Raw genomic sequence first — 1,135,594 nt, forward strand, 5'->3', positions numbered from 1 at the left:
ATCACAAATGCTCCAATATCATCTGCGGTTTGCCCCCCCCCTCCAAAACACGGTCGCAGCTAGGAATTAAAACTGGGGGTGGGGGTTTAGGTGCAACTAATACCAGGGTACTTTGGGGTATGGAATACCCACCAGGATAAGCGGTTGGTGCGAGATTAATAAATTGCGAAATTTTTTATGATAAACGGTTCAAAATGGTGAGTTTTACGGCTTCCTCAGGGATATTTTCTTAATCCTTACACTATTCTATTAGTAATATCAATCCAATTAAGTAAAATGGATTAAACGTAAAAATTTCTCTGAGCTCTCGGGGTAGGGGGGTTAAACCCCCAAAACCCCACCCCACGCTGAGCAACTGCTCCGAAATACAAAAAACAAGGTTACTTTCCTTCATAAAATAAAATATTGAAAAAACATAATTGTACAAACTATTTCTTTGACAAATTAAGTTTTTTTTCGATTGTGAAAAGTGTTGAAATTAGTTCAAAGCCTCTACTTGGTGCCCTGTTTCTTTTTTAATTTCTCCCCCTGGTGTAGGACCCCCCCCCCCCCGCAACGGAATTCCTGGTTACGCCACTGCATGTGACTACTGCAAGCGTTCAACCCACCTGGTGCTAACCCTTAAACAGTGACGTGAAATTCTCATTACACTACCCGTGACGTGCGGTCTAGTAGGCCGCGATAAAACAAAAGTTCATAAAACGTTGCAAAGTTTGTATTGCTTAGTTAAATCGCTACCTCGGTTTGACAAGGTTCTAACTGACCATCAGCTAGTTTTGAGAAAAACCTTGTCAAAGTTTTAAACTGCTCTATTTCTATTATTAATAGGAATTTATTTTTGATTTTTGGCACATACACTAGTGATCCACTAGATACACTAGTAATTATTACTTTAAGAAAATATGTTATTTTGTTTATTTTTTTACATGTTTATATGAGTAATAAAATAAGTAAAATGCAGTTAGAACCCTGTCACACCAAATATTAGTTTTTTCTCCTTGCAGTCGGAACTTTGTCACTGTTCTAAATCTGTGATTATTTTACACAGAGGAATAAAAACCGGTGCAACACATAGAGAAACATAAACTTAGTTATCGTGAGTGAAAACACCAAATTTTGTAAAAAAATATCAGTTAGAACCTTGTCAAACCAAGGTAGCGAAATGTTTCTTTGACTTCTCAACTATTATTAAAGTTGTATTTAATATTAATCATTCCCAATGCGAACCAACTTTTTCAGTAAAAATAGTCATTTGAAACAGGATGAAAAAACTGACATCGAAAACACTTAAGTTTTTTTTATTATTGTACTTTTTTGAACTAAGGAATAAATTATCCACGTAATTCAACTTAAAATGCTTCCTAAAAATTATCAATTACTATTATTCTTGAAAAAATCACCAGTAATTGTTTTTAACAACTTTTTATTATTAATTAATATTACCAATTATTATTATGAATTATTTCCACCAACATTACGTTTATTGGTTTTTCTAATTTCGTGACCTGAGGTCTCGCAGACCGCCGCTAAAATTCAGTTGCATTTCCAGGAGTTGCAATTTTCAGGAATAAATAACAATATAACGTTAACTTTTAAGAGTGCCACGTCCTTATCATGCAAAATTATGACGCTTACGTGGATTGTAGATACAGTGGAACTTGGTTGTAACGGCATCGGCTGTAACGTCAACTCGGGTTTAACGTCACATTTTATTTTTATTTTTTTTATATTTATTTTATTCTTAAACCACTGGATACAGCTTTTATTGGCCATTTTTACACCGGGGTGTTCAACAAATGTAACAAGTAAACGTACACAAACGACCATGCCCTGGACCGGTGAAACCTACCCAGGCGGGACTCGAACCCTCGACCTCTTGGTTGGCAGGCGAGAACGATACCCCGCCGCCACCGAGGCCGGCGCCAGACCAGCCAAAATTCAACATTTAATGTTGTACGAAAACCCGTTTATATCGTCGACAAATATTGCGACGCTCGGGTATAGCGTCAAAACTTTTGCAAATCTTAGGTTGCAAAAGTGGTAGTATGATTTTATTATGTCCCAAAGTTCATAGAAAACATGTGTAGATACATCAAAAGCAAAAACAGGCCACAAGCTGGACGTTGAGCTGGTGACGGGATGCAACTCTTTGGTTTAAAGAAGATCACAGATTTTTTTCGACAGTAAAGTAAGTTTTTTAAAAGGCTATAAAATATTTAATTGTGAATATCATTTTTTATTAACGTTTTTTATCATACATATTCCAATGCACGAGTATATTTCAATAAACAGTGTTGTATATAGCAGAACGTTTTTACTTTGTCCTTCCATTCAGATTTAAGGCTGCTTTTTTTATAGCGTCACTCGGATATAACGTTAAAAATCTTCTGGTCCCTTTGATGACGTTATAACCAAGTTCCGCTGTATTTTGAAGTAACGATTTTGAAAATATTCATAATTTCAGAAACGCAACGGTCTCTCAAGGTCTGTTTACACGGTACATTGACACATGCGGGTTAATGTCTAAATGCACGAACACGAAAATGCGCCCTGTAACCACCCAACTAGTGCGAATGCATGAACGGATCACAGAACCTGTTCTAATTTGGTTCATGCATTCGTTCATGTTCCGTTCCGGTCCACCAAAATCATTCACGCAAACGTACATTAACTCGTACGCGTTAATGTATCGTGTAACCAGGCCTTTAGACCGTACGTTACAACTTAAGGGTAAACCCTTAACTTCTGACGCGGGGTTATGGTGGATACCTGTACTGGTAAATTTGTTGTTAACTTCCAGGGTGATCTGGCAATATCGCATAGCTACTTTATGTGAAAATTCTTTGGAGGAAAGAACCGTTCGTTGAGGGTGCAGTGACCCTTTTTGTCATCCAGGATTTTGAATGATTTGCTTGGAATAATGCTTTTGTATGATTTCCATGGTTTAAATAGTTATAAAGTGAGCGTAATAAGAAATATTATGTATTTAATGGCGGTACGTCATTTGTTGCAACTTTTTTAATTTTCAAAATCAGTAGGTTTTCATTATTGAAATATATATTGAAAAGTTAGCAATAAATGTTATTCAACTCATTCGTAAAGAAGAGCAGAGTCCATTTTTATTGAAGTAAACATCGATATAAATATATTTTTGATGCTAATGTTTTTTTTTTTAAATTGCGAATCTAGTAGAAATGGCTGGATTTTTCAAAAGGGGCTTTGACATTAGCAGCCGGAACTCAAAGTGTTTACATCAAGATTAGTAAAGAAAACAGTCGAAAAGGATGGGTATCCAAGAAAATAGTTTCCATGGTAACAGCAAAGTGCATGTAACAAATTGTTTGCGAGGTCATTGATCAGTAATTAAGGACTTGCGACCATATGTTTATAGACAACAAATGCTTGACCCATAACTACTGTCGCGAGGTAATGGTAGATCCCAAGGCTGGTGAATTTGTTGTTAACTTCCAGGGTGATTTGCAACATCGCTTAGCTACTTAGTAGATTCAAGTCTATTCCCACCCTCCCACAACATTTTCGTCAGTCTCCCCCTTGTGAAGTTCTTGGGCCTTGGATCGGGACTTCGTCACTTCAGTATATTTTAATATCTTCATTTTGATCATATGGCGACAAGTATTTCATCAATTTTAACTGTAGCAAACATAGGCATGAGCGAATTTAAAAAAAATCATTTCATTCACTCATTTTTCACGAATAAAATAAAATTCAAAATCGAGTGAATAAACGTAGTAAAACGATAACGGTTTCGATTGAGTTTTTAAAAATGTCCGTTTAAATTCCAGTTTTAAAAAGATTGCAACAACAATGATGAAACAACTTGTGATGAAATGTGGCAACAATACGAAATAAATCATTTATAATTCATGAATACAATAAATGTCAAAATCGAAATGGTTCAATGAAGTAAAATGATTATTGCCTCATATGTGCGTTTTAAAAATGCCCTTAAAAATTTCCTTTTTCATTTACAATGGCCTTATTTTGGAAAATTGGTTGAATGGAATGGAATTTGCATGCGATGAAAAGTGGCATCAAATGTGAAATAAATCAACTACTATTCTTCAATACAATTAATGCAACACCAAACTTGTTCAATTTGGTGAAATGATAAATGCTTCATATGCAGGTTTAAAAAATGTTATTAAAAATTCCAGGTTTGTTTTACAATGAGTTAATTTTGAAATTCGCTTATGATGAAATGTGGCAACAATGATAAATAAATTATCTACTATTCTTCAATACAATTAGTGCAAAATCAAAATGGTTCAATGTGATAAAATGATAATTTTTTCATACGTAAGTACAAAAAACGTTAGTTACAATTCCAGGTTTGTTTTACAATGAGTTAATTTAGGAATTCGCTTTTGATGAAACTTGGCCACAATACGAAATAAACCATCTACTATTCTATAATACAATTAATGTAAAAACCAAAATCGTTCAATTTCATAAAATCATAATTGTTTCATGTGTAAGTTTAAAAAATCTTAGTCAAATTCCAAGTTGGTATTACGAGGAGTTCGTTTTGGAATTTCCTCGTGATGAAATGTGGCAACAATGTGAAACAAATCATCTACTATTCTTCAATACAATTACTGCAAAACCAAAATTGTTCATTTTGATAAAATGCTAATTGTTTCAGTTCTAAAATTCTTAGTGAAAATTCCAGGTTGGTATCACGATGAGTTCGTTTTGTAATTCGCTCGTGATGAAATGTGGCAACAATGTGAAACAAATCATTTACTAATCATGAATACAAAAATAATCGAAATATTGTTATGTATCGTTTAAATAATATTCATAACTTCTCCCAATACATCTTTAGACATTTCACGTAAGGCTCTCTGGCAAGCAGTTTGTCGTAATACACCTCCCAGAATATATAACCATCGATCTGTAAAGAGAAGAAGAAGGCATGCAGTGTATAGGGTAGAGGGGGAAGAACATATCCATCCTCGTACGGGACGTTGCCAAAACCAGGAGAGAGAGAGGTTTTCCCCCACCACCACCAGGGCGGGGCTGCCATCGCGCAGGCTCAAACGCAAGTCTGCCTCCTCTCTGTTACCCTCTCCTCGAAGAAAAGTCTCTGCTCCCCTCCCTCACCCTCCACCCCGGTGGAAGCCTTCAAAAATCATTTTTCAGCCCCCGTACCCCCCTACACGTCCCCCCCCCTCTCCCCCACGAAAGGAATATTACAACATGCTCGCGACAGTTAGCGATCGATAAATTCCGCGGGAGATTTTAGCGCCGCCCGCGGCCGTTACCTGAACTTTTTACGGGACACGTGTGTCTCTTTTATTTCCATTGGAAAAGGAGAACACGATGCAATACATAAATGGATTCATCTATTTCTATGAGCACATGTGAAACATATTCTAGGGTTTATATCATGTTCCATCGTAACTATAAGAAATTTTTGTCAAATTCGTGACGTAAATTTTCCCTTCAAAATAATTTGTTATAGCAATAATCAAGACAAAACTAAATATCTATAAATATGTTCCGAGAACACTCAATAACATAAGAAGGTATTCTCAATTAATAGACAACATACAGCTTTGGAAAACTCACAGCGCCTCCCGAGGTCATCTACCTGAACTTTTTACGGGACGCGTGCCTTTTTTTTCTAGGAACACACGATAAAATACATAAAGGGATTCATCTATTCCTATGAGCATGCATGAAACATAATCTAGGGTTTACATTGTGTTCCATCATAACTATTAGAACCTTCTGTGCCAATTCGTGAGGTAAAATGTCCCTTCATAGAAATATAATACAGCAGCACTCAATATCCATAAACATTTTCTGACAACACTCAATAACCATAGATATTCTCAATTAATAAACAACCTACAACAACATGGAACACTAACAGCGCCGCTCGTGGCCGCTACCTGAACTTTTTACGGGACACGTGTCTTCTTATTTCTATTGGAAAAGGAACAAATGATACAACACATAATTGGATTCAATTGTTTCTACGAACATACATGAAACATATTCTAAGCTATATATTGTGTTCCGTCATAACTATTCAAACTTTCTGTAACAATTCGTGACGTAAATTTTCCCTTCAAAATGATTTGTTACAGCAATAATCATGACAAAACTCAATATCAATACATATTTTCCTTGAACACTCAATAACCATAGATATTCTCAATAAATAAACAACCTACAACAATGATTCACGACAGCGCCTCTAGCGGTCATCTACCTGAACTTTTTACGGGACACGTGACCTTTTATTTCCATTGGAAAAGGAGACTACGATACAATACATATAGGGATTCATCTATTTCTATGAGCATATATGAAACATATTCTATGATTAAGTTTGTGTTCCATCATAACTATTAGAAATTTTTGTTCTAATTCGTGAGGTAAAATTTCTCATCATAACAATATATTATAGCAACACTCAAATCCATAAAAATTTTCTGATAACACTCAATAATCACAGATACTCTCTATGAATAGACAACCCACCACAATGGAACACGACAGCGCCTCTCGCGGTCATTTACCTGAACTTATTACGAGAACTTTTTACTTACCTGAACTTTTTACTTTTTATTTCTATTGGAAAAGGAGCACACGATTAAATACATAAATGGATTCATATATGTCTACGAGCATACGTGAAACGTGTAGGCGCGCTGATGAGTGCAATGCGATCCTCTTTTTTTTCAAAATTACGCAATAAAATGTTTGCAATTACAAGGAATAGCGTTGAAAAGTAATGAACTGTATGGATCACATCATCATGTGCATAAATTTACGTTAGCATACCTAATAGGGTGGTTTACCATTATTTTTTTTGCCTAAATCGAAATATCATTACTCCTGGAGTATTTATTTCACGCTTTTAGATTTTTAAATGACGATATCTATTTTTCGCGATTAAATGATAAGTGAAAAATTCCATGCGCGCGAAAACGCGAAGGCTAATTATGAATGCTGGGAGAAGCCTGTGTGGCATCATTCTGGTTCCAGCTGTCTCCGTGTGAGGCCACCTTGGTGCGAGGCTATGAGGGCCGCTACCATGCAGGCTGCTAGCAGGTAGAAGAGTACCCTGCTAGCTGGTAGCGCTTGGCTTAAATAAAGATTAATAATACCTTATCAAACGAAGGAAAATTTCCGACATTAGGCAGTTTTAATAGGTGATTATTAAGGAATGTTTCCCTGAGCTTTGTGCCTCATGCATGCATTGGTAACCTCAGACGATGTAAAACTCCTATCTACACGTATAGAAAATAGGTCCCTGTGACGTCACGTGGAGTGACATCGCATGGGCGCCAACCTGGCCTTTTTCAAATGCGTTTAAAATTGACCATTGCCATTCGTCTAAACTGGGAATTTTAAAAACAAATAATTTGTATATTATGAATACACTAATGGTGGGTAAGGAATCGCAATCAATGCCTTCCGTTTTCTTTGATGAAGGAAACTACCCTATTGCTCCTGCACAACAACTGTGTAATCCTTGTTGGATCACGTATATGTACATATTTTCAAATTTAACAGAGATAAAGTCGTTTCGACCGAAAAGCAGTAGTGTGTTTCTGAGTCTCCGAATAGACAGCACACGTATATCAAATGTAAAATGCTGCGGTATAACACTAGCATTTTTGTAAACAAAATGGCGTTATGTATCCAAGGACTTAGGTAGGGTAAATTAAACATTCAGAATTTGTATCTAAAACGGTATCAGTCAAAAATTGTTTGATATACGTAATAATTTTATTGGGAATCTTCCCATTAAAAAAATATTTATGTTGAACGTAAAATCGTTCAATAATATGTTTAAAATACGAAAAATTCTTATTAAAGGGCGCCAATCTGGACTTGCTAAGACAAATTAATTTGTATATTATGAATGCACTAACGGTGGGCAACGAATCGCAATCAATGCCTTTTGTTTTCTTTGATGAAGGAAAATAACCTATTTTATCTTACTTCATCGTGAAACTCGCATCAATTTGTCCGTCAACGATGCGGGTGGCGACTTTAGTAAACACATTTTAATGCGCGGTGTTTGTTGACAACACATTTATTTAGAGGCTACCTGGAGGATCCACTTTTTGTACCCTTCGTGCTTGCAACAATAAATATACATGAACATCTTTCTCAACTAGCCAACCGACATCGTAGGAATCTCTACTTAACACCCCTGGCGGACGTTAATTGAACCTTTCATGTGACGTATCCATGCATGCATTCTCACATTCCATTCCACACTGTTTTTAGGACGTCCTCCTTACGCCGAGTTAGGTATGCAAACTGGCGTAATATACAGCATAAAAAAAAACAAATGCCTCATCATCAACGTCATCACTGGTCAACGCTACCAAGCTACAAAATAGCCAACCTAGAAAAATGGAACCTCAATACAGTGACACCTCCGGCCTTTTCCTGAATATCTTGATAAAACATCTTTTATGATATAGATTTGATTTTTTTAATTGCCAACCGCAAGATCAGTAGAATAGCGCAGGCGAAGAGGGCTTTCTACGTGAATATGAATCTTCTTACAAATGATAATACAAGCATATAAGTAAGGAAACAATTCATCAGATGCCACATATGGAGTATGTTTCTCTATGGAAGCGAGGCTTGGACGTTGACAGCAGCAGAGAAGTCAAGAGTGGAAGCATTCGAAATGTGGTGCTACCGAAGAATGATGAAGATAAAATGGATTGACCGTGTGAGTAACCAGGAAGTGCTAAGGAGAGTAGGAGAAAAGAGAAGCCTCCTAAAAACATTAAGCAGAAGAAGGGACAACTTAGTTGGCCACATTTTGAGGCACGATGGTCCGATGAAGACAATCGTTGAAGGACAAGTGGAAGGGAAAAAGGGCAAGGGACGGCCCCGAATGAGTTATATAGGACAGGTTATAAAGGATGTAAAAGAGAATAAATATGTAGCTATGAAGAGATTAGCGGATAGGAGAGAGAAATGGAGAGCTGCGTCAAACCAATCTTAGGATTGTTGACTAATTATGATAATGAGCTTCAAGAAATTCTTGTGATAATTTATCAGGTGGGTTTCCACATCATATCCACATTTGGCTTTGGTTGGTTTGAAATATTAACGGTGCACATTCTTAAAATCGAGCAAATACTCCATTGATTAAAATTAAACTGTTAACTAATTTACTTAGCAACGTGAAAAAATTGGCATTCCCGTTTGAGTCCCGTTCTTGATTATCCGAGCCCTGCTCTCAATTATCCGCTTAAATAATTAACGCATTTATCCGTTGCTCGATTAACCGATTAACCGTTCACGGGAAACTTTGCAAGGAGACCGCTCTCGTCGTTAACAAGTTACGTAAGACGAGATTAAATCGATCGGAGTTGCGTTCTAAGGGAACAATTTATTTATTTATTTCAACACCAAAAACGGCTGAAAGGCATTTTAATTGGCTGTTCCTTAAATAAATAATACCTAAAAGATAACAAACATTAGCACAATAAATAAAAACTAACAAAAACAATTTTTTAACATAAGAAGGGGAACTATTGATTAGACAATGGTGAATTCAACTCACCCACCATGTCCAACACTTCGTCGTTCCTCCAAACATTCTACCTTCTATAACACTGTTTTCAACATCCCCTCCCCGCCAAGTAGTCGCTCCATCCATGCCTTCTGTCTCCTCCGCATCTCATCTAAAATCTGCCTCTCCTCACCCACCATGTCCAGCACTTCGTCGTTCATCCTAACATTCTTCCCTCTGTATCACTGTTTTCAACATCCCCTCCCCGCTAAGTACTCCCTCCATCCATACCTTCTGTCTCCTCCGCATCTCATCTGAAAGCTGCCACTCCTCACCCACCATGTCCAGCACTTCGTCGTTCCTCCTAACATTCTACCTTTCATAACACTACTTTCAACATCCCCTCCCCGCTAAGTAGTCGCTCCATCCATGCCTTCTGTCTCCTCCGTATGTCATATAGAATTTGCATCTCCCCACCCACCATGTCCAGCACTTCGTCGTTCCTCCTAACATTCTACCTTCTATAACACTGATTTCAACATCCCTTCCCAACTATGTACTCGCTCCATCCATACCTTCTGTCTCCTCCGTATCTCATTCTAGAAGCTGCCTCTCCTCACCCACCATTTCCAGCACTTCGTTGTTCCTCTTAACATTCTACCTTTCATAACACTACTTTCAACATCCCCTCCCCGCTAAGTAGTCGCTCCATCCATGCCTTCTGTCTCCTCCGTCTGTCATATAGAATTTGCATCTCCCCACCCACCATGTCCAGCACTTCGTCGTTCCTCCTAACATTCTACCTTCTATAACACTGATTTCAACATCCCTTCCCAACTATGTACTCGCTCCATCCATACCTTCTGTCTCCTCCGTATCTCATTTTAGAAGCTGCCTCTCCTCACCCACCATTTCCAGCACTTCGTTGTTCCTCTTAACATTCTACCTTTCATAACACTACTTTCAACATCCCCTCCCCGCTAAGTAGTCGCTCCATCCATGCCTTCTGTCTCCTCCGTATGTCATATAGAATTTGCATCTCCCCACCCACCATGTCCAGCACTTCGTCGTTCCTCCTAACATTCTACCTTCTATAACACTGATTTTAACATCCCTTCCCAACTATGTACTCGCTCCATCCATACCTTCTGTCTCCTCCGTATCTCATTTTAGAAGCTGCCTCTCCTCACCCACCATTTCCAGCACTTCGTTGTTCCTCTTAACATTCTACCTTTCATAACACTACTTTCAACATCCCCTCCCCGCTAAGTAGTCGCTCCATCCATGCCTTCTGTCTCCTCCGTATGTCATATAGAATTTGCATCTCCCCACCCACCATGTCCAGCACTTCGTCGTTCCTCCTAACATTCTACCTTCTATAACACTGATTTCAACATCCCTTCCCAACTATGTACTCGCTCCATCCATACCTTCTGTCTCCTCCGTATCTCATTTTAGAAGCTGCCTCTCCTCACCCACCATTTCCAGCACTTCGTTGTTCCTCTTAACATTCTACCTTTTATAACACTACTTTCAACATCCCCTCCCCGCTAAGTACTCGCTCCATCCATACCTTCAGTCTCTTCCGTATCTCATTCTAAAAGCTGCCTCTCCTCACCCACCATGTCCAGCACTTCGTCGTTCCTCCCCCTCTCCGTCCACTTCAAATCAGTGAAGCCATGGAGTTAAACAATGAGGGGATTCGGTAGAACAGAGAGCGTAGAGGGATGGAGAGACGGAATCGCGGAAATTGAAGCAGAGAGTTATTACGTAAGGGGACAGGAGGAACATGAAAACGAAAAAAGAGGGAGAATTTCGTTTGTCCGAAGAGAAACGCTGAAGATTCTATGCAGAAACATGAGATCGGATAAGACACGGCGGCTTAGCAATGTGATAAAACAAACAAATTATGAAGAATTAATTGCTTCAAACATTAGGAAAGTGTTTCAGGCAACGTTTGATGCATTACGGCCGTTTTACACGGGGCACGGAATTGCGCAGGTAATAGCACCATTAATGTCTTAAAATGGCGTGGAATTGCGCGAATGCATGAACGAATTTAGAACGGGGGATATTTTTCCGTCTCGCATCCACGCATTCTCGCATGTGTTCTTGCAATTCACCGCTTTAAAACGATGCAATTTTGATGGCGCCTTCGCACGTACGTCAGATTGCGCAATTCCGTGTACCGTGTAAAACGGCCCATATAGAATCGTTGCGAGGAATATGGCATCAGGAATAACCACAGGACGACCAAAGTTGTGCGATTTTGTTAAGTATCGCGAGCCCCGAATGTGAAACTTAAGATAAAAGTAGATTGGGAAATAGCAGGTATAGCAGTTAAACTGTTTGAGCCAGTGGCTCAGGGAGGGGGGTGGGGGTTTGGGGGGACAAACTCGGTGAATCTAAGCAAAATTATTTGAAAACTTTTAACAATGCTCCGTATAGTGCTTAAAATACTGATTTCATTAAATTCAATAATTTAGCCGTTGATTTGTACAAGATAAAAATTTCCACCCTAAATCTTAATTTGAGAGAGAAAAAGTTGACATTTTCACGTAAATGGCAAACTCATATATTCTGCAGAAAATATACTTAATGGTCTTCATCCACCCAAAACCCTTCACTATATTCGTAGCGTACTGTAAAATATCATTAAAAATACATTTCAAAACATGTTTGCCCATCACATCGGATGTCACGGAGACACGTCAGAGAAATTATTTTCAAAATTCTGTTCAAAATGGCTCCCGTTCAGTTTTTCTAGAGTTAAGTCGACGAAGATATTAATAACATCGTGATCATATGCATACATTACTCATGAAAGGTTTTAACAAGACTCCCATCCAATATATATTCCCCGGAAATTACGACGTTCATAAAATATTCAATAAGACTCGAAGGTACTGAAATAAAAAACTATCAACACACACGACGATAGAGAGGAAATAATAATAAACGAATTACACGAGTATATTTTTTTTCACGAACGCACTCAGCTCTTCTCCTGTTTCTGTTCGTTCCGCGGGAACGAAAAAAAAAACAAAAGAATGAATAAATGAGAAAAAGAGAAGAAGGACGAATATCTCCCTTCTCTCTCAAAAAAATCCCTCTTTCAACTTTTTCAAGAGAGATATATAGAGAGAGAGGGGGGGGAGAAGGAGGAAAAAATACAATGAAGTGAAGAACGAAATTCGTACCTCAGTTTTTATTTTCGCGGAGAGGAAGAGGGAGGAGTGGTTGGTTTGGGTGGAGTTGGGGAGGGAAGAAAAAACTGAAGAACGAATTTCGTTTCCTCCCCCCTCCCCAACCTCCCGCCTTTTTAGATGGGAAACAAGCGAAGGGGAGGGAAAGAAGAGAAAAAAATCGAAAGAAGGAGAAGGAATAAAAAAAGAAGCACGAATTTCGTTCTCTTCCCATCACTTACCATACATATATTTTTCCCCCCTTCGTAAGCAACGAGAGAGTTGAGGAAAAAAAACTGAAGAACGAATTTCGTTCCAACGGGAACGAAATAATAACGAAAAAAAGTAGAATAACGAATTTCGCCTCCTCCCCTCTCCTATCAGAGAACTACTCCCTCCATCCGAGTCCTCCCCTCTTCATCCCTCCCCTGGTGAGGAGAAGAGGAACTAAAAAATACGCCAATAGAGTGGAATTTTTTTCCTTCTTCTCCGCAGCTGAACCAAACTCGCGAAATATAAAAAATAGTTTCTAAAAAAACCAATCCAGTTCAATTTTTTTACCCATAAGCCAACGCACACAACGATCAGTTTTTTATTTTATTTTTTATCCTCCCGCATTTTTTCATAAATGTATTTTTGGGACCATTTTTCATTCTAGGAGATGAATTTGAGTTAAGGATTACTTTTGGAACGGAGTTATAGTAGGAAGGAAAAGAAATATAGGCCTCGGAATAGATTCGTTGAAAAGTTGGAATATTCAGAAGCTGAAAAAATACGACTTTTTAAACGCATTACACTCGTTCTAAAAAGAAGCGAAACTAGTTCAGAAATGCAAGAAAATGGATGCATAAATTTATAAGATTAAAAGAGGGGATTACAGCGGGAAATCCAAGCAATAATCAACCATGTATAGATATAAACCCGCAAGCAGCCTCAATAGGTTTGTGGCAAGGGGTGCAGGGACTCAAGCCTTTGACAAATAAACAGGTAATGTTCAAACGAAGTTACGACTGTAATTCTTTTCGTGACTGTGCAAGGTAACTCAATCACCCCAAATTATATCAATGCTGTACTACATTTTTATTTTTTATTTTGTCCTTTTGATGTTTTTTTTCATCTCAACCACTTTGTTGTCATTTAGGGGACGAACGATTTTTTTACGCTCAAATTGTTTTTTTTTAACTTCATTTTTTTATTGGTGAAGTAACTTAGTTACACCGCACAGCTATTGGCGGGAAGAAGTTTAAAAAAAACCGTTTCTGTTATATGAATACAGGGATATAAGTTGATTTCTTAAAACTTTATCTCACTTAAACTTTTATCACATTATGACTTCAAAAACGCCAATTTTCTACATGTTGGCACATCTTGTACCAGCTTTTTCATAGCACGTCAGTCAACGTACAATAACGAAAGCAAAATATGAAAGATTCCTACCATTTCACACGTAATCAATGTGAAAACCTAAATTCAGCCTAATATGCATTTATAAATAGTACAAAACAAGATATTACATCATTAGAACAAGATCCATGGTGTTGCATTACTGGAAAGACTACAATACAACGCATAATTTATGCAATATAAATGTGATACATGAGATACCTCACACAATTCTTAGCGTAAGTTTTCTAGGCACATCCACGGAAGGGGAAAGGAAATTAAGTTCTTCCCATGCTCCATAAACAATTATTAGTAACATTATTAACGTAAACAATGATCTAATTAATCTTATGATTACCTATACACGTAGATGTTTCTTTGACTGATGGTTTTTACCGAAACAAAATAGGATTCAAAACTACTTCGGGTCGAAACTAAAGTAAAACTCTGGGACGAAACGAAACGGAGATAATGTTTCGCCCAGGATGGACCACGTGATTCACCTTCGAACCAAATAGTTTCGACCCTAAAAATTAAACGCTATATATCCTTCTGGGTTTATGATTAGTTTTTTTGAAGAAGGGAGCACATGAAATAAAAATAATATCCATTAAAAATATTCTCACAATTTTGACAGATTTTCATATAAATCTTAACGCAGTCTGACATGACAATAGGGTATTTTACTTCATCAAAGAAAACGAAAGGCATTGATGGCGATTCGTTATCCACCATTAGTGTATTCATAATATGCAAACTATTTGGTTTTAGAAATCCCAGTTTAGACGAATGTTAATGGTCAATTATAACCTCATTTGAAAAAGGCCAGATTGGCGCCCATGCGATGCCACTCCACGTGACGTCACAGGGACCTAGTTTCTATACGAGTAGATAGGAGTTTTACATGGTCTGAGATTACCAATGCATGTATGAGGCACAGAGCTCAGGGAAACATGTCTTAATAATCACCCATTAAAATTGTCTATGGTCTGAAAGTTTCCTTCGTTTGATAAGGTATTAATAATCCTTATTTAGGCCAAGCGCTACCTGCTAGCAGGGTAATCTGCTACCTGCTAGCAGCCTGCATCGTAGCGGCGTTCATAGCTTCGCACCAGGTAGCCTCAAACAGCAGCTTCCAGACGTCACACGGAGTTTTCCCAGCATTCTCACTTTGCCGTCGCGTTTTCGCGCGCTTGAAAATTTTCACTTTTCATTTAATCGCGAAAAACAGATATCGTCATTTAATAAATCTAAGAGCGTGAAATACGTACTCCAGGAGTAATAATCACTCGATATAGGCAATTAAAAAAATAATAGCTAACCACCCTAATGTGCAGTTGAAATTTTATTTGAGCCATACCCGCTGCTGTATTCTCAGCCCAACTGTTCGTACAGAAGATTCCTCGCGCCGATTGTTTACTCTAGCGTCTCCCGTGGCAACGGAGCGAGAGGCCAGCTGATCAATTGATTCGACTCCTCAATCGTTTCTTTCATCGTCTTGGGAGTCAAGAGAAAAAAAAAATAATGAAGAAATATTGAGGAATTTATATATCTCCTCCGAAATCATCTTTAATTTTTCTTCTTTTATTCAAGAAGGAACTGAACTGGTTGTGTACGGAAGAGATATATATCAGTGATTAAGTTTATTCACCGCGAGGTCGAAAATATCGATATATCGATGTGGCAAAAAGTGATATATCGATGCATGATATATCGATACTGTTCACGGAAAGATCGCAAATGATCTGCAGTTTGCTTTGCACGTCGAAACAGACTTCTACGGTATCGGCAGAAAAAAACGATATATCGTAACTATTATTAAAAAAAGTACTCAAAAGGTTTACAATATCAAATATTTAAAAATGCAATTTCATTTTCTCGCAGATAAAGCATAAAAATATTTTCTTTAATGATCGAAATGAGTATTTCGCTACAGCCATTTCCATTGTTTCTTCCACTGATATTACGCAGCATATTGAAAATCTTTGAGCACTCCTGTTTTGATAATCTGGGCCACTATTATATCAGTCAACTCCGATACTTATGCCGACTATGATTGGTTGGAAAGGGAGCAACAATAAGTATTACTCTCTGTTTTTAACCTTGCTAACATCGATATAATCGCGAAGTCATGCATAACATCGAAATTCGATACTTCCATGACGATAATAGCATCGGGATATCGCATTTGGGTCACTACGACATCAAGTCAACTTCGATATTTTACTCGTGATAGGTAGGAAAAAGTGTAGGAACATTTATTAATCTATTATTATCACTAAGTAATTATACTATATTCTTAACTACTAAGCACTACGCATATAAACTACGCTACAATAATACAAAGATATTATTCTCATCGTGAATATTTTATCAACATTCTTTATTTTCAATTGCTAAAATCTTCATTTAACTTATTTATTAGTTTTAAAAAATTGAATACAGAGCTTAATGAAAACAATTGACGACGGAAACTAAACTCGCTTGCTGTTGCGTCTTCCATCTTGTTTTACGAAAGCAAAACAAAACACGTGCGACGTGTAAGTGGCAGAATCGCGTACTACAAGGGACAAAGAAGTGGAGGGTATAAAACGATAATAATTCACAATTGAAGGATTATAAAAATAAAAGCAACGCAGTAATACCAGTAACAAAAGAGCATTCATTAATAAAATGAGATGGAGTACACATGATTGAAGACGAATCAAAAATATTCCGATACTTGGTTCGGAAAAAAATAAATATACGATTCGGAAACATGGTTCTGGGTTTCCATTACGTACTTAGCTGCGATGATAGTGGAATATCAACAGATACATGCATCGTTTGTGTCGTTACCCTAAAACACTGTTTTCAACATCCCCTCCCCGCTAAGTACTAGCTCCATCAATACCATCTGTCTCCTCCGTACCTCATCTAGAAGCTGCCTTTCATCACCCACCATGTCCGGCACTTCGTCGTTCCTCCTAACATTCTACCCTATATAACACTCTTTTCAAAATCTCCTCCCCGCTAAGTACTCGCTCCATCCATACCTTCTGTATCCTCCGTATCTCATCTAAAAGCTGCCTCTCCTCACCCACCATGTCCAGCACTTCGTCTTTCCTCCTAACATTCAACCTTCTATAACACTGTTTTCAACATCCCTTCCCCGCTAAGTACTCGCTCCATCCATACCTTCTGTCTCCTCCGTATCTCATCTAAAAGCTAAATATCCTCACCCTCCATATCCAGCACTTCGTCGTTCCTCCAAATATTCTACCCTCTATAGCACCGTTTTCAACATCCCTTCCCCGCTAAGTACTCGCTCCATCCATACCTTCTATCTCTTTCCGTATCTCATCTAGAAGCTGTCTCTCCTCACCCACCATGTCCAGCACTTCGTCGTTCCTCCTACCATTCTACCCTCTAACACTGTTTCCATCATCCCCTCCCCGCGAAGTACTCGCTCCATCTGTCTCCTCCGTATCTGATTCTAAAATCTGCCTCTCCTCACCCACCATGTCCCGCACTTCGTAGTTCCTCCTTACATTCTACCTCCTATGACACCGTTTTCAACATCCCCTCCCCGCTAAGTACTCGCTCCATCCATGCCTTCTGTCTCCTCCGTATCTCATATATAAGCTGCCTATTCCTCACCCACCATGTCCAGCACTTCGTTGTTCCTTCCTGTGGTACTCTGCGTATGTGACACGTACTACAAAGTACAAAGAAACACAGCTTAGGTTTTAAACGACAACGATTCACACTCGAATGGTTATAATGCAATAAACGCGGAGGTGTTTGTACCTAGAATCCGAAGGGGATATCTATTTTTAATCTTCCTCGAATCGAAATAACATCGATAAGTTTTATATATACATCGATCAAACCCGAAATACGCGTTCGCGGAGGGGGAAGTGGCTTCCGAATCATTCAAAAAGCAACCCCGATTGAGAATAATTATTTTTAAATTGAAAATAAGGCTATGTGGGACATTTCAATAGAACTCAACGATCTGGTGGAGTTCTGAATGCGACGACGAAGGGAGAGAACTCGTTATATTCTAGAACGCGGTTTGGGGTCGTTGAACCCAGCATATATGCTTAGGGAAGCAGTCTACACACTCACACACACACATATGTATGCACATATATACGTATTTATACATATATACGTACATAAAAAAGCCGGTCGTTCCGTAAAAACACATTATGTATACTGCCGACCCGAAAAACAAATGACATATGTGCGCACTCGCGTAAGAATGGGGTGTGGGGGAAGGAGGAGAAAGAACCAGCGCCATCAATACACGTCAGTCGTAACTAACCAATCGAGTTTCATATCTTTCCTAACTTTTCTCGCAAGAACCCATGGCATCAATGGAATGCATTGAGCAAATATATATCACGCGTTGATAAAAATTTATTCCCATGACTATGATAATTTTTTGAAAATTCCTTATTTAAACCTCTATTTTTTTTATTTCATAGAAATACTAAAACCATATCGGGTAAAAACGGTTGAATTTATTAAGAAATATATGCTTGAACTGTACGAAAAACAATCATAGCATCGAAAATATAATTGGCATTTTGAGACATAATTTTATTTTAATTAGTACCATTTGTTTTTATTGGAAAAAGTAAAAAAAATAAAGTTAAAATTAATTTCTAATTGTAATTGAGCCCGGCTTCACGTTTTCAATAGGGTAGTTTCCTTCATCAAAGAAAACGAAAGGCATTGATTGCGATTCCTTACCCACCATTAGTGTATTCATAATATACAAATTATTTGGTTTTAGAAATACCAGTTTAGAGGAATGGCAATGGTCAATTTTTTCCTCATTTGAAAAAGGCCAGATTGGCGCCCATGCGATGCCACCCCACGTGACGTCACTGGGACCTAGTTTCTATACGAGAAGATAGGAGTTATACGTCGCCTGAGATTACCAATGCACGCATGAGGCACAGAGCTCAGGGAAACGTCTCTAAATGATCATCTATTAAAATTGTCTAAGGTCGGAAAGTTTCCTTTATTTGATAGGGTATTAATAATCCTTATTTAAGCCAAGCGCTACCTCCTAGCAGCCTGCATCGTAGCGGCGTTCATAGCCTCGCACCCAGGTGGCCTCACACAGCAGCGGCCTGATGTCACACTGGCTTATCCCAGCATTCATACTTAGCCGCCGCGTGTTCGCGTGCTTGAAAATTTTCACTTTTCATTTTATCGCGAAAAATAGATATCGTATTTAAAAGTCTAAGAGCGTGAAATCCATACTCCAGGAGTAATTATGTTTCGATTTAGGCAATAAAAAGTAATAGAAAACCATCCCATTGTTTCATGATTCCCATTACTGCATGTACCACGCAACAGACAATGTTAAAAGTCGATGCTTGTCGCGTGAGTTCCGGAATGTTGGCAGGAATGCTGAGTCACGCGGTCCGCATCACGTATTAGTCCGACGTGCTCTAGGGCGAGAAGTGACCGTGAATCCGAAAAGCATGCACGACCATCCGCGCGCCACGGATAGCCATCTAAAACAATTGAAGGCTACGAAACTTATCGCGCGCCATCTTCAAGAGTGGTGTCACTCTCATTTCCATTCGAGACTCAATATAGAGACTTTTAGTCTCCAGTAAACAAATGACTAACCACTTAACCCCTACCGCTGTAATGACGACTGCAGCTCGTAATGTACTTTCGATGCATTAATGTTAGCTCTATTTATAGGAACAATATGATTATTTTGAAAACTTAGCATTGTTAAAACATTCCCAGTATACATAAAATCATTCGTCAACTGTTTTGCGGTAACTAAGGCGACAATTATTACGCACGTAGGTTGTAATCATCTTTATTTTCGGAATAAAAACGTTGAATTTTTAAAATAACTTTTAAAGCCCCTCTTTCACTTAAATTTAATTTATTTATAAATAATAATGTTTATTTGTAATAATTGTCACCTTAATTACCACAGAATGGTTGACGAATGATTTCTCAAATCTATTATTTGGCTATTTCTAAATATTTATAAATATCCAAGTGATACTTATAACATATAATAGTTACATATAGCCTAATGACATATTCGAGAAATCATTCGTCAGTTGTTTTATGGTAAATAAGGCGACAATTATTACGCACGTAGGATGTAATAATCTTTATTTTCGGAATAAAAACGTTGAATTTTTAAAATAACTTTAAAGACCCGTCTTTAACTTAAATTTAATTTATTTCAATGTTTATTAACTAGCCAAATGAAAAATTTAGGAAATTATTCGTCAACTGTGATTTGCTAACCAAGTGGACAATCATTGCGCACGTATAATGAATGCGGCTTGGATGAAATAAGTCTTTTTGCATTGCGTTTAATCCAGAGGAAAGATGTGTTCAGAGGATTAGGAAATGATATTTCCTCGCTAAGCAGGCGTGTTACGCATAATTCATATTTCATGAAACATGATGCATTGTAAGGACAAAAAATATTTTATTCTAGTAGCGATAGCTGCGTTCTCAGAATATTCAGAAAATTAATCGAAGTATTAAAACAAAACATACAGTATAACTTCATAACTTTCGATCTTACAACAGTATAACAGTATAACTTCATAAAAACTTTCGACCATTTCGTTATTTACGATCGGAGCACCTCGTGTTTTACATCGTTCTTCTTGGCTTTTTTTAGTACTTTACAAATATGCTATTTAGATTGAGATATATTAAGAGAAAGTAAAAGAATAGTCAATGATTCTATTAGAAGTGCTAGTTGGCTTCGTCTGGGGGAGGATAAAGGGACGGACCCGCCATCTACCAGTGTCTATCGGTCCAATAAAGTTTTTTTGTCGGTCCTTTCCTCCCCCCCCCCCTTTGGTCGCGGCTCAGGTACTTCGAGGGCCCGAGAGCCAACTTACGGTACGCACACTATAGTGTTAATCAATACTAATAACGAGGCTAGTTCGATAAGTAATCAAACACACTTTTTTTCAGAAATAAGGGGGCTTGTTTTATGAAGCATTCAAATACAACACGTCACTCTCCGATATTTTCATTCAACGTTATATCCGTTCAATTAATTTTCGCCCAAATTTCAGCATGCAATGAATTCCATCTTTTGTGTAACTAGCTTAGCCGAAAATTACATTTTACAAGAGTAAAGTATCCATTCCCCTGCACACGCCATTGCTATCCTTCTATTTATTGCTTCCTGTTATTTATGATATGAAACACGAAGTGCTCCTATCATAAATAAAGAAATGGTCGACAGTTAAAACATACGGTATATGACGGCTAAAAAATAACTTTCGACCATTTCGTTTTTTTTATGATCGGAGCACCTCGTATTTTATATCGTCTCTTCTTTTTTTAGTACTTTACAAATATGCTATTTAGATTGAGATATATTATGAGAAAGTGAAAGAAAAGTTAATAATTCTATTAGAGGTGCTAGTTGCCTTCGTTGCGGGGGTCGGGCGAACGGACCCGCCAGCTACCTGTGTCGGTCCCATACAGTTTTTTTGTCCGTCCTTTCCTCACCATCTAGAATACATCTACATCTACATAATACCCCGCGAGCCGCCTAAAAGGCGTGTGGCAGGGGGTGTTAGGACACCAGCCGTTTACAACTAAATAAAAATGAAGTGCTCTAACGAGGTTGGGACTAGCGTTTATTAAAGTCCTTTATGGTGAGGAGTAAAAACGAATTCGCATATCTATCCGTTCGGCAAAACATCTCTCTTAATTTATCGCTTCTATCGGACCTGGAAATATAGTGTGGCTCTAATATTATGTTCTCTGTGTAACTCTTAAATATATCCATTCTCAATTGTTCAAGCAATCTAAGCTTAGCGCGCAGCCTCCGAGTCTCCAACGGCTCCCAGCCTAATTCGCTTTAACATCTGGGTAACACTGTCTGTACGCCCGTAGCAGTTTTTGAAGAAACGCGCAGCCTTCCTTTACAGGGTGTCCCATTTATCTAGACCACCCGAAATAACTTTATGTCCAGATGCAAATTCAAAAATGTGTCAAGCAAATGTCCATTAGCCATCAGGGGGACATTAATCAGCATGATTGCCTTCCTTGTAGCTTTGTTATCTACAAAGATATGAACAGCGGTATGTCTTTTTTAAATGGCACCCTGTATTTTTTATTCGGCAATTCATTTCCTCTCCTAAAGACCTGAGACTTTTGGACGACCTGTGAAAGACTTACTGTGGACGAGTTTCTTATGACTGGTGTGCGTTTTACTATGTTTTCCCTTGTTCACCGTCAACGTCAGCAAGTGGAGTAGTTCCAATACCCGCGTACCTGCACTAAGCGCTGTAGAGTCAGTCATTTTTCATAACACTGTGTTTATCCACTTGTCTACATTTTTGAATAAATCTTTAAGAGATAAAATGAAATGCCGAATAAAAAATATAGGGTGCCATTTGAAGAAGACGTACTGCTGTTCACATCTTTGTGAATAACAAAGCTACAAGGAAGACAATCATGCTGATTAATGTCCCCCTGATGGCTAATGGACATTTGCTTGACACATTTTTGAATTTGCATCTGGACAAAAAGTTATTTCGGGTGGTCTAGATAAATGGAGCACCCTGCATTTAAATAACCTATTAAAAACTAAGCCTAAAAAAACTACAATGACTACAATATCAGATGCTAACTTCATCTATTATCCCGCCCATCGCACAAATTCTTTCCAGAAGTCATTGCAGGTGGTAGCATCCTATCTCTGGAATGATCTACCAGATGATGTTAAAAATACTCTGTTTTTGAAACCATTCAAGGAAAAAGTTTAAAGCTTACTAGCTGACCCGGCGAACTTCGTGCAGCCTAACAATCAATGAACTTACAGTTTAGTTACACCATTTATAAATCAAGAGCGGCTGTATCGTTTTTAATCATGTTTAATTTATTATAATAAAATAAGGATACAAATTCAATAAAACTACGTAAATGAGTACCAAAATTGCTTGTCAGAAAGACATTTTCTTTATTGAATCTAAATAGGGTGGATCGGAGCACGTTTACGCGGATTTTTTTCAATGAATATTCTTACGTTTTAGCTTAAGAAATTTTGGGAATTGTGGTTTTATAAAGCAGTTAATGCAATAAAAATTATACGGATTCAGTTGTTGGCTATTTGTGTTATTAACCGCAAAAAAAACGTTTTTAGGTCCAAGTCCGTTGCGTAAACTTGGCCCGTTAACGGGGCTGGTTAACACAACGCCAGACCGACGCTTGACTGATGCTCAAAATCGTGTAAGAAAAGCCCCTATGAAGCAGCATTCGTATCAAATGACTTTAGGCGCGCCAGATATAGTATCTATATTTGGAAAAAAATGCACTGCGTAAAGAATGCTTATTACTTACTGCCCCATAATAACTTCCTGGTTAATTGAATAAAAATGTGTATCTCTTATATTTCTTTGTTTGCGTGTTCTTTTCATCATGGTAATTATTGCTATTCCTAAAACTTATTCCTCATTGATTCTGTGATTTTTCGCTGGAACATTGTGTATCATATGGTTTCCCTTGTGTAATGTTGTTGTTGTAGTGCAGTGATGATATGGCTTCTTTGTAAAATGGAACTCTCTTGTTATATTTTTCTGTTATTTTATCGCTCATAATGATTAAGTTGAGTTGATTTCATGATTTTATGCTTAATTAATTCTAAGCTTTTACACTAGAACCGCGGACGTGACTTTTTTGTCCCATCGCCCTTTGCAAATGTTTGCCATTAATGTTCTAGCGGTTTGATCCCTTTGAAATTTACTGCCTTTAACTCATTTTTTATGCTCTTTCGAATGGTTACATTGAAAATATTGTACGATGTTTGGTTCGCGAGAAAAACGACGATTTACCTAGAACCGCGGGATGGGACTTTTTTTGTCCCATATGGGGAAAACATACAATTTCAGTTTTTTTGTACACTTATTTTGTATTTAGCATAATAACAGTTTATTACGAAGGGGATTGATGCACAAATACCTTTATTCTGCCAGTTAGAAGCGCAGAAGGGAATAATCTGTGCACTGCGCCGGCCGCCTACTCACGCATCGCCGTCCGCGTCACCTCTGCCCGGCGCGTCTGCAGGTCTGAGCTTGCAACCAACACGCTTCAAGATTACTATATTCCTAGTTATACTTAATAAAACGTTTTAAACATTACCTAAACACGTGTTTTGTTTACAAAAACCACAAAAAACCGTTAATTATACTTAAACATGACAGGATCAATGTATTTTGTCAATGGGACAAAAAAGTCCCATGCCGCGGTTTAGGTGGGGTTGGAAAGTTCAGCGGTTCTGGTGTTTTTCTACTCTATGAATTTGTACGAGTAAATTGTATTTGTTCTTCGAGGACGAGGCATACACACTATAATGGATACTTAAATCCTCAAATCGAGTTGGAAGACATTAAAATATTTTTGCTCAAACCAACCACCAGGAAACTTTATAATAATAATAATAATTATAATAATAAAATGCCTTTATTCGGGCGAGGTTGAGACTAAGAAGTCCCCTCTTCCACCTAACCCCTCGATAACGTCAATGCAAGCATATTAAAAAATGGTAGACAAACGTTTACAATACAAAGAATATACAATATACACTGTTTGTGAAATGTCAAAAAATATAAACAACTATATGTGAAAATTTTGTGTAAAAAAGATGTAAGTTTGTGGGAAAAACATGAGGATAAGGGTGTAATATCCTTCAGCGAAAAAAAAACCCACTGCAGGAAAACGCCCACACAAGAAGGGGGGGGGGGCATGAAAAACTTGCGAAAACCTACTGAGTGAAAGCTACTGTCATGTTACATGCAAGATACAACATAGTTCATGAGATACATAAGATACACAAATATTACACATGCAACTACTTTATAAGGGAGATTAGTACATATTTTGTCACGGCATAAAAAAGGGGTTGATTATAAAAGACTTCTCCAATCGTAAGGAACGAGTTAAGTTTCCTTAAGAAGGAATCGGAAAGATCCTTGCGAGGAAAAATCAGCACACGGTTTTTTTCTTTCGCTTCACAAACACAAACGAGGCAGTCATGTTCCATATACTAGCTGTTTGCCAAACCATTTACGTAACACGCCTGCTTAGCAAGGAAATATCTTTTCCTAATCCTCTTGAACACATCTTGCTCCTGGATTAAACGCAATGCAAAAAGACTTATTTCATACAAGGCGCATTCATTATACGTGCGCAATGATTGTCGACTTGGTTAGCAAATCACAGTTGACGAGTAATTTCTTACATCTTTCATTTGACTAGTTTATAAACATTGGAATAAATTAAATTTAAGTCGAAGGGGGGTTTTAAAAGTTACTTTAAAAATTCAACGTTTTTCTTCCTAAAATAAAGATGATTACACCCTAAGTGCGTAATAATTGTCGCCTTAGTTTCCACATAACGGTTGACGAATAATTTCTCGAATATGTCATTTGGCTATTTTTAAATATTATACGTTATAACTATCACTTGGATATTTATAAATATTTAGAAATAGCCAAATAATAGATTTGAGAAATCGTTCTTCAACCATTCTGTGCTAATCAAGGCGACAATTATTATAAATAAACATGATTATTTATAAATAAATTAAATTTAAGCAGAGGTGGGTTTTAAAAGCTATTTTAAAAATTCAACGTTCGTATTCCGAATATATAGATGGTGACTACATCGTAAGTGAGTAAAAATTGTCGCCTTAGTTGACTCAGAACGGTTGACGAATAATTTACGAAATATCTCGTTTGCCTTGTTTATAAATATAACAATTTATGCAAGATAATTTAAGGTGGATTATAATAGTTACTTAAAAAAACCACGTCTTCGTTCAAAAATAAAGAATGTTACTTACGTCCAAAGTGCGATATAATCGCCATGCTGTTCACCACTCGGCGTTTGACGGAATATTTCTCAAATCTATCGTTTGGCTATTTATAAATATTGCTATAAATTAAATTTAAGTTAAAGAGGATTTTACAAGTTAATTTAAAAACTCAACGGATGTGTTTCGAAAATATAGATGATTACATCCTAAGTGCGAAATAACTGTCGCCTTAGTTACGACTAAACATTTGACGAATAATTCAGAAATTTCTCGTTTTGCTTGTTTATAAATATTGCTAATTTCTTTACTTAAACCCTGTATAGAAGAAAGAATTCACTTGTACCCCTAGGCTTCCAACCCTTTCACATGCCATCAAATTTCGGTAGTTGATCTAGCTTGTTTTCTCAACCATATTTATGTACCCAACTCTGTGTATCGTAAATATACACTCGTTCACGTTAGCTTCTCACCCGCTCATATAGTAATATTTGGAATTAGGGATGATAGTACTCACAAATCAATTTCCCAATAGATGGCTCAATCTCTGTCGTCTGATGTACAAGAAATAACATCAAGGGAGTTCTTACCTGCAAAAAATGGAAATAAGATGAAATTAGTGACATTCGTAAAAGAACGAGGTCAAGGCAATTGAAAACATAAAAATTATTAAAACTTATTTCAGCCGCGTTAAATTTCGATAAAAATTTGAATGCCGACCAACAAAAAATATTGGGGGGGGGGGCCAAAACCAGGGATCTCGCCTGGGAAATTTTATAAGTAGCGAGTTTTAAGTCTTAAAAGCATTTTAGAAGAGTCTTAAGATAAACATTAGAACCCTGTTAACTCGAATCAATCTCGATATCTGGACACTCCGGGGAAAATCGACAAGCCTGACACTTTTTTCCTCACACCCATAACGAATTTTTGGGGGGGGCTCGGGCCCCCAACAGGCTCCATGGAGGCGGTGCCACACCAACGTGACGTCACCTACGTTACTCGGAGAGTTAGGACTAAGCTACCGTCCAGAACCCTGAGCTCTGCGCCTGATGCATGCATTGGTAATCTCAGACGATGTAAAACTCCTGTCTACTCGTATAAAAACTAGGTCCCTGTGACGTCACGTTGAGTGGCATCGCATGGGCGCCAATGTGGCCTTTTTCAAATGCGGTTAAAATTGATCATTAACATTCGTCTAAACTGGGAATTCTAAAACCAAATAATTAGAATATTATAAATACACTAATGGTGGGTAACGAATGGCAATCAATGCCTTTCGTTTTCTTTTATGAAGGAAACTACCCTATTGCGCGCCTCCTTAGGCAAAATGGGCCTCGCATGTATCACTTGCGAAACGCCTGGATTTTTACCCGCCAGGAGGAGTTGCTGTTGCTCGCTTGTATGACTAGTCGTTTAGCAACGGGAAATCGTTCGCTCAACAAACAGGAGGAAGAAGCCAGGAGGATAAATTTGACACCTTGGCGATAATTATAGTCTTCAGAACCCATGAATCTCCTCTAAGGTGTTTTATATGCATTCCAGGCTCCTTCCATAATAAGAATGGATGGAAAAAATAACACCACGGTGAAATTTGAAAATAATATTTATAAACAAATATTTGACAGTACGTTACAACAAGGACACCTTGGGATTTCAAAGAAATATTTTCATGCAGTACGACAATGCAAAGAAATAATTCTACTCAAGGACATTTCATTCACATTCATTCTTTTCAATAGATCCAGGTGAAGAGAGCATTCCACCAAAAGAGAGACCTGCTTACAGCGGGAAACTTAAATATGGAAGTAAAGAAACAATTTATAAGAACCTACATCTGGAGTATGCTCCTATACGGAAGTGAGGCATGGACAATGACAGCAGCGGAGAAAGCAAGGATGGAGGCCTTCGAAATGTGGTGCTATACATAAGAATGATGCAGATCAAAAGGATTCAGTAATTAGGTAATTCTAAGAAGAGTAGTAGAGAAGAGAAGCCTCATGAAAACATTGATTGGAAGACGGAGCAACCTTGTAGGCAATATATCTTGAGACATGATGTCCTGATGGAGATAATTGTCTAGGGACAAGTGGACGGCAATAATAGAAAAGGATGATCTCGAACGAAATATATGGAATAGGTAAATATGGTTGTGAAAGAGAAGTAGTAAGTAGATGTGAAAAGATTAGCTGATAGGAGAATAAAGTGGAGAGCTGCTTCAAGCCAATTTTAAGCCTAGATCAAACCATCATTTTTTCCATTCCTTCCTTAATTTATTTGGGATTTAGTGAAATAATAACGAATTATATGTGTGCCGACTTAAAATAATTCGATTCTGCTAGATTAAATTAATTAGGAGTTCATATTTTGCAATGAGGTCTGCTGAACGTCACATCGTTTTTCGTTTCGTCTGCTGTAAGACCACGTTAAGACCTTTCTACTTCCTCGTTCTCCCGGTAGAGGGAAATATATATTCGTCGACGGTCAACTCGGGTTACAAAATATAATGATATTGAATGCTTTAAACGTATAATAATTAAAAGAATGTTTGGCGGATCATCGAGTTTTCCTGACATAATCATGGAAGGACCAAATGAATATTCCAAGGAAGTAACGAGGAAGTCTTAAGAAGAGTAGGCGAGAAGAGAAGTCTCATGAAAACATTGATTGGAAGACGGAACAATCTTGTAGGCAATATATCTTGAGACATGATGGCCTGATGATGACAATCGTCGAAGGACAAGTGGAAGGCAAGAATGGAAAAGGAAGACCTCGAACAAAATACATGGAACAAGTAAAGAGAGATGTGAAAGAGAAGAAATACGTAGGTGTGAAAAGATTAGCTGATAGGAGAACTGAGTGGAGAGCTGCGTCAAACCAATCGTAGGATTGTTATGGACCAGTGATGTTGTTTATGACAATCATTAATTGATTGAAACTTTAAATAAAAAGGAAATATAAAAAGGAATACCTTTTTGGGCTATGACGCCGAGTCAACAATTGGGCGGCCCCAACGTTTCCCGACCGATGCTGCTTTAAAAAGGCCAGATTGGCGGCCATGCGATGCCACTCCACGTGACGTCACAGGGACCTAGTTTCTATACGAGTTGATAGGAGTTTTACATCGTCTGAGATTACCAATGCATGCATGAGGCACAGAGCTCAGGGAAACATCTCTTAATAATCACCCATTAAAATTACCTAAGGTCGAAAAGTTTTCTTCGTTTGATAAGGTAGTAATAATCCTTATCTAAGCCAAGCGCTACCCGCTAGCGGGGTACTCTGCTACCTGCTAGCATCCTGCATCGTAGCGGCGCTCATAGCCACGCACAAAGGTGGCCTCACACGGCGGAAGCCGGAACCAGAATGACGTCACACGGGCTTTTCCCAGCATTCATACTTAGCCGTCGCGTTTACGCGCGCTAGAAAATTTTCACGTTTCACTTAATCGCGAAAAATAAATATCGTCGTTGAAAAATCTAAAAGCGTGAAATACGTACTCCAGGAGTAATAATCTTTCGATTTAGGCAATAAAAAAATAATGGGAAACCATCCTATTGGTCGAAGTGTACCACGAAAACGTATGGATGTTAAAAACGTTCATAAGTGGCGGCGGCGCAGCGCGGGTTTGGGGGATAAACGCTGGGAACGCCCATGACGTGGACGGAAGCTGGTATTACGACGGGATTCAAAGTTATCATGGCTTGAAGTGACCACATCGAAAAATAGCTGAAGTCATGACCTTTCCAACGATGTATCCAACAATGTAAAAAATGCCATATGTAATAACAAAAAAATCGAAAACCTTACTTTTAAACTTACCCTCGTAAAAAAAATTTCTCCTATCATAACACGCCTATTTAAACGGCTTTAGGGGTGGCATGCAGATGAAAAATTGTAATTTGCAGAGCACATGAGAACCACGCTACAAGTCCGAGTGCAACGATAAATTAAGATATAATTTTCCGAACATATCGGTACAGGAAACATTTCTTCCCGCGAACAATAATGGTGAATGAAAGTAGTAAATTGACGCGATGTAAAACCCGAGAAAAACGTCATTAACAGTACACGCCAACTTGACAAAATCGGCACAGTGTAAAACGCGAGAAAAACTTCATCACCAGTACAAACCAGGAAAGAAGAAAATTGTCACAACAGACGCGATGTAAAACCCGAGAAAAACATCATTAATAGTATATATATTTTGTTATATCACGAGATGTGGGTGATAAAAATTATATAGGCCAAACATGTCAATATTTAAAAAATAGGATCTCACAACATAAAGCATCAATTAAGACCAAAATTCAAATTTGTGCATTAGCAGATCATGCAATTACAAACAGTCACTCATTTCGTTTCGAAGAGCCCAAAACTTTAGATACAGAACCAGTTTTATCAAAAAGATTATTCAAAGAAATGTACCACATATCCAGAAATAAAAAAAGCTGCAATAAAAGAACAGACATTACTTACCTTAGCAAAATTTATCATAATTTAATAAATGACATAACCAACAAAGAAAGAAATCCAAGCAACCAAATTGTAAATAAATAAAAACAACATCAGACTTAAAGGTAAATTCTGAATATGTATTTCCATGTATTTTAATGTATAACAACTGTAAAATTGCCTGTATTTAACTAATTTTGTATCATACATTATCATTTTTATAGCCCTGAGGATGGACAAATATAATGTCCGAAACGTAGGCAAAGTTTGAAAAAATAAATAATATTTACATTTGACCCACATCTCGTGATATAAAAAAATATATATATATAATAAGGGGTCGTGAAGTATAAAGTTTGAATCATTAATAGTATACATCAGAAGGTAGAAAATTGACAAAATCGGCACTGTGTAAAATCCGAGAAAAACTTCATTTATACTATAAACAGGAACGGAAAAAAAACTGTCACAACTGACACGATGTAAAACGCGAGAAAAACTTCGTTAATATGTTTACACTAGCAGAGTAGAAAATTGACACAATCGACAATGTATTAAACACGAGAAACTCTTCATTAATATTTATACACCAGGCAAGTAGAAAATTGACTATAAATAACACGGTGTATAACCCGAGAAAAAATCGTTAATAGTTAACACCAGGAAGGTAGAAAATTGGCAAAATGAACACAGTGTAAAATGCAGTGTAAAACACAGTGTAATGTTTAAGCAAGAATAGTGTAAAATTAACGTAACAAAAACGCGATGTATTAAAACCCGAAAAAAACATGATCAATATGTCTACACAAGAAAAGTAGAAAATTTACACAACTGACGTAACGTAAAACCCGAAAAAAAACATGATCAATATGTCTACACAAGAAAAGTAGAAAATTGACACAACTGACGTAACGTAAAACCCGAAAAAAACATGATCAATATGTCTACACAAGAAAAGTAGAAAATTGACACAACTGACGTAACGTAAAACCCGAAAAAAACATGATCAATACGTCTACACAAGAAAAGTAGAAAATTGACACAACTGACGTAACGTAAAACCCGAAAAAAACATGATCAATATGTCTACACAAGAAAAGTAGAAAATTGACACAACTGACGTAACGTAAAACCCGAAAAAAACATGATCAATACGTCTACACAAGAAAAGTAGAAAATTGACACAACTGACGTGACGTAAAACCCGAAAAAAACATGATCAATATGTCTACACAAGAAAAGTAGAAAATTGACACAACTGACGTAACGTAAAACCCGAAAAAAACATGATCAATACGTCTACACAAGAAAAGTAGAAAATTGACACAACTGACGTGACGTAAAACCCGAAAAAAACATGATCAATACGTCTACACAAGAAAAGTAGAAAATTGACACAACTGACGTGACGTAAAACCCGAAAAAACATGATCAATATGTCTACACAAGAAAAGTAGAAAATTGACACAACTGACGTAACGTAAAACCCGAAAAAAACATGATCAATACGTCTACACAAGAAAAGTAGAAAATTGACACAACTGACGTGACGTAAAACCCGAAAAAACATGATCAATACGTCTACACAAGAAAAGTAGAAAATTGACACAACTGACGTGACGTAAAACCCGAAAAAAACATGATCAATATGTCTACACAAGAAAAGTAGAAAATTGACGTAACGGACGCGATGTAAAACCAGAGAAAACGTTATACATAGTGCACAACAAATGGATACAGTGTTTAAACACGAGAAAAACTTCATCAACAGCATAAACCAGGAAGGCAGAAAATTTTATAATACGCGTGATTTTTAGTTCTCCAGCCCGCCACTAGTCAGCGCTGACGCTCGGTCTGTTCGGAGTGTATAATGTCTGCCTCTCTTTCTATGTCTTACCTCAATTCTCACTTCCGCCTATTGCATTTCACATAGCCTACTTTCTAAAGCAACTCCTAAACCCCCCACCCCCTCCCACAGCAGCGAACGCACTAAGAAATCTTTTTCCTTTGCGCGAGTTTTTTTTCTTCTGGATTCTTTGTGGTGCAAAGGGAGGAATAGCTGGAATAGAATCGCCTCGACACAAGAATTTCTTCAATTACTACCTTTAAATAACCTACTTTTAACCATTTTTCAACAAATGGAAGGGTTGTGCAGCTTCGTTAAGACCATATTTCTGCACATTTGCCGATAGATTCCATGGCTCTACCTGTTTCTTCTATTGTAAGCTTTTTTTTAAAGTATCGTGGAAAAAATGATCGTGAGATTCAGGCTTAATTAAACTAATGACGTTATATGGCGTTTTGGACGATATTTTTTTTTATTAAATGCGTATATTTTTTAAATATTAGCAACAAAAAAGACGGATTGACGTAAAACATGGCTTTTTAATACGTCAATCTAGTTCCTTAATCAAAATAAACAAAGGACAATAATATATGGGGAATTTATGAAGCTCCAAGGAAGCCAGACATTTTTTGTATAATTATTGACTATTTAAAATGTATCCGAAAACGTCACTATGGTTACGTATTGTGATGACATCAAATACAAACTGTCGGTGAATTTATGAAGCTTAAAGGAAGTCGGACATTATTTGTATTCTTATTAGCAATTTTAAATCTATTCGAAAACGTTATGGAAACGAAATGTGATGACAACAATTACCAGCTGTATCCATCACGTGAAGTTGATGAAATAATGCAAGAAAGAATTTTCATTGGATAAAATGGGTTGGAAACGACGAGGAAAAGGTGAATAAAACCATGTTCGAAATATTTATAGTTTATAATTGGAGTTACGTCATGTTTCTGCTGTATCCAAAAGATGAAGAAGATGAAAGAACCTAAGGAAGGATTCTGAACGGGTGAAACGGGTTAGAAACAACAACATGACGTTAACAATGACAGAAGAACGAACAAAAGGATAAAATCAGTACTATGAAGTCTTTCTGAATAAAAAACTGGATTATAACCGTATCTCAAGAAAACAAAGGACAAGAGGGTATGCGAAAGAACAAGAAAAAAATAAATACGTAATAGATTCATAAGAGTTATCAATTTCAGCAAAAAAAAAGATATTTATATCACAAGTAAACACATAAAAAATCTCCGTAATAAATAAATAAATCTCCATTTCATACTAAAAATTAACGTTCGCATGAATCCATTGTATATTTCTTGTATATTTTTTTCTATTCTCCCGCAGTGCTATTGTCTTTTGTTTTCGTCAAGGGGACTGCGTAGAGGAGGCCAAATTCCATCCTACAGAAGGTTCATTTCTGTTGCCACTTCGATCGATTTTTAATCAGTTTTCAAAAACGTCCGCGGCGCGGTGATGAGTGATTTGCGATCCTCTTTTTTCCAATGTCTTGCAATTATCATGTTTGTAATTGCGACGAAAAGCATTGAGATCATATGAATTTGATAAATAACATCATCGTGTATATAAGTTCGGTTAACACACCTAATTTTACCATATTTTCCACGAGAAAAACTCGGATCAATTTGTCCGTCAGCGTCGCGAGTGGCGACTTTTGTAAACACATATAAATGCGCGGTGGACGACAACATATTAAGATGGCCGCTCCTTACAAATGGATATCCCGCGTGGGTATCAATTTCACACATACATTTACACAAACTGACTATAATTCAAAGCAAGGCTCTAACAATAAGAAACATCACGGGCGCCCCCCGATTCGTCCGAAACAATTACATACATCAGGATATAAAAATCAAAACAATATGGAGGTTTCCTAATATTTTTTTATTGCCTAAATCGAAATATTATTACTCCTGGAGAACGTATTTCACGCTTTTAGATTTTTAAATGACGACATCTATTCTTCGCGATTAAATGAAAAGTAAAAATTTTCAAGCGATCGAAAACGCGACGGCTAAGTAGGAATGCTGTGAAATCCCCGTGTGACGTATTTATGGTTCCCGCTGTCGCCGTGTGAGGTAACCATGATGCGAGGCTTAGAGCGCTGATACGACGCAGGATGCTAGCAGGTAGCAGAGTACCCTGCTAGCAGATAGCGCTTGGCTTAAATGAGGATTATTAATACCTTATCAAACGAAGGAAACTTTCCGAACTTAGAAATTTTTAATGTGTTATTATTAAGAGCGAAATCGCAACGGCTAAGTATGAATGCCGGGAAAACCCCGTGTGATGTCATTCTGGTTTCCGCTGCCGCAAAGTGAGTTGACCTTGTGGCGAGGCTTTGAGCGCTGATACGACGCAGGATGCTAGCAGGTAGCTGAGTACCCAGCTAGTAGGTAGCACCTGGCTTAAATAAGGATTATTAATACATTAACAAACGAAGGAGTCTTTCCGACCTTAGGCAGTTTTAATAGGTGATTATTAAGAGATGTTTCCCTGAGCTCTGTGCCTCATGAATGCATTGGTAATCTCAGACGACGTATTACTCCTATCTCCTCGTATAGAAACTAGGTCCCTGTGACGTCACGTGGAGTGGCATCGCATGGGCGCATATCTGGCCTTTTTCAAATGCGGTTCAAATTGACCATTGCCATTCGTCTAAACTGGGATTTCTAAAACCAAATAATTTGTATATTATGAATTCACTAATGGTGGGTAAAGAATCTTAATCAATGTCTTTCGTTTTCTTTGATGAAGGGCACTACCCTATTACAACACAGTACCTACACGACATTGCAAAATCTTTCGAACACTCTCTAGACAGGACACACAACACGCAGTTATAACCACCATGGATGGAACTACGAAGAAAACACACAATTTAAATACAGCCGACCAAAACAAGAGCAATTACACACCCAGAACACTGAAACACAATTAACCACATAACACAATAACGACATAGCATTAAAAAAAACGCCAAAGCGTTGATTACCAACAAAGCTGAACATCGAGACATCAACTGTTTACACCAGCGACATACACAGAGCAACGTAGCATAACATAACAACAGAGGCAGAATTTAGGATCCTCTATTGTAATATTCGTGGGTCGTGTATAGTCCATTTCATTATCGATAGATATCGATTGTTTATTCGTGTTACCTAGGTGTATGCTTTCCCATTCCGTTAAAAATTAAACGAGCTTTTGAGCGGTTGAATTAAAACAACCCTGACAGATGGGGTGGTAATTTGAACAAGATATTTGATATAAATTCCGACAAACACCCTTAGTTATACCGTATTTCCCCGTGGAACTAGTTCCTCGTTCGGATTACGATTGTTCCAGCAATCGTTGGAACTATCGTGAATTAAACACAACGATGGTTAAAACCTGTGCTGCCCTCTAGTGCTGAAATCTTAAGTTAACGAGAAATTGACGGTTAACAAAGCTGTTGAGGTATGCAGGGTCAAGATATTACTGTTTTCGATGTGTATTATTTAACGAATAATTTTTCTTACGCCCATATTCTTCCTTGTTTGGACAAATCCATGAAAAATATAGAGCGAAGATAGCTTTACGAACATTTCGTCTTTCTCTTGTCGCTTCCTTTTTCCGGTCTCCCAGCGCCAAACCATCGTAAAGTGGCAACGTTCGGAACTACGTGAACTATTGTCAGGACATGCATTCACACCGCTAGTTCGGACAACTATCGTAAGGACGGTCGCTCGGACAAACGTAATGTGAACGAGGCTTAGGATCAATATGTCCGTCAGCGACGCGAGTGGCGACTTTTGTAAACACATTTAAATGCGCGGTGGTTGACAACACATTTAGAGGCAGAGTTGAGGATCTCATTTTTGTAATATTCGTGGTTTTCTTTTTTTTTTCGAGAACTCCGCCATTTTAATACTATTGCAACGTTCCATTTCCCATTTATTATTTGCTTAATTATCAACTATTTCATGAATCTGTAAAACTCTTGGGAACAATCATATTCCTTCATTACGTGGTATTACTCTTTTCTTTCAACATTTTTCAATTTATTTCAAAACCAGCGGCCGTAATGCAATTCAGTTCTTCGGGACCTCATTTGAAATTTTAATTACTTACCAGTAAGAGAGAGAGAGGGGGGAAGATGGCAGCATCATTTCGAATATAAAATTTGCCGTAATTTCTCAGATTTCCAGAGAAACTTTCTCGTCTCGGGGAAAGAAAATGATATGAATAATCTTTGCGACTCTCATCCCGAGATATATAAGCTGCGTCTTCTATCAACTAAAAATCCATTTCCTAAAATTTCACAACTAACGCCATCTATCGAGTAATTTTGAAAACAAACTAAATTTACAATAAAAAAATTAATTATTATAATACTCAGGCACGCCTATACTATTTTTTTCCCCTCACCAATTCGCACAATTTGAGACCACGAACGCTAAAGACGGATCATTTTAAAAAAATAACCGCCGGCTTAATGCATCATGGTCTAGAAAGCTCAATGACTTATCGATGCTTATATCTCAGACAGATTTATGAACATAGAATGAGTTATGGGTATCCAAAAAGATAACCTTTGGAGTAAACAGAAATGGCGTGAGAAACAATTTTTTTTTTTAACGTTACGAGGTTGACATAAGTGATTTTCGAGATGAAATGAAAAAATTAAAACCTACTAAGATACCGTACAACCATCATAATCTTATACAATATCACCCAGTCTTTATAGAAAAGAAATACGATTATATACGTAATCATTCACTAGGTGAAGAGTAATTGTCTTCTATGAAATCAAAATTTCTAAACTTTTTTGCAACTAACATGAAAAGAAAAACTTTCTTTTACAAAGACATGGAAGCTGCGTCTTCCGTTAACTTAAGAATTATTTTTTTTTTATTACAACTAACGCTATCTATCGAGAAACATTTAAACCAAACTAAATTTGAAATCTAATTTGCAATCAAAGTAAATTACACTTTTATTAATTTTGATGCCTCAAAATATATATTATATATATTGCCAAAACGAATTCATAACCGAAAAAAATATTTCTGATAAAATGTAAATAATCTCGTACTAAAAAAAACTCAGAGAGAGTAAAGTTTCACTTGTAAAAAAAATAAGGAAAGTGCTTATTTGTGCGAGTTTAAAAACAATAATTTACACTTGAAGGATTATAATAATAAAAAAGTGAAGGTATTCGTGTGTGTACCTTGGCTCCGAAGAGGATATATGTGGCAATGCAATAAAAAGGTGCAAAATTAATAATAAGGAATGAGTTAGGCGTTAGAACAGTGTTGCCATGGTGCCGGAAGGCGTTAGCATGTTTCTGAACTAATTTACAACACAAATAATAGTGAAATAACACTTTTATCAATGTTGATGCCTCAAAATTTATGATATACATAACCAAACCGAGTTCATAACCAAAACATATTATTTTTTGGTAAAATATAAATAATAGCTCGTAATAAAAAATACTCACAAAGTTTCACTCGTAAACAAAAGTTAAGGAAAGTGCTTAAGTTAATAAGTGCAGGTTTAGGTGACAATAATTTACCCTCTAAGGCTTATAATAATACTAACGACTAGTAATAACACTTTTATCAATTTTGATGCCTCAAAATTTATAATATATATTACCAAAATAAACCAGGAAATACCATATCATATATTACCAAACCGAATTCATAACCGAAAAAAAAAATATTTCTGATAAAACGTTAATAATAACTTGTAATAAAAAGAACTCAGACAGAGTAAAATTTCACTTGTGAAAAAAAGTTAACGAAAATGCTTATTAGTGCGACCTTCAATGACAATAATATACACATGAAGGATTAAGTAATAGATAATAATATTAACGACGAGGTTCAGATGTTTTTCTGTAGGTTGGGTCTGAAGAGGATAAGGAAAACTAAATAAATTGATCGATACTTAACGTTCCATCATTACGAAAAAGAAAATTACAGCATTTAAAAGTAACCCTTTTAAATATTGTATGATTTCGGTTACGTAATTCAGTTGGGTACGTACAACAAGGAAAGAAGTTTAGAAAGTTTCAACGGGAGTAATATTGCAATTACGAAGTCGTCCGACCAACTTTCACTTCGCGAAGTGAGATATATCTCTCTCGCCCTAAGAGAACTAGTTCCATTTTAAGAATAGCCGACGAATGAGGTTAAGATTATGAGAGGACGAAAATCAATGCTAAAAAGCATTCCAAAATGTATGAAGATAAGTAACGCTTGAATAAAATATGTAATAGGGTAGTTTCCTTCATCAAAGAAAACGAAAGGCATTGATTGCGATTCGTTACCCACCATTAGTGTATTCATAATATACAAATTATTTGGTTTTAGTAATCCCAGTTTATACGAATGGCAATGGTCAATTTTAACCTCATTTGAAAAAGGCCAGATTGGCGCCCATGCGATGCCACTCCACGTGACGTCACAGGGACCTAGTTTCTATACGAGTAGATAGGAGTTTTACAACGTCTGAGATTACCAATGCATGCATGAGGCGCAGAGCTCAGGGAAACATTCCTTAATAATCACTTATTAAAACTGGCTAAGGTCGGAAAGTTTTCTTCGTTTGATAAGGTATTAATAATCCTTATTTAAGCCAAGCGCTACCTGTTAGTAGGGTACTCTGCTACCTGCTAGCATCCTGCGTCGTATCAGCGCTCAAATCCTCGCCCCAAGGTCACCTCACTTGCGACAGCGGGAACCAGAACGACGTCACACGGATTTTTCCCGGCATTCATACTTAGCCGTCGCTTTTCGCGCGCTTGAAAATTTTCACTTTTAATTTAATCGCGAAAAATATATATCGTTATTCGAAAATCTAAAAGCGTGAAATGCGTACTCCAGGAGTAATAATATTTCGATTTAGGCAATAAAAATATAATAGGAAACCAACCTATGGTCTGATGAATACAATCGTTGAGGGACATGATTTTGGCAAGAGCGGAAGTGGAAGACATCGAACAAAATGTGTGGAATAAGTTAAGAAGGATGTGAAAGAGAAGAAATACGTAGGAGTGAAAAGATTAGCTGATAGGAGAACTGAGTGGAGAGCTGCGTCGAACCAATGCTAGGATGATGATAATATTAATACATAGGATACAAGCCTATAGGCTGTAACGGAACCATGTTCGAACAGAATAAATCGCCACGTGGAAAAAGCAAAGTACCATTTTTACCCTTCAACACCTTTTTTATTTCATTTTTATTCTGTTTAAAATGATATTTCCGATCTACCCCTTCTCCGAGGCTACGTATCGAACGTACTTGAGGGTCGATTAGCGCCTCTTCGATAGTCGTGACCTCGTGCGTTCCCATAATGCAAAAGGTCCAAATTGCCGGGGGAAACAAAAGCTGTGACGTCGACGCGTCGAGGCGAGCAAACATTTGCAATGCCTTATGGGTGCCATTCTGCGTGTTAGCGTCTTCCGTTTCCCAATAGGTGGTGCTCGTTTCCAACTGGGAAGATAGAAATACCTCAGGTAGAGTTTTTTTTTTTAAATCCTCACGAAAAACATCTTCGTGCAGAAAAGTTTTCCGGGTTTTACACCGGTTAATGTTCATCTACATCTACATTATACCCCCCCGCAAGCCGCCTAAAAAGCGTGTGGCAGGGGATGTGTGGACACCAGGCATCAGGACATCATGTATCATTATATATATATATGGCATTTGAGGTTGTTACGTCTTCTTACTAATGTTCTCATGAGGCTTCTCTTCTCTCCTTCTCTTCTTAGAATTTCCTGATTACTGAATTCATTTGACCTTCATCATTCTTCTGTATAGAACCACATTTCAAAGGCCTCTATCCTTGCTTTCTCCGCTGCGGTCATTGTCCATGCCTCACTTCCGTATAGGAGCATACTCCAAGCGTAGGCTTTTATAAATTGTTTCTTTACTTGTGTATATTTGAGTTTCCCTCTGTAAGTAGGTCTCTCTTTTGGTGGAATGCTCTCTTCGCCTGGGCTATTCTGCTGATAATTTCTTTCTTGCTTCTCCCGTCACTAGTTATCTTGCTTCCCAAAATAACCGAATTCATCCACCTCTATCAGTTTTTGCTTCCCTATTTTAGTGTTAGTCTTGACTCAATTCAATCACGTGATCTCAGATTTAGCCATTTGAATGTGCAATTTTAATTCCCAAATCCGCTGAGAAATTCATTCCGTTTATTCCCACATGATCCACTAGTTAACAAAACGAGGCGATTTAACGGATAACGTACCGGATGAGGAAGTTAATCGTGGAATCGAATAAGAATATGAAAGAAAGAGGTATCTCTTGAGTTCTACTGACCTCCTTGACGCGTGGACGGAAACGTTTCTTGAATTTTAAGAAAATACGAAAGAATTTTTTCTGAAAATAAATAAAAGGCGAAAAAATTTCGCACTGGGGAGTAAGCGTTCGCTGGGGAATATTTCGCGTAACCACGGAGACAGTCGACGATCGCACGGCGCACGGGGTGACGTAACAATGGCGAGAGATTTTTCGAGTGGTTTTTTTTCACATAGTGAATGGAGTCGGTGCGGTGGTTATAGCGTTGGCTTCACATCCCGATGGCCCGGGTTCAAATCCAAAGTAAAAAATAAAATACAAAGGATGGCTGCGCGTTTCGTCAAAAACCGCTGAGGGCGTACAGACAGTGTTACTCAGATGTTAAAGCGAATTATGCTGGGAGCCGCTGGAGACTCGGAGGCTGCGCGCTAGGCTTAGATTGCTTGAACAATTGATAATGGATATCTTTAAGAGCGACACAGAGAACATAATAATTATTAGAGCCACACTACATTTCCAGTTCCGACAGAAGCGATAAATTAAGAGAGATGTTTTGCCGAACGGACAGATATGCGAATTCCTTTTCCCCCGAACCATAAAGGACTTCAATAAATGCTAGTCCCAACTTCGTAGAGCATTTCATTTCTTAGCTGTAAACGTCTGGTGTCCTAACACCCCCTGCCACACGCTTTTTGGGCGGCTTGCGGGGTATTATGTAGATGTATATCTAGTGAGAGCAGACAAGTGCCGAAGCAGTAGGCTGATATCGAAAAAAGCTGGCCAGCGCTTAAAAAAATTCTTTTTTTTTACTACGGACTTGAAACTTTACGCAGTAACAGTCAATAAATGTTGGTGCATACATTTACACATATAATTTTCGAAGGATCCTATTTTTACAAAACATATGGCATCACAGAACAAATTTCGCAAAAATTCCCGCTGTTCATCTTCTTCCGAAAATCGGCATATTAAAAATAATGCTTAGTCAAGTTTCGATCCCCGAAGTTGAGTTGAGGGGGAAAAGAGGGATTAGTTTCGACACTTTACGTGTGACATACGGATGACAGAGAGGTTAAAACATTGCGTGTAAAAATCGAATGCGTTCACCGTTCTGCTGTTCGTGGTTAAAATATGCCCCAAAAAAGAGTGACCCATGCATTTAATGGCGGTGGGCCGAACCTCTCCACTTCATTCAACAATACTTCGTACTCGGTTTGTGGCTCGAAACTAAACCGTTCGACAGTGAAGCATGTGGTCCCTCCGGTGCGAAATATTATCTGTGTGTTCGTTTCGTCTCAAGAGTTTTAGTTTAGTTTCGACCCGAAGTTTTGTAGTTTTGACTCCGATTTCGTTCCTACCCCTATAGTTTAGCTCCCCGGGTTTAAATTCATTCCATCCGTGTCTACGTTTCGCTGCAGGGAACGAAACTATTGAAAGTTAACTGGTTTTGACTTTCGTTCAGTTAATCTTGTCATCCCTGCCAGTGGTGCAGCGAGGGGTGGGTTTTGGAAGTTAAACCCCTCCCCCCCTAAGAGCTCAGAGAAATTTTTAAGTTTAATCCATTTTACTTAATTGGATTGATATTACTGTTAGAATAGTGTAATGATTAATAAAATATCCCTCAGAAAGCCGAAAAACTCACCATTTCGAACCGTTTACCTTTAAAATTCCGCAATAGGGTAGTTTCCCTCATCAAAGAAAACGAAAGGCATTGATTGCGATTCGTTACCCACCATTTGTGTATTCATAATATACTAATTATTTCGTTTTAGAAATACCGGTTTAGACGAATGGCAATAGTCAATTTTTATCCTCATTTGAAAAGGGCCAGATTGGCGCCCATGCGATGCCAGTCCACGTGACGTCACAGGGACCTAGTTTCTATACGAGTAGACAGGAGTTATACGTCGTCTAAGGTTACCAATGCATGCATGAGGCACAGAGCTCAGGGAAACATGTCTTAATAATCACCTATTAAAACTGGCTAAGGTCGGAAAGTTTTCTTCGTTTGATAAGGTATTAATAATCCTTATTTAAGCCAAGCGCTACCAGCCAGCAGGGTACTCAGCTACCCGCTAGCAGCCTGCGTCGTATCAGCGCTCAAGCCTCCCTCAAGGTCACCTCACAGGGCGGCAGCGGGAACGAGAAATACGCCACACAGAGAGATTTTCCGGTATTCCTACTTACCCGTCGCGTTTTCGCGCGCTTGAAAATTTTCACTTTTCATTTAATCGCGAAAAATAGATATCGTCATTCGAAAATCTAAAAGCGTAAAATACGTACTCCAGGAGTAATAACCTTTCGATTTAGGCAATAAAAAAATAATAGGAAACCACCCTATGGTCTGATGAATACAATCGTTGAGGGACATGTGGTTGGCAAGAGCGGTTGACATGTGGTTGGCGATTTATTAATCTCGCACCTACCGCTTATCCTGGTGGGTATTCCGTACCCCCACACACCCCGGTATCAGTTGCACCTAAACCCCCACCCCAGCCTTAACTCCTGGCTGCGCCCCTGGTCCCTGCTATATAAGACAGGTCAAAAAACCTGAAGAAATCTGCTGCAACGCCGGCGAAATTGTCGCCAAGGAGATGAATCGACGCGGAGGAAAACCCCGGAAACCAAGCTGCGACACGTATTACAAACCACCGCCCTATAAAACATCGCATCCATGTTACGTAGTTTTTTTTCTCTCTCACCAGAAACTTTCTCCGCTTTACGCAATGAAAGATTTCTTTACGACAACCCAACAGACAGGTGTATTACGTTCCGGAAGAAAGTTTCCTATCATGCAGCGACTATTCGTCGGGACACGATCTATCCAAACCCAAGGGCGTACCCGGGTTCAAAACTGGGGGGGATTAAGCCATGGTTATTCAAGATATTCTAGAATCCAGATAAGGAATACGCCAACTATCGGCTGAATTCGGAAGTAGATCTCCCAGGATACGAAGCAATCACATAAGGACATCACGTTGAAAAAATCATAAGGGATATTAATTATTTTCTGATTTTTCCAATAGGGTGGTTTCCTAATATATTTTATTGCTTAAATCGAAAGATTATTACTCCTGGAGTACGTATTTCACGCTTTTAGATTTTTAAATGACGATATCTATTTTTCACCATTAAATCAAAAGTGAAAATTTTCAAGCGCGCGAAAACGCGACGGGTAAGTATGAATTCTGGGAAAAACTCCGTGTGACGTCGTTCTGGTTCCCGCTGCTGCCGTGTGAGGTGACCTTGGGGCGAGGCTTTGAGCGCTGATACGACGCAGGATGCTAGCAGGTAGCAGAGTACCCTGCTAGCAGGTAGCGCTAGGCTTAAATAAGGATTATTAATACCTTATCAAAAGAAGAAAATTTTCCGACCTTAGCCAGTTTTAATACGTGATTATTAAGATGTCATAGCATAATACTCTGCACTAGAATCATAATAACCAAAGGGATTTAAAACATTGAATACGCACTTTATTGACTTACAGTATACTGAGAAATTAACGTAAAGTTACAAAATTATTGTAAATGTTGTATAAACATAAATTTTGATCGCAGATTATAATTTATACTTTTATTTGAACACGAAAAAAAATTGAATCATCCAAAATAAAATTCGAATTAAACGCGATTTTTAGCATTGCTTGAGTACAAAATGATAGGGAACAAGGTGACTATTCGAATATAGGCATAGTTCGAATTAAATAAGTTAGAATTATCCAGCCTTTTCTGTACCACATTGTTCTCTAAATAGCTATCGATAACTATCGATAGATATTTAATGTCCACCATGAATTAATTGTAGTACATGAAACTGAAAAACCAATGTGATAAACTTAAACTAAAGCTTGTTGGAAATCGAGATAAATATACGTTTAATGTCGATTTTAATCGAAAAGTAAACGCAATTACGTAATGCAGTTGTTGATCTCATAATTCGTTATGCACCACTAGTCTTGTAAATGAAAATGATACTCAACAATTTGGTACCAACTTCATTATATATTCAGTTAAAATTTAACCTGGGCAGTCGATATGTAGTGGAGATCCTTTCGGAGGCATTCTAAATGAATTTAAATGCATGAAATATATTATTCACTACGTTATGATAGCTTATTACTAAATTAAATTATAGGGTAGTTTCCTTCATCAAAGAAAACGAAAGGCATTGGTCGCGATTCGTTACCCACCATTAGTGCATTCATAATAAACAATTTATTTTGTTTCATAAATCCCTTAGAAGAATGGCAATGGTCAATTTTAACCTCATTTGAAAAAGGCCATATTGGCGCCCATGCGATGCCACTCCATGTGTCACAGGGACCTAGTTTCTATACAAGTAGATAGGAGTTTAACATCGTCTATGATTACCAATGCATGCATGAGGCACAGAGCTCAGGGAAACACCTCTCAATAATCGCCTATTAAAACTGCTTATAGTCGGAAAGTTTCCTTCGTCTTATAAGGTATTAATAATCCTTATTTAAGCCAAGTGCTACATGCTAGCAGCCTGCATCGCAGCAAAGCACATATTCTCGCCCCAAGGTCAACTCACACGGCGACAGCGGGAACCAGAACGACGTCACACGGAGATTTCCCAGCATTCATACTTAGCCGTCGCGTTTTCGCGCTCTTGAAATTTTTCACTTTTTATTTAATCGTGAAAAATTGATATCATCATTTAAAAATCTAAAAGTTTGAAATGCGTACTCCAGGAGTAATAATCTTTCGATTTAGGCAATAAAAAAATAATAGGAAACCACCCTATTTTGAATTTGTGATCTTTCCTTCCTATGTAGCAGGGTGAGTTCAGCTTCAGACCTATTTCTTTACAATCTCGCTCATTTGTAAAGGCTTTGTACAACTCGCATAGCCTATTTATGGTTCTTCTCACTTGTGGAAGTCCGACCTAACCTCTCTAGCATAGCTGATAGATGATTCGTACACCTCTCCATTACATAAATCATTCAATTCAAAATGTTCTCTCGACGCTTTTGTCATCGTGGTTCCCAAGGCGACCAATATTTTTGTTTAGACCGTAAGAATGTACTCTCCGTCTATTCCTACCATTCGAAAGACGTTTTGAGTGTCTTTTTAGCAATTTAAACCACTTCTGGACATATTACTCGAAAACACGGGACACAAACACATATCCACCCTCAAATCGAACACGCTCAACGATTTCAAACGCATTTAAAATACTCGCATACCGCGTTGTATCGGAACTAATTGACGATTAAAAGCTAAGTAGTACAAAGCAAAGTTTTTTCATTTTTCCTAACCTGGTGATATTTTATTTAAAACTCCAGTGTTACTAGTTTTTATTAAAGTAGTTGAGGTTAAAATTTCCGAAAAAAACTATACACGGCCTTTAAAAGTTTAGCCACAGTTAACATAATCTAACATTCCATTTTTAATAGTTTTATAATAAAAAAACGTTGCGTTAAAAATCTCCTAATAAAAAGAACATATCGTCTTCCCAAGAATAACTTCAGTTGCCTTTGTTTAAAACGTCAGTTTCACTAGTAACATAATAAAAAAACTCCACTTAATATCTCGGAATAAATAGAATATTTGATCTTTCAGAGTTTACCTCCGTTAACTTTGTTTAAAACTCCTGTGTTACCAGTTTTATAATAATAACCCCTACGTTAAAAATCTCCGAATACAAAGAATAGACGATCTTTCTAAGTATAACCTTAACTTTGTTTAAAACTTCAGTTTCACAAGTATTGTAATAAAAAACTCCACTCTAAATCTTCGAATTAAAAGAATGTGCGATCTTTCTAAGAATGACCTCAGTTAACTAAGTTTAAAAGTTAAGCTTCACAATAAAAAAAAAAATTTTTTAACTCCACTAAAAATCTCAGAATAAAACTTTTATAAGATCTTTCTAAGTATAACCTGAGTTAACTTTGTTTAAAACTTCTATGTTACCAGTTTTATAATAATAACTGCTGCGTTAAAAATCTCTGAATAAAAAAATATACGATATTTCCATATATAACCTCAGTTAAGTTTGATTAAAAATTCAGCTTCACTAGTAACATATATTTTTAAAGTCCACTTAAAATCTCATAATAAAAAGAATTCACGAATTTTCTAAGTATAGTCTCTGTTAACTTTGTTAAAAACTTCAGTTTCACTAGAAATATAACAAAAAAAAACACTTAAAACTTCTAAAGAAAGAACATACGATCTTTAAGAGTATAATTTCAGTTAAAATTGATTAAAACTTCAGTTTCACTGGTAATATCATTTTTTTAAACTCCGTTTAAAATACGGAGTAAAAGGAATATACGACCTTTCTAAGTATAACCCCGGTTAACATTGTTTAAACCTTCAGTTTCATTATTAATATAATAAAAAAACACCGTTTTAAATACCGGAATAAAAATAATATATGATCTTTTTAAGTACAGTCTCAGTTAACTTTGTTTAAACTTTCAGTTTCACTAGTAGTACAATAAGAAAACTCCGTTAAAAATGTCAGAATAAAGAGAATTTGACGTCTTCCAAAGTATAAACCGTTCGCGTGCTTTAGATTTACGGTTCATCATCGCGGCTGGCGCACCGTTTGATTTTACTCTCTTGCTGCGTTCCCGTTCCACGTCTTCTTGTGTGTGAACCCCGTAGCGTAGCTGCCTGGGAGGGAGTGAGTGCATGTGTATATATCCCCCCTCCACCTTCCCCCTCTCTCCCTCCCCCCCCCACCGTCTAGCCTCGCCGCGGGGCTCTTTTCATTCCGCCTGAGGGGGGGTCGACTTATACGGATACCCGGAGGGAGGGAAGAGGCTAGTTTGGGAACCGCGAGAACCCGCCCGCGACCAGGCCCCGCGAGTCGCACCAGACCTCTGGTTTTTCTTCAGAGAGGCTTGTGTTTCGGAGATATACATATAAAAGGCAATATATGTTATCGAGAACATTGGATGGCCGCTTGGCGGCAGCACCGTCTGCGGGAAAGACGATCGGGCGTGCGTGTCAAATGTTAACAACTATTCGCGTCATAATTCTTGTACAAATTCACTCAATTCTTGCAATAAATCGCATTCTTGGACAGATTGATTGATTCTTGTACAAATCGCATTGTTGGACTTATCAATATTCATATCTAATTATGCTTTTATTATAATAGAAATCATTACTTTGTAAAAAAAATTATTTTACCAGCAGCATTATTGATTTGGAAACAGTATCCATTCATCGTAAAGTTTATTTTCCCTCAATTAACCAAATCAAGGATGAAAAACACATATTTTTTGTTTTGATGTCTGCGGGAAAGACGATCGGACATGCGTGTCACGTGTTAACAACTTTTCGTGTCATAATTCTTGCACAAATTCATTCAATTCTTGCAATATTTCGCATTCTTGTACAAATTATGCCATTATTATATTAGTAATCATCACTTTGTTTAAAAATCATTGTATTAGCAGCATTATTGATTTGGCTACACTACACTTCGAACGAGAAGCCAATTTAGGATAAATGATTTATTTTTTGTAATTTTTATTCAATTTAGAAGGACGGATTAGTGTTCTTTACACTAACACAATGTTAGACTGACATGTCTTTGATATTGTTAAATACATCGATGTAGACCGGAAGCCTCTGACTGCAGGCAGAAAACTGTCCCATTCCAATAAAGTAAATTATTGTAATTATTCTACCCATACATGAGACCTAAATTTTTTTTGAAGATCAAACGAAAGTTCTCATACAAATTGCATTCTTGAACACATTGATATTTTTGTACAATTAAAGTTATTGGTGACATTCTTAAGCAATCAATAATTATTTTAAACAAGTAAAAAATAGTTGTACAATAATTGATCTTGATCCAAATTTCTTATATGAAGCAGAAAAAGGACGTAATTATCTTTTAATAATCAGCCACAATATGAGAAAACTCCTAAATTCAGCATAAGAGTAAAGAGTTACAGAACAAAGGTGGAGATAACTTCGGTGTTTTCACCTACCAGTGATCAGAAAAACAGTTGGAGATGAAATCATGTTGTTAGCAACATTATTAATTTGTTAACAGTATACGTTTAACGAAATGCCAATTTTGTTCGGACCTGACAAACATCAAAAACATCAAAATTAATGGTAACCTAGGTTGTGGCAATACCGTAGAAACCAAATATCAATAAATGTATTCAAAGTTTAGAGGTATGTCAAATTTTTTTTGTATAATCCATTCTGTTCATATATATATATGTTTATATATATATATATATTTCTATAAATTATATTGTTTATAAAAAAACCCGATTGCTCCTTTTTTATGTATATATATTGTATATTGCCTAATTCTCTGCATTTTATATTGTTTCACATTTTTTTTCTAACATAGCCCTGAAGATGTTTTTAAAATGAAACGAAACGTTGGCTGCTAAATTTTAATTTATTGACCTAAACTCCAGGAAACATCATTTTATGTATTAAATTTGATAGTAAATAAATATATTACATAAAGAATGTAGTTGTTTGAAACTCGATTTTAAAATACATATAACTCCATTCAAGAGCAAGAACAGATACCTTCCGTTGAAGGGGCCGATTACTAACATATGGTGGCATTGAGTCGTCGTCTGTGAATACACCACGATACAGAAGGAAAATTCCAGGAGTCTTAAATCCAATGATAATGTATTTGATTGCATATTTAACAGATATCTCCTATGAAAACATGTTCTTACGTACATCATGTGCTTGTGACCCTTAGTACAAGAAGTAGCCATTTTGAATTCCGGCTGATTTTTTAAAGTTGGTATTACATCTAAAATACCGAATAAGTAGCTAATACTACTCACCATAATACGTCAATTTAACATGTGCTACAATAACCACTGCTGGCGTGATAGGATTTTTGGTAAAACACTTCGATATGCAACTGAAAATATTTACTTTTCAGAGCGTCAAAAACTTCGAAATAGCGCCTTTTTTATAAATACAACCCAAATGAACTCAAAAGGGTGGTTTCCTCTTATTTTTTTATTGCCTAAATCGAAACATTATTACTTCTGGAGTACGCATTTCACGCTCTTAGATTTATTAATGACGACATCTATTTTTCGCGACTAACGAAAATTGAAAAATTTCAGGCGCGCGAAAACGCGACGGGTAAGTAAGAACGACGGGAAAAGTCCGTGTGACGTATTTCTGGTTCCAGCTGTCGGCGTGTGAGGTGACCTTGGGACGAGGCTTTGAGCACTCATACGACGCAGGATGCTAGCAGGTAGCAGAGTACCCTGCTAGCTGGTAGCACTTGGCTTAAATAAGGATTATTAATACCTTATAAGACGAAGGAAACTTTCCGACTATAAGCAGTTTTAATAGGTGATTATTAAGACATGTTTCCCTGAGCTCTGTGCCTCATGCATGCATTGGTAATCTCAGACGATGTTAACCTCCTATCTACTCGTATAGAATCTGTGACGTCACGTGGAATGGCATCGCATGGGTGCCAATCTGGCCTTTTTCAAATGACGTTAAAATTGACCACTGCTATTCGTCTAAACTGGGATTCCTAAAACCAAATAATTTGTATATTATGAATACACTAATGGTGGGTAACGAATCGCAATCAATACCTTTCGTTTTCTTTGATGAAGGAAACTACCCTATCGACCTATGATACACTCGATAGTGCTACTTTCACGTAATAGATAACATTAAAGCCACTAGGTCGAAGCACTTGCCGACAGTTCCTAGAGTTCCTGGGTATACTATGCCCTAGGTATACCACCCCTCCCCTACGTATAATGAAAATGAGATGATTGAGATTGTGATGATAAAAGAGAATCCAGATGTCACTTTTCAAGCTAATGCTAATACGTTCCACTTCCACCCGTAAACCAAGCTTTTGATTTCCGGTTATGTAGCTCTCCGTTGCCATGGGAACTGAATGTTTTGTCTCCCAAACTTTCCGGACTGGACAGAAGAAGAGCGATTTCGCCGTTGCCTAAGAGAAGGCGCGGTAACAAAAAAAATATGAACAAAACTTTCATTTCCGCTCTTTCGAAAGGAAACGCTTTCTCGATTAATTTAGCGATCATATTTATTTCATGAACTGCGGTGGGAAAAAAACTAAATAAATGGCTTTCTGTCAGAGTTTAGGAGGGAAAGTTGGTGTATTACTCCCTTTGATTGATACGTATTCCATTTAAAAAAACTTACACACAACTTTGAAAACCAATAACTTTATATGAGATTTTGGTAAGACCGGAAGATTAAGACCTGTTTACACGATACATTATCACGTGCAAGTTAATGTCTTTTTGCATGAATGCTTTTTGTGGACCGGAACGGAACTTGTACGCATGCATGAACCAAATTAGAACAGGTTCTATTTTCTGTACATGCATTCCCACAAGTTGGGTGGTTACAGGGTACATTTTCGTGTTCATTTTCGCCTTCATGCATTCAAAATTTAACTCGTATGGGTTAATGTACCGTGTGAACACACCATTAAGACGTGTCGCAATTGGTCAGGCATTAGGGAGCATAAATTTGGGCGGCTAAAAATATTGTAAATATCAGGAAGCCAATTCAGAAGGAGCACGAAGGTTTCGTTGAAAACAAGGGTTTGGATCGTAACTCGTAGCTCATGGCTTTATATCGATCTTTTACGAGTAAAACTCGATATTCGATTTCAGTCAACTATTTCATTAAGAAAGTCAAGTCCTCATACGTACATATTATCGGAAGATCGAATTCGAAAAATCGATTTTGGATCGAAAGTCGAAGATCATTCCTCGCCCTCGATCTTTTACTGGCAAAATTCGATTTTCGATTTCAATCGATTATTCCATCGCGACACTGAATTCCTTCATACGATCAAATTATCGGAAGATCGAATTTGAAAATTATAGGTTGGATCGAAACTGTAAAATCATGGCAGATCAGGTGGCGGCGGGTTAACGTCATCGCCTGGCATACAAGAGGTCGCGGGTTCGAGTCCCGCCTGGGTAGGTTTCCCTGGTCCAGGGCATGGTAGTTAGTGTACGTTTAGAGTTGTTACATTTGTTGAATACCCCGGAATAAAATGGCCAAACATATTTTACGAGTAAAATTCGATTTTACATTTTCAATCGATTATTCCATCACGACACTCATGCTTCGTTCACATTACGATCGTCCTGGCGATAGTTGGCCGAATTGGCCGTGGGAATGCATGTCCTTACAATAATAGTTCACGTAGTTCCGAACGTTGCCACTTTACGATGGTTTGGCGCTGGTAGACCGGAAAAGGAAGTGACAAGAGAAAAACGAAAAGTTCGTGAAGCCCCCTTCGCTATATCATTTCTTCATGGATTGGTCCAATCAAGGAAGAATATGGGAGGAAGAAAAATTATTCGTTAAATACACGTTGAACACAGTAATATCTTGGCCCTGAATACCTCAACAGCTCTGCTACCGGCAATTTCTCGTTCACTTTTAGATCTCAGCACTAGAGGACAGCACAGGTTTTAACAATCGTCGTGTGAATGCGCGATAGTTCTGACAATGGCTGCAACAATCATTTTCTAAACGAGGCATAAATTCCTCATATGATCACACTATCGGTTGATCGAATGTGAAAGATCGATTTTGGATCGAAAGTCGAAGATCATTCCTCACCCTCGATCATTTACCGACAAAATTCGATTTTCGAGTTCAATCGATTATTATTCCATCACGACACTCGAGTCTTAATATGAACATATTATCGGCAGAAATGTCGGGGGCGTGGGAAACCACGCAAGTGTTTGAGTATGGGAGAGAAATTTTTTTTACGCTGGGTAGAACCTCGATGAAAACACCAACCTTCTCCTTTGGCCGGGTTTGAAGAAGTCTTCGAAAAGCATCGTCTTACTTCTCCTGGAAGGGGTGAAGGGTTCCCGAAAGGGGTTGTTCCGAAGAAGCGAAAAAAAACATGCCGTCTTGAATTACGAACCCCCTTCGCCAGCTCCCAACGCATGAGGAATGGTGATTGGTCGTTCGTGATCGATTCGTTCAAAATGATCGAATCGCCGAGTGATTCAAATGACTCATGATTTTTCTTGCTGGTTAATAGATGAAGCGGAATGTCCATCATTGCTAATAGGGTGGTTTCCTATTATTTTTTTATTGCCTAAATCGAAAGATTGTTACTCCTGGAGTACGAATTTCACTCTTTTAGATTTTTAAATGACGATATCTATTTTTCGCGATTAAATGAAAAGTTAAACTTTTAAAGCGCGCGAAAACGCGACGGGTAAGTAGGAATGCCGGGATAACTCCGTGTGACGTCGTCCTGGTTACCGCTGCCGCAATTGAGGTGACCTTGGGGCGAGGCTTTGAGCGCCGCTGCGATGCAGGATGCTAGCAGGTAGCAGAGTACCCTGCTAGCAGGTAGCGTTTGGCATAAATAAGGATTGTTAATACCTTATCAAACGAAAGAAACTTTCCAACCTTAGCCAGTTTTAATAGGTGATTATTAAGAGATGTTTCCCTGAGCTCTGTGCCTCATGCATGCATTGGTAATCTCAGACGATGTAAAATTCCTATCTACTCGTATAGAAAATAGGTGCCTGTGACGTCACGCGGAGTGGCATCGCATGGGCGCCAATCTGGCCTTTTACAAATGAGGATAAAATTGACCATTGCCATTCGTCTGAGCTGGTATTTCTAAAACCAAATAATTTGTATATTATGAATACACTAATGGTGGGGGACGAATCGCAATCAATGCCTTTCGTTTTCTTTGATGAAGGAAACTACCCCATTGAGTAAGTGTTTAAATACGTCTTAATATTCTCCAGACATCCCCGGTGTCTTGGGCGGCTGGTCCTTTTTCTCCCGAAATTTGATCTGAGTGGTCCATGCGGGAGGCTGTGGGGCGAAAGTCAAGAGCATTATTATGGCTTTCCTTGGACCACCAGTCTCTGTGTATTCTACGTGGGCGATAATTTTCAATCTCCTATAACGGGTCGTGATCTTCATATTTTTATACATCCTGCCACCGGTACGAAAACACGAATATTTTATTACTTTCCACAGCAGCTGTAAAAAAAAATGGTGAAAACTTCACTCCCCAAATTGTACCAGCTCTGATTGTTCGACAATTTTCTACGTACAAACATGTTAATTATGATAAAATTTATATGATATACCTTTAATAACTTTTGAGTATATGTTGAGTTAATATGCCAGTTGCTATGATACAATATTTACATTTTTCATAGTTACGTCTATGTTGATATATATCAACCGCTCCAAGCCTAGAATTATGGACATAATTAGTAACATATACCTTTAATAACTCTTGTGTAGTTATTGAGTTTGTTTGTCAGTTGCTAAGATACAAAATTTACAATTCTTATGGTTACATAATTTTTATGCATCGAAATGCCTCACCGTGAAATTATTTTTTCATCATTATCCATCAATTTTTATATATTTTTTCATCATTATCCATCAATTTTTATATATTTTTTCATCGTTATACATCAATTTTTCTACATCGACCACCGCTTGCCGTAAAATTATGAAATGATTGATGTCACACGCCTGTATCAACTTTTATGTGGTCGTTAAGTTTTTTTTATCATTTGCTATGTCACAATATTTACATTTATATAGTTATATCAATTTTGATATATCAACCGCTCCTAGCCGTGAAGGTAAGACATAATTGATGTAATTTTAATTATCACCATTGATGTTTCAACTTATTGCGGAAGTTGAATGCTGTAGACGAAGTAATTTTCCCCAGGGTGAGTTACAAACTTAATGAAGTTGACAAAACGACTAATTTTACGTTGCACGAAGTCATATGTTGCACTGACGTGTCTACATTTTTGAATTTTTAATAAAACAAAAGATATATCAGAATTTAGAATAAAATTTTCTTTGAAATGACGTATAATTCATTATTATAGCATGTACTGAAGCCCAGTTAGTCATAAAGTTAATGAAGTTGACAAAACGGATAATTTTACGTTGCACGGAGTCAGTTTTTGCACTGACGCATCTACATTTTTAAATTTTTAATAAAACAAAAAATAGATCAGAATTTAGAATAAAATTTTCTTTGAAAATACGTATTACTCGTTATTATAGCATTCACTACAGCCCAAATATAAATTTGAAAAGTACAGCGGTGTATAATTTTTACGACCGACATTAGTTTTTTATGTTAAAACATAATCTTCAAGGTACAAAATGGAATCTTAGTTATTCCGAGTTTATCATTGAATCGTTTGATTTTTTAAATTATCACGAAACGGTAAAGGTTCCGTGACGGATCCTTCGCGATTCTCGCCTTCACTTGTTTTAGTGATAAAGATCACGGAGCTTTTGTCTTTTCCCACGTGATTCATTCAGGAGCTCCCCTGGAGCTTCCTGACTTGTCGTGACAACGGTTGCCCCCCCACCGAGGGAGGGTGTTAACAAAAAACGATCTGGATGCGTACCGAAATGAGGAGGCGGAAAAAAAATTTAAAAAAATAAAAGCGATGGACCGCTAGGTGATACTCAACTGTTCTTCTCTCCCGCGAAAAAATGCTACCCAGTTTCTCACCATTTACTTTTTCAGGTTTTTTTTAAAAAAAATTAAATATTTTCGTCTCGGGAATTCGATCTTTTATTCTACACCCTACCTACCGCTTTTAAGAGTGGCGTGTCGAAAAAAAATGTATGCGCTTTTCTCTTGTCATCTGTCTTCCTCTTCGATCGCAGGTGACGTTATAATAAGGCCGGTACACTATGGGAATCTTTTTCCGCTGAAATTATCGTGGTGAGTGGATTTCCTCGGAAGGTGTCTTCGTGATCGTATCGTACTTTTTATGACGAGCGTTAGTTACTCGACACCGTGAGAATGAAGGGAAAATCTACATCTTACAGATTGATGACCCATTTCCATCAATGATTACAGTCCTCACAAAAGAACAAGCAATATTTATTTTGTAATGCAGTGTGCATTTAGTATAATTCAGTATAATTTTGTTGTAGCTTTTTAAAATAGTTGATATTGAAATTAAGGAACTAAGCAAATTAAATTTCCGCCTGTTTATCAAAAACATGTCCTATTGTATCATTTAATAGGTCTGGCCTGCCCAGTGATAATATCAACGGCCGCGGTATATTGACCGTGCAAAGGTAGCATAATCATTAGTGTTTTAATAGTAGGCTGGAATGAAAGGTTTAACGAGAAATTGACTGTCTCAATCTACCGATTTGATCGATAGATTTTTCTTCCTCATAGGAAAATCTACTAGAATTGGTAGAATATTAATAGCGTATGCTTGGTTTCGCTGATGGTAGGACCTGCCCGCCTTGTGACGGTGCAGGATTCCTCGTCCCCTCCCTACTTTCCCCGTCCTTCCCCTGGAGGCGTCGTCGGGCTCTCATCGCGGCGGCGCACAGTGGTCCCAAATCGAAAAAAGCTGGCCAAAATTAATAACGTCGTAATTTTAGCTAAAACAGCAACATAATATTTTTTGCATGCTTGATTTCATTCAGTCATAATCTTGTTTTCAAATATTCCACGACATATTCCTTCTTCTTCGCTTATGAATATTCTTTTCTCTCTGTATTTTTATTGCACACCGCAAGGTGCGAAAAAATTTGCGGCACCCATAATTCAAATTTAACAGAAGTATTTACGGCTGAAAAGATTAATGTGATTTCTAAAAGTTGTCTATTTTTAACCAATAATGAACTGGAAATTATGAGTTGACATTGAATAAAACATATACAATCTTATATAGACTTGCCTCTTAGTTTCCGGCGTATCCTGAAATTTGAATGCCAAACATTGGCAAACCAAGTGCTTTAATTATCTGGACAGTAGAAGTTTCTCGAGTTAGCCGTGTTAACACAGTTCGGAGCACAGCCCTTTTTACTAATAAAATCATAAAGTAAAACTGAGTGGGAAATATTCACCACATCCATGCAATGGCTATGGTGAGGGAGGCCGTCATCCTCATTCCATTATTATTAAAAAATGCACTTGCAAGATTCACGCTCCATTGGTGGGTTTAGACGAATTTTTCCCTCCGAATTCCATCCTGACTACGTCTATTGGCTGTTGAAATGATTCTGTGAACCATTCTTGGCATTAGGGAGCATTTATTTCTCTTAGCGCCAATACCTTATTTCGGAATAACGTGCTGACAACGCTGTACAGCACGCTCTCTTCTATATAAAAATATGAGGAAAGTTTTGCAGAGAAAAGCATCTTGTGGTTGATTTAAGGTTCTTGCATAAGGACATAAGTAGTCGCTTTTGATCACTCATAATGTTTCTCATTAAGAGCATGAAAACCGGCCCTCATTGGTTTCATGAATATTTGAAGGTGAGTGCACAAACGAGAAGTGTGCATACGATTGACGTGGAGCACTTGATGAATGTAATCGTACAGGATGTAGAATTATGCTATGTATACACCATGCAAGTTTGACCACCGGTACAGGAATATTTGAGCGATAATGCCACTGTCTCCCGCCGGCCTCCGGCCAGCCGCCCTCAGCGGAGCGGTGCACCGCTCAACTTAAAACCCTCTAGATGTCGGATAGGCAAGTATAGGCAAGATTTTTTTTCTCCATCTTGTTGCACATACTCTTCCTAAGGATTGAGCATAGGAATCTTCGAGGGGCACGGAGGGGCACACAACTATATCGACACATTTGACTAAAAATAGGCCCAAAAATAGCTAACATTATAAATAATTATATATTGTTATAATAAATTCTGAAACGAACAAAAAATACTATAATATTGTGAAAAAATATGCAAATTTACCATATTAAAATTGACAGATGAATCCCATGAAATTAAAATAGTCATTTATTAAGTTGAATTGCCCTAAAATCGACTATTTCTACGCCTCGGGCGTTTTAGGCTGAACATGCCCATGTTTGACGGGTTACACAGGTCAACATAATAATCACACAGACCTATCAGGCACGAAATATTATAGGCCATATCCTGTAGAATCCGAATACATAATTCAAAACTTCCTCTTAAAAAGTCGAAAAAATGACTTTTGGCCAGCTTTTTTCGATTTGGGACCACTGTGCGGCGCCTCCTTTCCTTGTTCCTTCCCGTCCTTCCCCTTCTGGTGGCAGAGGAGAAAAGCTGATCGCTTACAGTCCCTGCCCCAGGAGTGTATCCCGCGAGCCCGTCCTAATGGTTTCGTTCCACCTGTCTCAATTGCAATCTACCGATTCGATCGATGGATTTTTCTTCCTCATAGGAAAATCCTCTAGGATTGGTAGAATATTAATAGCGTATGCTTTGTTTCGCTGATGGTAGGACCTGCCCGCCTTGTGACGGTGCAGGATTCCTCGTCCCTTCCTTCCTTCCCCGTCCTTCCCCTGGAGGCGTCGTCGAGCTCTCATCGCGGCGGCGCCTCCTTTCCTTGATCCTTCCCGTCCTTCCCCTTCTGGTGGCAGAGGAGAAAAGCTAATCGCTTATAGTCCCTGCCCCAGGAGCGTATCCCGCGAACCCGACCCAAGGGTTTCGTTCCTATTGTCTCAATTGCAATCTAACGATTCGATCGATGGATTTTTCTTCCTCATAGGAAAATACACTAGGATTGGTAGAACATTAATAGCTTACGCTTGGTTTCGCTGTTAGTAGGGCCTCCTTCGCTTCTTTAGCGTTGGGGTGTTTTTTCCCTGTCCCGTTCCTTCCGCTCCTATCCTTTCCCAGAGGCGTCGTCGGGCTCCTATCGCGGCGGTGCCTCTTTCCTTTTCCCTTCCTCTCCAGCCCCTCCCCGGGTGATTGGGCGTATAAGCCACTGGCTTGGGTCCCGGCCCCGGTGCGTTGTAACCTTAAGAGGGTTCACCTAGGACCCTCATAGTCTCTGTCTCAATTGCAATCTTGAATTTATCTTTTGAGTCAAAAGACTTAAATTTAATTGGTGGACGAGAAGACCCTATAGAGCTTGACAATTTTCTTCCTCTATTTATTAAGAAAAATATTATTAATTTATATTAATTACATTGTCTTGTTGGGGTGACAATAAATATATATTTAGCTTTTATCATAATATTTACATTAATTTATGATTTTTGGATCCAAATATTTTGATCATTAGACAAAGTCACCTTAAGGATAACAGCGTAATCTTCCCTCAAGAGTTCATATTTACGGGAAGGGTTGCGACCTCGATGTTGGATTAAGATAAAAATTAGGTGCAATAGCTTAATTAATAGGTCTGTTCGAGATTTAAATTCTTACATGATCTGAGTTCAGACCGGTTTAAGCCAGGTCGGTTTCTATCCCCAATTTAATATACATTGCATCACTAAATAATATTACTTGCAAATGGGCCTCAGGTTCTTCAGTATATTCCGTTCAATGGGTCCACCGGTTACTTGGGGCAGCCGCTTAATTGGGGCAGATCTTGAAGAACAGGACCCAATGGAGGAATAGTCCAGAGTATTCTCCGCTTATTTGGGACAGCATTCCGCTTTATTGGGCCATGAGTCGACGACATACATAGACTCTATACTCGCGACTAAATTATTTTTTTTTTCAGAATACTATTTTTTTATATTTTCCTCCTTTGATTTACTCTCATTTTCCACAAATGTTCCAATTCTTGCCCTATTTTGAAAGCTCTGGTTGTTATACTATCCGCAAGAGGATAGGACTTTTCTTTAATAGGACTTAGTAAAAGACATTCATTCACCGTCGCCCGTGGCTGTGAAAAATATTTTTAACAAAAATGTTATAATTCTTAAAAATGATAATAAATTAACTAAACTCGCTGATTTATAAATCAAATTAATAGTTTAACAAACTTATGTTGCATTAAAATCATTCTTTAGTATTCTATCTATCATTTCAACGTATTATTATGCCCATATACGGGATAAGTCGCCTAATTGGGGCAGCCACTTAATTAGGGCAAAGTGCACAAGCCCCGGAATCTACTGTAAAAGACTTATAAACACAAGGGTGAGTCAATGAATAACCTCTACAGACCCATGAGACTCTGAACTGTCTTACTGATGATCCAGGCTCCTTTCATAATCGCAGGTTTAATGGAAAACAATAATATCACAGTGAAATTCGAAAGAATAGGGTAGTTTCCTTCCTCCAAGAAAACGAAAGGCATTGATTGCGATTCGTTACCCACCATTAGTGCATTCATAACATACAAATCATTTGGTTTTAGAAATGCCAGTTTAGACGAATGTTAATGGTCAATTTTAACCTCATTTGAAAAAGGCCAGATTGGCGCCCATGCGATGCCACTCCACGTGACGTCACGGGGACCCACATTTATACGAGTAGATAGGAGTTTTACATCATCTGAGGTTACCAATGCATGCATGAGGCACAGAGCTCAGGGAAACATTTCTTAATAATCACCAATTAAAACTGCCTATGGTCGCAAAGTTTCCTTCGTTTTGTAAGGTATTAATAATCCTTATTTAAGGCAAGCGCTACCTGCTAGCAGGGTACTCTGCTACCTGCTAGCATACTGCGTCGTATCAGCGCTCAAGGCCTCGCCCCAAGGTCACCTAACACGGCGACAGCTGGAACCAGATTGACGTCAAACGGGGTTTTCACAGATTTCATACTTAGCCGCCGCGTTTTCGCTTTTCATTTAATCGCGAAAAATAAATATCGTCATTTAAAGATCTAAAAGCGTGAAATGCGTACTCCAGGAGTAAGAATCGTTCGATTAAGGCAATAAAAAAATAATAGGAAACCACCCTATAGTATCGTTGTGTGGGTCGAAACTAAACCATTCCGAGGTGAAGCACCTGGTCCCTCGGGTGCGAAATATTACCTGCGTTATTATCCGCTCATCTAGATAGCCCTTATAATGCCATCTTAGATAAACTCGGATGGGAATTTCTGTCGGACCGTAGATTGAAAAATAGGCTAAACCTTTTAGATAAATTCAAGAGCAGTGTCTTTTCTGACGAAGTTAACCATATCTTACGGACGCCAGCATACTACGGAAGATCAGATCATATAAATAAAGTATGAGAAATAGATTGTGGAACAGACAGGTTCAGAATGTCTTTTTTCCACGATCAATAAGAGATCATAACCGCAGCGTTAGAACTCATAAATAGATTGCATGACTTGTAGTGTAGCCTACTAACCTATGTAAAACTTTATGGATGTTTCTTAATTTTATTATTATTTCTAACAGCGTGTGGTAGTATAATTTGTTAGTATAGGTAACGTTTTTGGACCGTGTGGTGTGCATGTGGGAGTCCCATTGCATGCTGGTGATCGATCACCCCCTGCCAAACACCCTAGAGGTGGCTCGCAGGGTATTATGTACATGTATAATACTAGATATGAGCGGATTTGATTCAGTGGGCGATTGTTGAGCGTTTATATAGTGGAGGTATCAATTTGGCTTCGACCTTGAGATTAGCTCCCCGGATTAAAATCCATTTCGTGTCGTTTCTGCATTTCGCTCCAGGGAACCAAACTACAAATTCTAATTGTACTTGTTTTGACTTTCATTTAGTTTCACTAGTCATCCCTACTGTTCAGGAGAACAGTCTGAAGATATAATGGAATATTCAACCATACTTTAAACTGAATCTTAAAAAAGTTTACCTAGAATTTTCAGAGGATTACTACTTCATTATTTTACACTAAATATTTCGCAATTTTTAAAAGTACTACGGAAGTGTACATTGTTGATGTTGGCCTTTTTAGCTCCAAGCCAAGGGCGTACCCAGGATCAAAACTAGGGTGGGGGGGGCAAGCCATAGTTGTTCAATTATAGGTAAGATTTAAGCATGGAAAAAAAGGTGAATCAAACCAATATTTTAAGGAAATTTTAACAGCTCTTTATTAGTTTTAAAATTATTCGCTTGAAACATGTTATTTTCCCTTAGTTCATTACTTTAGTATTATTTCTATTTAGTTTAATTTCGTTTAGTATATATTGCTATCCCTGCTGTTCAGGAAAACAGTCTGATATTATAATGGAAAATTTCACCTAATTTTACACTGAATCTTAAAAACGTTTGCTTAGAATTTTCACATGACTATTACCTCATTACTTTACGCTACATATTTCGCAATATTTAAAAGTGACATGGAGGCGTAAATAGTCGATGTTGGTCCTACTAACACCAAAACAACTATACGTTCTAAAGGTTCTCAAAGAAATGTAAGCGAGTGAGATAGCAATGTAATATGGTAGTTTCCTTTAGCAAGGAAAACGAAAGGCATTGATTGCGATTTGTTACCCACCATTAGTGTATTCATAATAAACATATATTATTTGGGCTAAACAAATCCCAGTTAGACGAATGTCAATGGTCAATTTTATCCTCATTTGAAAAAGGTCAGTTTGGCGCCCATGCGATGCCACTCCACGTGACGTCACAGGGACCTAATTTCTACACGAGAGGATAGGAGTTTTACATCGTCTGAGATTACCAATGCATGCATGAGGCACAGAGCTCAGGGAAACATTTCTCAATAATCACCTGTTAAAACCGCCTAAGGTCGGAAAGTTTCCTTCGTGTGATAGGGTATTAATAATCCTTATTTAAGCCAAGCGCTACCAGCTAGCAGGGTACTCTACGCTACCGCCATTCTCGGCAGCAAGCAGCCTGCATCGTAGCGGCGTTCATAACCTCGCACCCAGGTGGCCTCATACAGCAGCAGCCACACGTCACACGGGCTTTTCCCAGCATTCATATTTAGCCGTCACCTTTTCGGGCACTTGAAAATGCTCACTTTCCATTTAATCGCGAAAAATAGGTATCGTCGTTTAAAAATCTAAAATCGTGAAATGAGTTCTCTGGGAGTAAATAATCTTTCGATTTAGGCAATAAAATAATGATAGGAAACCACCCTATCACCAGTCTTTTCCCAATTTCCACCCTTTAATACTTACAATAATAATTAATCATAGAAAAAATACCCGTCGGAAGTCTAGAAGTTGATTTTCAGCAGGTGGTATGACCGGGGCAATAGCTGGGCAGCGGCGGTTATACAACAATTGTCGCGACCAGTTTCCAATGGAGATATTAGCATGACAACGAAAGAACCCAGCTGCCGGCGGTGGCGAACGATATGGACTTCCTCCGCGTGTGAGAGAAAAGTTATTTTTTTCTCCTCCTTTTTTTCTTTTGTCACTTACGCAGCAATACCGGAAGGATGAGTCAAGTTTTCGGGCCATTTCCACGCGGTGAGTCAAGCAGGTGACTTATGAACGTTCGTGTCGCTATGGGAAAACTGGATGTATAAAGCCCAATTCACGAGACAGTGGAATGTAATGTTGGTTTATCCAAATGGACCGGGTGATAGGAGTCCACCATTACCGTACCACATGTAGCTTCAAAGAGGAGACCCAACAGGGTAGTTTTCTATTATTTTTTCATTGCCTAAATCGAGATATTATTACTCCTGGAGCACGTATTTCACGCTTTTAGATTTACAAATGACGATATCTATTTTTCGCGATTAAATGAAAAGTGAAAATTTTCAAGCGCGCGAAAACGCGACGGCTAACTAGGAATGCTGAGAAAAAGTCCGTGTGACGCATTTCTGGTTCCCCCTCCCGCCTTGTGAGGTGACCTTGTGGCGAGGCTTTGAGCGCTGATACGACGCAGGATGCTAGCAGGTAGCTGAGTACCATGCTAGATGGTAGTGCTTGGCTTAAATAAGGATTATTAATACCTTATCAAACGAAGGAAACTTTCCGACCTTAGCCAGTTTCAATAGGTGATTATTAAGAGGTGTTTCCCTGAGCTCTGTGCCTCATGCATGCATTGGTAATTACATACGATGTAAAACTCCTATCTACTCGTGTAGAAACTAGGTCCCTGTGACGTCACGTGGAGTGGCATCGCATGGGCGCCAATCTGGCCTTTTTCAAATGAGGATAAAATTGACAAATAACATTCGTATAAACTGGGATTTCTAAAACCAAATAATTTGTATAATATGAATACACTAATGGTGGGTAACGAATCGCAATCAATGCCTTTCGTTATTTTTGATGTATTAAACTACCGTATTCCATGCAATAGAAGACTGTTTTAGAACATAGGTGGAGACAACTTCGGTGTTTGGACTTGCCAGTAAGCAGAATACCAGATGATGATGAAATCATGATAATAGTAGCGATATTAATTTGGTAGCAGTACACTTCTATCGAAATACCAATTTTATTCCGACCATTACCAAGTATAGGATTACGTAACTAATATGAGTGGTTTGGAAGCCAAGGGGTACAAGTGATTATTTTCTCAACAGAGCTAGGTAGAGTTAATTGTTAGAATAAATAAACAAAAACCTTGGTTGCCATGGGATACGAGTTGAGTCTCTGTTCTGTGCTGACATCGAGCGGAAAATCAAATGCTTTATACTAAGTATCTAATTGATGTCGTTTGTTTTCTATACCTAATTTCTGTACCTAACTCTGTATAAAAAAAGAAATCACTTGTACCCCTTGGTGAAATCGCTGCGATATCAATTAAAATATCATAAATACGGAACTTATCCACGATTGTTAGCTCCAGAACGGCGAACCACTTATATCCTTTCGCCCAATTGTCCTGAGAGAATCCGGACATATCAGATTTCATTTCTTCATTAATGGTGATGAGCCACAAGTGTTCCTCTTCATATTTTCTGGACAACGAGCCTAATCTCAGTGCCGGACCATTCGCTACCTTGGTTTGACAAGGTTCTAATCGACATTTTTGCAAAATTTGGTGTTTTCACTCAAGATAACTAAGTTTATGTTTCTCTATGTGTTGCACCGGTTTTTATTCCTCTGTGTAAAATAATAACAGATTTAGAACAGTGACAAAGTTCCAACTGCAAGGAGAAAAAACTAATGTTTGGTGTGACAAGGTTCTAACTGCATTCTACTTATTTTATTACTCATATAAACATGTAAAAAAATAAAATAAATAACATACATTTTCTTAAAGTAATAATTTCTAGTGTATCTAGTGGATCACTAGTGTATGTGCCAAAAATAAAAAATAAATTCCTATTAATAATAGAAATAGAGCAGTTTAAAACTTTGACAAGGTTTTTCTCAAAACTAGCTGAAGGTCAGTTAGAACCTTGTCAAACCAAGGTAGCGCATTGTCCTCCAATTTTGTCGTTACGTATTCTTTCATTGGCATTGATTCCTCCAATCCGTATTTTTAGTACCTATTAATTGTTTTTGCACTGAATTTCTACGGTATTTAACATTGAGTTCACTCTAAAGCAATAAAAATCTGAAAATAAGACAATTTTCTTACTTTCAAACGATCCAAGAATTTACTTGGTTTAATGATTTTCTGAAAAGTCGGTAATATTTTATAATGTTACTCTTTTGGTAAAAATAATGTTCAGTTATAAATAAATAATTTTATTACTCCACACAAATACTACGTGACAATTGCGAAATTGAGTAATTTTAGGCAGCCGCGAAGGATAACCTGTTTGAGGCTACCATCCAAAACAATAATACATTATGCTTTACATACAGTGTATCTCATTTTGTGTTACCTTGGTAATATAAGCTAACAAAGCTTAAGTGCGTACATGAAAAAACAGCTATAGTAGTATTTATAATTCATTAATTCGTTTAAATCGATATTTTATAACAATATTTGTTCTACACTTTCTTTAGTGAGAAGCCAAGAATGTGCATTTTGCAAAAACTTTTTTAAAGACTTTGAAATACAGCATGCCTGGGGGAACAAATTATAAACCTTTGGTCCTACGTACAAAAAACATGTTTTAAACAAAGTCAAATTTGGTTGTGGTAAGGGCACACTTATTTTATGCATGGTAAAGGGAGAAGGCAGGGACTGAAATATTTTAGAGTTGCCACTTCTAGTTGCAAAAACATCGTAGGACCTTATAAATATATAGACGCCTCAACGGAAGCAAACGCAAATGAAGAAAAAGTGGGAAGGATCTTCAATTGAATTCCAACATATTGTAGCGGAGGAATCATCCATGACAACGGGGATTATTGATTTTAACGACGGAGAGATTAGAGTAAACAGAGGATTGAAGAATATTGTGTTTTGAGAACGAAGTGAGAGTTAATGTGTACGACTTCTACTGAAATAAATGTGTTAAGTGTTCCGGAAATAGGAATAGTTGTTTTTTTTATTGGAACCCTCGCACGTACAATATAATATATATATATATTACGTGTACAAGTGCATAGGATCACGTGCCTCATATCACATTCTAAACAAACCTTTTTCATGCATTCATATTCATGTGAAATGCCTTTATAGTTACCATTCATCGCCACAATTCATCATTCACTGGGACGCTGGTTTGTTCCTTTAATGCACTAAGGGTAACCGTCGTATTGCACTTTTTAATTTCCAGCCTGCTAAGAATAATGTTTTTTATCGGAGTCACGCCTTTATAGTCATTATGGAACCCTTCGGATAATCTCCATGAGAAAGTGAAGGATATTTCAGCTAAAATGTATTAATTCCTTAATCTTGACTGCTATTTGTCGTATTATTTTCGCAGTTGTAGTGGCTATTACACCTACGTTATCATCACAATATAATCCTCGATGCGTCGGCCATGTTGGGAAATCACGTCATTGCCTTCAGCGCCGCCATCGGTGATTTGAGTCTCGAATCGACTGCTTCATTTTAACCTTATAAGCACATAGTTCAATGTGCTTTGTGCTTTAATCTTCTATATTATTTCCACTGTATAGATACCTTTTTCTCAACTTATACGCAACCAAACTCGACAAATGAGGTACCAAAATGCACAGGATTTATCAGAGAACATGCGACGGCATATCTCACTTCCTAAATATTGCTATTGTTTCCTAAAATTGGTTTTTAAATAATTAAAAAAAGCGGTAAGTATTTCTGACGTTAACGGCGCACAAACTGATATATTTGTTCATTTGCAACAATACCTCGCATTCATTAAATAACTTTTATCAAAATGCGGCTGATTCCACATTCAAGACTCCTGTTGATACGTGAGTATGAGTCATCATGTGCGTTTAACAGAGGATAGTGTAATTACTTCCAATGTTGTGTTTAAAGAGGTCCTCTGACCTCAACTTGTACATGAACATTCCAATTAAATTTTTACATAAGACCCTGCCTTTTTTTTCTACATTTTAAAATAAGAAACGCGCCTATCCCTCTGTGGACCTACATTGAAAAGAGCGGGGGAAGCCCACTGGAAGCGGGCGCAGCACCCTCGTAGTGATTCAATAGTGCAATGTTCTGAGTGCTTCCATAACGCCATGATTTTTGACCCGGACCCCCGTTACCTGGGGGTGTCTTCCCATCCCCCCCGACCCCCCCCCCCCCAAAAGCATATTTCTAGTTACGACACGGTTGTATATGTAATAAGAACTCAAAAGGTACATTCAGGAGCATTGCATATCATACATACACTGTTTCATTTTCACTTTTAACTTTTCAATAGTTCGTTTATAATCTTCCATTTTGTTCGAAGAGGTTGTTTTGTTTGGAGCGTTGCCATAGTTCCCGTGTTGATTGTCCCTCCCGCCGTGGTCCCATGTTCTCATAGCACACTTGGCTCGAATGGATTCCGGAATTTCTTTCGGTACCGTTACACAGTCTTCCTTACGGCCCAACCGCCACTTCAAACCGTTCGTTTCGTCACGGGTTGCGCTTCTCATCATTCCTCTTCTCCTCCTCCTTGTCTTCGCCATAAGTCGGCTATTGCCTAGTCTACACTACAGACTTAAGTGACTTCACTTAAATATAATCTTAAATGTGGTGCGGTAGCTACACTTGAGCTTTAAGTCGACTTAAGCACCGTGATTGTCTATATCGGGAAACAGTTATGTTGACAGATGAAGGTCTAGGAGAGCAATTGGTGATTCTTTGATCCAAAGCGACTGTTATTTGAAATAAACTTCCAAACTCCGTGAATTAACCATTTTGGATTTATAAGGTTAAAAGGAAAGACCGATTTCAGTTCCTGAGGGAACGCTATATGGCGAGAGGTGATGGAGCCAGAGGAATTTACAATTACTAAGCGTGACTTCGTGGAATGACATATTCATAACGTAAACAAAAACACTTATTGCTAGTCAAATTCCACTGCTTTATTAAAACCATTGATGTTAAATTTCAACCATTAATTCCTCCCACGTCCAATGAAATCGCCACATCTTATCTCCCTCGGCATTCCTAGGACTAAAATTGAAGCCCTATGCAATGGTTTCAATAACAGTGTGTGGGATGTTACTGAGTGCATTCGTTTACGTTATTTACGATTATGACACCATGGAAAATTAACTGTTTCACCGGATCCTCTGCCGTCGTCTCATTGTCAGTCTTAAAATTCCTTAAAACGTTTCTAAGTTTTATAAATCGAGTTTCACCTTGAGCAACAGGCATAGCAATTAGTTTTCACGGAAATAAAACCAACAATAAGATGAGAAACACCACAAAATAAATTCTTCGATTTAATAACCCCTACACTAGAAAGTTAACTAACGAAATAGAACGCTCAATCACCACATCATGGAATACAGCACAACTTAGAACATAATCAACGGGATGATTCAGGAGTGAGATGGGTATTATGCGCCATTTACAACACTTGAAGAGCTTCAACCGTGCGGAAACAGTTGCCAACGCAATTTAAGTTGGGTTCTAAGATGACTTAAGTGGAGGTGTACTTAAATGAAGCTGGTGACACCTACACTACCACCTTAAATAGAGAGCTAACTTAAGTAGTCACTTAAGTTACTAGTGTAGACCCGGCATATGTCCTTACAGTAACGACAATGTACAGGATGATAACAAATGAAGATGACAACTTTATTTAGTTTGTTTTTTGTTGGTTGCTACGTAACAGTGTTTATACTATTCATGTTTACATCGATCTTGACACGTTAGATTGCAATATATTATACTTAAACCATCAATGTCCATAGGCGGATTTAAGAAGGGGGCACAGGGCCGTTCATGCATAACAAGAGAATGCGAAATTACGATAAGCATTTATTAAAGTCCTTTATGGTTCGGGGGAAAAATTAATTCGCATATCTATCCGTTCGGCAAAACATCTCTCTTAATTTATCGCTTCTATCGGACCTGGAAATATAGTGTGGCTCTAATATTATGTTCTCTGTGTCGCTCTTAAAGATATCCATTCTCAATTGTTCAATCAATCTATGCCTAGCGCACAGCCTCCGAGTCTCCAACGGCTCTTAGCATAATTCGCTTAACATCTGGGCAACACTGTCTGTACGCCCGTATCTGTTTTTGACAAAACGCGCAGCCTTCCTTTGTATTTTATTCAGTTCGCGGATTAAGTCTTTCTGCATGGGATTCCATACGCTCGCTGCACATTCAAGGTACGGTCGGACGAGAGCAAAATAGCACCTTTCTTTTACTTTCTCATCCGAAAATCTTACCACAATACGCTTGACGAATCCTAATTTCTTCAGGGATATTCCCCCAATATTACTTATATGTGTTCCCTATGAAAGGGTCGAGGATACCGTAACTCAAAGGTTCTTCACTTCGTCTGTTGCCTTCATTTTAATACCATTCACACGGCATTAATATCGCTAAAATCGGTCAATTTTTTGCTTTAGAATTTTTTGCTCAGTTAAGAATGTGACTTATTTGTACAAAATCCGGCTTGGAAAATAGCTCAATTTGCCGTTTTTTTACTATATTTCTTGGATTTGCTACGATGGATTATCATTGAAATTATCCTTATAACGAAATTTTCATTGTAATCATTAATATTGTATTTAATGTAATGTGCAAGCAAAATGTAATTCATTTATGAAATTTAATATTATTTTTGTTCTTACGAAATCCTTCCTGAACAATAAATATTATTCTATCTAATAAAAAATTCAACGAACTCTACAGAAAAGCAGACACATGCATTTGCTCACATTAAGTTCGAGTCCCCACTCTTAGCTCCACGAATAAATAAACTTATACCCGAAGTTTTAAATGCGTTCCAAAATTCCAGACCGGGAATGGCCTTGGAGTTAATATCCCAATCGATGTCTTCAAGCATGAATGATGATATTGGAATTTTTACGCACAGATCCTAAGAGAGTCGTAAATTAATAGATTGTTTCCCGCCCATCCTTGACCCCAATCAATTGAGTTTAAAAAAAAACACAACACGACCTTTTTTATCGACAGTTTCCATTGAATCCGTGAATGTCACAGGTCATGGCCTAATGTTTATTAGAAAAAAAAAATACCAGCGAATCCGGGCAGTTTTTATCTTCACTAACTCTTGCTTAACTTTGTGGCATTCCATTATAAGTATATATTATTATCGAAATCCGCAATTACGTGGACACACAGGAAGAAGTTTTGAAATCAGGAAGAAAGAACATTAAAGTGCTTACAATTATAGCAAAGATGAAAAAAGTAATTTTGCTAAACACTTACGGCCGTATTCATAGATTTCCGCTAAAACACGCTAGTAGGGCGACTAACTTAGTCGGCTACTAAGACCTTTTAGTCGCCTACTAAGATATGGTATTCATGGATTGTATTACGTGTGCTACTAAGAGCTACTAACTTAGTATGCTACTAGCCAGCTCGGCAGCCGATACTCGGTAGCGATTTGGGTTCAACCCGCTAGGCTACGCTTGACAACACTGCATCTGACTCCTCCGCGGCGCGGAAAATTCGTAACACTATCAAACAAAAGAAATTGATTCAGCAAAGTGCATTGAAATTTTTACTTCATAATGGATAATTCCATGTGATATCGCATCTCAGACGTATTTTTAGATTGCTGTACACAAAAATTATGCAATACCTTTGGGAAAGGGTAGATTTATGAGTAATACCGAAGCATTTGCACGTTTGAGATGCAGTTATTGCTTTACAAACGGCCGTATATTTATTGATCATATATATTTATGTATACATTGCATATTGTTTGCACTTCCGATATTTGTTTCCATTAGTGTTTGCGTGATTAGTATGGGAAAACATAGCTAGCAACGTCAGTAATATACATATCTGTATTCGGAAAGCAGAAATACACCTCAATGTCGGAGTAGAAACGAAAACTTTTGTAATGCAGAAATGAAACGTTAAGAAAATAACGTTGAGATAAATGTGTGAATGATACACATTCATTACGTTACAAACACCTACGTGCGAGCAATTAGTAACATATGTTTGCAACTCCTAAAATGTTAGTCAAGGAAACAACAATCTGCTTCGCTACATTTAAATATTTCAAATATTGACAGCGTGCGGAAATATACGGCATATAGTTTACTAGAGGTGGTTAATGTAAAAAACAAATCACAATTAACGTAACTTGTTTCACTTATTTATTGCTGATCATATCACAAATAGCACTACAACACACACAACATTTCACTTCACATTTCACGAGCTGTCTTTATGACACTTATAATCCGTACATTCTGAATCAACTGGTTCAATGAAAAGCTTGACTCACACTTAATTTAAAACACTATAACGTAACTCTAGTAAACAATGATAATCAGTTTTCCAATCACTCTGCACACACCAAAAGAATTTGCACTCGTTGACGTTCGAAAGAATTCTTCACATCTCACTTCCCACTCATCACTAATGATTTAGAATCTGTTGATGTTATTTTACATTAACATTACGTAGACAATGAAATAAATAGGCTGAAACAAATTTTTAAACCAGAAATTGTAACATCAACAAACTTCCAATCTCACTCTCCACTATCACTCGCACCGTAACCAAAACAAAAACAACAGCGCAACGAAATACGCGAAATGTAAACACTGCCGAAAGCTCACGATAAAGTGACTAGAATAAGTAATATAATCAAACACAAATTATAAGCGTACAAACGAATGAAAATTTATATGCGTTTGCTGTATCCCTAAAGAACAACTGCTTCAAATATGAAACATATCCCCTTCGCAACAGGTAGTAGATACCTTTGATCGAAATGGTTAAACCAGTATGAAAGAAATAAATAATTTTGTCGAAGCTCATACACTCACAAATCACTTCACTTGTCGTTTCACTCTTTACTTCATCGTCTATATGCAATCAATTCACTTAGGGGCGCATTGAATGTGCAAATTGTGTTCACTTACACTAGAGGCTCAAGTTCACTGCAAGTCGTAGCATCCTCGCAGCTACGAAAAACTTTCAATTCCTGTCACCAATTACACTACATACGTTGCCTGCCTTACTTGAAGAATGGATTCTCGTCTTCCATTTTGGCACAAATGCATAAAAACTTTATAATAGTATACAAATAAAACCGGAGTTCGATCATCCACAACGGTCCGCCATATTTAGTAGCTCCCTTAGACAAGGCCGGAGGGCGACTAAGAACCGGCTACTAAGATAGTAGCATACTAAGCTTAGTAGCCCTTGCTAACGATCTATGAATACCATTTTGCTAGTATGATACTACTTAGAACGCTACTTGGGCGTTAGTAGCTTACTAAGGAAACTATGAATACGGCCGTTAATATGTAACTGCAATAGGAGCGATTTTAAAATTAATATTTTAAAATTTTGCAATGACCGCCGTGAATTGTATTCTAGGGAGCTTCTAGATATTTTAAAAATCATTTAAAGTCAGAATGGTACTCTTATAAATGAATATCTTTACCCATCCTTTTCCCATATTCTGGCGTCCGTTTTAAAATTCATCTAGTAACTAGGTAACAATAATAAGATAAACAAATAATAATTTGCGCCCGAAGATGATGATAATTCATTGAAATTCGGGTCGCGCTCCGATGAAAAATAAGTAGTATAAGTAATTGTGTGATCTTTAGGAAAACTTAGTTTTTATCTTTGCCCACAGAGAACTAATCCGTAAAGTAAGCTAGAAATATTTCAAAACAATTCTCTCCAAACGCTCCTGAATCCAGTAGCGTAGCGAATCAACGGGGTCCAGACCCCCCTCACAACCCTCCGAAATATAAAAAGACATTTACTTTTCTTCATAAAAGGAAACATGATACCTTTTGTTTAAATCATGAATTCACCATTGATTTCTATGAAAAATGAAGTTTTTTTCCATACTGAGAAGTGTAAAAATTAGTTTCCCCCCCCAGGTTTTGGACCCCTCACCCCCCGTAAAAGAAATTACTGACTTCGCCACTTTCTGGATCTTTCAAATTTAATTTCTTATGTCCTTAACTCCCATATCCACACAGTAAATCACTTCAAAAAACAAGCTCTTCAATAATTTTAATTCCAAGCAAAGGATAACCAATAATGAACTGCTTACGAACATTTTTGTAATCATGATCCTACAGTTCCCACTACATACATCACGCTATCTCATCAAGTGGCATAAATACTACGTCGTCAAGCATTTCCTTTTTATGGCACGTGTCCTAACACCCTCTGCCACCTGCCTTTCAGGCGGCTTGCGGGATAGAATGTAGATTCAGATAAAGTAACAATGAGGACAATGTAGAGGAGATAACATACGAACATGACAATTTTATACAGTTTGTTTTGCTAGTTGCTATGATGCAGTTTTTATATTTTTAACATTTACATCGATCCTGACACATTAGATTACAATATATACTTACTAACACGTCAATCTCTATTCAAAATTATGATTTTTGTACGCTATTATAAACATGGTATTTCCGCTAACACATGAAAAATTATAATTATGCACTGATACACACGGTTCATGCAAAATATATTTTAATCCCATGCATTTTTAATTGCACTGTTTATCGTTTTTTAATAGTTGGACAATCTAGCCAATAATCCCGTTCTAAAGCTAATTTTTTCCTAGTTCATATTATAAATGTAGGCCTAATTTTTCCTAAAAACGTGACTTTATGCAAATTTTTCTTCAACACTTTTTTTTAATATTTCACTAATTATTTCTTTTTAAAAACGGCGTCAGTAGTGGACTATATAATAGGGTGGTTTCCTATTATTTTTTATTGCCTAAATCGAAAGATTATTATTCCTGGTGTACGTATCTCACGCCTTTAGATTTTTAAATGACGATATCTATTTTTCGCGATAAAATGAAAAGTGAAAATTTTCAAGCGCGCGAAAACGCGACGGCTAAGTATGAATGCTGGGAAAAGCCCGTGTGACGCCGTTCTGGTTCCGGCTGTCGCTAGTGAGGTGACCTTGGGGCGATGATATGCTCGACGCTGCCATGAAGGCTACTAGCAGGTAGCAGAGTACCCTGCTAGTAGGTAGCGCTTAGCTTAAATAAGGATTTTTAATACCCTGTCAAACGAAGGAAACTTTCCGACCATGGGCAGTTTTAATAGGTGATTATTGAGAGATGTTTCCCTGAGCTCTGCGCCTCATGCATGCATTGGTATTGTAAAACTCCTATCTACTCGTATAGAAACTAGGTCCCTGTGACGTCACGTGGAGTGGCATCGCATGGGCGCCAATCTGGCCTTTTTCAAATGAGGATAAAAATTGACCATTGCCATTCACTTTAACTGGGAATTCTAAAACCAAATAATTTGTATATTATGAATACACTAATGGTGGGTAACGAATCAAAATCGATACTTTTAGTTGTCTTTGATGAAGGAAATTACCCTATTAGTCAATTTTAAAAAGAAAACAATATTTCGTATCTCGTCAGTACATTCCCTCTTTTCGGTATTATCTTTCTATGTATTTAGTTCCATGTCCTCCCGGAAGAGGAGTTGCAGTCAAGTCGCGATCTCGTTACAGATTCTTCCGATGCGTTCCACTTCGTGACCGTTCGCGGTAAAGGAGGGGTTTGTGGGAAGGTGACGTCACTCAGGAAATCTAGCCTTCCTTGTCCCAGCTAATAGGAATTAAATAGACAAGCGTGTCATGGCCGACTGGCCTTCTTAGGCCCAAATTGGTCGTTGTAAGGAAACCATCCACTCTTGACACGTCGAAGCAGAATTCTACGATAGTGGCTCAAGAACTATTTCTTCACTATCATCTTTTTTATTTTTTTTAGCAAGAAGTCAATAAGGTTACGCAATTATTGCGAAACATGTTTATAATATTATACAGACAATGCGTGATGGAGTGTCCATGTTGAAAGAAAAACTTGCAATTTTACACGATTATAACCTTGTAAACAAACCGCCATGTTGATTGTTTAAATAAATTAATTAAAATCAACAATGGTAGTGAGGAGGCAATAATGGTAGTGAGGGACGCGGAATGAGACACCAAAAGAGTCGTGTATTGGGAGAGCTAAGAGATGGGCGTGTTCTAAAAAGATCGGCAGAAAGAAGAAAAGGAAGCAAAGAAAAAGGAGGTGCCTAAGATAGAGAAAGATCGCGGAGGAGGAGATTCGGCAGAACTCGAGTCAGTCCGTATAAATCTTTCTCCTTTTAACAAAGATTTCCGTGGCGGGAGTTCAGTTGTATGTATATACAATTTTCGATTGTCCCCATGGGAACAGAAAGGGAAATTACGCAATATATTTGTATGATATCAGATTGTAAATCGGGCCCATTTAGTCTTCTTTACGACATTTTGAATATAATTCGTCAAAAATGATTTTGGCGCACGTTATTTCTTAATTAAGTGTATTTCTGTACCCAAGGGTAACGCAAATTAAGAAGTGGTAGGTGAGTACCGTTACAACCTTTTACTCCCGCCCAAGGATTCGTTGTTACTACATCACCTCCAAGGTACAAAATGACGTAATCCAAGCGAAGTCGAACGTTTATGCATTGTTCATATTACGAATGATCGAGCGATATTTGGAACAATCGTGCATTCACACAACGATGGTTAAAACCTGTGCTGCCATCTAGCGCTGAAATTACGATGGTTAAAAATCTGTGCTGCCCTCTAGTGCTGACATCTAAAAGTGAACGAGAAATTGACGGTTAGCAAAGCTGTTGAGGTATGCAGGGTCAAGATAATACTGTGTTCGACGCGTATTTAGCGAATAATTTTTCTTCCTCCCATATTCATCCTTGTTCGGACAAATGTATGAAAAAAATTGAGCGAAGAAAGCTTCACGAACTTTTCGTCTTTCGTCTTTCCTTTTCCGGTCTCCCAGCACCTAAACATCGTAAACTGGCAACGTTCGGAACTACAGTAACTATTATTGTCAGGACATGCATTCACACTGCTAGTTCGGACAACTATCGTTGGGACGATCGCTAGGACATTCGTAGTCTGAAAGGAGCACAACATTTTAGACACATGTTGACGACAAGGACATAACGGTACTTCCCAATTCAAACAACTGGGCCTATGGGTCCAAAAAAGGGTCTTTTATGGCCTTCTGAATAGGCATACGTAACAGCCCAAAAGGAAATATGTATTTTAAGAGTTGTCCAAAGCTAGTGGGAATAGTGTAAAGTCCTGGTTATACGATACATTAACACGTACGAGTTAATGTATGTTTGCGTGAATGATTTTTGTGGACCGGAACGGAACATGTACGAATGCACGAACCAAATTAGAACAGGTTCAATTTTCTGTGCATGCATTCGCCCAAGTTGGGTGGTTACACGGTGCATTTTGGCGTTCATACATTTAGACATTAACCCGTACGTGTTAATGTATCGTGTAATACAGAAATAGTCTCGATAATTTTCGGAAAAAAATTACAGTCAATGATAATCAATAATAAACTTTTCGAGGATTTTTAACATTATGACTTCAATTTTTTCTCAAATTTCAACCGGCGTTAAGCATTGACACAATCATTTCATTTATTTCTATTCATTACCTCGAAAACAGCAATATTTGTGCCTTCTCATCGGGATTGGCGGATTACGACAATAGGGTGGTTTCCTATTAATTTTTTATAGCCTAAATCGAAACATTATTACTCCTGGAGTACATATTTCACGTTCTCAGATTTTTAAATGACGATATCTATTTTTCGCGATTAAATGAAAAGTGAAAAATATCTAGCGCGTGAAAACGCGACGGCTAAGTAGGAATGATGGGAAAAGTCCGTGTGACGTATTTCTGGTTCCAGCTGTCAGCATGTGAGGTGACCTTGGTGCAAGGCTATGAGCGCCGATACGATTCAGGCTGCTAGCAGGTAGTGCTTGGCTTAAATAAGGATTATTAATACCTTACCAAACGAAGGAAACTTTCCGACCATAGGTAATTTTAATGGGTGATTATTAAGAGATGTTTCCCTGAGCTCTGTGCCTCATGCATGCATTGTTAATCTCAGACGATGTAAGACTCCTATCCACTCGTATAGAAACTAGGTCCCTGTTACGTCACGTGGAGTGGCATCGCATGGGCACCAATCTGGCCTTTTTCAAATGAGGATAAAATGGACCATTGCCATTCGTCAAATCAGGTATTTTTTTTTAAACCAAATAATTTGTATATTATGAAAACACTAATGGTGGATAACGAATCGCAATCAATGCCTTTCGTTTTCTTTGATGAGGGAAACTACACCATTGGAAAGTGTCAAAAGGGCTTTGAGAAGAGAGACAATATACATATACGATATATATCCTTCCTCCCAATACACCACACCAGCTCATTGTACGGCGAGAGTTCCACGAGAAAGGAGGGTCAGACAACCTCCAAGTGTGGGGGATGGATGATAATAAAAAAAGGGCCCTCCTATACTACTACTACTACTACCACTAACAATGTAGGTAGGCGGAGGGGGGAAAGAAACAAGAGATGTTCTGTTTCCATGGTGACCGCTGTCATGAGGGGAGGGTGGGGGGAGGGAGGGGGAAGAAGACGACCCTTCCCTTCCCCTCCCTCCGGCTCAACCACCTGTTGTCGTCAAAAGGGTCCTTCCTTCCTTGCGAGAGAGAGAGAGACAGACATAAAGACGCGTAAAAAAAAGAAAATGGAAAAAGGAGAAAAAAAACAAATGAAAGTCTCTTGGACACGCATGGAAAACTTCTTCACGCGCGCACCGTCTTTTATACATATATAGGTGGCAGGGAGAATGAATGCTGGATCTGTTGATAGCGTATCGGCTTATAGACGATCGTAAGAAAAGGAATAACGTAGCATTGAGTATGATTTTACACTCTTCCTGGGAATGATTTGAATGACAATAAGGTAACTGGGAAATATAAATCTTAAAAGAACTCTAATTTCAAGAAGACGACTGGATAATTAATTAGCTATATATATTGAAGGTGGTCGGATCCAGGATTTTTTTCGGATCCGGATTCGGATCGGATCCTTGATATTTTCGGAGCCGGATCTTTAGGATCGGATATTTTCGGATCCGAATGCATTTTCAAATTCCTGACGCTGAGATTCCCCCGATGATTGTTCAATCACTTGGGAAGAGTCACACTGTGTGCCAGTCATATTTTGTTTTTTTTTATTTTCCACGGCTGAAATTCTCATCGCTAACCTCTGCGAGAGCTTTCAAACAAAACGGTTCATAAGTAGGACAAGAATCGCATGCGACGGCGCATTCGAAGAGAGAATCGGAACTCTTTCCACCCTTATTGTTGCATTCACTGAATCTATTATTCAAAATTTCGGATCCAGATCCGATGTCTTCCGCGACTTTGGATCCGATGTATCCGATGAAGGGCAATATTCGCGGATATTTGGATCCGAGGTGTCCGATCCGACCATCCCTAATGTATATCTTGAGACATAAAGTCCTGATAAAGACAATCGTAGAAGGATAGGTTTAACGTAAGAAGGGCGAGGGAGATCGCGAAAAAAATGAATCGGACTAGTTATTCAATATTTAAAACAAAATAAATACGAACTTAAACATGAAAGGCTATTTAGTGGTAAAGCGGATTTTGCGCCATAAAGTTGTCATATAAATTTCGTCGAGCATGTTTGCTGGGTTGGCCACGAGGAGCTCTGCGGTCGATTCTACAATGACTAACAGTAAAACTTAATCATTACTCACCTTCTTACTACAACATAAGAAGTGAGTAATGTATTGTGAGCCTTAAAGCATTGACGTATTAACTTTTAAACAATTCCATAAATATTATCGTCAATTATAACATGTGATTAAGTTTGAATGAGCTATACGAAGAAGTTATCATGGATCTAAAACAGAAGAAACACGTGATTATTAAAAGAATAGCGGACAGAAGACCTGCGTGAAAAAATCCAAACTTCTAATGCTTGTTGCAATATGCATTTCCCAAAGCATGGTTCCTTGGCTGGCCACTAGGGCTCGTAGTTGCCATGCCAACAAATAATAAACAAGTAATAATGGATAGTGATCTTGAAGAAGAACATGATGCATCAATGTTTAAATAATCCCAGAACTAATACCGACGATTATCACACTATTCCATATTGATGAAGATTATTTATTGATTGGTGGGTCAAAAGTAAAAATGTATGCCCTTAATTAATTATCTTTTAAATGTAACACGGCGTCAAATGGAGTTATATGTTCCGATAAATATATTTAACCTATCGAAAACTTGAACACAAAGACCTACGTTCTAACCAGATAAAGAGTAGTAAAGGTAACTCTGTTACCGGTAACTATTAAGTATATGATATTTTTATTTGCACTTGCACTCTTGCAAGAATATCGCTGGCAGTTTCTAAATGGTTTTACGAACACTAACTGTAGTCTCGATAAGTCGTAAATGAAGCTAGTAGTTACCTTTCGTAAATGTAAGAGATAAATTGCAGATAGTTACAAGTTACAAAAAAAACCCTAACTGAGCCCAGTTACTTTTTTGGGCACGTTACCCACCACTATAATATGACGTTTATTGTATTGACTGTGCATTTAAGTAATCGTTACTGTCCCATCCTGACCGCAAGGACAGGCGTACGCTAAAATATTTACGTGAACTAATGCATTTCTAAGCGCTGAATTCTGCCGAAGGTCAGTAATATAAAAACTATGCGTTCAACGTCAATTTTACGGAATCAATCAATGGAATCGTCCTTTATAAATTTCGTAGGCAGCTTTCCTGAGGTTCCACGTAAAGTAAATGTAAAAAAATCCGAGTATCGTTCTTGATTATCCGTTAAATAATTAATTCGGTTAACCGTTTCTTGGTTAACCGCTTCTTGACTACTAGTTAAAAATTGATGTAAGGATGAATGTTCACATGGATAACAGGATATATACACGTGGATGCATTGCACTCATCACAGAGCCGCGGACATTTTTAAAACCGATTAAAATGCGAGCGAAGTGCCAACAGAAATCAGCCTTCTATGGGATGGAATTGGGGCTTCTCAATAAAGGTCCCCGAATAGCACTCTTAGGCCAGGAAATTATGAAAAAACCACGTGTATCATATATGATGAACTGCCCTGGAGATGTTAAAATAGTCATTATTGATCCAGTGAAATATTCTGGTGTTACATCAACTTGTTTACCGCGAACTACCCGTTGCCAAACAGCTAAACTGGGTGGGAACGAGTCCAGAATCTAAAACTGTTCAATTTTTTACGACTGACATTGACTGAAAGGATTAATATTCTACGCAAGCATTTTTTGGGCGAATTAATTTAAATAAACTTTACATTGCCATTTCTTTTAAGAGTAAAAAAGAAAATCCGGGTACCGTTCTTGATTATCAGTTAAATAATTAACTCGGTTAACCGTTCCTTGGTTAACCGTTTCTTGATTACTAGTTAAAAATTGATATTTAAAGGATGAACATTCACGTGGATCACTGGATCTCTGCACGTGGATGCATTGCACTGATTACAGCGCCGCGGACATTTTTGGAAACCGATTAAAATATGACCGCAGTGGCAACAGATATCAGCCTTCTATATGGGATGGATCCGGGCGTCCTACATTCTGTCCTTTTACGCGTGTCTTTGGAAATAGCTTCTCATCCCCCACACCCCATTTATCCTGCTCACATCTCGACCTTATCTGAATTTCAATTCTTCGTAATGACTTCCTGCTAACCCTTCGGTCCTCTCTATCTCACTTCCCCATGTCACGTGACAGAGGGGAATGGATGGATCTACATATATATATTGATGAACTTATAAATGTGCACGTCCTTCTTAAATTCTCATTAATTCTTTTAATTTTTTTTTATTCCCATGCCTGTTCGAGGCCATGTCTGTTCTTGAAGTTTCTAGCCTTGACGTAAGAGCACTTCGTCTATCTTATCTATGCTATGACGTCGTACAACTATATCATTTCCCGGGCTTTCATAAGAGCGGTTTTTCTTCACCTACAGCTACATAATAACCCGCAAGCCGCCTAAAAAGGCGTGTGGCAGAGGGTGTTAGGACACCAGCTGTTTACTCATAAAAAGGAAATGCGATATTACGAATAGCATTTATAAAGGCCTTTATGGTTCGGGGTAAAAACGATTTACCATTTCTATCCGTTCGGCAAAACATCTCTCTTAATTTATCGCTTCTGCCGGCCCTGGAAATATAGTGTGGCTCTAAGATTATGTTCTCTGTGTCGCTCTTAAAGATATCCATTCTCAATTGTTCAAGCAATTGTTGCAAAAGCCTAGCGCGCAGCCTCCGAGACTCCAACGGCTCCCAGCCTAATTCGCTTAACATCTGAGTAACGCTGTCTGTACGCCCGTAGCAGGTTTTGACGAAACGCGCAGCCTTCCTTTGTATTTTATTCAGTTCGCGGATTAAGTCTATCTGATCCGGATCCCAAATGATATCGCTGCATACTCAAGGTGCGGTCGGACGAGAGCGAAATAGCACCTTTCTTTTACTTCCTCATCCGAAAATATTTCCACTCTACGCTTGTGGAATATGGTGGTTACCTATTTTTCTAATTGCCTAAATCGAAAGATTATTACTCCTGGAGTACGTATTTCTCGCATTTACATTTTTAGATGACGATATCCATTTTTCGTGATTAAGAGAAGAGTGAAAAATTTCAAGTGTGCAATAATACGACGTTTAGGTATGCATGCTGGGAAAAGCCCGTTTGATGTCACTATGGTTCCGGCTGCCGCTGTGTGAGGCCTCCTTGGTGCGAGGCTAGAAGCGCCGATACGATGCAGGCTTCTAGCAGGTAGCGCTTGGCTTAAATAAGGATTATTAGTACCTCATCAAACGAAGGAAACTTTCCGATTTTAATAGGTGATTAAGAGATGTTTCCCGGATGTAAAACTCCTGACTACTCGTATAGCATGTTTCCCTGTGACGTATCGCATGGACGCCAATCTGGCCTTTTGTACACCCAAATAATTTGTATGTTATGAATACATACACTAATGGTGGGTAACGAATTGTAATCAATGCCTTTCGTTTTCTTTTAAGAAGGAAACTACCCCATTGGGTCTCATCCATACAGTTACCTTTGGTTACCCTCTCCAAAACAACGTATAGGCCTGGTTACACGGCACATTGACATGTACAAGTTAATGTACGTTTGCGTGAATGATTTTTGTGGACCGGAACGGAACATGTACGAATGTATTAACCAAATTAGAACAGGTTGCATTTTCTGTGCATGCATTCGCACAAGTTGGGTGGTTACACGGTGCATTTGGGCGTTAATTCTAGCATTCATACATTTAGACATCAACTCGTACGTGTTGATGTACCGTGTAAACAGGCCTTAATGCTGGGTCGCACGGGATTGTGTAGGTCTGCGAACATTTCTCGGTTTGAGACAGGTCTAGCTATTTCGGCAGCGTTTAAGGTTATGTAAAGGTTAAAAACAAAGCGCAATAACATTAAAAGAATTAAAACAAAAGCAAATTACAACACTTTGTTTGCAAATGAATGCTTCTCTTTCAATTTTATGAACTTTTGGTTATTAATTAGTGTGAAAGTAACAAATATCATTCGTTTTTTTGCTCTCCAGAAAATCTGTTTTTTTTTTAGATACTTTTGATAGATTTGTTAGATACGTTTGATCCTATGAAGGAAACCACCCTATTAGTCGTGATGCGGACGAGCTTTACTATACCTTCTTCATAGGATGATGCCGCCACGACTTCCAATGATTTTCTCCTTAGCTCTTTAGCTCATCGCCCGTTTGAAAACGATTCCCTCCAAGCCACTCGTTCATTTCAGCGTAAATATGGAAGTCCCCCGGCACTGGGTCCGCATTGCACGGCGGGTGATCGAAAATGCCCCATTGGAATCGCTCAAGAAGCAATAGGGCTGCATTAGCTCTGAGATGAACTCCGTTTTCATGCATCGGAATACTTCCGGAATTCAACATGCCACTTCGTTAGTTTAGAATGGGAATGGGCGTAATTTTTCCCGCTGAGAAGCTGCATTAACATTCAAATAGGGTAGTTTTCTTCGTTAAAGAAAACGAAATGCATTGATTGCGATTCCTTACCCACCATTACTGTAAACATTATATACAAATTATTTGGTTTTAGAAATCCCACTTTAGACGAATGGCAATGGTCAATTTTCACCTCATTTTAAAAAGGCATAGATTGGCGCCCCTGAGATACCACTCCACGTGACGTCACAGGGACCTAGTTCCTATACGAGTAGATTACGAGTTTGACATCGTCTGAGATTACCAATGCATGAATGAGGCACAGAGCTCAAGGAAACACCTCTTAATAATCACACATTAAAATTGCCTATGGTGGGAAAGTTTCCTTCGTTTGATAGGGGAATAACAATCCTTATTTAAGCCAAGCGCTACCTGCTAGCAGGGTACTCAGCCACCTGCTAGCATCCTGCGTCGTATCAGCGCTCAAAGCCTCGCCCCAAGGGCACCCCACACGCCGTCAGCTGGAACCAGAAATACGTCACACGGACTTTTCCCATCATTCCTACTTGGCCGTCGCGTTTTCGCGCGCTTGAAATTTTTCACTTTTCGTTTAATCGCGAAAAATAGATATCGTCATTTAAAAATCTAAAAGTGTGAAATACGTACTCCAGGAGTAAATAATCTTTCGATTTAGGCAATAAAAAAATAATAGGAAACCACCCTATACTATTTTATCAGCATGAAGATCAATGCTGAAGCCATTCGGCGAGTTCTCTGGATGTCGCTTCGCAGTGCCAACGGTGGCGGGAGAAAATAATTGATGCAGTGTAGTAAATGAGATTACTTCAAATTAAAAACTTACGGTCTGAAATGACTTGAGCGTGCGGTGTAGAGGACTTGCAATGGCCCTACCTGCGCAGTAACATCCTATCGCCTGTACGGCGTTTTTGAAGAACTGTCGGAGATTGAAATAAACGGCCCACGTAATAATCGCATTCCTATACATTCATGGCTTGAACAGGGCCGTTTTAAGGTCATCGTAGGCACTTTCAAAGTCGTATGCCCTCCCCGACTTCATTTTTAATATTTTTCAAAAATGCACCCACACTTCTTTGCGATTTATCTATAGGATATCACAAAGAGAATTAAGCACTATAAGCCAATAGTCTCTTCTTCAACGCAATCAATTCTTACCTTCTCATTTAAGTTTTAAAGAATTTCAAAAATTTGGGACATAGACGTTCATTGGACCTTAGCACTAGCATGCCCCACCAATCCTTACGTCTTATTATGCCATACTTAGTGAGTTAATTTGAGCCAATATGACCATGTTTGCATATTGTACTCAAAATACTTAATTCCTTCCCAGTTTATTTATTAATATTGTTTATAAAGCATTTGGGAGGGTAAGAGGAAACGTAATTAGGATAAAAATATTAAAATTGTAGTTTTTCAATAATTTCTATGGTGTTATGAGAAAGTAGCTTCCACAAATTTGTGAATACCTTTCACTTTTACTACGATGAGTTTGGGAGGTACGAAGAATTTCAATGGTATCAGGTAAAAAAAAAAATACGGTAACACTTTGAGAAAAACATCAGTATAAAAGTCGTTTTACACGGTACACGGAATTGCGCAATCTGACGTACGTGCGAAGGCGCAATCAAAATTGCGTCGTTTTAAAGCGGTGAATTGCTAGAACACATGCGAGAATGCGTGGATGCGAGACGGCAAAATAACCCCTGTTCTAATTTCGTTCATGCATTCGCGCAATTCCACGCCATTTTAGAAATTAATGCACCTCTAACCTGAGCAATTCCGTGCCCCGTGTAAAACGGCCTTAAAAACACACCGTCACATTGAATACAAAGGAAGTGTAGAAAGGCTTCAATTGGATTTGATAGTCTGGGTTAAAATGAGCCATCCAGGCATAACTTTTGCACTGTGGCAGACCAAACTAAATAGTTAAAAGTCATGAAATATGAGTCTTAAAATTTTACTTCCTCTCAAAATAATGAACATAAATATTCTCTTTAGGGTCAAATTGACCCAGCCGGGCATTCCAGTGTTAAATGGGTTTTAGGAGCAAATAATAATGGGGTTATGGAATACGGGAGGTGTGAGTGCCCTCCCCAGAAACTTTTTAAGACAAATGTTTAAAATGGTGAGTTTCTCGGCTTTCTGAGCATCATTTTATTAATCCTTACACTAGTCTATAAGTAATATTTACCCAATTACGTGAAATGGATTAAATTTTAAAATTCCTCCGAGTTCTGGGGGGGTTTTATGCCCCAAACCCCCCTCTCACTGCGCCGCTGGGTATTGAGAAATGCGAAGCGTGTATATTTCCCAATTTCCGATTGACAATTTAGAGAAATTCGATATAAATGACTTCGAAACAAGTCAACGTTATTTCACATGATACAAATTGATGCTGATCTAACACCCCCTGCCGCTCGCCTCTTAGGCGGCTTGCGGGGTAATGTGTAGATGTAGACGAAAAAAATGGAAGTTCACGGAAGGAAATAGAGCAACTATGACGATAATAATAATTATCCTACTTGATTAAAGGCGGTTGTATCATTTATGGATCAGTCTTTCTTGCCAACCAAATAAGCTCATTTGTTTCAAAATAATTAGAAAACTTTTTTTGCTGCTTGAAATTATAATAATCTTACCGCTTTCGGGTTTAGAAGACAGTTTTTTTAGACAACCACTTGATAGTTGTACTTAAAATTTAAATCGACAGATAAATTCCTCTCTAACAAAACTAAAAAGTCTAAAATAATATTAAAAATTTAAAAAAAACAGTTTTATGAAAACCGCGTTTTATTACGGAGGCTTCCGCGGTGAGTTGATCGGCGATTGTTTTTCGGTTCATTCCGCGGACAAAAAGTGAAGTTCACAAAAGGAAAAAGAGCAACTATGACAATAATATATTTATTATTCTACTTGATTTGATGTGCTCGTATCATTTATAGATCATTCTTTCCTGCAAACCAAGTAGCCTCTTGTGTTTTAGAAAAGATAAGAAAACTTTTCGAAACGAAAGAGAAAAACAAGAGTGAACGCGGAATGAAGCCGAAAAACAATCACCAAAATCGCGTTTAGTCAAAAAGAAGAAAATAACTACCCCTTAAATTATTGATAATTTCAAATATGATCGATGAGTATGTGAAATAAGTTTTAAGAGTACATTTCGTACATCAAAAAATTAAAAACGAGGTGCGCGTGTAAGATCACATTCGCTGTCGCTAGGAGACGAATCTGATACATGTTGACTAACAATTATTACTAAACGTACACAAGTAGAACATACATGCAAAAAAAATGACGATAACCACAGTCGTATAAAAAAAAAAAAAACATCTGCCGGCGGTGTCCAGGAATTTTCGTAGACGTTACCGTTCGTTAAAAACACTATAAAGCCATCTTATTTATCTATACTAATTTTTGCAACTCATTGTGGAAGATGAATGTCGTAGATATGTAGTAGTTTTCCCTAGGTTGAGTTGCAAAGTTCATGAAGTTGAGAAAACGGCTAATTTTATGGTTCGCGGAGTCACTTATTGGGAAAGGGAAAACTATTACGTCTTCAACTTTCATCTTCCACAACAACTTCCAAACATTAGTGAAGATTAATAAAATGGCTTTTGCGTACTTTTAGAATAGAAATTTATTGTTATAATGAAATAAATAAATAATAATAACGAAAAAGTTTAAACACATACTTGTACTACAGGTTACCCCTAAAGACAAAATAAAATTGATAGAAATACTTCATAATTTATTTACAATTTTTCCATGATCCACAATCTGTAAAAATATTTATAATAACTTTTATTAATGCCATGTTGCCAAACGGGGCAGCGTCGGGCCAGTGCCGTTTAATAGGAAGCAAAGTTTCGCGCAAGACGTGGCAACGCAGCATTCGTTCGCTCCGGCGTATTTTTAAATCTATACTACATAAAAATCATGTATTTTCTGATCATAGAAAAAATTCATGGTGCGCGGAGTCATTTATTGCTCTACCGTGTCTTCACTTTAGAATTTTTCATAAAACAAAAAATAAATTAGAATTGACAATAAAATTTCCTTTAAAATGACGTATTATTAATTATTGTGGCGTGCACTGAAGACTAGAAATAAATTTGCAAAGTACAGCGGCACATCATTTTGACGCCGACAGTAGAGCGATGAGTGTAGAAAATTTTAAAAGGTTCACTCACCTTGTAAAGATACTGGTCGAACATTCTACAGAAATCTACGTCAGTCCCCACAGAGTAGGTGGCCTCCATGCCCCTCGTAGAACCGGCAACACTGCGACCCCGCTGCCACGCGCCAGCCGACGCGACGTTGCCAAATATCCTCCGGTCACACGGAACTCACACGCCGGTTATATCCTACCAACACTTCTTTTTTCCCCGGATTTAAAACTCTCCTTTTACCTGATCTTCTTCCTTCTTCACTTATCCTATCAACTACCCCTACGAATTTGGTAAGATATTAAGAGAGTTCAGAGTTTTGGTGAATCTTCAATCCAATAATATAGTTGCCACGCCTTACTTCAAAGTCCAGTCCGCAGTTCAGAATTTATCTTCACAATTATTAACAACAGGGTTACCACGGCAACAGGAAGAAACAAATTCCAAACAACAGCAACGCCTTCGTATTCGTCTCCGGGGGTGATAAAATAGATTCTTTTGATTATAGTCTTCAGTTCAACGATGCTTCTTTTGTGGAGTGAAAAAACACAGATGATGTTTTAGCCCCAAGCCGCAAATAAAGATGGAATGTGGGTGATTGCAGCTTCTATAGAACCGAACAAAATCCTGAGCGATTCTTCACGGAGCGTCAAATCTCTACGGTGACGAACTGATCCCAACAGACTCCCAAAAAACTGACAGCAACAACAACAATACAGATATATCAGACAACAGATCAGGCTTCTGCGAATGGCCCAGCTTCACTACCGCATTCTAAGTGGTGTTTACTGTTCCACCATACCATAGGCGCCGATAAAGACCAACCCATTGTTACAACAATGCCCGACAACAATAATCCTCCTCGCAACGTCCCGAATCAGCCGTTAGAATACACAACTCCAACTTTGTATCAAGAGTACGTTATTCTGACCAATCATAAGTGATAGAAAAATTCAGAACGTCGACACAAAATCAGTTAAATTGTCCTTTCCAGGAAACACTTTTCAGAAAACCCGTGAGGATTTGAAAAAAAAAAGTGTTCGAATAAGAAGCAACGAGTCTTTTTTTATTGGTTTTTAATCTCCCGACAGATGTTGGGAGGGAATTATTTTTTTCGGCCAAACTCTCTCGCGGGGAGAAAAGAGGAAATTCTCTTTTGAACGCAGAGAATTTGATTAGCTGGCAAGAGTTTGAGAGAAATTTCAGCTAACCTCCCCTCTCTCCTACACCTCCTAGGATGGTGTTGAAATCCACGTACTTGGAACGGAACGGCCTATACCTCCACCACCATTGGTCAAGAGTCTATATGTATTTTTTTTCTCCTTTCCTAAGCACGAAATGAGAGACTTGACGAAAAAAATTGCAGACCTCAGTACGTTCCGTAACAGTTCACGGTGGGAGCCGTTGCGACAGGATTAAGGGATAGTGAAAAAAAGTGACTGTCGAAATAAAATCGCCCACGTAAACGCTGACGTGAATGAAAGAAAAAATTGTTGTTCACTTGCTTATATTTTTTAAAAATTGACAAAACTGTTCATTTATCGCATAGTCCGTGTTTGGTACAAGAACTAGAAAGTTAGATAGGCAAAACTTTACTGTAAAACGTGCCGCTTTTGCTGTGAGCAGTTGAGTCAATTTTATTACGGTCGGGTTTGGGTTGGAATTACGCGCTCGGTGTATTTTAAACACGCAACAATAAGCGGCGATTACAGCTTAAAATTTTCCTTCCCCCGTTGCCCTTCCTCCCCTGGCTCAGACGTTTAAGGTTCATAGACACCTTGAAAGAACCTGTCTTGGAGTTGGAAAAAGATTATACGCTCCCAAGGTCAGTACACTGCCTGGAGCAGTTCGCCCCGAAGCGAGCCGAGGGGATATTTCTAAGCACACCGCCCTTACGTCGCCAAGGCAACGAAAGAATAAACAACCAAACGATAGGACAATCGAAGTTTTGTACACCCCGAAACAGATCCTTCCTCAATCAAACCACAACAACTAACACTCGTCCCGGCAAACAAAAACGCTATATTATTGATCGCACAGAAACCGTCGCGACGACAATGGATGGGTACCTCCGTTGTCGCAACAACAATACGCGACAGATATGGTTCTCAACAATGTCTCGTGGTGAGGGCGGCGTGCAATTCACGTTGTTTGGAGAACGTACACGCCGTCGCTATGGTAACCACTCGGTCCAGAAGTCCACGCGCGAAAATTGACGGACCGCTCGAACGTAAACACACGGTCAAATTAAATTTGCCAGGTTACCACACTTCGATGTTTTCGGACAGGAATTTTATCTTTAGCCGATCGAATAACTGCTTACAATGATAATAATGCGGCAGATGTCATCCAAGCGGAATTGGTGTAAAGTCTTTTCGCGGATGTTTACAGAAACGCACAGAACAGTGTGTGATCGGAAACCAAATGCAAAGTTTCTATATTTCCAGTCAATATATTCTTCTCCAAAACAGAAACAGTCCGGAGTTGGATTGGATATTCTTATATATATACAAGCAGAAACGAAAACAACCTGTCTATCCTTCCAAAACAGACGACGTGGTATATTTACAGCAATTTATCGATACTTCCGGATCGATCGAATCCTTGGTGAAGACCGTTTATTTCTTCTTCTGCCTCCAACAATGGTCACCACACAGCATCCAACACAGCCCCACCTGGTTACGAAACAATATTGCAGATGTTTCCGTGGTGATTCGTTGCGGGCGGCGTCCAGAAATACCTCGCGGAACAGGTGAAATCGAACGACAATATTCTCGCTGTCATTTATTGGTCCACACTGAAAAGAGTCGCGGAAATAGCAAAGCGTTTCCGGGTTGCGAGAGTGGAGCGGGAACACACAAACAAACAAATATCACACGGAAGAAGGCATAAAACGAGATGACAGTCAAATCGAAACGAAATTTATTCTTCTTTCCGAGGAAAAAAACAGATTCAAAACACTGTAGACCACAATCGCACGAATTACAATAGAATCCCGGTCACAAACGGGAGAAAATTTAATTTTAAACAGTGTTACATTTACGAAAGAAAAGTTCGTCCCGATAGTCAAGACAACGTGACCCGTTGATGTATTCTCGCGGTTGCCGAATTTGTGAGAAATGGAAAAGTCACAGAATAAGGTTCGATTCGTGAAGAGTAAAGGTATCTCAACAGGGGCGATCACGCGAATCTCTGCTCGTCGCACAGTCCCCTTCTTTTGTTTCTCGAACAAACACAACGAGCCGAATTCACGGCGGCCGGTCAACAATCAAACAGTTCACTTCGGAAGAGCGTTAAATCCAAATCAAGTACTTCATTTGATTCTTGAAGTTCACTCACAACACACAGATGCAATAATCCAAGGAGCTTGCAAACAATCACGGCGTGCCGTCGCGACAACAATGCGCGCGGCGACTCGATTGTTGTCACGACTATTGTTGTTACTCTTCGTTAACGAGCGGTTTACCTGGCTGGGTCGACACGCGTTTGCTGAGCGACACGTGGCACAACCCGTGCTCGTTTTCAAAGCCAGAAAACTATTGCGAACGTCCGTTTGACAACGATATTACGTTATAAATATACTTTGCGCCGGTGGACTCGCGTTTAAAACACGACGGCGATCAGCTTACTACTGTACGACGAGACGAAATGTGTGTGTTCTCGAAGGGGGGAAGAGAAAATTTTCCCTGCGATAGGTGGTTGGTCGGAGGCGGGAGGGTGGAGGGGGAGGGGAGGGAGAAGAGTAGGGGAAGTGAAACGGGGAGAGGAGGGGTGGGTGCGAGAGATAGAGAGAGGAGCGCGCGAGGGGGGAGGAGAAGTGGCAACACCGCGCTCGCTTGCTCTTGTGTGTGTGAGGATTGGAGTTGTGTGCGTGTAGCATGCATGACGTTGAAATAAGGTCTTTCAAAATGTAGTGGAGGGGGGAGGAGGGGCGGTGGGAGGGGTGTTGGGGAGAAGGGGAGGGGAAAGAGAGGCATTATTGAAGCCTCAGTGGAAGGAATATCCCCCCTCCCATATAAGCTTGTATATACATGGGAAATACGGCGCTGCCAACCTTTACGAGTTGAAAAGAAACTTCTCCCCCCTCCCCTCAACCCCATATACCCTTCCTCCTCCTCTCTCTCTCTCTCTTCAGAGGCAAATGAATTATGGAAGTCTATTCCAGTGGATATATAAGCCGTTCTCCCAGTAATACCAACTTGTTCCTACACAGAAAGGCAGTGGGATGGGGGATATTTCTCGACCTAAAAGGCATTTTCCTCGAAGCTCCACGGAGTGTACGGGACAGGAGATAGGGTTGGTTATAACGAGTAGTTTTTAGGAAAAAAACTGTCCCGTAATTAATCAATGTTAAATAAGAACATCGTTATATTTCGTGCGGAGAACGCAGTGATGACGAGTTATCAAAAAGATTTCTCATTAGCTGTAGAAAAAATTAAAGAATGTTTAGTTAAAGGTATTGTTGCTACTTAAAACAATGGGCAACAGAAAAGTTCAATTTTGTAAAATTCTAGCAAAATTTTAACAATGCTGAGTTCAAGCTATTGTTGTGGCTTAAAGATGTTTCTAAGCAACAGAATATGAATTTTAAATGTTATATTTTACAACAAAAAAAACAAAATTTTAACTATGCTAAGTTAAAGCTATTGTTTAACACTGTTTATAGGCAACAGAATATAGATTAAAATGCTAAATATTGCAAAGCTCAAATTAAACGCTTTTAACAATGCTGAGTTCAAGCCAGTGGCGTAGCCAGGCGGGTTTCGAAGGGGTCCGGACTTTCCTCCCCCGAAATATAAAAGCACAATTATTTTCCTTCATTAAAGGAAACAAAATATTGAAAAATCATGAATTTACAAAAATATTTCTTTAACAAATGAAGTTTTTATGATTTTGAAAAGTGATGAAATTAGTTTAAAACCCATTACTTAGTACTCTCTTTTTAAAAAATATTCCCCCCTGGTTTTGGACCCCCCCGAACGAAATTTCTGCCCATGCAACTGGTTCAAGCTATTGTTCCAACTGAAAGATGTTTCTAAGCAACAGAGTATGCATCAAAAACGTTCAGTTTTTCAACAAAAAACAACGAAATTTTAGCTTTGTTGATGTGAAGCTATTATTGCAACTTTAATATGTTTCAAAGCAACAAAATACGAATTTAAAACCAGCGATATCGTAAAACAGATGGCATAATATGCAATTTAAATGAGGTAATCCAGAGGAAATATACGTATTTTGACGCCATGAGGGAAGTAAGAGTAAATAAGTAAGGATGGAGAGAAACCCGGCGTCGGCATTAGCCTGCTCTTAACGAAAGGCGCCAAGGGGACCACGGCTCAACGTCCCATCCGACGGACGGAGTGTTGCACTTGAAATATTCTCCAAACAATATTCCAGTAGGTATTTATTTCCATCACCTCGGAAACAGCACTATTTGGCATTTATATCGGAGGGATTTCAACAATTAACATTACAAATTACAATTAACAAACAACCATGCCCTAGTTTGGGGTTAACTATCCAGGTGGGATATCGGGCAGTCTCTGAAAATTCTCTACCACCGCCGGGATTTGAATCCGAGTCCACTAAGGTGGGAAGCCAACACTATAGCCACCACACCGACCAGATCCATTCATCGTAAAACTCAAGAAAACTTTTAACAATGTCGAGTTCACGCTATTGTTGCAACTCAAGGCTGTTTCTTAGCAACAGCACGTGAATAAAACACGATAAACTTTGTAAAACTGAGAGAAAATCATAACAATGTTGAGTTCAACTTATTGCCGCAACTAAAACTGTTTCTTATCAACACAAAATGAATAAAATACGTTAAATTTTGTAAAACTCAGACAAAATCATAACAATGTTGAGTTCAAGCTATTGCTGAAACCTAAAGTTGTATCTATGCAACAGAATCTGAATTAAAAACGTTCGTTTATGTAAAGCTAATGTAAAATCTTTTAACAATGCAGAGTTCAAGCCATTGTTGCTACTTAAGGTTGTTTTTAATCAACAGAATATGAAATAAAAACGATCAATTTCGATTTCAATCAATGTTAAATTATAGCTATTGTTGGAGCTTTAATGTGTTCCAAAGCAACAGACTATGAATTTAAAACGTTCGATATCGTAAACCTGGTGTTATGATATGTCAATTGCATGAGGCAATCAAGAACTATTGCTATTGAATTATCTATTGCGCCATGAGGGAAGGGTATGGAAGGAAGGTTGGAGAAAAACCTGGCGTCGGATATAGCCTACTCTCTTAACGAAAGGCGCCAAGGGGACCACGGCTTAACGTCCCATTTTACGGACGAAGTGTTGCGCTTGAAATGTCCGCTAAACAACATTCAAGCAGGAATCGAATTGTCCCTCAAAATTCTCAGCCACCACCGGGATTTGAACCCAAGGCCACTAAGGTGGGAAGCCAACACTCTAGCCACCACACCTAACCCATCAATTCATTGTAAAATTCAAGTAAACTTTTAACAGTGTAGAGCTCAAGCTATTGTTTTCAACTCAAGATTGTTTCTTAGCCACAGCATGTGAATACAATACGTTGGATTTGGTAAAACTGATTGTGAGACAAAATCATAACAATGTTGAGTTCAAGTTATAGCTGAAACCTAAAATAGTTTCTATGCAACAGAATGTGAATTAAAAACATTCATTTATATGAAGCTCAAATGAAAGCTTTTTTACAATGCTGAGTTCAAGCTATTGTTGTTACTTAAAGTTGTTTTTAATCGACAGAATATGAAATAAAAAATACCAATTTCGCAAAAAATAAACTATGTTAAATTAAAGTTATTGTTGGAGCTTTAATGTGTTCCAAAGCAACAGAATATGAATTTAAAACGTTCGTTATTGTAAAAGCCAATACTCTAGCCACCGCACCAACCCATCCATTCATTATAAGATTCAAGTTAACTTTTAACAATGCAGTGCTCAAGCTATTTTTTTCAACTCAAGATTGTTTCTTAGCAACAGCATGTGAATACAATACGTTGGATTTGGTAAAACTGAGACAAAATCATAACAATGTTGAGTTCAAGTTATAGCTGCAACTTAAAATTGTTCCTTGGCAACAGGATAAGAAAAAAATTCGTTCTATTTTGTAAAAATACAGTCAAAAATCATAGCAATGTTGAGTTCAAGTTATTATTCCAACATAAAACTGATTCTAAGCAACAGAATATGAATTAAAAACGTCCAATTTCGTAAAACTCCATGCGCAGGTTTGTGAACTTTGTTGGTGTTTCTAATTGCATGTTTCATGTGTGTCTACATCTACATCTACATAATACCCTGCGAGCCACCTCTAGGGTGTTTGGCAGGGGGGTGATCAATCACCAGCATGCAGCATGCAATTGGACTCCCACATGCACACCACACAGTCCAAAAAACGTCCCGTATAATAACAAACTATACTACTATATGCTGTTAGAAATAGAATATAGAATAGAAATTCAGAAACATGAATTAAGTTTTACATAGGTTAGTAGGCTACACTACAAGTCATGCAATCAATTTACGAGTTCTATTGCTGCCGTTGTAATCTCTTATTGATCGTGGAAAAAATGACATTCGGAATCTGTCTGTTCTACTATCTATCTCTCTTATTTTATTTGTATGATCGGATCTTCCGTAGTACGTTGGCGTCCGCAAGATATGGTTAACTTCGTCAGAAAAGACACTGCTCTTGAATTTATCTAAAAGGTTTAGTCTATTTTTCAATCTACGGTCCGACAGAGATTCCCATCCGAGTTTATCTAAGAGGTCAGTTACACTAACAAGACTATCGTAACGAAACTTTGTCCTTCATGCCTTGTGTGTGTAAACCCTCTTTAATGAGTAATTGGCATTTTTTTTCCTTTGCATTTCATGTGGTAGTAAAATTTGTTATTATGCGTAACGTTTTTTGTACCATTTGGTGTGCATGTGGGAATCCTCTGGCATGCTGGTGATTGATCACCCCCTGCCTAACACCCTTTAAACAGATCGCGGGGTAATATGTAGATGTAGAATACTACTCGAATCTTAGATGTAGATGTAGATGATACCTTTAACAATTTGGAACAGAAAAATACCATCCACGTCATAACATCTCCGTTAAAAATATCTAGAGATTTGTGTCATTAAAAATCATTTTTTGCCAATTTTTCGTGATGTAATGCACTCAGAACTAAGAATTTATCAAATGGGCACATCACTAATTGTTCCTACTTCATTAATTACTTTATTATATGGAGCCTTCACCTTAAATTACAACCATTAGGTCTCGCATGACTACGACAACGAGATTTTTTTACGGAAAGAATTTATGGAAACTCTTCACATTAGTTTTTGCTACAGATCAATTGAACTGAAGATGGCTACTGTAAGATTTTTACGTACTGTTAGAAGAAATTTACAGACTGTTCTCTATTTCGAAGTCATACGAGACCTAATGGTAAGTATTTAAAAAACAAATATTGTCATTACGACGTTATTTTAACAAGTGTATATCACATTTTTTTCAGGTCCTAATCCTCAAGACATTGCGTTTTACTGGATTGAACGTATTTAATTTATTTTCTATTCCTTCGACTCAATATTTAGTTGTATCAACAGCTTGGACTTAAAATTTCTAAAATCTCTTTCTAATCGACGTAAGTCTACATCAAATATAACTCCTATTTTCTGTAGGTCTGCATCAAATGGGAATGTATCATGATATGTTTTTGTTATAAAAACACATTCATAGTCACGTCCACAGTTTATGGTAGTAAAAATATTGATTATATTTACATCGAAATAATACCCTGCGAGCCACCAATAGGGTGTTTGGCAGGGGGTGATCAATAACTTGGACTCCCACATGCACACAACATAGTCCAAAATAACGTCACGCATATTAACAAAGTATACTACCACATTCGTTCAGAGGCACAACTTATCAACTAATCGTTAAGGATTTCAGCCAATAAGGGTAGAACACAAGAAAATATCCACTTAGAAATAATAAGAAAATTCAGAAACAGGCATTAAGATATACAGAAGTTAGCCGGCTACTATAGGGTGGTTTCCTATTATTTTTTTATTGCCTAAATCGAAAGATTATTACTTCTGGAGTACGTATTTCACGCTTTTAGATTTTTAAATGACGATATCTATTTTTCGCGATTAAATTAAAAGTGAAAAATTTCAAGCGCGCGAAAACGCGACGCGTAAGTATGAATGCCGGGAAAACTCCCGTGTGACGCCGTTCTGGTTCCCGCTGCCGCAAGTGAGGTGACCTTAGGGCGGGGCTCTGAGCGCTGATACGACGCAGGATGCTAGCAGGTAGCGCTTGGCTTAAATAAGGATTATTATTACCTTATCAAATGAAGAAAACTTTCCGACCTTAGGAAGTTTTAATAGGTGATTATTAAGAGATGTTTCCCTGAGTTCTGTGCCTCATGCATGTATTGGTAGTCTCAGACGATGTAAAACTCCTGTCCTCTCGTGTAGAATCTAGGTCCCAGTCACGTCACGTGGAGTGGCATCGCATGGGCGCAAATCTGGCCTTTTTCAAATGAGGATAAAATTGACCATTGCCATTCGTCTAAACAGGGATTTCTAAAACCAAATATTTGTATATTATGAATGCAGTAATGGTGGGTAACGAATCGCAATCAATACCTTTCGTTTTCTTTGATGAAGGAAACTACCCTATTGCAAGGCATCTAATCTATTTGTGAGTTCTATCGCTGCCGTTATAATCTCTTATTGATCGTGGAAAAAAGACATTCCGAATCTGTCTGTTCTACAATCTATCTCTCTTATTTTATTTATATGATCTGATCTTCCGTAGTATGTTGGCGTCCGTAAGATACGGCTAACTGCGTTAAAAAAGATGGCACTCTTGAATTTATCTAAAAGGTTTAGTCTATTTATCAATCTACGGTCTGACAGAGATTCCAATCTGAGTTTATCTAAGAGGTCACTTGTACTGCATTCACTTATGGAGTACAAAAGAAATTCCTCCGACTGTTTTAAAGTAATTAAATTTTATCCAGTCGTCTTCGCGTTCACGGTTTTTGGTGGGTGAAATACAGTACTGTAAAAAGTATTCAGGCAATAAAAGCATATGTACTTCGTCTCACTTGAAGAAAAATGCGTTCATAACGTATGTACTAAATTTCAGTACTATGTGATATGAATGTAGTTTTGACCATTTAACATTCTTCTTAACTGGGATTTCTAAAACCAAATAATTTGTATATTATGAATACATTAATGGTGGGTAATGATTCACAATCGATGCCTTTTATTTTCTTTGATGAAGGAAACTACCCTATTAAATGTTTCTCCTAATATCAAGAAAGGTTTTTAGGCACTGTTTTATGGATTACGCAAGCGTTGTATTGAATATGGCATCAGGATTAATCACTGGTAGACATCAGTTTAAGCATCGCAAGCTAGGAATGTGAGAATCAAGATACATTACAAGGGTACAAGGGTATTGGGAAAAAAGATAATATGTTGGAGAATCCATTGTTGAATGCCTGGTCCAGAAATTAACACACTCGAGTCGATTCTTGCGAGTAGTTTTCAAATCGACTGTAGATCAAAAAGTGCTACTTGCACATCCTTAATGAAATAAATCATCATAATTAGTCAACAATCCTAAGAATGGTTTTTTACCCATATCTCCATTCTTCTCTCCTATCCGCTAACCTTTTCATAGCGACGTATTTCTTCTCATTTACATCCTTTATTACTAATTGTCCTATTTGTAACACATTCGTGGCCGTCCCTTGCCATTCTTCCCATCCACCTGTCCTGCTACAATTGTCTTCATCAGGCCATGATGTCTCTATGACTAGAGATGCGTAAAAATCGCAAATGCGATAAATGCGATATAGATGCGATGTGCGCAGATAAATACGACATAGATGCGGTGACTGGACTTTTACGAAATTTTTACGCAACTTTGCCTTTTCGACGGCAAAATTCGTACATTTTGTGCCGAGCGCAGTTTAAATGCTCCGCCGACACTCACCGCTTAAAGTATGTGAGCGACTGGCCAGCTGCTTGCTATAGTTGGCTGGCTGACTCTTACGTGGCCGCGAACTACATGTGGGCGCGGGCAAGCTACACCTCCGCCACTATATGTATTATTCCTAAATTTTTCCGCAACATAGTTATTTAAAACATTCTGTATTTTGCCATATAACTGTGTTTCACTTCTTTTTATCGTCATCTACCTAATTATGAAAATAAAAATATAGACGTGACAAAATGCGATAAACTGTTATTGAAATTGCGATAAAAACAAAAATGAAAGTGCGATTTTCACGTTTCTCTACTCATAATGTGTCCAACTAAGTTGTCCCTTCTTCTGCTTAAGGTTTTTAGGAGGCTTCTCTTTTCTCCCAGTCTTCTTACGATTTCATCTTCATTATCTAACACTTAATCACATAAAATAATCATCTTCACTAGATGTAGATGTTTCATCATATTATTTAAAATAGGATAAAGTTGTATAGCCTTTTCATAACTATGCATTTATTCTCTTTTGCATTCTTTATTACTCATTGTCCTATGTAATTAATTCGTGGCAGTTTATATTAAATTATCGCTACAAATACTCTCATATAGAGCCAAAAGTAGAACCTAATTGTCTTTAAATTACTTCAAAAGCGGTCTGCACAAGATAGTAATAAGTACGGAGCAAATATGAGCATTGACGTGGGAAATTACGTTGCATCATCAAGGTTCGTAATTCGCTTTCACCTTCCGTAGTTAAGTTTATGATGTGGCAAATAGTGGCATAAAAATACGTTTTCTATGGCTATACGTAAACGAAGTATTGGTTTCTTAAAAGTATAACAAGTGCCAAACGTGAAAAACATTATTATATATTCGCAGAAACAAGGTGCATGTATACCGCTATATTGTTCTTATTAATTCAGTTAATTTTATAATTTATTTAACTTGGTGGTATTAAAGTGGTAGTATTATTACATTTCCGCCGTGTTACTGTACATTTTAAAATGGCTTGTGTGAGGTATTCTCCCTTAATATCCATTTGTAACGCAGATTCTTTAATCGAAGTGATCAGCAGACGATATTTGGCCGCCATGTTATTGTAGGGTGTAGGGTTGGTTCGGGTACCCTACATCAAGTAGGGCCCGTTTAGTTCCAAAAACGGCCATATGTAGGGCTTGATGTGGCGTGTGCAGGGCGAGATCGGTTTATTTAGGGGCTGATGACGTATCCAGGGTCGGTTGACCCTACAGGGTCGACTAAGAATTCGGGCCTTAAAATTGATATTAACTTGTATGCCATTTTTCATAAAATTGACTACTCGTAGGAATCCAATAAGAACATATTTATTACTTCTTACCTAGTTTTTCGCTGCGCGAGTATATTTTCTTTTCCCATGTCAGGGAGTAATATTCTAGGAATACGTACACAATTTTTGAATAGATAATGTATTGGAGTATATAGAAGTGTGATAATACCCATCTAAACATTTCGAGTTTTTAAAACCATTGAAATTATGTATTTTAATTAATTTTACAGTTGGTTGGGATATGTGATATCAGGTAGTTAAAGTGAACGGGATATCTTGTATAATCTGAGGCAGTGGCGTGGAGAGGGGAGGGGGGGGGACCGGGGGTCCGGAATCCCCCCCTGAAATGTAAAACCACAATTATCTTATTTCATGGAAGAAAGCTAAATATTTAAAAATCATGAGTTTACAAAAGATTTCTTTGACAAATGAAGTTTTTCCGATTATAGAAAGTGTTGAAATTAGTTTAAAGGCCTTTACTTTTTTCACATACGTGCCTGACATTCGCAATGACAGTCAATAAAGTCTGAAGGACTAAACGATGCATGTTTGCGTCTTAGATTTTGGGTTCACCGTGTATTCTAACATCATCGCTATCTTTGACGATGTTAAATCTATCCCGTAAATATTTATATCGCCACATTTGGCCGACTATACCAGCTTTCTTCTTCCCCCGACCAATCTGAAAAGCAAAAGCCTGAGAGAGAGAGAAGGGAAATTTTTATTTCTCGTAAAACTCTCCTGGATAATCCGAAAACTTTCTCTCGCGGAAACGAAAAATTTTCCCGTACAAAAAAAAATCCCGTGGTAATCGGAAACTAGACGATGTATTTATGAACAGAACAGTTATACACTGTTATGTTTTACCGTAATGCAGCGATTGAATTAATTTTCTTTTCACAACTTACAGTTTGTTCACTTTCTTCATTCTTTCTCTTAATCTTTTGACGCATAAAAACAGGGTGGTTTCCTTCATCAAAGAAAACGAAAGGCATTCATAGCGATTCATTACTCACCATTAGTGTATTCATGATATAAAAAATTATTTGGTTTAAGAAATCCCAGTTTATACGAATGTAAATGGTCAATTTTAACCTCAGTTGAAAAAGGCCAGATTGGCGCCCATGCTAAGCCACTCCACATGACGTCACAGTGACCTAGTTTCTATACGAGAAGATAGGTGTTTTACATCTTCTGAGATTACCAATGCATGCATGAGGCACAGAGCTCAGGGAAACATCTCTTAATAATCACATTAAAAATACCTATGGTCGGAAAGATTTCTTCGTTCGAGAGGGTATTAATAATCCTTATTTTAATCAAGCGCTACCTGCTAGCAGGGTACTCTGCTACCTGCTAGCAGCCTGCATCTCAGAGGTGCTCAAAGCCTCGCCCCAAGGTTACCTCACTCGCCGGCAGCGGGAACCAGAATGACGTCACACGGGCTTTTCCCATCATTCATACTTGGCCGTTGCGTTTTCGCGCGCTTGAAAATTTTCACTTTTCATTTAATCGCGAAAAATAGATATCGTCATTTAAAAATCTAAAAGCGTGAAATGCGTACTTCAGGAGTAGTAATCTTTCAATTTAGGCAATTTAAAAAATAATCTGTCGATTTAGGCAAGCTCGTATCATTTAATAACAGCGTTACAGTCAATCGTCCAACTCAGGGGTTGACTATCAATTTCTACCAAAATTGTTAGTAACAATGAACGGTCTCGTGTAACCGGAATACCGACTGATTGATGGATGGTGACCGATTCGTTCATGCTAATTGAATCATGAGTCTTTGATTCGCACGGAGATTAAATCGTTTTGAACGGATCGATAGTGAACGACCCACCAGCATCTTCACATTGTGAGGAGATGGGCGAATTCGTTCTTTTCAAAGATTCGATCTTTATGATTCAAGTCACTTGGGTGATTCCATCGACTGATTCGATCGTTTCGATCATGTTAATTCATTTTTATCGATGAGATGGAATTGACTGAAATCCCTGATAGGATCATGGGATCGGAAGAATGAAACCGTTGAACCATTCAACGTGGATCGTTATATCGATTGAAGTGAATCGCATGACTCGAGCGAATTAGGATCGAAATATTGCTGAAAAAGATGACTTAGCCGTCGCGTTTTCGCGCGCTTGAAAATTTTCACTTTTCATTTAACCGCGAAAAATAGATATCGTCATTTAAAAATCTAAAAGCGTGAAGTGCGTACTCCAGGAGTAATAATCTTTCGATTTAGGAATTTAAAAAATAATAGGAAACCACCCTCTTATGAAAAATTCCGTGCTCTCTATCTTTCGTCAAAATCTGTCGTAAGCCATTTAATCGCGATGTTTTTTTATCAAGGTCGGCGTAAAGGCTAAGTCCATTAACATCTAAGTTAGCAACTCTCTGTTTATTATCGCTATAATCCTCGCATCCGACATTTGAAATCTAGCATTAAAATTTTCACATAGTTCTTCATTACTTGATTCTATTCTTTTGGATTGCGATTCAATTCGAAAATTTAATATCTTCTTTTAAGTCTGATTTCGTTCCTTTCGATTCGTAATTTAATGTTTCCGGATTGAACCTTCATTTGTTCCGTTAATTTCACAAACATCACGCTTACTTGTTGTCCTACCTCGTTAATTTCGAAGTTCTCATGATCTTCTCCGGTTTCAATGAGATCCTGCCGAAGACGTATTTCCAGATCTCCTTCATTTCCCGTTGACAGAGGTCACCGCTGGGCCAAGCCATGATTCTTTTTTTTTCCTCCGATCGCGAATTCCTTGCGCTAAATCCTGTCACGGTCGCCGATTTATCGTAACGCAGCGATAGAATTAATTTTCTCATCTCTACTTACAGTTTATTTACTTTCTCTATTCTTTCGCTTAATCTTTTGACACACAAAAATTACGAAACCTTCCGTGTTCTCCATCTTTCGCCAAAATCAACAACGTCCCATTGTTGTCCATGACAACGTTTACATTTGAAGTTATTGAGGGCTTTCTATTCCATTTATAACATACGTACTATACGTCAGTTCCTACACTATTATGATCAAAATACACTATGGTAAATGCTTCGTATGGGGTGAGGTGTGTTATATCATCGAAATATGTATTCATTAATAGTGGATGTAAATTAATGCTATGAATGCTTCTAATTAATGTTCATGAAGTTTGCAAAACGGCCATTTTACTGCGGATGGTATTAAAATAAAGGCAACGGACGAATTGAAGTAACTGGGAGTTACGATATAACCTCGAACCTCTCGTGGGGAACACATATAAGGAATATTTGCGGAAAAGCCCTGAAGAAATTATGATTCGTCGTGTGTATTGTGGTAAGATTTTCGGATGAGAAAGTAATAGAAATGTGTTTTTTGAGAAATGTAAAGGTATTTTTAAGAATAGACATCTTCAAGGTGAAGAAATTAGGATTCGTCAAGCGTATTGTGGGTAGATTTTCGGATGAGAAAGTAAAAGAAAGGTGCTATTTCCCTCTCGTCCGACCGCACCTAGAATATGCAGCGAGCGTATGGGATCCGGTGCAGAAAGACTTAATCCGCGAACTGAATAAAATACAAAGGAAGGCTGCGCGGTTCGTCAAAAACTGCTACTGGCATACAGACAGTGTTTCCCAGATGATAAGCGAATTAGGCTGGGAGCCGCTGGAGACTCGGAGGCTGCGCGCTAGGCTTAGATTGCTTGAACAATTGAGAAAGGATATCTTTATGAGTGACGCGGTGAACATAATATTAGAGCCAAACTATATTTCCAGGTCCGATAGAAGCGATAAATTAAGAGAGATGTTTTGCCGAACGGATAGATATGGGAATTCGTTTTTCCCCCAAACCATAAAGGACTACAATAAATGCGAGTCGTAATTTCCTTTCCTTTTTTATGTGTAAACAGCTAGTGACCAAACACCCCCTGCCACGCGCCTTTTTGGCGGCTTATGGGGTAGTACGTAGATATAGATGATCGGCTAATTTTAGGGCGCGCTTAGTTATTTATTATACTGGCGTGTCTACATTTTTGACTTCGTCATAGTGCATGAATATTATTAATATTTATTTACATCATGGACAATAGAGAAATTACAAATAAATTAACAAGCGTTTATATCGATTTAATTTATAAACTATTGGACTAATAATAATAATGGAATAATGCTTAAAGATTTTCGTTAGTTAACAATAAAATATGTTGGATCTAATCCTTCGCCAAAGCCTTCTAATGTGATTCTATTACTTTCCACAAAATATAGCGGAAGGCAAATGATGAAGTCTTTGTATTTTTCCCCAGATGTACTAAGTTCACGAAGTTGACAAAACGCTAATATGGTACTTTCCTTCATCAAAGAAAACGCAAGGCATTGATTGCGATTCGTTACCCACCATTGGCGTATTCATAATATACAAATTATTTGGTTTTTGAAATACCAGCTTAGACAAATTTCAATGGTCGATTTTAACCTCATTTGAAAAAGGCCAGATTGGCGCCCATGCGATGCCACTCCACTTTGATGAAGGAAACTACCCTATTGTCGAAGGACACGTGGATGACAGTAAAGTAAGAAGAAGACTTCGAACAAAACATATGGAACAGGTAAAGAAGGATGTGAAATAGAAGAAATACGTAGGTGTGAAAGGATAAATTGATTACAGAGGCATGGACAATGACCGCAGCGGAGAAAGCAAGGATATAGGCCTTTGAAATGTAATTCTATTCATAAGAATGATGAAGATCAAATGGATCGACCGAGTTAGTAACGTGGAAGTCCTAAGAAGGGTAGGAGAGAAGAGAAGCCTCATGAAAACCATAACAAGAAGACGGAAAAACCTTATAGGCAATATATCTTGAGACATGATGGCTTGATGAAGACAATCGTCGAGGGACAAGTGGAAGGCAAGAATGGAAAAGGAAGACATTACAGATTATTTACCTTAAGGCGGAAAAATTAACCCATAAAACGAAAAATTAATTAGTAGTTAACTACGCCATCACTGGTCAAAAATACGACTTAAGATTGGAGTTTTACGCAGCTCTCTATTACAACTTTCTGTCGCTTAGCCTTGTAATATTTACGTGCTTGCTATCTTTTAAATCTCTCCATGTAACTCATAAGACGTTCATCATGAGTTAACGGAGCTTTAATCGACGTTGATATTTTATCGCGTCGATACATCAACGTTTTCAACAAGAGCTAGTTGAAACATTTATGTTCAATGAATAGTTGAAAAACTATGAGAACGGCGAAACTGTTGTATTCTTCATGTCGTCACGGGTAATATAATTGATTGGTGGATTCGTTGCATTTTTTTGTAGAGATAACGACATTTTCACGTCGCAATTAGTTTTTTCAAAATTTAAATTTTGCCCATCCTTTGACTTTTTTAAATGCCGAATGAGTTCAAATTCATATGTGTAGAAAAGTACATTAATATTGAAGTTAAGTATGCCGTATGGAAAAGAATATTTACAAACTTTTCATGCGAGGAAATTTTGATATTATCCCTCTTACTGCAAATGGACCACAAAGACGAAAATTGCCATTTTGTTAGTATGAATTTCCTCGCGGCGAACCATTGCAATGTTAAAAATCATAGTTTTCTTATCGTTTATTTTCAATTGTTATCTCGCCATAGTCCTTCCCACATTCACCACAATCTTCTTCAAGCTCTTCTCTGTTACCCGTTCAACAAATTATATTCCATCGAAGAAATCGATTCTGTTTTGTCGACACAACTATTTACACCTCCTCCATTTACTTCCAAGGACGAGAACAATAAATAACACAAGTGATTATCGCAACCGCGTCGAATACTCACGCAACAATGGTGATAATCGATGCGTCGTGCGCTTCCCGTTAGCCTTTTGTTCGAAGATCGTGAACAATCGAAGCGTCGTCATGGAGACGATAATAATCCCTCCGTGTTTGCCTCGACAATTATGAGTCGTTATCCTTCGGGCACAGGGAATATGTCTTGCAACGATTGGAAGAAACATCGTGAAATCTATTTCAGGGATTGTTTATTGGTGAAAACTTAATTTCTTTTCAAATTAGGCTTGAATTTGTTGTTTATGTATACACTATAGATTGGTTGAAGCAAGAACCAGCCAACATTGGGATAACTTAGTTGGCCACATTATGAGGGATGATGACGTGATTAAGACTAGGACAATGAGTAATAAAGGATGTAAAAACAGTGGCGGCTTGCCCATAAGGACTCTCGGACACCACCCCTCCCAAATATTTGAAAAAACGAAAAAAATTAAGTACCCATTCAATTATAACTATACATCTATTTAACCAAAGTATTTTTTCAGTCGCTTACACCGAAAATGTAGGGAAAACATGCAAAAATAGAGCGACAAATTCTACTTTGCCACCGCGGGGCGCTGGCCAGAACTTTCCAATCCATCGCCATGCAGTTATATGAAGTGTGGTAGTGTTGGGGGCTGCTGGTGCTATGACGCGTCTAAGCTTGTGCCTTGTGGAAGTCTTGGGACGCCGCCCGAGCATGCGCAGAACGACGTATCTAGTGAGTTGACATTGCCGCGCCGGCCGGCGGCATTATAATCTAGGTGTGTTGCAGAATACCTTGTTTTGGTGACCAGTTGACTTATTATGTGTAATAGGGTAGTTTCCTTCACCAAAGAAAACGAAAGGCATTGATTGCGATTCGTTACCCACCATTAGTTTATTTATAATATACAAATTATTTGGTTTTAGAAATCCCAGTTTAGGCGAATGCCCATGGTCAATTTCATCCTCATTTGAAAAAAGGCCAGATTGGCGCCCATGCGATTCCACTCCAGGTGACGTCACAGGGACCTAGTTTCTACACGAGAGGATAGGAGTTATACATCGTCTGAGTTTACCAATGCATGCAAGAGGCACAGAGCTCAGGGAAACATGTCTTAATAATCACCTATTAAAACTGGCTAAGGTCGGAAAGTTTTCTTCGTTTGATAAGGTATTAATAAACCTTTTTTAAGCCAAGCGCTACCAGCCAGCAAGGTACTCAGCTACCCGCTAGCATCCTGCGTCCTATCAGCGCTCAGAGGCTCGATCAAGGTCACCTCAAAAGGCGGGAGGGGGAACCAGGAATGCGTCGCACGGACTTTTTCCCATCATTCCTACTTACGCGTCGCGTTTTCGCGCGCTTGAAATTTTTCACTTTTCGTTTGATCGCGAAAAATAGATATCGTCATTTAAAAATCTATAAGCGTGAAATACGTACCCCAGGAGTAATAATCTTTCGATTTAGGCAATAAAAAATAATAGGAAACCACCCTATTGTTTTAAAGTAAATAGGCCTAGTTGTAGTTGAGTTAATAGAGTTAGTGGTTGTTTGTGTTTTTGTGTTGGTGATTGGTCTGTGTATTAGTGAGTCATAATGGTCTCTAGATTGCCTTTAAAACTCACTAAAACAGACAAAAATTAAAACATTTTGACCCCCCCGGTGGAGTGTGCCCCCCCCCCCCCCAGCATTTGACTCACGAGCCACCAGTAACGATGAGTAAAAAAGAAGATGGTGTTATTATTAAATAGTATTAATGTACCTATGTATTAATATATAGGTTACGTTCTCCAACCAGGGGCCGTATTCTGTAACTCCAAACCGATCGGTGCGGCACCGATTCGTCGGGTGCGACGTCACCCCCGACTCCCGGTAAGAAGTCGTGCGATTCTGTACGAACCCGGTCGGTGCGGCACCGATGAGAGGACGGGAGATCGTCGGTAGCCTTGCCGACAGCAAAAAGGTGTCGGTACGGCCACCGACTAGTGGGTTTCATCAACTCCCCATTGCGTTGCGCATTGTAGGTCGGTGCGCATTGTACGTTTTATTTTGTTTTTATCTCATCACCGAGTAAATAATGAGGTTTGCTGCAATGTTATCTTTTTCTGCCCCTTCGAATAGGCCACTATAATTCACTGTATCATCATCTATATTGATTACCTTGACATAAATATAAGATATTGGTTAATAAACATGAGGTTTGCCACTATATAATGACTTTCTCTCATTTATGCTACCACTTTCACTCGCTTGTAATAGGATTTCTTTCACTCTATCATCATTTATTTGCTTGCTCATTTGACATAAAAAAGATATTTTTGATTAAATATGAGTTTTGCCGCAATGTTATCACTTTGTCTCACTCTGAATAGGCAACTATTATTTCACTCAATCATCATTTGGCGTTTCTTTCGGCATAGAAATAAGATCTTTTTATTTAAGTATGAAGTTTGCCACAACGGTATCAGTTTCTTTCATTTGTAACAGGCAACTATATTTCATTTTATCGTCAGCCATTGATTCCCTTGACGATAAAAGAAGATATTTGTTTATAAGTATGAGGTTTACCGCAATATTATCATTTTCTCTCACTTGGAATGCGCAACTTAAACATATGTATTTCACCCAATCACAATTTCTTTACTTCCTCGTCATTACACTTCTTTTAATTACACCCAGTTCCATATTTTTATAACAATTTCCTAACTTGTTCCTCTAATATGACATTTACATTTGCTTTTGAATCCTACGTTCACGTTCCATGGTATGTTATTTTCGTCTGCTACGGTGCCAATGGCATAACCTTCCGTTGATAACATTTAGACGGAACTTACTTAATGACAACTATATTACCAAATCATGAATAAATAGCAATATACGGAACCAATATTTAAAAAAAGAAACTACGATCTCAAGGATAGTTTCAATAATTCATTCCAGCAACAACAATCTCCATCATCCAATCTCCAAACTTTATTGTGATGTTGTAATATTGTTTCCTTCGATTCTGTAGGTACAGCATTACTACCACACATTATATAAGCATTGTTAACAACTTATCCAATATCGTTTATCTTAATCTAGCAATAAGTCGTAATTTCCGCAAATAAAAAGATTGAGAATGACGACAACAAACTGTGCCAATGAGTCTTCACTTGTTTTTACCCTTCTTTCATTGGTAGAGACACGTTAGATGACTTCTAACTTCGGATATATTCGGATTTTCCCTGTTTGAGAAGGAGGGGAAACCGTACCGACTGGTTTGATACCGACGACCATACTGAATCGCTGAATTAGCCGTCGTCGGTATGTAAACCGTCGTCGGTACGGAATGATGTGCTGTCGGTGGGCTGGGTAGGGAAACCGACCGGTGCGGTACCGACGAAATACAGAATACGGCCCCAGCTCAGCTCAAAATAAAATTTTACGAGTGCTAACCAGTCATTTACCTGCACTTGTTTTGGTATTGCTTGGGAAGGACAGCTTTGAAAAGAGTTTGAATTTCCTACTATGACCAAAACACTGACAATCCCATAAGGGTCAATGCTTACTATTCGGTGAATTTTATTGGTAATAACTAGTCAATACATTTAAAATAAACTATGTAACGCACAATTTAAACCTTTTTATGTCCTTACTTCATCGGTAGGCTTCGTCAGGGATGCCGAATTACAAAAAAATATTTGGGGGGGGGCAAACCGGGGATCTTGCCCCGAGAAATTTTATAAGTAGCGAGTTTTAAGCATTTTAAGCATTTTAGATGATTCATATGGTCAACTTTAGACCCTGATAACTCGAATCTCGATATCTGGACACCGCGTAGAAAATCGACAAGCCTGACACATTTTTTCCTCACGCCCGTAACGAATTTTTGAGGGGGCTCGGGTCCCCCACAGGCCCCATTGGAGTAGGAGCCACTGGGCTTCGTGAAGTTATTCCTGAATCATCTTGTATTGATAAAATATTGTTATCAATCTCCACGGTTACGTTCTACAACCAGCTTGGCTGAAAATTTAATTGTACGAGACCAAAGTAGTCATTTATCTGCATTTAAACTGGTATCCTCTATATTATTTATACTGTATAGATACCTTTTTCTCAACTTATACGCAACCAAACTCTACAAATGAGGTACCAAAATGCACAGAATTTATCAGAGAACATGCGACGGCATATTTTACTTCCTAAATATTGCTATTGTTCCCAAAAATTGTTTTTTTTAAATAAAAAAAAATAATCGATTCAAAAATAATAATCGATTCCGGTGAGAGTGTCCTCATCCCAAGAATACAGTTAACGCCGTCGGATCCCACCATGCCTTTTAATTTGACTCGCAGACAATTTCCCATTAAGGTTTCCTATGCGATGACTATTAACAAGGCTCAGGGTCACACTTTGCAAAAAGCTGGATTATTCCTGCCTGACCCTGTATTCTCTCATGGCCAACTTTACGCAGCGAGGGGAGGGATTTTGGGGGAAACCCCCCCCCCCCAGAGCTCAGAGAAATTTTTAAGTTTAATCCATTTTACTTAATTTGATTGATATTACTAATAGAATAGTGTAAGGATCAATAAAATATCCCTCAGAAAGCCGTAAAACTCACCATTATGAACCTTTTATCTTTAAAATTCCGAAATATATTAATCTCGCACCTACCGCTTATCCTGGTGGGTATTCCATACCCCCACACACCCCGGTATTAGCCGCACCTAAACCCCCCCGACCCCCAGCCTTAATTTCCAGTTGCGCCCCTGTAACGTCCCATCCGACGGACGGAGTGTTGCGCTTGAAATGTCCTCCACTCAACATTCAAGCAGGGATCGGGCAGTCTCTGAAAAATCTCAACCACTGCCGGGATTTGAACCCGAGCCCACTAAGGTGTGAAGCCAACACTCTAGCCACCACGCCAAACCGATGCCCAGATCAATTTGTATTATTATTATAGTATTCTACCGATTAAGGTAGGTCCCCGTGGAGTACTAAAGAAGTGATCCGGGAGCCTCCATTTTTTTAAGCACTTCCCTCTTCAATTCACAATAAGGCCTACACCCTTTCATTCTATTTAATAATATCATATTCCTTTCCTTCCTGTCCCTCGTTTACCTAACATTCTACCCTCTATAGCACCGTTTTAAACATCCCCTCCCCGGTAAGTACTCGCTCCATCCATACCTTCTGTCTCCTCCGTATCTCATCTAGAAGCTGCCTCTCCTCACCCACCATATCCACCACTTCGTCGTTCCTCCTAACATTCTACCTCTTATTACACTGTTTTCAACATCCCCTCCCCGCTAAGTACTCGCTCCATCCATACCTTCTGTCTCCTCCGTACCTCATTCTAAAATCTGCCTCTCCTCACCCATCATGTCCAGCACTTCGTCGTTCATCTTTACATTCTACCTTCTATAACACTGTTTTCAACATCCCCTCCCCGCTAAGTAATCGCTCCATCCATACCTTCTGTCTCCTCCGTATCTCGTCTATAAGCTTCTTCTCCTCACCCACCATATCCAGCACTTCGTCGTTCCTCCTAACATTCTACCTCTTATTACACTGTTTTCAACATCCCCTCCCCGCTAAGCACTCGCTCCATCCATACCTTCTGTCTCCTCCGTATCTCATCTAAAAGCCTCCTCTCCTCACCCACCATGTCCAGCACTTCGTCGTTCATCTTTACATTCTACCTTCTATAACACTGTTTTCAACATCCCCTCCCCGCTAAGTAATCGCTCCATCCATACCTTCTGTCTCCTCAGTATCTCATCTAGAAGCTGCCTCTCCTCACCCACCATGTCCAGCACTTCGTAGTTCCTCCTCCTCCCTGTTCACGTTCACCTTCTCCCAGTGCTGTAGTTGGGAAAAAAATTTAAGCGGTGCTCACCCGAAATTTGCCAACAGCTTAACAAGTATTATACCGATTTAAAAAGGTAGTTTAACAGGTACGCTTACAGCTACTTTGGATTTTAAGGGGGTACGCCGTATCGGCCTAACTACAGCACTGCCTTCTCCATTATTCGCCACACTCACAGCTAGAATGACTCCAGTCTTTTCTCGTCATCCTTCCTAAGTTTCCAATTTTCCGCAATGTAAAGCACTACACTCCAGATCAGACTCTTCACCAACCTTTTCTTTAAACTCTTACACAACGATCCTCTCAGAAGCTCCTTCCTGTTCACTAACGCCTCCTTCGCTAATGCTATTCTCTTCCCGATGTCCTTACTACTGTATCCGTTTTCCTCCGATATGTTTCCTAAATGGTTGAATTGCTCTACCAGCTCAAGCCTCACCACACCTACTTTTATCATAAGTCTAAGATTAAAATAAAATTCATTTGAATCAATCACTTCGGTCTGTTGATTCTTGGTGTCTTTATCATCCGAGAAAATCGCAGACTAATCAATCGGCTATAACGAGTCACTCTATGATCTATAGGAAATCTAAGATAGTAGATGATATAATAGATGAAATCCGGTGAGTGGAATGCTAGATAACCTATTACTCAAATTAACTATATCACTGCCCTTTCAAAGGAATTAGAAAGTAGATTAAGATAATGAGGTAGTTTCCTTCATCAAAGAAAACGAAAGGCATTGATTGCGATTCGTTACCCACCATTGGTGTATTCACAATATACAAATTATATGCTTTTAGAAATCTCATTTTAGACGAATGTTAATGGTCAATTTTATCCTCATTTGAAAAAGGCCAGATTGGCGCCCATGCGATGCCACTCCAAGTGACGTCACTGAGACCTAGATGTTATACGAGTAGACAGGAGTTTTACGTCGTCTGAGATTACCGTAGGGTATTAAAAATCCTAATTTCAGTCAAGCACTACCTGCCAGCAGGGTACTCTGTTACCTGCAAGCAGCCTGCATCGTAGCGTCGCTTATAGCCTCGCACCTTGGTGGCCTCACACGGGGGCAGCGGGAACCAGAATGACGTCACACGGGCTTTTCCCAGCATTCATACTTAGCCGTTGTGTTTACGCGCGCTTGAGAATTATTACTTTTCATTTAATCGCGAAATATAGATATTGTAATTTAAAAATCTAAAATCGTGAAAAATATACTCCAGGAGTAATAATCTTTCGATTTAGGCAATTTAAGAAAATATAGAATCCATTATATTGCAGATAAAGGAGGAATATGCAATGAATATGCGAGTTCTATTAAAGAAATATTATTCTTTCAGTTATTTATACTTCTCTTGAACAGCGGAAGGTCGATTTCGATGTCGAATGTCGATTTGTAATTTGTAAATGAAGCTCGTTTCATTTAATAACAGCGTTACAGTCAATCGTCTAACAAAGGGGTTGACTATCAATTTCTACCAAAATTGGTGGTAACAATGAACGGTCTCGTGAATCCGGAAGACAGACTGATTTATGGTTGGTGACCGATTCGTTCATGCTTATTGAATCATGAGACTTTGATTCGAACGGAGATTAAATCGTTTTGAACGGATCGATAGTGAACGACCCACCAGCATCTTCACGTTGTGAGGAGATGGGCGAATTCGTTCTTTTCAAAGATTCGATCTTTATGACTCAAGTCACTTGGGTGATTCCATCGACTGATTCAATCGTTTCGATCATTAATTCATTTTTATCGATGAGATGGAATTGACTGAAATCCCTGATAGGATCATGGGATCGGAAGAATGAAATCGTTGAACCATTCAACACGGATCAATGGACGGATGGTGAGATATCGATTGAAATGTATGGCTAAATCGATATACGATCGAAAGATTGCCGAAAATGATGTCAATAAATGCACCATAGAAACGGTAGTCAGGTCCTAAGTTTAAATAAATAATCTCCTGACATTAAGAACATAAAAACGACTTGGTATTTCGAAGATATTCAGAAATATTTTTCAGCAACTGATTCCATCAAATGAACAAATCATTACGATAATTCATTCATTTTGATCGATGGGATGGAATTGACTGAAATCCCTGAATGAATTATCTAATCAGATGAATTAAACTGTAGAACCAATCACCACCGATCGATAGACGGATGTTAAACTATTGATTGAAATATATCGCATGGCTTAATCGAATTATGATCGAAAGATTTCATAAAATGAGTTCAATAAACGCACCATGGTAACTGTAGTCAGTTGCTAAGCTTGAATAAATAATCTTCGGTAATTAAGAGTCAAAAGCGAAGTGGTATTTCGAAGATATTCTGGAACATTTTTCATCAACTGATTCAATCATTTCGGTCTTTCATTCATTTTTATCGATGAGATGGAATTGACTGAAATCCCTGATCGAATCATGTGATCGGAAGAATGAAACCGTTGAACCATTCAACACGGATCTTTATATCTGTATCGCTATATTAATATTGATTTTTATTGTCCATATTTCAAAACAACAGTCAACGAATACAGTTTATAATAAGCAAAACTATCAGCAGGGAAGAAATCTTTATGAAAATTTAAGAATCCTACTGTGAAAATAATGGAGACTTTGAAAATACTCGATACAGCCTTTTTTCCAAAAAGTACAGTACGTCAATGTGCTTAGCTTCCCAACGTCACCTGTAGGTGACACCCAAAATTCTAAGTACCTTATTAGGATTAGGAATGTATTATTTTCAATGCATTTTATTTTAAATAAGAACTTACATGTAACTAGTTAAACACAGCTAAAGTTTTATCCTCAGTTCCGTACCTCCCCGCAGGTCAACAGGCCGCTTCAATAGGGTGGTTTCCTATTATTTTTTTATTGCCTAAATAGAAAGATTATTACTCTTAGAGTACGCATTTCACACTTTCAGATTCTTTTAATGACGATATCTATTTTTCACGATTAAACGAAAAGCGAAAATTTTCAAGCGCGCGAAAACGCGACGCTTAAGTATGAATGCCGGGAAATATCTCCGTACGTCGTATTTCTGGTTCCCCCTCCCGCCCGGTGAGGTGACCTTAAGGCGAGGCTTAGCGCTGATACGTCGCAGGATGCTAGCGGATAGCTGAGTACCTTGCTGGATAGTAGCGCTTGGCTTAAAAAAGGTTTATTAATACCTTATCAAACGAAGAAAACTTTCCGACCTTAGCCAGTTTTAATAGGTGATTATTAAGACATGTTTCCCTGAGCTCTGTGCCTCATGCATGCATTGGTAATCTCAGACGATGTAAAACTCCTATCTACTCGTATAGAAACTAGGTCCCTCTGACGTCACGTGGAGTGGAATCGCATGGGTGCCAATCTGGCCTTTTTCAAATGAGGTTGAAATTGACAATTGCCATTCGTCTAAACTGGGATTTCTAAAACAAAATAATTTGTATATAGATGTATACACTAATGGTGGGTAACGAATCGCAATCAATGCCTTTCGTTTTATTTGATGAAGGTAACTACCCTATTGATAATTTTTCATTAATTTGTAACTTCGCTCACTGTAATACCATAATTATAGATACCAATAATACTCACTCCCAAATTGAAAATGTCGTGTGTGCAAATCGCTGACAATTCATATGTGTTCCAAATGCATTGTTTAATTTAAAGCAGAATATTTTCACGCATTTCATCAGAAGTGACGACGAAAAATAAAAGATTCAACCAAACTTTTGAAAAGTTAATCTTTCAGTTACCGGATTTTCTCAGCATTTTGGAAACGCATCATTATGCAAATCATATCCATGTATGGATGAATATAAATTTTGTTTCGAAAATTCATCTAAATTTTAGGCCATTCTATTAATTCGTATTTACTAGATTATAACGGATGTTGAGAAGAAGAAGAAAATCGTAAATATGGAAAGTATAGCAGTGACTATAGCTGTAGAAGAGTGGAAAGGAAAGATGTGTGAAAAATCTTTGTATTGTTTCATGTAAAATGCACTTCGTTATGTGTGATTGTTGGGTTGGCCGCTAGGATCTCTGTGATCGTTGTTACTATGACAACTAATAATATAGAACAATTAATAGTGGACTTTGAAGTTGAAAACCTTAATGTAACAATGTGTAAAGATTCCCAGAACTGTTATGATTCATATGGAATGGATTATTAAGGATTTACAAGAGAATGAATGAGTAAATATGAGAAGACTCAGACAATTTAAAAAAAAACAATAAAAAATATCGTCTAGTTTTCACGTATAATATCTACATCTGCTTAAATTTAAATTTTAAGCGCCAAAATGATGTAAAATATATATCCACAAATTTTAGAAATATTACAATATTTCTAAAATTTTAGCAGATTTTGCCTGGGGTGAGTGGTCGCCATTCCTAAGGTATATTACTATAGTTACGCCACTGTACTCACGCATGATTACTGTGTAGGTCACTAGGAGCTCTGCCTTCGTTGTTACTATGACAACTTATCATAATAAACAGTTAGTAAAGGAATATAAACTTGAAAGCGTTGGTGAATCAATGAGTGAATAATCCCACAACTGCTTTTGCTTACATGGGACGGATTACTAAGGGAGTAAAACAAAAGAAATACGTAAATATTAAAAAGATTGCAGATAGGAGAATCGAATGGAGAGCTGCGTCAAACAAATCTTAGGATTGTCTGCTGCAATGTGCATTGCCTCGTGCATGATTGCTGGGTTGGCTTATGGGAGAACAATGCTTGCTGTTACCATGACAACTAATAATAAATACTCAATAACAGACCGTGAACTAGAAAGCATTTATCCATCAATATATAAAGAATCCCATAGCCAATCCATTGGCCAGATTATAACGGATGTGAAGGAGAAAAAAATCGTTTATATAAAAGAACAGCAGAATGAAATGGAATGAAGAATAAAGAATAAAAAAAATGCACAATGCACGCATGATTGCTGTATAGGTCACTAGGAGCTCTGAATTCGTTGTTACTATGACTACTACTAATAATAAACAGTTAAAACTGGAATATAAACTTGAAAGCGTTGGTGAATCAATGAGTAAATAATACCAAAGCTGCTATTGCTTACATGGGATAGATTACTAAGGGAGTAAAACAAAAGAAATACGTAAATATTTTTTTTTAAGATGAATGGAGAGCTACATTAAACCATTTTTAATGGTTGATTTATGATGTAAAGGAATAAGGACAAAAATAATTATTTCGCACAATTCTTCCAGGTAATTTTCATTATCAATCTCTTCTTTAATATATAAAATTATCGTGTAACGTTTTTTTGTCTCCAAACTAATTCGAAACGGCTTGACCTATTCCTACGAAATTTGGTGGATATGTTCAGTAGGACTGATAATATGTTGTAAACTATTTTTCGTTCTTCTCCAGGGCCTGTGAGGCCGTGGAATGGGCCCTGAGTCATTTCCATAAGAAATACATGTAAAATTCGTTACTAATGCCTGCAAACCTTTTTTCTTTTGCACATTTAAATTAGTGATAATGATCACATTAAGTTGAGACATATACCATTGGAAAGAAAAAGAAATGTAAATTCTTATTCTTGGAATAGAATTTCGTTTTACACTTGATTTTTGGTGAATTTAGAAAACAAATTCCAAAAAACTGCTGAAATTTTAACGTTTTCGGCTTGCTGTCCCCTTGACGACCGTCAGTATTGTTTATGGTGTTTGACATCTCTTTCCAAGTTTAGCCTTACGAATTTATCGATAGAGTTTGCGATACCAACGAAGCTGTAAATTATCCAGCAGATTTTTTGAACTCATTGGATTTTCCAGACATTTTATCGCACCATTTACAACTGAAATTTTGGATCTCCAGTTACTTTGCTTCGTAATTTGAACCCACCAAGGCTTTGCAATGGCACGCGATTAGTCGTTAAAAATTGATGATAAACAGTGGCGCCGACTCCATGGGGCCTTTAGGGGGCCCGAGCCCCCCCAAAAATTCGTTATGGGTGTGAGGAAAAAATGTGTCAGGCTTGTCGATTTTCCCCGGAGTGTCCAGATATCGAGATTATAGTTATCAGGGTTCAAATGGTGATCGTATGACTATTCTAAAAAACTTAAAAATCACTACTTATAAAATTTCCCATGTTTAGTTCCCCGTTTTGGTCAACCCCCCCAATTTTTTTTGTAAGCCGGCATCCCTGACGATAAACGTTGTCAAATCCAGCGTTTGGAATGGCAGGTTCCAAGGAGAACATATATATCTTCCACCAATCCCTATTATTCCGACAGATTTGCCAATAGTGTGGTTTCCTGTTATTTTTTACTGCCTAAATCGAAAGATTATTACTCCTGGAGCACGTATTTCACGCTTTTAGATTTTTAAATGATGATATCTATTTTTCGCGATTAAATGAAAAGTGAAAAATTTCAAGCGCGCGAAAACGCGACGCGTAAGTATGAATGCTGGGAAAACACCGTGTGACGTCGTTCTGGTTCCCGCTGCCGCAAGTGAGGTGACCTTGGGGCGAGGCTTTGAGCGCTGATACGACGCAGGATGCTAGCGGGTAGCAGAGTACCATGCTAACTGGTAGCGCTTGGCTTAAATAAGGATTATTAATACCCTATTAAATAAAGGAAACTTTCCGACCATAGGCAGTTTTAAGAGATGATTATTAAGAGATGTTTCCCTGAGCTCTGCGCCTCATGCATGCATTGGTAATCTCAGACGATGTATAACTCCTATCCTCTCGTGTAGAAACTAGGTCCCTGTGACGTCACGTGGAGTGGAATCGCATGGGCGCCAATCTGGCCTTTTTCAAATGAGGATAAAATTGACCTTTGCCATTCGTATAAACTGGTATTTCTAAAACCAAATAATTTGTGTATTATGAATACACTAATGGTGGGTAACGAATCGCAGTCAATGCCTTTCATTTTCTTTGGTGAAGGAAACTACACTATTGAATTAAAAAGGGTTGAACTTACAATTATACTGACATTCGTAATGTCAATCAGTGAATCTCATGTCCAAATGGTGTCGCTTTGTGGCTTAGATTTTGGGTACACCGTGTTTTTCACACGAAAAAATTATACGTGGCATGTTCTCGCGTGGGTAAACCATCCAGTTTGATGGTGTTGGCTAAAGATCGACTCACCAAAGATGTAGTGCACTCCATTGCTCCAGCAGACTGATAATGTTTCTTTTTTTATCGCATGATTTGTGACAGATGTGTACTTGAAAATTTATCGATTAAGACATCAAAAGTACAATGAATTTAAAAAAAATAAATGATTGGTGTTTTGTTATTTTTATGGGTCGTCATAATTCACAGAGCGCCATTACACTTAAGGCCGTTTTACACGGGGCACGGAATTGCGCAGGTTAGAGCTGCATTAATTTCTAAAATGGCGTGGAATTGCGCGAATGCATGAACGAAATTAAAAACAGGTGCTATTTTGCCGTCTCGCATCCACGCATTCTCGCATGTGTTCTAGCAATTCACCGCTTTGCACGACGCAATTTTTATTGCGCCTTCGCACGTACGTCAGATTGCGCAATTCCGTGTACCGTGTAAAACGGCCTTTAAGGTCTGTTCAGACGATACATTAACACGTACGAGTTAATGCCTGTTTGCGTGAATGATTTTTGTGGACCGGAACGGAACATGTACGAATGCATTAAACAAATTAGAACAGGTTCTATTTTCTGTGCATGCATTCGCACAAGTTGGGTGGTTACACGGTGCATTTTGGCGTTCATACATTTAGACATTAACCCGTACGTGTTGATGTACCGTGTAAACAGGCCTTTAGAGTCATGTACCATATTCCCACACACTTACGATAAGTTAGTTTTTTTTTACTTTTAATTCCAAAATATTCCCTGTAAATAATTCAAATGCCAGAACAACGTTAGGAGGGTCATCTAGCATTAATATATGTATTCGTTACTCGGTATGCGGTCTTGTATCACTCGTTCATACGGAATAAGTATCTCATATACTATTTCGCATAGTGTTTACACTGCTTTATCAACTCAATACGTTTCCCCTGAGGGCGTTGGTCGGATGAAAAAGCTTCCTTCTTCGGCTGCATTTTCAATTTCTCTGACAACCCTTCCCACAATACCTTGGAAAACCTCTCTCAACCCCCCTTCCCCCACCCCCCTTTCCTCGAAAATCATTTTTCCTCCCTCCCCCCCTCCTTCTTAATATCCCCGCGTGACGTAGGGCGAGTAAATGGAAATGCAGGCTTCCCATTGGTCGATTCCCAGATGGGACGTACACCAACTCCAACGCAACAATGTGCTCACACAACGTCAGCCCCCCCCCACCTCCCAGGGCGGGAGAAACTCAAACCCCCCTCCTTTCGGTCGTCGAGAAAAACCACCAGTGACTCCATCTGGTGGCGCGAGGCAGAACTTAAAAGACCGCGGAGACTATAAAAAGGGCTGTTTTCAGGAGGTAAAAGGTTCTTACGGGTGTTCAAATGACTTAATTAAAATAATAAGAGTCAAATAACACAGCGAATTCGATGCAATGAGCACTATATCGTAATTCCAGCCCGAATGAATGTTTATTTATTTTAAACATGATAACTTCTTGGCAACAATGCGAAACGACCAATATGAAATACAAGCATGAAAAATCTATAGAATTATAAAGTCAAAACGAATAAAACTATACCACATAATAATGAATATGACGCCATTTGAGTATTTCAAGACCCTTTTAACATTTAATGCTGACTTAAATGTTAATATAACAATTAATGAATATAAAAAGAGTTGAATAACTCAGCGGATTCGAAGCAATGAGCACTATAATACCTTTACAGCTCGAATGAATGTTTATTTATTCTAAACATAATAACTTCTTGGCAACAATGCGAAACGACCAATATAAGATACAAGCCAAGGGCGAATCCAGGATCATACCTAGAGGGGCAAGCTAAATAAATAAATAAATAAATTATGAATAAATAATAAATGAATAGTTGAAAAAATAGTTTTGTATTAGTTACATATCTTATACTAATACATATATCATTTTTCGTGGGTTTAAAGAAAATTTGTTGAATACTTTCGTTTCAATTCAGTACTGATTTTGCTTAAAGACTTTTGCAATTTTTGCTTCTAGGGGGGGCAGCTGCCCCCCCCCCTACCCCTCGCTGGGTACGCCCATGATACAAGAAGGATAAAACTATTAAACCATAAAATCAAAACGATTCAAACCGAACCATTCAATAACGAACTGGACTCCATAAGAGTATTTCAAGACCCTTGTAATCAGAGCCGGCCTTAGGGCGGGGCGACCGGGGCGACTGCCCCGGGCCCCGCGTTCGTGAAAAGAAATTAAAATATACGATAGTTTGAAAACGCAATTTCAACTATTACTGTATTGTTAAGTCCGTGCAAGACAAAAAATAATATTATGAAAAAGGAATAATAATGCAGTAATTTAAAGTAAAAAGTGCGCTTTTTATGTTTATTTTACGTTATAATTTTATGAATAAATATAATTATAAATTTAATTTGTATTATACTATTTTGAACTCAACTGCGTGATGGTATCATAACGGCGTAATTACGAAGTCTGAATTTGGGAGGGGAACACATACTTAGCCAGAGAGTGGTAGGGATTCAGAATGCTCGAGTTTGTAGATGGAGTAGGTATAGAGTTTAATATTTTAAGTGAAGGGCCCCGCACTGAAGGTTCGCCCCTAGCCCCGCACCTGCTAGCGCCGTCACTGCTTGTAATACTTAATGTTGACTTATATGTTAACGCAACAATTGATGGAGGAGTAACAATGACCCATGTGATAATGGACGATAATTGTAGTTCACGACGCGCATGAGAGAATGGTATTGTATTGAAATTTTTGGTGGGTGGGGTTAGGTGTCGTGTTTCCCGAGGTTTTTCGCTGGGAGATCTGATAGAAAGTGTTTATAAAGTGTATTAGCCATAATCGTGAAGTACACGAGGAAATTAAAATACTACAGCCAAGTACTTTGGAATGTAGGCTAAACATATGTTACATTTATGACAAATGCACAGTTAAAAAAATTATACATTTAACTTTATATTATAACCGCGCGACAATTCTGAAATACAATAAAAATAAAATCAATGGCTAACTGATATTATTCTGGAATCCACTCAGCAGCCATTATTTCGCAAATTAAGTGGATAAACGTCGATCAATTATCTTTATTTATCTTATAAATTTTTACTCAATTTTTTTACTGAATAATTTTTCACTATAAAATAATAACACATAAAAATGTCCATTAAATATTCGAAATTTCGGAACATATATTTTTAATATAAATGACATAAAACTCTAAGTCGAGTTCGTATACAAATAATAAAGTATTTGATTTATAAATGATGCATTTCAAGAAATTCAATTTTTCAAATTCCAATTCCATTTTTTATTCGATAAATATTAATTCTAGGTCGTCTTCACTTCAGTAATTAATGATCTAAAAAAATTAAATCCATATTCCAAAAAATTTCAAAATCCAGTTAGTGCTCACTACGTGGTTATCCAATCTGCCGTATCAAAGGGCGCCATCATCGCCTTGCGCGACGCCACTGCCACCGGGTGGCCGAGAATGATACTGCCTTAAGCGACGTAGGCGACCCCCAACTTTTGTTTGAACCGCCCACAGTGGTGGTATGAGTAGCGCTATCTTCCGGACCACAGATATCTCTGTTCCGCACTAAAGTCTATTTTCCCCACGTAAAGAGGTATGTATTGATTTTTATGTTGAATGGAATGGTATACTTACAGCTAGATTACCAATTTAAAGTGCACTAATAAACAAGAGTTAAACGAATGAGCCCGTTACAACTTCAAAACAAAACAACAGTGGATTACCATGGCCACAGTCAGGGGCGGATACAGAAAAAACTCAAGGGGGGGGCGCAGCATATCTTGAGTTGTCTTTACTTTTATCGTAATAAAAGATCACAGTCAAGTCACAGCCAAAGTATAAGAAAATTTTATTTAAAATGATTGTAAACATGTAAAAGATAATGCCACCTTATGATATGAAAAAGTTGCAATTGTGGTTTTGCAATGTTCGGCAATACGGGCGGAACCGCAAGGGGGGGGCGCGCGCCCCCTGCGCCCCCCATCTGTATCCGCCACTGGCCAAAGTATCAGTATTTATCAAGTTCTATAGTCAACTAGTTGAACCAATAAATGCTGTTTTGCCGTATGAATTATTTTTAGTGAATATTTTGGCAGTCAAAGAGAAAATAACTGACTTATTTTAAGCGTGTGGGCATATGATACATGTATTAAAGTGGATTGGAGCACTATGAACGATGACGACATGTAGAAATAACAAAACACTAAACATTCATTTGTTTTAGTGCATTGTATATTTATTATCTTAATCCATAAATTTCAAAAGCATCAATTTAACAAATTACGTATATTAAAAAAAACCTTATCAGTCACTCAGTGCAATGGAGTGTACGATGTCTTTATAGTGAGTCCATCTTTAGTTAACACAAACAATCTCGATGTTTTACCCTATGCAAAACATGCCAAGTCCGTGTGAATGACACGGTGTGCCCAAATCATAGCCACAAACGGACATCGTTTTGGCCTTCAGACTTTATTGACTGTCATTGCGAATGCCAATCTAATTGGAAAATTAACCCGTTTGAATTAAATAGGGTGGTTTCCTATAATTTTTTATTGCCTTAATCGAAATATTATTATTTCTGGAGTACGTATTTCACGCTCTTAGATTTATTAAATGACGATATTTATTTTTCGCGATTAAATGAAAAGTGAAAATTTTCAAACGCGCGAAAACGCGACGGCTAAGTATGAATGCTGGGAAAACTCCGTATGACGTCATTCTGGTTCCCGCTTCCACCGTCTGAGGCCACCTTGGGGCGAGGATATTGTGCGCCGCTGCGATGCTGGCTACTAGTAGGTAGCAAAGCACCCTGCTAGCTGGTAGCGCTTGCCTTAAATAAGGATTATTAATATCTTATCAAACGAAGAAAACTTTCCGACCTTAGCCAGTTTTAATAGGTGATTATTAAGACATGTTTCCCTGAGCTCTGTGCCTCATGCATGCATTGGTAATCTCAGACGATGTATAACTCCTATCCTCTCGAATGGAAACTAGGTCCCTGTGACGTCACGTGGAGTGGCATCGCATGGGCGCCAATCTGGCCTTTTTCAAATGCGGTTAAAATTGACCATTAACTACACTGCAAGTCGTCTAATCTATTTGTGAGTCTCATATTGGTCGTGGAAAAATGACATTATCAATTGGTCTGTTCTACCGTCAATCTCTCTTATTTTATTTACGTGATCTGATCTACCGAAGTATGTTGGCATGTGGAGTAGAGAGGTAGAACGAGTGTGGAAGGAAGCTACTCTAATGTTGAAGGAGGACACCAGTAGCATAAGTAGGAATATGATTTGCGAGGGGAATTCGGGGGCTTTGGGGGTGATAAAGGGGGTTTGTGGGGGCTACCCCCCCAGGAAACGGGGTGTTCAGGAAAAATTTTGAGAAATACCATGCCTGAAAATGCATTTTACATCGTTTTGGCACTTAAAATTTCACATTAAGCATACGCATTTATTATACAGTGTGTCCCAAAAACAATGACCCGATTTTAACTCGTAATAATATTGAAACAAATGTCACTAGGCAAGCGAAACAGCGCCATATGTGATCGGCATTGTTTAGAGTTTTAGAAAAATCCGCTGAATGTCGCTACGAGCGCTGATGTGGAGCGTGCGACCCTTTAGACCATTGTTCTAACAATTAGGTCTAACAATAAGGTGCAGCCAGTCTCGCTGAAGACGACGTACAGGATCGCGAGAACAGTCTTTACACTCTTGGCCTCCTAGGTCCCCGGACATAACACCCATGCAATTTTTTCCTTTTGGGAAATGTTAAACAGCGTGTTTACGTTCCTCCCTTACGTCATGACATTGACGAACAAAAAACATGAATATCAGCCGCTGTAGCTTCAGTGACAGAAGACACCTTACGCTCAGTTTGGGATGAATTCAGCTATCGACTAGATGTCGTCCGCGCAGCCAATGGAGGACATGTTGAACATTTATGATAGTTTTTTATAAACTTTTGTCTTTTGTGAGTAATTTAGTATACAATATGTAGATGTTAAACCCTTCCTCCTAATAAATAATCTTATTTAAAATCGGGTCACTCTTTTTGGGACACACTGTATATCAAATCAAGGCAAGATTTTAAAACAATTTTTTGATTTCTCTTGGGCCTTGGTGGAAACATCCCCTAATCCCCCCCCCCCATCGTCACGCCATTGAAGGACACAAAATCAGGACTATTGAAGTGGGAGTTAATGGCATTGGAAATGAATACTAGGTCTGATTGAAGTCGGAGACGGAAGAGACTAGGGCGGGATAATAGCAGGATAGAACTGCATAAACAGTTGCCTCGAAGAGATTCGGGTTTCTAAATTCCACAGTATAAAACACAGTTTCCTTCATAAAAAAAGCGAAAGGTATTGATTGGGATTCGTTACCTACCATTAGTGAATTCATAATATACAAATTATTTGGTTTTAGAAATCCAAGTTTAGACGAATTGCAATGATCAATTTAATCCTCATTTGTAAAAGGCTAGATTGGCGCCCATGCGATGCCACTCCACGTGACGTAAAAGGGTCCTAGTTTCTATACGAGTAGATAGGAGTTTTACATCGTCTGAAATTACCAATGAATGCATGAGGCACAGAGCTCAGGGAAACATCTCTCAATAATCACCTACTTATTAAAATTGACTAATGTCGGAAAGTTTCCTTAGTTTCATAGGGTATTAATAATCCTTATTTAAGCCAAGCGATACCTTCTAGCAGGGTACTCTACGCTACCTGCTAACGGCCTGCGTCGTATCGGCGCTCAGAGCCTCGCCCCAAGGTCACCTCAGACGGCGTCAGCTGGAACCAGAATGACGTCACACGGGCTTTTCCCAGCATTTATTCTTAGCCGTCGCGTTTTCTCGCGCTTGAGAATTTTCACTTTTCATTTAATCGCGAAAAATAGATATCGTCATTTAAAAATCACCCTATATTTTTTATTCGGCATTTCATTTCCTCTCATGAAGACTTATTCAGAAATGTAGCGCAGTGGACCATTAACATAAACATAACGTCATGAAAACATAAGAAGCTCGTCCAATTATTGTAGTTAGCAGTAAAAAAATGACAAGCAAGTCAAAACATAACACAAAAGTCACTTTGAGGCCGGGACCACAACCGCGTCCACATCTAGGGTGCCATTTAAAAAAGACATACCGCTATTCATATCATTGTGAATAACAAAGTTACAGGGAAGGCAATCATACTAATTAAATGTCCCACTGACAGCTAATGGACATTTTCTTGACACATTTTTGAATTTGCATCTGGACAAAAAGTTATTTCGGGTGGTCAAGATAAATGGGACACCCTGTATATACCATCTGATTTAAAAAAAGTGTCTTCGACGCGGAGATAGGAAATACTTCGCACACTAAAGTTCCTCTGTTTTAAATATTTCAAAACATACGGAGAAAAAAATCACTAAGCCCAAATACAAGCCCGTTTTGGCCATAAACAGCGATAAATGTGGAACTCAAGGTTATATTGACGAAATTTAAAGTTTATCTTTAGAATTCTATGGTTTTACGATGTATGAGAAATATCAATAAAAATTTAGCATAGGCAACCCGCGTTTCAACCAAAATGTCTGCCAGGGGTGGCACGCGCTCACTCTAGGGGCCCTATCTCGGGAACCACTAAACACAATTGGAAAATATTTTAGATGCAGCATGTAAAACGTCTATTGTATCCTTAGTTACCATAGAAAATCAGTTGAAAAATACCAGCGCCTTCTAATCGCCATTCATATCTTGAAAACAGTCGAAAATGTCAAAATTTCTCAAATTTGAGTGCGATGCGGCACGTCTTCCCGTCATCCAATTGCAATAATATTTCAAAGGATACGTTTTCAAACTAATTAGCATAAAATGAGGGGGTGTACGGAAAAAAAATGACCTATTCACACACCAAATATAAAATGAACATTTTTAAGCGCGCGAAAAAACGACGGCTAAGTATGAATGCTGGGAAAAACACGTTTGAGGTTATTCCAGCTGTCGCCGTGTGATGTAATATTGGGGCGAGGATGTGTGCGCCGCTACGATGCAGGGTGCTAGCAGGTAGCGCTTGGCTTAAATAAGGATTATTAATACCTTATCAAACAAATATAGGTATATTGTATGTAATTCATATGCGTTTCGAGGGAAAGCGTGTTATGAAAGTGTGTGTGTTAAGAAAAGTTATCCATGTGTAAATTACTGTAAATTCACAATCTAATGCAGTTGTCAAGAAAACAAATCAATCAATTGAACGAAATAAATGTATTTTTATGTATATTAGGTGACCTTGGGGCGAGGCTCTGCTCTGATACGACGAAGGATGCTAGCAGGTAGCTAATTACCATGCTAGCTGGTAGCGCTTGGCTTAAATAAGGATTATTAATACCTTATCAAACGAAGAAAACTTTCCGACCTTAGCCAGTTTTAATGGGTGATTATTAAGAGATGTTTCCCTGAGGTCTGTGCCTCATGTATGCATTGGTAACCTCAGACGATGTATAACTCCTATTCTCTCGTATAGAAACTAGGTCCCTGTGACGTCACGTGGAGTGGCATTGCATGGGCGCCAATCTGGCCTTTTTCAAATGAGGATAAAATTGACCATTAATATTCGTCTAAACTGGGATTTCTAAAACCAAACAATTTGTATATTATGAATGCACTAATTGTGGGTAAGGAATCGCAATCAATGCCTTTTGTTTTCTTTGATGGAGGAAACTACCCTATTGCATTGTTTTACGCGTTTTTTGTGTCTGCAGTCTAGTGATGAATCCATATTTCATTAAAAGATATGTATCGACGCAGAAAATCCTCAGGATGGCGAAGGAAAAACGACGTACGTATCAACCTCGGAGTGTACCACACGATTGCGTTTATTCTCCACCTTTTAGAAATCGCGGGAGCTGTCCTGACGGGATTTTTTCCCACCCAAATTTCCGTGCGAATTCGAAAAAAATGTGCATAGCGATATGCCTGTGGTCTTACCTATATCGCGCACTTAGATTGGTCTATCTCTGACAATCAAATCGCGAATTTTCTCAATCATTTCGGCGTTGGACACTTCACTTCACAGGCATCCGGAAATTTTTGAAATTTTTGACTTTTCATTTAATCGCGAAAGATAGATATCGCCATATAAAAATCTAAAAGCGTGAAATGCGTACTCCAGGAGTCTTTATTATCATTCCAGGAGTCTTTACCCAGGAGATGCCTGGAGGATTACTCCAGGAGTCTTTACCGGTTGATCTCAAAAATCAAGAAAAGGGCCCATATTTGAAATAGAAAATGTTATTACTTCACCAAGACAATTCACGGTTGCACACCTGTTCAGTGCAATCACCAAAATTACGGAACTGGTGATTCAATAGGGTGGTTTCCTATTATTTTTTATTGCCTAAATCGAAAGATTATTACTCCTGGAGTACGTATTTCACGCTTTTAGATTTTTAAACGACGATATCTATTTTTCGCGATTAAATGAAAAGTAAAAATTTTCAAGCGCGCGAAAACGCGACGGCTAAGTATGAATGCCGGGGAAACTCCGTATGACGTCGTTCTGGTTCCCGCTGCCGCAAGTGAGGTGACCTTGGGGCGAGACTTTGAGTGCTGATACGACGCAGGATGCTAGCAGGTAGCAGATTACCCTGCTAGCAGGTAGCGCTTGGCTTAAAGAAGGATTATTAATACCTTATCAAACGAAGGATACTTTCCGACCTTAGCCAGTTTTAATAGGTTATTATTAAGACATGTTTCCCTTAGCTCTGTGCCTCATGCATGCATTGGTAATCTCAGACGATGTAAAACTCCCATCTACTCGTATAGAAACTAGGTCCCTGTGACGTCACGTGGAGTGGCATCGCATGGGCGCCAATCTGGCCTTTTTCAAGTGAGGTTAAAATTGACCATGTCCATTCGTCTAAACCGGTATTTGTTAAAGCAAATAATTTTTATATTACGAGTACAGTAATGGTGGGTAACGAATCGCAATCAATGCCTTTCGTTTTCTCCGATGAAGGAAACTACGCTATTAGCTTTAAAGACGTCCGATAACTAAATTAGTTTGGAAACGGCACCTGCTGACAAGCCACAAATGGTTTATCCGGACCAAACCAACGTGATCCGTATATTATGGTAATATTGTCATGACTTCGCACAAATTGCTGTTCTCTTTGTCATTCTTTCGTTGATATCAAAGAGGATTATCATTATAACTTTTTTTATATTATATATTACATTTGTATGCATTCAAATTTCACATTACAATGACCTTTTTGTAAAAATTTACCTAAAATTGTCATTTGTACCATGAAGAAAATATGTATTATGCATAATATATTAATAAAAATAAATAGTACAATCGTTATTCCTTGCTTATTCTCAACAATTTCCTTTACAGACGTCCGATCACCAAATTAGTTTAAACACGGCACCTTCTGACAAGCCTTAAATGGCTTAGCAGGACCAAACGTTCTTGATCCATTTATCATTGTAACATTGTTATGACTTCGGGTAAATTGTCTTTCTTTTGTTGTTATTAAAAGGTACTATTATCATGTTGCTAAGGGATGCCGACTTAAAAAAAAAATATTGGGGTGTCCCAAAACGGCGATTTTGTCCCGGGAAATTTTGTAAGTAGTGAGTTTTAAGTTTTTCTAAGCATTTTAGAAGAGTCATATGATAAACATTAGAACCCTGATAACTATAATCTCGATATCTGGACACTCTGAGGAAAATCTACATTCCTGACACATTTTTTCCTCACACCCATAACGAATTTTTGAGGGGGCCTGGGCCCCCCGCAGGCCCCATGGAGTTGGTATCACTGATATTGCTCATTAGATGAATCAAATGAGCCAATATTTATGTATAATGTTAAATATCTTTAAAATAAAATATTGTAATGACTTCGCGCAACACGTCTTTCTATTGTTGATATTAAAAGGTGTTTTCATCGTTTAAGTCATTAGATGAGTCAAATGAACTATTATTTATGCATAATAATAAAATATCTTCAATAATAAATATTGATATGACTTCGCGTAAGGTGTCCTTCATTTTTTTATATCAATAATATGTATATCATATTACTCATTAGATGAATAAACTGAAGGAAAATTTATGTATAATGATAAAATATCCTTAATAATAAATATTATAATGGCTTCGCGTAACATGTCTTTCTTTTGTTGATATGAATTGGTATTACCATCAAATTACTCATTAGATGAATCAAATGAATGAATATTCATGTATAATAATAAATTATCTGTAATAATAAATATTGTTATGACATCGCGTACGTTGTCCTTCTTTTGTTGATATTATGCGGTATTATTATCATGTTACTCATTAGATGAAACAAATGAATGAATATTTACGTATAATAATAAAATACCTTCAATACTATATGTTGTCATGACTTCGCATAAATTGTCTTTCTTTTGCCGACATTGAAATGTTTTATCATCACATTACATGAGTAACATTAAATGAATCAAAAGAAGGAATTTTTATGTATATTAATAAAATATCTTTAATAATAAATATTGTAATGACTTCGCGAAAATTGTCCTTCTTTTGTTGATATCAATTGGTATTACCATCATATTACTCATTAGATGTTTCAAATGAACGAATATTTATTTAGAATAATAAAATATCTTTAATAATAAATATTGTTATGAATTCACATAAATTGCCCTTAATTTTTGATATCAATAATATGTATATCATATTACTCATTAGATGAATCAAATGAACCAATATTTATGTATAATGATAAAATGTCTTTAATAATAAATATTGTTATGACTTCGCGTAAGTTGTCCTTCATTTGTTGATATCAATAATATGTATATCATATTACTCATTAGATGGATAAAATGAAGGTATATTTATGTATAATGATAAAATGTCTTTAAAAATAAATATTGTTATGACTACTCGTAAATTGTCTTTCTTTTGTTGATATCAAAAGTCATTATTATCATATTACTCATTAGATGAATCAAATGAACGAATATTTATGTATATTAATAAAATATCTGTTTGAAAAGATAATAAACCTATGTTGGATCTTTCCATGCGTACAGGTCGAATACATCGTGCTATAACTCGCTGTTCTCCGCGGCACGCGACTCCCGCGAAGAAATATGGTGGAATGGGGGCAGGAAATCCATTTCGAAACTTGGAATGGGAAGAGGGTTCAACTTAAATATTGACGTGTTACCTGCGCAGAGAGGACGCGTTTGCGACCCGTCCCGCGCAGGTATGATGGAAGGGGAGGGGAAAAGGGAGTGGGGGACCTACCCCTCCCTCCCAACAATCCCCCCTCCACCTCCTTTTTAAACGGACTCGCGCGGAGAGAAGGAAAAAAATGACATTCGCGGCCCGAAACCCATTGCTTCCATGCATCCACGTAGGCCGTGTGCGTATTCATGGCATGAGAACTAAGCTACCTTTCCAGCTCTACCCCCACCTCTCCTACCTGCAGAAAGGGGAAGGGGATATGTATTATATGAACGTAGTCTCCCCCCTTCTACCACTCTTCCCAGAGTTCTGTTCGCGAAAAGCCTTAAGCCAACTCAATTTTTAAAGGGGAACTGCTATGTCGGTGGCTCAGACTAAAGGCCTCTTACGGCATATATTTGAAAACTAATTCAGGAAAGTAACTGTTACTTTACTTGTAACATTAAATATATTTGTAACTGTAACTGTAGCTATACTTGTAACTGAAGCTAACTCCGTAACTGTAGCTATACTCGTAACTGTAAATATTCTTGTAACAGGAAATATACTTGTATACAGTAAATATAAGTATATGTCCTTTACACTCTCCAGTCTTCAAGGTTGCTAAGTAAATTTGTTTACAATTTAATCTCCCATCAAACTCATCCACAAGAGGTCGCAACCCTCTAGCCGACTTATTCTTCTTTTTTTAATAACTTAGTCATTATTCTCTTCAGTAACTATATTTTTAACTGAAACTAAACTTATAACGTTAACGGGATACTTTTTAAAATTGTAATTGGTACCCATGATTATGATTCAATATATTTATAAGCGTCTTACAGTGGATATGAAAATTATGTTTTAGTATTTCAAGAGACATCTAGCTATAGTTATCTTCAAACATTTGTGAACATTTACGAGTATCAGTTACAATTTCAAAGAGTACTGTGTAGCATTTTAAACTAACTGATTAACTTTTGACGGTGACTTAAACTTTTAAATATACATTGACAATAATGCCTTGTTCAGATTACGATTGTTCCAGCGATTGTCGGAACTATCGTGCATTCACACGACGATTGTTATAACCTGTGCTGCCCTCTAGTGCTGACATCTAAAGTGTACGGAAAATTGACGGTTAGCCAAGCTGTTGAGGGGTGCAGGGACAAGACATTATTGTGTTCAACGTGTATTTACCGATCAAGTTTTCTTCCGCCCATATTCTTCCTTCCTAAGACAAATCCATGAATAAAAAATAGAGTGAATAGAGCTTCTCGAACTTTTCGCCTTTCTCTTGTCGCTTCCATTTCCGGTCTCCCAGCGCCAAACCATCGTAAAGTGGCAATGTTAGGAACTACGTGAACTATTGTCAGGACATGCATTCACACGGCTAGTTCGGCCAACTATCGCTAGGACGATCGCTCGGACAATCGTAATGTGAACGAGGCATTACACTGGAAACGATAATTATGTTTGTAACAGTTTAAAGAAGTATCTAGCTATAGTTAACTTCAAATATTTGTGAACATTTACGAGCATCAATTCAATTACAATTTCAAAAAGTACTGAGTAACATTGTGAATTAACTGACTAAGTTTTAACCGTGACTTAAACTTTTAAATATACATTAGCAATAATAAAACTTTAGTGACGCACCCTATCTACTGTCGGCGTCAAAATGATGTGCCGCTGTACTTTGCAAATTTATATCTGGACTTCAGTGCATGCCATAATAATGAATGATATGTCACTTTAAAGGAAATTTTATTGTCAATTGTAATTAAATTTTTATTTTATGAGAAATGTAGTCTTCTTTATGAAAATCTTGTCTTCAGTAGAATGTCCCCGGAGGCTAAAGACTTAAGTATGCCTCAATCCAAATCAGTTATGAATACGTTCATGGCTCCGTTCAAGACCTTATTAATGTTCTAATGAATTTTTTCAGCGTGATAACATTGTGACGAGCTTTGGTGTAGTTTAATATTTTTTATTTGTGTGTAATTGATATGCATTTAAACCATTTTTTAATGCTTCTGCGTATATTATATATTTCTCACTAATGTAGACACGCGAGTGATATAAATGATTCCGCGCACCATAAAATCAGCCGTTTTGTCAACGTCATGAACTTTGTAACTCAACCTAGGGAAAACTACTTCGTCCACAACATTCATCTCATACAAAATGTTTCAAACATTTATTTAGATTAATAAAGTGGCCTTTGCGTGTTTTTAAAACGCATATTTTGTTGTAAAATAACGAAAATGTTTAAACAATATCTAGTCCTGCAATTTACCCCGAAAGACAAAGAAACACGTCTGACTTTATTTGCAATTTTTCTATGATCCGAAAAAACATGATTTTTATGCAGCATAGATTATGTATGGGCATTAAAAAAATTCGCCGGAGCGAACGAAAGCTGCGTTGCCACGTCTTGCTCGCTAAACTTTACTTCCTGGTACCCAGCACAGGCCTGGCGCGGCCCCGTTTGGCAACATGACATTAATAGAAGTTATCGACATTCACAAATATAAACATTGTTATAGATTATGGATTTTGTCTTCCACGCTTGTCTAATTCATAAAGCAGTGCCTTAAACCCTTATTCGATATTAGGAGAAGCAGATAATTCTTTCCTATTTATGTGATACACACTTTCCTGTCTTCAAGGTTGCTAAGTAAATTTGTTTACAATTGAATCTCCTATCCAACTCATCCACTAGAGGCTGCAGCCCTCTTCCTGGCTTCTTCTTTGTTTTTTATATCTTAATCATTCTTGTCTTCAGTAGAATGTCCCCAGAGGCTAAAGACTTAAATATGCCTCAATCCAAATCAGTGATGAATACGTTCATGGCTCCGTTCAAGACCTTTTTAAAGTTCAAATGAATTTTTTCAGCGTGATAGCATTGTGACGAGCTTTGGCGGAGTTAAATATTTTTTTTGTGTAATTGATATGCATTTAAACCATTTTTGAATGCATTTGCATATATTATGTATTTCTCACTAACGTCTTTTCCATTATCTATCACGTATGTATTTTATATATGTATGCCATAATTTTAATAAATAAAAGACGAGCGTGATGCGCCTGCTCCCATGGGGGCTTCCCCCGCTCTTTTCAATGTAAGTCCACAGAGGAATAGGCGCGTTTCTTATTTTAAAATGTAGAAAAAAAGGCTGGGTCTTATGCACACATTTAATTGGAATGTTCATGTACAAATTGAGGTCAGAGGACCTCTTTAAACGCAACATTGGAAGTAATTACACTACCCTCTGTTAAACGCACATGATGACTCATACTTACGTATCAACAGGAGACTTTAATGTGGAATCAGCCACATTTTGATGATAGTTACTTAAAGAATGCGAGATATTGTTGCAAATGAACAAATATATCAGTTTGTGCGCCGTTAACGTCAGGAATATTTACCGTTTTTTATTTTTTTTTATTTAAAAACCAATTTTAGGAAACAATAGCAATATTTATGAAGTAAGATATGCCGTCGCATGTTCTCTGATAAATTCTGTGCATTTTGGTACCTCATTTGTAGAGTTTGGTTGCGTATAAGTTGAGAAAAAGGTATCTATACAGTAGAAATAATATAAAAGATGCTTGTGCGTATACTGGATCGTAGGTAGCACTTTTCCACAAAATATTTAACTGCATAAAACGCGTTTCGGCTCACTGAGCCATCATCTGGTAAAAGATCTTCCGGTCCAAGTCTTGTACCAGACGATGGATCAGCGAGCCGAAACGCGTTGTACGCAGTAAAAATATTTGTGGAAAAGTGCAACGATCTTTTATTAATTTAAATATGTCTAACATCCACCAATAGGGAACTTGCATACATTTCAGAAACAGTTGTGAGCTCCAAAATCATGTAGAAATACATGTTTGCGTTTCACAGTGAAAAGGTTTTTATTACTTTTTGATGTCGTTAGCGATATTTTATTCATTAAAGTTCAAGAGAATTTTCAAATACGAGTGGGACTCGAAAACGCCCGATGATTGGCTAGCGGCAAATTGACGTCATAGTTCAGTACGAGGAAGCGAAGGAAGCAGCATAGGTATTTGGACACAAGCGACGGCTTGGTTGTGAGGCATTTCCAGTACAGTGAGTCCTCGTTTAACGTCCCTTACCGTTCCTGAAAAATGTGACGATAAACGAAATGACGTTAATCGAAACATATATCCCATAAGAAACAATGTTAAAAGTGAATATCGGCTTCTATACGCGAAAAAAATTTAGCGTATCATATCTGGGGCATTTTTTACGATGGGAATTCGATATGGTGGTCGCCCGGGAAACATCGTCGCAATTAAAGGAACCAACCGATGTGCATCTGAAATGTTTTATAGTTCATAACAAAGTGAGACTTGCGTATAACATTGGCGAAAGCGTATACTCATGTGAAATGTGTATTCTTTTGGCAGTCCGGTAGAGAGCCTTACGGTGAACTTATTTCCACCTCGAAGCTGTCGATGATACTTTCAACTTAAAAATACCTTGCCTGGAGGGCGACAGGAAGCTCTGAGGAAGCCAGACTATTAATATTTCAATTTAGTAGCGATAATATAGACGAACTTCCAACACAATCTACCATCTTGTAACTCAAAACCCCGAAACCACTTCCTATTCTGCAGAAAGAATCGGTCAATCGCATTTTGATTAATATAATAAATACAACGTCTTCAGGTGTTAATAAGTTACTTTTGTAATTAGAAGGCCTTCCTAAAGTAACATTAAAATTTGAATATTTTCCAAACAGAGTCTTTAATACATTTTGGGAGCTTTTCTCACGATATATCTGAAACCTACTCTAAAGGCGAGCTCATCGTCATTGCGATCGGTTGTCACTTAAAAATTCCGTATCGGAAATCCAAGAGGGATGACCTTCGACGATGACCATGATCACCTGCACTCTCACTATCACTGGAACCCGTGGTGAAAATATCATCCCAATCCAATTTCTATTTGGTTTTAACTGGGAAAGAGCAACATAGAACTGCACATTCTTTGGACAATTTTGGGTTTGACTTTCCCTCAAACATCCCATTTCCCCTGTGGTGCACATCAGTCCTATCTTTATACGATAGCCTAACAACCTTTAAATGGATCCTTGGTTTATCCTGACAACCAACTAAATGGAAATTGCTGATCCACACGTCGTCCTCTATCTCCACAGTTTCCAAATCAAGGGCCGCAGAATATTCCTCATTGTGACTCAACTTTTTCTGAAAAGCAAGCCGGCGTAGAATAAAATCAAAGAATGCTGCGATTCATATTTTGTGACCACCTCTGGATTCCATTCTTTTTCCATCTACAACTTCCTTTATCTTTGGGACAAGACGATGTTTAAATATTTTCATTAATTTATAACAAAATATAAGTTCTAAAAATACCCAAAAGCCATTTTATTAATCGGCACTGACGAGTGTAAATTAATGTGGAAGATGAATGCTGTAGACGTAGTAGTTTTCCTTAGGTTGAGTTGCAAAGTTCATGAAGTTGACAAAACGGCTAATTTTTCGGTGCGCGGAGTCATTTATATTGCACTGGCCGTGTCTATATACATTTTTCAATTTTTTTGTAATAAAATAAATCAGAATTTAGGATAAAATTTCCTTTAAAATGACATATAGTTCATTATTATAGCATGCAGTGAAGCCAGGATATAAATTTGCAAAGTACTGCGGCACATCATTTTGACGCCGACAGTAGAAGAAAACGCTGTCTTCTTGGCTGGCACTCGAATGCATGAGGATCAACGTTGCTCTGTATTTTCATATTTCCTCTCTTGATTTTAAACATCATGGAATTTTCTATGTCCTTCCGTAACTGAAATTGAACAAGTGCCATAAATAATTTGAGTCCATCCTAACCATCGAGAAACACCTATCTCGATTTTTGTTGTGAAGTTGAGTTTTTATTCTACGGCGGCCGAATAATCGAAAAATCTCAGTTTCAAGTTATTCAGTCAATGAAATATGGATATATTATTAATATTAAAGTTATCTTCGCTCACATAGCACACGGGTTTATCATTCCGTTTATTATACTCTTATTTTTCCGTAACGCTCATCCCAACAGACGGCATATGCATATGCATCGAGGCTTTTCTTCTAATTTCCTCCGTGGGAATGCAGACGAAAATTTTTTCTGGGGTGTTATTGCACAGAGGGACAATGCACCACTTGTAATTTTTCCTTATTTCAGCCATGTTCTCCTTTAAACGCAACGTGGCTCTTCCAAACCTGCAGTTACTGGGCTTGAATCTTGGACTCGTACTGAACTATGACGTCACGGCCAAAGATTAGTGGGGGCGGTATTTTTTAGCCCGCGAAACTCGGGAGACTTTTGGGAGTCATTTTCTAGGGTAAAAACTGAATTTTAAGCGGAAAAAAGTATATTGCGGTACTAAGTGTTTACTGTAGTATATCAGCATACTGTTTATAAAAAGTATGCAATTTCCCTATTGAAGCCTGAATCTGTTGAACTTATACCGCAATCGTCATAAGATGAAGGACACCTCACATTCAACGTGTTTAATGTCATATAGCAATTTATTTCGTTATTATCATTGTTGTGTATTGCTCATTTTTTCTTGTAAGTATTGCTGCAGTTATATTTCAATATTTGTTATTATAATTATCCCTTTCGTGACTGTATCGGGGTAACTCAGTTACCCCAAGTCATGTTAAAGTTTTATAATTATCTCAATTTTTTATTTTGTCCCTTTGATATTTCTGTGTTCGAGTTCAACCACTTTGTATTTGTTAAGGCGACGAATGATTTCTATTTACATTTAACTTGTTTTTGAAACTTAAATTTTTATAAGTGGGGTGAGGAAGTACATTCTACTGAAGGGAATGATTATTAAGATAATAAAGAAGAAAGAATCAGTTAGCGAGAGGGCTTCAGCCTCTAGTGGATGCGTTGGATGGGAGATTAAATTGTAAACAAATTTACTTAGCAACCTTGACGTGTAGAGGAATGTGTGTATAGCAAATAAATAATAAAGAATTAATTTCTTCTCCTAATATAAAATAAGGTTTTCAGGCACAGGTTTACGTGTTAGAAAATCGATGTTGCGAAAAATATGGCGAACGGATCACTCAAAATATCAAAGTTTTGCGAACTATCGCGTGCTAGGAATGTGACACTCGATGAATGGGTGGTCAACTACGTGATCAGATAGGGAATATAAAGTATTTGGGCAGCACATAAAAGGAAAACGGATACAGCAGTAAGGACATGAGGAAGAGAATCGCGTTAACAAAGGAGGCGTTATTGAACAGGAAGGAGCTTCTGCGAGGCTCATCATGTAAGACTTTGAAAGAAAAGGTTAGTGAAGAGTTTTATCTGGAGTGTAGCGCTGTACGGTGCGGAAACGTGGACACTTAAGAAAGATGACGAGAGAAGATTGGAAGCATTCGAAATGTGGGTATGGAGAAGAATGGAGAAGGTGAAGTGGACGGAAAGGAAAAGGAACGACGAAGTGCTGGATATGGTGGGTGAGGAGAGGCAGCTCTTAGATGAGATACGGAGGAGACAGAAGGTATGGATGGAGCGAGTATTTAGCGGGGAGGGGATTTTGAAAAAGGTGTTATAGAAGGTAGAATGTTAGGGAAACGACGAAGTGCTGGACATGGTGGGTGAGGATAGGTAGCTTTTAGATGAGATGCGGAGGGGACAGAAGGTATGGATGGAGCGAGTATTTAGCGGGGAGGGGATGTTGAAAACAGTGTTATAGAAGGTAAAATGATAGGAGGAACGACGAAGTGCTGGACATGGTGGGTGAGGAGAGGCAGCTTTTAGAATGAGATATAGAGGGGACAGAAGGTATGGATGGAGCGAGTGTTTAGCGAGGAGGGGATGTTGAAAACAGTGTTATAGAAGGTAGAATGTTAGGGACACGAGGGATGGGAAGGATATATAGAATAGGATTTTTAGATAGAATGAAACGGAGTAGGCCTTATTGTGAATTGAAGAGGAAAGTGCTTGATGGAAAGGGGATTTTCCATGAGCTTTTCTTAAGTACTCCATGAAATTTAACCTTAATCGGTAGAATACTTTAATAACAATCGTATAACAATAGCTCTTGCGGGCTGATACGAGTATGGACAAGTATTCTAGCGACTTGAGCGCCACTACTTCTTGCGACCGGCGGGAATCAATGGAGTCACGGGAGTGGAGAGAATAGCAAGGCGCATTGCAGTAAAATTAACTCGATGGTTGCAGCCTTTCATGTCTCTATTAATACACGCTTTTTCTAAATACTACGACTACCATCAGTTATTTCGGTTTAGACACCCCGGGTCGGCTGGATATGTTGGGTTAGGACAGGAGACAGGCTATACAGAGCCATATTAATTATCCGAAAAGAGATTTATCAGAACCCCCACATCAAAAAAAATTAATTTTGTATGATGTAATAATCACATAACAATAGAGACTATTGTGACTCAATTATTATTCTTAATTAAACACGATGTTGTTGTCTCTTTTAACTTATTTCAACTGCACTGGTAACTAGTCAACAACTTTGTCTTACCCTTAACAACCATTTCATTATTTATAAACTTCAACACCTAATGTTGTTGATTTATATTGACATTTCGTTCAAATAATCACTATTTCTAATATTATATTGACATTTCGTTCAAATAATCACTATCAACTTCAACAGAGAGGTAATCAACTACGCCAAAACAAACCTCTATGGTCCCTTTTCTTCAATCCTGCAGTCTTATTCTCAAAACGCGAAGTTGAGTCCGCGACCTCTTATATAAATGAAGAAACTCACTTTCACGACTTTCTTTGAGAAAACTTTTTCAACTCTGAGTAAAATTGAAGTTTAGCGCGACATTTTTCTGACAATCGTTGTCTAAAAGTAATTTGGGCTTTCCAAATGGGTGAGGTTCTTCATTTTCCAAGAAAATTCGCACGTGAATGGTGAAGAGGCTTACTACGTTCATCCCCGGTGGCCGAAGTGCAATTTATCACAGTGATACCGAATTACAAAAAAATATTTGGGGGGCCCAAACCGGGGATCTTGCCCCGGGAATTTTTATAAGTAGTGAGTTTTAAGTTTTTTTTAAGCATTTCTTGTTGTCTAACTGTCTTCCTTTTGTTGATATTAAAAGGTTTTATCATCATATAACTCATTAAATGAATCAAATAAAAGAATATTTATACGTGGCGCCGACTCCATGGGGCTTGGGGGGGGGGGGGGGGAACATTTTTCCCTACACCCATAGCGAATTTTTGAGGGGCCCGAGCCCCTCAAAAATTCGCTATGGGTGTAGGGAAAAATGTTTCTCGCCGAATTTACCTTTAGTGTCCAGATATCGAGATTCGAGTTACAAGGCTTCTAATGTTGATCATATGACTCTTCAAAAATGCTTAAAAATACTTGACACTAACTAATTATAAAATTTCCTCGGGAAATAACCTCGGTATGGACCCACAATATTTTTTGTAAGTCGGCATCCCTGTATTTATGTATTATAATAAAATATCATTAATAATAAATATTGTCATGACTTCACGTGAATAGGGTGGTTTCCTATTATTTTTTTTATTGCTGTAATCGAAAGATTATTACTCCTGGAGTAGGTATTTCACGCTTTTAGATTTTTAAATGACAACATCTATTTTTCGCGATTAAATGAAAAGTGAAAATTTTCAAGCGCGCGAAAACGCGACGCTTAAGTATGAATGCCGGGAAATATCTCCGTACGTCGTATCTCTGGTTCCCCCTCCCGCCCGGTGAGGTGACCTTAAGGCGAGGCTTAGCGCTGATACGTCGCAGGATGCTAGCGGATAGCTGAGTACCTTGCTGGATGGTAGCGGTTGGCTTAAAAAAGGTTTATTAATACCTTATCAAACGAAGAAAACTTTCCGAACTTAGCCAGTTTTAATAGGTGATTATTATGAGATGTTTCCCTGAGCTCTGCGCCTCATGCATGCATTGGTAACCTCAGACGATGTATAACTCCTATCCTCTCGTGTAGAAACTAGGTCCCTGTGACGTCATGCGGAGTGGAATCGCATGGGCGCCTATCTGGCCTTTTTCAAATGAGATTAAAATTGACCATTGCCATTCGTCTAAACCGGTATTTCAAAAACCAAATAATTTGTGTATTATGAATACACTAATGGTGGGTAACGAATCGCAATCAATGCCTTTCGTTTTCTTTTATGAAGGAAACTACCCTATTGTCCTTCTTTTGTTGATATTTAAAGTATTATTATCATATCGCTGACTGGAATGACGGCTTACATTAAATATTGGGGGGGGGGGAAACCAGGGATCTTGCCCCGGGAAATTTTTTAAGTAGAGAGTTAGTTAGTTAGAGAAAAGTTTTTTTAAGCATTTTAGAAGAGTCATATGATCAACATCAGAACCCTGATAACTCGAATCTCGATATCTGGATACTCTATCTAATCTACAAGCCTCACACATTTTTTCCTCACATCTGTAACGAATTTTTGAGGGGGCTCGGGCCCCCTCAGAGCCCATGGAGTCGGCGCAACTGATTTATTTATACAATCATAATATCAACTTACTAATAGTACTATAAGCTACGTTCCAAAGTTTAATTACTTAGGCATGTTATTTACTCTACGACTATATTTTTTTTAAATGAAAATATCGCTGTGGAATTTTTTTTCGATCGTATTCTATTTATATGGGCTGTTAATCTCAAGGTTGAAATAATCCAAACCATGTTTCCTGAAAAAATATTCTGTTATTTTCTGCTGGCAGAAGTCACAGGTGGCCTACGTCAGGTTTAAAATAAAGCTTAATAAGTTTATCATAACTATCTGTATACTTATACAGTATAGCTATCTGTATACTTATACAGATAGCTATGGTTGTGTTTTCCCGGTGGGTGCAATAAATACCTTAAGCCTTATCGGCAGTCGTTCACCATGCATTCGGTTAAGGAAATCGACAAATTGATATCGTCATTTAAAAATCTAAAAGCGTGAAATACGTACTCCAGGAGCAATACTCTTTAGATTTAGGGCATTAAAAAATAATAGGAAACCACCCTATTACGAGTGATATGGGAGTACAATCTTGCACCTCAGCACAATGATAAAGTCAAAAATGATTTTTTTAATGTTGAGAAGTATGTGCATACAGAAGAATGTCTCAATAAAAAACATTAGTGTTCCAAATTATACAAAAATATGTATAAACACCTGCGGGAACAGGGGCGGTCTGAGATGATTTGGGTCCCAATAGGGTAGTTTCCTTCATCAAAGAAAACGAAAGGCATTGATTGCGATTCGTTACCCACCGTTATTGTATTCATAATATACAAATTATTTGGTTTTTGAAATACCGGTTTAGACGAATGACAATGGTCAATTTTATCCTCATTTGAAAAAGGCCAGATTGGCGCCCATGCGATGCCACTCCACGTGACGTCACAGGGACCTAGTTTCTACACGAGAGGATAGGAGTTTTACATCGTCTGAGGTTACCAATGCATGCATGAGGCACAGAGCTCAGTGAAACATCTCTTAATAATCACCCATTAAAACTGGCTAAGGTCGGAAAGTTTTCTTCGTTTGATAAGATATTAATAATCCTTTTTTAAGCCAAGCGCTACCAGCCAGCAAGGTACTCAGCTACCCGCTAGCATCCTGCGTCCTATCAGCGCTCAGAGCCTCGATCAAGGCACCTCACTAGGCGGAAGGGGGAACCAGAAATGCGTCGCACGGACTTTTTCCCATCATTCCTACTTACGCGTCGCGTTTTCGCGCGCTTGAAATTTTTCACTTTTCATTTAATCGTGAAAAATAGATATTGTAATTTAAAAATCTAAAAGCATGAAATACGTACTCCAGGAGTAATAATCTTTCGATTTAGGCAATAAAAAAATAATAGGAAACCACCCTATTATCGGAGGATGCGGGTGTCCTCTTCCGAAAAAATTGGGATATTGGATACCCGGAAATGGATTTTCGACGCTTTTCTGGCTGTTGAACAAATAGATAAAAGTTAATATAAAATAGCAATTTCGCAAGATAATTTCTATGAAAAGTGATAATTTCAGAGCTGATATATTTTAATAATGTATAATGGTCTTCTTTTATTATCAGCGAATTATCTCCTTAAAAATGCAATGAAATCTAAAAAAAACCTACATAAACGTGTGACGTACACGAATATCCCTTTCAAAAAAAAGAATCGGGTTCTCCAATAGTTTCTGACACCTTTATTTTATTTTTTAAATAAATTTTTTACACAGAGTATATTTTAAATGATAAAGCTAATGAAAAATTAGGATTTTTTAATTGCATAAAAACTTCTTCAAGTAGTAATCTGAGAATTTTTTTATTACAGCTTTCATATTTAAGCTTCAAGAAGTTCAGGGAGCCCTGTCGATTACCAAACTGCCGACCAGGCCACACAGCCCTTGAATCGGAATGAATTTGTGATTCAGAAAATTATTGGTGAATGAGCGAATATATATATATTCTAGTACCATACTAGCAGGTAGCGCTTGGCTTAAATAAATATTATTAATACCCTATAAAACGAAGGAAACTTTCCGACCTTAGCCAGTTTTAATAAGTGATTATTAACACATGTTTCCCTGAGCTCTGCGCCTCATGCATGCACTGGTAACCTCAGACGATGTAAAACTCCCATCTACTCGTATAGAAACTAGGTCCCTGTGACGTCACTTGGAGTGGCTTCGCATGGGCGCCAATCTGGCCTTTTTCAAATGAGGATAAAAATTGACCATTGACATTCGTCTAAACTGGGATTTCTAAAACCAAATAATTTGTATATTACGAATACACTAATGTTAAGTAACGAATCGCAATCAATGCCTTTCGTTTTCTTTGATGAAGGAAACTACCCTATTTTCATATTGTTTTTGCTGGAACAATTTTTGCGAACAAAAATAATACGTCAATCCGTCGGCGACTGAATAATTTTAATCGAAAGAAATATTCCATGCCCATCATTAAAACTCAATGTTAAATCAACTGATACATTAATAAACGATTTTATTTTTTCCTGGTGAATACTTCTGACGAATATTTCTCGGGTTTGCATCCAGCTTAAAGCTTTTATAAAAGCCGACGGTAAAAGCTTTAACCTGGATGCAAACCCGAGAAATATTCGTCAGCTGATACATTAGATTCTGGAGGTTTACACAATACATTATTGGACGAATCTGAGTGCTCACTGATCCATAAAAGCAATATACATTCTCACAAGAGAGGAGAATTGATTCCGGAATTAATTAATCTTCATGCTTATAACGACTTCGTGCGGCGAGCAAGGCAACGATCGACGTAGTCTCTAGTTGCACTGAAAGGTGGCAGCAGCATCGGGGCGAATTCGTTATCCCCAGGAAAGAGACCCGTGCGGCAGTGCTCTTTCTAGGGGTGATTCTGAACAAACTGCGTCCAGTCGTGTCATCAGAGGAGTTGTGGCTGTCTGAACGGCGGGAATAGGGTGGTTTCCTATTATTTTTTTATTGCCTAAATCGAAAGATTATTACTCCTGGAGTACGTATTACACGCTTTTAGATTTTTAAATGACGATATCTATTTTTCGCGATTAAATGAAAAGTGAAAAATTTCAAGCGCGCGAAAACGCGACGGGCAAGTATGAATGTCGGGGAATCTCTCCGTGTGACGTATTTCTGGTTCCCGCTGCCGCCTTGTGAGGTGACCTTGAGGCGAGGCTTTGCGCTGATACGACGCAGGCTGCTAGCGAAGGAGCTAAGAAGAATATTCTTTTAAGCTCCTTGCTGCTAGCGGATAGCTGAGTACCCTGCTTGCTGGTAGCGCTTGGCTTAAATAAGGATTATTAATACCTTATCAAACGAAGAAAACTTTCCGACCTTAGGCAGTTATAATAAGTTGGTGATTATTAAGAGATGTTTCCCTGAGCTCTGTGCCTCATGCATGCATTGGTAAACTCAGATGATATAAAACTCCTATCCACTCGAATAGACACTAGGTCCCTGTGACGTCACGTGGAGTGGAATCGCATGGGCGCCAATCTGGCCTTTTTCAAATGAGGATAAAAATGGACCATTGCCATTCGTCATAACCCGGTATTTCTAAAACCAAATAATTAGTGTATTATGAATACACTAATGGTGGGTAACGATTCGTAATCAATGCCTTTCGTTTTCTTTGATGAAGGAAACCACCCTATTGTGTTACCATCGGTGTCCTCAGGAAGGAATTGACGCCGTTCGTAAACTTTGGGTGTAGATATCCACGGAGAAAGAATTTGTATGATAGCATTTGCGGGCGATATAGCAGTCATAGTTGATACAGAGAATGATACGAAGAAGACTTTGACTAATAGAGATGATAGGGGTTGAAGAAATAAAGACGCGAAATATTTCCACATGGTAATAGGGTGGTTTCCTATTATTTTTTTACTGCCTAAATCGAAAGATTATTCCTCCTGGAGTTCGTATTTCACGCTCCCTAAGATTTTTAAATGATGATGCCTATTTTTCGCGATTAAATGAAAAGTGAAAATTTTCAAGCGCGCGAAAACGCGACGGCCAAGTATGAATGCCGGGAAAAGTCCGTGTGACGTCGTTCTGGTTTCCGCTGCCGCAAGTGAGGTGACCTTGGGGCGAGGCTCTGAGTGCTGATAGGACGCAGGATGCTAGCAGGTAGCAGAATACCCTGCTAGCTGGTAGCACTTGGCTTAAATAAGGATTATTAATACCTTATCAAACGAAGAAAACTTTCCAACCTTAGCCAGTTTTAATAGGTGATTGTTAAGACATGTTTCCCTGAGCTCTGTGTCTCATGCATGCATTTGTAATCTCAGACGATGTAAAACTCGTATCTACTCGTATAAAAACTCGGTCCCTGTGACGTCACGTTGAGAGGCATCGCATGGGCGCAAATCTTGCCTTTTTCAAATGAGGATAAAATTGACCATTGCCATTCGTCTAAACTGGGATTTCTAAAACCAAATAATTTTTATATTATGAATGCAGTAATGGTGGGTAACGAATCGCAATCAATGCCTTTCGTTTTCTTTGATGAAGGAAACTACCCTATTAAATGGCCACAGTGTGGCCGAGTTGTGGTTTACCTGTGGCAGTTATGGCTATGGCTAGCCACACCTTGCCATATTATGGCCCGACTTCGGGTGTCAACTGGCAAGCCGTACTTTGGCTTGCCAAACACATATGCAACTATTGCCACACATTGGAAATAAGCCACAGCAGCCACCGGTGATAAGTTTCGTTACGGTTGCTGTGGATACAGGTTTGTTGACGAGTTATCAAAATGAGAGTTGGTTGACTTTATTGATATAAAGAAAGTGTTTTAAAGAAAGAAGAATATGAATTTATTTAAGGAGGAAAGGCATCCACATTATTTATTGATTTAATCTATTTCGGCGTCTTTCCGTGAGTTTACTGTGAGTACTGCGATGTTGAAAAGTGTGCCCAGTAAAAATATCTGGAGGTGGACATTTAACATGTTCCTGTCTCAAATACAAGACAATACTGTAATACTAGCCTATCTGCAATGTTGTTTGTTTTATTATAGTAACTAACCTAGACAATCATTAATAGTTATACTATGTTAAATATGATCCATATATTTCAACAATCAAGTACTTACAAATATATACATTTACGAAGTGGGTACTTTTCTTGGCATTTACCTTTCTGATACTCTATATCGCAAAGTGCTATTTGGGGGTATGGGGTGACAACCATAGGGCATTTCACACCAGATATTATTTAAATTGATTGTAAATAAAAATTTTAAATTTTTTAAAAAATTTATTGCACACATTCAACTTTCCAAAAACTCCTTACTTTATCATTGAATGGTGGCCTTGATAAGCATAGGTATATGGACAGGCATAGGTTTTGCCATAAAAATGGAGCCACCATTTTGCGACATTATACCACATCGATATAAATCAAAACATTTAAAAATAATGGAAAATGTAGATAAAGTACCATATTACTGGCATATAATGTTTTTCACTTCATTAAAATCCTTCCAAAACTCTACGAGCAGCTTAACTTCTAAGGTTTTCGAAGAAAAATGAGATCGGGCGTGTTTTTGGAAATTTGGTCGTGTTTGTTCCCCTGTGTCTTAGCAACGGATCAGATGTATGAAAAATGAGTTTTTGTTTCATGATTATCAATTATTTTTTTGAGCACATACGTCCAGTTTCAAGTCTCTACCTCAAAAAACGCTATTTTAGACTTTTGTCCGGGTTTTTTTCTCCGATTTTGGACCACTCTGCATTGTTGCCAAAATTGTTGTGTCGACAGGGTTTGTATCTAAGGCATCCGGCAACAGTGCAAACTCGCGGCCAATCAGAGATCGCTTTGCTCTAAGTTTCTGCGCTTTAGAATTGGCGTTATTTCGCTAAAAAATTGTCGAGAAATTTGGTTCCAGTATCTTGGGATTAGCCAGGTGGTTGGGCAGAAATTTCGTCGGGGGGGGGGGTCCAAAATCAGGGGGGGAAATTTTAGATAAACAGGGAACTAAGTAGAAGGTTTAAAATTAATTTTAACACTTTTATTAATCGAAAAAAAACTTCATTTGTCATAGAAATTTTTTTGAAGTCATGATTATTCCATATTTTGTTTCCTTTTACGAAGTAAATTAATTTTTTTTAATTTCGGGGGGATCCAGACCCCCAGACCCTCCATTCGCTACGCCACCAGCATCAGCTATCCATTGTTAAAGTTTCGACGCGCAATTTGTCTTCAACATACATATTCCGGTTAGGCTATTCCTAAATCCCTTACGACACTTTCCAATTTATTGGCCAATCCATTGGATGTTGGACTGTAGTCCAACTGACACAAAACAATTTCTATTCCAATATCCTTTTCACAATATTGGACACGATTTCTTGCCCAATTTGGATTTCAGAACAGGTTCTATTTTCTCGCGGCGAATCTCCAATGAGAAGTCAGTCTTGTCGACTACTAGTGGCCAAAACTAGAAGCTCTTCGCAAAACATCCGGTTTGGCTGTAAACCATTGTCGCTTCGCCATAAAATTCGCTTGAAGTTCCCAAAATGAGGACGAAAGAAGTTATTTCTTAATATTGATAGAAGCGTAAAAATCATACGAAGACATATAACACGTAAAATCATCGGAATACAGTGGCGTTCTCTAGCGGGACTTTAGAGCACCATTATACCAATATTGTTGCAAATATTGGTACGTGTCGTACATTACGTAACGCCCAATAATTTAAACAATTTTGCACGCCGAATTATTGGCGTACAAATCGGAAAGTGTCACAGCCATAACGCAGCGCAGATAACCAAAAACCATTTCGTAATTTTAAAAAACTATATTTGCAAACAGTAATTCAGCGATTTAAGTAATTAAATAATTTAAAATTGGGATAAAAAAGAAAATAGAGGAATTAAAAAGCTTTCGTGAAACATTTTCGTTCTTCAGAAATTGAAAGAAGATTGAGGGAATATCGGGAATAGCTGGAGAGAAAGAAGAGGATGATAATGTTGTTGTATGACCCGGTATTCCCTCACGTGTTCATCAAAAAGGCAGCTTTTACTCCAATAAGGGGCATAGCCAGGAATTTCGTTCGGGGAAGGGGGGGGTCCAAATTGAGGGGGAAACATTTTGATAAACAGGGTACTAAGTAATGGATTTTCAACTGATACATTTTTTTGTTTAAAAAAAATTTTTTTAATTCATGATTTTTCAATGTTTTGTTTTCTTTTAAATGAATGTGTGAAAAATAAATGTGTTTTTATTAGGGGTGAGCCGATAATCTTTTTTTTCGATAACCGATACCCGATATTTAGTACCGATACCCGATATTTGGTACCGATACCCGATATTTAGTACCGATACCCGATATTTAGAACCGATAACTTGATCTCGTCCAATATTTCAATCAGAGTATGAATGAAAACTTCCTGATTTTCCTTGATGAGGTTAATACATAGATAACGTTATGGTAGAGGAAAAAATTATCGGATATCGGTGCTCCGATACCGATATGCCGATAGTCCAATATCGGCCAGTATTTATATCGGAATTAATTACCGGCTCACCCCTAGTATTTACCTCATCAAGGAAAATCAGAAAGTATTCATTAATACTCTGGTATCTAGGATTGAAATATTGGACCAGATCAAGTTATCGGATTTAAATATCGCTTATCGGCACTAAATATCGGGTATTGGTTATCGGAAAAAATATTATCGGCTCAACCCCAGTTCTTATATTTCGGGGGGGGGGGTTCGGACCCCCCCTCCTGTCTTCACACCTGACTCTAATCCCGTTACTAATCAGTCTGTATATGGCCATTTCGCATCGGTCATACATCAAAGGTTTCCGAAAAAAATACGCCGTCTTCAAGTTATCACGAAGCTGAAACTGCGATCAGATGCCGATCTCCTGAAAGGATAAGGAGAAAAAGAATTAATGGGCCTTCAATGTGAAATTTTAGGAATGCACAGTTAAAAAAAAAAGCTTGAATTATTATTTTATAAAATGTCTAGAAGAAAATATTAGCGATTGATTTTATCACTAAATATGAGCGCAGATAACCAAAAACCATTTCGTAGTTTATGAGAAAACGACATATTTGCAAACAGTAATTCAGCGATTTAAGTGATTAAATAATTTAAAAGTGGAATAAAAAAAGAAAATAGTGAAATAAAAAAGCTTTCGTGAAACAATGTTGTCCTTAAGAAATTAAAAGAAGAAATTGATACTACTTAGGGCTGTATTATATATTCACTATAGTCGGCGTCAAAATGATGAGCCGCTGAACTCTACAAATTTGTACCTGGACTTCAGTGCATGACATAACAATGAATAACATGTCAATTTAAAAGGAAATTTTATCCTCAACTCTGGTTTATTTCTTAATGAAGAATGGAGAACTTGCATGAATTTTTTTATTTCGTAGGCGGAGAGAAAATTATTTTCAGAATTCAACAAAGAAAACTGCATGTATATCTGAGTTTTCCTTCGCGAGATATTCAATGATAAATATAACGAATTTTAAATCGCGGGAAAAACTCCCTCACCCCCCAAGCCACTGCCGACGAAGCCTCGATGACGTCAAAGGTGCCTAAACATCACACGGAGCAATTGTTGTGATTGTTTGTAATAGTTGCCAGCAGTTGTGAGAACTTCGTTTGTTAGACGTGTTGATTATTTTCTATTTAAACATAAATATCCAACAATTGAGGCTCGGAAGCCCTCATATTTTGTATTATTTATAGTATTAATATCTAATTAAGGGCATTAAATATAAAACTGGAGCAGTTAAACCAAAAATTATATAATACCTAAATAACATCGTTGTCGGAGTCTGAGCCAAGGCCGTTTTTCAACGTGACATCTCCCGTTAAGCTACTGCTAATAATCACAGTGCCAGTGGTTGTAATGCACAAAGTTCGACAAAGGTTAAAAAATATCGGCCAAGAGTTATCAGTGTTCCATCGTGATTGAATTGTAAAAAGTGCTATTACGCTATCGATAAATGTCTAACAGTAAAGTAAAAATTGTCAGTGGCGTGTTCACCTTCGTTGTTCACCGTAGATATTACATTTCACGATCAAGCTATAAAAATCAAAACTGTATGTGAAGTTTGTTATTCTATTATTTCAACACATAGTATGTAGTGATAAAAGTCACCTGTGTCACTTACGTGGGCTAATTTAAGGTTTTAAATCAGTGAATAAATAGTTGTTTTCATCATAATGAGCTCTGTTATTAAAAGTTGAACATGATGAATATAAGAATGTGACAGTGACCACCAGTTTTTGATAAGAGTATTTGCCTATTTCCCACTATATTTTTATGGTATATGCTAGTATATTGTTTATGGATTTACATATATTATTGAAATAGGTTTTAGCTTGTGTGTGTGTGTGTGTGTGTTGGCAGCGGAACCGATTCGCGATCTCACATGTGGATTGTGTGCAAACTGTTTTGCTGTGAATTCGTGCCGTAGGACGGATAGGACTACCTTCTCCACTAATACGGCGTTGCCAAATTCAACAGCAAGGCTCGTAAGATTACGATCGTTACCCTCCAGTATAACAAGTTTCTTTTACATATCGATTTGCCGCCGAAATATAGCAATAATTTGTCTTAACAAATTCCATGAGGGTCGTGGCAACAATTTTTGGTTTCTTAGAAAAGGCTGGTGTCCTAACACCCCCTGCCACACGCTTTTTAGGCATCTTGCGGGGTATTATGTAGATGTGGATGAATTTCAGTTGTACTATTCGAACGAGCGGCAAAGTTATCATCCATTTTCTGATTACTCAAAACATACGAAGTGAAACGCTTGTACTTCATCATCCCGATGTCGCATTATTAATATCCCAAGTAATAATCGTGGCACAACAGCAATAGGAAAACTTGCCCAAGAATAACAGAACAAAATGAAGTGACGATGAGCAGCTAAATAATCCCTCAAAACAAATTTTACACCATGCGCTCAGCGTATTTCCCTACTCCCTACGGTTGTTTAGGCACCTATGATGTCACGCCTGGCCTCGGCAACGCTCGGGTGTCTTCGCGCAGTGGTCGGCTCAGAGAAATTTGTCTCGATTTTAAATGCAATTTTTTTTATTTCTTTTGATGTTGAATGGAGAAACTTAAGGTATATTTGCGAGCTAATATATCTATTTGACTTATTCAAAATAGTTTTTAGATCAAACGACGACCCATGCAAGTTCCCCATTGATGACGTCATGTCGCCCGTTTGCTGCGTCGTCGCAGAAAAATCTGATCGTGTCGGATTTTCTCTGCGTGAAGTCGGCAGTTCGCCGGCGATTTCGAATTGGTGTTTGTTTACGGGAAGCTTATAGGTGTGCAAATATGCAGGAGAAGCTCCAATGGGAGTGACGTTTGTTATTAATTTCATTATTCACCATTATGTTGAAGTTTTAAGCATAGATATTACGTATATTTCCCAAACATAAGACAAATGTTAACCCTAGACTAGATTACAATCACTGAGGAGCATACATTAGCATAACATATACCCGTCAATCGCATCAAAAGCTAAAAACAGCGTGAGAGCTCCTTGTTGGTGACTACAGTCGTTTAAATGCAAATTTATATCTTATAATTGTGCTATATAATAACCTTCTTAGTAGAAGATTTTATTTATATAACATGTCTGGGACACTCTATTTGAACATCAGTTATCATAAATGAATGTTCCTGATAATTTTTCACGTTACTCATGTACACTGAGTGTATGTAATTTGTCATTTTCCATATATTCCGAGATAGGAAATAAAATTTGAAGGTCTTAATAATGCATTGGCAAGGGCCGTCATTACATGCATGATTATCGACATTATGGTCACCACATTAACTTCAAATGATAATTATAGTTAAGAAGAATTTTTAAGATATAAAATTGCGCAAAAATGTAAAAAAACAACATAAACAGGGTGTCCCATTTATCTTGACCACCCTAAATTACTTTTTGTCCAGATGCAATTTCAAAACGTGTCAAGCAAATGTTCATTATCCGTCAGGGGGACATTTAATCAGCATGACTGCCTTCCTTGTAGCTTTGTTAATTACAAAGATGTGAACAGCGGTATGTCTTTTTATATGGCACCCTATATTTTTTATTCGGCAATTCATTTCCTCTCCAAAAGACTTATTCAGGAATGTAGCAAAGTGGACCATTAACATAAATACAACGTTATGAAAACATAAGAAGATCGTCCACTTACTGGAGTTAGCAGTAAACAAATGACAAGCAAGTCAAAACATAACACAAAAGTCACTTCGAGGCCGGGACCACAACCGCGTCCACGTCCAGGGTGCCATTTAAAAAAGACATACCGCTGTTCATATCTTTGTGAATAACAAAGCTACAAGGAAGGCATGCTGATTAATGCTGATGCTGATTAATGTCCCCCTGACGGCTAATGAACATTTCGCTACCTTGGTTTGACAAGGGTCTAACCGACATTTTTGCAAAAGTTGGTGTTTTCAGTCAAAATAACTAAGTTTATGTTTCTCTATGAGTTCACCGGTTTTTATTCCTCTATGTAAAATAATAACAGATTCAGAACAGTGAAAAAGTTCCAACTGCAAGGTGAAAAAACTAATATTTGGTGTGACAAGGTTCTAACTGCATTCTACTTATTTTATTACTCATACAAACATGTAAAAAAATAAGAAAAATAACATATTTTATTAAAGTAATAATTTCTAGTGTATCTAGTGGATCACTAGTGTATTGCCAAAAATCAAAAACAAATTCCTATTAATAATAGAAATAGAGCAGTTTAAAACTTTGACAAGGTTTTTCTCAAAACCAGCTGAAGGTCAGTTAGAACCTTGTCAAACCAAGGTAGCGATTTGCTTGACACATTTTTGAATTTGCATCTGGACAAAAAGTTATTTCGGGTGGTCAAGATAAATGGGACACCATGTATATACAGTGCGATTGTCTCCAAATCATAAGATGATATGCTCTCGGACCGATTAATAGGACCCGACGCTTTTCGCCTTTCATTTTTTTCGCAACGCAGATCTGTGAAGGGCCAAATTTGCTGTGACGCGGCGGGAGCTCTCGTGGCGTCAACGCAACGCCGAACTCTGAAGGCACCCTCAATCTACCTTCTGCCTCGTTCGCATTAAGATTGTCCGAGTGATCGCCGTAACGATAGTTGGCCGAACTAGCCGTGTGAATACATGTCCTGACAATAGTTGACGTAGTTCCGAACGTTGCCACTTTACAATGGTTAGGCGCTGGGAGACCGGAAACGGAAGCGACAAGAGAAAGAGGAAAAGCTCTTGAAACTCAATTTTTTCATGTATTCGTCCTAGGAAGGAAGAATATGGGCGGAAGAAAAATTATTCGTTAAATACACGCTGAGCACAGTAATATCTTGGCCCTGCATACCTCAACAGCTTTGCTAATCGTCAATTTCCCGTGCACTTTAGATATCAGCACTAGAGGGCAGCACAGGTGTTAACAATCGTCGTGTGAAAGCACGATAGTTTCGACAATCGCTGGAACAATCGTAATGTGAATGAGGGATTACCTCTTCAGACTCCTGGTGCAGTTTGGCAACGACGCGGTCCTTGTAATACTCCAGCAACAATGGCAGTTGATCTCTGATCTTGTTCTCCGCCAATATGGAACCATATTCGGCACCCAACCAGGGCACTGACGATATCAGGTAAGCCTCCTTCTCCAACGGCGATTCCAACAGCACCGCGTTCCCCATCGGCAGTTCCAATTCCTCTCCGTTCCGCTGTCTAGCCTCCGCCAGAGCCAAGATGGCGCCGAAGAGCGACTGGTTCGCGAAGTCCCCTTTGACGTACGGACGTCCTCCGTTCTGGAAAGACATTCCGATGGCCAAAAGAGACAGCTTTTGCGCCAACTGCGGAAGCAACCACCTTTCCGAAGCACAGAGGGCACCAAGATACACCACCTGACGGAGAAAAGCATCCACAGTAGGGTAGTTTCCTTCATCAAAGAAAACGAAAGGCATTGATTGCGATTCGTTGCCCACCATTAGTGTATTCATCATATACAAATTATTTGGTTTCATAAATCCCATTTTAGACGAATGTTAATGGTCAATTTTAACCACATTTGAAAAAGGCCAGATTGGCGCCCATGCGATTCCACTCCACGTGACGTCACAGGGACCTAGTTTCTATACGAGTAGATAGGGGTTTTACATCGTCTGAGATTACTAATGCATGCACGAGGCACAGAGCTAGGGGAAACATGTCTTAATAATCACCTATTAAAACTGGCTAAGATCGGAAAGTTTTCTTCGTTTGATAAGGTATTAATATTCCTTATTTAAGCCAAGTGCTACCAGCTAGCAGCCTGCGCCTAGCGGCGCACATGTCCTCGCCACAAGGTCACCTCACTTTGCGGCAGCAGGAACCAGAATGACGCCTCACGGGCTTTTCCCGGCATTCATACTTAGCGATCGCGTTTTCGCGCGCTTGAAATTTTTCACTTTTCATTTAATCGCGAAAAATAGATATCGTCATCTAAAAATCTAAAAGCGTGAAGTGCGTACTCCAGGAGAAATAATCTTTCGATTTAGGCAATAAAAAAATAATAGGAAACCACCCCATCATAATTGAATGGGAGTTCATTTTTTTCATTTTCCAAATATTTGGGAGGGGCGGCGTCCGAGAGGCCTTGTGGTCAAGCCAAGGTTTATGCATGAAAAAATTATAATAATTCTGTTGAAATATCTAGTGTGTTATTCAAAAAGGAGACTGAAATTCTAAGGACAAGCAGAAGATATAGTCCTCCTAACGTCGAAAATAAGAGGCTAGTCAGTATACTTCTTCTGATGGTGTACCTATTATGTACAGAATTTTCAGGGCTGTGTTTGAATCCTTTTTTTCAAAGAATTTCACCATTATTAGTTAATTTTTTTTAGCATTTACACTAAATAAACTGTCAAAGAGCTTAAATAGCTTTCATATGTGTGCACGCTAATCTAAGTTAGCCGTAGATTTAAAAAATTAGAAATCTGAAACTTAAAATTCGAAAACTTTTATTCACCCAAAAATTGATGTATGGGTAGCGGATGACGTCTGCAGAAATATTTATCTTATTTTAAAATTCAATAGTATATATGAATTTCGCCAACATTAAATATGTGTTGTGCGTCGTTCCTAATGTTTGTGTAACGGGTTGCATAAACATCAGGATAATTTATCACACGAGAGTAGATAGCATCGCCGTGATGCCATTAATAAATTGTTTAATAAAAATTCAAATGAATATACAAATCCTTTTTTTGTTTTTTCATCACATTTTCGAAAAATAAGGTGAATGCACACAAAAATTATGATTTAGTAGAAAATGTTAAGATTTTTAGAATGAGAAGTCTCGAAATTTAATTTATTTTTAAACGTTAATTTGATTTGACTTCTCTCTTTAATTTAAATTTAATTTAATTTAATTAGCTCTGGGTTAGAAAGCATGGGCGTACCCAGTGAGGGGGCAGGAAGGAGGGGGGGACAGCTGCCCCCCTCCCCCCTCAGAAGCAATAATCACTTAAGTCTTTAAGCAAAATCAGTACTGAATTGAAACGAAAGCAATCAACAAATTTTCTTTAAACCCACAAAAATGATATCTATCAGTATAAGATATGTAATTAAAATAAAACTATTTTTTCACGGAAATAATCTCATAAACGAATAAAGCACTGTTATAATTTTCTTAAAATGTTGGTTTTATTCTCCTTTTCCATGCTAAAATGTCACAACATGGCTTGCCCCCCCCCCTCCCCCTAGACCGTGGCTTGCCCCCCCACCCCTAGTTATGATCCTGGGTACGCCCTTGTTGGAAAGGTTTAACTATTTTATTACCTTTTCTTGCAAGTCAGCATACGCCATCACCGTGCTGCCATCTCTCTCCGCGCCATTGAAGTAGGTCACGTTGGTCTTCAAATTTCCAATGTCATCCGAATCGAAATCAACCAGAACTTTGACATCGGATTTGAACCTCAGATACTCCAATACCGAAGACACCAACCCACCGCACGAATAGAGCCGCTCGTACATGAAAAACATGCGGTCCGCGTTTCTTTTGTTCGCCGGTATGACGCTGGTCTTCGACATCAGCGCCTCTATGCATTCCTTTCCCGCCTTCTGATCTTCAGCTGTTCGCAGCTCCGGTGCCTTTTTCCTCTGACTGTTCAGAGCTTCAACAATATCCTGTTTGATTCCTTGTCGTAGCAACGGTGCATTGTCGATTTTCGTCAGCACGTCTGCGATCGAATTCTTCAGTGTTGCCAACTCTCCCGAAACATTTCTGACGATTTCGCCTTTGAATTCGTCGATGGACAGTCGGACATCGTCCAGTTCGTCGCGAGTCAAAAGAGACGTTCTTCCGATATTGATGTCAACGACAATGTCTCGGATCTGCAATACAACGAATTGAACACATGAAGAAAAAAATTACATATAAATGGGGAACGTGCATGAAATTTGTTCATCATGCTAGTAAGTCTCGTTGAATAGACAATTTTCTCACGAGTCCAAATATATAAGCCAAAACTCTCCCAGCACTCCACAAGCGTAATAAAAATGCTAACTAAAAGTGCTCGAATATCGCTTGCTGTCACGTGACCTGAAACGCCTTCTAACGTCATCGCACGGTACACCATTCACTTCGCTAATGCCTTGTCTACACTACACACTTAACTTAAGTGACTTCACTTAAATATAATCTTAAATGTGGTGCGGTAGCTACACTTGAGCTTTAAGTCGACTTCAGCACCGTGATTGTCTATATCGGGAAACAGTTATGTTGACAGATGAAGGTCTAGGAGAGCAATTAGTGATTCTTTGATCCAAAGCGACTGTTATTTGAAATAAACTTCCACACTCCGTGAATTAGCCATTTTGGATTTAGAAGGTTAAAAGGAAAGACCGATTTCAGTTCCTGAGGGAACGCTATATGGCGAGAGGTGATGGAGCCAGAGGAATTTAGAATTACTAAGCGTGACTTCGTGGAATGACATATTCATAACGTAAACAAAAACACTTATTGCTAGTCAAATTCCACTGCTTTATTAAAACCATTGATGTTAAATTCAACCATTAATTCCTCCCACGTCCAATGAAATCGCCACATCTTATCTCCCTCGGCATCCCTAGGACTAACATTAAAGCCCTATGCAATAGTTTCAATAACAGTGTGTGGGAAGTTACTGAGTGCATTCGTTTACGTTATTTTCGATTATGACACCATGGAAAATAAACTGTTTTACCGGATCTTCTGCCGTCGTCTCATTGTCAGTCTTAAAATTCCTTAAAACGTTTCTAAGTTTTATAAATCGAGTTTCACCGTGAGCAACAGGCACAGCAATTAGTTTTCACGGAAATAAAACCAACAATAAGATGAGAAACACTACAAAATAAATTCGTCGAATTAATATCCCCAACACTAGAAATTAACTAACGAAATAGAACGCTCAATAACCACATCATACAATACAGCACAACTTAGAACATAATCAACGGGATGATGTGAGATGGGTATTATGTGCCATTTACAACACATGAAGAGCTTCAACCGTGCGGAAACAGTTGCCTACGCAATTTAAGTTGGGTTCTAAGATGACTTAAGTGGAGGTGTACTTAAATGAAGCTGGTGACACCTACACTACCAACTTAAATACAGAGCCAACTTAAGTAGTCACTTAAGTTACTAGTGTAGACCCGGCATAAGAGATTAGAGCGGTAGAGCCTTGAATGTAAATTATCGAAGTAAAACTCATCAACGATCTTTGTAGTAGTTCCTCAAAGGTCAAACTGACTTAAGAGGGATTTAAGAAAGCACAACACGACATTTACTTCCGGCCGACTCCTTCATGGCGGCTGATTTTCTTAAATATAGCGATTGCTTCCAAATCTCGCCAAACAATCCCCTTCATTTGTTTCGATAACGCCTTGGCAACCCAACATATTCACAATCTGCTGTTTGACGTTATAACAGCAATTATTTTCTCCAAATATGCGTTTGAGCCCCTACATTGACAGTTTTTCTATCCACTGTCTCAGTCTGTCATCGGTGGATACCGCGCCGTGACGTCAAGCTCCGATGACTTAGTGCTTTCAAGCAGCCGATGAAGATTAATTTTCAAAGACTCATAACTCAACTAAAAAGCATTATTCATTCGCGAAAATTTCGGCGAGTGTGTTTGAGGTTGGGACCTTTTCTTCTAGTGCTTTGAAAAAATTGTGCATATTCCCTATTGCGCTATTGACCTGTTGTGTTATACAGGGGCGGCCAGGGGTGATTGGAGGCCCTTCGCTGGGGTTCATGATGGGGCCCCAGCTAAGGGACTTGTAGGGGGGTTCGACGGTACCCCCCCCCCCCCCCGGAAAGAAATTGGGAAATTGCAAGCTCGGACATGGATTTTGACGCAATTGTGGATCTTAAACACCAGAATAATTGAATAAAAAAGTAATTACGAAAGAAAACACAGTATGATGAGCGATGATTACACAGATTATACAATTTAATGATGTATTATCGTTCTTTTACCAAGATATTTCGTGAACTTGTGCCTTGAAACTGTGCTGAAATCTAAAAAAACATCATAAATGACCTTTACGAATTAACATTTTAAAAAAGCATACGCTTCTCTTTTTATCTTATAAAACTTTCATTTCTAATATAATATATTTACACTCAGTAGGATGAGGTGTACAGCAACTAATGAACTAAGAATTTTAGAGTAGGGTAGTTACCTTCATCAAAGAAAACAAAAGGCATTGATTGCGGTTCCTTACCCACAATTAGTGTATTCATAATATACTAATTATTTGCTTTTAGAAATCCCAGTTTAGACAAATGACAATGGTCAATTTTAAATTCATTTGAAAAAGGCCAGATTGGCGCCCATGCGATTCCACTCCACGTGACGTCACAGGGACCTAGTTTCTACACGAGAGGATAGGAGTTTTACATCGTCTGAGATTACCAATGCATGCATGAGGCACAGAGGTCAGGGAAACATGTCTTAATAATCACCTATTAAAATTGGCTCAGGTCAGAAAGTTTCCTTCGTTTGATAAGGTATTAATAATCCTTATTTAAGCCAAGCGCTGCCAGCTAGCAGGGTACTCTGCTACCTGATAGCATCCTGCGTCGTATCAGCGCTCAAAGCCTCGCCCATAGGTCACCTCACTTGCGGCAGCGGGAACCAGAACGACGTCACACGGGATTTTCCCGGCATTCACACTTAGCCGTCGCGTTTTCGCGCGATTGAAATTTTTCACTTTTCATTTAATCGCGAAAAATAGATATCGTCATTTAAAGATCTAAATACGTGAAATACGTACTCAAGGAGTAAATATCTTTCGTTTAAGGCAATAAAAAATAATAGGAAACCACCCTATTGGTATCCAAGTGGTAGCCATCGTCTCTATTAAAAGTGCCCGTCCGGTCTATTTCAACTGTTGTCATCAACAAACAACCAGACGCGGTAGCACCGGAAGAATGGAGATTTTGGAATAACTACACAAGCTTGAAGTCACACAAGACCGGGCTTTGAGGACAATGGCGGGCGCCCCCTGGTACGTACGCAACATATATATCCATGAAAACCTTCACATTAACACAATACCACAATTCCTGGACGACACCGCAAAAGCCTTTGAAGACTCCCTACAAAAAAAGGGGCAGTCGTGGGACTGGCCGACAGAAGTGAAAACTGAAATAAATATTATCCATTTATTTTTTACATAGATTTAATATTATAAATAACTAATTTTTCTTACTCATTATAAATATCATTTTTATAAAATAAATATCATATTTTTTCCTACTCATTATAAATATCCTCATCATTATAAATACTCATTTTTCAACAAAAATTGAAATTATTTTTTTTCAGCGAACTGTTCATTATTAAATATATATTAAAAATACGATGTGTATGAATAGAAAGTAACATCATTTATATATTAAAATATAATATGCTTGTATTTATTTTATTTAATATGCTTTAAACCTATAATTGCTCACTATGCACATAAAAGAAACTGCCTTAAATTGTACTGACCTGTATTTTTATAGCGTGTACACTCTTCTGCACGTTCATGCACGAGCTCTTTATATTTAATGAACTTAAACAATATACAATATAGATTTTTAGTTTCAATTTTAATATTTTTAAAACAAAAAGAATTTAACAGTCTATATATTAACAATATATTAACAAAGTGTATATATTAATATCTATTAAAAGTCTACAAAATAATACGCACTGTATAGAAAAAGTACATATGTACAGTATAGAACCAGAAGCAGACAGATGCCAGTATTCAGTATGTAAAAGTATAGCTGTGACGCAACCTATACCATTGTATACACTACACATATGTATATCTCGCTGTAGCGATCGCGGTGTCGGGTCGGTGACGATCACGCGAATTCTATGCTTTTTCCCCATCCCGCAAAAGTGCTTAACGCCGCTAAAGAAGTTTTCACTTCAAAAATCATTTCAAATGAATTATGACACGTTTTCAGCAACGTTGTAACTGTTTTAGTGCGAAAACTAAATTCGCAGAAAAGCTTATCGGGTTTTCCACCGGTTGATGTCGTCCACGTCTCCCTTGACGTTTCGAGCAGCAACTTGCTGATCATCCTCAGGCGATCTACCCGGTGGAAAACCCGAGAAACATTTCTGCGACTGATACGCCGGGAAAACCTAAGATCATGCGTAAAACTAAATTTGTTTTTGTGTAGTCTAGAATTTAATTATCTGTACGCATATTTTGAATGTTACTCTGCTAAGTTTGTAGGCAACAGCAAGTTTTGACTTTAGCAAGGTATAACTTGAATTGATTGCGTCACTTTATTTTTCAACTTATGTTTTGGAATTTAAAATAAAACTCCTACATTAACCCATTATAACCCATTGTTGCTACTAAGCAACATCAAAAAAGTAAAAGTTTTTTATGTATCCAGGAAATATATATAAACTACGCATTATTTTGTGGTGTAAAGTTCATTGACGAAACATTTAACTGCCACAATAATTATGATTGGGTCCAAAATTTTCAAGTTTTGAAAAGTAAAAATCTTGAAATTTGATTTCTGCCAGAAGCAGCTCTTTGTTAGAAAGGATTAAGTCTCTGTTAGCTGAATTTCTTCGGGGGTAAGACTCGTATTTTTCAATAAAAATCGGATACATTCAGCCCATGTTAGTCATAATTCATGGTTTTACGTGTGCATGTTTATGACGTAATGATACAAACATATCTCTAGTATTAAAACCTGCATTTCAGTTGCATTAAAATCGTAGACATGTACTACTCGTTAGAAAAATGATAAAAATATATACCAAAAGTATTCGCATATTTTATTTTCTTCGAAATTTCAATAATGGGTCAATTTTTAGTGCGCTGCAGAATACAGAAATCAGTTTTATCATTCCAAATTTAGTACAGTAGATTCCGTTTAATGGGTCTACCGGTTACTTGGGGCAGCCGCTTAATTGGGGCAGATCTTGAAGAACAGAACCCCATAGAGGAATATCCCAGAGTATTCTCCGCTTAATTGGGACAGTATGCCGCTTTATTGGGACATGAGTCGGTGACATAGACTCTATACTCGCGACGAAAGTAAATTTTTTTGTTTTCAGAATACACCTTTTTTATATTTTCCTCCTTTGATTTACTCTTATTTTTCACAAATGTTCCTATTCTTGCCCTATTTTGAAAGTTCTTGTTATTATAATATCCGCAAGAGGATAGGACTTTTCTTTATTAAGACTTAGAAAAGACGTTAGAGCGTAGGTTTCCGCGGCGATGGTCTGATCTCTGCATTTCTCCAGGGTTTTCTTCCGCGTCAGGTTGTTGGTTGATTGACAACAGTTTCGCTGGCTGTCCTGCCAGCGTCTTCAGGTAAGAGACTTCCTCCCCGGGCCCAAGGATATCATTCCCCAAGAACTGTATGAGGGGGTATACAAGGTGCCCTGCTCCTGCGGAAAATCCTACATAGGGGAAACTTGCCGCTCCATGCATGTGAGGATTAAAGAACATCAGAGGGCGACCAATAACAAGCAGTTTCAGCTCTCTGCCATCGCCGAACATGCATGGTCGGAACCCGGCCATGACATTAAATTTGAGGAGAAGAAACTTTTAGTTAAGGAGTGCCGATACTTCCCTAGACAAATCAGGGAAGCGATAGAAATTCAAAAAACACCTTTGAATTTCAATAGAGAAGATGGATACTTCCTTCACAGCTCATGGAAAAGAGTCATCAAAGAGAGAGCCAATCAGAGAGAAGCACCCACTCAGACAGCCAATCACAGTGCAGCTCCCATCCAGCCTACAGTATATAAGCGAGGCAGAAACCAACAGCCGACACCTTCGACCTGAAGACGCTGGCAGGACAGCCAGCGAAACTGTTGTCAATCAACCAACAACCTGACGCGGAAGAAAACCCTGGAGAAATGCAGAGAACTTAGAAAAGACATTCATTCAGCGTCGCCCGAGGCTGTGAAAAATATTTTTAACTTAATTATTATAATTATTCAAAATGACAATAATTTAACTAAACTCACTGATTCATTAATCAAATTAATAGTTTAATAAACTCATGTTGCATTATAAACACTCTTTAGTCTTCATTCTATCATTTCAACGTTCGTTTAAGCCCGTATACAGGATAGTTCGCCTAATTGGGGCAACCGCTTAATTGGGGCAAAGTGCACAAGCCCCGATATGTCCCAATTAACCGGAAACCGGATAGATATGCGAATTCGTTTTTCCCCCGAACCATAAAGGACTTTAATAAACGCTAGTCCCAACTTCGTATGAGCACTTAATTTTTTTTAGCTGTAAACGGCTGGTGTCCTAACACCCCCTGCCACACGCCTTTTAGGCGGCTTGCGGGGTATTATGTAGATGTATATGTAGATGAATCTACTGTATAATGTAGGAGAAAAAGGAAAAAGCAAACAAAAATGACGGATTACATGCCTATTTTACAGATCGCTTTTTATCATGGACGCAGCTAGGAATTAAGGCTTTGGGGGGGATTTGGGGGGGGTTTAGGTGCAACTAATACCGGGGTGTGTGGGGGTACGGTATACACACCAGGATAAGCGTTAGGTGCGAGATTAATAAATTGCGGAATTTAAGATAAATGGTTCAAAATGTTGTTACCCCATTAATCCCGTTGCGTTAACGCAACATTATTGAATCCTAATTCTCAGAACAAGTTCCTACTATTAGAATAGTTTTATCTTCGATTTACTGACTTTTTTTAAGTATCTCTAGTTCTAATTTTGTCATTTCCGCCAACATTTTCATTCGTATAATTGTATTTTTTGACAAACGTTGACGTTGACAAAGATGGAAAGAAAAATGGCCAGATATCAGCTGAAAATATACAAAAAGAAGACTAAGATATCAGTTTGCAGTAAAAGAGAGGAGGCTAAAACAAACATCAACCTAGGAAAGCATAAGCTTGAAGAGGTGAACGAGTTCTCTTACCTGGGAAGCCGAATTACCAGCGATGGACGGAACAAGAAAGAAATACACAGTAGAATAGCGCAGGCGAAGAGGGCTTTCTACAAAAAGAAGAATCTTCTTACAGCTGAAAATACCAGCATAGAAGTAAGGAAACAATTCATCAGATGCTACATATGGAGTATGTTTCTCTATGGAAGCGAGGCTTGGACGTTGACAGCAGCAGAGAAGTCAAGAGTGGAAGCATTCGAAATGTGGTGCTACCGAAGAATGATGAAGATAAAATGGATTGACCGTGTGAGTAACGAGGAAGTGCTAAGGAGAGTAGGAGAAAAGAGAAGCCTCCTAAAAACATTAAGCAGAAGAAGGGACAACTTAGTTGGCCACATTTTGAGGCACGATGGTCTGATGAAGACAATCGTTGAGGGACTAGTGGAAGGGAAAAGGGGCAAGGGACGGCCCCGAATGAGTTATATAGGACAGGTTATAAAGGATGTAAAAGAGAATAAATATGTAGCTATGAAGAGATTAGCGGATAGGAGAGAGAAATGGAGAGCTGCGTCAAACCAATCTTAGGATTGTTGACTAATGATGATGAATTGTATTTTTATGACTGATGGCGTTTTGCATAAAAATCGATGCTCGCATACGAGACACCCTAGGGAAAGTGACATACCCCAGCATGTCCGTTGAAAGGCAGAATGGGGAATTTCCTCCGAAGGAATACTGATTGACTCCCGGCGAAGATGTCGAGTGTGCAAATCAGGATAAAAAACAAAAGATGTAACCTAAGTTTTAAAAATTACTTTCTTTGTATCTATTTACGGCAGTTTTCCCAGCGTTGCGTATACGCAGCATAGTGAAAATCATATAACGTGATGAAAATATTTTTATTCCAAAAACTCATCTTAATTAGGCCAAATTTAATCAGAAAATGCGAAAAAAAACGAAGTTAAAAGCTCTACATACAGTCTGGGGAATAATGGGTTAATAGTTCAAATGGTTTTACGACTTCCTGAGAGATATTTTATAAATACTTCCACTATTCTATTAGTAATATCAATCCAATTAAGTTGAAATGAATTAAACTTTTAAAAAATTCTGAGCTCTGGGGGGGGGGGGTTCATCCCCCAGAACCCCCCCTCGCTGCGCCACTGCATTCTATGTCAATTACTTCAAAATGAACAAGTTTAAACACAATGCGATGCCGTTCTTTTATCATTTCATCATAATTTCGTCTGCATGTAGAATTTGAGTCTAACCATTCTTTTTTGGCTAAGCATTAAATAATATGTTTGTTTTTTATGGTGATGGGAAAATTATTTAAACAATGTGACTTGGCTAACACGATATCACTGTCACATTTATTATTAAATGCTTGTTAAATTTGTAATTAAAAAATACTCTTTGGAAAAGTAATCAGTTGTATGACTATTTTATTTTCAATTGCGTGTTGGCTGTCACGTGAGTTTAATAGACTAAATCTTTCAGATAAATTCAAGAGCAGTGTCTTTTCTAACGAAGTTAACCATATCTTGCGGACGCCAACGTACTACGGAAGATCAGATCATATAAATAAAATAAGAGAGATAGATTGCAGAACAGACAGATTCCGAATGTCATTTTTTCCACGATCAATAAGAGATTATAACGGCAGCAATAGAACTCGTAAATAGATTGCATGACTTGTAGTGTAGCTTACTAATCTATGTAAAAATTAATGCATGTTTCTTAATTCAATTATTATTTCTAACAGCATATAGTAGTATAGTTTCTTAGTATATGGGACGTTTTTTGACGGTGTGGTGTGCATGGGGGAATGCATGCTGCATGCTGGTGATTGATCACCCCCTGCCAAACACCCTAGAGGTGCCTCGCAGGGTATTATGTAGTTGCAGATGAGTTCTTCTGACGTCAAGCATTTAATAGACGTGATATGATCTTCACTTTTTTTTTTTATTTTTAGTCCCTAATTCAAGCGGGATACTGTCTTATCCGGAAAATAATGTTGTGTCCGATAGATTCCGAAGAAGAGAGTTTTCACTGTACATTTTTCTATTTAGTAACGTACCCACCTTTTTTATTTCTTCATTCAGATATTTCAAATGAGACTTGATTTCTTCCATTTTGTATAGTGAAGATAAGAGAAGGTGAATTTCACGTTACCGATGACACCTTATGTTCAGTGTGGCAGGGTAGACCTACTGTTGCCTATATTTTTCTTTGATTCAGGAAGATATGATAGGTATCCAATATTATGGTTTCCTGCGGAATGGAAGAGAAAAGAAAAGAAACATTACTTACCAGCTCTTAAGACTTGGGCAACAAGGTAGTTTCCATCACCAAAGAAAACGAAAGGCATTGAAATGCGATTCGTTGCCCACCAATAGTGTATTCATTACATACAAACTATTTTGTTTTAGAAATCCCAGTTTAGACGAATGTTAATGGTAATGGAGTCCCCTTGCTCCATTTGCTATATTTTTATTTCATGTATTTGTCCTAGGAAGGAAGAATATGGGCGGAAGAAAAATTATTCGGTAAAAATACACGTTGAACACTGTAATATCTTGTCCCTGCATATCTCAACAGCTTTGCTAACCGTCAATTTCTCGTTCACTTTAGATGTCAGCACTAGAGGGCAGCACAGGTTTTAACAATCGTCGTGTGAATGCACGATAGTTCCAACGATTGCTGGAACACGCGTAATCTGAACGAGGCATAACTAAATTTATTGTAACAATGAGACTTAGCAACCACAAACAAATTACACAACATTGAGCAGCTCTGAGGATGAGCCCATAGTTGGAGATTGAAACGTTAGCTATTATGGCAAAATTAACCCGGAAGGAATCCCGAAAATAGTTAATCCACATTATTCGCCGGGAAAGCATCAAATCATATTTCTACCAGCTCTTTTCATAGCTCATAATGCGGGCAGAATATGAAGGAATTTCCTGAACAGGATAGTTTACTTCATCAAAGAAAACGAAAGGCATTGATTGCGATTCCTTACCCACCATTAGTGTATTCATAATATACTAATTATTTGCTTTTAGAAATCCCAGTTTAGACGAATGGCAATGGTCAATTTTAACCGCATTTGAAAAAGGCCAGATTGGCGCCCATGCGATGCCACTCCACGTGACGTCACAGGGACCTAGTTTCTATACGAGTAGGTAGGAGTTTGACATCGTCTGAGATTACCAATGCATGCATGAGGCACAGAGCTCAGGGAAACATGTCTTAATAATCACTATTAAAATTGCCTATGGTCGGAAAGTTTCCTTCGTTTGATAGGGTATTAATAATCCATATTTAAGCCAAGCGCTACCTGCTAGCAGGGTACTCTATGCTACCGCCATACTCGGCAGCAAGCAGCCTGCATCGTAGCGGCGCTCATAGCCTCGCACCAAGGTGGCCGCACACAGCAGGAAGACAGACGTCAGACGGGCTTTTCCCAGCATTCATACTCAGCCGTCGCGTTTTCGCGCGCTTGAAAACTTTCACTTTTCATTTAATCGCGAAAAATAGTTATTGTCATTGAAAAATCTGTTTGAAGGTTTCGAATGGTTTGAAATTTCGGAAAACGCTCAGGAATTGATCGAGAAATGGAATGCCGCCTTAGTGATGTCGTGTATCAGTTCCTGATTTAGAAGTAGCGGTTATACGATTCTGAATATGTGTGACGTCGATTGTGCTGATCATGAAGGATAGAACGTCTATTGTGGTGACTACAGAATCCTTCGAATTTCGTAATAGGCACTCCCAACGATAAATGTGTTGATAAATGATGGGCCATACTCATATAGATAAATAAGATTTAATATTAAAATTCAAAATTGTCACAGTCCGCAGCGTGAACGAGCATCATAGGTGTGGTAACAAAATGTGTGCATTCAATAATTATAAATACCTGAATTTAAAATAACCTATAGATTTTAAAAGCGCATCCATCACATCTTATATCATATCCCAGATAGCACAAAGTAAGAGAGTTATCCGTTTCTTATTGTTTTCTTACGGAAAAAATTGAGAATCAGCTTATCGTAATTGCTAATGGGCTTACATAAGGCTAGGGTAAGATTTTAGGGAAGAATTGGTAAGGAATGCCGTCAAATATCCTCAGACATAAGTCGCTTTGTTGGAGCGCCTAAGGTGGCTAAACACGGTACTACATATGCTACGCGACTCATCCCGACATGAATTTAAAGTAGGGATGAGTCGATTCCACTTTTTTTCGATTCCGATTCCAATTTCAATTCCTTCAAATCGATTCCCGATTCTCGATTCCGATTCCATCGATTCTTGTTCATTCTAACTGGTGGGATTTTGATTTATCTGTAGCATCGCTGTCATTAAAATTTAAGAATTGAATGGAATAAAATAACTAGGGATGGACGGATCCAGGATTTTTGGAGCGAGATCTTTCGAATCGGATATTATCGAATCCAAATGCATTTTCAAATTCCTGCCATTAAACAAAGTCATTATTCGTTTATTGTGGGTACATACAATCAATGGAATGCTTCTTAGATTTTCATTCACATTCTAATATTTTTATAAATAAAAAATTATTTTATGGGCTTTCAAGTTGTTTTTTAAAAACATCTTTACATACTCAGGGCCTAAACTGTTACGCTTGGGTTTGGAAATTAAAATAGGAAAAATCTTAGGATGAACCACTGACCAGTGGCGTAGCGAGAGGAATATAAATATAAAAAACACAATTACTCTCCTTCATAAAAGGAAACAAAATATTTAAAAATCATGAATTTACAAGAATGAAAAAAATGAATCTTTGAAAAATGAAGTTTTTCTCTTATGAAGGGCGTTAAAATTAGTTTGAAACCCTCTCCTTTGTACCCTGTTGTTTAAAAATTTTCCCCCTGGTTTTGGATCCCCCCTTAACAAAATTCCTGGGTACCCCCCTGCCATCGCCTGAATTCCAATTTTCCTCACGCACGTTTCCCCCGAATTTTACTTTCTCATCACTTACGGACTTGTGTTTCATCCGAAAATGCTTCAGTATGGTGAGGTGGATTTAGCACATCCTCGGGATAACTTACGCCACAGTGCACGCACACTGCATTCATTGGTTCTCCTTATCTCAGTGGAAATGTTTACACGCAAGACATTTTTATCGGCGTATCATTAAATTGAATTGCAACTGTGCAATTAGCAACACAATTAACAGTATTTAAAACGGCATTAACGTCATGTGTGACGAGGTGCTCAACCGCTTAGCATGAGGAAGAAGTGGGCAGCAGAAGCACGTAAAGGAGAGGTGGAGGGGTGGCATAGCCAGGAATTTCGTTCGGGGGGATTCAAAACCAGGGGGGAAATTTTTAAAAAAACCGGGCACTAAATAATGGTTTTTAAACTAATTTTAACACTCTTTATAATCGAAAAACTTAATTTGTTAAAGAAAAATGTTGTAAATTCCTGATTTTTCAATATTTTGTTTTCTTTTGTGAAGGACAATAACTGTGTTTTTATATTTCGGGGGGTGAGGTCCGGACCATCCCCATGGCTACGCCACTGGGAAGGAGCACGCGAAGGAGAGGTGGAGAGGAAGGAGCGCGCTCCCTCCGTATTTCAAACAACAAGGCTACAAATGAGGGAGTCGGACGAAGAAATCAGATCTTACTTCAGTGATGTCGTTGCCTTCAAAGCGAAGCCGGGCACGCTACGTGATATATGTAGTTGGCGTTTCCAATCCGTCTCTAATTGTTTGAGGGGTTAATATTATGATGCTGCGCTTGTTTCTTTGAAAATTATGCTGTTTGGACAATCAGTAAAGTGTAATTGTAGAATTGTAGATAGAAAACTGAGTGGCAATCAATTAGAGCTGAAAAATAAACAGAAATATCGTCAGGAATGCGTCTCGTTTGGTCTAATTCTTTTTAAAATCCCGTGCATATCATCTAATTGTCGAAGCTATCAAGATAACTTCGGGCCCAAAAAGTCACTCTCCTAGCATTTGTCGTCTAGAAACAGAGAATTGAAGCAGGTAGGCCAAAAAAGGTCAGTTGGTGAGGCGAGTTAGGGATGAAACACGCTTCAATTGTTTTCATGTGATTTGATATTTTCCTTAGAAGACAATGATTTTTGGTCCGTGTGATTTCGGATACAAAAAAAACAACAGAGGCACGGGCTGGTGGACGGCCGAGGGTGGTTTTCTGAAATCTGCGACGTAGTTACTTTTGACGTGGTTATTATCCTACGGCGCTGAAATTCCTCCGATGATTGTTCAATCTCTTGGGAAGAGTCACACTATGTGCCAGTCGTATTTTGCCTTTTTTATTTCCTGGCTGAAAATCCTGGCCACGGCTGAAATTCTACTCGCAACCTCTGCGAGAGCTTTCAAACAAAACGGTTCATGAGTAGGACAAGAATCGCATGCGACGGCGCATTCCAAGAGAGTATCGGAACTCTTTCCACCCTGATGGGGCGTTGCATTCACTGAAGCTATTATTTAAAATTTCGGATCCAGATCCGATGTCTTCCGCGACTTTGGATCCGATGTATCCGATGAAGGGCAATATCCGCGGATATTTGGATCCGAGGTATCCGATCCGACCATCCCTAAAAATAACAATAGCCGCGGTGGCTACATTCTCGTTTGGCCGCGGTGGCTAAACAAGAATGTAGCGTTCATGGCGTCGATACATACCAGAGCAGCCTGGCGGGTGCGTGGTGGCGGCCGAACGCGACCTGTCGAGTCCACCCGGAGGCCGCGGCAGCTTATGCCAAGCAAGTATCAACTTCCTCATGGGTTGCATTGATGAAACTGGGCTATACAAACGCGAATGTGTCTAATTTTTTTATTATTGACGCAGACGCGTGTTAGTCTAAAAAAGTTGGGCATATAAAAAAACCCGCTCTCAGCGCGTATTTATAAGAAACTTTTTTCATAGGAAAACTCGCTCTCTGCACGTTTTTATTATCATCAGACTTCAAATATCATTCGAAAATAAAAAAAATATATTTCGATCTATTATACTTTAAAATTGGTGGTTAATAAAAGCGGCTAATAAAAGAACGGAAAACGCATGCATTGCTTCCCGATCCCGAGGTTTCCAATTTTTTTTCTCTTAGAGTTGCTCATGATCACGCGCCATTTCAGGGTTCGTCGGTTTGTCGCTCTTGCCGACATTATCATGTTTCCGAGGCAGCTTAGGTATGTTAGTCGCAGCACCCGCGTGCCGGGCGTATCCTCCGCGCGGGCAAGGCTGACACCGCGGCCGCTTAGATGTGTGGCAGCCTTTTTGCCCCAAACTTATAGTCTATGATCAAAACATTTATCTTCCTGGAATCGATGGAATCGGAATCGACTTTAGGCGATCGATTCTCGATTCCGATTCCGTGCCCGAGAATCGGTGGAATCGAGAATCGACATTTGGAATCGACTCATCCCTAATTTAAAGCCTACCGGTGATATTCGGCGAGTCTTTATAAGAGCTTAACAACTGATAACAGATTTTCCCGTAAATAGAAAAAAAAATGAAAAACTGCAAGCGACCGGCTGGTGACGATACAAAGCATAATAAAAGTACTTTGCGACGAAAGTCGTTTAACCTTGCGGCTGAAAGGAAAAAAGTTAACTACGGGGAAACTCGTATCGTATGACCTACGCATCCATAGCTTTTCACACTGAAGGCCGTATCACACTAGCGACTGCGGCCGACGCTGCGGCTGCGACCGCGACTGCGACTGGCCCGTCGACCAATCAGAGCGAGGCAGTCGCAGCCAATCAGAGAGCTCCATTTCAATCTCGCGCGCTTGCGGCAGACGTGTTTGTTTGTTTTGGTTACCGTAGCGAGGGAAGTTCAAGAAGGTTATAAGATAACGCTGAGATAATTTCGGATTTTTAAAGTGAACATGGAAGCCCAGTATATTGGATATTGCACCCGAGTACACAGGTGAATGAAAATAAAGTACATTTTAACATATATTATAGGAACAATTTCAACAATTTCTGCTCTCTATCTATTCTTTGGGCTTTCGTAAACAAACAAGCCACAAGCAGAAACGTTCATACGTGCGCATGCGCGATCGTGGCGTCGGCCGCAATGTGTGATGGGGTGCAGTCGCAGCCGCAGCCGAAATCGCGGTCGCAGTCGCTAGTGTGATACGGCCTTAACTACTACACCACGGCAACTGATGACCGAGTGTGCCGCAGTCATCACTTCAAAATCCAGTTAAATGCAGAAAAACTTGGCTAGAAGGTGTATGAAAACTGACATTATTCAATGTCCGCACAATCTAACATTTATGCATTATAATGTATGGTCTGATAACCCGATGAATACAGTACGTACATTAGAGCTTCCTTCCGGTTATATTTATATTATACTACTTCGCTATTCGTGCGATATTGTGTGTTTTTCTTACGACCGTCGTTTGATGCATGTTTCTTTATGATCAATATCACTTTTGTACATGTTTAGTTAATTTTCTGTTTTTAAGTTCATTTGTTGTTTGTTTTGTTTATTTGTGAGCACGTTTCTTTTTATTTTGATTTCTTTTATTTATTTGTTTTAGACGATGCTATGGTGATGAGAGATAAATAATTGATTGTTCAGGAGAGAGCCATCTTGAAGTGGATGTAAAAATAAGATTGAGAGTAAAACAGAGAGTCAAGTGATATTAACATTGAATTTAATCGCTGTGATACGTTACGTTTAGCCATAACTTTATAAATTAGAACGATTTTCTAATTATGGCCGTATGACGTTATGTCTAGTCATGTTATAGAAGTGCCAAGAATGGAAAAATTATTCGTACTGTAACGCCACCTTTGCTAATATCACTCTTTTATTTCATATATCTTTTTAACGCCACACAATCTCTTTTTACAGTCAACAACCACTACAACCAACATCCCCGTAGCAACCATTTTATCAATAACATCAAGTAAATAAACACAAATATAGCAACAATTTTATCAATAACATCAAGTAAATAAACACAAATATGACGGCGTTACAGCCTTCTTCCCCCTTAAGAACGAACTTATTTCAAATAAGTTCTGTTTAATTTAATCTGAATGGCAAGTGCCCAAGCCCGACACCGTCTCTACCTCAGTGACGTTTCTCTGAATAGATTTACTTAAGCTATCAGTATTTTGATTTTCTATAACATTGAAACACTGATGGCAATAGTTTGTTTGGAGAAAACTTGTGCTTTTCCAGTCACCTGCCATTTTACCAGCTCTTGTTTTCATTATATTTTTAATGCTGGTGATCGCCCCACATTCATCACACTTTCCGTTATCTATTCTAGCGATTAGGCTTTCTTGATAGGGATGCATAAATTTGTTCATCAGGTCAATAGCATTAAAATTTATTTCACTTTTCTCCTTCAAATTTTCTTGCAGATTGGATAACTGTCCTCGCATTCTCTTCACTTGTTGTTTTAAGGTGATTACTTGTTTCTTAAGCTGGCGCCTCCTTTTTATTTTAGATTTCATTTTACACGTGTCTTTTTCCATGCTTTTCACAGCTTTCACTAGGTGCTTTATTATTTGGGTATCATGATCTTCATCCAGTTTCGCTGCATTAATTCCTTGTTCTGATTTTTTTGTGAGATCAAAGTTTTGGTGGTGCAATTTGTAGTTATGTATATTCTGGGTTGCTCCATCTAAAGATCTTTCTTCCATGCAGCTAACCTCATCAACTAGTGCAAGAATTCTGTTCTTAATATTCTTAACCATTTCACAGTGTTTCAACCTGTAATCTTGCCATGATGTATCTGATTCCCCAGTTCTTTCTGATATCTTCATGCATTCCCTTTTTTCTAGCTTAAGAGCCTCCCTCTCCTCTTCAAGTTCTGATTTTTTCCTACCTATAACAGATGTCATGGATAAGAGTTCTTTCTTTTGTTCCTCAACTTGACTGATTTCAGTGTTAATTTCACTTACTCTTGTTAGTACAGTTGTTTTCAACTCATCGAGATGGATCCTCTCACTCTGAAGGGAAATACGTTCATCGCTTATACATTTTCTTTCTTCTTCCAATCCTTTGAATTGAATGTCCATTTCATATTCTTTTTCTTTTATTTTCTTCCATGCAGTTTCAAGCATCATCATCTTCTCATCATTAGTTGCCTTAATGATTCCCAGAGCCATTTTCTCCTTCTCTAACTGCATCCATTCATCCTGAACCTCATCTTTCTCCCTGGCAATGCACATTCTTTCCCACTCTAAAATAGCTCGATGTGCATCGCATATTTGCCTGGCTTTATACAAATCATGATGTTCAATCATCAACATTTCCCGCTTTTTCTCCAAGTTCCTTTGCTCTTCTATGATTCCTGAGGTGCGTTTTTCGTCTACCTTCTTCTGTATCTCCTCTCCAACTCTTATCTCTTCCTTGAATATTTCTCTTCTGTTTTCCAACTCTTTCCTTTGCATTTCAATACATTTTATCTTTTCTTTTAGCTTTTCTTTGTCCTATTCCATTGAGGCTCTCTCAGTTTTAATTTTTTCTTTTTCAAGAGTTATATGTTTCCACTCCGCCTCAGCAGTGCGCTTCTCATTTTCTATCTTTGTCAAATCTTCTTTATGAAGAATTTCTTTCTGCTCTAGTACCATCTTTGCTTTTGCTATGTTATTTTCGAGCTCATGTAGTTTACATTGGTGCATTTGGATTTTCTTATATGCTTCTTTAATTTCTATCCACTCTTTGCTTATGTTTTCTACTGCCATTTGACAAGATTCTCTAATTTGATGTCCTACCATTTCTCGGTGTTCCATACGGTAATTCATTGATAATCTTTCATTCTCTACTGTTTTTTTCCAACTTTCCATGAATTGTTCAAGCTGACTTAACTTTTCCTCCTGTACCAATATAATTTCATCAGCCTTTGCTTCTGCTAACTGTTGCAATTCCTCATCCAGTTTTTGTGATGGCAGATCATTTTCATCCATGCCTGTGAATTTTTCATAGTTTTGTTTGTAGGATGATATGTCCTCCTTTTCTTCATGTCTTTTCATTGCTCTGGTCTGAACCGCACACACCCACTCTGGCTCTGGCATTCGCTTCCTTGCCTCTTCTACAAGCTTTGCCGTTTGGTTTCCCAGCAAATATATGCCGCGATCCAGCTCGCGTCTTACTACAGCTGCCTTCCCAAACACGCGTCCAAATTTACCTACTAGTTCGACTTCCGCCAGGGGAAGTGTAATAGGGTTCTGGGAAAAAGGAGTCATTACACATATTGTCTCGCCAGTCAGCATTTCCGGGGCTACAAAATCTTGAGATATTATGTCTATTGACGAGCCAGTATCTCGTAAAATCGGCATTTTGTATCCATTTACCAAACCTTCAGATATAAAATCTTTCATTAACTCATCACTTCTGAATGTCATTACGCATCCCACCACCTCTTTCGTTCTCTGCGTGGGGGGCCTTAGCTTAGGGCATTCAGCTTTTAGGTGATCAGTCGACCGACAGATATAACACTTACGAAGAGCTCTTTGTTCAAAAGCATTTTCAATTTCTTTGGAGTATTCTTTGATATTCGGTGGGTTATCTTCTCTATTCCAATTATCTTTCTGTCGGGGAAACCAGCGGTTCTCACTATACTTAAACTTTTCTTTCTGATCTTCTATAATTGTCTTCCTGCTGAATAATTCACGTACGTTAGCATAATCATCCAGCTTCTTTGCCAAAATATCAGCGTCTTTAAACGAAGACCATTCATCAAGGAAATGGTCTCTCACTTCTGCTGGAACCTTCCTTTTATTTGTTCCGTCACCATTAAATCACTAAGTTGCTCGAATGTCTTTATTCCCAAACCAGAAATCCAACCATTCCAATAATTCCTCAACTTATACGTAAATTCCTTCCACGATGTTTCAGCTGTCTTCAAATTGTTGAAAAATAGTTGTCTAAATTTTTCTGAACTTAACTTGAACCTCTCCAGCAACAGTGTTTTTACGTAAGCAAAATTGTTCGCTGCTTCTTCTGGTTCCCTGGCAATTAATTCCGCAATGTCACGCGGCATAAGCCCTATGAGATGCACAACCCAGTCCTCTACGGGAACTTGCGCCCTTTTTGCCTGCCTTTCGAAAGTGACCAAATACAGACTAATGTCATTTTCCTTGGAGTCAAAGCATGGCATGACATCTGATAATTTAAACTTTGGTCTAACTGACATGTTTTGATCTGACACACCATCGCGTAGTCCATTATTTTGAATTTTTAGCCTTTCTAACTCAAACTGCGTCTCCTCCCTTCGTCTTCTTTCTTCAATTTCTTCTTTTCGTAACCGTTCCCGCTCTTCAATTTCTTCTTTTCGTAACCGTTCCCGCTCTTCAATTTCTTCTTTGCGCAATCTTTCTCGAAATTGAAGCCATTCTTTACAGAATTCTTCTTCATAATTGCAGCTATTAGTTATCAATTTTTTTATCGAAAAAATCTTTGCATCTTCGGGAACTGTTTCTCCCAACTCTTCCGCCAGCAACAACAAATCTTTCTTTAAATATCGAGCTAAATAGCTCATCGTAATATTTCAAGATCTGACTAGCACTACGCCCGAAAAAAAATTTTTTTTCGTCACTGAGATAAAACACGCTGCCAACCCAGGCACTTACCTCTGAAATTCTGCGTGGTTACTTCAGTCTTGACTCTTCTTTTTTTATATTTTTTTTAAATCCCTGCAGCCGAAGTACATCTCCTTCCACCGTTCCGGTTTTTCCTTCCCTGCAGCCGAAGTATATCTCCTTCCACCGTTCCGGTTTTCCTTCTCTGCAGCCGAAGTATATCTCCTTCCACCGTTCCGGTTTTTTCTTCAGAAGACTTCTAATGCCGAGTCGCAGAAACACCAGTTACGTCGTATCCCACCGTTAAGCCACCAATTAAAAGTCTGTAACGCCACCTTTGCTAATATCACTCTTTTATTTCATATATCTTTTTAACGCCACACAATCTCTTTTTACAGTCAACAACCACTACAACCAACATCCCCGTAGCAACCATTTTATCAATAACATCAAGTAAATAAACACAAATATAGCAACAATTTTATCAATAACATCAAGTAAATAAACACAAATATGACGGCGTTACAGTACCTATACATAAATCCCTTAGTTAATACTCTAAAACGATGGAATAAAAGCAGCATCTACGGAAGTTCTGAAAGTTAGGCATCCATCCGTGAGAAACACATAACAAGCTTACTTCTAAGCGCATTCCTTATTTCTTCCTTTCACCTCATCTCAATGACTTATAATGTGCTGGCTGGGATGATGAATGCCCTGCGCAGAATACAGAAACGATTTTTAAAATTCAAAATCTAGCGTTTTTAATGAACCAATTAACACTCGTATATCCCAAGCCCATGAGGATCGACAACGAGAATCGTGAACGGTTAATCCCACATGAGAGAAGAATAATGATTCTTCTATGATTGAATAAACTGATTGGATCATTCGAGTGACTCGAACAGGGTCGTTTTATCAATTAGGCACAGTAGGCACTTTGCCTAGGGCCTACGAAAGCCAGAACATAAAGCGAAAACAAGTTCAGCATGCCAGTAAAATTTAATAATCTTTGTATTAAAGTAATAGCCGGGTCAAAATAGACATTGACCCTTGCATAAATTGCCAACAAGCTGAAAATTTGCATAAACCTCAAGGATACCACTCTTATGAAATCCTGAAAAGTCCCCATCGATCCCGTGTGTGCAAAAAATTTTATTCGAGGTCAAAGGTCACAAAAATTAGTTTTTTTGCATTTCTTGGCCAAACGGTTAGTTTTATGATAAACATTGCTCCAATCAAAATTGTAGATCAGGAAATTATCTACAAAATTGTTACCTCTATTTTTTCTCTAAGATTTACCGTTTCTGAGTAAAAGCCTTTCGAAAGTATTCTCCGTAATATGCTTGACTATATTGTTGCGTTCTCCGAACATTATTAACTATTATTTAAAAGGCTTTTACTCAGAAACGGTAAATATTAGAGAAAAAATAGAAATAACAATTTTGTGGATAATTTTCTGTTCTACAATTTTGATTTGAGCAATGTTTATCGTAAAACTAACCGTTTGGCCAAGAAATGCAAAAAACTCATTTTTGTGACCTTTGACCTTAAATAAAATTTTTTGCACACACGGGATCGATGGGGACTTTTCAGGATTTCATTAGAGTGGTATTCTTGAGGTTCATGCAAAGTTTCAGCTTGTTGGCAATTTATGCAAGGGTACCCCTATTTTTTAGGCTAATTTGACCGGGCTATAACTATATATAACCATGTGAGATGAGCACCTGAGCAAGACAAGTTGCAGTGCTGTAGATCTGTAAATAACAGAATGTTAACTTTTCAGATCTTTGTCCTAGCAAAGTCACATATGGCGTCCTAAAATGTCATTTCCCTCATCAAATCCATGACAATTGAAAGTAATGCCATGGAGGATAGTCGTGTTTGTCCCATCGTTGACCGAAGATACGTTTATATCAATTTGAGTTTATAAAAGGAACGTTCCCCTTCAGTAATTGTTCCAAAAATTGAAAGATATATCCGGAAAGCAATATTTACATTTGGAGAACTTGTCCGAAACCTATTCTATATTTGTGCTGTAAGCATTTCAGCCACAGTTTTCTTGTCAGTAGACATCCGTGAGAACAAAAGAAATTCATCAGTAAATTCACCTCTTCGAGATCTGATGGGTGCATCTCAATTAGTTCATATGGGTACAGCTCAATCAGCTCAAGTTCTAGGGAGAACATGTATTACTACAACAAATCCCTATTTTTTCGTCAGATGTGCCAATAGGGTAGTTTCCTTCATTGAAGCAAGCTTAGAAAAGTCATATATGGCGTCCTCAAATGTCATTTCCCTCATCAAATCCTTTTCAATTGAAAGTAATGCCATGGAGGATAGTCGTGTTTGTCCCTTCGTTGACCGAAGATACGTTTTTATCAATTTGAGTTTAGAAAACGAAACTTACTTTAAAACTATTTAAAAAATTAAGAAAAAAGAAGCACACGATTAACGATAAAAAACGAACGCGAAGCGCATGATGTAACACCGGAATTACTACATCATCACTGCATAGAATAATTAACAATGCGGAAAGTGCATTTAGATTTCAGATCGCAAAGAAGTGCGGGTGCATTTTTGAAAAATATTAAAAAATGAAGAAGTCGGGGAGGGCCTACGACTTTGAATGTGCCTACGATGACCTCAAAACGACCCTGTACTCGAATCAAAATGATTGGATCAGAAAAGTGAACGACTCGCCCCATCTCTACTGATGACGAGTCCGTCCGCGAGATGCCGTCATCTTCGAATGCCTTTTATAAAAACTTACCGAGTGATATGCGGTACAAACATGAGCGAAAATTAAGGGAACAAATGTGAACACCGTCACCACACAGAGACGCTCAAATCTCAAATCGACGCTCACAAAACATCGAATAATTTTCAACTCAAAGATGGTTAAAAAATACAATATACGCGCTTGCTTTATAAGGCAGCACTTATGTACAAGTTGATAACGAAAGAACTTCCCACGTACTTACACCAAAATGTGCAATGTAACGCTAGAACTTATGAACGTCCAACATGCCACGTGGAAGAACTTTACATACCATACTATAGAACATCTATTTACGCTAGGTTTTTCGATGTCACCTCTTACGAAGTATGGAATCAGTAGGGTATTTTCCTTCATCGAAGAAAACGAAAGGCATTGATTGCGATTCGTTACCCACCATTAGTGTATTCATATTATACAAATTATTTGGTTTTAGAAATCCCAGTTCAGACGAATGGTAATGGTCAATTTTAACCTCATTTGAAAAAGGTCAGATTGGCGCCCATGCGATGCCACTCCACGTGACGTCACGGGGACCTAGTTTCTATACGAGTAGATAGGAGTTTTACATCATCCGAGATTACCAATACATGCATGAGGCACAGAGCTCAGAGAAATATCTCTTAATAATCACCTAGTAAAACTGGCTAAGGTCGTAAAGTTTCCTTCGTTGGATAAGGTATTAATAATCCTTATTTAAGACAAGCGCTGCCTGCTAGCAGGGTACTTACTCTACGCTTCCGCCATTCTCGGCAGCAAGCAGCCTGTACCATATCGGCGTTCATAGCCTCGCACCCAGGTGGCCTCACAAAGCAGCAGCCAGACGTCACACGGGCTTTTCCCAGCATTAATACTTAGCGGTCGCGTTTTCGCGCGCTTGAAAACTTTCACTTTTCATTTTATCGCGAAAAATAGATATCGTCATTTAAAAATCTAAAAGAGTGAAATACGTACTCCAGGAGTAAACAATCTTTCGATTTAGGCAATAGAAAAACATGAAACAACCATATTATATGCATTCGAAATACGTGTATCATAAAAATTATTATAATTACAATTATTATAATAATTTTAAGTCATTAATTTTTTGTAAAAAGTACCAATCAAATATTTTGCCCGCGACAAAATAAGGAAGACGACTGTTTCGCCATTCTCATAGTTTTCGCGTGTTCTTCTTCGCTCTTTTGACCATAGAAGCTAAATGTTTACGTTTAAACAACTTGTGCCCCCCCCCCCCCCAGAGATAAATTCTGGATCCGCCCCTACCTACGTACATGATACAAATATTTACTTTGGGTTTATATGTGAAATGTAAAATTGAAAAAACTCACCTCTTTGAATTGCCGTGGACGGGTTGTCTACGATGTCCTCTAGGCGTTTCTCCTACGATCTATGCCGTTTGTCTATCAGCAGCGGTCGGGCGATATTTTTGCTCTAGGATCCTATCGAATTGTTTCCGTGTGAGGGTCGAAGTCACCTGTGACAGGACCTACGAGAAGTTCTCCCATTTATATATTCCATTTTTTTAATCTGCGGTCAGCGCATAAAGCGATAACTTTCAAAACACAAAAACGCGGAAAAGCGTCGGAATATCGAACTTTATTTCACGGAAAAAAAACATTCGTGGTTTTCTTTAAGCGATACAATACTTTTTATATTACGAAGAAAAAGAGGTGGATTTATTTATAATCCGTTCTACGAAAATGTAACATTATAAATGTCCGAAACATTTATTCTCAAAATGGATGAGATTTCGCTATCATATTGCTGATACTTGCCCTGACCTCTAGTTTAATCAAGCTTAAAGATTTAATTATTGTTATACACAATTATAACTGCACATTTTCGTCCTTACATACTTACTTAATGTCGAGAGTATTAAATAAAATGTCTTAAAGGCTGGGTACACATGAAATACCCGTTTCCATGGCAACTGCTAACGGCATCCAAAATACGTTTGCGTTGCCATAGGTCCGCGGGAATTGAAAACGAATAGCACCAGTGAAATATTTCAGGGCCCAATCCTGGGCTTCATGAACCCTGGGGAATAATAAAATGAAGTTAACATCCTATTCTCAGACCCACTAAATATCCTCTATATTATTTCTACTGTATAGATACATTTTTCTCAACTTATACGCAACCAAACTCTACAAATGGGGTACCAAAATGCACAGAATTTATCAGAGAACATGCGACGGCATATCTTACTTCCTAAATATTGCTATTGTTTCCTAAAATTGGATACAAAATCGGTTAAGGCAAGATTGTCCTAATCCCAAGAATGCAGTTAACGACGTCGGATCCCACCATGCCTTCTGATTTGACTCGCAGACAATTTCCCATTAAGGTTTCCTATGCGATGACTATTAACAAGGCTCAGGGTCAGACTTTGCAAAGAGCTGGCTTAATTCCTGCCTGACCCTGTATTCTCTCATGGCCAACTTAATGTAGCTTTCTCTAGGGTAAGATCTTTTCAAAATATTTTTGTAAATATTAAGGAAAACGCTAAACAACTATTAACAGTGGATAGTGTAATTACTTCCAATGCTGTGTCTAAAGAGGTCCTCTGACCTCAATTAGTACATGAACATTCCAATTAAATTTGTACATGAGACCCTGCCTTTTTTTCTACATTTTAAAATTAGAAAACGCCCCTATCCCTCTGTGGACCTGCATTGAAAAGAGCGGGGGAAGCCCCCATGGGAGCAGGCGCATTACGCTCGTACACAAAAAATTTCATAGGAATCGATCAAGTCGTTTCGGAAGTTTGGCCACAAAAATCTGTGACACGAGAGTTTTACACTTATTAGAGGAGATTAGACACCATGTTTTTGGAGAAAAAATTCTACACCCCTTACAATATACACAAAAGGCGGAAAAACCTCCAATGTCGAATCGTATTTCACGGTAAAAACATCCGTGGTTTTTGTGAAGCGGTATAATTCTTTTTATATTACGAGGAAAAAGAGGTGCGTTTTTTATAATCAGTTCGACGAAAAAGTAACATTATAACTGTCTGAAACATTTAATCTGAAATGGGTGAGATTTCGCTTTCATATAGCTGATACTCGCCCTAACCTCTCGTTTAATCAAGCTTAAAGATTTAATTATTGCTTCACACAATTATAGCGGCACATTTTCGTCCTTACATAATTACTTAATGTCGAGAGTATTAAATAAAATATCGTAATGGCTGGATGTTACATAAGAAAATGCCCGTTTCCATGGCAACTGCTTAAGGCATCCAAAAATGTTTGCGTTGCCATAGTTCAGTAACTGAGGAGATGAGAAATATCCACATCAAAGGAATATTGTTTTTCATTCCATAAAAATCTAACAAACGCGACACTATCGGCCTAAAAATCATAGATTTTCGTAGATAATGAGATCGCGCGTGTTAAAAAAAATGGTCATGTTTAGGACACTATATCTCATCGTTAGTCATGGGTCGCATTTATATAAAATTCCATAAGAATCCTTAATTGGCCATTGATGAGTATTTACGCTAAGTTTCAATTCTCTATCCAAAAAAAAGCCGTATTGAACTCATGTCCGACTTTTTCGATTTCGGACCATTGCCGTGTGTTGTGAAGATCATATATTAAGAGAAGGTGCGCGAGTTACCGAGAAATCCGTGGAGTTTCAAGTTATTTTATCACGTTTGCTTGGAATTCTTCAGTTTCCATTCATTTATAGGCAGGTACTTTTTCTTAAACTGTTCATAACCTTAGGATGGAATAATATTGATAGCATTTTTGGTTTCACTCGAAGCCTTGGCAACGTATTTATTTATTGAGCAATTCCACGTAAATTTCATACTGACTGGTTAAATAAAAAAAGTGGTTGGAGGCTCTGATATGGATCAAAATTGGTGACATAAAGTTTAGACTTCCGTTATTAAGTGCTGACACTAGCATGAGTCGCGTGCGTCTCTGATAAGAGAAATTTTTTATGTGCTCACCACAGTTTTTAGCCACATACTAAATTTAATGAGTCATCTACGCGCAAAAAAACATCTGTTTCGCTAATTGATTTTTATGGCCACTGTATTAATAAATTTTTTCTATTTTGAGGTTCGTTCATTATTTTGAATGATTTTAAGGGTTTTTGCACAAATTTGTTTTGTTTATTTTAAATTAAAGAAGTTATTTTGTAAAATTTTTTGGCAGTGAATAAATTTATACCAGAAGGGAATCACAAAAGTCAGTCCGTGACATTTCTGATCAGTCCGTGACGATGCTTTTCAAGAGGAATTACTCCTCTGTAAAATCAGTTATTGTAATGGGCTTTGCAGCATTATGAAATTTGCATTTGGTGTTCTGAGATGTATTTTACTGAAACTCTGATCGCTCTTTGTTTCAGAGCAAACCTTAGAGGTTTTACTCTGAGCTGAAAGTTCGTTTCATTTTTGTCAGTCCGTGACAGTGAATTTTAAATCACGTAAGTTCTGTATTTTTCAAGACAAAGTAGTTTATCAACCAAAGTTAAACTTCACACCATTGTGCAGCAATTTGGAAGTTGAAAAAGTTTTGTATGTCAGTCCGTTCGCGTTACGCGCGTTCTTAAAAGTTCAAAAACGCATTGTGACGGTCAGTCCGTGACGTGTGGAATCGCCCATTATCTCCATCGTTCCCGTGTATCGCGAATCGGAGTAAATATGGCCAGGATATCTATCACGGGATACAATATAGGGCATCTAACTATACACTTGCGGTTTTGATAAACGATAGCAGTCTTTTCTCAGGAAAAGGAAAACAGTCCAACCAACATGTGAAACAGGATAGAATGCGACGTTCCGACGCGCTGATTCTGATTACAATAAGCAAACAATTGTAAGGTCGCGAAAGCTTTTTACGTAACGTAGGTGTCCCGTTCGACCATGGTACCACTAAAATTTTAGTAGTACCTTGCTATTATAGACATACCTAATAATACGAAAATGATAGCCAAATCATCGTGTTACCTCAGTTTTTGCACTAATAGCACTGAAAGGAAAAATCTGGATCTTTTCATCAATAAGACACAGAATTCTTTGACTATGCGTAATTGCATTTTTATCCACTTGCTCTAATAGGGTAGTTTCCTTCATAAAAAGAAAACGAAAGACATTGATTGCGATTCGTTACCCACCATTAGTGTATTCATAATATTCAAATTATTTGGCTTTAGAAATCCCAGTTTAGACGAATGGCAACGGTCAATTTTAACCTCATTTGATAAAGGCCAGATTGGCGCCCATGCGATGCCACTCCACGTGACGTCACAGGGACCTAGTTTCTACACGAGAGGATAGGAGTTATACATCGTCTGAGGTTACCAATGCATGCATGAGGCACAGAGCTCAGGGAAACATGTCTTAATAATCACCTATTAAAACTGGCTAAGATCGGAAAGTTTTCTTCGTTTGATAAGTCATTAATAAACCTTATTTAAGCCAAGCGATACCTAATATCAGGTTGCTCTGCTACCTGCTAGCAGCCTGCATCGCAGCGGCGCACATTTTCTCGCCCCAAGGTCACCTCAAACGGCGACAGCGGGAACCAGAACGACGTCAAACGGCGTTTTCCCAGCGTTCATACTTAGTCGTCGCGTTTTCGCGCGCTTGGAAATGTTCACTTTTCATTTAATCACGAAAAATTGAAATCGAAATTTAAAAATCTTAAAGCGTGAAATACGTACTCCAGGAGGAATAATCTTTCGATTTAGGCAATAAAAAACAATAGGAAACCACCCTATTATAAGTTGGTGTCCTTCCCTGGAAAATTTCAAGAAATTACGTTCCCGGAATGAATATTGAGGCTTATCTGACCAGGGGCGCAGCTAGGAATTAAGCCTGGGGGGGGGGGGTTATGCGCAAGTAATACATAGGGGTTTTGGGGTATTGCATACCCACCAGGGTAAGCAGGATTTGCGGGGGCCCTCCTCCAGAAAATTTTAAAGAATAATGGTTCAAAATGGCGAACTTTACGGCTTTCTGAGGGATATTTGATTAATCCTAGCACTATTCTATAAACTCATTTGTTTCAAGCAAAACCTTTTTAAAATCCATTGTAAACAATATAAAGGTATTGCACTTTTTTACACAATTTATTTAAGACGACGGGTTTCGTCGCAGAGGCGACGTCTTCAGGCACAGAAATCGTTATTTTTTAGTTATTTTGTTGTTTATTTGGTTGCTATTGCGCGTTGGTAGGGGACACGGTCTTAGAATATGAGAAGGTCTGGACACTCTCCGTTCAGGCATGGTCATTTAATGAAGCCGTTTCCCGTTGAGGCCGGTAGGGGCGCCACCTATCCTGAAGGGCAAGTTTCCTACGTATCTGTATACGATACTTCAGTAATTATGAACTAATTTATGGAAAAAATGAATATAAACACATCGACAGTGGTTACTAGTTAACAAGTTCATATGCACTTAACATCTTATAACGAAAAATACCTAGAAATCGTTCTCATACGTGAGTATTAATCAAATGGAAGGCGTTGGATTTCAACTTCGTCTGCTTCCATACCTTTGTAAAATCAGTTACAGCCATAACGAAAGATTGTCAGCAGTTAAAACCTTATGTAGTGAGGAAAGGTATTTTTAAGTAAATAATTATTTATAGCTATCTTGTGGTAAACGTTAATATAAGTTGTCATAGAAGCTACGTACGCACCATTGCCTCTGAGCCCATCGGCATATGTTTCCACGGCCTTATAAGAATATAGATGTTATTCCTTGCTTTCAAACACTATTAACAAATATAATATCAGAAACTCAAACGGCTTCTTACCAAGGCCGAAGTGAAATACTTCTCATGAAGTGACGTATGTTAATGTTTTTAATCTCCTGAGTCTCGATCAAGTGATAATAATAATGGCAGGGCACAGCAAACCTAAAAAAATGATTCTATCCTACGGACGTTTTGCGGGTATAGAATAGGCATATTTAATCGTTGAACAGGGTGAATAATTTCCGGAAGTACCATTATTACCGTTAAAGGCTATTTTATAACGATGCTTGCCTGCTCACCAAAGGAATAATTTGAGATTTAAGGAAGTAAAATACCATATGAAAGATAAAAACGAAAGAGATTTTGCAAATAATTTCCGAATAAACTTCCACGAAAACAGTGCAATGGATATAATCCGAGGGATTTGCGGATGTCTGATCACTTTCAGGTGCTGGTAAATCTGAAATATTATCCCTCGCCCAAAAATAAGATGAGTAGTACGACAGAAACCACAGGCTAACACTGCTAATACGCGGTATATGTACTTTTCATGAGAGTTGCACGCACCATCGATAACAGCTGCATTAAAAGAAATCATCGAAAGAGGTATATTAAGAATGAAAACGATTCACATTTTTCCAACTTATATAATGTACACACACATCAAATCTACATTTCCAGAATGATTACACAATGCTATTGAAACTGAGATTATTTATATACAATCAATGCAAGGTAATGTCATGAAAAATAAATTTTAAGTACTCACAATTTAACATTTCTATTAATTCTTTCTATTACTAATTTCTATTTCTAATTACTAATCATTCTAAGAGATTCAATTTAGTAGGAGAGAATGATGAATAGTTCATGAAAGCCGTCGCACATCTTGCATTGTCTCAGTGTTACTTCATTCCTCCACTGTGAATGACATTGACCACTGGAACAGCAGAACCTGTAATTTAAAATATGTATAAATTTTGGAGCTTTAGCACACAAAAAAAAGGAATCGTACAGCTATTTCATCGCTTCTCAGGGTCCTTGGGGACTCTAAAAAGCGAAATCCCCGAAGTCTTGTGGCCATAACCAGTGGTGCAACGCGGTACCACACACGTCCACGGCATTTTCCTTTTTTCAGTAAATCCGCGAAATATATCCACGAAACATTAATGTAGAACAATAAGGAAATAATGCAGAAGACTAACATTCGAAAATAAATGAAAACTAAATCTTAATTAATTTCAAAAATAACTATTTCCACTCACCTGTAGTATGCGCTCAACAATACGGAAATTAACTTACCCGCTAATTCTTGCCCTCCAGAATACGTGGCGCCGCCCCGGCAAACGTGCGGCAGGTTGAGGAAACGACTTCAATAAAAGACCATGGGTTTCCAATTGAGTGGGATAGGAAGTGTCATGGGGCTGGTAGGGGAGCACATCAGGAAAGGAATTTTAGCAAATGAGAATATTTTTGTCAACCATTCCCCCCTCTTGGAAATTCCCCTGATGCTGAGTAACGCTCCAACTCCAACGCAACCTTCCCCTACCAACGCCTAATAGCAACCAGATAAACAACAACAAAATAACTTTTAAAAATAACGATTTCTGTACCTGAAAACGTCGCCTTAAACCCGTCGTCTTAAATGAATTGTTGTGAAAAAGTACCACAACGTGTTATTGTTTACTATTCTACAAGTAATACTGTTCCAATTAAGAGCAATGGATTAAACTTAATAATTTCTCTGAGCGCTGCACAGTGGTCTGAAATCGGAAAAAGCCGGACAAAAGTCCAAAATGGCTTTTTTGAGATAGGGATCTAAAACTTGGCACAAATATGCACAAATGATGGCTAATCATGGATTTGTATGCCATTTTTCATGATTTTGATCCGTTGTTGAGATACAGTAGCTCAAACATGACCATTTTTCAAAAACTCGCGCGAACTCGCTTTTCTCCGAAAATCTTTGAACTTAAGCAGGTGGTGTTGCAGTTGTATCATTTTTATGGAATAAAAAACACAATGCTCCTTTGAGCAGATGCTTTGGCCATATTTTTCATGATTTTTTTAGATTTTGGTTCACATTTACATGGTTTTAAAAATCAAAATGGCGTACCCATTTTTCGCGTGAAATTTTACATAAAGTAGACATTATCTTTCGTTTACGAAATACGGTAATCGGGAAATTTACATCACAGTGTGGAGTAGACATTTCTTAAGAATACTGCGAAGAAATCTTGGAAAAAAGTTTGCGACCACGGAAATGAGAGCGATTTTTCGATCGCGCGTCAAGTCTGAGCTACGCGACGCGGGACTCTGGGGCTCGCCAACTGCGGTCGATTCATCATTCAAGTTTTTTCAGAATTAATTCTTAAAAATCGTCATTTGAAGCATGGCACATCGTCAGTATTGACCTGAAACACTATTACCAGGATCGATCGACTTGACCGTTTAACGCATTACTCTAGTGAAGATGGTAAGGATTAGATTTTTGTCCGAACCATTCTACGTTCACGAAGTATGCTTCAGATATTGAAGTATTGTTAAGAGATTCAGTTGGCATGCGAAAGAAAGAGAGAAGTGAATAGTTCCTGGGAAAGGAAATACCTATACTCTTTGTCCCTACCAGTATCTACCCTCTTTTTTCAATCCTCGCCGAGGAGGGTCGCGCGGATAGTGGCGTTTTATGACGGGACCTTTCGCAAGGGTTTTTTCCTTTCCCCCAGCGCGCTGGGGGGGTTTTATCCCCCCAAAATCCCCCCTTGCTGCGTCACTGGCTCTGATTCTTAAAAACTAGAGAAAAGTTTATTGCAAATTGCTATTTCGTATGAAAAAAAATTATGAGAAGTGAGAAATGAAAATCCAGCATATGTACATTGATCTGGAACTGGAAAAATTCACGGTGAGTCTTTAGGCAATGTCTTAGTTTTTCATCGGCGCTATAGTGGCGATTAAGAATTTGTTAATGCAGTGCGACTTTGGCTCCAACGTAGACTAGTAGAATGGTAGCGTGTAGGCTAACACCCTTCAAGGTGACGCCCAGACGCCGGATTTACCGTAAAGGCAAAATACGCACGCGTCTACTTCCGTCGACAAATTATGTGCTGCTGTACTTCCTGCAAGAAACATACCGTCATGCATTTGCCCAGATTAAGTTCTTAAGATTACATGTTGCATTTTATCTTACGCTCAGTTCAGTTATGATATTATTACGCACAAAATGTTTCTTTTCTCTAATTGTAAGTATTTGAGTATTTTGGTTCGGCGTGTTTTCATTTCCGCAGTTTATGAAATTTGAAGTTATCCTAAACACAGGCTTATTGCCTCACAGGCCTACTTACTTCCTTGAATGGATACAATAACCTGTAAAAATATTTATGCATGGAAGAATAAATTATACTTCATTATTATTATTATATACATTCACAAGCGCTGGCAGCATGTCCACAGTGACCTGGTACTGGAAAAAGTATGGTGAGTCCTTAAGCACTGTCTTAGTTTTTAATCGGCAATACAGGGGCGATGAAGAATTTGTTGATGGAGTACGACTTTGGCTCGTAAATAGACAGTTCTTGTTAAAACAATACACACAGTATAACGGCTAAAAAAATAACGTTCGGCAATTTCGTCATCTACGATCGGAGCACTTCCTGTTTTATATCCACGAATGTTCACTGGTATTTTTAACAATATATTTTGCCGTGTTTACTCGCTACACGTAATGATTTATCAATTAAAATTTAGTTAACTGCAGTTAATTGTATTTCGTAAAGTCGTCATGTTAAGATATTAAGCATGAATTTAGTGCTACAGTGGAATGTGCTCTTAACGTTTTTTGTAATTGAATTGAATAATTCAGGGAATATGTCTGACTCGTAGAGATTTTTTTATTTTTTTTTAAGTCCCTCACAAACACGTTTCTCTTCTATAAAAATGTATCATCATATTGTTACCCAAGGTTCTCAGACCGTAAGGTTGCCACATTCGTAACTGCGCATGCGCTAACAGAAGTCCCGTTACGTCACCGACGACCCTGTATCCTAGCTGATCCTTAGGGCGGATCGGAAAAATCGATTTTTTTCAAATCCATCTGGCCCAATGAAAAAAAAGTTGTGGGACCGATCAAAAATAAGGCCTGAAAAATTTGAGACCTCTAGGTGAACCCCTGACCCTCGCTCAAATGCAATTTAGGGGGGGGAGGGTCGAAATTCGAAAAATATAATATTTAATGGTCATTCCCTATAGATTTTGCCGAGTTACTGCCCTACGGGCCAAAAATTTCGTGCATTTTGACGTATCTGCCACCGTTTAGCCACAAAATGCCTAATTTGAGTCCGCGTCCGCGAAGAAAATATTCCAACGCCCACGCAGCGTCGCGGATACAAGAGCAGCAAGCCGATCCCGTCCCCTCCCCGCTCGCTTCTCCCCCTCCCACGCCTCGAATGCAGCAAAATTCATCCCGCGTGTGCTGCTAGGAGGTCGTTTATCTTTGATAATATAAATCGGAAGATGGTAGAAGGTAATAAAGGAAGCTTAGTGAGACGACTTGTCCCTTATTAGGCGCCTCGTCGGCGTTAAACAAATCGATGTCACCAACTTTTAGAGAAGTGATGAAATATTTTTAGATCCGTGAACGCAGGAAAGGAGCCTACGGTCTATGAAAAGCCATTTCATTGTTTGCACGCTAGAAATTGAGGGTGAAAACGTTCCTGAGACCTAGCGCCGTCTTGTGTTTAACGCGAATCTGAACACATTTCCTGCAATTTCCCTGGAAATCGTCTTTGTAATCCACAACTCATAAGACGAACTTTTTGTGGGTGAAGAGCGCCTTTAATCGTCGGATATGCCAGGCTCACGTTGTACTGTGGCAACGTGCTCCAACAGCTTGTCGAAAACGAAGAAAGCTGGGCGTAATGTCTCATATCACAGGCGAATGCTTAAATTGAAAAATCATTTTATTGTATATATTAACTAATCGAATCATTGACCGTGTCTCGCCCCCCACACGCGTGAAAAGAGTGGTGAAAGTGAATCAGTCAGACAAACTAAGTGGATATGCTAAATATTTGGTAATCAAGAACTTGGATGCCCCTATTGCATTGCAAAATCAGGAATATATTTAGCGGAATAAGGAAACTTAATATTTTGCGAAACTCATTCTTACAGGGACTATTTCGCAAATTCATCGTTTACCTCGTATGCTATGAGTAACATCGCGTGCCAATGGTAAGATATCAGGTACACAAATGTCTAGTACTAAGTCTGTAAATTTGAGTCCTTCTGTATGCCTTTGAGGGCTATTGAGAAATTTTCGAGGCCAAGGTAGCGCAATATTGTTTATTAATTTAGGGAATTAAAGGACAGAAAAGTTTTAGCGTGTATAAAAATTTTTATCAGGAATCAAGTGTTGAATCGTAGTTCACATAAAAAGATACTTACGTTAATTTCAATTATAATATTTTCTCTCGAATCAGTAAATTGGTTAAGAATAGCCTTTATAAACTTATACATGCCGATTTGAGTCAAACAATGTAATATTTTTATTTACTCTTTCGCTTTTATATTTACCTGAAAACTGTAATGAAGTAGACTTTACCCTCGAATTAGGACTAATTCGACAAATTAACAATGTTCCGTGTCTCCAACTTGGAAAAAGCAATTATTAAATGTTACGCCAAGCAGAGGGTCTTCATAAGAATAAAATATATGGACAAAAAAATGTAAGAAGGAAGAGCAACTTCGGTTGTGCCACTGAAAAGATTTAAAAAATTGTTCAGTAAATCCTTTTACATAAATTCTTGAGTTTTATTGTTTATACCGTCTTCAAAATGAACCTTGACGACGGAGCTAAATATTAAGGATGGGGGGGGGGGGTAAGTGCAATTAATACCGGGGTGTGTGGGGCAGTATGTGCGATATTAGCAAATTGCGGAATTTTAAAGATAAATGGTTCAAAACGGTGAGTTTTACGGCTTTCTGAGGGATAATTTATTAGTCCTTAAACTGCGCTACCTCGGATTGACAAGGTTCTAACTGACCATCCGCTAGTTTTGAGAAAAACCTCGTCAAAGTTTTAAACTGCTCTATTTCTATTATTCATAGGAATTTATTTTTGATTTTTGGCACATGCACTAATGATCCATTAGATACACTAGAAATTATTACTTTAAGAAAATATGTTATTTTTTATATTTTTTTACATGTTTATATGAGTAATAAAATAAGTAGAATGCAGTTAGAACCTTGTCACACCAAATATTAGTTTTTTCTCCTTGCAGTTGGAACTTTGTCACTGTTCTAAATCTGTTATTATTTTACATAGAGGAATAAAAACCGGTGCAACACATAGAGAAACATAAACTTAGTTATCTTGAGTGAAAACACCAAATTTTGCAAAAATGTCGGTTAGAACCTTGTCAAACCAAGGTAGCGACTATTCTATTAATAATATCAATCCAATTGAGTAAAATGGATTAAACTTAAATATTTCTCTGAGCTCTTTGGGGGGGATGTATCCCCCAAAACCACACCTCGCTGCGTCACTGAGTTCTTGTATTTTTACTACAAGCTATTTTTCTTTATTAAAGTATACCGGGAGTAGCCACGGTGATAACTTTTTACGGAGTCACCCGCAATGCACAAATAGTGCGAAAAATCCAGAGAGGAAAAATCATTCGCCTTTGAATCATCTATGTTTTCCCTGCGTCAAAATTCAAGCATGAACTTATGCTGTCAGCCATATATATCTTTGTTCCTTTTTTCCGAAACTTACGTCATGCGAGTGGAGCCTTATCATAAAAATCGGGGGAGGGGGGGCACTCAATGAAAAGGTGCCTATAACGTAATTTTGAGTAATTCTTGCCCCGGTCATGCCGTACCATTGAATGGAGGTTAAAGACGGATTTGGTGCTCTTCCGGGGAATGCTGTTGATAAAGTCTTCACGGGGAATCAGCCGGGTGAGGATGAACATTGCTGCCAACGTTTCACTGGCCTTCTCTGCCATCATCTTCAGGGCGAATGGAGATTACGTCGAAAAAAAGTGTTGTATAGCTAAAAAAAAATTGGGGAATAACATGGCGAATTTGAATGCTTAATTACGCTGTAAACAACTTCAATAATACTGCATCGATAACTTCTTCCTCGCTGGAATGGAATGGCGTGCAGGCCTTCCTTTCAACATGACGTTAAGTCATAACATGAAATGGAGATTACGTTGAAAAATAGCGTTGTGTACCTGAAAGATTCGTCTACATAATACCCCGAAATCAGCCTTAAAGGCGTGTGGTAGGGGGTGTTAGTACACCAGCCGTTTAGAGATTTAAAAAAATGAAGTGCTCTCACGAAGTTGGGACTAGCGTTTATTTAAGTCCTTTATGGTTCGGGGGAAAAACGAATTCCCATATCTATCCGTTCGGAAAAACATCTCTCTTAATTTATCGCTTCTATCGGACCTGTAAATATAGTGTGGCTCTAATATTATGTTCTCCGTGTCGCTCTTAAAGATATCCAATCCCAATTGTTCAAGCAATCTAAGCCTAACGCGCAGCATCCGAGTTTCAAGATTTTGGAAAAACATGGTTTATCTCAATGGAGAATAAAACAAATACCTGTCAAAGAAAAAAAACTGTGTTGCATCACTTACTGAAATCTCCTCGTACGATAATCCTCTCCCTTAAAATTGTGTCGATTTGGTTAAATGCGCTGTGGGGTGTATGCACCATCACATGAATCTTTTTCTGCAGCCCGGAAGTTGGAATTCATTATATCCTGAAATTTGGGTGGAAATTGATTGAACGGATATAACGTCCAATTAAAATATTGGGGAATAACGTGTTGTGTTTGAATGCTTCATAAAACAACCCCATGTTTCTGAAAAAAAAATGTGTTGAAATAATACTTGCACTACCCTCGTAATAGGGTAGTTTCCTTCATCTAAGAAAACGAAAGGCATTGATTGCGATTCGTTACTCACCATTAGTGTATTCATAATATACAAATTATTTGGTTTTAGAAATACCGGTTTACACGAATGGCAATGGTCCATTTTTCTCCTCATTTGAAAAGGGCCAGATTGGCGCCCATGCGATGCCACTCCACGTGACGTCACAGGGACCTAGTTTCTATTCGAGTAGATATAGGAGTGTTACATCATCTGAGGTTACCAATGCATGCATGAGGCACAGAGCTCAGGGAAACACCTCTCAATAATCGCCTATTAAAACTGCCTATGGTCGGAAAGTTTACCTTGCTTTGATAAGATATTAATAATCATTATTTAAGCCAGCGCTACCAGCTAGCAGGGTACTCTGCTACCTGCTAGCATCCTGCGTCGTATCAGCGCTCAGAGCCTCGCCCCAAGGTCACCTCACCCGGCGGCAGCGGAAACCAGAACGACGTCACTCGGAGTTTTCCTAGCGTTCATGCTTCCAGCCGCCGCGTTTTCGCGCGCTTCAAATTTTTCACTTTCCATTTAATCACGAAAAATTGAAATCGAAATTTAAAAATCTTAAAGCGTGAAATACGTACTCCAGAAGTAATAATCTTTCGATTTAGGCAATAAAAAAATAATAGGAAATCACCCGATTAATATTGGCTAACACTGAGACCACGTGCTCTGGTCATTAACCTCGAAGGACGGGCATTAGTCAATCAATCCATTAACCTCTTATTCTGTTTTTATTAACCTCTAAATTATTTTCTTTTGTGATTTAACCTCAGAACCAAGGCGCACACAAGTGCATCTCCGTGTTTTTATTATTATAACCCTACGAGTATGAATGGGGAACATGCACAATTTTTTCAAATTACTAGAATAAAACGGTCCCTACCTCAAATGTACTCGCCGAAAATTTCGCGGATGAATGATGTTTTTTAGCTGAGTTATGAGTCTTTAAAAATTAACCTTCATCGGCTGCTTGAAAACACGACGTCATCGGAGCGCGACGTCACGGAACGGTATCCACTGATGACAGACTGAGGAAGTGGATAGAAAATGGTCTGTGCAGCAGCTCATACGCAAATTTAGCGAAAATAATTGCTGTTTTTTACGTGAAACTGCAGATTGTGAATATGTTGGGTTGCCAAGACATTGTTGAAACAAATAAATAGGATTGCTTGGGGAGATTTGGAAATATTAAATGAAAATAAGTTGGTTGCGGATTGTGATCCTCGTTGGTAACCCAAATCATTTGGTTAGTGGAATAAGTGTATTGCAGCATGGATATTCAATAGAAAAACGTGTGAAAACCATATAAATTGTGTATAGTGCCCCGTCGCTTATATACCTCAACTTTCTTGCCGGAGAAGGTTTTTGCTTGTGTCCCAAAGGACAAAAATGAGAAAAGAAAGTAGTTGATGACCTAAGGACTGGAGTGAAACACTTTATCTACATTTTCAACGGGATATTTCTCAACGTACGTACGGTCTTGAATCAGGGTTACCGTAGGGTTTTATCGAATTACTGGTTTTCCTCGGATGGCCACCAAATTTACGGTGAATCACTCATTTCACTTTGTAAACAACCCTTGAAATGTAGCCATTAATCTAACCATTGTAGGATTAAATATAAAGGAAGGCGGCCTTTTACGAGAATTAACACTGATTACCATTTAACCAGGGGGAAAACTAAGGATTATGCGAGGTAAGGATTTTGGAAAGGTAAACTCAATATTCGCTATTTTGACGCTCATTATGTTCGCTGCATATCAACGCAAAAATTAAAATTTCGCCTCGTTTTTTTCAGTTCAAAACAGGAACTCGAGTAAATACAGCGTGAATAGAAGTTGAAACTTATTTCTATGTGTGTCTATCAAATACTTTTTATTGCCTTTTAACGATCAGAACGCCAGGTGATGATGATCCGTAGACAATAGGGTGGTTTCCTATTATTTTTTATTGTTCGAATAATTAGTCATTCTTATGTTTTTTTTATAATAATGGAATAGCGGTAGTAGAAGTGTAGAAATTACGGAGAAATTGTTTGAAGAGAAGGCTGCGTTAATGGACAGAGTCCCGAAATCGGAATCAGAAAAAGTAACGAAAATTAAAATCTATAGTCATAATAAGAATAATACCGAAACCTGATTTAAGGCCGTTTTACACGGTACACGGAATTGCGCAGTCTGACGTACGTGTGAAGGCGCAATCAAAATTGCGTCGTGTAAAGCGGTGAATTGCTAGAACACATGCGAGAATGCGTGGATGCGAGACGGCAAAATAGCCCCTGTTCTAATTTCGTTCATGCATTCGCGCAATTCCACGCCATTTTAGAAATTAATGCAGCTCTAACCTGCGCAATTCCGTGTACCGTGTAAAACGGCCTTTATGTAGGGGAGTGAGGGGCAAGATTCCTTTCCCGAAATATTTCTCTAAATACCTGGATGATGCCACTTGTAGTCAATCAGTTTCATTAACGTGACCTAAGGTTACACAGGGGTGCGTTCAGTGGAAGACAACGAATGGCAGAACGTGAGTTTTTCTAATTTTTTATTTTTACGCAACGTTTATCTAATTTGTAAGACCGAGTAATTTTTATCTGTGGTTTGGGCGTTAATTGAACAACCATTTTTGTCTAACGTTTCTTTATGTTCATTCTTTGCCTCAAAAATTCATGCAGTTAGCTGGTTTGCAGCTCACCATGTGATTGTGTTATGGCGTTATTGGTGTACCAAGTGCCTTTGGGGTGAGAGTCCAGTGGCAAGTTTCCGCATACGACCTCTCGCCCCACGGGCGCTGAGTCCCGCCCCACTTTATAACAATGCTTTTTATGACCTCAGAGTTTCTGCCATAAATAAGTATACTTTGTTGATGATTGCATTGAAAGAAAATGCAGAAATTTTACAGAAAAACTGATTGAAAAGCATTAGAATAACAGGTTTAGGAGGTGGCTACACTGAGAGGTTCTATTGCAGCTGGTCTAGAAATTGATGAATTTTCTCTGCTTAAGTCTTAAGGCGGTATTTTCAATAGAAAAGATATCATTTAATGATTGGAAATTTGAAAAATAATAATTTATTGCAGAATTTTAGACGAGCTTCATTCGTAGATATGCATCATGTCCTCTGTTGTCGTCCAAACCCGTGTTACGTGCGTGAGTGAATATTACCTCAGCCTCCAGCCAGTTTGAAAAATAAGTTTGTAAATGTAAAACCTCCAGGAACTCCATTTCAAACGAGTGATTTGGGATTCATCAATTCAAAAATTTATATTGACTTTTCGAAACGTGTTAAGGAAAAAGCAAAACCCTCTGTTGGTGATCAAGTCTTGCTCATTTTAGACAACCATATCTCCCATCTTAACATATAATATTGTGAGACTCACTTCATCCTTATAATGTTTTAAACTTTCCTACATATCTCACACAATGCTCAGCTAGTAGATAAAACATTCTTTGGCCCTCTGAAATGTTAGAGAAATAAGCAACTGACGGGAATGCAGCTTACTGAACATACTTGATGAATTGTAGAACTGTGAAATATCCAGGTAAACTTATAATGTAATACCACAAAGTTTATCGAGAGTTAGTGAGTTTTTTCAAACGAAGTTTATTCTATTAGCTCCGCTTTAAGTTTCTGTAGTTTTAAATGGTGGGATCTCGAACTAAACATCACGAGTAATTTTTGATCTTACTGGCATAAGTTACAATAGGGGTGGTCGGATCGGATACCTCGGATCCAAATATCCGCAGATATTGCCCTTCATAGGATACATCGGATCCAAAGTCGCGGAAGACATCGGATCTGGATCCGAAATTTTGAATAATAGCTTCAGTGAATGCAATAAGGGTGGAAAGAGTTCCGATTCTATCTTCGAATGCGCCGTCGCATGCGATTCTTGTCCTACTCATGAACCGTTTTGTTTGAAAGCTCTCGCAGAGGTTACGTAGGAGAATTTCAGCCGTGGAAAATAAAAAAAGGCAAAATACGACTGGCACATAGTGTGACTCTTCCCATGAGATTGAACAATCATCGGGGGAATCTCAGCGTCGGGAATTTGAAAATGCATTTGGATCTCAAAATATCCGATCCCAAAGTATCCGGCTACGAAAATATCAAGGATCCGATCCGAATCCGGATCCGAAAAAATCCTGGATCCGTCCATCCCTAATTGCAATCCAACGAATGATTGTTGGATTTTTCTCCTCACAGAAAAATCTGCAAATTTCGTAGGTAAATCAAGATATGGTTTCGATATTAGTGGGCCACGTTGTCCCCATGGCAACGAGGATTTGTCCCTATCCCCTACTTTACACTCCATTCATTTCCCCTGAGACGTCGACGGGATCATATTTTGGGGGCCGGCCCGGGGAGTCAAGAAACCCCCACCAAAAAAAAGCACACGATAACTTTTCTTCGCGAAAGAAAACAAAATATTGAAAATCATAAATTTACACAAGATTTCTTAGACAGTTGAAGTCAGCGAGGGGCTGGGGGTATGCGCCTCTCCCCCCCCCCCTTGCGGGCCCGCCCATATTGCCAAACATTGCAGAATCACAATTATAACTTTTTTACAGCATAAGATGGCGTTATCTTGCAAATTTGGACAATAAATTTAATTTAAAATTTCTGTAACTCTACAAGCTACTTGATTATTTTTTATTAGGATAAAAGTAAAGGTAACTCAAGATATCTTTTGCGCCACCCCCCTCGAGTTTTTTCTTATACGCTACCGATTGAAGTCAAAGACAAATGACAGACGGGCTCCTTATCGCGGCGGCGCCTCCTCCTTTTTTCCTTCCCAAACCACTCCCCTGCCCGTGTCCTTTTAAGTGTTGGGAATAGAACTTTCCTTATCACTTAGCAATTATTATTGGTGTTTATAAACAACTTTTTTAGTTGGTTAATGCCCATGCAAAGTTTCATAAAGATCGGCCGGATAGTTTTGAAACGATTGCGCGTCAAAGTTCCCAAGTCGCTGTACGAGATGGAATTAATTCATGAACAGTACCGCAACATAATTTTCTATAATTTTCGACGAAGTCTCACCCAGCAAAGAATGCATCACTGTACTTTTTTATTGTTTTTAACGAAGAAGCACTATCAAAGGCAATCGTTTATCGCTGCTATGCAGAGTTTCAGCGAGGACGCTCTAGCCTCAGTGACGAACCGCGTGAAGGGCGACCAAAAACCGCCGTCACTCAAGAAAATGTGGATGCGGTACGTAACACGATTACGGAAGATCGTCATGTTGCATACCGTGAGATTCAGGCATCATTGGACATTTCAGGGATCTCAGTTCAAAAGATCTTACTAGAAGAGTTGGGTGTTAAAAAATTGGCTTCTCGCTGGATACAGCACCTCCTCACTGAAGCATCCTGTCGGCAGTTTTCTGAACTAACTGACCTCGACATCTATGCAACCGAAACTACACGTCTCGAAATTAGTAATGCATACATTTGTATCGGATCTGCGTGGTATTATATGCATATTCGCTACGAGTGTCTCCTTGGTGTAACTGACCTCTTAGATAAACTCGGATGGGAATCTCTGTCGGGCCGTAGATTGAAAAATAGACTAAACCTTTTTAGATAAATTCAAGAGCAGTGCCTTTCTAACGAGGTTAGACATATATTACGGACGCCAACATACTACGGAAGATCAGATCATACAAATAAAGTAAGAGAGATAATTGTAGAACAGACAGATTCAGAATGTCATTTTTTCCGCGATCAATGCGAGATTATAACGGCAGCAATAGAACTCGTAAATAGATTAGATGACTTGTAGTGTAGCCTACTAACCTATGTTAAAACAATGCATTTTTCTTAATTTTATTATTATTTCTAACAGCGTGTGGTAGTATATTTCTTAGTATGCGTGACGTTTTTTGGACCGTGTGGTGTGCATGTGGGAGTCCAATTGCATGCTGCATGCTGGTGATTGATCACCCCCTGCCAAACACCCTAGAGGTGGCTCGCAGTGTATTACGTAGATGTAGAATACCACCCGAAACACTCGAGTCGAGTACCAACTAGTCGACTCGAATTTACGAGTACACGCACATCCCTAATTGAATGCAATCAAATTTTCACTCACGGTCTTGACTTTTAATCGTTTCAAAAGCATGACAAAGCTGTCATTATTGTCGCCAGCAAAGGTTGAACACATATTGAATCAAATGATTTATCAGTTTATCTTACAAAAAATGGAGTACAAAGAGGTATTACACCTTTAAAACTGTCACACATAACAGCTCATTAAAACTTCTCAATGTCTTCAACACTTCATACAAAGTTATTCGAACAATATCTTCAACATAATTCAACATCTTGGCACATTAACATCAGGTTGGGAGAATCTACATACGTTCACATAAAAGCAGAGTTGAAGGGAAGCTATTTTACAGCATTCATCTGTATCTTGTAAAACACATAACAAATGTTACCAAACAATCCCTACTACAGCACAGGATTATTCAGATGGTATTATTCAAGAACTCTTGCATATTTTTCCAGAGATTAGTACACAGAATTTGAGGAAACATACAAAACTAGTTATCACATATTAAGGTTGTTAAGCAAGTATAAAACTGAAGCATGGAGTTCTACTCGAGAGATAAGGTTAGTAATCTCCTACTAACAATGGTAAACAACAATGATTACAACAAACAATGGCCATAAAAGGCTAGTACTGAGTACTAGAAGACACAGATTACTTTAGCACTTGACTTAAGTACCAAGTTTAGATAAACAAACACAGCAAAACAAAAGCATTGGTACTATAAACAAGGGTTACTTCAAATGGTTGGGAAACTTGACATTGTTACTAACCCATTTTCAAAAACTTCTTGCCCAAATATAATCACAACAGTCACCTGACGACACAACAAATCATCAACTTTAACAGTTTTTTTAATCCTTGTAAAGGAGTAAAGTGAGTGTATTTGCAAAAATGCATGGCTACAAGTCACAAACGTGAGAAACGTTCGAGTTGTATTTACCGTAGAGAGCGTAGCACTCCCTGCTGTAAAAAATAACCCTTTCTTCCGTGCGTATCACATACTCCTTGGACCTATATCACACCACCTCCCCTCTCCATATTTCACTGCTGAATCCGCCCGTTTCAAATGTCCCCGTTTTACGATATCTTTTTAAAAAAGTTTTCCTGGTCACCGGAAACCCTGCATGGAACTGCTCCGTAATTGTGACGACTACTTAGACGCACAATTTGAGCGCTTAGTTATTTTTCGGAGTAGTTTTTTTTTTGGCCGCAACCATTAGTGTCATGGCGCCGAAACTTAATCAATTTTGGTGCCTCGAAATTCTTAGCATATGCATTCGTACCCAAAACAAACATTTTTGTAATAAAATGTTAATATCCATCCATCATTATCCATCATTTACTCAGTTAAACAAAATAATATCATAAGGTGTGTGACAAGCGATAGTTCAAGGGGAGATAGAGCTTCTGTTGAGCGCCATCTTCGTTTTTTACGTAAGAACTTGATTTTTGACGCATCAACTAATCAATTATCGATTGATCGATATCACTGCAATAGTAAAACAAAATTTGTCTTCTCGCAATATTCGAATAACAGTTATATTTATTATTAAGACGTAAATTAAAACGTAAACGTATTTGAAAAACATTGCAGTGTAGATTCATTTCGTGCTACGCCAACTTCTCAAGGCATTGAGGCTGACAATGCGCTGCGTAGTAATGTTCCCATGATTTACTCAGTTAAACAACAATAAAAATACAGTAATATGTGTATTGAGCGGTAGTAGAAGGGGAGATTGAGTTTTTTTTAGCGCCATCTTAGTTTTTTACGTAAAAAACTTAATTTTTAACGCATCAACTGTTAAATTATCGATAGATCGACATCACTGCAAAAGTAAATCAAAATTTGTCTTTTCGCAATGTTTGAAAAAAAATTATATTTATTATTAAGACGCAAACGTATTTTAAAAAAGCTCCGTAGTACTCAAGTCAACTTCGCTAGAATGGAGGCTGATTATTGGCTGCGTAGTAATGTTTCCACGATTTCCTCAGTTAAACAAAAAATATTATAAAATGTGTGATGAGCGATAGTTTAAGGGGCGATGAGAGTTTGTTTTAGCGCCATCTCAGTTCTTTACGTAAAAATTGAATTTATCATGCATCTACAGATTAATTATCGATAGATCGATATCATCGCGCAAGCAAATCAAAATTATTCTTTTCACAATGTTTGAAAAAATGTTTCATTTATTATTAAAATGAAATTGTTAAAAAAAACTAATTGTTAAAAAAAAACTATCTTCGTAATGTAGATTCGTTTATCGATACCTCCACTGAACAGTCGCTCAACAATCGCCCACCGACCAAATCCGCTCGTCTAGGAGCCCAAAAACACGATTGCGTTTGTCACAATAACATTTTACAAATGTAAAATATCCATTCCCCTGCACGTCTACCGGTAATTAATAAGATTACAGCCAATGGAAATCGTACGATAACGGACCGGTCGCAATAATAGTACGAAAGTATGTTCACGACGACATATTATCACTACGATATGACTATATTGACAGTTAAATATACTCAGTAGTATGACGAAAGATCGGAAAACTCCTACGACAATCAATAAGTAATGGTTACATTTCCATTTCATAAATAAGAGGCGATATAAGGAATGGAATACTTGATTATATACGTACACTGTCCATATAGTCAAATCGTGGTGATAATATATCGTCGTGAACATACTTTCGAACTATTATTGAGACCGGTCCGTTAACGTACGATTTCCATTGGCTGTAATCTTATTAATTACCTGTAGAAGTGCAGGGGAATGGATTTTTACATTTGTAAAATGTTATTTTCAGCTAAGCTAGTTGCACAGCCGAGCCGTGGTGATTGACAACAATTTTTCTTTGGGAAAAGATACTCGACGCGTATTTTCACGAGACTAAGTTCGAAAATTGTCAAACCAATATGGCGGAATTCTGACCACACTTAAAACTAGAAAACAGCGCCACCACATATTCACAACCTCATTGATTGTCGATCTCCTAGATGAGCGGATTTGATTCGTTGGGCGATTGTTGATCGCTTTTGCAGTGGAGGTATCTTTGGATTCAGGGAAATGTGGAGACAAAGCTAAACACATCGTTCAATGGGAGGAATTGGAATCCTTCTGCCTCAGCGAATCCCTGTGATTCGTCTTCATGTGACCCAACATTTCCTCCCGACTACCGAACACTTGCCGACACCACCGGCAACGTATCTCCAACACGCCGGTGTGCTTCGCCTCGTGGTCGCGCAGGTAATGTCGCAGCGTGAACGACTTCTCGCAGTAGCGACACTTGAAAGCCTTCACTCCGGTGTGAACGGACATGTGCGCGCGGAGCTGACACTTCTGCCCGAACGATTTGGAACAGTGGTGGCAGGCGAACGGCTTCTCGTCGCTGTGAACCGTCTCGTGAGTCTTGAGCGCGTTGAGGGTCGGGAAAGACTTGTCGCAAAACCCGCACGAGTGGGGACGGATCTTGAGGTGGACCCCGCTGTGGTGCTTGCGCAGGCAGGATTCCCGCGCGAACCGCATCGGGCACACCGCGCAAGCGAAGGGCCTCTCCCCGCTGTGGATCACCACGTGGGTGCGCAGCGAGGCGATTTTCGCGAACGCCTTGCCGCACTCACCGCACTTGTGCCGGGGCTCTCCGTCGTGGCTCACGAGGTGTCGCGCGAGATTCGACTTGTCGACGAACAGTTTGGGGCAGTGACCGCACTTGAAGCGGGGCTTCCCCGCCACGACCTTACCCCGTCGCCGCTCCCCGCCGCCGCCGCCCTCGTCCTCCGATCCGTTCCCGGGCAACTCCTTCCCCTCGTGATCCGAGACGAGGTGGCGCGAACGTTCCGCATTGCTTCCAAACTCCGCATCGCAGAAATAGCACTGATACTTTCCCTTGTGCTCCTTCAAGTGAATGATAACTTCCCCTTTGGTACAGAACTTGGTACCGCAGAGAGCGCACTGAAATATTCGTTTCCTCTGCGGGTTATACCGCAACTTCAATCCCGTTCCCGCCTTGTGGCTGAGGATCTCGATATAGTTATCTCCCAGGCACAGCTTAGATCGCTCCTGCTTAGAAGCGGAATTGGTCACGGGAGTCTGAATTCTGGCCGTCCTTTCCGGACCCATCTCGGTCGAAACCGACTTCATGGTGTACCTGTACGCGTTCAGAGGATTTCCCCTCCCTCCATCCACGGTCCGAGCCTCTACCACGGCACGTACCCTTTCTTTTCCGTCGCCACCTGGGCCCATAACCTTACCCACGCACAAAACGCGGCTCTGTTCCGCGGGCTTGAAAATAGCTTCTTCAGGTGTCTCCTGTTTTATTGGGACACCGAGCAATTCGCGGGAGGATCCCACGGCGACTTCTCCGAACAAGTTACTCTCAGCTCCCAGTTCCACTGACGTTCGCTGGATATTTTCCGATGGTCCGCTCACAGTTGCGCCACAATCTGTAAAAGAAATTCAAATGATACAAATTAAAAATACATTTTTATACAAAAAACGATGTTTTTATCAAGAACTAGCAAGAACTTATGAAACTCCCCAATTAATTGGCCAATTCATTGGCGCGAAGAAATTAAACAAAAAACTTGCACCGTGCCCGTACGATCCACCCCTTAGTGAAAAAACTGTTTAAAAAGCTGTTGAAATTTTCAACAGTTAAATGGGACCACTATTGAATCCAACAGCAACTGTTGAAACTCAACAGTAACCGTAGAAAATCCAACAGTGACTGATGAAACCCAACAGTAACTGCTTAAGTCCAATAGTCCCTCAGGACCCTCCAAAAGTCCAACAGGACCCTCATGAAAAAGGCTAAATAACAGAGTTAGAACGCGTGCAAAGAAGAGCAGCCAGGTACGTGAAAGGTCGTTACGATAGTCTTGTTAGTGTAACTGACCTCTTAGATAAACTCGGATGGGAATCTCTGTCAGACCGTAGATTGAAAAATAGACTAAACCTTTCAGATAAATTCAAGAGCAGTGTCTTTTCTGACGAAGTTAACCATATCTTACGGACGCCAACATACTACGGAAGATCAGATCATATGAATAAAATAAGAGAGATAGATTGCAGAACAGACAGATTCCGAATGTCATTTTTTCCACGATCAATAAGAGATTATTACGGCAGCAATAGAATTCGTAAATATATTGCATGACTTGTAGTGTAGCCTACTAACCTATGTAAAACTAATAGCATGTTTCTTAATTCAATTATTATTTCTAACAGCATATAGTAGTATAGTTTGTTATTATACGGGACGTTTTTTGGACTGTGTGGTGTGCATGTGGGAGTCCAAATGCATGCTGAATGGTGGTGATTGATCACCCCCTGCCAAACACCCTAGAGGTGGCTCGCACGGTATTATGTAGATGTAGATGAACAGTAATTGTTAAATTCCAACAGCAACTGTAGAAATTACAACCGTAACTGTTATAATCCAACACTAAGTGTTGAAATGCCAGAGTAACTGTAGAAAATCCAACATTTTTTCGCTAAGGGACTGCACTCAACGGAAGGTTAAACCTTAATGTAGCACTGAGGATGTCAATATAAAATGGTTAATTGGAAGCAAAAGAGAAAAAGTTATTTTCATTTTACAAGTAACAAATAGAGAACGAATTTCCAGAATGAACTTCATTGCAACCAAATCTGTCAAGAAAGGTAAACACCATTTATCAATAAATTACCATGTGGAAATAGCAAAGTTGTTCATCCTTCTATTCCTGCGAAAATTTATTCGTTAAATGCACGTCGGACACAGTTATATCTTGTCCCTGCATACCTCAACAGCTTTGCTAACCGTCAATTCCTCGTTCACTTTACATGTCCGCACTAGAGGGCAGCACAGGTTTTAACAATCGTCGTGTAAATGCACGATAGTTCCAACGATTGCTGGAACAATCGTAATCTGAACGAGGAACTAGTTTCACCGGGTAAGAAGATATAATTAAGGGTGTTTGTGGGAACTCATATCAAATATTTTCTTCAAATTACCACTCCATCAGTCAGTGTTGTTTTAACTCAACCGCACAAAAGATCCTTTGATTTTTAACGGAATGGGAAAGCGTACACCTTGGCAACACGAATAAACAAACGACTTTAGATAATGAAATCGACTATACACGACCCACGAACATTACAATAGAGGATCCTAAATCGTTGTGTGAATGCAGTTCCAACGATTGCTGGAACTATCGTAATATGATCCAGGCATTGCTCTTACAAGCGTATTTAATGTTTCAAGTATAGGTGAGAATCCAAGGGGTACAAGTGATTTTTTTTCTAAACAGATATGTACAGCTATATTGTTAAAAGAAATATACAAACACTAGGTTGCCAAGGGATACGAGCGAGTCTCTGTTCCGCACTGACATCGAGTGGATTATAAAATAAACTAATAAATATCAAATTGATCTCCTTTGTCCTCTTTGCCTGATTTATGTTATCTAACTCCGTTTAGAAAACAGAAATCACTTGTGCCTCCACGCTTCACGCATACTCACATGAAAGGTGTAACAAGAAACGAATCGGAGAAAAAGAATAAAATAAATAGTGCAGTTTCCTTCATCAAAGAAAACGAAAGACATTGATTAAAATTCGTTACTCACCATTGATGTATTCATAATATACAAATTATTTCATTTTAGAAATACCGGTTTAGACGAAAGGCAATGGTCCATTTTTATCCTTATTTGAAAAGGGCCATATTGGCGCCCATGCGATGCCACTCCACGTGACGTCAGAGGGACCTACTGTCTGTAAAAAAAAGCAAGATACTCGAGTTTGAGGAGCTCTAGCGTCTAAATGAAGCAATCGATTTCAATGCAATAAAAAGCATACGAAAGAGAATTTAGTTCTACGTTATATCATGTACTTTAAAAATTCTTCGGCTCAATAGTATTTCCTGTGCTTAATTTTTTCTCGAAAAAGTACCCGTTTTTTGCGCGTAAAATCAAGGTGCCCAACTTTGAGCGCTTGGCATTCCCGTAGTTTTCGTTCCTATAACTTGCAATTTTGATATAAGGAAGCCACATCTATTACTAGCAGTTTGCCGAAAACAAATTGTTTATACTACAAAATTTAACGGAGTTGTTGTAAACAACGCAAACCTCTGCTAACTTCGAAACCAGTGAGTCAATTGAAAATTGATTGGTACTGTTGTCTTCCGTAGAATGTTAGTAACGTAAATACGTAGATGATACACGTTAATGGTCAGCAGTATATTCAATATCTTTTTATATTTATTTTTGTTTTTAGCTCTTGTTGTCGCCTTCTCCCTGCCTGACGGGAATGGCTTAAACAAAGCAACAGAAAAGAGAAAGTCTCTCGAAGTCGTGCGCAGTTGCCACATAGCGCATCGTGATTCACAGTACCCTAGCAGTTAATGAATCATTCGCTGGTTGCTTTAAAACGTTTGCCTTTAGGGATGATTCGACTATTGTTAGTGCAGATTCCCTCGGTGAATCAATCGTCCAAGAACGGGTTTTTCGGAGACGGAAGTCCAAATGGTATTGAGTGCAATTTGCTTTTCTCGCTGCGAAGCAGATAAAAGTATGGACAAAAGATACTATGTCTGATTGTCTTCTACATCTACATCTACAAATTACCCTGCGAGCCACCTCTAGGGTGTTTGGCAGGGGGTGATCAATCACCAGCATGCAGCATGCATTTGGACTCCCACATGCACACCACACCGTCCAAGAAACGTCCCGTATAATAACAAACTATACTACTATATGCTGTTAGAAATAGAATATAGAATAGAAATTCAGAAACATGCAGTAAGTTTTACATAGGTTAGTAGGCTACACTACAAGTCATGCAATCTATTTACGCGTTCTATTGCTGCCGTTATAATCTCTTATTGATCGTGGAAAAAATGACATTCGGAATCTGTCTGTTCTGCAATCTATCTCTCTTATTTTATTTATATGATCTGATCTTCCGTAGTACGTTGGCGTCCGCAAGATATGGTTAACTTCGTCAGAAAAGACACTGCTCTTGAATTTATCTAAAAGGTTTAGTCTATTTTTCAATCTACGGTCCGACAGAGATTCCCATCCGAGTTTATCTAAGAGGTCAGTTACACTAACAAGACTATCGTAACGACCTTTCACATACCTGGCAGCTCTTCTTTGCACGCGTTCTAACTCTGTTATTAAGCCTTTTTCATGAGGGTCCCAAACACTGGCAGCGTATTCCAAATGTGGTCTAACGAGGGAAAAGTAGCTAATTTCTCTCACTTTGTCGTCGCACTTTCCTAATATTCTTTTGACAAAACCCATTTTACGATTAGCTTGACCGGTTATTTCTCGAATATGTTTATTCCACGATAGATCATTATTGAGTCTAACCCCTAGATATTTCACAGATTCAACTGCCTTTAACTGCGCGCCCCGAATGACATAGTTACGCTGTAGGGAGTTATTCTTCTTCCAGAAATTCATTACGACGCATTTTTCCAAATTTAATTCTAACTGCCAAGCATCGCACCAAGCTTGGATAGCAGCAAGGTCATTCGTTAGTTCATCTATATCTTTGCTGGAACGAATTTCTCTGTAAACTACAGCGTCGTCTGCAAATAATCGTAACTTACTCTGCACTACTTCGCCAATGTCGTTTATATAAAGAAGGAATAGGAGTGGGCCAATGACACTACCCTGAGGAACGCCAGAAGTCACTCTAACCTCATTGGAGACTGCACCGTCTAATACTACTCTTTGGACGCGGTCGCTCAAAAATTCTCTAATCCAGGAAATGACATCTTCGTCTAGACCATAAGATTTCAGTTTTAATATTAACTTTCCGTGGGGTACTTTATCAAATGCCTTTTTGAAATCAAGAAAAATCGCGTCTACTGGAATGTTGTCTTCCCCGGAGACTAAAATATCGTGGGCGAAAAGCGCTAACTGAGTTTCGCACGATCTGCTTTTCCTGAATCCATGTTGATTTCCCATTAATAAGTTTTGCGCGTCTAGGTGTTTCATTACCGAGCTGACTACGATGTGTTCAATGACTTTGCAAGAGATGGACGTTAAAGATATCGGCCTGTAATTAGATGGCTGTTCCTTGTCTCCACTTTTAAATATAGGCGTTACATTAGCGATTTTCCAGTCATTAGGTACTTCGTGTTGCTTGATGGATTTACTGAATATTAACTGCAAGTAGGGGGCAAGTTCTGAGGCTAGTTCTTTATATACACGAGAAGGGATTTCGTCTGGACCAGGTGATTTATTTGGACTAAGCGATTTCAATATATTTTCTATTCCGAGCGTACTAATGTCAATAGCTGGCATCTTATGAATACAGGGATTGTCATCGGTCCCGGGTGAGTTTTCGGAAGGCTCCGTGAACACGCTCTTAAAGTAGGAATTTAATAAATTGGCTTTATCGTAACTTCTTGTCAACACATCTCCATTGTCGTTTCTCAGCGAACATACGGTAGATCGTTTACCTTGAACTTCCCTAACATATGACCAAAATGCTTTTGGGTTATCCTGTAACTGCTCTACTAGTGTTTTTCTTTTAAAATTCGTGAACGCATTCCTGAACGCTTCCTTCGTGGCGGCTTTAGTCATCCTATATTTTTTAATTATTAGCTCGCGTTCATTAGCGGATAAATCCGTGCTGACTTTTTTCATTTTAGCATGACACGCTCTCTGTCGCCTCAATGATTTTCTCACTTCCGCGTCGTACCATCTCGGTTCGCTGCCTTCTTTTACTATTTTACTGGGGATGTAGCTATTTATTCCCGAAGTTACGAGCGAAAGAAAAGCTTTCCAAGTATTCACTACATTTAACTTTAATACTGATTCTTGAAACTCGGGGAAAGCATTTTTCATATGACTCTTAAACCCATCAAAATTAGCTCTTTTAAAAATGAAAACTTTACGCTCTTTTTTAAAGTTTACAGCGGTATTTAGAGAAAACTTTGCAGTTACTACCCTATGGTCACTTATTCCTTCGACAGTGCCAACGTTTATTACCTGATGTGGTATATTTGTCGCTAATAAATCAAGAATATTTTCTCCTCTGTTCGGTGCGGATGCTATTTGAAACAATGAATTAGATGTGAAGGTGTGTAATAAAGCCTCGCAGATCACTTTATCCCTCCCACCAGGAATGAAGCTATAAGTCTCCCAATCTATAGAAGGTACGTTGAAATCTCCACCCACAATCAAGTTTCTTTCAGGATACTTGGATGCTACGCTGTTTATTTGATTTTGAAAATCCAACATTGACGTTATATCTGAGTTAGGTGGTCTGTAATACGAACATAATAAAATAGTTTTGAATTTTGGACATTTAATTAAACACCACACAGATTCAACGCTGGTCTCAGTTACGGTTATCGCTTGGCTGACGATTGAATTCTTTACAGCTATAAAAACTCCGCCCCCAACTCGATTAATTCTATCTTTCCGATAAACAGTGAACGATTTTGGGAAGATCTCATTGTCTGAATCATCATCTGTTAGCCAACTTTCTGTTCCAAAAATGACGTTACACTTCGTACTATGAATTAAATGGTGGAATTCGGGAATCTTATTTCTTAAACTACGGCAATTAACCACAGCCACGATTAAAACTTCGGAACTAGTATTATTGCGATTCGGGAATAATTCTGATTTGCTTTTGTCGAATAGACTATTCACAGGCTCTATACCGCTGATAAATGGAAATGCATGTCTTATTGACACACTATCAAAATGACTTGAGCCTTGACTGCCTTTGAACGTGTTGCTCGACTGACGCTTCTCGTGCTTAAATGTAATACCTGAAACGCTGATTTTTCTCTCTACTTCTCTATTCTCATTTCTGGAAGAATCGTTGTCTGTGAAAAGTTTTGAACTTACCCCTTTATTTTTCAACCCACTAATATATCTACACTCTGCCCTACTCTCTACTCTAAAAAAGACCTACAGTGCTCAAATATGCTACTCGCTACACGACTAGCCGACTCGGCCGTGTAATGGACTCCCGAACGGTTCAGAGGGATCCTACACGATCGGATTGCCGGCCTAAGGTCCACGAAGGAGGCTCCGATGTCCGTGCAGAAACGACGCAGCCTCTGGTTTATGCCTTCCACTCGGCTCCAAACTAGAGAACCACGATCGATCCTCGGGACAAGACTACAAATCGAAAGCTCAATGCCGACTCCAATGGTCCCACCCACCCGCTTCACTTCGGAATTCAGATCCCGGAGGGAATCTAGAATTTCCTCAGATCCACGGAAGGTGGCATCATTGACGCCGACATGAGCCACGACCCGCAGTCTGGAGCACTTCGTGCCCCGTACCGCCGCACCAACCGCCTGCGTCACCTGAGGAACACCGCCACCAGGGATGCACCATGACGTTACACGGTCGCTTACACCCTCGCGGTCTGCCCTCTCCCGTAACGGGACCATCACACGACGGACATTGCTACTCCCTAACACTATGATCCCCCCCTTCCCACTCTGACGCCCCTTCCTAGGTGCCGGTTTCGGGGTAGGAGTAGGCACGTCAGGCACCTCGGAGTTTCCATCCGACAGCAACTGGTACCTGTTCGAGACGGGGACGGGATTTGCCTCAGCATCCCCCAAACCCCGTCTTAGAGTGACACTACCACCGTCCCTCCGAGACACGACCCTCCAAAACTCAGATTTACGGGGTGACGTGACCCCGTCATCGAGAGATGGACCTCGAGGAAGGCTCTCGATCGACCAGCCGCTATTTGCAATCGGGCGAACCCGTGCAGCCCCTGTGGCACGGCGACCTCTGGAGAATGGTCTTGGCATCAAACTGTGTCTGATTGTCTTGGCATCAGCTTGATATCAGTGAAAAGAGTCGCGGCTAAACAGAAGGATTGTGAAAAGGAGAACACAAGTGGTGAACTTCCTACGGCACAGAAGAGGGTTCGTATTTTGGGAAGGCCGAAGATCTTCATCGACGACTTCACGATTGGAGTAATAAGGAGGACAGTGCACGGTTTCTATTTGAGGAATATGTTTCCTACGTTACGCAGAATGATGGATTACCTGCTAGAGAATGTTCCCGATTGCCCACGTTTCTCTCTCCCAAAGTTAAGATCCATTCTGTTAGACATGGGATTTAGGTACAAAAAGTTTTTACCATCCGATAAAATTTACGCTATTATGGCTTAGAATTTACGTCGTAGAAAAGCATTTTGATGGAAGCTCAGCCCAACCTGACCTTAAGTTTACCTGAAGGGTGCAACAACGATACTTTCATCGTGGGAGTTGGTCATTTAAAGGAAGCGCGCCCTCTGCTGAGTCGGTGGCAACCACGCGCCTCTTTTCGCCTCCCCCTCCCACGACGGAGCTGCCGGTACGCGCATAGAAACATCTAGATAAATAATAAGTGATATTGACGTTATTATTGATATTTAATATACATTTCATATGTGTTTGCATTACTAACATTCTATGGAAGACAACAGTAACAATCAATTTTCCATTGACTCACTGGTTTCGAAGTTAGCAGAGGTTTGCGTTGTTTACAACAACTCCGTTAAATTTTGTAGTATAAACAATTTGTTTTCGGCAAACTGCTAGTAATAGATGTGGCTTCTTTATATCAAAATTGCAAGTTATAGGAACGAAAACTACGGGAATGCCAAGCGCTCAAAGTTGGGCACCTTGATTTTACGCGCAAAAAAGGGGTACTTTTTCGAGAAAAAATTAAGCACAGGAAATACTATTGAGCCGAAGAATTTTTAAAGTACATGATATAACGTAGAACTAAATTCTCTTTCGTATGCTTTTTATTGCATTGAAATCGATTGCTTCATTTAGACGCTAGAGCTCCTCAAACTCGAGTATCTTGCTTTTTTTTACAGACAGTAGTTTCTATACGAGTAGATAGGAGTTTTACATCGTCTGAGATTATCAATGCATGCATGAGGCACAGAGCTCAGGGAAACATGTCTTAATAATCACTTATTAAAACTGGCTAAGGTCGGAAAGTTTCCTTCGTTTGATAAGGTATTAATAATCCTTATTTAAGCCAAGCGCTACCAGCCAGCATGGTACTCAGCTACCCGCTAGCAGCCTGCGTCGTATCAGCGCTAAGCCTCGCCTCAAGGTCGCCTCACAGGGCGGCAGCGGGAAACAGAAAACCGTCACACGGAGAGATTTCCCGGCATTCATACTTACGCCTCGCGTTTTCGCGCGCTTGAAAATTTTCACTTTTCATTCAATAGCGAAAAATAGATATCGTCATTTAAAAATCTAAAAGCGTGAAATACGTACTCCAGGAGTAATAATCTTTCGATTTAGGCAATAAAAAAATAATAGGAAACCACCCTATTGCTCTAGTCTAGGGTCTATAGGGCTTGTTTTGGTGGTTGAGGCTTGTTCGTTGCCTCACATGCATTTGACAACGTTGTATGTCTAGGCGAGGGTCTGAGGTTCGTTTGGGGGACAGCTATTGGCTGCAAACCGTGCCAGTGCAGTGTTCTCTGCCACTCCTTTTGAACTTCCATCGGACAACTCTCGCCGGATTGACTGAATGGGAACATGAATTTGAACAAGTTTCCCACTTCTCGGGGTACTTTCAAGGTCGATCTGGGGTTCATGATTGGGAGATTCTGTAACGGGAGATTATGGCGCACTCCCCCAGACATTTTGACGAAATTTCAGGCTCAGAAATAAATTTTGACGCTAACCTGGCTCTTAAAAACATAATAAAATGATAATGCACAAAATATTACGAACAAAGAGGCTCTTTCATCTTATAAAATTTAATTATGTATAATGATTTTGTTATCTCATCATCACCATCACTGGTCAACAATCCTAGGATTGGTTTGACGCAGCTCTCCACTCAGTACTCCTATCAGCTAATCTTTTCACACCTACGTATTTCTTCTCTTTCGCATCTCTCTTTACTTGTTCCATGGATATATTTTGTTCGAGGATTTTGTTATCTATTTAACAAATTTGTTCCTTGAAATATGACTTGAAATCTAAATAATATTATACAGTGAGTCCTCGTTTAACGTTGTTGATTTGTTCCTGAAAAAGTCGACGTTAAGCGAAACAACGTTAAACGATGCAGCGTTTCCCATTAGAAACAATGTAAAAAATTTAAATTGGTTCCTAGCCATGCTCCTAACAATCCATTTCTTCGTGAAAAATCCAGAATTTCCCGGGCGAGAATCCAAGGAGGCCAATTATCGGAGCCGTAACTTTAAGCAGACTTCGTGACCAATCGGGAGACACCTGAATCAGGCCAAAATGAAAAAATCTGAATCTGACACTCGGAAGCACGAGGATGAAGGGCGAGTCAATTTTCGTGACGATATGAATTCTTTAACGCGGCGGAAATCGCGAGAAACATTCATTACCGATTATTCACTTCAGCATGATAACGATTCATTCGAAATGAAACGAATTTTCATAACGAAAAGGTTGGGAAGAAGGCATTATTAAATGAAATATAAAAACTAAAAAGAAAGTATTTTAATGGCGAAACATCGATATTTTCAGTAACAGAAGAAATTTTTATTGTAAAAACTCGACCTGCAAACCTAAAACTCGACCAATCTCTCCAGCAGTTGCATCTTCTTCAATTCTTTTAATAATACCAAGTTTTTGTCCTAATGTCGCCGTTTTTTCTTCACGTCTGAAGAACCACCAGGATATCCACTCTTCTTCATGGGCATTGTTTTCGGTTGGCATCAGAAAAATATACGAATAATGGGTAAAGGAGGCGATAATTATTCGCTCAGATGCATATTTAACATACGCTACCCACGCCAACCTTTTCTGTCGAACGAAAATTACCAATCGCATTAAAATAGTAATATTTACTATACATCAGATGCGCTTGCGTCCTATTCGCCATTCATTTTTTTCGCCGCGCATAATTTGAACAACGTTATGGCGAAGCAATAGCGACGTTAAATGATCAAGGGTTTCAATTTTTGGGCAACGTTATCGTGAAACAACGTTAAACGGGACGACGTTAAACGAGGACACACTGTAAATTGAAATTTAAAAAATCAACGTTTTTCTCGCCAACTTGAAAGAAGAAAATAAATTTCTCTGTCCATATCCGAGTCTCGATATGAATTGTTACTCATTTGGTGACAATCTTTATCAAATACTTTATGACAATCATTACGACCAAAACGTAAAACTCTGGGCGCACGTAACATTACATTTAGTATTTGCAATAAATGTGAATTTGGATTATTATCCTTTACAGTAGGGTTTTCTATCGTTATGCAACTTAATCCGGCCGCCGAGAGTTGTCATCGGATTTTTAGGTTTCTTTTTGAGCATGTCAGGAAGCGTGCCTACCCTTCAGGATATGGAACTGCGGAAATAGGTAGTTTCCTTCATCAAAGAAAACAAAAGGCATTGATTGCGATTCCTTACCCACCATTAGTGTATTCATAATACACAAATTATTTGGTTTTAGAAATACAAGCTTAGACGAATGGCAATGGTCAATTATAACCTCAATTGAAAAAGGCCATATTGGCGCCCATGCGATGCCACCCTACGTGACGTCAGAGGGACCTAGTTTCTATACGAGTAGATAGGAGTTTTACATCGTCTGAGATTACCAATGCATGCATGAGGCACAGACCTCAGGGAAACATGTCTTAATAATCACCTATTAAAACTGCCTAAGGTCGGAAAGTTTCCTTCGTTTGATAAGGTATTAATAATCCTTATTTAAGCCAAGCGCTACCTGCTAGCAGGGTACTTTACGCTACCGCCATGCTCATTAGGAAGCAGCCTGTATCGTAGCGACGCTCATAGCCTAGCAAGTTGCACAAAGGTGGTCTCACTCAGCAGCAGCCGGACGTGACACGGGATTTTCTCAGCATTCATACTTAGCCGTCGCGTTTTCGCGCGCTTGAAATTTTTCACTTTTCATTCACTCGCGAATCGTCATTTAAAAATCTAAAAGCGTGATATACTTACTCCAGGAGTTATATCTTTCGATTTAGGCTATAAAAATAAAATAGGAAACCACCCTATAGCATTACGCGAAGTAAAAAACTGCACAGATAAGTGGATTTCATAGTACTTCAGCTAAGTATGCATTCTGGGTCTGGAATATTACTACCAGACATTTTCTACTCCTCGCCGCTTCACGTTATTCTTAGCTGTCCTCATTCCAATTATTTTCCCAACTTTCCTAGGTTATTGGATTCCTGAAAATGTATTCATGTTGTCGCGAATGAAGCACATGAGTATTTGGTCCTTGCAATGGGCTTGTGCCTACAAACAAGCGATATTAATGGCAAGTCAGACGAAGTACACGCTTTTCGGAAGAAAATTAACGATTCTTATCCTGCACTTTTGTATAATGTTTGACGTTTTTATAAATCATCTATTAAAATAAATCATTTTAAAAATCGCCAAACAATATTACATCCCCAAATAAGCCATCCGTCCTCAATAGGCTAATATATTTTGGTTTAACGTTGTAAATACTAATCAAACCAGTATCACTTCCCACTGAGAAACCCTCATTGACTTAATAACTGACAACTTCCCTTTATCCTGTTTTGCCTCCGATTCCCTTACGTCAGACTACCTTGCTAATAATGTTAGAATAAAAATTTAAAACTTCATAAACAAGTTCTGTTACTTGCGTACATTAAATATACAGTTGATGCGTAGTTTTCCGCGGCGTTGTCTAGATGATGTCTCCATGTTTCTGGGTTTCACCGCGTGGATTTTCTTTGTGACGACAGTTTCGCCGGTATTCCACATCGACCTGAAGACGCCGGTTGGAATACCGGCGAAACTGTCGTCACAAAGAAAATCCACGCGGTGAAACCCAGGAACATGGAGACATCATTAAATATACAGATTCGTGGTGCTTGAGCATATGTACGCTGGGTTTGGAATACTACTACGCGATAGTTCTTACTCCTAGCCGCTTCATATCATTATCAATTGTCACGATTCTCATTATTTCCCCAACCCTAACTTTCCTGGTTTAATGGATAGCTGAAAATTCATTGATAGTTATTACAAATTTGATCAACCTTCCATCTGTCTGCATCCCCTCCTCTGGCACTCCGATATTTACGCGAACGTCTTTTAATTAGGCATTAAGTAATACATTGACGTTATCATGCCCTTCAGCATCGTAACTAGGAATATGCCTCGGAGGGGGGGGGGGGGATTTCGAGATGGGTTAGTGGGGGCTACCCCCCCAGGAAACAGAGAATACAGGAAAATTTTTGAAAAAAAAACATGCCTGAAAATGTATTTAACATCATCTTGGCTCTTAAAATTAAACTTTAAGCAGGTGCAGTTGTCAAATGTATATAATCCAGACAAGATATTAAAATAATTTTTTTGATTACTCTTAGGCTGTTGTGCTGGTAAAAACGAAATACATGGTGCGCACTTAAGATTATGAAATTAAAACTTGCCGGTAGATATATATATCAGACTTGTCTCCTATTTGAGAAAGCGGATACAACCTTACATGCGCACCTCGTTTTTCGTCTTTGTTATCTGAAATGCCCTTCTTAAACTTATTTTAACTTTCTCATCAATCGCATTTGAAATTTTTCAATAATAGGGTGGTTTCCTATTATTTTTTTATTGCCTAAATCGAAAGATTATTACTCATGGAGTACGAATTTCACACTTTAAGATTTTTAAATGACGACATATATTTTTCGCCATTAAATGAAAAGTGAAAAATTTCAAGCGCGCGAAAACGCGACGGCTAAGTATGAATGCTGGGAAAAACCCCGAGTGACGTCGTTCTGGTTCCCGCTGCCGCAAAGTGAGGTGACCTTGGGGCTAAAATATGTACGCCGCTGCGATGCAGGCTGCTAGCAGGTAACGCTTGGCTTAAATAAGGATTATTAATACCTTATCAAACGATGGAAACTTTCCGACCTTAGCCAGTTTTAATAGGTGATTATTAAGACATGTTTCCCTGAGCTCTGTGCCTCATGCATGCATTGGTAATCTCAGACGATGTAAAACCCCTATCTACTCGTATAGAAACTAGGTCCCTCTGACGTCACGTAGGGTGGCATTGCATGGGCGCCAATCTGGCCTTTTTCAAATGCGGTTAAAATTGACCATTGCCATTCGTCTATACTGGTATTTCTAAAACCAAATAATTTGCATATTATGAATACACTAATGGTGGGTAACGAATCGGAATCAATACCTTTCGTTTTCTTTGATGAAGGAAACTACTCCGTTTCAACCTTTATAATGTATAAGCTTGAGTATGATCTTAAAAACCGCTCTCTCTCTCTTGGACTATAAGACGTTTGTTGAACTAAACAAGGACCCGACAGCTGCTTTGAAAAATCGAGTGAAAAAATAAGTTAAACCACTTTCAAGATTTCATCACGCAGCGGTACACCCGGAATCGGAATGTCGAAGTGAATCTAATCGCTGCGAATACCTTAAAGCCCAAGTCTCTTATGAGTTAATTTTTTCCTCCAACCAAACGGTCCTTCCTTCATGAATAAGCCTCGGACTTTTGTGTTGTACGCTACCACCCTACCATACGGCCCACATTGTAACAATTTGTAAATAATAATAATAATAATTTGCCATCCCTCTCCTGACATACTCCTTTGGTATAATCAAATGGTCACAAACAGATCTAGACGACCTACAAAGAAAAATTCGGTACCAAATGACAGAGAAAAATATGCTCCATAAAAACTCGAATATAAAGAGGAGCAATTTGCCCAGAAAATTTGGTGGAAAGGGTACCGTAGACATCAAGAATCAGCACAACTCACAACTTTCTCAGTTACGGAAATATTTTTTCAGCAAGAAATCTACCTCGGATCTCCTGATAACTATCTGCGAAGCAGACAATAAATACACACCCTTAAACCTATCTGACGAAAGTACGCAAATTAGTGAAACCAATGTTACTATAGACAGTAAAATGCCAATATGGAAAGCTAAATCCCTTCACGGAAGACATCCTCATGCCCTGGAGGCCCCTGTTCTTCGATAAAGATGCATCGCACGCATGGCTCAGGCATGGGCAACTCTTCCCAGAAACAGAAGGATTTATGATCGCAATACAAGACCAGGTGGTGAAAACAAAAAATTATGAAAAACATTTAATTAAAAACCCAAATTTATTGGGTGACAAATGTGATAATGCCTCTGAGACGATACAGCACATCATAAGTGGATGCACTAACTCATCCCAAAAAGACTATCTGCACCGTCACAATCAAATATGCAACATCATCCACCAGAAATTAGCACTGAAGTATAAACTCATAGAAAATGGAGTTCCCTATTATAAGTACAAACCTAAAGCCATCCTTGAAAACGATCACTGCAAGGTTTATTACGACCGTTCAATAGGGTAGTTTCCTTCATCAAAGAAAACGAAAGGCATTGATTGCGATTCGTTACCCACCATTAGTGTATTCATAATATGCTAATTATTTTGTTTCAGAAATCCTAGTTTAGACGAATGTTAATGGTCAATTTTAACCACATTTGAAAAAGGCCAGATTGGCGCCCATGCGATTCCACTCCACGTGACGTCACAGGGACCTAGTTTCTACACGAGAGGATAGGAGTTTTACATCGTCTGAGGTTACCAATGCATGCATGAGGCACAGAGCTCAGGGAATAATGTCTTAATAATCACCAATTAAAACTGGCTTAGGTCGCAAAGTTTTCTTCGTTTGATAAGGTATTAATAAACCTTTTTTAAGCCAAGCGCTACCATCCAGCAAGGTACTCAGCTACCCGCTAGCAGCCTGCGACGTATCAGCGCTAAGCCTCGCCTCAAGGTCACCTCGCCGGGCGGGAGGGGGAACCAGAAATACGACGTACGGAGATATTTCCCGGCATTCATAGTTAAGCGTCGCGTTTTCGCGCGCTTGAAAATTTTCACTTTTCATTTTATCGCGAAAAATAGATGTTGTCATTTAAAAATCTAAAAGCGTGAAATACGTACTCCAGGAGTAATAATCTTTCGATTGAGGCAATAAAAAAATAATAGGAAACCACCCTATTATTACCGATAAAACAGTCCATAGCAATAGACCTGATCTAGTAGTGCAAGATAAAACTCACAATGAAACGTACTTGTTGGACATTGCCGTACCTAATTCGCATAATATCACTACAGCCTACACCAACAAAATGGAAAAATATGAAGAACTTAAAAATGAAATCAAGATATTGTGGAAATCAGATAAAGTACACATAATACCTATCATTATCTCCGCCACAGATGTAGTGCCTCATTCAATCCATCAAGGTCTTCAAACTACATATTGGACTGCCGAAAAACTTGTTTATTACAATGCAAAAAGCAGCAATTTTAAATACTTGCGGGATTGTCAGAAAAAATTTCAACACAGAATAAAAAGACGAGAGTACTTGGTGATACCCGTACCTCGCCTAAAACCAGCAAAAATGCTGTGAAAATATATATTTTTTTTAAATACAGTAGATTCCGTTTAATGGGTCCACCGGTCACTTGGGGCAGCTGCTTAATTGGGGCAGATCTTGAAGAACAGAACCCAATAGAGGAATATCCCAGACTATTCTCCGCTTAATTGGGACAGCATGCCGCTTTATTGGGCCATGAGTCGACGACATAGACTCTATACTCGCGACGAAATTAAAATTTTTTGTTTTCAGAATACAATTTTTTTATATTATCATCCTTTTATTTACTCTTATTTTTCACAAGTGTTCCTATTCTTGCCCTATTTTGAAAGTTCTTGTTATTATAATATCCGCAAGAGGATAGAACTTTTCTTTATTAGGACTTAGTAAAAGACATTCATTCAGCGTCGCCCGAGGCTGTGAAAAATATTTTAACAAAAATGTTATAGTTCTTGAAAAGGATAATATATTAAGTAAACTTGCTGATTTGGTAATCAAATTAATAGTTTAATAAACTTTTGTTGAATTATAAACATTCTTTAGTCTTCTTTATACAGTTAAAAAGTGTGTTTATGCCCATATATAAGAGAGTTCGCTTGATTGGGGCAGCCGTTTAATTGGGGCAAAGTGCACAAGTCCCGATATGTCCCAATTAACCGGAATCCACTGTAATAATAATGATAAAATTTAGAAAACACTGATTGGCCATACATTAAATCATCCCGGGATCCGGTCAAGGCGGATGATTTTTTCACTGTGGATCTTTCGCACGATAAAAATAAAAAAAAAACACTGATTGGACATACCTCAAAGAGTTCACAGATAGTCTCTCTTATTTTTCTGACTCACTGCGTGGTCTTAGAAGTTCGCGGAACACTATAGTCCTTGTGAACAGTGTTCATGTGATTCCAGAGGTCCGCCTTATTGTTGAAGGCGTCCGGACACCACCTGCACTGCATCTCCAAGACCCCGGTGTGCGTCGCCATGTGGTTGCGGAGATAATGCTTCAGTCCGAAAGATTTTGGACAGTATTGACACTGGTACGGTTTGACCCCCGTGTGGACGGACATGTGCGTCTTCAGCTGAAACTTCTGTCCAAACGATTTCGAGCATTGATTGCAGGCGAACGGCTTCTCGCTGCTGTGGGTCGTCTCGTGAGTCCGCACCGCGCCGCGAGTCGCAAACTCCTTCCCGCAGACGGTGCAGGAGTGAGGGCGTTTTCGCAGGTGGACCACCGTGTTGTGCTTCTGTAGACCGCGCTTTTGTTTGAACGACATCGGGCACTTTGCGCACGCGAACGGCTTCTCCTCCCCGTGTATCATCACGTGCGACCTGAGACGCGAAGCGGTCGGGAAAGTTCGCGAACAGATCGTGCACTTGTTCGGCGAGTCGCTCGTGTGGAGCACGAAGTGCGCGTCGAGCATCTCCTTGCGCACGAACCGCTTCGGACAGTGTTTGCACTTGATCTTGACCTTCGGAGGAGCGGGAACTTTCGGAGAACCGTCGCCGGAGCGTCCCTTCCGCGAATCGCTCTCCTCCGAACTGTCATTAGGCAACGGTTCTCCCCGGTGCTCCGCCTCGACATGTCGCGAACGTTCGTCCGAGCTGGGGAACTCCAAATCGCACAGAAAACACTTGAATATTCCCTTGTGCTCCTTAACATGTATCAAGACTGCCATTTTTGTGCGGAATTTCATGCTACACTCTGCACACTGTAATAACCTCTGCCTCTTCTGCTTGTAGCCCGGCTTCGAGCCATTACTGGCCTTCTTTCCCTGAACTTCACCGCAGTCCTCCGACACGCCACCTCCAACAACAGATGATGATTTCCTTGAGTTCCTAGACGATCTTAGACCAGTCGTCCTATTGTTCGTGCTGTCCACTGTACTAACTTTAGCCTTCACCTCAATAGCCCTGCCTCTACCCCTTCTGGGGGTCACAATTTCACTTTCTTTCGGTGACGGGACGGGCGTTTCGGGAGGTTTCCCCGCTCCTATCACGCCGCTCCTAGATCCTCCTCCCATGCCCTCTTCGTCCGACGTGTCCTCACCCTGTACTTTGAGAATCGTTTGCAGTGTCGCCTCAGAGCACCTGAGAAGGGTGATCCCGTCATCTGCAAAGAAATACAATACAGATTCAGGTTATCTCCGTCGACTCAGGCTCAACTCTGCGGAAGTTCATATCAAGGTTAACCCTCTTCGCTGCTTCGTTCAATTGTATTAGGCTCAACTACGTGGAAGTTAATACTCGAAAATGAAAAGGAGACTTCTTTGATTTCCACTGATTTAATTCGTCCGTACGACATGTTTCGAACCATAGAGGTCATTATCAAGTACCTCCTTCCTCCTACCAAGGTACTTGATAATCACCTCTATGGTTCGAAACATGTCGTACGGACGAAATAAATCAGTGGAAGTCAACGAAGTCTTCTTTTCATTTCCTTTCGCTGCTGTTCAATCTCTACGAAAACCTTCTCCTCACATGCGGCGAAAAGGTTAAAATGCATTTCATGGGACCATGGACCAGGTTCTTCAATAATGGGCGAAGTACACACTCCAAAGGGTCGCTAATCATGGACCCTTTCCTCAAAAAGCTCACCCACACAGGACCGTCTCATCGACCCTACCAGCAAGGTTCGAAAAGTGACCGCTCTGACTGCGATCTGAAAATCAGCCAATCAATCCGATCATTAAAAAATGATTGTTTGCATCGCACTCCTGCCAATCTAGCAATCAAGTACGTCTTTGAACCGTGTTTCATTAACCGATTTTGTTAACTTTACTAAAAACGTGGCTGCGGACCACCGGAAAAATGGCCATTTTAGCAAAGTTAAGAAAATGGTTATTTTTCATCGCAGAGACACGGTTCATATGCGTACTTGATTGGCAGGAGTGCGATGCAAACAATCATTTTCTGATGATCGGATTGATAGATAGATTTTCAAATTGCAGTCAGAGCAGTCACTTTTGGGGAGGGAGGCCCCCTAGGCTGGTGGGGTCGATGAGACGGTCCTGCGTGGGTGAGCTCGTCGAGGAAAGGGTCCCGGATTGTAGCGACCCTTTGTAGGGTGTACCACGCCCATCCTGGTAGTACTTTCTCCATGGCCCAACGAAACGCATTTCAACCTTTTCGCCACACGTGAGGAGAAGGTTTTCGGATACTGAACAGCAGTGAGAGGGTTAAATGTATAACGTAAGATAATAGTATGCAGCAGAAGAGAAGAAGTCAGAACTAACATTAAAATAGGGAGGCAAAAATTGATAGAAGTGGATGAATTCGGTTATTTTGGGAAGCAAGATAACTAGTGACTGGAGAAGTAAGAAAGAAATTATCCGCCAAGGGGACAAGGATTAACGTCCCATCTGACGGACGTAGTGTTGCGCTTGATGTGTCTTCCATTCAAAATTATTCTGCCGGGATTTGAACCCAGGCCAACAGGAGGTGAAGCCAGCGCTATAGCCACCACACCAACTTCATCCACTACGTGAAAAAAAAACACTCTTTCGAATAATCTCTCAACGTTGTTGCGTCACGCTGTGCGCCGTGCGATCGCCGACTGTCTCCATAATTACGTGAGATATTCCCCAGCGAATGCTTACTCCCCAGCGCAATTTTTTTTCGCCTTGTTTTTTTTCCGAAATTTTTTTCCGTGTTTTCCTTAAATTCAAGAAAGGTTTCTGTCCATGCGTCAAGGAGGTTAGTTGAACTCAAGAGATACCTCTTTCTTTCATACTCTTGTTCGATTCGTCGATTAACTTCCTCATCCGGTACATTATGCGTTAAACCGCCTCGTTTTGTTAACGAGTGGATCATGTGGGAATAAACGAAATGTATTTCTCAGCGGATATGGGAATTAAAATTGCACATTCAAATGGCTAAATCTGAGATAACGTGACTGAATTGTGTGAATACTTACTTGAAAATAGGGAAGCTAAAATTGATGGAACTGGATGAATTGTGTTATTTGGGAAGCAAGATAACTAGTGACGGGAGAAGCAAGAAAGAAATTATCAGCAGAATAGCCCAGGCGAAGAGAGCATTCCACCAAAAGAGAGACCTGCTTACAGCGGGAAACTTAAGTATGGAAGTAAAGAAACAATTTATAAGATCCTACATCTGGAGTATGGTCCTATACAGAAGTGAGGCATGGACAATGACCGCAGCGGAGAAAGCAAGGATAGAGGCCTTTGAAATGTGGTGCTACAGAAGAATGATGAAAATCAAATGAATCGACCGAGTTAGTAACGAGGAAGTCCTAAGAAGAGTAGGAGAGAAGAGAAGCCTCATGAAAACCTTAATAAGAAGACGGAACAACCTTATAGGCCACATCGTGAGACATGATGGCCTGATGAAGACAATCGTCGAAGGGCAAGTGGAAGGCAAGAATGGAAAAGGAAGACCTCGGACATAATATATGGAACAAGTAAAGAGAGATGTGAAAGAGAAGAAATACGTAGGTGTGAAAAGATTAGCTGATAGGAGAACTGAGTGGAGAGCTGCGTCAAACCAATCCTAGGATTGTCGACCAGTGATGATGAAAAAAAAAATTTCGAGTGACCGAGAACCAGATGTGTCATCGACAGGGGAATGATAATTCACATTTCCCTGCACATCTTAACCCTTTCCCTACTATGACGAAAATATGTGACAGGACGTTTCTCAATTGTTGCTGAATTAAATGCGTTAATATTGACGGTAGAGCTTTGTTCGAAATTTGACAATAGGGTAGTTTCCTTCATCAAAGAAAACGAAAGGCATTGATTGCGATTCGTTAATCACCATTAGTGTATTCATAATATACAAATTATTTGGTTTTATAAATCCCTATTTAGATGAATGGCAATGGTCAATTTGAACCTCATTTGAAATAGGCCAGATTGGCACTCATGCGACGCCAATCCACGTGACGTCACAGGGACCTAGATTCTATACCAGTAGTCAAGAGTTTTACATTACCAATGCATGCATGAGGCACAGAGCTCAGGAACACATCTCTTAATAATCACCCATTAAAATTACCTATGGTCGGAAAGTTTCCTTCGTTTGATAGGCTATTAATAATCCTTATTTAAGCCTAGCACTACCTGCTAGCAGGGTACTCTACGCTACCGCCATGCTCGGCTCCATAGCCTCACACCCAGGTGGCCTCACACAGCAGTAGCCAGACGTCACACAGGCTTTTCCCAGCATTCATACTTAGCCGCCGTGTTTTCGTGTGCTTGAAAATTTTCACTTTTCATTAAATAGCGAAAAAAAGATATCGTCATTTAAAAATCTAAAAGCATGAAATACGTACTCCAGGAGTAATAAATAATCTTTCGATTTTCAAAGCAGTGCGCTTCAGCATCCTCATACTTTCTACCATTAAGTTGGCTCAGCATCATCTCAGTGCTTGCTGCTTCCCAATTACAGCAAAGCTGCAAATGCTCTCAAGATATCTTACAGAATATTGCGCGTAGTTTAATACTTTGTTTAGACTGTGCCCAAAAAGCAAGTTCCTCTACGCCACTCCCCATTCGTAGGCCAACCGCTAAGGCATCAAATTTGAAATTTCGGGCACGCTTCAATTTTTTGAATCGTAGGAATAGAAGGATCAACAACTTTGCTATTTCCACATAGTAATTTTATTGATACCGACCATGGTTTCGTTACAGAGTAACATGTCGGGTGGTGGTTGAGAAAGTGGGAAAGTGGAGGAGGGGGAGCGAGAAGGGAAAAGGTGGTCGTTAACCAGGTTTAACGACCACATTTTCCCTACTTTCCCACCAGGTTTAACGTCCCTGTGGCTTAAAATTTCCAGCTCTTCCAAGGCGTCTAACCTCCGTCCCCTTACTCATCCACCCCTCCACCCACCCCACCCACAGTGACGCCAAACCTGTTCTGTTCTAAATCTCTGTTCTGTTCTGACAGCACGTGGAAAATCAATTGCACTACTAAATATGTAATTGATCTCGTTTGTTATCTATACCCTACAGGGGTGCAGCTAGGAATTAAGGATGGGCAGGGGTTTAGGTGAAACTAATACCTGGGTGTGTGGAGGTATGGAATACCCACCAGGATAAGTAGTACATTCGACATTATTAAATTGCGGAATTTTAAGATAAACGGTTCAAAATGGTGATTTTTACGGCTTTCTGAGGGAGATATTATTAATCCTTACACTATTCTATTAGTAATATCGATCCAATTAAGTAAAATGGATTAAACTTAAATATTGTCCGAGCTCTGGGGGGGGGGTTATCCCCCAAAACCTCCCCCTCACTATACCCCTGCATCCACCCAGCCCACACCCACAGTGACGCCAAACCCAGCTCCAACCCCAACCCCTTCCTCCCCCTGACCAACAGCTCACGAAAATTTCCCTACCCAACCATCTGCTATATATTTACTGTGAACTTACCTGCATTCTTCACCTTGATAATGTTACTCTGTAACGAAACCGTGGTCAGTGTCCATAAATTGCTATGTGGAAATAGCAAAGTTGTTAATCCTTCTATACCTACGATTATGGATTTCCACCAAGTTACGCCTGCTACGATTAATTATAAATTTTTTGAATGTTTGTACTCCTGAAAATTCATTAATCGAACGTTCCTAATAGGAGGACTATATATATATCTCAATGTGTCATGAATCAGTAATAGATAATTTAGGAAAAATTACACTAATGGCATCACAGAAAACATGAACTAAAACCCCATGGCAGGCAATGTGTTACGGGTTGACAGTAGGGAGGAGTTGATTCTCATTGTCGATTCTCGGGCACCTATTTCCCATAGCTCAACCCATCACGGTTCAATTAACCGTCAGAAGTCCTCTGAACAGCACCATTTTGGGTCACGCTATTCGATACTCATTCCGTGAGCTATATGAGTCAGGGGAGCGGGCGGCAAAGAATTAACCTCGAGTGCCAAATCGGCACTCGAGGTTAGTTCTTTGCCTTTTGTCGATTAGCCGATCGACAGATCAGCCTTAAAATCTGTGTGTCTTCATGGCACACAGACCGATAATTGAGCTTCGAATATACGTGCGGAGATAGATGTGTGGACAGTGTCTGCGAGTGACTGACCTTGAAATATGATCGACGCATCGATTTTTCTTTTGATCCGCTAATCATAGATCTACCATCAAGTTTGAGAGGTATTAAGGTTTTGCAAAGAATTTCAGGGCTATATCCAGTCGATTCCGATACCAGAAAAATAAACACAGGAAACTCCCGATTATGAATGAATGAATTTACTAATCCAAACTTAAAAATCACACATTTTTTTAACAACACAAGTAAAAGGAGCTTAAGTTAGCTTCAATGGTAACAAAAAAAAGAGCATGGAAGCTACCATCCTTAAAACTTAAATACGATGAAAGCCAGAAAACAAAGAAAGTATATATAAATTTCTGAAAAATTTATCATTATGAATCCGATACGTGACAAACAAACAGTGTGAAAACAAATCTGAAGGGATAAATGCATGAGCATACAAGATATTTTTAAAATACATGCTCGTTTAAAAAACTTACAATATACAGTAAAACCTCTATGTAGAGGACTTCTTTACATCGTAAACCTCCATTCCTTATAGCTCGCCTGCGGTCCCGTCAGATTTACAGGTAAATATATAGGCAAACCTCTTTGTAGTTCAGGGGTGCAGCTAGGAATTAAGCCGGAAGGGGGGGGGGGGGGTTAGGTGAAACCAATACCGGGGTGTGTGGGGGTATAGCATACCCACCAGGATTAGTGGTACATGCGAGATTAATAAATTGCGGAATTTTAAGATAAATGGCTCAAAACTGTGAGTTTTATGGCTTTCTGAGGGATATTTTATTAATCCTTACACTATCCTATTAGTAATATCAATCCAATTAAGTAAAATGGATTAAACTTAAAAATTTCTCTGAGCTCTGGGGGGGGGGTTATCCTCTAAAATCCTCTCGCTGCGCCACTGATGTAGAGAACCTCTTTATCTCGTAAAACCTCCACTTATCATACCATGGAGATACCCCCAGACAGCCTAACTACCTCTGTAAATCGTACCAAGACAACTAGAGACCATATACAGTTGTGATTACATACGCGGCATGACATTTTCAGCATTAAATGTTTCATGCTTTTTTTTCTTCCACACCTTTAATATAATGTCATTTTCACGTTAATCATTAGTTACGGCCATTTTGTTCCATATGAGAGCATACCTAACAGAAAATAAGAAAAATAGATATCCAACTATCCATAATCATTTTAAGTGACTGTTGAATTGAGATAGACCACATTGTTTCCTCTCGAATCATGGTAAAAATCATGCGATAGCGCTCTCTTCCTGTAATTATTAAATAATAAAAATATCTTCACTAATGCATGCATGTTTGTTTAAACTCAAAAATATAATGGTTTATAAGACAGTAGTGCCTTAAATTTCTGAAGGATATGAAAAAGTGGTGCCTATCACTGAAACCTCTCTATAGTGAACCTCCATACATCGAATTGCCTAAATATTGGTTCCCTCCATTACGATGTAAAGAGATTTTACTGTACAAAGATCAAAGTATATTAGGACAAAATAAATTTCTTTTTCTCCTTTAACAAAAAATATATAAAAAAACTTATCTGGGCTAATGATGTGGAGAGGCGACACCAATGATCGGATAACGTGATTAATCCGAACTTTGACGGTAATTTCATGTAATTTCCATAATTCAGGTAAATCACACAATCTACCATTATTTATGCACATTTTCAGTTATTTAAGATTGCTTCCTGGATTCACTAAGAGCTTTCTTTTCCCGACTGCAATCTTCTTCAGCGGCGATAACGTGATTCTACCAGTGGCGTAGCCAGGGGAGGACCTGTGGGGTCCGGACCCCCCCCCCCCCCCCCAAAATATAAAAACACAATTGTTTTCCTTCGTAAAAGAAAACAAAATATTGAAAATCATGAATTTATGAAAAATTTCTTTAAAAAATTAAGTTTTTTCGATTATGAAATGCGTTAAAATTGGTTAAAAATTCATTACGTAGTACAGGCAGACCCTGACTTTCACACACAATGCGATCCGGAAAACTTGTACGAAAGTCAAACCACTGACTTCCATACTACATAATTAGGGGTTACGTTCCAAAAGAGCGGAATATACATACTAAAACCTTTTATTTCACGGATTTTATTTCAATTCACTAAATTTTAATAATATGTTAATAAAATTCCTCGAATCATCTAATTCCTTTCGAAAATACGCAGAAAATGCAAATAAAAGTTAAAAAAAAACAAGAACTCCGTTGGCTATCGAGTGAAACTTCCTCTTGGCGTTTAAGTTGACGTTCCACTTATTACGTCCACTATAAATAAAAAGACATATCAAGAATCATAACAAAATGTAGTTGTTGAACCCGCACTCTGGATACCTTTTAATTTTTACACCAAAATTCGACATTCGGCAGGTGACATTCGTGATTGCGTATATTTCGCATGTTATTCAAAAAAGACAAAAGACAAACGGAATTCGGGTGATATTTCGTGCAATATCGTTGCTGAAGGTGTACATGAATTAAACAGCACTCAAACGAAAAAAACACAATTAGAAAGAAGATCTTACTAGTTTTATTGAAAGCTATTTGATGATGTCTAGTCAACTTTTTTGAAAAATCTCTCCAATGAAGGCTTTCTTCTTCTCTTGATGAAGGGGGCAGTATAGCAGGCAGTCTCTCTCCTAAATAAATTACCTAGATTGGAGTCAACTACCAACAATTCCCTTCAATGTATACGTTCGTATTGTTCGCATATACTGCCATTTGAAACAATTGAATGTTTGGATGCGCTGTAAACATCGTGGGAATTTAAAAAAATTACAGACCAACGTCCAAAAGTCCGACTTTAGCGTATGGAAGTCAAATAAAAGGTGTCAATTTTGAACGTATGAAAGTGCAAATTGTACGAAAGTCGAGGACCGCCTGTACCTAGATTTTCGAAAATTTTCCCCCTCAGTTTTGGACCCCCCCCCTGAACTAACTAAATTAATTCCTGGCTACGCCACTGGATTCTACCCGTATTCCTACTGCTCCGTAAAATACCTGTTTTCGATAACGACGTACTCGTGGCTCCCAGGTGACAGATTCAAAGAAGTGGTTCGCAAGAATGCTTCAAAACCACCGCACGACGATACGAAACTACAATGTGAGGTACCACGTCGCATCTTGCACAAGTTGTCCTGGATGCAACTGCTACAGGACACGGATCGGTGTGCTTTTGTGTGCATTTTATTTTTTTATAACGATCGGGGAAAATATCAAACGACTCTGAACTCTTGCACCCACAATTTGCAACACAGGCTAACTGCAAACGAACAGTTAACACGTTGCATACCGTGGTTTTTAAATTCCTAGGAACGCCGATTCTGGGTGGAGGTGTTGACATTGGAAATATGTGCCTATTAGGGCGTAATGCCTTTGGTTTAAACATGGTTAAAAAGCTTATATGTTTAGAATATAACTTTACCCAATCAAACATTATGATGCATCAATTCATTATGAATAACGAACAACAACTGAAAACGTACAAACGAATACGTATTGTACGCTTTAAAATTGTTTACGTTGACGCACCTATATGACGAGAATCTTCGTCATCCGTCCGGGATGTTCGGGAAAAAAATGACGAGAATTCTTGCCATCCGTACGCAACGTGTTAAGAGTATGCTATAGTTAATACATTCTTACCTTGATCCATAGGTGACTGGTCTCCTATGCCATGTTCTCTGTTGCCACTTGCTTGCACACGGGCCTAGAAACAACAAAAATTTCTCACATTAATCCAGGAACATTATTTATGACAGAAGGGTAGTTTCCTTCATCAAAGAAAAGGAAAGGCATAGATTGCGATTTGTAACCCACCATTAGTGCATTCTTAGTATACAAATTATTTGGTTTTAGAAATCCCAGTTTTGACGAATGGCAATGGTCATTTTTTATCCTCATTTGAAAAAAGCCAGATTGGCGCCCATGCGATGCCATTCCACGTGATGTCACAGGGACCAAGTTTCTATACGAGTAGATAGGAGTTTTACATCGTCTGAGATTACAAATGCATGCATGAGGCACAGAGCTCAGGGAAACATGTCTTAATAATCACCTATTAAAACTGGCTAATGTCGGAAAGTTTCCTTCGTTTGATAAGTTATTAATAATCCTTATTTAAGCCAAGCGCTACCTGCCAGCGGGGTAATCTTCTACCTGCTAGCAGCCTGCATCACAGCGGCGCACAATATCCTCGCACCAAGGTGGCCTCACATCTCTTAAAAATCACCTATTAAAATTGCCTATGGTCGGAAAGTTAATTAGGTAGTGTTAATTAGGTGTCAGGTGTCAGATCTTCAGATATTTTCGGCTCCAAATGCATTTCTAAATGACTGCTATAAAACAAAGCAATCATTCAAGTTTCTTCTTGGAACATTTGAACAAAGGAATACTATTTAGATTTTCATGCACATTTGAAGATTTTAACTCATTAAAAATCATCTTTACTAGCTCGTAATTTTTTTTATAATTACTCGCAGGGTATAGTATTTGAAGAATGCGACTGGTCGCTGAGTTAACTAGGGAATAAGGTAACTAGCTGAGATAAGGGAATGGTAAGATGGAGAGAAACCCAGCCTCGGCGTCAGCATGCTTTCCGCAAAAAGATTAAGGGGACCACGGCTTCACGTCCCATCTAACAGACTCAGTGTTTAGCTTCACTTGTCCTCCACTCAACACTCAAGCTGGGATCGGGCAATCTCTCAAGATTCTCCGCCACAATGTGAACCTGAGTCCACGCACTACGCACGCAGAGTGTGGAGAGCAGTCACGGCTTTTCACATAGAATATCAGTTGTGTTGGCAGCTTGCCAAGAACATAAAGCTGGCAAGGGCAAAAGGGTGGTTTCCTATTATTTTTTAATTGGCTCTTGGCTTAAATAAGGATTATTAATAACTTATCAAACGAAGGAAACTTTCCGACATTAGCCAGTTTTAATAGGTGATTATTAAGAGACGTTTCCCTGAGCTCTGTGACTCATGCATGCATTGGTAATCTCAGACCATGTAAAACTCCTATCTAATCGTATGGAAACTAGATCCCTGTGACGTCAGGTGGAGTGGCATCGCATGGGCGCCAATCTGGACTTTTTCAAATGAGGTTAAAATTGACCCTTGCCATTCGTCTGAACCGGTATTTCTAAAACCAAATAATTTGTATATTATGAATACACTAATGGTGGGTAACGAATCGCAATCAATGCCTTTTGTTTTCTTTCGTGAAGGAAACTACCCTGTTCAAGCAAATGTTGTACATCAGGTTATAAAAAATGGAAGAAAAATGCCCGTAGAAGAACTTGAACGTAGCGCAATGATTATAACGTAGCGCAATGATTATAACGTACCGCAGTGTATATCCACCTAAATGCGGTTGTTTATTCGTAGGCTTCCATTAACATCAATGGAAACTAATCCCTACACATATCACGGACCATCCGCGTCCTAGTGCAAAGAGACTCACACAGATTCACCACTCTAACTAAAGTATAAAATTCACTGTTTTTTCCAGGTTTTCACGGTCTAAATTGCATCAAATTCACGGTCTGTAAAAATAATAATACATTGTTTGTTTTACGTAAATTATGAACATCAGGATATACCAGGTTTATTATATTCCGTTAGAATCCCCTTCATAAAACGGAAGCGATCACGTGCTAGCTGCATTCACGGGAGCACCGTGTTCTCATTTTCCAAGCCTCGCAGATCGTGACCACGCTTCGTGAACACGGATACATGTCCCACAGCAGTTGCAACCCGGGCAACTGGTGCGAGACGCTACTACGTGGCATGGTGCCTGACAGTGTAGTTTCCGACGTCGAGCAGTGGTTTTGAAGCATTTGTACAAACTACTTTTCTGTAACCATGATTACACAGCCATGGATGTGTGGTTTTCGAAACCAGTCCTTACAAGGAGCATTAATAATACAAGTACAGCCATGTTATCGCCGCTAAACAGACTGCTAACTGGCAAAAAAATCTAAAAATGAGTCCAGGCAGCACTCTAAAATAACAGAATACCTGCATGGATAATAATATGTTGTTTGTTTCAGGTAATTTATGAACATTGCAAGACATTTAAGTGAAAGTTTGGGTTATCCTTGTTTTCCGCTTATTCGTGCTGTCTGTCCCCATCATTAGCCCGGATAATAGGGAGTGTGCTGTATGCAATATCTGTGCATGTAAGAGCAAGAACATAAAGAAGGAGCACAATGTTCCTCCTAAGGAAGAAGCATCCGGAGAGACCAGTGGATGAAACGAATGTGTTAAATGAAACATAACTTTCCTCTTCTCTAAATAAAGGAGCCTATATCAGGCAGTGTTTCTCTAATTCGTTCGTATTTCGTGGATTTTCTTCTTGCATATTTTGGATCTGGATCATCTTGCATAATTTCAGAGCAATGCGAAGAAATGTGACAACGTCACAAAACGGAGTTTCATTTTTGTCAGTCAGTGACGACGGCTTTGAAGTTTAAAATCTCCGGTTCTACTGGGGTCACAGGGTGGTACTACAGCCAGTGTATGCTTTCACTAACTTGTTTTTGGTGGAATCCTCCAGAAAGTTCCTAAATTGATTTATATTAAGTCAAAGGGGAAATATATGGACAAAAACTGGGTGTAACGGTCAGTCAGTGACGCGTAGAAACGCTCTTATGAGGCAGTGTTTCTCTAAAAAAAAAACACCTTTCTTGAAGTTAATACTTCCCTTGATCACATACCTTCACCTTATCAGAATGTTGGGATGAGCTGTAAACATCACGGAAATTTCAAAAAAATTACTTATAGACAAACGTTCAAAATTCCGAATATAGCGTAGTCTAGTCAAGTAAAAGGTTTCAATTTGGAGAGTACGAAAGTGCCGAAATACCGGCCTCCGTGGCGGCGGGGATGAGTTCTCGCCTGCAAAACCGAAGGTCGTGGGTTCGAGTCCCGCCTGGGTAGATAGCCCCTACTCAGGGAATGGTTGTATGTATGTGATAATCCATGTTTCATGTTATATCCCCGATGAAAAAGGCCTTAAATGAGCTGTTTTCGGGGCAATGAAAATAAATAAAAGTGTGAATTGCACGAAAGCCGAGGACTGCCTGCACTGTCAATATGGTAGTTTCCTTCATCAAAGAAAACGAACTGCATTGATTGCGATTCGTTACCCACCATTAGTGTATTCGACAATGGATAATAATAACAATGTAATAATGGATAATCGGGGATGTTCTGTACTTGTATTAAAAATCTTGTCTATTTTTTAAGCATCTGAGGGGGTGCGCACATGCCCTCATACCCCCCCCCCCCCCCAAAATCCACCCATGTGTGTAAGCGTAAACCTCTCTCTGAGGCCAGTACGCTCACGGAAGATTCACGGGACGCAATGGTCATGCGAATGGCTCCTCTGCGTAAGCTTCCGTTAACATCAACGGAACCTAATCCCTTAACACTAGAACCGCTGAACTTTCCAACCCCACCAAAACCTCGGCATGGAACTTTTTTGTCCCATTGACAAAATACGTTGATCCTGTCATGTTTAAGCATAATTGACGTTTTTTTTTGTGGTGTGTGTGAACAAAACAAGTGTTTAGGTAATGTTTTAAACATTTTATGAAGTATAACTAGGAATACAGTAAACTTATTTTGATGTGTTGGTTGCAAGCTCAGACCTGCAGACGAGCCGGGCAGAGGTGACACAGCCTGCGCTGCGTGAGTAGGCGGCCGGCGCAGTGCACAGATTATTCCCTTCTGCGCTTCTGACTGGCAGAATAACGGTATCTGTGCATCGATCCCCTTCGTAATAAACTGTTATTATGCTAAATACAAAATAAGTAAACAAAAAAAAACTGAAATTGTATGTTTTCCCCATATGGAACAAAAAAAGTCCCATCCCGCGGTTCTAGGTAAATCGTCGTTTCTCTCGCAAACCAAACATCGTACAATATTTTCGATAAGACCATTCGAAAGAGCATGAAAAACGAGTAAAGGTTAGTAAATTTCAAAGGGATCAAACCACTAGTACATGAATGGCAAACATTTGAAAAGGGCGATGGGACAATAAAGTCCTGTCCGCGGTTCTAGTGTTAACATATCGCGGACCTTCCACATCCATGTGAAACGAGTCTTAAAGTTTGTTTGACTCACCTGGTAGGATGACGTGCTGTTGACATTCGCCTCACTGTCTTCCGGCATCTCTTCTCTCGAGGGTGAGGACATAAAATGCCTCTTGTACACCTCATCATCCACTTCTCCGTCCTGATTCACAGATAACTCCTGCAAAAGACAACAGTGTGTAAGGAAGGTCTTTCCACTTATACAGTGAGTCCTCGTTCTACGTCACCCCGTTTAACGTCATTTCGCTATAACGTCACGAAAATTTTGAGATCGTCATTCGTTTATCGCACCTTCGCTTCGCGATAACGTCAAGGCCTTTAAATTTCGCGCGAGGAAAAACCGCTAAGCGGCGGGCGTTGCAGGTTGTTCGTTTTGTGGGCAGTAATACGGTCAGTCTAAATGAAGTGTAAAACGGTGTGTTTATTGTTAATTGCGACTACGCTTTTAGCAAATTTTCTGCAAAATGAATTCTTAGGTAGGTGCGGTCATCAAACAACTTTTTTCGAAAGTCAAAGTTCGACATATTACAAAATGTAGCCCGACGTACCAAATGAATAGAGAAAAAATTTTGTTCATGCAGGTTGACATCCTACCGTTGCACCAGGGCCGTTTATGTTGAGCGTAGGCAACCCGCAACACTTGCCCTCTTTTTACGCTACTTCGGCGATAAATGTCGTGATTTTAATGGTTTTTACAGCCGATTCTGCACCAGTCATGTATGAAATAGTCGATGTAAGCAACATAAGTGGTATAATCACGTTTTGTATACAATCACCGGTATTAAAATGCAAAGAAACGTAAAAAACTTTGAAATTTTCTTAATTAATGGTATATATTTTAATTTGGTGTACTCGTATGGGCATGATCGCACTAATATGACCCTACCGTTTATATAGAACAACATTTTTCCCCTCTCCCATCCTAAAGTAAGGATCTCCTCATCTCCCTACTATGAACTGATATAAATACACTGCTCAGGGATGTAAAAGCCCTGATGCCTTCATCTGGGGAATAGGTCTTCCTTGCCGGCACTATCCTTTGGAAGACTACTCTTCGCACTTCGGCCCTTTCATCATTCACCAATGAGGATGTTTTCTGGATGAGCGAAGAACGCTTTGCTCTGGATGAATTTCTCAAGAACTATACTTTTTACGGAATTGTCTTATTCTCTTAAGCACTTCCCAGATATGTTCTGCTTCCATAATCTTCAATTTTTTCTTTATTGTGAACCACATAGGAATATAGAGTTTCATCATAGTCTCGGTTATTGAATTCAAAGCCACTTTTGGTCGTCTTGTTTCTATGTAAACACCGATCACTCTGTTGGCCGTCATTCCCCATCTGCTGTTATTCATTTCCCCATTATCGCGATCAGCCAGCTCTTGTGGGATGTATCCCCTGGAAATACCACGAGCCATGTCCAGAGAATGATTTTGGTATTTGCTGATGAGAGATGAATCTAGTTCAGGATCAGGTAGACCAAGATCAATCGTCTGAAATTTCATTAGAGGTAGCTGCGCACAGGTCTTTAGTTGGCGACCAACTGACCCAATGTAGATATTTGGTCCCATCGTTGACCAATCAAATTTCTCCAATTTAAGTCGAACAATGTTATCCTCGGTTGGTCTCTAAGCTTTTCCATATCCTCTGAAGTCGCAAGCTCTCTGTATTTCTTCCTTTGTCGTGCAATTTTCTTTCAGTCGACAATCATCGATGCATTTTCAAGTGTGACCTGGCCGACGTCTTCAAACGCTGCAGTCACGAGGGTTGCTGCAAACCGCTTCCTACGTTGTGCCTTTTCACCAATTGGCAGGTCACAGGCAGCTTCAGGATGTTGCGCGACGATCTATTTGAGGATGGGCGGGAGGATGGTTGTCATTCATTGTCGAGCACAGGTGGCGAGTCTTCTTGAACTTTAGAGCACTAAGACTTGAGTTTAGAACCATTTCTGGGCAAAGGATGTTGTTTTTCAAATGATTCCTCCGTTTTTATCACTTTTTTTCTTTGGCAGCCTTCTTCCCACTCTTTTGTGGTTTTCCAATCAATGGTCTCAAACACTAGTTCTCCGGTTGATCTTTGGTCTAAAAGGAATGATATTTCTTCATTTTTAATACGTCTTCGGCTTCCGAATACACTATTCTAACTTTGGAAGACACATTGAGCAAAATCAAACAATATTTTAACATCTTCCTTAAATTTTTTCAAGTCTTGATGGACAACAGATGAATTTTTCTTCTTAAATCTCTTCATAATGTTTTTACATTTCGTGTGGTAACTCAAAACTGCCATGAGGATGCCGCGGTTCGACATTACAGGTCCAGACGCGTCATTCTACACTTGGTCCACTCTGTCGGCGACAACATGGGCAATCTCCTGGACCGATTGATCAAATTATCATCTTTCTTGCATCTTTTCCATCTTCACCCACCAGTAATACTTCATAATATCTTCATATGTGGGAAGATATCTCCCAAACATCTGTCGAGGAGCGCCAAAGAGATGACTCTCAACTGAAGAGCGTGTCAATACATTCATTGTTTATTTTAGTTGCTTCTCCATTTAAAAAATCACTTCGGCACGAAATCCTTTCTTCACCAAACCTTGCGAAAGGCCATCCGCATGTACAAGACAATTCACCCTTAGCGTACAGGGAATATATAATATATATATAGTAAGGGAGAATAGAGGGAAAATGGAGAAAGAGGAGAGGATACTGGCAATTGTTACTTTCTTTTAATTTGTATTTACATGGTCTTTACCTCCTTCCAATCTGTTTACTTACCATTTCTCTCCACCAATTTTGGATACAAAAAAGATTGCATCTTAACTGGTACGTCATAAGACTTGAAGGGTGGGTGGGTATGGGAGAAGCTCGAGTTGGAGCCACCTCCACATGATGAGTTCTGGGTCTCCCTGAGAGCCAGAATGGCACCTGTTCTCATGGTGGGCGAAGAAGAACTGCAAAATTTGGAACACGGAGCCATTTTCGTAGACGATGTAGCCTGAGCAGTGCATTGACAATAGTTGGTAGGGAGATAAGGAGATCCTTACTTTAGGATTGGAGAGGGGAAAAATGTTGTTCTATATAAACGGTAGGGTCATATTAGTGCCATCGCCCATACGAGTACACCAAATTAAAATATATATTACGCTCAACATAAACGGCCCTGGTGCACATATGATACGATAAAATTTTTTCACGTAGGAATTGTGAGGTCTAGGAGCCGATATTCACTTTTAACACTGTTTCTTATGGGATATTATGTTTCGATTAGCATCATTTCGTTTATCGTCACATTTTTCAGGAACCGTAAGTGACGTTAAACGAGGACTCACTGTACATACAGGGTCATTCCATTCCAAATCAACCAGGCCCTGACACCCAGCGTCTCGGATTTTCATGAAACTTGCCATGGTCATACATTCTGGTATGATTAGAGATTGTGTTCAATTCTAGCATCTCACAGTCAATTGTTTATGAAATATGAGCAGTTGAAATTTGGGCGTGACCGCTAAAGTGCCGCAACGTGCAATGCATGGTGATTTTCATTTTCATCCATAACTCCATTCCTGTGAGATGAAAAGGCATGATTTTTTCTCTAGAGCTAAGTAGTCCACAAAATTAACAGTACAATCACATGACTACTTGTGTGTTTCCCACTCTCTACTAGCCAGTAGCATACACTATCAGGGTTCTCACTCTTAACTAAATTATTAAATTCACGGTTTTCTCCAGGTTTTCACGGTCTAAATGTCATCAAATTCACAGCTTGAAGATAAGGCATTTTAGGCAGAAATATTGATCACTTAACAATCATCGGCCGCATGTTAACTACAAAAGTAACAAACGCAGCAAATGCCTTGAATGCAAACACAGCAATGAAAGTGCTATCTCTTATGACGTCACCTATCGTTAGAAAAATTCATGTCTGGCTAAAAGGGTGTGAGTGGGAAAATGAACAGAGCAGGGAAGTGAAGAAGTGCCTGATTTTTTGCCTGCGTTAATGTCTTTCAATCGCAGGTTTAAGGACAATGTGCTGTCAAGGCACACACGGACCAATTAATAATTGCGCCTCGAATACACGTCTGCAGATAAATGCGTGGACAGTGCCTGCACGTGACTCCGCCTTGAAACATTATCGAAACATCGATTTTTCTTTTAACCCTTTCACTGCTGTGGACGTACCTAGTACGTTCGCACGGCAGACTGCTGTGGACGTACTTTTTCTTCCTCCCTGCCATGCAGTCAGCACTTTCGCCGAAGCACTTCGAAGGGTCGCTAATCCGCGACCCTATCCTCGACCAGCTAACCCACGCAGGACCGTCTCCTCGACCCAACGAGCAGGCAGCCTACCTCCCGAAAAGTGACCGCTATGACTGCAATTTGAAAATAAATCACTCAATACGATCATCAAAAACTTATTGTTTTCATCGCACTCCTTCCAATCATGCAATCAAGTACGTCTTTGAACCGTGTTTCTGTGATGAAAAATAACGGTTTTGTTAACTTTGCTAAAATGGCCATTTTTCCGGTTGTCCGCAGCCACGTTTCTAGAAACTTTAACAAAATCGTTATTTTTCATCGTAGAAACACGGTTAAATGACATGCTTGATTGCTTGATTGGCAGGATTGCGATGAAAACAATCATTTTTTGATGATTGGAGGATGTGATTGATTTTCAAATTGCAGTCAGAGTGGTCCCTTTTCGGGAGGTAGGCTGCCTGCTCGTTGGGTCGAGGAGACGGTCCTGCGTGGGTTAGCTGGTCGAGGATAGGGTCGCGGATTAGCGACCCTTCGGAGGGTGTACCACACCCATCCTGGAAGTACCTGCTCCATGGGCCCAGGAGACGCATTTTAACATTTTCGCCGCATGTGAGGAGTAGGTTTTCGGAGATTGAACAGCAGCGAAAGGGTTAATCTGTCTATCGTAGTTCTACAATCAAGTTTGAGAGATTTTTAAGGTTTTATGATGAAATTCACGGCCATTTCCAGGTTTTTTCACGGCAGACGAAAATCACGGCTTATTCATGCTTTTAAGGTTTTCACGGTTGAGTGGGAACCCTGACTATAGTGAGATCAAGCACGCTCCAATACAGTTCAATCACATAAGTAAACGCTTATCTCTCCCCTACATCATGTCATTTCTATGTGCCTTGAAAAAGATGCCATTTTTCCCCGTGACCAAGAATAAGTATTTTTTTATGAAAAGGAACGCAGGACTCGTGATTTTTTTTCTCAGGATATTTGCTCATACATTGATGCACAACAATATATTAAATACAGCCATAACGCATGATTTTTTTTCTGGAGCTAAGTAGTACATAATGATACCAAGATTATCATTAAATATTAACTGCATGAAGTAATTCACCCGTAAAAAAAATAAAGTTTACAAAAAAATCTCGTTTGTACCATTTTTCATTGTCAGCATTCAAGGCAGGGTTGATAAAAATCAAGATTTTTTTCAAAAAAATCATTTTTGTTGATTTTTTTAATTTAAATCGGATTTTATTGATTTAAATCGGATTTTATTGATTTAAATGAAATTTTTATGATTCTCCATTCATCAAAAATTCAGTTATTTGCAAAACTAACTATTTGGGCAGCATATTGGAGAATGATCGTTTGCAGAAACAATAAAAGGCAGCATACGCTAAACTTTATACAACATTTAGTCAATCAGGGGAGAGAACTATGGAAATGCCAATGGTATCAAATTAAAAATTACACTAGCATAATATAAAATTGCCATTGGAAGTATCAAATGTACTATGTTACATGCATTCCTACAGTATCATTTCTATTTAAGAGCCACCATTGTGCTGATAACTGTCGATTCATTGTATTAATTAAGAAATAAAAATCAAAATTACGCACTTACAGCTTCCTTTTCTTGACTCTTTAAAAACCAAACATATAGATCACATTATGATTTAAATCACCTGATTTTTAAAAATAAAAATCAAGTGATTTAAATCGTGATTTAAATCAATCAACCCTGATTCAAGGGGAGAGGCCACGCGAGTACAGACTCATTTTAAGTTCATTTCAAAATGCATTGAGCATTAGCAGCCAAAATAACAACTATAACTCATGGTATCACCTAGAAAAATTTGAACGAGATCCGGTAGGTACAAGGATAGTCGGAAATAGAACATTCCTTATCACCTAGCAACTATAAATGGTGTTTATTAACAACTTTTTGAGTTGGTTGATGCCCATGCAAGTTTCATTAAGATCAGCCTGATAGTTATAAAACGGTGACAAAGTTCCCAAGTCGCTGTAAGAGATGGAATTAAGTCATGAACGGTACTGCACCTTAATTTTCAATAGCTTTCGACGAAGCCTCACCCAGCAAGAATGAGTTTCTGAACGTTTTGTTGTTTTTGGCGAAGAAGCACCATCAAAGACAACCGTTTATCGCTGCTATGCAGAGTTTCAGCGAGGATGCTCTAGCCTCAGTGACGAACGGCGTGAAGGGCGACCAAAAACCACCGTCACTCGAGAAAATGTGGATGCCGTGCGTAATATAATTACGGAAGATCGTCCTGTTACATACCGTGAGATTCAGGCATCATTGGACATCTCAGGGACCTCATTGTCAGTTGAAAAGATCTTACACGAAGAGTTAGGCGTTAAAAAATTGGTTTCCCGCTGGATACTGTACCTTCTCACGGAAGCCTCTTATCGGCAGTTTTCTGAACTAACCGGCCTCGACATCTCTGCAACCGAAACTACACGACTCGAAATTAGAAATGCTTACATTTGTATCGGATCTGCGTGATATTATATGCACATTCGCTACGATAGTCTTGTTACTGTAACTGACCTCTTAGATAAACTCGGATTGGAATCTCTGTCAGACCGTAGATTGAAAAATAGCCTAAACCTTTTTAGATAAGTTCAAGAGCAGTGTCTTTCATTCAGTTCAAACGATCTTACACGAAGACTTAGGAGTTAAAAAATTGGTTTCCCGCTGGATACAGCACCTCCTCACAGAAGAACAGAAAGCCAAGTCAAATGGTGACAAAATACTCTACAGCAATTCAACTCATGAGCATCAAAGCACGTTCACAACATCCTCAGTGGTGATGAATCATGGATCCTTAGCTACGAGCCTGAATCAAAATGCCAATCTTCAGTACGGGTCTTTCAAAGTGAGCTCAAAATGACAAAAGTTGTTCGCTCTCGCAGCATTTTCAAGAAAATTGTCGCATCCTTCGTAACCAAATCAGAGCGTGTAGAGACAATTGCTCTTGAAAATCAAAGAACAGTTAATGATCAATAGTACGCGACCATTTGCTTGCCGGAAGTGATCGCGGAGCTTTGGAAAGAATACAAAATCAACGCATTACGCTCCGTCATGACAATGCAAGCTCACATACCGCCCAAGTAAAAAGTCGTTTTTGGAACAGCAAAACGTTGAAATTCTTGATCATCCTCCATAAAGCCCGGACTTAAGCCCCAATGATTTTTTCACATTCCCCAGAATCAAGAATATGCTACGAGGCATAGAGCATCTGGAGAGGGCGTTAGCTGAAAAAAGTGAAGCCAGCAGAAACCTGTTTACCCGATGCGCTTTTGTTCGTCCGCCATATCCCTTTACCTCGCTCGCTCGTTTTCCCATAAAGGTACGTGTTAAGAAAATCACCTAATTTTCAGTATACCGAGGCTGCTGAAGCATTCTGAAGGTATGCTGATATTCTAGAATTCATCTTAATACTGGTATATTATTATCTCCGTTAAAAGTGAGTATTTAACCTTGAAAACGACATATTTATTCAACCTTCGCAGATGGTTTGCTGCGCGGCTTACGGGTGCAGTAATTGCCCCAGTAAAAAGATACCTGGACTCACATTCCACCGGTAAGTTGCAAAATAGTCAATTATTAGTAATATCTATATCATTTGCTTGAAGTGCATGGTCAACCTTGTTAATTGTCTATGTATGTGCCGCGTGCAGCAGGTGGACTCATGTGCGGCAGTGTACTGGTTATTTGTTACTTATCCTTATCAGTGATAAAATTGTATTATACTATGTTGAATTTTGTCATGAGTGATAATGCTTATCGTAATGAAGTAAGATATTTAAAAAAATATCCGTTCTTTTTCGGAACTCTTTTCATCCCTGCGTACCATCGCTGGTGAACATTTTTGTGTATTGACATAATGGTTCAAAAATTTTTGTGCCAATTCGCGGTACAAGTTGTGCGATGTGAGTGAATTTCGTGCTTCATTGAACACTTGGTGTTCAGATATTAGGTCTATTTAGAGCGGAGATACGCATGGCACTCTTAGCCACCGAAATTCGACATTAGTTAAAAATCATAACACATGTACAGGGATTTGTGGTTCTCAACCAAGCATTGGCAAATTAATGTTGTTTTCTACAAATTGTGGAAATTAGATCTAAAATGCAAAATTGTTAAGTTATTATACTGGCCTTACAATTGCGTCTCATGTTTTGAAAGGAATGCTTAGCAATATTTCAATTATCGACCGAAAAGTTATTATGATCATTAGCGATGACCAGTAACAGCACTTACTCGGCAAAAAAGGAACACGAACTTCTTCCTCTGTTGATGGGTTGATATACACCTTAATTGATCTTATTTAGAAATAAAATGCTCAGTCATAAAAATATTGTTGTAAAAAGCATAAGTTGATATGTATTAATGAACCACTTTACATGCCCAGAATGTGTTTTTTCTTGTTTCATAGCCCATTCATGTCACCTAAACTCTTAGAAAGTGGAGGGAACATGTTCTAATTAGTATTTGCTGAGTTACAGCAATATCTGGTTAATGTCATTTTTCATATAGCTCTTGTTCATCTTTTTTTGCTCGTAGGTGTTGTTTATATTTGTTTTTGTGATTACAACTTTGCTGAAGAAACAGCTCCTTTATCTATGCTATGATCAAGTTGGTGCCTCTTTCATTTTTTTTTCAATTTAGTGCCCCTTTCCGTTTCATTGCTTCTTTGTGAATGTGTTCATCATGATCAATCATGTGTTCGTCTGTTTTGCAATTTGAAAAAAATAAGTAATTACCCTGTATAAGGCGATGAAAGTTTGTGGCACATATGGTGGTTTCCTACTAACTACTCGCCCAGAACTCATGATCTGTCAATGAATTTCCCCCTTTGACTCAACATATTTGTCTTTCGTTACAATTGTCACTTCAATTTTAATCAATGTGAATAACACTCATTAAGGTTATTGCTTACGATACAATAAACAATCTATTTTAGGCTATATGTACATTAGGTGCACGCATATGTCGCACCACTACAATACATAGCAAACAAAAGTATGCACCTATTTTGTACCACACATGTGCACCATAATGTCAAGTTACATACTAGCTTGCAAAAATTCAATTTCATTACTTTCATTGTTTTGGCATTAAAGGGTGACAAAAATATTGCCAATTTTAGACAACATTAAATGGAATAGGATTATTTTGTATATGTGTAGTAAATTGTTCCCAATTTAATAAGGACCAACTCTGTTTACTACCAGTGTGGAAGTGCGGTGGCCTAGTGGATAAACCATTGGGCTACTGCTAGAAGCGTGACACCTTTTGACACATCCAACAGAAATTCTTGCATTTTGTGGTGGTCAAAGAAAGTAATCAGCCCTCCTATTCTGAATAGCTTCCATTCAATCACTTGTTTAATTAGCGACGAACTTCAAACGAACTCGAAATTTAAATTTCTCATTCATTGCTCTCCTGATGAAGTAGAAACTTAAGTGATAGCATTTTTCATAAACATCTAGAGGTTTATCTTGATTGGTGATGCTAAGCATTCGATATATCACACAGATTCTGCCCATTGAAATTGTCAAATAATTCCTATTTAGGTGTAATATAGGTAAGGAATTTATACATTTTTAATTGCAGGTTCAGCTAATCCAGTAGCCGATGTAATTAAGGTTGTATGAACGTAAAAAAATTGGAAATGATCCCGGAGGTGTGGCGGCCTTCATCATGTATTCATAATGCTCTTGCCAATCTGAATATATCTTAATAGAATGTTACATCATGTCTGCCTGAGATTTATTGTTAATTTGGTTACTTTGCATTAATTGTATAAATAATCAGTTTCAATAGCATTGTTTAATCATTCTGGAAATCTGAAAATGTAACATTTGATGGGTGTGTACATTATATAAGTTGGAAAATGGGAATTGTTTTCTTTTTTAATACCTCCTTCAACGATTCCATTTAACACAGCTGTTACCCATTGTGCATGTTCGCCTGATTTTGGGGTAGGAAAATAATATCTGAATTGTCAGCACTTGAAATTCATCAGACCCATTCTCAATTTCTTAAGACAGTATTGTTTTCATGGCAGTTTACTCGGAATTGTAAGCGAAATCTCTTTCGAGCTTGTCTCATAGATGATATTTTACTTTCCTAATGCTCAAAATTTTCCTTTGATGAGGAAGCCCTTTTGATTAAATGGCCATGAGGTTATTAACAGTAGTTTCGGAAATGATTTACACTGTGTAACACTTAGATATTGAAGTTACATATCCGAAAAAAAATGTCCGGCGATAAGAATCGAAGCTTGACTTCGCTGTGTTTAAAATTTTCTCATCAATACTTTTTGTAGAGAATTCATAAGTAATGGTAGGTATGATTCCCGATTGTTTTAAGTCTTGCTAAACCATATTATTTTCCTTGAATCACGATTTATGTATATTTTTGACGGATTATTAGCCAAATAAAATCTTGTAGTGCACGCAATAGCAATTAAACGTGATTATTATCGTAGCATTCAGTGTCCTCCCATTCTTCTCTCGTCCATTTATCCTTTTTTATTTACTTTCATAACTGAATTTGGTTTAAAAAGTTCTACTGTGATCATCTCAAGTTATAACTTAGTGGTTTCACATGAATTCATCAGTTATTTTTCACCTTACAGCTGAAAATTAGTTGCTAATGTCGCAAATGACTTGTCGTGCGTCATATTTTTAATTTGCTACACCGTGGTTGAATCGTTTATTTCATCCAAAAGATGCATTTTTTCCGGTTTTACATTCAACAGATAACCTTCCCTCATCGGTGGGAACGGCTTTTTCCGGCTGTCAATAGGTAAAATATTGAGTTTCCTTTGACGAATTCCCCATAAGGAACCATGTATTTCTGCTCCACCCGCGGTAAAGGAATATGGCGGACCGGCTAAAGTGCCACGCCCCCCTGGCTTCACTTTCCTACCGTAGGAGGGGTAGCTAACGCCCTCTCCAGATGCTCTATGCTACGAGGAAAGCGCTTCCAGATTCAGGCATCATTGGACATTTAAGGGACCTCAGTTCAAAAGATCTTACATGAAGAGTTAGATGTTAAAAAATTGGTTTTCTGCTGGATACCACACCTCCTCACTGAAGAACGGAAAGCAGCTCGAGTCAAATGGTGTCGAAATATTCGACAACGATTCAACTCAGGATCATCGAAGCACGAACACAACATGGTAAGTGGTAATGAATCATGCATGAAAGTCGAGGACTGCCTGTATTAGATTTATGTTTTTCTACGTACAGTAAACTTCCGATTACCCTGGCTAATGATGGGGGGATGCGGCACCAATAATCGGAAAACAAGGATAACCCAAACTTTACATTTATTTCCCGTAATATTCATAATTTACAGGCGGTCCCCAACTTTCGCACACAATGCTTCCGGAAAACTTGTACGAAAGTCGAACCATTGACTTCCATACTAATTAGGGGTTACGTTCCAAAAGAGCGGAATATACATACTAGAAACTTTTTTTCATGGATTTTATTTCAGTTCACTAAATTTTAATAATATGTTAATAAAACTCCTCAAATCATCTAATTTCTTTCGAAAATACGCAGAAAATGCAAATAAAAGTTAAAAAAAAAACAAGAACTCCATTGGCTATCGAGTGAAACTTCCTCTTGGCGTTTAAGTTTACATTCCACTGATTACGTCCACTATAAATAAAAGGACATATCAAGAAGCATAACAAAATGTAGTTGTTGAACCCGCACTCTGGATACCTTTTAATTTTTACACCAAAATTCGACATTCGGCAGGTGACATTCGTGATCGCGTATATTTCGCATGTTATTCAAAAAAGACAAAAGACAAACGGAATTCGGGTGATATTTCATGCAATATCGTTGCTGAAGGTGTACATGGATTAAACAGCACTCAAATGAAAAAACACAATTAGAAAGAAGATCTTACTAGTTTTATTGAAAGTTATTTGATGATGTTTAGTGAACTTTTTTGAAAAATCTCTCCAATGAAGTCTTTCTTCTTCTCTTGATATAGCAGGCAGACTCTCTCCCAAATAAATCACCTAGATTAGAGTCAACTACCAACAATTCCCTTCATTGTACGTTCGTGTTGTTCGCATATACCTCCATTTGAAACAATTGAATGTTGGGATGCACAGTACGCAACACGGGAATTTTAAAAAAATTACAGACCAACGTCTGAAAGTCCGAATTTAGCGTACGGAAGTCAAGTAAAAGGTGTCAATTTTGAACGTACGAAAGTGCGAATTGTACGAAAGTCGAGTGTACGAAAGTCGAGGACCGCCTGTATAATGTTTATACAGAAAGGAAAGGGAGAGCACAAATGCTACGATTTTCCGTAGATTACCTCCTCTGCAAATGACGATCCTTCGCAAGAGTTGTCGGCAGTACTCCCGGGCTCTCCTCCCCCTTGTCGAATGAGCTCCTCCCCAGTCGGCACGGCCAAGTACTTCTCCTCACTCAGATCCATGTCGAAAGCATTGTCCTTCACGGTGATCTAGAGAGGGAGAGAATAGGAATAGAATAGAAAATGAAATTTAATATTCCAAGACAAGTGTGGAACATACATGATTATAAATATAATAGAGTCAGAAATATTACAAAAAAATACGTAGATTTACATCAAACATCGATGTCATAAAATGCGACTAAATATATGACAAGAAAGAACAAAAAACACAAATGCGTATATACATATTTATCAGAAAGACAAAAGTATGAACTCATAAATACATCTGATTTTATTAACTTTAACGCAATATTCAATTCACATGCAGCAATATTTCATAGTATTTCTTTGAGAATTGACTTGCATTTTTAGATTTTTTTCAAGAGAGAGGGAGAGAGAGAGAGAGAAAAGACTATGAGTAAGCAAGACCAACATTTGATATACACTAATTCTTACTATTAACCCTTTTGGAATGGTGGAATTCTCTCCTTAGCATGACTGCTGTACTGAGCCCCAAGAGACTCTTCTGTCCTCTCCGTACGGAGCATTTTTGCAGGACATTCGTTAAGAAGGGTGTCACGCATAATCACACACACTCTCAGCACCAACCTTTTTCGACCCTTCCTAGTGGGGAATCCGCATTATCTCTAACTCCTAAGGTAGTTGGGCTTCCTCCATACGGGGTTTATAACCCTACCAACAAAATTGGTTCACGGTCAACTCATGCTTCATTTATTTGAATTAACTATATGGATAATTGTTGCTTGAACGTATATTGCAGACTTTGAATTGAATTCCTCGTTTCATTCTGAGAATAGTCAACTTTTGAACAAAGCTCGGCTGTCAATATTAACAAATTTAATGCAGCAACAATTCCCATTTTGATGTTTATACTGAAATCAAGATAAAAGTTAATACTTATCGTAGAATTTCATTTAAAATTGTAAATGCTGCTTGAAACACAAATAATTCCATTCTTAGTTTATATTTCTTGAGAAAAGAAGAAATATTTATATCGAAACCTGACTGGATAAGTAATTGCATGACCGCGGTCCCTTACCGCTAAAAGGAGTAATATCAGACGAGGGGTCTTAAACCCCTCAGTGTTGGGTCCCGAAATAAAGACATCGCACACCCGCGACCGTCATAAAAGGGGGAGAGGTAGAAAACATATATATTCACGATAACGCATAAACGTACAGTGAGTCCTCGTTTAACGTCACTTACCATTCCTGAAAAATGTGGCGATAAACGAAATGACGTTAATCGAAACATAATATCCCATAAGAAACAATGTTAAAAGTGAATATCGGCTCCTAGACCTCACAATTCCTACACGAAAAAATTTTAGCGAATCATATCTGGGGCATTTTTACGATGGGAATGCCAAACTATGGCATAAATACAGGCGGTCCCCGACTTTCGTACACAATGCGTTCCCGAAAACTTGTACGAAAGTCGAATTGTACGAAAGTCGAACCATTGACTTCCATACTAATTAGGGGTTACGTTACAAAAGAGCGGAATTTACGTACTAAAACCTTTTTTTTCACGGAATTCATTTCAATTGACTTAATTTTAATAAAATATTAATAAAACTCCTCAAATCATATAATTTATTTCGAAAATACGCAGAAAATGCAAATATAAGTTTAAAAAAACAAGAACTCCGTTGACTATCGAGTGAAACTTCCTCTTGGCGTTTAAGTTGACATTCCACTTATTACGTCCACTATAAATAAAAGGACATATCAAGCAGCATAAAAAATGTATTCGTTGAACCCGCACTCTGGATACCTTTTAATTTTTACACCAAAATTCGATGTTTGGCAGGTGACATTCGTGATCGCGTATATTCCGCATGTTATTCAAAAAAGACAAAAGACAAACGGAATTCGGGTGATATGTCGTGCAATATCGTTGCTGAAGGTTTACATGAATTAAACAGCACTCAAACGAAAAAACACAATTAGAAAGAAGGTCTTACTAGTTTTATTGAAAGCTATTCGATGATGTCTAGTCAACTTCTTTTGAAAAATATCTTCAATGAAGGCTTTCCTCTTCTCTTGATAAAGGAGCCTATAGCAGGCAGTCTCTCTCCCAAATAAATCACCTAGATCAGAGTCAATTACCAACAATTCCCTTCATTATGTACGTTCATATTGTTCGCATATACTGCCGATACTGCAATTTGAAACAATTGAATGTTGGGATGCGCAATAAACATAGCGGGAATTTTAAAAAAATTACAGACCAGCGTCCGAAAGTCCGAATTTAGCGTACGAAAGTCGAGTAAAAGGTGTCAATTTTGAACGTACGAAAGTGCGAATTGTACGAAAGTCGAGTGTACGAAAGTCGAGGACCGCCTGTACGAGTTCCTGTCTTCATCGACGACAACAGCAGCAGTGACGTAAATCCTTCTCCATTTTTGTATCTTCCCACATTTGCTTTCCGGCTTCGCTATGGTGGTCGCCCGGGCAAGCGTCGCCTGGGCATCATCATCGCTGAAACATCGTCGCAGTTACAGGAACCAAAATTATTGTGGACACGGCGAAAAAAGTGACAACAAAAGCTCCGAGTTCTACAAGGAAAAATTCCTTGAAATCACTTTTTAGGTTCCTGAAAACCATTATGTCAAGTAAAACCTTGCGCACCTACCTAAAATTTCATTTTGCAGAAAATTTGCAAAAACCATAATCGCAATTAACAATAAACACACCGTTTTACACTTCGTTTATACTGACTGTATATTACCGCTCGCAAAACGAACAACCTGCAACGCCCACCACTTCGCGTTTTTTCTCGAGCGAAATTTAAAAGGCATGACGCTATTGCGAAGCGAAGGTGCGATAAACGAATGACGGTCTCAAAATTTTCGTGACGTTATCGCGAAATGACATTAAACGGGGTGACGTAGAACGAAGACTCACTGTATAACGATTTTTTTCGGCCCCGGCAATGTTTCAATGTAGATCAGTTCGTCGCAATCGTGAGCTAACGCAGTGTTGCATTCTGCAGGATAACGACACTCCTCGATGCCTTGCATTGGTACGAACAAGGTCTCAGAACACATCATCTTAGTAAATCGAGGACTTGAGTGTGGGAGATTGAAGAGAAAAGAAACTTTGAGAAAGTATGTCTTTTTTTTTATGATTTCTAAAAGAAACGTTCATACAAACTTCGTTATTATGAACCTCCAGTTTTTTGGTCACGCGAACTTCGTAATAACGAGATTCTACTGTTTTAACTACTGGACGACCCGGTTAACTTTGTACCACCTTTATCAAGAGATTTCAAACTACAAACATAAACAATATCGACAGTCGTCAAGGGGATAGTAAGCCGAAAACGCTCAAATTTCAGCCTAATTATGAATTTTTATCAATATTCACTGTAAATCACGAGGAAAACAAAAATCAATTGCCAGCCTTAGAATGTGTATTTATTTTTATTTCCAATTGTATGCGCTCCATCTACAGTAAACTCTCGTTTACACAGAAAACCCTATTACGAAGTTACGAAGCAAATCACTGAACCCGATGAAAAAGCTAATGCAATATTGTAAAACTAACGTTACTAGTAAATTTTTAACATTACAAAATTACGATCCTCAGTCCCAGTCCCGGTGGTTACAAAATTAACTTTATTACAAAGTTCCACAAATAAGTAACAGCAATTAGGTGGATATACACTACGCTACATTATAATCATTGTGCTACGTTTAAGTTCTCCTCGTGTACTGCTCCCAAGAACGTCACTTATGGTTCCTTCTTCAGTAGAAGGTACAGTGAGTCCTCGTTTAACGTCACTTACCGTTCCTGAAAAATGTGACGATAAACGAAATGACGTTAATCGAAGCACAATATCTCATAAGAAACAATGTAAAATTTGAATATCGGCTCCTAGACCTCACAATTCCTACGCGAAAAAATTTAAGCGTATCACATTTGGGCCATTTTTTACGATAGGAATGCCAAACTATGGCAGAAATACGAGTCCCTGTCTTCATCGACGGCAATACCAGCAGCGACGTACATCCTTCTCCATTTTTGTATCTTCCCGCATTTGTTTTTTCGGCTTCGCTATGGTGGTCACCCGGTCGAGCGTCGCCTGGGTATCATCATCGCTGAAACATCGTCGCAGTTACAGGAACCAAGATTATTGAGAACACGGCGAAAAAGTGACGACAAATACTCCGAGTTCTACACGGAAAATTCCTAGAAATCACTTTTCAGGTTCCAGAAAACCGTTATGTCAAGTAAAATTTGCTAAAACTTTACTTGACATTTACGCACTTAACATTTGCACACCTACCTAAGAATTCATTTTGCAGAAAATTTGCTATAAACGTAATCGAAATTGACAATAAACACACCGTTTTACACTTCGTTTAGACTGACTGTATAACCGCCCACAAAACGAATAACCTGCAACGCCCGCCGCTTCGCATTTTTTCTCGTACGAAATTTAAAAGACCTGACCAGACCTGACGTTATCGCTAAGCAAAGGTGCGATAAACGAATGACGGTCTCAAAATTTTCGTGACGTTATCGCGAAATGACGTTAAACGGGGTGACGTAGAACGAGGACTCACTGTGCTTCGCTACGCACTCAACAGCATATAATAAGCTTCATTCCTGTGGAATCATGGTGACCCACTCATTACCGCTCGTAAATAGGGTAGTTTCCTACATTAAAGAAAACGCAAGGCATTGATAGCGATTCGTTACGTTGAGAGAAGAAATGTAGAAACATATTGTAGCATTCTATGAAACCTTCCAGAAGTACTTAAAGCGCTGGAGTGAAAATTTTCAAAACTTTAAAACGTTCAAATGGGTTGAGTTAAATTCTGAGCCAGTATGGTCAGATTTTGAAGAAGGCATATCAGTTTTGTGAACAGTATCGCCATGACAAAGAAAGTCATTGACAATAAATAGGGTAATTTCCTTCATGAAAGAAAATGAAAGGCATTGATTGCAATTCCTTACCCACCATTAATGTATTCATAACTTACCAATCATTTGGTTTTAGAAATCTCAGTTTAAATGAATATTAATGGTCAATTTAAACCTCATTTGAAAAAGGCCAGATTGGCGCCCATGCGATGCCTCTCCACATGACGTCACAGGGACCTAGTTTCTTTACGAGTAGTCAGGAGTTTTACATCGTCTGAGATTACCAATGCATGCATGAGGCACAGAGCTCAGGGAAACATCTCATAATAATCACCTATTAAACTGCCTATGGTCGGAAAGTTTCTTTCGTTTGATAAGCTATTAATAATCCTTATTTAAGCCAACCGCTACCTGCTAGCGGGGTACTCTGCTACCTGCTAGCAGCCTATATCGTAGCGGCGCTCATGGTGCCGCACCAAGGTGGCCTCACACGGTGGAAGCCGGAACCAGAATGACGTCACACGGGCTTTTTCCCAGCATTTATACTTAGCCGACGCGTTTTTGCGCGCTTGAAATTTTTCACTATTCATTTAAGTGCGAAAAATAAAAATCGTCAACGAAAAATCCAAAAGTGTGAAATACATACTCCAGGAGTTATAATATTTCGAGTTAGCCAATAAAAAATAATAGGAAACCACCCTATTGTTTGATGAGGTAACAAACCTCTGAGAGCTTGTTACTCCAGAGATGCTAGACAAATGTGAAGAAGAGAAGCCAATTGTGCATCTGAAAAATGGATGAATGGATGGATATTTGAACACTTTCACAAGAATCATGTACCATGCGACGACTTGAACTTGATGGTGCAATTCATCCTGTGCCTTTCAGGGACCAATGCTGCTACTGAAAGAGTGTTTTCAATCGTTAATGACTTATGGATGGAAAAAATCTCAATTAAATGTAGAAGCACTGAAAGATTTGTTCACCAGTAATATGTATCTTGCAAATGCCTCGCGAAATTTTATGAAATGATTATGCAGAGACCACCTTTGTTAACAGCAATACACTTCTCACAAAAGTACAAATGGTTTATGAATAAAAAGTCAATCTTTGTAAAATGTTTTACTTAAGCGCATAAAGTAATATGTGGTGCATTATTAAGTATGGGAACTCTTGTAACAATGAAAATATCTAGTCAATTTACAACTGTTATTGTTAACTAGTAAAACTGTACAGTATTAAACTCATTAATACGTTAATGAGTAAAATATACAGAATATTTAAAAAATTAATAAATAATTATGTCACTAATGGTGATAGTGAGCGTCTTTCTGTCCCTATCCTGATACTGAATCGAAAGAATTTGGAGAGGGAAAAAGTGGTATCCGACATTTACGACGTTAGTGTCAAATCATCAAAGAAAACGAAAGGCATTTATTGCGATTCCTTACCCACCATTAGTGTATTCATAATAAATGAATCATTTGGTTTTAGAAATCCCAGTTTAGACTAATGTTAACGGTCAATTTTAATCTCATTTGAAAAAGGCCAGATTGGCACCAATGCCATGCCACTCCACGTGACGTCACAGGGACCTAGTTTCTATACGAGTAGATAGGAGTTTTACATCGTCTGAGATTACCAATGCATGCATGAGGCACAGAGCTCAGGGAAACATCTCTCAATAATCACTTATTAAAACAGGCTAAGGTCGGAAAGTTTACTTCGTTTGATAAGGCATAAATAATCCTTATTTAAGCCAAGCACTACCTGCTAGCATCCTGCGTCGTATCAGCGCTCAAAGCCTCGCCCCAAGGCCACCTCACATGGCGACAGCGGGAACCAGAATGACGTTACACGGAATTGACCCAGCATTCATACTTAGCCGTCGCGTTTTCGCGTGCTTGAAATTTTTCACTATTCGTTTAATCGCGAAAAATAGATATTGTCATTTAAAAATCTAAAAGCGTGAAATACGTACTCCAGGAGTAATAATCTTTCAATTTAGGCATTAAAAAAATGATAGTAAACCACCCTATTCCCTTTTATGAAGAGGATTTATGGGGCAATAATAAGGCTGGTGTAGTTTTGCATTAAAAGCAAATATACTTGTGCTTTTGGGTCCAATAAATTTTTCTTATTCACATATTTAGGGGAAAACATTGAAGAAGTGTAAAACTCATGCACGGATAAGCTTCAACACGGATAAACTGCAGCCAAATGTAAAGATGATGTAAAGAGGCTCACTACATGGAGGCTTTACTGTATTAAGACCTTCCACCATATCGTGCCCAACATCATACAAGGTGCATAAAGGGCCTAAATGCAGTTCTTTTGAATGTTGAGGCTATCAACGGGCATTATTCTGGGTCACAGTTCTATTTTAACCCCTTACGAGTCTAGCTCGTCATGAACTTTCGATGCCAATCCGCGCAATGACGAGTGTATCTCGCCATAGGGTATTTATAATTTTAGCACTATTTGGAGGAACAATATACATAATTATTTTGGAAGCTTAAGAAATGTTAAAACACTCATAGTATTCATAAATAATTAATATTTCTTGAAACACGATGCATTGGAAGGATTAAAATGATTTCATTCGAGACGTGTTTCTGTGAGCATGGAGCAAGGTCGCACACTGCGAGGCTTGGAAAACATGGACACGGTACTCCCACGAATGCAGCTAGCGCACGATCCCTCCGTTTTATAAAGAGGATTCTAACGGTTGTAATAAGCCCGGTGCATCCTTGCATTAATGCAGTAATTTTGATGTTTTCGTCCGATTTTATTTTTCTTATAAAGACAGCGGAAAAAATTGAGCGAGAGTGAAAATCATGCACGGTCATTCCGCAACACGGAGAAACCGCAGCCGGATAACCTGGAGTCTGCTGTACTTCGTATTTTCTGAATTTGTGATATTCCGCTTCTCGGAATAATAGGGAATCTAAGGCAAAGGCAGCATCACGAATTCTCCGCTAGCTCCCAAAATTTTCCTCTCTCTTATCTCATCCCCTTCCCGTCGGCGAGGTTTCGTAAAGTCTTGGGTATATGACACTGGGCTGAGCGATCAGCACGTGAGAAGGCGAAGTCCTCGGCCAGTCATACATTCTCCTTCTCCCTCACCCCCCCCTCCCCTCGGCCACTCCCTCCTTTCTCTCGGATGCCGAGCGTCGGCCGCGGATGACCAGGGCACGGGCGAGTGCAGGGCGCGTGATGGTCAAAGAGCGCCTAGAATGTTCGAGAGAAACCTTCCCCTCCTTTCCCTTTTCTTCCTTCCCCTATACTGACGACCCCTCTTGGAGGGAGATAAAAGGGAAAGTCTTTTGGGAGAGAGGGGTTGATTTTGCGGCGACTGGGAGGTGGCCTGCAATACTAAGGGTTGGGCCATTGCGAGTGGGACTGTCGGAGGGATTCCACCCCTCTGCGGAAGACAAGTGAACGTCGAGAGCTGTCTAGCGCCCATCTTTCAAAACGTAAGAATAAAAACTTTGTGTTATTCTAGAGGGAATGAGGTCTCTCTTTCCGCTGATTTAACCCCCCTGTACCGAACCCGAGTTCGAGTCGGACACCCTCCTTCAACGGGGGGGGGGGATGGTACGACAAATTCTTACCAAAAGGCAGAGTGGTAAACTCGTCCAATTTTTTTTTTACATTGGAGGTACATGTTATGTGCTCAGATATATTGTGAAATAAAAATGGTGGTGTTTTCACTGCCACTATGAATATTTCAGGTTTTACTTTTGCTCCTGTCTCCGTGAGGGGGATTTTGGATGGCTCTGAACATAGTTAAAAGTTAAATGACTATGTCAGTCATCAGTCAGAAAAGTTAAAAAAATGCATTTGAATATTGTCCCTCCCTTTACTTTTACCATGGGTATTTTTGGAAAAAAGGGGGGACTATAATCAGACATATACGGTATGAGTACAATCACGTTATTGCTGCTAAAAAGATCGCGATCAGGATGAGGTAGCTGTGAATAATTCCGTAAATTAACCTAAAATAATGGACGATTTCATTATGGTATTCTACCGATTAAGGTAGGTTTCCATGGATTACAAAAGACGTGATCTGGGAGCCTCCCTTTCCTTCCATTACCGTCTTCTTCAATTCACTATAAGGCCTACTCTCTTTCAATCTATCTAAAAATCCTATTCTTTTCCTTCCCCTCCCTGGTTTCCCTAACATTCTACCCTCTAACCCCATATTCAACATCCCCTCACCGCTAAGCACTATCTCCATCCATACATTGTTTCCTCCACACCTCATCTAAAAGCTGCCTCTCCTCACCCACCATGTCCAGCACTTCGTCGTTCCTCCTAACATTCTACCCTCTATAACACTGTTTTCAACATCCCCTCTCCGCTAAGTACTCGCTCCATCCATACATTGTCTCCTCCGTACCTCATCCAAAAGCTGCCTCTCCTCGCCAACCATATCCAGCACTTCGTCGTTCCTTTTCCTCTCCGTCCATTTCACCCTCTCCATCCTTCTCCATACCCACATCTCGAATGCCTCCAATCTTCTCTCATCTTTTTTCCTAAGTGTCCACGTTCCCGCACCGTAGAGTGCTACACTCCAGATCAAACTCTTCACAAACCTTTTCTTTAAACTCTTACATAATGATCCTCTCAGAAGCTCCTTCCTGCTCATGAACACCTTTGCTAACACAAATCGCTTCCCAATTACCTTACTACTTAATCCGTTTTCCTCCAATATGCTTCCTACCGAACAAGGTAGGTTTCCATTGAGTACTAAAGGCCCACGCGGGGTGAACTGCATAACATGGAATGACCCACCCCCTAACAGCCGTGACTCACCGACATCCTGTCTGAAATTCCCGCGTTGCAAGCATCAATGGTGTTGGTCTCTGGGCCTCCCAAAGCATTTCCGCCTTCCGTCATTCGTCCCGATGGCACGGCGTCTCCCTCTGGGTCCCTCCCACTGGCCGAGGGCGCGGTGTCACACCCCTGCGCCCTCTCCGTCTCCCTCAGTGCTTTCCTCACCATCTTCAAACCTTTGCCACTCTCTCCTTTAACTGTCTGCACGCATAAGAATAACAATACAGTGAAACCTCTTTAAAACGTAGTAATGGAGGGGACCAAAATTTAGTTGAATTTAGTTTAGTTGAAAGTTAAGTCAAAAACTAATTGACCTCCAAGGTTAATAAATAATAATAATAATAAAGTCTTTATTCATCCTGAGCACAGTTACATTCGATGGATGTAGTCATTTTTACACTGTACCATCAGAAAATTAAAGTTGAAACATATATATAGTTTACATTCTGATATTAAAATCTAAGTGGCATTAATAATAATATTTTAAAAAAATGGATGAAGTCAAAAACACAAGGTGGAAATATCAAGTTCAAAGTATTCCTTAATATCATACAATGGTCTGTCCAGTAGCCACTTTTCCATCACCCCATGAAACTTGTTAAAGGTTGTATAGTGAACAGATTTGGGCAGCATATTAAAAAATTTAATGTCAAGAGTTGCCCTTGGGGTTTTGGCCAGTCTGCATCTAGTTACCTCTATGTTATTTTTATTTCTACTATAATAATTGTGGACATCAGCCCTAGTTTCATACACTTTTAAATTCTTTTTTACATGCAGTAAGCAATAGAAAATATACAAATTGAAGACAGTCATTATTTTCAGCTTCACGAATAAGGGTTTACAATGTACATAAGATAACTGATCTGCATGCAATACAGTAAAACCTCTTTACAAAGCTGGAAGTACTGCATTTTCATTTTGCCAAATAACACAAATTAAAAAGATCAACAAAATTGAAGAAATTCAATTTTGAAAAACAACAATGCCCAAAATTTCTTTAACTAAAACATGAGAAAATTCATTGAAAAAAATCCGCATAAACGTGCTTCGATCCACCCTATGTAGATTCAATAAAGAAAATGTCTTTCTGACAAGCAATTCTGATACTCATTTACGTAGTTTTATTGAATTTGTATCCTCATTTTATTGTAATAAATTTAATGATTAAAAATGACACAGCCGCTCTTGATTTATAAACTAAACTGTAATTTCATTGATTGTTAGGCGGTACGAAGTTTGCCGGGTCAGCTAGGACCCAGCTATGCAAAGAGGAAGCTCTAGTGGAGTGGACAAAAATTTAGTTTAATTTAGTTTAGTTGAAAGTTAAGTCAAAAACTAATTGACCTCCAAGGTTAATACGGAGGTCAAAGGTCATAGAGGTAACAGTCGGGTATATCGCGCTTTAAAATCAAGTCTACAATGGTCGAGTGGCAGCAGGCAGAAGTGCTCATCGAGTCATACAGAGGGCAACAGCTGCTGTGGGTTGCATTTTTGACCTTTCAACCTCACAATGAGGGTACAAACTAAAAATTTGAATTTGCCTTAAGGGGTTTCAATGTTAAAATAATCGAGACAGAGAAATGTCTGAATTTCATTGTCCAAGATGTCAATTCTTAGGTTTTCGGACACGAGGAAACAGAAAATAACACGTTTATTCACGAAAATTCAACCGTTGACCCTGTGAGGTCACAATCAAGGTCATAAGGGTGGCAAAAAGAATAGGTGTCGATCCGTGAGTTTAGAGGGTGTCCAAGTCAATGGTATTATCCTTACACCCGTATTATCCACTAATTGACCTCCAAGGTTAATACGGAGGTCAAAGGTCATAGAGGTAACAGTCGGGTATATCGCGTTTAAAATCAAGTCTACAATGGTCGAGTGGCAGCAGGCAGAAGAGCTCATCGAGTCATACAGAGGGCAACGGCTGCACTGGGATCCCTTAGCAGAAGATTATTAGAACAGAAAGAAAAAGGATGATACGAGGGTGAAAATGGGCCAAGCTTTTAGCTTAGCAACTGAATCTATCACACGTTATTTGTGCATTTTTGACTCTGCTGGACTCCAGTTATAAAACAAATGTTATACAAAACAAATGTTACTTGAGTAACTTTTTCATATACAGTAAAACCTCTTCACATTGTAGCGGAGGGGTCCAAAATTTAGGCAATTTGATGCATGGAGGTTCACAATAGAGAGGTTTTAGTGATATGCACCATTTTTTCATATCCTTTGGAAATGAAAGGCACTGCTGTCTTTTAAATCGTTAAATTTATGCATTTAAACAAACATGCATGCATTAGTGAACATACATTTATTTATTTAACAAACTTTCGCTCATGGAGATTCTGCGTTACATAGATAGTTTAATACAAGCATAGAAATATGGACACGATTCATCAGATGATACATATGGTGCATGTTTCTCTATGGAAGCGAGGCTTGGACGTTGACAGCAGCAGAGAAGTCAAGAGTGGAAGCATTCGAAATGTGGTGCTACCGAAGAATGATGAAGATAAAATGGATTGACCGTGTGAGTAACCAGGAAGTGCTAAGGAGAGTGGGAGAAAAGAGAAGCCTCCTAAAAACATTAAGCAGAAGAAGGGACAACTTAGTTGGCCACATTTTGAGGCACGATGGCCCGATGAAGACAATCGTTGAAGGACAAGTGGAAGGGAAAAAGGGCAAGGGACGGCCCCGAATGAGTTATATCAGACAGGTTATAAAGGATGTAAAAGAGAATAAATATGTAGTTATGAAGAGATTAGCGGATAGGAGAGAGAAATGGAGAGCTGCGTCAAACCAATCTTAGGATTGTTGACTGATGATGATGAACCTCTGCGAGAGCTTTCAAACAAAACGGTTCATGAGTAGGACAAGAATCGCATGCGACGGCACATTCGAAGAGAGAATCGGAATTCTTTCCACCCTCATGGAGCGTTGCATTCACTGAAACTATTATTTAAAATTTCAATGTGGTGCTAGCAAAGAATGATGAAGATAAAATGGATCGACCGTGTAAGTAACGAGGAAGTGCTGAGAAGAGTGGGAGAAAAGAGAAGCCTCCTAAAAACCTTCAGCAGAAGACGGAGCAACTTAGTTGGTAACATATTATGAGGCACGATGGCCTAATGAATTACAATCGTAGAAGGACAGGAGGAAGAGAAGAAGGGCAAGGGACTGCTCTCAATGAGTTACGTAGGACAGGTTATTAGGTGAGTAAAAGAGAAGAAATAAGCCGCTATGGCTGTGACATAATTTTGTGATTTTGGGAAAAAATATAAAATTAAGATTTTTTCCACTGTATTATTGTTTTCAATACATTTCAAAAGGTCTATTCCCACACGGAAAATAGATATCTATAGATATCTATATATTGTCTATTTTCATCTATGAATAGATGTATATCTAATAGATGTCTTTTAGACATCTATTAGATGTGCAGGTGAAAAGGGGCGATTTTGGATACATCTCCGAAAGTGTGTTTTAAAACGCGATTCATGAGCTATGGAAGCGATATAACATTTGATTTAGGGACAATTTTTTTGGTTCCTTACTGGAGTGATGGCGGACTTGAAAAATTTTGCGACGCGTAGAACGATGCCTGGCGACTATGCCAACTGCATCTATATATTGACTATTTTCATCTATGAATAGATGTATGATTCCATTGAATGGGCCTTAGTTTGGCTGTAATTAATTTATTTCCGAGTGGTATTTTTAACAATCGTTATATAATTTCAAAAAAGCTCCATTTCTACAACAGGATCAGTTGGTGTAGTGGTGAGCGCGATTGGCTTTGAAATGGGGAACACAAGTTCAATGCCATGTCGCAGCATTTTTTTTTGTAGTTTTCATTTTGATCATACGGGGAAAATTTTTTCACTGATGTTTATTTTCTGTGTGGGTTAAAATTGTTCTCTAATGTTTTCAACTTGACACCCCATTCTGCCCCGTGTTCCTGTATATCCCTCATCTACGGATACTAACCTTTTTCACCACCCCACTTGCCAGATTCGACCGGGAGAAGTCACTCTGCCGGACGCGATTATTGAAAACGAAGAGAGATTCCAAACATCGACGCTTAAAAAGCCGAAAGTCACTCAGTTTATCCAAACAAGTACGGCAAACCAACCATGGGTAATTTTTCTCCTGGGAAATCTGAAGGAAATAAAAATAAACCTTGATTAAAGTCACAGAATTCGCGCACGGAGCAATAATTACTAGCTACGAATAAATGCTTCAAATGACATGTACACAGAGTTGTCTAATTGTGAAATATAGATAAGCTATAATAAAATGCGAAGAATTGTTAAAAGCATTACTGTATCAAAAAGATGCTTCGAAGATGTTTACTTTAGTCAGTTGACATGTTTGTGTTTACAGAAAAGAAGTTGTCATTAGCAGACGTGATTATTTCATAATGTCAAACGTGAATAGCGTCCAAGGTTTACAAATTTTGATACGAAGTACTCACCTCAACCTGAAGAAGGTCTTCCAATGCATTGCCCACAGTAAATTCAAGATCAGTGGTCTCGCTAAAAATGTCCAACAACTCTCCACTGCTACAAAGGCATAATCGGCACAACTTATACAACGGCAAGCGCGGCATGTCAAAATGTTCGGACCTCCCACCGCGTAACACAAATCTATTTGAAAATAATCAGCAGCAAGCCAAAAATAAGAACACACACAATCACCTTCCCACGAAATACATTCCTCATTAATCCTTCCACATAAAAAAGGAAGATACATCCCTTGTCTATAAAAATACTTGTTACTTACGCTTAATTGAGGAACGTCCCCATTGAAATGATCTGCCTGACTAACTATGTGAATACTTCTCTATCCTGCTTTTACCAAGAATAAATCCAATCCACAAAACTTATCAGAAAACTTACAAAAATCACACAGTATCAGAAAACGGCGCAATCTGGCTACCTGTTTTTAAACGCATAGCGACTGTGTTTTGTCAAAACGAGACCGCAGAGCGCCAAAGTTAAAAGCCTATGTGCAACATTCACAAATAACATCCGTCGCTTTTTAACTTCAGTGACTTTACATATGATTGCGTTCCTGTGCAATAATTATAAATAATCACATCAAAAATATATAATTAGCTTCCAAGCAAAGTTTGAAGTGTAATTGGGCAAGAACGTGGAACTTACTGTTGATGTTAAAAAAAAGGTGTCATATGAGTTCCCCTTTACGACAAAACAAATATATATATATATATGCTAAAATCTGACTCGGAAAATGGCCAGAATACCAGATACGAGTATTCCGCATTTTCGAAATGAACCCTCACCCACTTTGAAATAAATTGAACGATGAGTTTCCATCATTATCATCAGTCAAAAATCCTGCGATTGGTTTGACGCAGCTCTCCATTCCTCTCTCCTACCCACCAGCCTTTTCATGGCCACGTATTTCTTTTCTTTTAAATCCTTAATAACCTGTCCCATGTAATTCATTCGGGGCCGTCCCTTGCCCTTTTTCCCTAAAAATGTGGCCAACCAAGTTGTCTTGTCTTCTGATCAAGGTTTTTAGGAGAGTTCTCTTTTCTCCCACTCTTCTTAGCACTTGCTCATTACTTACACCGTCAAACCATTTTATCTTCATCATTCTTCAGTAGCACCACATTTTATTCAAGCCTAATTGCTTCCATTCAGGAACATACTCCATATATGTAATTAGCATCTGGTGAATAGGGTGGTTTACCTATTATTTTTTTATTGCCTAAATGGAAAGATTGTTTATTAATCGTAGAGTACGTATTTCACGCTCTTAGATATTTAAATGGCGATATCTATATTTAGCGATATTTATTTTTAATTTGAAGTCTGCAATTTACGTTCAAGCAACAATTATCCATATAGCAAATTCAAATAAACGAAGCATGAGTTGGCCGCGAACCAATGCCGCTGGTAGGGTTATAAACCCTGAAAGGAGGGAGCCAAATACCTTTGGAGTCCGAGATAATGCGGAGTCCCTGCTAGGAAGGGTTGAAAAAGGTTGGTGCTGAGAGTATGTGTGATTATCCACGAGACCCTTCTTAACAAATGTCCTGCAAAAATGCTCCATACGGAGAGGACGGAAGGGTCTCTTGGGGCTCAGTACAGCAGTCATACTAAGGCGAGAACTCCACCATCTCGAAAGGGTTAATAGTAAGAATTAGTATGAGAAAGGATTAAACCTTATGTAGTTTACAAAAAGATATATATAGTCTTTCACCATGAACACCGATTACCATTCATACTACACAAGAAACAAGAATTAACTTACATGAAACTCAAAAAGGAGTGGCTCCCGACTACGTGGCGTGGTGCCTGACAGTGTAGTTTCCGACGTCAAGCAGTGGTTTTGAAGCATTCGTGCAAACCACTTTTCTGTATCCGTGATCACACAGCAATGGATGTGTTGTTTTCGAAACCAGGCCTTACATGGAGCGTTAATAATACGAGTACAATCATGTTATCACCACTAATGAGATTGCAAACTGACTAATAAAGCACTCATTGAGTCCAGGAAGCACTCTAAAATAAAGGAATAACTACATTAATAATAATATATTGTTTGTTTAACGTTAATTATGAACATTACATGTCGCGGTGGAAAGGCTTGCGCGTTCCTATGACCCCTAGAGCTGCACTGGCGGGACTAATTCTAAATTATTCCCGGTAGGGCCACCCATGCCAGATAGGTCGAAGGGTAGGAGCCAGACGAATGGTAGTCCACGTGATGGTGTCACGTAAAAAACACTGTTGGAATGGAAGTGGGAAACCCTACCAACTATCTCTTCCCTGAACACATGGAGTACAACCAAATGAGCCTCGGAATCTCATCGCCCGGGACCCGTCCGCAAAGGGCGGTTGTCGGGCACGGCAGCGAGGTCGGCAAGGTCCTCGGGGTCGCCAACATGCGAAATCCTTGCAGAGACTTATCATCATCACCATCAGCAGCAATGAAGAAAGAAGAAAAGAAGACCAAGAAGATGGAGAAGAAGAAGTCGGCTGTAAATGTAGGGACGTGGAATGTGAGGACTATGATGAGGGCGGGGAAATTAGAAAATATCAAAAGGGAAATGGATAAAGGGAGGATAGACATCTTAGGATTATGCGAGGTGAGGTGGAGGGATGGGGGGGACTATTGGAGTGATGGGTATAGGGTTATATATAGTGGAGGGGAAGAAAGCCAGCGGGGGGTAGCTTTAGTACTAAACAGGAAGATGGGTAAGCGTGTGGTAGGTATAGACCAGGTAAGCGATAGGATTCTGGTGGTAGAAATTGAGGCACGGCCCACCAACCTTGTGGTGGTCCAAGTTTACATGCCCACTAGCAATCATAGGGAGGAAGAAGTAGATGAGGTGTATGAACAGCTCGAGGAAATAATTAGAGACACACCGGGTAAGAAAAATCTGGTAGTGATGGGGGACTGGAACGCCTCAGTCGGGGAAGGCAGGGATGGAAACGAAATAGGAGATTTTGGTCTAGGAAAACGGAACGACAGGGGAGAGAAAGCAGCAGAATTTTGTAGGAGAAACAAATTATTCATCACAAACACGCGGTTCAATCATCATAAAGGGCGAAGGTACACGTGGAAAAGTCCAGGGGATGCGGGGAGATATCAAATAGACTACATTATGGTAAGACAGAGGTTTAGGAATAGTGTGAAAAACTCGCGCAGCTTCCCTGCAGCAGATGCGGATTCGGACCACAATCTAGTGCTCATGAAATGCAACGTAAGATTCAAAAGACTTATAAGAGTTAGGAAGACGAAGAAATGGAACGTAGAAGCCCTGAAGGGGAGTATGAGGAGAGAATATCAGGAGCTAGTGGACATTAGTATACGGGAGATTGAAAGTACCAAGACGGTAGAGGAAAGATGGGATAATATAAAAACGGGAATAGTCAAAGCGGCGGAGAAGTCAATTGGTTACGTTGACATTAGAAGGATAAAGAAGCCGTGGATAACGGAGGCAATGGTAAATGAAATGGAGGAGAGGAGGAAGTGGAAGAACGTGGACACAGAACAGGGAAAAAGAATGTATAGGGAATTGAATAATCGATTACCACGTGAAACTAAGAGGGCAAGGGAGGCTTGGTGGAAAACACAATGTGAGGAAATGGAAAAGTTCCAGAAGGATGGAGAAGTAGGCCAAATAGTTGTACGCCAAAGTTAAGTTGCTATCGGGCGGCAAAAGAGGACAAACCATGTCTAAAATTAAGGCTAAGGATGGGAGGATGCTAACCGAGCGAGCAGAGGTACAGAGTAGGTGGAAGGAATACGTGGAGGACCTGTATGACGGAATGAACAGACCAGAGAGATTGACTCTAGAGGAGGAAAGTGCAGTGGAGGAGGACAATCTTGGGCCGGGGATATTAGATTCGGAAATAGAGAGAGCACTTCGTGATATGAAGGCTAGGAAAGCAGTAGGCGTGGACAATATCCCGTGTGAGCTTCTGAAGAATCTAGGGAAGGAAGGTAAGAATAGGTTTTTCGAACTAGTGCGCAGGATCTACGAAGAGGGATGTTGGCCGGAAGATTTCGTGAAGACGGTTTTAATTCCGCTTCCGAAGAAGAAGAAAGCTGTGGAATGCGGAGATTATAGGACTATCAGCCTAATATCGCATGCGGCGAAAGTGGTACTGAGGATATTGAACAGACGAATGGAGGAGAGGGCAAACGAATATTTGGGCGAAGATCAGTTTGGTTTCAGAAAAGGGAAGTCAACTCGTGATGCAGTAGCAATAATGAGGTCCCTCGTGGAGAGGAGGCTAGAATATGACCAGGACGTATATGCGTGTTTCGTGGATTTTGAGAAAGCGTTTGATAGGGTGAACTGGGTGAAGCTAATGGATATTCTCAAGAGAATGGGTGTAGATTGGAGGGATAGACGACTGATTCGTAATCTGTATATGGCCCAGACTGCGCAAGCGAGGATAGCGGACGGAGAATCTGGGTGTGCAAGCATTGGCCGAGGTGTGAGGCAAGGCTGTCCTCTATCGCCGCTGCTCTTTAACGTGTACGCTGAAGAGATGGTAAGGGAAGCGTGGGATGAGTTAGAAGCTGGGATAAAAGTGGGAGGAATGATGTTCAAATCAGTGAGATTCGTGGATGACCAAGCGTTGATCAGCCAGTCAGCGAGGGGGCTTCAGGCTCTAGTGGATGCGTTATACGAACGTTGCGAGGAGTATGGGATGAGGATTAATCACAAGAAAACTAAGGTTATGCGGTTTTGTAAAGCATCACGAGCGAGGAATGTGAGACTCAAGATAAAGGTGGGTGGTGAAAAACTTGAGCAGGTTGAGCAATTCAACTATTTAGGCAGTACGTAAGAGGAAAACGGATACAGTAGTAAGGACATCAGGAAGAGAATAGCATTAGCGAAGGAGGCGTTCATGAACAGGAAGGAGCTTCTGAGAGGATCGTTGTGTAAGAGTTTAAAGAAAAGGCTGGTGAAGAGTTTGATTTGGAGTGTAGCTCTCTACGGTGCGGAAACGTGGACACTGAGGAAAGAAGACGAGAGAAGATTGGAGGCATTCAAGATGTGGGTATGGAGAAGAATGGAGAGGGTGAAATGGACGGAGAGGAAAAGGAACGACGAAGTGCTGGATATGGTTGGCGAGGAGAGGCAGCTTTTAGATAAGATACGCAGGAGACAGAAGGTATGGATGGAGTTAGTGCTTAGTGGTGAGGGGATGCTGAAATGGGTGTTGGAGGGTAGAATGTTAGGTAAACGAGGGAGGGGAAGGAAAAGAATAGGTTTTTTAGATAGATTGAAAGAGAGTAGGCCTTACAGTGAATTAAAGAAGGCAGTGGTGGAAGGAAAGGGAGTCATTGTCATTGTTAAAGTAGAGTTCTTTGTCTAGTGGATTATTTTCTATCATTTGATGAGTTATTTACTAAAAAAAGGAAATTAAATCGAAATAAATATTATTTTATCCTAAATTTAACCCCTAATATATTGAATATTCGAAACGATGCTCTATGAAGGCAAATAAGCATTGTGTTGTGCGGGTAGTCTATACTATAATTTTGTTGTTTATTCATATGCATTGTTTGAGCCACAGATTTTGTCAAACAAACTTCAAATTCCATTTTTGTAGACTATAAACATGTATCCATACTTTAATACTATTAATTATCCCACGTTTGCATGAAATTACTCTTAATAATCATTAGATTCTAAATTCAGCATGATTTTTTGCAAAATATTAAACTTTATATCTCGGGCGGCCGTGGTTAATATCATCCGGTTCGAAAAAAATTTTGTGTGCGAGATCCTGATATCATTTAGCAACTTTCCCGCACAGGGCAAGTTTGATCCGGAAAAAAAACCTTTTTTTCGGCCCACCCTATTATATATCCGGCCGCGATTGAAATGTAGAAATCCCATCTCTTACATTAGTTCCAAGTTTCACCACGAGATAACTCTGAGCAAGTAAATAATCATTTTGGATTTATCTTTCTGAAATCCATCAAATAATTTACTGTAGGGCTATTTTTTACCATTTAAAAAGGTAGTTTAGCCGGTACGCTTACAATGATTTTGGATTTTAGGGTGTATGCCGTACCGGCCGAACTACAGCACTGATTATTATTATTATCATCGCTTTTCTCTTTTCCAGTCAGTAAGTGGTACAAAATGGCCTTAGCTACTGATGCACCCTAAATATTTAATACTACATACTATTACAGGGCCAGAAAGTGAACTAAGAATACAATGCATCGGTACTAATATCATATCATGTTGGACATGCATAAAATTGCAATGTAATTCAAAATAATTCCCATTGAAGTTTTATTTTTTATCTTAAAAAAATATTGCTTTGAATTGTTGTGGTTATAATTCATGCGTCCTTAGTAAACATAACTCTATATAAATACAGTTTCATGATTTATTTCCACAAGTCAAACTGGCACCCTTGAATAAAATGGACGAATAACTAAGTTGTTGTGCTGCAATATGACATGGGCAAAATCCACTTTAAGACATGCACCCCCCGTGAAGAAAGCGTCACCACGCGACCTTCCCCACTCCACCGGAATGCTCTCCTCATGCCACGAACCTTCCCACCCCACCTCCTTCTCATCGAACGCGTCACCTTGTAACCAAGCGGAGCGCCCTCATTGGCCGGAGGGAGGCCAGGATTGGATATAAAAGATGCTGCCCGAGACCGTGGAAGGCAGTCGCGGTTGAGGCGGCCTAAGTGCGCACCCGAGCGAGTATATCCTCAGCGGTTCTACCACAAGGCGCTGACGTCTCATATCCTCACTCTGCCGAATGCCCCGTAAACTGCGGGTGGACCGGCGCCGCACTCGCAACCTCCGCGAGGTGCGCGCACGCAGTCCCAGGGGGTCCTCTCCCTGGACACCGCCGCCGCCGGAGGTCATCACCCGCGGAAGTAGACGGAGTACAGGGCCCACGACCCTGCCATGCCGCCTGGACCAACAGCCGCAGCCAACGCCGGAACCTCCGCCAGAGCTGTCGCGGATCCACGGAGATTCCCAGAGAGGCAGTTCCGGACAGAGCCGGACCCAGCCACGGAAGCAGTAGCGTGCCGCAGACCTCGCCAGCCCTGTAACTTCCTGAAACCAATAAACGCACCCCTCGGGTGTTTTAAAATTCCCATCCCGGCCTTTCTTTAGTCAACGCCATGATTACCCGATCGCAGGTCTCCCTCGCAACCAAGAATGTCGCTGGAGCCACGACAAAGTATACCGTAGGTTGTTTTGTGACCCCCTTTAGGATTTGATTAAAGGACAAAATGAAGAGAACAAAGAATGAAAAAGACTAACTTATACATATTTTTTATTATTTTTATGATTATATCATGATAATATTGCAAAAAAATACTGGAACATAGGTATATTGCCAAAACTTTTGGCATTTTGCACAGCAATTTTTGTTTCGGAAATAAGGCACATCTGATTATTAAGGGAAAGATTAAAAGACTATGTTATCAAAACACAACAATCACAGCCAGATACATTAGTAAAATATCATTAGTTATCACAGTTAGTGCAACGATTCACAATCATTCACATAGGTATTCCTGCCTTAAATTCCAACTCCCACTATAAGCATTGATTATTGCACATATTACGATACCACAACCACCAAATATTCCATGTTGTTAACAATAAAAAAATAATGATAATTAATCTGCTTCAGATTAGTAAAATTTCAAAAAAAACTAACATACATTACACACAATTACCAATTTCTTCAGCATTAAATATAATACTGAACGTAACATTCATTGTAAACACTGTCAAAAACGTAACACACAAGTCTTGAAATTAATCATAAGATACTGTTTCATCATTATAGGAAATGCAGATGAAAAATTCTAAGCTAAGATACCAAAATCATTCATTTATAAAACCTTCTCACTTAGGAGACTAAAATTATTATCAAAACCACCCATGCTCATTGAGGAGGAGCAAATGCTCTTGCAAAATAAACCAGAGTTGTCACGGTTAGTAAATTATTGCCATCGCAAAAAGGAATGTTTGCAGAGGAACATACCATTCATAGAAAAAGGTAGAGATGTGTAGAAATAGCCAAATAAGTCCTGAAACATCAAATACATACCCCCCAATGTTAAGCGAGGGATAACCGAATTTCATCTCACACACAGCTTTGAATGGGTGACTCCTTTTCCTGTAAAATTCAGGGTTACTTTTATTAGGTATTGACTGCACTAAATTGAGGTAACCTAGCTAGTTGAGAAAAAGATAGAGGCATGTAGTAATTGCCAAAAAGTCCTCTAACAGCAAAGACATATTCCCAATGTTAAAGATAAATATCAACTGTTAGTCAAATTTCAGTGAAATGACTCCACAAAAGCATTACAAAACTTATCTGCCCCACTACTAATGATTAAGTTAAAAACAGTGTTGTATCCCACATGGAATTAAGGACTATACACCATATACCAGAGTAAACAATGTTACATTAACACTTTTAGAGCTGTGGGCCAATACTTTTGCCTTTGCTTCTCAGGACGATAAGTGCGGTGGGCCAATATATAGTCTCAGTGAATTTTTTTCAACTTTATGGCTAAGTACATATAATATCAACTCTGTTTTGATAAACTTTTAAATAAAAACATATACTACATGCAGCAAAAGAAAAAAACATCATTAACCCATTTAATCTCATTGATTAAAAAAACTGCATTTAGACCAGTAAAACATAATTTCATATTGCTTATATTTTGTGCTGTTTATAGCTTCGAAAAATGACAGGCCGATACATCAGCTCTTAAAAAAAAAAAAAATATATTCAACTTTGTGACTCTGAATATATCAACTCTGTTTTGATAAATTCATCATGACTTTGAAATAAAAACATTAATATTGCGGTAAGAGCAATAACAAAATCATTACTAAGCAATTTAATCTCACTGTTTTTAAAAGAAACTACATACAGGTATCGGTACATCCGTACTAAAAGCTACTTTCCTTCAGGTAACCAATCAAAAGTCAAATAATCAACTCAGAGAATTATGAATGATATATGAATATGTATATGCGCGAAACCCTTGCAAGTAATTCGTAAATTCCCCAGTGAATTGGAAGCTTTTTTAAAAACTTAAAAAACTATAGATTCATTCAGTCATCACATATCAAATGAGTTTGGGACAGTCACACGTTTCTTAAAAATGGAGTTCAACATCAAAAGTTGTTTGCTTATAAACAAAAGACACTTCCTATTCTTCTGCCTCAACAACCACGCATAAATGCAATTTATTTCATGCCCAACTAAATACTTCCATCACAGGAATAAAATCAGAGAATTATGAACGTTATATGCATATGTTCAGGCAAAAAAACCCTTGAAAGTAATTCATAAATTCCCTAGTGAATTGGAACCTCAAGACTTGAAAAACTATAGAGTCATTCATGACATACCAATCGCGTTTGGGACAATTTTACATGTTTTAAGAAATGGAATTCAATATCAAAAATTGTTTGCTTATAAACACGAGACAATAATTCACTGATATCTGTCGTTTTTACTTCCTACTCCTCCGTCTCAAAACCACAGATAAATGCAATTCATTTAGCACCCAACTAAACACTTTGTATCATAGGAATAAAATTGGTTATCACATGCCAGCTGCAAATACTATCAAAAATTGAGCATCTTTTTTTATGGTCATGAGTATAAAAGTTGTAAAACATTTTTTAGCTATGACCACAAAATATAAAATCATTATATCTTATTTATACTCCAACATTACCATGAGTAAATGATTCTATTTTCAAACTGAAAACATATTAAGTTAATGTTAAACTGATCATCGCTGACTGCAACAAAGATAATAAGTTATGTACACCACAAGATGGCTTTAAAATGTTTCATAAGATAGTTTTACATCTCTCATTACATTGACTAGATTTTAATAACTCTTTACCTTATACTAGTACGAACAAGGTTAAATTAAGTTAACACTAGTTAACATTTAGTGAGTTAGAGTTGTGTTACCCAGTTAATATCACAGGATTGAAGAGATAGGCTGCCACGGGTATTTCATTACATCTTACTGAGAAGACAATTAAGTCTTCTGTATTTATTTGCGTCTATATTTTGGATTGCAATTTGTTCATCTGTTATTTCTTCATATCGTAAGTCATGTGGGCTGATGTTGACAGTGTAATTACCTCATTGGAAAAAAATCAGCCGATTCAACTGAAAATTTCAATTGCACTCCATTGAATTTTCATACATTCAATCGAATTACCTCATATTCAATTGTAAATCTGAATGTTAGGAAACTGAATTGAATTTAAAGAAAATGTTCAATCGAATTTCCAAAAATTGAATTGGAAATCTGAATATTCAATTGAATATCAAGACATTTAATTGAATTTTTAAGAAAATATTCAATTGAATTGAAGGAATTTCAATTTAATTCACCCGCTAAGTCTCCGCCGGAATAGATTATAACGATAATCAAAAACCAACAATGACAGCTAATGAAGTGATAACGCAAATTAAAACTACTATCATGACTTTCCTTTTAATGTTTGTTCAATTAATTGTTGAAAATTCAATTGAATTTTTAAAAAAATTGAAATTTGTTGCTTTTCAATTGAATATTTTTCAATTGATTATATCCAATAGGGTACTTCTGAATTTTGTTTCATTACACAACGTAATCGTGACTGACACAAAGAAAGGTACAATGTGCCATATTTCATATCATAGCAGATAGTCTAACACAATGCGAATTTAACCAGACTATCATTACAAAGGTAGAAAATATCTTGCACTTCATAAAATTAACCACAGGCAGTGGGATCTTAACTAAAAATAGGATATTATATCTTCCATCTTAAGAGTTAAAAGGAAAGAAATAAATACTGATTCAATCACGAAGTGCTAGAGGAAAAACATTCATGTAAAAGATTAATTGAAACAGGAATACAGGGTCAAAATTATCACTGAAAAAAAGTGAATGTAAGAGATTGTGATCAAAACACAACAATCACAGGCTGATGCATTAGTAAAATATCCCAAGTTATCAAAGTTAGTACTTCACTTACGGATTCCTCTCTTAAATTCCACCTCCAACTGATTATTGCACATGTTACAATACCACAACCACCAAAAATTCTTACGTGATTAGTTATAAAAAAATAATGATAATTAATCTGTTTCAGATTAGTAAAATTTCAAAAAAAAACTAACATACATTACACACGATTACCAATTTCTTCAGCATTAAATATAATACTGAACGTAACATTCATTTTTAACACTGTAAACAAACGTAACAAAATACTCTTGTAATTAATCACAAAATACTGTTTCATCATTAAAGGAAATGCAGATGAAAAATTCTAAGCTACGATACCAAAATCATTCATTTATAAAACCTTCTCACTTATAGAGACTAAAATTATTATCAAAACTACCCATGCTCGTTGAGGAGGAGCAAATGCTCTTGCAAAATAAACCAGAGTTGTCACGGTTAGTAAATTATTGTCATCGCAAAAAGGAATGCTTGCAGAGGACCATACCATGCATTCACAAGCTGTAGAGCTTGAAGGGGATGGGCAATTCATAGAAGAAGCTAGAGAAATGTGGTGATTACCAAAGAAGTCCCCTCACACCAAAAACATTCCCAATGTTAAGTGAGGGATAGCCCTATTTCATCTCACACAGATTCGAATGGGTAACTCCTTTTCCTGGAAAACTCAGGGTCACTCTTGTTATTGACCCCATTGAATTGAGGCAACGTTAAATCTGGCACGTCTTGCAACATTTCCAGATATTCAAAAAATAATGCCTCATAATAAGCATACGCATACGACGTGAACAGGTCATTCTCCAGGGCCGTGGGAGGTGGGTATGGTATGGGTGGTACCACTGGCAGGTGACCCAATGCTGGTGAAGTCGGCAGCACCAAAGGCACGTCCACCATTGCTGGAACTTGAGCGGCAGTGGGCTCCAGACTGCCCTCTGTTTCCTTTAAGGTCCCTTTCAAGATCGCCAGCTCAGTCATCTGACGTTTTCTCAGCTCATCGTAATCTGCAAGTAAGCAGAGATAGTAATAATTTAATAATACAGTTATAAGAAAAACTCGCCAATAAGCAGAAGAACTTTGCCGATAGTAGCATTCAAGATGCCTTGTGCAAGTTCGGTGCAAAGGCTTCCGCGGTGCATTGGTAATGTAGGACACAACATCAACTGGGAAGAAACCAAATTCATCGCCAGAGAATTGCGATATTTTCCAAGAATCATCCGAGATGCGATCAAAATGTCTAAACATCCTCGTAATTTCAATCGAGAGGATAGCTACCAACTCCACAGTACGTAGAAGAGACTCTTCGCCCCATACCCCAATGCTATTGGCCGCAAGGCGACCAATCAGGGCGAACCGACACCACTGGGCTGCCTATATAACTGCGGCCAAAACACAGCATAAGCACTTCGACCTGAAGATGGCTGCCGGAATGCAGGAGTAACTGTTGTCCCAAATGCAATCACAACGCGGTGAAACCCAGAAAATGCAGCCAATATTACTTAGGCAAGTTTTTCTGTTTTCAAACTATGCAAGTTTCTACATCAAATGCAGAAAGCTTGGGATTTCTGGTCTTTGGCATGCGGAAAAAGTGGTACACTTTTTTTTGAGAATAAGGTGGTTTCCTTCACCAAAGAAAACGAAGGGCATTGATTGCGATGCATTATGCACCATTAGTGTATTCATAATATACAAATTATTTGGTTTTAGAAATCCCAGTTTAGACGAATGTTAATGGTCAATTTTAACTTCATTTGAAAAAGGCCAGATTGGCGCCCAAGCGATGCCTCTCCACGTGACGTCACAGGGACCTAGTTTCTACACGAGAGGATAGGAGTTATACATCGTCTGAGGTTACCAATGCATGCATGAGGCACAGAGCTCAGGGAAACAAACCTTAATAATCACCCATTAAAATTGCCTAAGGTCGGAAAGTTTTCTTCGTTTGATAAGGCATAAATAATCCTTATTTAAGCCAAGCGCTACCTGCTAGCATCCTGCCTCGTATCAGAAATCCCATGAAACAATAAGCCCGGTGTATCCTAAATTAATGCAGTAATTCTGATGATTTTTCGTCCAATTTTATTTGTTTATAAAGATCGCGGAAAAAATTGAGCTAGAGAGAAAAATCATGCACGGATAATCTGCAAACCCGGATAAACCACAGGGTGATAATCGAAAGTATGCTGTAATTGTAACCTAAGCCTGAATTACGCGATCATTTTCTTTCGTCGTGAAAAGTGATCGCTAGATCGACCGCTTTTCGCGATGGGAATTTAAGTGATCGCTCGAGTGATCATTTTTCTGAATCACATCGTACCTCCCGCCGTCGCCTTTTGCATCACTTTCGATATCACAGATCGTTGCCATAGGACCTGCATAACAAAAATATTTTATGTATTTTACGTATTTTTTTTTATTTCCGGGATGCAGGAGGTCATTTTACGCAAAAATCAGCAGGAATGGTATCAGGGCTCGAGAAAAATTTATTTTTTGCTGTCCGGTGTAACATTAATTTAATATACAGGGTGTCCCATTTATCTTGACCACCCGAAATAACTTTATGTCCAGATGCAAATTCAAAAATGTGTCAAGCAAATGTTCATTAGCCGTCAGGGGGACATTAATCAGCATGATTGCCATCCTTTTAGCTTTGTTATTTTCAAAGATATGAACAGCAGTACGTCTTCTTCAAATGGCACCCTATATTTTTTTATTCGGAAAGTCATTACCTCTCCTAAGGACTTATTCAAAAATGTAGCAAAGTGGATAAACACAGTGTTATGAAAAATGACTGACTCTATAGCGCTTAGCGCAGGTATGTGGGTATTGGAACTACTCCACTTGTTGATGTTGACAGTGAACAAATGACAACATAGTAAAATGCACACCAGTCATTCATAAAAAGTATAGGGTGCCATTTAAAGAAGACATAGCGCTGTTCATCTTTTTGTAAATAACAAAGCTACAAGGAAGGCAATCATGCTGATTAATGTCACAATTTAGGCACAACTAATACAGGGTTCCCACTCCAACTAAATTATAAAATTCACGGTTTTTTCCAAGTTCTCACGGTCTAAATATCGTCAAATTATGCCAGCCTCAGTGGCGGCAGGGTAAAGTCCTCACCTGCCAAACCAAAGGTCCGGGTTCGAGTCCCGCCTGGGTAATTTACCCTTATGGCATGTAGGTTTGTGATTGTTAAATGTTATCAACCCCGATGTAAAGGCCGAACAGTGCTGTTTTCGGTGGTTTGTGAAATAGATAAATAAATAAAATAAAAAATTCACGGTCTGTTGATAAGCCATTTTAGGCAGAAATATTGATGATGTAACAATCACCACCTGTACGTTAACTAAAAATTTATCAACCGCGACAGGCGCCTTGAATTCAAACGTAGCAATGAAAGGTCTATTTCTCATGACGTCACATATCGTTTCCAAAATTCAGCTCCTGTTAAAGGTTGTGAGTGGCAAAATGGAGGGAGCAGTGAGGTAGGGAAGTAAAGAAGAGTCTGATTTTTTGCCAGGGTTAATGAACACTTTGTACGCCGGTCTTCCAATCACAGGCTCAAGATCAAAGTGTCGTCATGGCACAAGGACCAACAATGGGGAACTTGCATGAATTTTTTTTATTTCATAGGCGGACAGAAAATTATTTTCTGATTACAACAAAGAAAACCGCATGTAAATCTGAGTTTTCCTTCGCGAGATATTTAATGATAAATATAACGAATTTTAAAGCGCGGGAAAAACTCCCTCACCCCCCAAGCCACTGCCGACGAAGCCTCGATGACGTCAAAGGTGCCTAAACATCACGCGAAGCTATTGTTGTGATTGTTTTTAATAGTTGCCAGCAGTTGTGAGAGCTTCGTTTGTTAGACGTGTTGATTATTTTATATTTAAAGATAAATATCCGACGATAGAGGCTTGGAAGCCCTCGTTTTTTGCATTATTTATAATATTAATATCTGAGTAAGGGCATAAAATATAAAACTGGAGCAGTTAAACCAAAAATTTGATAATACCTAAATAACATCGTTGTAGGAGTCTGAGCCACGGCCATTGGAAGGGGGATACGTTAATTGTAAGTTGATGTTATCGACGGCATATCATTCATTTAAGTATGTAATTAGAACGATTTTGATGTTTACTAATGTCCGCTTAGCTTTTGTATACAATAAATTCATCCGTTTATTCGTAGGTACCGGAGAATTCGTCGTTTAGGACTGTCTGTGCTTGTATTATGGGGAGAATTCCAGTCAATGCAACTTTTGCTCGCTGATTGGAGACATCTAGGAACATTTTTGTGCCAAAATAGTGTTATTTTCAACGTGACATCTCCCGTTAAGCTACTGCTATTAATCACAGTGCCAGTGGTTGTAATGCACTAAGTTTGACAAGGTTGAAAAATATCGGCCAAGAGTTATCAGTGTTCCATCGTGATTGAATTGTAAAAAGTGCTATTACGCTATCGATAAATGTCTAACAGTAGTGTAAAAATTGTTAGTGGCATGCTAATCTCCGTTGTTCACCGTAGATATGACATTTCACGATCACGCTATTGAAATAAAAACTGTGTGTGAAGTTTGTTATTCCATTATTTCAACGAATAGTAGTGAGAAATGTCACCTGTGTCACTTGTGTGGGCTAATTTAAGGGTTTAAATCAGTGAATAAATAGTTGTATTCATCATAACGAGTTCTGTTATTGTAAGTTGTACGTGATGAATATAAGAATGTGATAGTGACATCCAGTTTTGATAAGAGTATTTGCCTATTTCCCACTATATTTTTATGGTATATGCTAGTATATTGTTTATGGATTTACCTATATTATTGAAATAGGTTGTAGCTTGTGTGTGTGTTGGCAGCGGAACCGATTCGCGATCTCACATGTGGATTGTGTGCAGACTGTTTTGCTGTGAATTCGTACCGTAGGATGGATAGGACTACCTTCTCCGTTAATCCGGCGTTGCCACATTCAACAGCACAGCTTACTCTAATGTCAACAGCACAGCTTACGATCGTTATCCTCCAGTATTACAAGTTTCTTTTACAACTCGATTTGCCGCCGACGTATAGCAATAATTTGTCTTAACAAATTCCATGAGGGTCGTGGCATCAATTTTTGGTGTCCTAAAAAAAGGCTGGTGTCCTAACACCCCATGCCACACGCCTTTTAGGCGGCTTGCGGGGTATTATGTAGACGTAGATGAATTTCAGGTGTACTATTCGAACGAGTGGCAACGTTATCATCCATTTTTCTGATAACCAAAACACACGAAGTGAAACGCTTGTACTTCATCATCCCGATGCCGCATTATTAATATCCCAAGTAATAATCTAGGCACAATAGCAATAGGAAAACTTGCCCAAGAATAACAGAACAAAATAAAGTGACGATGGGCGGCTAAATACTCCCTCAAAACAAATTTTACATCATGCGCTCAGCGTATTTCCCTACTCCCTACGGTTGTTTAGGCACCTATGACGTCACGCCTGGCCTCGGCAACGCTCGGGTGTCTTCGCGTAGTGGTCGGCTCAGAGAAATTTTTCTCGATTTTAAATGCAATTTTTTTCTTTCTTTTGATGCTGAATGGAGAAACTGAAGGTATTTTTGCGAGCTAATGTATCCATTTGACTTATTCAAAATAGTTTTTAGAGCAATCTACGACCCATGCAAGTTCCTCATTGCACTTTGAATATACGTGTGGAGATGAATGTGTCTGTACGTGGCTCGGCCTTGAAACATGATTGAAATATCTTATTTTTCTCATGATCTGTCAACTGTAGTTCTTTTTCTATAAGTTTGAGAGGTTTTTAGGGTTTTACGACGAAATTCACGGCTATTTCCAGGTATTTTCACGGTAGACAAAATTCAAGGCTTATTCACGGTTTTAAAGTTTTCACAGTTGAGTGGGAACCCTGTAATACTTAGGGGTTTGGGGAGTCGCATACCCACCAGGGTATTCGGGAGTTGCGGATGCCCTCCGCCGGAAAAAATTAAGACAAAAAAGATCATAATGGTGATTTTTACGGCCTTCTGAGGGATATCATATTAATCCTCACACTATTCTATAAGCCATATTAATCCAATTAAGTAAAATAGATTCAACTTAAAAATTTCTATGAGCTCTGGGGGGGGTTTAATCCCCCAAAATCCCCCCCTCACTGCGCCACTGTACTCCATGAGTAGAGATGCGTGAAAATCGCACTTTCAATAACAGTCTATCGCATTTTGTAGCGTCTATTTTTTTATTTTCGTAATGAGGTAGATGACGATAAAATGAAGTTAAACACAGTTATATGACAAAATACAGAATATTTAAAATAATTATGTTTTGTAGAACAATAATAAATTAAGGAATAAGACTAATAGTGGCGGTGAATTTTGCCCGCGCCCACTTGTAGTTCGTGGCCGCGTAGATTCAGCCAGCCAACTAACAGCTGGCCAGTCGCTCACATGCTTTAAGCGGTGATTGTTGGCGGAGCATTTAAACTGCGCTCTGCACAAAATGTACGAATTTTGCCGTCGAAAAGGCAAATTTGCGTAAAAATTTCATAAAAGTCCAGTAATTGCATTTATTTGCGCACATCGCATCTATATCGCATTTGCGATTTTCACGCATCTCTGTCCATGAGTAATAATCTTGCGATTTAGGCAATGAAAATAATAATAGGACACCACCTTATAGGCCAAAACGGCCCACGATGATAAATTAATTGTAATTTTAACTTACTGTAATCCTCCTTACCGTTGGGAATGAGTATTTTGTTGAGGGCCTGAACAGCCATCTGCACTTTGATCTCGGCACGCTCCCTTGTGTCTGCGGCCAGCACGGTCACGTGGAGGTCCTCCTTCAAGTGCGCCCACGACGCCCTCTCCCTCAGCACCTCCTCGCGCCGCTTGTCCCTCATCGACCCCCTCCCCCTTATCATCAGCGAGCACCCCGTCTCCTCCGACAGCTGCCTGATGGTCATCCCCCCTGGACCCAGAATGCGGCCCACAAAGTTGTAGTCCGGATGATCCTTCACCGGGATGAAAACCTTCGCGGTCACAGTCACCACGGGCCCCCTGGCGGCCGGTAACTACGTGGGAGGAGATGAATGAATGCAGCAAAACTTGTTTAAATCGTCATTTAACTATAGTGCTGTGCGAGAGTCTCGTCTCGGCGGTCGAGAGGAGAATTTCATTTCTCGGCATTGTCGGGACGAGAGTCTCGACCCGGGAACACACACACACTACCAACACAGCGGCCTTTGACCAATTTTGAACTTCAAATTATATAGTCTCCTCTTCTTTCACGATGGTTAAAAATGATTGAAATTTCGTGACTTTTAATGAATTTTCATCCTCTGACCACACACAAAAAATGTTTATCATCGGCTTGCATATATTTATGTAATAGGGTAGTTTCCTTCATCAAAGAAAATGAAAAGCATTTACTGCAATTCGTAACCCGCCATTGGTGTATTCATTATTGGATTTAATTCTTCTTCTGCTCCATAAATAACTATTAGACACAGTATAAATAATGATCTTATTAATCTCAAATTATACAAGCCGTTGTTGTCTCTTTGACTGATTCGTCTTACCCTGTAACTAATCAACAACTCTTGACAACCCTTCTGCTTATTTCTTTTAATTTAAATTAGCAATTGCTTAATTCATCAACTTCAACATTCATAATATGCAAATTATTTGGTTTTAGAAATCCCAGAAGAAATTTCAACAAGTCACGCCTCAAACCATCAATGGGGTGGATTGTTATTATTTTTTAATTGCCATGCAATGCAATGAGCATTATTCCAGCTTAATATTGAACAAAAGGCAGTTACACCACATAAATCAATCTATTAACATCTTCGTTTCGTTAAAGTGGTCATTACATTGAAATGCGTGATGACTGATGACGCATGCGTTTTGGAACCATGACAACTTATGGGGAGATCGTCATTGACGACATCACAAAGAAAATACTTTTTTTTTAATACGCCAAGGAGCACATTTACTCGAATCAGTCTTATTCAAATGCTCTTTTAAAGGAGTAGAGTTCTTGGTCATGTTATGAGAGCTGAACATACCTCGATGACATCCACAAGCTTGTAAAGACAACTATGCACCCTTAGAATTTCCTCGTCTAGAAGTCGTTCGACGTGCTTTAACGAGAGTGGTAAGGAGGAAATTTGCTTTTTTTCGACCAATAGATCAGCTAAATAATTTGAATCCATCCTGTTACACAGATCTGATCTTTGAGAAACACCACCACCCACTTCCATTGTCAAAGAAAATAGCGCACAAATGCACGATTGCACACAATACAATGATACAATTGCACATAAGGCGCGAAAGAATTTCTTATTTCCCAAGTGATGAGCGATTTGGCCAGAAGAGGCGCTGTTCGCTTTCTTGCAAATCGTCAAGAGATGACGTTAGTGTCGTTGCCGCTAATTTTGAATGGTACTTAATGCTTATTACCCAAGGGGACTGCATAGAGGAGGCCTAATTCCATATTACAGATGGCTGATTTCTGTTGCCACTTCGGTCACATTTTAATTGCCTTTCAAAAATGTCCGTAGCGCGGCGGTAAGGGCAATGCGATCCATTTTTTTTCAATATTTTGCTTTAAAATGTTCGTAATTGCGAGGAATGGCACCGAAAATTTACGCTTTTGATAGATCAATTCATCAGGAATATAAATTTCGGTTAAGAATCTGACTTTTACCTCATTCTCCCGTGAAACTCGGATCATTTCATTTATTTTCCAACGGCAGCAGCCAATTTACAATAGTAATACAATAATTTACGATAAGTAATTCAATAATTTACAATAATATACAGTAATAATACACAATGATAATATACAGTAATAATATAAAGTGGTATATGAAGCATAAGATGGTATAAAGTTTGTAAAATATCAGAGGGGAATGTGACAACGAAGAAGGTTAGACAAAGTAAAGTGAACAAGAGAAACAAGAACAAGAGAACGACATGTCAAAGAACCAGGAGAATGGAGGCCCGTCTGCGGATTTTATGGAGGCTGTCAAAAAAGAGGTCGCATTCGGACGATACTTGATTTCCAAGGCGGGTAAATCTTGCAAGAGGACTGTTGAAGTCGAAATTGGTTGCATGGTATCTGCGGCTCAAAATGTCACGGGATCTTTTAGTAGTTTGGATTCTGAAACCGATTTCAGCTAGGAGATCTGAGCAGTTTACGTAGCCATTAATAACTTTGACTTACAGGCCCCGTTGGGACTTATGCGTTTTTTGAGACAATTGAAGGTGAACCATTTATGTATTTAATTGTTAAGTTGGATTCACCGGCATCTTGTCTAGACTTCAGGGTTGTGCGAAGGAGCTCCAGATGCTTTCTTTCTCGAAGAGTGCGATCATGAGATAGTGATATTCCGTGCATTCTATTAGGAACATCGCTCTCTTTAAAGTTCATAAAAATGTAAATAGCATCCTTAGTAGATGGCATGCAAAGCACAAGAGGTCGGGCTAATCCTCGGGGTTTTTTCCCCAGTCTGTAGTGATGAACTGAGGATGATTGAACTTGCGAATTCAAATGAGACAAAAAGTCATGTACAAAAGCGGCATCCTGGGCTTTTACTTCCTTAGCATTTGAGGTCGTGATTGATTCGGGATTGATCATATTGTCTGCCAGGGACACAAGTGGTGAATTTTGTAAATCCTTTTGAATGCGTGGTCGGTGACAACCCAGTCAACACAAAAATTATGGCCACAATGGGTGCTTTCCGTTCAGCGACACCAGTCGACTTGCGTCGCAGTTTTCATGTTCCATTCAGTGTGTTTCGCCGACTGTTGTGACACAAGTCAACAAACGATTACGTGCAGGAATTGGAGAGTTATAAACAGTTACCGCGAGTCAACACAAGTCGACGTGTGAGTCGCATGAATGGAAAGCACCCAAGTGGCCATACTGTGGCAAGCCATTATGGCCATAGTGGGCTGTCATTATGGCGCCACAATGGTTTCAATGCCCAGCCATACTGTGGCTGCACTGAAATCTAAAAAAAAAACCTATGAAATAAACTTTTCAAATAACCCTTTCAAAAAGCATCAGGTTCTCTTTTATCATGTGACTACTTTATTTCATTTGTTTTTTTATACAATATTTTTACACTGATTATGTTGTAATTAAAGGAAGTAATGAAAAAGTAGAATTTTATAATAGCAAAATAACTTTGGTCCTAGTAATCTGAGTCTTTTCATTACACTTTCACATACACTTCAAGACGTATGTGAACTTTGTGGGGTTCCCCAAAGCTCCAGGGTCCTCAGCGATCGCCGACCAGCCAACCTAGCCCCACACCACACCTGATTATTTTAATGGACTGTCATGGGAAGAGAAGATGCCTGTATAGGTATTTAGATTTCCAGGTAAATTAAATCAAAAATCCAATAGGGTGGTTTCCTATTATTTTTTTATTGCCTAAATCGAAAAGATTATTACTCCTGGAGTACATATTTCACGCTTTTAGATTTTTAAATGATGATATCTATTTTTCGTGATTAAATGAAAAGTGGAAAATTTCAAGCGCGCGAAAACGCAACGGGTAAGTAGGAATGATGGGAAAAAGTCTGTGTGACGTCGTTCTGGTTCCTGCTGCCGCAAGAGAGGTGACCTTGGGGCAAGGCTCTGAGTGCTGAGTGATATGACGCAGGATACTAGCTGGTAGCAGAGTACCCTACTTGCAGTTAGCCACTGGCTTAAATAAGGATTATTATTACCTTATCAAACAAAGAAAACTTTCCAAACTTAGGTATTTTTAATGTGTGATTATTAAGACATGTTTCCCTGAGCTCTGTGCCTCGAGGAAAACTTTCCGACCTTGGCCAGTTTTAATAGGTGATTATGAAGAGATGTTTCCCTGAGATCTGTGCCTCATGCATGCATTGGTAATCTCAGACGATGTAAAACTCCTATCTACTCGTATAGAAATGCTTTCATAAACTAAATTATATCATTATTTGTGGAGATTTCAATGTTAATTTTGATCAGGTAAACAATATGACTACTTGCTTGTGGGACCTTTTCTCAATTTATGATATTAAGCAAACAATATTTGTCCCCACTAGACAAACAGTTCAGTCTGCCTCTATTATAGATAATATATTCTGCAATCTACAATTCTGTATAGGTCAAGCCATTGAGTCCCATCTTTCTGATCATAAGGCCATAGTTACAACCATAGAAGTACCAATATCCTCACTCTCGTCTTCCAAATCATTCTTCTCTAAAAAAAGAATTTTCACCTTGGAAAACATTGAAGATTTCTGCAATAATCTGCAACTTACTACTTGGGATCCTGTATATAGTGCAAAATCAGTGAATGACAAATTTAATAATTTCCTTGATATTTTCCTTACGCTCTTCAATGGTTGCTTTCCTCTTGTAAAAGCTAGTTCAAATAGACCTCAAAATAAAACCTGGGTTACTCCTGAAGTAATACAAAATTCACAAATTCTAAAATCTCTGTGGTCAGCCTACAAAGCTACCAATGACAATGATATTAAGGAACAATATATTGCTTTCAAAAAGTACTACTCAAGTTTAATCACTACTACTAAAAGGACTTGTAATATCAAATCCATCTATTCTTCAGATAATAAATCAAAAACAGCTTGGAATATAATAAATAACACCTCTGGAAAATTGAGAAAGAATAAATCACCCAAAGAAATCTTACACAATGATATTCTTGTTTCAGACACAGACATGATTGCAGTTAATTTCAATACGCATTTTCTCAATCCCTTGAAAACATCATCTATGTTACAAGTCAATACAGATAATTGTCCTCAAAATAACTCTGTTCTAAATAACATGTACCTTTACCCTACTAATGAGAAAGAAATAGAATCAATCATCAATAAAATTAATACAAAACACTCAGCTGGGTGGGATGGGGTTCCCTGCTCCCTCCTAAAGGGTAATTGCATAAGATATCTTCTTACTCCTATCACTCATTTGGTCAATGCCTCTCTCTCCTCGGGTATTTTCCCTGACAAACTAAAAATGGCAGTTGTAACCCCCTACACAAAAAGGGTGATATTCAATCAATTGAAAACTATCGACCCATATCAAAACTTTCAGTTTTTTCTAAAATATTAGAAAGTGTCATTTCAAAAAGAATAATGTCATTCCTGATAAAAAACAACATCTTATCCAAATCTCAGTTTGGTTTCATAGGTGGTCTTTTGGCAGAATTTGCCATTTATAAATTTATTGACTCTGTTCTTGAAGGTCTTGATCATCACCTCAATACCGTTGGTATTTTTTATGATTTGTCTAAGGCTTTTGATTCTGTTGACCATGAGACTCTCTTGAGGAAAATCCATATATATGGTATGAGAGGAATTGCAAACAATCTAATCAGGTCATTTCTTGAAAAAAGAACCCAGGCAGTAACCATTATAACCGATAACATGGTTAAACATACCTCACCTCACCAGGAGATATTGAGGGGTGTTCCTCAAGGCTCCATTCTTGGGCCCCTGCTTTTTTTGTTATATATCAATGATCTACCCTCACAATTAAAAGGAAATGTTTTTATGTATGCTGATGATACAAATCATCTACTGAAACATGATGGAAATATTGTTGTTCCCACTCAAAATGCTGTCATCAAAATGGAAACATGGTGTTCAACTAACAAAGTGGCTATAAATAAATCCAAGTCTTCCTTTATATTTTTCCATCCTACTAAAAAAAAAATTGATTACAGCCCTTATATTAAATTTTCGGATTGTACTGTTAAGCGGGTTACTGATACCAAATTTCTAGGCATCTCCATAAATGAAAATCTAAACTGGGATACCCATATTAATTGTATTTCATCCTCGGTGGCTTCAGGCTGCTACTTAATTAGACGGGTGATTCAGCTCACCAATATAGAAACAGCTAAATCAATTTACTATGCACATATTTATAGTAGATTAAAATATGGTATTTTAGCCTGGGGTCACTCCCCTAAGTCAGTCCGTCTTTTTAAACTACAAAAATGGTCGGTAAGAATATTATGCAAAGCTAAAAAACAAGCTAGCTGCCGTAATCTTTTCAAAAGGTTACAGATCCTTCCCCTTCCTTGTATATATATTTATTATGCTGTGATGTTAATAAGAGAATTTAAACAAAAGTTGTGCCTTTCCTTGAATAACGATATTCATGATTATCATACAAGAAGTAGAAATGAGCTCGCAGTGAGGCAACAAAATCTTTCTCTCTTTAGTAGAGGGCCTATCAATATGAGTATTAAAATTTATAATAAATTACCTAAATCAATCAAAGACGAAATCAGACCTGGCCTTTTCAAAGCAAAATTAAAAAAATATCTTTTAGATCATTGCTACTATTCAATTGATGAATTCTTTGAGGATGCCTCGCAACTAATGTAATATATATATATTGTAATATATTGTGAGTTTCTTTGTATTTTTGATTTGCTTTTTATGTTTTCCTGACGGGTGCTATATATGTATATTCATATCTTTTGTGTGACCAATAAAATATTATTATTATTATTATTATAGAAACTAGGTCCCTGTGACGTCATGTGGAGTGGCATCGCATGGGTGCCAATCTTGCCTTCTTCAAATGAGGTTAAAAATTGACCCTTGCCATTCGTCTAAACCGGTATTTCTAAAACCAAATAATTTGTATATAATGAATACACTAATGGTGGGTAACGAATCGCAATCAATGCCTTTCGTTTTTTGTGATGGAGGAAACTATACCCTATTAAAAAATTTGATTTTCACTTTGCTTTGAAATCATTGCAATAATTCTACCCTTTGGGCAGTGGGGTAGCCAGGAATATTGCTCGGTAGGGGAGGTCCAAAACAAGGGGGAAAATCTTTGAAAAATATGGAACTAATAGTAGAGGATTTAAACTAATTTTAACACTTTTCATGATCAAAGAAAATTTCATCTGTCAAAGAAATCTTTTGTAAATAAATTTTTCAAATATTTTATTATCATTTATAAAGCAAAGAAAAGGTGGTTTTATATTCCGTAGGGGGGGGGGTCATAGAGATCCGGCTAACGGACAAAAACTTCTACAGGGATGGCTGTTATTCCCTCAGCAACATATGGAAACCCGTATGGAATAAAATCCGATTGGCTAATGCCAAAGACCAATCAGAGGGAACCTGACATCCCGGCACGCTATATAAGGCTAACACCTTCCGAGAAATGACACTCAGCCCTGAAGATGGAGTACGACTCGTACCCCAAAACGTCTGGCAGCCATGGAGGAGATTACCCGGTGGAGAACTCGAATAGTCTTCACTACAGGCATAAACCGGGAAAGCATCCGATCTTTTTTCAGTTACAGAACTGATTACTTTTCCAAATAGCATTTTTTAAAGATAATTGATTATAAATTTGACAGTGATATGGTGTTAGCCCAAGTCACATTGTTTCAATACTTATCCCATCACTATCCCAACATATTTTTCACAACTCTAGCCATGTTACCCAAGTACTCAGGGTTTTCCCATTAGTGGACACTCTGCAATTACAACTGAGCATCAAACATGCACTTTCTTTGTATGAACATACACTCCGGCCTTGGTCTTAAAACATTTTTCACAATGTTTGCACTTGAAAGGCCGATCATCTGAATGAACAGCATAGTGTGTACGCAGAATGTGCCTCACAGCAAACCGCCTTTTACAAATGCCACACTCATGTGGTTTAATTTTCAAGTGGAAATTCCTAATGTGGGCTGACAAGTTGGTAGACTGTGCATAGGTCATGGGACACAAATGACATGCAAATCTCTTTTCAGGATCATGAGTTAGCAGGTGATTTCTCAAATCACTACTTGTGAGAAATTCTTTTCCACATTTACCACATTTATGCAGGAGTTGTCCCAATTGGCAAATGCCGACATGGACTCGGTAGTACCTTTTGCTCAGAAACCTCTTTCCACACTTTGTGCAGCAGTATTTCTTTTCCAAAGAGTGGCAGTCTTGATGAAGTCCAAGTTCTGATTGGGATGGAAAACAAAGAAAGCAAGCACTACAGGTACGTGGTTTGTCCATATTATGCACATTTTTCAAGTGCACTACCACTTCGGCTCTAGACGAAAAGTTACCGTAGCATAAACTACAAATATATTTACTCTTGCTGAAATGAATCGCCTCATGAACTTTCAATTCAGGCTCCGTAGGAAAAAATGTGTGACACATTGAACACTTGTGTGATTCTACAGATAGATGACAGAGAACTATATGCTCACGAAGTTTTGACTTTAAGGAATGAGGCTTAGTGCAGTAATCGCAAATTACAACCCTTTCATATTGGTTTAGTTCCGTTGCCGATGTCTCATGGTTGACTACTTCAACACCCTCTTGTGTCCAGTTTTTAACAAAGGCTCCATCTTGTTTACTTAAAGTCCCCACAGAGGAATGAGAACCAACACAACTTGACAGTTTTTCAACAAATTTCCTTTGCTTGACTTTGAAGCTCACATCTGAGAGAAATGACTTCGCACCATTATCACTAATATAATTATTATTTATCGAAACACCATCACTGTTGTCTAAAGACGCACTGGTTACTGGTGATGTGGTTTCGCACAATTTAGAGTTTACATGAAAAGTACTATCTTTGCCCTGGGTGTTCATCAAGGCACTATCTTCAGCCCTTTTGGTTTTCAAACTCTTCAATTGATTGTTTAAATGCACAAAGCTCCTGTGCTCACACTGAAAGTCATATTTCTTCACGTGCCTCACCAATTTCTTTTCACTTTTAAATTCTTTTTGGCACTTACCACAGCACAATCCATTCTTCAACAAACTCACTTCTCCAGACAACAACTTGTACTCCTCACTTGAAAGTATTAAGTCCTTATTTTGTTCAAAGCTATCCCTAGTTTCCGTCTCCGCATGTTTCTTGGTGTGAAGTCTCAGCTCTTCCCGAGAGAGGAATTCTTTGTTGCACTTGTAACACCAACAAAACTCCACCTTCAGCAGTTCTTCTTCCTCCATATCACTTCCAGCTCTCTCTGTTTTAAAGGTCCCAGCTCCACTGCCTCTATCCTATACAAAAAAATTCATGAAGAAATGAATTATTGCATCTCATTTTCTATGTTTAAAAACATCCACTTACTTCCATCCACAAAATAGTACATACATACTAAAGTATGAGAACCATTACGCTGTCATGGAAATTGTAATTTTCACTCCCAGCAAGCTCAAGCTGATACACGCTTTTAACTGTGAATTGCAATACGTCAATTGAGAAATTTACTTAAACTATATTTCTAGGTTCATATTTAACCTTTTCCCTACTGTACACGTATATATACGTGTGGACGTTTCCTGACCCGGGAGACGACGGGCGTATATATACGTGTGAGATTTTCCCGGCAAGGATATCGAAAGCCGTATGTATACGTTTTCTAGCTCCCCCCCCCTTTTAGGACGGTCGTGGGTTTACGACGTCTTTGTCTCGGGACCCAACGCTTCGGGGTTTAGGATTAACCCTCGGAATCCGGGAGCAGGTACCCGGACCCTTCGTCTTTTAGAACCCCTCTCAGCGGTACGGGACAGCAGTCATTCAATTGTTTATGCAGTCAATTTTCGAAATAAATATTTGTTTATTTCTCAAGAAATATACACTAAGAATTGAATTATTTGTGTTTTGAGCAGCGTTTACAATTTTTAAACGAAATTCTACGACAAATATTAACTTATATCTCGAGTTATGCATAAACATCAACATGGAAATTGTTGCTGCGTTAAATGCGTTGATAATGGCCTTAGAACTTCGTTTAAAATTTGACAATGCTCAGAAAAAAATGAGGAATTCAATTCAAAGTCTGTAATTTACATGCAAGCAACAATTATCCATTTGCTAAATACATATAAGCAATACATAAGTTGACCGCGAACCAATGCGGCACATATGGTCGTAAACCCGGAAAGGAGGGAGCACAACTACTCTCGTAGTCCGAGATAATGCAAAGTCCCAGCGTGGAGGGGCCGAAAAAGGTTCAGCGAGACCATTCTTAACGAATGCCCTCCAAAAATGCTCCGTACCACGAGAAAGAAGAGTCTCTTGGGGCTCAGTGCTGCAGTCACGCTAAGACGAAAACTCCGCCGTCTCGAAAGGGTTAACCTTCCGTCGGGCACAATGGATCTGACAGGCATAGCACAAGCATTTTTTTTCATTTATCTGAGCCACTATGCGGCATAGACCCTTGATGTTTATAGCAGCTGTTTGTTTTGACATACTCTACACAGCGTTTTGCTTTTACACTGACAGATCAGTGGCGGATTATTTAGAATAGTTAGCAAATTAACAAAACACTGATCTTATAGAATTCACATACTAAAATACATAACATATAATAATACTTAGTAGCCTTAACCCTTTCACTGCATTCAGGCCGATATATCGGCCATCGCTGGCTGAGCAAAAACTGCCAGGGGCCGATCTATCGGCCGGAATTATTTCACTTTTTTCGTGATTGTGGCCTTTTCAACAGCTGTAATTCATGTAGACCCTCATAATCTATCTATGGTTATAAGATGTAAATATATCTTAAGAATTGGGAAAAATATCTAGACGTATTAAATAAAATTTAATAGTTGAAAAATTTTTAAACCTGAAATGTTGCAAATTCTGGAAAATAGCCTTGGCAGTCTTCGTACATCCCACATAAACTGGGCTGGCGGTATAAGGTTAAGAGCACATTAAATCGCACCTTTTGCTTTTTGCATTCATGCCAACTGATCAGTGGCGGATTATTTAGTGTAGTTTAACAAAATAGATGCACAATTGATTAAAATGAAGCATCATTCGATGAATAAGTTAACAAATTAACAAAACACTGATCTTATAGAATTCATATGATAAAATGCATTACATATAATAATACTTTATAGCCTAAATAGCATGTTAAATCTCGCCTTGCTGGATTGGTCCGCGGCCGTATGCAGATGTTGTAAGGGGTGTATGAATAGAAAATAAGGCATCACTTAAGTGCTCGTTGACACTAACAATGGTGCCTCAAACTTTAAAGGTATACCACTGAGACAAGAGTTACTAGTTAGTTAGAGTGGGTGGGGGATCTATCCCCTCATAGTTACGCCACTGCACTGCACGGAAGTCTGAGAGAGACTGCCCCCTCCTACACACTTCCAACTGCCACTCTCCTGTCATTGGCTAGAAAGGCTGTTTTACACGGTACACGGAATTGCGCAATCTGACGTACGTGCGAAGGTGCAATCAAAATTGCGTCGTGTAAGCAGTGAAATGCTAGAACACATGCGAGAATCGGTGGGTGTTAGATGGCAAAATAGCCCCTGTTCTAATTTCGTTCATGCATTCCCGCAATTCCACGCCATTTTAGAAATTAATGCAGCTCTAACCTGCGCAATTCCGTGCCCCGTGTAAAACGGCCTGGAGAGGTCTCGTGTAAGTTCAAAGTCACGTGCCATCAGTTGGTCATTCATAGTAGGACATTCTTTTAATGGATTGTTATTTGGAGATGATCTTATTAAACAGACATACATTTATGGTTTATATGTTTTGCACATCGGTACTCCGTGATTGAGAAAATTCTGTCATGAATTAAATCATGCGCAGGACCATAATTAAAAGTAATTGTAAATGTAATAGTTATAGAAAGGATTACTATTTCAAAGAGTATTTATTTAATGGCAATTAATTACAAATGTGAAAGTGACATGTTCTTAGCCCAAGTCACATTGTTTCAATACTTATCCCATCACTATCAAAAACATATTTTTAACAACTCTATCAATGTTACCCACGTTTTCAGGGTTTTCCCCATTATTAGATTCTCTGCAATCGCAATTAAACCTTAATATGCAAATTCTTTGTATGCACATACAAAACGGCCTTGGTCTTATAACACTTTCCACAATGTTTGCACTTGAAAGGCCGATCGTCTGAATGGACAGCATAGTGTATACGTAGATAGCGCCTCACAGCAAACCGTTTTTTGCAAATGCCACACTCGTGTGGTCTTAGTTTCATGTGGAAATTCCTTATGTGGAGAGACAAGTCACCAGACATTAAGAACTTCTTGGGACACATAAGACATGCAAAAGTCCTGTCAGGATCATGGGATAGCAAGTGAATTTTCAAATTACCACGTGTCAGACATTCTTTTCCACATTGATCACATTTATGCAAGAGTTGTCCCAATTGGCAAGCACTGACATGGATTCTGTAGTAACTTTTGTTCAGAAATCTCTTTCCACACTTTGGGCAGCAGTATTTCTTACTATCCAAAGAGTGGCAGTGTTGATGAAGCGCAAGTTCTGGTTTGGATGGAAAACAAAGAAAACAAGCACTACAGGCATGTAATTTGTCCATATTATGCACATTCTTCAAATGCATTGACACTTTGGCTCTAGATGAGAAGTTACCATGGCATAAACTACATAAATATTTACTCTTGCTGAAATGAATCGCCTCATGAACTTTCAATTCAGACTCTGTCAGGAAAAATGTGTGACATATTGAACACTTGTGGGAAACTATAGAGAGATGACAAAGAACTATATGCTCACGAAGCTGTGACTTTAAGGAATGTGGCTTAGTGCAGTAATCGCAAATTACAACCCTTTCATATTGGTTTAGTTCCGTTGTCGATGTCTCATGGTTGACTACTTCAGCACCCTCTTGTGCCCAGTTTTTAACAAAGGCTTCATCTTGTCTACTTAAACTGCCCATGGAGGAATGAGAACCAACGCAACTTGACGGTTTTTCACCAAATTTCCTTTGCTTGACTTTGAAGCTCACATTTGATACAAATGACTTCCCACCATTATCACTAATATAATTATTATTTATCAAAACACCATCATTGTTGTCTAAAGACTCACTGGTTAACGGTGATGTGGTTTCACATAATTTAGAGTTTACATGAAAAGTACTGTCTTTGCCCTGGGTGTTCATCAAGGCACTATCTTCAGCCCTATTTGATTTCAAACTCTTCAAGTGATTGTTTAAATTCACAAAGCTCCTATGCTCACACTGAAAATCATATTTCTTCACGTGCCTCACCAATTTCCTCTCACTTGTAAATTCTTTTTGGCACTTACCACAGCACAATCGATTTTTCAACAAACTCACTTCTCCAGACAACAACTTGTACTCCTCACTTGATAGTATTAAGTCATCGTTTTGCTCAAAGCTATCTGGAGTCCCAGTTTCAGCATGTTTCTTGGTGTGAAGTCTCAGCTCCTCCCGAGTGATGAATTCTTCGTTGCACTCGTTACACCAACAAAACTCCACCTTCGGCAGTTCTTCTTTTTCTTCCATTTCGCTTCCAGCTTTCTCTGTTTTAAAGGTCCCAGCTACCTTACCCTTGTCCTGTTCAAAGAGAAACAAAGTTTGCACAACATTCCCAGAGTTCAAAATTAGTCCAAACTACTTTTTTCACAAAACAATATTAGAACTCTAGAAGGAAAATTACCAGAGCATACACTAAAAATATATTTACTCTGACTGAAATGAATCGCCTCATGAACCTTAAATTCACACTCTGTCATGAGAAATGTGTGTCTTTTCTTAGAGAAAAACTAGCTGACCCGGCGAACTTCGTACCGCCTATCAATCAATGAACTTACAGTTTACTTACACCATTTATAAATCAAGAGCGGCTGTATCGTTTTTAATCATGTTTAATTTATTATAATAAAATAAGGATACAAATTCAATAGAACTACGTAAATGAGTACCAAAATTGCTTGTCAGAAAGACATTTTCTTAATTGAATCTACATACGGTGAATCGGAGCACGTTTACGCGGATTTTTTTCAACAAATTTTCTTACGTTTTAGCTTAAGAAATTTTGGGCATTGTGGTTTAATAAAGCAGTTCATGAAATAAAAATGATACGCATTCAGTTGTTGGCTATTTGCGTTATTAGCTGTAAAAATTTTTTTAGGTCCAAGTCTGTTGCATACACTTGGCCCATTCAGGTGGCAGGTTGACACGACCCCAGACCGACGCTTGACTGATGCTCAAAATCGTGCAAGAAAAGCCCCTATGAAGCAGCATTCGCATTAAATGACTTAAGGCGCGCCAGTTTTAGTATCTCTGTTTGGAAAAAATGCACTGCGTAAACGTACTGCATGCGTAAACGCACCACGGTGAGCTCTACACATTCGGGTTTAATGTCTTGCGTCAAGCACCTTCTGAGAAACAACAGTTTTTGTTTTGTTATCAGGCGCAAGATGAGGCGGATGAAGCTAAATAAATATAGCGAAGCAAAGCAGTGACGCAGCGAGGGGAGGTTTTGGGGGATAAACCCCCCCCCCCAAGAGCTTAGAGAATTTTTTTTATGAAAGATTTTGTTATTAATATTTGGGGGACGGATGACTAACAAACAAAACATATTTAACTATTCACACAGCCACAAAACCCACCATTTTGAACCAATTATTTAAAAAAATGTCTGGGGGAAGTGCCCCCACACTTCCCGCTTACCTTAGCGAGTTTTCTATACCCTACAGACCCGTGGTATTAGCTGCGCCCAAAACCCCCTATCCTAGCTACGCACTGGAAGCGAAGGAAGAAATACAGAGGATGGTTTAGCGACTCGTGAACATAGCACGCTAAATTGACCATGAGAAAATCATGGGTTTTCATTAGCACATGAGCACAAACAACACAAAAACTGAAAGAATGACCATGCGATTTTTTAATCGTTATCACGAATGCAACACGAATTGTAAATTTAATACGTTTAAGCTCAAAAGGGCATATGAGTTGAGATCATCGAATCTACGGAATGAGGACTTCCTAACCTTTGAATTTTCCTTTGACTAAAGTTGCGTGAATCACATTCATCACCAATTTTTTTAATGATCAAACACGTTCCGTTGGATAGTTATGGTTGGTTGAGGCTTCGAAAGATCATGAGCACAGAAACTACATTTTTCTGTAAATCGTGCCTTGGTAAGCCAGGTACGTCCAAGGACTTAAAATATTCAGATAGATAGTTGGGGATTTCGTCTTCGTTTGTTACACATTTAAAAGATTCGAATCCATGCAGAGTACGAACTATTTGAATTTACCTCGTTTTAGTCATCCAAATCTTCGTTCTTGCTCGCTAAATCAACCATCTTTGATTCTTTTGGTGATCAATCATATTCTGGAACTCTTTGTTGATGAGCTCACTGAAACTAATTTGCAATCATTCCAAGGAAATGAGTTAAAACTACTCGATTCCTCGACAGGAACACGGACATTACCGTTTGTCAACAATTGCTTGGAGATTTGTTTACAAACACGGTAGTGAAGTGTCAACTCGAGCTGGGCCACGGCTGGGCTTCCAATCAGCTCGAATTAAATTTTTTAAATGTAATTTCAATTTAATTAATATTTTGAATATATTTAGTAATTAAAATGTTATATTGTTACTAAATTCAGTTATTAAAGTGGTAAAAACAAAACAAATTATTTAATTTGTAGTTTTGACCGACTTATCAATTGTTGTGTTACTATAACTCCTAAAAGCATGCCCATAGGAAAGAGATGAATTTTTTTTGTGAAATTATCCTTTTTTTAATGGCCTATATGTTAACCCCGCCTGAGACGAATCCAAAGAACCAAATCTCATTGAAATCGGTGCAGCCGTTCTCGAGTTATAAGTGTTCTAACTAACACGATTTTCGACTTTCTTTTATATATATATATATAGATTTTGACTCAATCAACAATTGGTAGAGGGTATTAAGTGGTGGTACAGCGAACTTTCTCTCGAAAAACAATTTCGTGGGAGAAGCATGAGCAGAAGGAAAAAAATCATGAAAATCGCCCATGAATTGGAGAAAATACATGGTTTCCACAAAGAAAGACCCTCGAGGAAATAAGGCGACTTGTTTGTCCGGAGGATGTCTAAACCGCGTTCACTTAATGTATTCAAAGTAGCCAAAATGCCTTGGGAATCCGATGGTTGTCTTAATAAAATTACTGGAGGGTTCAAACTATCCAAATGCTCACATTCTATAAAGAGTTAACCCTTTCGCTGCCAAGGACGAAAATATGCGGCAGGACGTTTCTCGACCTGGGAGACGAAAGGCTGAAATTTTCGTCTGAGATCTTCCCACGCACGTGAACGAATGCCGAAAATACACGTTTCCTTGCTCTCTTCCTTTTATGACATACGTGGGTTCGCAAAGTCTTAGTTTCGGCACCCAACACAGGCCATAAATGCCGAAATCCAGGAGCATGAACCTACCCCTCATCTTATTGTTTTTTCCAAGGTCTTTGAAAAGCTATTTTACAACCGTATTTTTAGCTACCTAAACAGTTATAACCTTCTACACCCTTCCCAGCATGGCTTCATAAAAGGAAAGTCAACCACAACCGCTGCCTTTCACCTCATCAATAAGATAATCTGGGGACTTTCAAATAAGAAAGAGACTATAGGAATCTTTTTTGACCTGTCAAAAGCTTTCGATTCTATTGACCACACCATACTTTATTCCAAACTCAGGAAAATTGGGATCAATGGCAATGCCTTATCTTGGTTAAAGTCTTATCTCTCAGACCGCAAACAATTAGTGCAGGTAAACCTCAACCTCAATTCAAACGCTCGTACTTTTAGATCTGATGTTGCCTCAACCAATTGTGGTGTACCACAAGGCTCTATATTAGGACCTCTTTTATTCATCATTTTCATAAATGATCTACATAATAACTTTCCAAACAATGAAGTTATATTATATGCGGATGATACATCCACACTGAACATAGGTGACAATTTTCTAGATGCTAGCAGTGCAGCCCGTCAAACCTTAATAACTATGTCCAAATGGTCCCGGTCAAACAACCTACTTCTTAATGAAAACAAAACATGCTTCATTCATTTTCATAATAAAACAAACCCACCAATTCAAAGCCCTCTTCTCAGAACAGACTCAAATATCACTATACTTCACTGTGACACCACTAAATTTCTCGGTTTATATCTCAATATGAACCTTGACTGGCAGCCTCACACAACCAAATTAATCAATAAAATGAATACTGGGATCTATATGATCAGGAAACTTGCCCAAACTACCTCAACTCAGATTCTAAGTCTCATCTACTTCGCCAAAATCCATTCTTTTTTAGTTTATGGAATTGTATTCTGGGGTAATAATAGTGCTGCAATAAAGGCATTTTCAATACAAAAGAGGGCTATCAAGAGTATGCTAAGGGTCTCAATTAGGACCCCAGGAAGACCCCTATTCAAAGAACTTAAAATACTTAATCTCCCCTGTGTTTATATCTTGAATTGCTGTACTTTTGTGAGAAACAATAGGCACCCGTTATAGGCCCAACTCGTCAATCCATAACCAGAGGACACGTGGTAAAGACAATGTCCATCTGAATAATCAGCCTTTAAATGTAAGCAGAAAAGGTCCTCACCACTCAGCCTCTATGGTTTATAATAAAGTTCCAAATCCAATAAAATGTGCAGTGAGTGATAATACTTTTAAAAATAAGCTAAAAGAACTGCTACTTAAGAAATGCTATTATAGCATTGATGAGTATCTTCATGACAAATTAATATAATTATGTATGTATTTAACTGCTAATCATTTATTGTAATTTCTATGTAACTTTTGTATATACTTTTCTTCCTTTTTTGACTAAATCCTATGTTATACTTGTATAGCCAACAGGAAATTAAATATTATTATTATTATTATATTACCCCTCTTTGTGGCAAGGGACCACAGTCATACAATTGTTCATTTAGTTAGTTTGCAAAATAAATATATGGTTCTTTCTCAAAAAATATAAACTAAGAAATGAATTCCTTGTCTTTTGAGCAGCGTTTACAATTTTTAAATGAGATTCTACCATAAATATTAACTTATATCTCGATTTCAGTATCAAATCAACATGGAAATTGTTAATGCATTAAATTAATTAATGCTGGCTGTAGAGCTCATTCAAAATTTTAAAATTCTCAGAATAAATCGAGGAATTCAATTGGAAGACTGCATTTTACGTGCAAACAACAATCATCCATATAGCTAATTCATATAAACAAAGCATGAGTTGACAGCAAACCAATGCCGCTGGTAGGGTTATAAACCACGAAAGGAGGGAGACCAACTACCCTCGAAGCCTAAGATAATGGGAAATCCCCACTAGGAAGGATCAAAAAAGGTTGGTGTTGAGAGTGTGTGATTATCCGCAAGACCCTTAACAAATGCCCAACATAAATGCTCCATACAGAGAAGACCGAAGAGTCTTGGGGCACAGTCCTGAATTCATGCTAAGGAGAGAACTCCACCGTTTTGAAAGGGTTAAGGAAGTTAAAAATGAGCCTTGAGAATATTCATAAGAGTACTTTTTTGATAAAATCAATTATTACATCTGCAAAACATGACAACCTCTAAAGCAGCTGCTGTAAAGTTAATACCTATGCAGATGGCTGAAAAGGCATCAACCAAACTTAGTTATCTAATGATAGAAGACCTAAGCAGATAAATGGGAATTTGAAAGGATCTATGTTTTTGATCCCCAAGAAGTTTCAACTATAGACATGAACCCTGACAAAAAGACAAAAAAATCATGGCCTGGATTCAATGGTGACAGAGAAGTTGATGTTGGAGTAGGGAGAATTACGGAAATTACTACAAAAGCGAAATTCCCGGGGTTCAGTGGATGTAATTAGAGCAATGCAGGAGCTGAATTTGTCTGAGACATTGTTTGCGTCTAAGCGCAATTTAAGCAATTTGGATCCCCTCTGCAAACATGAACTCAGACAGATTTCTTTCCTGCTATAGCAGTGTGTTGACAGATAAGAGAACAAATCTAAAAGATGACAACTTGAGCACAGTAGCAGTATTCCATTTGAAATTACTGACATTTAAAAGTAATTTCTCTATGTAAGCTGGATATATGGATACGCGAAAGATAAAATATGTAAAATAGGTGAATTCAGTCAATGCTACATGTATATCATTGCTTATATTATATTATTCCTGGTCAACAATATCCTAATTTTAGGGCAATGGGTGGGCCACTGGAAGGATGGATATCAATCAACATCAACTATTTTGCCGTTAAAATTACACCGATTTCAGGGCAAAATAACATCGCTTTCGTAAAAAAATAACACCACTTTTGGCTATAAAATAACCCCACCTTTTGCATGTCCCTAGTCATGAGTAAAGGATATACTCATACATGTATACAACAGCAGATTCAGGATTTTTTTCCGGAGGGATCTGACGTGTAAATGACTTAGCATTTTCGAAATTAAAAACAACATATGTACAATAATTATTGAATGAAATATTTTCTTTATGTTAATATCGAAAAATAATTCATTAATATGAAATTAAATGAATGAGGCTGAGTGATACACAAAACTAAATGAATGCAATGACTGCCACATTAAAATTCTGGTGTATTTTTAAGCGTCCAAGGGGGGGGGGGGGACATGTGCCCCCCTGCCTCCCAACTACATCCACCTATGAATATATATCGACTAGGATTGAATACATATACTTTTTCCATTCCTAATCAAGCCATGAAAATATATCTATTGCCAATAGTGAAATAAATTTACATTACTATTATGTATTAAACTCAATTCCGACTTTCTTTCCAAAACTTGAGACCATTTATCCACATGACTGCGCAGAAGAGGCTGGATTAGAACATATTTTATAATATTTAGAGGTTACGGTTTAATTCACACATGTATTGGCTGCTACATATGAGCATATTCTTCAGCATGTTTTATTGCCATTAGGTTCAAAGTTAAAAATCACTGAGAATGAAAAAATCCTCCATCAAAAAAACATTTACCTTCGCCGTAGATCTGAAACCAGATCTTGTGATTTCCGGTCAGCCAGGAGAGAGACAGCAGTCACTCTAGCATACGTCACATGGGTACGTTGTATTATAAAAAGGATGCCCTTAACCTCGAGTTAGACTTTGTTCATTGTTTCTTTGCAGGTGAGCTGCTGTGGCCAAAGCAAGTGGAGATGAGGGGAGGGAAAGTTTCTCGGCACGTGACTTTCCCTTGGCCAATCAGCAAACAGCAAGAGTGGCCTCAGTCAGTTGCTCTCAGACCTCCGTAGAGGGAACATCATGAATCTGCTCGTGGAGCAGAGTGGCCAAACCTCATGCGATCTCCTTGCAAGTGACTAAGTATGCCTTCCACCAACGGTGCCTCATTCAGTGCAGTAGCTGACAATGTCATGGGCTCCTGTGAAAGGATTATCCCTATTGCCTTCCGAATGAGTAGGCATATTCTCTCGTCGCCGGGGCCAAAATACCTGTCCATGACTCAGTGACAAAGTAGGGTAGCTATGTACAATAGGGTGGTTTCATATTTTTTAAATTACCTAACTCAAAGGATTATTACTCCTGAAGTACGAATTTCACGCTTTTAGATTTTTAAATGACAAAATCTATTTTTCACAATTAAATGAAAAGTGAACATTTTCAAGCGCGCGAAAACGCGACGCGTAAGTATGAATGCCGGGAAATCTCTCCGTGTGACGTATTTCTGGTTCCAGCTGTCGCCGTGTGAGGTGACCTTGGGGCGAGGCTTTGAGCGCTGATACGACGCAGGATGCTAGCAGGTAGCAAAGTACCCTGCTAGCTGGTAGCGCTTGGCTTAAATAAGGATTATTAATACCCTATCAAACGAAGGAAACTTTCCGACCATAGGCAGTTTAAATAGGTGATTATTAAGACATGTTTCCCTGAGCCCTGTGCCTCATGCATGCATTGGTAATCTCAGATGATTTAAAACTCCTATCTACTCATATAGAAACTAGGTCCCTGTGACGTCCTGAATTGATGTGATTGACGTGATGTTCTGAATACACTAATGGTGGGTAACAAATTGCAATCAATGCCTTTCGTTTTCTTTGATGAAGGAAACTACCCCATTGACAATGTTTAATTCACTCCTGCATATATCTCTTTCTGTACTAACACCTATCCCATTCACAAAGCCCTCCGAAAGTGTCTCCACTCTCACGAAATCTCACCCACAAACATAAAGTCTACAGATTATAACCTGGAAAAATACTAAGGACAAAATATAGTTTAAAACATTTATCTATTTACCTTACACAAATAGGACTTCTTTCCTGACATGCCTCACAACAACAACAAACAATACCTCAGGCCTTAATGCATTTTTGAGAGTTCATTCACTTAATTTTCACTTGAAAAACAGCAAAATTGATTCCGGTGAGAAATAAGCAGTTTGAAGCAATTAGAATCCCCTTCTTGAAAACGGAAGTGATAGCACGCTAGCTGCATTCACGGGAGCACTGTGTTCCTGTTTTCCAAGCCTCGCAGTGCGTGACCACGCTTCGTGAACACGGATACACGTTCCACAGCAGTTGCAACCCGGGTAACTTGTGCGAGACGCGACTATGTGGCATGGTGCCTGACAGTGTAGTTTCCGACATCGAGCCGTGATTTTAAAGCATTCATGCAAACCACTTTTCTGTATATGCTATTACGCTGCCACTGATACGTGGTTTACGAAACCAGGCCTTACATGGAGCATTAATAATACTAGTAAAACTATGTCATCGCTGCTAAAAAGATCGCCAACTGGCAAAAAAAGCTCTTATTGAGTCTGGGAAGCACTCAAAATAACAGAATATCTGCATAAATAATATGATTTTGTTTGTTTTAGGTTATAACATATATTTATGGTTTATGTTTATGTTTTGCACATTCGTATTCCTTGATTGAGAAAATTCTGTCATGCATTGAATCATGCACAGGACCATAATTAAAAGTAACTGTAAATGTAATAGAAAGGATTACTTTTTCAAAGAGTATTTATTTAAAGGCAATTAATTACAAATGTGAAAGTGACATGTTGTTAGCCCAAGTCACATTGTTTCAATACTTATCCCATCACTATCAAAAACATATTTTTAACAACTCTTATCAATGTTACCCACGTTTTCAGGGTTTTCCCCATTACTAGATGCTCTACAATTGCAACTAAACCTTAATATGCAAATTCTTTGTATGTACATACAAAACGGCCTTGGTCTTATAACACTTTTCACAATGTTTGCACTTGAAAGGCCGATCGTCTGAATGGACAGCATACTGTATACGTAGATACCGCCTCACAGCAAACCGTTTTTTGCAAATGCCACACTCATGCGGTCTTAGTTTCAAGTGGAAACTCCTTATGTGGAGAGACAAGTCACCAGACATTAAGAACTTCCTGGGACACATAAGACATGCCAAAGTCCTGTCAGGATCATGGGATAGCAAGTGAATTTTCATATTACCACGTGTCAGACATTCTTTTCCACATTGATCACATTTATGCAAGAGTTGTCCCAATTGGCAAGCACTGACATGGATTCTGTAGTAACTTTTGTTCAGAAATCTCTTTCCACACTTTGGGCAGCAGTATTTCTTACTATCCAAAGAGTGGCAGTGTTGATGAAGCGCAAGTTCTGGTTTGGATGGAAAACAAAGAAAACAAGCACTACAGGCATGTAATTTGTCCATATTATGCACATTCTTCAAATGCATTGACACTTTGGCTCTAGATGAGAAGTTACCATGGCATAAACTACATAAATATTTACTCTTGCTGAAATGAATCGCCTCATGAACTTTCAATTCAGACTCTGTCAGGAAAAATGTGTGACATATTGAACACCTGTGGGAAACCACAGAGAGATGACAGAGAACTATATGCTCACGAAGTTGTGACTTTAAGGAATGTGGCTTAGTGCAATAATCGCAAATCACAACTCTTTCAGACACATTTAGCTCGGTTTTCAATGTCTCATGGTTGACTGTTTCAGCACCCTCATTTGAAGTGGTTTTTAATAGAGCTTCATCTTGTTTCCAAAACCTAGCACTTGAGGAATTAGAACCAGCATGACGTTGTTTTTTTTCACTAAATTTCCTTTGTTTTGCCTTTAAGTTTACATCTGAAACACTTAACTCTCCACAAGTATCACTAATACATTTATTTTTTATCAAAATAACATTACTATTGTCTAATGAATCTCTGGTTAGTGGTGGTGTGGCTTCACACAATTTAGAGTTAACATGAAAAGTACTATCTCTGCCCTGGGTGTCCATCAAGGCACTATCTTCAGCCCTTTTGGTTTTCAAAATCTTTAACTGATTGTTTAAATTCACAAAGCTCCTGTGCTCACACTGAAAGTCATATTTATTCACATGCCTCACCAATTTCCTCTCACTTGCAAATTCTTTTTGGCACTTACTACAACATAATTTATTCTTCATCAAACTCACTTGTCCTGACAACAACTTGTACTCCTCACTTGAAAGTATTAAGTCATCGTTTTGTTCAAACCTATCTGGAGTTCCAGTCTCGGCATGTTTCCTGGAGTGAAGTCGTAGTTCCTCCCGACAGAGGAATTCTTCGTTGCACTCAGTACACCAGCAAAACTCCACCTTCGGCATTTCTTCTTCTTCAATATCAATTCCAGCTCTCTCTGCTGTAAAGCTCCCCACCAGTCTACCCTTGTCCTATACAACAAAGAAACAAAGTCTGCACCACATTCCCTGAGTTCAAAATTAGACCTAACTACTTTTTTTTCTTAAAAAAATATTATAACTATTATTGAAGGAAAGCTAACTGAGTAAACACTAAAAATATATTTACTCTGACTGAAATGAATCGCCTCATGAACCTTCAATTCACAGTCTGTCATGAGAAATGTTTGTCTTTTCTAGGAGAAAACTTTGGACTCTGCCCACAATTTGTAGAGGGTATTTAGTGGTGATATAGTTATAATAGGTATATAGGTATATTTTATAAAAGTCAGTTGCTAATTAAAAAAATAGATTTGAGATTACTTGGGGAAAGGTCTTAAATAGGAAGAAAGTCAAAGGTGGTTGTTCATTGCAACTGGAAATGAATAGGGGCCATCTGATTGAGTTGTAAGGATTGGTCAAAAATTATGCCACAAACTAAAACCTGAGATATTTCAATTGTGGCAAGTAAATTCAAAAAAGTACTTTGTAGAACATGTGAGTATATCCTTGCCTAATATCAAACTTTTGCATTTAACACATGTTAAACTAGCCGAATAGGGTAATTTCCTTCGTCAAAGAAAACGAAAGGCATTGATTGCGATTCGTTACCCACCTTTACTGTATTCATAATATACAAATTATTTGGTTTTTAGAAATCCCTGTTTAGACGAATGTTAATGGTAACTTTTAACCTCATTTGAAAAAGGCCATCTTGGCGTTGATGCGATGCCACTCCACGTGACGTCACAGGGGCCTAGATTCCATACGAGGAGATCATCTGAGATTACCAATGTATACATGAGGCACAGAGCTCCGGGAAACATCCCTTAACAATCCCTATTAAAATTGCCTTTGGTCAGAGAGTTTCCTTTGTTTCATAGGGTATTAATAATCCTTATTTAAACCAAGCACTACCTGCTAGAAGGGAACTCTACTCTACGGTGAAAGGAGCACCTTACATGGCATAACAGTTTCATGTCTTGGTGTTAACACATTCCGTGCTGACCGTTTTTTGAAGAAAATGCCCTGTGGCTGACTTTTTGGCAAAAATTTGAATTTTTTTATTATTATTTTAACGACGTAATCTTATGATTTGTGATGCCTGCTACATGTTTTCGTACTTTTTTTTTTAAATAACCCTTCATTTGTTAAAAATTTGAAATTTAAATTTTCTAAGTATCCTGTCAAACTTTTGATACCTTCCCACAACACACCTACATGTTTCCCACATTTCTTTGCTATTTGTCAGTACTGTAGCGAAAACCTGTTCAGACTTTATCACTTTCTGGAAAAAACTAATGGAAATAGTAATGCAGAAAACATTATTTTTATAATCTGGAAATGATACATTCAAATACGATTTTAAATGTTTTATTGCTCAAAAGAAAATATTGCAAGTATTACCAACATTTCCAGTAAAATTGTTGCTCCCTATGGTGGAAAAATTATTATGAACGATATGATATCCTCTGGATAAGATTTTATAATGATAAACATTGGTTTATAAATGAAAGGGAAAATTTGTATAAACGAAGAATTGTTGCAATGAAACATGTTGTTTTACAAATAAAAAATTGACCAGCATTTTTATAATAATTTTTCAGTTACTAAATACTTCGCATAAAATAATATATTTTAAAATAAATATTGAAATAGAAAATATAAAAGGTAAACATTAAAAAATAATTTTTTCCCGCTGGGTAAATAATTTTCTGCATCACAAATTCTTGTGATACTTCTGGAAACAGTCATGACACAATCGAGGATCAGATAGGCAGGTGGGGCTATAATATGATGTATCCTGGTGGACATTCTTCTTGAAGCACTGCCTACATCTCTTCTGTTTTCGTCTTTTCTGTCTATCGTGTTTTTCATATAATCGGGGAAATGTCCTAATAAGCCCTTGGTTTTGGTTGAGGCAGGCTAGGATGACTATCTCCTCAAAGGTATCGAAGGTAGAGATATTGTCATAAGAGATTCTATAACTGGAATTAGAAATTAGATGAGAGGAATTTTTCAAAAATTTTCTTTGAATAAAAATTACGTTTCAGCAATAGTGATTTCAGTAGGTGGATTCCCAATTTTTAGTACCATTTGATGAATTTTCTTTCAATGGGAAAGTCAGTCATCATTTGATCCCAATGATCGATGCCACAATTGTAATTGCTGTATTCAACCACCGCCTGTGGCTTTCTTGGTGTGCACCCTCGCCTTTTCGTATATTCGTTCATTTTTTGTACTGAATTCAGCGATGATCATCCGCACTTCCCTCTTATCCGTCCACCTTAGGATACCGATTTTATACTCATGAAAGGCCTCCACCACCTCACCTTTCTTCAATTCGTAGCAGAGCACCAAAAGAGGAATAACTTTCTTGCCTCTCCTCAGTGTCCCCGTCAAGTTAGGTTTCCCATTTGGATGGAATCTAGAACTGGCTACATTGTTATAAAAGTTATCAATATGAAAGGATTAGCCTCAGTCAAAATGATCCTCCATCATTTGTTTACCATCTTCTCCGACTGCCCTTTTCCAGTCACTTCTGAGTTGGAGGACCTGCAGCGCCAAACCCTTTGCTTCCGTCAACATATACAACTTCATTGCGTACCTGTAGCGCTTTCCCCACATATATTCACTATATCCCAGCCGAGCTCTCCATGGAATCATAGACTCTTCCAAACTTAGGTCACGTGAGCGGGTCACTACTTTTTCCATTGTTTCCTTGGATGCGTCTATATGGGGCTAATTTTGAATAATCAGTGGGCCAGAGGAGTGTTAGAGTTAGAGAACGTAGATAGGTTCTTGTTGATTTGAAGGGCTTGGAGAATTGACATGAATTGATCAAGCGACTTCTCTCTCCTGAAGCAATGCAAGTCGTATAAAGATCAAGCTTTTCAATTATTGGAGATACGGGAGATTTGGATAATTCTAGCACGAAAAATAAGGCCAAAAAGTGGGGAAATTCTTCTATGGTTAAATATTTCCATCTATTAAATTTCCTTCAGGACACGTATTGCCCATTTTATATCCTCGGGCCGGATCTGTTTCTCCGAGTTCGGCGGCATGTAACTGGGTTAGAGGAAATTGTTCTCTTAGGCATTTTTTTGTTGGGGAGGATGCCAAATAGAATGCTTGTAAGTATTTCGGATATCATGGAAAAAATCAAGTAATGAGTCTCTAATTCAAATGCTAGTGAACATAAGGATGGGGAAGTCTGGCTATTGTGCATGAAATGTAAATAGTAAAAATAAATCGCAATGTGGAACCAGGACTTTACTGAAGTTATTGTAAAATTTATGCAAATATATTATTTCATGCATAGCAGCAAATAAACATAGGGATAACAACAAATTTTGCCATGATGAAATCATAGCAAATAAAATTCACTCTGAAACTTTAAAAGTATAGGAACGGAAGGATTTATTGTTATCGTAAGGATAAAAATGCACATACCTGGAGTATGCCCGAAATTAGGCAACCAGCTAAGCAATTTACCACGATAGCGTTAATTGACGTTAAAAATGAAAATAACAACAAGGGAAAAATATCTGTATTCCTTCTTGTAAAAACCAATTAAATAAACACAATCTAATCATTGCGTTAAAAGTCATAAAGAAAGATAAAATACCTTGTAATAAAGTAATAACCTATCCACGTCAAATGTAAAAGTATCTTTTTATTATTTCGTTTTGAATATTTGTAAAAGTTTTTTTTAAGGTACACGAACAATTGTGAGAATACACAACTGTTTTCTGCATTATAAAATGAAACTAATACAAAAGTACATTGTAAAAGGCCACCCCCAAAGACGTCCTTGCAGAGCAAAACCGGGTAAAATAGAAAAACAGAAAAAATCGAAAAAAAAATTTTTTCGGAGCTTTCCGCACGGCAAACAGGAGAAGAGTGGTCACTGACCCTCTCCCATACCCTAACAGCGGTGGCTGGCGCTCGGGGTGGAATATAACGCATAAGAGAATCATGACGTAGCGTCTACGTCATCAGTCACTGGGTAGTGGCTGCCATGACGTAGACGCTACGTCATCAGCACGGAACGTGTTAACAGATATGGGACAACTATAGCTCGCTCTGCAATCCACACAATCAAACAGGCTGTGACACTAACAAATTCAGATATAAAGACTGTATGTCTAATACTGTATGTACTCAAAATCTCACCATGAATGACTTCATTGTGTGCTTCCGAAAAACCTGGTGCATTTCTAAAATCACTGCAGTGTGTTTAGAAGTGAATGACATTAGTGTCTCGTTTATGCATCTACATGGTCCATCTAAATGTTCCACATGGCCCAAAGCATGTAGAAGACTTATGTGAAGTGCCATTGAAAAATACACTGTGCAAATTGCAAGTCATTCACCGTTTCCAGCCAGTAGCAGTGGGTGTTTGCATACATTGGATGCCATGGAAGTGAACAAGATTGAACTTGCTTTCACTCAATAGATGTAACCAATCATTCAGATATGAACTTTTCTCTGTTATGAATGCAAAGTGGAATGAAACTTCATTTTTTATCCCCTTGAAGGTATGCAATCTAGGTGTAAAAGAGTCGAAAACATGCCTAACTTTGACATGCCTTAAAACAAAAAGTATAAAAATACTACCTTTTTTATTTTTTTATTTGAAAGCAGGACATTTAAAATACCCAGTGAGAAATTTTAAAGAAAATAAAAGGTGGCCTTTTTTAGTAATAAATTGTTAAATAATGACTAATTTTTATTGTTAAAACAAGTCCTATTTGTTTATTATTGCTTCAAATCACTCGCAAGTTATGCCATAATGTGCATAAATGAATTCTCTTCAAAATGAAACAATAGCCACTGCTTTACAAGCCATGGTTCCTTAGTAATCGGTATTTATGTGATTTTTCATTTTTTACTCTGAGGCCTGACACTGCAATGTCAAATGATAATAACTTTATAACGGTTCGGTTCTGAGCTGAGATAAAGTCATCATTATTCATCATAAGGATACTGCTTTCACATACATAAATTTCAGAGAAATCGGTGATGGTCACCTGACATGATTTTGCGCTATCTGCCTGATTTGAGATGAAATGGCCCTCATATTTCATTAATATTATTGTAATTATGGAATATTGGATGCTTATAGATTCCTTTTCTTATGCATGTGTGCATAGGATTGAATATATTTTACCCACGGAGATCGGGTTGGTGTGTTGACTTCCCACCTTAGTGGGCTCGGGTTCAACTCCCGGCAGTGGCAGAGAATTTTCGGAGACTGCCCGATCCCTGCTTCAATATTGTGTGAAGGAAATTTCAAGTGCAACACATAGTCTGTCAGATGGGAGGTTAAGCCGTGATCCTCTGGGTGCCTTTCGTTAACAGCAGGCTAATTCCAACGTCGGGTTTATCTCCACCATTCCTCACCTACCTATTCCCTAATTGTGCAAATGACTTCAGCTGTCAGTCGCCTCCTCCAAATACCATACCATATCTTTTACCCATCTTCAATTTGGCCACGAAAATGTATTTATTGCCAGTAGAGAAATAAGTTTATCATTATTACTAACAAACTTTCCTACCATCTTTCCACAACTTGAGAAGGGTGGCTGATCTATCTTCTCAAGCACAAGAGGTTGAAATGAATAATCCTTCTCCCTTGAGAACAGGAAGTCAAGAGAATCCTCAGGGATGTCATAGGATGAGATGTCCATCTTTAAAGAACAAAGGAAAATATTTTATGCGTCTTAAAACCATTAGAAATTTTCAGAAATCAATTGAAAGCAACCAATTTTCTTGTTACCACTTACAACCACTTACTAAGTTAAGGCCAGTTTACAGAATGAATTAGAAATAAATAAATATTAGAGCTTCTGAAAAAATTATCATCATACATTTGTCATATTGACATTGAGTTCAGCTGTTTCAAAGCTGTATCGATTTTATTTCTGCAGTTATCTTCCCTATTCATCAGATGCTACATACATATAAAGCATGTTTTTCTATGGAAGTGAGGCTTGGACGTTGACAGTAGCAGAGAAGTAAAGAGTAAAAGCATTCGAAATGTGGATCTACCCATGAATGATGAAGATAGAATGGATTGACCGTGTGAGTAACCAGGAAGTGCTAAGGAGAGTGGGAGAAAAGAGAAGCCTCCTAAAAACATTAAGCAGAAGAAGGGACAGCTTAGTTGGCCACATTTTGAGGCACGATGGTCTGATGAAGACAATCGTTGAAGGACAAGTGGAAGGGAAAAAGGGCAAGGGACGGCCCCGAATGAGTTATATAGGACAGGTTATAAAGGATGTAAAAGAGAATAAATATGTAGCTATGAAGAGATTAGCGGATAGGAGAGAGAAATGGAGAGCTGCGTCAAACCAATCTTAGGATTGTTGACTAATGATGATGATAGTCAACTTCCCCACTTCATATCATGTCCATGTAAGGAACACGAGAAGATCCATTCATATTCTATGAGAATGCTGAAGAGGCACCAACATTGAACTCAATGCCCGCCCCATAACTAACGTTGCATATTGTTTCCCAATTTTTTTTAGTTCAATAACCGTGGTGCCCTGCTCAAATTGCAAAAAGTGGAGGTACACAACACAAGCCATCAAAAATAATTCAATTTTTCATTATTTTTATTCCAAAAATCATAATTAGAACTATCAAAATGCTGTTGAAAACTCCATGAAAAGAATTGAATGCGACATGATGCATTCCAAAGTTTCACATAATAATTATCCCTTCATTTAAAATAGACCAAATGCCACATCATTTTTTGCGACATTTTCAAAAATTAATGAATTATTTTTTTCCTACGAATATTACCGTTGATGCACTGGTATGCACAGGAATCCCTCACTCAAGAGCACCAAATGGATGAATTTTTGCAAGAAACACCGAGTCAACAACAGCCTAAACACCTCACCGGAAGGCCAAGATCAGGACTCGCAAAAAGACTTATTCTCATGATCAGAGGTCAACTGAGGGTGGTAGTAGGCCTACTCAATGGAAACTACCATGAACAGAGATATTTGCATCTCGTGGGAATCACAGACTCAGCAGTCAGATGGAGATGATGTGAGGAAGAGGAGGAAACAAACAACCTCCATCTGCTATGCAAGTGCCCCGCCATTATGAGTACTCGAAACAGGCACTTGGGATCACCATTTGTGGAGCCCATGGAAATCAGAGATTTTCCCGTGTTAGAGCTGATATCTATATATTTGGGCACTATAGGCAATCACCAATTAGTGGATAGCACAATGCAACACCTAGGCCTACGTGCTCATGCAGACATCCGCCCTGTTGAAACATCAATCACGCTAAGTAGTCATGTTCAGGGGCGCAGCTAGGAATAAAGGCTAGGGGGGGTTTCAGGCGCAACTAATACTGGGGGGCCTGGGGGTATGGCATACTCACCAGGGTAAGCGGGAGGTGTGGAGGCCCTCCGCCAGAAAAAAATTAAGATAAATGGTTCAAAATGGTGAGTTTTACGGCATTCTGAGAGATATTTAATTAATTCTTAAACACTATTCTATACGTAATATTAATCAAATTAAGTAAAATAGATTTAGCTCACAAATTTCTCTGAGCTATGGGGGAGGTTTGATCCCCCAAAACCCCCCCTTCGCTGCGCCACTGGTCATGATATAAATGGAATAATATTTCAAATAAGAGTGCTCATAAAGTGAAATGTCATTAAGTGTGAAGTCATACCATTAACTTGTTTGAATATTGCTTTTCACATGATTTAAAGTGATTACAATGTTGTAAATGACAAAATTGTCGTAATTAATTCAGCAATTTGGGACTGACAGGGTTAACAATTTATTACCTCCATGATCTACATTTAATTGTATGATAGTAATGTTGTGTATGTTTTGAGGCTATTACTTGAAAAAATAAATTTTTTATAAAAATACTACAGCAATTAATTTTTCCCTTATATACATGCACTGTTCTGCCTGGATTTATATGCTAACAGAGGATTATATTTCTTGATGGTTCTGGGACACACAGTTTTATTAATTTAAAAGCCTGCCTCAATGCGTCTATTCAGAACCAATTTGATTATCATCACAGACTTCAGGAAGACAAGATACTTAAGTCGTGATTTTATACGTAGTGTCTCTGCCTAGTGCTCGTGTATCATAATCTCGCTTAGTGCCCTAGGGCACTAAGCGAGGACATAAATGTTGGATGTAGGACATAAATGATTTGGATATAATTTTTCCTAGAAAAGCCCTAAAAGCTGGAGCTATGCCGTTGGACAATTTAAACATTCATTAAAACCTAGATCTACTTACCACCTCCTCTGCATGCATCTTCATCAAATAGTCCAGCGTACTCCAAAGATTGTAACTCAAGTTCCCATGCCTCATGATCTGGCGTAGACATTCGGTGCAGATGAATTTGGAGAGGTCATCATCAGGAGATGAAGCCTAAGGAATCAGTAGTCTCAATATAAGCACAATAAAAGTAAACACACTACATATGTACAGCAAGTGACATTGTATGCAGTCATGCCATTACTATATATAAAATTAATTTTTATACATAAAACTCTCAATATATGAGTTGAATATAGCAATGGATACATATAAAGTTTTTTTCCGGCTTAATCTGGAGGAAATCAAAAGTACTATCGAATCACAATTTGCAGGTAATTTCCAAAGATTATAGGTTCCCTTATTTAACCTCAAAACCAGTTTTAGAAAACAAATAATAATAATACATAATGCATTTAAAACTGTCGTGAAGTGATATTAACGCATTTTGGCAATTGCCGGTAATACTTAGTTCAACAGTTTGATTAGAAGAAAACAGTCATCGAACTATCTCTACCGAGAGTGCTATAAATATTATGTCTGATTCCATCAATGATTCTGTGAGGAACTTCACTTACCAGGCGCTTTTGGGGAATTTTAAAAGCACTGATTCTGAGTAAAATTTAGTATGCCATGCGAAAGTTACTCATAAAATTGCACCATGAAATGTATAACGCTTATGACACATTGAATTAACAGAATGATTACACTTGAAGCAATCTTACACAAATCTTGCTTACCCTCCGATATTTCCGGGGCAATAACAACAAGGCCACTTGTGTCCGCATTATAAATAAACATCGCACCAAAATGTTAAAATAATACTCATTAAAGCCCCGGAAGAAAAATTAAACGTTTGGATAAACAATAGTTATATTAATAGAATTTCACCACACTGTCACATATATTTTTATACGAATTATTCAACGCGAAATTAAAAAAAAACAACGGAGACATACCAAATATATTTACATGAAGGTTGATGAGGAAATCAAGTTTACATAAATAATGGTCATACTATCAGAAACAGAACAACACTGATAGGAAGATTGCTACTCACTTCGATACCGTACAATTCGTTGAGTTTCTTCGCCAACGAGCAGCCGTCCCGGTACACCATGGTCGAAAATATATCCACAAAAGATGACTTCTTATCATTGCACAGGCGGCAATATTCAAGAACCGTCGGAAAGCAAGAAGATCCATTCATATTCTACGAGAATCTTGGAGAGGCACCCACACCAAACTCAATGCCCGCCCCATACCTAACGTTGCATATCATTTCGCAATTGTTTATTTTTGTGATTGATAACCTTGGCGCCCTTCTCAAATAACAAAAAGTGGAGGTACGCAATACACGCCATAAAAAAATTATAATTTTCCATTAACTGGTTGATTAATGTCACGCCTTAAGTGTCATTTAAAACCAAGTGATATTGATAATATACTTAAATGCTCCAAAATCAACTCGCGTTGATTTCGGAGCATTGAATCAGCATCATTATGTAAATATTAGTTTTGGTTTAACTTGGATGTTTTTGAGCGCAAAAAAAATCGCGTACAAGTTCAGTTTCATCTCGCTTTCTCACCCATTTCCTTATGCATAAAAAAATATCCTCCCGCTTTACGTTGATATAAATACAACCCAACGGTTCTTTTGGGACCTTATTTATTGCAAATTTGATCCAAAGTACATTTTTACAGATGAAGAACTTTGCTCAAAAACAATATTCAAGTTGGCCCCTTTGTTGCTCAAATTATACATTACAATGTCAAATTTTATTGCTAATGAAATGAATTTATTCGCATACGTATAGTAAAATGGTGCACTATTAATTACTATGTGTGCTTGGATGCCAAAAGTAAATTAATAATTCAAAAGAATCTCATTGATCTCTCATAGATGAAAAAAGGTATAAAATATTTATGTATATCATATTTCATTTTGATAACTGCTCAATTAAGTCTTCGAGACTCCTAGTACATGGGGTGCTGACGGACTAGTCCTTCAGTGATCAGTCGATTGATCACAAGAGGTGGGGGGCTAGGCTCCAGGGCACTTAGAACTAAGGGTCCACCGTGTCAACCACCGATGACTGATCACCCATAGAGGTCTAGAGGTCTATTCTGTATCTTGGGGGCGCTTTATTGCGCCGCCGCTATTTCCCTCTTTCAAATGGCATCGATTTTGATTCAGCAAATAGCATCGCGTTATATTACGCCGATTTTGAGGGCGTAATATATCGCCCTGATGCTATATGTAGTCGGTATGAAAAACATCGTAGAGCAAATGATACAAGCCGTGTGCTTCAGAAAGTTATAAATAAAAACGTAATTATTAGAGAGAATAATAACTATAATTAATTTTTATTTATTAATTTATCATTATAAAGCTGGTATTAACAGCCAATTTTAGATATTATGATATTACCTGTTGATCCAAATCCAAGTTGACAAATGACAATCGAAAACGGTTGTGCGGCAACACAAACGACGATACAAATCGATTAAATTAAAGTCATAAACATAAATATCTAGCGGAAAATTGAAGTTGAGATACATAATGGAAAGGTAAGTCATTATATATTGACTTCGGCATTAATATTATGTGGTATTTATGCTGAACTACGAATGTATTTGCAATAATTAATGATATATGGGAAAAATTATAGCAACAAAGCAAGGGCATTTAAGATGACGCAGAAACAAACTGCGACATTAGCCAACTACATGAACGACCATCGCGAGTTCGCCCTTGGTAAATTTCATGGGCCAACAGGAAGAGCCGACCATCAGAAGCTCTGGGAAGAGCTGGCTGATATTCTCGCGCTGCACGGACCGCCTAAAACACTCGACCAATGGAAGAAGGTACGATCTCTCACGCATTGCTGAATTTAATCATTTAAATGAAATAATATTGATCTTACGTGATATTATTTAGGCATGGAAGGACCTGCGTGGAAAGGCGAGGCAGAAGAATGCCCGTGCATGTGCCGATAGGCTGGCCACGGGAAATAAAGAGGTCAGAATTGTGTATGACTATGAAAAATTAACAATTTAATAACTAACTCAATTATTAACTGTTTGGTATTCCATTATAAGATTTCTTGGTTATTTAACTGTTACTTATGCTACCACTTTGGTTTAGTCCATTATTATTTATGGTTATAATTATACAAATTACGCTGATGATGTAGCAACAGTTATTTAACCAAGAAAAATTAAAATAATAATTCCTCTCCGTTTGTATTTTTATGCTGGTTTATATGTTTTTTTAAGGGTCACACCCCTATATTAAGTGATACTGACAATCTTATTTTGTCAATAATTGGCAAGCAGACATCGACCCCCTTAATGGATATTGGTGCAAACTTGGAAGGTGATGCACCACAAACAGTTAGTACCATATACATGAATTACATATTTTTATTGGTTTTCATTTGACAATCACAAATTTTATCAAAAAATTTTATTCAAATTTTATTTAAAAAAAATCAAAAATGAACTTATGTTTTTCCAACAGATTAATGTTGACATAGACGTCATTGCTGATGATATTGGGGATATGATTAACGAGGTAAGAGCATATTACGTTATATAAATAGTAGATGTTAGCTGTAACCAGCACTATCCACTGCCTTTCTTTCTTAGGTTACTGTGCAAAGTACTTCTGAAAAGCAGCTGCAGCATCAGTTGGAAGAGGCACTGCCTTGTACATCCACATTAAGTTATGAACGTAAGAAAACTATCTTCTTTACTTTTAGAAAATATAATTTATGTAAAATTGCAATCAAAATTTAACTATGGTGATATTTTTTCACAGGCAGTCACCAGAGAGATAAAAAAAAGTTAGGGGATATTGAGGCACATCTTCGCAGTGCCGACTCTTCCCAACTTAAGGTGTTACAGGTAGCTACGCCTTATGTCTAGAAACACTGTGGTTGTTGATACTCCCCAGCCAAATTTTGATAAAAATTATTGCTTAAACTCCTGTGTAGGCCATTTCTGATAGCCTCACCAGTCTCACCCAGGGACAGGCAGCATTGCTTGACCTGGAGAGGCAGCGAATGGAAAAGGATGAAGCGGACAGAGTGCAACGAAGGGAGTTTGAGAAGGAGGTCCTGAGGCTTGAGGGTGAACGCTTACGGAGGCATTCAGAAATAGTATCCGCTCTGAAGGATTTAGTGAGTACTCAAAGCCAGTTAGTGGAAGGCCATGGGAGTGTACAGGTAATGGAGTTTCCCTTGGAGGAAGTCTAGAGTGTATAGCTTAAATGTGTGTACACATATATGTTTATTGCAGAGTTCATTTCATTTTTATGTCAATCGTTCATTGTATCAAAAGTTAATTTCATTGGTTAAACAATTTTTGTTATTCCAGTTAATTTCATATAATGGAGAAAGAGTAGAAGCACATTTTCACAAATATTGTAATTTTTTATAAATAAACTAATAATTTGTTATAAAAATGTGTTTAAATGTTTATTCTAACAACGATAAATCATGAACTCTAAAGGGAAGCAGAAAAAAAGCTCAATGTTGGGAGCCCAAATGTAGAAAATGACTTTGTTGGACTATATAATATGTATAAAAAGGCCACTTGAAAGGTAATGGAATGAAAAATTTCTAATTTAAAATTATATGGTGAAATAACGTTGGATGATATTCATCTGCCTCCTCCTTGCTATGGTGAGTTGATCTCCCCCAAATATATCTCCCCTCTGGCCATTATCTTGTAAATCTTCATAGACTTCATTTTCTGGCAGTGGAATTCTGGAATCCAAAACAGTTATAATTTAACGCCGCATGATGCAATACTACATGTGACTAGAGCATAAATGTGTACATGCTGTAGTAGGCTTTCTAAGTATGCAGCATCAATACTTCAATACCATTTCAATATGTTCATTGAAACTACTTAGAAGAATAGTCATAACTATCATACCGATGGTGCATCATTATGTTGTGCAGTATTGCACAACAAACAATAATCTTGGATGCCTTCTCTGGGGTGTAGTGCAAAGTTCGGTCTTTCAATAGGCATCTCCACCTTGCTTTTAAAATTCCGAACACCCTTTCTATTTTACTCCTTGTATGGCAGTGGGCCATGGTGAATCTGTAAGCCGGAGTTCCCTCCTCAGCTTGGGGCAGTGGAGTGATCAACCATGGCTCCAATGCATACCCAGAATCTCCTGCAGATGGCAAAATATAAAATCATCAGTAATTGGAACTTTACTTAGCTGATTGATTATTATGATAGTTGGGAAAACACGTGTATTTTGATCACTATTAAACCCACCTAGCAAAAAATATCCTCCATCAGTGTTTCTCATTATGTTCTTTAATTGGCAGAAGTTCCATATAAATTGGTCGTGTACGGACCCAGGGTATGTGACCACATTAGTGATTACCATTCTATCATCACACGTCTGGAATTTTTCAAAGAGAATTACTTTAAATTTATATTAATCCAATTACTTAAAATTCCTTCGAAGAGCAATGAAACAGAATGTTTGTTAAGGAAATATAATGAAATCAATCTGAATTTCTCACCATCTGTGTATTAAGAGAGAAGTAGCCTTTCCTGTTCCTATATCCTTCTGCATGAATGGCAGGAGTGACGATGGAGATATGGGTGCAGTCAATTAACCCAACTATTCCGGGAAATCCAGCATTAGCTCTAAATCTGAAAACGAAATAACTGGAGAGTTAATAAAAGTGGAGAGAGTCATTTTTTCAATGCATCATAATGAATGTACCATACCTTTCTTGTACCGCCGCCATTTCATTGTCTGTTTGGGGAAAATTAATCCACTGGTGTAGGCGGTCGCAGATACTGGAAGTCACTTTGGTGACACACCTGCTCACAGTGGGCTGGCTCACTGCCATTAAAAAGTCCTGCCCAACCCCTCTTTGGTACGATCCTTCCGCCAGAAATCGCAAGGCGACTAATACCTACACAAATGAATTTAAAATCTTTGCTGAACATATTGCATGACAATCGAAGTTCACAGTTTGGTTAACCCACATCTAAAAAATTGTTAATATTTTCTAATGAAAATGAACTTATAAATTCTATCTTCTAATAGATTTAAAATCTTTTCATTTACTTGCGTATGTGTTCTTAAGCCACTACGACGTCTTCTTGACAGCTCCGGATGCAATTGCTGACACAAGTAAATCGCAATCTCCTTACTTACGCGGAAATATCGAGTGAAGTCCTCTTCTCTGACCTCAAAGGGATTGGAGTGATCCCTGATCATTCTCCTCTCCAAGCGAAGAAATCGCCTTTCCCTTAAATATATTTCACGAGCGATATGTAACCACACTAATCGACGGGCCATATTTGTATCTTTCACAATCTATCTCGCCCTTCTCTAAAATAAATTTCGCGCGATGTGTGGAACCGACGATCTTCGCACTCAATTGTTTCATTGAAACAATTGAGTGCGACGATCCGCGCTTTAAAAATGCCCTGGTAGGGGGCCGCTATCGGAATAACGCAAGCCAAATGCTGGCGTTATTGTCGATGCTATAAAGCGACCCCAAATTCCGCTTAGGGGCCGCTATTTTCAGATAGTGAATCGGGGGGGCGTAATATTGCGCCAGAAATAGCATCTTCGTCGTGATAGCGGAGCCGCTATCTGTTACAGAATAGGCCTGTATGTTCTCAGTAATAGCCAAGAGGTCCCCAATGGGAAAAAAGATCTTTTGCCTCCCTGGGCTCCACAAAAGGTGAGCCCAAGTGTCTATATCGAGTCCTGATGATTAACCCTTTCGCTGCTGTTCAATCTCCGAAAACCTTCTCCACACATGCGGCGAAAAGGCTAAAATGCATTTCGTTGGGCCATGGAGCAGGTACTTCAATAATAGGTTTGGTACACTCTCCAAAGGGTTGCTAATCGAGGACCCTATCCTCGACGAGCTAACCCACGCAGGACCGTCTCATCGACCCTACCAGCCTCGGGGGGACTCCCTCCCCAAAAGTGACCGCTCTGACTGCAATTTGAAAATCTATCAATCAATCTGATCATCAAAAAATGATTGTTTTCATCGCACTCCTGCCAATCAAGCAAACAAGTATGTTGTTGAACCGTGTTTCTGCGATGAGAAATAATGATTTTGTTAACTTTGCTAAAATAGCCATTCCGGTGGTCCACAGCCATGTTTATAGCAAAGTTAACAAAATCCTTATTTTTCATCGCAGAAACACGGTTCAAAGAAGTACTTGATTGCTTGACTGGCAGGAGTGCGATGCAAACAATCATTTTTTGATGATCGGATTGATACGTTCACAGCAGTGAAAGGGTTAAGGGGCACTCGCATACATATTAGATTGGAAGTCGTTTATTCCCTCATCTCGCACCATATATGTACCCTAATCCAAGTCTATTAATCCCAGTAAGTGCAGATATCCCATTACGTGATAGTGACCAGTAAGCTGGCCTACCGCTGTTCGATGCTGACTTTAATTCATATAAGAAGAAGTCTTTTCCTGAGAGTAGGGCAAGGTTTACAATGAGGAGTTAAGCCTGACGTAACCCCGGTGTTTCTCCACAGATCTTGAAATGTTGCATAGATTTCCATGATCATGTCCATCACCATTGAGGGTGCAACTGACACAAATGGTTCTGGTACAGTTGGATATTGTTTAGTGCTGGCTTTGGCCAGTTCGTGCCAAGTACATACATGGTTTGCAGACGGACTATTCATCTTGTGATCGGTTACTAGTACCAGAAAGCACTGGGCCCGATGCTTTAAGTGACTGCCCGCAACGAGAAGGCCTCAAGCAACCCTCCCCCCTCAATGGCATCCATTCCATTCCTGGTGAGAAGGCCCTGCACTGTCCCAACGAGCGGACTGACCTCAATGATATGACCCATGACAAGGGTGCAGTAACTGCCTCCATGGCTCCTATATCCCCTCATCCCAAATGTTAGTTCAATCCCTTAAAACAGCCCATGATTGGTCATGGCCAGGTTCCCCCTGCAGCAATCAATGTCCCAACAACCTATAGACAACATTGTCGGCATTAACATATGACATCCGTGCAATATCCTAATATGTTAATCCAATTAACGTGTATGAGTATCTGTCAAATATCCTAAGGGCCCACCAAAAACCATTGCAGCAAAGTCCAACAGTGGACCTGGAGGTCCATATTACAACATTTAAAAATAATAATTGTTTACCAAGCTTACTGGTGTTAACCCAATGTACAAAAAAAAGTGTTACATAAATAAGCAAATAGACAAAAGTGTTACATAATTAGGTATCTATAAGAAGCATATAAACATTAATAAGCATTGTTTAACACAGTAAAAGGTAGCAAAAGATAACATGTGATCAACATACGAAATTGAGAGCAATTTTAATTAAAATTATTTTTATCACTAATTAGTATTTCAAGGAGTTTTATTTAATTGTACATATTTAATTATAAATTTGACAGTGTCATTGCAATTGAGAACAATGAGTTTGAGGAAAAATAGGCAGTTCCAGCTAGAATAATCTCATACATTTCAATAAATGAATTTAAAATATACGTATGTGCCTAAAATAACATTTTCATTACTATGTCATGCAACGCAACAAAATATAATAATGGTTTGCAATTCATCAAAAAATATTATGACAGTTATTGCATCATACACAGGAGGTAAAGTACGCAAGTATACATGTATATACAATTTTTGTTACGCCTGCCACAATACCAGAGTATTCAGGGCCTTCCCAAATTTGTAGACACCCGATTATTTCTACTGATGCTTAAGATGTACAAGCACGCCTACAGTGATTATACAGTGCTTTCTTTGTCTTGAAAAATTTTTCGCAACGTTTGCAGCTGAAAGGCCGATGGTCTGAATGAACAGCGTAGTGCTCACGCAGCCTGTGGGCATACCCAAACCGTTTTTTGCAAATGCCACACTCATGTGGTTTAATTTTCATGTGGAAATACCTCATGTGGACCAACAAATCGCCGGGCTGTGAGTAGCTTTTGGGACACAAATGGCACACAACCCTCTTGTCAGGATCATGGGAGAGGAGGTGAGTTTTCAAACCACCAGGAGTAAGAAATTCTTTGTCACATGTACAGCATTTATGCAAGGGTTGTCCTGATTGGCAAACACTTATGTGGATTCTGAAGCGCTCTTTGTCCATATACTTCCTCCCACACTTTGAGCAGCAGTATTTCTTACTATCCAAAGAGTGGCAGTGATGATGGAGTGATAGCTCTACTCTAGATGGAAAACAAAGAAAGCAAGCACTACAGGTAAATGGTTTGTCCATATTGTGGACATTTTTCAAATGCATAACAACTTTGGCTTTTGATGGGAAGTTACAATAGCATACACTACAAATATATTTACTCTTACTGAAATGAATCGCCTCATGAACTTTCAATTCAGACTCTGTCAGGAGAAATGTGTGACATATTGAACACTCATAGGAAACCACAGAGAGATGACAGAGAACTATGTGTTCACGAAGCTGTGACTTTAAGGAATGTGGCTTAGTGCAGTAATCACAAATCAAAACTATTTCAGCACCCTCTGTTGCACAGTGTTTAACAACATTTTCATCTTGTTTGCATAAATTCTCAAGGGATGGTCGAGAACCAACATAATTTGACAATTTTTCCAAAATTTTCCTTTGTTTCACTTTGAAGTTTGCATCAGATACACTCGACTCACCGCTATCATCACAAATGTATTTATTATTCATCAAAACACCATTTTTGTTGTCTAATGAATCTCTGTCAAGTGGTGATGTTGCTTCATAAAATTTAGGATTTACATGAAAAGTACTATCTCTGCCCTGGGTGTCCATCAAGGCACTAACTTCAGCCCTTTTGGTTTTCAAACTCTTCAACTGATTGTTTAAATTCACAAAACTCCTATGCTCACACTGAAAATCATATTTATTCACGTGCCTCACCAATTTCTTCTCACTTGTAAATTCTTTTTGGCACTTACCACAACACAATTTATTCTTCAACAAACTCACTTCACCAGACAACAACTTGTACTCCTCACTTGAAAGTATTAAGTCCTCATTTTGCCCAAAGCCATCTCGAGTTCCAGTTTCCGCATGCTTCTTTGAGTGAAGTCTCAGCTCCTCCCGAGTTATGAATTCTTCGTTGCACTCGCAACACCAAGTAAACTCCACCTTAGGCAGTTCTTCTTCTTCTGAATCACTTCCAGCTTTCTTTGTTGAAAAGGTCCCAGCTCCACTGCCTCTATCCTATACAACAAAATTCGTGAAGAAATAAAATATTGCACCACATTTTCTGTGTTTAGGAAAATTTCAACTTCTTCTGTCCACAAATACCATCATAGCATTTTAAAAATTTTGAAAATCATTTTAATCCACACTCGGGTAATTATGTGAATGTCTTTTTTTGACTGTTTTGTTGTAAATATACTCAGAACAATGTCCTGAATACGAAAAATGTTATTTTTTATGGCCGAAAAGCCGACCAAAATTATAAATTTATTAAGTTATGTTTTGAAAAAAAATATTACAATTTTTTTTTAATATTACCATTGTTAACTCTAGAATGACTGGGGGCGGCCATTTGACCGTTCGCGTTTTTCTTTCGTGCACCATTTCGTTATTTTCTCATCAACAATGCTGAGATTTTTTTTACTTTTAATATTTATGAACCAATAACCTGCAAGTGTAGTTTTTTTTGGGAGAAAAAAATTCATTTCCAGAGAAATATCAGCTTTACATCTCCTGCCAGCATCCTCAGGTGAAGGAGGACGCTGGCAGGAGAGCTGGCTTCCTTCACCTGAGGACGCTGGCAGGAGAGCTGGCGAAACTGTTGTGGTTCTTCGACAACGGACGCGGATGCAGCCCGAAAGAATGCTGAACTCAAGTAATCACCGGGGAAACCTGCGTACGAAGTGTTTGTATTTTATACCGTAATTTAGCCCTCTTTGCCAATCGTTGGTGTCAATTTCATCAAATATCATACCGTTCAGTTTAACACACACGAATACTACTCAAGTTTGTCTCTCATGTCTTTAAAAGTTTTTACATGCGATTTTAGTTTATGTGAAGGAGAGACACATAAGCAAACCCAAGGTATGCTGCATGGTAAAGAGTCGCTCCTAAGACTATCCATTCTATGGGCAGTGGTGAACATTCATTTAGCAGAAATTCATTGTTGCGTTCGTGCGTAGCTGCTGCCATCCAAGCCAGGGGCTGCCACACTCCCGCTTCTTCTGCGTGCATACATAAAGCGATCTCGCCCTACATACGCCACATCAAGCCCTACATATGACCATTTTTGGAACTAAACGGGCCCTACTTGATGTATAGGGTACCCGAACCAGCTCTACACCCTACAAAAACATGGCGGCCAAATTTCGTCTGCTGATCACTTTGATTAAAGAATCCACGTTTCAACGGATATTAAGGGAGACGAGCTCACACGCACCATTATAAAATGTACAGAAACACAGCGGAAAGGTAATAGTACTACCACATTATAGCCACAGAGTTAAATAAATTATAAAATTGATTGAACTAATAAGAACAATATAGCGGTATACATACACCTTGTTTCTACGAATATACAGCAATATTATTCACGTTTGGCACTCGGTACACTTTTGGGAAACCAATACTTCTTTTACGTATAGCCATAGAAAATGAATTTTCATGCCACTATTTGCCACATAATAAACTTAACTACGGAAGGTGAAAGCGAATGACGAACTTTGATGATGCAACATAAGCTATCACGTCAATGCTCAATTTTTCTCCGTACTTATAACTATCTTGTACAGACGGCTTTTAAAGTAATTTAAAGACATTAAAGTTCTAATTTTGCTTGAAGTGACTAAATTGAACATTTTCATTATTATTTTATGCATTGAAATCAGATAATAATTAAAATGCTGGTCTTTACGATAGTACCTCTGAAAGAGAAAACATTGACAGTGATTGCATCTTGCACATGAGGAAAATAAAGACTAATTGAAATCCTAATCCTATCCATTACTTTTTTGAAGAATAATTTCTAATCGTAATGAATTAATTACAAATATGACAGTGGTATTGTGATAGGGGCCGGTAGCATTTCTTAAATAATTCACCCATCACAGTCAAAAACCTATTTTTCATGTTGTTCACTTGATTTTACCAGAGCGTACAGGATTTTTCTCGATTGGTGGACACCCTGTAATTGCAGCTGATTTTTAAAGCTTGTAAATAAAAAGGCAGTTCCAGCTACATCAATCGCATACATTGCTGTAAATATTTATTCATATTTGCCTAAATAAATTTTTATTTATTTATTTTATTTATTTCAAAAGCCCACATACAGCAATTATTGCCAATTTACAGTGGCGCAATAATAAGATAATAAATAATATATAACAAGAAATAAAATACACATAATGTTACGGGAATCACATCAACCTAAAATATGCAAAAAAACACGTACATAGAATATAACGAGAATCAAAACCTCGAAATTAAAGGACACAAGTATATTAAACTAAGGAAAATTGTAGCAATGGTAAGAAATGGGAAGCGTTGTTACTGATGTTCAGAGAGATAAGATAGAGCCAGTTTAGTAAAGACTTTCGGGGATAGGGAAAAGGGATCAATACTCGGAGGAAGGGAATTCAGAAGTGAAGGAAGGCGGTAAAAAAGTGAGCGTTGAATGAGTGATAATCGGGGAACTGGTGTGTGGAGCAGTGAGTGGGTGCGCGTGGGGCGGGAGGGTACTCGGAAATTAAGAAAAGAAAGGAGTTCAGGACAGTCTGTGATTGAGTTTAGGATATTGTAGATAAATTTAAGGTCACTTTTGAGACATACAGAAGGAAGATTGTGAATGGAGAGAGAAGTTAGAATGGTGTTAGTGGGCATATTACGCATGTGAGGTACTCTATATTTTACTATATTTGAGAAAATGTTAGTAAGAGATTTAAAGGCGGAGAGATTTGACGGAGCCGACATCGCCCAAATAGGAGAGCAATGGGCTATAACAGGGAGGACAATTGCCGAAAAGTAGCAACGAAGAGCTTGTGGTTCTTTGATTTCCGAGTATCTGTATAGTAGGCCTAAAAGGGACATGGCCTTAGACTTAACTGTTTCTATGTGCTCGGAGAAATTTAGTTTTGTATCAATTAATACGCCAAGATCCTTCACTGACGACTTGCGATTCACGGGTATTGAGTTTAAAGTGTAATTAAAGTTAAGCGGGAATTTTTTTAGGTTGATGGACATGGTATTGCACTTACGCTCATTGAGTTTTAGTTCCCAGGTAAGACACCAGCGTGAAATGGTATTTAAAGCGTTTTGCAGTTCGTGGCAGTCAGCGGGAGTTTGGATGGTTTTGAAAACTTTGCAGTCGTCGGCGTAAAACAGCATGTGGGCTTGCGAGGCGGGAATAAGGGAGGCTAAGTCGTCAATGTATAAATTAAATAGATATGGTCCTAGAACACTGCCTTGGGGAACTCCTGAAGTTACAGGAGACCAACTAGATGAGACGCCAGAAAGAATGACGCGCTGGTATCTGTTACTGATAAAGCTAGATAAGAGGCTGAAAAAATTACCATGGATATTAAACCTATTACTTAATTTATGAAGGAGGAGACTATGGTTGAGGGAATCAAAAGCCTTTGAGAAGTCAATAAATACTGCATCAAGTTGGGCTTTCTTAGATATTGAGACAACAGCATGGTGCTGAAAAACTGACAAATTAGTTAAACATGATCTCGCAGGGAGAAAGCCGTGTTGGCAGGAAGATAGAAAAGGGGACGTGGAATAATAGAGCCTGTTTAGAATAATTCTCTCGCAAACTGATGAGAGAATTGGAAGTAGAGAAATGGGACGGTAATTGGAGACATTACTTTTCGACCCAGATTTGTGAATTGGAGTGACGTTAGCAAATTTAAATTGCGGTGGAAAAACTCCGAGAGAAAAACAACGGTTAAATATTATGGATAAGGGTAGTGCGAGGGAGGAAGCACAGTTTCTTATGAGAATAGGGCTGAGACCGTCAGGACCAGGGGAACGATGGGGGGAAATCTTGCAAAGATAAGAGTAGACTTCCCGAGGGTCGGTTTGAATTTGGGATAGGCAGTGATTGGTATTTGGAGTAAGTGCATGATTATGGGTTAGAGGGTAACTAGAAGGAGTTTTAAGGCATTCAGAAAAGAATCTAAGAAATAGATTAGATCTCTCTGAATCTACTGCGCTGAGGTCATTGTATGACATGGAATTCGGAATGCGAGGCCGGTTACGACGACGATTGACAAAGGACCAAAATTTCTTAGGATTGGATGCAACGGATGAGCAGTGGGCTTGGGCATATTCTTCATAATCTCGACGGATCAGGGTTTTTGAATAACGGCGTAGGTCAGAAAAGGAACGGCGAGTGTGAGTATTGGGAAAGGACTTAAAAAGGTACCAGGCACGGTTCTTGTTTTTTAAAATGCGGATTGTTTCAGTTTTAAACCAGAATGGGAATTTTTTCGTCTTGGGGCTGGCGATCGGGACAAAGTCTTTAGTGATGCTCTCAAGGATTGCGTAGAGGAAGTCCACTGCTTCTTCAGGGGACAAAGAGGAAACAACACCCCAGGGTATTAAGTCGAGACAGTGATTTATGTCCTTCCAGCAAGCCTTTGCCCAGACTGGGCGGGGGGCGGGGGTCGTGGGTTGAACTCTGCGGAGCTTCTGAGAACTTTTAAAAAGGAAAGTCGCATCCAGGGACTCGTGGTCCGAGTCGAAAATATTTCGCCCGGGGGTAATAGCCTCAGGGGTGACGGTAGAAAGGAGTAGGTCCAACGTTGCCAGGTCACGGGTATTGTGGAGGTTATGTTGCGGTAGGCGAAGAGCATGAATAAAATGTTCCAAGAAAAAGTTATCGTCTGCATTAAGAGAATGGCCGGACATTGAGGACTCCCAGCGAATAGACAAATTAAAATCACCCACCAAGATAATTGGGCCGAGATCAATAGCCCTTAATACAGAGTCGAGACAGTTTTCAAGGACACTAATATCACTCGCGGGGGGACGATAAAAACAACCAACAAAAACTTTTTCTAATTTTCCAAGTTTGTTCGTGGGTAGATGAACTTCACACCACACTATTTCGCACTCTGTCTCGAGGTCTTTGCGGCGTTTTGAGGGGAACTGTGAGTTGATGGCAAGGAGCACACCACCACCTCTGGATAGTCGATCCCGACGGTACACTGAATGGGAATTGGAAAAGGATAACTCACAGTCACTAACGGCAGGATTAAGCCAGGTCTCAGAAAGCGCAATAATGTCTAACTGAGAGAACTCTTGTGAATGGGAATCAACAGTAGAAAGTTTGTTTTTTACACTTCTCACATTTTGATAGTACAAATGCACTTGGGAAACACTGGGAGGGCCAGGGTTAAGGTTTACGTCTCCGGAGAGAATCACTAGCAGCAGCACCACAAATGCACACCGAGGGTAAGAGGGCGTCGAGGCCACAGGAGAGTGGCCTAGGGATCGCCGAGGCTTGGGCGGATGGGCGCCCGAGTGACGGAGGTCAGAGGGAGAGAAACCACTCGCAGCGAAAGATGAAAAGGAAAAACTTCTGTAGCCAAACAACACTATTGGTAATGAATCCGAGAAAGACTGTGATCGGTTAGCACACACAACTGTAGATACACGCACCGCAATATTTACGGAAAGTGCAAAACTCAAGGCACAAATACAAAAAAACACAGGAGCTGAAGTTTTGCGTGCTCTCTTACTGGCGGCCATCTTGGCAGTCAAAACATTTTCATCATTATGTCATTACTAATAAGCAGCATCATAAAATAATAAAAATACTGGTTTGCAATTTGCTTGAGAAAATATTGAGAATGATTGCATCAATCACATGAGCAAAATAAAAAGTAATTATAATTACGAACCAACTGTTTGATTTCCGAAAAACTTTAATTTGTAATAAATTTGACAGCTTTATTGTGATTGAACAGAGTCACATTTTATCAATTCTTTCCCCATAATTGTCAAGAACCTAATTTTCATGAAGCTCGGCCTTTACCACAGTATTCAGGATTATCCCAATCAACGGACACCCAGTTATTGCGTCTGAGGCTTAAAATGCATGTTCCTGGTGTGCCAAGAAACGCGATTCTTGGTCTTGAAATATTTTTCACAATGTTTGCACTTGAAAGGCCGATCGTCTGAATGTACGGCATAGTGCTCACGTAAATAGCGCCTCACAGCAAACCGTTTTTTGCAAATGCCACACTCATGCGGTTTAAGTTTCAAGTGGAAATTCCTTATGTGGAGGGACAAGTCACCAGACTTTAAGAACTTCCTGGGACACATATGACATGCAAAATTCCTGTCAGGATTATGGGAGAGCAAGTGAAGATTCAATTCACTGCGTCTCAGACATTCTTTTCCACATTCACCACATTTAAGCAAGAGTTGTCCCAATTGGCAAACACCGACGTGGATACTGAAGCGGTCTTTGTCCATAAACTTCTTTCCACACTTTGAGCAGCAGTATTTCTTACTATCTGAAGAGTGGCAGTGATGATGAAGTGAGAGTTCTGCTCTGGATGGAAAACAAAGAAAACAAGCACTACAGACAAATATTTTTTCCATATCGTGCACATTTTTCAAATGAATTGACACTTTGGCTCTAGATGGGAAGTTACCACAGCATAAACTACAAATGTATTTACTCTTGCTGAAATGAACCGTCTCATGAACTTTCAATTCAGACTCTGTAGGGAAAAACGTGTGGCATATTGAACACTTGTGGGAAACCACAGATAGGTGACATAAAACGATATGCTCACGAAGTTGTGACTTTAAGGAATAAGGCTTAGAGCAGTAATCACAGACCACAACTCTTTCAGACACATTTACCTCTGTTTTCAATGTCTCAAGGTTTACTATTTCAGCACCCACTTTTGCGCAATTTTCAAAAACAGCTGGATGTTGTTTACTTAAAGTCACCATAGAGGAATGAGAACCTACAGAACTTGACAGTTTTTCATGAATTTTCCTTTGCTTCACTTTGTAGCTCACATCTGGCACACCTGCCTCCCCAGCATTATCACTTATATATTTATTACTCACCAAAACACCATCACCATTGTTTCTGGTTAGGGATGATGTGGTTTCAGACAATTTAGAGTATACATGAAAAGTACTATCTCTGCCCTGGGTGTCCATCAAGGCACTATCTTCAGCCCTTTTGGTTTTCAAACTCTTCAACTGATTGTTTAAATTCACAAAGCTCCTATGCTCACATTGAAAATCATATTTCTTCACATGCCTCACCAATTTCTTCTTACTTGAAAATTCTTTTTGGCACTTACTACAACACAATCGATTCTTCAACAAACTCACTTCACCTGACAACAATTTGTACTCCTCACTTGAAAGTATTATGTCATCATTTTGCTCAAAGCTATCTATAGTTCCAGTGTCAACATGTTTCTCGGTGTGAAGTCGCAGCTCTTCCCGAGAGAAGAATTCTTTGTTGCACTCGTAACACCAGCAAAATTCCACCTTCGACAATTCTTCTTCTTCTGAATCACTTGTAGCTTTCTCTGTCTTTAAGATCCCATCCATGCCTCCTCTATCCTATACAAAGAAAATAATGAAGAAAAAAAAAATTTCACCACATTTTCTGAGTTCAAAATTAGTCCAAACTACTTTTTCTCACAAAACACTATTAGAGCTAAAAAAAATTTAGAGGCTATGGTTTAATCAACGTTTGTATTTGCTGATGCATAAAAGCATATTCTTCAGCTGCCTTTATTGCCATCAGGTTCAAAGTTAAAATCACTGAGAATGAAATTCTACATGAAAAAATCGATTAACTTGGCCGTAGATCTGAAACCAGATATTCTGACTGCTGGTGAGGCAGGATAGAAACAGCATTGTCTCTGGCGTGTGTCACATGGGTGGGCCTGATCATAAAAAAAAGGGTGCCCTTAACCGCAAGTTAGACTCTGCTCATTGTCCCTTTGCGGGTGAGCTGGTGTGGCCAAAGCAAGTGATTTTGAGGGGAGGGAAAGTTTCTAAACATGTCACTTTCCCTTGGCCAATCAGCAAACAGATGGTGTGGCCTCAGTCGGTCACTCTCAGACCTCTGTCGAGTTAACATCGTAAATATTCTCGTGGAGCAGTGTTGCTAAACCTCACGCGTTCTCTTTGTATAAGACTTTCACCAACAGTGCCTCATTCAGCGTGGTAGCTGACATTGTCATGGACTTCTATTATAGGATTATCCCCAATACCTTCCAAATGAGTAGGTATATTACCTCGGTGCCGAGGCCAAAATACCTGTGCCCACCCAGGACTCACACATTCTCTGAGGCAAAGTAGGGTATTATGTACAACAGGGTGGTTTCATATTTTTTAAATTACCTAACTCGAAGGATTATTACTCCTGGAGTACGTATTTTATGCTTTTAGATTTTTAAATGACAATATCTATTTTTCACGTTTAATGAAAAGTGAAAATTTTCAAGCGCTCAATAACATAACGGCTAAGTATGAATGCTGGGAAATGCCTGTGTGACCTCATTCTGGTTCTGGATGCTGCCGTGTGAGGCCACCTTGGTGCAAAGCTACGAGCGCCGCTACGATGCAGGCTGCTAGCAGGTAACAGAGTACCCTGCTATAAGGTAGTGCTTGGCTTAAATAAGGATTATTAATACCTTATCAAACGAAGAAAACTTTCCGACCTTAGGCAGTTTTAATAGGTGATTATTAAGAGATGTTTCCCTGAGCTCTGTGTCTCATGCATGCATTGGTAATTTTAGATGATGTAAAACTCCTATCTACTCATATAGAAACTAGATCCCTGTGCTATCACGTGGAGTGGCATCACATGGCCGCCAATCTGGCCTTTTCTAAATGAGGTTAAAATCGACCATTGACATTTGTCTAACCTGGGATTTCTAAAACCAAATAATTTGTATGTTCTGAATTTTCTAATGGTGGGTAACAAATTTGCAATCAATGCCTTTCGTTTTCTTTGATGAAGGAATTTACCCCATTGACAATGTTTTATTCACTCCTACATGTATCTCTCTCTGCACTACCACCTATCCCATTAACAAAGCCCTCCCAGAGTGACCGCACTCTCATGAAATCTCACCCAGTTCCAGTTCTGCTCTCGAGCTGAAAGGTTGTCTCCTCAGAGCTCCTGCTTTGATTTCGCTATGCCTACCTGTTGTGTGTGTAATCAAGGCTCTCGACGTGGTCAAAAGGGCGTGAACTGTGGCGAGTGCAAGTCATTTTTCCATCCGTCTTGTGTTGCTATGTCCGACGGGGACATCAAGTTATGGATGACCTGCAGAAAACCTGGGTGTGTGATTCCTGTACATCTTGGCAACGTGCTTCTCGCTCTGACTCCACGCCCTTAAAACCTGGCATAGGGAAATCTTCCGAAGAGCCTCTTGCTGACCTGGTTAAGGAGCTACTTGATAGAGTAAAGCAACTTCAAGAGGGTTACTCGGACATAAAATCGTCTCTCTCCGACATCCAAAAGTGCATCACTGATCATGCGGACGCCCTCAAAGGTATTTCGGCTTCTCTCACTAGCCTTAACCAACGCCTTGACAACCTATCTGAAGACAATATCCAAATTTCAAATCGTGTTTCGAGTCTTCAAGTTCAGTTCAATAGGGCTGAGCAAGAAAGATAGTGGCTACGAAATGTTGTTGAATTTCGTGGTGTTCCCTTCGTCGATGGTGAAACCCTTGACTCTATCGTCTGTAACGTAGGGCAAGCGCTTGGTGTGGACATCAGTGTGTCTGACCTTGATTATTGCTATCGCCTTAAACTGCATGGCAAAGGGTCTGATTCACCTAACCCAGTCCGTTTTCTTCGGCATTCACTCGCCTCTAAGGTTGTCGCCGCCCGTAGTGGTAAGAGAAATTTCACTACCAAAGATATAGGCTTCAACCTCTCTCCAGCGGCCCCAGTGTATGTAAATGAATCCCTTACGCCTTTCAATCGTAAACTGTACTCAGTGGCTCGCGACTTGAAGAAAAATGGCAAAATCAAGTATGTTTGGGTGCGTAATGGAAGGATTTACGCTCGCAAAGAAGACGGTTCCGAGCGCCTTACCATTTCTTCGACGGAGGATACTGATAAACTTTCTTCATTGGTGGATTAGCAACCAACTTGTCAACCTAATGGCCGCCATCTGGTTCAAAGAGTTCTTCAATCTAACTGCATTAAGATATGTTGTGTTAATTGCCAATCTTTGTACGCCCATATCGACGAATTCAGACTTTACTTTTCCCAAAGTTCTTTTGATATCATATGCCTCACTGAAACTTGGCTTAAACCCGACATCCCTGATGTCCTAGTGTCTTTGCCCAACTTCAATCTTTTGAGGCATGATCGTCTCGGTAAAGTGGGAGGTGGTGTTGGACTATTTATTCGCCAGGATCTTCAGGTCTCAGTCATTGCCTCTTCTCCCTCAACTTACTGTTCCCGACCGGAGTATCTTTTTGTCGACATCATCAGCCCAAATACTCTAAAGCTATTATTATGTGTTGTTTATCGTCCTCCCAAAATTGGGTTCATGAGTGTTTTCGAAAACGACCTTCTTCGTTTTCTTCCCACCTACAACAACGTTGTGATAACTGGAGATTTTAACTCTGATCTCCTCCAAGTCAAATCTGATAGTCAGTATATTAGGAATTTTACCTTGAGTAACAATCTTCATTTAGTTCCGTTTACTGCAACACATCATACAGCAACCAGTCATACTTTACTCGATCTGTTTATTGTTGATGACCCTGACAAGGTGATCTCATACTCTCAAATGCCTGTCCCCTTTTTGTCAGCTAATGATCTCATTCACATTTCCTATCGATTTAAGCTCTATACTACACCCCCAAAGCCTTTTAAATTCCGTAAACTTAAAAACTTTGATGAATGTATTTTCCAGAATGAACTTGCGGCTTTGGATTGGAGCGATATCTTTAAGTCCGACTGTATTGACCTTAAGGTTGATTGCTTTAATTCTCATTTACTGAAATGTATCAATGCTCTGGCACCTCTAGTGACGTGCTATCCTAAGCGTGTTCACGCACCGTGGTTTAATGAAGAAATCCGTAATCTAATAAGCGAACGTAATCATATTCGTAGATTATATATTCGCACCAGAAAGCCTGCAGACTTCCAATCATTTAAGGATTATCGCAATATGGTCAAAGCCCGCATAACGGAAGTTAAACACCATTACTATACATCAAAACTCTCGAAACTCGGTGACCAAAAGTCCATATGGCGTGAATTGAGGAACCTCGGATTAGTACGTCAGCGTTCCAATGCCCTGCCAGGTCATATTGACATTGATCAAATAAATCAATTTTTTACCTCTCTGTCGAGTAGTACCAGCGACACTGCAACAGATGCACCGACCATTGACGACCTTCATGTTCCGTTTGATGCCAATAATTTCTTTTTTCAACACATCACTCCGGATGTTGCCCTGAAGTACCTTAAGAAGACGAAATCTAATTCCCCAGGTCACGATAATATTTCTATTATGTTTGTTCATAAAGCCACTCAGTTCCTACTTCCATTTATCCTTGAAATCTTTAATTATTCCTTATCCTACGCTCGATTTCCAGCTGCCTGGAAAAAAGGACTTATCACGCCCGTCAGAAAGGTTATCAAGCCCGAAAACCCATCTGATTTCAGGCCCATTTCTATTCTCTGTGCCCTCTCTAAAACACTGGAGAGGATTGTGCACTCTCAAGTCATGAAATTTCTAACATCATCTGGTAAACTAGACCCTTTCCAATCTGGCTTCCGCAAGGGTTTTAGCACACAGACTGCCCTGCTTAAAGTCACTAACGATATTCGTCTCGCCACCGACAAGAAATTGGTAACCATTATGGTTCTATTCGATTTTAGTAAGGCCTTTGATCGAGTTAATCACGTAGTTCTCTTACGCAAATTAAAGTCCCTCGATTTTTCCAGCTCTGCCCTAAACTGGTTTAACTCCTACTTGACGGGCAGAAGTCAAGCTGTCAAGGGCTCAGGTGACGAGATATCCCCATGGCTCCCGATTTCATGCGGCGTACCTCAAGGATCCGTCCTTGGACCTCTCCTCTTTACTTTGTACACCCTGGACCTGGCTAAGTCCATTAGTCACGCCAACTATATGCTCTATGCAGATGATCTGCAAATCTACATTCACTGCTCTCATGACGAACTTCCGTTTTTTATCGAAACAATTAACAGTGATATTAGCTCCATCATCTCTTGGGCCAATATCAACTGCCTACAATTAAACCCCTTAAAAACTCAAGCAATCATTTTCGGAAATTCAAGACTTTTAAATAGCATCCATCATGACAGTCTTCCACCTATTCATGTTCACACCAGCATTGTTAAATTCAAAAAAACTGTTCGATACCTTGGCATCACTCTTTCCACTACTTTAAATTGGGATCAGCATGTATTGGAAATGTGCAATAAGGGAAATAAAATTCTCTATGTATTGAAACTTCAAAAGAAAAATTTACCTGTCCACACGAGAATAGCACTTGTAACCTCTTTGATTTTTCCTATTATGGATTATTGTATACTAGTGTATTGTGATTTAACAAATGTTCTTGAAATACGTGTCCAGCGACTAATTAACAGCTGCATTAGATTTATATTTGACCTTCGCAGAGACGATCACGTTTCTGAGCACTTTGTTGCCTTGAAATGGCTGCCTATTGGCTCCCGAAGGAAGTACTTCCTGGGGTCTCTTCTGTTCTCCCTATTTCGTACTCAAACGCCTGAATACCTGTATAACTTATTCACTTACAGGACTAGTGTCTCCCTCCGAAGAACCCGGTCAGACCTTAACCTTCTCCATATACCCCAAGCCCGTACCAACCTATACCTAAATTCCTTCCAGATCACTGCCTCTAAGTTTTGGAATTCATTACCCCCCTTAATAAAACGCTCCTCCACCCCGGAATCTTTCAAGAGTAAACTGTATGAATATTTAAAACCGTAAATGTATTGTTCTTAGTTGTACAAATCTTTGAGTTGATTAATTTTGTTTATGTTGTGATATTTCATATTTATTGTATTCTTGAGCAGAATGTTTAATTGTATTTAGGTTTTTTGCTCTTATGGGTTTCCCAGAGCATCAATAAAGCATTCATTCATTCACCCACAAACATAAAGTCTACAGATTATACCCTGGAAAAATACTAAGGACAAAATATAGTTAAAAACATTTATCTATCAATAGACCTTACCAGGTCTATATCTAGAATAGATCAATTGACCTTACACAAATAGGACTTCTTTCCTGACATGCCACACAGCAACAACAAACAATACCTCAGGCCTCCATGCATTTTTGAGAGTTCATTCATTTAATTTTCACTTGAAAAACAGCAAAATTGATTCCGGTAAGAAATTAGAAGAAGTACAGCAGACTCCTGTTCATCTGGCTGCAGTTTATCCGTGTCGCGGATTATCCATGCATGATTTTCAATCTCGCTCGACTTTTTCATCTATCTATTTATAAAAAATACAATCGGGCACAAAATCACTGCAATCACTGCATTAATGCTAGGATACACCGGGCATATTATCTCCGTTAGAATCCCCTTCGTAAAACGGAAGCGATCGCACGATAGCTACATTGACAGGAACACCGTGTTCCTGTTTTCCAAGCCTCGCAGTGCGCAACTGCGCTCCGTGATCACGGATACACGTCCGTCAGTAGTTGTAACCCGGGCAACTTGTGCGAGATGGGACTACATGGCGTGGTGCCTAACAGAGTAGTTTACGATGTCGAGCAGTGTTTTGAAGCATTCGTGCAAACCACTTTTCTGCATCCATGATCAGACAGCTGCAGATGTGTGGTTTTCGAAACCAGGCCTTAGATGGAGCCGTAATAATACTAGTACAATCATGTTATTGCCACTAATGAGATCGCAAACTGGCGAAGAAAGCTCTCATTGAGTCTGGGAAGCACTCTAAAATAACAGAATAACCACATAAATCATGATATATTATTTGTTTTACATAAATTATGAACATTGCAAGACATTTAAGTGAAAGTTTGTGTTATCCGTGTTTTCCGATTATTTGTGCCGTCTCTTCCCATCATTACCCTACATAATGGGGAGTGTACTGCAGTGGCGCAGCGATTTAGGGGGATAAAACTCCCCCAAATTATTAAGTTAAATCTATTTTACTTGATTGGATTAATATTGCTTGTAGAATAGTGTGAGGTTTAATAAAATGTCCCTCAGAAGACCATAAAAATCAGCATTTTGAACCATCTACCTTAATTTTTTTCCGGCGGAAGGCCACCGCAACTCCCGTTAACCCTGGAGTGTATGCAATACCCCAAGCACCCCAGTATTAGTTGCCCCTGAAACCTCCCCTAGCCTTAATTCCTAGCTCCGCCCCTCTGGTGTACTGTACTGTGAAATAGTAATTGATTAATATGAACGATAGGAAATTATTTATCAAATTAACAGAGTGGTTTTCCATAGACCTCCTACAACTGAATAAAATTTGAGTTAATTTTATTAAGCAAAGTTTACCGTTGGACTCAGATACTGAAATTTGTCACCAAAATTATTTGTGTGGGCCCACACACACCGTAGCCCACCCCTAGAGCCACTACTTGCTACCAGATACACAACCAAGCCATTTTTTCACATGACCTTTCTCAAGCTGTATTTAGCCAAACAAGGTGCTAATCTCTACGGTCCACACTATGAAATATGACTCAGAGGTCGTACTAATTATGAGCCAATGTCAGAGAAATAACCGTTGGAAAACATTCGTCTCCTGCACTGTAGTGAAGACATAGGACTCAAACATCTTTTTCGGTATAACTCAGTCTGAAATTTGCCAAGGAAGAAGATGGCTGTGGTGTGTAATTGGTAGCATACCTATATCAGCAATTGGGATATCAGTGTTTGCATCCAATTTAAGCCAAATATTTTTTCATGGCAAATTTCATCCTTGATGTACCTATATACTGCTTTATTTTATTCATATTTCATTAATATTATTGTAATTGTGGAATATTGGAAGCTAATAGGCTCCTTTTCTTATGCATGTGTGCATAGGATTGAATTTATTTTACCCATCGAAATCGGGTTGGTGTAATGGCTAGTGTGTTGGCTTGGTATATGAATTATATTAGTATTCTATGCATGTTTTAACATTTTTCAGCTTTCAAAATAATTATATTCTTCCTCTAAATAAATACAGTAAACTCTTGATTTTACGAAGTCAGTGGGACCGGAAAATTGGCACTTCGTAAAATCGAGTTTCGTAAATTCAAACCTTTTTCATAAGTCACGAAAAAATTTTCGCTTTTGTTTCTTCCGCTGTTTTTTGTCTTTAGTGGTCTTATTTAAATGTTTTCGGTGGTTATTCTCTGTATAATTCATAGAAAAGGCTTTTTGCTATCGATTTATGATGTGAAAAATCGTTAAATAATTATATCACCGTAAAATTCCCATTTCTTGTTCATACTTCAACATCAACGATCGCTAAAGAAATTCCCGACCAGTTTAGAAAACGTAATCAAATAATGAATTGCAATGTTTATTAACAAGTTTGCAAGAATTAACAGTTATAAATTTGCGGTTAGGAGCCAATAGCTACTATTAAGTATGCAAACGATAGATATTTGTTTCTGACACCCACGGAATTTTAGCGGCAGCCGGCCTAACCGCCATTTATGTCGCCCTCTATCGCTCAGTGACGAGAAAAAAAAGAAAAACAAGGGTCTTAGCCCGTTTCCAAAATAACCTTCGTAAGTTAATATTTCGAGTTACTTCGTATTTTCAGCAGAATGTGCTCTATTTTCACTGAGATTCAATTACGATCATAAATAACGTAGGATGTGATTATCTTCTGGCGAATATTTGAAGTAAATTCTGTTTGAGTTCTCCGTCCGACTACTGTGTTCCATCATCTTCGCAGACGTTGCCATAAAAGACTTAATTCTTCATCAGGACTGTATTCTTCATACCGGGTGTGAGGTGACCTGTTCATATAGTATGTTTCTCTCATTTTATGCCGACAGGAGCAAGGTTCCAACCGGAAAACGACAGGAGAAACATCTTACAGTATCGGAGAAATATAGATAGAAACGTTATTATCCACATTGATTGTTTTCCTACAAGAGACGTTTTATCATTTCTCAACGTGGTTAAGTATTGGTTCGCTAGCGTGAATTCCCAAAAAATGACACGCAAAAACCTGTACCGTCACCTCATTTAGTTTTCGTGTTCCTTTCTCCGCCATATTGAAAGTTAGGCAAAGGATCATTGACATAGAGAAAAGATTTTCTTAGTTTTAGCGCTAAAAAATTGTCGCGCCATAATCGTAAATAAATATAGTGTGGAAAGAGCAAAGAAATTAATTTCAATTGAAAAGTCAGCAGAGAAGAAGAGAGACAATTATAAGCGCGGCACCATTTTCCCGATAGTGGAAGATACTTCTTCCGCCTCTCTCCGGTTAATAACTTCCCCCCGTTGCAGGTAAAGATGAACCATGCCTTTCTCCACAATCGGGGAACGTTCCCAGTGGGTGGGGTGAATAAGAGTGGGATGGGGATTGCCTGAGGGAAGAAGTGTGGTCAGCACAAGGACTGGTGAAGGGGGCAGGACAAAGAAGGGTGGGGAAATGGCCTTCAGCTCTGCCTCAGTCTACTTTTGGGGGCCGTATTTTTTTGCGACGCACACAAGCTCAGTCTTCTTAGGGAGGGAGTGAATGGGAAATGCTGGGGAAGGAGGGGTTTGGGATGCGTAAGGTGGGTGTCAGCAAGATCAGCCAAAGGCGGCAGGAGGGAAGGGACGGCTTTGGAAAGACAGAACCCCAGCATGGGAGAACGGGGAAGCGCGTGAGAAGAATGTTCATGGTTAGACTTGGAAGTGCGTCTTCATTACGAGAAGCCTGAAATATAAATTGGCGGTAAATAGAGCCCAGTACTTAAGATATTTAAGTTGTTCATTCACAAAGGCCAATATATACACGAAAAGATATTATGGCGCGGATTGCATGTATCAACGTCCATTTCGGGATGTTATTAATTTCTGTTCCCATTTATAAAAGTAGCAAATATATTTGAAAGAATGATAATCATGAATAAAAATATCTAAATCAATATCCAAACGCACATGAGCAAAATAGATGAATGTGTACATACCGATCCATTGCAAGTAATACCGCTCAAGCTTCTTCCGGTATAGGACTTTAAAATCCTGGATAATGCCTTGGTCCAAGGGCTGGGACTTGCTAGTCGAGTTCGGGGGTAAAAAGAGGACTCGAACATTAGCCAATTTTAGACCTTCCACGTATTTATGAACGGTGGCATTATCCATTATTAAAACAATTTTGCTGTTCTCTCCAGAAATTTTTCTGTGTAGACGTATAACAGTTTGCTGGAAAATTTCTCGGGTCATCCAGCTGTTTTTATTTGCATGGTAAAAAACGGGGAGGGCTTCCAATTTTACATGTTTTAAGCACCGTGGCCTTACAAATTTCCCAATGACAACGGGCTTATTTTGTCCGTGCCCGTTTGGTTGACGCACAGCCCCACAGTAACACGCACTTTACTCTTTTTTCCCCCATGGCACCTTTGCCCTTTGAAACCCAGGGTTTCGTCAGGTAAGGCATTAAAAAATAGCCCAGTTTCAGGGGCCAGCGAGGGTGAGCTCGTCGAGGAAAGGGTCCCGGATTAGGGACCCTTCGAAGTGCTTCGGCGAAAAGTAGTCAAGTAGTCTTCGAAGTACGTTCACAGCAGTGCAAAGGGTTAATTAGGGGTGTACGAAATACTCCGCGCGACCTTCCTGACATGTTAAACTACGAATTATTGTCGATGCTATGTTTACGAACAGGCACGTAAATAGGGGCATAATGTCAGCCGCGATATTTTAACTTAACTCCTACTCCCCCTAAATTCCCACAGTGAGGTTTTAGGCGACCCATTTCTCTCCAAAGTTGCATTATCATTTACGATTTCGCACTTTTGATGGACCACAGTTGGAAGCGCTGATTTTTTAGCTACTTACGCCGGCGTAACTAGTTTTGTTGACAAATTTTTCGCCGTAGTTCGTATAAACGAATGCCATTTGCTCCTAGGGACCGAGCCGAGGTTCGTAAATTCAAAAAATTTCGTATAATCGAAACTTCGTATAATCGAATAGCGCCATGTATTTAGCATAGGCTTTTCACCGGGACCGCAATATCACTTCGTATAATCGAAAACTTCGTAAAATCCTGCTTCGTAAAATCAAGAGTTTACTGTAGTGCTAAAATTATGAAAATCATATGACAAGATACACTGGTCATTGCGCAGTTTGGCGTCGAAAGTTCATGACGAGCTAGACTCGTCATAACGGGGTAAGAGCAGGCTAATGCCAACGTTGGATTTCTCTCCACTCCCCATTCCTTACCTACCTATTTCTAAATGGCGCAAATGACCTCGGCTGAGTGTCGTGTCCTCCAAATACCAAACAATACATTTTACCCATCTTCACTTCAGCCACGAAAAAATATTAATTTCCAATGGTGAAATAAATTTATCAATATTATTAATAAACTCAATTCTGACCTTCTTTGAGATTGGTGATCCACACGACTGATCTTGCTTCCCAAGCACAAGAGGTCGAAGAGAAAAATCCATTTCCTTCGAGAACAGGAAGTCCAGAGAGTCCAAAGGGATATCAAAGGATGTGATGTCCATCTTTACAGAACAAAAGAAAATATTTTAAGTGTCTTAAAACCACTAGAAATTTTCTTAAATAAATTGAAAATGACCTTACCAAAGTAAAAGCTTAGCCAAAGTAATTTTCATGAGGATTACTTACATTGTTACGGTCGGTTTACAGAATGAATATACAATTTATACATATGTATTAGGGTTAACCAAAATTTACACCAGGCAGAGAATATGTTCACCTTGCTAATCAGACACTGAATATTAGCAAAAAAAGGTCCTTACCATCCAGCGTGATTGGTATAAAATAAGGTCCCAATTTCAATAAAATGTTTGGCCAGCAAAAATATCTTATACTTGTGTAACCAATAGGGCATTAAATTCATTCAAATGTTCAAGACTTCCTAAATGAATCTTTTGTATCTTAAACTCTTTATCTATTTTTTTACTTTCTTGTATTCTTATGTAATGTTATTATTGTATTATACCTTCTTTTTGTCAATGTATGACTTATCACACATTTTATTCTGGTAAAGTATTAGGACCAATAAATATATTATTATTACACCATCAACTAATAACTATCAAAACGCTGACTTGAAGTCCACGAAAAGATTTGAATGCGGCATTATGCATTCCACAAGTTTACATAAATTTTCTGTTCATTCAAATCAATCATTTTTGGGACATTTTCAACAATTTATGCATTTTTTTGATATTGCCATTGATCAAATGGTACTGGAATTTTACTAGTACTCAACTTGGATGATTTTTTGCCAGACACATCGAGTCTAGGAAAGCCCTAACAACTCGCTGGAGGTCAACTTTGAATGGCAGTAAGCCTACCATATATGTAATGAGATATTTGCATCTCCTGGGATTCACAGACTCCTTCTTATTACAGATAGTCGGAGAAAGAGGAGGAAATAACTTCCCATCTGTTATTCCACCATTATTAGAACTCGAAAAAGGTTCATCATTTTTAGGGTCAACGGAGATCAGGAATTTACCTGTAGACGACCAGATATCCTTCAGCAAGGATATAGAGCTGTGTGGGTAATCACTAATTGTTTGATAGCACAATGCCAGATAGACATCTACCCTGCTGAAACTTCAAATGCTTGAAGTGTTCACTCAATCACACTAAGTGGTCATGATATACATGGAAAAATATTTCTAACAACACAATTATTAATGCTGCAGTTGGGCATTGACAGTGTTAACAATTTATTTCAATTATTTTTGCTCATGATCTATATTAAAGTGTATGTTTGCAAATTGATGTAATATTTGAGGCTATTGCTTGAAAAAATAAATTTTTCATAAAACTACTACAGCAATTAATTATTCCCATATCTACTTGCACTCTTAGGCCTAGATTTATGTACATGCTAACAGTGGATTTTATTTCTTGACAGTTCTGGGACTCACAGTCTTATCAATTTAAAAGCCCGCCTTACTGCGTCTATTCAGAACCAATTTGATTATCATCACAGACTTCAGGAAGGCAAGATACTAAAGACGTGATTTTATACGTAGTGTCTCTGCCTAGCGCTCGTGCATCATAATCTCGCTAAGTGCCCTGCATAAATGATTTGGAGATAATTATTCCTAGAAACAGGCCTAAAAGCTGGAGCTATGCCATTGGACAATTTAAACATTCATTCAAACCTTGATCTACTTACCACCTCCTCTGCATGCATCTTCATCAAATAGTCCAGCGTACTCCAGAGATTGTAAGTCAAGTTCCCATGCCTCATGATCTGACGTAGACATTCGGTGCAGATGAATTTGGAGAGGTCATCGTCAGGAGATGAAGCCTAAGGAATCAATAGAGTCACAATTCAAGCAAATTGTAAGCAAACACACCACTGCAGTCATGAGCCTCGTCTGCACGACCAAAATACATATTAACTCTATACATGCCATTACTATATATAAAATTAATTTTTACACATACAACTCTCAATATATGAGTTGAATAAAGTAAAAGGATATACTATCATAGAATTTTTTTCATACTTAATCTGGAGGAATTAAAAAATACTATCAAATCACAATCTGCAGGCAATTTCCAAAAATAGCTTCTTATATTTCAATTCACAACCACTTTCGGAACACAATTCATCATCATAATAATATTAATAATAAATAATGCATTTAAAACTATCGTGAAATTAAAGGATTAGGGCAATTGCCGTAATATAGTTCAACAGTATATGAATTGAAGAAAACAGTCATCAAACTATCTCTTCCGAGAGTGCTATAAATACTATGTCTGAATCTCTGTTAGGAACTTCACTTACCTGGCGGTGGTTGGGAATTTTAAAAACACTAATTCAGAGAAAAATTCAGTGTACCATGTACCAAAAGTCATGCATAAAATTGCATCATGAAATGTATAGCGCTTAAGACACATTGAATTAATAGAATGATTACACTTGAAGCAATCTTACTCAAATCTTGCCAACCCTCCGATATTTCCGGGGCAATAACAACAAGGCCACTTGTGTCTGCATTATAAATAAACATCGCACCAAAATGTTAAAATAATTCTCATTAAAGCCCCGGAAGTAAAAATTAAACGTTTGGATAAACAAATAAAATAAAATTTCACCACACTGTCACATACATTTTTTATACGAATTCTTCAACGCGAAATTAAAAAAAACAACGGAGCCATACCTAATGCATTTACATGAAGGTTGATGAGGAAATCAAGTTTACATAAATAATGGTCATACTATCAGAAACTGAACAACACTGATAGGAAGATTGCTACTCACTTCGATACCGTACAATTCGTTGAGTTTCTTCGCCAACGAGCAGCCGTCTCGGTACACCATGGTCGAAAATATATCCACAAAAGATGACTTCTTTTCATTGCACAGGCGGCAATATTCAAAAACCGTCGGAAAGCAAGAAGATCCATTCATATTCTACGAGAAGAGGCACCCACAACCAAGAACCCTACATAAGGACGGTAATGTCCTATCTGAAAGATGTTATCAATGGCTGCGCAAGTAATTCAAGTTCCTACTTTGGCCGCTGTGGCGTCGCCAACCGCATTCGAGGCATGTAGCAGACGCTACAATAGGGAAACAATGTTATTTTTCAATTTTGTTTAACCAAATTACGGCGAACAATGATGAGTTTTACCAATTTTTCTGATAGGATGAGTTAGATAATACTCATATCTCTATTGGATGGGATGGAATAAACCCAGATGTCTGTGATAGTACAGCGAAGTGAAATTATATTCGCACCGGTGCCATCCGTAAGAAACTGTTTTAACTGTCTGAAAAGGTCGAAAATCCGCCAATGAATCTCAGGTGCACGATATAATCAAGGAAGGAAATCGATAAATGAATGAATATACAAGAAATTTGCAGCATGCAAGTCTGTTAGCCATCTATCTTGACAGTCTATTTCGAGAAAAGCTCAGGTGATAGTGCAGCCTACCGACACATTTGAAACATGGCGGATCTTTGTTTACAATTTTTCGGTACTAGCTGATGACTTTAAACCATTATCTCGGACGCTATACAGACATGGAAGCGCTCACATTTTAGGTTTGTACAGTAAATGATTGATTTAACCCTCGAAATATAATATTTACGCTGTGGGAGCAGTGATTAACTTTACTAATTGCTAATTTTACACTCACATTACACTACGTCATATGAATGCATTACGAATTTATATTTATTCCTTCATTTCACGATTGAAACAAATTGCTTCGATATCACTCATTAAAAAAGAGGTAAACACGGTCCATAGGTATCCACGATTGAATAAGTAAATGGTTCTGAAATCAAAGTATACTTAAACAACTGCTCCGCTATGCAAGATCGATGCATTAGTGCAATTGTTGTTGACAAATTTTCATGCATTCAGTTCACTTTCTACGTAACTTCAATAATTGCTGTGACCGGCAGAACATAGAATTAAAACGACAAAACCTTAAACTTTCTTACCGTCATTGCACTAAAAATACCTTAGCGGGCATTCTTTCACGTACACAGACAGCATCGCCCATTGAAAATACAACACTCTCGCCCTCACTGATGCCGATATCGTGCGCACGGATTTTGTATCAAGCAATACTATTTCTTTCACCACAGGTACTAACCGAACACCTAAAACGACTTTAAAAGATTTTCTTCATTTTAAGATCACCGAATACGTACCTTGCATTCCAACGGAATAAACGGGCAATAAACAGAATGATTGCTCGAGACAAAAAGAAATTTAATGAATTACTCATCTTGAAACAGCATACATTGCAGTAGAACAAGGCAAAGTCTTCATACTTGCAGCGATATATCACAATTTTACCCTGATCCAGTCTATTCAGTAATTCAGAGTCTTATCCTTGCAAAGGCAGTTGAAGTAACATACGAATAATATCAAAAGGCAAACATTTACACTTCAACAATCGTTTCTTACAACACTGAAATTATAATCAGCAGAGAATTGTATCACACGAACTCACAATCACAACACTCGATCATTTTTTCTCTACGAATTACCTTTTAATCGTCCCACATGTGATTTCAAGCAACAGAAATGTTATCTTACAACATAAAAACTTCTGCGGAAGTCGTAGATTCGTAGCGAACACTAAAGCAATCGATGTAAACAAGTCACGCTAAAAGATACACACCAACACAATAAAATCAATGCTGTCACTACTAACCACAAAATAAAATAATTATACGCCTAAATAATTAATTATGTGATGTCTTCAGGGCGAAAGTGTAGGTCACATATTTAAAAACACATTTGCAAACACGGTAAGTGCTAAAGCGCAATCCTTCCTTGGAATAGCCTTCATCCATTTCTCAAGCTCGGACTCCATCTGCAAAAGTATCGTAATGCCCTTTTAAATTTCGGTATTTATTAAAATAATGAGAATAATGAGACTTAACGCACAAAATTAGGAGCAAAATGACTTCAAATTTTCATGCAACCGCAATGGCGGACGACAATGACTCACGCGTACTTACTTTGTCTTTAAACAACCTCCTGATGCTCCTGATCTTCACACTCTGAAGTTTATTATTCACATTCGCAGATGAATTTCCGCAAAAGAATCCTGGCTACCAAAAATTACGTAAACCCATTTCTTCCTGTGTAATCTTCGATTTTAGAAGAGACGCTCACTTATCTCCCATAAGAGGTAATGGCAAAATGGCTGTGACGCTGCCTCTAATTGTTGGTCGTCGCTGCCATCGGCGGGATTAGGAACCATATTAACTTGCGACACGAATTTTGGACAAATGACGATCGAAGCGCACGAAGACAATCGTCCTTATACAGGGTTCTTGCCCACAACAAACCCAATGCCCGCCCCATAACTAACGTTGCATATCGTTTCGCAATTGTTTATTTTTGCGAATGATAACCGTGGCGCCCTTCTCAAATAACAAAATGTGGAGGTACGCAATACACGCCATAAAAAAATTATAATTTTCCATTAACTAGTTGATTAATGTCACCCCTTAAGTGTCATTTAAAACCAAGTGATATTGATGATACACTTAAATGCTCCAAAATCAACACAAGTGGGGGGCTAAGCGATAATAGCATTTAGACCTAAGGGTCCACTGTGTTAACCACCAATGACTGATCACCCATAGAGGCATATGTCCTCAATAATAGCCAAGAGGTCCCCAATGGAAAGAAAGATCTTTTGCCTCCCTGGGCTCCACAAAAGGGGAGCCCAAGTGTCTATTTCGAGTCCTGGGTTAAAATGCCTTTCGTGCGGCCATGGAGCGGGTACTTCCAGGATGGGCATGGTACACCCTGCAAAGGGTCGCTAATCCGGAACCCTTACCTCGACGAGCTCACCCTCGCTGGGTCGTCTCTTCGACCCTCCGAGCAGGGGACCTCCTATCGATAGGTTCACAGCAGTGAAAGGGTTAAGGGGCACTCGCATATTAGATTGGAAGTCGTTTCTTCCCTCATCTCGCACCATATACGTACCCTAATCCAATTTTATTACTCCCAGTCCCAATTACTCCCTTTATTACTCCCTGCAGATGTCCTATTATGTGATAGTGACAAGTAAGCTGCCCTACCACTGTTTGAAGCTGACTTCTATTCATATAAGAAGAAGTCTTTTCCCGAGTCTAGGGCAAGGATCTCCAATGAGGAGTTAAGCCTGACGTTACCCCGGTGTTTCTCCACAGATCTCGAAATGTTGCATGGATTTCCATAATTTGATCATCCCTGAGCACGAATGTTTCTGGGCCAGTTGGATACTGTTTAGTGCCAGCTTTGGCCAGTTCGTACCAAGTACATACATACATGGTTTGCAGAAGGACTAGTCATCTTGCGATCGATTACTAGTACCAAAAAGCACTGGGCCCGATGCTTCACTTGACTGCCCGCAGCGAGAAGGTCTCAAGCAACCCTCCCCCCTCAACGGCATCCATCACATTCCTGGTAAGAAGGCCCGGATGAGTGGTCAAGGTCAGGTTCCCCCAGCAGCAATCACTCCCTCCAACATATAGACAACATTGTCGGCATTAACATATAACATCCTTGCGATATCCATGTTAATCCTATTAACTTGTATGAGTATCTGCCAAATTTCCAAAGGATCTGCTAATAAACATTGCAGCAATGTCCTAAAGCGAACTTGAAGGTCCATATTACAACATCTCTTGGATATCTTCACTACATCTAATGAGTAGATAACGGATGCGCTTACAATGTTATTTGGTAATCCCCAGACATACAAACAAAACCTTTACACTCTTCATTCCTATATAGGAAATATGGTATCTATTGATACTACTTGGAATAACAATTTTTTTATACCACGGATATTACATCTTGGACATATCTATGCATTGTTATTTTTACAACTTATCGTGGACGTTGTAAATAGATAACTACATAAAGTTTTCAAAATATCTATGTATCATGTAATTACAATGCGTTTTGGATGTATGAATCTCATTTGGATATGCAATGAATATTGTCTGATGCTTGGATTGCTTCTGTTTTAACCTTCCCACTCATTAACGGCACTTCCTCATTCCCGTTTCTCACATTTTTCCTGTGATTGTATAGTGTGCAGGAGCACTTTCTCCATGCTCCACCACTGTAGTCTCTCAAATAATATGGAATCATCGTATTACTTCTCAAGGGGGCAGTTCCTCATCAAATCTGTTCATCAGAGCCTTTGCAGATCACTGTCAAAATAGCGCACAGGTTACATCACAAAGGAGGTTAACACATTCAATGCGGGCCAGATTTTCATGAACGTCGTCAGAATCAGCCGATGAAATAAGAAAGTAAAATAGAGAGAGGTTTCCACGCCATAACTTCCGTTCAAAATACTGCTATTTACAAATGGCGCACACTGTTCGAAAGAGGGAAGGTTGCAAAAGCCCATGAACACAATCGGAAGACTCGGAAGTGGATATTAGTCACGTACGGAGGCGGAGAAAGGGCTCCTGGCCCAACCAGCAGAGCGCATCAATTGACGTGCTCCGTGTCTCGGCTTGGATGGCGTGCTCTGCACTGAATGTGTTAAGGTTGACTGATGTTGGATTGTAGATGGCCAGTCCTTCTCAGAGCAACCACCTTTGACCCTACCAGATACAGGAAAACCTCTATGTAGTGAACCTCTTTACATCATATACCTCCATACATCATACCACCTTACGGTCCCGTCTGATTTACATGTAACTTTATAGGCAAACCTCCATGTAGTGAACCTCTTCATCTCGTAAAACCTCCACTTATCATACCAAGGAGATACCCCCCAAACGGCCTTACTACCTCCACAAATCATACCGAGACAACTAGAGACCATTAATGCAGCCAAGATTACGTACATGGAATGAAATTCTCAGCGATAAATGTTTAACCCTTATTTTTTTCTTATACCCCTTTAATGTGCAGTAATTTTCAGATTATTCATTAGTTGTGGATGTTTGGTTCCAAATGAGAGCATACCTAACTGTAAATAAGAAAAAAGGTATCCAACTATCCTAATCATTTTAAGTGACAGTTCTAGCACTCTCTCCCTCTCTGTAATTATTAAAAAAATATCTTCACTAATGCATGCATGTTTGTATAAACACATAAATATAATGGTTTAAGAGACAGTAGTGCCTTTCATTTCCATAGGATATGAAAAAATGGTGCCCATCACTAAAACCTCTCTACAGTGAACCTCCATACATCAAATTGCCCAAATTTTGGTCCCCTCCATTACGATGTAAAGAGGCTTTACTGTAATTACATTTGAGTAACCGTTACATTTTGGTAATCGTTACATATGTTAATAACAAAAGGTGAGATACTCACGCTAATCAAAAGTCAGTTCAAGCTACATTAACCTCAGCCACAGGGGTTGTTTCTGATAGAATTTTACTTATACATACATGCCTAAGGTGCATTAATTGAATATTTTAATCATTCTTTCATGAGGAAGCATTAAAAATGATTAACTGTAGAAATTTAAGAAAATATTGGTAGGAATGCATTAGGTGCATGAGCACGATTAAGAGTAAGTAGGTAATTGTAATTGTTATTCAACTGACAACTTTCTCAAAGTGTAATTTTTATTTTTTTAATGTTATTGATTACAAATTTGACTGAATTATCGTGAATGACCCCCATTACTTATTTCAAATACTTTGCCCTTCACTGTGAAAAAGCTATTTCTCACCACACTCCATAAATCATCAGAGTATTCAGGGTTTTCCCCAATTCACAGACACCCTGTCATTGCAACTGACGCTCAATATGCATCAGCCTTGTGTGACCATTCACTCCTCTCTTGTTCTTAAAACATTTTTCACAATGTTTGCACTTGAAAGGTCGATGGTCTGAATGGACAGAGTAGTGATCACGTAGATGGTGCATCAAACTAAACCTCTTTTTGCAAATCCCGCATTCGTGCGGTTTCATTTTCAAGTGGCAATGCCTAATATGACGGGACAATTTGCCGGAGTGTATGTATCTCATGGGACACAAATGACACGCAAATCTCTTGTTCGGATCATGGCTTTGCAGGTGAATTTTTAAATTACCTCTAGTCAGAAATTCTTTTCCACATTGATCACATTTATGCAAGAGTTGTCCAGACAGGCAAACACCAACATGGGTTTTGTAGTAATCCTTGCTCATAAACTTCTTTCCACATACTGAGCAGCAGTATTTCTTGTCCAAAGAGTGGCAGCCCTGATGAAGTCCAAGTTCTAATTTGGATGTAAAACAAAGAAAGCAAGCACTACAGGCATATGATTTGTCCATATTATGCATACTCTTCACATGCATTGACACTTTCACTCTAGATGGGAAGTTACCATAGCATGCACTACAAATATATTTACTCTTGCTGAAATGAATCGCCTCATGAACTTTCAATTCAGACTCTGTCGGGAGAAACATGTGACAAATTGAACACTTGTGGGCAACCGCAGATAGATGACATACAACGATATGTTCACGAAGTTTTGACTTTAAGGAATGTGGCTTAGTGCAGTAATCACAAATCACAACTCTTTCAGACATATTTACCTCCGTTTTCAATGTCTCATGGTTGACTGTTTCAGCACCCCCTATTGAAATGGTTTTTAATACAGCTTCATTTTGTTTCCAAAAACTTACACTTGAGGAATTAGAACCAACACAACATGATAGTTTTTCACTAAATTTCGTTTGTTTCACCCTAAAGCTCATATCTGAGACACTTGACTTGCCACAAGTATCACTAATACATTCATTATTTATCAAAATAACATTACTATTGTCTAATGAATCTCTGGTCATGGGTGATGTAGCTTCACACAATTTAGAGTTCAAGTGAAAAGTACTATCTCTGCCTTGGGTGTCCATCAAGGCACTGTCTGCAACCCTTTTGGTTTTCAAACTCTCCAATTGATTGTTTAAATTCACAAAGCTCCTGTGTTCGCACTGAAAATCATATTTCTTAATGTGCCTCACCAATTTTTTCTCACTTGTAAATTCTTTTTGGCACTTACCACAGCACAATCGATTCTTCAACAAACTCACTTCTCCTGACAACAATTTGTACTCCTCACTTGAAAGTATTAAGTCATCATTTTGCTCAAAGCTTTCTAGAGTTCCAGTCTCGGCATGTTTCTTGATGTGAAGTCTCAGCTCTTCCCGAGAGAGGAATTCTTCGTTGCACTCGGTACACCAGCAAAACTCCACCTTGGGCATTTCTTCTTCTCCTGAATCACTTCCAGCTTTATCTCTCTTTAAGATCCCATCCACGCCTCCTCTATCCTATAAAAAAAATCAATGAAGAATTAAAAAAATTAAAATCACATTTACTATGCTCAAAATCACTCCATACAACTTGTGTTCACGAAGTGCTGTTTTAGCATTTTAAAACATTTGGAGGTACTTAATGGTTTAATCTAGGGATGAGTCGATTCCACTTTTTTTCGATTCCGATTCCAATTTCGATTCCGATTCCAATTTCGATTCCTTCAAATCGATTCCCGAACCTCGATTCCGATTCCATCGATTCTTACTCCTTATAGCAGGTGGGATTTTGATTTATCTGTAGTATTGCTGTCATTAAAATTTAAGAATTGAATGGAATAAAATAACTCGGGATGGACGGATCCAGGATATTTGGAGCCAGATCTTTCGAATCGGATATTTTCGAATCCAAATGCATTTTCAAATTCCTGCGATTTCACAAAGTCATTATTCAAGTTTATTGTGGGTACATACAATCAATGGAATGCTTTTTAGATTTTCATACACATTTTAATATTTTTATAAATTAAAAATTATTTTATGGGCTTTCAAGTTGTTTTTTAAAAACATCTTTACATACTCAGGGCCTAAACTGTTACGCTTGGGTTTGGAAATGAAAATAGGAAAAATCTTAAGATGAACCACTGACCAGTGGCGTAGCGAGAGGACCCCCCAAAATATAAAAACACAATTACTTTCCTTCATAAATGGAAACAAAATATTTAAAAATCATGAATTTACAAAAATGAAAAAAAATTGAATCTCTGAAAAATGAAGTTTTTTCTATTATGAAGGGCGTTAAAATTAGTTTGAAACCCTCTCCTTTGTACCCTGTTGTTTAAAAATTTTCCCCCCTGGTTTTGGACCCCTCCTTAACAAAATTCCTGGCTACCCCCCTGCTATCGACTGAATTCAAATTTTCCTCACACGCGTTTCCCCTGAATTTTACTTTCTCATCGCATACGGGCTTGTGTTTCATCCGAAAATGCTTCAGTATGGTGAGGTGAATTTAGCACATCCTCGCAATAATTTACGCCATAGTGCACACACACTGCATTCATTGGTTCTCCTTATGTCAATGGAAATGTTTATGCACAATGAAAGACATTTTTATCGGTGTATCATTAAATTAAATTGCAACTGCGCAATCAGCAACACAATTAAAAGTATTTAAAACGGTATTAACGTCACGTGCGACGAGGTGCTCAACCGCTCAGCATGAGGAAGGAGTGGGCAGCAAAAGCGTGTAAAGGAGAGGTGGAGGGGAAGGAGCAGTGTCGTAGCCAGGAACTTCAATTGGGGGAGGGATCCAAAACCAGGGGGGGAAATTGTTGAAAAAACCGGGCACTAAATAATGGGTTTTAAACTGATTTTAACACTTTCCCAGAAAGTCGCTCTCCTAGCATTTGTCGTCTAGAAACGGAGAATTGAAGCAGGTAGGCCAAAAAGGTCAGTTGGTGAGACGAGGTAAGGATGAAACACGCTTCAATTGTTTTCGTGTGATTTGATATTTTCCTTAGAAGACAATGATTTTTGGTCCGTGTGATTTCGGATGCGAAAAAAAAACAACAGAGGCACGGATGGACGGCCGAGGGTGGTTTTCTGAAATCTGCGACATAGTTACTTTTGACGTGGTTATTATCCTATGGCGCTGAGATTCCTCCGATGATTGTTCAATCTCTTGGGAAGAGTCACACTATGTGCCAGTCGTATTTTGCTTTTTTTATTTTCTGGCTGAAAATCCTGGCCACGGTTGAAATTCTACTTGCAACCTCTGCGAGAGCTTTCAAACAAAACAGTTCATGAGTAGAACAAGAATCGCATGCGACGGCGCATTCGAAGAGAGAATCGGAACTCTTTCCACTCTTATGGGGCGTTGCATTCACTGAAGCTATTATTTAAAATTTCGGATCCAGATCCGATGTCTTCCGCGACTTTGGATCCGATGAAGGGCAATAGGGTATTTGGATGCGAGGTATCCGATCCGACCATCCCTAAAAATAACAATAGCCGCGGTGGCTACATTCTCGTTTGGCCGCGGTGGCTAAACAATAATGTAGCGTTCATGGCGTCGATACATACCAGAGCAGCCTGGCGGGTGCGCGGTGGCGGCCGAACGCAACCTGTCGAGTCCACCCGGAGGCCGCGGCGGCTTATGCCAAGCAAGTATCAACTTCCTCAAGGGTTGCATTGATGAAACTGGGCTATACAAACGCGAATGTGTCTAATTTTTTTATTATTGACGCAGGCGCGTTTTAGTCTAAAAAGTTTCATATATTAAAAAAAACCGCTCTCAGCGCGTATTTATAAGAAACTTTTTTCACAGGAAAACTCGCTCTCTGCACGTTTTTATTATCATCAGACTTCAAATATCATTCGAAAGTAAAAAAATATATTTCGATCTATTATACTTTAAAATTGGTGGTCCAGATGAATTCTCCGAATGTGATTCATAATCGTAACAATTTGATTTGCCGTGACCAGCGGTTAATAAAGGAACGGAAAACGCATGCGTTGCTTCCCGATCCCGTGGTTTCCAATTTTTTTTTTTCTGAGAGTAGCTCATGAACACGCGCCATTTCAGGGTTCATCGGTTTGTCGCTCTTGACGGCATTTTCATGTTTCCGAGGCCGCTTAGGTATGTTTGTCGCAGCACCCGCGTGCGGGGCGTATCCTCCGCGCGGGCAAGGCTGACACCGCGGCCGCTTAGGTGTGTGGCAGCATTTATGCCCCAAACTTATAGTCTATGCTCAAAACATTTATCTTCCTGGAATCGATGGAATCGGAATCGACTTTAGGCGATCGATTCTCGATTCCGATTCCGTGCCCGAGAATCGGTGGAATCGAGAATCGACATTTGGAATCGACTCATCCCTAGTTTAATCCACTTTTTTATTGGCTGCTGCATGTGAGCACATCCTGCAGCTTGCTTAAATTTTAAAGGCAATGCATGGAACGAGTAATTTTGTATGCTCTCATCATCACCAGAGCAGAGTTATATGTACACACCACAGAATAAGTTCACAGTCAAAAAATATTACGTGAAGCCAAGACCCAAACCTTGTCTTCTGATTGCCGCTAAGTTCTGCTGCCAATTCCATCAAGGGTCTTCATCTTCTCAAAAGGGAAATTTCTCGCTGAGTTATACGGAACAAGGTGTTGACTATTCAAGTCTACTCTGTCACACGTACGACACTGAGGTATGCTTATTATAAGCCACTGTCAGAGAAATAACAGTCGGTAAATAACAGTCTCCTTTGTCAGTGTGGATAAGACATGAACACCTTGTGCAGTACAACCCAGTGGTATAAGTATGGGGGGTAAGAGGGGATAGATCCTTTCCAAAAGGCTCAGAGAAATAAAAAATTATTCAAACTATTCTCAAGTTTTGACATATAATAACTGCATCTCCTTAAAGTTCAATTTATATCGCCAAAATGATGTAAAATATATATTTCCAGGCATGCCATTTTACAAAAATTTTACCAGATTCTGCCTGGGGTGGAAGGGGTTGCTACCCTATCCCCCCAATGCATATTCCTAGTTATGCCACTGGTAATAACCCATGCATACATTTTCAAGGCAATTAAAGTCGAAATATTCTTAAATATTTTATAGATGTATGATGAGAGGAACATATGAGCTCATAAATTTCCCTAACAATAATTTGTTTAATTTATATAAAATAAAATTAAGCATTTTTATAATGTAAGGGACATTTTCACCACGAAAAGATATTTGGCTTAGCAGTTATAAAAACCAAGATCTCTCCATTGCCAGTCAATATGGTACCAAGTACCAAGATATTTTCGAATCCAAATGCATTTTCAAATTCCTGCGATTTCACAAAGTCATTATTCAAGTTTATTGTGGGTACATACAATCAATGGAATGCTTTTTAGATTTTCATACACATTTTAATATTTTTATAAATTAAAAATTATTTTATGGGCTTTCAAGTTGTTTTTTAAAAACATCTTTACATACTCAGGGCCTAAACTGTTACGCTTGGGTTTGGAAATGAAAATAGGAAAAATCTTAAGATGAACCACTGACCAGTGGCGTAGCGAGAGGACCCCCCAAAATATAAAAACACAATTACTTTCCTTCATAAATGGAAACAAAATATTTAAAAATCATGAATTTACAAAAATGAAAAAAAATTGAATCTCTGAAAAATGAAGTTTTTTCTATTATGAAGGGCGTTAAAATTAGTTTGAAACCCTCTCCTTTGTACCCTGTTGTTTAAAAATTTTCCCCCCTGGTTTTGGACCCCTCCTTAACAAAATTCCTGGCTACCCCCCTGCTATCGACTGAATTCAAATTTTCCTCACACGCGTTTCCCCTGAATTTTACTTTCTCATCGCATACGGGCTTGTGTTTCATCCGAAAATGCTTCAGTATGGTGAGGTGAATTTAGCACATCCTCGCAATAATTTACGCCATAGTGCACACACACTGCATTCATTGGTTCTCCTTATGTCAATGGAAATGTTTATGCACAATGAAAGACATTTTTATCGGTGTATCATTAAATTAAATTGCAACTGCGCAATCAGCAACACAATTAAAAGTATTTAAAACGGTATTAACGTCACGTGCGACGAGGTGCTCAACCGCTCAGCATGAGGAAGGAGTGGGCAGCAAAAGCGTGTAAAGGAGAGGTGGAGGGGAAGGAGCAGTGTCGTAGCCAGGAACTTCAATTGGGGGAGGGATCCAAAACCAGGGGGGGAAATTGTTGAAAAAACCGGGCACTAAATAATGGGTTTTAAACTGATTTTAACACTTTCCCAGAAAGTCGCTCTCCTAGCATTTGTCGTCTAGAAACGGAGAATTGAAGCAGGTAGGCCAAAAAGGTCAGTTGGTGAGACGAGGTAAGGATGAAACACGCTTCAATTGTTTTCGTGTGATTTGATATTTTCCTTAGAAGACAATGATTTTTGGTCCGTGTGATTTCGGATGCGAAAAAAAAACAACAGAGGCACGGATGGACGGCCGAGGGTGGTTTTCTGAAATCTGCGACATAGTTACTTTTGACGTGGTTATTATCCTATGGCGCTGAGATTCCTCCGATGATTGTTCAATCTCTTGGGAAGAGTCACACTATGTGCCAGTCGTATTTTGCTTTTTTTATTTTCTGGCTGAAAATCCTGGCCACGGTTGAAATTCTACTTGCAACCTCTGCGAGAGCTTTCAAACAAAACAGTTCATGAGTAGAACAAGAATCGCATGCGACGGCGCATTCGAAGAGAGAATCGGAACTCTTTCCACTCTTATGGGGCGTTGCATTCACTGAAGCTATTATTTAAAATTTCGGATCCAGATCCGATGTCTTCCGCGACTTTGGATCCGATGAAGGGCAATAGGGTATTTGGATGCGAGGTATCCGATCCGACCATCCCTAAAAATAACAATAGCCGCGGTGGCTACATTCTCGTTTGGCCGCGGTGGCTAAACAATAATGTAGCGTTCATGGCGTCGATACATACCAGAGCAGCCTGGCGGGTGCGCGGTGGCGGCCGAACGCAACCTGTCGAGTCCACCCGGAGGCCGCGGCGGCTTATGCCAAGCAAGTATCAACTTCCTCAAGGGTTGCATTGATGAAACTGGGCTATACAAACGCGAATGTGTCTAATTTTTTTATTATTGACGCAGGCGCGTTTTAGTCTAAAAAGTTTCATATATTAAAAAAAACCGCTCTCAGCGCGTATTTATAAGAAACTTTTTTCACAGGAAAACTCGCTCTCTGCACGTTTTTATTATCATCAGACTTCAAATATCATTCGAAAGTAAAAAAATATATTTCGATCTATTATACTTTAAAATTGGTGGTCCAGATGAATTCTCCGAATGTGATTCATAATCGTAACAATTTGATTTGCCGTGACCAGCGGTTAATAAAGGAACGGAAAACGCATGCGTTGCTTCCCGATCCCGTGGTTTCCAATTTTTTTTTTTCTGAGAGTAGCTCATGAACACGCGCCATTTCAGGGTTCATCGGTTTGTCGCTCTTGACGGCATTTTCATGTTTCCGAGGCCGCTTAGGTATGTTTGTCGCAGCACCCGCGTGCGGGGCGTATCCTCCGCGCGGGCAAGGCTGACACCGCGGCCGCTTAGGTGTGTGGCAGCATTTATGCCCCAAACTTATAGTCTATGCTCAAAACATTTATCTTCCTGGAATCGATGGAATCGGAATCGACTTTAGGCGATCGATTCTCGATTCCGATTCCGTGCCCGAGAATCGGTGGAATCGAGAATCGACATTTGGAATCGACTCATCCCTAGTTTAATCCACTTTTTTATTGGCTGCTGCATGTGAGCACATCCTGCAGCTTGCTTAAATTTTAAAGGCAATGCATGGAACGAGTAATTTTGTATGCTCTCATCATCACCAGAGCAGAGTTATATGTACACACCACAGAATAAGTTCACAGTCAAAAAATATTACGTGAAGCCAAGACCCAAACCTTGTCTTCTGATTGCCGCTAAGTTCTGCTGCCAATTCCATCAAGGGTCTTCATCTTCTCAAAAGGGAAATTTCTCGCTGAGTTATACGGAACAAGGTGTTGACTATTCAAGTCTACTCTGTCACACGTACGACACTGAGGTATGCTTATTATAAGCCACTGTCAGAGAAATAACAGTCGGTAAATAACAGTCTCCTTTGTCAGTGTGGATAAGACATGAACACCTTGTGCAGTACAACCCAGTGGTATAAGTATGGGGGGTAAGAGGGGATAGATCCTTTCCAAAAGGCTCAGAGAAATAAAAAATTATTCAAACTATTCTCAAGTTTTGACATATAATAACTGCATCTCCTTAAAGTTCAATTTATATCGCCAAAATGATGTAAAATATATATTTCCAGGCATGCCATTTTACAAAAATTTTACCAGATTCTGCCTGGGGTGGAAGGGGTTGCTACCCTATCCCCCCAATGCATATTCCTAGTTATGCCACTGGTAATAACCCATGCATACATTTTCAAGGCAATTAAAGTCGAAATATTCTTAAATATTTTATAGATGTATGATGAGAGGAACATATGAGCTCATAAATTTCCCTAACAATAATTTGTTTAATTTATATAAAATAAAATTAAGCATTTTTATAATGTAAGGGACATTTTCACCACGAAAAGATATTTGGCTTAGCAGTTATAAAAACCAAGATCTCTCCATTGCCAGTCAATATGGTACCAAGTATGTACATACACATCGTCTAGCTTAATCTTAAGCTGAGTTTTAATAAATGTTGACATCTCAGGTCCACACTGAGGCAGAGGAAACAGTGGTGCGCTTATTATAAGCCACTGTCAGAGAAATAACCATTGGAAAACATCTGTCTCCTGTTTTAGAGTGCATTTAGGTATGAACACCTTGAACAGTATAACCCATGCTTACATTTTCATGGCTAAAGTCAAGATAGTATTAAAGATATATGTACTATGCTATACATTCATGTATGCACATATTATGAAACGAACTTATATGAATTCATAATTTTTTATAACCACGATTAGTTTAATTTAAGAGAAATAAAATTAAGCTTTTCATAAACTTAGGGTCATATTCCCAGTGCAAAAACATTTTGCTTAAGAGGGATAAAAACCAATTGCTAAACTAATAAACTGAGGGATAAACTTCCAATGCCGGTCAATACGATACCAATTGTTATTATGTGTTATTTTTTCATGCAGTAGATATTCTGCTGTTTGCATACCGATTGGTGTTTGCTGGGTGCTGTTTCCAGATTCATTTGTTCATTTAAGGATGCGATTTTATTAAGAATAAAAAGTTAACTTTCTGTCTTGCCTGAAAAGGACTCGGTTGATTCTTTCACCGCATCTTCCCTCACACACTGCTAAAGTTAAGTTAAGCTAAAGTTACAGTTAAAAACTAAAGCAATTCTAACACTGTAAGAGGGCGGATGCTGGCTCGTCATGTTCGAAAGCACCTACCTAAGCATCCCACGCTCTCTCCGTTCTTTTCCTCTGCTTGCACCTTACCTGCACATCCCTCTGGTTTCCGGTCGCTCCTTTCCCACCTATAGGTACTGCAACATCAGAGACCTACGAGCCTCACACGCCACGGCGATGGAAACGAATCGGAGAGGTGACTGCCGATCATGTGGGGACGCTTAAGGTTTAATTGGGAGAGTAAGCAGCTTGGCAGCAGGGAGTCGACTGCGGGATGTAGAGAGAGCAACATTTACTTGGGATCAATTAAAGAAAGGTCTTAACCTCACAAAATCTTTCAATTCTGTTCCCTGTACTCCCTCTGACGGACCATTAGCGGTCTTAAATCTTACATTGGTGTCGGAAGTGTCAGATTTTAGTCAGAGGAGGATACATATCAGAAGATAAGACCATGTCTTCTCGAATCAGTTTAGGCGGACGAGAGGTGGAGCTCCAGCAGGCCATGGAGGAACTGTGCGAACGACTCCGCAAGGTCGAAACGGAAAATAAGAGGCTGAAGGATAGCAGCGCGGCAACCGCGATAGGAACTCGACCACAGCTCGCATATTTCACGGCGGTTGGCGAGTTTTCGGGAAAAGTCGAGGAGGATGTATTTAAAATTTAATAAATTTTATTTAATTTTTAAACTAAATAATTTATATTTCTAATTGCCATGGGAATAAAATAACCTGGATAGTGTGTTGGTCTGTGCATTGGCCTGGAAAGCCATAAGTCCGTGGTTCGATTCCAGGTCGAGGGGAATTTTTTCTCATGGCAATTCTTGTATAATTCTAACACTATTTACCCGACTAAGCAGTGGCGTAGCAAGGAGAGAGGTCCGAGGAGTCGGAACTCCCCACCCCCAAAATATAAAAACACAATTACTTTGCCTCATAAGAGATAACAAAATATCGAAAAATCATGGATTTTAAAAATATTTCTTGAACGAATGAAGTTTTTTTGATTATGAAAAGTCTTAAGATTGGTTTAAAACCCTCTACTAAGTACCCTGTTTTTTTTTTAATTACCCCCCTGGTTTTGGACCCCTCCCCCAAACAAGATTCCTGGCTACCCAACTGCTACTAAGACATCTTTTAAAAGTTTAGTCTCAAGCTGAGTTATACCAAATAAGCTTCTGATGTCTAGAGTTCCCATAGTCGCAAGAGGCATGCTAAGACATCAACGGTACTTAAAAATATTTGGTAGCATGTTTATTTTATAATTAAAGTGAGTAAATTAACATTTTAATTATTATTTCATGCAGTGGCAAAAAAATAACGAAAATGCGGGCTTGCAATCTGTTAGAGTTTATTGCCAGTTTGAGAATGTGTTCACGGGGATGCATGATGTGTACAGGTAGTGAGAGTAATTTTAATTGAAATACTTTTACCACTGATTACTATTTCAAAGGGTTTTATTATATTGTATTCAATCAAAAATATGAGTGTCATTGCGATTGAGTACAGTGAGTTTGCTAATAAATATGTAGGCAGCTCCAGCTACATTAATTTCATACATTTCCGTAAATATTTAATAGGGTGGTTTCCTAATATTTTTTTATTGCCTGAATCGAAAGATTATTACTCCTGGAGTACGCATTTCACGCTTTTAGATTTTTTAATGACAATATCTATTTTTCGCGATTAAATGAAAAGTGAAAATTTTCAAGCGCGCGAAAAGGCGACGCTTAAGTATGAATGCCGGGAAATATCACCGTACGTCGTATTTCTGGTTCCCCCTCCCGCCCGGTGAGGTGACCTTGAGGCGAGGCTTAGCATTGATACGTTGCAGGCTGCTAGCGGGTAGCTGACAAGGAAAATTAACGGAGTGTAACGCCCACTTTTGCTTCAAACTTTGCACATTTGTACATTAATGCAAAAAAATGAAATGTGTGAAATTTCCCGTGCCCTCGTGACCTGTGAGTCGAGATATCAGCGATCAAAGATGCCCGATTCGTCAATTCGCCGCCCGTCAGGGAGAAGGCATGCCGGCAATTGGCCCACTCCTCGCCGGGGCCTCGACCCAGCCGGTGAGCGGCCAGCGATGCGATGCGAGCTATATTTCGTCTACGGCGGAGTCTCACGCCCCGGCGAATCGCTCTTTTGTTTTCTGTTAGTCTTTCTGTATTTCCGATTTTACCCGATCCTTACGGAGCATCGGATTGATGGGAAAATTGCTCTGCATTTAGTTATAATATATAGTACCACTTTTAAACGCGGAAACTTCAGAATGATACTATAACCCAGAGTAATTAGCGATAAGAATTTATGCTTCATCTTTCTGCCCGTAAATGCACAAAGGAAACGAGATAGGGGGCATGTTTCTTTCAAACTTTTAAGGGGAAACCCAAAATAAGCAACACATGGAATACGTCAACAGCCTAGTCATTCGTCTAAACCGGTATTTCAAAAACCAAATAATTTGTGTATTATGAATACACTAATGGTGGGTAACAAATCGCAATCAATGCCTTTCATTTTCTTTGACGAAGGAAACTACCCTATTTAAAACACACATACATATTTGCCTAAATTAACATTTTCATTATTATGTATTGCAACGGCATTAAAAGATAATAAAAATGCCGCTGTGTAATTTATGGCAGAAAATATTGGCAGTGATTTCATTTTGTACTCAAGAAATATAAAAAGTAATTGTAATTAGGAACCAACTTATTACTTTTTAAATTGAGTAATTACATAGTTGGTGCGATTTGCAATTGCAATCAAAATAATAAATTTTACATGGCAATTGTGATTGAATACAGTCACATTGCAACAATACTTGTCCCATAATCTTCAAAAACATAGTTTTCACGACGCATGGCATGTTACCCAAGTCTTCAGGACTCTCCCGATAAACAAAGACACAGTTATTGCACTACTGATGCTAAATGTGAACCTTCCTGGTGTGTGAATAAACTCCATCTTTTGTCTTGAAATATTTTTCACAATATTTGCACTTGAAAGGTCGATGGTCAGAATGGACAGCGTAGTGTCTATTTAAATAACGCCTCACTGCAAATCGTCTTTTGCAAATGCCGCACTCGTGGAGTTTAATCTTCATGTGGAAATTCCGAATGTGGAGGGACAATTTGCCAGGCTGTGTGTAGCTTTTGGGACACAAATGACATGCGAACCTCTTTTCAGGATCATGAGTTAGCATGTGAAATTTCAAATCACCACGTGTTAGATATTCCTTTCCACATGTACCACATTTATGCAAGCGTTGTCCGGATTGGCAAACACTTATGTGGATATCATAACGAATTCTGCTCATGAAGCTTTTTCCACACATTGAGCAGCAGTATTTCTTATTTGAAGAGTGGCAGTGATGATGAAGAGATAGTTCTGCTACAGATGGAAAACTAAGGAAGCAAGCACTACAGGTATACGCTTTGTCCACATTATGCACATTTTTCGAATGCACTACCACTTTGGCTTTAGATTGGAAGTTACTGTAGCATAAACTACAAATATATTTACTCTTGCTGAAATGAATCGCCTCATGATCGTTCAATTCAGACTGTGTCGGGAAAAATAAGTGACAAATTGAACACTTGTGGGAAACTGCAGATAGATGGCAGACAACGATATGGTCACGAAGTTTTGATTTTAAAGAATAAGGCTTAGTGCAGTAATGGCAAATCACCATTCTTTCAGACATGTTTATCTCAGTTTTCAAAATCTCATGGTTGACTATTTCAGCAACCTCTGTTGCACAGTTTTTAACAATAGTTTCATCTCGTTTACATACACTCATCATGGAGGGAAGAGAACCCACATAACTCGACAATTTTCCACCAAATTTCCTTTGTCTCACTTGGACCTTTATATCACCAAAAATTGAATCACCACCACTATCACTATTATATTTATTATTTATCAAATTAACATTACTGTTCTCTAATGAATCTCTGCTCACAAGTGATGTGGTTTCACACAATTTAGAGTTCACATGAAAACTACTATCTCTGCCCTGGGTGTCCATCAAGGCACTATCTTCAGCCCATTTGTATTTCAAACTCTTCAAGTGATTGTTTAAATTCACAAAGCTCTTATGCTCACACTGAAAATCATATTTCTTCACATGCCTCACCAATTTTTTCTCACTTGTAAATTCTTTTTGGCACTTACTGCAACATAATTTATTCTTCAACAAACTCACTTCACCTGACAACAACTTGTACTCCTCACTTGAAAGTATCAAGTCCTCATTTTGTTCAAAGCTATCTCTAGTTCTAGTCTCGACATGTTTCTTGGTGTGAAGTCTCAGTTCCTCCCGAGTGATGAATTCTTCGTTGCACTCGTAACACCAGCAAAACTCCACCTTCAGCAGTTCATCTTCCTCCACATCACTTCCAGCTCCCTTTGTCACAGAGGTTCCAGCCACACTATACTTGTCCTACAAGACAAAATTAACAAAGAAACAAAAAATGACATCTTAACTCTTTGTTTTTTAAAATTAGTTAGTACAACTTCAGTCTACAAAATGCTATCATAGTGTTTAAAAGACATCACATTCCCGTTTATCCGGCTGTGAATTCTCCGTGTTTCGAATTATCTGTGCATACGTTTTACACTCTTCTTAAGTTTTCCACGATCTTTATAAAAACGTAAAATTGGATGCAAAAGCAACAAGGTATCTGCATTGTAATTCAACGCTACACTGGGTTTCACACTTCTACTGGAATTCCATTCGTAAAACAGAATGATATTATTTACTTGCAGACAAAAAGTTTTCAATTTTACTTTGGCATCTGCTCCAGCATTGCTGAAGACAATGAGAAGTGGAAAAAAACTCTAGATTAATTTTAAAAGATCCTTCGATGGTTAAAGAACCGTAAATTAAGAAAAATGTTACCTATGATCTTCAAATGTATGTTTCATATGGCAAATGTGCAATCGTTGCCGTGGCCTCGCAAGTGGTCGAATACAGGAAACCAAAGATTAGGTCGCACTAAGGCATGTTTACGCTGTGATTAGTCAAGGCCAAACTGGAGTGGAAGGGAATAGCAGATGTGATGGAATTGGGTGAAGTGGCTGCAGAGGCTAGGAAAGTAGAGATTGCATGAGTCACAGCCAGGCACTTGCCTACGTAGACAGTTTGTCATAAGACATAGTTTCCTAGAACTGATGCACAATAGGGTAGTTTCCTTCATCAAAGACAACGAAAGGCATTGATTGCGATTCGTTACCCACCATTAGTGTATTCATAATACACTAATTATTTGGTTTTAGAAATCCAAGTTTAGACGAATGGCAATGGTCAATTTTATCCTCATTTGAAAAAGGCTTGGATTGGCGCCCTTGCGATGCCACTCCACGTGACGTCACAGGGACCTAGTTGCTATATATGAGTAGATAGGAGATTAACATCGTCTGAGATTACCAATGCATGCATGAGGCACGGAGCTCAGGGAAACATCTCTTAATAATCACCTATTAAAATTGCCTAAGGTCGGAAAGTTTCCTTCATTTGATAGGGCATTAATAATCCTTATTTAAGCCAAGCGCTACCTGCTAGCAGCCTGCATCGCAGCGGCACTCATAGCCACGTACCAAGGTGGCCTCACACGGTGGCAGACGGAACAAGAATGACGTCAGTGGGCTTTTGCCAGCATTCATAATTAGCCGTTGTATTTTCGTGCCCTTGAAAATGTTCACGTTTCATTTAATCAGGAAAAATAGATATTGTCATTTACTAATCTAGAAGCGTGAAATGCGCACTCCAGGAGTAATAATCTTTCGATTCAGGCAATTAAAGAAAAATAGGAAACCACCCTATTGTGTGATTGTACACCAGTTGCCTTCACAGAAGCATCGTGTTCCTGCTTTCCAAGCATCATAGTGCACGAGTGTGCTCATTGATCACGGATCCAACCATAACCGTAACTTAAGTTGCTTAAGCAAGCAACTTAAGCAAGAAGCAACTCCGTGGGATGTTGCCTGACAGTGTAATTTACAACATAGTGCAGCTATTGTAAAGCATTCGTACAAACTACTTCCGTGATTACAAGGCCAAGCACAACACAGCCACGCATGTGTGATCTTCAGTAGTCAGGTCTTATGAGAAACAGTAGGAAAACGAGTATAATCACGTTATGGCTGTTAAAAAGATCTCAATGAGTCCGTGAAGAAATATAAAATCGTAGACTATGTGTTCAGATATAATAACGCATGGTTTGATTTTCGTAAATTATGAACATTACAAGAAATTAAATGAAATTTTGTATAAATGGTTTTTTCTGATTATTCTGATTTTCTGATCATTCATGCTGCCTCACTTTTGCCAATTTTTTGTTATTAATACACTCATAACAATGTCCCGAATCCAAAAATGAGTTATTTGTGGAGAAAAAGCCATTAAATTAACCAAAAAAATGGACAAAGCAAAAAAAATCTCAACAAAACGTTGCATCATGGGCAGGACCAAAAGTAAAAGTAATTGCAGATAATATATAGTAATACCACTAAATACTTTATTAATAAGTAAAGTGAGTAAAAGTGTAAATATAATGGTTTTAGATTTGATTACATTTCAAAAGAGTATTCTTTTAAAGTCAATTTATTATAAATTTGACCGTGATATGGTGTTAGCCCGGTTACAATGTTTCAATACTTTCTCATCACCATCAAAAACATATTTTTCACAACTCTATCCATGTTACCCAAGTGTTCAGACCCTCAAACATGCATTTTCTTTGTATGTCCATATACTCCGGCCTTGGTCTTAAAACATTTTTCACAATGCTGGCACTTGAAAGGGCGATGGTCTGAATGGACAGCATAGTGTACACGCAGGGAGTGCCTGACAGCAAACCGTTTTTTGCAAATGCCGCACTCATGTGGTTTAAGTTTCATGTGGAAATTTTTTATGTGGGAGGACAAGCTACTAGACTGTGTGAATCTCATGGTACACAAATAACATGCATATTTCTTGTAAGGATCATGGGATAGCAGGTGAGTTTTCAACACAAAACGTGTTAGATATTCCTTTCCACATGTAACACATTTATGCAAGGGTTTTCCCAATTGGCAAACACCAGCATGGATTCTGTATTGGCATCTATTCATATACCTCTTTCCACATACTGAGCAGCAGTATTTCTTTTCCAAAGAGTGGCAGAGTTGATGAAGCGCAAGTTCCACTTTGAACGGAAAACAAAGAAAGCAAGCACTACAGGTATGCCCTCTGTCCATATTATGCACATTCTTCAAGTGCATTAACACTTTGGATCTAGATGGGAAGTTACCATAGCATGCACTACAAATATATTTACTCTGGCTGAAATGAATCGCCTCATGAACTTTCAATTCAGACTCTGTCGGGAAAAATGTGTGACATATTGAGCACTTGTAGGAAACCACAGAGAGATGACAGAGAACTATATGCTCACGAAGTTTTGACTTTAAAAAATGAGGCTTAGTGCAGTAATCGCAAATCACAACTCCTTGACATGTATTTACCTCGGTAGTCAATATCTCATGTCCGATTACATCAGCACCATCTTTTGCACAGTTTTTAACAACAGCTGGATCTTGTTCGCACAAACTGACACTTGAGGGAAGAGAACCAACATAACTTGAGAGCTTCCCATCAAATATCTTTTGTTTCACTTTAAAGTCAACACCTGATACTCTTGACTCATCACCATTGTTAATATATTTAGTATTCATCAAAATATCATCACTATTAACTAATGAATCCCCAGTCATGGGTGATTTGGCTTCACACAAATTAGAGTTGAAGTGAAAACTACTATCTTTGCCCTTGGTGTCCATCAAGGCACTATCTTCAGCCCTTTTTGATTTCAAACTCTTCAAGTGATTGTTTAAATTCACAAAGCTTCTGTGTTCGCACTGAAAATCATATTTCTTAATGTGCCTCACCAATTTCTTCTCACTTGTAAATTCTTTTTGGCACTTACTACAACTTAATTTATTCTTCAATAAACTCACTTCACCGCACAATAACTTGTACTCCTCACTTGAAAGTATTAAGTCATCATTTTGTTCAAAGCTATCTGGAGTTTCAGTTTCCGCATGCTTCTTTGAGTGAAGTCTCAGCTCCTCCCGAGAGATGAATTCTTCGTTGCACTCCAAACACCAACAGAACTCCACCTTCGACAATTCTTCTTTTATATAACTTCCAGATTTCTCTGTCATAAATGCACCAGCCATACTGCCTCCATCCTATACAAAAAAATTCATGAAGAAAGAAAATTTTGCACCCCATTTTCAGTGTTCAAAAAAAATTTCACTTCCATCCAAAAAATATTATTATAGCATGAAAACCATTACTAGGGTTCACAATCTTACTAACTTATAAAAGTCACAGTTATATATAGTATATTACATATCAATACGCACATTAAAAATTTAAAAAATAACTTGCTACATATTAACAAAAAAATTAAACACAGGGTCCCCACTCATACTAAATTATGAAATTCGCTGTTTTTTCCAGGTTTTCGCGGTCTAAATGTCGTCAAATTCACGGTCTGTGGATAAGCCATTTTAGGCAGATATTAGAGATGTGCGAATAGTATCCGCCAATACTCGAATACTTCGAATACTAGAAAGTATTCGATATTCGAGGTCTCGAATAGTTATGCGAAAAGTACCACCTCGAATACTTTGAATTTCGCATCGTAAACTGTCGCACGCACGTCGTTGATAGTTGACTTGGAAAAATGTAGAGAACTCTTAGTCTTTTAGTGCATGCAGCGCTGTTTTAGGCAAGTTGACGAACTACATCAAATGCGCGGGTTAAAGCAGTGAAAAGAGTTCGACGTGGGGAACCGAAATTGATCCGGGTGAAAAAATCCGAAAATCCCCAGTTTCCCCCACCAGGAAAACCTCAGTGCCGTGGGATAGTAACTACGTAGCACAATTCCCAAAATCTGCTTCCCCCTCCATCCATCAGCCCTCGGCCCCTCCTCCGACGCTTTCCTCCTCTTCGAAATCAAACAAAAGCCCCCAGCTCGCGCAGGTTTCGTATAAATGAGACGAAGTGTTTATCATGTGTCATTTATGGCTAATAAGCACAGGCACTTAGTTTGAATCTTTTCCAGGAGATGAAACTACCATAGGGAGAAACTCAGTGCCGTGGGATAGTAACATTGGCGCATTTCCCACGATCTGCTACCCCCCTCCATTCAGCACTCGCCTCACCCACCCTGATGCTTTCCTCTTCTCTGAAATCAAACAAAAAAGTCCTCGCTCGCGCAGGGATCGTATTACGAAGACCTTAGTTTCGAAAAAAATATCAAGTTAAACGAGAACTATAAAGACGTGTCTCACGCCCCCCTTTTCTAACCCACTGTCCATTTTATGCATACCTGCTTCGAAGTTCCCCATTTCTGGAGGTCAGCTGCTGACTGAATGAATGAAAATGAAGAAAATAATGATTTTTTGAGGAATAAAACAAGGTGACGATGAAACCTTTTTAAACCCTTCAAAAAAAACCGCCCATCTAATAATAATAATAATAAAAAAACATTAGCGCATTTCCCAAGATCCGGTATCCCTCTCCATTCAGCACTAGCCCCCCCCCCCTCTGAGGCTTTCCTCTTCTTTGGAATAAAAAAAGGACCCAGCTCGCGCAGGGATCATATTACGAAGACCTTAGCTTCGAAAAAATGCGAAGTTACACGAGAACAAAAGAAATGCGTTTCGCACCCCCCCCCCCCTTTTCTCACCCACTGACCTTTTTCAGCCTACCTACTTCTAAATTTCCAGTTTCTGGAGGTCCACCGCTGCATGAATCACCTATTAGCCCAAAAGGTGTCTAACAATGACTTTCGGCAATTGATATTACACCTTTGTTGGATTGAAATATTAGTAACGTGCGCGTAATTTAAAAAAAGAACAAGACCAAAAGCGACGCATTTCTGACTTCATTTAAGCATTTTACGTGAGGAAATAAATGTCAAAATAGGATGGAGACTTGGCATTCTGGCGAGACTCGATATGAGCAGCAGAGCTTCTCGGAAGTTGATGCGGTATTTTTTTTTCCAAAAACATATATCAAGTTACAATTTATGAGTGGTGCTATAAATCTTTATTGTTACAGTCCCAGACGAAGGGATATTTGGTTTCTCCCTGATAGCAATTCCAATTCATCTTCTTATCTCGTGAGAACTCCCAAAGATGGACTGAAAATAATTGAAGAAAAGCCGGTGGAGAAGAGCTTGTATTTTGCAAAATGCCTCAGATTGTCAGCTAGCACTTGGCAGCAGTAGTGGGGGTAAAGCGATGTTAGTTGAATTAATTATATGCCCAATTGTTTCCATAAAATTAAAATATTCCATTAATCAGCTAAATTCCTGTTCGAATCCTTTAAAGGAAATCAAAATTACTCCCCAAAATCTTGTGTTTCCTGCTGCATATGCAACCGAGTCAAACATTCCAGCATTCATCGTTTAGCATTCGAGGTATTCGAATATTCGAGCAATGATTTAATATTTGAATTCAATATTCGAATTCGAGAAATCTGCTATCTAGCAGATATATTGATCACGTAACAATCATTGGCTGCACATTAACCACAAATTGAACAAATGTAACAGAATTTGAATGCAAACGCAGCAATGAAAATATCCACCTGTGATGACGTCACATATCGTTAGCAAAATTCAGGTCCGGCCAAAGGTTGTGAGTTGGAAAATGGAGGGTAGCAGGGTGGCAGGGAAGTGAAGAAGTAGTGCCTGATTTTATGCCAGGGTTAACACTTAGAGTGCTGGCTGCTACTTTTAAAGCCCTGCTGAAAAATCCAGCCATTTATACTAAATTCTGAATTTTTTTTTAAACATTAGCATCAAAAACATATTTATATCGATGTGTATTTCAATAAAAATGGACTTTGCTCTTCTTTATGAATGAGTTGGATAACATTTATGTATTGTTATTTAAAAATAATATAATTTAACAATGAAAACCTACTGTTTTTGAAAAAGTAGTCGCAAAAAATGATGTATCGCCATAAAATGCATAATTTTTTTGTACTAAGCTCAATTTGAACCATTTAAACCGTGGAAATCACACAAAAGCATTGTTCCGAGCAAATCATTCAAAATCCTGGATGACAAAAAGGGTCACTGCACCCTCAACGAACGGTTCTTTCCGCAAAAGAATTTTCACGCAAAGTAGGCTGAGATAAGGGTGCTGGTAGTCACAGAGGGCTTTTCGTCCTCGGGACATTAAAAGAACTCTTTTTCCCTGAGCAATTGATTTTTGAAATAACAGAACCACTAAGCAGTAAACTGGAAATGTACCACGGGCGAAATATTACAGCTTCACGCAAACAAAGTCAATAAAATAGATGGACGTAATATTACGCCCATGGCATGCAAAGTGTTCAGCATTTCATTTATTTCTATTCATTACCTCGAAAACAGCAATATTTGTGCCTTCTCATCGGGGATGGCAGGTTACGACAATTACATTACGCACCACCACATACGTGTCCTAGTGGATATGAAACACCGACCCAGGTGGGACCCGAACTCGTGATCTGCAGGCTGGAAGGCAAGGCCTGTATCCCACCGCCTCTGGGGCCAGCCGTACACAAAATGAGTGTGTTGAAATGTCGATAAAGTAACTTTAGCATTTGCAGTCTTTATCGTTGCTCTATACCAGTGGTTCCCAAAGTGGTCGCTACCGCCCCCTGGCGGGCATTGCTGTAGTCTATGGGGGCGAAAAGTGCGAATGCAAAGACAAATGCGAAGGTTCCGTACCCTTCCTTTTGCCTTCGTTTTCAAGCTTTGCTTCTAAAGTTTACTTTGTTTCCCGCTTATGGAAGTAATTTAAACCCTGTGCTTTCTTACATTTTAAAGTAGGAACGGGTGAAAAATATTTGCAAGCCTTTCTTGCACAAGGGAAACGTTTGAAGGGGTTTAGTTTCATTAGGTCTATCGTTGGTACAACTTCACGACACAGAGAACTTAATTATTTATTAGTCATTTAATTAGTCATTGTTTTCAATTTAATTATTACAACGTTCCTCATTTGGTTAATTAGTATGTGATTCTGATTATTATTTGAAAGATACCGATTTGGGGGGCGTTGAGTATAGGTTTATATGGCGGTGGCTCGAAAACGTTTGGGAAACACTGTTCTATAGACCTGGGAACCCAAACTCAGAAGGATTAGCAGGACGTAATATTGTGCCCATGTGTGTGCACGCAAAGTGTTAAGTGCGTTTTTAAACATATAAATATAATGGTTTACAAGACAGTAGTGCCTTTCATTTCCGAAGGATATGAAAAAATGGTGCCTACGACTGAAACCTCTCCATAGTGAACCTCCACAGTGGTGCAGCGAGGGGGGGTTTTGGTGGATAAAACCCCCCCCAGAGCACAGACATTTTTTTAAGTTTAACCTATTTTATTTATTTGGATTAATATTACTTATGGAATAGTGTAAGGATTAATAAAATATCCCTCAGAAGGCCGTAAAACTCACCAACTTGAACCATTTACCTTCAATTTTTTCTGGCAGAGGGTCCTCACACCTCCCGCTTACCCTGACAGGTATGTCATACCCCCAGACACCCCAGTATTAGTAGTGCCTGAAATAGCAGGGTTCCCACTCTATCTTAATTATGAAATTCACGGTTTTTCCAGGATTTCATGGTCTAAATACCGTCAAATTCACGGTCTGTTGCTAAGCCATTTTAGGCAGAAATATTGATGACCGAACAATCTCCACCCGCACGTTAACTAAAAATTTATCAACGGCGACATGTGCCGTGAATTCAAACGTAGCAATGAAAGTGCTATTTCTCAAGACTAGACCTATCGATATCAAAATTTAAGTGAAGCTTAAGGTTGTGAGTGACAAAATGGAGGGAACAGCTACGTAGGGATGTAAAGAAGTGTCTGATTTTTCGCCATGCTTAATGAACACTTTGGTTACCCGCCTTCCAATCACAGGCTCAAGATCAACGTGTCGTCATGGCACACGGACAAATAATTGCGCTTCCAATATACGCGTGCAGATGAATGCGTGGCCATGTCAGCACGTGACTGACCTTGAAACATGATCGCCATTTTTCTTTTAATCTGTCAATTGTAGTTCTACTTTCAAGTTTGAGATATTTTAAAATGTTTTATGATGAAATTCACGGCTGTTTCAAGGTTTTTTTCATGGTAGATTGAATTCACTGCAATTTGACGGTTCTAGGTTTTCACAGTTGAGTGGTATTATCCTCCCCAGAATATTTTAATTTCAACTCCCAGCAGGCTCAAGTTGACATACCCTTATAACTGTGAATTGATATGATATAATACAATGCTTTTGATACATTACACAGAATACTGTAGAAGCAATATCACTTCCTTTGGAGATCTGATCATTTATATATTGTACAGTGAAATTAACACAAAACAGTGGTGTAACTTTGCATACTGTTCCCGTTGCAAAATAACAATTATCACTTAAGAATTGCTAATATATTGTAACTGGTGAAGAAATTATCTAAATACTCGGCATGAATGTTTGGAGACTTACAAAAAATTCAGCAAGTTTAGAACAACCCTATCTCCTAGTAAACTTAGAAATCCTACAAATATCACTTTCAAGTTCCACCTCTCCTTATGGCAAAAATTGATAGAGATAGCTAGTAGATGAGGCCAGACTTCAAAATGTATAACCTACTCTAAATTGTTCGCCACGAATGAAAATTTTGCATGTGTGCCACCTGAAATATGGAGCCATTTGTTAGGAAAATTACTAACTGAATGGAATTTTGGTAAAGTCTATTGAGAAAAGGTCCGACTTTCAAAAGTGTATCACTTTTGTGTAGTTGAGAATTATCGGTGAGCTGTAGATATTTATTTGATTCATCAAACCGAATATGCGTCATACATATTGCCTCATAATTGGGACAGACATCTCCTCTTGGCTTGTCCAGTACAAATTAGTGCGCAGCAATATATGATACCCCGACAACATTACGATTCCAATTGCATATTTTAAATCTCCCTTACTCTGAGTCAATGTATGGTTATTTATCTCCTCAGTGTAGTTATTTGAGTAGCTCAATATTAATTCAAGTAATTTTCCATCTGAGAAATAAGAGACATAAGAATAGTAAGTATTTCTATTGCTTTTTTTCACTCAGAAATTCCTATGCCCTAATTCCCATGGAAGTATATTCTATTTTTTCACATTTAGATGAACCTGTTTGTTCTCTGCATCTTTTGCCTGGGCGTGTGCGTTAACTGGACGATTTTTCTTTAGATACTGCTTGAGTAAACTGTGATTTGCCTTGAAGCACCTCCTGCAATCATCCATATTTGAAATACTGAGAAGAGGAAATCCCCAATGTAGTTCCAAAGTTAAGAAAATATTATACATCGCCTATCCTGTTAATTTATATTCTTCAATTACCTTCTTGACGCTTCTTCTAAAGTAATCTTCTGAGGCATAGAAATATTGGGTAAAATTTTCTTCTTTTTTTAATCTGAATGAAACCCCTGGATGAATTATTTTGCAAAACGCTGAGCAAAAACTACTGTGGTATTATTGATATAATTACAGGATGAGAGATAAAGATGCATTTCAGAGGAATATTTAACTTCAATGAAGCCAACTGAAGCTAGATTATTAGCCTTACAACACCTAAGCGATAGAAGAAAAGAGAGGTAACTCAGGATTGCACGGAGAAAATTCCAAAGAGCGACTACAGGACAACACTCCACCTTCCATCACAATCCTGCTTCAACGAATACGGTTCTCACCCTCTCATTATGAAACTGAATGCATCTGAAGCTGAATTTGATGTCTATGAAGAAATACTTCCTCTCAACGACATGGGAATGACAATGCCTTGTATCGGTTCCATGTGTGTGCATAACATTTTGACTCTACAAAGTACCACAGTGTTTGATGTAAAATTGGTACAGGTGGCCATCTTGGAATTCAAAATGCTATTCACGTTTTACTCTGTTAACTCACAGCCTGTGAGTGCCAAAAATGCAGCTGAACTGCCTCCAAAAGACTACATTGTCAATGAAAAGCCATACTAAAGAGTTTCTTTATGATTCAAGAAAAGCCCTCTGGTCTACCAGAGAATTCCCATCATTGTGTAAGTGCATCATTATTTAAAACAACCATATTTATACCAGTGACGACGAAAGTTCGTGACATAAATAAACATGATGAATAAAGAAACTTAGAACTAAGAGAAAACATTACCTCCAGTAAGATTACTCAATATATCGTTATTAAAAATCATTAACAGTTTGTAGTCCTTCAACGCTTCGAAATGGGCAAAATTTGAAATGAAATAAAAATTATCATTTTAATGAAAATCTTTGTTATGTATGTCGCCCCGTCTTCGTGATGTAAGTACCAGGATGGAAGCTGTCATTGTGCTTTATGTGCCCAGGAGGCTGGCGTGGGAGCGTCAGAGGGTCACGCTTAGAGTGAAGGGGAGATTTTAAGGTCCAGCTGCCCATTTCTAGGTGGTCTGGTCCACTCGTCAGGCGTCATAATTTTGGAAGACGTCCTCCCAAACCGTGTTGAGGTTTAAATGTTAAAACAGAGATTTTGCTTATTGGGCCACCGGCACACTGGCCGAATATTGCATTTGCTCTCCCTGGGAAACTGTTTCCGTGGGAATCCTTCGCAAAGGACCCTTCTCATGCCACACACTGCAACCTCCTGGTCCAGGGAAGCGTATAAATACCCCAGAATTTTGGTACTCGGGGAACAATCTCCAAGGTGCAGCCGGAGGCTATGCTACGCTCTGGCAAGGGCTAAACAAACATCTTTTAAAGCCAACGCTTGAGTTTCTACTCTTTGGTGCCTATACCCACTCTTCTAGACTTTGGCCTAGCCACTCGGGTCGGAGATCTTTATTGTTTATTCTACGTTACATTCTGTCTTTCGGGACACAACATCTTTACAAAAGTAACTGAATAAGAAGGAAAGGTATTTCAGAAATTCAGAAAACCTGAGAAAAAATTATCCTGAATAAAAGGGTTTTTCTAATAATAATGTTGCGTTTATGCAATGCAATGCAATTAATGGGTTAAAGAGTGTCTACTGCAGAAAAATTATTTAAAACCAATGTCTAGTATAGACGTATAATGACTGAATCTGCTTAAAATTAAAATTTAAGAGCCAAAATGATGTTAATTGTTTTTCCAAGAATGTCATTTCTCAAAAAATTTCCTGGAACCCCCATTACCTGAGGGGGGGGGGGTCACCCTCTTCTGTGCGCATCCATCCCCCCCCCATGATATTCCTAGTCATGCTACTGACAACATTTTTCCATGGGATTAAACACTATGCCAATATATCGGCACCTTGAGCAACAAAGAGAAAAAATATGCTGACGAAATGTTTTAATTAACATTATAAACAAGCTACTGCATAAGTAAAAATTATACAGTCTATTTCATTTGTGTATCTTGAATTATAATAATGTAAAATTGTGAACCTTTAGTTAATTTCCTATCATGTTTTGTTTGAGGCAATCACAAGTTGAGAGTCATTGAAAGATATCTTTGAGGCCTCTATATTAGTACTATATTTGTTCCAGAGCAACTAAATTACCGTGAGGAAAATAAGTGCAAACATTGTACATCATAAACTTGATTATCTTAATTAAACAAAACCACCATCTTTGTGAATCCAATGTCAACCTCTATAATCATTTCCCCCACCGCTGCGACCATATCCATTAGGACCATCATCTATCTTTGTTAACATTTAAACAGTCCCTTAGCCACTGATATTTGATTGTGTAATGCATAATTATTAAGTTGCCCTCTCGTAACTTCAATAACATATTGTATTTAACCGATATCTAAAGCAGTCTATGTCATTTTATCCACTCTAGTGAGTGGATGAATTCATTTAAGAATTAATTGTAAATTATTCTTCTTCTGTCAGCTGCTTACCTTAGTGTACATCTCCATTTACATAAAGTCATCATATTTTTTTCCATCCAATATATTTTTATATCTGATTACATTCTATGTATCATATTGATGTCCCCTATATTTGCCTCAGCAAATAGTGGGGAAAATAAAATTAAATAAAAACAAATGTATGCATAGTATTGTATATATTTCATCTATTTTGACTTTAGCCAGCAAATGTATGTTTCGCCAATGCTGAAGTAAATTTATCATTACTATAACACAGGGTTGATTGATTTAAATCACCTTGATTTAAATCACTTGATTTAAATCACTTGATTTTTATTTTAAAAAATCAGGTGATTTAAATCATAATGTGATCTATATGTTTGATTTTTAAAGAGTCAAGAAAAGGAAGATGTAAGTGTATAATTTTGATTTTTATTTTGTAATTAAAACAATGAATCGACAGTTATCAGTACAATGGTGGCTCTTAAATCGAAATGATACTGTAGGAATGCATGTAACATGAAAATTTAAAAAAATGGCTTTGGTTAGAATACTAGTGTATCCGTTGAAAAAAAATTGTTTTCTGATTTAACTTCTAAGCATAGGCACCATACAAAGTTGCAATTACAAAATTTTTCTAAACTTCATATGCTTAAGATTCGTATAATATCGCACATTTGATACTTCCAATGGCAACTTTATATTATGCTGGTGTAATTTTTAATTTAATACCATTGGCATTTCCATAGTTCTCTCCCCTGATTGACTAAATGTTGTATTCAGTTTAGAGTATGTTGCCTCTTATTGTTTCTGCAAACGATCATTCTCCAATATATGCTGCCCAAATAGTTAGTTTTGCAAATAACTGAATTTTTGATGAATGGAGAATCATAAAAATCTCATTTAAATCAATAAAATCCGATTTAAATCAATAAAATCTGATTTAAATAAAAAAAATCAACAAAAATGATTTTTTTGAAAAAAATCATGATTTTTATCAACCCTGCTATAACACTAAATTCTAACCTTCTTTCTGCAACTTGATATGAGTGATCCACCCGGCTGTTCTTTCTTCTGAAGAACAAGAGGTTGAGTTGAAAAATCCTTTTCCTTTGAGTACAGGAAGTCTAGAGAATCCTCAGGGATGTCATATGCCGCGATGTCCATCTTTACAGAACAAGAGAAAATATTTTAATTGCCTAATAAACCTCTGGATAACAAGATTGGGGTGCAACTATATTCTTCACAAAACCTCTTCAACAACATCTGAAGAGAATTTTCCAAAAAACACTTGAAATTTACCAATTTTTGCCAGGGTTGGTTTGTGTATGCCAGATTACAGAGAATGTTCGTTTCACAGCTTTGCTGTGTTTATACAAAAATTAGCATGGCCTGTTTGCCACGTATCACTCATCTGCAGAACAATAACAGATATATCCATCACAAAAAATATATTGAAATTGAGTTTTTGAGGAAAAGAGCTATTTTTAAGCCTCATTGATTGATTTAATTTCAGCAGTGAACTGCTCAATTTTAAACAATGCTCACATTACGTTTCATTGTTAGGTGTCCACAATTCACTGTTAGAAATATCAAAACACTGTCGCAAAGTCCATGAAAATAATAGAATACGACATTATGCACTCGAAAGTTTCACGTAAATTTTCTGTAAATTCAAATCAATCAGTTTTCATGATTGTTTTCAACACTTTACGCATTATTTTTTATGAATATTGACTCACCCAAGATGCCCCAAATGGATGATTATTTCCTTAAATTTGAGGTGTGACTGGGTGAAATTGCTACATGTTGAATAAAAAACTTTGTAAATATCACGTATGATTTTGGTAATAACCGGTTCCGTTGCTGAGCAACATTGTCAGGTGCAAATACAGGATACAGGGAGAGCATTCTCTATCATAGGGAGCAGTGTTGCAGTGAGGGGGGGTTTTGGGGGATTAAAACCCCCCCAGAGCTCAGAGAAATTTGTGAGTTAAATCTATTTTACTTAATGGATTAGCATTACTTATAGAATAGTGTTAGGATTAATCAGATCCCAAGTAACATTGATCGTTGGGCCTCGGTTGGGGAACCGTAGTCACGGTTGGCTCATTGTGGGTGGATATGCCTACCAAATTCCGCTGTTGGCCCAACGCAGATATTGTTCGTCGGCCCAACGAAACGGTTTATGCTGTTGGCCCAACGGAAATCCCCAACGATGGCCCTACGAAATGGATTATCATTGGGCCACCGTTGGGACATCATACCATTATAGTACGATTGCATACGTTGCAGGATACGGTTCACATGGTTCCCTAGCAACCTAACAACAAAAACTTGTTTGGTTGTTAGGGATTGCTTTTATATGTTAATCATTCACTATGTCTTTGTGATAGCAGTTAAATAAAATAAGTCGAGTGCTTCTAACAAAAATAAGTCATTGACCTCATTTGGTAAGTCTTACAAAACTGGCATTCCTAAAATCATGTTACCTTAAACAGATAGTTTCGTGGAATTTTAAACTTTTCATCATTAATTTAGATAGATCGATATGTATATTTTTTTCAGATTGTGGCATATCTAGTATCAGTGGAAGTTTTAATGAAAACAGTGTTTCAATGGACAAAGTGAGTGATTTAGACCTCTCTGAAGAGAATGAGATTGAATTTATATGAGTAAACCTAAATAACATCTGCACAGTTATTATTTTATGGAAAATACATCAACTATTATACTCAATCAGTGTTTCTGTGAATCCTATTAATATCCCTAAATTTTGCACTTATTGTTAGCCATATTCTACATATCCTTTTCTCCAAAATGGCATCAAATTCCATTTTGCTTTGTTTATTTCTTTCATTATCTATCCAAATCTGCATGTAGAGGTCTCATCTCTCTGGTATCTTAAATAAACATTGCTCATATGCATTTGATTTATCAAATTTTACTTTTCCTTCCCATATAATTTCTTGAAGTACCTATCCCCAGTCGAACTTGAATTTTATTTCATTTGCTTCTTCAACTTTCCAGGTTAAATCATATTCCATATTGCGATTCCTGTATCTTTCATTGTGTAATGATTGCCAAAGTCGTATTCAATTATCAGTCCATCATTCTAGGCTATCGTTGGTTTCATTGATTTTAGTTTCTTTTAGCATGTGAGGATGTTAACCCTATACAGAACCCATGCCCTGAAAGACCTCTATGGTATATCGCCTTGTCTGGCCAGTCAGGTGAACTTTGCAGAGCTTGAGTGTCCTTTTTGATGTACACCAATGATAGACATCTACATTTGGTTCATGGAAAATCATTAGGTTTGCTGTATACCAGATATAGGCATCTACATTTGGATTCAATTAGGTATAAAGCTAACTTTGTACTCTCAGTAGGGATGTAAATCTTATGTAGCTTTTTATAGAAGTTTGCGCAAGTGTTTTAAGCATGTTGATATGATATTTATAATAAATATTTCCATCAGAAAATTTCTTATTAATAACATTTATTAACTGATAGTTGTAAGAAATTTTCTTGTAGAAAAATTTTATAAGAAATTTTCTTATAAGAATTTTCCAATAGGGGGGGGTTTTAGGCGCAAGTAATACTTAGGAGTGTGGGAGTATTGCATACCCGCCAGGGAAAGCAGGAGTTGCGGGGTCGTCCTCCAGGAAAGTTTTAAGAATAATGGTTCAAAATGGCAAGTTTTACGGCTTTCTGGGGGATATTTGATTAATCCTAACACTATGCTATAAGTGATATAGCATTGTGTTAGGATTAATTAATTTATAACTGATCCAATTAAGTAAAATGGACTAAACTTAAAAATTTCGTTACCGAAGACCAGAGAATAGATTGAATCAAATAACTCAGGGGTGTACATCTTGCAGTGTGACAAGGAGGATTTCTTTGAATTACCTCTTAGAAGTGGTACCATTGGTATATTTGTAGTAAAAAAATTAGTACCTGGATGCAAATTGCAGTCCACCCAGATTTTATCTAAGTGTGTTTTGTTGCCCTACAAAGAAGATGGACAGTTTTTGTGTGTGCCATATTGTAATATGGAAAGGTGCTGTTGAAATTTTCCTAATTTTGTCCTAATAAAAATTGTCCTAATTTGTGAAAATAAAAGTTGGGGACCTTCTGAACTGATATTGATTTTTTGTTTTCCACTTTTAACCACTGTAACCTTACTTTGTCCAATAGCATTGTTTATGTATTTAATTTCATTTAGATTTATAGAGAGTTAAAGGTAAAGATTCTATATACCGGTATCGTATCAAGTGAGAAGGTAAATTAATTTAACTTTCATTCTATAAAAATGAGAAATGCCAGTAAAATATAGCTTTTGTTGGGAAACGGATGGCAGAATGTAAAAGGGCCAACGGTATATCGTTGGAGATTTGTTGGCCTTGGGTTGGGAATACGAAGGCCCGACTGTAATGCTCTGTTGGCCCATCGTTGGGGAATCGTTGGTTGGGATACGGTTGGCGAGGTGGCCAAATCATACCATGGGCCAACCGCTGTGTCCCACCATCTGCCAACAGAGGGCCAACCAAAAATGTTACCTGGGATACCTCTCATAAAGTGGTAAAACTAGTCATTTTGAACAGTTAATCTTAAAAATTTCTGGAGGACGGACCCCCACAACTCCTACTTACCCTGGTGGGTATACCCACCAGCCTCTATGGGCAATTACTAATTGGTGGATAGCACAATGCACCACCTAGGTCTACGCGCTCATGCAGACATCTGCCCTGCTGAAACTTCAATCACTCAATCACACAAAGTGGTCATGATACAAATGGAATAATATTTCAAATAGCAGTACTGTATTCAGTAGAGAACTTTCATACAGTGAAATGCCATTAAGTGGGTAGTCATACCATTATATTGTTTAAATACTGCTTTTCAAATGATGCTAAGTGATTGCCATGTAATAAATGACAAAATTGCCGTGATTAATGCAGCAATTTGACATTGACAGAGTTAACAATTTATTTTAATTATTTCTGCTGAGTTCATAATCAAATTAGTGCATGTTTGAAAATTGATGTAATGCATCTATTCAGAACCAATTTGATTAATATCACAGACTTCAGGAAGTGGGGAAGGCAAGATACTAAAGCCGTGATTTTATACGTAGTATCTCTGCCTAGCACTCATGTATCATAATCTCGCTCAGTGCCCTGCATAAATGAATTGGAGATAATTATTCCTAGAAACAGGCCTAAAAGCTGGAGCTATGCCATTGGACAATTGAAACATTCATTAAAACCTAGATCTACTTACCACCTCCTCTGCATGCATCCTCATCAAATAGTCCAGCGTACTCCAGAGATTGTAAGTCAAGTTCCCATGCCTCATGATCTGGCGTAGACACTCGATGCAGATGAACTTGGATAGGTCATCATCAGGTGATGAAGCCTTAGGAATCAGTAGAGTCACAATTTAAGCAAGATGTAAGCAAACGCACTACACACAGCAAGTGACATTGTATGCAGTCATGTGCCTCGTCTGCACAACCAAAATATAATCATAATCATAATCATAATTTATTCAACATTAAACATAATACAATGTAATAGTCTTCGTCAAAGAAAAACTAAATCTAGAATATACAATTTAGAGTATTGCTCTCCAGAAATTCATTGAGTGAATAAAAAGCTTGAGTCACTATCCACAAGTGAAGAACACCTTTAAACTTTCTTAAAGTACAATTTCTTGCCTCTTGAGGTAAGTGGTTGAACATGCAAAGTTTAACATGGTCAAAAGAATTTTTTGTAGTTGACAGCCTACAGTGGGGCTGTAACAGATTATGTTTGAGCCTTGTGTTGTAATGGTGGACATCAGCACCAGTTTTATGGCTGTCAATATTCACTTTCACATTTATTAAACATTTAAATATATATAGACCGTACAATGTCATAATCCCTTGCTGCCTGAATAGTGGTTTGCAGTGTTCCCTTACGTTAGAATTGGTAATAATCCTAATGGCTCTTTTCTGTAGAATGAATAACTCTTTAGATGAGGAAGAATGGCCCCAAACCTCAAACTATATACATGCCATTACTACATATACAATTACTTTTGATTTATGCAACTCTCAATATATGACTTGAATAAAGTAAAAGGATACCTACGTAGAGTTTTTTTCATACTTAATCTGGAGTAATTAAAAAATACTATCAAATCACAATCTGCAGGCAATTTCCAAAAATAGCTTCTTTTATTTCAATTCACAACCACTTTCGGAACACAATTCATCATCATAATAATATTAATAATAAATAATGCATTTCAAACTATCGTGAAATTAAAGGATTAGGGCAATTGCCGTTATATTGTTCAACAGTATGAATTGTAGCAAACAGTCATCAAACTATCTCTTCCGAGAGTGCTATAAATATTATGTCTAAATCTCTGTGAGGAACGACACTTACCTGGCAGTGGTTAGGAATTTTAAAAACAATAATTCAGAGAAAAATTTAGCGTACCATGTACCAAAAGTCATGCATAGAATTGCATCATGAAATTTATAGCGCTTATGACATTGAATACACAGAATGAATAAACTTGAAGCAATCTTACTCAAATCTTGCCTACCCTCCGATATTTACGGGGAATAACAACAAGGCCACTTGTGTCAGCGTTATAAATAAACATCGCACCAAATTGTCAAAATAATCGTAAATAAAGCCCGGAAGAAAAATTAAACGTTTAGTTAACAAATATCAAAGAATATCATCACACGGTCAAATATATATTTTTATATTAATTATTCAACGCGAAATGAAAAACACAATGGAGCAATGCCAAACATGAAGGTTGATGAGGAAATCAAGTTTACATAAATAATGTTCATACTATAGTAGAAACAATACAACACTGAAAGGAAAGTTGCTACTCACTTCGATACCGTACAATTCGTTGAGTTTCTTCGCCAACGAGCAGCCGTCCCGGTACACCATGGTCGAAAATATATCCACAAAAGATGACTTCTTCTCATTGCACAGTCGGCAATATTCAAGAACCGTCGGATAACAAGAAGATCCATTCATATTCTACGAGAATGCTGAAGAGGCACCCACATTGTACTCAATGCCCGCCCGCCCCATAACTAACGTTGCATATCGTTTCGCAGTTTTTTTGAGTTCGATAGCCGTGGCGCCCTTCTCAAATTGCAAAAAGTGGAGGTACTTAAAACATGCCATCAAAAATAATTCGAATTTACCATTAAATAGTTGATTAATGTCACTCCTGCAGTTTAATTTTTAAACCAAGTGATATTGATATTATACTGAAACGCTCCAAAATCAACTCGCGTTGACTATTGGAGCATTGAATCAGCATTATTGTGTTAATACTAGTTTTGGTTTAACTTACAATTAGATATATTTGAGCGCAAAAAAAGCAATCGCGTACAAGTTCAGTTTCATCTCGCCTTCTCACCAATTTCCTTATGCATAAAAAGATATCCCCCCAATTTACGTTGATATAAATACAACCCAAAGGTACTTTTGGGACCTTACTTATTGCAAATTTGATCCAAAGTACATTTTTACAGATGAAGAACTTTACTGAAAAACAATATTCAAGTTGGCCCCTTTGTTGCTCAAATTATACATTACAATGTCAAATGTTATTGCTAATGAAATCAGAGGATTTATGGTTTTAACATATATCATTTAAATGATATGTAAATTTACATATCAATGGATTTCCTTTATGTTTTCATCTGCAGAGAATCAAGAGAAATTAAGTTTTTTCCGTAAGATCAATGTTTATGAGCCATCCTAACACATCAATCACATCATATACCACAGCACTGTGCGACTCTTGCTACTGTGAAAACCAAAATGCACTCCCACACTGGTCGCAACAGCACCCTTTCTATGAGCAAATCGACAGTGACAATCCTGCCAGAAGCCTCAGATAGCTGCAGGGGCTCAAACGCCTCTTTCTCGGAAGGAAAGTAGAGGTGGAAATTGTTCACAACCCACAAGGCATGATCCCAAACGGAAGAGAAGTTTGAGTTGTTTTTATCACAGAGTGTATCACTTTTGACTGTAAAGGCCGTCTTACATGAGACACGAAATTGCAAAGGTGAGAACTGCACTAATTTCTCATGGGGTTTACTTGTGAAAATTAAATAACATCGTTATAAAAGGGGCTATTTTGCCATGAGCCACTACTTTGGACCCTACATACTATAATCTTATGGGTATCAATCATTGGCGTAACTATTGGGGGCAGGATGAGGGGATAGAATCCCCCCACCCCAAGCCCCAGAGAAATAAAATAAAACTTTAAACTATTGTCTAGTTTTGACATATAATAACTGCATATGCTGAAAGTTAAACATCTTTTATTAATATCATGGCAGTAAGTCATTTGCTACATTGAGGTGAGTCATATTTCAAACATTTTTCCGGGTCCCTGTGCCTATGGGGGTCACCTTCCATCCCCTCCCTAAGCACATTCCTAGTTATGCCACTGGTATCAATGGTAACATGGTAAGGCTTAATGTTATTTGCATATGTTTATCAAAATGGCACACTATTACTGTGCATTTGGATGCCATAAAAAATCATTCAAAAGAATCTTGAATTGATCTCTCATAGATGAAAAAGGTTATAAAATTTTTATAAATATCATTCACATTTTGATAACTGCTCAATTAAGTCTCCGAGACTCCTAGTACACGGGTTGAAGACGGACTAGTCCTTTAGTGATCAGTCAATTGATTGATTGATTACAAGAAGTGGGGGGCTAGGCTTCCAGGGCACTTAGGGCCGTATTAATAGTCGACCCCCAGGGGTCCCCTAGCTCTAGGTATCCCCTTACAGTCCCCCACGCACAAATCTGGTATTAATAGTCGTCCCCTAGGCTGTAGGGGCCCCCTTGCAGTCCCCTACAATGGGAGCGGAGTGAGCCTTACCTTGCGACATGTGCATGAAGCGGAGAAAACAGGTACGACTGGAATTGTAAGCAGAAATCTTTAGTTGCTTTCGTATTTTATTGACTTCATGTTGCTGCTTGTTCCAATACGTTCGTTGCTGTTGTGCTATCGTTAAAAAGTTACTCATTTATGCCTTTAATCATCTCCATATTAATTCATACCATACCATTTATTCACCCTGTCATATTGCTCATTCGCCCATTCAAAAATCGTTTCATTTTCACCCATTTTCATTAATTTCACCATATCCCTTTCATCTCAACCTTTTCTTGTGTATCACTTCGCTGAATACACGTTCATATTTTCCCATTTACCCGTGATTTGGGTTATCTTTGACGAGGATGGGCAGCCTGGAGGCCTTTGTTCGTCGTCTCGATAGATTGGCGAACCAACATCTGAGATTTAAGAAGTTTTACGTCCGTGATGCGCAAAATCCATTCGATTTTTTTAGAGAGTTCCTGCAGCGGTACCGGTTTCCTAAGGAAGCCGTGAGAGGGCCTCTGCTTGAGATGGTGCGGCCTCATTTCGTCGGTCCTTAGTGAACCTCAGGTTAGAGAGTGTATACGAGGTTCAATACATCTGTGTGAAATCATGCGTAGGACAAACTAAAAAGGCCATACAATGCTGAATAAAAGAAAATGCTCGAACACTGAAGAATAGACAAGAAGAGAAATCAGAAATTGTTCAACATGTCTTGTCAGAGCCAGGTCATGAAATCAATTTTGATAAAGCAGCAATCTTGGCCAAAGAAATGCAATATATCGTAGTAGAATAATCAGAGAATCGGTATAAATTACCAAAAGACCATAAAATATGAATCGAGAAGACAGTTACACCCTTTCCAGCACTTGGAATTTCCAGCACCACGCTTGTTTCTGGACCCCAGAAGGACCCCCTTGCCCCGTATAGGGACCAATCAGCGACGGGCAAGCGCTCCCTCAGTCTGACGCCACCGTATAAACATCGGGCAACCTGAGGCACTCTCCATTTCAGCCTGGCCTGAGGACACCTACAGCACAGTTGGTGAAACGTCGCCATCAAAATGACAGCGCGGACGGAACCAGGAAATCTATCCAACGGCGAACTAGTTGTATTATTCGATCTTGGGAATGCAATTACTTAAACCTTTAAAACACAAAGGCCACATTATCTGGTTTTTATTCCGCTACATTACCTCCTCAGTCTCAGTTATCAGTGTTTGCGCCACAAAAAATTTGTATCTTGGAGCTTTTGGTCACCAGTGCGAATTAGGTACCTTGACCTACCACTATTCCACTTTGTAGTCTATTATGTTTTTTGGCTGTTGCTAGATACCAAAACTTGTTCCAAATCCATTTCCCTTAATAAGAGGCACCGATTTCCTTATGGTCAGCCATTATCTCATGCTTTCATGATAGGAATTAACGAGTTGAAGGAATAAATTTATATGCAAATCTTAAAATTTCTAAATATATTTTATAAAAATAAAATTTACAAATTAGGGATCACGTTTCCCACAAAACTATTTCAGTTGTGCTTCCGCCAGCTTTCTAGCAGCCACAGCTTGCCTCAGTCTATCTTTTGTTATTTTGTCCTTCTCCAGGGATCTTTCTATCTTCATTTCATACAATCTTCGTAAAAAGTTCCTCTCTTCCATCATTTCCAACCTGGCCCTTAACTTTCTCTCAGCAATGCCCAAGGAAGTGTTAGCTGAAAGCATCCAGGAAGAAATTATAAATTAACAACAATATATCATACATTATTTTGTAGGAAAAAATAAATAAACAGAGCGGAAAGCATGATCATTTTTCAATTTTTTTTAAATCACAGAAAATGTAGCATTGTGACTTAAACGACATATTTTTTTCGAAAACTTTTATATTAAAATATCGTTTAGATGGTTATAAATTTTATCCCACAGCCTCCCAAAGCTTCTATTTAAATAATTTTCGATAGAATTTGCACCGAGTCCAACGGCGAATATCATTTAAGTTAATAATACAATATTACTAGCTATCAAAACACTAGCACTATTTACCCCATCTAATTTTCAAGGCATATTAAGGACTATTATTCATTGTCATTGAAATTATCAAATTCACATCTAATCACACCAAAGAAATTAATGCAGCAATTAGCAAATAATTCAAGAGCAAAAAAAGCACCCGCATTTCAAAAACACCGTTTTTCAGGCTCAATAGGCAAATAAATATGCACCCGTCAGTACGTAAAAACTCATACCGTAATACACTCCACATATTACTCCAACCCACATTACTGGATCCTCTCAGAATGAATGCAAATTTTACTTTCTTTACTTCAAATATTCTGTTGCTAAATAGGTACGCTGGACCTCGGTACCTCCTCTCGTCGCAGCAGCTGGACCTCGGTACCTCCTCTCGTCGCACCAATTTGCATAAGACGAACCCCGGGCGCGCGTGCGCGTCCGCTTATATGCCGCCACCGCCCAATATGGACGACGCAGCATATAAACTTCAGCGCACGGCCTGCGAGGGCTCGTCAGCAAGGTTGGCGGCAGAAGGTACCCAGGTCCAGGTCACGTTATGTGACTGTTCATATTTTATTAATATTTTCATATACATGTCAACTAAATCTGGGTTCATCCTGAATACAATGCCTTGGCCTTTTCTTAGACTGTACATGGCCACAGATGAGTCAACGAACATATTTACAGATACATTAGTTAGAGATAGTGCATTTAGTAAATCAAAAACTTTGTCAAGGCCTACAATGGCCGCATACACCTCCGCCACATTGATTGATTCTGTTGGCGGTATTGCAAAAGATTGACTCAGGTCCCAATGAGGGACTACCACTCCACCTTGGTTAAGTGTCGCATCAGTATAAACTTCAATCGGCTCACACGCTCGTACGTAGGGCACTTTTCGGTTGAAAATTTCTGACACTTGTAACTTCAACCACCATTCGATATTCCTGTGGTATATGTGTGACACTAAAAACATTGGTAAACGCAACACATAGCACACCCAAGCTAGAAACCCGGCGGCTTTTGGTATATCAACAGCACGTAAGCGTGGCACTAGTGGTATCACTGAATACACTCTTTTCCTTGAGCCGGAGGTTAGGGTGATAGTACCCTCATCAGTATTAATAAACACACCTAAATATTTCAAACACTTTACACATGTCATAATGGATTTAGCAGTATTCACTTGTACACCGAATTCATTTAACAAATAATCACATATTGAATACATACAAAACTTTTCTTTAGCATAAAACAGCCAATCGTCTAAATAACAGATAACATGCACATGAAATTTCTTTTCAATAAACAATTTTAAATCGTCCGCCCATCTTTGAAGTATTGCTGGGCTTAAGGCATGCCCCATGGGCAGCCTAGTAAAAGCATAGGTATCTGAACCATATTTAACACCATAAAATTTCCAATGTTTGTAATGGATTGACAATTGATAAAATGCACTTTTCAGGTGCATTTTTGTGAGGTAAGAATTAAGAGGAATTTTACATAAGGCCTGCCCGGGGCCCATTAGCGAAAACTTTGGCGTTTTATAGAATTTAGTCCAAGCTGATAGGTCATAGATCATGCGGAAGCCTTTGTCCGCCTTAGGTATTTTGTGGAAGACGCAAGATGTCGGCGGGAACGTCCGGGGCCATTCTTATTGTGTCTGGCCACCCCATGGTGGAGGCTGCCAGGAGGATTCGCCCCCTGTTGTACAACAGGCGTTTAGGGGCGTCAGGCAACTGCTCCCAGTCGGCCGCCAGGCCGAGCAGGAAGCCGATCTCGTGCAGGTCACGTGGCTTAAGTTTAATGGAATTCTGATGAGTACGTAACAACATGAATAACCTAAGTACCTCGTTATCTTCTGGCAATTCGAGATGTTGGGCAGGCGGTGCTGGGCGCAGCGACTCCCACGTGTCCGGTGCTGGCGCTGCTGGGAGCGGCGCCTGGAGGTTGTTAATCACCTGGGTCAGTTGTTGTATCTGTTGGGACATCTGTTGAATGGTCTGCTCCATGGTGGGTTCGTCTTCTGTTAGCTCCTCAATAGTTGCCTGTATTCTAATTTCTTCTTCCGTTTCCTCCTCGAATAGGCCCTGGGATCTGGGATCTGATCGCAACTTCATATGGCTTAATGTTACACTGCTGCTGGACCTCGGTACCTCCTCTCGTCGCACCAATTTGCATAAGACGAACGAATAAAATCTTTTCTCGGTCTAGCCAACTACATAATAGTAATCTTTACAGGTTCAACTAAACCATAATTTATCGAGTGATTATAACTTCCATCCAAATGTCAATTTATTTTCGTAGCATGAACTGTGGTATCAAGTACTGCAATACATTATTACATTATCTATTATTTACTATCACCGCTTATTATTGCATAAATTTTAGATGAGGAGAAATCTTTGTTTTCATCAAATTATAATTTCAGATAGTATTCCATGATCCTCAGGCTATCTGAGCCCTACTTCATCTTTAAATTTAAGGTAACTTCCTTTCACACGTTTTAATTAATGTTTTATTAGTAATTCTTCAATGGACATCAAGCCATTTTAGAATCACATGCAGGGTGTTATGTTACTCGAGACAAAATCAATCCAACATTCTCAATATCGTTGAATTTGCCACATGTTTCTGAAAGAAAATTCCTTCGCGACCTAGGCATAATACGATAACATGAAATACTTTTGAAAATTCCAAATTTGAAATTGCATAAAGCCTACCTCATTTAATCATAATAAATTTCATCTTACGCCCATTAGGTACCATGTATTTCTCTCCTGCTACCTTCCTTGAGCAGCATCTTGTCTTTCTTTTCTTCTCTAACTACCAAGTGTATTAGTTGAGAGCATACGTGATTCAATCGCATAATTAATGTTCAATTACATCCTGAAAACGGGCGTGTAACTTTAAAAAAAATGATTTGGCAATGAGAACTTGTGGGAACTCTTCTCCACCATTGAATAGGGTAGTTTGCCACATCAAAGAAAACGAAAGGCATTGATTGGGATTCGTTACCCACTATTAGTGTATTCAAAATATACAAATTATTTGGTTATAGAAATCCCAGTTTAGACTAATATCTATGGTCAATTTTAACCTCATTTGAAAAAGGCCAGATTGGCGCCCATGCGATGCCACTCCACGTGACGTCACAGGGACCTAGTTTCTATACGAGTAGATAGGTGTTTTACATCGTCTGAGGTTACCAATGCATGCATGAGGCACAGAGCTCAGGGAATCATCTCTTAATAACCACCTATTAAAATATGCCTATGGTAGGAAAGTTTCCTTCGTTTGATAGGGTATTAATAATCCTTATTTAAGCCAAGTGCTACCATCCAGCAAGGTACTCAGCTATCCGCTAGCATCCTGTGACGTATCAGCGCTAAGCCTCGCCTCAAGGTCACCTCACTGGGCAGGAGGGGGAACCAGAAATACGACGTACGGAGATATTTCCCGGCATTCATACTTAAGCGTCGCGTTTTCGCGCGCTTGAAAATTTTCACTTTTCATTTAATCGCGAAAAATAGATGTTGTCATTTAAAAATCTAAAAGCGTGAAATACGTACTCCAGGAGTAATAATCTTTCGATTAAAGCAATAAAAAATAATAGGAAACCACCCTATTCAAATATATATTGCAAATTATCTCAATGACCTAAGCGTAATTATTAGCTAGCCTATAACAAAAATTACGAGTTTTTCAAACATAAAGAGGTGTTCATCTACACCTACATAATACCCCGCAAGCCGCCTAAGAGGCGTGTGGCAGGGGGGTTAGTGTAGGGATTAGGATCCGTTTACACATAAAAATGAAGTGTTCTAACGAAGTTGGGACTAGCGTTTACTAAATACCATTATGGTTCGGGGGAAACACGAATTCGCACATCTATCCGTTCGGCAAAACATCTCTCTTAATTTATCGTTTCTATCGGACCTGGAAATATAGTGTGGCTCTAATATTATGTTCTCCATGTCGCTCTTAAAAATACCCATTCTCAATTGTTCACGCAATATAAGCCTAGCGCGCAGCCTCCGAGTATCCAGTGGGTCCCAGAACGCTGTCTGTACGCCCGTAGCTGCTTTTGACGAAACACGCAGTATTCCGTTGTATTTTATTCAGTTCACGGATTATGTCTTTCTGCACCGGATCCCATACGCATATTCAAGGTGTGGTCGGACGAGAGCAAAATAGCACCTTTCTTTCACTTTCTCATCCGAAAATCTTCCCACAATACGCTGGACGAATCCTAATTTCTTCATGATTATGCCTCAAATAATCCTTATGTGCGTTCCCCACGAGAGATTCGACGTAACACCCAGGTACTTCACTTCGTCTACTGCCTTAATATTAATACCGTCCACTGCATAAACGTGGCTATAGTTGGACGAATTCCGCTAGAAATGTATCGCCATGCATTTGCTCAGGTGAAATTCGAGTTCCCACTCTTGGATCCACTAATTAACGTTGCTTAAGGCCGATGATAGAATTTCATAGTCAAAGTGATCACTAATTTCGCAATAGATGACAGCGTCGTCAGAAAATAAACGTATTTTATTGCTAATGCGGGAGCAGAGATCATTAATGTATACAATGAACAAAAGGGGGCCGATTACGCTTCCTTATGGAACACATGATGTAACTTTACTACGTCAGAGCTAATTTTGTCAAGAACAACTTTTTGTGTACGGTCACTGAGCAGTGGCGGATACAGAAAAAACTCAAGGGGGGGGCGCAACATATCTTGAGTTGTCTTAACTTTTACGTTAATAAGAGATGATCAAGTCACAGGCAAAGTATATGAAAATTTTATTCAAAGTGATTATAAACATGTAAAAGACAATGCCATCTTATGATATAAAAAAGTTACAATTGCGGTTTTGAAATGTTCGGCAATACAGCCGGACCCGCAAGGGGAAGGCACGCGCCCCATGCGCCCCCATCTGTATCCGCCACTGTCACTGAGAAAGTCGCGCATCCAGTTTACCACTGTTTCGTTTAATCGGCATGACTGTAATTTTTATAAATTTTCTGTGAAGTACCGTGTCGAAAGCTTTCTTAAAATCTAGAAATAGTGTATCAACTTGTCTTTTCTATTAACCAGATTTTAGAACATAGTGAAGAAAGAGCGCGAGCTGTGTTTCGCACAATCTATCTTCTCGGAATCGGTACTGACAGTCATGGAGGAAGTTACCCCTGTCCAAGAAAGTCATGATATTGCTCAAGACGATATGCTCAAGTATCTTGCCTACATTCGAGGTTAATGAAACTGGACGGTAGATGCCTGGGTCGTGTCTGTTTCCCTTTTTGAATACCGGTGTAACGCTTGAAATTTTCCAGTCTAGCGGTAAATTTGTTATGTTATAATGTAGTGGACTAATTCCGATTTATTTAAAACACAGCACCTCACAAGCAGCATCACCATGAAATCCGCTGTACCAACAATGCAAAGGACAACGAGAGTGCATCGCAAGACAACACATTGGACTCTCTTCGTCATCTATTCAGCAACCCTGATGAGGACACTGTGGTCTATTTTGGGGGTTATATCGGCTTCTCTAAAGTTTCGGACGAATACCAGATCACAAGGTATGACGGAAGAAGAGAGTTCCAGATGATTTTGATTTAACTATGTCGGCCGCATGGTCATTAATAAATGTATTAAATAAAAACATATCCAAGTTGGATATTATATAGATGGCATTTGGTGACAACTTCGGATATTATGTGGATATCTAAGCAATATTATTGGATTAAAAGTTGGAAATTGTTCGGATGTTGCAGTTGAATATTATAGATATTGTATGGTTATCAATTGCTACTAGGGAGGTAACCATTCACAGACTGTATTTTTGGGCCATTTACGTATTATGAACTGTTCAATAGGGTGGTTTCCTTCATCAAAGAAAACGAAAGGCATTGATTGCGATTCGTTACCCACCATTAGTGTATTCATAATATACAAATTATTTTGTTTTAGAAATACCGGGTTAGACGAATGGCAATGGTCCATTTTTATCCTCATTTGAAAAGGGACAGATTGGCGCCCATGCGATGCCACTCCACGTGACGTCAGAGGGACCTAGTTTCTATACGAGAAGATAGGAGTTATACGTCGTCTGAGGTTACCATTGCATCCATGAGGCACAGAGCTCAGGGAAACATATCTTAACAATCACTTATTAAAACTGGCTAAGGTCGGAAAGTTTTCCTCGTTTGATAAGTTATTAATAATCCTTATTTAAGCCAAGCGCTACCAGCCAGCAGGGTACTAGGCTAGCCGCTAGCAGCCTGCGTCGTATCAGCGCTAAGCCTCGCCTCAAGGTCACCTCGCAGGGCGGGAGGGGGAACCAGAAATACGTCACGCGGAGAGACTTCCCGACATTCATACTTAAGCGTCGCGTTTTCGCGCGCTTGAAAATTTTCACTTTTCATTTAATCGCGAAAAATAGATATCGTCATTTGAAAATCTAAAAGCGTGAAATACGTACTCCAGGAGTAATAATCTTTCGATTTAGGCAATAAAAAAATAATAGGAAACCACCCTATTAAGTTGTTTATGAGGTATTTTCCAGCTGTTCTTGAGCTGTTTTCCAGCTGCTCATCAAGCATTCTCTAACTGTATGGTAGCATTCACAATAATACCATTGATGATTAACTTCCCGGAGTGTGGGTCTGAGATTGACGTACAAAATTATTTGCCGAAGTTTCGATATATTCTTTATATCTTAGTCAGGGCTATGGTATGATAATGGCTAGATGAAATTTTATCATGTAGAAATGTAAGATTATAACAATGTTTCCTTTGCAATAAAATACTATAAAATATAAAGAGTATTAAGTTTTGAAATACAAAATGTTTGTCTATTTTCCATTTCTGTACAATTTAATTCTTTATTTATTTTCTATTGTAAAATTTTTTGTCATAATCTTTCATGCCACCATGTATTAATTTGATGTAACCATTATCATTCATAGCCCTGTAGAAAATATAAGGAGTACATATATCAAAACTTTGGCAAACAATTTTGCATTTCATTCTGAGACCTATATCATCATTAAAAAATCAAGGTCATGAAAATTTCAATCAAAGGTTGATTTAATAGCACCAATGTTTGATCGGGAAACTGTTGAAGCTCTGTTTACAAACCGTAGTTGGCTGAACGGATATGTTGCACGCCAATGAAACTGCACTGTTCAGCAAGCGCTCTTGAGTCATTTGGAAAGCATTTTCAAGCTTCTTTTGGGATTATTTGCAGTAGTTTTCATTTTTATGCAAGCTTTGGATTGTATTTCGAGGTCCTACATTCCCCACTTCATTTGCTTTGCTCTAATTATTCAGCGTTCAGCTACTGAATCCGCTAGGATACATTGCATGAACGGTTCAGCTACTGGTAGAGTTCAGTATAGATGTTCAGTCCAGCTACCGATATGTTTAAATACAATATGTTTTCGGTTCAGTTGTCAAACCCAGTTAAATAAAGTGTATTTTCGGATCAGCTACCCAATCCAGTTAAATTCAGTATGCATTCGGCTCAGCTACTGAACCCGGTAGCATGTTTCAAAAAGCAGCTTATAAGCTAGAAACATATATAGAAGTTTCGGTAACTATAGTTACCGAAACTTCTATGTTTCAATGTTTGAAGTTTTGAAAATTATAGTAAAAAAATTGATCAAAATGTAAAATGATTGGCATATAGTCACTTATTAGTTTTTGTTTATATCTTTCTGATAAATCATTTATTTAAAAAGATAAACAAATTAGAGACATAAGTCACCCGAATGGACTGCATACTTGGATCTAACGTGATTTACAGGGGGTGTCCCAATTAAGTCACCCCATCATGAGGTGTGACTTGGGACAGTTCTAATTTCTTCATAAATCTGCAAATAATTGACCAATAAAATTTATTTTGTTTGTAATTATTCCTGACAAGAGCTTGCACTAATGATACTGATTTCAAAAATTTTTACTGAAATTGGAGAGAAAATTTGAGTTTTGAATGCAAAAATTGTCCCAAGTCACTCACTTTGATGGTACCGAAACCGGTTGTTAGAATTTTCAGCTGGGCAGCCTTAACGACCTATAGCTGAATGCTTATAAGCATTCAGCTATAAGGATTTTGGATGTGGATTAAATAAATTTAACTCCACAATAGAAATTACATTACCGAAAGAGTCTTTTCCTCAGCATCATATGCTCCCTTATTTTTCAAAATCTCAGCTAAAGCATCTCCCACAACAGCACTTTCAAGACGTTGTTCCCTCAGTGATGGTGCCTCCCTGGTCTACTTCGAAGTGGTAAAGGACATCGGGGAAAGCCCTTGGGATATGGCACCATCCTTCAGTTTTGGCCGTTCAGTAGTTTTCCTGACTTCTCATCGAGGCAGGAGCTTTAATGTACCACATCTTCAGCCAGGCAATACCGGATGAACACCTTAAAATAGAGATAATTCCATTGGTACACAGACAAACAACTGTATTTCAAGTGAAGATTACCTTCGTCCGATAAGGATGTCGTGAAAAAAGGCTTAATGTAAAATGCTAACCCAGTCACGGGTCATGTTTTTCTTCCTTATAAGAAGTCATTCATTCATCCAGAGTGTTCCACATCCTTCCATAATATACTAAGTACCAGAATAATTCATTTAATACCCTCGAAAAATCAAGTTCTTTTTGTAACAACGCCTAATAAAACCAGGATATGCGCCGTGTGCTGCATTAGCGTTGGTGTGCGAGAATTTCAAAAGCATTTAAGTCTGTGCACAGACCATGGTAAGACATTTATTGAGAAATAATTAAAACTATTAATTATTGAAGCAATAACACAAACAGTATTAAAATCAACCTGCAAATACATACCATACATACGATCGCGCGTAGAATTTTTTCAAGAAACCAACACCAATTCGTCCACCGATCGATGCTTACATGAAATCTCTTTGTAATTCACTTTTAATGACGATTGAAATAACCAATTTACTAGAATATCCCTGAATAATCCCAGAGTTCAAAATGAAAGAAAAGGATAGAAACCCACCTAGGAATTTTTGTTGGCTGGAGTTCGTTTCTTGGAATGGCCATGGAAGAATCTTCCAGTGAATGGCAAGTACCATTAAATATCTTCCAGATGCATAGGAATATGTCTATTTTACGAAAGTATTTCTACGGCTTAATCTAAAAAAATACTGTTATTTTCAATACTGAAGGTAATTACTATAAAGATATTCGAAGAAATGATACATACTTTTAAAAACATAATTGTGATGAAAAAGCAGCCATCGAAGGTATCTGAAGAATTTATAATCGTTTAAAGCATTTAAAAAATCAAAAATGATAGAAGACTGTTAACTGTCTCAGCTCCACGATGGTTCTACGTATCTACGTCCTTTGAAAAATAGAAAACGTATCGTCACGTACTACATGGGTGTAGTACGTATATTTTTCACGGAATCTCATAGATTTCGAAAAAAAAACGATTCTCATATGTCACTGGTGGATTAAGTTCAAAATTACGCCGCCAAGGGATAAGGTGGCGTAAGGGGACATAAAAGCGGGCATTTCAAAAGCTCATTTGTTTTCAGTTTACAATGCTGCCACATGGGCGCTATACCCTAATGATAGGCAGAGTCCTCTGGATGGCAGTTCTCTACACTACTTCCTCACAGGATCAACTTTGTAGTGTATTATCAACAATCCAGAGGACTATGATGATAGGTTGCTCGGATTTCATGTTGCCGGGTTGGGTTGGGTTGGGTTGGGTTGGGTTGGGTTGGGTTGGGTTGGGTTGGGTTGGGTTGGGTTGGGTTGGGTTGGGTTGGGTTGGGTTGGGATGGGTTGGGTTGGGTTGGGTTGGGTTGGGTTGGGTTGGGTTGGGTTGGGTTGGGTTGGGTTGGGTTGGGTTGGGTTGGGTTGGGTTGGGTTGGGTTGGGTTGGGTTGGGTTGGGTTGGGTTGGGTTGGGTTGGGTTGGGTTGGGTTGGGTTGGGTTGGGTTGGGTTGGGTTGGGTTGGGTTGGGTTGGGTTGGGTTGGGTTGGGTTGGGTTGGGTTGGGTTGGGTTGGGTTGTAATAAAGAAATTCATGTTTATAGCATATTTTATAATTTCGTGCCTTTCTAAGTCAATTTTCTGTATTTCGGTAGGTTTTTTGGAAAATAGATGGCAGTACTCGTCTGATTATGTTCTCTGTTTTCCCGTCCGATGGCAGCACCGTTAAGATTAAGTTCAGACTTTACCCGTCAGGTGGCATCACTATTTTGATTAATTTCTGCATTCGCCCGTTCGATGCAAGCACGAGAGCAAGCAACAAGCGCGTATCCCAAGAGCCCTGCATATTTATCCCAAGAACCCTACGGATTTTTGATAATTTTCTTTGAATGAGTATCCTTTTAAAGGAAATCCCCACACAGCACACGGACACCTTTCGGACATCCGGTGATTGTCCGCCAAGTGGCCTATGGACATCCTACGGACAGCCGAATTCATACAAAATGATGTCCGCTGCAAGTCCGCATGTCAGTAAAAAAGGTGGCCTATGGACGACCTGAAATTGTCCGCTCTGGACACCTTGAGGACACGTTTAGGTTAGGATTTCATTTTGTTCGATACAAATAAATAATAGGTCCAGACAAGAATTTAAATAAATAAGGCATCAATTCCATGCACAATATTTATTTGGCTTCTTAAAATAATACAATGCAAGAAACTACATACATATTATTAAATTTTCTTCTTCCCCTGCAACCGCTCCTTGGCGTGCCTTAGCCAGTTTTAGATGGCAACCTCCACATCTTTTTCAGCGGTCATGCTCTCCTGCACTGCTCCTGTAATAATGAAGTATATAAACATTTCATTGTAGCAAGAAATTGTATCTTGTACGTAACAAGCAGATTACATAAGACAGGACGCTACAGTCTTATTAGTCACGTGCAGAAAGGTTTCTCGGGTTTTCCACCGGTTGATGTCGTCCATGTCTCCCGACGTTTCGATCTGCGACTTGCTGATCATCCTCAGGGGATCTTCCTGATCTTCATTCGGAAGATCCCCTGAGGATGATCAGCAAGTCGCAGATCGAAACGTCGGGAGACATGGACGACATCAACCGGTGGAAAACCCGAGAAACCTTTCTGCAACTGATACGCCGGGAAAATCTAAGATCATACTTATTAGTCACGTGTTTAACATTCTTAAGGTTTCAAAATTAGGAAACCTGTCCATTACAGGCTGAATACATTTTACAAACTTTTCTTTAACTTTTTCTTGTTCTTAAATAAGAAAAGATTTTGAGTAAAAATATTAATATGTTAGTAATGTATACATTATGATTAAGAACATTTTTCATAGAACAATTGTTGAACTAGATTTTAATCCCAAATATGAGAAGACTGTTTGCCTGTTAGACCCTGGTGCACCATCTAGAAAAAAATTCTTTGATCCATCCTTGCCAGACAGCTAAGTAGAGGTCTCGAAAAAGATATTGGAAAAAGCATTCGAATGGAGGATAATATTTCTGAACAATTGGTCTCTGCTTGAAGATTATGACTACACTAGAGTGAATTGTGTTACATAAGCTGGAGCTAAGGAAGACTAATGCAGAGGAGCTGAATATGATATAGGAGTAAAGGAAACTAGAAAATTTAAAGGAGGAAGTTTAAGTGGACTAGATCTCTTGGGATTAGTGTGAAAACAGCCACACTGATTTGGCACACAAACCACTTAGCTGCATTGGCCGAGATGCAACTTAAAAAAATAGAAACTTTGAAAAACTAGCAAAAACTTGCTGTAGTTAAGGCCATTCCATGATTTAGATCTCCGAATTCTTCCAATCTTAATAATTAAAATAGATCTTCTAATGTAGTCTGGTATCGAGGCAAAAGTGAAAACCTAGCTCACTGGCAATATTCACATTTCGACAGAGACATAACAGGTGAATAGCAGCTAAAGCCTGCTGTGAGCTACTGAAATTTCTATAGCTCCTACAACAACACCTACTTCAAAACATCTTAGTTAGCTAGAGCTACTAGAAAATAGTAGCTTCTGTAGTACTGTGCAACTACCATCCCTGTTGAATAAGTTATCCCATTCTTAAGTTCTACAGGTGTTATACATCGAACTTTTATAGAGCATGAGATCCTTTTCAACCATGTTTTTGGTAATTATACCTCCCATATGCAGAACAAAAATTGTTTTCAAATGTTTGAATTACTTGGTAGTGGAATCTGCATCTGAAAATAATACATAACAATACTATTTTCTCTACCTTTAGCATGGAAGGGTGAACCTTGTATTACAAGATGTTCAATAATTATTTAAATTTACTTTATATGAGCTCCCTTAACAGGAGCAACTTGCAAAAAAAGTATCCAGACCAAAATTATTCCTCCTTGCCCAAACCTATATAATAATCAAACGAATACTTACACCTCTCTCTCATGCCTTGCTTTAGCATGTTCCAGCCAACTCTTCACTGTAACTTCCACACTAGAATTGGTGGCTGTATCGTCCTGGTTCAGAGCAACATCTGTAAAGAATGAAGACAAATAAGTATACAGACAATTATAAGAAGAGAGACATACAAACTTATAAATAGAAATAGGAACTAAATAAAATACAGATAAGGTATTTTTATTCAACTCCACTACATGAAAGCTATAGTCAGTAAATGCCTCCAGGTAAATATATCAGGTTCACGATACTCTACACCAAAATGTGTACCGATGGCTGTACGAAAAGATGCACAAGTTCTATTTTCTGGGTATAAGATTTCATGCAGCAGTTTGAGCAAATAAATGAACCATGTAACATAGCCGTAAGGTTTGTTTACACAATATATCACTTATAATTAGACCTTGTTTAGATTCATCCCAAGTTTCTTACAGTCGTCCTTTAGTTTCCACTAAATTAAATGCATGGATGACTAATAGCACAATTACTTAGTTTGTAGTTAAATTAGTTTATAATTTAGTAGGTTAGCAAAGTTGGGCAGAAAAAATATATTAAACGCTATAAAAGTTACGTCGGCATTGTAATTTTTTAATCCCTAAGCCTTATCTTTACTGACATAATAGATCATTTATTTATTTAGGACCTAAAATCTTTAATTATTAACCTAGTTCCATCAAACAGATAAAGAGTATAAAAACTTTTTGTAAAAAGGCTAAACATTGGTGGTTATCCTATCATAACCTTAATCGCCATATCCTATCATAACCCTTCGACCTGAAGACGCTGGCAGGATAGCCAGCGAAACTGTTGTCAACCAACAATCTGACGCGGAAGAAAACCCTGGAGAAATGCAGAGATCAAACCATCGCCGCGGAAACCTACGCTCTAACATCCTATCATAACATTAATGTTCTTTTTCGATGCGTGCGTGAATATACATATCAAAAGAAATCACACGGTGTACTCCGATTTCAAAGAATTAATAATTTACGTGAAACCTATTAATCATATATGCGTGTTGCAAAATCCCCCGGTTACACGTAAGTACAATTCCTAGTTATATATATATTTTAATATCACGAGATGTGGGTCAATTCCTAGTTATATTTATTGCCAAGAACCCTACTTGATTTGATTTAGGAACGGAACCAAACGGACCGTTCGGACAACAAATTCAGCCGTAGCCTACGTTATCAAAACAACAGGTTCTATTTTATACGCTAGCACTTACATTATTTCCTATACGTTCTCGCGTACAGAGACTATAGTACAAGAACTTCCACTTTAAATTATATCATGTAAACAAGGAACAAAAGCGAAAATTTCACCATGAACAACGGAAAAAGACGCTACCTTTAGTTGCCAAGTAACGGTTTTACCGAGACGGTCATGTTGTTCCAAGCAGAGCCATATTTTTCCTCGAGATGTTACAGGCTGAGTTATAAGAAATATAAGGAGCATGCGGAAACACTATACTGCCGACAGTGAACGCCAAGAAAAAATTATTTGGATGTCACATCAAACTTACTTGGAATACATGTAGCTGCATCTTTGTAACCGCCAAACCACCATGCTGTCTCCGGTGTTCCATTCCGGTTCCTCTGTTGGAAAGGAGGAACGGAGGAATGTGGAGAACCATGGGAAAATCTGTATCGCGGAGTAGCGGTAGATTCAAAATTCGTTCGCCACCAAAAAATCTAGAATTTCAATATAAAGTAAAGGTACGGCAGTACTTACCTTCTATTGCCTATCCTTAAATTGGACAATTACAATGTCTAATCTGGGAATGAGGCCATCGATGCCGTGATAATTTTAGGAGAATTCTTACCATTAAAAATTAAAATGAATTTAAAGCGTTATGTTTCATTAAAATACTTTCCAATCAATCGCCTCTGAGATTTTTTAATCCCTAGAGAGTAAATATTAATTAATCAATAAGTTGAAAGAGTTCATTTAACCTGCAGGAATGGAATGTCCCCGAGACGGCTACGCGACGTCGGCAGGACATTGGTACATAATATAAAATTTCAGTAAAAATCGATAAATTCCATTATTCCTGTTGTTAATTTTTGTAAAAGTTGCTAAATTTAAGTAATTTTTATAATCATGAAAGAGTACGAGTTTATTGTTCATCCAACGCTTCTCAACCGTACAACATGCGGAAATTTTTAATTTTTTGAAAATTGCTAAAATTGTTGCTAAATTTGTTAAAACTTTAAAAATTGTTATAAATAATGTAGAGAGTCATAAGTTCGTTCAATTGTTGTTGTTTAACCCGTAAGGCATGTAGAAATTTTTAACGCTCGTAAATGTTACTTAAATTGTTGCTAACTTTGTTTAAACTTAATTAATTGTTATAAACAATGTGGCGGGCGTTCGAATCGCAGCGCGCCACTGCCGGAAGGCAGCACCGCCTGGAGGGAGACAGGCGGAAGGCCCTTGGCGCCGTCAGGGTAACGGGACCCTGGGGGATTTGGCGCCCTGGCAGGAGAGTAGCGTCCCGACAGCTTGAGGAGAGAGACCTGCCGATCCCGCGACCGTGATTTTTAATCCGCGAGCATCCATGTGAAACATCGCATGTGCGCATGTAATTTTATCCCGAAAATAAACGGGTTAATTCCTAAATTATAGAGGTCTTAGTTATTTCGCCGCCTGCCGAGATAACCCTTAAAGACATCTAAAGTGGTGACCACGCCGACGTGATCGTATTAGGACCACGTGAGTGATAATTCTAGCGATTTTGTAGGGTATTTATGTGATTGTGTTTTATAATATTTGTGTGTCGTGTTCGCGATGGCTGACGGTGATAACCGCGTAGAGCGCATTTCAATGCGCGTGCCTCCGTTTTGGCCCGAAGACCCCGCAGTGTGGTTTGCCCAAGTCGAGGGACAATTTCATCTGAACGGTATCACGCAGGATGCCACGAAATTTTATTACATTATGTCTCAACTGGACCAGAAGTACGCCGCGGAAGTGAGTGACATCATTATTTCACCCCCGGCGGAAGGAAAATACGCGCGGCTGAAGGAGGAGCTGATACGCCGTCTCACGGCGTCACAGGAGCAGCGGATTCGGCAGCTTCTCGAGCACGAGGAGATTGGGGATCGCAAACCCTCTCAATTTTTGCGTCATCTCCGATCCCTCGCCGGCACATCGATTCCCGACACATTTCTCCGGACGCTGTGGCTCAACCGCCTGCCCGCCCATGTCCACACCATCCTAACGGTGCAGCAGGATGCCGACTTGAATACCCTCGCTGCCTTGGCGGACAGGGTACATGACGTCACGCCAACGCCTCAGGTAGCCAGCATTTCCGCCAACGACGCAGTGCTTAAGAGAGTCGAGGATCTCACCCTGCAGGTGGCTACCCTGATGAGCCAGATGGCCCAAATGACCGCCAGCGTGACCGCGCAGATCACCGACCCTTCGGCAAACCGCTCTCGCCGGCGATCCCGAGGCAATTCCCGCAGCCGCTCCCGGGCGAACTCCCGTCCCCCATCTAGCGACGGGCTATGCTGGTACCACGCGAGGTTTGCGGAGAAGGCGCACCGCTGCGAACCCCCATGCAACTTCGCGGAAAACAAGTAGGGCAGTTGGTAAACGCGGCAACCGACTCCCGCCCTGCTGTCAGCCGCCTTTTCATCACGGACACCACCTCTAAATTACAATATCTTATTGACACGGGATCCGACTTGAGCGTTTTTCCCCGGACGTTACTCAAAGGTCCCCGCCCAAAATCTACGTATCAATTATTCGCTGCGAATGACACGGTCATTGCCACTTACGGCTGGCTTGAGCAGCATCTAAATCTTGGCCTTCGCCGGGATTTTGTGTGGAGATTCGTGGTGGCGGACGTGTCGAAGCCGATCATCGGAGCCGATTTCTTAAGGCATTACGGACTCCTGGTGGACATCCGTAATCAACGGCTCATCGACAGCACGACTTCACTGAAGGTAAGCGGCGGCATAGTGCGAAACCCTCTCCCCCACATAAAGGCTGTATGTGGCGGAAATAAGTATCACAGTATCCTGGCGGAGTTCCCTAATGTGATCCATCCTGGTGGTGCACCGAGGCAGACATCACATTCCACTGTGCATCACATACGCACCACACCTGGACCACCTATTTCGTGCAAGGCGAGGCGATTGTCAGCCGACAAACTCCGTTTGGCGAAACGGGAATTTGAGACCATGATACGAGATGGAGTGGCACGCCCCTCGGAGAGCTGTTGGGCGTCTCCCCTCCACCTAGTGCCCAAAAAGGGAGATGACTGGCGTCCCTGCGGCGATTACCGAGCGCTTAACGCACGGACAATCCCCGACCAGTATCCCGTGCCTCACATTGAGGATTTTTCCCATAATCTTCTGGGAAAATCAGTGTTCTCTACTATAGATTTAGTGCGGGCGTATCATCAGATACCTATTACCCCCGAGGATATACCAAAAACCGCCATCAAAACTCCGTTCGGGCTCTTTGAGTTTAATTTCATGACGTTCGGCCTTCGCAACGCTGCTCAGACATTTCAGCGATTCATAGATGAGGTGCTCCGAGGTTTAGACTTTTGTTTCGCCTATGTTGACGACATTTTAATTGCTTCCGCATCCGAGGAAGAACACGAAGAGCACCTCCGCCAACTCCTCACACGCCTCAATGAGTACGGGGTTGTTATTAATCCAGCAAAGTGCGTGTTTGCCGAACCTGTTGTAACATTTTTGGGTTACCGTGTTTCTTGTGACGGTTCGACTCCCTTGCCCGAGAAAGTGAGAGCGATCGCTGAGTACCCACTGCCGCAAACGGTAACAGGCCTGAGGCAATTTTTAGGAACCATTAATTTTTACCGGCGTTTCCTCCCAGGCGCTGCTACTCTCCAGGCTCCCTTGAGTGATTTGTTGGGGGGGAAGGTAAAAGGGAAGGACCCAGTGCAATGGACTCCCGAACAAAGGCAAGCCTTCGACGCTTGCAAACAAAGCCTAGCCCAGGCCACTATGCTTGCCCACCCCAACCCCGACCTACCGCTGGCAGTATTTACCGATGCGTCGGACTTCGCCATCGGCGCTGCCCTTCAGCAGCACACAGCGAACGGTTGGCAACCCCTGAGCTTTTTCTCCAGGAAGCTGACGGCGCCACAAAAGAAATACAGTCCGTATGACCGAGAACTTTTAGCCGTGCACGACGCTATTCGCCATTTCCGCCATATGGTTGAAGGGCGAAATTTCATTGTATTTACAGACCACAAGCCACTAATTTTCGCGTTCCACCAAAAACCGGAAAAGTGCTCCCCGAGACAGTTTCGTTACCTTAACTACATAAGTCAGTTCACCAGCGATATTCGCCATATCGCCGGCAGAGACAATATTGTTGCTGACACACTCTCGCGCGTGGAGGCCGTATCGCCCGCCGTGTCTTTTGAAGACCTTGCCAAGGAGCAAGAGGCAGATGAGGAACTAACCGCGCTCCAGCGAACCGGCTCGTCTTCCCTTGTGTTGAGGAAAGTGTGTGCGCCTGACAGTGATGTGACACTCATGTGCGACGTGTCCACCCCCACTGCCCGCCCCTATGTCCCCGCCCCCCTTCGCAGACGAGTGTTTAACTCCCTCCACAGCCTATCTCACCCGGGAATTAAAGAATCGGCTCGACTCGTCGCTAGTCGGTTTGTTTGGCCCTCAATGAAGAAGGACTGCAAGGAATGGGCCCGGAATTGCGTGCCATGTCAGAAGAATAAGGTGACGAGGCACGTTAACTCCCCGATAGGTGATTTTCCTACCCCCAGCCACAGGTTCGAGCATTTACATATGGACCTGGTGGGCCCCCTGCCATACTCCGGTGGTTTTCAATACTGCCTCACCTTGGTCGACCGATACACCCGTTGGCCGGAAGCTATTCCCATTCCTGATATCTCTGCGGAGACGGTAGCCAAAACATTCTTTCGAGAATGGATTTCGCGTTTTGGCACCCCCCGCCGAATCACCACAGATCAAGGCCGCCAGTTCGAGAGCCTCCTCTTCCGGAAGCTGGCCGACCTCTCAGGAGCAACACATCTGAGGACAACTGCCTACCATCCTGCCGCCGATGGGCTTGTGGAGCGTCTTCACCGCCAACTGAAGGCAGCCATACGCTGCCACGAATCTCAAGGATGGACGGATTTCCTACCAGCGATCCTTTTGGGCCTACGCTCAGCATTTAAAGATGACCTCGGTGCCACCTCCGCGGAGTTGGTGTATGGAGAACCACTGACACTCCCTGGCGAATTTCTATCGCCATCGACTGGCCATACGATGGAGGACCAGTCCGATTACGTGGTGCAGCTGCGGCGGCGCATATCTAAATTGAGCCCCCGGCCCGCATCTCGTCATGGTGAAAGAGCCATTTTCATTTACAAATCCTTGGCTTCCTCCCCTTCTGTCTTTGTCAGAGATGACAGATCCCGCGGCGCCTTACAGCCGCCTTACGAGGGTCCGTTCGAGGTGCTTCAGCGAGGCAGCAAAGGATACGTGCTGCGCATTCGTGGGCGAGAGGTGATGGTCTCCATCGACCGCCTCAAACCCGCTTTCACCGCCACTGAAGACATCCCTTCAACGCCTGCAGCTCCACCCATGACCATTCTTCGGCCACTCCGGGAGGCCGCAACGCCGACGCCGGCCGAGACGACCGAGCAGCCACCATTACCCCAGCCTGACGGGATGGCGCCGGCTGCCGACGGCCGCATCACAAGATCCGGACGCAGGGTCCATTTCCCGGCGCACCTGCGAGATTTTGCCACCTAACTCCCTATGACCACCCAACCTTCAACCCCCTTTCCGTTTCTTTTTTTTTCTTCTCTTTATCATTCCAGATCTCCAGAGCTCTGTCACTGGTGAGGGGGTGGTGTGGCGGGCGTTCGAATCGCAGCGCGCCACTGCCGGAAGGCAGCACCGCCTGGAGGGAGACAGGCGGAAGGCCCTTGGCGCCGTCAGGGTAACGGGACCCTGGGGGATTTGGCGCCCTGGCAGGAGAGTAGCGTCCCGACAGCTTGAGGAGAGAGACCTGCCGATCCCGCGACCGTGATTTTTAATCCGCGAGCATCCATGTGAAACATCGCATGTGCGCATGTAATTTTATCCCGAAAATAAACGGGTTAATTCCTAAATTATAGAGGTCTTAGTTATTTCGCCGCCTGCCGAGATAACCCTTAAAGACATCTAAAAACAATGTAAAACTTAAAAATAGCGTACATTTGTTGTTCTTAAACTATAGAAGCGGTAAAAATGTCAAATTTTTTTTTCGTTAAATAGTTTATAATTTCCTCCCAGAGTCCACACTCCAACAAGAGGATTACACTTGGTTACCTAAAATAATCCTCAAAATAACTCTTCCTCCACGAAAAATTTCCTCTTCCTCGATCGGGAGGAAGTATTCTGGCTTCAGAAACGAGAGAGAGTTTTTTTTCTTTCTCCCTTCTCCTATACTCCCTACTCGGAGGAGGATCTCGAGACTTTCTCTCGGAGTTCCTCCTTGAGGAGGTGAGTGTTTTAAGAGGAAACCAAAACTCCGAAACCCTGCATAATGGGACACTAGCTGGACGTCCGCTGGACATCCAAGATAGGACAGTGTGCGGACGGATGGCCAGGACAGCCGGCGGATGTCCTCTGGCTGTCCTGATAATCCGCGGACACTGAGAGGACGCGACGGACGCGCAGCGGACGTCCTCTGGCAACGATGTGCTGTGTGGGTCATAGTCATGACAATTAATCTGACTGAACTATCCAAACATATGTCAACCAGTTCAATTTCTTCGCAGATTAAATAGCAAGTATTTTATGATCCGTAAACTATTTTGCACATTCAGTCGTTGTGTGGCCTAGTGATAATGACTTGGATTATTATTTTATCGATTGTTTCCTATAATTTCCTTCGGTGAACTTGTATTTTATAAATGGCAAGACGTTCGGTGAACTAAAAAGCCAGCGACTTAGCAATCCAATACCACATAAGTGATTTATTTTGAAGATATAGTCATTTTATTCTTCTTGGAATAGTGTTCTGCCAGCCTCTTGAAAACCTCAACGAATAACAATTTCTTCGTAGGCTTACATATATGTGACCTTACTAGGGTTAAAATCCAAACACGATTGGCATTTGTGTTTCATGGAAAATATAATTATGTGAAAAGATAGTGATTACAAATAGTGATACACTATTTTAATTTAAAGAAATCAGTTTCTGTTAGTTGTATTTTTGATATATAAGTTTGAAAACTTCACCTGTGGGGCGGTTTTTAATGATGGGAATTCATGTTTAATGCCTCTTATATAATGTCGTCGGAGCCTTTCGAAGACAATTTTCTGTGCCATCGCTTCCTGCAACTTGGTATGCACACGATTTGTAGTATGGAGTATGCCTATCCTTTACACTACGCATGTGTCAACCGTGGTCACACCTTTACCTTCCCGTTTACACCGCAATGGTATGATCATAATTTCCAGTTTACACAGCGCGTATACCGGCCGTACCATTGTTTCATAAAACGTCATGCAAAACGCGCAAATCGTCTTTCAGCTGACATTTTTCGTTGGCATGTCTCGCTCGACTGTACTTTGAGGAAGCGATAAATATAATTGATAAACTAATCTAGCATATCAAAAATATTTTGCAGTCATTTAGGGAAGTATTTAGCGGTTGATGGTAGGAGATATAGAAATTTTATTACAAATCTTTTTTCTTCTTGTCAGATGATTGCGGATTTGATGTTTGTAACATATCCACGCAGTGACTAGGGTTTTTGATAACTTTGTTTGAATGACTCTCCTTTTGAAGGACTTCATTGTCATTACAATTCCTCGGACTAAACCATCCAAACATTATTTCAACCAGTTTCATTTCTTTCGTAGTTAAAATAGCAAATAATGCATGATCCTCAAACTGTTCTGCACATTCACTCATCGTGTGGCCTAGTGTTTAGTACCTGCTATGTTATTTTATCTCGTGTTTCCTATAATTTCCTTCTGTTAACATGTATCTTATGAATGGTAAGACTTTCGGTGAACCTTAAGTGGCAGACTTAACAATCCAATACCGCATAAGTGATATTTTTTAAATATACAGTCCATTTATTCTTCTCCGAATAGTTTCCATCCAGCCTCTTGAAATCTCGACGAATATAAACTTCTTCGTAGGCCTTATTAGGGTTAAAAACCAAACACGACCGGCATTTTTGTTTCATGGAAAATATAATTATGTGAAAAAAAAGAGATTTTGTGATACGCTGTTTCAATTTAAAGAAATCAGTTCCTGTGAGTAGTGTTTAATTTTAATGGTGTAAAACCCCACCTGTAGACAGGTTCGAAATGGTGACATTAGCTTTGAACTTAAAATACGATAAAGAATATCAGTTAATTGATGTAGGAGATTATCCCAAGTAGCAAAAGAATATTGAAAAATGATTTTAAAATCAAAATATCAAAAGATGGCTAAATTCATGACTTTTTCAAGATTTTAAAATAATGTATTAGGCATTGCCCTTTTTAAGTCTTGTACCATTTGATCTCATTTTGTTGATAGTATATTCTTGGATATACAGGAAGTATAAATGGCTTATTTTTGCCAAAAATGTTCCTTTTTTTAATTTCACAGAAAAATAATTATGTGAACATTATTTTAAAAGTTTCAAAATTATTTTACACACATTTTAAAATAATTTTGAAATAATTTGATAATTATTTTCTAATCATTTTAACTTAATTTTGAAATAATTAGGTCATTACTTTGAAATCATTTTAAAACGCTCATATACATATTTCCATTGGTACATATAATCTTAGTCATTACGAGTGTGATAAAATAAAAAAGTATAAAAATTCTCATTCCTTGGAGGTGAATGTGGATAACTGTCAAGTAGCTTTACGTAAAACAAGTAATACGGATGATTTTGGAAACTTTTTCTACCAAAAATGAATCCCTTTTTTCAAAAGTGAGTTTGAATTTTGCCGTCTTGAAATCCACAAAATGGTATTTTTTGGCAGTTTTCCATAATATTTCTAGAAATTTAAAATAATGAATTTACAGGAAAAATATCCCAAAATGAGGGCATATCATAAAAAAATGGACGTTGAATGATCTGAGAATGCAATCAAGGAACGCCTGAAAACACTCTCAATATATGTGCTTTATTGCATACTAAAAAGGATAAGGCCTGAGTGTGTGACTATTACAATTAAACACATCAGCTTTCTACTCCAAACACAGACATCTGATTTCGAAAATGTCTATGAGTATATGGTGATGGTGGGCAATCCCTGAAAGCGCGCTGATAAGGAGATTCTGTAATTCTCACGATGCTTATACTACTTCCTTCGAAATATTCACACAAGGATAATTGTTTGATGTGAAAATATTTTTTTACTGTTTCTGGCACAGTTTGTAATTTCTAACGTGTGCGTACTTATATCATATTAACATAACAATTAATCATTTTAAAAAGAGGCTGAATTAGTTACAACATATTTTAAAAACTATATTTTATAGCTCATACAATAGTAGGACATATTTTAAACTTATGTTAAAATCATTTTGAAATGATGAAAAAAATATTTGTAGCGTTGAAACAAAGAAAGCTAATATGTTTTCAAAATTATGTTAAAGTCATTTTAAAATGTTCTCGCAATATATTTTAAAATAATTTTTACATAAGATTTTGCTACTTGGGATTGCAAGAAAGTTGTAAGGTATTAAGTATGCATTTAACGTTGATAGCTACATTTTCCTTTTGCTTCATTGCTCTGACAACGTTACCCTGATAAAAATAAACTCCACCATGGTGGATAAGGGAAGGGTAGTAGCCTTCATGGTGGTTAGTTACCCTTGCGCAACCCATGCCATACCCACCATTAAGGGTAAGGGAAGGGTAGAAAAATCCTTCGTCTACCCTTCCTTGGAACTCCTTCCCTTACCATCCGTCTACCCTTCCTCTACCCACCATTAAGGGTAAGGGAAGGGTAGAAAAATCCTTCCTCTACCCTTCCTTGGAACTCCTTCCCTTACCATCCGTCTACCCTTCCTCTACCCACCATTAAGGGTAAGGGAAGGGTAGAAAAATCCTTCCTCTACCCTTCCTTGGAACTCCTTCCCTTACCATCCGTCTACTCTTCCTCTACCCACCGTTAAGGGTAAGGGAAGGGTAGAAAAATCCTTCCTCTACCCTTCCTTGGAACTCCTTCCCTTACCATCCGTCTACTCTTCCTCTACCCACCATTAAGGGTAAGGGAAGGGTAGAAAAATCCTTCCTCTACCCATCCTTGGAACTCCTTCCCTTACCATCCGTCTACTCTTCCTCTACCCACCGTTAAGGGTAAGGGAAGGGTAGAAAAATCCTTCCTCTACCCATCCTTGGAACTCCTTCCCTTACCATCCGTCTACTCTTCCTCTACCCACCATTAAGGGTAAGGGAAGGGTAGAAAAATCCTTCCTCTACCCATCCTTGGAACTCCTTCCCTTACCATCCGTCTACTCTTCCTCTACCCACTATTAAGGGTAAGGGAAGGGTAGAAAAATCCTTCCTCTACCCTTCCTTGGAACTCCTTCCCTTACCATCCGTCTACCCTTCCTCTACCCACCATTAAGGGTAAGGGAAGGGTAGAAAAATCCTTCCTCTACCCTTCCTTGGAACTCCTTCCCTTACCATCCGTCTACTCTTCCTCTACCCACCGTTAAGGGTAAGGGAAGGGTAGAAAAATCCTTCCTCTACCCTTCCTTGGAACTCCTTCCCTTACCATCCGTCTACTCTTCCTCTACCCACCGTTAAGGGTAAGGAAAGGGTAGAAAAATCCTTCGTCTACCCTTCCTTGGAACTCCTTCCCTTACCATCCGTCTACCCTTCCTCTACCCACCATGGGTGAGTAGAGGAAGGGTAGACGGAAAATATGAGCTTCCATACAGTACAGATATGAATAATATAAAGTTGCAGTCACTGGTTTTGTTGCAAGCAAGATTACTTTTAAAACTACTCAATCTTGTGGAACACTATATACTTTTATGTTGAACTGTGACTGACTGGCCTCTTTTTTTTGGGGGGTTGGAATGTAGCATGCTGATAATTAATTCATTACAATTAGACTCTGTGGAGGGGGAGGCCAGGAGGTCCGGACCCCATGAAATATAAAAACACGATTATTTTCCTTCATAAAAGAAAACAAAATATTAAAAAATCATGAATTCACAAAATATTTTTTTAACTAATGAAGTTTTTTCGATTATGAAAAGTTTTAAAATTAGTTGAGAACCCATTACTTAGTGCCCTATTTTTAAAAAATTTTCCCCCTTGTTTTTGGACCCCCCCAACCCCCTCCCCAAATGAAATTCCTGGCTATGCCACCAGCTAGATTCGAAATTAAAAGATGAAAAGCCTATTAATTGACAGTTAGGGGCTGTTAATATATTATGTGTGGTGGAGCTTCTGGTTTGAAGCACCACCACTATGGTTTAGCTACCTTACTGAGGTAATTTCCCAAGGTCCTCGGAAAGGCTGCCAGGGTACAACAGCGCATAGTGCCAGAAAGGCACTACACTCACATTGACTGCAACAAAAGGACTTCATCCCAAAAAGAGACAACCTTCAAAACCCACAAAGACCAACTCTGACTTGTGAGACTATCTCTCGGCATCAAATAAATTTGATTTGCCTCAACTTGGATTCCTTAACCCTTAGGCTGCGGGAACGTTTTTAAACGTTCTGCATGGTGAGTGCAGGAAAAACGTTTTTCTACGTTTGACCAGATTTTCTTACCACTGGCAGACTTTCCTTAGGATTTTATTGCCACCCTTTCCGCGGTTGCTTGAACTCGGCCCAACCTAGTGGCAGAGAGCACAAAGGCGTCTTTCGAGGACTGGGCACCCTCACCACGGGGAGCGCTACCCAGATTATCCCTTCTTCGAGAGAGAGGTCTCTCTGCTCTCCGTGGCACATTCACGAAGAAAACAATTCCAATGAATCCTTACATTTCCTAGGAATTTTTTAATCTTGTCATTATCCATTAGCCGGGGAAACTTATTTGAAAGCATTGGTTATTCTTTCTTATACTTTCGGTGGTGGGTCTGTCGCACCTGCGTAATTACCAAGGACATTTCTTTCCTTTGAGTATTATAATCTCATTCTGGATTTCCCACCGAATGGGTTTCCCTACGAATATCCTGTCTTTTCCACATGCTCTATTGATCTATGCTCAGTTTTTCCAGAGTTTCGGTGATGTACGTTTGCTCCTAATCAAGTACCTACTCGAGTGACTACATTTTGTGAATCTCTTCATTTATTTTCACTATGGATAGTGAAAATTTGCCATCTCGGCCAAAAAGGAGAAAGGTTTCTCTCGAGGATGAAGTTCTCAATATTTTATTCGACTCTGATTGTAAGAGTGAGGACGGAAATGTTTCCGATGTGTCTGTGTATACCAGGGATACTGAGACGGATGAGGATGATGCAAATGATTCCGGCGATGGTGGTCCATTCAATTTGGCTGAAGAAATTGCATCCGCATCATCTTCTTGGTCCAGGACTGATGATTTTACTCCTCAGATTTTCGAGTTCAACAGCTCCTCATCTGGTGTAATATCAGACCACCTTCATGAGAATGCCTATTATAACCTTTATTATCCATTACCTTTACCTACCGCAGCCAAACATACGTTCCAAATACTCCCCAAAGTTCAAATCGGCTGAAGTATGGTTGAAATGTTGAGGAACATGGTTAAAAATCAATGAATTTTTTTACTGTTTGATATCAAATCGCTCATAAAAATGTCATGCTGGCCAAATTTGAGGAAAAAAATTCATTTACATTCAATTTAGAAAAATTAACGTTCAAATATTTTAATTCCAATTATGATTGTTAGAAAGGGCTCAATTGTATTCATGGTCTGTCGTCACGGGGTAGGGTGGATAGTCCCGGATTATGAGGGTCCACTACCTGCTAGACACACGCCCGGGGTCGACGGAAAAATATCTTCCCCATCTTCCCCGTTCATGTCCCGCACACATTGGCAGAAAAATTTTGACGCTCCCGCAGCTAAAGGGTTAAGCTGAAATGAGGTTAATTGCCATATTTATCCAATCTCATTTTCTAAGACCCTGATCCAATCCCTTCATTATGGAAGCATCCCTTGGGGAGTTAATGTGTCTGCATACTTATGGAAATTCCTATGATCTTTATAGTGAAGAAAAAAATAGAGGTGTAGTTGAACATTCATTGGGCTACGCACATAGTATATTTTTTCTAAACTGTAGGACAGGGGCGCAGCTAGGAATTAAGGCTGGGGGGTGGGGGGGGGGGTGGGTTTAGGCACAACTAATACTGGGGTGTCTGGTGGTGTGGAATACCCACCAGGGTAAGTGGGAGGTGCGTGGGCACTACTTTAGAAAATTTTCAAGATAAAAAGGGCTCAAAATGGTGAGTTTTACGGCTTTCGGAGGGATATTTTATCAAAATTTGCATTATTTTGTAAGTAATATTAATCCAAGTAAGTAAAATGGATTAAACTTTAAAAAATTTCTGAGCTCTAGGGGGGGTTATTTATTGCCCAAAACCCCCCCTCGCTGTGCCACTGCTGTAGGGAATCCCCAGATATAGTATATGTACGTATAGTGAAACAGGTTCTAAAAAAATTCATAAACTAATACTCACTAATCAATTCTACTTAAGAACTTGATATGTAGTTCTCTTTTTCTGACATTCTTGTAAAATTGCTGAAGATTCACTTAAAAAATAGTATAAAAATATTTGGTTTACTTAATGTAAGGCAATCATAAAAATCAACAACTCTATACCTAAGGAACTGGGATGGGGAGAGGTTAGACAAAGGCTTATTTTTGCTCACATAGACGTGTTGGGGAAAGGGACGTTAGAAATGGACAAACATGGGTTTACTAAATAGGTAGCTGAAAGTTTATGCAAGTGTTACCAATAATTTTCTAGTCATTGTAGATGTCTCTCTCCAAGTTTGCAACAAAGGCTAAAATTTAATTAATTTAATCACCTAATTTTATAAAATTGATCGCTTCTGGATCAGTAAAACTTAAAAAAAAACCAGAATACATAGATCTACATTTGGCATTGTTTCTTCTTTAATTGTCTTCTTACTCGTACTCCATGGTTACATTCAAATTAATGGCAATTGATCTCAAACGTGACACAAAACAGATGCATGTCTGATTCACACAGAGCAAATTGAAGAGTACACGTTATAGTTTTCAAACATGATTTAAGCACTTAACACATTCAGTGCGGATGACATATATATATGTCATGATGGCTTTTCCACTCAGGCGGATGACATAAATGTATGTCTTCGGGAGTACGCTTTTCCGCTGGTCACTAGGGTGGTCCGAGCGTGCCTAGCGTTACTTTTTCACCCTCCGGCAGTTCGGGATTGACCTTACACCATTGGAGAAGTGTCCGTTTCTAGTTCTACGTGTTCCTTCATTTTTAGTGTTTTTTTGTTTACTTTAGTGCTATTTTTGGAGCAATTTGGCAGGTTGAGATTGTTCTTTTCATTTCCTTCGTCTCTTTTTCACCATTCGTATCGTAAATATCATAATCATGTCTTAGATACGGATTATTATTTTTTTAATTTGTTTTTTTACCTTCATTTTTAATTTATTCATATTTTATGTGCTATCACAAAAATTATGATTAGACTAACTTTTTTATTAAAGATATTTATCCCCGTTTCATACTCACTACATTATAAAAAAATGATCTTAGTACGGTACTTCAGTTAATGATGTTACATTTGAATTTCTTTTGCTAGGAAAATTTTTTATAAATGCAAATTACGTTTATCCTGGGTGATTTTTTTTGGGTCTTTTTCCTACTTTTACGGCATATTTTCTCATTCGTTTCCCTAGGTCAATCACCAATCCTCTACTCATTTCGATTTTATTTCATTTTCTGAGTTATTCATACGTGTTGGGTTAGTTGCAGATTTTCATCCTTTTCATAAAAAAATAACATATTAATGGCATATGCAACACTGCATTACATTATCTACAGTATTGGTCTGTATTTCTTTACTCGTTTATTTGTTTCCTTAGCTTTGTAAACGAAATTGCAGAAAAAAATAGACTCAGAGGTATTTTAAGCATTACGGCATTTAACCATTGTTTATTCCCTTGAAATTGTATTTTTATCTTATTTTTTAATTTATTCATATCTTATGTACAACCACAAAAATTATTATCAGACTTACTTTTTGTTAATAACGTGTATTCCCATCTCAAAACTTACTATTTTATTCCAAAATGTTTCCATGCGGTCCATAAGGTCGTATTTTATACTTTATTAATAATTTTAAAATAATTATTGCAAATTACGTTTTCTACATAATTTGAGTTTTTTCCTAATTTTACGGCATATTTTCTCAGTCATTGCTCCGCATCAATTACTTGTCCTCTGTTCATTATGGTGTTTTCATTTTGTACGTCATTAATACATTCTAGTGTTAGGTACAGATACAGTCTTACTTTTTATAAAAACTATCACATTAATCACACATGCAACACTCTATTACACAAATTGTAATATTTTGCTGGATAATTTTTAAGGCTCAAGGTTGGAGTCCCTCCCTACCAGCGGCACTCCCAGAGATTATTTCAACTTGCAAATGATATTTTCTTTGAAATGATCCTCTCATAGACGGAGAAAAATGCAGAAAGCATTTTCCTCCGAAATCCTTCACCAAGGGCCTTCACTAAGGGCATAATGGATTGGAAGCTGTTGGACAGGGAGAACTGGAAACTTGGCTGGGCCTTCATCTCCACATGGGCGCAATTAGGGTTAATACGATTTCTAACGATTGGAGGTCAGAATTAGTGTGAGTACTGATATTCGGGAGAAAATGTGCCGTGATAGGTTTTCAGGAATGATGCAGGCTCTTCATTTCTCCGCTGACCGTGAAGGCATCCGTAGGACAGTGACTGCAATTTGCCCAGAATGTGAATGTCAACCAGGGCACTATCTAAGGCCTTGCTTTCAAATATATCATAAACATTTATGAGAATTTTTATTGAAATGTTTCAATTTTGCAATAACTGTGAGGTAACATAGATTTAAAAAAATGTTTATCCCATAAATTTATATTTTTCTTGCCGTTCATTGTGTGTTCTACTTCTGTGACTTGAAAAAATTAAATCTACGGCCGTTGAAACAAAAAAAATACACGTAAAGACTAATTCCAAGATATTTCCGTCATTAACCTAAGGAATCAATGGCAGAAGAAGTATTATAAATGGAAATATGAAAAGTTCACTCCTTCATACAAGGAAAAATTGCATGTGTGTAATGCGGGTTGCGTGAATTCTCAATTACCGGTGACGGGTGGCATACATGTATGTCATTAGGGTTTTTTACAAATTGCTTGAAATAGAAACAAAAAAAATTGAAAATTCTGTTGTATTACTTCCAAGACCACCGTTATGAAGGAAAATCACCCATCCGTCACTGGAGGTTTCGGTGAAAATATCATCCGCATTGAATGTGTTAAGATGCTGATTTTTTTGTAGCTGTCCATTACAATCATGAGGATTTTCCAGTATTTAAAAATTTTGTAACAGGTGTGCATGTTTTTGACCAAACAGAGTTTACATATTTAGGTCAGGCATAATTTATTAGAGAAAGCAAATTTTGGCATTTAAAAAAATTAAGTTGCTTGCCAAATTGAAAGGATCGTGCACATAGTTTGATTTTTGATATCATGAGAGACATATCAAGGCAATAAAAAAAAGAGCAAAAGAAATATTGCACTACCCAGAACATAAAAGAATGCTATATCTTTGATATCAAATTTCATTTATCGTGTTTATTTCACCAACATGATATGATAAACCAAATTCATTTCCATTTCGGCAATTACACAACACTGAAGAGATGTACATATTGATTAAATTAAGCAGCACATAGCCATCAATTTATTCCATTCATAAATCCCTTATTATATAAATGATGGCAACATACAACACAGGAAAGAAGCAGATAAAGGACACTGTTGCTGTCAGACATCTGGCTATAGATCACAGTTCAATGACAGTTTTAACACCACAAAAACTGCTTTTTAAGTCTCTTATGTAGCATCTATGTAAGTGCGACGGGACAGAGTGTTTTCCATTTGGATAATGGAGTACTAGTGGAGAAACAGCTTTAAAATTGGTGATTGCATTATGTCCTTTCATGAAACGAACAATGATTTAGTATGTTACGGAATTTTGAGTTTGTAATGGTATCAACTTTGCCCAGTTGATTATATGAAAAGTACAGTGCTTATGTTGATTCAAGGGGAGTTATTGGGTTTACTACGAAGCACACATATTGTTTAAATCTCTTTCAAGATGACTTGTGCTGACTTTGAAGGGGTTACCATAATCATGTAGTGTGGGATTGTGATTTGCTTAATAGCGTTATATTGGGTGTTGGTTCATTGTGGTGTTGTATTCTTGTCCTGTTGTTTCAACACATTATCCTGTTCTCCTATCCGTGGTGACCAATGTCTTATTTTTTTAAAATGTCCACTACAATTCCATTTTTTTTTGTTGTTTAATTCTATAGATGAATGCATCTTTCTTTTTTTTCTTGTCAATGTTAAGTGGTATAAATCTCTATGTTGTGTGGGAATGCAAGTGGTCGGCTGACAGTTAGAAAAATTTCACTATGTTCAATTTTTCTTTTTGGAGGGGGGAATGGTGTGAGTGTCACGCTGACTTGCATTCCCACCATGGTTAGCTGTAGAGCAAGCAGATACATAATGCCTCCCACCCCTCCCTGCATCCGGTGAGAAGAACGGTGGGAACTGGAAGCTGGCCGATGCACCGGTGGGAAGAAGACACGACGTTGGTTGTTGGTGCCCAGTGAGAAATGGGTGGTGGAATCCACGTGGAGAATTAACGTGGATACCACGTGTTTTTGGTCGTGGAATCAACGTGGAACCCACGTGGAAATTTGGTGGTAAAATTAAAACAGCAGTAGGTGCTGTCCTAAAACCATTAAAACCTCAACCACTCTATATCTAAACCTTCTATATATGTGTCTACGATTTTTCATGTGCTCTCATGGCTGCCTTTCCACGAATTATATAAAAATAGAATGTAAGATACATTTTCACATAACTAGCGTGGTTTCAGGATGATAAATGACGCAATGTCACCAGAGAGTTAAGTTCCACAAATTAGAAATTCTGTTTTACATTTTAATGCTAATCACCACAAATCCACTTGAAATCAACGTGGATTCCACGTGGGTCCAACCACTCAATATCCGCCACCACCAAATATCCACCACTCAACGTGGATTCCACCACCCATTTCTCACTGGGTGGGGAGTCGATCGCGGGATGTGGACAGAGCAACATCTACTCGGGGATCAATAAAAGAATGGTCTTAACCAAACAAAATCTTTCAATTCTGTTCCCTTTACTTCCTCTGACGGACCAGTAGCGGTCGTAAATCTTACACTGTGCCAGTTGGATATTGTTTAGTGCCGGCTTTGGCCAGTTCGTGCCAAGTACATACATGGTTTGCAGACGGACTCGTCATCTTGCGATCGATTACTAGTACCAGAAAGCACTGGGCCAGATGCTTTAAGTGACTGCCCGCAGCGAGAAGGCCTCAAGCAACCCCTCCCGCCTCAAAGGCATCCATCACATTCCATCCCTGGTGAGAAGGCCCTGCACTGTCCCAACGAGTGGACTGACCTCAATGATATGACCCATGACTAGGGTGCAGTAACTGCATGCATTATGGCTCCTATCTCCCGTCATCCCATATGTTAGTTCAGTTCCTTAACGTTTTCCCTACTAAAGAAAAAAATAACGTTTCTTGACCCGGGAGACGAAAGCCATACATTTTCTTCAGTGGTTTTCTTACGCAAATGAACGAATGCCGAATAAATACCTTTCCTGGCTCTACCCCTTTTATGATGGTCGGGGGTGTTAGACGTCTTTGTTTCGGAACACTACACTGTGGGGTTTAGGCTTTGCCCTAGAAATCAGGGAACAGGTACCCGGACTCCTCGTCTTATATTACCCCTCTTAGCGGTAAGGCACCGCAGTCATACAATTGTTTACCTTGTAAAAATTTGACAATGCTCAGAAGAAAAAGAGGAATTCAATTCAAAGTCTGCAATTTACATGCAAGCAACAATTATTCATGTGCCAAATACAAATAAGCAATCCATAAGGTTTGACTGCGAACCAATGCCGCAGGTGAGGTCGTTAACCCAAAAAGGAGTCAGCACAAGTACTCTCGGAGTCCGAGATAATGAGAAGTCCATGCGTGGAGGGGTCGAAAAAGGTTGGAGCTGAGAGCTTGTGATTATCCACGAGACCCTTCTCAAGGAATGTCTCGCAAAAATGCTCCGTACCACGAGAAAGAAGTCTCTTGCGGCTCAGTACAGCAGTCAAGCCAAGACAAAAACTCCACCGTCTCGAAAGGGTTAAAACAACTCATGAGTGGTCTAGGGCAGGTTCCCCCAGAAACAATCAACATACCTTCCAACATATAGACAACATTGTCGGCATTAACATTTAACATCTGTGTGATATCCATGTTAATCCAATAACTTTGTATGGATATATTTTAAATTTCCAAAGGATCCGCTTATAAACATTGCAGCAATTTTCCAACAGTGGACTTGGAGGTCCATATTGCAACATATCTTGGATATCTTCACCACATCTAATGAGTAGAAAACGGATGTGCTCACAATGGTATTTGGTAATCCCCAGACATACAAACAAAAAATTTATGCTCTTCAATCCTATATAGGAAATATGGTATCTATTGATACTACTTGGAATAACAATTTTTTATGGTTACAAAGAGGGAAGCTTGCTGAAGGCCATGAACACAATCAGAAGACTCTTGAAGTGGATATTAGTGACGTACAGAGGCGGAGAAAGGGCTCCTGGCCCAACCAGCAGAGCACGTCGATTGACGTTGTCTGCACTGAATGTGTTAAGGTTGATTGATGTTGGATTGAAGTCTGCTGTACTTACATTTGAGTAATCGTTAAACGTTAGTAATCAAAAGTGAGAATTTGTATTACACTCTGAACGCTAATTGAAAGTCAGTTCAAGCTACATTTACCTCAAACACAGGGGTAATTTCTAATAGAATTGCAATTATACATACTTGCCTAAGGTGCATTAATCTAATGTTTTAATTACTCTTTCATGAGGAACCATTAAAAATAATTAACTGTAGAAATATAAGAAAATATTGGTAGGAATGCATTAGGTACATGAGCATGATTAAGAGTACATAATTGTAATTGTTATTCAACAGACAACTTTCTCAAAGTGTAATTTTTATTTCTTAATATCATTGATTTCAAATATGACAGAATTATTGTGAATGACCCCAGTTACTTATTTGAAATACTTTGCCCATCACTGTGAAAAAGCTATTTCTCATCACACTCCGTAAATCATCAGAGTATTCAGGGTTTTCCTCAATTAACAATCAACCTCTCATTGCAACTGACGCTTAAAATGCATCCGCCTGGTGTGATCATTCACTCCTTTCTTGGTCTTGAAATATTTTTCACAATGTTTGCACTTGAAAGGACGATGGTCTGAATGGACAGCGTAGTGATCACGTAGATTGCTCCTCACACCAAACCGTTTTTTACAAATACCACATTCATGCGGTTTGAGTTTCAAGTGGAAATTCCTAATGTGGAGGGACAAGGTGCAGGACTGCACGTATCTCATGGGACATATACGACAAGCAAATTTCTTGAGAGGACCATGGTATAACAGGTGATCTTTCAAATCACCACGTGTCAGAAATCCTTTCCCACATATACCACATTTATGTAAGCGTTGTCCGGATTGGCAAACACGAACATGGGTTCTGTAGTACCACTTGACCATAAACCTCTTTCCGCACTTTGAGCAGCAGTATTTCCTATCCAAAGTGTGGCAGTGATGATGAAGTGACACTTCTGCTCTAGATGGAAAACTAAGGAAGCAAGCACTACAGGTATATGGTTTGTCCTCATTATGCACATTTTTCAAATGCATAAGCACTTTGGCTCTAGATGGGAAGTTAACATAGCATACACTACAAATATACTTACTCTTGCTGAAATGAATCGCTTTATGAACTTTCAATTCAGGCTCTGTGGAAAAAAACATGTGACAAATTGAACACTTGTGTGATTCTACAGATAGATGACAGAGAACTATATGCTCACGAAGTTTTGACTTTAAGGAATGTGGCTTAGTGCAGTAATCGCAAATTACAACCCTTTCATATTGGTTTACTTTGTTTGTCAATGTCTCATGGTTGACTACTTCAGCACCCTCTAGTGTCCAGTATATAACAAAGGCTTCATCTTGTTTACTTAAAGTCCCCATGGAGGAATGAGAACCAACACAACTTGACAGTTTTCCACCAAATTTCCTTTGCTTGACTTTACATCTCACATCTGACACAAATGACTTCCCACCATTATCACTAATATAATTATTATTTATCAAAACACCATCACTGTTGTTCAAAGTCTCACTGGTTAGCGGTGATGTGGTTTCACACAATTTAGAATTTACATGAAAAGTACTATCTTTGCCCTGGGTGTCCATCAAGGCACTATCTTCAGCCCATTTTGATTTCAAACTCTTCAAGTGATTGTTTAAATTCACAAAGCTCCTTTGTTCACAGTGAAAATCATATTTCTTCACATGCATCACCAATTTCTTCTCACTTGTAAATTCTTTCTGGCACTTACCACAGCACAATCGATTTTTCAACAAACTCACTTCTCCCGACAACAACTTGTACTCCTCACTTGAAAGTACTAAGTCATCGTTTTGCTCAAAGCTATCTCGAGTTCCAGTTTCAGCATGTTTCTTGGTGTGAAGTCGTAGTTCCTCCCGAGAGAGGAATTCTTCGTTGCACTCCAGACACCAACAAAACTCCACCTTGGGCAGCTCTTCTTCCTCCACATAACTTCCACCTCTCTGTGCTGTAAAAATTCCAGCCATTCCTTCTCCACCCTATACAAAGAAAGTAATGAAGAAATAAAAAATTGCACCACATTTACTGTGTTCAAAATTACTCGACACAACTTGCGTTCACAAAATACTGTTATAGCGTTTTCGGATCCAAATGCATTTTCAAATTCCTGCTATCAAACAAAGTAATTATTTAAGTTTTTTTCTTGGTACATACAATCAAAGGAATGCTTTTTAGATTTTCATACACATTTTAATATTTTTATAAATTAAAAATCATTTTAATAGGCTTTCAAGTTTTTTTAAATATCTTTACAAGCTCAGGACCTAAACTGTTACGCTTGGGTTTGGAAATGAAAATAGGAAAAATCTTCGGATAAACCATCCACCAGTGGCGTAGCAAGATGGGAAGTACGGGGCTTCAGACCCCCTAGAAATACGAAAACACAATTACTTTCCTTCATGAAAGAAAACAAAACATTGAAAAATCATGAATTTAAAAAAGGTTTCCTTGATGAATGAAGTTTTTTTGATTATGGAAAGTCTTCAGGTTAGTTTAAAACCCTCTACTAAGTACGCTGTTTTTTTTAAATTACCCCCCTGGTTTTGGACCCCTCCCCCAAACAAGATTCCTGGCTACCCCACTGCTACATCTTCTTACAAGCTTAGTCTCAAGCTGAGTTTTTCTGAATAAGGTACGAGTTGAAAACAAGTGGACACAATATAATCCATCCAACGTCTGTCATTAAGCCTCGTTTCCCTTCCTCCCATCAACCCAATCCATTGACCGCCATCACTGGCATCACAATAACATGGGTACACGTTGTAAACAAGCTGCCATGTTGTTTATTTAAATGCATTAAAATTAACAATAGTAGTGAGGAAGCAATAATGGGAGGCAATAATGGTAGTGAGGGATGCAAAAAGGAAAAAGGGGGAGTCGTGTATGGAGACAAGGAAGAGATAGACGTGTCGTAAAAGATTGGGAGATAAATTAAAGTAGTGGTGTATTGAGAGACCGGAGGAAGAAATACGACAGAATTCAAGATCGGCAGAAAGAAGAAGAGGACGCAGAGAAAAGGCAGGCGCCTACGAGAGAGAGAGACCGGAGGAAAAGGGATACGGCAGAACTCGAGATCCCCACTGGTGCAGTTCATGGCAGTGGTTCAGTGAGTGGTAGTACGGATAGTACAAATGGGATTGTAATAGTCATGGCAGCTTGTTGATGTTGTTTATGCTCACGAGTTTTAAATTGTAAAATTTCTTTATAAAGTGTTATAAAAATCATTTGTTAAATAAGAGAAGTGGAAAATTAAAGAAAACGTTACAACGTGTTAATTGAAGATAGAGCTAGATCCTTACTGTGTATAGGTGGGATGCCCATCACACCCAGTGCAAGTAACACTCGGTTAACCCTTTCGCAACGAAACCTCAAGGAGGGAAATTCTTTCACATTACGAGTCACTTGAAGATTTTTTCCACTCCCCTGTACGAAGCTCTCTGGCATCGACGAAAGGCAACAATTTGTAAGTAATTATGGAGACTTGGGTGTAAAAAATTTCAGATAAATTTTCACGCATCAAATGGGTGCATTTATTAGAGCATGAGAATTGTAATATCATGTGTTGGGAGTAGAAAAACGGATAAGCATGACACATGTAGAAATTTCGATTGGGAAACTGCTCTCAGACGCAAATACAGTCGGTATTGGCCAGTGTACTCAGATTTACTAAGATATAGAGGGTAACCTAACTTTGCATAACTTTTATTTACAAACTTTCATTTAATATCATTCAATAATTGTAAAATAATTCATTTTTCAGTTCTTGATAAATTTGAATTAATCTGTTTTTTGGTTTGCAGAAGTGTTCAACTGCATGAGCACATGTCATCACCAAGTGCACACTGGTCACTTAAGGTGGTGAGAAAATGAGAAAATGACTAAAACTACATTAGAATCCCAATTATCCGCATTGCGCCTTATCCATGCATGAGTTCTACACTTCGTCGATGTTTTCCCCAATCATTACAAAAAAATCAATCGGACGCAAAAGAACCAGGATATTTTGCATTTTAATTAGGGATGGACAGATCCAGGATTTTTTTCGGATTCGGATCGGATCCTTGATATTTTTGGAGCCAGATCTTTCGGATCGGATATTTGCGGATCCAAATGCATTTTAAAATTCCTGACACTGAGATTTTCCCCGATGATTGTTCAATCTCTTGGGAAGAGTCACACTGTGTACCAGTCGTATTTTGCCTTTTTTATTTTCCATGGCTGAAATTCTCCTACGTAACCTCTGCTAGAGCTTTCAAACAAAACGGTTCATGAGTAAGACAAGAATCGCATACGACGGTGCATTCGAAGATAGAATCGGAACTCTTTCCACCCTTATGCATTCACTGAAGCTATTATTTAAAATTTCGGATCCAGATCTGATGTCTTCCGCGAGTTTGGATCTGATGTATCTGATGAAGGGCAATATCCGCAGATATTTGATTCCGAGGTATCCGATCCGACCATACCTAATTTTAATGCTGGGTTACACCAGGTTTATTATTTCCAATAGAATCCTCTTAGTAAAAGGGAATTATTGTATTTACATTTTGGCAAGGAATGTTTCAAGTTTACTTGGACGTCTACTCTAGCATGCACACGACGATCAGCGGCAGGAAAATAAACTCTTGATTAATTTGAGACGATTCTTCAATGGTTAACCAATCGCAAATTGACAGAAATATTGTCTACAATCTATAAATGTATATTTAATATCGCAAATGCCCAATCATTGCCGTGGCCTTGCATTCACTTGAATACGGCCCAAAAGAACTGGAGATTTCGTTGCACTCGGACATATTTATGCCGTGGCTAATCAAGGTGAAACTGGAGAGGAAGGGAATGGTAGAAGTGAAGGCAGCGAGGGAAGCGGATGTAGAGATAGCAAGAGTCATATCCAGGCACTTCGCTACCTTGGTTTGACAAGGTTCTAACCGACATTTTTGCAAAATTTGGTGTTTTCACTCACGATAACTAAGTTTATGTTTCTCTATGTGTTGCACCGGTTTTTATTCCTCTGTGTAAAATAATCAACAGTGACAAAGAACCAAATGCAAGGAGAAAAAACTAATATTTGGTGTGACAAGGTTCTAACTGCATTTTACTTATTTTATTACTCATATAAACATGTAAAAAAATAAAATAAATAACATATTTTCTTAAAGTAATAATTACTAGTGTATCTAGTGGATCACTAGTGTATGTGCCAAAAATAAAAAATAAATTCCTATTAATAATAGAAATTGAGCAGTTTAAAACTTTGACAAGGTTTTTCTCAGAACTAGCTGAAGGTCAGTTAGAACCTTGTCAAACCAAGGTAGCGACTTGCCTGTGTAGACAAATAACTGACAGTCCAGGTTTCGTATAACCGCTGCTGTGGGATGGGTTAATTGTGTGGCCATTACCTTCCCGGAAGCTCCTTGTTCATGTTCCAAACGCGTTCAGTGATCTCAGAATTCCGACATTGCGCAGCAATTTAGAAGCATTCATTCAAACCAATTTTATGAATCCGTGAATCGCAGGCGCGGGTGTGTGGTGTGCCGCACTGGTGTGATTTTCGTTTATTTGTAAAGAAAATCCTCCCCACAAATGCACGGCATTCGGCACGAAAGGGTTGAATGTATGTGTTTGAAATGACAGAGAATTAAACGCCAAGCGTAGAATAGATACAGACCTCCAGATAGAATCTGCAGTAACGTGGAACCAAAGTCAAGTAATCAAACGGTTTTGCTGACCAGTTTCTTAATATGAGCTATTAAAATCTAGTTCGACAAACCCCTTACATGAGTCACCCACTAGTCGAGGAAAGATACGCGAAAAAAGGCCATAATAAAGAAATTTTTGTGTCCTGGACGGGTCGGAATGCGGTTTTTTGCATTTGCTTGCAAAAATTATTTGTAAAAAAGTTACCATATTTTCATTTGGGAGAAACCTTTAGTTGCATTGCTGCAGGCCAAAATGCACTCGGAAAATGCAATTTCTGAGACGCCCTTTGGAAAACGTAATTACTTTGTAGAAAAGAGTCAGAACTGGCCCGGAACGGGTACTCGGGGTTTTTTGAGGTCGCTGATCACGATTATGATGTTCAAATTGACACCCGGACCACCTGGGGCTCAGGAACACCGTCGAACGTCATCTCCGTGGAACTGTCCCAGAGTTCATGCGGGAAAGGAAAAACAAGCGGCATCCGGGGGTTTTTTGGGTCGCTGAATTCAAATATGGCATCGGCGAACCTCCCCCGGACACCTGGTGCACCAGAACCTGGACCTGGACGTCATCCCCAAGAACTTTCTTGACAATATCGACAAAAACAACCCGAAAATTATCGGAGGCGTGTTTTTTGAGGCGCTAAATCACAATTCCACATTGAAAACGACCCTCCGAACACCTGGTGCAACTAAAGGTTTCTCCCAAATGAAAATATGGTAACTTTTTTACAAATAATTTTTGCAAGCGAATGCAAAAAACCGCATTCCAATCCGTCCAGGATGCAAAAATTTCTTTATTTTTGCGTATCTTTCCTTGACTACACTGCTCCCAATAGTACACCTTCACCCTGCGGTCATCCTAGATGCAAGACCTGCCCAATTTTCACCCCTCCTTCTATCCCCAGTCATCTCGTCTCCTACCTACCACCACCTCCTGTGGCCTCCTGTACTTCAAAAAAAGTAGTTTACCTCATTCAATGCATACACTGTCCCTCCTATTATATAGGCAAATCCTCAACTCCCCTTAACCTTAGAATCAATAACCACAGAGCATCTTGCACTTCCTCTCACTTTGCGTCCTTCCCAGTGGCGAAACATGCGGCCACTCATCGGCGTCAATTCAATGATTGTTACAATGTATCAGTTTTAGCCTCCCTTCCCCCCACAGACCACCCGCTCAAACTTAATTCCATTGAGTTAACTTACATATGGCTATTCAAAGCATTTCTTCCTCCCGGCTTAAATATCAACCGATAATCCCTTAATTGCCTCAGCTCACTCTTTCCCCCCCCCCCCTCTTTCGACCCAATCTCCCCTCTATTTCCCCTTCCCTCAGCTATCCTTTACCTACAGTCTCCTACCGAACTCTGAGGAAGGTTGATGTATACCACCAAAAATTTAGTTCTGTGAGTGTTTTTTTCAATCTTTTTGTGTCCTGTGCTTCTGCCCAACCTGGGATATTTTTATGTTCTTCACCTCATCAAGGAACATTTCGAATAACCTATTCACTTAATGTTTGCAGGTGACCTTTCATGAGAGACACGTTATTCTCAGACTTTGCTGATGGGGGAGGGGTAATACCGAGAGAGAGAGAGGAGGGGCGAACATAACATTGCCAAATATACAATATCACCCTACTTTGTCACTGAAAGCGTGTGAGTCATGGGTGGCCACAGGTATTTTGGCCCCAGCGCCAAGACAATATACATACTCATTTGGAAGGCATTGGGGATAAATCCTTCAACAGTAGCACATGACATTGTCAGCTCTGAGTGAGACATCGTTGGTGAAAGGCTTACCTACTTAAACACATACGAGGAGAATGCGTGAGGTTTGGCAACACTGCTCCACAAGCAGATTCACAATGTACCTATATTCGACTCTGAGAGCAACTGACTGAGGCCACACCTGCTTTTTGCTGATTAGCCAAGGGATAATCACGTGAGGAGAAACATTCCCTCCCCTCATCCCCCCCCCACTTGCTTTAGCCACGCCCCCTTACCCACAAAGATAAAATGAACTGAGTATAGATTGTGAATAAGTGACGAATGTCAAGTAAGCAAACATTCTAACAGGAAATTTTTTAATGGACTGTTATTTGGAGATTATCTTCTATAACAGGAGTTTAGATTTCCGGGAAAATTTGAACAAATTTAATTTTTTTTAGTTTACTAAGGGAGCATTGCAATAATTCAAAGCATTCAGAAGGTTTTCCCCAAACCGAACGCAAGATAAAAACCAATGATTTGATGTTAAGGAATAAAAGTAAACAAATTACTATTCAAGATTACATATTCCGTAATTTTTACTTTTAATCTATTCCAAAACTCGTGGGATCATTCATTACATTAAAAAAAAACATATTATAGTAATTATATTTTCATAAAATTGAAAATTTCAAAGCCGTAAGTGGTTCCACCTACACTGACCTCATCCACAGCCAAAAAATTGTAGAAGCATGTTTGTATATTCCTAAAGTGGATAAATTAGCATTTTAATTATCATTTTAAGCAGTGACATAAAAAATTATGAAAATGCTGGTTTGCATTCCATTAGTGTTGATTGTCAGCTCGACAAAATATTGACAGGGATGCATTATGTACAGGTGCTAGTTTAAGCATAGTTTTCATCAAAATATTATTACTACTGAAAACAATTACACAGAGTTTTATTAAATTGTATTTAATTACATATTTGACAGGGTAATTGCGATTGAGCACAATGAGTTTGTCAATAAAAAGGCAGTTCCAACTACATAAATCGCATACATTGCAGTAATTATTTATTCATATCCGCCTAAATTAACATTTTCATCACTATGTCATTGCAAAGCAGCATCGTAAAATAATAAAAATACTGGTTTGTAATTTGTTTGAGAAAATATTGCGAGTGATTGCATCATGCACAAGAGCAAAATAAAAAGTATTTATAATTACGAACCAACTGTTTCATTTCCGAAAAACTTTAATTTGTTATAAATTTGACAGCTTTATTGTGATTGAACAGAGTCACATTTTATCAATTCTTTCCCCATAATTGTCAAGAACCTAATTTTCATGAAGCTCGGCCTTTACCACAGTATTCAGGGTTCTCCCAATCAACGGACACTCAGTTATTACGTCTGAGGCTTAACATGCATGTGCCTGGTGTGTGCAGCAACTGCATTCTTGGTCTTGAAATGTTTTTCACAGTGTTTGCACTTGAAAGGCCGACTGTCTGAATGGACGGCGTAGTGTTCATTCAGATACTTCCTGAGAGGAAACCGTTTTTTGCAAATGTCACACTCGTGGGGTTTAATTTTCATGTGGATATTCCTAATGTGGTACGAAAGGTGAGTGGGCCATATAAACCTCTTGGGACACAAGTGACACGCAAATTTCTTATTTGGATCGTGGGAGAGCAAGTGAAGGTTCAATTCACTGCGTCTCAGACATTCTTTTCCACATTCACCACATTTAAGCAAGAGTTTTCCCAATTGGCAAACACCGACGTGGATACTGAAGCGCCTTTTGTCCATTAACTTCTTTCCACACTTTGAGCAGCAGTATTTCTTACTATCCGAAGAGTGGCACTGTTGATGAAGTGAGAGTTCTGCTCTGGATGGAAAACAAAGAAAGCAAGCACTACAGGCAAATATTTTTTCCATATCATGCACATTTTTCAAATGAATTGACACTTTGGCTCTAGATGGGAAGTTACCACAGCATAAACTACAAATAAATTTACTCTTGCTGAAATGAATCGTCTCATGAACTTTCAATTCAGACTCTGTAGGGAAAAACGTGTGGCATATTGAACACTTGTGGGAAACCGCAGATAGGTGACATAAAACGATATGCTCACGAAGTTGTGACTTTAAGGAATGAGGCTTAGAGCAGTAATCACAAATCACAACTCTTTCAGACACATTTACCTCTGTTTTCAATGTCTCAAGGTTGACTATTTCAGCACCCACTTCTGCGCATTTTTCAAAAACAGCTGGATCTTGTTTATTTAAAGTCACCATAGAGGAATGAGAACCAACACAACTAGACAGTTTTCCACCAAATTTCCTTTGCTTCACTTTGTAGCTCACATCTGACACACCTGCCACCACACTATTATCACAAATATGTTTATTGTTCACCAAAACACCATTACCGTTGTCTAATAAATCTGTGGTTAGTGGTGATATGGCTTCATATAATTTAGAATTTACATGAAAAGTATTATCTTTGCCCTGGGTGTTCATCAAGGCACTATCTTCAGCCCTATTTGATTTCAAACTCTTCAAGTGATTGTTTAAATTCACAAAGCTCCTGTGCTCACACTGAAAATCATATTTCTTCACATGCCTCACCAATTTCTTCTCACTTGTAAATTCTTTTTGGCACTTACTACAACATAATTTATTCTTCAACAAACTCACTTCTCCTGACAACAACTTGTACTCCTCACTTGAAAGTATTAAGTCCTCGTTTTGTTCGAAGCTATCCCTAGTTCCAGTCTCGACATGTTTCTTGGTGTGAAGTCTCAGCTCCTCCCGAGAGAGGAATTCTTCGTTGCACTCGGTACACCAACAAAACTCCACCTTCGGCAGTTCCTCTTCTTTTTCTTCCATATCACTTCCAGCTTTATCTCTCTGTAAGATCCCATCCAGGCCTCCTCCACCCTATACAAAGAAATCAATGAAGAAACAAAAAATTTCACCACAATTATCTTAGTTCAAAATTGGTCCAAACTACTTTTTTTCACAAAACACTATTAAAGCTAAAAAAAATTTAAAGGTTATGGTTTAATCGACGTATGTATTGGCTGATGCATAAAAGCATCTTCTTCAGCTGCCTTTTTTGCCATCCGGTTCAAAGTTAAAATCACTGAGAATGAAATTCTTCATGAATAACTCGTTTAACTTAGCCGTAGATCTGAAACCAGATATTCTGACTGCCGGTCAGGCAGGAGAGAAACAGCAGTGGTTCTGGCGTGTGTCACATGGGTGGGTCGGATCATAAAACGGGTGCCCTTTACCTCGAGTTAGACTTTGTTCATTGTTTCTTTGCGGGTTAGCTGGTGTGGCCAAAGCATGTGATGTTGAGGGGAGGGAAAGTTTCTAAACATGTGACTTTCCCTTGGCCTATCAGCAAACAGCAGGCGTGGCCGTGATGCCACAAGCGGTCAAATTTGTGTGCACAGCACCACAGCTAGAGAGCAAAGCCCGAAATTTGACCACATACAGGCTCTTGACTGATTCAAGTGTGTAGATTTAAGTTTAAAGAATTATGTAGTTGTTTAAAGACGAGATGATAGGAGGAATCAGAGGAGGAAAGCTGTATTAAGCCAATCTCTTGACTGACGGCTGATGATCTGATGAAAGTCAGATGGGTAGAGGTTTGTTATTTTGATTGTTTGATAAATAAATAAAATCCATTACCTTGCTGATGTTTACATGTGGAATATAGTGCACATTCAACTACACCATTGTGCACATAAAATTATTTTCGCACAAGTTATGATTCCATTCTAATATTACCTTAGAAATACTTTCTACATATTTAAGTATACCGGGACTAGCCATGGTGATAACGTTTACGGGAGTCACACGCAATGCAGAGATTGTACGAAAAATCCACAGAGGAAAAATCATTCACCTTGACCAAGATTCAAACCCGGATCCTTCATTTCCAGCCGAGTGCTTTAGCCAATTAAGCTACCAAGGCGTCATTCTTCCCTGTGGAAATATGTGGACTATACCGGACAAGGTGGTATGGACTGCTGAGCATATTGTGCCATTTATACTCCGTTCATTTTATCTCTGCGGGTGAGCTGGTGTGGCCAAAGCAAGTGGAGATGAGGAGAGGGAAAGTTTCTTGACATGTGACTTTGCTTTTGCCAATCAGCAAACAGTAGGCGTGGCCTCAGTGAGTCGCTCTCAGACCTCCACCGAGTGAACATCGTGAATCTGCTCGTGGAGCAGTGTTGCCATTCCTCACGCATTCTCTTTGTATGTGAAGAAGTATGCCTCATTCAGTGCAGTAGCTGACAATGTCATGGGCTTCTGTTATAGGATTATCCCCAATGTCTTCCAAATAAGTTGATATATTGTCTCGGTGCCGGGACCAAAATACCTATGGCCAGCCATGACTCATGCGTTTTCAGTGACAAAGTAGGGTGGTATTGTACATTTGGCAATGTTACGTTCGCTCCTCTCTATCTCTCTTGGTACTACCCCTCCTGTATCAGCGAAGCCATCCGAGAGTGTCCGGGCTCTCACGAAAGCTCACCCGCAGACATAAAGTGAACAAACTATAGCAGTCAAATTTGTGTGCACAGCAACACAGCCGGAGAACAAAGCCCAAACTTTGATCACACAGAGGCGGTCGCTCTTGACTGATTTAAGTATACCGGGACTTGCCTCAGAGATAAGTTTTATGGAGTCACCCGCAAGGCTCCCCAGCTGTGGTGCTGTGCGCATGATTTGGACTGCTTGTGGCATCATATGCTCTGCAGTCCAGCAACACCTTGTCCGGTAGTGTCCAAATATATCCACAGGGAATAATGACGTCTCAGTAACTTAACTGTCTAAAGCACTCGGTCGGAAATCGGGGGATCCGGGTTCGAATCCCGGTCAAGGCGGATGATTTTTTTCTCAGTGGATCTTTCGCACAATTTGTGCATTGCGGGTGACTCCAGTAAAAGTTATCACCACGGCTAATCTCGATACACTTTTAAAAAATATTAATGTAGATTTTATTGGTTTTGAGGGGATATTTAGATAGTTGGTGAAAGGCATACTTGCAGGCCATGCCGACAGATGCATTGAGAAAGCATAAGATTTGGCAAAACTGCTTCACGAGAAAAATCACGATGCTAACTCGACGGAGGTCTGAGAACAACACACTGAGGCTATGCCTACTGCCTGCTGATTGGCAAAGGGAATGTCATATGTCCACAAATATTACCTCCCCTCAATCCAACTTGCTTCAGCCACACCAGGTCACCACCAAAGATAAAATGAACAAAGAATAGTAATATTATAGAAAAAAAAATTCTCAAATGGCCGTATAATTCTCCCTCCGCTCGTCCACCTTGCAAGTCGAAAATGTCACTGTATTGGTGATGCGGGAAGGGGGATACATTACCCGCAGGGACCAAACACCAGCCTCTCAACCAGAAAGCCCAAAACACATTCACTCACACATTCACTCACAACAAACATACACAACAAGATCCTTTGTGGGGGGTGTAGGGTTGAGAGGCTGGTGTTTGGTCCCTGCGGGTAATGTCTCCCCCTTCCTGGACACCAACACGGTAACATTTCTGACTTGCATGGAGCAGGGACAATTACACGGCCGATTGAGAATTTCTTTTCTATAATTTCCGAGGCCGTAGAAGCTCAACCCCCATATTTTGCATAAAGAATAGTAATATTTTATCTCTAGGGAGCACCGACAATAGGCTGACACTTGTATTTCAAATATAGTAAAACCTCTTTACATCGTTTTTTTTTAATCCCGGTCTGGGTGAAAGATTTTTTCCCTGTGGATTTTTCCTAAAATCTGAATGAAACACTGCCAAACCATTGGATTGGTCCTCGAGGAGCTGACGACTTAGCATGTCTCAGCTGGCCTTCGAGGTATCTGGATTTGACCCATCTTCATGTGGGGTTTCATTAAAGACAATGTTTATGTGCCACCACTCTGGCAGAACTTGGAAGAGGTGCAGAAACAGATCCGTACTCCCATAAAATCAGTGATGAAGGACATTCTTGTCCCACAGTATGGGAGGAATAGGGTAGTTTCCGTCATCAAAGAATACAAAAGGCATTGATTGTGATTCGTCACCCACCATTAGTGTATTCATTACATACAAATTCTTTGGTTTTATAAATCCCAGTTTAGACGAATGGCAATGGTCAATTTTATCCTCATTTGAAAAAGGCCAGATTGGCGCCCATGCGATGCCACTCCACGTGACGTCACAGGGACCTAGTTTCTACACGAGTAGGTAGGAGTTTTACATCGTCTGAGATTACGAATGCATGCATGAGGCAGAGAACTCAGGGAAACAAATCTTAATAATCACCTCTTAAAAATGTCTATGGTCAGAAAGTTTGCTTCATTTGATAGGTTATTAATAATCCTTATTTAAGCCAATCACTACCTGCTAGCAGCCTGCGTCGTATCAGCGCTCAAGCCTCGCCCCAAGGTCACCTCACACGCCGACAGCTGGAACCAGAAATACGTCACACAGACTTTTCCCATAATTCCTACTTAACCGTCGCGTTTTCGCGTGCTTGAAATTTTACACTTTTCGTTTAATCGCGAAAAATAGATATCGTCATTCGAAAATCTACGAGCGTGAAATACATACTCCAGGAGTAATAATTTTTCGATATAGGCAATAAAAAAATAATAGGAAACCACCCTATTCAGTGTGGATGTAATACTGCGCGAGTTGCTGATGGCAGTGGCGCAGCGAGGGGGGTTTTTTGAGGGGGATAAACCCCCCCAGAGCTCAGAGAAATTTTAAAGTTTAATCCATTTTACTTAATTGCATTGATATTACTAATAGAATAGCGTAAGGATTAATAAGATATCCCTCAGAAAGCTTTAAAAATCACCATTTTGAACCATTTATCTTAAAATTCCGCAATTTAATATTAATCTCGCACATACTGCTTATCCTGGTGGGTATTCCGTACCCCCACACACCCCGGTATTAGTTGCACCTAAACCCCTCTCCCCCCCAGCCTTAATTCCTGGCTGTGCCCCTGGCTGATGGAAAACATATTGAGCATTTATAACCTAAACTTGAGAGGTTCTTAAATGTGTGTGTAAAGTTTCCTAATTATATGTCTTAAAGTTTAATAAATACATATATGCATTTGAAATACGTACATCCTTTCTGAAACAACCTGTAATTCAGCACTGACAGCCATGATTTTTCCCCAATCATAGATGCAAACTTTGAGTCGTGAGTTACTACATGCGTGTACGAGTGGTTGGGCAATTAAAATTCATAGAATGAAACTTTACCGAACTGTTGGGTTGGTCGTGAAGGAGTTGGGCACTTGGCACATCTCAGCTGGGCTCAACGGTCAACAGATTGATTAATTCATCATTCATTGATCAGTATTCCCCCCCTGCATAACCCTTCTCCCTCCCCCCTGGCTAGAATTTGTGTATTAATTTGATTGTCTGAATAACAAACAGTGTACTTGAGAATGACGCCTCTGCCTTGAAACGCATCGTACCAATAAATAATTTTCCAGTGAAAAGTTACCAGGGTTGTGTATTTTATTTCAACATGGATTTTCACAAAGTAAGAGCCGAATCGATTGAATTCAGCCATTGTCCCTGTTAATATTTGGTGTTCTATGGATTTATGATGCTTCCCTGATCTACATAGGGGTAGTAGTGACTTTATTCGCTTTTTCGAAATTAATTTTATGGTAGGCCTCACTCCAAGCATGCTCTGCAATGGCTGACAAGTTCAGTTGCTTTTGATTGGTTGCTCTTAAATGCTCCTTCATCCTTGTCGCCATTCCTCGGCATGTTTCTCCAACATATGATCTTCCGCAGAAACATGGCACTTCGTACACAACTTCGCATAGTTGCTGCGGGATACGATCTTTTGGCCTGGGTACAATGTTTTGTATCTTGGTCACGCAATTGAACCTTGTGGCTTGTGGAAAACATGATTTTTCGAAATACATCAGACTCCCGATTACCCAGCTACTGTTTATCCGCGTTGCGGATTATCTGTGCATGATTTTCACTCTCGCTCAAATTTCTGCTGGAAATATTTTATCTTGATAAATCAACAGCTAAATTATTGAATTTTATGAAATCAGTATTTGTTCAGAGCCTTATTAAATGTTTTCAAATAATACTTGGATTCACAGAGTTTTGAAGATGTTTGAAATCATTGCATTTAAGAGGTTGGCCAGGCAATAATTCTGTCATGTGTTAATTTATGGCTTATTTAGAAGGTAATTCGATAATTAATTTTGTTTCTGTATATGAACGTCACTTATATAAATGTTTTATTGTTTCTTCATCATGCACTGTTAGAAGTTTGGCAATTTTTTTTAAATTTTACAATTTTATTGAAATATCCTCACATAAAGGATTTCTCTAAAGGTAACTCCGTCACAAATGGAATTTCCCTTTTACTTGCAATTGGTACATTTTTAAGAAAGTAATTTTTACTTCAAATACTGAGATGCTGGCTTACAAAAAGAATTGAGGGGGGGGGTCCAAAACAGGGATCTTGCCCCAGGAAATTTTATAAGTAGTGAGTTTTAAGTTTTTTAATCATTTTAGAAGTCATATGATCAACATTAGAACCCTGATAACTCGAATCTTGATATCTGGACACTCCGGGGAAAATCGACAAGCCTGACACATTTTTTCCTCATACCCATAATGAATTTTTGAGGGGGCTCGGGCCCCCTCAGGCCCCAACAGAGTCGGCGCAACTGTTCTAATATATGAGGGATGTCCAGAAAATAAGTTCCGTTTTGGCGTGTAGATCGCTAGGGGTGCTTTTTGACAAATGTAGCAGCTTTGTGCAAAAGAGGGGAGCCTTCTGAAGAGAATGGGAGGGAGATGGGCTCAGTAGCCTTGAAAACACGGTCTCAGCAAGTCGTTGTAATGGAGCCAGTGGCGGCTTGCCCATAAGGACTCTCGGACGCCGCCCCTCCCAAATATTTGAAAAAGTAAAAAAATAAATATCCATTAATTTATAATTATACATCTAATTAATCAAAGTGTTTTTTCAGTCGCATACATCGAAAATGTTGGAAAAACACGAAAAGAAATAGCGCGATAAGTTCGTATTTGTAGCCGTGGGGCGCTGGCCAGAACGTCCCCAATCCATCCCCATGCAGTTATATGGAGGGTGGTAGTGGTGGGGGCTGCTGGTGCTATGACGCGTCTAACGTTGTGCCTTATGGAAGTTTTGGGACGTCGTCCGAGAATGCGCAGAGCGACGTGTGAGTTGACATCGCTGCGCAGGCCGGCGGGCGTATAATCTGGCGTCTACTTGGTGCTGACACAGAAAAGGGACCTACGGAATCAGAATGGTCACTGTACTGGGTGTAGTTATACGGTTTTAATTACTGGTATGTATTGCTACAGAAAATAAATTATCCCATTATGCTTGCGTTTTTGGGTGTTTGAATTCCGGAACACATAAAATCAAATCAGTTAAAGGCCGTATTGACGTTGGAAAACTATTCTCGAGTATTTGCCACAGTTCTATTATGATTATGAATTTCAAGAACCTTGGGGAAACTAATATTATAATATTGATTGTTTGAGGCGTAACTTGGTGAAAGCGGTTCATAATTAAATAATTTATGTTTTTATAATAATTATAATTAATTTAATATTATAATGTTTAGGCCTGAACAATGTATTCATATCTTCCCAATGTTTAGAAATGCGGTACCTATTTTTCAGATAAATTTATCAAATGACCTGCAGTAATAGGAAATATCAGTTAACATTCCCCACTGATTTATAATTTAAGAAATAGGTGCGTGCGTGATATGGTGAAGGATTAAACATGATTTAACCCGTAAAACGTGACTTTAAATAGAGCCAATCAATGAATGTCAAGAAGTTCCGCGTACAATGCACCTTTTGTTTTTAGGTTCATCATTTTCTAGCCGTCCTTATTGTATTAGTTCATGTTCACCTAATTCCTCAGCAGCAGAGCGGTACCTATCTGACGGAAAACGTCCACTTAGGTCTGATTTGAGTGGCTTCGAAGAGTTCATATCAGTGCGGAGATACTTACACCTCCCATCTGTGGCTCAGAGTCGTCTTTTACGATCTAGAATTTATATTCTATTATATCATGGCAATGATTTCGAAGACATGGTTATTCCAAGTGCGACCCGTTGGTGTTTCGTGTGTTTACCACATATGAATCTTAGACTCAAGGAGATGGTCCGTGACGTCTTTTGTTTGCTTGAATGCCTTTGCTGACCTTAAATTCGTCCCTCAGCTGAATCAGCATTAGTGGACCACGACTTCTATCTCCCTTGAGTCGTTCTTATAGTAACGGCAAGACTCTCGGAAAGAACGGAGTGAAATGAGTTCAGACATCATTTTCGAGGAGTTAACTGTGCTTAATTGCCGATTAAGAAATTTCATAGTGCTGTGTGTACATTCAAGAAGACAATTTTGAATTAATCAACAGTGCTCGTTTTTGTTTTAGGGAAATATAGGGAAAATTTGTCCCCAAATCTGTGTCCAGGCACCTTGTTCTCTTTGGTCGTATTTTTCGTCGGCCCATTTGGTTCATCCCTTGTTTATTAAGTCCCTGGTTTATTTATAGACTAGCGCCCTTGTCATGTGTTCAGTCGGAAAGAAATAGTTGTCCGGCGCTGATTTCAACGAACGTGTAATTGATCACTTTGCTGGATAAAAGGAAAGAAGGATGGACTTCTGCAATATAACTAAAGGCATGTGTGTATTTCAGATTTTGTTAAAAATGTGTGAGAAATGTTTAATTATTGATTTTAAATCATACTGTATTCAAGAAGCAACGTGAACACCGCAATCAAAGTTTACATCTGCAATAGCAAAGCGCGCGCATTCTAGTAGTGTTTGTTACCTAGTGGAAGTCAGTGACACTCCCCTCCCTCCTCAGGTGTTTCAAGTGTCATTGCTACCTAAATCTTTGCAAATGTTGAATAGATTTGACAAATAACGCATTATGATTGCAAAACGAACAACATAAGTGTATTGCAGGCATATCCGCACGAAGACTTTAGGCGCTAAAACCTAAAGTTACGTATTTTCGTTTGTATTTGCAAAATATCGCAGCAAATATATTTTTATTCTTAAAGATCATTGATCATTATAATCGAGAGTCCGGACTAAGACCATCCGTATGACCGAGAGTCTACTGCATTTAGTATTTATTAATCAAGCTTTATTAGGAAAACTAGGTATTTTTGTTGAAAAAAACCGAACATATGGCATCACAAAATTTTATTCCTAGATTGCCGTAAAAACTTAATAAAATACACGAAATATCAAAAAATTATGACCCCCCGGTGGAGTGCGCCCCCCCCGGCATTTGACTCACGAGCCGCCACTGAATGGAGCCCTCGACGTCGTGTCCCACCACCCTGGTGCCTGTTCCATCTCGAGTTGTTCTGTGCTGAGTGATTTAATTTCTTCATGCCCGTTGTAACACTACTCACCTTCAATTTTTTTTTTCGTGTTACCTTAGGGTATAGAAACACACTTAATTAATAAATAACATGCACAAAATCACTTTTACACTTTTGCAGTCAAAACATCATAAAGGAAGACTTTAATTGGGCTCAATTTACAATCGGTCGTTATAACAAATAGCTAGCATAACTTCCCTAATTCTATTCCAATGGGCTTTTAACTCTTCTCCCTTTCCTTGTGTATTTATAATAATCATTTAAGTTCGCCTTATCCGGTTTATTGCTCCACGACTCCACTCAAACACTGCCAGATATCTTCCTACGCAATCCCTCTCTCGAACTCTCTCTCCACCATTTTCATTTACACATCCTTTCCTCAATCGGTTCTCTCTTGTGGGCGCCTTCTTTTCCTTTTCGTCCTCCTCTTCGTTTTTCTACCAGTCTTTTAAAACACGTCTTTTTCGAGGCTCTCCCAACACACGACTCTCTATAGTTTCCTCTCGCGTTCCTCCCTACCATTGTTACCTCCTCACTACGACTGTTAATTTATTTTATGGTAACAAACGACATGGCGGTTTGTTTACAATACCTTCCAAATAAGTAGGCATACTGTCTCAGCACCCAGTAGCGTATACGGAAAAAACTCGAGAAAGAGGGGGGTGCAAAAGAAATCATTTACTCTTGTGGGAATGACAAATAATTAAGTCACATGCAAAGTTTAAGATACATAGTTGTATTTAAACTGATAATACGCTTATACCAGACGATGCCATTGTTGCCTCCTCATTACGATCGTTAATTTATTTTACGGTAACAAACGACATGGCATATTTTTACGCCGAATATTTTTTACAATGAATATAGAGGGGGGCCCAAACCGGGGATCTTGCCCCGGGACATTTTATAAGTAGAGAGTATTAAGTTTTTTAAGAGTTTTAGATGGGTCATATGATCAGCATTAGAACCCTCATAACTCCAATCTTGATATCTGGACACACCGGGGAAAATCGACAAGCCTGACACATTTTTTCCTCACACCCATAACGAATTTTTGAGGGGGCTCGGGCCCCCTAAGGCCCCATGGAGTCGGCACCACTGCGCCCAAACACTAGTCACAACAAGTGGTGAAGCTCGTGAATTTTTGGGCTGCAACAGAATGAAAGGGAATGCTTTCCTCAAGTCCATCGTCACTGTAGATGAAACCTGCGTGTCACACTGTACTCCAGAGAACAAAAGACAATCCATGCCGTGGAAACACACCACCTCCCCAAGTGCGAAAAAATTCAAAGTTGTGAACTCCACCAGGAAGATCATGGCCTCTGTTTTCTACGACCAAAAAGTGATCCTCCAGATTGATTTCTCGCCTCAAGGAGAAACAATTAACGCCTCCCAGAATTTTGAGACCCTGAGGAAGCCTCGTTGGGATATCCAAAACAAGAGAAGAGGCATGCTGACCACTGGTGGGTGCCTTCTCCACGACAACGCACGACCTCACGTCGCTCCATCCACTACAAAACTTTTGGATCAGTTCGGTTGGGATGTTCTGACCCATCCACCTTACAATCCCGACTTGGCCCCTTCAGACCAATGGCGGCTTGCCCATAAGGACTCTTGGACGACACCCCACCCAAAGATTTGAAAAAGGAAAACAAAATAAAATACACATTCAATTGTAATTATACATCTATGTATTAACCACAGTGTTTTTCTTCCAATAACTTGCATTGAAAGTGCAGAAAAAAAACACGCAAAAATAGCGCGAGAAGTATGCATTTGTATGCATTTGCTGGCCAGAACGCCCAAATCCATATTAACATGCAGTTATTTGAAGAGTGGTAGTGGTGTTGGGGGCTGCTGGTGCTATGACGCGTCTAAGCTTGTGCCTTGTGGAAGTCTTGGGACACCACCCGAGCATGCACAGAACGACGTATCTGGTGAGATGACATCGCCGCGCTGGCCGGCGGCATTATATGTAATCTTGGCGCTGCACTGTTGCAGAACACTTTGTTGTTGACCAGTTGACTAATTATAGGTAAATTGTTTTAATGTTAATAGGCCTTTTTGTAGCTGAGTTAATCGAATTAGTGATTGTTATGTATATTAGTGGTCTTTAGATTGCCAGAAAAACTCGCTAAAATACACAAAATATTTAAAAATGTTAACCGGTGGAGTGTGTGTGTGTGTCCCCCACAGCATTTGACTCACGAGCTGCCACTGCTTCAGACTTTCATCTGTTCACCAAAATGAAGGAGGGATTAGCCGGAGAACTTTTCACAAGAGACGAGGAAGGGGAAGAAGTAGTCACCAACTGGACCAGGGTGGTGGCGGGAAGCTTCAATGAGGAGGGGATTTCAAAGCTTAATTCTCGGTACAGTAAAACCTCTAAGTAGTGAACCTCTTTACATCATAAACCTCCATACTGTAACGGTTAGCCACCAACCATTTTATTTTATGTTGTATGCTTGTTTTGAATTCGCGGGCTATCGAATCGGATGATTCGATAGCATGGCTGGTTTTCGCACGCCGCCGTCCCTAGGGACGGCATAAAAAGGTGCGGCGGGTGAGGACGCAGGACAGAAAAGAGTGCAACGATGTTGTAGTGAGTGGTGAGTGAAATAATTGAAACCAGGGAGAGGAAGTTCGACACCGCCGAGCCATACGGACGCAGTAACGTCAAGGACAGAACGTAAAGTATCTGCACTCCATTCCCCCCCCCCCCCCAGTGAAGACCCCCCTCCTCGTATACGGTGAACACTGTTCGTGTGTGGGAAAAGGGATTTTTAAAAATTTATCTTTGGGTTGTTATAACTTGGTCCTTTCATTGTTCAACGATTTTTTTTTGATTTCTCTTTGGTTGTTATAACTTGGTCCTTTCATTGTTCAACAATTCTTTTTTGATGCTATAATAAATTGTTATTTCTGTATTGTAAGGTGGCTAACCGTCATTTCCATCCCAATCATCAGCGTATTTTACTCGTGGGCGAACCCCAACACCCATCTGGAATTTCAAAAATTTTCCAATTTTTTTTAATTTCTTGCAAATAACCACTTCCTTGGGACGTAGGCATCAGGGGAAGGGAGGACCCATTGAACGGGCTGGTTACAAAACATCATATCACCCCTATGATCCCATCAGATTTATACATAAATTTATAGACAAACCTCTTTATCTCGTAACACCTCCACTTATCATACCAAGGAGACACCCTCGAGATGGCCAAACTACCTCTGCAAATCGTACCGAGACCACTAGGGACCATTATTGCAGATGCAATTAGGCACATGGAATGTCATTTTCAGCAATAAATATTTCACCCTATTTTTTTCTTACACACGCTTTAATATGCTGTAATTTTCACAGTGTAATTGTGAAAGGGGCCGGTAGCATTTCTTAAATACTTAACCTATGACGATGAAAAACCTATTTTTCAGGATGTTCACCTGATTTTATTCGGGATATTTCCCAATTAGTGGACACCCTGTAATTGCAACTGATGCTAAACATGTATCTCCTTGGTGTGTCTATACACTCCAGTCTTAGTCTTATAACTTTTTTCACAATGTTGGCACTTGAAAGCTCGATGGTCTGAATGGACAGAGTAGTGGACCCTTAGATTACCCATAAAATTAAATCGTTTCTTACAAATGCCACACTCATACAGTTTAAGTTTCAAGTGAAAATTCCTAATGTGGCTGGACAAGTTGCAGGAATATGAGTACCTTTTGGGACACAAATGACACGCGAATCTCTGTTCAGGATTATGAGAGAGAGAGTGCATTTTCAAATGATTACGATTCATAAATCCTTTCCCACATAAACCACATTCATGCAAGAGTTCTCCAGATTGGCAAACACGAACATGGGCTCTGTAGTACCACTTGACCATAAACCTCTTTCCACACTTTGAGCAGCAGTATTTCTTATCCGAAGAGTGGCAGAGTTGATGAAGTCCAAGTTCTGAATGGGATGGAAAACAAACAAAGCAAGTACTACATGTATGAGGTCTGTCCATATTATGTGCATTTTTCATGTGCATTAACACTTTGGCTTTAAATGAGAAGTTCTTGTAGCATAAACTACAAATATATTTACTCTTACTGAAATGAATCGCCTCATGAACTTTCAATTCAGACTCTGTTGAGAAATGTGTATGACATATTGAACACCAGTGGGTAACTATAGAGAGATGGCAAACAACAATATGCTCACGAAGTTTTGACTTTGAGAAATGTGGCTTAGTGCAGTAATCGCAGACCACAACTCCTTGAAACAAGTTTAACGCTGTTGTTGATGTATCAAGGTTGACTATTTCAGCACCCTCTTTTGAAATGGTTTTTAATTCAACTTCATCTTGATCACATGAACTCACCATCGAGGGAAGAGAACCAACATGACTCGGCAGTTTTTCATGAAATTTCCTTTGCTTCACTTTGTAGCTCACATCTGATACACCTGCCTCCACACCATTATCACTTATATATTTATTATTTACTAAATCACCATTACTGTTGTCTGATAAATCTCTGGTTAGTGGTGATGTGGCTTCACACAATTTATAGTTAACATGAAAAGTACCATCTTTGCCCTGGGTGTTCATCAAGGCACTATCTTCAGCCCTATTTGATTTCAAACTCTTCAAGTGATTGTTTAAATTCACAAAGCTCCTGTGCTCACACTGAAAATCATATTTCTTCACATGCCTCACCAATTTCTTCTCACTTTTAAATTCTTTTTGGCACTTACTACAGCATAATTTATTCTTCAACAAACTCACTTCTCCCGACAACAACTTGTACTCCTCACTTGAAAGTATTAAGTCCTCATTTTGCTCAAAGCCATCTCTAGTTCCAGTCTCGGCATGTTTCTTGGTGTGAAGTCGCAGATCCTCCCGAGTGATGAATTCTTCGTTGCACTCATTACACCAACAAAACTCCACCTTCGGCAGTTTTTCTTTTTCTTCCATTTCACTTCCAGCTTTCTCAGTCATAAATGTCCTAGCCACACTGCCTCTATCCTATAAACAAAATTAATGATGAAAAATTAAAAATTGCACCACATTTTCTAAGTTCAAATCACTCCAAAATACTTATGTCAACAAAATGCTATTGAAGCATTTTAAAAAATTTTGAGAATACTATGATTCGTATTTACCCGTAGAATCCACGTACCTTTTTCCCCAGAAATGCAAGTGATTAAAGAGGGTTGGGCGGCTTACAAATTCTCCAAATTTTAATGTAAGCCATTTTCCGCCAAAATGCTATCGTTTATTTCTCCAGAGTTGAGCATTGGTAAAGAATGTCAAAATTACATTTCTGACATTATTTAACTCTAATAATCATGTCTGCATGCTTCTGGGTTTCACCGCATGTAGTTTTAATTATTTGTCCGCACGCATGCGTAGTTTTCCACGGCGTTGTCTAGATGATGTCTCTATGCTTCTGGGTTTCACCGCGTGGATTTTCTTTGCGACAGCAGTTTCTCCGGCATTCCGACCGGCGTCTTCAGGTCGATCGACAGCAGTTGGAATACCGAAGAAACTGCCGTTGCAAAAATAATCCACGCAGTGAAACCCAGAAGCATGGAGACATCATCTAGACAGCGCCGTGGAAAACTACGAATCAATTTTAATAATCATGGTATCACAATTTAAATCCATCGATTCACCAATGAATCACCAGTTCTTATATTAGACCGCACCCAAAAAGTGCAAAGAAGTTTCTTTCCTCACGAAACAGCCGAAGATATGGGGGTGCGTGGGATAAAGGAGGGTGCGGCTTACATGAATAAACACAAAACTACGGAGGATTCAGCGGATGTTAAACTGATGATTGGTAACCGGTTTAATTCCACGTCAAATTAACCAGTTAAACCAATCATCAATTTATAGAATAAACTTTAATGTACACTTGAGTAATTATATGAATAATTTTTTGTCACTGTTTTGTTGCTAACATAGTCAGAACAATGTCCTGAATCCAAAAATTGTTAATTTTTATGGCTGAGAAGCCAGCCAAAATTATAAATTGATTTAACAATTTGGGTGCTGGGTCGTTTTCACCAGGTCTATCCCTCAGTGTTAGCGTAGCTATCAGTTCTGACGGCTCTCACAATGTATGACTTGCAAGAGTAAAATATGAAGGCATATGCTGCATAGTGCCATTCGAGCAAACTAAAAGATTTCATCTATGAATCCGAGAAATACGAGCAGTGTAATTTGGAGGTGAGAGCCGTTACAATGTGTACAATATCCCCATCGTAATATTATGCCGCTTGCAATTTTCTTTCGACACGACAGTACGAAAACAGTAACAATTAATGCAAATATTTACTAACAAGGGGAGACCACGAAAGTTGCTCCGCCTTTTTCAATGCCGTATTTTTTATGGCCTTCGGAATGGTGAACACATCCCTGAACTAGTAGTGGTTCCGTTGAATGGGCCTTAGTTTGGCTGTAATTAATTAATTTTCATGCGGTACTTTTCACAAGCCACCTATAGTTTCATGATATCGCACTTCTCATCAGGAGGGTCAGGTGGGGTAGTGGTTAGCGTTTACGGCTACCACCCGGGGGACCAGGGTTCAAGGCTCCGTGATGGTTTTATATTTTCTTGTCTCCATTGTGATCACACGGCATTAACTTTTTCATTAATTTTAATTGCGACAAGCGTAGACATGAGACTATTTTTTTATCACCATAATGACGTTTAGGTATTTAAGCAGTGTCATTTCAAACACGGAGATACGACGACTACACTAGCAAGGGTTGGTGTGCGCCAGATTGTTAATTTCTACATTGCTTATACTGATCAACTTCCACATTAAAAATGGAAACCACTCTTGCTAGAGCACATTAGGTATTATAGGCTCGCGGCGACCAACAACATGCGTACAGACATAATTATTAAGAACACAAAACGAATATAAAATGCCATATCTCTCGAACAATTCACTTTACTCCAAAGGGAGTTTACTTACACAGTACCTATGTGCTAAAAGAACCATTCCGAAATATAATATCCATTAATAAATAGGATGAAATAAAAGTTTATGACCCTGGACCGAACATGGTGGCGTATAAAATACGTCAATCTTCGAAAGCCAAGGATTTCAACATCGTACGTACATTCTGGGCTAGAATGGTCTCGTGTATTCCTACATGTACTTTGACTGTCTATATTGCGAGTTTTCAAAGTTCGAGGTATTGTAGCTAATTTTTTTTAGATCAGCAAGAGGAACCCGTCACACTTGGCGCATAAATTACGCCGGGCGACCGGCCGTATACCACCTCTGTACCTTTATATCTGTATCACCTATAAATGTACAAGATTTTACTAATTTCTACAAATAAAAATTAATTTTTAACAAAAATCGAGTATTATCATATATGCACATAGCATGGGAAAAGTACGCCATTCGCCCGGTTGTGAAGAAATAACAGTCGCGCCCGCTAGAGGGTTAAAAGCAACAATTACACCAAATGTGTCTTGTGCTCGCCGCTTCCCAAAATCTTCCGTAGCCCTTCCAATATAATAACAAGATATGCACCAAAAAATGTCATTTCTTCCAAAAAAAAGCCACTGCTTTAGCCCCCCATTAATCTTTCGTTATGTTTTTGAGTAGAAAGTGGAGCCTTCACTTCTCCGCGTTGAAAATGACACTGCTTAAATACCTAAACGCCATTATGGTGATTAAAAAAGTAGTCTAATGTCTATGCTTGTCGCAATTAAAATTAATGAAAAAGTTGACGCAGTGTGATCACAATGGAGACAAGAAAATAAAAAGCCATCACGGAGCCTTGAACCCCAGTCCCCCGGGTGATAGCCGTTAACCCTAACCACTACCCCACCTGACCCTCCTAGCGTAGGGTGTGATATCATGAAACTATACGCGGCTTGTGAAAAGTACCGCATGAAAATTAATTAATTACAGCCAAACTAAGGCCCATTCAACGGAACCACTACTAGTTCAGGGATGTGTTCACCATTCCGAAGGCCATAAAAAATACGGCATTGAAAAAGGCGGAGCAACTTTCGTGGTCTCCCCTTGTAAGAATAGCCCAAATTTTCCCTATTGCATTCATATTTACAATTCATAATTTTATTTAATTATACCTAGACTGACCGCGGAGATAACTTTTACGGAGTCACCCGCAATGCACAGAAAAATCCACAGAGGAAAAATAATCCGCCTTGACCAAGACTCGAACCCGGATCCCTCGATCTCCGGCCGAGTGTTTAGCCAGTTAAGCTACGGAGGCATCATTCTCCCCTTAAGTAATTTGTGGACTATACCGGACAAGGTGGTATAGACTGCTGAGCATATTATGCGATTAGCAGTCCAAGTCGTGCGCATGGCGCCACAGCCGGAGAGGAAAGCCACAACTTTGAACACGAGAGGTGTTCGCTCTAGACTTATTTAAGTATACCGGGACTAGCCACCGTGATAACTTTTAAGGAGTAACCCACAATGCAAAAATTGTGCTAAAAATTGACAGAGAAAATTATAAATTGATAGAATAGAATAGATTTATTTGCCCAAAAGATACAATACATAGGTAGGCCAAAGTAAGTACATACATAGGGTACGTCATGGAAAATATATATATACGTAACTACAATCTAATGTGTAGATGCAAGATTGTCATTTATAGAGTAAAAACATTTATCAAGAAGATAAGAGCTAACTTGTTTTTTGAACACCAAAAATCTTTTTTCCATTTTAATATTTAGTGGTAAATTATTATACAACTTTACACGCATTGCATGGGGCCCTTTCAAAGTTGCGCTTAGGTTTGACATTAAAACATGCACATCATCACAACTTCTTGTCTTATACGAATGATAAAATTTATGTGTTTTAAAACCAGTAAGGTGTTTCCAAATATACAGCACAGCATAATTAATATTGATGCATTAATATTATTAATGCTGTTAATTAATGCACAGCATTAATTATAATAATATTAATGCTGTGCTGTATATTAGGATAAATAACATTATAATTATTAAAAACTTTGTTAAAGAACTCAATTCTAACCTTATTTCCACAACTTGAGACTCGCGATGCATATGGCTGGTTTTTCTTCTCAAGCACAAGAGGTTGGAGTGAACAATCCATTTCCCTTGAAAACAGGAAGTCCAGAGAATCCGCAGGAATGTCAAAGGATGTGACGTCCATCTTTACAGAATAAATAAATTATATAGTTGTATTAGAAACCTCTAGATATAAGTTCTTGCAAGATGCAATTTCTTCTTCACAAAATATCTTCAAAGTCTAAATAGAAATTTTCATAAACCACTAAAAATTTACTTATTTTTCTCAGAGGTAGTTATTTTTGTCCTGATTACAGAAAATATCAGCTTTACAGCTTTGGGGTGTTTATAGAGAAATTAGCGTGGGCTGGGCGCTATGCATCATTTATTTGTACTACATTAAAGGAAACTGCAGCACAAAAAGGTATTCAAATGGAGTTGGGCCGTTTTTCAGCCACATCGATTTCAATTCTGCCAATAACTTCTCAATTTCATATTATGTCCACATATTATTTCATTCCAAGGTGTCTTCTTTCAAAATCCTCATTGAGAAATACCAAAAATCTGTTACAAAGCCCATAAAAATAACAATTTCACAAAAATTTTCTCATAATTCATTAATTCGAAATAGGCCAAATTCCTCAATTTTTTTGTTGATTTTTAAAAAAGTTAGTGCATTAATTTTTTCCATGAATACTTCCATTAATCAGTGTCGCAGCAAGGGGGAAGATGAAGGGGTTCTGGACCCCCCAAAATATAAAAAACACAATCACATTTATTCCTAAAAGAAAAAAAATATTGAAAAATCATGAATTTACAGAAGATGTTTTTTTAAAATATTAAGTTTTTTCGCCAATGAAAAGAGTTAAATTTAGATTTTTACACACTAATTAGTACTTGTGCACGCATCCTGTCCCGTGGTGGACCAATAGATGCGCGTGCAGGGCCTTGTGCCCAAAGTTATGCCAAGTGAAATGAGACGAGGACAACTCTAACAGAGTGCGGAATAACTTGTGAGGAAAGGCAAAACTCTGCATCTGCATGTTCCCGGCTTTCAAGAAACACTGAATGACACCCACGCCTAAGGCAAGGGCCCGGATGGGAAAGGTTACCGACCCTCGAGTAACGGCCAAGGAGCCCTCACCCCAAAAGGGTGCGTGTGAAATCCCCTTGGCGGAGACCACGGGAGGGCGGAAAAGGTCGCACCTGGGAAACCCTGTGCAGGGTGAAACTCGCCAAAGGAGCTGAAAGGGAAGGGGAGTAAGGACTCCACAGTACCGAGGTTTTAAAAAATTTCCCTCTGGTCTTAGGGAAGGCGCGCACAAGTACAACCAAGACCACGACCAGTTTTTAGTTTAGTATTCGTTTGTACGTTTTCAGTAGTTGTTCGTTATTCATAATGAATTGATGCATCATTACGTTTGATTGGGTAAAGTTATGTTCTAAACATTAGCTTTTTAACCATGTTTAAACCAAAGGCATTACGCCCCAATAGACACATAATCCAATCTCAACACCTCCACCCAGAATCGGCATTCCTAGGAATTTAAATACCCCGCTACCCAACGTGTTAATACATATGCTAGAAGTTTAGCATTCTACCTTTTTTGCAGCACTAATAGTTAGTTCTTAGGGCAGGCACGCACTAGCGCGACCACGACCTGTGGCACACGACCAGTTTCATCATTGCAACAAATGGAGCGACGTGCACTTTGGCCAAGTGAGACTCGTTGGTCGGACCCGAGTCGTCCGACCAAAATTTTTAAAATTGGTCGTCCCCGACTCAGCGGTCGTTGAGGCCAGAAATTACAAACATTGTAATGGGGTGCCACGCACTGACTCCGACTTCACTCCAACCATACCGACTGAGCAAGTGGACGGTGAATGTGTTTTGCTATCGAGGGTGTGGTCGTGGTCTGGTCAGAAGCTGTGAGACAGAGGTCTGCCGTGGTCGTGGGTAGTGTGCACCTGGCCTTAGATCACCCCAAACGAAGTACCTGTCTACCCCACAGCCATTGCTCGCTCCTGGAATCTCACCATAAGTGCTCTGCTTGACGAGTCGATGGTCTCTTGATTTCATCAAGCGGGTTTCGGAGGGGGGTGGGAACATATTTGCGTCACGTGTGTTCGAGTATTGGGTCCATAAGTTGCTTAAAAAGTGAAAAGAAAAAAACCACTCATAAATGTCGTTTAAATGGGCGGAATAGACGGACAACACCCATATTTGCCCTCAACAATACCGTATTTCTCCGAATACAGTCCCCCTCTGAATATAGTCCCCCCCCAATTTTGAGGCTTCATTTTTGAGAAAAGTTTAAATAAATGCGTTTGAATATAGTCCCCCCCTTTACTTTTACCATTGGCATTTTCGGAAAAAAAGGGGGGACTATATTCAGACATATACGGTACTTAAGGTCGTCTTAATAACCACGATGATATAAATGTTAGGAGTACATTTTGAACCGAATGTTTACATAATGGAGAGATATTTAAATGTAAGGATGAATGAAATTGTGCCGATTTTCGTATTTTAGCCCTTACCCTAGGATTGTAGCTCGTCCTTTTCTCAATATGAGGATGACATCGATTTTTTGATAGTTATTTTGATACACCGGCTTTAAAGGTGGAGCTGTAGTTGGACAATAGGGTGTTTTCCTATATTTTTTTATTTTATTTTATTCTATTGACGAATATTTAACTATGTAAATATGTTCTGTATGGGTAATGTTTATAATTATTTCCTTAAATGTCTTTTTTTTGTAACTAAACATTGACGTGCCATATATCATGGAACATGTATGTACCAAGATCTCCAGGCAAATAAATATTATTATTATTATTATTATTTACTTACCACCTTCTCTGCATGCATCCTCAACAAATAGTCCAGCGTACTCCAGAGATTGTAAGTCAAGTTCCCGTGCCTCATGACCTGACGTAGACACTCGACACAGATGAATTTGGAGAGATCATCGTCCGGAGATGAGGCCTAAAGAATTAAAAGAGTAACATGTTCAGCAAGAAGTATATTCAAAGCATTGCATACAACCAGTGACTTTGTACGCAGTCAAATACCTTCTCTGCACCACTAAAATGCATTAATAGTATAGGACGAGGAGGACAGTTAAGTAGAAAAGGATGACGTGGGAGCCAGCACATCTTAAGATTTGAATTTGACACTGCAATAAGTGACTTACAGATGAATAAGGCTTTGGGAATAGATGTAATTACAGTAAGTAGAACTTTAAAAAAAGGAGAGAAGGCTTTTACTCAACTGTACCAAACAATCTGCAATATAAACTAAACAGGAGATATACCTAGCCATCATTCCTATTCCTACGTTAATGAAAATTTAGGTTTAAAAAATTAATAAATATCTACACTTTCTGACTGCAAATTAACCTCGTACAAAGGAAAAAGGAAGTGCCCCATAGAATAGTGAAGAACCACTTCAAGGAATTGAAAACAAAACCGTAAGGGACGAGAAAGGAAATATTTTAATTGAAAACGAAACAAAGTGAAGAGATGAAAAGAATAGGAGATGGGCTTGAACGTTGACAGCTGCAGAGAAGTCACGAGTAGAAGCATTCGAAATGTAAAGCTACCCAAGAATGATGAAATTGAAATGGATCGACCCAGTTTGTAACGAGAAAGTTCTTAGAAGAGTGGGAGAAAAGAGAAGCCTCCTAAAATCGTTAGGGAGGAGACAGGACAACTTAATTGGTCACATATTATTATACACGATGGCCTGATGAAAACAATCATGGGAGATCAGGTGCAAGAGCAAGGGACAGCTCCGAATGAATTATTGCATAGAAACTAGCAATTATCCTCTAAAAATTCCAATAACTATCCTCTGTGATGAAACTTATAACGCTTACAACATGATTACAAAGGTTAGTAGACACCTGCCGCAATATTTCCGAAATATTGCAAAATTTCTGGGGTAACGATAATAAAAAGGCGATCCGTATCTCCCTTATATACAAAAACAGCGCCTAAAAGTTAAAATAATTAGTCAAAATCAAGCGTTTCGTTAAACAAATATTATGCGGTACGTCACGACACTTAAAAATATAGTCAACGAAGAATTATTCGAAGAGAAAACAAACGAACGCTTAACCCATGCCTAATTTATTTACGATACGGTTGTTGAGAACATCAATTCACATGAAAAATGGCGAAGTTATTAGTAATAATACAAGATTGTTAGGAAGACGCTACTCACTTCGATACCGTATAATTCGTTGAGTTTCTTCGCCAAAGAGCAGCCGTCCCGGAACACCATGGTCGAAAATATATCCACAAAAGGCGCCTTCTTCTCATTGCAAAACCGACAATATTCAAGAACCGACGGAATACTAGGAAATCCATTCATATTTCACAATAAACCCAGCTGGACCGTAATCACCAAACTGAATGCCCACCTCAATAACATTGCATATCATTACGCAACTGTTTTATTCACGGTAGAAAAAGGTGGCACCTTCCTCAAACGAGGAAAAGTGGGGGTACGCAACGCCAACCAAGAAAAAGAAACCGAAATTTTCAATTAAATAGACGATTAAAGTCAAAACTCTATCTAAAATTAAATGTACAGACTATTAAGTAATATGGATAAAGTGATTGGCGATAAAATTCAAAAGTTTAGCTCATAATCACTTAATTCAAAACAAAGGAAATAACGCTGAATTATGCGGATTAATTAAAATCGTCGTTAAATCAATAATTCAATGATCGATGAAGTTTTTATTTTTTAAAGGTAATAACGCTGAATTGAATCGTAAATGAATCAATACTACTTCCCAGTTTATTTTTTATTCCATTTTAAATTTTATTAACGTAAAAATAAAAGAATCAAGAGCGAATCCGAAGTTAATCTCAACTGCTCACCAACTCATTTTTTTGGTAAAGAAACTATACTGCCTCTATTGTTTGTGTAACACAATCCAGAGGGTATATTCTCCAATACTGTCCAATATAAAAAATACGTCTAATGGAAGCTCTATAGTTAAATTTAGCGCTGAACCTTGTGAAACTATCAAGCTATTGCTAAGTTAGCTCTGGGTTTGTGCGGATTGGAATGGATGGGGAAATTAGCATGGAACTTTGGAATTCCTATAGTATTGCACTATTTTTTTCAAGCGCTTCGCAGCTGTGTTTATTTAGTTCCATCCTTGACTATTGATCAAAAATGCAAATTGAAATGAAAAATAATATTAGAGTATAAAAATAACATTTTTATAAAAAATACATTTTATTATACAGAAGATTAAGGAGAAGAAGAAGTCGGCTATAAATGTAGGGAAGTGAGGACAATGATAAGGGCAGGGAAGTTAGCAAAATATCAAAAGGGAAATGGATAAAGGGATGATATAGATGTCTTAGGATTAAGCGAGGTGAGGTGGAGGGATGGGGGGGACTATTGGAGTGATGGTTATAGGGTTATATATAGTGGTAGGGAGGCAAGCCAGCAAGAGGTAGCTTTATTATCAAACAGGGGATGGGTAAGCGTGTGGTAGGCATAGACCAGGTGACCGATAGGCTTCTGGGGGAAGAAATTGAGGCATCATAGGGAGGAAGAAGTTGATGAGGTGTATGAACAGCTAGAGGAAATAATTAGAGAAACCCTGGGTAAGAAAAAGGCAGTAGTGATGGGGGACTGGAACCCCTCAATCGGGGAAGGGAGGGATGGACACGAAAAAGGAGTCTTTTGGACTAGGAATGCGGAATGACAGGGGAGAGAAAGCAGCAGAATTTTTCATGAGAAACAAATTAGTCATCACAAACACGTGGTTCAGTCATCATAAAGGGTGAAGTTACACGTGGAAAAGTCCAGGGGATGTTGGGAGATATCCAACAGACTGCATTACAGTGAGACAGAGGTTTAGGAATAGCGTGAAAAACTCACGTAGCTTCCCATTAGCGGGTACATTGTAGCTCTCGGTAGAATCATGAGGAGTATACAGTGCAGAGACCACCGCAGTGTTCAGATAAGTAAGCCAGGAGCAAAAGTGACGTAAGTAACTACTTTTATTATTTTTGGCTTGCATTAGCTGCATCACAATAATTAAACTCATCATAATCTCATCTAATTGAACTCTCAAAAGTGATATGATGTAACGGTTAAAAGTAATCGTACATATATCTCTTTTAGGTTACCTCTCGGGTAATTTTTAATTTTACGGATACATTTTTAACCCTTTCGCGCCGGACCTTCGTCGAAGGAAATTCTTCCTCAATACGAGTCTCTTGAAAGTTTTCTTTACTCCTCTGTACGAAGCCTTTCCGCGTCGACTAAAGGCAGTGGGTCCCTCCCGAAACATTTTTGGACCCAACTCGGTGGGGCGCCGATCCTTTTCCTCGGCCTCTGTCCCAGACCCTAGAGGGATTAAAAGCCCCTTCCTAGCACGAGTCCGCGGTCAACTAGCTAAAATATTAACGCAGAATATATGCAAATACTTGTTGTTCGTATCGATTTTTTTAAATTCTAAATGAATTTCGTGTTTTTTTCTGAGTGTGCAGAAATTTTAAACGAAGTTCTAACATTTATATAGACGGATTTAGTATATTTACTAGTTGTTCTATAACTCTGTTGAAATTAACGTTAGAATTTCGTTTGAAATTTCCATGTGGTCAGCAAAAAAAGATGAATTCATTTCTAGCAATAGATATGAAAAGTAAGCAACAAATATTTTTTTGGAAAGCACACTGCAAATAACAGTAGTTGACCGCGTGGAGAGGACAGGAAAGGGTCGATCTGAGCGGCCGAAGAAGGGGCTGGGCTCACGCTAAGGCGGATCACAAGGGGCGACCGCGTCCATGGGTCTATTGTGTCCGCCACGGTCACTTTTTTCGACCTGTGCCGAACAGGCGCGGCATTCGTTGGTTAGGGTAAGAACATTCAGGACTCACTGGTGTGGCATTCGTAGTTGAGGAAAAAAAATCCTCGCTGCACAGGTGCGGAATTCGGCGCGAAAGGGTTAAGAAAGTTATGTTTACTTGCAAAATACTCCAAAATACTCTTCTGAGTAAACATTACACACGAGTGATAGTTACATTGTAGAATGCAGAAGTGAAAATTTTAACTCCAAGGGCAATGATCACAAAGCAGTTCCAACAACATTAACATAATCCACGTACATACATTACTGGGAGAACATTTTTATTTATGATTAAAGTAACTAAATTGAAAATTTTCATTATTATTTTGTACATTGAAATCAGATAATAATTAAAAAGCTGGTTTGCATGATAGTACCTCTGAACATAGGCGGAACCAGGGAGGCAAGGGGGCACGTGCCCCCCCCCAGACCCTCAAAAATAAGCAAGATTTTTAATATGGTCCCATTATCATTGTGTTCGCTTTATATTACGAGATATCCTTGTGCCCCCACAGAACATAATCCTGGATCCGCCCCCGCCTCTGAATGAGAAAAGTAACAGTGATTGCATCTTGCACATGAGGAAAATAAAGACTAATTGAAATCGTAATCCTACCCATTACTTTTTCGAAGAATAATTTCTAATAGTAATGAATTACAAATATGACAGTGTAATTGTGATAGGAGCCGGTAGCATTTCATAAATAATTAACCTTTCACTATGACAAACCTATTTTTCAGGATGTTCACCTGATTTTACCAGTGTTCAGGATTTTTCCCAATTAGAGGACACCCCGTACTTGCAACTGATGCTGAACATGCATGTGCCTGGTGTGATTATACACTCCAGTCTTGGTCTTGAATTGTTTTTCACAGTGTTGGCACTTGAAAGGCCGATGGTCTGAATGGACAGAGTAGTGTACATTTAGATAGCGCTTCACAGCAAATCGTTTTTTGCAAATGCCACACTCATACAGTTTAATTTTCTTGTGGAAATTCCTTATGTGGGCAGACAAATTGCTGGGCTGTCTGTACCTCATGGGACACAAAGGACAGGCAAATCCCTTGCCAGGATCATGACATAGGAGGTGAATCCTCAAATCAGTGCTTGTCAGACACTGTTTCCCACATTTACCACACTTATGCAAGGTTTGTCCAGATTGGCAAACACCAACATGGATTCTGTATTGATTTTTGTTCAAAAACTTCTTCCCACACTTTGAACAGCAGTATTTCTTATCCAAAGAGTGGCAGTCATGATGATGCCCAAGTTCTGATTTGGATGAAAAACAAAGAAAGCAAGCACTACAAGCATATCCATTGTCCCTATTATGCACATTTTTCAAGTGCACTACCACTTGGGCTCTAGATGGGAAGTTACCGTAGCATACACTACAAATATATTTACTCTTGCTGAAATGAATCGCCTCATGAACATTCAATTCAGACTCTGTAGGGAAAAACGTGTGACATATTGAACACTTGTGGGAAACCACAGATAGATGGCAAACAACAATATGCTCACGAAGTTTTGACTTTGAGAAATGTGGTTTAGCGCAGTAATTGCAGATCACATTTCCTTGAAACGGGTTCAACTCGTTTGTTGATGTATCACGGTTGAATGTCCCAGCACCCTCTTTTGCACAGTTTTTAACATCTTCATCTTGCTTGCATAACTTCTCAAGGGCTGGAAGAGAACCAACATGACTTGGCAGTTTTTCATGAAATTTCCTTTGCTTCACTTTGTAGCTCACATCTGATACACCTGCCTCCCCACGATTATCACTTATATATTTATTTTTTACCAAAACACCATTACCGTTGTCTAAAAAATATGTGGTTAGTGGTGATGTGGCTTCACACAATTCAGAGTTTACATGAAGAGTATTATCTTTGCGCTGGGTGTTCATCAAGGCATTATCCTCAGCCCTTTTGGTTTTCAAACTCTTCAACTGATTGTTTAAATTCACAAAGCTCCTATGCTCACACTGAAAGTCATATTTCTTCACATGCCTCACCAATTTCTTCTCACTTGCAAATTCTTTTTGGCACTTACTACAACATAATCGATTCTTCAACAAACTCACTTCACCCGACAACAACTTGTACTCCTCACTTGAAAGTATTAAGTCATCATTTTGTTCAAAGCTATCTCTAGTTCCAGTTTCCGCATGTTTCTTTGAGTGAAGTCTCAGCTCCTCCCGAGTGATGAATTCTTCGTTGCACTCCAAACACCAACAGAACTCCACCTTCGACAATTCTTCTTTTATATAACTTCCAGATTTCTCTGTCATAAATGCCCCAGCCAGACTGCCTCCATCCTATGCAAAAATATTCATGAAGAAATAAATTATTGTACCTCATTTTCTGTATTTATAAATATTTCAACTACTTCCGTATACAAAATAAGAATAGCATTTAAAAAAATAGGTAATACATTTTAATCCATACTTGGGTCATTATATGAATGTCTCTTTGTGACTGTTTAGTTGTTAATAAACTCAGAATGATGTCTTGAATCTGAAAATTATAAATTTTCATGGCCGAAAAGCCAGCTAAATTTTTGAATTAAGTAAAACCTCTATATAGTGAACCTCTTTACATCTTAAACCCCCATACTTCATACCATCCCTACGGTCCTATCCCAGATAGCATGCTAAACTTGCAGCAAGCTTGCTGCAAGCTTGTCACGACAAAGTTGCAAGGTTGCAGCAAGCTTGTCATGACAAGCCTGCAAGCTTGAATCAAACCTCCTAGTTACGCTTTTTCAAACTTGCAGCAAACTTGTCGCAACAAACTTGCAGCAAACCTGTCGGAGCAAACTTGTCGCATCAAACTTGCAGCAAACTTGTCACATCAACCTTGTCGCATCAAACTTGCAGCATCAAACTTGCGGCAAACTTGTCGCAAACTTGTCCCATGAAACTTGCAGCAAACTTGTTGCCTCAAACTTGTCGTATCAAACTTGCAGCATATTGTCACATCAAACTTGTTAATGTTTTGATAAAATTAAAAAAAAACAAGGATGCAAATTGGCTTTGAGGATGTAAAATTAAAAAATCATTTTCTTGAATTCCTGTTTATTTACACATATAATTACATATTTAGAGATTTATTAAATATCTTCATCAGCCTGAACCTCGGCGTGTTTGTTCATCCTGCCAATCCTTGAAGAGAAAATAGTAATTACTCCACGTGAAATGAGGTATAATGTGTCATTTGACAAAAGCAGGGAGGTACTATCATTTGCAAAAGTCTTGCAACAAATCGAGTGGCACCACTTTCGCTCCATTCGTTACATGGTTATCTTATTGGATTTAGACCCTTATGACTCTTTCCACAAGATTGAAGCCAAATCCTAAGATCCGAGTGTCATTTGATATGTCACTCATCTTCCGTATATTCCATGGTAACACAATAAGCTACACAATGCAACCCAATCAGCACAAGATTCTTCCGCACATACACAATGGAACACACTTAGCACTATGACATGCGCTGGTCTAGGGATTTTCAATTTCAGATTATTATTATGTACATGACATACACAAATACAATTCTTCACTATGCACACAGAACAATTTATATGATTTAGATGCATAAATCACTTCCTTCATGTTATCGGATATCGAGAAATATTACTTGACGAAATGGAAAAGGCACACCTCTCAGAAATGAAATTCAACACTGTCATCACAGGGCTATCCAGCAACTGAACTATATTCATGGTGGCTTCGCACTGATCCGAAATTTTCTCCACCTTCAACTATTAATTACGTCATGCCGAACGTCTAAAGACACGAACTCTTCCTGCAGTTAGTACCTACATGACCGCAACTCCCAACTTGTTTATTCTCCAAACAATGAATCAAATACAACCGGTATAGTGATGCATCGTGTTAATCGCGCGTGTGAATGCTAGCAGTTATTCATGATGACATCGTACGGAATCCAGAATAATTCTTCGCTTCGAGAGCATTGTCAAATGTAACATGAAGCGAGGGATATGAGACTAGCCCACTTCGCCAAGGGCATACTCAGGATCATAACTGAGGGGGGTGGGGGTCAAGCCATGGTCTTGAGGGAGGGGGGCAAACCAAGTTGTGACATTAGTTTTTGAGATTATTTCCTCTCAAATTGAATTATTAATTGTCGATTTCTGGCCACCATTAAATTTGAATGACCACTATCTGGGTATAAACCTTAATGGTAGCTCAGAAGGACTCACGAACAGGTCATCGTGACACGGGAGGGAGACGTAGGAAAGTTTGAGATTATTTTTATACTCGTATTTGACTGGATTAGAGAAGTGAAAATATTGAAGAAATTACGTATATGGAACCATAGATTACTACGATAGTTCTCATCCCAAACGTTAATAATGATGAGCAGTTACGGACCTGTAAAGGAAACTTTATAACACTGGGAATCATATTCACCACTGATTCTGATTGGAGTTCCCTCAAGGGAAACGCAATGATTCGTCCTACCGTGCTAACAACGTAGGATTCCCGTCGAACGATCATTTAAATTAGAAATTGTAATTAAAAAATGCTCAAATTCAATATTTGGTATTCTCTTAACACACATGTAAAAAATAAAAAAAACTTTAAAACAAAATACAGCTTTGAGGAGGACAAAAAAATTTGGGAATTGGAGGGAATCAAACGCTCCTCCTCCGATTACAAGCCGAGAACTCTTCCACTGCGCTATTCAGACTTCAATTGTTGAGGATGGTGATTCTGATAATTTATCTTAATAGTAACATGAGCTGCTGTCATATGCTTCCCAATTGAAAGATTTTTGAACAAAATAATCACTTTCTCAGTATTTCAGTCTATCATTTGTTTATGTCTTTATAGCCTGAATACGGAGGCTTTCACATACTTTACGTTTCCGCTGGTTAGTATAGGAATATTATGATGTTGTTGCTCGAGTCGCCTGCGGCTTCGGTATCATGGTATCGTCCTTATAAGTTATTATTATTCGTTATTATGTTTCTAAATCGGTATTTGTAAATCTAATGAACAAGCTTATACATTCATTTCAAACAGAAATTCTGTTAAGATTTGCTTACGTCCTACTTGAAAGGTTTTATGAAATGAGCTGCAGTTCCACCGATTTCAATCCTGCCCTAAACATAAAACGTATTGCCAACAAACACATTTCCTAATACCATATAACCTACTTAATACATGTAGAGAAGTTAATTAATGATGCTAAGTAAGTATCATAATTATCCCTAATTCATCAGAGCATTATTTAAAAGATTGCAGGTTAATGTAATAACTTAATCATCAACGATATAGCAGCTTAGAATTATTATATGCATTCACACTTATTTAGCAGCGCAACATATTATCAAACAATACCTGTTGAAATCCGAAAATCATTGAAAAAGACTTTCAGCAGGAATTAAGCTTTCGTCGTCATATCTTGAATACGTGGAAAGGAGTACCTCTCTACCGGTTGACGGACGTCACTCTCGAGAACTCTGTTATTTATGCACGTCACGGTCGAGAACTCTGTTGTTATTTATGCAACGATTAAAGCCCATTAGCTTCACTAATTTCATATTTTTCGTGTTTGCTCAGATATTTATACGATGAAACATTTGGAATATCAAAGCTTCCTCATATCTTATGTCATAGATGTAGTATTTTAAAAATCAACTCGAGTCAATAAATGTTAACAAAAGTCCGCCATGTTCACAGTGAGCCACTCGTGATTTCCAGCTCTCTGAAAAGAGCTAAGATCACTCAAAAAGAGCCAAGCTACAAACTTATCAAAATCTCTCCGAGGAATTACCCTCGATCTTTTCTCCTGCATAAAATGCTATAATGTGTTTGGGGGAATATCATGAACATTAATTCACTTAAATGGAAGCGATCAAATCTCGAGACTGAAAAGGATTTTAAAAAACCTCACCCACACAATGACCCGTTCTCCATACATTGAACCATGAAGACTAGTGTTGGATTGCTGCACACACCCTAAAACCATACATTTTCCGGGCACAATCTTTGTGGTGCAAAAGTGGCGCCGCTCGCTTTGTTGCAAGACTTTTGCAAATGATAGTACATTGAGAAATTATTAACTGATATTCCAAAATGAATAAGCAATCAAATTTAATATTTAAGATGCCAATTGTACCCCCACATTCTCATAATGGCTGTATATGATTCAACTTCCATGGAACATTATAGATTAGTGTATACCTAACATAAGAGGGAATGGAAAATATGAAGAAAATGTCTGATGATGATCGAATTAATGTGGCAGAGAAATGAGAAGCAACAACTTACTTTCTCATTTTCCTCACTTTAGCCTGGTTCAGCCAATCACTTAAACAACCCTTCAGCGACACATCCGACGCCTCAGGGTAGATCCTTCTGCATACACCTATGAAATAATAAAAAACATACTTAATGTCACTTAATGTAATATGTTAAAAGTTCATTTCAATGATCAATTATTATAATAATCTTAGAATATCTTATTGAATGCACTCACGAAAAATAACAGGACACACAGATGTGCTGTAAAAAGATTTCTTTGCTGAATTCTTCAGCGGTTTGCCCGTTAGAGAGTACAATTCTGCCACATCATCACTTATGAGACGACGCACTATATTTTGAAGCAGTGCTCGTTCATTTTTCCCACCAACTGCTACCAAACATTGCATCTAGAGATAAAAAAGACCAGATCAATGAAGAGTTTACATGTAATACAAGAATAAAAAAATCATGTTCACAGCCAGAAGAAAAATTCATAAAATTGTAGTACGTGTGCATACTGACCGAATTCTTCTGAAGTTTGCCTGTTAGGGAATACAGCTCTGCTACATTGTCATTCTAAGACGACGCAACATATTTTGTAGAATTGCTCATTCATTTCTTCTACCAACTGCTACCAAACATTGCATCTAGAGATAAATAAAGATCAGATCTATTAAGAGTTAACAGCTAATACAAGAATAACAAAAATCATGTTTACAGCCAGAAGAAATATTCACCAAAATAATTAACACAATTGTCATGGTTAGTATGCACATGTAGTATGTGTGCACAAGTGCATATGAAATTACAAAAATCCAATCATACCAAAACTGTTTAATATTTCATTGGATAATAATCCATATGCACTTCAAAATTATGTTGTACTTGACCATTTTTATAGCACTTTGAATTCCAAACACCTACGAATGTCTGGCGAGCTCCAAATTTACATGGATTTTGAAACTTTCTTGCAAAAACTTAATTGTTCTTTCATTAAAAAATCATACATTGTTTGAATCAGGATGGTAGCACACAAATTATCATTATTCACTGACCAACTTTGGCTCAAATGAGGGATCTCCACCTATCCTATGGCAGAGTTTGATGAAATCCTCATCCGCTGTCAAAGGCAATTGGCTGAAATTCATCTCCTCCACAGTAGCATCCTTTCGCTTTGGGTCACAAGCCAATAAAGCATCTACTTTCCTCTCCAAGTGTGAAAACCCAGGTGCCATTTCTCCCATCCACATGAGGAGCTGGCTATTCTGTAGTTTTAATTTTTCTGCAACCTGTAAATATAAAATTGTTATAAATACACTAATACCGATTGATTTGCTTACTACATTAGCAGACTTGGTACTTAATCATCATAAATCCTGCCTACATGGCTATCAAACAGGTGCTAACAATAGATTTTAATATACTACTAATTTTTCTATCAAAAAACACGAGTAATTGATTACATAACAAAAAATTTAAGGATTGTAATCTTATTGCACAGAAATAGCTTAGAAACGTTTTACTTATGCCCTTGAGTGCAACATGTCTGTTAAAAATGTACTGGCAGAAATGTACGATGTATACATGGGCATTTGCAAAAAAATGTACTAAAGCACAAATCAATGGCTAAATTATAATGATAGGAGAGAGTTCAACTGATGGCTATGTTTAGAACAGCTTATTAATTGCTATTATTCTTCGACATATTCCAAATAGTTACTCATTTTCAAGAAAAATCTTTCGTAAGTGAGTTAATTGAGGTTGAGACTAATGTTTTAATGTCATAAAGAACTGTTAACAAAGTGGCTTCTACTGCGAGAACCCTGATATTTCAACTTTAACCGTCTGAATGGATTCTTTTCACTATGCCAGCGAAAGCAAAGACCATGCTAAATTGTAATTACCCTGAGAATAAAATAATGAATAATCTTAAATGATTATTGGATAGTAATTGGCGGTTCATTAATCATACATAAGTATCGAATGGAAAAAAATGTTCCATTTACTTACAATTACATAGAGCACAGCAGAGAATCTCTTCGTGACGCTAAAAGCCACTGTTTCCGGGAATTCAAAAACTTATTCAGGCGTTGATTTGTTGCATGAAACAGCATACTTCCAATCCCTTTTTGCCAGTATTCACTACGAAGCACGGATTATTTTCTTCTTCCATAGCATACTTCAACGTAAATTTGCTTGTAACGTAGCCTACGCTTGTAAGCACCGCTTGTAAGCACCGCAAGCCATGCACAATCACAAAATATCAGTAACCGTTAGGTCACGTGGTACACAAGACGGCCGCCGGGCGTTTTGGCGCGAGTTCAAAATACGATTTTTAATCCAAAATATTAAAATAAGTTCGTAATATAATGGGAAACTTTTTTTAACTTGAGTTTTTTATGAATATGAAGATAATTATATCAAATAACATTATATTGTTATATTACTATAGTTCTCATTAAGTAAATATTATTAAAACCTTACAACCAAGCTTCCAGTTTTATCGTTATAATGGAAGTAATTGTTTTTAGCATAGATTTCAAATGGACCCTTTCGCATACATTTTTGTATGCACACTGTATTCACTTGTGTACATTTTATACCGTGTACACACTGTATAAAGTACTATATAGGCTCTAAAAATATACATAAAATGTGTAAATTGTTCACATCCCGTATAGAAATTGTGTAAAAAACATATTTCGCCATATCACCTGAAAGGCACCCTCAAGGCGCCTTTTGGAGGCAGTTTCTTAAGTGGGATATTAATCCAAGAAAATTTATTTTTAAATCTAAGCAATTCTCATCCCTGCTTGAGGGTGATCTCATGACTGAGTTTTCTGACCAGAAAATATTTCCACCTTGACATGGCAATGGAAAATCAATATGGGTAGCTTGACATAGGCAAGGAAAAGTCAAGCTTGACGTAAGCTTACATGCTATGTGGGTAGTAGCAGGTTTGATATGGCAAGTTTGCTGTAGGTGTGATACGGCAAGTTTGCTGCAAGTTTGATATGGCAAGTTTGCTGCAGGTTTGATATGGCAAGTTTGCTGCAGGTTTGATATGGCAAGTTTGCAGCAAGTTTGATATGGCAAGTCTGCACCAGGAATGATATGACAAATCTGCTATGGGTGCAATATGGCATGTATTCTGCAGGTGTAATGTACTATTCTACAGCTTGTATGTGTTCACATAACTTGTAAGCTTTATTCAAGCTTGTACATAACTTTTTGAATGCTATGTACATAGCTTTCAAGCCAGAATAGGTTTGTCACGGCAAGTTTGCTGCAAACTTGCCACGACAAGGTTTGCCGTGACAAGCCAATGACAAGCCTATGACAAGTTTGCTGCAAGCTTGCATGCTATCTGGGATCTGATTTACATGTAAATTTATAGGCAAATATCTTTGTAGTGAACCTCTTTATATTGTAAAACCTCCCCTTATCATACCAAGGAGACATCCCCAGGACTGCCTAACTACCTCAGCAAATTGTACCAAGACAACTAGAGACCATTTCTGCAGCCGCTATTATGTATGCACATGGAGTGACATTTTCAGCGATAAATGTTTCACCCCTTTTTTTCTTATATTACTTTATTGTGCTGTAATTTTCATATTAATCATTAGTTACGGCCATTTTGTTCCATATGAGAGCATACCTTTCAGTGAATAAGACAAAAGGTATCCAACTATCCTAATGATTTTAAGTGACTGTTGAATTAAGAGAGATCACATCGTTTCTCTTGAATCATGGTAAAAATCACGTGAAAGCGCTCACTTTCTGTTACCATTAAATAATAAATACATGTTCATTAATGCATGCATGTTTATTTGAAGGCATAAATATAATGGCTTAAAAGACATTAGTGCCTTTCATTTCCGAAGGATATGAAAAAATGGTGCCTATCACTAAAACCTCTCTATAGTGAACCTCCATACATCAAAATGCCCAAATTTTTGTCCACCCCATTATTACGATGAAAAGAGGTTTTACTGTAATTAAATTATAAATTAATAAAAAATATTTAAATTCTTTCAATATTATTAACTATTGTAAAAGAACTCAAATCTAACTTTCTTTCCACAACTTGAGACACGCACTCCACACGGCTGATCTTGCTTCTTAAGCACAAGAGGCTGGAGAGAAAAATCCTTTTTCTTTGAGAACAGAAAGTCCAGGGAATCCGCAGGAATATCAAATGATGTGACGTCCATCTTTGCAGAACAAAATAAAATATTTTTAGTGTCTTAGAAAACACTGGATAACACCACTGAATTGCAATTATGTAATTCTTTACAAAATATCTTCAACATCTAAATAGAAATTCTCAGAAACCACTTTAATTTTACTAATTTTAGTCAGTGTTAGTAATCAAAGGCTAGATTACGGAAAATATCAGTTTCGCAGTATCGGGGTTGTTTACAGAAAAATTAGCATGACTGGATCCTATGCATCATATATTGGGGAAACGTTAATGCAAACTGCTGCACAAAAAGTATTCAAATTAAGTTGAGCCTTTTCAGCATAATAAGGTCGTTTCCTTCATCAAAGAAAACGAAAGGCATTGATTGCGATTCGCATCCCACCATTAGTGTATTCATAGTATACAAATTATTTGGTTTTAGAAATACCGGTTTAGTCGAATGGCAAGAGTCAATTTTTAACCTCATTTGAAAAAGGCCAGATTGGCGCCGATGCGATTCCACTCCACGTGACGTCACATGGTTTCTACATGAGAGGATAGGAGTTTTACATCGTCTGAGATTATTAATGCATGTATGAGGCACAGAGCTCAGGGAAACATGTCTTAATAATCACCTATTAAAACTGCCTATGGTCGGAAAGTTTTCTTCGTTTGATAAGGTATTAATAATCCTTATTTAAGCCAAGTGCTACCAGCTAGCAGGGTACTCTGCTACCTGCTAGCATCCTGCGTCGTATCAGCGCTCAAAGCCTCGCTCCAAGGTCACTTTACACGGCAACAGCGGGAGCCGGAATGACGTCACACAGGGTTTTCCCAGCATTTATACTTAGCCGTCGTGTTTTCGCGCGCTTGAAAATTTTCACTTTTCATTAAATCACGAAAAATAGATATCGCCATTTAAAAATGAAAAAGCAAGAAATGCATACTCCAGGAGTAATAATCTTTCGATTTAGGCAATAAAAAAATAATAGGAAACCACCCTATTGACTCAATTTCTGCCATTAACTTCTCAGTGTCATATTATGTCCATGTTATGTTCCACTCCAACAATCTTCTTACACAGTTCAGAGACAGAATTAAGGGCCTTGTTTTTACAAGGAATTTTTTATGAGGTTTGGGGGGGGCGACAAGGGTGTCATAGGCAAACATTCCACTCATAATAGAGATTAATAACAGCACACAGCCATAAATTTTTGAAATTTTCTCTTTACTTAAAATATAATAGCCATATTAAAAATCTTGTCTATTTTATATTATTTATTTTTTCCCACGCCCAGAAATCCTCTAAATCTGCCTGTGATTAACTCTGTCAAAACTCATTTGCAAAGTCCGTAAAAGTAATAATTTCATTGAAATTTTCTGTCCACTTAAATTAGGCCAAATATCCCGACACATTTTGGTGTTAATCTTTTTCTAAAACTACTGCCACTGATGCAAAAGTTAATAGCACTGGATGGATTATTTTTTAGTAATAGGGTGGTTTCCTATTATTTTTTTATTAAGATTATTATTAGTCCTGAAGTACATATTTCACGTTTTCATATTTTTAAATGATGATATCAATTTTTCGTGATTTAAATTAGAAGTGACAATTTCCAAGTGCGCGAAAATGCGAAAGCTAAGTATGAATGCTGGGAAAAACCTGTGTGATGCCTGGCTGCTGCTGTGTGAAGCCACCTGGGTGCGAGGCTATGTATCCCGCTTCCATGCAGGCTGCTTGCTGACGAACATGGCGGTAGCATAGAGTACCCTGCTAGCAGGTAGCGCTTAGCTTAAATAAGGATTATTAATACCCTATAAAACGAGGGATACTTTCCGACCTTAGGCAGTTTTAATAGGTGATCATTAAGAGATGTTTCCCTGAGCTCTGTGCCTCATGCATTCATTAATAATCTCAGACGATGTAAAACTCCTATCTACTCGTACAGAAACTAGGTCCCTGTTACGTCACGTGGAGTGGCATCGCATGGGCGCCAATCTGGCCTTTTTCAAATGAGGTTCAAATTGACCATTGCCATTCGTCTAAACTGGTATTTCTAAAACCAAATAATTTGTATATTTTGAATATACTAATGGTGGGTATCAAATCGCAATCAATGCCTTTCGTTTTCTTCGATCAAGGAAACTACCCTGTTACTCTTCGAAATATAATCTTAATTGTAAGTATGAAATCTAAATTAAAGTATGAAAGTTATTGATATGAAATTAAATGACCGAGGTTCATTAATACACAAAAGAAAACAAACCTAATGATAACCATAGTATAAATCTTGTCTATTTTGTAGGCATATGGGAGGGAAGGGATGCTCCCTTAAATCCGCCTACAGTTAGAGCTATCAAAATACTTTTGCTAAGTCCATAAAAATAAAAAAAATTTCACTAAAATTTTCTGTTGATTCAATAATTCAAAATACGCAAAATTCCATGATATTTTATGTCCCATTTTTTTCACCAGTTGACGCATTAATTAATTTTCTACGAATACTGCCACTAAAACACCGGTTAATGAATCCCTGGTTAATTATCGGGATGGATGATTTATTGTTCATTTCCTCAAATTTTCCCCCTTTAACTATCAAAACGCTCTTGCAAAGTCTATTAAAACAACAGATGTAACATTCAGATATTTCCATGAATACTGCATTTCAAAGTTTCATGAAAAGTTTTGGTTAATTCATTAATTCAAAATAGGCCAAATTCCACCCTTTTTTATGCGATTTCCATCAGTTTCCCCATCAATACCTATTTTCCATGAACACTGCGACTGATGCACGAGTACTTGAATCTCATTTTGATTGATCAGGATGAATTCAAATCGAGATCTACTTACCACCTCCTCTGCATGCATCTTCATCAAATAGTCCAGCGTACTCCAGAGATTGTAAGTCAAGTTTCCATGCCTCATGATCTGACGTAGACACTCGATGCATATGAATTTGGAGAGGTCATCGTCAGGAGATGAAGCCTAAGGAACAAGTAGAGTCACAATTTCAGCATGAAGTAATTTCAAACCACTGCATACAATACAATGATTGACTTTGTATGTAGTCATGTACCTCGTCTGTACCACTAAGATACATTATCACTTTAGATGCTTTTACTATACATACTTCTAATACTTGTAACTACATATCTATATGCTATTTCATTATATGTGCATGCAACTCTTCATATGTACTTATTTCTTCGAATATAGTCCCCCCCCCCCCCTAATTTTGAGGCTTCAGTTTCGGGAAAAGTTAAAAAAAAAATGCATTTGAATATAGTCCCTCCTTTAATTTTATCATGGGCATTTTTGGAAAAAAAAGGGGGACTATATTCAGACATATACATACGGTATATATATTCTTTCAGTAGAGTAAAAGTATAGGTAGAGCTTTTTAGAGCCTAATCTGGAGGAATTCTGAAATACTATCAAATCATAATCATTCAAGCAATTTCCAAAAATAGGTCATTTAGTTAATTTCACCATCAGTTTCAATATGTTTTGTGTAATTTTCAGGTTGTAATAGTAATAATAATGGAACATGCTAAAAAATGCAATGAATCTGGTAGTGAAGTGACTTTTAAGCATAAAAAGACTCCTGAAACAATTAATTTTGAGTCATATGTGAGGTGAGTGTTGATGTGACAATAGGGTAGTTTCCTTCATCAAAGAAAACGAAAGGCATTCATTGCGATTCGTTACCCGCCATTAGTGTATTCATAATATACAAATTATTTGGCTTTTGAAATACCGGTTTTGACGAATGGCAAGGGTCAAATTTTATCCTCATTTGAAAAAGGCCAGATTGGCGCCCATGCGATTCCACTCCGCGTGACGTCACAGGGACCTAGTTTCTACACGAGAGGATAGGAGTTATACATCGTCTGAGGTTACCAATGCATGCATGAGGCACAGAGCTCAGGGAAACATGTCTTAATAATCACCTATTAAAACTGGCTTAGGTCGGAAAGTTTTCTTCGTTTGATAAGGTATTAATAAACCTTTTTTAAGCCAAGCGCTACCAGCCAGCAAGGTACTCAGCTACCCGCTAGCATCCTGCGTCCTATCAGCGCTCAGAGCCTCGATCAAGGTCACCTCACAAGGCGGGAGGGGGAACCAGAATGGCGTCACACGGGAGTTTTCTCGGCATTCATACTTACCCGTCGCGTTTTCGCGCGCTTGAAAATTTTCACTTTTCATTTAATCGCGAAAAATAGATATCGTCATTTAAAAATCTAAAAGCGTGAAATACGTACTCCAGGAGTAATAATCTTTCGATATAGGCAATAAAAAAATAATAGGAAACCACCCTATTGGTGGGAGAGTAACAATGAGGCAAGTGACGGTGGACGGAGATTGTTGTGGATGGCGAAAGAGAGTGTGTTTGTAAAAGTTGTGGCGTGCAGGTGTGTCTTCGCAGCCGAGTTTTGCCGTGGAAGCTTTTAAAAGTGTTTTAATTTTGTGTCAGTGACATTTGTGTTTTAAGTCGTGATAATAAAAACGTTTCACTCCACATATTTATAAAGCTAAATTGTGCAGTTTTGAAACAGTAGTCCCTCAACGATAATGCAAATTGCCTAACGTTAGGTATGCTCATCCACGCTGGCACCAAGATAGCAGACAGCACTACTTAGGATTGACTACTTTGCTAAGGAGTTCCCTAGCTTCGGCGAATGCCATTTTCAACAGCAAAATTTTCCTGCACTCGTGGACTTAGCGGAGGTGGCTACGGTAGCTAATTGATAGCTATGATGTGTTTTGTGCGTATCATGTCCCACATCTACACCTGCAACTTTTTTCTAACGTGCGCAGTGTTATTTGGTTTCTTTGGCAACAGCACGGCATTAACCCAAACTTAGCCTGAATACATCAGCGATGCTCACTTTGCTAGCCAGGATGAACTCACACATTGTCATGTTTTTATTAAACAGTAGACTCCCGATTATACGGCTGCGAATTATCCGTGTTGCTGTTTATCCGTGCATGATTTTCACTCTCGCTCAATTTTTTCCACGATCTTTATAAAAAAATAAAATTGGATGCAAAATCATCGGAATTACTGCATTAACACTAGGATAAACCGGGCTTATTTTTCTCCGTTAGAATCCCCTTCGTAAAATGGAAGCAATGGCGTGCTGGCTGCATTCACGGGAGCACCGTGTTCCTGTTTTACAAGCCTCGCAGCGCACAATCGTGCTCCGTGATCACGGATACACATCCTGCAGCAGTTGCAATCCGCGTAACTTTTGCGAGATGCGACTGTGTGGCGTGGTGCCTGACAGTGTAGTTTCCGACGTCGAGCAGTGGTTTTGAAGCATTCGTGGAAACCACTTTCCTGTATCCATGATCACACAGCCAAGGATGGGTGGTTTTCGAAACCAGGCCTTACATTGAGCGTTAATAATTCGAGTACAACCATGTTATCGCCCCTAAAAAGATCGCGAACTGGCGAAGAAAGCTCTCAACGAGTCTGGGAAGCATTCTAAAATATCAGAATAACTGCATGAATCATGATATATTGTTTGTTTTCAGTAAATTATGAACATAATAAGAGTTTAGAGTGAAAATTTGGGTCATCTGTGTTTTCTGATTATTTGTGCTGTCTCTCCCCCAATCATTAATTAGCCCATTTGGATGATCGGGAGTGTAGTGTATAATTATGTTAACAGTCGCTCAAGGTGTTTTATATTATTATGGGGTTAATCCCACGATCTACAAGTTATTCATTTCTCAAAAGCACATTATACGAATAATTTTTAACGTCAGAAAGCTTACTTCAAGTGGATCTAACTTAATAGAGTATAAAATACTGACATTATTACGGATTCTCCATTAAAACAACTGTATTCTTTGTAAAACAAAATATGAAATTTACAATAAAAAAGTAATTCCATTCATCCACATGTCACTTGAAGGATGAATGTATTTCATATCAATTCTTGTCAGTACAACTCTATCAGAAAGGCCCTGATTATTGCTATATAGTTAAATATATCATCCTCCTCAATTGGTAATAAAAATATTATGTACTAAGATTTATGACTTTAAAAGAGCGCCTAAGATTTTTTTTATCACCGATTAGGTTTAAGCATAGAGTAAGTATATACTTACTCTATGGTTTAAGCTATCACTTATGCCCACTGGATTACAGGAGGTGGGTCAACCTATAATTGCAAGATATAGAGGTTAGCTGTGGTATTAGCGAGTTTACTCGTAGTAGTCATGAAAAAAAGAGATGTCATTCCGAGGTGGCATGGGTCCATCCAGGAGTACGATAGGCCTTCTAAATTATACATTAAACCTGTCAAGATGCCGTGACTTTGCAAGGGTAGGCTGCCAACGCTAGGGCAGTTTCCTTCGTCAAAGAAAACGAAAGGCATTGATTGTGATTCATTACCCACCATTATTGCATTCATAATATACAAATTATTTTGTTTTAGAAATCCCAGTTTAGGCGAATGGCAATGGTCAATTTTATTCTCATTTGAAAAAAGCCAGATTGGCACCCATGCGATGCCACCCCATGTGACATCACGGGGACCTAGTTTCTATACGAGTAGATAGGAGTTTTACATCGTCTGAGATTACCAATGCATGCATGTGACACAGAGCTCAAGAAAACATCTCTTAATGATCACCTATTGAAATTGCCAATGGTCAGAAAATTTCCTTCGTTTGATAAGGAATTAATAATCCTTATTTAAGCCTAGCGCTACCAGCTAGCAGCCTCCATCGCAGCGGCGCACATATCCTCGTGCCAAGGTCACCTCACACGGCGGTAGCGGGAACCAGAATGACACACATGGGCTTTTCCCAGTGTTCATACTTAGCCGTTGCGTATTCGCGCGCTTGAAAATTTTCACTTTTCATTTAATCGCTAAACATAGATGTTGTCATTTAAAAATCTAAAATCGTGAAGTACGTACTCGAGGATTAATAATCTTTCGATTAGGGCATTAAATAAATAATGGGACACCAGCCTATTAAGCCTCCCATCACCCAGGGGAGAGGGCAGCACCTCCTATTCACGTGAGAGGAGGAGGAGACCACGGTGGTCAGTACAGCCAGAGGTGGTGCTGCCAGGTCAGCTGGTCGGCAATAGGGTGGTTTCCTATAATTTTTTTATTGCCTAAATCGAAAGATTATTACTCCTGGAGTACGTATTTCACGCTTTTAGATTTTTAAATGACGATATCTATTTTTCGCGATTAAATGAAAAGTGAAAATTTTCAAGCGCGCGAAAACGCGACGCGTAAGTAGGAATGAAGGGAAAAAGTTGTGCGATGCATTTCTGCTTCCCCCTCCCACCTTGTGAGGTGACCTTGATCGAGGCTCTGAGCGCTGATAGGACGCAGGATGCTAGCGGGCAGCTGAGTACCTTGCTGGCTGGTAGCGCTTGGCTTAAAAAAGGTTTATTAATACCTTATCAAACGAAGAAAACTTTCCGACCTAAGCCAGTTTTAATAGGTGATTATTAAGACATGTTTCCCTTAGCTCTGTGCCTCATGCATGCATTGGTAACCTCAGACGATGTATAACTCCTATCCTCTCGTGTAGAAACTAGGTCCCTGTGACGTCACGTGGAGTGGAATCGCATGGGTGCCAATCTGGCCTTTTTCAAATGAGGATAAATTTTGATCCTTGCCATGCGTCTAAACCGGTATTTCAAAAACCAAATAATTTGTGTATTATGAATACTCTAATGGTGGGTAACGAATCGCAATCAATGCCTTTCGTTTTCTTTGATGAAGGAAACTACCCTATTGCCGAGGGCTCTGAGCTCAGGGGGCCCCCACAACACTGGCGTCCGTCGTGAAACGCACGTGAAAGGTTTAATATGAATGACTTAGATTTCTAGAACCAAATTTTTTTTGCTATTACTCCGCTAATACTCAACGCTCTCATTACTTGCTTAGAGAGTAAAAGATCATACAAGAAATGAAGCTTTCAGAAGAATAAAGAGGACCTGATGTTTTTTTGAAAGGGTTATTTGAAAAGGTTATTTTAGAGGTGTTTCAGATAACAGAGAAGTTTCAACGAACAAATTCACTAAATGAAAAATAGAAACCAAAAATCATTATTAAATTTAATAAGCTGTGAAAGTGTCACTTAGCATTGTATTTATTCTTATGAATTTGCTGTTTTTCATTAACTCACAGAGTTTTTAAGAGCTAGAATAAAATTAAAATCCATTTCCAGCCATCAAATTTCCCAGTCCCAGCCGAAGGCCCTCAATCAAGCCAGACTGCCTGTGTACTAAATTCTCTTATTTTACACCCTTCATTTCCCCATCAAATGAGGCTTTAAGTAAAATTGAAGCATACTGGATGCCTTACGTCTCAAATGTATAATTACAAATCTGTGAATATAAGATGATGCCTGTTTGTCCGTTAAGCATTTCCACGCGGCTGCACCAGTGGTGTAATGGCAAAATTAGCAGTGCTTGAACGCACTTTTCTTTACTTTTTAATGTGTCAGATGAATAATGAGAGCCTAATGCTTTTTGAAAGGGTAATTCGAAAAGGTGTTTTAAAGTTATTTTAGAGGTGCTTCAGATTCCAGAGAATTTTAAAGGAAGAAATTCGCTAAATAAATAATGGAACCCAAAAATCATATTTAAATTTCATAAGCTGTGCAATTCTCACTATTCACAGTATTTTTGCTCACATAATTCCTGTTTTTTATTGACTTACATCTAGTTTTTAAGAGCATTCTATTATTATAATTATTATCATTCTGATATCGATGAATGGAGATGGAAGTTGGATGCAAAAACTAAGGCCTGGCTTTTTTAAAATACAATCTTCTATATTATTTCTACCGTATAGATACCTTTTTCTCAACTTATGCACAACCAAACTCTACAAATGAGGTACCAAAATGCACAGAATTTATCAGAGAACATGCGACGGCATATCTTACTTCCTAAATATTCCCATTGTTTCATAAAATTGGTTTTTAAATAATTAAAAAAAGAACAAAAAATAAAAAATGATAAAACAAAAACCGGTAAATATTCCTGACGTTAACGGCGCACAAACTGATACATTTGTTCATTTGCAACAATATCTCGCATTCTTTAAATAACTTTTATCATAATGCGGCTGATTCCACATTCAAGTCTCCTGTTGATACGTAAGTATGAGTCATCATGTGCGTTTAACAGAGGATAGTGTAATTACTTCCAATGTTGTGTTTAAAGAGGTCCTCTGACCTCAATTTGTACGTGAACATTCGAATTAAATTTGTACAAAAGACCCTGCCTTTTTTTCTACATTTTAAAATTAGAAACGCGCCTATCCCTCTGTGGACATGCGTTGAAAAGAGCGGGGGAAGGGGGGGGGAGCGGGCGCATCACGCTCGTAAGGAACAAGATTGTCACGAGTCCAGGAAAGAGTGGACGATGAACGTACGCCAGGATGTGCAAAAGACCTCGTATGAAGGAAAGTGGATGTGGCCCATAGACAGTGGCGCAGCCAGGATATTCAATATATTATTATTATTATAATAATATTCAATTCTAGGGGTGGCACGTGATGCCCCCCCCCCCCCAACACCCTTAACCCTTCAGCTGCGGGAGGGTCAAAATTTTTCTGCCACTGTGTGCAGGACATGAGTGGGGAAGACTGTCGACCCCGGGTGTGTGTCTAGCTGGTAGTGGACCCTCCTAATCCGGTACTGTCCACTAGGGCGGATCGGAAAAATCAATTTTTTTCAAATCCATCTGGCCCCATGAAAAAAAGTTATGGGACCGATCAAAAATAAGGCCTGAAAAATTTGAGACGACTACGTGAACCCCTGCCCCTCGCTCAGATGCAATTTAGGGGGGGAGGGTCAAAATTCGAAAAATTTAATATTTTATGGTCATTCCCTATCGATTTGGCCGAGTTACCGTCCTATAGGAGACAAAAATTTTGTGAATTTTGACGTAGGTATCTGCCACCGTTTAGCCACAAAATGCCTAATTTGAGTCCGCACCCACGAAGAAAGTATTCCAACGCCCACGCAGCGTCGCGGACACAAGAGCCGAAGGCCGGTCCCTTCCCCTCCACGCTTGCTTCTCCCCCTCCCACGCCTCGAATGCAGCAAAATTCATCCCGCGCATGCTGCTAGGAGGTTGTTTATCTTTGATAATATAAATCGGAAGATGGTAGAAGGTAATAAAGGAAGCGTAGTGAGACGACTTGTCCCTTATTTGGCGCCTCGTCGGCGTTAAACAAATCGATGTTACCAACTTTTAGAGAAGTGATGAAATATTTATAGGTCCGCGAATATAGCAAAGGAGCCTACGGTCTATGAAGACGCCTCTCGAGTGGCTATGGAGGTGTGGTAACATAGGATAGGCGCTTCTATTGCAGTATTGTCCGACAGCTGTGACTAAATGGATTTTGGGTGAAGTCCGCCAGTGTCCCCTCCCTGCTCCCCTCTCAAACGCCCCAGATGCACCAAAATTCACACCAAGTGCGTCTGTCTTCGTTAGTATTACTAATATTTGATGCTTCAGCATCATCCGGTGAGAAACAATCACGAAAGAATTACACAACAGGGTGGTTTCCTATTATTTTTTTATTGCCTAAATCGAAAGATTACTACTCCTGGAGTACGTATTTCACGATTTTAGATTTTTAAATGACGATATCTATTTTTCGCGATTAAATGATAAGTGAAAATTTTTAAGCGCGAAAACGCGACGCGTAAGTATGAATGCCGGGAAATCTCTCCGTATGTCGTATTTCTGGTTCCCCCTCCCGCCCGGTGAGGTGACCTTGAGGCGAGGCTTAGCGCTGATACGACGCAGGCTGCTAGCGGGTAGCTGAGTACCCTGCTGGCTGGTAGCGCTTGGCTTAATTATGGATTATCAATACCTTATCAAATGAAGAAAACTTTCCGACCTTAGCCATTTTTAATACGTGATTATTAAGACATGTTTCCCTGAGCTCTGCGCCTCATGCATGCATTGGTAATCTCAGACGATGTAAAACTCCTATCTACTCGTATAGAAACTAGGTCCCTGTGACGTCACGTGGAGTGGCATCACATGGGCGCCAATCTGGCCTTTTTCAAATGAGGATAAAAATTGACCATTGCCATTCATCTGAACCGGTATTTCTAAAACCAAATAATTTCGTTTTCTTTGATGAAGGAAACTACCCTATTATCTGCTTTCCAGTCTGTATTTCTTATGTCAGTGTCATTCCTCGTTTCTCGCTGCTGTCAATAAATTTTTGTATTACGAGGTATCATTGTGCCCCCCCCCCCCCCAGAAAGAAATCCTGGATCCGCCCCTGGCCAGGAGGGAACTCAAAGGGATCTGGACCCCCCCCCCCCCAAAAAAAAACATAATTACTTTGCTTCAAAAAATATAACAAAATATTGAAAAATCATGAATTCAAAAAATATTTCTTTGAAAAATGAAGTTTTTTCTACTGTGAAATGTGTTAAAATTAGTTCAAAACCCTCTATATACTACCCCGTTTTCAAATCTTTCCCCCCTCCTGGTTTTGGATCCACCAGAATGAAATTCCTGGCTATCCCACTACCCATATAATAGGTTGGTTGCCTAAGTTAAAAGATTATTCCTCCTGGAGGACATTTTTCACGATTTTAGATTTTTAAATTACAATATCCATTTTTTGCAATTTAAGAAAAAGTGACAACTTTCAAGCGTGCGAAAACTCGATGGCTAAGTATGAATGCTGGGAAAACCCCGTGTGACATCATTCTGGTTCTGGCTGCCACTGTGTGAGGCCACCTTGGTGTGAGGCTATGAGCGCCGATACGATGCAGGCTGCTAGCAGGTAGCAGAATACCCTGCTAGCTGGTGGCAGGTAGCGCTTGGCTTAAATGAGGATAATTAATACCCTATCAAACGAAGGAAACTTTCCGACCTTAGGTAGTTTTAATGTGTGATTATTAAGACATGTTTCCCTGAGCTATGTGCCTCATTCATGCATTGCTAATCTCAGAATATGTAAAACTCCTATCTACTCGTATAGAAACTAGGTCCCTGTGACGTCACGTGGAGTGGCATCGCATGGGCGCCAATCTGGCCTTTTTCAAATGAGGATAAAATTTGACCCTTGCCATTCGTCTAAACTGGTATTTCTAAAACCAAATAATTTGTATATTATGAATACACTAATGGTGGTTAACGAATTGCAATCAATGCCTTTCGTTTTCTTTGATGAAGATAACTATCCTATTGTAAGACCACTTAAAGGAGTACAAGATGTAATACGGTAAGTGACAAGAAAGGAAATAATTAGATAGAAAACAAAGACAAAGCGAAGAGATGGAAAGACTACCTATAGAAGAGTTTTATAATGGAAGCAAGCTCTGCTCAAAACTTATCGAGAAGGAAAGTGAAGTAGAAAAGGATGACGTGGGAGCCAGCCTCTTAAGATTTGAATTTGACACTGCAATAAATGACCTACAGATGAATAAGGCTTTGGGAATAGATGTAATTCCAGTAGAACCAGTAATTCCAGTAACCAAGAATCCAGGGGAGAAGGCTTTGACTCAACTGTAATAATAATAATAATTCTTTATTGGTTCCAGGACATGTGGTCAACATGTATTGAACAAGTCAAGTATGTACAACACAAAACAAAACATAAACAATGAAAGTAAAAATTAGAAATTCAAATGCAATGACATTTACTCATCAACAGAATAACAAGAATTGCTCACTAGATACAAGTACAGTTTTTTCTTAAAGGTGCTCATAGAGCATATTTCCTTAACTCTTTCGGCAATGCATTGTAAAAACTCACTCCAGCATAGACAGGGTTTTTACAATACATGTTTAGATTATGGGGGACAATCCTGAAGTTTTTAGATGCTCCCGTGTTGTAATTATGTATATCACCATTTACTCCAATCTCGAACATGCTTTTGTATTGACAGATAAAAACTATAGTTAAAAAATATATATATATATGGTAATGTAAGAATACCCAGAGATTTAAAATGCTCCCGGCAGCTACTTCTACCAGAAATACCTTGAATGATCCTAGAAAGCCATCTGCACAGCTAGGAATTAAGGCTGGGGGGGGGGCTTTCCCACATAGCAGAAATACGTCTCGGATACGTCTCTGAGACGTCTCGAAAATCACATGTTACATCTCAGAGACATTCTGAGAGCTTCAGAGACATCTCTGAGACTTCTCTGAGATGTCACTATGTCCAAAAAAATGGTCTATGAGATGTCTCATGAGACGTCTCAGATAATTGTCTCTGAGATGTCTCATAAGAGTTTGTACTCTGGTATGCTTAAAAATGTAGGCAAAAAATAATTAAATGCAAATTATACAGTTGTGACCTACTTATCTCGATCATTTTTAGCGACGAATTTTGTGATGGATGACCTTTTGAAAATTAGAAACCCTTATTAAATGCCGTGATTTTAATAATCAAAACTGCGCAATTGCACCGAAAAATAATATGGAAGGCATTGATGGCGTTTAAATAAGTTTTTTTTTTTTAATTTCCTGAACGGTTCACGATTACATCTCTGAGACATCTGTGAGACATATGCGATATTCGAGATCATAGTGAGACGTCTCTGAGAGGTTCGTTGCTATGTGGGATTTAAGGCGCAACTAATACCGGGGTGTGTGGGCGTATGGAATACCCACCAGAACAAGCGAGAGGTGCAGGGGCCCTCCCCTAGAAAACTTTTCATATAAGTAAATGGTTTAAAGTGGTGAGTTTTACGGCCTTCTGAGGGATATTTTATTAATATTTACCCTATTCTATAAGTATTCTTGATCCAATTTTAAGAGAAATGGATTAAACTTCAAAATTTCTCTGAGCTCTGGGGGGGGTTTTATCCCCCAAAACCCCCCTTTCACTGTGTCGCTGATTCCAGTAGAGCTTAAAAAAAGCATGAGAGAAGGCTTTAACTCAACTGTACCAAACAATCTTCAATATGAACTAAACAGGAGATATAACTAGTCATCATTCCTAATCCTAACTAAGTAAAAATATACATTTAAAACAATAATAAAAATATAGAATTTCTACCGGCAAAATAACCTCGTACCAAGGAAAGTGGAAGTGGCCCATCCCCAACGAAAATTTTGTATACAATTTCTATACAGGATGTATACAATGTACACATTTTGTATACAATTGTATACAGTTGTATAGAATGTATAAAATGTGTAAATTGTATACAATGTATACAATTTTATACAGAATGTGTACAATGTGCACATTTTGTATGAATTTGTATAAAGCTGTATAAAATGTGTACATTGTATAAATTTTATACATTTTATGAAAATTTATACATAGTTGTGTAGGCTGTATAAAATTTGTACATTTTATACATTTTTATACAATGTAAAGGTATGTGTGCATCAATGTGTATATATCAGGGTTTGGGAGTTAAAGCACCACAACTACGCTCAGATTCTATTCTTTACACCGTAACACATTGTTACTTTTTAAAACGGTGTTAAAATTGTTGCTAATTATTTTTTAACTTAAGAAATTGTTATAAAAATTTAGAGATCCACTAAACCATTCTTTTGTTGTTGGTTAACCTAATTAAATTAAAGAAATTGTAAGATTTTGAAAATGTTTGTAAAATTGTTGCTAACTTTGTTTAAACATTAGTAATCGTTATAAACATAATAGAGTAAGATTTTATCATTCATTCCACGTTTTTCAACCGTATAAAATGTGGGAATTCTTCATTACATAATAATAGTTTTTGTAAAAGTTGCTAAATTTGTTTAAATTTTAGTAATTGTTATAATCAACAAAGAGTAAGGGTATATTGTTCAGCCAACTCTTCTCAACCGTACTACATGCGGAAATTGTTAAGTTTTTAAAAGTTGCTAACTTTGTTTAAACTTTATATTTTTTAAATAAACAATGTAGAGAGTAATAAGTTCATAATTTGTTGTTGTTTAACCCGTACAGTATGTAGAAATCGTTAATGCTCATAAATTTTATTAGCATTGTTGCTAACTTGTTTAAACTTAATTAATTGTTTTAGACAATATAAAACTTCAAAATAGCGTTAATTTGTTGTTCTGAAACTGTAGAAGCGGTAAAAATGTCCAAAATTTTGTTTCGTTGAATAGTTTATAATTTCCTCCCGGAGTCCAAGCTGTATAAAAAACCATTAACTTTCTTTATAACAATGAAACTGGAAGCTTGGTATAAATTAAAGTGTTATTAAGTGGCAATGCTTACTTTGAAATAATTTTAGCTTTAGGAAATTAAAATATCAGCGAGGAAATATGTGAGTATTTAATAATTATTGCATTCAGATTTGCACAATACCAATGCAGATAAACCATATCCATTGATGAAAACTAACTGAATACAAATAGCAACTCTGAATGCAAAAATTATTCGAATTGGCATTCGGAGTTTTTCCTGCAAGTTTTGGTTTTCGCTCATTATTAATATGGGTTTCCTGTCGAATACAAGCACCTATAGTTTGGAATTGGTGATTATAGCATTCACAAATTTCCTCCACAGTGACATTTATTAACTTTTTCGTTGAAACCATTATATTACGTACTTATCTAAAAATACGGATTAAAAATCGTATTTCGAAACTTGCGCCGCTTGCGCCTTAACGACCGGCGGCCATCTTATATAACATGTGACTTACAGCGCCCACAGCCTACGCCACAGCCATCGCAACTAAAGCACGAAAGTTTGGTATTCATTTGTAGGTACTGTATTTTTGACTTTGTGAATTTTGCTGTGCTGTAAATTATTATTTTACAAGCAAATTTACGTTGACGTACGCCATGGAAGAGGAAAATGATCCCTTTTTCGCTGTGGAGACTGGCAAGAAGTGGCTCTTAGGAGTACGAAGGGATTTGAGGAAGATGCCTTTGCCAGCATTGACCCATCCACTATTTACTGACCATTTAAATGTAAGTAAACGGAAAATTTTTCTCTATTCGATAGTAAACCACCGAACTTGTGTGTATTGAGCCTTTCAGGACTAATTTATTTCTCAGTGTAATTAATATTTTGCATGATCTTTGCGTGATAAAAATACGATCCATTCAGACCGATTAAGTTTAAATATCAGTTCTCGCCGTAAAATACATTTTTAACCTGTTCTTTATGGCATTAAAGTATTATTCTCCTTCTCAATGAACTCGTATATGAAGTGTTTTTCTTACAAATGAATAACTATTGAGAATATGTCGAAGAATTATAGTAATTAATGAGCAGTTCAGGACATAGCCATCAATTAACTCTCTCCGATCATTATCATTTAGGTATTGATTTGTGTCTTTAGTAAAATATTCGCTAATGCCTTACAGTTAGAAGAGGATGCAGAAAAATACATCTTCTGGAAAATGACGTGAGGCCCTTCGAGGATAAAAACAACAGTGTGAATGCCGGGATCAGAACATTCCATGAGCATGAAGAGCCCAAGGAGGTGCAAATGTACCATGTAATCCCCGGAAATGGTAACGAGGATGTTGATGAAGATAATTCGTATCTATTGATCCACATTCTTCCTGAAGGCATGTTTACACTGTACAGTAACTCGTAGGAGTCATTGTCTAAATGTATGAATGCATCAATTTACACGAAAATGCACCATGTTATAGGCACCCAACTTGTGTGAATGCATGAGCAGAAATATAATCTCTTCTAATTTGGTTCTTGCATTCGTACACGTTCTCTTCTGGTCCATTCACGCAAACAGACATTCACTTGTACAGGTTAATGTGCTTTGTGAACAGGCCTTAATACAAGTGAGGTTCCCACTTCTGTAGAAAAGGAGGTACAAACTTGAATGAAGTATGGGAGCAAACATGAGCAAAAAATTGGCTTTTCTTGAATAATTGCAACTTCTCCAATCAAAGTGGAAAATAAGTCTTTTGCTTCGCTCTCCCCTGGTAATAATATTGAATGTGACGTTTGTGACGGTACCTCAAGTGAAAACTTGCATGTATCATATGAAAGTATACCGGGACTAGCCACGGTGATAACTTTTTACGGAGTCACCCGCAATGCACAAATAGTGCGAAAAATCCACAGAGGAAAAATCATTCGCCTTGACCGGGATACGAACCCGGATCCCTCGATTTCCGGCCGAGTGCTTTAGCCAGTTAAGCTACCGAGACGTCATTCTCCCCTGTGGAAATTTGTGGACTATACCGGACAAGGTGGTATGGACTGCTGAGCATATGATGCGACTAGCAGTCCAGGTCGTGCGCATGGCGCCACAGCCGGAGAGCAAAGCCCGAACTTTGAACACTAGAGGTGTTCGCTCTGGACTTATGAAAGTATACCGGGACTAGCCACGGTGATAACTTTTTACGGAGTCACCCGCAATGCACAAATAGTGCGAAAAATCCACAGAGGAAAAATCATTCGCCTTGACCGGGATCCCGGTCAAGGCGAATGATTTTTCCTCTGTGGATTTTTCGCACTATTGCATGTATCATTTTGAGAGAGTGCCTGCAGTTATTCCTCAGACTATTCAGAGCATTAGGAAAGAGAAATGTCTGAAATCATTTTCAAACGCGTAATATTGTGCATTGATAGAAATTCTACTCTGTGTTGGAGTATTCCATGTTTACGTTACGTTATTATTTTCTCATTATCTGATCATATTATTATATCTACTCGACATGTAATGATATGCATTAAATTAAATGATTCCCTGCCGGTTCTGGCCCACTAATTTTGACAGTCATTATGCCCCTATTAGTCTTATTTTAAGGTCTGTGTTGCCTCTCATGTAAAAAAGCTTGAGAGATTGAATGTTAAGGGGAATAAACTGCCAGTAATTGTGTTATACTTCTATTGGATATTTATTCATTGTTTTTTGTGATATCTCCAATGAAAATTGTAGAAATAATGTTTATATGTACAAAAATTTGGCTTTACACATTGTGTGTAGGTTGTACTCTTTTTATGCAATATATGAAACAGTGCAAATTGCGTACAATCTACACAAGTTGTTTGATGCCAAATTTTTTGTGCAATGTACACATTATTTATGCAATTTGTACTCAATTGTGTGCGGGAAATCCTGTGTACATTGTGTACAGATCATATGCAAAATTTTCATTGGGGCTATCACATCCGCATGATAGTTAAAATTTAAATTGGCTGTAAAGATAACTCCCTAGTCTAGAATTTTGGTGGTTCTCTCAAGGTATCCATTGTTTATGTTGCAATTAAATGTAATCGGACTTTAAAGTGATGATATGTGACTGGTACACATTTCTTTAAATTAATTCTCATAGAAGTAGGTACTTGAACACCGGCAAAATAGATTATTTCAACTGCTCTGTAAACATAAACAGTCATCTAATTATTTAATCCTGCAATATAATTTTTAATCATCAGCATTTGATAGACCTGCATTTGGTTTTTTCTTCTGCTTAACATCATTAATAAATAAATGTAATAACAATCCAGGTGGGACACTTAAGGAACACAAGATGTCACATTCATTACACTAGAGAGGAAGGATTTAATCTTGACCACCTGGGTTCTACCATTAAGACAGTTAATGATAATTTTAAAAGATTACCATCAATGCCATAACATGTCAACTTACAAAGCAAGTGGTAAGTGATGACAGTATCAAATGTTTTCTGAGAATGAGTATATATTACATCACCTTGATGCCCTTCACTGAAGGTTTTTAGAATGTAGTATTGCATGACCACGAGATTCGTAGTTGAAGAACTTTCTTCATGAAAACCATGGTGCTCTGGTATAGCTATATCTTTGTAGGAGAGGATATTAGGCTTAAGTGCAAGACTCTCTCTCAAGATCTTAACAACAAATGACTGGATTAAAATAGGTCTGTAATTAGTGGTGTGAGTCTTATCACCTGATTTATGGGTTGGGACTATATAAATACTTCTTAGGTTGGATGGTTAGACTGAGTGAGGGAGGATATGCTAAAATCTCTTGACAATATTTAAGCACAAAAGGTGGAATACCACCTGGGCCTGGTCTCTTTGTTATGCATGATGAATTCAGTTTCTAAAGTACTCATGTGATTGTGTGGTGTTGTTGTAAATAAGTGTGTAATATATAGTTAAATATAATTGTTTTATCATTACAGCAAACTGTATCTGGTTTTCATTTCCTTTGTAGACCCTGTAAGACCTGAATCTCACTGATTTTTTCTTTATTAAATTTATTCACTACAAGAGTTCATAAACCCACCGGAGGGTGTTCCCATAGCATTCAATAACTATGCAAAACACATTAGCATGTTACATTACGCACAGGAACACTCTCGATAGCCTAGACAGGGTGTTCTCAAATGTAAGTAAATGCTGCGAAACGATGAAGATGGTAACTCACAGGGCGTTCATGAACGCTTGGAAACATTGACAAACAGTCGTAAACATAGCTAAACGCTATGTAGAGTGTTTGTGAACACTCCAAGGCGTACACATTTCCGCTCGAGGACACACTGGGATAGTGTTCTTTGAGTGTTCTTCGCTGTTCATGATCACCTCCATGGTGCGTTCTTAAACAATCTGAAAAAGGTCACATTTTCGCCAGGGTAATCATTCATCAATGGTTACTAAGCAGACACCCATGAAACTTTTGAATGAAGAATCCTTCCACCTTGATAAGGTTGTCTATCATGTGAAGGAATCATTTTGGTGTATATTCTTGTAACAATATGCAAAAATGGTATTAATATCTGGAAGGGGACGTCCTATGGATATTGGATTTTGGGACTTATGGATATCCGACAGATGTCCGAGGGAAATCGCGGGATTTTCATCGGATATCCTTGGCCCATCCGCAACGTCCGCATTGGATATTCGTCGAACATTGTTGGATGCCCATGTGTTGTTAGGGCTGTATACAAATTTGGCTTTACACAATCGTATAAAAATGTATACAATTATATACAGGATGTCCTGTATAAAACTGTATACAATTGTATACAAAATGTGTAAATTTTATACAAATTTGGCTTTACACAATTGTATAAAAATGTATACAATTGTATACAAGATGTCCTGTATAAAACTGTATACAATTGTATACAAAATGTGTAAATTTTATACAAATTTGGCTTTACACAATTGTATAAAAATGTATACAATTGTATACAGGATTTCCTGTATAAAACTGTATACAATTGTATACAAAATGTGTACATTGTATACAAATTTGGCTTTACACAATTGTATAAAAATGTATACAATTGTATAAAATGTATACAATTGTGTAAAATGTATACAATTGTGTAAAATGTATACAATTGTATACATTTTATACAATTGTACACATTTTTATACAATTGTGTAAAGCCAAATTTGTATACAATTAATACATTTTGTATACAATTGTATACAGTTTTATACAGGAAATCCTGTATAAAATTGTATACAATTGTATACAAAATTTTCATTGGGGATATAATAGTGAAGAACCACTTCAAGGAATCGAAAACACCATGTAATACCATAGGGGATAAGTAAGGAAATATGTATTGTAAACTAAGACAAAGTGAAGAGATGGAAAGAAGAGGAGAGAAGCTTTGACGTTGATAGCAGCAGAGAAGTCACGAGTGGAAGCATTCGAAATGTGGTGCCATAAAGAAACTATCATCTAAAAACTAAAATTATCCTCTGTGGTGAAACTTATAACGCTTACAAAGGTTAGTACGTAAATACCTGCAGCAATCTTTCCGAATTACTACAAAATTTCAGAGGTAACGATAACAAAAAGGCGAAAACAGCGCCTTAGATAAGTTAAAATAATAACGGGTCAAAATTAAGCGGTACGTTAAACAAATATTATGGTATGTCACGACACTGTTATATATTCAACAACGAATTATTAAAATATATTTATAGTATGGTTGTTGAGAACATCAATTTCACGTATATGACGGCCATTTCATCCGAAATAATACAAGACTGTCAGGAAGGTTGCTACTCACTTCTATACCGTATAATTCGTTGAGTTTCTTCGCCAAAGAACAGCCGTCCCGGTACACCATGGTCGAAAATATATCCACTACAGGCGCCTTCTTCTCATTGCACAACCGACAATATTCAAGAACTGAAGGAATACGAGGAACTACATTCATAATCCACGATAAATCCGGCTGGACCGTAATCACCAAACTGAATGCCCACCTCAACAACATTTCATATCATTTCGCAACTGTTTATTTTACGTATGAATAAAGTGGCGCCTTTCTCAAATGAGGAAAAGAGGTGGTACTCAACACCAGCAAAGATAATCAATACAAATTTTCAAAAATAAAGGCGATTACAGTTACCCCTACATCTAAAATTTAAATGATAGATTATTTAATAATAAGAAAAATGTCAGTGGTGATAAAATTCAAAAGTTTCGCGCATAATCATTTAATTCAAAATAAAGGAAGTGGCGCTGATTATAGGTGCATAAATTGTATCTTCCTTGAATCAATATTACTTCGTAGTTTAGTTTTTATACCATTTGAAATTTTATGAATGTAAAAAAAGAATCAAGATTTCGAAATTATCTCACCTGCAAATTAATTCACTTTCTTCTTGGTAAAAAAACATACTCCCTCCGTTGTGATGAGCCACAGGGATCCTAAGCTGCTGCAAACGAAGCTGGAGAGTTCACTACTACTCCTAGAAAAGTGGTTCAACCTTAATAAACTTTCTGTAAATGTTAAGAAAACGAATTACATTCAATTTAAAAAAAAGAGGGAAGTGCCTCAGTTAGAGGTATTCTTAAATGGTCAGCCCATAGAGAGGGTAAATAGCACCAAGTTTCTAGGTCTAGCTATTGATGATTCCCTAAATTGGGAGACCCATACCAATGCCCTATGCTCAACCCTGGCTAAAAGTGGATATGTTCTGAGAAATCTGGTAGATATTGTTGATTTAAATGTTCTAAAAATGGTATATTATGGTTATTTTGAATCCCATTTGTCCTATGGAATTATTTTCTGGGGATCGTCGCCTGGATTTCGTAGAGTTTTCGCAACACAAAGAAAAAGTATAAGGTATATAGCAAAGATACCCCCGTGGAAATCTTGCAAACCCTATTTCAGGGAATTAAAACTCCTAACGGTACCATCTATGTATATATACCACTTGTGTATGCATGTCAAAGATAATATAAAAGATCTCACTACCAATGCTCAAGTGCACGGACACTCCACTCGCCATAGTGGAGATGTACATATGTACTGCCACGCCACGGCAATGTACAATAAGAGCCCTTTTCACATGGCTATCAAGGTTTATAATGCTCTGCCGTCAACCATAAAAAAAGCTTCTACAAGGGCAATTTTCAAATCTAATCTTAAACTCTTTCTAGTCAACAAAGGCTATTATAGCACAACTCAGTTTCTAGAGGAATCTGCTTACCACAGAAGTGTCTGATTCTGACTTTGATTGTGTATGTATTTATTTTTGTGTATGACATGTCCTATATTTTACAATGTAAAGTCCTGGGACCAATAAAATTATTATTATTATTATTTGAATAACAATATCATATCCTGTCAGTATCGGTACTGACGCATATAAAAACACGTCTAATGGAAGCTTCATAATAAAAATTAACGTGGAATCTTGTGAAATTACTGCAAAAATTAGCTTAGGGTTGGATCGACTTTGAATAGATCAATTTCCCAGTCAACGGGCATATTAGTATGAGACTTTGGAATTATATCCTATTTAGTATTGTCCTATATACCTGGCATACCTATGCGTTCGAGAGAGTTCGCCCTGAGACTTCTCTGAGATGTCACTATGTCCAACAAAATGGTCTCTGAGATGTCTCATGAGACTTTGTACTATGGTATGCTTTAAATTTAGGCAAAAAAATAATTAAATGCAAGTTATACAGAGTTATATGGCCTACTTTTCTCGATCATTTTTAGCGACAAATTTTTGACGGATGACCTTTTAAAGAGAAGAAACCCATATTAATTGTCCTGATTTTAATATCACAACTGCAGAATTGCACCGAAAAAATATATATGGAAGGCATTGATGGTGTTTAAATACGTATTTTTTTTTAAATCCTGAATGTCTCACGATTACATCTCTGAGACATTCGCGATATTTGAGACTATAATGGGACATCTCTGAGAGGTTTGCTGCTATGTGGGTAGTAATCGCTACATTAAGGGTATAAATATCGAAACGCAGCAATATCGGCATCATCAGCCCTGAGGAAAGTCTCACAATGAAAAGTCGGCCTACACCACGCAGATCCTGCTCCCAGTGGCGCAGTTCGGGGGATAAACCAGGTAAGGAAATTTTTTTAAGTTAAATCCATTTTGAAGGATCTAGGGTTTTCCTGGCGAATAGACTGGAGGTAGAGTTCTCAGGTTTCCATCCGGGTCCAAGGGTTTTTCTGCACCAACATTTCGAAGGCTACGTCTACCATCGTCTTCAGGGTGAATGGATTAGCCAAGATGTGTCCGTCTTATATAACCTTCGCATTGGGTTCAGGTGGGCTCTGATTGGTCGACGGTCGGGCCAATGCGTGTCCTCTCCCCCTTCAGTTTTTTTCAGGGCTGGTTTCCACGCTTTGCTCAGATGGAAGCCGGCGTCTCTGTTAATTTTTCTCTTCTCAAGTCTGATTTACACTGCTTCCTTTACGACACGGTCCCAGTAATTGTTGGCATGGCATATTATTTCTGAAACCCCAGAACTCTTCCTTAAACCCATTTTGATTGATACACTAATATTACTTATAGAATTTTTTTCAGGATTTATTAAACATCCTCAGAAAGCCGTAAAACTCACTATTTATCTTAATAGGGTGGTTTCCTATTATTTTTTTATTGCCTAAATCGAAAGATTTTTACTCCTGGAGTACGTATTTCACGCTTTTAGATTTTTAAATGACGATATCTATTTTTCGCGATTAAATGAAAAGTGAAAATTTTCAAGCGCGCGAAAACGCGACGCTTAAGTAAGATGATGGGAAAAAGTCCGTGCGACGCATTTCTGTTTCCCCCTCCCGCCTTGTGAGGTGACCTTGATCGAGGCTCTGAGCGCTGATAGGACGCAGGATGCTAGCGGGTAGCAGAGTACCCAGCTAGCAGGTAGCGCTTGGCTTAAAAAAGGTTTATTAATACCTTATCAAACGAAGAAAACTTTCTGACTTTAGTCAATTTTAATAAGTAGGTGATTATTAAGACATGTTTCCCTGAGCTCTGAGCCTCGTGCATGCATTGGTAATCTCAGACGATGTAAAACTCCTATCTACTCGTATAGAAACTAGGTCCCTGTGACGTCACGTGGAATGGCATCGCATGGGCGCCAATCTGGCCTTGTTCAAATGAGGATAAAATTTGACCATTGCCATTTGTCTAAACTGGTACAGTGGAACTTGGTTAGTACGTTCCTCCTTAGTACGTTTTCCTCCTTCCCCAACAGCACACATTTGGATATACATTATGTATTTATATTGTATTTTCATGGGTCACATACATATGTATTTTTGTTATGTATCACATGTGTAATACATATGTATTATTGAATGTAAGTCCTTTGTATTCATACATATGTAAAAGTGGTACGTGTTACACGATAAATACATTTGTATTTTTGAAATTTGAATACTTATGTAAATGTGGTCAAAAATACAAATGTAAATATCGTGTAACACTTGCTACTTTTACATATGTATGAATACAGAGGAAATACATATGTAAATGTGGTCAAAAATACACAAAATATACATTATGTATATTTCCTGTAATTTTTGAGAGGTGGATTTTCGTGGCGTCTTGTGAAATGTTCATAAACATTTTTTCCAGAAATAATATGTTCACTGCAAACGCCAGATTTCCTCACTTCAATGATCATTCATCCATTCGAATTTATACCCAGAAAGCTTAAAAATAAATCATATACTGATCGATGTGAGCAAGGGTAATATGGCGACCATATTTATGTTAATTTGTAAATGCACGCGAAATACAGACGTATTACATATGTAAAATTCAGTTTCCATCCGCGAAATATACACATGGAAAATGGTTCACAATACATGAAAAATACAAAAAATAGTTCTTGCACAGAGCAAAAGTAAAAGCGAAGTTTAATTTTTTAAACAATATTTTAAATTAACTGTTTAAACAAAAAAAATAAATTCTCAATTCTGCGCCTCCACTGTCGCAATAAGCTAGGCAAGTGAGTGGGAGTGATCCCTTTCGTTATAATCTCGTTAACAGTTTAGCTCGGCATTTCGTTCGAGACTACGAGAACGTCGAGAACGTGCTGTAGGAGGAACTCCGGCTATTGATGTATAGTTAATTTTATATTTGTTTGCATTATTATACGTATTGGAAGAATTGACATAGTGTTTTAATCCTCGATAACCGGTGCTTGTGGGAGGTGTGCTCAACCTGAAGCTATGTTTTGCTGGAAATGTGCTTCAATGCTTCAATCCCGCACGTTATTGCGATTCCTGCAAGCCAGCTCCAACAGTTTCCTGTCACTGGATAATTAAGGTAAGGTATGATTTATCTTTTATTATATTGTACGCCTACATAGACTACATTAATTATGTTATTTGAGTATATTTGGATACAACTATATTGGCGCAATGTGTTGACCACATTGCGCCAATACAGGTAATTATTTTGTTTATGTTTGGCTATTGTTTTCCTTTTTTGTTGAGTTATGTATCGAGGAGACTGGTCTCCATTGAAGTTATATGGTAAAACGGGTAAAACATAGTGTAATGTCAATCTTGTACGTATAAATTAATAGATTATGCGTCTTATAGTAATTCCGTGCTTCGCGGCTGAAGTTACATTTTTTTCTTCTCTTAATAAAGAGCAGAAAAAATTGTTTAAAGGGATGTTTTCGTTCACGTGTAAGTTGTTTTATCGCTGTTTATTACCACAACCTACTGTATTGTAGTTCTTGCATTCCTAGTTATCCTATGCTTTAGTCATAACATCTTTGACCGTAGACTTATCAGCGTAGCCTTGTCACTAATAGATTCCTCCAGGTTCCGAGCCGTTTTGCCCACTACTTCTAATTATTTAACGAACAAGAAGTATTGGTCGTGTGATATCGGTTCCCTTTAAGCAATATGTACTATTTCTTTCATCTTGAAATGCAGTCAATCAAGGTGCATTTCGTCGTTATTATTAACACAAGATAAATACGTAATTTTCATGCGAAAGTTTGTCATTATATGTAAGAAAGAGGTGCGTATGGACCAAATTGATTAATTATATAATTTTATTTTCATGCTCTTTCGCGCATACCCAGGAGGCGGCGACGATGTAAATAGCTTGGCCTGGACAAGAGGAGAATGGATTACAGAAAAAACGACGAAGCAAAGCCAGAAGACCATGTGGAATTGTTGATACCGAGGTAAGGTTTGAGGGAAATTTTTTTTAAAATCCATAATGGAGAGGTTTCTTAAAGTTAAGCCTGAAATTATCGGTGGTATGAAATTTATTTGTTCGAAAATTTGATATCACAAGTTTATATTTTTTCTGTGTGAATCATCCGCTACTAAATCATGGTACTAATATATTAGTATCATGTACTAAATAAGCATACCAATGGATACACTTTTTCCTAGTTAATTTATATTTAAAAGTAGTCATATGATCTTTTCTCATATTTCTCATTCTTCTTAAGAGAAAGGCTATTAATTTTGTAAACTGAAAGCATATCCCCAAAATATATGATTTCTCAAAGGACAAGGTCAAATCTGCGCTAGCTGGGACCTCGGCATAATTGGTAAATGAAAAAATTTAAAACTTATGTCTGGAATCTAGCAGAGAAGCCAAACTTTCATTTGCATTCAGAATACAGAATTAGTACTAAAATTACAGACTTCACAGAATACTGACTGCCTATATGAATTGAAAAAAAATAAAATTGAAAGGCCTTGAGCTCCTATTCAGATCTTACAAAAAGATATATTTTTGCATGACTAATTTTAAACTTGACTTCTTCTTTTCTCCTTTCAGGAAGTGGCTGATGGTGCAGAGTTGGTTTCCTGAATCCAGGTTTCTTCTTGTGCAATGGGTTACAACGCTTGTTCCGTGCTAATATTTTTTTCTACTTTCCAACTCAAACCATTGTACTTGATTTATCTTTGTGCCATTTTTAAAAACTAAGTTTCACCTACTGTTTGCTGGCCCTTATCGCTTGTTAGCAATATTCATGGCTACACTTGTTCTTTGTGTGTATTATTTTATTTTTCTCTTTGAATAAATGTTTTATTATCTGTATGTTCTGGTTTCCTTATATTTATTCATCCGTTTGATCCATATTGATATTAAGTGGATGTGGGTCAGAAAATCAATATGTATAATTCGTGCATGAGGGCCTGCAGATACATATGTATATTACATGTAAGGATATTCAGATTTCCAATTTGTAATACGCATGTATACATACATCCTGAGGGACTTTTGAGCCACTTTTATGTGAAATATACAGATGTAATACGATTGTATTCCATCGTATACATATGTTTAATTCATGTATGGGTATTCAGATTTCCAATTTGTAATACGCACGTATACATACATCCATAGGGACTTTTGAACCACTTCTACGTGAAATATACCGATGTAATACGATCGTATTCCATCTTATACATATGTATTTGGTCACGTATTTTTTGTGTATTATTGATGTTATACAGATGTAATACAAATGCCGTGTTATCTGGGTTAGTACGGCGATTTCCCTCGGTCCCGGTACCATCCGAACAAAATACAGGTAAAAGAATTTGGTTAGTATGTTTGAAAAAATTGCGCTTTCCTGGTTAGTACGCTCAATTGCTTGCCGTGACGCAACCCGCAATTCGTTCTCTAGTGTCTTCTTAAGGGTCGCAAACGTCTGAATTCATGATTTAATTTATTATTATTAGCCATTAACATTCTTCCATTCATTCCACATCTCTTTCTTCTACCGTAATTTATCCAAATGCATTTCTGAATTCTTGTGACGTGATGAAAAATAAAATGCGGCCTTTTTCGGGAATGTCTGACTATGAAAAACTACAGCCAATAAGAAGCCCCAATTTTCCCCACCCCGAGCTCCTCACCTTCTGTTGCCTTTGGAGCGCTTGGGAGTGCCCACTGCTGCGCACCAAGTTCGTGAGTGGGCAATTGTTGCTATTGCACGAGTTATCATGATGAAGAAATGAGTCTTAACGGTATTAGACAATTCCCACATTATCTAAAGCAGTACTGCTCCATAAACTCGACGTCGCGTCGTGCGTATTTACTTGACTACTGTTGCGGGAGCAGACGATCCTCTGGATCTCCACGCGAAGCTTAGCTTAAAAATACTTGATCTCGGAACGAAAGCAGACGACATTAGACAAATTTTGAAAGTAAATTTTAACTGTCTAATATAAAATTTTCTTGTAATTACGTCGTAATCTAATAATCTTGCGTGTCATCAGTCGATATATCGATCGATTTTACAATCGAAATGGTATCATTCCAGAAGCGAATGTCTACGGCTGTTGCCGTAATTTGAAAGTCAATATAATTTTGCCCAATTTTTATGATGTTTAAAAAACCAGTTGACTTACTCCGGGTTGTTGTTATATTCTCCGAGTACGCTGTGAGAAAGAAAAATGACTCGTCTTCGCTTGTCTGAGCTTCACTCGTCCTCGTTCCGTAAATATATATAGGATAAATCACGGGAGATAGACGCCGTAATCATGAAATCGTCTCCGGGATGTCCATGAAAAATTGCGATTTTTATTCACGTGGTATTGTTTTTCATGGTAGCGCTCATTTCCTTGATTTTAAATGTGAAAAGAGTTCAGGAAGGCGATCCTATGAGAACTACCGATAGTAATTGTAATTATGACGACTTTTTCACTGATTGCAATAACCCCGACTGCTATTATTTACTTTCCTCGTTAGTACGTTTTCCTGGTTAGTACGTTCATTTTTCGTGGTCCCTTCAGAAACGTACTAACCAAGTTCCACTGTATTTCAAAAACCAAATAATTTGTGTATTATGAATACACTAATGGTGGGTAACGAATCGCAATCAATGCCTTTCATTTTCTTTGATGAAGGAAACTACCCTATTAGGTTAGGAGGGGTTTTAGGCGCAACTAATATGTACTGGTGTGTACTGGGGGGTATGGCATACCCGCCAGGATAAGTACACACCAGTACATATTAGTTGCGCCTAAAACCCCTCCTAACCTAATTTCCCAGCTGCGCCCCTGTCTGACCCAGTTGGAAACCTGAAAAGCTTTCATCCATGCTATTAACCGGGAAAAGCTCAGATTCCTCTGTATTATATCATGCTGATCCTCACTCTATACCTTCACTTAACTTTATTTTTTTGCCCTCCCATTCCTTCGCTTACATCTTTCTTGACTCTAAAAATTAAAGCATTTTTTTTAAATTTTCAATATTTTAACCCTTCTAATATAAGACAGTCTCAGGCGCTATTTTGTGGAATTGCTTCATTATAGAATAAAATAAAATAACTTTGTTTTATTCCACACTTTATATATACATTCCATATTTTAAAGTGTGGAATAAAACAAAGTTATTTTATTTTATTCTATAATTTTAACCCTTTAGAACCCAAGTTTCGGGTGAACCGGAGTTGGAGCCCCTTATTCGCCAATTGGCAGATTGACGGCGGTTTCTAGATTTGGATGAATGTTTTTCAAGAGATGTTAAATATTCTAGCGGATATTTCGCTTTACAGTGGAACCTCGTTAAAGCGAGTACGGGCTATAGCGACACTTTCGCTATTACGAGAGATAGCCGATGCACCGTCAATTGACCCTATAATAAGAGTGTTAAAAAAATCGTTTTTACGAGACCCTTTCGGCGTTGGCTCTCGCCATAGCGAGGGTTTCACCGCCGGAAGACGACTCCTTAACCTCTGTAACTGCTAGCGATCTGTTAGAAATGAAGTTAATGGAGTGCTCAGTCTCAAATTTATGTGGTAAACTGTCGTTCGATAAATATATATATTGATGAAACAATGCTTTGCATGATTTTTATTCAGTGCGGCGCTTATAAATTGTTTGAATAGTTAGTCGTTATTTGAGTAAGGAAATTTAGTGATGCAAAAAAACATCGCCTTTCGTCTGGATTTATGCTTACGTTTATCGGATAGATGTTTATCTGTGGCCGCACCACTCCTGTTCCTGTATATCTGTTCGCAACAGGTTTATTGGCTATTATTTGCTTCACCTCCGGTAAAGCGACAATTCGCTATAGCGAGTGTTTATTAGTGCACCGTGGGGTGTCGTTATATCGAGGTTGCACTGTATTGCCCGTTTACGGACATAAGTGTGTGTTAAATCGGTGTATGAATGAAGGTTTGAATGCATCAAGTCCTAAGTGTGAAAGGCAAATAAAATTAACTAAGAGACCAAAGAAGACTGATGGAAATGAATGGATGTGTAAAAATCAAACTCAAAATTATCCGCATGAATGTTCACGATCTGTAAGAAAGGGTTCTTGGTTTTTCAATAGTCATCTAAGTATATGTCAAATAACTCCAACTCTGGTCGTGCCCAAGTTTCTTTGCAGAGAGTTTTATACTCTATTTTGTAGTTATGTTCCTTAAATATACGTAATAAATAGCATACGTTAATGCAATTTTTTTACAAATTTCCCTTACACATGTAGATTTTACAACATGTTGCTCCAGAGTAACACTGGGCCGATATAATAAACTTTTTCAGATCAATCCGATGTAAATGAGTATTTCATATAAACTTCACTCTTTCTCATCTTAATAACTTTCATATCCACAGAAGTTATGACAAAATATACAGCTTTTCTATTAACTGTCCAACTAAGGCAACATTAATTAATGGTATTTTGAATTCACAAGTCTGAACTTCCTCTCCCAGCAATGACTTGAGGATAGCTTCTGAGGACAGAGGACATTTGCACATTCTACGAGAGTGAATTGTGTCCAAGCAAAATGCTCCTCTTTCCTTTAGAGCTATTGATAGTTGAAGGGAAGAAAACCAATTATCAAAATAAGCTTTGAAATTTTAATACTTTGGCTACTCAGTGAGAGCCATTTCAACGTCGCCTGAAAAGTACATCTCCACAGGTTCCCATTCCAGTATATATTTCATATGGCATTATGTTCTGGGGAAATTCAAGTATAGCCAGCAAAGCATTCTCTGCCCAGAAACAAGCTGTTAAAGCCATGTTCCAAGTCCCAATCCGTACCCCAGGAAAACCGCCATTTACCAAAGCCCGTATACTGACTCTGCCCTGTATCTATATCCCATCCTGTGTTTGTATTGTCTAAGAAAATCGCGATAAATTTCCACTAAACTCCGTATTCCATGAACGCTCCACCCGCTCCAAAAATGACATACACACACTAGTCAGCATTCATAGTCCTTATTTGCAAAAGGAGCTCACTACTCGGCCTCAAAACTTTACAATAAACTACCTAGCAGCATCCTAGCTAGTAACTCTCCTGATGCGTTCAAAAGGAGAGTCAAAAGAGTTACTACCCAGTGAGAAATGGGTGGTGGAATCCACGTGGAACCCACGTTGAGTGGTGGATATTTGGTGGTGGTGGATATTGAGTGGTTGGACCCACGTGGAATCAACGTTGATTTCAAGTGGATTTGTGGTGATTATCATAAAATGTTAAACAGAATTTCTAATTTGTGGAACTTAACTCTCTGGTGACATTGCGTCATTTATCATCCTGAAACCACGCTAGTTATGTGAAAATGTATCGCACATTCTATTTTTATATAATTCGTGGAAAGGCAGCCATGAGAGCACATGAAAAATCGTAGACACATATATAGAAGGTTTAGATATAGAGTGGTTGAGGTTTTAATGGTTTTAGGACAGCACCTACTGCTGTTTTAATTTTTCCACCAAATTTCCACGTGGGTTCCACGTTGATTCCACGACCAAAAACACGTGGTATCCACGTTAATTCTCCACGTGGGTTCCACCACCCATTTCTCACTGGGTAATTAATAAATGTTATTATGATATAAAACTTTTTAAATGATTATACTTTTGTTAAATAATTATGGTGTATCTTTGTGTATTGCTTTTAAAATTGAAATTCAAACTTAATAAGTGGTATATCGTTGTATATGTAGCTGAAACATTGTAACTTATGTCTTTGTCCCATCTGTATGCTATTGACGAAACCATGCATGTATATGCCAACGGTGAAATAAATATATTATTATTATTTCAATTTCGTACTGGAGTCCCGACTGGCCAGCTCGCAAGGAAACTTAGAAAATATTACTTGCACGGCTTGCCTTTGATATATTTTTTCCATTGGCTCTACCCCTTGAAAGTATAAATCATTTGCTCGTAAATGGAATTTGATTCCTACTCTTCTGGAGGTGTATGTTGCATGTTGGAAGATATAGTATTCATAAGTGGCCTCAATTTATACAATTGATCATGTTTAGGATGATTATTGGGATTTTAATTGTTGTTATTCGCGAAATGTAAATGCCGCATCAAAGCAGAAAGCGAATGCGACTCATAACATCCACGATAGGAGTTTGTTATAAAGATAAACTTAGTTTCGGTTGCCCAGTACATTCTAATGGGTGACATTTTGAATATTCCCATTGGTAGGATAATACTAATGTGCTACTCTATTTCCTCCAGAGATGAGTTGAGCGCCACACTATTGTTTAGATGATCAACTGTAAAGGGATGACTCTTCATTCTCAAAAATGGTAAAAATCTCTTTGGACCAGTAGTACAAAAAGTAGTCATGTGGCGCATACGGTTCATGTGAAGGCGGTAGTAAACAACTCTACCAAGCAGCATCATCCAATGCAAAATAACATTTTGGGAATGTGTATTCTTTCTTCCCTTTCATCAGCTCAAGTGATGTCGATGGGGCCGTTTCTGTACTCTGATGTGGCAATTGCCATAATTGAGTTCTTCTAGGATGTCAGAGATATTTTCCTCCTTTCCAGACATCTGAAATTCATGTTTGCTATATATAATAGGGTAGTTTCCTTCATCAAAGAAAACGAAAGGCATTGATTGCGATTCGTAACCCACCATTAGTGTGTTCATAATATACAAATTATTTGGTTTTTGAAATACCGGTTTAGACGAATGGCAATGGTCCATTTTTATCCTCATTTGAAAAGGGCCAGATTGGTGCCCATGCGATGCCACTCCACGTGACGTCACAGGGACCTAGTTTCTACACGAGAGAATAGGAGTTATACATCGTCTGAGGTTACCAATGCATGCATGAGGCACAGAGCTCAGGGAAACATGTCTTAATAATCACCTATTAAAACTGGCTTAGGTTGGAAAGTTTTCTTCGTTTGATAAGATATTAATAAACCTTTTTTAAGCCAAGCGCTACCAGCCAGCAAGGTACTCAGCTACCCGCTAGCATCCTGCATCCTATCAGCGCTCAGAGCCTCGATAAAGGTAACCTCACAAGGCGGGAGGGGGAACCAGAAATGCATCGCATGGACTTTTTCCCATAATTCCTACTTACGCGTCGCGTTTTCGCGTGCTAGAAAATTTTCACTTTTCACTTAATCGCAAAAAATAGACATTATCATTTAAAAATCTAAAAGCGTGAAAGATATACTTTCGATTTAGGCAATAAAAAAATATTAGGAAACCACCCTATTACGAATAAGATTATCAAGAGTACGCCAACAGAATCACCACATCACTACTCTGTCCAACTCCGGGAATAGATAGTAATTATTAGTGGTAATTTAATAAAGGTTTAACCAAATCACTGGGCTAGACGAATTTTAGCATTACACTAGAGCATGACAAGACACTAGACCAACAATCACGACTTTTCTTCACCGATTCCAAAATAAAACTGCAAGTAGACATAAATCTTTGCTAGAAAAGGAAAAAACTCTTGCGGAAGGACCCGTCATAAAATGCCTCTTTCTGCGCAACCCTCCTCGGTGAGGATTGAAAACGAAAGGTGGGGACAAAGAGTATAGGTTGTTACCTTTCCCAGAAACTGTTTTATTTCTCACTCTCTCTCTCGCATGCCGACTTAGTCTCTTAACATTACTTCAATATCCGAAGTGTACTTCATAAATGTAGAATGGTTCGGACAAAAGTCTAATCCTTACCTTCTTCACTGGAGTAATGCATTAAACGGTCAAGTCGATCGATCCATTATCCTGGTAACAGTGTTTTAGGTCAATACAAACTATGTGCCATGCTTCAAATGACGATTTTCAAGAATTCTGAAAAAAACTTGATATATCAACCGATGTTACCGAGCCTCAAGGTCCCGCGTCGCGTAGCTCAGACTTGACGTGTGATCGAAAAATCGCTCTCGTTTCCTTGATCGCAAACTTTTTTCCAAGATTTCTTCACATTATTCATAAGAAATTTCTACCTCACACTGTGATGTAACTTTCACGATTACCATCCCTATTGAAAATTTCTAATAAGTCTTACAGAAATTCTTATAAGAATTCTGTAAGACTTATAGGATTCTATAAGTCTTACAGAATTCTTATAGGATTCTATAAGTCTTACATATTTCTTATAGGATTCTATAAGTCTTATAGAAATTCTTATAGGATTCTATAAGTCTTTTAGAAATTCTTATAGGATTCTATAAGTCTTACAGATTTCTTATAGGATTCTATAAGTCTTACAAAAATTCTTATAAGAAATCTGCATTTCTTATAGAATTCTACAATAATGCTGCGCGGGTCGCATACCTTTTAGGTTTTTATCCAGCAGGCGTGTCACCATAACTTATGTTGGCAATTGATAATTATTTAAGGAATTCCACATAAGATAATTTTTTGAAATTATGTATAACTCTTTTGTAAGTAATGTTCTGCTAATTTCCTGTTTTTTTTCAGCATGGTATTAGACATAAATGGTTCCAAGAAGCGGAGGCTTCTTTAATGCGACTTGTTAGTATATATAGCTGAGGGCACATGAAAAATTGTAGACTTATAAGATCTCTCTGTTTCGAGTCTACAGATTACTTGACCGATGGAAGTTCGATATGGGCCATGAATAACCACGATGTATACTACGATTGCATACGTTGCAGGATACTGTTCACATGGTTCCCTAGCAACCTAACAACCAAAACTTGTTTGGTTGTTAGGTTGCTAGGGATTGCTTTTATATGTTAATCATTCACTGTCTTTGTGATAGCAGTTTAATAAAATAAGTCGCGTGCTTCTAACCAAAATCAGGCATTGCCCTATTGGAAATTTCTTATAAGTCTTACAGAAATTCTTATAAGAATTCTGTAAGACTTATAGGATTCTATAAGTCTTACAGAATTCTTATAGGATTCTTTAAGTCTTACAGATTTCTTATTGGATTCTATAAGTCTTATAGAAATTCTTATAGGATTCTATAAGTCTTACAAAAATTCTTATAAGAAATCTGCATTTCTTATAGAATTCTACAATAATGCTGCGCGGGTCGCATACCTTTTAGGTTTTTATCCAGCAGGCGTGTCACCATAACTTATGTTGGCAATTGATAATTATTTAAGGAATTCTACATAAGATAATTTTTGGAAATTATGTATAACTCTTTTTTAAGTAATGTTCTGCTAATTTCCTGGTTTTTTTCAGCATGGTATTTGACATAAATGGTTCCAAGAAGCGGAGGCTTCTTTAATGCGACTTGTTAGTATATGTATCGCTGAGGCCACATGAAAAATTGGAGACTTTAAAGATCTGTCTGTTTCGAGTCTACAGATTACTTGACCGATGGAAGTTCGATATGGGCCATGAATAACCACGATGGGTGCTTTCCATTCATCGACACACGTCGACACAAGTCAACTTGCGTCGCGGTTTTCGTGTTCCATTCTGTGTGTGTCGCCGACTGTTGTGACACAAGTCAACAAACGGTAACGCACAGGAATAGGAGAGTTATAAACAGTTACCGTGAGTCGACACTAGTCGACGCGTGAGTAGCATGAATGGAAAGCACCCGATGTATACTGCGATTGCATATGTTGCAGGATACTGTTCACATGGTTCCCTAGCAACCTAACAACCAAAACTTGTTTGGTTGTTAGGTTGCTAGGGATTGCTTTTATATGTTAATCATTCACGATGTCTTTGTGATAGCAGTTTAATAAAATAAGTCGTGTGCTTCTAACCAAAATAAGGCATTGACCTCATTTGGTAAGTATTAAAAAACTGGCATTCCTAAAATTATGTTACCTTAAACAGATAGTTTCATTGAATTTTAAACTTTTCATCATTAATTTAGATAGACATGAATATTTTTCAGATTGTGGCATATCTAACATAAGAGGAAGTTTTAATGAAAACAGTGTTGGACAAAGTGAGTGATTTAGTCATCTCTGAAGAGAATGAGAATGAATTTGTATGAGTATGCCAACATCTGCACAGTTATTATTTTATGGAAAATACATCAACTATTATTCTCAATCAGTGTTTCTGTGATTCCTATTAATTTCCCTAAATCTTGCAATTATTGTTAGCCATATTCTACATATCCTTTTCTCCAAAATGGCATCAAATTCCATTTTGCTTTGCTTATTTCTTTCATTATCTATCCAAATCTGCATGTAGAGGTCTCATTCTCTCTGGTATCTTAAATAAACATTGCTCATATGCATTTGATTTATCAAATTTTACTCTTCCTTCCCATATAATTTCTTGAAGTACCTATCCCGAGTGGAACTTGAATTTTATTTCATTCGCTTCTTCAATTTTCCAGGTTAAATCATATTCCATATTGCAATTCCTGTATCTTTCATTGCGTAATGATTGCCAAAGTTGTATTCAATTATCAGTCCATCATTCTAGGCTATCGTTGGTTTCATTGATTTTAGTTTCTTTTAGCATGTGAGCTCACATCCTCGAGGACGTTAACCCTATACAGAACCCATGCCCTGAAAAACCTCTATGGTATCTCGCCTTGTCTGGCCAGCCAGGTGAACTTCACAGCGCTTCAATGTCCTTTTTGATGTACACTGATGATAGACATCTACATTTGGTTCATGGGAAATCATTAGGTTTGCTGTATAAGATATAGGCGTCTACATTTGGATTGAATTAGGTATAATGCTAACTTTGTACTCTCAGTAGGGATGTAAATCTTATGTAGTTTTTTATAGAAGTTTGCGCATGTGTTTTAAGCAAGTTGATATGATATTTATAATAAATATTTCCATCAGAAAATTTGTTATAAATAACATTTTGTAACTGATAGTTAGAAGAAATTTTCTTATAAGAAAAATTCTTTTAAGAAATTTTCTTATAAGAAATATGCCCAATTTCTGATGAGAAATTTTCTTATAAGAAATTTTCTTATAAGAAATATGCCCAATTTCTGATAAGAAATTTTCTTATAGAAAAACTTTTATAAGAAATTTTCTTATAAGAAAAATTCTTATAAGAAATATGTCCAATTTCTGATAAGAAATTTTCTTATAAGAAATTTCCAATAGGGTGACCTCATTTGGTAAGTATTAAAAACCTGGCATTCCTAAAATTATGTTACCTTAAACAGATAGTTTCGTTGAATTTTAAACTTTTCATCATTAATTTAGATAGACATGTATATTTTTCAGATTGTGGCATATCTAACATAAGAGGAAGTTTTAATGAAAACAGTGTTTTAATGGACAAAGTGAGTGATTTAGTTGTCTCTGAAGAGAATGAGAATGAATTTGTATGAGTATGCCAACATCTGCACAGTTATTATTTTATGGAAAATACATCAACTATTATTCTCAATCAGTGTTTCTGTGATTCCTATTAATTTCCCTAAATCTTGCACTTATTGTTAGCCATATTCTACGTATCCTTTTCTCCAAAATGGCATCAAATTCTATTTTGCTTTGCTTATTTCTTTCATTATCTATCCAAATCTGCATGTAGAGGTCTCATTCTCTCTGGTATCTTAAATAAACATTGCTCATATGCATTTTATTTATCAAATTTTACTCTTCCTTCCCATATCATTTCTTGAAGTACCTATCTCTAGTGGAACTTGAATTTTATTTCATTTGCTTCTTCAATTTTCCAGGTTAAATCATATTCCATATTGCAATTCCTGTATCTTTCATTGCGTAATGATTGCCAAAGTTGTATTCAATTATCAGTCCATCATTCTAGGCTATCGTTGGTTTCATTGATTTTAGTTTCTTTTAGCATTTGGGGACATTAACCCTATACAGAACCCATGCCCTGAAAGACCTCTATGGTATCTCGCCTTGTCTGGCCAGCCAGGTGAACTTTACAGAGCTTCAATGTCCTTTTTGATGTACACTGATGATAGACATCTACATTTGGTTCATGGGAAATCATTAGGTTTGCTGTATAAGATATAGGCGTCTACATTTGGATTGAATTAGGTATAATGCTAACTTTGTACACTCAGTAGGGATGTAAATCTTATGTAGCTTTTTATAGAAGTTTGCGCAAGTGTTTTAAGCATGTTGATATGATATTCATAATAAATATTTCCATCAGAAAATTTGTTATAAATAACATTTTGTAACTGATAGTTAGAAGAAATTTTCTTATAAGAAAAATTCTTATAAGAAATTTTCTTATAAGAAATATGCCCAATTTCTGATAAGAAATTTTCTTATAGAAAAATTCTCATAAGAAATTTTCTTATGAGAAATATGCCCAATTTCTGATAAGAAATTTTCTTATAGAAAAATTCTTATAAGAAATTTTCTTATAAGAAATATGTCCAATTTCTGATAAGAAATTTTCTTATAAGAAATTTCCAATAGGGATATTTCGTAAACGAAAGATAATGTCTACTTTATTTAAAATTTCAGGCAAAAAATGGGTATGCCATTTGGTATTCTAAAACCATGCAGATGTGAACCAAAATCTTCAAAAATCATGGAAAATATAGCCAAAGCATCTAGTCAAAGGAATATTGTGTTTTTTATTCCATAAAAATCACACAACTGCGGCACCACCTGCTCAAGTTCAAAGATTTTTGGAGAAAAAACGAGATCGCTCGTGTTTTTGGAAAAATTGGTCACGTTTGAGCTGCTGTATCTCAGCAACGGATCAAATGTGTGTGATATGGCACACAAACTCATAATCAGCTATCATTTATGAGTATTTATGCTAAGTTTAAAGTCTCTATCTCAGAAAAAGCCATTTTGGACTTTTGTCCGGCTTTTTCAGATTTCAGACCACTGTGGGTTGCCTACAGTTTGGCCGCCAAGAGGGTTGTCCGTTGACAGCTGGAAGGGGTAGGGGGAAAGGCTGCCAGGTGAGAAAGGGAAATGCCCACATCACATGTAAACAACAGGGTTTTAAGTGAAAAAAGGAGCCAGAAGGGAATATGAGATGCATGAAGGATCCTAAGGAAGAATCCTTTGTTTTTGGCGATTTGAAGAAAGTGCTTGCTTTGGTGGAACAGGCTTGTTTCAGTCCTTCATAAGCAAGTGAAAGCATTGTATGACTAGGCGAGGGTGTGAGGTGCGTTTGGGGGACAGCGATTGGCTGCAAATCGTGCTGGCACAGGGTTCTCCGCCTCTCCTTTTGAACTTCCATCGGACAACTCTCGCCGGCTGGACTGTAATATAATTTTTCTTCAAAAGAAAATTTGTTTAAAATTTTCGCTATGAACTTAATTTCTTTTCGCTTCAAGAGGGGGGGGGGGGAAATTAGGAAGGAACTTTGTTCGGGGGGATCCAGAACCCGATGAGAAAATTTTCATGCTTCTCTACCGCTTCATACCGAGCTTCATGTTGAGTTATTGATCACTCATGTTGTTATTGACACTATAAGGCCGTCAAAACACTACTTGGTCTCGTGCAACTCGAGTCTGCAACGCAACTGCAGGCCAACCGTTGTATGCAACTGTTCTCAGATTGGTTTAAGATCATCAAATATTTATTTATTGAAGGAGTTGCTCCCATACAGCATTTCTGTCAATTTATAGTGACGCAGTAACAAACATGAAATTTTAACATAAAAAATTTGAACAGAGAGCAGTGGCATAAGATAGTAAAGAGCAAAATAGAAGGCACGAGGAAAGGGAGGTGGAGAGGGAGGTTTATTTATTAGCCGAGGAATGGGACATGGCGAGTTTGATAAATGAGTTTAAGGGCAGAAAAAACGGGCCAATATTGTCTGGTAATGAATTGAGCAAGGAGGGAAGGCGGTGTTGGAGTGAGCACTTAACGAGGGATAGTCTAGGGATAGGCGTATGGAGCAAGGAATGTGTACGAGTGGGTCGGCAAGGCACTCTGAAACTAATGGATGAAAGCAAATCAGGACAATCAAAGTGTGAATTTAGAAAATAAAATTATATAATAATAAATATCAGTCGTTTCGTGTGCGACTCCCAACTCCAATGCATTGTCGAGGCCACAAAACAGTTGCGCGGTCAACTGGTTTGCAACGGTAGTTGTAAAACAGTCACAATGTGTGTACTGGGCCAAAGAAATGGATATACTCACCTTTCAATACCTTTTAGATGGCAGTTTTTAGTTGTAGTTCCGCATAAGCATGATAGATGGAGTCAGCTCCATGCTATTTATTTTCTAAGAAAGCTCCGAAGCTGTGTAGGTTATTTTTTCGTTCATAATAATTTATTCTACAGGAAATTTTCTCCGTAAACCAGCCTTAATCCTTGACAGTAACATTAAATTTGTGAACAGGCCTGAGGCATAATCTCCTTTTCGTCTTCCATGTCACATGACCAGCTTGCATTCATTGTAACAATATACCACTCAATTTCTGAAAATCAATGGGATGTACGTAGTCTAAAATGAAAAAAAAAAACTACACGCAACATATAAATTTATTTTTTCAAGCTCTTGAACATCAAATGAATAATTTTTTCATATAGATTTGTCAGCCTTTTAACATTATCTGTTATTGAAATCCATTCCTCGGTGAAATAAAAACATTCACATATGAATTTGTACATACATTAATATATATAATATACATTCAAATTTTTTTCACTCCAAATATGTAATTATTTTCACTTCGTTCATCACTTGTAGGACGAAAGGTAAACAGTGAATGTACAGTATAACCGTGGTATAAAGTCCACCCAATACATGGCGTTTCCAACAAATTTTTTCTAAGTTAAAAATCTTATGCTAAACATTCTCACCACTGTAGTTACTCTCTGCGGAAGATTGGTTTTCCATAATTTAAAGGCTGTCTATAATTTTCTCAGTGAAAATATCAAAAGCATGTGTGAGATTCAGAGTTTTGTGGGCAAAATATGAGAATGCCCACAAACATAAGTTTCCTGGCAAAAAGTACTTAAAAAGAAACAAATAGAACAAAGAAATATACAATAAGCTCCCAATTTCTTTAAAGTCTGTCTCTTCTGCGGCCATTTTCAAAAGCAGATTATGTAAAATTCTTTATAACAAACGGTATTACAACTTGACTGAATACCTGGAAGATATTCTCTAATTGATTTTTTGCGTATTGCATATATTGTAAATTTGTATATTGTATACAATATGTATGTTTCCAATTTGACGAATTCTATGTCACATGACCAGCGGAACAATAAAAAAAAAAAAAAAAAAAAAAAAAAATTGAAATTTAATCTTTAATCAATCCATTGCAAAAATTTTCTTTTTTTTCCCTATGCAAACTAAAAAAAAACTCCAAAACTTTCTCTCGCATCATCAGATGAAACTTTTATCTGCTATCTTACTAAGAGTTCGGGAGAATTTCAATCAAGTTTTTTGGGCAAAATCAACCCATTTTGGTTCACATAACTCTTCTCTCATTGAGAAACATACAGACGGAGTGTGGTTCTCTACAGGATCAAGTATTACCCCAGTGAGGAATGGGTGGTGGAATCCACGTGGAGAATTAACGTGGATACCACGTGTTTTTGGTCGTGGAATCAACGTGGAACCCATGTGGAAATTTGGTGGAAAAATTAAAACAGCAGTTGGTGCTGTCCTAAAACCATTAAAACCTCAACCACTCTATATCTAAACCTTCTATATATGTGTCTACGATTTTTCATGTGCTCTCATGGCTGCCTTTCCACGAATTATATAAAAATAGAATGTGCGATACATTTTCACATAACTAGTGTGGTTTCAGGATGATAAATGACGCAATGTCACCAGAGAGTTAAGTTCCACAAATTAGAAATTCTGTTTAACATTTAATGCCAATCACCACAAATCCACTTGAAATCAACGTGGATTCCACGTGGGTCCAACCACTCAATATCCACCACCACCAAATATCCACCACTCAACGTGGATTCCACGTGGGTTCCACGTGGATTCCACCACCCATTTCTCACTGGGACGGAGATAAAATACATATGTAGATTGAGTGAGTAATTAGGATGAGCTAAGAACAGCGGGAGAAGAGAGAAGTCTTCAAAAAAACCTTAATTATAGAGGACGGGACAACTTAGTTGGCCACATTCTGAGAAAGGATTGGCCTCGTACCAGAATCAATGACGTCACACGGGCTTTTCCCATCATTCATACTCAGCCGACGCGTTTTTGCGCGCTTGAAAATTTTCACTTTTCATTTGATCGCGAATAATAGCTATATCTAGATATCGTCATTTAAAAATCTAAAAGATTGAAATACGTAATCCAGGAGTACTAATCTTTCGATTAAGGCAATAAAAAAATAATAGGAAACCACCCTTATGGAAAGAAGGACAGGTGGAGTTATAAAGGATGTAAAAGAGAAGTAATACATACGTCGAATATGAAAATACTAGCGGATAGCAAAGAGGAATGGAGAGCTGTATCAAACCAATCTTATAGGATTTCTGACTAATGATGATGACGATGAACCTCAAAATACTTGGCTTCCGTCAATATTTGTGTGGGAAGGGAAAATATCTGAGATTTTTATGGGCAGATCCTGAGTTATGTCTGCTCTGGTGGAAGATTTATTTTGGCCCAAAATGACAGAACGCAAAACATTACTTTCATTTTGTTAAGTGCGTAAAAGAAACAAACTGGAATTGATTTTTCTCTTCAACCCCTTGTCAAAATGAAGTTTTTCCACATGATACCTGACTACATAAAAACATATTTTCCTATGATCAAATGAACCTTAAATCTGTTTCCAATCAGATTACAATTCTTGAGTACAGACTGATTTTTTCAGTCAAACCAACCTATTTTGACATTTTAAGTTTCTCAGGAAATAACCATGGATGATGCTATATCTGGATTATACTGTAAGTCACACGGTACAACCATTAAAGTTTAAGCAACATTTCTCACATATAAACCACATTTAAATATTTTATACATATAAACCATGTAAATATAAGGCGAGGAATTCATAAAACCTCTACATTTCCAACATTCTAATAAATGTACAGTACAAAATACTTCTTCAAGCATTAACAGTAAAGAATAAAAAAACTTTGTGTCGCAATCGCTTGAAAGACTTGAGAAATAGCAACCTTGAGTATAAAGAGGTAATTAAAAAAAATATACATTCCTGATGCATTCACAGAAGCTGAATAGATTAAGAGAGTATAGCTTTCAGTACTAACTCTACAGAGAATACTTTCACGTGCTTCTGAAAACTTTGGCAGAAAACGGACACTGTGTTTGAGGGTATATAAAAAATTCTTTCTATACACAACAATAGCTGAAAAAATCAATGGCTGAAGACATTTCCAGCACAAAATTACCATTATATATATGTACACTATAATATAACTATATTCAACCCTCTTAGTTCCATCAAAATTTGGTGGCTCTAGTGAAAAGCGCAGTTGTAAGTTTAAGAATTTTTCAGCACTTTGATAAATGCATAACAAAAAGGTGCTAATTTAGATATCAATATAATATTGTTTTTTTTCTTAAAAATGAATTATTTGTTGGTTATAACTAGGGATGGTCGGATCGGATACCTCGGATCCAAATACCCGCGGATATTGCCCTTCATCGGATACATCGAATCCAAAGTCACAGATGACATCGGATCTGGATCCGAAATGTATATGTCTGAATATAGTCCCCCCTTTTTTACCTAAAATGCCTGTGGTAAAAGTAAAGGAGGGACTATATTCAAACACATTTTTTTAACTTTTCCCGAAACTGAAGCCTCAAAATTACTAAATTCAGAGAAATACAGTAATAGCTTCAGTGAATGCAAATATGGGTGGAAAGAGTTCCGATTCTGTCTTCGAATGCGCCGTCGCGTGCGATTCTTGTCCTACTCATGAACCGTTTTGTTTGAAAGCTCTCGCAGAGGTTATGTACGGAGAATTTCAGCCTCGGAAAATAAAAAAAGGCAAACTAGGACCAGCACATAGTGTGACCCTTCCCAAGAGATTGAACAATCATCGGGGGAATCTCAGCTACAGGAATTTGAAAATGCTTTTGGATCCGAAAATATCCGATCCGAAAGATCCGGTTCTGAAAATATCAAGGATCCGATTACAATCTGGATCCGTCCATCCCTAGTTATAACATTATAATTACGTTGGATAAATGATAAAACAAAAGATTACCTTAAAAATTAACTTATTAAGACTTTGGTCTATGTTCGAGTCCATATATCGGCTAGATGCACTTTTTTCCTGTGGAGCAAAAGCCAATATAAACTAAAACAAGGAGGTTGTAAATACATTGGAGGTGCTGTAATCAAGTTTTAAGCGTGGTCAGAATTCTGCCATCTTTGTTTGACAATTTTCGGAATTAAGTCTCAAACAGTGTACGTATATTATCAAGTACTCTATTCCTTATATCGCCTCTGATTTATAAAATGAAAAGGCAGCAATTACTTATTGATTGTCGTCGGAGTTTACTGATCGTTCCTCATACCACTGTGTACATTAAACTGTCCATATAGTCAAATCGTGGCGATAATATATCGTCGTGAACATACTCTCGTACTATTATTGCGACCGGTCCGCTATCGTAAGATTTCCATTGGCTGTATTCTTATTAATTACCAGTTGAAGTGCAGGGGAATGGATATTTTACGCTTGTGTAATGTTATTTTCGGCAAAGCTACTTGCACAGCGGAACCGTGGTGATTGACAATAATTTTTCCTTGGGAAAAGGTATTCGAGAAATATTTCCACGAAGCCTCCCCATAATGATAGAAAAAAAGGTTTACTGTGTTCGTTTGCGATAGTTTATTTTAATGTAACAACAATCACGACTGAATATTTCACCAAATAGTTAAGACTCTTATGGGATTATAGTCAATGTTTTGGTTAAAGTGGGCGTGGCTATCCTTCCCAAGCACACTGCGCTCAACGCTAGGAATCAGTTAACTCCAGTATATTTACAGCCTCCTTCCTCTAAGAGGGTTAATAAATAATAAGCATAGGAATCAAAGATTGGTTTTCAATTAATTATTTTCTAGGCAATTTCTTTTAATATCTTAGGTATGGTATATGAAGGAGGCATAAAACAACATTCAATATCCTTCTTCAAAAGAAGAACGTCCGAGTTTTTTCAAACTTTCCATTGACAAAAAACTTCTGTCGTACGCCAGAATGAGAAGTATTATAAATGTAAAAAATAAAATTCTTCAGGAATACATCCAGTGACTTTTACCACAACACCACAACTTCTAAAGACCCTCATCAAAACTTTATCAGGACTCATAATACTGTTCAAGGTCCTAAACCTATGGGCGTGAAGATTTTTGATGGGTTGCCTCCAAAGGTGAAAAATGAGAGGACTTTGGTCAATGAGAAGGAACTACTTAAGTTTCTGAACGATAATCTATTTTATTCGGTTAATGATTTTCTGCTCTTGTAACACATAATTTATGCATTCAAAATTAATTATTATCAACTATGTATACATATATTGACGTGTCCTAAATTTGTATTTTGTGCGTGAACTATAGATCTATGGACGAATAAAGAAATATAATTATAGTTTTATATTAAAGTTTAATCACTAGTACGCTATTACTAGCACAGTGTAATGTCTTTATAACAAACGCCAGTGTAACGAAATATTCAGAATAACGAAATTACCTATAACTTTTATGTAAAATGGTACCAGTTTAACAAAAACATTATTTTAGGCTGAAATTCAGAAAAACGAAGTCATAAATTACAGTCATGAATGGAAAAATACCAAAATTTGATTATCCATTTCATTTAATTTCCAGCACAGGCTTTATTCCTGTGCACTTGAAAGCGTGGCCCGTTCGTTATCCTTCCCGAGGAACCAGCCCTGGCTGCCAACAATAAGCGTGGTGGCAATTGGCTGTTTTTTGAGCAGCGGGGTGCATGCAACCATTAAGCAGCTAGGATTCTTAGTTGCAAAAAAAGAGCCTCTCTTTGATTGGCCCGTTCATACAAGACTCTGGCTGCAACAGTAAATGCAGTGGTAATTGGTTTTTTTGTGATCCCTGGGACGTAAGCAGGCAATAAGGGGCCAAGATTGGCCTATTCAAGTGAGCGAACGTGGCTTGGCTTGGATAAGCAGCATTACATGCCTCCGTGCTTCATTTTGTGATCGATGGTGAAGTATGTTAAACATGTTTCATTAAGTTTTTTTGTCGTACTTTCATTCATATGGGTTGCATGCGATTTTTTCGCACATTCCAATATAACGAAATTCCAGTTTAACGAACATATTACGGCCATCCGTAGAATTTCGTTATAAAGACATTATACAATTACTGAGAGTGCAATTTCACACTTTTTCTTGCGGAAAAAATTACGTGATACCTACCAGGACCCCCTTACCCTCATTATCGCCTCACGTAATTAATAATTCACCCTTTTATGCACTCAAAGAGTTTGTTAATTCACATCTCATGATGGATGAAACAAAGATCGCAATGATCGACGAACCACGTAATGCGAATGTTGATGTCATATTATCAATGGAATCATGAAGACCATTTACGAATTATGGAAAATTATAGATACAAAATACTGGAGGGGAATTGAGCTTCACGGCCTAAAAGATGCAGTATGAAATGAAATATGCAAGTGGCCATACAGTATCACCCAATGCTACTTTTGACCGTTTGTTTTGGAAGTTTCGTGGGCCACAATATGTATTCGACCTCTTACTCATCCTCTTCCGACCATTGCCAACAAAACTAGTTTCAGCTGTTCAGCCCGAAAAAAACAAAATCAGACTTCACTTACTTTGGTTGTAATCACCCATTAAAAAAGTAACTTCATAATTACGAAGCAACGAAAATTTTGTCTCTTACACCATAGATTGGATAGGCTATTTCGTCTGGACCACCGATTTGCTTCATAATAACGAGGACTTCGTAATTAGGTTGTTCGTAATACTGAAAGTCTACTGTAATATCCATGATGGATAAGAATTAAATATCAGATCATATCCAAGTTGGATATTATATAGATGGCATTTGGCGGCAACTTCGGAAATTATGTGGATATCTCAGTAATATTTTTGGATGAAAACTGGATATCGTTAGGACATTATACATAGTTGGATATTATAGATATTGTATGGATATCACTTGCTACTAGGGTTACTGAAATAAGGGTGAGTCTAATACGCCGTCAAATACAATACACACTTGTTATTTGTAATGGTTGGCTACCATCTTACCAAATTCGAATGAAATGATAGGGCGATATTCTTTGGGAATGTTCTTTGACAGTGACAAATAACAGAGACACTCTTTGGTAAATAAAAGGAAAATAAGGTGGGGCCTGAGAGTCTTTCTGAATACTATTCAGTACGTCCACCATCTCACCTGAATCCAAGGATGGCAAGTGAAGCGAAATGAATATCTTTCATTTTGACCATGAGAGAGAAACAAAAATACGAGGCCTAGGTCTAGTTTCGTTCCCACACAAAATTAGTATCACCAAGGAGTTTAGTTTCAACCTGGGACGAAATTTTACTCCCAGGAACGAAACTAAAGTAATTGACGCTCCGCTGCTTATAGTTTTCGATCCAAGTAGTTGAGTGGAGGGGGATAAGAGGGAATAGTTTCGACCCATTAACGTTTGACGTACGTGTAGAGAGTTTAAAACATTGACCTTAAAAATCGAAAGGCCAGTTTGAGTTCACCGTTCTCCTGCTTGTGATAAAAATGAGTGCCCCATACATCTATTGGTGGTGGGCCAAACGTCTTCTTCAAGCAACCATGCTTCATATTCGGTGTGTAGGTTGAAATTAAATTGTTCAAAGGTGAAACATGTGGTCCCTACGGTGTGAAACATTACCTGCGATTCATTTCGTCCCAGAATTCAAGTTTAGTTTCGACCCGAAGTAGTTTTGACTCCGATTTCGTTTCGATCCTGAGTTTGCCTCCGAGGGTTTAATTCTTTTTCGCTTTGTTTCTAATTTTGCCCCAAGGAACGAAACTATTGACATTGAAATTTTACTGGTTTAGACTTTCGTTAAGTTTCGATTGCCATCCCTGTCTGAATCTTCAGGTCAATTATACAACAGTATTTTCATAGCTGCCTCACCTGTCTGACAAGTGCTCTATCTTTGGTTAATGTCTTAAAAAATGAGGTCAACAAAACTTGTAGTGCTATATCTTTCAGGAAAACAGCACCGATCAGTGTATACAGTCCGGCCGGCAAGAGATGTCCGATGACGGCACAAACGGAGGGGCGAAGCCTATTAACTATAAACCTCCGCCAGCATGGTTAGCCGGCAATTGCTTTCCCCCAAATGCACCTCACACCCTTGTCTAGTCATACGACGTTGTCACATCCATATGGAGCACTGAAACAAGCCTAAACCACCTAAACAAGCCCTTTCTGCGAATTGCCAAAACAAAGGATTCTTCTTTGATTCCTTTACGCTCATTGTCCATTCTGGCTCCTTTTTTCACGGAACGCTTTTGTTCACATGTTACGTGGGCGTTTTCCTTTCTTACCTGGCAAACTTGCCCCCAACCTAAACCCTTCAGCCTGTCATCACACAACTCTCGGCGGCCAGACTGTAATGAGCATCATTTGAGGAATAACATGCAACAACTACACTCTACGCATTGTAAATAAAAAAAACGCCGTCTCAAGAAACAGGCAGGTGGCCAGGGGTCTGAAATTTTTGGCCTGGGTGGCGACTGCCCGTGATCAGCGGTGATTGGGAAAGTATTGAAAATATGTAATCGTACTCAAATATAATAACAGCACCATTACAATTCTGATTATTATTATAAACGATTAAAGTAGGTTTCCATGGAGTACTAAATCAGCAAGATTACAATTACTTTTAATTTTGTTCCCGTACATGGAGCAATTGCAGTCAATATTTTCTCTAACACTGAATGCTAACATGAAAACCAGCATTTTAATTATTATTCACTGCCATTGCATAAATTAATTGTTTAAATTTTTAGATTTAGGCACTTGCGGCAGGAAAAAATAATAAGGTAATTGAAACATTGGATGAGAGTAACCAAAATACCTCGCAAACAAAATTTACACCTTATTCAATGCAATTTCTCGTTTAAGAATAAGTGTTGAAAACCCGTGAACCACCTATATACACTGTCTAAAGAATATTTCTGGCTATGTGTCCCATCGGGAAAGACAAAGTAGTTCTATCAGCATTGACAATGATAATAGAACAGGGTTCCCACATTAATTAAAATATAAAATTCACGGTTTTTTACAGGTTTTCACGGTCTAAATGTCCTCAAATTCACGGTCTGTTGATATGCCATTTTATGCAGAAATGTTGATCACAAAACGATCATCAGCCGTGCTTTAACTAAAAATGTAACAAACGTAACAGACCCCATGAATGCAAACACAGCAATGAAAGTGCTTTCTCTCATGACTTCACTTATCGTTAGTAAAATTCAGGGTCGGCTAAAGGTTGTGAGTGGGAAAATGGAGGGAGCAGGGTGGCACGGAAGTTAGGAAGTGTCTGGTTTTTTTTTTGCCAGAGTTAATGAACACTTTGGTTACTGGTCTTCTAATCACAGGCTTAAGGTAAATGTGTCGTCATGGCACACGGACCAATAACTTCTCTTTGAATACATATATGTAGATAAATATGTGGACTGCGTCTGCACATGACTGACCTTGAAACATTATCGAAATATAATATCAATTTTTCTTTTCATTCGTCAGTCGCAGTTCTACAATCAACTTTGAGAGATTTTTAAGGTTTTGTGACGAAATTCACCGCTTTTTCCAGGTTTTTTCACGGCAGACTAAATTCATTGCTTATTCACGGTTGAGTGGGAACCCTCTAGAATAAACGGAGAACCGTCACTAGGGTACTATCTATGGAACAGTTGAACAACAAAATTCACAAATATTTGAAAAGTACCAGAATAGAAATCTAAGCAAACATTTTTTTTTTGGGAAACATACAACTCCACTCAACACTTACTCTATAAGTAAAATCTATCATTAATCCTAGATTGGTTGTTTACCTACACTAGCTTCCTATAATATCAAATACATTAAGAGTATTTAGGCACACATTATAAAGAATTTCTGCAATGCATAGCATTCAATGACTGTTTCCAAAATATAAAGCCATTTTAAGCCATAAATATAGAGCATGTTCATTGGTGGATTAAGAGGGGAAACGCTTAAAAATATAGGAAAGATCTTTTTAATACGGTTATCATTACATTTATTTTGTTTCGTATATTACGGAGCCTTAATATTTTAATTTCATACTACTATCTTTCGTATTAAAATAAAGAGAATGTTTCGCATTGTAATTGTTGCATGTCGTTTTTTCATCTCGAATACAGTCGAGGGCCTCAAATCCGGAATCCATAAATCCGGAAAACCAGAAATGTGGTACGTTTGAAAACTCCTCTTTGTAGTGTTTTGACTCGCCACCTCGTGGCGCCACTCTCTGAGCCTTGTTCTGGGACGAGTAGGAAGTTAGCACACGCTATGAACATATGCTGACAACCTAGGCAGGAACACGTAGGGATCTCAAATATCGAACGCAAGAGCCTGAACGCATTTATAAATTAATTAATTAACAACATATAGAAGCATTTGCACAGATTTACTTTCTGACTAAGGAAGGTATCAATAGATATCGCAGCGTCTACTAGCGAATGCTATCAGCAAAGGCTATTGAGCATGTAGAAAAAGATGTATTTATTGCTCATTCTCATCCAGTATTGATCACGTATAGTTAATGCTGTAGAAGCTACGGCCGTGATTTGACGACTTGTTCGGCAAGTTTTTTTTCTGCCTCCTTCAATGCAGTGTACTCTTTGCTATGGCTTATGCTAATTTATGTTAAAATCCCTCTCATGTTTAATTTCTGAGTAACGGTTTTATTGCATTTAAATTTCAAAAAAAAGTGTACCACTTTTTCCCCATGCTGAAACCCAGAAATTCAGAAACCCTTTGGTCCCAAGCTATCCGGATTTGAGATCCTCCACTGTATATGAAGACCGTTTGCCTGTCAGGACCTTTTCCCCCCAGAAAACAAATCTGGATCCAACCTTGCTATCAATAATCCTGGATAGATTATTTACAGCTTCCTGTAATATCAAATATATGAGAATATTTAGGCACAAATTACTAAAACATAAATGTAGTGCATATTTATATCATATATACATATATAATATTCTTCCCAAACATCGAGAAAGAGGAATAGGAATTACGAATCACTAACTACGAATGCATTTCATGCAGGATCAAAACAGTCTAACTATACCTAGCATAGACTATTCGACGAGAAAGAACTAGATCTTTCTAACGTGTAAAACATAGTTACATAAAATTACTGAATTAAATTAAAACGTGATGTTTTAGGTTGCTTAAAATAATCCTTGAGAGGTACGTAGGCTTTCGCAGCGAGATTAAACAGGTCGCCAAAGGCCTATTCTATGGAACATCGGCAGATTTATTTCAGCAGATTAGCAGAATCGTATACTTAACAGAATTACGAATCACTAACTATGAATGCATTTCATGCAGGATCAAAACAGTCTAACTATACCTAGCATAGTCCATTCGACGAGAAAGCACTAGATCTTTCTACCACGTAAAACATAGTTAAATAATATTACTGAATTAAATTAAAACATGATGTTTCAGGTTGCTTAAAATAATCCTTGAGAGAATACTGCTGCCTTGAAACGAGATTACACAGGTCGCCAAAGGTGAAAACAAAAGTCAAAATGACGTTCAGGTGACGTCAAGTTGACGAGACTGTCGTCAAGGTTTAGTTTGTGAATGAAATATAAAAGAAAACTACGCATTCTTTTACGACGAGATAGATAAAATTTCTATCTACATATGGATGAAACATGAAGCACCAAACGCTACAGCAATCTCCTTGACGAATTCACCACTCTATAAGTGTGTGTGATCCCGTGGCGTCGTGCCGGTCACAAATTCGGTCTATGCGATTGCTTGAGGGTACTCAGGCGAGACGAGGTGAGCGGGGGGGTATGTACAGATCAAATAGGTGATGGGAGCAGACTCAAAGCGATGCGAATGCGCACATTTGGTGAGTAGCTCGCAGGTAGCGTAGTGGTGTAGCCGCCACCTACACTACCTGCGCTCAGGATCCTAGTCCGTCAATGCATTCGGTGCCATTTAAGCAGCCTTCATTTGAACTTCATGCCCTTTTTCATCACCGTATATCTTCTCTAATGCACACCCTGGGCATATAACCACCAGCCGCCACTGCTTAACAGATAAGATTGATTTTCGTACAAGTAGATTCGTGTGGTTTGGCTCTTGATGTCATCCAACTGAAGGTTATACAATATTAGTAAGTATGGTCAAAATACATGAATGAAAAACATGGTTAAATGAAATAATTAGACTAAATCAAGACATGACAAGAGGTAAGGTTGCTTAAATTAATCCTTGAGAGAAACGTAGGCTTTTGCAGCGACGTTATACAGGTCACCAAAGGCCTACTTTACGGGGAAATTTCTTTCGGCAGAATCTTTTCTATGGCATCAGAATCGATGGAATCGGTAGAATCGGAATCATTAAAATTTTGGAATCGACCCATCACTAGTTATAACATTTTGCGACACTTGCGAGGGACAACCATTTTTATGCCTACCTTGTTTTAATGAAATCCAACAAAGTTTTCCAAAAAAAGATGTTCAATTTTTACCTTTATCTTTATTTTATACTGTCAGTCACCCGTGATTGATGCGGCCTGAATGGAAAGCTCGGTGTCAGTCACCAATGACTGACGTGGCACACAACAAGTAAAACCCTTAACCAGTGACGTGAAATATTCGTTAAATATGACAGGTGGCGTGCGTCTGGGACACCACAATGAATCAAATATTCATTAAATAAGTTCAACAGATTCAGGCTTCAATTGGTGGAAGTTAGACATATTTAAGTAAATGAAAGGTCGTAGCACTTTTCCACAAGACGTTTTAATGCGTACAACGCGTTTCGGCTCACTGAGCCATCATCTGGTACAAGACGCTTGAACACATGTGAAGATCCCTTTTATACCCTTGAGAGAGGAGAGTATTGGAGAAGGAGAGGATTTGACATCTTTGAGGATGATCTTCAAATCTTGATCTTCAAATCCTCTCCTTCTCCAATACTCTCCTCTCTCAAGGGTATAAAAGGGATCTTCACATGTGTTCAAGCGTCTTGTACCAGATGATGGCTCAGTGAGCCGAAACGCGTTGTACGCATTAAAACTTCTTGTGGAAAAGTGCTACGACCTTTCATTTACTTAAATATTCATTAAATGTCGCAGTGCCACTTTTATTTTTGGGTAAATGCTTCTTTATCTGCTCTGTTATTCTAAAACTTATACTTAATTTTATGCATTAACAATACGAACCAATTTTTCGGTAAAAATAGTTGCTTGAAACAATATTGAAAAAAACTGACGTTAAAAACATTCGAGTTATTATTATCGTTTTTATACGTCAATTTTTTGCCAGATTTCAAATAAGGCCTTAAATAATAAAGTAGAATGGCTAATAGGAGGAATTAGTTGAATTCATCTCGTTTGTTCCTTTTCTTGATGCATTCTGCCGGCATGATGCGAGGTCTCTAAGACCGCTAATCGAATTATTTTGCAAATTTACAGAATTTAATAATAAAAACGCTTAATTTTTAGAGTGTTCTTTCCTTTCCATACAGTAATGTGAAGCTACCTAAAATTTTAGATGCTTAAAAATAGTCAACTTTAAAAACACATAGCTCTCTCAGACCGCACGTCAACGGTTAAGCGTTAAAATACTGTTTTCAAAGGCAAATTAGAATAAAATTTCCACCGGAGAGCTTGTCTCGTATCAATAATGATGCGTGACCCATTTAAATGGCCTCTTTGTACCAATTCACCAGAGAAAATTGCCGGTAATAATAACTCAACTGAGTATTGCCCTTGGACATTGGTCCTAAATAACCAATGCCTAAGTCCGTTAGATCACTGCAAATCCAATGGCTAGGTGAGAATCAGTGGTGTAGCGAGGTAGAAGGTTTGGGGGGGTCCAGACACCCCCGAAATATAAAAACACAATTACTTTCCTTCATTTAAGAAAGCAAAGTACAGTGCACTCCTGATTATCTGGGCTACTGATGGGAAGAGACGGCACAAATAATAACGGAAAACACGCAATAACCCAAACTTTCACTTCAATTTCTTGTAATGATAAAAATTTACGTAATACAAACAATATACCATTATTAATGTAGTTATTCTGTTATTTCATAGTGCTTCCTGGACTCCTTGAGAGATTTCTCCGCCAGTTCCCGATCTTTTTAGTGGCAATAATATGGTTGCACTATTATTATTAATGCTCCATGTAAGGCCTGGTCTCGAAAGCCACCCATCCATTGCTGTGTGATCACGGATACAGAAAAGTGGTTTGCAGGAATGCCTCAAAACCACTGTTCGACATCGGAAACTACACTGTCAGGCACCACGCCACGCAGTCACGTCTTGCACAAGTTGCCCGGGTTGCAACTGCTGTGGGACGCGTATCCGTGATCACGGAGTGCGATCCTGCACAGTGAAGCTTGGAAAACAGGAACGTGGTGCTCCCGTGAATGCAGCTAGCACGCGATCGCTTCCGTTTCACGAAGGGGATTCTAACGGAAATAATAAGCCCGGTGTATCCTAGCATTCGAACACAGTAATTCCAGTGATTTTGCATCCGATTTCATTTTTTTTAAAGATCACGGAAAAAATTGAGCGAGAGTGAAAATCATGCATATGGATAATAATCCACAACCCGGATATACCGAAGCTGGATAATCAGGAGTCTGCTGTATTGAAAAATCATGAATTCACAAAAGATTTCTTTGACAAATGAAGTTTTTTCGATTGTGAAAAGTGTTAAAAATAGTTTAAAACCATCCAAATAGTAGTACCCTATATTTTTTTAAATTTTCGCCTAGTTTCGGACTCCCCCAAACGAAATTCCTGGCTACCCCACTGCTGAGAACAATAATAATACTAGGGCTGTTTCTTTTTAAACCTCCAAAGAGTCGTGAACAGTAAAACAGTGGTAAACAAATTCTTTCTTAAATGTTGCCGCCAATGACTTCCAATGACTTTTGCCTTTTGTCCAGATGCTCATCGCCCGCTAGAAAACCCTTCTCTCTCTATGTCACATCTTCATTTCAGCGTTAAAATGGAAGTCACACGACACTATGTCGGCATTGCACGGCGTGTGATCGAAAATGTCCCATTGAAATTGCTCTAGGAGCAGTTGGGCTGTATGAGCACTGTGTTGACGGGCGTTGCCATGGATCAGAACACTTCCAAAAGTCAGCATGTCTCTTCTTTTGTTTTGAATGGCAATGGACGTAATTTTTTAAACCGTTTCACAATCTTGACATAAAAACATTTCTCCTTTATCAGCATTAAGATCAAGACATGTCAATGCTGAAGCCATTTGGCGAGTTTTCTGGCTGTCTCTCTGCAGTGTATACTTTGCGGGAGTATCAATTGAGGCAGTTTTGTTGATGAGATTCTATTGACCTAAAACTAACAACTTATGGTCAGAAATGACTTGATGGTGTTATACGGAGGATGCGCAATTGTTCTACCAGCGCAAAACCTGCCTGTCGCTTGTGTGACATCTTTGCTGAGCGATCAGAGGTTGAAAAAAAAAAACAGCCCTCGTAGAACAAGATTACAGGAGGAGGTGTCATGACTGGCCAAGGGGTCACCAACCAAACGGCCCATTTGACGGACTGTGAAGTTAGGCTGGAGGTGCAGTTGGTGGTTCGGAGCTGGGCTGTGTTGGGGGTGGGTATCCTCCAGTGGGCAGTGGCGGCATGTTGAAGCCAATGACGCCGGTGGGTGGTGGCTGGTCACTGCCTTGAGGTGGCGGGTAGCCGGGTGCTCCTGCAGGGGGTGCAGATGACAAGTATCCAGGGTTCTGCGAAGGCTGAGGCACATCTGCAAACAAAAGACACATAGCATACAGTAAGACCCACTCATGTAGTACAACTACAATAAAGATTATCAGTGCCGTTCTTACAACATGTAAAGGCCGTATCACACTAGTGACTGTGGCCGGCGATGCGGCTGTGACTACAACTGGCCTGTCGACCAATCAGAGCGAGGTAGTCGACGCTGCGACTGAGACTGAGAAGAATAGCCGACAGGCTATTTTTCTGAGTCACAGTAGCATTCTCAGCAAATCAGAGAGCTCTATTTGAATCTCGCGCGCTTGCAGCAGGCGCATTTGATTCAGTTGGATGTAGTGGGGGAAGCCGCAGTGAATAATGTTGTGATAATTTCAGATGTTTTTAAACTGAAAATGGAAGCCCAGCATCAAGTAAAAGCACCAGAAAAATTCTCCTCGGTGCAAGATATCCGTTTAATATACTGAGTAGAGCGTCGGCCAATATATAACCGTCGGTCACGTTCATACATGCCCATGCGCGATTGTGGCATCAGCCACAATGTGTGACAGGGTGCAGTCGCAGCCGCAATCACGGTCGCCGTCACTAGTGTGATACGGCCTTAAGCTGGGCTCAGTGGCGGATATATGGGGGGGGGGTTGATTCTATATTATATACAACCCTATGTGTGACTCACTAACTCACTCACTGACTCACGTATACAAATTCCCAGCCCCTTCCTGATGTCCTGGGAGGAACCTACCAAAATAGAGTTAACTAAAGATTATCTGTACCGTTCTAACAACATGTAAACCTAGCTAATAGACCGATGGTCTTATTTCATCAACAAGATGTGTTTGTTCAAAAAAAAAAGTTTGCTCAGTGAAAAATCGCTTCAGTGTTCACGGAACTGCGTCCCGCAGCAGTTGCATACTGGGCAACTTGTGCGAGATGCGACAAGCAATGTGGTGCCTGACAGTGTAGTTTCCGACGTTGCTCAGCGGTTTCGAAGCATTTGTGCAAATCAATTTTCTGAATCCAAGATCTCACAGACACAGGTACCCGGTTTTCAGAAACCGGGTACAGTTGAGGACCGTAAATACAGAAAGCTTGGGACCAATGAGTATCCGAATTTATGGTTTTTCTGGAATTCTGGTCTTCAGCATGCAGTAAAAGTGTTTCACTTTTTATTGAGGATTTTAATGCATTAAATCATGACTCAGAAATTACTCATGAAAGGAATTTTAACATTAATTAGCATAAACCTTCCAGCAGTTTTTCAATTATATATATATGTATATGCTCATGCTCAATCGCATTTGCTGATAGCATTCGCTGGCAGACGTTGCGATATCTATCAATACGTTCCTTAGTCGGACATTAAATTATTGGGAAATTTGATTGAAGATATCAAGAAAGAAAGAGAAAGTGATGAAGAAGAGAGATAGAGAGAGAAGAAATGAGGAAGGCTAAGAAAGAGAGGGGAATCAGACGGGATGAGGAGAGGAGAAGTAGTAATGAAGAACAATTGAAATTATGTACAGAGGGAGGCTGTAGAATTATTGAAGAAAATTTTGGAAATACAGTAAAATTTCTAAGTAGTGAACCTCTTTTCATCATAATCCTCCATATTTTATACCACCCCTATGGTCCCGTCAGATTTACAAGTAAATTTATAGGCAAACCTCTTTGTAGTGAACCTCTTTATCTCAATAAACCTCCACTTATCATACCAAGGAGACACCCCCGAGACGGCCTAACTACCTCTGCAAATTGTACCGAGACAACAAGAGACCATTAATGAAGCCCCGATTACATACATGGAATGACATTTTCAGCGATTAATGTTTCACCCTATTTATATCTTATACACTCTTTAATATGCTGTAATTTTCACGTTAACCATTAGTTAAGACCATTTTGTTCCATATGAGAGCATACCTAACAGTTAATAAGAAAAAAGTTGTCCAACTATCCTAATCATTTCAATTGACAGTTGAATTAAGAGAGATCACATCGTTTTTTCCTCGAATCATGGTAAAAATCATACGATAGCACTCTCTCTCTCTGTAATTATTAAATAATAACTATATGTTCAATAATTCATGCATGTTTGTTTAAACACATAAATATAATAGTTTAAAAGACAGTAGTGACTTTCCTTTCCAAAGGACATGAAAAAATGGTGGAAGAGAATAGCATTAGCGAAGGAGGCGTTCATGAACAGGAAGGAGCTTCTAAGAGGATTGTTGTGTAAGAGTTTAAAGAAAAGGCTGGTGAAGAGTTTGATTTGGAGTGTAGCTCTCCACTGTGCGGAAACGTGGACACTGAGGAAAGAAGACGAGAGAAGATTGGAGGCATTCGAGATGTGGGTATGGAGAAGAATGGAGAGGGTGAAATGGACGGAGAGGAAAAGGAACGACCAAGTGCTGGATATGGATGGCGAGGAGAGGCAGCTCTTAGATGAGATACGGAGGAGACAGAAGGTATGGATGGAGTTAGTGCTTAGCGGGGAGGGGATGTTGAAAATGGTGTTACAGAGGGTAGAATGTTAGGGAAACGAGGGAGGGGAAGGAAAAGAATAGGATTTTTAGATAGATTGAAAGAAGTTTAGTTAAGACCATTTTGTTCCATATGAGAGCATACCTAACAGTTAATAAGAAAAAAGTTGTCCAACTATCCTAATCATTTCAATTGACAGTTGAATTAAGAGAGATCACATCGTTTTTTCCTCGAATCATGGTAAAAATCATACGATAGCACTCTCTCTCTCTGTAATTATTAAATAATAACTATATGTTCAATAATTCATGCATGCATGCAGGCCTCACAGTGAATTGAAGAAGGCAGCGCTGGAAGGAAAGGGAGGCTCCCAGATCGCTTCTCGAATACTCCATGGAATCCTACCTAAATCGGTAGAATACTATAATAATAATCACTGAAACCTCTCTATAGTGAACCTCCATACATCAAATTGCTCAAATTTTGGTCCCCTCCATTATTACGATGTAAAGAGGTTTTACTGTAATTGAATATATATTTTACTAGCTGTGATTTAGCTAGCTTCTTTTACTAGATAGAGATTATTTTGACATTCAAATAAAAAATATCTGACTTATTGCAATTGTTTGGGGATGTGGTACATGACATTAGAGGAATGGAGCGCTGTGACGTCCAGCAAAATAACAAAACACCAAATATTCGTTTTTTAAAATTCATCGTACTTTTATTATCTTAATCAATAAATTTTAAAGTACATCACTTTAACAAATTATGACAGTTTAAAAAAATTGAACCTCATCAGTCTCTTAGTGCAATTGAGTGTACGAGTTTTTAGTGAGTCCATCTTTAGCCAACACAAACAAGCTGGATGGTTTAACCACGCGAGGGTATGCCACGTATAATTGTCCGTGAGAAAAACAAGGTGTACCCAAATCTATGCCGCAAACGGACATCGTTTGCCCTAGAGACTTACCGTATAAGCGCGTGTAAGAGGCGCACCTTTTCTCCCAGAAATTGCAGCTGAAATGGGGTTTAAAAAATTCGGACGAGTGTGTACATTGTTGGACTAAATGGCAGATATAAGAAATTGGAAATGCTTATAAGTGAGGAGCGCGGAAGGAGAGGTCGAGGGGAAGGAGCGCGCTCCATCTGTCTTTCCAACTACGAGCAAAGGAGCAAGGGAAGATCAGATCCAATCTTGCATGTGACGTAATTGCCTTCAAAGCGAAGGGGCGAAGGCGAGGCACTGTGACACACGCAGTTTGCATTGCCTGAAGTTTCCAGTCTGTCTCGTCTTGTTTGAATGCCCTCATACCACGCTTAAAAAACTTAAATACGGTCAAATATGCGTTGTGTTACATCTCATTCTTTTTTGAACCTCATGCGTGTCATACAATCATACAATTGCCGAAAGCTATTGAGATATCTTCGAGCTTAGTAGGTGACTCACCTAGCATTTGGCCTCCAGAAACTGGGCGAATTGAAGCTGATAGACCGAAAAAGGTCAGTTGGTGAGATGGGGTAGGGATGAAACTCGTGAAAGACGTAAATATACTTGTGGACGTTTCTTGACTGGGAGACGAAAGCCGTATATTTTCGTTGGAGATTTCCCCACGCAGGTGAACAAATGCCGAATATCTACCTCTAAATGCCAAATATCTAAATGCCGTTTTCTACCTCTCCCCCTTTTATGACGGTCGGGGGCGTGCGACGTCTTTGTTTGGGACCCAACACAACGGTGTTTAGGCTTTACCCTCAAAATCCAGTAGCAGGTACCCTGACCCCTCGTCTTTCATAACCCCTCTTAGCGGTAAAGGACCGCGGTCATGCAATTGTTTATCCAGACATTTTGCAAAAGAAATATCTGTTCCTTTCTCAAAATATATAAACTAAGAATTGAATTGTCTTTTGAACAGCGTTTACAATTTTTATAACTAATAACTTCAGGCTTTACTTTGTGAAACCTCTCCATACTGGAAGTAAGGAAATAAAACTTTGCAAGGTTCACTGTTATTTAATTATGGGCACGACCCGGGTTTCGTAAGTTGGTTACATTGTCAGGTGACTGATCTTGCATGCATCATACATTTATACCCAAAGTACACAAATGACAGTGAGGTTGAAAGGGCGGGGGTGAGGGTTTAACACGGAATGGAATAGGGAGAGGGGGGGTTGGGGGAAAGCGGGAAAGGGGCAGCCTTGATTTGGGACGAGGGTTTTTCCAGTGAGGATAGGTGTCTGACCAGGCAGAGGAGGGAGGGGTTAAAGTGGGTGAGGAGACGAGAACTACACCGCCACCTTCTTTAGCTCTCGTCTCCTCACTACTTTAACCCCGCCCTCCCCTGGCTGGTCAAATACCTATCCTCACAGGAAAAACCCTTGTCTCAAATCAAGGCTGCCCCTTTCCCACTTACCCCCCCCCCCCCCCTCTCCCTATTCCATTCCGTGTTAAACCCTCACCCCCGCCCTTTCAACCTCACTGTCATTTGTGTACTTTGTGTATAAATATATGATGCATGCAAGATCAGTCACCTGACGATGTAACCAAGTTACGAAACCCGGGTCGTGCCCATAATTAGCCTACAAGTGAACCTTACAAAGTTTTATTTCCTTATTTACAATTTTTACACGAAATTCTATGATAAATATTAACTTATATTTCGAGTTCTGTATAAACATCAACATGGAAATTGTTGCTGCATTAAATGCGCTAATATTGACGTTAGAACTTCGTTTAAGATTTGACAATGCTCAGAAAAAAACGAGGAATTCAATTACAAGTCTGAAATTAACGTTCAAGCAACAATTATCCGTATGCCTAATTCATATAAACAAAGAATGATTGACCGCGAACCAATGGTGCTGGTAGGGATAGAAACCCCGTATGGAGGGAGCCCACCTACTACCCTTGGAGTGCGAGATAATGCGGAGTCCCCACAAGGAAGGGTCGAAAAAGGTTGGAGCTGAAAGCGTGTGATTATCCACGAGACCCATCTTAACAAATGTCCTCCTAAAATGATCCGTACGGAGGGGACGGAAGAATATCTCAGGGCTCAGTACAGCAGTCACACTAAGGCAAGAACTTCACCGTCTTGAAAGGGTTAAACACAAAATTATTGAAATTATAGAAGTTCATTCTTCAGTCTTCCTCTTTTGATTTTCCCTCTCTCCCTCATCATCTCATCGTTGATGTTGATGGGCATTCTTTCCGGATCTGGGCCAGCAACATCCTCCTCTGGTAGTTCATCTCTTTTTTCCATATAGATATAATGCAGTACGCAGCATGTCAGGATGAACTCTGGTATTTTCTCCATATCTAATAAAGGCAGTCTATCTCTTAGACTCCTAAATTGACCTTTGAGTAGCCCAAAATGCACGTTCGTGTTCGTGAATTCCATAGGCACAATCGCCAATTATGTGAGATTCATAGGGAAAGTATTCATTGGGATTGCTGAAATGTGTAATGTTGTATTCAAGAGTGTTTAAGCAATCTTGCATCATGTACCAAGGCGGGATTTCCAGCCACGCAATGTGTGAATACGGCTCAGTCATCACAAATAGCCTGTGAAAGAATAAAATTCAGCATTATTGTTTGTTATGAACAGCATGTGTGATACAGAATTTGCAAAGTTAATTGAAATCAAATGAGTGCAGTGTGAGAGACTCGTCTTGATGGTTGAGAAGAGACTTTCATTTCTCTGCATTGTCGGGACGATTAATCTCGAAGGGGCGAGACTTCTCCACTCTCGTTAAGACTCTCGACCCAGGCGAGACTCTCGCCACGCCGAGAGTCTCGTCCTGACAATGAAGAGAAAATAAAGTCTCCTCTCGGCCATCGAGACTCTTGCCTCATTCACATTATGATTGTTCCAGCGATTGTCGGAACTATCGTGCATTCACATGATGATTGTTAAAACCTGTGCTGCCCTCAAGTGCTGACATCTAAAGTGAATGGGAAATTGACGGTTGACGCAAAGCTGTTGAGGTATGCAGGGACAAGATATTACTGTGTTCGACGCGTATTTGCCGCATAATTTCTCTTCCGCCCATATTCTTCCTTCCTAAGACAAATCCATGAAAAAATAGAGCTTCCCGAGATTTTCGTCTTTCTCCAGTTGCTTCCGTTTCCGGTCTCTCAGCGCCAAATCATCGTAAAGTGGCAACGTTCGGAACTGCGTCAACTATTGTCAGGACATGCATTCACCGGGCTAGTTCAGCCAACTAACGGTAGGACGATCGCTCCGACAATCGTAATCTGAGGTTGAGAGTGTCGCACAGCCCTAAATCAAATACACCGAATCGTTTATATCAGTGGTCTTCCTTTATTCAAACAATCTCCAAAACTAAAAGAAAATTTCTTGACTATTTCAAATTCCATACGATTCCGTTTTGACTACTTTATCTTAAGCCGCTGGTTATCATTTTCCGTCATGACGTGTGGCGCACCCAAAGATGTACCGCATGGCAATCTTTGCGGCTGACGTATGATTGGGGATCCATCCTGGGTGCATCTATTTGGATGTGAGTCCAATCAACATTTCCCATTTTTTTATTATAGCCAAAATCGAAAGTATTACTCCTTGAGTACGTATTTCACGCTTCCAGATTTTTTAAATGACGATATCTATTTTTCGCCATGAAATAAAAGGTGAAAATTTTCAAGCGCGCGAAAACACAACATCTAAGTATGAATGCTGGGAAAAGCCTAAGTGAAGTCATTCTGGTTCCAGCTGCCACTGAAGCTTTTCCTGAATCACATGGTCCCTCCCGCTGTTGCCTTTCTCAATGGAAATTTATGTTTCCAAGATTATTAAGGTTAAATAATGTCAGAAGTGTAATTCCTGCAAAGGTTTCCTAGTTCTAATGTTAAACTCTGGGGAAATAAACGATAAGAATTTGAGGGAGAATTTCCAAAAAAAAGGTGCGAGGCTTCTAAGGGTAAATACGGTATGACGCTTGTGACTCGTTTATGTGTATCTGCCTAGTGTTAAAGTTTTATCAAGCACTCACAAATATTATCCAGATTATTTACCTGAAGTGACTTTTAAACGTTTGAGCTGTAAATTTCCCAGCTACATTCTCCACGTGCGATAAAATCCTTGGTTGCAAAATCAAAGTTCCCCTGGTTTCTGCCACCATTGTTGCAGCAAACGTATTTCTGCCTCATTGATTATATCTGTATCCTCTTCACTCTAAGAGGTTTCGTTGAAACATCACTCTCTTCTGAATTGTTAAAAAATATACTCTCCACTGCAGGAAAAACTCTACTCTCCATTTTTCCATTTTTGCTGGTTTTATTTGCCCACGAGATTTGTTTTACAGTACACTCTCATTAATACGAACAACGTTATTATGAAGTAAATACTTGGTCCCAAGGATAAGGCTTATCCAATATAGGGTAAAAGAAATGTTATTACAAAATTACAAACCACAGACCCGCTCCCGGCAGTTACAAAATGAACTTTATTACGAAGTTCCACTAATAAGCAATGACATTTAGGTGGATATACACTACGCTAAGTGTTAATAAGAGTGCTGCTTTTAAGTCCTCCTCCTATACTGTGTGCAAGAGCATCAATTATAGTTCTTCCTTGAGCTTACACGCAACATCATATAATAAGCAGCATTCCTGTAGAATCAAGGTTACCCATTCATAACTGCTCGTAAATTGGGCTCTTCCTATGCACATTTGATTTACGAACTTTCAGAGAAACGAGCATTCAAAAATTTCAAATTTTGAGTTTGGCGCCTTTCAATTTGGCCAATGCTACACGGTTTGGCGTGGAGGACCTCGCAAGTTGGGCATAATCTGAACAAAGTATCATTGAATCCGGTGTGAATTTAGGAACTGTTCAGCATTTCACCCATTCTTCCTTACTGCGGAAGGCTATTTCCTTCAGCTCCAGCTGCGTCGCACACCCTGCTAGATCAGTTCAAAACAAGAGTGAGTTAGCACACAATTGTGATGCAGTGTTGCATTCTGAAGGATAACTGTACTCCTTGATAATCTACCGATTCGATCGATAGATTTTCCTTCCTCATAGGAAAATCTACTAGAATTGGTAGCATATTAATTGCATATTGCTTGGTTTCGCTAATAGTAGGACCTGCCCGCCTTTGTGACGGTGCAGGATTCCTCGTCCCGTCCTTCCTTCCCCGTCCTTTCCCTGGAGGCGTCGTCGGGCTCTAATCGCGGCGATGCCTCTAATCCTTTGTTCCTATCTGTCCTCCCCCTCTCGAGAGGCTCGGGCGTATAAGTCTCAGACTTGGTTCCCGGTCCTCGAGAGCGTATCCTTTGCGGGGCCCGCCCTGGGACCCCCGAACACACTGTACTCCTTGATAATGTAACTACGAAAAATAGTAGGATTTTTCTTAGGACCTTCCTCAAAGGAAAATCTTTCCTTTTCGTAGTAACATTTAAGTATGGTTTCGCTAATGGTGGGCCCTGGTCGCTTCTATATCGGGTGTTCCCATCCCACCCTCCCTTCCCTATCCTTCGCCTGGAGGCGTCGTTGGGCTCCTATTGCGGCAGTGCCTCCCTCCTTTTTCCTACCATGTCCTCCCTCTTCTGTGGTGCAGAGGTGATAAGCTTATACAGGGTTCCCACTCTAACTAAGTAATAAAATTCACGGTTTTTTCCAGGTTTTCACGGTCTAAATATCATCAAATTCACGGTCTGTTGATAAGCCATTTTAGACAGTCAATATCGACGACGTAACAATCACCGCCAACACGTTAACTAAAAATTCATCAACCGCGACAGGCGCCGTGAATTCAAACGTAGCAATCAAAGTGCTATTTCTCATGATGTCACCTATCGATATCAACATTTAGGTGTAGCTTAAGGTTGTGAGTGGCAAAATGGAGGGAGCACTGAGGTAGGGAAGTAAAGAAGTGTCTGATTTTTCGCCAGGGTCAATGAACACTTTGTTTGCCGGTCTTCCAATCACAGGCTCTAGATCAATGTGTCTCGTCATGGCACAAGGCACCAATAATAATTGCACTTCGAATATACGTGTGGAGATAAATGTGTCTGTACGTGGCTCGGCCGTGAAACATGATTGAAATGTCTTTTTTTTCTTTTGATCAGTCAATTGTAGTTATTTTGCTATAAGTTTGAGAGAGTTCTAAGGTTTCATGACGAAATTCACGGCTTTTTCCAGGTTTTTTCACGGCAGACGAACTTCACCGCTTATTCACGGTTTTAAGGTTTTCACGGTCGAGTTCAGCTTCTTATAGCTTCAGAAGTGTAACTCCGCGAGCCCGCCCTAGGGTTTCGTATCCGCTGCACTCCTTGATGCCTTGCATACAGTCCGGCCGACGAGAGTTTGATTTGAGTTATTTCTTTTACTTGTCCCAGATGTACTTGCCACCATCCGGCCCCCTCTTCCTCTGGACTACGGCTCTCTCACCTGTCTCTCTGACAAGTTCTCAATTAATGTCTTAAAAAAATGAGGTCAATGAAACTTGTGGCACTACATCTTTTATGAAAACAGCACCGATCAACGTGTACTGTCCGGCTGGCGAGAGTTGTCCAATGACAGCACAAACGGAGGGGCAAAGATCCCAGCGTCAGCACTGCTTGCAGGCAATCCCCGTCCCCCAAACGCACCTCACATCCTCGCCCAGTCATACAACATAGTCGCATGCACACGGAACACCAAAATTAGCCTGAACCACCAAAACAAGCCCTTTCTTAGAATCACCAAAACACAGGATTCTTCCTCTTGCTTGAAGCACTTCAAAGCCAAGTAATGAAAAGGACTGCCTTTAGAGCGGTTATGCTTCAAATCGCTTGAAGCGTGAAACAGACCTCAACCTTACTTCACAATTCAAATTATGTACACACAAATTGCGCACACAATTAATAAGTACTTTGTCAGAAAAAAAAATCGTTGAAATTTTTGTCATATAACATAATGAACTGTGAATACGTGCCTAAGCTATATTGTCTTCTTGAAATGGTTATCAGCCAGTAATAACACGAAATTTACCATTGAAAAACTTTCATCGATGGGGGTTGCGCCTCTAAAAATGGGGCAAAACATCAGGAGCATTAACGGGAACACCACTTTTTCTATTACACCACTCCGTTTGTTGCTTGTTTTGAGTTTACAGTAAAGATAAAATGGGTCTTGTTACATATATTGTTGAGAAAGGAATGGTTTGCAAGAATTAACTTAAGCTGTTAAGATAAAGATCCACTTAAATTAACTAAAGAATTGCCTCGTTCGACACAAAGAGATCGCTCCGATCTTGCACCAACTTAACTGAGCGCAGGCTAGAGAGTGACTGCCTCTTGCTCACTTGCCTCACGCCATGGAGCATCTACAATTATCATGCGCAGGCACACACACCAGATAGCACTGATATTTCACATTCCTATTGGAAATTTCTTTTAAGTCTTACAGAAATTCTTATACAGTGAGTCCTCGTTTAACGTCACTTACCGTTCCTGAAAAATGTGACGATAAACGAAATGACGTTAATCGAAGCATAATTTCCCATAAGAAACAATGTAAAAAGTGAATATCAGCTCCTAAACCTCACAATTCCTACGCGAAAAAAATGTTAGCGTATCATATCTGGGGCATTTTTTACGGTGGGAATGCCAAACTATGGCATAAATACAAGTTCCTGTCTTCATCGACGACAATAGCAGCAGTGACGTAAATCCTTCTCCATTTTTGTATCTTCCAGCATTTGCTTTTCGGCTTCGCTATGGTGGTCGCCCAAGTGAGCGTCGCCTGGGCACCATCATCACTGAAACATCGTCGCAGAAACAGGAACCAAAATTATTGTGAACTCGGCGAAAAAAGTGACGACGAAAACTCCGAGTTCTACACGGAAAAATTCCTTGAAATCACTTTTTAGGTTCCTGAAAACCATTATGTCAAGTAAAACCTTGCGCACCTACCTAAGAATTCATTTTGCAGAAAGTTTTGCTAAAACCGTAAGTGCAATTAAGAATAAACACACCGTTTTACACTTTGCTTAGACTGACTGTATTACCGCCCACAAAACGAACAACCTGCAACGCCCGCCGCTTCGCCTTTTTTTTCGCGTGTAATTTAAAAGACTTGACGTTATCGCAAAGCGAAGGTGCGATAAACAAATGACGGTCTCAAAATTTTCATGACGTTATTGCAAAATGACGTTAAACGGGGTAACGTAGAACGAGGACTCACTGTACAATTCTATGAGAATTCTATTAGACTTATAGAATTCTACAGGTCTTACAGGATTCTTTTAGGATTTTATAAGTCTTACAGAAACTCTTATAGGATTTTATAATTCTTACAGAAATTCCTACAACAACTCTGCATTTCTTATAGAATTCTAGAAGAATGTTACGCGGGTAGCATATCTTTCAGGTTTATATCCAGCAGGCATTTAAGTCACCATAACTTATGTTGGCAAATGTAGTTAATTCTTTAAGGAATTCTTATAAGATTTTTTTAGAAATTATGCATAATTCTTTGTTAATTAGTGTTCTGCTAATTTTCTGGCATTTTCAGCAGGTATTTGACATAAATGCTCCCAAGAAGCTGAGGCTTCTTTTTTTTCTCAAAAGAAAAATGCCCAATTTCTTATAAGAATTTGCCAATAGGGATTGTTATTCTAAAGTTATTCACATAATAAATAGGCATTCTTAACATGTATGATTGATAGTCTCACCTCCGGCATTGTTTGGTGGTGGCCCAGGGTAACCAGCCGCTGGTGGTGGCCCAGGATATCCAGCAGTCTGTGGTTGTCCAGGGTAGCCAGCATTTTGCGGTTGGCCGGGATAACCGCCAGGTGGCGGGTATCCAGGATAGGCAGCTGGTGGTTGTTGACCCGGGTATCCAGGAGGTGGTTGCTGTGGGACCATTGGGTAGTAGCCAGCAGGCTGACCGCCAGGTGGGGGCTGTGCTGCTGGCTGCGTGGGGTAATAAGTACTTGGCGGCTTTGATGGATCCGTTAACTCCACTTAGGGAAAAAGATGAGGGATAAAAAAATTAACATGGTACATATCAACCACACTCAAAATTATCCACCACACTCGAATCCTGGTCAGTGCAAACGATTTTCTTTATTATTATTTAAGATCAACGAGCAACTGCCTTCTTAACACATTCAATGCAGGCCCAATTTTCATTAAAAGTCGTCAAAATCGGCTGATAAAATAAGAAAGAAAAATAGAGAGTGGTTTTCGCGCCATAACTTCCATTCAAATACTGCTTTTTACAAACGGCGCACACGGTTCGAAAGAGGGAAGCCTGTTGAAGGCCATGCATACAATCGGAAGACTCGGAAGTGGATATTAGTGACGTACAGAGGCGGAGAAAGGGCTCCTGGCCCGTAGGGCAGAGCACGTCAATAGGTCAATTTCTATTACATATATTGCCTCAATCGAAAGATTATTACTCCTGGAGTACGTATTTCACGATTTTAGATTCTTTTAAATGACGATATCTATTTTTCGCAATTGAATGAAAGTGGAAAATTTTCAAGCACGCGAAAACGCGACGGTTAAGTATGAATGCTGGGAAAAGCCAGTGTGACATCATTCTGGTTCCCACTGTCGCCGTGTGAGGTGACCTTGGGACTAGGCTTTGAGCACCAATACGACGCAGGCTGCTTACAGGTAGCTCAGTACCATGCTACCTTGGCTTAAATTAGGATTATTAATACCCTATGAAACGAAGGAAACTTTCCGAACTAAGGTAATTTTAATAGGTGATTATTAAGAGATGTTTCCCTGAGCTCTGTGCCTCATGCAAGCATTGGTAATCTCAGACGATGTATAACTCCTATCTACTTGTATAGAAACTAGATCCCTGTGACGTCACGTGGAGTGGCATCGCATGGGCGCCAATCTGGCCTTTTTCAAATGAGGTTAAAATTGACCATTGCCATTCGTCTAAACTGGTATTTCAAAAGCCAAATAATTTGTATATTATGAATGCACTAACAGTGGGTAACGAATCGTAATCAATGCCTTTCGTTTTCTTTGATGAAGGAAACTACCCCATTTCAATGTCCTCTGTACTGAATGTGTTAAGTAAATTGTAAAGAAAACGAGTCGATTGGGCGCTTGAATTCATCAAGCGGGTAATTAGGGGGGGTGGAAACATAGTTGTGTCACATATTTTCGAGTCATGTGCCCATTAGTGGTTTAATATTCAAAAATTTCCCCGCCGTTTTTTGAAAGGGTAAGGAACTAAATTTTTCACTGTTAGAAATATTTGTTATTTTCAAAGTGATTTTATTTGACGGATAATTGATTCTTTGATCCATTAAGTCAACCATTGACACATAATCGGAATAAGGTTTTAAAAATTTCAAGAGAGTGTTGATTATGTGGTTATTTTTCAACTGTTAAAGTTCATAAGCATTGTGATAAGCCACTCTTGAAAATACAACGCAGATTCTTTAGATAAATATATAAAGATATTCCACTTGCAAAACGAATGTCCATAATGCAGTTTGTAAAATACTGAATTATAACGATTCCTCTAATTTCTTTGGTCTTAAAAAATAGTTATTCTCAAGATATTCCAATTTGCAAAAAAGATTTGGCATATTTGCTATCATAATCGTATCGAATTATCAAGTATACTGACACGTGCATTGAAAATACGCAATCCGATTGATTTACCTTCCAATCTTTGATCATCAACACTAAATTTCCTGGTCGACTATGTACGTGCATGCAAAATCCTATGTTATAACGATTTGATATATTTTAAGAAAAAGCATATTCGATATGCATCAATCGTGAGACTACATGCAAAACATATTACCTTTGGGAATTGTGAGGAATACTAAGATGTACCAAGCACCAAATTTAATTGGTCCAACGGATACACTATTCAACTTGTGCCAATGTTATGTATTTGTTATAATAATCGAATCCATTCTTCGATTATACTGGCATTTGTATTGTTGAATCCGCAATGCTATTGATTTAACTTACAGTATATGGCTATCTTCCACATAATTATATTGGTCAACTATGTCCTTGGATGTAAAATCCTATATGTTATAGCAATACGATATATTTTAAGAAAAAGTAGATTCGATTAATACCGAACGTGAGACTATACACAAAATATGTTTCATTTGGGCATTGTGAGGAATACCAAGATGTACCCATTTGCCAAATTTCATTGGTCCAACGTGTAAACTAATCAAGTTTTGCAAATTTGCGTATTTGATAGAATAATCGAATCGATCTTGCGATTACACTGCCATCTGTACTGTAAAATCCGCAATGCTATTGGTTTAATTTTCAGTCTGTGTGTCTACTATACAATACCTGGCCAACTATGCCCTTGGATGTAAAATCCTATATGTTACAGCGGTTCGATATATTTGATGAAAAAGCATATTCGATATATATCGCACGTTAGACAACATACAAAGCATATTTCTGTTGGGCAGTGTGAGGATTACCAAGATGTGCACATTCGCCAAATTTCATTGGTCCAACGGGTATACTTTTCAAGTTATACCAATTTGTGTATATGCTATAATAATCGAATCGATTTTTCGATCATACTGACATCTGTACGGTAAAGTCCGCAATCCCATTGGTTTAATTTTCAGTCTATGGGTATCTACTATTTAATACCTGGTCAACTATGCCTGTGGATGTAAAATCCTACATGTTATAGCAATTCGATATACTTTAAGAAAAAGTAGATTCGATATATATCGAATGTGAGACTACGTACAGAACTAATTTTCATTGGGCATTGTGAGGAATACCAATATGTACCCATTCACCAAATTTCATTGATCCAACGGTAAATCTATTGAAGTTATGCCCATTTACGTATTTGCTATAATAATCGAATCGATTTTTCGATCATACTTACATCTGTACGATAAAGTCCGCAATCCTATAGGTTTAAAATCCAGTCTATGGGTATCTACTATTTAATCCTTAGTTAACAATGTCCTTGGATGTAAAATCCTACATATTATAGCAATTCGATATATTTTAAGAAAAAGTAGATTCGATATATATCGAATGTGAGACTACTTACAAAATTAATTTTCATTGGGCATCGTGAGGAATACCAATATGTACCCAATCACCAAATTTCATTGATCCAACGGTAAATCTATTGAAGTTATGCCCATTTACGTATTTGCTATAATAATCGAATCGATTTTTCGATCATACTGACATCTGTACTGTAAAATCCGCAATGCTATTGTTTTAAAATCCAGTCAATGGGTATCTACTATTTAATCCCTAGTAAACTATGTCCTTGGATGTAAAATCCTACATGTTATAGCAATTCGATACATTTGAAGAAAAAGTAGATTCGATATATATCGAATGTGAGACTACGTACAAAACAAATTTTCATTGGGCATCGTGAGGAATACCAATATGTACCCAATCACCAAATTTCATTGATCCAACGGTAAATCTATTGAAGTTATGTCCATTTACGTATTTGCTATAATAATCGAATCGATTTTTCGATCATACTGACATCTGTACTGTAAAATCCGCAAGGCTATTGGTTTAAAATCCAGTCAATGGGTATCTACTATTTAATCCCTAGTAAACTATGTCCTTGGATGTAAAATCCTACATGTTATAGCAATTCGATACATTTTAAGAAAAAGTAGATTCGATATATATCGAATGTGAGGCTACGTACAAAACAAATTTTCATTGGGCATCGTGAGGAATACCAATATGTACCTAATCACCAAATTTCATTGATCCAACGGTAAATCTATGGAAGTTATGCCCATTTACGTATTTGCTATAATAATCGAATCGATTTTTCGATCATACTGACATCTGTACTGTAAAATCCGCAATGCTATTGGTTTTAAATCCAGTCTATGGGTATCTACTATTTAATCCCTAGTAAACTATGTCCTTGATTGTTAAATCCTACATGTTATAGCAATTCGATATATTTTAAGAAAAAGTAGATTCGATATATATCGAACGTGAGACTGAATACTAAACATACTACCATAGAGTATCGTGAGAAATACCAAGATGTACCTGTTTACCAAGTTTCATTGGTCCAACGTACACACTTATCAAGTTATGCCAATTTGCGTATTTGCTATACTAATCGAATCGTACTTTAGACACTGCTGACATCTGTACTGTAAAATCCGCAATCCTATTGATATCCCTTCTATGGTCACTCCCTTATCCCTGCCTTCTCTAATATCCCCGCTTTCAAAATTTAGCCTATGTTCTTATATTGGTGACGTAGATAGACGGGATGCGTGTATTTCTTATGGGGGCCTAATACAAAAAGATATAAATTCATATTGAGATATCTTCATTAGGAAACATAATTCATCTAAATAATTTATGTGTGCGCATAATTCATTTTTTCCTTACATATTGTTAAAATTTTTATCTCCGTAACTATGTAAATAAGCCCAAAAAATGGCTCAATCGAATACAACCTTGTATCGATCATAACTTCGAGTCTAATCAATCGATTCGCCTGATTTAACTCTTGTCGGATGAATGACATTTTCAGTCGTATTTTGTATGACATTCATGTTCAAAACTTGATTAATAAAAAAGTAATTAGCGATTAAAGCGTATCCAAGGAGATTCGTATCGATATAACTCGCACGTGAATCGATCGAGCGGAATGGTCATCATTGCAAAAGTTGACCATTTTAATAATATTATTTATCTGAAAATTTCATTCCTCTAGCTTAAACGGTTGCTAAGATATTCAAGATTGCATGCTCCACAAAAAAATGGCGACAATGATTTTTCGCTTGCAGGACATTTTTCGGAATTTAATTATTAATTAACCAAGAGGGATACGGCGAAAGTAAGCTCAAACGTGAGGGTTCGGAGAACCCTCTAACGGTTTTTCTTGGAGATTCCAAATTTTCATATGGCACATGTCTCAACGCCGAAATCCAAGATTGAAAATTCGACAACCTCTACAATGGAAAATCGAAATCGTTTATTCCTCGGAATTGTTTCGACGCACGAAAATTCCAAGATAGCCAAAAAATCAACCAAAAAATCTCGCGTCAGGCATTTCAAGGAATTTGTCCTGCAATGATTGCAAGTTGGTCAAAAAAATTCTTTACGTAGTGCCATAAGAAAAGCATGGGGCACTTTCAAAAAATCATAAAAAATAGTAAATATCAAATCATCGCAATGACAACCACACCAAAAAATCAACCAAAAAATCTAGTTTATGTCAAAGGATTGTCATGTTCCTGACTCATTTATAAATACCGAAAAAAACCCAAAATATTTTAGTCCCATAAGGCTCCCATGTTAATTCAAGTCGATATATCTCGAAAACTAATCGACTTTTTCAACTTTTCAGATTTTTCCTCCCGATGAATTTTTTTTTATTTTTACGTCCAATATTCCATATACCCACACATATCACAGTTTGGGCTGCTAATTTTGATGAATCACCCAATCAATGAATTACTTTCCAGCTTTAAATAGCGTAATAATAATACAAAAAGGATATAATATCATTCAAATCTAAAATAAATTAATAATTAACACTTAGAATAGGTGTCATATTTCATTAAGGCGTGTCAACAGTAAAAGAAGTATTTGTGGATAGAAAGCTCTCTAAAAAGGCTGATACAACTAACTATCTATAACTACAGCTACCTCCCAATTATCCGAGAAAGTGATGGAAATAGGCGGGACAAATAATCAGTAAACACTAATAATCCAAGATTTCACTTTAATTTCATGTAATTTTCCAAATTTACGCAAATCAAACAATCTATTATTTTTTACACACATTTTCCGTTATTTTAGATACATTCCGTTATTTTTTTTTTATAGCAGAGCTTGCTTACTCGGAAGACTGGCATCAAATTTTAATCGACGAGACGCAGGTGTTAGCCCAAGAGAAATTTTATCATAGACGACTGATTCGGAAGGCTATTGAAATTGAGAAATGCCCCCAGAATTTAAACCAATTTACCGACGACGTTAAACTCAGCAAGACCTGGAAGAGAACACGGCGACTATGTTGCAAGTAAGGTTATTCACCAGGTACGAGGAAGATCCGCTCGCATAAACATATTGCCAAAGGCTCTGATTTGCAGCTGCTGTGGCGTGATGGGATGATTGCGTGCCCATTACCTTCACAGAAGCTTCTTGTTCATATTATATAAACATCATGGTGCGAGAACACGTTCAGGGATCACAGAACCACACAATGGAGCAGTTGCACACTGGGCAACTTGCACGAGACGCAACTACGCAGCATGGTGCCTGACAGTGTGGCTTCTGACGTCGCGCGGAGGTTTTGAAGAATTTGTGAAAACCAATTTCTGAATCCTTGATCTCGCAGAAAAGGGTGCGTGATTTTCAGAAACCAAGCATTACATGGAGCCGTAGGAATACGAGTACAATCACGTTTTTGCCCTCAAAAAGATCACAGTGGGGAAAAAATAAATGTGAATGATTCCGGATACCAATCTAAATTAACAGAAACTGTGCATAAATAACATTAGATTAAAAACGATTTAATTAAACTTCGTCTTGTCCTAGGGTGGGCACATAGAAACACTTACTAATATAGGAAAAATAAAAGGAGGGAACTCAGGGGGAATAGTTATTTCCTTCGAATTTTCGAAGGGACGTTTCTCAAGTCAGAAGAGGAGGAAAAGTGAGAGTAGAAGGAAGGGTGCAAAGGGGAGGGTAAAGATGGAGGGAGGAAAAAAGGTTGGCTGGGATTGGTTGTGCTCTAGTGGGCGCGGTTGATCCCTGGTGCAGAAAACGCACGGAAAGCCCATATGCATGCCTGCTCCAAGTCCTTCAGCTCTAGGGGGGTGGTAGATGGGGGAGGGAGGCCAATATTCCCACTTTATAGCACTCGTCAATTAGAGCGTTGTGGGAGGAAGCATGTACAGCAACCGGAAGGGAGGCAGAAAGAGATGAAACGCCGCTATTGCAAGATATACACTATAATAATAGATTGTTTGACTTACATAAATTACGAAAAATACATAAAATTAAAGTGCAAGTTTGGATTATTCCTATGTTTGGATTATTCGTATTTTCGGATTATTCGTGCTGCGTCTCCCATTCATTGGCTAATTGGATAATCATGAGTGCGCTGTAATAGTCCTAACACTCCTAAAACACCAGAAAGTGTAATGATTTACGTGTTACACAAAAAAATTTTAACATTACCACCAAAAGACCATTAATGCCGTGCAATGTGCACAAAACTACATGATCAATTGCCTGCCAGTACAGAATGTGAAGATAAACCTGTGTTTAAAAAAATGGTCTTTACTTACCTTGTCGAAAAGTGCTTCGGTAATATGAATGAGTATTTGAGTTTGTAACTTGTAAGGCCGCACATTGTAACATTTTACACTCGATGTGTATATCATACTTTAAATTTTTATCTTGAAGTGTTCGATATACCTGCCTAGTATATGACTAGCGTATTGCATCATAAAAAATTCTACTTCTAATTCTTCCAATTCATTACTTACTATCCTCGATGCATCGGCCATATTGGCAAAGGACGTCAATGCCTTCAGCAGCACCATCGGTGATACGAGTCTCGAATAGTTAAATGTACACAATTTTTCGTTTTCAAACATCTGCAAAGGTTGATCTTTGCATTTCTTCAGGGTTTTCTTTTTCCGTGTCAGCTTGTAGACAACAGTTTTTCTATAGAGAAGATGGATACTTCCTTCAAAGAGCCTGGAAAGGAGTCATCAAAGAGGGAGCCAATCAGAGAGAAGGGCCCAGTCAGACAGCCAATCACAGAGGAGCTCCCATCCACCCTACAGTACATAAGCGAGGCAGAAACCAACAGCCGACGCCTTCGACCTGACAACGCTGGCGGGATAGCCAGCGAAACTGTTGTCCACAAACAAGCTGACGCGGAAGGAAACCCGGAAGAAATACAGAGATCAAACCATCGCCGCGGAAACCTACGTTCTATCTGCAAAGGTTATTGATTTTATTTGCGAGGGCCATTTTTTTTCAACCAATGATCGCTAAGCAAAGACACCATACAAGCGACAGGCAGGTACTGCGCAGGTAGGGCAACCGCGCATCCTCCGCAACACACGCTCAAGTCATTTCTGACCGTAAGTTGCTAGTTTACGGTTAGTTGCAATCTCATTAACTACACTGCCTCAATTGATTCTCCCGCCAAGTGCGCACTGCGAATGGTCTCATCATTGACTTTCCTCGACTTTAATGCCGATAAAAGAGAATTTTAATGTTAAAGCAGCTGCTCAGTGTGAAACAATACGTACATTCCCATTCAAAACAATAGAAGAGACATACTGACTTCTGGAAGTGTTCTGATCCATGATAATGCTCGTAATCTCAGCACATACAGTGCAGCCTTGATAAAACAAGGCCCCACGGTGATCCAATAAACACTCGCTATAGCGAATTGTCGCTTTACCGGGGGTGGAGCAAAAAACAGCCAATATACCTGTTGCGAACAGTTATACAGGAACAGGAGTGGTGCGGCGACAGATAAATTTATATCCGATAAATGTTAAGTATAAATCCAGACGAAAGGCGATGTTTTTTTTGCATCACTAAAATTCCTTACTCAAACAACGACTAACTATTCAAACAATTTATAAGCGCCGCACTGAATAAAAATCATGCGAAGCATTGTTTTTTGGTCATGGTGTCTGCCATCAAATGCTTTCTATTCACGCAACTCACGGACGTGCGGGTATGCTGCTGTCTGCTTTCTGCCGCCCGAGGAACAAAAGAAAATCAAGCATTCGCGAATGTTAATGCCACAATATTTTCACCAAAATGAACTTCTTATTAATATCGAACGACAGTTTACTCCATAAATTTGAGACTGAGACATGTGAACTTCATTTCTAACAGATTGCAAGAAATTACCGAGATAAGGGACTCTTGGTGAAGGTTTTCCGGCGATCTCTCCGGCAAAACACTCGCTACGGCCAACACCAAGAGGGCCTCGTAAAAACGAATTTTTTAAACATGCTTATTATAGGGTCAATTGACGGTGCATCGGCTATCTCTCGTAATGGCGGGGGTCTCGCAATAGCCCGTACTCGCTTTAACGAGGTTCCTCTGTATTCAGCCCAAATGACTGGAAAGAGATTCGTGCAGTGATTTCGCACGGATGCTGCAAAACCGCTGAGCGACGTCAGAAACTACACTGTCACCGTGTGAACTCAAGCACGGATTATCCGCAACACAGAAAAACCGAAGCCAGATAATCAGGAGTCGGCAGTTTATCTCATTTACTACACTGCGTTATTATTTCTCCCGCCACCGTTTGCACTGCGAAGCGACAGCCAGAGAACTCGCCGAATGGCTTCAGCATTGACTTTCCTAGATCTTTCTGTCGATAAAACAGTATTTGAAAGTTAACACTTTTGAGTGCCGCCCGCTAAATTTTAAAGCCCCACTGAAAAATCCGGCCATTTTTACTGAATTCGCAATTATTTTTAAAAGATTAGCATCAAAAATATATTTATATCAATGTGTATTTCAATGAAAATGGACTTTGTTCTTCTTTATGAATTAGTTGAATAACATTTATTGCTAAATTTTAAATATATATTTTAACAATGAAAACCTACTGTTTTTTTTAAATAAAAAAGTTGTAATAAATGATGTACCGCTATAAAATGCATAATATTTTTTAATTACTTTCAATTTGAACTATTTAAGCCATGGAAATCATAAAAAATCATTGTTCCAAGCATAGCATTCAAAATCCTGGATGGCAAAAAGGGTCACTGCACCCTCAATGAACGGTACTTTCCTCCAAAGAATTTTCACACAAAGTAGGCTGAGATAAGGGTGCTGGTAGCTACAGAGGACTTTTCGTCCTCAAGACATTAAAAGAACTCTTATTCCATCAAGCAGTTGATTTTTGAAATAACAAAACCACTAAGCAGTAAACTGGAAAATTACCACGGGCGAAATGTTATGCCTTCACACAAACAAAGTCAATGAAATAGAAAGACGTAATATTACGTCCATGGCAATCTTCAGAAAGATTAACAGGACGTAATATTACGTTCATGGCACGCAAAGCGTTAAAGCAGCTTCTCAGCAGGAAACACTGCATCCATTCCCATTCAAAACAAAAAAGAGCTTGAATTCTGGAAGTGTTCCGATGACAACGCCTGTCATCTCAGAGCTGATGCAGCCCAACTGCTCCTTGAGCCATTTTAAAGAGACCTTTTTGATCACACGCCATGCTATGCCGATTTAGTGCCGTGCGACTTCTATCTTTATGCTGAAATGAAGATGCGGCTAGGAGGGAAACGTTTTCAAACGGACAATGACCTTCAGGACAAAGGCAACATTCATTGGAAGTCATAGGAGGCAAAACATTCCGTGAAGGAGGTAGAGTAAAGCATGTCCACAGGCACGACCAATTCCTAAATCGCAGAGGCGATTACGTCGAAAGGACACCACAGTGAGCTCAATATTTAGCGATGAAAGAATTTTTAACCAATCACTTTGCCTTCTGTTCATGACCCATCAGAGGTTGAAAAAAACAGCTCTCGTACATCATTCTCATATATTATCGCACTTGAATATAACTAGATAGATATCACTATAAGCTTCTTAAACAGTAAATGATCAAATGCTTTAAGAAAAACATTTGGCTTTATGTTAAAATTGCGGAAGATATAAAGATGTAAAATAATGCATAACTATTGGCAAAGTTTTCCACAATCTGCGTTGCTGGTTGGAAAGGTTAAAAAATTCAAAAAATGAATACTTGTGAATTGCGTTCAATTGATTTGTGAAGTAATAGTACGTGTCATCACTCCTGGATTAAATTTCATGAGTAGTTATCCAGGAAAATTATGCCATGAGTTGTGTTCATGCCACAAGTACGCTCAATATGTAGCAATGAAATAATTTTTAACCAATCAATCTTCTATTACAGAGGCTTCTGCAGTGAGTTAATGGGTGATTGTTTTTCGAGTTAATTCCGCGTCGACTCATATTTTGCAGACGACAGTTTCGGGCACTTTCCAGCAAATCCCGTCTTTGGGTCCAAATGATCTGTAGAGCTGCGATCCTTTAAATATAAGGCTAGTGAGGCGCATGCTGATTTGCTCAGCTTGAATAGGGCGTTTTCCTATTATTTTTGTAATTGCCTAAATCGAAAGATTATTACTCCTGGAGTACGCATTTCACGCTTTTAGGTTTTAAGTGACGATATCTATTTTTCGCGATTAAATGAAAAGTGAAAATTTTCAAGCATGTGAAAACGCGACAGCTAAGTATGAGCGCTGGGAAAACTGTGTGACGTTGTTCTGGTTCCCGCTGTTGCCGTGTGAGGTGACCTTGGGGCGAGGCTTTGAGTGCTGATACGACGCAGGATGCTAGCAGGTAGAAGAGTCCCCTGCTAGCTGGTAGCGCTTGGCTTAAATAAGGATTATTAACACCCTATCAAACGAAGGAAACTTTCCGACCTTGGGCAGTTTTAATAGGTGATTATTAAGACATGTTTCCATGAGCTCTGTGCCTCATGCATGCATTGGTAATCTCAGACGATGTAAAACTCCTATCTACTCGTATAGAAACTAGGTCCTTGTGACGTCACGTGGAGTGGCATCGCATGGGCGCCAATCTGGCCTTTTTCAAATGAGGTTAAAATTGACCATAGATATTAGTCTAAACTGGTATTTCTAAAACCAAATAATTTGTACATTATGAATACACTGATGGTGGGTAAGGAATCGCAATCAATGCCTTTCGTTTTCTTTGATGAAGGAAACTACCCTATTCTTTATGTATAAGGCTATTCAGGCGCAAGCTGATTTGCTTGGTTTGAATTCCATTGTTGGAAGAGCTGTTTGAATGATGAAGATGAAGGATAGCCGTGCTCCCTATTGAAGTTATTTTCATGATTCCCAATTTCTATCACCTCTCTCACCAGCCAAGGGATATATTTATTCTCTCTGGAGACGATTTTTGATTCTTGGAATAGAATGACGAGTCCAGGTTCCGACCACGCGCGCTCCGCAACCGCAGAAAGACGAAAATTTTTCTTTTCGGTTGCCTTAAGATGCTCATTTATTCTGCATTTGAGGGATCTAGACATTTACCCGATGTATGACAGACCACAGGAACACGCTACTTCATACTTTAATAGAGAGGACGGCTATCCTATCGCCTCATCATTCAAACAGCTCTTCCAACTATGGAATTCAAATCAACGGCCGCCTGACTAGTCTTATATACAGTGGAACCTCGTTAAAGCGAGTACGGGCTATAGCGACACCCCCGCTATTATGAGAGATAGCCGATGCACCGTCAATTGACCCTATAATAGGCGTGTTAAAAAATTCGTTTTTACGAGACCCTTTCGGTGTTGGCTCTCGCCATAGCGAGGGTTTCACCGCCGGAAGACTTTCATCAAGACTTCTTAACCTCTGTAATTTCTAGCGATCTGTTAGAAATGAAGTTAATGGAGTGCTCAGTCTGAAATTTATGTGGTAAACTGTCGTTCGATAAATATAATGATTGACGAAACAATGCTTTGTATGATTTTCATTCAGTGCGGCGCTTATAAATTGTTTGAATAGTTAGTCGTTATTTGAGTAAGGAAATTTAGTGATGCAAAAAAACATCGCCTTTCGTCTGGATTTATGCTTACGTTTATCGGATAGATGTTTATCTGTCGCCGCACCACTCCTGTTCCTGTATATCTGTTCGCAACAGGTATATTGGCTATTATTTGCTCCACCTCTGGTAAAGCGACAATTCGCTATAGCGAGTGTTTATTAGTGCACTGTGGAGTGTCGTTATATCGAGGTTGCACTGTATAAAGGATACAGGTCAGCAGATCATTTGGACCCAAAGACGGGATTTGCTGGAACGCACCCGAAACTGTCGTCCGCAAAATATGAGTCAATGCGGAATTAACGCAAAAAACAATCATTGATCAATCTTCTGTTCGTGACCCATTGGGGGTTGAAAAAACACTGCCCTCATCATTCAAATAATTAGTCGATTTAATTTTATCACTCTGAAAAATGGATTACCTCCACCATCTTCGGCCACTGGTGCTGGTGTGGTTGTGGTCTTTTGGTCTCGCCTCCGCTTGAAGCAGTAGTAGACGCAGCAAGCAATGCAGCCCGAGATGACGAGGAACGACACCAGCCCGCCTGCAGCTGCACCAGCATCTTCACCGCCCCTATACACCGTTGTTGAGTAATGCCGTATAAAAGCTGAAAAAGAGAAAAGGGTCAGCGGAGTTGAGACCTCAGAATAGGGTGGTCTCCTATTTTTTTATTGCCTAAATCGAAAGATTATTATTCCTGGAGTTCGTATTATTCGAGTTCTTTTAGATTTTTAAATGACGATATCTATTTTTCGCGATTAAATGAAAAGTGAAAATTTTCAAGCGCACGAAAACGTGATGGCTAAGTATGGATGCTAGGAAAAGCCCATAAGACATCATTCTGGTTCCAGCAGCTTTGTGTGAGGCCACCTTGGTGTAGGACTATGAACACCGCTACGATGCAGGCTGCTATAGGTAGCGCTTGGCTTAAATAAGGATAATTAATACCCTATCTAACGAAGGAAACTTTCCGGCCATAGGCAGTTTTAATAGGTGATTATTAAGACATGTTACCCTGAGCTCTGTGCCTCATGCATGCATTGGTAACCTCAGACGATGTAAAACTCCTATCTACTCATATAGAAACCCTGTGACATCACGTGGGGTGGCATCACATGGGCGCCAATCTGGCCTTTTTCAAATGAGTTTAAAATTGACCATTAACATTCGTCTAGACTGCGATTTCTACAGGCAAATAATTTGTATGTTATGAATATACTAATGGTGGGTAACGAATTGCAATCAATGCCTTTCGTTTTCTTTGATGAAGGAAACTATGTAGGTACCCTATTCTCCATTTATCCAAGTTTTCACTGGATACCCTGAAAGGTGCTCTTTACAGATAAAACATTGATAACATGGGCATAGTGGATTTTATCATACGTTACCTGTTATGTTTGAATTTTTGGCATTGGTGCAGTTTGTCTCGTCTATACAATCTCCAAACGGGCAATTGACGATTCCGTCGTCAACTAGTTCACCGGATATGCACAGGCCGTAACCACAGTGGAAAAGACCCTCAGGAACTCTGCGCCCGTCACATTCTGCAAAAAATAATTATTATCATCAACTAGGGGGGTGGGGGGGTGTAGATGCAACTAATACCGGGGTGTGTGGGGGTATGGAATACCCACCTGGGTAAGCGGTAAAAATGGTTCAAAATTGTGAGTTTTATGGCTTTCTGAGGGATATTTCATTAATCCTTACACTATTCTATTAGTAATATCAACCCAATTAAGTAAAATGGATTAAACTTTTGAATTTTTCTAGGCTCTGGGGGTTTTTTATCCCTCAAACCCCCCCCCCCCCCTCGCTGTGCCACTGGGGATATGAGAAAAGTGGAGATTAAGATATCTGGAAATTACGAAATAAAACTTTGTAAGGTACACCATATTTTAATTATGGGCACGACCCAGGTTTTTGTGACTTGGTTACATCGTCAGGTGTACGAGCAAACAAGTTACAAAACCGGATTTCGTAACCAAGCCGATCCGCGTTTCATAACCAAGTTACGAAACCCGGGTCGTGCCCATAATTAAGTAACATTGAACCTTACAAAGTTTCTTAATTTTCAATATGGAGAGGTTTCACAAAGTAAAGCCCTAAGTTAACAGTTATATTAAGATACCTACAAAATGTCTAGAAGTTATCACAAGATATTGGCTGAAGACTTTAAATGTATTTTGTGCTGTATAAGTCCTTTTTTCTCATATGTGCAATATTTATTATTTAAATATTGATTGGATGAACCAAAGCAATGCAATGCACGTGTGTTTTCATAATTAAGATCTATTGCCTAATAGTTAGGGAAGAATTTTAAATTTCCTGCTTATTCTATGGTGGTATTTTGTTAGGAATTGTACATTTGCTATTCGGTTTAGATACACAGTGAGTCCTCGTTCTACGTCACCCCGTTTAACGTCATTTCGCATTAACGTCACGAAAATTTTGAGACCCTCATTCGTTTATCGCACCTTCGATTCGCGATAACGTCAAGTCTTTTAAATTTCGCGCCAGAAAAAATGCGAAGCGGCAGGCGTTGCAGGTTGTTCGTTTTGTGGGCGGTAAGTGTGTTTATTGTTAATTGCGATTACGGTTTTTGCAAATTTTCTGCAAAATGAATTCTTAGGTAGGTGCGCAAGGTTTTACTTGACATAATGGTTTTCAGGAACCTAAAAAGTGATTTCAAGAAATTTTTCCGCGTAGAACTCAAGAGTTTTTGTCGTCACTTTTTTCGCCGTGTTCACAATAATTTTGGCTCCTGTAACTGCGACGATGTTTCAGCGATGATGATGCCCAGGCAACACTCGCCCGGGAGACCACCATAGCGAAGTCGAAAAGCAAATGCTGGAAGATACAAAAATGGAGAAGGATTTACGTCACTGCTGCTATTGTCGTCGATGAAGACAGGAACTCGTATTTATGCCATAGTTTGGCATTCCCATCGTAAAAATGCCCCAGATATGATACGCTAAAATTTTTTCGCGTAGGAATTATGAGGTCTTGGAGCCGATATTCACTTTTAACATTGTTTCTTATGTTTCGATTAATGTCATTTCGTTTATCGTCACATTTTTCAGGAACGGTACATGACGTTAAATGAGGACTCACTGTAGAGTGGTCGAGGACTTAGTGGTTTTGTGGCAGTACCTACTGCTGATTTCATTTATCCACCAAATTTCCACGTGGCCTCCACGTTGATTCTGTGACCAAAACGCAGTGGTATCCACATTATATTTCCACTCAATCTCCACCCTAATTTCCGCATGGGTTCCACGTTGATTCCACCACCCATTTCTCAACGGGTAGATGATCCGGTGATTTTCCTACCACCTTCATCGAGAGTTAAAAAACCTGTTAGAAATGAAGTTAACATTGAGTGCTCAACCTCAAATTCATGCGGTAAACTGTCGTTCGATACATGTGCAGAGATGCAGACTTACAAAAAATATTTGGGGGCCCAAATCTTGCCCCGGGAAATCTTATAAGTAGTGAGTTTTAAGTTTTTAAAGCATTTTATAAGATTCATATGATCAACATTAGAACCCTCATAACTCGAATCTTGATATCTGGACACTCCAGGGAAAATCGACAACCCTGACACATTTTTTCCTCACACCCATAACGAATTTTTATAGGGGGCTCGGGCCCCCTTAGGCCCCTATGGAGTCGGCGCCACTATATATGTGTAGTTCAGTATGGTGAAAATATTGGGGAATTAACATTTGCTCGGTCTTATTTTGTTCCCAGGGTGGCATAAAGCAGTTGACAGCATTCCCGTGCGTCCGTGAGTCGATTCAAATTTTTTTCAAGGCAATTTCAAATTTTTCCATAAAATCTAATTTAAGCCCTTTGTCAATACAATGAAAAATATCTATGTCACAATTGCTAAAATGGTTATTCAGGCATGAACGATTAGCAAAACAAGATTTTCCATCACTGTACAGCGAGTCCTCGTTTAACGTCACTTACCGTTCCTGAAAAATGTGACGATAAACGAAATGACGTTAATCGAAGCATAATATTCCATAAAAAACAATGTAAAAGTGAATATCGGCTCCTGGACCTCACAATTCCTACATGAAAAAATTTTAGCGTATCATATCTGGGGCATTTTTTATGATGGGAATGCCAAACTATGGCATAAATACGAGTCCCGATCTTCATTGACGACAATAGCAGCAGTGACGTAAATCCTTCTCCATTTTCGTATCTTCCAGCATTTGCTTTTTAGCTTCGCTATGGGGTGCGGTCCAATGAATGCTACTTTCGCTACCAAACGCTACAGATGGAAGTGCTCCTGAGCTCTGGTCGATAGGCACTACGTTCGCTACGAGAATTTCTTTTCGGATCGGTCAGGAGTGAAATCAAAATGGCAGAAATGAACGAGGGCGGGCAAACTGGGATTATGAAATCGAAGAGATGGTTTTAATTGCGAATTGAGGCGGGCGGGCATTGCCTGGGCATCATCATCGCTGAAACATCGTCACAGTAACAGGAACCAAAATTATTGTGAACATTGTTCTCTTGGACATTTTTGTGGAAATGTCTCTAATGCTAAAATTTGCTAAAACCATAATCGCAATTAACAATATACACACCGCCTTACACTTTGCAACGCTTGCCACTTTGCCATTTTTCTCGCGCGAAATTTAAAAGACTTGACATTATCGCAAAGCGAAGGTGCGATAAACGAATGACGATCTCAAAATTTTCGTGACGTTATCGCGAAATGACGTTAAATGGGGTGACGTAGAACGAGGACTCACCGTATATAAAACTTCTTCAGCGTTCCTTCACTCTGTCTTTAAACCTTCCAATAGCCCGGATGGACTTTGTAATGATGTTTTATGTTGTACTGACTCACCTTTGTTAAAGTTAAGCTTTCCCATGAGGTCAAAACCCTTCACTCACGCCCCTCTTGTTGCGTGTCATTTGGTTTTGGCCTTCACTCATTTGTTCGCATAAACTGTTTCCCCCTTCCATTCCCCTCACTCCAATTCCATATGCCTCCCCCACCTCCTACCTTGGCCTGGGTATTAATACCGAGAGAGTTTTTTGTTGGATTACCTTGAAAATGACACCATGTGTGTGCACCATGGTCGGTTAAGGGTTAAATAAAAAAATGTGGATATTGCCATTTGTTAGTTTTCTTGGATATTACACAATTACTTATACCACTTCTTTTTTGCAGAGCGCGACCCGGGTTTCAATGAATTATCATCATCTTCAGGTGCAAATTATGATTTGTTTATCTTATTATTGTTACCTAGTTACTTGATGAATTTTAAAATGGAGGCCAATAGAGGGGAAAAAGATGGGTAGAGATATTCATTAATAAGAGTACTGTACTGACTTTCAATAATTTTTAAAATTTCTAAAAGCTCCCTGGAATCCAGTTCACGGCAGTCATTGCAAAATTTTTAAATACAGTGGAACTTGGTTAGTACGTTTCTGAAGGGACCACAAAAAATGAACGTACTAACCAGGAAAACGTACTTACGAGGAAAGTAAATAATAGCAGTCGGGGTTATTGCAATCAGTGAAAAAGTCGTCATAATTACAATTACTATCGGTAGTTCTCATAGGATCGCCTTCCTGAAATCTTTTCATATTTAAAATCAATAAAATGAGCACTAAATTGAAAAACAATACCATGTGAATAACAATCGCAATGTTTATTACATTTCCCTAAGACAATTACATGAAAACGGCGTCAATCTCCCGTGATTTATTCTATATGAATATATATAGAAAGAGGACAAGTGAAGCTAAGTAATTTCTTCTTTCTCACAGAGTACTCTGAGAATATAACGAAAACCTGAGTATGTGAATTGGTTGTTTTTAAACATCATAAAAATTGGGCAAAAACTTTATTGATCTTAAAGTACGGCAACTGCCGTTCACATTCGCTTCTAGAATGATACCATATCGATTGTTAAATCGATCGATATATCGAACAATAACACACAAAACCATTAGAATACAACATCATTATATATTATGCAAGAAGATTTTTATATTGCACAGTTGAAATTCACTTAAAAAATTTGTCTATTGTCGTCTGCTTTTTATTTCTCGTGCCGAGATCAAGTATTTTGACGCTAAGCTTCGCGTGGAGATCCAGAGCATCGTCTGCTCCCGCAACAGTAGTCAAGTAATGACGCACGTACTCCATTGCCTCGACTGCTTTAGATAAAGTTGGGATTGGACATGACTCATTTCCTTCCTCAGCATCATCTTCATCACTTCCATCTTCGTTTTCTTTCAACTCCTGTTCGTGAATTTCATCGATTGTCATGGTTTGGCAAACAGTGAGATCATCATCACACTCGCAATACTCATTGAAATTCACCTCTCCAGCAATCTGACGCCACTCTTCTTGGGGAAAAGGAGTAATTTCTGCTTCTTCTATTGTGTGATCATCTAATTCGCACTCTAAACGATTAAATCCCGCAGCTTTGAAACAATTGGTGATATTTTCTGTGGCTACGGAATCCCATGCATGTTTGACGAAGTGCATGGCATGGATAACATCTATCTTCCGCTCAGCTGATTGAAGGTTTGTCAGCCTCTTTTGCACAAGTAATTTTCTGTATTTTTGCTTGAAACATCGGATGATGCCTTGGTCAAGGGGCTGAAGGTGACTTGTCGTATTTGCAGGAAAGAATTCCACCCGAATGTTCCTGAGGTAACTGGTATCGATGGGATGAGCAGCGCATTGATCGATAAAAAGTAAAATCTTTCTATTTTTTCCTCCTATTTTGGCGTCAAACCCACGCAAAAAGTCTTCGAAAATAGAGGTCGTCATCCACGCTGACGGGTTAGCTTTATATTGACAGGGGAATGTTCGAACGTTCTTGAAACACCTTGGGTTTTTCGATTTTCCAATAACAAGGGGCATCAGCTTGTCAGTCCCACTCGCATTGCAGCACAACAAAACTGTCAGTCTCTCTTTGTTTAATTTTCCTCCGTGGCATTTTTCTCCTTTAAATGCATACGTTCGATCTGGCAATAAATTAAAAAATAAACCACTCTCATCGGCATTGTAAATGTCATTTGGGCTGTAACCTTCTAGTAACTTTGGCAGGTTTCTATTTTTCCACGTTTCAACGACATCAAGATTGACATTGGCTGCCTCACCTCGCACACATCGGTAAACTAATCCATGTCTCTTTTTAAAACCATCGATCCAGCCATTAGAAGCATGGAAATTTTCAATGCCCATTTTCACAGCCAAATGCATTGCCTGTTCTTTAATGATGGATCCATCGAACGGCACATTCGAACTCCGCGCTTGTTTGCACCATTTAAGAAGAACATCTTCCAATTCTGGAAATTTCCCATCACGAACGCGCTTTCGCTTTTTGTCACACTGACTTGTGATTTTTTCGCGGTTTCTTACAATCGTGCTTAATGTGGATGCAGGAATGTTTAATCTCCGCGCTAATTCCACTCGCTTTACGAGTGGATTTCGGTCCACTTCCTCGAGAATTTCGATCTTTTCTAAAGCTGTAATCTGCTTCACAGTTCGTTTTCTCTCCATTACAATTGTAATTTCACGGCCTTCACTACGATAACTCGTGCAATAGCAACAACTGCCCAAACGCGAAATTTGTGCTGTGAGTGGCACTCCTAAGGCAACAGAAGTTGAGGAGCTCGTGGTGGGGAAAATTGGGGCCTCTCATTGGTTGCAGTTCTGCAAAGTCAGACATTCCCGAAAAATGGCCGCATTTATTTTCATCACGTAACAACAATTGAGAAATGTGTTTTGATTAATCGTAGAAAGAGAGATATGGAATGAAAGTAACAATGTCCGTGGCTGATGATTCTGAATTAAATCATGAATTCGGAGGTTTACAACCCTTAAGGAGATACTGGAGAACGAATTGCGGGTTGCGTCACGGCAAGCAATTGAGCGTACTAACCAGGAAAGCGCAATGTTTTCAAACGTACTAACCAAATACTTTTACCTGTATTTTGTTCGGATGGTACCGGGACCGAGAGAAATCGATGTACTAAGGAGGAAAACGTACTAACGAGGAACGTACTAACCAAGTTCCACTGTATTCAATTTAAAATTGCTCCTATGGCAGCTGCATATTGAGTGTTTAGCTAAATTACTTTTTTCATTTATGTTATGTTTGTAAGCACTTAAATGCTCTTTCTTCCTGACTTCAAAGCTTCTCCCTGTATGCCCCACGTAGACACTATTGCAATCGTTGCATTTCAATGAATATACTTCACACCTGTCCAATTGGTCTATCTGATCCTTACATTGAACGATCAGTCTCCTTAGAGTGGCATGAGGTTTAAAAGCCATGCGGAATTTGTCCTTGGGTAAATGATGAGCCATTTTCAGAGAAAGTGCATCGAGGTACGTCACTGTGCACAACTGCCTCTTTTTATCCTCGTCCGCCGAAAACATTTGGTCGATAGACAATCCTCTCTGTTTTTTAAAAATCAGTTGTTGCTGCCTTAGTAATTGTCTGATATCCAGGAAACTTATAATGGAATACCACAAAGTAAAGCAAGAGTTAGTGAATAGGGTGGTTTCCTATTATTTTTTTATTGCCTAAATCGAAAGATAATTACTCCTGGAGTACGTATTTCACGCTTATAGATTTTTAAATGACGATATCTATTTTTCGCGATTAAATTAAAAGTGAACATTTTCAAGCGCGCGAAAACGCGACGGCTAAGTATGAATGCTGGGAAAACTCCGTGTGACATTCTGGTTCCTGCTGCCGCAAGTGAGGTGACCTTGGGGCGAGGCTTTGAGCGCTGATACGACGCAGGATGCTAGCAGGTAGCAGAGTACCATGCCGGCTGGTAGCGCTAGGCTTACATAAGGATTATTAATACCTTATCAAACGAAGGAAACTTTCCGACAATAGGAAGTTTTAATAGGTGATTATTAAGAGATGTTTCCCTGAGCTCTGTGCCTCATGCATGCATTGGTAATCTCAGATGATGTAAAACTCCTATCTACTCGTATAGAAACTAGGTCCCTATGACATCACGTGGAGTGGCATCGAATGCACGCCTATCTGGCCTTTTTCAAATGAGGTTAAAATTGACCATTGCCATTCGTCTAAACTGGGATTTCTAATACCAAATAATTTGTATATTATGAATACACTAATGGTGGGTAACGAATCGCAATCAATGCCTTTCATACCTTGGTATGCGCTGTAGACCATCATCAGTTTGACGGGTTCCTCTCCGACCCTCAGCGGTCGGTTGGAGAGATACAAGTGCATCTTGAGCTCTCCCTTGTTATCCACTTCCGCAGCATCCGAGACGACCGATTCGTACGGATTGATGCGCTGAGTCTCCACCATGAAGGATGAGATGAAGTGATCCTCCCTCGGAGGGGTTGGTGGCAGGGGGTTGGCAAATGGGGGAGGCAGCGTCTCGTTGTGGTCCACGAGGAGGCCAAACAAAGCGTTGCCACAAATCCTTGCGCCTCTGTAGTCGGAGTCGTTTTCAATGTCTCTTTTCTGCAAAAGAAATCGATTACTGTATTACTATTACCGCTGCGATGCAGGCACATTGCCGAGTACCCAGGTAGGGTTTGGATTAAATGAGGATTATTTATACCTTATCAAATGAAGGAAACTTTCCCTACTTAGGCATTTTCAATAGGTGATTATTAAGAGATGTTTCCCTGAGCTCTGTGCTTCATGCATGCATTGGTAATCTAAGACTATGTAAAACTCCTATCTACTCGTATGGAAACTAGGTTATTGTGATGTCACGTGGAGTGGTATCGCATGGGCGCCAATCTGACCTTTTTCAAATGCGGTTAAATTGATCATTAATATTCGTCTAAACTGGGATTTCTAAAACCAAATAATTTGTATATTATGAATACAGTAATGGTGCAGGAAAAATACAGGGAGTCAATGTATCTAAGGCCATACTCTCATTGAATTTGAACCTGTTGATGTCACGCAGCAACGAAACTGGTCGTTAGTAAAGTCATACGTGGAATTTTATGGTATATTTAAGTTTTTTATTAATAGTGTATTGATAATTCTAACTTTGAATTTTGGAAGAAGATTTCTCGAAAGGAAATACAGTTAAATCTCTATGTAGTGAACCTCTTCACATCATGAAACTCCATACTTCATACCATCCCTACGGTCCCCTGATATTTACATGTAAATTTATAGGCAAACCTCTATGTAGTGAACCTCTTTTATCTCGTAAAACCTCCACTTATCATACCAAGGAGACACCCCCGAGATGGCCCAACTACCTCCGCAAATCGTACTGAGACAACTAGAGACCATTTATGCAGCCTCGATTACGTACATGGAATGACATTATACAGTGGAACCCCGATCTATAGTTCCCGCATTGATCGTTTTCCCACATTCATCGTTTGCCGTTCCTGGTCCCAAATAAAGTTCCATAAAGACAATGTAATTTTTTCCTTTATCCATCGTTCTCCGAAGCATTGTTTTCCCACATTCATCGTTCGCCGTTCCTGGTCCCAAATAAAGTTCCATAAAGACAATGTAATTTTTTCCTTTATCCATCGTTCTCCGAAGCATCGTTTTCCCGCATTGATCGTTTGATGATCGCGGTCCCGTCGTATAATTTTCCCGCATCCATCGTTTGACGAAAATGAGATGGAGTTTGCAACGTGTTATTCGTGGCTAATAATGACAGACACAGTTTAAATCTTCCCCAGGGGATTGAAATACTATATGGAGAAGCTGAGTGCGGTGGGATAATTACATTAGCGCATTTCCCAAGATCCGCTATCCCCCTCCATTCAGCACTCGCCTCCCCCCTCTGAAGCTTCCCTCTTCTCCGAAACAAAAAAAGGTCCCACCTCGTGCAGGGATCGTATTACGAAGACTTTAGCTTCGAAAAAAATATCAAGTTACATGAGAAAAATAGAATCGTGCTTCACGCCTCTCCGATTCTCGCCCACTGAATTTTTTCAGCCTATGAATCACTCAGTAGCCCAAAAAGTGTCTAACAATGAATTTCGGCAATTCGTATTATACTTTTATTAGATTGAAATATTAGTAATGTGCACGTAGTTCAAAAAAGAATGGTACTAAACACGACCTATTTCTAACGTTATTTAAGCATTTTAAGCAAGGAAATAGTTGGAATAATACGATGGTGATTTCTGGCGAATCTCGATATCCTCGCAGCTGATTGTGAGCTTCTTGGCAGTTGATGCGACATTTTTTTCGAAAACAGGGCATCAGGTTACAATTTAAGAGTTATGCTACAAGTCTTACTTGAAAGAGTTGCAAACGAAGCGATGTCTTCTCAATAGTGATGGGTCGGTTCGATTCCTTGATTCTTCGATTCTCGACCAAGAACCGGAATCGAAAACGAGTACTTGCAAACGTGAAAAATCGATTCCGATTCCAGTAGTACTTGAAACCACAAATTTATTTAAGACCGCGTTTCCAACAGTCGTTTGAATTTTTGCGCCACGTAATCGTAATAACAAAACACATCTTCTAGGGATGTGCGAGAACTCGAAAATTCAAGTCGAGTCAAGTAGTTGGTACTCGACTCGAGCACTTTGAGTAGCATTACGAATGTCGAGTCGAGTAGTTAAGGTTACAGAGCTTTCGAGGCTAGTAGGTCCAGCAATCTGCCGACAGGAAGCGCTATCATGAAACTCATGTAATAATGCAGTTTTTACAGCCGATAAGTCATTCTAATGCCTAGGCCTGGTAGTTTCAGCTTGCCGAATACACCCTAGTTGTCAACATGGGCGCCAAATACCTTTACGCCAGCCGCGGCGGCCGATTGTCTTCCTACCCGGCGCACACCGGTCCGAAATCGGAAAAAGCTGGAATAAAGTCCAAAATGATCTTTTTGGGGATAGAGACTTGAAACATATCATAAATCATTAACAGATATAGATTTATATGCCATTTTACATAAATACGACCCTTTCGTGAGATACAGTGGCCCAAACATGACCAATTTTTCAATGCCACGCAAGATATCGTTTTTCCTCAAAAAATCTTTAAATTTATCCAGGTGGTTTTGCGTTGGTATGAGTTTTATGGAATAAAAAAACGCAATATTCCTTTGACCTGGTGCTTTGCCTATACTTTCAATGACTTTTGAAGATTTTGGCTCTCGTCTGTCTGGTTTTACAACGCAAAATGGCCGCCCGTTTTTCACCTGAAATTTGACATAAAGTAGACATTATCTTTCGTTTACGAAAAACATAACTCGGAAAATTTGTCCACAATATAAATGAGAGATTTTTAAAGAGTACTATACCATTTTCCCGAACTGAAGGCGGCTGACCTTGAGCGTGCTCGCAACCCACCCACTCTTCTAGCCAATCACAGAAGAGCGACAGGAGAAAGTGTGGAAGAGCCCGCAGTCTCTCTCCGAACTCCGTTGAGTGAACATCGCTCTCCAGCTGGCAGTGTTGCCAAGCCGAATCTTTGGAGATCGCCGAGCGCTCGTTCTGCTGCCCCCGAAAGTACCGTTACTCCCAAGGCTGGCAACGCCGGTCGGCCGGATGGAGGGGAGCGTAGGGGAAAAGGGAAGGGGATGGAGGGGAAGGGAGAGGTGGAAGGGGCAGCGCTTCCCATTGGCTACTTTCTATTTTCCACCCAGCCGCCTTCAGTTCGGGAAAATGGTATAAGTAGAAATATTGGTAAAAAACGTTTGCGACGAAAGAAATAAGAGCGATTTTTCAATCGCGAGTCAAGGCTGAGCTACACGCCGTGGAACTCTGAGGTTCGGTAACTGAAGCCGATTTTTCAAGTTTTTTTAAAACTTTAGTCTTGAAAATCGTCATTAAAAGCTCGGATAATCGTCTTCATTGATTTAATACACTAAAATGAGGATGTTAAAAAGAATTATGTATAGATAGACTGGACCATTTAGCTAGCGCATTACTCAAGTGAAAATACTAAGGATTGGATATTTTTCGGAACCATCCCACGCATAAGAAATATGGCTCGGGTTTTGAAGTAAAGTTAAGAGATTAAGTCAACATGCTTAAGAGAGAGGAAAATGAACTGTTTTCGTGAAAGGCAACAACCGATACCCTTTTTCCCTTTCCAACTTCGCCAGGGTGAGTCGCGTGGAAGGGGGAGTTTTGACACCACAAGGCTCTTTCAGCCTTTTTTATCACTGCGTCCGTCCAATGTGATATTCAATTGTAGCGTTTAGTTTCTTTCTTGAACTTAAAAAAAGCAAGAGATTTTTAGGTTGATTAAATGACATGAGAAGTGTAGAATTTTTTGGCTCTACAAAACTAAAGTTTAGCTCTATAGTTTGTTCGCTTCGTCCACTTGAATTCCATGAAGATTCAAGATCCAAAAAAATCGTTGATATAATTTTTAATAAAAATTCCAAAGTCTCCGAAATCTTGCAATTTTGGTAGGAAAGTTATTGCCCAGTCACACAAGTGTGTAGCAAAAGGCAATTTTCTGCAGGCGGTAATACTGTAATGTGAAGATGTCAAAACCTGCTGGCTGAGCATGTAGAATAATTGGTTTTTCTGCTTGAGAATTTGAAAGGGCCAAATATTACATGAATCATATACGTAGTATGTAATCTTTATTATAGCTGTGAAAATTACTATGCTTAGGGCTCTCCCTTGTAGTTTGGATACATATATGTGGTCGACATATTACTTGGAGTTAATTAATTTCAATTGTCCCTATGGAACTGTTGAAGACATATTAATTTTCATTCATCTCCTACTTCTGACAATAACCATCAACGATCCTCATTATATTTTCCTTCTTACATTAGGCTAGACATTCATCATAGAAAATTTGAGTAGAATACCGTATTTCTCCAAATATAGTCCCCCTCTAAATATAGTCCCTCCCCTAATTTTAAGGCTTGTGTTTCAGGAAAAAGTTAAAAATAAAAAATGGGTTTGAATATAGTCCCCCCTTTACTTTTACCATGGGCATTATTGGAAAAAAAGGGGGGACTAAATTCAGACAAATACGGTATATTGTAGTATGCATTGCTGTATTGCCTGGTTCAGAAATTTTCATACTCGACTGGACTCGATACTCGCGAGTAATTTTCAACTCGACTCGAGATCAAAAAGTGCTACTTGGAAATCCCTATTATATTCCGAAGGAGCAAATGCAGACTATGACAGGTGTGACTATAAATGACAGGTATATGGTCAAGATACAGAGATGCATTTGGAAAAGTACCCAAAGTCACCATAGCAAACATTGTTGAAGCTGAAGTGGAAGCTTATTCATCAGAGATGAATGCACCACCAAATTCCTTCCCTGGGAAATACTGGAAGACTTGTATCTCCTACCCAAGGCTGAAAGTATTAGCGAAGAGGTTTCTTGCCATACGGCCATCCCCTGTGTTCAGTGAAAGACATTTAGTTCTGCAGGAAAAATATGTGATGGAAAATGCAACAGGCTTTATCCTGACAGAGTGAAGATACTTTGCTTTCTGAGCAAAAATTTAAAGTCTGTAACAGAAGACTAAATTTGTCAGACATTATTGATAACTATATGATATTAGCAATAAAAGATAGATATTAAAGGAGATACTTTTATTTTAAATTTAAACATGAGTGCCAATATTCTTGAGTGATACCTTTCATGCAACGCCACTTTTCAGGTATGTTCTGTTTTGAAATTTAGATACGTATTATATTTTAATTAAATAGTGATGACATGAAAGATGCTTTTGCCAGCTGACTCCTCACAGAGTAATATTTTTTTAAGAGGTTTTCTTGTTGCCTGGAATTAGGTGATATTTTTCTTGGAGCCTATGGCATTAGAATCGATGGAATCGGTATCGGTAGAATCAGAATCGAAATGTCAGAATCGGAATCAATAAAATTTTGGAATCGACGCATCACTACTTCTCAGGATATTTTTTTTCTACCTACTAGCAATCCGAATTCATCTCCACATCTGGCGCTACACTAATTAGAAAAGAATGGGTAAGTTGCCTTATCTTTAGAACAAAAAAATTCATTGCGGAGTCATATAGTCATGCTTCACCCTCTGCAATACGCTCTGCTTATGCCATACGCCATAGCATTAGTGCCGAACTTCACCTCGTACGAGTGGTTCCATACTTTCCAGGGTGAGTTGACCAGCGAGTGCTTTCCCTGTGGGTTCAATCAAGTCCGGTTTTATTTTTAATAGTTTTATTTCACCTTCGGACCATGGCCCTTCCGAAGAAACAAGTGAGAACTTAAAAAGATGGACTGAAAATAATTGAAGACGAAGAAAAGAATCCGGGCTAGAAGCGCATGAATATTGCAGAGTGCTTTGGGTTGTCCGCTAGCACATGACGGCAGGGGTGGGGGTATAGCGAGATACCTGGTGAAAATAAAAGGGGGATGAAGCCGAGGAAGTGGGGTGAAGGGCGTGCCGCTGACGATTAACGCAACATTGTTAACGCTAAACACATTGCCTCAATCATATTAAAAATTTAATTGTTAGAAAGGAACATTTCAAATCATAAACTATTTCTGGCCTTCTTGAACCATCTCACAACCAATCACTGCGTCGGCAAAAGCGGCTGTTTTAGGTATAACATGCACATTGCTCTCGTAAATACGTGTACTTGAAATGGCATTTGATGGTTAACAATTTTTAAATCAGACAAAAATCCGTAATAGCAGTGAAAATGCCGAGTGGAGTGCAAACATTTTTTGGCAAGCTGTCGTGTTCCTTTAGGATATTTGAAAGAGATATAAGTCGAATGAACAATATGACCTAAGTGTTTCGAAAAAGTAATAATATTCCTGTAATCAGCTAAAATCTTGTTTGAATCCATTAATAAATACCATAATTGGGAAAAATCCAGCGGATCCTGGGACATAGGCAATAGGGTGGGCCGAAAAAAGGTTTTTTTTCCTGATCAAATTTGCCCTGTGCGGGAAAGTTGCGAAATGATATAAGGATCTCGCACACAAAATTTTTTTCAAATCGGATAATATTAACCACTGCCGCCCGAGCTCTAAAGTTTAAAATTTTGCAAAAAATCAGGCTGATTTCAGAATCAAACGGCGATGAAGACGAATTTGATGAAAATATGGGATAATGGATAATATCAAAGAGTGGATACATGTTTATAGTTTATGAAAATGAAATTTGAAGTTTATTTGACAAAATCTATGGCTCAAAAAATGTCTATGAATTAACAACAAAATTAGAGTATAGACCACCCGCACCACACAACGCATTTTTGCCTACGTTTCTAAAATTCCATTTTGGGGGCTAAATTGCGGGTAAAATAATATTTATTTCGATTGAATTTAATTTTTTAGCAAATAAGTCATCATATGGTAGTAAATAATCCCACAAAAAGTAATAATACGGTAAATTTTTGAAATTAACATCAATCATAATGAAGAATAACGTACCTGTGGAGCTATTTTCAACAAGAAATTCAGCCAAGGCTGAGAAAAAACAGAACCTGAACACCAAGCATTTCACTAAGTAGCTCTCTGCTAGTCTCGTGAAGAAACTACCCAGAACTCACCACGAGCAAGAGGCTACCATCGAGTTCCACTCGTGTCCCCCCAACCAACCTTCCAAAGGATTACGGGAGGATTGACGCAATGGTTAGAATAGAGGGAAAGCGTACCAGGTGTGGAGTGGAGTGCATGATATTTGTTGCACCCGAAAATTTCATGGGTAATGATTTGCCCACTTATGAAGGGACGATGAAATTGTTTTTGTACTCTCGGTACATTGAAGAAGAAAGTTAAAATGCCATTATTTCTCTGCCGGGAATCGCGGAGGCAGTATTTATGCCATTGAAGGCATTTGGCATAGATCCTCTACCCCAGTTGTTGTAAATAGGCAAGTTTTTTGACGAATTATTCAATATCATGGAAATAATCGCAATATTCTTCGATCTGTCAACAAGAATGCGTTAATTGATATGAAGCAAGACTGTCTTCGTCACGCACGTCAGCTTTTTGATGTTGCGGCATGTAAATTACTTTAGTGAGACTAATTTTGTCTGTGATATTCCTTCGAAAATGCCTAGTTTAGAATGGGAATTTCCTAAGGACAGAGAAGAGCCAGGAAAATGAAGATAGGCGCCATCGATGTGCAGGAGACAAAAAATAGGAAGACGAGGCTTTGCAGGTTGGGAGGAAAAAAGGAACACCCGAATGCTCCACCCTATTTTGTCATAACACTTCTGTTTGGAAGACTCAAGTGATGAAATGACATTGATCGAAGAGGTATTTGATGCAAGTGAAGGAGAGGATTTCATGGAAAAAGGTTAGTGTAAGTAATTTGAAATTGCCAAGATTTGTCTCATCCTGTAAATAATTCTGTATATCAAACCATACCTCTGCAGCACTTGCATCTGCGCACCTAATAGATATCGGGTTGGTTACTCAAGGAGTCGATGTACTTGTTGTTGACAAGAACAGAGTTAGAAGGGAAAGGGAAAGATTGCGCTCGTCTCTTCGGAGGAAATTTGGGAACTGTTAAACTGCAAGCGCTTTACTTCGACGAGAGGAAAGACTCTGCTTTCGTTTAGAGTCAATCAAAGCGAAAAATAATAGTGGAGGAGCATGTAACTCTCGTTCAAGAGCCCGGTTCACGCTACTTATGGCATGTCACCCCATGTGTCAGCAAAGCTATTGGCCTCTAAGATTCCATCATGAATTTTCTAGCGGAGGAAATGATCATTATCGATGGACTGCAAGCAATTGTGTGTGATGGAACTGAGGTTAACACTGGAAGCCATGCCGGAGTAATCAGGAGAATGGAAATGGCCCTAAGAAGACCTTTGAATTGATTTGTTTGCCTGCTTCATTGCAATGAACTATCGTTCAGCACCTTCAAAAGAACTGATGACCCTGGCAAAATTTGTTATCGAAGTTTACGCTCCAATGCGGTTTTCAATAAAATTGAGACATTGAACGGAAGGGCCGAAGCATATTATGAACATGATTCTTCTTATGAAATATATGGATTGACCCATCAAATTACGTCGCTACTCTATAATTCAGGGAAATGTAATTTTGCTCACCCAGAGAATATTCTGCTTGCAATGTTAGCCGATGAACGCAGACAAATTCGTGAATTGGCCATCACAAAGACATTGAAAACAAGAGAAACTCAGCGGGAGGAATTGAGGAAATTCGAATTTTCCAAAGCTAAACTTCGATGCTCAAAATTATATCGACTTGGTTGACTGGGAAGCATTGAGGTAAATCAACCACCAATAGTAGCTGGGATGACAAACAAAAACTTGGAAGACCTTGTTACGGAAAGATCTGTATTAGACGTACCTTTTCCCTGCCATACACAAACAGTTGAAAGGATGGTACAAATGATAATGTTAGCATTAAAATCCGTGTGCAGTATAGAACGCAGGTGTGGATGGGCATTATCGTGCATAAGAGACAGAAAAATTCAGCCGAAATTCGAAAAAAATCACAAAATAATGTTGTCAGCTTAATTGATGTGCTTTCACAATCTTGTCTTTTGAAAGGTTGGCTGGGGGGGACACGGGTGAAACTCGATGGTAGCCTCTTCCTCATGGTGAGTTCTGGGTAGTTTCTTCACAAAACTAGCAGATGGCTACTTAGTGAAATGCTTGGTGTTCAGGTTTTGTTTTTTCTCAGCCTTGGCTGAATTTCTTGTTGTTTATTTCTTGTTGTAAAATTCGTCTTCATAGCCGTTTGATTCTGAAATCAGCCTGATTTTTCGCAAAATTTTAAACTTTAGAGCTCGGGCGGCAGTGGTTAATATTATCAGATTTGAAAAAAATTTTGTGTGTGAGATCCTTATATCATTTCGCAACTTTCCCGCATAGGGCAAATTTGATTAGGAAAAAAAAACTTTTTTCGGCCCACCCTAATAGGCAACCCGGACAAACATTCCCGCATTGATCGTTTTCCCGCATTCATCATTTTTTTCATCCATCCCCCTGAAAAACGACAGATCGAGGTTCCACTGTAATCAATTAATGTTTCATACTTCATACAACATACCACGTCCGGTATTTCATTCCATATTCATATTGAATGAAATACTGGACGACATTGTTAACTGTAACACTGTAAATCAATTCAAATTGGATTTCTTTTTGCTTTACACATTCTTATGTTATAAAACGTTTAAAATATATGCGTTATACGTTTACGTTTGCTTATTTACTCGAAAAATATATAATTGTAATGAAAATACTGTAAAAGTATGCATCATTAATACTATAAAATTGTATTTTCACTTTTGCTTTGTCATTCACTGCTGAGACTTATTTGTAAAATGTGATATGCTCCGTAGGACAAGGTCCTAGAACAATAAATTTATTATTATTTAGGGATGGTCGGATCGGATGCCTCGGATCCAAATCATCATCACTGGTCAACAATCCTAGGATTGGTTTGACGCAGCTCTCCACTCAGTTCTCCTATCAGCTAATCTTTTCACTCCTACGTATTTCTTCTCTTTCACATCTCTCTTTAGTTGTTCCATATATTTTGTTCGGGGTCTTCCTGTTCCATTCTTGCCTTCCACCTGTCCTTCGACGATTGTTTTCATCAGGCCACCATGTCTCAAGATGTGGCCTATAAGGTTGTTCCGTCTTCTTATCCTCGGATATTGCCCTTCATTGGATACATCGGGTCCAAAGTCGCGGAAGACATCGGATCTGGATCCAAAATTTTAATTAATAGCTTCAGTGAATGAATAAGGGTGGAAAGAGTTCCGATTCTATCTTCGAATGCGCCGTCACATGCGATTCTGGTCCTACTCATGAACCGTTTTGTTTGAAAGCTCTCGCAGAGATTACGGAGGAGAATTTCAGCCGTAGAAAACAAAAAAGGCAAAATACGAGTGGCACATAGTGTAACTCTTCCCAAGAGATTGAACAATCATCGGGGGAATCTCAGCGTCAGGAATTTGAAAATGCATTTGGATCCGAAAATATCCGATCCGAAAGATCCGGCTCCGAAAATATCAAGGATCAGATCCGAATCCGGATCCGAAAAAAATCCTGGATACGTCCAACCCTAATATTATTATTATAATTAATTGAAACCAAGGTTGCACTCTGTAAAGATAGAAGTGGTATAAGTATGCAATTGTGTGATATCCAGGAAAACTTACTTTGTAAGCAATTTACACGGCCCGATCAATTTCCCTTCTTTTTGGTTCCTTTTGGAATCTGCTATCCAGAGTTAAAATTTCCCGAAACAATTTTTCTACACCAGATATACAGTGCAACCTCGATAAAACGACACCCCACGGTGCACCAATAAACACTCGCTATAGCGAATTGTCGCTTTACCAGAGGTGGAGCAAATAATAGCCAATATACCTCATATTACTCCTTTATTTTTATTTTATCGCTTAGAAGTGTTTGGTGTTTTTTTGGCCATGTTGTGTTCCATCAAATGCTTTCTATTCATGCAACTCACGGACGTGCGGGTATGCTGCCGTCTGCTTTCTGCCGCCCGAGGAACAAAAGAAGATCAAGCATTCGCGAATGCTAATGCCACAATATTTTCACCAAAATTAACTACTTATTTATCGAACGACAGTTTACCACATAAATTTGAGACTGAGCACTCCATTAACTTCATTTCTGACAGATCGCTACCGATTACAGAGATTAAGGAGTCTTGGTGTAAGTTTTCCCGGCGGTGAAACCCTCACTATGGCGAGAGCCAACACCAAAAGGGCCTCGTAAAAACGAAATTTTTAACATGCTTATAATAGGATCAATTGACGGTGCATCGGCTATCTCTCGTAATAGCGGGGGTCTCGCTATAGCCCGTACTCGCTTTAATGAGGTTCCACATATAAGTGAGAGAGTAGGTAAACATATACTTACACCAATGGTAGCTTTGGCGGCATGCTTCAGTGCCTTCTTCTTCAACTTGTCTTTCTTGTGCTTCATCTTAAACCCTTTTATGGGTTTAAAAACTCTCTGGAAAGGAAAACAGCATTTTAATTGAGAATGCTTTTCATTTATCCTTCGCCACAATGCCACACAGGGGCACAGCTAGGAATTAAGGCTAGGGGGAGACATTTACCCTTTAGCTGCAGGAGCGTCAAAATTTTTCTGCCATTGTGTGCGGGACATGAGTGGGGAAGATATATTTGCGTTGACCCTGGACGTGTGTCTAGCAGGTTGGGGACCCTCATAATCTGGGACTGCCCACCCAACCCCCTGACGACAGACCATGAATATAATATGCCCTTGGTAATTACGCAGGAACGGAATACCCACCACTTAAAGTATAAGAAAGAGAGACCAATGCATTCAAATAAGTTTACCCGGCTAATGGACAATGGCAAGATAAATAAATTCATAGGAAATACAAGGATTTGTTGGAATTGTTATCATCTTAACTGCGCTGTGGAGAGTAGGGAGCTAATCATCTCTCTCTCGGAGGAGGGATAATAATCTGGGTAGCGCTTCCCGTGGTGAGGGTCCTCGAAAGACGCCTTTATGCTCTCGGCCACTAGGTTGGGCCGAGTTCAAGCAACCGCGGAAAGGATGGCAATAAAATCCTAACCTGTTAACCGGGGAATCCCCTTTTTAATTACGCAGCATACAACGGGCGCGCACACTTTCGCTAGGACGTATCGGTACGTCACGCCCGGAGGACGTAATTTCATATTATTATTTTTTTATTTATGCTTAAAATAAATGAATCGACTATGAAATATATATTTTTTCGTTTATTTATACATGTGGCACAAAGGAATGTACAAAATTACGAGCAAATAAAAAAGTATACCAACCATAAAATTGAAACATCGAATTAAAGAATTATAACTTTCAGAAGTAATGATAAAGATTACAATATATATTTTTTTATTTAGATAACAAATAAAAAATTTAAAAAAGTTATGAATTACAGAACAAAAAAAAACCAAACAAATAAAATAGAAATGTTGTTTAAAACATTAAATTAAATATACACTACTTCATTCATTCACACGGTGCCTTAAGCGCAAACATACATATAAATTCAAAGGTAAGGAAAGAAAGGGATAGGAACATGGAATAGAAAAAGGACGAGGACATCGGTGCTGTGGTAGGTAGAAAAAAGCCAGAAATCAGAGGGTAAAAATGCGGCCTGACTGGGACTCGAACCCAGAACCTCCTGGTTGCCGGCCAGGTGCTCTACCAGTTGCGCTACCAGGACGCTTGGGTTTACAATGATTTCGGCAGGGGTTTATACACAGAAAACTCCCTTTGCTGTGGCCCACGAGAGTAACCAATAGATGGCACTGGGGCAGCTCTATATACGTAAAAACTCAAAACTCAATTTCCGTGTGATATATTTTAAAACAATTGTTGATACATAGTACTACCTTACAATCTGGACACCAGTATGTAGATTCTTTCCTAAGACCTTTTTTGTAGCAAACTCGGCATTTTCTGGATTTAGTTTTTCCTACATCGCTTTTCATTTGTTCTGGAAAATGCCTTTCAACTAAGCGTGATGGTTTAGGTGTAGAGATACTTGTTGATATCTTTGGGTGGGTTTTCATTATGTTGTTAACTACCAATTTCTCTACACACTCTATCAAAAAGTGTAATCGATCCAAATGACCTTTATCTTTTTTGCATATAACATATGCATTGAAGCAGCACATATCAATTAATCGTAGAAAAATTTTCTTATAAACTTTTTTTTAGCCTATTACGGGCAGCCGTGTAGGCCACCATAACTCCATCTCCCAAATCTACGCCGCCCATATTCTTGTTGTAATCCAAGACAACATTCGGTTTTTCTTGCCTTCTTCCTCTCTTTTCAATCATTGTCTTTTCGTCATTATGAATAGAACTGAGCATCAACACGTCTTTTTTGTCCTTCCATTTTAAAACCATAAGTTTGTCCTAGAATCTTACTATATGTTCATTTTTCTGTAATTTTTTTGTTTTTATTTCCTTGGGGATTCCGACTCTGTTTATCCTCATTGTTCCAACAATATCTGTATTTTTTTTACACAAGAGTTCAGCCAAATGAATTGAGGTATAGAAATTATCTAAGTAAATCCTATATCCTTTATTCAGTAAGTCATGTGTTAACTCCAAAACAATTCTTGTTGATTGTTTTTCTTGTGGGTAGTTCGAACCATAATTTGTGTCCTTCCCTGTGTACAAAATTATATTTTGGACGTATCCAGTTTGGCTTTCACTCAAAATAAACAACTTCATTCCAAATCTAGCTCTTTTTGTACATATATATTGTTTCCAAGACAAATTCCCTTTCCACAATAAAAGAGATTCATCTACGCATATTTCTCGTTCACATACGTAAAAACTTTTAAACTTTACTGACAAATTATTGATGATTGGATCAATTTAATATGTTTTTCTATTACATGTGTTAGGATCAAAACTTAGATTGTCTGCAAAATGCAAAAATTTACATAATAAACCAAACCTGCTTTCGTTCATAGTTTCATAAAAAAATGGTGTTTCAATTATTCTTCTCCTTGAAAAATAAAGTTCCAAAGCCGGTTTTCCAATTATTCCTTGTAAAATTAGGAGCCCCAAAAAAATCTTCATTTCAGCTTCATTTGTATCCTTCCATTTTCGAATTCTTGAATGTGGTTTTAACTCAGGATTTTTATCAAAAAATTGAGCGGCGTACAAATTTGTTTGCTCTGTAATTCATTTGATAAGTTTCTCATCTAAAAACTTCTCAAGATAAAACAAAGGAACTTTTTTTGGAGGATTATCGAAAGTTTTTCCAGGATGTGCAGTGAAGGGAAATGGTGGTCTTTCTGCATTTTGAGGTAGCCATTCTTCAGAAGCAATGCTGTTGCTAGGGCAAACTTTATCAACCTCTTCACTCTCTTCATTCTCAGTATCACTCAATTCCGTATCATAGTCAAAATTACTATCAGATGAATCCGATGACAAACTCATGATACGTTTCCTCTTTCTACCTGCCTGTGCATTGATTTCGTCATCGCTGATATCACTTTCATTCATTTTGATGGATAATTATAAAAATGTATTCTAAAATAAAAATGTTGGAATTGTAAAAAATATAAGTAAATGATATATAAAACGAAAATAGGTAGGGAAGTGTAGGTACGTACCTGTCGCCACTCACCCAGAACACGTCCAACCACTCCCAATGGCGAAATGATACTGATTTCCTCCGTATCTAAAGTTCAAGTCGAGACATGTATGGATGATAAAAATGTATTCTAAAACAAAGAGGTTAAAAATGTAAAAAATATAAGTAAATGATATATAATACGAAAATAGGTAGGGAAGTGTAAGTACGTACCTGTCGCCACTCACCCAGAACACGCCCAACCACTCCCAATGGCGAAATGATACTGATTCCCTCCCTGTCTTAAAATCAAGTCAAGACATGTATGGATGACTAATACCTTTGTCGTTCGAAAATATACGTCCCGCCCGTTCCAGGGCGCAACTTATATTTCAAGGACGTATTCATATGTCCTACCCGTACCCGATATTGATTACGTTGGACGTATATATACGTCCCGCTCGGTTAACAGGTTAAGGAAAGGCTGCCAGTGGTAAGGAAATCTGGTCAAATATTGAGAAACTTTTCTTCTGCACTCACCATGCAGACCCTTTATAAACGTTCCCGCAGCGTAAAAGTTAAGGTGCAAAACACTGAGATGTCTTAGGGTGTGGAATGCCTGCCAGGGTAAGCGTGAGGTGTGGGGGCCCTCGCCTCGAAAACTATTTAGATAAATGGTTCAAAATGCTGAGTTTTACGGCCTTCTGAGGGATATTTTATTAATACTCACACTTTTCTATAAGCCAATTGAGTGAAATGGATTAAATTTAAAAATTTTCTGAGCTTCGGAGGGGGGATTTATCCCCCAAAACCCTTACAGGCCTGTCCACCCTACCCCCTGAAGACAGACCGTGAATATAATATGTCCTTGGCATTTAAGCAGTGGCGAAAGACCCACCACCAATAGTATAAGAAAGAGACCGTTTGACCGTTTGCAACTTATTGTGGTAGATGAATGTTGTAGATGTAGTATTTTTACCTGGGCTGAGTTACAAAGTTCATGGAGTTGACAAAATGGCTAATTTTATGGTGTGCGGATTCATTTATTGCACTTGCGTGCCTTGATTTTTGAATTTTTCATAATACAAAAAATAAATCAGAAATGAGAATAAAATTTCCTTTAAAAAGACGTACAGTGAGTCCTCGTTTAACGTCACTTACCGTTCCTGAAAAATGTGACGATAAACGAAATGACGTTAATCGAAACATAATATCCCATAAGAAACAATGTAAAAAGTGAATATCGGCTCCTAGACCTCACAATTCCTACGCGAAAAAATTTTAGCGTATCATATCTGGGGAATTTTTTATGATGGGAATGCCAAGCTACGGCATAAATACAAGTTCCTGTCTTCATCGGCGACAATAGCAGCACTGACGTAAATCCTTCTCCATTTTTGTATCTCCCCGCATTTGCTTTTCGGCTTCGCTATGGTGGTCGCCCGGGCGAGCGTCGCCTGGGCATCATTATCGCTGAAACATCGTCGCAGTTACAGGAACCAAAATTATTGTGAACACGGCGAAAAAAGTGACGACAAAAACTCCAAGTTCTACACGGAAAAATCCCTTGAAATCACTTTTTAGGTTCCTGAAAACCATTATGTCAAGTAAAACCTTGCGCACCTACCTAAGGATTCATTTTGCAGAAAATTTGCTAAAATCGTAATTGCAATCAACAATAAACACACCGTTTTACACTTCGTTTAGACTGACTGTATTACCGCCCACAAAACGAACAACCTGCAACGCCCGCCGCTTCGCGTTTTTTTCTCGCGCGAAATTTAAAAGCCTTGACGTTATCGTGAAGCGAAGGTGCGATAAACGAATGACGGTCCCAAAATTTTCGTGACGTTATCGCGAAATGACGTTAAACGGGGTGACGTAGAACGAGGACTCACTGTATTATTCATTGCTAAGGCATGCACTGAAGTCTAAATATAAATTTGCAAATTACAGCGGCACTTTATTTTAATGCCAACAGCAATGCGCGGATAAACCACAACACGGATAATCCACAGCCTGATAATCGGGAGTCGATTGCATCCCAAAAAATCATTCCATTCAGGCGTACCTTGAATTCATAGTCTGGGCAATAGTCTCCCATTTACGAACTGAAATATCACCCTCACCTGTATGTAGTCGATGCAGTTGTCTCCTTGACTCCGGAAGCCCATTTTCTGAACGACCATGACCACTCCACGTCTGTAGCTACCCTTGGCCTCCACTTCAAAGTTGCAGCTGACGGAGAGAGAGGTGCCGGAGGTGAGGGCTTCGCTCGAATGAAGGTCCAAGATCACGGACTGGGACATCGTCACGTCAACCTCTCGTTTGTGGTACCGATTACAGATGCGATCGCTCCGGATGTCATCTATAAATGAAAAAAAAAAAGAAATAGAAAAAAGAAAAGAAAGAGAGGCTACAGAAAAAAGTTAGCATTATTATTGGAATATTCCATTAGTGACGGAAGTACCTTAAGAGAAAATTATACAATAATATATTTTGATAAAATTTTAAAATACAAAAAATTGCAAAACTTCTAACTGTACATGACCAAAAAAAAAAAAACGGGGCAGTCGTGGGACTGGCCGACAGAAGTGAAAACTGAAATCATTATTATCCATTTATTTTTTATGAAGATTTAATATTATTAAAGAACTAATTTTTCCAGTAATGCTCTTTTTTCAACAAAAATTTAAATTATTTTTTTCAGCAAACTGTTTATTATAAAATAAATATTAAAAATTCGGTGCATATGAATAGAAAGTAACATCATTTATATTTGAAAATATAATATGCTTTTCTTTCTTTACCGTACAAAATTTTTACATCTATGATTTATGTTACAATGTAATATGCTTTTATTGCACCATTTTACAATATTTTAAAAACTAGTTTACATTACACATTTTATACTTCTGAAAAGTTTACTTTCATGTACAGTTTTGAACAACACTGTACATGAAAGTCTCAGGTTGTTCATTTTGGTTACAAAAGGAATCCCTGCAATAACGTTTCAATTGATGTTAATGGCTCAGTCATACCCCAAGTTAGCAATGTAAAGTTTCTCGGAACTCACCTCGATTCGGGCTTGAGTTGGGAAACACATGTTAATCACTTGTTGAGTAAATTAAGTTCTACTTGCTACTTAATTAGGTTCATAAGAGATACTGTTTCACCTAATGTACTCATTACTTTGTACTATGGGGAATTCTATTCCAATGTACTATTCAGTATCCTTTTCTGGGGCACTTCCCATCATGCAACAAATATTTTTAAAATACAAAAAAGAGCTGTTCGTCTAATGGCTAAAGAGCCCTACAATGCCCCATGCCGACCTATTTTTAGAAAACTAAATATTCTCCCTATTCCTTGTATCTATATTCTATCTGCTGTTATCTACATCCATAGAAACCTGTCATCTTTTTCTAAAAATCGAGACTTTCACCATCATTTCACAAGAAGCCATAATGACTTGCATGTAGATTATGCCCGGACCACAAAATGTTTACATGGAGTGAGAAGGATGGGAATTCTACTACACAATCATCTACCATTATCTTTTAAATCGCTGAATGACAAATCTTTTAAAAGACAAGTGAAAGATCTTCTGCTTAATAAGCTGTATTACAATGTCAATGAGTTTTTAGCTGATCCCTTGTAATGTTTACTTTGATTTAATGTTAATTATTGTTTGTTTGGTGTTGGAATGCTGTGCGCTTTGTAAATAGTTTCTACTATTAGTATAATTCTTGACGTGCCTTATATTGTGTACAAACCTTCACTGGGCAAATAAATATATTATTATTATTATTATTATTAACACTTTCACCATCTTGACGACCAGCGCCATCATCATCAATTTGTAAAACTGATACAATAGGTTTATGGTAGCTAAAATAAGAAATGAACAATTTTGATTCAAATCTTTTTAAACGTCTTGTAAAGACCGCATCTACTGTATTTTATATTTCGTTGTACTGAGATTGCGATCATTTGACATTTCTAAACCAAATTTATTATTTAAAAATTCGATTAATGTTTAAAAATTTAAATTTCCAAAATAAAATATATATAAATTAGATAAAATTTATACAAAAATGCGTATAGGGTGGTTTCCTTCATCAAAGAAAACGAAAGGCATTGATTGCGATTCGTTACCCACCAATAGTGTATTCATAATATACAAATTATTTTGTTTTAGAAATACCGGGTTAGACGAATGGCAATGGTCCATTTTTATCCTCATTTGAAAAGGGCCAGATTGGCGCCCATGCGATGCCACTCCACGTGACGTCACAGGGACCTAGTTTCTATACGAGAAGATAGGAGTTATACATCGTCTGAGGTTACCATTGCATGCATGAGGCGCAGAGCTCAGGGAAACATGTCTTAACAATCACTTATTAAAACTGGCTAAGGTCGGAAAGTTTTCCGCGTTTGATAAGTTATTAATAATCCTTATTTAAGCCAAGAGCTACCAGCCAGCAGGGTACTAGGCAAGCCGCTAGCAGCCTGCGTCGTATCAGCGCTAAGCCTCGCCTCAAGGTCACCTCGCAGGGCGGGAGGGGGAACCAGAAATACGTCACGCGGAGAGACTTCCCGACATTCATACTTAAGCGTCGCGTTTTCGCGCGCTTGAAAATTTTCACTTTTCATTTAATCGCGAAAAATAGATATCGTCATTTAAAAATCTAAAAGCGTGAAATACGTACTCCAGGAGTAATAATCTTTCGATTTAGGCAATAAAAAAATAAAAGGAAACCACCCTATTGCCATATCTTCAACAAAAGTTAAGTTAAATTTTAAATTTAGCGCTCAGCGTTTGTGAATTTATAAACAGAAAAAAGTCGCGTATGCTCTGCGACAGAAGTGAAAACTGAAATAATTATTATCCATTTATTTTTTATATAGATTTAATATTATTAAAGAACTAATTTTTCCAGTAATACTCTTTTTTCAACAAAAATAGAAATTATTTTTTTCAGCAAACTGTTTATTATAAAATATATATTAAAAATACGGTGTGTATGAATAGAAAGTAACATCATTTGTATATTAAAATATAATATGCTTTTATTTCTTTTATTTAATATGCTTTAAACCTATGATTGTTCACTATGCACATAAAAGAAACTGCCTTAAATTGTACTGACCTGTATTTTTATAGCGTGTACACTCTTCTGCACGTTCATGCACAAGCTCTTTGTATTTAATGACCTTATACAATATACACTATAGATTTTTAGTTTCAATTTTAATATTTTTAAAACAAAAAGACTTTAACAGTCTATATATTAACAATATATTAACAAAGTTTATTTACTCTACCAAGTCAGCCTGCGTAGTTGAAATATCGATTGTAAATTATTTTAAATTGCATGAGAATGAGAAAAAAATACTCCCCGGCGGGGAAACGAACCCTGGTCTCCCGCGTGACAGGCTGACCACTATACTACCAAGGATGTGATACTAATAGACGAATTTTAAGACTGAAATGTATATCTCGCTGTAGCGGTCACGGTGCCGGGTCGGTAACGCTCACGCGAATCCTATGCTTTTTCCCCATCTCACAAAAGTGCTTACCGCCGCTAAAGAAGTTTTCACTCCAAAAAACCTTTGTGAAGGTGAGTTTCATACGCTGAAACAAAATTAATTCTTTAAATACCTTCTAAATATGCCCAAAATTAACATGTAATGGAATTACTGCCAGGTGAACCTCGTACGCCTTTTGATTTAAAACATCTTCAAAGCTCTTAAAAATTTGAAAACTTTTAATATGGCTCTGAATAATGTTTCAAATACTGATTTCACAAAATTAAATAATTTAGCCATTGATTTATCGATTTAAATATTTCCAGCCAATATAATATAAAATATTTCCAGCCCTAAAACTTCAAACTGTACATGATCAAAAAAAAAAACATTTATGAACGTGGTGCTCACATACGGAAACAAATTAATTATCAAAATACCTTCAAAATATGCCAAAAATTAACATGTGACGGAATTACTTTCAGGTCAACATCCTAAGCGTAATGATTTCAAACATCTTCAAAACTTCGTGAATCGAAGTGTAATTTGAAAACTTTTAACAAGGCTCTGAATAATGTTTCAAATAATGATTTCACAAAATTAAATAAATTAGCCGTTGATTTATTGATATAAAATATTTCCAGCCTAAATTTTAATTCGATAGAAAAAGCTGACATAATCATGGAAACTCTCTCGAATGAAGGTCCAAGATCACAGACTGAGACTTCGTCACGTCAAACTCTCACTAGTGGTACACATTACAGATGCCATAGCTCCGAATGTCATCTACAAAAGGATGAGTTATAGAAAAAAGTTATTAGCAATTATTATTGGGCAATTCCATTAGTGACAGTGTTACCTTTAGATTAAATTATGCATTAAGATATTTTGATAAAATTTTAAAGTACAAAAAAATTACAAAACTTCTAACCTTACACGATAAAAAAAATGAAGGTGGTACTCATGTACAGGTATACAAAATTAATCATCGTCAACCTCCTGAGCGTAATGATTTCCAACATCTGTGAATCTAATTGTAAGTATAATTTCATCATCACTGGTCCATAACAATCCTAGGATTGGTTTGACGCAGCTCTCCACTCAGTTCTCCTATCAGCTAATCTTTTCACTCCTACGTATTTCTTCTCTTTCACATCTCTCTTTACTAGTTCCATATATTTTGTTCGAGGTCTTCCTTTTCCATTCTTGCCTTCCACTTGCCCTTCGACGATTGTCTTCATCAGGCCATCATGTCTCAAGATGTGGCCTATAAGGTTGTTCCGTCTTCTTATTAAGGTTTTCATGAGGCTTCTCTTCTCTCCTACCCTTCTTAGGACTTCCTCGTAACTAACTCTGTCGATCCATTTGATTTTCATCATTCTTCTGTAGCACCACATGTCGAAGGCCTCTATCCTTGCTTTCTCCGCTGCGGTCATTGTCCATGCCTCACTTCCGTATAGGAGCATACTCCAGATGTAGGTTCTTATAAATTGTTTCTTTACATCCATATTTAAGTTTCCCGCTGTAAGCAGGTCTCTCTTTTGGTGGAATGCTCTCTTCGCCTGGGCTATTCTGCTGATAATTTCTTTCTTGCTTCTCCCATCACTAGTTGTCTTGCTTCCCAAATAACAGAATTCATCCACCTCTATCAGTTGAAAACTTTTAGTGAGGCTCTGGATATTGTTTAAAATACTGATTTCTCAAAATTCAATAATTAAGCTGTTGATTTATCAAGGTTAAATATTTCCAGCCTACATTTTAATTTGAGTGAAAAACTTGAAATTTTCATTGAATCGCCCTATTAGTAATATTTTATATACCATTTTTTTCTGAACTGACGGCGGCTGACCTTGAGCGTGCTCGAAACCCACCCAATCCTCTAGCCAATCACAGGAGAGCGACAGATGAGAAAGTGAGGAAGAGCCCGCAGTCTCTCTCCGAACTCCGAGCAGTGCACATCGCTCTCCGGCCGGCGGTGTTGCCAAGCCGAATCTTTGGAGATTGCATAGCGCTTGTTCTGCCCTCAAAGTAAATATTTCCTTTGAGGTTCTGCCGCCCCCGAAAGTGCAGTTATTCCCAAGGCTGGCAACGCCGGTCGACCGGATGGAGGGGAGCGAAAAGGGAAGGGGATGGAGGGGAACGGAGAGGTGGAAGGGGCAGCGCTTCTCATTGGCTAGTTTCTATTTTCCACCCAGCCGCCGTCAGTTCAGAAAAATTATATAGTGAACCGGAAATGGAAGATTTCCATTTCCAAAATACACATGCATAAATATGCTATTGTGTGCCGTTTCAGATCGCGGAAAAAATTGGGCGACAGTTAAAATCATGCACGGATAATCCGCAACCTGGATAAACCGCAGCCGGATAATCGGAAGTCTGCTGTATGCATAAATGTGTTGTTGTGTGACATCTCAGAATGGCCTGCTTGATCAAACTATGCCTCGGGATATGTTCACTTTCAAGAACGTCTAACCTTCCTTCCTATTCCGTAGGGATGGCAACGATTAATCGTTTAGGGGAAATACTAGATTTTTCTCATCCGATTAATCGATTAATGATATGATAATATGAAACCAATTGATTGAATGATTAATCGAATTTGATACAATTAATCAAAACAATCAAGAACCGGCATAAATGAACACACAAGGGTCTCGTTCACACAAATAAGTAGTTGGAGGGCATTTCGCCAGTTATAGGATTGAAGCAAAATACATGTGAAGCGTGGGAAGAAATGAAGTTCAGTTATCCCACGCTATATGAGCTTACAGCCGCCTTATAGGTACTTCCGTTCCAGCTGAACGATTGTTCTCAAAGGCTAGAGCGAAGGCCTTTGAAAAAAGAAAAAGACTAACCACAAAACTATTGTTTCTGAACTCTTGGGTTGGGGAGAGGAATTTTAAGTGTGGAGATTTCAAACGACCAAGAAATAAAGAATGTACGTATTTTCCATTCCTAGCGGTAATATAAATAATTTCATGCAACTTATTTTGTTATTGTTTGCAAAAATTATCAAAGTAATTAATCGTTTTCAATTAAAAATTGTGCTAAGTGAATTATATCATCTACAACCGATCACCAAATAATCGATTAATTGTGCATCAATTAATGGAATAACTGGGAGCACTTGATTGATCGATTAATATCATTTTTTTTCCGTCCCTACTTTTCCTCTTTCTCACTGCAGAAAACACCATAGTCAGTGGCGGCTCGTGAGTCAAAAGCAGGGTTGATTGATTTAAATCACTTTGATTTAAATCTATATATATAAAAGAAAGTCGAAAATCGTGTTAGTTAGAACACTTATAACTCGAGAACGGCTGTACCGATTTTAGTGACATTAGGCTCTTTGGATTTGTCTCAGCCCCGGATAACATATAGGACATTAAAAAATAGGAAAAGTTCACAAAAAAGTTCAACTTTATCTTACAAGGGGAATACACGACCTTCGCATCGCCGATCGAGCTCAAATTTTGCGAATCGGTAGTTTATGGGTACAAATGTAATATGCCAAAGCGAGACGACGCACTTTTCGTAAAATTCCGAGAAAAAAGCAATTAAAAATCGTTAAAAATGAAGGTACTCTATATAACCTGTTTTGAGCGCTCATGTTAAACAATAGGTCGCCAGCCCAGTGGATACGGTGTCCGACTGTAGAGGTGAAGGTAGCGAGATCGATGCTCGCTCGGGGAACTTTTTTTTGTGTTAATTTTTAAGAATTTTATTGCTTAAATTTTTAAAGTTCGTTTTCTTATCTTCGTTACTACTATGGAATATATTTTTAAAAGAGTTTTTTAAAATATTAAAATCAGGAATGGATCAGCTTGGGATTAGGAACTGAGGTTGAAGGGTGGATAGAAACCCGGCGTCGGCATTAGCCTGCTCTTAACGAAAGGCGCCAAGGGAACCACGGCTTAACGTCCCATCCGACGGACGGTGTACTGCACAACTAGTGTAATCCACATTACACGCAGGGATTGAATTTAGGAATGCCCCTTAATTCTTTACCGAGATTTGGATGTGGAAGGCCAGTACACTGCCTCACCACTCCAGTTAATCCTTTATTTGCAATTTTCAGGACGGAACTCATCATAAAGACATGCAAAGCAAAGTGATTTGCGGCACCACGAACAAGCAGAAAAGGCTGATCTATCGGAATGTTGAACGCGTGGTTCGCAGCTAATATAATTTTTATCGATGAGCAGCTCCCAGCAATAGTGCCACGCACACGTTAACTCATCCGTAGGAATATCCAAGGATAGAGTCTCTATGTTCAAAAGAAGTGTGTACCCCTAACGTATCAAAGCGATAAAACCAAAGGAAAATATCACCTGACAAACTGTATCTTATGTACATTCACTCCAAGATGGCTCTCTGCCTAACAATCTACTATTTATCTCTCCTCACCATAGTATCAAATCAGCAAAAAAAAATCAAAACAAAAATAACATCCTCACAGACAAATAAAACACAACAAATAAACTCAAAAACAGAAAACAAACCAAACACATACAAAAGTGATTCCGGTCATAAATACACATACATCACCCCTTTCCGCTCATGCCCGTCGGCCGCGAAAAAGGCAAAAAATTTGCAAAACTTTCCCCAATTATTCGATTCTTCTATTACAGGTTAATCAAGTACCCACATAACATTATATGTTTCCGGGAAAATTATTGAACATGCATGTTTGCTTCGAAGCTCGCTGGCACGAGACAATTTTTCGTAAATGTAAATGACGTGTGTTTTCCTTAAAAAAATATGGACAGTCGTTGCAGTTGTGGAAAAAACGCCTTTTCTACTTGTTCGTGGTGCCGCAAATCACTTTGCTTTGCATGTCTTTATGATGAGTTCCGTCCTGAAAATTGCAAATAAAGGATTAACTGGAGTGGTGAGGCAGTGTACTGGCCTTCCACATCCAAATCTCGGTAAAGAATTAAGGGGCATTCCTAAATTCAATCCCTGCGTGTAATGTGGATTACACTAGTTGTGCAGTACACCGTCCGTCGGATGGGACGTTAAGCCGTGGTTCCCTTGGCGCCTTTCGTTAAGAGCAGGCTAATGCCGACGCCGGGTTTCTATCCACCCTTCATCCTCAGTTCCTAATCCCAAGCTGATCCATTCCTGATTTTAATATTTTAAAAATCTCTTTTAAAAATATATTCCATAGTAGTAACGAAGATAAGAAAACGAACTTTAAAAATTTAAGCAATAAAATTCTTAAAAATTAACACAAAAAAAAGTTCCCCGAGCGAGCATCGATCTCGCTACCTTCACCTCTACAGTCGGACACCGTATCCACCGGGCTGGCGACCTATTGTTTAACATGAGCGCTCAAAACAGGTTATATAGAGTACCTTCATTTTTAACGATTTTTAATTGCTTTTTTCTCGGAATTTTACGAAAAGTGCGTCGTCTCGCTTTGGCATATTACATTTGTACCCATAAACTACCGATTCGCAAAATTTGAGCTCGATCGGCGATGCGAAGGTCGTGTATTCCCCTTGTTAGAGATATGTTTTTAGGAGTTGATTGTTAAGATGGTCAAAAAAATTAGATTTTTTTTCGTTTTCACTAATGTATTGACTGATCTTTTTAACAATATCAAAAAAAATTTAAATATTCAAACATGTTAAAAATATTAAAGTAATATTAAAATAGTATTAAAATAATTGAATTAGGGGTAAGCTCAGCTCGAATTGAGTTGTCAACAAACACATCACTACCGTGTGTGTAAACAAATCTCCAAGCAATTGTTGATTATCAGTAATGTCCGTGTACTCTGCATGAATTCAAATCTTTTAACTTTGTAATAAACGAAGACGAAGTCACCAACTATCTATCTGAATATTTTAAGTCCTTGGACGCACCTGGCTTACCACGGCACGATTTACAACTAAAGGTAGGCTCTGTGTTCATGATCTTTCGAAACATAAACCATTTTGGCATTAAGACATTAAACCCGAATGTGTAGGGCACACCGTGGTGCGTTTACGCATGCAGCACGTTTACGCAGTGCATTTTTTCCAAACAGAGATACTATAACTGGCGCGCCTAAAGTCATTTGATACGAATGCTGCTTCATAGGGGCTTTTCTTACACTATTTTGAGCATCGGTCAAGCGTCGGTCTAGCGTTGCGTTAACCTGCTCCGTGAACGAGCCAAGTTTACGCTGCGGACTTAGACCTAAAAACATTTATTTACGGTTAATAACTCAAATAGCCAATAACTTAATGCGTATAATTTTTATTTCATCAATATTTTCTCATTTAATTTATAATAAATCAAATATGATTAAAACGATACAGCCGCTCTTCATTTATAAATGGTGCAACTAAACTATAAGTTCATTGAATGTTAGGCGGTACGAAGTTCGCCGGGTCAGCTAGTCATGATTTAAATCACTTGATTTTTATTTTAAAAAATCAGGTGATTTTAATCACAATGTGATCTATATGTTTGATTTTTAAAGAGTCAAGAAAAGGAAGCTGTAAGTGTATAATTTTGATTTTTATTTCTTAATTAATACAATGAATCGACAATTATCAGCACAATGGTGGCTCTTAAATAGAAATGATACTGTAGGAATGCATGTAACATGAAAATTTAAAAAAAATGGCTTTGGTTAGAATACTAGTGTATCCGTTAAAAAAAAATTGTTTTCTGATTTAACTTCTAAGCGTAGGCACCATACAAAGTTGCAATTACAGAATTTTTCTAAACTTCATATGCTTTAGAACCGCATAATATTGCACATTTGATACTTCCAATGGCAATTTTATATTATGCTGGTGTAATTTTTAATTTGATACCATTGGCATTTCCATAGTTCTCTCCCCTGATTGACTAAATGTTGTATTGAGTTTAGAGTATGTTGCCTCTTATTGTTTCTGCAAACGATCATTCTCCAATCCCTTAGCGAAAAAACTGTTAAAAAACTGTTGAAAATTTCAACAGTTAATTGGGACAACTGTTGAATCCAACATAACTGTTAAATCCCAACAGTAACTGTTAAAATCCAACAGTAACTGATGAAACCCAACAGGAATATTTGAAATCCAACAGTAACTGATGAAACCCAACAGTAACTGTTGAAATCCAACAGTAAGTGTAGAAAATTCAACAGTAACTGATGAAACCCAACAGTAATTGTTGAAATCCAACAGTAACTGTAGAAGATCCAACAGTAACAGTTAAAATCCAACAGTAACTGATAAAACCCAACAGTAACTGTAGAAAATTCAACAGTTTTTTCGCTAAGGGATATGCTGCCCAAATAGTTAGTTTTGCAAATATGTAACTGAATTTTTGATGAATGGAGAATCATAAAAATCTCGGTTAAATCAATAAAATCTGATTTAAATCAATAAAATCCGATTTAAATTTAAAAAATCAACAAAAATGAATTTTTTGAAAAAAATCATGATTTTTATCAACCCTGGTCAAAAGGTCAAAATTTTTAATATTTAGTGTATTTTAGTGAGTTTTTCAGGCATTCTAGAGACTACTAATACACAAAACAATCACGAACACTAAAACACTAACAATAACTAACTCAATTAACTCAACTAAAACTAGTCCTATTTACATTAAAACAATTTACACATAATAAGTCAACTGGTCACCAAAACAAGGTATTCTAAGGTACATCTACATAATACATCTTTACCGAATGACGGACGTCGAGGAACTCTGTTTTCATTTACACAACGATTAATGCAGATCAGCTTACGCGTTTTTACGCGTATTGCGTATTTTACGCGTTTGCTCAGATATTTATAGGATGAAACACTGGGAATATCAAAGCTGCCTCGTGTCTTATGTCCTAGATATTGTATTAAAAACATCAACTCGAGTCACTAGAAGTAAACAAAAGTCCGCCATGTTCACAGTGAGCCACTCGTGATTTCCAGCTCTCTAAAAGATCACTCAAAAAGAGCCAAGCTACAAACTTTTTAAAATCTCTCCGAGGAATTACCCTCGATCTTTCCTCCTGCATAAAATACTACAATTTGTTTGAGGGAATGTAATGAACATTAACTTCACTTAAATGGAAGCGATCAACTTGACCCTGTTATACCGATCATGTCATCCCAGCAAGTTCAAGACACCATTACTCACACAAACTTATGGCTTTTCATTCCATGATTCATCACCTGTTAAGCATACCACTTTCCAAAGAAGACTTTAAGAAAGAAATCATCACCATTAAACAAATTGCTTCTGCCAACGGTTATTCTCAAAATTTAATAGATAAACTGATTTTAAAAAAACAGAGAAGATTGGCTATCGACCAAATGTTTTCGGCGGACGAGGATAAAAAGAAGCAGTGGTGCACAGTGACGTACCTCGATGCACTTTCTCTGAAAATGGCTCATCATTTACCCAAGGACAAATTCCGCTTGGCTTTTAAACCTTATTCCACCTTAAGGAGACTGATCGTTAAATGCAAGGACCATATAGACCGATTGGATAGATGTGGAGTATATTCTTTGAAATGCAGCGATTGCAATGGTGTATACGTGGGACAGACAGGAAGAAGTTTTGAAATCAGGAAAAAAGAACATTTATGTGCTTACAAACATAATAAAGATGAAAAGAGTAATTTTGCTAAGCACTTAATATGTAACTGCCACAGAAGCGATTTTAAAATGAATATTTTAAATTTTTGCAATGACCGCCGAGAACTGGATTCTAGGGAACAGTTAGAAATTTTAAAAATTATTGAAAATCAAGATAGTACCCTTATAAATGAATACCTCTACCCATCCTTTTCACCTATTCTGGCGTCCGTTTTAAAATTCATCAAGTAACTAGGTAACAACAAGATTAACAACAAGATAAACAAATTATAATTAGCGCCTGATGATGATGATTACTCATTGAAACCCGGGTCGCGCTCTTATAAAATAAGTGGTATAAGTAACTGTCTATATCCAGGAAATAATGGAATACCACATAGTTAACCAAGAGTTAGTGAATTTTGTTTTGGAAGCGATCAAATCCCGAGACTGAAAAGGATGAAAAAATATCTCACCCACCTAATGACCCGTTATCTATACATTAAAATCATGAAGACTAGTGTTGGTTTGCTGCATATACCCTAAAATCATACTGATTTTGGGCACAATTTTTGTGGAGCGAATGTGGCGCCGCTCGATTTGTTGCACGACTTTTGCAAATGATAGTACAAGGCTGGGTAGGAAATGGCTGTGACAACCAACTCTTAGGATACCACAGCCAGCCAGGGGCGCAGCCAGGAATTAAGGCTAGAGTTGGTTCCAGGCGCAACTAATACTGGGGTGTCTGGGTGTATGGCATACCTGTCAGGGTAATCGGAAGGTGCGAGGGCCCTCCGCCAGAAAAAATTAAGATAAATGGTTAAAAATTGTGAGTTATATGGCTTTCTGAGGGATATTTTATTAATCCTTACACTATTCTATAAGTAATATAAATACAAATAAATAAAATAGATTAATCTTAAAAACTTGTCTGAGCTCTGGGGGTGTTTTTCCCCCTAGAACCCCCCCCCCTCGCTGCGCCTCTGCAGCTGGCATTGTTGGGTCTTACGTCCATCTATACTGGATGCCACAGTTATGCAAAATTGTTACTGTAGCATTTAATGAATGGGTAATATTTCAGCAGATATTGTTATTAATAATTGCACTAGTGGGGTAGCGAGGGGGGAGGGTGGGGGGCACCGGGAGGTCCGGACCGCCCCCCCCCCGAAATATGAAAACACAAAATTACTTTCCTTCATAAATGAAAACAAAATAATGAAAAATCATGAATTTACGAAAACTTTCTTAGATTATGTAAAGTTAAAAATTAGTTTAAAACCCTGTAATTAGAACTCTGTTGATCAAAAATTCCCCCCTGGTTTTGGACCACCCAGAACAAAATTTCTGGCTACCCCACTGAGTGACACAATATGAAAGAAACATTATAGAGACTGTCCCAGAGGTCGTGTGACATTTTTGACCTATAATTTAAGTAACTTCGCAACAGGCAATATTCATAAAAATTGGCATACTTACGGGGAAATGTCCTAGTTTTTTATGAGTGTTAGTAAAATGTGAGAATTTCAACCTTTTGACCTCACAATATGGGTCCAAACAAAAAAATTTGAATTTGCATTATGGGGTTTCAATGTTAACAAAATCGAGATAGAAAAAAAGTCTGAATTTCATCGACCAAGATGTCAATTCCTAGGTTTTCGGACACGAGGAAACAGAAAATAACACTTTTATTCACGTATATTCAACCGTTGACCCAGTAAGTTCAAAGTCAAGATTATAAGGGTGGCAAAAAGAATAGGATACCAAAAAGGGTGTCGATCAGGTGGTTTTAAAGGGTGCCGAAGTCATTGGTATTGTCCAAATACTCGTCTTATCCACTATTTGAGTAGATAGGAGTTATACATCGCCTGATATCACCAATGCATGCATGAGGCACAGAGCTCAGGGAAACATGTCCTAATAATCACCTATTAAAACTGCCTAAGGTCGGAAAGTTTCATTCGTTCGATAAGGTATTAGTAATCCTTATTTACGCCAAGCGCTACCTGCTAGCTGGCTTCTCTACTACCTGCTAGCAACCTGCATCGTATCGGCGCTCATAGCCTCGCAACAAGGTGGCCTCACGCGGCGGCAGCCGGAACCAGAATGACGTCACCCAGGCTTTTCCCAGCATTCTCATTTAGCCGTCACGTTTTCGCGCTCTTGAAAATTTTCTCTTTTGATTTAATCGCGAAAAATAGATATCGTCATTTAAAAATGTAAAAGAGTGAAATACGTAATCCAGCCTGCATCGTATCGGCGATTATAGCCTCGTACCAAGGTGGCCTCACATGACAGCAGGCAGAACCAGAATTACGTCACACGGGCTTTTCCCAGCATTCATACTTAGCCGTCGCATTTCCGCGCGCTTGCAAAATTTCACTTTTCATTTTAACGCGAAAAATATATGTCGCCCTTTAAAAATACATGGAGAAAATAATATTAGAGCCCCACTTTATTTCCAGGTCCGACAGAAGCGATAAATTAAGAGAGATGTTAAGCCGAACGGATAGATATGGGAATTCGTTTTTCCCCCGAACCATAAAGGACTTTAAAGGCCGTTTTACATGGGGCACGGAATTTCGCAGGTTAGATCTGGTTTAATTTCTAAAATGGCGAGGAATTGCGCGAATTAGAATAGGGGCTATTTTGCCGTCTCGCATCCACGCATTCTCGCATGTGTTCTAGCAATTCACCGCTTTACGTGACGAAATTTTGATTGCGCCTTCGCACGTACGTCAGATTGCGCAATTCCGTGTACCGTGTAAAACGGCCTTAATAAATGCTATTCGTGATCTCCTTATAGCACTTCCTTTTCATGTAAGAACGCTGGTGTCCTAACACCCCCTGCCACACGCCTCTTAGACGGCTTGCGGGGTATTGTGTAGATGTAAAATGGGTGACAAACCACGCCTTTCCATGAAACTTCTAAATTGTGGATCTAAATTAAAACCCTTCCCAATTCTGGCGATCCCGTCGACAGCTGCTTCGCGGCGTTGCCTTTTCGGAGCAGCTGTTCACTTGAAGTTGCAGGCGAGGGGGTGGGGAGGGGGGAGGCAGATAAACGAGTGACAGAAGCGCCGCGAGCATTTCAAAAAACCGAAATTCAAGGTTGTTCCAGTTTTCCAAGTATAAGGGTGTCCATCCAAACGAAGCAGAGAAATGATTTTTGAACCAGATCCGTCTTCGCCCAAATAACTTCAACAGAGATCGAGGACTGCAGATAGGCAGCGCCTGGAACCCGGCAATATAAAAGACGAGATGATCCTATCACGACAGCAGGAGTCCCCCAAGGATCGATCCATGGGCCACTACTTTTCAACATTTTTACTGCCGACTTCCCTCATATCTAACGATCTGATCGTTGGATTATTCTTCCTCATAGAATAATCCTCCTGCTTATGCTTGGTCTCGCTATTTAGTGGGCCTTCTTCGCTTCTATAGCGTTGAGGTCTTTTTCCACGTCCCATCCCTTCCGAACCTATTCTTACCCAGAGGCGTCGAAGGGCTCCCATCGCGGCGGCGCCTCTATCCTTTTCCCTTCCTTTCCTCCCCCTCCCCGGGTGTCTGGGCGTATAAGCCACTGGCTTGGTTCCCGTCCCCGGTGTGTTGTATCCTCGAAGCGCTCCCCTGAGCCCTCATTGGTTGCTGACTTCCCTAACGATTTATATCTATAGCGATAAATAATCTAGCGATTTGATCGTTGGATTATTCTTCCTCTTAGGATAATCCTCGAAAATCGTTAGAATAGCATTGGCTGTTGCCTGGTTTCGCTAGTAGTAGGGGGACCCACCTGCCTTTGTGACGGTGCGGTATTTCTCGTCCCTTCCCTTCCTTCCCTATCCACTCCCAGGAGGCGTCGTCGGGATCCTATCGCGGCGGCGCCTCCTTCCTTTCTCCTTCCTGTCCTCCCCCTTCTGGGTGCAGAGGTGATAAGCTAGCGCTTACAGACCCTGCCCCGGGAGTGGATCCTCGCGAGCCCGCCCAAGGAGTCTTGTTCCATTTGCTGACTTCCCTGGCAAATTATATCTATAGCGATAGATAATCTAGCGATTTGAATGTTGGATTATTCTTCCTCATTGGATAATCCTCTAAAACCGCTGGCACAGTAATGGCTTTTCCTGGTTTCGCTATTTAGTTGGGCCCTTTTCGCTTCTTTAGCGTTAAGGTGTTTTTCCCCGTCCCATACGTTCCAACCCTTTCCCTACCCCAGAGGCGTCGTCGGGCTCTTATCGCGGCGGCGCCTCCTTCCTTTTTCCCTCCTCTCCGCCCCGTCCCCGGGTGATCGGACGTATAGATCACGGACTTTGTTCCCGGCCCCGGTGCGTTGTATCCTCGAAGGGCTCCCCTGAGCCCTCATTCATTGCTGACTTCCCAAACACTTTAAAAGCACTTGACACCACGACAGCGGGAGTCCCTCAAGGATCCATCTATGGACCACTACTTTTCAACATCTTTACTGCTGACTTCCCCAAGGATACGGAGGATTGGCATCACTCACCAGAAGTAAAAACGCAGATTTAGCCGTTGAAATGGCTGAAAAAAACCTTGACGAAGTACACTCATGGTATAACAAATGGTTATTAACGCAGAAAAAAGGAAATAAAATACAAAGACAAGGCCACATATCTTCGGGTGACAGTATACGAAAAATTAAGCTTGAAAGAACACATTAACAACATAACGACAAAGGCACTTTGTGTGAAGGCCGGCTTGGCACAAATATTAAACAATTCCACGCCACCACTGGTGAACGTTTTATTTACAACACATATATATGACCTACCATGACAAATGAGATACCACCATGGATTGGATTAGCTATCAATACAGACAGAGAAAAGATATACAAGACGGAAAGAAAATGCTTACTATCGACACTGAAAACAATACGGAGTACAGAATAATAAAAAAAAACGAAAGAATATATAAAAAAGCCGGAATCAAAAACACACAATGTTATAAGGGAAGCAAAATCTGATGCTTTCCCGGCGAATATATTCGAAAAAGGCTATTCGGGCTTCCAGCCGGGTTTCACGAAGTAAAGCCTGAAGTTATCAGTTATGTTTCATAATATGTTTTGCAATGTTCCCATATAACTTGAAAAAGGCTATTCGGGCTTCCAGCCGGGTGGTCTCCCTCCATTCTGCCGACGCTTCGGAACGCGAGTCGGGTTCCATCCTTAGATTAGAGTGTTTGTTAGCTTATATAGCCTTCAATTGGTTGTAAGGTCTCACGTGATTGGTCGGGAGGCAGCCAATCTTATTTCCCTTAGTGCCGGTTTCCATACATTGCTTCGTGAATACCGTGCGTCACGGTTGAGGGTGTTACTTGTCAGCCGGATCCCGATGGATTCCATTACCAATCTTTTCCAGAAATCAGTCTCGCGGCATAGAATTTTCACGTGGTCCCGCTTCACCCTATGGTAGGATTCAATGGCGTGTTCTACAACCGCGGATTTTGGCTGAGCCTAAGGAGTCTCTTATGTTCTTCTTCGTTAACTTCATCCACTCACCATTAACCTTGAGGATGGAAACAACCCCTCGCCCCAAGATCACCTCACACGGTGACAGCGGGAACCAGAATGACGTCACGCGGGGTTTTCCCAGCATTCATACTTAGCCGTCGCGTTTTCGCGCGGTTGAAAATTTTCATTTTCATTTAATCGCGAAAAATAAATATCGTCATTTAAAAATCTAAAAGCGTGAAATGCGTACTCCATGAGTAATAATCTTTCGATTTAGGCAATAAAAAATAATAGGAAACCATGCTGGTGATTGATCACCCCCTGCCAAACACCCTACAGGTTACTCTCAGGATGCTATGCAGATGACCGTGTGATTCAGGCTCAATCCAAACCATCTCGGCATATTCCGGCATTGTTGCCGATCGTCATTTGACGGAGCGACCGAAGAATCTCTGATGGCGCGGTAGATTTCCCAAAAAAGCATTCCCGACGCGTGATCGAATCAGGGTCAAAGGGCGGACCTTTCGCTGAATGGAACAACGCCCGGGGCCGTGACCTAATATTTCAACGGATACGCCCGACCACCCCGGAAGGTGGGGGGGGGGGCGGTGGGGAAGGAAGGGAGGCGCCGCAGCGATGGGAGCCCGTCAACGCCACCAGGAAGAGGACGGAAACATACCAAGGAGGTTGTAATATTATACTGGAGGGGGCAGCACTGGTTCCGAGCGTGGAGCGATGTGTGGCCGGAATGGGGGTGCTAAAAGTAGGACAAGCCCAAAAGACCACTTTAACCAAAACATTAAAAATCCCATAATGGTCAATGCTTACTTTTTGGTGAAATTTTTGGTCTCAACTCGTTGACACATTAAAATAAACTATGGAACGAACAATTTAAACATTTTTTCTTACTTCATTGGTAGGCTTAAGCCTGAGTCACACGATCATTTTTTTTCTCCGCGAAAGTGATCACTATCGCGATCACTAGGCGAAATGATCGTCGCCGTCAATTGTTTTTCGCGATCACGATGAGGACTCCCATCGCTATTTTTCATCACTCGTCCGGTCCCTTCTTTCGTCCCTAAAACCCCATATCAGCCAATCGGAACGCATGCCCGTATGAAGCGATTGCAGCGCAACGTTTGACAATTGTGGGAACGACATAGATAAACAAACACGCTATATAATTTCGTGATGTGGGTCCTATGACAACGAACTGTGATATCGGAAATGATGCGAAAAGCGACGGCGGGAGTGACCGTGTGATTCAGAAAAATGATCACTAGAGCGATCGCTTTTCGCTGTGGGAAAAGTGATCTCGATAGTGATCACTTTCGTGATGAAAAAAAATGATCGTGTGATTCAGGCTTCAGCGAAGTTATGACACACACATCTTTTCCCAGGGAAAAATGGTTATCGATCACCACGGTTACGTTCAACAACCAGCTCAGCTGAAAATAAAATTTTACGAGAGTAAACTAGTCATTTACCTGCACTTATACTGGTATTGAATTTTAAAATAGCCAACGGAAATTAACAATTACGGTAATAAATTATATTTTTTTGATATCCCCAACAGTAAAGTGCCAAACACAGAGTTTATACATTTATAGAAGCAGGTATGCCGCCTTACATAAAATATTCGGGGGGGGGGCACTAACTCTTATCCCGGGAAATTTTATAAGTTTAGTTTATAAGTTTTAAGTTTTTTAAGCATTTTAGAGGAGTCATATGATCAACATTAGAACCCTGATAACTCGAATCTCGATATCTGGACACTTCGGGGAAAATCGACACGCCGGACACATTTTTTCCTCACACCCATAACGAATTTTTGAGGGGACTCAGGCCCCGTCAGGCCCATGGAGTCGGCCGCCGAAGACCGATGACGATCACCGGAGAAATACTATATTGATTTTGGTAGCATTTTTCACTTGATATAGTGCATTTTCAGAAAAAAACTTAGCCACCTAAAAATATCAGTCGGAGACATAAGTCCAAAAATTGACAAACCAAGATGGCGGAACTTTGACCACGCTAACAGTGCCTCCATTGTTGTCCAATCTCCTCGGGAAATACCCGCTCCGACATGAAGGACGACGCACAATATAGAAACCCGAATCTCCGTGAGGCAACTGTTTATGCAGTTCTATCCTCCCGTTATCCCGCCCTAGTCTCTGCCGCCTCCGACTTCAATCATTCTGGCATTAACATAAAGGCAACAGACGAAGTGAAGAACCTTTGAGTTACGGTAACCTCGAACCTTTCATAGGGAACACATACAAGTAATATTTGCGGAATAGCCCTGAAGAAATTAGGATTCGTCAAGCGTATTGTGGGAAGATTTTCGGATGAGAAAGTGAAAGAAATGTGCTATTTCGCTCTCGTCCGACCGCACCTAGAATATGCAGCGAGCGTATGGGATCCGGTGCAGAAAGACTTAATCCGCGAACTGAAAAAAATACAAAGGAAGGCTGCGCGTTTCGTCAAAAACTGATACGGGCGTACAGACAGTGTTACTCAGATGCTAAGTGAATTAGGCTGGGAGCCGCGTGAGACTCGGAGGCTGCGCGCTAGGCTTAGATTGCTTGAACAATTGAGAATGGATATCTTTAAGAGCGACACAGAGAACATAATATCAGAGCCACGATATATTTCCAGGTCCGATAGAAGCGATAAATTAAGAGAGATGTTTTGCCGAACGGATAGATATGGGAATTCGTTTTTCCCCCGAACCATAAGGACTTTAATAAACGCTAGTCCCAACCTCGTTAGAGCACTTCATTTTTTTATAAATGTAAACGACTGGTGTCCCAACACCCCCTGCCACACGCCTTTTAGGCGGCTTGCGGGGTATTATGTTGATGTAGATGAATCATAAGGGAATGAGGGGTAAGAGTACGCACCTTACAAAAAATTTAAAAAATTTGCATTCAGGTTCAAAAAATAATTTTTAATTTTGGAAAATTGAGCTCATATCTGCCAATTGCTTATCGGATAGTGTGTAATGAATGGACATGGTGGAAACGACCTTGCACCTTATATTCTGGAAAGGGGAAGTTCGAAGCGAAAACTGTGATCAGGAGGACCCTTGCCTTAAGCCTGAATCACACGATCATTTTCTTTTCGCCGCGAAAGTGATCACTACCGCGATTACTGCGCAAAATGATCGTCGGCGGCAATTGTTTTTCGCGATCGCGATGAGGATTCCCATCGCTATTTTTCATCACTCGTCCGGTCGCTTTTTCCATAGCTAAAACCGTCACTAAAACCCCATATCAGCCAATCGGAACGCATTCCCCTATGGAGCGACTGCAGCGCAGCGTTTGACAATTGTGGGAACGACATAGATAAACAAACACGCTGTATATATTTTCGTGATGTGGGTCCTATGACAACGAGCTGTGATATTGGAAATGATGCGAAAAGCGACGGCGGGAGTGACCGTGTGATTCAGAAAAATGATCACTAGAGCGATCGCTTTTCGCGACGGGAATTTAAGTGATCGCGATAGTGATCACTTTCGCGACGAAAAAAAATGATCGTGTGATTCCGGCTTTACATGAGGGGCAAGACTCCTATTTGTTTTTTACACAATTTGTTCATAGTTGGTCAGACACAATTTGTTCGCAGTTCCATGTACTACAATACTCTTCTTCCATTTCTGCAGAAAAAATAAACAACTGCCGTTATTCATCGAGATGTAAGAGAAAAACAAATAGCAATCTTGCCCCTCATGCGGGGCAAGTGTCCTTCCCTAATGGGGCAACTGCCCTAATCACAGTTTTCGCATGCGAACTTACCCTTTCCAGAATATGAAGTGCAAGGTCGTTTCCACCATGTCCATTCATTATACTATTCAATAAACAATTGACGGATATGAGCACAATTTTCCACAAACTCCACAGTGATAATCAGTTTATACCAGCTGCAATAGAACTTACGGATTCTCCATTGTTCCTCCTCAGTGTAGCTACCTCAAAATTTGTTGTCGAAATTCTTTCCGATCGGTTTTTCTCCTTAATTTCCGCATTTTCTCTCAATGCATTCATCAACGAAGTTCATATGTTATTTTTTTTACAGAAACTACCAGGTTCTGTATAAAGCTATGGAATAAATTGCCCTAGTAGCACAAAAAGGATTATATCTAGATTGAATACGTATAATTGTGTACACTGTATACATATTATATCTGTATAATATGCATGCAAATGTCCTCTATCATGCATATAATATCTAGATATTATACGTATTATATCTGCCGCAATAATATGGATTTTATACAGATTAAAGGGTCTAGCCGATTAAGATGGTGAAAAGTGCCCCCCGATGTTTTGAAAAATAAAAAATATACACTTAAAGTCCATCAAAAATTATGTGTTTCCCCAAAGTTTCAGGCCTTAACAATGGATAATAACCCCAAAAAAAATTGAAACACGATTTTTAGTTTTTTGACTATATCTCCAGTTTTTATTTTTGTAAAATCGTAATTTTGATTTTAAATTGTAAATACAATTGCGTTCTACCACCTTGATTTTTTTCAAAATTTTAGCAGCAAAAACTAAACTTTTACATAAGTTTGAAATATTAAAAATTAAATTCAAAAAATTAGGAGACAATCGTCACGCCGAAAAAAATATATGTTGTTAACCCTACATCAAAGTATATTCCTAATATTTTTCATATTATTTAAATTGGTGGAACACTGTCAAAAACACGAAAAACTGCTTTGCGCCATTTGCATCTATGTATTCCACGCGGATATTTGAATTGATTGTTGAGAGCAACGATTGTTGATCAGTTTGTAATATTATTGATTGAGGCTACAGATTAGCATAAACAATTCCTATCACATTTAGATTAGTCGTAATTATTGGTTATAACCATACTGCTAAGCTTTAAGTTCGTCTTCCAGCTTCGAGAAATACAATGTCTGCCGTAAATGTTTTTCTTTCATCTCTCCTGACCCTTGAAGTTATCGACAGCATTTGAGCCAATTTACTAGTAGTGCGACAATATGACTGAATATTTGGGGACCAGTTTTCGATGAAGCGATGACACTTCATCAATGTTAATGCCAGTATATGGGGCTTTCTCTGATGCTTAACTTCTTATCAGTCAGAGTTAAACAATAGAGACGAGTCACGTGCAGCACCGAGGGAGAATATTATTCGTATAAATTGCTTAAAGAGTGGCTGGTTTCTATGAATGCAATGATTTCTTTTTAAGGTAATTTTTTTTCAAAGAACCTGGGTAATCTATAATATTTTCACTAAAAATAAAAGCGTGGGGGTGGAGTAACATGTTATGGTGAGGCCCCCACGCTTTTATTTTTAGTGAAAACATTATAGATTACCCAGGTTCTTTGAATTATCATTTCAAAAATTAATTAGTGAAAATATTATGGATTAACCAGGTTCTTTGAACTATTCATATAAAAATTTATTTTTTGCTTTTTAGTCCATTTTTTGAAATATTTTTTTATTACTTGTTCCAAGCGAAATAAAAGCGTGTTTTTTAAAAAGTTTTTTTTAAAAGAAGTATTTATTATTAAGCCTAACTACTCAGTTTTTGCATCAATATATAGTTATAGGCATCACTCATTTCTTTCCTGTATCAATGTCCGTAAAGGGACCCGAATAAAAAGAGCTTACAAGTTAAAATCAAGGAACACTAGAGAACAGTAAGAGATTTTTTGTGGGATATCTTTGCTTCAATCCATGGTATGGAACTAGATTTCTCCGTTTTTATTAGAAAGGGCCAACGCTACCTCAATTCACGGTAACTTTTGTCACAAATTTGCCTTTTCGTAACTTCTCCCTCAATAAGATTAGATCCTCTCTTGGCATTTCTACTTTAGCTGATCGCCGTATCCTCAATGACCGGAGACTATTTTTAAATATCATTAATGGCAAATACAGATCATCAGACCTTCTTTCTTTTTTTCCGCTTCGTGTTCCTTCGCGCACGACGAGGTCGAGTGACCTATTCCATTGTTTTACCCCCCGCCTTTCTGTTTCTAAACGTTCTTTTCTATTCAAGACTTCCTTCTTCCATTAACTCCTATGCCAAATGTGTTCCAAATTTTGATCCTTTTTTTCATCCCTCACCCAACTTCCACCATCACTATCGTAATTTTCCCCCTATTCCTCGCACCACCCGATGACTATTCTTTGTTATTATTTGTAAATACTGTTGAATATTTTTTTGTTTTTGTTGGTTACGTTGCTTAATGTTATGTAATTATTTCTCCTGTTATTGTAGTCCTCTGTAATTGGCCTCGCGCTGTTTTTGAACTAAATAAATAAAAATATTCTAATTGTTAAAATAGTTAGAGGTTAATAAAAAGTTTTGAATTGAAGATAAACAGTCTACAAATAATATAAACCACCATATCGATGGCTATGAAGTTCTAACAACATGTTTCTCAAAAATAGCCACCTTTTCAGGCGAGCAAAATAAAGATGTTTTTTTAGCTGCACATAATTTTAACTGATATTAAAAACCAAAATTGCATAAAACTGAAAGAGAAGCATACGAGGAGTTGTTTTTTGCTTGAATTTTATTGTCTATTAACAGCACTAAAACGGACAACGATCATAAATAAACAGTTTAAAGGCCATCGCTGAGCACAAAAAAAATTGAATATAACAATCAAACTTTTGTGATAGGTAGTTTTTTTCGTTAAGTATACTTTAAGATTGATGTAAATAACTAAGCACTTGATTAATTTCAAGAAACCCTCTTGATAAATTTTATCTAACCTTTTTGATAATTCATAATTACATCAATTGCACGAAACAGTACGGTAAAAATTATTGGATAGATTCGATACGCTTCAGAGTTTCGTAACTTTCATCGAAGTTACGATTAATTTTACGAAAGAAAATTAATACTTTGGATAAAATAACCGTGGAGCAATTAATTATCACGAATGCTAAAACGTTGATTTTTCACGACGAATAGTTTTATTTAATAAAAGAAAAGTTATACAATCGGACGGAATCGTATCGTGGTTTTTAGATGCATTACTCATCAACGAGTGAGCTAAATAATGCGAAAGAAAGTTCCAGCCATTGAGCTGCAAAAGGGGTTCTACTTAAAAGAATAGCTATGCATGACAAGCCGAAAGGGAATTCATCCGGTCGCTATGGGCAACGGGTAAACTATAATATAAACAGTGTCAATTAAGATATTATTATTATTTCGTAATAAATCAAATTTGAGTGGGCAAGAAGCTAAGGGGTACAAGTGATTTCTTTTTTCTACACAGTGTTAGGTACAGAAATTAGGCTTAGAAAACAAACTAGATCAATTAGATGTTTAGTAGTGCACTTGATTTTCCACTCGATGTCAGCGCAAAACAGAGACTCAATTATGTCCCATGGCAACCAATTTTTTGTATATTTCTTCTAACAACTTACTTAACCTAACTCTGTTGAGAAAAAAGTCACTTGGCTTGCAACTAAAACCTTGGCAACCCCTTATTTGTATGCTATATGTATTGAGTTTACTTTAACGTACAAGCGGTGAAGTTTTCTACACAGGGGATAGATTTTTTTAATGTAGAGAGGCCATTGCCGAGACTATCCCTGTCGTGTACGAAGAGCTCGAAAAGGTTTCATTCAATTGTTATTTATTATTATTTCCGCTCAACTGAGGCGTACCAATTCGATTCAGGAATGCCAATTTAGAGCTGTTTTAACTCTCCACGCGCAGTACACCACATTTTACTGTATATTTTTTTGGTAGTTTAAAATATCTGGACCATTATCATAAGACCTGAATGCATCTTGTATTTTGTGTTTGAAAAAAAAAATATTTTCGGTATTTCTCCATTCAAAAGTAAAAAATACGTCTTAAAAATAATTTTGTGGTAGCTCCGATAACACTTCGCTACCTTGGTTTGACAAGGTTCTAACTGACATTTTTGCAAAATTTGGTGTTTTCACTCAAGATAACTAAGTTTATGTTTCTCTATGTGTTGCACCGGTTTTTATTCCTCTATGTTATATAATAACAGATTTAGAACAGTGATAAAGTTCCAACTGCAAGGAGAAAAAACTAATATTTGGTGTGACAAGGTTCTAACTGCACTTTACTTATTTTATTACTCATATAAACATGTAAAAAATAAAATAAATAACATATTTTCTTAAAGTAATAATTACTAGTGTATCTAGTGCATCACTGGTGTATGTGCCAAAAATCAAAAATAAATTCCTATTAATAATAGAAATAGAGCAGTTTAAAACTTTGACAAGGTTTTTCTCAAAACCAGCTGAAGGTCAGTTAGAACCTTGTCAAACCATGGTAGCGACTTCCGTAACATTGTGCTCCAGATATTACTTTGTTATCGTTAGAATCGTTTTCTTCATGTATGATCTTAGGTTTTCCCGGCGTATCAGTTGCAGAAAAGTTAATCGGGTTTCCAACCGGTTGATATCGTCCATGTCTCCCGACGTTTCGAGCAGCGACTTCCTGATCGATCATCCTCAGGGGATCTTCCGAAGAAGATGATCAGCAAGTCGCGGATCGAAACGTCGCACAGTGGTCTGAGATGCCCTTTTCGGCGGACAAAAGTCGATTTTTCGATTGCGTTCAAACTATCCAAAAATTCTTAATATGTGAAGCCAAAACATCATTCCATTGTAAATAGATCTTTATATCTTCCTTTACTGCCCATTTTTCGAATTACAGGAGTGGTTTTTAGCGAAAGTTGTTCGAGTGTAATTTCTCAAATTTTTGACGGCTTTTTAACTTTATAAATACCATAACCAATTGCCATTTTTTTGTTTTCTTTTGAGTTTATTTTAGAAAACTCACCTTTTTTATGATCCATAAACCTAATTATTAATGTTATGACAGCGTCCGGGGTGTCAGGACAGCGCGCTATAATATCATATGCAAATATTTATTTTAATTATTCACAGTTAGAGATATAAAAAAACCACGCTCTACCACTGTGTTCTCATGTAATAGGATGCAAAGAAAATACTATCCTTGAAGCAATTTAGAAAGAATTATCTGCCTTTAGTTGCCTTTTTTTAATTTATAAGCCGAAATGTGTTATAGAGACGCCTGGCTATCCTAACGCCATGGCGCGCTATCTCTCGGCAAGCCGCTTTCGCTGATAAAATCCTCCGTTTTGAGTCTCTCTATCAGACGTAATTGAATAAAAGATACAGTGTCCGGCGTGATGCGGTGGAAATCTTTTATATTCAGCTTATTAAAACAACTAGTCTGTTTCCACACTATTTTATTTTTACCGACCATGGTTTCGGCAGCTTGTGCCATTGTCAAGCTGCCGAAACCATGGTCGGTAAAAATAAAATAGTGTGGAAACAGACAAGTTGTTTTAATAAGCTGAACAGACGTAATTGGTTCATTAATTAATATTATCAGCAACAATTTTATCCATGCCTAAGCACTACATGATTCAGTGACCATATCATCAGCAATATAGCCTATTTGACACGGCTTAAACTAACAATTCGGCTGCCACTAGGCTTCTCCCAGTGTGCGACAACTCCAGCTATTGTTAAGATTCCTCTAATTGTTCAGTGAAAATTGAATACTTATTTTCTGTGAACCAGTCTTCGGACATGACACTTGTGAAGGAATATTTTTTCAATTTACGAGAGAAGTGGGCCGAGAAGGACAGCGTTCGTTACAAGCATCTATATGAGTACATTTAGGTAGGTGGGCGGAAGTGATTTAATGCCGAGGTGCAACGTACTAAGTGGATTCATTAACCCATAGCTTGCGTATCATATCATTTTTGTGTCTTATTCTAAGGTCACAAGGAAGGTCGGACGTGAAAGATGACAGGAAGCATAAGAATTCAAAACTGGCTGTTTTCTTTCATTACTCGGGCGACACTGAGATGGGAAAAGAGCCGTAGAACAATAAACGTGTTTTTGCAGAACAAAAATCTTTGGCTTAATTTAGATATTGATCTTTTTGGCGCGAAAAAATCGAGCCCCAGATAACGAGCTCGGAAACTTCTCAACCCTCTACCTCGGGTAAGTTCAATGTTATCGATGGGATATATTATAGCATTTACGTAAATGAGAGTATTACCTATCAAAATACTGATTTTATTTAGGTGTGTAGTCCATTCAGTCGTCCGTGTAAGAATTTTGAAACGTTGTGCGAGCGATCAAAGCGGAGAAGAACCACGGAATTGCTCGGCACAAAAACAACTGAAGAGCTGGTTTATGCGACGAACGCAAGTCTTCCAAACAAACAATGCGATGCAGCTCATATGGTAGATGAGGCAATTCATATAAGCCCCAGTAGAGCCAGAAAAATAAGGCAAGCTTGTAATATCCATAGATCTGACACCAAGGTAGTTCTACCCTACAATGCAGACGAGGCATTAGGCTTAATGATTGAGGCAAAGTTGACTAAACATCAGTATACTATGTCCATCAGGAAAGGGGCCAGATCTCTAATGGCAGCAAGTCTTTATCCTCCCTAAGAAGAAATTCTTTCGGTAAAAAAACCTGTGCTATCCTTTTGGTGCTACGACTGCTTTCATCCCCAAACGTAGACTCGGCACCCGTGTACAAAGACAGTGAAGAAACTACGGATGAGGAGTAATTGTTTTACTTCCTCATTTACTTTATTTGCTTCCCTTAATTATTGATTCATTAATTAATTATTCTACGAAATACTTTCACTAAAGATATCTCCCCCCAAAGCATAATGGTCATGTAATTATCTTTAAGTGGGAAAACATCCATTCATTCGTATAAAACTGGATTTGGCGACTTATAAATGCGTAAGTGTTTTTCAGACCACCATTGCATCACACGTCGTTGTAGTATAATTATTCATAAAAAATAGCGAATGCGTATTTATTTTTTGAGAAAGCCATTATGCATGCATTAGAAGATATATTTAAGTTGTGTAACACCATCATATACCTCTACAAATGGGACAGTCGACTTTTGTCCGGAAAAAAGCGCTCTCCAGACCACTGTGCGTCGGGAGACATGGACGATTCCAACCGGTGGAAAACATGAGAAACTTTTCTGCATTTTCTTCATGTTGCAGCTATCCATAACGTAACAAGGCAGGTTATATTTTTTAAAGATCCCTTAGTTTCCACACTAATGTATTTTGTATTTTAAAAGATGTTTAAAATACTATTTTTTTCGTTCGTTTTTCGAATACCCAAGTCAAAGATACTCTGTACGTTGCATTTCCAATACACTAGGAGCGGTATTTTATGCTTCAAATACTCCTCGGCCTGTATTCTGCTCATCCCTATAAACAATTTAGAGAAACCATAGAAACTCATTAGAGAAATTTTTCAACAACGTACGGGGACGCAGCCCGAAAATGTGGTCGTCATCCCATAATCGAAGCGGAAACCTAGGACGGAGCATCTATCCTAGAAGATGAATCATGCCTCACTAGAGTAAGTAAAAAAGGAATTCGAAGACACACACAGGCACACGACGGTTCGGAGAATTGGCGCCAAAGTTGCCGCCATTCCGGCGCCGTTGCCAGGGCATCGATCCACGAATCAGACGGAAGAAAACAACCCTCTCTTCCCCTCACGCACACCGACATTCAACTGTCACGCGAACCCACTATGTGAAGCAAGGCCTCTGCGAGCCAAGAACTATTTTCACAATTTCACTTTCCCTTAATCAAACGAGAGGGAATCTCACGAGAAAGGCTTCCTACGTGAAATTCGGAGTGGTTTATTTCAAAGCTGCCGCGAGAACGGCGGTTAAATTAACGCCAATTAGGGGAGACTCGGTACGGTTGTGACAAATTTTCATTTGACCGCACTTAATAAGTTCTGTAAGTAGCCTATTAAGTTGAACAAGGAGTGTGTTTCTTAATGTTAATTTATAAATTTACATCCCGGAATTACTTTTAGGAAAAAAAAACTATGATTAGGATATTTCGATAAAATTGTAAAATTAAAAAAAAAGAAATTGCAAAACTTCTGTGCATGATTATAAAACATTTACGAAGGTGATTTTCAAACACAGAGAAACAAAATTAATTATCGAAATACCTTCAAAATATGCCAAAAATTAACATGTGACGGAATTACTTCCAGGTCAACCTCCTAAGCGTATCGATTTCAAACATCTTCAAAACTTCGTGAATCGAAGTGTAATTTGAAAACTTTTATCAAGGCTCTGAATAATGCTTCAAATAGTGATTTCACAAAATTACATAAATCAGCCGTTGATTTATCGATACAAAATATTTCCAGCCTAAATTTTAATTTGAGAGAAATGTTTGACATTTTCATGGAAATGCCCGAATACATTATTACACATTTACATATTAAATTTGTAACCCTAAACGCAACTGTTAGCTTAAAGGAGCAAGTTATAAATAAAGTTTTAAGTGTCAAAACTGACCACACCCCAAGGGCGGTTGTGACAGTACTTCGGATGGGTAGTGACTGGTTCCCAAACACTCTAAAATGGTCTGAAATCACTTTGATAGGGTGGTTTCCTATTATTTTATTACTGCCTATCTTTCATCTATTTTTCGCGATTAAATGAAAAGTGAAAATTTTCAAGCGCGCGAAAACGCGACGCGTAAGTATGAATGCCGGGAAATCTCTCCGTGTGACGTATTTCTGGTTCCCGCTGCCGCCTTGTGAGGTGACCTTGAGGCGAGGCTTAGGGCTGATACGACGCAGGCTGCTAGCGGGTGGCTGAGTACCCTGCTGGCTGGTAGCGCTTGGCTTAAATAAGGATTATTAATACCTTATCAAATGAAGAAAACTTTCCGGCGTTAGCCAGTTTTAATAGGTGATTATTAAGACATGTTTCCCTGAGCTCTGCGCCTCATGCATGCATTGGTAACCTCAGACGATGTATAACTCCTATCTTCTCGTATAGAAACTAGGTCCCTGTGACGTCACGTGGAGTGGCATCGCATGGGCGCCAATCTGGCTCTTTTCAAATAAGGATAAAAATGGACCATTGCCTTTCGTCTAAACCGGTATTTCTAAAACCAAATAATTTGTATGTTATGAATACACTAATGGTGGGTAACGAATCGCAATCAATGCATTTCGTTTTCTTTGATGAAGGAAACTACCCTAGTGCAAGAAATATTTGATACAATACAGCATATCGCGGACGACTGTAAGCTGTTTAAACAAATCCAAACTCCCTCGGACTGCAGAGTCCTTCAAGATTCCTTAAATCTGACTGCAAAATGGTGCAATACTTGGAACCTAAATTTAAATTTCAGTAAATGTAACTCCCTTTCAATTTCTCTTAAAAAATCCCCTATTATTTTTCAATATTCAATTAACTCCTAGCCTATTCAACGCGTTTCGGCTGTAAAGGATTTAGGCGTCATAACTGACACCAAACTTAACTTCTCGGAACACATTCATTCAATCAAGAGCAAAGCCATGTCACTTTTAGGTCTCCTCTACCGCTACACAGAAATAGCCGATCCCACAGCTTTAAAATCATATTTCTCGGCATTTATCCTTCCAGTCACCGGATATTGCTCTCCCATATGGTCCATCGCAGCCCCCTCTAACCTCACCTCTCTTCACAGTATAACAAGCTTCTTCGCCAGAATCGTAAGACGCAGAGTTCCCCACTTACGTGACATGTCCACCAGGTCACTCTTATCTTCCCTACATCAATGACTGATCTCTCCCAACAAAGGATTAAAACAGACTTAAAACGTATTCACAATATTCTAAATTCACACATCGATTGTCCTGATTTGCTCTCATCCATTAATTTCAGAGTGCCTTGCCGACCCACTCGTACACATTCCTTACTCCATACGCCGATCCCAAGACTATCCCTCGTTGAGCCCTCACTCCAACACTGCCTTTGCTCCTTGCTCAATTCATTACCAGACAATATTGACCCGTTTTTTCTGCCCTTAAACTCATTTGTCAAACTCGCCATGTCCCATTCCCCGGCGAATGAATAGACCTCCCTCTCCACCTCCCTTTCCTCGTCCCTTCTATTTTGCTCTTTACTATCTTATGCCACTGCTCTCTGTTCAGATTTTTTATGTTAAAATTTCATGTTAATGCGTCACTGTAAATTGGCAGAAATGCTGTATGTGTGCAACTACTTACATAAATAAATAAATAAATAATCTTCTTTGTGAAAACAATGCAACTTGTTAACAAAAGAAATAAAATCCGGGGACACTTCATTCATTTACATCTAATAAAGCAGGATAAGCATATAAAATTATTACGTCAGTCTTCACATACACTCTACAGTTAATACGTCAGGCATAATTAAAAATTAGTTGAGAAGTTGAGTAAACATTTCTAGTTATTCTATAAAGGAATTCTATCGAAATATTAAGTCCATGAGTAGATAGTCCAAAATAAATGAGTATTTTGATAGCTGCTGCTGTTCTTCTATAGAAAGGCGAAAAGCACTGTTGTTAGCTGAGGGCAACATAACCCACGCTGACAATGCTTTCATTTTCGCCCGCAAGAGGGCTATCGCATTCACGAACATATCTTGCGAGGCTATGAACGCCGCTACGATGAAGGCTGCTTGCTGCCGAGAATGGCGGTAGCAGCTTTAATTTTTTCGCTCCTTCCTATCCAATACTATATGCAGTGCGATTTAGTAATGTTTATAAATAGATGACATATTTTCGTTCCACCGAGAGGGAATTCACCGTGTCAAGTTCAGCAGTGATTCGGATGAGCGGTTTCTGACTCGTAGTGCCGCTGATCGTGCTAGTTGCGCGCAAAGGTTTATTCGGGAACGGAAAAATACCTTGTCACTCAAGAACACGTGCCCCATTTTTACCATCTCCGTACCTTCCGAAGAGAGGAACTAAATGCACAAGTCTCCCAACGCGCACTTGAGATCTTGGCTGCGCATGTAAGCCGTCGAAAACAACTCTCTTTCTTGTGGAAAAAGGTTGGTGAACAGGGTGGTTTCCTATTATTTTTTAATTGCCTAAATCGAAAGATGTTTACTCCTGGAGTACGCAATTTACGCTTTTAGATTTTTAAATGACGATATCTAGTTTTAGCGATTTAATGAAAAGTGTACATTTTCAAGCGCGCGAAAACGCGACGGCTAAGTAGGAATTATGGGAAAACCCCGTGTGACATCATTCTGGCTCCCGCTACCATCGTGTGAGGTGACCTTGGTGTGAGGTTTTGAGCGCTCATACGACACAGGATGCTAGCAGGTAGCGCTTGGCTTAAATAAGGATTATTAATACCTTATCAAACGAAGGAAACTTTCCGACCTTAGCCAGTTTTAATGGGTGATTATTTAGAGATGTTTCCCTGAGCTCTGTGCCTCATGCATGCATTGGTGGTAGTTCAGTTTCCTAAAGTGGCCTTGGAAGAAAGGACGAAAGGCAAGCGTAGTTTTGGATAAAGAGAAGTAAAATAATATTATCAATGCCACTTCCTGTATACCTTCATATTAATTGCGTGTAACTTACAGATAGCAGGTGTCCATATTGAGTTTTCATTTCGCACCTGCCTCTTCCAGTCAGTAGACTTATTTCGATCGGCTTCGAAAATAAACTAGCAAGTTGATTATGTTATTTCAAGCTTCAGCAACATGCGAGGTGAGTTCGATAAGTAATGCAACACATTTATATTCACGGCCCATTTTGGTTTAAAAAATTTGGCATCCCTAGTGGAACATTTGCAAATCTTTATGCTTCGACTCCTATTGTTTCATTGATATCTAGTTGGTGAGCTTGCTATACACTACAACTGTTATAAAGTGGCGTCTGTGACCAAGGTGCTAATAGGGTGGTTTCCTTCATCAAAGAAAACGAAAGGCATTGATTGCGATTCGTTACCCACCATAAGTGTATTCATTATATTCAAATTATTTTGTTTTATAAATCCCAGATTAGACGAATGTTAACGGTCAATTTTAACCTCATTTGAAAAAGGCCATATTGGCGCCCATGCGATGCCACCCCACGTGACGTCACAGGGACCTTGTTTCTATACGAGTAGACTGGAGTTTTACATCGTCTGAGATTACCAATGCATGAATGAGGCACAGAGCTCAGGGAAACATCTCTTAATCTTCTATATTATTTCTACTGTATAGATACCTTTTTCTCAACTTATACGCAACCAAACTCTACAAATGAGGTACCAAAATGCACAGAATTTATCAGAGAACATGCGACGGCATATCTTACTTCGTAAATACTGCTATTGTTTCCTAAAATTGGTTTTTAAATAATTAAAAAAAACGGTAAATATTCCTGACGTTAACGACGCGCAAACTGATACATTTGTTCATTTGCAACAATATCTCGCATTCTTTAAATAACTTTTATCAAAATGCGGCTGATTCCACATTCAAGTCTCCTGTTGATACGTAAGTAGGTATGAGTTATCATCTGCGTTTAACAGAGGATAGTGTAATTACTTCCAATGTTGTGTTTAAAGAGGTCCCCTGACTTCAATTTGTACATGAACATTCCAATTAAATTTGTACATAAGACCCTGCCTTTTTTTCTACATTTTAAAATAAGAAACGCGCCTATCCCTCTATGGACCTGCATTGAAAAGAGCGGGGGAAGCCCGATGGGAGCGGGCAAAGCACGCTGGTATATAATTTATAACCGTAAAAGCCTGAAAATAAACCGTGAATTTTATAATTCAGTCAGAGTGGAAACCAGGGATAGCAATTGAAACGAAACGATAATGTTTCGTTTCGACACGGAGGGAAACGAAAATACGAGGCCTAGGTTTAGTTTCGATCCAGCACGAAATTAAATTCACCGAGGAGTTTAGTTTCGACACGGGACAGACATTACAAATAACTTTTTAAGATTAAATTTTACCCATTACTGGATTTTTTAAAACGGCCGAAAGGTAGATTTCAATATCCGAGGTGTAAAATAAAAAAAAAATTAAATGGAATGCACCAATCAAATATTTTGCCTATGACGAGATGAATTCGACGACCTTGTTGCCGTTCTCATGGTGTTCCGCGCATCCCTCTTCACTCCTTCGGCCGTTAATAGCTAAACCTTTACGTTTAAACAATGCTTAATGAACCATTGTCGTAGTCGAATAAACAATGAGGAAAACGATATATGACACGATCATATTCGATGGCAAAGTTCTAAAAACACGTATCTCAAAGTCGACCGGTTTGAGAAAGGTACCTTAAAAAAAGTATAATGACATTAAATAAATTAAATACAAGCAAATAACAACTCTTTGTTTCTAAATGAATGCTTCTTTATCAGTTTTGTGAGCTTTGGGTTTTCAATTTTAATGTACGATCAAAAATATTAATACGATAGTAAAACGATATTTACGATATATTACACGACCATATTCGATGGCAAAGTTATAGCAACACGTATATCAAAGTCGGCCGGTTTGAGAAAGGTACCTTAAAAAAGTATAATGACATTAAATAAATTAAATACAAGCAAATAACAACTCTTTGTTTCGAAATGAATGCTTCTTTATCAGTTTTGTGAGCTTTGGGTTTTCAATTTTAATGTACGATCAAAAATATTAATACGATAGTAAAACGATATTTACGATATATTACACGACCATATTCGATGGCAAAGTTATAGCAACACGTATATCAAAGTCGGCCGGTTTGAGAAAGGTATCTTAAAAAAAGTATAATAACATTAAATAAATTAAATTCAAGCAAATAACAACTCTTTGTTTCGAAATGAATGCTTCTTTATCAGTTTTATGAATTTTTGGTTTTCAATTTCAGTGAACAATCAAAAATATTAATAGCTTTTTTGCTCTCCTGAAAAGTTGCTATTTTTGAGATAAGAACTTATACCCATCGATATGGAGGTTTGGCAGGATTTTATACAAATGCTTTCATATAAGACACGGTCTCAGGCGTTACTTTGTGGAACTGCTTCATCATAAAATAAATTACTTTATTCTATCTCACACCTTATTTTAAATAGCACGACCCGGGAGACCTGATGATAGCACAAGATGCTGAAACCACATATTGGTCGTGCTATTTGAAATAAAGTGTGAGATAGAATAAAGTAATTTATTTTACAAATGTTTTAAGTTCAGCCTCCTACCATTTTTGCCCCGAGAGTAGGTACACAAGCTCTTAGCAACAGTTAATTAGCCTGGAGTTGATAAATACCTTCCTTACGCCTGTCTCTAATTGGGTGATAACGAGAGTAAACAAGGAAAGGCAACATTCATTCATTCATATACCAGGGTTCTTTCCTACGTACTACGCCAAACTCAGTGGACTCTCACGTCGTCTCAGAAGAAGTAGTGCCGCAGTTACGCACTTGGATAACTTCCACGAATCTCCAGCTCCATTCAGAAGAAAAGTTGGGATGTTTCCAGAAATTAGTCCGCAATTATGCATTATTTCTCATCACTGACAATCAGTAATGTTGTTATCTACACACATAGGCGGATCCAGGGGGGGGGGGCACGGGGGCACGTGCCCCCCCCCAGACCCTTAAAAATATGCTAGATTCTTAAAACGGTCCCATTATCATTTCGTTCGTTTTGTATGGCGAGGTATCCTTGTGCCCCCCCTGAACAAAATCCTGGATACGGCCTTGCTTGTGCCCCTCCCAGAAAGAAATCCTGGATCCGCCCCTGTCTACACATATACATCACATTTTACCTACCTAAACTTAGCCATCATGCACTCATTTGTCTTGCATGGAGTCATTACATGATTGTAGACTTATTTTTATGATGTAAATACCTGTTATAGATTTAATTTTTTTTCTATTTGCAGTTGCTTTCTTCATTTGATCAGTATTGTAAATTGGTGTTATCCGTTGGAAATAAATAAACAAATTAACTTTCTAAACGATTTTAATTTATCACGGTGAAGACTATTGATGAATTATTCTCGGATAAGTTCAACAGATTCAGGCTTCAATTGGTGGAAGTTAGCCATATTTAAATAAATAAAAGATCGTAGCACTTATCCACAAGAATTTTTAATGCGTACAACGCGTTTCGGCTCACTGAGCCATCATCTGGTACAAGACATTTGAACTCATGTGAAGATCCCTTTTATACCCTTGAGAAAGTAGTACCCTTGGGGGGTAAGAGAGGATTTGACATCTTTGAGGATGGGGGGATGGGAACGGGCGTACAGAGTAGAGACAGTGGGAAAAGATACAACAACGGGATGTGGAGAACCCACGATGGAGTGAGGGTTCTAGTCATAACTGTAAAATGACGACACGTGGGGAAGAACCATAGCAAAACGGGAGGAGGGGGTGTTGAGAAGAGTGAAAAAAAGGGGCGGTTTAGGGTAAAAAGAGGCCACGTGTCTTTTGAAAGTGAGAGGAGTAAGTAGCGAGGCAGGAAAAGAGGCGGGTGTGGGTGAGGAGTCCCTTTGGGTTAGCTGAGAAGGAGTGAAAGTTAGCGGGGGTACAGCGAGGGAGGAAATTGCCAGCAAAAGAAAATGGTCAAACACAATACGTAGAGAGGGTGGGCGGACGGGGAACACCCCGTGGATGTTGGGGTCACTTAAGGCGTGGGTGAGGAAAGAATTTCACCATTTGTTTTGGGAAAGGGTACCTTTAGGAGAGGGGAGTGGGTGAAAAACACTTGCTCATTCATGAGCGTATTCAAATCACTTTGTACTATTTCGAATTGCTCAAAAACATTTAGTCTTTCTCCAGGCCTCCCATTAATTAAGTGAGGCGTTTAAAAGGGATAGGGGCTCAAGCGGATTCTCACCCCATCTCGCGTGGGGGATAAAGTCACTCCTGGTAAGTGTCAATGATGAAAATGAAGATAATTAAATACCGGGTGTTTCTAAATCAATATCGGGGGTTTCACGCTTTATAATACTTAAAACTTACAGCTATAAAGGATACATCAAATAAAAGAGCAGCTCAAACAGTTTTGTTTCTTGGCAACAATGTGGCATTTTCTTTCTCTTTTTCTGCCGCCATCCGTTAGAAAGCGCTAGTAGCGAAGATGGCGACTACTGAACAGTATAGGGTTTTTGTGTTTTCAGTTTGCAAATATGGAATCTGTAGTTATTGTGTAACAAGCGTTCCATACTAAGTTCGGCTGTGATTCTGCGGGTGATTATAAAATCCTAAACTCCACTGCTAGCTGACCATTCCGAATTAATGAAACATGATTGAAGCCGCTGTTACAACAATTACTCGAGAGCCACTTGGGACGAACTCGCGTTTCGTCTTGATGCGAGCCATATGACGAATATAGCTCACATTGAACATTTGTAGGCTATCATTACATATACGTGAAAATCGCATTTGCGATAAACGCGATATATGTGCGATGTTCACGATAGGATGGTTTCCTATTATTTTTTTATTGCCTAAATCGAAAAATTAATACTCCTGGAGTACGTATTTCACGCATTTAGATTTTTAAATGATGATATCTATTTTTCACGATTAAAAGAAAAGTGAAAATTTTCAAGCGCGCGAAAACGCGACGGCTAAGTATGAATGCGGGAAATCTCCGCGTGACGTCGTTCTGGTTCCCGCTGCTGCAAGTGAGGCCCCCAGCGAACTTTCCGACCTTGGGGCGAGGATTTGAGCGCTGATACGATGCAGGATGCTGGCTGGTAGCAGAGTACCCTGCTAGCAGGTAGCGCTTGGCTTAAATAAGGATTATTAATGCCCTATCAAACGAAGAAAACTTTCCGACCTTAGCCAGTTTTAATAGGTGATTATTAAGACATGTTTCCCTGAGCTCTGCGTCTCATGCATGCATTGGTAATCTCAGACGATGTAAAACTCCTATCTACTCGTCTAGAAACTAGGTCCCTGTGACGTCACGTGGAGTGGCATCGCATGGGCGCATATCTGGCCTTTTTCAAATGAGGTTAAAATTGACCATTGCCATTCGTCTAAACTGGGATTTCTAAAACCGAATAATTTGTATATTATGAATACACTAATGGTGGGTGACGCATCGCAATCAATGCCATTCGTTTTATTTGATGAAGGAAACTACCCTATTGAAAAACTTAATTTTTCAAAGAAATATTTTGTGAGTTCATGATTTTTCAATATTTTTTTGTCTTTCATGATGTAGCAGAGTAATTGTGTTTTTCTATTTCTGAGGGGGGAGTGGGTCCGGACCCCCCCCCCCCTTCGCAACACCACTGGACGCAAGGGCCTTAGTGTTTCATACATCGTTACATGTATTTTCATCAGCAGCTTTCAGAGATGTTGAGAGAGAACCCCGGTAGCTTCTGCGATTTAAGCAGAATTTTCTTGCCATCAGCGAAGAAAAAACTGAGTTTGGAAATACTGCACTCCACGCAATATGGGCACCGGTTAGCATTGCATACAGCAGAGATTAATTGATTGATGATTCGTTAATTTATTACTATTCCTCCCCATAGTACTTTAAACTATCCCGTATTTTGTAAAATAACTGTGTTTCACCACACTTTGTTGTCATCTACTAATAATGCATTATTAAAATAATAATAATAATAATAAATAAAGATAAAAAAATAGATGCTACAAAATTCTATAAACTATAATTGAAAGTGAAGTAGAATTAAAATGAAAGTGCTATTTTCACGTATCTATAGCAACCATAGAAAACGGTTTGAGAAGCTCTTTCATTTAATGTATGATTTATAGCCGTAAGTTAAGTGTAATAAATGTTAGAAAACGTCAAAACCCCGATATTCATTTAGAAACACCCGGCATATTGCAATGATTGAGCCGCGAACCTTGGGCCGTGCGAAACCACTACATCAAGAGACCATTGCTATAGAAATAGAGCTGTTTTGAAATTAAATAACACATGTTAAAGTACCGCATGAAAATTAATTAATTACAGCCAAACTAATGCCCATTCAATGGAATAAAAAGCAGTTCCGATAAGTGTTCGCCGTTCTGAATGCCATAAAAATATGGCATGGAAAAAATGGGAAAAAGGTACGTGGTCTCCCCTTCCAGTGGCACGAGGGGTGGTTTTGGGGGATAAAACCCCCCCAGAGCTCAGAGAAAATTGTAAGATTAATCCATTTTACTTAATTGGATTGATATTAATAATAAAATAGTGTAAGGATTAATAATATATCCCTGAGGAAGCCGTAAAACTCACCATTTTGAACCGTTTATCTTAAAATTCCGCAATATATTAATCTCGCACCTATCGCTTATCCTGGTGGGTATTCCATACCCCCACACACCCCCGTATTAGTTGCACCTAAACCCCCCCCACCCAGCCTTAATTCATAGCCGCAACCCTGACCCCTTCTGAGTGAGTTTCGGGAAATTTATGCAGGTGATAGCATGCCCAGACAAAAGTTTCCATTATACCTTAAAGGCCGATTTTTAGAAAGCAATAGCAATGATGTTAATAGGGTGGTTTCCTATTATTTTTCAAACGAAAGATTATTACTCCTGGAGTACGTATTTCAAGCTTTTAGATTTTTAAATGACGATACCTATTTATCGCGATTAAATGAAAAGTGTAAATTTTCAATTTGATTTTAGAATTCCCGGTTTAGACGAATGTTAATGGTCAATTTGATCCTCATTTGAAAAGGGCCAGATTGGCGCCCATGCGATTCCACTCCACGTGACGTCACAGGGACCTGGTTTCTATACGACAAGATAGGAGTTATACATCGTCTGAGGTTACCAATGCATGCATGAGGCACAGAGCTCAGGGAAACATGTCTTAATAATCACCTATTAAAACTGGCTAACGCCGGAAAGTTTTCTTCATTTGATAAGGTATTAATAATCCTTATTTAAGCCAAGCGCTACCAGCCAGCAGGGTACTCTGCTAACTGCTAGCAGCCTGCGTCGTATCAGCGCTAAGCCTCGCCTCAAGGTCACCTCACAAGGCGGAAGCGGGAACCAGAAATACGTCACACGGAGAGATTTCCCGGCATTCATACTTACGCGTCGCGTTTTCGCGCGCTTGAAAATTTTCACTTTTCATTTAATCGCGAAAAATAGATGTTGTCATTTTAAAAATCTAAAAGCGTGAAATACGTACTCCAGGAGTAATAATCTTTCGATTTAGGCAATAAAAAAATTATAGGAAACCACCCTATTATCGTGGCTATGAGTGTTCATACGTGCGTAGACCAATAACCAGGGTGACCAGATGCTAATAGAGTAATAAGATTACCCTTGGTGATTAGCAAAATAAATAGCATTGTAGAGTTATGGATGTGATACATCACGTCATTAAGTGTATAAATGTCGGTAAAAACCCCTTAAATTATACCTTATTTTCCCGGTGAAACTCTGATCAATTTGTTCGTCAGCGACGCAAGTAGCGACTTTATCTCATCTTAATGGACAGTCGATGACAGCGGATCTAGAGGCCGACTTGAGAATCCTCTTTCGTAATAATCGTTGCTATGAGTGTCCATACGTATATTGCGTATATATGCGGATGTTGCTCTCCCATATGGTCCATCGCAGCCCCCTCTAACCTCACCTCTCTTGACAGTATAACCAGCTTCTTCGCCAGAATCGTAATACGCAGAGTTCCCCACTTACGAGACATGTCCATCAGGTCACTCTTATCTTCCCTATTAATGACTGATCTCTCCCAACAAAGGATTAAAACAGACTTAAAACGTATTCACAATATTCTAAATTCACACATCGATTGTCCTGATTTGCTTTCATCCATTAATTTCAGAGTGCCTTGCCGACCCACTCGTACACATTCCTTCCTCCATACGCCTATCCCTAGACTATCCCTCGTTAAGCGCTCACTCCAACATCGCCTTCCCTCCCTGCTCAATTCATTACCAGACAATATTGATCCGTTTTTTCTGCCCTTAACCCATTACCGGCCGAGTAAAGAAATACTTGAAAATATATAATTTTTTCCCTTCATTTTACCTAATAACATGCTAAATAAGATAAATTGAAAATATGGGCCTTTAAAAAAATTTGCTTATGGTAAAAAATAAATGTTGCGTTTTCGCAAAGTTGGCCGAATCCGGTATCTATAGGTGGTTATGCAACCCGCATTACCATATATTGCCGTCTCATAGGAATATGCCGTTTTTACTTTCAGATATAATCCTACGCCTTATTATGCCATGTATTTGATAGATATCGTCATATTTGATTGTGAAAATTCCTAGATATTATGTTTCCAATAGGATTATGCATTATTTAACCTAAATCCAGCATAAAATAGATATGCGTTACGGTTTGAAAGAAATGAGTCAAAGTGAATTTTTTTACAGAAGATAACGTATTTTCCAGTTTTTAATTGACATTTTTATCTCTACAGATTGAATTATAACAAATAATGACTGTTTACTAAATACATGAAAGCATTTCGGGTGCAATGGAACACAAAATTTTGTACATATGGTTTGGCCCTAACACTATCGTTTCGGCAACTACTTCTGGTCTCACTTTTTTGAACTCTCCGACCAAATTCGTCCTTTCATGCTTCACGAATCCGCGATGAATTACATGACCTACCTTTTTCTATATTTATGGACGTGAATCGCATAGGGGTACGTCATCTACTGACTCATTCACTTTACTTTTTAGATGCGTCCCTGCTAGATACGATTGGAAGTCTACCAGTAACATTTACTTCCGTAGCATAACCTGTACAATTTCCAGGCTTTAGTACAAACGCGGTCCAGTAAGTTGATAAACTAGGACCTTTTTTCTCCAGAATTCTAGTGCGGTAATTTGCATTGGCATTATCGAGTAGGTCCACACCTCCCATGTATTTACTATACCCCACAATAACTCGAGGCTGTGGCATAGTATTTTCTTTTTTCTGCTGAAACCTTTCCCTGTGTTGAGGCGCAGAACATGTATTGCCGAGTTATCATTCCATCTAACAATACTAAAACCTTCAGCTTTATCAAATGTTTGTTTTCGTGTTCCTCTTGGTTTTACGCCGATGGTTTTACTATATTCTATCAGGCACTCCTCCGTTATATTTTCACGGATGGCTCCAGTGACAAAAAATCCTTTTTCTTTCAAAACAATAAATAGTCTGCAAGATGAAAAGAAGTTATCGAAAAACATATGATGATTAGAGGGTTCAGGGATAACCTTGAGAAATACCAGAATAATGCTAGCTTCCAACCCTAACTTTCGATTGAAGTAATTTCCCATCGCCTGATTGAACCCTAAAGCCGTCTGAATAACATAAGCACCAAAGTTAAAACCGAATTCTAAAAGGATCGTTTTTTAAGAACATTTACGCACTCTAGTGACCAAAGTAAGGTATCATATACTCTCATTTGAAAAATGATGCGCAAATATTCCGAATTGTAATAACTTTTAATTCAAGTCGTCAATTTGAGGTCATAATCTACAAGTCTGTCATTTTTGTCCAGACAGGAATTGTATGAAAAATGTAGATTATTTTTAGTTCATCTAAATGTGTTTTGGTTCAATGATATCCGAACCAAATCCACGACCTTCTTGAGACCAATATCTTCTTGTGGAAGTCGTTGATATCGCTGATTCGTGAAGTGAGGAAGGACTAATTCGGAATGAATGTACCAAGTTTTGTGTTCCATTGCACCCGAAATGCTTTCATGTATTTCGTAAACAGTCATTACTTGTTATAATTCAATATGTAGAGATAAAAATGTCAATTAAAAACTGGAAAATACGTTATCTTCTGTAAAAAAATTCACTTTGACTCATTTCTTTCAAACCGTAACGCATATCTATTTTATGCTGGATTTAGGTTAAATAATGCATAATCCTATTGGAAACATAATATCTAGGAATTTTCACAATCAAATATGACGATATCTATCAAATACGTGGCATAAATAGGAGTAGGATTATATCTGAAAGTAAAAACGGCATATTCCTATGAGACGGCAATATATGGTAATGCGGGTTGCATAACCACCTATAGATACCGGATTCGGCCAACGTTGCGAAAACGCAACATTGTTTTCCCGATCCGATTTTCGCTTAATGTTGACTTCCTGACGAAATATAAGCTGTAAAATCTACTAATTGAAATTTCGTCGTTCATATGAACGAATGAAAAACTTAATAAAGGGAATAGTTACTATTAGGAAAAATCATTTATCCTGAGTAACAGGTGACTTGAAAATTAACACATTTTGAGTATTTTTTTAAATGTCAAAATACTTATGAAATGTCATTATAATCTCACTAAAAATCAGTTTAAACTTACTTTTAACGAAAAAAGCGAATTCTATATGAATAAAATTCAATTGAAATAATTTTTTTGCAATTCTCAATATTGTTGCGTTTTCGCAACGTTGGCCGTAAATGGGTTAAACTCATTTGTCAAACTCTCCATGTCCCATTCCCCGGCGAATAAATAAACCTCCCTCTCCATCTCCCTTTCCTCGTGCCTTCTATTTTGTTCTTTACTATCTTATGCCTGTACTCTTTGTTCAGATTTTTTATGTTAAAATTTTATGTTTGTTACTGCGTCACTATAAATTGGCAGAAATGCTGTATGTGAGCAACTCCTTAAATAAATAAAATAAATAAATACGTGCGTAGACCGAAAACCAGGGTCACCAGATGCTAATATAGTAATAAGATTACCCTTGGTAATAAGATTAGCAAAATAACGCCTTTCCCTTCGGGCGCTAGTCTCCTTCCTTCCGCGAAGTTAGTATAGGCGCTGGGCGGGTGATGATGCCTCCTAGTTCTGTTCTATTATTGGCTACTGTCTTCCTAACCCCCCTCCTTTAGCACACATTCTCTCTTCGCTCTGATTGAGTCAGCAAGTATGTCGTTGACCTGATACTGTGGCATTCTTTAGCGTCGCACAGTGGGCTATAGAATCGAAAAAAGCTTGCCAAAACCTCAAAAACGATTTTTTTAGCAAAGAAGTTGAAACTTCGCATGCCTACTTTCAAATAAATCGTGCATAACTTTACAAATCATTTCTATCCTGTGCCTTCACGTTAACGATATATTTGAGGTCAAAGTTGAACAAATTTAGCGAAAAACGACCACCCTCGATTTTTTCTGAAAATTACCAACTTTATCCTCGTGCGGTGGTTTCGTGAATAGTTTTACTGACAAAAATGTTATACCATCTTAATTAGCACTTCTATTTCTTCGATTCGGAGGGTTTCCAAAGATTTTGATTCATCATTAACCATAGATATGTAACAAAATGGCGGAGCCTGTTTTCAGACAATTTTTTTTACATAAACGTAAAGAAAAAATAGATAACTCCGCCGACTTCCGCTAAGTGACTTATACCACGTCGTTCTATGAAGCTTCTACATCGTGAATCTGAAGTAAAATATTGCCAACCAACTTGCAACCGCGAATTTTAAATCTTTTTTTTTTTGAGCGTGCGGTCGACTCCGGTTCTGGCCAGCGGTAGCGGGGTGTACGGCGACGCGGCAAGCGTGTGGATGCGATATGGCCACATTCACTTTTATATCTGGATAATAGATATGATAGTGATGGAAAATAACCACCAGAAAGTAAAATTAATAAATATCGCTACTAATGACTCTTATTACGCAATCGCTGGGCACTGCAAGAGGTACGCTGAAAGGCTTTCTTTTTTTTTGAGGGCATTCCGTATACTACGACGGAGAATGGACTAACATCGACGCTGTGGTTTCAAGTTTACCATCGCCTCTGAAAGAAAACGTGTTCAGTTATCGTTGGCGGATAGATTAAAATTTTTAGTAAAATCCGATAGAGGACTTATTGGTAAGCCGTTGACGAATTCAATTTACACAAGAAAAATGTACATCTAGTTCCGACCCTCAACTGTTTGACTCTTAGTTTAACTAGGGTGGGAATCTACATTACATAATACCCTGCGAGCCACCACATAGTGTGTTTGGTAGGGGGTGGTCAATCACCAGCATGCAATTCGATTCCCACATGCATACCACACGGTCCAAAAAACGTCACTCATACTAACAAATTATCCTTACACATTCATGCAAAGGCCTAACATAATCTCTAATTCAGTATTCTGAATAAAATAGCTCTGCTGTGGGGAGTTATTTTCCTCACTACCCCGGAAAATTTTAGGAAATAGCATGCCCGGAAATGGATTTTGACGCTATTCTGGCTCTTAAGGCCTGTTTACACGATACATGAACACGTACAAGTTAAAGTCTGTTTGCGTGAACGATTTCGGTGGACCGAAACGGAACATGAACGAATGCATGAGCCAAATTAGAACGGGTTCTATTTTCCGTTCATGTATTCGCACAAGTTGGGTGGTTACATGGTGCAATTTCGTGTTCACTCTCGCGTTCACACATTTAGACATAAACTCGTGCGGGTTAATGTACCGTGTAAACAGGCCTTTAAAAAACTAGGTGAAAGTGAATAAAAATAGCAATTTCTTCCGAAAAAAATTCTGCGATAAGTGAGATCATCGCAGCTTATAAAATTTAATAATAAAAATGTAAAAAAATAAATAAGTTTTTGGAAAAACACTTTCAAAAAAACATCACTTTCTCTTTATTCTTCTGACACCTTTATTTTATTTATTTTTATGTGATCTGTTTACACTGAGTATATTTTAAATTGTTAAGATGTATCAGCAGGACTATTACATGTGATAAAAGAGTTGAATCAAATTGATATCTATTCAATCAACAACAGCAACGAAATATCTTAATACAAACATTCCAACAGTGATCGGCAAAATCAATAGTGTATGCATACATAGGAATACAGTAGATTCCGGTTAATAGGGACATATCGGGACTTGTGCACTTTCCCCCAATTAAGCGGCTACCCCAATTAGACGAACTATCTTGTATATGGGCCTAAACAAACGTTGAAATGATAGAAAAAAGACTTAAGAATGTTTGTAATGCAAGATAATTTTATTAAACTATTAATTTGATTAATAAATCAGCGAGTTTAGATAATTTATTATCATTTTTAAGAATTAAAACATTTTTGTCAAAAATATTTTCACAGCCACGGGCGACGCGGAATGAATGTCTTTTACTAAGTCCTATTAAAGAAAAGTCCTATACTCTTGCGGATAATATAAGAAAAAGAGCTTTCAAAATAGGGCAAGAATAGGAAAATTTGTGAAAAATAAGAGTAAATCAAAGGAGAAAAATATTTTAAAATAGTATTCTGAAAACAAAAAACTTTAATTTCGACGCGTGTATAGAGTCTATGTCGCCGACTCATGGCCCGATAAAGCGGCATGCTGTCCCAGTTAAGCGGAGAATACTCTGGGATATTCCTCTATTGGGTTCTGTTCTTCAAGATCTGCCCCAATTAAGCGGCTGCCCCAAGTAACCAGTGGACCCATTGAACGGAATCTACTGCAATAGAATGCTAGCACATGTCATTGTTACACAATTTATAAATAGTGTAGGATTGGTTCTTCAACACAAATAAACCTAGTAAAGGAAAAGTTAGACTTTTTGTATGATATTAGGTTTTCCCGGCGTATCAGGTGCAGAAACGTTTCTCGGGATTTCCAGATTCGTCGTTAACATTCGTCTAAACTGGGATTTCTAAAACCAAATAATTTGTATATTATGAATACACTAATGGTGGGTAACGAATCGCAATCAATGCCTTTCATTTTCATTGATGAAGGGAACTACCCTATTGGGGATGCCCAAGGGCTATGCCGCTTCGAGCTGCTCGTTGACGAACACTCCACTACTGCTAGGCTGCTAGCAGGTAGCAGAGTACCCTGGTAGCAAGTATCGCTTGGCTTTAAAAAGGGTTATTAATACCCTATCAAACGAAGAAATGTTTCTGACCATAGGAAGTTTGAATAGGTGATTATTAAGAGATGTTTCCCTGAGCTCTGTGCCTCATGCATGCATTGGTAATCTCAGACGATGTAAAACTCCTATTTACTCGTATAGAAACTAGGTCCCTGTGACGTCACGTAGAGTGGCATCGCATGGGCGCCAATCTGGCCTTTTTCAAATCAGGTTAAAATTGACCATTGCCATTCGTCTAAACTGGGATTTCTAAAACCAAATCATTTGTGTTTTATGAATACACTAATGGTGGGTATCGAATCGCAATCAATGCCTTTCGTTTTATTTGATGAAGGAAACTACCCTAACATGATCTGCGGCTCAAAATAATTGTGGATCCTTCGGAAAATATGCTTTACTGAATGTCAAGGGATGCTCCCTGAATGAGTTACATATGGGACGGGTAATAAAGAACGTAGAAGAGAAGGCATGCGTCCTCGTATTGGGCTTCCTCCACGCAGTGCCATTGGGAATCGTTAATCGCCTGCCTGTTCCGTGACCTTGGGCGTCGCTGCCTTTTCCGCGCGTCAGATCACTGCCCCTCTGAGCGATGCCGACACGCCTTCCTCGCGGCCTTCGACGATTCCTTTCCTCAAGCAATCAGGCCTCATAATTTGGGCACCGAAGTCGTTCCGTCTCATCCTCAAGGTTTTTAGAAGGCTTCTCTTCACTGCCACTCTTCTTAGAACCAGTGGCGGCTGGTGGTTTTATATGAAGTTCAAATGAATGGTATAATAGGTATACATGGTGCCTATTATACGCACCATGTTGTAACGTAATGTAAACAAGCCACCATGTTGTTTGTAAATAATTTAAAACTAACAATGGTAGTGAGGGACGCGGAGAGAGGATAGACAAGCGGGAGTCGCGTATGGAGAGAAAGAGGAGGTAGACTTGTTATAAAGAAAGATCGGGAGAAAGACTAAAGTAGCGGTGTATTGAGAGAGCGGAGGAAGAGATACGGTAGAATTCAAGATCGGCAGGGAGAAGAAGAGAACGCAGAGAAAAGGAGGCGCCTACGAGAGGAGAAGAGAACGGAAGGAAAGGAATATGGCAGAACTCAAGATCCCCACTGGTGCAGTTCATGGCATTGGGTCAGTGAGTGGTAGTACGGGTAGTACAAATGGTATTGTAATAGTCATGGTGGCTTTTTGATGTTGTTTTGTGCTCCCAAGTTTCAAAATATAGAGCTTGTTTTTGAATTGTACTGAAATTATTTGTTAAGTTAGTAGTGGATATTTAAAAAACGTTACAATGTGTCAGGGCATGCATTCGCGCGGCTAGTTCGGCCAGCTATCGTTAGGCCGAAATACCAGTGTGAATGCATGTTCTGGCAATAGTTACTCTAGTTCCGGCCGTTGCCGCTATGCGATGTTTAGGCGCTGGTAGACCGGAAGAGGAAGCGACAAGAGAAAGATGAAGAGCTCGTGAAGCTCTCTTCGCTCTATTTTTTCATGTATTTGTCCTAGGAAGGAATGAAATGGGCGGAAGAAAAATTATTCGGTAAATACACGTTGAAGACAGTAATATCTTGACCCTGAACACCTCAACAGCTTTGCTAACCGTCAATTTCCCGTTCATTTAAGATGTCAGCACTAGAGGGTAGCACAGATTTTAACCATCGTCGTGCGAATGCACGATTTTTCCGACGAGCATCGCTAGAGCAATTGTAATGTGAACGAGGCACGAGTCTGCTCCCAGCACCCATTTGTACATGGCATCCCCCCCGGCTAACCTCGTCCCGCCCGAGCACCCAAAAGCGATCGCATAGACCGAAAATGCGAATCTGGGTATTTTGAAATAATCTGCATCCTGCCCTTGTGTCATTTCAACGAATGTTCATAAACACCTTCGAAGGCATCTCCTACTGTAATCAGCATATTTTCGCCTCCAAGGAAAACGCTTTCAGTTGTAGGGTATCCTGAACAAGCTAAAAACAAACATGTGCTATAGAAATATACCCACTACACATTCTGAAACCTATTAATAGTAACATAGAGACTGAATGGGTTTGTAAAAGCGCGGCCTATTTTTGCCCAAAGGAATCTGGGCCAAAGTAGGTCGTATTTCATCAGGGATGCCGACTTACAAAAAATATTGGGGGGGGGGGGGAGCCCAAACCGGTGATCTTGTCCCGGGAAATTTTAAAAGTAGTGAGTTTTAAGTTTTTTTATGCATTTTAGAAGAGTCATATGGTCAACTTTAGACCCTGATAACTCGAATCTCGATATCTGGACACCGAGGAAAATCGACAAGCCTGACACATTTTTTCCTCACACCCATAACGAATTTTTGAGGGGGCTCAGGCCCCCTAAGGCCCATGGAGTCGGCGCCAATGTATTTTATAGCTTACCGGAACTTATTTAAATAGATGTGAAAATGATTAGAGACATTGTGTTTCACAGAGTTTTAACAACAGAACGACATAAATCATTCAAAACTGTTCTAAAAAAATTACTATGTTAGCTCGTCAAAGGAAATACGGGTCTTGTGCACAACGAAGTTTGGGAGAAAAGAATTGCTCGAGGTTTCACTAATCGCACAACTTTTGGGGTTACTAATTAGCGGTACACAGTGGAATAATTTGAATAATCAGGCAACTTCAACGATTCTACTCCCTAGCGGTTCGACCCAGAGTTATTTCAAATACCGCCTAAGAGTTCATTTCGTTTTATTTTATTTTTCTGTCTAAGAAGGACCCGAAGACCAAAGTAGCCCGTGTTTACGGTAATGCGCATTTTCCCTTGTACACATCAGTTTTTATCTGTATTTTTTTGCCTAAATCTTTCGATTTAGGCAGTAAAAAATAATAGGAAACAACCCTATTGACGTGAAATTGAGGATAGAGATATCTATATATATTAGGGTGGTCCTTATTCCATTCCATTGGTATACTCCAATTAAAAGGACGGAAAATTGTCGTTGCAAGGACTCTGCCACGACATGCTTTCCTTACGCGTGGGCTATCCAGGGGTTTGGAATGATGCTTTTGTTAGGTTATGGATTGACTATGATTAAAAAATATTATCCTTAAACATTCTTCTTTCCTTCAGCCTTGTAACTGAGTCATTTATTAGGTCTAAGGCCGATTACTAGTATTTTTAAAAATTCATATCAAACCCCCTGCATGGAATGCATTGCTTTTCTTATGGGATAAAATACGATGCATGTTTGGAGGCCGGAGACCGTTTTCACGACAGGAAGGCGGAAAAGGCTGTTGTGGGTAAAACACATCAATCTATGAAGCGCGTGTGTTTGAAATTTCAGCCCAATATTCCCCTTGCAAGTGCTGTAAACTGTGTCGAAAGCTAGAGTCGACTCCTGCAATGCTTTTCATATGGGTAATGCATTTAATGTATTTCCAATGTATCTTCAAAATTCCATTCGAATATTCCAATTGAAAGTAGTATTAAAAGTCATTGCAAGGTCAATATGCCACGCCATGCTTTCCTCACGGGAAATAGGGCTGTGGAAACCAGAGGTTTGGAAAAAAAAGTTTTATGCTAGGTTATGGATTGACTATTATTCGAAAATAATATCCTTTAACATTCATCGTTCCTTTAGCCTTGTAACCGAGTAATTTATTTGATCTAACGCCGATTACAAGTATTTTTTAAAATTCATAGAAAAACCCACTGCACGGATTCCAATGATTTTCTTATGGGAATAAAAACAGTTCACGTTTGGAGGCCCGAGGCCGTTTTCACGGCAGGAAGCGGGAAAAGGAAGTTGTGGTAAAACACCTCAATCTATGAAGCATGTGTGTTTGAAATTTAAGCCCAATATTCCCCTTGCAAATAGTAAAAACGGTGTCGAAAGCTAGAGTCGACTTCGCAATGCTTTTCTTATGGGTAATGCGGGTGGCCTATCCACGCTCCCAGGGGTTGACTGAACGTTGACGATTAAATAGATGGTAAGAACAGTAGCGCCGACTCCATGGGGCCTGAGGGGGGCCGAGCCACCCCAAAAATCGTTACAGATGTGAGAAAAAATGTGTCAGGCTTGTCGATTTTCCCCGGAGTGTCCAGATATCGAGATTTGAGTGAACAGGGTTCTAATGTTGATCATATGACTCTTCTAAAATGCTTAAAAAACTTAAAATTCACAACTTATAAAATTTACCGGGGCAATATCCCCGGTTTGGGCCCCCCAAATATTTTTTGTAAGTCGGCACCCCTGGGTAAGAATGTACCTGAGTTAGTCAGGAATAGAAGTTTTCGAATTTGTTTCGGGACACCCCCCAATTTTGTCCCATTTGGTAAGAAAATTAATAGTTAAAGTTATTTTTGCAATCGGATACAGGGAAAATGTGCCGTATCCCACTATAAGTTTTGATATTTTTGCGTGTTTTCCGACATAACTGGATATGATGTCTCTCTAGGATTATTATTAGGAATGGTCGGATCGGATACCTCGGATTCAAATATCCGCGGTTATTACCCTTATTCCGCTCCAAAGTCACGGAAGACACAGGATCTGGATCCGAAATTTTAAATAATAGCTTCAGTGAATGCAATAAGGTAGGAAAGAGTTCCGATTCTATCTTCGAATGCGCCGTCGCATGCGATTCTTGTCCTACTCATGAACCGTTTTGTTTGAAAGCTCTCGCAGAGGTTATGTAGGAGAATTTAAGCCGTGGAAAATAAAAAAAAGCAAAATACGACTGGCACATAGTGCGACTCTTCCCATGGGATTGAACAATCATCGGGGGAATCTCAGCGTCAGGAATTTGAAAATGCATTTGGATCCGAAAATATCCGATCCGAAAGTCCGGCTCCGAAAATAATAAGGATCCGATCCGAATCCGGATCCGAAAAAAATCCTGAATCCGTCCATCCCTAATTATTATATCACTTTTCTGTTTTTTACAACGACTCTTTAGACATTTGAGGTGTATCACCTCAAATATATTTCATTTCTACCCTTTGGTTCCCGGGATATCCATCCAAGAGTGTGCACCCCAAATTGTAGGCAATATGATTACGCAAGTAGATGTACACCTCAAATTAACGGGTCTGGTCCGTCAAGTGTTACAAACAGGGATGTCAAGAGAAACGAAACGTAAGTCAAAACTAGCAAAATTTCAATAGTTTCGTTCCCTGGGGCGAAATCCAGAAACGAAACGAAAAAGAATTAAACCCGGGGAGGTAAACTCAAGGTCGAAACGAAATAAGAGTCAAAACTACTTAGGGTCGAAACTAAACTAAAACTCTGGGACGAGAAGAAACACAGGTAATATTTCGCATCGGAGGGACCACGTGCTTCACCTTCGAACACTTTAGTTTCGAACCACACACCGAGTAAGATTATGGTTGAATGTAAAAGGTGTTCGGCCTACCGCCATTAAATGCGTGGGGCTAGAGGCGCAGCGAGTGGGGGGGGAGGGTGTTTTGGGAGATAAACCCCCCCCCCAGAGCTTAGAGAAATTTTAAGTTTAATCCATTTTACTTAATTGGATTGATACTACTAATAGAATAGGGTAATGGTTAATAAAATATCCCTCAGAAAGCCGTAAAACTCACCATTTTGAACCATTTATCTTGAAATTCCGCAGCAATTTATTAATCTCGTACGTGCGCAAGTGAGGATAGCGGACGGAGAATCTGGGTGGGCAAGCATTGGCCGAGGTGTGAGGCAAGGCTGTCCTCTATCGCCGCTGCTCTTTAACGTGTACGCTGAGGAGATGGTAAGGAAGCGTGGGATGAGTTAGAAGCTGGGATAAAAGTGGGAGGAATGATGCTCAAATCAGTGAGATTCCCGGATGACCAGGCGTTGATCAGTCAGTCAGCAAGGGGACTTCAGGCCCTATTGGATGCGTTATACGAACGTTGCGAGGAGTTTGGGATGAGGATTAATCACAAGAAAACTAAGGTAATGCGGTTTTGTAAAGCATCACGAGCGAGGAATGTGAGACTCAAGATAAAGGTGGGTGGTGAAAAACTTGAGCAGGTTGAGCAATTGAACTATTTAGGCAGTACGTTAGAGGAAAACGGATACAGTAGTAAGGACATCAGGAAGAGAATAGCATTAGCGAAGGAGGCGTTCATGAGCAGGAAGGAGCTTCTGAGAGGATCGTTGTGTAAGAGTTTAAAGAAAAGGTTAGTGAAGAGTTTGATCTGGAGTGTAGCTCTCTACGGTGCGGAAACGTGGACTCTGAGGAAAGAAGACGAGAGAAGATTGGAGGCATTCGAGATGTGGGTATGGAGAAGAATGGAGAGAGTGAAATGGACGGAGAGGAAAAGGAATGACGAAGTGCTGGATATGGTTGGCGAAGAGAGGCAGCTTTTAGATGAGATACGCAGGAGACAGAAGGTTTGGATGGAGTTAGTGCTTAGCGGTGAGGGGATGTTGAAAATGGTGTTGGAGGGTAGAATGTTGGGGAAACGAGGGAGGGGAAGGAAAAGAATAGGATTTTTAGATAGATTGAAAGAGAGTAGGCCTTACAGTGAATTAAAGAAGGCAATGCTGGAAGGAGAGGGAGGCTCCCAGATCACCTCTTTAGTACTCCATGGAAACCTACCTTAATCGGTAGAATACTATAATAATAATACGTACCGTACCGCTTATCCTGGTGGGTATTCCGTACCCTCACACACCCCGGTATTAGTTGCACCAAAACCCCCCCCTAGCCTTGATTCTCAGCTCCGCCCCAGCGAGGGGCACTCATATTTTGACCACAAACAGCAGAACGGTGAACGCAAACTGGCCGTTCCATTTTTAAGCTCGATGCTTTAACTTATCTACACGTATGTAATGGGTCGAAACTATTCCCTCTTATCCCCCTCCACTCAACTTCTAGGATCGAAACCTAACTATAAGCAGCGGAGTTTCGATTAATTTAGTTTCGTTCCCGGAAGTAACTTTTCGTCCTGGATCGAAACTAAACTCCTTGGTGATTTTAATTTCGTGCGGGAACGATAATAAACCTACCTTCGACGTGAAAATGATGTGCCGCTGTACTTTGCAAATTTATATCTGGACTTCAGTGCATGCCACAATAATGAATGATACGTCATTTTAAAGGAGATTTTATTCTCAATTCTGATTTATTTATTGTTTTATGAAAATTCAAAAATCAAGACACGCGAGTGCAATACATGACTCCGCGCACCATTTTGATGATTTTAATTTCGTGAGGGAACGATACTAAACCGAGGTCTCTTAATTTCGTTTCGTTAGCAGGTCGAAACAAAACATCTCGTTTCGTTTCACCTGCTATCCCTGTTTAAAACTGATCGGAGTCGCCAGGAATATTAAAAAAATGATCAAGTGTTGACACTTACCGCGCATTTAAACGAGTTTGCAGAAATCGCCATTCGCGTCGCTGACGGCCACATTGATTCGAGTTTCACGGGGAAATAGGGTAGTTTCCTTCACCAAAGAAAACTAAAGGCATTGATTGCGATTCGTTGCCCACCATTAGTATATTCATAATAAACATATATTATTTGGCTAAACAAATCCCAGTTAGACGAATGTTAATGGATAATTAAAACCTCATTTGAAAAAGGCCAGATTGGCGCCCATGCGATGCCATTCCACGTCACGTCACAGGGACCTAGTTTCTATACGAGTAGATAGGAGTTTTACATCGGCTGAGATTACCAGTGCATGCAAGAGACACAGAGCTCAGGGAAACATGTCTTAATAATCACCTATTAAAACTGGCTACGGTCGGAAAGTTTTCTTCGTTTGATAGGGGAATAATAATCCATATTTAAGCCAAGCGCTACCAGCTAGCAGGGTACTCAGCTACCTGCTAGCAGCCTGCGTCGTATTAGCGCTCAAGCCTCGCCCCAAGTTCACCTCACAGGGCGACAGCTGGAACCAGAAATACGTCACACGGACTTTTCCCCATCATTCCTACTTAGCCGTCGAGTTTTCGCGCGCTTGAAAATTTTCACTTTTCATTTAATCGCGAGAAATAGATATCGTCATTAAAAAATCTACAAGCGTGAAGTACGTACTCCAGGAGTAATAATTTTTCGGTTCGGGCAATAAAAAATAATAGGAAACCACCCTATTAAATATAGCTATTAGCATATTTGTAAAGTACTAAAAAAAAGCTAAGAAGAGTTAGCCGTTATACTGTATGTTTTGTTATAACTTTCGAACATTTCGTTATTTACGATCTGAGCACTTCGTGTTTTAAAATATTCTTCTTGGCTATTTTTTAGTAGCTACCAAATATGCTATTTAGATTGAAATATTATGAGAGAGTAAAAAAGAGTTAATATATATAGATCTATTGGAGGTGCTATATAGTTGCTTCGTCGTGGGGAGGAAAGGCACGGGCGAACGGACCCGCCATCTACCTGTGTCTATCGGTCCCATAAAGTTTTTTTTTGTCGGTCCTTACCTCCCCTCCTTTGCTCGCGGCTCACGTACTTCGCGGGCCCCTGCGCCAACATACGGTATACACAATATACGAGAGTCTTTTAAGGGGTTTCGTATAGTAGCGATAGAATTAAGTATCTTATCACTACTTACTGTTTTTTTACCTCCTTTATTCTTCCTCTTTATCTTTTTTTTAAGTCCAAAAGATTATTTTGAACTTCCGCCTTTTCTCTTTCGCCCCCAAACATCAACAACCACCCATTATTGGTTATTTTCCATGACAACTTGTAAGTGGAGTTATTGAGGGTTTTCTATAACATTTGTATCATACACGTCAGGGGTCAAGCCAATTATCACTGAATGCCACGTGGGGAGACAGGGGCATTGGCCTGTATCATGCTAACCCTAGAAACGTTTTTTCGGGATGAAAACCTCAACATTCAAAATAACTGGCGCCTCAGGCACGAACACGCATCCGACGTCGCACGAACCTGGTATATTTTTAACATTTCTTCTCGCCAATTTGCTCATTTCGAGATGACGAATAGGGTAGTTTCCTTCATCAAAGAAAACGAAAGGCATCGATTGCGATTCCTTGCTCACCATTGGTGTTTTTATAATATAGGAATTATTTGGTTTTAGAAATCCCAGTTTAGACGAATGGCAATGGTCAATTTTAACCGCATTTGAAAAAGGTCAGATTGGCGCCCATGCGATGCCACTCTAAGTGACGTCACAGGGACCCAGATGCTATACGAGTAGTCAGGAGTTTTACATCTTCTGAGATTACCAATGCATGCATGGGGAACAGAGCTCAGGGAAACAACTCTTAACAATCACCTATTAAAACTGCCTATGGTCGGAAAGTTTCCTTCGTTTGATAGGGTATTACTAACCCTTATTTAAGCCAAGCGCTACCATCTAGCAGAGTACTCTACGCTACCGCCATTAACGGCAGCAAGCAGCCCGCATCGTATTGGCGTTCATAGCCTTGCACCCAGGTGGCCTCACAGCCAGACGTCACACGGGCTTTTCCCATCATTCATACTTAGCCGTCGCGTTTTCGCGCACTTGTAAATTTTCACTTTTCATTTAATCGCGAAAAATAGATATCGTAATTTAAAAATCTAAAAGCGAGGAATACGTCCTTCATGAGTAATAATCTTTCTATTTGGGCAAAAAAAATAACAGGAAACCATCATTAGGCTAGATCGCATGCGGGAATGCATGGACGTGACTGGGTTCCCATATAAATCGTGAAAATCTTAAAACCGTGAATTATTATTATTATTATAGTATTCTACCGATTAAGGTAGGTTTCCATGGAGTATTCGAGAAGCGATCTGGGAGCCTCCCTTTCCTTCCAGCACTGCCTTCTTTAACTCACTGTAAGGCCTACTTTCTTTCAATCTATCTAAAAAACCTATTCTTTTCCTTCCCCTCCCTCGTTTACCTAACATTCTACCCTCCAACACCATTTTCAGCATCCCCTCACCACTAAGCACTAACTCCATCCATACCTTCTGTCTCCTGCGTATGTCATCTAAAAGCTGCCTCTCCTCGCCAACCATATCCAGCACTTCGTCGTTCCTTTTCCTCTCCGTCCATTTCACCCTCTCCATTCTTCTCCATACCCACATCTCGAATGCCTCCAATCTTCTCTCGTCTTCTTTCCTCAGTGTCCACGTTTCCGCACCGTAGAGAGCTACACTCCAAATCAAACTCTTCACCAGCCTTTTCTTTAAACTCTTACACAACGATCCTCTCAGAAACTCCTTCCTGTTCATGAACGCCCCCTTCGCTAATGCAATTCTCTTCCTGATGTCCTTACTACTGTATCCGTTTTCCTCTTACGTACTGCCTAAATAGTTGAATTGCTCAACCTGCTCAAGTTTTTCCCCACCCACCTTTATCTTGAGTCTCACATTCCTCGCTCGTGATGCTTTACAAAACCGCATAACCTCAGTTTTCTTGTGATTAATCCCCATCCCATACTCCTCGCAACGTTCGTGTAATAAGCCGTGATAAAACCTAGAAAATCTCTCACACTTAATTTTAGTACTACGATTGAGAGATCGAAAGACAAATCGATTTGTCGATCATATTCCAAGGTAACACCGTGTCCACGCATTTATCTCCACACCAGTGGCGTTACTGTAGAGTGGATGAGGGGATATTTCCTACCCCCTCTCCCAAAGCATCAAACAAGCAAAATAAACGGAGCAGACGTAGGACTGGCCGACAGAAGTGAAAACTGAAATAATTATTATCCATTTATTTTTTATATAGATTTAATATTATTAAAGAACTAATTTTTCCAGTAATGCTCATTTTTCAACAAAAATTGAAATTATTTTTTTCAGCAAACTGTTTATTATGAAGTATGTATAAAAAATACGATGTGTGTGAATAGAAAGTAACATCATTTATATATTAAAATATAATACGCTTTTATTTCTTTTACTTAATATGCTTTAAACCTATTTTTGTTCACTATGCACATTAAAGAAACTGCCTTAAATTGTATTGACCTGTATTTTTATAGCGAGTACACTCTTCTGCACGTTCATGCACGAGCTCTTTATTTTTAATGAACTTATACAATATACACTATAGATTTTTATTTTCAATTTTAATATTTTTTAAACAAAAAGACTTGAACAGCCTATATATTAACAAAGTTTATTTACTATACCTAGTCTGCCTGCGTAGTTGAAATATCCATTGTAAAATTTTTTAAATTGTATGAGATTGAGAAAAAATCCTCCCCGGCGGGGAATCGAACCCCGGTCTCCCGGGGATACTGACCACTATACTACCGAGGATGTGATTCTAAGAGACGAATTTTAAGACGGAAATGTATATCTCGCTGTAGCGATCGCGATGTCGGGTCGGTGACGCTCATGCGAATTCTATGCTTTTTCCCCATCCCGCAAAAGTAAAGCCGCTAAAGAAGTTTTCACTTCAATAGTTGTTTATAACTATTTTATAGTTTTGACATACAATAACTGCATCTGCTTAAAGCTAAATTTTAAGCGCCAAAATTATATAAAATGTATTTCCAGGCGAGAAAACTGGGTTGCATTGAGCAAAACGTGTTTCCCTGTTTCTCCTGAACTGAATTAAGATTAATATTCTTTTACCAATTCCAGAAGTTAACATTTAAGCATTTTGCTGTTAAATTTTTTCACTGTACCTCTAGATTACGATGTTAGTAATATTAGATTTAGTCTTAACCAATCTTAAATAAAATTAATCAACTTCGTTAAAAATTAATTAATTAGTGTCACTTCTGGGTAACATCGAAAATGTATGCATTTTCAGCTATATTCAGGAAAGATTTGAACTACGTGTTATATTGTGCTGTAACTTTTAATGGCAAAATACTTAGCTGCCACAATAATGATGACTGAGCAGACAATTTTTACATAAAAAAATAAAAAAGTCTTGAAATTTAATGGCTCCCAGAATCAGCTCTGGGTTAGAAAGGGTTAAACAAATTGTAACACTTTTCATAATCGAAAAAATTCATTTGTCGAAGAAATGTTTTGAAAATTCATGATTTTTTCAATATTTTGTTTTCTTCGATCTTTTCTTTTTTCTTTAAGAAAATATGTTTTAATATTTCGGGCGGAGTTAGGGGATTCTGGACCCCCACGGCCTCCCCCTCGCAACGCCAATAGGGTGGTTTCCTATTATTTTTTTACTGCCTAAATCGAAAGATTATTACTCCCGCAGTACGCATTTCACGCTTTTATATTTTTAAATGACGATAACTATTTTTCGCGATTACATGAAAAGTGAAAAATTTCAAGCGCGTGAAAACACGACGGCTAAGTGGGAATGCTGGGAAAACCCCGTGTGACGTCATCCCGGTTCCCGCTGTCGCCTTGTGAGGTGACCTTGGGGCGAGATTGAGCGGTGATACGACGCAAGCTGCTAGCAGGTCGCGCTTGGTTTAAATAAGGATTATTAATACCTTATCAAATGAAGGAAATTTTCCGACCATAGGCAGTTTTAATAGGTGATTATTAAGACATGTTTCCCTGAGCTCTGTGCCTCATGCATGCATTGGTAATCTCAGACGATATAAAACTCCTATCTACTCGTATAGAAACTAGGTCCCTGTGACGTCACGTGGAGTGGCATCGCATGGGCGCCAATCTGGCCTTTTTCAAATGAGGTTGAAATTGACCATTGCCATTCGTCTAAACTGGGATTTATAAAACCAAATAATTTGTATATTATGAATACACTAATGGTGGGTAACGAATCGCAATCATTGCCTTTCGAGTTCTTTGACGAAGGAAACTACCCTATGCCACACAAAATGTTGGGGCCAGGGAGATGTGTGCTTGGCTCGGCATATTTGCAGAAAGCATCGTTGCCCTATCTCTATCTGAATGCGGTGCACGAATGCTCTAAGGCAATTGATATCAAGCACCACTTCATAAACGACTGTGTAAAGAGAGGCCTGATAAAGGTGTAGTATTTCATGTTCCGCAACAACCTAACTGGCCTACTTCAAGTCTACCAAGTCCCTGAAAAGCAGGAAGACTCAAGCATGGGGTGCTCCCATAAAATTAAAATAGTTATTTTTTTACATGCATAGATACGTAAGTGAATTAACGTATGCAAAATATGACTTCATAATTCTAAATATTCTTATCGCTACAGAGCTTCAAATTGCGCGAAAATTAATAAATTCTTTCGTGCTACAAAAACGCCCTGTGACGTCAGAATGCGAGTAAGCAGATTCGCTCCATGGCAATAACAAAACAATAGCGACAATAATAAACAGCTAATGACGATACTGATTCATAACTCGAAGGGTGAGTCAAAAACAGTTTTGAATGCTTTTAAAGATTTTCCGGAGTACACATCGCGCAATGGCTGACTCCGATTTCGTAAATGTGCATTCTGGGAACATTCTGAATGTATATTAATTCATGGTCGCTGATTTCTTCTCCAGCAATGAAGCTTTTTGTGAAGACTGTGCTGATTCTTCCAGTATTCCAATCTTCTATATTATTTCTACTGTATAGACACCTTTTTCTCAACTTATACGCAACCAAATTCTACAAATGAGGTACCGAAATGCACAGAATTTATCAGAGAACATGCGACGGCATATCTTACTTCCTAAATATTGCTATTGTTTCCTAAAATTGGTTTTTAAATAATTAAAAAAAAACGGCAAATATTCCTGACGCTAACGGCGCACAAACTGATACATTTGTTCATTTGCAACAATATCTCGCATTCTTTAAATAACTTTTATCAAAATGCGGCTGATTCCACATTCAAGTCCCCTGTTGATACGTAAGTATGAGTCATCATGTGCGTTTGACAGGGGATAGTGTAATTACTTCCAATGCTGTGTTTAAAGAGGTCCTCTGATCTCAATTTGTACATGTACATTCCAATTAAATTTGTAAATAAGACCCTGCCTTTTTTTTCTACATTTTAAAATTAGAAACGCGCCTATCCCCCTGTGGACCTGCATGGAAAAGAGCGGGGGAAGGCCGCTGGGAGCGGGCGCAGCACGCTCGTATCCATGAATAAGGATTGGGTCAACTGTTCCCTAAATATGGTATGATATTAGGAGAAGTCTACCAAACGTTAAGGTCATTTCATCATTGAGGGAATATTAGAAAAAGATGCAACTTAAAAGTTGTAACTAAGCAAAAGAAATATTAATAATGACTTAATTTATAATCTGATGGGCGAGAACCACATTAGTGACTTTACACCAGATATCCTACATTCAGAAACAGAAAAAAGGCATCAAGACTCGATAAAATAAATAAAATAAAGGTGTCGGAAGATAAATAGAATCTGATGATTTTTTGAAAGGGTTAAGATTTTCCTACATTTCACTGCATTTTCAAGGAACAAATTCACAAGGTAGATAATTGAACCATAATACATTATTAAATTTTATTAGCCGCGAAATTATCAATTTCTATTGTAGTATTTCGGATTAAACTGCTACTTTTTATTAACTTTTATGTAGTTTTTAAAAGTAAAAAAAGAGTCAAAATCCATTTCTGAGCACGCAGTTTCTGGCCTTTTTCAAATGAGGTTATAATAGGGTGGTTTCCTATTATTTTTTTATTGCCTGAATCGAAATATTATTACTACTGGAGTACGTATTTCACGCTTTTAGATTTTTAAATGACGATATCTATTTTTCGCAATTAAATGAAAAGTGAAAATTTTCAAGCACGTGAAAACGCGACGGCCAAGTATGAATTCTGGGGAAAGCGTGTGACGTCATTCTGTTTCCATCTGCATCGTGTGAGGCCACCTTGGTACGAGGCTATGAGTGCCGCTACGATACTAGCTGCTAGCAGGTAGCAAAGTACCCTGCTAGCAGGCACGCTTGGCTTAAATAAGGATTATTAATACCCTATCACACGAAGGAAAACTTTCCGACCCTAGCCAGTTTGAATAGGTGATTATTGAGACATGTTTCCCTGAGCTCTGAGCCTCATGCATGAATTTGTAATCTCAGACGATGTAAAACTCCTATCCACTCGTATAGAAACTAGGTCCCTGTGACGTCACGTGGAGTGGCATCGCATGGGCGCCAATCTGGCCTTTTTCAAATGAGGTTAAAATTGTCCATTGCCATTCGTCTAAACTGGAATTTGTGAAACCAAATAATTTGAATATTATGAATCCACTAATGGTGCTTAACGAATCGCAATCAATGCCTTTCGTTTTCTTTGATGAAGGAAACTACCCTATTTTCCGGGGGAAAAGGGAGGCGCCGGGTAAGTCCCCCCCTATAAGTAATACAAGTATGAGCCCCCTACAAGTGATACAATGTCATACAATACCTATAGAGCCTGTAACTTTCACATAAGCTATATGAACCCAAGCCGAGGGCTCCCTATCACCCCAGACCGCCCCTGTTTATATTCACAGATATTTACATACTATTAAAATACCCCGATGAGACATGAAATGTAACCCCCTTCACTGCACAATTCTGTGTAGAGAAAACTTTGCGACAGCAGTTAACATTACCCCAAAAGATGATGCCATAGGCAGTGGCGCAGCGTGGGGGGGTTTTGGGAGATAAAAACCCCCCCAGAGCTCATAGAAACTTTTAAGTTTAATCCATTTTACTTAATTTGGTTAACATACTTAGACAAGAGTGTAAGGATTAATACAATATACCTAAGAAAAATGTTTAACTCACCATTTTGAACGCTTTATCTTAAAAATTTTCCGTGGAGGACCCCTACACCTCCTGTATTCCATACCCCCAGTATTAGTTACTTTTGAAAAAACCCCTAGACTTAATCCGCAATTGCACGCCTAATGGACACTCTGCATGAACTATTTACACCTAATGAATGAAAATTCACCCACTCCATTATAGTGAATCATATGAGATACAAAACAGAATAAATACAGCCAATAGAAGTACGTATGCCCTGAACAAACTACAGTGAAACCTGAGCGAACGCCTCTGATAATAAACAATTCGTATGACGACCAAAAATTTTGCTATAAATTTGTCTTGGATTGTGAAGAGATGTGTAGCGGACACGTTTGTGTTCCGTGCTGTGCGATCTCAAATGGATACAAAGTGATACAGTGTGTACAATAGTAAGTCTACAAGTAATACAATACCTATATATAGCCTGTAACTTATACATTGGGAAAACAGTTAAATTGCATAATTAAAGCCTCGACAGGACAGACTGATGCCACCTCTATGCAGCATCTTTGGTCTCCTCCTGAGGGGGTCGCCGTTGTTACCTAAACTTACTTTGAGATTGATGCTTTAAACAGACGGACCATGGTCTTAAGCCATGCATGGCTTCAACTGCTTTCGAAATGGGACGAACTTGATGACAAATCCTAGAGATCCTACGAATAAATTTGAGTATTTCCTGATTTTGGAAGCTTTTTCAAGCCGCTAATGCCCTTGGAATTTAATCTAAGTGAAAAACCCTCTAACTTTCATATGATAGCGAGTCAATAGGAGCTAGGAACCAATTATTCCTATTTCCTTTATTTCTTACGCGGAAAATTGTTTCAGATAGCAAACATTTCGGATAACAGCCAGCTTTCTGGAACGGATTGTGGTCGTTATCTGAGGTTCTACTGTACTTACATCAAAAATTTTAGCATGAAGCTCACCATTTTGAACCATTCATCTTAAAAAAATTTCTGGGGGAGGTCCACCACACCTCCCTCTTATCCTGGAGGGTATACCGCCCCCCCAGATTTAGTTGCCCCTAAAATCTCCCCTAGCCTTAATTCCCAGCTGCGCCCCTGGCCATAGGTTAGGTTGCAAACATTAACTCTTCATAGGTATGGAATTGTATTTTGGAGAAGGCGACCGACAGCTTAGATCATTTGCGCTATGATGGAGAGGTATGGAAGGAAGGGTGGAGAGAAACCCAGCGTCAACATTAGCCTGCTCTTACCGAAAGGCGCCGAGGGGACCACGGCTTAACGTCCAATCTGAGGGACGAAGTGTTGCACTTGAAATGTCCTCTAAACAACACTCAAGCAGGGATCAGGCAATCTCTGAAACTTCTCTGCCGCCGCCGGGATTTGAACCTGAGCTCACTGGGTGAGAAGCCAACACTCTAGTCACCAAACCAACCCAATCCATGTTCCCTATGGGATGTGACTTTTGCTTTAAGGATCGTCTTTGAAGGACATCACTTTTGTTTGTGTAGTTAATTTTTGCCATATGGGGGCCATTAATGTTAGCGTTGATGTGTTTAATTCAATTAAAATCAAGAGGAAGTGTGGGACTGTGTCATCTTTCCCTCAAGAATAGCAAGTTTGTTGAAATAAAAATGAGTAAAGAAAATTTATAATGCAATTGGCATGCCACATTTTAAGTCAGGGATGCCGAATTACAAAAAATATTGGCGGGGCCCAAACCGGGGAAAAACCTCGCCCCGGGAAATTTTTTAAGTACAGTTTAGGACCTCAAATCAAAGCCTGGGACCAAAGGGTTTCTGAATTTCCGGTTTTTCTGGATGTCTGGTCTTGAGGGCCTTCCCAAAGGTATTTCCTATTCTTATTAACTCCTCTTTGATTAAAAGTAGGACAGGCGAATTCTCCATTTCTCATATAATCAAGGAGAGGGAAGCTGATGACTTGTTTCATCACTCGTATTTTTACATAGCGAAGGGTGTACATGCAGTCACCTATGACACATATATATGTAGATGCTTATGTAGCACAGTAAGCTGTGAGCCATTCCGAATTTCTGGTTTTCCATGTTTCAGGATTCCGTATTTGAGCCCCTCAACTGTAGCGAGTTTTAAGTTTTTTAAACATTTTAGAAGAGTCATATGATCAACATTAGATTAGAACCATAATAACTCAAACCTCGATATCTGGACACTCCGGGGAAAATCGACAAGCCTGACACATTTTTTCCTCACGTCCATAACGAATTTTAGCGGGGGCTCGGGCCCCCATGGAGTCGGCGCCACTATTTTAAGTATTCACTGTCTAACAATTTTCTATACAAAATATAGCCGTGAGTGAGAATCATCCTTAAATGAGACAAACATAAAATTCCGACTCAAACCAAGATTTGGCATCACGCTTAATAATCTCAAATGGCTGAACATCCAACAGATGTAGGGCTTGGAAATCATGAGATTTATTCATTAAACAAAACTAGGGGTGATGCCAGCATAATTAACTAAAGTAACAAACACAAATGGTGATATCTTAAAGCATGCCACATGAAGTGAACATAATTTTCACATTCCTTTTGTGAGCAAATCGGGAACACAAAACTCTGTATTCCTTAAAGAACTAGTGTTATATTATCAAGGAGGTTGTAAATACTCTGCGGGTGCTGTATTGGAGTTTTAATCTTGGTCAGAATTCCGACATCTTAGATTGACCATTTTCGGACTTATTCTCAAATAGTGTACATATATAATCAAGTATTCCATTCCTTATATCGCCTCTGATTTATAAAATGAAAATGCAACAATTACTTCTTCATTGTCGTCTGAGTTTTCCGATCGTACATCATAATACTGTGTATTTTAAACTGTCCATATAGTCATATCGTGATAATAAATCGTTGTGAACATACTTCATGCAATTATTGCGACCGGTCCGCTATCGTAAGATTTCCATTAGCTGTAATGTTATTAATTACCAGAGGATGTGCAGGGAAATGGATATTTTACACATATAAAATGTTATTTTCAGCTAAGCTAGTTGCACAGCCAAACCGTGGTGATTGACAGTAATTTTTCCTTGGGAAAGGATATTCGAGGCACATATTCACGAAGCCCTCCAATAAGGATAGAAAAAAGGTTTAGTGTGTTTGTTTGCGATAGTTTATTTTAAAGTAACAACGATCATGACCGAATATTTCACCAAATAGTTAGCATTGACTCTTATGGGACTATCAATGTTTGGCTTTCCGACCCATACCTGCCACACTGCACTCAACGCCCTGAAACAGTTGTGCCCCCTCCAGTATATTTACAACTTCCTTGCATATAATGCATTGGAAAATAATGCTCAGGTTGTGCTGTGCTTTGATAGATTTGATGCAGAGCCAAGCAAGTACACAGTAGAAAATGATTCTGTTATTGTGCTTATGTAATTGTCACGTACACCTTTTTTTGTGTTGATAGAGGCTCCTGCAGAGTGGTGCAGTAGGCGCAGCTAGGCTTCTGGGTTGTCCTCCGTGTGATTCACCTTCGTGACGTCACTAAGCGCAATCGACGCGGACAACTACCCAAAAGCCTAGCTGCGCCAACTTCACTTCGTTTTGAGAATATCAGCATTTCTAAGTAAAGACTGAACATATTTTAAACTGGGCCTGAAATTGGACAATTCATAACTGCTTTTTTTTCTCAATCTGGCGGATCTCAATTGCGCGAATACATGGACGAAATCAGAAAAGAGGCTATTTTGCCATCTTGCGTTCATTCATTCTCGCATGCGTTCCAGCCATTCACAACACGTTGTAATTTTACAATACGCAGTATAATGCACTCTAACACGTACGTCAGATTGCGCAAGTACACACCCCACGTAAAACGAACTAACACGTGTATATTTGATGCATATAACAGCGTAGGTATTCACCATCAAAATGTCACCGCGTAAAAACCCAAAAATGCATGAATGTAAGTCCAGGAAAAAAACCCTATCAAACTGTCGTGCTTCTATCCGAGATTTGTCCAGGCGCGTACTTGCACAGGTAATAAATGCATCTTATAAACACGTCTTTAGAAGATTTAACCAACAACCCTTATATCAAATATAAAGAGACCAACAATCGCCAAAGATTTCTCCAAAGATATCTACACGTTTAAAAACAAGGGAGAACAAAAATAACGACGATTTCTCAAAGGAAGACTTCATCAATAAATTTCTCTCATGAAACACGGTATCGACGAACGGGCAATCTATTTCACATTGCTACCCAGAGTAGAGCCTCCAAGAATAACCTTCAAACCTGTCGCTTGACACCATAATTACTCCCCCTTGAACGTTCAAACACGTTACGCACACCAATTCATTAAATGAAACTCAGACACTATGAAAAAGACGCGACAGCCGTAAAAGAACGTGACCCAGTGGGATTATCGATCAAATTTGTTGCCCGGGAAAGAACGACAACCTTGAACACGCCTTAAATATAGAAATGAAACATCTGCTCACCCTTCGACACAATTTTCCGGTCTCTTGATGCATGAATCCAAGAATAAACATCGAAATCACAAATAACGCATGGACATAAAAACGAGTTAATAATTCGTAACAACAATCACCAATGTCACACAACTTGGCAAATTAACACTCGACTTAATAACGCCAGCACTTTTAAGTAACTCATTTTCGATTGAGACCCAGGACTCAACAGAGTAAACGAGAGATGTGTAGGGGACAACTTGGATAAATAATCAAGGGTGCGTTTACAAATATACATATCTTGCACTATATATTGCCTGTTAAGCTGTCTAAACAACGAAGTGCATTCACCTTCACAACGATCCTTAAAACATAATGAATAAAAACTGTAGTTGAGAATTTGAACACCCGCGGAATCGAATGCGGACAATGCGCACAGATAACGCAACAGCATGTTGTAATACTCACAAGACATGTATGTCGACCCATTGCAATACTCCGACAAGTGAAGCAGGAGCATAAACAACAACAACAATGGTGTCCCGAAACTTGACGACGGCCAAAAACAGGTTCCCCCCATACTGGTTCACAAATAATCTTCAACGGGCAATGTTAATCTGTAATCTCCCCGAAAGTCAACAACGAAAGACCTTCCCCACTGCAATATCACTTTCCCTCGCACGAGACTCGAATCGACGCGTATTCTCCCAGGGAGAAAGCCACACTAGTTAGTTCCGTTTTAACTTCATAGATGGCGACACAGGGACATTCGTCTTCTTTTTTCGCGAAGGCGCGAAGGACAGTATTTTGAATCAATTTTCTTAGATCATTTTCATCATCATTTAGCCCTAATATCATATTTTACTATTATTTTATATTTATAGTTTTATAAACCATAACGATCCATAGGAATAACATTCATTTTAAAAGTATGCTAAGAACATTTCCATGAAATACTATATTTATTTTTTGCATTTGCAAATATTTTGGTATTATATTATCCTTAAAAAGTTAGAGAATATTTAGATCAAAATGGATTGAACAAGAATGAAAAGTAAGTTTCTAACATTTTCAAACAGCCCTGAATTTGAATATGGTTGAGTCAACCTTAGTCACTCTGCATTTCATTCCCAAATATAATCATCATCATCAGTAACAATGGTTAATTTGCCCATAATGTTTGCCATATTTTAAGCATGATAAAGGACATATCAAAGTAAAGTTATCTCCCCTTGTAATACAATGACAAAGAAAATCACAATATATGATGTCTATTAAAGTACATATACATACATATATGTGTTATGAATATTCAACTTGGAGCATACCTCTGGCTCCAGGAGGGCAAGTCGGTAACTTGGGAGAGAACTGTTTCTCCCGTTCGGATGGGAGAAAACTCGCTCCGATGGGTAGTATGAAAAATTTCTAAGGCGAATCTGATATTGGAGCTTGATTTATCGAGAAATTAACCGTGTGCAATTTTAAAATGTTTTTAATTTTATGTCAAACCCATCCATGCAAATATTTTCTAAATTAAATGCATAATAACCTCATTATGACTTACTAAAGTCGGGACTACTTTTTTGACCGCGCGCAGTGATTCCTCGCTTGCAAGCGGCTGCAAGGCTAAATCCAAGTGCCGGTAAATTTTGCTTGTCACCATGTAAATTCTTCATTTCGTATCAATTACAACCTCACCAAAGTTGAAAATTAAGAGTATATTTCTAATGTGAATACAGCTTTTGCTCGCTGCTTGCAGATTTGTGCAAACATCTTTTGTGCCAAAATTGTGTTATTATCAATGTGACAACTCCCGTAAATCTTCTGCTGATAATCACAGTGCCAGTGGTTGCAATGTACAAAAATATCGGCTAAGAGTTGTAATTATCAGTGCTCCATCGTGATTGAATTGTAAGCAGTGTTATTACCATATCGATTAATGTCTGACAGCAATGTAAACATTGTCAGTGGCGTGTTCACCTCCGTTGTTCATCGTATAGGTACATTGACATTTCACGATCAAGCTATCAAGATCAAAGCTGTGTGTGAAGTTTCTTTTTCTAGTATATTAACGAATAATAGTCAGAAAATTCACCTGTGCCTCTTTCGTGGGCTAATTTCTGGCTTTAAATCAGTGAATTAATAGTTGTTTTTATCATAACGAGCTTAGTGATTGTAAGTTGTTCGTGATGAATAAAAGAGTGGAAGTGATTTCCAGTTTTTTTATATTTTATTTGCCTATGTCTCACTTTATATTTACGGTGTGTGCTAGTACTTAGTTTGTGGATATTCATTTATTATTGAAGTACATTTATAGCTTCTGTATGTGTTGACAGCGGAACCGATTCGCGATCTCATGTTGTGTGCACACGGTTATGCTGAGCAGTCGTATTCGTGAAACCAATGAAATGGTGAAACTCTATTACATTGTCGTGGAATAAGTTCTTTTAACAATAAGGGCATGTCTTGTGTTTCATTAACTATCTGTTGCTTTTCATAGGTAACTGTTTAGAAGTTATTTTCCATTATTTAAAGTGCTTTTCTTGCGCTCTCTGAATTAGCATTAGCTTTCTAAACCCCGCTACTTACACGAAAAGAATTCAGAGCTACAGATAATTGTTATTTCATAGGATTGCGGTGTTTTTGTCTGCTATTGAGGGTGATGGATTTTCAGCAGGAAGAGAATCGGACCATCGAAGGACGGATAGGACAACCTTCTCCGCTAATGCGGCCGGAAATCTTCCTCCCTCGCCTCAAACGGTTTATTAATATCCCGCAACAATTTCTCACTGGTGTTAATTGCCCCACTTCTCTTAAATGCACCTCATATACGAGCAATAATATTCTATGGTTTGAAAGAAAACGCGCCATATTGAGAAAATACAACAAAACACTGTCGAGATACGCACTTTCTCCATGGGAGAAAGAGATACGTCGGGCTCTTGAGGGGGACGTAACTGAAGCGCCCGTCTGGGGCGCCAAAGGCGCTTGAGGGGGCTTACGGACTTGGGTCGGGAGACTAGTACTCTCCCAGGCGACAAATAGTCTCCTTTCTCCGGCGGGGCGCCCTAGAGACTTGGGGCGGGCGACAACTCTCGCGCAGGCGCTTCACGAATCTCCTTTCTCCCATTTTCGGGAGAGAACAGAGTTACAGACTTGCCCTCCAGCTGTGATACTGTTATTTGTATCACAGCTGGAGCAAGAGGTATAAGAGTCACTCTCCCACAATGGTACAAAATTATGTCCATGGACTGCCATAAAAAACCAAAACTGGTAAATCAAAAATAAAGTGGCATATCTTGTAATATCTTCTAGATATCTGAATGTCAGCTTTTCTGATATCTATGTTACAAGATATATTTTAGAAGACATTTTCTAGACATTCATATTCAAAGTGGATCCATTGATAAATTTCATGATGAATGAGTAAAATATAATATATTTCGGTATAACAAGAGTTTATTTTCCACGGACAGCCTACTAGTGGAGCATGAGGTGATGTCACTTCCCATACAAAAAAATCTGTGCTGCGACTGCACTAAATCTGCACTGTAACTGGACTAAACTCTGTGTTTAGCACAGTCACAGTACACTTTTCTGTACTAGACTGTACTATGGCAGCTAGAATTTGAGAAGAACTGTACTGTAACAGTGCTGGATCACTGTGCTTGAACTGTGCTAGAGCTCAGACTGCACTGTGACTGGGCTGGGTAACATGACTGGAGCTGTACTATGGCTCAAACTGGACTGTGACTGGGTTGGGTAACTGGACTGGAACTGTACTATAGCTCAAACTGGACTGTGACAGGGCTAGAAAACATGACTGGAAGTGTACTGTGGCTAAAAGTGGACTGTGACTGGGCTGGGTAACATGACTGGATCTGTACTATGGCTCAAACCACTGCGACAGGGCTGGACTTAAACTAGTCATTGACAGGAGAAAGTATTTCCTATATTATTTCATATTACGATCAACTATCATTTCCATGAGAATATGAATGCGTAAATTATATAAAAATTTATGCTGACATTACAGCGGCAATGCATAGCTCCAGCTTGCTTATTATTTTGGTAAAGTATGGTCAAAATAACAACTTCCGCCGATACTCAGCCATCTTTGTTAGAGCATTGGTGTTGAACCGGTTGTAATATTACTTGTTTACGTGCTCTGAATTCTACGCTGTACGATGGATACGTCGATGTAAGATCGACGCTAAGAACATGAAGAAGTGAACTTTACTTCAATTACATCAAAATCAGCTACTTAGCCGGGAATTTTTCTTGCGGGTGAAGTGATATCGTCGATTTTGCTGAAATCCGTGTGGTTCGCGATGAATCAACTTTCCACGATTGATTTCGACGACTCGCAATCTACTCCTTGCGAAGCACGAGAGAGTTGAAAAAAGACATATCTTTATTTGTACTCTGCTGCTGGAGGTAAGTACTCAACTTCTCTAAAATTAAATTCAGACAAACTTAAACAGTCAAATTTTGAAGTAACATTTTATTAGGGGTGCGTTCCGAATCACGCATCATGCGCATCAACGCATGACCTTGATGCAGCCGTTCCGAAATTGCATCAAGGCATTGATGCGCTTATGCTGATGCGTGATTCGGAACGGCTTGATGCGATATGAGCGGGAAGTATTCCCCCGTTCAAAATACCCGCAGGCACCCGTGCTGGAAGATAGTTCGGGTTAAGCGATAACACAATGATAGATATGCCGAAATTTAATATGCATAGTACTTATGATGACGAAAAACGTTTATTGATGCGTATGTTAAAACTTAATTATATTCATTACGGTCGTTCGAAAGTTCCAATCCGTTACTTGTAACTCATATTTACTTAAAATAGTGATAGACTGAGCGAATTGACGGGAATTTTTGCAGCTAACTCGAAAAACGGTCGATAAGGAAGCGTAGTGTATAGTATATCTCAGCCATCAGTGAGTTTTACGGGTCAAATTGTTTTGAAGAGACGATTGTTAACGTCAATAGTACGTAGATTTAGCTGCTAGACATCAATTTATGGCTTTCCGACAAGATATACGACTTGAAAACAGATTTTTTTTCATAAAAATCGGGAAGGAATACTTAAAACCTCGATAAAATTTTCATAAACACTTTTTCATACTGCATATATAATGCTTAAAAATTAACTCCAAGACATTTTTATTTAAGTATTCTACCGCTTGGTATTAAGGTAGGTTTGCATGGAGCATTCCAAAAGTCCCCCTTGCCCTCATTGACTTCCCTCCTGAATTCACAACTTCACCCTTTTCATGCTATCTAAAAATCCTATTCTCTCCTTTGTTTACCCAACATTCTATCCCCTAATAGTGTTTTCAACATCCACTCCCAGCTCAGTACTTGCCTAATCCATACTTCCTGTCTCCTTTGAATGCTATCCAGAAGCTGTCTCTCCTCACTCAACATGTCTCGCACTTTGACCTTCTTTCTACTCTCGGTCCACTTCACTTTCTCCTTACCCACATCTCGAACACCTCCAGCCTCTCCCATTCTCCTCCCTAAGAGCCCATGTTCCCACACTGTAAAGTGCTATACTCCAGATCAAAATGTTACAAATTTGTCAACCAATGTACTGTCTGTAAGCAAGCTAGTTAAAAAGACACAGCTGTCTTGTTTAATGAATCTGGGTACAGCTTATTTGATGCCAGATCTTTGGAAGTAAAAGGAGTGATCTAGCCACTAGTTTAGAAGAAAATGGCATATGTTTTCAAGATTTGAAACAATATAATTCATATAGTAAAAGTAATGCAACTTGTTACGTAGGATTGACTGTCAAGGCAGTAGAGGACTGTTTACTAAGTCTGTGGCACAAGGGTAACAGACTTGTGACAGAGTAACATGCAGGTTATAATGTGGTTGTCAGTGGTGTGGATTGTCCCCCTAATAATAAATTTCAGCCTTGTATAGCATATGTTGATGGCATGTTAGCAAAGAAATGATTCAAGATAAGTGCTAGAATGGAAGCTGTATGTAATAAATTAAGTCTGATCCTCTCAGAATTGTGTGGTCTGATGGTATTATAGGTGAAAATATATTTATATTATTTATGCAAAATGTACATATAAATTCAGGGGTAAGGAAAGAAAGGGATAGGAACATGGAATAGAAAAAGGACGAGGACAATGTATGCTCACCTTAACTGATGACAGCACAAGAAAGGTTTTTGTTTTCTTTATTAAAAGTAAGGAGTCTCATTTAGTCCTACAATGCTATACAATTTTTAAGGCAAGCATGGAGAATGAGACAGGGGACAATATGAAATGCCTGCATACAGATTATGGGGGTGAATATATGGGACAGGCATAACAGGGGAGGTTAAGGGCATGTGTGATAAAAGATTAAACTACAAAATCTTATAATCTTCAAGCAGAAATGATTCGCTGAGCAAATAGAAAGCTAGGTACAAACTCTCTGGCATCAATTTACTAAAATATTATTGGGTTGAAGCTTGTTGAGAAGCTGTATATCTCGAAACAGTAACATCCAAAGCAGGAGGGAATGCATTACCTGAGGAGAGATGGTCTGAACGAAAATTTAATCGAAGGCATCTAAAAGTATTTGGATGTATTTTCTATGCTTATGTGGCTACAGAGCAATGAAAGATGCTGGATGCCAAATGCAAAAAGTATTGGCAATTGTGAGGAGTCAAAAATGGAATTTTTTGACTGACCCTGATATTGTGGGAAGATTCATCGAAGCATGTGATGTAGTATTCTTTGTAAATATGTTTAGGGAGCTTAAATCAGTCCAAATATCTCTTGGTAACTCTTTCATTCTACCTCGGCTCTTAGGGGATAAGGGATAATTAGTTACTAGCCTCAACCTGGCAGTGGAGAGAATGGCAGAGCTGAACTAACAAAGGTACCCAAGTAGTGAGGGGAATATCAGAATATCAAGTAATGAAGACTCCATCCCTGAATCAAGTTGTGAGGGTAATGACAAAGTTCCAACTAATGTAGACAGTAGTTTTGAGACTAATCAAGAAAATGAGTCAGTGTTTGGAAGCGAGGGAGGAGAAGCAGAAGAGACGTTTTCTTTAAAAAATGGAGTGGCTCGAAAATTACCAGATTACATAATCTCCTTGTTATCTACTAACTTGACCTGCAATCAACCTTTGTCTCACAGAAGCAGGTTTGAATGTAGCTCCTGCAGTGACCCAAAAACTTTTCCTAATGCTCCATTTCTAATTTTGATTGGTTGTCTTATGTATGCAATGATTTGTACAAGGCCAGATCGCGTCTTTGCAGTGTGAAACTTAAGAAGGTTTATTGATGATTTTACAATGCAATACTGGGCATATGCAAAGAGTATATTAAGATATATAATGGGAACTATAAATTATCTTATTCTTAGTCAGGAACGTTTCTGGAGGGATACAAAAATACTGACTTTGCCATATTGCAATAGATTGAGTGTCCTGTACTGGATACATGACAAGTTAGTTAATGGAGCAGTAGCTTGGGAAAACAAAAAGCAGTGCTGTGCAGTGGTTATGTACACAATAGAAGGCGAGTATGTAAGTTAGGCAGCTGGAGCAAAATAACTTGGCACTGATGTGGTGCATGGAAGGTCAAAGAACAGAGGTTAGACATCATTTTGTTAAAAACTCTGTTGCCATAGGAAAAAATAATTGCTGATTACATGTTTACAAAATATGGTAGCAAATGTGCTTCCAAATGGGCTTAACAATGGTAAGCATTTGAACTGCATTAATGAATAGAATTTTTTAGCTGATGGAAGCAACTAGTTGAAGGGGGGTTTTTGCGCTTGTTAACCTAGTTGCAAAGTTAAGAAATAAATAGCTACAACATGTTAAAATAGTTCTTGGAGTGTAGGTCAATGTCTCATTTTTCAACATAGGTACATATTTTACTGTTCCGAGTGCATAAAAAAGCCAAAATCACAATAAAATTAATTACATTTTGGGGATTGGATAGTTGGGCATTGTCCATTTGCTTAGAGTGGCATTCATCAAATAGAATTTAGCATTTCCTCCTGATTTTACAAAATTTTATACGGTGTAATTATGACTGAAAATTGAACGTAAACATTGAAAACCGGTAATCACTATAGTTATGGCGATTTCCGATTTCCAATGTTTTTGTTTACTTTTCAATGTTTGATATCATATGATGCAGCTTCTTAAGACAAATACCCAAGTTCAACTGAGAACCATTTTGGAAACCCATTACTTTTGAAAACATTGATAGAAGTGTGCCTTTAGTTGGATAGCATTTAGGAGGACACTGAAAATAAGTTGGCCGCGTCATCAATGCGTCGATTAAAGAGTATTTGGAGCCAATTTATAAACTAACTGCAGTACTGCAATACGTATTTATCCGGGCTTACCAAATCACACGCTATGAACAAAACAATTGCAATGAATACTCAATCAACTCGATGGGGTTCTTCAAGCACACATCACTGCAGTGTACATGTAAATCAAGCACACATCCATGATCCTTGCATAAATAAATTGATGATGTTATTTATCACGGCATCACTACCCTGAATGTCCCTTTATTTGTGGTACCATAACGTGAACTGATCTCTTTAGCAGGGGATAATAATTTTAGTACCTACCGAGCAAATTCACTTGCAATGAATGTATAGTTTCGCACATTAAATAGCTAATAAACGTTTGGCAAAATGGCAATAATTTGCAACATATATGCCTTCAAATGATAGACCAGTGAGATTATGCAAAGCGTAAGCAATTCTAATATTCCGACGAACAAAGTCTTATATTGTTATTTTGAAGATACTATTATACTATAAACCACAGTCTCTGTGCTATAAACACTCCCTGATGTAGCTTTTCAACTTATCTTTTCACAATATAACGTTAAAGTGTCGAAAATTTCCACAAGTTAGTGTACAGAAGCAAAATTACGGTTAAAAATACCACGCCTGCATTTCAATGTGTGAAATTATAGATCGTATTTTGCATTTTTACCACCAATGAAATTAATAACGGTTGTAAACAAGTTACATACACTCACATTTCAACGCATCGGATATAGATTTCCCCATTTTCCATTTTATATGGACTTATTATTTCAAAAACTAATAACTATGACTCCTTCAACTATTTCCTCTGATCGTAGAAGCACAATAGAGTCGTGTAAACACTCTATGCAAACACCAAACACACAGTCACAATTTTAAAGGTTGCGCCCATTTTCGCCTTCGCATCAACTGCATCAAGAATTTCTGATGCAAACCGATGCGAGTTGATGCTTCCGAAACCTCGAAATATGCTCGATGCAGGGCCGCATCAATGCGCATCAATGCTTGATTCGGAACGGCCTGATGCGCATCGATGCACATGATGCGTGATTCGGAACGCACCCTAGATATCAGTATGTAATGTTTTTTCCTTTTAATTTCAGGAAGGAAGCCAAAGAGGCAAATGAATTGAGCGGCCATGCCTTAACAAGACTTTCATTTTTATGTTTATAACCATGAGTATATTTGTATTTAATAAATTTTTTTTATTTTCATATCTTATTGTCATTTATTGTGCTCCACGGCGTTAGTACTGAAACTTCATCAACAAAAACTATCGAGGTGGGCATATTTGTGGCAACTAGACAAATAGCACTGAAGTAAATTTTGGTGGTTTTTATGTTGAGTGCCCGTTGATGTGCAGAATAGGATGTGTCAATTTTTCTCATAGAACCTAAGGGCTTCGATAGCAATATTTTTAGTACCATAAACTTTGTTCATATTAAGGAAGTGGAACGTAACAAATTCAGTGAGTGTCTGTTAGGAATATGGTTTATCTTTCCTTAGACTAGTCAACATTCGAATGAGTGTAGTCGTTTTGGCCACTGTTATCTCTTTGCGGTTTTCTGATTGGATCAGGCTACCAATCTTCAAACACCTAAAAAGGGAACTATATATCTCTGCCAATTGGCCTATCTTGACTTAATTCTGCTTCTTGTTTTCAATAAGATATACAGGGAATGCAATATAGCCACATCAAGACTCAATTATTGATTCATGGACAGAGTATTACAGTAAAAACTGTGCTATGGCAGCTGCACTGTGGCTGTGCTATGGCAACTGCACTATGACTGTGCTAAGGCAACTGTACTCTGACTGTGCTATGGCAACTCCACTGTGACTGTGCTATGGCAACTGCACTCTGACCGTGCTATAACTGTACTGCGATGTTTCAATTCAAGTGCAGTTTAAGTAGAGTCACAGTACAGCCCTTTTAGCACAGTTACAGTGCAGCTTTAGTACAGCCACAGCACAGATTTTTTTGTATGGGTTCTTTCTAATGGCAGCTTCCTCCTCCAATTCAAAATTTGAAGTTACAAAGGCAGTTTACAATTTCCTTTTAGATTTCTCAAAGGAGTCTGTCACATTATCGATGAATGTTGATCCAGTGTCTTGCAATGTAGGTCTTGAAGAATTTTTAATGCAAGTTTTTGCCAACGTATTTAAAAACTTTCACCAGGGCTATTAATGAATGATATTTATATCAATGAGTACATAACTGAGATACGTAAAAGGTTATGGCGATATTTGTTATGATAGTAAAAAAAAATAGTTGTAAATTAATTATAAAAAGCAGAGACTAGAATTTTCACATACCTTTTATTCCATTGAATTGGATTTGTTTATTGATGGTAACTAAGCTGAGACAGTTAATACCCACATAGCAACGAACCTCTCAGAGACGACTCACTATAGTCTCGAATATCACGTATGTCTCACAGATGTCTCCGAGATGTAATTGTGAGACGTTCAGGAATAAAAAAAAAACATATTTAAACTCCATCAATGCCTTCCATATATATTTTTTGGTGCAAATCTGCAGATTTGATTTTTTAAATCACAACATTTAGCATGGGTTTCTTATTTTCAAAAGCAGTCATCCATCACAAAATTTGTCGCTACAAATGATCGAGAAAAGTAGGCCATAACTGTACAATTTAAATTTAATTATTTTTTCGCCTAAATTTAAAGCATACCACAGTACAAAGTCTAATGAGACATTTCAGAGACGTCTTACGAGACATATCAGAGACCATTTTTTTTGGAATAGTGATGGCATTATCTCAGAGAAGTCTCTGAAGCTCTCAGAATGTCTCTGAGACGTAACATGCGATATTCTAGACGTATTTCTGCTATGTGGGACGGTTCCAAGAAGTAGAGGCTTCTTTTCATGCAACTTGTTAGTATACATATCCCCGAGAGCACACAAAAAATTGTTGGCTTAAAAAATCTGTGTTTCAAAGTCTACAGATGACTTAACCAATGGAAGTTCAATATGGGCCATGAATAACCACGATGAATACTACGATTGCATACGTTGCAGGATACGGTTAACATGGAAATCTTGTTTGGTTGCTGAGATGTCTCGGCTACATCTCGAATGTCTCATGACATGCCTCAGAGGTGAAGTGGTTGACACGGCAATGGTTTTTGCAAAGAATAATTTGTTGCAAACTCAAATTTTTTATTTATTGTAATGAATTCTTCATTTTGTTCTGTGAGTAGGCAAATTTTAAATGAAATTTCAGTGTTATTTTTAACGAACTTCTCATGTGAATGCTTTAATACCTTGTTCTGTACCTGGATGAAAAATATGTAATGGGGAGATGCTGTTGTTTTATTGCTATATCGCTCATTAATGTTACAATCCAAATAACTTCCTACATTACATATCCTTTATTTTCTGATCCATTCATTTTCCCCCAAGTAATTACTAATACGCCGGCATTCTAAAGTAATGTAACTTGTACATCCAACTTCGTACCTGCGTTATATGCCCTATTGTTAGCTACTTATTTTGGGTGGAACATGTGCTCAGCTGACTGAAAATGTCTCGGGTAAACCACGTGGAAAAACCAAACCTTCCACTCCCACAACGATATCGCACGTCCATTCATACAGCCCAGGTGTTGAGCGCTAATGACATTTTCGCCGAATTTTTCAAAGGCCCTCTCCGATTCTAAGAAAAGCGATCCTCAATATGCTATTGTGCTACTTCTTTTATGGGTTTTCAGGCCTGCATTCCTTTATTGCTGAATGCAACCTCAACTTCTTAGAAAACGTTATCAATAAAACCCATTTTTCAGTACTTATGTCTGTACATACGAGAATGCATTCCCTCTCTAATTTCTCTCTCACTTCCGCTTTGGCTCCCAAGCAAGCAGTGTTCTCTCAGTGCTCCAAAATTTTGCTTCGGAGAAAGGAATTTTTTAATTCTCATTCAAGTTTCCCTGTGTAGGGCGCTTGTTGTCGGTTTTCTGTCCCAATTGCATCTGTTTTAGACAAGTTATGTCAAAAAAGTCTATACTTGAGGACTCGACAACGAGTAAGCAGGAACCATCGGGTGCATCGGACGATTCATCAGATGAAGGAGAAAGTGTCGCTGCAAAAAGGAGAAAGAGATCATTCCGAGGTATTTATTGGATTTCCAGATTAGATCATTTTTTGAATTTTTTTCTCCAACGACTTGGTTGCCGTGATTTCCCAAGAAACCAATCGTTTTTACAAGTACACTATTGAACATTTTCCGGAGATTGTTAATATTGACGTGTAACCTTCTGAAAAATAAAAAGGTCCTAACTAGGTTATTATCAACGCTAGAAATCCGTTTAAAATTCCACAATGCTTAAAAATACGTAAGTTATTATTATATAATTTTAAATTCTAAAAAAATTAAAGAAATCATAATCAATTATTATTTATAAGAAGCACCGGTAAAATACTAGGTTGACCACGGACCCCCGCTAAGAAAGGGCTCGTGGGTCGTGTGAGAGGCAGGGATAATGGCTGGGTGCCCCGTTGAGTTGGGTCCCAAATCCGAGGGACGAGTGTACCCGGGCAACTCACCCCAAAAAAAGAGCTCCATGCACAGAGGTTTAAAATATTCTTATGCTACTCGTAGCACGAAAACGTTTTGCTTTCGTAGTCTCCGGCAGGAAAGGGTTAATGTTAAAATCCTTTTCATGTGAAATATCCGAGTTATGGTTTTATTGCATAGAAATTCTCAAAAAAAAAAAAGGTACCAGTGTTCTGCATGCTGAAGACCAGATATCCAGAATCTCTTTTGTCCCAAGATCGTAATATTAACAAGGATCATCACTGTTTGAATGCCTCTATGAATTTTATGTATTTCCAATCAAAACTCTTGTTAATTTGACACTCTTGAAGAATAAATACTGTGATTAACGTCTATTAACAAGATTAAAGGAACCTTAAAACAGGGATATTTATTTCAGCCAATGATGAAGTAAAGTATAGTAACATTTTTATTCTAACCTTAAAATGTCATCAGCAACATCCGAACTGCTGTGCACAGCCAACTTAACTCGTAATCGTATACGTTAAGATATGATGTCATAGCATAATACACTGCAATAGAATCACAATAACCAAAGAGATTAAAAACATTGAATGCCTACTTAATTAACAAACAGAATATTGAAAAATAAATATAAAGCTCCTGAGATGGCAGCCATAACAAAAAAAACCTATTGCTTTTCTAAAAAAGAAGATATTTTCGCCTGTTTCCCCGAATTAAGTCTTTCAGCTGTTATAAAATATTCTAACATATTCAAAGAGTTGAAGTATGAATCACTTACATTAATTCAGCTTTCAAACACAAATATTTTGACAATAGCGTTAGCAAAGCATATTTTCCAATGGATTCACAATTATTTTGAGTCACAGATTATAATGTATACTTACCTTAATTTGGCACATTAAAAATTCTAATTACCCAAAATAAAATTCGAATTATCCACGATTATTTTAGCATTGTTTGAATACAAAGTGTTTGGGACCAAGAGAAATAATCAAATTGAAGAATATTTTGAATTAAATAAGTTCAAATTATTCAGGTTCCTCTGTAATTTTAATCATAACATTAATACTCTGTTGAGAAAGATATATGTATATACAAATTTGAGAGTGTAATTGCGATTGATCACACTGAGTTTGCTGGAAGAAAGGCAGTTCCAGCTTGATTAATCTCATTCAATGGATTTTATTTACGAGTTTTAATATCCTCCCACTCCCATGTGTATACATACTCGTAACTTTGTTATTTATTAAAGCAAACTTAAGGCAGTTCCTGAGGAACTCTGACTTTCACCATCATTACACCAGAAACCAGGTTGCACTACACCTGAACTATACCCGCATTAAAGCAACCACTCAGGGGTCTAAAGCTATAGATCTGCGAGTATATAATAAATTGCCCAAAGAGTTAGGAGACATAAATAGTATTAACTCTTTCAAACATAGAGTTCAAAAAATGTTACATAAAAATTGTACTATTCAATAGAGGAATATTTTCATGACATGTTAAAATGACTTTTATCTGACTTGAAATAACTTTTTTTATTGTAAATCATTTCGTGTAAACATTTAGTAAAGATAATCATAATTGTAAAAATATTTTTGTATTATATTGTAAATTGACGAATCCTATACCATGTAAATGGTCTCTGGACAATAAAGATTATTATTATTATTATTATTGGTGTAAATTTTTAATTCAACATTTTCACATTCACCTAAATTAACTTTTTCATCATTATGGCATGCAATGGCATTGAAAATAATAATGAAAAATCTGGTTTGCAACTTACTTGGGAAAGTATCGTCAGCTATAGCACCAAGTGCAAGAGAAAAATAAAAAGTAATCCAACGGATTATCTGTAATTTTTATTAATTACTAATTTGACAGAGTAATTGCGATAGAACACAGTCAAATTTTGTCAACACTTTTCACGTCACTGTCATAAACTACCCGAGTACTCAGGGTTTTCCTGATTAGCATACCAGACTACTAACACAGTTACCACTGACTCTTAATCAAATCCGCTCATCTAGTAGCCCAAATATGTACATATATGAATCCTGAAGGATCTAGAGTTTTCCCGGCAAATAGACTGGAGGAAGAGTTCTCGGGTTTCCAGCTGGGTTCAAGGGTTTTTCTGAACCGGTGCACCTGGACCAGGACAAGGCTGGAAACCAGAGAACTCTTCCTCCATATATGAATCCGCTCAGCTGGTAGTAAGCAGGAGAAAAAACGCTCACCTCCGAAGCTTGGAGAAATGGTGGTGAGCATTTACGCTCCGGCTACTGCCATCTGAGGAGATTCGTATTGTTGGTCTACTAGATGAGCAGATTTGATTCGGCGGGCGATTGTCGAGAATTTTTGATGTGGAGGTGTTGATGTACTTGCCTGGTATGTGAATGAACTGTTTCTTTTCTCTTGAAATATTTTTCACAATATTCACACTTGAAAGGCCGATGGTCTGAATGGACAGCATAGTGCCTACGTAGATTGCGCCTCACAGCAAACCACTTTTTGCAAATGCCACACTCATGTGGTTTAATTTTCAAGTGGAAATTCCTAATGTGGGCTGACAAATTGGTGGACTGACTGTATCTCATGGGACATAAATGACATGCAAATCTCTTTTCAGGATCATGAGTTAGGAGGTGACTTTTCAAATCACCTCTTGTGAGAAATTCTTTTCCACATTTACCACATTTATGCAAGAGTTGTCCCAATTGGCAAACACCGACATGGGCTCGGTAGTAACGCTTGTCAATGAACTTCTTTCCACACTTTGAACAGCAGTGTTTCTTATCCAAAGAGTGGCAGCCCTGATGAACTCCAAGTTCCGATTGGGATGGAAAACAAACATAGCAAGCACTGCAGGCATATGATTTGTCCATATTATGCACATTCTTCACATGCATTGACACTTTGGCTCTAGATCGAAAATTACCATAGCATGCACTACAAATATATTTACTCTTGCTGAAATGAATCGCTTCATGAACTTTCAATTCAGACTCTGTCGGGAAAAACGTGTGACAAATTGAACACTTGTGTGATTCTACAGATAGATGACAGACAACAATATGCTCACGAAGTTTGGACTTCAAGGAATAAGGCTTAGTGCAGTAATTGCAAATCACAGCTCTTTCAGATTGGTTTGATTCAGTAGTCAATGTCTCATGGTTGACTATTCCAGCACCCTCTTTTGCATTGGCTTCTAACACAGCTTCATCTTGTTTACATAAACGCACACTCGAGGTAAGAGAACCCAAGCAACTTGAATATTTTCCACCAAATTTCCTTTCTCCCACTTTGAACCTCACATCAACTAAACTTGAATCACCACCATTATCACTAATATATTTATTATTTACCAAAACACCATTACTGTTGTCTAATGAACCGCTGGTTAGTGGTGATGTGGTTTCACACAATTTAGAGTTAACATGAAAACTTCTATCTCCGCCCTGGGTGTCCATCAAGGCACTACCTTCAGCCCTTTTGGATTTCAAACTCTTCAAGTGATTGTTTAAATTCACAAAGCTCCTATGCTCACACTGAAAATCATATTTCTTCACATGCCTCACCAATTTCTTTTCACTTTTAAATTCTTTTTGGCACTTACTACAACATAATTTATTCTTCAACAAACTCACTTCACCTGACAATAACTTGTACTCCTCACTTGAAAGTAATAAGTCATCATTTTGCTCAAAGCCATCTCTTGTTCCAGTCTCGGCATGTTTCTTTGAGTGAAGTCTCAGCTCTTCCCGAGAGAGGAATTCTTCGTTGCACTCGTTACACCAGCAAAACTCCACCTCTGGCAGTTCATCTTCTTCTTCTACATCACTTCCACCTCCTTGTAATATAAAGGTCCTATCCAAGCTTCCTCTATCCTGTACAAAAAAATTAATAAAGACATTAAATGTATTATCACATTTTCTGTGTATGAAAATTAGTTCCAACTACTTCTGTCCACAAAACCCTATTATAGCATTCTAAATTATTTAGAGGTTGTGTTTTAATCCACATCAGTATTTTCTGCAGCATATGAGCATATTCTGCAGCCTCCTTAATTTTCAAATCAATATATGAAATGAATAACATTGTACACAGTCACATGCATGGGTGAAAAGTTACACACACCACGGATGAAATTTGACTTTAACCCTTTCGAGACAGCGGAGTTTTCGTCTTAGCATGACTGCTGTACTGAGCCCCAAGAGACTCTTCTTTCTCGTGGTACGGAGCATTTTTGGAGGGCATTCGTTGAGAAGGGTCTCGCTGAACCTTTTTTGACCCCTCCACGCAGGGACTTCACATTATCTCGGACTCCGACAGTAGTTGTGCTCCCTCCTTTCCGGGTTTACGACCATACCTGCGACATTGGTTCGCGGTCAACTTATGTATCGCTTACATATATTTAGCAAATGGATAATTGTTGCTTGTACGTAAATCACAGACTTTGAATGGGGTGTTTGCATAAAAATTTTTTGTGCTTAAATATTTCTTCATCGTATAGAGGAAAGGAAGTAGGTGAAGAAAACATAGGTATTAATGCAGTAAAATGGAGAAATATATTATTAAATGAATAATAAAATCGCTAAAATGCCAAGGAAATCAGTGGGAGAAGATACGGTTGGTGACGTCACTTGCCCGTAGTTACCGGTATGAGGCCTTATTACGACTGGGAAAATTGTCGAATACATGGTATTAGAGTTAAATTTTGAAAAAGGAAATACAAATAATCTACCAAAAGTAGATGTATTCATGGTGGCGTAGTATTTGAAGGGAAATGACTGCTTCAGCATTCCGGAAGTTAGAGGAACGAAGGCACTTCGGTAAGTTACCTGATGATTTCATCTCCATAGTACCATGAAAGGTATGGGAAGCTGCCTTTTTATAGTCACCCTATCAGGCCAATAGATCAGTTCCTTCAATGTGTGTGCCAGGATTGGCACAGTTCTGTTAAAAATTTTACATTCATGGCCACATGATATGCAAAATTGATCCGCGAGCCTTTCAAAAGAATCATTTACCTCGATTTTCATGAGAGTAAATACAATGTCTCTCTGGATATGTTTAGTGTATTTCATTATCAAAGACATTGCATGAGGAAACCACTCATCTGGCACGCCAATATGCATTTTGGATTTCCTATTTACACAAGAGAGAATTGCATCAGGGTCCTGAAATTCATGAGCAGACTCATCACTCTCAGATCAGCATGGCTTATATTCACTCCCACTGCCATTTTCCACATCCTCAGTCATTTCATCTGAGTCTGCTGTGACAGACTCCAATTCCTCTTCATCCACAGCCCCACCTATTCTCTTCAGTGGAGATGTCGACACATCTCTCTGTAACTTGATGGGTGATGTGGCAATGTTAAGTACTTCTTTTTTTGTCATATTGCAATTAATACCCTTACTCCTGTGTGAAACAGAAGTTTGGACACTAGCATCACTAAATGTCTTAGTAAGAGTCAATGGCTCATAGTTGGATGCAGCATTTCCACCTTTATGAGCTTCAGAGCAGTCTAGTTCTATGTCCGCTGACTCCTCATCCAAATCATGACTGGTTATATGGGAAAGGATATGTTTATCAACCTAAACGAAAAGCATATATTTTATGAGTTATATAATTCAGGCAATAGTTTGCGAATAACTGACATACATTTAACGAGACCCTTATCTCCATAGTACCAAGTTGATTTTTTTTAAATTTGAGTACCTGAGCAGCACCAAACTCTTCACTTCAAATTTTCAATAATCACTTGAGCTAATATGAAAATTAATATTCAAACTCCTACTGGGCATATAATTATAGAATTAAATATACGATTAACAACATTTTATTTCACTTTCAAGCTTATTATTTTGCACATTTTATTTCAGATATGTTGGGGTTAGAATCCAAGTATAGCCAATAGTTAGAAGCCAAGAGTATGGATGCCACATTTTAATATGAAATATTTTTCAGAAATATTAACTGCTCTGTTGTTATTAGGCTTCAATGTTGCACAGGGGCGGATCCAGGATTTTGTTCAGGGGGGCACAAGGATACCTCGTCATAGAAAACGAACGAACTGATAATGGGACCGTATTAAAAATCTAGCACATTTTTAAGGGTCTGGGGGGGCACGTGCCCCCTTGCCCCCCCTGGATCCGCCTATGATGTGACAGCATATAATATATTAGTCAGTCTAAACCTGTAGAATACATTTATGTCTTTGTAACTGTTTCTATTTAGTGATTATAATTTATTTTATTCATTAATTATAATATTAATTTATTTAAAGGGTAAATATAAACAATGCAGTCTACACTTAAAGTAGGTACCTGTAAAGATTTCCCTTAGTAACACTGTAATATTCATCAATTCACATTGAGGCTACAAATATCTTTAGATCCAGCCTAGGGAGGGCTGCATGACTTACACTCAGTGCGTCTTCTATTAATCTCTGCTGAGTCCTCTTCATGGGTAATTTTCGGGTGGTTGTCGCAAATGCTCTCTGCCGATCTTCCTGGCAGCCAAATACGTGGGGAAAAGCACATTTTTTCAATAGCTTATGCCCTCCTACAATTTTGTACCTCATGAAATTTTCCATGTCGTCCTCCATCTATGAACAAAAGCATTTGGTATATATTTTTAACTGTACATACCCAAATCATAGCTCAAACTGTTTAATTCTGATCTACTAGATGCTTCTTCCAAGGTTTTCTTCGTCAGCAATTTACATCCTTTGAATTGCAGTTTTTTGGAAGCATCTATTTTCCATTTCATTACGTTGGCTATTTTGTACGATTAATGGATTCATTCAGCAGATGTTAAAGGCTCTTCATCATGAATAATTTACGTGTCACATGCATACATTAGCATCTATTCAATAAGCGTCAGCAAAAAATATTAAAATACCTTAAAATGGTCCTCGCAGCAATAAAGGGTTGATTTCAGAGAGACATTGAAGTCCCTTCTTGCAGCTCTAAACCATTTCTTCCTCCGTTTCTCTTCCTTCGGAACCGCGAAAAACACTTTGCTAGGGTTCCTGGTGCTTGTATTTGTACACTCTGGTACAAAACACCATTTATATGCCGATATTGCGCACAGTTTATCTCTGACTTTCGTTCAAGAGAGCGCGTAACAATTAACTACAGCATACCCGTACGGCAAGTACTCGAAGTTACGGGCACGTGACGTCACAGGCGGCCATGTTCATTTTTCTTGTTTTCACGGACGTTCAAACCGGGTCATTTTTTACGCAGCCAGAAATGGCCAAAATTACCCTAAATTTAAGTTTAAATAGCATTTCCGTATCTAGGATGAAGTGAAGTTTTCGCATGTATCGCTAAAAAAATCAATGCAAAGACCCCATTGAATTCCTCATTTTTATCTGAGCATTATAAAATTTTGAACGAAGTTCTAAAGCCATTATTAATGCATTTCATGCAGCAACAATTTCCATGTTGATGTTTATACATAACTCGAGATATAAGTTAATATTTGTCGTAGAATTTCGTTTAAAAATTGTAAAAGCTGCTCAAAAGACAAATAATTCAATTCTTAGTGCAGATATATGAATCTAGAGAATTATGCGAATCTGGTCTTTGCCCCCAAAGCATACGTCGTCTCGGAACAGAGACGTAACCACTCAGGAAAATTATTCCCAAAAAACACCGATAGTCAGTTCAAGATTCACTTCCATATCCAGAAAGAGTTCTAAATATTCAGTAGGGGTTTTCATTTTCGTGATTTGTTCTTCTGGAACTACCTCCTACTGGCTGAGCAGTCAGATTGACTTTCTTCCATTTGCGCACAACTTTGGTTACCTTTTTTCTTTGAACAAGAAGAGGTTGAGGCAAAGCAGAAGCCGATGCTCCGCCATTTTCAGTAGTAACACCATCCGGTATCAGAAAAAGGTAAAAGTTGTCGTCAGAAGAACCATGAATGAGATGAGCAGAAGCACTCAGCAATGAACCGGGAAGATTATTAATTGTTCCACATCTAATTGCTGACTTTGTTTAAAATTAAAGTGAATATTTCAGTGTGTCTGAATAAACGCATAATAGTAGTGGATTTGCCTAGTGTTCCAAAAATGGAACACTGATAATAAAATCTAAGAACTAAAACAAAATACGCTGATTCAAAAATTTCTTCATTAAGCACTGTAAGTTAACTATTACTGAACATGCAGTGAAAAATTTACAACATTTGCACGCAATGGCAAATAGTTATTAATATAAAATTAGAGATGGTCTCAGAAAAACTGCCTTGAAAAAAAAAGACTGATATTTCTCAACACAATGGCTGCAATGGGTTGTCAAAACAGACTATATCATTGCACCCTATAATACAATATACCTTAATAAATAGGTACAGAAAGAAAAACAGAGGTATATTAGTGTATAATGAGCCGTAGTTTTTAAGTTAGAAAGTCACGTCAGGTGTTCCAAAAATGGAACACTAGACATAAATGGGTTGATTTGACACATTTAAAATTCAAATTTTCCAAAATAAAATTTGAATTATCCACAATCTTTCAGCGTTGTTTGAATACAAAGTACTAGGGACCAAGACATATTATCAAATTGAAGAATATTTTGAATTAAATTAGTTCAAATTATTCAGGTTCCTCTGCAATTTTAATCATAACATTAATACTCTGTTAAGAAAGATATATATATACAAATTTGAGAGTGTAATTGCGATTGATAACACTGAGTTTGCTGGAAGAAAGGCAGTTACAGCTAGATTCATTGGTGTAAATTTTTAATTCAACATTTTCACATTCACCTAAATTAACATTTTCATCATTATGGCATGCAATGGCACTGAAAATAACAATGAAAAATCTGGTTTGCAACATACTTGGGAATGTAGGTATTGAGAGTTATTGCATCATGCACAAGAGGAAAATAAAAAGTAATCCCACAGATTATTCGTAATTTGAAGTAATTACAAATTTGACAGAGTTATTGCGATTGAACACGGTCACATTTTTTCAACACTTTTCCCATCACTCTCAAAAACCTAATTTTCATGATGATCGCCATGCTACCCGAGTATTCAGGGATTTTCCAATTAAAAGACACCATTATTATTACCATAGCATGCTATTGGTACTGATGCTAAACATGCACCTGCCTGGTGTGTGAATAAACTCCATCTTTTGTCTTGAAATATTTTTCACAATATTTACACTTGAAAGGCCGATGGTCAGAATGGACAGCGTAGTGTCTATTTAAATAACGCCTCACTGCAAACCGTCTTTTGCAAATGCCGCACTCATGGGGTTTAAATTTCATATGGAAACTCCTAATGTGGACGATCAACTCGCCGGGCTGTGTGTAGCTTTTGGGACACAGATGACATGCAAACCTCTTTTCAGGATCATGACTTAGCATGTGAAATTTCAAATCACCACGTGTTAGATATTCTTTTCCACACATACCACATTTGTGCAAGCGTTGTCCAGATTGGCATACACCAACGTGGATTCTAAAGCGCTCTTTGTCCATAAACTTCTTTCCACACTTTGAACAGCAGTATTTCCTATCCAAAGAGTGGCAGTAATGATGAAGTGATAGTTCTGCTCTAGATGGAAAACAAAGAAAGCAAGCACTACAGGTATATGGTTTGTGCGTACTATGCACTATTTTCAAATGCATAACAACTTTGGCTTTAGATGGGAAGTTACTGTAGCATACATTACAAATATATTTACTCTTGCTCAAATGAACTGCTTCATGAACTTTCAATTCAGACCCCGTCGGGAAAAATGTGTGACAAATCGAACACTTGTGTGATTCTACAGATAGATGGCAGACAACAATGTGCTCACGAAGTTTTGACTTCAAGGAATAAGGCTTAGTGCAGTAATCGCAAATCACAACCCTTTCAGACACATTTACCTCCATTTTTACTGTCTCGTGGTTGACTATTTCAGCACCCTCTGTTGCACAGTGTTTAACAACCGCACCATCTTGTTCACTTAAACTGCCTATGGAGGAATGAGAACCAACAGAACTTGACTGTTTGTCACCTGATTTCCTATGTTTCACTTTGAAACTCACATCAACTAAACTTGAATCACCACCATTATCACTCACATATTTACTATTCATCAAAAGATTGTTACTATTGCGTAATGCATCTCTAGCCAGGGGTAATATGGCATGACACAATTCAGAGTTCAAGTGAAAACTACTATCTCTGCCCTGGGTGTTCATCAAGGCACTATCTTCAGCCCTTTTGGTTTTCAAACTCTTCAACTGATTGTTTAAATTCACAAAGCTCCTATGCTCACACTGAAAGTCATATTTATTCACGTGCCTCACCAATTTCCTCACACTTGTAAATTCTTTTTGGCACTTACCACAGCACAATCGATTTTTCAACAAACTCACTTCTCCAGACAATAACTTGTACTCCTCACTTGAAAGTATTAAGTCTTCATTTTGCTCAAAGCCATCTCGGGTTCCAGTGTCGACATGTTTCTTGGAGTGAAGTCTCAGCTCATCCCGAGTGATGAATTCTTCGTTGCACTCGTTACACCAACAAAACTCCACCATCGGCAATTCTTCTTCTTCAATATCAATTCCAGCTTTCTCTGTATCAAAGGTCCCAGCCATGCTGCCTCTATCCTACACAACAAAATTCATGAAGAAATAAAATATTGTACCCCCTTTTCTGTGTTTAAAAAAAATTCACTTACTACCGTAATAAAAAATAATAATATAATAAAGTTTTTTTGTCCAGAGATCAGGATGTTAGAGTAATTACATTGATATAGAACACGTGAATTGGATGGATGAGGCAGATACTTTGTGGAGATCCATTATGAGATATGAAGTGAAACACTTTGCACTTTCCACATAAAAAATTTATTACACTAGAGTCGACATGTTTCGCTGCACTGCAGCATTATCAAGACTAAACCAAGAAATTAACCATACCAATATATATACACAAATTGCACACTTGCAACATTTGAGAAATGGGGGTGGAAGGTGGGGTGGAAAGGAGGGTCGGGAATTTTAAACTGACCGTTGGTCTGGGGTGAGGTAGGGGAGGGGGGGAAGGTGACTGTTTTCAGGTGCTCGGAGGGCTTTTTCCCCGATTAGCTGAGGGAGGTCAAGGATCGGAGAATGGAAGGGAAAAACATGGTCATTAGTAATAACATCTTTCCTACTAATGGCAGAAACGATGTACAACTGTTCCCAAATATCCATTTTTTTCCCCTTATTAACCCGTTGCAGCATTTCTGGGATGAAGTCAGCCCAGTGTCAGTCCATCTTCTAGGAGGTGAGCCGCGAACTGGGATATTCCTTCCCTGTTTTCAAAGTCCCTCTTATGCTCTTCTTCTCTGACCTTCAGACTTCTCCCCGTCTGTCCAATGTATGACGCCATACAATCCCCACACTTTAGCCTATAAATTCCACTTTGGTCCCTAATATCCACACGGTCTTTCACACTGGGAAGCAAATATTTTAGGTTTTTTCTATTGTGGAAGGCTGGTTTGATGCCAAGGTGATTAAGAAATTTACCTACTCTTAGGGAAGCACTACCAATATAATTTATTTTTCTCCAGCGTTGAGCTTCCCTAGGTTCCAACGAATATATCTGCCTAAGGGAAATTTCTTTTTTCTTTTTCGCTACCATGTTGTCTATCATAGCAGCCGTGAAACCATTAGCTGTAGCTATAGCTTTAATGATGGTTAACTCCTTATAGTATTCCTCATTTGTTAGGGGAATGACAATAGCTCTGTGGACCATATTGCAGAAAGCTGCTAGCTTCTGACTAGGAGGATGTTTTGAATTTGCATGGATCACATGATCAGTGCATGTTGGTTTGCGATAAATACCAAACACATGGTACACAATCAGAATGGTAAACACATACATACATGTTGTACACAACTATATTAACATCGAGTATGAAAGATTTAGGTTGTCTTCAAGGTTATTCCTGAGGTAAGACTACCGTCAAAAACAAAAACATGTGTTACCCAGACAAAAAACTGAATAAAGCAATATGCGTACATGACATTATATAATACAGTGTCTATTGGACAGCAACATATTTATTTCGAAAACTCACTGGATAAACAATTGTATGACTACGGCCCCTTACTGCTATGAGGGGTGATAAAAGACGAGGGGTCTGGGTACCTGCTCCCGGATTCCAAGGGTAAATCCTAAACCCCGCAGTGTTGGGTCCCGAAACAAAGACATCGTACACCCGCAACCGTCATAAAAGGGGGAGAGGTAGGAAGCGTATAAATATGGCTTTTGTTATATTGGTCAGGAAAATCTCAGACGGAAATATATGGCTTTCGTCTCCCGGGTCAAGAAACATCCACACGTATATTTACGACGTTAGTAGGGAAAAGGTTAAAGTGTTTAAAATCAAGTTTTGGTATTGAGGAAGAGTATACTTTTTAGGATAATACTTTCATTACAATTATGTGGGAACATGATTTGGAGAAACATATTTTGTAAATGGAAAGCACCATCGCTGTTATCAATCTTGTTTTGTTCGATCTGCATTATAATGCAATAACTATATTTTTATTTAATGCATTAAACGCGAATGCAGGCATGTGTAATTACTTAAAAAAACTTGACGATATGTAGATGAAATTGAGATTAGAATTATGTATATTCAATACTGAGATTCTTCAGCACAAAGTCAAAAGAAAACTGTGTAAAATTATGATTTGCTGGCTCTTAGGGGCTGAAGTTATGTTGTGCAGAATCAAAAAACTGCGTAAAATCAAAGTTTCATAAAAGGGTAGTTTCCTTCATCAAAGGAAACAAATTATTTGGCTTTAGAAATCCCTGTTTTGACGAAGGATAATGGTGAATTTTAACCGCATTTGAAAAAGGCCAGTTTTGCACCCATGCGATGCCACTCCAGGTGACGTCACAGGGACCTAGTTTCTATACGAGTAGATAGGAGTTTTATATCATCTGAGATTACCGATGCATGCATGAGGCACAGAGCTCAGGGAAACATGTCTTAATAATAACCTATTAAAATTGCCTATTGTCGGAAAGTTTTCTTCGTTTGATAAGTCGTTAATAATCCTTATTTAAGCCAAGCGATACCTGATATCAGGTTGCTCTGCTACCTGCTAGCAGCCTGCATCATAGTGGCGCTCATAGCCTCGCACCAAGGTGGCCTCACACGGTGGCAGCTGGAACCAGAATGACGTCACACCGGCTTTTCCCAGCATTCATACTTAGCTGTCGCGTTTTCGCGCGCTTGAAAATTTTCACTTTTCATTTAATCGCAAAAAATAGATATAGTGATTTAAAAATCTAAAAGCATGAAATATTTACTCCAGGAGTCTAAATCTTTCGATTTAGGCAATAAAAAAACAATAAGAAACCAACCTAGTGCAAAAAACAATTCCAAGGACAGTTTTTCCTGGAAGGAAATAAAATCCTAAAATGAGCCTTGCTAGAAAACAATCATGAAAACGGAAGCAGCAAAAGGTGTCAATCAGTCTCAAGTTCAACCGCAATGTGATGCTGTTCTTTTATTATTTCATGATAATTTCATCTACATGTAGACTTTAACTCAAAACAACCTTTTAGGCGATGCATGTAATAAACGTGATTTGACTTTCACCGTCTTTTTTGAATTGTCAGACCCTGAGTTAAGCGGAATACTATCTTATCCGGAAAAAAATGTGGGGTCGGAGTAATTTTGCTAAAGAGAGATTTCACTGTATTAAATTAAAATTATTGTAATTGTGGAAAATTGGAAGCTTATTAAATTCCTTTCCTCGTACATGAATGCATAGCACTGTATACATATATTATACCACCTTCATTTTAGCCGTGAATATTTATTTATTTATTGCCAATTGTGAAATAAATTTATCATTATTATTCATAAAATCAATTCTGACCTTCATTCCACAACTTGCAAAGGATAATCCGGATGGCTGATCTTGCTTCTTAAGCACAAGAGGTTGGATTGAAAAATCCTTTTCCTTCAATAACAGGAAGTCCAGGGAATCCACAGGAATGTCGAAGGATGTGACGTCCATCTTTACAGAGTAAATAAATTATTTTACATGAATAGAATATTTAGAACAGAACCTGTATTAGAATAAAATTAGTGCAGACAAGACAGTGCCACGTATCATTGCTGATCGAATACCTCAGATCCAAATAACCGCGGATATTGCCCTTCATCAGATACATCCGATCCAAAGTCGCGGAAGACATCGGATCTGGATCCGAAATTTTGAATAATAACTTCAGTGAATAATTTTGAACAATAGCTTCAGCCCCAAAAGGGTGGAAAGAGTTCCGATTCTCTCTTCGAATTTCGCCGTAGCATGCGATTGCTGTCCTACGCCATTGGTCAGTGGTTTATCCGAAGATTGTTCCTATTTACATTTCCAAACCCAAGCGTAACAGTTTAGGTCCTGAGCAAAGTTGTTTTTAAAAAAACAACTTGAAAGCCTATAAAAATGATTTTTAATTTATAAAAATATTAAAATGTGTATGAAAATCTAAAAAGAATTCCTTTGATTGTACGTACTCAAAATAAACTTGAATAATTACTTTGTTTAATAGCAGGAATTTGAAAATGCATTTGGATCCGAAAATATCCGATCCGAAAGATCTGGCTCCGAAAACCAAGGATCCTTTGGAAATGAAAGGCACTACTGTCTTTTAAACCATTAAATTTATGTGTTTAAACAAACATGCATACGTTAGTGAGCATGTGTTTATTGTTTAATAATAACATAAAGCGAGCACTATCACATTATTTTTTACCATGATACGAGAGAAAACGATGTGATCTCTCTTAATTCAACAGTCACTTAAAATGATTAGGATAGTTGGATACCTTTTTACTGTTAGGCATGCTCTCATATGGAACCAAATGGCCACATCTAATGATCCATGTGAAAATTACAACATATTAAAGGTGCATAAGAAAAAAAGCGTGAACATTTATTGCTGAAAATGTCATTCCATGTACGTAATTGCGGCTGCATTAATGATCTCTAGTTTTCTCGGTACGATTTGCTGAGGTAGTTAGGCTGTCTCGGGGGTATCTCCTTGGTATGATAAGTGGAGGTTTATTGAGATAAAGAGGTTCACTACAAAGATGTTTGCCTATAAATTTACATGTAAATCTGACGGGACCATAGGGGTGGTATAAAATATGGAGGATTATGATGAAAAGAGGTTCACTGCATATAAAGAGGCACACGTATCCTCACCCCAAGGTCACCTCACTTGGCGGCAGCGGGAACCAGAACGACGTCACCCTGTCTTTTCCCAGCATTCATACTTAGCCGTCGCGTTTTCGCGCACTTGAAAATTTTCACTTTTCATTTGAATGCGAAAAATATATATCGTCATTAAAAAATCTAAAAGCGTGAAATGCGAACTCCAGGCGTAATATTCTTTCCATTTAGACAATAAAAAAAATAATGGGAAACTACCCTATTGAAGCATTCAAATCGAGATCTACTTACCACCTCTTCTGCATGCATCTTCATCAAATAGTCCAGCGTACTCCAGAGATTGTAACTCAAGTTCCCATGCCTCATGATCTGACGCAGACATTCGGTGCAGATGAATTTGGAGAGGTCATCATCAGGAGATGAAGCCTAAGGAATAAGTAGAGTCACAATTTCAGCAAGAAGTAATTTCAAAGAATTGCAAAGAAATAGTGACTTTGTATGTACAGTTGAGGACCTCAAATTCGGAATCCAGTTGATCCAGAATTACTAAAAACACCTTAAATTATTGTCAATCACCATGGTTACGTTCTACAACCACCTTAGCTGAAAATAAAATTTTACGAGTGAAAACTAGTCATTTTCCTGCACTAAGATTGGTATTTAATTTTTTTAGGCAATGGAAATCCGACAATTACAATACAAAAGTATATTTTCAAGGATATTTCAACACAGGAAAGTGGCTAAAAGACACAGAGTGTATGCATTAATAGAACTATCTGGAATGACGGGAAAACTCTGATGACAATCACTTGCTTAATACTATTGATTAGAGATGTGCGAATAGTATCCGCAAATACTCGAATACCCTGAATACTAGAAAGTATTCGATATTCGAGGTCTCGAATAATTATGCTAAAGGTACGCTCTCGAATACTTTGAATTTCGCGTCATATACTGTTGCACACTGTCGTTGGTAGTTGACTCGGAACGACTCGGAAAACTGTAAAGAACTCTAGTCGTTTAGTTCATGCAGCGCCGTTTTAGGCATGTTGACGAACTACATCAAATTCGCGGATTAGAGCGGTGAAAAGAGTTCGATGTGGGGAACCGAAATTGATTGGGTGAAAAAATCCGAAAATCCCCAGTTTCCCCCACCAGGAGAACCTCAGTGCCGTGGGATAGCAACCTTAAGGCATTTCCCACGATCCGCTATCCCCCTCCATTCAGCACTCGCCTCACCCACTCTGACCCTTTCCCCTTCTCCGAAATCAAACAAAAGGTCCCAGCTCGTGTAGGGATCGTATTACGAAGACCTTAGCTTCGAAAAAATACCAAGTATTACGAGAACAATAGAAACGCGTTTCACACCCCCCCTTTTCTCACCCACTGACCTTTTTCAGCCTACCTGCTTCAAAGTTCCCAGTTTCTGGAGGTCAACTGCTGCATGAATCATCTATTAGCCCAAAAAGTGTCTAACAATGACTTTTGTCACCTGATATTACACCTTAATTGGGTTGAAATATTAGTAATGTGCGCGTAATTTAAAAAAAGAATAAGACCCAACACGACGCATTTCTGACTTTATTTAAGTATTTTACGCGAGGAAATAAATGTCAAAATACGACGGAGACTTAGCATTCTGGCGATACTCGATATGAGCAGCAGAGCTTCTCGGAAGTTGATTTTTTTCCGAAAACATATATCAAGTTACAATTTATGAGTTGTGCTATAACTCTCTATTGTTACAGTCACAGACGAAGGGATATTTTCTCAGGATATTTGGTTTCTCCCTGCTAGAAATTTGAATTCATCTTCTTATCTCGTGAGAACTTCCAAAGATGGACTGAAAATAACTGAAGAAAATCCAGTGGAGAAGCTCGTGTATTTTGCAAAACGCCTCGGATTGTCCGCTAGTACTTGACAGTAGGAGTGGGGGTAAAGCGAGATACCTGTTGAAAATAAAAAGTTGGTTGAAGCCGATTATCAGATGGGCGTGCTGCTGAAATGGCGTTTGGTAGATAAGAATGTATACATTAGACAGAAACCCATCGTAGCAGTGCAAAAGCCGAGAAATGCAATCATTTTTCGCACGGTGGTGTGTCCCCTTAGAATATTTGAAAGAAATGTTAGTTGAATCAACTATAAGCCCAATTGTTTCCATAAAATTAAAATATTCCATTAATCAGCTAAATTCCTGTTCGAATCCTTTAAAGGAAATCAAACTTACTCCCCAAAATCTTGTGTTTCCTGCTGCATAGGCAACCTAGTCAAACATTCCCGCATTCATCGTTCAGTATTCGAGGTATTCGAATATTCGAGAAATGATTTAATATTCGAATTCGATATTCGAGTTCGAGAAATCTGCTATTCGACCCATCTCTACTATTGATTATGGAAGCACTTTTCACTTATTGGGGTACATTTTCAAAACAAAACTTAGCCACCTCAAAACATCAATAGGAGTCCCAAAATTGTCAAACCATCATGGCAGAACTCTGACCTTACGAAAAACTTGGAAACACGCCCTTCGCTGGTATCTCTATCTTGTCGTGATGAGGGGGCTTGCGTGCCTAAGTGAACCTGAGAGCTATGCCGGCGGGAGCGAAAGCTCCTGGTAGGGCCACCCAAGCCGGACAGGTCAAAGGGGATAGGCCAGACAAAAAGAGATACCCTGGTCCTCCAGGTTGGGGGTTGGGCGTGGGGCTAACAATCCCACACCGTAAAAAAAATTTCTGTTACGAAACCCATAAAGAAGCCTCGGAATATGGATGGATTTAAGGATAATGACACTGGCAAACCATCAGGGACTCGAAAACGGAATACAACATTGACCTTAGCTACATGGAATGTAAGGACCATGTTGAAGGCTGGAAAAATGGCAGAGATCGCTGAAGAAGTATTGAAATATGGGATAGATGTGGTGGCGTTACAAGAAATAAGATGGAACGGAAATGGAAGAGTGGATAAAAAGGACTACTCAATGTTCTATAGTGGGCCTAAACTGAGAACTGGACAATGTGGAACAGGGCTTATCCTTAATAACAAAATGAAGCAAAGCTGCTTAGGGTATGAACCTTTGGGGGATAGAATGTGTAAGATAAGGCTCAAAGGACGTTTTAGAAACTTATCTATCATCTCAGCTTATGCACCCACAGAAGATGCTAATGATGATGAGAAGAATGCCTTCTATGATCAACTGGACAGAGAATGCAGCAAGATACCTAAATATGATATGTTGATTCTCCCAGGAGATTTCAATGCAAACATAGGAAGAGAGGACTTCTTGCAGCATGTAGCTGGAAAACACTCTTTACATACTGAAACAAATGGAAACGGAATGATGCTAAGCCAGCTGGCAGAAGCTAAAGGGCTAATAATCAAAAGTACCTGTTTTGCTCACAAATATATTCATAAGGGAACATGGAAAATGGCAGGTACAGGAGTGGTCAACCAAATTGATCACGTTCTGGTTTCCAGAAGACATGCATCTTCAGTCATTGACATAAGGTCTGCAAGAGGCCCAAACTGTGATTCAGACCATTATTTGGTAAAGGCCAAGCTCAGGGAAAGAATCGCGAAATTGGGACGTATTAAAGGACCCAAGAGAATACAGTGGAGTGTGGAAAAGTTCAGACAACCAGCAGCTGTAGCCCAATACTAGGATAAACTGGGTAAGAAACTAGAAGAAGGAGCAGAGAACCTGAGTGTAAATGACTCGGTAGAGAGAAAATGGCTTAATATAAAGAAGGCTATGGAAGAGGCTGCAAAGGAGACCATAGGAGAAAGAAAGAGAACAAGGAATGAAGAATGGTTTGATAATGAGTGCAGAAAAGCTATAGAAAGGAAGAATATTGATCGAAGGAACACCATCCAGAAAGAGACAAGACAAAATGTCGAAAGACATAAAGAAAGCAGAAGACAAGCAAATAAAATACTACGAAAAAAGAAAAAACAGTACTTAAAAGGGTATGTGGAAAAGATTGAGGAACTGAACACACAAAATGAAAGTAGAAAGTTATACCAGGCAATCAAACGGATGACAAATAAATTTCAACCAAGAACAAACGCATGTAAGGATAAGAATGGGAGGTTGGTTGGAACAGAGGAAGAAGTAATGGGAAGATGGGCGGAGTACTTTAAGGAATTGCTGAATGTCAATGAGATAGATGAAGAGGATGGAGAAATGACGGACATGAGGGTGGACACCAATATTAGTAGGCCATCAATTGAGGAGGTGGAGGAGTCGTTAATACGGCAGCGGAATGGGAGAGCTCCAGGGGAAGATCAAATTGTACCGGAGTTAATCAAGTATGGAGGAAAAAATTTAACAAAGAACCTACATAGACTGATATGTGAAATATGGGAGAAAGAAGAGATGCCTGAGAAATGGAAGATTGGTTTAATTTGCCCTATATTCAAGAAGGGAGATAAATTGCAATGCAGCAACTATAGGGGAATCACATTACTAAATGTCACTTATAAGATACTTTCTCAACTCATGATGGTGACGTACTGATCTTGTTGCTCGTGCGAAGCTGTTCGAGACAATACAATTTCCCTGTTCAGTTGTTATCGTCAATCGTTTTGCCGTATCTTAATTTTGCGAATACAAAGGAGGACCTCAAATCCAGAAACCTGGAAAACCAGAACGTTTGAGATTTCCTCTGCGTAGTGTTTCGACTCACCACCTCGTGGCGCCACTCTCCGAGCCTTTTTCTGGGACGAGTAGGAAGTTAGCACCAGTGGCGGCTCGTGAGTCAAATGCTTGGGGGGGGGGCACACTTCACCAGGGGGGTCAAATGTTTTGAATATTTTGTGTATTTTGGTGAGTTTTTAAGGCTATATAGGTATTAAATTTGTTTAATATAAAATAATATAATTTAAATATTCATAATAATAAAATTTAAACCAAAACAAGGTATTCTGAAACACTGCAGCACCAAGTAGATGCCAGATTATACCGCTGCTGGGCGGCGTGGCGATGTCAGCTCACTAGATGCGTCGCTCTGCGCATGCTCGGGTGGCATCCCAAGACTTCAACAAGGCACGAGCTTAGACGCGTCATAGCACCAGCAGCCCCCACCACTACCACTCTTCATATAACTGCATGTTAATGTGGATTGGGACTTTCTGGCCAGCGCACCGCAGCTAAAAATTTGAACTTCTCGCACTATTTTTGCGTGTTTATCCTACACTTTGTATGCATGCAATTGGAAAAAGACACTTTGGTTATTTAGATGTATAATTATAATTGAATGGGTATTTAATTTTTTCCTTTTTTCAAATCTTTGGGAGGGGCGGCGTCCGAGAGTCCTTATGGGCAAGCTGTCATTGGTTTAACACACACTATGAACATACCCTAACAACTTAGGCAGGAACACAACACGTAGGGATCTCAAATATGGAGCACAAGAGTCTGAACGCATTTTTAAATTAATTAATTGACAAAATATGGAAGCACTTGCACAGATATACTGTCATACTAATGCCTTGTTTCCACTACGAAGGGTCTACAGCGTTTAGGGGATGATGGGTAACCTGACCAGCGTTCCAACGGGAAGTTTGTCCGAATACCCTGCCGGGAACAGAAGTTTGGGGGAGGTAAATAGTTGAGTTACGAAAAAGCTTGTGATGAAAATGGAGGTTCAAGTAGCTAGATTGTTTCCTTTGATCAACATTTATTTCATGCTGTGGCGAAATTGGATCCGCCTCCGGAACAAATGGAAGAAGAAATGCGACAGAGGAGGAACCTGAGGGCCTATATTATAATTAGGTTACGAAGAAAACCCCGGCATGATATAAGAAGAAGTTGGCGGTTTGTTAGCAGTCAGGGGTTTTGGGATTGAGATGTTCCCAAATGACCCGATGCTTTTCAAAAAACATACGGGATACATTTCAAATGCTGTGCAATGGAATAAGGACTAGCATCGCTAAAATAAGTACGCGCACGCGAGAAGCTATTCTCGTCCCTAAAGTATAGCGATTGCACTGTACTACCTCAAGTTTGGGTCATATCTTGCAGTGGTGGAGGTATTCTGCGATGTCAACATAGGCCGCTTTTATACCCGAGCAGCTAAGTCTGCCCACACCTGTTTGTGGCCTTTAAATGTACCCCGAAACTTCCGTTGGATATTTTCCTCATCATAAATCGAGAGCAAGATCTCCGTCTCGTCGTCTAAAAAATTCTCTCTCTCAGGATTGGCCATCCCCACTCTTATTAAAAAAAATAACTACTCGCAACGTTTTTCCTGCCTTCATTAATTGCCTGATCTCGTGGTTGTTAGACGAAATTCGTTCGTCAATCGCTCACTAGATCAGGAAAATAGCGTTCCCACTACGATTTCTAACCCGCGTTACCTGCTAACCCGCGTCAGCCAACCCGGGTTACAATTCTGACCGGGGTTGGCACTAACTGCCGTTTCCACAACGATATGTAACCCGGGTCAGCGCTAACCCGCGTAAGAAGGGCGTAGTGGAAACAAGGCATAAGGAAGGTATCCATAGATATCGCAACGTCTGCTAGCGAATGCTATCAACAAAGGCTATTGAGCATGTAGAAAAAGATGCATTTATTGCTCGTTCTCATCGAGTATTAAGCACGTACAGTTTATGCTGCAGAAGCTACGGTCGTGATTTGACATACCTATATTGCATTGAATTTATTAAAAAAAATGTACAACATTTTACGCATGTTGAAGGCCAGAAATCCAGAAACCCTTTGGTCCCAAGCTTTTTGGATTTGTGGTCTTCAACTGTAGTTATGCCCTGGCAAAACCAAAATATATGGTCTACATATATGCTTTAACCTTTTGTCACGCACAATATTGGAATGGCTGCCATTTATAAATTTATTGATGCTGTTATTGAGGGCCTTGATCACCATTTCCATACTGTTGGCATTTTTCATGATCTCACGAAAGCTTTTGACTCAGTTGACTTAGAGATTCTTCTGAAAAAAACTCACTTTTATGGAATTCGAGGCATTTCTAACAACCTGATCAGAATCGTTATTTTTCATCGCAGAAACACGGTTTGAAGACGTACTTGATTGCTTGATTGGCAGGAGTGTGATGCAAACAATCATTTTTTGATGATCGAATTGATTGATAGATTTTCAAAATGCAGTCGGAGTGATCACGTTTGGGGAGGGAGGCCCTTTGCTCTGAGGGTCAAAGAGAGGGGCCAGCGAAGGTGAGCTTGTCGAGGATAGGGCCTTGGATTAGCAACCTTTCGGAGTGCTTCGTCAAAAGTAATGAGCCCATGGCAAGGAGGAAGAAAAAGTACGTCCACAGCAGTCTGCCGTGCAAATGTACAGCAGTATATACACAGCAGTACAGTAGGCATGTTCACAGCAGTGAAAGGGTTAATAATGTTTTTTCGTGTGTGTGCCTGTGGGGCACAGTGTGCCTCAACTCAGCCATTAATAATAATAATAATATATTTATTGGTACCACGAGATATGTAATACAAACATAGAACTTGTCACATAATTATGGTGTATCTTTGTGTATTGCTTTTAAAATTGAAATTCAAACTAAATGATTAAGGAATTATGTGGTGTATTGTTGTATATGTACCTGAAACATTGTAACTTATGTCTTTGTCCCATCTGTATGCTTTTGACGAAACCATGCATGTATATGCCAACGGTGAAATAAAAAAATTATTATTATTAACATCCAAGAACCTTGGGTGTCAAGTCTACTATTTACTGGATCATTAGGCATGGAATGGCCTTGGAAGCAAACTCAGCTAAAAAATTATGGAGGAGGAAAGTGAAGTAGAAAAGGATGATGTGGGAGCCGACATCTAAAGATTGGAATTTGATGCTGCAATAACACACCTACAAACGAATAAGGCTCTGGGAACAGATTATATTCCAGCAGAACTTATCAAAAAAGCAGGAGAGAAAGGTTAAACTCAACAGTACAAAACCATTTGTTATATGAACTCAACAGGAGATTTACCTTCCATCATTTACCTATTCCCACCTTAATAAAAATATAGGTTAAATAAATAATACGCAATTAAAATCAAGAATTTCTACCTGCAAAATAACCTCGTGCTAAGGAAAGTGGAAATGGCCTAAAGAATAGTGAAGAACCGCTTCAAGGAATTGAGAACAACATGTAATAATAATAATAATAATATCGTTTATTTTCGTAGGCACTGGGGCCCATGAGAAAATATAAGTACATCTTTCTACATTTCATATTGAGATAGATAAATAAAAGTAAAAGTGAATAAATATATATACATATACAGTCAAATGTGAACAGTGCACATCGCCTAGTACATGAAAGAAACAATACAATATTTTCGACAAAAAAAAAAAAATAAATAATCGCACTTCGATATAACACACTAATTACAAAATTTAAGGTGACAAACAAAAGAAATATGAACAAGAGATATGAACATAAGAAAGTGAATATAAACAAGAAATATGAGCATAAGAAAGTGAATATAAACAAGAAATATGAACATAAGAAAGTGAATATAAACAAGAAATATGAACATAAGAAAGTGAATATAAACAAAAGAAATTTAACTTGGGGATAAGGAGGCATTCTTCAGAAACCCATATGTGCTGTGAGATGTAATACCAAAAGGGACGAGTAAGGAAATATTTTGATTAAAAACGACGACAAAATCCGAGGATTGAAAACAATTGGAGGCTTGGACGTTCACAGCAGCAGTGAAATCACGCGTGGAAGCATTCGAAACGTGGTGCTACCAAAGAATGATGAAGATAAAATGGATCGACGGAGTAAGGATTGAGGGGGTGCTACGAGAAGTGCGTGAAAAGAGACGTCCTCTAAAAACCTTAATGATAAGACGAGACAACTCAGTTGGCCACATTATTGGGCACGATGGTCTGATGAAATCAAACGTAGAACGGCAGATGGAAGGGTACCTCTCCCAAATGTTGAAATTAAAATAATTTTTAGCCTCGGAAGCAAAATTAGATGATTTGTTAAACAAATATTATGGTACGTTACGACATTGTAACATCTTCAACGACGAATTATTCGAAAAGAAAACAAACGAACGTAAGAGCCATGCCTAATTTATTTACAACATGGTTACTGAGAACATCAATTTCACATGAAAAATGGCGATGTTATCATAAATAATACAAGACTGTTAGGAAGGTTGCTACTCACTTCTATACCGTATAATTCGTTGAGTTTCTTCGCCAAAGAGCAGCCGTCCCGGTACACCATGGTCGAAAATATATCCACAACAGGCGACTTCTTCTCATTGCACAGTCGACAATATTCAATAACCGACGAAATACGAGGAAATCCATTCATAATCCACGATAGGCCCAGTTAACCCTTAGCCACCAAACTGAATGCCCACCTCAATAATATTTCATATCATATCGCAACTGTTTTATTCACGGTATATAAGGTGGCGCCTTTCTCAAATGAGGAAAAGAGGGGGCACGCAACACAAGCCAAGAAAAAAGAATACGAAGTTACGATAAAATAGAATTAACGTCACTCCTGCATCTAAAATTAAAGGTGTAGATTATTTAGTAATTGTAAAATTATGATTGGTGAATAAATTACGAAGTTTCGCATATAATCATTTCCATTAGTAATGGCGTCCCCTTCATCATTTCCATGGACCTTATCATGGACCATGCATGGTCCTTAAATGATCATTTCATTCAAAACCAAATGAAATGGCGCTGAAGTAGAAGCTTTGAATCGTCATTGAGTCAATATTACTTTGCAGTATGTTTGTATACCATTTGAAATTTTATCAATAACAAATAAATGAAGAACGATTTCGAAGCTATCTCTCCTAATCACCAATTCACTTTATTTTTAGTAAAAAAATATACTCTCAGTGTTGTTGGAACAGCAAATTCCCGGAGGTATTCTTAATAATTGACAGTTAGATAAAATTTGTGAACAGGCCCGAGGTGTAATCTTATTTACATCTTCTTAGTCATATGACCAGCTGAACAATCATGAAATATAAAATATTGAATTCATAAGAACCATTTGTACCACTCTTTTCTTGAAAATCAAAAGGTATATACCACATAGTCTAAAATGAAAACAACCTTTCAAGCAGCATTTAAATTTATTTTTTTTTCAAGCACCTGCGAATATCAAATACATAATTTTTCTCATAAATATGTCATTTTTTAGCATTATTAGCCATTGAAATTCATTTCACTTTTGAATAAAAATGTTCACATATAAATTTATAGTTATACATAAATACATATCACATGGATTCCATTTTTTTCACTCAATATAATTATTTTCACTCCATTCATCACTTATAGAATAGCAAATGTACAATATAATCCTGGTATAGAGCCAACTTGGTCTAGCATTTGCCTGCAGATAAAGGAACCTTTTCTTTTTTACAAATCATATGTTAAACATTCCAACCACTACAGTTATTCTGTGTGAATGATCAGTTTTCCATAATTTAAAGGCTGTTAATAATTATTTTGGTGTAAATATAAAAAATATGCGAGATTCAGAGTTTTTTTGGCAAAAAATGAGTATACCCGTAACATAAGTTTCACGTTGAAAAGTACTGTAAAAGAAACAAACTGAAATTGATTCTTTCATCAATCCTTAGTGAATAGTATTCTATTTTTCCCTATTTATGTACCCTAAAAACTCCAAAAATTTCTCTCACAATCATTACATGAAACTTTTATCTGTTATATATCCTACTAAGATATAAATTCTGTAGCATTTAAATTGATTATTTGGGCAAAATCAACCCATTTTTGGTAGACATAACCCCGCTTCACTTGAGAAACATACATGATTCTTCGGGTCATTAACTTTTGATGATGATGAACCCTAAAATACTAAAAAAATCGGCTGCGCGGATAATCCGCGACATGGATATTCCGCGCCCAGATGATCAGGATTCTATTGTATTTGCTTGGAAAAAAATTAGTTACCTGTGTTATACTAATATCATTTTACATGGGCTTTTAGAAAATTTGTTGAAAACTTTCGATTTAAACTAGTACCGATTTTCCTTAACCTTTTCCCTACTGTACACGTATACGTGTGGACGTTTCCTGACCCGGGAGACGACGGGCGTATATATACGTGTGAGATTTACCCGGCCAGGAGATCGAAAGCCATATATATATGTTTTCTAACTCCCCCCCTTTTAGGACGGGCCTGGGTTTATGACGTCTTTGTCTCGGGACCCAACGCTTCGGGGTTTAGGATTAACCCTCGGAATCCTGGAGCAGGTATCCGGACCCTTCGTCTTTTAGAACCCCTCTCAGCGGTACAGGACAGCGGTCATTCAATTGTTTATAAAGTCAATTTTCGAAATAAATATTTGTTCATTTCTCAAGATATATACACTAAGAATTGAATTATTTGTCTTTTGAGCAGCGTTTACAATTTTTAAGCGAAATTCTAAGACAAATATTAACTTATATCTCGAGTTATGTATAAACATCAACATGGAAATTGCTGCTGCATTATATGCGTTAATAATGGCCTTAGAACTTCGTTTAAAATTTGACAATGCTCAGATAAAAATGAGGAATCCAAATCAAAGTCTGTGATTTACGTGCAAGCAACAATTATCCATTTGCTAAATACATACAAGCAATACATAAGTTGACCGAGAACCAATGCCGCAGGTATGGTCGTAAACCCGGAAAGGAGGGAGCACAACTACTCTCGGAATCCAAGATAATGCGAAGTCCCTGCGTGGAGGGGTCGAAAAAGATTCAGCGAGACCCTTCTTAATGAATGCCCTCCAAAAATGCTCCGTACCACGAGGAAGAAGAGTCTCTTGGGGCTCGGTACAGCAGTCATGCTAAGACGAAAACGCCGCCGTCTCGAAAGGGTTAAAGACTTTTTTGCCACTTTTGCTTCTGGAGGTGGCAGCTGACCCCCGGTGGGTATGGACTTGCCATAGTTGAAGCTATAACAGGATTGTACTGTAAAACACCTTGTACAACCATTAATGTTTAAGCAATATTTCATACATAGAAGCCGTGGATATACGAGACACAAAAATCTCTATGTGGGAAGGGAAAATATCTGAGATTTTTATGGGCAGATCCTGAATTATGTCTGCTCTGCCGGAAGATTTTTTGGCCCAAAATGACAGAACGCAAAACATTACTTTCATTTTGTTCAGTGCATAAAAGAAACAAACTGGAATTGATTTTTCTCTTCAACCCTTTGTCAAAATGAAGTTCTTCCACATGAAACGTGACTATATCAAAACACATTTTCCCATGATCGGATGACACTTAAATCTGTTACCAATTAAATCACAACTCTTAAGTACAGGCTGATATTTTTAGTCAAACCAACCTATTTTGGACCAAAATACTTGACTTATGTTCATAGACATATTCTAAGTTTCTCAGGAAATAACCATGGATGATGCCGTATCAGGATTATACTGTAAGTCATACGGTACAACCATTTAAGTTTAAGCAACATTTATTGCACATAAACCATTTTTAAATATTTCATATATATAAACCATGTACATATATATAAGGCGAGGATTTCATAAAACCTCTACACTTCCAATATTCTAATAAATATACAGTAAAAAATACTTCTGCAAGCATTAACAGTAAAGAATAAAATACCGGAGAGTAAGGTGGAATAAAAAAATATAGAATACTATTCATAATATATTTAAGAAGTTGCATGGATAAAGAGAGTTTAGCTTTAAGTGCTAACTCCACAGAGAGTAATTCCATGTGCTTCTGAAAACTTTGTCACAAAATGAACACTGCATTTGATGGCATATAAGAATTATGTGTTTCTATTCACAACAAGTACCTGAAAAAATCAGTGACTGTAGAAATTTCCATGGTGATTATGTACCATGCTATAATTAACCTCCTAAGTTCCTGGACATATTTCACATGGTACATATTTCTGGTGAATTAGATGTTTACAAACAACATAAGCAATATTTGTGAATCATGCTTCTGCTGGATGCTGTCATCTGTAAGGATAGAATTAACTATAATTGCAATAATGACATTTCACATAGCCAAGCGGTAAAAAAATTAAATGTCGATGCATTGTATACAAAACGCCAGGACCGAGGAGGTCAATAATAATAGCACAGGGATCAATGATTGATTTTTCTTTATTTTCAACAATCAAGGTAATTTCTAGTAAAATTTTAGGCACGGCATGGTGTATTTGGCAATTGACAGCTGAGGTCATATTGTGCCTTCAGGGAAGTAGGTAAGGATGGATCCATCATTAGAATTAGGCTGCTCTAAACACATTGTGGAAGGGCCATGAATTATTAACTTACGTTTCATGTGCCACCTTTTACAGATCACAAGTAGGAATGGTACGTTCTAAAGGCCGTTTTACACGGTACACGGAATTGCGCAGGTTAGAGCTGCATTAATTTCTAAAATGGCGTGGAACTGCGCGAATGCATGAACGAAATTAGAACAGGGGCTATTTTGCCGTCCACGCATTCTCGCATGTGTTCTAGCAATTCACCGCTTTACACGACGCAATTTTGATTGTGCCTTCGCACGTACGTCAGATTGCGCAATTCCGTGTACCGTGTAAAACGGCCTTTATCGTTGAATCACCGAATACCTCGATTAATGAGCCTTTTACACTATTCCATATTCAATGACACAATGAAGTTATCAATCATTCGAATTTTGAATACACAGCACTTACTGTCCGTGATTGTAATTAAATCTGTGGAAAATGGTTGGGTCTTACATGAAGGCAGGGGTGCCGACTTACAAGAAATATGAGGGGGTGGGCCCAAACTGGGGATCTTGCCCCAGGAAATTTTATAAGTATAGTGAGTTTTAAGTGTTTTATAAGCATTTTAGAAGAGTCATATGATCAAAATTAGAACCCTGATAACTTGAATCTCGATATCAGGACACTCAGGGGAAAATAGACAAGCCTGACAAATTTTTTCCTCACACTCATAACGAATTTTTGAGAGGGCTCGGGCCCCCTCAGGCCCCATGGAGTGCGGGCGCCACTGCATGAAGAGCTGTGCATTTGGTTGGTTCAATTCTTTAATAATATTTATACGAAAACTTATTATTTAAAGTAAGCACTAAAATATGTAAAATACCCATGACTCCACGAGAACAATACTAAGAACAATGTACATATGTACGTATACGTTTAAATGCACGCGAGATAGGCTGTTCCTTTGTTGACTCCCTATTGTATTATGTATTTCACATTTTATATATTCCAATTATAAAGTAATTGTCAATTTTTTTTAGTTTACTTTTTTCATAAACGCCCCAGATGACACAGAATCCTCCGTATCTAATTCGTATGCGACAAAAAGCGACGGAGCGGTAGTCAATGGATACTATCTGCATACGAATTAGATACGAAGGATTCTGTACCGTCAGGGGCTGTACAGCATTATTTATAATATTTAACCTTCAATCTGCGTAAAATAAAAATAAACAAAAGAATTGCAGTTCTCCATGCAAGCAAGTTACATCTAACTGTGGTTGACAGTTGCCTCAGGATTTAGGCATCCCTATTGAAGAAGAACGACCTTCAAGGTGTTCATCATTTTATTTATTTTAAGTGTCATCTCATATCTAAAATTGGTGGAAAAATGCATATCTAGCATTCAGTAATGCAGTATTCCATATTCGAATTCAAGAAAAATGCTGTTTCACCCATCTCTATTCATGAATCAACTCACGTTTCCTACACGCAGCAATTACACCCTAATTCTTGTGAATTAAAAAAATTCTCTTGAAAGAAAAAGGCACTGAGTCAGGGTTACGAAATATTTGGCCTTACCCTATTGGAAATTTCTTATAAGTCTTACAGAATTCTGATAGGATTCTATAAGTCTTACAGAAATTCTTATAGGATTCTATAAGTCTTACAGAAATTCTTATAAAAACTTTGCATTTCTTATAGAATTCTTTAAGAATGTTGCGCAGCCCTATTGGAAAATTCTCATAAGAAAATTTTCTATCAGAAATTGGGCATTTTTCTCATAAGAAAATTTCTTATAAGAATTTTTTTAAAAGAAAATTTCTTATAAGAATTTTTCTATAAGAACATTTCTTATCAGAAATTGGACGTTTTTCTTATAAGAATTTTTCTTGTGAGAATTTTTCTTATAAGAAAATTTCTTATAAATATCAATTACAAAATGTTATTTATTAGAAATTTTCTCATGGAAATATTTATTATAAATATCATATCATCATGCTTAAAACACTTGCGCAAACTTCTATAAAAAGCTACATGAGATATATAAAGGGGGGGGGGGCCTTCTCCCCCCCCACCCCCACAGATGCTTAAAAAATACACAAGATTTTGAACACAGTCATCATTGCATTCGTTTCGTTTTGAGCATTACGGAGCCGTAATCTTTTAATTTCGTTTTACTAACTTCAAATCAAAATAAAAAGAATATTTAGCATAGTAATTGTTTTATGTTGTTTTTAATCTCAAATATGAGGAGACCGTTTGCATGTTGTGCCCCCCAGAAAAAATTCTGGATCTGACCTTGCTATAATAATCCTGGATTTATCATTTACAGCTTCCTATGATATCAAATACAGTGCAACCTCGATATAACGACATCCACGGTGCACTAATAAACACTCGTTATAGCGAATTGTCGCTTTACCGGAGGTGGAACAAATAATAGCCAATATACCTGTTGCGAACAGATATACAGGAACAGGAGTGGTGCGGCGACAGATAAACCTCTATCCGATAAACGTAAGCATAAGTCCAGACGAAAGGCGATGTTTTTTTGCATCACTAAATTTCCTTACTCAAATAACGACTAACTATTCAAACAATTTATAAGCGCCGCACTGAATAAAAATCATGCAAAGCATTGTTTCGTCAATCATTATATTTATCGAACGACAGTTTACCACATGAATTTGAGACTGAGCACTCCATTAACTTCATTTCTAACAGATCGCTAGAGGTTACAGAGGTTAAGGAGTCTTGATGAAAGTCTTCCGGCGGTGAAACCCTCGCTATGGCGAGAGCCAACACCGAAAGGGTCTCGTAAAAACGAATTTTTTAACACGCTCATTATAGGGTCAATTGACGGTGCATCGGCTATCTCTCGTAATAGCGGGGGTGTCGCTATAGCCCGTACTCGCTTTAACGAGGTTCCACTGTATATGAATGTATTTAGGCACTAATTAGGTATTAAGTATTTCCACACTGCATAGCATTCAATTACTGTATCACCATATAATGCCTTTTTAAGGGGTGACGTGACCCCCACAGACGATTAAAAAAAATAGGCTAGATTCTTAATGCCATTTTCATTACATTTGTTAAGTTTTGTATATTACGGAGCCTTAATACAGTAGATTCCGTTTAATGGGTCCACCGATTACTTGGGGCAGCCGCTTAATTGGGGCAAATCTTGAAGAACAGAACCCAATGGCAGAATATCCCAGAGTATTCTCCGCTTAATTGGGACAGCATGCCGCTTTATTGGGCCATGATCGGCGACATAGACTCTATACTGGCGACCAAATTAATTTTTTTTGTTTTCAGAATACTATTTTTTTATATTTTCCTCCTCTGATTTACTCTTATTATTCACAAGTGTTCCTATTCTTGCCCTATTTTGAAAGTTCTTGTTGTTATACTATCCGCAAGAGGATAAGACTTTTCTTTAATAGGACTTAGTAAAAGACATTTTCATTCAGCGTCGCCCGAGGCTGTGAAAAATATTTTAACTAAATTGTTATAATTCTTAAAAATGATAGTAAATTAACTAAACTCGCTGATTTATTAATCAAATTAATAGATTAATAAGCTCATGTTGCATTATGAACATTCTTTAGTCTTATTTCCATAATTTCAACGTTGGTTTATGCCCACATAAACACAATATTTCGCCTACTTGGGGCAGCCGCTTAATTAGGGCAAAGTGCACATGTCCCAATATGTCCTAATTAACCGGAATCTGCAGTATTTTAATTTCATACTAATTACCTCATATTAAAATAAGAGAATAAATAGTATATAATATTGTATTATAAATAATAGTATTGTAATTATCATATGTTGTTTTGTTATCTTAAATATAAGAAGACCGTTAGTCTGTCAGTCCCCCCCCAAGAAAAAATCTTGATCTGGCCATGCTATCAATAATCCTGGATTGGTTATTTACAGCTTATTATATATAAATGTATAAGAGTATTTTGGCATAAATCACTACAAGTATTTCCACACAGCATAGCATTCAATGACTGTTCCCGAATTAAAAAGCCATTTTATGCCATATTCATATATTTATGGCATGAAGTGCATGCTTATATAATTCATGCATAATATATTTCCAAAACACTGAGAAAGAGGAATAGGAAATACGAATCACTCACTACGAATGCATTCCAAGTGCGATTATTTCCCAGACGGCACAGAATCCTCCGTATCTAATTCGTATGCAGATAGTATCCATTAACGAAAAGCGACGGAGCAGTAGTCAATGGATACTATCTGCATACGAATTAGATACGGAGGATTCTGTGCGAAAAGGGACGGAGCAGTAGTCAATGGATACTATCTGCATACGAATTAGATACGGAGGATTCTGTGCCGTCTGGGTTGGTATAATGGTTACATGAATATACGTAAATGTCTCTTTGTAAGCATACCCTAAGCAAAAAAACTGTTGGATTTTAACAGTTACTGTTGAATTTTAACAGTTGTCCCAATAACTGTTGCAATTTTCAGCAGTTTTTCAAAACAGTTTTTAACTGTTTTTTCGCTAACGGTAGACAGGTCGTACTCCAGAACATATTGTCGGATGGTCGGGTGGTCGGATGTGGGGATGCCTTAAAAACAGCACGCATCATTGACTCGGGGTCAGTCATTGTTAGTCAATTCGTCATTCGTCGTTTGTGAGTCGTCTTTCGTCAAGAGTCGGGACCCACGTAGCGGGGGCCCACAGGGCCGTGGAAGGGGAGTTCAACGAGTGACCCGGGGGAGTCGAAGGAAGAGATCACTCTCGCACAAGAGTTAATGGAACCAAATACACTTCTTGTGGCAAACCCGGGATCTTTCATTTCTACCCGATACCGTCCCTCCTGGAGGACCACCTTCGCTGCTCGGAATCCCTCAGCGTCAGTCCAAGATCCCAATTCTGAGCCGCCCCTAGTCGAGCTGTCCACGGGAGGACAGTATGACACAGCCCTTGCTTCACTACTACCAGCGGTTCATTTCTCAAACCCTCATTGAATTTGAGTAAGAGTTAATTGAAACAAAATTTTAACTCCAAGCCACTATACAATTCAGCCATATAATTAGGGATTCATATAGACTCTAAACAATGGCCAAGCGATGGGGGTGATTTTGGGGACAAAACACCCCCTGGAGCTCAGAGAATTTTTTCACGAAAATACAGTAAAACCTCTATGTAGTGAACCTCTTTACATCATAAACCTCCATACATCATACCATCCCTACGGTCCCGTCAGAATACATGTAAATTTATGGGGAAACCTCTTTGTAGTGAACCTATTTATCTCGTAAAATTTCCACTTAACATACCAAGGAGATATCCCGAGACGGCCCAACTACCTCCGTAAATAAAAACCGAGACAACTAGACACCATTAATGGAGCTGCGATTACGTACATGGAATGGCATTTTCAGTGATAAATTTTTCAGCCTTATTATTTTTTTCTTATATACCTATAATATGCTGTAATTTTCACATTAATCATTAGTTGTGGCCATTTTGTTCAATATGAGAGCATACCTAACAGTAAATAAGAAAAAAGGTATCCAAATATACTAATCTTTTTAAGTGACTGTTGAATTAAGAGAATCACATTGTTTTCTCTCAAATCATAGTAAAAAACATGTGATAGCACTCGCTTTCTGTAATTATTATGTATATAGGTAATGAATATATGTTCACTAATGCATGCATGTTTGTTTAAACACATAAACATAATGGTTTAAAAGACAGTAGTGCCTTTCATTTCCAAAGGATATGAAAAAATGGTGCCTATCACTGAAACCTCTCTATAGTGAACCTCCATACATCAAAATGCCCAAATTTTGGTTCCCTCCATTACGATGTAAAGAGGTTTTAATGTATTTTGATTTTACAAATTTTGTAACTAATATTAGGGGGACGGATGACTCAAATGGGTTACCGAGATAAGGCCCCGGCGCAGTATCCCTGGCAACAAAATCCCCTGACGACATAAGGCCCGATAACAAAGTCCCCCGATTGCAAAATCCACGATGACTTTTCTTTTTTCTTGGGCTGAAGCATGTTTCTACATTTTTTTCCATGTTTCTATAGGCAAAAAACATAATTTTTTTGTGATTTTTTTTTCTGAAACCTAACCAATTGGGCTGAAGCATGCTTTGATATTTTTGAAAAAATTAGGAAAACAATCCATAAATAACTGAAATATGACAACAAACGCAAACAATTTATAAACAAAATACATAAATACATAACTCAAATTTAAACAAATAGGATGTTTTTCATTTTCTTCGACTTATTTTTAAACCGTTTTCAAAACTATACATTTGCAGCAACACCTTGCAAGAATAATAAGAAAGACTTAATCCGCGAACTGAATAAAATACAAAGGAAGGCTGCGCGTTTCGTCAAAAACTGCTACGGGCGTACAGACAGCGTTACCCAGATGTTGAGCGAATTAGGCTGGGAGCCGTTGGAGACTCGGAGGCTGCGCGCTAGGCTAGATTACTTCAACAATTGATAATGGATATCTTTCAGAGTGACACAGAGAACATAATATTAGAGCCACACTATATTTACAGGTCCGATAGAAGCGATAAATTAAGAGAGATGTTTTGCCGAACAGAGAGATATGGGAATTTGTTTTTCCCCCGAACCATAAAGGACTTTAATAAACGCTAGTACCAACCTTGTTAGAGTACTTCATTTTTTTTTAGCTGTAAACGGCTGGTGTCCTAACACCCCCTGCCACACACCTTTTAGGCGGCTTGCGGGGTATTGTATAGATGTAGATGTAGATGAATAATAATTTTTCATCGCCTTCATAATCTTGGCACAAGCTGCGGGAATTTTGCCTCGGGCATTTTGTCGCGGGCCTTTTTTCGCCGGGGATTTTGGGAACAGACGGACAGGAACAGAAGGCCTTCTGACTGCGACCCCTCACAAGCAAAATGTCAAACAATAGGGTAGTACCCTATTCACACAGCCGTAAAACTCACCACCTTGAACCATTTATCTTAAAAATATTCCGGGATTAGGCCCCAGCACCTCCAGGGGCTTACTGGTTTACTCTGGCAGGCATTCCATTACCCACCCCCCATAAAAATAAAAATAACATTTCACAATAAGTTATCCTTACAAGTACAAATTACTGCAAAATTAATCCTTACTAGTAATCAGATTACTTCTACTTGAATACTTACCAACACTGCAACTGAAGGTCATGATTTTAGGAGAGGAACGTCCCATTGTAACGCAGATTTCTTACTCTGGACAAACCTACGTTTGTCATACGACCGAGAGAGCTTTCCTGAAGTTTGTTCGTATGATATTCCACTGTATTATTAACTTAAGTTTACTTAGTTACAGATAGAGACATGGGCATACCCTGCGGATGGGGCAATGATAAAGCTCCCCCATAAAGAACAGAAGTAAATAAATGTTGTTCAAAAACGAAAATTTTGAACAACAAATTTTGAATTCAAGAAGATTTATATTAGTACATATTAAACATGTTATTATTAAATAAAAATATTTCTTTTTCGTGCGAACAAATTAAAAAACTAATAATGAGCTGTTATAATTTTCTTGAAATGTAAGTTTCCTTAACCTTTTCTGCGTCCAACTTGAACGACCACGGCATGCCCCCCACTAGCTTCGATCCTGGGTACGCCCATCGCTAGAGAGACTTTGGCAAATAATGAGGACCACAAATCGTGTGATGACCCTCTTGCCAGACAAAAACGAACGATGTGTGACCACTTCCAATGGCATTTTTGTCACCACTAAGGGCCGTATCACACTAGTGACTGCGGCTGGCACTGCGACCGGGATTTCGGCTGCACTCCATCACGCATTGCGGCCAACGCCACGGTCGCGCATTCGCACGTATGAACGCTTCTGCTTGTGGCTTGTTTGTTTTCGAAAGCCCAAAGAATGGATAGAGAGCGGCAATTGTTGAAATTAAGGCAGTTCTACCGGCATCGTAATAGGAAGTTGTCGGTAGCATTTTTGGCACTGGTTCTTTTTCATTATTATTTATAAATTATCTCAGCGTCATCTCACAAAACCTTCTTGAACTTCCCTCGCTACGGTAACCGAAACAAACACGTCTGTTGCAAGCGCGCGAGATTGAAATGGAGCTCTCTGATTGGCTGCGACTGCCACTCAGAAGAATAGCCGTCCACTGCCTCGCTCTAATTGGTCGACGGGCCAGTCGCAGCTGCAGTGGCAAGTGTGATACGGCCTTAATTAGAGAAAACAGCATGAAATTCCTGGATACAGTATTGTTCTTGGACAACGGCCCAAAATAACAACTGCCCACGTAAACTGAAAATACAATGGCGAGGTCAGAATGACAATACATGAACATGATTGCATGTGGTGATCATGACTGGCCAAGGGATCACAAACCAAACGGCCAATGTGACGGGCTGTGAAGTTAGGCTGGAGGTGCAGTTGGTGCTTCCGAGCTGGGCTGTGTTGGGGGTGGGTATCCTCCAGGGGGCAGTGGAGGCACGTTGAAGCCAATGACGCAAGAGGGTGGTTGCTGGTCGCCACCTTGCGTTGGCAGGTAGCCTGGTGCTTCCGGAGGGGGCGCAGATGGCAAGTATCCAGGGGTCTGCGAAGGGTAGGGCATATCTGCAAACAAATGACGCATCGAATAGAATAGATTTATTTGCCCAAAAGATACTTTACAAAAGGTAGACCAAAGTAAGTACATAAGGCACGTCATGGAAAATATATATGCAGTAAAACCTCTATGTAGTGAACCTCTTTACACCATAAACCTCCATACATCATACCACCCCTACGGTCCCGTTAGATTTACATGCAAATTTAAAGGCAAACCTCTTTGTAGGGAACCTCTTTTATCTCGTAAAACCTCCACTTATCATACCAAGGAGACACACCACCGAGATGGCCAAACTACCTCCGCAAATCGTACCGAGACAACTAGAGACCATTAATGCACCCGCGATTACGTACATGGAATGACATTTTCAGCAATAAATATTTCACTCTTACTTTTTTCTTATACACCTTTATTATGTTGTAATTTTCACATTAATCATTAGTTACGGCCATTTTGTTCAATATGAGAGCATACCTAACAGTAAATAAGAAAAAAGGTATCCAAATATACTAATCATTTTAAGTGACTGTTGAATTAAGAGAGATCACATCATTTTCTCTCGAATCATGGTAAAAATCACGCTATAGCACTCGCTTTCTATAATTATTAAATAATAAATATATGTTCAATGATGCATGCATGTTTTTTTAAACGTATAAAAATAATGGTTTAAAAGACATTAGTGCCTTTCATTTCCAAAGAAAATAAAAAAATGGCGCCTATCACTAAAACCTCTCTATAGTGAATCTCCATACATCAAATTGCCCAAATTTTACCGCTCGGCTGAAAAGTGCGGCGCACCGATAAATCGGCTTTTACGTTATTATTGTTAAATTTAAGGAAATTGAAATAAAAAACTTATATATCAGTAAACGTATAAAAATATTGTGATTATTTTCCAATTTTATCTCTTTAATTAAAAAAAACGTTTAAAGATGTCTAAAAAAAACTATACAGTGGAACCTCGTTAAAGCGAGTACGGGCTATAGCGACACCCCCGCTATTACGAGAGATAGCCGATGCACCGTCAATTGACCCTATAATAAGCGTGTTAAAAATTCGTTTTTACGAGACCCTTTCGGTGTCGGCTCTTGCGATAGCGAGGGTTTCACCGCCGGAAGACTTTCATCAAGACTCCTTAACCTCTGTAATTGCTAGCGATCTGTTAGAAATGAAGTTAATGGAGTGCTCAGTCTCAAATTCATGTGGTAAACTGTCGTTCGATAAATATAATGATTGACGAAACAATGCTTTGCATGATTTTTATTCAGTGCGGCACTTGTAAATTGTTTGAATAGTTAGTCGTTATTTGAGTAAGGAAATTTAGTGATGCAAAAAAACATCGCCTTTCGTCTGGATTTATGCTTACGCTTATCGGATAGATGTTTATCTGTCGCCGCACCACTCCTGTTCCTGTATATCTGTTCGCAACAGGTATATTGGCTATTATTTACTCCACCTCCGGTAAAGCGACAATTCGCTATAGCGAGTGTTTTGATGCACCTTGGGGTGTCGTTATATCGAGGTTTCACTGTAATGTTTATTTTTCCTAGTTGCTACATTTTATTAAAATGCCCCCCGTATTTTTCGACTGTGCCCGGGGAGAAGGATAGCTCTGAAAGGGTTAATAAATACGTCCAAAACAATAAAATTCATATTTCCAATCAAAACTCTTTTTTAAATTGACACCCTTGAAATGTTGATACTTTGGGTTAATATTTTCTGTATTTGTAAATGACGAATCCTGTACTCACACATGTTTGTACGGTTTTTGGAGAATAAATTCTATTCTAATCTTTGATTAACGCCTGTTGGCAATATTAAAGCAACCTTGAAACAGGAATATTTATTTCAAAAACTACGAAGTAAAGCATGGTAACTTTTTCATTCTAACCTTAAAGTGTCTTCTGCAAAATACGAACGGCCATGCACCACCAACTTCACTCGTAATCGTATACGTTTAGACAAGTTGTCATTTTTGAAAATAGCGTTAGTAAGGCATAATTTCCGATGGATTCATAATTATTTTGAGTCACATTATAATTTAAACCTTTAATTTGACTCACCAAAAATTCGAATCATCCGAAATAAATTTCGAACCATCCACGAATTTATTTTAGCATTGCTTGAATACAAAGTGCTACCCAGTGAACACAACGATTGTGGACACAATGTGGCCGTACTGTGGTCATAGTGGGTGATTTTTTAGCATTGCTCGAATACAAAGTGCTACCCAGTGAACACAACAATTGTGGACACAATGTGGCCGTACTGTGGTCATAGTGGGTTGCCATTATGGCTCCATAATGGTTTTGACCCACGGCCATAGTACGTGTGGCCAAAGTGTGGCCAGCCATAATATGGCTTACGTATGGATATAATACGCTTTCTTTATACCAATTGACTCAATCAACTTCCATTTTAATAACTCACCAACTAACCTGTATCAATAGCAACCGTAATATACTGATGTTTACAAATGTTAGGTTTGCCAATCTGTGGCCTTCCTGAGACGATCCACAACGTGGCCATAGTTGCGCATGTGTTTGGCAAGCCAAACTATGGCTTGTCGCATGGCAACCACAGTCTGGCCATAAAATGGCAAGCTGTTGCTAGTCGTAGCCATAGTTGCCACAGGTAAACCACAATTTGACCACAGTGTGGCCATTATTGTTGTGTTGACTAGGTAGGGACCAAGAGAAATATTCGAATTAACGAGCATTTCGAATTAAAGGACTTTGAATTATCCAGGTTCCACTGTAGTTCCTGAGCTGGCCGCTTTCAGATTCCAATGAAATTTGCGTTAATTGTTTCTGCCATTCTACATAATTGATGGCCTCACCTGGGGCATTGTTTGGTGGTTGTCCAGGGTAACCAGCTGCTGTTGGTGGCCCAGGATATCCAGCAGTTTGCGGTTGGATAGTGTAGCCAGCATTTTGCGGCTGGCCGGGATGACCGTCAGGTGCCACGTTTACAGGGTAAGGCCCTATGTGTCCAGGTGATGGTTGCTGTGGGACCATTGGGAAGTAGCCAGCAGGCTGACCAACAGGTGATGATGGCTGCGTCGGGTAGTAATAAGCAGTTGGCGGCTTTGATGGATCATTGAACTCTACAATGGGAAAATCAGAGGGATTGAAAAATTAACATGGCATCAAACAGAGTCCATCAAAATTATCCACCACCCTCAAATCCCGGTCAATCCAATGATTATCCTTTGAACTTTTAATTAACACTTGCCATGCTGACCCTACTGTCGACGTCCAAATGATGTGCCGCTGTACTTTCCCTAATAGCACCAAAAGGATTATATATAGGTTTAACTCGCTGCGCTGCGCGCGCTCGTTAAGGGGCTCCGCCCCTTAAAAACCCCGGTTCCGGCTTCGCCGTCAACTATTGTGGTCGTTCGAAGACTTTTGAAGTTCGAATAATCTCACCTCATCTAGGGGCCGGCCTCGCCGGCCAGGGGGTAGGGAGGCGCCCCACTCATTCCTCGGAACGGCTTCGCCGTTCCTCGCTGAAGGGCGGCTTAGCCGCCCAGGAGTTGAGTGTGCCCCCCCGGGGCTACCCCGCTTAATACTCGGAACGGCTTCGCCGTTCCTCGTCTGGGGTCGCCATAGCCGCCAAGAGGGCGAGGGCATTTCGGAACTGTTTCACCGTTATTCGTTTGAGGGGCGGCTTCGCCGCCCAGGGATGGGGGGAGTCCACAGCGGCTGCGCCGTTTGAACATCGGGGCGGCTTCGCCGCCTGAGGGTTACTGAAGCTCCCCCTCGCCTACGCCAGTTACTCCTCGGAACGGCTTCGCCGTTCCTCGTTGGGAGGCGGCTTCGCCGCCTTGGGGTTGAGGAGCCCCCCGCGGCTTCCCGCTTAATCCTCATTAATGCTCTTCTCCACCGAGAGGGGTGCCCAGGGGGATTCGGGGGTCTTTATGTGTTATGCATGCAGTCACCAATCGTCCACAGTGATCACGTAGCGATGATCGTAAAGGGTAGTGCAATGCGGAGTAATAGTACCCATAAAAGAAGACTTAATGGTAAGTTTTTCATTTTTTCGGGGGGTTCCAACGGAATACCGGGGGTTTTGTACTTGTGTTAAACCAGTGGTCACAAATCATTCTCATAAATTCCGTGCCGATAAGTCCTAGGGGTCCGGAACACTGGTCTGACGAATCTTTTACCTGGAGAGGCGATTTATTAGAATTTTTTGGTAGGTTTCACGGGGTTATCGGGGGTTTTAATAAGTGGTAGGGGCACCGGTTAAATGGTGACGAAAACTATTCGGAAGGGCGACTTTAAATTTTTTTTATTTTTTTTTTCGGCGATGTTCCAGGAGGTGATCGGGGGTTTTATGGAAAATTTTCCCGTATGGTTTACGGTGGCTCGGCCTTCCCAAATATTCCGGATCTAGAGCTCGGAGGGGACAGGTAGTGCGGCGTAATGTTTGCGAGAAGTTCCCAAATAGGAGACTAAATGACACATTTTACATTTGGGGGGATTTCAGGGGGATTCCGGGGGTTTAACTGTGTGTACTCCTGGTGTTCACCATCCATTTACATAAATTCCGTGTGGATGAGTCGTTGGGAGTGGTGGAATAGTCACGAAAAGTACCGAAAAACTAGACTTATATGCAAAATTTTATTTTTTGGGGGGTTTTTGAGGGTTTACCGGTGGTTTAGGTTCTAACTGCATGCAGTCATCAATCGTCCACATCAATTCCGTAGCGATGAGAGGTAAGGCTTGGGAAAGCGGCGGAATCGTGACGAAAAGTACCCGAAAAGGCAACTTATATGCAAATTTTAATTTTTAGGGGTTTTCGAGAGGGTTTAAAGATGACGATACTATATGTTCACATTCATTTACTGCCATATCTAAAACAAGTGTGCCCTATGACATCCATATTTCGAGAGTAATACAATAAAAAGCAAACCAGTCCCCGAAAAAAGTGAGTAGTGCCCGCCATTTTTATTTTTTCGCGGTTAAATCCATTAAATCATTTATAAAATGTTTATGTTTTCTGAAAGACAATGCATAGGTGTATGTAACTGCAGAGTTTGATAAAAATCGGTCGGGATAAAATTGACAAAACCTTGTGTTAATCTTTTGGAAATCGTAATTTTCGACATTTTCGGAATACTTTAATTTTTTTCTGAGTAACCAAGCACGTTGAAAGAATATTGTTACCTACGTTTCGTAGGCGATATTATGAGCATATATAATAATCATTTTCGTTATCCAACACCTTAAATTAAGTCGAGGGGAGGGGAAGGTATGAAATTTTTTTCGAAAAATCAATTTTTGGACGCCATTTTGGCTGCAATTTTCTCAAATGGAAACTAAATAATTTACTTAATTACGTGCCAACGTTCAATATGGATTTTATATAGATTAAATATTATACATAAATTACTCTCTCTACGTACTCGTCGTAAATCTGTATATTATACATATTTTATACATGTCTGATGATACCTGGTTACGCCGTAAGGATATCATTTGTATATTTTAAAGATTCTGGTATACATCAAGGACCATGGATCATCAGACATGTATAAAGTGCAACACACAGATTTGCAAATCTGTATACCGATGTATTTCGAAATCTTAAATATATACAGAAGTGATCCTTTTTGTGCTACTAGGGTTGCTTATCTACATCTGGACTACAGTGCATGCCATAACAATGTATTACCTACATGTAATTTTAAAGGAAATTTTATTCTCAATTCTTATTTACTTTTAGTTTGTGAAAAATTAAAAAACTCAAGACACGGTAGCGCAATAAATGACTCCGCGTACCATAAAATAGGGTGGTTTACTATTATTTTTTTATTGCCTAAGTCGATAGATTATTATCTCTGGGGTACGTATTTCACGCTTTTAGATTTTTAAATGACGATATATATTTTTCGCGATTAAATGAAAAGTGAAAAATTTCAAGCGCGCGAAAACGCGACGCGTAAGTAGGAATGATGGGAAAAAGTCCGTGCGACGCATTTCTGGTTCCCCCTCCCGCCTTGTGAGGTGACCTTGAGGCAAGGCTCTGAGCGCTGATAGGACGCAGGATGCTAGCGGGTAGCTGAGTACCTTGCTGGCTGGTAGCGCTTGGCTTAAAAAAGGTTTATTAATACCTTATCTAACGAAGAAAACTTTCCGACCTTGGATAGTTTTAATAAGTGATTATTAAGACATGTTTCCCTGAGCTCTGTGCCTCATGCATGCATCGCATGCATTTCATTTTAAATTTCTCAGGCGATGTATAACTCCTATCCTCTCGTGTAGAAACTAGGTCCCTGTGACGTCACGTGGAGTGGCATCGCATGGGCGCCAATCTGGCCTTATTCAAATGAGGATAAAATTTGACCCTTGCCATTCGTCTAAACCGGTATTTCAAAAACAAAATAATTTGTGTATTATGAATACACTAATTTTCCAACCATCCGACATTTATTTAAAATTGCTGCATTTTGTTTTGTAATGAACAAGTTTTTGTGCACTCCAGGAGTAATAATCTTTCGATTTAGGCAATGGAAAAATAGTAGGAAACCACTCTCTTTGAATACCCTGGGAAATGGATCACCTTAACCTATCACAGCGATTAAATTCAATGTAAATGTCACTTGACACACTCTGTATTATTCTCAATCCTATTTTACATCCACTTCAACATGGCTCTCTCCTTAACAATTCATTATTTATCTTTCATCACCATAGCATCGTCTCAAACAAAGAAATAAAAGAAATCAGAATAAAAACAAACATGCTCACAAATGAACAAAAAGACACATGCATCACAATCCGACTTGCATTTAAAATTGCTGTTTTTTGTTTTGTAATGAACAAGTTTTTGCGCACTTCAGGAGTAATAATCTTTCGATTTAGGCAATGGAAAAATAGTAGGAAACCACCTTGTTTGAACACCCTGGGAAATGGATTACCTCCGCCATCTTCGCCCGCTGTAGGGGGCGTGGCGCTCTTCTGTTGTCGCCTCCGCATTAAGCAGTAGCAGGCAATGATACCCAAGACGATGAGGAACAGCAGCACCCCGACTACAGCTATGACACCTGCACCTCCTCCCAGAAATACACCACGCCCACCCAAATATCCCGAGGATCCCGAGTGACGGAATCCAGAGTAACCGAGACCAGCTGAAATCGAAAAAAGGGTCACTGGAGTTAAGACCAAAAAAATTGAACACAGCAAACTCCAAATTATCGCATTCCCATGCGATTACACAAAGTTGCAGCTGATGCCAATTCATGGTAAGGATGACTGATAATCCAATTGAAAAATATGTTTTTCAGAAGCAATTACTTTGTTAACCCTCTCCCTATTGAAGTTTAAATGCCTCATTCTCCGCTCCGTCCTAACCCGGCCGAAACCGGCCGCCGTCATTTAAGTCGCTCCTTCATAAACCGGCCGAATCCGCCCGGCCTGCCCTCCTCTGTTTGGGGCGGCCTTTTGAGCTTCATAGGCATCTGTTTTATCTTGAGAGTGTTTATCTTTGCTAGCACAAGCACCCTTCCTATCTCTCGTTTCATTAAGAAGAAGCAGAACGTCGCCTCCATGAGCTAAAATCCCGAGACAATAAGGTGCTTTGTTCCAGCGTGGCACATTAACTGAGAAGTAGTGAGAGAAGATTTTTAAGCTATTATGATGGGATTTTTACGAGGGCCAGTTTTAAAATGATGTGAGACGAAAACCCTAGGCCAGCCCTGTGTTATTTAGAGTGACTGTCACATCTAATGGCGATATTTCTTTCTGTGTGGTCACACACAAGCTCACGCTTTTCCTATCTCACATGGCAAGGAGGCGAAGCTCAGCTCAAATGAAAAGAAAATTAATCCCCCTCAGTTCTGTTTGTGGGTGGTCACAGGCACTCTCACACTTTTCCTATCTCATATGGCGAGGAGGCGAAGCTCAGCTCAAATGAAAAGAAACCTAATGCCCCTCAGTTCTGACCATGGCTTCGTTAAGTGAGGATGCTATCGCAGAAGAAGTGAACAGAAGCGAATTTTCGAGTGATTCAGATAGTTCTAGTTGTTTGAATGGAGAAGAAGGATACAGTGATAGTGGCAGATCAAGTGAAGTAGAGCTGGAGGATGACGTTACCCCAAGTACGAGTGATTTAAAAGGTGATATTCAGGAGCATAACTCTTGGAGGGACAACCTGATTTTTGAAGAACCGTCGGAGTTCAAAGAAGAGAGAGAGGGCCTATTCATAATTTGGCGATAGGTGATAATGAATTTTCCTTCCTGAAATATATGCTAGGGGGCCAAGATTTTTTTTACAACATTGTCAATAACACAAACAAATATGCAGAACATCTTCAACATTCCTCAGGAAACGCTGACAAACACTGGGTAGATGTTACGTACGATGAAATGGTGGCATACATTGGAGTGCTCGTATACATGGGAATATTCGATTTGCCTGAAAGCAGGGATTACTGGCATAGCCAAGATATTGACATCTCAATTGTTCGTGGCTGTATGACCTTTGGAAGATACTAAAAAATTTCAAAATATTTCCATATTAGTGATATAACTCAGGAAAAAACAGGGAGAGGAGGGTTTTGATGTATTGCATAAAATTAGGCCGGTTCTTGATGTAATGGAAACTTTTCATCAAAAGTATAAACCAGGTAGGGAATTAAGTGTTGACGCAGCGATGGTTGCTTTTAAAGGACGCCATTACATAAAACAATACATCCAAGGAAAGCCAACGAATTGGGGATTTAAAGTTTGGGTTTTAGCAAGCTCCCATGGCTACGTTCTGCAGGAAAATGTGTACCTAGGGAAAAAGATATAAGAAATCTTGAAATGTATCTTAGGACGCAAGTTGTAATGAATTTAATGAAAAACTATTTAGGGAAAAATCATCACGTTTACTTCGATAGCTTTTTTTCAAGTGTGACGCTCATGACATTACTACTTACGATTAACACACACGCATGTGCTACTAAAAGATCATCTTGTAAAGAATGGCCTGAGGAATTAAAATATCAAAAAAAAACTTAGCCTTCAAAGAGGAGCGAGTAGAAATTTCCACTTAGCACTTCACAGGCAGATGATAGGGAAATTCTCCTCCCGTAAAGTAGTAGGACGTAAAAGAATCCTTCCGATGGGCACATTTTCACAGAGACAGCAACACTCTCTTGTAAAGTTCGTGGGGAGAAAAAAAGTGTGTGCTTATTGCAGCTCCAAGAAAAGAATAACTCCTACTGGTCGGAGCATAGAAAGTCATGGAAATGCATAGGATGCGATTTACCTCTTTGCAAATTAGGATGTTATCATCAATATCACCAAGGATATGGAGTTGAAGGAGGGAATTAAATTCAATATAAGGTAAGGCAAACTTCTTTCAATAAGTCAATATATTCTTAAAACGTATACAAATTTTAAAATAAAACACTTAAATATCTTTCAAGTTATTGTAAGTTAATTAAAGTAACCTGCGTCAGTTCCTCATCGCGGAGAAAAATAGGTCTACCAGTGGGGCAAATGGGTATTTAAACTTCGTGCATGACGGGGAAATGTTTACGACCGGTTTCGGGCGGTTTAGGAAGGAGAGGGTTAATATGCTTCTGGTTAAAAGTTTTCACTCACCAATGCACAAAACTAGATCTCTATTTAAACTATAAACACATCGTAAACACTAAATAGATTAACAATATATATACGATACATATTAAGGGATGCCGACTTACAAAATATATTGGTTGGGGGGGGGGGGGGGGTGGGAAACCAGGGATCTTGCCATGGGAAATTTTATAAGTAGTGAATTATAAGTTTTTTGATCATTTTAGAAGAGTCATATGATCAACATTAGAACCCTGATAACTCGAATATCGATATCTGGACACTCCGGGGAAAATCGACAAGCCTGACACATTTTTTCCTCGCACCCATTACGAATTTTTATAGGGGGCTCGGGCCCCCTCAGGCCCCTGTGAGTCGGCGCCACTGTACATATTAGTATATTAAAGTAGCCGCAATACTCTCAAATATAAACACCGACAGAAGCCATTTCCAGATGAGAACGCAAATGACTCACTAACATGTGCAGTTGAGGGCCTCAAATCCGTAAAGCTTGGGACCAAAGGCTAATTTTGTATACAATTTCTATACAGGATGTATACAATGTACACATTTTGTATACAATTGTATACAGTTGTATAGAATGTATAAAATGTTTAAATTGTATACAAGGTATACGATTTTATACAGAATGTGTACAATGTGCACATTTTGTATGAATTTGTTTAAAGCTGTATAAAATGTGTACATTGTATAAATTTCATACATTTTATGAAAATTTATACATAGTTGTGTAGGCTGTATAAAATTTGTACATTTTATACATTTTTATACAATGTAAAGGTATGTGTACATCAATGTGTATATATCAGGGTTTGGGAGTTAAGTAGTGGGTGCTTTAAAGCGCCACAACTATGCTCAGTTTCTATTTTTTACACCGTAACACATTGTTACTTTTTAAAACGGAGTTAAAATTGTTGCTAATTATTTTTAAACTTAAGAAATTATTATAAACAATATAGAGTTCCACTAAACCATTTTTGTTGTTGTTGGTTAACCTGGTGCGCACCTATCACTTACCTAATTTTGAGAATTTTAATGCAATGTATTTCAATTCACGACCGTAGCTTCCGAGGCATAAACTGTCTGGATCACATTGGAGAAGAAGGATATGAGCGAAAAATACATCCTTCTCTTCATGCTCAACAGCTTTCATTGATTTCATTCACTAGCAGACGCCCCTTCATTAGTCAGACTCAGTAATTCTGTGCAAATGCTTCTATATTTTGTCCTATTAATTAATTTATAAATTAGAGATGGACGGATCCGGGATTGTTTTTCGGATCCGGATCGGATCCTTGATTTTCGGAGCCGGGTCTTTCGGATCGGATATTTTCGGATCCAAATGCATTTTCAATTGTCTGCTATAAAACGAAGTAATTATTCAAGTTTCTTCCGGGTGAATACAATCAAAGGAATGCTATTTAGATTTAAATACACGCCTAAAAATGTTTACTGATTAAAAATCGTTGCTAATCTTTACACACTCAGGATGTAAAACTGTTGCGCTTGTGTTTGGGAATGAAAATAGGTTTTCAATCTTCGGATATACCATTGACTGATTTTTTGATATTCCTCACATAAGTTTCCCCAGAATTTTATTACTTCCTCATCGCATACTGACTTGCGTTTCCCCCGCAAATGCTTCATTTGGGGTGAGGTGGATTTTCCACTTCCTCGCAATAGTTTCACCTTACAGTCCACACACATGATTTCAATGTCCCTTTCTGTCGATAAAAATGTATACCTTACTTAAAAAAAACAATGAGTAGGCCAAGCATCACAGTGAAAATAATCAAGCCCGTCGCATTATGAGAACGCGAAAAAATACAGCTACGCATTCTTCCACATATTTTCCGAAGCTTGCTTCGCCCACGCCTTCGCCCATACAGTAAACTCCCGTTTATCTGTGACTGGATTATCCGTACATGGATTATGTGCATTATCCGTGTAGTTGGTGATTGGCGCATGCGAAGGTCGAATCGGAACTCTTTCCACTCCCTCGAATGGGACGCTGCATTCACCGAAGCATAAATTTAAAATTTCGGATCCGGATCCGATATCTTTTGCGAATTTGGATCCGAAGTATCCAACGAAGGGCGATATCCGCGAATATTTGGATCCGAGGTATCCGATACGACAATCCCTATTATAAATGCATTCACGCTCTTGTGCTATATATTGAGAACCCTAAGTGTCCCTGCCTAGGTAGTAAGGGTATGTACGGTGGTGGAAAAAATTAACTCAAAGATCATTAGCATCTGAAAGCGGCCAGTTCAGGAACTACTCATCTTCCAAAATGTTGCCCTCGCTATCATCTCGTACTACCGGGAATTTTAAAGCCCCCTGTACTGGGAAAATAATCAAGCCCGTCGCATTATGAGAACGCGAAAAAAATACAGCTACGCATTCTTCCACATATTTTCCGAAGCTTGCTTCGCCCACGCCTTCGCCCATACAGTAAACTCCCGTTTATCCGTGACTGGATTATCCGTACATGGATTATATGAATTATCCGTGTAGTTGGTGATTGGTGCATGAATTTCACCCTCTTTCATGTTCCCTCTCTCTTATCATTATAAAAAAATATAACCAGAGGCAAAAACACCAGGATTGCCACATTTTTGTGCAAGGATATACTAGATTTATTATTTCTAATAGAATGCCATTCGTAAAATGTAATTATTTCTTTTGGATGCTGACAAAGAATGAGTCTAGTTTACTTGGATGTCTGCTATAGAATTGGAGAAGACGTGGAGTGACAAAAAAACTCTCTAAATACGCTGCTCGCCCGAATAAAGACAATATTATTATTACACAGATATGAATCGATTTTCCTTCGAAGTTTATCCTACAGCATTATGCACTGAAATACACATAGATATGGCGTTGGTTGCATACCATTCAGGATGAGGGGAACACAGTCTACTATACTTAGTTCACTTTATCTCTGCGGGTGAGCTTTCGTGAGTTTCCGGACACACTCGGAACGCCTCGCTGAAGTGGGAGGGGTAGTACTGAGAAATAGAGAGAGAGGAGGAGAGAACTCAACGTTGCCAAATTGACATAGTGACTTTGTCACTGCAAAGGTGTGACTCATACGTGGATAGCGGCCATAATAAGCAAATGATTTGGCTTTCGAAATGCCAGTTTCGACGAATGTGAAATGGTCAAAATTTAACCTCATTTGAAAAAGGCCAGATTGGCGCCCATGCGATGCCACTCCACATGACGTAAAAGGGACCTAGTTTCTATACGAGTAGATATAGGAGTTTTACATCGTCTGAGATTACCAATGCATGCATGAGGCACAGAGCTCAGGTAAACATCTCTTAATAATCACCTATTAAAATTACCTTAGTTCGGAAAGTTTCCTTCGTTTTATAGGGCATTTATAATCCTTATTTAAGCCAATCGCTACCTGCTAGCATCCTGCGTGGTATCAACGCTCAGAGCCTCGCCCCAAGGTCACCTCACTTGCGGCAGCGTGAGCCAGATCGACTTCACACGGGAGTTTTCCCGGCATTCATACTTAGCCGTCGCGTTTTCGCGCACTTGAAAATTTTCACTTTTCATTTAATCGCGAAAAATAGATATCGTCATTAAAAGTAACGGACGATATTAGACTCTCGATTGAGAATAAAAAGATAACCTTGCTGGTTCTACTAGACTTTACTAAAGCTTTCGATTCGGTGAATCACGAAATTCTAATAAATCGCTTGAATGATGTTGGACTATCAACATCATTCACATTTTCGCGAAAAAAACGTGAGTCAATTCAAAAAGGAATGTTATGAAATATTGCTACATGTAAATTGAATATTGTAACTTAACTGATGATTGTGCTGATGCTACAGTCAATAAAATCAGATGTATTTATGAGTTCATACGTTTGTCTTGCTGATAATTATATATACTGTAACCGGTGCCTTCTGCCCGCTTACGTTGTGACGCGTGAGACGGGAGTGCGAGGTAAAGGAAGGCCGTTTTTTTTTTAGATATGTGTTTGTATGAATGTGTGAGTGAGTGCAAGAGGGTTTTTGAGTGTGTGTTTTGAATCATTGAGTCCCCATTTGATGTTTCCCTATTTTCCTCCCCACAAAGATGTGTAATGCTCTCCCCTTCCCCTCCTAAAGTGTGCACATCGTACGATCAAGAAGAAGAAGAACGTGGTTTCCTCCCCCCCCCACCCCGTGTCCTTGGTGAAGTGACCGTCCAGCCCAAAGCGCATCATCCCTTTTTTTTTCTTTCTCCCCTGACCCCCCTCCCTAGTATTCCCTCCCCTCAATGGCTATATAACGTGGTGCACCGAAGGAAAAGGGCTTCTATTTTTTTGGCGGTTCCACGTAAGGCCCTTATTAGACGAGGTAGCCAGGCGACGTCGCCAGCGATGGTAGCTGGCGACGCACTGGCTACCAAACCTAGTAGCCAGTTGTGTAGCCAGTTCAGTAGCCAGAATATTTCCGTTTTCTCTCATTTTGCTGTGAACTATAGTGGAGTGCGTTGTGTGAGTGGTAACGTTATCTTAATTTTGTGTCGGCCAACTTCTGGCACTTTTTCACGAGCTCTTCATGCTTTTTCTTTTGGTCGTCTTTCTGCGGCTCTTCTTTTTTCTTCTTCTCTCCGCGTTTCCCTTCCACTGAATCAGAAGATGTAGGCATTTTCTCAACTGGCGTGGACATACTGAACAACTCACCCACTCACAACAGAACACAACACAACAGTGAGCAGTACCAAGCGAGGTGTACTGACCGAGTGGCCTGGCGACCTCGGGTAATAAGCTCCGTATGCTACAACGCAGCGTCGCCAGTACGGGTAGCCAGTGGCGACCGGAGTGGCGACGGGGCTCGGTAGCCAGTCAGTCGCCAAAGTGTGGCTACGTCGCTGGCTACCCTCGTGTAATAAGGCCCATAAGAATCAATGACCCACGACAAGCCGGGTAGCCAGGTTCGTCGCTGGCGACGTCGCCTGGCTACCTCGTCTAATAAGGGCATAGTATAAAAAACGCTCCTAAGAGTAGGCGGAGTGTGGGAAGGCATAAAAGACGAAGTTGGTGGAGAGAATCCGAGAGAGAGACAGAGAGAGGGTGCGTGATGCGAATAGGAGTTGTACGGTAGACTCGTGGTGCCGAGGAAAGGATCTCCCAACTATCGCAAAGAGGCCATCTCCCACCCGTAAACCTGCCAGAGATGACGCAGAGCAGCCTACGCCGCGGAACGGAATCGCCACGATCATACAGATCGAATACCCGAGAGCCCCGAAAATTCAACAAACTGTAAGAGAAAAAGCCACGAAATCCCATATCCCTGAAAAGATCTTACCCTATAGAATGCTACCTAAATTTGGCCATGAAAGAATACAGGGTCAGACAGGAATAAGCCAGCTCTTTGCAAAGTCTGACCCTGAGCCTTGTTAATAGTCATCGCATAGGAAACCTTAGTGAGAAATTGTCTGCGAGTCAAATTAAAAGGCATGGTCTGATCCGACGGCGTTAACAGTATTCTTGGAATGAGGATAATCTTGCCGGAATCGATTTTTTTAATCGATTATTTTTTTAAACCAATTTTAGGAAACAATAGCAATATTTAGGAAGTAAGATATGCCGTCGCATGTTCTCTGATAAATTCTGTGCATTTTGGTTCCTTATTTTGTAGAGTTTGGTTGCGTATAAGTTGAGAAAAAGGTATCTATACCGTAGAAATAATATATAGGATAGAGACCTGAGACAGTAGCGTTCGGATAAAGAAAGCCGTTCGACTGCGAAGTTCGCTCAACATAAATTTTTCAACACAATCATAAGTTTTAAATATGATCATTTACAAATACAAGCAAATCAATAACAAAAGGACCAATTAACTTCTTCTCCTTGGATTCAATAAAATACAACGCATAATTCACTACGCTGCACAACAGAAAGATTTCAGTCCTAAACCTAAACCCAAAAAAAAAGAATCACGCTACACGTTTTCACATTCATAACCCATACGAAAACCACAAGAAAAGGGGACAAATAAAAAAAAGAAACAGGGGGAATGGAAATATGAAATAACGAAATAGATATTGCACTGAAGTTCACACTGTAATAGGGGGAATATACTGTCATCTTCTCTACTTGTGCGGGGGGGAACTTTATAAACGTTTTTAATGAATTCTCTTCTTGACTTGGTGAAGTGGGACTTTTCTTCTGTTCCTTGGGGGAATGTTAAGAATCGATTCTGGCGTGGTATCAGGAGAGCTATCCTCTATATTATTTCTACGGTATAGATACCTTTTTCTCAACTTATACGCAACCAAACTCTACAAAATAAGGTACCAAAATGCACAGAATTTATCAGAGAACATGCGACAGCATATCTTACTTCCTAAATATTGCTATTGTTTCCTGAAATTGGTTTAAAAAAATAATCGATTAAAAAAAATCGATTCCGGCAAGATTATCCTCATTCCAAGAATACAGTTAACGCCGTCGGATCAGACCATGCCTTTTAATTTGACTCGCAGCCAATTTCCCATTAAGGTTTCCTATGCGATGACCATTAACAAGGCTCAGGGTCAGACTTTGCAAAGAGCTGACTTATTCCTGTCTGACCCTGTATTCTTTCATGGCTAACTTTAGGTAGCATTCTCTAGGGTAAATATTCTTTTGTAAATATTAAGGTAAACGCTAAACAAGTATTAACAGAGGATAGTGTAATTACTTCCAATGTTGTGTTTAAAGAGGTCCTCTGACCTCAATTTGTACATGAACATCCCAATTAAATTTGTACATAAGACCCTGCCTTTTTTTCTACATTTTAAAATTAGAAACGCGCCTATCCCTCTGTGGACCTGCATTGAAAAGAGCGGGGGAAGCCCACGCTGGGAGCGGGCGCAGCACGCTCGTGAGATTTATAAGTTCTATTTTTGGTTCTTTAAAATTATGAAAGATCTTATACTTACACGATGACCCTTTGGACGAGGACGACCTGCGGGCAGCAACTTGCGGGCGATCGGGGGGTGGATGGCTGCTCTGCCAGGCTATAGATTCAAGAGAAGTAAGAGAAAACAATCTTGGAGGCGCTTTCATAAAGTAAGGGGAAAAGGGGGTCACAGGAAAAAAAATATATATTCAAATTAAACACATTTTATGGGCACTTTTAGTTCGCTACAAACCTAACAATTACGTTGGAAAATCCAGATAATGAAAAGAAACATCTTTTGACTCACCACAAAGGATAAGAATCTTACAGGTTCTCTTCGGATTCCTGAAGAAGATGATGCCAACACTTTTAAAAATTATGTAGACATGTAATGTAGATGTAGCTGAAAACGGCAGACTTTATTAATTGTACCAATTCACATTTATGTAATCCAACATTTAAGAAAACTTCCTTGTGGAGTAAAAAAAAAAATAAAAATAGCTGTCCTAAGACGGACTCAGGAAAATCCTTTTTTATACATAGACTTCACAACATATTCTCGCCGTTTACTTTTAAGTCGTTAACCTCTAATATGTATTGTAAAAAAGAACCATTCCTTTTCAATTCTTCAAAACAAAAAAAAGCTTTAATGTAAAGGGTGATTATGTAGAGAAGTTAAATAGGTTTGTAACTAACTAAAAGTGCTTATAAAATGGGTTTCATGTGAGTTTTTCATGTGAGTTTCAAAAAATTTTCATGCGATCAAACCATTTGTGAAAAAATCTGTTGAAATTTCAGCAGTTAATTGGAACCACTGTTAAAACTAACGGTATCTGTTAGAACTAAAAGTAACAGTTAAAACTAACAGTAATTGTTAAACCGTGACTTTTAAAACTATAAGTGACGGTTAAAACTAAAAGTGACTTTTAAAACTAAAAGTGGCTGTTAAAACTAAAAGTGACTTTTAAAACTAACAGTAACTGTTAAAACTAAAAGTGACTGTTCAAACTAAAAGTGACTGTTAAAACTAAAAGTGACTGTTAAAACTAAAAGTAACTGTTAAAGCTAAAAGTAACTCTTAAAACTAAAAGTGACTGTTAATACTAACAGTAACTGTAAAAACTAAAAGTATCTGTTAAAACTAAAAGTAACTGTTAAAACTAACAGTAACTGTTGAAACTAACTATAACTTTGAACTCTAACAGTAACTAATAAATCCAATAGCAATTGATGAATTCAGAACGTACTGTTGGATTTAACAGTTTTGTCGCTAAGGCCCCTTTCACCCTTAGCGAAAAAACTGTTAAAAAACTTTAAAAAAAACTTAAAAATTTCAACACACTTGCGACCACTGTTGAATTTCGCTATTTAGATATTTTTTTGTGTTTTCAAAGGTAACCATCACTTCAAAACAAACGTAAACAAACCTTTTACCATACTTCAACTCGATTTTTTCAATTTTGACTTTCGTCTGTTTCACTTTTCGCGATCAATTGTTGGTATGAGAATTACAGTAGCTGCGCTTTCCTCTCGTTAAAGTTCACATCAGCCAACCGGCGGTAGGATTTGCTTTATAAAACACAACCTCTCTTAAACTCCACGTTACCGTAATCTCCACGTTAGTTAACGTGAGGTTTAACCAGACATTATAAAACCGGCCCTAACTGTTGAATCCAACAGTTACTGTAGAAAACCCAACAGTAAATGTTAAAATCCAACAGTGACAGTTAAAATCCAAGTTTTTTCGCTAAGGGTGAATACATTAGAATCTGTCAACCGACTGCATTTCAAACAATATTATGACGGATAGCGATTCGCAGTGATGATTATTTTTCATTTTAAAGGCATCTCTAATAAATTGCTTTCAGATTTTAAAACCCCTTCGATTCAATTTATTTTTTTTAAATGACGCATTGAAAACTTTACTTCGATTTTTTTGTCGGTAAATGATTTTTCTATAGTGTCGTACACAACTTAAATCCAAGTACAAGCACTGGTACCGTTGTGTCCTCATTTCGTTTCGGTGTGAGGAAAATTTCCATCGATTTTGTCGGAAAATGACGAAGTTTTAAAATTTTTACTTTCCCTGGATTTGAGTTGGTTGCGGGGACTCTGGGTTTTTGGGCCAATCCAACTTGAGTATTTGAAGAGGAAAAGTCATTATATGAGTGTTTTTCATTTTTTCACTGCGTGTTTTAACATGTTTCATCAGTGATCTATTTGTTTTCACAGCATTAGGCATGTCAGAGTTGTAAGGAAAAAATAAATTCCAATAGGGTGGTTTCCTATTATTTTTTATTGCCTAAATCGAAAGATTATAACTCCTGGAGTACGTATTTCACGCTTTTAGATTTTTATATGACGACATCTATTTTTCGCGATTGAATGAAAAGTGAACATTTTCAAGCACGCGAAAACTCGAAGGCTAAGTATGAATGCCGGGAAATCTCCGTGTGACGTCGTTCTGCTTCCCGCTGCCGCAAGTGAGGTGACTTTGGGGCGAGGCTCTGAGCGCTGATTCGACGCAGGATGCTAGCAGGTAGCAGAGCACCATGCTAGCTGGTAGCGCTTGGCTTAAATAAGGATTATTAGTCCCCTATCAAACGAGGAAAACTTTCCGACCTTAGCCAGTTTTAATAGCTGATTATTAAGATATGTTTCCCTGAGCTCTGTGCCTCGTGCATGCATTGGTAATCTCAGACGATGTAAAACTCCTATCTACTCGTATAGAAACTAGGTCCCTGTCACGTCAAGTCGAGTGGAATCGCAAGGGCGCCAATCTGGCATTTTTCAAATGCGGCTAAATTTGACCGTTGCCATTCGTCTAAACTGGGATTAAGGGTATGAAAGGGATTTTTGAAATGTTTGGAAGTGTGTTGCATCAGATTATGGCTCAGTGAGCCGAAACCCGTTGTACGCATTAAAAGTTCTTGTGAAAAAATGCTACGATCTTAACGAAATTACTTGTATTCCTAAACCAAAAATTGAAGCTTATAAAAATTTCTTTAATTAGTTAGCACCAAAATTGTATGTAAATCATTGGCAAAAATTACAAGGTTGTAATAGCGAATCTGAATTTGTAAAAAAACTGAGAGACTGGTTGTTTAGTCATAAAAATATTGAATTTTTATATGAGACATTTAAATAATCTGTTCGTTTAATTGCTTAAACTTATTTTGTTACAAAATTCATTATAATTTCATTTCATGTTAATTTTCCTATTACATACTGTATTCTAATCGTATTTTGTATGTTTTCAAGATTGTATACATGCACATGGACAATTGTTTCTATGAAGGAATCATAGAAGAGCCACTTTTGTTTAAAGGTTATTATAAAATGTACTGCCGAGCATTGCCTTTATTTGTATGTAAAGGCAACCCCTAATCAAGACTTATCTTAAGGTGTGTCTAATTTCACTGTTAATGCATTTTATTTATTAAATTATTCAAACACAGCCATAATGGCCTTTACATTGAATACAAAACATAGAATCTGCAGCTTTAACAAATATAAACTATTAAAAAAACTATAAAAAGGATATAAAAAAGAAAAAAAGGGATTCAGTAGATGGCTTTTCGAAGTTGCCTCTTGAATAATCTTATGGGCATTGAAAGATCCAGGGAAGGGTGAGTACTCGAAATGGAATTGAAGGAGGTAGGGAGTCTGTAAAAAAGTGATCTCTGAGAGAGAGAAAGACGGAATTTAGGTTGGTGTAGTAGGTGGTTATTACGGACGGCGCGGGTGGGAATGTGGAGTGAAAAGAAAGGCAGCATATCTGAGGATCGGAACTTGCCATTTAAGGCATTGTAAATTAAGGAAATATTGTGGAAATTCCTTCGGGAGGATAGTGGGACCAATGATAGGGCAGACATTACTTCAGAGCGAGAAGAATTACGGAGGTGAGGTACACGGTGTCGGACTACTGAAATAAAGAAATTAACTGGGCGTTCAAGAATTTTAAGGTTGGAGTATGCATATGTTGTAATATTTTGGGGCAGTGAAATAAATATCTTTTATTTATTTAAGTACGTACTTAAGGAGTAATAATCTTTCGATTTGGTCAATTTAAAATAATAGGAACGCTATTCCTGCAATTATCCGGTCGTTGGACGGCAATTCACGATATTTTCGCGACCGTTCGTAATTTTTCTCGGTGAGGACAGAGTACCCAGACGGCACAGAATCGTCCGTATCTAATTCGTATGCAGATAGTACCCATTGACGAAAAGCGACGGAGCGGTAGTCAATGGATACTATCTGCATGCGAATTAGATACGGAGGATTCTGTGCCGTCTGGGTGTTAAGAGAGAAAAGGATAAAAGGGTAATGCTGACTGCGATTCTTCCGTTGGCCCTTCGCGCTCGTCGTCCATTCCGACTCCTTTATTCAAGGAAGCCTTTTGTTTACGTGAGAAGAGGGCGTTTCCCTCTCTGACGTCACAACATTACCCCCACCCCTTCTAACTGTCATCGGACGACCCTCGACTGCCTGCCTGGTTTGGGATTCGAAAGGTCATGAACACAGACCCTATTTTCATGCTGTAAATCGTGGTAAGCCAGGTACGTCCAAGCAGTGACGCGGCGAAAATCGCATGAAATGTCTTTCAGAGAAATAATATTTTTTCAAGCATATAATTTTAAAAATTAATAAATGGCTTTTACAGTTTCATTAAAATGTTGGTTACATTCACCTTTTCCATGCTTAAAACTTACCTATAACTATAAAAACCATGGCTTTCCCCTCCACCCCCAGTTTTAATCCTGGGTATACCCTTATATACTAATTGGCTGGGAGAGGTCGATATTCAGTGACGATTCATTACATACGGCATAATACCACACAGTCTAAATAATAAAGATACTCTTAATTCTTCCGTTTTCTCTCCGTGCGGGTAGGTCTCAATTCATATCAGGGTATAATTCGATTTCCTTTTCAAAATTGTACAACATTGAAAAAGAATGTACGCGTTACAAAGTTTTCTTTTGCGAAAGAAATTGAATTTTTGGCCGAGATGCGGTTTTTTGGACTGTTACTATGACATGCAGTGACGCAGCGAGGGGGGGTTTTTGGGGGTTAAAACGTAAACTCAGAGCTCAGAGAAACTTTAAAGTTTAATCCATTTTAATTAATTGGATTAGTATTACTAATAGAATAGTGTAAGAATTAAAAACTCGTAAAACTCACCATTTTGAGCCATTCATCTTAAAATTCCGCAATTTATTAATCTCGCACATACCGCTTATCCTGATGGGTATTCCATACCCCCACACTCCCCCGTATTAGTTGCACCTAAACCCCTCCCAGCCTTAATGGGGAACGTGGGGAACTTTGTTCATCACACTAGTAAGTCTCATCGAATAGACAATTTTCTCACGAGTCCAAATATATAAGCCAAAACTCTCCTAGTATTCCATAAACGTCATTAAATGCTGGTTAAAAGTGCTCGAATATCGCTTGAAGTCACGTGACCTAAAACGCCTCCTGACGTCATCGGACGGTACACCATTCAATTCGCTAAGAGAGTAGAGCGGTAGAGCTTTGAATGTAAGATATTGAAATAAAAACATCAATTATTTTCGCCAAATTTGCGTTTGAGCCCCTACATAGATCGATTTTCTATCCACTTCCTCAGTCTGTCAACAGTGGATACCGTGCCATGACGTCACGCTCCGATGACGTCGTGTTTTCAAGCAGCCGATGAAGATTAATTTTCAAAGACGCATAACTCAGCTAATAAAGATAACTCGCCCGCCTGATTTTCGGTGAGTACATTTAAGGTAGGGACCTTCATATTATAGTACTTTAAAAAAAATTGTGCATGTTCCCCATTCCTAGCTGTGCCCCTGCGTCCAAGGACTTTAAATGTTCAGATAGATATTTCGTGACTTCGTATTCGTTTGTTACACATTGATAAGATTTGAATTAATGAGGAGTACCGACTATTTTATCCTGATTTACCTAGTTTGAGTCATCCACACCTTCGTTCTAATTTGTCAAAATTTGTAGCTCAATGAACCATTTGTGATTTATGTGGTGATCAATCATATTCGGGAACACTTTACTCTGGAAGGGGTATTCGGGGGCTATTGTGGGAATCCAAAGTTTCTTCCTTTGTGGAACCACGATACTGGAAAATAAAATTCATTTTAATGATATTCGACCATAATATCATTAATTGTTGTTCAATTACCACAATGGCCTAAATTCGCAATTATAAACTTTACAGTACTGTACACGTATATATACGTGTGGACGTTTCCTGACCCGGGAGACGACGGGCGTATATATACGTGTGAGATATTCCCGGCCAGGGTATCGAAAGCCGTATATATACGTTTTCAAGCCCCCCTTTTAGGACGGTCGAGGGTTTACGACGTCTTTGTCTCGGGACCCAACGCTTCGGGGTTTAGGATTAACCCTCGGAATCCGGGAGCAGGTACCCGGACCCTTCGTCTTTTAGAACCCCTCTCAGCGGTATGGGACAATTGTTTATACAGTCAATTTTCGAAATAAATATTTGTTCATTTCTCAAGATATATACACTTAGAATTGAATTATTTGTCTTTTGAGCAGCGTTTACAACGAAATTCTACGACAAATATTAACTTATATCTCGAGTTATGTATAAACATCAACATGGAAATTGTTGCTGCATTAAATGCGTTAATAAAGGCTTTAGAACTTCGTTCAAAATTTTATAATGCTCAGATAAAAATGAGGAATTCGATTCAAAGTCTGTGATTTACGTACAAGCAACAATTATCCATTTGCTAAATACATATAAGCAATACATAAGCTGACCGCGAACCAATGTCGCAGGTATGGTCGTACACCCGGAAAGGAGGGAGCACAACTACTCTCGGAGTCCGAGGTAATGCAAAGTCCCTGCGTGGAAGGGTCGAAGAAGGTTCAGCGAGACCCTTCTTAACGAATGCCCTCCAAAAATGCTCCGTACCACGAGAAAGAAGAGTCTCTTGGGGCTCAGTACAGCAGTCATGCTAAGACGAAAACTCCGCCGTCTCGAAAGGGATAACCGCTTCCTCGATCTCATAGTTCGTATAGCCCGCCCTCGTTCACTCCACCATTTTGACTACGCTATCGACCGGTCCGAATGGAAATTCTCGCGGCGAACGCAGCACCTGTGGACCACTGCTCCGGAGCAATTCCGTCGGGAGCTTCTTGCAGGGAATGTAGCGTTCTTGGGACCGCAACCCTTAATATGCAAGCAAGTCTTTAACTAATGTGTATCGGCTTTTATGGTACCTCTAACCCGCACCGATTTTGGACGGAATATCGAGCGATACCATAGTAGCACCAGAAGGATTATATCTATATTTAATACGTATAATAGTATACAGTGGAAACGAGACTCCAGGGCGGGCTCGTAAGGTTACACTCCTGGGGCAGGGCCTGTTAGCGCGAGCTTTTCACCCCTTCACCCAGAAGGGGGAGGACGGGAAGGAACAAGGAAGGAGGCGCCGCCGCGATGAGAGCCCGACGACGCCTCCTGGGAGGGGATAGGGAAGGAAGGGAAGGGACGAGGAATCCCGCACCGTCACAAAGGCGGGTGGGTCCTACCATCCTAGCGAAACCAGGCAAAGCCATTAATATTCTAACGACCTTGGAGGATTATTCTAAGAGGAAGAATAATCCAACAATCAGATCGTTACATTTATCTTAGTGTACACTGTATACATATTATATCTGTATAAAATACATGAAAATTTCCTCTACAACGCAGATAATATCTAGATATTATACGTATTATATCTGCTGTCATAATATGGATTTTATATCGGCTTTCATATAGGCTATATACGATTTTATATAGTTATGCGTATAAAAATATAACTCGTCGTAAATTTTTTATTATACATATCTTATACATGCCTCACCATACCTGGTTACGCCGTAAGGATATTATCTGTTTATTTTAAAGATTCTGGTATACATCAAGGACCATGGATCATCAGACATGTATAAAGTATGTGTAACACACAGATTTGCAAATCTGTATACCGATGTACATCGAAATCTTAAAAATATACAGATATAATCATTTTGGTGTTACTAGGGTATTTTTCCGGTGGAGCTATGCTTGCTCACACACCGGATTTTAACCGGTTACACTATCGCTAGCTTAGTTGTTGTAATCGCGCCGGTGATCCACAGCGGAAATGGCCGGCTGCCGACCGGCGTTTTACTGGTGCCGGTTCGGGGTCGTTCAGTGTGCAAGCACCCATTGTTCACGGTAAATATTTTACCGGCCGTCCAAAATCGGTGAGTGCGTAAAGGGCCATAATATGTCTTAACAACAGAGTGCATTCACCTTCACGAACGGCAATTATGACACTGAAGGGTAATGAAAAACTTCTACGATTGAGACGTTGAACGCATATGGAGTTAAGAGCGGACAATGTGCAGTGATAACGTGATAGCATATTTTGAGACTCACAAGAATTGTACGTCGACCCATAGCAATACTCCGACAAGTGAAGCAGGAAGATAAACAACAACAACAATGGCGTCCCGAAACTTGACGACGGCCGAAAACACGTTCCTCCCATACTGGATCACAGGTTATCTTCAACGGGTCAAGGCTAATCCATAATCTCCCCGATAGTCAACAAGTGAATGACCTTCCCCACTGCCATATCACTTTCCCTCGTACGAGACACAAAACGACGCGCACCCTCCCAGGGAGAAAGCCAAACTAAATAGTTCCATTTTTAACTTCATAGATGGCGACACTATAGAGCATTCGTCTTCTTGTTAAGCGCGAAGGGCAGTATTTTGAATCAAATCGCCTTGTTGATCGATTTCATCATCATTTGGTCCTAACCGCGTATTAGTTGAGGATATTTTTCATGGCTGAATATTTACTTTTTTATTATTTGTATTGCTGTTTTCGGTTGAAGTGCTGAAATTTCCATTAGAATGTCGCAATTATTAACTAACATCAATATTTCGGCTTCACAATGTCGTCACTATCACCAGCACCGTGATGGCAACCGAAGCAATATTGTATTTTTTTACTGAAAACTATAAAATTTCATACAAGAATATATCTGAAATTGTAACTGACCTTTATGAGTCCCTTTAATGAGGCTATGTTTAATTTTTATTCTCATGAGCCCACTGAGATGAAGTATGATAAAGTACCCTTTTTGCATTTAACAATAACATTGTTTATTCTTCCATCAAATATTTTACACAACTATATTAACATCGAGTATGAAAGATTTAGGTTGTCTTCAAGGTTATTCCTGAGGTAAGACTACCTTCAAAAACAAAAACATCTGTTACCCAGACAAAAAACTGAATAAAGCAATGTGCGTACATGACATTATATAATACAGTGTCTAATGGATAGCAACATATATATTTCGAAAACTGACTGGATAAACAATTACATGACCACGGTCCCTTACCGCTAAGAGGGGTGATAAAAGACGAGGGGTCAGGGTACCTGCTCCCGGATTCCAAGGGTAAATCCTAAACCCTGCCGTGTAGGGTCACAAAACATAGACGTCGTACACCTGCGACCGTCATAAAAGGGGGAGAGGTAGGAAACGTATATTTACGGCTTTCCATCTCTTGATCAGGAAAATCTCAGACGGAAATATACGGCTTTCGTATACCAGGTCAAGAAATGTCCAGACACTTTCATTTCCGTCTTAAGTAGGAAAAAGGTTATGCATTGGAAATTGTTCTCCTTTCTGCCTTGTGAAAACATCTATAGGATTTTTTTTCGTATAGTAATTTGACAACGGGATTATGGGATGATCCTATAGGAAAATTTTATGTTGCATAGGAAACTATTATTTTTCTGTAGGAATGTACATAATTCCTACAGTATTTTCCTAAAGACTATAGAAAAAAAGGCCCATTGGTTTATTATAGTATTTTGGAAAATAGGTACTATAGGAATTATGTACATTCCTACAGAAAAATAATAGTTTCCTATGCAACATAAAAGTTTCCTCTAGGATCCATCCCATAATCCCATTGTCAAATTACTATACGAAAAAAAAAATCCTTTACAGAATTCCACTTCGGTGGTCATTATAATTATATATATATATAGTAAATGCTAGCTAGCTAGATAGCTATGTTAAAAAAAAACTGCCCGGTCACTGGACAAAGATCAAGCTTTCTTCTTTGTCTCCTCATAGCTGTTGACATTCTCCAAATACCACGTTTATCATCTTCCTTTTATGTTTTTTAATCATGTATTGCATATAAACAATATCATCCTCTGAAAAATACTCTTCATCGCACGTCATTATAACAAAAAAGTATCCAAAACGTAATTTCCAGGGTAATTTAATCATTTATTGTATATAAATATCATCCCTCTGAAAAAGTTTACTAATCCTCTTCATAGCACCTCATTATAACAAACAAAATTATCCAAAACGTAATTTCCAGGGTAATATAAACAGGTATACATAACAAATGACTGTGTCACAGTCAGCGTCGTAGCCAGGAATTTCGTTCGGGGGATCCAAAACCAGGGGAAATTTTTTTTTAAACAGCGTACTATTAAGTAGAGGGTTTTACACTAATGTCAACACTTTTTAAAATCGAAAAAGCTTCATTTTTCAGAGAAATCTTTTGTATATTCATGATTTTTCTAATGTTTTGTTTTCGTTTATGAAGCAAAGTAAGTGTGCTTTTATATTTTTTGGAGGGGGGAAATCTGGACCCCCAGGACTCTCCCCCTGGCTACGCCACTAATCACAGCTGAAGCAAAATAGATATGCTTTAAGTTGGATATTCACTCATCACATATAGCACGACATATCTTCTAGATATCTAGAGCATGTCTAGAATGTCTTGGATATCTTAAATACCTACTACATGTCTAGAAAATGTCTTCAATGTCTTGGATATTTTAAATATCTACTAGATATCGAACTTTGTCTTTTTTGAGCGGAGACTATAATTGCGTATCTCCACTGAAATTAGCCAAAAAAACACCCGAACACAGAAAAAAGTGTAACTGCTATGCTTTTCGGTGAAAGGATAGATAAAGTCATTGTACGCACGTACACTAAATAAACAAAGGCAGATCTTCCGGCAAATTTTTATTAAAGCGATTTAAAGTTACGAAAGCTTGCTTTTTAAAGATCTACTAGATGTCTAGGATATGTTGAGTAACGTACTTTAATTTACATGTATTGTGATGTTCTCTGTCATATTATTTTAAGTGAATATATAACTTTACCTTTCTGTGTCCTATATCATGCTTCAAATACGGCATATACTATGGACAAATTAACCATTTTTACTGATGGTGATTATACAGTAAAACCTCTTTACATCGTAATGGAGGGTACCAAAATTTGGGCAATTTGATGTATGGAGGTTCACTATAGAGAGGTTTCAGTGATAGGCTCCATTTTTCATATCTTTTGGAAATGAAAGGCACTACTGTCTTTTAAACCATTTTATTTGTGTGTTAAAACACACATGCATGCATTAGTGAAGATATTTTTTTAATAATTACAGGGAGAGAGAGAGAGAGTGCTATCGCAAATGATTTTTACCATGATTCGAGATGAAACGATGTGATATCTCTTAATTCAACAGTCACTTAAAATGATTAGGATAGTTGGATACCCTATTTCTTATTTACTGTTAGGTATGCTCTCATATGGAACAAAATGGCCACAACTAATGATTAACGTAAAAATGACATTATATTAAAGGTGTTGAAGAAAAAAATAAGCATGAAACATTTAATGCTGAAAATGTCATACCATATTAAACAGTAATTGCGGCTGCATTAATTGTCTCTAGTTGTCTTGGTACGAAGTGCGGAGGTAGTTTGGTCTCCTTGGTATGATAAGTGGAGGTTTTACGATATAAAGAGGTTCACTACAAAGAGGTTGCAAATTTGTTGCAATACTTTTGAATCTGACTGTACGTAATCGTGGATGCATTAATGGTCTCTAGTTGTTTCGGTATGATTTGTGGAGCTAGTTAGGCCGTCTCGGGGGTGTGTCCTTGGTATGATAAGTGGAGGTTTTACGATATAAAGAGGTTCACTACAAAGAGGTTTGCCTATAAATTTACATGTAAAGTTAACGGGAACGTAGGGGTGGTATGAAGTATGGAGGTTTATGATGTAAAAAGGTTCACTACATAGAGGTTTTACTGTATGTTTATTTAGAATTAAAATGCTGAGTGACTATAATTAACCCTTCCTAAAAAAAATCAGGGCTAATTAAAATTTTGAAAATATTGCTGTGTCCCTGCCGGTCACCCCATCCCGGCCACCCCCGAACTCTATTCCCCTTCGCAGTCTCCCCCGCATTCCATTCTCTGGAGGCGAGACTCCTGAGGTGTGACTCCAAGTTGAATACTCTTTTATTCGACTAAGCGAGGGCCATCGCCAGGTGGATCGGCTCAGGACCGCTTTCCCAAACTTTCTATAGCTATTTCTTAAGAATAAATTCCTTTCTGACGATGCAGGCCGTTCCCATGATGTCGAAAGCCACCTGCATAGCGCTAGGCTATTATCTCTTGGACTGTGGTCTGGGGGTTCCCCTTAGTGTTGCACTCACAACCGCATTCTTCCGTTCGTTATGGCGATGCATCATTAGTTATGTGCTTACGTGACTCCTCTCCCAAGCTTGGTATTTTTCCATGCCCCCAAAAGGACAGTGTATAGAGGTCAGAGGAATGCGTCTCTGACGCCACCTCCCATCCCACGTGTAACTTCCAGGGCGTGGCATAGAGTGCTTCTAGAAGCTTCTACCGCGAGGGTATAAATATCCCGTCTTCTGATGAAGACGCTCTCTCTCTGGTAAATCTCTGACGGCGAAGCTCTGCTCCGAGACACCCTCTGCCGACCGCCACTTCGACGCCACGCCCTACGCCGAGTACGCTGCCTGACCCCCGCTCCGAGGACCCGCTGCCAGTCGCCACTTCGCCACTTGTCTTCCCGGCCTGCGACCTTCGTCCCCTTAACCTCGACGCCATGTCTCATAATTTGTGAGTAAATGTATTATTTGTAACTGAGCATTAAATGGAACTATCTAAGATATTGTGTGTAATTCTTTCCAAAGACTACCTCTGCTGACATGCGATCCTGAATCTGAGGAATTACGTCCCTAACCTCAGCGACCGTCTTTTCGGTACGCGACAATATGAGATACGTACTTTGCATTATTGTTCAATTCATTTTGATCTTTGATTATACTTCATACTTTCAAAACTTTTAAATGATATAATAATAATATAGGTATCTAAACATTTTCACACACTAAATTTTACATAATATTCCAGAAAATTTTTTAAAAATTAATGTTATTCTGAATGGCCGAGATATTAGCCAGCATGCGGAGACAAATTTAACAAAAATGTGCTCTGAATTTTTATCAATAAATATCCTTTATTCACACACATACACACATATATATATCTATGTATACTTTTGATGCAGCTTGTTTTTTACTTATATTTTTAGGGTGTACAAATAAAACAGACAGACAATATAATTCACCACAACATTCTAAAGAAAAGTCTCTATTGATATCACTATACTGTCAAGGCCATACAATCCATGAACCTCACATGAGTACAGATATAGACACATTTTTTTATGTACAATAATGAATAAAAATACTAATTTGAACATCATGAAAACACAAGGCCTTTCCTAAGATATATTTCTAAGACCGCTTTTATCAGACACAACAGTCAATGAGCGAGATAGTTGCGAATTACCAATATATTTTACTAGGGTTGGTCGGATCGGATACCTCGGATCCAAATATCCGCGGATATTGCCCTTCATCGGATACATCGGATCCAAAGTCGCGGAAGACATCGGATCTGGATCCGAAATTTTAAGTGAAAGCTTCAGTGAATGCAATAACGGTGGAAAGAGTTCCGATTCTCTCTTCGAATGTGCCGTCGCATGCGATTCTTGTCCTACACCACTCGTCAGTGGTTTATCCGAAGATTTTTCCTATTTTCATTTCCAAACCCAAGCGTAACAGTTTAGGTTCTGAGCATGTAAAGATGTTAAAAAAAAACAACTTGAAAGCCTATAAAAATGATTTTTAATTTATAAAAATAATAAAATGTGTATGAAAATCTAAAAAGCATTCCTTTGATTGTACGTACCCAGAATAGACTTGAGTAATTACTTCGTTTAATAGCAAGAATTGCAGGAAAATGCATTCGGATCCGAAAATATCCGATCCGAAAGATCCGGCTCCAAAAATCAAGGATCCGCTCCGAATCCGGATCCGAAAAAAATCCCGGATCCGTCCATACCTGTATTTTAATCCCCTTTGCGGTCAAGCAAAAGGATGACTGGACATGTCTAGTGCTAGCATCAGATCCACCGACAAGTTTAGCTCGGCATCACATGGCAATGCTCAAGGGATACACATTATTTCAACAAGACATACAAGGGCTCAAGGGATTACACATTATTTCAAGAAACATTTTATTTATTATAGTATTCCACCGATTAATGTAGGTTTCCATGGAGTACTAAAGAGGTGATCTGGGAGCCTCCCTTTCCTTCCAGCACTGCCTTCTTTAATTCACTGTAAGGCCTACTCTCTTTCAATCTATCTAAAAATCCTTTTCCTTCCCCTCACTCGTTTCCCTAACATTCTACCCTCTAACACCATTTTCAACATCCCCTCCCCGCTAAGCACTCCCTCCATCCATACCTTCTGTCTCCTCCGTATCTCATCTAAAAGCTGCCTCTCCTCGCCAACCATGTCCAGCACTTCGTCGTTCCCCTAACATTCTATTCTCTATAACATTGTTTTCAACATCCCTTCCCCGCTAAGTACTCGCTCCATCCATACATTCTGTCTCCTCCGTATCTCATCTAAAAGCTGTCAATCCTCGCCAACCATATCCAGCACTTCGTCGTTCCCCCTTGCATTCTACCATCTATTACACTATTTTCAACATCCCCTCCCCGCTAAGCACTCCCTCCATCCATACCTTCTGTCTCCTCCGTATCTCATCCAAAAGCTGCCTCTCTTCACAAGTTCCTCCATCAGGTCGCACCCAAAAAGCGCTAACCCACATAGCACAGGGACAACTGTACTCGTGTATACCAAGTCGAAATTTGTAGTGAGGAATGAGTCGAGAATTCGCCTATTTTTACACGTACTTTTGCTGCGTAAATTTGGGCCAACACCCTTTTGACCAATTATACACAAAAATATGAAGCAAAATTTAGTACTGCATATGCTGTGGTCAGCAGTAATCTGAACATGGTGAAAGTTTCAAGATAGCTGATTCAATTGAGTCGTCTGCCTTAATGCCAGCAAAATTTTCACAACGAAATCTGGTTATAATCATTTCACGAATCATCATGCGACATATTATACAGGAGTGTATTTTCTTAGGACTTAATGGATATTCCTATCGAGGTATGAACGAATTAATCGCCAATGGCAACTAGAATGACGCTGTCTATCAATTTAAAATTCGGAGTCATGAATAACTACAGCGGTCTCATAATTATGTTTCTCATCCTTGCACGTGTATTATCCGTTTTTTTAGCGGACATAAGACCATTTATACACCAGGTTTATACCGTATTTACTGGGTAATGGTTTTAATGGTTTTTACACGAGATAAAACACGTGTGATACACGACCTATATGCTGGTTTGTGACCGTTTGTGCTTGGGAAGAAGTCTTTTCCTCACGATCCAGCCGAAATAATGAGGGATCACGGCTTACACGAATAAATATGGTAATATTAAAAGCAGTGGAAGTTTACTTCAAACAACAAAATAAGAACATTTAAATGGCAACAATCAGTCATGTCAATTTTTTCCAATTAATTATTTTGAAAAAAAATTCTATAATAAAAAAATTGGGCCGGTAAGGATTGAGCTCAGAAAAGAGCAATTTCCATGGTTTTCTGGAAAAAAATCCAATGATTTGTACAACCCCAAAAATGCACAATATCAAATTATTCCAAACATTCCAATTTTTCTTGCGAATGACGTAACCTTCGCGAGATATTTAGGCCTGTTCACAGTGAATAAAATGAATAAATTAACACTTATAATGAGGTCATATAGGCCATAAAATCAATGGTGGTTTTCCTAGAAAAATTAGAAAGTGAAACCCAGGCAAATTAACATCAATTAGCATTTTAGTGTCTTCAAATTTGAGTTTGATTGAAATTTTGTGTGGTTGCTTTCACGGTTATGAGGATGGGGACAGTTGGACATAATACAAATTTTTATACACTTCTAACAAGGAAGAAACGTCTTTTATTTCATGGAAGACAAAGGTATATCAACAACAAAAATAGATAAGGAGAAGTAAAACAAAACGGGGATAAACAAACAAAAGAGCATCACATTTAAACTGCAGAGAGTGTGAGGCATTGTTCTGTTCAACATTTTTCTGAGAAAGCATAGTTGTGGCACGCATGTATTTTCGGATTTGCAACAATTTGTTTACTGAAACCACAGTAACAGAGGAAATAATTCAGGATGAAAAATAGTATGGGCATTAGAAAAAGGATCCCAATGTATAGAGACACAAATTAGGGACAACTCAACAATATTTTAACCGCTTAGACGCTCAAATCGGGCAAAAAAATTTTGTGCGGGAAACATTTTGACGACCGTAAATGCGGAACAACGCAAAATGTGGGAAACACTGAATACGGATAATTTTTGCATTGTCCTAATAGGGAATGAATCGGGACCCAAAAATATAAACGCTAAATCGTAATCGTAAGACGCAGAGTTCCCCACTTGCGTGACATGTCCACCAGCTCACTCTTATCTTCCCTATTAATGACTGATCTCTCCCAACAAAGGATTAAAACAGACTTAAAACTTATTCACAATATTCTAAATTCACACATTCATTGTCCTGATTTGCTTTCATCCATTAGTTTCAGAGTGCCTTGCCGATCCACTCGTACACATTCCTTACTCCATACGCCGACCCCTTGACTATCCCTCGTTAAGCGATCCCTCCAACACCGCCTTTGCTCCTTGCTGAATTCATTACCAGACAATATTGACCCGTTTTTTCTGCCCTTAAACTCATTTGTGAAACTTGCCATGTCCCATTCCTTGGCTAATGAATAAACCTCCCTCTCCACCTCCCTTTCCTCGTGCCTTCTGTTTTGTTCTTTACTATATTATGCCTGTACTCTTTGTTCAGATTTTTTGTGTTAAAATTTCATGTTTGTTACTGCGTCACTATAAATGGGCAGAAATGCTGTATGTGAGCAACTAAAATAAATAAAAATAAATAAATAAATGTGGAAAAACGTTGAAAGCGAAGACGTTAAATCCGCGGATCCAACTATAATCCCATGTGTAATATCTGAGTCATGATTTTATTGCAATGAATTTCTCGAAAAAATTGCACCACTTTCTGCGTGCTGAAGACCAGTAATCCAGGAAAACCCATAAATCGAGAAACCCTTTGGTACCAAGCTATCCGGATTTGAGGTCCTCAACACTAATTAAAGAATAGGGTGGTTTCCTTCACCAAAGAAAACGAAAGGCATTGATTGCGATTCGTTAACCACCATTAGTGTATTCATAATATAAAAATTATTTGGTTTTAGAAATACCAGTTTACACGAATGGCAACGGTCAATTTTATCCTCATTTGAAAAAGGCCAGATTGGCGCCCATGCGATTCCACTCCACGTGACGTCACAGGGACCTAGTTTCTATAAGAGTAGATAGGAGTTTTACATCGTCTGAGATTACCAATGCATGCAAGAGGCACAGAGCTCAGGGAAACATGTCTTAATAATCACCTATTAAAATTGCCAATGGTCGGAAAGTTTTCCTCGTTTGATAAGGTATTAACAATCCTTATTTAAGCCAAGCGCTACCAGCTAGCATGGTACTCTGCTACCTGCTAGCATCCTGCGTCGTATCAGCGCTCAGAGCCTCAAGGTCACTGCAGCTGCGGCAGCGGGAACCAGATCGACGTCACACGGACTTTTTCCCGGCATTCATACTTAGCCGTCGCGTTTTCGCGCGCTTGAAATTTTTCACTTTTCATTTAATCGCGAAAAATGTATATCGTCATTTAAAAATCTAAAAGCGTGAAATACGTACTCCAGGAGTAATAATCTTTCCATTTAGGCAATAAAAAATAATAGAAAACCACCCTGTTATGTAGTTATTTAAAGATGAGATGATAGGAGGAATCAGAGGAGGAGAACTGTATTAAACCAATCTCTTGATAGACGGCTGATGATCTGATGAAAGTCAGATGGGTAGAGGTTTGTTATTTCGATTGTTTGAAATAAATAATATCAGTAACCATGCTGATGTTTACATGTGGAAAATAGTGCGTGTAGGAAGTTCGCTACATTGATACTCAGCGTGTTGAGTGTGAATTATCCGGGTGGACGTATTTATTCTCTGTCACGGTTACAAGTAATGATCGCAATCACAATGTACTATTCACAATGGTGGACTGTGTACGTCAGTGGTCGGAGTCTCAGAGTAAGTCGGAGTTGTACTAGCGCTCTTCTCTGTCGCCCGGGCGTCCGAGCATCCCCTGGTGGCCGCTGGAAGAACTCACAGAACAATTGACTCTCGTTTTGCGCCTTGTCGTCTGCATTCAGCGCTGCCACAGTGTACATTTGGCTATACCATTGTGCACATAAAATTATTTTCGCACAAGTTATGATTTCATTCTAATATTACCTTAAAAATACTTTCTACATACTCTAGTACACGAATTTGCAGCAAGTAGACATAACACCAAAAATAGTAGTATTTTTAAATTGTTCCAAAATACACACGTGAAAATTATTTCTACACGCTTGATCTATGTTCAATACAAACATTTTCCCTGCAAAACACCCAATAGGTAATTCAACAATTAACGCTGGCACCTTATATATCAGCAATCAAGCTTCATACTCTGGTATCTAATAATCCTCAATTGATGAGCAATTCAAGTAGTCATTAAGAATTTATCTCAATTTAGTTACAATTTCTTCAAGAAATTAACATGCTGTTTCATAAAAAGTAGCTCATTATAAAAAAAAGAAATTATGATTGACAGATTGGTGATGCTTTAACATTAGAAGTACCAGAGTGGCCATTTTGATTGTTTTTGAATTTCAAATGGGTTCCTCTTCCTTCTCGATGGTTAAAATTGAGTAATACATATTTCGTGACTTTTAATGAATTTTCATCCTCCGACGGCATGCCAAAAACTTTTATTATCGTCCTCTTAAATTATGAAATATTTACTGATTTACCTAAAAGCACATTAACCCATCAAGGCATAAAGTTATTTTTGTCAAATATGCATTTAGAAAATAATTATTCCGTCTAATAAGGCTCATTTTACCTTATTTCTACAATTTTTTAAAATTTTACTATAAATAGTTTACATAAAACAGCCCGGCCGATACATCGGACTGTCAGTTTTCAGTGTTGACTACAGATTCAAAATAGTACAGAAAAACTTGATAATTTAGAAAATTAAAAGGTAAACCTTTAGGAGAAAAATGAGATAAATGTTGTCAACATATTGAGCAAAATACGGCAATAAAAAATAATTTACTTACCCCGAGCGGGCGACTGAAAATTGTTTCAATGGGGAACATGCATGAAATTAGTTCATCATGCTAGTTAGTCTCATTGAATAGAAAATTTTCTCACGAGTCCAAATATATAGGCCAAAACTCTCCTAGTACTCCGCAAACGTCAATAAATGCTAATTAAAAATGCTCGAATATCGCTTGAAGTCACGTGACCTGAAACGCCTTCTGACGTCATTGCACGGTACACCATTCACTTCGCTAAAGAGAGATGAGTGGTAGAGCCTTGAATGCAAGATATCGAAGTAAAAATCTTCGTCGAGCTTTGTGGTAGTTCCTAAAAAGGCAAATTGACTTAAGAGGGATTTAAGAAAGCAAAATACCTCAATCAACTCGATCGAAATAGCTCGATTTCCTTATGGCGGCTGATTTTTTTCTTACCAAATCTCCCCAAACAATCCCCTTTATTTATTTCAACAACGCCTTGGCAACCCAAAAATATTCACAGTCTGCTTTTTGTCGTTACAACAGCAATTATTTTCGCCAAATTTGCATTTGAGCCCTCGCGAAATTTTCGGCGAGCACATTTGAGGTAGAGGCCTTCTAATTCCAGTACTTAAGAAAAATTGTGCATGTTCCCCATTCCATAAATGCTTCTCAAGTCGATGAATTCAGGGAGTGAAATAAAATATTAGCGGAGCGGTGAAGACAGACATCCATTTGAACTAAATATAGTATCAAAATGTAGAAAAAGTCGACTTGAGCCCAGAAAAAAATTAAATGCGCGCGTCCTATACATCGAACTCTATTCCCTAATGGGTTACGGTCCTTTTGTCCGGTATCACTAATGTTCTGCTTCATAATTGGGTCCTTGAAAATCAAATTTTTCCATCATTATGTGTAAAAGCAGACACTATTAGCAGATTGAATTCACGACTATTTTTCTGCATGTTTCTACAGAATTTATTTTCTATGCCGTGAAGTTATATCACTGGATTATTGAATTATCACACTCAGAGTTAGACTACCTAAGTTTGTGCTAAAGTTAAAAAAACTAAATTGTTTAAAAATTGTGTTCATTATTTCAGAATATTTTAAAATTGAATTAAAATAAAATAATCGACTTTAAGATACAACATACAATTGAAATTATTTACGCACTCCACCAGAACGAAAGAAAACACCTACCAGTCTAACCGACCACTGCCAGCACTTTTAGGTATGGGAACAAGACTTGTGTTCTAGTGTTGATTTACAAGAAAAAAACTTTCCATCTCATCAACCTTTACTTATTTCACTTGATTGCCAGCATGTAGCATATTTAAACTATACCAGCGCAAATACTTGCAAGGAGCATAATAGACAATATACTTTTGTACAAGTCTAGTCTATATGACCGTTTACAGTCAAAAAGAAACAGTTGATCTCTGCATTTCTTCAGGGTTTTCTTCCACGTCAGCTTGTTTATAGACAACAGTTTCGCCGGCTATCCTGCCGGAGTCTTCAGGTCGAAGGTGTCGGCTGTTGGTTTCTGCCTCGATTATATACCGTAGGCTGGATGGGAGCTGCACTGTGATTGGCTGTCTAACTGGGCACTTCTCTCTGATTGGCTCCCTCCTTGATGACTCTTTTCCAGGCGCTGCGAAGGAAGTATCCATCTTCTCTATTGAAATTCAACGGTGTTTTTTGAATTTTTTTTATGTCTTCCCAGATTTTTCTAGGGAAGTATCGGCACTCCTTTACTAAAAGTTTCTTTTCCTCAAATTTGATGTCGTGGCTAGGTTCGAAGCGGAAGGAAACCATGAAGAAATGCAGAGATCAAACCATCGTCCCGAAAACCTACGTTCTAACAAGATAAACAGTATCTAAAGACACATATGTGGATTACCCATTTTCGATACTCAATCAGTTTTTATCTTGCATAGTAAATGCATTTTTGAATGCATTTTTAATTTTGATGCAAAAATACATTCACTGGCTATTTTTACAGGAAGTATTGTTCTTTTTATCCAATATATGGAATGTTAATTTTTATCTTGAGAACAGGTTACAAGGTTGATATTTTATGATGGGTTGAATTAAAAAATCCAAGGTCGAATTAAAAAAATTACACAACAAAATGTTGCCAAGGGGATCTTGAAGTTATTTATTTAAAATCTTGTGACCTATCATCAACCTTTAGACTGGCGTATTTTTTTAATTTCCTAATTCCTACACCTGAATTTACAAAATATTTTTTTGAAAACGAAATGAGTTGCTAACCTTATTAGTTATGATTAACATTTTCCTGCCGGCGCCTGCAATAGGGTAGTTTCCTTCATCAAAGAAAGCGAAAGGCATTGATTGCGATTCTTTACCCACCATTAGTGTATTCATAGTATACAAATTATTTGGTTTTAGAAATACCGGTTTAGACGAATGGCAAGGGTCAATTTTATCCTCATTTGAAAAAGGCCAGATTGGCGCCCATGCGATGCAACTCCACGTGACGTCACAGGGACCTAGTTTCTATACGAGTAGATAGGATTTTTACATCGTCAGAGATTACCAATGCATGCATGAGGCACAGAGCTCAGGGAAACATCTCTTAATAATCACCTACTTATTAAAATTGACTAAAGTCGGAAAGTTTTCTTCGTTTGATAAGGTATTAGTAATCCTTATTTAAGCCAAGCGCTACCTGCAAGCAGGGTACTCTGCTACCTGCTAGCAGCCTGCGTCGTAGCGGCGCTCAGAGCCTCGCCCCAAGGTCACCTTACTTGCGGCAGCGGGAACCAGAACGACGTAACACGGGGTTTTCCCACCATTCATACTTAGCCGTCGCGCTTGAAAATTTTCTCTTTTCATTTAATCGCTAGAAATAGATATAGTCGTTTAAAAATCTAAAAGCGTGAAATACGCACTCCAGGAGTAATTATATTTCGATTTAGGCAATGAAAAAATAATAGGAAACCACCCTATTCCAAATTGACAGAAGGTTAAGGTTTTATGACGAAATTCACGGCTCATTCACGGTTGAGAGGGACCCAGCTGCACATAGTCCAAGCATGTCATCTCTTCCTCCCAGTTTTCTTGTCTCACCCACACAAATCCACTGATTAGTGTTTCCTTCTCCTCATGAACAGGAAAATGCCGCCACAGCACGCCAGGAACATGAGCACCAAGCCCACCAACACCCAGAGTATAATCCACCACACGGACGTCTCGTCTGTGCGTTCGTAATGGAGCACCTTGGCTGAAATCCAGAAGAGAAAGGATAAAAAGCAATTTGGATGATTAAATCCGAAATGAGGATCCTTAACACTAGTATGCCCGACCATTCCTTAAGGCCTGGTCACACGATACATTAACACGTACGTTTGCGTGAACGATTTTTGTGGACCGGAACGGAGCATGTACGAATGCATGAACCAAATTAGAACAGTTTCTATTTTCTGTGCATGCATTCGCTCAAGTTGGGTGGTTACTCACGGTGCATTTTGGCGTTCATTCTCGCGTTCATACATTTAGACATTAACCCGTATGTGTAAATGTACCGTGTAAACAGGCCTTTACACCCTATTATGACCGAGTGGATACATTTGAGCCAAAAAAAACCCATTATAACCCATTTAACAATGTTGTTTCGAAGTCAGGGGCGCAGCTAAGAATTAAGACTAGGGGGGATTTTAGGAGCAAGTAATACTTATGTTTGCATATTTTACTCAAAATACCTTATTCTTTCCCAGTTTATTTATTAATATTTTTATGAAGCATTTGGGAGTGTATTAGAAAATTAATTTAGACGAAAAATAAGAAAATTGCAGTTGTTCAACAATTTCTACGCTGTTATGGGACACTAGCTTCAACAAATTTGTGAATACCTATCTACACTTTTCCTATGATGAGTTTGGAAAGTACCATGAATATTAACGGTATCAGGTTAAAGAATTACAGTAACATTTTGGCAAAAGATCAGTATAAAACACACCGTTACATTGAATTCAAAGGAACAGTAGGAAGGCTTCAAATTGATTTGCTAGTTTGGGTCAAAATGAGCCATCCGGACATGGCAGTTATAAGTGATGAGAAAAAATAGAAAAAAATAATAATATCAGTCTTAACTCTTGCACAGTAATAAACCGAACTGAATAGTTAAAAGTCATGAAATATAAGTCTACAAGTTTTCTTCCTTTAAAAATAATCAGCATAAATACATTCACTTTCGGGTGAAATTGACCCAGCTTAGAATTCTTGTGTTAACCCATTTTATAACCCAATGTTGCTTCGTAGTCAGGGGCGCAGCTAAGAATTAAGGCTAGGGGGGATTTTAAGGCCGTATCACACTAGCGACTGCGACCGCGATTTCGGCTGCGGCTGCGACTGCACCCCATCACACATTGTGACCGACGCCACGATCGCGCATGCGCACGTATGAACGTTTCTGCTTGTGGCTTGTTTGTTTACGAAAGCCCAAAGAATGGATGGAGAGCAGCAATTGTTGAAATTGTTCCTAAAATATGTTAAAACGTACTTCATTATTAGTCACCTGTGTACTCGGGTCCAATATCTAATAGGCTGGGCTTCCATCTTCACTTTAAAAATCCGAAATTATCTCAGCGTTATCTCAAAACCTTCTTGAACTTCCCTCGCTACGGTAACCAAAACAAACACGTCTGCCGCAAGCGCGCGAGATTGAAATAGAGCTCTCTGATTGGCTGCGACTGCGACTACGACTGCCTCGCTCTGATTGGCCGACGGGCCAGTCGCAGCCGCAGTCGCGGTCGCAGCGGCGGTCGCAGTCGCTAGTGTGATACGGCCTTTAGAAGCAAGTAATACTTAGGAGTGTGGGGGTAGTGCATACCCGCCAGGATAATCGGCATTTGCGGGGGCCGTTCTCCGGAAAAATTTGAAGAATAATGGTTCAAAATGGTGAGTTTTACGGCTTTCTGAGGGATATTTGATTAACACTAACACAATTATATATGTAATACCGATCCAAACAAGTAAAATGGATTAAACCTAAAACTTTCTCTGAGCTCTGGGGGGGGGGGGTTTATCCCCCAAAATCCCCACCCCCTCGCTGCGCCACTGTTCGAAGTAACATAAAAACTCTATCTAACACTATCTAACTCTAGAAAAGAAAGGATAAAAAGCAATTTGGATGATTAAATCCGAAATGAGGATATGTACTTAACTCCTTCCTATTCGATAAATTTTCCAAATATCGTGCTCCTATTCCCTATGTCTTTTTTCTGTGGTTCTCTTTCAAATGGTAGGTAATCAAATGATATTTTGTAATTTCTTATAAACGGAGAACCGTGAAATAAAGAGCGATTATTAACCATGGAGAACACAGCTATCCCTATACTCGAATGAAATCATTTTAATCCTTCCAATGCATCATGCTTCACGAAATATGAATTATTTATGTATACAATCATCATAACAGATAATAGCCCAGTCAACACAACAATTATGGCCACAATGTGGGCACACTGTGGCCGTACTGTGGCAAGGCATTATGGCCATAGTGGGTTGCCATTATGGCGCCATAATGGTTTTGACCCCCGGCCACACTGTGGCCAAAGTGTGGCTAGCCATAATGTGGCTTTAGTGTGGATAGCCACACTATGGCCACATTTTGGCTAGCCACAATGCTCCACTGCTAATATATTAATATTTATACATATAATAATTCCTTTTTACTAGTATTATTATGCCTCCTTCAATCCTAGCTATGCCCATCAATGCAAAAATAATGATTTTTTGGAAATTTAGATGCGAACCAAAAGTTTTAATTTACCATCGATTTAAATAATAAATACGTTAAAATGCCCTCTGGTTGGCACCCCATACCCCAAGTAGCACTTTGCGATATAGAGTATCAGAAAGGTAAATGCAAATAAAAGTTCCTACTTAGTAAATGATGTTTGTAAGTACTTTATTATTGCAGTAAATTCACCATAAATAACATAACATAACCATTAATGATCGCCTAGGTTAGCCACTAAAAAAACATAACAACGTTGCAGATAAGCTAATATTACAATATTGCCTTGGATTTGAGACAGTAACATGTTACACATCCACCTCAAGTTATTTTAGCTAGGCTTGTGGACCAATCTGTAACAGGTAAAATCACATATTTAGTCATTACAACATTTACGGTAGTCTATCTAATCTTCCCCACATTTCAACGTCACAGTACTCACGGAAAGACGCCGAAATAGATTAAATCAATAAATAATGTGGAAGCCTTTAATACATATTATTCTTTCTTTAACACACTTTCTTTATATCAATGAAATCAACCAACTCTCATTTTGATAACTCATCAACAAGTCTGCATCTATAGCAACCGTAAACAAACTTTATCATCTGTGGCAGCTGTGGCTTTCCAAAGTGTGGCCATAGTTGCATATGTGTTTGGCAAGCCACACTATGGCTTGCCACATGGCAACCACAGTCTGGCCATAGTATGGCAAGCTGTGGCTAGCCATAGCCATAGTTGCCACAGGTAAACCACAGTTCGGCCACACTGTGGCCATAATTGTTGTGTTGACTGGGTAGAAATTGAAACAAAGAGACAGAAACATAAATACAGGACGATGACACAGTGTGACGTGGAGATGGAATGAAGGCCGAAAACACATGGAAAATTTTCACCTGAACCGGGAATCGTACCACGGACCTTCTGCTATCCGGGCAGAGGCTCAGACCACCGAGCTATCAATCTTATCTCAAGTGTTTTTGGCAGTGGTTTATGCAACCAATTCCCCCAAGATCTAGCCCTATGAGTTGGCCAAGAGATGGCTCTGGGCGTAGGTCCCGCCAGGAACGAAGAATTCAACGCACACAGAAGAAGAAATGGAATTAAAGATGGTCAGAATCACACAAACAGTACGATTTATGTATACTATGTATGTTTTAACATTTTTAAGCTTTCAAATTAATTATTTTCTTCCTCTAAATAGTGCTAAAATTATGAAAATCCGATGAAGAGTCGTCTTCATCGGATACACTCTTCTTTGCGTGGTTTGGCGTCGAAAGTTCATGACGAGCTAGACTCGTCATTGTAGAGCAAAGGGGTTATCCCATTATAACCTAATGTTGCTTCGAAGTAACACCAAAAATCTGTCAATTTTCAGCTCTATTCAGGAAAGAGGGTGCACCGGGTAACTTCAGTGATATCTCAACGTATCACAGCGATTAAATTCAATGCAGATATCACTTGACACTCTTGTTTTATTCTCAATGTCCTATTTTACATCCACTTCAAGATGGCTCTCTCCATAACAATCCATTATTTATCTCTCATCACCATAGCATCGTCTCAAACAAAGAAATAAAAGAAATCAAAATGAAAACAATTATGCTCACAAATAAACAAAACAAACAACAAATGAACTTAAAAACAGAAAATAAACTAAACATATACAAAAGTCATAAAAACACATGCATCAAGTTTTACACTTCTTTGATGTTTTCTGCGAAAAAAATTAATCGGACCCAAAAACAAAAGGATATTTGCATTTTAATGCAAGACTACACCGGCCTTATTATTTCCACGTGAATCCTCTTTGTAAAAAGGGGATTATTGCACCTAAACGTATACAAAGAAAACTGTGTCTTCCTGAAAATACTTCGCCAAAATAGTCATTCGACGTGTGTCTCCGTCAAACAGTGGCAGTTGAACGAAGAGGGAAGCTAGCCTCCGAAACGGCTACACATGCACGCGGCATTAATACCAGTGATTGCGTCGTCAGATCCCCTTTGATTTCGCGGCAAGTTCTGCCAAAATTTCAATCGAAATACCACAAATAAACCCATTTTCTGACCGCAGTGGAGGTGAATTTGAGCCTTTAGGGACATACGAGGTGGTCTGAAAAGTTTCTGACCTCAACGTGAAGATGGCAACACTAGTAAATAAAAGCTATGAAATTTAATTGTTTATTTGTTTACTGTTACTAACCAAAGTTTTGAGCAGGTTGAGCAATTCAACTATTTAATAATTTGTCTTTATTATACAAGCGAATTTAGGACAGCATTGTCCTCTCTTACAATTAACTTGTTAGACATTCACAAACATCCATGCCCTGGATGGTAGTCAAGCCACTCAGGCGGGATTCGAACCCGCGACCTCAAGGTTAGCAGTCGGAGACTTTACCCCGGTGCCACCGAGGCCGGCAGTACGTTGGAGGAAAACGGATACAGTAGTAAGGACATCAGGAAGAGAATAGCATTAGCGGAGGAGGCGTTCATGAGCAGGAAGGAGCTTCTGAGAGGATCGTTGTGTAAGAGTTTAAAGAAAAGGTTAGTGAAGAGTTTGGTTTGGAGTGTAGCTCTCTACGGTGCGGAAACGTGGACTCTGAGGAAAGAAGACGAGAGAAGATTGGAGGCGTTCGAGATGTGGGTATGGAGAAGAATGGAGAGGGTGAAATGGACGGAGAGGAAAAGGAACGACGAAGTGCTGGACATGGTTGGCGAGGAGAGAAAGCTTTTAGATGAGATACGCAGGAGACAGAAGGTTTGGATGGAGTTAGTGCTTAGCGGTGAGGGGATGTTGAAAATGGTGTTGGAGGGTAGAATGTTGGGGAAACGAGGGAGGGGAAGGAAAAGAATAGGATTTTTAGATAGATTGAAAGAGAGTAGGCCTTACTGTGAGTTAAAGAAGGCAGTGCTGGAAGGAAAGGGAGGCTCCCAGATCACCTCTTTAGTACTCCATGGAAACCTACCTTAATCGGTAGAATACTATAATAATAAAAACCAAAGTTTCAGCCATTTTGGACGCGCAGTTTTTATGTAACAGTCATTTTAGTGAGTTGATGTGAGTGATTTTGTGATAATGGACAAACTCGAGTATCGAGCTGTCATTAAATATTTGTTTCTGAAAGGTAAAACGCCTACTCAAATCAAGGATGAGTTGGATTCTGTGTATGGAGACTCTTCACCATCATTTACAACAGTGAAGTTTTGGGCAGCTGAATTGAAACGTGGCCGTAAGAGCTTGGGAGACGATGAACGTTCGGGACGTCGAAAAACTGCAACTACAGACGAATATATCGCCAAAATTCACCAAATAGTGCTAGAAGACCGCCGAATTAAAGTGAGAGAGATAGCAGAGGTCATGAACATATCAAAAGAACGTGTTTGTAACATCTTACATCAACATTTAGGAATGAGAAAGCTGTCCGCGCGTTGGGTGCCGCGTTTGCTCACGTTAGAGCAAAAACTTGTTCGAATGAACATTTCCAACGCTCTATTGGCGAAGTTTAAACGCAATAAATCCGAGTTTTGGCGCCGACTAATTACTGTTGATGAAACTTGGATACACCACCATACGCCCGAAGCGAAAATACAGTCCAAACAGTGGACTGCACTGGGGGAACCGGCTCCAAAAAAAGCTAAAACTGTTTTTTCGGCTGGGAAAGTGATGGCGACAGTTTTTTGGGATAGTCATGGAGTTATTTTAATCGATTATCTTGCAAAAGTAAAAACCATTACACGAAAATACTACGCATCATTACTTGACAAGCTGAAGGCAGAACTTGCGGAAAATCGGCCACATTTGCAGAAAAAGAAAATCCTGTTTCACCAAGACAACGCACCTCTCACTCCACCAAGACAACGCAGTCTCACACCTCAGCGATTGCAATAGCTAAAATCCACGAATAACGGTTTGAACTGCTTGACCATCCACCTTACTCGCCAGATCTAGCCCCAAGTGACTTCTTTCTGTTCCCCAATCTAAAAATTGCTCTCGGAGGACAGAGATTTTCATCCAATGAAGAGGCAATCACCTTCGTAGACAATTATTTTGCACAGAAAAGCGCCGAGTACTATTTGGACGGGTTGCAGAGATGGGAGCATCGCTGGGAGAAGTGCATAGAATTAAAAGGAGACTATGTTGAAAAATTAAAAAAAATTCAGAATTTTTTTTTTTTTTTTTTTGGGGTTGAAAACTTTTCAGACCACCCTAAAACCGTCATAGTGAATCCCGAATTATAATTTTAGCAATTATATAGCATGAAAATTTTCAATTTATAGTAATAGAACGACCAATCATTTTTTGTTAAAATTATTTCAACAATTAAGTGACTTTTTATTATAGTTGTTCATGGTCTAGAAGTCATTTAAGAAGACTCCATTGCTAAAATTGATTACATATATCCATCAAATAAAATTTTAATCAGAAGGATGAGCTTGAAACGTGATACAAGTTTTCCAACGTCCAGTTTAATGCCACTTAGCAGAAGTCGTAAATCACCGCGTTCGCAAACCTCAAGTCTGTTTCTCTGCTTGGGAATAAGCTGAGTGACTGCACTAAAACCACGTTCCACCAAATACGAAGTCGGAAAGGCAAGGAGTTTTTTTTTAACCACCATCCATAATGCAGGATAACGATTGAAAATTTCGTGATTTCGCTGCAAGTTCTGCCAGAATTTCAATCGAAATCTCAATTTCACAATATCTCCGGAGGGTGACGATTAAGACCAAATGAACTGGCCTGCATTACGTTGGTTGGGTAGAGGAAGCGGAGGAGCCCTAAGGTGCAGCCACCTCCACGTGGTGGGCCCTCGGTTGCTTAGCTAGCTTCTCTGGATAGGTGAGCGAAAAGCAGCACATTTCCTAGATCATACCAAAAATAAACCCATTTTCTGACCGCAGGGGAGGTGAATTTGACCCTAGAGGGACATCGAACCGCCATAGTTAATCCCGAATGACAGTTACCATCTTCAGTGATACCCTATTACACGAAAATGTGGTCAATACAGTCGACGGTGGCATAAAAGATCAAACTCTCATCCTAGTGACTACCCTTGACAACTTCAGACATAATTTACACGTTTTTGACTGAAAAACATATCTATTTTGCGTCATTTATCGCATGCATGGCGTATATTTAATTTCGAGGTTTTGATTCTCGTCATATTTTATGTACTTACTTGTTTCTCGGCATATTTTAGGTCAATATGATTCACGTAACATATATATATTTTGTTTCTCGTTATACATTATTTATTATCTTGTTATTGCGCCACACTAAATTGGCAATAATTGCTGTACGTGGGCTTTTGAAATAAATAAATTAAATGAATAAATAAATAAAAATAATAAATAAATAAATACATAAACAATTAAATAAAGAAAATGAGAAGGCGTGTTGCGGATTGCCTACCCCACAAAACTACTTTCGGGGACAAGATAAAAGGTCATTTTCTCGTTAATTAGAAGCAATAGAGCTGATGTAATTAGTTCAAAATATCAAGAAAAGACCAATGTTATACACCATTGAAAAAATGAGTGCTTGCTAAAACCAAATTTAAATTAGTTACATTTTTAACGTTTTTCTCTAACAATTTCGAAATTTCAAGACAAAATGGCAAACAGAAGATATTAACCGATTTTGAAAAAAATCATATCTCTAATACCCACCCGGGTACGCAACTTTTGCCTGGGATTACGATTCGATCCTAAAAAAAGTGGCAGTCTAAGTCTCTTGGACCCCGCTCAGAGGGTCTACATCTACATCTATAAAATACCCCGCAAGCCGCCTAAAAGGCGTGTGGCAGTGGGTGTTAGGACACCTGCCGAGGTTGGTACTAGCGTTTATTAAAGTCCTTTATGGTTCGGGGGAAAAACGAATTCCCATTTCTATCCGTTCGGCAAAACATCTCTCTTAATTTATCGCTTCTATCGGACCTGGAAATATAGTGTAGCTCTAGTATTATGTTCTCTGTGTCGCTCTTAAAGATATCCATTCTCAATTGTTCAAGCAATCTAAGCCTAGCGCGCAGCCTCCGAGTCTCCAATGGCTCCCAGACTAATTCGCTTAACATCTGGGTAACGCAGTCTGTACGCCCGTAGCTGTTTTTGACGAACCGCGCAGCCTTCCTTTGTATATTATTCAGTTCGCGGATTAAGTCTTTCTGCACGGGATCCCATACGCTCGCTGCATATTCAAGGTGCGGTTGGACGAGATTTGGACCAATTTCATACCGCATTGGAAAAAAGTAGTGCTTGATGAAACAAAATTTAAATTATTTTCACATTTCTAACGTTTTTCGTTTCAAAATTCGAAATTTCGAGACAAAATGGCGAACGAATCATATCTGTAATACCCGCTCGGGTACGCAACTTTTGCCGGGTATTACGATTCGCTCAGTGGCGGCTGGTGGTAATTTATCTAGGGTGTGCATTAAAGCAGATATGGGATGATTTAAATATATTACGTAAATCCTAATCCATGAGCATCATATTTCGTCGTAATAGAATACATAGCAAACAAAACATATCACTGGTACACTCTACCCTTAAAATAGCATGAACAGAAATAATATTAGCATGCATTAATTATTCTAAACACACCTTTACAAGTGATGGTAGATGAAATTCATTCTCCTTTCCTTACACCCTATGAGGAAGTAGTGTAAAAACGGCCATACAGATGACTCTGTTGTAGACGGACTAGGATCAAACCGACCTTGACTAGGATCCTGGGCGCAGGTAGTGTAGGTGGCGGCTACACCACTACACTACCTGCGAGTCACTCCCCAAAAATATGCGCAAAATATATATATATAAATAAAAATGTTGTCCGTCATCCCCACACGCATCTCTCCTGGTCCCCACACATTGTTTATCGCATGATTCCATCTTTAATCAATGTTTCAAAGTTTCAATCATTGCCTCCCTGTTACCCACTGACTGGCCCCTCAATCTCCACACCCTCGAATTGGCGTGCATCTGGCATTTGCAAGCCAACAAGCACCCGGGTCTGAATGTATCTTGTTGAGTTAGCCCCGCCCCAATACACCCCTCCCCTCTTCCCCCCACCTTTTCCCTTTTTCCAGCACACTCCTTCCCCACTCATTCTCTCCTTGGCTGATGAAGTAGCTACAACTACGAAAGTCTTCCAGTTATATTTTTCGTGTGAGTGTTTCTTTTTTTGTGTCTATGTTTAGTGACTGTGATTTGAACCTTCATATTATGTGCTACGTTGCATCCCATTTCTACAAAACATTGAATATATAAATAAAAAATATATAAATTTACAAGTAAATATGATGGGATCGTAGGGTTGGTATGAAGGGGTGTGGAGGGGTATGGTTGGAATGGAGGTTTTACGATGTGAAGAGGTTCACTATATAGAGGTTTTACGGCATTATTATAGCTAGCCACAGCTTGCCGTATTATGGCCCGACTGTGTTTGCCATCCGGCAAGCCATAGTTTCGCTTGCCAAAAATTAAATACCCACTCGATTATAATTATACATCTACTAATCAAAGAGTTTTTTCAATCGCCTACACCGAAAATGTAGGAAAATAACGGAAAAATAAAGCGATAAGTTCGCATTTGTAGCCGCGGGGCGCATGCCAGATCGTCCCAATCCATCGACATGCAGTTATCTATGAAGAGTGGTAGTGGTGGGGGCTGCTGGTGCTATGACGCGTCTAAGTGTGTGCCTTGTGGAAGTCTTGGGACGCCGCCCGAGCATGCGCAGAACGACGTATCTAGTGAGATGACATCGCTGCGCCGGCCGGCGGACGTATAATCTTGGTGTGTTGCAGAATACCTTGTTTTGGTGACCAGTTGAATTATTGTGTGTAAATTGTTTTTAATGAAAAATGGGCCTAGTTACAGTTGAGTTCATAGAGGTAATGATTGTTTGTGTTTTTGCTTTAGTGATTGTTTTGTGTATTAGTGAGTCAAAATGGTCCATATATTTCCTTAAAAACTCACTGAAGCACACAAACTTTTCAAAGATTTGGACCCCCCAATTTGGAGTTTGCCCCCCCCCCCCAGCATTTGACTCACGAGCCGCCACTGGGTGGGCCATTGTTGAGCGTTTGCTCAGTGGAGGCGTAAATCATATCTGGTTTATATGACGACTCGGTAGCTTAACTGGAGATAGCATTTGACCTGAACGTGTTGAATGCTGGTACGAATCCCGAATGGTATTTTACTCTTTGGAATAGGGTAGTTTCCTTCATCAAAGAAAACGAAAGGCATTGATTGCGATTCGTTACCCACCATTAGTGTATTCATAATATACAAATTATTTGGTTTTAGAAATCCCAATTTAGACGAATGGCAATGGTTAATTTTAACCGCATTTGAAAAGGGCCAGATTGGCGCCCATGTGATGTCACTCCACGTGACGTCACAGGGACCTAGTTTCTATACGAGTAGATAGGAGTTTTACATCGTCTGAGATTACCAATGCATATATGAGGCTCAGAGCTCAAGGAAACATGTCTTAATAATCACCTACTTATTAAAATTGACTAAAGTCGGAAAGTTTTCTTCGTTTGCTAAGGTATTAGTAATCCTTTTTTAAGCCCTGCACTACCAGCTAGCATGGTACTCTGCTACCTGTCAGCATCCTGCGTCGTATCAGCGCTCAGAACCTCGCCCCAAGGTCACCTCACTTGTGGCAGAGGGAACCAGAACGACGTCACACGGGAGTTTTCCCGGCATTCATACTTAGCCGTCGCGTTTTCGCGCACTTGAAAATTTACACTTTTCATTTAATCGCGAAAAATAGATATCGTTATTAAAAAATCTAAAAGCGTGAAATACGTACTCCAGGAGTAATAATCTTTCCATTTAGGCAATTTAAAAAAATAATAGGAAACCACCCTACTATCGCACTAGAATGGACTTTATTCCAATACAGGATAAGTGAAGGTTTTTATTAATGGACACCTTACCGATGATGTTGGCTTCTTTCGCACTGGCGCAGTCCACCTCGTCAGCACAATCTCCAAATGGACAGTTGACCAATCCGTCGTTGACCAGTGACCTGGAGATGCACAGGCCATACCCACAGTGGAATAGGCTCTCGGGAACACGACGGCCATCGCATTCTGCGGGAAAGAGTACACAAATGGACTGATCATAATGAAAAAGCTGACTCCCGATTATGCGGCTGCGAATTATCCGGGTTGCGGATTATCCGTGCATGATTTACACTCTCGCTCAATTTTTTCCGCAATCTTTATTTTAAAAAAATTAAATCGGACACAATATCATCGGAATGACTGCATTAAGTAATGCTAGGATAACCGGGCTTATTATTTCCGTTAGAATCCCCTTCGTAAAACGGAAGCAATAACACGCTAGCTGCATTCACGGGAGCACCGTGTTCCCGTTTTCCAAGCCTCGCAGTGCGTGACCGCGCTCAGTGATCACGGATACATCTCGCGCAGCAGTTTTAACCCGGGAAACTTTACGAGACACGACTACGTGGCGTGGTACCTGATAGTGTAGTTTCCGACGTCGAGCAGTGGCTTTGAAGCATTCGAAAGCACGAAAAGCGACGGAGCGGTAGTCAATGGATACTATCTGCATACGAATTAGATACGGAGGATTCTGTGCCGTCTGGGATTCGTGCAAACCACTTTTCTTTTCTTTTTTTGACGGGTATCCCGCAGCAGTTTTAACCCGGGAAACTTGTACGAGACACGACTACGTGGTGTGGTACCTGAAAGTGTTGTTTCAGACGTCGCGAAGTGGTTTTGAAGCATTTTTCCTCTTTTCTGTATCCGCGATCACGCAGCCACGGATGTGTGGTTTTCGAAACCAGGCCTATGTTCCCATAAGAAAGTTCAATTTTCTTATAGGAAAATAAACGTTTCCTATGGGAACATAAAAGTTAGAACATATAGGAATATAGAATTTTCTTACACGAATGTTCCCATAGGTAGTCTTCCTTTGATATAATATTATATAAACGTTTCCTATGGGAACATAAACGTTTCCTATGGGAGCATAGAAGTTTCTTATAGGAACCTTCCGGTAAGAAAATTCTATATTCCTATACGAAAGTTCTTACACGAATGTTCCCATAGGAAAGTTTTCCTTTTATATAAAATTATATAAAAGTTTCCTATGGGAACATAAACGTTTCCTATGGGAACAGAAGTTTCTTATAGGAACATAAAAGTTTCCTATAGGGACATAAAAGTTTCCTATAGGAAGATTCCTGTAAGAAAATTGTATATTCCTATACGAAAGTTCTTAAACGAATGTTCCCATAGGAAAGTTTTCCTTTTATATAAAATTATATAAACGTTTCCTATGGGAACAGAAGTTTCTTATAGGAACATAAAAGTTTCCTATGGGAACATAAAAGTTAGAACATATAGGAATATAGAATTTTCTTACACTAATGTTCCCACAGCAAGTCCTCCTTTTATATAAAATTATATAAAAGTTTCCTATGGGAACATAAACGTTTCCTATGGGAACAGAAGTTTCTTATAGGAACATAAAAGTTTCCCATAGAAACATAAAAGTTTCCAATAGGGACATAAAAGTTTCCTATAGGGACATAAAAGTTTCCTATAGGAACATTCCTGTAAGAAAATTCTATATTCCTATACGAAAGTTCTTAAACGAATGTTCCCACAGGAAAGTTTTCCTTTTATATAAAATTATATAAACGTTTCCTATGGGAACAGAAGTTTCTTATAGGAGCATAAAAGTTTCCTATGGGAACATAAAAGTTAGAACATATAGGAATATAGAATTTTCTTACACGAATGTTCCCATAGGAAGTCCTCCTTTTATATAAAATTATATAAAAGTTTCCTATGGGAACATAAACGTTTCCTATGGGAACAGAAGTTTCTTATAGGAACATAAAAGTTTCCCAAAGAAACATAAAAGTTTCCTATAGGGACATAAAAGTTTCCTATAGGGACATAAAAGTTTCCTATAGGAACATTCCTGTAAGAAAATTCTATATTCCTATACGAAAGTTCTTAAACGAATGTTCCCACAGGAAAGTTTTCCTTTTATATAAAATTATATAAACGTTTCCTATGGGAACAGAAGTTTCTTATAGGAGCATAAAAGTTTCCTATGGGAACATAAAAGTTAGAACATATAGGAATATAGAATTTTCTTACACGAATGTTCCCATAGGAAGTCCTCCTTTTATATAAAATTATATAAAAGTTTCCTATGGGAACATAAACGTTTCCTATGGGAACAGAAGTTTCTTATAGGAACATAAAAGTTTCCCATAGAAACATAAAAGTTTCCTATAGGGACATAAAAGTTTCCTATAGGGACATAAAAGTTTCCTATAGGAACATTCCTGTAAGAAAATTCTATATTCCTATACGAAAGTTCTTAAACGAATGTTCCCACAGGAAAGTTTTCCTTTTATATAAAATTATATAAACGTTTCCTATGGGAACAGAAGTTTCTTATAGGAGCATAAAAGTTTCCTATGGGAACATAAAAGTTAGAACATATAGGAATATAGAATTTTCTTACACGAATGTTCCCATAGGAAGTCCTCCTTTCATATAAAATTATATAAATGTTTCCTATGGGAACATAAACGTTTCCTATGGGAACAGAAGTTTCTTATAGGAACATAAAAGTTTCCCATAGAAACATAAAAGTTTCCTATAGGGACATAAAAGTTTCCTATAGGGACATAAAAGTTTCCTATAGGAACATTCCTGTAAGAAAATTCTATATTCCTATACGAAAGTTCTTAAACGAATGTTCCCACAGGAAAGTTTTCCTTTTATATAAAATTATATAAACGTTTCCTATGGGAACAGAAGTTTCTTATAGGAGCATAAAAGTTTCCTATGGGAACATAAAAGTTAGAACATATAGGAATATAGAATTTTCTTACACGAATGTTCCCATAGGAAGTCCTCCTTTCATATAAAATTATATAAATGTTTCCTATGGGAACATAAACGTTTCCTATGGGAACATAAAAGTTTCTTATAGGAACATTCCTGTAAGAAAATTCTATATTCCTATAGGAAAGTTCTTACACGAATGTTCCCATATGAAAGTTTTACTTTTATATAAAATTATATAAAAGTTTCCTATGGGAACATAAAAGTTTCCTATGGGAACATAAACGTTTCCTATGGGAACATAAGTTTCTTATAGGAACATAAAAGTTTCCTATGGGAACATAAAAGTTAGAACATATAGGAATATAGAATTTTCTTACACGAATGTTCCCACAGCAAGTCCTCCTTTCATATAAATTTTTATATAAATGTTTCCTATGGGAACATAAAAGTTTCTTATAGGAACATTCCTGTAAGAAAATTCTATATTCCTATAGGAAAGTTCTTACACGAATGTTCCCACAGGAAAGTTTTCCTTTTATATAAAATTATATAAACGTTTCCTATGGGAACAGAAGTTTCTTATAGGAGCATAAAAGTTTCCTATGGGAACATAAAAGTTAGAACATATAGGAATATAGAATTTTCTTACACGAATGTTCCCATAGGAAGTCCTCCTTTTATATAAAATTATATAAAAGTTTCCTATGGGAACATAAACGTTTCCTATGGGAACAGAAGTTTCTTATAGGAACATAAAAGTTTCCTATGGGAACATAAAAGTTAGAACATATAGGAATATAGAATTTTCTTACACGAATGTTCCCACAGCAAGTCCTCCTTTCATATAAATTTTTATATAAATGTTTCCTATGGGAACATAAAAGTTTCTTATAGGAACATTCCTGTAAGAAAATTCTATATTCCTATAGGAAAGTTCTTACACGAATGTTCCCACAGGAAAGTTTTCCTTTTATATAAAATTATATAAACGTTTCCTATGGGAACAGAAGTTTCTTATAGGAGCATAAACGTTTCCTATGGGAACATAAAAGTTAGAACATATAGGAATATAGAATTTTCTTACACGAATGTTCCCATAGGAAGTCCTCCTTTTATATAAAATTATATAAAAGTTTCCTATGGGAACATAAACGTTTCCTATGGGAACAGAAGTTTCTTATAGGAACATAAAAGTTTCCCATAGAAACATAAAAGTTTCCTATAGGGACATAAAAGTTTCCTATAGGGACATAAAAGTTTCCTATAGGAACATTCCTGTAAGAAAATTCTATATTCCTATACGAAAGTTCTTAAACGAATGTTCCCACAGGAAAGTTTTCCTTTTATATAAAATTATATAAACGTTTCCTATGGGAACAGAAGTTTCTTATAGGAGCATAAAAGTTTCCTATGGGAACATAAAAGTTAGAACATATAGGAATATAGAATTTTCTTACACGAATGTTCCCATAGGAAGTCCTCCTTTCATATAAAATTATATAAATGTTTCCTATGGGAACATAAACGTTTCCTATGGGAACAGAAGTTTCTTATAGGAACATAAAAGTTTCCCATAGAAACATAAAAGTTTCCTATAGGGACATAAAAGTTTCCTATAGGGACATAAAAGTTTCCTATAGGAACATTCCTGTAAGAAAATTCTATATTCCTATACGAAAGTTCTTAAACGAATGTTCCCACAGGAAAGTTTTCCTTTTATATAAAATTATATAAACGTTTCCTATGGGAACAGAAGTTTCTTATAGGAGCATAAAAGTTTCCTATGGGAACATAAAAGTTAGAACATATAGGAATATAGAATTTTCTTACACGAATGTTCCCATAGGAAGTCCTCCTTTCATATAAAATTATATAAATGTTTCCTATGGGAACATAAACGTTTCCTATGGGAACATAAAAGTTTCTTATAGGAACATTCCTGTAAGAAAATTCTATATTCCTATAGGAAAGTTCTTACACGAATGTTCCCATATGAAAGTTTTACTTTTATATAAAATTATATAAAAGTTTCCTATGGGAACATAAAAGTTTCCTATGGGAACATAAACGTTTCCTATGGGAACATAAGTTTCTTATAGGAACATAAAAGTTTCCTATGGGAACATAAAAGTTAGAACATATAGGAATATAGAATTTTCTTACACGAATGTTCCCACAGCAAGTCCTCCTTTCATATAAATTTTTATATAAATGTTTCCTATGGGAACATAAAAGTTTCTTATAGGAACATTCCTGTAAGAAAATTCTATATTCCTATAGGAAAGTTCTTACACGAATGTTCCCATATGAAAGTTTTACTTTTATATAAAATTATATAAAAGTTTCCTATGGGAACATAAACGTTTCCTATGGGAACAGAAGTTTCTTATAGGAACATAAAAGTTTCCTATAGGGACATAAAAGTTTCCTATAGGGACATAAAAGTTTCGTATAGGGACATAAAAGTTTCCTAAAGGAACATTAAATTTTCCTACAGGAAAAAATGTTTCCCATTGTAAAATTTGTATGGGAAACAGAATCCTACAGAGATTTTCACCAGGGTATCTCCGCATCGCGTTGAAAGATGTCGATTCTCACCTTGGTACGCGGTGTAGACAACCTTGAGGTTGACGTCTTCGTTCTGCCTGAGCATCCGATTGGAGATGTGCAGTCGCGTCTTGATCTCCCCTTTGTGGTCCACTTCCGCAGCATCCGATACGAGGGACTGGTAAGGGTTCGGCGCATCCCAGAAGAGAGACGAGAGCACGCCCTGATCGGGCTTTGTCGGAGGCAAAGGGTCTGCAAATGGCGGAGGAAGAGTCTCGTTCTCATCAACCTGAAAAAAGAACACGCGTTCGTTACTATCAACACTACCCTTAGCAAAAAAGCTGCTGGATTTTAACTGTTACTGTTGGATTTTAACAGTTACTGTTGGATTTTAACGCTTACTGTTGTGTTTTCTACAATTACTGTTGGATTTCAACAATTACTGTTGGACTTAAGCAGTTACTGTTGGGTTTCATCAGTCACTGTTGGATTTTCTACGGTTACTGTTGAGTTTCAACAGTTACTATAGAATTTTCTACAGTTACTGTTGGATTCAACGGTGGTTCTAATTAACAGTTGAATATTTCAACAGTTTTTTCACTAAGGTTAGTAGCGCCGCGGCGGTCATTTTGACAGTTTTTGAATTTCAAAAGGTCTTCTCTCCCTTCGCGATGGTAAAAAATTGTCGATATTTCGTGACTTTTAACGAATTTTTGCCATCCGACCGAATGCCATTTTTTTAGATTATGGGTTGCATGTATTATGAAACAATTGCCGATATTCCTAAAAGCACCAGAGTGGTCATTTTGACCGGCAGTATTGATGTTCTGCATATAACCAGTGCCCTTTTAAATCACACTTTCTTCTAGCATTATGCTTAGCAGTCACGTTTACGGATTGAATTCACAACCGACTTTCTTCATGCTTCAATTAAATTTCTCTTTTTAGTGCAATGCAGCTGTACATACCATAAGATCTTTGCATAGACTACCCCAGAGGTTAGTTTCAAGTTTTCCTGGATATCACACAATTACTTATACCACTTCAGACTCAATGACTTCTTTCTTACAGAGCGCGACCCGGAGTAAAATGAGTAAAATTTCACCCTGGTGAAGTAAAATTTCAGTAAATAGACCAAAGGATGAAGTTCGCCATTAAAAAATATTTGACTTAGCCGGGATTCGAACCCGGATCTCCCGATTGCCGGTCAGGCGTGGCTTGACCTGAGATGAATGCTGTAGACGCAGTACTTTTCCCTGGGTTCAGCTAAACACTACATGAAGTTGACAAAACGGCTAATTTTATGGTGCGCGGAATCATGTATTGCACACGCGTGTCTTGATTTTTGAATTTTTCATAAAACCAAAAATAAATCAGAATTGAGAATAAAATTTCCTTAAAAATGGCGTATCATTCATTGTTATGGCATTCACTGGAGTCCAGATATAAATAATACAAAGTACAGCAGCACATCATTTTGACGCCAACAGTAGGCCCCGTATTTTCGTTTCCCTCCGGGTCGAAACGAAAAATTTCCGTTTCGTTTCTTTTCTCATCACTGGTTCTAAGATTTTGACCCGGAAAAAAACATGAAGCAACATTTACGTAATCTTGAAGTTAAAGGGCACATCACTGCCTTTGCTGATGATATTGCCTTAAGTTACGATAGTGAAAATTGGGACATTGTAAAAAACAATATGCAAATTTTATTTGGTTAATCTTAGGAATTGGTTAGAAGCAAATAAATTAAAAATGAATGTAAATAAAACTAAATACATTTGCCACAATATTTGTAACAGGTATATAATTGACTGGGATTTGTACTACCACTCAAATGATTGTCACATGCATGAGTGTTCGGATTGTTTGCCCTTACAGCGGGTGTCTAGTTTTAAGTATCTTGAAAAAAAATCCTGGATGAGTGTTTAAAATGGCGTCAACATGTTGAAAATGTTGCAAATAGTATGAGGCAAACTATATCAAATTTTTATTTCATCCGTAACAAATGCCCAACATATTTTTTGAAACTCATTTATAACGCCCTAGTAAATACCAGGCTAAACTACGGTGTGTTTAGTTGGGGTGCAGCTTATAAAAATTCTATAACATCCATTGTTGTATTGCAAAAAAGGCTTATTAGAGTAATTTAAAAAAAGAGCCATATTGAAAGTTCCTTTCCTTTATTTTATAGTATAGGCTTGCTTCCCTTGAGACATCTTTTCATTTACAAGGTTTTACGTCGATTTTTCATGAGAAGTGGAAATACGGGGTTATTATTATACAACCATCCTTCCTTCACCCTACGAAGATCACGTACTACTTTACCTAGGACTAACCTTACGCTGTATAAACGTTGTTTCTTGTTTATAGGGCCAAAAGTGTACAAATTATTACCCGTATCATGTCTGAAAGCAAAAAATAATAACGTAATTATGAAAAATATTCAGTCTTGACTGTTTATAATGCAAAGTGTGGAGGATTTTTTTCTATGATGTAATACCATGTAATATATGTACTTACTTGTTTCAATTCAAATGTTGTGCTTGCTTCAATTCAAATGTTTATATGTCAGCATGACCCTATGCAAATGATAGTAGCAAAAAAACAGGTTATCCTTAATGGGTACCTAAAGTTACTCCGTTTTATGTATTAATTCTATTCTGTATTTTTGGAGTAATAAACAATTATTATTATAAAAAAAGCGAGTTAGTAAACACGTTGTCATGGACACACTTTTCTTACCTGTAGACCGAATAGCACCCGACCGCATATCCTGGGACCTCTGCCATCCTCGTCATCCGTATCCCTCCGCCTGCGACTCTGAAACGATATCAAACGGTAATCCACCAAGACTTCTGACCACACACACATTGACTAAACATTCACTGCAATCTAATTGTAAGTGGTAAATCGTACGCTACGCTACGCTGAGATTTCGCGGCTTTGTCTTCTATCTTCAGTTCCCTGCTGCCTTAGCTGTCTACTGTGAGTTTCGTTGCGACTACTAAGTAGGGCGATTTGGTCAGACACAACAAACCTCATCCGCCCCGGCGCCACCCTACCCTCGCCCATTCCTACCTGTCCTCCCTTAACCCATCAGCTGCCCAGGCCGTCCCATACCGCCATTTGGGGGCTCTGATGACGTCATCCACTCGTTGTATGCACACAGCTCTCATACTCTCACTCACGTGATTGTGACGTCATGGAGAGTTGCAACTAATTTTCAGAATATACGAAATGCCGAAAAAAAATTCTCCTGCTCCGGGATTCGATCTGCCGTCCTTTCCATTGACAGTCGAACACCTTACCACTAGTCTACAGATGCTCGTGCATGGTATTGCGGTTCTTAATGTATATAATATCTTGTATGAATCACTGATTTTCGAGTTCCCTCCCCATCCGATCCTCGTAGAATGCCTACTGAGACTTTGTGGAAGAAAATGCGATTATTAATGTACTTTATTGCGACATGAAAGAGTGGCTGTCCTTATTTACCAAGACCACCAAAGATTAAGGTTGGATGTTATGTTCCTCATTGCCCAGGACTAAATCAGTCCTCAGTATCGCAAGTATAACCCTCGACCATTATGAAACATGCATTTGAATGCTGCCTATCTCTTCCCTCCTCTTCTCCCTGGGCAGAGTATTACGATCAACAGCTGGATCGTAAGGATATCTCCGAGTCGTTACCGTACATCTTGCCCTCAGTTATTTGGAACTTATTCTTACTCACCAATTCGCCAATTACGCGATGTAGGTCTTACCCCATCCCCTCTCTTTGCAACCGTCAACTCTCCCCCTGACGGAGAAACTTTATTGCGACATGAAAGAGTGACTGTTCTTAATTACCAAGACCCCAAAGATTAAGGTTGAATGTTATGTTCCTCATTACGCAGGACTCAGTCAGTCCTCAGTATCGCATGTTTAACCCTCGACCATTATGAAACAGGCAGTTGAATGCTGCCTATCTCTTCCCCCTCTTCTCCCTGGGCAGAGATATTTGCTATACCCACGGCGTATAGACTCGATGTGACGTTTCACCTCATTGTAGGGATATGTGACGTACTATTATCCACCTATCTCATGTTTACCACCAAAACCCTCCTCAAACCATTGAAATTCGATGGTCATCGCTGATGCCCACGCGTCGTTATCATTTTCGGGACTCACGCCCCCCTTTCTCTCTTTCTTGAGACGAACGACGCTCATGGCGAATGGTTGAAACTCATAGGGAACAACAAGAATGATGTGATACAGTACATGATAATGAAAGTATGCGCAAATCATTCATTTGTGTGTTCCTCTCCCACCTCACCGTCATCACCGCATCCAAACACATCATTTCTACCCATTCTCTACAGTAAAATTGTCATATATAAGCGCATGCTTCTGAAACTAACGAGTTTATTCCATCCTTGCTAGTGTTCATAGTCGTAGCCCCTGCACTGTTCAGTGAAGACGTAGAAACTTCTTGATTATCATCATCATGGCAACTTTAATTACGGCTCTTACTGAGGAGCTGTACTCCATGGCGAGGACGCATTTCATTTCGTATAAAGTTAAGTGTGCTGCAGCTCAATATCTTAAGATGTTTGAGAATCAAGCAGCGCAGATAGGGATTAGATCTAAGGCTGCGAAAACTAAATCTCAAGAATTGTGTGAATACTTAGACGGCCTGACGCGAGACAAGGTTGTCGACGATGCATTAGGTCCCGCTCTGCATCGGTACCTAATTATGGTGGAGAGCAAGTGCACGGGAATTCTAGAGACCGCAAGGCAAAGGGTACAGCAGTCCGGACGGTGTATGACAGCAAACATCAGCAAGGAGACTCTTCAAGATTGCGCGCAAGAGAAGCAGAACATTCAAGGTAAGAGTTTTTTCGTGTGTCAGTGCTTAGTGAAGTTCATGGTTATACATTATGATCATTTTTAAAGCAATAACGCTGTAATAATAATAAAAGATTTATATTCTTCTTTTGCAGAACTCAATCGGGAGAGTGTCCGAGAGGAGGAGGAGGAGGAGGGGGAGGATGACGATGACGATCTCCTCATGAAGGTTGCCTATGAAGCAGAGGCACAATTATGTGGATCTAGTGAGTTAAATGACCATCTTTAACCCTCATATGGATTTACAAAATTAGTTACGTCGTTGGATTCTCGGCGCCGCAGCGGCGCCGCGTCATTTTTTGCTATTATCTTTCAAAGTTAGCCTGAATTTACAAGTTTTTTGATTGATAATGGTAAATACATCTATTATCTTTATTTCTTACCGTGTTTTGCTAGATTTAAACCCTTATTGTTGAAGTAATAACAAAAAAAATTGAACGCTGCATTCTTTTCCATTTCTTGACGTAATGCTCTTTATTTCAGTTCCCTTTGTATGTTATTTTTGAGTGAAAGTTTTAATTTCGTGAGTAATTGTTGTTTGAAATATTTTTCTGATATGCAGAGCTCGGCAAACTCCGCTTTTTAATGTTTATATTGTTTATAATTTTATGTATCTAAATGCTAAAAATGATGACCAAATAAAATTCGTTTATGCCCATATGACATAATTTTGCTTCAATGCGTCCACCCATATGTTATATCTTTGTAGTGTATATAGAAGGATAAGTTATTAAACGTTAATAATGGAACAGATGTAGGTTAAGTGTGAAGAGACGAGTGTAACTTTCGTGATTTTTACAAGATTCTGGCGATCAAGACAAATCTTACGAATATTCTGGGAGCTTATGTCCTGAAATTAAAAAAATCAAGTCTTATGGCTTTTGAAATATAAATAATATGGGATGATAAGCGGCGTGTCAAAGAACTCAACGCTTCTTTGGAGATGGAGCTAGAAGAGTCGGTACTCTTTTCCTACCACGGAGCCCCATTCCCCCACTGGGGACGTGTAGCCCAAGCGAAAGGTTTCCTTAGATATGGACGGGTAAATGTTTTGCGTGGGAGTGCATAAGATTAGGTTTTACTCCTGGATTGGTGGGAAGTCCAAAAATAAATTCTTAGAAGTATGTGTTATTGGTGGTAGAGGGGAATGAGCGGCTGCCTTTTTTTCGTCCAAATCTGCGTGAGAAACTGATGATAATATGCTCTGGGGTGACAAAAATACCCTCACTTTGGAAGGACTTCCCTTGCATTTTCTTTCCGTTTCCTTTCTTAGCGTTTCACTGACCCAAACATTGAGACTCTCCATACTTTCCCACTAAGCTCCCTTATTCTTCATTCACCACCTTCTTACCCCCTCCCACAAAACTTGATTGAACTTCTCACCACCCTAATGACCCACCGAGCTGGACCTTCTTGGAATGAAGGGAGGGCCACCGCGGGGCGTTTTGACAAGGCTTTTGTTCCCTGTCCTTCATGCAGCGTTAGAAGGATGAAGAAAAAGCAGGCTTTTGTATCTAATTGCCTCTTTGCACTCCCATCCTTTTTTGCGATAAGGATTTTCTACTCCTACCTGTCCTAACGATCTGGGTATTCCCCGATCCTTGGAAGTCTACACACTACTGCCCCTTCACCTCAAAACAACCTCCTGGCATTCCTTCTCCTTTCTCCTTCTCACTCATCCCTTTACGTTAGTAACACCCCCAATGCATAAAACATCTGTACATTTCAGTACACATAGAAACGAGATATATGTTTACAAATTTTCACCTCATGGTAAATTGTCTTTTCATCTATTCATAATGAAACGATTTTTACCATGTAAAGTCTAAACTCATCGTCAGGAAAGAGAAATTATTTTCTATCACGAAATTAGTTGGGTAGTTATCTTGATTTCACCTCAATGGTAAACTGTCACGTCATCAGTAGCTATATAAACGCCAGCAATTTTGTATAGACTATCGTAGCCGCAAAGGGATTTTTTTCGAATGAAAGGTACAAGACATATAACAATAACTGTGCGATGTGTTCTTCACGGTAGTCGGGGAAACTTCTGAATCTCCTGGCAAGTTACAGTTACTCATTCAGCGAGAAATATTCACACAACGGTGAGGAAGCATTATTCTACGAATTCGGATAATGCATTGTGTTAAATTTTTCTTAGAATTGCTGCTTGGAGTAATTCTAAACAGAGTCACTCTAGTATTTACCCAAAGCTGACTATCACCACGGCAGTAACGTGGACGCGGAGCGGAGAAGGTGCCCAAGCAAAACTAAGTCGGAAGCCATGGAAAAACAACTTTGAATAGCCATGAGTTTCTATGAATAATTCTCGCAAAAAGATGAAGTTTTGTCAATGAACAATATAACGAAGCAAACGTAATGATTCTTAGCTAAAAGAGAAAGCACAATTGGTATTGTAATATTTTCCTTTTGTTAAACAATTTCACTTGGTTTATAAGTTAAAAATTAAATAATAGGATTAAAATAGATTATAGCATTTCATATGAAACATTATTGCTTTGACATTAGCGTTGAAAGTGCAGACCCTGACGTAACGATGAGGAAATTCTCGGTCCAAGCAAAACTAAGTCGGCGGCCCATGAGAAAAAAAACTTTGACTAGCCATAAGTTTTTATGAATAATTTTGTAAAAAGATGAATTTTTGTCAATGAACATCATATTGAGGCAAATATTTTGATTTTTAGCTGTAATAGAAAGCAAAATAGGTATGGTAAAATTTTCCTTTTGTTTAACAATTTCATTTTGTTTATAATGTTTAAAAATATAAATAATATGATAATAAATATATTATAGCATTTCATACGAAACATAAATGATTTGACATTAACATTGGGAGTGCAGTCAATGACGTAGCGACGAGGAAATACTGAGCGCCGCAGCGGCGCCGAAAATCCAACGACGTAACTTTTTCCATTAGAGGCCAATAAAATGTAAACTATCGACACTATGCTAACAAAATTTTATACGTAGACGAAAAAGGCAGAAAAAATAGACTACTGAAAATTTCAGAATGATCCATTGGAATGGAAAATTTTTACACCACTTTTAAAACCACGAGCGCCGCTAAGGCGCAGAGAATCCATATGAGGGTTAATTCAAATAATATTTATATTAATTATTGTGCAAAAACTCTAGTCAGACAAAAGTCATATGCTTTAATGAATTCAAAATTAAATAATCTGAAAAAAAAAGTTTATTAGATGGCTAATTATAATAATGATAATGATAATAATAATAATAATATAGCAATTCTACAAGTAATTGATTTCTTTATAATTTTAGATCCTATCGTCAAGGAAAAGGAGAAGAAAGAGATCGGCGAGAGTATGAAAAAGAAGCGGAATTCCAAATGTGGCGATAATAAGAATATGAAAAGAAAGAGAATAGTTGGTGAGTTAAATGGAATTTAGCAAATCAAGTTTTATAATATAGAAATAGTTGCAGAAAAACGGTAAAAGTAGCGTGTGTGTGTGGTATCGACTAACGAACAATTTAACCTTTTCAGCCCCCGATACATCTTCGGATGACGGTGACAGCACGGATGCGGATTCATGCGTCAATGAGGGGGCGTGCACTACAACAAAAGGTGAGATTTTTATTTCTTCTATATATGTGTATTTATTTTATGCAATGAGTATTTATGTATTTAATTTAATCCAGTTTATGGTAGAATAGAAACATGAATCATACATTTTAATAAATATTTATTATTCAATAAATTGATCTATGGTTGATGATTTTAAATTCAGAACGGGAGGTGCCAGGGACAGAGAGGATAAGCAACCCGAGGAAGAAGTTTAACATTATTGGTAAGTTAAATTGCTAACTATAACTTTTCGTAATGTGTAACTGAAGCGACATAAGTAATTGAATTCAGTTTCGAATTACAAACCCTTTAACTGTTGCAGATTCCGACGTGGACTCTGATGAAGAAACAGCGATATCAAGTAAGAGAAAGAAGTCTGATGGTGGTCAGGAGCAGAATCCCGTCAGCCTCTTCGATCGGGATGTGGTGCAAGTTGGCGGTGGAAGAAGAAAGAGGAAAGCAGAAAATTTGGAAAAGGAAGAAGAGGAGAATGCAGCGGGCGTGGAACATGGGAAAGATGGTGCGGAGGACAAAGAGGAAAACAGCAGTGGCAGAATGACTGATCAGGAAGTTGGAGACGACGACGAAATTACGAATTCGCATGATGAAGGTAAATTTTTGCTGATCGATGAGGCCGAAAGGTTTTACAAAAGATTTAATACTGTTGGTATGGCAATTAGGATCAAATTAAGGAAATGTCCTCCAAATGTTTCCCCATTGAATTGGATTGAGGGAACGTTGACTGAAATATTGGAACATATAAAATCCAAAAATGTTAAGGAGTGTGATCATCTAGGAATGACTATATCCACAGATATTTCACCCGAGAAGTCCATAGGGATATCATTTAGGCGGGCTGACCAGCTTTCTCCTGATGTAGTGTTTGATACATTCGCCAAGTTTGCTCAAAGTAATGACGAATACTTACTCTCCGATCAATTGATCGTAACTGCACACCATATTATTATGCCTGTGGGTAGGGGAAAGAGGTTTACGTACCCAAATATTTTGACTTTTGAGGATTTTTGCAGAACCAAAAAAAGCATAATACTAATTAGTAATGATGATTCGCTTTGTCTCGCGAGAGCTTTAGCAGTCGCGTTGTCAAGGCATCAAGATTGTCCTTCTGTTCAACTAAAAGTCAGAAAAAACACCGGAAACGAGCAGTCAAAGAGGGCATTGGAACTTTGTAAGAACTTGAATGTAAACTTGGAAAACGGTGGTGGAATAGAAGAGCTTAAGGCTTTTCAAGAGCATTTGTCTGACTTCACGGTAACTGTATTCTCTGACAGGAAGGGGCGCAGTGTCATTTTTGCTGGCCCTGATTCTACTCCTGAGAGACAGAGGAAAAATATAGATTTAATTTATGAAAACGGTCATTTTAATGTAATTACTTCTCTAACTGGTGCATTTTCTTGTTCATATTACTGCCGCAAGTGCCGAGTTCCGTACAATCAGAAGGGTGCCCATAGATGTAATAAGAAATGCCCGTGCTGTCATGGAGATGATTCTTGCAGTAGTGACGCCTCTGGGGCTATGACAATTACTTGTGATCAATGCAAGAGAAAATTTATGAACATCAAATGCTTCGAGAATCATAAGAAATTAGGGAAAATGGGGGATGACAAGTCATCGGTGTGCGAGAGGTGGCGGTTCTGCCCACTTTGCTCCAGAGTGTATGGGACTGAGGGACGAACATCTCCACATGTTTGCGGAGAAATATTTTGTGCTGTATGCAAATGTTCTCAGGTACCGCCTCACTTCTGTTTCATGCAGCCTGATGAGCAAAAGGTCAAGTACAAGGGGGACGGCAAAGTGCTGTATGTTTTTTATGATTTTGAGTGCCGTCAAGATAAAAAACTGCAAAACGGATCATTTGAGCACCAACCTATTCTTTGCGTCGTACAGCAGGCATGTTCTATTTGTTATCATGTGCAGGAAGCTGAGCATATTTGCCATGCTTGCGGGTGCAGACAGAACATTTTTGACGGCAATGACCCAGTTTCGAAATTTTTCACATATTTGACGCTTCCAAGAAAGAATTTCAAGGAAATAGTTGTCGTGGCCCATAACATGAAAGGATACGATGGTCAGTTTATTCTCTCTCACATGACATCCAAATTGAATTGGAAGCCGAGCGTACTAATGACAGGGACAAAGATTATATCAATGCAAATAGACAATTTAAAGTTCATTGATTCTCTCAATTTCATGCCGATGTCACTTGCTAAACTACCGAAGGCATTCGGCTTAAGTGAAAATCTCAAGAAAGGATACTTCCCGCATTTTTTTTGTGATAGAAATTATTCAGGGGCATTGCCACCAAAGGATGCATATGGTGCAAACACGATGTCTGAAAATGAGAGACAAGTATTTGACGAATGGTACGAAAATCAGAGCGTCTTTCATTATGAGAAAGAGCTGAGAGAATACTGTGTCGTCGATGTTACCATTTTGCGGTTAGCATCCCTGAAATTTTGCAGTATATTTTTTGATTTAACCAAAGTAAACCCATTCAGGGAGTCGTTTACAGTTGCCGGTGCATGTATGCTTGCATACAAAAGAAACTTTCTCACTAAAGACACAGTAGGAATCGTCCCGCCGGGGGGATATAGATGGAAAGACAGGCAGTCCCACGTGGCAGTCCTTTGGCTCCTGATTGAGGAAAAAAAGAGAGGAGCTAAAATAAATCACGCAGGAAATGGTCATGAAGCTAATTTCATGGGGAGGAAAGTTGATGGCTATCTGAAGGAGGGAGACAGAACCACAATTTTCGAATTTTATGGATGCTATTACCATGGTTGCCCTAAATGTTTTGAGAATCGTGACGCTCCCATTTCAAACAGTACCGGAGAAAATATGAGGACCCGATATGAGAGCACTATGAGGAAACGTGAAATACTCCTTAGGGGAAAATGCGACCTCATAGAAATATGGGAATGCGAATTCCAAAGACTTTTGAACGGGAATCCTCAAATGAAAGCCTACGCGGAGAGTAATCCATTTGCTGAGAAAAAGCCTCTAGATCCTAGAGACGCTTTTTTTGGAGGTAGGACTAATGCGGGGAAGATGTACCACAGTGTCGCTAGAGGTGAAAAAATAAAGTACGTTGATGTCTGTTCACTCTATCCGTACGTAAATAAGTGGAGGAAATATCCGGTTGGGCACCCTAAGATTTTTGTTGGCGAAGAAATTCCCACAATAGATCGCTGGGAGGGTCTCATTAAATGCACAATTCTACCACCAAGAAATTTATACCACCCCGTTCTCCCATACAGATGGGACAACAAGTTGACTTTTCCTTTGTGCCGAACATGCGTTCAGCAAAGGAGTCAAAACGACTGTGTGCACGACAACGAAAGTGACAGATGGATCGTCGGTACCTGGGTTACTGACGAGGTGAAAGCAGCTGTGAGAAAGGGATATAAAATTATCGATACGGCCGAGCTCTGGCAGTATGACTGTACCAAATTTGACAAAGCAAAAACTTTGGGTGGTCTTTTCTCAAACTACATAAACACTTTCCTCAAGATAAAAATGGAAGCCAGTGGGTGGCCATCTGAGTTCAAAACAAAGGAGGAAAGAGTCAGGTGGTTAGAGAGTGTTTATGAAAAAGAAGGAGTAAGGTTGGATGAAAGTAAAATTGAGAAAAATGAAGGACTTAGAAGTATAGTAAAGTTAATTTTGAATTCCTTATGGGGAAAGTTTGGACAGAGAGATGTGTTTCCGAAAACGGAATTCATATCTGATGTGGACACTTTATATGATAAGCTAACTGATCCTAACATTGAAGTTACCAGAATCTTACCTGTGAGCGAAACTCTGCTTTGTGTGTGTAGCACAGATAGCTCTGATGCACTGAAGCCCAACGCGAACATCAGCGTCCCAATTGCATGCTTCACTACGGCACATGCACGACTTGAGTTATTCGAATATCTGGATAAGTTGGGGCCGAGAGCACTGTATTGGGATACATATTCGGTTTTGTTCGTTGAGAATGAAGGAGACTGGTCTCCTGAGTTAGGAACTTCGTTAGGAGAAATGACAGATGAACTATCGCGTTACGGTGAAGGTTCATACATCACCGAATTCGTGAGTGGCGGACCCAAAAACTACTCCTACAAAGTGGCTTGTAGTGGAAACCCAAAAAATATTCAAACTATCACTAAAGTAAAAGGGATTTCACTTAATATATCGAACAAGAATTTGGTATGTTTCGAATCTTTAAAAGAAATGGTTTTCGGTAGCGAAATCTCTGTTATCGTGGAAATACCCAGAAAAATAGGGAGAATGGCTCCGTTCAAAGTTATTTCACGTGATGAGCGTAAAATATACCGCGTTGTTTACACAAAAAGAAGAAGGTGTGAGAACTTTTGCTCATTACCCTATGGGTACAAACAATAGTATGATAAGAGGAGAATGTGAATACACTTGATATTTTAAAAATGATTTGTATATGTGCTATGGTAAATATGAATAGCAACAATAACAATCAAGCCAGATAAGTACATTCCTTTGTACTCATCAAACCTTTTTGTTACATTGTTTGCACGTCTTTTGCAGTTGTAATATGATTTGTTAAGAACATAAATTTATATAAGTCATTGTGTAAATGTAACATGTTCATTCAAATGTATTTTTCAAAATGAATTTTCGTTGCAATGAATATTTTATGATATTCATTAAGAGTTTGACCTATGACCATTAAATCTATGTATGATGGATTGTTTGAAACTTACAAACATGAAATATTTCTGGTACTTTGATTGTATTTAACGTGAATGTACTTCATTGTTTTCTAAGTGAATAGACTTGATATTTTGTCAGAATTGTCCTTGTAATTTATTCATTTATTTATTTCAATTCCTGTGGGTATTATAACGAGAAAAATTTTATTTTTCTGTAGAATTACCTCCGTCGCTTTCATTTCTCTATCCAGAGGTTACTGTCACAATAGATTATCAGAACACCAACATGAGAAGTATAGAAATGATTGAGATACGGGATGAGAGCTGCAGTGGTGATGATGATGTTGATGACGATGAAGCTAGTGAAAATAGTGTGTCCAATGCTAATGTAAGCTTTAACCATAGTCTTGCATTGTGGTCATCTGAAGATCTGTTCCCTCTCACCGATTACTAGTATATGCGCATGTGTATGTGTATAAATTAAACTGTTTGCCAAAGCCATTTGGTGGCATTGTATTCAACTATTCATCATATGCTAAAGACTAGTGAATAAAGTATTTAAATAAAGGATTTACTATGGATGGTACTATTCTACATCATGAATCTCCCTTGGAAACATCCTTTCACAGCCATCATAGCAGGCCCTACCGGGTGCGGGAAGACAGTGTTTTTAGAAAAATTCATATCGGAAATTAATTATATGGTCGATGAAACTATTACCCGTATCATTTGGTGCTTTGCCAACAGAGCTTCTATACCCAGCAACCTAAAAAACAATAATAAAGTATATTTTCATGAAGGCTTGCCAGAATTAAACGAAACTGACATGAGATTCAGTGACAACTGCACCAATAGATTAATTATTTTTGATGATCTAATGAGCGAAGTAGATCAACGGGTGGTTAACCTATTTACTAAAGACTCGCATCATTGTGGCATTAGTGTGATTTTTATCACTCAAAATATATTTAATCAGGGACGTGGCAGGCGCGACATATCTCTAAATTCTCACTATTTGGTAATATTTAAAAATCCCAGAGATAGAACTCAAGTGAGTTACTTGGCTAGACAGATATTTCCAGAAAACCCTCTATTCATTCAAGATGCATATAGGGATGCAACAACAAATCCTTATGGATATTTATTAATTGATCTTAAACAAGACACACCCGATGACCATCTGATAAGAACTTGTATATTCCCAGACGACAAATTTAACTCTGCGTACACACCTAAACTAAAAAGGTAAAGAGCGAGCAAAAACAATCATTTCACAAGAATGCCTCGCGCTGTTAACAGGTACGCAGAGCTATTCGCCGCTCTTTGTAAAGTTAAGCCGTCACAGAGGGGGCTCATTTTGAAAACTTGTGACAAAAACGTTATTGAAAGCATATGTGAATGTATTTTTAATATTTTGAAGGGGAACGTTGATGTAAATCGAGATCAGTTTGATAAATTGCGGCGCCACAAAAAGGTATTAAGAAAATTAATCAAAAGGGGTGAATGTTGGAAAAAGAAAAAACGTGTAATCATTCAGTCTGGTAATGGTTTTCTTCCTTTGATATTGGGATCTGTTTTAAGTGCTCTAGTAGGATCGACAATCAATAAATAAAAACATGCAAAACGCCAACAAAATGATTTTGGTACCGCAAGAAATTGTCGATAGAATTCATCACAGGAATGAGCCAACACAAATATCTCGCTTAGATGAGGAAATGCGTGGAATACTTGCCAAAAATGATATTACAGATCATGACAAATGGGTAAAATACAGAGAAGTTCTACAAAGGTATTTAAATCTGGTAGAAAAGCAGAGAAAACCTACGTATTTTCCTATTGTGGAAGCTGACAACGCAATCACAGGTAGAGAGGAAATATCTGAGGGCATCAAGGACCACGGTAGCTATTCAAAATCTGAAATAATAAACTCTGTACCTCAGTCCTTTCGAAGAAAGGCAGAGCTCTTGCACAGCATGATAACTAGGAATGATATTATTTCTTGGGATGATCGCGGTATTGTCAAAGTTAAGGGAAACGTTATTCCACATTCAAACATAACTGACTTAATAAATGACATAATACGACCGAGGAAAAGTTCAAATCCTCAAGGATGGGAATTATTTTGTACTGCTTTGAGAGAATTGAACACGCCAAAAGAATATATTGGTAACCAAAAGCGGTTGGCTTTCATTCACCCGTCGAGTAATGAAATAGGCATCACCAGCGGAGGACCTATTCCAAGGAAATCTAAGGGAAAAGAAAGTTCTCGCTTTAATCCTTATAAAATAAGAAGCTGGGAAAAATTGAAGCTATAATGAGTATTAGTAAGACATACCTAGACCCATCCAATCCTGCAGCGTTTTCTGGTGCTTATAACTTAATAAATTCGTTAAAGGGGAAGCACTCTGCAGATAAAATTAGGAAATGGCTGGAGGGGATTGATTCATACACATTGCATAAACCTATGCGTAAAAAATTTGAAAGAAATAGGTACATTGTTAATAATATTGATGATCTTTGGCAGTGCGACCTAAATGATATGCGCTCTCTACGGAAAGACAATGACGGTTTCAATTACTTACTAGCCGTAATAGATGTATTCAGTAAATTTGCTTGGTGCATTCCCATCAAGACAAAGTCATCTCCAGATGTGAAAAGAGGTTTCGAGGAAATATTCAACAATAGCATGAGAAAACCCTTATATTTACAGTCCGATAAAGGTAGAGAATTCACATCCTCGACAATGGAACAATTTTTCAAGGAACATAATATTCATCACTATGTAACGCGAAACCCAGACGTGAAGGCATGTATTGTCGAAAGATTAAATCGTACTCTCAAAACACGTATGTGGCGATATTTTACATCCGAAAATACCCGTCGGTACGTTGATGTGATTTCTAAATTGGTCAATGGCTACAACAAAACTGAGCACTCAAGCATTAAAATGGCTCCAGCAGAAGTCAATGAGCGAAATATTTATCAGGTTTGGAAAAATTTATACAAGAAGAAGGAGAAGGGAGAACTCAAACGTCCCAAAAGTAGTAAATATAATGATGCTAAATATAAAATTAAAAAAGGAGATTATGTGAGAATAGCAAAAGAAAGAAATACATTTCAGAAAGGCTATGAAAGCGCCTGGTCGATAGAAATATTTACAGTAAAAAATGTTCTTAAGAGGCGGCCGATAGTATATGTGATCGAAGATTTGAAGGGGGAGGAAATAATCGGCACCTTTTACGGTCAGGAATTACAACGAGTGAAGTTACCTACCACCAAAATTCACAAAATAGATAAAATACTGGGGTACCGAGGAAAGGGCAACAGAAAAGAAGCGATCGTGCGTTGGAAAGGATATCCAAAGTCATTTGATTCGTGGGTAAAGTTGAAGGATATAAAGGCTCTAAGATGAATCAGGAGGAATTTTATGTGACTTTACCCAGCAACAGCTCATCCCAATCATTTCCTGACAATACAACAACACGATTTCGAACTCAGTTACAAAGACATTTCAAACTGGGTGGTGAATGGCAGGTTGCAATTGTGGAATTTCATTACCCCTGTTCTATTCTAAATGTCAGTAATGGAAATAATGTGATTCGTATTGGTGAACGTAATGAGATGCTTTACAAAGCTAAAGTAGAACCGGGCAACTACGGACACATTGGCGATCTAATACGGGAGATAAATAAAAAAGAACAGATTTCATCTCGATTTCTGTTTAGAGCTGAAGGTAGTACTGGACGTGTCAGAATTACGAGGGTGAAAAATGAACCTGAATTATTACTAGAAAGCGTGAGAAGCAAAGAAAATGAAGTAAAAATAAACGGGCAGGAGTTATTTCTTACCTTTAAACCACGTCTGGCTTTACAGCTTGGTTTTGACCCAAAAGTTCGTGTTTCTAGTGATCATATTTCATCCAAACCGGCCAACATATTCTTAGGTTTTCCAATGCAAATGTATATTTACTGCGATCTCATTGAACCTCAATACGTTGGTGATGCATGTGCGCCACTTTTAAGAATAGTAAACCTTGATACAAGAAAATATGTCTATGGCACACAAAAGATGATAATATTCGACACGCCACATTACGTATCCGTAATACGACGGGAATTTGACTGCGTCGAAATAGACATAAGGGATGACACGGGTGACCGCATACCATTTGAGTTCGGTACTTCATGTGTTAAACTACATTTCCGAAGAAAAATATCCAAAAACAATGAATAGAAGATCACCAATCATTTTACAGGATCCATATTTGAGGTATTATGAAAGCCAGACGGGATCGGGTATCACAAATGTGTACCGCGGATCATCGTTTCAGCGTGGGCATGGGCTCGGAAGTATATTGCGTGGAGTTTTTAGAACAGTGTTGCCGTTTTTGAGCAAAGGTGCGAAAGCTGTCGGTAAAGAAGCTCTCCGAACAGGATTTAATGTACTTGGGGACATGTCCCAAAATAGGCCCGTACGTGAGTCTGTGAGAAAACGTCTCGATGAAGCAGGAGATAACCTTAAAAGAAAAGCTATTGAAACAGTGGACAATCTGATGAAAGGATCAGGATACAAGAATAAAAGACGAAGATATAATGAGCAGTCTTCATTCAAACTTCCAAGAGTGAAGAAGTCGACAAGACTCTCTGGTCAGAAGAAGAAGAAGAACCTAAGGAAGAGTAAGGACAAGAAAGTGAAAAGAAAGAGAATCGTCCATAGGAAAGGACTTCGGAAGGTCGTCTCACGAAAGAGAAAATCCGAGAAGCGCATTATAGACATATTTGACTGAAAAAAATGTCTTTTCTTCATTCGCATTCCTGCGAATGCGCTAAATCCGAATTGGACCTCTTTACCATTCCACCGACGCAAACTAGCATTCAACATGGTCAGTGGGTACATTACAAACCGATATCCTCCATTAATGATGATTCGCCGATCGAGTTTTTGATTCCTTCGAGCGGTGACGAGTATCTTGACTTGAGCCAGACTTTATTCCACGTCACAGTGCGAATTGTGAAGAATGATGGTGGCGCCATTACGGGGGAACACAATGTGGGACCTGTGAATAATTTCATGCACTCGCTTTTCACTCAAGTTGATGTGTATCTGAATCAAAAGTTGATTTCTCCCCCAAGCAATACTTATCCTTACCGTGCATACCTAGAAACGCTTCTTAATTATGGGAACGACGCAAAAAGCACGCATCTGACAATGGCACTTTGGAGCGAAGACACAGCTGCTGCTATGGACAATCTTGAAAATGCAAACGAGGGTCTCGTCGATCGAAGAAGTTATATACGCCTGAGTAAACCTGTGGATATGATTGGACGTATTCACAGTGACATTTTCAATCAAGAAAAATTCCTCCTTAACGGGGTTGAGTTGAGGGTAAAAATGATAAGATCTCGGGATCATTTTAGTCTCATGTCGGATGCTGGCAATACTAAAGTAAATATTTTGGATGCAACACTGTTAGTAAGACGAGTTAAAATCAATCCAACTGTAATGATTGCACACAGTAAGGCACTTGAAAAGACTACAGCAAAATATCCTCTGACAAGAGTTGACATGAAAGTTCTTACTATTTCAGCTGGAATACAAAGTAAAATAATAGATAATATCTTTATAGGGCAATTACCAAGACGGTGTATTTTGGGGTTCGTAACGAACAAAGCTTTCAATGGTGATGTCACTAAAAACCCTTTCAACTTTCATCATTTTAAAAGGACACACTTATCCTTATACGTCGAGGGGCAGCAAATCCCGTCGAAGCCTTTGTACACAGACTTCACAGATAGAAAATTATATGTAACGGCGTATCACTCATTATTCAGCGGCACAGGAAATCACTTTCAAAATGAAGGAAATTCGATTGGTCGGGAAGATTATCCAAATGGATATTGCTTAACAGCTTTCGATTTAACACCTGATCTCTCGGCTAACATCGGATCTCATTGGAATCTCATGCGACAAGGAAGTCTAAGGTTGGATGTACGATTTTCAGATGCTCTTGAGGAGACTTTAAATTGCATAATTTATGCTGAATTTGATAATATGATTGAGATTGATAAGAATAGAAATGTATTGGTAGATTTCAGCGGTTAAAATGTGTCGGCATCGGGTAAAATATTTTAGTTTCTATTGGGAAGCCATCCAGCTATGTCGAATCTCTTCGTCGATTTTCAAGCGTGCAAGGACGATTTAGGAAACTTTGTACTGAAAGAAGTCGCAATACTGGACGAGAGGAGGAGATCATTCAACCACTGGCTTGTTCGACCACCGTACCCCGCTTCGAAGCTTTCTAAGCGTCGCAGGAAACAAAATTCTTGGTTGTACGCCTTCCACCACGGACTAAGGTGGGATGATGGTCATTGTGATATCAGTGATATTAAACGAATATTATTCATCATAGGAAGCAAATACCGAAACATATATGTAAAAGGATCTCAAAAAGCACAATACTTAGCTAGTTTATTCGGTAAGACAGTCATCGATGTGGAGGAATATGGGTGTCCTTCGTTGAAGAGTTTTCAACAAAGAAGTTTAAGATGCTTCCACTCGAACCACAGCATTGGAAATAAATACGTATGTGCTATAGAAAATGTAGTAAACGTAAGTCAGTGGTTCAGTGAGAATATTGATAAAAATGAACTCGCTTGAGCTGCAACTAGTCCTTGAGCACATCAAAATATCTAAAGGTATTTCTACCGGCGTTTATGCAGCTGACAAACTACCGGTACATACACAGAAACCATGCGCTTACATCGCCAACACAGATCCTCATCGTAAACCAGGGGAACACTGGGTGGCATTTTTCATCGGAGACGATCATAAAGGGGAATATTTTGATAGCTACGGTTTGCCCCCAATTGTCAAATATCACAGAGACTTCATTTCACGTAATTCATGTTCGTGGCGATTCAGCGATTTGCATTTGCAAGACTACTCCTCCGAAGTATGCGGTCATTACTGCATTTTCTTTCTGTACCATAGGAGTTACGGAAATACTATTGATTCCTTGCTAAAATATTTTAGCAAAAATAAAGAAAAGAACGACAGATTTGTGAAATCGTTTGTTGATAATATCATGGGACGTATTTGTGGGCATATAAGTAGATATAACACTAATGAATGTCAATCCTGCTGTTCTTACGTGGACGGGAAATACCCTGCGACAAGCAAATGAGTGGTCAAAGTTCAATGGCCGTCGAGTGACTAATTAATCTCCAATCGGTAATTTATTTGCACAAGTCGTCACAAGCATCTTAGTGATAGAATAACATTCATGACATCCTCATCATGTTTACCGTTTGAAGTGAATGTACATTCATCGTTAAGTGATAAGCTCATGCACGGTATAAATATAATTCGAGGTACTTCATAGACGCACGCTCAGTCAGTCAGACCTAGTAAGCAGAGTCGCGTTGTAGTCAGAGACAGCGATTATACCTCTGTTCATCGACAAGTTACATCTTGTTAGCGCAATGGAAACCGGCAAAAGACTTCATCCTTATGCCTCTAACAAACGTTGCAGATCCAGAACCTACGAAGGAAGCAGGCAAACAACCAACACCAAACGGAGCAGAAGACGTCGTACCGAAGAGATGGATCGAACTACCAGTACCGATACTCGCCCAGACCACAGAGGAAATCATCGACAATCACCTACTACAGAGACAGTATTCACTCCTTCCGAGAGAGTTATTCTAGGGGGAGAAAAAATTAACACATTGATGAATACGACGTACAACCTGAATTGCTCCGGGACAAAGAAGGTAACAGTGGGGTTGGAACCTGAAAATGAATTTCTAGCTGTTATATTCATCGGGAAAAACGGAAATCTAGGTGTATCCCTCAGATCGCCGCAATGGAGAGAAATTCTTCAAGAGAAGAGAAAGATTGATTCCTTCTTCGAAAGTGGTCTTGGTAGTGAAATGGATAAGTTTACGATCGGTGACATTAGTGTGCAATTTTGTGAACTTTATGGTGAAAAACTAATTAAGTTAGTGAAAATGGTGGATGGAGAGGAAAAATATTGTGTGTGGCTAGGATCAACTTCTTGGTGCGGTCTCCTACGTTTAGAAAAATGTGTCGACCATGCCATCGAGCAGTGCTTAAATTGGGGAGAGTCTTTTCAAAATGTTATGGATAATTTGACTCAAAATATTTGCAGTAAAGTAGAAAACAGTTGCAATGGGTGCAGAGGAAAAACATCTACTCATGTGTGCAAAAATTTTGACAATATTTCAGATCATATATTTTCCTTTCTTAATAATGTCGATGACGAACTTTCTGAATACGGAACTGATATGGATGTCTGCAAAAGATTTGTCTTGGAAATGTGTGGAAGTTTTAATGATAAATTAATTGAATTGATTTTGAAATAAAATATTTCATGTGGTGTTATCTGTTTTTGTACAAATTACCAGAAATAAAATATACCAATTATAAATTACACCGTGTTTGACTTAAATTTTTGTGAGGCAAAACCTTCATTCCTTTTGATTGTGTGCTACGTAGGGTGATCAAGTGTGGACTTCGCCCTGGAAGGATTCAGCTCCAAACCGACGCATTACCAGGCAGGCCCCTACGACTGATTCACGACGGTGGTGTTGTTGCATTTCTCAACAAAGTTCTCTACGTGAGGTAGTGAGAAGGTTGGTCATGGAAGGGTTGGTATCGCATGTTCAGCATTTCCCGTCTGGTAAAAGATATATGAGACGGAACGTCACATCAAGTCACTATCTCTGCCCAGGGAAAAGAGGGGAGGGAAAAGATAGGTAGCGTTCAAATGCATATTTCATAATGGTCGAGGTTAAACTTGCGATACTGAGGACTGACTGAGTCCTGCGTAATGAGGAACATAACATTCAACCTTAATCTTTGGGGTCTTGGTAATTAAGAACAGTCACTCTTTCATGTCGCAATAAAGTTTCTCCGTCAGGGGGAGAGTTGACGGTTGCAAAGAGAGGGGATGGGGCAAGACCTACATCGCGTAATTGGCGAATTGGTGAGTAAGAATAAGTTCCAAATAACTGAGGGCAAGATGTACGGTAACGACTCGGAGATATCCTTACGATCCAGCTGTTGATCGCAATACTCTGCCCAGGGAGAAGAGGAGGGAAGAGATAGGCAGCATTCAAATGCATGTTTCATAATGGTCGAGGGTTATACTTGCGATACTGAGGACTGATTGAGTCCTGGGCAATGAGGAACATAACATCCAACCTTAATCTTTGGTGGTCTTGGTAATTAAGGACAGCCACTCTTTCATGTCGCAATAAAGTACATTAATAATCGCATTTTCTTCCACAAAGTCTCAGTAGGCATTCTACGAGGATCGGATGGGGAGGGAACTCGAAAATCAGTGATTCATACAAGATATTATATACATTAAGAACCGCAATACCATTCACGAGCATCTGTAGACTAGTGGTAAGGTGTTCGACTGTCAATGGAAAGGACGGCAGATCGAATCCCGGAGCAGGAGAATTTTTTTTCGGCATTTCGAATATTCTGAAAATTAGTTGCAACTCTACATGACGTCACAATCACGTGAGTGAGAGTATGAGAGCTGTGTGCATACAACGAGTGGATGACGTCATCAGAGCCCCCAAATGGCGGTATGGGACGGCCTGGGCAGCTGATGGGTTAAGGGAGGACAGGTAGGAATGGGCGAGGGTAGGGTGGCGCCGGGGCGGATGAGGTTTGTTGTGTCTGACCAAATCGCCCTACTTAGTAGTGTTGCGTTTAGATGGTTTCAGGCGATTTATTCTCTTCTAATAATGGCGTATCTGCGGCTTACTTAAGTGGGGAGGGGATGTGGGAGGGAATTAGTACAGATTTGGGGACTTTGTGCTTTTCTTTACCGGAGGGAATGTAGTCCCAGAGGGATTGCAGAAGTTCATTCTCCGTTGCTTCAAAAGATTTTTGGAACCGGGGAAGGTAAGATTTCAGGATTGTTAGGAGAGGGGTTATCTTTGAGTCATTTCTAATGTTTTTATTGGAGACGAACCAGGGTGCCACGACAATTCTTCTTATGATGATGTTCTCAGTGAATTGGAGTCTTTTTAGGTGGGTAGCTGCGGCGTGAAGCCAGGCTGGGGATGCGTTTGTCAGGAGAGGTTTGATGCAACTGTTATATAGGAGAAGTTTTTTCTCGAGGCCCAACGGTGGTGGTAAATCGTAAATAAAAATGTTTATTTACGTTCGAAAGACATGCGAAAGTCAGAAAACTAAATATACGAGAGTTTCCCTGTGAAGTAATTCATCACAATTTTTCTCTCGGCCGGCAACAATGTTGTGTCGTTACGTCTTTAAATGTTGCGGATCCGTAACGTAAGCCCATACACATGGTGTTGGATATTCACTCTAAACTCAAGATATCGGTTGCGAGGAAAAAGAAATAAACCACGCCATTCTCACATCGTTTCCGGTTGTGCCTACAGAAACAAAAACGAATCACTTTATTCGTTGCACAAAAAAAACAAAACATAATCATAACCCGTACACAATAATGACACACCACATTAGGATGAATCCAAAAGCAATTGAGATCGCATATCCAACACATGGAACTCCGATGGTCTGTCACTAGCTGGATGAGTGAAAGACTCCACAAAACAAGAGCAAGCAGCAATCAGAGAAACAATTGACACAAATTTACGAGTCATGTTCAGTCAAAATGTATTCCAAGTAGAAATATTCAAAATCAAAATTATTACAAAAAAACTACGATGATAACTATATCTACTCGTCTCGAAGAGCAACAAAGGCATTTCCAACTTGGTAAAACCGGAAAAAAATCAACCACAGTCGAGAATAGGCTGTATGAGAACCATGAAATAAGATGGGATGACACCAGAGTTTTATGGCGTTCAAATCAATTCTGGGATCGTTTAACTAAAGAGGCTATTGAAATAAGACTGGAGAATAAAAATTTCAACAGAGACACCGGATATTCGATCAGCAGCTCTTGGAATAGAACTCTTAAAAGAATTATGCTTGTAGTGGAGGCTATTCGAGTTCTCCACCGGGTAGTCTCCTTCATGGCTGCCGACGTTTCGGGGCACGAGTCGTACTCCATCTTCAGGGCTGAGTGTCATTTCTCGGAAGGTGTTCGCCTTATATAGCGTGCCGGGATGTCAGGTTCCCTCTGATTGGTCCTTGGTATTATCCAATCGGATTTAATTCAATACGGGTTTCCATACGGTACTGAGGGAATAACTATTAAAATAATAGAGTTAACACAAGTGGAATAAGTTTACTCTAAGAGCTTAGTCCTGCTACAACAATGCGTGGAAAAAGTAAATACATTTTATGATACAAGTTGTCATGTAAACATAACAACAACAAAAAACTGGAGAAAAGATACAATATTGAAAGTTGTTAGATTACAAATTCAACAAAAACCGCCATCCCTGTTGAAGAGCTAAGTCTTCGCTGGTCCACAGTCCTCCGCGACAACAATCCGGACTCGACCAATCCCGTCCCTCCTGATGCTAAGCTTCAACGGTCACTTCAAATTTTCTGTCAGTAGCCGTGAGAATGGGTAGCGAGTCGGTACCCGAAAGGTCGGCGCTCTCATATAATCTTACCCGCGCGGTATCCCGAGAAAAGTTTACACAAATCCGTCAATGTTCACGGTAGAGCTTCGTTCAAAATTTGACAATAGGGTAGTTTCCTTCATCAAAGAAAACGAAATGCATTGATTGGGATTCGTTACCCACCATTACTGTATTCATAATATACAAATTATTTCGTTTTAGAAATGCCGGTTTAGACGAATGGCAATTGTCAATTTTTATCCTCATTTGAAAAGGGCCAGATTGGCGCCCATGCGATGCCACTCCACGTGACGCCACAGGGACCTAGTTTCTATACGAGTAGATAGGAGTTTTACATCGTCTGAGGTTACCAATGCATGCATGAGGCGCAGAGCCCAGGGAAACATCTCTTAATAATCACTTATTAAAACTGGCTAAGGTCGGAAAGTTTTCTTCATTTGATAAGGTATTAATAATCCTTATTTAAGCCAAGCGCTACCAGCCAGCAGGGTACTCAGCTACCCGCTAGCAGCCTGCGTCGTATCAGCGCTCAACTCGCCTCAAGGTCACCTCACAGGGCGGCAGCGGGAACCAGAAATACGTCACACGGAGAGATTTCCCGGCATTCATACTTACGCGTCGCGTTTTCGCGCGCTTGAAAATTTTCACTTTTCATTTAATCACGAAAAATAGATATCGTCATTTAAAAATCTAAAAGCGTGAAATACGTACTCCAGGAGCAATAATCTTTCGATTTAGGCAATAAAAAAATAATAGGAAACCACTCTATTCTCAGATAAAACGAGGATTTCAAGTCTGAGTCCTTAAATCACGTTCAAACAACAATTATCCATGTACATAGCTAATTCATATAAACAAAGCATAATTGACCGCGAACCAATGGTGCTGGTAGGGTTGTAAACCCCGACATAACTACCCTTTGTCCCGACTACCGTTTGAGTCCGAGATAATGTAGAGTCCCCACTGGGAGGGGTCGAATAAAGGTTGGTGCTGAGAGTGTGTGTGATTATCCGAGAGACCCTTCTTAAGGAATGCCCTGCAAAAACACTCCGTACAGAGGAGACGATAGTGTCTCTCGGAGCTCAGTATAGCAGTCATGCTTAGGCAAGAAATCAACCGTTTCGAAAGGGGTAATACTCACGAGAACTGCTGCTTTCACCACTTTCTTCAGTATCTTCTTCTTTTTGCTCTTCTTCCTCTTCAGTTTCATGTCATTGTCCTCGTCTTCGTAGATCGTCTGCAGAGGAAAATAAAAAGCAAAGGTCACTTCACCCGAGCACAAAAAATGCCAAACTGTAACCGTACAATAAAAAAAGTGTCATTTATTCCTATTTTTGATAAAAACAGTTTTGAATGGAATAAAGGTGATATTCCATGACGAATCATAGTAAATACATATGAATAAAATACGAGAATAAAAATTCTAAAAAATAAAATAAAAATAATTTAAAAAATAATAATAATATGATAGTATTAAATTAATAATTATAAAATTGTAAATACAAGAGAGTATTAAGTGTCCATTTATATACACATTTTCATTTACATTCACATTTTATATACACATTTTCAAGGGTAGGTTTTTATGAAAACCTTCAAGTTTCTCAGTTTCTCGAAAAATGAGATTTTGGAATAATACTGACATGTTGACAAATACCTTAATATTGTTGTTTTCCCTTTTTCATTCTAAATAAAAGAGTTACGTCTCAATAAGTAATTTAAGAAGCTGTTATTAATTCTTAGTTTCGATAAAAACTGTTTTCGATGGAAGATGGATAATATTCAATGACACATTATAGTAAATACACATAAAACTAAAAATTTGTGTTTTTCCCATTAAAAGACAGTATTAAGTTTCCAATTATATACACATTTTCAAGGGTAGGTTTTTATGTAAACCTTCAAGTTTCTTAGTTTCTCGAAAAATGAGATTTTGGAATAATACTGATATGTTTACTAATACCTTAATATTGTTGTTTTCCCTTTTTCATTCTAAATAAAAGAGTTACGTCTCAATAAGTAATTTAAGAAGCTGTTATTAATTCCTAATTTCGATAAAATATGTTTTGGATGGAAGAAACATAATATTCAATGTCAGTCTTCAAAAATTCAACGCCATATTCTAGTAAATGCATATAAAACTTAACATTTGTGTTTTTTACACTCTAACAGTATTTCCACTAATACAGTATTTAGTGTATAAATATCTACATATTTTCAAGGGCGGGTTTTTCTGCAAACCTTCATATTTCTTAGTTATAAAGTATTTTTTTATTTCCTGAAAAATGATATTTTGGAATAATACTGCTATTCCACTCAGACGTTCAATTAAAATAAAGTACACTGGCTGCAAAACAAACAAAAAGATGAATGAGATATTAGAATGCAGCAAAATATAGAAGGCAAGGACAAATATTAACCTCTTTCCGTATAATAATTCTCGTTTTTTTATCATTTCTTGACTGATAGTGTCTCCAAATCTGAGCGCCACTTGTAACGTATTCTATAAATTTTGCGCTTGAACATTCGAGGGTAGCCCTTTAAGTGTCGGAAACAGAACGTTCTTTATCACCTAGCAACCATAAATGGTGTCTATGAACAACTTTTCGAGTTGGTAAATGCCCAAGTTTCATTTAGATCGGTCTGATAACTTTAAAACGGTAGCGTGTCAAAGTTCCCAAGACGCTGTACGAGATGGAATTAAGTCATGAACAGTACTGCACCATAACTTTCAATAACTTTCGACGAAGCCTCACCCAGCAATAATGCGTTACTGAACTTTTTGTTGTTTTTGACAAAGAAGCACTATCAAAGACCACCGTTTATCGCTGCTATGTAGAGTCTCAGCGAGGACGCTATTGGCGACTCAAATCACCACTAGCGGCTCTAGCGTCGGTGGCGTCATTTTCCAAAATGGCGGACACATTGGTGATAAAGTATGTTGCTAGATTAGATCGCAACGAGCTTTATTTGGCTATTTTGCTCCATCATCAGTTATATTTTTCAGTAGTATCTCTCGAGTTCGTAAGTATCGTATTTGCAAGTCACAGTACAGAGGATTTTCCGTATGTAGTGCACTTTTTCATTCAATATATATCGTTTTTTGAACCACTCTCCATTACATTGGTGCACATTTATCTATTCCGTTGGTTCATTATTAACTTCATTTTAGAGCTCTATCGTAATAAAATCAACTGATTTGGGCGTTACTTGGTGGAACGATGAAATATTCATGGTGAAACAAAAACAGTACTATTCCACAAAATTATTCTCTATCGTAATGTTTCAACTTGTAAAGCGTCATGGAAAACACTAGCAAGGCAATGGTCTCTGAACTTTTGAACTGAACTTTTTTGTTGTTTTTTTGCGGAAAAGCACTGTCAAAGACAACCGCTTATCGCTGGTATGTAGAGTCTCGGCGAGGACGCTCTAGCCTCAGTGACGAACCGCGTGAACGGCGACCAAAAACCGCCGTCACTCAAGAAAACGTAGATGCTGTGCGTAACATGATTACGGAAGATCGTCATGATACATACCGTGAGATCCAGGCATCAATGGACATCTCAGGGACCTCAGTTCAAAAGATCTAACACGAAGAATTAGGCGGTAAAAAATTGGTTTCCCGCTGGATACTGTACCTTCTCACAGAAGAGCAGAAAGCACCTCAAGTCATATGGTTTTGAAATACTCCACAACGATTCAACTCACGAGCATAAAAACACGTTCACAACATCCTCAATGGTGATGAATCATGGATCCTAAGCTACGAGGCTGAATAAAAACGCCAATCTACAGTATGGGTCTTCCAAATTGAGCTCAAACCGACAAAATAAGCTCTCGCAGCGTTTCCAAGGAAACGGTCGCATCGTCGCCTTGGGAAACATTGTTGAATTCTTAGTTATTTTAAGGTTATATTACTTGAGAGAGATTAATTAACACACCTTATTTCATTGAGTAAAACAGGACAACAATGTACCTTGTATTTTATTCTGTTTATTTTTATTAACATCTTCCAACAAACATAACCCAAATCTATTACACTCCATCATGACAATGCAAGCTCATACACCGCTCGAGTCAAAAAGTCGTTTTTGGAACAGCGAAACGTCAAAACATCTTTGGCCTCGCCTCGCCGGAATTTCTGTTTTATTTTGGCCACTAGTCCCAGCCTACTGGCTGTCTCCAGTGTGTTTCAGTAAAGGTGGTTTCTGTTGCACGTTTTTCTTTACGTTATTTCAGTCATTCTGGTAGTGTATATCTGGAGTCACACGTTTTCAGTGACAAAGTATGCTATGTACATTTGGCAACTTTGAGTTATTCGTGCTCTCTCTATCTCTCGATACTACCCCTCCCACTTCAGCGAAAACCTCCGAGAGTGTCCGGAAATACACGAAAGCTCACCCGCAGCTATAAAGCGAACGAAGTACGAGTATAATCCCGTTCCTAAAACCGAATGATGAAATGTTTGGTGCGGTATCCTAATACATATGCAATCGAAATGGAAACCTGTTTGCAATCTCCATAACTTCAAGGATAATAATGATGCGGAGGAGATCTTGACCATGGAGGTTATAAATAGGTACACTGGAGCAGTGGCGGCTCGTGAGTCAAATGCTTGGGGGGGGGGGATCAAAATTTACCACTCACTCACCGGGATCCTCCACCACTCCACCGGGGGATCAAAATTTATTCATATATTGTGTATTTTAGTGAGTTTTTAAGGCAATCCAGAGACCATTATGACTCACTATAATACACACCAAAATCACTAAATCGATTAACTCAACTGCAACTAGGCCTATTTACATTAAAACAGTTTACACGTAATAAGTCAACTGGTCACCAAAACAAGGTATTCTGCAACACACCAAGATTATAAGGCCGCCGGGCGGCGCGGCGATGTCAACTCACTAGATACGTCGCTCTGCGCATGCTCGGACGGCGTCCCAAGACTTCCACAAGGCACAAGCTTAGACGCGTCATAGCACCAGCAGCCCCCACCACTACCACTGCATGTTAATATATATAACTGCATGTTAATATAAATTGGGACGTTCTGGCTAGTGCCCCGCAGCTACAAATGCAAACTTCTTCTCGCGCTATTTTTGCGTGTTTTTCATAAATTTTGGATGTATGCGATTGGAAAAAAACACTTTGATTAATAGACGTATGATTACAATTGAATGGGTATTTAATTTTATTTCCTTTTTCAAATCTTCGGGAGGGGCGGCGTCCGAGAGTCCTTATATGGGCTAGCCGAAACTGCGGTGTATGCGCTGTATTGGAGTTTTAATCGTGGTCAGAATTTCGCCATCTTGGTTTGACCATTTTCGGACTTAGTCTCAAACAGTGTAAATGTATATAATCAAGTATTTTATCCCTAATATCGCATCGGATTTATAAAATGAAAATTGAATTATTATTTTTTGATTGTCGTCGGAGTTTTCGTTCCTCATACCACTGAGTACATTAAACTGTCCATATTGACATGTCGTGGTGACAATATATAGTCGTGAACATTCTTTCGTACTATTATTGCGACCGGTCTGCTATCGTAAGATTTCCATTGGCTGTAATTTTATAAATTACCATTAGATGTGCAGGGAAATGGATATTTTACACATATAAAATGTTATTTTCGGCTAAGGTAGTTGCACAGTGGAACCGTGGTGATTGACAATGATTTTTCCTTGGGAAAAGATTTTCGAGGCACATATTCACAATGCCTTCCCATAATGATAGAAAAAAGGTTTACTGTGTTCGTTTGCGATAGTTTATTTTAACGTAACAGCGATCATGAGCGAATAATTCACCAAATATTTAGCAGAGACTCTTATGGGATTGTCAATGTGTTGGTCAAAGTAGGCGTGGCTATCATACCCATTCCTGCCACACTGCGCTCAACAATCGAAACCAATTATACCCCCTCCAGTGTATGTATTTACAATCTCCTTGGTCTTGACGAATAAAAATGGTTACACTTGATCGGGAATTGAACCGGGATGACCTTAACCTCTTCAGACCCAAAGTACTCAAACGTGTACCTCCACGTTATTATTATTCTAAAATCCTTCAATTGTAAATAAATGCTGTTCAAACGGAGTTTTAGAGATCGGAGGAAGGGCTAACCTTTTTGGCATACCTGACATCAGCGCCACTGTGAAGAAGAACGCCAACGTCAAACCAAAATTCTAAGTACACCCTCAACTGTTTTTACTCACTGCCCGGCAGGGTTTCGTGAATAATGGAATGCAGCGGTAAAAGGCGATATAAATAAAGATAAAGTGATCAGTATAGATATATTGTCTAATCATAAATAATTATAGGTAAATAAAATTCAAATTAATACTAATTAATGCGATGTATTCCAAAAAATGAAAATTGAAAATCTTTTTGCTAAATTATTTTCAATGTCTAAAATAGAAATAGTGTTATTTTTTCGGGGAGCCAGGAGTCTCGACGGGTGTCGAGAAATCTCGAAGGGGGCGAGACTTCTCGACTCTCGACCCAGGCGAGAGTCTCGCCGCGCCGAGACTCTCGTCCCGACAATGCCGAGAAATGAAATTCTCGTCTCGAAAGTCGAGACTCTCGAGTGGTCGAGGGTCTCGCACAGCCCTACTCACTACGCATCCAACTGTCACGTCGGACAACTCTCTCCGTCTGGACTGTAGGTAAGGGTTAGCTCAACGCTCACCCTATCTCACCTGCATGTAGTCCAAACAGTTGTCCCCGTGGCTCCTGAAGTTCATGCTCTGCACGACAGAGACCACTCCGGTCGTGTAGAATCCTTTCGCTTCCATCTCGAACGTACAGCTGAGCGAAAGACCTAGTGTCAACATGTGCGCCGACTCGGGCCTCGTCTCCAATATCACCGGATCGGACATGTAAACCTGCAGCTCCCTCTTGTGGTAACGGTTGCAAACTGTGTCGCTCGTGACGTCATCTGTTGGGGAGAAAGAAACGGAATCGGTCAAAACAAATTAACCACGAATACTACGAAACAGGATGCCCAAGTCTGCTTCTACTGTCGGCGTCAAAATGATGTGCCGCTGTACTTTGCAAATTTATATCTGGAATTCAGTGAATGCCATAACAATGAATGATACCTCATTTTAAAGGAAATTTTATTCTTAATTGTAATTTTTTTGTTTCATGAAAAATGCAAAAATCAAGACACGCGAGTGCAACAAATGACTCCGCGCACCATAAAATTGGCCGTCCTATCAACTTCATGAACTTTGTAACTCAATCCAGGGAAAATTACTACGTCTACAACATTCATCTTCCACAATACGTATCAAACATAAACGAAAATTAATAAAATGGCTTCTATTTTTATTTTTAAAACGCATATTTTGTAGCAAAATAATGAAATGTTTTAAACGCCATCTATTCCCACAGTTTACCCCGAAAGAAAAAATTGAATTCATAGAAACACTTGTTAATTTATTTGAAAATTTTCTATGATCCATAATCTATGAAAATATTGATATTTGTGAATTCTAATAACTTCTATTAATGCCATGTTGCCGAACTTAGAGGCTTAGCCGGGCCAGTGCCGGTTACCAGGAAGCAAAGTTTCTAGCGCACGACGTGGCAACGCAGCATTCGTTCGTTCAGGCGTATTTTTTTAATGTTCATATATAATCTATGCTACATAAAAATAATGTATTTTCGGATCACAGAAATTTTAAAAATAAATTAGGAAGTGTTTCTATTAGTTGTATTTTTCCTTTCGGGGTAACCAGTAGGACTGGATAATGTTTAAACATTTTCGTGAACGTGGTGAACTTTTTACAGCTGTCGCTTAATGGGATTTGATAATACAGTAGATTCCGGTTAATTGGTGCATACTGGGACTTGTGCACTTTACCCCAACTAAGCGGCTGCCCCAAATAGGCGAACTATCCTGTATATGGGCATAAAAAATGTTGAAATGATAGAAAGAAGACTAAAGAATGTTTATAATGCAACATGAGTTTATTAAACTATTAATTTGATTAATTAATCGGCGAGTTTAGTTAATTTATTATGATTTTTTAAGAATTATAACAATTTAGTTGAAAATATTTTTCACGGCCTCGGGCGACGCTGAATGAATGTCTATTACTAAGTCCTATTAAAGGAAAGTTCTATCCTCTTGCGGATAATATAAGAAAAAGAGCTTTCAAAATAGGGCAAGAATAGGAACATTGTGAAAAATAAGAGTAAAATCTAAGGAGGAAAATATAAAAAAGTAGTATTCTGAAAACAAAAAAACTTTAATTTCGCCGCGAGTATAGAGTCTATGTCGCCGACTCATGGCCCAAAAAAGCGGCATGCTGTCCCAATTAAGCGGAGAATACTCTGGGATATTCCTCTATTGGGTTATGTTCTTCAGGATCTGCTCCAATTAAGCGGCTGCCCCAAGTAATCATTAAAGCCATTAAACGGAATCTACTACATTTAAATTTCTCTTGTCTAAGTTGATGCATAGTTTTCCGCGGCGTTGTCTAGATGATGTCTCCATGTTTCTGGGTTTCACCGCGTGGATTTTCTTTGCGACGACAGTTTCTCCGGTATTCCAACCGGCGTCTTCAGGTCAAGGTAGATCAATTAAAGTGCGCATCCAGGAACACAGAAGAGCCACAAGAAATAAGCAATTTCAGCTCTCCGCCATGGCGGAGCATGCATGGAGCGAACCCGGACACCAGATACCGTTTGACGAAGCAGCAGTTGTTGCAAAAGAAAATACAGTGGAACTTGGTTATAACGGCATCGGCTGTAACGTCAACTCAGGTTTAACGTCACATTTTATACAGACCAGCCAAAATTGAACATTTTATGTTGTACGAAAACCCGTTTATATCGTCGACAAATATTGCGACGCTCGGGTATAGCGTCAAAAATTTTGCAAATCTTAGGTTGCAAAAGTGGCAGTGTGATTGTATTATGTCCCAAAGTTCATAGAAACCATGTGTAGAAACATCAAAAGCAAAAATAGGTCACAAGCCGGACGTTGAGCTGGTGACGGGATGCAACTCTTTTGTTTAAAGAAGATCACAGATTTTTTTCGACAGTAAAGTAAGATTTTTATTAGGCTATAACATATTTAATTGTGAATATCATTTTTTATTAACGTTTTTTAATATACATATACCAATGTACGAGTAGATTTCAATAAACAGTGTTGTATATAGCAGAACGTTTTTACTTTGTCCTTCCATTCAGATTTAAGGCTGCTTTTTTTATAACGTCACTCGGATATAACGTTAAAAATCTTCTGGTCTTTTTCTATGATGACGTTATAACCAAGTTCCACTGTAGATATTTTCCCGGGATAATAAAGGAGGCTATCGAAATATTCAAGACACCTGAAAATATGAATAGAGAAGACGGCCACCCTCTCCTCAACTCGTGGAAGAGGGTCATACGAGAAAAAAGAAGGTGGACCAATCAGCAACCAGCATGAAAAAAAAAATTGGCGCCAAAAATGAACTATATATAAGTCACCAAAAATTGAACCCCGACATCGACCTGAAGATGCCGCACAGTGGGGCCAAACCCCACTTTAGACGGACAAAAGTCAAAAACTTTTACTAACAACCCTAAAATATTCATGTATATGTTTCAGAGACCGCTTTAATGAAATTCAATATTAATTTTTCAATATTTTCGATTTTTTTCAGTTTTATTACTTTAAGAATTTTAAAAGTAACTTCATTATCTGTAAAAATATATTATATATAAAAATTTGAAATAATAAAACTAAAGAAAAAAGTTCTCGTCAATAATCCTAGTGGTCAGAAAAAATCTGATATAAAATTTGCAAAATTATTTTAGCAATATCTTTGGAAAAACCTTCATGCTTAATAGAAAAATAAAGATTTTATCTTAAGTTTGCATTGAACCATTTTCCAATACACGAAGAAAGAAAATACTACATAGAAGAGGTAGTTGTAACTTTCAAAAATAAAATTCAATAGAATATGGTTTATTGCGCGTAGAGAGTGAAAAAGTACTAAATTGGCACTCCATAATCGAATAAGTACACCTCAGTTGAACGGAAATAACCTTTACGAGCACTTCATTCACGACAGGGTGGGAGCCTCGGGAATGGCCTCTCTACGTTTCAAAAATCTCAGCTCTTGCGTGGAAAACTTCACCGCTTGTATCTATGTGAAGGAAAAATATCTAATGCATGAAAATATTATTTATTACAAAATAATAATATCTTAATGGACACTGTTTGTATTATAGTTTACCCGTTGCTATGCGGCCATTACGGCCGGATGGATTACCTTTCGGCTTGTCATGCATAGCTTGTCATAAAACTCTTTTTGCAACTCGATGGCACTTGATTTCTTTTACATTAGTTAGCTCGTTCTTCAATTAATAATATATCTAAAAATCACGTTACGATTCCGTCCGATTATATAACTTTTCTCTAATTAAATAAAACATTTCATCGTGAAAAATCAACGACGTTCCATACATGATAATTAATTTCTCCAGGGCTATTTTCTCCAAAATATAAATAGTAAAAGCAAATTTATATTTTCAATGCTTATTCTAATTGATTGAAAGGTAAAAAAATAAAATCAAAGGTACCAGTGTACTGTAATCATAGTTTAAAATCGACCGTCCATTCATGCGTCTGCGACTCCGGGACCAGTGCTTCCCTTTTCTCTCACTATGACACTTATTTCTACGCGAAGGTGCACACATACCAACCCGTAAAATACACTGTTATGCAGTTCAAACATCCTTTTGCCCAACCTAGTATTTAAAAAACCCCATTTCAAACTTTCATTTTTGGACTTCTGTCACCTAAAGTGGGGTTTGGCCTCACTGTGCGCCGGTTGGAATACCGGAGAAACTGTCGTCGCAAAAAAAAATCCACGCGGTGAAACCAAGAAGCATGGAGACATCATTCTCTTGACTAAATTTATACGAATATGTTAAATTCTCGCGTCAAGGCTGTTTGCTTCCAAATTCCTCCGAGACGGCTTGACCAATTCCCACGAAATTTTGAGTGTATATTCAATAGGTCTGAGAGTATATTGTTAACTATTTTTCATTCTTCTCCAGGACCCACGATGCCCTGGAGCGGGCACTGAGAAATTACCATAAGAAATACATGTAAAGATCGTTTTTAATGACTGCAGACCTTTTTTTCTTTTGCATATTTAAATTAAAGATAGTGGACACATTAAGTTGAGACATATACCATTGAAAAGAAAAAATGCGCATTCTGATGGTTACAATAGAATTTCTTTTTCCACGTAATTTACGGTGAATTTAGAAAAAACAAACATAAAAAAAGCTAAACTTTTAGCGTCTTTGGTTTACTGCCCCATTGAAGACCGTCAGTATTGTTGATTTAGTTTGATATCTCTTTCTATCACCATGAATTTTGTTAACCTAATAAGCCAAAATAACCAAACACAACCAAAAGTGGGCCTACGAGATTTGGAAGCATGAGATGCACCTACAAACTAACTTTGGTTGACATATAGACATCCTCTTTTATATATAAAAAGTATTATGAATGAACACTATAATTTATATTGTATGAGGTTCTCTGCTGCTGCGACAGAAGCTACGTGGGACAGAGCAAGCGTTCTATCTCCCAAAGGCTTCAAGAGTATGAAAGAGCGTTGAAACTTCATCAGTGGGACGCATCAGCTGTCGCTGAACATTTTGCCTCCAGCCCTGGGCATAAAATAATGTTTAACGCTACACGGGTATTGGCGAAGACGGAAGAATAGAATCCGCGTCTTATACGCGAATCCGTCGAGATAGCGAAAAGACCTAATAATTTTAATAGGGAGGATGGGTATAACCTCAGCCGTATATGGAGAGGGTTCCTAGCACAATATAATGACCAACGGCTATCGCCTAGAATTCAAATCCGGGTCAACAATGGGTAACGAAAAACATATATAAGCTCGGGACGAGAATAAATTCCTCCCATTCTCTTGATAACGCTCCCAGTAGGAGGAGTGAAACGTCGAGTAAGAAAATGTTACTTACGCTGCAATACCCGAGAACCACCACCAACATAACACTATAATTCCCGGCTGGGTCAATTTGACCCGAAAGAGAATATATTAATGTTGATTATTTTGAAAGGAAGAAAAATTTTAGACTCATCTTTCGTGACTTTTAATTATTCAGTTTGGTTTACCACCGTGCAAAAGTTAGGCCTGATATTATTACTATTTTTTCTCATCACTTAAATACCTGCTATGTCTGAATGGCTCATATTGACCCAGAATATCAAATCCATTTGAAGCCTTTATATTGTTCCTTTATATTCAATATGACGGTGTGTTTCATACTGATTTTTTGTCAAAATTTTTCTGAAATTTTTTTTTAACCCGATACCATTGAAATTCAATTTTATTACCTCCCAAAACCCATCAGAGGAAAAGTGTAGATAGGTATTCACAAATTTGTGGAAGCTAGTTTCCCATAACACCATGGAAATTGTTGAACAACTGCAATTTTAATATTTTTCGTCTAATTTAATTTTCTTCGGAAGGTCCCCTGAGGATGATCAGCAAGTCGCGGATCGAAACGTCGACAGACATGGACGACATCAACCGGTGGAAAACCCGAGAAACTTTTCTGCACTCCCATATGCTTTATAAAAAATATTAATAAATAAACTGGTAAGGAATCAAGTATTTTGAGTAAAATATGCAAACATGGTTATGTTGACTCAAATTAACTCACTGTGGCATAATAGGGTGTAAGGAATGGTCGGGCATAATAGTGTTAATAATGAATGAATGCTTACTGTTTTGTACACGTTCTTCAACATCGTTCACAGCATCTTCCTCTTTGAGTCACATACCACATCCCCTCATACTTTCAGTAAGTTAGTTATTTTTTATTTCACCACCAAAATATTTACTAGAAATAATTTACGTGGCAATAAAATGTTTCCCGGGTCAGCTAGTACGAATATATAATTGAGCAATATCTTATGTTGTTCGGAAAGGTTTAAAGTATAGCTGGATACAGTTTAAGAATGATAATTCCAAATATATTTTGCGAAAAAATATGATCAAAATAGCATGTTCTCACGTTGAAAGTGGTACAGATATGACTAGAGAATAATGCATAACATATTACCTGCCTTGATGTTAATTATACAATACCCGATATCACAACATAAATTTACCTTGATTGGTCTCAAAATTACACTGATTATCACATCATTGATTTGAATGAATAGATTTTGAGTTCATTCATATTCAACTTAAATATTTTAAGTGCAGTGAGAAATTATAAACGTAAACAATATCACTTATTAATATGAAATCTGAAATTTCCACTGTAATCGTAATGACAGGTTATCTTTTCATTGTAGATAACAACAGCTGTCATTATTGACATGTCGCAAATGTTTAACAAGCGAGAATCGACCACAAAATCCCTTAATATGAGAGCAAAAAATTAAATTTTCATTAATTGTTTGATTATGCAGTCCATTTTAAACATTGAAAGTACACAAATTTTTCTAGAGAATGAACTAGACACATAAATATAGAAAAATATGGCTGTGGATGTCATTGTTTATTTTGTACGATACTCACGAGAATGGTAAGTGGCCCCTAGGATGCTAGGCAACAGTTGATTCAGCAGCGTAAACGTGAAGAAGACGCACCTTGGCGATGTAAATAAACACTCGTAAGCCATCACGTTCACACGATAAAAAACGTCTCACTCGATCATTTATTCCATTTCTGTATTCTTTTGTCCATGACAACCAACTCGTAAATATATTAAATCCTTGACGTCAACTGTCTCCACGTAGAGAAACTAAAATATCCAATTAAAACGACCTTCACCAAGGAAATACACCTTCCCCTACGCGAGAGTGGAGTTAGTTAACCCTCCGTTTCAGAAGGTGGCAGCACCTAACGCAAGATCCATAACGCAGTCCACAGCAGAGAGCCGAACTCAATTTGATTTCCTCCACGAATCCACTTCTATATCCGCCATTTTGATTCCATTCGGGAAAGTAGTCAAGGAGCTTGGAATATCTTGAGTCGCTGTGTCAGAATTTTTTACATGGGTTGAGTTCCGCCGTTAGTTATGGAGCTATCGCAACGAAGCATTTTTGGATGCACTTTGCAGTTACCGTGGAAACGTTGTTTTTTTGTTGGTATCCTGCCTCTTCGACATTACATTTACAGCTCTTGATTTTAAAGGAAATTTAATATTTCAGGATGAACGAAAATGTGCGATTATAATCGAACCTCTGAGTTGAAGAAGTTTATTATTCTAAAATCTCTTTTTTAGGTTTATTAAAAAAATACAACTAAGAAATTTGAGTGTTTTGCTATGGAAACTACCCTCGAAAATATGTAGACAATTGGACGCTAAATAATGTCTCAGAATGGGAAAAAACACAGAGTTTTACTTCTTTACGTAAAAACTATTTCGTGCCATTGAATATTACATTTCTTACACCTAAAACAGTTTTTATCAAAAATAGGAATAAATAATAGCTTCTTTAATTCCTTTTTGAGACATCACTGTTTTCTTTAGGACCGGTTTTACAATGTCTAGTTGTCGTTAACCGGAAAATTATACTTTCTTAACGTTAGCTTGAAGTTATTTTAAAGCTAAAGTAGTGAAGAGTAGTTCAGAATAACGCTTAGTTTAACAGGTGACTTCAAGTGGAAGATATCGTTAACTCTAATTTTTATCCTACGAAAAAACTTAATTAGACATTATAACACAGGCCCTTAGTATGCACAAGGGAGAATAACAATGCTTGTTACATAATAACAATTGTTTAGATATTAGCAAACATATTTTTTTTAACCTTTTCTGGACAATAATTTTTTTACCTGCGGAAAAAAAATTCCCTCCAAGTTTCAACTATGGGAGTTTATTGAAACACACCCACCCATTTTTTACATTTTTTTTTCAAGAATGATTTAAATGTAGTCATGTGCCAAATTCGGCAGAAGAAAGGTAGAATGTAGCCAACAGAAGGTAGGCAACGCGTCATGAAATCGCTTGATAAAAAGAAAAGAAATGCTTATTGAAAGCCTCTTTACAATATTCAGTGTTAATATCAAAGCATGGGAACATCTCTGCTCAAATTTTACCTTCCAAAATATATATAAATATGGAACTCATTAATAACGCAATTACAATCAAACATCAGCTGGCAGCATAATAAGAATATATGCTAGGAGAAAAATTTATAAATTTCTTTACGAATATATTCATTTAAAGTTATTTATTTCTAGTTATATTTAATTGCACACAAGTGTCTTATAAAAATGATGTTATCGAAACTATAGATTCGCCACCGATCAACTCCAAATTCACACCCACCCAGAAAGTATTGACACGGATACTTTTATTTCACTTTCTCACTAGTTTTACGCTATTTAAGCCCGCATTACACTCCCAAATTTATTGACCAATCTATTGGATATTGGATTGTGGTCCAACTGACACGCACCAATTTCTAGCCCAATATCCTTTTCACAATATTGGACACAATTTCTCGCCCAGTCTGGAATTTGGAACAGGTTTTATTTTCTCGCGAAAAATCCCCAATCGGAAGTCAGTTTTGACCACTAATTAGTGGTCAAAACGAGAAGCTCTTCGCAAAACATCCGGTTTGGCTGTTAAACCTTGTTTTTTTTCCCAAAATTCGCTTGAAGCTTCTAAAATGTGGACGAAAGAAGTTGTTTCACTCTTGACTGAAGCGTACAAATACATGTGCAATGTAAAATCATCGAAATATGATGGCGCTCTCTAGCGGGACATTAGAACACTTATATGGCCAATATTGGTGTAAATATCGATACGTGTCATACGGTACATCACGCTCAATATTTTTAAAAATATTCCGCTCCGATTTATTGACCAATAAATTGGAAAGTGCCACACGGGCTTGAGGGATACTCCCCCAGGCTATAAAGCCCGACCTTCCCACTCACTTGTGATCATCCTCACCGCAGGAATCCGTTACGAAGTGGTTATGTATTCAAAAGTTTTTTCATTGATATATTTTGTTGCGTACCATAATTTTTTAAAAAACTTTGAAATGAATTCTTCGTTTTGTTCTGTGCCCAAGCAATTTTTAAACGCAATTTTAGCGTTAAATATAACGGACTTCCGGACTTATAGCCTCAACAACTTTTATTCACTAGCTTTGTTGTTGTCAACGCCAGAAACCCGTTCAAAATACCACAATGCTTAAAAAAATGATGGTAATTTTTTTTCAAAATATTTATACGTTTCATATGGTACGTGACGCCCAATATTTAAAAAAATATTGCGTGCTGATTTATTAGCCAATAAATTGGAAAGTATCGTACCGGCTTTACTTTGAACGTCGCCTCCGAGATGCGCTTCCCGTATGATACGCATTTTGAAATACCTCCCATTCTATGGAATCAAGATGGCGTACGGCGCATTGCGCTTGAGCGAGCCCCATATCAGAAACGATGCATGAATGAAGACATTGAGGAGTGTGATGTTTCCACCCTTCGCCTGCAGGTTCCGCCACTATCCTCGCCGGCTGGTCCAGCCGTTTCCTTGACGACCTGGCAGGTCAAGAGGGAGGCGGGTCGATACAATAATTGCACAATCAGATAAAATCGAGGTAGGTCATGTCAATATCTTTCCAAAAATCTGAAGAACACTGAACCCAAGGTCAGCGTCAGTCTTGATACACAAACGAGATCACGTACGTTACGTAAGCATCATTCTTGAGATAGGATGAGAGAGAAAACAAGTGAGCAGTTTGTGCGCACAAATTTTCATCTGCAGAACCTTACGGTAAGGACAGGGTATATTTTCTCTGAGTGCAGAATGATGTCCAACGGCCGGAGTAGCTTCACTTTTTCCCTGCAAACGGAAGAAAATATACGTTTGGACGTTTCTTGATCCTGGAGACGAAACTCGCAAATAATCGTCGGAGATTTTTCTACGCAGGTTAACGAATGTCAACGTTTCCTAGCTCGCCCCCTTTTACGACAGTTGGGGGTGTGCTATGTCTTTGTTTCGGGACCCTTAACTGCGGGGATTATTAATTCTTAGTTTCGATAAAAACTGTTTTCGATGGAAGATAGATAATATTCAATGACACATTATAGTAAATACACATAAAACTAAAAATTTGTGTTTTTCCCATTAAAAGACAGTATTAAGTGTCCAATTATATACACATTTTCAAGGGTAGGTTTTTATGTAAACCTTCAAATTTCTTAGTTCTCGAAAAATGAGATTTTGGAATAATACTGATATGTTTACTAATACCTTAATATTGTTATGTTCCCTTTTTCATTCTAAATAAAAGAGTTACGTCTCAAAAAGTAATTTAAAAAGTTGTTATTAATTCCTATTTTCGATAAAAAAATGTTTCGGATGGAAGAAAGATAATATTCAATGTCAGTCTTCAAAAATCCAACGCCATATTCTAGTAAATGCATTACAAAGTATTTTTTTTTATTTCCTGAAAAATGATATTTTGGAATAATACTGTTATTCCACTCAGACGTTCAATTAAAAGAAATGGCATTGCCTGGAAAATTAACAAACAGATGAATGAGATATTAGAATGCAGCAGAAGAGAGAAGGCAAGGACAGGTATTAACCTCTTTCCGTATAATAATTCTCGTTTTTTTTAATCATTTCTTGACTGATAATGTGTAGTGCAGTTTTATCCTCTTTATCCGTCCCTAGTCTCTCCCTTCTCCGACTTCAATCAGACATCAAATTCATTTACAAATGCCCTTAATTCCCACTGCGACAGTCCTGACATTGTTTCCTTCCTAAACATTAGAGTACCTTCCTGCCACACCCGATCTACATCTTTACTCCACATTCCTACACCAAGCGCTCACTTTTTCATAGACTTTCCTTTCAAATAAATTCTCTCCCCGGTGATATTGATCCGTTTGCTCTGACACTTAAAAATTTTACTCACCTGGTATCAACAAATGTATCGCATAAATGACTAGATAGCCGGATAATGGTTCGTTGTTTTCTTTTTTTATTCTATTTAAATTTGCAATAAATTATTATTTAATTATTTAATATTTGTTGTTATAAGTGCACTTTAAATTGGCAGTCTTGCTGTATGTGTACCTCTTTATTAAAATAAAAATAAAATAAAATAAATTACTAGACCAGGATATTGGTCCACCAATGTCTAAGGGAGTACTTCAGCCTTTGCGTGTTTATAGTATGGAAATCGCTCAGTGGAAATCGCACAAGCACTGGTTTTCTCAAGCTCCAACTCACACAATGCCCATGAACAGAATATTTGCAAACTCTGGAGAGACTACCGAAGGAGTAGTGAGGTGATAGAGATGGTCCACCCCTTACTCTACGTTAGTCAACCCCATTGGAGGATTTCTGGTGACAAATAAGAGGGTACCCTTTTAAGTGCCCGGAATAGAACGTTCCTTATCACCTAGCAACCATAAATGATGTTTATTAACAACTTTTTGAGTTGGTTAATGCCCATGCAAAGTTTCATTAATGTCAGCCTGACAGTTTTAAAACGGCGGCGTGTCAAATTTCCCAAGACGCTGTACGAGATGGAATTGAGTCATCCACATTACAGCACCATAATTTTCAATAACTTTCGACGAAGCCTCACCCAGCAAGAATCCCCGCTAGGAAGGGTCGAAAAAGGTTGGTGGTGAGAGTGTGTATGATTATCCACGAGATCCTTCTTAACGAATGTCCTGAAAAAAAGCTCTGTACAAAAGAGTCTCTCGAGGCTCAGTACAGCAGTCATACTAAGAAGAGATCTCCGCCGTCCCTAAGAAAACCAAAATGTTAGTATTAGCAGTAGTCAAGAGTAACATTAAAATAGGGAAGCAAAAACTGATAGAGGAGGATAAGTTCGGTTATTTGGGAAGCAGGATTATTAGTGACGGGAGAAGCAAGAAAGACATTATCGACAGATTAGTCGAAGGGAAGATAGCATTCCAACAAAAAAATACCTACTAACAGCGGGAAAATTAAATATGGAAGTAAAGAAACAATAGGGTGGTTTCCTAATATTTTTTTATTGCCTGAATCGAAAGATTGTTACTCCTGGAGTACGTATTTCACGCTTTCAGATTTTTAAATGACGATACCTATTTTTCCCGAATAAATGAAAAGTGAACATTTTCAGGCGCGCGAAAACGCGACGGCTAAGTATGAATGCCGGGAAAACTCCGTGTGACGTCGTTCTGGTTCCCACTGCCGCAAGTGAGGTGACCTTGGGGCGAGGCTTTGAGCGCTGGTACGACGCAGGATGCTAGCAGGTAGCAGAGTACCATGCTAGCTGGTAGCGCTTGGCTTAAATAAGGATTATTAATATGTACCTTATCAAACGAAGAAAACTTTCCAACCTTAGACAGTTTTAATAGGTGATTATTAAGACATGTTTCCCTGAGCTCTGTGCCTCATGCATGCATTGGTAATCTCAGACGATGTAAAACTCCTATCTACTCGTATAGAAACTAGGTCTCTGTGACGTCACGTGGAGTGGCATCGCATGGGCACCAATCTGGCCTTTTTCAAAGGAGGATGAAATTGACCCTTGCCATTCGTATAAACCGGAATTTCTAAAACCAAATAATTTTTATATTATGAATACACTAATGGTGGGTAACAAATCGCAATCAATGCCTTTCGTTTTCTTTGATGAAGGAAACTACCCTATTTACAAGAACCTACGTTTGGAGTATGCCCCTATACGGAAGTGAGGCATGGACAATGACACTCTTCTTAACAAATGCCCTCCAAAAATGCTCCGTACCACGAGAAAGAAGAGTCTCTTGTGGCTCAGTACAGCAGTCATGCTAAGACGAAAACTCTGCCGTCTCGAAAGGGTTAAAGCATCATTCATTTGCAAATGGTTAATGTCAGTAAACAATGGTGGACCCTTATCCATGATTTTACGCTTTCCTGGCGAACGGAATAAAAAAAACTCTTCTCAGGATTCGGTACGGGTAGGATATTCGGAGAGCGCCGACGTTTCGCTTTCCTTCTTGATACCTTCACTGAAGAAGCAATAAAGCGTGTTACACATGGACGCGGACGAAATCTATCCGCGTCCGGTAACAATATCAGCTGTGTGTAGCTTGCTAAGGCAAAAGAACGTCATACCGCCAAGCGCAATTCAAACAATATATTCATATTGGCGCCCATGCGATGCCACTCCGAGTGACGTCACAGGGACCTAGTTTCTATACGAGTAGATAGGAGTTTTACATCGTCTGAGATTACCAATGCATGCATGAGGCACAGAGCTCAGGGAAACATGTCTTAATAATCACCTATTAAAACTGTCTAAGGTTGGAAAGTTTTCTTCGTTTGATAAGGTATTAATAATCCTTATTTAAGCCAAGCGCTACCTAAAAAATACAAGATGCAACCTAAGTTTTAAAAATTACTTTTTTTGTATTTATTTAACCGGAGTTTTCCCAGCGTTGCGTATACGCAGCATTGTAAAAATCATGCAATATGATTAATATAATAGTTTTCCAAAAATTCATATTAATTAGGCCAAAATAAATCGTAAAATGGGAAACAACCGAAGTTAAAAGCCCTACACACAGCCTGGGGAATAATGAGTTAACCATAGCTACCGACCACCTATTCATCACAGACATGGATGGCTTCATGATTTAAGTGTTTCCATGCAGACTTATGCGAGGCCCTCACACAAAATTACTCTGTCAATTATTTGCAGCCAATGATACCGGGATTACCATGCACGGTAGGGTGGGCCAAAAAATGACTTTTTCTTCCTGTGCAGGAAGATTGTGCGCTCATATCAGGGTCTCAGATTCAAATTTTTTTTAAATCGGAGTATATTAACGATTGCCACCCGAGGCCTAAAGTTTGATATTTGGCAAAAATTCAGGCTGATTTTGGAGAAAAAACTTATAGAGAATAAAACAATGCAACGAAACCCATTTTGTAAATAAAATAAAAATGTCTATAACATTCAGCCTTATGTATGTGGAGTTGAAGGCTTATCTAAGGAATTCTATTGTTTTTCAATGATGATAATGGTTGATCTCTCCATTCTACTCGGGTTTTCACCGCGTCCGTTAATGTGTTTTAGTGACAACAGTTTTGCTGACATTGCAGTCTTCAGGTCGAAGGTCGAAACTATTGTCACTAAAACACATTAACGGACGCGGTGAAAACACGAATAGAATGCAGAGATCATCTAATCAACGCCGCGAAAATCTTCGAACCTACAGTGATATGGCTGTTTAGGCAACCCGCACACCACTCAAATTGTTTGGCTGCGTGTAATAACACTTCACATTTTGACTTTTAGAAGCCGAATAAACATGAAATTACCTGCTTGTTATCCCAGTTGTGAGACCAGTCACTTTTTCTCAGTACTTTTACCAACATTGAGGATAAGTCTTTCTCCAAAATATCAGATTTCTCCAAGGATAAGGCCAAATCTGTGCTAGCTGGATTTAATTTAACCCGGTAACGTCTGAATTAAAAAGTTTATGAGATTTTTGTTGTAATCATGTATCTAAATGTCAGTGAAATTCTGAGTCATTAGGTGCAAAATTCATTCTTTTGCCACTTATAGTTACGCCTAGCACCGGAGGAAGTGCACGCAAGACCCAACGGTGGGTCTCTTCACAGCGTGAATCAGGGAAAGGAAATTCAACTTTGCAGAAAATTTCAAATTTGGATAACTTGATTAAAGAAAGTAAAAAATAACAGGTCATATACATTTTATAGTCAAATTTAATGCAGTTGGCAGCATTGAAAGGACCATATCTTTTCCATTATTTGCACAATACTCTACATGCAGATTTTGATAGATAATGAAAGAAATAAACAAAGCAAAATGGAATTTGATGCCATTTTGGAGGAAAGGATATGTAGAATATGGCTAACAATAAGTGCAAGATTTAGGGAAATTAATAGGAATCACAGAAACACTGATTGAGAATAATAGTTAATGTACTTTCCGTAAAATAATAATTGTGCAGTTGTTATTTAGGTTTACTCATACAAATTCAATCTCATTCTCTTCAGAGAGGTCTAAATCACTCACTTTGTCCATTGAAACACAGTTTTCATTAAAACTTTCACTTATACTAGATATGCCACAATCTGAAAAATATACATGTCTCTCTCAATTAATGATGAAAAGTTTAAAATTCCACAGTCTATCTGTTTAAGGTAACATGATTTTAGGAATGCCAGTTTTGTAAGACTTACCAAATGAGGCCAGCACCTTAGTTTTGTTAGAAGTACACGACTTATTTTATTAAACTGCTATCACAGAAACATAGTGAATGATTAACATATAAAAGCAATCCCTAGCAACCTAACAACCAAACAAGGTTTCCATGCAACCATATCCTGCAACGTATGCCATCATAGTATACATCGTGGTTATTTATGGCCCATATATCGAACTTCTATCGGTTAAGTCATATGTAATCTTGAAACAGACAGATTTTGTAAGACAACAATTTTTCGTGAGCTCTCAGGGATTATATATACCAACAAGTTGCAAAACAAGAAGCCTCCACTTCTTGGAACCGTACCACATAGCAGAAATACGTCTCGAATATCACGTGTTACGTCTCAGAGGCATTCTGAGAGCTTCAGAGACTTCTCTGAGATGTCACTATGTCCAAAAAAATGTTCTCTGAGATGTCTCATGTAAGTCTCTGAGATTTGTCATAAGACTTTGTACTGTAGTATGCTTGAAATTTAAGTAAAAAAATAATTAAATTTAAATTATACAGTTATCGCCTACTTTTCGCGATAATTTTTAGCGACACATTTTTTAATGGATGACATTTTGAAAAGAGGAAACCCTTATTAAATGTCGTGATTTTAATAATCAAAACTGCAGATTTGGACCGAAAAATATACATACATGGAAGGCATTGATGGCATTCAAATACGTTTTTTTAATTCCTGAACGTCTCATGATTACATCTCCGAGACATCTGTGAGACATACGTGATATTCGAGACATTTGAGACCATAGTGAGTCGTCTCTGAGAGGTTTGTTGCTATGTGGTTATATTCGTCAGAATTAATTCTAAGGAAAGTTTTATAGATTCATTCCGTAACTTGTTGTACAGATTTGTGAAATTTTAAACCTGATTTAAGTGATGCAATATACTATATAGTTCGTATGAAAGAGCCATTAGCTCGCATTGTATTGTTACGGACACATTGAATAATCTCTATTAATACTTTTTAGAATTATGTAAAATGTGCGAAACTATAGTGATCTAAGTTTTAGATCCAAGTTTTTAGTTTAGCTAAGACTAATAGCTGGAATGAATCGAGTACAGCGCAGGGCGGCCAGATTTGTGATGAGTTGTTACGACAAAAAGTGCAGCGTTTCCAGTATGTTACGCGAGTTAGGATGGGAATATTTTCAGAAGCGTAGATCGAAGTATAGGCTTAACTTACTTAGGACATTCGAAGAAGATATTTTCTCAGACGGCGTGAATCATATCTTTCGTTTACTATCGTACTATAGTAGACGCGATCATGAGAATAAAATAAAGAAATAGACTGCAAAACAGAGAGATTTAAAATGCCTTTCTTCCCTCGTACTATTTTGGATAACAACTTTGTCTCAATTGATAGGATTAATGGCGTCACTTACTAGGATGACTCATTGAATGTTTTTTTTCCATAGTTTTAAGCTTGCATGTATTTGCTATGGGAATTACTAACCATCAGCAACTTTTTATGAATAAGCATGTATATTTTCCTAGTTTGCGTAATATTTCTATGAATGTGCGGTGTGCATGTGGCGGTCCTCTTGCATGATGCATGCTGGTGATTGTTCACCCCCTGCCAAACACCCAAGAGGTGGCTCGTAGGGTATTATGTAGATGTAAAAGATTTATATCCGCAACGAGCTTTTTCTTTCAAATTGTTATCCTACTGTTTATGCAATCTAAACAACATTGAGCCATTGAGGTTGCATAAACATTAGGATATGTCTGTGACCATTTCATAGGGTAGATTCCGATTTTAATGCGTCCACCGCACCGGTTACTTGGGGCAGATCTTGAAGAACAGAACCCAACAGAAGAATATCCCAGAGTTTTCTCTGCTAAACTGGGACAGCATCCCGCTAATATGTTCGCGATAATAGGTACGTACTTCCATCGAAAGTGGTTGTCTACTTTTTTTAGAAAATTGTTCAACTTTGACCTCATATAGTTATGCCTGACTTGAAATAGGGTGGTTTCCCATAATTTTTTTATTGCCTGAATCGAAATATTATTACTCCTGGAGTGCGTATTTCACTCTTTTAGATTTTTAAATGACGATATCTAATTTTCGCGATTAAATGAAAAGTGAACATTTTCAAGCGCGCGAAAACGCAACGGGTAAGTATGAATGCCGGGAAAACTCCCGTGTGACGTCGTTCTGGTTCCCGCTGCCGCAAGTGAGGTGACCTTGGGGCGAGACTCTGAGCGCTGATACGACGCAGGATGCTAGCAGGTAGCAGAGTACCCTGCTAGCTGGTAGCGCTTGGCTTAAATAAGGATTATTAATACCTAATCAAACGAAGAAAACTTTCCGACCATAGGCAGTTTTAATAAGTTGGTGATTATTAAGAGATATTTCCCTGAGTTCAGTGCCTCATGCATGCATTGATAACCTCAGACGATGTAAATCTCCTATTTACTCGAATAGAAACTAGGTCCCTGTGACGTCACGTGGAGTGGCATCGCATGGGCGCCAATATTGCCTTTTTCAAATGAGGATAAAAATTGACCATTGTCATTCGTCTAAACCGGTATTCCTAAAACCAAATAATTTGTATATTATGGATACATTAATGAAGGGTGACGATTCGCAATCAATGCCTTTCGTTTTCTTTGATGAAGGAAACTACCCGATTGCAATGTATATGTTCCTAAAAAGTATTGTGTTAACCCTTTTACTTTAGCCAGCCCATTTCAGGTACAATGTACGAAGACTGCCAAGGCTATTTTCAGGAATTTGTAACATTTCAGATTTTTAAAAATTTCAGCTATTTAATTTTATATAATAAATCTAGATTTTTTCCCAATACTTAAGATACTAGTATGCAGATATTAGTATGCAGCAGAAGAGAAGAAGTCAACGCTAACATTAAAATAAGAAAGCAAAAACTGATAGAGGTTGATGAATTCTGTATTTGTGAAGCAAGATAACCATTGACGAGAGAAGCAAGAAAGAAATTATCAGCAGAATAGCCCAGGCGAAGAGAGCATTCCACCAAAAGAGAGACCTGCTTACAGCGGGAAACTTAAATATGGAAGTAAAGAAACAATTTATAAAAACCTACGCTTGGAGTATGCTCCTATACGGAAGTGAGGCATGGACAATGACCGCAGCGGAGAAAGCAAGGATAGAGGCCTTCGAAATTTGATTTTATTCATAAGAATGATGAAGATCAAATGGATCGACCGATTAAGTAATTAGGAAGTCTTAAGAAGAGTAGGAGAGAAGAGAAGCCTCATGAAAACCTTATCAAGACGACGTAACAACCTCATATATGGTGAGACATGATGGCCTGAGGAAGACAATCTTTTGCGGGACAAGTGGATGATAAGTACGGAATAGAAAAACCTTGAATTAAATATATGGAACTGGTAAAGAAGGATGTGAAAGAGAAGAAATACGTAGGTGTGAAAAGATTAGCTGATAGGAGAACTGAGTGGAGAACTGCATCAAACCATTCCTAGGATTGTTGATCAATATTGATGATGATGACGACTTATGATATATTTATATCATATAACGATACATAAATTATGAAGGTTTACTTATATTACAGCCGTTGAAAAGGCCACAATCACGAAAAAAGTGCAATAAATCGGCCCCTGGTCATTTTCCCACAACCAGCCAGGGCCGCTATGTTGGCCCGGTTGCAGTTTAAGGGTTGAGCTAATTTTCAGTGAAGTGAGAACTGGATTTCTAGTAGTGCTATTCACATTTTGTGCCCCACAACCTCATCAGACCCAAGGGACACACACAAGACGTTCCAAACAAAATCAAGGTTTGTAGTGGATTGCAATCTGTGGAAATGTCCTCATAACTACAATTACTGTCTGAAGTTCTTGTAGGATCGCCTTTCCGATCGCCTTTCTTGTAGGATCTTTTTACATTGAAAACTTAAGAAAATTAGCACTGAACTGCCAAAAATAAACCATGTGAATGAAAATCACAATGTTTTCATAAGGCCGCTCTACTCGGTGCATGATCATGCTGAATGATCACGTGAACATTCACAGGATCATGCGAGCAAAATAGGACATGTTCTAATTTTCACTGAATGACCATGCGCATGAAGGTTCATTCGCGAATTGTTCCGTTATACACGGTGAATAATCATGCTGGATGAAATCATTCGCCATGTATAGCAGCCTATAGATTTCCCAGGGACATAAAAACGTCAACATTGTCCCGTGATTTGTCGTATATGTTTCAATAGGACAAGTTTAGCTAGGTCATTTCTTCTTTCTCAGAGATTACTCGTCGAAAATGACGATAACCCTCAGTACCTCAATTGGTTGTGCTAAAATATCATAAAAATTGTGCTACATTTTCTTTAGCGTTAATCCCGGCACATTTGTGCTCGGAATGAACTCATATCGATGAGTATATTGATTGATATTTCAATATTGATATGACGATTAATAATTCACTCAAAGATTACTAAAATCACATTTTTATATATAACAGTTTAAATTCACTCTAAGAAACTGTCCTATGAAGTCTACTTTCTATTTCTTGCACCGAGATCACGTATTTTTGCATTCTCTTCGCCATGAGTAGTACCCATTTGGATTCATCACGGTCGTAGAAATAGAGGTGTGGTATGAAAGCAAGAAGGTAAATGGCTAATGATAATAAAATAACTTATGAATTCTAAGGTTTAAACACCTTCAGAAAATACTAGGGAACGACTTACGGGTTGCACCATGGCAAGTAATAGGGTAGTTTCCTTCATCAAAGAAAACGAAAGGCATTGATTGCGAATCGTTACCCACCATTAGGGTATTCATAATATACAAATTATTTGGTTTTAGAAATACCGGTGTAGATGAATGGCAATGGTCAATTTTATCTTCATTTGAAAAAGGCCAGATTGGCGCCCATGCGATTTCACTCCACGTGACCTAACAGGGACCTAGTTTCTATACGAGTAGATGGGAGTTTTACATCGTCTGAGATTACCAATGCATGCATGAGGAACAGAGCTCAGGGAAACATGTCTTAATAATCACCTATTAAAACTGGCTAAGGTCGGAAATTTTTCTTCGATTGATAAGGTATTAATAATCCTTATTTAAGCCAAGCGCTACCAGCTAGCAGGGTACTCTGCTACCTGCTAGCATCCTGCGTCGTACCAGCGCTCAAAGCCTCGCCCCAAGGTCACCTCACTTGCGGCAGCGGGAACCAGAACGACGTCACACGGGAGTTTTCCCGGCATTCATACTTACCCGTCGCGTTTTCGCGCGCTTGAAAATTTTCACTTTTCATTTAATCGCGAAAAATAGATATCGTCATGTAAAAATCTAAAAGCGTGAAAAACGTACTCCAGGAGTAACTATCTTTCGATTTAGGCAATAAAAAAAGGAAACCACCCTATTGAACGTACTACCCAGGAAAGCAGCACTATTTCAAGCATGCTTACCAAACAGTGTTAACTGTATTTTGCTCGAATGGTAATGGGTCCAGGAGAAATCGCCGTGCACAGGAGGGACGTTCTGTATTTCATTTCAGCAAAACAAGAGGAAAACATGTGGACACAGGTTTCGTCTGATTTAAAAAAAAGATCATGGACACTTCAATAAAATACGATAATTGCCATAATAGGTTCTAGCAAGTTGCATGTAAAAATATCATATTTTCCAAACATGCACTGATGAAGTGATCTTACCTGACTAATAATATTATAAATGAATCTCAGCCCCTAAGTCAAAGGTAGTTTTCTTTGAGTCAGAAATTCAAAAAAGGATTGCAAAAAAATTATATACATCCGTAACACCCATGAATGTTCAAGCTTAAACTAATTTACAAAAACAATGATTTATATTTTAAAAAACAAGTGTTGACCTTTTTTAAGCACACATCACGGGCACTGCATGCCACGCACCTGTTTGCGTAAAAATATCAGGCTTGTCCGCTAAACACCATAAACTATCACATTGTTTTCAACATAAGGCCAAATTTTGTCCATTTCAATCAAGCAATCATGATTAACTCATTTCAGGACATATTGACAATCACAAAAGATAGGACAACTGGTTCAATTGGAGTATTGACATGCGAAATTCATTTATTTTACTTCCTCATTTTGCCCCACCCACTTCACTCTCTCCAGCCTTCTCCAAACCCACATCTCAAAAGCATTTCCCCTTTCCCTATATCTTCTACCCAAGGTCCATGTTCCACATCCATATAGCACAGCACTCCACACATAGCATTTCACCACTGTCTTCCTCAGTCCTAAGTTCATGCTGCAACAGAATACCTCTTCTATCTTTCCCATAGCAGTGCTCGTTAACACATTCGCGTCGGGCCCCGCCGATAGGCGGCGTGCCGTGTTTTCCCAAGGATCGGCCGCCGCCTTTCGGCGTCTTGAAACACTGGTGAATCAAAATGAAATTTTTTTGGTCGCCCGCTCGTCACAGCTGTCTCCTGAATTTTACCCGATCTTTACATAGGACTACATTCTAAAATCTGCCCTCCGTTCTCAAATGTCATGCTTCGGAAATACAATGAAGCCTTCTTATTTTTCATTCACTGTGTCATTTGATTCCGTGTATTCCTGACGCGTTTTTTACCCTTTTCCGTGTATCATATTTCCACAATTATATTTATACAATCTTGCAAGTCGCTATCTTCAAAAAAGTCAAGATAACTCTTCCTATGTAGCAAACCATCAGTTTGCCTTTTGGAGACACTTTTTGGCTGTGTGCATCGTACAATGTACCTATTTTATTTTTATTTTCGCGACATTGTTATTCAAGGCATATCTATAAAGGGGAAACGGCAATCTCGTCCGCATAACTACTCGTCGTTTTCATTGGGTTACACGTATTACGACCGCTTTTAATTCGTCACTGTTTTCACTCCAGTTTGAGGATTTTTGAAGCTTACAAAACAGGACATTACTGGAAAGACGGAGCATACATAAGGTAAGTACAATTTTAAAAATAAATGTAATTATTCTATTTATTGATATTATCTTTAGAATTCAACAATAGTATTTACTATTTATTCATAAAAAATGAATTTCTATTTGTTGCTGCTATACCGATAATGATTATGGTCTCGTTGTTTTCCGCAGGATAAATAAGAAGTTGCTTCATAAATACCATTCGCTTCGAATTACGTAAAATACCTTCAAGTATACTTTAGATAAAACTTAGAACCAGCTCAATTGGTATGTACGACTTTATTTGAAATGTTTGATTTCAATGTTTACAGCAATAATGAGAAATAATTTAACCTTTTTCTTTACACCATGTACTACAGTGGCGGAGACATATGGGGGGCACAGGGGACACTTGTGAGGCCATCCGCATTGCCGAACATTGCAGAACCACAATTGTAACTTTTTTATATCATAGGATGGCACTGTCTGGTATATGCGTATTATCAGTTCAAATAAAACTTCCTTAAACTTTCCATGTGACTTAATTAATTTGTCATTACAATAAGATTAAAGGTAGCTCAAGATATCTTTTGCACCGCCCATTGAGATTTTTCTGTATCCGTTACTGATGTACTATCACATGATTTTCAACAGAAGGCCAAATTTTGTCTGTTTCAATCATGCAATCCTCAAAGCAATCACGATTAATTCAACATTGCGACGACACATTGACAACCATGAAAGATAAGGCAAATGAGATTAGAGTTAAAGTGGGACACCTTTGAGTAACAATTACTGGTGAATTATAATTAAAAGTAGCGGGCATAAATTGGTGGAAATCCATAGTCGCAGGAATAGATGGATCTTGAGAAGAAAGGACGGAGATTGGACGCTTTAGAAGAGCTGGAAATTTTAAGCCACAGGGACTCACACCTGGTTAACGACCACCTTTACCCTCCTCGCTCCCCCCTCCTCCACTTTCTCGTCCACCCAGGGGCGCAGCCAGGAATTAAGTCTGGGGGGGGAGGGGTTTAGGTACAATAATACCATGGTGTGTGGGGGTACGGACTGCCCACCAGGATAAGCGGTAGGTGCTGTAGGAATTAATAAATTGCGGAATTTTAAGATAAACGGTTCAAAATGGTGATTTTTACGGCTTTCTGAGGGATATATTATTAATCCTTACACTATCCTATTAGTAATATCAATCCAATTAAGTAAAATGGATTAAACTTAAATATTGTCTGAGCTCTAGTGGGGGGTTTTATCCCCCAAAACCTCCCCCTCGCTGCGCCACTGCATCCACCCAGCCCACACCCACAGTGACGCCAAACCCAGCTCAAACCCCAACCCCTACATCCCCCTAACCAATAGCTTCCGGAAATTTCCCTACCCAACCTTCTGCTATACATGTTATAATATTTTCTGGAGTTTAGGTCAATGTATTTTATGAAAACAAGTTATAGCCAACGTTTCGATTTATTTTAAATCATCCTCAGGGCTATGAAATAAAAAACATAAGAACAATATAAAATACAAAGATAACAACGATACACAATATTTTTACATAAAAATGTTATAATCGTGTTTTTTTACAATAATATAATTTTAAAAAACATATATAACAGAAAACACAAAATATTTTGACATACCATTTAACTTTGTACATATTTATTGATATTATTTTACTAAGGTATTGCCACACCTAGTTACCATTACTTTTGATTGATTAAATAAAAATAAATTTTACTGAGGTTATCAGCGTCCCTTTTTTATTTAAACTGTTTTTTGTTTTTGATATGTAAAGAAAAAAAATAATATTACCTTCTGCTATATATACTGTCAATTTACCTGCATTCTTCACCTTGATAATGTTACTCTGCAACGAAACCATGGTCGGTCTCAATAAATTACCGAGTGGAAATAGCAAAGTTGTTGATCCTTCTATTCCTGCGATTACTGGTGAACTTCCACCTTTCAACACTGCGGAATGTAGGTTGTTTGATCACCACCCGCTTGCCTGAGTGTTCTTTTTTGCCACCACAGTCCCTCGATATGCATATTAAAAATCCAGCCTGATACCTTGCTCATGGAATTATATTGATGTCCCTATTGGGTACCTTTACCTTTAGACTTAGCGGGAACGTTTTTAACTGTGTTGTACGTTGACTGTGGGAGAAACTTACCTACAACATTCTTGGTCAAAACTTTCGCGGGTGTCCGTCATTATGATTAAAAAGGGGTCTAAGGGGTCTAATTAAGGGGTATGCCAAATTCCTTGTCAGACCTGCATGAAGAACTAGATTGGCGAAACAGGCCGATCAGTTAAAACACGCCTTGAAGAGCACGCGAGAGCGATTCGACTGGGGCAATCAACAATGTACTCCGTAGCCGAACACGCAGCGCTTGGCCACACCATCGACCTCAAGGAAGTCAAAATCCTTGCCAAAGTTAAAGGTTTTAAACAGAGACTGGTCAGAGAAGCCATTGAAATATCCAAAGAAGATAAGAATAATTTCAACAGAGACACCGGCATTAAAATTAGCCGTACTTGGCAACCCATAGTGAGAAAAAACAATTAGCAACCCACTCCCCCAACCTCCCGATCCCCTCCCCCCACCAAATGACAAGATACCTATTAAAAAGATTTTAAATTCTCATCTCTTCATAATCCCTTGAGGAAGCGACCAACATCGGTCGGGAAACGTTGGGGCCACCCAAGAATTGACGCAGCGACATGGCCCAAACGTTTTTAATCATAATTACCTACATAACTTTCCCAAAATTTATATTGCTTTCCGGGTGAAGACCAAGTACACTTTCCCTCACTGAGGGAATTGCTAATGCGGCTCACCTCTCCCTCACGGCACCCCTTTCATATCGCACTTCCGATTTCGTTTTACAGTAAAACCTCTAGGTTGTGAACCTCTTTACATCATAAACCTCCATACTTCATACCACCCCTACGGTCCCTTCAGATTTACATGTAAATGTATAGGCAAACCTCTTTGTAGTGAACCTCTTTATATCATAAAACCTCCACTTATCATACCAAGGAGATACCCCCGAGACAGCCTGACTACCTCCGAAAATCGTATCAGGACAACTAGAGACCATTAATGCAGCCGCGATTACGTACATGGAATGACATTTTCAGCAATAAATATTGCACTATTGTTTTTCTTATACACCTATTATGTGCTGTAATTTTCACATTAATCATTAGTTGTGGTAATTTGGTCCATATGAGAGCGAGCCTAACAGTAAATAATTAAAAAGATACCCAACTATTCTAATCATTTTAAGTGACTGTTGATTTAAGAGAGATCACATCGTTTTCTCTCAAATCATGGTAAAAGTCACGCGATAGTGCTCGCTTTCTGTAATAATTTAATAATAAATATATGTTCACTGATGCATGCATGTGTGTTTAAACACATAAATATAATGGTTTAAAAGACAGCAGTGCCTTTCGCACCTATCACTGAAACCTCTCTATAGTGAACCTCCATACAGCAAATTGCCCAAATTTTGGTCCCCCCCCCCCCCATTACGATGTAAAGAGGTTTTACTGTATTTCCTTCCTGCTTCATGCGATTGCATGACATAAAGTCCAAAGACTAAAAAGTCCAACCCAAAATGTCCAACACAAAGTGTGCAAATGTAGAGCGTAGGTATTTTTTGTTCTCATTATGGAAAAGAGTTGAAAAAAATAAGAGGAGTGATTTTAACCCTTTTACTGCCCCTGGGCCGATATATCGGCCATCGCTGGTTGAGCGAAAACTGCCAGTGGCCGATTTATCGGCCCGAATTATTTCACTTTTGGGTGAAGAGTTCTCGGGATCGCCACCGGGTCAGGAACTCCATATCTGCCGACGTTTCGATGTCCGACTCCGTCATCGTCCTCAGGGCTGTGAGTGTCGAGTGAGAATTTTGACTTGCATACATACAGTCACTCTGGTGGTCAGGTGACTGCTGATTGGCTGTCGTCAGCGGCATGCTCTGATTGGCTGGCGCGATGGTTTTGCCTAGCCTTTTGGATAGTCATGAGCACAGGTTTCCAAGTGCTGCTCAAAGCATATCCGGAATCTTTATTGATGGTATTATTGGCCAGTCTTTAAGCAAGTCAAAATTCTCACTCGACACTCACAGCCCTGAGGACGATGACCGAGTCGGACATCGAAACGTCAGCAGTTATGCAGTTCCTGACCCGGTGGCGCTCCCGGGAACTCTTCACCAAGTCCATTCGCCGGGAAAGCACGAAATATTTCACTTGTTTTCATGATTGTGGCCTTTTCTACGGCTGTAATTTATGTAAACCCCCTGGGACTGTGACTCTACGTGGCCGCGAACTACAAGTGGGCGCGGGCAAGCTACACCTCCGCCACTATACGTCTTATTCCTTAATTTATTATTGTTCTACAAAACAAAATTATTAAAAATATTCTGTATTTTGTCATATAACTGGGTTTCCCTACACTTTATCGTCATCTACCTCAGTATGAAAATAAAAAATAGACACTAAAAAATGCGATAAACTGAAATGCGATAATGCACTTTTTGATGCGGTCTACTATAGGAATTCGTGATTCATCGCTTAATCGATAAATTTACGTTACCATGACTAATGAGGTTAAGTAATGTTAGAAATGTAATACCTAGTTTCAATGCTAAACTAAAATGGAGAAATGAACAAAAAAAATTTGAGGGAAATTGGTAAGCGGCTTACATTAAAACTTGGGAGGATTCGTGTAAGCTGCGCATACCCTTATATTCTCCGGCATTTCCAATTGAAAGGTGCACGTCTTCTACGCGTAAATACGGTATTACAGTAGATTCCGTTTAATGGGTCCAACGGTTACTTGGGGCAGCCGCTTAATTGGGGCAGATCTTGAAGAACAGAACCCAACAGAGGAATATCCCAGAGTATTCTCCGCTAAATTGGGACAGCATGCCGCTTTATTGGGCCATGAGTCGACGACATAGACTCTACACTCGCGACGAAATTATAATTTTTTGTTTTCAGAATACTACTTTTTTATATTTTCCTCCTTTGATTTTACTCTTATTTTTCACAATGTTCCTATTCTTGCCCTATTTTGAAAGCTCTTTTTCATATATTATCCGCAAGATAGGACTTTTCTTTAATAGGACGTATTAAAAGACATTCATTCAGCGTAGCCCGAGGCTGTGAAAAATATTTTTAACTAAATTGTAATAATTCTTAAAAATGATAATAATAAATTAACTAAACTCGTTGATTTATTAACCAAATTAATAGTTTAATTAACTTATGTTGCATTATAAACATTCTTTAGTCTTCTTCCTATCATTTCAACGTTTGTTTATGCCCGTATACAGGACAGTTCGCCTAATTGGGGCAAAGTGCACAAGTCCCAATATTTTATTTTTTAAATTTTATTCTCAAACCACCGGATACAGCTCTAATTGGCCATTTTACACCCGGGTGTTCAACCAATGTAGCAAGTAAACGTACACGAACAACCATGCCCTGGACCGGGGAAACCTATCCAGGCGGGACTCGAACCCGCGACCTCTTGTTTAGCAGGCGAGAATGTTACCCCACCGCCACCGAGGCCGGCAATGTCCCAATTAACCGGAATCTACTGTATTATCCATGAGTAAACATGTCGCGTGGACATGGGCAGCCAATCTGAGCGAACGACGGGATCAATCTCACTTTTTGTGCGTGAGCATGTGGTTGTTGAGGGTACTATTGGTGGAGAAGGATTTTGTGCATACAGCGCAAGAAAAAGGCCTCTCTCCCGTGTGCAATCGCAAGTGATCGACGAGGTGGCCTTTCCTGGAGAAGCACTTGTCGCAATCGCTGCACGCATACGGTTTCTCCCCGGTGTGAGTCCGCATGTGAAGGTCGAGCGAGCAACTCTGGGCGAAACGTCTGCCGCAAAGGCCGCACGGATAGGGTTTCTCTCCGGTGTGAGTCCGGGTGTGGATGCGCAGGGCGGTGGTGTCGCGGAAAGTCTTGGAGCAGGTCTCGCACGAATACGGCCGCTCCCCGGTGTGGACGCGCATGTGTTTGTCCAGGCCAAACCTCTGAACAAAGGACTTTCCGCAGACTGTGCACGCAAAAGGTTTCTCACCGGTGTGCGAACGCATGTGTATCCCGAGATGGAACTTTCTAGAATAAGACTTTCCGCATTCGCCGCACGTGAAAGGTTTCGCTCCCGCGTGCGACCGCATGTGCACGTCGAGGTTGTAGCCCTGCGTGAACGTCTTCCGGCAGACGCTACATGAATAGGGTTTCTCCCCCGTGTGGGTGCGGGCGTGCTTCTTGAGGGTGCTGCGCTCGGCGAAACACTTTCCGCAGACGCTGCACCGATGAGGCTTCTCTCCGGAGTGTGTGCACGCCACGTGGCGCTTCAGGATGCTGCGACGATTGAAACGCTTGGAGCAAACGCCACACGGGAAAGATCTTGCGCTTGCGGGATTGCATGGGTTTCCGACACGCGAGGACACACTTTGCGAGTGCGGTTTCTCCAAGTCCCCGTCCGTCGCACCACTTTCTTCTCCCGCACGGGACGCTGCTCCGCACTCAGATTCAATGAGGATCACCGAACATGAGGGAGTAATCCAGTCATCGCTTCCGTCAATCCCCTCACTTCTCCCTCCCAGCAGATTCGAAGTTGTTCGCGGGGGCACTCCGTCAGGTAGTGGCAGTCCTAGAGAAGAATTTCACATTAAAACCATCGCATGAAACAACAAAAGAAATTAATTAAAGATGAAAAATTAATTATTAGCTAATATGACTGTAAAACGAAAACAGGGTCATTCTATTTCGATTTTCGCCGGTCAAAATCTATAAAGGGACTGAATGTAAACAAGTGAAAATTTTATAGAATGTTCTTTACACCCATATTTATATATACTTCTCACAAAAAATTATGACTGAGACTCAACTACATTCAGAGTAGTGGAGCAGTGAATTTCAGTAAAAATGCAACCACTTCATATGCTCCTGCAGTCCAACATGAAATCTATAAAAATTAGAAGTTTGAGGCGTGACTTCGTGAAATTGCTTCGTGTTCAATAAATTTTTGTACACTTCCACACAAAATTCTACCATATATATTAACATATGTAGGTAATTTCTTGATTGAAGCTTTTGCGGCTCATGATGATTAAAAAATGAGTCACATAGTACGGGTGTATGCCGCGTGTCGTACTGGAGATTGCCCCGACGTTTCGCGACTGACTGCTGGTCACTTTTTCAAGGGAATAATGCTGGCATTGGTTTTTGCTGCCTTTTTTTATATTTCAGGTAGGAGGGGTGGGCGGACAAAATATTTTAAAGCCCGACTCATCCGCGAGGCCATAGAAATAAAGAAGAACAACTACAATAGAGATACCGGATTACGAATCAGCAGTACTTGGAACCCAGTCATCCGCAACATTTCGCTATCTTCCCCCTCCAGTCCTCACACCCTCCGCCCACCCCTCCCACCTCATATTCATCGAATCGGTAGGGTTGGAAGGCTGGTCAAGGTGGGGAGGCTTGATTGGAGGGTATGGTGGTCCTTAACTCGTACAAAGTTACCAACTAGGAGGAACACAAGGCACACAATCATACGACGTAACAACATGGGAAGAAAACAATGTAACAAAATAAAAGGTTGTGGATAAAGGTCGATGGTATTTGCACAGCGACAAAACTACTTGTTGTTAAAATCATACGTAAAATTTGCCAATTTTTTTTTATTTAACTTGAAATCCATAATTTGTGGACATAATTCTTGGAAGACATTTGGAGGATAGAAAAAAAATTAATTAATATTAGATAAAGAGGTGAGTTCTACGGCCTCAGGGTCAACTGGGAAATGAAACACTCCAATGGCCGTAACAGGGGACCTCGTCGCAGGTATGAACAAAACACTGTGTCGGTATTCTGGAATGGGAAGATTCTCAGCGGTGACCAACCCCAGCCTCTCAACCGGAAACCCTTCACAAACACTCGTTCAACAGTGAAGGAAACCTTCGCGAAGGTTTTGAGGGGGCCTCGCTAAGGCTGCTTCAGTTAAGAAATCGCACATTCTATTCGTATTCCTACCGCTCAACATTATACAGTAAAAACTCTTATGTAGTAAACCTCTTTACATCATAAACCTCCGTACTTCATACCACCCCTACGGTCCCATCAGATTTACAGGTAAATTTATAGGCAAACCTCTTTGTAGTGAACCTCTCTATCTCAATAAACCTCCACTTATCATACCAAGGAGACACCCCCGAGACGGCCTAACCAGCTCCACAAATCATACCGAGACAACTAGCGACCATTAATGCAGCCGCGATTACGTACATGGAATGACATTTTCAGCAATAAATGTTTCACGCTTATTTTTTTCTTATTCACCTTTAATATGCTGTAATTTTCACGTTAACCATTAGTTACCACTATTTTGTTCCATATGAGAGCATACCTTACAGTAAATAATTAAAAAGATATCCAACTATCATAACCATTTTAAGAGACTGTTGAATTAAGAGAGATCACATCGTTTTCTATTGAATCATAGTAAAAATCACGCGATAGCGGTCACTTTCTGTTATTAATAAATATATGTTCACTAATGCATGCATGTTTGTTTAAACACATGAATATATTGGTTTAAAGGAGAGTAGTGCCTTTCATTTCCAAAGGATATGAAAAAATGGTGCCTATCACTGAAACCTCTGTTTAGTGAACCTCCATACATCAAATAGCCCAAATTTTGGGCCCCTCCATGACTATGTAAAGAGGTTTTACTGTACAAACAAAACACTGTGTTGGTATGCTGGAAAGGGAAGATTCGCAGCAGTGATCAACCCCAGCCTCTCTACAGGAAACCCTTCACTAACACTCGTTCAACAGTGAAGGAACCTTCGCAAGGGTTTTGGGGGCCTAGCTAAGGCTGCTTACGTTGAATCCAATCACTCGCTTAACTATGAAGGAACCTTCGCAAGGGTTTTGGGGGGCCTCGCTGAGGTTGCTTAAGTTAAGGGATCACACACACAATAATTCACACACACAACACCTACTCCGTGGGTTATACTCTGAGAGAATTTGCTAGAAAACGAGCGATGGAACTGCCACCTCTAGGGTAGAAGCGTGCCGGTTTCGGAATCCAAGATTCCCTTCTCAACGCAACTGAGGTTTTTAAGCTTCACTTCAACAAGGTTGAGTGATGACTCATACTCATGACGTAGCTACTTTAATCAATCCTTCACTTAGTCGGTACAAAAGTAAAAAAACAGTTGTCATACATTTTTGCTAATAACAATATTTTTTATAATTTTTCCAAAAAATAATGACATGCATCAATATATAACTCGTATATGGCTTATAAAATATATAAAAATCAGGACCCTTCATAGATTCGTTCCTTTACAAGACAAAATGAAAGTACGATGAATACGTGCTTGCAATTTAGAGCATCAAATAAGTCATTTACAAAATAAATAAAGTCAGTTGTTGGAAGTGCCGATGCTAACTTTAATTTACCCAGCGCCACACTTGAACGGAGAGCTGCAGCCACAGAAAAGCTGAGTACTTGCGTTGCTAGCCCCACAACCATTTTTTGGAATTGATTAGGCCACATGTGAGCATTCCATAATGCTCTCGTTGAGGAACTGGAAGAATCTAATTTATAAACCAGGCGAACATTTTCAAATGAGAGAATTTCACTGTCTAATATAAAATCAGTTTTCAAGAAATTATTTCTTACAGATTTTACATGATGCGGCACATCATACAAACTAAAATATTTTCCTTTCACCCTCTTCAAAATAAGGTTTCTCTGGTGGAACAACCAACTGGGTCATGACCTTACGGTTTGCACTTGCCTAGTCGCAAACAAATGGTCTAGGCTCCAATTTTATGGACACCAGTTGCAATATTACATGACTTAGCAGCTTCTTTATCTTAGCACCACTAAGGCCCATATTCTCAGTCGACCCTGTAGGGCCAACAGACCCTGGATACGTCATCAGCCCCTACATAAACTGATCTCGCACTACATACGTCACATCAAGCCCTACATATGGCCGTTTTGTTATGTCCTTGTTATGTTCCTTGGCGAGGAAACTGGACAAGAGGTGATAGTAAACCTCTCTAAGACCCAACTGGACGAAGGGACATCTGCAGTACTTAGGAAGGGGCTGAATTTCGCAGTAACACCAGAAGTTATCCCAGAAGAAATTATTAGCCGCGTAGAAGCAGCCATTAGCCACTTACCGAGAGTAGCAGCAGAGGAAATTAGGCAGGACTCAGCGAGGGTCCTACGCACGGTGAAAAAACAGCCGCCTCGACCGAACATAACGAAAGAAGAAAGGAGAGTCTTGGCAGCACTCAGGCAGAATATGAGCATTGTCATCCGACCCGCAGACAAAGGTAAAGCTACAGTTGTCATGGACACGGAAGCCTTCGAAAGCAAAATGAAAGAATTGCTGGTTGGTGGTCCGTATAAGAAGCTAGAGAAGAATCCCACAGGAGGCATTAAGCGGAGGACGACAGAGTTGATCAACAAGTGCATCACTGATCCACAAATGAGAAAATCCATCACGCCTCAAGACCCGAAGACTCCATACATCTACGGTTTACCCAAAATACATAAGGAGGGCGTTCCCCTTACACCAATCATCAGCTCCATAGACTCTCCCACGTACAAATTAGCGAAATACGTCGCATCTACGCTACAACCGGAAGTCGAAAAGGCCAAATCATATGTTAGGTACTGCCGGCACTTCCTCGATCTAATACGCGAGGTAAAATTGGAAACAGGCAATATCTTAGTTGGCTTTGATATAGTATCTTTGTTCACCAAAATACCGACGGAGAAAGCCATCGGCGTCATCAGGGAGAAATTCGACGCCAACATCACCACCTTAGCCGAGATATGTTTACAATATATATATGTATATATGGACCATTTTGAGAAGACTGCGTTGGAAAATGCAACCCACAAACCATCCATGTGGCTTAGATACGAGGACGACACATTTTTGATATGGAAACATGGTAGGGACAAGTTAATAGAATTCCACAAATACTTGAATTCCATAGACGACGCCATCCAATTTACGAGAGAAGAAGAATGCGGCGGGAAGTTACCCTTCCTCGACGTCCTCGTCATCAGAAGAGAAGATGGATCCCTGGGGCATGCGGTATACAGGAAACCGACGAATACAAACAGATACCTCCTAGCCAGCTCACACCACCGCCCATCACAAATAAAAGGGGTAATGGCAACAATGATTCACCGATCTATTCAGTTGACCGATAAAGACCATAGGAAAGTGGAACTTAATCAGTTAAAAGATATATTAGTTAACAATGGATACGGGAGAAGAGAAGTAGAAAGGACCATCAACAAAAACTAAATTCCACTCCTAGGCCCGTAAACGCAGACGAAAATGACAACGGAAAAGAGCATACCTGCATTATATCAAGGGGACTACAGATAGGATAGCCAGGATTTTAGAAAAATATGACATTAAAACAATATTCAAACCACGTAGGCGAATTAAAGTTATCATCCGGAATGTCAAAGAAAAAGACCTGTTAGAAACCAAAGGTGTATATGAAATCAACTGCCAGACATGCGGTAAAGTGCATGTGGGCGAGACGGGCAGAACCATACGGACAAGAATGAAGGAGCATTCCGCCGCCATTCGACTGGGCCACACCGAAAAATCAGCCGTCGCAGAACACGCCGCAACAGGACATGACATCGAGGCTACCAACGTAGAAGTCTTGGCGAAAGAAAGACACTTCAAAACCAGAATAACAAGGGAGGCCCTTGAGATAAGAAAACACCGGGATAATTTCAACGGAGACCAAGGGCAACACATCAGCACATCCTGGCTTCCAATTAATTGCCAAATCTTTCTCGAAAGCCCCAAACCTACCCTTCCCCCACCCCAACCTTCATGAGAATATATATTCACGCGCACGAAGAAAAAGTGTCATCGCCCTGATGAAGTCTCCAGCAGCGGGGACGAAACTGTAGGAATTTTAATTTGTGACACGGGTAAACCCAAAAATAAGGATCTCAATACCATGGACCGTGAAAGTTTTAACCTACATGAACCTTGTTTCTACGAATATATAATAATATTTGTCACGTTTGGCACTTGGTATACTTTTGGGAAACCAATACTTGATTTAAGTATAACCATAGAAAACGTATTTTCATGCCACTGTTTGCCCCATAATAAACTTAATTACAGAAGGTGAAAGCGAATGACGAACCTTGATGATGCAACGTAAGTTCTCACGACAATGATCATATTTGCCCCGTACTTATCACTAACTAGTACACAATGCTTCTGAAGTAATTTAAAGATAATACATCCACCTGGGCCATCATCTCCGTCATTTCTGAGAACATGACGACGGAATTATCCCCAACGACTTATGTAGGGTTAACTGAGAAACGCATGTAGGGGCCTCTTGTTATGTAGGGACAGTTACGTAGGGTCGACTAAGGATACGGGCCTAAGTCCATGCTCGGATATGAAGAAATAAAATATACAACCTTGGTGACTTTTCACAGGAAAATTTATTGGTACGACGCGCTTCGACGCTGAGGCGTCATTATCAAGTACCTGATACGTACTTGATAATGACGCCTCAGCGTCGAAACGCGTCGTACCAATAAATGTTCCTGTGAAAAGTTACCAGGGTTGTGTATTTTCATTTCAACATGGATTTTCACAAAGTTAAAGCCAAATCAATTGAATTCCTCGGATATGAAATACCCTATGGGCAGTTTCCACTGATGAATAAGCCCCCTAACAAAAAAAACTCCTGCATACTTCTCCAATTTCTTAGTTCTCCCAAGATGTGCCACATCCTCAAACCCCTCTATTATGTCCACTGCAGATGAATACAGTAGAACTTGTTTGGTACGTTTCTGAAGGGACCACAAAAATGAAGGTGCTATCCAGGAAAATGTGCTAACCAGGAAAGCAGATGGTAGCAATCATGGTAATTGCACTCTGTGGAAAAGTTTTCATAATAAGGTAGTTTCCCTCATCAAAGAAAACGAAAGGCATTTGATTGCGATTTGTTACCCACCATTAGTTTATTCATAATATACAAATTATTTGGTTTTAAAAATCCCAGTTTAGACGAATGTTAAATGGTCAATTTTAACCTCATTTGAAAATGGCCAGATTGGCACCCATACGATGCCACTCCATGTGACGTCACAGGGACCTAGTTTCTATACGAGAGGATAGGAGTTTTACATCGTCTGAGATTACCAATGTATGCATGAGGAACACAGCTCAGGGAAACATGTCTTAATAATCACCTATTAAAACTAGCTAAGGTCGGAAAGTTTGATAAGGTATTAATAATCCTTATTTAAGCCAAGCGCTACCAGCTAGCATGATATCCAGCTACCTGCTAGCATCCTGCGTCGTATCAGCGCTCAGTTTCGCCCCAAGGTCACCTCACTTGCGGCAGCGGGAAGCAGAACGACATCATGCGGAGTTTTTTCCTCGACATTCATATTTACCCGTCGTGTTTTCGCGCGCTTGAAAATTTTCACTTTTCATTTAATCGCAAAAATTGTAATCGTCGTATAAAAATCTAACAGCTTGAAATACGTACTCAAGGAGTAATAATCTTTCGATTTAGGCAATAAAAATATAAAAGGAAACCACCCTATTACATTTACTTTCGGTATTTCTCGTAGGGTCTCCTCCCTGAACTCGTAGGGTCTCCTCCCTGAACCCACATTGAAAACTTACAAAAATTATTGCAAAAACAGTACCATGTGAAAGAAAATCACAACATTTCATAGATTTCCCTGCGAAAATTACATAAAAACGGTGTAATTCTCTCCTGATCTGTTACATATGTTTTAAGAGTTGGTGGTTTGAGGCGTCACTTAGTGGAATTTACTCATGATGAATGAAAATGAACTTTGTTTTTCCGCATAAATATTTATTTAATCGCGACCGCAGTTTCGACGCACTGCGTCATCATCAGGCGAGGAGTACAATGAAAGATCGTCTTAAAAACCTGACCATATAAACCATAAGTAGTGGGGGGGGGGAGAATCAAGAGGTAGGTGGAGGTTGTTGGGAGGGAGGGGTTGGGTCTTTCCCTGGTTTTTTTAAATGTGTAAGATCAAATTGTGATATTGTTAATGACCTTCTGTATAATTCCCGTTCCCCGCTCCTCAACCTCTCCGTCTTCCATCAACCCCATACCCTCACACATTAGTGGTTTCCATTTCCCCATCTCCTTTTCCCTCAACCCCACCCCCGCCTATGCTCACAAACATGGAAAATTTTGTACTCGATAATGTCCTATTGTATTCTTCCCTCTCTCCCCTACCTCTCACTCCTTGCCCACCTTTCACTGCAGTTAGTCAGCTTTGGTGCATCAGCCCTGCCTACCTCCCCATCCTCTCACATCCCCTTGGCTTTAACGACCACGGGAAGACCCAACCGCCCCCTACTACTTGATTTCCCCCCCCCCGTTCCCACTAATTCTGGTTATATGGTCTGGTATTTAAGACGATCTTTCTTTGTACTCCTCGCCTGAGGATGACGCAGTGCGTCGAAACCGCGGTCGCGATTAAATAAATATTTATGCGGAAAAACGAAGTTCAATTTTCATTCATCGTGTTTTAAGAGGACAAGTAAAGCTAATTAATTTCTTCTTTCTTACTGCTTACTCATGCCCTCCGGGTTTTCCAAGGTCTGGTCCATTTCAATTCGGCCCCTTTCTCGTTGTCCCTACCAAGGGGACTCGACTCACACCCTTTTGGAGTGAGGGAGTGCCGTTACCTGAGGGTCGGTAACCCTCAGAACCTAACATCCATGCCCTTGCTGACTGCGTGGGTGTCAGGCAGTGCTTGACGAAAGCCGGGAGCGTGTGGACGTGGAGTTTTGGCGTGTGCTTCCCTGTAAGTCGCACGCGAAATAAAGCTAATTCCATCGAAAATGTCCTCGCCCTTTATTTATCATAACCCGGGGCACAGGTCCCCGCGTGCACATCTCCTAAGCCACCACGGGCCGGATTGCGCGAACATGTTTTGCCAAAAATCGTCGCTTACTTCTATGAGTGAATCTCCTCGGTGATCACAATCACAGTTAAGAATCACCGTTACTGATGAATAGCAGTCACAGGCAACGAAGTTATTGGAAAATCACGGTTCCGCTCATCACAAGAAATAGCCAAATCTTTCTCTTCCTTCTTCCAAGGTCGTCTCTTGCCATGACGAAACTGCATTCACACTAACAATACCGCCTCTCTGGCCTCTGAAGTTTTCTCGCAAAAGAAGGCGATGTAAATTTTCTGTAGATCTTACTTTCTCATCCATTTCCCGTTCATATTTCCTCAGCCTAGAAATTGACACGTACGTTGCGAGCAATCTTCTTTTTCTACTTTTCAACGTCACTTCTTCGGAGTTTCTTTTTCGTGGGTGTTTCTTTTTGGAATTTCACTCGGCCGGATGCTCGAAATGCATTTTCAAGCGGGACATTTTCATTTGATGCCGTTGGCGAATCAGTTATGGTCCGAATAGAATTTACGCTGGCAGTTGTGGCGGTAGAAGATGTGGGTGAATTGCTGTTGGCCCGCAACGATTTTCGGGATTCGCGCACTGAATCTGGACGCAAAGAGGTTGAATGGCCTGTCGTAGGTGCAACAGGATGAATCATTGTGTCTGCATCTCTTGTGAATTTTGACGTTGCAGTTTCTGTGGGCTCACTGAATGTGCCGAGTGGTTGTCTCTCAATGGCGTTAGCACCAGGGTAAGCGATGATGCTTCCTGCACATGGCGCAGTGGGACTTCCTTCAACTTCATCTTGCTCGGCAGTTACCGCATGGCCCTGATCGTAGGGGAGGGGAATCGCCCCTTTCACCAGTCTGCCGCTAGGCAGTACATCCCTACTGGAGAAGTGCTTTCCACAAACATTCTTCTTATGCAGACTCTTGGGTGATAAATCACGCAAATCCGGATTTCCTGAGGAAAGTAACAGGCATCATAAGGCACAGTTATGTATTGCAAACCTTTGGTGGAAAACATTGAAACTTGACATGATATGAACGAATAAAAGAGGTTTTACTCAGTCATTACATTATCGTTTTTTGACTGTCAGTGATGGCATGATTAAAGATACATGTATGAATTTGCTATGGATTTGGAAGGGCAAAGGCAGAAGACGCTTCAACCAAGTAAGCTATAATTTTACCATTATCCCTTAAATGTTTCACCATCAACTTACATTGCTAAAAGGATATCTGTAATTGAAATGGAATTTATTTATTAACTGAAATGCTGTGCTTAAACAATTTTCTACTATTTTAAATCGCTAACTTTGATAATTCATGAATTGCAATTATTCATTCAAACAAAGAAACATGTGGTAAACTAGCATAATATTGGCATGATTAAGCATATATGAATTTGCTATGAATAAGAAAGAGCAAAGGCAGGTGATGCTTCAACCAAGTAAGCTATAATTTTACCATCATCTCTTAAATTTTTCACCATCAACTTATATTGCTAAAAGGATATCTGTAATTGAAATGGAATTTATTTATGAACTGAAATGCTGTGCTTTAACAATTTTCTACTTTTTTAAATCGCTAACTTTGATAATTCATTAATTGCAATTACTCATTCCACAAAGAAACAAGTAGTACATAAGCATAATAGTGACATACTTAAATCCATATGTATTTGCTATGGATAAGAAAGGGCAAAAGCAGAAAACGCTTTAATCAAGTAAGCTATAATTTTACCATCATCCCTTAAATTTTTGACCATCAATACATATTGCTAAAAGGATATTTTAAAAGGGTAAAAGGGCATTATAAGCCAAAGTTACGTTTTGCAAACATTTGGTAGAAAACATTGAAACTTGAATGAATAAAAAAATGAATAAAATGAAAGAATAAAAGAGGTTTTATTCAGTCATTATGTTATAATTTTTTGATTGTCGGTGATGGCATGATTAAATATACAGCACAATCCCGATCATCCAGGCTATTGATGGGCAGAGACTCGAATACTCAGAAACGATATATGCTATACTCAGAATACGATGGGGAGAGGCAAAAATACTCAGAAAACACGGATAACCCAAAATTTAACTTTAATTCCTTGTAATGCTCATCACTTACCTAGACAAACAAAATATTACTATTTATGTAGTTAGTCTGTTACTTAAGAGTGCTTTCCGGACTCAATGAGAGCCTTCTTTTCCCAGTTTGCGATCTCATTAGTGGCAATAACATGATTGTACCCGTATTATTAATGCTCTATATAAGGCCTGGTTTCGAAAACCACACATCTGCAGCTGCCTGATCATGGATACAGAAAAGTGGTTGGCATGAAATCTTCAAAATCCACTGCTCGACGTCGGAAACTACACTGTCAGGCACCACGCCACGTAGTAGCGTCTCGCACCAGTTGCCCGGGTTGCAACTGCTGTGGGACATGTATCCGTGTTCACGAAGCGTGGTCACGATCTGCGAGGCTTGGAAAATGGGAACACGGTGCTCCCGTGAATGCAGCTAGCATGCAATCGCTTCCTTTTTATGAAGGGGATTCTAATGGAATATAATAAGCCCGGTGTATTATAGCAGTAATGCAGTAATTCCGATGATTTTGCGTCCGATTTTTTTTTATAAAGATCGAGAAAAATATTGAGCGAGAGTAATAAATCATGCACGGATAATCCGCAACACCGATATACCGCAGCCGGATAAACGGGAGTCTGCTGTATACGAATTTGCTATAGATTTGGAAGGACAAAGGCAGGAAATGCTCCAACCAAGTAAGCTGTAATTTTACCATCATCTCTTAAATTTTTCACCATCAACTTAGATTGCTAAAAGGATATCTGCAAGTGGGATGGACTTTATTTAGGAGCTGGATTGCTGTGTTCTACTGCAATCCAAATCACTAACTTTGATAATTCATGAATTGTAATGATTCATTCGACAAAGAAACAGGTAGTTAACTAGCTGGCTAGGATAGCAAACTTACCAGAATGTGCGATCCATTTGCTTCTCCTTTCATTGCCCATCAATGGAAATTTGTAGAATCGAACGCCAGGGGACCGCTGACGGCTGGATCTGCAGCCATAGTAATGGCACTTATTTCCAGCCGTTGATGTTGGACAGAGAAGGGGCAAAGTTGTGCCGGCACAAGAATGACTGGTTTTGGTAAGACTATTACTGCAACTGCCGGATTCTAAAAAGGAAAATACATTTCATGACATTATTTCAGCCCAATACAGGGGTGGTTTCTTATTTTCTTATAGCCTAAATCGAAAGATTATTACTTGCATTATCCTGTAGTACGTATTTCACGCTTTTAGATTTTTTAATGATGACATCTATTTTTTGCGATTACATGAAAAGTAAACATTTTTAAGCGCGCAAAAACACGACGGCTAAGTATGAATGCTGGGAAAAGCCCGTGTGACCTCAGTCTGGTCCTGGCTGCCACCATGTGAGACCACCTTGGTGCGAGGCTATTTGTGCCGCTACGATGCAGGCTACTTGCTGCCGAGCATGGCGATAGTGCAGAGTATCCTGCTAGCAGATAGCGCTTCGCTTAAATAAGGATAATTAATACCCTATCAAACGAAGGAAACTTTCCGACCTTATCCAGTTATAATAGGTGATTATTAAGACATGTTTCCCTGTTCTCTGTGCCTCATGCATGCATTGGTAATATCGGACGATATAAAACTCCTGTCTACTCTATAGAAGGTAGGTCCCTGTGACGTTACGTGGAGTGGAATCGCATGGGCGCCAATCTGGCCTTTTTCAAATGAGGATAAAATTTGACCCTTGCCATTCGTCTAAACTAGTATTTCTAAAACCAAATAATTTGTATATTACTAGCTGACCCGGCGAACTTCGTACGGCCTAACAATCAATGAACTAACAGTTTAGTTAAACCATTTATAAATCAAGAGCGGCTGTATCGTTTTTAATCATGTTTAATTTATTATAATAAAATAAGAATACAAATCCTATTAAACTACGTAAATGAGTTTCAAAATTGCTTGTCAGAAAGACATTTTCTTTATTGAATCTGCATAGGGTGGATCGGAGCACGTTTACGCGGATTTTTTTAAATGAATTTTCTTACGTTTTAGCTTAAGAAATTTAGGGCATTGTGGTTTTATAAAACAGTTAATGAAATAAAAATTATACGGATTCAGTTGTTTGCTATTTGTGTCATTAACCGTAAAAAAAATGTTTTTAGGTCCAAGTCCGTTACACTTGGCCCGTTCACGGGGCAGGTTAACACAACGCCAGACCGACGCTTGACTGATGCTCAAAATCGTGTAAGAAAAGCCCCAATGAAGCAGCATTCGCATCAAATGACTTGAGGCGTGGCAGTTATAGTATCTGTGTTTGGAGAAAATGCACTGCGTAAACCTGCTGCATGCGTAAACGCACCACGGCGTGCCCTACACATTCGGGTTTAATGTCTTGCGTCAAGCACCTTCCGATAAACAACAGTTTTTGTATTGTTATCAGGCGCAAGATAAAGCGGATGAAGCTAAATAAATATAGCGAAGCAAAGCAGTGACGCAGCGAGGGAGGTTTTTGGGGGTTAAAACACAGCCGCAAAACCCACTATTTTGAACCATTTATCTTAAAAATGTCTGTGGGAGGGCCCCCACACCTCTCGCTTACCTTAGCGAGTTTTCTATACCCTTCAGACCCGTAGTATTAGCTGCGCCTAAAACCCCCTATCCTTAATTCCTAGCTGCGCTCTTGAAGCGAAGGAAGTGTTAGAATACGTTATTAACAAAATAAGCAGCGCCTGGGTGGAATTCGAATAGGCGTTGCCAAGGTATTGTTTATGTTGATTTAACTGTTTCTCTTGTTCGCAGTGGATGTGTACGTTATAACCTCTTATAAATAAAAGGTTTTTCCTGCGTGTGCTAACAGGTTATGGGTCCAGGGCGTATTACGAGCCTATAAAAGAGGTCACGGAGTTTATGAAAAGTGCGTAGGTGCTGTCGGGCGAAATGGCTTCATTATACAATCAGGACGAAGCAACCACGAAGGTTCCAGTGCTGAACTCGAATAATCATTTCGCATGGTCATTACGAGTAAAGGCGGAGTTACTTTTACGTGATGCATGGGAGGCTATCGTCGGTTACGAAGACGCATTGGACGCATCACTCACTCAAGGCGAAGTTCGGAGGCGAGCCAAAAGCAATACCATCGCACTATCCATTCTTTATAAAACGGTAGGTGATGAATTTTTGGGAGATATTGCTGACTGTACGACCGCAAGAGAAGCATGGAGGATTTTAGATGATTTGTGCAATAGTGAAGGGCTAGTTAATGGCGCAATGGTACTGAAGGAGCTTACACACTGCACCAAAACACCGGAGATGCCCATTCAGGAATACTTTGCAAAAATGCACAATTTGCAGAAGAGAGCAGCAAAAGGTGGATTTGAATTGTCCGATAAACAAGTCGCGGGAATTATTCTCGGAAATTTACCGGAAGAATACCAAGGCTTTATTCAGTCCTGGGAGATAGATTCAAGTAAGTTGTCCACAACTTTACTGAAATCAAAGCTCATTACGGCGGAGAAGAAATTGCAGTTGATGGGAGAAATCGAGGAAAATAGTCATCACGCATTCCGAACTGTTCAGAAGACGAAGGGAAGTAAGGTGAAGAATGGAAAGGGAGATGAAACAAACAGGTTCAGAAGTTACTCGAACGATAAAAGGTTTTGGTGCTTTGCCTGTGGGAAGGAGGGACATATTTCAAAGAATTGCCCTAGCAAGAAGGAACATGAAGGGGAAAGAATCGTAGTCGAGCAGAAGAAGGCGTCAACAGCCATCGTGTCCAGGGAATACGTGTCGCTCTGCGCGAAGAGGAAAGTACCTGACGGCCAGGGAGTGTGGTTATTGGACTGTGGTGCTTCAGATCACATGTGCCCGCGAAGAGAACTATTTCACCACCTTGAACCAATGGAAGGAGAAGTAGAGGTTGGTGACGGCGCCCCTTTAAGAATTGAAGGCAAGGGAAGTGTGATGCTGAACATATCGGACGAATGCGGAGGTAAAGATGTGGAACTTAAGGAAGTTCTCTATATACCAGCACTACAAGATAGCCTAATTTCGCTAGGGCAAATCGAGGAGAAAGGTTGCAAGATAGAGACCTTCAACGGCGTAGCAAATATCTATCTTAGGGAGAAACTAATTCTCAGAGCAGTAAGAGTCGCTCGACTTTACTATTTGTCGACTGTGGGAGGCATCAGTATACAGGAGATTAGTGAAGAATTTAACAATATGGGGAAGAAGGCTTCCAGAGTTTCCTTTGCACAGAGGCACACACACCTTGAACCAATGGATCGGGAGAAGAGGTAGGCTGAAGTAGAAAAGCTGGAGACATCGATTCAGGAGGCAGAGAAACAGACCAGCGATTGGAAAAGGAAAGCAGAAGTTAGTAGGGCAATATCAGCGGCTAAGCAGGCTGAAATGGATGCCTTCAAAAGTCGTTTTTCCACAGTAATGGCCAAGGGAGAGCATGGTGACCAGCTAACACTATTCCTCAATGAGTGTTTGAAGAGCAAATATAGTACTATTAAGGAGAAAGAATTAGAAATGAAGGAAATGGCAGAAGAATATAGGAAAGAAAAGAAAAATTTAACGATGAAAGAGCAGGCAAAAGTCAATAATTTGGAAAATACACTGGAGAAGAAAAATATGATGGCAGAAAAGTTACAAGAAGCCCTCCATAGCATGAATGTTTCTCCAGGCTCAAATGATAACTCACTGGTAATTGCCGCAATGAGATCCGGAAATTTCAAGTCCTCGGAGTATGCTTTAAGAGCCATGATGCAGGCTGCTGAGGCTGAAAAGCTCAGATTAATGGCATTGGTGGCCATTTTGAATAGATGCCTGAAGGAAGAGCAATCACAGACAGACCACGCCTTGAAACAACTGGAGATGGAAAAACGAAAGCAGGAGAAGACGATGACTTGGGGGGAGCTCGAGGCCGGAGGAGGTGACACCCATCCAGGGGCCAGGGGAGGCAATCATCGCCTGTGAAAATGAGCCTGCCTATGAAGGAGTAGCGGAAGATGGTCTACCACATAGGTCTCAGAGACAAGGAATCCCAAGACCTGTCCCTGCTGCAGAAGGTCCAGATAGCAACATTCCGGAGGATGCAGAGGAGGCACTGAGTGGACCAGATGCGGAGAAGTGTCATTATATCATATATCAAGAAGTATTATTAAGTATGATTATATGTCATATATCAAGAAGTATCATTATATCAGGGAGATGGTAAAAACAGGGGAGATTTCATTCCAGTTAGATCAAAAGATAATGTCGCTGATATGTTGACAAAGCCACAGTAAGGAACTAAGACAAAAGAATTTTGTAAGATGTTAAAACTAAAGGAGTGCTAAGAGAATTATATTTCAAATTATTATTTTGTCAATCCCGAGGGGAGGTGTTAGAATACGTTATTAACAAAATAAGCAGCGCCTGGGTGGAATTCGAATAGGCGTTGCCAAGGTATTGTTTATGTTGATGTAACTGTTTCTCTTGTTCGCAGTGGATGTGTACGTTATAACCTCTTATAAATAAAAGGTTTTTCCTGCGTGTGCTAACACAGCGCATGGTTTACCGACTCGTTAATACACCACGTTTAATTGACCATGAGCAAATCATGGGTTTTCAGTAGCACATAAGCACAAACATCACAAAAACTGAAAGACTTGCGATTTGTTAATCGTTATCACGAATGCAACACGAATTGGAAATTGAATACATTTAAGCTCTTAAGGGCATATAAGCTGGGATCATGGAATGAAAACTTCATCATCTTTGAATATTCCTTTGAGTAAAGTCGCGTGAATCACATTCACTATCGTTTTTTTTTAAACTACCAAACGTGTTCCGTAGGATAGTTTTGGTTGGTTTAGGTTTTGAAAGATCATGAACACAGAGCCTACATTTAGCAGTAAATCGTGCCTTGGTAAGCCAGGTACGTCCAAGGACTAAAAATATTCAGATAGATAGTTGGTGATTTCGTCTTCGTTTGTTACACAGTTAAAAGATTTGAATTCATGCAGAGTACCAACTATTTGATCCTGATTTACCTAGTTAGAGTAATCCACATCTTCATTCTAGGCCGTCAAAATTGTTCGCTCAATCGATCAATTTTGATTTTTGTGGTGATCAATCATATTCTGGAACACTTTGTTGATGAGCTCACCTTCCGATGAAACAAATTTACAAACGCCTTGACAGGAACACGGATATTACCGATTGTCAACAATTGCTTGGAGATTTGTTTACAAACACGGTAGTGAAGAGTCAACTCGAGCTGGGCTTACAATTACCTCGAATTAAATTTAAAAAATACAATTTCAATATTTTGGATTTATTAATAATGAAAATGTTATATTGCTACGAAGTTTAGTTATTAAATTGGTAAAAACAAAACAAATAATTTAATTTGTAGTTTTGACCGACTTATCAATTGTTGTTGCGTTACTAACTCCTAAAAACATATCACTAAGAAAGAGATTATTTTTTGTGTGAAATTATCCTATTTTTTAATGTCCTATATGTGATCCGGGGCTGAGACGAATCCAAATAACCTAATATTATTAAAATCGGTGCAGCCGTTCTCAAGTTATAAGTGTTCTAACTAACATGATTTTCGACTTTCTTTTATATATATAGATGAATACACTGATGGTGGGTAACGAGTCGCAATCAATGCCTTTCGTTTTCTTTAATGAGGGAAACTACCTATTCTACAGTTTATGTTGATAATATTGTTAGAATTTGCAAAGCATCTGTGGCTCTTTGCTCAGCTCTATAGTTACGGGAGACTGCAGTTTAATTAGAGAAAGGTCGCATGTTATTGGTCACTTTGGGTGCCATTCATAGATGCCACTGAAATGGCTGTCTGTAGAAAGTCTACAATGAGAAATGAAGAGCACACTTAGTGCATGTCCACAGTAATTTTATTTGGTACGACGCGTTTCAGCGACCTTACTTCGCTATCATCAGGTACAAAATGCCATATTTTCGTCAAGAAGTCACGTATATATACAATCATGCGAATGGGAGGGGTATATTTATGAGTCGGCGGAAGTGGGAGAGGGGTTGGGGGGAAAAGGATGGGGGTGGGGAGGTGGTTGGGATACGTACAATTCAAAGGTCATTCAAAAGAAAAAAGGAGAAAACGCAAGGAAAATCTTTTGAATGGCATTGAGTTCCTGAGTCATTCTCCGCTGTTAGCCCTCCCCCCTCTCAAACCTTCAACCGAACCCCAAATCCTTACGTATCCCAACCACCTCCCCACCCCCTTCCCCCATCCTTTTCCCCCCAACCCCTCTCCCACTTCCGCCGACTCATAAATATACCCCACCCATTCGCATGATTGTATATATACATGACTTATTGACGAAAATATGGCATTTTGTACCTGATGATAGCGAAGTAAGGTCGCTGAAACGCGTCGTACCAAATAAAAATACTGTGGACATGCACTAAGTTTGCTCTTCATTTACCATTGTATCATTATGTTCCACAACATCTCGCCGAACACCGTTGAATACATCTGTAGAGAGTCTTTCTTTCCGGTAAAGTGAGACTTAAGCTGAAGTACGAATCACAGTCGTCCCAAGGGTCTCACTTAATAATGAGGACCTTTAAACATAATTCCCACCACTTCTACTCCATCTTCCAATTCATCCCACGCCTCTCTTACCATCTCAGCATGCACGTTAACCCTATCACTGCTGTGAATGTACATTGAGTCCTCGTTTAACGTCACTTACCTTTCCTGAAAAATGTGACGATAAACGAAATGACGTTAATCGAAACACAATATCCCATAAGAAACAATGTAAAAAGTGAATATCGTCTCCTAGGCCTCAAAATTCCTACGCGAAAAAAATTTAGCGTATCATATCTGGACCATTTTTTGCGATGGGAATGCTAAACTATGGCATAAATACGAGTTCCTGTCTTCATCGACGACAATAGCAGCAGTGACGTAAATCCATCTCCATTTTTGCCCCCCGCATTTGCTTTTCGGCTTCGCTATGGTGGTCACCCGGTCGAGCGTCGCCTGGGCATCATCATCGCTGAAACATCGTCGCAGTTACAGTAACCAAGATTATTGAGAACACGGCGAAAAACGTGACCACAAATACTCGAGTTCTGCACGGAAAAATTCCCTGAAATCACTTTTCAGATTCCAGAAAACCATTATGTTAAGTAAAATTTGCTGAAATTTTACTTGAAATTTACGCACTTTAAATTTGCGCGCCTACCTAAAATTCATTTTGGAGAAAATTTGCTATAAACGTAATCGCAATTGACAATAAACACACCGTTTTACACTTCGTTTAGACTGCATTACCGCCGACAAAACGAACAACCTGCAACGCCCGCCACTTCGCTTTTTTTCTCGCGCGAAATTTAAATGATCTGACGTTATCGCGAACCAAAGGTGCGATAAACGAATGACAGTCTCGAAATTTTCTGACGTTATCGCGAAATGACGTTAAACGGGGTGACGTAGAACAAGGACTCATTGTACCTGGTACGTTCCCACTCTGGCAGGCAGCTGTGAACGCACTTTTTCTTCCTCCCTGTAATGCACTTTCGCCAAAGCACTTCGAAGTGACCCTAATCCGGGACCCTATCCTCGACGAGCTCAGCCACGCAGGACCGTCTCATCGACCCTACCAATGGGGGTCGAAAAGTGACCGCTCTGACGCTCAAGGAAAGGGGGTTTAAATTCTCAATCATGACTTCGAAACACGACAAAGAATGCAGAAATTTTAAATTAAATAAACTAAAAGTGCAGCCTCACCTTTTTCACTAATTTCATCGCTAACGACGCATTACCTGCCCTTAGAAGCATCATTTCAAGAAACACCCTGTACTGCAAGGGTTTTGTTAAGAAGTAGGTTGTAAAAGAGTTACGTTTCGTCTATATTATGTCAATTTTAGGATTCTGAATGCTTTGCTTGGAACAATCCATTTTAATGATTTTCTTGGTTTAAAGAGTCCAAAATGAGCATAATGAAATAATTATAATGCATTTTATGGTTGAACATCATTTGTTGTAACTTTTTTTTTATTTTTAAAAAACAGTAGGTTTTCATACTAGTTAAATTATACATTTTAAAGTTGGGAATAAATGTTATTCAACTCGTTCATAAATAAGAGTAAAGTTCACTTTTACTGAAGTAAAAATCGTTATAAATATAGTTTTGGTGGTAATGTTTAAAAAAATGTAGGAATTTAGTAAAAATGGCAGGATTTTTCAGTAGGGCTCTTAAATTTGCGACTGGCACTCTTGAGTGTTAAAGCTAAAGATAGAAGTACGCTGATGGAGCGAGGCGAGGATCAGAATAGATGGAAGGGGTGATGGCGGGGGATGTGCGTGAAAGCAATAATCAGCCGGAAAGGAGGAATTTAGAGAAGGAAAGAACAATTATAATAATAATAATAATTCACGTTAATAGGTACTAAGACCCCATATTATGTGTACCACCCTGAAACAGTGCTTGAAAACGGCGCATTTAAAATCTATTACGATCTGCCTATTCAAACAGATAAAACTATAGTTAATAATAGACCAGATATAGTGTTGATTGACAAGAAATATAGAACTTGCTACATAGTTGATATTGCCGTGACACTGTCGCATAACATCGAAAAGACAATTACAGGAAAAATTAACAAGTACCAAGAATTGGTAATAGAAATAAAAAGAATATGGAATATGGAACAGGTTTATATAGCTCCAATTGTCACCTCAGCTACCGGTATCATTCCAAAACATATACAAAATAGTTTCAAAATACTCAACCTCCATCCAAATACATACATCAAACTGCAAAAGGCTGTAATAATTTCAACCTGTCATATCACGAGAAAATTTCTCAACCCAATTCAACAGTAAAGAGTTACCTTGGTGAGAACCCGTGCTCTTAACACTAAAGCTACTCAGTGAAAACTGAAGGAAATTAAAGAACAAAATATAATAATAATAATATGTCTTTATTGGGTGAGATTGGGACTAGAAAGTCCCATCTTCCATCTAACCCCTCGTCAAACATGAAATACATGTATGCAGTTAAATACATTGTCTAGTTGCTCGTGAAATTACATGCAGAGAAATTACATAAAAAGAAATAAAGTTCCATTTTCAATCAACAAATAAAATTATAAGTTAACAAAGTGACCACTTACCAAGTGTAAAAAGATGTTACCAAACGTGGGCGATATTCGGCTAATATTCCCCGCATTCTACAGCTTGCTTCTTTTTTGATGGTGGAATTAGAAGTCTTCACAAAATCCTCTGGCCACCATCCCTCCTCATAGATCCTGCGAACTAGTTCGAAAAACCTCTCACCATCCCTACCTAGATTCTTCAGTAAGCTCATAAGGGACATTCTCCATGCCCACGAGAGAGAGAGAGGATTCCACACACACGGTAGAGTAAGACAATCTTGGGGATTGGGTTGGCGTGGTGGCTATAGTGTTGGCTTCCCACCCTTGTGGGCTCGGGTTCAAATCCCGGCAGTGGCAGAGAATTTTCAGAAACTGCCCGATCCCTGCTTGAGTGTTGTGTGGAGGACATTTCAAGCGCAACACTCCGTCCGTCGGATGGGACGTTAAGCCGTGGTCCCCTTGGCGCCTTTCGTTAAGAGCAGGCTAATGCCGACGCCGGGTTTTTCTCCACCCTTCATTACCTACCCTTCCCTCATGGCGCAAATGACCTAAGCTCTCGGTCGCCTCCTCCAAATACCATACCATACCATAAGATAATCTTGGGCCGGGCATTTTAGATGCAGAAATCGAGAGTCCTTCGTGACATGAAGGCTAGGAAAGCAGTGGGTGTGGTGAATGTCCTGTAAGAGCTTCTGAGGAATCTAGGGAAGGATAGTAAAAATAGGTTTTTCGAACTAGTGGCCAGGATCTATGAGGAGAGATGGTGGCCAGAGGATATCGTGAAGACGGTTCTAATTCAACCATCAAAAAAGAAGCACGCTGCAGAATGCGGGGAATATAGAACGATTACCCTAATTTCGCATGCGGTGAAAGTTGGTGCTGAGGATATCAAATATAAGAATGGAAGCAAAGGGTACTACTCGCACATCCCTTGAAGAAACACTTGATAGAGTGGACTGGAAAAATCCTGTTCACTGGAATTATGCAGCAGTCGACAGGTGCAATATCGCTCTTCATATTTAACCTCCGTATACTTTGCAACGTTGCCACTACCTCCGCAGCATAATGGCTGCTCGCTCTGCAGAAAACCGGAAGTATGTTCTTTAAAGTTAAATACTGGCGCTAACATATCGGTAACCCCTACTAAAAAAATACATATATTGGGCATCGATGTCTATTCTATGCTGTGCTAATTTTTCAACGATATATTTCGGGCCAAATTTGAGATAAAAATGTTTTACAAGGGAAGGTCATCATTCTCCCATAAAGACAAGGTATTTCAAGGTGGAAATCCGTCATTTTCAAATCCATAAATCTTTTTTAAATGGCCGATGACATAGTAATATTTTTTCACTATTCGATAGAAGAAATAATGAGCAACAACATATGTCAAAATGAGGGGAGGTTTTCGGGCATGTTTGAAATGATGGTTCCTCCTTAAGAAAATAGGCTTAGATTGGAGGGATAGGCGACTCATTGGTAATCAGTATATGGCCCAAGTGAGGGTAGCAGATGGATAATCCGGGTGGGCAAGCATTGGCCGAGGATGGATTGGCAAGGTTGTCCACTATCGCCGTTGTTTTTTAACCCTTTCACTCCTGTTCAATCTCCGAAAACCTTCCCCTCACATGCGAAAATGTTAAAATGCATTCCGTGGGCCCATGGAGCAGGTACTTCCAGGATGGGCGTGGTCACACCCTCCAAAGGGTCGCTAATTCGGGACCCTTTCCTCAACCACCTCACCTACGAAGGACAGTCTCGTCGACCCTACCAGCGGGGGTCCAAAAGTGACCGCTCTGACTACAATTTGAAAATCAACCATTCAATCCAATCATCAAAAAATTATTGTTTTCATCGCAAGCCTGACAATCAAGTACATCTTTGAACCGTGTTTCTGCGATGAAAAATAACGATTTTATTAACTTCACTAAAAACGTGGCTGCGAACCACCGGATATTGGCCATTTTAGCGAAGTTAGTAGTAGTTTTGATAGTTGGAAAACGCTTTTCCCGCACTCACCATGCAGACTGCTCAAAAACGTTCCCGCAGCCTAAGGGTTAATGTCTTGAGGATGAGAAGTCCTTTGTAGTTGACCACAACCTTTTCTTAGCCCACTTTGTGTGAAAATTCTTTTGAGGAAAGGGCCATTTGTTGACGGTGCAGTGACCCTTTTGTCATTCAGGATTTTGAATGCTTTGCTTGGAACAATGCTACTGGGTGTGGTACACCCTCGTCTCGGAGCAATCCTTCAATCCTCACCCTCGCTGGTCCGTCTCTTGGACCACATACTGACGAATCGATGGAAGAAATATCTATACAACGTGATGGGATAACTAAACAACTACAATCGATTAAGAATAGCAAATCTCCGGGTACGGAGGGAATCCCCGCGCGTGTCCTCAAGGAGTTAGCTCCACAGATCGCACCTTACTTAGAGATCATATTCAAGAAGTCACTCTCCGAAGGGAAGTTACCGCCAGACTGGAAAATTGCAAGCGTTACACCCATATTCAAAAAGGGAAACAGACATGAACCAGGCAACTACCGTCCGATTTCATTAACATCGAGTATAGGCTAGATACTTGAGCATATCATCGTTAGCAATATCATGACTTTCTTGGACAGACGTAACTTCCTCCATGACTGTCAGCACGGATTCCGAAAAGGTAGATCATGCGAAACACAGCTCGCGCTCTTTCTTCACGACGTTTTAAAATCTGGTGAATCGAAGAACAAGTTGACGCACTATTTCTAGATTTTAAGAAAGCTTTCGACACTGTACCTCACAACAAACTTTTATACAAATTACAGTCATGCGGATTAAACGAGACAGATGTAAACTGGATACGCGACTTTCTCAGAGATCGTAAACAAAAAGTAGTTCTTGATGGAATTAGCTCTGATGTTATAAAAGTTACATCAGGTGTTCAACAAGGAAGCGTAATCGGCCCCCTGTTGTTCATTATATACATTAATGATCTCTGCTCCCGCATTGGCAGTAAAATATGTTTATTTGCTGACGACGCCGTCATCTATCGCGAAATTAGTGATCACTCTATGAAATTCTATCATTTGACTTAAACAACGTTCATTTGTGGAGCCAAGAGTGGGGACTCGAACTTAATCTGAGTAAATGCATGGCGGTACATTTCTTGCGGAATTCGTCCAACTCAAACCATGCTTATGCAGTGGATGGTATTAACATAAAGGCAACAGACGAAGTGAAATACTTGGGAGTTACGATAACCTCGAACCTCACGTGGGGAACAGATATAAAGAATATTTGCGGCATAGCCCTGAAGAAATTAGGATTCGTCAAGCGTATTGTGGGAAGATTTTCGGATGAGAAAGTAAAAGAAAGGTGCTATTTAGCTCTCGTCCGACCGCACCTTGAATATGCAGCGAGCTTATGGGATCCCGTGCAGAAAGACTTAATCCGTGAACTGAATAAAATACAAAGGAAGACTGCGCGTTTCGTCAAAAACTGCTACGGGCGTACAGACAGCGTTACCCAGATGTTAAGCGAATAAGGCTGGGAGCCGTTGGAGACTTGGAGGCTGCGCGCTGGGCTTAGATTGCTTGAACAATTGAGAATGGATATCTTAAAGAGCGACACAGAGAACATAATATTAGAGCCACACTATATCTCCAGGTCCGATAGAAGCGATAAATTAAGAGAGATGTTTTGCCGAACGGAGAGATATGGGAATTCGTTTTTCCCCCGAACCATAAAGGACTTTAATAAACGCTAGTCCCAACCTCGGCTGGTGTCCTAACACCCCCTGCCACACGCCTTTTAGGCGGCTTGCGGGGTATTATATAGATGTAGATGTAGACCCTCTGAGCGGGGTCCAAGAGACTTAGACTGCCATTTTTATAGGATCGATTCGTAATACCAGGCAAAAGTTGCGTACCCGGGTGGGTATTACAGATATGATTTTTTTTTCAAAATCGGTCAATATCTTCTGTTCGCCATTTTGTCTTGAAATTTCGAAATTGATAGAGAAAAACGTTAAAATGTAAATAATTTAAATTTTGTTTTAGCAAGCACTCATTTTTTTAATGGTGTATAACATTGGTCTTTCCTCGATATTTTGAACTAATTACGTCAGCTCTATTGCTTCTAATTAACGAGAAAATGACCTTTTCTCGTGTCCCCGAAAGCAGTTTTGTGGGTTAGGCAACCCACAACACGCCTTCTCATTTTAAGCAATGCATGCGACGAATGTCGCGAAATAGAGATGTTTTTCAGTCAAAAACGTGGAAATCATGTCTGAAGTTGTCAAGAGTCAAGTCACTAGGATGAGAATATGCTCTTTCATGCCATCGCGGACTGTATTGACCATATTTTCGAGTAAGAAGATATCACTGAAGTTTCTGTCAATGCATGTGCCATTTGGAAAATAGCATCTATCCCAGCAGTCACGCAGACCAGAGTACTACAACTCATCCCACGCTACATGATGAAAACAATTGGGCAAATTAAATCCTACAGAGTGATCAATTTAAGGCTGGAAGGCGATACTTGGTGGAACTTGGTGACAGGAAACATAATGAAGATACACTTTTGTATGTTCCGCAAGAGTTTTTAACTATTGAATCCTTAAGCCAAAAAATGCAAGACCCAGCAGAACGTGATCATATGAATCGCGTCACACCATCTTTCGGTTTAGCACATGATGAGGCTACAGCTATTTTCGAGTTCATAGACAGCGAACTCACAATGGTTGATTCGATGCGAATGGTTTTCTCGGCTATGGTGGGACGAACGACATTGGGGGTTGGAAGAGCGGTTTCCTGCGAAAAATTCTTAGGCTATACATTTCGATTGAGAAACCTACCTAGAACTTCATCACATTGGTGACATTTATATTAAAATTCTATGTAGTGATGCCATGCAGGATCAGGACTCAATCTTCAATCCCCGATTGTGATCATCACGTGTGTGCGTGTGACCATTCAAAGATATAGATATTTGCCAAGGATACACCAAGCTATAGTTCATTCATTCATCCAAAATTTGTGTTTCCCGGACTCCCAGAAAATATTTTTCTTACAGTGATAAGTGATCGTCGACTGACTGTCCAACAGGAGGCACTGATAAAAATTCTTAGAGCTATAGGATACAAAGGAGATAATTTAAATCATTGCAACAGATGAAAAATTGTTCCCCATTTGATTTTTGAAGCCATGCGGATAATGGAGAAATGATTCATTTGGAAAGCACCAATGTTTCTATTATTGTACTACCAGTTGTGAGGAACATATCAATTGAAGAAATAGTTGAGAAACTGTCTCTTCCGGAAAATACTCCGCCAAAATAGTCATTCGCCGTATACCTTTGTCACACAGTGGCAGTGGAACGGACAGTGAAGCTAGTCTCCGAAGCGGCTATCAATGTATGCGGAATTAACGCCAAGGATGGCATTCTCAGATCCACTTTGATTTCACGGCAAGTTCTACCAAAATTTCAATGAAAATCTCAGTTTTTCGCAATATTTCCGGACAGTGACGATCAAGAACAAATAAAAATTGGTCTGCATTACGTTGATTTGTTGGTTGGGTGGAGGAGCCCAAGGTGCAGCCACCTCCACGCGGTGGGACCTGTTCCGCTTGGCTAGCTTCCCTGGATAGCTGAGCAAAGAGTTGCATATTTGCTAGATAAAACTAAAATAAACCCCTTTACTGACCATGGGGGAGGTAAATTAGACACTAGAGGGACATAAAATCGCCATAGTTAATCCCAAATGACAGTTACCATCTTCAGTGATATCTCCTTGCTCAAAAATATGGTCAATACAGTCCGCGGTGGCATGAAAGATCAAACTCTCATTCAAGTGACTTCTCTTGACAACTTCAGACATGATTTCCACGTTTTTGACTGAAAAACATCTCTATTTCGCGTCATTTATCGCATACATAGCGTAAAATGAGAAGGCGTGTTGTGGGTTGCCTACACCACAAAAGTGCTTTCGGGGACATGATAAAAGGTCATTTTCTCGTTAATTAGAAGCAACAGAGCTGACGTATTCGGTCTAAAATATCCAGGAGAGACCAATGCTATACACCATTGAAAAAATGAGTGCTTGCTAAAACCAATTTTAAATTTTTAACGTTTTTCTCTAAAAATTTTGAAATGTCAAGACAAAATGGCCAACAGAAGATATTAACCGATTTAAAAAAAAATCATATCTCTAATACCCACTTGAATACGCAACTTTGGCCGGGTATTAGGATTTGCTCCAAAAAAAAAGTGTCAAAAGGAGGCACCCTCGTGACCACTCTGACTGCATTTTGAAAATCAACCAATCAATCCGATCATCAAGAAATGATTGTTTGCATCGCACTCCTGCCAATCAAGCAATCGAGTACATCTTTGAACCGTGTTTCTGCGATTAAAAAAACGGTTATATTAACTTTGCTAAAAATGTGGCTGCGGACCACTGGAAAATGACCACTTTAGCAAAGTTAACAAAATCGTTATTTCTCATCGCAGAAACACGGTTCAGAGACGTACTTGATTTCTTGATTGATTGGTTGGTCAGAGCGGTCACTTTTCGGGAGGGAGGCCCCTGATCAGAGGGTCGATGAGACGGTCCTGCGCGGGTGAACTCATGGAGGATAGGGCCCTGAATTAGGGGCCCTTCGAAGTGCTTTGGCGAAAGTGCATTACAGGGAGGAAAAAAAAGTGGATTCACAGCAGCCTGCCGTGGGAACGTACTATAGGTACATTCACAGCCTCAGTGATAGGGTCAACGTGCATGCTGAGATGGTAAGAGAGGCGTGGGATGAATTGGGAGGTGGAGTGGAAGTGGTGGGAATTATGTTTAAAGGTCCTCATTATTAAGTGAGACCCTTGAGACGACTGTGAAACGTACTTCAGCTTAAGCCTCACTTTACCGGAAAGAAAGACTCTCTACAGACAGCCATTTCAGTGACATCTATGAATGGCACCCAAAGTGACCAATAAACATGCGACCTTTCTCTAATTAAACTGCAGTCTCCCGTAACTATACAGCTGAGGAAAGAGCCACAGATGCTTTGCAAATTCTAACAATATTATCAACATAAACTGTAGAATAGGTAGTTTCCCTCATTAAAGAAAACGAAAGGCATTGATTGCGATTCGTTACCCACCATTAGTGTATACATCTAGGTATATATATTAAAGAAAGTCGAAAATCATGTTAGTTAGAACACTTATAACTCGAGAACGGCTGCACCGATTTTAATGATATTAGGTTCTTTGGATTCGTCTCAGCCCCTGATCACATATAGGACATTAAAAACGAAGTGCTTTGGTGAAAGTGCATGGCAGGGGGGAAGAAAGAGAAGTGCGTCCACAGCAGTGAAAGGGTTAAATCAATAAATTCATACTTGAAAGTTTTGCTGGCCTTAAGGTCCATCAGATGAGTAGCTTTTTTTCATTTCTTTGCTGCATACCTTACCCATGCGTGTTATATTAGCCGCAGTTTCTTGCAGCCTGCTTTTGTTTTACTTGAGCGACTCCACCGTCTCAAAAGGGTTACCGTATATGTCTGAATATAGTCCCCCCCCCCTTTTTTCCAAAAATGCCCGTGGTTAAAGTAAAGGGGGGGGGGGAATATATTCAAACGCATTTATTTAACATTTCCCGAAGCTGAAGCCTCAAAATTAGGGGGGGGGGGGTACTATATTCAGAGGGGGAATATATATTTGGAGAAATACAGTAATACCGATTGAAAATGTTTAAAAGCATGCAGATATGAAAATAATGTGGTGGAATTTGTTTAAAATGGAAATCGGACTATAAAAGAAGGGTGAAAACACAGAAGGTAAAATTAAAAAGCATATTGAATGATGTTTTTGGCATCTTGTATATTTATCGAACCCTAATCGTCCACAAAAGCCTATATCCTATACTAATTAAATACGAAAGAAACTCATACGAAAAGGTAAACGGAAGAATAATACAATAATTACAAATATCGCTAATAGGGTAGTTTCCTTCATCAAAGAAAACGGAAGGCATTGATTGCGATTCGTTCGATGGTGATTCGTTACCCACCAATAGTGTATTCATAATATACAAATTATTTGGTTTTAGAAATACCGGTTTCGACGAATGGCAATGGTCATTTTTAACTGCATTAGAAAAAGGTCAGATTGGTGCCCATGCGATGCCACTCCACGTGACGTCATAGGAACCTAGATTCTGTACGAGAGGATAGGAGTTATACATCGTCTGAGATTACCAATGCATGCATGAGGCAGGGACTTCAGGGAAACATCTCTTAATAATCACCTATTAAAATTGCCTATGGTCGGAAAGTTTTCTTCGTTTGATAGGGTATTAATAATTCTTATTTAAGCCAAGTGCTACCTGGTAGCAGGGTACTCGGCTACCTCCTAGCAGCCAGCATCGCAGCAGTGCACAATATCCTCGCCCCAAGGTCACCTCACTTGCGGCATCGGGAACCAGAATGACGTCACACAGAGTTTTCCCAGCATTCATACTTAGCCATCGCATTTTCGCGAGCTTGAAAATTTTCACTTTTCATTTAATCGCGAAAAATAGATATCGTCATTTAAAAATCTAAAAGCGTGAAATACGTGCTCCAGGAGTAATAATCTTTCGATTTAGGCAATAAAAAAATAATAGGAAACCACCCTATTGTAACATCATCAGAATTCTTTCCAAACACAAGTACTCATCACTTAGAAGTAAAATAAGATGAGTCATGAAATGACTTACCATCCGCCACTTCTGCGTTGATTCAACGGGGGAAGCTTCAGCTGTTCTTCAGCCACAACATTTCTTCTCTTCGGGAATATTCCAATCAAATCTTTTTAGTAGATATCATTAGTAGGGATGGTTGGATTGGATACCTCGGATCCAAATATCCGCAGATATTGCCCTTCATCGGATACATCGGATCCAAAGTCGTGGAAGACATCGGATCTGGATCAGAAATGTTGAATAATAGCTTCAGTGAATGCAATGCAACACAAGTGTGGAAAGAGTTCCGATTCTCTCTTCGAATTTCGCCATCGCATGCGATTCTTGTCCTACTCATGAACCGTTTTGTTTGAAAGCTCTCTTAGAGGTTACGTAGGAGAATTTCAGCCGTAGAAAACAAAAAAGGCAAAATAGGAGTGGCACATAGTGTAACTCTTCCCAAGAGATTGAACAATCATCGGGGGAATCTCAGCGTCACGAATTTGAAAATGCATTTGGATCCGAAAATATCCGATCCGAAAGATCCGGCTCCGATAATCAAGGATCCGATCCAAATCCGGATCCGAAAAAAAATCCTGCATCCGTCCATCCCTACTCCTCAGCCATAGTTCTTCCGGTGATCAACTATTGCTCCCCAATTTGGTCAATGTCAGCTCCCACTAATCTTGCCACCCTTAACAGTCTTGCAACTTTTTTTTCCAAAAATTGTAAAATTTAGAAACCCAAATCTCCGCGACTCACCTACCGGTGCAGTTTTATCCTCTTTATCCGTCCCTAGACCTCTCCCTTCCCCGACTTCAATCAGACATATGAGACATAAGCACCTGCTGGGGGTAACGGACTCAGATAGGTGTAGATGGTGTGAGATGGGAGAAGAAACAACCACCCATCTAATATGCGAGTGCCCCGCAATCATGAGGACTCAATACAGACACCTGGGCTCACCTTTTACAGAGCCCAAGGAAGTAAGAGATCTTCCCATTGGGGACCTCTTGTCCTTCGCTAAGGACATTGGCCTCTTTGGGTGATCCATTAACGGTGGTTAGCACAGTGGACCTACAGGTCTAAGTGCCCTGGGAGCTGATCCCCCACCACATCAACGAATCTAATCTAATCTAATGAATCAGACATCAAATTCATTTATAATACCCTTAACTCCCACTGCGACAGTCCTGACATTGTTTCCTTCCTCAACATTAGAGTACCTTCCCGCCACACCCAATCTACCTCTTTACTCCACATTCCTACACCCAGGCTATCTGTAATTAAGCACTCACTTTTCCTTTCAAATAAATTCTCTCCCGGGTGATATTGATCCGTTTGCTCTGACACTTAAAAATTTCACTCACCTGGCATCAACATATTTATCGCATAAATGACCAGATAGCCGGATAAATGTTTGTTGTTTTCTTTTTTATTCTATTTAAATTTGCAATAAATTATCATTTAATTATTTCATATTTGTTGTAATAAGTGCACTTTAAATTGTCAGTCTTGCTGTATGTGTACCTCTTTATTAAAATAAAAATAAAATAAAATAAATTACTAGACCAGGATATCGGTCCACCAATGTCCAAGGGAGTACTTCAGCCTTTGCGTGTTTATAGTATGGAAATCGCTCAGTGGAAATCGCACAAGCACTGGTTTTCTCGACCTCCAACTCACACGATGCCCAGATGAACAGAATAGTATTTGCAAAATCTGGAGAGACTACCAAAGGAGTAGAGGTGGTTTGGACGGTCCACCCCTTAATCTACGTTGACGGTTACTCTACGTTAGACATTGGAGGATTTCTGTTGACAAATACGAGGGTAGCCTTTTAAGTGCCCGGAATAGAATGTTCCTTATCACCTAGCAACCATAAATGATGTTTATTAACAACTTTTTGAGTTGGTTAATGCACATGCAAAGTTTCATTAAAATTGGCCAGATAGTTTTAAAATGGTAGTGTGTTAAAGTTCCCAAGTTGCTGTAAGAGATGGAATTACTGTATATCTCCGAATATAGTCCCCCTTTTATTTTTCCAAAAGTGGCTGAGGAAAAGTAAGGGGGGGGGGGGACTATAATTCGAGTGTAATCCAGTTTAGCATACTAAAGGTGACCATCAAGTTATAAATAACGGCATAATGGCTAATGTTCTCGTAGTCTTTCTATTTGAGTATATTTATGAGGATTATAATCGGAGATATGAGTACATATGTACTGCCACGTTTTACCGGAAATTAAGACAATTTTTACCACTAATGTTGTAAAGATACGATTCTTCCGATTCAAATAGCATATCGAAAATGCGTTTTCACGGAATCCATCGGGTAGCCGTTAATTTTTCTTGGAAAAGTATTGTTAGAATAATTCAATCGACACTGATCACTTAATGATGCATAACAATAAATAATTAAAATCAAAACTAAACACACAATATCATTACATTAATCGAACACTAGAATTGAATCAATAGTATATGTACCTGTCGCAATTTAGAACTCATTTAATAGTAACATGATTTAAATCATTAAAAAAAAAAAACAGATTAAGTGAACCTTTCGTGAAGATTTAGCATTTCATTGCGTCCGTAGCTACTATACGTCCATGTGCCCGTCTGGTTCGTGTTTACAACCACTGCCTTTACCACCTTCACAGAACAAGAATGCGCAATAGTTGATGCATTTGTTTCTGAAAAGGTGCAATAATCGACGGCTTTAAACCAATGTGATCAACAATTAGAAGCACTGGCATTACTGCATTTGATCGAAATCCAGCAACTCAGCATCGAAAGTGTGAACAATTTATTGAGGAATATCTTCAATTCGCCAGGGTAAGTAGGATCGATAAATTACGTCACATAATGTTTCGCAATAATTTCCACAATATTTTCTTCATTAAAAATAATTTTACGTTCAACAGTGAGGTGATGGATCAAGCAGAAAGATGAGGATCAATCCTGCAGCAGATAAGAAGCCATCAAAGACGCAGTTTCGATGCCAATTTAAAAATAGCCAATGCAGAATACGCCGTAAATCATAGTATTCATATGGTGGCTGAAAAATTTGGCGTGGAAAGAAAGTTGGTGCGACTATGCAAAAAGCAGTTACCTCGCTTGCAAAGCGCTAACACATCGCGGAAGTCATTTCGGGAGCCTCGATGCGGCAGATTCAAAGAATTAGAGGAAAATATTGTCGAATTTGTGCGCAAATGCAGAGCAGAAGCTCTTTGTGTAACCTACGCAATGATTCGCGACGAGGCATTGAAAATTGCCTTGGACAGCGGAATTCCGAGGGATAAGCTCAGAGCAAGTGCAGCCTGGCTGAGAAGAATGATGAAGTGTAATGGCTTCACACTACATACGTTCAATGGTGTCTGGCTCAACTTTGTGGAAGTTAAAGTTCACAAATGAAAAAACGACTTCGTTTTCTTCCACTAATTTATTTTCACGGTACGACATGTTTCGACCTTGAGCGGTCATTTACGAGTACAAAGATTTGTCAAAAGTCGGGTAAATTTATACCAGGAAGGGACTTGGGGAGGTTGGAGGGGGAAGAGGGTGTTAGGAGGGGGGGGGGGAGTAATGGGTGGCGGTTATGTTGAGGGATGGGAAAACCACTGCAAGGACAATGTTGATGACTATATGCAAAAGGGTCATTAGTAAAGGATTAGGGTTGATGTGGGTTATCAGTAGGTGTGGGGTTGAGTGGGAGGTTAGGGTTTTTACGTCCTTCAGTGTAGTTTAGAGATACTTTTAGGAGGGGGGAAAACCTTTCAAATAGGATGTCGTTGAGTAAGGGACATTTTCCCATATTCTTCCTTATTTCAAGCTCTTCTTTCTTGTCCATCTTTTTTCCTTTGTTCTCGAAGTGAAGAATCTCCGGTATGAAGTCGCTTACATGTTCTTCTTCCCAAAGATGTTTTGCGAAGTGGGACTGTGAAATATTGCAGTACCGGTAACATCTTTCATGTTCTTTAATTCTGCTCTCGAATGCGCGTCCGGTCTGTCCCACATAAGCCGCTTCACAGTCGTTGCACTTTAATTTGTAGATACCACTTCTTTCGAGAGGTTGTACTTTGTCTTTAGTGTTCACTAAGAATTTTTTAAGGTTATCACTTTTATAAAAAGCCACTCTATATTTATCTTTCGGAAAGAGGTTTCCTATTTTTTCCGAAATCAAGCCATAATATGGTAATTTACACCATCGCAATTTTTCACTGTTCACTTTCCCTGGAATTCCCTCCAACCTCCCCAAGTCCCTTCCTGGTATAAATTTACCCGACTTTTGACAAATCTTTGTACTCGTAAATGACTCGTAAGTGGAAGAAAACGAAGTCGTTTTTTCATTTGTGGGCTTCACACTACGACGACGAACATCACTAGCACAGCGTCTTCCGGTTTGCTATGAGGAGAAAATTATTGCCTACCAAAGGTCCAACTGCGATTGGTCCAATTGCCATCCAACTGCGGCAAAGGCAAGGATATTTACTGGGGCAAATGGGCAATGCAGATGAAACTCCAGTTTTTATTGACATGCCGAGTTCAACAACAGTGGAAGAGAAGGAAGCGAAATCAGTGCTGGTCAAAACTTCGGGACACGAAAAGAATCGAGTGACTTGCATGCTTGCTATAACTGCTGACGGGAGAAAACTACCTCCATATATCATTTTTAAAAGAAAAACTATGCCAAAAGAAAAATTTCCCCATGGAATGCATACAAGAGTTCAAGAAAATGGATGGATGACGCAAGAATTGGTCCTGGATTGGATAGAAGTCATTTAAGTATACCGGGACTAGCCACGGTGATAACTTTTACGAAGTCACCGGCAATGCACAAATTGTGCGAAAAATCCACAGAGGAAAAATCATTCGCCTTGACCAAGATTCGAACCCGGATCCCTCGATTTCTGGCCAAGGGAGAATGACGCCTCGGTAGCTGAACTGGCAAAAGCACTCGGCCAGAAATCGAGGGATCCGGGTTCGAATCCCAGTCAAGGCGAATGATTTTTCCTCTGTGGATGTTTCGCACAATGGATAAAAGTTGTTTGGAAAAAGAGGCCAGGTGGCCTTCTAAATATCCCATCCATGCTGGTTCTGGACTCACTTAGGGGCCACATAACTGAAAGTGTGAAGATAGAGCTAGCAAAAGGCAAAATAGATATGGTTGTCATCCCAGGGGGTTTAACCAGCCAACTACAGCCTTTGGATGTATCGGTTAACAAACCATTCAAAGATGAATTTAAAAGAAATTATAATGAGTGGATGGTTATGGGGCAAAAAGAATATACACAGGCAGGAAAATTAAGGAGGCCATCTCTGGCAATGGTTGCGCAGTGGATATTAAATGCCTGGAGTTCAGTCAAAGAAACTCTGATAATCAAGAGTTTCAAAAAATGCTGCATTTCTAACCTACTCGATGGGTCAGAAGATGATATTACTTGGGAAAAATCAGATTCAGAGGAGAGTGATTAGGATTGGAATCCAGGAGAAGAAAATGATTCCTCTGATGAGACTGGAAGTTGTGATTCATTTGAAAAAGATGACTGAGAAATCAAAAAGTTTATTCCATTTTAATAACTAAGGAGATATCATATTTTTTCAGTTTTAATGTTTGATGGAAAAAGTTTATTTCTTAATTTTATTACTTTGATATTTGTAAGTCCTGTAGTTTAATTATTTTACTTAGCAGGCATTTGATGGCAATATTTTTATCATATTTATAATTTATTTATCACAATTTTATTTAGATTTCCTAAATTCTTCTAGTCACCTGGATTTGTGATGACTTTATGGGTGTGTTACACTGGATCTAAGGAAGTTTCAGGGCCAAATGCAATACTGTTTAATAGCTTTAAGTTAAGGCTTACCTATATATTGACATTGTCTGTAGTCATTTGTAAATGAAAAATATTAATAATTTGTGAATGTTTAAAAAAAATACAATAGCCATGGATACTTACAAAATTTTCTCATTTCTTCATTACAACTGGTTAAGGAACTATAAATTACTGATACATGCAATGAATCACAACTTGTTTTAGGTATAGCTATTTTGTTATTTGGTGAAAATTTTTATTGAAGAAGCACTGTCAAAGAAAACCATTTATATATTGTGCTACAGAAGAATGATGAAAATCAAATGGATCGACCGAGTTAGTAACGAGGAAGTCCTAAGAAGGGTAGGAGAGAAGAGAAGCCTCATGAAAACCTTAATGAGAAGACGGAACACCCTTTTAGGCCACATCTTGAGACATGATGGCCTGATGAAGACAATCATCGAAGGACAAGTGGTAGGCAAGAATGGAAAAGGAAGACCCCGAACAAAATATATGGAACAAGTAAAGAGAGATGTGAAAGAGAAGAAATACGTAGGTGTGAAAAGATTAGCTGATAGGAGAACTGAGTGGAGAGCTGCATCACACCAATCCTAGGATTGTTGACCAGTGATGATGATGCAGAGTTTCAGCGAGGACGCTCTAGCCTCAGTGACGAACCGCGTGAAGGGCGACCACAAACCACTGTCACTCGAGAAAAAGTGGATGCTGTGCATAACATGATTTTGAATTATCATCATGTTACATACCGTGAGATTTAGGCATCATTGGATATCTCGGGGACCTCATTTCAAAAGATCTTACACGAAGAATTAGGTGTTAAAAAATTGGTTTCCCATCGGATACTGCACCTCCTCACAGAAGAACAGAAAGCAGCTCGAGCCAAAAAGTGTCGAAATACTCTACAACGATTCAACTCATGAGCATCAAAGCACGTTCACAACATCGTAAGTGGTGATGAATCATGGATCTATAGCTATGATCCTAAATCAAAATGCCAATCTTCAGTATGGGTCTTCCAAAGTGAACTCAAACCGACAAAAGTTGTTCGCTCTCTTGCAGAATTTCCAAGAAAATGGGCGCATCGTTCGTAGCCAAATCAGGGCCTGTAGCGATGATGGCTCTTAAAAATCAAGGAACAGTTAATGCTCAATGGTATACGACCATTTGCTTGCCGGAAGTGATCGCTGAGCTTCGGAAAGATAATCCAAATCAACGTATTACGCTCCGTCATGACAATGCAAGCTCACACACCGCTTAAGTCACAAAGTCGTTTTTGGAACAGCAAAACATCAAAATTCTCGCTCACCCTCCATACAGCTGGGGCTTAAGCCCCGACAATTTTTTCACATTTCCCAGAATCAAGAACATGCTACGAGGAAAGTGCTTCAAGGCATCTGAAATAGTGGTTGATGCCTACAAAACAGCCATTTTTGACTACCCCTACATTAATATTGGAAGAACTGATGTATGCAACGACTGGTTCCATGGAATGCAAAAGTGCCTCGACAACCGTGCAGAGTACGTTGAAAAACAATAAAAAAATTGCATTATTGCACCTGTTATAAAACTTTCTTCATTCCCCACACTTAAAAGGCTACCCACGTACCTACTGGCACCAATCAGAAATAAGGTGACGTGTTTTCCAGTGCAGGTGTTTGGTGGAGTTTCTCATCCCGCTGCATGAGTGGCCACTAGGGTGTTTTCGTGTTTTTGATGCAAAGTCGTCGGACACTAATGTTCCTCTGTTTTAAATATTTCAAAACCTATGGAGGATAAATCACAAAGTCCAAATAATAGCCCGTTTTGACAATAAACAGAGATAAATGAAGCATTAAAGGTTATACTGACGAATTTAAAAGTTTACCTAAAGAATTTTATGGTTTTAGGATGAGTGAGAATGATCAACAAATGTTGAGTGTATGCAACCCGCGTGCCACCATAAATGTCTGCCTGGGGTGGGGCGCGCTTACTCTTGGGGCCTTGTCTCGGGAACCACTGGTCACAATTGGAAAATATTCCGGATACAGTATGTCTGTAGTCCAATGTATCATTAGTTACCATAGAAAATCAGTTGAAAAATACCAGCGCCTCCTTATCGCCATTCATATCTTGAAAACAGTCGAAAATACCAAAATTTCTCAACTTTGAGTGCAATGTGGCACGTCTTCCCGTCATCCAATTGCAATAATATTTTACAGGATATGTTTTCACACCATTTGACATAAAATGAGGGGGGCGTCCCGAAATAAATTCGAAAAATCGAAAAATAAGGACAAAAGGCACACAAATAGTGGCCACACATCAAGCTTTTCGGAGAGAAAACATTTATTGCTTCTCCATTTTGAAAAAGATATGTTTACGCTGTAGCTTGGAGAGATACCTCTCTACCTGGAAAAATTGGGTGGTCTCCTAATTCCTCACAAAATTTGGTATCTGGGAATTACCCGCTGTGCTGCCACTTAGGGTTGGGGCAGGGGCTCTCTTCCCATTTATTTTTCGCCTCTCCTCTGAAACCAAACAAGCTTTCAAAAACTGGGAAATGAAACACTCCCATGGCCGTTATAGGGGACCTCGTTGCAGGTATGAAAAAAACACTGTGTCGGTATGCTGGAACGGGAAGATTCTCAGTGACCAACCCCAGCCTCTCAACCGGAAACCCTTCACAAACACACGATCAACAGCGTAGAAACCTTCGCGAGGGTTTTGTGGGACCTCGCTAAGGCTGCTCACGTTGAAACCAATCACTCCCTTAACTATGAAGGAACCTTCGCGAGGGTTTTGGGGGGCCTCGCTAAGGTTGCTTAAGTTAAGGAAACACACACACACACACACACAATAAATCAGACACACAAAACTTACTCCGTGGGTTATACTCCGGGAGAGATTGCTCGAAAACGAGCGATGGAACTGCCAAATGTACAGGAAATGTGTGCCGGTTTCAGAATCCAAGATTCCCATCTCAACGCAACCGATGATTTGAGCTTCACTTCAACAAGGTTGAGTGATGCTTCTCCCGTCCAGGTGGCAGTTCCATCGCTCGTTTTTGAGCAATCTCTACCGGAGTATAACCCACCGAGTAAGTGTTGTGTGTGTGATTGATTGAGTATGTGTGTGTTTCCTTAACTTAAGCAGCCTTAGCGAGGCCCCCCAAAACCTTTGCGAAGGTTTCTTCACTGTTGAACGAGTGTTAGTGAAGGGTTTCCGGTTGAGAGGCAGGGGTTGGTCACCGCTGCGAATCTTCCCGTTCCAGCATACCAACACAGTGTTTTGTTCATACAGTAAAACCTCTTTACATCGTAATGGAGGGGAACAAAATTTGGGCTTTTTGATGCATGGATGTTCACTAAAGAGAGGTTTCAGTGATAGGCACCATTTTTTCATATCCTTTGGAAATGAAAGGCACTACTCTCCTTTAAACCAATATATTCATGTGTTTAAACAAACATGCATGCATTAGTGAACATATATTTATTAATAACAGAAAGTGACTGCTATCGTGTGATTTTTACCATGATTCAATAGAAAACGATGTGATCTCTCTTAATTCAACAGTATCTTAAAATGGTTATGATAGTTGGATATCTTTTTAATTATTTACTGTTAGGTATGCTCTCATATGGAACAAAATGGCCATAACTAATGGTTAACGTGAAAATTACAGCATATTTAAAGGTGAATAAGAAAAAAATAAGCGTGAAACATTTATTGCTGAAAATGTTATTCTATGTACATAAACACGGCTGCATTAATGGTCTCTAGTTGCCTCGGTGCGATTAGCGGAGATAGTTTAGCTGTCTCGGGGTATCTCCTTGGTATGATAAGTGGAGGTTTTGTGAAGTAAAGAGGTTCACTACAAAGAGGTTTTCCTATAAATTTATATGTAAATCTGAAGGGACCGTAGGGGTGGTATGAAGTATGGAGGTTTATGATGTAAAGAGGTTTACTACATAGAGGTTTTACTGTATTATGCTGATCGGTAGTGATACGAATAGAATGTGTGATTTCTTAACTGAAGCAGCCTTAGCGAGGTCCCCCAAAACCCTCGCGAAGGTTTCCTTCACTGCTGAACGAGTGTTTGTGAAGGGTTTCCGATAGAGAGGCTGGGGTTGGTCACTGCAGAGAATCTTCACCTTTTTATCTATAAGCTTTCAAAAACCAACAGCACAATGCACTGAAGGAATAACTCACCCAAGACGACAAATGTCTTTAGTTAATTTTTTACATTTTATAATTCATCACAATGCATAACAGAATAACATTCCTCGCTTGGGGAAAAACATTTTTGTATCTCTCGAATGCAGACTCATTCATTGAAGGATTTTCATTATAGAACGGGATGATTTCCTTTTTTTTTTTCTCATTGCCAAAACGGAGAGATTATTACTCCTGGAGTACGTATTTCACGCTTTTAGATTTTTAAATGACGATATCTATTTTTCGCGATTAAATGAAAAGTGAAAATTTTCAAGCGCGCGAAAACACGACTGCTAAGTATGAATGCTCGGAAACTCAAACCAAAATATGAAATTCACCGTTTTTTCCAGGTTTTTTCACGGTCTAGATGTCATCAAATTCACGGTTTTTAGATAAACCATTTTAGGCAGAAATATTGATCATGTAACAATCATTGGCTCACGTGAACTAAAAATTAAACAAAAACGCGGCAGACACTGTGAATGCAAACACAACAATGAAAGTGTTATAATCTCTTATGACATCACATATCGTTTGCAAAATTCAGCTCTCGCTAAAGGTTGTGAGTGGGGAAATGGAGGGGCCAGGGCGACAGGGAAGTTAAGATGAAGTGCTAATGAACACATTGGTGCCAATAAACTCCATTGTTTCCGGCTCTACTTTGTGAAAATCCATTCTGAACAATAAAAAGTTATGGTACCTTTTCACATGATTTATTCAATCATCATCATTAGTCAACAATCCTAAGATTGGTTTGATGCAGCTCTCCATTTCTCTCTCCTATCCGCTAATCTCTTCATCAGACAATTTAAAGAAGGAGTAGAGTCGCCTCCTCGGGATAATAATGTGGTGGTCTCCCCTTGCCTTCCACATCGCAATACTACAGCCGTTAAAGTAAATGTTACCACGCCTGAAGTGCAATGAGTGTCGCTGTACTGACCATCGTGATCTCCACCTTCACTCATATGAAGAAGAGCTGCTGCCCTCTCCTCCGGGTAATGTGAGGCATAATTGTTGGCGGCCTCTCATCGCCAAGTCACGGTATCTTCACAGGTTTAGTGTATCATTTAGATGGCCTATCTCACCCATATAGACCATTACCACCTCGGATAACCGCCGCTTTTTGTTCACGACTGCTTATTCGACAAGTAAACTTGCTTATAACGCAGCTAACCTCTATATCTAGAGGTTGACCCACCATCCGCAACCCGGTGGACGCACTCGGTGGCTTAAAGCTCAGCCGCGAGGATTTATTCAATACGACCGGTTTTGTCGCAGAATTGTTGTTGTTGTTGTTTATCTGGTTGCACAATAACAAAATAACTGTTATTATAACGGTTTCTGCACCTGATGATGTCGCCTCTGCAACGAAACCGGTCGTATTGAATAAATCATGTGAAAAGGTACTATAACTTTTCATTGTTCACATTGGTACCAGTTTTCCGACTTTGGTAAAGGCTTAAGGTCAATGTGTCATCACCGCACACGGATCAATAATTGCGCTTCGAATATGCTTGTGCAGATAAATGCGTGAAAAGTATAAGTAATCATGTCAGCGTTCATGCCTCGGCACCTCCCCCCCTTCTTTGCCCCCATACACCTTTTTCCTCACCTTGCACTGGAGGAATGCACAACGCAAAGGCCGATTGCCGAATTGCAGCAACGGCTCCCCTCCCTCGCAGAGAAGCCTCCTCCCCACCCTTTGTGCCATCCACCTTTCCCGGAGGAACGTGAATGCAACGCCCGTTTGCCAAATAGGGTAGTTTCCTTCATCAAAGAAAACGAAAGGCATTGACTGCAATTCCTTACCCACCATTATTGCATTCATAATATACAAATTATTTTGTTTTAGAAATCCCAGCTCAGACGAATGACAATGGTCAATTTTAACCGCATTTGAAAAAGGCCAGATTGGTGCCCATGCGATTCCACTCCACGTGACGTCAAAGGGACCTAGTTTCTTTACGAGTAGATAGGAGTTTTACATCGTCTGAGGTTACCAATGCATGCATGAGGCACAGAGCTCAGGGAAACGCCTCTTAATAATCACCTATTAAAACTGGCTAAGGTCGGAAAGTTTTCTTCGTTTGATAAGGGATTAATAATCCTTATTTAAGCAAAGCGCTACCAGCTAGCAGGGTACTCTGCTACCTGCTAGCATCCTGCGTCGTATCAGCACTCAGAGCCTCACCCCAAGATCACCTCACTTGCGACAGCGGGAACCAGAATGATGTCACATGGGAGTTTTCTCGGCATTCATACTTAGCCGTCGCGCTTTCGCGTGCTTGAAAATTTGTACTTTTCATTTAATCGCGAAAAATAGATATCGCCATTTAAAAATCTAACAGCATGAAATACGTACTCCAGGAGTAATAATCTTTCGATTTAGGCAATAAGAAAATAATAGGAAACCACCCTATAACGACAACGGCTGAAGGGGATAAAGGCAAGGTGAAGGAGGAGCAGAGAGAGGGACTCGGGTGGGTGGTCCCTATGCGAAGTGAGATGTAACAAGTAATGAAGAACGAGTAAACATTACTTTTCCGACTTCTCTGGACTTTCCTTTCCCAAATCCCTGCCAAATTTGTCTGATCGCATCCTAGAGGAGTAACACTGCACATGACTCACCTTGAAACACGATCGACACATCAAATTTCCACTCAACTCCGCATTCCATGAACGCTCCACCTGCTCCAAAAATGACATACACACACTAGTCAGCATTCACATTCCCTATTTGCAATTAAGGAGCTCACTACTCGGCCTCAAAACTTTACTATAAAATAACTAGCAGCATTCTAGCTATTAACTCTCCTGATGCGTTCAAAAGGAAAGTCAAAGAGTTACTAATCAATAAATGTTGTTATGATATAAAAGACTTTTTAAATGATTATACTTTTGTTGCATAATTATGGTGTATCTTTGTGTATTGCTTTTAAAATTGTGTATTGCTTTTAAAATAGAAATTCAAACTAAATAATTAAGGAATTATGTGGTGTATTGTTGTATATGTACCTGAAACATTGTAACTTATAATGTCTTTGTCCCATCTATATGCTTTTGACGAAACCATGCATGTAAATGCCAACGGTGAAATAAATAAATTATCATTATTTTGCTCTTACAATCGTAGTTCTAAAATCTAGATTGAGAGGTTTTTAAGGTTTTACGACGATTTTCACAGCTTTTTCCAGGTTTTTTTTTCACGGCAGACGAAATTCACGGCTTGTTCACAGTTTTAAGGTTTTCTTGTCTTAGCAAGAGCTCAGAGAGTCATCTGCTATCCCTTACTCACCCACTTCCTCCGCCATCGACTCATGGGACGTTGTCCAATTCTCATTCAACTCTCCATTCCCGGTAGAAGTCTGCTGAAAGAAAGCAAATCAACAAATGAGTCATAAATGGACAGGGAATTAGAATCTATGTGGCAAATGATTGACTAACACTGATTTTGTATACAGTAAGTCCTCGACATATGAACAAAATGCGTTCCGAGCAGTAACATCAAGGCAAAATTTGCAGTGCCAGAACAGACTTTCCTGAACTTTTTTTTAATGAGTGAAATATTACTATGAGTGTTTTTTTTTATTGCAAGTTATTGCAGCCAAATCCCGCTTATCCGGCAGCGGTTCATATAGCATAGTATCATGATCAATAATGACACTCTCCCAACTTCTGACAGCATCATCCGTTAATTTTTTGTGACTTGCGAGTCAATTAAAAATATATTCTGCATTCTGCGATGTAGCTTAAATTGTTACTTTAATTGACAACTTATTCGCAAGCTTCACTGTCACAATTCTTATAATCTTGACAATAAACTGCTCAACATGCAGGTATAGTGATACCATAGATAAACTGAGCAGCCGTGAGCTTACTCAAAACTTAAGGTCTTCAGGAAGCTTTCAGTCAAACTTCGTCTCGCAAGCCTTAACATATTCTTTAACAACCAGTGCCTTAAACTTCAACTCATCCCGAATTACGTCCACATCTCTACCAAGACGTCATCCGCAGCTTCCAGAGCAGCCATCGCCCAAGCCCAGAGGACATGGATCCGAGAGGAACTGAAAAGCTGGTTCATGAAGAGGGATTCCCTATCCCACTATCTCTACTACCTTCACCTGGAGCTGGGACATCGTCTGCACTGGTGCCAGTGGAGTTCTTTCCAAGACCACGTCAAGGATCTGAGCAGCCGCATCGCCTTCAAGAAACGTAAGGTGATCAGCAAAAAACTGTGCTTTCTTCGTATTTCACAACAACCAACCACCCCTCCACTGTGTGCTAATCGTGCCCCCAGATCCTTCCCTCCAAGGGTCATCAACCTTTCTGACCACAACTTTACGGACCAAGAAGTCAACTTCCTTAGCAAGGGTTACAAATACTCACTTTCCCAACCCATCAGCAAGAAGGCTGCTTGTAATTTCTTGGTTGATTGTGAAGTAGCCCTTCGTAGTGAACCTCCCGGCAAAAAGCACCAAATCGCTGAACATATTTCTAAAAACCTCACTAGAATCCCAAATTCTTTGCCTGCCTCTTCCTCCCACTTGTTAAAATCTATTAAGTCGGCCGCCACAAACCACGATCTCATCTTCACCAAAGCTGACAAAGGTTCTAGTATCGTTATCCTCAACAAAAGTGATTACCTAACGAAGTGCTATGACTTTATATCGACCAATGAGTTCGAACTGCTAAACAAAGACCCCACCCCCATTTTTCAAGATCAACTTAAATCCATAGTGAACAGATGCACTTCCTTACTCTCACCTCGAGAAAGGAGACATCTTATTAAAATGAATCCATTGCCACCGAAAATGTACGGCTTACCCAAAACCCACAAGTCTAACGTGCCCATACGCCCTATGGTTTCCCATTTTTCTGCTCCCTCCCATCTCCTTTCTTCAAAGCTAAATACACTCATACGGTCCCTCTCGGGGTTCAAGCCTACGCACAGCATTGAAAATTCCTCTGAGCTAGCAAAACGTCTTTCAACAATAACCCCCCCACCAAATGGAAAACTGGTATCATTTGATGTTTCCAACCTTTTTACCTCCGTACCTGCCAAAGAAGCCATAGATATGACTCTAGATTGGCTCAGAAAATCATCCGTCAATGACGACTTAGTGAGTGACTTCAAAAAACTATTATCAGTGTGTATGGACCAAAATTATTTTCAATTCAATCATCAGTTTTATAGACAAAACCACGGTCTCTCTATGGGCTCTCCTCTCTCGCCTATCCTGGCTGATATCTTTATGGATAACCTGGAAATTAAACTGTTCAGCTCTCATCACCCTCTTTTAAAAAACTTGTGCTACTACTTTAGATATGTGGATGACATTATTTGCTTATGGACCGGTAGCAAGAGACAACTGGCCTCCTTCCTTGGGCTACTCAATTCCCTCCACCGATCCATCAATTTTACAACTGAACTTGGAGGTGACTCAATCCACTTCCTAGATCTTACGATTTCCCTCAAAGAAGGCAAACATGACTTCTCAATCTACCGGAAAAGTACCTTTACGGATGTACTTATCCCCGCAGACTCAAACCATCCTTACTCCCACAAGATTGCAGGCATTAACTCTATGCTAAACAGACTCCTTTGTATACCAATGACTGCTTCAAGTTTCAACCAGGAACTTGATGTTATTAAATCGATATGTTCTAATAACGGCTATCATGATGACCTCATCCGTAAATTACTGGCCAAAAAAACCCGAATAAGAGTATCGCCCACCCTAACCAGTTTGCTGCCGGTCCCCAAAACAGAACCCAAACGGTGGTGCAAATTACCTTTCCTTGGCCCCCTGTCTTACAGTGTTCACAACCTCATACCCAAAGACAAATACAGAGTGTGTTTTTACTCCCCGACCTCCCTTGGTAAAGTGATTTTTAACTCCAAGGACAAAGTGAATCCTGAAGACAAAAGTGGTGTCTATGCCCTGACATGCGACGAGTGCAACGGTGTGTACGTTGGTCAAACGGGCCGCAAGTTTAAAACTCGTGTCGATGAACACAAAAGAAGTGCTCGTTTGAAAGACTCCATTTCCCACTTTTCTAAACACCTGTCCGAATCCGGCCACAACAGTGATTTTAATATTAAAATTTTACATGTACATGACAAAAGTGTAAAACTGGATATTTTAGAAATTTTAGAAATCACCAAATGCACTCTTGCACGTAACATCGAAATTTTTAATGATATGACTGTATTCAAATGTTCTAACTTTTTATCTACTGTTTTAAAATCTGACTTCTTCCTTGACAATCCTTCCTCCTCCCCTTCTCATTAACCTCGTTACCACCTGACTTTTATCTGTCTGCCCCCACCCCACCTCCCCAAACTTTTATACCTTTTGTTTTGAACCTCCTATCCAACCAACAATGCCCAACCAACAATGCTCAATGCTCCTCCTCATTTAGTTCCCCCCCTCCTAATTCCCTCACACTATTGTTGGATAAATAAGGCTGGATGTTGTATGCTTTTCTCAGTTAGTCTTGATAATGACGTTGTAACGTTGAAACTAGTAGATTGTAAAAATATAAGGTTGTGGAATAGTACTGTGTTTTTTATTTAACCATGAATTACTCAAAACTGATATGCGGTGTTGAATCCTGCAGGATAACCACACTTTTTGATGCCTTGCATAGGTTTATCAACTTACGAACAAGCTCTCGGAATACACCTTGTTTGTATGCCGAAGAATTACTGTTTTTGTTCATGATTCAATCATGAGACCACTTAAAGATGATACAATTTCACTTTATTTTACTTGAAAGTAGGTTTTTGCAGTGAGAGGCATCGTTGCTAATGGCTTCCGGGTGCAGCGGCGTGTTGCGCTTTGTCATGCAAGCTTTCGCGTACGTTACAGGGCGCATCATCAGGCGATGAATGAAATTACGGAATTCGTGGTCAATTAATATACTCGTCCAATCTCCCCCATTATTTTATTTGTTTTTATAAGACCTTTTTTCACACTGATTGTGAGTATTCTGTAAATGAGGCAAACTATTGAAAACTTGCGAAAGATCCACTGAGAAAAAAATCATCCCCCTTGACCAGGATTCGAACCACTATCCCCCGATTTCCGGTCGAGTGCTTTAGCCAGTTAAGCTACCGAGGCGTCATTCTTCCCTGTGGATATATGTGGACACTACCAGACTGGGTGTTGCTGGACTGCAGAGCATATGATGCCACAAGCAGTCCAAATCGTGCGCGCAGCACCACAGCCGGAGAGCAGGCCCGGACATAGAACACATAGAGGTGTTCGCTCTTGACTAGTTTTAAAGTATACCGGGACTAGCCGCAGTGATAACTTGTTCCATTCAGGAATTTTTGATGTTAAAGATGCATCTCGCATGGGCAGGCCCATCACCTAAAATGTCGATAAAATCACAGAAATAATCCAAGTAAACCCGCATGCTAGTAGTCCTAACATCGTCCAGGAGCTAAAGATCGACTATAATACAGTTTCACACCAATTGCGCAAATTTGAATTGAAAAAGAAGCTCGATGTTTGGGTGCCACATCAATTAAGACAAAAAAATGATGGATCGAATTTCCATCTGCGAAGTCTTAGGCAAACGGAAACGGAAAGCGACCCATTTCTTAAACGGAGGGTGACTGGGGATGAGAAGTGGGTTACATACGACAATAATGTGCAAAAAGGATTGTGATCAAAGCATGGTAAACCTGCTCAATCGGCGGTCAAACCAGGACTAACGGCCAAGAAGGTTCTGCTGTGCATTTGGTGGCACTGGAAAGGAATCATTTATCATGAGCTGTTTCCATTAGGCAAAACATTAAATTTAGATCTCTTCTGTCCATAACTGGACCTTTTGAAGCTAGCGATTGACCAGAAATGGCCAGGACTGGACAACAGGAGAGGCATTGTGTTCCATCAGGACAACGCAAGGTCACACACATCTGTAGTGACTCGCCAGAAAATCCGAGAGCTTGGCTGGAAAGTTTTAATGCATCCACCGTACAGTCCAGGCCAAGCACCAAGCGATTATCATCTTTTTTTCGCATTGCAAAACTTCCTGAGCGTTAAGAAATTGGTATCAAGAGAAGATAAAGAAAAATGGGTACTAAAGTTTTTCGCCAAAAAATACCAAGACTTCTATGCGAGAGGCATAATAAAGCCATTATTAAAATAGCAACAAATTGTCAAACAAGACGGTGCATATTTGACCGAAATAGGACAATCCAAAGCATGTTCAATAATGTCCTGAAGTTAATGCAAAAATAATGGATTTCTTTTTCCCAAACCTAATATGTATTTCTATGACCGTGTGGTGTGAATTTTGGAGTCAAATGCACACCATATGCATGCTGCATCTTGGTGATTGGTCACCTCCTGCCAAACATCCTAGAGGTGGCTCGCAGGGTATTATGTAGATGTAGATTTTCCACCGGCCGCCGTTCATGGTACGGCACACGGCATTGCAGAGAGATGTCTCGTCTGAAAGCCTCCTGAATTTCACATCAACAGCGGCCGGCGAATGGTCGTTTCGTCTAAAAACGGCCTCAATGTAGTTTTGTCTGTATTTCACGGTGTACATAGCGCATTGCTGGGCCGGATTGAAATGGGTGCCGTGCCGTCAATGGCGCGATTCGACTCGTTTGAAGACATCCACAGAGACCTATGGTGAGCTGAAAGAATGGCACCGTGCCGTGGAGGGTGGCAGGCAAAAAGTTGGCTTGTTTGAAAGTGGCAGCAGCTACATAAATGTTACAATGTAGGCGAGAGAGAAAAACTTACGAACCCTAAAATACGCGAGTTAGGGAGCAACTCTCAAAAGAAATACAAAAACGTGGAAACCATGAAATTAGAAAGAAATACAGTAAAACTTCTAGGTAGTGAACCTCTTTACATCGTAAAACCTCCACTTATCATACCAAGGAGACACCCCTGAGACGGCCTAAATACATCCGCAAATCATACCGAGACAACTGACCATTAATGCAGCTGCAATTACTTACATGGAATGACATTTTCAGATATAAATGTTTCACCCTTTTTTTTCTTGTACACCTTTATTATGTTGTGATTTTCATATTGATCATTAGTTGTGGCCATTTCGAACCATATGAGAGCATACCTAACAGTAAATGAGAAAAAAAGGTATCCAACTATCCTAATCATTGTAAGTGACTGTGGAATTAAGAGAGGTCACATCGTTTTCTCTGAAATCATGGTAAAAATCATGTGATAGCGCTTGCTTTCTGTAAAAATTTTGGTCCCCTCCATTATGTTGCAAAGAGGTTTCTCCGTACATGTACGCGTTTTTCAATCTTTTCACTTTTTGGCCTTGAATACGCTGCAGACCATTTCGGCTTTGGGCACCAGATTCAAATCCAAGCCAGTTCCAAGTATTGACTTCATGCGATCGGTTCTCGATACCGGTTCCACAGGCTAAGAACTGGCAGTATCGAGAACTTGGTACCACAACTGACCCATCTCCAGTTTAACACTAGAACCGCTGAACTTTCCAACCCCACCACAACCACAGCATGGGACTTTTTTGTCCCATTGACAAAATATGTTGATCCTGTCATGTTTAAGTATAATTGACGATTTTTTTGTGGTTTGTGTGAACAAAACACGTGTTTAGGTAATGTTTAAAACGTTTTATTAAGTATAACTAGGAATACAGTAAACTTATTTTGACGTGTTGGTTGCAAGCTCAGACCTGCAGACGAGCCGGGCAGAGGTGACGCAGCCTGCGCTGTGTGAGTAGGCAGCCGGCGCAGTGCACAGATTATTCCCTTCTGCGCTTCTAACTGGCAGAACAACGGTATCTGTGAGCGGTGAGCAGCAAGCGGCGAGCGGCAACCTGAGCGGCACGTGAGCGGCAGCGGTGGCTACAATACGAGCGGCACCGCTCAGGTTTCTCACCTTTTCTAACTTCAGTCTTCCTTTGTTTGGCCGTACTCTCACTACAGGCGGTCTTCGAATTTCGTACACTCGACTTTCGTACACTCGACTTTCGTACAATTCGCACTTTCGTACATTCAAAATTGACACCTTTTACTTGACTTTCGTATGCTAAATTCGGACTTTTGGACGTTGGTCTGTAATTTTTTTTAAATTCCCGCGATGTTTATTGCGTATCCCAACATTCAATTGTTTCAAATGGCAGTATATGCAAACAATACGAACGTATATAATGAAGGGAATTGTTGGTAGTTGACTATAATCTAGGTGATTTATTTGGGAGAGAGACTGCCAGCTATAGGCTCCTTTATCAAGAGAAGAAGAAAGCCTTCATTGAAGATATTTTTCAAAAGAAGTTGACTAGACATCATCAAATAGCTTTCAATGAAGCTAGTAAGATCTTCTTTCTAATTGTGTTTTTTCGTTTGAGTGCTGTTTAATTCATGTTCACCTTCAGCAACGATATTGCACGAAATATCACACGAATTCTGTTTGTCTTTTTTTAATAACATGCGAAGTATACACGATCACAAATGTCACCTGCCAAATGTCGAATTTTGGTGTAAAAATTAAAAGGTATCCAGAGTGCGGGTTCAACAAATACATTTTGTTATGCTTCTTGATGTGTCTTTTCATTTATAGTGGACGTAATAAGGGGAATGTCAACTTAAACGCCAAGAGGAAGTTTCACTCGATAGCCAACGGAGTTCTTGTTTTTTAAACTTTTATTTGCATTTTCTGCGTATTTTCGAAAGAAATTAGATGATTTGAGGAGTTTTATTTACATATTATTAAAATTAAGTCAATTGAAATGAATTCCGTGAAAAAAAGGTTTTAGTACGTATATTCCGCTCTTTTGGAACGTAACCCCTAATTAGTATGGAAGTCAATGGTTCGACTTTCGTACATTCGACTTTCGTACAAGTTTTTGGGAACGCATTGTGTACGAAAGTCGGGGACCGCCTGTACTTTGTTGTTTCTCCGCTTACATTTTCAACTACACTGAAGGATGAATCTACTGAGCGGCAGTGGAAAAGAAATCGGTCTGGACTTGGAACCATGAGCGGCACTGGGCGGCACCGCTCACTGTCGCTCACCGCTCAAACACATTGCACCCACCCTCAACAGATTTACACGCAACTAAATGAGGCCCGATGTCAGAGCGGCGCCGCTCACCGCTCGTAACGTACCCGAGGCCTAAGAGTCAGTCAATTTCAAAGGGATCAAACCACTAGCACATGAATGGCAAACATTTGCAAAGGACAATGGGACAAAAAAGTCCCGTCCTTGGTTCTAGTGTTAAACACCTTCAGAATATATGTAATAGGAAACCACTTGCGGGTTGGGTCATGGAAAATAACTGAGCTTACCACCCAGGAAAGTGCCACTATTTAAAATGCACTTACCAAACAGTTTTACCAGTACTTTTTTCAGATGGTACTGGGACTGAGGGAAATCACCATGTTAAGGAGGAAAACGTGCTAGAGAGGAAAGTTCTAACCAAGTTCCACAGCATATAAAAGAGAGATGTCAGTTTGTATATGCTATGCTATGAATTTCCAAATGGCAGCACAAATTGCGACCTAAGTTACTACATAGGTGCATCTCATACTGCCAAACCCTGTATTGCTACTTTTGGTCCTGTATGACTTGTCCCCCACGTCATTTTCTCATTGCTATTGGTTATGTCATGCCATACAACTTCTGTGGTTGGACATCCTGACAGGTAGGCACACCTCTTGGCACGCAAAAAGGGAAAACTTAACTATCATAAAGGATTATACAATACAGCAGTTTCCTTCATCAAAGACAACGAAAGACATTGATTAAAATTCATTACCCACCATTAGTGTATTCATAATATACAAATTATTTGGTTTTAGAAATACCGGTTTAGACGAATGGCAATGGTCAATTTTTATCCTCATTTGAAAATGGCCAGATTGGCGCCCATGCGATGACACTCAACGTGACGTCACAGGGACCTAGTTTCTATACGAGTAGATAGGATTTTTACATCGTCTGAAATAACCAATGCATGCATGAGGCACAGAGCTCAGGGAAACGTCTCTTTATAATCACCTATTAAAACTGGCTAAGGTCGGAAAGTTTTCCTTGTTTTATATGGTATTAATAATCCTTATTTAAGCCAAGCGCTACCAGCTAGCATGGTACTCAGCTACCTGCTAGCATCCTGCGTCGTGTCAGCGCTCAGAGCCTCACCCCAAGGTCACCTCACTTGCGGCAGCGGGAAGCAGAACGACGTCACGCGGAGTTTTTCCCGGCATTCATACTTACCCGTCGCGTTTTCGCGCGCTTGAAAATTTGCACTTTTCATTTAATCGCGAAAAATAAATATCGTCATTTAAAAATCTAAATGCGTGAAATACATACTCCAGGAGTAATGATCTTTCGATTTAGGCATTAAAAAAATAATAGGAAACCACCCTATTAACACATTTCCTGCAACAAATTTTTATAAAAAATCACCTGTTGCGCCAAGTGTTTTTCTTTTTCCATTAGCTTTAATACTTGGGTGCCTTCCATTTCTAGTTTTCCTGTGCATTCGACTACGCGCACCAAGTTAATCCTTCCTATGTATTGCTTCAAAGTATCAGTGATCAATGGAGTACTATGAGAGGCCAAAAAAGTGGCTCATTCTTCGTTCAATACAGTAAAACCTCTTTACATTGTCTTAAGGGGACCAAAATTTGGGCACTTAGATACACAGAGGTTCACTATAGAGAAGTGATTGACACCATTTTTTCATATCTTTCGCAAATGAAAGATACTACTGTTTTTTTAAACCATTATATTTATGCGTTTAAATAAACATGCATGCATCAGTGAACATATATTTATTATTTAATAATTACAAAAAGCGAGTGCTATCGCATGATTTTTACCATGATTAGAGAAAAATACGATGTGATCTCTCTTAATTCAACAGTCACTTAAAATGATTAGGATAGTTGGATACCTTCTTTCTTATTCACTGTTAGGTATGCTCTCATATGGACCAAATTACCACAACTAATGATTAACCTTTGGTAACAACTAATGATTGGCCTTTTTCAAATGCGGTTAAAATTGACCATAGGGTGGATTCCTATTATTTTTTTATTGCCGAAATCGAAAGATTATTACTCCTGGAGTGCGTATTTCACACTTTAAGATTTTTAAATGACAATATCTATTTTTCGCGATTAAATGAAAAGTGAAAATTTTCAAGCACTCGAAAACGCGACGCTTAAGTATGAATGCCGGGAAATATCTCCGTACGTCGTATTTCTGGTTCCCCCTCCCGCCCGGTGAGGTGACCTTGAGGCGAGGCTTAACGGTGATACGTCACAGGCTGCTAGGGGGTAGCTGAGTACCTTGCTGGATGGTAGCGCTTGGCTTAAAAAAGGTTTATTAATACCTTATCAAACGAAGAAAACTTTCCAACCTTAGCCAGTTTTAATAGGTGATTATTAAGACATGTTTCCCTGAGCTCTGTGCCTCATGCATGCAATGGTAACCTCAGACGATGTATAACTCCTATCCTCTCGTGTAGAAACTAGGTCCCTATACCGTCATGTGGAGTGGAATCGCATGGGCGCCAATCTGGCCTTTTTCAAATGAGGATAAAATTTGACCCTTGCCATTCGTCTAAACCGGTATTTCAAAAACCAAATAATTTGTGTATTATGAATACACTAATGGTGGGTAACGAATCGCAATCAATGCCTTTCGTTTTCTTTGATGAAGGAAACTATGTACCCCATTCCAAGATCCAAAGTTCCCCACTTTTCTGGCTACCACCCCATCCTGCACTCCCGTCCACTAAGCCAATCTCTCGCATAGATCGTGTTTAAATAAAAGATGGTGGCACTTTTCCTCAGTAGTTTAATGCGTACGATGCGTTTCGGCTCACAGAGCCATCATCTGGTGCAAGACCAGTACCTGCCAGAGCCATCACCTGATTCCAGGCCTCGTTCCAAATGACGGCTCCGTGAGCCGAAATGCGTCGTAGGCATTAATGCATTGTGGAAAAATGCAACCATCTTTTATTTAAACATGCCGAACTTCTGTTGTAATGTGAAAATTAATATTTTGTAGGGTTTTGCATTTTTACGTTCAAGGTGATGATGAATGTTTGTTTTGTTATTTTGTTTACGTTGCCAATATCAAAGTGATTGTTGTACGGCCTTGGGATATAGAAGACGAATAAAATAGTTTTTTGTAACGAAGACGTAAAGAAGACTTTTTTTCGTTTTTGACAGATTATGAGACTTAAACACTAAGTGTTGATGCGAAGCGAAGTTTTCTTTTGATGGTGTGAACGGCGAATACTTTTGAGGTTAGAAGAAGTGAACCCCATAATTGTTCTTTTTAAGTTCGGAATCATCAAAAATGGTGGAAGAAAAGAAGACGTGTATCCCAATACTCGACAGCGATAATTACGATGTATGGGCTGTAAGAATTGAAGCTTTTTTAATGAAGAAAGATTGTTGGGAAGCGGTAAAAGGTTTCCATCCATACATAGCATTCGGCAGTGATGGAAACGAGATAGAAATGGAAGACGAAAGCCAACTCCCACCACAAGAGGTTAGGCGCCGTCAGCGACAAAATCAACAGGCCAGAGCCATTATCATACAATACGTAGATGATTCATTTTTGAATGATATCGTGGGACTGGACCTAGCGAAGGATATGTGGGAGGCATTAAGAGACATGTGCACCACTTACGACGTGTTCCAGGAGATAATGTTCCTAAAGGAAATGGTAAATACCGAAAAAACGGAAGACCTTTCCATGATGGAGTACATGAGCAAGATCCAGAATTACAACCGTAAAATTACTAAGTGTGGCATTAATCTCCCGGATTGAGCACTGGCTGCGTTCTACCTCATGGGTCTGCCTCGAGAAAAATATGCTGGGTTTATTCGAAGTATTTACAGAACAAATGAGAAAAGACATAACATACTTCTTCTGACTCAAAATGACAGTTCCCCTGTTAGGTCTGGTGAATTGGATGGACAAAAATGTGTTCACCATACCCAAGTCCTTCACCTGAATTAAGGATGTAATTTCATTTTTGAACACACCTACTTCTTCCTTCTCACCTATAATCAAGAAATCATCAACATATGTTCCAACAATTACATTGCTCCTTAATTCAGGTGAAGGACTTGGGTATGGTGAACACATTTTTGTCCATCCAATTCACCAGACCAAACAGGGTAACTGTCATTTTGAGTCAGAAGAAGTATGTTATGTCTTTTCTCAGAGATTTTTATATGTTAGAAGGTAAAGGTGTTTCTTGTCCACTACAAGCAGGTGAAAATTTTGAGAGTAAAGGAGAAGGAGAAATTTTTTGCAAGGAGAAATACCAGAGTGCAATAGGCAGCTTGTTATACTTGAGTACCAATACTCGTACAGATATTGCAAACGCAGTGTGCAAACTTAGTCAATGCTGTAGCAACCCCACTGTAACAAATTGGAATGGAGTTCAACATGTAATGAGATATTTAAAGAGTACATGTGATTATCAACTTGTTTTCAGGAAAGGTGAAGGTTTTGCATGCTATTGTGATTCAGATTGGGCAGGGGATAGAGATGATCGAAAGTCTGTCACTGGGTATGTTATCACGCTGGGAGGTGGAGCAATGATTTGGAAAAGTAGGAAGCAGAGAAGCATAGCCACCTCAAGCACGCATGCTGAGTATGTTGCTATTTATGAATGTGTGTGTGAAATCCAGTGGATGAGGCTGTTTTTTTGTGAATTGAAGCAAAGCAGCCTCATTCCAAAGACCTGCACCATTTTTTGTGATAACCAAGGTGCCATATACATTGCCAATAATGACATAGTAAATGAGAGGAGTAAACATTTCGTGGTAAAATACAACTATGTCCGAGAGGCTGTGAAGGAGGGAGAGATTTCATTGAAATATGTGAAATCTGATAGTAACATTGCAGACTGTTTGACAAAGAGTTTGTCTGGACCTAAGACATTATTGTTTGCCAAAGAAATGGGCATAATTAAGTTGGAGTAAGAAACTCACAACTAAATTTACAAAGTTATGTATGATGTTTTTGTGTTCCTTTCCATCATCCTCGAACGAGGGGAGGTGTTGTAATGTGAAAATTAATATTTTGTAGGGTTTTGCATTTTTACGTTCAAGGTGATGATGAATGTTTGTTTTGTTATTTTGTTTACGTTGCCAATATCAAAGTGATTGTTGTACGGCCTTGGGATATAGAAGATGAATAAAACAGTTTTTTGTAACGAAGACGTAAAGAAGACTTTTTTTCGTTTTTGACAACTTCCACCATGCAACAGTTGAATCTGTTGAATTTATTCCGATAGATCGTGGTTGGTTCTCGGAAAGACGTCATAATTTCGGAATGAACTATCCACTAAGGTACATCCAAACTTTCCATCACAGAAACTCGTCTGAAAGAGGCCGAAATGACGTAAGGTCTCGCAGGCCCCTGCCGGACCCCTCCTTATGGCGGTGGACCGCCGTGGCCAAACACAAAGCAAATGTAACCTTCCTTCATAAACAACAATGCTCCTCCTCATTTAGTTCCCCCCCCCCCTCCTCCTTCCCTCACACTATTGTTGGATAAATAAGGCTGGGCGTTGTACGCTATTGCTCAGTTAGTCTTGATAATGACGGTGTAAACGTCGAATCTAGAAGACTTTTAAAATAAATGTTTGTGGAATAGTACTGTATTTTGTGACGCCATGAACATAAATTACAGCAAATTAAATGTAAATAAAATGTAGCAACTAGGAATAATAAACATTACATAGTTAATTTTTTAGATATCTTTAAGCATTTCTTTTTAATTAATGAGATTAAATTGGACAAAAATCACAAAAATTTTATACGTTTACTGATATATAAGTTTTTTTGATTTCAATGTCCTCAAATTTAACAACAACTACATAAAAGCCGATATATCAGCGCGCCAAACTAAAAAGGGTTAAATTGATGTCGTTAAACTGGTTAATATTGACAAAATATTTTTACATTTACTGAAATATAAATCTAATGTAATAAATTATAGCAAATTAAACACAGCATACTCACTCCCGATTATCCCAATGGGCTAATAATGGGGAGAGAAATGGCACGTATAATCGGAAAACACTGATAACACAAACTTTTACTGTAATGTCTTGTCATATTCATAATATATGTAAAACAAACAATGTACATATTATTATTTATGCACTTATTCTGTTATTTTCGAGTTCTTCCCGGACACGTTGAGAGCTTTCTTTGTCTTACCACAATCTTTTTAGCGGCGATAACGTGATTGTACTTTTGTGACATATTCATACTGCTCCATATCAGACCTGGTTTGAAAAACCACGCATCCTTGGCTGCATGATCACGGATGCAGAAAACTGGTTTGCATGAATGCTTAAAAACCACTGTGCAATGTCAGAAACTACACTGACTAGCATCACGCAACGTAGTCGCGTCCCGCACAAGTTACCCCGATTGTAACTGCTGTGGGATGTGTATCTGTGATCACGGAGCGGGGTCGTGCACAGCAAGGCTTGGAAAACATCTAAATAATACCCCGCGAGCTGCCTAAAAGGCATGTGGCAGGGGGTGTTAGGTCACCGGCCGTATACAACTGAAAAAAAAATGAAGTGCTCTAACGAGGTTGGGACTAGCGTTTATTAAAGTCCTTCATAGTTCGGGGGAAAAACAAATTCCCATATCTATCCGTTCGGCAAAACATCTCTCATAATATATCACTTCTATCAGACCTGGAAATATAGTGTGGCTCTAATATTATGTTCTCTGTGTCGCTCTTAAAGATATCCATTCTCAATTGTTCAAGCAATCTAAGCCTAGCGCGCAGCCTCCGAGTCTCCAGCGGCTCCCAGCCTAATTCGCTTAACATCTGGGTAACACTGTCTGTACGCCCGTAGCAGTTTTTGACGAAACGCGCAGCTTTCCTTTGAATTTTATTCAGTTCGTGGATTAAGTCTTACAGCACTGGATCCCATACGCTCGCTGCATATTCAAGGTGCGGTCGGACGAGAGCAAAATAGCACCTTTCTTTTACTTTTTCATCCGAAAATCTTCCCACAATATGCTTGACGAATCCTAATTTCTTAAGGGCTATTCCGCAAATATTCCTTATGTGTGCTCCCCATGAGAGGTTCGAGGTTATCGTTACCCCCAGGTACTTAACTTCGTCTGTTGTCTACGGCTTACGCATATCTATGACCGCTAGAGCTGCACTGGCGGTATAAACTAGCAATTATTCCTGGTACGGCCCCCCATCTTGCGGCTGAGCTTAAAGCCACCGAGTGCGTCCACCAGGTTGCAGATGGTGGGTCGAACTTTAGATATAGAGGTTAGCTGCGAGATAAGCGAGTTCTCTCGTCGAATAAGCAGTCGTGGACAAAAAGCGGCGGTGTTCTGAGGGGGTATTGGGCTACCCTTGGGTAAGGTAGGCCATTTAAAAGATACCAAAACCTGTGAAGATACCGTGACTTGGCGACTGGGGGCCGCCAACAATTATGCCTCTCATCACCCGGGGGAGAGGGCAGCAGCTCTTCTTCACATGTGCGAAGGTGGAGACCATACTGGTCGGTACAGTGACACACATTCCACTACGGGCGTGGTAACATTTACTTTAACGGCTGTAGTACTGCGATGTGGAAGGCAAGGGGAAACCACCACATTATCATCCCGAGGAGTCACAGCTACTCCACTCAATTTATATAATGACATGATGGTATTCTCTCGGGTAAAATATTCCGGAGGTAAACTAGTCCCCCATTCGGATCTCCGGGCGGGGACTACTCGAGAGGGTACATCGGTCAAACGAGATAGAATATTATGGATAGGAACATGGAACGTCAGATCACTTCGTACCTGCGGTAAGCTAGAGAACTTGAAGGTGGAGATGCAAAGAATGAACCTCGACGTTTTAGGCATCAGCAAAATGAAGTGGCTCCAGGAAGGTAACTTTTGGAGTGGAAGCTACAGAATGATACACACAGGATCGCTATATGGTAATGCTAGAGTAGGCATAATTTTTAGAAAAAGTGCCGGGATGCGTGTTAAAAGCTACCTGCAGTTTAATGAAAGGATAGTAATGGTGAAGATAGATACTAAACCCGTCGCTACTGTAGTGGTACAGGTTTACATGCCTACGTCAGATTATGAAGACGAAGAAGTAGAAGATGTCTACCAAGATATAGCGGAAGTTATCAAGCAGGTAAGAGGGGAAGAAAATCTTATTATTTTAGGTGACTGGAACGCCGTCGTCGGCGAAGGTCAAGACGGAATAATAGCTGGGAAATATGGGTTGGGTAACCGAAATGAAAGGCTACTTGAATTCTGCACTGAGCACAGGCTAGTGGTTGCCAACACTTTATTCAAAAATCCCCTGCGAAGAAGATACACGTGGAAGATGCCAGGAGACCTTAGAAGATTCCAAATCGACTACATTCTAGTGAAACTAAGGTTCAGGAACCAGGTGAAGGACTGCAAAAGTTATCCAGGGGCAGATATCGATAGTGACCATAATTTAGTTATGATGAAATGCCACCTTAAATTTAAAAAGTTGAAGAAAGCCGTGAAAAACATATGGCCGGTTGAAAAATTGAGGGAGGTTCAGCATCAACTGGCTTTTAAAGAGGCTGTAGAAAATAAAATAGGGGAGTATACGACCAACAAACCAATGGAAGAGAGTTGGAAAACCATTAGAAGTGGTCTGCAGGCGGCAGCTGAGGAAGTTCTTGGTAAAAGAAGAGTCGTTATGAAAACACCACGGATAACGCAGGAAGAATTAGATCTCATTGAAGAAAGAAGAAAATACAAGGCTGCAAAAACGGAGGAAGAACAGAATCGTTACAAGAGAATAAGGAACGAAATATGTCGTAAAGCGCGGAAGGCTAGAGAAACGTGGATGAAAAGAATTTGTGAAGACGTGCAAAACAATCTTAAGCATGGAAAAGTAGAGGCCGCCTATAGGATAGTGAGGAACCACTTTAAGGAAAGGGGAGTAAGATGTAATACCCTTAGGGACAAATACGGAGAACTAATGATTGAAAACGAAGAAAAAGGGAAGAGATGGAAGGAATATCTGGAAGATTTGTACAAAGGAAGCAGCCTCAGAACGAATGCTATCGAAAACGAGAGGGAAGTGGATGCCGATGACATGGGAGCCCCAGTTTTAAGATCGGAATTTGATGCGGCTGTAAGAGACCTCAGGATAAGTAAAGCGTCTGGCATTGATGACATTCCTGCAGAACTAATCAAAAATTCAGGAGAGAAGACGTTGAACCAGCTATACAAAATCATTAGTGAAATGTATTCGACAGGTGAGATATCAAAGGACTTTGAGAGGAACATTATAATCCCTATTCCTGAGAAGAAAAGAGCGGAGAACTGCAAAGATTTTAGGACCATAAGCCTTACTGCACATGCGTCGAAGATACTGACAAGGATCATCTATAGAAGAATAGAACGAAAAGCAGAAGAGTATTTGGATGAGGACCAATTTGGATTCAGAAAAAACAAAGGCACAAAGGAAGCAATATTGGCCCTAAGACTGCTCATAGAGAAGAGAATGGAAAAGAACAAGCCAACGTTCATTGCGTTTGTGGACTTAGAGAAAGCATTTGACAACGTGGATTGGAGCACAATGCTTGGAATCCTAAAGGAAATTAGGGTTCTTTATAATGACAGAAGAATCATCCACAGTTTATACAAAAACCAAGGAGCGGTGATAAAATCAGGGCCCAGCTGTGAAGAAGCAAGAATTATGAAAGGAGTGCGACAAGGCTGTACATTGTCACCCGTAATTTTCAACGTTTACATTGAGAAAGCCATGAATGAAATCAAAGACAAGGCATTGGGAGTGAATATCCATGGAGAAAAAATTAGCATGCTAAGATTTGCCGATGACATAGCCGTTATAGCAGAAACAGAGAAGGATTTGAAAAATATTCTGGTTAAAATGGGTAGGGTAATGGGTAGTTATCAACTGAAAATAAGCACGAAGAAAACCAAGATATTAGTATGCAACAGAAGAGAAGAAGTCAAGACTAACATTAAAATAGGGAGGCAAAAACTGATAGAGGTGGATGAATTCTGTTATTTGGGAAGCAAGATAACTAGTGACGGGAGAAGCAAGAAAGAAATTATCAGCAGAATAGCCCAGGCGAAGAGAGCATTCCACCAAAAGAGAGATCTGCTTACAGCGGGAAACTTTAATAAGGAAGTAAAGAAACAATTTATAAGAACCTACATTTGGAGTATGCTCCTATACGGAAGTGAGGCATGGACAATGACCGCAGCGGAGAAAGCAAGGATAGAGGCCTTTGAAATGTGGTGCTACAGAAGAATGATGAAAATCAAATGGATCGACCGAGTTAGTAACGAGGAAGTCCTAAGAAGGGTAGGAGAGAATAGAAGCCTCATGAAAACCTTAATAAGAAGACGGAACAACCTTATAGGCCACACCTTGAGACATGATGGCCTGATGAAGACAATCGTCGAAGGACAAGTGGAAGGCAAGAACGGAAAAGGAAGACCTTGAACAAAATATATGGAACAAGTAAAGAGAGATGTGAAAGAGAAGAAATACGAAGGTGTGAAAAGATAAGCTGATAGGAGAATAGAGTGGAGAGCTGCGTCATATCAATCCTAGGATTGTTGACCAGTGATGATGATGACGGCCACCCATGTCAGATAGGTCGAAGGGTAGGAGCCAGATGAAAGATAGCCCACCTAATGGTGTCGCATATAAAAATATATGTAGTGGTGGTACTTCACTTCGTCTGTTGGAACAGGAACACAGAGTTCTCGTGAATGCAGCCAGCATGAGATCGCATCTGTTTTACGAAGGGGATTCTAACGGAAATAATGAGCCCGGTGTATCCTAGCACTAATGCAGTAATTCCTGTGATTTTGTGGTTTTATTTCTTCTATAAATATCGCGGAAAAACTAGATCCAGACACTTTTACTAATTTTTACATGTCCACAGATATGACTTGTGATCTTGCCACTTACAAAAAACACTCACTAGAAAAAGATTATTTTATTTGTCATTGGACATTCTGTAACTAGTGATAGTGCAGGTATCATCATGTGCGTTACCATCTGTCATGTCCATGGACTGCAGATTTCACGAACATGATGTCCACGGACATGACGATTTCCTCTAAATTAAGTTATAATTGGGACTTAATGTAAGTTAAGGCACTGTCCTTACTACATTGAACTTGCATTTTATAGCTGCAAAAGATATATCAATTGTAATTAGCAAAAGATTTTACTTTCACTAATTTTTACCTGTCCACGAACATGACCTTGGCTCCTACAAATAAATTACCCAAAATTTTTCTTCAAGCATTAAATCATTCACTAAACCACTAAAGCATAAACCCAACCCAACCCAATAAAGCTGACAATATCCTTCTCTACACACTAGTTCTTCAGGGCTGCCACCATAACCTATGAATAATTCCCCCTTTTTCATGTGGGTACAATAGGGTAAGTTTCCTTCATCAAAGAAAACGAAAGGCATTGATTGCGATTCGTTACCCAACATTAGTGTATTCATAGTACACAAATTATTTGTTTTAGAAATACCAGTTTAGACGAATGGCCATGGTCAATTTCAACCTCATTTGAAAAAGGCCAGGTTGGCGCCCATGCGATGCTACTCCACGTGACGTCACGGGGACCTAGTTTCTACACGAGAAGATAGGAGTTTTACATCGTCTGAGGTTACCAATGCATGCAAGAGGCACAGAGCTCAGGGAAACATGTCTTAATAATCACCTATTAAAACTGGCTAAGGTCGGAAAGTTTCCTTCGTTTGATAGGGTATTAATAATCCTTATTTAAGCCATGGGCTACCAGCTAGCATGGTACTCTGCTACCTGCTAGCATCCTGCGTCGTATCAGCACTCAGAGCCTCGCCACAAGGTCACCTCACTTGTATCCGTGATCAAGGAGTGTGGTCGCGAAATGCGAGGCTTGGAAAACAGGAACACAGTGCTCCCGTGAATGCAGCTAGCATGTGATCGCTTCCGATTTACGAAGGGGATTCTAACGGAAATATTAAACCCGGTGTATCCTCACATTAATGCAGTAATTATGGGGATTTTGGGTCCTAGTTAATTTTTTTTATTAACACCCTGTGTACGGATGGCGAGAATTCTCGTCATTTTTTTCCCGAACGTTCCGGACGGATGATGAAGATTCTCGTCATTTAGGCACGTCAACCTAAACAATTTTAAAGCGTACAATACGTATTCGTTAGCACGTTTTCAGTTGCTGTTCGTTATTCATAATGAATTGATGCATCGTAACGTTTGATTGGGTGAAGTTATAGTGTAAACATTAGCTTTTTGACCATGTTCAAACCAAAGGCATTACGCCCTAATAGGCACATATTCCCGAATAGGCATTCTTAGGAATTTAAATGCCCCGGTACGCAATGTGTTAAGATTGCAAAAAATATTGAGCGAGAGTGAAAATCATGCACGAATAATCTGATATCATATACGGATATACTGCAGACGAATAATGGGGAGTCTGGTGCACATTACATTCGAAATATCTACCGCCATCTACCTTCATCCATATAATTACAGTAAAACCTCTTATGTAGTGAACCTCTTTACATCGTAAACCTCCATACTTTGTACCAACCCTATGGTCCCATCAGATTTACATGTAAATGTATAGACAAACCTCTTCGTAGTGAACCTCTTTTATCTCGTAAAACCTCCACTTATCATACCAACAAGACAGCCCCGAGACGGCCAAACTACCTCCGCAAATCTTACCGAAACAACTAGAGACCATTAATGCAGCCGGGATTACGTACATGGAATGACATTTTCAGCGATAAATGTTTCACGCTTATTTTTTTCTTATACACCTTTGATAATTTTCACGTTAACCATTAGTTAGGGCATCCAACTATCCTAATCATATTAAGTGACGGTAAATGAGGACAGAACACATCGTTTTCTCTCGAATCATGGTCAAAATCTCGCGATAGCACTCGCTTTTTGTTACTTATGGCTTTATTTTCCTGTAAGTGCTTACATACTATGTTCAGTTAATAAAAGAGGCGGCCAGCGCAGCCTATAATCCCTTGCCGGCGGAAATATTTCAACTAACTTCACTCCAATTCATGGAACCGTATTGCTACTTCCGTTTCTAAAATGAAAATATTTCATGAATTTTCCGCGACTTGAAAGAAATCAAATACAGTTTCGCAATTATTTTATTCCCATATTTCCCAGCGTAGCACTTTCTTACTACCCCCTTGGTAATTTTTTCGATGCTTTCGTGAACGATTGTAGTTTAAAATTTATTGCGCTTAGCGACAGTCATATGTCTTGCCTGCGTATTTATGCCGCGAAATCTGACTCTTCCATCGGGTGTCCGGGACGTCAATTTCGAGCAATACTAAACGACCATCAATCCATGCGCGACAGTGTTAGGTGAAGGAGACAGCTAATTAGCTGATATGCGGTAGGGCAATGAAATTTTTTACCGTCGCCGCCGCATTCTGAAGTAGTTCGCCCAACATTCTCACCGGGAAATCACGTCCTTTCGCAGACCTAGCGTTTCTGTGTGCCCTCGACAGAGTTTTTCTTCGGAACGCTACGTGCATTGTATTTTGGAGAGAGGGAATTCAACAAAATTTTCAAAATTACGCTCAATTTTTTGTCTATTTTTTGCATAAGTCACGTGTTTATTACTTGAGTATTCTACCGATTAAGGTAGGTTTGCATGGAGTACTAAAGAAGTGATCTGGGAGCCTTAATTTTTTTTAATCTTTAAAAAGTCACATGTTATAAGAATGATAAATCAATTCTAAAAGATATAATAAGGAGTCTTTTCAATAGGGTGGTTTCCTTCATCAAAGAAAACGAAAGGCATTGATTGCGATTCGTTACCCACCATTAGTGTATTCATAATATACAAATTATTTTGTTTTAGAAATACCGGGTTAGACGAATGGCAATGGTCCATTTTTATCCTCATTTGAAAAGGGCCAGATTGGCGCCCATGCGATGCCACTCCACGTGACGTCACAGGGACCTAGTTTCTATACGAGAAGATAGGAGTTATACGTCGTCTGAGGTTACCATTGTATGCATGAGGCGCAGAGCTCAGGGAAACATGTCTTAACAATCACTGATTAAAACTGGCTAAGGTCGGAAAGTTTTCCTCGTTTGATAAGTTATTAATAATCCTTATTCAAGCCAAGCGCTACCAGCCAGCAGGGTACTAGGCTAGCCGCTAGCAGCCTGCGTCGTATCAGCGCTAAGCCTCGCCTCAAGGTCACCTCGCAGGGCGGGAGGGGGAACCAGAAATACGTCACGCGGAGAGACTTCCCGACATTCATACTTAAGCGTCGCGCTTTCGCGCACTTGAAAATTTTCACTTTTCATTTAATCGCGAAAAATAGATATCGTCATTTAAAAATCTAAAAGCGTGAAATACGTACTCCAGGAGTAATAATCTTTCGATTTAGGCAATAAAAAAATAATAGGAAACCACCCTATTATTGGCCATAAAGTATGAAAAAATAAGAAAATTACTTAATTAATCATAGGCTGATGATGCATTCGAGAAATAAAAGAAGGCGACTGCTTGACATTACCACATAATTAGCAATTTTCCTAGCAATCAACGAGGACAGGCAGAAGGCAGTGACCTTTGGAATACCATCATTCACCCTCACATCTATTTTAAACAAAAACAGAAGAAACTGTATATCTAGGCTGCACAAATAAAAAAACTCAGGCAGTTAAATACAAGGATGAAGAAATTATGTTTGGAAATATAAAACTATTGTTCTTTCCTCCGAACACTATTAGTAAATTACAACCCTTAGACCAGGGAATTATTTCTTAGGTCAAAAGGCATTAACGAAAACAGCTAGTGATTTATTTATAGTGAAAATGACATTAAAAAGTGCTCGTGGAATCGAAAACATTATTTCGAAAGAGTTTGAATAAATTTTTGAGCAATTAACCCATTAACTAATTTATTTTCTAAAAAGGCCTCTTGAACAATTTACTTTTACCTTTGTGTAATCATTAAATTGTAAATATATGTTCACTTATGCATACCTATATTTTTAAATATATTAATATAATGGCTTAAAAGACAGTTGCACCTTTCATTTCCCAAGGATATGAAAAAATGGTGCCTATCACTAAAACCTCTATATAATGAACCTCCAATACATCAAATTGCCCAAATTACGGTCCCCTCCATTACGATGCAAAGAGGTTTTACTGTAACTGGACTATACGCATTTAAAGCATACATCGGCAGCATCATTCTCCTCATGAGATGGTTCCTTCTTGACCTCAATTACTTCTATTATATTATTTCTACTGTATAGATACCTTTTCTCAACTTAAACGCAACCAAACTCTACAAATGAGGTACCAAAATGCACAGAATTTATCAGAGAACATTCGACGGCATATCTTACTTCCTAAATATTGCTATTGTTTCCTAAAATTGGTTTTTAAATAATTTAAAACAATAAAAAAAACAAAAACCGGTAAATATTCCTGACGTTAACGGCGCACAAACTGATACACTTGTTCATTTGCAACAATATCTCGCATTCTTTAAATAACTTTTATCAAAATGCGGCTGATTCCACATTCAAGTCTCCTGTTGATACGTGAGTACGAGTCATCATATGCGTTTAACAGAGGAGAGTGTAATTACTTCCAATGTTGTGTTTAAAGAGGTCCTCTGACCTCAATTTGTACGTGAACATTCCAATTAAATTTGTACAAAAGACCCTGCCTTTTTTTTCTACATTTTAAAATTATAAACGCACCTATCCCTCTGTGGACCTGGATTGAAAAGAGCGGGAGAAAGCCCGCTGGGAGCGGGTGCATATAACGCTCGTATATTTAATTGGATTATGCGCATTTAAAGCATACCTCAGCAGCACCAGTCTCCTCCTCAGATGGTTCCTTCTTGACCTCAATTAGCTTCCACTCCAGGTCAGGCACAATGACTCCAGGACACTCACTTTCCACCTCTTCAGTTCGGGAAGCAGTTGAGACCACAGGCTGCAAGAGAAGACATAAATCAGCATCATTAACCCTTTTCGTGCCAGCTGGCGGATCTATCGGCCTGAGGGGTATGATGCAAAGAATGCCACGCGCTGATCTATCAGCCGGGTGTATTTTACACATTCAGTGCGGATGACATATATATATATATGCCATGAAGGCTTTTCCACTCAGGCGGATGACATAAATGTATGTCTTCGGGAGTTCGTTGTTCCGCTGGTCACTAGAGTGCTCCGATCACACCTAGTGTTACTTTTTCACCCTCCCGCAGTTCTGCAGTGACCTTACACCATTGCGGAAGTGTCCGTTTCTAGTTCTACGTGTTTGTACGTGTTCTACAAATTCTGTTGTAATACTTCCAAGACCACCGTTATGAAGGAAAATCACCCATCCGTCACTGGAGGTTTCGGCGAAAATATCATCCGCATTGAATGTGTTAAATTAATTTAAAAATTAAATATTTTTCCCCAAGTTGTACGGAAGAGATAACAACATAGGTGAACTTTTTAGTCAATGACGTAAGTATTAGGAGTTCAAATAAAAAAAATTAGCTTCGACACATTCATATTAGAATTTTTATAAAATTGTAAGTAAAATTGTGCAAATTCATCAAAAAAGCCCTGGCATTCTTCGCGTGTACGTCAGGTAAAAAAGGCTGGCACTAAAAGGGTAAACCCTAAGCCTGCATTTTTATTCGACCCCACATATTTTTAATAAATATTACTATATTCTGTAATACAGTGAGTCCTCGTTTAACGTCACTTACCATTCCTGAAAAATGTGACGATAAACGAAATAACGTTAATCGCAGCATAATATCCCATAAAAACAATATAAAAAGTGAATATCGGCTCCTAGACCTCACAATTCCATTGCGAAAAAATTTTAGCGTACCATATCTGGGGAATTTTTTACGAAACACGAGTTTCTGTCTTCATCGACGACAATAGCAGTGACGTAAATCCTTCTCCATTTTTGTATCTTCCCGCATTTGCTTTTTGGCTTCGCTATGGGGTGCGGTCCAATGAATGCTACTTCCGCTACCAGACGCTACAGACGGTGCTCCGGAGCACTGGTCCATAGGCCCTACGTTCGCTACGAGAATTTCTTTTCGGATCGGTCAGGAGCGAAATGAAAATGGCGGAAATGAACGAGGGTGCACAAACTGGGATAATGAAATCAAAGAGATGGTTTTAATTGCGAATTGAGGCTGCGGGCGACGCCTGGGCATCATCATCGCTGAAACACCTTCGCAGTAGCAGGAACTAAAATTATTGTGAACATTGTTCTCTTGGACATTTTCGTGGAAATGTCTCTAATGCTAAAATTTGCTAAAACTGTTATTGCAATTAACAATATACACATCGTTTAACACTTTGTATAGACGGATTGCATTACCGCCCAAGAAACGAACCACCTGCAACGCCTGTCACTTGGCCTTTTTTCTCGTGCGAAATTTAAAAGACTTGATGTTATCGCAAAGCGAAGGTGCGATTAATGAATGACGATCTCAAAATTTTCGTGACGCTATCGCGAAATGACGTTAAACGGGGTGACGTAGAATGAGGACTCACTGTACATATACTTTAATAAAATGTAGCAACTAGGGTAAAATACAATATCTTGTATATCTAGCTATACAAGAATTGCCATGAGAAAAAATTCCCCTTGACCGGGAATCGAACCACCGACCTTTGGCTTTCCGGGCCACTGCGCAGACCCCTACGCTATCCAGGTTCTTCAACCCTTTCACTGCCAGCCCATTTCAGGTGGGATGTGCGAAGACTGCCAAGGCTACCGTATATCTCTGAATATAGTCCCCCCCCCCAATTTTGAGACCTCAGTTTTGGGAAAAATTTTAAAATGTAAAGGAAGGCAATTTTTCTGTGGTTAGCAAGTTAAGATTCTAGATTCGATAAAAACTATTATTTTCTGTGAAGATTAAGAACAAATCTGTTCACATATTTTCCATCACAACAAAATAACTATACCTAAAACATGTTGTGATCCATTGCATGTATCAGTAATTTATAGTTCCTTAACCAGATGTAATGAAGAAATGAGAAATGTTTTTAAGTATCCAAGGCTATTGTATTGTTTTGCGTCATTAAGTGATCAGTGTCGATTGAATTATTCTAACAATACTTTTCCAAGAAAAATTAGCGGCTACCCGATGGATTCCGTGAAAACGCATTTTCGATATGCTATTTGAATCGGAATAATCGTATCTGTACAACATTTGTGGTAAAAATTGTCTTAATTTCCGGTAAAACGTGGCAGTATTTACTAATATCTCCGATTATAATCCTCATAAATATACTCAAATAGAAAGACTACGAGAACATTAGCCATTATGCCGTTATTTATAACTTGATGGTCACCTTTAGTATGCTAAACTGGATTACACTCGATTATAGTCCCCCCCCCCTTACTTTTCCGCGGCCATTTTTGGAAAAAAAGGGGGGACTATATTCGGAGATATATGGTATTTTCCGGAATTTGAAACATTTCAGATTTTAAAATTTTTTGGCTATTTAATTTTATTTAATACATCTACATTTTTTTCCCAATACTTAAGATGCATTTATATCTTATAACCACATATGCATAGATTATGAGGGTTTACTTTAATTACAGCCGTTGAAAAGGCAACAATCGTGAAAATAAGTGAAATTATTCGGGCGGATAAATTGGCCCCTGGCAGTTTTCGTTCAACCAGCGAGGGATGATATTACGGACCGGTGGCAGTAAAAGGTTTAATTCTCATGGCAAGTAATATGGTACATAGTTTCCTTCATCAAAGAAAACGAAAGGCATAGATTAAAATTCGTTACCCACCATTAGTGTATTCATAATATACAAATTATTTAGTTTTAGAAATCCCAGTTTAGACGAATGGCAAGGGTCAAATTTTATCCTCCTTGTGTAGGCTTTCGCGGTGTGGCGAAGATTCAGGGTGGAGGTTTTCGGGGTTAGCACCGCGTAAATTGGTCTCTGCAGACAACAGTTTCGCCGGCATTGCAGCAGGCTTCTTCAGGTCACTTCATTGACCTGAAGCAGCCTGCTGCAATGCCGGCGAAACTGTTGTCTGCAGAGACCAATGTACGTGGTGCTAACCCCGAAAACCTCCACCCTGAATTTTTATCCTCATTTGAAAAAGGCCAGATTGGCGCCCATGCGATTCCACTCCTCGTGACGTCACAGAGACATAGTTTCTACACGAGAGGATAGGAGTTTTACATCGTCTGAGGTTACCAATGCATGCATGAGGCACAGAGCTCAGGGAAACATCTCATAATAATCACACATTAAAAATAACTAAGTTCGGAAAGTTTTCTTCGTTTGATAAGGTATAATAAACCTTTTTTAGCCAAGCGCTACCGGCCAGCAAGGTACTCAGCTACCCGCTAGCATCATGCGTCCTATCAGCGCTCAGAGCCGCGATCAAGGTCACCTCACAAGGCGGGAGGGGGAACCAGAAATGCGTCGCACCCACTTTTTCCCATCATTCCTACTTATGCGTCGCGTTTTCACGCGCTTGAAATTTTTCACTTTTCATTTAATCGCAAAAAATAGATATCGTCATTTAAAAATCTAAAAGCGTGAAATATGTACTCCAGGAGTAATAATCTTTCGATTTAGGCAATAAAAAAATAATAGGAAACCACCCTATTATACCGATGCTCATGATACTAGGTGTTAGGCCTTTGCGGTCCATCAAGGATGGCAACGAGAGGGAGAAAGGACTTACAACTTCCAAGACTTCAAAGGATTAGGAATATTACACATAGAGCTTTACGGGGCTTTGGCGCAGGTTTGAGGCTCTCAACCGGTTGCAGCTTCTTGGAAATGTTTTTTCCGGAGGAAATCATATCGCTCTGTTGCATTTTCCTTGATAGGGAACAACGCTTCTGCAGGAAATATTGGTACTACTCGTAATATTTACTTTAGATCAATAAAACATTTAACATTGTTTTTAAATGTATCATTTCCAGATTTAAAACATTAATATTAGCTGCGCTGCTATTTTCATTAGAGTTTTTGCGAAAATTATTTGGTCTAAACCAGTTTTTCGCTGCAGTACTGACAAAGAGCAAAGAAATATAGGAAACGAAGTTGGTGCGAAGCCTTCCGCGGTGCGCTGGTAATGCAGACTGCATTTTCCGGGCAGACTGGGAGAGCTGTGAAGTGCCGCATACAAGAACAAAGAAGAGCGATGTAAAATAAACAATGAGGAACTTGCATGAACATTTTTTATTGCACAGGCAGACAGAAAATTATTTTCTGAATTCAACAAAGAAAACCGCATGTAAATCTGAGTTTTCCTTTGCGAGATATTCAATGATAAATAGAATGAATTTTAAACCGCGCCAAAAACTCCCTCACCCCCCAAGCCACTGCCGACGAAGCCTCGATGACGTCAAAGGTGCCTAAACATCACACGAAGCTATTGTTGTGATTGTTTGTAATAGTTGCCAGCAGTTGCGAGAGCTTCGTTTGTGAGACGTGTTGATTATTTTCTATTTAAAGATAAATATCCGACGATAGAGGCTCGGAAGACCTCATATTTTGTATTATTTATAATATTAATATCTAAGTAAGGGCATAAAATATAAAACTGGAGGAGTGACACCAAACATTTTATAATATCTAAGCAACATCATTGCAGCAGTCTGAGCCACGGCCATTGGAACGGGGATACGTTAATTGTAAGTTGATGTCATCGACGGCATATCATTCATTTCAGTACATAATTAGAACAATTTTGATGTTTACTAACGTCCACTATGCTTTTATATACAGTAACTTCATCCAATTATTCTAAAGTACCGGAGAATCCATCGTTTAGGACTGCCTGTGCTTGTATTATGAGGTGAATTCCAGTCAATGCAACTTTAGCTTGCTGATTGGAGACATCTAGGAGCATTTTTTGAGCCAAAATAGTGTTATTTTCAATGTGACATCTCCCGTTAAGCTACTGCTAATAATCACAGTGCCAGTGGTTGTAATGCATCAAGTTTGACAAGGTTGAAAAATATCGGCCAAGAGTTATCAGTGTTCCATCGTGATTGAATTGTAAATAGTGCTTTTACGCTATCGATAAATGTCTAACAGTAGTGTAAAAATTGTCAGTGACGTGTTCACCTTCATTGTTCACCATAGATATAACATTTCACGATCAAGCTATCAAGATCAAAACTGTGCGTGAAGCTTGTTATTCTATTATTTCAACGAATAGTAATGAGAAAAGTCACCTGTGTCACTTGCGTGGGCTAATTTAAGGCTTTAAATCATTGAATAAATATGTAGTTGTTTTCATCATAACAAGCTCTGTTATTGTAAGTTGTACCCAATGAATATAAGAATTGTAGTGACTTCCAGTTTTTGATAGTTGTATTTGCCTATTTCCGACTATATTTTTATGGTATATGCTAATATTTTGTTTATGGATTTACCTATATTATTGTAATAGGTTGTAGCTTGTGCGTGTGTGTTGGCAGCGGAACAGATTCGCGATGTCACATGTGGATTGTGTGCAGACTGTTTTGCTGTGAATTCGTACCGTAGGATGGATAGGACTAACTTCTCCGCTAATACGGCATTGCCAAATTCAACAGAACAGCTCGTAAGCTTACGATCGTTATCCTCCAGTATTACAAGTTTCTTTTACATCTCGATTTGCTGCCGACGTATAGCAATAATTTGTCATAACAAATTCCATGAGGGCCATGGTATCAATTTTTGGTGCCCCAAAAAAAAAAGGCTGGTGTCCTAACACCCCCTGCCACACGCCTTTTAGGTGGCTTGTGGGGTATTATGTAGATCTAGATGAATTTCAGGTGTACTATTCGAACGAGCGGCAACGTTATCATCCATTTTCTGATTACTCAAAACATACGAAGTGAATCGCTTGTACTTCATCATCCCGATGTTGCATTATTAATATCCCAAGTAATAATCATGGCACAACAGCAATAGGAAAACTTGCCCAAGCATAACAGAACAAAATAAAGTGACGATGAGCGGCTAAATACTCCCTCAAAACAAATTTTACAGCATGCGCTCTGCGTATTTCCCAACTCCCTACGGTTGTTTAGGCACCAATGACGTCACGCCTGGCCTCTGCAACGCTCGGGTGTCTTCATGCAGTGGTCGGCTCAGAGAAATTTTTCTTGGCTTTAAATGCAATTTATTTTTTTTATTTTGTTGATGAATGGAGAAACTTAAGGTATTTTTGCGAGCTAATGTATCCATTTTACTTATTCAAAATAGCTTTTATATCAATCGACGACCCATGCAAGTTCCCCATTCCATCTGTCGGCAGTGGCTGGGCATGCTCTGTGTGAACCTGGACACGATATCAACTGGGAAGAAACAAAAGTCATCGCCAGAGAATCCCGATATTTTCCGAGGATCATCCGAAAGGCGATTGAAATATATAAACATCCTCGTAATTTCACTCGAGAGGATAGCTACCAACTCCACAGTACGTGGAAGAGACTCTTCGCCCCATACCACTATACTAGTGGCCGAAATGCGACCAATCAGGGAGAACATACACCACTGGGCTGCCTATATCAAGTATACATATTATTGAGTAAATATGGATTTTGAGGGCAATGTAAATGTAGACATGTATTGTTTTTTATTGCTGATTTGGTTATTTACGCTTGGCGATAACGTCAAGTCTTTTAAATTTCACGCGAAAAAAAAGGCGAAGCGGCGGGCGTTGCAGGTTGTTTGTTTTGTGGGCGGTAATACAGTCAGTCTAAGCGAAGTGTAAAACGGTGTGTTTATTCTTAACTGCGATTACGGTTTTAGCAAAAATTTCTGAAAAATGAATTCTTACGTAGGTGCGCAAGGTTTTACTTGACATAATGGTTTTCAGGAACCTAAAAAGTGATTTCAAGGCATTTTTCCGTGTAGAACTCGGAGATTTTGTCGTCACTTTTTTGCCGAGTTCACAATAATTTTGGTTCCTGTAACTGCGACAATGTTACAGCGATGATGATGCCCAGGCGACGCTCGCCCGGGCGACCACCATAGAGAAGCCGAAAAGCAAATGCGGGAAGATACAAAAATGGAGATGAATTTACGTCAGTGCTGCTATTGTCGTCGATGAAGACAGGAACTCGTATTTATGCGATAGTTTGGCATTCCCACCGTAAAAAATGCCCCAGATATGATACGCAAACATTTTTTTCGCGTAGGAATTGTGAGGTCTAGGAGCCGATATTCACTTTTTACATTGATTCTTATGGGATATTATGCTTCGATTAACGTCATTTCGTTTATCGTCACATTTTTCAGGAACGGTAAGTGACGTTGAACGAGGACTCACTGTATTGTTTTTTATTGCTGATTTGGTGCTATGTATATGGGGACATGCATTGTGTAAAAAAATAGTTTTTTGAGGGCTTTTTAAAATTTTTTGGCACTAAGTATTTTGTTTTGTATTTTGGTTCATGTTTATTATTGTGTCTTAATGTACTTCCTAACTTTATGTTACCACTTGACTTCATGGTCGACTTGTAACTAATCATTTAATAATAATAATAATAAAATAATATAAAGGCGGCCAAAACACAGCATAAGCACTTCTACCTGAAGACGCCTGATGGAATGCAGCAGAAACAGGAAACACGGAAAATGTAGCCTAAATACAGGCGGTCCCCGACTTTCGTACACAATGCGTTCCCGAAAACTTGTACGAAAGTCGAATGTACGAAAGTCGAACCATTGACTTCCATACTAATTAGGGGTTACGTTCCTAAAGAGCGGAATATACGTACTAAAACCTTTTTTTCACGTAATTCATTTCAATTGACTTAATTTTAATAATATGTTAATAAAACTCCTCAAATCATCTAATTTCTTTCGAAAATACGCATAAAATGCAAATAAAAGTTTAAAAAACAAGAACTCCGTTGGCTATCGAGTGAAACTTCCTCTTGACATTTAAGTTGACATTCCCCTTATTACGTCCACTATAAATAAAAGGACATATCAAGAAGCATAACAAAATGTATTTGTTGAACCCGCACTCTGGATACCTTTTAATTTTTACACCAATATTCGATATTTGGCAGGTGACATTCGTGATCGCGTATATTCCGCATGTTATTCAAAAAAGACAAAAGACAAACGGAATTCGGGTGATATTTCGTGCAATATCGTTGCTGAAGGTTTACATGAATAAAACAGCACTCAAATGAAAAAACAAAATTAGAAAGAAGGTCTTACTAGTTTTATTGAAAGCTATTCGATGATGTCTAGTCAACTTCTTTTGAAAAATATCTTCAATGAAGGCTTTCTTCTTCTCTTGATAAAGGAGCCTATAGCAGGCAGTCTCTCTCCCAAATAAATCACCTAGATTAGAGTCAACTACCTTCCCTTCATTATATACGTTCGTATTGTTCGCATGTACTGCCATTTGAAACAATTGAATGTTGGGATGCGCAATAAACATCGTGGGAATTTAAAAAAAATTACAGACCAACATCTGAAAGTCCGAATTTAGCGTACGAAAGTCGAGTAAAAGGTGTCAATTTTGAACGTACGAAAGTGCGAATTGTACGAAAGTCGAGTGTATGAAAGTCGATGACCGCCTGTATAGGAAACACATACGTGTGTTGCGTGAAAGTATCACAATGTTGACAGGATACTGAGAAAATTTTTAATTACAAATTTTTAACAAATTAAGGGTTACTTTTGGTAAAATAAAGAGTGAGAGCATGTACCCAGCATCACAACAAATAACATCACATGGTTAAAGTTACAATGAAAAAATAAAAAATTTTTGCCAAAATGTACTGAAGAAAAAGAAAACATATTCAAGAGCCCTCCGCAAACTATCGAGCCTAATTTTCACCCTTTTGTAGCATGTGCACACAAAAATAATTAGTGGATAGGAATGGTCTAATGCATCATTGAAGTTGAAGGGGATTATGATATTAAATTCATGCTTCCTCATCATGGGCCTTCTGAAATGTTCTTTTGGCCACGGAAAGAGCATAATGATGTAATACATACAGAAGTTTTTTATTCACCTGTTTGATCATACAATTAAGTAGACATAGGCTTTGTCAAAAGAAATCACTTCAGTAAATTTCAACCAATTAGAATTACATAATAGGTATTACAAAAACAACGAATATACATATAAGATATGGCAAGTTATCAGAGTTAGAGCAAATTCATCTACAGTGTAGAACACTTTGCTTAGAAGTAATTGTCTCAGCTTGATTTTGAATAATTTCAAGGAATTTATATTCCTTAAACTTCCAGGAAGAAGATTATATACAGTTTCACTTCTTGATGAAAAGGCCCTTCACTGCATCTTTTGGAGTTCCTATGTGAAACATGCAGTTTATCTCTAGATCGTGTTTCATACCTATGATACTCTTCATTTTCACAAAAGAGTGTACATATATTCTTTTTAATAAATATCATTAAATGTAGTATATAAAGAGACGCTAAAGTTAAAATTCGAAGATATGCAAAGTGGATTCGACAGGATTCTTTGTAAGGTAAATTTAGCATGATTCGAATCACTTTTTTTTTAATTAAAAATGTGTCAGTGCTATGGCTACTGTTACCCCAAAAAATAACACCACAGGAAATGAGGGTCTGAAAATTGGCAAAGTACATACATATGCTTTTTATTTACCAAGCATTTTCTCTAAAAAATGGTGACAGGGTTCCCCCTCAAACTTATTTATAAAATTCACGGTTTATTCCAGGTTTTCACGGTCTACATGTCATCAAATTCACAGTTTGTAGATAAACCATTTCAGGTAGAAATGTTGATCAAGTAGCAATAGGGTGGTTTCCTATTATTTTTTTATTGCCTATATCGGAAGATTATTACTCCTGGAGTACGTATTTCACGCTTTTAGATTTTTAAATGACAATATCTATTTTTCGCGATTAAATGAAAGTGAAAATTTTCAAGAGCGCGAAAACGCGACGGGTAAGGAAATCTCTCCGTGTGACGAATTTCTGGTTCCCCCTCCCGTCTTGTGAGGTGACCTTGATCGAGGCTCTGAGCGCTGATACGACGCAGGCTGCTAGAGGGTAGCTGAGTGCCTTGCTGGCTGGTAGCGCTTGGCTTAAAAAAGGTTTATTAATACCTTATTAAACGAAGAAAACTTTCCGACCTTAGCCAGTTTTAATAGGTGATTATTAAGACATGTTTCCCTGAGCTCTGCGCCTCATGCATGCATTGGTAATCTCAGATGATGTAAAACTCCTATCTTCTCGTATAGAAACTAGGTCCCTGTGACGTCACGTGGAGTGGCATCGCATGGGCGCCAAATTGGCCCTTTTCAAATGAGGATAAAAATGGACCATTGCCATTCGTCTAAACCGGTATTTCTAAAACGAAATAATTTGTGTATTATGAATGCACTAATGGTGGGTAACAAATCGCAATCAATGCCTTTCGTTTTCTTTCATGAAGGAAACTACCCTGTTATCGGCCGCACGTTAACTACAAATTTAACAAATGCGACAGACACCATGAATCCAAACGCAGCAATCAAAGTGCTATCTCTCTCCTGACGTCACATATCGTTTGCAAAATTCAGCTCCGGCTAAAGGTTGTGAGTGGGAAAATTGAGGGACCAGGGAAATTAAGAAGTGTCTCGATTTTTGCCAGAGTCAATGAACACTTTGGTTACCAGTCTTCCAGTTTTAGTACAGGCTTAAGGTCTGTGTCATCATAGGACACAGACGAATAATTGCGCTTCAAATGTACGTGTCCAGATAAATGCGTGGCCATGTCTGCGCGTGACTTACGTTGAAATATGAACGAAATATCCATTATTCTTTTAATTTGTCAATCGTAGTTCTAAAATCAAGTTTGAGAGATTTTTTAAAGGTTTTATGACAAAATTCACGGCTTTTCCCAGGTTTTTTCACGGCAGACAAAATTCATGGCTTATTCACAGTTGAGTCGGAACCCTGAATGTCCTCCGCACAACATTCAAGCAGGGACCGGGAAATCTATGCAAAATCTCTGTCTCCACCAGGATTATAACCCGAGCCCACTAGGGTGGAAAGCCAAACACTCCAGCCACCACACCAACCTTATCCCCTGAATTGCTATCTCTCATAACGTCACCGATCGTTGGCAAAATTCAGCTCCGGCTAAAGGTTGTGAGCGGGAAAATGGAGTGAGCATCAGGGTGCCAGGGAAGTTAACAAGTGTCTGAATTTTCGTAAGTGCTAATGAACACTTTGGTTACCAGTCTTCCGGCTTTGGTAGTGGCTCAAGGTCAATGTGTCATCACGGCACACGGACCAATCATTGCGCTTCAAATATGTGTGTCCAGATAAATCCATGGCCACGTGACTGACCTTGAAATATGATCCATATATCCATATTTCTTTTCATCTGTCAATTGTATTTCTACGATCGTAAAATCAAGATTGAGACATTTTTAAGGTTTTATGACGAAATTCACGGCTATTTCCAGGTTATTTTACGGCAGACAAAATTCACCGCTTACTCACGGTTTTATGGTTTTCACATTCACCTATCGTTAGCAAAATTCAGCCCCCGCTAAAGGTTGCGGGTGGGAAAATGGAGAGAGAAGAATGCCAGGCAAGTAGAGAAGCGTCTGAATTTTCGCAAGTGCTCATGAACACTTTGGTTACCCGTCTTCCGGCTTTGGTACAGGCTTAACACATTCCGTGCTGACCGTTTTTTGAAGAAAATGCCCTGTGGCTGACTTTTTGGCAAAAATTTGTATTTTTTTATTATTATTTTAACGACGTGATCTCATGATTTGTGATGCCTGGTACATGTTTTTACACTTTTTTTCCAAAAATAACCCTTCATTTGTTACAAATTTGAAATTAAAATTTTCTAAAGCCGTGTCCCAATTGGTCATTTGGCTATGCCAATTCCAGGATTTAGCCATGACGCCATCTTGGAAGGATGTCCCAACTCGTTAGCCAGCATAAGGGAGGGAATTTAGGCAGCTAACGCAGCCGCCAGATTTAGGCATCGAGGAGTGCATCCTTCGCCCCACTTTTCCCATGATTCAAAGCGTGCAAAGCGTCTTCAGGAAGAAATCAGAAAAACGCCGTCATGGCTGTCAACAAGGGATAGTACTTGTTTGCAAGTAGTGTTGATATTTTGGGACTTGTTCGAATAATTATTAATTTTTATTCTGTTTATAATAATGAAATTGCGTTAATAGAAGTGTAAGAATTACGGAGAAATTAGTTAAAGAGAAGGCGGCGTTAATTTTAATAATAATTAATGTTTATATGCTTCTTATATATGTATATGTTATTTTATAACTTTTTATACCGATCACATGTTATCTTTTGCTACCCTTTACTTTTTTAACGTGTTAAATTATGCTTATTGATGTTTATATTCTTCTAATATATACTTAACTATGTAACACTATGTCTAAATTCTTATTTATGTAACACTTTTTAGTACGTTAGCTTAACACCCGTAAGAATAAACAATTATTATTATATGTTATTGGACAAAGTCCCAAAATTGGAATCGGAATAAGTAACAAAAATTAAAATCTATAGTGATTATGATGATACCGAAACCTGATTTATGTACGTAAACCATACTTTAAATAGATTTTGAAAATAATTCCCAAGTCAGACGGCAACCGTTTGAATAGACTAAATAGTCCTGTTCTTAATAATACAAAACTAGAAATGAAAATGCTAAAATATAAGAAATTCGAAAACGTACTTGATTGAGAGACGATTGAAATATTACAAACCAATTAAAAGGAATATACGCTAACATTTCGCCACAAACTAAGCTAAAACCTCTTTAACAAAACCACACGGAACTAAAAATACAAATTTGAAAGTATACCCCTACTTTACTATTACAAAAACAAAAAGGTGTCTAACCCATATAGCAACGAACCTCTCAGAGACGTCTCACTATGGTCTCGAATGACTCGAATATCACATATGTCTCAGAGATGTCTCGGAGATGCAATCGTGAGACGTTCAGGAATTAAAAAAACGTATTTAAATGCCATCAATGCCTTCCATATATATTTTTCGGTGCAAATCTGCAGTTTTGATTATTAAAATCACGACATTTAATATGGGTTTCTTATTTTCAAAAGGTGATCCATCACAAAATTTGACGCTAAAAATGATCGAGAAAAGTAGGCCATAAATATGTATAATTTGCATTTCATTATTTTTTTGCCTAAATTTAAAGCATACCATAGTAGGTACAAAGTCTATTGAGACATCTCAGAGACTTATGTGAGACGTCTCAAGAGATGTCACATAGACCATTTTTTTGGACATAGTGACATCTCAGAGAAGTCTCAGATGTGATATTCGAGACGTCTCAGAGACTTATCCGAGACGTATTTCTGCTATGTGGGAAGATACTAAAATTATGATGAAATACTCTTCTCCGACATCTAATACTCAAAAGCACTTGACACATCACATTTCAACAATTTTGGGTGGGTTTTGTTCATCATTTGTTCAAATCATTCTGAATATCTCTTGTTTTGCATTGGCCTACTGCCCAGTAGATGGCAGCACCTGCGTAAGGATGTCCCAATTCATGCTCCCTTGCGGTTGGCTGCCCAGAATCTGGCTGGCTAAATACATGATGCCTAATGGCTAACGAGTTGGGACACGGCTTAAGTATCCTGTCCAACTTGTGATACTTTCCCGCAACACACCTACATGATTCCCATATTCCTTTGCTCTTTGTCAGTACTGTAGCGAAAACCCGTTCAGACTTTATCACTTTCTGGAAAAAACTAATGGAAATAGTAATGCAGCTAACATTACTTTTTTAATCTGGAAATGATACGTTTATAAACAATTTTAAATGCTTTATTGCACTAAAGAAAATATTGCGAGTATTACCAATATTTCCAGCAAAAGTGTTGCCCCCTATGATGGAAAATTATACTGAACGATATGATATCCTCTGGATAAGATTTTATAGTGATAAACATTGATTTTTAAATGAAAAGGAAAATTAGTATAAACGAAAAATTCTTGCAATGAAACATATTGTTTTACAAATCAGAAATTGACCAGCATAATTAGAATAATTTTTCAGTTACTAAATACTATGCATAAAATAATATCATTTTTTTAAATAAACATTGAAACAGAAAATATAAAAGGTATGCATTAAAAAATAATTTTTTCCTGCTGAATAAATAATTTTCTGCATCACAAATTCTCTTGTGATACTTCTGGAAACAGTCAAGACACAATCGAGGATCAGCTAAACAGGTGGGGCTATAATATGATGTGTCCTGGCGGACATTCTTCTTGAAGCACTGCCTACATCTCTTCTGTTTTCATCTTTTCTGTCTTTCATGTTTTTCATATAATCGGGGAAATGTCCTAATAAGCCCTTGGTTTTGGTTGAGGTGGGCTAGGATGACTATCTCCTCAAAGGGATCGAAGGTACAGATATTGTCTTAAGAGATTCTATAAATGGAATTAGGAAGTCGAGGAGAGGAATTTTCCAAAAATTTTCTTTGAATAAAAAATAACGGTTCAGCAACAGTAATTTCAGTAGGTGGATTCCCAATTTTTAGTACCATTTGATGGATTTCCTTTCAATGGGAAAGTGAGACATCATTTGATCCCAATGATCGATGCCACAATTGTAATTGCTGTATTCAACCACCGCCTGAGGCTTTCTTGGCGTGCACCCTCGTCTTTTCGTAGATTTGTTCATTTTTTTGCACTGAATTCAGCGCTGATCATCCGCACTTCCCTCTTATCCTTCCACCTTAGGATACAGATTTCATCCTCAGAAAAGACCTCCACCACCTCACCCTTCTTTAACTCCTAGCAGAGCACCACAAGAGGAATCACTTTCTTGCCTCTCCTCAGTGTCCCCGTCAAGTTAGGTTTCCCATTTGGATGGAATCTAGAACTCGCTACACTGTTATAAAAGTTATCCATATAAAAGGATTGGCCGCAGTCAAAATGATCCTCCGTCATTTGTTTACCATCTTCTCCGAATGCCCTTTTCCAGACACTTCTGAGTTGGAGGACCTGCAGCGCCAAACCCTTTGCTTCCGTCAACATATACAACTTTATTGCGTACCTGTAGCGCTTTCCCCTCATATATTCACTACATCCCAGCATAGCTCTCCATGGAACCATAGACTCTTCCAAACTTAGGTCATGTGAGCGGGTCACTACTTTTTCCATTGATTCCTTGAATGCGTCTATATGGGGCTAATTTTGAATTATCAGTCGGTCAGAGGAATGTTAGTGTCAGAGAACGTAGATAGGTTCTCGTTGATTTGAAGGGCTTGGAGAATTGACATGAATTGATCAAGCGACTTCTCTCTCCTGAAGCAATGCAAGTCATATAAAGATTGAGCTTTTCAATTATTGGAAATACGGGAAATTTTGATAATTCTTGTATGAAAAATAAGGCCAAAAAGTGGGGAAATTCTTCTATGGTTAAATATTTCCATCTAGTAAATTTCCTTCAGGACACGCATTGCCCATTTTATATCCTCGGGCCGGATCAGTTTCTCCGAGCTCGGCGGCATGTGACTGGGTTAGTGGCAATTGTTCTCTTAGGCATTTTTTTGTTGGGGAGGATGCCAAATAAAATGTTTGTAAGTATTTCGAATATTATGGAAAAAATCAAGTAATGAGTCTCTAATTCAAATGCTAGTGAACATAAGGATGGGGAAGTCTGGCTATTGTGCATGAAATGTAAATACAGTAAAATTCGGTTATAACGCGGGTCTAGGGGGACATAGCTTACACCCGCGTTAACGGACAACCGCGTTATAACGGGAAAATACGTGGGAAGCAATAAAAAACCCTTAAAGGTAATTTTTATAGCCAATTTATTTGCGTATTACATTATTAAAATATTTATTTTATGATTTAGACGCTCTACTTTAACGGGAGTTACTAAAATACTCTGATATTTTCTTTTGCCGTGATAGTTGATGGCGTTTCTTTGTCACGTAATTTTTTATGCTTTGCAAGTGCAACAAATGAATACTATCGCAATCACTTTGTCCCTCCAACCAATTCATCAATTCACTTATATTATGTAATAAATGGCCAGTTTTTGGCATCTCGACCTCACATTCGTCTTCTTCATTCTCGCTCTCATCTTCCGATGATGCAGCTGTTTTTGCGCGGCTCTGGACTGCAGCCACAATTTCATCGTCACTCTTATAAGACGATACAGGAGTTTCCTCGTCTTCGCGAACCCAGGCCTCGAGATCACTCACAAATAGTTTATTAGAAAGAACATCTGAAGCTTCACGTGCGTACTCTTCCGTGAAACCCAAAAACTCGTCTTCGTCTTCCATGCTATCGCCCGCTGTATACTCGCACTTTGACCAGCAATTTAGGATTGTAGCTGAAGTTATTTTCTTCCATGCCAATCCAATATTATAAGCCATATTCTTCAGGGTGACTGTTTTCAGATATTCTTGTACCTGCAGTTCTGAATTTATGACACTAGTGAGCAATTCCCGCCGATAATGGGCTTTAAATGCTCTAATTATCCCTTGATCCATGGGCTGAATAAGAGCTGTCGTATTTTTTGGTAAAAACGAAGCCACTATTTTGCCATCCCTCGATATCAAGAGCTCAGAAGACGGATGGGCCGGACAGTTATGTAACAGAAGTAGAGCCTTCTCTTCTAACTTTTTTGATCTTAAGTGGCTCTTAACCGATGGAACAAAATCTTCATTGAACCAAGATAAAAAAATGTCTCGAGTCATCCAGGCATTCTGACTGTTTTTGTAATTTATGGGTAGTGCTGTCATATTAACGTGCTTGAAGCACCGAGGACTTCGATTTTTACCAATACACAGGGGTTTTAACTTGTGACTTCCTGATTTGTTCGCGCACAGTAATAAAGTCACTCTTTCTTTGCTCATTTTTATTCCGGATTTATTTGCCGACTTCTTAATATCAAGTGATTTTGTTGGAAGCAATCTGTAGAAGAGAGCGGTTTCATCGCAGTTATACAATTGCTCTTCAGTGTACTCACCCTCATCAATCATCTTGCGTAAAGTCCCACAGAATTCTCTAGCGGCTTCACTGTCACTGGAACGAGATTCTCCTTGCATGTTAACTTGCGCTATCCCGTGGCGAATTTTCCACCTCGATAGCCAGCCAGCAGAAGCAACAAAATCATGAGCACCACCAATTTGTTTATTTAATTTAATTGCCTGTGCTTGTAAAAGTGGACCGGATAATGGAACACCTTCACTGCGCTTCTGAACAAACCACGTAAACAAACATTCATCCACATCACCAGCAGCACTCAATCTAGCCTTTTTTCTATCAAGTCCTATTTCGTCATCCACTTGATCAACAAATGATCGTAATTTATCTTCTTCTTTCATCCAACCACGAATAGTTCCTTCAGGAACACCAAACTCCCTGAATAAACTTGATTTTGAATCACCGCGTTTCACTCTGTCGATTATGCCCAACTTTTCTTTTATTGTGTAAGTTTTCCTTTTGGCAGACATCGTTTTAACCCTAAAATCAATGAAAATTTTCGTAAAAAAGTAATTTTCATATTCATATTAAGACAAAGGTAAAACAGCCATTCATTGTTAAATGCTCGAAGCCTGTGGGCATTGAGTACCTACCTTGGTTTGGGCGCCGCGGTGCGAACGTACGAATGAGAATTATCTCAATCTCCCAGAATCTCGAAAATTATTATAGCCGTGCAACACACTTTTCAGCTCGAGTTCACAAGACACAATGACCGATCAGGCATTACCGAGTTTTTTTTTATGGCTACGAAACAATGTATGGAATACGTCGCCAACCGCGTTAATACAGTCGCTTGAAGTTGCGACGCGTCGGTAGTCACGCCGAGATAAAATTCGCCACAAAGTTACCTACCTCAAAAAAAAAGGTCAATGTAATCATCTCGGGGGACATGGTGAGACCCGCGGTATATCCGAAACCGCGGTAAAGTGAGGCGCGTAATAACCGGAATTTACTGTAGTAAAAATAAATTGCAATGTGGAACCAGGACTTCACTGAAGTTATTGTAAAATTTATGCATATATGGTTATTATTTCAAGCGTAGCAGCAAATAAACATAGGGATAACAACAAATTTTGCCATGATGAAATCATAACAAATAAAATTCACTCGGAAACTTTAAAGGTATAAGAACGGAATAATTTATTATTAATCGTAAGGATTAAAATACACATACCTGGAGTATGTCCAAAATTAGGCAACCAGCTAAGCAATTTACCACGATAGCGTTAATTGACGCTAAAAATAAAAATAACAACAAGGGAAAAATATTTGTATTCCTTCTTGTAAAAACCAATTAAATAAACACAATTTAATCATTGCGTAAAAATTCATAAAGGAAGATAAAATACCTTGTAATAAAGTATCTAACCTATCCTCATCAACTGCAAAAGGATATTTTTTTAAATTCGCTTTGAATATTCGCAAAAGTTTTTTTTTAAGGTATCAGAACAATTGTGAGAATATATTACTGTTTCATGCATTATAAAATGAAAGTAATAATGAAATAGATTGTAAAAACCCACCCCCAAAGACGTCCTTGCAGAGCAAAACCTGGTAAATATAATATAATTCACTCGGAAACTTTAAAGGTATAAGAACGGAAGCAACGGAAACACAGAAAAAACAGAAAAAAAAATTTTTCGGAGCTTTCCGCACGGCAAACAGGCGAGGAGTGGTGACTGACCCTCTCCCATACCCTAACACCGGTGGCTGGCGCTCAGGGCGGAATATAACGAATAAGGGAATCATGATGTAGCGTCTACGTCATCAGTCACTCGGTAGTGGCTGCCATGACGTAGAAGTTACGTCATGAGCACGGAACGTGTTAAGGTCAATGTGTCATCATGGCACACAGACATATAATCGCGCTTCAAATATATGTGTCCAGATAAATCCATGGCCATGTCTGCGCGTGACTGACCTTGAAATGTGATCAAAATAGCTATTTTTCTTTTAATCTAACAATCGTAGTTCTACGATCGTAAAATCAAGATTGAGACATTTTTAAGGTTTTATGACGAAATCCACGGCTTTTTCCAGGTTGTTTCACTGAATTAGAAATTCACAGCTTATTCACGGTTTTAAGGTTTTCACGGTTGAGCAGGAACCCTGATAACAGATGGCGAGAATTCTTGTCATTATCTTCCCAAGCGTTCCGGATGGAGAATTCTCATCATTTAGACGCGTCATCATTAACAATTATGTAACATGATACACACATTCTGTACTAATTTTTCAGTAACTTTTTTTTACTTATTATGAGTAGATGTATCATAACTTTTGGAAAGGCAGTGTATTATTAAAAAATTCAGCCGTTTAACCATATTTTAGCTTGAGGCCGTTTGTCTGTAATGTCAAGTAACGTCAATGTCAACAGGTGCACTCTTATGTGTCTTGCCTCGTCTTTCGTCGTTGATATTTTATTTATTACGGTTCTTGTGGTACATGACACTCTTGTCCCATAATTTTCAGGGAGTTCAGCCATATGACCCTGGTTCAGCCAGCAAGCTTGGCCCTTGTCTCTATCAGTGCCGCTCCTCCCAGATGCACTCTCAGCGAGTGCAACCTATCTGCTCCATCAACATAAACAATTATGACGAAAGGAACTGGGGGACTCAAAATGAAGCTCTCTTACTTATTTGTCGGACTTGGGTTAGTTTTCTGCCCCGTTGTGCCTAGAGCAGTACGCGTTTCCTTGAGTCTCAGTGAAAAGTGAATTTGGAATTTGGTTTTTCTGCCACGAAGCGAAAACTTTTTAAGCATTGACCATTGCTTGACTACCAATGGCAGTTACCCATAATATTTAATACCACTCGTGTGGAGCCCGAGTGCATTTTCCCTCATTGTAGGGACCGCTAATGCACGCAATGCAAAATTCACGGCTCATTCTTGGTTTCAAGGTTTCCAAGGTTGAGTTGGAACATTAGGTGAGCACAGAATGCGTTAACACTTTGCATTCCATGGACGTAATATTGCGTCTTCCTACTTTATTGACTGATTATTGACTGTAAGTTACCGGGCGCTCTTGTCCTCATCATCCGCAGGATAATAAGGAAAGTCGTGCAGAAAAAATAGAAGAAGTCACATGTCACAGAGCGCTTCCTGTCTGTGTTGGGTGGTAGGGGAACCCTGGGAGCCGAAAGGAAAGGAGTTATCGCTGAGCTTGTATGGGAAAGGAACTGAGGTAAGTAAGATGGCAGCCGCCTCTTACACTTTGTCGGCATGAAACTGTAATATTTTGCCCGTGGTATTTTTCCAGTTTACTGCTTAGCGGTTCTTTTATTTCAAAAATCAACTGCTCGATGGAAAAAGAGTTCACTTTATGTCTTGAGGACGAAAAGTCCTTTGTAGCTACCGCCATCCTTATCTTAGCCTACTTTGTGTGAAAATTCTTTCATGGAAAGAACCATTCGTTGAGGGTGCAGTGACCCTTTTTGTCATCCAGGATTTTGAATGCTTCGCTTGGAACAATGTTTTTATGATTTCCTTGGTTTAAAGAGTTCAAACTGAGCGTAATAAAATAATTACTATGCATTTTATGGCGGTGCATCATTTGTTGCAACTTTTTTATTTTTCAAAAAGAGTAGGGTTTCATTGTTAAATTACATATTTAAAATTTAGCGACAAATTTTATTCAACTCATTCATAAACAGGAGCAAAGTCCATTTTTATTGGAATACACAACATTATAAATATAGCTTTAATGCTAATGTTAAAAAAAATGTACGAATTTAGTAAAAAAGGCTGGATTTTTCAGTAGGGCTTTTTAACCCTTTCGAGACGGCTGAGTTTTCATCTCAGCATGACTGCTGTACCGAGCCCCAAGAGACTTCTTTCTCGTTGTACGGAGCATTTTTGGGGGACATTCATTAAGAAGGGTCTCGCAGAACCTTTTTTGACCCCTTCACGCTGGGACTTTGCATTATCTCGGACTCCGAGAGTAGCTGTGCTCCCTCTTTTCCGGGTTTACGACCATACCTGCGGCATTGGTTCACAGCAAACTTATGTATTGCTTGTATGTATTTAGCAAATGGATAATTGTTGCTTGCACCTAAATTGCAGACTTTAAATTGAATTCCTCATTTTTATCTGAGCATTATAAAATTTTGAACGAAGTTCTAAAGCCATTATTAACGCATATAATGCAGCAACAATTTCCATGTTGATGTTTATACATAACTCGAGATATAAGTTAATATTTATCGTAGAATTTCGTTTAATAATTTTAAACGCTGCTCAAAAGACAAATAATTCAATTCTTAGTATATTTTTCTTGAGAAATGAACAAATATTTATTTCGAAATCTGACTGGATAAACAATTGAATGACCGCTGTCCCGTACCGCTAAGAGGGGTTATAAAGGACGAGGGGTCCGGGTACCTGCTCCCGGATTCCAAGGGTAAATCCTAAACCCCGCAGGGTTGGGTACTGAGACAAAGACAACATAAACCCACGACCATCCTAAAAGGGGGAGAGCTAGAAAACGTATATATACGGCTTTTGTTCTCCTGGCTAGGAAAATCACACACGTAAATATACGACCGTCATCTCCCGGGTCAGGAAACGTCCACACGTTTATATACGTGAATACCTAGTAGGGAAAAGGTTAAATTAGTGACTGCCACTCGAGTGTTAAAAAAAATGTGGGTCATTACTTATTGAATGACCCTTGTACTTTTATTCTGCAGTTTTTGCAATTTTAACAACCTTAGACCCTTTAGATTGCAAAAAGATTAGGATGCAGCCGTGAACAATAGGCTGGTTTCCTATTATTTTTTTATTGCCTAAATCGAAAGATTATTACTCCTGGAGTACGTATTTCATGCTTTCAGATTTTTAAATGACGTGTTTGAGTACTGATGTGGATGAGGTGAGTATATATTCTGTATTCATGACATAATTTTCTATTAGTCCTACGTTTTTATGTTACACCTGAATATTTTTCTTTGAATAAATAGTGATACTGTTTCAAATGCATTTAATACGTCTGAAAATGCTGTGTGGCTAGATATCCGGGTATCCGCATTCGGGATGCAATTGTACTTATAGGTATGCTTGTATAGATTTATATTTTGTTTTTTTTTTGTTTTTTTTTTCTCTATTTTTTGCATTTTCTGAGTCTTGCTGTAGTGTTTTTTTTAACCTTTGTCAAATGATTTTTACGTAATTGTTCTGCACTTGTAAATTATCTCATGGGCCATATGGCCCACGATAATAAATTAATTGAATTGAATATCTATATTTCCAATTAAATGAAAAGTGCACGAAAACGCAACGTCAAAATATGAATGCTGGGAAAAGCCCGTGTGACGTCATTCTGGTTCCCGCTGCAGCCATGGGAGGTGACCTTGGGGCGAGGATATGTGCGCCGCTGCGATGCAGACTGCTAGCAGGTGGCAGAGTACCCTGCTAGCAGGAAGCGCTTGGCTTAAATGAGGATTATTAATACCCTATCTAAGGAAGGAAACTTTCCGACCATAGGCAGTTTTAATAAGTGATTATTAAGAGATTTATGCTAGATATTCACTTAATGTCTTGAGGATGAAAAGTCCTCTGTAGCTACCGGCACCCTTATCTTAGCCTATTTTGAGAGAAAATTCTTTGGACCGTTTGTTGAGGGTACAGTGACCCTTTTTGTCATCCAGGATTTTGAATGCTTTACTTGGAACAATGTTTTTGTATAATTTCAATGGCTTAAATAATTCAAACTGAGTGTTATAAAAAAAATAATGCACGTTATGGCAGTACATAATTTGTTGCAACTTTTTTATTTTTCAAAAACAGTAGGTTTTTACTATTAAAATATATATTTAAAAGCAAGCAATAAATGTTATTCAACTCATTCATTAATCAGAGCAAAGTCCATTTTTATTGAAATACATATCAATATAAATACATAATTGATGCTAATGTTTTAAAAAATGTACGAATTTAGTAAAAATGGCTGGATTTTTCAGTAGAGCTTTAAAATTAGCAGCCAGCACTTAAGTTGTTAATTGACAACCTTTTTCCAATTTCTCATTCATTGGTTGGAAGGAAATTACTTTGCTTTTCTACAAAACACACACTTTATTGCCGACTAGTTTCGGTTACACTGTCCAGTAGTCGGCAATGAAGTGTGTGTTTTGTAGAGAAGCAAAGTAATTTCCTTCCAACCATATAATGGAATTCTACAAAGTAAAGGCCTCAACAATTCAGTGCATTCTCATTCATTGACTGCGACCTGCAATGGCCACAAAAGCTCACGTTAAAAAGCACATTATGCTGCTGCTCTCGAAACCCATTGACACCAATAGTAATCAATAATCAGAGTAGAGCACACTCCCGATTATCCGGGCTAATAATAGGGAGAGACGGCACGAATAATCCAAAAACACATGTAACACACACTTCCACTTAAATGTCTTGTTATGTTCATGATTTATGTAAAACAAGCAATATATTATTATTTATGAATTTCTTCTGTTATTTAAGAGGGCTTACCGGATTCATTGAGAGCTTTCTTTGCCAATCTGCAGTCTTTTTAGCGGAGAGAGCATAGTTGCAATCGTGTTATTACTGCTCCATGTAAGGCCTGGTTTCGAAAACCACGTGATCACGGATACTGAATACAGAAAGATTTTACGAAGTCGGTGGGACCGGAAAATTGGCACTTCGTAAAATAGAGTTTCGTAATTTCAAATCAGTTCTATAAATAAAGTAGACTCTCGATTATCCAAATGGCTAATGATGGGGAAAGACGGCACGTATAATCCAAAAACACAAATTACAGAAACTTTTTAGTCTTGTGATGTTCATAATTTACGTAAAACAAACAATTTCATATTATTTACGCAGTTATTGTTATTTTAAAGTGATTCCTGGACTCATTGAGAACTTTCTTTGCCGGTTTGTGATCTTTTTGGTGGCGATTACAAGGTTTTACTTGTATTATTACGATTCCATATATGAACTGGTTTTGAAATCCACGTGATCATGGATACTGAATAGTGGTTTGCACGAATGCCTCAAAACACAGTGCGACTTCAGAAACTACTCTTTCAGGCACCACACCACGCATTCCTAATAATAAATCCGGGGCCATCCATTTACCTTATTCCCTTTCACTTGTCCTTCAACAATAGGGTAGTTTCCTTCATCAAAGAAAACGAAAGGTATTGATTGCGATTCGTTACCCACCATTAGTGTATTCATAAAATACAAATTATTTGGCATTATAAATACTGGTTTAGGCGAATGGCAATGGTCAACTTTTATCCTAATTTGAAAAAGGCCAGATTGGCGCCCATGCGATGCCACTCCACGTGACGTCACAGGAGCCTAGTTTCTATACGAGTAGATAGGAGTTCTACATCGTCTGAGATTAACAATGCATGTAAGAGGCACAGAGCTCAGGGAAACATCTCTTAATTATCACCTATTAAAACTTCCTATGGTCGGAAAGTTTTCTTCGTTTGATAAGGCGTGAATAATCCTTATTGAAGCCAAGCGCTACCAGCTAGCATGGTACTCGGCTACCTGCTAGCATCCTGCATCGTATCAGCGCTCAGAGCCTTGTCCCAAGGTCACCTCACTTGAGGCAGGGGGAACCAGAACGACGTCACTCGGAGTTTTCCCAGAATTCCTACCTAGCCGTCACGTTTTCGGGCGCTTGAAAATGTTCACTTTTCATTTAATCGGGAAAAATAGATAAATTCATTTAAAAAACATCCACATCAGTACTCAAACACGTCATTTAAAAATCTGAAAGCGTGAAATACGTACTCCAGGAGTAATAATCTTTCGATTTAGGGAATATAAAAATAATACGAAACCACCTTATTGTCTTCATCAGGCCATCGTGCCTCAAAATGTGGCCAATTAAGTTGTCCCTAGCATTATAATGGAGTAATTCCGGTGGTTTTGCGTTGGGTTTTATTTTTCATAAAGTTCGCGGATAATATTGAACGAGAGTGTAAATCATGCTCAGATAATCCACAACACGGATATACCGCAGCCGGATACTCGGGAGTCGGCTGTATTTAAACTTTTCTTGGGTTTCCGCACGGGTAAGATATTCGAAGAGTATTTGCTCGTGTAATACGCGCCTTCGTGTATCCCATGCACCCCCATTTTTGGTGCCGTCTCGTGAGGAAAAAGAACATCCTAGCACTTTTTGGATGCAGTCTAATATAGGAACTCCTGATTCGTTGCTAAATCGATAAATTTATGTTACCGAGATTAATAAGGCTAAATAATGTTAAATAAAGTGAAGCCTCCTAAATACCGTATAAGCGCGTGTAAGAGGCGCACCTTTTTTCCCAGAAATTGCAGCCGAAAATGGGGGTGCGCCTCTTACACAAACTTCGTATCTTCCCCCCCTCCCCTTTACCGGTCGCAAGTCTAAGGGGAACTGAGTGGCCTTGGTTTTCAGTGTGCGTCAGTCATCTGAAACCCTAGGTCAAAAACAAGCGGCAGGCAGGGGAGTTTCTCCCTTAGTGACGTATTTTTAAAATGCTCCTGTTTGCTTTTCTTTTAAGCATCGCGCCGTCACGTCAGTACCCCAGAGGTGAACATGGAAGATCGCGCAGGGTTTTTTGCTCCGGAGGGGGTGCTGAATTTATTGCCACAAGTGGGCATCCCGCGGCATTTATACTGCATATAGTAATCGCTTATCAAGCATAGAGAAACGCGTAGTTTTGAAGGACATACCTGGTTAATAGTCAATATCTGTCTTGCCGAGTGATTTCCATTACGCTGAGGACCTGATTTTCCAAAAATCATCTTCAGATGCTAATATGAGGATTATTGCTACTGAAAATTATATTGGTATCAAAACCTGCACTTTAAAAAATTCGAATGAGTGTGTTCATTGTTGGACTAAATTGTGGATGGAAGAAATCAGAAATGCTTATAAGTGAAGAGCGCGGAAGGAGAGGTCCAGGGGAAGGAGCGCGATCCCTCCGTCTTCGAAGCAAGCAACGAAGTACGGAGGGGAAGGAGCGTGCTCCCTCCCCTCTGTATTTCAAGCTACGAGGCTATGAGCGAAGGAGCAAGGGAAGAACACGTCCGATCTTGCATGTGACGTCGTTGCCTTCAAAGCGAAGGGCCGAAGGCTCAGCAATGTGATATACACAGTTTGCGTTGCCTAAAGTTTCCAGTCCGTCCCGTCTTGTTTGAATGCGCTTATGCTACGCTTGTTTCTTCCGAAATTGTCCTGTTTGGACTATTTTGAATATTAGTAGCCTCTTTGTAACTACAAACCTTTGTGTCAAACAATTAGAGCTTAAAATACTTAAATTCTGTCAGAGATACGTCGCGTTAGATCTCTTTCTTTTTTTGAACCTCGTGCGTGTCATACAATTATTGAAAGCTATAGAGATATCCTCGTGCTCAATAGATGACTCACCTAGCGTCTGGCCTCCATAAACTGGGAGATCGATCTAGGTCAGTTGGTGAGACGGGGTGGGGATGAAACATGTTTCGATTGTTCCCCTGTAACTTGATGTTTTCCTATTTTCCTGTGGGGTCTCAGAAAGGAAAAAAAAAACGGCAGAGGCATTGGCTGATGGAGGGCCGAATGTGGCTCCATTAAATCTACGACGTGGTTATTATCCTACGGCACTGAGATTGCCCCGATTGTTGTCCAAGCTCTTGGTAAGGTTCATGCTATGTGCCTGTCGTGTATTGCCTTAATATTTTCCACGGCTGCAATTCTATTGCAATACTCCTACGAGAGCATTTAAACAAAATTGTTCGAGAATAGGACAAGCGTCGTAGAGCAACGGCATATGCGAAGAGAGGATCGGAACTCTTTCTACTCCCTCTTATGCCGCTATTACCGCCGCAGTTATCAAAATTTCCTCTTTCAATTAACAGTTATCGAATATACGTCTGCAACACGCGCGATAGTATTAAAAAAATGCCGCAAAATTTTATTATTCATCGCTTCGATGCTCAAAATAGGGGTGCGCCTCTTACACATGCTTATACGGTACCTTAACCAGAAAACTTAATTGGCCATGTTTTGAGGCACGACGGCCTGATGAAGTCTATTGTAGAAGGACAAGAGGAAGGGAAGAAGGCAAGGGACGGTCCCGAATGAGTTAAGGGTTATAAAGGATGTAAAAGAGAATAAATATGTCGAATATGAAAAGGTCAATGGATAGGAGAGAGAAATGGAGAGCTGCGTCAAACCAATCTTAGGGTTGATGAAGATAAAATGGATTGGCCGTGTAAGTAACGAGGAAGTGCTAAGGCGAGTGGGAGAGAAGAGAAGTGTTCTAAAAACCTTATGCAGAAGACGGGAAAACTAAGTTGGCTACAATACGAGATATGAAGGCCTGATGAAGACAATCGTTGAAGGACAAGTGGAAGGGAAGAAGGGCAAGGGACGGCCTCGAATGAGTTACAAATAGGACAAAGAGTAATAAAGGATGTAAAAGAGAAGAAATACGTCGCTATGAAAAGGCTAGCGGATAGGAGAGAGGAATGGAGATATGGGTAAAAAAACCATTCTTAGGATTGTTGACTAATTATGATAATTTATTTCATTAAGGATGTGCAAGTAGCACTCTTTGATCTACAGTCTTTGAAAACTACTCGCAAGAATCGACTCGAGTGTGTTAATTTCTGGACCAGGCAATACAACAATGGATTCTCCAACATATTCTCTTTTTCCCAATACCCTTGTAAAGAGGGTAGTTTCCTTTATCAAAGAAAAGGAAAGGCATTGATTGCGATTCGTTACCCAACACTAGTGTATTGATAATATACAAATTATTTGGTTTTAGAAATCCCAGTTAAGAAGAATGTTAAATGGTCAAAACTACATTCATATCACATAGTACTAAAATTTAGTACATATGTTATGAACGTTATTTCTCCAAGTGAGATAAAGTACGTATGCTTTTAATACCTAAATACTTTTTACTGTACTGAATTTCACCCACCAAAAACCGTGAACATGAAGACTACTGGATAAAATTTAATTACTTTAAATACGTCGCTATACCAATCTTAGGAGTGTTGACTGATAATGACGATGAAATAATGTTGGAAATGTAATTCCTGTGAAGATTTCCTAGTTCACTGCTAAACTTTGAAGGAATAAACGAAAATAATTTGAGGGAAATATGTACGCGGCTTACATTGAAAATTGGAGGATTGGTGTAAGTGGCGCACCCCCTTTTTTTCACTGGCATTTCCGGATAGAAGGTGCCTGGCTTCAACGGGTAAATATGGTATTTGAAGTGACCGTTGAAGCTCAGCATCAGGAGGGAAGGGATTGGTCGAGTCCGGATTGTTAGATGAAAATGTGAGCCCTACGGCCTCTAGGTCAACTGGGAAATGAATCACTCCAATGGCCGTAACAGGGGACCTCGTCGCAGGTATAAACAAAACACTGTGTTGGTATGCTGGAACGGGAAGATTCGCAGCAGTGATCAACCCCAACCTCTCTACCAGAAACCCTTCACAAAAGCTCGTTCAACAGTGAAGGAAACCTTCGCAAGGGTTTTGGGGGGGCCTCGCTAAGGCTGCTTCTGTTGAATAAACTCACACGCAATCACTCGCTTAAAAGGTATCCAACTATCCTAATCATTTTAAGTGACTGTTGAATTGAGAGAGATCACATCTTTTTCTCTCGAATCATGATAAAAATCACACAATAGCGCTTGCTTTTTGTTATTATTAAATAATAAATATATAAAAGCACTGCAGGAACAAGTGACTTTGTACACAGTCACGCGCACGGGTGCAAAGTTAAATACACCAAAGGATGAAGTTCGCCATGAAAAAATATTTGACTTTGCACCCGTGCGCACGACTGTGTACAAAGTCACTTGGTCCTGCAGTGCTTTGAAATTCGTCGTCGCAGACCAGTGGAAAAATAAAGGTTTTCACCCCGACAGTGGCTTAGTAAGCACGACCCTCGCCACATGTGCCACAGTGTTGACTTGTGACGTCAACATCTTGTTCGGTAAAACTGATCCCGAAGTTTGCTCTGAGAAAATGGCTTAGTGGTGGAACTGGCTAATACTCCTGACCGACAAGCAGGAGATCCGGGTTCGAATCCCGGCTTAGTCAAATATTTTTCTAACGGCGAAATTCATCCTTTGGTGTATTTAATAAATATATGTTCACTTACGCATGCATGTCTGTTTAAACACATAAATATAATGGTTTAAAAGACTGTAGTGCCTTTCATTTCTGAAGGATATGAAAAAATGGTGCCTATAACTGAAACCTCTCCATAGTGAACCTCCATACATCAAATTGCCCAAATTTTGGTCCCCTCCATTGCGATGTGAAAAGGTTTGTCTGTAATGAGAGTGTTCACTCACCAGGCCATGCGTTGCCAGGGGGTCGAAGACATCGCTTGCAATTTCACTTGGAGTTGGTGTGTGTTGATAATCGCCTTCACTGAGGGGGTCCTCCTTCTCCTCCTTCACATGAAACTAGAAGAGAATGCTACATTAATTGACACAGAAAATTAATTAAATATATATTAGGGATGGACGGATTCACCATTTTTATCGGATCCGGATTCCGATCGGATCCTTGATATTTTCGGAGCTGGATTTTTCGGATCTTTGGATATTTTCGGATCCAAATGCATTTTCAAATTCCTGACACTGAGATTCCCCCGATGATTGTTCAATCTATTGGGAGGAGTCACACTATGTACCAGTCGTATTTTGCCTTTTTTATTTTCCACGGCTGAAACTCTCCTACGTAACCTCTGCGAGAGCTTTCAAACAAAACGGTTCATGAGTAGGACAAGAATCGCATGAGACGGCACATTCAAAGAGAGAATCGGAACTCTTTCCACCCTTATTCACTGCCGTTGCATTCACTGAGGCTAGTATTTAAAATTTCGGATCTAGATCCGCTTCGGACAAATGTAGAAGTAACGTCACTTGCATTTCGACGTTTCACTATCGGTGTTCCCTCTGCTTTTTTTACTTCTCCTTGTGGTACATCCCGATGCTAAGATGTTCTGTCCCCAAACAGTTAGGAGGAGACCGACTGCTGAAAGATACCTGTAAATAAATGTTGCGCTCCAGCCGTGGGGGCGCAAAATTTCGGAGTTCAATTGGTTCCAATTTACAAAGTACATTATATGTGCACTGCTTGATAGGGGTACGAGAAATTCACCACTATTTGATGCGAATTATTGATAACATCTAAAAAAATTTTAGGATTTAAATAACAAAATGAGTGATATTTCTAATAAAAACTGTATTTCCTTTGTTTTGCGTTCGCCTTCAGAAACTACTTGAATGGTCACTTATCCTAAATTTCAGAAAAATTAAGTGCTTAAATATCCATCTTGTACCACTAAAGATGCTTACAAACAAAATATTAATTATTCTTGCGCTTATTAAATCACTAAGAATTGTTTATAATAACTTTCTGAATCATTTCCAACAGCATTACCTATATTGACTTTTCTAATTTAGTGACGTGTGGTCTCGCAGACCGCTAATCGAATTCAATAGCAAATTTACAGAAATTAATAAAAGGAATGTTGAATTTTAAAAGTGGGATATCCTTAATATAGAAAAATATGAAGCTAACGAAAAGTATAGATATTTTGAAATATTAATTTTGAAAATATTCATATTTTTAGAAACGCAGTGGTCTCTCAGACCGCACGTCACCGGTTAAGGGTTAATATTACTCATAGAATAGTGTGAGGATAAATAAAATATCCCTCAGAAGACTGTAAAACTAACCATTTTAAACCATTTATATCAATTATTTTCTGCAGAGGGGCTCCGCACCTCCCGCTTATCCTGGTAGGTATGCCACGCCACCAGACACCTCAGTACAGTAGATTCCGTTTAATGGGTCCACCGGTTACTTGGGGCAGCCGCTTAATTGGGGCAAATCTTGAAGAACAGAACCCAATAGAGAGGAATATCCCAGAGTATTCTCCGCTTAATTGGGACAGCCTATGCCGCTTTATTGGGCCATGATCGGCGACATAGACTCTATACTCGCGACGAAATTAAAGTTTTTTTGATTTCAGAATACTATTTTTTTTTTCCTCCTTTGATTTTACTCTTATTTTTCACAATTGTTTCTATTCTTGCCCTATTTTGAAAGCTCTTGTTGTTATACAATCGGCAAGAGGATAAGACTTTTGTTTAATAGGACTTAGTAAAAGACATTCATTCAGCGTCGCCCGAGGCTGTGAAAAATATTTTTAACTTAATTGTTATAATTCTAAAAAATCATAATAAATTAACTTAACTCGCTGATTTATTAATCAAATTAATAGTTTAATAAACTTATGTTGCATTATAAACATTCTTTAGTCTTCTTTCTACCATTTCAAAGTTTTTTAAGGCCATATACAAGAGAGTTCACCTAATTGGGGCAGCCGCTTCCTTGGGGCAAACTGCACAAGTCCCGATTAACATCCAAATTAACCAGAATCTACTGTACTAGTTGCGCCCTGAAACCCCCCCTAGCCTTAATTCCAACCTGCGCCCCCCATTATGTGGATCAGTAGGAATAAGATTAAGATCAACAGGATGTAGGATGTAAAAATCGAGAAGACAAAGCGTAAAAATATTACAGGGAGTGCAACCAACCAGAGCAGAAAAATTCCAGCACAATGGGGAACTTGCATGGGTCGTCGATTGCTATAAAAACTATTTTGAATAAGTAAAATGGATACATTAGCTCGCAAAAATAGCTAAAGTTTCTCCATTCATCAACAAAATAAATTTAAAAATTGACTTAAAAATTGAGAAAAATTTCTCTGCCGACCACTGCGCGAAGACACCCGAGCGCTGACGAGGCCAGGCGTGACGTCATAGGTGCCTAAACAACCGTAGGGAGTTGGGAAATACGCTGAGCGTATGCTGTAATATTTGTTTTGAGGGAGTATTTAGCCGCTCATCGTCACTTAATTTTGTTCTGTTATTCTTGGGAAAGTTTTCCTATTGCTGCTGTGCCACGATTATTGCTTGGGATATTAATAATGCCTCGCGGCTGAGCTTAAAGCCACCGAATGCGTCCACCGGGTTGCAGATGGTGGGTCGACCTTTAGATATAGAGGTTAGCTGCGAGATAAGCGAGTTCTCTCGTTGAATAAGCAGTCGTGGACAAAAAGCGGCGGTTATCCGAGGCGGTATGGGTCTATCCCTGGGTGAGATATGCCATCTAAATGATACACTAAACCTGTGAAGATACCGTGACTTGGCGACTGGGGGCCGCCAACAATTATGCCTCTCATCACCCGGGGGAGAGGGCAGCAGCTCTTCTTCACATGTGCGAAGGTGGAGACCATACTGGTCGGTACAGCGACACACATTCCACTACGGGCGTGGTAACATTTACTTTAACGGCTGTAGTACTGCAATGTGGAAGGCAAGGGGAAACCACCACATTATCATCCCGAGGAGTCACAGCTACTCCACTCAATTTATATAATGACATGATGGAATTCTCTCGGGTAAAATATTCCGGAGGTAAACTAGTCCCCCATTCGGATCTCCGGGCGGGGATTTCTCTAGAGGGTACATCGGTCAAACGAGATAGAATGTTATGGATAGGAACATGGAACGTCAGATCACTTCGTACCTGCGGTAAGCTAGAGAACTTGAAGGTGGAGATGCGAAGAATGAACCTCGATGTATTAGGCATCAGCGAAATGAAGTGGCCCCAGGAAGGAGACTTTTGGAGTGGAAGCTACAGAATGATACACACGGGATCGCTAAATGGTAATGCTGGAGTAGGCATAATGCTTAGAAAGAGCGCTGGGATGCGTGTTAAAAGCTACCTGCAGTTTAATGAAAGGATAGTAATGGTGAAGATAGATACTAAACCCGCAGCTACTGTAGTGGTACAGGCTTAAATGCCAACGTCAGATTATGAAGACGAAGAAGTAGAAGATGTCTACCAAGATATAGCGGAAGTTATCAAGCAGGTAAGAGGGGAAGAAAATCTTATTATTTTAGGTGACTGGAACGCCGTCGTCGGCGAAGGTCGAGACGGAATAATAACTGGGAAATATGGGTTGGGTAACCGAAATGAAAGAGGAGAAAGGCTACTTGAATTCTGCACGGAGCACAGGCTAGTGGTTGCCAACACTTTATTCAAAAATCCCCTGCGAAGAAGATACACGTGGAAGATGCCAGGAGACGGTAGAAGATTCCAAATCAATTACATTCTAGTGAAACAAAGATTCAGGAACCAGGTGAAGGACTGCAAAAGCTATCCAGGGGCAGATATCGATAGTGACCATAACCTAGTTATGATGAAATGCCACCTTAAATTTAAAAAGTTGAAGAAAGCCCTGAGAAACATATGGCAGGTTGAAAAATTAAGGGAGGTTCAGCATCAACTGGCTTTTAAAGAGGCTGTAGAAAATAAAATAGGGGAGGATACGACCAACAAACCAATGGAAGAGAGTTGGAAAACCATTCGTTATGAAAAAACCATGGATCACGCAGGAAGTATTAGATCTCATTGAAGAAAATACAAGGCTGTGAAAACAGAGGAAGGACAGAATCGTTACAAGAGAATAAGGAACAAAATATGTCGTAAAGCGTGGAAGGCTAGAGAAACGTGGATGAAAAGCATTTGCGAAGACATGCAAAACAATTTTAAACATGGAAAAGTAGAGGCCGCTTATAGAATAGTGAGGAACCACTTTAAGGTAAGATGTAATACCCTTAGGGACAAAAACGGAGAAGTATCGATTGAAAATGAAGAAAAAGGGAAGAGATGGAAGGAATATCTGGAAGATTTGTACAAAGGAAGTCGCCTCAGAAGGAATGCTATCGAAAACGAGAGGGAAGTGGATGCCGATGACATGGGAGCCCCAATTTTAAGATCAGAATTTGATGCGGCTGTAAGAGACCTCAGGATAAATAAAGCGTCTGGCATTGATGACATTCCTGCAGAGCTAATTAAAAATTCAGGAGAGAAGACGTTGAACCAGCTATACAAAATCATTAGTGAAATGTATACGACAGGTGAGATACCAAAGGATTTCGAGAGGAACATTATAATCCCTACTCCTAAGAAGAAAAGAGTGGAGAAGTGCAAAGATTTTAGGACCATAAGCCTTACTACACATGCGTCAAAGATACTGACAAGGATCATCTATAGAAGAATAGAACGAAAAGCAGAAGAGTACTTGGATGAGGACCGATTTGGATTCAGAAAAAACAAAGGCACAAGGGAAGCAATATTGGCCCTAAGACTGCTCATAGAGAAGAGAATGGAAAAGAACAAGCCAACATTCGTTGCGTTTGTGGACTTAGAGAAAGCATTTGACAACGTGGATTGGAGCACAATGCTTGGAATCCTAAAGGAAATTGGGGTTCTTTATAATGACAGAAGAATCATCCACAATTTATACAAAAACCTAGTAGCCGTGATAAAATCAGGGCCCAGCTGTGAAGAAGCAAGAATTAGGAAAGGAGTGCGACAAGGCTGCACATTGTCACCCATAATTTTCAACGTTTACATTGAAAAAGCCATTAATGAAATCAATGAAAAGGAATTGGGAGTGAATATCCATTGAGAAAAAATTAGCATGCTAAGATTTGCCGATGACATGGCCGTTATAGCAGAAACAGAGAAGGATTTGAAAAATATTCTGGTTAATATGGGTAGGGTAATGAGTAGATATCAACTGAAAATAAGCACGAAGAAAACCAAGATCTTAGTATGCAGCAGATGAGAAGAAGTCATGAATAACATTAAAATAGGGAGGCAAAAACTGATGGAGGTGGATGAATTCTGTTATTTGGGAAGCAAGATAACTAGTGACGGGAGAAGTAAGAAAGAAATTATCAGCAGAATAGCCCAGGCGAAGAGAGCATTCCACCAAAAGAGAGACCTGCTTACAGCGGGAAACTTAAATATGGAAGTAAAGAAACAATTTATAAGAAACTACATCTGGAGTATGCTCCTATACGGAAATGAGGTATGGACAATGACCGCAGCGGAGAAAGCAAGGATAGAGGCCTTTGAAATGTAGTGCGACAGAAGAATGATGAAAATCAAATGGATCGACCGAGTTAGTAACGAGGAAGTCCTAAGAAGAGTAGGAGAGAAGAGAAGCCTAATGAGAACGTTAATAAGAAGACGGAACATTCTTATAGGCCACATCTTGAGACATGATGGCCTGATGACGACAACCGTCGAGGGACAAGTGGAAGGCAAGAATGGAAAAGGAAGACCTCGAACAAAATATACGGAACAAGTAACGAGAGATGTGAAAGAGAAGAAATACGTAGGTGTGAAAAGATTAGCTGATAGGAGAACTGAGTGGAGAGCTGCGTCAAACCAATCCTAGGATTGTTATGGACCAGTGATGATGATTAATAATGCGACATCGGGATGATGAAAGACGAGCGTTTCACTTCACATGTTTTGAGTAATCAAAAAATGGATGATAACGTTGCCGCTCGTTCGAATAGTACACCTAAAAGTCATCTACATCTACATAATACCCCGCAAGCCGCCTAAAAGGCGTGTGGCAGGGGGTGTTAGGACACCAGCCTTTTTTTTGGGGCACCAAAATTTGATACCACGGCCCTCATGGAATTTGTTAAGACAAATTATTGCTATATGTCGGCGGCAAATCGAGATGTATAAGAAACTTGTAATACTGGAAGATAACGATCGTAAGCTTACGAGCTGTTCTGTTGAATTTGGCAACGCCGTATTAGCGGAGAATGTATTCATATCCATCCTGCAGTACGAATTCACAGCAAAACAGTCTGCATACTATCCACATCACGAATCCGTTCCGCTGCCAACAAACACACACAAGCTACACCTATTTCAATAATATACATAAATCCATAAACAATATACTAGAATATACCATAAAAATATAGTGGGAAATAGGCAAATACAATTATCAAAAACTGGAAGTCACCACCATTCTTCAAATTCATCATGTACAACTTACAATAACAGAGCTTGTTATGATGAAAACAACTATTTATTCACTGATTTAAAGCCTTAAATTAGCCCACGCAAGTGACACAGGTGACTTTTCCCACTACTATTTGTTGAAGTAATGGAATAATAAACTTCACGCACAGTTTTGATCTTGATAGCTTGATAGTGAAATGTAATATCTACAGTGAACAATGAAGGTGAACACGCCACAGACAATTTTTACATGACTGTTAGACATTTATCGATAGTGTAATAGCACTTTTTACAATTAAATCACGATGGAACACTGATAACTCTTGGCCGATATTTTTCAACCTTGTCAAACTTTGTGCATTACAACTAGGGATGAGTCGATTCCACTTTTTTTCGATTCCGATTCCAATTTCGATTCCTTCAAATCGATTCCCGATTCTCGATTCCATCGATTCTTACTCCTTATAGCAGGTGGAATTTTGATTTATTTGTAGTATTGCTGTCATTAAAATTTAAGAATTGAATGGAATAAAATAACTAGGGATGGACGGATCCAGGATATTTGGAGCCAGATCTTTCGAATCGGATATTCTCGAATCCAAATGCACTTTCAAATTCCTGCGATTTCACAAAGTCATTATTCAAGTTTATTGTGGGTACATACAATCAATGGAATGCTTTTTAGATTTTCATGCACATTTTAATATTTTTATAAATTAAAAATTAATTTATGGGCTTTCAAGTTGTTTTTTAAAAACATCTTACATACTCAGGGCCTAAAGTGTTACGCTTGGGTTTGGAAATGAAAGTAGGAAAAATCTTAGGATGAACCACTGACCAGTGGCGTAGCGAGAGGACCCCCCAAAATATAAAAACACAATTACTTTCCTTCATAAAAGGAAACAAAATATTTAAAAATCATGAATTTACAAAAATGAAAAAAAAATGAATCTCTGAAAAATGAAGTTTTTTTCTATTAAGAAGGGCGTTAAAATTAGTTTGAAACCCTCTCCTTTGTAACCTGTTGTTGATTGTTCAATCTCTTGGGAAGAGTCACACTATGTGCCAGTCGTATTTTTCCTTTTTTTATTTTCTGGCTGAAAATCCTGGCCACGGCTGAAATTCTACTTGCAACCTCTGCCAGAGCTTTCAGACAAAACGGTTCATGAGGAGAACAAGAATCACGTACGACGACGCATTCGAAGATAAAATCGGAACTCTTTCCACCCTTATGAGGCGTTGCATTCACTGAAGCTATTATTTAAAATTTCGATCCAGATCCGATGTCTTCCGCGACTTTGGATCCGATGAAGGGCAATATCCGCGGGTATTTGGATCCGAGGTATCCGATCCGACCATCCCTAAAAATAACAATAGCCGCGGTGGCTACATTCTCGTTTGGCCGCGGTGGCTAAACAATAATGTAGCGTTCAAGGCGTCCATACATACTAGTGCAGCCTGGCGGGTGCGAGGTGGCGGCCGAACGCAACCAGTCAAGTCCGCCCGGAGGCCGCGGCGCCTTATGCCAAGCAAGTATCAACTTCCTCAAGGGTTGCATTGATGAAACTGGGCTATACAAACGCGAATGTGTCTATTTATTATTATTGACGCAGGCGCGTGTTAGTCTAAAAAAGTTTCATGTATAAAAAAACCGCTCTCAGCGCGTATTTATAAGAAACTTTTTTCACAGGAAAACTCGCTCTCTGCACGTTTTTATTATCATCAGACTTCAAATATCATTCGAAAGTAAAAAAATATATTTCGATCTATTATACTTTAAAATTGGTGGTCCAGATGAATTCTCCGAATGTGATTCATAATCGTAACAATTTGATTTGCCGTGACCAGCGGTTAATAAAAGAACGGAAAACGCATGCCTTGCTTCCCGATCCCGAGGTTTCCAATTTTTTTTTCTCTGAGAGTTGCTCATGAACACGCGCCATTTCAGGGTTCGTCGGTTTGTCGCTCTTGACGGCATTTTCATGTTTCCGAGGCCGCTTAGGTATGTTCGTCGCAGCTCCCGCGTGCCGGGCGTATCCTCCGCGCAGGCATGGCTGACACCGCGGCCGCTTAGGTGTGTGGCAGCATTTATGTCCCAAACTTATAGTCTATGCTCAAACCATTTATCTTCCTGGAATCGATGGAATCGGAATCGACTTTAGGCGATCGATTCTCGATTCCGATTCCGTGCCCGAGAATCGGTGGAATCGAGAATCGACATTTGGAATCGACTCATCCCTAATTACAACCACTGGCACTGTGATTATTAACAGTAGCTTAATGGGAGATGTAACGTTGAAAATAACACTATTTTGGCAAAAAAAATTTCCTAGATGTCTATAATCAGCGAGCTAAAGTTGCATTGGCCGTTTTCCAATTCTCAATTATTCACCCTTCGTGCACTTTTCATTCGTCAACTTACGACGTACGTATGTGACGACAGCAAGGGTGGATCCAATTGACGAGGGCGCAAGGGAACAAAGGGTAAGTGAACAAGGGAACGCGGATGCTCCCTCGTTAACGTGCCCTCGTGGGAAGTGGACGTGAAAATGCCGGCAATGGAAAAATCAGAAATCTTGAACTGGAGTTTTACGTAATTTTGTGTTTATTATGTGAGCTCTTTTACGTGCTACTACATTGGCATTGTGAATTCTAGCTCTTCACATGCAAAAATATGAGTCTAAAGGTGAAATTGATTCTCAAATCAACCACTTAATGTCCTAACACTACCCTGTGTGTCACATTTTTTTACTGTCAATAGTTCGCAATAATTCCGTTCACACTTTATGGCGCCAGCAGAGCATTAGTAAGGGAGCAGGGTACAAGGGAGAGAGGGAATGAGTGCATTCTACGTGGATTGGAAAACGGCCATTGACTGGAATTCACCTCATAATACAAGCACAGGCAGTCCTAAATGACAAATTCTCTGGTACCTACGAATGAATGGATAAAGCTATTGTATATAAAAGCATAGCGGACGTTAGTAAACATCAAAATTGTCCTAATTACATACTTAAATGAATGATATGCCGTCGATAACATCAACATACAAATAATGTATCCCCCTTCCAACTGCCGTGGCTCAGACTCCTACAATGATGTTATTTAGGTATTATAAAATTTTTGGTTTAACTGCTCCAGTTTTATATTTTATGTCCTTCCTCAGATATTAATATTATAAGTAATACAAAATATGAGGGCTTCCAAGCCTCTATCTTCGGATATTTATCTTTAAATAGAAAATAATCAGCTAGTCTCACTAACGAAGCTCTCACAAATGCTGGCAACTATTACAAACAATCACAACAATAGCTTCGTGTGATGTTTATGCACCTTTGATGTCATCGAGGTTTCGTCGGCAGTGACTTGGGGGGTGAGGGAGTTTTTCCCGCGCTTTAAAATTTGTTATATTTATCATTGAATATCTCGCGAAGGAAAACTCAGATTTACATGCGGTTTTCTTTGTTGAATTCAGAAAATAATTTTCTATCCGCCAGTGAAATAAAAAAATTCATGCTAGTTCCCCATTCCAGGTTTCCCAAGGAAATTTTGACAAAATTAAGACAAATGCTTAAATTTATATATTTGATTAAGGTATTACCCACGCAGAACCCCGAGAAAAGTTTAAATATTCTGTTCACTGGGAAAGTGTAAAATCTTACACAGTAGGAATAGAGTAAAATCACGTAATCGCCACTAAAAAAATCTCGGTTGGGAAGAAAAAAATCTATCTAAAATAACAGACAATGTTCATAAATAATAGTACATTTTTTGATTTACGTAAATTAATTGAAATTAAAGTGAAAGTTTGTACGATATGTTTTCCGTTTATTCGTGCCATCCCTCCCCATCATTAGCCGGGATAATCGGGAGTTTTCTGCGCAAGCACCAAGGGTCTACGCTGCCTAGTGAATAGAGAAATGAGAAAAAGTTAAAGTATACCGGGACTAGCCACGGTGATAACTTATACGGGAGTCACCCGCAATGCACAATCGTGCGAAAGATCCACAGGGAAGAAATCATTCGCCTTGACCGGGATTCAAACCCCGATCCCTCGATTTTCGGTCGAGTGCTTTAGCCAGTTAAGCTACTGAGGCGTCATTCTTCCCTGTGGATATTTTCGGACACTACTGGACAAGATGTAGCCGGACTGCTGAGCATATGATGCCACAAGCAGTCCAATCGTGCGCACAGTGCCACAGCCGGAGAGCAGGCCCGGACATAGAACACAAAGAGGTGTTCGCTCTTGACTAGTTCAAAGTATACCGGGACTAGCCACGGTGATAACTTATACGGGAGTCACCCGCAATGCACAATTGTGCGAAAGATCCACAGAGAAAAAATCATTCGCCTTGACCGGGATTCCAACCCATATCCCCTGATTTCCGGTTGAGTGCTTCAGCCAGTTAAGCTACCGAGGTGTCATTCTTCCCTGTGGATATTTTCGGACACTACTGGACAAGATGTAGCCGGACTGCTGAGCATATGATGCCACAAGCAGTCCAAATCGTGCGCACAGCGCCACAGCCGGAGAGCAGGCCCGGACACAGAACACAAAGAGGTGTTCGCTCTAGACTAGTTTAAAGTATACCAGGACTAGCCATGGTGATAACTTTTACGGGAGTCACCCGCAATGCACAATCGTGCGAAAGATCCACAGAGAAGAAAATCATCCGCCTTGACCGGGATTCGAACTTGTGGCATCATATGCTCAGCAGTTCAGCAACACCTAGTCCGGTAGTGTCCACAAATATCCACAGGGAAGAATGACGCCTCGGTAGCTTCACACGTTCCGTGCTCATGACGTAACGTCTACGTTATGGCAGCCGCTGCAGAGTGGCTGATGACGTAAAGGTTATGTCATGATTCCCTTTTGCGTTATATTCCACCCTGAGCGCCAGCCACCAGTGTTAGGGTATGGGAGAGGGTCAGTCACCACTCTTCCCCCGTTTGCCGTGCGGAAAGCTCCGAAATCAAAATTTGCCACTAAACTCAGAGTAACTGATCCGGCCCGAGGATACATATATCCGAGGATATAAAATGGGTAATGCGTGTCCTGAAGGAAATTTACTAGATAGAAATATTTAACCATAGAAGAATTTCCCCACTTTTTGGCCTTATTTTTCATACAAGAATTATCAAAATTTCCAGTATCTCCGATTATTGAAAAGCTCATCCTTTATACGACTTGCATTGCTTCAGGAGGGAGAAGTCGCGCGATCAATTCATGTCAATTCTCCAAGCCCTTCAAATCAACGAGAACCTATCTACGTTCTCTGACTCTAACACTCCTCTGACAGACTGATTATTCAAAATTAGCCCCGTTATAGGCGCATTCAAGGAAACAATGGACAATGCAGTGACCCCCTCACGTGACCTAAGTTTGGAAGAGGTTCCATGGAGAGCTAGGCTGGGATGTATTGAACATATGAGGGGAAAGCACTACAGGTACGCAATAAAGTTGTATATGTTGACGGAAGCAAAGGGTTTGGCGCTGCAGGTCCTCCAACTCAGAAGTGTCTGGAAAAGGGCATTCGGAGAAGATGGTAAACAAATGACGGAGGATCATTTTGACTGAGGCCAATCCTTTTATATGGATAACTTTTATAACAGTGTAGCCAGTTCTAGATTCCATCCAAATGGGAAACCAAACTTGACGTGGACACTGAGGAGAGGCAAGAAAGGTAATTAATTCTAATTATGCTAGTCAATTTCTGATTTGTAAAACAGTATGTTTCATTGCAATAATTCTTCGTTTATACAAATTTTTCTTTTCATTTATAAACTAATGTTTAGCATTATAAAATCTTTTCCAGAGGATATCATATCGCTCAGTCGCATTTACCATCACTGGAAGCAACACTTGTGCTGGAAATATTGGTAATACTCGCAATATTTTCTTTAGTGCAATAAAACATTTAAAATCGTATTTAAATGTATCATTACCAGGTTAAAAAATTAACATTAGCTGCATGCGTAGCAAGGTTTCCGGGTTGACCTCCGCGTCGATTCATCTTCAAGACGACAGTTTCGCCGGCGTTGCAGCTAGCGTCTTCAGGTACGAAGTATCGGATGCAGGTTTTTTGCCCGTCTTATATAGGCCTTGGTTTGGGCTAGGTGCATTCTGATTGGTCCGTGGGTAAGAGTCTCTTCCATGTGTTTGAGAGCGAATAGCTGTCCTCCCTGTTGAAAGTGGATGTTTTCGCGATTTCTATTGCCTCTCGTATGAGTCGTGGAAAGTAATGTTTTTCTCTAGCGAAGATTCAGATAATCAGAATGAAAGAACACCTAAGGGCCACCAAAAATAGACAGTTTCGGTTATCCGCCATCGCCGAGCACGTATGGGAAGGACCAACACACAATGTGGACTTCGAAAGCGCAAGAATCAAAGCGCAAGGTAAACCTTATTATTACTTTATGAGGGATTATTTACTACTATGACTTATTTGCTAAAAAAATAAATTCAATCGAAATAAATATTATTTTACCAGCTATTTAGCCCCCAAAATGTAATTTTAGATACGTAGGCCAAAATGAGTTGTGTTGTGCGGGTGGTCTATACTCTAATTTTGTTGTTAATTCATAGACATTATTTGAACCATACATTTTGTCAAATAAACTTCAAATTTCATTTTTATACACTATAAGCATACAATAATATTAGAAACTGATCAACAATAATTGCTCTCAACAATAAAATCAAATATCCTCCTGGAATACATAGATGCAAATGGCAGAAAGCAGTTATTCGTGTTTTTGACCCGGTTTCACAAGTTTTAAAAATCTGAAAAAACATTAGGATTATAATTTAAGATAGGGGTAACAACATATATTTTTTTCGGCATGTCTATTGTTTCCTAAAATTTTTAATTTTATTTTTGAAAATTTCAAACTTATGTAAAAGTTTCGTTTTCCGTTCAAAAATTTTGAAAAAAAATCAGGAAGATAGACTATAATAGTATACACAATTTAAAATCAAGAAAACGATTTCATAAAAATAAAAACTGGAGATATGGTTAAAAAAACTAAAAATCGTGTTTCAATTTATTCTGGGTTTTTTTTCCATTTTTGAGGCCTGAAACTTTTGGGAATATACATAATTTTGGATGCACTTTAAGTGTATATTTTTTATTTCTCAAAATATCGGGGGGCACTTTTCACCATCTCAACCTGCTAGACCCTTTGATCAGAAAAAAAACCTTTTTTCGGCCCACCCTAGCGCACACTATAGCGAGATAATAATTGTTTCAATACAATCATCAATCAATTTTGTTTAACACGTTCGCGGCTATCGTGAAATTAGCCGTTTCCTCCCCGTGGGCGTCAATTTTCATAAAAATTAAATCGATCCAATCATGTTAAAATTAATGCACACTTCTTTGGTATAGTTGAAAATGATGAATTGCAATAAATTTTGGAAAACCTATGCACCGATATTTAGTAATTAATTAATCCCCTTTTGCGTATGCAACCACGAATTACACGTTTTATTTTCTTCTGTATTTATTTATTGTCACCTAAAATACTTTCAAAATGTACAAAATGGAAACGATGAAATAATTTATCCACTTACTCTTATTATCAGCCCAGAATGCAATATTTAGCTATTAATTAATCCCCTTTTGCATATGCAACAACGTATTACACGTTTTATTTTCTTCGATATTTATTTACTGTCACGTAAATACCTTCAAAATGTTAAATAAGTCGTGCTTTTAGATATGAAAACGATGAAATAATTTATTTACTCTTCTTATAAGCCCAGAATGAAAGTATTTAGTTACAAGTATCGGAAAAAATTCGATATTTCATAGTTTTTTTGCAACTGTTTCGAATTTATCTTCTGAGCCTTCATTACACTCTTTCTATTTCGCTATGATGCCTTGCTTTGGTTTTATTGCTTTGGGAACAAAATACATCGGGAGGAAATCATACATCTCGTTCCTACTGTCATTGTTAGAGGTTCTACGCTTTCAGAAAGTCGCGAAAATGATTATCCACAAAAGAACCGGGAAAACCTCTACCTTTGTGACGCTGGCGACCGACCGCTCAGTCAGTAGCACCCTATACGAAACAATAGCTTTCCCCTTCTCTCGCCTTTCGGGGTGGACGTTCCATGGGATTTTGTAAAGACTCAAGACGGGCCTAACCGCACTTGTCCCGCGCTTAGAAAAGGCTAGGGCTGAGGATATTCCGCACCCACCCTCATGCCTCCTAGGAGAGGGGTGGTGGTTGGGGCGGAACCTTTGAATCTATTATTTCCATAGTCTGCGGATAAGAAACCAAATTATTATTGGCATAGGTGAAGCTTTGCTTACAATTTTATTGCAGGCAGACCCATTCGTGGGTGCAGTTATTATCGTAAGCTTACCCACAATTGGGTGTTGCAAGTAACCCTTAGGAGGCTAATCCCCCGACAGTTTCATTTTTGACTAATCTTGTGCGGCATCGCTTCTCACATAGTGGCCTTGTCACAACAATGCAATACACACGTCGAGTTTCAAATTAGTCGAGCTGAGCGGAGGGCCTTACATGTACAATGGTGACAAAATTTTCCTTGCAGTGAGAGAAGAATTTTCAGTCTTGGCTAATAAACGAGTGCCACTGGATATACGAGTCCATTTTCCTTGTCTTTTTGTGGAGCAGTGATTTTTGTGTTATTAGTGGCAAAGAAAAATTAGAGGAGATGGCTGACTCAGATGCATCTCAATTTAGTTCTGACTCCGATGATTCATACATTCCATCCGATTTCGAAGAAGACAGTGAATCTTCATATTCAGAGGACGAAATTGGAGAAGATTTACCCGAAGAGGAAGAGCATGTAGCGTTATCAAGCTCCGATGAATGGGGAAACTGCACAAATGGTACAGATGGTACCTTAGAGAGGTCGGTTACATTTTAGGCAGTACCTGCCTGGAAAGGCTCATAAATATGGAATAAAATGCTACAAACTGTGTAGCCCTGACTCATTCACGCATAATTTGCAAGTGTACTCTGGGAAAAGTGAAGTGTCAAACACGAGGGGGAAGGTTGGACATGGACACAAAGTTGTACTGCAACTGATGGAGGGACTTTTGGATGCTGGGCGGACATTGTACATTGATAATTTTTATACTAGTGTGGGCCTAGCTGAAGACCTTTTGGGTAGGGAGACCTATGTTTGTGGCACACTGCGGGCGAATCGGAAAGGTAATCCACCAGAGTTTCGTCAAAAAAAGTTGAAAAGGGGGAAATTATTGCAAGGCAAAATGGAAAAGGTGTTAGAATGATGAAATGGCAGGACAAAAGACCACTTATGATGATATCCTCTAACCCCGACCTTGGTGAGATTTTGCAACCAACCACGTCGAAATCTAAGCGAGGGGTAATAATGAAACCAAAAGCCATCATAGTCTACAATAGCGCGAAAAAGGGGGTAGACATTTCCGACCAAGTGTCTGCTTATTGTAGTTGCATCAGACGATCTCTCAAGTGGTATAAGAAACTGGCATTAGAACTGCTTCTTGGGACATGCATGGTGACTTCATGGGTTTTATATAATAATTATGGCCAAAATAAAAAAAATGGAAATGCTGAATTTTCGAGAGAAAGTTATTGATGGATTATCGTAAGAAGATGTCATCTTTAGCGATGTGGCTGGGGGAGGTGTTCCAGCATCGAAGAGGAAGTCCTTGCACAACCTAAGTAAATATGAAGGTACTGCAAGGATAAATAGGAAGAGATGCCTCAATTGTTACGAGAGAATACGTAAAAAAAAGGGAACGAAAGAGGCAAGCAAGAGGGAAAAAAAGTGAACACAGTTTGTGAGGAATGTGATGGACACCCTACAATGTGCTTGGATTGTTTCAACAAAATTCACCATTGACATTGTCAAAGAAAATAAGTGAATATATTGAAAATATGAGTGATTGTATTGAAAATAGTTTGAAATTATATTTGAGATTCGGCAAGTTTTCGTTGTGCTCATTTGTATTCTCCATTTAGAAAATTGTTTCCATTGACCCAATTAGGATATCCAAACTGAAAATGACATTTATTATAGTTTTGAAATGTTTTCTCCATTTTTGTTTTCGATCTAAATAATTTTTCCGGTAAGTGCTACCCTCTAAATATCTACGAAAGTGGAACATCTTCGATATGCGAAAGCCATGTAATTGAAACGGTGAGAGTAGTATTGCGACGTGTAATCAAGGAAGGTAATCGTCCTTCTTGTAGGGCCATCTTACAGTCTTATTGAAAACGAAAAAAGCATTTCTAGCGATGCATAATGCCACGTAAATAGTAGGAATATTTAAGTTAACCTATCTTCGTCGTAAAATGTGAATAAAGCCAAACCAACTTGATTTATATTTCGATATGCTTTTGATAGACGATGCAAAACATAAAATTTACGTCTAGAGATTGCCGTGTCATAGAAAATAATGGCTCAATAACGAATCAACTATATGTAGCTCTCGTCTACCTTCAATATGACTGCAATATTCTTTACTTTCTTTTATTACTGAATAAACTTCATAAAACTGCCTGCGGAATTGATATGATTGAGAACTTCGTACGCAACACAACTACATTTTTTTAAACCCCTGTAATCTACGGATAGGCAACCCGCAATGCAACAATTACGTATTTCATAAAATTATGGAAGTTGATTACCGATGATCGAGTTCATTTGAATATCTTTCCGATTAGTTAACCTAAAATTGAAAATATTTCACGCACAAATGCAAACACAACATCAAATACTGAATCTTTACATGATTGTTCGTCATTTCACTTGCTACCTTTCTCTAGGCAAAAAGTTCGGTTTGGCATCAGTAAAAAGTTTACTAAAAACACCTTCATGGGCGATGAAGAACGTAATAACTCCGTCCTCATGGGCGCACGTGGCCCGAAGCTCCTTTAATTTGCATGGGAAACGTGACCACCGGTGGGTCATGCCGCCCATAGAGCTTAAAAACGCATGACCCACCGGTGGGTCATGCCGCCCACGGGGATAGACCAGCCATGACCCACCGGTGGGTCATGCCGCCCTGAACGTGTTAAGTAAAAGCTCTCCCCTACATCATGTAATTTCTACGTGCCTTTAACCCTGCAGGACTCGCGCCCCTTTTTGGAACGCGAGTACTCGCGCTGAGCCTGTCAGGCTCAATTTTCTTTTTCAAGTCCTCGCATGTTAAAGTCGATTATTTTTACTCTTCTTTCGTTTAAATCTAACTAATAATGCTGAAATGGTCCAATTCATGAAAATCAAGTCCATTTACGTCTGATAAAATATGTAATTATTTCTTCATATCGAGTGTGATATAAGATAAATTACCATTACATGTTATTGCTTTATTGACTCGTAAAACCACTAAACAGTGTTGATATTAGGACAGAATGAATATTATAAGGCAAAATTAGCTATGATCATTATTCTGCAAGTATGCACCATATAATAAATGTGTATGCTCGAGACAAATACACTTTCCACTATTTTCGCAGACATACCCGGTAAATATATTTTTCGTGTATCCACTGTCTGCAGACATTTTTCAAATTTCAATGAACTTTGGGTTCTCTGTTTTTTAGTTGCCTTTGGTTAATCTATTCTGTTAGTTTTGATAGGCTCGTCATATAATTAGCCCTAACTCTTTGGGGAGCGATTTTATGGTTCCCCTTCTTTACGCGTGTTCATCTACGAGCCCAGCTAACAATTGCATAAATAGCGCTCTCCAAGATTTCGCTTCTAAGTTTTTGTTTCCAAGGTAAAAAATGTAGGAATTTACCACAGCAATATTTAGCATTACGTAAATATTTGGCATAGGACAACGCCGTGCATTATTTGATACATTGCATGCCGTGCATAACTGATCTAATGTACCTATCTACTCCCGATTTTGTCATGTCATAAAAAAGGTATCATTTCTGGCTTTCTTTCATCTCCACTACATCAATCATTTTTTTGTTATAGTTCATGGTTGATATCATAAACACAAATTTATTCTTTCTTGGAATGTATGATGCAAAAAAACAGGTCTTGCAGAAATCAAATGAACTGGATTTCTTATTTTTTTTGTTTCAACGAAAAAAAGTAGGCAATTTCCGCTTGTTTTTCCGAATTGTTCCAATCACGGCAAGTCGGAATTTCAAGAGTTCATTTACTAAACAAAAACTGGCAAATAAATTGTCAATCAAAATATTTTTACCAGTACTGCTGATGGGGAGCATATGAGGTGTGTTCAAAAAATATCGCGACTTTTGTGTTTTTTCAAAAATTATTTATTTATTCATGAATATCTATTTTGTCCCCTTCAAAGTAATCCCCATGAGATATTATACACTTGTGCCAACGGTTTTTCCAATCTTCGAAGCACTTCAAAAAATCATTTTTTTTTATCTTGTTCAGCTCCTCCTTCGATGCCGTCTTTATCTCGTCAATCGTAGCGTAACGTCGTCCTTTCATGGGTCTCTTCAGTTTAGGGAACAAGAAAAAGTCACAGGGGGCCAGATCTGGGGAATACGGTGGCTGCGGCATCATTAGTGTGTTGTTTTTGGCCAAAAAGTCGCGCACAAGCAACGATGTGTGAGCAGGGGCGTTATCGTGGTGCAAAAGCCAATTTTTCTTCTTCCACAAATCCGGGCGTTTCTGGCGGATTGCTTCGCGCAAATTGCGCATAACTTGCAGGTAATATTCCTTATTGACCGTTCTACCCTGTGGCAAGAACTCATAGATATTCATGAATAAATAAATTATTTTTGAAAAAACACAAAAGTCGCGATATTTTTTGAACACACCTCGTAAACTCTTCACGATATCAGAAGGGCTGTTGTTGACCGAAAATGATTTATCAGGTGTTTTACCAGCATACACTTCAAAGTTCTAAATATAAAATATTCTAGCATCTACCTAGCAAAGCAAAGTTTTTTATCCCGTACTTGTTGGGCATACTTGGGATTTATTGCTGGAATGCGAAAAGACCTCGAAAATTCACAATTTTCTCATAAATGGTTGTGTATTCACCAATAATGTAAGAACTTCTACGATTGACTGTCAAATTTTCAAATATATCATGAATTGCAGCTATCCTATACATTTTTTTATCTTCTTTACTCTTATTCTTTGCATTTTCTATAATTTAGGCAAGCAAAAAATCACTGCCAGCATGCTGAAATAGAATACTCACGGTTTTGTGGCGGAACTGGCGCAGTTGAAAGTTTAGCGAGAAGAGCACCTCCAATATCTGTGCACTCTCTAGTCCGAATGACCGTGTCCTCCGAATTTCATGGCCGCCGAGTGGCGAAGTGAATACACTTTTCGAAAAGAGGTGTAATTAAAACGAACCGTAACTAATAACATTGTGTGAAATCTATACAAGCAGCTTACTTTGCGTCAACTATAGCGCGCTTGTAATTACAGTAGGAAGAGCAACAATGGCTTCTCAGACATACTCACATGTAAATAGTTGTGACTTTCAAAATATCAAGCCGATTTGGCAGAAAAAGAACCTTTACTAGGAGTATATTGTTAGAGGTTATCGATAACAGCCTACATAGGGTATATATACAGGCAATCAGAGAAAAAGAATAGGCTAAGGGTGAGAATCAAAAATGTAACACGAGCACTCGCGTTGAGCCTGAGGGGCTCACACCGCGTGCATACGAAGCTAAAGTATCATATTCCAACCTTATAATCGGTTGATCGGGATACTCTGCGCATGTAAAACGTAGCCAAAAGAGTAAGGAAAAGGTAGAGAAAATCTAAGCGCATTATTGAGAATTGGTCAAGAACTATTTAGAAAATATCAACAATGTGAGCCTGTCAGGCTCAGCGCGAGTTCCGGAGGGTTAAAAAGATGCCATTTTTTCCTGTGACCAAGAATAAGTATTTTTTTTACTAAAAGGAATGCTGGACTCATGATTTTTTTCATCAGGATCTTTGCTCATACATTAATGATTACTTTAAACCGAACCATGAGTCTGTATTCGCATGGCCTTTCCCTGTGGATGCTGACAATGAAAGATGGTACAAGCGAGATTTTTTTGCAGCTGAATTACTTCATGCAGTGAATATTCAATGAAAAGCTTGGTATTATTAGGCACTACTTAGCTCTAGAATAAAAAACCATGACTTTTCATCATACAGGAATGGAGTTGTGGATGAAAATAAAAATCGCCATGCGTTGCACATTGCAGCACTTCAAGGGTAATGCCCAAATTTTAATTGTCCATATATCTGTTGTGACTGATGGCCGGTAAATAAAAAAGATATCTCTCGCATCGATCACCATTTTATACCACTGAATTTACTAGCAAGATCAACAACAACAACAATACTCATCTCCATGTAAATATAGGTATTGAATCATCCATAACATACACATTAATATAAATATTTAATCACTTTAATTTCATAAACAAATGACAGTTGGAGGCTAAAATTGTACAAAATCTCTAATCATACCATAATGTATGGCCATGGCAAGTTTCATGGAAATCTGAGACGGTGGGTTTCATTAGGTCAAAATATTGGTTGATTTCACATGGAATGACCCTAATCAGGTTTTAATGCACACGAGAAGAAAACTTACCAACACATTGTCTCCGGATGATTGGCAGTTAGGCACAGGAATGTATATTTCAGTTGGTTGGACTGAACATTCGAGCTGTGAAGTACCGTCAGTCACGTCTTGAATGCAGTCCTTTGTCTCGTCAGGATACTCCACCTTTACAACAGATGCCCCATCTCCTTGGATACTCTGGGGAGAAAATAACAGTGATAACCAACTAACCCACACCAAAATCAACAGATAAGTAATGCTCCTAATCTTGATAACAACAGGATTATTTAAATCTGAATGTTAATGGTCAATTTTATCCTCATTAAAAAAGGCCAGATTGGCGCCCATGCGATGCCACTCCACGTGACATCACAGGGACCTAGTTTCTATACGAGTAGATAGGAGTTTTACATCGTCTGAGGTTACCAATGCATGCATGAGGCACAGAGCTCAGTGAAACATCTCTTAATAATCACCTATTAAAACTGGCTAAGGTCGGACAGTTCCTTCGTGTGATAGGGTATTAATAATCCTTATTTAAGCCAAGCACTACCCGCTAGCAGGGTACTCTACACTACCGCCATGTTCGGCAGCAAGCAGCCTGCGTCATAGCGGCGCACATATTCTCGCACCAAGGTGACCTCACATGGCGGCAGCCGGAACCAGAATGACGTCATGTGGGCTTTTCCCAGCATTCATGCTTATCCGTCGCGTTTTAACATGCTTGAAAATTTTCACTTCCAATTTAATGGCGAAAAATACATACTGTCATTTAAAAATCTAAACCTTGCCCCTAATCTTGATGAAACTGGATTATTTAAATCTTACCAACTAGATAGGAAACACTAATTTAGCCCTTAACCTGTTCCCATCACCTTAGCAGACTGCCCCCATCGTCTATTGACGATTTGAACTATTCTTCTACTCCCCGAGTCCATGTGTGCTCAGAAGTTCTTCCCTTGACAAGTAGAGGCCATGCGGACATCTTTTAGACCTCTTTTCATTTTTATTGCCCTAAATATTTTTGGAACATTTTTTCCTTAAGTAAAAAGTTATAATTAACCCTTTCGAGACGGCGGAGTTTTCGTCTTGGCATGACTGCAGTACTGAGCCCCAAGAGACTCTTCTTTCTCGTGATACGGAGCATTTTTTGGAGGGCATTCGTTAAGATGGGTCTCACTGAACCTTTTTCGACCCCTCCACGCAGGGACTTCGCATTATCTCGGACTCCGAGAGTAGTTGTGCTCCCTCCTTTCCGGGTTTACGACCATACCTGCGGCATTGGTTCACGGTCAACTTATGTATTGCTTATATGTATTTAGCAAATGGATAATTGTTGCTTGCACGTAAATTACAGACTTTGAATTGAATTCCTCATTCTTATCTGAGCATTGTCAAATTTTAAACGAAGTTCTAAGGCCATTATCAACGCATTTAACGCAGCAACAATTTCCATGTTGATGTTTATGCATAACTCGAGATATAAGTTAATATTTAACGTAGAATTTCGTTTAAAAATTGTAAACGCTGCTCGAAAGACAAATAATTCAATTCTTAGTTTATATTTCTTGAGAAATGAACAAATATTTATTTCGAAAATTGACTCTATAAACATTTGAATGACCGCTGTCCCGTACCGCTGAGAGGGGTTCTAAAAGACGAAGGGTCCGGGTACCTGCTCCCGGATTCCGAGGGTTAATCCTAAACCCCAAAGCGTTGGGTCCCGAGACAAAGACGTCGTAAACCCACGACCGTCCTAAAAGGGGGGGAGCTAGAAAACGTATATATACGGCATTCGATCTCCTGGCCGGGAAAATCTCACACGTACATATACGCCCGTCGTCTCCCGTGTCAGGAAACGTCCACACGTATATACACGTGTACAGTAGGGAAAAGGTTAATAAAACTATGCAAAAATAAAAAATATTATTTTTTTGCGCCTCTGGGGAGCTCTATTTCAGCTTATTTGCGCAGTTAAAGGGTTGAATATAATTATTTAAATGATACACTTCGATCATAAAACTTAATTTCAAACAGAGGTGAAATGAGTCCGGCTGAAATCCCACTAGCGCCACTTCTGAGCAAACATCTCACACTTCGACTCCTCACATCTTGCAAACTATGAGAGTGAGAGAGGAAATATTTTACATGGGTCAACAAATAGGCGATAGTAGCCAGTGACAAAAATTTCATCAAAATCCGAGTCGGTGGGTGTCATTTTGAAAATTTCTAGATGATTTGACGTGGAATGACCCAGCAAGATCTTAAGGACACAGTAGGGTAGTCCCTATTTTGTTTATTTCCTAAATGGAAAGATTATTACTCCTGGAGTACGTATTTCACGCTTTTGAATTTTTAAATGACAATTTCTATTTTTTTTAATTAAATGAAAGGTGAAAACTTTCGAGCTCCCGGAGGTGCGATGGCTAAGTTTGAATGCTGGGAAAAGTTCGTGTGACATCATTTTGGTTCTGGCTGCCGCAATGATATTCGAGACGTCTCGGAGACGTATACATTCACCGTTTCCAGCCAGTAGCAGTGGGTGTTTGCACACATTGGATGCCATGGAAGTAATCAAGATTGAACTTGCTTTCAGTCAATAGATGTAACCAATCATTCACATATGAAATTTTCACTGTTATAAATGCTAAGTAGAATTAAACTTCACTTTTTCCCCCTTGAAGGTATGCAACCTTGGTGTAAAAGAGTCGAAAATATGCCTAACTTTGACATGTCTTAAAAAAAAGTATAAAAATACTACCTTTTTAATTTTTTTTATTGAAAGCAGAACGTTTACACTACCCACTGAGAAATTTTAAAGAAAATAAAAAGTGGCCTTTTTTTTAGTAATAAATTGTTAAATAATGACTAATTTTTATTGTTTAAACTAGTCCCATTTGTTAATTATTGCTTCAAATGACTTGCAAGTTATGCCAGAATGAGCACAAATGAATTCTCTTCAAAATGAAACAATAACCACTGCTTTACGGGCCATGGTTCCTTAGTAATCAGCATTCAAATGTGACTTTTCATTTTTTACTCTGAGGCCTGACTGCAATGTTCAAAGGATGGTAGCTTTATAACGGTTCAGTTCTGAGCTGAGATAAAGTCATCATTATTCATCAAAAGGATACTGCTTTCACATATATAAATTTCAGAGAAATCGGTGATGGTCACCTGACACCCCTCTGCCTGATTTGAGATGAAATTTTTGAAATGAAACATTTGAAATGAGGTATTTCTGCTATGTGGGAAGGGATATATTTCAGTATGCTCCTACTTTATTTCATTCCACGTAAAACCTCAATGAGTACCCAAGCTAGTATATATAAGTGCGGAAGTTTGGTAGCCTAGTGAACAGAGAGCCTTTTTCGAATGATCATTGATGAAGTTACACGTCCCACTTTGTGTGCTGTGATTGATTTCTAAAAAAATGGTAATACGATACACAAAACGTTTTCTGTCGTCGCCAATAAAACACCAAACTCAAGCCGACTAACACCTAGCCAAGGATTGACGGAGTGGAAAACACAATTTGAGAGAAATTGGACTTTTCACTGGTCCGTAAACAATGAACGATGGCCTTTCACATCCCTTAACCTCATTGATTTACACACAAGCCTGATCAATTAAGTTTTAACGTCTAATTGAAGTGCTTTTAAACCAATTTTGTGAATATTAACCTTATACAGTCTTACAACATTACATTTGGCAACATGTGACATCAAATGATACATCAATTACTTTATTGAATCATTTAGATTTTTATTATACCATGTTGAGAAAGCAAATAAAACTTCCAAGATTTATCACTCCAGCGAAAAAAAAAACCTTTGACACTTATACTTCTCCTAAACTCACCATGCACAAATGGGAAATAGAAAAGCACTCACCTTGAAGTAATTTCTCGACGAAATTTTTCTCAGTTCAGCGTCCGATTCATAACAAATCTTTTTGAAATCATTGAATTCCAAGAGCTTTTCGAAACATACTGCACAAATACAGACGGGCAGGCCATCTCCCAGAGCAACCTGGGATAGAAAACATGCTATACGTCAATATATTACGGAATTATCTAGGAAAATATGCTGCTAACACGCGATTGATTCATTAATATGACAAAGAAAATCGAAAAAATGTAACTTGCCACTTACTCTTAAACCGATTAAATCATGTAGGGCATCCTCTACAGTTATTTGGCATGCTATATTTGAAGCGAATATGTTGTAATAATTCCGATTACTCTTCATACAAAGCCTGCACAGAGTAACCTCCGAATTCATTTCTGACGAATCCGCGAAAATCCCGGTGGTAAGACTCATGCTTTCAATCGCAATTTTCAATTGCAATCACTCATCCAATGGTCAACGAAATCAAAACATTATCACTCAGAGAAACCTCCAAATCCCAACAGGAAAATACATTCATTTAGATGATATCCGGAAAATGTAAAACGTAAGTTTTATCAAGGAAAAGGACAAAAAAGCACACAACTCACAACAAACTCAAAGATAAATCACACGATCACACCAGAATATTTTCATGCTCATCGACAAACATGTTAATACAAGAAGATGAAAGCAAAGATTGCTTTAGTGTCTAGGTTGCATAGTTGCGTTTTTCACCGCCAGAGGCACAGCTGTGGAACAGGCCAGCCCAACAATGTCTGAAAGACTTGCGTTAGATAAAAGAAATGGATATTTCACTAAGCGTATACTATTTTCGCGTTGATTTTGGCAGAAAACTATTTCTCTTAATGAGATTTTAATTATATGGTCAGAAACAAAATTTACGCGTAACTTCGGTTGCTGCACGGTAGCATAGCATTTACAAAATAGATACCGAAATTACTTTGAAAAGTGATAGAAACAGTTTTCAAAATAGCTATATTGAGACTAATGTAATTAAACTCAGCAATACACCAGTCAATCCTGCGAATGTAAGAATTTGTCGTTTTTCGATTCGCGCACCCGACGAAACAGAGTTTCGGAAAAGATCCTTCATTCGCTCAACTGATCAGTGGCGGATATACATAAGGGGGGGACGCGACCCCCCCTTGCGGGTCCGCTGATCGTATTGCCAAACATTGCATAACCACTATCGTGACTTTTTTATATCATAAGATGGCAATGTCTTATATATGTGTATAAGTACTAAAATAAAAATTTTCTTTTACTCTGCCTGTGACTTGATTATTTTTTATTATGATAAAAGTAAAGACAACTCAAGATATCTTTTGCATCCCCCCATTGAGTGTTTTCTGTATCCGCTACTGCAACTGATAGTACAAATTGGGTTAACTACAGTAGCAATAATAAGATAAATAAACTAAAAAAATTCAAACTCACAGGGAAGAGGTAATATTTCCGAGTACATACTATATACACAAAAACACTAGAAAACATTAAGAATACACTATTTGTGGTCACGTTTATCTGATAGTAGTACCGTTATACTACCATGGAAGAAGATTGGAAGCGCCAGGGGCGCAGCTAGGAATTAAGGCTGGGGGGAGGGTTAGGTACAACTATGTAATACCGGGGTGTGTGGGGGTATGGAAAACCCACCAGGATAAGCCGTAGGTGCGAGATAAATAAATTGTGGAATTTTAAACGGTTCAAAATGGTGAGTTTTAAGGCTTTCTGAGGGATATTTAATTAATCCTTACACTATTCTATTAGTATTACCAATCCAATTATGTAAAATGGATTAAAATTAAAAATTTCTCTGAGCTCTGGGGGGGGGAACCCCCAAAACTCCCCCCTTGCTGCGCCACTGGGAAGCACAGCTCCCATATACATCATGGTAATAAGGTACTACCTACTTTAGGTGATATTGCATCCAGTGAAGTTGCCAAAAATCTCTTTTTTTTGTTTTCAATTTGGCAATGTTGTGATACATACATCGCTAATAAACCACACCTACCTAAATCACTTTTTCTAAGACCATGGCCAACACAGAAGAATATAAAACATGTAACACATTCAATTGGAAAGTAGAGAATACATGGAGAACAACCCTTTTCCAAAATTTATTTACTATGCACAACACTAATACAAATACGAATTAAAAGAACAAAAATAATTAATCCAAATTGAAGGTAATACGATATTACAACTACAAATTATACCAAATGAAACCCGTTGTGAATGTAAAATATTTTAATAATAAGCACATTGTATTAAGGATAAAAAATTCTATATAAGGTACAATATAATTACAATAATAGAGCTTTTGGGTCAACATAAGCGGCATGAAACCCATTGTTGCTGACAAAGAACTTCACCTTGCATTTTGGTACTATGAGGCACTGGATGGTTACATGGAGGCTTTGTTAACGATTGTTTGGGACTACAATTGTTATAAGCTGATGATGAGTACCCAGTTTCACGATTGGTAAACTAATTTAGGGTCTTTAAGGGTTATTTCCTTGCGGCTGAGCTTTAAGCCACCGAGTGCGTCCACCGGGTTGCGGATGGTGGGCCAACCTCTAGATATAGAGGTTAGCTGCGATATAAGCAAGTTTACTTGTCGAATAACCAGTCGTGGACAAAAAGCGGCGGTTATCCGAGGTGGTATGGGTCTATATGGGTGAGATAGGCCATCTAAATGATACACTAAACCTGTGAAGATACCGTGACTTGGCGATGAGAGGCCGCCAACAATTATGCCTCACATCACCCGGAGGAGAGGGCAGCAGCTCTTCTTCATATGAGTGAAGGTGGAGATCACGATGGTCAGTACAGCGACACTCATTGCACTTCAGGCGTGGTAACATTTACTTTAACGGCTGTAGTACTGCGATGTGGAAGGCAAGGGGAAACCACCACATTATTATCCCGAGGAGGCGCAGCTACTCCAACTTTAAATTGTCTGACATGATGGAATTCTCTCAGGTAAAAAATTCCGGAGGTAAACTAGTCCCCCATTCGGATCTCCGGGCGGGGACTACCCGAGAGGGTACATCGGTCAATTGTGATAAAGTTATGAGGATAGGTACATGGAACGTGAGATCACTCAGGACTTGCGGTAAGCTAGAAAACCTTAAAGTAGAAATGGAAAGATAGAATATCGATGTGCTAGGAATCAGCGAAATGAAATGGCCTGAGGAGGGAGACTTTTGGAGTGGAAGCTATAGGATTATACACACAGGATCCCTGAATGGTAATGCTGGGGTTGGGATAATGCTCAGAAAGAGCGCCGGAATGCGTGTGAAAAGCTTCCTACAGTACAATGAAAGGATAGTTATGGTGAAGATGATAATAATAATATAATTTATTATTCTCGGATTTACATCTGTTAGAACATTTATATGTAGCCAGATTTTAGCTCAGCAATAAATTTAACCAAATAAAATATTACCAGTTAACAATAAATGGGATTATACAAAAACTTCAAGACAATTTAAACACAACAGAAGTAAATAAATTGTACCAATCAACAGAAACCAACATGGACAAAAGATTCAAGTCAAACAAGTGCAGCAGAAAATAACTTGAACAAATTAACAAAAATTAACACATAACAAAATTTTAAGGTCAGTCAAATACAATAAATTGAAACAATCGACAGAAATGAACATTTACAACAACTTTCAAATCAATCAAAATAAAGCGTAGGAAAAGTATACAAAAACATCAGTAGAGAACACACAAAACACGTCTATGCAACGTACAAGCAGCCAGTCAGGATGAGCTGCCTAACATCAAGTATAGTCTATTGCGGAACACTTGTAGGGATGAAGAAGTGTTATGGGGAGGCTATTCCATAATTTAGAGGCGGCAACTGTAAATGATTTTTGAAACGTCGTGGACCTATAATGTGATACATGGAGATAATTCAAATCGGCTCTGGTAATGACATTTGGTAAAGTTGTTCTCTTGGGATAGAAATCTATGATATATTGCGGTTCGTTATTTTTAAAGAGGGAAAACATGAAGCAGGCCAATTTAAACTTTCTTCTTGTTTTAATGTCCATCCAGGAGAGTTTTATAAGATAGGGGGTGATATGTTCATCTTTTCTCAAGTTGTATATGAATCTTACTGAGGAATTCATGAGGCGTTGAAGCTTAATATCAAGTTCGGCTGTGAGGTCGTGAAACACCAGGCAACAGTAGTCGAAGTGTGGAAAAATTAGTGTAGAGACAAGCTGCTTTCTTACATGGATAGGAAGTAGTTTTTCATGGAGTTTTAGTTGATGAAGGGCAGCATTAACTTTATTTGACACGTATAAAATGTGATCTTTCCATGAAAGGGTATTGCTAAATATGACCCCTAAATTTTTAGCCGCTTTTGTGTAAGGTATTGAAATTCCTTGAACTTCAATCGTTGGCATATCGGCAATATTTAGCCTAGAAATTATCCTAGAGTGGCCGATTATCATTGATTTCGTTTTATTTCTATTTATTTTTTAGCAGTTTTGTTGAGCCCATGACACAATAGCAGTTACTTCGTCGTTTACTAATTTAACAGTTTCGGAGAAATCGTTCGGGCGGCAGTGTATATAAATTTGGAGATCGTCAACGTACATCATGTATTTGCATTTTTTGATACATGCAGAAAGGTCTCCCACGTACAACGAAAACAGTAATGGCCCAAGAACTGATCCTTGAGGTACTCCATGTGAGATAGACGCCCATTCAGACAAATTACCATTGGAGTCTTTTACTGATTGGCGTCGTCCGGTTAGGTATGAATTAAACCAATTTAATGATGAACAGGAAAAATTTAGATTTCTCAATTTTTGTAGGAGCAACTTATGGTTTACACAGTCAAAGGCTTTGCTAAAGTCGAACAGTACCAGTATGGTCAACAATTTTTTGTCAATAGAAGATCTGATGTCATCAGAAACTTTGATTAAATCCGTTTGAGTAGAGAAGTTTTTGCGGAAACCTGACTGAAATGGATCAAATAACTTATTTGTTGTGAGGTAATCAACAGTTTGTTGAAATACTATCTTTTCAAGACAATTAGACATGGCACAAAGTATTGATATTGGGCGGTAATCACAAGGGGAAGACGGACTTTTGACTTTCTTAATCGGACGAATAAGGGAAGATTTCCATAGTGTGGGAAAAATTCCAGACATCAGCGAAGAGTTGAATATTTCAAGAAGAGCAGGAGTCACAACTTCAGAAGCAATTTTCAAATATTTAACAGAGATGTCATCTATACCAACTGAATTAGATTTCGACGCAGTGAGTACCTTACGCAGAGCGTCTGGCATAACGTAATTAAAGTAAAAATTTTTATCGTTATAAGGCACAAAGGCGACAGGAGAAGGAAAGTTTGTCAGGCGAGCATCAGCTGAGTTCAGGGGAGGAATACCACTCGTTGAAAAGTAGTTGTTTAGTTCATTTAGAGAGAGCCCACTTACGATTGAATTGTCCAGTTTTCTAATGAGTCCCAGGTTTTTAAGTTTTTTCCAGAGTTCATTGGGATAGGCTGGTTTAGAGAGCGCATTTGTGTAGTACTCTCTTTTTGAGTTCATCAAGGACTTTTTCACAAGGTTGCGTTGTATGACAAATAATTGGTAATAGGCAGGATTTTTCGTCGGAATGAAATTGTGTCTAAGTCTATCTCTTTCTTTGATTCGCTCCTTTATTGCTGGGGTAAACCATGGAGCTCTGGAACACTTAGGCTGTATGAGTCGTTTTGGAGCATGACGATCAAGGCACTCATGGAAAACAGAGTTGAAGCTTTGAGCATTGTATTAACATTGAGAGAGTTGCACACATTTTTCCAATCAATGCTCAATAAGTCATCTTGGAAAGTTTCAACATTGAAACACGCATTACTTCTAATAACCAGAGGAGGCTGAGATTTTTTGGTAACATTAAATTTATAAGTTGCCATAATTTTATCATGGGCCGACAGAAATGGAACTGGAGATTGACTAAAAGAAGAGACTTTATCTCGTGAGTCAACAATGAAAAGATTGAGGAGCGTGTGGCTGTTCTCAGTATGATGAGTGGCATTCAACGGTAGAAGGTAAAGACCATTGGAATACACCCATGTCTCGTATAGCGCAATTTCGATTAGCGCAATTTCGATATAGCGCAAATTCGTCCCTCGGGGAAACATTGCAACGCAGTGTAGCCTAATCAAAAATCTTAAACGCTCTCGTGATAAAACGTGAACTTGCGCTAAGTACACACGAAATTTCTATCAATTTACGCATATTAATATTATTTTTTGCCTCAAATCTTCTTTTTTGTTTATATATTAATCGAAATTCATTGCTGCGCAATTGCCAAAAGTATTACTCGTCATTGGGTCTAGATAGCCGGCCTACCGAAGATTTATCTCGTCTCCTTAACAGAATGATAATAAAAAATTTAGATCGTTAATTAAGCGTGGGGCTAGTGGAAATGAGTTTTTTTTTTCAGCAATACGGTTTGAGACGTATTTTTGCCGTCGTAGGTTACCGGGCGATTGACTTCCAGGTAGAGAGTCTACGCTAAAGCCTTCAAGGTCATCGGTATTCACAGAGCGGTGACCGAGTTGCGCATGAATAGCATCAACACATAAAAGGGTCCGCTATAGAGTCTTAAACACAATGGCTTCGTTCCCTCCCCGCAGTCATAGCCCTTCTGCGTCTCAGGAATACAGTTCAGCAGAAGAAGGTGATTTAGATAGAGCCATACAGGGTAAAAACCAAGAGAATATGGCAAAAAATAGGAATGCGTGTAGAAAAATCAAGAGTTTATCAAGAAAAACCATTAACCTAGAAGAGGACTTGAGAGAGGTCAATTGCTTTGAAAATGGAGAGCGTCAAAGCGATATTGCGCGGAAGTTTAAACTCACGATGCCTTATTCTGAATAAAGACGAAGCTAAAATATCAGTGACCTCAGCCGCACCAACTTCAACCAAGCGGTCTACACATACGGAAAGTTCATGGTGAATCAGTACAAAAAGACGAGAGTGGTAATCGCTCCGAGACATTAAGTGAAAGCTCCGGTTGGTTCCAGAATTTAAACGGCAAGCAGGTATTTTCAGTGCGGCGACATCAGCTGGTGAATCTGCAAGTGTTGATAGCGCAGCCACCACAACATTTTCTGATGAACTCCAAGCTGTGATTGAAAGTGGCTCCTTTCCCCCTCAACTAGTTTTTAGTGTAGATGAGACGATATTCTTTTGGAAAAGAATGCATTCTCGTTCATTCATTTTCAGGGAAGGAAAACCTGGGTCAGGTTTCAAGGCATTTAAAGACTGTTTCACGTAGCTGCTAATGACTCGGAGGACTTCAAATTAAAATGATTTATCATTCATAAACTCCGCTAGCTATGAAATGGCATTTAAAGTAGCATTTTCCTGTCATTTCGATGAGCGACAAAAGGGCCTGGGTGACACAATAGTTGTTTTTAGACTAGTTTGAAAAATCATCAACTGCCGGCAACGCATTACGATCCCCTGAGATAGCAGATGTTAGCCCACCCGCACGACAGGACGGAATTTCGAAAGCACGTAAGAATTTTTTTTTAACGTGAATAAAAGTCTTTGAATGCGTGAATACTATCTTTAAAGATGTTTTTAACTATAAATATTTATAGAAATAATGTTTTCTAAGGCTTTTTATGGGAATATAGATGTTTTAGAGGAAATTCAATACCCAAGACCTATGCTACCAGGAACGCATCCCTATCTTCCCTATGTTAAAACGCTCTCGTATAACGCAAATTCGTATAGCGCAAAGACCCCAAGGAACGCATCCCTTGCGCTATACGAGACATGGGTGTATATAAAATTATGCAAGAATGTGCTGTAATAGGTATCGCGGAACAAGTCTGCATTCACCAACAAGAAATCACCAACAATTATAATATTTTTAAACGTTGGGCTAAATTTGGAAAATACATTTTCAATATCTGACATATGCCCAACTTTTGGAGGTCGGTAGATAATGAATAATAGAAGTTTAGAAAAAGTTACCCCCGCTATTTCGATGACCAGGAACTCGGGTCGTTTCTCGTAGACCTGAGGCGATATATCCAGGACGTTTGAGTGCAGCCTTTGGTGTATAAAGGCACCGACTCCACCACCAACTTTGTTAATCCTATCGTGACGGATGAGGTGATAGTTGTCCAGTCCCACCATATCGTCAGAAATGCTAGGCTTCAACCACGTTTCAGTCAAGCAAATGATATCAGCTGGATTACATGTGAAGTGGTTTCGAAACTCGTCAATATGACCCATCAGAGACTGCCAGTTAACGAGGCTTACTGTTATTTCACTCACAGATGTTTTGACTTTGGGAAGCAGCGGGGGGGCCTCATGTTAATATATTTTACTAAGATCTTCTTCCTTGGAGATTAGAATACGCTCGCCACCGTTGCGAACTCGCGTATACACACGACCATTGCGTACCCATAAATATTTAATCTTCCCTTCCGATTTTAAGTTTTTGGCGGCGGCGTACATCTTCCTGTTTAAAGGGATCAGCGATTCGTTCACATAAATCAAGTTGTTAACTGAATCGCTCCATCCAAGGTCTTTAATTGACAAATTCCTTTTCACCCTACGAGCCTCGAGTATTTTCTGCACTAGTGTGGATCTTGTAAAGTGAACTCTGATAGCGGGAGGCCTGCTTTTGTTGAATTGGCTATTGGGGTTAAGTCTGTAAGAATAGTCTATGTCCGTTGATTCAATTTTAATCCCCAGAGCAAGCCCAACTTGACAGATTATAGCTTCAAGCACTTCATCCGGTTTTAGTGGAATACCGTGAAATTCCACAACATTCCTAAGAGAGTCCTGCTCTACAGAGTTAAGTTGAGCTTCAAGGTTATGCAGTCTCTTTTCAAGATTTTTGTTTTCAGTCACGAGGCTGTCAAATTTAGCATTGACATTGGTAAGTGAGTCGTTTACTAGAGAAATGGTTTTACTGTTCTCTTTGATTAAACACTCCCAAGTCGACATACCTTTGCGAAGTTCACTTAGCTCGTTTTTTATGGAATTTCTAAATTCACATTGACCATCTTGAATCGCCTTTACACGATTCAGTAACTCATTTAAAATAGTGCTAGAACTCACGAGTTGGGTATCACCGGTAATATTATCAGCTCCTAGGTATTTAACCGGGGTATCATCGCCTCGGGCGCAGCAGTTTTTCGCGGTGCAGGTGGAGCAGGTCCAGGTCTGATTTGTATCCTCGAGTAATTGCAAATCAGCTTCATTTATGGCGGCACATGAAAGATGAAACACTCCTCTGCAACTGCCGCAGTCCACCGTTTTCAGGGTGCGCTTGGTCACAATATCACACTGAGAGCACACAGGCATTTTGGACACAGCAGACGACAGCACTTGTGAGACACACTAAATCCATCAAGGCAAGGTAATGCAAGGAAAACACCACACGTCCGTTCACCACAAGAGCTCGAGACTGCCCAGGTAAAAATATTTGGTCTGTAACTGAGCTGGAACAGGTCTGGAACGGGGGTGGAGCTAAAGGTCTGTAGCTGGTCTGGAACTGGGAAGAAATTGAAACATTGCTCCAGACCAGTTTGGTCTGCAACTGGTCTGGACAACGGGTGGGTAAACTGGTCTGGACCCAGGTCTGTAACTGGTCTGTACTGCTCTGGAACTGGTCTGTTCTCAGGGAGACTATGTGGTCTGGAACTAATCTGTTCTAGTGACTAGTTGGTTTATACTACTTAACCTGAGACTCAGGATAACTAAAAGATCAGTCTATCTCATTGATCTGACTGGTTCAGTTCAGCTAGTAAGGAAAAGGGAACAGCCTAAGCAAATAAATCTGAGAAGCATACTAGGCATTTCCCAGCCAGCCAAATATGACAGAGATAAAGGCATAATGGATAGCAGTAATCTCAAATTGTTACAATAGCATTCTTACATAATCAATTTAATGCATTGTAAATTTTGAAAAGCGATGATACATCTCTATGGATGTCTTCAGCTGCAAGGGGCAAGAAAGTTAAGTAATTATTACTACAATCAAAAGCTCAGAGTTGATGTATCTCCAGATTATGCCAGTATGAGTGCAAATGGAATTCAGAATTTAACAAATGTCAACCCGATCGTCAGATATTCATTGTAATCACACATGGCAACTGCATTTCAGCTGTGAACTCCCATCAAAGTTCTAAGTTGATAAAACATGTTAGCATATGACTTTTGACAAACCATCAATAACATATCCCCTGCAACAGGAAATTTTGGATTCGTATGGAGGTGGATGATTTTCTATGCAATAAAATAAATCCATACCGGCAATTTAACATTTATTGATGTACTCAAAACATTCTCTAGTATTAGTAACTCAGTTAACATGTATTGTAGTAGAGAAAACGTCTAGTGTCCATCGCCATCAATCCTGGAAAATGAGAATTGTAACATTTAATAACCAGCTAAGTAATAAGTCCTTAAAGTAACTTAAAATTGTTCCACATATTCTGTAACATGGTTATTCAATTTCAAGAAAAACCCTTCATGCACGAATGAATTTATAGTGAGACTAATACTTTTATGCCATGAAAAACTGCTAACAATGTGGTTTCTAACGCGAGAACAGTAATTTGAAATATTTCAACTTAATCGATCTGAACGAATAGTATTTTTAATATAAAAGTTAAGCCAAAGATCAACCTAAATTGTAACCACAGTGAGAACGTAGGAATAAATAATCTTATATAACTATTGGGTTAAAAGAAGTAGTTCATTAATTGCATTAGCCCTAAAAATTGTTGATACTCAAGTTCGTTGATTTACTATCGATTGTAAAAATATGTTCCATGTACTTACATTAAAATAGTCAGCGCAGCAGAGATGGGTTGATGCTGACCAAGGCATCTTCTTTAAATCTCTACGTGCTGCAAGGAGCCACTTTTTCCGCAAACCCGGTGAATAAAAACTTTATCCGGCGTTGATTTCATTGTGATAGTATGCAATTGGCATGAAACAGTATTTTTTTCGATTCCTTTTTGGAAGTTTTCACTTTGAAAAACGTTATATTTTCCCCATCCATATGTTCTTAAACATACAGTTACTTGTAAAATACGGTTTTAAGGCACAGATTAATTCACAAAGTCAGAAACTACTGTATCTACGAGTGTAAACATTCCAGTGCCAATGGCTGTTAGGTCACGTGGTATAGAAGATGGCCGCCGGTTGTTTTGGCGCAAGTTTCAAAATACGATTTTTAATACGTTATAAGTACGTTATATAATGGGAAAAAATTGTAACTCAAATTTTTAATCCGCAAAATATGTATTTACCGCAGTTACTACATTCTTTTACAGAACTAAATTTCTCTGGAGCAGGTGCACCTGCTTCTTATAGGTGCGAGGTGTACCTTCACGAAGGTACATGAGGGACTTTTCAGATATTTTCCTCTTCAACAAATGCTTTAATTTTAATGGGTTACTGAAATGATGCATTACGTTCACCTTATCACCATTTTATACACGGTGTTCTGAATCGAGACCCATTTGCATTTGAGGGGGCAAATAGATACTTAAGTTTATTATTTTATACTTCCATAGCCCAAATAAAGTGTGTAAGCGCTACTAGCTGGAAGATATTAAATTTTTCTTACAATCAGCTCATTAACTGCACCCCTTCCCTACAGAAATGCAATGCAATTTTTTGAAAGAAGTAGGTATGTTAGTATGTAACAAGTAAGTGTAGATGTTTGGTGAGTGAAGGAGATCTAAGGAAAGGTAGTGCCATGGAAGAATCCTTCTTCCACGGTAGTGCTACCCTTGCCTTACCCTCCCCGGAATGTAGAGCATGGGTTGATGGAGGGTTAACTACACACCAACGAGGGTACTACCCTTCATTTACCCTATGTCTACCCACCATGGAGGAGTTCATTTTTATTACAGTGGAAGTTGCGGGCAAAAAGTTTTGCCTGAAATTGGTAAATACATTGGAATTAGAATAAACCATTGCAAATTATTTTATTGACTGCTAACTACTTTCTAAAACCCTATTTAATATTTCAACCTTCATTGCTTGTGCAATCATTTAGAAGTAATATTTATTTTTACCTCGCATATTCATTTTTTACTATCTTACCAAGCTTGCTTAAATGCTTAAAGTTTGCATCATAAATTGAGACAATATCAGAAGTACTTCTGATATTAGTCTCAATTTATGATGCAGCCCTGTCTAATGCCATCCAAATAACGCAACTCTCCACAAGCCATGATTGTGGGCAGTGGGTACCTTTGAACCCATGTGAAATTCATCTATGAAATAACAAATATAAAATTGTAACCCTTCATGAAAAAAAATTAATGGACATTAAAAATTGACCACTTCATAGCCCAGGATTCCTAATTCCATTAAGTATCAATGCCTGATATACATTATAATAATTTCACTGTTACAAATAAATTTAAGATCAATTGCAGATGACCGAATAAAATATCAGATCTCATGTCACATCAGAATCCAGACCAGTTGACTCACTTGGAATTTTTCCAGAATAGTTCCAGACCAGTTGAAACTCATAGAATATTTCAGCATAGTTACAGAATAGATCCAGACCAGATGCAGACCATCGAATATTACAGCACAGTTACAGACCAGAATTCCAGACTAGTTACAGACCATTTTCCTTTGCCTCTCTGAAATCCAGACCAGTCCAGTTCTGTTACAGACCAGTTACAGAACAAAATTTAGCCTTTCAGACCAGTTACAGACCAGATCCAGATTAGTTACAGACCAAATATTTTTACCTGGGTGACTGGATAAGATAGAGACTAAGGGTGCGATTCATAGACGACACTGAAATTGCTCACTTTACAAAGTCTCTCTTTACGGTAAAGTGAGACTTTAGCTAAATTTCGTTTCAGAGTCGTCCCAAGGATCTCACTTTATAAAGTGGAACTTTAGCTCCTAAAGTCTCGATCATGCATTGAAATTTTTGAGTGTTGGCAATGAACGCTGCGAAAAAGTGAAGAAAAAGATGACACACGATATTAAATGCGTACTTGTTTACATGTTTCTGGCGACTGGGTTTTCGTGTTGTATTTTGCTAAGATTTATTAAGCTGTATTTTCTCGTTTTCTCATATTATGTGCAAATGTAAATGAATACTGCGTCATTGAAAGCTTTTCCCCACTAGCTTTTTTGTTCGTTATTGACTGAGTTGGCTGAATAAAAGCTCACTTTTAATTAGCTTCGTGTATTGGTAATGCCCTTCGATGTTCCCAGCGAAGTAAATATTCAAATGCTGATATTTTCACGTCATTTTCTATGATTAACTGCATACGGTTGTGTGGACTACATGTTAGTCGAAGTTTGATGGTGTACGTTCATTGAAGGTGGGTGAAATAGTGAAATTCTCTCGCGTTAACTTGAAACTACCAATTAATTTGAAGATTTACCGATCAGTGGTTGCCTCAGTTGGACGCATATTTTGAATGAGGTATGGGTGTTTGTTGAATTCTTTTGTGCTTACCAATATTTTAATTCTTGGAATGTTGACCTAAGGGGTTATATATTCTAGAGAAATGGACGAGAATGTACAGTCAAGAATATCTATATCATCAAAACCAATGAATGAATGGCCACGCAATGAAACATGTTGAATGTGAGAATGGACTTATATCAATAAATATCTCTTTGTCTACATTAAAAGATGCCTCGACATATGTGAATACCTAACCCGAGTATCCATTCACGAATATTGCAGTAGAAAATGTCTGTGATGCTGTGTAAATAACATTTCATAACAATCCTACATCCTCGAGGAAACATTGCTTTGCTGCTGATAATATGGCTATGAAGGAAAGTACGTTTTACTTTTTATTGCTGCCTTTCATGACGAGATCTTATATCATCATTGTAAACATGCAAATGCATAGTCGAAAAACGAAACAGAAACTCGACTCTAGTTTCACAATCACAGAAACATGTTAAGCGTGATATGGAGGCATACGGAAAGAGTACATTAAGCAAATATTGAATGAAAACGCTTAAAATGCAATACAAGGTGTAGAAACTAGTATTTGGCTGGCCAAACGATATGAAAATCAAGTCTTTGTTTACGAAGGCTATTGACGCCAATGTATAAACAGAATTTTGCTATCATATTCAAGTATCTTTAAGGAAAATTCTAGAATATGAACGTATAAATAACCTAAGAACTTAACAATTAACTTGTTGTTATTATCACACGACCGATAGAGTTAAACTTCAAAATATAAGAATTGGGTCATCTCCATCAATACCGACTCGATATACATTCAGGGAAAAGACATATATTACTTGTCTGGTTATTTCTTGAAACGCGCCAGTTTGCTGCTGTGTTCTCACCAAAAAATTAGTTCATATTCATTTCCGTAACCCAAATATCTTCATATTTCAACTTCAATAACAGCCGGTGCAGCCATATTTATTCATCCGTAAAGGACACTTTAGCCCTAAAGTGAGCTCCGGTTGGGCACTTTACGGTAAAGTGACGATTCGGCCATTTTTCCTCTAAAGTGGCGTTTATGAAACGGAAAAAGCAGACTTTAGCCCGGCTAAAGTATACTTTAGCCTAAAGTGCCGTCTATGAATCGCACCCTAAGCCAGTAGATACCGTAGTGGTACAAGTCTACATGCCCACGACAGACTACTAGGATGAAGAAGTTGAAGACGTCTACGATGATATAAAGGAAGAAATCAAAAAGGTAAGGGGTGAAGAAAACCTAATTGTTTTAGGTGATTGGAACGCTGTCGTCGGCGAAGGCCAGGATGGAAGAATAACTGGAAAATATGGATTAGGAAATAGAAATGAAAAAGGAGAAAGGCTGTTAGAGTTCTGCACAGAACACAAATTAGTGATTCTTCGTTAAAACTTTCGCGGGTGCTCGACATTATGATTTAAAACTTTTGGGCTATGTCGCCTTAATTAATCCCTTGAAAAAGCGACCAGCATCGGTCGGGAAACGTTGGGGCCACCCAAAGCATTGACGCGGCAACATAGCCCAAAAGTTTTTAATCATAATCACAAATTAGTGGTTGCCAACACTCAATTTAAGAATCACATGCGAAGAAGAAACACATGGAAAATGCCAGGAGACAAAATAAGATTTCAACTAGACTATATTTTAGTGAAGCAGAGGTTTAGAAACCAGATAAAGGACTGTAAAAGCTACCCGGGGGCAGATATCGACAGTGATCATAATCTAGTGATGATGAAATGCTATCTGAAATTCAAGAAATTGAAGAAATCAGCAAAGAATGCCTGGCAATTAGAGAAACTAAAGGAGCCAAAAAATCAACAGGCCTTTCAAGAAGTAGTGGAGCGCAAGATAGGACTAGATCAGTCTGAAAACTCAGTTGAGAATAACTGGACTACCTTAAGAAGTGGACTTCAGGAGGCCGCTAGAGAAGTTCTAGGGATAAGAAAATGTGTTAAGAAAAAGCCATGGATCACGGATGAAATCCTAGACCTCATTGAAGAAAGGAGAAAGTATAAGAATACGAATACTGAGGAAGGACAGGCTTGCAACAAGAGAATAAGGAACGAGATTTGCCGCCAAGCGAGGAAAGCCAGAGAAGCGTGGATGAGGAACATATGTGAGGACGTACAAAATAACCTCGTAAAAGGGAAAGTGGAAGCGGCCTATACAATAGTGAGGAACCATTTCAAGGAACGAAACACAAAATGTAATAGCATAAGGGACAGGAATGGAAACATTCTAATTGAAAACGAAGACAAAGCCGAGAGATGGAAGGAATACCTGGAGGAATTATACAACGGGAGCAAACTTAGCTCAAAAGTTCTCGAAGAGGAAAGTGAAGTTGAAAAGGATAACATTGGAGCAAGCATCTTAAGATCGGAATTTGACGCTGCAGTAAGAGACCTGCGAAAGAATAAGGCCCCAGGAATAGATGACATTCCAGCAGAGTTAATAAAAAATGCAGGAGAAAAGGTGTTAACTCAACTGTATAAAACTATCTGCGATATGTACTCAACAGGAGATTTACCTAGTGACTTCGAGAAGAACATCATCATTCCCATGCCCAAAAAGAAGAGAGCTGAGAAGTGCGAAGAATTTAGGACCATAAGCCTGACGACACATGCATCGAAGATTCTGATAAGAATCATTTACAGGAGAATTGAACGAAGAGCAGAAGAATTCCTGGATGAGGACTGGACTGGAGGATGATTTCCAATTCGGATTTAGGAAAAGCAGGGGCACAAGGGAACCAATTTTGGCTCTTAGGATGATCATAGAGAAGAGAATGGAGAAAAACAAACCAACCTTCATAGCATTTGTCGATTTAGAGAAGGCCTTTGATAACGTGGAATGGAATTCAATGCTTAGAATTTTGAAAGAAATCGGCGTACTCTACAATGATCGTAGAATTATTCATAGTTTGTATAAAAACCAAGTAGCTGTGATCAAATGTGGACCAAATGGTGCAGAAGCGAGAATAAGAAAAGGGGCGAGACAAGGTTGTGCGCTTTCCCCCTTAATTTTTAATGTTTACATAGAGAATGCCATCAACGAAATCAAGCAGAAAGCTTCGGGTGTCAATATCCACGGAGAAAAAATTAGTATGCTGCGATTTGCTGACGACATAGCAGTCATAGCCGAGACAGAGAAGGATTTGAAGAAGACGTTGACAAACATGGAAAGGACAATGGCCAGATATCAGCTGAAAATCAACAAAAAGAAGACTAAGATATTAGTTTGCAGCAAAAGAGAGGAGGCTAAAACAAACATCAACCTAGGACAGCATAAGCTTGAAGAGGTGAACGAGTTCTCTTACCTGGAAAGCCGAGTTACCAGCGATGGACGGAACAAGAAAGAAATACACAGTAGAATAGTGCAGGCGAAGGGGTTTTTACAAAAAGAAGAATCTTCTTACAGCTGAAAACACCAGTATAGAAGTAAGGAAACAATTCATCAGATGCTACATATGGAGTATGTTTCTCTATGGAAGCGAGGCTTGGACGTTGACAGCAGCAGAGAAGTCAAGAGTGGAAGCATTCGAAATGTGGTGCTACCGAAGAATGATGAAGACAAAATGGATTGACCGTGTGAGAAACCAGGAAGTGCTAAGGAGAGTGGGAGAAAAGAGAAGCCTCCTAAAAACATTAAGCAGAAGAAGGGACAGCTTAGTTGGCCACATTTTGAGGCACGATGGTCTGATGAAGACAATCGTTGAAGTACAAGTGGAAGGGAAAAAGGGCAAGGGACGGCCCCGAATGAGTTATATAGGGCAGGTTATAAAGGATGTAAAAGAGAATAAATACCGTATATCTCCGAATATAGTCCCCCCCCGAATATAGTCCCCCCCCCCAATTTTGAGACCTCAGTTTTGGGAAAAATTTTAAAATGTAAAGGAAGGCAATTTTTCTGTGGTTAGCAAGTTAAGATTCTAGATTCGATAAAAACTATTATTTTCTGTGAAGATTAAGAACAAATCTGTTCACATATTTTCCATCACAACAAAATAACTATACCTAAAACATGTTGTGATCCATTGCATGTATCAGTAATTTATAGTTCCTTAACCAGATGTAATGAAGAAATGAGAAATTTTTTTAAGTATCCAAGGCTATTGTATTTTTTAAACCTTCACAAATTATTAATATTTTTGATTTCCAAATGACTACAGACAATGTCAATATATAAGCTTTAACTTAAAGCCCATAAACAGTATTGCATTTGGCCCTGAAACTTCCTTAGATCCAGTGTAACACACCCATCAACTCATCACAAATCCAAGTGACCTGAAGAATTTAGGAAATCTAAATAAAATTGTGTTAAATAAATTATAAATATTATAAAAATATTGCTATCAAATGCCTGCTAAGCAAAACAATTAAACTACAGGACTTACAAATATCAAAGTAATAAAATTAAGAAATAAACTTTTTCCAACAAACATTAAAACTGAAAAAAAATTATATCAATTTTCAATGCCTCGTCGCGAATCATTGCATAAGTTACACAAAGAGCTTCTGCTCTGCATTTGCGCACAAATTCGACGATATTTTCCTCTAATTCTTTGAATCTGCCGCGTCGAGACCCCCGAAATGACTTCCGCGATGTATTAGCGCTTTGCTAGCGCTGTAAATACTATGATTTACGGCGTATTCTGCAACGGCTATTTTTAAATTGGCATCGAAACTCCGTCTTTGAAGGCCTCTAATCTGCGGCAGGATTGATCCTCATCTTTCTACTTGATCCATCACCTCACTGTTGAACGTAAAATTATTTTTAATAAAGAAAATATCGCGGAAATAATTGCGAAACGTTATGCGACGTAATTTATCGATCCTATTTACCCTGACGAATTGAAGATATTCCTCAATAAATTGATTACACTTTCGATGCTGAGTCGCTGTATTTCGATCAAATGCAGTAATGCCGGCGCTTCTGGTTTAAAGTCGTCGATTATTGCGCCTTTTCAGAAACAAATGCATCACCTATTGCGCATTCTTGTTCTGTGAAAGCGGCAGTGGTTGTAAACACGAACCGCACGGACGTATAGTAGCTACGGACGCAATGAAATGCTAAATCGTCACGAAAGGTTCACTTTATCTGTTTATTTTTCGCAATTATTTAAATCGTGTAGTTATTACATGAGCGACGGGTACATATACTATTGATTCAATTCTAGTGTTCGATTAATGTAATGATAGTGTGTGTTTAGTTTTCATTTTAATTATTTACTGTTTTGCGTCATTAAGTGATCAGTGTCGATTGAATTATTCTAACAATACTTTTCCAAGAAAAATTAGCGGCTACCCGATGGATTCCGTGAAAACGCATATTCGATATGCTATTTGAATCGGAATAATCGTATCTGTACAACATTTGTGGTAAAAATTGTCTTAATTTCCGGTAAAACGTGGCAGTATTTACTAATATCTCCGATTATAATCCTCATAAATATACTCAAATAGAAAGACTACGAGAACATTAGCCATTATGCCGTTATTTATTACTTTATGGTCACCTTTAGTATGCTAAATTGGATTAAACTCGATTATAGTCCCCCCCCCTTACTTTTCCGCGGCCATTTTTGGAAAAAAAGGGGGGACTATATTCGGAGATATACGGTATGTAGCTATGAAGAGATTAGCGGATAGGAGAGAGAAATGGAGAGCTGCGTCAAACCAATCTTAGGATTGTTGACTGATGATGATGAATGGTTATTTCATGCAAAATAACTCTGCCCTTTGTAACAATGAATCAATTTATTGAGTCACGAATACAAGTGAGTCGCACTCGGAGAATTGCGATGGCCACGGATTCAGTCACAGGTTCGTGCTACGGCTGGCAGGTCTAACTCATGTGGGCTCCAGGACACTACTCTCAGATAAGGGTGCCAAATCCATAGGGTCTCGTTACCCTGCCAGCACCAAGGGTCCTACACCTGTCTCCCTCCAGGCGGTGCTGCCTTTTGGCGGTAGCGCGCACTGATTGGAACGCTACAACTTATTTTGGCTTATAAATAGGAACAAGAATAAATATAACAGAGATACCAGATTGAAAATCAGCAGTACATGAAACCAGTCATCCGCAACATTTCGTCATCTTCCCCCTCCAGTCCTCACACCCTCCCACCTGAAATATAAAAAACGCAGCAAGAACAAAAATCCCAGCGTCATTCCCTTGAAGAAGTGACCCGCAGTCGGCCGTGAAACGTCGGGGCAATCTCCACTACATCACGCTGCATGCACCCGAATGTCTATCTCTCTTTTAATCATGAGCCGCGTAAATTTCAATCACGAAACTATTCTGGCTCTTAAAAAAAGTAAAAGTTAATAAATATTAGCAATTACGAAAGAAAAGTACAGTGAGAATTTCACAGCTCTGTGAAATTTAATACAATGGAACCTGGATCATTCGAACTTCTTTAATTCAAACATTTCTCTTGGTCCCCAGCACTTTATATTCAAACGATTCTAATCATGGATAATTCGAATCAAGGAATAAATTATTATCTGAGACTCAAAATAATTGTGAATCCATCGGAAAATTTGCTTTACCAGCACTATTGTCAAAAATGACATCTCGTCAAAATGCATATGATTACGAGTGAAGTTGCTATTTTACAGCAGTTCAAATGTTGTTGAGGGCATTTTAGTGACCGCTGAGGTAGCAATTGTCTGATGCATTCAGGCCTGGCCCGAGACCCAGCTTAGCGAGTCCTTGGGGCCACTCCGAGGCAATAAAGCCCGACCCTCCCACTCATTTATGACCATACTCACCGCAGGAATCCGTTGCATAGTGGTTATGTTTTCAACAGTTTTTTCAGTGATATCCCCTATGAAAAAGTTGTGTATAAAAACATTGTAGTATGATATGAATAAAAGTAGTATGATGTATTCTTCGATTTTTTCTGTGCCCAAACAACTTTCAAACAAAATTTTAGCATTAAAACTAACAAACTCCCGGACTTAGAGCCTTATTACCTTGTATTTACTAACTTTGCTGTTACATATTAACGCTAGAAACCTGTTTAAAATTCCACAATGCTTAAAAAAAAAGTTAGTAATTCTTTTAGAAGAGTAAATTATTGAAAATCAACTACAATGTTTGGTCAAAAAAATCACTCTTAACGCATTGACTGTGAATTCGTGCTATCATAGGGTTAGAGGGTGGAGTCCAGTGGGCGGGGTAAGGGATGGGCTGTGCCCTGAATCTGAGGGATGAAAATACCAGGGTAACTCCACCCCCCCAAAAAAAGAGGCTTAAAATATTCTTATGCTACTCGTAGCATGAAAACATTTTCAAATTATACAGTAAAACCCCTCTTTTACACTTTTGAGGGGGACAAGGAAAAAAAGTGTAAATCGCGGGAAAGTGTAAAATCGAGGTTATGCACAATTTAATGAAAAATAACCCCTTATATATAGTTAAATGTTCTATTTTTCATATGAATCATGTTCTAAATGAATAGTAAGTATAAAACCTTTAATTATGATAGCAAAAAATTCTTTATTAGTTCTGAACTCTCAGTGAGGTAGATCAGACAAAACATCAGTCTTCTGAAAGAGATCCTTTAACACAGGACGATAAATAAGTAAATACTGATAAATGAGTAAAACGGATAAACATTTTCCATTAGCTCCATAAACATAAAAGAATCTTCTAAAGTAAAAATATTTTAACCTTTGGACAAACTAAACAAAAATATTTGACTTAAAATCCATTTAACATTTAATTAAAAACAATATGTATCAACTTAAACTCTCCTAAGTCTTCTCAAAATTTAAAGCAATTAAATATATATGTATTTCATATTATATAGGCGCTGGCAGGAAAGGGTTGAGGTTAGAACAAAAATGTTACTATACTTAACTTCGTAGTTGTTGAAATAAATATTCCGATTTTAAGGTGAGGTACTTTGTTAATCGGCATTAATGGTAGTATTTATATTTCAAGAGTGTTAATTTTATACATAGTTTTGACTGAAAATATGAATTTTATTGCATTGGACCTGTTGATTAAGGACTTCTTCAATCGAATTTTTAGATAATAGGGTGGTTTCTTATTTTTATTTAATGCTTAAATCGAAAGATTATTACTCCTGTAGTACGTATTTAATGCTTTTACATATTTAAATGACCATATCTATTTTTCACGATTAAACAAAAAGTGAAAATTTTCAAGCACGCGAAGACCTAGTATGAGTACTGGGAAAAGCCCATGTGATGTCATTCTGATTCCAGCTGCCGCCGTTGGAGACCACCTTGATGCGAGACTATGAGTGCCGCACCACAACGATGCAGGCTGCTAGCAGGTAGCGGAGTACCAAGCTAGAAGGAAGCACTTGGCTTAAATAAGGATAATAAATGCCCTATCAAACGAAGGAAACTTTCTGACCATCAGCAATTTCAATAGGTGATTATTAAGAGATGTTTCTCTGAGCTCTGAGCCTCATGCATGCATTGGTAATCTCAGACGAATTAAAACTCCTATCTACTCGTATAGAAACTAGGTCCTTGTGACGTCACGTGGAGTGGCATCGCATGGGCGCCAATCTGGCCTTTTTCAAATGAGGATAAAATTGACCATTAACATTCGTCTAAACCGGGATTTTTAAAACCAAATAATTATTATATTATGAATACACTAATGGTGGGTAACGAATCGCAATCAATGCCTTCCGTTTTCTTTCATGAAGGAAACTACCCTATTCGAAGTTTTTAACTGTCACCATGATTTTCGATAATCTAGGTTCCACTGTAATGTGTTATGGTTCGATTCTTTACTTGTTGAATTTCTTCCTTGAAAATGATCTTAAATCTGAAAAAAAAACCTCTGAAATTAACCTCGAATAACCCTATCAAAGAAGTATCAGGTTCTCTCCATTCCTCTGATGCATTTATTTCATTTATGTGATCTTTTTACGCTGAGAATGTGGTAAAAAAAATCTAATTAATGATAACAGAATTTTACATTTAAAAAAATAATACCTCTAGTTCAATCAGTATTTTCTTATTACATCCTTCATGTACTTCAGCTTCATTATAGATACATCGTTGAAGGGGGCCCCACAAGCTTGGGACCCTAGGCATTGCAAACTACCCGACTTGGCCAGACCGTCCCTGGATGTTCATGAAAAAATCTTCAAATTAGAAGCTACCTTAAGCCTCTGAAAATATCTACATTGGCTCGTTCTACATTAATCATGGGTAGTAAGAAATGATGTTGCAAAACTTATTTGCTAAACATAGAAACAGATCGCAGCGTGATGACATTACCGCACAACACAACAATAATGAAACTCTTAAGAGGCATGGTAATAATAAACTTTAATTATCAATGGCGTGTAAAATTCCTCAGAATTTTGCTGACAACACATTTACATAACATTTAAAACACATACATATATGGCAACAAAACATTTAACACATATCCATAGATAATTCCAGGTCGAAGTACTTTGGAATTCAGAACAATGGATTACCACATAGGAAATTTTGCAGTACATTTTTGAATCTTGAAGTGCTCACTGAGTAGGCTTTGCTTGGCAGCTTATTAAATAATTTTAATCAAAAGTTATCACACAGATTGTTGACCATTAATAGCATACAGTAAGTGATAGTGAGATTATGTTTATTATACACCATTTTGGTGTCATGAGAGTAGAGGAAGGAACAGATAGGGTTTGATAATAAGTTTTGTTTTACGAGCAAAATGGAATACGAGGCTGTATGCAGTGAAAATGTGCAGGTTTTTCAGACTTGGCATCTTGATGAAATCTCTGGCCAGAGCTATTCAGAAACCTTACTACTTTTTCCTGCAGATCAAGAATTCCCCTCGTTTCATGTTAATGACTCCAGAGTCTAATGCCCTTTGTAAGTATATTATAAAAAAAACAGAATTGACTGATCCCATGTATTTTTCACACGTATACGTTTTAAGCTCGCATCTACAAGTGCAAAGCCACGAAGAGATTTTTCGCGGACTTGGAACACGTCTGAATCCCATTCATTGTAAGATTATGCAACAATATAAAAACCTAAAGGTATAACAGGACAATTGTTTACCCCAACACTTTTACGACAACATGTAAGATGTTGAGTTTTGTTATTATTCAGAAAGAGATGATTGGCTGTAAAGGAGAGATGTGGTTTTTCCCTTGCCATTTCTATAAGACGCTTGGCATGGCTAGGGTTATTGCATTTCCAATAAAGCGTGTTGTAACCGGCAGATATCATGCTGTCCACTGTAAGATTATAAGTTAGGTAGTTGATTAGCATTAGAATAAAATACAAGAAAGAAGTGATGGTTCTTGTGAGCCCTCGCCTCCGAGACTTCGAAAGGGCCGAAGTGTTTCGAGATGAGGGATGACGCAAATGGGAATTGGGCCTCTTAAGGAAATCTCTGGAGGAACAAGGGAGAAGAAAAATGTGAGAGAAGTGAGGAGAAGTTTCTCCGAAGGCGGAAATCCATGGGCGCAAAGTACGGCCTCAAAGTCCCCCTCTTGCACTAGAAATCTCCGCAATCACATGCGCGCAAGAACGAGACACCGCAATTGCTCGTGCAGTGTCTGCCCAAAGGCTTCCACTCAGAGTAGCATCCTCGACAGACACACGCACACAAAAACAGGAGAGAAACCTTATTCATGAATACATTAAACAGATATTATGACCATATGACATAATTTTCCCCACTGGTTTTAGACCCCCCCCTTAACGAAATTCCTGGCCACCCCTCTGGCCTAATTGTTCGCTCTAAGTTTATTGCCACATCGACCAAAATGGTGTATCCAGACTTAATTTATTTATAAATTTAAAAAAGCCTAAATTTCTGTTGAAATTCACATTTCAAGCGATAAATAACGTGAAGGCTCTTAAGACATGGTTCCCACCCAAACTGAAATATAAAATTCACGGTTTTTTCCAGGTTTTCACGGTCTAGACGTCGTCAAATTCACGGTTTTTAGATAAATTATTTTAGGCAGAAATATTGATCACCAAACGATCACTGGCCGCATGTTATCTAAAAATTTAACAAACACGACACGACGAATGCAAACGCAGCAATGAAAGTGCTATCTCTCTCCTGACGTCGCTAACAAAATTCAGCTCCGGCTGAAGTTTGTGAGCGGGAAAATGGAGTGAGCATCAGGGTGCCAGGGAAGTTAAGAAGTGTCTGAATTTCCGCCATGGATAATGAACACTCTGGTCACCAGTCTTCTGGCTTTGGTAAAGGCTTAAGGTCAATATGTCATCACGGCACACGGACCGATGATTGCGCTAAGAATATACGTGTGCAGATGAATGCGTGGACAGTGTCTGCGCATGACCGACCTTGAAATATGATGGACATTTCAATTTTCCTTTTGCTCTTTCAAACGTAGTACTAAATTTTTAAGGTTTCATGGCGAAATTCACTGCTTTTTCCAGGTTTTTTCAGGGTAGAAAAAATTCACGGCTTATTCACGGTTTTAAGGTTTTCACGGTTGAGTGGGAACCCTGTATTATGACGATATTACATAATATTCCACACTGGTTTTAGACCCCCCCCTCTGAAATTTCTGGCCACCCCTCTGGCCTAATTGTTCGCACCAAGTTTATAGCCACATCGACCAAAATGATTAATTATCCAGATTAATTTATTTATAAATTTAGAAAAGCCAAAATTTCTGTTGAAATTCACATTTAAAGCAATAAGTAATGTGAAGGAGAAAGATGAACCATTGTGGGTTCGCAAAAATTTTATCAATATTGAAGTGAAGTGTTGTGATTGAAGTTGAATATCATTACATGGTGTTTTTCACGGCCTGGGGTTCTGGTGTAAATAATAATAATTTGAGTGGCCAGTTTAGAGAAAAACTGGAGCAGTAATTAAATGGTAGGCACAAGGGTGTACCCAGGATCAAAACTGGAGGAGTGGGAACGAGCAATGGTTGTTCAAGATGTAACATTATTGGAAATTAAGCCAACATTCTAAGAAAATTGTAATAGCACTCTAATAGTTTATAAAATTATTTGCTTGAAAAAAAAATAATTCTCATTAAATGTCTTACACTAATGTGTTCTTTCATAGGTTTGAAGAAAATTTGTGGGAAACTTTCGTTTCAATCCAATCCTGATTCTCCTTTAAGACTTTTCTGATTTTTTCTTTTAGGAAGGGGGGGTAACTGCCCCCTCCTGCCCCTTGCTGAGAACACCCTTTAACCTAATTTTCGAACACACATGGGAGAGAAATCAGTCATTGTTTACCCAGAGTCTTGCAGCAACCATAATACAGTTCTGTAAATCAAAAGATGGCAGGTTAGCACTTTATTTGTCATTGGAACACTTATCATTTAATTGAAATATTAAGAGAAAAGTAGCGTTGGTACACAGTGCTGGAAAGTTTGAAGAAAAGCTTAAGCAAAAATTGCTTCGATTGGAAATTCTACCACTACACAAATAGAAAATTTTCTATTCGAGATACAGGAGTGAAATAGGCAATGTTTATAAATCAAGGCATGGAAAATTTATTAATAAATCAAATTTAGACAAATACACATAACTACTCACTAAATCAATTTTTTTCTACCCAATGATACAATTTCGTTCTTTTCAGCGAAGCACGGCTTGTAGCATTCATGATATATTGACTCGATGACAAATTGAGATCCATGATGGACGTGACAAATGAAGGTAGACTTTGAGCAAGACAACTGAGAGTAAAAATTTCAAGCGTACTGTCTTCGTTTTAAACTAGGGTATGCGGGTTGTGTTTGATCCCCAGCTACTTGCCGAGGCTTGAATTGGGCAATTACTCATTATTCATTGAGAAGGCGAGAATTAACTATCTTATATAAATTATCCTATATTAACAATCCTATATTAAGTATGCAAGTGTAAAGGCTACTACCATGAGTGAAAGACATGCGGCATATATTTATGAATAAGATTTCTCTCCTGTTTCTGTGTGCGTGTGTCTGTCGAGAATGCTAGTCTGAGTGGAAATCTTTGGGCAGACACTGCACGAGCAATGACGGTGTCTCGTTCTTGCACGCATGTGACTGCGGAGATTTATGATAAAAGAGGGGGACTTTGACGCCATACTTTGCACCCATGGACTTCCGCCTTCGGAGAAATTTCTCCTCACTCGCCTCACATTTTTCTCCCCCCCCATTCCTCCAGCGACTTCCCAAAGAGGCCCATTTCCTATTTGTGAAACCCCTAATCTTCTTTTTCTCTTCGGCCCTTTCGAAGTCTCGGAGGCGAGGGCTCACAAGAACCATCACTTCTTTGTTGTATATTATTCTAACACTAATCAACTACCTAACTTATAATCTTACAGAGGACAGCATGATATCTGCCGATTACAACACGCTTTATTGGAAATGCAATAACCCTAGCCATGTCAAGCGTCTTACAGAAATGGAAAGGGAAAAACCACATCTCTCGTTTACAGCCGATCATATCTTTCCGAATTTTAATAAAACAAAACATTTAAAAAAACACAACATTTAACAACACACAACATCTTACATATTGGCTTAAAAGTGTCGAGGTAAAGCCTTTAGGTTTTAATATTGTTGCAAAATATAAATGGGACTCACACGCTTTCAAAGTCAGCGAAAAATATCTTCACGGCTTTGCACCTGGAGATGCGAGCTTAAAACGTTTATGCGTGAAAAATACATGAGATCAGTCAATCTTGCTTTTTTTCATAGCATACTTACAAATGGCATTAGACTCTGGAGGCATTAACATGAAACGAGGGGAATACTTCAACTGCAGGAAAAAGCAGTGACATTAATTAATAGTTCTAGCCAGAGATCTCAACACGAGGCCTAGCCTTAAAAACCTGCACATCTTCACTACATACATAGCATTTTTCACCATTTTACATGTAAAACTAAAGATTATTACAGACCCTATCTGTTCCTTCATCTACTCTCATGACACTAAAATGAAAATTAATAAACATAACCTCAACATCATTTACTGTATGCTATTAATGATCAACAGCTGTGTTTTAAGAGTTTCATAAGTGTGTAAGTGTGTTGCCAAAGAAATTGACAACGACTGCGTGGGCACGTTTTTATTTTTCTCAGGTTTCCGAGTGGGTAAGATATTCGAAGAGCTCGTCACCCATTCTCAAGGCTGCTTACTGCGTGGGCTTCTCCAGCCTACGTACGATTCAAAACTATTATTACTATGCCTCTTAACTGTTTTATTATTGTTGTTTTGCAAGTAAATTTGTGCCCCACTGTCACCTTTCCAATTTAAACAATGAAAAAAATTACACCAACTCAAAAAAATTGCCAGCCATTGGTTAGGTTTAAAAGCAGCTCTACTGAGAAACGTAAGGAATTTCATTCTCACAAGGAGTTACAAAAATGCCCTCATAAGGGTACCTTATCCACTGGAAATGCACCACACTGACATATAAATACATCTACCATGACAAATTGCCAATGATAAAACATTGAAATTTTCTTATTGTTTCTTTAATTCCTAATTTTTCATTCAAAGATCATAGTGAAAATTTTAATGAGAGATATCTTTTCCGAGAGTATCTTTTAAATTTTCCAGCACTGCCTTAACAATACTTTTCTCTTTAGTAATCAATCGAATGATAATGTACGATTGACAAATATAGTACTTACCTCAGCCACTTGATATATATCGATCTGTTTTGTGGTTGCTGCACGACTTGAAACGACGCTGCATGAAAAAAGGTAATTCACACGCATGGATCCACACGTTGAGGATGCTACTCCAAGTTAAAAAAAAGATAGCATGAGCACTCTTGCTTTTTTGCTTGCACACACGTGATTGCGGAGGTTTCTTACTTTAGATGACTTACCTTGAGAGCGTGGTTTCCCATCCATATCAAAACTTTTCCTCACTTGTCTCACCTATTCCTACAGAGATTCCCTATAAAGTGGAAACACCTTTCTCTTTCGAAGGTAGCAGGTTCACAAGAATTATTACTTTCTCCACACGATAAATTGGCTTTTAGAGACTCACCTTTTCTCAACGATTCTGCATTTTCAGCACAAAAATGAATTTCAAGGTGTTTGATTAGATTATTTTTGGTACCGAATCCATCTCTGCAGTAGAAGCAATGATATGAATTTTCATTTGATGCCTCACTATTCATAGGATTTTCAATCGAGCAATTACTAATTACTTCTTTGCCTCCCACGACTACCCCATAGCCAATTATTCCGTTTTCACTGAATCTGATAATACGATGGGTATTTAAGGTACTCGGTGCATCAAAATCACCTCTAACACCAACAACAGTCATTGACAATTCACCTCCACTGATTTTAGATGCTGGAATGTTTTTCATACAACTTTGTCCATCAACGGGAACTGAGTAAGATGTTATCATATCAGCGTGAAGAGCACTGCCTTCTTCCAAATCTTCATCCATCACATTTCCTCCTTCACGAGCAATGGACACTCCTTTCTTGGATTAATTGGCGGCACCAAGGCTGTGGGACAAATACAGTCGTCGATTGGATCAATCCTTATATTTCTTTCCTTCGTCAGATATGAAGTAGACGTTGTTGTTTGCACGGGCATTCCTTCAGGAGGTGGGTAACCTAAAAGAGAATTTCACATTAAAACTAACACAGTCTTCATGAAATCTATGACTCATTAATGCAATTTTTAAAAGCCGTCTAATTTATACTAGCATCCAAATTGTGGAAGGTTACACGGGATCTCCACCAGGTCAGGTTCTCCAACTCCATCTCGGCCGACGTTTTGATGGGCGAGTCGTCCATCATCTTCAGGGCATGATAACGATCGACAACTCGCCCATCGAAACGTCAGCCGAGATGGAGTTGGAGAACCTGACCCAGAGGAAATCCCGTGTAACCTTCCACAATTCTATGCACCAGGAAAGCCTACGATCATTCTTTACCATCCAAATTATCCGTACGTCGCATTTCTGCCCTTGATTAGGGTTTGACTGCAAAATACTTACATCTAAGATCTATGATTGCCCCATACACAGTTATTGCACATGTAGACAGGAGGATATAACAATTGCCTTGAAACCATAGCTAACTAATGTGGGTCATAGACCTCTTCTTCACCATGATAATTGAATTGCAAGAATATTGAATTTGAAACATTTAGCATGGTCATCTTCTCTCCTTTTTTATTAACCCTTAGTTACATGCTAAGCAGGGATTTTATCCACGTTTTTCAATAATTCGAAATATCACGTTCACTGCATATAGATCACTGGTGGCACTCATTGATGTTCTATTCCTGTACTTTTCCCTCGACCTAGAATATTATCCAAGAATTGCAATCAGAAAAAATTCCCCTGGATTGGGAATCGAACCATGGACCTTTGGCTTTCCGGGCCAATGCACAGACCACTACGCTATCTGGGTTCTTCAATAGCCATGGCAATTACACCGAGGCTCATGGTACTAGGTGTTGAGGCTCTCAACTGGTTCTTGGAAGTCCTTTCTCCCTTGCTTTGCCATCCTTGATAGACCCTGAGGGCTGAACACCTAGTACCATGAGCCTCGGTATAATTGCCATGGGAATTAAAGAACCTGGATAGCATAGTGGTCTGCGCATTGGCCCGGAAAGCTAAAGGTCCGTGGTTCGATTCCCGGTCAAGGGGAATTTTTTCTCATGGCAATTCTTGTATATTTCACCGCCGTTCATGCAGCAGGATTAGAAATATTACACAAGAAAATTATCGTTTGCAATTCCTTCAGAAAAATTATTCAAAGTATTTATCAAGAAATTTGCATATTAATATGCTTTATTTTTGTTTATAAATGAAAGCGATAAATATTTAAAGTGCTTTTAATTATTAGAAGTTAACCAAGTGCACTAAAATACACTAAAATTTTAATGTATATTTTGGAAAACAAAAAGTATTAAAGCGGCAAAAAAGCCGCAATCGTGCACTGGTGCCATCCTCACGGCCGCGTGTACCTAAGGGTTAATATAATTTTTGCCACGGCAGAGCCTTGCTCCTGCTAGAGTGCCTTGTGTCTAAAAATAACAGTATTAATAACAATAATATATATTTATTTGTCCAATGACCTCAAGATTGAAGACAAAATGCATACATGGGACACTTCAAGTTACATACATGCAATAATTAGACTTATTAACACATTCAACGCAGCCCTGATTTTCATCGAAATTGTCAGAATTGGCTGATAGAATTTTTTTGCCTAGTTTGTGTTAAGTGCAGTTCCATATGCATGTTTATATATGATTTGAGCAATATTTTTAATTAATTTTGCAAAAACTGGCACCACGTCAATTGACGTACTCTGTATTTCAATATTGCCAAGTCTAAAAAATGAGCGTGTTGACTATATTTCAGGATGCAAATGTTTACGAAGCTTGCAATAAAGCTATTTGTGTCCTTTGGCACTGGGTTTTTGCCATCGGTGTCCGGGATTATCATAAGTAAAAGAAAAGACTATTCAATTGACTATGCTGTAGGGCTGCACTGCTTGTTATTTAATCAACATATGACGAATATTTCTCAGGTTCTCAGCCAGGTTAATGCTTTTATGTAAGCCGACATTTTGGGAGACGACTTTTCTCTCAAATCAAACTGTGTGAAATTGGACTGCCATAAAGTAACACAGCCTTGAAGATTAGAGAAAAGTTGTCTCTCAAAACGTCTGCTTGTATAAAAGCACTAACCTGGCTGCAAACCCGAGAAATATTCATCAGAAGTACTCACCAGCAAAAATTAAAATCGTTCATTGTTGAAAATATCACAAAAATGATTGATTTGAATTATTAGAAAATTTACATGAAACTTTGGAAGGCATTATGCCATACTCAGTTCATTCCACTGAATTTGTAATGGTATTTAAATAGTTCTAATGGTGAATTGTGGAAGGATACACCTCAAAATGAAACACAAAGTGAACATAATATCACACGGAGAAGTTAACGCTAGAAATAAAATCGATGCAGCTTAGAAACAGCTGAACTTAATTTGAATAAGACAAAGCTGTGGTAATAATTTTTTCATTAACCGTAATATATATATTTTGCTAATTTATTCTGTAAAATTTGCCATAACTTAGTAAGTAATCCTCATGAAAATTAGTTACTTTCAATTGATTTCTAAAAATTTCTATTGGTTTCTAAGACACATATTTTATTTATTCTGTAAAGATGGACGTCACATCCTTTGACATTCCTGCGGATTCTCTGGACTTCCTGTTCTCAAGGGAAATGGATTGTTCATTCCAACCTCTTGTGCTTGAGAAGCAAGGTCAAGGTTTTATAAAAGCATTAACTTGGCTGAAAACCCAAGAAATATTTGACACAAGTATTCACCAGGAAAAATTTAAATAGTTTTAAATCAACATATGATGAAGCATCCCAGATCAAATGAAACAAAGTTTTTATGGCAAGCATGACTTATGCTGGACTAATGATAAAATATGGTTTCGTCATATATGATAAGAATTGATTATCACCGCTGTTACCTTGATTGACAAATAATTAAAACTTTTCCACAAAATTAAATCAGAAGATTCCGAATCAGTCGAAGGAAACAAATGAAACACTAGATTCAATTTTATGTACTGGCGGAATGCAAGCCTTCCTGTCCCGGCCACAATGGATTCAACTACACACAGATTCTGCCGAGTGCAATGCCCCGTTTCTATAATATGGTGAAGATGCTACACAATAGGCCTAATCTTGAAAATGTGGTCCTCAGATGTTCCATCCCCTGGATTTCTGGCAAAATGCAGAGCATGTCTCACCATCATGTCCCGGATCAGGTGACATGTTACGAGAGAAATAATGAATCCCAAATTTCGCATCAGTACTCCAGGGGTCGACTAACTGGTGTGGAGAAAAAATCACCACGTGGTATATGCGTCTCAGGAAAACTTAAGAGTTCCTCTGCTGATAGGATTTTTCCAGTCCGTCATACAAGCTCTTTTGGAGACACCTCTATGAAACAGTTCCTCCTCAAATGTTTGTATGAATGAATACATACTGGTACAATTCACAATTTCCATCGGTTATTTATTATTTAAACGAATACCCATTTCCTGTGGTCCCAGTTTCATCTTGAGAGTTCTTATGTTTGATTGGTGTATGTTAGTGGCAACATCTGGCTGTGTGCAAATGGCAATTAAGAGTTACATGAGTACTTATTTGTATTTGTTCTTACATACGTCAATAATGAAAATATATAAAGACAGGGAAGAGAGACGATTTGAATAGAATAAAATATTTGCTTGGTTGGTGAACAGTAATGCTGGGAAGCCATAATTCTGATTATTTTTTATAAATTTTAAATATAACAAAGCAGTGAAGGAACAAGTGACTTTGTACGAAGTCATATGCATGGGTTTAATACACCAAAGGATGAAGTTCGCCTTGAAAAAATATTTGACTTAGCCGGGTTTCGAACCCAGATCTCCCGATTGCCGGTCAGGTGTGTAAGCCTCAGTGTGGTCTTGTGACGTCAACATCTTGTTCAGCAAAGCACATCCCTAAATTTGCTCTGAGAAAATGGGTTGGTGGTGTAACTGGGTAAAAAAACCACACTGGCAATAGGGATATCCGGGTTCAAATTCCGGCTAACAAGGGGAGACCGCATACCTTGCTCCGCCTTTTTCAATGCCGCATTTTTCATGGCCTTAGGAATAGTGAACACATCCCTGAACTAGAAGTGGTTCCGTTGAATGGGCCTTAGTTTGGCTGTAATTAATTAATATTAATGCGGTACTCTTCACAAGCCGTATATAATTTTAAAATATCGCACTCTTCATCAGATGGGGTAGTGGTAGCGTGTGTGATTCCCACCCAGGGGTCCAGGGTTTGGGGCTTTGTCATGGAAATACATTTTGCTTTCTTCATTGTGATCCTACGGCGTCAAATATTTCATCAATTTTAATTGCAGAAAGCATAGACATGAGACTATTTTTTTACCATCATAACGGCGTTCAGGTATTTAAACAGTGTCATTTCAAACATGGAGAAATGGAGAATAAACTTGCTCCTCTCCTCAAAAACATACCAAAAGATTAATGGGGGGCTATAACAGTGGCTTTTTTTTTCCAAAGAAATGACATTTGTCAGTGGACCTCTTGATATTGTATTGGAGGGGCTACTGAAGATTTTGGGAAGCAGCAAGCACAAGACATATTTGGCGTAATTGTTGCTTTTAACCCTCAAGCTACTGTTTGCGACTGTTATTTCTACACTACCAGGTGAATGGCGTACTTTTCCCATGTTATGTGCACATATGGATCATTCCATGCCAACTCAACCAATTTTTGGGGGATCCCACGCCCACCATCTCACATTTTGATCATTTTTTTCCCTAATTAATCAATCGTAGAGGGCGTAACTTGGTGGAAATCCATAATAGCACAAATAGAAGGATCAACAACTTTGCTATTTCCACATAATATTTTATTAGCACCGACCATGGTTTCGTTACAGAGTAACATTATCAAGGTGGCCTTGACAATGTTACCTTGATAATGTTACTCTGTAACGAAACCATGGTCGGTGCTAATAAAATATGCTAATAGACTTGTTTGTTATGAAAAGTTGAAAAAGTGGCATTTTTCAACAAAAAACATCAGCGGAATGATCATTTTCATAAGATTAATCAACAAATAAATTCAAAATTGCCCAAAACCTCACTCTATTTTAAAGTTGTTGGTATTTACCATATTTACAGAGATTTTTATGGCTTTCATGTGATATATGTGATTTTTACATATGTTTGAAAATGTCACTTTTTTGTCGAAATTTGTCAAAAGTGCAATTTTTGAACATTTATAGAAAACAAAGTTCTAAAGTGAAAATCGTTTTGATTACATTTTTGAAAACTATAGCAGCATGTTTGTAGCCTATAAAATTTTTACTAGCTTCACTCATTTGGTTTAGGTTTTACAGGGGCACAAATATGGTAGTTTTGAATAATTTGACTGGCGCACTGAATTTTTGTGTGCCTCATTGACTTCAAACACTCATATCTTGGAAAATACTTGCAACGGGTCTTTAATATTTTGGATTTTTCTTAACTAAGGTTGAAACTAACAACAGGGAAAAAATGATCCAAATCTGAGATGGTGGGCGTGGGACCCTGGTTGAGTTGACATGGAATGATCCATATGATAACACTCGATTTTTGTTAAAATAAATCTTCATTTGTAGAAATTAGTTCAATCTTGTACATTTATAAGTGATACAGGTATAAAGGTACGCAGGTGATACACGCCCAGTTGCGCGGCGTAATTTATACGCCACGGCTGACGGGTTCCTCTTGCTGATCTAAAAAAATTACCTACAATACCTCGAACATTGAAAACTCACAATATAGACAGTCTAAGTACATTCTAGGAATATACGAGACCATTCTAGACAAGAATGTACGTACAACTTTGAAATCCTTGGTTTTCAAAGATTGACGTATTTTATATGCCAGTGCGCCCGGTCCAGGGTTATCAACTTTTATTTCATCCTATTTATTAATGGAAATTATATTTCAGAATGGTTCTTTCAGCACATAGGTACTGTGCAAGTAAACTCCCTTTGGAGTAAAATGAATTACAAGTGTTCGAGAGATATGGCATTTTATATTCATTTTGTGTTCTTATAAATTATGTCTGTACGCAAATTGTTGCTCTCCACGAGCCTTTTATGGCATGTGCTCTCGCAAGAGTGGTTTTCATTTTTAATGTGGAAGTTGATCAGTTTAACAAAGAAAAAATTAACATTTTAGCGCACACCAACTCTTGCCAGTGTAGTCGTTGTATCTCAGTGCTTGAAATGACACTGCTTAAATACCTGAACGCCTTTATGATGTAAAAAATAGTCTCATGTCTATGCTTGTCGCAATTAAAACTAATGAAAAGTTGACGCCGTATGATCACAATGAAGACAACAAAATATGCAGCCAACACGAAGCCCCGATCCCTGGCCCCCTGGGCGAGAGTCACGTACGCTACCACTAACCCACTTGACCCATATGCTGAAGGAGGAGATATTTTGAAAATATATACGACTTGTGAAAAGTACCACATGAAAATTAATTAATTACAGCTAAACTAAGGCCCATTCAAGGGAACCACTATCAGTACAGAGATGTGTTCACCATTCCGAAGGTCATAAAAAATACGGCATTGAAAAAGGCGGAGCAAGGTATGTGGTCTCCCCTTGTAAGTCTAACATTTTTTCATGGCGAACTTCATCTGTTGGTGTACTTAAATATAACATTTAATATGGGGGAAGGCCCCCAAAAGATGATACTGCACAATACCTTGGAATAGAATTCATCATAGTAGTGTTTTATCAAGATGTCAATACTTGTGGTATGTCTTTTATTGTCTCATTAAATAACAAGTTGAGTTCAGTTTATTCTGTCCCTCTAATATATGCTGCTCCCAGGACATAGGAGTAATACACAAACATGGAGTATGTGCTCCTTAAAAACAAATTACTTAAGCCATTTAATTAATGGTTCACATGTGGGGACATGCTGAGGCCCTATGGTCAACAAGATGAGCATCAAAAAGAGCATGAAAACTTCTCGGCAATTTTTGAGAGTACCTAAATATACAAACTTGTGATTCATGGATACCTCCAGAAATTCAATTTAAACTACAATGCTTGATAAACTTAAATAATGTCATGAATACAGTGGAACTTGGTTAGTACGTTTTCCTCCTTAGTACGGCGATTTCCCTCGGTCCCGGTACCATCCGAACAAAATACAGGTAAAAGAATTTGGTTAGTACGTTTGAAAAAATTGCGCTTTCCTGGTTAGTACGCTCAATTGCTTGCCGTGACGCAACCCGCAATTCGTTCTCTAGTGTCTTCTTAAGGGTCGCAAACGTCTGAATTCATGATTTAATTTATTATCATTAGTCATTAACATTCTTCCATTCATTCCACATCTCTTTCTTCTATCGTAATTTATCCAAATGCATTTCTGAATTCTTGTGACGTGATGAAAAATAAAATGCGGCCATTTTTCGGGAATGTCTGACTATGAAAAACTACAACCAATAAGAAGCCCCAATTTTCCCCACCCCGAGCTCCTCGCCTTCTGCTGCCTTTGGAGCTCTTGGGAGTGCCCACTGCTGCGCACAAAGTTCGTGAGTGGGCAATTGTTGCTATTGCACGAGTTATCATGATGAAGAAATGAGTCAGACAATTTCCACATTATCTAAAGCAGTACTGTTCCATAAACTCGACGTCGTGCGTATTTACTTGACTACTGTTGCGGGAGCAGACGATCCTCAGGATCTCCACGCGAAGCTTAGCTTAAAAATGATTGATCTCGGAACGAAAGCAGACGACATTAGACAAATTTTGAAAGTAAATTTCAACTGTTTAATATAAAATTTTCTTGTAATTACGTCGTAATCTAATAATCTTGCGTGTCATCAGTCGATATATCGATCGATTTTACAATCGAAATGGTATCATTCCAGAAGCGAATGTCTACGGCTGTTGCCGTAATTTGAAAGTCAATATAATTTTGCCCAATTTTTATGATGTTTAAAAAACCAGTTGACTTATCCGGGTTGTTGTTATATTCTCCGAGTACGCTGTGAGAAAGAAAAATGACTTGTCTTCGCTTGTCTGAGCTTCACTCGTCCTCGTTCTGTAAATATATATAGGATAAATCACGGGAGATAGACGCCGTAATCATGAAATCGTCTCCGGGATGTCCATGAAAAATTGCGATTTTTATTCACATGGTATTGTTTTTCATGGTAGCGCACATTTTCTTGATTTTAAATGTGAAAAGAGTTCAGGAAGGCGATCCTATGAGAACTACCGATAGTAATTGTAATTATGACGACTTTTTCACTGATTGCAATAACCCCGACTGCTATTATTTACTTTCCTCATTAGCACGTTTTCCTGGTTAGTACGTTCATTTTTCGTGGTCCCTTCAGAAACGTACTAACCAAGTTCCACTGTACATCCTACTAGGAATATTTCTTTTTTATGCATTCGGCACACAATACTATTGTCGGCATCAAAATGATGTGCAGCTTTACTTTGCAAATTTATATCTTGACTTCAGTGCATGCCATAATAATGAATTATACGTCGTTTTAAAGGATTTTTTTTTATAAATTTTGATTTATTTTATGAAGAATTCAAAGAAGTAGACATACGAGTTCAATAAATGACTCCACACACCATAAAATTAGCTGTTTTGTCAACTTAATGAACTTTTTAACTCATCGAGGGGAAAACGACTCCGTCTACAACATCCATATTCCACAATAAGTTGCAAACATTAATGTACATCAATAAAATGGCATTTTCACATTTTTATAATGCATATTTAGTTGTAAAATAACAAAAATGTTTAAACATTATCTAGTCCTACAGTTTACCCTGAAAAAATATTGATATTTGTGAATGTCAATAACTTCTATTAATGTCATGTTGCCAAACATTGCCGTGGCGGGCCAGTGCCAGTTACCAGGAAGAAAAGTTTCATGCGCAAGACGTGGCAATGCAGCATTTGTTCGCTCCGGCATATTTTTTTAACGCGCATATATAATCTATACCGCCTAAAAATCATGTATTTTTGGGTCATAGAAAAATTAAAGTGATTCATTTAATTTTAGGAATTAATGCAGTTCCAACATGGGCAATAGGGTGGTTTCCTATTTTTTTTATTATGGAAACTTCTCAGCAGTTTCTGAGAGTGGCTAAATATATCAACTTGTGATTCATGGATACCTCCAGAAATTCAATTTAAAGTAAAATGCTTGATGAACTTAAATTACAGGAAAACCACTCTTTTACACTTTTGACGGGGACAAGGAAAAAAAGTGTAAATCGCGGGAAAGTGTAAAATCGAGGTTAGGCACAATTTAATGAAAAACAACCCCTTTAAATATAGATAAATGTTCTATTTTTCATATGAATCATGTTCTAAATGAATAGTAAGTATAAAACCTTTAATTATGATAACAAAAAATTCTTTATTAGTACTGAACTCTCAGTGAGGTAGATCATGTTTTCTGATCAGATTTTTAGATCATATTTTCTAATTTCATAGATCAGTCTTTTAAATGTTCTTCATCAGCTTTTTTAAACAATTTGCGATTTCTCCATCATCAACTTCTTTCCATGATTGTGCTACATAGTGTAGTGCATCTAAAACTGATACTTTGAAGGTCTTAGGGTCCCTCCCACTGTCTTTAAGATTAATTGCTTTTCTCACTAGAATCCTGCGGTAGTTGGATTTGAATACATGGATTATCGCAAAATCTAATGGCTGTAATTGGCTGGTACAATTTGGTGGGAAGAACAATAGTTTTATATTCCTCAAATTCATAATTTTTGGGTGGGTTGGGCATTGGTCTAAAAATACTATAAGTTTTTGGTGTTGTCCACCCATCTTGGCATCTAGAGCCTGCATTTGTTCCTGAAAGAAATGTAACGTCATCCAAGCTTTGGTATTATAGCGGCATAGGTTGTGGGATATGTCTTGATATTTTTAAAACATCTGGGATTTTGGATTTTCCAATAACAAATGGCCTTAACATTTCACTACCATTAGCATTAGCACCTAACAATACTGTTCAACGAGCTTTGCTATGCTTTCCACTACGGCAAGATTCACCTCTAAAGTCTTACAGGGAAGTGTATTGTAAAAAGGCCCGTCTCATCTAAATTGAAAATGTCTTTTGGAGCATACCCTTCTATATGCTCACTTAAACAATGTTTTTTCCACTGTGCCACTGTTTGGGGATCAATACTATTGGACTCATCGCAAACTGTTTTATATACAACATTATGCCTAGACTTAAACCTGCTTAACCATCCATTTGAAGCCTTGAAGTCTTCAATTCCCATCCTCATTGCCATATGCTGCGCTTTTTCCTTTAGAATAATTCCGCTGATGGGTATGTTCGAGGACCTAGTGTACTGAAACCATTCTTTTAAAATTTCTTCTAGTCTATCATATTTCGAGTACTTAACATATTTTCGCCTCTTTGCACTGGGTCCGCATTCCACTGCAACGGTTTCTATCTTTTTGCGAGTTTTAACAACAGTGTTTAACGTGGACACTGGAATCCCAAGCTCTTTGGCAAGGGAAACGCGTGAGCCTACATGTGAGTCAACTCTTCCCAAAATTTTAATTGTATCTTCTATTGAAAAAGTTTTTCTCTCTCGTTTCTGGGCCATTCCGTATTTGATTCGCGTTTATTGAAGCTGTCACGAAAAGGGCAGGGAAAAAGAGATTACGATTAAAACGAGTTTAAAATTGATCGAAGAACTTGGTAATAATGTACGCGAAGGAGAACACCCATTGCGTGGATCATCACGAGAACGACCACGAATATAAACATAGCATCTATATTCGTAACTACGATGCTTACAAGTGAAGTGGAAAACCTGCAATATTTACCACCAACGAATGGAATGAAATTTAAACGTCGCAATCAACCTATCTCCAGCAAATCCCGCGATCATAAATACTCATATAACCTCTGTGCCCGCGATAGTGGTCAGAAACAGATGAAGAAGGAATTGTTGTAGTATTTCAAAGAGGCCGTATTAATGATAGTGGCGCTGGTGACAGGTATGCCAAAAGGCAAGGAGGTTGTAAATACAACTTCCTTTCCTATATTTACAACCTTCTTGCAAAAAAGTTATCCCAGGCTCCGATCTCTAAAACTCTTTCTTCTTGATTACGGTGCGCTATCCGCCATGTTCCCTTTGGCGGCCTGGCGTAAATAGCGGGTCATTTGAAATTTCGTCAGCGTAAATGCGGGGAAGACTTAACATTGTAGAGATACTTAAATCATCGGGACTTGACGAAAATGTCGCAAATTGCGGGAAAACGTAAAATGCGGGGGCATAAAAGTGAGGTTCTACTGTATGTCATGAATACATCCTACTAGGAATATTTCTTTTTTATTCATTTGGCACACATTACTTATGTTGATATTCTATGAAAGTTAACCCATTTGCACCCACCCCTTGGGATATAAATTGACCCAAAACACTGTCGACTTTTAAAGAATTTGAACACATTTGCAGTGTTTGTGTATACAGTAAAACTTCGATTTTACATCAAGTCTCGTTTTTACGCAGCGACACTCAAGTCCGGCCGGAAAGCATAGGGAATTCCAATGGCGAAACTTCGATTTAACATCTTTTCTTGATTTTACGCAGTTTTTTCGATTTTGCGCAGCATAACCCCAGCCCCAAAGAGGCCGCTAATCTTGATTTTACGCAGTTGTCTTTCGACTTGTTTTGAAAAACCCGGCTAGAGCAATATGAAGTTAGGTTATTTATTCGTCTAAATGAGTTACAAAAATGAATACAAGAACGAATTTAAGTATACCGGGACTAGCCACGGTAATAACTTTACGTGAGTCACCCGCAATGCACAAATTGTGCGATAACTCCACAGAGAAAAAATCATTCGCCTTGACCGGGATGTTTTCCTTCGCCCCAGCGAAATATAACGGCGAAATTAGCCGTTAAAAATCCTCCCGTGCCAACATTTTGGCTTCCAAGGTGATCCAAAAAAGATAGTCGTACTTCTAGTATGGACGTAAGTCGATGGTGATTCAACACGATGGTAAAAGCATACGTCTCATTCCGCGGGCTAACCCCACATCTGCGGGACGAATGGAGGCGAGGGAAAGTTGATTGCGCGGCGTGCTTATTAGAGCTGATTCAACTTGTATCTCATTTTCAGTGGGTTTAAATGAAACATTGTTGGAACTTCAATAGATATTAGCTTAACTCCGCTAGGTGGCAAGCGTTTATTTTTAACGGAACGGGAGTTTATGCCCTCGGAGAATAACTCGCGCCGACAATTGTCATGCAATCATTGAAGTCAAATCAAGACGTGAGTGATAAGGCAGTCCCTTTAAACTCAGGAATGGCTTAATGCCATTAAATCGAAATACAAAAAGTGTCCGGTGTTGTTATCAGCTATGGGGAAGCAAAATATTACGATAAGATGAGTCACACGGCTTGTGAGCCGAAGGTCCCGGCGCTGAATTCGCGGAAGAATGCCGACAGAGGAGCTATACCCGGTAGATTCTATCTACTTATACTAAATTTTCATGGGAAAATGGTTTTTTAATACGTAAAAATTATAAAGAAGGAAGATTGTTCCGGACTATTAATAATTTTTTTATTCATCACTGGCGGCATGACGGTAGTTGCGCGGTTATTTAAATAGCTCACTTTAAAAAAGTGATCTTAACACCGGAAAAATCTGATTTTCCTAATATCCCGGGTCCTATGTGCTACGTATTATCTTTGGTATGCTATTTGGAAGGAGGTAACTGATAGCTGGGGTCATTAGAGCCATGAAGTAAGGGCTGGGGGGATAGGAACCCTATATTGGCATTAGCCAGGTTGTAATGATAGGCCTTAAAGGGACGAGGGCTTAACGTCTCATCTGCTGGACAGAGTGGTGCACTGGAAGTGCCCTCCACATTACTCTCAAGTAGGGATAGGGCCATCTCTGATAAGTTTCTGCTACTGCCAGGACTTGAACCCAGGCCCACAGGGTGTAAAGCCTTTGTGATGTATTAGCACAATTTTGCTCTGTTACTGGGGTTAATTTGGATGACTATCCTCAGATATCTCATTTCTTCAATCTCCAATCTTTGTTTGTCTGCAGGTGGTTAAATGGATTTCCTGAAAACTGCTTTTAATGAGAATATTTTCGAAAATTAGCTTCTCTGCGAGCATTTAGTATCACCATTGCGACATTTCTCCTGGGTAACAGATGTAATCTTAGCGCCAGAAATTCTAGCAATTCTACCATGTTATTCAACCATGGGAAACATTGTTCAGGATTGCAACTGTGTTTCTCTTAAGGTAACACGTCATCTGTGGTGTTGCTTGTGAGTAAATAAGATTATTAGGCTTCATTTTCTTGCCCCCAAATGAGTAATTGAATCCAGGAAACATATATCTGATACGACTGAAAAGGAATTCATGCTCTTTTACCATAAAGCCACACATAATGAGACTTTTTCTGGATCCGGTTCTGGCTCAAATCAGAACTATACAAAAGTGTTCTAAAAATTTCTAAAAGGGTTTCTAAAAATAATGAGCAAGAGTTATCCTGAAAACTATACTTCTCCTCAATACCAACTCTTGATTTTACACACTTTGATTTTACAGTGTGCCCATATTTCGGTCCCTCCAACTGCATAAAATCAAAGTTTTACTGTATAAGACATTCCCTGGAGTATTTGACTGATTTTTACCAAATTTTGATACGTTGTTGAGAATTAGCTGCTCTTAAGGCCATTTTAGACAGGGGCACATACTTGCACAATCTGACGTGTGTATGAAGGCACAGTAAAAATTGCATAGTGTGAAGCGGTGAATTGCTAGAACACAAGAGCACATGCGTGGAGGTGTGATGGCAAAACAGACGCTGTTCTAACCTGTGCAATAGGGTGGTTTCCTAATATTTTTTTATTGCCTTAATCAAAAGATTATTACTCCTGGAGTACGCATTTCACACTTTTAGATTTTTAAATGACGATACCTATTTTTCACGATTAAATGGAAAGTGAAAATTTTCAAGCACGCGAAAATGTGACTGCTAAGTATGAATAATGGGAAAAGCCCGTGTGACGTCATTCTGGTTCCGCGCACCGCTGTGTGAGGCCACCTTGGTGCAAGGCTATGAGCACCGCTGCGATGCAGGCTGCTAGCAGGTAGTGCTAGGCTTTGAAGAAGATTATTAATACCTTATCAAACGAAGGAAATTTTCCGACCATTGGCAATTTTAATAGGTGATTATTAAGGGATGTTTCCCTGAGCTCTGTGCCTCATGCATGCATTGGTTATCTCATACTATGTATAACTCCCATCTACTCGTATAGAAACTAGGTCCCTGTGACGTCACATGGAGTGGCATCGCATGGGCGCCAATCTGGCCTTTTTCAAATGAGGTGAAAACTGACCATTAACATTCGTCTAAAGTGGGATTTCTAAAACCAAACAATTTGCATATTATGAATAAAGTAAAGGTTCGTAACATCAAAATCCATTTGTTTCTTGGATGAAGGAAACTACTAGGGATGAGTCGATTCCAAATGTCGATTCTCGATTCCGCCGATTCTCGGGCACGGAATCGGAATCGAGAATCGATCGCCTAAAGTCGATTCCGATTCCATCGATTCCAGGAAGATAAATGTTTTGAGCATAGACTATAAGTTTGGGGCATAAATGCTGCCACACACCTAAGCGGCCGCGGTGTCAGCCTTGCCCGCGCGGAGGATACGCCCCGCACGCGGGTGCTGCGACGAACATACCTAAGCGGCCTCGGAAACATTAAAATGTCGGCAAGAGCGAAAAACCGACGAACCCTGAAATACCTCGTGTTCATGATCAACTCTCAGAGAAAAAAAATTGGAAACCACGGGATCGGGAAGCAACGCATGCGTTTTCTGTACTTTTATTAACCGCTGGTCACGGCAAATCAAATTGTTACGATTATGAATCACATTCGGAGAATTCATCTGGACCACCAATTTTAAAGTATAATAGATCGAAATATATTTTTTTACTTTCGAATGATATTTGAAGTCTGATGATAATAAAAACGTGCAGAGAGCGAGTTTTTCTGTGAAAAAAGTTTCTTATAAATACGCGCTGAGAGCGGTTTTTTTATATAAGTAACTTTTTTAGACTAACACGCGCCTGCGTCAATAATAAAAAAATTAGACACATTCACGTTTGTATAGCCCAGTTTCATCAATGCAACCCTTGAGGAAGTTTATACTTGCTTGGCATAAGCCGCCGCGGCCTCCGGGCAGACTCGACAGGTTGCGTTCGGCCGCCACGGCGCACCCGCCGGGCTGCTGGTATGTATCGACGCCATGAACGCTACATTATTGTTTAGCCACCGCGGCCAAACGAGAATGTAGCCACCGCGGCTATTGTTATTTTTAGGGATGGTCGGATCGGATACCTCGGATCCAAATACCCGCGGATATTGCCCTTCATCGGATCCAAAGTCGCGGAAGACATCGGATCTGGATCGGAAATTTTAAATAATAGCTTCAGTGAATGTAACGCCCCATAAGAGTGGAAAGATTTCCGATTCTCTCTTCGAATGCGCCGTCGCATGCGATTCTTGTCCTACTCATGAACTGTTTTGTTTGAAAGCTCTCGCAGAGGTTGCAAGTATTTTTTTTTCGCATCCGAAATCACACGGACCAAAAATCATTGTCTTCTAAGGAAAATATCAAATCACACGAAAACAATTGAAGCGTGTTTCATCCCTACCTCGTCTCACCAACTGACCTCTTTTGGCCTACCTGCTTCAATTCTCCGTTTCTAGACTACAAATGCTAGGAGAGTGACTTTCTGGGAAAGTGTTAAAATTAGTTTAAAACCCATTATTAAGTGCCCGGTTTTTTCAACAATTTTCCCCCCTGGTTTTGGATCCCCTCCCCCAATTGAAATTCCTGGCTACGCCACTGCTCCTTCCCCTCCACCTCTCCTTTACACGCTTTTGCTGCCCACTCCTTCCTCATGCTGAGCGGTTGAGCACCTCGTCGCACGTGACGTTATTACCGTTTTAAATACTTTTAATTGTGTTGCTGATTGCGCAGTTGCAATGTAATTTAATGATGCACCAATAAAAATGTCTTTCATTGTGTATAAACATTTCCATTAACAGGAGAACCAATGAATGCAGTGTGCGTGCACTATGGCGTAAATTATTGCGAGGATGTGCTAAATCCACCTCACCATACTGAAGCATTTTCGGATGAAACACAAGTCCGTATGCGATGAGAAAGTAAAATTCGGGGGAAACGCGTGTGAGGAAAATTTGAATTCAGTCGATAGCAGGGGGGTAGCCAGGAATTTTGTTAAGGGGGGGGTCCAAAACCAGGGGGGAAAATTTTTAAACAACAGGGTACAAAGGAGAGGTTTTCAAACTAATTTTAACGCCCTTCATAATAGAAAAAACTTCATTTTTCAGAGATTATTATTTTTTTCATTTTTGTAAATTCATGATTTTTAATATTTTGTTTCCTTTCATGAAGGAAAGTAATTGTGTTTTTATATTTTGGGGGGTCCTCTCGCTACGCTACTGGTCAGTGGTTCATCCTAAGATTTTTCCTATTTTCATTTCCAAACCCAAGTGTTACAGTTTAGGCCCTCAGTATGTAAAGATGTTTTTAAAAAACAACTTGAAAGCCCATAAAAAAATTTTTAATTTATAAAAATATAAAAATGTGTATGAAAATCTAAAAAGCATTCCATTGATTGTATGTACCCACAATAAACTTGAATAATAACTTTGTTTAATGGCAGGAATTCGAAAATGCATTTGGAATCGAAAATATCAGATTCGAAAGATCTGGCTCCAAAAATCTTGAATCTGTCCATCCCTAGTTATTTTATTCCATTCAATTCTTAAATTTTAATGACAGCAATACCACAGATAAATCAAAATCCCACCTGCTATAAGGAGTAAGAATCGATGGAATCGGAATCGAGAATCGATTTGAAGGAATCGAAATTGGAATCGGAATCGAAAAAAAGTGGAATCGACTCATCCCTAGAAACTACCCTATTGTGCCTAAAGAATTACCATACTTCCTAGTAATTATTCATTTAATTTTTTTTTATGTGTTCTGTTATTATGGTTACTTTTTTGCAGAAGCATTTTTTTACTCTCATAAGTCATGAATAGAGGAGCTTTTTCTGTGTTTGTATCAAATACCGATTGGTGCATAGCTCCATTTGCTATTTTTTACTTACGTTTTGTGCATTTTTTATGCTTTGTTTCCTGATGACATGGAGAAACATTTTACATAGACATTTCAAAAATTGAAAAGTTTAAATTTTTTTGTTACTATCCACTTTGTAATTAATGTGCCCGCAAATTGCACTACATTATTTTTGTTTTCATGGATTTTTTTCCTGAACAATATTTTTAATTTATTAATAAGGGATGGGGTATAGTAGTTTTGGAAGGAGGAAATTAGCTCTCTACAGTCCAATGTTTCCATTTGGAAAGAAATTTTGAAGTTGTCACCGAAATACATATAATGCAGTCATTTTATTGCATTTATCACTATTTTTTGGCAGATAATGAGTGAAATTTATTTTTAAAATGGGACTTGTGAATTATTGATGCGCATAAGACATTAAAAGCCTATCTAAGCAATTGCCAAATTTAGCATCTCTGTAAGGAGAGTCAAATTTTATTCAAAAATATTTACCGCATAGTATTCATTATGAAAAATTTTTATTAGCTCAATGCTGCACATATCCTTCACTATAAAATTAGTTCATTAGTCTAACCAGCGTATTACTTTCCAGGAAAAAACACATTACCGTTGTATGGTCCCATTTAGGTACATTGAACTTGATGTGAAGCTTTTAATGGGTGTTAAACCCTTAATCCTTTGGCTACTAAAGACAAAAATATGCGGCAGGGCATTTCTTGACCCAAGAGACAAAAGCCAAAAATATACTTTTCTTAGCTCTCCCCCTTTTATGAAAGAAGGGTAGTTTCCTTCATCAAAGAAAACGAAAGGCATTGATTGCGATTCATTACCCGCCATTAATGTATTCATAATATACAAATTATTTGGTTCTAGAAATACCACTTTAGACGAATGGCAATGGTCAAATTTTATCCTCATTTGAAAAAGGCCAGATTGGCGCCCATGCGATGCCACTCCACGTGACGTCACAGGGATCTAGTTTCTACACGAGTAGATAGGAGTTTTACATCGTCTGAGGTTACCAATGCATGCATGAGGCACAGAGCTCAGGGAAACATCTCTTAATAATCACCTATTGAAATTGGCTAAGGTTGGAAAGTTTCCTTCATTTGATAAGGTGTAAATAATCCTTATTTAAGCCAAGTGCTACCAGCTAGCAGGGTACTCTGCTACCTGCTAGCTTCCTATGTCATATCAGTGCTCAAAGCCTTGTCCCAAGGTCACCTCACTTGCGGCAGCGGGAACCTGAAAGACGTCACACGGAGTTTTACCATCATTCATACCTAGCCGTCGCGTTTTCGCACGCTTGAAAATTTTCACTTTTCATTTAATCGCAAAAAATAGATATCGTCATTTAAAAATCTAAAAGCGTGAAATACTTTATAATAATAATCCAGGAGTAATAATGTTTCGATTTAGGCAATAAAAAATAATAGGAAACCACCCTATTGTTCATTCAGTCAGTTTTGGAAATAAATATTTGTTCATACAGCCCTCAACATAATAATAAAATGTGTTCCGAGAACTTCTTTTTAAGTTGAATAACCTAACCAAGGCATCACTAAGTGTAGTTATTCTGCAGAATGCAACGCTACATTACAATTTTGCATTGATTCACGATTGTGACAAACTGATCTACAGTTTACAAAAAAGTAAGACACCAGAGTTTGAGAAGCTCTATTGTCTATTTTTCTTTTTGTTGGATTATTTACTTCAAAAAATTTTACAATCCATAGTTAAATTTCCTGCACTTAATTTCTCCTAAAAAAATACCCATATTGTGAATGCAAAATTAGGTTGCCCAACTTTGTGCCCCTGGTATTCTCATAGTTTTCACACAGCAATAACAATCAATTTTCAATTGACCCATTGGTTTTGAAATAAGCTGAGATTTGTGTTGTTTACAACAAATCTATCAATTTTCATGGTATAAACAATTTGTTTTTTGCAAATTGTGTGTAATAGATCTGGCTTTCATATATTAAAATCCAAGTTATTGGGACAAAAACTACGGTAATACCAAATGCTCAAATTTGGGCAACCTGAAAGACCTTCTTAGAAAAAATTAAGAACAGAAAATACTATTGGGTGGAATTTTTTTGAAGAAAACGACCCAACGTAGAAATAAATTCTCTATCGATTGCTTTCTGTTGCATTGTAATTGATAGCTTCCTTTAGATCATAGAGCTCCTCAAACTCTCGTGTCTTTTCTTCACTATCAATCTATCTTTTTTACACAGTAACTGCACATGCGATGCGGCCGGAGCCGCAAAAATTTTGCTGACCACTGGAAGGAAGGACGAGAGAAACGATGAACACTTCCCGGATTCATTACCGTTTAACTTCACCCGATACTTAGGTTAGATTGTGCCCAAAGTGTGAGTTCCTATATTCCTATACACCACACAGTGTTGCACTTGTCAATCTCAAAGGTGCCAAATTTGAAATTTAAGTCTTGCTAGGATACAGAGTTCGTATCTCTGAAAGTTCATTAAGTCAAATTTTCGTAACTAGACTTACTGAACCATATTACTTCCAAACTTGGGAATTTCCTCTGAACATTTCTTTTACAAAATGAAAATTTTGTCAACCATATAAACAACTTCGGCCTTTCACTGCTAGCCCACTTCAGATGGAATGTGCAAACATTCCCAAGGTTATTTTACTTACAAGTATAGAAGTTTAAAGGAAACAATTCATCAGATGCTACACATGGAGATTGCTTCTCTATGAAAGCAAGGCTTGGGCGTTAACAGCAGCAAAGAAGTCAAGATAGGAAGAAGTAACGAGGCAGTGGAAGAAAAGAGAAGTCTTCTGAAAATCTTAAGCAGAACACGGGACAATTTCATTGGCTACATTAAATGGCTGATGGCCTGATGAAAACAGTCGTAGAAGGACAGGTGGAAGGGAAGAAGGGCAAGGGACGCCCCCAAATGAGTTACACAGGACAATGAGTTATAAAGGACGTAAAAGTGAAGAAATACATCACTATGAAAAGGCTAGCAGATAGGAGAGAGAGGAATGGAGAGCTGCGTCAAAGCAATTTTAGGATTGTTGACTAATGATGATGATGATTAAACTAACTTAAGTACTTAATTTTATTGAATGTATCTTGGTTTTTTACCAATTCTAATTTTCTAATTTAATTCTAGATTGAATTTAAATGCTCATGTCTCTGAAAGTTCTTAAGAAAAACGTTTACAAATCAAAGGCTTACTGAAAAGCAATCTCACCCAAGGATCTTGGTAAACTCCAACGTCCTGCAACTTATCCAACGAGGCCTGCTCAATCCCCAGACAGAACTGTTGCGGGAAGGTGAAGCACAACTCCAGGCAGTGGCCCTTGAAGATCCTGAAAAGAGTTAACTTGTCAGACAGAGCAAACCAAGGAGGTTGTAAATACAATGGAGGCGCTGTATTCGAGTTTTATGAGTGGTCAAAATTCCACCATCTTAGTTTAACAATTTTGGACTTAGTCTCAACATTCATTGTTATGTTTGCCTGTATGTGCGTAGACTAAAAACGTCATGCGAACACACACCCCAGTCACCCGAACCTGATACATACTCTCAATGAGTTTTCACTGCATATGAATGGACAGCACTGCAACATACAATTTAAGATGGAGAAGGAATATGACGGTTAATTTCTATTTCTGGGCATTCACTGGAATTGGGATGGAACCCTGGGCCATAATAAGTGTAGAAAGAAAATAATAACCCACACCGACCTTTACCCTAACGAGAGGAGCCACCATCATCCTCCCCAAAAGATGTCCGTACTCTCAACCCTCATACACAGGGCCATCTCTATTGCTGACAAGGATAACATCCGCAAAGAAATAGGGCACTTGAAGAAAACCTTTCCTCAGAACCGCTTCAGCAGACATGATAGACATGGCCCTAAAAAGGGCCTTAACCCCCTGGTAAGACTTCATCAAAGGAAGAGTCTACTTTGAAATCCAAGGCCTATCTCCCATATATATCCACCATATCAGGGAAGATCTCTAGAACCCTGAAGAGCTCTGACATCCACCTGCCTCCACCAAAATTACGAGATCAACTTGTGAAGGCAAAGAACCCAACCGGCCCAAAAACTGTTGGGAGTGTGAGGCGTAATCAATGAGGTTGTGAATATCTGGGGGCACTCAATATATTTAAGTTTATACGAGTTTTAAGCGAGGCCTTAATTCCACCATCTCGGTTTGACCATTTTTGGACTTCTCAAACAGTGTACGTACATACTTGAGTATTCTATTCCTTATATCGCCTCTGATTGATATAAACCTCATACAATACAATTTTAAACGTTTGTAATAGAAGGACAGAAAGGTTCAAATGGATAGTTTGTCTTTGATCTAAACGAAACTGAAGCCAAGGTAACTCCGGCAGTTAATTTAGGTATGGAATGGAACAGAAAACTGGGTCATTTAAAATTTAAAAGCCTTATAAAATTGTCATCAATATATGTCATACTGTACCTATAGAAATTGCAAGTACAAAAGACACTAATTTTTGTTCCGTTTGCGTGAATGCAAAACAAACCAGATTCCCATTGAAAACTGAAATAATGCGAGCAAATAGAAGTTTGCAAATAATTCACACTGATGCGGTCCATTTGAGACTAAAATTATTTAATTTACAGTTTTGTCCCTCCGAAAATCAAGTAGCCAACATCTTAACGAAACCCTTTTTAAGTATAAACTTATAAAGATTCAGGAATTTTATTCTCATTGTAATCAAACAGTAATTTGATTTTAAAAATTCAGTGACTACTAAAATATTTTATTGTGCTAATGGATGACATTATTTCAATCAAACAATGTTAATGAATTAATACTACTAATGTTTATTTGAAGAATGTTTGCAAAAGTAGATTTAAGCTTTAAAAACTGCCAAGATTATTGTAAAATGTTGTATTATTATAAAGTTGGTTGAAAACACTTTAGCCCTCGTTTAAATTCTTAAGGCCGTTTTACACGGTACACGGAATTGAGCCATCTGACGTACGTGCGAAGGCGCAATCAAAATTGCGTCGTTTTAAAGCGGTGAATTGCTAGAACACATGCGAGAAATCGTGGATGCGAGACGGCAAAACAGCCCATGTTCTAATTTTGTTCATGCATTCGCGCAATAGGGTGGTTTCCTATTATTTTTTTATTGCCTAAATCGAAAGATTATTACTCCTGGAGTACGAATTTCACGCTTTTAGATTTTTAAACGACAATATCTATTTTTCGCGATTAAATGAAAAGTGAAAAATTTCAAGCGCGCGAAAACGCGACGCATAAGTATGAATGCCGGGAAATCTCTCCGTACGTCGTATTTCTGGTTCCCCCTCCCGCCCGGTGAGGTGACCTTGAGGCGAGGCTTCGCGCTGATACGTCGCAGGCTGCTAGCGGGTAGCTGAGTACCCTGCTGGCTGGTAGCGCTTGGCTTAAATAAGGATTATTAATACCTAATCAAATAAGGAAAACTTTCCGACCTTAGCCAGTTTTAATAAGTGATTATTAAGACATGTTTCCCTCAGCTCTGTGCCTCATGCATGCATTGGTAATCTCAGGCAGACGATGTATAACTCCTATCTTCTCGTATAGAAACTAGGTCCCTGTGACGTCACGTGGAGTGGCATCGCATGGGCGCCAATCTGGTCCTTTTCAAATGAGGATAAAAATGGACCATTGCCATTCGTTTAAACCGGTATTTCTAAAACGAAATAATTTGTATATTATGAATACACTAATGGTGGGTAACGAATCTCAATTATTGCCTTTTGTTTTCTGTGATGAAGGAAACTACCCTATTCCACGCCATTTTAGAAATTAATGCAGCTTAACCTGCGCAATTCCTTGTACCATGTGAAACGGCCTTTAAATGATTCAATTCAAATATAATTCAAATAATGATTTAAGATGCACAAAGATCATCCTATTCGAGAATCGAGACAAGCAATAAGCCAGCTATTGGCCAAATTCTGCTCTGAGCAAAAGCTCTGAGGATACCCAAGGAAACCATGTTGACAAATCATTGGACCTTCTGGGAATTTACTGATTTTTCTAATTATAATTTTGGTATTAAGCCACCATAATGTCGCAAGTAATATATTTTAAGCATTCATATTAATGTAAAATGCCTTTCCAATTGCCATTTTTTGCTACAATTCATTTCTAAATTCTATTTAGCTACTACACTTAAAATCACAACAAACAAATTTTGGGCCAAGGAATAGGTATTGGACTGATATTTTTTATGTGAAATCAATTTGAAATAAAAGTTTTTGAATTTCCAGATTGGGGTAAATATGATTATGCATAAATGATTCACGCAGGGATAATAATATAATTCCAGGGGTATAAACTTCACCTACAATAGGGTGGTTTGCTATTTTTTTTATTTCCTAAATCGAAAGAATATTACTCTTGGAGTAGTCATTTCACGCTTTTAGATTTCTAATTGACAACATCTATTTTTTGCGATTATATGAAGGCTAGCTAGCAGGTTGCAGAGTACCCTGCTAACAGGTAGCCCTTGGCTTATCTATAAGGATTATTAATACCCTATCAAACTATGGCAACTTTCCGACCACAGGCAATTTTGATAGGCGATTATTAGGAAATGTTTCCCAAAGCTCTGTGCCTCATGCATGCATTAGTAATCTCAGACAATGTAAAACTCATGACCACCCATATAGCATCTAGGTCCCTGCGATGTCACATGAAGTGGCATCGCATGGTCTCCTGTCTGGCTTCTTTCAAATGAAGTTAAAATTGACTTTTAACCTGTTCCCTACACAGGGCGTGATTTCACGGCCTGAATTTTCTGATGCTAAAGAAGGAAGGCCGGATTTTCACGGCTTGAATTTTTCGAAGCAAAATGCTAAAGGCCGTGTTTTCACGGTTTCGCGGTCAAGCATGCCAAGTGGGTCCCAACCGCCATTAGGGTCCCTCGGCGCGAGAGGTCTGACCCTTTTCTATTGTCCGTGTGGGGATTACCTCGGCCCATTCAGGCTCTCAGTGTCCCACTCAAGGAAGGTGCTCATGGTCACTTATTTGTTTATAAGTTAAAATAACTAAAAACGATCATTTTGCAATTAATGAAAATCAATGCGAGGAATTACATTCTGTATGTTCTGCTGATTGGTTCCAAATTTTAAACGGAATTCTAGCGTTCATATTAACGGAGTTGATCATCAACGAGAACAACTTTTGGAGACGCTAAGGTTAGATGTTTAATAGGGTAGTTTCCTTCATCAAAGAAAACGAAAGGCATTGATTGCGATTCGTTACCCACCATTAGTGTATTCATAATACACAAATTATTTGGTTTTTGAAATACCGGTTTAGACGAATGGCAAGGGTCAAATTTTATCCTCATTTGAAAAAGACCAGATTGGCGCCCATGCGATTCCACTCCGCATGACGTCACAGGGACCTAGTTTCTACACGAGAGGATAGGAGTTATACATAGTCTGAGGTTACAAATGCATGCATGAGGCACAGAGCTCAGGGAAACATGTCTTAATAATCACCTACTAAAACTGGCTAAGGTCGGAAAGTTTTCTTCGTTTGATAAGGTATTAATAAACCTTTTTTAAGCCAAGCGCTACCTTTCAGCAAGGTACTCAGCTACCCGCTGGCAACCTGCGACGTACCAGCGCTAAGCCTCGCCTCAAGGTCACCTCACCGGGTGGGAGGGGGAACCAGAAATACGACGTACGGAGATATTTCCCGGCATTCATGCATGAGCGTCGCGTTTTCGCGCGCTTGAAAATTTTCACTTTTCATTTAATCGCGAAAAATAGATATTGTCATGTAAAAATCTAAAAGCGTGAAATACGTACTCCAGGAGTAATAATCTTGCGATTAAGGCAATAAAAAAATAATTGTTACCCTATTGTTATTTTTATAACTTACTAGCAAGTTTATAGGAGCGATATTGTAATAATTTACATCTAAAAATATACGTTACTCTGTTAGCTATATTTTAAGTGTACATTTGCGGTGAAATTCGATAGAATATTCGAATTTGATAGAATTTATTCTAGAAACAGTGTTTTGTATTTTTTCTTATGTCGTGCGTATTATGAATTTACATTTATACAAGCAAATTTGCTCTAAAAAAATATTTTGCCATTTCAAACAACAAATTTGTAAGATTCAAGTAGTTATGAGAATTTTTCTGGAAAATATTCTTCTAAAAAAATTCTAAATGTATCATTCTCATGTTTTCAGAGAACTGGAGAGCAGACGCAAATGAGGAGTGTGGATTTTGGCATCATGGATCGAAAATATGTTAATATCATAAATCGTAAATACTTAGAAGTAGGCTAGGAACATTGAAAGATTTCATTCCCTTTAAAGTATTTGTTGGTCTATGATACAGTGCCGTTTTGCTGAAAACCCTAAATATAACCTTAGAACTTCGTTTAAAAGTTCTACAGGCATTGCAAAATGAAAGGAATACATTGATGAACTGACATTTAATGCAACAGTAACAATTAAAAAAATTAAAATTGCACTGGTAAAAATAAACTGACCGCGAAAGTACGCCGGAATGGGCTGCCTTCGGGGAAAAGGGTCGAGGATTATATTTGCCCAGTGGCCGGGGAAAGGGTCAGGGAATTCGCTAGGAAAGGTCATTAAGGGGAGGAAGCGACTACCTGTTCAGTCCCAAGCCAAGAAAAAACTCGTACGGGGCGAAAAAGAAATTTTCAAACCCTTCGTACAGCCAAAAGCAACTTCCCATTAAGGAGCTCGGCGCGAAAAGGTTAACATGGCCTGTATTAATATGAGGCCACCTTGGTGCAAGGTTATGAGCGCCGCTACAATGCAGGCTGCTAGCAAGTAGTAGAGTACCCTGCTAGAGCTTTTCTTCAATAAGGATTATTAATAACCTATCAAACGAAGGAAACTTTCTGACCAAAGACAAATGGGTGATTATTAAGAGATGTTTGCTCTGTGCCTCGTGCATGCATTGGTAATCTCAGACGATGTAAAACTCCTATCTACTCGTATAGAAACTAGGTCCCTGTGACACCACCTGGAGTGGCATCGCATGGGCACCAATCTGGCCTTTTACAAAGGAGGTTAAAATTGGCCATTAACATTTGTCTAATCTGGGATTTCTAGAACCAAATAATTTGTATATAATGAATACACTAATGGCGGGTAACGAGTCGCAATCAATGCCTATCGTTTTCTTTGATGCTGGACGAAACCACCCTATTCTTGTTTTTGCCAGTTCCTTGATATCCTGCCATGTGCTTCAACACAGTTGCAGCAGATGTCACATCATGAAAAGGATGATTGAAAATCAAAGTGATAATTACGTTTAGCAGAGACAATTACTTCGGTAATACATTAAAGCAAGAATGACTGAGTGAACCCTTTAGGCTATGGCATGCTGTCACTCCGGGCAAAATACCTTTAATTTCCTAAAAAAATTCACACCTTATTCGCACGAGTCAAATCGTGCTGTTGACGGCATAACGCCCATTCCAATCTGACTCGGCAAAGGGGCATCCACAGCGTGAAATAAGTTCAATGATACATTTAGACTGCTTTCAGAAGGAACGATTTTTTGCTGGCCGTTGTTCACGTGAGATTCGGGTGGCTTTCAGATGAGAAAACTCTCTGAAATGCCGTTTGCCATGCCGTGAACAGTGGCCAGCAGAATGGCAAATGTTCACTTTGAATTCCTATCACGAACGATTTGAAAATGGTAATAACGGTAAATTTGCAATTCTATTCACTCTATATGCTTATTTTTTTTCTTCCCATTGAAGCAAAGGATTTCAATGTCCTCTTGCATAATTTTCTTTATCTTACATATTTTCAAAGCCCGGCGAGGAATGGAAACTAGTATAATTTCTATTTAAAAAGTGGCGGAACTGTAATTTATTAAGTAACTGATTCGTTTTTTTTTTCGTATTTGCTCCAAGCCATTTTAATCTAAGTTTTAATTATATTGCGGAAGTAGCAAGGAATACAGTGTTTTGAGAGATACAGGAAGTGTGGACACGGAGTTAACTCGCACACCTTCTCATTTCATCACCTAATTATAGCGTCTGGATACACGAAATTACCTTTTTTTAAATCTTAACATTATTATTTTAAAAAATCGGCAAATAGTGTTCGATAGAGGTAACTTCAAGAACTCGCTGCGGTGAGCAGTTACGCCCGCGGAGAGGCTAGTATTTGAAGTTGGGTCGTCAGTGACGTCAAGCCAATGGGAGCCCGAGTCGCGAATGAAGCAACCGTTACTCTAAGAACCTTGATATTATTGTATCTTCGGGTGTAATATCGGCGAATAGCATGAATTCCATCCAGAATAGCAGCAATGGTAGTTCTAAAATTCTAGAGATATTAGTTCACGAATGGAATGCTCGGTGACACGGCGTACCGGTTGCGTCACCTTGGCCCGAACTTTCCCTCCCAAGGTTTGCAATGCTGCCAACATTAAAGTTGCCGATCACCGACACCTCTTCCGCAATTACAGAGTATCTGCTCTCTCAACGTGGTGGCTATGGCGGAGATAATATAGAAGGCATTTCAATTAAAACTATTTATCATAATTCGATATGTATACGTCACTCGAACATTTCGCCGAATCACAGAGTTTTTGTCGGTTGGTAGCTATACCTTGGGTTGGACATTTTTGAGCCAAGGTTACACAACTCGTACCGGCAAGAAAATCTTGGGTCGTTACGACTGGCCCATGCAACGCAAGTTATTACACAAGTATCAAAAACATGTTGGACTAGCTATTCACACCACGAATGCAAACTTAGTACAGGAAAAAGTGAATGAAAACGGCTTTCTTGTGTGACCATTCTTCACAAACAGGCTATAGCGAGTCGCTCGTTATTCTCAGTTAGTAATGCGAACACGATTAAGAGAGGAGGGCATGGAAATGCAAAGTCATCTAATAATTTCCTATAAGCAAAACAAGTCGAGACCCCTTCAGCACTAGCTCAAGATATTTAGTGCTTTTATGTTGGATAACTTAAGTTCTTAACCCGTTGGGTGCAGGAACGTTTTTATAAGTTTTGCACCCTGACTGCGGCATTTACCCAAAATTTTTATAACTACCTGGATATTTTGCGTTCGGGAAGTTTCCCATACCGTAAGGATCGCTAAGGGAAATAACTTTGTTAGACCAGCCCTCGTGGCAGAGGGTCTCTTGTCCACAGGCTGGTAGCAAAAATTGCGAAATCCCGCAACCCATGCGTTAAATTAAAGACAATTACATACTTAAAGTAACCATAATAACCTAGTTCACACTAATTAACATGAAAATTACTAACCTCGATTCCAATGAAGTCTTGTATCACTTCGAAGTATGCACTGGATACACGTGCCTAAAATTCATTCAAAATAACTTTACACCTATGATGTCCAAGCCTTCATATTTTGTACATACGCTTATCTCCCACAGTTTTTTACTATTTCAACTAAACTCGAACAAAAATCCAAAAGGAATATTGATTAATTAGGAAGTACTTCAGACACGTCACACACGTATCCAAGCACCGTCTAACGAATTAATCGAAGAGACGCTTGAATCGAAGCCACTCGAGATGTCGGCACTATCGACTCAAAAGCAGAGGGATCGACTGATCGATTGTAAAAGTCGCGCAGCGGTCATTACGAATTGGATATATTGGACTAGTGACACACCGTGGAATATAAATTGATGCCTCATATGTTTGCGTTCACGTGCAAATAATGAATTTCTTGACCGTAGAAATACAGAGCACGTATATGAAACTTAATTTTGGAAAACTTGCTGTGGCAGTGTTATAAAATCGTCAACAATTTTCTCGTATTGAATCATATACATGCAACAGAATTGTCTCGACGCCAAAAGTTTTTTAATTCGAAATCTACGGTTGCTAAATTATTACTCCATTTTTAATCTATCGTTGAATATTACCAGGACCATAGACAGGTACCCACTCGGCTGAGATTTGGCATTCTCCCTAAATACGAGGATAATATGATAATATATGCCGTGAAGAAACCTCACAGGGCGCAGTGGCGAAGCAAGGGGAGGGATCCAGGGTGTCCGGAAACCCCCGAAATATTAAAAAAATCAATAATTTTTCTTCATAAAAGAAAAAAATGAAAAATCACGAATTCACAAAATATTTCTTCAACAAATGAAGTTTTTTCGATTATGAAAAGTGTTAAAATTAGTTTAAAAACCAACATAGGCGGATCCAGGGGGGGGCACGGGGGCACGTGCCCCCCCCAGACCCTTAAAAATATGCTAGATTTTTAATACGGTCCCATTATCATTTTGTTCGTTTTGTATGACGAAGTACCCTTGTGCCCCCCCCTGAACAAAATCCTGGATACGGCCTTGCTTGTGCCCCTCCCAGAAAGAAATCCTGGGTCCGCCCCTGAAACCCAATATACTTAGTACCCCGTTTTCCAAAATATTTTCCCCTTGTAATTACATTGTTAGAAATTCCAGAAAAGGATTTATCTTTGCATCCCATTAGGATTTTCGATTAATAATTTTACTAACTCGAAGAAATTTGGGAAATATTTTAATACAGTGGCAAAGAAGTGTTTATGGCTTTTTAAACCAAATTTTATTCAAATTTAGCAATTTGCGTTTCACTCCGGAGAACTCATCATACTTTCAAAAACATAGATGAATAAATTTTTTTTAAAGACTGCAAGCAAAGTTGTTTTTTTATCGTCACCTACCAAAAAAGTTTTTTTTCGTGTGAAAACTCCAACATGAATGATTTCTTCTGCTTCGTGGACCCCCCTCTAATTTCCAATACCATAAATATGTCGAGTCACTTTCTTTACATCCTTAACTGGGTAGATACACTGTGATTGTCCTAGGGCACAAACTTGGCCAAGGAATTCTGAAGAGAGACTGATGTTTAGGACTCGGATAGAGATGAACGAACCAATATCTTCCTTTTGCATCAATTTTTACCGAATTTTAGGAATCCATTATGTCATGGTACTAATCATGCATTAATAAGTATATAATGCATTATGTCACTGCAACCCCGTTAATTCAATGACCCAGTGTAGCAACAAAAATGCGCTCGATTTCCATAATTAAATCATTATTATTTTTAAAAAATCTGCCATCAGTCTACGTAAAAATGTTACAGCTTGATGTCTCTTCTTTTATCGAATGAAGGATTTTTTAGATACCGGTTCTCAAACTCGGGTAGTAGGCCCCTTATATAAGCGTGCCTCTGGTGGTAAAAATCGCAGTTAAGCAACCTCGAATAACCAAAGTTTGTTTCTTATGTCGTATAATAATATGTTTTCAAAATAAGCTTGAAAACATTCCTTGCCACCGCTGATGCGATGTGTTTTTACCTTTGAGGTTACTCTTTATTGTGAACTTGTTTTCTCCTTTTTCCATAAAAATTCCAAATTTATTTCATTTCCTGCACCATCGAAATGAATGCAGTTTCCTAATGGGACCTCTGCCGCTGCTGAATTGGTGATTTCGTCGACTAATGAACTGACTTGAAGATTGAATGAGTTATTGAAATGAAAACATGAATCGTATCACTGGGATTTTCACGGATTTATCGGAATGGAATTCCAAGAGTACCATATGCAGACTATGTATGAAAAATAATGATCATTATTGCAACATTTTCACCTCCAACATTGAATGCAAAATAAGTGTAGAGGATGTCCTACTAGATTTAGTCGGTTTGAAAGTAAGTGACGATTTACGTTTCATCCATTTTATTTATTCTGGTTCTTATAATATACCGTGTTTCGATCGTATTTTCTCCGAGGACCTAACGGAATCTTTAGACGTGTAGCGCATTAATTGCTCTTTCAGATTTCTGTTGGAGATGGTCTACCCTCCACCATGTGTCCACTATGCCTGGAAAATCTCACCAAATTCAGAGTCTTCAAAAAGATTTGTTTAGAATCGGACGACAAACTGAGAAAAATTTCGTCGAGGCATCGAGGCTTCAGGGTAAGTACATACTTTTCATATTTTCTCATTGGAAGTCCGGTGCATGGCAAGTTATGGTACAAGGTTAGATTATACAGTGTAAGTTTGTGTCGACAGGAGTGGAAAATCTGGGAAGATCGATGTTTTTACAAATATTTACTTATTTGCGGACTCCTACAGGTTACAGTAAAATTTTTAAATACTGAATATTGTTATTGATTTATCACCTGTTGTCACGAGTGGATTTATATAAGTTTGCGTGACTACTTAAAGCCAGGAAATTCAACGTTAACTAAAAACGAACTAATTTAAAAGATCCAAAGTTAAGGGAGATTGCGATTTGCTAATGAACAATATTAGGGCATATGAAATGCCCTCGGACATGGTCGAAGAAACAATTTAAGGAGTCAAATCACCAGCAAATTGTGTTTCCCAATCTGTGAATCCATAGCAATGTGCTGTAGTTGATGTACACGTTTAAGTGGATGAGAATGAAGGTGATTCGCCTTCTGGTGTCATCGATGTGTTTGCAAATCAATTATAAAGTCAGGCATTCAATTTCAGCAAAGATCAACTCAAAAAGGCAATCTACATACTAGGCTAAAACGCATTCTCAAATAAAATACTCACTTGGGTAAACGTTGATAATCTAAGGTGCTTATTAATAAGAGTCTCAAATTGATTAATCTATATTTGGATTATTGATTTATTTTTTTCACATTCTTGGTTGTACATAATTGCTGTGTTCTTTGCTTAATCAATTTCAAGTATAATTACATCACGGTTTTTAAAAAACGAGTTTTATGAAATAATTATACCATACAAGATGATTTTGTCTTCTTTTTTCTCTGTAAATATTAAACCCCATGTCATTTTCTAGAGTTAAAATTTGAATAAATATGTAAGATGCTCTTCCTGGACCATCAAGTATTTTGGAGAATGAATGAAATAACTCTTGTAATTTTCAAAGAAATTATTTAATGGTGAGACACGTTTTGATGCAGAGGAGTCATTCTTGAGTACGGAGTATTATGGTATTATGCCGGACAATTCTAGTATAAATTAGCTAGGGGCAAGGGGAAAGCAGAGCAGTGAAGAGGTTGAAGGTAATGTAGGGTGGGGGAAGGAATCGCCCCACAGTAATGTGCACCACCAAAATGTTCATATTTGTGGTTCGTTTTAAGAGGAACAATATAAACATTTCCTTTGATGAAAAGTTTAGAAATATCATTTTCATATAGCATACTGTAACCGTACGGGTGCCGTCCCTCGGTGTACACCACTACTAAACTAATACCAGGCTAACGACAATCAGGTCGTGAAATAGGTCCTCATCCGAGGAACTGTGACAGGTTGACAAATGAAAGGTCGGGACACAAGTATCTATAACAGCATTTATTTTTAATAACTAACAAACAATTATGCAATTTAATTACCTTCATTAACAGGGAAACAGACTAAGCATGCGATGAAAATGAATATTTTGGGTGGAGAAGAAGCCAACGCGAAATGATTGGCACATGTAACGCCCGGGACCAAGCAAACCAAAAATACGGAACTCGGAAAACATACCCCATTCCCTCATTCACGCCATACCAAATCTCGAGAGATCTCGACACGACAATATTCGGGCAGGGCAAGTACTTGGGGGCTCACAACTTTGGTGTCCTGGTGGAACTCCAGGACGGTCCTGGCGACATCGCCGCTCGAAATCAGGATAACCTCCGGTGTCACAGCGGAACTCCAACAGATGTTCCGGTGAGACCGCCGCTAAGAATCAGGATCGTCGCTCCACCGCGCAATCAGCCCTTCCAGCCACCATCAACCTTCCACGAGGCAAGGTTGTTCGCAATCCTGCTACAGTCTTGGTTGACGAGAGAGAGAGAGAGAGTGAGCCTCACCTCCGAACTGACAACCTCCTCTGCTTGCCCTCCTTTTTATCCCCTCTCGGCATCCGAGAACAGCTGCCTCACGTGTGCGTTGAGTTCTCTCGTGCACGAGTTCCGTATTATTTACACCCCTGACCGGCGACCGCGCTGGCTTACTCTCCACCCGGTGACCCCGTGGAGTTACAACACATATTTTTGATACTCATGTCATTTTCACCACCTCAGAAATTGAAATATACCTTTCGCCCATTTTCAAAATCAAGGTATGGGTAAAATTAAATCTTAAAAATGTCTTTGTGATGCAAAGATGTCATTCTCCCTATGAAAAATAAAATCAAATGCCCCAAGCTGAATATTTTGCCATGTGGCAAGATGAAGAAGACAACCTTTCAGCCATTTTCATCTTTTTTTTTCATGATCTTCTTCACTCTTTTGACCATAGAAGCTAAAATTTTATGGTTGAACAATGTTCAATAACTTATTGTTGTAGTTGAATAAACATTGAATAGAATGATATATGACACAACCCTATGATTTTTTATTTTTAACGTTGGAAGATGGCGCTTGACCCCTCCCCCTGGGAAAATATCCTGGGTCCACCCATGACAGCCCCAAATGAAATACTCTTTTGGGTAATCTAAGGTTTTTAATTTTCGGAATCTAAGCATAGATTTCTCTATAGAGGGATTTTTCATTTATTTTTCTGTCATGTTCTTGGTTGTACATAATAGATAGATTCCCTATTGTTTTTATTGCCAAAGCCAAAAGACTATTACCCCTGGAGTATACATTTCATGCTTTTAGTTTTTAAATGGCAGTATCTATATTTCGCCATTAAATTGGAAGTGAAAATTTTCAAGCATGTTCAAACGCAACGGATGAGCATGAATGCTGGGAAAAGCCTGCGTGACGTCATTCTGGTTCCGGCTGCCGCCATGTGAGGTCACCTTGGTGCGAGGCTATGAGCTCCGCTATGATGCAGGCTGCTTGCTGCCGAACATAGCGGTAGTGCAGAGTACCCTGCTAGCGGGTAGCACTTCGCTTAAATAAGAATTATTAATCCCCTATCAAATGAAGGAAACTTTCCGACCACAGGCTATTTTAATAGGTGATTTTTAAGAGACGTTTCCCTGAGCTCTGTGCCTCATGCATGCATTGGTAATCTCAGACGATGTTAAACTCCTATCTACTCGTATAGAAACTAGGTCCCTGTGACGTCACGTGGAGTGGCATCGCATGGGCGCCAATCTAGCCTTTTCCAAATGAGGATAAATTTTTACCATTAACATTCAGATATAAATAATCCTGTTTCATCAAGATTAGGAGCATTACTTATCTGGGTATGCAAGGAGACGGGGCAGCTGATGTAAATTCTAATAGAAATAATAAGCCCAGTGTAGCCTCGCGTACATACCACGACTATAGTATTTTATTTGGGAGTGTCAGGAATGGATCCAGGGGTTTTTTTTTCTGGGAGGGCAAAAGGGGTGCAATGGTCTGACAGGCAAACGATCTTCTCAAACTTGAGGTATAAAACAGCATACAACAACTGATGTACAAAATATTCTCTTTATTTCTACCCTTTCGAGACGGTGGAGTTTTCGTTTTTAGAATGACTGCTGTACTGAGCCCCAAGAGACTCTTCTTTCTCGTGGTACGGAGTATTTTTGGAGGGCATTCGTTAAGAAGGGTCTCGCTGAACCTTTATCGACCCCTCCACGCAGGGACTTCGTATTATCTCGGACTCCGAGAGTAGTCGTGCTCCCTCCTTTCCGGGTTTACGACCATACCTGCGGAATTGGTTCGCGGTAAACTTATGTATAGCTTATATGTATTTAGCAAATGAATATTTGTTGCTTGCACCTAAATTGCAGAATATGAATTGAATTCCTCATTTTTTCCTGATCATTGTCAAATTTTAAACGAAGTTCTAAGGTCAATATTAACGCATTTAATGCAGCAACAATTTCCATGTTGAAGTTTACACATAACTTGAGATAATACTTAATATTTAACGTAGAATTTCGTTTAAAAATTGTAAACGCTGCTCGAAAGACAAATAATTCAATTCTTAGTTTATTTTTCTTGAGAAATGAACAAATTTTTATTTCGAAACCTGACTGGATAAACAAAGGTATGACCGCTGTCCCTTCCCACTAAGAGGGGTAATAAAAGACGAGGGGTCAGGGTACCTGCTCCCGGATTCCGAGGGTAAATCCTAAACCCCGCAGGGTTGGGTCCCGAGACAAAGACGACGTAAACCCACGACCGTCCTAAAAGGGGGAGAGCTAGAAAACGTTTATATACGGTTTTCGTTATCCTGGCTAGGAAAATCTCACACGTAAATATACAGCTGCCGTCTCCCGGGTCAGGGAATGTCCACACACATATATACGTGTATAGTAGGGAACAGGTTAATACAAAAGCCACAATACCAGGCTATGTACACTGAAGGATATGGGGCAGCTGATGATGAGTTCGGGTCCTTTGCTGAGAATGTAATGGTTGTGTTGAAAGGGACCTAATTTTTAACTTTAAGTCATATTATTTGTATGATTTGTGTCCTTAAGATCTCCCTGCCAAACTTCATTTCCGGCATTTCCGTAGTTTTTGGGTGATTAAACGACAGACTGAGAGATACGTCCAGGATTTATATTGTAGTATTGATAAGATTTTAAAAAATCCCGTTTCACCCAGATTAGGAGCATCTGTTGAGCATCAGCTATCTGTTGATTTTGAAGGAAGTGAGTTGTTTATCACTGTTATTTTCTCCGCAGGGTATCCAAGGAGATGGGGCAGCTGATGTAAAGGTGGAGTCTTCTGACGAGACAAAGGACTGCATTCAAGATGCGACTGAAGGTACTTCAGAGTTTGCTTGTTCAGTCCAAACAACTGAAATATACATTCCTGTGCCAGACTCCCAACATCCAAGAGGCAATGTGTTGGTAAGCTGTCTTCTCATCTACATCAACCCAGTGTTTGAAGTAGTGAAAATTTTCCATAACAAAAGTTAGAATGTTTAAAATTAACGATGAGTCGGTTCTTAAATTTTTTCAGTTCTAAGTACCGTTCCGACTCTCCCCCATCGGTTCTCGATACTCGGTTCCAAGGATGAACTCTTAGTATCTGAATTGATGGCAAATTTAAATGAGCAAACACAGGAAATGAATGAAAATAATTTCACTAAAAGTGTAAATTAGCAGGAAAGCTCTGGAAAAAAAACTTAAGATCACCTCGGTAATTTTATTTGCCAAGCAAAAAAGTTTAAATAATAGTTTGTTAAAGAATGCATGACCGAACAATATGTCTCATAACAGAAGTCAGCCAGTGGTTCTTTCTCTAGGTTTTGATGTTAAAAATTCAACATTTTTACCTTATCTTGGTCTAAACTATTCTTTTTTTGGCAGAAATATTGCATGCAGTACTGGCGTTCACTGAAATCAGTAGTGGTCGAGGTTGATTTTGAAGGGCCGCGCTATTGGATTAACCCTTCACCAGTGACGTGCAATTCTTGTCGCGCTACCACTGACGTGCAGTGTGGGAGACCGCAATAAAACAAAAATTCGTAAAACGTTTCAGAGTCATTTTTATTGTTTAGTTTAATGTTTCTTTGACTTCTCAACTATTATTAAACATATGCTTGAGTAGGTTTTCGGGTATTGCTGTGTAGAAAACATTTTAACTTGACGTTTCACTCCTCCTACTGGGAGCGTTATCAAGTGAATGGAAGGAATTTATTCTCGTCCCGAGCTTACATATGTTTTTCGTTACCCATTGTTGTCCCGGATTTGAATTTTAGGCGATAGCCGTTGGTCATTATATTGGGCTAGGAACCCTCTCCATATACGGCTGAGGTTATACCCATCCTCCCTATTAAAGTTATTAGGCCTTTTCGCTATATCGATGGATTCACGTATAAGACGCGGATGATGTTCTTCCGTCTTCGCCAATACCCGTGTAGCGTCAAACATTGTTCCATGCCCAGGGCTGGAGGCGTAATGTTCAGCGACAGCTGATGCGTCCCACTGATGTAATTTTAACGCTCTTTCGTGCTCTTTAAGCCTTTGGGAGATTGAACGCTTGCTCTGTCCCACGTAGCTTCTGCCGCAGCAGCAGGGAACCTCATACACTCCCATAGATTGAAGGGGAGGATGGCTATTCTTCGGTGAAGGTAGGATATTTTGAAATATTTTTTTTTTTAAATTCCTTCCATTATCTTGATAACGCTCCCAGTAGGAGGAGTGAAACGTTGAGTGAAAATGTTACGTACGCAGCAATACCCGAAAACCTCCCCAAGCATAGATAAAAGAGGCTGCGAAAATCTTCATACGTGAATATTATAAAACATATTTAAAATTATGCATTCCAAATACGAACCAACTTTTTCAGTAAAATTTGTTATTTGACACAGGATCAAAAAAAATATCAGAAACACTTGAGTTATTATTACTGTACTTTTTTAAAAAAATAAATACTTAATAATCCACGTTATGCAGCTGAAAATGGTTCTTTGAAAATTACTAATTATTATTATTATTGATAAATCACTAAGAATATTATTTTTAACAACTTTTTTAGTCATTTCCACCAGCATTACGTTCATTGGTTTTTTTCAATTTGGTGATGTGAGGTCTCACATCAAATGATGCTGGTGCTGATCAAATTCAGTTGCAAATTCTCAGAAATTAATAATAAGGACGTTAAATTTTTTAAGAGTGCCATGTCCTTCATCATCATCATCATCATTAGTCAACAATCCTAAGATTGGTTTGACGCAGCTCTCCATTTCTCTCTCCTATCCGCTAATCTCTTCATAGCTACATATTTATTCTCTTTTACATCCTTTATAACTTGTCCTATATAACTCATTCGGGGCCGTCCCTTGCCCTTTTTCCCTTCCACTTGTCCTTCAACGATTGTCTTCATCAGACCATCGTGCCTCAAAATGTGGCCAACTAAGTTGTCCCTTCTTATGCTTAATGTTTTTAGGAGGCTTCTCTTTTCTCCTACTCTCCTTAGCACTTCCTGGTTACTCACACGGTCAATCCATTTTGTCTTCATCATTCTTCGGTAGCACCACATTTCGAATGCTTCCACTCTTGACTTCTCTGCTGCTGTCAACGTCCAAGCCTCGCTTCCATAGAGAAACATACTCCATATGTAGCATCTGATGAATTGTGAGCAATGAAGATGATGAGAGCACACAGTCAACAATGATGAAATAAGAATATTGCACTGCAGGGCAAATTAATCTCTGTCCACTTCTGGTAGTTCTTTGAAATAAAAAGTTTGGGCTGTGTTTGTGTAGCTCTTTTTGTGAAATTCAGAACTGAGTTCTTTGCCAACTCTGCACAATGCTATCTCTGACATGGCAAGACAGACCTCAATGCGAATGAGATGTAAAAATTTAAGCCTGGCTATCAGTCACACAAACATGAGTTACTTAGTCTGAAATTCAATCAGGATATCTCTTAGGCAGCAACCATATGACTGAGAAATTAATTAACTTCACTTAGACTGAAATTGGAGAAAACATTCTGATGGCTCTCTTCTGCCTTTACATTTTATACCACACTATTCAGTTACCCATTACCCATGGAAGCTTAGCTTGGTAGGACTAGTCCTGAAAGCGCAAAACTATCAGTATGTTGGGGAGTACATTCACATGATTGCTTATATGTTTCCTACTCTAAGAGCCAGTAGCATACGCTATAGTGAGATGATGCATGCTCCAATATTGTTTAATCAAGAGTATAAGCTTATATTTCCTCTAAATTGTGTAATATCTATGTGCCTCGAAAAAGAGCCATTTTTCCCCGTGACCATGAATGAGTGTTTTTTTTTACTAAAAGGAACGCCGGACTCATGATTTTTTTCATCAGGATCTTTGCTCATACATTAATGATTACTTTAAACCGAACCATGAGTCTGTATTCGCATGGCCTTTCCCTGTGGATGCTGACAATGAAAAATGGTACAAGCGAGATTTTTTTGTAAACTTTATTTTTTTGCAGCTGAATTACTTCATGCAGTGAATATTTAATGATAATGGTGGGATCGTTATGGATCACTTATCTTTAGAAAAAAAATCATGCCTTTTCATCACACAGGAATGGAGTTATGGAGGAAAATAAAAATCACAATGTGTTGCACGTTGCGGCACTTTAGGGGTCACACCCAAATTTCAATTGCTCATATTTCATCAACAATTGAAAATTGGGGGCTAAAATTGTACATAATTTCTAATTATACCAGAATGTATGACCATGGCAAGTTCCATAAAAATCCGAGTCGGTGGGTGTCATTTGGTCAAAATATTGGTTTATTTGACGTGGAATGACCCGAGTATAAATGCTGGGAAAAGCCTGTGTGATGTCATTTTGGTTCAGACTGTCACTGCATGAGGCCACTTTGGCGAGGCTATGAGCGCCGCTACGACGCAGGCTGCTAGCAGGTAGGGCTTGGCTTAAATAAGGATTATTAATACCTTATCAAACGAATGAAACTTTCCGACCTTAGGCAGTTTTAATAGGTGATTATTAAGACATGTTTCCGTAAGCTCTGTGCCTCATGCATGCATTGGTAATCTCAGACGATGATTTTTCATGATTAAATGAAAAGTGAAAATTTTCAAGCACGCGAAAACGCGACGGCTAAGTGTAAATGACTGGAAATCTCCGTGTGACGTTGTTCTGGTTTCTGCTGCCCCAAGTGAGGTGACCTTGGGGTGAGGCTTTGAGTGCTGATACGACGCAGGATGCTAGCATGTAGCCGAGTACCCTGCTGGCTGGTAGCGCTTGGCTTAAATAAGGATTATTAATACCTTATCAAACAAAGAAAACTTTCGACCTTAGCCAGTTTTAATAGGTGATTATTAAGACATGTTTCCCTGAGCTCTGTGCCTCATGCATGCATTGGTAATCTCAGACGATGTAAAACTCCTGTATACTCGTGTAGAAACTAGGTCCCTGTGACGCCACATGGAGTGGAATTACATGGGCGCGAATCTGGCCTTTTTCAAATGCGGTTAAAATTGGCCATTGCCATTCGTCTAAACCAGGAATTCTACAACCAAATAATTTGTACATTATGAATACACTAATTTTGGGTAATGAATCGCAATCAACGCCTTTCGTTTTCTTTGATGAAGGAAACTGCTGTGTTGAATAAATTATTGTGTAACTGGCTAAGTTTTATTCTGTCGTGGAGTTCCATCAAGTGATGCCTCAAACCATAGTATTAGTTTTGTTTTGACTGATTTTTCATTGGCACCCTCTTTCTTAGTTCCATGTGAGAGAGAAGACCATCTCAGTTTTTCTTATTTACTTTTAGGTATGCTCTCATGTGGAACAAAATGTCCTTAACTAATGGTTACCTTGGAAATTACAGTATATTAAAGGTGTATAAGAGGAAAAATAAGCGGTTATAAGTGAAAGTGAAAAAACTTTGTGAATGTCCACAGTATTTATTCAAGTACGACGCGTTTCAGCGAATCATCGCTATCATCAGTTACGAATGCATTGTTTACTTCAAGAAGTCTTATATATATGTACTTGCGGAAAGGAGGGGGTATGGTTATGCATTGGTGGAAGTGGGAGAGGGGAGTTGGGGGGTAAAGGATGGGGGATGTGGGAGAACCACTCCTTTCCGCATGTATATATATAAGACTTCTTGACGTAAACCATGCATTTGTAGGTAAACTTTTCTCGGGATTCCCACCGGGTTAATGTTTTTATAACGGCCAACGTTTCAAGCACCGTCTCGGCACTCATCATCAGGGCTGAATATTGATTTATTCATTATTGTTCACATGTTTTGCCGGGAAAGCATAAAATCATATTTCATGCATTTGTACCTGATGATAGCGATGTTTCGCTGAAACACGTCGTGCTTGAATAAATACTGTGGACATTCACAAAGTTTTTTCACTTTCATTTATAACTGCAATATGTTCCACAACATCTCGCCAAACACCGTTGAATACAAAAAATAAGCATTTATTTATTTTATTTTATTTAAGGAGTTGCTCCCATACAGCATTTCTGTCAATTTATAGTGACGCAGTAACAAACATGAAATTTTAACATTAAAAATTTGAACAGAGAGCAGTGGCTTAAGATAGTAAAGAGCAAAAGAGAAGGTAGGAGGAAAGAGAGGTGGAGAGGGAGGTTTATTTACTTGCTGAGGAATGGGACATGGCGAGTTTAAGACAAATGAGTTTAAGGGCAGAAAAAACGGATCAATATTGTCTGGCAATGAATTGAGCAAGGAGCAAAGGCGGTGTTGGAGTGAGCGCTTAACGAGGGATAGTCTAGGGATAGGGGCGTATGGAGTAAGGAATGTGTACGAGTGGGTCGGCAAGGCACTCTGAAACTAATGGATGAAAGCAAATCAGGACAATCAATGTGTGAATTTAGAATATTGTGAATAAGTTTTAAGTCTGTTGTAATCCTTTGTTGGGAGATTATTGCTGAAATTGTCATTCCATGTATGTAATCGCGGCTGCATTAATGGTCTCTTGTTGTCTCGGTACGATTTGTGGAGGTAGTTGGGCCATCTCGGTGGTGTGTCTCCTTGGTATGATAAGTGGAGGTTTTACATGATAAAAGAGGTTCACTACATAGAGGTTTGCCTATAAATTCACATGTAAATCAGACGGAACCGTAGGGGTGGTATAAAGTATGGAGGTTTATGATGCAAAGAGGTTCACTACATAGAGGTTATCCTATAAATTTAGATGTAAATCTGATGGGTCCGTAGGGGTGGTATGAAGTATGGAGGTTTATGATGTAAAGAGGTTCACTAAATAGAGGTTTTACTGTAGAAAGGTTTTAATAATTATACTGCTTTCATTGAGTGACACTAAACATTCTCTTCTAGTGTAATGTGAAAGAGGAGAATGAACAGCTCCTCAGTGAAGGGAATTATCCTGCGTTTAACTCAGCGAACACAGCTGGAGTTTCAAGTGAGGCTTCGGACCCCCTGGCAACTGATGAATTGGTAAGTGTGCTTTTGCCATGTTGACCTTTTCCCTACTAAAGACGTAAATATACGTGTGGACATTTCTTGACCCGTATATTTCCGTCTGAGATTTTCCTGATGCACAAAGGTTAAGAAAAGACTTAGCTGTTTCACAAAATAAAATATATTTGCAACCGGTTTCGATACGGTGTATCATCATCTGGCAATTACAAGTATCAGTACATAGAATTTATACCCTTGAAGGCATTAGAGGGGTGGTAGAGTGGATGTGGAGAAAGGGGGAACTTCGGAGTACCCATTATTGGATGCAATTACATAGTTTGATTGTGATTAGCTCCTTCATCCTGTTGTAATTCGACAATGGAATCAATCATAATCTGTGAAGCATACAATGTATTGCTGATAGTTTGTGAGAGAAGTGGTGTCGTGAATTGCGGTGTATTATTTGGTGGAGGGGGTAAGGGAAGGGAAGGTAGGTTTGGGAAGTACGTCGCTGATGGGTCACTGCACGGGGTAGCCGAGGGTTGGTGTATGATGACGAAATATGGGGAGGGGTGTTATGGAGTGGTGAGTGTCATCCGTAATGGTTTCTCAGAAAAAACATTGAAAAGTGGTGAATGGTGAGAATACAACTGCTCGTTAACTAATGTTATGTTGGGTGAGGTTGGTATTTTGTGAAACAGCTAAGTTTTTTCTTAACCTTTGTGCATCATGAAGGAGTTTCACCATGTTACGCCAACCACCATCGCATTTGAGATTTTCCTCACCAAGAGAACGAAAGCCGTATTTATACGTTTTCTACCTCTCCCCCTTTTATGACGGTTGCAGGTGTACGACTCATTTGTTTCGGGACCCAACACTGTGGGGTTTAGCCTTTACCCTCGGAATCCGGGAGCGGGTATCCTGACCCCTTGTCTTTTCATACCCCTCTTAGCGGTCATGCAATTGTTTATCCAGTCAGTTTTCGAAATAAATATTTGTTCTTTTCTCAAGAAATCTAAACTAAGAATTGAATTCTTTGTCTTTTGAGCTGCATTTACAATTTTTAAATGAAATTCTTTGATAAATATAAACTTAAATCCCGAGTTCTGTATAGACATCAATATGGAAATTGTTGCTGTATTAAAATGCGTTAATTTTGACCTTGGAACTTTATTTAAAATTTGACAAGTCTCAGAAAAAAATCAGGAATTCAATTCAAATTCTGCATTTTATGTGCAAGCAGCAATTATCCATGTGCCAAATACATATTAGCAATACATAAGTTGACCGCGAACCAAACCCTCTGGCTACAGATAATTTGGTGAGTGTACTTTTGCTTTGTTTATCGCAGTTTTGCTGTGATGAAAATTCCTTCCTCTATTGAAAACACATTGCGGCAGATAACTTTCTGATGGCTCTCTTCTGCCTTTACATTTCATACCATACTCTTCAGTACCCATTACCCATGGAAGCTTAGCTTGGTAGGACTAGTCCTGAAAGCGCAAAACTATCAGTATGTTGGGGAGTACATTCACATGATTGCTTATATGTTTCCTACTCTAAGAGCCAGTAGCATACGCTATAGTGAGATGATGCATGCTCCAATATTGTTTAATCAAGAGTATAAGCTTATATTTCCTCTAAATTGTGTAATATCTATGTGCCTCGAAAAAGAGCCATTTTTCCCCGTGACCATGAATGAGTGTTTTTTTTTACTAAAAGGAACGCCGGACTCATGATTTTTTTCATCAGGATCTTTGCTCATACATTAATGATTACTTTAAACCGAACCATGAGTCTGTATTCGCATGGCCTTTCCCTGTGGATGCTGACAATGAAAAATGGTACAAGCGAGATTTTTTTGTAAACTTTATTTTTTTGCAGCTGAATTACTTCATGCAGTGAATATTTAATGATAATGGTGGGATCGTTATGGATCACTTATCTTTAGAAAAAAAATCATGCCTTTTCATCACACAGGAATGGAGTTATGGAGGAAAATAAAAATCACAATGTGTTGCACGTTGCGGCACTTTAGGGGTCACACCCAAATTTCAATTGCTCATATTTCATCAACAATTGAAAATTGGGGGCTAAAATTGTACATAATTTCTAATTATACCAGAATGTATGACCATGGCAAGTTCCATAAAAATCCGAGTCGGTGGGTGTCATTTGGTCAAAATATTGGTTTATTTGACGTGGAATGACCCGAGTATAAATGCTGGGAAAAGCCTGTGTGATGTCATTTTGGTTCAGACTGTCACTGCATGAGGCCACTTTGGCGAGGCTATGAGCGCCGCTACGACGCAGGCTGCTAGCAGGTAGGGCTTGGCTTAAATAAGGATTATTAATACCTTATCAAACGAATGAAACTTTCCGACCTTAGGCAGTTTTAATAGGTGATTATTAAGACATGTTTCCGTAAGCTCTGTGCCTCATGCATGCATTGGTAATCTCAGACGATGATTTTTCATGATTAAATGAAAAGTGAAAATTTTCAAGCACGCGAAAACGCGACGGCTAAGTGTAAATGACTGGAAATCTCCGTGTGACGTTGTTCTGGTTTCTGCTGCCCCAAGTGAGGTGACCTTGGGGTGAGGCTTTGAGTGCTGATACGACGCAGGATGCTAGCATGTAGCCGAGTACCCTGCTGGCTGGTAGCGCTTGGCTTAAATAAGGATTATTAATACCTTATCAAACAAAGAAAACTTTCGACCTTAGCCAGTTTTAATAGGTGATTATTAAGACATGTTTCCCTGAGCTCTGTGCCTCATGCATGCATTGGTAATCTCAGACGATGTAAAACTCCTGTATACTCGTGTAGAAACTAGGTCCCTGTGACGCCACATGGAGTGGAATTACATGGGCGCGAATCTGGCCTTTTTCAAATGCGGTTAAAATTGGCCATTGCCATTCGTCTAAACCAGGAATTCTACAACCAAATAATTTGTACATTATGAATACACTAATTTTGGGTAATGAATCGCAATCAACGCCTTTCGTTTTCTTTGATGAAGGAAACTGCTGTGTTGAATAAATTATTGTGTAACTGGCTAAGTTTTATTCTGTCGTGGAGTTCCATCAAGTGATGCCTCAAACCATAGTATTAGTTTTGTTTTGACTGATTTTTCATTGGCACCCTCTTTCTTAGTTCCATGTGAGAGAGAAGACCATCTCAGTTTTTCTTATTTACTTTTAGGTATGCTCTCATGTGGAACAAAATGTCCTTAACTAATGGTTACCTTGGAAATTACAGTATATTAAAGGTGTATAAGAGGAAAAATAAGCGGTTATAAGTGAAAGTGAAAAAACTTTGTGAATGTCCACAGTATTTATTCAAGTACGACGCGTTTCAGCGAATCATCGCTATCATCAGTTACGAATGCATTGTTTACTTCAAGAAGTCTTATATATATGTACTTGCGGAAAGGAGGGGGTATGGTTATGCATTGGTGGAAGTGGGAGAGGGGAGTTGGGGGGTAAAGGATGGGGGATGTGGGAGAACCACTCCTTTCCGCATGTATATATATAAGACTTCTTGACGTAAACCATGCATTTGTAGGTAAACTTTTCTCGGGATTCCCACCGGGTTAATGTTTTTATAACGGCCAACGTTTCAAGCACCGTCTCGGCACTCATCATCAGGGCTGAATATTGATTTATTCATTATTGTTCACATGTTTCGCCGGGAAAGCATAAAATCATATTTCATGCATTTGTACCTGATGATAGCGATGTTTCGCTGAAACACGTCGTGCTTGAATAAATACTGTGGACATTCACAAAGTTTTTTCACTTTCATTTATAACTGCAATATGTTCCACAACATCTCGCCAAACACCGTTGAATACAAAAAATAAGCATTTATTTATTTTATTTTATTTAAGGAGTTGCTCCCATACAGCATTTCTGTCAATTTATAGTGACGCAGTAACAAACATGAAATTTTAACATTAAAAATTTGAACAGAGAGCAGTGGCTTAAGATAGTAAAGAGCAAAAGAGAAGGTAGGAGGAAAGAGAGGTGGAGAGGGAGGTTTATTTACTTGCTGAGGAATGGGACATGGCGAGTTTAAGACAAATGAGTTTAAGGGCAGAAAAAACGGATCAATATTGTCTGGCAATGAATTGAGCAAGGAGCAAAGGCGGTGTTGGAGTGAGCGCTTAACGAGGGATAGTCTAGGGATAGGGGCGTATGGAGTAAGGAATGTGTACGAGTGGGTCGGCAAGGCACTCTGAAACTAATGGATGAAAGCAAATCAGGACAATCAATGTGTGAATTTAGAATATTGTGAATAAGTTTTAAGTCTGTTGTAATCCTTTGTTGGGAGATTATTGCTGAAATTGTCATTCCATGTATGTAATCGCGGCTGCATTAATGGTCTCTTGTTGTCTCGGTACGATTTGTGGAGGTAGTTGGGCCATCTCGGTGGTGTGTCTCCTTGGTATGATAAGTGGAGGTTTTACATGATAAAAGAGGTTCACTACATAGAGGTTTGCCTATAAATTCACATGTAAATCAGACGGAACCGTAGGGGTGGTATAAAGTATGGAGGTTTATGATGCAAAGAGGTTCACTACATAGAGGTTATCCTATAAATTTAGATGTAAATCTGATGGGTCCGTAGGGGTGGTATGAAGTATGGAGGTTTATGATGTAAAGAGGTTCACTAAATAGAGGTTTTACTGTAGAAAGGTTTTAATAATTATACTGCTTTCATTGAGTGACACTAAACATTCTCTTCTAGTGTAATGTGAAAGAGGAGAATGAACAGCTCCTCAGTGAAGGGAATTATCCTGCGTTTAACTCAGCGAACACAGCTGGAGTTTCAAGTGAGGCTTCGGACCCCCTGGCAACTGATGAATTGGTAAGTGTGCTTTTGCCATGTTGACCTTTTCCCTACTAAAGACGTAAATATACGTGTGGACATTTCTTGACCCGTATATTTCCGTCTGAGATTTTCCTGACGCACAAAGGTTAAGAAAAGACTTAGCTGTTTCACAAAATAAAATATATTTGCAACCGGTTTCGATACGGTGTATCATCATCTGGCAATTACAAGTATCAGTACATAGAATTTATACCCTTGAAGGCATTAGAGGGGTGGTAGAGTGGATGTGGAGAAAGGGGGAACTTCGGAGTACCCATTATTGGATGCAATTACATAGTTTGATTGTGATTAGCTCCTTCATCCTGTTGTAATTCGACAATGGAATCAATCATAATCTGTGAAGCATACAATGTATTGCTGATAGTTTGTGAGAGAAGTGGTGTCGTGAATTGCGGTGTATTATTTGGTGGAGGGGGGTAAGGGAAGGGAAGGTAGGTTTGGGAAGTACGTCGCTGATGGGTCACTGCACGGGGTAGCCGAGGGTTGGTGTATGATGACGAAATATGGGGAGGGGGTGTTATGGAGTGGTGAGTGTCATCCGTAATGGTTTCTCAGAAAAAACATTGAAAAGTGGTGAATGGTGAGAATACAACTGCTCGTTAACTAATGTTATGTTGGGTGAGGTTGGTATTTTGTGAAACAGCTAAGTTTTTTCTTAACCTTTGTGCATCATGAAGGAGTTTCACCATGTTACGCCAACCACCATCGCATTTGAGATTTTCCTCACCAAGAGAACGAAAGCCGTATTTATACGTTTTCTACCTCTCCCCCTTTTATGACGGTTGCAGGTGTACGACTCATTTGTTTCGGGACCCAACACTGTGGGGTTTAGCCTTTACCCTCGGAATCCGGGAGCGGGTATCCTGACCCCTTGTCTTTTCATACCCCTCTTAGCGGTCATGCAATTGTTTATCCAGTCAGTTTTCGAAATAAATATTTGTTCTTTTCTCAAGAAATCTAAACTAAGAATTGAATTCTTTGTCTTTTGAGCTGCATTTACAATTTTTAAATGAAATTCTTTGATAAATATAAACTTAAATCCCGAGTTCTGTATAGACATCAATATGGAAATTGTTGCTGTATTAAAATGCGTTAATTTTGACCTTGGAACTTTATTTAAAATTTGACAAGTCTCAGAAAAAAATCAGGAATTCAATTCAAATTCTGCATTTTATGTGCAAGCAGCAATTATCCATGTGCCAAATACATATTAGCAATACATAAGTTGACCGCGAACCAAACCCTCTGGCTACAGATAATTTGGTGAGTGTACTTTTGCTTTGTTTATCGCAGTTTTGCTGTGATGAAAATTCCTTCCTCTATTGAAAACACATTGCGGCAGATAACTTTCTGATGGCTCTCTTCTGCCTTTACATTTCATACCATACTCTTCAGTACCCATTACCCATGGAAGCTTAGCTTGGTAGGACTAGTCCTGAAAGCGCAAAACTATCAGTATGTTGGGGAGTACATTCACATGATTGCTTATATGTTTCCTACTCTAAGAGCCAGTAGCATACGCTATAGTGAGATGATGCATGCTCCAATATTGTTTAATCAAGAGTATAAGCTTATATTTCCTCTAAATTGTGTAATATCTATGTGCCTCGAAAAAGAGCCATTTTTCCCCGTGACCATGAATGAGTGTTTTTTTTTACTAAAAGGAACGCCGGACTCATGATTTTTTTCATCAGGATCTTTGCTCATACATTAATGATTACTTTAAACCGAACCATGAGTCTGTATTCGCATGGCCTTTCCCTGTGGATGCTGACAATGAAAAATGGTACAAGCGAGATTTTTTTGTAAACTTTATTTTTTTGCAGCTGAATTACTTCATGCAGTGAATATTTAATGATAATGGTGGGATCGTTATGGATCACTTATCTTTAGAAAAAAAATCATGCCTTTTCATCACACAGGAATGGAGTTATGGAGGAAAATAAAAATCACAATGTGTTGCACGTTGCGGCACTTTAGGGGTCACACCCAAATTTCAATTGCTCATATTTCATCAACAATTGAAAATTGGGGGCTAAAATTGTACATAATTTCTAATTATACCAGAATGTATGACCATGGCAAGTTCCATAAAAATCCGAGTCGGTGGGTGTCATTTGGTCAAAATATTGGTTTATTTGACGTGGAATGACCCGAGTATAAATGCTGGGAAAAGCCTGTGTGATGTCATTTTGGTTCAGACTGTCACTGCATGAGGCCACTTTGGCGAGGCTATGAGCGCCGCTACGACGCAGGCTGCTAGCAGGTAGGGCTTGGCTTAAATAAGGATTATTAATACCTTATCAAACGAATGAAACTTTCCGACCTTAGGCAGTTTTAATAGGTGATTATTAAGACATGTTTCCGTAAGCTCTGTGCCTCATGCATGCATTGGTAATCTCAGACGATGATTTTTCATGATTAAATGAAAAGTGAAAATTTTCAAGCACGCGAAAACGCGACGGCTAAGTGTAAATGACTGGAAATCTCCGTGTGACGTTGTTCTGGTTTCTGCTGCCCCAAGTGAGGTGACCTTGGGGTGAGGCTTTGAGTGCTGATACGACGCAGGATGCTAGCATGTAGCCGAGTACCCTGCTGGCTGGTAGCGCTTGGCTTAAATAAGGATTATTAATACCTTATCAAACAAAGAAAACTTTCGACCTTAGCCAGTTTTAATAGGTGATTATTAAGACATGTTTCCCTGAGCTCTGTGCCTCATGCATGCATTGGTAATCTCAGACGATGTAAAACTCCTGTATACTCGTGTAGAAACTAGGTCCCTGTGACGCCACATGGAGTGGAATTACATGGGCGCGAATCTGGCCTTTTTCAAATGCGGTTAAAATTGGCCATTGCCATTCGTCTAAACCAGGAATTCTACAACCAAATAATTTGTACATTATGAATACACTAATTTTGGGTAATGAATCGCAATCAACGCCTTTCGTTTTCTTTGATGAAGGAAACTGCTGTGTTGAATAAATTATTGTGTAACTGGCTAAGTTTTATTCTGTCGTGGAGTTCCATCAAGTGATGCCTCAAACCATAGTATTAGTTTTGTTTTGACTGATTTTTCATTGGCACCCTCTTTCTTAGTTCCATGTGAGAGAGAAGACCATCTCAGTTTTTCTTATTTACTTTTAGGTATGCTCTCATGTGGAACAAAATGTCCTTAACTAATGGTTACCTTGGAAATTACAGTATATTAAAGGTGTATAAGAGGAAAAATAAGCGGTTATAAGTGAAAGTGAAAAAACTTTGTGAATGTCCACAGTATTTATTCAAGTACGACGCGTTTCAGCGAATCATCGCTATCATCAGTTACGAATGCATTGTTTACTTCAAGAAGTCTTATATATATGTACTTGCGGAAAGGAGGGGGTATGGTTATGCATTGGTGGAAGTGGGAGAGGGGAGTTGGGGGGTAAAGGATGGGGGATGTGGGAGAACCACTCCTTTCCGCATGTATATATATAAGACTTCTTGACGTAAACCATGCATTTGTAGGTAAACTTTTCTCGGGATTCCCACCGGGTTAATGTTTTTATAACGGCCAACGTTTCAAGCACCGTCTCGGCACTCATCATCAGGGCTGAATATTGATTTATTCATTATTGTTCACATGTTTCGCCGGGAAAGCATAAAATCATATTTCATGCATTTGTACCTGATGATAGCGATGTTTCGCTGAAACACGTCGTGCTTGAATAAATACTGTGGACATTCACAAAGTTTTTTCACTTTCATTTATAACTGCAATATGTTCCACAACATCTCGCCAAACACCGTTGAATACAAAAAATAAGCATTTATTTATTTTATTTTATTTAAGGAGTTGCTCCCATACAGCATTTCTGTCAATTTATAGTGACGCAGTAACAAACATGAAATTTTAACATTAAAAATTTGAACAGAGAGCAGTGGCATAAGATAGTAAAGAGCAAAATAGAAGGTAGGAGGAAAGAGAGGTGGAGAGGGAGGTTTATTTACTTGCTGAGGAATGGGACATGGCGAGTTTAAGACAAATGAGTTTAAGGGCAGAAAAAACGGATCAATATTGTCTGGCAATGAATTGAGCAAGGAGCAAAGGCGGTGTTGGTGTGAGCGCTTAACGAGGGATAGTCTAGGGATAGGGGCGTATGGAGTAAGGAATGTGTACGAGTGGGTCGGCAAGGCACTCTGAAACTAATGGATGAAAGCAAATCAGGACAATCAATGTGTGAATTTAGAATATTGTGAATAAGTTTTAAGTCTGTTGTAATCCTTTGTTGGGAGATTATTGCTGAAATTGTCATTCCATGTATGTAATCGCGGCTGCATTAATGGTCTCTTGTTGTCTCGGTACGATTTGTGGAGGTAGTTGGGCCATCTCGGTGGTGTGTCTCCTTGGTATGATAAGTGGAGGTTTTACATGATAAAAGAGGTTCACTACATAGAGGTTTGCCTATAAATTCACATGTAAATCAGACGGAACCGTAGGGGTGGTATAAAGTATGGAGGTTTATGATGCAAAGAGGTTCACTACATAGAGGTTATCCTATAAATTTAGATGTAAATCTGATGGGTCCGTAGGGGTGGTATGAAGTATGGAGGTTTATGATGTAAAGAGGTTCACTAAATAGAGGTTTTACTGTAGAAAGGTTTTAATAATTATACTGCTTTCATTGAGTGACACTAAACATTCTCTTCTAGTGTAATGTGAAAGAGGAGAATGAACAGCTCCTCAGTGAAGGGAATTATCCTGCGTTTAACTCAGCGAACACAGCTGGAGTTTCAAGTGAGGCTTCGGACCCCCTGGCAACTGATGAATTGGTAAGTGTGCTTTTGCCATGTTGACCTTTTCCCTACTAAAGACGTAAATATACGTGTGGACATTTCTTGACCCGTATATTTCCGTCTGAGATTTTCCTGATGCACAAAGGTTAAGAAAAGACTTAGCTGTTTCACAAAATAAAATATATTTGCAACCGGTTTCGATACGGTGTATCATCATCTGGCAATTACAAGTATCAGTACATAGAATTTATACCCTTGAAGGCATTAGAGGGGTGGTAGAGTGGATGTGGAGAAAGGGGGAACTTCGGAGTACCCATTATTGGATGCAATTACATAGTTTGATTGTGATTAGCTCCTTCATCCTGTTGTAATTCGACAATGGAATCAATCATAATCTGTGAAGCATACAATGTATTGCTGATAGTTTGTGAGAGAAGTGGTGTCGTGAATTGCGGTGTATTATTTGGTGGAGGGGGTAAGGGAAGGGAAGGTAGGTTTGGGAAGTACGTCGCTGATGGGTCACTGCACGGGGTAGCCGAGGGTTGGTGTATGATGACGAAATATGGGGAGGGGTGTTATGGAGTGGTGAGTGTCATCCGTAATGGTTTCTCAGAAAAAACATTGAAAAGTGGTGAATGGTGAGAATACAACTGCTCGTTAACTAATGTTATGTTGGGTGAGGTTGGTATTTTGTGAAACAGCTAAGTTTTTTCTTAACCTTTGTGCATCATGAAGGAGTTTCACCATGTTACGCCAACCACCATCGCATTTGAGATTTTCCTCACCAAGAGAACGAAAGCCGTATTTATACGTTTTCTACCTCTCCCCCTTTTATGACGGTTGCAGGTGTACGACTCATTTGTTTCGGGACCCAACACTGTGGGGTTTAGCCTTTACCCTCGGAATCCGGGAGCGGGTATCCTGACCCCTTGTCTTTTCATACCCCTCTTAGCGGTCATGCAATTGTTTATCCAGTCAGTTTTCGAAATAAATATTTGTTCTTTTCTCAAGAAATCTAAACTAAGAATTGAATTCTTTGTCTTTTGAGCTGCATTTACAATTTTTAAATGAAATTCTTTGATAAATATAAACTTAAATCCCGAGTTCTGTATAGACATCAATATGGAAATTGTTGCTGTATTAAAATGCGTTAATTTTGACCTTGGAACTTTATTTAAAATTTGACAAGTCTCAGAAAAAAATCAGGAATTCAATTCAAATTCTGCATTTTATGTGCAAGCAGCAATTATCCATGTGCCAAATACATATTAGCAATACATAAGTTGACCGCGAACCAAACCCTCTGGCTACAGATAATTTGGTGAGTGTACTTTTGCTTTGTTTATCGCAGTTTTGCTGTGATGAAAATTCCTTCCTCTATTGAAAACACATTGCGGCAGATACCTTGGTCCCACAACTAGTGACATACATTTATTTATGCTTCCTCGAGTGATTATATTTCGGTTACAGTCAAATAATTAAAATTTACACCATCGTAACTTTTATTTTGCGAAAATGCTTAATTTTGCGACATGGAAATAACATAATTGAAAGTAGGCATTAACACGTTGACCGCCATGCCGGTCATAGTGATTGGCCTCCGAGCGACCGTTTCAAAGTGGATTTCTGACGCCGGAGTGACCGGAATCTCTTGCCAACGTATGGGCCATGACTGTTGTGGCGTCAGAATGTAAACATTTATTTTAAGGTAAAGTACAAAAAAACATTTAATGTTTTATGATCCGGGAATAGTTAACGGAATGAAAAACACTAATGGCGTCAGAGGACATATCTACTTAAAACATCATGGCGGTCAGCGTGTTAAGTAGGTGTGAAAAAAATTGTAAAACAGCAGTCGCTGCCGCATTGCAGAAAAAGATTTGTGGGCAGAGAAATAGTATTTTCAGTGAAAATTATGGAAATAATGATGAATAGCTGACTTCAGTAAAATGAAAAGTGGAAACAGTGCTGCATGCAAGAATCCTAGGAATTCTGGAGAGGACATCATAACTACAGATCCATGGCTCTATCTAGATGAAGGCCCATTGCTAAGGGAATGCATTATTGTGTTTAACTGCGTATTTTGTTTAAACTAGACGTTATATATATAACCCCATTTGGAAGGGGTCATGGGGGGGGGGGGGGGGGGAGGTCTCACGAGTAAGCGTAATGGAGCCCCTTTCATTCATTGTATTCATACACAGGGTGTCCAGCAGAGTGCCTCGTTTTGCCACTTTTTTTTAGGAGCGAATCGTAATACAAGGCAAAAGTTGCGTACCCGGGTGGGTATTACAGATATGATTTTTTTTTTCAAAATCGGTCAATATCTTCTGTTCGCCATTTAGAAATTTTTAACGAAAAACGTTAAAAAAATGTTAATAATTTAAATTTTGGTTTTAGCAAGCACTCATTTTGTCCAATGGCGTATGACATTGGTCTTTCCTTGATATTTTAGACCAAATACATCTCCTCTATCGATTTTAATTATAGAGAAAATAATCTTTTATTGCGTCCTCGAAAGCAGTTTTTGTGGATAGGCAACCCTCAACACACAGTCTCATTTTATGCCTTGCATGCGATAAATGACGCGAAATAGAGATGTTTTTTTAAGTCGAAAACGTGTAAATCATGTCTGAAGTTGTCAATGGTAGTCACTAGGATGAGTGTATGCTATTTTATGCCATCACTGACTATATTGACCATATTTTCGTGTAAGATGATGTCACTGAAGTTTCTGTCAAGGCATGTGCCGTTTGGAAAAAAGCGTCTATTTTAGTAGTTACGTAAACCAGTGTACTTCAACTCATCTCACGCTACATGATGAAAACAATGGTGCAAATTAAATCCTATAGAGTGAAACGGTATTTCAGAAAACATAGGATGACTTATTAAAGTATTTTACTAAGGAGGCGACACAACTATTAGATATAGCCCTCTGCAAATTGCCAACTTTCCCAATTGTGTCTGTCATAAGAAAACAATGTTTCTATCTTAGAGTGCCTGTTCCTTGTGGAACAGCGAGGTCCAAGAATAATCCGAATTGGAACTACAGTGAGTCCTCGTTTAACGTCACTTACCGTTCCTGAAAAATGTGACGATAAACGAAATGACGTTAATCGAAACATAATATCCCATAAGAAACAATGTAAAAAGTGAATATCGGCTCCTAGACCTCACAATTCCTACGCGAAAAAATTTTTGCGTATCATATCTGGGGCATTTTTTACGATGGGAATGCCAAGCTACGGCATAAATATGAGTTCCTGTCTTCATCGACGGCAATAGCAGCACTGACGTAAATCCTTCTCCATTTTTGTATCTTCCCGCATTTGCTTTTCGGCTTCGCTATGGTGGTCGCCCAAGCGAGCGTCGCCTGGGCATCATCATCGCTGAAACATCATCGCAGTTACAGGAACCAAAATTATTGTGAACACGGCGAAAAAAGTGACGACAAAAACTCCGAGTTCTACACGGAAAAATTCCTTGAAATCACTTTTCCTGAAAACCATTTTGTCAAGTAAAACCTTGCGCACCTACCTACCCATTTTGCAGAAAATTTGCTAAAACCGTAATCGCAATTAACAATAAACACACCGTTTTACACTTCGTTTAGACTAACTGTATTACCGCCCACAAAACGAACCTGCAACGCCCGCTGCTTCGGGTTTTTTTCTCGCGCGAAATTTAAAAGCCTTGACGTTATCGCGAAGCGAAGGTGCGATAAACGAATGACGGTCTCAAAAATATCATGACGTTGTCGTGAAATGACGTTAAACGGGGCGACGTAGAACGAGGACTCACTGTATTGGCATCCCTATGTCAAAAATACAAGAAAGGGCTGAAGTTGTCAAGGGTAGTCAGTGTCCAGTGTTGGGGAAAAATGAGATCATTTGAAATTATGAGTGAAGTTTTAGTCCCTAGGATTATGCATGAATTATTTAGGAATCATTTCTCCAACCTTGAATTTCAAAATCTTTAAAATTGACGTACATGTATGCTTTGCAGTGTATTGATAGCGTTTTAAATTGTACGTAATCAAAACATGTTCAGCAAACTCCCGATTATGTATGTGGGCTGATGGTGAGGAGATGCGACCTGAATAATGGGAAAACGTGAACAAACCAAATTTTCACCTTAACTTCTTCTAAATTTCATCACTTAAGTTAACACTTTCAGTGAGGATGACATATATGAATGTCATGAAGGCTTTTCCACTCAGGCGGAAGACATGAATGTATGTCTTTGGGAGTTCGTTTTTCCGCTGGTCACTGGGGTGCTCCGAGCACCTAGCGTTACTTTTTCACCCTCCCGCTGTTCAGGAGTGACCTTACACCACTGCAGAAGTGTCCGTTTCTAGTTCTACGTGTTCCTTCATTTTTAGTGTTTTTTTGTTTACATTAGTGCTATTTGTGGAACAATTTGGCGGGTTGAGATTTTTCTTTCCATTTCCTTCACCTATTCTGCATTATTCTTATCGTAAATATCCCATCATGTCTTACAAATGGATTATTATTTTAAATTAGTTTTTTTTACCTTTCTTTTTAATTTATTCATATTTTATGTGCTATACCGAAAATTATGATTAGACTACATTATAAAAAAATGATCTTAGTGTGGTGCTTCAGTTAATTAAGTTTTATTTGAATATCTTTTTCTAGGAACTTTTTTTTTTGCAAATTACCGTATTTGACGGCATATAAGATGCACTGGCATATAAGACGCACCCTTATTTAGAAGGCCACACACAAGGAAAAAAAGTTTCAATAGTCCGTGTGACAGCGCTGTACCACAATAACTTAAAATGTGGTTTCTTTTTATTATGGTTATTATGGTTTCAGTTCTATGGGCGCTAAACTGATCCAAAACCAAAAGAGAGGGTTTTCTTAAGAGTCCACCAGGTCGCCTCGCCCATACCTTCTGTAACCACAGTTTCATTCCAGCTTCGTCCATCCAGCCTTTCGGATGAACATGAACAATTACACCTGTTGGAAGTTTTTCTTTCGGATGAGTATTTCTTTTGAATACGAAAAACGGCGGTAGTTTTTTGCCATCTGCACAACATGTTAGAACTACCGTATATCGGGTTTTTTCATGACCTGTGGTTTTTATGGTTATTGATTTAGACCCTTTAACACTCAGTCTTGTTGGATGGTACATCAAATGTGAGTGGAATTTCATCCATATTTCCTATTTCACTGATCTCAAAAGAAGTTTTCTTGCGTGCATTTACAACAAACCTATGAAATGCTAGTATTTTTTCTTCATACCTAATCTGCTGGCATTTTCTGTGCAATAGTTGTTTTTGTGCGCATTGATAAGCCTTGCCTTTTCATGAACCTGTAGCACCAGCCCTCAGACTGTGAAAAGTTCTGATTCCCATGTTTTTCTGCAAATCCTTTGGCCTCATTGATTATCATTTTGATTGAAACACTTATCCCAGAATTCCTCTTATCTATCACCCACATTTTTACCGCATTTTCAAGTTCAGGCCAAGATGAAGCTGGGCATCGAAGGTTATGTTTTTGTTTTTTAGCAGTCTTCAGTTGATCTTCCTGCAGTCTCCAAGTACGTATCATTTTTTCAGTAGGTGGTGGACCGAAATTCCTTGCTGCTGCTCTGTTTCCATGCACTTTGGCGTAGTTTAACACTCCTAGTTTATACTGAATTGTATAGCTTAATCTCTTGTTTCCTGTAGTCATATTTTCCAGGGTATTTTTTTTAAACAAACAGTTTTAAGCACCGATACCGACACGTTTATACAGAGTAGCACCGATACCGACACGTGTGTCGGACGCCATACGTTGAACGAGTAGTACAATGTTGTACTATGTGCTACTCCCCGCTTCTGCGCACCGAGGGCGGAGCGAGCGCTACTAGTTTCGTTTACTTTTTGACGGGAACGGTGCGGTGTCGGAAGGAAACCACACCAGTTCTCTCTTTTGAGCTATATTTTTGTTGGCAAAAATTTAGTTAAACCTGATACAATAATTATGGTAGATGTAGAAAAAGTTTTTTGTGTCTAGACCTTTATCCGGGCTAAAAATAGCATTCAGTATTGAAAGTTAACCTGTGTCCTTCACGCATAAATCGCAGGTAACTTTTTTGAGACCAAATTTTGGAAAAAAGTGCGTCTTATGTGCCGTCAAATACGGTACGTTTATCCTGGGTGATTTTTTTGAGTCTTTTTCCTACTTTTATGGCATATTTTCTCATTTGTTTCTCTAGGGCAATTACCAATCCTCTATTCATTCGGATTTTATTTCATTTTCTGAGTTATTCATACGACTTGGGGTTAGTTGCAGATTTTCTTAAAAAATAATATACATATTAATCGCATATGCAACACTGCATTACATTATGTACAGTATTGGTCTGTATTTTTTTACTCGTGTATTCTTTTCCTTAGCTTTGTAAACGAAATTGCAGAAATGAATGGATTAACTCAGAGGCATTTTAAGCATTACAGTATTTAATCATTATTTATTCCCTTGAATCAGTGTTTTATCTTATTTTTTAATCTATTCATATCCTATGTGCGACCACAAAAATTATGATCAGACTCAGTTTTTTTAATAACCTATATTTCCGTCTCAAAACTCACTATTTTATTCCTAAATGTTTCCAGTGCTGTCCATAAGTTCATATTTTATACTTTATTAATAATTTTTTACATCATTATTGCAAATTACGTTTTTTTTTTACATATTTTGGGTTTTTCTCTAATTTTACGGCATATTTTCTCAGTCATTGCTCCTCATCAATTACTTGTCCTCTGATCATTATGGTGTTTTCATTTTGTACGTCATTAATACATTCTAGTGTTAGGTACAGATACAGTCTTACTTTTTATAAAAACTATCACATTAATCACACATGCAACACTCCATTACACAAATTGTACTATTTTGCTGGATAATTTTTAAGGCTCAAGGTTGGAGTCCCTCCCTACCAGCGGCACTCCCAGGGATTGTTTCAACTTGCAAATGAAATTGTCTTTGAAATAATTCTCTCGTAGACGGAGAAAAATGCAGAAAGCATTTTCCTCCGAAATCCTTCACCAAGGGCCTTCACTAAGGGCATAATGGGTTGGAAACCTTTGGGCAAGGAGAACTGGAAACTTGGCTGGGCCTTCTTCTCCACATGGGTGCATAGGGTGGTTTCCTATTACTTTTTATTGCCTTAATCGAAAGATTATTACTCCTGGAGTACGTATTTCATGCTTTTAGATTTTTAAATGACGATATGTATTTTTCGCGATTGAATGAAAAGTGAAAAATTTCAAGCACGCGAAAACGCGACGGCTAAGTATGAATGCCGGGAAATCTCCGTGTGACGTTGTTCTGGTTTCTGCTGCCCCAAGTGAGGTGACCTTGGGGCGAGGCTTTGAGTGCTGATATGATGCAGGATGCTAGCAGGTAGCCGAGTACCCTGCTGGCTGGTAGCACTTGGCTTAAATAAAGGATATTAATACCTTATCAAATGAAGAAAACTTTCCGACCTTAGGCAGTTAAATAGGCGATTATTAAGACATGTTTCCCTGAGCTCTGTGCCTCATGCATGCATTGGTAATCTCAGACGCTGTAAAACTCCTATCTACTCGTATAGAAACTAGGTCCCTGTGACGTCACGTGGAGTGGCATCGCATGGGCACCAATCTGGCCTTTTTCAAATGAGAATAAAATTGACCCTTGCCATTTGTCTAAAACCAAATAATTTGTATATTATGAATACACTAATGGTGGGTAACGAATCGCAATCAATGCCTTTCATGTTCTTTGGTAGTCTTCAAGGAAACTACCTTATTAGGGTTTACACGATTTCTAACGATTGGAGGAGGTCAGAGTTAGTGCGAGTACCGATATTGGGGAGAAAATGTGCCGTGATAGGTTTTTAGGAATGATGCAGGCTCTTCATTTCTCCACAAACCCTCGAGAAAATGAAGCATCACCTAGCGATAGGCTGTATAAAATTAGACCCCTGCTCGACTGTTTCAGTAATCCATGAAAGACATTGTTTCTTCGGGTAGGGAATTGTGCGTTGACAAGTCAATGGTGCTTTGGAGGGGTTGGCTGATATGTAGCCAATATTTATAGGGTAAGAGGCCTAAGTATGGCACTAAAATTTACATACTTTGTGAGCCCTTTGGCCTTGTGTTGAGGCTCTTAGGCCCCTATTGTCAGTCACGCCTTCTATCGTCTGCTTAGCCTGGGTGACCTTCACCTTAAAGGAAGCCAGTCAGTTCGAGAGTCCGTCCTTCTCTATTGTCGCCTTTGATTAGAAGGAGATTTTGTTTACGTTCACGGACTGATCCGTTCACTCGGCCAGAAAAAAGCGAAGCGTTACGAAGGTAAATAAGGCTGCCGCCCATTTCGAAGTTAATTAAAATCGAATTATTCCGTGTGCCGCGACAGTGACTGTAGGTCCAATTGTTCGAGGTACAATGTTAATTATATTTTCGCTTTTCTTTGTTGCACTTGAATAAGTTTTAATTACTAATTATTGGTGTTCCCTCGCAATAACAGTCCAAAGTCAATGAATCGGAAAACTAGTCACGCAGAAATAGACAGACGCAAACGAAATGGAGAGGATGACGGTTGTGGAGAAAGATGTACTAGTATCATGAGTTATTAAAAATAGGGATATACTTGAGAATAAAAGGACAGATGCTGTGACGTTGTCTGATAAGGTACGATGCTGGAGAAATATTGAAGCTGAATTCAACGGAAATTCACAAGTCGTGAAGGTAGGTAATACTAGAGTTATTGCTGGTCGTGCGCATTAGTAATCTATTGCATTAATTGTTCATAGCAATGTTGTTATTTAATGACAAAGTGTGTTATAGTGCATTAATATAATATATTATATACATTTTGCCATATAATGGCATTAATTTCCTTAACTTAGGTAAATTTTTAATAAGGTAATAATAATAAATAATAATATATTTATTGTTCTGTAGGTCATACAGGCGACATAGAACATTGTCAGGGAGGACATCAAAACATACATGTTGTCATAAACTATCAGACAAAAATTCATTTACATTGTAATAACCCTTAGGCTGTAGAAATTTTTTTAATTCTGTCTTAAAAACATTAATATTTGAAATATGTTTTATACTCATAGGCAATTTGTTAAAAATAAGCGAGGCAGAGTGATGTGGACCTCTTTTGGCACATAATTGTTGTAAGATATGTATATTTTCACTTCCACGGGTCAGATAATCATGAACCTAGGAGTTTGGTAAAAATAAGGTAGGGTTCTTTTTTACAAATAATGCACAGTAAAAAATGTACATACTTGGTAGTGTCATTATATTATATTTTAGAAATAATGGCTTTCCAGTAGACCTGATGGACACATTTGCCATAACTTTCAAGCTCTTTTTTGCATAGAGAATGCCCTAGCAGCAGCACTTGTGTTTCCCCATAAAACTACACAATAACCCAAGTGAGAATGAATTTTGGCATAATATATCAATTTCAGTAATTCTAATGAAGTAGTTGGAGCCAATTTGCGAATCATATATATTCCCGTTGCCATTTTGCTTACTAAATCCTCAATATGATATTGCCAATCAAGGTTTTCAGTTAATTTCAACCCTAAAAATTTTGTAGAGCTAGACTGCTGAATGGCTGTTGATGAATTAGTCTTAAGTAGAGGACTCGTTTCTGGAGGACTAATTTTGTGATGGAAATTTAAAAAACATGTTTTATTTCCATTCAATTTTAAGTTATTACTTTTACACCAGCCAATCATCTGTGCTACTGATGAGCGTGCCATATCAATCACCTCCCCTGTCTTATTACCAAAACTCAGAGTGGTAGCATCGTCAGCATATAAAATGACTTTACTCTGATGCAGATGAGATGGTTGGTCGTAAACCCTTTCGCGCCGGATCTTTGTTGAAGGAAATTCTTCCTCAATACGAGTCTCTTGAAAGTTTTCTTTACTCCCCTGTACGAAGCCTTTCAGCGTCGACTAAAGGCAGTGGGTCCCTCCCGAAACATTTTTGGACCCAACTCGGTGGGGGCGCCGATCCTTTTCCTCGGCCTCTGTCCCAGACCCTAGAGGGATTAAAAGCCCCTTCCTAGCACGAGTCCGCGGTCAACTAGCTAAAATATTAACCCAGAATATATGCAAATACTTGTTGTTCGTATCGATTTTTTAAAATTCAAGTTTAAACGAAGTTCTAACGTTTATATAGACGGATTTAGTATATTTACTAGTTGTTCTATAACTCTGTTGATATTAACGTTAGAATTTCGTTTGAAATTTCCATGTGGTCAGCAAAAAAAGATGAATTCATTTCTAGCATTGGATTTCAAAAGTAAGCAACAAATATTTTTTTGGAAAACACACTGCAAATAACAGTAGTTGACCGCGTGGAGAGGGTAGGAAAGGGTCGACCTGAGCGGCCGAACAAGGGACTGGGCTCGTGCTAAGGCGGATCACAAGGGGCGACCGCATCCGTGGGTCTATTGTGTCCGCCACGGTAACTTTTTTCGACCTGTGCCGCACAGGCGCGGCATTCGTTGGTTATGGTAGGAAAATTCACGACGCACAGGTATGGCATTCGTAGTTGAGGGAAAAAAATCCTCGCCGCACTGGTGTGGAATTCGGCGTGAAAGGGTTAATTAAAATGATGAATAATAGTGGCCCTAGAATAGATCCTTGGGGCACTCCACAATTTGAAATAAGGAAATCAGAGTAATTCTGATTAGCATCACCATTACAATTAGTGTTTAATTGCACTACCTGCTTACGATTAGTTAAATAGGATTTTATCCAAGCTAAAGCATAGCCATTAATTCCGATTTGGACAAGTTTACAATATGCAATGGTTAACAGTATCAAATGCCTTTGTTAAATCATAAAAAATCCCAATAATTGCTTTCTGGTTGGCAAGACCTAAGATAATGTCATTAACAAGCTGAAAAACGGCAGACACAGTTGACTTGCCTTTAATAAAGCCATGTTGGGAGAGATTCAATAAGTTAAATTTACACAGATAGACAATGATACGGTTGTAAAAGAGTTTTTCAAAGATTTTCGAGAAAACAGAAAGTAGTGCTATGGGTCTATAGTTATTTGAGTCACTCAAAGATCCCTTTTTATGAATTGGGCATAACATAGAAAATTTTAAATTTGTCGGAAAATGACCATTACAGATTGATAAATTGAAGATATCCGATAGAGGGGTAGAAATAATTTTAGCAGCTAGCTTAATAATGGGCATAGGTACCCCATCACTTCCGACAGACCATTTGTTAGCGAGAGATTTTATGACATCTTCAACCTCGGCAGGATCTGAGGGACAAAGAAATATTGAGGCAGAAGTTCTCATCGCTTTGATAGTAGATGGAATGCTATCATCATTAACTTGACAGAACTGTTTATTAAAACAATTTGCTATGTTTTTGGGCTTTGAAACAGCAATATCCTTAAACTTTATGAAAGGTGGCGACTGTTGGGTGGGTTTATTATTTGTCTGCTGCTTAATAACATTCCATGCTGCTTTGCATGAATTATTAGATAAGGAGATACGCTGGTTGTAATAATTTTTCTTAAACTCCTTGATTTGGGTTTTATAATTGTGCAAAAGTACTTTATACTCATTATAAAGAGATGGGTCAGAAAATTTACATTGACGATGTAAATCTGTTACTCTAATACTTACTCTCTACTCTTAATACTCAAGTCCATCAGCTCCGAAGTGAATTTGACATTTTTCCTTTTACAGGTAGAATTTATTGTTTTTAAAGGAAAGGAATGGTTAAAATTTAATAAAAATTTGATAAGGAAGGAGTTAAATTTAATATCAACATCAGAAATGTAATTCTCGTCCTCCCAAATTACGCATGCCAAACTCTTAAGAAATTCATCAACGCTGCTATCATTATAAAAACGTTTAGTGATATATATTGGAGCAGTAGATTTAAAATCGTCAAGCTTCACCTCAATATCAAGGACACAATGGTCAGACATATGACTAAATATGGCATTACACAAAATCATCTTATTTGGTAAGTTAGTTACAACTAAGTCGATAAGAGTAGAAGATTGAGAAGTTACCCTCGTGGGGACATCGTTAATTACTGCTAAGCCAAAAGATTGAAACAAGGCACCAAGTTCTTCACGTTGGATAGAGGGACTTAATAAATCAATGTTAAAATCACCAAGGATTATTAGGTAGTTAACATTACAACTTAGCACAAATTGAATTGTGTCACTGAATTCCTGTAAGAAAGAAATGAAAGAGGCACTTGGAGATCTATACGTCACAATTACCCCTAGACTTAGTTTGTATGCTCTTAAGATTACTGCTGCACATTCATGGACTTTTTCAATGTTATGTTTCGTCTTCTTGCATGAAAAAGACAAGGAAGGTTTGCAATAAATTGCATCGCCTCCCCCTCTGTTATCCTGTCTACAAAACAAAGCTGCAAGTTTCATGTCATTGATAGCATAGCATTGTATTTCGTCACTTAACAGCCAATGTTCTGTTACCAATAAAACATCACTCTTCTTTTCTTGAAGAAGGACCTCTAAATCAGTAGTCTTATTTCTGAGAGATCGAATGTTTAAATAAAGAAACTTGAGCAAGTTTCCATCTTCTCCTAGTCACTTAGATTTCGATCTTGTATTATACGACACAGTGTTCACTGGAATTTCCCGAGGCTCAGTTCCCGAGTGATCCTGCGACAACCCAAATGGGTCCACCAAGGGTAGATCTGTATGGTTTTCCCCAACACATTCTGCATTTACCATCGATACATTTACTCTATCACTGTGGGCGAAGGGCTTGCGAAAAATAAATCGCTTTATACATGCATCCAGGGGCCAGAGTTCACGACTGAGTAATTTATCAAGAAGAGTTAAATCGGCCTCAATCTTAAATGAAACCTTCTTTTTACTTCTTTTAACTTCTTCACACTCAAACTCCCTATCAGTAAATTTGCGTCGCAGGAAACCTAATATTTCACTGGTAGTAGTTTTTGGATTAATGCGCCTGAGAAATATCCAGGCTTGTCTAGGGATCGCCGTGAAGGTTTCCACTTCTGTGTTTGTCCCAAAAACACAATGGTTGCGTTTACTTTTGGGCTTGTGTCCTCTGAATGAGTTCGTCGACTCCTGGTTTGCTGCGCAAGTACGTTTTTGGGTATTGTCCGTCTGCTGATTACGTATCTGTTGTTTTTCTCTCCTTTTCTTTTTGGAGATAACCTCTTGAAAGCCGTCGTTCACAGGATCGTCAGCTTCATTTTGATTATTGCTAATTTTGTCAGTAATGTCACCAACAGTTCCGATTTCTGCATTCTCAAATTCAGCATTTCTTCCTTGCGGGAGAATATCAATAACCGCCGGAGGAACAGGAATAGCTCCAGATACGGACGAAGCGTTAGTTTCCCCACGTTTAGGAATGATTGTGGAAACATGCGACTTCTCAGCTATACGTATACTGCAGTCTTTTCCCAGGGTTAAACTGCTTAATTTCATTTTAAGGTGCTCCACTTCTGTTGCAAGTACAGTAATCGTATCGGCCATCTTGAAGACAGCACGAAGTTTTTTGACATTGCAATTTAGACAGGTCCAGAAAAGTGACTGGTTTTCTTGGACGACTTTAAAACTGAGCTCATTCAACTTTGAGCATTTAAGGTGAAAGTAATTCAAACATATCCCACAAAGGACAAGTTTTTCCATCATGTCGAGGCTAATATAACAGGAGCCACACTTGTTTACGTTGTCACCGGACGCCATGTTGTCACCACCTCAGAGGTGCAATGTTTTCGATGTAGTTTTATGCATAGCGCGTAAAAATGAAATGCCGATGATGTGCAAATAAATATATGCGGCGATGTAGGAAGTAATCTTTGTTTAACGGAAGCAAATTTCATTTTAATAGCGAAATTGGAAGCAACTGAGGAAGGCATGGGACAACGTGAAAACGAAGAGGAGGAAGGCCCAGGCTCAGGAAACCCAGAGGAGGTTGGCCACAGGCGGTGGGCCATATGTACCACCTGTGTGTGATCCAAACCCTGAGTTGGAAATAGCCATCCCATCACTGTCACACTGTGAGCAGAATGTTGGGGATATGGATGACGATCTCCTGGACTCGCCTCCTATCCCCAACGCGAGCAGTGGGCACACGGAACTGGAGTATCCAACAAGTAAGTATGTGCGATATTGCTTGTGGTAATGCATTACCTATCGTTATCGAAATTATACAATAAATTTTCTTTTTTATTTTCAAAGTAGTCGAGGCTCTACCCTCAGATGTTCCGTGTGCCACGACAGTGATGGGAGGTCCGATAAGGACACCATCCTCCTCTGGTGGCATGACCAGAGGAGCTGCTGTAGAGAGAGAGTTGCAGGACCGCCTTGAGGGCTTGAAATCCTACAACGCACACCGCAATGAGATTCAAGCCCTCAGGCAAGAGACAGCACAAGTGGAGCTGGCCACAGCCAAGCTGATCAATGACTTCCAACTGCGGAAAGTGAAGCTAGACGAAGAGACACAGAATCTGCAGTTGGAATTCTTGAGACTGCAAAGGCTGCAGCAGGAGCAGGCTCTGGCGCACCAAAAAAGAATGGATGACATTCAAATAAAGGTTAAGGAGCAGGAGTTGCGCCAGATGATGGTTTGCTTTACCATATTTTGTTTTGTTCTTTAGTGGTAGAAGTTGTCAGGGTAATAATTTCGGTAAGGTATTTTAAAACAAATTTAAAAGGAATTAGAATGAAAATTTTGTTGCTCAAGTCCATACCTTTGCTAATGTATGTTGTGAATTTAATGTGTTAACATCAATGGAAATATGGCTTCAGGCTTCATTTATCTTTACCTTCATAAATGCCTTCACTACAATAATATCCGTATTTGAGACAGGCTGTGATATCGATTCCTTTCAATGCTTACTTATTAAAGGAATATTGCATAGTTCCTATGAAATAGATGCAAAGGACGAAGTCGCATTCAAAGAAATGAAAATCAATAATTTTAGCAATATTAAAATGCATGCACATATGTTGGTTGAAGAAAGTATTTTCACTTATAATGGGATGATTTAGCAAGCAACATTTTTTGAATATTAATATTTCAACTAATTCTAAATTTTCCCCATTTTTAGGAGAAGTAGTGCTCCTGTTGCCACCTTTGCATGGCCAGCTCCATTCTGCTGTCCTGGAACTCTCTCTCTCAGCAGGATGTTACTGATGGTGTTCTTGTGGATCATGGCTATTTCCAATTCAGGATTCCATTGGGTTCCCTGCCGCTTACATCCTCCTCCCATGTCTTCCTCAGTTGTATAAGACCAGCATCGTACCTACTCATTCAACGTCACATAATCTGTCCTAATATTCTCTATTATATCCCTATTTAATAATTTATGTAACCAGCTAGCTTTTAAAAAAATATTTTGTAAAATTCTTTTATAATTAAATAGTACAGTAGTGAAATGTACTGAAAACTCTTTCATTCTTTGTTAATCCCACTTTTCTACCCAGGAAAGCGACTTTCCTTTTTCGAAACCTTTCAGCAATACAGTGGAACTTGGTTAGTACGTTCCTCCTTAGTACGGCGATTTCCCTCGGTCCCGGAACCATCCGAACAAAATACAGGTAAAAGAATTTGGTTAGTACGTTTGAAAAAATTGCGCTTTCCTGGTTAGTACGCTCAATGGAGTGTTTGCACGGGTGAGGAATAAGGATGAAACCCTTTCCATTTAGTGCATACATGTTTGAAGCTCACATATGTGTAATGAAAATTCCTTGTGTTTTGTTATTAATTTATTATTTGAGTTTTAACAACCTTTGTTTTAGCATCGAAATTCTGTAGCGTAAAACGATCTGTAATTGGCTATTCGTTACGTGACGTCATCTCCCGTAGTACAGTCGCAGGCGGATAAGAGCATTAAAAAAAAACTTATATTTCACAAACTTTATTTTATATTTCTTCATTTTTTGCAAGAAAATTTGCAAAATGGAACCTGGTTTCGTTAAGGCTTGTTCGAATAACCTCCCAGTCGTAGACCCCTTCATGATCGGTGTATACCTAAGCAGCAATGCTGACTTCGCTGGATCCGAACAGCGCGGAGTGAAATTGGCAAGGTAAGTTATTTCAGAACAGTACGAAATCTTTCTTAGAGATAAACTCCATTTAACTGATATCTATATTCTCGAGTAATTTTATATATTTCCTATCATTAAATCTGCCCATTTTTCATTCACCAATTACTATTATTGGTAATTAGGAGTAGCAAATCCTCCGATTATCGCAAAGGGTAGTTTCCTTCATGGTCGTTATTTACCATGGTCGTGTAAATGTGTGAATAAATATTCATGTGAAAGAATAAAGTTCTTTTTAATTTTAATAATGAATCGCTTTTACAAAGTTACGCCTCTAACAATCAATTGAAACCACTTACTTTGTTGACTTGAAAGATTTTAATTCATTAATTACTGAAGTAATTCAGCCTCTATGCATTTTCTAATTATTTTTGTGCTTTACAATACAGGTCTGCAAGGGAGAATTACGGTGATTCGGCAATAGGATACGTACAAATAAAACGTGATGGTGGAAAATGTTGGTCACTTGCAAGGGTCACTCCAGAACATAAAGTGAAAGTGAAGCCACACATCGTGGAAATTGTAGTGAATGAAGATGAGGGAGCCATTGAAGAGGCTAAATGCCATGGTTGTGCTGCAGCTTTAGGTAATGATCAGAGACTCGATTTTATAGAATAAGTTAGAGTGATAGAGTAAGACAATACTGTATATTTTGTCTCACTATACCCATTGCGTCTATGTGCCCTCCACTCCCATACTACATTCACTTTCAGTTGCTAAGTGTTGGTCTTCTTAACACATTCATCAATAGAAATATTAAATTCATTTGCCTTTCCGTGTAGTGGTAGCCTTATTATAGTGTTGAAATGCATAATTAACATCACACAAACTCTTGAGTGACCTGTGATGTTTGTGAACCTGAAGCTCTGATACTGTGCTCATCATCATCATTGGTCAACAATCCTAGGATTGGTTTGACGCAGCTCTCCACTCTATTCTCCTTTCAGCTAATCTTTTCACACCAACGTATTTCTTCTCTTTCACATCTCTCTTCACTTGTTCCATATATTTTGTTCGAGGTCTTCCTTTTCCATTCTTACCTTCCACTTGTCCTTCGACGATTGTCTTCATCAGGCCATCATGTCTCAGGATGTTGCCTATAAGGTTGTTCCGTCTTCTTATTAAGGTTTTCATGAGGCTTCTCTTCTCTCCTACTCTTCTTAGGACTTCTTTGTTTGATACTGTGCTAATTATTTTTTTCAAATGGAGCAATAAACATATAAGAATTTCAATGATTTTTTACGCTGATGTTACGTTTTTATGGAATACTTAGGGAACTCAAACATTGTCAGGGATACGTGGAAAGTTATTCACCAGCTAACTAAATCTTCTGTTGGTACATCAAACTCCAGCATTAAGTTCAGCGATAACAAAAAATTGCTGATTTCTTCAATTCACAGTTTTGCTATACTCCATCTCCCACAAACATGTCCCCTGTCTGTCCTCAACGTAGGACCTCTCCCAATTCTTTCTTTTTAGCACCCACCGTTCCCTCTGAAATAGTCAACATTATTAAATCTCTTCGCAACTCTTCTTCAAAAGGTCCAGATGCTATTCCCTTATCTGTCATTTATGCCTCCTCACAAGTGATAGCATTGCCCCTAGCTAATATTATAAATCCATCCTTCACTACTGGAGTCTTTCCCTCTGCACTGAAGCAAGCCAAAGTTACACCTATCCCAAAAAAGGGTCCTTCCTCAGAAGCATGTAACTACAGGCCCATCGCTGTTCTGTCAGTATTTTCTAAAGTTTTTGAGAAGTTATTTCATCGGCGACTTAGTTGCTATCTAGGCTCCTTCAACCTAATTACTGACTCAACATGGATTCCTAGTTAGTAGATCAACTAATACTGCAACGTTTCGGTATCTCAACTTATTACTACAGGCCTCGAACCAAAAACAGCATGTCCTCGGAGTCTCATATGATCTCAAAAATGCTTTTAATAGTGTTGATCACAACATTTTAAAATGCAAGCTAGAAAGTCTGGGCATGACTGGTGTCTCTATACACTGGATTACCTCCTATTTTGAAAATATAACTCAAGCAGTGTGTTATTCACACCACTCCACAGCTGGAATAGTGCAAACCATCTCAAGCTCACTGGAAGTAAAAGCAGGTGTCCCACAAGGATCAATACTTGGCCCACTTTTGTTTCTTATTTTCATTAATGATCTTCCTCTGCAGTTTATATATTGTTTTCATTATGTTTGCTAATTTATTTTTCATTTCATTGCCATTAAGGTTGATGTCTATTAATTAAGATTTAATTCTTTCACAGGCGGTTGTAAGCATGCAATAGCATTTTTGTTCTGGCTTCATCGCAGGAGTGAAGAGCCATCTCCCACAGAAGTAGAGAGCTACTGGAAGAAGTCCAAGCTCTCTGCTCTTTGTGGGGGAAGTCAACTTATGAAAGTAAGGGAAATGACAGGTGCAGCACCTATAATTCCTGTTAGAGAGGGCAGCTTCAGGGAGGAAGTGATTGCTGCTCTGAAGGAACAGGGGCATTATGATAGTGCTTTAATGTCCCTTACACATCATTTGAATGTGAAAGAGATGACCATCCATCACATGCTATTAAATTACAAGGCCATGAGCGATCAGCCACTAGCTGCAAGACCATTTCTGGACTTTGCCACTTCTTTTATGGCAAACAGCAACTTGTGCGAGTTGGCGTTCAGGAGCACAGTGCACCAACATGCTTCACCACTGTGGCATAGCATGAGGCAAGGCAGGATAACTGCATCAAGGATGTATGAGGCCATACACTGTCAGAAGAGAGACGGTGCATTAGTAAATGTAATTCTTGGAGCAAAATCAATACCAGACAATGATGCAATGAGGCGGGGAAGGGAGTTAGAAGGAAAGGTTATTTGCGTATTAGAGAGAAGTCTTGGGAGGAAAATTGGCAAATGTGGTGTTGCCTTGAATCCCAAGTACCCCTTCCTGGCAGCTACACCCGATGGCATTTATGATGACATACTTGTGGAAGTAAAGTGCCCTATAAATTCTTCCTCGTTCAAACATTATTTAAGAGATGGTGCACCTACAGCCAAGTGCTTAGCACAGATTATGGTGCAAATGTTAATGCTTGGCAAGCAGAAATGTGTATTTGCAGTGGCTGACCCTGCATTTGAGAGTAATGAGGCTGTTTATCACTGCATAGTTGATTATAATGATGATTATACAAAACATATGGTGGAAAAAAGCATGTTATTTTGGTGTGATGTCATTTTTCCGTTACTAAAATAGTGAATACTCTTAAATAGTGTATCTTTTCTGTAGCTCTTTGGACCTCATGAAGTTTTACTATTTCTGCCCTTTTAATTGGAGGTTTCTCATCGTATAACGTGATTTTAGGAATCCTTACTGTCCAAGCATTAATGCTTGGTACTTAATCCCTATTGTTAATTCACATTAGTTGCCGTAGGGAAAAATAGAATAAGAGTTTTGCAAGTGTGACCGGTAGGATTTCTTTAAATCCATTTTGTGTCTACATTCTGGGGTCTTCCCGAGGATTCAGTTTATTGTGTCTTACATTAACATCCATCTCCTAATTCTTGACTAGCAGGTCAATTTCTTCATATTATCTCCTTCTTAACAATTCACCATCTCTCTGCCTAGCACTGTTTCTTCTAAGGGACTGGTTAATATGTCATCCTAAAATTGACGTAGATATCCTGTTTTTCTATATCTTCAACATCATTAATGAGAATTGACTTAATGAATACGTGATTATTCAAACTCTGCTCATTAAACCTTATTTCACTATCAGAACAAAGATGTTACCTGATATCCCATTTCTATTACATGTGCGGGTGAGGATTTTCTGTTTGAAAAATATATTCTATTCTCTCTTTCAAGAAATACTTGTACCATTGCAAAAACCAAGAATTTGTTAAATTTGGGTAAATTTTATTGAAATCAGTCAGTCTCAGTTATAATGTTCTCCAGAGGAAACAATAATCACCCTCTGAACTTGTTTTATCATATCATGTTGTTCAATGTACAATTACTTTCTAACAATATGCTTTTCACAAAATATCAATGTTAGAACTTAATACAATGTATTGAATAATTAAACAAAACAAGGTATTGTACCATTAGAAATAGAGCCATGATGCTGAATTACAATAAAAACTAAAATACAACCAATAATTTACAGAGTATTAATTAAATCCACTCCTTCCCCTCCAATGAAATAGTAAAGATGGAGAAATTTCAAGCCTTCGTTATCTGCTTATCAAGATTGACCAGCCCACATGCTATAATCATCACTTCGTCTGACATACTTACAAGGATGTGGTCCAAAACTGCGGTTGGTTTAAGGATGGCAAAGTCTCTAAGTCTCCCTATGACTCGCTCAACGTGAATACGAAGGCTGGCAATTTGTTTTGTCAAACGTACATCATTCTGTGATAGCATTTGGCCAGTTACAACTGATGGTGGCCGTACCAGACTACATGACCTTCTAGCTAATGCTGACCCCAAATTTTTAAATCCTCGGTCAGCCATTACAGTACTTCCTCGAGGCATTTTATCCAAAAAGCCACAATTAATTGAAATAGCCTCATCAGTAGCCCTTCCAAGATACCCCTCTGAAATATAATTGATAAACCCACTGGGTAAACAGGATATCAAATATTTTATTGTGTTAGCCTTTTTATACTGCGACCAAGAGAGTGCCTGGTGCAAGGGATCTGAAGGTTTCTCAATAGCTATTTCCAAGCAGTCAATAATGCAAGAAACATTAGAATAATTAGCAATGAAAGCAGTGGGCAAGGTTCTAAGTCTGCTCTCATTTTCAGGCCAATATATGAGATCTGTCATAAAAGAGGCCAGTTTTGGCATGGTTTCCCTGAGATTCCTGCTTACAGTTGAAAAGTGCATGCCAAATTCATTGCCTAAAATTTTTATCTGGTCATTCAACTTTATTTTTTTGAGGCAATAACATGATATTTTTTTGTGTAGCTTCAACTCTATTGCAAAGAATGGATAAAACCGTATAGGAAGCGGGGGAAATTCCAAGGTACAACTTTGGGTCTCTCTTCATAAAAAAGCATAATGCTTTGTAACTCTCCTCCCTTACCTGCTTAACCTCTTCCTCCGAATCCATGAAATCATCACTGGATAGGCTGGACATGGAGGCTGACAAGTCGGAGCAGTCATCATCTGAGGAGCAAGTACTACCCTCTTCACTAAAATTGGGATTTTTTATGGGAGAAATATTACTGACTTTAATAGGTGACGTACCCACATCATTGCCATGACTGCCAGAAGTTTGAGTCCCTTTACTTCGGAATGGCAAACGTACCTGAAATCCCTTTTCCATTTTATAATAGTCATTCGGGGTGATTTCATGCAATGGGAGGAGCATGTTTTCACAGTCACTGCTAACTTCAGGATGGCAAACAGGTTCTGAATTTTCCTCAACATTGATGTTCTCCTGATGAAAAGAATCAGAAAGCAGTCGTAGTCTCTCTCTCTTCTTAATGACTGCTCTCATTGCAGAAGGTACATCTGAAGGTCTGGCCTGGCACTTAAAAATGTGGGGCAGGACACCTTTCTTTATCCGGAGTTGCCCTCCCATCATCTTCCACCTCATGAAATTTTCAGCATCTTCCTCCAACTGTCAAATAAATGAGATCATCAGTTTTTTTCCCATTACAGTTCCATTAGGTCTGTTTTTTATCAAACTTTTACTGCTCATATCACAACTATCTTTATGTATTAGCACTACTACAACCATTTAGGTTAAATATTTCAATTTCTAATCTGTTTCTATGCCTTATTAACGTTTTCGGTAGTTTAAGAATTGCAAATTAAATACTTTCATTGTAAATGAAGAACGGTAAATTCATGTAAACACAAAATAATGAATGGAAATAGGTATACACTGCACTTAAATATTTGTTCAAGACTTAATTTTTGTGAAAAAAGTAACTTATAAATTTCCAAAACCCACATACCATCAGTCTATGCACCTTAAGAAGAACACAATGTAAAGCAGTAGGTACTCAAAATCATGAAATACGTATGGTTTGCGCCACTCACTATCCAAAATTAATACATCATACGTGTAGCACTCAATATATTAAAACACACGATACCTTATAAAATTTTTAACGTTGATGAAAACATTTGAATGCAATATTTTAAACTGCAAGTCTCGTGAATTTTGTTAATACTTTCGTCAACTCATGCATTAATAATGATGGTACTTCATGAATAATTCTCACATAAAGCTAACTACTAAAACAAATAATTTTTGTAATGGACGTGGTACCGAGATAATGATTGTATTAAAGATAATGCACTTGCATTGAAGTGATCCTCACAGCACCGCAAATGAGTTTTAACGGATAATGGCATTAACTGAAGATCCCTCCGGGCTGCCAACAACCATTTCCGTCGTAGTGCAGGCTTATCCGGAACATTCACAAAAATCTTGTTTGGTGTAGAAACACGAGTGCTCCCACATTTCGGAACAAAACAATATTCATTCCGGAATTTTGTCCTACAAGCCATTAATCTATCTTCGCTCATGGCTACGAACTTATAGAATTATTGTATGAAATATTCCACTAATTAAGACTAGAACAGATGGTTTATTCTCTCAGATTCACTTCAGTGTTCTTAAACAACAGCACTGGCACAACAATCGCAAGCACGCAGGCACTGCAGTCAGTTGAGTACGGGGATTGACGTCACAAGCCCTCTGACATGGCGGCGGAGTGTTTTAAGCGCAACATTGATTTTGGAATGTTTATTTGTTAATAACAAATTCACCCATGGTCGTACGACTGTAAGAATTGGAATTTTGCTTAATCAAACCGAACTGATATTTTTAACAGGCCTCACCAAAAACGTGCAAATACTCCATTGCTTGCCGTGACGCAACCCGCAATTCGTTCTCTAGTGTCTTCTTAAGGGTCGCAAACGTCTGAATTCATGATTTAATTTATTATTATAAGCCATTTACATTCTTCCATTCATTCCACATCTCTTTCTTCTACCGTAATTTATCCAAATGCATTTCTGAATTCTTGTGACGTGCTGAATAATAAAATGCGGCCATTTTTTTGGGAATTTCTGACTATGAAAAACTACAGCCAATAAGAAGCCCCAATTTTCCCCACCCCGAGCTCCTCACCTTCTGTTGCCTTTGGAGCGCTTGGGAGTGCCCACTGCTGCGCATGAAGTTCGTGAGTGGGCAATTGTTGCTATTGCACGAGTTATCATGATGAAGAAATGAGTCTTTACGGTATTAGACAATTCCCACATTATCTAAAGCAGTACTGCTCCATAAACTCGACGTCGTGCGTATTTACTTGACTACTGTTGCGGGAGCAGACGATCCTCTGGATCTCCACGCGAAGCTTAGCTTAAAAATACTTGATCTCGGAACGAAAGCAGACGACATTAGACAAATTTTGAAAGTAAATTTCAACTGTTTAATATAAAATTTTCTTGTAATTACGTCGTAATCTAATAATCTTGCGTGTCATCAGTCGATATATCGATCGATTTTACAATCGAAATGGTATCATTCCAGAAGCGAATGTCTACGGCTGTTGCCGTAATTTGAAAGTCAATATAATTTTGCCCAATTTTTATCATGTTTAAAAAACCAGTCGACTTACTTCGGGTCGTTGTTATATTCTCCGAGTACGCTGTGAGAAAGAAAAATGACTTGTCTGAGCTTCACTCGTCCTCGTTCCGTAAATATATATAGGATAAATCACGGGAGATAGACGCCGTAATCATGAAATCGTCTCCGGGATGTCCATGAAAAATTGCGATTTTTATTCACATGGTATTGTTTTTCATGGTAGCGCTCATTTCCTTGATTTTAAATGTGAAAAGAGTTCAGGAAGGCGATCCTATGAGAACTACCGATAGTAATTGTAATTATGACGACTTTTTCACTGATTGCAATAACCCCGACTGCTATTATTTACTTTCCTCGTTAGTACGTTTTCCTGGTTAGTACGTTCATTTTTCGTGGTCCCTTCAGAAACGTACTAACCAAGTTCCACTGTATACGGCAAAAGGAAAAAATGAAAGGTTACCAAATGAACAATTTTGATAAAGAAATATGCAGTATTAGCTATATCTACTATAATCATTCAACTTAAAAGAAAAAAATCATCGTGCCAATGGTTAATGTCATCAGAAAGGGAGCCAACATGGGCCAACAAAAACACCGCAGTTAACTGTAGTTTGTTTTTTATTAGAATGGAACAACCTCGATGATTTCATTAAATATAAATTCAACAATCCTTACAACTCAGCTCAGCAATACATAAGAGAAAGTGAAATCCAGTAGATAATACTCGGAAAGGGAACTTATGATGGTATAGGATTTCAGAGAGACAGTGACCAGGGCCGGACTGGGACTCCTAAAAGGGCGCTGCCTTCAACTTAAGAAAGGGCGCAATCCGAGGGTAGGGCTATGGCATATTGTTTTGAAATTCACAAAGTAAAATTTGAAAAAAATATGGTTTAAAGTAAACAAAATATGAAAGTATTTTTTTACAACAATGGTCTCAAAAAAGCTATTTAACTATTACAACAAGTACGTGATGTAAGGTAGACCAATTTAACAAGCAAATACTCCAAATGATCATGTGTAATTGGCTTCCACTTTAGATGGATATTTTCTAAATATTGTATATTTAATATTTTCAAGGATATTTATTAATAATGTTACAAATTACACTACTGTCTTTAGTTACGATATTTGAATAATGGAAAAGATAAAACTTGTAAGTAAGATAAAGGTTATAAATGCATTTAATTTATGTAATCATACATGAGACAAGAGACATATTCAACTGTTTTATGAAATAAAATTAATAAAAACTAAAACATATCTTTTTAGAAATACAAAACAGCCTCTGAAGACTGAAGTTATCACTAATTATTATGAAGGCCACATTTTTGGAGTCCTTTTTTATTATCAGAAGGAAAGTAAGCACTTCATTTCCGTGCTTTGGAAACAGAGTTCATCTGTAATTTTTCATGTGGAAGTTCATGAAGTTATCAATGGGTCATTTAAAAATTACTGAAAGCGAATTTCACATTCAAACTCCTATAGATCACGAGATAAAACATCAAATATTATGAAACGTCCATAGCCCACACTGTTTTTCTAATGTATAGAGTAACCTGGTGCCATCAAATACTACGCCACACACCCGAAATCACCTGCACGATGGTGGAATGACATGACTTGGAATTCATTTCTTTCTCACCACTGTGATGAGCCCACACTTGGCCCAAACAGTTTAGGTCCTGAGCATGTTAAGATGTAAAAAAAAAATAACTTGAAAGCCTATAAAAATACTAAATTGTGTATGAAAATGTAAAAAGCATTCCTTCAATTGTATGTCCCCAGAGTAAACTTGAATAATTACTTCGTTTAATTGTAGGTATTTTAAAATCCATTCGGATCTGAAAATATCGAATCTGAAAGATCCGGCTCCGAAAATGAAGGATCCAATCCGAAACCGGATCCGAGAAAAATCCTGGATCCGTCCATCCCTAGTAAATATCCGTCTGGACATTTCTTGACCCGGGAGACGAAAGCCGCAAATATTCATCGCAGATTTTCCTACGCAGGTGAACGAATGCCAAATGTATACGTTTCCTAGCTCTCCCCCTTTTATGACGGTTGCGGGTGTGTGATGTCTTTCTTTCGGGACCCAACACTGCAGGGCTTAGGCCGTACCCTCGAAATCTGGGAGCAGGTACCCGGGCCCCTCGTCTTATATTACCCCTCTTAGCGGTAGCGGTCATACATTAGGGTAGTTTCTTTCATCAAAGAAAAGGAAAGGCATTGATTGCGATTCGTTACCCACCATTACTGTATTTATAATATAAAAATTATTTCGTTTTAGCAATACCGGTTTAGACGAATGGCAATGGTCCATTTTTATCCTCATTTGAAAAGGGCCAGATTGGCGCCCATGCGATGCCACTCCACGTGACGTCACAGGGACCTAGTTTCTATACGAGAAGATAGGAGTTATACATCGTCTGAGATTACCAATGCATGCATGAGGCACAGAGCTCAGGGAAACATGTCTTAATAATCACTTATTAAAACTGGCTAAGGTCGGAAAGTTTTCTTCGTTTGATAAGGTATTAATAATCCTTATTTAAGCCAAGCGCTACCAGCCAGCAGGGTACTCAGCTACCCGCTAGCAGCCTGCGTCGTATCAGCGCTAAGCCTCGCCTCAAGGTCACCTCACAGGGTGGCAGCGGGAACGAGAAATACGTCACACGGAGAGATTTCCCGACATTCATACTTCATATTCATACGCGTCGCATTTTCGCGCGCTTGAAAATTTTCACTTTTCATTTAATCGCGAAAAATAGATATCGTCATTTAAAAATCTAAAAGCGTGAAATACGTACTCCAGGAGTAATAATCTTTCGATTTAGGCAATAAAAAATAATAGGAAACCACCCTATTGTTTATCCAGTCATTTTGCATAATAAATATTTGTTCCTTTCTCAAAAAAATATAACCTAAGAAATGAAATATTTGTCTTTCGAGCAGCGTGTACAATTTTTAAAAGAAATTATATGATAAATGTTAACATATATATCGATTTCAGTGTAAACATCAACATGGAAATTGTTGCTGCATTAAATGCGCTAATATTGATGGTAGAACTTCCCTCAGAATTTGACAAAACTGAGAATAAAACGAGGAATTCAATTGGAAGTCTGCAATTTATGTTCATGCAACAATTATCCACGTAGCTAATTCATATTAACAAAGCATGATTGACTGCAAACCTATGCCGCTGGTAGGGTTTTAAACCCCGAAAGGAGGGAGCACAACTACCCTCGCAGCCAGCAGAGTCCGCATTTGGAAGGGTCGAATAAAGGTTGGTGCTGAGTGTGTGTGATTATCTGGGACACCGTTCTTAACGAATATCCTGCAAAAGTGCTCCATACAGAGGGGACCAAAGAATCTCTTGGGTCTTAGCACATCAGTCACACTAAGGTGAGAACTTCACTGTCTCGAAAGGCTTTATTTGAATTTTTTACGCAGTCGAGGGCCCGGCTATGATTCATGCTACATATCTCTATTTCCACTTCCTCCACTACTTACACTTTTAATTATTCCTCCCTCTCTAGATTGACCTTGAATAGTCATGGCGTAAACATTCGTTAGAGCAACGAAATCTCCAGTTCTCTAGGGCCGTAATGAACCGCATGCGAGGCCACGGCAATTATTGCACATTTGAAATTTAAATATGTATTTAAAGATTGTAGTTGACAGTTTTCTTACTTCACAATTTTTTATCCATTGAAGATTCTTCTAAAATTAATCAAGATTTTTTTCCCAGCCACTGACGTTCATCTGCAATGCAAAGAGCACATGTGCAAGTAGACTTGCAACATTCCTTGTCGGCGAGTTAATGAAATAATTTCATTTTACGAATGGAATTCTAATAGACATAATAAGTCCAGTGTAGCCGCGCATTAAAATGCAAATATCCCAGTGCTTTTAAGTCTGATTTAATTATTTTTAATGATTGCGAAAACATGGAAGGAGTGGGAACTCATGGATGGATAATCGGGAACGTGGATAAACAGCAGCTGAATGATTTGGACTCTGCTCTATCTATATAACTCTTGGGTTGGCAGGAGAGGACATAATCCCGCTGGCACTTAGTCCTTTCCAACGATTTGATCGTTGGATTGTTCTTCCTCTAAGGATAATCCTCCAAAAATCTTTAGAACAACAATGGCTGATGCCTGGTTTCGCTAGTAGGAGGACCTGCCCGCCTTTGTGACGGTGCGGGATTCCTCGTCCCCTCCCTTCCTTCCCTATCCCCTTCCAGGAGGCGCCGCACAGTGGTCCCAAATCGAAAAAAGCTGGCCAAAATTAATAACGTCGTAATTTTACCTAAAATAGCAACAAAAGTGGATGTCCCTTACTGATTTTCATCGTCTGAATCTGGTTTTGGCATTATTTTTACGATATCTCTTCACTTAAGCATTTTTTGAGCTGTTATTATTTAAACAATTTTTAGAAAATCTCGATGTAGATGTCATTGCGATTGGCGATAACTTGGTGTTCATGGAGAGCTTAAAATAGTATAATTTGAAGGCAAAAGATGTAAAAATTGTTGTTACAACCCATTATAGAATTTACGACATGAAATTGGTGAGATTCGAACCCGCGACCATCAGCATAGTCGGTGAGATACCAAAATCGGAAAAAAATACTCACACTCACTCATTTTTGGCTTCCGTGTATTTGATAAGTCACATTAGATGAAATAAAATGACTGATATTAAGAAAATTGAGGAAAATAATGTTCTAATGGCAATAAAATCGCTTTCATGTATCACAAAAAACGAATTTTAAAAGAATCGTCGTCTGATGTCACCCCATCGGACTCATTGTCGCTCTGCGAATCACTAAAAATTAGCAAATTTTCACCTTAACCTGATAGGCTGACCTCGTTTTTTTTTAACTCCTGATGTAATTAAAATGTATGATTCAGTTATTTAAAGGAGCCTTTGAAAGATATCTTCATAATTTAACATTATTGAGTATTTTCTTGTATGTTGCACTCGAAATTTCCTAATGTCTATGTTCCTGGCCTCCAATGCTTCCTTCGTTAAAACTTCAATTGTAAGAAAGGATTCTTTGGAAATTGCTGTTCCATGTATCAGCACTTTATGTACCATGAGAAGCATATAATACCAACCATAATCGATGTACAGCTCAGCTATTTCAATGCAATACTGGCTGAAGTCTTCATTATTTATCTCATTGCCGCAGGATAGAGATTTTAATATCACTGTAAGTCTATGGACAAGTATTTCATAGATACCTGTCGTGAAAATTGCAAATCACATTAATAATTACATTTCATACACATAAAGCATTTGTTCGTAGATTTTTCAAAATTATGGAAACGGGTCCAATATTTCTTACTTATTGATTATAATTTTATATTTACACGTAGTTTCATCTTGTCTGAAATGAAATCCTGAATTAAAACTCCACTTTAAAAAATATGATGGCTGAGATTAATGAGTGATTATTTTTCTACACTGCATATATTCGCCGACTGTGCATACACGGTAATCATTTGCACTCACTAGATGCGAGAGGGAGATATTGAATTACTTGTGGAGGGAATTTTTATTTCCTTCTGCAACCAGCTTTTGAACGTCTCTTTGAAATGCTCATCTGTCCTCGAGCTTTGATTCCACTTTCTCAGGTATTTCGAGAAAACATTTTTGGCGCAAAACGCGTCAGAATATTTTTTGCATGCTTGATTTCATTCAGTGGAAATCTTGTTTTCAAATATTCCACGACATATTCCTCCTTCTTCGCTTATTAATATTCTTTTCTCTCTGTATTTTTATTTTACACCGCAAGGTACGAAAGCATTTGCGGCACCCATAATTCAAATTTAACAGGTGTATTTACGGCTGAAACGATGAATGTGATTTCTAAAAGTTGTCTATTTTTAACCAATAATAAACCGGAAATTATGAGTTGACATTGAATAAAAGATATAAAAGCTTATATAGACTTGCCTCTGAGTTTCCAGTGCATACTGAAATTTGAATGCCAAACATTGGCAAACCAAGTGCTTTAATTATCTGGACAGGAGAAGTTTCTCGAGTTAGCCGTGTTAGCACAGTTCGGAGCACAGCACTTGTTCACTAAGAAAATCATTAAATAAAACTGAGTGAGAAATATTCACCACATCCATGCAATGGCTCTGGTGAGGGAGGCCGTCATCCTCATTCCATTATCATTAAAAATGCACTTGCAAGATGCACGCTCCATTGGTGGGTTCAGACGAATTTTTCCCTCCGAATTCAATCCTATCTACGTCTATGGGCTGTTGAAATGATCCTGTGAACAATTCTTGGCATTAGGGAGCATTTATTTCTCTTAGCGCCAAGACCTTATTTCGGAATAACGTGCTGGCAACACTGTACGGCATGTAAGGAATCTCTTCTCTATAAAAATACGAGGAAGGTTTTGAAGAGAAAAGCATCTTGTGGTTAAGGTAAGTTTCTCGCATAAGGACTTAAGTAGTCGCTTTTGATCACTCATAATGTTTCTCATTAAGAGCACGAAAACCGGCCCTCATTGGTTTCATGAATATTTGAAGGTGAGTGCACAAACAAGAAGTGTGCATACGATAGGCGTCAAGCACTTGATGTATGTAATCGTACAGGATGTAGAATTATGCTAAGTACACACCATGCAAGTTTGACCACCGATACAGGAATATTTGAGCGATAATGCCACTGTCTCCCGCCGCGCCGGCCGCCGGCCAGCCGCCCTCAGCGGAGCGGTGCACCGCTCAACTTAAAACCCTCTACATGTCGGATAGGCAAGTATAGGCGAGATTTCTTTTCTCCATCTTGTTTTATATACTCTTTCTAAGGATTCAGCATAGGAATCTTCGAGGGGCACGGAGGGGCACAAAACTATATCGACACATTTGACTAAAAATAGGCTCAAAAATAGCTATCATTATAAATAATTAAATATTGTTATAATAAATTCTGAAACGAACAAAAAATACTATAATATTGTAAAAAAATATGCAAACTTACCGTATAAAAATTGACAAATGAATCCCTTGAAATTAAAATAGTAATTTATTAAGTTGAATTACCCTAAAATCGACTATTTCTACGCCTCGGGCGTTTTAGGCTGAACATGCCCATGTTTGACGGGTTACACAGGTCAACATAATAATCACACAGACCTATCAGGTACGAAATATTATAGGCCACATCCTGTAGAATCCGAATACATAATTCAAAACTTCCTCGTAAAAAGTCGAAAAAATTACTTTTGGCCAGCTTTTTTCGTTTTGGGACCACTGTGCGGCGCCTCCTTCCTTTCTCCTTCCTTGTCCTCCCCCTTCTGCGGTGCTGAGGTGAAAAGCTTGCGCTTACAGACCCTGCCCCAGGAGTGCATCCTTGTGAGCCCGCCTAGGAGTCTCGTTCCATTTGCGACTTATTCCTTTCCAATGATTTGATTGATGGGTTTTTCTCTTTCATTGGAAAATCCTCCAAAATCGTTGGCACATTAATGGCTGATTACGGGTTTTGCTAGTCAGCGGGCCCTTTCCACCTCTATAGCGGTAAGGTGTTTTACACCATCTCTTCACTTCCAACCCTATCCCTACCTCAGAGGCGTCAAGAGGCTCCTATCATGGTGGTGCCTCTTTCCTTGTTCCTTCCCATCCAAACTCCTGCTCAGGAGCACAGGTGAGATAGCCTCTCACTTTGTTCTTGGCCCTGGTGTGTTGTATGCTTTAGAGGACCCACCTAGGAGTCCTGATCTCTTGCCACTTAGTCCTATCTATCTACGGAAAATCGCAGAAATTGCCTTTCTCATAGGAAATTTTCTCCTTTCTGTAGTAACATTTAATTATGGCTTCGCTAGTAGTGGGCCCTGGTCGCTTCTATAGAGGCAAACCCAACCCAATTCTTGTCCTGTCCTGCCATCCGTATCCCTGCCCAGTGGCGCCGACTCCATGGGGCCTGAGGGGGGCCCGAGCCCCCTCAAACATTCGTTATGGCTGTGAGGAAAAAATGTGTCAGGCTTCTCAATTTTCCCCGAGTGTCCAGATATCGAGATTGGAGTTACCAGGGTTCTAATGTTAATCATATGGCTCTTCTAAAATGCTTAAAACTCACTACTAATAAAATTTCTTGGGGCAAGATCCCCGGTTTGCCCCTTCCCCCCCAATATTTTTTGTAAGTCGGCATCCCTGTCCCTGCTCCGGAGGTGTCTATGGTCTCCTATCCTTCTTCCTTCACTTCCACTCCCCTCCCTGGGCATGCAGGCGCATCAGTTAAGTTACTGGGTCCCACCCGCGGTATGTGTTGTAACCCTCAGGGGATCCTCCTTGGGTCCAGACTCAATGCCACTTAGTCCAGCAAATACGGAGGGGCGATTCCATGCCAGTAAATAGTAGACTTGACACCTAAAGTTCTTGGGAGTTAATAAAATGTTGTGTGCAAAATATATGTATTTAGATAAGAAAAAGTCCAAAATATCAGCTCATTCTGACAAATAGTTCCAGAGATATAGTAGTTTGAAGTTTTAGTCTATTGCGATTTCCAAGCATGGTGTGCATCCTGAATGAGCGTGCACGAATTCTAGTTTTTTACACGTCAAATCAACAATTTTGAAGCTAGAGGCTTCTAAATTAATTCAATGGTTCCAAATTTAACGGAGAAACATATGATACGAAAAAAAATGTGAATCAGAACCCTCTATCACAATAAAAATTAATCCCAAACACAAAAAATATGATTTGTGTAAAATCCTTGCATCAATTAAAAAAAAACTCCCTTCACCGGGCGTATCAGTTAAGTTACTGCGTATCGCCCGCGGTGTGTTGTAACTCTGAAGGGGCCCTCCTTGGGTCCCGACTCACTGCCACTTATTCCAGCAAATACGGAGTCATTCCACTCCAATTTGGACAGAAGAACTCCGGTGTAATTGGGAAGTGTATGAAAGTCAGTCTTAAGAATCTCAGGCACGCACACTTTTGACCAGCTTAAGTGGTCTCCGGTAAAGGACAAGGTTTTATTATTATCAATTAGAGTAAAATCTCTTTACATCGTAATAGAGGGGACCAAAATTTGGGCATTTGATGTATGGAGGTTCACTATGGAGAGGTTTTAGTGATAGGCATCATTTTTTCATATCCTTTGGAAATGAAAGGCACTACTGTCTTTTAAACCATTATATTTATATGCTTAAATAAACATGCATGCATTAGTGAACATACATTTATTATTTAATGGTAACAGAAAGGGAGCGCTATCACGCGACTTTTACCATGATTCGTGAGAAAACAATGTGAGCTCTCTTAATTCAGCAGTCACTTAAAATGATTAAGATAGTTGGATACCGTTTTTCTTATTTACTGTTAGGTATGCTCTCATTTGGAACCAAACATCCACAACTAATGATTAACATGAAAATTGCAGCATAATAAAGGTGTAAAAGAAAAAAAATAAGGGTGAAAAATTTATCGCTGAAAATTTCATTCCATTTACGTAATCGTGGCTGCATTGATGGTCTCTAGTTGTCTTGGTACAATTTGCGGAGGTAGTTGGGCCATCTCGGGGGTGTCTCCTTGGTATGATAAGTGGAGGTTTTACAAGATAAAGAGGCCCACTATACAGAGGTTATCCTATAAATTCACATGTGAATCAGACGGGACCGTAGGGATGGTATGAAGTATGGAGGTTTATGATGTAAAGAGGTTCACTACATAGAGGTTATCCTATAAATTTACATGTAAAACAGACGGGACCATAGGGATGGTATGAAGTATGGAAAGAGGTTCTCTACGTGGAGGTTTTACTGTAGAAAGGTTTTAATAATTACTTTGCTTTTATTGAGTGACACTAAACATTCTCTTTTAGTGTAATGTGAAAGAGGAGAATGAACAGCTCCTCAGTGGAGGGAATTATCCTGCATTTAACTCACCGAACACAGCTGGAATTTCAAGTGAGGCTTCGGACCCTCTGGCAACTCATGACTCCGTAAGTGTGCTTTTGCCATGTTAAGGGCATTTTCCCCTCCCTTGTGGAAGATTCAAACCATGTACCTGTCGTTATTAAATATGAATGACACATTGCAAATACAGTAGATTCCGGTTAATTTGGACATATCGGGACTTGTGCACTTAGCCCCAATTAAGCGGCTGCCCCAATTAGACGAACTCTCTTGTATATGGCCTTAAAAAACTTTGAAATGGTAGAAAGAAGACTAAAGAATGTTTATAATGCAACAAAAGTTTATTAAACCAATAATTTAATTAATTAATCAGTGAGTTCAGTTAATTTATTATCATTTTTAAGAATTATAACATTTTTGTTAAAAATATTTTTCACATCCTCGGGCGCCACTGAATGAATGTCTTTTACTAAGTCCTATTAAAGAAAAGTCCTATCCTCTTGCGGATAGTATAACAACAAGAGCTTTCAAAATAGGGCAAGAATAGGAACACTTGTGAAAAATAAGAGTAAATCAAAGGAGGGAAATATAAAAAAATAGTATTCTGAAATCAAAAAAACTTTAATTGGGTCGCGAGCATAGAGTCTATGTCGCCGACTCATGGTCCAATAAAGTGGCATGCTGTCCCAATTAAGCGGAGAATGCTCTGGGATATTCCTCTATCGGGTTCTGTTCTTCAAGATCTGCCCCAATTAAGCTGCTGCACCAAGTAACCGGTGGACCCATTAAACGGAATCTACTGTACTTGAATGAATACTGATGAATGTTGGCAAACGATGAATGCGTTTTGAATGTGTAGATTTTCCCGGCGTATCAGGTGCAAAAAAGTTTCTCTGGTTTTCCACCGGTTGATGTTTTCCATGTCTCCTGATGTTTCGAGCAGTGACTTGCTGATGGTTTTAAAAGTCTGATTAAGCAATTCAGGATCCTTGGCTAATTTTTCTATTTGCTCTTTGCAAATAAGCAAATGTATGTATAACATATTTGGTATAGATCAAAATGGCAGAAAAGAAGTACAAGGCTTTTATTTAGCCGAAAGGGAGGGAGCTAACTTCTGGTTAGGAGTGTTAAATGACCTAGAAGATAGAAGTCAAAGTAACATATACATTGCTTGATATAAGCTTGTATTGATTAAATAAATCTCTTTCTAAAGCCTCAGCAGCAGCGAGCAATAGGTAATTACTTTCATCATATATTACAATCGGCATTGCAAACGGTAATTTTTATCGAGTGAGGACTTATGTGCCTCCAATGTTGGTTTCAAATTTTTATTCATTTAGCGAAGGGGATCTTCGGAAGATCCCCTGAGTATCATCAGCAAGTCACTGCTCGAAACGTCGGGAGACATGGACGACAGCAACAGATGAATGTGGGAACGATAGGTCAAGATTCCATTGTATTTATATTATTTTGCATATCTGTCGTTAATAATGCTGCTTAAAGATTCTTTTGCGGCCCCAGGTCTCAACTGCTTCCCGAATTGGAGAGGTGGATGCTCTGGGCTCGGAAACTGTCGTGCCTGACCAGGAGTGGAAGCTTATTGAGGTCAAGAAGGAACCTTCTGAGGAGGAGAGTGATGCTGCCAAGGTATGCTTTAAATGCGTATAATACAAGCAAATTAATGGATGATGTCAGTAGAAATTTTGAATGCAATGTACGTATGGTAAAATAGCCGACCACCAGGTGTAGGATCATATCTGACAGTAAAAACGGCACATTCCTACGAGACGGCAATATATGGCAATGCAGGTTGCACAACCGCCAATTCGGCCAAAGTTGTGAAAACGCAACATCAATGTTTTACTTTGAACAAATTTTTTATATGACCAATATTTTCAATTTGCCTTATTTAGCATGTTATTAGGTAAATTGGAATGAAAAAATAGTATATTTGTAAGTATATCTCTACTCGGCTGGCAATGGGTCAAAATCGGCTCCAAAGCTATCATCCTTGATGGTATGCAACACACCTATTCCTTTGGGTGAAGCTGGGAAGCATACGCTTCAGGATGCACTAGCTACTCTAACCCTTTAGCTGAGTGAGGAGGTACATATGTATGTACTCGCTGCGCTGCGCGCGCTTGTTACGGGGCTCCGCCCCTTAAAACCCCGGTTCCGGCTTCGCCGTCTACATTTGTGGTCGTTCGAAGAATTTTATTTCGAATAATCTCACCTAAGCTAGGGGCCGGCTTCGCCGGCCAGGGGGTAGGAAAGCGCCGCACTCCTTCCTCGGAACGGCTTCGCCGTTCCTCGTCTGGGGTCGGCATAGCCGTCCAGAGGGCGAGGGCATTTCGGAACTGTTTCACCGTTATTCGTTTAAGGGGCGGCTTCGCTGCCAAGAGGTGGGGGGAGCCCACAGCGGCTGCGCCGCATGAACGTCGGGGCGGCTTCGCCGCCCGGGGGTTATTGAAGCTCCCCCTCGCCTACGCCAGTTACTCCTCGGAACGGCTTCGCCATTCCTCGTTGTGGGGCGGCTTCGCCGCCTTGGGGTTGAGGAGCCCCCCCGCGGCTGCTCCGCTTATTCCTCATAAATGGTCTTATCCACCGAGAGGGGTGCCCAGGGGTTTCGGGGGTTTTAATGTGTTATGCATGCGGTCACCAATCGTCCATAGTGATAACGTAGCGATGATTGTAAAGGGTAGTGCAATGCGGAATAATAGTAGCGACAAGAACCCATAAAAGAAGACTTAATTGCATGTTTTTCATTTTTTTGCGGGAGGTTCCCACCGGAATACCGGGGGTTTTTACTTGTGTCAAACCAGTGGTCACAAATCGTTCTCATAAATTCTGTGACGACAAGTCCTAGGGGTCCGGAACAGTGGTCTGACGATTCTTTTACCTGGAGAGGCGATTTATTAGAAATTTTTTGGGAGGTTTTACGGGGTTACCGAGGTTTTAATAAGTGGTAGGGGCATCGGTTAAATTGTGACGAAAACTACTCGGGAAGGCGACTTTAAATTTTTTTTCGGCTATATTCAAGTAGGTTTCATAAGTTTTCTGGTATTTTTCCCGTATGGTTTACGGTGGCTCGCCCTCACCAAATATTCCGGATCAAGATCTCAGAGGGGACGGGTAGTGCGGCGTAATGCTCGCGAGAAGTTCTCAAATAGTAGACTTAATGGCATTTCAGGGATGGGATTTCAGGGGGATACCGGGGGTTTATATGTGTACTCCTGGCGCTCACCATTCGTTCACATAAACTCCGTGGGGATGAGTCGTTGGGGTAAGAACCAGCGGTGGAATAGTCACGAAAATTACCCAAAAAGTACTTCGCCGTTCATCGTCTGGCGTCTGCATAGCCGCCCAGAGGGCAAGGGCATTTCGGAACTGTTTCACCGTTATTCGATTAAGGGGCAGCTTCACCGCCAAAGGGCGGAGGGAGCCCACAGCGGCTGCGCCGTTTCAAACATCGGGGCGGCTTCGCCGCCCGGGGGTTACTGAAGCTCCCCCTCGCCTACGCCAGTTACTCCTCGGAACGGTTTCGCCGCCTTGGGAATGAAGAGCCCCCCGCGGCTGCTCCGCTTAGTCCTCATAAATGATCTTATCCACCGAGAGGGGTGCCCCGGGGGATTCGGGGTTTTAATGTGTTATGCATGCGGTCACCAATCCTCCACAGTTATTATGTAGCGATGATTGTAAAGGGTAGGGAAATGCGGCGTAATAGTGGTGACAAGTACCCATAAATGAAGACTTAATGGCAACTTTTTCATTTTTTTGCGGGGGGTTCCAACGGAATACCGGGGGTTTTATACTGGTGTTAAACCAATTGTCACAAATCGTTCTCATAAATTCTGTGCCGATAAGTCCTAGGGGTCTAAAATAGAGGCGGAATTCTGACGATTCTTTTACCTGGAGAGGGGATTTAAAATAAAATATTTTGGGAGGTTTCACGGGGTTATCGGGGGTTTTAATAAGTAGTAGTGGCACCGGCTAAAATGGGACGAAAACTATTCGGAATGGCGACTTTAAAAATTTAATTTTTTTCGGCGAGGTTCCAGGAGGTGATCGGGGGTTTTCTGGTATTTTTTCCCGTATGGTTTACGGTGCCCCGCCTTCACCAAACATTCTGGATCTAGAGCTCAGAGGGGACGGGTAGTGCGGCGTAATCTTTGCAAAAAGTTCCCAAATAGGAGATATAATGGCACATTTTACATTTGGGGGGATTTTAGGGGGATACCGAGGGTTTATATGAGTGTACTCCTGGCGATCACCATTCGTTCACATAAATTCCGTAGGGATTAGTCGTTGGGGTAAGAACCAGCGGTGGAATAGTCACGGAAAGTACCCAAAAAGTAGACTTATATGAAAAATTTTATTTTTTGGGGGGTGTATGTGGGTTTACCGGGGGTTTATAGGTTTGTACAGTCAGGGGTCATCAATCGTCTACATCAATTCCGTAGCGATGAGTGGTAAGGCTTGGAAATGCGGCGGAATTCTGACGAAAAGTACCCGAAAAGGCTACTTATATGCAAATTTTAATTTTTTAGGGGTTTTCAGGGGGTTTAAAGATGACAAAATTATATGGTCACATTCGATTACTATCATATCTAAGAGAAGTTGCCCCTATGACATCCATATTTCGAGAGTAATACAATAAAAAGTAAATCTCTCCCCGGAAAAAATTAGTAGTGCCCGCCATTTCTATCTTTTCGCGGTTAAATTAGTAGTGCCCGCCATTTCTATCTTTTCGCGGTTATATTAATTAAATCATTTATTAAATTTTTATGCTTTCTAAAAGATAATGCGTAGGTGTATGTAACTATTAAGTTTCAAAGAAATCGGAGAGGTAAAAGTTGGCAAATCCTGTGTTCATCTTTTGGAAATCGTAATTTTTGGCGATTTTCGGAATATTTTAATTTTTTTCTGAGTAACCAAGAACGACGAAAGAAAATTGTTACCTATATTTCGTAGAGGGTGTAATGAACATATATAATAATCATTTTCGTTGCCCAACTCACAAAGTAAGGCCGACGGCAGTGGAAAGTATGAAATATTTTCCGAGAAATCAATTTTTGGACGCCATTTTGAAAGCGTTTAACTTGGAAATTTACTTAAAAAATTACATAAGTAGGAGTTAACATTTATTGGCTTTCATAATATGCACCAATGGTTCGTGTGAGAGAAATGTATCGCCTGTATAACGATAAATAGTAAACGGACTCCCGGGAAAAAATGGGAAATGTCCGCCATTTTTAACTTTCTGCTGGTTTATCGATGGCAAAATTGTAAAAATGTTTAAATTTTCTAAAACAAAATGAATATTTTTATGCATATACTAAGTCTAAACGAAATCGGTCGTGTAAAACTGGACGAAATGTTGTGTTAATCTTTTGGAAATTGTACTTTTTGGCGATTTTCGGCATATTTTAATTTTTTCCTCGGCAGTCAATGGTGACAAAAAAAATTGTTGCCTACGATAAATGGAGAATCAAGTGAGCATATATAATAATCATTTTTGTTATCATACACTTGAAATTAAGTCGAGGGGAGCAGAAGGGATGAAATTATTTTCGAAAAACCAATTTTTGGGCGCCATTTTGGCTGCAAGTTTCTAGAATTGAAAAAAACAACATTACATATTTACGTGCTTATGTTTATCAGCTTTCAAAAAATGCATTAAACATCCATGTGGCACACTCGGTTCGCGCGCAGTAAAATTAAAACCGAAAGGCGGTACCCGGAAAAAGCCCGATTTCGGCCATTTTGTCGTCCTAGCGACGACACGTGGCGGAAACTTCCGGTTTTCGGATTTTTCCTCCGGATCATTTCGGGTTCTCCGCACGCGTGCCAAATTACAGCTCTCCAGCACTTCCAGAAGTGGTCGGGAATTTGTATCCATCAGTCAGTCAGTCACCACAAGGGCTGTATATAGATAGGATATCACATTCTGATGCTCTTTTGCAGTGCGAGTGTAAATACTGGAGACTGAAAAGGCAAGGGGAATTTGGGGAAAGTATTTTTTTTGTTGCTATGATTCCTCAAAGAAACGCTCTGGCAAAGTTCGTTATCACGAACATCTGCTTTTTCGGTCTCGTGAACTTCGTAATAACGAGAGTTCCTTGTATTCACTTTGTTGTCTGTGAGGTATAATTTTCCAAAAATATTACATTATTCCATGATTTGGCCTTTTCTTCTTGTGGTGAGGGCATTGCAACCTTTAATAGTAAACTAATATTTTTAGTACCTTTTCCTTCCATGCGCACAGCTGAATATTTCCACTGGAAATGGAATTAGTGTCCGCGATAGTCACATCAATGGCAGATTTATTGCATGCTTGTAATGTTACAATGTGGACGTAACATAATTCCAAGGCTCCCTGTGAGTTTAATGTAATCAGAAAAATGGGTTGCTGTGCGTTGAGAAATTTTTTATTCTGTTAAACTAAGCACTGGGTGTTTCGTGAAGAATATTCGTATTCTAATGCATATATTTATGAAACTTTAAGACGCAAAAATATGAAACTTTACACACACATCGACAAACGTCTCAAGTTTAGATTTCAGACGTTCAATATGTCCTTCATCAGGGATATGAACAATATCACGTCGATACTGAAGTTCCTCCCATACTAGGGCAAGCAAGTCCTCTGTCACTGATGATACGGCGGTGTGGATCCGGTTCTTTACCTCTTCCGGGTTCTGTGATAGTGGTGGTACAGAAACGTTGTCTTTAACAAAACCCCACAGGAAGAAGTCACAGTGCGTTACTGTAGGCTGTTATAACTCCAAACTGGCATGACAAGTTGATTTTGTAGGACTACGTTGGAAAGCAGTTTGAATTCGTGCAACATTTCCTTCAGAAACATGAGGGTGGCCAGGACTCATTCCTTTTCATACACATCCTATGCCTACAAACTTTTGATACCATCTGCAAATTTTCCACCCATTCGGAGGATCAGTTTGGTACCTCAATTCTAGACGTCTTTGCTCATGCAATAACGGAATCGCACTTCGTAAACTCGTGGACACAAAATGATTTCTGCTGCGTAGTAGCTATTTCAAACATTTACTATTACCATGCAAAAGGGCGACAATTAACATATAGTGGCTATTGTTATTAACTAAAATATGTATTCGCTTCTCAATTCGCCGAGCCAAAATCAAATACGGAATATTCTGTTTTCATTTGAATAAGTTTTATTGTCCATGGTGTTCCAAACCAGAATAGTTTAGATTACAGATGTTCAATATGTCCCCCATCAGTGGTTCAAAAAATATCACATCAGTACCCAAATTCCTCCCATTTTACGGCACTTGTAAACTCGTGGACACAAAGTGATTTCTGCTGCGGAGTAGCTATTTTAAACATTTACTATTACCATGCAAAAGGGCGACAATTAACATATACAGTGCAACCTCGATATAACGACACCCCACGGTGCACTAATAAACACTCGCTATAGCGAATTGTCGCTTTACCGTAGGTGGAGCAAATAATAGCCAATATACCTGTTGTGAACAGAAATACAGGAGCAGGATTGGTGCGGCGACAGATAAACATCTTTCCGATAAACGTAAGCATAAATCCAGGCGAAAGGCGATGTTTTTTTGCATCACTAAATTTCCTTACTCAAATAACGACCAACTATTCAAACAATTTATAAGCGCCGCACTGAATAAAAATCATGCAAAGCATTGGTTTGTCAATCATTATATTTATCGAACGACAGTTTACCACATAAATTTGAGACTGAGCACTCCATTAACTTCATTTCTAACAGATCGCTAGCAATTACAGAGGTTAAGGAGTCTTGATGAAAGTCTTCCGGCGATGAAACCCTCGCTATGGCGAGAGCCAACACCGAAAGGGTCTCGTAAAAACGAATTTTTTAAAACACGCTTATCATAGGGTCAATTGACGATGCATCGGCTATCTCTCGTAATAGCGGGGGTGTCGCTATAGCCCGTACTCGCTTTAACGAGGTTCCACTGTAGGTTCCATTGTTACCTTCAAGGATTTGGTGACAGAGTAAGAAAGCACCCTCCCCCCTTGGAGTGATGCCTACTCAAGCACTGGACATAACCACTATCTAACTCTTCATCGTGAAGCCTCGGACACAATTGAGGCGCAAAGATCTGGAAAAAATGATACTCTGTAATTATAGTCTGTTCACTTTATGTCCACGGGTGAGCTTTCGTGAGAGCCCGAACATTATCGAATGGCTTCGCTGATAGGGGAGGGGTAGTACCAAGAGAGATAGAGAGGAGCGAACATAACATTGCCAAATGTACAATACCACCCTACTTCGTCACTGAAAATGTGTGAGGCATAGGTGGCCATAGGTATCTTGGTCCGGGCACCGAGACAATATTCCTACTCATTTGGAAGGCACCCTATAACAGAAGCCCATGACACTGTCGGCTACCCCACCGAATGAGGCACCGTTGGTGGAAGGAATACTTAGTCACAAACAAGGAGAACGCGTGAGGTTTGGCAACACTGCTCCGCGAGCAGGCTCACTATGTTCACTCGGTGGAGGTCTGAGAGCAACTCGCTGAGGCCACGCCTACTGTTTGCTGATTGGCAAAGGCAAAGTCACATGTCAAGAAACTTTTCCTCCCCTCATCTCCATTTGCTTTGGCCACACAAGCTCACCCGCAGAGTATAAAATGAACAGAGTATAGTACATGTTATTTTTGAAACACCTGGAATTTCTTAGGTTAATACCAAATTTTGTTCTAATATTGTTTATGAGGTGAGCCATAGTCAATAATTTCCTAAAAACGTATGCTTTCACAGCGAGATTCATTGGTGTGAACGGCTTTCGGGAGAAGCTGCGTATTGCACTTTTGTCACACAGGCTTTTGCGGCCATTGCAGGTTGCATCATCAGGCGATGAATGAGAAATTGGAAAAAAGGTTGTCAATTAATATGCTCGTCAACCGTCCTCACTCCACCGGATAAGTGGGTGAGAGAAGGGTGATGTTGATGTCAGAAGAACTCTCAGCCCTGCACTGGAGAGGCGAGCAAACTCTCCCCCGTTGTGGCCTGCCTCCTTGACAAAGCCCAAACGCAGCCGCTCCCAAAAGCCGTTGACACCAATAACTTTCTAAAACAACTGCAATGCCCCTGTCCCTGCATACCTCATACGTTGATGCTTGCTTCCAGCCTAATTTTTCCGAAACTGGAGAACGGATTGAGACCTGGACTATGGGCAATGAGTGTACAACGGGAGCATGGGGTGAGTACCTACAAGGAAAGATGCCCAGCTACCTTAAATTATCTTGCTTTAATGTGTTAACAAAGTAATTGTCTCTGCTAAACATAAAGTAAAACCTCTATGTAGTGAACCTCTTTACATCGTAAACCTCCCTACTTCCTACCACTCCTATGGTCCCATCAGATTTACATGTAAATTTATTGGCAAACCTCTTTGTAGTGAACCTCTTTACATCGTAAAACCTCCACTTATTATGCCAAGGAGATACCCCCGAGACAGCCTGACTACCTCCGAAAATCGTATCAGGACAACTAGAGACCATTAATGCAGCCGCGATTACGTACATGGAATGACATTTTCAGCAATAAATGTTGCACTCTTTTTTTCTTATACACTTATAATGTGCTGCAATTTTCACATTAATCATTAGTCGTGGTAATTTGGTCCATATGAGAGCATGCCTAACAGTAAATAATTAAAAAGGTATCCAACTATCCTAATCATTTTAAGTGACTGTTGAATTAAGAGAGATCACATTGTTTTCTCTCGAATCATGGTAAAAGTCATGCGATAGCACTCGCTTTCTGTAATTATTATGTATATAGGTAATGAATATATGTTCACTAATGCATGCATGTTTGTTTAAACACATAAATATGATGGTTTAAAAGAGAGCAGTGCCTTTCATTTCCAAAGGATAAGAAAAAATGGTGCCTATCATTAAAACCTCTCCATAGTGAACCTCCACACAACAAATTGCCCAAATTTTGGTCTCCTGCATTACGATGTAAAGAGGTTTTACTGTAGTCATCACTTGGATTTTCAATCATCCATTTCATGATGTGAAATCAGCTGCAACTGTGTTAAAGCACATGGCAGGATGTCAAGGAACTGGGAAAATCAGAAATTTTTAGTCCCTGGAATCATGAATGAATCATTCATGAATATTTGCTCCAATCAGGAATTGCAAACTCTTCTATTTCGAATTCATTTCGCATAATATTTTGCCGGCTCAACACGCATTTTCTGGCCTTAAATGTGTTGGTTGTAATTCTTTGTGCAGTTGAAGAGTAGAATTTTTACAGCCACATCTAAACGTGGGATGCCATACGAGACGACAGAGTTGAAATATCTAGCACACTTGATTATATTAAGATTAAAAAACAAAGAATTGAATTCCAGCTGATGTCAAAACTTACTTATGAGGTTGAAGCAGTTCTTAGCTTGTATTTAATAACCCTTTTAGTGTGGCGGGCCGATGTATCGGCTCTTGCGTAGTACATTATTAAATTTGCTTTCACTTATTACATTGATATATTTTATTTCAGTAAACGAAAGTATTTTTTCCGTACTAACCAGTTTAATCTCAATAATTAAAAAAGCCTCCTATGGATGTATAATAAAATAGCTTTGTATTGTTTTTTTTTTTGTAGTCGCCACATTTTATGAAAATACCCTCCGCATTTCTCGCCACGACCCCAGGAAGAAGGATAGCACCAAGAGGGTTAAATATGAATAATGTCTATTTGCTAGAAACTTAAAATGATGCATGGATAAAATATTATTTGAAAGTGTTGAAGTAATTTTGGGTGTTTTAACCCTTTTAGTGTCAGCCGGCCGATCTATCGGCCCGAGGGGTATGATGCAAAGAATGCCACGGGCCGATCTATAGGCCTTGTGTACTTAAATTAGTTTGAAAATTAAATATTTTTCCCAAGTTGTACAGAAGAGATAACAACATAGGTGAACTTTTTAATCAATGACGTAAGTATTAGAAGTTTAAAGAAAAAAAATTAGCTTCAACACATTCATATTAGAATTTTGATAAAATTTTAAGAAAAATCGTGCAAATTCACCAAAAAACCCACTTTTCATAGTCAGAAATACTTCATGTATCAAAGAAATCTTTTGTAAACTCATGACTTTTCATTTCTACTTATTTTTGAATGGAAAGATTGTGTTTTTTATGTTTTGAGTGGCCTTTATATTGACTTTGAAGCACCTGAATAATTCATCCATCCATACCTTCTTTGTCCTTTATTTATGTACTAATTAAAAATGGGAGAATATTTATATTTATCTACTCTTGCACGGTTATGCATTGCTTTTCTAGTGATCGTTCCACGCAGAAATATTTTTTCTGCTGAAAGCTTTGAGTTTTTAACTACAGTGAACTGTCTTTATATAGAAAGCCATTGTAACGAAATATTCAGTATAACAAAATAATTTTCCTTCCCGTAAAACGAAATTTCCCGTATAATGTATTTCCCATATAACGAAACTTCAGTTTAACGAAAGTATTTTGGCGGTCCGTGGGATTTTGTTGCAAAGACATTTCACTGTAGTTTGTCCTTATGGACATGGGCGGTCTGGCCAGGTTGGCAAATCATGATAGATCCGAGAGGTGTAGGTGCCCCATAAGCTCAGGGTCCTCGGCTATTGCCGACGTGGCCAGACGGCCCCTAATTTTATGTCTGACTCTGATAGTTATAATCATGGCCGTTATATGCTGGTTGCTAATCTCCGGCTCTGGAGTGTTGCCTCGACGGATGCTTTTACCCCTCAAACCCCTCCCCTCAAACACTATGCACAGTCGCGCTGTCACTTTGGAAAATATGGAACTAACTGCGCTGTTGGCGGTGGTATATGATTTCGAACCGCCGCCGACAGCGCAGTTGGTTCCATATTTCCCCTGACTGTGCACAGAGTTGTGTTTGATTGGAGGCGTGTGAGGGGTAAAAGCGGAATCTCAGGCAACACTCTCGAGCCGGAATATGTCGGGAGATTAGCATCCAGTATATAAGGACCATGGTCGTAATATGAAATGATTTTCTATGGTTCCCAGCTCCTGATGGATTGCCTGGTCAACCGATGTCAGCTACATATCTTATGGCAGAAACAAATGCAGGGATTGATTTAAGCGATGACTACATCGCTCCCTCATCCTCACTGACGCTCACTGAATTCAAGACAGAAGCATCCGATGGAGGAGATGGAAGGAATGTGGCAGATGAAGACTTGGAAGAATGTGGTGCCCTGAATGCCGATAAGATAATTACTGTTGATGATGATGATACGACAATTAATGATAATGGAAAATATTATAGGAAGTGCATCCCCATGTCTAAATCCAGTGGAGGTGGAACTACAAGTACTGATGTTGGGATTAGAGGAGGCTGCGATGGACCAAATACCGTGGATACTATTAGGAGTAATTTCATTTTAGATGGGAAAAAACCATGCTCTAAAAGTTCCTCCTCAAAGTCCAAAAGAAAAGGTTGTGTCGGAAACACCCAAAATGACGTGCGTTCAAGCGCTGCGGAGAGACCTTATGCATGCAGTGTATGCTACAAGACTTTTCCTCAGAGAGGAAAACTTAACCATCACATGCTCACCCACACGGAAGGGAAACCGTTTTCATGCAGCGTCTGTGGCAAACATTACAAAAAGAAGAAGACCCTTAGTGACCACATGCGTTTGCATACCGGGGAGAATATTTGCGTGTGCAACGAATGTGAAATGCCATTCTATTATAAAAATAACCTAGCCCGACATATGCAAATTCACATGGCGGTGAAGCTATTTTCGTGCAGCCTCTGTAGTAAGAATTTCACCACCAGAAGCAACCTCAATTGCCACTTGCGGTCGCACGCGAAAGTGAAACCTACTCATTCGTGCAGAATATGCCAGGAGTCTTTCTCTCTGGTGTGGCAGCTTGAAGAGCACATGCGCGTTCACCCGGGAGAGAAAGCTTACGAGTGCAGCGAATGCAAAAAAACTTTCTCCACAAAAAGCTTACTGAGCTCGCACATGCGTACACACTCAAAAGAGAAACCATAGGCATGCAGTGTGTGTGGAAAGGCTTTCTCTCAGAGACGCTACCGCGATTATCACACGCGGAGACATACGGGGGAGAAACCATTTTCGTGCTGTGTGTGTGGGAAATATTTCTATTTTCAATGGCGCCTCGATAGACACATGCGGAGTCACTAATTGTAAGTGAGGGAAAATTTCATCTGCATCTACAAAATACTCAACGAGCTACCTCTAGGGTGTTTGGCAGGGGGTGATAAATCACCAGCATGCAATTGGACTTCCGCATGCACACTACACAATCCAAAAAAAAGTCATGCATGCTAAAAAGTTATACTACCTTATGCTGTTAGAACAATAATAAAATTCAGACACATGCATTGAGTTTTACATAAGTTAATAGGCTACACTACAAGTCATGTAATCTATTTATGAGTTCTAACGCTGCCGTCATAATCTGTTATTGTTCGTGGAAAAATACATTCTGAATCTGTGTGTTCTATATGTATCTCTGGTTAAATAAAAAGAAAAACATGTCAAGTCTTATTTTATTTATATGATCTGATCTTCCGCAGTATGTTCGTGTCCGTAAGATATGGCTAACTTCATTATAAAAGACACTGCTCCTGAATTTATCTAAAAGATTTAGTCTATTTTTCAATCTCGGGTCTGTCAGAGATTCCCATCCGAGTTTATCTAAGAGGTCAGTTACACCAACAAGACAATCGTAACGACCTTTCACATACCTGGCAGCTCTTCTTTGCACGCGTTCTAACTCTGTTATTAAGCCTTTTTCATGAGGGTCCCAAACACTGGCTGCGTATTCTAAAATCAAAATTATTATTAATTAAGAAAAATTATTCTAAAATTAGTAATCATCCCTGGCGGGAACGTCTTTAAACGTTTCTCACGTTGGCTGCGGGTAAACATTTAAACATTTTTCAACGTTTGGCCATTGCTCGACTACTACCCTTTTTCCGAACTGATGGCGGCTGGGTGGAAAATAGCAAGTAGCCAATCAGAAGCGCTGCCCCTTCCACCTCTCTCTTCCCTCCATCCCCTTCCCTTTTCCGCTCCGCTCCCCTCCATCGGCTTTCCGGCGTTGCCAGCCTTGAGAATAACGGTACTTTCGGGGGTGGCGGAAGATGCTCGGACGAACGCTGAGCTATTCGATTTGGCAACACTGCTAGCTGAAGAGCGATGTGCACTGCACGGAGTTCGGAGAGAGACTGCGGGCTCCTACACACTTTCTCCTTTCGCTCTTCTGTGATTGGCTATATGAGTGGGTGGGTTTCTAGCGCGCTCAAGGTCAGCCGCCATCAGTTCAGAAAAATGGTATACCACTGGCAGTTTTCCAGACTTTTTGTTGCTACCCGGATAAGCCCGAGTACACTCTCCGGCACTGTAGGGAGCGCTTCAATCTGCATGGCCATCCCTCACGTCACGGGGGGGCTTTCGGTATTTCCTATCACACTAACCGTTCCGTATTGCTTCCTTGCCTGCGACAGATGCCCAATTGTAGGCCCATCGTTTGGTTAGAAAGAAAGGAGGGTTGCCCCGGATTATAAGGGTTATTTTCTTGCGAGACACCCGGCCAGGCTGGAGGCAACAATATTTCTTGTTTCTCTCCCACCGAGGATAGTTGCTAAAATCATGTTCTCCCCCAGCCAAACGGTATGGTATGGTCAATGTTGGTGGTTGTTTTCGGGATTTTCTGCGTAGGTAACATTTTCTTACTCGACGTTTCACTCCTGCTACTGGGAGCGTTTTCAAGGGAATGGGAGGGAAACCTTTCTCTTCCCGAGATTATATAGGTTTCGTTAACCCATTGTGTGACCCGATTTTGAATTTACACGGAAGGCGATGGCCGTTGGTAATTATATTGGGCCAGGAACCCTCTCCATGTGCGGCTGAGGTTATATCCATCCTCCCTACTGAAGTTGTTTCTCTTGATAATGCTCCCAGTAGGAGGAGTGAAACGTTGAGTAAGAAAATGTTACCAACGCAGCAATAACCCGAAAACAATCACCAACATTGGTATGGTATGGTATTTGGAGGAGGCGACTGACAGCTTAGGTCATTTGCGCCATGAGGAAAGGGTAAGTAAGGAAGGGTGGAAAGAAACCTGGCATCAACACTATCCATCTCTTAACGAAAGGTGCCATGGGGACCGTAGCTTAACATCCCATTCAGTGGACGGAGTGTTGTGCTTGAAATGTCCTCAGCACAACATTCAAGTATGGATCGGGTAGTCTCTGAAAATTACCTGCCACCGCCGGGATTTGAACCCAAGCCCGTTGAGTGGGAAGCCAACACTCTGGCCAGCACACCAACCCAATGCCCACCAAACGGTTAAGTGGAAGCAACATTGCTTCCAATACGATATCATTTATTAGGCACCCTTTTATATTTTCCAGCTGCATGTTTGATTAATGATTTTCTGTAAATATTTCCAGTGGAAAGGTAATATTGAAGTGATAAAGAGGGTAATGAAATTCATTCAAATGGTATAAGGCTCAACAATGTGGAAGTTGATACTCAGAAATGAAATGAAGACTTTGTTTACTTCCACTGATTTATTTTCTTTTAAGAGCAAGTTGCGATCCATGGAGGACATTTTCAAGTACAACAAATTTGAATTTTTAAGCAGGCTGACGTATTTAGGTACAACTCCCAGAACGAGGCATCTACTGATGAAATATATATTCAACGACGCCATCCTGGATTCAATTGCCATAGTCTGGTACAGTTTGTCCTTTTTCGCAATACTTGCGTGCTTTACCCTTTCGAGACGGCGGATTTTTTTGTCTTAGCATGACTGCTGTACTGAGCCCCAAGAGACTTCTTTCTCGTGTTAAGGAGTATTTTTGGAGGGCATTCGTTAAGAAGGGTCTCGCTGAACCTTTTTCGACCCCTCCACGCAGGGACTTCGCATTAATTCGGACTCCGAGAGTAGGTAGTTGTGCTCCCTCCTTTCCGGGTTTACGACCTTACCTGCGGCATTGGTTGGCGGTCAACTAATGTATTGCTTATATATATTTAGCAAATGGATAATTGTTGCTTGCACGTAAATTGCAGACTTGGAATTGAATTCCTCATTTTTTTCTGAGCATTGTCAAATTTTAAACGAAGTTCTAAGGCCATTATCAACGCATTTAACGCAGCAACAATTTCCATGTTGATGTTTATGCATAACTCGAGATATAAGTTATTATTTATCGTAGAATTTCGTTTAAAAATAGTAAATGCTGCTCAAAATACAATTAATTCAATTCTTAGTTTATTATTCTTGAGAAATGAACAACTATATATTTACAAACCTGACGGGATAAACAATTGTATGACCGTTGTCCCTTACCTCTAAGAGGGGTTATAAAAGACGAGGGGTCGGTACATGATCCCGGATTCCGAGGGTTAATCCTTAACCCCGCAAGGGTTGGGTCCCGAGACAAAGACGACGGAAACCAACGACCGTCCTAAAAGGGGGAGAGCTAGAAAACGTATATATATATGGCTTTCGATTCTCCTGGCTGGGAAAATCTCACACGTCGTCTCCCGGGTCGGGAAACGTCCACACGTATATTGGGAAACGTGTACAGTAGGGTAAAAGGTTAATTCATTCTATGGTTTCAGGCTGAACAATGTGGAAGTTGATATTCACAAATGAAAAGAAGAATTTGTTGACGTCCACTAATTTTTTCATGGTACGACATGTTTGGATCCATAGAGGTCATTTTAAAACTGACCTCTAAATAATCTCTAATACTTGAAAATAAATCACTGGAAGTCAACGAAGTCCTCTTTTCATTTGTGAAAGTAATAAAACTTATCCAATTATTTCACTTATTTGCATTGCGATTGCTGCACCCGCATGCCTCTCAACATTTCACTATAATTGCATAATACATATAGTGGCGTAACTAGCAGTATGTTTGTGGGGATGGGGTGACCTAGGGAGGCGACCCCTCCTCAGGCAACGTGGGAGGGCAGGGAAATTTAAAAAAATGACCAGCCTGGAAATATGTTTTACATCATTTTGGTACTTAAAACTTAACTTTAAGCAGATTCAGGTATTATCTGTCAAAACTAGACAATAGTTTAAAATATTTATTTATTTCTCCGAGGCTTTGGGGGGGGGGATGTCTCCTGTCATCCCCCCATAGTTACGCTAGTGGTGTCGTAGGTTTATTTGTGCCTCACTGTCAGCATTCAGGTAACTGTTTTAATCTAAGGAAGATAAACTGCATTGATTTAGAAAATATATTCATCCAGTTGCGTAACTATGAATATGCTTTGAGGGGATGGAATGGCCTGGGGTTGCATCCCCAAACCCCCAGGCAACCCAGTCCGGGAAAATTTTGGAAAAATGACATTCGGGAAATGCATTTTACATAATTTGACACTCAAGATTTAACTTTACGCAGATGCAGTTAGTACATAGCAAAACAAGGCAATAGTTAAAAATATTTTTTAGGGATGGGCGGATCCAGGATTTTTTTCGGATCCGGATTCGGATCGCATCCTTGATATTTTTGGAGCCGGATTTTTCGGATCTTTGGATATTTTCGGATCCAAATGCATTTTCAAATTCCTGACTCTGAGACTCCCCCGATGATTGTTCAGTCTCTTGGGAAGAGTCACACTATGTGCCAGTCGTATTTTGCCTTTTTTTATTTTCCACGGCTGAAATTCTCCAACGTAACCTCTGCGAGAGCTTTAAAAACAAAACGGTTCATGAGTAGTATAAGAATCGCATGCGACGGCGCATTCGAAGATAGAATCGGAACTCTTTCCACCCTGATGGGGCGTTGCATTCACTGAAGCCATTATTTAAAATTTCGGATCCAGATCCGATGTCTTCCGCGACTTTGGATCCGATGTATCCGATGAAGGGCAATATCCGCGGGTATTTGGATCCGAGGCATCCGATCCGACCATCCCAAATATTTTTTATTTTTTCTTCCGAGGCTTTGGGGGAATCTATCCCCTCATATCCCTATTGTAACGCCACACAGTGGGCTGAAATCGAAAGAAGCTGGCCAAAATTCACTGTAGCCTTAAGTATTGCTACATGAATGAAACTTTTTGCGAATTGGGTATTGTATAGACACAATGAATCTTATTTACGATGATTTAGTCCATAACAGTGTTTATGAGGGCAAAAAAATTTAAAAATAGGGGAAAGTTATGCGGGAACCATAGTTACCTGGGGCAAGTCGAAATTATGATATGGGAATATCAAGGGAAATTCAGAATTTCTTCCATATTCAACTATGTTTAAGCTACCTAGTAGGTTCTCATAAGGTATATGATGATTGAAAATTGCTATTGAGTCTTTTAAACCTGAAATGTTGGTCATTGAAGAGTAATAATAAAAATTAATACCATTGACAAATATTTTTATTGCAAATTTCTCAAAACAAAGGTGTGCCACATTAAATTCTATTCTGAGTTAGAGGATAAAGACTCCTCATATTCTTAAATATTTTCGCTCTTCATCAGAAGATTTTTCACCTCCTCTGGTAATTTTTTTACTTTACGGGGAACCCCCGCAGAACAAGAAGTGGAAGGATCTGACGTAATCAGAAGCTTATGGAATAGGTCATAGTGTGTGGCAATTCTAGAAATTTTCCTGGTGTGTTTTTCGCGAATTCCATGGAAGTTGCTACACTTAATTCCTCCAGTGAAGTAGGACTTCTCATTTTTATTTTTTTCTACGTTTAGACCTCTCACTTGCACTGTCGAAATGCAGTGGTGGTATTCCATGAGGAGTGCTTCCAGTTAAGCCGAAAACAATGGCAAATTACTACGAAATAATTACAATTCATTGACTATGGCAACAACGAACGAAATACTCGCGCAGTTGTATATGCGTGTAGTACATATTATCATTCATCCGTAAACATTAGCATTCCCCCGAAGGATACGAAAATGGGAGATATTTTAGCACAGTGTCAGGGAGTGTCATTGGCTGTTTTAACCAAATATGATTCAACTTCAGACATCTACTGTTCACTCTGGTGATCGCATCTCCCTTTAGAAAATTGATGAAAAACACTTTTTGAATGAAGGCCGCAAGCAAAGTTTTTAATTTCTCATCTCCTCCCAAAAATAGGTTTTAGTATAAAAACTCCAGTAGGTACTAACAATTTCTTCTGCTTGATGGTCCCCCTTCTATTTGTCAATATAACACTATTTAAATCTTGGGGAGTCACTAATGCTGTATCCATAACTGGGCAAATAAACTGTGAACGTCCTTCGGCACAAACTTCAGCAAGGGATACTGAAGGGAGACTGATACTGAGCACTCGGCTAGAAATGAGCGTGCCAATCACATAGACGGCATATTTTGGGAAAACCTAATTTGTAGAATGGAAACACTTGCACGCGTCTATAGTAAAAGAACAAATCTGGGTGCAATGGGGTAGCCGCCGAGGACAAACGGCTTGGAGAGCGCGCGAACCGTTAGGTTTTTACCGTCCGCACGCGGCTCCCGCGGAAAGACCCAGGGGTATAATCGTCAGAAGAGGGCACAAACCGTAAATAACAACAAGCAGTTGAGTACAATGCACTCACAATTAAGGGAAAACCCAGTCTCTCAAAAGGACTACGACGCATGTCATCCTAAGTTCCCGAGTGCCTACTCCGTGTATTGCGGGTCACGGGGAGCGACAACCGCCCGACATCATTTTGCTTTACCACAAAAAAATCGGAGGGGAGCTAGTTGGAGCAAGATTTTTCTTTTCCGTCTTATAATATAGACTTCAGTCTAACTCTTAGTGTAAATATCTTAGGGGCGGCAAGTGGCGGTAACTACTTTTATCCTAGCATTAGGTAAAAAATTAACGAAAAACAGTGACATTTTTAGCAATTTATAAAGTTAATAAATAACAATAGACTACAACAAAAGTTCACTCTTAATCAACTAAAAGAATGGTTCTATCAATAAATATGCTCAAAAATTCCGAATTATGAACTATACTCCATTGCATGGGGAACAAAAGTTAAGCTTTTACGTATAAATCGCGCACTCACAATTTCATAGATTTTTATTGATTTTTGGCAGGCTATAAAAATTAAACCAAAAATTTTGAAAAAAAAATTAAATTCAGTTTTACATGCCCAGGACCTTCTAAAATGATAATATACCATTCCCGGTTCGAAATTAAAAAGTCGATATTTTGATTTTTGGCCAGCTTTTTTCGATTTCAGCCCACTGTGGCGCCACTGTTCCCATCCATCTTTAGGGCTTCTTCCCTTCAGTGGGCACATTTACCCTTTCCCATTCGGTGCCTACAACAGGGAAACTTCTGCGCTGCGCATGCCAAAAAAACATTTGTAGCCTCTCGGTGAAGGACCATTTTTTGGGGTGGAGTTACCCTGATAATCGCGTCCCTCTGATGTGGGACCTAACTGAACGCCCCTCCCTTTACCCCGAACACTGGAATAGACCTTATAACCCTCTCTCAGCAAGAATCCATGGTCAATCTGTTACGCTACCAAAGCTCCGGTCCATAGGCGCTACGTTCGCTACGATAATTTCTTTTCGGACCGGTCAGGAGCGAAGTCAAAATGGCGGAAATGAACGAAGGTGGGCACACTGGGATTATGAAATCGAAGATATGGTTTTAATTAAATGCAAATTGAGTTGATTATGGTCATTAAATATTAATAAATATGTTCGAATATCATTTAAATGAATTTTATTTTCCAGTATCGAGGTTCCACAAAGTAAAGCAAGAAACTTTGGACCGTATTTCTCACACCTACCCTCGCCTACCCCTTCTAATTGAAACTCATTACCCTAGTAACGGAAGAAGTAGGTACTCTACCGTTTTCTCACTTGAAGCATTAACTTATTATGGATAACAACTATTATAAAACATTAATCCATTCCATTTTTATCCTATTTCTCTTCAGATTTTAATTTATGGCATGAGTTGATGTGTCGATATATGTTCTTACAATCCTTTCTTATAGTAATGTCCCTTTTAGTAATTTTTTGTTGCCTTTTGAATGTAAAGGTTGCTTCCAGAGACATTTGAGTTCATTTTGGGGGAGATACGAGAATGTCTACGGAGATACAGTGCTTGCTATATATTTATTTAAACCACTATTAAATTTACATCTACTTACTATGAGAGCCTACTCCGTTACTTCGTAGTCACCTTTACAGACAGAAGGCGTCCACATTCAGCGTCCAACAGCTGCAACGTTAGTAAGCTCTCCATTGCCTCAGTGAATTCCCTTCGAATTTCCGCCAAAAAATGACTCGCTCCTCCGCTGACCCAAGTTTTCAGGGGAGCGTCAGGAGCGAGGCGGGAAACGGGTGTGTGACGTTTTCCGTGACGTCACACCTTAACCTGTAGCGCTCCGTAGCGAATAACGGACCGCCTGGGAGCTCCTCTGTGGCGCTACGAAGCATTGGTAGCGTTCAACGGACCGCACCCCAAGAGACAGGCACGTACTGGCGATCCTGGGGGAGTCGTTGAACCAAACAAATCGACCCTGAACGTCCAGACTATCCCCCACCCTCCAGTCCCCAAGGAGTAGATCAACTTCCCGAGGTTAAAGAGGTGTGTGGGATGCGATCGGAACAAGTCTTGAGTTGCTACCTCACCCATTTTAGGCTCAAGGTGTCCACGCACCTGCGTGAACTTCCCAAGGTTAAAAAATACGCGTATATCTCCTCCTCTTCTCCTAAATCCTCCTCTCCTCCCGTGTATCTCCTCCTCCTTCTTCTATATATAAACTGTGTTTATTCCAGTACTGAAGTATTCTTCGAGATCGCAATACAGCATCAATATGAATATCAGAGACGGTTTATTGCATGGTTTTCCAACAGTTCATCTGGGCAACACAAACCTGCTGGTGGAAAGACAACCGAACAGTGATATCTTTAAAATATATATACCTCATTGCAGTACGGATTTAGTGTTGACTGTTTGCTTTGAAGGTGTTTATATTATATAGGTATTAGTGCATGTTCACTCATCAGCGTCAGGTGATTGAGGTGGTTGGACAAAGGGTGATTTACTCAGTGGCGGATACAGAAAAAAACTCAAGGGGGGGGGGCGCAAAAGAAATCTTGAGCTACTTTTACTTTTATCGTAATAAAAAATTAATCAAGCCACGTTGCGAAGTTCAAGAACGTTTTATTTAAACTCACTATACACGTATGTAAGTCAATATCTTACGTTACAAAAAAGTTACAACTGTGATTCTACAATGTTCGGCAATGTGAGCGGCCCCGCAAAGGAAGGGGGGGCGCGCCCCCTGCGCCCCCCATCTGTATCCCCCTCTGGATTTACTCTGGATTCCTTAATGAAAAGGGAGCGGTGGAGAGATTTAATGTAACTCACCAATCCAACAATACCGACCCCAGTAAGCAACATTTGGGGAATCGACAGGGTCCAATTATGTGGATTGATGTGTATGAGTCTCTACGTCCATCTTACATCTCAAACGGAGGAACAAAGACTCAATCGTAGTGTGTTAACGGTGGTAAACCTGTTTGCTGCACGGATTACCGAGAACCACAAGAGAAATACGCGACCGCAGACAGTATTAATGGTTCTCGTCTCTGTGTTATAAAGTTTGTGCTTGAAATTTAAGACGAGATGGAAATGTACTAAAATTGTTGGATTGTTAAAGGGATACGGTACCACAGACTCTAGTAAGGGCACCAGCCATGATAAAAAGAAGAAAACAGTTGTAATTTCCACACTTTTAATATCACAACTCAGCGCCGACCATGGTTTCAACACATAAGTGTCACTATCAAGGTTGATAAGGGTACTTATGTGTTGAAACCATGGTCGGCGCTGAGTTGTGATATTAAAAGTGTGGAAATTACAATTGTGTTCTTCTTTTTATCATGGATATAAAGAACTTCCACTAAATCGAGCCGGATACGATTTTATAAGGGTACCAGCAGTGGCGGCTTGCCCATAAGGACTCTCGGACGCCGCCCCTCCTAAATATTTGAAAAATTAAAATAAATATCCATTAATTTATAATTATACATCTAAGTAATCAGAGTGTTTTTCCACTCGCATACATGGAAAGTGTAGGAAAAACACGAAAAGAAATAGTGCGAGAAGTTCGTATTTGTAGCCGTGGGGCGCTGGCCAGAACGTCCCAATCAATCCCCATGCAGTTATATGGAGAGTGGTAGTGGTGGGGGCTGCTGGTGCTATGACGCGTCTAACCTTGTGCCTTATGGGAGTCTTGGGACGTCGTCCGAGAATGCGCAGAGCGACGTGTGAGTTGACATCGCTGCGCAGGCCGGCGGGCGTATAATCTGGCGTCTTCTTGGTGCTGCCACAGAAAAGGGACGTGCGGAATTAGAATGGTCACTGTACTGGGTGTAGTTATACGATTTTAATTTTTAATTACTGGTAGGTATTGCTACAGAAAATAAATTATCCCATTATGCTTGCTTTTTTGGGTGCTTGAATTCCGGAACACATAAAATCCAACCAGTTAAAGGCCGTATTGACGTAGAAAAACTATTCTCGAGTATTTGCCACAGGTCTGATATGATTACGAATTTCAAGAACGTTGGGGAAACTAATAGTATAATATTTAGGCCTTAACAATGTATTCATATATTCCCGATGATTAGAAATGCGGTACCTATTTTTCAGATAAATTTATCAAAAGACCTGCAGTATTGGGAAAAATCAGTTAACATTCCCCACTGATTAACAATTTAAGAAATAGGTGCGTGCGTGATAGGGTGAAGGATTGAACATGATTTAACTCGTAAAACGTGACTTTAAATAGATTCATTCAATGAATGTCTAGAAGTGCCGCGTAAAATGCATCTTTTGTGTCTAGGTTCATCATTTTTCTAGCCGTCCTTGTTCTATTAGTTCATGTTCACCTAATTTCTCAGCGGCAGAGCGGTAGCTGTCTTACGGAAAATGTCCACTTGGGTCTGATTCAAGTAGCTTCAAAGACTTCATATCAGTGCGGAGATCCTTACAGCTCCCATCTGTGGCTCAGAGTCGTCTTCTTGTACGATCTAGAATTTATTTTCTATTATATCATGGCAATGATTTCGAAGACATGGTTATTCCAAGTGCGACCCGTTGGCGTTTCGTGTGTTTACCACATATGAATCTTAGACTCAAGGAGATGGTCCGTGACGTCTTTTGTTTGCTTGAATGCCTTTGCTGACCTTAAATTCGTCCCTCAGCTGAATCAGTATTAGTGGACCACGACTTCTATCTCCCTTGAGTCGTCCTTATAGTAACGGCGAGACTCTCGGAAAGAACGGAGTGAAATGAGTTCAGAATTCATTTTTGAGGAGTTAAATGTGCGTAATTGCCGATTAAGAAGTTTCTTAGTGCTGTGCGGACATTCGAGAAGACAATTTTAATTAATCAACAGTGCTAGTTTTTGTTTTAGGGAAATATAGGGAAAAATTGTCCCAATTCTGTGTCCAGGCACCTTGCTCCTTTTGGTCGTATTTTTCGTCGGCCTATTTTGTGTCGTCTCTTGTTTATTTATAGACTAGTGCCCTTGCCATGTGTTCAATCGGAAAGAAATTGTAGTCCGGCGCTGATTTCAACAAACGTGTAATTGATCACTTTGCTGGACAAAGGGAAAGAAGGATGGACTTCTGCAATATAACTAAAGGAATGTGGGTGTTTCAGATTTTGTTAAACATGTATGAGAAATGTTTAGTTGTTGATTTTAAATCATATTGTATTCAAGAAGCAAGGCGAACACCGCAATCAAAGTTTACATCTGCAATAACAAAGCGCGCGCATTTAAGCAGTGGTTGTTGCCTAGTGGAAGTCAGTGACATTCCCCTCCCTCCTCAGGTGTTACAAGTGTCATTGCTACCTAAATCATTGCAAATATGGTATAGATTTGACAAATAACGCATTATGATTGCAAAACGAACAACAGAAGTGTACTGCGGGCATATCCGCACGAAGAATGTAGGCGCTAAAACCTAAAATTACATATTTTCGTTTCTATTTGCAAAATATCGCAGCAAATATATTTTTATCCTTCAAGATCAACGATCAGTATAATCGAGAGTCCGGACTAAGCCGATCCGTATGACCGAGAGTCTATACTGCATTAAGTATTTATTAATCAAGCTTTATTAGGAAAACTAGGTATTTTTGTTGAAAAAAACGGAACATATGGCATCACAAAATTTAATTCCTAGATTGCCGCAAAAACTTAATAAAATACACGAAATATTAAAAAGTTATAAACCCTCCCCCGTGGAGTGCGTTAATATTTGCTGCCCCCTCCCCCCAGAATTTGACTCACGAGCCGCCACTGGGTACCAGCCCTGTATTATAAAGTTTTTACTACAAAATCAAGAAGAAAAGATGAATATACTTTTGAAATGGAGAGGTTATTATTAAAAGTGTAAGAGTCGGCTGTCGCATTTCTTGCCCCTGTGCCTTCCGACTCGGCGTTTCCTCCCTCCCTTTCGTTCCCACGTTTGCAACCACCCAACCCCTCCACAACGTAAGGTAAGACATTCCGTGAACGAGATAACTCACCTCGTCCCTTAAAACGTGCCAGTTTCGTGCAACTGAGTTATTATGAAATTGCACTGTCAACATAAAATGAAAATTTTCAATAGGACTAAGGGAATAATGACGCACGCAAATTACAGACTTTGAATTGAATTCCTCATTTTTTTCTGAGCATTGTCAAATTTTAAACTAAGTTCTAAGGCCAATATTAACGCATTTAATGCAGCAACAATTTCCATGTTGATTTTTATACATAACTCGAGATATAAGTTGATATTTATCGTAGAATTTCGTTTAGAAATTGTAAATGCTGCTCAAAAGACAAATAATTCAATTCTTAGTTTATTTTTCTTGAGAAATGAACAAATATTTATTTCGAACATTGACTGTATAAAAAATTGTATGACCGCTGTCCCTTACCGCTAAGAGGGGTTATAACCCAAGTAGCAAAAGAATATTGAAAAATGATTTTAAAGTTATTTCAAATGATTTTAAAATCAAAATATCATAAGATGGCTAAATTCATGACTTTTTCAAGATTTTAAAATAATTTTAAAATAATGTATTAGGCGTTGCTCTTTTTAAGTCTTGTACCATTTGATCTCACTTTGTTGATAGTATATTCTTGGATATGCAGGAAGTAATGGCTTATTTTTTCCAAAAATGTTCCTTTTTTAATTTCACAGAAAAATAATTATGTGAACATTATTTTAAAACCATTTCAAAATTATTTTACACACATTTTAAAATAATTTTAAAATAATTTTGAAATAATTTGATAATTATTTTCTAATCATTTTAACATAATGGTAAAATCATTTTAACATAATTTTGAAAGAATTAGGTCATTTGAAGTTCTAAGGCCAATATTAACGCATTTAATGCAGCAACAATTTCCATGATGATGTTTATACTAAAATCGATATATATGTTAATTTTTATCGTAGAATTTCGTTTAAAAATTGTAAACGCTGCTCAAAAGACAAATAATTCAATTCTTAGTTTATTTTTCTTGAGTAATAAACAGATATTTATTTCGAAACCTGACTGGATAAACAATTGCATGACCGCTGTCCCTTACCGCTAAGAGGGGTTATACCTGCTCCCGGATTCCGAGGGTTAATCCTTAACCCCGCAGTGTTGGGTCCCGAGACAAAGACGACGTAAACCAACGACCGTCCTAAAAGGGGGAGAGCTATAAAACGTATATATTCGGCTTTCGATCTCCTGGCCGGGTAATTCTCACACGTATATATATACCCGTCGTCTCCCGGGTCAGGAAACGTCCACACGTATTTATACGTGCATAGTAGGGAAAAGGTTAAAATCCACGCGAATCAGATCACAGAGAAGTTTAATGACTGAGGTTGGTGATGAGTTTACAATTGTAACTGCGACGGGCAGCACACCCCGTCGCTCTCGTGTCTACCCACAGACTGCCCCGAATTCCCGCGCTCGTGTCGTCAGGGCACAGCGGCGGCACACCTCCAACACCAGCGGAAGGGTGGCTTCACTCAACCCACCCTAGGAAATGAGGAACTCATCTTCGTCAGCGAGACAATGGCCACATGTCCAGAAAACTTAGACGTTTATGACTGGTCGAGGAGACGCTGGCCTCGACGACCGATGACCCAAATTCATGAGCGGGAACCCTTGCCTTCGAAAAATTTGGTGACGAGACGACAGTACTGTGTTCTAAGGATCGTCTCGCAACCTTGGGACAAAGACATACAATGCACATTGGAAATATCTGACCCTTCGTCATACACATTACAAAAAATAAATACACAATACGACACACAATCATTACATATTAATCATGAATAAGGCTTCTATATAGTGTGCATGTGTGTGTGTTTGATGAGGTACTATCATTTGCAAAAGTGTTGCAACAAATCGAGCGGCGCCACCTTCGCTCCACAAAGATTGTGCCCGGAAAATGTATGGTTTTAGGGTGTGTGCAGCAATCCAACACTAGTCTTCATGGTTCAATTCGTTCAATGTACGGAGAACGGGTCATTGTGTGGGTGAGGTATTGTTTCATCCTTTTCAGTCTCGAGATGTGATCGCTTCCATTTAAGTGAAATTAATGTTCATTACATTCCCTCAAACAAATTGTAGTATTTTATGCAGGAGGAAAGATCGAGGGTAATTCCTCGGAGAGATTTTAAAAAGTTTGTAGCTAGGCTCTTTTTGAGTGATCTTAGCTCTTTTCAGAGAGCTGGAAATCACGAGTCGTTCACTGTGAACATGGCGGACTTTTGTTTACATCTATTGACTCGAGTTGACGTTTTTAATACAATATCTACGGCATAAGATACGAGGAAGCTTTGATATTCCAAATGTTTCATCATGTAAACATCTGAGCAAACGCGAAAAATATGAAATTAGTGAAGCTAATGGGCTTAAATCGTTGCGTAAATAACAACAGAGTTCTCCGACGTCCGTCAACCGGTAAAGATGTATTCCTTTCCACGCATTCAAGGTATGACGAGGAAAGCTTAATTCCTGCTTTTAACCCTTTCTGACCTGAATATTGTTTTTTAAAGTATAAAAATTATTTTACTGCATTTTAATAAGTCTTTTGGCCTAAGAAAAGTAAAATATCATTAATTTTTTTTAAAATTAATCTTTTGTTGTAATTCTGGAATGATTCCATTTGGCATCGTTAGGATATTTGAATGCTTAGTGCGAATTCCGAATGAAAATATTTCTCAAGCTCTGAATATATTTTACTGTCTTCAATTACACGCACATGCAAGTGAAAATATTAACATCTACATGGTGAACTTTCTACCATTTATTTCTATGCACATACGGTAGTTACAGAATTATGAAAATGGAAAAAAATTACAAATATTATAAACATTCAAATCCAATGAAAACATGTGATGTGAGTATCATGTTACTTAACATAATAATCCAAAATATCTTTTAGTTTTTAACATTTGTTAATTTATAATCACATAACATGAAATTTCAAGAAGCAATTTTTCTCTTTGTTTAGGCAAAGTGAGACATTGCATTTTCCACACTTCATTCGGCTGTAACTCTTAATGCATAATTTGCATCTTGATTTGTTTGGATAATATTCTGGCCAGTGACCTACACCATCGTAGCGTACATCAGCTACGGGACGGGGTGCTTTTTCTACTCTTCTCTTCTTTGATGGTCCTGGCTTTGGAGATTCAGATTGACGGCCTCTTTTCTTAGGCTCTGCTCCCCTTTTGAGTAGTCCAGCAGCAATGTCACACACAAAATCAAGTAGTGGTCGGTGTTTCTTATTTTGCTGAGCACAGTGTCTTCTGTACAAGAGGCATGCATTGACACAAGCCATATTTATAAAATGAAAAATTATTCTTAAGTAAAATCGTTGGCCCTTTATGTTGGTGCGGTAAAGTTGAACGAGCATGTCATGCAGATCAACACCTTCCATAAAAGTATTATATTCTTTTACAATTGATGGGCGAGGAACGTTCACATATTGCTTTGTAATAGCAGACCACCGTTTTACAAATTCAACTGGCTCCTGACTTATATACGTGGAGATAAGGTGAACTGCCTTGTTATCAAACCATTTGCATAAAATTATGTTCTCATTTGTCTCAACTCTAAAATCATAAGAGCCTCGACCACTCTTTTTCAAAGACATATCCGTCTGCAAAGTGCAGCCTGCTAATCTGTTCCTCCTAACAGTTCCTACCATGTGAATCCCCATTTTTTTCAGTTCAACAGCCACATCATATGAACAGAACCAGTTATCAATAAATAGCTTATGATTTTTATGTTTAGGCAAATCTTGAACGAGCCTTATAACGACATTGCCACTCATTCCCAAATGACCATCTTTCACTTTGGTCCCCTTGCCTACATAGATTTCAAAATCATAAACTATCCCACTCACTCCAGCCCGAGCGAATACCTTTACTCCCCAACGGTGTGGCTTGTTCTTTATATATTGTAGCATAGAAGTATGGGACTTCATTGGTATCATCATTTCATCGACAGAATTGTGTTCTTCCGGTTCAATTTTCAGAAAGTTTTTTTTCAAAGATTCTATGAAGGGCCTGATTTTAAAGAGTTTGTCATAATCATTGTGTTCTCTTGGCACCATTTTGTCATTATTATTCACATGCATAAACTTCCTCAACTTGCCGAATCGATCTCGTGACATAGTTTCTGCAATAGGCTGATAACGTGTAGAATTAGCCCAGTACATTCTATATTTTGGCATGCGAACAATTCCAGCTAGAATATGTATTCCAATAAATTGGCACATTTCAATCACAGATGTGTTGATGGATTTCCCTGTTTTTTGTGTGGAATACAAGTTTGTCTGTTCTACAAAATTTTCAACAATGTTGTCATCAATAAATTTTTCGAAGTAATTCAAAGGGCTTAAGTCTTCTATTGGGGGATCAGTAAATGCAACATTGTAGCTCACATCTACGGCTTCCATATTTTTGTGCCGCCAACGTTGATTTCTTGTCACATGTTCAGGAGGGCAAGTCGGTAACTTGGGGCGCCTCGTTTGGGAGAGAGAGTTGTCGCCCAAAATTGTCTCCCGACCCAAGTCCGTAACTCGGTAGAGAGAACTGTTTCTCCCGTTCGGATGGGAGAAAACTCGCTCCGATGTGTAGTATGAAAAATTTCTAAGGCGAATCTGATATTGGAGCTTGATTTATCGAAAAATTAACCGTGAGCAATTTTAAAATGTTTTTAATTTTATGTCAAACTCATCCATGCAAATATTTTCTAAATTGAATGCATAATAATCTTATTATGACTTACTAAAGTCGGGACTACTTTTTTGACCGCGCGCAGTGATTCCTCGCTTGCAAGCGGCTGCAAGGCCAAATCCAAGTGCCGATAAATATTGCTTGTCACCATGTAAATTCTTCATTTCGTATCAATTACAACCTCACCAAAGTTGAAAATTAAGAGTATATTTCTAAAGTGAAAACAGCTTTTGCTCGCTGCTTGCAGATTTGTGCAAACATCTTTTGTGCCAAAATTGTGTTAATGTCAATGTGACAACTCCCGTAAATCTTCTGCTGATAATCACAGTGCCAGTGGTTGCAATGTACAAAAATATCGGCTAAGAGTTGTAATTATCAGTGCTCCATCGTGATTGAATTGTAAGCAGTGTTATTACCATATCGATTAATGTCTGACAGCAATGTAAACATTGTCAGTGGCGTGTTCACCTCCGTTGTTCATCGTATAGGTACATTGACATTTCACGATCAAGCTATCAAGATCAAAGCTGTGTGTGAAGTTTCTTTTTCTAGTATATTAACGAAGAATAGTGAGAAAAGTCACCTGTGCCTCTTTCGTGGGCTAATTTCTGGCTTTAAATCAGTGAATTAATAGTTGTTTTTATCATAACGAGCTTAGTGATTGTAAGTTGTTCGTGATGAATAAAAGAGTGGAAGTGATTTCCAGTTTTTTTATATTTTATTTGCCTATGTCTCACTTTATATTTACGGTGTGTGCTAGTACTTAGTTTGTGGATATTCATTTATTATTGAAGTACATTTATAGCTTCTGTATGTGTTGACAGCGGAACCGATTCGCGATCTCATATGTTGTGTGCACACGGTTTTGCTGAGCAGTCGTATTCGTGAAACCAATGAAATGGTGAAACTCTATTACATTGTCGTGGAATAAGTTCTTTTAACAATAAGGGCATGTCTTGTGTTTCATTATAGCTATCTGTTGCTTTTCATACTAGGTAACTGTTTAGAAGTTATTTTCCATTATTTAAAGTGCTTTTCTTGCGCTCTCTGAATTAGCATTAGCTTTCTAAACCCCGCTACTTACACGAAAAGAATTCAGAGCTACAGATGATTGTTATTTCATAGGATTGCGGTGTTTTGGTCTGCTATTGACGGTGATGGATTTTCAGCAGGAAGAGAATCGGACCATCGAAGGACGGATAGGACAACCTTCTCCGCTAATGCGGCTGGAAATCTTCCTCCCTCGCCTCAAACGGTTTATTAATATCCCGCAACAATTCCTCACAGGTGTTAATTGCCCCACTTCTCTTAAATGCACCTCATATACGAGCAATAATATTCTATGGTTTGAAAGAAAACGCGCCATATTGAGAAAATACAACAAAACACTGTCGAGATACGCACTTTCTCCATGGGAGAAAGAGATACGTCGGGCTCTTGAGGGGGACGTAACTGAAGCGCCCGTCTGGGGCGCCAAAGGCGCTTGAGGGGGCTTACGGACTTGGGTCGGGAGACTAGTACTCTCCCAGGCGACAAATAGTCTCCTTTCTCCGGCGGGGCGCCCTAGAGACTTGGGGCGGGCGACAACTCTCGCGCAGGCGCTTCACGAATCTCCTTTCTCCCATTTTCGGGAGAGAACAGAGTTACAGACTTGCCCTCCAGGTGTCTTATCTTGGTTTAATCTTTCAAGTCGCAAACTAAGAGGCATGTCATCTTCGTCTACATCACTTACTTCATCATCCTCATTCCTTCCGTGAACTTCTAGTGGCACAATGTGGTGGTCTAAATCCAATGTTTTACATACAGCACCTCCTTCATTAGAAACACTGACTCCAATAGATGAGGTGAAGGCCTCCACCAACACATCTTTCGAAAAATCGTCATCGTCGTCATCCTCAATGTCTGAAACATCACCTTCTAAGAGCAACACAATATCCTCAGAAGCTAATGGCTTAGGCATAATCTAGGAAGAATAGAAATCAGCAGTTATGAAAACATTCCAAAGCGTATAAATATCTGATTCTCTTACTTGAGATAGTATCACAATAACACATGATCAATAGTTACGTATGCAATTTATAAAATGCTTTGACAGTGATAAAACTTCCAGAGAATAAACGTTCAGCTAAGGAAACAAAATAATTCATCGTATTATCAATAATGCATTTCAAGGATATTTGATTCATGTAAACACATTAAAAAGACCTCTTGATTCCAATTGGAATCATAACATAATGATTCACTGATACTCAAAATATATACTTACATATTATAGTTCCAATGCGCGGTTATCACCCAACAATGTATATATCACTAAAACTAATGATATTAACATTAACAGCCAATCCACACACTTGATATTAAATCTGAAAGATTCGCGTGATTCCCGGCATTCATAGTTACGTGTCGTGTTTTGGCGCACTTGAAAAATTTCACTTTTCATTTAATCGCGAAAAATAGATATTGTCATGTAAAAATCTAAAAGCGTGAAATACGTACTCCAGGAGTAATAATCTTTCGATTTAGGCAATAAAAAATAATAGGAAACCACCCTATTATGGGTGATATTTTGTAAATTTTGCAGCAATTATGCTGTCCGTCAATGTAGTATGCTGTCTCATAGGGTGGTTTCCTTTTATTTTTTTATTGCCTACATCGAAAGATTATTACTCCTGGAGTACGTATTTCACGCTTTTAGATTTTTTAATGACGATGTCTATTTTTCGCGATTAAATGAAAAGTGAAAAATTTCAAGCGCGCAAAAACGCGACGCGTAAGTAGGAACGCATTTCTGATTCCCCCTCCCACCTTGTGAGGTGACCTTGAGGCCAGGCTTAGCGCTGATACGACGCAGGCTGCTGGCGGGTAGCTGAGTACCCTGCTGGCTGGTAGCGCTTGGCTTAAATAAGGATTATTAATACCTTAACAAACGAGAAAAACTTTCCGACCTTAGCCAGTTTTAATAATTGATTATTAAGACATGTTTCCCTGAGCTCTGTGCCTCATGCATGCATTGGTAACCTCAGACGATGTAAAACTCCTATCTACTCGTATAGAAACTAGGTCCCTGTGACGTCACGTGGAGTGGAATCGCATGGGCGCCAATCTGGCCTTTTTCAAATGAGGATAAAATTTGACCCTTGCCATTCGTCTAAACCGGTATTTCAAAAACCAAATAATTTGTGTATTATGAATACACTAATGGTGGGTAACGAATCGCAATCAATGCCTTTCGTTTTCTTTGATGAAGGAAACTACCCTATTGTCATCAACTTGTCGCCATTTCCCACCAAGTTAATTTTTCCTATAAAGTTTTTCAGAATAATTTTACCCTTTTCCGTTTCGCAAATGAGCGGTGACGGAAACTTTTCTTTGAAAAATTTCAAGAAAAAATCCCTCGATAGAAAAAGATATAAATTAAGTGAAGAATTTTACTTCTAAACTTTAGGCCTCAATATTATATAATCAGTGCTGTATTTAATACAGGAAATTTGATGGAAAGGGACAGAATGTGAGTCCAGCTGATCTACTGAGTACAATCCTAGGAATTACCTATGTATTAGGCAATCCTTATTAGTGCACGCACCCCGGCGCTTATTTTTAAATATAGGAAAGGCTTATCTTGAGGTATTTATCAACTACTCTTCTAGTGCGTACTTTCTTCAAGCAAATTATAGCATCAACACGTATATGATGGATCTACAAATTGGCCCCATATACACTTTTTTGGAAGTTTGTGAGAATCGATTACGGCCTTCAAGTTTTACCCCAGGTAAATTGATTCCTCGTCCCTGGCTGGTAAAGTCGCGATAAAGATGTAGGGCAAGATGAGGTGCAGGACCTATCAGATGACCAAAGCTACGGCCCGGGAGCACCCGATTGAGCGTTGGAGAGCTGAGGGAGCGGCTAAATTCAGCGCAAAATATTTTACCTCCCTAATCGATAGTCTGGAATTAAAAAAGGGCGAATTTTGGTTGAAATTGACTTTCAGTTTAATCTCTGTCCGTCGTTGTTATAGGAAACCTTACCAATGGAGGCATACATGGATAGGGAAAAATCGTACTATTAAGTCACTTTTTAAGTTGGCTGTCCTTAAAAATATAATAATGACCTAAATATTAAAATCGAAACAGTAACTAATTCATTAAAACAAAAAGAATATTAATGCCATATGATCACTAAATATGTTAGTGCTATCGTAAAAAGTTAAGTCTCTCTTAGATATGTAAACAGTAAAAATAAAGAAAAATTCTGCTAGCAACGATGAGGCCTAGCGATTTTTTTGCAATCAAAATTCCAATTATTTCCGAGGAAACATTTCCATCGGTGTAAATATATTTATCCAATTAACAAAAATTGATAAATAATGAAGAAGAAAGCTTATGAAGCTATCTTTATCAGCTTCAACCTACGTAAAGAACTATTTAATGTCAATCAAGTACTGATGGTTGAGTCGAAAGATGAAAATTGCCAGTTAATTTTTTTTCATTCGTTAATTCTCCTATATCGAACAAATATTTCAACAACTTATTAAGCCTCCTGAATGACGTTGAATCCCCAAAAAGTGTTACGAGCGAGTTGATTTCCGTGTTCCTAACGGCGAAATCGTGCACCCAGCCGGCCTTATCGGGTTTACCATTGGAAGCCAGTCCCCATAGGTACCCACTCTTTCAGCGGGTAAATATTTTCAACTCTCTACTCCAGTCAACTACGAGTATAAAAGTAATCTCAAACGCCGCGACGATGCAACAACATTAACGCTCGTTTACTCAACTGAGCATCGTAATGATTTCCTACGTCTCATTTGCCGGGTCTACACTAGTAACTTAAGTGCCCATACAAAAATATCTGTGCTGCGACTGCACTAAATCTGCACTGTAACTGGACTAAACTCTGTGTTTAGCACAGTCACAGTACACTTTTCTGTACTAGACTGTACTATGGCAGCTAGAATTTGAGAAGAACTGTACTGTAACAGTGCTGGATCACTGTGCTTGAAATGTGCTAGAGCTCAGACTGCACTTTGACTGGGCTGGGTAACATGACTGGAGCTGTACTATGGCTCAAACTGGACTGTGACTGGGTTGGGTAACTGGACTGGAACTGTACTATAGCTCAAACTGGACTGTGACAGGGCTAGAAAATATGACTGGAAGTTTACTGTGGCTAAAAGTGGACTGTGACTGGGCTGGGTAACATGACTGGATCTGTACTATGGCTCAAACCACTGCGACAGGGCTGGACTTAAACTAGTCATTGACAGGAGAAAGTATTTCCTATATTATTTCATATTACGATCAACTATCATTTCCATGAGAATATGAATGCGTAAATTATATAAAAATTTATGTTGACATTACAGCGGCAATGCATAGCTCCAGCTTGCTTATTATTTTGGTAAAGTATGGTCAAAAGAACAACTTCCGCCGATACTCAGCCATCTTTGTTATGCCCCGTTTACACCACGATTGTCGCGACGTTGATCGCGACTACTGCACGTTTACACGTCTAAAAGTTACCATCGTAACTCAGTGCTGCCCTCGTTGTGGAATTGTGTCATTTAACAACTGACGACGACACTGCGTGAGAAAATTGAAATCCTGGAAATTAAGAAGCAAAAGAATATTAATGTTTTCATGTGCTAAAACTGAAGCTAGACCGAACTGTCGGTAAAACGTTGAAGAATGTAGGTTTCTTTATGGGAATCTGTCCAAAGTTTAGCAATATTCATGCGGTAAAGACAGTAGATATGTCTCCTTGCTACGTTCCAAATTGGAATATTTTGCTAACTGGTCACTTTATTATAATATCGACTCAATCCGGATTGAACGTGTCCAAAATAAATTTTTCAAATTAATTAATTACGATTTATTAATCTCTTTGTCTGATTACAACACTTCATATATTCTTTCCCTAGTTAATTTGAAAACTCTTACACGAACAAGGATCCTCCAAAAAAGGCGTATTCCTCTGCAAAATTATCAATTAATATTTAGATTGTTCCCATCTCCTTTATTAGTAACTTTTAATGTATCCCGTCATAGCTATATAAATCCTCACCTGCATGTTTTTAATTACCATAGAGCAAATTATGTCTTCAACTCCCAGCTATTATGAGATAAAACTAAAACTTTAAGTCATAACAGTCCGCGAAGTCTTTAAGAAACTAGATTCTTCGAGAGAATATGTCAAAACATTCAAGAATATTCACGCATTAGAGACAGTACATATTGCCGTTATAATTTAACTAGAAAAGGCTTAGATTTCGGCTTGATTCGGCACAAGTATTGATATCTCCATGTCCTCATATAAATGTTATGGTTATTTCTGGCGAATTTTATTGTGATATCCTGTACACAATGATTTAATTGGTTCAAATTTTGTGCATGTTTGTTATTTTCCATCATCTGTGAAGTATAATGTAAGGATACATGGTTATGGGTTAACCTGTAAATAAAGACATGCATAAAACTGGTATAGTATAGAATATCCGATATCATTTGGTAAATAGAACATCAGAAAAAACTTTCCCATCACGTCCTTCCATTACCGGCTCAATAATGTCTTCAATCGTTGCCATATATCTTATATATATTAGAGTTATTTATGAAATATCAATTATTGTATCAAGATTGCAACGGCGCGAAAGAATCGTATATGCATCGATCTTCATTTCCTAACTCTTTTTTCTTGGCACACTAGCGCTAACCATCGTAAGTTCGGCAGTGTTAGGTACTAAGGCCTACGATGGTAACTCTGCGCGTCTACACGACGTTTTGAGGTTACGATCGTACGGATCAACGTCCCGACGATCGTTGTGTAAACGGGGCATTAGAGCATTGGTTGGCATTGGTGATGAACCGGTTGTAACATTACTTGTTTACGTGCTCTGAATTCTACGCTGTACGATGGATACGTCGATGTAAGATCGACGCTAAGAACATGAAGAAGTGAACTTTACTTCAATTACATCAAAATTAGCTACTTAGCCGGGAATTTTTCTTGCGGGTGAAGTGATATCGTCGATTTTGCTGAAATCCGTGTGGTTCGCGATGGATCAACTTTCCACGATTGATTTCGACGACTCGCAATCTACTCCTTGCGAAGAACGAGAGAGTTGAAAAAAGACATATCTTTATTTATACTCTGCTGCTGGAGGTAAGGACTCAACTTCTCTAAAATTAAATTCAGACAAACTTAAACAGTCAAATTTTGACGTAACACTATTAGATATCAGTATGTAATGTTTTTTCCTTTTAATTTCAGGAAGGAAGACAAAGAGGCAAATGAATTGAGCGGCCATGCCTTAACAAGACTTTCATTTTTATGTTTATAATCATGAGTATATTTGTATTTAATAAATTTGTTTTATTTTCATATCTTATTGTCATTTATTGTGCTCCACGGCGTTGGTACTGAAACTTCATCAACAAAAACTATCGAGGTGGGCATATTTGTGGCAACTAGACAAATAGCATTGAAGTAAATTTTGGTGGTTTTTATGTTGAGTGCCCGTTGATGTGCAGAATAGGATTTGTCAATTTTTCTCATAGAACCTAAGTGCTTCGATAGCAATATTTTTAGTGCCATAAAATTAGTTCATATTAAGGAAGTGGAACGTAACAAATTCAGTGAGTGTCTGTTAGGAATATGGTTTATCTTTCCTTAGACTAGTCAACATTTGAATGAGTGTAGTCGTTTTGGCCACTGTTATCTCTTTGCGGTTTTCTGATTGGATCAGGCAACCAATCTTCAAACACCCAAAAAGGGAACTATATATCTCTGCTGATTGGCCTACCTTGATTTAATTCTGCTTCTTGTTTTCAATAAGATATACAGGGAATGCAATAGCCACATCAAGACTCAATTATTGATTCATGGAAAGAGTATTACAGTAAAAACTGTGCTATGACAACTCCACTGTGACTGTGCTATGGAAACTCCACTGTGACTGTGCTATGACAGCTCCACTGTGACTGTGCTATGGCAACTGCACTCTGACCGTGCTATAACTGTACTGTGATGTTTCAATTCAAGTGCAGTTTAAGTAGAGTTACAGTACAGCCCTTTTAGCACAGTTACAGTGCAGCTTTAGTACAGCCGCAGCACAGATTTTTTTGTATGCGTGACTACTTAAGTTGGCTCTGTATTTAAGTTGGTAGTGTAGGTGTCACCAGCTTCATTTAAGTACACCTCCACTTAAGTCATCTTAGAACCCAACTTAAATTGCGTAGGCAACTGTTTCCGCACGGTTGAAGCTCTTCATGTGTTGTAAATGGCACATAATACCCATCCCACATCATCCCGTTGACAATGTTCTAAGTTGTGCTGTATTGTATGATGTGGTTATTGAGCGTTCTATTTCGTTAGTTAATTTCTATTGTTGGGGATATTAATTCGACGAATTTATTTTGTAGTGTTTCTCATCTTATTGTTGGTTTTATTTCCGTGAAAACTAATTGCTATGCCTGTTGCTCACGGTGAAACTCGATATATAAAACTTAGAAACGTTTTAAGGAATTTTAGGACTGACAATGAGACGACGGCAGAGGATCCGGTAAAACAGTTTATTTTCCATGGTGTCATAATCGAAAATAACGTAAACGAATGCACTCAGTAACTTCCCACACACTGTTATTGAAACTATTGCATAGGGCTTTAATGTTAGTCCTAGGGATGCCGAGGGAGATAAGATGTGGCGATTTCATTGGACGTGGGAGGAATTAATGGTTGAAATTTAACATCAATGGTTTTAATAAAGTAGTGGAATTTGACTAGCAATAAGTGTTTTTGTTTACGTTATGAATATGTCATTCCACGAAGTCACGCTTAGTAATTCTAAATTCCTCTGGCTCCATCACCTCTCGCCATATAGCGTTCCCTCAGGAACTGAAATCGGTCTTTCTTTTTAACCTTCTGAATCCAAAATGGTTAATTCACGGAGTTTGGAAGTTTATTTCAAATAACAGTCACTTTGGATCAAAGAATCACTAATTGCTCTCCTAGACCTTCATCTGTCAACATAACTGTTTCCCGATATAGACAATCACGGTGCTGAAGTCGACTTAAAGCTCAAGTGTAGCTACCGCACCACATTTAAGATTATATTTAAGTGAAGTCACTTAAGTTAAGTGTGTAGTGTAGACAAGGCACCTCCCGTGTCACGATGACCCGTTCGTGAGTCGTTCCCGAGCTACCATGAAGATTCATACCCAGATAGTGATCATTCAAATTTAATGGTGGCCAGAAATCGACAATGGAACGAAAGTGGCGCCGCTCGATTTGTTGCAAGACCTTTGCAAATGATAGTACCTGCCTCTAATTAGAGAAAGACTTAGATTACAAATTTCTCACTCGTGTGTACACACACGTGTTCGATATGGATGGAACTTTATGTGAAAGACTTTTTGCAGTATATTCCGGTTAATTGGGACATACCGGTACTTGTGGTTTTTGCCCCAACTAAGCGGCTGCCCCAATTAGGCGAACTCTCTTGTATATGGGCATACACAAACGTTGAAATGATAGAAAGACGACTAAAGAACGTTGATAATGCAACATAAGTTTATTAAAATATTAATTTGATTAATAAATCAGCGATTTCAGTTAATTTATTATCATTTTAAAGAATTATAACATTTTTGTTACACATACAAAAATTACATGGTTGTTACAAAAGTTGTTATAAAAAATACATTCCACAGCCTCGGGCGACGCTGAATGAATGTCTTTTACTAAGTCATATTAAAGAAAAGTCTTACCTTCTTGCGGGTGGTATAACAACAAGATCTTTAAAATAGGGCAAGAGTAGGAACATTTGTGAAAAACAAGAGTACATCGAAGGAGGAAAATATAAAAAAATAGTATTCTTACAAAAAAAAAATTTAATTTCGTCGCGGGTATAGAGTCTATGTCGCCAACTAATCGCCCAATAAATAGGCATGCTGGCCCAATTGAGCAGAGAATATACTCTGGGATATTGCTCTATTTGGTTCTGTTTTTCAAGATATGCCCAAATTAAGCGGCTGCCCCAAGTAACCGGTGGACCCATTAAACGGAATCTACTGTGTTACATGAATAAGGCTTTCCTCAAGCGTGCGTACCCAAGTGTTCGATGAGTCTGCTCTTCCTACTGAATGACTTTGCGCAATAATCACAGGAATAAGCTTTTTTTCCCGAGTGTGTTAACATGTGATTCCTAAGGGAAGAATTATGACAGAAAGATTTGCAGCATACCTTACAAGTAAACGGCCTCTCTCCAGTGTGCGTGCGCAAGTGATCGATGAGGCTGCCCTTAACATTGAAACACTTTGCGCAATAATTACACGAGTGAGCTTTCACTCCCGAGTGTGTCACCATGTGTCTGTTGAGGTTAGAACGTTGATTAAAAGATCTGCCGCATACCTTGCATGTAAACGGTTTCTCTCCTGTGTGCGTACGCAAGTGCATCACGAGTCCGCTCTTACTAGCGAAACACTGAGCGCAGTCATTGCATGAAAACGGTCTCTCTCCACTGTGAATACGCAAGTGTAGAACAAGTTTGTCCTTTCCAGTGAAAGTCTTTGCACAATAATTACACAAAAAAGGTTTCTCTCCTGTGTGTGTCGTTAAGTGCATCTTGAGTTTGTCATTTCTAGAGAAAGACTTTGCGCAGTAATTACACAAAAAAGGTTTCTCTCCTGTGTGTGTCCTCAAGTGCATCACGAGTCTGTCCTTCCTAGAGAAAGACTTCATGCAATCACTACACGAGTAAGGTTTCTCCCCACTGTGGATACACATGTGTTGAGTGAGGAGAGATCTTCGACGGAAAGATTTACAGCATATCTTGCAAGAGTAAGGTTTCTTCAATGTGTGTGCAGGCATGTGCTTAGTGAGGTCAGATATCGTAGCGAAAGACTTTCCGCAAATCCCACATGGATGTTTTCTTCCTTTGTGCGTGCGCATGTGATTGCTAAGACTGCTACTCACAGCAAAATACTTATTGCACAAACTGCAATGGAAAGGCCCTCCTTTTGTGCCTCCTACTCCGTGATTTTGGAGGTTTTCAGCACAAGAAGTGGACTTTGAGGACGTATTCTGTGTGTACGGTTTCCCATCCCCACCAGAACTACTCACTCGTCCCACAGTTTTCTCCTCTCCCATTCCACCAGAAATTTTTACGACAGATGTATTTTCTTTTTGCATCGGCCCTTGTCTTTTCCTTCTCAATCCTATTAATGTCTCAGAGGTGGATGACTCACAAGAATTATTATTTTCTTCACTTGATGCAGGGATTGTGATAGACTCATCTTTTCCCATAGATGAGTCATCATCAAGATCCAAATTGCTGGAAACAGAATGGATTTCCCAGTGTTTTTTCAGATCATTTTTGGTGTTGAATCCACATCTGCAGTGGGAGCAATGATATAACTTTTCGTTTGATTTGTTACCATCACTAGTATTTTTCAACAAGCAATCACTTTTCTCTTTTTTGTCTCCTTTGTCTAATTCAATACCAATTCTTCTGTTTTCACTGATTCTGATTAACCTGAGGCTAGCTGTGATATTTGGTGCATCACCTCTACCCCTTACAACAGGCATTGTGGCTCTATTTCCACTGTTTTTAGATGCTGGACTGTGTTTCATATAACTTATTCTATCATCAGGTTTTGAGTTTGACGTTATCTTATCAGCATTAGTAGCACTGCCTTCGTCCAAATCTTCATCCATCATATTCCTTCCATCCCCCGCATGGGATGCTACAGTCTTGGATTGAGTGTCTGTCACTGAGACTGATGGAGCAATACTGTCATTGCTAAGATCAATTCTTACATTTCTTTCCTTCAGCATACATGAAGTTGGTGTTGTTTCCATCAGCACTTTGTCAGGAGTTGATGGCCCTAGAAGAGATATTATACAATTACAACTTTCAGGATCAGACATGAAATCTAGGACTCCCTGACCTAATTTAAAAAAATTAAACATTTGATAGATAAAAACCCATGCACTTCAATTAATCTTTTAGCCAGTTGTAATGCAAGTAGAACTGGTGTCAGTCTGCCAAGCGGTCATTTCAATATTGATTCAATTTTGTCCAAAAAGGGAAGGTAGGAGTCAAGAATTATTACATACATCTTAAAATTGCTGAAGAAAAACGAAATCAGGTCCCTATAAATATTCGATCATTTCAAAGACAAAAATGTGCATTCAGTGATTTTGTGTAATACACATTGCAATGTTCCCTGAGTTGATACTTAAAATGTCAATTAATTTTTCATTTAAGAATACTTTAGTAGAGAATAATATTTTCCTCATCCTCCTATGCAAGAGAGCAGCAAATACTGCAATCTTTAAGGAATATTATTCCTTGAATGATAAAATTGCTCCGGATTTTAATATGAGTTTGCTTTTAGCAGCTACTACTTGAGATACAAACAAGGACAATTTTTTCACTTAATTACTGATCAGCTGATATCATATATCCTGTGAAAGAGGCCACAATGGATAGTTTTATTTCCAAATTCACAGCACATTTTTGTTGAAACAGAAGTAATTTATCATCCATGAATCAAGTCCAGTCAACAATCACAGGTAAGTGTTATTAAAAAATAAAATTGGTAAAAAATCTTAATTGTACCCTCATTTCATTCATTTGTGGACCAGAGTTAAAAAAAGGTTATAAGGGAGCAATTGCTCTTGTCGAGGTTGGCTATGATATCCATCCAGATTATTTACGAAGTTCCTGATTAGTACTACACAAGCATGTAGCAATATTAGGGATTTAATTTCTTTATGAATCAATTTTCATAAAACTAAGAAGACATTTAACCACTTTCACCAAGTTGTCCTTTTCCATTCAAGCAGCCGTATTCATAGTTTCCTTAGTAAGCCTATGTAGGTTCTAAGTAATAGCATACTAGCACAATGGTATTCAAAGATTGTTACTAAGGGCTACCAAGCTTACAGGGAGACTTTGCCTAAGTGATGTCAAGAAAGAAGGTGAAACATTTTTTACTTGAAAGTAGACACTTAGTGGGGAACTTGTATGCTTTTTTTATTGCACAGGCGGACAGAAAATTATTTTCTGAATACAACAAAGAAAACCGCATGTATATCCGAGTTTTCCTTTGCCAGAAATTCAATGATAAATCAAACGAATTTTAAAGCGCGGGAAAAACTACCTCATCCCCCGAGCCACTGCTGAGGAAGCCTCGATGACGTCAAAGGTGCCTAAACATCACACGAAGCTATTTTTGTGATTGTTTGTAATAGTTGCCAGCAGTTGTGAGAGCTTCGTTTGTAAGACGTGTTGATTATTTTCTATTTAAAGATAAATATCCGATGCTTTAAATCAGTGAATAAATAGTTGTTATCATCATAACGAGCTTTGTTATTGTAAGTTGTACGTGATGAGTAAAAGAATGTGACAGTGACTTTCAGTTTTTGATTAGAGTATTTGCCTATTCCCCACATGAGGGTCGTGGCATCAATTTTTGGTATCGTAACACCCCCTGCCACACGCCTTTTAGGCAGCTTGCCGGGTATTATGTAGATGTAGATGAATTTCAGATGTATTTCATTTTGCAGCATGCACTCAGCGTATTTCCCTACTCCCTAAGGTTGTTTAGGCACCTATGACGTCACGCCTAGCCTCGGCAATGCTCGGGTATCTTCGCGCAGTGGTCGGCTCAGAGAAATTTTTCTCGATTCTTAAGTCAATTTTTTTATTTCTTTTGATGTTGAATAGAGAAACAATAGATATTTTTGCAAGCTAATAAATCCATTTTACTTATTCTAAATAGTTTTTAGAGCAATTGACGACCCATGCAAGTTCCCCGTTAGGAATACTGTTGAAGGGTTTTGTCCATATACGCCCGGAAAAATAAGGTCACGTCGAATTTAATTAAAAATGTCACCTATAGTTTCAAGGTCGATTTGGCCTAGATGTAGCTTAACGCGTTTTTGTTTCGAAAGACCGAGGTTCGAGACTCGGAGAGAGTGAATTTTTCCAGTCTGCCACTTTCTCCATTTTTTGTAAGCTGCTCCATCTTCTTCAGATTTGTTGGTTTCATACTTTTTACATTTTTTTTCCTTGACCGCTTTTTGAGAATAAGCCCAACATTGGGATTCATGTCGCTCGCGAACCCTTGCTTCGAATTATTCTTTGCGTTGCCAAGGTTCATCCAAGAAGGAGTGATAAAACTGTGGTGCTGGCATCGAAGCGAAGGGAACTTATTTTCTAAGCAAAACATTTTAAACATACCGTATTTCAAGATTTTCCCAGATTCCATGTGGAAGAAATGTATAAAATCAGGGGAAATGAAACTCGACAAGCTTGAAATGGTCGACAGATGGGTATACGATCGCTTTATCGAAGCCAGGAACAGGAATGAGCCGGTGATGACCCGGACTTTACAAGAATATGCTATTTATGCGTGATTTCATCACATATCTCCTGAATTTGAATTCCCTGCTAGTGCTTCATGGGTAGGGACATGCAAAAGGTGGGTTTATTTTATTCCCAAAAGTGGTGTTAGTTTTTTACAAAAGCGATGTTATTTTGCCCTGAAATCGGTGTTATTTTAACGGCAAAATAATTGATGTTGATTGAGAGCCATCATTCCAGTGGCCCACCCCTTGCCCTAAATTTAGGATTTTTTAACCGGGAATAATTTAAGTAATAATAATATACATGGAGCATTGACTGAATTCACCTATTTTACATATTTTATCCTTCGCTTATCCATATATCCAGCTCACATAGAGAGAAATTACTTTTAAATTATCTGTAATATCAAATGAAATATTGCTATTGTGATCAAGTTGTCATCTTTTACATTTGTTCTCTTATCTGTTAACACAGTGCCATAGCAGGAAAGAAATATTTCTCAGTCCACGTTTGCAGAGGGGATCCAAATTGCTAAAAGGCGCTTAGATGCAAACGATGTCTCAGACAATTTGAGCTCTTGACAATTTGCTTTAATTATATCAACTGAACCCTGGGAATTTGGCTTTTGTAGTTATGTCTGTAATTCTCCCAACCCCAACATCAACTTCTCTGTCTCCATTGACCTGAGGCCATGAATTTTTTGTCTGTGAGTCAGGGTTCATGTCTGTAGCCAGCACTTTTTGGGGATCAAAAACTGAGATCTTTTCAAATATGTACCTATTTTTCTGCTTAGATCTTCTACCATAAGAGAACTAAGTTTGGTTGATGCCTTTTCAGCCATCTGCATAGGTAGTAACTTTACAGCAGCTGCTTTAGAGGTTGTCTTGTTTTGCAGATGTAATAATAGTCCAGGAAATGAAGCATTTTGGCTTGCAATTTTTTCAAACTGAATCGATTTTCTTGAAATTTTCATAATAAGTAGGGAATATACCAAGAATGAAAATCTATATCATGCCGACGGGCGCTTTTACCCTGGGGGTGGTTTCCACCCCATCTCGGGGGTGGAAATTTTTAATTATATTTTGACCACAGGAATCCATAGAAAAATACATTCTAAGAATAAAATGTTCTTTCAATTTTTTGTGTAAAGTTAATATTTTTCAAGTTATTTGCGATTGAAAGTAACAGTTTTTTGACGAAAAAATCAACGATTTTAATCGATTTTAGGCAAATAACTTGAAAAGTATTTATTTTATTAGGAAATTGTGAATTACAAAACTGTAGCTTGTAAAAAATTTAATAAAAATCTTATTTTAGATTTCCTTTATGACCAATTCGGACCGAGCTACAACTTGTTGATGGTTATCTATTGTTTGTCATACGCTAAATTTGAAAGATTCAATACTAAATAGCGGGAAAAATGTAATTTTCGAGGAAAAATTATGTAATATGTTTTAAAGTGTTTTTAAAAAACTTTCTTATAATGAGAAAAAATATTTTTTATCATGAAATTTGAGCGAGTTATGATTAAAAATAAGATCAGTCCCTACTTTTTTGTACGAAAAAATCAGTGAAAACAACTCCTTATTACCACGCTAGACAAAATTGATCAATGCCCTTCAGTATTTCTCTTTATTTAAGTATTGTTAATTGATCTTAGAAGTTTTTTTAATTTACAACTCTAAATTTTGAAAAAATTGAAGGAAAAAGTGAAAAGTCATTTTTTACAATTTCGTTAAAAATGCTCTTTTTTTCAAAATAACTCCAAAAAAGCTGGAGATATGAAAAAAATGCACGAGTGATAAATTGTAGCTCCTTTATTTTCAAATATTTTGGTGTGTTTAAATTTTCTATATAATAAATATTTGGTGAGATATTGATAATTAAAACCTCTATTTCCAAGGGAGCTCCACCTTATTTAAACCCTTAAATCCCTCCCCTTTCAAAATTAATGACTCGAAATAATTTTATTCGCATGACCTTGTAGTCAGTAAAAACCCTACAAAATACAATTTAAATGAACTTTCTATCATAAAAAATAAAGGAGCTATGTTTGAAATACCAATCAAATTTATTTTCGAAAAATTCGAAATCCACAATTCAGAGCATAATATTCCTCATAATCAGCATATTCTTCGTGTATTTTACGTTATAAGCTAACGATGCACTCAAATTTGCTACAAAATAAACACACATACCCATAAGATGTATATATACATACACATATGTGAGTATGTGTGCTCTCGCTCACAGTGACCTGTGAGCATGCATGTGGTGGGAAGACTGGAAGCCATACAGTCTCCGTTTGATTGTGTTTCATGTAATGTCTACATAAATGTACATTTATTTGTTTATGTTACCATTACGAAGTTTGTTCTGTTTATCCTATTGTTATACCTTTTCTGTGCTGTGATTTAAATCATGAGAGAAAAAAGTGAATACATAATGAAAGGAGTAAGAAAGTAAATAACAAGATACAATGTGATACATAATTTTTATTTTTAGGGTAAATAATTTTTTTTGCATTAACCCCCAGTAAGGGTTGATGATTATGGGTTGAAACGCCTTAAAATTCTTTTTCAAACATAAAAAAATAATTATACAAATAATTTAAACTAAATTTTACCCGTATTTAGCATTAAAATATAATTTTTTAAGTTCCAACTTTTAGGGGTAGTTTTCACCCCTAAAAAATTAAACGCGCCCTTCGGCATAGTATAGATTTTGAAGATCGGGGTATGATTAGTCTAATCCGAAATATTTTTGCAAATCGATTCGGTTTGAAAAACATTTTTAAAGGAGGTATGATTAGTATAAACACAAATTTTTATGCAAATCGATTCAGTTTGAAAATTCTTTTTTACATTAACCCCCAATAAGGGTTGATTATTATGGGTTGAAACACCTTAAAATTATTTTTCAAACATAAAAAAATAATTATACATATAATTTGAACTAAATTTTACACGTATTTAGCTTTAAAAAATAATTTTTTAAGTTACAGCTTTTAGGGGTAGTTTTCACCCCTAAAAAATAAAAAGCGCCCTTCGGCATAATATAGAATTTGAAGTAGGGGGTATAATTAGTCTAATCCCAAATTTTGGTGCAAATCGATTCAGTTTGAAAAAATTGCAAGGTTTTTCACTTTTATGAGCTTCATTTCCTGGACTATAAGTGGTTTTATCAAAAAAGTACTCTTATGAATATTCTCAAGGCTCATTTTTAACTTCCTTAACCCTTTTAAAACGGTGGAGTTCTCTCCTTAGCATGAATTCAGGACTGTGCCCTAAGAGACTCTTCGGTCTTCTCTGTATGGAGCATTTATGTTGGACATTTGTTAAGAAGGGTCTTGCGGATAATCACACACTCAAAACCAATCTTTTTTTATACTTCCTAGTGGGGATTTCGCATTATCTTGGGCTCCGAGGGTGGTTGGTCTCCCTCCTTTCGCAGTTTATAACCCTACCAGTGGCATTGGTTCGCTCTCGACTCATGCTTTGTTTATATGAATTAGCTACATTGATGATTGTTGCTTGCATGTAAAATGCAGACTTCCAACTTCCTCAAGAAGAGACACCGAATCTTGCAAAGTAAAATTAGAAAATATGTGTCAGAGAGCGAGCAAGCGTCTGCTGAAGAAATATTGCAATGAGCAATGACGGTTCAGAAGCAAGCAAAAAGCCTTATCTCCAAGTATGATTGGGGTTTCGTAATTAATAGGATTCGAAGTTTGTTGACGTTACAATAGCTGGTTTGGCAATAGGGTGGTTTCCTATTATTTTTTTATTGCCTAAATCGAAATATTATTACTCCTGAAGTAAGCATTTCACGCTCTTGGATTTTCAAATCAACAAATTCAAAGATTGACAATATCTATTTTTTGCAATTAAACTATTTCGGATTATTATTCCCCTATCAAACGAAGGAAAATTTCCGAACTTAGGTATTTTTAATGTGTGATAATTGAGACACGTTTCCCTGAGCTCTGTGTCTCATGCATGCATTGGCTATCTCAGACGATGTAAAACTCCTATCTACTCGTATAGAAACTAGGTCCCTGTGACGTAACGTAGAGTGGAATCGCAAGGGCGACAATTTGGCCTTTTTCAAATGAGGTTAAAATTGACCATTTCTATGCGTCTAAACTGGGAATTATAAATCCAAATAACTTGTATATTATGAATACACTAATGGTGGGTAACGAATCGCAATCAATGCATTTAGTTTTCTTTGATGAAGGAACCATATTGTTTCAGCTCATTAGTAATTAATTCAGCCCATTAATAGAATCAATGAATACCATATCCTTAGTAGATGACTTTAAGGTCTTACTAGCCGACTAAGTTAGTCACCCTACTAGCATGCTTTAGTGGAAATCTATGAATATAGCTGAAGGTATATAAAAATTAAATTCCGAGTGGACTATTGCTATACCGTCTGCTAACTTCCAACAGAATGGTTAATGTATAAAGCTATAGGCAAAAAGTCACAGGAATATCCTAATAAAAATATATTCTATACAGTCATAAGATATTCTTTATTACCAAATTATTCACACTTCCAATTTCTTCCCTCAATTACGGTTGGGCTGCAAAATACTCATATTCAAGGAAAAAAGAAGTGGCATGGTTTTACCACTTCTGAAGTGGTGGATAAAAATATCGGCATGAAATCTTTGACAACCAGAAAAAAAACTAGCGTGATCTGGATGCCCACTATCTGTCATCACTCTTCAGAACTATAACAGCAAATTGCAACACAAGAGGTATTAAAGTTTAGTTGCGCTGTATCTAAGCCGCATTGATTTCCTTTATAGAGTTTACTTCTCAATACCATATCATATCCTCTTCCTTTCTGTTACTATGTATATTATGACATGATTCACTGTTAATCCTAACCAAGCAAAGTTGCTAAGCCCACAAAAATAAACGAATAAGACAGTACAGTGAGTCCTCGTTTAACGTCACTTACCGTTCCTGAAAAATGTGACGATAAACGAAATGACGTTAATCGAAACATAATATCCCATAAGAAACAATGTAAAAAGTGAATATCGGCTCCTGGACCTCACAATTCTTACGGGGAAAAATTTTAGCGTATCATACCTGGGGCATTTCTTACGATGGGAATGCCAAGCTATGGCATAAATATGAGTTCCTGTCTTCATCGACGACAATAGCAGCACTGACGTAAACCCTTCTCCATTTTTGTATCTTCCCGCATTTGCTTTTCAGCTTCGCTATGGTGGTCGCCCGGGCGAGCGTCGCCTGGGCATCATCATCGCTGAAACATCGTCGCAGTTACAGGAACCAAAATTATTGTGAACATGGCGAAAAAAGTGACGACAAAAACTCCGAGTTCTACACGGAAAAATTCCTTGAAATCACTTTTTAGGTTCCCGAAAACCATTATTTCAAGTAAAACCTTGCGCACCTACCTAAGAATTCATTTAGCAGAAAATTTGCTAAAACCGTAATCGCAATTAACAATAAACACACCGTTTTACACTTCGTTTAGACTGACTGTATTACCCATGTATTACCGCCCACAAAACGAACAACCTGCAACGCCCGCTGCTTCGCGTTTTTTTCTAGCGCGAAATTTAAAAGCCTTGACATTATCGCGAAGCAAAGGTGCGATAAACGAATTATGGTCTCAAAATTTTCGTGACGTTATTGCGAAATGACATTAAACGGGGTGACGTAGAACGAGGACTCACTGTACGTCTATTTCAAGGTATAGCACCAATTCTAGCCGTGTCCCAACTCCTTAGCCAATGGGCATCATGTGTTTAGGCAGCCAGATTCTGGGCAGCCAACCTCAAGGGAGCATGAATTGGGACATCCTTAAGCAGGTGCTGCCATCTACTGGGCAGTGGGCCAATGCAAAACAAGAGATATTCAGAATGATTTGTACAAATGATGAACAAAACCCACCCAAAATTGTTGAAATGTGATGTGTCAAGTGCTTTTGAGTATTAGATGTCGGAGAAGAGTATTTTATCATAATTTTAGTATCTTAGGCAACCTTTTTGTTTTTGTAATAGTAAAGGGCCTGCTCTCCGGCTGTGGCGCTGTGCGCACGATTTGAACTGCTTGTGGCATCATATGCTCAGCAGCCCAGCAACACCTTGTCCGGTAGTGTCCGAAAATATTCACAGGGAAGATTGACGCCTCGGTAGCTTAACTGGCTAAAGCACTCGACCGGAAATTGGGGGATCCCGGTTCGAATCCCAGTCAAGGCGAATGATTTTTTCTCTGTGGATCTTTTGCACGATTATTTGCAATGTCTATTTTAAGTTTTTCATTGGATTTTAGCCAATTTTTATATACAACGTATGGTTTACGTACATAAATCATGTTTCGGTATTGTTCTTATAATCACTATAGATTTTAATTTTTGTTACTTAACGATAACGACCTTTCCCTTGGGCAACAACCTTGTCGCGGTGGAAAGGCTTGCGCGTTCCTATGACCCTAAGAGCTGCACTGGCGGGATTAATTCGCAATTATTCCCTGTAGGGCCACCCATGCCAGAGAGGTCGAAGGGTAGGAGCCAGACGAAAGGTAGTCCACGTGATGGTGTCACGTAAAAAACACTGTTGGAATGGAAGTGGGAAACCCTACCAACTATCTCTTCCCTGAAAACATGGAGATTGATCAAACTAGCCTCGGATGGTCTAATCGCGAGAGCCAGCCCTTAAGGGCGGGTGTCGTAGGTGGCAACGAGATCGGCAAGGTCCTCGGGGTCCGTATCATGCGAAATCCTTGCAGGGACATATCATCATCATCTTTTTCAGCATCAGCAGTAGCATCCCAGGAGCAGGACAAGAAGACCAAGAGGATGGATAAGAAGAAGGCATCGGTGAATATAGGGACATGGAATGTGAGGACTCTGATGAGGGCGGGGAAGTTAGAAAATATCAAAAGGGAAATGGATAAAGGGAGGATAAATATCTTAGGATTATGCGAGGTGAGGTGGAGGGATGGCGGGGACTATTGGAGTGATGGATTTAGGGTTATATATAGTGGAGGGGAAGAAAGCCAGCGGGGGGTAGCTTTAGTACTAAACGGGAAGATGGGTAAGCGTGTGGTAGGTATAGACCAGGTAAGCGATAGGATTCTGGTGGTAGAAATTGAGGCGCGGCCCACCAACCTTGTGGTGGTCCAAGTTTACATGCCCACTAGCAATCATAGGGAAGAAGAAGTAGATGAGGTGTATGAACAGCTCGAGGAAATAATTAGAGACACACCGGGTAGGAAAAATCTGATAGTAATGGGGGACTGGAATGCCTCAGTTCGGGAAGGGAGGGATGGGCACGAAATAGGAGATTTTTGTCAAGGAATACGAAACGACAGGGGAGAGAAAGCAGCAGAATTTTGTAGGAGAAACAAATTATTCATCACAAACACGTGGTTCAATCATCATAAAGGGCGAAGGTACACGTGGAAAAGTCCAATGGATGTGGGGAGATATCAAATAGACTACATTATGGTAAGACGGAGGTTTAGGAATAGTGTGAAAAACTCGCGCAGCTTCCCCGCAGCGGATGCGGATTCGGACCACAATCTAGTGCTCATGAAATGCAACGTAAGATTCAAAAGACTTAGGTTAGCAAAGGAAAGTTAGAAAGTTAGGAAGGCGAAGAAATGGAACATAGAAGCCCTGAAGGGGAGTATGAGGAGAGAATATCAGGAGCTAGTGGACATTAGTATACGGGAGATTGAAAGTACCAAGACGGTAGAGGAAAGATGGGATAATATAAAAACGGGAATAGTCAAAGCGGCGGAGAAGTCAATTGGTTACGTTGACAGTAGAAGGATAAAGAAGCCGTGGATAACGGAGGCAATGGTAAATGAAATGGAGGAGAGGAGGAAGTGGAAGAACGTGGACACAGAACAGGGAAAAAGAATGTACAGGGAACTGAATAATCGATTACGACGTGAAACTAAGAGGGCAAGGGAGGCTTGAGGAAAGGACAGTGCGAGAAAATGGAAAAGTTCCAGAAGGATGGAGAAGTACGCCAAAGTTAAATCGCTATCGGGCGGCAAAAAGAGGACAAGCCATGTCTAAAATTAAGGCTAAAGATGGGAGGATGCTAACCGAGCGAGAAGAGGTACAGAGTAGATGGAAGGAATACGTGGAGGACCTGTATGACGGAGCGAACAGACCAGAGAGATTGACTCTAGAGGAGGAAAGTGCAGTGGAGGAGGATAATCTTGGACTGGAGATATTAGATTCGGAAATAGAGAGAGCACTTCGTGATATGAAGGCTAGGAAAGCAGTAGGCATGGACAATATCCCATGTGAGCTTCTGAAGAATCTAGGGAAGGAAGGTAAGAAAAGGTTTTTCGAACTAGTGCGCAGGATCTACGAGGAGGGATGTTGGCCGGAAGATTTCGTGAAGACGGTTTTAATTCCGCTTCCGAAAAAGAAGAAAGCTGTGGAATGCGGAGATTATAGGACTATCAGCCTAATATCGCATGCGGCGAAAGTGGTACTGAGGATATTGAACAGACGAATGTAGGCGAGGGCAAACGAGTATTTGGGTGAAGATCAATTTGGTTTCAGAAAAGGGAAGCCAACTTGTGATGCAATAGCAATAATGAGGTCCCTCGTCGAGAGGAACCTAGAATATGACCAGGACGTATATGCGTGTTTCGTGGATTTTGAGAAAGCATTTGATAGGGTGAACTGGGTTAAGTTGATGGATATTCTGAAGAGAATAGGTGTAGATTGGAGGGATAGACGACTGATTCGTAATCTTTATATGGCCCAGACGGTGCAAGTGAGGGTAGCGGACGGAGAATCTGGGTGGGCAAGCATTGGCCGAGGTGTGAGGCAAGGCTGTCCTCTATCGCCGCTGCTCTTTAACGTGTACGCTGAGGAGATGGCAAGGGAAGCATGGGATGAGTTAGAAGCTGGGATAAAAGTGGGAGGAATGATGCTCAAATCAGTGAGATTCGCGGATGACCAGGCGTTGCTCAGCCAGTCAGCGAGGGGGCTTCAGGCTCTAGTGGATGCGTTATACGAACGTTGCGAGGAGTATGGGATGGGGATTAATCACAAGAAAACTAAGGTTATGCGGTTTTGTAAAGCATCACGAGCGAGAATGTGAGACTCAAGATAAAGGTGGGTGGTGAAAAACTTGAGCAGGTTGAACAATTCAACTATTTAGGAAGTACGTTAGAGGAAAACGGATACAGTAGTAAGGACATCAGGAAGAGAATAGCATTAGCGAAGGAGGCGTTCATGAACAGGAAGGAGCTTCTGAGAGGATCGTTGTGTAACAGTTTAAAGAAAAGGTTAGTGAAGAGTTTGATTTGGAGCGTAGCTCTCTACGGTGCGGAAACGTGGACACTGAGGAAAGAAGACGAGAAAAGATTGGAGGCATTCGAGATGTGGGTATGGAGAAGAATGGAGAGGGTGAAATGGACGGAGAGGAAAAGGAACGATTAAGTGCTGGATATGGTTGGCGAGGAGAGGCAGCTTTTAGATGAAATACGCAGGAGACAATGGTATGGATGGAGTTAGTGCTTAGCGGGGAGGGGATGTTGAAAATGGTGTTAGAGGGTAGAATGTTAGGTAAACGAGGGAGGGGAAGGAAAAGAATAGGATTTTTAGATAGATTGAAGGAGAGTAGGCCTTACAGTGAATTAAAGAAGGCAGTGCTGGAAGGAAAGGGAGATACTCCATGAAAACCTGCCTTAATCGGTGGAATACTATAATAATAATAACGATAACGATTCCAATTTCGGGACTTTGTCCAATAACATAGAATAATAATTGTTTATTCTGACGGGTGTAAACCTAATGTACAAAAAAGTGTTACATAAATAAGAATTTAGACATGGTGTTACATATTGAAGTATATATAAGAAGCATATAAACATCAATAAGCATTATTTAACACGTTAAAAAAGTAAAGGGTAGCAAAAGATAACATGTGATTTAACGCCGCCTTCTCTTTAACTAATTTCTCCATATTTTTTACACTTCTATTAACGCAATTTCATTATTATAAACAAAATAAGAATTAATAATTATTCGAAAGTCTCAAAATATCAACACTACTCGCAAACAAATACTATCCCTTGTTGACAGCCATGATGCGCCTTCTCTGATTTCTTCCTGAAGACGCTTGCACGCTTAGAATCATGGGAAAAGTGGGGAAAAGGAAGCACACGTCGATGCCTAAATCTGGCGGCCGCGTTAGCTGTATAAATTCCCTCCCTTATGCTGACTAATGAGTTGGGACATCCTTCCAAGATGGCGTCATGGCTACATCCTGGGATTGGCATAGCCAAATGGCCAATCGGGACACGGCTTAATTAAATTTCGATCAGAACCCAAGCTAATGTTTGCACTCACCTCACAGAGATTACGTATAAAATACATTCTTACACCCCTCCTCCTATCTTAGCTCTGGCGTAACTGCATGTGATAGCATCTGTTTCATCATGTTGAGAATGACATTTGAGTGTTGAAAATAAAATTGGTGCTGGAATACTGTATAAAAGCGTAAAAATTACTATTGCCATTGAATATTTTGACATGAGCATCATACAGTAAACTCTCGATTATTCGAAGCAGGATTTCACGAAGTTTTCGATTATACGAAGTGATAGTGCGGTCCCGGCGAAAAGCCTATGGTAAATACATGGTGCTATTCGATTATACGAAGTTTCGATTATACGAAATATTTAGAATTTACGAACCTCGGATCGGTCCCCAGGAGCGAATGGCATTCGTTTATACGAACTATGGCGAAATATTTGTCAACAAAACCAGAACGCCGGCGTAAGTAGCTAGAAAAATCAGCGCTTCCAACTGTGGTTCATCAAAAGTGTGAAATCGTAAATGATAGTGCAACTTTGGAGAGAAAGGGTTCGCCTAAAACCTCACGGTGGGAATTTAGGGGAAGTAAGAGTTAAGTAAAGTATCGCGACTGATATAATGCCCCTATTTTCGTGCCTATTCGTAAACATCGCATCGACAATACTTCGTAGTTTAACATGTCAGGAAGGTCGAGCGGGGTATTTCGTACACTCCTAATTAACCCTTTGCACTGCTGTGAACGTACCTGGTACGTTCGCAAGGCAGGCTGCTGTGAACGTACTTCGAAGACTACTTGACTACTTTTCGCCGGAGCACTTCGAAGGGTCCCTAATCCGGGACCCTTTCCTCGACGAGCTCACCCTCGCTGGCCCCTCTCTTCGACCCTCCGAGCGTGGTGCCTTTCTCCCCAAAAGTGACCACTCTGACTGCATTTTGAAAATCTATCAATCAATGCCATCATCAAAAATAATTGTTTGCATCGCACTCCTGCCTATCAGGCATTCAAGTACGTCTGTGAACCGTGTTTCTGCGATGAGGAATAACGACTTTGTTAACTTTGCTAAAATGGCCAAGTTAATAAAATTTACTTACTTAAAATTTACTTACAAATACGTACTTTATTTCCTCCACTACAATCGCAAATTGCTGGAAATCGGCCGGATTCCCTTTGATAGCGCATCATGAGGATGTTCTCGAGGTTTGTAATTGATACAACTAGCCTACTAGTAATTCTAGTGCTATAATATCACGGCTATGGTTGATTCGTCACGCTATACATTCAGGAAGCAGCAGCGGATAAAATCGCGGAAGAGATTAGAGGCTTAAAAGATGATTTTGAAAAATTCTTGGAAAAAGCAGGAAGAGCACAGCGCGCAACATCAAACGATTATATTGCCCTTGACGATGAACTCCGGGCTTGCGACAATGGGACGCTGGTACATGCGTCGGAAGAAGCAGCGGCCGGGACTAGTCATAATAGCAGTGACGACGAAGATGAAAGTGAAGTAATTTCACCAAATAAAAAAGAAGTACCCGCTGCCCTCCAAACATTAAGATATATTGATCTGGCTAACGAGTTAGGTCGCCAATTTCATTCCCATTTATGCAAGTGAGAAACCATGGTGGAAGCGGCGATGGAGAAGGGCAAAAAGGAAAAAAATTATTGATATTTTAGTAGTATCCTTTCGTGTACATAATAGCCTTCCTGAATAAACAACTTCAATATCTTAAGTATTGGGCTCTATTAACCACCAACTTATTTTCAAGGCTACTCGTAATGAAGACGCACTTCTAACCGTGAACTTTCTTCTCGCGCGTCTACCCGTTTTCCTTCCTTCCTGAATAAACAACTTCAATATCTTAAGTATTGGGCTCTATTAACCACCAACTTATTTTTCAGGCTACTCGTAATGAAGACGCACTTCTAACCGTGAACTTTCTTCTCGCGCGTCTACCCGTTTTCCCATGCCGAGAGATCTTTCTTTCCAAAGTCTTTGTTTACTTCCTCCCGCGGCCTTCTGCTGATCTTGCTGACACCCATCTTACGTATCCCAAACCCCTCCTTCCCCAGCATTTCCCATTCACTCCCTCCCCCCTAAGGTGACAGGTCGAGTGCGTCGCAAAAAATACGGCCCCCAAACGTAGACTGAGGCAGAGCTGAAGGCCATTTCCCCACCCTTCTTTCTCCTGCCCCCCTCACTACTGTTCACCACTCCTTTGTGCTGACCACACTTCTTTCCTCAGGCGATCCCCATCCCACTCTTATTCACCCCACCCACTGGGAACGTTCCCCGATTGTGGAGAGAGGCATGGTTCATCATTACCTGCAACGGGGGTAAGTTATTAACCGGAGAGAGGCTGAAGAAGTATCTTCCACTATCAGGGAAATGGTGCCGCGCATATAATTCTCTCTCTTCTTCTCTGCTGACGTTTCAATTGAAATTATTTTCTTTGCTCTTTCCTCACTATATTTATTTACGATTATTGCGCGACTATTTTTTAGTGCTTAAGCTAAGAAAATCTTTTCTCTACGTCAATGATTCTTTGCATAACTTTCAATACGGAGGAGAAAGGGACACGAAAACAAAATGAGGAGAATGTACAGGTTTTCGCGGGTCATTTTTGGGAATTCACGCAAGTGAACCAATACTTCACACACGTTGAGAAATGATGAAAAACATCTCTTGTAGAAAAACAATCAATGCGGATAATAACGTTTCCCTCTTTATTTCTCCGATAATGGAAGATGTTTCTCCTGTCGTTTTCCGGTTGGAACCTTGCTCCTGTCGGCATAAAAGAAGAGAGAGAAATACTATATGAACATAGCACTTCACACCCGGTACGAAGAATATGGTCCGGATGAAGAATAAAGTCTTTCGTAGCAACGTCTGCGAAGATGATGGAGCACAGTATCCGGACGGAGAGCTCAAACAGAATTTACTTCAAATATTCGCCAGAAGATAATCATATCCTACGAAATTTAGAATCGTAACTGAATCTCAACAAAAATAACCAATGGAAAAGATAGCACATTCAACTGAATATACAGAGTAACTCGAAATATTAACTTACGAAGGTTATTTTGGAAACGGGTGGAGGCCCTCGTTTTTCTTTTTTTCTCGTCACTGAGCGATAGAGGGCGACATAAATGGCGGTTAGGCCGGCTGCCGCTAACATTCCGTGGGTGCTGGAAACAAATATCTATCATGCGCGAACTTAATAGTTGTTATTCGCTCCTAACCACATATTTATAACATTAAATTCTTATAATAAACTTTGCAATTCATTATTTGATTACGTTTTCTAAACTTGTTGAGAATTTCTTAAGCGATCGTTGATGTTGAAGTATGAACAAGAAATGGGAATTTTATGGTGGTATTATTATTTAACGATTTTTCACATCATAAATCGATAACAAAAAGCCTTTTCTATGGATAATACCGAGAATAACCACCGAAAACATTTAAATAAGACCACTAAAGACAAAAAACGGCGGAAGAAACAAAAGCGAACATTTTTTTCGTGACTTATGAAAAAGGTTTGAATTTACGAAACTCGATTTTACGAAGTGCCGATTTTCCGGTCCCACTGACTTCGTAAAATCAAGAGTTTACTGTATTTCTACCAAACCATGCCAAAAACGATTTCATACAGTCATTTCACCGAATTCCACCAAAACGTTTCATAAAAACACAGCCCATAGATAGGCCTGAAGGGTCATTCCATGCCAAATCATCACAGCTCCCAACCCGACCGTCTCAGATTTGCTTGAAATTTGGTAGGAAGTTGAAGCACATGAAACTGTGCTCATACACAAAATTTTAATCCTCAGCCGTACACGGTATTCATACAGCAGGGTTGCAAACATGACAAAAAATGCAAAATTTTCCCTCGCATGCTCTACAAAAATAAATCATAACTTAGGTAATAATTGTGATAGAAACTTCCTGTTGGTCTCATTTTAAAGCTAAAGGAACATGGTTTCTGTAAAAAATGTTAGATTTTAAGATACCGATTTTTTTTATTCCGAGGTCACACCATGTGACCTTTGACCTCGAGTATCTAAAAAAATGTATCTTAAATTTTATTCGGAAAAAAATATGTTAGACAGTTAAATGCATTCTATCTTTGGTATAAATTTCATTTTGGGATGGCTTTGGGAACAGGAGTAAAAAAATTATTGAATCATGAGTGAAAATAATATCCCCTATGAAAAAGTTGTACACAAGTTCTAAACAGGCTGTGTACAATGTACACATTTTACATACATTTATATGCTTTTGTTTATGAAAGCATACATGAGTACATCGCATATAATATACTCAATTTCCATTTTGGATGTGTACAATGTCATTTTACGTACATTAAAATGAACTCATTGTATATGCATATATTGTGTGTCCATAAAATGTATACAATGTACGGTAGTGCATATTGTATAAAAAGCATACATTGCATGCATGTAAGCTTGCGCTAGTGGCTAGCCTCTTCAGAGTTCCACCCAATCCATCACATGAATTCTAGCCATGAGATGTGGCAAAGAAGTGCCACTCGGCTGGAATCCCAAATTCAACTTTGTGTTGTATCAGGTTTGAAAATTTTTTCCTGTTTATGTATTGGCCTGCACACACCCCAATGCTTAGGGCGTAGAGAGGCAAATTTTGTACTGTTCTGTCTGTTTGAAATGCATGTACACTTCTGCAAGGTTGTTTAAAATTAGCCTCTTTTGTATTTGTTCTTTCACACCACTCATTTTCACACACAGTCTTTTTTGCCAGGCATAATTCTGCTGACATCATCATTGGCGTAAATGCTCTTCACAGTCTCGGAAACATCTGGATCCATGCTCCTTCCTGGTTTAGGATTTGGTGTTGACAATATCCCACGTTCTTTTACTAATTGCTTTGCTTTTCATATCATGTGGTTACCATCTAGTGGAAATTCTTGCTCAATTCTTTTGATACTCCAGAGTTTAGGAAGACGGGTCAAAATTGTTACTTTCTCACTTTTCATAGTAGTTTCTTCACAATTTTCTTTTAGTTGTTGCAAATGTCATCACAACTATGATTGTTAGGCACGGATTCTTCAGCTGGAATCGGAAATATCTTCTCTTTTACGACTTTTGCAATTTTAATAGCTTTCTTTCTGCAGTATGGCTCTTCCTTCATTCTCTTCCTCTTGTTAGGTGATGCACCAATACTACTCAGACTTTCATATAATGTTTATAAAGCAGATTCAGTCCTGAATGTGCTCAATTCCATATCACTTTCTTCATCAACTGATATGCTTGGTTCTTCATGAGGAGCATAATCAAATATGTTAATGTCTTGCTACAGTTGTCACAAATCATTGGTTCACAATTGACATGCGATAGTTTTCCCACCATCCATCGTAGCACTTTCCTCAATTGTTTTCTACTGCATTATGCCCTTTAATGTCAAAAGAGTTGCAGAACTGTGTGTCTATATACTTCTTATCCATTACCACACACTTATTTAAGTTGTCAATTATTATACACACTAAGTAGTCCCTTGAAACACACGTGAACTCCACAGAAGCTCGAGAAAGACTTGAGCTTGCTTACCAGACTAGTAGTGCACTGACAGAAAGAGAGAGAGCTAGAGAATTTTGAACTTGTGTGATGGATGTTTTATATAGGAAGAGCATAAAATGTCAAATGAAAATTTAGCGTACAATTTGTACACAATGTACAAAGGATTTCCAGGTTATGGTGTGGATGCACAAATGGTGTAAAAAATGTGTATGTTGTATAAAAATTTGGCTTATCACAATTTGTATACAATATGCACTACCGTACATTGTATACATTTTATGGACACACAATATATGCATATACAATGAGTTCATTTTAATGTACGTAAAATGACATTGTACACATCCAAAATGGAAATTGAGTATATTATATGCGATGTACTCATGTATGCTTTCATAAACAAAAGCATATAAATGTATGTAAAATGTGTACATTGTACACAGCCTGTTTAGAACTTGTGTACAACTTTTTCATAGGGGATATTATTTTCACTCATGATTCAATAATTTTTTTACTCCTGTTCCCAAAGCCATCCCAAAATGAAATTTATACCAAAGATAGAATGCATTTAACTGTCTAACATATTTTTTTCCGAATAAAATTTAAGATACATTTTTTTAGATACTCGAGGTCAAAGGTCACATGGTGTGACCTCGGAATAAAAAAAATCGGTATCTTAAAATCTAACATTTTTTACAGAAACCATGTTCCTTTAGCTTTAAAATGAGACCAACAGGAAGTTTCTATCACAATTATTACCTAAGTTATGATTTATTTTTGTAGAGCATGCGAGGGAAAATTTTGCATTTTTTGTCATGTTTGCAACCCTGCTGTATGAATACCGTGTACGGCTGAGGATTAAAATTTTGTGTATGAGCACAGTTTCATGTGCTTCAACTTCCTACCAAATTTCAAGCAAATCTGAGACGGTCGGGTTGAAAAGTCCACTTTTCTGTGATGATTTGGCATGGAATGACCCTGAAACCTTCATTAACTAGAAAAAAGCTAGCGTGGACAGGATGCCTACTAAATTGATTCTTCAGAAGTACAACATCAAACTGTCCCCCGTAAGGTGCTAAAATTGAGTTGTGCTGTATCTTAGCTGCATTGATTTCCTTTACAGAGTTTAATTCTGAATTCCATGTTACATCCTATTCTTTTCAAATTCCAAAGTATTTTCTGACATAATTCAGTCTTAAACCAAGCTTAGCCAAGTACAGTTGTTAAGCCCACAAAAATAAACAAATAAGACAGTGGGAGTTTCAAAGTTAAGTGCTAATTCTGTAAGATGAATAATGTTCGGAACCCAAGCTTACGTTTGGACTCATTTCACTGAGAGGAAGTGTTAAATACATGCATACACCCCTCCTCAGGGGTGATATCCCTGATTACATTGTTAAGGTTAATAACATTTACCAGTTTAAAAGGCTTATGACAGCTCACTTATATCAAACTTTCCGTGCAAACCTAAATGAAAAACGATCTGGTTCATTGTCCAATGCATAATAATAAGTGCATATATATATTATGTTGGTATATTTGTAACTATTCATTTTACGAAGACGTGTATAATTTATTTTTTGTTAATGTTTACATGGGTATACTCTTGTATGTGTTTTACCTTTTGTGCACACCGAATGAAAAATAATTTGGTTTCTTGTCAAAAGAACAATAATAAGAAAGTGTGCATATATAATTGTGTATGTATGTATATATATTTCACACATGTGTGTGTATATAGCTTCAGAAGAGATGCATAATTTATACTTTGTATTTTTTTCCCTTGTGTATAATCTTGTATGAATACCTAAGCATGTTTTCACTGTCATGTAATTGGAATTTTGTCTATGTTAACATATGTATACTCCTTTATGAATATTTACGAATGTTTCTATTGGCATGTAATGCGCAGTTATGAAATTCAAATAATTGGTATATTGTCCATTTGCAGCACCAGAACTAAAAAAAATGTTAAATTGTAATCCTGTTCCATAGGACACTAGTCCTCGAACAATAAAATTCTATTCTATTCTCCTCAAATCATAGCTCTGCTATAATTGCATGTGATATGGTTTGTTTACTCACGTTAAGAATGACATACCAGAGTCGAAAATAAAGTTGGTGGTGGAGTAGTGTATAAAATTGTGAAAATTCCTATTGGTGTTGAATATTATAACATGGACATACCGTATTTATACCAAACCAAGCCAGAAACAATTTCATATACAGGCGGTCCCCGACTTTCGTACACAATGCGTTCCCGAGAACTTGCACGAAAAGTCGAATGTACGAAAGTCAAACCATTGAATTCCATACTAATTAGGGGTTACGTTCCAAAAGAGCGGAATATACATACTAAAACCTTTTTTTTCACGGATTTTATTTCAATTGACTTAATTTTAACAATATGTCGATAAAACTCCTCAAATAATATAATTTCTTTCGAAAATACGCAGAAAATGCAAAGAAAAGTTTAAAAAACAATAACTCTGTTGGCTTTCGACTGAAACTTCCTCTTGGCGTTTAAGTTGACATTCCACTTATTACGTCCACTATAAATGAAAAGACATATCAAGAAGCATAACAAAATGTAATTGTTGAACCCGCACCTAGTTTTATTGAAAGATATTTGATGATGTCTAGTCAACTTCTTTTGAAAAATATCTTCAATGAAGGCTTTCTTCTTCTCTTGATAAAGGAGCCTATAGCAGATCTCTCCCAAATAAATCACCTAGATTAGAGTCAACTACCAACAATTCCCTTCATTATATACGTTTGTATTGTTTGCATATACTGCCATTTGAAACAATTGAATGTTGGGATGTGCAATAAACATCGCGGGAATTAAAAAAAAATTACAGGCCAACGTCCGAATGTCTGAATTTAGCGTACGAAAGTCAAGTAAAAGGTGCCAATTTTGAACGTACGAAAGTGCGAATTGTACGAAAGTTGAGGACCGCCTGTAGTCATTTCACCGAATTCCACCCTAAGGTTTCATACATACGCAGCCCCCAGATGTACAGGCACTGGTATCACATGCTAAGCACCCTTGATGGATGATTAATAATTAGAATTTTTTTCCTAAACACTGGTTGTATAGGATAAACATTGACTAAATTAAGGGGGAGATCTCATATGAATCCTTCACTGCCATAAATGCTGTATGTCACTAAATCCTACATGAAATTTTACAAGCCAATGGCCAAACTAGTTAAATAGCGATTGACTTCAGGAGAAAATATTTTACTCAAAAAAACTTAAACTATACACAAATGTAAAAAGAAATGAAAATAATTATAAAAATACATTAAATTTTACATTATTAGAAATCAATAACTATGCAAAAGTGTACTTATATCTTTATAAAGAAAAAAATTCTCCCATTCAAAGACATGTACACTTAAGTAAACAAAAATAGGGAAGTGCACTAATTTTTTTTATTGCTGAATTTGAAAGTTTAGCCTAAAAAAGAAACATTAGTATAGTCACTTTTATTTTCTGCATCTGGGGTATGCACTTTAAAATGTTTTGAAAGTCGGAAAATTTCATGTTGCGCTGAAACACAGTGCCTCCATCTTGATTGAGATGTGACGTCACAAGGCAGTAGTCACCAGTGGAGTATCGCTGTATTCCGTCGCCTTCTTTAGCGCCGCGAGAGTTTCCGGGAATCGGTGGAGTTTGCCTCCTAAAAATGTCGTCTAGTACCGAAAACATGAATTCAAAATAGAATTAAAAATGATTTTTTGTTCCAAATTTCATCTCGACGTGGAAACAAAAGCCTGGAGAAGATATTCATTCCCGTGCCTTAAGCACAAGCTATACGGAATAAATGGTTCAAGGCTGCTCCTGACTCTTACCTATCGATGATATTCTGTTTTGAAGATCATTTGAAGGTATTGTAAGATCAAATTGATATTTATATTATAATAATTTACTTAATAGGTCCCTCAGTCACATCAGAAAGTGTGTTGAGTCAAAATATAGCATCTTCCGCATAGGCCTACGTAATTTATAAACTGAAAGTAGTTTGGTTAAAGAATTATGGCGCGACTGTTTTTTTACACGACCGGGCAAAATGCGTACTTTGCCCATGATATGTGCATATATGATAACAAACGGTTTTTGTTAAAGTTAATCTTTATTTGTTGAAATTAGTACATTTATAGGTGATACAGATATAAAGGTACACGGCAGGTCGCGCGGCGTAATTTGTACTCCACTGGTGACGGGTTCATCTTGCTGATCTAAAAAATTAGCTACAATACCTCGAACTCACAATATAGGCAGTCAAAGTACATTGTAAGAATACACGAGACCATTATAGCCCAGAATGAACGTACAATGTCGAAATCCTTGGTTTTCAAAGATTGACGTATTTTATACGCCAGCACGCTCGGTCCAGGGTTATCAACTTTTATTTCATCCCATTTGTTAGTTGAAATTATATTTCAGAATGGTTCTTTTAGCACTGCTACTGAGGTAAACTGGTAAGTACTGAGTACAAGGTACTGAGGTATGTACTGAGTAAGTAAACTCCCTTTGGAGTAATGTGAATTACAAGTGTTCGAGATATATGGCATTTTATATTCGCTTTGTGTTCTTATTAATTATGCCTGTGCGCATATTGTTGCTTGCCGCGAGCCTTTAATGGTATGTGCTCTTGCAAGAGTGGTTTTCATTTTTAATGTGGAAGTTGGTCAGTATAAGCAAAGAAAAAATTAACATTTTAGCACACACCAACCCTTGTAGTCTCTCGGCGTTTGTAATGACACTGCTAAAATACCTAAATGCCATAATGACGATAAAAAAATTGTCTCATGTCAATGATTGCTGCAATTATAATTAATGATAAACTAGACGCCGCATGATCACAATGAAGGCAAACAAAAAATAATGCCGTGACGTAGATTTGAACCACGAACCTTCGGGTAACATCTTTCTATAGACTCGTGCACGCTACCACTACCCCAACCGTCTCAATGGGAAAATGTTGATATTTTAAATTTATATATATAACTTGTAAAAAGTAACGCATGAAAATTAATTAATTACAGCCTAACTAACGCCCTAATTGAAAAAGATGCAGCAAGGTACGCGGTCTCCCCTTGTTAGCCTTAACGTCTCGCATTTCTATGGAGCGTTGAACCTGTCCTCCTTATTCAAAAATTCAGTAACCATAAATACATCAAAGTTTGGTATACCATTTATAAATCGTTGGAATTTTCCTTCTCCCAACCAAGATTATCTTTTCTTTAACCCATCCTGGACAGCGAACCATTGTAACAACCAGCCAGCTCGGAAATAAGGCTAACATCCCATGATTCTAGTATAGCGAAGGGCGAACGTTCCGGCCGGCGTGAATACACACGCAACGAATAAGTCTTGCAGCAAACATCTGAAATAGGTTTATTAGTTTGACTCGGTTCTTACAAAAAAAGTTTGTGCCAAAATATACCCAGCGAAAAATAAATGCCATCATGCATTTATTAAAGATTCAATGTGCTATTCGTACTACTCTTTCCAAACTTGAAGTTGACACGTAAATGAATATTAATATATTACGCAATGATGAAGTCGTTTGCTCAAAAGAGAAGCAGCCACATATATAATCTGAAGATATTTTATGACAGCAAAAAACGGATACCCTCAAATTCTGTAATTTTTCTATGCAATAATAGTGGTAGAACTAAACGGTGTAGAAGCTGCCTTCTGCTACTGCCTTGTGACGTCACGGCCAATATTCAACATGGACACCCGTTTTCGCGGCCTTTGAATTTTTCCATATTTCAGACGGTCATCTCGAATCAAGTATTCACTATTAGGATTTAAACTGTGGTTTTACGACATTATGTTATTCTGAACTCTAATTTAAAAAATGTGTTTGGTGCATTTGAAACACTAGTGCACTTCCCTATTATGCATGGATTACTAACTTATGTTCTTCATCCTTCAAAAAAGTTCAAAAAACTATTTCATGTGCATATATCATTGCAATCCCTTAAGTGTACTCACCCAGAGCCCCTGTCATCGAGTCAATGGTCATTTTACAGCTATTAAAAAGTTTTTCATCCTCGGTAAATGCAGGCTGAAAGGAAGAATCAACATATTAATCATGACTGAACAAGAGAATCAGCAGTATTTTAGGAAATTAACAACTACAACTGAATTAAAAACCATATTAGATCAAAATTAGATTTTTCCCCAGAAATATTTTGTTTTACAAAACAAAACTTTCTTCTCTGCACTTAAGAACGAGGCAATGTTTTCGTAAAGCAAAACATCGCTCCAAACAAAGTAAATCTCAGAGTAAAGAAAACAAAAGTCTTCTGCTTTGACCCAACATAAAACTGGAAGAAGCTGTACTCATTAAAAAAAAACATTAATTCATTGTTCTCCCAACCTTAGTCCTAAACAATTCCACAGAAATAATTAGTTTTACAAAATTGAACTTTATTCTACACATTCACAGCAATCAACTGCATTTTTTCTCATTTCCTTCAACAAAGAGAGAGCCTTTGAATTACATTCATTCTATATTGAGCTATTACTCTACCATTGATGTAATTTTTTTGACAATTGTTATCATCAACTTAGTACTCCAACGATTAATTCAAAATGTAGAAATTTTTTATATCTTATCATGGTTCCATTTCCCAGTTGAAAATTTGTCTGTCTCCAGAGAATGGAGATCCATTTAAAATATTAACAACCCTGAAAACGTAATAATTCCTGTGCTGCAAAGAATTAAGGCTAAATTTTGAAACAAGGCAATCATTTTTTAAAAGTAACACATCACAGTCAACAAAGTAAATCTCAGTGTAAACAAAACAACGACTCTTTTGCTTTGGCTCATCATGCAACTGGGATAAGTCGTAATTATTTAAGAAATCATTCAATAAATTCACCAGAGTGAGTACCACCTTGAATCTGGATCATCATCTGAACAGGAATTGGTTACCTATGCATACAACAGTGGTCAGTTATGCTACCACCAGATTACAGAAAGCACTGTTGTTGAGGCCATAATTTGATGGGGGTAGGAAGAAAGAATGAAATGATCATTTTGGAGCAGTGAGAGTGATAATGCACACCCAAAAAGCTTTGGCAGAGAGGAGGAGATATTAAAGGAAGATAAGTTAAATTATTGTAAAGTTATGTAATTTCCTCTTTGGCTTCATTTGTTACTGTAGTGCGTAGCACAGCTACAGAACTATTGTGTTCACATCTATCCTCGTCATCTGGTGCTGTGAAGGCAAAGCATGCAGGATGCTTCATGTGTCTACCTTGCAAGTTTTCACTGACCCAGCTCAATCAGTTAAGTGGGATTTGCTGACTTTTAAGTTCTACACCCCACTCTTATCTCCACACATAAAAGTTTTTCAATTCCAACTACTTAGTTTAAAAGTTAAGAGTGAGCATAATTTGCAATTTATGACATCTCCATCATCAAAAAAAATGTATTTCACTGCTAATTCTGGAGAAAAGGACAAACATACATGTAATGAAGAAAATGGAGCTGATTACACTACCTTGTGGGACAAAAGATATATGCTTCTGCTAAATGATGCTAGCAATTTTCCACCAAGGATAGAATTGTATCAGAATACAACTGAATCACTAAACAATGCAAAAGTACACTTACCAAGTCATCATTTGCCAGAGGGTCCGAAGCCTCACTTGAGATGCCAGCTGTGTTCGGTGAGTCAAATGCAGGATAATTCCCTCCACAGAGGAGCTGTTCATTCTCCTCTTTCACATTAAGCTAGAAGAAAATGTTGAGTGTCAATATATAAAAGCAATATAATAACCTTTAAATACTTTTTAAATTGATAATAAAGAAAAAAGTGTCCTATACCGGAGACGCACAACATTTCTGTCAGAAGATTAGTGATGTCGTACAATGAAGATTGACTTGCACGGCAAAAGATTAAGATCTCAAAGGTTTTGCTATATATGTACTGTAGAACTGGTAAAGTTGTACAACAGAAGCTTGCACATTTGATGGTGACTTCTCACACAAATGCATACATATACTAAAGGCAAACATACTTTTCTCATACAACTTAGAAGTTCCCTAAACTGATAGTTATTCTAATTTGGTTTCACCACAGATGAGAATAAAACTTACCATAACATTGGCTCGGGGTGATTGGCAGTCTTGCACAGGAATGTATATTTCAGTCATTTGAACTGAGCATGCGAACTGCGGAGTTCCTTCAATCGCATCTGGAATACATTCCTTTGTGTCAGCAGAAGATCCTGCATTGTCATCAGCTGTCTTCTCTTCCTTGATACTCTGTGGAGAAAGTAAAAGTGATAAACAGCTCACCTCCATAACAATCAACAAATAAGTGATTCCCACCGGGTGACCTGTTCAGTCAGAGCCAACCTTTCAATGGCTAGCTCTGCCATCCTCCTCAGGGCATTGAGTGATGGACCAAAAATTTGTCTGCGCGAATGACCGTCGCTCTTTGACTGCTCAGACTTGCGAGTAATAGGTCCTCTCCACAAAGCTGCCAGCTCCGCCCGATTTCGGGTTTTTTCTGTAGTGCAGAGAGCTGCTACTCTCTGGTTGGCGTTAGTCGCCATGTGGCTGTGAGGTGGATTTTCTCTTCCTCTCCCAAAAAGCTGAGGGTACATGCAGCCATTCCTTAATTTTTTTTTGTAATTACAGGAGTCATAATTTTATTTTATTTTCACCTCGTCTTACAAAGTGTGGTAAGATGAAGAGATGAAGTTGCTGGAGAAGGTGACCTGTGTGGGTGTGTGTTACGTCTAGAAACTTCCCCATTGGAGGTTTGTTTGCATATGGAGGAAATTCATCATTACTCCCAGAATTTTAATGAACTTGTATTAAAGTCTTGTAGAAATACAACTTGTATCTGTTACATTTCACCTCGTTGTAAAAGGTTGTGACGTACCTACCTTGGTGGTGCATCCAATGCATGCACCTGGCGCCCTATTTGTCTATCTCTCAACCAAGGTTTTGGGGAACCACCCTCATCCCTACCAGCATCGGTGCGTTCACCGAGTCACAGCTACGCCCGGGCAACAGACAAGTAAATTTTTATTATCTCGCGTAACTTGTCAATGTGGGACTTTGACGTCGCAGTGGTCAACAAAAGAGGGATATCATGACGATCTCTGATGTCGTGTACCTGTTCAGAAGATTCATCCTCAAGGACATACTCCAGCAGCTGAGAATGCCCTTCAACCAGAATATATCGGAACTGTTTCATCATGTACTGGCAAAAACATAATACATGAACGAAACAAGATTCCTTAAGCAGATGGAAGGTATCCCCATGGGATGAAGTCTTAACTTCTCTGCTGCCATAGAACCTTTTTTAATGGATGATTTTGAGAAGAAGGCTTTATCCAGTGCCTCACAAAGTATAAATATTTTAACCACTACATAAATGACACATTCATCGGGTGGCCAGATGAGCTAAGATCAAGTTCACGATGGAGCAGAATAATAACGGATGTCTGCCATTCCTTGGCATTCTAATACATCGAACAGAAGGCTGATCTTTTAGACATCAAGTGTACTGTAAGCCCATTCATACAGATCTCTGATTGAATGGGTGGAGTCACCACCATCCCACCCAATGAGGAGGGATACTGAAAATTTGGTTCCTTAACCATAGCCAATGAAGACAGCCTATCCATTGAATTGAAACACCCGTAAAAATTGTTGAGGCATAATAGTACAGTGAAAAAGACATCCATTCTGCTCTAAAGAAACCCCAGAGTGAAAACACGCCCATCCTTACCTGAACCAAAAACAGAAAACCAGTCATGAGGGCTTGCCTCCCACTCATTTCCACTATATCCAGGAGAATATCGAGGATTCTGGGAATAAACAAATTGAGACAAATAGGGATGGTCGGATCGGTTACCTCGGATCCAAATATCCACGGATATTGCCCTTCATTGGATACATCGGATCCAAAGTCGCGGAAGACATCGGATCTGGATCCAAAATTTTAAATAATAGCTTCAGTGAATGAAACGCGTGATAAGGGTGGAAAGAGATCCGATTCGCTCTTCGAATGTGCCGTTGCATGCGATTCTTGTCCCACTCATGAACCGTTTTGTTTGAAAGCTCTCGCAGAGGTTACATAGGAGAATTTCAGCCCTAGAAAATAAAAAAGGCAAAATATGACTGGCACATAGTGTGACTCTTCTCAGGAGATTGAACAATCATCGGGGGAATAGAGGAGATTCCTTCATCGAAGAAAACGAAAGGCATTGATTGCGATTCGTTACCCATCATTAGTGTATTCATAATATACAAATTATTTGGTTTTAGAAATAGTGATTTAGACGAATGGCAATTGTCAATTTTTATCCTCATTTAAAAAGGCCAGATTGGCGCCAATGCAATGCCACTCCACGTGACGTCACAGGGACCTAGTTTGTACATGAGTAGATAGGAGTTTTACATCGTCTGAGATTAACAAACATGCATGAGTCACAGAGCTCAGAGAAACATGTCTCAATAATTACTTATTAAAACTGGCTAAGGTCGGAGAGTTTTCTTCGTTTGATAAGGTATTAATAATCCTTATTTAAGCCAAGCGCTACCAGCTAGCAGGGTACTCTGCTACCTTCTAGCATCCTGCATCGTATCAGCACTCAAAGCCTTGCCCCAAGGTCACCTCACTGGTGGCAGCGGGAACCAGAACGACATCACAGGGAGTTTTCCCGGCATTTATACATAGCTGTAACGTTTTTGCGCGCTTGAAAATTTTCACTTTTCATTTAATTGCAAAAAATAGATATCGTCATATAAAAATCTAAATGCGTGAAATACGTACTCCAGGAGTAATAATCTTTCAATTAAGGCAATAAAAAATAATAGAAAACCACCCTGTTTCAGCGTCGTAGGATAATAACCACGTCAGAAGTAGCTACGTCGCAGATTTTAGAAAACCACGCTGGACCGTCCATCAGCCTCTGTTTTTTTCCGAAATCACATGGACTATATATCATAGTCTTTTAAGGAAAATATAAATTTCCACGAGAACAATTGAAGCGTGTTTCCAACTGACCTTTCCCGTCTCACCCACTGACCTTTTTTGGCCCACCTGCTTCACTTCTCCATTTATAGACGACAAATGCTAGGTGAGTGCAGACTTTCATGGCCCGAAAATGTCTCGATATCTTCAACAATTAGATGACATTCATGAGATTTAAAAAAGAATTAGACCAAACCTGATGCATTCCTGATGAAATTTCTGTTTATTTTTCAGCGCTAATTGATTGCCACTAAGTTTTCTACTTACAATACAATAGTATACTAATATGCAACATTGTCCAAACAGCACCAATTTTCAAAGAAACAAGCACAGCATCAACCCCTCAAACAAGTATAGATGGATTGGAAACGGCAATTGCATCTCACCATACTGAAGCATTTTCGGGCGAAACGCAAGTCGGCTTGCGATTAGAAAGTGATAAAATTCAGGGGAAACGTAAGGAAAATCTGAATGCAGTCACTGGCAGTGGGGTAGCCAGGAATTTATTTAGGGGTTCCAAAACCAGGGGGGGGGGGAATTTTTAAACGATAGGGTAAAAAGTAGTGTTTTCAGACTAATTTTAATACCCTCCACAATCGAAAAAAGACTTCATTTTTCAAAGAAATCTATTGTAAATTCATGATTTTTCAATATTTTGTTTCCTTTTACGAAGGAAAATAATTATGTTTTTAAATTTTGGGGGGTCCGGACCCCCAGACTTCCCCCTTTATCTACGCCATTGGTTAGTGATTTATCCGAAGATTTTTCCTATTTTCATTTCCAATCCCGAGCGTAACAGTTTAGCTTCTGAGCATGTAAAGATGTTTTTAAAAAACAACTTGAAAGCCTATAAAAATGATTTTTAATTTATAAAAATGTGTTTGAAAACCTAAAAATCATTCCTTCGATTGTACGTACCCAGAGTCAACTTGAATAATTACTTCGTTTAATTGCAGGAATTTGAAAATGCATTTGGATCCGAAAATATCCGATCCGAAAAATCTGGCTCTGAAAATCAAGGATCCAATCCGAATCTGGATCCGAAAAAAATCCTAGATCCATCCATCCCTAATGATAATCAATACGCCACTTTGGAAACTAATTAGCTTAGGAAACGAATAAGCTTAAGCTCGTGAGAACGCCCTTTGACCACAATATAGTAGACCTATTTCATCATGTTCTGAAACAACTGCAAAAATTACCTATTTACGCAGAATGAATACAGCAAAAATGCAAACACAGTGCTCTTACGAAACCCTTCGATGAAAACATGTCTGTCCTTAGTAGGATCGAAAATAAATAAAAACCAGGCATGAGGCCTTCCTTCCCATTCATCCACTTCATATCCAGGAAAATATCGAGGTTTTGGGGAATAACTCCAATTGAGACAATCAATAAGCCACCTTGGAAACTAAAGAGTCAACTAACCAGAGTCAAGGATAATCTTGAACTGACGACCCCAGAAGCATACTTCATCCCCTGCGAGTGTGGTGAGGACTATATTGGAGTGACAATTGGTCTGACTATGGAAGCCCACAATTAAGAAGCACAAGAATATCATTAGACCGGCTAAAACCCAGAAGTCAGCCGCCAAAATGCATAGTGAAATCTAATTACTATTGACGATGAAAAAGTTCTTTGAAGATCAATTGGATAATGAGACCAATTGAGTAAGGTGACTTCGAGATAAGGTCGGCAGACAAAATCTTCAACTATGATACAGGATACTCAATCCACCGTGCATGAAAACTTGTTCCCAATATTATTAAGATGGTGAGAAAAATAATTAGGCAAGATAGACAAAGGCCAATCAGAAATCAGAGAAGGTACATAAACCTAGACTAATTTTTGACCCAGGCATCCATGCCCAGCAGATGGCGGAACAGTTAGCCATTGAAACATCGAATCTGGCTGAACAGCCCACCTGGATGGAATCCTGCAACGATTTCATCCATATCCTGCACCAGGAAAGCACCAAGTCTTATAAGTGATGCTCATAGGTTCGATGAAACAGTTTTTTTTAAATCTAATGCATACAATAGGGTGGTTTCCTATTATTTTTTTATTGCCTAAATCGAAAGAATATTACACCTGGAGTACATATTTCATGCTTTTAGATTTTTAAATGACGATATCTATTTTTCGCGATTAAATGAAAAGTGAAAATTTTCAAGTGCGCCAAAACACGACACGTAACTATGAATGCCGGGAAATCTCTCCGTGAGACTTATTTCTGGTTCCCGCTGCCCCCCTGTGAGGTGACCTTGAAGCGAGGCTTAGCGCTGATACGACGCAGGCTGCTAGCGGGTAGCTGTGTACCCTGCTGGCTGGTAGCGCTTGTCTTAAATAAGGATTATTAATACCTTGTCAAACGAAGAAAACTTTCCCACCTCAGCCAGTTTTAATAGGTTATTATTAAGACATGTTTCCCTGAGCTCTGTGCCTCATGCATGCATTGGTAACCTCAGACGATGTATAACTCCTATCCTCTCGTGTAGAAACTAGGTCCCTGTGACGTCACCTGGAGTGGCATCGCATGGGCGCCAATCTGGCCTTTTTCAAATGAGGATAAAATTTGACCCTTGCCATTCGTCTAAACCGGTATTTCAAAAACCAAATAATTTGTGTATTATGAATACACTAATGGTGGGTAACGAATCGCAATCAATGCCTTTCGTTTTCTTTGATGAAGGAAACTACCCTATTACATATTAGGGGGGGATAAGCCAAGGGGTTTGAGTGATTTCTTTTCTAAACAGGGTTAGGTACAGAAATTAGGCACAGACAACAAACAAGATCAACTAGTTATTTAGTCGTGCATCTGATTTTCTACTCTATGTCAGCACAGAACAGAGACTCACTCATTTCCAATGGCCACCAAGTTTTCGTAAATCCCTATTTTTAAATTTTGAACCTAACTCTCTTAGCCTTTTCCCAACTAAAGATGTAAATATACATGTGGACGTTTCTTGACTCCGGAGACAAGAGCCACATATTTTTGTCGGAGATTTTTCTACACAAGTGAACGAATGCCGAATACATAGGTTTCCTAGCTCTCCCCCTTTTATGACACTCGCAGGTGTACAACGTCTTTGTTTCGGGACCCAACCCTGTGGGGTTTAGGCTTTAACCTCAGAATCCGGGAGCAGGTGCCATGACCCATCATCTTATCATATCAGTACCTTACAAATAGAATTTCACAACACAAATAATTTTTCAAGAATAACAAACAATTCTTTGCACTAGTTGACCATGAAATTCGTAGAAACCAAACTTCCCAAATGATATCACCCAACTTTAAGAAATCAAATTATTATTATCAAAAAAATTATCTTACTACATGGTTTAATACGCAAACACATTAAAAATTGTAATTGAAGAAGTGACATAGATAGTGTAAGCAAAATATAAATTTAGTAATGACATCAATGAAAGATGATGCAAATATATTGCTCTAACATAGCAACTAACACATCAAATCAACAGCTGCAATGAATGATGTGCCGCTTAATTTTCATGAAGTGTTTTTTTTTTTTTATAATTTATCTTTTGATTTTACTGGATATTTTGTATTATAAATTTAAATTTTACTCCTACACCACTTTCCAATTTCAAGTATTACTCTTCTGTTTACACAATAACCTTTGAGAATGCAAAATATTTTCTGAAATATCAGCAAATACACTTTTTATGCATGACGTAAACCTCGATAGCTCAAATTTATATTAAAAAAATAGAGGTAAAAAACAAACGAAATGTATGAGCTTATTTTTTGGACACTTGAGACTATACTTAAAAACAAAAAAAAAATCAACCTATAGGGCTATCACAGTTCATTATTTGAGAGTATGGGATTTGTTTGATTAATGTATCATTCTCTGCCTTTCTTTCATTCCCTGTAGAATGTCTATGGGTACCCAATATAGTTGTGATGATACGTAACAGTAATGACTCAAAAATAAAAAAGCTAGCCATGTAATGGAATTAGTGGTGTTCATTTGTACGAATCCTGGCTCCCGAATTTTCTTTGTGAGTTACAACCCAGAACAATTGTACTTGTAATTTTTTTTTTTGATGAGTAAAAGTGAACATAACATAGTATCTCAGAAACATAGTAACCTAAGCATACCATAATTATGTGTAAAACAAAGGTAAAGAAAAAATATGTATTCATGCACATCTTCGGCAACCAATAAATAAACTACTCTACAACTACACCACAATTCATTATTTAGCAGCTTTTGGTAATGCATTTGTACGTTCATTTTACAATGCTCCGGTTTGCTGAGCCATTATTTTATGAGGGATAGTGGTACAATACATAGGGTAGCATGCCTTTATGCATAGATCATTGGTGAAATTGCTAGCTATGGCTGATTTGTAAACACATACTTGCGCCAGAAGACAAAATTCCTTCAGTCGACACCATCGAATCGCCAACTGCAAGTTTTCTAGTACCCTGCAAGGACTCACGGATTGGGAAACAGTTCGTTGGTAATTGGACTTGTTTCACCATTCCATCGACCATGCATGAGAGCCTTTTCAATGCCCTAATATTGTAGACTAACAATGGGTTATTAACTTTTATCTCTAATCGCGGTCAATATAAGTTATGTTGTAAATATTTGATTTCCTAGTTGTATGCAGTCATAGCTCACGATATTTCTCCACTTTATCATCAAGCGATTGATCAATTACAATATTGAGTTATTCCCTTCGACATTTTACTATAACTAGTAGTATACTATAATAATCTTCCTCATCACTTTACATCATCCGCAACTTATCAGAAATAAATGAAGAGTACTCACCTTGAATAAATTTCTCGACGAACATTTTCTCAGTTCTGCATCCGAATCAAGACAAATCCTTTTAAAATCACTTAATTCCATGAGCTTTTTCAAACATAGTGGACAAATGGTGGCAGGCAGGCCATCTCCCAAGGCAACCTGAGATATTAATGAAGACGCTATGCCTCAGCATATTTCCCAATAATATTGGAAACGATGTCCATAACACAGAATAAATTGAGAAGTTACATTAAGAAAATCGATAAAAAGGAAATTTGCCACTTACTTGTAAACCGACTAAATCATGTAGACCATCCTTCACAGTGATTTCGCATGTTACATTCGAAGTGAATATGTTGTAATAACTATCATTATTCTTCATACAAAGTCTGCACAGAGTAGCCTCTGAATTACTTCCTGACGAATCCGAGAGAATCACGGTGGTACGACTCATGCTTCAATTTCCGAAACTCATTTAATCTTCAAATCAGTTCGATGGACAATGAAAACGTCAACGCTGCACTGACAGAGTTCTCAAAACCTTACCACGAAACTAAATTCACTTATTTGATGCATGAAAATGAAATAAATTTGGTATGCTCCCGATAAAAGACAACAACATGTGACGCGCATTATTTTAACCCATGAAAGGTCATCCCACGCCCAGGGAAATAGCGACAAAATTATGCTAACGCATAATGCTTTATAATTATGGTATAAAGACGGCTTTTTCAATTAAACTTACTATTACACCTTTAAATCGGTTAATTTTATTCTTTTAAGCAAGATAGTTATTCTTTCTTATTACAAATTGGCAGGAGAAACACTCTAAAATATAAGTGCAGGCAATGTTCAACTCGGACATTTAATAAGACATAAAACCAAATATAGCAAAAAAATTACCTTTAACGTATAGATAAGTAAACAAAATTTATGTAACTCAACATTTCAACCGGCATAAAGGAAAAATATGTATAAAAAAAACGTTTTATACTACGGCGCTATCCAGATATGTGTCCCGTGGAGAGCGCTAGTAAAGGCAACTTTTGGTACTGAATTTTACGAAACATTACAGCGAAAAACCGACTGAATCTACCTTTAAATTAACGATAAACATCAGGATCAATAAAAAGACCTTAATAAGGACCTTAATTTATCAGTTGTTAAACCTCATAACATGAAATACTTAGGCGCTATCGAGAGGTGGGCAAGTCGCAAAAAGATATTGCAGTGTATATGTAACCTGGACATTTATTATTTCACCTATGCGACATATCTAAAACAGGGATTTGTAAATGAAACACAAAAAATCAAACATATGGTAACGTATCATTCCCAACCCCGAATTAATATACAACAAAAACTACGCATGTTCAAAAACTAAGGCGCTATACTACGCATGTACAAAACTAAGGCGCTATCCGCATTCCGGAACCAAACGTAAGTGCATATTAGATCTCTTTTAGGACAGAAACATTCAAATAATGAGGATAAAAATCTATTTACAATATTCTCCTCAAGCTAATATCTTGGAGAAAAAACAACCATAATGTTTAAAATTAGAATTAAATCATGTCCAACATGGAGGAAAAAAATATTTGACATTAAAATCAAAATAGGGTTTTAAATGTGATATTTTCAAAATTATCCATCAGAATTTCGGATCGAAACTCATCTACATTACGAGGTAACACATCAAAGATTACGTAACACACATAGCCCATACAGATTTACGTTACATAGAGATACCACGAGTCGACAAATACGAGGTCGCCCACCCCGAATCACCCGCATGGAAGGTAAGTGGTATGAATGGTAAAATATTTTTTCCCGAAGATCGCGCCCGGCCTACAGCTGTGATGTCAGTCTAATCGTAGAAAAACATGTTCAACCAAGGGATTAAAATAAAAAAAGACAGCGTAAGTACTTTTCCCCTTTGAAATCAAGGCCTGGATGGCCCAACCCACAGCCCTCGACGCCATCAAAAAAATCTGGAAAAGTGAAACATTTTTAAAATTTTTATTTTCGGTAAAAATGAAAAGAAATTTACTACAATCCCAAAGGAAACGATACCAAGACGAAACCTCTGTTTACAAATGCATTTGAAAAATTTACGACACTAGAGGAAAATACTTGACCCACAAAAAACTGGAAGTAAAGATGTATATGTGATATTTTAAAAAGACTCCATCAGAATTTCGGATCGAAACTCATCTACATCACGAGGTAACACATCAAAGATTACGTAACACACATAGCCCATACAGATTTACGTTACATAGAGATACCACGAGTCGACAAATACGAGGTCGCCCACCCCGAATCACCCGCATGGAAGGTAAGTGGTATGAATGGTAAAATATTTTTTTCCGGAGGTCGTGCCCGGCCTAAAGCTGTGATGTCAGCCTAATCGTAGAAAAACATGTTCAACCAAGGGATTAAAATAAAAAACGACAGCGTAAGTACTTTTCCCCTTTGAAATCTAGGCCTGGATGGCCCAACCCACAGCCCTCGACGCCATCAAAAAAATCTGGAAAAGTGAAACATTATAAAAAATTTTATTTTCGGTAAAAATGAAAAGAAATTTACTACAATCCCAAAGGAAACGAAAGCAAGACGATACCACAGTTTTAAAATTCAACTGAAAAATTTACGACTCTAGAGGAAAATACTTGACCCACAAAAAACTGGATGTAAAAATGTATATGTGACATTTTAAAAAGACTCCATCAGAATTTCGGATCGAAACTCGTCTACATTACGAGGTAACACATCAAAGATTACGTAACACATATAGCCCATACAGATTTACATTACATAGAGATACCACGAGTCGACAAATACCTACTCGCCCACCCAAATCAAGCGCATGGAAGGTAGGTGCTACGAATGGGGAAATATTTTTTTCCGAAGACTGTGCCCGGCCTACAGCTGTGATGACACCCCAATCGTAGGAAAATATGTTCAATCAAGGGATGAAAATGAAAAACAACAGCGTAAGTACTTTTACCCTTTGAAAACTAGGCTTGCGATGGCCCAACCCACAGCCCTCGCCACCAACAACAAAATCTGGAAAAGTGAAAAATTTTCAAATTTTTATTTTCGGTAAAAATGAAAAGAAATTTACCACAATCATAGATGAAACGAAAGCACGACGATACCACCGTTTTAAAATTCAAATGAAAAATTTAAGACACCAGAGGAAAATACTTGACCAACAAAAAAGTGGAAGTAAAAATTTAAATGTGACATTTTCAAAATACTCCATCAGAATTTCGGATCAAAACTCGTCTACATTACGAGGTAACACATCAAAGATTACGTAACACACATAGCCCATACAGATTTACGTTGCATAGAGATACCACGAGTCGACAAATACAAGGTCGCCCACCCCGAATCACCCGCATGGAAGGTAAGTGGTATGAATGGTAAAATATTTTTTTCCGAAGATCGAGCCCGGGCTACAGCTGTGATAACACCTTTATCATAGAAAAACATGGTCAACCAAGGGATTAAAATAAAAAGCGATCACGTAATTACTTTTTCCCTATGTAATTTAGGTCTGGGCCGTGAAATTTAGCCGTGTTATATATAATCAAATATTTGTTGTTCCCATGGATTAATAATATATAAAATGAATTCCTTGTGTTTGTCTGAGCGTTGAGAAGTTTTAAGCGAACTCCTAACGATCATATTGACGGATTTAGACTACATATTTTTATTCCATATTTGCTGATTTGGAACTGAAATGAACTCCACTGATGTTAACGCTAGAACTCCGATTGAAATTTCCATGTGATAAGCGAAAAACGAAGAATTCATGACTAACTTCAGATATAAGCTACGAATATATTTTCGGAAAAAAGACAACAAATAGCAAAGGAAGACCGCGCGGAGGGGATAAAAAAGGGTCATTCAGTTCTATGAAGGGCATGGGCTCGAGGGACATCCTGGTCCAGCTGGTCTTTTGTGTCCTCGGCGGTCCCTTTCCTAACCCCCGCGCGGTGCACACGCACGGTCAGGCTCTTTAACCCCTTTTTGGGATAATTTCGTGCCACACGGCATGAAACTAGTCGACGCGGATAATAAAGTGTATGGGATCCTTAACTTTCAAAAGTGAAAAGCTTCATGCCGGCCTGGTCCGAAATGAATCGGATCGTTTCGTACCTTTTCGTCAAATGTTTGTTTCACCGCAGCTCAGTTGTATATACGTTCATAAAATTTTCGTAAATATTTTCCGTTAACACGGAGTCATAAAATTTTCAATTGTACTGAGTGTGAAATCCTTGATTTGAAATTCATCTACATCTACATAATACCCCGCAGCCGCCTAAAAGGCGTGTGGCAGAGGGTGTTAGGACACCAGCCGTTTACAGCTAAAAAAAATGAAGTGCTCAAACGAAGTTCGGACTAGCGTTTATTAAAGTCCTGTATGGTTCGGGGAAAAACGAATTCCCATATCTATCTGGCCCGAAAATTGGGGTGGGCAGGCCCAAGGCTAGTTTAAAAGTATTGCAATGAGTCTTGTGAATTTTTAACGTACGCGATTACATGTTTTTACGATGATCTAAGAGCAATAACAGTTTTTAGCGCGTTAGTCGCCGTAAAAACATTTTTCGATGCCAGTCTTCCACTGGGCCGATTTCCGGAAGATTCTGCATATTATTTATTGGTTTGGGGATGTTCTGCTTCACAAATAATGATGTGTAATATTATTAATAGTAGCGGGCGTAACTTGGTGGAAATACATAATCGTAGGAATAGAAGGATCTACAACTTTGCTATTTCCACGTAGCAGTTTATTGACACCGACCATGGTTTCGTAACAGAGTAACATAACAAGGTGAAAAATGCAGGTAAATTGATAGTATGTATAGCAGAGGGTTGGGTGTGGAAATACATTACAAGATTTTCCTATAATACAAGATTTCCCTACCCAACCCTCTGCTTTATATACTGTCAATTTACTTGCATTTTTCACCTTGATAATGTTACTGTGTAACGAAACCGTGGTCGGCCTCAATAAATTACTAAAATAGCAAAGTTGTTGATCCTTCTATTCATGTGTAATATTCATATTGAGGTGCATTTACAATGGAAATTCTCTTTATTTTTTATGAATGACATAGTGAAAGATATATTTTCATTTTTTTCCAGGCTAATTATTTTGTTTTAGCGTCGTATTTTGTTGAAATCCCATTTTAAAATTTTTTTACTGTGCCTCGCTTCTATCTAAGTTTATGAAAAATTGCATATTTTATTTCCCAGAAATAACGAGATGATTAAATTATAATTAATTTTCCTGAGTCTGAAGTACCTGTTATGAAATTGGGATGGAGTGGCCCAACGGTTTTTTAAGCGGAGAAGCAATGAAATGGGTGTTGCGTTTTTTTAACGCTAGAGATAAGATGATTATACGCTGATGTAGATTTAATAACAATTTTAAGCGCGTCAAATTCGTTGGGACAAAATAAGTTCCGATGCGTATGATTTTTCTTTCCATAGGGCCGATTACCGGTTGGCGCACTAGTATTTGGTGACCCGGGAGTACCCTGTATTTACATCGATTACGGTTTTAAGGAAGTTCTCTTTCTTTCACTTTATTATTTCATTTTATATCAATCCATATGAATTTCATTTAAAAATTTTCTTCAATTGTTGCCTGATTACCCGGTGAAAATATCATTTAAAATTTTGAAGGTTAAATATTTTCCATACATTTGTCTTAAATGTTGTCATAATTGTCTTAAATTCCAAATGAAAATTTTCACTCGTTGCGTCATTGTTGCATCTAAGATCATGAATAATTTCATTTATTACTTTCCAGAAAATAACAAAATTATAAAATTTTTACTTTTCCTAATCGTGATTTTCTAGCTGGGCAAATGAGGTGGGCATAGATATCAAGATATTTCAAGATAGATTCAAGCATAATTTCAGGAAGAAAAATCAATGAAATGGGTTGTAGTACTTCGCGACTTGCATGTGCTCTGAATATTATTTATGGGTCTCGGGATGGCCTGTTACATCAATTTTGATTTTATATCTTGACAAAAGGATTATTCGAAATTTGCTTTTATATTATTTGTAAATGACCCAGTGAAAATTATATTTCGACTATTTCGTGTGTCTTTTCTTATTTTTCAAACAAAGAGTAGATAAAATTGCAAACATTTCTTACCATGTGTCATTTTAAATATAAGTGTGTGGAAAATTTCTTTTCTTATTCTCCGAAAATAACGATAAAATTAATTTTAAGGTGGGCCAACCAGCAGTGGCGGATCTATGGGGAGCTACTGGGGCTATAGCAAACGTTAACCTCCTTGGGAATCCAATTTACGTTAGATAGCATGGTAATTATTTCCGACCCCCAATATACTGCTGGTATTTTTGACCCCACTTAGCCCCATTCCCTTGTCCCTATCCTGGATCCGCCATTGCGAATCAGTGGCTATTTATCAAAGCGGAAAAGTATTGAAATGATTCTGATATACTATTACGTTATGGTATAACATACTTTTACTATTTAAAACATCCTGGAATAGTATCAGCAATCGGCACAAAAAGAGTCGACGGGAAAAATATAATCCAGTACGTGCCATTCCTCATCCGCCGCGCCGGGACGATTTCGTGCAGGCGCCCTAGTAATATTTATTGATTCGCAGTTACTTTATACATAATAAAAGTTTGGGATGGCGTTCTCCCGCAATCTTTGATGTTATATCTTGTAATATAGAAGAGTTACGCTTTGAAATTCGATTCCAATTTTTTTTAAATAACGCGTTAAAAACATTACTTCGATTTTTTTTGTCAGTAAAATATTTTCCTTCAGTATCCTCCATTGGTTAAATCCAATTTCTAACATCGGTGACGTGTCATTCTGCAATTTAGTTGTGTGGAAAGTTTCCTTAAAAATCTTCAGAAAATAAGGAAGATATAAAATTTTTACCTTTCCCTGTTTTGAATTGGTGGCGGAGACTGTGGGTTATGCCAGCCCAAGCCTATTTCTTAAAGATTAAAATTGTTATATGAGTGTTTCTGATTTTTACCGCGTCGTTCAACACGTTTTTATGTGATCCATGTGGTATCACAGCTGTAGTCACAGTTGTCGGAAAAAAATAATTTTCCAATTCATGTCTTTTCGCTTCCACGCGGGTGATTCGGGGTGGGCGACCTAGTATTTGTCGACTCGTGGTATCCCTGCGCAATGTAAATCAGCATGGGCTACGGGTGTTACGTAATCTTTGATGTCATACCTCGTAATGTATATAAGTTTTGATCTGAAGTTCTCATGGAGAATTTAGAAAATGTCACATTCAAAATTAACTTCGATTTTTTTGGCTCATTTATTTTCCTGCAGTGCCGTAAATGTTTCGGTTAAATATTAAAACGGTGAAATCGTCGCGTTTTTACTTCTTCTATAATAATAATAATAATAATTATGGTAAACTTCTTTTTATTTTCACCGAAAATAAAGAATTTAAATTTTTTTTAGATTTTTAGTTGGTGCCGCAGGCTGTGGTGTGGGCTACCCCGGGCCTAGATTTCAAAGGGGAAAAGTACATACGTTGTCGTTTTTCATTTTCATCCCTTGTTTGAACATTTTTTTCTACGATTGGGGTGTCATCAAAGCGGAAGGCCGGGCGCAGTCATCGGGAAAAATATATTCCCATTCGCATCACCTATTTTTCCATGCGCTTGATTTGGGGTGGGCGAGCAAGTATTTGTGGACTCGTGGTATCTCTATGTAATGAAAATCTGTATGGGCTATGGGTGATACATAATATTTTATGTGTTACCTCATAATGTAGATGAGTTTCGATCCGAAATTCTGATGGAGAGTTTTGAAAATGAGAGATTTAAATGTTTACTTCGATTTTTTTGGGTCTATTATTTTCCTCTAGTTTTTTAAAATTTTCAAATGCATTTTTAAGCGAAGGTTTCGTCGTGCTTTCGTTTCCTTTGGCATTGTGGTAAATTTCTTTTCATTTTTACCGAAAATAAAAATTTTAAAAATTTTTCACTTTTCCAGATTTTGTTGTTGGTGTCGAGGGCTGTGGGTTGGGCCATCGCAAGCCTAGTTTTCAAAGGGGAAAAGTACTTACGCTGTTGCTTTTCATTTTCATCCCTTGTTTGAACATATTTTCCTACGATTGGGGTGTCATCACAGCTGTAGGCCGGGCACAGTCTTCGGAAAAAAATATTTCCCCATTCGTAGCACCTACCTTCCATGCGCTTGATTTGGGTGGGCGAGTAGGTATTTGTCGACTCGTGGTATCTCTATGTAATGTAAATCTGTATGGGCTACGTGTGTTACGTAATCTGTGATGTGTTACCTAGTAATGTAGATGAGTTTCGATCCGAAATTCTGATTGAGTCTTTTTAAAATGTCACATATACATTTTTACTTCCAGTTTTTTGTGGGTCAAGTATTTTCCTCTAGAGTCGTAAATTTTTCAGTTGAATTTTAAAACTGTGGTATCGTCTTGCTTTCGTTTCCTTTGGGATTGTAGTAAATTTCTTTTCATTTTTACCGAAAATAAAAATTTTTAAAATGTTTAACTTTTACAGATATTTTTGACGGCGTCCAGGGCTGTGGGTTGGGCCATCCAGGCCTAGATTTCAAAGGGGAAAAGTACTTACGCTGTCGTTTTTTATTGTAATCCCTTGGTTGAACATGTTTTTCTACGATTAGGCTGACATCACAGCTTTAGGCCGGGCGCGACCTTCGGAAAAAAATATTTTATCATTCATACCACTTACCTTCCATGCGGGTGATTCGGGGTGGGCGACCTCGTATTTGTCGACTCGTGGTATCTCTATGTAACGTAAATCTGTATGGGCTATGTGTGTTACGTAATCTTTGATGTGTTACCTCGTGATGTAGACGAGTTTCGATCCGAAATTCTGATGGAGTCTTTTTTAAATGTCACATTTACATTTTTACATCCAGTTTTTTGTGGGTCAAGTATTTTCCTCTATTGTCGTACATTTTTCAGTTAATTTTTAAAACGGTGTTATCGCCGTGTTTTTATTTCTTTTGTGACTCTGTAAACTTCTTGAAATTGCTACCGAAAATAAAGAATTTTTAAACTTATTACTTTTTCATGTATTAGTTTAGTCACAGGCTGTATTTTGGGCTATCCCGGGCCTTGATTTCAAAGACGAAATTTGAATGGATGAGAGTTTTTCATTTTCATCTCTTGGTTGAAAATGTTTGACTATGATTAGGGTGTTCTCACAGCTTTACGCCGGGCACAGTCGTCGGAAAAAAATATTTTCTCATTCATGTCACTTCCCCTCCATATGGATGATTTGGTGTGGCTTCCCTATTATTTTTCTACTCGTGGTTTCTCCATTTCTATTAAAACGATCTGGGTTATGGGATTCCCATAATCTTAGATGTGTTCACACGTAATATTGGTGACTTTCGATCTGAAATTCGCTTTAACGGTTTTTTAAAATGACAAATTTAAACCCATTTCTCGAATATTTTTCTGGTAAATTATTTTATTTCTCCGTCTTTTATGTGTGAAAGTTATTTTCAAACCCTCAAGTCCTATTATTTTGATTTTATTAAAGTGTCTATATTTTTTCCTTTCATTGCAGCTGAAAATTAATCAGACATAAAAATTTTTAGTGTTCCTGGATTTGATTTGGTGCGGAGACTGTGGGTTGTGCAAGCCCAAGTTTAGTTTTTAAAGAGGCTAAGTGATGTCATATGATTGTTTTTCATTTTTTCCATTTGGTCTCGTATGTCTTTTCTGTTATGTATGCTTTATCTCAGCTCTAGGTACGTCACAGTCGTTAGAAAAAAATGACTTCCAAGGCTGTTCAATCCTTTTTCATGGGCGTGATTTCGTGTGGGCGCCATAGGCGGATCCAGGGGGGGGGGCACGGCCCCCCCCAGACCCTCAAAAATATGCAAGATTTTTAATACGGTCCCATTATCATTGCATTCGTTTTGTATTGCGAGGTGTCCTTGTGCCCCACCCAGAACAAAATCCTGGATACGGCCTTGCTTGTGCCCCTCCCAGAAAAAAATCCTGGATCCGCCCCTGGTGGGCGCCCTAGTATTTGTTGACTCCAGGTTACTGTATTTATTATTAAACGATTTGGGCTATGGACGCTTTGTAATCTTCGATGTTTTTATCGTATTTTAGAGGAGTTCGGACAAAAAAATTCCCTGCAATTTAAAAAAAATTACCCATTGAAACTTTACTTCGATTTGTTGGTAGGTCAATTATTATTATTTATTTTCCTACTTCGTTAATTCCAATTTTAGAAACTGCTCCGGCTGTGTCTTTATTTCGTCATTGCATGTCAGAATTAGGTTTGCGTTTTGAATAAAATTCGCTTTTTACCTTTTTGAATGTGTCAGTGCAAATGTTAACCCCTACTGAGGATTTCTTCGGTGTCGAAATGTAATAGCGCCCTATTTTTAAAAATAATTTGGTTTTTCTATGTGAGCTGAATGGTTATGGGGATCCTATGTTTAATAAATTTTGTTATTTCTTCTTTCTTATGAAGTTCGTTGTTTTACATTATTCGTATAGGTGTTTAAATGAATGACCCAGTGACATATGGCCTGCAATCACTTTTTTCGACGAGGCGTCATTCCGATAGCGCTCCAGTTTATATAATGTCTTCTGTTTCTTTATCGTTATACTACGATGTTTTTAATGATCCCCTTCACAGATTATAATATTTCCCATTTCATTAAGGAATAATTTCATTCGTGCCTTGTCTTTATGCTATGTAACATCCAATGTCAAAGTTTACCTGATTTTTCGTTTCCCAAGGGGTCTGTTTTTGGAATAGCGCCCTAGTAATTACAGTGTTATTGTTAACATACATTTGCTGTAAACGGGTTGCAATGGTACGTTACATATATATTGATTGCTTACCTCTACTTGTACGCTTGTTTTCAAAGCATTGTCGCTTTTATGTATTTATGAATAACCCAATAAAGCTTTGTCTACACTAATATGATAAAGTCTTATTTTCACCCATTATATCTAAAATACATTATTTTCATATTGTTAAATTAAATCATTAACGTTACTTTAACTATTCCACCTCGTTTCATTAACGAATTCGCTTAAATAACAATAATACAAACCATTCCTTCTTTACATATTCACTGTCGCTATTTCCCAGGGCGTGGGATGACCTTACGTGGGTCAAGATAATGGACCCCAACATGTGCTAGCAATAAAAATCACCTCGAAGACAGAATGTTTATCCGTAGTTCTACTGTTTATCTAAGATCGGGTGATGAGAGCAGAGTTTGGTTTAGATTAAATGTTAGCTAGTTAGGGTTCTCACCGCCAGAGGCACAGGTATATAGCAGGCTTTTTATCCGAGTTCAAATATTAGCAACAAAAATACCTCTCATTCGATGACGTGAAAAATCTAAACATTTTCTTGAATTTATATTATTTTTGCTTTGCTGATGGCATTAAAACGATTTATATAAAGGCTTGATGATGCGGTTGGAAACAGAATTTTCGCGCACTTTGGATGCTAACAATAAGCATTAACGGTCTTGCTGTAACTATATATAAGAATTGAACTTACCTTAATGTGTACTGCCAAAAAAAGGTTTATATATACTATACTACAAAAAATACATGTACTAATTTTCATGTAATGAAGGCTAATAATATTTAAGTTATCATCACGAATGTAAAATTCTTCCATTTTTCGTCATTTGGGTGAACTGCAGTAGCAAAAAGGTAGTTAATTGTCAATGAAGTCGCAAGAAGTCTCGAGTAGAGTGGCAAAGTTGGGACGAATAATTAAATTATAAAATACACGTACCTACTTAGGCGTAAGTACAAATATAAACCGTTACGAGCATCATATGAAAAACATTATATTCTGGAATAAAAGCGGTATCATGATGATGACATGATTGAAAAATTGATTTTTAATAAATGTTATATAAAAATTACAATTTAAATACTATCATATACGATGAAAAATACAGATTATATTTTATATTCCAAAGAGAAAAACACGGTTGCTGTAAAGAATCATGAATGTAAATATTTTATGTCCCCATGTAGAATGGTATGAAAAACATCAAAAGAAAGTTTTTCGATATTCATCCGGAATATTCCTAAAAAATCTGTTAAAGCAGCTTGGGGAAACGTATATGCTGTGAAAGCAATGTGGAACTGCCATCTACCTGCTTAGCAGCAACCGATTTCTAGGTTGCTGTCGAACTTCAGTGGATGTGAAACATGATATACAGCATGCAGTGCTGTGGTTGGGCCGGCACGGCGTACCTCCGAAGATCAAAACTCGTTGGAGTATACTTCGAGTCGATCTGAAACCTCCTCAAGTGATTTTTATCGAGTACCTACCGCCTAAATTCTTTCCCTACTACAGCACTGACAGTATGGCTCATGTTGTCATACCATCCTGCCATGTCACCAACTCATTTGCGGATAGGCACATCTGTCAAACTTATACTTAACACACAAAGAACTGCGCTTTGGGCTTGTCATGGAAAATGATATGGAACAAATTTCCTTCCATCTCCCACCTTTAAAACTCTTTTCAAATACACATTTAATAGATTTTTACCACTCATCCACTCGTGGAACTCATTCGCAGTGGCGTAACTAGGCATGTGCTTTCGGGGGCGGAGGGCGGCGGGAAAAATTAGAGCTGTGCGAGAGTGTCATCGTCCTGTATTTGTTTCTATCTCTTTGTTTCAATTTCTATTATATGTTATTATGATTGTATATTCGCCTGTGTGAATGTGAAATGTATATATATATTGTGACGGATCATGAGAACGCCTCATATTTTACCGGGTGGGGAGGGCATCATTAGTCCCGAGTACGGAATGATCGAACCATTATTGAGTACTTTGAGACACAAAAAATATATTTTCCACTTCAAACATAGCATACACACATTTATCGAAATTAAATACCCTGATGAAGATGAGGTGAAAGAAAAATGCACAGTATGATATGATTAAATTGCCCCCCTCCAAAAGAATACAAAAAGAAACAATTAGTGATTTGTAGAATTCGTGGGCGGAGTTTACAATTTGCCCAAATTAAGTTTTTAGGCTGCTTTCGTGGTAACACTGAATCAGATTTCTGACAAGGAGTCAACAGTTTGGTGATTAGATACGGCGCACCGGGATAGAGAGAAAGAACTCAAATATTTTGGCTACACAGTTTGGGGATTAAATCGGGTCTGGGCGAACGAGCACGGGGACGGGTCGCTAACTGCGACGTTCTTACTGTTTCGTCGGAGCCTTGAGCAGTGGGAGCCGTCGATGATGCGACGCGTTGGACCCCAAATGTCCGCGGGATCGAGGGCTGTCTTCCTCCCGACCTCTGGGCGTTGGTCCTGTCTGTCGCTCGTCTGCAATCTTGCTTTCCGCTGCTGGCTACCTCCGTAGAACAATCTCGTCCCGCTAAACAGCACTCTCTGGTTACACCCAGAAAAATGACGACCATCAGGCACGTCACCAATCCCGTTCTCTCTCCGTCGATCAGGCTAGCGTTTCTCGCCCCAAGGCTCACCGCGGATTTATACTGATCTGGAGGGGGATGATACACAGGGGATGGGGTTTTTTGGGACAAGAGGGGTTTCACTCGTGCCTCACTGTTGAGTGGGGCAACCACCGGTCCGTGCTGACCAACACAAAACACTTGCGAGTCACTTGTACCTCATGCCCGGGGCATGACAAACTATTCACGCACACACTCAGTCATACGCATGCTCATCCACACATATGTGATCATCCCCTACTCGGGTCATTACTCAGCGAAAGAAAATACGTGACATATGGTCGGTACGTCACAATATATATGTACAGTCACTTTCAAAAGTCGGTCCCCATACCTGGCGCAGCCGTCTCCGTTATTCTCCGAAGTCGACCTTCGCGTATTGCTTACACGTTCCTTGTCCACTGGGGATCGATTCGACTTGATCAGGTAGTACAAATGGTGCAACTTGACTACTTTAACCGTCGTCAAGAGCCCCACGCACGATTTCAGAGGTAGGAAGGCCGCGTGAACCTTCTCCCCCCCCACCCAGCCAAACAATTCCACCACCGAAGAAAGCGGAGAAGAATATATGGGTTTTTCCGGCAAGTAACCCATCGCACGAGGAAGAGAGGAGACATCTGTGTAGTTTGGTAAACTTATACAAAACATACTGTGCAAATAAATTTTCGGAGCATTTCGAGCATGTTACTCCAATATTTTTTCTTCACATCGCCTGGTGAAAAATACGTAAATATATACGCCTATGTAAATATTGTCCTTTGCGTCACGGTTACCATCCGTCATCGCGTTCATCCATGCCGGCGGTTAAAGATTTTCAGATATTTTTTCAATGTTTACAAATTAAATAGCAGTCACTCCTCAAGTAGTAGGTTATTCGGACTACAAGTAGTGCCTACATTTTGAATAACGCAACTTATTCCCATACTATGAATAGAAAATTAGAAGAAGTTTTTACATTTTTACCGGTCAAAACTACCGGTACGGCAATTTTTTATGGGAGAAGAAAATTTTGCATTATTTTTTCGAATAAGCAATTTGATTGTCTTTAAATTTTATTGAATTGCTTTTAAGGTAAACATAAATTTTCACTAAAAGAAGCGGCGAGATGTTTATTGGCATCAAGTGAAATGGCAGGCTGTAAGACCATAATGCGTCGGAGGAAGTGTTGTCCTTTTGTTTATGGGAAATACTCTTACATTAATATTGTTCATTTTTTTAAGAAAAACAGTACAAGCAACATGTGCGTGGAGTTATGATGGTGAGTCAACCATAGTTATGGTGGTCATAGAAAAACATCATTTACCTGCCTTTCTGAATTGAAGATTTTACGAATCACCGTGCCTGCGCCCCTCCCAACTTGAACTTACCCCTTTAATTAAAAGTGACGCCCATTCGAATTAGGCCCTATCATTCTAACCATATCCTTACTTTCATCCCAGACGGCACAGAACCCTCTGTATCTAATTCGTATATACATAGTACCCATTGACTAAGGGGATACTATGCCGCTCCGTCGCTTTTCGTCAATGGATAATTTCCATTCGCGGCCTGTCGACGAAGCGCGTACGCAGCATGTGAATGTCCGCTACTAAGCACGTACGATTGGATACGAAGCGCGCAGGAACACGGAACTCAGGCTAATCTCAATCAATTAGGTCAAAATTAGATATATCGTAACTCGCACGATCGAAAAATGTATCGAACGCAACACAATCGATAGCTACCGACCGTAGCGAGAACCTTGATACGAATCATTATGAATTGTAAGTTCTCAATAGGTAAATAACACCATATCATGAATTCTAATTACCATGAAAGACTCACGACCGACAAAGTTTTTGTCGGTTGTGAGTTTTTCATGGTAATTAGAATTCATGATATAGTATTATTTACCCATTGAGAACTTACAAAACTTATTCGGCCACTTAAATAACTGCGAAAAATGAGATTCTCAAGGCTAATTCACGCATCCCCAGCATCCAGCATTCTTAAGTGGCTCGTACTTACTTGGAAACCTTGAGATGTTAATAAGAGTAAATTCTTATTAATTTTTACACTAAATAATACATCACATAGCCCACGAGCATTAAAAAGCTTACCCTAAAGCCTGACGAAATAAAATTTTTAAATAAAAATTGCCGATGAAACAGGGTTGCTGACACATCTGCTATTAGTATGATCGAATTCATCAAAATGCAAGCAAAAATTAACGTATAGTTCAGTCTCAGCTACTAAAACTTACCCATATCAGGCGCTAAAGTATTTGAAAAATTATTTGGGATGAGTAAAAGTCTCTAGGTCACTGCAGTAAATGTATCAACCTATTAAAAATATGAAAGTCCTGCCAAATCACCAGCATAAACACTTGTAAAATAAAACATGGTATCTCTTAGATCACACCTCCGATTTTATACTTACTTTGCATGAAGTCACCACCACAAGAAATTTTAAAGAGGCAGGAAAGAAAAAACCCACAGAAATACAATACATATATTATGCATTTTCTATTGTCAACCACAATAATATTTCCAATTTTCTCTTCTATCCCACATCTAATTTAGCGAAACAATTACTCTTATTCTCTTTCGAATAGAAAATTATTTAAAAGAGCACTGGTCGATACATAAAAACTATCTTCAATACTTTCTCCGATGAACGTCCACTATCACAGCATCAACTTGCACAAATCAAATCCACATCCACAAATATGTCACTTCTGCCGCAATGTCTGTCTTCTTGGCGACAGGTAACAGTGAAGCAATGGTACCTTCCTCCAATCTGGGTACCTTCAATTCAGCAAGAATTTTCTCCTCGTCTTCTCGTCCAAGGCCACAGATTATTTTCTGATATCACAAGGTGCGATGTGAAGCTCACACACCTAAAATTAATAAATAATAAAACACCATGTAACTTATTAGGTCAAATAATTTCCAATTTTTGGTATTTCTGCATGAGAAATCAAATTACTAGGCTCGTAAATGTAGTAAATATTTGTATGCCTGATATTTTTATTGTTTTAAACTATAGCATAAGATAATTTGAAATGATGAAAGCCGACGTGTAATACACCATAGGGCAAGCTAAGAAACAATATTCGATCCTATAAACTTGGCAGCTTATTCCTAGTTTCTCCTTTATCCACTCGTTTACCGAATGAATTAATACAAAAAAGACAACTAAAATGCAAGAATTTTCAAAAGAATTGCTGCTACAATATTTTGAATCACCATTTTTAGTACTGAATAGTACTATAGTACTTCAGTACTTGATGCATCAACATCCCGAAGCCACTTCTAACTTAAAATTACATCCAAATAATTACAGCGAGAAAGAGTACATACCTCACAGTTTTTCGTAGGGGTGAAATGTTTTCTTCTTATCGCCCAAATGCACTTCTTCTTCAACTCAGGATCTTTTGGAAAGCTAAAAGCTTGAACCATGTCCCGGAATTTCCATTACATCCCGACAATACACACACGAAAGGCATTTTTAACAAAAATATCTCACAAACACGTTTCTGAAGCCCAGTGAATGAAATTAAAGAATAAGGGAAACTTCACCATTACCAGACACTCTATTTTTCACAAAATTAACCACAAAAATCCCTGAAATGTGGTGAGACGTGACGTAAACGATGCGATCTCCAACGGCTTGTGAAGGCATGTGATCTTTCTAGGAGGATATGGCACGATGGCACAACCCGCGAAAGAAAATAGTCCCAGACCGAATACAGTTTTATCGATGAGATACAATTTTATCGATGCATATGAATTTGCCAGTCCTCTTGCATCTTTTTTCGTCATTAAAGGAAATAAAGAAACAAAACCTTTTTAGTAACTTCCTAAGCGCGATTTTTGTATCTTGATGGTCCACCCTCGTATTCAGGTACGAAAACTTCCTGTGCCGTCTGGGGCATGTAGTTATGGCCCTTGCCATTGCATTATTATGACCTTTAAATTTTATTTCCTAACTCGGAATATTCGAAAAATAGCTAATTACATACACTCAATGAACATGAGTAACGTGGAATGTTATCAGGAATATTTATTAATGATATCTATTGTTCAAACAGATTGTCCTGGTCATGTTATCTAAATAGCTCTAACTGAGTAGACCATGAGGGCACAATTATTGGATATAAAATGGAATTTTATCTACCTTAGCTACCAAAAAGCACCTCTC

The 1,135,594-nt window shown here is 38.8% G+C and overlaps 13 protein-coding genes, 5 long non-coding RNA genes and 1 pseudogene across 40 annotated transcripts; 5 read left to right on the forward strand and 14 right to left on the reverse strand.

Moving 5' to 3' along the window:
* Nucleotides 1–74,807: 74,807 nt before the first annotated feature.
* LOC124172781 lies at nt 74,808–74,918 on the forward strand (annotated as a pseudogene).
* Nucleotides 74,919–146,448: 71,530 nt separating this feature from the next.
* On the reverse strand, nt 146,449–179,981 carry LOC124172713. The gene is made up of 5 exons (XM_046552182.1): nt 179,842–179,981; nt 165,260–165,449; nt 155,559–156,113; nt 153,251–153,643; nt 146,449–148,607 (listed from the first exon to the last, which is right to left on the reverse strand). Exons 2-5 carry the CDS (start codon nt 165,308–165,310, stop codon nt 148,593–148,595), a joined length of 1,014 nt encoding a protein of 337 aa, XP_046408138.1. The 5' UTR covers nt 165,311–165,449; nt 179,842–179,981; the 3' UTR covers nt 146,449–148,592.
* Nucleotides 179,982–201,463: 21,482 nt separating this feature from the next.
* LOC124172649 (zinc finger protein 208-like) lies at nt 201,464–262,199 on the reverse strand. Of its 3 annotated transcripts, XM_046552098.1 has the most exons (9): nt 262,035–262,199; nt 261,727–261,898; nt 261,240–261,410; nt 257,232–257,453; nt 247,414–247,563; nt 234,806–234,934; nt 230,325–230,388; nt 220,424–221,730; nt 203,585–203,670 (listed from the first exon to the last, which is right to left on the reverse strand). In XM_046552098.1, exons 2-8 carry the CDS (start codon nt 261,859–261,861, stop codon nt 220,463–220,465), a joined length of 2,139 nt encoding a protein of 712 aa, XP_046408054.1. In that variant the 5' UTR covers nt 261,862–261,898; nt 262,035–262,199; the 3' UTR covers nt 203,585–203,670; nt 220,424–220,462. The 3 variants fall into 3 exon arrangements, with proteins under 3 accessions (XP_046408053.1, XP_046408054.1, XP_046408055.1); XM_046552097.1 differs by lacking the exon at nt 220,424–221,730 and having other exon boundaries at nt 201,464–203,670; XM_046552099.1 differs by lacking the exon at nt 203,585–203,670 and having other exon boundaries at nt 220,379–221,730.
* Nucleotides 242,299–244,782, forward strand: LOC124172651. The gene is made up of 3 exons (XR_006868235.1): nt 242,299–242,467; nt 242,571–242,641; nt 244,678–244,782. It is a non-coding gene; the product is annotated as an uncharacterized LOC124172651 (long non-coding RNA).
* Nucleotides 262,200–272,188: 9,989 nt separating the features above from the next.
* Nucleotides 272,189–281,094, reverse strand: LOC124172697 (protein held out wings-like). Its single transcript, XM_046552157.1, has 3 exons — nt 280,878–281,094; nt 279,548–279,881; nt 272,189–273,798 (listed from the first exon to the last, which is right to left on the reverse strand). The coding sequence occupies exons 1-3, from the start codon at nt 281,070–281,072 to the stop codon at nt 273,425–273,427; spliced, it is 903 nt and encodes a 300-aa protein (XP_046408113.1). The 5' UTR covers nt 281,073–281,094; the 3' UTR covers nt 272,189–273,424.
* A 5,939-nt stretch (nt 281,095–287,033) lies between these two features.
* Nucleotides 287,034–692,773, reverse strand: LOC124172740 (zinc finger protein 268-like). 14 transcript variants are annotated; one of them, XM_046552225.1, is made up of 6 exons: nt 692,511–692,773; nt 689,446–689,673; nt 668,095–668,229; nt 447,794–447,934; nt 443,127–443,771; nt 442,468–442,714 (listed from the first exon to the last, which is right to left on the reverse strand). In XM_046552225.1, the coding sequence occupies exons 1-6, from the start codon at nt 692,601–692,603 to the stop codon at nt 442,553–442,555; spliced, it is 1,404 nt and encodes a 467-aa protein (XP_046408181.1). In that variant the 5' UTR covers nt 692,604–692,773; the 3' UTR covers nt 442,468–442,552. The 14 variants fall into 14 exon arrangements, with proteins under 14 accessions (XP_046408172.1, XP_046408180.1, XP_046408179.1 ...); XM_046552216.1 differs by lacking the exons at nt 442,468–442,714; nt 443,127–443,771; nt 447,794–447,934; ... (1 more) ...; nt 689,446–689,673; nt 692,511–692,773 and adding exons at nt 287,034–288,867; nt 308,902–309,033; nt 311,635–311,769; nt 486,074–486,370; XM_046552212.1 differs by lacking the exons at nt 442,468–442,714; nt 443,127–443,771; nt 447,794–447,934; ... (1 more) ...; nt 689,446–689,673; nt 692,511–692,773 and adding exons at nt 291,290–293,179; nt 308,902–309,033; nt 311,635–311,769; nt 486,074–486,366.
* Nucleotides 314,223–316,060, forward strand: LOC124172743 (uncharacterized abhydrolase domain-containing protein DDB_G0269086-like). Its single transcript, XM_046552230.1, has 7 exons — nt 314,223–314,523; nt 314,597–314,677; nt 314,935–315,051; nt 315,179–315,232; nt 315,307–315,391; nt 315,479–315,564; nt 315,654–316,060. The coding sequence occupies exons 1-7, from the start codon at nt 314,305–314,307 to the stop codon at nt 315,912–315,914; spliced, it is 903 nt and encodes a 300-aa protein (XP_046408186.1). The 5' UTR covers nt 314,223–314,304; the 3' UTR covers nt 315,915–316,060.
* LOC124172739 (zinc finger protein 432-like) lies at nt 361,030–386,192 on the reverse strand. The gene is made up of 5 exons (XM_046552210.1): nt 382,364–386,192; nt 380,745–380,879; nt 376,485–376,625; nt 366,043–366,768; nt 361,030–362,977 (listed from the first exon to the last, which is right to left on the reverse strand). Exons 1-5 carry the CDS (start codon nt 382,511–382,513, stop codon nt 361,463–361,465), a joined length of 2,667 nt encoding a protein of 888 aa, XP_046408166.1. The 5' UTR covers nt 382,514–386,192; the 3' UTR covers nt 361,030–361,462.
* Nucleotides 394,130–395,656, reverse strand: LOC124172745. The gene is made up of 3 exons (XR_006868264.1): nt 395,445–395,656; nt 394,576–394,841; nt 394,130–394,288 (listed from the first exon to the last, which is right to left on the reverse strand). It is a non-coding gene; the product is annotated as an uncharacterized LOC124172745 (long non-coding RNA).
* LOC124172744 lies at nt 457,586–461,713 on the reverse strand. Its single transcript, XR_006868263.1, has 4 exons — nt 461,474–461,713; nt 461,187–461,358; nt 460,979–461,075; nt 457,586–457,840 (listed from the first exon to the last, which is right to left on the reverse strand). It is a non-coding gene; the product is annotated as an uncharacterized LOC124172744 (long non-coding RNA).
* Nucleotides 514,204–640,441, reverse strand: LOC124172742. 3 transcript variants are annotated; one of them, XM_046552228.1, is made up of 9 exons: nt 640,198–640,441; nt 572,602–572,840; nt 567,277–567,372; nt 555,632–555,953; nt 547,839–547,994; nt 546,872–547,057; nt 533,522–533,812; nt 521,166–521,393; nt 514,204–516,522 (listed from the first exon to the last, which is right to left on the reverse strand). In XM_046552228.1, the coding sequence occupies exons 1-8, from the start codon at nt 640,307–640,309 to the stop codon at nt 521,194–521,196; spliced, it is 1,602 nt and encodes a 533-aa protein (XP_046408184.1). In that variant the 5' UTR covers nt 640,310–640,441; the 3' UTR covers nt 514,204–516,522; nt 521,166–521,193. The 3 variants fall into 3 exon arrangements, with proteins under 3 accessions (XP_046408184.1, XP_046408182.1, XP_046408185.1); XM_046552226.1 differs by lacking the exon at nt 514,204–516,522 and having other exon boundaries at nt 520,390–521,393; XM_046552229.1 differs by lacking the exons at nt 514,204–516,522; nt 521,166–521,393 and adding an exon at nt 526,636–527,405.
* A 3,469-nt stretch (nt 692,774–696,242) lies between the features above and the next one.
* LOC124172758 lies at nt 696,243–714,820 on the reverse strand. The gene is made up of 4 exons (XM_046552246.1): nt 714,619–714,820; nt 706,201–706,278; nt 696,570–696,809; nt 696,243–696,247 (listed from the first exon to the last, which is right to left on the reverse strand). The coding sequence occupies exons 1-4, from the start codon at nt 714,728–714,730 to the stop codon at nt 696,243–696,245; spliced, it is 435 nt and encodes a 144-aa protein (XP_046408202.1). The 5' UTR covers nt 714,731–714,820.
* A 13,830-nt stretch (nt 714,821–728,650) lies between these two features.
* On the reverse strand, nt 728,651–784,456 carry LOC124172737. Its single transcript, XM_046552208.1, has 7 exons — nt 784,189–784,456; nt 777,307–777,545; nt 771,744–771,839; nt 748,599–748,676; nt 745,908–746,145; nt 740,406–740,561; nt 728,651–728,943 (listed from the first exon to the last, which is right to left on the reverse strand). The coding sequence occupies exons 1-7, from the start codon at nt 784,289–784,291 to the stop codon at nt 728,807–728,809; spliced, it is 1,047 nt and encodes a 348-aa protein (XP_046408164.1). The 5' UTR covers nt 784,292–784,456; the 3' UTR covers nt 728,651–728,806.
* A 20,873-nt stretch (nt 784,457–805,329) lies between these two features.
* LOC124172708 (endothelial zinc finger protein induced by tumor necrosis factor alpha-like) lies at nt 805,330–927,821 on the reverse strand. Of its 2 annotated transcripts, none has more exons than XM_046552177.1 (7): nt 927,423–927,821; nt 927,162–927,299; nt 923,299–923,466; nt 902,161–902,274; nt 872,657–872,788; nt 849,038–849,107; nt 805,330–806,458 (listed from the first exon to the last, which is right to left on the reverse strand). In XM_046552177.1, exons 1-7 carry the CDS (start codon nt 927,588–927,590, stop codon nt 805,455–805,457), a joined length of 1,794 nt encoding a protein of 597 aa, XP_046408133.1. In that variant the 5' UTR covers nt 927,591–927,821; the 3' UTR covers nt 805,330–805,454. The 2 variants fall into 2 exon arrangements, with proteins under 2 accessions (XP_046408133.1, XP_046408132.1); XM_046552176.1 differs by having other exon boundaries at nt 849,038–849,110.
* Nucleotides 927,822–937,489: 9,668 nt separating this feature from the next.
* Nucleotides 937,490–938,607, reverse strand: LOC124172664. The gene is made up of 2 exons (XR_006868238.1): nt 938,027–938,607; nt 937,490–937,598 (listed from the first exon to the last, which is right to left on the reverse strand). It is a non-coding gene; the product is annotated as an uncharacterized LOC124172664 (long non-coding RNA).
* A 15,414-nt stretch (nt 938,608–954,021) lies between these two features.
* LOC124172669 lies at nt 954,022–984,951 on the reverse strand. 2 transcript variants are annotated; one of them, XR_006868239.1, is made up of 3 exons: nt 984,724–984,951; nt 976,654–976,771; nt 954,022–956,263 (listed from the first exon to the last, which is right to left on the reverse strand). It is a non-coding gene; the product is annotated as an uncharacterized LOC124172669 (long non-coding RNA). The 2 variants fall into 2 exon arrangements; XR_006868240.1 differs by having other exon boundaries at nt 976,638–976,771.
* A 1,768-nt stretch (nt 984,952–986,719) lies between these two features.
* LOC124172685 lies at nt 986,720–1,023,493 on the forward strand. Of its 3 annotated transcripts, XM_046552145.1 has the most exons (9): nt 986,720–987,126; nt 987,255–987,395; nt 992,041–992,208; nt 998,144–998,263; nt 1,002,978–1,003,097; nt 1,007,814–1,007,933; nt 1,021,801–1,022,065; nt 1,022,151–1,022,536; nt 1,023,023–1,023,493. In XM_046552145.1, exons 1-9 carry the CDS (start codon nt 986,959–986,961, stop codon nt 1,023,029–1,023,031), a joined length of 1,497 nt encoding a protein of 498 aa, XP_046408101.1. In that variant the 5' UTR covers nt 986,720–986,958; the 3' UTR covers nt 1,023,032–1,023,493. The 3 variants fall into 3 exon arrangements, with proteins under 3 accessions (XP_046408101.1, XP_046408099.1, XP_046408100.1); XM_046552143.1 differs by having other exon boundaries at nt 1,022,151–1,023,493; XM_046552144.1 differs by having other exon boundaries at nt 1,022,154–1,023,493.
* Nucleotides 1,023,494–1,023,498: 5 nt separating this feature from the next.
* LOC124172687 lies at nt 1,023,499–1,028,003 on the forward strand. The gene is made up of 3 exons (XM_046552146.1): nt 1,023,499–1,024,001; nt 1,024,409–1,024,605; nt 1,026,298–1,028,003. Exons 1-3 carry the CDS (start codon nt 1,023,874–1,023,876, stop codon nt 1,027,266–1,027,268), a joined length of 1,296 nt encoding a protein of 431 aa, XP_046408102.1. The 5' UTR covers nt 1,023,499–1,023,873; the 3' UTR covers nt 1,027,269–1,028,003.
* Nucleotides 1,028,004–1,081,390: 53,387 nt separating this feature from the next.
* On the reverse strand, nt 1,081,391–1,118,486 carry LOC124172652 (oocyte zinc finger protein XlCOF22-like). Of its 2 annotated transcripts, XM_046552100.1 has the most exons (6): nt 1,118,155–1,118,486; nt 1,117,890–1,118,027; nt 1,110,183–1,110,350; nt 1,109,697–1,109,816; nt 1,108,067–1,108,139; nt 1,081,391–1,083,673 (listed from the first exon to the last, which is right to left on the reverse strand). In XM_046552100.1, the coding sequence occupies exons 1-6, from the start codon at nt 1,118,320–1,118,322 to the stop codon at nt 1,081,884–1,081,886; spliced, it is 2,457 nt and encodes an 818-aa protein (XP_046408056.1). In that variant the 5' UTR covers nt 1,118,323–1,118,486; the 3' UTR covers nt 1,081,391–1,081,883. The 2 variants fall into 2 exon arrangements, with proteins under 2 accessions (XP_046408056.1, XP_046408057.1); XM_046552101.1 differs by lacking the exons at nt 1,117,890–1,118,027; nt 1,118,155–1,118,486 and adding an exon at nt 1,110,425–1,111,030.
* Nucleotides 1,118,487–1,135,594: the final 17,108 nt, after the last annotated feature.

Source organism: Ischnura elegans (assembly GCF_921293095.1).
Source record: "Ischnura elegans chromosome 13 unlocalized genomic scaffold, ioIscEleg1.1 SUPER_13_unloc_2, whole genome shotgun sequence".
In the NCBI taxonomy this organism is placed as follows: Eukaryota; Metazoa; Arthropoda; class Insecta; order Odonata; family Coenagrionidae; genus Ischnura; species Ischnura elegans.

What these genes read in the sequence shown, in the direction of transcription:
- LOC124172713 (XM_046552182.1), bottom strand. Translation starts at nt 165,310, where the DNA reads ATGGAAGAAATCAAGTCTCATTTGAAATATCTGAATGAAGAAATAAAA. An exon ending in TGAATGAAGAAATAAAAAAG is followed by an intron (nt 156,114 to 165,259) that starts GTGGGTACGTTA and finishes GTTGTATTGCAG; the next exon opens with ATCCGAGACATTGTCGTTGA. An exon ending in ATGCTGACTTGCAAGAAAAG is followed by an intron (nt 153,644 to 155,558) that starts GTAATAAAATAG and finishes TTTCTCCGTCAG; the next exon opens with GTGGTGTATCTTGGTGCCCT.
- LOC124172649 (XM_046552097.1), bottom strand. Translation starts at nt 261,861, where the DNA reads ATGCCGCGCTTGCCGTTGTATAAGTTGTGCCGATTATGCCTTTGTAGC. An exon ending in AAGACCTTCTTCAGGTTGAG is followed by an intron (nt 261,411 to 261,726) that starts GTGAGTACTTCG and finishes TATTTCCTTCAG; the next exon opens with ATTTCCCAGGAGAAAAATTA. An exon ending in CCAGTCACCTATGGATCAAG is followed by an intron (nt 203,671 to 230,324) that starts GTAAGAATGTAT and finishes TTTCTTTTACAG; the next exon opens with ATTGTGGCGCAACTGTGAGC.
- LOC124172697 (XM_046552157.1), bottom strand. Translation starts at nt 281,072, where the DNA reads ATGGAAGTGGGTGGTGGTGTTTCTCAAAGATCAGATCTGTGTAACAGG. An exon ending in AGCTTGTGGATGTCATCGAG is followed by an intron (nt 279,882 to 280,877) that starts GTATGTTCAGCT and finishes CCTCCCACGTAG; the next exon opens with TTACCGGCCGCCAGGGGGCC. An exon ending in CAAAATACTCATTCCCAACG is followed by an intron (nt 273,799 to 279,547) that starts GTAAGGAGGATT and finishes GCTTACTTGCAG; the next exon opens with ATTACGATGAGCTGAGAAAA.
- LOC124172743 (XM_046552230.1), top strand. Translation starts at nt 314,305, where the DNA reads ATGATATATGGGAAAAATTATAGCAACAAAGCAAGGGCATTTAAGATG. An exon ending in TTGGGGATATGATTAACGAG is followed by an intron (nt 315,233 to 315,306) that starts GTAAGAGCATAT and finishes TTTCTTTCTTAG; the next exon opens with GTTACTGTGCAAAGTACTTC. An exon ending in ATCCACATTAAGTTATGAAC is followed by an intron (nt 315,392 to 315,478) that starts GTAAGAAAACTA and finishes ATTTTTTCACAG; the next exon opens with GCAGTCACCAGAGAGATAAA.
- LOC124172739 (XM_046552210.1), bottom strand. Translation starts at nt 382,513, where the DNA reads ATGAATGGATCTTCTTGTTATCCGACGGTTCTTGAATATTGCCGACTG. An exon ending in GGATGCATGCAGAGGAGGTG is followed by an intron (nt 376,626 to 380,744) that starts GTAAGTAGATCT and finishes TGTTCTGTAAAG; the next exon opens with ATGGACATCGCGGCATATGA. An exon ending in ATGAGATATTGACTACCGAG is followed by an intron (nt 362,978 to 366,042) that starts GTAAATACATGT and finishes TTTGTCTTGTAG; the next exon opens with GACAAGTATAGTGTGGCTGG.
- LOC124172740 (XM_046552212.1), bottom strand. Translation starts at nt 486,283, where the DNA reads ATGTTGTTGAGGTGGGCATTCAGTTTGGTGATTACGGTCCAGCCGGAT. An exon ending in AGATGCATGCAGAGGAGGTG is followed by an intron (nt 309,034 to 311,634) that starts GTAAGTAGATCT and finishes TGTTCTTTAAAG; the next exon opens with ATGGACATCTCATCCTATGA. An exon ending in TCTCAAGTTGTGGAAAGATG is followed by an intron (nt 293,180 to 308,901) that starts GTAGGAAAGTTT and finishes CTCTTTGAACAG; the next exon opens with GACAAGGGTAAGGTAGCTGG.
- LOC124172742 (XM_046552228.1), bottom strand. Translation starts at nt 640,309, where the DNA reads ATGGGGGGAACCTGTTTTTGGCCGTCGTCAAGTTTCGGGACACCATTG. An exon ending in TGGGTCGACATACATGTCTT is followed by an intron (nt 572,841 to 640,197) that starts GTGAGTATTACA and finishes TTTCATTTATAG; the next exon opens with ATGACATCCGGAGCGATCGC. An exon ending in ACCACCAAACAATGCCGGAG is followed by an intron (nt 521,394 to 533,521) that starts GTGAGACTATCA and finishes TTTTGTTTGCAG; the next exon opens with ATGTGCCTCAGCCTTCGCAG.
- LOC124172758 (XM_046552246.1), bottom strand. Translation starts at nt 714,730, where the DNA reads ATGGGAGGAACGTGTTTTCGGCCGTCGTCAAGTTTCGGGACGCCATTG. An exon ending in TGGGTCGACGTACAATTCTT is followed by an intron (nt 706,279 to 714,618) that starts GTGAGTCTCAAA and finishes TTGAATCTATAG; the next exon opens with CCTGGCAGAGCAGCCATCCA. An exon ending in CTCGTCCAAAGGGTCATCGT is followed by an intron (nt 696,810 to 706,200) that starts GTAAGTATAAGA and finishes TTTCGATTTCAG; the next exon opens with CTGGTCTCGGTTACTCTGGA.
- LOC124172737 (XM_046552208.1), bottom strand. Translation starts at nt 784,291, where the DNA reads ATGGCTTACGAGTGTTTATTTACATCGCCAAGGTGCGTCTTCTTCACG. An exon ending in AGGGGCCACTTACCATTCTC is followed by an intron (nt 777,546 to 784,188) that starts GTGAGTATCGTA and finishes TCTCCCCAACAG; the next exon opens with ATGACGTCACGAGCGACACA. An exon ending in TGTCTACACCGCGTACCAAG is followed by an intron (nt 740,562 to 745,907) that starts GTGAGAATCGAC and finishes TCTTTCCCGCAG; the next exon opens with AATGCGATGGCCGTCGTGTT.
- LOC124172708 (XM_046552176.1), bottom strand. Translation starts at nt 927,590, where the DNA reads ATGAGTCTTACCACCGGGATTTTCGCGGATTCGTCAGAAATGAATTCG. An exon ending in ATGATTTAATCGGTTTAAGA is followed by an intron (nt 927,300 to 927,422) that starts GTAAGTGGCAAG and finishes TTTCTATCCCAG; the next exon opens with GTTGCTCTGGGAGATGGCCT. An exon ending in CATCCGGAGACAATGTGTTG is followed by an intron (nt 902,275 to 923,298) that starts GTAAGTTTTCTT and finishes ATTCTCTTCTAG; the next exon opens with TTTCATGTGAAGGAGGAGAA.
- LOC124172685 (XM_046552143.1), top strand. Translation starts at nt 986,959, where the DNA reads ATGAATCGTATCACTGGGATTTTCACGGATTTATCGGAATGGAATTCC. An exon ending in CGAGGCATCGAGGCTTCAGG is followed by an intron (nt 987,396 to 992,040) that starts GTAAGTACATAC and finishes TTTTCTCCGCAG; the next exon opens with GGTATCCAAGGAGATGGGGC. An exon ending in ATCCAAGAGGCAATGTGTTG is followed by an intron (nt 992,209 to 998,143) that starts GTAAGCTGTCTT and finishes ATTCTCTTCTAG; the next exon opens with TGTAATGTGAAAGAGGAGAA.
- LOC124172687 (XM_046552146.1), top strand. Translation starts at nt 1,023,874, where the DNA reads ATGGAACCTGGTTTCGTTAAGGCTTGTTCGAATAACCTCCCAGTCGTA. An exon ending in CGCGGAGTGAAATTGGCAAG is followed by an intron (nt 1,024,002 to 1,024,408) that starts GTAAGTTATTTC and finishes TTTACAATACAG; the next exon opens with GTCTGCAAGGGAGAATTACG. An exon ending in TGGTTGTGCTGCAGCTTTAG is followed by an intron (nt 1,024,606 to 1,026,297) that starts GTAATGATCAGA and finishes ATTCTTTCACAG; the next exon opens with GCGGTTGTAAGCATGCAATA.
- LOC124172652 (XM_046552100.1), bottom strand. Translation starts at nt 1,118,322, where the DNA reads ATGAGTCGTACCACCGTGATTCTCTCGGATTCGTCAGGAAGTAATTCA. An exon ending in ATGATTTAGTCGGTTTACAA is followed by an intron (nt 1,118,028 to 1,118,154) that starts GTAAGTGGCAAA and finishes TTAATATCTCAG; the next exon opens with GTTGCCTTGGGAGATGGCCT. An exon ending in CTCGATGACAGGGGCTCTGG is followed by an intron (nt 1,083,674 to 1,108,066) that starts GTGAGTACACTT and finishes TATCTCTTCTAG; the next exon opens with GGCCATCAACTCCTGACAAA.